General features: G+C 39.2%; 4 protein-coding genes, 1 long non-coding RNA gene and 1 pseudogene across 17 annotated transcripts; 4 read left to right on the top strand and 2 right to left on the bottom strand.

Moving 5' to 3' along the window:
- Nucleotides 1–43,959: 43,959 nt before the first annotated feature.
- Nucleotides 43,960–191,504, top strand: CDK13 (cyclin dependent kinase 13). 2 transcript variants are annotated; one of them, XM_001140018.6, is made up of 14 exons: nucleotides 43,960–46,014; nucleotides 81,856–82,515; nucleotides 91,679–91,849; nucleotides 93,502–93,641; nucleotides 96,007–96,177; nucleotides 140,182–140,371; nucleotides 142,170–142,226; nucleotides 157,242–157,343; nucleotides 157,439–157,516; nucleotides 172,394–172,510; nucleotides 173,111–173,242; nucleotides 182,514–182,719; nucleotides 187,333–187,605; nucleotides 188,501–191,504. In XM_001140018.6, exons 1-14 carry the CDS (start codon nucleotides 44,804–44,806, stop codon nucleotides 189,349–189,351), a joined length of 4,359 nt encoding a protein of 1,452 aa, XP_001140018.1. In that variant the 5' UTR covers nucleotides 43,960–44,803; the 3' UTR covers nucleotides 189,352–191,504. The 2 variants fall into 2 exon arrangements, with proteins under 2 accessions (XP_001140018.1, XP_001139939.1); XM_001139939.6 differs by having other exon boundaries at nucleotides 187,153–187,605.
- An 18,396-nt stretch (nucleotides 191,505–209,900) lies between these two features.
- LOC129135476 (HIG1 domain family member 1A, mitochondrial-like) lies at nucleotides 209,901–210,365 on the top strand. Its single transcript, XM_063814179.1, has one exon. It carries the CDS (start codon nucleotides 209,987–209,989, stop codon nucleotides 210,230–210,232), a length of 246 nt encoding a protein of 81 aa, XP_063670249.1. The 5' UTR covers nucleotides 209,901–209,986; the 3' UTR covers nucleotides 210,233–210,365.
- A 16,681-nt stretch (nucleotides 210,366–227,046) lies between these two features.
- MPLKIP (M-phase specific PLK1 interacting protein) lies at nucleotides 227,047–228,869 on the bottom strand. Its single transcript, XM_001138964.7, has 2 exons — nucleotides 228,531–228,869; nucleotides 227,047–227,563 (listed from the first exon to the last, which is right to left on the bottom strand). Exons 1-2 carry the CDS (start codon nucleotides 228,867–228,869, stop codon nucleotides 227,363–227,365), a joined length of 540 nt encoding a protein of 179 aa, XP_001138964.1. The 3' UTR covers nucleotides 227,047–227,362.
- Nucleotides 228,870–229,222: 353 nt separating this feature from the next.
- SUGCT (succinyl-CoA:glutarate-CoA transferase) lies at nucleotides 229,223–998,636 on the top strand. Of its 12 annotated transcripts, XR_010158439.1 has the most exons (18): nucleotides 229,231–229,422; nucleotides 263,790–263,842; nucleotides 269,748–269,799; nucleotides 270,753–270,826; nucleotides 277,290–277,375; nucleotides 278,337–278,387; nucleotides 283,740–283,860; nucleotides 326,494–326,585; nucleotides 363,267–363,410; nucleotides 405,480–405,575; nucleotides 537,752–537,823; nucleotides 547,577–547,674; nucleotides 584,765–584,867; nucleotides 817,200–817,277; nucleotides 837,883–837,946; nucleotides 970,241–970,414; nucleotides 994,883–994,951; nucleotides 998,563–998,636. XR_010158439.1 is itself a non-coding variant. In XM_016957324.4 (16 exons), exons 3-16 carry the CDS (start codon nucleotides 269,750–269,752, stop codon nucleotides 948,883–948,885), a joined length of 1,293 nt encoding a protein of 430 aa, XP_016812813.1. In that variant the 5' UTR covers nucleotides 229,236–229,422; nucleotides 263,790–263,842; nucleotides 269,748–269,749; the 3' UTR covers nucleotides 948,886–949,173. The 12 variants fall into 12 exon arrangements, 11 of the variants coding, with proteins under 11 accessions (XP_009451246.1, XP_003318435.1, XP_016812813.1 ...); XM_016957324.4 differs by lacking the exons at nucleotides 970,241–970,414; nucleotides 994,883–994,951; nucleotides 998,563–998,636 and adding an exon at nucleotides 948,722–949,173 and having other exon boundaries at nucleotides 229,236–229,422; XM_016957325.4 differs by lacking the exons at nucleotides 229,231–229,422; nucleotides 970,241–970,414; nucleotides 994,883–994,951; nucleotides 998,563–998,636 and adding exons at nucleotides 236,804–236,854; nucleotides 948,722–949,173.
- On the top strand, nucleotides 245,783–248,671 carry LOC104007207 (tRNA (guanine(6)-N2)-methyltransferase THUMP3-like; annotated as a pseudogene).
- LOC107975775 (uncharacterized) lies at nucleotides 339,665–385,950 on the bottom strand. The gene is made up of 3 exons (XR_001719212.3): nucleotides 385,831–385,950; nucleotides 383,063–383,119; nucleotides 339,665–340,735 (listed from the first exon to the last, which is right to left on the bottom strand). It is a non-coding gene; the product is annotated as an uncharacterized LOC107975775 (long non-coding RNA).
- Nucleotides 998,637–1,128,507: the final 129,871 nt, after the last annotated feature.

Below are 1,128,507 nucleotides of genomic sequence, written 5' to 3'. Positions count from 1 at the left end.
TCTCCCAAAGTCCTGGGATTACAGGCGTGAGCCACTGTGCCCGGCCCTAGAATTTCATCAAATTAATGTCAGATACCAAACCACAGATTCAGGAAGCTCAGAGAACACTTAGCAGGATAAATGCCAAAAAAATACTACAGCTGGCATATCATATTTGAATGGAAAAAAATCAAAGAGAAAACAAATCCTGAAAGAAGTTAGGAGGGGGAAGAAAACCTTAGATATAGAGGAGCAAAGATACAAATTACATCCAATTTATCTCAGAAACCATACAAATAAGAAGAGAATGGAATGAAATATTTAAGTTTTGAGAGAAAAAAACCCTAACGTAGAATTCTGTACCCTGCAAAATTATTCTTCAAAAGTGAAGAAGAAACAAAGACTTTCTCAGATAAATGAAAATTAAGGGAATCTGTTGCTCTTGCAAAAAATGTTTTTAAAATTTCTTTAGAGAGAAGGAAAACAGTATAAGTCAAAAACTCAGATCTACATAAAGGAAGAACGTCAAAGAAAGAATAAGTGAAGGTAAAATAAAACTTCAAATTTATATTTCTAATTGATCTAACAGATATATACACACACATAAACATATATACATTTATGTAACATATATAAGCAAATATAAACACATCATGCTTATGTATAAGTGAAATGAATGAAAGCTATTATACAAGTGATAGGAGGGAGGAATTAGAATTATTTTGTCATTATAAGGTACTTGTACTACCTGTGAAGCACTATAGTGTTATTTGAAAGTGGACTTGGATTAGTTATAAATGTATATTGCAAACTCTTTTTTTTTTTATTTTTCACTGCCTGTTTCGAGGAACGTATATTGCAAATTCTAAAGCAACCACTAAAAAGAAGTTAAAAAGGTAGCATAACTGATAAGCTAAGATTAAAAAATGAATTCTATAAAATGCTACCACTCCTGCCATGAAACTCAGGACAAGCATGGAAGACAAAAAGAACAAGGACAACAAATAAAAAACAGTAACAAATATGATATATATTAACCCAATGTCAATAATTACTTAAACATCAATGGTCTAAACACACCAATTAAAAGACAGATTGTCAGAGTGGATCAAAAAGTAAGGTAAAGGCCAGGCACAGTGGCTCACATCTATAATCCCAGCACTTTGGAAGGCTTAGGTGGGCGGATCACCTGAGACTAACCTGGACAACATGGCGAAGCCTTGTCTCTACTAAAAATACAAAAATTAGCTTGGTGTGGTGGTGCACTTATGTAATCCCAGGTACTCAGGAGGCTGAGGCAGGAGAATCGCTTGAACCTGGGAAGCAGAGTTTGCAGTGAGCTGAAATCATGCCACTGCACTATAGCCTGGGTGACAGAACGAGACTCTGTCTCATAAGAAAAGTAAAACAACAACAACAAAACAACCCAAAAATTAGGCATGGTGACACATGCCTGTAATCCCAGCTACTTGGGAGGCTGAGGTACGAGAATCACTTGAACCTGGGAGGCAGAGGTTGTAGTGGGCCAAGATTGTGCCACTGCAGTCTAGCCTGGGTGACAGAGAGATACTGTGTCTCTCAAAAATTTTATATATCTTTATATATATATAAAGATCCAACTGTTTGTTGTCTACAAAAATCCACTTTAGATATAAAGACATATAGATTAAAAGTAAATGGATGGAAATAATAAACAAAATTGACAAGCCAACTAAGAAAAAAAGAGATAAAACCCAAATAAAATCAAAAGCAAAAAAGGAGACATCACTACCAATACCACAGAAATACAAAGGATCATTATGGACTATTATGAACAACTATACACCAATACATTTGAAAACTTAGAGGGGGTGGATAAATTCCTGTACATGCAACCAGCCAAAATTGAACCAGGAAGAAATAGAAAGCCTGAATAGATCAATAGCAAGTAACGAGATTGAAGCAGTAATAAAAAGTCTCCCAACAAAGTAGGATTTGTTAGCTGTGGCCAGGGATCAGAAGAATAATTATTGTTAAAATGATTGCATTACTCAAAGCAATCTACAGATTCAATGCAATCCCTACCAATATACCAATAACATTTTTCACAAAAACAGAAAAAAAAACCCTTAACATTTGTTTGGAATAACAAAAGATACTGAATAGCCAAAGTAATCTTGAGCAACAAGAACAAAGCTGGAAGCCTCCCACTATCTCACTTCAAAACATACTACAAAGCTGTAGTAACTGAAACAGCATGATGCTGTCATAAAAACAGACACAGAGACCAATGGAACATAATAGAGAACCCAGAAAGTAATCCAGATATCTACAGTCAACTAAATTTTGACAAAGATGTCAAGAACACTCATTGGGGAAAGGACAGTCTCTTTAATAAATAGTTCTGGGAAAACTGGACATCCATATGTAGAAGAATGAAACTAGACCCCCACCTCTCACCCTATACAAAAATCAACTCAAAATGTATTAAAGACCTACATTAAAGGTTGGGTGTGGTGGCTCACGCCTGTAATCCTAGCACTTTGGTAGGCCAAGGAGGGCAGATCACTTGAGGTCAGGGGTTTGAAACCAGCCTGGCCAACATTGCAAAACCCTGTCTCTACTGAAAAATACAAAATTTAGCTGGGCGTGCTGGTGCATGCCTGTAATTCCAGCTTGAGAGGCTGAGGCACGAGAATTGCTTGAACCTGGGAGGTGGAGGCTGCAGTGAATCAAGATTGCGCCACTGCGCTCCAGCCTGGGTAATGGAGTGAGACTCTGTCACATAAACACAAAAATATTTAAATTAAAACCCAAAAGTATAAATAAGACTACTAGAAGAAAACATAGGGGAAAAATCTAGTTTCCAAGATGGTGGATTGGAGGCATTGTTAGCATGCCTCTCTCACTTGGAAAGACAGAATAGTGCATACAGGCCAGGTGCGGTGGCCCTCACCTGTAATCCCAGCATTTTCAGAGGCTGAAGTGGGCGGATCACCTGAGGTCACAGAGACCAGCCTGGACAATATGGTGAAACACTATCTCTACTAAAAATACAAAAATTAGCTGGGTGTGGTGGTGTGCACCTGTAGTCCCAGCTACTCGGGAGGCTGAGGCAGGAGAATCACTTGAACCTGGGAGGCAGAGGTTGCAGTGAGCCAAGATTGCGCCACTGCACTCCAGCCTGGGTGACAGAGCAAGACTCAGTCTCAAAAAACAAACAAACAAAAAAAAAAACAAAAACAGACAAAAAAAGAATAGGGCATACAGATTTACACTGTGAATTTTTTTCCAAGAAGCAACACAGAAACTTAACAAGGAAAACTGAAAGAAACCAATTACCCTGTGAAGGAAGCAGTGAGCAGCAGCCTACATCATTAGGCAGGCAGAAAACTGAATCTCCAAGAGTGAGAGAAGGAGAGACTGCCTCTGTGATATTCACTCCCACTGGGCAACCCGGCAATCCAGGCCCTGGGGCAAGGCCTTAACTCTACCCAGTGCTGGAGCTGATTTAGTGAGCTGTGGGGAGTATGTGAGAAGGAGAGGCATTAGGATGTGCTTTGTGTGCACTCCCAGACTCCAGTGGAGACGGTGGGAAGCCATTCCTGATCCTAGCTCATAGGGGACCTCATGGAAGTCAGCCAGCTATCTCAGGCAGCATTCACAGGTTGAGAGAAGCTCGCAAATGAGATTTGCAATATAATCTCTTTTTTTTTTTTTTTTTTTTTGTGATGGAGTCTCGCTCCGTCACCTAGGCTGGAGTGTAGTGGCACGATCTAGGCTCACTTGAAACCTCTGCCTCCTGGGTTTAAGTGATTTTCCTGCCTCAGCCTCCTGAGTAGCTGGGATTACAGGCATCTGCCACTATGCCCGCTAATTCTTGTATTTTTATTAGAGATGGGGTTTCACCATGTTGTCCAGGCTGGTCTCGAACTCCTGACCTCAGGTTATCCACCTGCCTCAGCCTCCCAAAGTGCTGGGATTGCGCGTGAGCCACTGCACCCAGCTGCGATATAATCTTGAGCAGGGATGAAACCCCTTGGCCAGAACTGAGGGACAAGTGGGAAGTTTGCCATAGCCATGGGTGCAGGAGCTGGGTGCCCCTGCTTCACCAGGGCAGACTGGGAGAGGCATGACCGGAAAGCCAAGGTTTCTGTTCCAGTGGGGAAGGCTTATGGCCTGGGGCAGTACTGAGTTCTGAGCACAGGCTGTCTTGAACCCAGCTAGCTGCTGCTACTAGAACACAGTGGGTGTGAGACTTGCCTTGCTAAGTGCATGGGAGCTGGGCAGGGCTTACTGCTGCCTGCAACCCCTCAGTCCCCATGTGGATTCTTCTGTGCAGCAGAGGTAGTTGCGCTACTCCCTGGAACATTAACCCAGTGGCCCCAGAACTGTACTCCGATTTCCACTGTGGCTGCTGCTTGCACCCACACATGGAGAGCTAGAGCACAGACTTGTCTGACCCAACCCCCATCTGGCTTTTCTCCTCCACCTGCCCTGGTAGCTTAACACAAAGGACAGGGACTTTTGGAAGCTCCATGGTCCCACGCATTGCCTAAGATACCAGAGTACCTCCCCGGGTAACATAAGGCAAGCACAAATCCCACCACTTGCACTCTTTCGCAAGTGCCACCTCCTGGCTGGAGGCCAACCAACACAGTCCATTTCAGCATCTGCAGACACAATAAGACAACAGCCAGGAAGGAGAAAACTTTTGTCCAACCTTAGGTATCACCACTGCCTTCATCATTCTTGCTAACCAGGAGGCCTTGCATCTGTCCACATGGCCAGCACATTACTACTACAGCTGGAATTTGAGAAAGCCAACACATTAAGGCTATTTATAACCAGGGAAATCTCACAGAGTCTACATCTCTCCCCTGCCACCCCCATCAGAGCTGATACTGGTACTTACTGCTGGGAGACTAGATGACAAGTCATATTACTAGATCCCTTGCAGACACTTCCCAGCACCAGCCTGGAGTGTGGCAGCCTCGTAGAGTGGAGGAGCACCAAAATTCACAGTAGTCCGACCCTCAGGGACTTCTACTCCTATGGAAAGGGGAAGTGCACTACGACAAGGGAACACCTCATGGGACAAAATAATTCAGACTGCAGGCCTTGAGTCACAGAACTTTCTGCTTGTGGGAAGGTGCAGTGCTGGGCACAGGTGCAGAGGCATAGGTGCAGTGCTGGGCTCAGTGAGGAAAGTCTGTAGCTCTACCCCAATAGTCAGGCAGCCCTAGTGTGCATGAAGAGTCTTGGAAAAGGACACTTCTTCTCCCTCTCAGCCATCACTGCACACGTAGCTGAGGTTTCTCCCATGGAACCTCGGCATGGGTATACCTGTAGATAGTCCTGGAACGCTTCAGGGTGACTGCATCCCCACAGGAGGAGTGCCCTCCAGGTTTAGCCTTGCATGAGGGATAGAGGCACAATCCACTTCTACATAGAACATCAGCATTTTTTTGCAGATGAACAGAGGGGCGTATCTAACCTAAATAGCTGGAACACTGAGCCAGGAGTGTGACTAGTAGGTAAACTGCTTCCCAGCTGGGGTGGTAGGGAAGCTGAGGTGGCTCCCTCCCTTCCCCCTGACCTCAGTGCGTTTTGCTGAGAGCTCCCCCAGTCACCTCTGTCAAGACTGGGACCTCTGCCCACCATTAGGTATTACATTTACCCACCTGCTTTAGCCACAGCTGGTTTTTACTCATGGACATCTCCTACAGGCCTAAAGCCTGAACTGCTTAACTCAATGAATAATACACTGGGGAAAGTAAATAAATAAAGTGCATACCACTGGGGAACAAGATAAGCCTCATGAGACCTCTGCCATTCCAGCCCTTCAGGAGACAGTGAACCTACTCACACACTGAACACATTGCTACTACAACTAGCATCTGAGAAAGGCATCACAAAAAGACTCTCTGTGACCAAGGAACTCATACAGCATCTTCTCCACTGAAAGCACATACAGCCAAATTAGGTTGCAATAAACTGTTAACATTAAAGTCACATTCTCAAGAGGGGAAAAAAAAGAAATAAGGCAAAAACACAGTTAAATCAAAAATAAATTGAAAAAATAATTATAAGAAATAGTCTGCCCAAATGAGAAGGACCCAGAAAAATAACTGTAGCAATATAAAAAACAGGGCTCCATAACACCACCAAAAGATCACACTAACTCTCTAGCAATGGATCCAAACCAAGATGAAATCTTTGAAATACCAGATAAAGAATTCAAAGGATTGATTATTAGGTTACTCAAGCAGATACAAGAGAAAGGTGAAAAACAAGATAAAGACATTTTAAAAACAATTCAGGATATGAAAGAAAAATTTTCTAAAGAGATAGACATTTTAAAGAAAAACTAATCTGAACTTCTGGAAATAAATGACACATCTAGGGAATTACAAAATGCAATGGAAATTTAACAATAGAGTAGACCAAGTAGAAGAAAGAATTTCAGAGCTTCAAGAAAAGGCTTTTGAATTAGCCCAATCGGACAAAATAATTTTTTAAGTTTTTTTAACTTTAAAAAATGAACGAAGTCTCAAAAAAAGTCAGATTATGTTAAAACATCCAAACCCAAGAATCACTGGTGTTCCTGAGGAGAAGAAAAAGCAGAGTTTGGAAAATATATTTGAAGGAATAATTGAGGAAAACTTCCCTGACCTTTAGACATCCAGATACAAAAAGCTCAAAGAACTCCTGGGAGAATCATTGCAAAAGGACATCATCAAGGCATATAGTATCAGGCTATCTAAAGTCAATGTGAAGGAAAGAATTGTAAGAGCAGTGAGACAAAAGCATCAGGTAACCTATAAAGGAAAACCTATCACACTAATGGTAGGCTTCTCAGCAGAAAATTTTTAAGCCACAAAGGACTGGGATCCTATCTTTAGTCTCTTTAAACAGAATAACCGTCAGGCAAGAATTATATATCCAGCAAAACTAAGTTACATAAATGAAGGAGAAGTAACATCTTTCTCAGATAAGCAAATGCTGAGGGGATTTGTTACTACAAGAAATGGTAAAAGGAGTTCTAAATTTTGAAACAAAAGGTCAATGCTCCCTGGAATAGAAACTTTTGGGCCAGGCATGGTGGCTCACACCTGTAATCCTAGCACTTTGGGAGGCCGAGGTGGGCAGATCATCTGAGGTCAGGAATTCAACACCAGTCAGGCTAACATGGTGAAACCCCATCTCTACTAAAAACACAAAAATTAGCCTGGCATGGTGGCACATATCTGTAATCTCAGCTACTTGGGAGGCTGAGGCATGAGATTTGCTTGAACCTGGGAGGCAGAGGTTGCAGTCAATTGAGATTCTCTCAGTGTACTCCAGCCTGGGCAATAGAGTAAGACTACATCTCAAAAAAAAAAAACTTTTGAAAGCATAAAATTCATAGGGCGTATAAAGCAATAACAAGGAAGAAACAAAGTAGGTAACACAATGAGAAGAACAATAGCTCACATCTCAATATTAACATTGAATGTAAATGGTCCATATGCTCCACTTAAAAGATACAGATTGGTAAAATGGATAAAAAGTCACAAACCAAATATCTGCTATCTTCAAGAGACTTAACATTTAAGTATTCTTTCAACTCAACATGAAGGGGTGGAAAAAGAGATACCATGCAAATGGAAACCAAAAGTGAGCAGGAGTAGCTATTCTTAAATAAGACAGACTTTAAACCTAAATATATATGCACCTAACTCTGGAGCTCCCAATTCATAAAACAATCACTACTAGAGGTAAGAAGAGATAGACAGCTACACAATAATAGTGGAGAACTTCAACACACCACTGTCAGCACTAGATAGATCATTGAGGAAGAAAGTCAACAGAGAGACACTGAACTTAAACTTCCCTCTAGAAAAAAATGGACCTAACAGACATTTACAGAACATTCTAGCCAAGAACTGCAGAATATACATTCTTCTTATCACCACATGAAACACTCTCAAAGACAGACCATATGGCCAAAAAACAAGTCTCAATAAATTATTAAAAATTGAAATCATATCAAGTAACTTCTCAGACCATAGCAGAATACAACTAGAAATCAATTCCAAAAGGAACACTCAAAACTATACAAATACATGGAAATTAACCTATCTGCTCCTGAATAATTTTTAGGTTAACAATGAAATCAAGATGAAAGATTTTGTTTGTTTGTTTGTTTGTTTGTTTGTGATAGGGTCTCACTCTGTCACTCAGGCTGGTGTGCAGTGGCGCAATCTTGGCTCACTTCAGCCCCAAACTTCTGGGCTTAGGTAATCCTCCCACCTCAGCCTCCTAAGTAGCCGGTACTACAGGCACACACCACCATGCTTGGCTAAGCTGTTAATTTTTTATAGAGACAAGGTCTCACTATCTGCCCAGGCTAGTCTCAAACTCTGGGGCTGAAGCGATCCTCCCACTTTGGCCTTCCAAAGTGCTGTGATTATAGGTGTGAACCACTATGCCCAGCCTCAAGATGAAAATTTGAAAATTCTTCAAAATTGTTAACAGCTGGGCATGGTGGCTCATGCCTGTAATCCCAGCACTTCAGGAGGCCAAGGTGGGCAGATCACTTGAGCCCAGGAGTTTGCGACCAGTCTGGCCAACATGGTAAAACCCTGTCTCTACTAAAAATACAGAAAATTAACCAGTCATGGTGGTGCATGCCTGTGGTCTCAGCTACTCGAGCAGCTGAGGCACGAGACTTACTTGAACCCAGGAGGTGGAGGTTGCAGCGAGCTGAGATTGTGCCACTGTACTCCAGCCAGGGTGACAAAGTGAGACTCTAAAAAAAAAAGTAATGATAACAATGACACAAGTGATCAAAATCTCTGGGATACAGTAAAACCAGTGCTAAAAGGAAAGTTTATAGTACAAAATGCCTACGTTAAAAAACGTAGGCTGGGTACAGTGGCTCACGCCTGTAATCCCAGCACTTTGGGAGGCCAAAGCGAGAGGATCATCTGAGGTCAGAAGTTTGAGACCATCCTGACCAACACAATGAAACCTCGACTCCACTAAAAACAAAAAATTCACCAGGCATGGTGGCACATGCCTGTAATCACAGCTACTCAGGAGGCTGAGGCAGGAGAATTGCTTGAACCCGGGAGGCCGAGGTTGCAGTGAGCTGAGATCACACCATTGCACTCCAGCCTGGGCAATAAGAGCGAAACTCCGTCTACAAAAAAGTAAATAAATAAATGTAAAAGATGGGCCAAGTATGGTGGCTTATGCTTGTGATCCCAGCACTTTGGGAGGCCAAGGCAGGTAAATCACTTGAGGTCAGCCTGGCCAACATGGCAAAACCCCATCTCTACTAAAAATATAAAAATTAGCTGGGCATAATGGTGCATGCCTGTAGTCCCATCTACCCAGGAGGCTGAGGCAAGAGAATTGCTTGAACCTGTGAGGCAGAGGCTGCAGTGATCCAAGGTCATGCCTCTGCACTGCAGCCTGGGTGACAGAGCAAGACTCTGTCTCAAAAACAAAAACAAAAAAACAAAGTAAAAGACCATAAACTTAAAACCTAACATGACACCTCAAGGAAATAGAAAAAGAATAACAAACTGATTAAGAAACAAACCATCCTAAGGAAAAATAAAACCAAGAACAAATCAATCCAAAACTAGCAGAAGAAAAAGAATAACAAAGATCAGAGCAGAACTAAATGAAATTGAAACCAAAAAATACAAAACATCAATGAAATGTAAAAGCTGGTTCTTTGAAAAGATAAACAAAATTGATAGTCCATTAGCTAGATTAACCAAGAAGAGAGAAGACTTAAATAAGCTCAATTAGAAATGAAAATGGAGACATTGCAACTGATATGCAAAACGACACACCCACATTGGAAGGCAGTTTCATTCACACTTTCCTTCCTTCCTTCCTTCCTTCCTTCCTTCCTTCCTTCCTTCCTTCCTTCCCTCCCTCCCTTTCCTCCTTTCCTCTTTCTTTCTTTCTTTTTCTTTCTTTCTCTCTCTCTCTCTCTCTTTCTTTCTCTTTCTTTTTGATGTAGTTTTGCTATTATTGCCTAGGCTGGAGTGCGATGGCACAATCTCAGCTCACTGCAACTTCTGCCTCCTGGGTTCCAGTGATTCTCCTACCTCAGCCACCCAAGTAGCTGGGATTACAGGCGGCCGCCACCATGCCCAGCTACTTTTTTGTATTTTTAGTAGAGATGGGGTTTCACCATATTGGCCAGGCTGGTCTCAAACTCCTTATCTCAGGTGATCCACCCGCCTTGGCCTCCCAAAGTGCTGGGATTACAGGCATGAGTCACCGTGTCTGGCCAGTTTCACAGTTTCTTGTGAAATGAAAGCCTGTAACACATAGCTATTACCATCCCTGCTTCTGAGACAGGTCATGAAGTCTAAGCAGGTGATAACCATAACTGCTGTCTTCTTTTTTTTTTGAGACAGAGCTTCGCTCATTTTTTTTTTTGAGACAGAGTCTCGCTCTGTCACCCAGGCTGGAGTGCAGTGGTGAGATCTCGGCTCACTGCAAGCTCTGCCTCCCGGGTTCACGCCATTCTCCTGCCTCAGCCTCCTGAGTAGCTGGGACTACAGGCGCCTGCCACTGCGCCTGGCTAATTTTTTTTTTGTATTTTTAGTAGAGACGGGATTTCACCGTGTTAGCCAGGATAGTCTCGATCTCCTGACCTCGTGATCCACCCGGCTCGGCCTCCCAAAGTGCTGGGATTACAGGCGTGAGCCACTGCGCCCGGCCAACTGCTGTCTTCTACAACTCATTTCATGTTCCCTTACCCTTTGATAGCACCTTAGCTAAATGGGGTTCTTTACCTGACAGGGTGACTCGGACCTTTATTCCTACAGGATTTGAGTCCTTAGTGACCTTTTTCTTGTGTGCTACTATGGTTTTTCATTGACTAAGACAATTGGCCAGGTGAGTGCTAAGAGGCAGCCCAGTGAATCCTCTGGGTTTCAGACACAGCTGTCTGTCTTCTCTGGGTCGCAGCAACTCAATTTTTCCCTGGTAATCAGGATTGATTACTCCAGTCAACACAGTAACCCCATTTTCTGCATTCCTCCCTTGGGCACTAGGACCTGTAAATACACAGAAGCCAATGTCACAGGGACAAAAAGCAAAAATTCTTCAAGGTTATGGTGCCATAGTGAGAGGGATCACTGCCATCTCCAACCTTGGTTCCTAGGCTTGTGCATTCGGGCTAGGAAAATGAGGACATCATGTGCTGGTCACTGGGTTATAAGCATACCTCAATTTGTAGGTCAGAAGCCCACCCTTACAGGGTATTTTCTCCCAGCTGACATTAGGATTTCAGCAGAGCATTCATTCTACTGTTCTATCAAACCAACTACTTTTGTGTAGTGAGGTCTGTGGTAAGATAGGTGAAGTTCACAGATGTTGGGTTCATTGTTCCGCTTCCTTTGCCATAAAATTCATGCCCTCGTCTTAGGCAGTGTTGCACGGGATATGAGGGTGGTGGATAAAGTATTCTGAGAGTCCAAAAACTGGTGGAGCTGGCAGAAGCACTGAGGATAGGGAAGATAAATCTACACTCAGTTTATGTGTCTACCCTAAACCTAACACTATTTGGCTCTCTGGTCTCCCCCAGGAAATGATGCCATGTCAAGGGCTTAGAATTGTCCTGTGCTATTGGAAGATTGGGCACTCAGCATTGGTGGTAGCCCTAATGAGGGAAAGCTCATGTTGTTGAGCCCATGCGCAGCTTTCATTCCTGTCTGTACATAGGTCCACAAACTCCATGAGTGGCTGGGGAAAGAAACTCACTGACATTCATAGGCCAAGGCATCTTGTCCATCTGATCATTAAGAGCCTCTTTGTTAGTAGATACCCTCTGGTGGGCATTTACATGGAACATGAACATTTTCACACTTTGTGCTCATTCCAAGAGCTTCACCCACATGCATCTGCCCCAGATCTCCTTCCCACTGGTTTTCCAAAATTAATCCTTCTAAGTCCCTGACCAACTGGGTCACTGTCCATGTACAGTTCTGTCCCTCAGGCTACCGCTTCTTCCACATGTAGTGGACAACTAGATGCAACATCTAGCACTCTGCCCATAGGGATTTCCCTTCACTGTTGTCTCTCTAAGCCACCCTTCAGTGGAGAGATGGTGTAGCAGCCACACACTTCCAGCTGGGGATGGCCTAAAGGCAGAGCCATCAACAGAACTGGCCTATGTGTTTCTTCTTCCTCTATTAAGTGGCTGTATGAAACTCCTCAAAAGGGACTGGTGTGAATTGAGAAAGAGGCAACAAAGCAGTAGGAGTGGTAGCATGGGAGTCTGTGCTGCCTGCTCATGCAGGGTGCTGTGTCTTCCAGACCTGCTTACCAAGCAGATCATAACATTTCCATTTTATAAGAAACCTGCTGTTAGCCGGGCACAGTGGCTCATACCTGTAATCTCAGCACTTTGGGAGGCTGAGCCAGGCGATCACTTGAGGCCAGGAGTTCGAGACCAGCCTGGCCAACAGGGTGGAACCCCATCTCTACTAAAAATGCAAAAATTAGCCAGGCGTGGTGGTGCACACCTGTAAACCCAGCTACTCAGGAGGCTGAGACATGAGAATCGCTTGAACCCAGGAGGTGGAGGTTGCAGTGAGCCAAGATTGCACCACTGCACTCCACCCTGAGCAACAGAGTGAGTAAGACTGTGTCTCAAAAAAGAAAAGAAAGAAAAAAAAAAAAAAAGAAAAAGTAAAAGAAACCTGCTGTGTGCAATTTTTAGGTTTTAGTGGAGCATATAATACCCAGTTCAGGATGGCCAGTCTGGGTCATAGGTGTCTGTCAGAGCCCAGTAATAATCTAGGAGGGTATTTTTTGGTTTTGGTTTTCAAATAGAGAATAATTAAAGTTCTTTCAGGAGCTGAGTCCCTCCAATAAGGGACAAAGCTAGCCCATGATGACTTCTTAGAGAGGACATTGGAGGAATAAATATCTCAATCTCACTTTCCCCCCTCTCTCTGGTCTCCTTCTGGGTTTGCCATGGACTGAACTCAAACAGAAACCAGAGAGAAAAAAGTTCACCAATGATTGTAGACCATCTGTCACCCTCCGAGGGCATAGAGTAGGGTGGAGAGTGGATCTGGAGGGGCAAATAGATGATGTCCTGCACAGCAGATGAATGTAATCAAGGAAGAACAGAGAACAAAGAAGAAATTGAAAGATGGGAAAATTAAGCTGGATAAGGGGGGTGGTGAGGATGTGGCAAGAAAGTGATGAGAAAGACACAGGATCCTACAGCTCTAGGTGGAAAGGAAGGTATCTAAGTGGGGATACTAGAGTAAACTGGAAAGACAGAAGGTGCCCATCGAGAATGGAATTGATGAAAATAGAAGTTATTGGTTATGGTAAGGTTTTGAGCAGCCCTGGCCAATACAACTTTCTATAATGATGGAAATATTCTTTATCTGTGCTATCAAATACAGTAGTTACTAGCTGCATGGAGCTACTGATCATTTGAAATGTGGCTAGCATGAGTGAGAAATGAAATTTTTAATTTTATGTAATTTTAGTTAATTTAAATTTAAAGTCCAGGTGCGGTGGCTCACACCTGTAATCCCAGCACTTTGGGAGACTGAGGCAGGGGGATCGCTTGAGGTCAGGAATTTGAGACTAGCCTGGGCAACATGGTGAAACCCTGTCTCTACCAAAAAAATATATAAAAATTAGCCAAGTGTGGTGGTCCCAGTTACTCAGGAGGCTGAGGTGGGAGGATTGCTTGAACCCAGGAGGTGGAGGTTGTAGTAAGCCAAGATCGTACCACTGCACTCCAGGCTGGGCAACATAGCAAGACTCTGTCTCAAAACAAACAAACAAACAAACAACAAATACATTTAAATAGCCACACATGGCTAGTGGCTACTGAATTGGAGAGCACAGGACTAGAGTATGAGCATGTCAGCTGCTTTATTGGGAGGTGTAATCCCAGGGAAGCAAAGAGTCATGGAAAAAAGGAAGAAAGAGAAACAAACCCAGTGCTGCCATGGGCATCAGGGAGGTCAGGCCAAAGCCAGGCACTCACCCCAGGGGAGTGTGAGTCAACTGTGGGTCAGCTGTGGTGTTAGGAGACCAGACGAGCTCCACCGAGCAAGAGGCCAAGGTCCAAGGGTAGGGCAGAGTGGGGCCAAGTGAGTCTGGATGGGGCACAAACTCAGTCAGGTATATTGTGAGTGATGTTGAGCAAGTCACTTAAGCCCTTCAACCTTTAGTTCCCTCTTCTGTAAAATGGGTAATATTAGTACCTACTTCATATACTGGCTCAGATTATTCATTTATGTTATCCAGTATTTTTACAAGAACTTTGTAAAAATAAGCGAGGCAGCTATCATTCTTGCCATTTCACAGCTGTGGAAACTGAACCAAAGAGAGATTAAATGAATATGACTTACAAATGGCAGAGCCAGAGCTTCATCTGACTCTTAGCCTTTTACTCCTTCCACCATACCACACTTCCCCTTGAGCTTTCATCAGTGGACTGAATTTCAGAACTTAAGAGACACATAGTGAGGCATAAAAGAGAGTTAAAAATTATACTTGGGGGCCGGGCACAGTGGTTCATGCCTATAATCCCAGCACTTTGGGAGGCCGAGGCAGGGGGATCACCTGAAGTTGGGAGTTTGAGACCAGCCTGGCCAACAAGGTAAAACCCCATCTCTACTAAAAATATAAAATTAGCCAGGCATGGTGGCGCATGCCTGTAATCCCAGCTACTCAGGAGGCTGAGGCAGGAGAATCGCTTGAACCTGGTAGGCGGAGGTTGCAGTGAGCCAAGATCACGCCATTGCACTCCACAGCCTGGACAACAAGAGTGAAACTCTGTCTCAAAAAAAAAAAAAATAAATAAATAAGAAAAAAAAATTATACTTGGGGCTGTACACAGTGGTTTACGGCCAAGGTGGGTGGATCCTTTGAGGTCAGAGGTTTGAGACCAGCCTGGGCAACATGGGGAAATCTTGTCTCTGAAAAAATACGAAAAATTAGCTGGGCATAGTGGCATGTGCCTGTAGTCCCAGCTACTTGGGAGGCTGAAGTGAGAAAATGGCTTGAGTCTGGGGGCAGAGGTTGCAGTGAGCTGAGATTGTACCACTGCCCTCCAGCCTGGGTAACAGAGATCTTGTCTCAAAAAAAATTATACTTGGCTGCAGCTATTATAAAGGATAAAATGTGTGTCCACCAACGTGCAATTCTAAAATTTCTTAATTTATTTTATAAAGTAAAATGTACTTTGATGATGGCATGTACCTGTAGTCTCAGCCACTTGGGAGGTTGAAGCAGGATGATCGCTTGAGCTCAAGAGTTCGAGGTTATGGTGTGCTACGATCACACCGGCCTGGGCGACAAAACAAGACTCCACTTCTAAAAATAAAAATAAAAGATTAGAGACAAAGCCTCACTCTGTTGCCCAGGCTGGGGTGTGGTGATGCAATCATACTTCACTGCAGCCTCAAATTCCTGGGCTCAAGCGATCCTCCAACCTCAGCCTTCTGGGTAGCTAGAACAGACATGTGCCACCACGCCTGGCTAATTTTTAAAAAATTTCTGTAGAGACAAGATCTCCTTATGTTGCCCAGGCTGGTCTCAAACTCCTGGGCTCAAGCGATCCTCCCACCTCAGCCTCCCAAAGTGCTGGGATTATAAAAAAAGTGACCAGCTTGTGTTTCTAAATTTAAAAAAAAGAAGTACTTTGAAAGCGGTTTACAAGTATATTTTTTGAAGTACCCAAAAACATCTTTGATTTGAATTCATTTATTTCTGTTGAATTGCAGTGACCGGCTAAAACATAAAACAGAAGACTTATTCTTCCAAAAAATGTTTAGGGGCCCCAATCTCATTTGTTAGGAAAGTGCAACAGGAGAGCTGCTATCGTTGAGATCACACTTGCTCTGACTTGTCAAGAGTTACTTCTTGTGTCTTCGTCCCGCCAAGTAACAGGCTCAGCTATCATAACCTCTAATCCCTTGGATCCAGCTGCCCTTCAGACTGTCAGAGCCTGAGCCACTTAGCTCCCATGCACAGCAAGCCTCTTTCAGATCTGAGTGTTCCAAGGAAATGACAATGGAATGAAGGGATTAAAAGCAAAGACCCTCCACACTCCTCTGAGTAGAACTCAGTAATTACAATGAGCTGCGAACTGTTAAATGTTTGCACTTTATGCAAATACAGAGAGATTTCAAAAGTCTTTTAAAAATAGGGTTATTACTTGCCAGCCTTCAACTCTCTGAGTAAGACGATATGGGAGTGACGTTAATGTGCTAGAGGTAGGCAGGGCTCTTGAAGAAGCCTCTGTTCCCAAAAGCACAGTGTAATGATGAGCCAGCTCATGACTGAAGACTTGTCCTGTGAACTTTATGAACTTCAGGCTGTGGAAACAAACTGGCACCTGCAAATGGAGTTGTTACACTGAGAAACCAATGCTGGAAGGGAAGAAAAGGTCACCCAAATGTTAGATTGAGTCAGGTGTCCTGGACGTCCGGAGCCTCCTCATCATGCAAGAGGACAAATGGGAGTGCTGTCTTTTTTTTTCTTTTTTAATTGGACCCACTGAATGGAAGGAGTGCTGCCTTTACAGTATGACTCCCTTCACCTTAACTCAGACCGTGGGGCAGGGCCAAAAGGTACAATGATCATCAATATTGTTTTCTTTCATGGGGAGTTAACTGGTGGTCTACTACTGATGTAAACACTTATATGAATTGTCTCTAAGGACATTTTTCTTTTAATTGTTTCTTTGTCAGGCAAGGACATGTTTTTGTTTTAGGGAAGAAGAATCTAAAATATAATATACCCTGTGATGATGGTATGCTATAGAAACACATTTCAAATAAACTTTGCAGGTTGGGCACAAGGGCTTATGCCTGTAATCCCAGCACTTTGGGAGGCTGAGGCAGGAGGATCACTTGAGCTCAGGATTCAAGACCAACCTGGGCAGAAGCAGTCTCTAAAAAACCAAAAAATTAGTCGGGTGTGTTGGTATACACCTGTGACCCCAGATACTGGGGAGGTTGAGTGGAAAGATTGCTCGAGCCTGAGAGGTCAAGGCTGCAGTGAACTGTGATTGCACCACTGCACTCCAGTCTGGGCAACAGAGAGAGACCCTGTCTCTAGATACATAAACCTTCCCCCCAAAGAGATAAAAACTGTGCTGTCAGAAAGGAAACAAGTCTGCTTTATGTTTTTATGTTTTTGTGCCCAGAGTAGTCCCCTCCATACACACAGTAGGACTCAACAAATCTTTGTCATCAATGTTGATAATGAAAAATCTTGATCTGGCCCAGTGTGGTTGTTCACACCTGTAATCCCAGCACTTTGGGAGGCCAGGGTGGGAGGTTGCTTGAGGCCAGGAGTTTGACACCAGCTTGGGCAATATAGCAAGATCCTGGACAATATAGTTAGACCTCTCTGTCTCTACCCCAAACAAAGTGGGGGCAGGGGGGGCTTGATTAAAAAAAGAAAAATTGTCCTGGGCTTTCTGAAGTAATGGCTAGGGAATGAAAACATACATGCTTTGACTTTACATTATCTCATGAGGCGTTAACCCAGCTGTCCTTTCCCAAACAGCTGTGAAAAAAATGTCTCAAAACAATTGTGTGTTCTTTAGACTGTTTTTCCCATTTCATTTCATCCCATCTCCATTCTCAAGCATTTACAAATACTGCTTAAGTTTCTATTCCTTGCTGGTTGTATGATGTTGAGAAAAGTGAATAATTTCCTTAAATTTTATTTCCACATCTGTGAAATAGGAATGATAATAATGATACCTACCTCACAGGGGTGTTTTGAAAAGTAAATGAGTTATTGCCTGTGAATGTTTTCAGCCGAATTCTCAGTGTACTGTAGCTATTCATAGGATTATCGGATTTTAAAAACATGCAAAAATGGCAGTTAAGCTTTACTGGTGATATTATAATTTTTTTTTAAGGAAAAGGGAAAGGAACAGAAAGTAGTCCATATTTTGAAAAATATTTTAAAAGAAGGTGAGTGACTTGGTACCCAAAACATTTTTCTCAGATTTAGGTCAGTCTCCTTTTTCTGGTCAGTTTGAATTTTCTTTCATTTGTGAAGGATTTCATTTAAATCAACGACCTTTATAAATCTAGATTTTTTTCAGAGATACAAAAACTTATCAGGAAAAAAAATTTCACAGCATTTCTGGTTTTATCTGTCTCAATTGATAGATTCTTATCATTTCTTTTATAATTTTCTTATAAAATAGGGCATACTGTTAAACTTTCATAAATCCTCTCATTCTCAATTAAAATTTTTCACAAAAAAAGCTCTTGCAATAAGTTTCTGCTGGTATGTACAGAGACGAACTTGGAAATCAAGTCTTTTTAAAAATCATGAGCATGAAGAAATAGTCTGTGAATGCCTACTACTTTACACAACATGCTGAGCAATGGGAAAATAATTCATGTTTTTGGGAAACTTATATTCAAGTTGTTCAAAAGAAAAGTTAGGAGAGTTGATTGTGAGTACAGTGTTCTATGAGAAAACAATCCTCTTTCCTTGGTAGAACTTTGTTCTTTTTTGTTTTGTTTTGTGTAATTCTGGTGTTAAGGTCTAGGACACCCCCTGTGGGAAGTGGGGAGGAGGGCAATTGAATTGTAAAGGGATCTAAGGGTAGGAAGAACTTGATTATTCATCAGGCTTGGGATTTGCCTATTTTATAAATGAGCTGAGAACTAAAGTCATTATTTAGAAACAAAAGAAGGCGCAGTGGCTCACGTTTGTAATCCCAGCACTTTGGGAGGCCAAGGCGAGAGGATAGCTTGAAACCAGGAGCTTGAGATCAACCTGGCCAATATGGCAAAACCCCATCTTTACAAAAAATACCAAAACTAGTCAGGCATGGTGGTGGCATGCTTGTAGTCCCAGCTACTCAGGAGGCTGAGGTGGGAGGATCCCTTGAGCCCAGGAGATAGAGGTTGCACTAAGCTGTGATCATACCACTGTACTCCAGCCTGGATGACAGTGAGACCCTGTCTCAAAAAAAAAAAAAAAAAAAAAAAAAGAAAAGAAAAGAAAAAAGAAATAAGGCCGGGCACGGTGGCTCACACCAGTAATCCCAGCACTTTGGGAGGCCGAGGAGGTTGGATCACCAGAGATCAGGAGTTCAAGACTAGCCTGACCAAAATGGTGAAACCCCATCTCTACTAAAAATACAAAAATCAGCCGGGCATGGTGGCACTTGTAATCCCAGCTACTCGGCAGCCTGAGGCAGGAGAATCGTTTGAACCCGGGAGGCAGAGGTTGCAGGGAGCCGAGATCGCGCCATTGCACTCCAAGCTGGGCAACAGAGCAAGACTCCATCTCAAAAAAAAAAAAAAAAAAAGAAACAGAGAAGAAACTTTCTCAGTAAGAAAATCCAACTTTTATGGTCATAAAGTTATAAATCCTCTAGTGACATTAGTGCCAGATGATAATAGGTGAAGAAGCCAAACTATGATGAGTTATCCAAGAAGGTGCTGTGGAAATACCCAAGGTGATATACAACTCAGCCTTGAAAGGGTGAACGGCGTCCCTTCCTGGAGAGAGGAGACCTAAGCTGAGTTTTCATGGATAAGTAGAAGTTGGCCATGGGAAAGAGGACTGGAAAAGGAAAGAACAACACACCCAGGAGCTCAGGTTCAAGGACAAGCAAGCACCACATTTGTGTTGATTAGAGAGTTGAGAAAAGAGGCCACAAAGTGATCTGAGATCAGATCCAGAAAGACTTAATGCAGCTGGGCATGGGATTCCATCCCTGGAATCCCAGCCCAGCACTCTGGGAGGCCAAGGCGAGAGGATTACTTGAGTTTAGGAGTTCAAGACCAAGGCTGGGTGTGGTGGCTCATGCCTGTAATCCCAGCACTTTGGGAGGCTGAGGCGGGTGGATCACCTGAGGTCAGGAGTTTGAGACCAGCCTGGTTAAGATGGTAAAACCCCGTCTCTACTAAAAATACAAAAAAAAAAAAAAAAAAAAAAGATTAGCTGGGCGTGGTGGCAGGTGCCTGAAATCACAGCTACTTGGGAAGCTGAGGCAGGAGAATCACTTGAACCCAGGAGGCAGAGGTTGCAGTGAGCCGAGATCATACCACTGCACTCCCGCCTGGGAAACAAGAGTGAAAAGTCCGTCTCAAAAATAATAATAATAATAATAATAAAAGAGCAGCAGGAGTTCCAAATCAGCCTGAGCAACATAGTGAGACTACATCTCTAGGAAAAACAAACGACAACCCTGTATTGAAGACAATGGGGATCCAGTAAAGGATTTATTAGGGGAAGGCCTTAAGCAGATTTGCCTTTGAGCAAGGTCCCTCAGGACTAGTGTGGAGAACAGATTGAGGAATATAATCTGGCTGTTTGTCTAGTTTTCATAAGTGTCATAAAGGGAAGAAAGTGACATATAATAAACCTATTTCTAAAGTTTAATCTAATTTTAATTTCTCAATATTGCTCTCAGAAACATCTTTAGTAGAGATCTATAGTAATTATACTACTTAACTATATCAATTCAACTTGCAAACATCATGTAACTATATACTGCTACTGTGGTGGTAGGTTTTTATAAAAACAAGAATTTCTAGATGATCTGGGTGTTGTTCCAGAGATGATTTTCCCCTTGTGCAATCTCTATGGGCTGATTCTTTTGGATTTATCATTTGAAATAATTAGTCATGCCATATGTCATGAACAATTGTATAATTAAAGAATCTATACTTCCTTTATGAAAAGCACAAATAGCTCCATGAAATATGGGTGGCACTTATGAGTTTTCTCATAGATGATTTCAAAATGACATGACCTGAATGGATTCTTAATTTTTTGGTTCCTCCATATTGTAAAACTTAACAGATTACCTTACTCAATTGTTTCATTTCCACAGTTTAAAGCATATTGAAGATTAAAGACTCTGTGGCTGGGTGCAGTGGCTCACACCTGTAAACCCAGCACTTTGGGAGGCCGAGGCAGGCTGATCACCTGAGGTTGGGGGTTTGAGACCAGCCTGACCAACATGGAGAAACCCCATCTCTACTAAAAATACAAAATTAGCCAAGTGTGGTGGCGCATGCCTGTAATCCCAGCTACTCAGGAGGCTGAGGCAGGAGAATCACTTCAACCCGGGAGGTAGAGGTTGCAGTGAGCTGAGATGGCGCCATTGCACTCCAGCCTGGGCAACAAGAGTGAAACTCTGTCTCAAAAAAAAAAAAAAAAAAAAAAAATTAAAGACTCTCATGACCTTCATAAAGATAAATTCTGAGGGACATAAAAGTGCATTTTGTCGGTTCTTCCAAATCTGCTAAGACCTATTTTCCTTCAGGGAGAGATAATGTCTTTTGAACTCTTCCAAATTTTTCCAGCTATTGGCCTCTTCTGTTATTGCTGGCAAAAAATGCAGTTATCCTTACTTTCAGAGTAAGTTCCTGGCATGCCTAATAATACCTACCTGTCTTTCAAACTTAAGGAATAAAAAATAACTTACAATGGAAAGCAACAGTCACCTGCCCCACCCCTTACGCCATTTTCCAGAAGCAACTACTTTGAATCATTTTGTTGCTATTTCTTAATTAATCAAGTTTAGACATCTTTTTACTTCCTGCTATGAGTTGAAAATTCAGCACACTTGCCGGGCACGATGGCTCACGCCTGTAATCCCAGCACTTTGGGAGGCGGAGGCGGGTGGATCACGAGGTCAGGAGATTGAGACCATCCTGGCTAACATGGTGAAACCCCGTCTCTACTAAAAATACAAAAAATTAGCCAGGCGTGGTGGCAGGCGCCTGTAGTCCCAGCTACTCAGGAGGCTGAGGCAGGAGAATGGCGTGAACCCTGGAGGCGGAGCTTGCAGTGAGCCGAGATGGCGCCACTGCACTCCAGCCAGGGCGACAGAGAAAGACTCCAGCTCAAAAAAAAAAAAAAAAAAAGAAAAGAAAGAAAATTCAGGACACTTATACCACACCTCAGCTCACTTACCTCTCTTCTCAATTCTGTTAGTCATAGCCAAGTCAGTATTTATTAGTACTTTCTCTACCACAGAGGTTGCAAACAGATGGTCTGCAGGCTAGACTTGACTGTAGGTGTATTTGGTTTGGATTGTAGTAATTTTTTTTAAAGCCAACATTGAAAAATTATTAGATTTATTTTTTTTAATCCAAATGTTGGCCCAGCGTGGTGGCTCACACCTATAATCCCAGCACTTTGGGAGGCTGAGGCAGGAGGATCACTTGAGCCCAAGAATTCAAGACCAGCCTAGGCAACATAGTGGGAACCCATCTCTACAAAAAAAAAAAAAAAAATAGGAAACATTAGCTGGAGGTGGTGGTGTGTGCCTGTGGGCCCAGCTACTCATAGGAGGCTGAAGCGGGGGGATTACTTGCGCCCAGGAGGTCCAGGCTGCAGTGAGCTGTGATTGCGCCACTGCACTCTAGCCTGGGCAATAGAGCGAGACCTTGTCTCAAAAAAAAAAAAAAAAAGAAAATGTTTAACTTTTCACAAAAAGTCAGTTGTAGCACATATGAGTTTCCTAGCATTGCTATAACAAAGTACCACAAGCTGGATAACTTAAAATAGTAGGAATATATTCTCTCACAGTTTTGGAGGATAGAAGTCCAGAATCAAAATGTTGGCAGAGCTGTGCTCCCTTAGAAAGATGTTTTCTTGCTGCTTCTTAGCTTTTGCAAGCAATCCGTGGCATTTGTTGGCTTGTAGTTGTTATTACTCAAATTTCTGTCTCTGTCTTCACTTGGCTTTCTCGTGTGTGTGTGTGTGTGTGTGTGTGTCCAAATCTCCCCTTCTTGTCAGGACATTAGCCTTTGAAGTTAGGGTACATCCTAATCCCGTATGACTTCATTTTAACGAATTACATGAGCAAAGACCTTATTTCCAAATGAGATAACCTTATGAGGTCCCAGGTGGACATGAAATCTGGGGGGGGATAACCAGTACATGAAAAATATAGCCCTTATCCCCAAAATTAATCCCATTAAAATTAATGATCAAGTGGCTGTACTCTCCAGATGTGGCAGGTGCCAGCTTGTATGCCAAAGTTCTCAACACACCCAAGAGGTAAACACACACACCCATGCTTGAGCCCTGTTTCTTATTTATATTACTTGCTTTGCTCGTATAAGCATTTCAATTTGTTTACCATGCTAATTGTTTACCGTTATAACATTAAATAATATACCAAAACTCCTATTTCTTTCTTTCTTTTTTCTTTTTTTTTTTTGAGATGGAGTTTCATTCTTGTCGCCCAGGCTGGAGTACAATGGCGTGATCTTGGCTCACTGCAACCTCCGCCTCCGGGGTTCAAGCAATTCTCCTGCCTCAGCCTCCTGAGTAGCTGGGATTACAAGCGTGCACCACCACGTCCAGCTAATTTTTGTATTTTTAGTAGAGACAGGGTTTCACCATGTTGGTCAGGCTGGTCTTGAACTCCAGACTTCAAGTGATCCACCCACCTTGGCCTCCTAAAGTGCTGGGATTACAGGCGTGAGCCATGACGCCTGGCCTCCTATTTCATGTTCTATAGACTTTTGTCAATATTTCATGACTCTCTTCCTGTTTTTGTAAGACCAGGACATTAGATTTTCCCACTTTTTCCTCTATCTCTTCTCACAAATTTTCTATTTCCTTTCCATCTCACAAATTTTGTTAGCAACACCTCTAATTATTGTTGTGGGTTGAATTGTGTCCCCTCAGAATTCATATGTTGATGTTCTAACTCCCACTACTTCAGAATGTGGCCTTATTAGGAAATAAGGTCCTTGTAGATGTGGTTAAAATGAGCCCCTAATGCAACATGAATGACATCCTTAAAAAGGGGGAGATTCGGAGACAATCGTACACAAGAGAGAAAGACATGTAAAGATGAAGGCAAAGACTGAAGCAGCAGGAGCCAAGGAATGCCAAAGATTGCATTGAACTTGAGAGAGAGGCATGAACAGATTCTCCCTCACAGTCTTCAGACAGAACCAACCCTGATGGCATCTTTGTCTCAGTCTTCTAGCCTCCAGAACTATGACACAAAAAATTTCTGTTGTTTAAGGCCCTTTTATGTTACTTTGTTTTAGCAGCCCTAGCAAACTGATAACATCTATGTGTGTTCAATGTTATAACATCTACATTGTGTTGTGAAATTTTTTTTTTTTTTTGAGAATGAGTCTCGCTCTGTCACTCAGGCTGGAGTGCAGTGTCATGATCTTGGCTCACTGCAACCTCTGCCTCCCGGGTTCAAGCCATTCTTCTTCCTCAGCCTCCTGAGTAGCTGGGACTACAGGTGTGTGCCACCACGCCCAGCTAATTTTTGTATTTTTAGTAGAGATGGGGTTTCACCATATTGGTCAGGCTGGTCTTGAACTCGTGGCCTCAGGTGATCCACCTGCCTCAGCCTCCCAAAGTTCTGGGATTACAGGTCTGAGCCACCGCTCCTGGACTGTGTTGTGAAAATTTACGGTAACTCTTGTGTGCTACCGTCCTCAAATGTCTGCTGATCCTGGGTTATCCATTCATATTTAAGACTGAGTCAGTAGAATTCTGCTTCCACTTACGGAGTGGTGTCAGTATGGAGCTTACTGTGCTGCCATAGAATACAGAAAACAAAATGTGTGAAATCAATGTTTTAAGCTCTTTCTTTTTTTTTTTTTTGAGACAGAATATTGCTCTGTCACCCAGGCTGGAGAGCAGTGGTGCGATCTCAGCTCGCTGCAACCTCTGCCTCCCAGGTTCAAGCGATTCTCATGTCTCAGCCTCCCAAGCAGCTGGGATTACAGGCACACATCACCGCACCTGGCTAATTTTTTTCTTTTTTTTTTTTTTTGTATTTTTAGTAGAGATGGAGTTTCACCATGTTGGCCAGGCTGGTCTCAAACTCTTGGCCTTAAGTGATCCACCTGCCTCAGCCTCCCAAAGTGTTAGGATTACAGGTGTGACCCACCACGCCTGGGTTTCTTTCTTTCTTTGTTTTTTTAGACAAGGTCTCACTCTGTCACCCAGGCTGGAGTGCGGTAGGGTGATCATAGCTCACTGCAACCTTGAACTCCTAGGCTCAGGGGATCCTCCTGCCTCAGCTTTCTGAGTAGTTGGGACTACAGGCACAGACCACCACACCCAGCTAATTTATTTTTATTTATTTATTTATTTATTTTATTTTGGTAGAGACAGAATCTCACTTTGTTGCCCAGGCTGGTGTCAAATTCCTGAACTTAAGCGATCCTCCTGCCTCCGCCTCCCAAAGTGCTGGGATTACAGGTGTGAGCCACCACCCCCAGCCCTAAACCATTTATTTTTAGCCACTGAAAGAAAGGAAATCAATAAGGTGTGTCTTTTGATTGTTGCGGCTTCCTTCCTAAAGGCAATTCCTGGCTATGGCACAGAGAAAAGAAGCACAAACATCACTGAGAGATCTCACTGAGTTAATGAAGTAGAGATAAAAACATAGTATATTTTACCTGCTCTAGACATTTAAAAAAAAAACAACTTGGGGAAGCTGAGGTGGCTGGAATTTGTGGGGCAGAGTTCCAAAGAGGGAGATATGCAGAGAAAGAGATCTAAAAGTTTGCATCACCTTCATTATTTGGCAGAATCTACTGTGTACTATGTGAGGTGAAATGACACAAGGCTGAGCGGAGAACAAAGTCTGGGAGCTCTAAGCTAAACAAGTCCTAGAGGTCACACAGGGCTAAGAGACGTTTGATCTCCCTGCCAGAGTGAAAAGAACTTCAGAAAGACCTGGGCTTTCAGGCCGGGCACAATGGCACGCCTGTAATCCTAGCACTTTAGGAGGCCCAGGCGGGCGGATCACCTGAGGTCAGGAGTTCGAAGACCAGCCTGGCCAGCATGGTGAAACCCCGTCTTTACTAAAAATACAAAAATTAGCCGGGCATGGTGGCACATGCCTGTAATCCCAGCTACTCAGGAGGCTGAGGCAGGAGAATCCCTTAAACCCAGGAGGTGGAGGTTGCAATGAGCCAAGATTGTGCAGTCTAGCCTGGGTGACAGAGTGAGACTCTGTCTCAAAAAAAAAAAAAAAAAAAAAAAAAAAAAAAAAAAACCTGGGCATTCAACACAGAACCAACAATTGTTATGTCTTAGTGGTAGAGCTAAATATGTCTTAGAATTAAAACTACTTTAGATTTGCCTTAACAAAGTTTGAAAGTAGGTCTTGAAATGATCAAGCTGATATCCAAGTAACTAAATTACCAGCCAAACAAATTCAACATTCATTAAAAGAAGACAACAAAATCCAAATACTCAACACTATAATATTCACAATGTTCAACATCTAGTGAAAATTTGCTAACAAGTTGAAAATATGACCCCTAATGAGGGGAAAAATTAGCCAATAGAAAAATACTCAGAAACGATAAACATAATATTAATAGAATTAACAAAGACTTTAAAATAGCTATTATAAGTATGTTTAACGTTTTAAAGGAAAACATAAAAATAATAATGAGACTGGGTGTGGTGGCTCACACCTGTAAACCCAGTGCTTTGGAAGGCTGAGGCAGGGGGATTGCTTGAGGCCAGGAATCCAAGAATAGCCTGGGTCAGACCCCGCTCTACAAAAAAAATTTAAAAATCAGCTAGGCATGGTGGCACATGCCTGTAGTCTTAGCTACTCAGTAGGCTAAGGCAGGAGGACCACTTGAGCCCAAGAGTTTGAACTGCAGTAAGCTATGATCATGCCACTGCACTCTAGCCTGGGTGCCAGAGTGAGGCCCTATCTCTAATAATAATAATAAAAATAATGAAATGAAAGATTTTTTAAAAGAATCAGATGGAACCTCTAGAGGTAAACAATACAATATGTGAAATGAAAACTTCACTGGTCAGCTTTTGTGTGTACATAAATTAATTTTTAAAAAAAGAAAGAAAGAAAATTTCACTGGATGAGCTTAATAACAGTTTAGATACTGCAAATGAAGAGATCAGTGAACTTGAAGACACAGCAGTAGAAATTGTCTACATTGAAAGAAATAGGCTGGGCGCGGTGGCTTACTCCTGCAATACCAGGACTTTGGGAGGCTGAGGCAGGTGGATCATCTGAGGTCGGGAGCTCGAGACCAGCCTGGCCATCATGGCAAAACCCCGTTTCTACTAAAAATACAAAAATTAGCTGGGCCTGGTGGCAAGCACCTGTAGTCCCAGCTACCCGGAAGGCTGAGGCAGGAAAATTTCTTGAACCTGGGAGGTGGAGGTTGCAGTGAGCCCAGGTTGCACCACTGCACTCCAGCCTGGGCGACAGAGTGAGACTCGTTTCAAAAGAGAGAAAAAAAAAAGGCTTTTATATTACCTGTATATTTATCAGTTCTGAAGTTTATTATTTCTTTGTATAAATCTAAGGTTTTCTGTGGTCATTTCCTTCAGCCTGAAAAATATTCTTTATATTTCTTGTAGTGCAGGTCTTCTGGAGACAAATTTGCTCAGCTTTTGTTTGTATGAAAAAGTTTTTATTTTGTCTTTAGCTTGGAAAGGTATTTTTATTAGATATAATAAAAACGAAAAGGGTTAAATATGGGAAATGGGATTTTTTTAGGGCACTGAAATTATTCTGTTTGATGCTATAATGGTGATACACGAATGTTCATGGCTGACGTGAACTGATAGCCCCAACCTAGAAAAAACTCAAATGTTCAATCACAGGTGAATAGATAGGCAAATTGCGGTACTGTATATGCACTGTATACTGTGAGGTACTGCTCAGCAATAAAGAGCAATGAACTGATATGAGCTATGACACGAGGAATCTGAAAAACATTATGCTGAGCAAAAGAAACTGGAACCACATACTCTGTGATTCAGTTTATAAGAAACTCTAGAATATGAAAACAGATCTACAGTTAGTTGCCTGGGCAGGGTGGTGGTGGTGGGCATTGATGGCAGAGAGGCTGGAGCCAACTTTTTATTTTTATTTTTGTAAATGAAATATTCTTTACTTTGATTGTGTGGTAATTATATGCTATATATATTTGCCAATATATTATGCATAAACTATGCATCTATAAAGTTGACTTTTTTAAAAAAGAAGACAACATCAAGACTGATTTGTGCACAAAAGATGAGATTCTCAATGACAAGTATCCCTTGAGAATACAGGTCAAGGACTGGCTTTTATGCTGGAAGCTTCCCACATATCAGAATGGAGAGATTTTCTCTGTTATTCCAACTCTTCCCTGGTATCGCTAGTTCTCTCTATGCAGTTCTTTTGAGAGGAATTCTCCTGCTCGTATAGACTAAGTATTTGTGTCCTTCTGAAATTTATATGTTGAAACCTAATCCCCAGTGTGGTTGTGTCTGGCTTTTGGGAGGTGATTAGGTCATGAGAGTTGACCCCTCATGAATGGGATTAATGTTCTTATAAAAGAGACCCCAGAGACCTCCTTTGCCTCTTTTGCCATGTGAAGACACAATGAGAAGACAATGTCTATGAATGAATGTAGGCCCTCACCAGACACTGCATCTGCTGGTGTCTTGATCTTGGACTTTCCAGGCTCCAGAATTGTAAGAAATACATTTCTGTGGTTTATAAGCCATCCAGTCTATGGCATTTTGTCATAGCAGCCTGAGTGATTGAGGCACCTGCCCTTTTCAACCTTCACCACCGCCCACCCTGGCTGCAAATTATTCTGTGCTTCAGGGTTCAGGTCAGAGTCAGTCTGTTCCCTGTCCACCTTTAAACCATTCTGTTTTGGTCTCACTTCTCCCTCTTTCTTTCTGTAATACTTTCAATATCCAAGTCCAGAACCTCTCTAAATTCCTGCAAATCCAAAGTTGTTAATTTGTTCTCAAGGTTTTTATTTATTGATGTGCATTCACTGACTTAATCCTAACTAAAAAGCAGTATATTAGTTATCAGTTATCTACTGCAGTGTAACAAATGCTTCAGACTTTCGGGGCTTAAAAGAACAACAAAAAGGGGACAAGGACCATTGGAGGCTATCTGAGAGGCTGGCAAATACAGTCAGTAAATACTTACTTGTGTGTCTATATTCATCTACTTCATTTTTATTCCACAGCAAGTCTTTCATCTGCTGCTTGTGAAGAAAATACCAATCACAGATACTATATATTATAAACATAACCAAGAAGTTTATAGTATTTTAAAATTACATTTGTAGGCTGGGCGTGGTGGCTCACACCTATAATCCCAGTACTTTGGGAGGCCAAGGCAGGCAGATCACCTGAGGTCAGGAGTTCGAGACCAGCCTGGCCAACATGGCAAAACCCCATCTCTACCAAAAATACAAAAATTAGCCAGGTGTGGTGGTGTGTGCCTGTAATCCCAGCTACTCAGGAGGCTGAGGCAGGAGAATTGCTTGAACCTGGGAGGCAGATGTTGCAGTGAGCCGAGATCGCGCCATTGCACTCCAGCCTGGGTGACAGAGTGAGAGTCTGTCTCAAAAAAATAAAATAAAATAAATAAGATAAAATTACATTTGTATATACTCTATTTTAAATTAACAGACTTTTAAAAGCAGTTTTAGTTTTAAAGAAAAATAAGTGGGAAGTGTTGCATTCCCATGTCCCCTCCCTACCCCACTCCCAGTTTCTCCTATAGCTATCTTGCATGAGTGTGCTGCATTTGGTACAATTGATGAGCCAATATTGATACACAGTTACTAACTAAAGCCCATAGTTTACATTAGGGTTCATTCTTTGTGTCTTACATTCTATGGGTGTTGGCAGTGGTATGGTAACAGGTGTTCATCTTCATAGTATCATATAGAACAGTTTTGTTTCCTTAAACATATCTCTTTCTCTACCCATCCATCCTTCCTTCCTTCCTCCCTGAACCTCTGCAATCTCTGATCTTTTTACTGCCTCCATGGTTTTGCCTTTTCCAGAATGTCATATCATTGGAATCACACAGTATGTAGACTTTTCATACTGGCTTCTTTTACTTAGCAATATGCACATGAGGTTCCTCCATCTTTTTTTTTTCTCCTGTGTTTTTAGTAGAGACAGGGTTTCACCATGTTAGCCAGGCTGATCTTGAACTCCTGACCTCAAGTGATCCACCTGCCTCATCCTCCCAAAGTGCTGAGATTATAGGCGTGAGCCACAGTGCCCTGCCCTCCATATCTTTTTGTGGCTTGATAACTCAATTCTTTTTATCACTGAATAATATTTCATTGCATGGATGTGCCACAGTTTGTTTATCACTTTTCTGAAGGACATCTTGGTTGCTTCCAAATGTCGGCACTTATGAATAAAGCTGCTATAAACATTTACATTCAAGGTTTTATGTGGATAAATAATTCTTTTTCATTCCTGGTTCTTCAGGTTTACACTGGGTATTTTCTTTTCTTATATGGTTCATTTCTTCCATACCTGAGGAAAACCCTTAATCTTGTTTTTACAAGCCTGAATTCTTATTAGATTCTCATCAAATATTGATTACAAGAAAGTTTCCTCAAAATTAATACAAACATTTAAACATTTGTTGAGTGATTCCCAAAGTCCCTTGAGTTTCTAGGCTCTTGGCCATTTCCACACAAAGATGAAATGGTGTGCTATAATTGAGATTGGAGCACTAAATAACTTTTCCATAATGCAACCCAAAGTATCTTAGCTTCTTTTCAGTTAATACTTTAAAGTCTATTTTGTAATTTCTCTATCTTTAACTGAACACTTCATTAAGTTAAATGTAGACATTTATCACTATATCTGAATTACTGAGTATTCCTTTTGATGACAGAATGAAAATTATGCTTCTTTAAGAGCATCTCCGGGCCGGGTGCGGTGGCTCACGCCTGTAATCCCAGCACTTTGGGAGGCCGAGGTGGGCGGATCACAAGGTCAGGAGATCGATACCATCCTGGCTAACACAGTGAAACCCCGTCTCTACTAAAAATACAAAAAATTAGCTGGGCGTGGTGGCGGGCACCTGCAGTCCCAGCTACTCGGGAGGCTGAGGCAGGAGAATGGTGTGAACCCAGGAGGCAGAGCTTGCAGTGAGCCGAGATTGTGCCACTGCACTCCAGCCTGGGCAACAGAGCAAGACTCCATCTCAAAAAAAAAAAAAGAAAAGAAAAAGCATCTCCAAAACCATTACACTGTGTTTTTTACTACTTTTTGAGCCATTCTAGAAGCCCTGCATATATACACATGGCACCAAAACAAACTGCTTCTGTGTGGGGACACATATTTTGCTTTAGTTCTAGACAGCTGTAACTAACAGCTGTACCTTCTTAGCTGCACTAAGTCCAACCCTTCCTTCCTATATGAGAGAATTCCCCACGGTCTTGGTAATGCCCTTGTTCCCACTCTGGAGGCATTAGAGGACATATCCTGAGGCTCCCCACCTCCAGCAGCCTGTGCACGGGCATGTGATCTAGGCTCAGCCAATGATCGTTTTTCCAGAACGTTGATTCTTGACCAAGTAACACAAAGACAAAGGAGAGATGACATTTAATTCACAGCAGTAGGGAGATTATCTCCAAGGGCACTGAGGATGAATCCTAAAAGTGTCCTACAATGAAGATGGCTGTGTCCTTCCCAGGCTATTGCTAAAGTCTTGTAGCTTCTTGGCTGTCTGGAACCACCTGGGTCTCTATCCATTTTTCAAGCCTAGTATTATAGATTCCTGTCAGTTTGTTAGCCCTTGATAATACCCTTCCAATAAATTCATTTTTCCCTTAAGATTGTTTAGAGTAGCCATTTACTTTCCATAAAAGTATTTCATGGAAATACTTTGATAATTAAAATCAATCCATTCATTAATTCTCCTAATATTCATTAAACACCTACTGTATATTATGGTAGAACTTAACAATATGATGGTGATTAAGTAGAATATGATGGTGACTAAGAATATGATGGTGAGTAATAGACACTATTTATACTGTCTTGGAACCCACAGTCTATTGGAAGATACAGACAAGGAAGGACATGGTTAAAATACAGGCATGATGGAGAAGGACGCTGTTCACCAGAAACACAAAGAAGGAGCATTTATTCCAGCCTTAATGATGATAGTGACGGGGGGTGTGTGTGTCAGATAAAGCTTCAAGTGATATCTAAATTAAGATTTGAAAATATATAAAAATGACACCTAGCTGTGAGGTAGGAGGTGGGAGTGAGAATTCCAAATAGAGGGGAAATGCCATGTGATGGCCCAGAGTTGAGAAATGCAGTACCTTTCAAAAATGAGAAAGAAGTTCTGTATTTCTGAAGTACAGAGTAAATATAGGCAGGTAGAGACTTGAATCTGGAGCGATAAGTGGGACTCAGATTATGCCAAGTATTGTGAGTCACATAAGGTTATTAGCACTTTTTCCTATAAGCAGTTAGAAGCAATTGAAGGCCTTCAAGCAGGAGCCTTAGTAGGCAGCTATCTGGTACCTGAGGGCCTGGGGAAATTGTGTAAGAAAAGATTTGAAATTCAGGAGTGGGAGCAAAAATCTCTGATCTGTCATGACTTCAAAGTCATTGATTTTTTTTTTTTTCTTAGACGGAGTCTCACTCTATTGCCCAGGCTGGAGTGCAGTGGCACCATCTCGGCTCACTGCAACCTCTGCCTCCTGCATTCAAGTGATTCTGCTGCCTCAGCCTCCCGAGTAGCTGGGATCACAGGTGCACACCACTATGCCCAGCTAATTTTTTTTGTATTTTTAGTAGAGATGGGGTTTCACCATGTTGGCCAGGCTGGTCTCGAACTCCTGACCTCAAGAGATCCACTTGCTTTGGCCTCCCAAAGTGCTGGGATTATAGGCATGAGCCACTGTGCCTGTCCTATTGATTTTTCTAAAAATTTTATCTTGTTTTTTACAGAGACGGGATCTCTCTATGTTGTCCAGGTTGCTCTCAAACTCCTGGGTTCAATGAATCCTCCCGTTGCAGCCTCCCAAAGTGCTGGGATTGCAGGTGTGAGCCACCACTCCCAGCCAAAATCATTGATTTTATTTTTTAAGAACAATGATAATGTGCTTTCCTTTATGTGTGAAAATGATAATACTGGGTTAAAAATTAGCAGACAGGTCAGGTACAGTGGTTCACGCCTGTAATCCCAGCACTTTGGGAGGTTCAGGCTGGCAGATCACCTGAGGTCAGGAGTTCGAGACTAACCTGGCCAACACAGGGAAACCATGTCTCTACTGAAAATACAAAAATTAGCTGGGCATGAAGGCGCATGCCTGTAATCCCAGCTACTTGGGAGGCTGAGGCAGGAGAATCGCTTAAAACCGGGAAGCAGAGGTTGCAGTGAGCCGAGATTGCACCACTGCACTCCAGCCTGGGCAACAGAACAGACTCTGTCTCTAAATAAATAAATAAATAAATAAATAGCAAGCCGGGCACAGTGGCTCACATCTGTAATCCCATCACTTTCGGAGGCTGAGGCGGGCAGATCACTTGAGGTCAGGAGTTCAAGATCAGCCTGGCCAATATGGTGAAACCCCGTCTCTACTAAAAATACAAAAATCAGCCAGACGTGATGGTGCAGGCCTGTAATCCCAGCTACTCAGGAGGCTGAGGCAGGAGAATCGCCTGAACCCGGGAAGCAGAGGTTGCAGTGAGCCAAAATCATGCCACCTGGGCACATGCCAGCCTGAGCAACAAGAGAGAGACTCTGTCTCAAAAAAAAAAATTAGCAGACAAGTTTATTGAGAATTTTTTCTATAATGGAAATGGATTTACTATGACTTACCAATGTTTCACAGAGGACTACCTATGAGAGTGGCCTTCAGATTTTTTGCTTGTATTTCCTAAAATAATCTTGGAAGCCTGTATTTTTGTACATTTTTAAGTTGACATTTAAGATTTTTTTATTATAAATTTAAATAGTTACAAATGATACAATTTTCTGTCATTGTATAAGTAAAACTAAATCACTTGCGTTTATGTATGGAAAAGATTCAAGCTCTAGCAATTTGATATCCACTATCATTCTTTTAGAAATAATGCATCATCTTTAGTAAGTAGAATTTTACATTGTTCCTCTTTTTATTTGACTTTTTATTTCCATTCTACTTCCCTTACATAATTATACCATAATATAATATGTTAATTACTTTTTGGCTTCCAACTCTTTTACTTATTACCCTATCATACATCCTGCTATAAAAATGTGTATTAAATTGAAACTTATGCATTAAAAAAATTTTTTTTCTTTTCCCTATTTTCTATGGCTGGAGAAAAAATTTTTTTTTTTTTTTTTTTTTTGAGACAGAGTCTCGCCTCACTGGCTGATTTTTTTTTGTATTTTTAGTAGAGACGGGGTTTCACTGTGTTAGCCAGAATGGTCTCGATCTCCTGACCTCGTGATCTGCCTGCTTCGGCCTCCCAAAGTGCTGGGATTACAGGCGTGAGCCACCGCACCCAGCAAGAAAAAATTTTTTATTCTAGATTAAGCCTTAATTTTAATTATCACTAATATTGATTAAAACAGCAAATAGGTGGGCGGATTGCCTGAGGTTGGGAGTTCGAGACCAGCCTAATCAACATGGAGAAACCCCGTCTCTACTAAAAATACAAAATTAGCCGAGCATGGTGGCACATGCCTGTAATCCCAGCTACTCGGGAGGCTGAGGCAGGAGAATCACTTGAACCCAGGAGGCGGATGTTGTGGTGAGCTGAGGTCGTGCCATTGCCCTCCAGCCTGGGCAATAAGAGTGAAACTCTGTCTCAAAAAAAAAAAAAAAAACCCAGCAAATATATTTTATAATTTGATAAATAATTTTTAAACATTAGTTAACGTGCCATGCACCATTAGCTCATATGTCCATAGAAGATTAATACTTACTGCAACAATGAGACAGATTGCCTTGATTAAAAAAGTCTTCCTCATATCAATGCTTTGAATTGTGGCTTGCTTTGTTTGTCTTTGTTCTTACACCTTTGGGCAATGCACCATTATGATTAGAGAATGAGTGAAAGTGGCATCAGCTGCAAGTGGCTCATGCCTGTAATCCCAGCACTTTGGGAGGCTTAGGTGGGTGGATTCTTGAGCCCAGGAGTTCAAGTCCAGGAGGAGTTTGAAACCAGCCTGGGCAACAAAACCCCTGTCTCTACTAAAAATGCAAAAATTAGCCAGGTAGCATGGCACATACCTGTAGTTTCAGCTTCTTGGGGCTGAGGCAGGAGATCACCTGAGCCTTGGGAGATTGAGGCTACAGTGATCCATGATCATGCCACTGCACTGCAGCCTGGGTGACAAAGCAAGACCCCTCTCTCAAAAGAACAAAAAAAAAAAAAAAAAAAAAGAAAGAAAATATGTCTTTTTTTGGTAAAGTGAGGGAAAGAGACCCAGCAAGACACCTTGAGGCCAGGCACGGTGGCTCATGCCTGTAATCCCAGCACTTTGGGAAGCTGAGGAGGGTGGATCACTTGAGGTCAGGAGTTCAAGAACAGCCTGACCAACATGGTGAAAGCCTGTCTCTACTAAAAATACAAAGATTAGCCAGGTGTGGTGGCGGGTGCCTGTAATCCCAGCTACTCGGAAGGCTGAAGCACGAGAATCGCTTGAACCCGGGAGGCGGAGGTTGCAATGAGCCGAGATTGTGCCATTGCACTCCAGCTGGGTGACAGAGTGAGACTCTGTCTCAAAACAAAACAAAACAAAACAAAAACACCTTGACCACCGGCAGATCAATTTTATGTATTTATTTAAAATTTTAATTTTATTTTAGATATGTGGTCTTCCTCTGTGACCCTGTCGGAGTGCAGTGGTGCGATCATGGCTTACTGCAGCCTTGAACTGCTGAGCTCAAGTAATCCTCCCACATCAGCCTCCTGGGTAGCTGGGACTACAGGCATGTGCCACTGTGCCATGTTACTTGTTTTATTTTTTGTACAGATAGGGTCTTGCTGGTCTGAAACTCCTGGCCTCAAGCAATTCTCTCACCTCTGCCTCTCAAAGTGTTGGGATTATAGCTGTGAGCCACTGTGCCTGGCCTAGATCAATTTTAGAAGTATACAAGTTGAGGATCTAAAAACTCACTTCCTTAAAACTTTCCCAACCTATTTATTCCTTAGAACATCTTTGAGTACCACTACTGAATTTGAAAATCATGGATCTAGATGGAAGGCAAAATAAACCAGGCTTCTTTTACAAGTAGCAGTAGGATCTTGGATAAGACATTTGATTTGTGTAAATCTCAGTTTACATCATAAAAAGTGAGTGTGGGGGGATTAAGCTAATTTTTAAGATTTTATTTTATTTTATTTTATTTTGAGATAGGGTCTCACTCTGTCACCCAGGCTGGTGTGCAGTGGCACAATCTCAGTCCACTGCAACCTCTGCCTCCTGGGCCTCAGGTGATCCTCCCACTTCAGCCTCCTGAGTAGCTGGGAATACAGGTGTGAGCCAACATGCCCAGGTAATTTTTTTTTTTTTTTTTTTTGTAGAGATAGGGGTTTTGCCATGTTGCCTAAGCTGGTCTCGAACTCCTGGGCTCAAGTGATTCACCCACCTTGGTCTCCCAAAGTGCTGGGATTGACCTCCCAAAGTGCTGAGATTAGAGGTGTGAGCCACTGTGCCTGACCTAAGATTTTTGATTTTTAAATCCCTTGAATTCCACTGGTAATTTTTAGCTATGCTCAGGACAATAAGAAGAAGGCCAGGAACAAAGAGAGGGAAAAGGAAAGATGAAAAGCATCTGTGTGGTTACTGAGGACACCACAAAGGAAAAGAGCTGTAGATCAAGACTTTGACCCTGTATTAGTCTGTTTTCATGCTGCTGATAAAGACATGCCTGAGACTGGGAAGAAAAAGAGGTTTAATTGGACTTACAGTTCCACATGGCTGGGGAGGCCTCAGAATCACGGCAGGAGGCAAAAGACACTTCTTACATGGCGGTGGCAAGAGCAAATGAAGAAGAGGAGAAACAGAAATCCGTAATATACCCATTAGATATTGTGAAACTTATTCACTATCAAGAGAATAGCATGGGAAAGACTGGACCCCATGATTCAATTATCTCCCCCTGGGGACCTCCCGTAACATGTGGGAATTCTGGGAGATAGAATTCAAGTTGAGATTTGAATGGGGACACAGCAAAACTGTATCAGACACTTTAAAAAAATAGTTTTATTTGTGTTTAGAATATGTTTTGAGGTTAAAATTTGTTTCACATTATTGTTTATGTGGCTATAGGCAACTCAGTCTCTTTGATCTTTACTTTTCTCATCTGTTAAATGATAATAATATCATCTATTTTGTACTTCAGGTGATGATTATGAGAGAGAAACTAAGGCTTCTTTCACTTAGCATAATGTCTTCAAGGTTCATCCATGTTGTAGCATGTATTAGAAATTCATTCCTTTTTATTGCTGAATAATATTCCATTGTATGGATATGCCACATTTTGCTTATCTGTTCATCAGTTGATAAAAGTTTGGGTTGTTTCCATTTTTTTACCTATCATGACATGTTGTGCGAACATATGTTTTCATACCTTTTGGGTGATATGCCTAGGAGTGAGATTGCTGGGTCATATGGTAATTATATGTTTAGCATTTAGAGGAACTGCCAAATTATCTTCCAAAGGGACTACATCCAGCCCGGCGTGGTGGCTCACAGCTGTAATCCCAGCACTTTGGGAGGCCAAGGTGGATGGATCACTTGAGGTCAAGAGTTTGAGACCAGCCTGGCCAACGTGGTGAAACCCCATCCTTACCAAAAATACAAAAATTAGCTGGGTTTGGTGGAACGCCTGTGATCCTAGCTACTCAGGAGGCTGAGGTGGGAGAATCGTTTGAACCTGGGAAGCAGAGGTTGCAGTGAGTCAAGATTGCCCCACTGCACTCTAGTCTGGGCAATAGAGCGAGACTCGGTCTCAAAATAAATAAATGAATAAAACAAAACAAAAAGCACAAAAGACATTTTGAGAGAAGATTTTCTCATAATATTTAATCAACAAAAGTTGATTATTAAGCAATAATAAATAAACATTTAAATTTTTAAAAAGTGGCTGCCCCATTTTTACACTTCCACCAGCAGTGTATGAAAGTTCCAATTTCTCCACATCCTCAACAAAACTTGTCTATTGATTATAGTCATACTTTTTTTAAATTTTGTTTTGTTTATTTATCTATATTTGAGACAGGGTCTCGCTCTGTCACCCAGGCTGGAGTACAGTGGCACGATCTTGGCTCACTGCAACCTCCGCCTCCCAGGTTCAAGCGATTCTCATACCTCAGCCTCTCAAGTAGCTGGGACTACAAGTGTGCACCACCACACCCAACTAATTTTTGTATTTTTCTAGAGCTGAGGTTTTACCATGTTGCCCAGGCTGGTTCTGGTGTTTGAAATGGTATCTCCTGTGGTTTTGATTCGAATTTCCCTAGTGGATAATGACACTGAGCATCTTTTCATGTGCTTTTTGGTCACTTGTATAGCTTCTTTGGAAAAATGTCTGTTTAGGTCCTTTAAACTTTTTTTTTTTTTTTTGAGACAGAGTCTCGCTCTGTCACCCAGGCTGGAGTGCAGTGGTGCCATCTCTGCTCACTGCAATCTCCGCCTCCCAAGTTCCAGTGATTCTTGTTCCTCAGCCTCCTGAGTAACTGGGATTACAGTTGTGTGCCACCACACCTGGCTAATTTTTGTATTAGTAGTAGAGACGGAGTTTCACCAGGCTGGTCTTGAACTTCTGACCTCAGTTGATCACCTGTCTCTGCCTCCCAAAGTGCTGGGATTACAGTCATGAGCCATTGCGCCCGGCCAAATTTTTTTTCTTTTTCTGATAACACTTAAGATCTATCCTCTTGGCAAATGTGAAGTACAGGATCAGTTTTTCTTTGTTGTTGTTTTTGAGACAGTGTCTCACTCTGTCACCCAGGCTGGAGTACAGTGGTGGGATCTTGGCTCACTGCAACCTCCACCTCCTGGATTCAAGTAATTCTCCTGCCTCAGTCTCCAGAGTAGCTGGGATTACAGGTGTGCGCCACCACACTTGGTTAAATTTTGTATTTTTAGTAGAGATGGGGTTTGGCCCAGTTTGGTCTCCAACTCCTGGGCTCAAGCAATCTGCCTGTCTGGAATTTTAATTTGGATGAAATCCAGTTTATCTATTTTTCCTTTTGTCACATGTGCTTTTGGCTCATTTCGATTTTTTTTTTAATATGGTATGAGGTTGGCGTCCAGCTTTTTTCTTTTGCATGTGGATATCCAGTTGTCCCTGTATCATTTGTTGAAGAAAAGTCTATTCTTCCCCATTGTATTGTCTTGGCACCTCGTTGAAAATCAACAGACCATAAATGTGAGTGAATCAATTCTTAAATGCTGATTTTTATCCTTTTTTTGTAATGTTCTGTAAACAAAATAAGACTCATATTGCCAGTTAAAAAGTTCTGGTAGAAATGGGCCGGGCGCGGTGGCTCACGCCTGTAATCCCAGCACTTCGGAAGGCCGAGGCGGGTGGATCACCTGAGGTCAGGAGTTTGAGACCAGCCTGGTCAACATGGTGAAACCCCGTCTCTACTAAAAATACCAAAACTGGTCAGGCGTGGTGGCAGGCGGCTGTAATCCCAGCTACTCGGGGGAGCTGAGGCAGGACAATCGCTTGAAGCTGGGAGGCGGAGGTTGCAGTGAGCCGAGATCATGCCATCGCACTCCAGCCTGGGGGACAAGAGCAAGACTTTGTCTCAAAAATAAAAAAAAAAAGTTCTGGTAGAAAAGATTTCCTGTGACCTATATCGTCATCAGCATTATATTTTAAGATGCTAATGATTCTACTTATGAGAAATTTTAACAAAACACAGATGAATTGTTCATGTTTGTTTCTCTCAAATTTGTTGATGTAATTAGTAACTTGAAATACTCTTGTTATCTAGTTGAACTTCCAAATATTCATGAATATTTATCTCCTAAGAGGACCTACACATTCTTGTAAAATTACAGAATAAAAAATATTTGGCCAGGTGCAGTGGCTGACGCCTGTAATCCCAGCACTTTGGGAGGCCGAGGCAGGTGGATCACTTGAGGTCAGGAATTCAAGACCAGCCTGACCAACAGGGTGAAACCCCGTCTCTAAAACAAAAATTAGCCAGGCGTGATGGCGCACATCTGTAATCCCAGCTACTTGGGTGGCTGAGGCAAAAGAATTGCTTGAACCTGGGAGGTGGAAGTTGCAGTGAGCTGAGATCACACCACTGTACTCCAGGTTGGGCAACAGAGACACCCCGTCTGAAAAAAAAAATGTAGTTTGGGTCCAGGACATGAATCTTAAGTTTTTGGAAAAACCAACTCCCCAAAAATCACGAAAATTATTTTAGGACAACATGAAAAATAAGTTTAATGCTAGTACCATCCCTGATCTATTGGTAATGGATGACTGCATCACTGTGTCTGAGGGATTCTGAGGCTACATTTAGGGTGAGCAGGAAGGAGTGCTGCCATTAATTAATGATACCTACCATGGAATGGAATGAGGACATGGGGTCACATGGTAATATTTAGCAACTTAATTTGGCTGTAATATAATTGAAAATAGCAGTGGCTTAAACAAATTATTCCTTTTTTAGTCTAGGGTTGGTTTGAAGGATCCATAATGCCCCCGAGGAGTCACGTCTTTCTATCTTCCTTTCACTTCACCATCCTTAGCCTGTGCTTATTCCTTTGTTGTCATGGGACAGCTGCTCAAACTCCAGTATTGCATTTGAGTTCCAGATGTAGAGAAAAGTAAGAAGTAAGAGTGAGGGGCAGAAGGTACAGGTCAGCGAAACTGACCTTCCTTTTTTTTTTGAGATGGAGTTTCGCTCTCGTTGCCCAGGGTGGAGTGCAATGGTGCACTCTGGGCTCACCGCAACCTCTGCAACCTCTGCCTCCCGGGTTCAAGCGATTCTCCTGCCTCAGCCTCCCGAGTAGCTGGGATTACAGGCATGCGCCACCACACTGGGCTAATTTTGCATTTTTAGTAGAGACAGGGTTTCTCCATGTTGGTCATGGCTGGTCTTGAACTCCCGACCTCAGGTGATCTGCCCGCCTCAACCTCCCAAAGTGCTGGAATTATAGGCGTGAGCCACCGGGCCCGGCCCTGACCTTCCATTTTTAAAGAATCATTTCCATAAGCTTCGCCCAACAACTTCCACTTCACTTCATTGGCAGGAGCCCATGATCACGTCTTATCTGCAAGGAATACTGGGAGATGTAGTTTTTAGCTAGGCACATTTACCCCCATCAAACCCAGGATACTGTTACTTAGGTAATCAAGGGAAAATCCATTTAGGAAGACAGCTAGAAGTTTACTCCACCATTACTGTTTTATAAATACGTATCCCTCAGCTTTACTGAACCAGCAAGAATTCCCACTCCCCAGCACATAGAAGCAATATTGCACTTCTGAAAAAAAAGTGCTAACACTGTGGGCCTCTGAACTGCATAAAAGATGAGTCTGGGGCCTGGTGCAGTGGCTCACGCCTGTCATCCCAGCACTTTGGGAGGCCGAGGCGGGCGGATCACCTGAGGTCAGGAGTTTGAGACCAGCCTGCTCAACATGACAAAACCCCGTTTCTACTAAAAATACAAAAAAATTAGCTCGGCATGGTGGCGGGCAACTGTAATCCCAGCTACACGGGAGGCTGAGGCAGGAGAATCGCTTGAACCTGGGGGGGCGGAGGTTGCAGTAAGCCAAGATTGCACCCCTGCACCCCAGCCTAGGCGACAGGAGCAAAACTCTGTCTCAAAAAAAACAAAAACAAAAACAAAACAAAACACGAACTCCCCACCCCCCCCCCACACAAGCAGTAATAAAAATATAGTCGTAAATGGGAATTTCAAATCTCTTTAATATTCAGGCAAGCAGACAGGTTTATAGAAACAGACGGCTTCTAATTCAAAGGTCCTTCCCATTTTTTGGAGTTTGAATCCTATTAGTTATTAGTGTTTCCAACCACGTGGGCAGGTATTGTGAGCTCAAAATGTTCATTCAACCTCCCCCACCAAAGGTAGAATCTTTGAGGAAACATGTGGGTGGTAGAACCACAGTAAAAATATTTTAGTACATGTTTTTTGTTTGCACCCTGGATTGGGAACTATCAATTTACTTTTTTTCCCTTCTTCTCCATTTAATACACTTACACATGGGAATTATCCATTTACTATGGATCAAGTTTTCTTTGAAAATATATGATAGAAGATGACATTCTCAAGTGGAACTGGTTGTACACGAGGGGAGCTGCAAGCTAAACCTCTTATTTGCTCTCTTTGTTCTGTTATTCCAGTCTATTTAACGTAGGATGATGGAACAAGTTGATCCTACATGTTTCTGAAAAAGCCACTTGCTAAACAGTCTTTGGTAGGAGGCTGGCTACAGGACCTTCACTCAACAATACTGTCAACGAGAAATTTGTTTTAGGAACCCTGCCCCCTATTTTTCTATTCAGTTTCCCAATGCCCATCCCATGGTGTTGCCCACCCAGGCCTGCCCTCCTGGGAAATGCTCTGACTTTAAGATTACCTATTCCTTTGCCTCCTCCTTTATACTTCAGCAAACCAACATCCTTTGTACTCGGTCAGTGAAGTCTGATCTTAGCTTAAATCAGGCCAGTCTGTGATACTGTGATGTCAAACTGATTAAAATAATTTACACTAAGGTATTAACGATGGATAGATACCAAGTGTTTAAGAACTAAACCAACTGATGATCTGAACAAATGAATTTTCAAAGGGGTTACTACATTTAGTCATTGAACAGACGGCTTAGCTTTTTCTTTTATTAGAGGCAGGGCCTCGCCCTGCTGATTGGCCAGGCTGGGGTGCTGTGGCACGGTCATGGCTCACTCCAGCCTCGAACTCTTGAGCTCCAGAGATCCTCCTGCCTCAGCCTCCGGAGTAGCTGGGACTACAGGCGTGTGCCACTGCACAGGGTTAGCTTGCGTTTCCAACCATTCTAAAAGCCAATAAGCCATTTACATTTTAGTCTAATTATCCCGAGTGCTCAGTCTGTAACTGAAGGGCAATTCTAAGGCAAGAAATGAGATGTGAGGTCACTATATGGCTATGTTTGGCAACCCCAAAGGTTTAGATATGAAGGTGAAAGTGGGTGAAGTACTAAGAGGGCAGTCCTCATTCGCACAAGATGTTTTGATTTCAAGGCTCCTGAGAATTTGGAATTTTCAGTAGCTCCTTTTAACATTCCACTTATTTCCTGTATTGATTTAAAGCTTTAAAAATTTTTATTTTAAAGTAAATAGTGTTACCGAAGCTTGAGCTGTGATTCCCAAGTGTGTTTTTTAGGATAAGAAGGGGCCTCGCGGAAGTTGCGGTGAGCCGAGATCGCACCATTGCACTCCAGCCTGGGCAACGAGAGCGAAACTCAGTCTCAAAAAAAAAAAAAAAAAAAAAAAAAAAAAAAAAAAAAAAAGATGGGGCCTCGAACTTTGGCGTACGTGAGACAAGTTAAACCAACGCCATCTCCACCCTGTTTTGCGGGGTGTTTCCTCTCCTTTCGCAGCTGTTCCACTCCCAGGGCTTGACTGAAGGTACACGGGGGGTAACTGCCTACTCCAGAAGGCCACCAACAGCATTATTTCCCTCGCAGTCTCCAGAAACACTTGTTCTCACTGTGACCTTTCGCTCAACAGGCAGGCAGTGCGGCGTCTGCAGAGAGCCGGAACCGGCACTGCGCGCTGGACGCAAGCAACAAGCACGACAGGCGCGCCACCACGAGCAGAGTCTCAAGCAACAGCAGTGGGCGGCGCACGAATCCTCTCCTTTCTTTAACCCTTCTTCACACGGAGTCCCACCCTCGCCGGAAGCCGAGCGGTTTCTACATCATGCCACTTCCGGTGCGGCCTGCCGGCCCCTGGCGGGAGCGAGCACGCCAGTGCGCGGCAACTTTGTTCCCGCCTCTCTTGCCCCGGCCACCTCTCATCTTCGGCTTTCTCTGAGCGTGAATTGCGGGCGCGCTCCCGGTCGTACGACAGGGCTGAGGGGAAAAGCCGAAAGAGCGAGGCGAGAAGGAGGGGTTGTGGAGGTTAGGGCCCAACCAGCAAGTCCCGTTGCTCTCCCTCCTCCTGACGAGGAGCGGAGAGGGAAGGGGAGGAGCGAGCCGGGGCCGGCCGCGCACACCAGGAGCCTCCTCGTGGAGGGGGGGAGCGGAGGAAAGGGGTAGCTCCGCCACCTCTGCTGGCGGCGGCGGCGGCGAAAGAAGAAGAAAGTCAGGGCCCGTACCTACCGCCACAGACTCAGAAACGCCCCCGCCCCCATCTCCCCGGAAATAGCCCCCCGCCCAGCCCCGCACAGTCGCTGCCCCAACCGAGAGCCGCAGCCCGGTCGCCCCCGCCTCGCCCCGCCCCGCTGCCCAGCCCCGCGGGCCGCAGAGTGCGCGAGGCCCTAGGCCGGGAGTTGTTGTCAGGCCCAGGCCACTTCCGAGGCGCCTGCGGTGTGTCGCCGCCACCACAGGAGGACGACGTCGACGCCGAGGAGGAGGCGGTGGAGGCGTGTTGTTGTCTCGCGCACTCCCCTCCCCTGAACTTGCACCCAACGTCAGGGCGCGATGGAGTGAAGCGGCGACGAAGGTGGTACTTCCGCGTTGCGCTGCCCGAGCCGAGAGCGCGGCCAAGGCCGCTCCCCCACCCCCGGGGGCACTTGGAGGACTCGGGACTCCCCCGCAGGTCAGCGCCCGGCGCATCTGGTGTTTTCGCTGCCGAGGATAGGACGACAAGCGCAATCGGGAGCTCCGCCGCCCGGATTCCTGCTTCCCTGAGGCCCGGAGGCTGCTGCGTACCCCACTGTGACCTGGAACCCAGGGACCCGAGTCCCGACCCGGATTATCGTGGCGCGTCTCCCGGCCGGCCCTGGTGCTCGGTGTCCGTCCGCCGCCGCTCCCGTTTCCGGCGGGGGAGATGGCCAGGATCTGACCCGGGAGGAGGCCGCACCCGCGCCGCGCTCTGCGGCGGGCTCTAGGCGATGCCGAGCAGCTCGGACACGGCGCTGGGGGGAGGCGGGGGCCTGAGCTGGGCGGAGAAGAAGTTGGAGGAACGCCGCAAGCGGAGGCGATTCCTGTCCCCTCAGCAGCCGCCGCTGCTGTTGCCGCTCCTGCAGCCGCAGCTCCTGCAACCGCCGCCGCCCCCGCCGCCTCTGCTCTTCCTGGCTGCTCCCGGCACGGCCGCCGCCGCAGCCGCCGCCGCCGCGGCCTCCTCCTCTTGCTTCAGCCCGGGCCCCCCTCTGGAGGTCAAGCGGCTGGCGAGAGGCAAGAGGCGCGCAGGAGGGCGGCAGAAGCGGCGTCGCGGACCCCGCGCCGGGCAGGAGGCGGAGAAGCGTCGGGTCTTCTCGCTGCCCCAGCCGCAGCAGGACGGCGGTGGCGGTGCTAGTAGCGGCGGGGGTGTGACCCCGCTGGTGGAATACGAGGATGTGAGCTCCCAGTCCGAGCAGGGGCTGCTGCTGGGGGGGGCCAGCGCGGCAACGGCGGCGACGGCTGCCGGGGGAACGGGGGGCAGCGGCGGGAGTCCGGCCTCCTCCTCCGGCACCCAGCGGCGCGGGGAGGGGTCGGAGCGCAGGCCCCGCCGGGACCGCCGCAGCAGCAGTGGCCGCAGCAAGGAGCGCCACCGCGAGCACCGGCGGCGGGATGGGCAGCGCGGTGGCAGCGAGGCCTCCAAGTCCCGCAGCCGCCACAGCCACAGCGGCGAGGAACGGGCCGAGGTCGCCAAGAGCGGCAGCAGCAGCAGCGGCGGCGGCCGCCGGAAAAGCGCTTCGGCCACATCCAGCAGCAGTAGCAGCCGCAAGGACCGGGACTCGAAGGCCCACCGCAGCCGGACTAAGTCGTCCAAGGAGCCGCCTTCGGCCTACAAGGAACCGCCCAAGGCCTACCGGGAGGACAAGACCGAGCCTAAGGCCTACAGGCGGCGGCGGTCCCTCAGCCCGCTGGGAGGCCGGGACGACAGCCCGGTGTCCCACAGGGCCTCTCAGAGCCTGAGGAGCCGCAAGTCCCCCAGCCCGGCAGGAGGTGGCAGCAGCCCCTATTCTCGGCGGCTGCCGCGCTCCCCGAGCCCCTACAGCCGCCGCCGCTCCCCCAGCTACAGCCGCCACAGCTCCTACGAGCGGGGCGGCGACGTGTCCCCTAGTCCCTACAGCAGCAGCAGCTGGCGCCGCTCTCGCAGTCCCTACAGCCCTGTGCTCAGGTGAGTCCCGCCGTTCTGCCCGTGTGTGCCTTGGCTGCGCTGGCCAGATCCCCAGGAGGAAGGGAAAGTGGTGCCCGGGTTCTCAGAACGACTCAGGTCCACCACCGAGACGAGACAACACCGCTTGAGCCTCCCAGGAAGGATAGGCGTTTTCGCGCGCGTGACACTTTTTTAGGGGGTCGAAGGGACAAAGCAAATGGGCGAACGGAACTTTTCTCCTAGCTGTGGCAGGGAAGATTTCTAAGGAAGAATTAAAAGTTTCAGACTTGTTGCATTAATGTGTTAACAGGTTTCTCTCAGTTGCTCTTTGCTTTTCTGGTACAATTTGGGTAAACCTAGAGGTGGTTTAAGTCTCAATTTTGAAAGTTCTGTGAAGAGGTTTCATTGTTGGGAATTTAGGAATGGACTGCAACTTAGGATCTAGTATTGTACAGGGGAATAAGAATCAGGTACTGATGTCAGAGTTAGATGTGGATTGCAGATGTTTCTTATGATTATTACAGAAATGGGAGAAGCAGCCTTTTTGTAAAGTTTATTCTTTTAGTATGTTAAAAAAGCTTAGGTGGAAGCCGATAGTCCTGAATACTGAAGATAAAAAAGGTATCTATTTAGTGATATTCTTGTGTGGGATAGTTTTTACCTGATCTTTCAAAGTCATAATTATAGAAGGTAGAAAAAATGACAAGACTGTGGTTTCTTTGTTGGTTTGTGATGACACACAGTTGCTAATAACATTATAAATCTGGGTGGTGTAACCTAGTGTAACCAAGTGAATGGCTGAGTACATTCTTACACTATTATAAGCCTGTAACTGCTTACTTTAAAAGCTAAGTAGACTTTTTCTTAGATATATGCCCGAAGGATAAAAACACAATATAACTAGACCTTTAAATATCAGGATCTTTGTCCAGAAATCTTTAAAAGGTGTAATTTAATTTAATGAAATTGGAGTAAAACTTTTCTGTAGCTTTCTTGCCTTTTTTTGTTATATAATATTCTTTTTAAAAAGTGTGCCTTAAAATATACTTATCTACTAAGCAAAGTGCATTAAAAACAACTTTCGAGTATTTTATGGGTTCTTATATTCCTTGAGATGTTTGGACATTCCAGACCTTATAGTGTAGAGTATTGCAAAATGACATTTGTATCAATTTTTCCTCCTGGGTTTCAGTAATGGCAAGTGGATGTACAGTACCTCTAAGTATGGGTTATGTGGAATCTCAACATAATACGAATATGCATCTGCAAAATTAGCAGACCTTTTTGAAGTATCACCATAATAAATGTAAAGGTGTGATGTTTATAGAGATCTGAGCGTGAGTTTGTCTTTAAGCCAAAAAGGTTGTATAAATTGCTTCACTCTTAAAGAGTGTTGAAGCATACTTAAAATGTTAGTTGATACCTTAGCGAAGAATTGAAAAACTCATTCATCAAAATTAGCCATTGTATCTTGTAAGACTTTGTATGTTACTTTTAACTATAATACTTTGCCAAAGGGTTTGCAGTTTTTGCAATTGAATTTGTTTTGCAAACTGGTTGGTTGAAGTTTCAGCACTTGAACAATTTAAAGTGCTTGATGCAATTTTAAGAATGGATTTTGTACTTATCAGGCTTTTTAGTTGCTGGATACTTCAGCGAGATCCTTTATAATAGTGGTATGTATTTTTTATATATATATGAAATATATAATCGTGGTATGTATGACTAGGACTATTCATATTTAGCAAGTATTTTTTGACCCTGTGTTGTATGCCATATACTGTTTTAGGTATTGGGATGTAGCAGGAAAGAAAAAGTTACTTGCCCTCATAGAGCTTGCATTCTGGAGGACCGTTCAACACATAATCTTTTCATGGTGTTTACATTGACCACCAGTATTTCTAAAGAGTTGAATTTGGAAGGAACTTTAGGGTATCTTGGCTAACATTCCTGACAGATGGCCATTTGGTATGTGCCTGAAATACATCTAGAGGTGGGAAGCACGTTGGTTTGAGGCAACCTGTTCCACTAGATTTGGGACTTGAGTGTTTTAGCAAGATCCTTGAAGACTCAGTTTCCTAAACTGTAACAGGGAAACACTTGTTTTTCTGGATTATTTCAAGGATTAAGTGAAAATTTATCTTTTTAAAGCATGCAGCCTTACAGAAATATTTAAGGTCGTTGAATTATTCAATATCCCAAATTGTTAGAATTCTTCATATTGTGACCAAAATCCACCTTCGAACCATTGCTCCAAGTTTAACCCTTTGGAATGGTACAGAGCACACGTGTATGCTAACCCTTTAAAATATAAAGACAGTTGTCATGATTTCTGAGTCTTCTAGACTAAAAAACTCATACGGTTTTCAGATTTTTCACATTATATCTAGTTTGTCAAATGTCCAGCTTAAAACATAGGGCCCAGAATTAATAGCTAAAATAGTTGATTGGGAAAATCTGAAGATTTTAAAATATAATAAGTGTATTGTTACTTTTTAGGAACGGTTAATTGAACTCACTTGTACAGATTAATGGAAAAGTTTTATTTATTTTCAGAATTTATTACTTGTGGTAAGTGGCCCATATGTTCTTTAATGAATGGACTGCTGTGAGTTCCATGAAGGCAACTGGGCTGTCTTGTCCACCATTGTATTTCTAGTGCTCAGCACTGTATCTGGCACAAGTACACTCTTAATAAATGTTGAATAGGTAAATGAAGGGATGCTGGAGTTTACTGAACATACAAAATATTAATGTGGGCTTGTATTACAAACTTCATTCAAAATATTTAATACAGACCATGTGTAATGCTGTAAGAAACAGTGTAATCTTTCCTCAGCCTATGCAGAACTTACATATTAATGAATTGTCAGTGTAGATATTTTCAAGGAAATGCATACACATTCAAAATAGTATTGAAATCGTGGTATGAAGATGAAAAACAATTTTAAATAAGCTGAAAATAGAGATAGGGTTTCACCATGTTGCCCAGGCTGGTGTCAAACTCCTGGGCTCAAATGATCCACCTGCTGCATCAGCCTCCCAAAGTTCAGGGATTACAGGTGTGAGCCACCACATCCAGCCTGAAGCTTTTTTTGATGTCAGATAAATAAATCCTTTTCATTTTAGTGACTTCCACTTCACAACTTGTTCTTTGTCTTCATTTGAATCTTCAGTCCTCGGCTCATGCATTTCTTTTCATCAGTTCCCTCTTACCTTTACTTTTTCCCCTGTATAATCTGTTTGCCATATTTTCTTTACTACTTGACTGTTGGGGTGTGGAAGGTCACGTAATCTTGCTGATTGGCCCTATAATAAATGTGAGGGTGTGCTGAAAAGAGGGGAGGGTACCGTTTGTAGTGTTTCACTGTGTGCCAGGCATTGATAAATATTTAACATATATTGACCACCAAAATCCATGTGATAGTTGGAAACATTCCCATTGATGGATTGGGAAACGGGAGCTCTAAAAGGTTTTAAGCGATTTGTTCCAAGGTCAGCTTGGATTCAAACCCTAGGCTGATTTGAAAGTACATGCTCTTAATATTAAAGAGCATGGATTTTGGTTACAATATGAAGGTGGATTTTGGTTACAATATGAAGAATTCTAACAGCAGTCTATTCATTAAAGAACATGGGCCACTTACCACTTAAAGCATATGCTTTATTGAACTTTAGTTGGCATTCAGGGGTGCTGGCCACCTCACATAATGACCTGTTTTGGTGAAAAATCAGCTTCTGCTTGGGTATTTATGTGTTGATTTCTGTTCCTTGGCCATTTTATCAGCATTTTGAAGATTTTAAAAGATGAATCTTCTAAAGATTCTTTCAGCTTATTTGCGTTTATTTGTAGTTTTTATGAACAATTGGGTTTAAATCTTGTGGATGTTTTTCCTACTTTGTCTTTACAAAGATTGGCTAAAAACATTTCTTGAAGACATTAATTACTCTTAGTTATTGGTGGTGGTTTTCCAGAATTATTTTGATCTGAAGTTACTGATGTCAGATTAAAATCCGTGCAAGAAATTATTATGTGTGTTTTGTTCTTTCTCTAAACCTATGGAAGTTCCATTCCACCAAGAAGCACAGAAGCATTCATTATGGAATAATAAGAACCTAAGAATCTGAAAAAGATGGGTGGACTCTAAATATAAATAAGAAAAATTATTGTTATATGTGGTACCTCTGTTATGGATTATTTAGTGTTTTGTCCTGAAAACTGTAGTTCAAAAGTATATGAAATGAAGATATTCCGTAATGAAAAAAAAACTCAAAAAATATGCCACTGATTTAATATATACTTAATAGAAATAAGTCATGAAAATCCCTAGGTGAATGGAATTCTTAAAATGCTTTTAAAAAGTGTCAAAAAATAGGATACTAGAACAAATGGAGAAACTCTCAGAAGGGAATGGAAGTTTAGGTTAACTGTCTTAAATTTCCAAAGCTGTAATCATTATTTTCATTCTCAAAGTGATGGCCTTGTGTTTTGCTCCTTCTCTGACCAAACTTCACCTGACATTTACATCTACTCAGTCCTTATCACATTTCTTTTCCGCTAACGCTAATATTTCTTTCCATTTCTATCACCATTTCAGGTTAATTAGCTAGACTTCCTGTTACTGTGAACATTCTTCTCGTTTCATCCATTCTTCTCTTCTCAGTTCATTCTTTATCAGGAGAGTTTTCTTAATACCTTTGTTTAGCTCATGTCACTCCCATTATATTAGAATTATTATTAGAATAAACCTAAACTTTTTTTTTTAGGGATAGTGTCTAGCTCAGTTGCCCACCCTGGAGTGCAGTGATGATGTGATCATGGCTCACAGCAGCTTCGAACTCCTGGGCCCAGAGGATCCTCCTGCTTCAGCCTCCCGAGTAGCTGGGATTACAGGTGCATGCCACCATGCCTGGCTAATTTTTGTATTTTTTGTAGTGATGGGTTTTACCATGTTGCTCTGACTTGTCTTGAACTCCTGGCCTCAGACAATCCTCCCGCCTGGGCCTCCCAAAGTGTTGGGATTACAGGCAAGAGCAACTGTGCATGGCCAAGTCTAAACTTCCTAATGTTTCATCAGTTAATGCCTTTTATGATCTGGCTCCATTCTATCACAGTTCTGTTTTCAAAGACATTTTTATTTCTATTTTTATACTTGCTGTTCTGTTAGCTTAAATGATAAGAGACACTCCAAACTCTCTTTTGCTCTTCATCTCCAGCTTTGCATTTAAAACTCAGCTCAAAAATCCCACTGTCGTGTGTGTGTGTGTGTGTGTGTGTGTGTGTGTGTTTTGGTAGAGATGGTGTCTTACTGTGTTGCTCAGGCTGGTCTCCTGGGGTTGAACAATCCTCCTGTCCTTGCCTCCCAAAGTGTTGGGATTACAGGCATGAGCCAGTGTGTCCAGCCTTAAATCCCACTATCTTGAGACCTTTTTCCATTCATCTAGATAAAAGTTAATTTTTTTTCCTGTGCCCCCACAGCACTTTATCTTTGTTGTAGAGTTTTAAAAAATTCTGTTTAATATCTGCTTAGTTGGCTGGCTACCTTTGTGTTTTCCCTACTAGATTGTAAGCTCCTAGAGGACAAATTACAGAGCTTATTTATTGGTGGTTTAATTTAAATACATTTTTTCTCTACAGATTAGTGCAAACCAGTCTGCACAGATGCGAGTTATATCTGTAAACTTGCTTGGTATTTTGGTTTACATACACTCTCATACTCTAGGATAGGGCAGGTAATTGTTTCGATTTATAAGGAGGGAATTTAAGAACCTCCTTCTAGCTTCTACTTTATTAGAATGAGTAGAGGATGCTGGGAGTCACTTTAGTGTGAATGGAATAAATTCAGACCTAGTGTTTATATTTGCCCTCTGTTGTGCTGATCAAGATAAATTCTTGGTGAGTTTGAATTAATCTTTAAAGAGAAAATTTTCTGAGCAGACATTATGTCAAACTTATTTCCCGACTCTGAAAAATTGTAGCTATTTTTGAAAAACCAGTTGGAAGTGAATGTTGCTTAATAGTCACATATAAGATAATTTTTTCCTTTATTTTGGACTTTTTTTGTGTGAATATCATTTTGTTGTTGTTATTTTGGTTTTGGTTGGCTTTGTTTTCTATAAATTTATAAGCTTTGAAGTGGGTGTTGGAAGCAAAAGTACCAAGCTAAAATCAGAAGCATTACTTGTTAGCAGTGATTTTGTTCCTTGAATTCCTGCACATTTAAATTGTGGAAGAACCTAGTGTTTTTTATGTATTTGGAAAGTAAAATTGATGTACATTAGAGGATAAATATAGGTAAAACTGGAATGTAAGTAAAATGGAAATGAGGTTAGTGAGAGGAACCGAAAATGGTAAATGATCTACACGCCTCCCTGCTTTTCTGTTTGCATTTTCAGTTGCATAGGGGCACTTTCACTGGGATATTTTATTGGCATTCCAAACTCAATTTACCTAACATTAAATTATTTCACCTTTCTTAGAGTCATTTTTTTTCTGTTACTGCTCTTTATTATTTTTCACCTGTTTGCAAGCATAATAGAGGCTAATGGTAGAAATTTTCCGTTAGTATAGAAAAGTATAAGAGATTAAAAGGCCCCTTAGGTCCAGCTACCTGATGAGATGATCACTCATGACATTTTGATAAATATTCTTCTAGACTTTTTTATGCATATATGCACAGGGACGTATGATTTTTCCATAAGCGGGAACATGTAACAATGCTGTCTTGTAGCCTGTACTCCATAGTACAGCATACCATTTTTATTAGTAGCTCCTAGTATTCTGTTGTATGGATATAGCATAAATTGTTTGGCTGAGTCCACTTTGATAAATTCTTAGTTTTGTTTTTTTTTTAGTTTTTGCTATGTGTGTATATCTAAAGCAAATTTTTTTGTGTGTATTTGTTCCATTATCTTCTTTAGATTGAATTTCCTGGGGATAAAATTGTTGAGGCAAAGGTGGTATATATATTTGTAATATTGATACACTTTCAAAATGTCTTTCAGAAGGCTTTTACAAATTTACATTTCCCAACAGTGTGGAATTACCCATTTCCTGAGTCTCACCAACACTTGGAGTTGTCACATATTCCATTATTGGTTTTTTTTGTTGTTTTGTATTTTTAGTAGAGATGGGGTTTTGCCATGTTGGCCAGGCTGATCTTGAACTCCTGACCTCAAATGATCTGCCCACCTTGGCCTTCCAAAGTGCTGGGATTATAGTTGTGAGCCCCTATTGGTGCCTGGCACCATTATTGTTTCATTCATTTGCATTTCTTTGATATTTAATAAGGTTTAATGTATTTTCATCTGTTTACTGGATATTTTAATTTCTTTCTTTTTTTTTTTTGCTCTTGTTGCCCAGGCTGGAATGGTGCGATCTCGGCTCACCGCAACCTCTGCCTCCCGGGTTCAAGCGATTCTCCTTCTTCAGCCTCCCGAGTAGCTGGGATTACAGGCATGCGCCACCATGCCCAGCTGATTTTGTATTTTGAGTAGAGACGAGGTTTTTCCATGTTGGTCAGGCTGGTCTCGAACTCCTGGCCTCAGGTGATCCACCCGCCTCGGCCTCCCAGAGTGCTGGGATTACAGGCGTGAGCCACCGTGCCTGGCCTTTTTCTTTCTTTCTTTTTTTTAATTGAGACTGGGTCTCACTCTGTCACCCAGGCTGGAGTGCAGTGGCACCATCTGCTCACTGCAACCTCCACCTCCCAGCTCAAGTGATCTCTCACCTCAGCCTCCCGAGTAGCTGGGATCGCAGATGCATGCCACCATGCCCAGTTAAATTTTTTATTTTTGGTAGAGACAGCGTTTCACCGTGTTGCCAAGGCTGGTCTCGAACTCTTGAGCTCAAGCAGTCTGCCTGCCTTGGCCTTTCAAAGTGCGGGGATTACAGGTGTGAACCACTGCACCTGGCCAGATGTTCTAATTTCTTGATTCTTTTTTTTTTTTTAAATTAACTTGCAAGACCCACTTGTGTGTTACAGCTACTTTTTTTTTTTTTTTTTTTTTTTTTTTTTTTTGCGGCATTAGCAAGTATTTTTCGTTAGCTTGTCTTTTATCTTTTAACCTTCTTTATGTAACGTTTTGTTTTAGGACTAGGTTTTTGATTTGTCTCTGTGTGTGTGTGCACATGTGTGTTTTAAGTGGTAGTAGTTTCTCCCAGGTACCTAGTGTCAAACTTTAGTAGTACTTTTATCCCTCCATAGTTGTAATGAACTTCTTGTTCTGTAAAGTTTTTTCTTTTTCTTTTTTCCAGTGGTCTTTTGGTCCACACATTTATCTTGGAATGCTTTGTTAGTTCTGCTTGCTTTTAGATTTCTCTTTGAGCCCCTCCTGTTCTCTGCATTCAGATTTAAAATACCGCTTTCATTTGATCATTTTTTTTTTCTATAAGATACTTACAGAATCAAATACTTTTTTTTTTGAGATGGAGTCTCGCTCTGTCACCCAGGCTGGAGTGCAGTGGCACGCAGTGGCATGATCTCGGCTCACTGCAAGCTCCGCTTCCCAGGTTCACACTATTCTCCTGCCTCAGCCTTGCGAGTAGCTGGGACTACAGGCGCCCGTCACCACGCCCGGCTAATTTTTTTTGTGCTTTCAGTAGAGACGGGGTTTCATCATTTTACCCAGGATGGTCTTAATCTCCTGACCTCGTGATCCGCCCGCCTTGGCCTCTCAAAGTGCTGGGATTACAGGCATGAGCCACCGCATCCGGCCATCAGATACTTTTAAAATTTATTTATTTATTTATTTAAGATGGAGTCTCACTGTTGTCGCCCAGGCTGTAGTACAGTGGCGTGATCTCGGCTCACTGTAACAACCTACGCCTCCCGGGTTCAAGCTGTTCTTCGGCTTTAGCCTCCTGAGTAGCTGGAATTACAGGCGCCTGCCACCATGCCTGGCTAATTTTTGTCCTTTTAGTAGAGATGGGGTCTTGCCATGTTGGCCAGGCTGGTCTCGAACTCCTGACCTCAGGTGATCTGCCCACCTTGGCCTGTCAAAGTGCTGGGATTACAGGCGTGAGCCACCGCACCCGGCCAATATATTTTTTATTGACAAATAATTGTATATATTTATGTGTGTGATGTTTTGGTGTTTACCTGTGGAGGGCTTCAATCAAGATAATTCAGAAATCAGTCACATCACATACCTATTTTGGTGGTGAAAACATTTTTAAAATAATTTTTTTTTAACACAGCTCGAAACAGCCATTGAAGAAAACATTTTAACTCTACTCTTTGGCTGGGCACAGTGGCTCACGCCTGTAATCCCAGCAGTTTGGGAGGCCAAGGTGGATGGATTACTTGAGGTCAGGAGTTCAAGACCAGCCTGGCCAACATGGCGAAACCCCGTCTCTACTAAAAATACAAAACATAGCCAAGCATGGTGGCATGCGCCTGTAGACCCCAACTACTCGGGAGACTGAGGCAGCAGAATAGCTCGAACTTGGGAGGCAGAGGTTGCAGTGAGCCGAGATCTCGCCACGACACTCCAGCCTGGGCACAAAGCAAGACTCCGTCTCAAACAAAAAAACTACTCTTTTGTCAGTATCAGAATATGCAGTGCATTATTGTAGTCACCATTCTGCCCAATAGATCACTAAAATTTATTCCTTCTGTCTATCTGAAACTTTGTGTCTTTTGATCAACATCTCCGTTTCCCTATACACTCCTCTCCCCTAGACCCTGGTAACCACCATTCTACTCCCTACTTCTATGAGTTTGAATTTTCTAGATTCCACATATAAGTGAGATCATGCAGTATTTATCTTCCTGTCACAAATGACATAATTTACTTCTTTTTTTTTTAAATTATACTTTAAGTTTTAGGGTACATGTGCACAACGTGCAGGTTAGTTACATATGTATACATGTGCCATGTTGGTGTGCTGCACCCATTAACTCATCATTTAACATTAGGTATATCTCCTAATGCTATCCCTCCCCTCTCCCCTCACCCCACTACAGGCCCCGGTGTGTGATGTTCCCCTTCCAGTGTCCATGTGTTCTCATTGTTCAATTCCCACCTATGAGTGAGAACATGCGGTGTTTGGTTTCTTGTCCTTGCAATAGTTTGCTGAGAATGATGGTCTCCAACTTCATCCATATCCCTACAAAGGACATGAACTCATCATTTTTTATGGCTGCATAGTATTCCATGGTATATATGTGCCACATTTTCTTAATCCAGTCTATCATTGTTGGACATTTGGGTTGTTTCCAAGTCTTTGCTATCGTGAATAGTGCCGCAATAAACATACGTGTGCATGTGTCTTTATAGCAGCATGATTTATAATCCTTTGGGTACATACCCAGTAATGGGATTGCTGGGTCAAATGGTATTTCTAATTCTAGATCCCTGAGGATTTGCCACACTGACTTCCACAGTGGTTGAACTAGTTTACAGTCCACCAACAGTGTAAAAGTGTTCCTATTTCTCCACATCCTCTCCAGCACCTGTTGTTTCCTGACTTTTTAATGATCACCATTCTAACTGGTGTGAGATGGTATCTCATTGTGGTTTTGATTTGCATTTCTCTGATGACCAGTGATGATGAGCGTCTTTTCATGTGTCTTTTGGCTGCATAAATGTTTTCTTTCGAGAAGTGTCTGTTCATATCCTTCGCCCACTTTTTGATGGGGTTGTTTTTTTCTTGTAAATTTGTTTAAGTTCATTGTAGATTCTGAATATTAGCCCTTTGTCACTTGAGTAGATTGCAGAAATTTTCTCCCATTTTGTAGGTTGCCTGTTCACTCTGATGGTAGTTTCTTTTGCTGTGTGGAAGCTGTTTAGTTTAATTAGATCCCGTTCGTCAATTTTGACTTTTGTTGCCATTGCTTTTGGTGTTTTAGACATGAAGTCCTTGCCCATGCCTATGTCCTGAATGGTATTGCCTAGGTTTTCTTCTAGGCTTTTAGGTCTAACATTTAAGTCTCTAATCCATCTTGAATTAATTTTTGTATAAGGTGTAAGGAAGGAATCCAGTTTCAGCTTTCTACATAATGCTAGCTAGTTTTCCCAGCACCATTTATTAAATAGGGAATCCTTTCCCCATTTCTTGTTTTTGTCAGGTTTGTCAAAGATCAGATGGTTGTAGATATGCGGCATTACTTCTGAGGGCTCTGTTCTGTTCCATTGGTCTATATCTCTGTTTTAGTACCAGTACCATGCTGTTTTCGTTACTGTAGCCTTGTAGTATAGTTCAAAGTCAGGTAGCGTGATGCCTCCAGCTTTGTCCTTTTGGCTTAGGATTGACTTGGCAGTGTGGGCTCTTTTTTGGTTCCATATGAACTTTAAAGTAGTTTTTTCCAATTCTGTGAAGAAAGTCATTGGTAGCTTGATGGGGATGGCATTGAATCTATGAATTACCTTGGGCAGTATGGCCATTTTCATGATATTGATTCTTCCTACCCATGAGCATGGAATGTTCTTCCATTTGTTTGTGTCCTCTTTTATTTCATTGAGCAGTAGTTTGTAGTTCTCCTTGAAGAGGTCCTTCACATCCCTTGTAAGTTGGATTCCTGGGTATTTTACTTTCTTTAAAGCAATTGTGAATGGGAGTTCACTCATGATTTGGCTCTCTGTTTGTCTGTTATTGGTGTATAAGAATGCTTGTGATTTTTGTACATTGATTTTGTATCCTGAGACTTTGCTGAAGTTGCCTATCAGCTTAAGGAGATTTGGGGCTGCGACGATGGGGTTTTCTAGATATACAATCATGTCATCTGCAAACAGGGACAATTTGACTTTCTCTTTTCCTAATTGAATACCCTTTATTTCCTTCTCCTGCCTGATTGCCCTGGCCAGAACTTCCAACACTATGTTGAATAGTAGTGGTGAGAGAGGGCATCCCTGTCTTGTGCCACTTTTCAAAGGGAATGCTTCCAGTTTTTGCCCATTCGGTATGATATTGGCTGTGGGTTTGTCATAGCTCTTATTATTTTGAGATACGTCCCATCAATACCTAATTTATTGTGAGATTTTAGCATGAAGCATTGTTGAATTTTGTCAAAGGCCTTTTCTGCATCTATTGTGATAATCATATGGTTTTTGTCATTGGTGCCGTTTATATGCTGGATTACGTTTATTGATTTGCGTATGTTGAACCAGCTTTGCATCCCAGGGATGAAGCACACTTGATCATGGTGGATAAGCTTTTTGATGTACTGCTGGATTTGGTTTGCCAGTATTTTATTGAGGATCTTTGTATCGATGTTCATCAGGGATATTGGTCTAAAATTCTATTTTTTGTTGTGTCTCTGCCTGGCTTTGGTATCAGGATGATGCTGGCCTCATAAAATGAGTTAGGGAGGATTCCCTCTTTTTCTATTGATTGGAATACTTTCAGAAGGAATGGTACCAGCTCCTCCTTGTACCTCTGGTAGAATTCAGCTGTGAATCCATGTGGTCCTGGACTTTTTTTGGTTGGTAAGCTATTAATTATTGCCTCAATTTCAGAGCCTGTTATTGGTCTATTCAGATATTCAACTTCTTCCTGGTTTAGTCTTGGGAGGGTGTATGTGTCCAGGAATTTATCCATTTCTTCTAGATTTTCTACTTTATTTGCGTAGAGGTGTTTATAGTATTTCCTGATGGTAGTTTGTATTTCTGTGGGATCAGTGGTGATATCCCCTTTATCATTTTTTATTGCATCTATTTGATTCTTCTCTCTTTTTTCTTTATTAGTCTTGCTAGCCGTCTGTCAATTTTGTTGATCTTTTAAAAAAACCAGCTCCTGGATTCATTGATTTTTTTTTTTTTGAAGGGATTTTTGTGTCTCTATTTCCTTCAGTTCTGCTCTGATCTTAGTTATTTCTTGCCTTCTGCTAGCTTTTGAATGTGTTTGCTCTTGCTTCTCTAGTTCAATTGTAATGTTAGGGTGTCAATTTTAGATCTTTCCTGCTTTCTCTTGTGGGCTTTAGTGCTTATAAATTTTCCTCTACACACTGCTTTGAATGTGTCCCAGAGATTCTGGTATGTTGTGTCTTTGTTCTCGTTGGTTTCAAAGAACATCTTTATTTCTGCTCTCATTTCGTTATGTATCCAGTGGTCATTCAGCAGCAGGTTGTTCAGTTTCCATGTAGTTGAGCGGTTTGGAGTGAGTTTCTTAATCCTGAGTTCTAGTTTGATTGCACTGTGGTCTGAGAGACAGTTTGTTATAATTTCTGTTCTTTTACATTTGCTGAGGAGAGCTTTACTTCCAAGTATGTGGTCAATTTTGGAATAGGTGTGGTGTGGTGCTGAAAAGAACGTATATTCTGTTGATTTGGGGTGGAGAGTTCTGTAGATGTCTATTAGGTTAGCTTGGTGCAGAGCTGAGTTCAATTCCTGGATATCCTTGTTAACTTTCTGTCTCGTTGATCTGTCTAATGTTGACAGTGGGGTGTTAAAGTCTCCCATTATTTTTGTGTGGGAGTCTCTCTTTGTAGGTCTCTTAAGGACTTGCTTTATAAATCTGGGTCCTCCTGTATTGGGTGCATATATATTTAGGATAGTTAGCTCTTCTTGTTGAATTGATCCCTTTACCATTATGTAATGGCCTTCTTTGTTTCTTTTGATCTTTGTTGGCTTAAAGTCTGTTTTATCCGAGACTAGGATTGCAACCACTGCCTTTTTTTGTTTTCCATTTGCTTGGTAGATCTTCCTCCATCCCTTTATTTTGAGCCTATGTGTGTCTCTGCACGTGAGATGGGTTTCCTGAATACAGCACGCTGATGGGTCTTGACTCTTTATCCAATTTGCCAGTCTGTGTCTTTTAATTGGAGCATTTAGCCCATTTACATTTAAGGTTAATATTGTTGTGTGTGAATTTGATCCTGTCATTATGATGTTAGCTGGTTATTTTGCTCATTAGTTGATGCAGTTTCTTCCTAGCCTCAATGGTCTTTACAATTTGGTATGTTTTTGCAGTGGCTCGTACCAGTTGTTCCTTTCCATGTTTAGTGCTTCCTTCAGGAGCTCTTGTAGGGCAGGCCTGGTGGTGACAAAATCTCTCAGCATTTGCTTGTCTGTTAAGGATTTTATTTCTCCTTCACTTATGAAGCTTAGTTTGGCTGGATATGAAATTCTGGGTTGAAAATTCTTTTCTTTAAGAATGTTGAATATTGGCCCCCACTCTCTTCTGGCTTGTAGAGTTTCTGCTGAGAGATCAGCTGTTAGTCTGATGGGCTTCCCTTTGTGGGTAACCCAACCTTTCTCTCTGGCTGCCCTTAACATTTTTTCCTTCATTTCAACTTTGGTGAATCTGACAATTACGTGTCTTGGAGTAGCTCTTCTCGAGGAGCATCTTTGTGGCATTCTCTGCATTTCCTGAATCTGAATGTTGGCCTGCCTTGCTAGATTAGGGAAGTTCTCCTGGATAATATCCTGCAGAGTGTTTTCCAACTTGGTTCCATTCTCCCTGTCACTTTCAGGTACACCAATTAGATGTAGATTTGGTCTTTTCACATGGTTCCATATTTCTTGGAGGCTTTGTTCGTTTCTTTTTATTCTTTTTTCTCTAAACTTCTCTTTTCGCTTCATTTCATCTTCCATCACTGATACCCTTTCTTCCAGTTGATCGAATCAGCTACTGAGGCTTGTGCATTCATCACGTAGTTCTTGTGCCTTGGTTTTCAGCTCCATCAGGTCCTTTAAGGACTTCTGTGCGTTGGTTATTCTAGTTACCCATTCATCTAATTTTTTTTCAAGGTTTTTAACTTCTTTGCCATGGGTTCGAATTTCCTCCTTTAGCTCGGAGTAGTTTGATTGTCTGAATGAAGCCTTCTTCTCTGAACTCGTCGAAGTCATTCTCTGTCCAGCTTTGTTCCGTTGCTGGTGAGGAGCTGCGTTCCTTTGGAGGAGGAGAGGCGCTCTGATTTTTAGATTTTTCAGTTTTTCCGCTCTGTTTTTCCCCATCTTTGTGGTTTTATCTACCTTTGGTCTTTGATGATGGTGATGTACAGACGGGGTTTTGGTATGGATGTCCTTTCTGCTTGTTAGCTTTCCTTCTAACAGTCAGGACCCTCAGCTGCAGGTCCGTTGGAGTTTGCTGGAGGTCCACTCCAGACCCTGTTTGCCTGGGTATCAGCAGCGGAGGCTGCAGACCAGCGGATATTGTTGAACAGCAAATGTTGCTGCCTGATTGTTCCTCTGTAAGTTTTGTCTCAGAGGAGTACCCGGCCGTGTGAGGTGTCAGTCTGCCCCTACTCGGGGGTGCCTCCCAGTTAGGCTACTCGGGGTTCAGGGACCCACTTGAGGAGGCAGGCTGTCTGTTCTCAGATCTCCAGCTGCGTGCTGGGAGAACCACAATTTACTTCTTTTTAAAGCTAAGCCGAGTGCAGTGGCACACGCCTGTAATCCCAGTACTTTGGGAGCCTGAGGTGGGCAGATCGCTTGAGCTCAGGAGTTTGAGACTAGCCCTGGCAACGTGGTGAAATCTCTTCTCTACAAATACAGAAAAATTAGCCCAGCATGGTGGCATGTACCTGTAGTTCCAGCTACTTGTGAGGCAGAACTGGGAGAATTGCATGAGCCCTGGAGGTAAAGGCTACAGTAAGCTGAGATCGCGCCACGCCACTGCACTCCAGCCTGGGCAACAGAGTGAGACCCTGTCTCAAAAACAAAATAAAACAAAAAACAAACCTGAACCACATTAAAAAAAAAAATCCGTTCATCTAACGATGGACACCTAGGTTGCTTCCATATCTGAGCTATTGTGAATAATGCTGCAATGAACATGGGAGTGGAGACATCTCCTAAGCATACTGATTTCAGTTCCTTTGGGTATATACCCAGAAGTGGGATCATGTGGTAATCTTGTTTTTACTTTTTTGAGGAACCTCCATACCATTATCCATGATGGCTATAGTAATTTACATTCATACCAGCAGTGCACAAGGGTCTCCTTTTCTGTATACCCTTGCCAACACTTGTTATCTTTCATTTTTTTGATGCTAGCCATTCTAACAGGTGGGAGGTGGTATCTCATAGTGGTTTTAGTTTGCATTTCCTTGGTGATTATTGATGATGATGAGCATTTTTTCATGTATCTGTTGGCCATTTGTATGTCCTTTTTAAAAAAAAAAATTGAGATGGGATCTTGCTATGTTGCCCAGGCTGGTCTCAAACTCCTGGGCTCAAGGAGTCTTCCCACCTCACCCACTTCAGCCTCCCAAGTAGCTGGGATTCAAGCACTAATCACCAAATCCAACTGTATTCCCTCTTTTGAGGAATGTCTATTTAGGTCCTTTGCCCATTTTTGAAATTGGGTTATTTATTTTCTTTCTGTTGATTTGAGTTGCTAATATATTTTGAATATTAATGCGTTATCAGATATGTGGTTTGTAGGTATTTTCTCCTTATCCACAGGTTGTCACTTTACTTCATTAATTGTTTCCTTTGCTTTGCAGAGGCTTTTTAATTTGATTCCATCCCTTTGTTTATTTTTGCTTTTGTTCCCTGTACTTTTGGGTTTATAACCACGAAACCTTTGCCCAAACTAATGTCATGGAGCTTTTCTTCTCCTTTCTGCTGTATAAGGTGTGAGATGAGAGTCTATTTTCATTATTCTCCATGTTGATATCCAGTTTTCCCACCCCTGTTTATTTTTAAGACACAGGGTCTTGCTGTGTTGCCAAGGCTGGTCTTGGAACTCCTAGGTTCAAGCAGTCCTCCCGCCTAGCCTCTGCAGTAGCTGGGTCTACAGACATACACCACTGTGCCTCACTCCCATCACCATTTATTGAAGAGGCTGTCCTTTTCTTGCTGTATGCTCTTGGCTACTTTGCCAAAAATCAGTTGACTATAAATGGGTTTATTTCTGGGTTCTCTATTGTGTTCCTTCAGTTAATGTCTCTGTTTGTATGCCAGTACCATACTCTTTTGATTAACATAGCTTTGGAATAAACTTTGAAGTCAGGTAGTGTGATACCTCCAGCCTTGTTCTTTTTTGCTCAGGATTGCTTTGGCCATTTGGGATCTTTTCAGGGTTTGAGTATTCCACTGAATCAGAGTCTTGAATGGGGCATTTAAGACCCCCAACACAGACTGAACCAAACTACTCTTACTTCTTACCGTATATCCTGATCACAATACAAACTGGACTGTTTACTATTTTCTTATATCTTAGTTTGTATCCTTCCTTCAGTTTGCCAGTCTGGCTTGCTCATTCTTTCAACCTTAGTTCAGGTGGGTTTTTTTGTTTGTTTGTTTGTTTTGAGATGGAGCCTCACTCTGTGGCTGGAGTGCAGTGATGTGATCTCAGCTAACTGCAACCTCTACCTCCCAGGTTCAAGCGATTCCCCTGTCTCAGCCTCCCAAGTAGTTGGGATTACAGGCACACACCACCACGCCTGGCTAGTTGTTTTTGTATTTTTAGTAGAGACAGGGTTTCACCATGTTGGCCAGCTGGTTTCGAACTCCTCACCTCAGGTGATCCACCTGCCTCAGCCTCCCAAAGTGCTGGGATTACAGTTATGAGCTACGGCACCTAGCCTAAGGTGTTATTTTTATCTATGAAGTCTTCATTAATCTCGTTCAGAAGTGATTTTTAAAAATACCTTTAGAACTGAGATCACTTTGTGAGTACTTATTACATCCAGTTTACCCAGTTGATAGGCATTTGAGTTGTTTCCAGTTTTTGGCTGTTATGAGCAAAGCTACTGAACATTTGAATACAGGTCTTTTGTTTTTGTTTCTCTTGAATAAGTTAGGAGAGGGTTTGCTGTGTTGTTGTATGGGAAGCGAATGCTTGACTTCTACAGTCCCATGGTGTTTTTCAAAATGTCTTTGCCATTTGCATTCCAGTCAGTAGAGTATGGGATTCCAGATGCCTCACCTCCTCAATAAGACTTATTTTTTTTTTGTCAGTCTTTGATTTTAGCCATTCTAGTGGATGTGTATTGGTATCTCATTGTGGTTTTATTTGCAATTCCCTAATGATAAGTAATGTTGAGTATACTTCCATATGTTTATTTGCCCTTCCTATTTTTTGCTAAGTGTCTCAAAATGTTCATTCTTCATGAATTGGGTTGTTGTCTTACTAAAGTTGTAAGAATTCTGTGTATATGCTAGATACAAATAAATGTTTTGCAAACGTTTTTTCCTCAGTCTGTGGCTCACTTTCCCTAACAGTAATTTCCAAGAGCAAACGTTTTAAATTTTAATGAAAAACCAGTTTAGCATTTGTCTGATTTATGCTTTTTTTTTTTTTTTCTTTGAGACAGCGTGTCTCGCTCTGTCGCCCAGGCATGTTCTCAGCTCACTGCAACCTCCGCCTCCTGGGTTCAAGCGATTCTCGTGTCTCAGCCTCCTGAGTAGCTGGGATTATAGGCGTGTGCCATCACGCCCAGCTAAATTTTGTATTTTTAGTAGAGACAGGGTTTCACCATGTTGGCCAGGCTGGTCTCAAACTCCTGACCTCAACCTGCTTCTGCCTCCCAAAGTGCTGGGATTACAGGCGTGAGCCACCCACTGTGTTCGGCCAGATTTACGCATTTTATGTCCAAAAAAATTTTTGCCTAACCCACAGTAACAGATATTTTCTCCTTAGGCTTATAATGTGCATGTTTCTCAGTCTACTTTTATGTATAATGTTAACATTATGATAGCATACTTAACATTTTCATCTTGTCTTTTGTACTGTTGTCATCTTTTTTTTTTTTTTTTTTTTTTTGAGACGGAGTCTTACTTCTTCGTCTAGACTGGAGTGCAATGGCATGATCTTGGCTCACTGCAACCTCCGCCTCCCAGGTTCAAGCAATTCTCTTGCCTCAGCCTCCCCAGTAGCTGGGATTACAGGCATGTGCCACCACGCCCAGCTAATTTTTGTATTTTTAGTAGAGCTGGGATTTCACCCTGTTGGCCAGGCTGGTCTTGAACTCCTGACCTCAAGTGATCCACCCACTTCAGCCTCCCAAAGTGCTGGGATTACAGGCATGAGCCACTGCGCCTGGCCTGTTGTCATCTGTTTTATGTCTGTTTGCATGGTGTATGTGTGTTAAATACAGACATAAAATTTAAAATGAGAAGAGGCACTTATATTTACTCAAATATTTACCTTTTCAAATGCTTTTCCTTTTTACAGATCCAACTTTCCATGTAGTATCATTTTCCTCTGGCTGGAGGAATGGCTTTGAACATTTTTTATTATGTAGGTCTGCTTTTTCTATGTCTGATAAAGTCTCCATTTTGAAAGATCGTTTTACTGGGTGTGGAATCCTAAACTGAAATTTTTTCCTTAATATTTTGACTTGTTGCATTTCTGGCTGATAAATTTCTGTAATATTTTGGTTTTGCTTCAACCATTGGATTTCAAGTCCTGTGACTTTTTAAATATTTGTGGTTCTTAAGCACCTAGTACAGCATTTGATAGTAGGTACCTAGCAAGTGAGATTAAATTGCCTGTCTTGTTTTATAATTTTATTTTCTAGGGCTGGGTGTGGTGGCTCATGCCTGTAATCCCAGCAGTTTGGGAGGCTAGGGCAGCAGATCAACTGAGGCCAGGAGTTCAAGACTAGCCTGGCCAACATGACAAAACCCCATCTCTACTAAGGGTACAAAAACTAGCTGGGTGTGGTGATGTGCACCTGTAATCCCAGCTACTCGGAAGGCTGAAGTAGGAGAATCGCTTGAACCCAGGAGGCGGAGGTTGCCATGAGCCAAGATCTTGCCACTACACTCCAGCCTGGGCAACAGAGTAAGACTCGATCTCAAAAAAACAAAACAAAAAACAAACAAAAAAAACACCTTGTATTTTCTAGCAAACTATTCCTTCAGCATAAATTGCTTTGGATTAAAAAAAAAAAGAGGTCCAGGCTGGGCGTGGTGGCTCACGCCTGTAATCGCAGCACTTTGGGAGGCCAAGGCAGGCAGATCACGAGGTCAGGAGTTCGAGACCAGGCTGGCCAATATGGTGAAACTCTGTCTTTACTAAAAATACAAAAATTAGCCGGACGTGGTGGCGGGCGCCTATAGTCCCAGCTACTTGGGAGGCTGAGGCAGAAGAATCACTTGAACCTGGGAGGTGGAACTTGCAATGAGCTGAGATTGCACCACTGCCTGGGCAACAGAGCAAGACTCCATCTCAAAAAAACAAAAAATGAAAAACAAACAAAAAAAACCAAAGAAAGGTCCAGCCCCACACGGTTAAAAAAATTCTGTTGATATTAATAAGGTCTGGTAATACACTTTGAACAAATTCTTGATGGCTACAGAGAGACTAATCAAAGTATGTGCTTTTGTGCATGTCAAGTACTGAGCTCCCTTCTACTCTTCTCACCTGCTTTTCATTTTCTGTCTTCAAAAATACATATCAAGGCATGGTTCAGGGAAACATGAAGACAAACACAGAATTTATGCTCAGTGGACTAGAACATGTTTGCTTGAGCAAATCTGCAAAAAGTCAGCCACGTGTCTTTTTGTTGTTGTTGTCGTTACTTTTAATATGGCATGAGGACCATAAAGGAAGTGTATTTTTAGAATAAACACAAAACATTTCAGTTTTATGTTATCTTTTCTAGTTTTAAAAATAAGATGTTTATTGAAATGTATTTCACATACTGTACAGTTACTGTTTTAAACTATAATTTATTAGTCTTTAGTCTCTTCATAGCTTTGTGTAACCACTAATTTGAGAATATTTCAGTCACTCCAGAGAGAAACTCCATGGCTATTTAGCAGTCACTCCCCATTCCCACATTCCACAGTTTTGGCAACCAACGGTTGGTGATTTCTTTCTGTCTTTATAGATTTTCCTATGCTGGATATTTCATTTCAGTGGAATCATATAATGTATGATCTTTTATGGCTGGATTCTTTCACTAAAGCATAATGTTTTCAAGGTTTATCTGTGTTGTAGTATATGGATCAATATTCCTTTTATTGGCCAAATATCCCGTTGTATGGTTATGCCACATTTTATCATTAGTCATGGACCTTTGGGTTAACTTTTTGGCTATTTTTTTAATGCTGCTATGAACATTTGTGTACAAGTTTTTGCATGAGCATTTGTTTTTCTCTTGAGCATATATCTAGGAGTAGAATTGCTGGGTCATATGATAATTCTATGTTTAAGATTTTAAAGAGCTGTCAAGCTGTTTTTTAAAGTAGCTGCATCATTTTTATATTCATATCAGCAACATATGAGGGTTCCAGTTTCTTCACATCCTCAACAAGAGTTGTCTTTTTGATTGTAGCCATCTTGGTATTTGCAGTGGGATCACATTTTGGTTTAGATTTGCATTTCTCTAATGACAAATAAAGTTGAGCATCTTTTCATGTGTTTTTGACCATTTGAGAAATGGCCAAAATCTTTTTTTGAGAAATGTCTACATGAATCTCTCGTCCACCCCCACTACCCCCTCTTTTTTTTGAGACAGGGTCTCACTCTGTTGCCCAGGCTAGAGTGCAGTGGCACAATTTTGGCTCACTGCAGCCTCCATCTCTGGGGCTCAAACAATTTCCCTATCTTAGCCTCCTGAGCAGCTGGGACCACAGGTACACGCCACCACACCTGGCTAATTTTTTCGTATTTTTGTATAGATGAGGTTTCGCCGTGCTGCCCAGTCTGGTCTCAAACTCAAGCTCAAGCAGTCCTCCCACCTTGGCCTCCCCAAATGCTGGGATTATGGGCATGAGACACCATGCCTGGCCTTCTTTGCCCATTTTTAAATTGGGCTGTCGTCTTATTATAGGATCTTAAGAGTTTTTTATACTGTCTATTCTAGATGTAAGTCCTTTATCAGATACATGATTTACAAATATTTTCTTTCATTCTATCACTTTGTTGATGGTGTCTGTTAAAGCACAGAAGTATTTTATTTTGATGGAGTCCAATTTATTATTTATTGCTTGTGTTTTTTGGTCTCAAATCTAAGAAGGCTTTGCCTAATCTATGTTCACAAAGATTTTCTGCATTTTCTTCTAAAAATTTTATAGTTATAGCTCCTACTTTGATCCATTTTCAGTTAGTTTTTTGTATGGTGAAAGGAAGAGGTCTAGCTTCATTCTTTTGTGTGTGGATATACAGTTGTCCCAGCACCATTTGTTGAAAAGAGTATTCCTTTTCCATTGAATTTTCTTAGCACCCTTGTTGAAAATCAACTGATCACAAATGTTAGGATTTATTTATGTACTCTGAATTATATGCCATTGATTTATGTATCCGTCCGTATGCCAGTACCACACAGTCTTGCTTACTCTGATTTTGCAGTAATTTTTGAAATCAGGAAGTGTGAATCTTCCAACTTAGGTCTTTTTTAAGATTGTTTTGACTGTTTGGGTTCTTGGCATTTTCAAATGAATTTTAGAATCAGCTTGCCAGTTAGTTCAAAAAAGCAGCTAGGATTTTGATAGGGAGTACATTGATTTTAAAAATTTTTTGTTTCATCACTACAGAACTGCAATACATTGACTTTTTAGATTAATTTGGGGAGTATTATCTTGTTAATTGTTTTTTTTTTTCTTTTTGAGACAGGGTTTCACTATGTTACTCAGGGTGGTCTTGAACTCCTAGGCTCAAGTGCTCCTCCTGCCTTGGCCTCCCAAGGTGTTGGGATCATAGGCATGAGCCAGCGCGCCTGGCCAGGGAGTATTACCTTTTAACAATTTAAGTCATCTAATACGTGAACACGGGATGTCTTTCCTTTTATTTAGATTTTCCTTAATATTTTTTAGTGTGTTTTGTAGTTTTCAGGGTATAAGCCTTGCACTTTTTAAATTAAATTTTTAGGTATTTCATCCTTTTAAAGGCTATTGCAATGGGATTGTTTTCTTTTTTTCTTTTTTGAGATGAAGTCTTGCTGTGTCGCCCAGGCTGGAGTGCAGTGGCACGGTCTTGGCTCACTGCAACTCTGCCTCCTGGGTTCAAGTGATTCTCCTCCCTCAGCCTCCTATGTAGCTGGGATTACAGGTGAGTGCCACCATGGCTGGCTAATTTTTGTATTTTTAGTAGAAACAGGGTTTTGCCATGTTGGCCAGGCTGGTCTCAAACTCCTGACCTCAGGTGATCCACCCACCTTGACCTCCCAAAGTACTGGGATTACAGGCGTGAGCCACAGTGCCCAGCTGGAATTCCTTTTATTTCTTATCCTTGACTAATTACAATGGCTAGAACCTCAAATACAATGTTGAACAGAGGGATGAGAAGGGACTTTCTTGTCTTGTTCCTCATTTAGTCTTTATTCGCAAAGTAATTAGCTGCAGATTCGTCATAAATGGCTAGTTTTATTTTTTAATAAAAATAATGACTTTGATTCCAAGTCATTGCAGAAGTCAGGAAAAAAAAAGACTTTGTTTCTCTCAAAGTCTTAAGTTCTGGTGTAAAAAAAATTCTGGGTTGGGCATGGTGGCTCACATCTGTTATCCCAGCACTTTGGGAGGCCGAGGCAGGAGGGTCACTTGAACCCAAGAGTTTGAGATTAGCCTGGGCAACATGGCAAAAACTTGTCTCTACAGAAAATACAAAAATTTGCCGGGCCTGGTGGTGTGCACTTGTCCCATCTACTTGAGGGGCTGAGGCAGGAGAATCGCTTTGAGCCTGGGAGGTTGAGGCTGCAGTGAGCCAAGATTGCACCACTGCACTCCAGCCTGGGCAACAGAGTGAGACCCTGTCTCAAAGCAAAACAAACAAAAAAAACCCCTCAAATACCTTGTTTGACCCCTATATGTGAGCATATATTAATATAAGTATTCATTACTATTCTAGGGGCCATGAAAAAAGGAAATCTCCTATTTTGTAGTATGTGTGTAATGATTGCCACATTGGTTTCTCATATACCATGCGTACAGAAACATTTGAACAGTGTTTTATAATGAATAATGTATGCATTAATGTTGAAATGATGAGAAAGAGCCAGCCATGTGATGATCTAAGCATCCCAGGAAAAGAAAATGATGCATGCTTAGGCACCAAGTCAAGAAGAAGCTTGACCTTCTGCAAAAGCAGAAAGGAGACCAGCATGGCTGGAGTCTGGTAAATAAAGAAGGGTATAATAAAGATGGAAGGCGGTTTAGGCCTTGTGAGTCACAACACAGAGTTTTATTTTTATTTTAAATGCAGTTGGAAGCCACTGCAGAGTTTTTAAGCAAGGACATGGCATAATCCAATTTATGTTTTTAAAAGACAAAGACATAAAATACAAGCCAACCTGTAACAAGTACTGTGTGATCAGCAAATAGGGAAGTGATAGAGATGAGACTTTAGCTTGACCCATGCAAAATAGATAAGAATTACAGGCTCACACCTGTACTCCCAGCACTTTGGGAGGCCGAGATGGGCGGATCACCTGAGGTCAGGAGTTTGAGACCAGCCTAACATGGTGAAACCCCGTCTCTACTAAAAATACAAAATTTAGCTGGGTGTAGTGGTGGGTGCCGTAATCCCAGCTACTTGGGAGGCTAAGGCAGGAGAATCACTTGAACCCGGGAGGCGGAGGTTGCAGTGAGCCGAGATCATGCCATTGCACTCCAGCCTGGGCAACAGAGCGAGATTCCGTTTCTCTCTCTCTCTCTCTCTCTCTCTGTCTCTCTCACACACACACACACACACACACACACACACAGAAACAAATGGAGGAGAAAGAGATAGTGTGGTAGCAATAAATAGTGCCTGGCTTTGAAGTGAAAGACTTGGGTTTGAATATTGACTCTGCCTCTTGTTAGTTCCCCCATCTGCTTTCTCTATACCTTGGTTGCACATGAGGAGCAAATCAAATGAAAAATGCTTATAAATGTGAACCTGTGAGGGTTAGTGTGGTATACAGTCATGTCCCCAGTTTTCCATGGGGCATATATTCTAATACTCCCAGCGGTTGCCTGAAACCACCAAAATAGTACTCCACTCTAAATATACTATGTTTTTTTTCTATACATACATACCTGTGATAAAGTTTAATTTATAAATTAGGCACAGTAAGAGATTAACAACAATAATAAAATAGAACAATTATAACAATACCCTGAAATAAAAGTTATGTGAATGTAGGGTCTCTCTCAACATATCTTATTATACTGTACCTTGCATAAGAGAAACCATGGAAAGTGAAATTGAGGATGAGGGGACTGCTGTACGGTATTTGTTTTATTCAGTGAATAAAACACTGAATTATGCTAGGGGCTGTGGAGTGATACAACAATGAATTAGACTCAGTTTCTGCTCCTCAAAGAGGGTGCAGTCTGATAGACAATGTGGTTGATATCTAAAATGTGAAGTTAAGAGTTATCATAAGAAGGGTGCAGATAAAATGCTATGGGAGTTCATAGAATGGAGACCGTGCTTCTTGTTTGGATTTGGCTTCTTTTTTCATAAGGCTTTATGAAGTCCTTTATGCTAGTCCTTGAGAGATGGATAAGCCTTGAATAGAAGATGGAGGGCAAGATGATATTCTTACTAGGCCAGTATGAGGGAATGTAAAGGCATGGAAGTATTGGGCAAATTTAGTACTTGATAAGCAAAGGTAGGTTAGGACCAGACAAATTATGCAGTACCTTGATACTAGGCTGCTGTGAATTCTTTTCAATAGGAATACTATCAGCAGTGTCTTTAATTGTGTAAATATTTATTGAGCATCTACCACTGCCAGGTTTATGATAGAAGTCAAGGCTTGAGGATAGAATATCTCAGTTTAGTTGGGGAAGATAGATTATCTGATTATTTTTATTCTGAGATATAAACAGAGTTGTGATGGGATCATAGGACAAGTACCAGCTCTAGCTGACTGGCGTAATAAGAGAGGGCTTTATAAAGGTGGTAAACACTATGCTGAGATACGAAGTATCCTTTTGTTTCCTACATAAAGGAGGTGAAGACAGGAATATGAGAGAAACATTCTAGGCCTGACACTTCCTATATTTTGTGATGGCTGGACAAGGACTTTATATGCAAGTCAAGCAGGGCCGAAGGCTTTGGGGTAACTGAAAGATTATTCAAGTGCAGAGTTAATTGGAAAGGGTAGAGACTCGAGGTGGGAACCTGGTAAGGAGACTTGCACTGGGCCCAGTGTGTGATGATGTAGTACCTAATGTGGAATAGTAGCTATGGGGATAAAGAGCATGGAAAAATGGAGAGATGCTTGAGATGTAGAATTGGTGGAGCTTGGAAACCAAATAGATCTGTGAGAAGAGATAAAAGAGATCATGTGGAATGTAGAATAATTTCCAGGTTTCTGCTGTTTTAGAGGGTGCCACTGCCTCAGAATAGGGTATATTTAAGGAGAAGGAGGGTGGATTTGAAGAGGAAGCTTAATAGTTTTAGCTGTATTGTGTTGAAGATACATGTCACAGAGTTGGAAGTAGAGAGGATGATTTGCGGGGGTGACGGGGGACGAATTGACAACATTTAGGTAATCATTTAAGCCACACATAGCATAAATTAAACTTGTGGGAGAATGAATATAGGAAGGAAGAAAAACCTCAAGGTGCGGAAACAGCCATAGAAGTAAGAAAATCATGAAGACGAAAGGTAGTAGAAATAGCTAGGAAGTGCTCCAAATAATTGGAGCAGAGAGAGACTTTTAAGGTTGTAGCCAACATTATCACAGACAGTGATGTTTTTTTCTTTTTCTTTTTTTGAAAGGTAGGTCATTGGTTGCTTCAGAGGTGACCAGTTGCAGAGAGGATGTATGTATAAGCCAGATTGTAGTGATTTGAGGATTGAAAGGACAAAAGAGATTTTGGCCGTAACTGGAAGGACAGATAAAGATAATATCAGTATGCCATCATTTTCTCTTTGTTTTGTTTTCTTGTCTGTTTTTAAAGATCTTAGAGATTTGAGTAATTTATTCCTTCAGGGGAATTAACAAATGAACAGCAAAGGTTAACATCACAATTAATAGAATAAGCCAGCTATTGTCATAGAGTAGCCTAGCATAGTGCATCTCAGACTTTAATGGATATCTTGTTAAAATGCAGATTGTGGTTCAGTAGGTCTGGGCTGGAGTCTGAGACACAGCATTTCTGACAAGCTCACAATTGGTGCTGATGCTGCCTGTCTATGGACTACACTGTAAGAAGTAAGGCTCTAGAGAGTATGAGATTGATGCATTATAGGGGAGTTAGCCTTAGATAGAAAGAGGAACACCTCCTTTCTTAATTGAGGTGGAGTGTACGGTGGATGAAGGCACAGGAAATACAGATTAAATTTGCAGGCAAGAGACATGCGTGGTAGTCTTTGTTTTTTTCTGTGAAACAATAAGTAAAGCTATGCTATGTGAAGACTAGGAATGGGATTGTGTGAGCTTGATGAAAGTTGTGAAAGTTTGGAATAGCTACTAAGAGGAGGAAAATGAGTGAATTTGGGACATGTAATAATCGCTGAACAGTGAGGATTAGTTTGGTTATGGTGTCTGTAGAAATGGAGCAGACACAGACTAGTAATAAAGTAAAAAAGACTAGTAATGTAGATTTTTTTTTTCTTTTTTTTCTTTTTTTTTTTTTTTTTGAGACAGAGTTTTCGCTCTTGTTGCCCAGGCTGGAGTGCAATGGCATGATCTCGGTTCACCGCAACCTCCGCCTCCCAGGTTCAAGCGATTCTCCTGCCTCAGCCTCCCAAGTGGCTGGGATTACAGGCATGCGCCACCGCACCTGTCTGATTTTGTATTTTTAGTAGAGACAGGGTTTCTCCATGTTGGTCAGGTTGGTCTCGAACTTCTGCCCTCAGGTGATCTGCCCATCTCGGCTTCCCAAAGTGCTAGGATTACAGGTCTGAGCCACTGCACGTGGCCAAGAGATTGCTTATTTTTTTAAGATGATATGGTACTCTAGGGAAGTGGTAATGAGGTCTAAAGTAGAACAGTGTCCTCGAGAATGGAAGAGGAGGATGTGGTAGGCCGAATAATACTCACCCAACACCACACCCCCTCCAGGTGCCATGCCCTAATCTTTGCAATCGCTGACTGTTACACCTTACATTTTAAGAGGAACTTTGTAGATATGATTAAATTAAGTATGTTGATGTGGCGGGGTTATTCTGGGTTATCTGGATGGGTCCTGTGTAATCACAAGAATTTTTATAAAAGAGAGGCTGTAGGGTCTAGTCAGAGAACTCACGTGATGACAGGAATAGGAGAGAGAAAATGTCATGATGAAAGTAGAGGCCCAGGTGATGTAAGGTTTTGAGCCAAGGAATGTAGACAGCCTGTGGAAGCTGGAAAAGGCAAGGGAACATTTTCCCAAGAGACTCCAGAAGGAACAAAGCTCTGGTGACATGTTGGTTTTAGTTCACTGAGACTGATTTTGGACTTCTGACATGCAGAACTGCAAGAAAATAAATTTGTGTTGTTCTAAACTGCTGACTTTGTGGAGTTTTCTGTTACAACAACGATCAGAAACATTCAGAGGGTATGTATATAAGGGAATAGTATAGAGTTAGAATCAGTAAAATGAGACAATTAAGAGGTTGTGGTGTGGGAACTGGGAAACTAGATTTCTAGCCTGGGTAAATGAGTGGAGAGTAGTGAAATTAAAAATAGAGAATGGTAAGGAGTAGATGTTACAGGAGGGTATATTTGCTTTGCATGTCATAATTTCAGGAACTGGTGAGAATAGTATTTTGAGTCTAGTAATATAGATTAGAGTGGAAGAAAATTTGAAACAAGGAGATGAATTTAAGAGGCTACCACAGTGCTGTTACATATAGTTAATAGAGCTGTTATAATAACGTTACATGACAAAATACACAGGATCATCACTTTATATAGTGCTTTTCAGTTTGGGAGTCATATTCATACCTTTTTGGGGGGGTTAATAAGTTTTTGAAATGGACACAGCTGCTATTAGCATGAGAAATAAGCAGAGTGGAAACATTGGCCTCAAAGATGTTGTGGATAGCAGCTACTGTATTGGGCATCATATGTATAGAACATTTCTGTCATCCAGAAAGTTCCATTGAGTGATGCTGCTCTGTGTTATTTTCAACAGTGGAGGACTGGATATTATCAGTATTACAGTAAAATTTTTAGGACACAGTATTTGCTAATTAGAAATAATCTTCAGAAGACCTAGACTCCTGGAGAAACTGTGAGATAATAGTCAAGTGAACAATATACAGTGCTCTCCAAGGAACACTAAATAGTCTAACAACGAGCACTAACCAGTTGGGTTTCAGGATACTGGGTTTTTATTCTGGTACTACTTTGTGTTGTGTGTATTTGGGAAAACCTGTTAGAAACATAGAAAGTTCTCTTCTTAAAGAGGTCCTGTAGCCTCTTAAAAACATCACAAGCAAGAAACAGGTAATATGTATTCATTAATTTCTACAACAGTGTAGGAATATTAGGAAAACATTTTTAGAAAGAAAAATCTTGGCTGGGTGCAGTGGCTTATGCCTGTAACCCTAGGCCAAAGTGGACAGATCATTTGAGTCCAGGAGTTTGAGATCAGCCTGGACAATATGGCGAAACCCCTATCCCTACAAAACATACAAAAATTAGTCGAGTGTGGTGGTGCGCGCCTGTAGTCCCCGCTACTTGTGGGGGGTGGAGGTGGGAGGATCACTTGACCCCAGAGGTCAAGGCTGTAGTGAGCCTTGTTTGCGCCACTGCACTCCAGCCTGTGTGAAAAAGTGAGAGACCCTGTCTTAAAAAAAAAAAATTATCTATTAAACAAGGAGGTTGGACCTGCTACCTACCTCCATTTCAATTCTTTTAGTAAAACATTATCATGCCATAATTCATTATATAGTTTTAAAGATGCACTTCTCTCTTATTCTCATAACGTTTTATGGCTGAAATGTTAATCATTAGTAAAAATGGCCTAAACTGAAATTTGTTTAGTTTTAGGTTCCCAAACCATGTTTGTTATAAACAGTAAATATATTTTTGGAATTTATTAGCAAATCACAATATCTGAGAGAATGGAAACTTACTAAGACACGAAATAAATAGTTTAAGGAAGGAACTTTTGTAGAGAAATAAAAGAGTTGGAGAGGAACGGAAGTTGTATGTAGAAGAATTCAGTTGATAAAGTGATCAAATACTATAAAAAGTCGCTTCCAAAATATCTTTTTTTTTTTTTTTTGAGACGGAGTCTCGCTCTGTCACCCAGGCTGGAGTGCAGCGGCACAATCTCGGCTCACTGCAAGCTCTGCCTCCCGGGTTCATGCCATTCTCCTGCCTCAGCCTCCTGAATAGCTGGGACCACAGGTGCCCGCCACTACGCCCGGCTAATTTTGTTTTTTTTTCACTATTTCTTTTTTCTTTTTTCTTCTTTTTTTCTTTTTTTTAATTATTATTATTATACTTTAAGTTTTAGGGTACATGTGCACAATGTGCAGGTTAGTTACATATGTATACATGTGCCATGCTGGTGTGCTGTACCCATTAACTCGTCATTTAGCATTAGGTATATCTCCTAATGCTATCCCTCCCCCCTCCCCCCACCCCACAACAGTCCCTAGAGTGTGATGTTCCCCTTCCTGTGTCCATGTGTTCTCATTGTTCAATTCCCACTTATGAGTGAGAACATGCAGTGTTTGGTTTTTTGTCCTTGTGATAGTTTACTGAGAATGATGATTTCCAGTTTTATCCATGTCCCTACAAAGGACATGAACTCATCATTTTTTATGGCTGCATAGCATTCCATGGTGTATATGTGCCACATTTTCTTAATCCAGTCTATCATTGTTGGACATTTGGGTTGGTTCCAAGTCTTTGCTATTGTGAATAGTGCCGCAATAAACATACATGTGCATGTGTCTTTATAGCAGCATGATTTATAGTCCTTTGGGTATATACCCAGTAATGGGATGGCTGGGTCAAATGGTATTTCTAATTCTAGATCCCTGAGGAATCGCCACACTGACTTCCACAATGGTTGAACTAGTTTACAGTCCCACCAACAGTGTAAAAGTGTTCCTATTTCTCCACATCCTCTCCAGCACCTGTTGTTTCCTGACTTTTCAATGATTGCCATTCTAACTGGTGTGAGATGGTATCTCATTGTGGTTTTGATTTGCATTTCTCTGATGGCCAGTGATGATGAGCATTTTTTCATGTGTCTTCTGGTTGCATAAATGTCTTCTTTTGAGAATTGTCTGTTCGTATCCTCTGCCCACTTTTTGATGGGGTTGTTTGTTTGTTTCTTGTAAATTTGTTTGAGTTCATTGTAGATTCTGGATATTAGCCCTTTGTCAGATGAGTAGGTTGCGAAAATTTTCTCCCATTTTGTAGGTTGCCTGTTCACTCTGATGGTTGTTTCTTTTGCTGTGCAGAAGCTCTTTAGTTTAATTAGATCCCATTTGTCAATTTTGGCTTTTGTTGCCATTGCTTTTGGTGTTTTATTAGACATGAAGTCCTCGCCCATGCCTATGTCCTGAATGGTAATGCCTAGGTTTTCTTCTAGGGTTTTTATGGTTTTAGGTATAACGTTTAAGTCTTTAATCCATCTTGAATTAATTTTTGTATAAGGTTTAAGGAAGGGATCCAGTTTCAGCTTTCTACATATGGCTAGCCAGTTTTCCCAGCACCATTTATTAAATAGGGAATCCTTTCCCCATTGCTTGTTTTTTCAGTAGAGATGGGGTTTCACCATGTTAGCCAGGATGGTCTTGATCTCCTGACCTCGTGATCCGCCCACCTCAGCCTCCCAAAGTGCTGGGATTACAGGCGTGTGCAACTGCGCCCGGCCCCAAAATATCTTTATATAGAACAAAAGTTTTCTGAGTCTTTATCTCTGTTATTCAGATTCTGTCTAAAAGAGATTAATAGTTCAGAAGAATGAATTGTGTTGGGATTTTACCTATTATCTTTGTATCTCTTTTCTTAGATAAGATTCACTGATTGTAAATTTCAATTAAATATAGTTTACGTGTCTGAATGAAATTGATGACCAGAATCTTGCCAGTGTAGGAAAAGTTGATTTAAGAAAAGAAGGTTTGCTTTCCAAACCTTCTATGCTGTTACCTTTGATGAGATGACAGTCTCTTTGCTTTCTTCTGCTGCTTACCTTTCTGCTACTCGTCAGTATCTGATCAGGGGATAGAAACATGACGTATATCAGACTTGTTTGGAGCTCCAACAAAATCTGAAGGGAGAGGAAATTAAAAATTTGGCTGAGTATTTCATGTTATGACACTTTTGGTTCCTATATTAAAGTTAACCAAGTTATTTCACAACCAGCTTACAATCACTTCATATTTAGCCAAACATTTCTTCTCATTTCTATGTATAATTATAAGCTTATTGATATTAAAGTGTGGGTTTTTATGAAATGCTTTCCTCAATACTGAACCTTAGTTGACCCTCAGCACATACTTGTTTTTGAAAGAGGGAGGTAGATGTTGAATTTGTGTTTGAGTTTATCCTAAACCTAATCATCATTTTGTTTTTGTCCTAGAATTAGAATGTTTCTAAACACCTCCCTCCACACTGTATTAATGTCAACTAAGAACGGAAAATTTCAGTGTCCAGGCACGGTGGCTCATGCCTGTAATCCCAGCACTTTGCGATGCCAAGGCAGGAGGATCCCTGGAGCCCAGGAGTTCAAGACCAGCTTGGGCAGCAGAGTGAGACCCTGTCTCTACAAAGTTAGCTGGGCATGGTGGCGCACACCTGTTGTCCCAGCTACTCAGGAAGCTGAGGTGGAGGATTGCTTTAGCCCAAGAAGTCGAGGCTGCAGTGAGCTGTGGGTAGTATCTCTGCACTCCAGCCTGGGTGACAGTGAGACCCTGTTTCAAAAAAAAAAAAAAAATTCTCTGCCTATTTATTATTTTTTTTGAATTAAAAAAAATTCACGAAATAAAAATTTAAAAAAATTTTGTGGGTGCATAGTAGATGTATATATTTATGGGTTACATGAGATATTTTGATACAGGCATGCATGCATATTAGTCACGTCAGGGTAAATGGGGCATCTTTTTATCCTTTGTGTTACAAGCATTTATCCTTTGTGTTACAGACAATCCAACTATCCTCTTATGGTTTTTTGTAAATGTACACTTAAATTATTTTTGACTGTTGGCCGGGTGTGGTGGTTCACACCTGTAATCCCAGCACTTTGGGAGGCCGAGGCAGGCAGATCACCTGAGGTCAGGAGTTCGAGACCAGCCTGGCTAACATGGTGAAACCCCGTCTCTACTAAAAATACAAATACTAGCCAGGCATGGTGCGGGCATGCCTGTAGTATCAGCTATCAGGAGGCTGAGGCAGGAGAATCGCTTGAACCCAGGAGGCAGGATAATCTCTTGAACCCGGGAGGCAAAGGCTGCAATGAGCCGAGATTGCACCACTGCACTCCAGCCAGGGCTGGAGCGAGACTCTGACTAAAAAAAAAAAAAAGAAAGAAAAAAAAATGTGACTATAGTCAGCCTATTGTGCTAGCAAATAGTAGGTCACCTTCATTCTTTGTATTTTTTGTGCCCATTAACCCTCCCCCGACCCTCCACCATGTCACTACCCCTCCAGCCTCTGGTAACCGTCCTTCTACTCTCTATCTCCATGAGTTGAATTGTTTTAATTTTTAGCTCCCACAAATAAGTGAGAACATGCAAAGTTTGCCTTTCTGTGCCTCACTTATTTTACGTAACATGATGACCTCTAGTTCCATCCATGCTGTTGCAAGTGACGGGATCTCATTTTCTTTTTATGGCTGAATAGTACTAGATTGTTTATATGTACCACATTTTCTTTATCCATTCATCTGTTGATGGACACTTAGGTTACTTCCAAATCTTGGCTAATGTGAATAGTGCTGCAATAAACATGGGAGTGCAGGTATCTCTTTAGTATTATTGATTTCCTTTCTTTGGGGTATGTACCTAGGAGTGGGATTGCCGAATTAAAAGATAGCTCTAGTTTTAGCTTTTTGAGGAACCTCCAAACTGTTCTTCACAGTGGTTATACTAATTTACATTCCCATCTACAGTGTACAAGGGTTCCCTTTTCTCCACATTCTCGCCAGCTAGCTCCTTGGCAGTGTGTTAATGTGTTAACCTGCCTACTTTAGAGTTAAAAAAAAATGCTGAGTTTCAGACCTGAGTTCTAGATAAAAATAGAATCCAACTCAGATCTTATAAGAGACTTTAATGCAGGGACTACAGAGGTGCCGTGGATTAAGGGAACCCATAAGGCATGTTTTTACTAGCAGCAGAGAAGCCCAAAGGGCCAGGAAAAACATAGTGTTTTTGGAGCCTCGTGAGAGCTGTGAAGAGGGTGCCTCACAGCAACCATGGCGGTGGAGGGATGCAGCTTCTTCCAGAAAATGTGGCCATGAGGAGGGAGGGAGCTAGGAAGAAATAATCCAGCCTTTCTCTGCCTCCTTCTGTCAGTGGCAGAACAGCCCTGGAACTCAGAAGGCGTATCTGTTGGGGTCAGCATCATTGGGCACAGAGTAGGGCAGAAAGGTATTGGGAGATAGGGCAGTTGTAGTAAGATAATAAGCAACACAACTACTAATGAGTTCAGGTGTTGACTTCAGGTAACGTAATATTTTACCCAATTTCTTATCTGTTAACTATGCATACTTTACTGGGTTGATGAGGGCATTAAATGAGATAATGTGAAAGTACTATCATAATGTCTTTGTCTTGTGAGTATATTTTAAAAGTCTTGGTAATGCATGGATTTGAAAACCTCAGCTTCCTTTCACTTGGTACTGTGTTAAATTTGTTTTGTGGGAACTTTGCTTGCCACTATACTTTTAAATATATATTTTCCAATAATTTTTGAGAAGTGAATGGCCTCATTATTATCAAGTAGTTACCAAGATTTAGTTTGTCATTGTTTTATAGAGCCAGAAGCCTGAAAACCTAAGTCCTAGTTCAGACTATACTACTATTTGTGGCATAGTTCTTTGTGGGAATTATTTTTACTTTGCCTCTCTGTGCTTTTCCTTTCTAAGAAATTGGAGTAATAATACTTAACTAGTAAATGTTTAATATTATGGTAAAATAATAGTTGTCAAGTACTTTGAAGACTTAAATGATATGTATATTAACTTTTTTACTCTCATTCATTTTGAAAAGTATCAGAGCCTCAGATTAAGAGTGATTGGATAGTTTTTACTTTGTTGCATTTTCTGTGTGAAATTATGTAGCTCATAAGCTATTATCTTGTATATGTGTGTTTACGTGAGTAAAGTGATTATGCTTATGTCTATTTTAGTTACTGTGTATGAATGTAATTTTTTAATTTTTTTGAGACGGAGTCTCGCTCTGAAGCCCTCCGCCTCCCAGGTTCAAGTAATTCTCCTGCCCTAGCCTCCTGAGTGGCTGGGACTACAGGCGTGTGCCACCATGCCGGGCTAATTTTTGTAGTTTTAGTAGAGATGGGGTTTCATTCACTATGTTGGCCAGGCTGGTCTCGAACTCCTGACCTCGTGATCCGCCCGCCTTCGCCTCCCAAAGTGCTGTGATTACAGGCGTGAGCCATCACGCCTGGCTGTAAATTTTCTTAAAACTATCTTTCTGAAACGAACTCTAAGAGACTCTACTTATTGCCCAGTAGTAAGTCTTGTCTTTTTCACTCTTGCCATAGACAGAGCACTGCTTACTTCTGAACTTATAGTTGAGGAAGGTACTTTTGAGATGTGGCAACTGTCTCCTGGTAAAAGATTTGTCAGACTTTACCCTGCTGCTACTACTACCATTGATGTAGCCTTATTGCCTACTTCTTTTTTCTGAGACAGCAGTGATGCCTTGTCACATTTTTCGTCCTAATTTTTACATTTGTAGACCAGAGCGAGATCAGGGCAATCCATTTTGAAGAAAACTATGATCACCAAATAATACTCTACTTTAAAGAAATTTTTATTTTTCAAAACTTCAAAAATGTAACTTTGAAATTAAGTAAATTTCTATTTTATTTCATAAACTTGAGTTAGCACTGTCTTTGTAAATTCCAAACTGAACCTTTCTCAATTACTGACTAAATCTTAATTATTTCTCACCAGACGGTCTGGAAAATCCCGAAGCAGAAGCCCGTATTCATCTAGGCATTCAAGATCTCGTAGCAGGCACAGATTGTCTAGATCCAGAAGTCGTCATTCTAGTATTTCTCCTAGCACACTAACTCTGAAGAGTAGCCTGGCAGCTGAATTGAACAAGAATAAAAAAGCACGAGCAGCAGAGGCAGCAAGAGCCGCAGAAGCAGCGAAAGCTGCAGAAGCAACTAAGGCTGCTGAGGCTGCTGCCAAGGCTGCAAAAGCTTCAAACACTTCTACACCTACCAAGGGGAACACGGAAACTAGTGCCAGTGCATCACAAACAAACCATGTGAAGGATGTGAAGAAAATTAAAATTGAACATGCACCTTCTCCCTCAAGTGGTGGAACTTTAAAAAATGACAAAGCAAAAACAAAGCCACCTCTTCAGGTAACGAAGGTGGAAAATAATTTGATTGTAGATAAAGCCACCAAGAAAGCAGTCATAGTTGGAAAGGAGAGTAAATCTGCTGCTACAAAGGAGGAATCAGTATCTCTTAAAGAGAAAACCAAACCACTTACACCAAGCATAGGAGCCAAGGAGAAGGAGCAACATGTAGCTTTAGTCACCTCTACATTACCACCGTTACCTTTGCCTCCCATGCTGCCTGAAGATAAAGAAGCTGATAGGTAAGTGCAAAAAGTATTTGTCAATAACTGTTCAAAGAAAAAATGTAAGTCTGAAGTGAGAAATGAGTTGACCTCCCCTAACCCCCTCGAAACAACTTTAGTGAAAAAGACTACAAGTAAGTGAATGAATTTTCTTGATTATATGCATCTTAAAATGAAGCACATTGCATACAAGATGGCAAAATTAAAGTTTATACTAAGACATTCAGGGAAAAATTGCCATTGTCTTGGGATACAATGAATATTTCAATATGATTTTGGGTATTACAAATGCCAGTATTCTCTTTGGTTTAGTTTTCCTTGATGATGTAATCAGAGACAGAATATTTTATGAATGAGTTGGCCCTAGTTAATATACATCTCACAAGCATTTGTCTCATTTATTTCTAAGTTTCTTCAGTGGCCTTGTAAATTTATCACTGTCAGTGATTTTGTTATCACTTTTTAGTTTAGTCTTTTCTTAACTCTTTTAATTAAAAAAATTTTTTTTTAGCCTGTCTTGCAGTTGGGATTAATCACATTATATTATAGAAAACTCATAATGTGGCCAGGCCTGGTGGCTGAAGCCTGTAATCCCAGCACTTTGGGAGGCCGAGGTGGGTGGATCACCTGAGGTGAGGAGTTCAAGACCAGCCTGGCCAACATGGTGAAACCCCGTCTCTACTAAAAATACAAAAAACTTAGCCGGGCGCAGTGGCAGGTGCCTGTAATCCCAGCTACTAGGGAGGCTGAGGCAGGAGAGTCACTTGAACCTGGGAGGTGGAGGTTGCAGTGAGCCGAGATCGCGCCACTGCACTCCAGCCTGGGTGACACAGTAAGACCGTGTCTCACAAAAAAAAAAAAAAAAAAGAGAGAAAATTCATAATGTGATTATGCTTTCCTTTAAGATGTTTAAAAATTTCTATTATGAACATTGAGGGTATGGCTGATTTTTTATTGAGAAACATATTCTTAAGAGGCAGTAAAAATACAGCTAAGAATGTTTCTTTTTTGTATCCTAGTGTAGAAAAATTAGACTTGTGTGGTTTATCTGCCTGTTACACCACCTAGCTGTTTTTATTTTTATGAAGAAATTAGAGCTTCCACCCCCTCCCACTCCCCATTAAAAAGCAACTATATGAGTAGTTTTCCTAGCTGATTTTTTTTTTTTTTTATAGATTTTGAAGTCAGATGGATAAAAATGCCATGTGGACAAGTGCTTACTTTGGCATTATGAAAATTTTATAATTTAACACAAACAAAAGTGAAATAATAATTCTTGAGTTTCATGCCCTTTGAGGTGCCTTTTTAAAAATAATCAAAATGTTATTGGAAGACCCCATCCAATTTAATCGGGTGTTATTTAATTATACTACTATAATTGTTGTATTTGCAGGTTTGACTGTTCTCAGGGAACGCTGAAGGTTCATAACAGTAGTGATTTGTAATTGTGAGGCTTGAGTGTGGAATTGAATTACTTCATTAGAGAGTAACTAGTTACTGAGAATCCATGTTTCATTGAGACTGGTGTTTCTCTACTTTATCCTTTTTTTTTTTTTTTTGAGACGGAGTCTTGCTCTTTTGCCGAGGCTGGAGTGCAGTGGCGCTCTCTCGGCTCACTGCAAGCTCTGCCTCCCGGGTTCATGCCGTTCTTCTGCCTCAGCCTCCCGAGTAGGTGGGACTACAGGCGCCCGCCACCAAGCCCGGCTAATTTTTTGTATTTTTAGTAGAGACGGGGGGTTTCACCATGTTAGCCAGGATGGTCTCGATCTCCTGACCTCACGATCCACCTGCCTTGGCCTCCCAAAGTGTTGGGATTACAGGCGTGAGCCACTGCGCCCGACCTACTTTATTCTTCATATATGCTTTAGGAGTAAATTTTTACTAGGTTATTTTCAAGAACTCTTACGTATACATGTGAGTGCTTAATGAGGATATTCCTTATGCATCTGTCTTTAATTAGTTGGTGGCACATTTAATTCTTGTTCATTACTTTTTTTTTTTTGATCCACCTTTTCTGTCTCCTCTGCTTTTTCCCCTTTTTGTTGTCTCTTCTTTCTTTGAATGTGTTTGTATGTTTAATGGATACGGAAGTTTCTAAAGATTCATGAGCACTTCTACTACATGTCTGTGTGGCCAAAGATTAACTCATCACCAATGGAACTTTCCTTATTTTGATGTCTATAATTTACCTAAATGTATGTACTAACTACATATGAGGAAGAGACTTGATATTGTTTTACTTTTTATAAAAGTTTTTAGGTGATTAAATAAAAATGTATTGTAAAAAGAAATGGTTAGAAGTGATTACTTTTGGAAATAAATGGGCGCTGAAGGGAATGGATGGCACAGGAGACTTATTTTATATTTACTATTTATAATACTGTTAGAAGTACAATAACATTTGTTAGTGGGCTGTAGTAGAAAGCTTAGTTTTTAGTGCCAGTTGTACCTCTTACTACTCTCATGACTTAATCTTTCTGTGCCTCAGTCCATAGTTCTATTCATGGGTGAAAATATTTACAGTTTAACCTCACAGATTAGTTGTAAAGATTAAATTAGTTGATGGACTGAATTTTGCAAGCTGTAAAGTGTTATGCATCTCAGTTATTGTAATTAGTCATAGTATAAATCAGCACTGCTGGAAATATTACAGATATTTAAAACTGCTTTAGATTATTGAAAAAAAGTAAAAATTACAAAATATGATTTACATTGTATAATATATAAACCATTATATGTGTAACATGTAGATCCGGTGTGTAACGAATAGACCTAGTGCTTCATTTGAAAAGGATTGGTTTTTGTAAAAGAGGAACTATTGGTTGGTTCCCCTTTTATAATGAAGGGGGACCACCCCCAGGCCATTTTTTTCATGTATCTGAAAGTAATGCTCTTGGTAATTTTGTTTACAAGTTTCTTTTTAGTAACCATTGTATACTTTTTGTTTTTTGCTGAACAGCTATTAGTTGAAAGTGGTTTATAAACTATTTCTCTTGAGGTAAAGAAACAATCTTTTCTGTTACAACATACTTTAGGAAACCCGAATATGGGAGGTATCTTTATTTACTTGTTACTCACTGTAAATGTAAAGATCACTTTAAAGAAGAGTGAGTAATGGTCTGCATAATCTCATTGCTGTATCTTAAGGAAAGCTTTTGATCTTTGCTTTCTTTGAGCATGCCTGTATCTGTATTCCTGGTTGACTTTCACTGTTGTATCCACAAATACATTAGCAAAAGTGTGTGTGTGTGTGTGTGTGTGTGTGTGTGTGTGTGTGTGTGTGTGTGTTTTGGATGGCCTCTTGATTTTGCAAACCTGTACTCCACTTGCTTTTGCTGTTTTATTGTATGTCCAAGTAAATTCTCCCCTTCCCTCATAAATTCTTTATTTTTAAAATATTCAAGCACTTAGAAAAATTGAAATAATAATACAATTAGCATCTGTGTAACTACTGGAACTACTGGATGGAATTTATCCATCTAGATTAACGAAGTGTTAACATTTTGTTTTATATGCTCCATCTCAGCAGGTGTGGTGGCTCACAGTTGTAATCCCAAAGTGTAATAAGCACTTTGGGAAGCCAAGGTGGGCAGATGGCTGAATCCAGGAGTTTGAGAGGAGCCTCGGCAACATGATGAAACCCCATCTCTTCAAAAAATACAAAAATTAGCCTGCTGTGGTGGTGCAGGCCTGTAGTCCCAGCTACTTGGGAGGCTGAGGTGGGAGCATCACCTGAGCCCAAGAGGTCGAGGATGCAGTGAGCTGTGATTGCACCACTGCACTCCTGCCTGGGTGACAGAGTGAGACCCTGTCTCAAAAAAAGGAAAAAATTATACACACACACACACACACACACACACACACACACACACACTCCATCTCTAGTTGTTTAAGAGAACTAATGAGAGTGTGTGTGTGTGTGTATACACTTCTCCCCGAGATGAAGTCTTGCCCTGTTGCCCAGGCTGGAATGCAGTGGCGCCGTCTAGGCTCACTGCAACCTCTGCCTCCTGGGTTCAAGCAGTTCCCCTGCCTCAGCTTCCGGAGTAGCTGGGATTACAGGCGCACACCAGCATGCCCAGCTAAATTTTGTATTTTTAGTTGAGATGGGGTTTCACCGTGTTGGCCAGGCTGGTCTCAAACCCCTGACCTTGTGATCCTCCTGCCTCGGCCTCCCAAAATGTTGGGATTACAGGCATGAGCCACCGCTCCCAGCTGTGTATACGTTTCTTTTTACTATACTGTAAATACTTAAGTCATCTCCCAAGAATAAGGTCAGTCTCCTGCTTGATCACAGTATCATTGTGATAAGGAAATCAACAGTAGTTAATCTAACAGAAATAAATAATAATATCATCCACTATATATAATCAATAATCAGTACTCCCCCCCACCCCCTGCCCCCAGCCCTATGACTTTTTGAAGAGTCTAGGCCAGTAATCTTACAGAATGTCTCACCTTTGGATTTATCTGATTATTTCTTCTTGGTATCATTTAACTTGTTCTTCTCTAACCCCTTTATTTCCCATAATCTGGAAATTACTTGTGCTTTGTTTATATAAAGAACACACATTTTTTTAGCCAGAATATTTAAGAGGTGATTTTATGTACTTTATGCTGTTGTTACAGGAGGACCAAAATATCAGATTGTTTTACTCTACTAGTAGTGATGTGATGAGCAACTTTAAGGTCTCTCCATATATGAGGGTGCATTTTCCTCTTTGCAATTAGAAGTGAGCTGTAGGGTAATATTTTTGGCAGTGATTGAATATTCTTTTTCCCAACAACCTATCACCTAATGGTTTAGCAACCATTAATGGTATTTGTCTAATTCAGTTACTGTAGAAGGGACTGCACATGGTGATTTTTTTTTCCATTGCTGCTGCACAAATTAAAAATGGTTATTTAATAATTCTGCCATTCCTTTTAACATTAGCTGGCCTTGTTTTGTAAATACGTGTTTCCCCATATCCCATTTAATCATTCTACTCTCATGGATTTTTATTTATTTTCTGCGTTACTAATAGTAATAGCCACTATTCTTTTTTACCCTCACATTGTCCGAAATTTGGCCAGTGGAAGCTCCTATAAGCTGACTCCTTTATTCTTCTGACATGACCTCGTTTGTTTTTTTGTGTTTCCTTGCTTTCTAGTTAAAGGTATATGTTAGGTTCACTTTGAATTTTGCTTCATTCTCAAAATTACAGTCTGTTTTCCCACAAAATCATGAGATAGATGGTAATCTGTGTGTTTTCACAGAATGTAGTTGTTTTATTATTTTTAAAATTAGAATCATACCATGGATAATGTTCCTTGACTTGCTTTTTCATTTAATGTGTTAGAGATCTTTCCATGTTGGTATAGATGGGCCCAATATTCTTATTACAGGAATGGATGTATCGTGTTCTTCTGTTGATTAATGGATACTTAGGTTTATAATTATTTGCTATTAAACTCTCCTTATATATTAATATTTTATGTATATTTAGGTAATTTTTATAGGATAGTTACATGTCAAAGTATACACATTAAAAATTTGATACAAACTGTCAGATTATGTCTTAGTAAGGCTGTGTAACAATTTATGCACCCAGATGTATGAAATTGCCTTAACAGTTTTGGATAGTGTCAATTTTGACAGTCTTTAAAATATGTAATTAATTTTGCATTTTTTGATAATAAGATATGGTATTTTCTTGAATGTTTATTGGTTGTTTATTATTTTTCTGGTGAATTGCTTGCTTGTATTCTGTGCTGGATTTTCCTTAAAGTTGTTTCCCTTTTTCGAATTGATGTTTAGTTGTTATGTTAGGGATGTTGAGCTTTGCTTCTCAGAGTCTGTTGCTTATTTTTGACATTTGTTTTGCTTTTGGTTATATGAATGTTTTCCATTTTTATCTAGTCAAATCTATCATTCTCTTTCCTTTAAAACTTCTAGGTTTATAAAATTTAAAAAGGTTAAGTCAGATCTGATAGAAGTTTGGTTTTGGTTATTGTGTAAAGAAGTGTTCTGATTCTTTACTCCCCCCAACCCAGTGTTGTTACCGGTACCATTTATTGTATAATTCATCTCACTAATTTCCATATATAAAAATTCTTACATATATCTGTTTCTCTACTTTCTTTTCTTTTAACATATTGTGTTTGTCAGTATCTTAACTGTTGTAGTGTCTTTAGATACATTCTATATTGGCTCCCAAACTCAAATTTCTATTTTAGGGGGAGACAGTAATATAAAAATGAAGGGGATGGAGTAAATTAGTGATGCATAAATGGCTCTGCTGTTGAGCCTCAACATCAGTGTTGCTCTACAAGAATTTAAGCTTGTCTTAGAACTTTTGCTTTTTTAAAAGAGGAAGCCTAGAACCTGAATATTATGTAAATCTTTGGATTTAAAATTACAATTCATAGTTCTTTATAAAACATTGGATAGACTGAGTAATATATATCCTTTGACTTCAACCAGCATTTGGCTTTTAGTTCTGGATCTCTGAATAGGTTGACAGGGCAAATGCCACTTAATTTTTCTTTTTGAGAAATTTCTTGGCAGTTCTTTTGCCGTTATTCTTAGACAAATTTTATAATCAGGTTGTCAAGTTGTATTTAAAAAAAAACAACTCTTCCTTGAATTTTTTTTGGAACTCTATTAAATCTAATACAGTCATAATTTGGAGACAGCTTTATAATATTAGTTTCCCATATTAAAACATGGTTTCTTTTCATTCGTTCAGATCTAATTTTATTTCTTCAGTCAAATGTTTTATTTTTTTCTGTTGCTCGTGTGTATTTCTTTTTAAGGCATTTTATTTTTGTTGCTGGGGTGTATAGAAGTGTTTTTAAAAAGCGCATTTTCTATTTTATTATTGCAAATATTCAATAAAAATGTTTTAAATTATGTAACATTGTTCTTGGAAAGTAATATTCGATAATATACTGACATTTAGTATAGATAGCCTTTAAGTTTTAAATTATAAGTGAAATTAAGACTTTAGTTTTTTCCTCTAAAAAATGTTGATTTGAATCTTCAAATAAGAACTCTTGACTAAAGCCTCATTACAAGTTAGAGACTATAGTTTCCTAAATAAGTTATTCTAAATAGGCCTATTTTCAGTTGGCATTCAGGTGATACCTTTTCTAGAAAGAAGCCTTTACTGTATTTCAGACCTGATTTAGCCACCCTTTAGCTACTACATTACTCTAAGAATCTGTTTGTGTAACACTTTATCCTACTTCCTACCTGTCTTCCAGACTGTAAGCTCTTTTTGAAAGAAACTGTAGCTTAATGTGTTTGTTGTTAAATTTCCAGTGCCTTACAAATACCTAGCACATGGAAGCTCACAATCAATATTTGCTGAATGGAGGGAGAGGCAAATTGAGAAGTGGGCTGTGTAATACATTACTTTAAAAATAAAACTGCAGGCCTGGCATGGTGGCTCACGCCTGTAATCCCAGCTCTCTGGGAGGCCGAGGCAGGTGGATCATCTGAGGTCGGGAGTACAAGACCAACCTGGCCAACATGGTGAAACCCCATCTCTACTAGAAATACAAAAAAATTAGCCGGGCATGGTGGCACGCACCTGTAGTCCCAGCTACTCAGGAGGCTGAGGCAGGAGAATCGCTTGAACTCGGGAGATGGAGGTTGCACTCCGTCTGGATCATGCCGCTGCACTCCAGCCTGGGCGACAAAGCAAGACTCTGTCTTAAAGAAACAAAACAAAACTACAAACCAATTTGTTTTAAAGCATGTTTTTTCTCTGTTAAAGAACCTTCCAGTGAGTAACACAGGACATAAATTTACTATGATAATTAAGTCGTTTTTATCAGATGGTATTATTAAGTTTTTATCAAGTGGTATTAAAGGATTCATTTGTTTTACAGTATTATTCAACACGAATAGGAGGATAATTACAATTAAATTATTTACATTGATAATAATATCTTCAGTAATTTCTGATCACAGCAGTGTAGTTGCAATAAATTTTTTCATTATGGGACTCAACTGCTGTGAAAGTATGTGAAGTCCAAATTTTATTATCATTATGAGATTCTCTTTCAATGTGTCACATTATATTAGATGACAGACTTTGTCATATCAGGGAAATTTAAAATAAATTGCCAAGTTAAGATATACTTTAAAACTCAGAGCTCTTTATGCATTCATAAAAAGTACAAAGCTAATGGAGTTTAAATTTCAGCTGTAATTCTAGAAAGCTGGAATCTTAAAAAAATTAGAAGAATAATTGTCCAATTTAGAAAAATTAATTAACCCTGAAAAGGGTCAAAGCTGAATTAGCTGTTGCTTGTGGTTATTTAAATGGGAAAGATAAATATTATCATGTGCTTTCTTTTATTTCTTACGGTAAAATATGTTTTGTGTCTCTACCAGAATCAAACTAAATGCTTTGCAGCTGAGCGTTGTGAGGCCAAGGCGGGCGGATCACTTGAGGTTGGGAGTTCAAGACCAGCCTGGCCAACATGGTGAAACCCCGTCTCTATTAAAAATACAAAAATTAGCCGGTTGTGGTGGCGGGCACCTGTAATCCCAGCTATTTGGGAGGCTTGAGACAAGATAATCGCTTGAACCCAGGAGGTGGAGGTTGCAGTGAGCCAGGATCTTGCCACTGCACTCCAGCTTGGGTGACAGTGAGACTCCATCTCAAAAAAAAGAAAAAAAAAAAGAAAAATGCTTTGCAAAACTGAGTTTTTATGCAAAGCATGTTTAGTTGATTTTCAATTTTAATGTAGTTTTATAGTTAATTCTGTATCGTTTTAAAAAATAAACTTTATTTTTATAACAGTCTTACGTTTATAGAAAAATTATGAAGATACTACAGGGACCCTGAATACCCCATACCCAGTTTCTTTACTGTTAATATCTTACATCAGTATGGTACATTCGTTAACAATTAATCAATATTGATACAAAGTTATCATTAAAGTTCCTACTTTATACAGATTTCCTTAGTTTTTACCTAATTCTATATCATTTTTACTCCAAATTTTGCATTATACAGTTGAGTATAGTGTATTACTTTAGCTGGAAAGAAACTTGGACAATAGTCTTATAATGTGAAATACTGTTGAATATTCATGACTATTGCTACTTAAATGTAAGACATAAGCATATTTTTATTAGTCAACAAAATTTTTGTTTTATTTGTCTGACTTCTTTCACTTTCAGCTTACGAGGAAATATTTCAGTAAAAGCAGTTAAAAAAGAAGTAGAAAAGAAACTCCGATGTCTTCTTGCTGATTTACCGCTGCCCCCTGAGCTACCAGGAGGAGATGATCTTTCAAAGAGTCCAGAGGAAAAGAAAACAGCAACACAGTTACATAGTAAAAGGAGGCCTAAGTATGTGCTTGCTTTCTACCTGCTCTTAAATTGACCAGCAGTGATTCTGGGTCATCAGAAGTTCATAAAACACTAAATTAAGGTTTAAAATAAAAAATGTACTTATTCTTTCAACTTAAATATATGAATTCTATTAGAGTTTTGAAAAAAATCATAATTGCTTGCATTCCTATTCACAATGACTAATAAAACCAAATTTAGTTTTCTCTCGTAATTTGTAATGTATTAATTTCCTGGGGTATTCTATATGTTAAAGATACTTTCTGTTATTAAGAGATTGAAATAACACAGAAACACTGAAATTGGGCAGAGTAGAAGTCAGCATTTAGTGAGCCCAAATAAAATTAGTAATGGGCAAGCTGCTGTTTCCTTTGCTTTTAGCTCCATTTTCTCCCATAAACAAATATATTCTTCACTTTGCAAGAGATGGAGTAGAAGTTTTGAAATTTGTATCCTAAATTAGCTTCAAGTAAGTGCCTAAAGAGACCTCTTTCCCTTAAAACCTGTTAATCAGTTAAAGGCGGGGAACACTGGTGCCTTTTTTTTTTTTAACTTCTTAACCAAGGGACAGTGAAGACTTTAAGTTAGATCTGATTTTAGAATTGCAGTTGAGGTAGTGCCTAGTGTGTGAATTTGAGGTCATTTTCTAAACTGGCCAGTCACAGTGGCTCATGCCTGTAATCCCAGCACTTTGGGAGGCCGAGGTGGGAGAATCACTTGAGTCCAGGAGTTTGATACCAGCCTGAGCAACACAGGGAGACCCCATCTCTACCAAAAAAAAAAAAAAAAAAAAAAAAAGCCGGGTGTGGTGGTGCATGCCTGTGGTTCCAGCTACTCAGGAGGCTAAGGCAGGAGGATCACCAGAGCCAAAGAGGTCAAGGCTGTAATGAGCTGTGATCGTGTGCCACTGTACTCCAGCCTGGGCGACAAGGCAAGACCCTGTTTCAAAAAAATAAATACTCTCTTCTTGAGCACTGTAGTTACTTGAATTTCTGTGATTTACTATAATATTAAAATACTACAAAATTATGTATCTTTTTGAAGAATGTAAGATTTTTGTCCTACCTGTCCATTTGTATCTGCTTAAACGTGGCTTCCTGAGAGTTGGTTATATTAATATCTTTTGTACTCTCTTAGACTGAAAAATCTTTTTTTTTTTTGATGTTTTTCAGATGATTTCATCCAGTCATAAGTCTAAATTTGTCAATAAGTTTTATAGTTAGATTTTTGTTCACATTCTTTATCAAACTCTTGTTTCTTAAAAGTAGATTATATATATTATTGTTAATGGATGCAAAATAAAACTTTCTGGAGATTGGTTAGAGAATTTTGACTCTACTAGTGTTGGTTTCATCTACTCACTGAAAAATTATATTTTATTTCTGAAAAGCCTTCAAGCTCTACTACTTTTTTTCTCAGTTTAAATACTTGTCTACAGAAGAAGAGTCAGTATGTAGAAATGATACCTCAGTTTTTACGATTACTTACAATACCAAATCAATGTTACTTGTTTGGGATAGATGATGATAAATACTGCAAGGGTAGGGAAAAATAAAGAATATACAATTGGGTGGCGAGTAGATATTGAGTTATTAGACAGTTTATTCAATTTGCTTGATTGTATATAAAAACTTTAGAACTATATTTGATAGAATATGTGGGCCTCGCTATGGTGAAATCAAAGAAAAAGATATTGACTGGGGAAAACGCTGCGTGGATAAATTTGATATCATCGGAATTATTGGAGAAGGTACTTACGGACAAGTTTACAAAGCCAGGGATAAAGACACTGGTAAGAATGCCAAGTTCTGGGGATCTTTGGGCCTACGGAATGTACTTAGTTTGTGTTTCTCTTCTGATGTTTGGCTTCAGAAATTTTCCAAAAAATTAAATTCAATTTTATTGTGCTTTTGTTTCATCTTGTTTTTAATTTTATTCTATATATGCATTTTGTAAGATATGAGTACATGTAAGTGGGTCTGTATATGTGTATATTTTTAAAAGTGTTCCTTTAGTATTTGTGATATACTGTATGGTAGGATTTAGTTTTTCTTTCCTCTTTTATGGTGAATAATTCTTATACTGTTATTAATCAGAGGGAAAGGTATCTTGACCTGAATTAATTTTAGTAGTAAATTTTTTTTGTCATAAGCCTTACACAACACTTTCATTTAGCCTTCAGTTTTTTTCCTGCAGTAACTATCCTTGGAGGCTAGTTTTAGCAGCTTAATCTTTCAGAACATAATCAGGAACTCAGAGAAAGTTTTAAAAGGCTTCACAGGAGAGCAAAAAGTAGCTGTGTCAGAAGCTATGTATTTTACTTAATAATGCATAGAGCTAGTATTTTATCTTTCTTTACTCATAACTGCTTATTGAAATAAACCGATAGGCCGGGCGTGATTGCTTATGCCTATAATCCTAGCACTTTGGGAGGCTGAGACAGGCAGATCACCTAAGGCCAGGAGTTCGAGACCAGCCTGGCCAACATGAAGAAACCCTGTCTCTACCAAAGACACAAAAGTTAGCCGGGCATAGTGGCACATGCCTGTAAACCCAGCTACTCGGGAGGCTGAGGCTTGAACCCAGGGAGTGGAGGTTGTAGTGAGCTGAGATCACACCACTGCACTCCAGCCTGAGCGACAGAGCGAGACTCCATCTCAGAAAATAATAAAATAAAAACACAAAAATTAGCCAGGTGTGGTGGTGGGCACCTATAATCCCAGCTACTTGGGAGGCTGAGGCAGGAGAATTGCTTGAACCTTGGAGGTGGAGGTTGCAGTGAGCCGAGATTGCACCACTGCACTCCAGTCTGGGCCACAGAACGAGACTCTGTCTCAAAGAAAGAAACCAATAGATTAAAATAGCACAGCTATTAGAGGCCATATAGTACATGGGAGATGACCTTACGGTTAGAAACTACTGAGGGCAATTACTGCATAGAGTAATAATTGGTGTTTATAATGATGTGTTATCAAAAAGATTAAATGACAACTTTTAAAACTGTTAAGTAAAACAAGGACTCATACACAATATAGAAGGCATTCCATAAAAATTAATAGAATAAGTTTAATGATTAAAAGAACATGCTTCCTTCTTTTAGAAAATTTGTAAGAACATTTTTTTCCTCCAAGGAAGTGGAATGAACAAACCTTTATTATAGTGAATTTTTTCTTATAATAGGCTTCGTGTATGTGTGTATATTTCATTTTCTATTTGGATCATTTCTGATACAAAGCTGACTCATACTTAAATTATGTGGCAATTTAGTGTAGTGGGGAAGAACATACATTTTTGAGACAAGTAACTGGATTTTGAATTCCAGTTTTACTACTAGGTAACTGGCCAGGTTTGGTCAGGTAATATGTCTGAGCGTATTTTTTTCACTGATAGAGTTTTTCTCCTCTGTTCAGAGAAATTTTTATGCATACATAAGCATATTGGCTATATTTGTCTTTCCCTCGTTTACTTAAAAAAAATAAAAATGACAGTGTGATATACCCAGTCTTCAGCATCTTTTTTTTTTTTTTTTTGAAATGGAGTCTTGCACTGTTGCCGGGGCTGGAGTGCAGAGTGCAGTGGCGTGTCATGATCTTGGCTCACTGCAACCTCCACCTCCCAGGTTCAAGTGATACTCCTGCCTCAACCACCCAAGTAGCTGAGGTTACAGGCGCCCAGCTAATTTTTTGTATTTTTAGTAGAGTTGGGGTTTCACTATGTTGGCCAGGCTGATCTCGAACTCCTGACCTCGTGATCTGCCCTCCTCAGCCTCCCAAAGTGCTGGGATTACAGGTGTGAACTACCACGCCTGGCCTAGCATCTTTCTGTTTTCTTTTTATTTTTTCCCAAGTGAATGTAAAAGCATCTTAGTTTTTTCACTAAATATATAAATGGGGAGCATAGTATATTTGGACTTACCTCATTCTTTCTAATGGTTGTATAGTATTCCCTGGTTTATGTAAATATTCCATAATTTGTTTAATGACAGACTTAATTTTTTGAACTATAAATATTATTTGGTATATTGGAAACTGAAACATACTTTGTGGTTCTATATTTGAGAAATAAGAACAGAATTGAATTAAAATACATTTAAAGTTAAGAAAAATGTCATCTGCTTTTGTTAACTGGTAACCTGATTTTATTAAATTCCTTAATAGGAGAAATGGTAGCCTTAAAAAAAGTACGTCTGGATAATGAAAAGGAAGGCTTTCCAATTACAGCAATTCGAGAAATTAAAATTCTCCGGCAGCTTACCCATCAGAGTATTATCAATATGAAGGAAATAGTGACTGATAAAGAAGATGCTTTGGATTTCAAGAAGGACAAAGGTATGTGCGCATATTTAAATAACGAATTTTTTGTATTCATGATTGATGTTGCTAACTTGGAAATTTTTTTTATAGATGTGACTATTTGAGTAATTACATACTATTGCTCTAATCGTGAAACTCTATTTTTAAGTTTGGTAGAGTTGAATAATGAATTGATTTACTTTAGTGGTTTTTGAGTAAACTTCATAAAGGGTATTTGCCAATATTACACATAAAGTATTCACTAGTAATATATATTTTATTGGGCATCAGTGTATAGTTTTTAGTATTCGTTTTTTAGTAGTTGAAAAACCAGTTCATAGTAGTAGTATTTTTACCCTACATTTTTATGTTACAAATGCCTTAACATACAAGGAAACTTTACAGTAGGCATATGTATTATTTCTGAAAGTGTGGAGGCAAAAATCATACTTGAAATTGCCTTTAATAATCTACAGTGGGGTGTGTATATATGTATAGTTATTATTTAGCAGAGAAGCTGACAAAAAATTAGCCTGCTTATTAAAGTAGTTATTATAGGGCATATGATGGGTGAAAGCAGTGCTCTACTGCTGGTGTGTTTTACATCTTCATAAGATTTTAGATTTAAATCTTCATAAACTCTTAAATCTTATATTTTAGATGTAAATATAGGATCTTTATTTAAATCTTACATTTAAATCTTTATGAGATTTTAGAACCAAGGTTTACTGACTGTATTCTGAGGTTTGCAAACAGCAAAACTTTTTCTCAAACTAAATCTAACATAAAGCAGACAGAGTGTCTCACATCTATAAGCCAAACACTTTGGGAGTCCAGGGTGTGAGGATCACTTGAGCCCAGGAGCTCAAGACCAGCCTAGGTAACATAACGAGAGCCCATCTCTACAAAAAAAAAAAAACAAAAAAAAAAAAAACCCAGAAAATTGGCCCTGCTTGGTGGTACATGCCTTTGGTTCCATTTACTCAGGAGGCTGAGGCAGGAGGATCTCTTGAGTGCAGGAGATAGAGGCTTCAGTGAGCTGTGATTGCACCCTGCACTCCAACCTGGGTGACAGAGCAAGACCTTATCTCTAAAAACGAAAAGAAAAAGATTAAAGTAGGTATGTTCTGATTGAACATGGTACTTAGGCTCCTGTCTTCCCCAGCTACACACACACACACACACACACACACTCTCTCTCTCTCTCTCTTACTCTGTTGAGGGACACAATTCAAAATGATTGATAAACTACATGGTAGTTATTTTGCATAAAGGAACTGTTTGAAAGTACAGTATGGAGTTCAGAATCATCATTTTAATTGATGTCACTTGTGTTACTTTTTGTCCCTAGTAAAGCTTTCATTTCTCAGCCTGACTTTTACCCTGGTTTGTCTTTTTAACTTTATTTTTCATTACTACTTATTGTGTGGTTGATGGGGTACTGGTGTGACTTAAATTAGAATGTCTGGGTCTAGAGACTTAGTGTATTAGTGGTGTGGCCTTATTAGCAAGTCTTTTAGCCCTTTTGAGTCTGTTATCCCTTCATCCATAAAAGGGAAACATTGTCTTTCATAGTTAGAATTAAGACTTTTAAACATGAAAGTTTGTGCAAATGCTGTTTGTTTTGCATTAACCTCAGGCTCTAGCCAAATCAGTGTATTTGATTTTCCTCCAGCATACCAGGGACGTCCTGCTTTTTTGATCTGTGAGATCACCTCCCTGCCTACTTCTCCAATCCCATCTATGCCATTTTGATTGCCCACCAAGCTTGACAGACACACACATACCCACACACTCATTCACACATGCACGCATGCACAATTTGAAAGGCTAATTTCTCACGCCTGAGGTCTCAGCCTGAATGTTGCTTTATTCATTAGTGAGGCCTTACTTGATCAGTCTTCCCACTTTCTCCTACGTATAGACAGACAATTTAATGTTTCCTAATAAGTGGGAATAATTAGAATGGTTTGTTACTTGTTTCTGTACAGATAGCTGGGAACCATACCTGTTTTCTTCACTGTTGTGCCTCTTACCTAGCTCAGTGGCTGGACCATAGAATGTGCTGAATGACTAATTGTTGAATGAATATATGAGCTCTATTTTTTTTAATAATCCTATTTATACTTTAATACTTAAACAGTACTATCTGTGAATATATTAATAGTCTTCCTGGTATTATAATTATGGTCATAATTTATTTTCTTTATCAGGTTATAAATTCCCAGAGCCTTTGTATTTTGCTTTGTTTTTAGTTTTGTTTCTCCTCAGTGCCTAGCGCTGCATTTCAGAAATCATAGATTTTCGTGTTATTTGCACCCTTCATCATCTTTCTTCCTACCATAATCCTGTTTGTAATTCTATGCATCATGATAAATAAGAATGTGTTTTACTATGTGAGAAGTTACATGTAGGTACCTGGAATTACTTAAATGCATTAGAGAATGTGAGAGGTTATAAAATTAAAACATAATTATTTCTTAAATGAATCTAATAATTTTGATGGGAACTATGATGAAGCAACATGATTTTCCGAAAAGGGAACTAGATTTGAAGTCTAATCCTGACCATGCTAGCTGTATGACATTACACTAATTGTGATTGCCATGCTGTGTGGTATTAAACTAAATTTGATTGTCTAGTTAGAGCATAAAGACAGTTCAATAACACTGGTTAAATGTTATGGGCTAATCTAAAATGAGTGTATTAGAACGTATAAACATTAAAAAGCAAAAGTTAGACAATGTAAATATGAAAATTAGAAACAATACAAAAATCAAGTAAAAATATTAACTTTTAAAAATATAAACATTTGCACTGTTATAACTAACTAAGCTATTAGTTGTGTAAGAGAAACATCATAAATGCCCGGCACAGTGGCTCACACCTGTAATCCCAGCACTTAGGGAAGGCCGAGGTAGGTGGATCACCCGACTGAGGTCAAGAGTTGTTTGAGACCAGCCTGGCCAACATGGTGAAACCCATCTCAACTAAAAATACAAAAATTAGCCAGGCATGGTGGCGCATGCCTATAGTCCCAGCTACTCAGGAGGCTGAAGCAGGAGAATTGTTTGAACCCGGGAGGTGGAGGTTGCAGTGAGCCGAGATTGCACCATTGCACTCCAGCCTAAGTGACAGAGCGAGACTCTTGTCTCAAAAAAAAAAAAAAGGAAAACATCATAAATATATTTTTTTAAAACTTAGCTTTACTTAAAAATGAGAAAAAGTTAATCATGAAGGTTATTAATTTCAATTAATTATTTAAAGTGAATTTTTTTTTTTTTGAGACCCAAGTCTTGCTCTGTTGCCCAGGCTGGAGTGCAGTGGCATGGTCTCAGCTCATTGCAATCTCTGCCTCTCAGATTCAAGCTATTCTCGTGCCTCAGCCTTCCAAGTAGCCAGGATTACAGGTGTGTGTCACTACACCCATCTAATTTTTAATTTTTATGTTTTTAGTAGAGACAGGGTTTCGCTACGTTGGCCAGGCTGGTCTGGAACTCCTGACCTCAAGTGATCTGCCTGCCTTGGCCGCCCAAAGTGCTTAGATTACAGGCGTGAGCCCCTATGCCCTTCCAAAAGTGAAATTTTATTTCGTCTTAAAAAAGGAATTATTCTTAAGAAACAGAGGGTTAAGTGGTATCACCAAGTCATGGGTATATTTTTGTGCAGAAACTTGCAGATGCTGAAGAAGATTTTTCTTGTTTTTTGTTTTGTTTTTTCTTTGAGACAGGGTCTCATTCTGTCACCCAAGCTAGCGTGTGGTGGCATGCAATCAGGGCTTACTGCAGCCTTGACCTCAGGCAGTCCTCCTGCCTCAGCCTCCCAAGTAGCTGGGACCACACATGCATGACAGCATGCCTGGCTAATTTTTTAAAAAGTGATTTGTAGAGATGAGGCTTGTCATGTTCCCCAAGGCCGGCCTCAAACTCCTGGCTCAATTGATCCTCCTGTCTTGGCTTCCGAAAGTGCTGGGACTGGCGTGAGTCATCACACTTGGCCTGAAGAAACTTTTTCTAAACTAATTGGGTGAATGGACAGGGGATAAACTGATTCTGAAATTTCCTCCTAACGCTTTCATCTGCATATAGTTTCATCTCTTTTAATCACTTTGAGGGGAACTTTGAACCTTTTTGTCTGATTTTTAATCTTTTATTGTTAGCAAGGTGGGGTTTTGGGATCAGAGAGAGCCTTTCCTGTTCCTCTAGGTACTCAGTTTCTTCATGTATGGAAGGAGAGTGGGATGCAGTTACTTACATTAGTTTCAGTATTTATGTTCATATTTGACTGTTCAGAAAGTCTTTGAACTGTTGGGTGTTTATACTGCAACAGATTATGGATGGAGATGCATTTGCTGAAAATAAAAGAATTATTTTGCAATATAAGCTTTTCTTTGTTACTTTCTTCCTTTCACTGAGGATTACAAAGTTATAGAAAAATGCTTTCTGAATGAGTAAAATAATATTTAATTAAATATTAAACATTTTAGTGCTGTTTATAATTCTCTGGGTAGGCTGAGTGTGGTGGCTAACACCTGTAATCCCAGCACTTTGGTTGGCTGAGGTGGGCGGATCACCAGAGGTCAGGAGTTCCAGACCAGCCTGGCCAAGAGGCCAGCTGGGTGTGGGGACACATGCCTGTAATCCCAGCTACTATGGAGGCTGAGGCAGGAGAATCTCTTGAACCCGGGAGGCAGAGGTTGCAGTGAGCCGAGATCGCGCCACTGCACTCCAGCCTGGGCGACAGAGTGAGATGAGACTGTGTCTCAAATTATCTTGCTAGAGAAGATTTTTATGCTGTATGAAGTAAAAACTCGAGTCATTGATCTTTATTCAAGATGTAAATATTTCAGTATTCAGATTAAAAAAATTCCTAAACTGAAATGTACCAGTTTCTGCTGATAAGACCTACACATTAACATTCTTCTTTTTCCTCTTCTGCCCTACCCTCAAAAAGGTACTAACTCTGCATAGTAACAGTACTACACAGAGGGGTAGAATCCTAAAACTATGAATCTGTGACCTTATACCTTAACTGTAAATTTCACATAAAATCTTCCTACTTAACAGTGTTTTGGTACTTAAACTTAACATGGTATCCTGGACACCCAAACATCAGTATTATAATTACTATCCCGTAATTAATTTAGCTATAATACTTGGAATATTAGTGTTTTTATAATGAGGGAATTTGAGCACTCTAGTGTGGAATTTTCCTAAAAATCAAGAAGACAGTATTCTATAGCAAATGCTTGTGGCAACATGTCACTCTTTGGTCTGGGGAAGAAGTCCTCACATGTCACTTCCTGTGTACTCTCTGATTCCCAAACAGTGTTAGGTGCTCCCGTATACTTGAATTGCATGTCATACGTAATTCTGTAATAGTACTTTCATATAACTTGTAGTTTTGCTTTGGTTTGTTTTTGTTTTGAGACGGAGTCTCGCTGTGTCACCCATGCTGGAGTGCAGTGGTATGATCTTGGCTCACTGCGACCTCTGCCTCCCGGGTTCAAGTGATTCTCCTGTCTCAGCCCCCTGAATAGCTGGGATTACAGACGTCCGCCACCACACCCAGCTAATTTTTTTCTATTTTTAGTAGAGACGGGGTTTCACCATGTTGGCCAGCCTGGTTTTGAACTCTTGACCTCAAGTGATCCACCCACCTCGGCCTCCCAAAGTGCAAGGATTACAGACATGAACCACCGCGCCCAGCCATAACTTGTATTTTCATATAACTTGTCATGTTTTCATATCTTATTCTTACTGTATTTCTGAGAGCAGGGACTCAATTTTATTCTTTGTGTTCATTGTGTGCAGCACACAGTTGATTATCATTAAATTTTGAGTAAGTGAATGAATGAAATGGAGAGGTAGGAATGTTCTATGGAATAGGTGGAATGTTAAAGGTGGGTGCAGTTTGGATAGGTATAGTGGAGGGCATTCTAATTATTAGTTGTCATGACTTGTTTTTACAAGACAATGAAAGATCGGCATATCTCCTAAAGAACACCTAGCTTCCAAATTATTTACCTTGTGTTTTTCTAGGTCTGAATTTATATTCCCGCAGTTTAGAACTGCTGATATCTCCTGAGGTTTGAGAAGAAAGCAACATTGATTTGTTCATTCTTTCTTTCCACAAATGTTTATTGTGCTAGGTTCTAGATAGATCTGGGCTGGCCAGTGCAGTAGCCACTAGCCACATGTAGCTATTTAAGTTAATTAGTATTACATAAAATCAAAAGTTTAGTTCTTTAACTGCACTATTCATGTTCCAAGTGCTCTGTAGCTACGTGTAGCTACTGGCTACATTTTGGACAGTGAAGTTACAGAACATTTTCATCATCTTAGCATTGAGTAATGTCCATCTAAATACTGGGGATATTAAACAAACAAACATCTGGTCCCTGACTCAACCTAGTTTCTGGAACCAGAAGAATCAGCAAACACTGCCAGAACTGAATCAGACTAATATATGAATGACAAACCTGTTTCTGCCTAGAGATTTTTCTTTATTGTTAGTTAATCTGTAATTGTTGGAATTTCAGTTGAAGGTGTTGAGTTTCAAAAGAAGTGAAAAAACTTAAACAGTAACTCACTGTGGAACCTACCCAATAAGTCAGGGAGCTTTGCTAAGGAGTCTGTTCTTAGCAACTGTAAACTATGTATCTTTTTTTCCCCTCCTAAAAAGAGAAATGAACTTGCAGGGTTTTTTTAATTGAAAATAACATGTTCCTGTAACAGTGCGGCTTCCAGCAGCATGTTAAGGCAGGGTTGAAAGTCACTCATAAGTTACTTTTTTTTTCTTTTATAGTGAGGGTTACTATATCGTGTTATTCATTATGTTATGTAAAAGATAAAACTTACAAAATAGTCTACGTTCTACATTGTATTTTTATCTGGAATTTTATGTGAAATTTACAATTAAGGTATAAGGTCAGGCATTCATAGTTTTAGGATTCTGCCCCTTTGTTGGCATAGTACTGTTACTGTGTAGAGTTAGTACCTTTTTGGGGGTGGGGCAGAAGAGGAGAAAGAAGAATGTTAATATGTAGGTTTTCTTTACTTGATGATAAAATAAATATTTGTCATATATTTGAAAAACAAAGTGTAAAAGAGAAAATAAGATGACCCAGATACTGTCACTATCATCATTTGTCTATATTTTCCTCTAGTGTCTCTTTTCTCACATCTGTATGATTATTGATTACCAAATGAAGGTTCTGCTTCTTTTATTGTCTTATTTAATAAAATGCTTTTGTAATGGCATAATGTCACTTGGGTGAAATGTAGCCTGAACTATATTTTATTCCTCCATTTTGCATATTTAAGTTCCTTTAGGCATTTCATTATAGTTCCTTCTATTGAAGTTTTATGCTTGGATATTCTAGCAGGTACCTGCCACTATTCATATGCCTTTAGTTAAAGCAGAGGCTTCATGTACTAAGAAAAGTCCTAATCAATTCTGAATTACTGGTTTGGTTAGGAATGAAGAATTGAGGATAAAAGTCTTACATAATGAGCAGCTGTTGCATCAATCCTAGCAGTCACTGGGTCATAGATACTAGACAAGATTTCCTTCCATTCTGAATGTCCTTAGGGGTAAACGGTTTTTTTTTTTTAACATTTGATTATTTCCTTAAATAGATCAACAGGAATTGAATTGATAGACCGAAGTTTTTAAATTCTGAAACTTCTTGACATATATTACCAAGTTGTTTTCCAGAAAAAAGGTGCCAATTTATACTCCCAAATCCAGGGTACACTCAGCAACCTAGAAGTAGAAGGGAACTGCCTCAACCTGATAAAGGACATCTTATGAAAAACAGGGATATCTGCTTCTACCACCTGTATTCGGCATTGTACTAGAGGTTCTTGCCAGGGCAATTAGTCAAGAAACTGAAATAAAAAGTGTCCAAATGGGAAAGGAAGAAGTAAAACTATCTTTAGTTTGTGTGTGTGTATATTTATGCATGAAAATGGAGAAAATCCTGTGGAATCCACCAAAACAGTGGACCCCAACCTTTTTGACACCAGGGACTGGTTTCATGCCATTTTTCCACAGACTGTGGGGGAGGTGGGGATGGTTTTGGGGTGATTCAAGCACGTTAGATTTATTGTGTACTTTATTTTTATTATCGTAATATATAATAAAATAATTAACAACTCACCATAATGTTGAATCACTGGGAGCCCTGAGCTTGTTTTCCTGCAACTAGATGGTCCCATCTCAGGGCAATGGGAGACAGTGACAGATCATCAGGCATCAGATTCTTGTAAGTAGTGCGCAACCTAGATCCCTCACATGCACAGTTCGTACTAGAGTTTGTGCTCCTATGAGAATCTGATGCTGCTGCTGATCTGACAGAAGGCGGAGCTCAGGCAGTAATGCGAGCAGTGGGGAGTGACTGTAAATACAGATGGAGGACCAGGCGTGGTGGCTCACACCTGTAATCCCAGCACCTTGGGAGGCCAAGGCAGGCAGATCACTTGAGGTCAGGAATTCCAGACCAGCCTGAACAACATGGGGAAACCCCGTCTCTACTAAAAATACAAAAATTAGCTGGGCATGGTGGCATGTACCTGTAATCCCAGCTACTCGGGATGCACAGGCAGATTTCACTTGAAACTGGGAGACAGAGGTTGTAGTGAACTGAAATCATGGGTCTGTACTCCAGCCTGGGTGACAGAGGGAGACTCCATCTCAAAACAAAACAAAAAACAGTTGGAACTTCACTCACCCGCCGCTCATCTGCTGTGCGGCCCGGTTCCTAACAGGCCACAGGCCAGTACTAGGATTGGGGACCCCTGCACTAAAAAACTGTTAGAACTAATAAGTAAGTTCAGCAAAGTGGCAGCATAAAAGATGCAGAAATTGATTGTTCTGTATACAGGTAATGAACAAAGTAGAATTAAGAAAACAATTTAAAAAGGCCTTAAAGAGAATAAAATATCTAGAAATAAATTGATAGAAGAAGTGCAAGACATGTATCTTGAATACTAGAAAACATAATTGAAAGAAATTGAAGACAATGGAAAGGCATTCCATGTTCATCGATTAGAAAATTCAGTATTATTAAGATGGCAGTACTTCTCAAAGTGATCTACATATTCAACACAATTCCTATCAAATCTCAGCTGACTTCAGAATCTGACAAGCTGATTCTGAGATTCATATGCAAATTCAAAGGAGCTAGAATAACCAAAAGAATCTTAAAACAGAAGAACAAAGTTGGAACCCTCACAATTCTCAATTTTAAATCTTCCTACAGGCTGGGCATGTTTGCTCATGCCCATAATCCCAACCCCTTGGAGGCCGAGGCGGGAGGATCAGTTGAGTCCAGGAGCTTGAGACCGTCCTGGGCCACATAGTGAGACCCTGTCTCTATTTTTATAAATTTACATAAATTAAAAAAAATCTTCCTACAAAGCTAGAGTGCTCAAGATTGTGTGGTACTGGCATTATGATAAACGTATAGATCAATAATAGAATTGAGAGTCTAGAAATTAATTCCACACATTTTATAAGCTCAACTGATTTTCGACAAGGTGGCAGGATGATTCAGAGGGAAAGAATAGCTTTTCAGCAACTGGTGCTGGGATAACTGGATATCCACACACAGAAGAATGAAGTTGGACCCCTTCATACCTCATACAATAATTAACTTAAAATGGATCAGTGACTTAAATGTAAGCACTAAAACCATAAACCTATTAGAAGAAAAGGTAGGAGTAAGTCTTTATGATCTTGGATTGGGCAGATGCTTATTAGATATGACACCAAAAGCAGGGGCAACAAAAGAAAAAAATAGATAAATTGAACTTCATCAAAATTACTTTTGTCCTTTAGTGGATGCTATCATCAACATGAGAAGAAACACTTAGAATGGGGACGATATTTGTATATTGTATATCTTATAAGGAACTTGTATCTTAAATGTATAAATAACTCTTAGAACTAAATAATGAAAAAAGACAACGTGATTAAAAAGTGGGCAAGGGATCTGAACATATATTTCTCCAAAGAAGATATGCAGATGGCCAATAAGCACATGAAAAGATGTTCAACAACTTAGTTATTAGGGAAGTGCAAATCAAAACCACAGTGAGTTACCACTTTATATCCATTAAGATGGCTATTATAAAAAACAAAACACCACCACCACCAACAAAAAAACCCCTAGGAAATAAGTGTTGTCCAGGATGTGGAGAAGTTGGAACCCTTACTCTTTGCTACGGAGAGAGTACAATGGTGCAGTTGCTTTGGAAAACAGTATGGCCTTTCCCCCAAAAATCAAAAATAGAATTCTAGAAATTCTACTACTGGATCTCCAAAAGAATTGTCATTAGGTGTGGTGGCTCATAGCTATAATCCCAGCACTTTGGGAGGAGGCCAAGGTGGGAGGATAACCTGAGGCCAGGAGTTCAAGACCAGCCTGGGCAACATAGCAAGACCACATCTCCTCAGAAAATTAAAAAATTAACCAGGTGAGGTGGCACATGCCTGTAGTCCCAGCTACTCAGGAGGCTAAGGTGGGGAGGATTGCTTGAGCTCAGGAGTTTGAAGCTGCAGTGAGCTATGATCACTCCATTGCACTTCAGCCTGGGTGACAGAGTGAGATGTTGTCAAATAAAACATTTAAAAGATAATAATAAAAAATCTGAAGGCCGGGTGCAGTGGCTCACGCCTGTAACCCCAGCACTTTGGGAGGCTGAGGTGGGCGGATCACCTGAGGTCAGTTCAAGACCAGCCTGGCCAACATGGTGCAACCCCGTCTCTACTAAAAATACAAAAATCAGCTGGGCGCAGTGGCGGGCGCCTGTAATCCCAGCTACTCGGGAGGCTGAGGCAGGATAATTACTTGAACCCGGGAGGCGGAGGTTGCAGTGAGCCAAGATTGCACCACTGCACTCCAGCCTCGGCGACCAAGTGAGACTCTGTGTCAAAAAAAAAAAAAAAAAAAAAAGGGAAACAGCATTTCCAAGAGATTTGTTAAGCTCATGTTCATAGCAGCGTTATTCACAGTAGCTGCAAGGTGGAAGCAACCCAAGTGTCCTTGGATGGAAGAATTGATAAGCAAAATGTGGTGTGTACCTACAATTAAGTACTGTTAAGCCTTGAAAATGAAGGAAATTTTTACACATGCTTACAACATGGATATATCTTGAGGACATGCCAAGTGAAATAAGCCAGTCACAAAGATAATATATGTGTGATTCTACTTACGTGAGGTACCTACAGTAGTCAAATTCATAGGGACAGAAAGTAGAATGATGGTTACTAGGGGCTTAAGGGAGAGAGGAATGGGGAGTTACTGTTTAATGAGTGTCAGTTTTGCAAGATTAAAAGAGTTGTGGAGAGGGGTGGTAGTCATGGTTGCACAACAGTATGAATATGCTAATGCCACTGAACTGTACATTTTAAAATGGTTAAGATTATGTTGTGTGTATTTCGCCACAATTTAAAGCAATTAAACGAGATGAAGTAATACATGCTGCTATTTGGATAAACCAAGAAAACGTGCTAAGTGAAAGAAAGCTAGTCACAACAGACTATGTATTATATGATTCCATTTATATGAAATATCTAGAATAGGCGCCAAATATTATCAGAATATAGATTGGTGATTGCCAGAGACATGGGGAGGGGATTGGAAATGGAGAATGACTGCTAATGCGTGTGAGGTTTCTTTCTAGGGTCATGAAAATGTTCTAAAATTCATTGTAGTGATGATGGTTGCAGAACTCCAAGTACACTCAAACCAATTGAACACTTTAAGTGGTTGAATGTATGATATGTGAATTATATCTCAATAAAGCTGTTATTTAAGGAAAAAAACGATAACTAGCTCCTATGAATTCTGTGTTTAATGAAAATACTGTCCAAATTGAGACGGATAGACAGGTGAGGGGTGTCTCTGTTATAAAAGATGAGACTGTAAAGGTGCTAGACGTTTGAATACTATGCCAAGAAACCAAAATATCAAAAAACTTCTACTTTTTTCAAAAAATAATACAGTGCTTATTGTACATTTCAACCAGCATTTATAGTAATTTTATCTTTGGGCATTTGATAGGCAAAAAATGCTGTCTTGTCTTTTTTTTTTTTTTTTTTTTTTTTTTCGAGACAAGCGTTTCACTCTATTGCCCAGGCTGGAGTGCAGTGGTGTGGTCTTGGCTCACTGCAATCTCCGACTCCCGGGTTCAAGCGATTTTTCTGCCTCAGCCTCCTGAGTAGCTGGGACTACAGGCACGTGCCACCACGCCCAGCTAATTTTTGTATTTTTAATGAAAACGGGGTTTCACCATGTTGGCCAGGCTGGTCTCGAACTCCTGACCTCGTGATCTGCCCGCCTCAGCCTCCCAAAGTGCTGGGATTACAGGTGTGAGCCACTGCCCCCAGCCTGTCTTGTCTTTTTAATACACATTTTTTAATTTCTGTGGAGCTTGAATAGTTTCTTATACTTAGAGGCCATGTGTATTTCTCTCTCTCTCTTTTTTTTTTTTTTTTTTTTTTGAGACGGCCTTGCCCTGTCACCCAGGCTGGAGTACAGCGGCGCAGTCATCTCAGCTCACTGCAGCCTTGACCTCCTGTGCTCAAGTGATCCACCTACCTCAGCCTCCCGAGGAGCTGGGATGACAGGCACATTCCAGCACACCTGGCTCATTTTTGTAATTTTTTGTAGAGATGTGGTTTCAACATGTTGCTGAGGCCAGTCTCGAACTCCTGGGCTCAAGTGATCCACCCGCCTTGGCCTCCCAAAATGCTGGGATTACAGGCGTGTGCCACTGTGTCCAGCCCATTTATATTTCTTTAACCATACATTTTCATGTTTAGGTCCTTTGCTCTTTTTTAACTAGGGTATTAGTGTTTTTCTTAATTGATTATAATTGTATGTTTTACATAGTAATAATGTTCATCTTTTGAGTAACATTAAAAGCTGTTCAGGCATCTGGTTTTCTGGCTCTCAGTGTTTTTCTTATGTTAGTGATCAATAAATTTTTTTGAGGGGTGAGTCGAATTGAGAAGAAAAATATGTATAAAATAGATTGTAGTCTGTTTCAGAATAATCAAATAATTAGTAGAAGATGATAGAGGAATGTGTTTTAGTTAAGATACACCAAATAATGTCTTAAAGGAAAAAAGCTCAAATCTTAATTTGGAATGACTTTCTTCTCTGGGTTTCAAGGAAATGTAGAGTTAGTACCACGTTTTGAAATTTAAAGAACATAGAACAGAATGTGTTAGATGCCCATCAGGAGATGACACATGGCAAAGGGACTGTTAGGAGTTTAATGGAAAGGGAAACTGTGGGCAAGTAGGGAAGGGAGTTGGATAGGAATGGAAAGTAGGGTGGGGAGGGGAGTACATTTCCCATGTCACTATTTCCTGAACAGTGCAGTAGAGCACTAGAAATATGTGCTCCTGGAACAGGTGGTATAAGGTAATAGTGATGGTAATATGTATAATGGGTTAAGAGCATGAATTAGAATCCTATACTCTGTTTTCTTCTTCTGCAAAATGGGGTAATAATGACTAACTCACAGGTTTGTTGTAATTATTTAGTGATATAGTGCATGTGAAGTACTTCACATAGAATATGGCACATAGTAAGCACACATCAGTAAAGTTTAGCTTGGTAGTAGATTGATTTTGAGGGCAGAATTAGATTATTAATACAATAATTATTAGGCAGGTAGGATGGAATTTTGGAAGAAATAAAAATTTTAGTTTTAGTCCTCTAGTGAAATTTTATTATGTGGAGATCAGACCTCAGGAATGGAGTTGATCCAGAAGTTAAAAAAAAAAATTTTTTTTCTGAAAGCTTAGAAGCAGTCTCTAATTGTGAAGAGTTTCAGTCACATCTGACTAGCTGTGAGTAATTGGTTAACCCACCAGAAAGAAAAAAACGAGTCATTGGTTGCGATCAAACCCAAACTGGCAGTGAAAGGAAGACTGACAAGTGAAACTCAGAGCAGATAATAAGGGAAATGCAAAGAGCAGATGCCTTGGTACAGGTTAGAAATGGAGGGTAGAAGAGGAAGTTAAGGAGCAGATACTGTTGAGATTGAGATAACTATAGCCAACAAGAACAGACAGAATTCTGCAGTTAAATTCTGCACTGGGAGGAACGCCAGCAGTGAAGGGTGGAAGGGGCAGAGTGCCATTTAGAGCACATTAAGCTAAAAGATACTTGTTATGTTGCTGTGCAGTTTTTGGTACCTCTTGGAGGAAGCTAATGATTAACTGTTGTTTCTTCATTGTGAAAAGTAGAGGACAATGAGGCTGGGGGATTGTTTTACTTTTGCCACACAGTAGTTATGTCAACGTGGGCAAATTATTTATTGTCTCTGAGCGTGACTGTTACGAGAAGATCATTATACTTTTTGGGTTGTTGTGAGACCTAAGTGAGACAATATGTGAAGTATTTTCACCATTCTTTATGATTACCATTAGAGTCTACGTATATGTACTAGATGTCACTGTTACTATGCCATGTGATAGGAGAGACTTTATATAGTAGTTGATCCATCATACAGTTATCATATAAAACTTCCAGGTTTCTTACTTGTTTTAGTTTGTGTTTAGAATTTTGTTGAAAGTCAGATGTTAAAGTTTGGGAGTACCAGGTGTTATATATTTATAGAAATATATCATCTGATGTTGAGAAATATGAACTGTGGCATAACTTTTAAACAAGGAGGCATAGTTCTTCTTTATACCTCATTAAAGATTTACTATAAAAGTACATAAGGTGGGGCAAAAAGAAGAAAATAATTTCTGGTAAATGTAAGAAAAAAGAAAAAATATCCAGCCTCACTATAATAAAAGAAATGCAATTTAAACGATACAAACTTTTTATCTCTCAAAAGTGGTAGTGTTTTAAAAAATTTTTCTCATTTGTTTTTTTAGAATTATAAAATTGTATTTGGTTTAGTTAAAACAATGGAAATATGGAAATAAAAAGCATAAATGGATAGAACGGGAATATGCATATGTAGCAGATAAGAATACCATGGCCAGTGATGAAGAGACACCAGTCACGTTTTTTCAGTTTCCACAAATTTTTTGTGCAAAACAAGCATGCGAGTCACGTTTTTTCAGTTTCCACAAATTTTTTGTGCAAAACAACCATGTGCATTATTCTATTCATGAATTTTTTCAAAATTGAGGCATTAATATGCAATATTCTGCAAAATAGATATCTTTATATGCCATGATATAGCCACTTAAAAAACAGAGATAGTATTCTGTAATTCTATAATTTGGATATATTTTGTATTTTATTAGGCTTGCCCATATAGATGAATATTTCGGTTATTGGTTTTTAGCGTCTTCCAACAGTGCTTTACCAAACATCGTTAAGTGTAAATCTATGTGTATTTGTTTGGGACTTTCATAGGATACATTCATAAAACTGGAATTGCTAGTTAGATGATATAATTCTTTTGTATATTAATAGTTATAGCTAAATTAACTTATAAGGAAGTTTATTCAATTTTTTTACATTCTAATAAAAATTTTGTGGGAATATGTAGTTTACTGAAGCACAGTATATTATTGATTTTATGGTTTTGCCCATCTGATAAGAGAGAGTAATACCTTTTTCCCTATTTGTGAAGTCAGACCTTTTTTTCCATAATTTTTACCATTTCTTCTGTGAATTTTCCTGTTCCTTTGACATTTTCTACTGATTTAGAGAGATACTAAAATACAGATATTAATGTTTTATGTGTTTCATATGTCAGATAATTTTCCCATTTATATTGCTTGCACTTTGTTTTTCTTTGTTATTTTAAATCTTTAAATATAGTCACATCTGTCTGTTTGGGGGCTTTTTTTTAATTTTGGAAGGGTGGTTTCTCTCATGCTTAGGAAGGCTGAATCCTTGGCAGAATAATAGGAATTTTTTTATATTAAAAAAAATTCTATTATAGTTTGAAAAAGTATTCAGATATCTTAATCTTTTATTTTTATCTTACAGTGTTCTGCCATCTTTAGCCTGTATGAAATTCCCACGTTCTTTTTTTTTTTTTTAATTCTCACATGTTCTGAGGATTCCTGTTTCACTGATGTTTTTGTATGTCCTGCCACCATATTATATTGCTTTAATTATCACCACCCTATAGCATATTTTAATTTCTGGTGGATAAAGATCGCCTTCTCTTTCCCCTTTAAAAAAAAGATTTTATTTTTGTGCATTTTAGATGGATACGAGGTCTGAAAACATACTGATGGAAATTTGGCTGGAATTACATTGATGTTAGTGTGGGAGGAAAAATGCTTTTTAAAAAATTGGTCAGGGTGTGGGATCATTGACAAGCATATTAATGTAATGCTGGAGAGTAAAAATTGTTAGAGAGTAATTAGGGATGTAGTATAGAACCTGGTGTGTGCTAAATACTAGATAAACATTTTATGTTACTATTTTAATAATCATTATTTCTTAAAATATAATGTGTTCTTTAACTCTGCAATTGTATTTTTGGAAACATAAGGGAAGTAGTCATACCCAAGAGAAAACAAGTCATTATATCAGAAAGACACCTGCATGCGTGTGTTTATTGCAGCACAATTCACAATTGCAAAGGTATGGAACCAACCTAAGTGCCCATCAGCTGAGGAGTGGATAAAGAAAATGTGGTTTGTATACACCATGGAATACTACTCAGCCATAAAAAAGAATGAGAGTGTCTTTTGCTGCAACTTGGATGGAACTGGAGGCCATTATTCTAAGTGAAGTAACTCAGGAATGGAAAACCAAATACTGTTATGTTCTCACTTATAAGTGGGAGCTAAGCTGTGGGTATGCAAATACATTCAAAGTGGTATAAAGGATGCTGGAGACTCAGAAAGGGGGAGAGTGGGAGGCAGGGTACAGTGTACACTACTCGGGTGACAGGGGCACTAAAATTTCATACTTCACCGCTATACAATTCATCCATGTAACCAAAAACCACTTGTACCCCTAAAGCTATTAAAATTGAAAAAAAGTTTTTAAAGTAATCAGGACTAGATACAGCTACAAGAATGTTCTTCATTGTATTGTTTATAATAACAAAACGTTAGCATCAACGTAAATATCTCAACAATAGAGAATTGTTGAACAGAACTATGGTATATTATTACTAGAGAATGCTATGTGGTTATATACATTGTGTAAAAGTTAAATTATAAGGAAGGTTATTCATACTGTTTACAAAGGACTAGGTAAAGTTTCATCCAAAGTTTTGTTAAAATTTATTCCAGGAACACAAGAAAACTTTTGAGGGTGGTGGATATATTTACTGTCTTAATAGTAGCCACAGTCTTAATGGGTACATACCTATGTGAAAACTGTTTAAGTCATTCCCTCTAAATATGTGCAGCTTATTATTGTCACTTAACACATCGAAGCTGTAAAAGAAAATTTTCTGTTAAAATGTAACAAACTTAAGCTAAAATTCAGTTTATTCCTTTAAGAAAGAACCAACAGGATGTATATTTACATATGTGTAGAGAGATTTATATTAAGGAATTAGGTCACACAATTGTAGGGGCTGGCAAGTCTGAAATTTGTAGGGGTGGCCAGCAGTCTTCAGTCTGAAGGTAATCTGGAATCAGAATTTTTTCCTTTTTGGTGGACCTCATTCTTTTCTTTCAAGGCCTCAACTGCTTGGATGAAGCCCACCCACATTGTGAGGGTTCATCTTTTCTCCCCAAAGTCTTCTGATTTAAACGTTAATCGTATGTAAGAAATACCTTCATAGCAACATGTAGGCTGGTTTTGACCAAGCAACTGGGCACTATAGCCTAGCCAAGTTGGCACATGAAATTAACCTTCAAACTGTAACAAGTTGATTTTGGCAGAATAACAAAATACCTAACTGAGAGACTTTTAAACCGTATGGGAATCTGTTAGCTTACATGAGAAGAGACCCAGAGATAAGGGCAGGGTTTAGGGTTGGTTGGTTTAGTGGCATAAAGATGTTATCAGAAACTCAGTGTATGCCATAATGCATGATGCTTCATTCTCATGCTCAAGAATTTCGATAATAGGAACTGAATGATTTTTGCACTTTCATGAAGTTTTTTTGTTATTTGTCTCTGGCTTTAAATGTGTTTTCTGAAAGTGAATTGGAATTTTACAATATGTTCTAGATTTAATATAAATGATAAACTTTCAACTTTATTTTATTTTTTTTGAGACCGGGTCTTGCTCTGTCACCTAGGCTGGAGTGCAGTGTCGCAATCTTGGCTCACTGCAACCTTCAGCTCCTGGGCTCAAGGGATTCTCCTGCTTCAGCTTCCCAAGTAGCTGGGACTACAGGTGCATGCCACCATGCCCAGCTACTTTTTGTATTTTCAGTAGAGATGGGGTTTCTCTGTGTTGCCCAAACTGGTCTCCAACTCCTAGGCTCAAACAATCCTCCCACCTCCTCCCGGCAAAGCTCTGGGATTACAGGTGTGAGCCACCGCACCTGGCCCAAATTGTTTTATCGCCTCATGTTACTTCTGCAGCAGCCACTTTACCAACCAGGATTCCTTTATTGCTACTTTCATACTCCTTTACTCTTCAGTTTTGAAGCTCTTCCTTTCCCTCCTGCTGTTCCCCCAATGTATTTCGTTGCCTAAGAAAGGCTAAACTGGCATGCTACTCCTAAAATGTTAACAGTGATTGCATTTGTCTTAGAATGTTATTGAGGTTACACATACTTTTTGCAACACTTCCAACTCTTATAACAGACACTACATTAAATGATGGCAGTTCAATGGAATATTCATAATTAAGCTAAATAAAAGTTGCTTAAACATAAATATGCCTTTAATGGTAATGTTATAGCTATAGGTGAAATACTTTGTAGGTAAAATTTTTAAAAAGCAAGGTAGCTTTTAAGGAAAAGATTGCTTTAAATATATTAAAAAGTAGGGGCGGGCATGGTGGCTCACGCCCGTAATCCCAGCACTTTGGGAGGCCAAGGTGGGTGGATCACGAGGTCAAGAGATAGAGACCATCCTGGCCAACATGGTGAAACACCATCTCTACCAAAAATACAAAAATTAGCAGGACGTGGTGGTGGGTGCCTGTAGTCCCAGCTACTTGGGAGGCTGCGGCAGGAGAATCACTTGAACGCAGGAGGCAGAGGTTGCAGTGAGCTGAGATTGCGCCACTGCACTCCAGCCTGGTGACAGAGTGAGATTCCATCTCAAAGCAAACAAACGTGTGTGTGTGTATATGTATGTATATATATATATATATATATACATATACACACACACACACACACACACACACATAAAGTTTTAAGTCTGAAATTCCCAAAGATCAGTTCATACGCTTTCTTAGAAATAGTAATTTTGACTGGGCGCGGTGGCTCACGCCTGTAATCCCAGCACTTTGGGAGGCTGAGGCGGGTGGATCACTTGAGGTCAGGAGTTTGAGACCAGCCTGACCAACATGGTGAAACCCCATCTCTACTAAAAATACAAAAATTAGCCAGCGTCGTGGTGCACGCCTGTAGTTCCAGCTACTTGGGAGGCTGAGGCAGGAGAATCGCTTGAATCCAAGAGGTGTAGGTTGCGGTGAGCTGAGATCCTGCCACCGCACTCCAGCCTGGGTGATAGAGACTGTCTCAAAAAAAAGGAAATAATAATTTTGTCTGTTTTAACTTGATAATTTTCTTACACATAAACCTCCAAAAAATTTTTGAAAATATCACCAAAAAAGTAGAACCAACATACTTTTTTTTGAAAACTAGTTAGAAACTTAACAAATCTAAAAAAGTAGTGTTTTATTTAATTAAAATATATGTGTATAATGCTTACTGTGGGCCAGACACTGCTTTAAGCTAATTACAAATATTCAGTTAATGATCATAACAAATCTATGAAGGATAGAGAAGGAAATGAGGTACAGGGGGTATAGGAAAAGTTAGAATTTTTGTCATGCACTAAATATGTGAAAAATAGCAACTAAAATTTTTCTTTTCAAGCAGATAGTTATTTCTGTTGGTTTGATTTTAACAGGGTGTAGAGAATCTCATTATTTATCAAGGTATATTTATGGGAAAATGTGTTTGGAACTCAGATTTTGAGGCAAGATGCACACCTGTTCCCACTCCCAGTTGTGGTGTCATTAAATGGATTTTTACTCTTTATATTCCTACCACCTTTCACATTGAGGGCGAGGGCGAGTATTTACTTAGGCAGCTCACTATCACTAGTGGCCTTAAGGCCTGAAATTTGGAATGGAAAAGAGCCAGGAGGTCTTAAGTTTTCAGCATTCGAAGGTTTGAGGACCAGAGTTTTCTCTGGGCCTCTTTTTGGTGTAAACACCTCTGGGTTTGAGATATATATTTGGTTTCATGTCAGCACAGTGACCAGATCTTTCTCTTTTGCCATTTCAGGAATTGATCTAGTTTTTCTTTTCATTGCTACTGCCCCCATCAGCCACAAACTTCTTGTAATGTGCGTGTATCAATTTTTAGGTTTCCTACCACTGATACTAACGAGAAATGGAATAGTATAGGTTCCTTCTCTTCCAATACTCATACTACACCTTCTACCTTCAGGCATAGTTTTTTCATATCTCTTCTACAGGTCATGGCTTTGGGGTGAATAGAAATGTTGAAATAAGATCCCTGAATACTTTTAAAAGAAATATTGTAACAAATATTTGTTGAGCACCAATTATATACCAAACATTGTTCTAGGTGTTTGGAATAGACAAGGTAGACCCTATGTTGTGTCATAATGGCTGAGGATTGGGGCTGGGGTGGGGTTAGGGGAATAGAGGAAGTATCTTTTTTTTTTTTTCTTTTTTTCTCTCTGTCCCAATTGAACCAGTGTCAAAGCAGAGTAGAGGAATGTCCTGATCTACCCCCCATCGATACTGTATGACTTGGGACTCTAATGTTAGGTTAATTTGCTTACTCCTGTTAAAACTAGAATTGTTTTCTAGCAATTACAGATTAAAGGTAGATCCATAGGAAGAAAGTTTTTTTTTCTTTTCGTCTTCTTTTTTTTTTTTTGCAGTTAGGCAGAAATGGTTTTGAGTTTCATATGAATGTCCTGAAAACTTTGCAAATAGTCTGATTCTTTTACTTGTTTTCTCAAGTAAAGATCAATGCAATTGTTGCAGCCCTTAGTTTTACAGTCAGAACTGTTAAATCTTGATTCTGAAATTCTCTTCCTTAGTTATTTCTGTTGTTGAATTTGAGAAAGCAGAGTTCTAGTACAACTTATACTTAACTTTTTTTTTTTTTTTTTTGGAGACAGAGTCTTACTCTGTTGACCAGGCTGCAGTGCAGTGACGCTATCTCGGCTCACCACAACCTCTGCCTCCCAGGTTCAAGAGATTCTCATGTCTCAGCTTCCTGAGTAACTGGGACTACAGGTGTATGCCACCATGCCCAGCTAATTTTTGTATTTCTGGTAGAGGAGATGAACTCCTGGCCTCAAGTGATTTGCCCACCTCGTCCTCCCAAAGTGTTGCGATTATAGGCATGAGCCACCGTGCCCTGCAAACTTCTGATTATATATTTTCATAAGGTATTCGTGGTTGAAATAGGTGATTTTCTGAGACTTTGATCGGGAAGTTTATACCTCTGATATTTTGTCTTCTGGTGTCACACCTGCCCTAGCCTTCAACCTTGGATCTCTTTTTTTTTTTTTGAGACTGAGTCTCGCTCTGTCATCCGGGCTGGAGTGCAGTGGCATGATCTCAGCTCACTGCAAGCTCCGCCTCCCGGGTTCACGCCATTCTCCTGCCTCAGCCTTCAGAGTGGCTGGGACTACAGGCGCCCGCCACCATGCCCGGCTAATTTTTTGTATTTTTAATAGAGACGGGGTTTCACCATGTTAGCCAGGATGGTCTTGATCTTACCTCGTGATCCGCCCGCCTCGGCCTCCCAAAGTGCTGAGATTACAGGCGTGAGCCACCACGCCCGGCCCTGGATTGATCTCTTAATACTAAAACTGCTGGAGAAGAATCATTACAGCCATCTAGGTTATTTTCTTCTCAGATTTATGGTCAACAAAGATAGGATTTCAGGGCTACCAAAGTATCCTTTTATTTGTCCTTAGTCAGCTCTGTCTTCCATTCTGCAAAGCAAGGATTCTTGTTCAACTTCTATTTCTTTTCTCTTAAATAGAAGATATTGCTTCATTTTCTGCAGGGAAAGTAACACCAGCCAAGAACTCACTCTCAGCTTTTAACTTTCCATGTATTTACCTCACTCTGTACCCGTTTTACTCATTTATCTCAGAGGAAGTAATATTTCTCTTTCCTACTTGAAGCAGATTCCCTCAAGTTCCTATGTACTTTGACGTGTGTGTGTTACCTTTTCTGTATTTTCAACTGCTTCCCTCTCCACTCACTCCTTACCTTCAGCGCTAACCCTACCCACATATTTCCTGTATTAAAACAAAAAAACCCTTCTCTAATTTGAGTCGGCTTTATGGATCATTACTCTGTACACTACTTCTTTTTGTTGTCAAACTTTGTGAAAGAGTAATCAGTAGATGCCAATTGTACTGCCTCGCTTTGTCATTCACCCATTGGTCTGAATTTTCTCGCCACTTTATAAAGATAAGGACAGTAGTAATTTCTTGCTAAAAGTAATAACAATTTCTCAGGTTTTCTTAGTTGACTTGGCCAGCGTTTATTATGTTGACTTGCTCTTAAAACTTCTACCTTTTCTGAAAGAGTTCTATTCAGGTTGGCTTTCTCTCTCTCTGGCTGTTGCTTCATAGTCTTTCTTAGTGGTGTCTACTTGGTGGTGGTCTTCTTCCAAGATATCTGTAGCTCTGTGGTTTTTTTTTTTTTTTTTTTTTTTTCCCCGAGACAGAGTCTCGCTCTTTTGTCCAGGCTGGAGTGCGGTGGCACGATCTCTGCTCACTGCAGCCTCCGCCTCCCAGGTTCGAGCGATTCCCCTGCCTCTAACTCCTGAGTAGCTGGGATTACAGGTGTGCGCCAGCACGCCTGGCTAATTTTTGTATTTTTAGTAAAGATGGGGTTTCACCATGTTAGCCAGGCTGGTCTCTAACTCCTGACCTCAAGTGATTCGCCCGCCTTGGCCTCCCAAAGTGCTGGGATTACAAGTGTGAGCCACTGCACCCAGCTGTAGCTCTGTGGTTTTTTAATCATCATATCTCTGTGCCATTACCTTATGAAAACATTCCCAGATCTTAGCTTCAGATAGCTACAGCTATTCACTAGGTATCTCAATGTTCATATTTCACAAAGGTATCTCAAACTCATGCTCCTGATCCCTATCAGCCTGCTTGCTCTTAGTCCTGCTTTAAATCTCAGCTTAAGTATCTCTTCCTGATAGCTGAATCAGGTTTTATCTTTTGGGATACCACTGCATTTTTAAGCCTATCAAAGCATTATAATACTACAGTTACTTTACTTACATATTTATCTGCAGTGGTATTAATAAATTTCCAGCCTCCTGATGTGAACAAGTCTTACTTGTCTTTGTACTTGTAATCAATAAACTTCTGTTGTTTGTTTTGTTGAATAGTCTCACAAAGAAAAAATTCCAAAATAATTGGTAGAGTTTATATAAAATTATAATTTAAAAATTATTTAAATTAGTATTTGTAAATGTAAACTTGTAGTTTTTTGATCCACTTTCACCATTGCTATTCCTTGTATCTACTTTCAACTTCTGCCAACTTACTAGTCTTAACAGGTAGGATCTATATTAATTCAGATAATTTCTAGAATTGGTAATTAAAAGTTGATTGGTCATTCACCGCCTTTTTCTTGAGATGGGATTTTCTTCCATTAGGAATAATCTTATTGAAGAATTTTAAAACACATTTTTATAAATAGTGCTACCTTGCTTTCCATAATGTTTTGGTCATGTGTGAAATTTTATTTTGGAATTAGTAATAAGTGAAAACTTTGGTTTCATCTAAACCAATGTGCCATTGAATTTATTGTTTTATTGGTATTGTTTTCCCCTTCTTGCCTTATATGAACACTTAGAGAAGAAAATTAAGAAAATCAAATGCTTTATTCTCTCTTAGTTTTAATACCAGTTCTGCTAACAGGTATTTTTCTATGTGAAGCAATTTTTTTTGTTGCCAAAGTAAGCCAAGGTTTAGATTCTAACTGTGTGAAGTAGTGGATAAGGACACTCAGGGTCAGTTCTTGGTTCTATCTGGCTGTCTTTCCTTGCACCCCTGACCCCTTTTGCTCTGATTCTTTCTAACCCATGGTTAGCAGTCTCAAAAGCACTAGTGGCATCTCTTTTAAGTATAAACATGTGGGGAGAGTATTTCAGTAGAATTGGTTATGGCCACTATATCTTTTCTAGAGAACAAAAGTACCTCACCGTTGAAATTAAAAGAGAAATAAATTCTGTGTAAGTATACCATTTAGGCTAGATGCAGTGGCACATGCCTGTAATCCCAGCACTTTGGGAGGCCAAGGCAGGAGGATCTCTTGAGCTCAGGAGTTTGAGACCTGCCTGGACAACATAGCTAGACCCTATCTCTAAAACAATAAAACACATTAGCTGAGCATGGTGGCACATGCCTGTAGTCCCAACTACTTGGGGGGCTGAGGTAGGAGGATCCCTTGCTTGAGCCCAGGAGGTCAAGGCTTTAGTGAGCTGCGATTGCAGCACTGCACTCCAGCCTGGACAACAGAATGAGACCCTGCCTCAGAAATAAATAAATAACAATCTACCATTTAAAAATAATCTGAATATGTTTTTCTTACTCTTTCCTTAAATAACCTCATAAATAACCATAAAATTTATTCACTTTGTCTACAAGGTACTTAAAGCAGTTTTTGTTCTAGTTTTTCCTTGAAATAGCCAAAACATGCTGTTGGAAAGGCAGATGGTAGATTAAGCAGATTTCATAGACCTTTGTGGTGATTGTCATTCATTTCCTTTCCAGCCTTCATTTTAAAATGAAAATACTAGGTGAAAATTGGGAAATAATCCGAATAATAAAATACTGTGGTGTACTTAGAGTTGTAGTCTGGAACTGTTTGCTTCAAGATATTTCATTAGCTTTTTTTGAACAACAAACAATTTCAAGTTATATATAGACTTAGCTGGTTTCTCTTCAAGCTATTAGCTGGTTAGGGAGATGATTCGCACCTTTCTGATAAATAATGCTAACCGTGTATGTAAATTTTAAATGTTCTAAAAACCCCATTTAAACTAAAAAGACAAGCGAAATTATTTTAATATTATCTTTTATTAGGCTGGGTGCAGTGGCTCATGCTTGTAATCCCAGCACTTTGGGAGCCCGAGGCGGGTGGATCGCTGGAGGTCAGGAGTTCGAGACCAGCCTGGCCACCATGGTGAAACCCCGTCTCAACTAAAAATACAGAACATTTGCTGGATGTGGTGGCGTGTGCCTGTAATGCCAATTACTCAGGAGGCTGAGGCAGGAGAGTCTCGAGCCCAGCAGGCGAAGGTTACAGTAAGCTGAGATTGTGCCACTGCACTCCAGCCTAGATGACAGAGTGAGACTCTGTCTCAAACAAACACACAAACAAACAAAAAAACTTTCATTAACCCCAGATATAAAAATTATTTAGCTACTTTAGATTTTTTGGTACTAAATCTTCACAATCCACTTTGTATTGTACACTCACAGCATATTTTATCTCAGCTGGGTCTAACCACATTTCAACTGTGCAATAGCCACGTGTTAAGACTAAAGCCTTCCGAATGGACAACTTAGTTCTAAACAGCTTGGTATTTGCCCTACTTTGGGAGAGATATGGTATTTGACATGTTTTGGGGCCACCCACCACTGGTTTACCTCACTTTCTATAACACCCTTGGGCTTTCTTTTTTTTCTTTTTTTTTTTTTTTTTGAGGATTCACCTTTTTTCTGTTCTCAGTCTGTGTAGCTGTGAAGCCTGCTCTGTTTCTACGGGTACGTGACTCAGATTGGGCAGTTGGAGCCTTACAGTTCTCTTACGAGGTTGAGACTTAACGCTGAGATTTCATATACAGAGTGAGGTCCTCTTACCTGTGCAGTGTGAGTGTGAGGGTAATCATCTTGAGACAGGATAGGTTCTGAGAATAGAGCAAGCACTGAGAAATGGAGAGAAGGAATGTAGACCCTTGCCATAGGATTTTGATAGTTCTGTTTTTTCCATAATTACAGTAGAAGCTCAGAAGATTGAGAAATTAACCTTGTTTTTTTTTTTTTTAAATTAGTGTACATTGGGTTTTCTGTCACTTGCAAGAGTGACATTCCAAGTAAATAAGTATGGATTAGGGAGGTTCAGTATGGTGTTAGAATGCCCCAGCAGCTGAAGGTCGTTCTCTTGTTGATCAGAGTGGGGGTTTTCACCAGGTAGAAGTCAGATCCTTTGTGATTCCCAGGATCTCAGATGCTTGAATTGACTTTTTTTTTTTTTTTTTTTTTTTTTTGAGATGGAGTCTCGCTCTGTCACCAGGCTGGAGTGCAGTGGCCTGATCTAGGCTCACTACAAGCTCCGCCTCCCAGGTTCACGCCATTCTCCTGCCTCAGCCTCCCGAGTAGCTGGGACGACAGGCACCTGCCACCATGCTCGGCTAATTTTTTGTATTTTTAGTAGAGACGAGGTTTCACCATGTTGGCCAGGATGGTCTTGATCTCTTGACCTCATGATCTGCCCGCCTTGGCCTCCCAAAGTGCTGGGATTATAGGTGTGAGCCACCACGCCCAGCCTGAGTTGACTTTTTACCAGGGTTTTTACAGACCTGTTGGTGGGCAGATACTTAACTATCTACTCAATGAAAGAGATCAGAAATGCAAATAACACAATTATTTATTCCCCTGATGGTGGTCTCACTGAGTCTTATTTGCTTTGCCTGTGAGTTTAGAACTTATTGTTTCCAACTTTTATTGAATTTTAAATCTCTTGTCTTTTAGGGACTTTTAACTATAAATTCCTTAATATTTTTCTTTTCAAAATAAAGTTCCTCTGTAAGAAGTATAAATGAGTTTACTATGACCACAGTAATGCAAATATATATAAATATATATAATAATGCAAATATACATAAAGAGAAAATTAATTTCCCATTTTCTCTTGCCACTTTTTGCCAAATCCAGTGTTAACAGCTTAGTATATATCATTGATACTATATTACAAAAAAAGGAAAACAGAAATGGAAAAATATATTAGATATATGGTTGACCCTTGAACATCATGGGTTTGAGCTGCATGGGTTCACTTATATGCAGATTTTTAAAATAAATATATTGGAAAATTTTTTTTTTTTTGGAGATTTGCAACAATTTGAGAAAACTCAGATGAACCATGTAGCCTAGAATTTTAAAAAATTAAGAAAAAGCCTGGGCGTGGTGGCTCACACCTGTAATCCCAGCACTTTGGGAGGCCGAGGCAAGTGGATCACTTGAGGTCAGGAGTTCAAGACCAGCCTGGCCAACATGGCGAAACCCCATCTCTACCAAAAAATACAAAAATCATTCGATCGTGGTGATGGACGCCTGTAGCCCCAGCTACTTGGGAGGCTGAGGCAGGAGAATCACTTGAACCGGGAGGCAAGAGTTGCAGTGAGCCGAGATCGTGCCACTGCACACCAGCCTAGGTGACAGCAAGACTGTGTGGAAAAAAAAAAAAATTTAGTCCGGGTGCAGTGGCTCACCCCCGTAATCCCAGCACTTTGGGAGGCTGAGGTGGGCGGATCACAAGGTCAAGAGATTGAGATCATCCTGGCCAACATGGTGAAACCCCGTCTGTACTAAAAATACAAAAATTAGCTGGGCGTGGTGGCGTGCGCCTGTCGTTTCAGTTACTCGGGAGGCTGAGAGAGAGAGAGAGAAAAGATTCCTTTTTTTTTTTTTTTTTTTTGAGACAGCGTCTCGCTCTGTTGCCCAGGCTGGAGTACAGTGCTGTGATCTTAGCTCACCACAACCTCTGCCTCCCGGGTTCAAGCGATTCTCCTGCCTCAGCCTCCCGCGTAGCTGGGACTACAGGCGTGCACCACCGTGCCCTGCTAATTTTTTGTAGTTTTAGTAGAGACGGAGTTTCACTATGCTGGCCAGGCTGGTCTCGAACTCCTGACGTTGTGATACGCCTGCCTTGGCCTCCCAAAGTACTGGGATTGCAGGCATGAGTCACTGCGCCTGGCCTAGATTAGATTCTTACTGTCTGAAGTAGTGGATAAGGACACTCAGGGTCAGTTCTTGATTCTATCTGGCTGTCTTTCATTGCATCCCCTACCCCTTTTGCTCTGATTCTTTCTAACCCATGTTTAGCGGTCTCAAAAGCACTAGTAGCATCTCTTTTAAGTGCTAACCATGTGGGGAGAGTATTTCAGTAGTAGTAGTTATAGCCACTATACACTATATCTTTTCTAGAGAACAAAAGTACCTCACCACTGAAATTAGAAGAGAAAATTATATATATATATGTGTGTGTGTATATATATGTGTATAGATGTGTGTGTGTGTGTGTATATATATATAGAGAGAGAGAGAGAGAGAGAAAGTCATTCAGGCAGTCTGGCATGCAAAGACAGAGAATCTGAGAGTGACACAAAAATAAACAGAATAGTTTTTCTGCTTTAAAAGTCCTGCGTTCATCCTTCCCCACCCCTGCAACTCTGGCAACCACTGATTTTTTTTTTTTTTTTTTTTTTTTTTTGAGATAAGAGTCTTGGTCTGACACCCAGGCTGGAGTGCAGTTGTGCCATTTCAGCTCACTGCAACCTCAGCCTCCTGAGCAGCTGGGATTACTGGTGCGCACCACCATGCCTGGCTAATTTGTATTTTTAGTACAGACAGGGTTTTGCTGTGTTGGCCAGGCTGGTATGCAACTTCTGACCTCAAGTGATCTGTCTGCCTTGGCCTCCCAAAGTGCTGGGATTACAGGTGTGAGTTACTGCATGCTGTCACTGATTTTTTTTTTTAAACTTTATCCATAGTTTTACCTTTTCAGAATGTCATGTAGTTGGAATCATACAATATGTAGACTATTCAGATTGGCTTCTTTTACTTAACAGTATGCACCTAAAGTTCCTCCTTGTCTTTCTGTGGCTTTATAACTCAGTTATTTTTTCACTCAAAATATTCCATTGTATGGGTGTACCACTGTTCGTTGAACCATTCACCCACTGAAGGATATTTTGGGTACTTCCAAGTCTTGACAGTTATGAATAAATATTTGTATGCAGGTTTTTGTGTTAAGTTTCAGCTCCTTTGGGTAAACACCAGGGATTGATGGATTATATATGGTAAGAGAATGTTTACCTTTTAAGAAACTGCCAAACTGTCTTCCATAGTGTCTGCATAAGCAATAAATGAAAAGTTTGTGTTGTTTCACATTTTTACCAGCATTAGGTGTTGTCAGTGTTTTGGATTTTTGCAATTCTAATAGATATGTAGTGGTATCTTATTGTTGTTTTAATTTGCCGTTCTCTGATGAAATATGATGTTAAGGCCGGGTGTGGTGGCTCATGCCTGTAATCCCAGCACTTTGGGAGGCCAAGGTGGGCGGATCACTTGAGGTCAGGAGTTCAAGACCAGCCCGGCCAACATGGTGAAACCCGGTCACTAATAAAAATACAAAAATGAACTTGACGTGGTGGCACGTGCCTGCAGACCCCGCTACTTGGGAGGCTGAGGCAGGAGATTTGCTTCAACCTAGGGGGCAGAGGCTGCAGTGAGCCGAGATCATGCCACTGCACTCCATCCTGGGCAACAGAGTGAGACTCTGTCTCGAAAAAAAGAAAAGAAATATGATATTAAGCATTTTTTCACTTGCTTATTTGCCATTGGTATATCATCTTTGGTGAGATGTCTGTTCAAATGTTTTGCCTTCTTTTTAATTGGGCTGTTTGTTTTCTTTTTTCTTTCTTTTATTTTGGAGACAGGATCTCGCTCTGTCATCCACGCTGGAGTGTGGTGGCACAATCATGGCTTACTGTAGCCTCAAACTCCCAGTCTCAAGTGATCCTCCCGCCTCAGCCTCCTGAGTAGCCGGGACTGCAGGCACTCACCACCAAGCTCGGCTAATTTATTATTACTATTATTATTATTATTATTATTATTATTATTTGGAGAAATGGGGTCTTGTTATGTTGCCCAGGGTAGTCTCCGACTCCTGCCTTCAAGCTATCCTCCTGCCTCAGCCTCCCAAAGTGGTAGGATTATAGACGTGAGCCACCATGCCTAGTGGATACCAATCTCCCAGTCTGACTTGTCTTTTCATTTTCTTAGCAGTGTCTTTTGAAGAGCAGAAGTTGTTCTTCGGTTGTTTTGTTTTGTTTCGTTTCGGGTCCTGCTCTGTCACCCAGGCCTGGAGTGCAGTGGTGTGACTTTGGTTCACTGCAGCCTCTTCCCCACAGGCTCAAGCCGTCTTCCCACCTCAGCCTCCTGAGTAGCTGGGACCAAAGGCGCATGCCACTGCACCTGGCTAATTTTTGTATGGTTTTAAAAATATTTTTTGGAGAGACAGGGTTTTGCCACGTTGCCCAGACTGGTTTCGAACTCCTGGGTTCAAGCAATCCGTATGCCTTGTTCTCCCAAAGTGCTGGGATTATAGGCATGAGCCACTGCACCCTGCCAAAGAGCAGAAGTTTTAAATTTTAACACTATCCAACGTATTAGTTTCTTCTTTTCACATATTGTGATTTTGGTATCTTATATAAAACATCATTGCCAAACTCAAGATCACCTAGATTTTCTTCTGTGTTCTAGAAATTTAGTTTTGCAGTTTACACTCAAGTCTATGATCCATTTTGAGTTAATTTTTGTGAAAGGTATAAGGTTTGTGTCTAAATTTCATTTTGTTCACTTGTTGGTGTCCCCTTGTTTAAGCAGCAGTTGCTGAAAAGACTGTCCTTTCTCCATTGAAGTGCTTTGACTCGATTATCAAAGATCAGTTGACTGTTTTTTTAATGGATGCATTTCTGAGCTTTTGTATTCTGTTTTATTAGTCTAATTATGTTTTTTTTCCCCACTGATACCATACTATATTAATTACTGTAGCTTTATGGTCAGTCTTAAAGTTGGATAGTGTCAGCCCTCTAACTTTGCTCTCATAAAATGTTTTCTTGCTACTCTGAATCTTTTACTATCTATATAAACGTTAGAATCAATTTGTTGATAATCCACACAATAACTTGCTGGGATTTTGATTGGGATTGCTTTAAATGCATACAGCAAGTTGGGAAAGAACTGACGTCTTGACAGTGTGGAGTCTGTCTATGTGCATGGAATTTCTCTTCATTCTTTTGATTTCTTTCATTAGAGTTTTATTGTTTTCCTCATATAGAGTACTTGGGATTATATGTGTGAGCCACCATGTTCGGCTAATTTCTATATTTTTAGTAGAGATGGGGTCTCACCATGTTGGCCCGGCTGGTCTCGAACTCTTGACCTCAGGTGATCTGCCCACCTCAGCTTCCCAAAGTGCTGGGATTACAGGCGTGAGCCACCATGCCTGGCCTGAACATTGTCCTTTGATTCTTTCTTAGAGTTTCCATTTCTCTGCTTTTGCATTTTGCCCATCTTTTTTCCATTAGAGCTCTAGGAATATTAATTAGAGCTTTAAAAAAATTAGTAGTCTGATAATGCCAATATTTCTGGTATATCTGAGTCTGACTCTGATGCTTGTTTCTTCAAACTGTGTTTTAGCATGCTTTAAACTTTTTCATTGGAAGTCAGACATAGTACATGGTGTAGAAGGAACTGAGGTAAATAGGCCTTTAGTGTAAGGTTTTGTGTTTATCTGGCTAGGGGTTAGGCTATGTTCACTGTTCACTGTACCTATAAGTATCAGAGGCCAAAATTTCCTCTAGTGTTCATGTTTTTGTCTTCCCTGTTGTCTTTTGGTTTCTCTGGAATTTCTTCTTAAATAAGGTCTGAGGTGTGCAGTTTGTTTAGTTGTATTCTCCACTTAGTATACAGGAGCCATATTTGTATAGTGGTAAGGTGTAGAGGGAGGGAAGTGTTCTATAGCCTAAAGATTTGTTCTCAGTCTTTTAGTGAACCTGTGCCCCTGGTCTGTAGTCTCTACAAGTACTTCTAAGTTTTAGTTTTTCCCTGCAGTGAGACAGGAGTGCTAGAGGATGCTGGTATTGGGTATTTCATTACCCTAAGTCTAAGGCTAGAATGCTCTGGAGTTGAATATTTCCCTTCTAGATTGGTAAGGCTCTGGTGGAACCCTGGTAGGTTAGTCTCTGATAATTAATTTCTCTTGAAGTCAGGCCTTGTTAAGGACAGAATGCTCTGGGCATATTTCATCATAACTACGTATTTTTTTCTGATCTTCGCTATGATAATCTGGCAGGGCTTCTGGTTGTTAAAAACTGACAAAATGTGGAGGCCTCTCAGACAGGGTCCTGCTGTAGTTTTTAATTAAAACTTGTTCACACTGAACCTCCAGCTTGGTTTAGGGTTTCCTACCTTGGTAATGGTTCCCAAGGAGCTTTCTGCAGTTGTAAGTTGTGGTTCTCTGTATCCTGAACCTGCCTGCCTCTCTCTAATTTTGGGGGCAGTGGTTTGCCCTGTGACTCCAATTTCTGAGATGGCTTTAAGAAGAGTTGTTGCTTTTCACCTTTGCTTTTCTTTTGTTTTGAGTATGGAATGGCAATTTTTAACTCCTTAAATTCCAGACCAGAAACCGGTCGTCTGCAGGGCTAATTTTTTTTCTATATTTTACTTTTCTTATTAAAGATTATAACATATCTCTAGCTGCATAATATACTACAATATGGATATACTAGATTTATTCAACCTTTGTTTATTGATGGACATTCAAGTTTTCTCAGCTTTTTTCCATTATAAATAGTACTGCTAAAAATATTCCTGTACATGTATATTTCCATACTAGTGCTGTTATTTCTTTACATTTACTCTTAAAAGTGGGATAGCTAAGTCAAAGGATATTTGTGTTTTTAATAATACATATTGTCTGATTACTTTGCCTAAACATAGCAGTGTATGAGTTTCCTTTCTTTGGCTATTACTGGATGTTGTCAGTCTGGTAGAAGAGAATGGTATCTCATCATTGCTTTGATTAGTACTTTCTTGAAAACTGGTGAGGTATGGAGCATCTTACATATGTTTATTAACATTATAATTTCCTCTCTGGATTCTTTATTTGTGGACATTGACATTTACTTTCAGTTGGGTTATTTGCTATTCCCCTTATTAATCTGTTAGGCACAATTGATAATATTTCTTAAAATTATACTTTTAGAAAAAGTTAGAAAATTGCAGCATAAGAGAAAGTAAAAATCACTTATCTGTTCACACAGATAAACTCCTAGAGTTTTGATACTAATATTTTTCTAAGGATATGTATATATATCAGCTTTCCTACCATAATGAAATTTTATGTGGCATGTTATAGTTCCACAACTACATTACATATGATTTTATTAATTTTTAAATACAATATCGGAAAAATATGAAGCAATATAAAAATGTTTTTAAAAATGCAGGTCATGACCTACTCAATTGATTGCATGACCCACAGTTTGAAAAACATTGCCTTAAACCAGGGTTTCCCAGCCCCCAGGCCATGGACAGGTACTGGTCTGTGGCTGGTCAGGAACTGGGCCGCACAGCAGGAGGTGAGTGGAAGGTGAGCGAGTCAAGCTTCATCTGTATTTGCAGTGGCTCCCCATAGCTCCCATAACTGCCTGAGCTCTTCCTGCTGTCAGATCAGTGACAGCATTAGATTCTCATAGGAGCACAAACTCTATTGTGAACTGCACATGCAAGGGATCTAGGTTGTACACTCCTTATGAGAATCTAATGTCTGATGATCTGTCACTGTCTCCCATCATCCCCAGATGGGACCATCTAGTTGCAGGAAAACCAGCTCAGGGCCCCCACTGATTGTACATTATGGTGAGTTGTATAACTATTTCATTATATGTTACAGTGTAATAACAATAGAAATAAAGTGTACAAGAAATGTAATGTACTTGAATCATCCCAAAACCATCCCTCCACCCACCCGTCCCCCCATCCCCCCATCCCCAGTCCATGGAAAAATTGTCTTCCATGAAACTGGTCCCTGGTGCCAAAAAGGTTGGGAATCACTGCTTTAAACTACATAAATATATAACCTTGGCTTCCACCCGTAATCCAGCACTTTGGGAGGCTAAGGCAGGAGGATAGCTTGAGCCCAGGAGTTTGAGACCAGCCTGGGTGATATAGTAAGACCTCGTCTCTATAAAAAATTACAGAAATTAGCAAAGTGTGGTGGCACACACCTTTAGTCCCAGCTAATGGGGTGGCTGAGGCAGGAGGAGGAGCACTTGAGCCTAGGAAGTGGTGGCAAGATTGTACCACTGCACTCCAGCCTGGGCAACAGAGTGAGACCCTGTCTCAAAATAAATAAATAAATAATATATATATACACACACACACACACACACACACACACAGAGATATAAAACCTTGATAAAAAGTAAAAACCAGTTTTAAAATATAGGAACATGAAATTTATCTCTTAATTCAATTTAATAATTTCAAAGCCTTCTAAAATTTTATTTACATTTTTAAGAGACTCATTATTACTAAAATATTCAAACATCTAAAAGTAGATGAGGTCAGGAGTTTGAGACCAGCCTGGCCAACATGGCGAAACCCTGTCTCTACCAAAAGTACAACAATTAGCCAGGTGTGGTGGCAGGTACCTGTAATCCCAGCTACTCTGGAGGCTGAGGCAGGAGAATTGCCTGAACCTGGGAGGCGGAGGCTGCAGTGAGTTGAGATCGTGCACTGTACTCCAGTCTGGGTGAGAGCGCGAGACTCCGTCTCAAAAAAAAATTAAATTAAATTAAATTAAAATAAAATATAAAAATAAAAGTAGAGGAAATAGTATAATGAACCCCAGTGTCCCCATCCTTCACTTTTATAGTTAACACATTTTGCTAAATTAATTTATCCCTGTCAACTTAAAAAAAAAAAAAAAAAAACTCCTGGATTATTTTTAAGTGAATCTCAGGCTCATTGTATTATAAAAGTTAATCTTTGATTATGGAGAGACAATAGATAATGAAATTGTAGTTACATTTAAAAAGAAAAGAGACCTTACAGTTAACAAAATCAGCCATAATTTTATGTCATCTAATGATCTACATTCACGTTTACCCAGTTGTCTCAAAAATGTTTTTTATAGCTGCTTTGTTTCAACCTGGATGCAAACAAGATGGCATGTTGTTCATATTAATTAATATTTTAAGTCTCATAATTTATAGTAGCTCTTCTTGCCTTTTAAACATTTTATTCCATTTATTTATTGGAGAGTAGACTGCATTTTCAATTTGGCCAAATGCTTCCTTTGGGTGTTAGTTAGCTTGTTCTTCTATCCCTCTTTTTTCCTCTAAATAGTAATTAAATACAGAAGTTTATTTAGATACAAATTCAATTCTTTGGCAGTTGTACTTAAAAGATTATGATAGAAGCTACTATATCTTGAAGTTTCTGTGGGCAGGAATTTGGGAGCATCTTGGCTTGGCAGTTTTGGTTTGGGGTCTCTCATAAGATTGCAGTGAGATGTTAGCTAGGGTTGTCGTTAGAAGGCTTGACTGGGGTTGGAGAATCCACTTCCAAGATGGCTCCCCTCACATGGCTAGCAAGTTGTTCTCTTGATGGGAGGTCTCACTGATTCTTTACATGGGCCTTCCACAAAGTTGCTTAAATATCCTGACAGCCTTGGTGGCTGGCTTCTCCCAGGTTGAATGATCTAAAAAAGTAAGGTAGACGCTGCATTGTCTTTATGACCTAGACTTGGAAGTCACATCATTCACTCTCCAATATTCTGTTGGTCACACAGACCGTCCTTGAATCACTGTGGCGTGGCATGGATGCTAGATAGTCAGGATCATTTAGGACCATTTTGGAGGCTTGCTACTGTAGATGATTTCAGTTTCAATTTCAGAGTACAGGATTTATACATCTTTGACCTTATCTTTCTTGTAAACTAAAAGCCCTGGTTCCTAAAATACTAACATAGCTTGCTTTGTTCTACCATATACATGTAATAATTTCAAAGTAACAATGCTGATATTAATTACTAAAAAGACTACTGAATGCAGTTTAAGATTTCTTAGTGATTCTTTTTGTCCTTAAAATATACCCCCCAGCTGTATATAGTCAGTATACTCTATTGTAGACAGTTTATGCAACCAATTTGATAAACATAAATCCACCTAAATGTGGATATGTTTCCAGTTTTTTAGGGATTGCTTTTTTTCCCTTTTTGATTTAATGATGTATTTTAATTATATAAAACATTTACTTGGTTTCAAACTCTAAACTATAAAACAGGTACATTCAGAATAGTGTCACTTCCATTCTTCTTTTTCTTGTTCTCTCCCTTACCCATGGGTAACTATTTTAAATGTTTGTTTCTTCCTCCAATGTTTCTTTTGTACATATTCACATTCCCTTTTTTTATATATAAAAAAAAGGTAGCAATGTTGTAAGTGCTCTGCTGTACCTTTTTCTTTTCATTTAACCATATATGCTGAAGTTTACTCCATGTTAGTAGACAAACATCATTTTAGTAGACAAAAATCACGCATTGCTTAGAGGCACTGCACTGTGTGGGTATACTATAGTTTATTCAGCTAGTTTCCTAATGATAGATATTTTCATTGTGTAAATAATGCTGCATTGAATAACCCTATGCATACATCATTTTGTATTTTGGCCAGTGAATTTTTGGTACAAGTTCCTAGAATTGGGATTGTTAAGTCAAAGGGAAATACTGAATGTGATTTAGCTAGATATTGCCAAATTTCTCTTCAGAGGGCTTTTTTTTGTGTATTTCTACTACCAATGTATGAAAGTGTTTCTTACAGCTTTGTCAGTAGACTCTGGAGTTCTACTTTTAGATTTTTGTCAATTTAGTATCTTGGTCAAGTTTTAGTTTGGGAAATTAATTAATTTATATTTATTTTGAGACAGAGTTTTGCTCTTGTTGCCCAGGCTGGAGTGCAATGGCATGATCTTGGCTTACCGCAGCCTCTGCCTCCTGGGTTCAAGCGATTCTCTTGTCTCAGCCTCCCAAGTAGTTGGGATTACAGTCATGCACCACCATGCCTGGCTAATTTTGTATTTTTAGCAGAAACGGGGTTTCTTCGTGTTAGTCTGGTCTCGAACTCCCGACCTCAGGTGATCCGCCCATCTCAGCGTCCCAAAGTGCTGGGATTATAGGCGTGAGCCACTGTGCCTGGCCACAAATTTTTGTTGTGAGCAAGATTAAGCTACTTTGCATTCACTTAGGGGCGCTTCGCTCTTTTTTCGGATGAGCTAATTGTCTCTCTTTCTCACTTTTTTGTAAGGTCGTTGATCTTTTTCCCCCCTAATTTAGAGTTTTTAACTTTGCATTCACTTAGGGGCACTTTGCTCTTTTTTCGGATGAGCTAATTGTCTCTTTTTCTCACTTTCTGTAAGGTCGTTGATCTTTTTTCCCCCTAATTTAGAGAGTTTTTATTTTAGTTATATATACAGATAGAGAGAGAGAGAGAGAGTCTTGCTTTGTTGCCCAGGCTGGAGTGCAGGAGTGCAGTGGCACGATTGTGACTCACTGCAACCTCCGCCTCCCGGCTTAAGTGATTCTCCTGCCTCAGCTTCCCAAGTAGCCAGGATTACAGGTGCCCACCACCATGCCCGGCTAATTTTTTTTTTTTTTTTTTGCGACAGAGTGTCTGTCGCCCAGGCGGGAGTGCAGTGGCAGGATCTCAGCTCACTGCAACCTCCACTTCCTGCATTCAAGTGATTCTCATGCCTCAGCCTCCTGAATAGCTGGGATTATAGGCATGAACCACCATGCCCGGCTAATTTTTGTATTTTTAGTAGAGAGAGAGTTTCACCATGTTGGACAGGCTGGTCTCGAACTCCTGACCTCAAGTGATCCACCTGCCTCAGCCTCCCAAAGTACTGGGATTACAGGCGTGAGCCACCGTGCCTGGACTGTAGTTGATACTAATAATCACTCTGCAGTATAAGTTGCAGCTATTTTTTTTCCAGGTTGCTATATTCTTTTAATTTTGCTTGTGGTATTTTTAGCCATGCAGAGGATTTTTATTTTTACATAGTCGTATTTGTCATATTTATTATTTCTTGGTATAAATTATTTCTTGATTCCTAGTTGGAACTTTTTTTCTACTCTTAGGTTATTAAGGAATTCTGTGTTTTTTTTAAAGTACTTTTATAGTTCTTTAAAAACATTTAGATAACTGATTAATTTGCTTTTTTTTTTTTTTTTTTTTTTTTTTTGAGATTGAGTTTTGCTCATGTTGTCCATCCAGGCTGGATTGCAATGGCACAATCTCGGCTCACTGCAACCTCTGTCTCCCAGATTCAAGCGATTCTCCTGCCTCTGCCTCCCCAGTAGCTGGGATTACAGGCACCCACCACCACACCTGGCTAATTTTTTGTAATTTTGTAGATTCATTTGCTTTTTATGCTGGTGTATAGTGTGAGAGACAGACAAGTTTTATCTTTTTCTGGCTATTCAGTTATCCCAATACCACCAATTAAAAAGTCCATCTTTTCCACACTGAATTGATATGCCATCTTTATCATATAGTAAAGGTCCATATGTATGTGGATATATTTCTGAATTTTCTGTTTTATTTCATGTTTATTTACCAGTATCACACTTTTTAACGATGGAAATGTATACTGGTTTAATATCTGATAGTGTGTACACATACCCCCTTTCTCTTTCAGGTGTTACTTTGCTATTCTTAATTATTTTTCTATGTGGATATACATTACAGAAAAACAATAAGTATTGTGAAAAATTGGGCTGTGTCTAATTTATAAACTAACATAGGGATAATTAACATCTTTATCATGTTTAGCGCTGCTATCCATTTGCTCATGTGTACTTTTCTGTCTTGTAAGAGTGTTTATAGTTTAAAGGATTTCTCACATTTCTTATGTGAGCTTTTTAAATTTAATTAATTGATTAGCTATTACTAATGGGGTCTTCCATTTTATATTTTAACTGGTGGTTGATGTTAGTGACTACTATATGTAATATTCTACTTTTTTAACCTGTTTAACTGTGTGTAATAATTTTTTTGTTGTCATTGAGTGTTTATGGCTCTCCGGAGGCCAAAAACTTGTTATCTGCATTTAAAGATAGTTTTAGCTTTCCTATGTCAATTCTTAAATCTCGAATTCAGTGCTGTTTAATGGAAATAGAATGTGAGCCATTGTATTTTAATTTAAAATCATCTGGTAACTTCATTTTAAAAAAAGAAAGGTTGAAATTAATAACGTATTTAACCCAGGTGCGGTGGCTCGTGCCTGTAATCCCAGCTCTTTGGGGGGCTGAGGTGGGTGGATCACCTGAGGTTAGGAGTTCGAGACCAGCCTGGCCAACATTGTGAAACCCCATCTCTACTAAAAATACAAAAATTAGCCAGGAGTGGTGGTGCACACCAGTAATCCCAGCTGCTTGGGAGGCTGAGGCATGAGAATCACTTGAACCCAGGAGGCGGAGGTTGCAGTGAGCCAAGATCGTGCCACTGCACTCCAGCCTGGGCAACAGAGTGAGACTCTGTCTCAAAAAAACCAACTCAACAAATAATACATTTAACCCAATGTATCTAATTATTTCAGTATGTAATCAAGACCACAAATTATTGAGATATTTTATATTCTTTTATTTTGTACTGTCTTCAAAATTCAGTGTGTTTTGCATTCATAGCATTTTTATTTTTAATTTTTTTCTATATACTTTCAATAATTCTCAAAGTCATACCAGAACTCGTAGCATTTTTTAACTAGCCACATTTCAAGAGCTCGTTAGCCACATGTGGCTAGTGGCTAGTAGCTACTGTATTGGACCATGCAACTCTTAATGCTGTCTTTTATCTTTCTGTGTTACATAATGCCACCAATATAATGTTAAATAACAGCAGAGATAGCGGTATGTGTATATTTGATAACTGACTTACTTTTTACTCAGCATGCTCAGTACATTTCCACATCAATAATTACATCTCTACAACATTTTTCAAAGTTATATGGAGTGGCATAACATATACCAGAAGAACTTTTTTGACATATTGTTTTGTTTTCTAAGTGTTTTATTATTACATTGCTTTAGTGATCATGCTTACAGCTAAATCTTTGTAGTCTTGCCACGTGAAAGAGTATGCAATTTAAAAGTGGTATACAGTTGCTTTGATTTGTGTATTTCGTTTAGTAATGAGATTAAATATTTTTCATGTGTTTTTTGGACATAGGCATTCTTTTGCATATTGACAGTTCATTTGATTTCTTATTTTCTGTTGTGGGATTGGTATTTTTTTGTATTGATTCTTTTGTTGTTGTTGTAGTTGTTTGAGATCTTGGTCTGTCTCCCAGGCTGGCGCGATCTCGGCTCACTGCAACCTCCGCCTCTCGGGTTCAAGTGATTCTCCTGCGTCAGCCTCCTGAGTAGCTGGGATTACAGGCTTGTACCACCAAGCCCAGCTAATTTTTTTGTATTTTTAGTAGAGACGGGGTTTCACCATGTTGGCCAGGCTGGTCTCGAACTCCTGAGCTGAAGTGATCCGCCCACCTCGGCCTCCCAAAGTGCTGGGATAACAGTCGTGAGCCACCACACCCAGCCGTTTTTGTATTGATTTGTAAGATCTCATTTTATATTAAGGATATTAATCTAGTATATGTTATAGATACTTCTCCAGTTTGTCCTTTTCTTTTCTTTCTTTTTTTTTCTTTTTTCTTTTTTTTTTTTTGACAGGGTTCACTCTATCACCCGGGCTGGAGTGCAGTGGCGCAATCGCAACTAACTGCAACCTTGACCTCCCAGGCTTAGGTGATCCTCCCACCTCAGCCTCCCGAGTAGCTGGGATTACAGGCATGTGCCCTACATCCAGCTGTTTTTTTTGTATTTTAGCAGAGACGGGGTTTTACCATGTTGTCCAGGCTAGTCTCAAAACTTCTGGCCTCAAGCGATCCACCCACCTCGGCCTCCGAAAGTGTTGGGATTACAGGTGTGAGCCACCGTGCTCCAGCCCTCCTTTTTTTTTTTTTTTGGAGACTGGGTCTGTCTCCTTCTGTCACCCAGGCTGGAATGCAGTGGCCCTGCAGCCACAGACTCCAAACTCTGGGGCTCAAGTAGTTCTCCTGCCTCAGCCCCCCAAGTAGCTAGAATTACAGGTGTGCACTACCACACCTGGCTAATTTTTAAATTTCTGTAGACAGGATCTCTCCATGTCGCCCCAGGCTAGTCTCAAACCCCTGGCCTCAAGCAGTCCTCTCACCCCGATCTCCCAAAGTGCTGGGATTACTGGCGTGAGCTACCATGCGCAGCCATCATTTGCCTTTTATCTCTCTTCCATATTGTTTCCTTAGGCAGTACTTCTACATTTTCATTTAATGAATTGAAATCTGTTGGCTTTTTACTGCATTTTTCTTTGATATAACTGTCCACCTCCTTGTGGGATTATACATTTGTCAAACACTATTTTATCTATTCTTTCTTCACTGACTTAAATTGGCTATTTTTATAATTATTAGATATATAACTGGGATTTGTTTTCTGGTGTGTAGTATTTTCACTGTTCTGTCAGTCCCTATGGTATGACACAGGTCAGATTAATTTCTAGTAGGGCAAGTGTTTATTTTCAGAAATGTTTTAGCTGGTACTCTGGTTTGTTTTCTTCAAGGATAATTTTAGAATTATTTTGTCAAGTTAAGTCTCCTCACTCCTGGTGACAAAAGAGAAAAACCATTGGTCCTTTTATTGAAATTGCTTTAAAATACAGAGTTTTATATGTGCGCGGTACCTCAAACCTGTAATCTGCCACTTTGGGAGCCAAGGTGGGAGGATCTCTTGAGTCGGGGAATTCAAGACTAACCTGGGTAACATAGAGAGACCCCATCTCTACCAGAAATAAAACAAACAGAAAAATTAGCCAGATGTGGTGGTGAGAGCCCATGACCCCAACTATACTTGGAAGGCTGAGGTAGGAAGATCACTTGAGCTAGGAGGTCAGGGATATAGTGAGTTGTGATGGTGCCACTGTACTCCAGTCTGGGTGACAGAGTGAGTGAGACCCTGTCTCAAAAAAAAAAAAAAAAGAAAAGAAAAATACAGAGTTTTACAATTTGGTGTTTATTAATGAATTTTGTATAATTTTTTTTTTTTTTTTTTTTTTTTTTTGAGATGGAATCTTGCTCTGTTGCACAGGCTGGAGTGCAGTGGCACCACCTCGGCTCACTGCAACCTCCACCTCCCTGGTTCAAGTGATTCTTCTGCCTCAGCCTCTGGAGCAGCTGGGATTACAGGTGCACGCCACCATGCCTGGCTTTTTGTATTTTTAGTAGAGATGGGGTTTCACTATGTTGGCCAGGCTGGTCTCTAACTCCTGACCTCAGGTGATCCGCCCACTTTGGCCTCTCAAAGTGCTGGGATTATAGGTGTGAGCCACCACGCCTGGCTCAGTTTTGTATAATTCTTGTTAAAGTTTAGTCCTGGTCATTAGTAGTAATTTTTTTCTATTGTGAAGTCATTTAAATTTTATTTTCTAGTGAATTGTTGCTTCATATATGAAGTCTTTTGCTTTTTTTTTTTTCTTCTTTGAGACAAAGTCTGGCTCTGTTGCCCAGGCTGGAGTACAGTGGCTTAATCTCAGCTTACTGCAACCTCTGCCTCCTGGGCTCAAGCAATCCTCCTACTTCAGTCCCCCGAGTAGCTGGGACTAAGATAACACACCACTACGCCAGGCTAATTTTTGTAGTTTTTGTAGAGACAGGGTTTCGACATGTTGCCCAGGCTGGTTTCATGTTCCTGACCTCAGATGATCCACCTGCCTCAGCCTCCCAAAGTGCTGGGATTATAGGCATGAGCCACAGCGCCCGGCTGTCTTTTGCTTTTTGAATATTGATTTTTCTTTTTTTGAGATGGAGTCTCGCTCTGTCACCCAGGCTAGAGTGCAGTAGCGTGATCTCGGCTCACTGCAAGCTCTGCCTCCCAGGTTCACGCCATTCTCCTGCCTCAGCCTCCCGAGTAGCTGGAACTACAGGCATCCACCACCATGCCCGGCTAATTTTTTGTATATTTAGTAGAGACGGGGTTTCACTGTGTCGCCAGGATGGTCTTGATCTCCTGACCTCATGATCCGCCCACCTTGGCCTCCCAAAGCCCTGGGATTACAGGCATGAGCCACTGGCAATTTTTGTTTTTAATCTCATACATAATATCTAGCCTTTCCTATTAAATATGACATTGGTTGTTGGTTTCAGGGAGGTACCATAATAAACTTTTAAGAAAGACTCCTTCTGTTGCAAGTTTACCAAGAGTTCTTTGCTCTGTTTTAAAAATTAGGAACTTACCTGAACCAAGTTCAGATGCCTTTTTTGTCTTCGTGTTAGTTTTTCTGCTTTTCACAAATGTAATGAATTATATTTCTCATTCAGTTTGTGTGTAAGTTTCCTTTAGGATTTCTAAATCTCTCACAAGTACGTTTGTATAGTTTGTGTGTGTGTGCTATGTGCTATTTTAGGTTTTGGTAGCAGGACTAAGCTGTTTTTTATAAAATAAAGTTGTAATTTCAAATTATATTGTTTTTCCTCAAATTCTTGCTTTTAGGTACTCTGGAGCTGTATAAACAATTAAATTACATGTTTATTGAGGCATTTAGAAGTCGCCTAACATCTTTCTTGGCCTGTACTCTTTTTTTTTTTTTTTTTAAATTAAAAGCAGTTCTTTTACCAACTTTTAATTTTTTGATAAACTATATTGATTTTATTCAGCTTCTAAGAGACAATTTGATGTCTAAAACATTAATCACACCTAGAAACTATACAATATGGAGAACAGCAGGGTGATTTTTTTTTTTTTTAAATCATAACTGTTTTTGCTGGGAGAAGAAAATAGATTAGATGTTTTCCTTGGGATTTATTTATTAATATTATTAAGTCCAGAGAGAAAGATGAATGTTATTAAAGTAACAAAGTAACACTTCTTTTCAAGGATTAATTCTTCCTCTACCAGCCTTTTATTGTTAAAAATTGTGAATTTATGGAAAGGTTGTAGGAATAAGTTTCTAATGTATTAATTATTCTCATTCTTAGGTGCATTTTATCTGGTGTTTGAATATATGGACCATGATCTGATGGGACTACTGGAATCAGGCTTGGTTCATTTTAATGAAAATCACATAAAGTCATTTATGAGACAGCTCATGGAGGGTCTGGATTATTGTCATAAGAAGAACTTTTTGCATAGAGATATTAAATGTTCCAATATCCTTCTAAATAATAGGTATGGGTATGAACTTTATATATATTTAAAATGAGTTTTACCATGGACATGTACATGGAGAGAATAGACTGGAAACCGTAGCGGCGGGGAATGTGGGGGGTGGTGAGCGTTGAAAGTTACCTATTAGGTACAGTGTCCAACATTTGGGTGATGGGTACCCCAGAAGCCTAACCCCTACTATTACACTTGTAATACCCATGTCACCAACAAACACATGTACCCCCGAATCTAAAATTTTTAAAATAAAAAAAAGATATGGTGTTACATGATGTTGCACCTTGATTATGTTAAAAAAGATTTAAAATTTAGTTTACTTTATACAAACTATGTAAAAATAATCAGGCCAGCCACAGTGGCTCACGCCTGTAATCCCAGCACCTTGAGAAGTAGAGACGGGCAGGTCACTTGAGACCAGGAGTTCATGACCAGCCTGGCCAACGTTGATGAAACCCTGTCTCTACCAAAAAAATACAAAAGTTAGCTTAGTGTGGTGGAGCATGCCTGTGATGCCAGCTACACAGGAGGCTGAGGCATGAGAATTGCTTGAATCCAGGAGGTGGAGGTTGCAGTGAGCTGAGATCATGCCACTGTACTCCAGCCTAGGTGATACAGCGAGACTCTGGCTCAAAAATAAAAATAAAACTAATCAACAATATTATAACTTGGGATACCTCAAAAGTTGTGTTACATAGCTGTTAGTGGCCGGGTGGGGCAGCTCAGCCTGTAATCCCAACACTTTGGGGGGATGAGGCAGACGGATCACTTGAGGCCAGGAGTTCAAGACCAGCCTGGCCAACATGGTGAAACCCTGTCTCTACTAAAAATACAAAAGTAAACCCGGTGTGGTGGCACACGCCTGTAATCCCAGCTGCTAGAAAGCCTGAGGAACGAGAATCGCTTGAATCCCAGAAGTGGAGTTGAGTGGAGTCAGTGAGCTGAGATAGTGAAGTGCCACTGCACTCCAGCCTGGGTGACAAAGCAAGCAAGACTCGGTCTCAAAAAAAAAAAAGAAAATCTAATAATAGTCTGTAATGCATATAAAATAATACTTAGTTGACTTTTCTGTTTGCTATTATGCCAAGTAATGTGAATGGATCATCTAATAAGCAATGTAACTTCAGCTTTAGGTTAAGAATAGATTTTAGAAAATTTTAAAAAAGCAGTCACAGTTGTAAAGTGAACTTCTTGGAAGTGTGTACACACACATACACATTCACATATTTAAAACTTATGTAAATAAGGTTAGATTTGTAACATCTTATATTTGAACCCTGGTAATTCTCTTGTAATTGGTACTGTTTGTTAATTTAAATAAGGCATGGCTGGTTCTCATTTTAATTAATAGACAGTGTTCTATGCACCTAGCCCCTCTAAAACTGGAGAATTAAACAAATTAAAAGTGATGTCACTTCATTCTTGAGCACTGTTACCTTGAACAAGAAATTTGTCTTACTGCTAAGTAATAAAAATGATCTCATTTTATTTTCATTGAAGTATGCTTTTCTAAATAGGAACTGAATAGTAATAAAATACTATTCTAATATTATAATACAGTAATTATAATAATCATATTACTATAATAATTTTAAGACTATCCAAGGATAGTTTACTTTCTTGTTTTGTGAATTTATCCAGTACTTGCCTTTGCCTGTATTACCTTGATGATATTGCAGTGTGAGCAGAGTTAAAGTTTACATAGGTTTTTTTTTTTAATCAGTTCTAGGCATAGAATATAAATGTGTATTGTCAATTCAGAGTAAATTAATACCTTTTGTTCATTTGGTCTTATTTCCACCAGAGGGCAGATAAAACTTGCAGACTTTGGACTTGCTCGATTGTATAGCTCAGAAGAAAGGTAAGCATACCTTCAAATGAATATTGTAGATACTAGAGTTTAGTATTAGAAGCTATACTAAGAATACCTTATTGATAGTTTTATTTTTTAAAAGAGAAGTTTACTTTTCATGGTTAGTACATAAAACATTGAAATTTTATACCATATTGGGTTGGTTATTGTAATTACAATATTTTATACATTATCTCAATTTAAAAATTGATCTTTAACAGGTAAAAATGATTTTTTTAAATGAACATCTTTAAGTGTAACTGAAGTGAACTTAAATTTCTAATGCGAATTCAGATATTAAATATTCTTAATGAAAACCTTTTAAATTGCATTTTTAAACTTATAAACTTTGGTTTCATTATTATTTTAGACAGGTTTTATTGTTATATCTACAGTTCTTTGTTTTTTTAACTCCCTAGAACCCTTTATTTAAAGCAACTGTTGGGAGGATGTTCACTGTATAAGACACAAAAATGTAGAACTTTTCTGGCTAAAGTTGGATTATATACCCAACTTGGCTTTCTTTGTGCCTGGTGGTAGTGAAATATGATTTGTCCTATTAAAACTAATATGGGATTTCAAAATAAAATATTTTTGTGCAATAGTAGGTTTTATGTAAATAAAATACGGAATTAATTTGGCTTAATAAATCTTTAGTCCATTTACCCCATTCCTTTCTTGTCTTTATTTTCATATATGTATATATATATCTGAAATAATATAGTTAAAGAATTTTTATTTTATGACAATTTTGTCATTTCTTTAATATCACCATAATTTAATATAATGAAACATCAGTTGATTGCAGTCTTAGGAATAGATGTTTACTTTCATTTAATCTTTGCTTTTTTTGGTTAAAGCAATAAACAAAAACTCTCGTTTGAATTTTTCAGAGTAAAAAGTCTATTTTGTTAAATCTTGCAGCACCTGTGACATAATTCTGGAAAGTATTTTCCTTATATAGTGTTCTAGAGTAGAGGTTTATAAGTGATATGTTTTGGATCTATTCAAGTTCCATGAAACCCCTCAGAAAGTGTGCAGTGGGCCAGGCACAGTGGCTCATGCTTGTACAAATCCCAGCACTTTGGGAGGCAGAGGCAGGCGGATCACTTGAGGGTCAGCACTTGGAGACCAGCCTGGCCAACATGGTGAAACCCCATCTCTACTAAAAATAGCTGGGCTTGGTGGTGCACGCCTATAATCCCAGCTACTTGGGAGGCTGAGGCACAAGAATCACTTAAACCTGGGAGGCGGAGGTTGCAGTGAGCCGAGATCACACCACTGTACTCCAGCAAGACTGTCTCCAAAAAAAAAAAAAAAGGAAGAGAGGAGGGAGGGAAGGAGGAAGGAAGGAAGGAAAGACAGACAGAGAGAGAGAAAGGAAAGAAAGTGTTCTGTGGATGGGGTTTTGTGATTGGACCTCCAGTCCTCTGTACCAACTTTCACCAGAGTTACTTGGTTTTTATTTGTTTTAACTACTACACTTAAAATTAACATTTTATTTTAGGAAAGGGTTGTATGAGTGTTTTTTTTTTTTTTTGAAGTTTAAAAGTGTTTTAAAGCTCAAAAGCTATATCCTTCATTTTGCATTTGAGCGAATTGAGACCCAGAAAGGGCTGAGTTAGTTTCCTTTTTTAATTTTGAAATATGTATACATTGTGAAATGGCTACATTGAGCTAATTACTATGCATTACCCCACATTTTTTTGTGTGTGTGCCAACACTTAAAAATCTACTCTCAACAATTTTCAAGAATACATTGTTACTAAGTGTAGCTGCCAAGTTGTACAATAAATCTCTTGAATTTACTTTTGTTTAACTGAACTTTTATATCCTTAGGCCAGCATCTTCCCCCCATACTCCCTATGCCCAGTATCTGGTAACTACCAGCTCTACTCTCTACCTCTATGAGTTGAGGTTTTTTAGATTTCACGTATAAGTGAAATGATGAGTTATTTGTCTTTATGTGCCTGCCTTATTCCACTTAACACAATGCGCTTCACGTTCATCCATGTTGTCATAAATGACAGGATTTCCTTGTTTTTTAAAGACTTGAATAGTATTTCATTGTGCGTATATGCCACATTTTCCTTTTTTTGTTTTGTTTTGTTTTTTTTGAGACAGAGTCTCACTCTGTCGCCCAGGCTGGAGTGCAGTGGTGCAATCTCAGCTCACTACAACCTCCACCTCCGGGGTCCAAGTGATTCTCCTGCCTCAGCCTACCGATAGCTGGGATTACAGGCCACATTTTCTTTATCCGTCCATCTCTTAGTGGACGCTTAACGTTGATTCCCCATCCTGGCTATTGTGAAGGATTGAGTGACTTTAAAGATCAAAAAATGTTGGCAGAGCCAAGGGTGTATAGTTAAGTTTTCAATTCCCAATTTTTTATTCTTTCTGTCATATATAATAGTGCCTCTTGGTAGAAGTTGAAAGGAAAAATTGGTCTGAATGTGTACTTAATCCAAAACTTAACTTGAAGTATATTTTTTTCTTCTGCTGTTTAAGAAGCATATGTATTTTATTTTATTTGAGACAGTCTCACTCTGTCGCCTAGGCTGGAGTGCAGTGGCGTGATCTCAGCTCACTGCAACCTCCACCTCCCGGGTTCTAGCGTTTCTCCAGCTTCAGCCTTCCGAGTAGCTGGGACTACAGATGCGCACCACCACGCCCAGCTAATTTTTGTATTTTTTAGTAGAGACAGGATTTCGCCATGTTGGCCAGGCTGGTCTCGAACTCGTGACCACAAGTGATCTGCCTGCCTTGGCCTCCCAAAGTGCTGGGATTATAGGCATGAGCCACCATGCCCAGCTGAGAAGCATATATATGACTAAATTAATGTGGCTATTATTTTGGGCAAGTTCTGGTTAATTAAGAATTCTATCTGCTAAGCTGGTTGAGATTTCACTGTAGTTAGATTTTGCTTAATATAAGTTTGTGTCTGTTGTTAATTATGTAAATCCTTTCCTATGGAATGGAAAACAGCTAATTAACATTTTAATCTAATAGATTCTTGTTATGCAGATATTTGTGCACATTTGGAATAGATATGTTTCAGAAAAGCTGATTATAAAGCCAAATTTTATATTATGAGGCTTAATTTTCCCATTGATTTTCATTTTAAAATATAATTTGGGTTCCATTGGAGTGCCGGGGTGTGGTATGTTCACTGGGCCATGGTCCCTGTTGCCCTGCTGGATTGATGTAGAAATTTTGAGTTTAGAGAACCAGAGTTTTAAAGTCCCATAACTTTGCATCTTCAGGTAATGTATACTGAATTTTTCTGCTCAGTTAAATGTATAAGAGGAAAATTCAGTCTGTCGTTTTGTTTTAAGAGCAAATATCCTATCATTATGGGGTTTATATACTCCTTTAAAACTTCTCTCTTTTTTTTTAAGAGAATAATTCTGATTTCTTCAGAATCTCCTGGAGAAGTAGTATTAATATAATGGAATACCTTTAAAATACATATGTTGCTCTAGTGAACCTTAATAACTGTGATTTTAAAATAAATCTACCTTTAACAGATTTATTGTATTGTCTCAAATTTTCTAGATATTTTTTGAGATAAATATATAACAAATGATTTTTCATTCATATTTCTGCTTCATTATAAACAGAGAGCCAGGTAGGGCCTTACTGTAATACTCATGCAAATATAAAGTCACTTTGAAGTGTTTTTATTTTCTAAGTAGTTAATATAGATCGAATAACTGAAGTGTTCCAAGAATTTTGTGTAAGGTTTTTTGTTTGTAAATAGAGCAGATTTCAGCTTACAACTGTAATAGCATCAACCACAGCTCTCATTAGATTTTGGATGTTCCTTTTTTGAATTTGAGGAAAGCTGGGTGGAGTTACAGCTAGTACTTGGGGGTCTGTGACCAATGTGGATCTGCTCTTCATGTGCCTATTGAAGAAAGAAAGAGAACCACTGGATTAAAATTAGAGGGGAAAATGATTTCTTAAATTTCAGTCATTTTCTCATTTTGAACATTGGTATTTATACTTTGTCCCATTCTGCATTGGGAATTTTAAAACTTGAGAATAGAGATTTTTGCCCCATTTCTTCATTAACTGTTCATCTTTTAGTATATGGTTTTTTAAGTATAGTTTTTCTGACAGCTACAATGTTTCCCTCTTCTTAATTTTTATTTTACCAAGTCATTGCTCCAGTGGTTTTCAAAAGGATGGAGTATCTTTCTCTCTTTATGTGACCGTCCTGTATGAAAAAAGTTTTCCATATTAATTGAAACTAGCCTCATTTTCTAGAGAAGAAACTATAATGTGACACTTTATTTGTTTGTTTATTTATATTTATGAGACGGAGTCTCACTCTGTCACTCAAGCTGCAGTGCAGTGGTGTGATCTCGGCTCACTGCAACCTCCGCCTCCTAGGTTTAAGCGATTCTCCTGCCTCAGCCTCCTGAGTAGATGGGATTACAGGCACCTGCCACCACACCCAGCTAATTTTTGTGTTTTTAGTAGAGACGGGGTTTCACCATGTTGGCCAGGCTGGCCTTGAACTCCTGACCTCAAGTGATCTACCCACCTCTGCCTCCCAAAGTGCTAGGATTACAGGTGTGAGCCACTGTGCCCAGCCCTGAAAAACATATCTTTAATAATATTACTGTGATCAAAATGAAAGTTTTTTAAACAGTAACCAGAAAGCATACTACATTTCCATATGATTATCCAGTAAGGAGAGAGAAGGGAAAAATGAAAAGGGCCTTAGAGCATTAGCTCACTAATACCACCCTCCCAAAACGCACACACCTTTTTGAAGGCAGTATCGCCATCTAGTGGCTTTTCAGAACATTGTTATTGAAAGCAAAACTAAATTTTCCTAAAGTTGAAGGTATTAATGAGAGAGGAAGATAGTATTACCATATTTTATTCTTTTGTGTTTTATGTTCCCTAAAACATTGACTGCATTCATGATAAGTGCTTGGTTGATGCTGATCTGGGAGAAGGTGATCTTCATCTGGAGGATCCTCCTGATGCAGATGAGTGCAGGGAGCTTTGGGGATTCTAGGTAATGAAAAGGATCTTCTGAGAATCACTAGACAAGATTGGAACCATGGTAATAAAAAAATTACTAATAACAGATGAATGACAATAAAATTATTAAACAAGCTTCGGGAAAGGAGATCTCATTTAGATCATTGACTTTTAACTGTAAGATCAAGATTAAATTGTTCTCCCTTCAACTCTAATGGAGTAGTCTTCATTTTTGAGCATATAAAGTGGAAAGAATTCCCCCCTCCTTCTGTTGGGGGTATATCATCCAAGACATTACTGCTGAATACTTACAAAACTGAATTCCAATCCTTGATCTTTCTTCTGGTCTCCAGACCTTTTGTTCATTGGAAATCTCTACCCGGGTGATTTGGGTACCCTAAATTAAACCTTGTTACAAAACCTATCTATTTCATTCTCCAGAAAAATGTCTACTCCTTTTCCTTTATTTCCTGTTTTAGTTAAAGGTTTCCAGTCACCTTCTCATATAGGCCATTTGTAAATAGAATTGTATTGGTTTTTCTGTCCTCTGGTCTTTCTCCCTTATGGTCTTCTCTTCTGCCATTCCAGCCCCCCTGATAATAGCAATGTTGAACTATTTGTAGTTCCCTAAACTTGCTGTGCTCTTGAATGCCTTTGTGAATCTACATAAGCTGTTTCTTTTGTATGTAATTATACTTCCCACCTGAGTTTGACAAATTTTTTTTTTTTCTTTCAGTGTGCAATTCAGGCCCTACCGCCTTTGAAATCTGTCCTGAATCCCACAGGCATCATTGGGCACATCTTCTTTTATGTGTTTAGAGTATATTATTCATTCTATGTATTATTTATAGTACATGATTATAATTTATATTACCACCATTTTTCTTTTTTTTTTTAAGAAAAAGAAGGGAAAAGGAAAGAACAAACTTAACTAACGTTTGTGTACATCACTTTATTTTACATAGTTTCCTTTCACAAGAATTATTTTAAAAGAAAGTTGTTTGAGATGGATGATGTAGGTATCATTCTTATGTACATTTTAAAGTTACAGAAGTTTAGAAAATTTAAGTGCATTTGCAAGATCACACAACCAATAAGTAGTAGAGCTCAGGATCTTTTGACAGAAAGATTATTTTCATTATATGGGAGTGCTTCTCTGATAAGACTCTGAATTCAGCCTTGATTACCTAGAAGTATCTTCCAGGTAGAGAACTCTAGGGGCCTCTCAAGTCTGCTTTAGAGGTACCATTAAGCTGATGGCAATTTTTAGAGTTCTTTTGTAGTAAAGGGTCTGCTGAATTTTGCTTTTTGTCTTTGCATCCTCCAAATATATTTTTGACAAATGAGTTATGCTGTAGGTTTAATATTCCAGCAGATTAGCAAGTTATGTGATATTTCTACTTTTGAATCTCCCTTTGTCATATTGGATTTAATTATATTTTAAGCAGTTTGAAAGCTCTTGAAATATCTAATGAGAAATCTATAAACAAAAAATATTTTGATAGCAACAAATATTTAAAATTACCTGTAATTTTTCCCATGAAAGTTATATTAAAGTCTGATGACTTTTTTTTTTTTTTTGAGACGGAGTTTCGCTCTTGTCTCCCAAGCTGGAGTGCAATGGCGCAGTCTCGGCTCAACCCAACCTCTCTCCTGAGTTCAAGCGATTCTCCTGCCTCAGTCTCCCAAGTAGTTGGGATTACAGGCACCTGCCACCACACCCAGCAAATTTTTGTATTTTTAGTAGAGATGGGATTTCACCGTGTTGTCCAGGCTGGTCTTGAACTCCTGACCTCAGGTGATCCACCCACCTTGGCCTTCCAAAGTGCTGAGATTACAGGGGTCAGCCACGGCACCTGGCCTGACTTTAAATTTTAATACTTGGTTAATCACTTAAGGTTTAAGGAAAAACAAAAGAATTGTTTGATTTTGTTTTCTAATATGTTACTTTCCTGGCAGACAAAGAAATAGTGTCTGCCTTCTTTTCAAAAATATTAATGAGATTTACAAATGAAAGTATTTAGCAGAAGGACTGGCCTTGGTGGCTCTTGCCTGTAATCCTAGCACTTTGGAAGGCCAAGATGTGAGGATTACTTGAGCCCAGAAGTTCAAGTCCAGCCTGGGCAACATAGTGAGATCTCTATTTTAAAAAAAGTAGAAATTGAAATGCACAATAGTTAACGTTAAGAGCATTATTTTTGGGTCTTTACAAAGTTTAGTTTCTTGCCATCCAATAACAACTTATTGAAGTTACTAAATTTCGTTTTCCAATTTAATGGCAGAAGGACTGTGTGTGTGTGTGTGTGTGTGTGTGTGTGTGTGTGTGTGTGTGTTTGTGTTTTCCTGGGTTATTGAGTTTATTGCTTGGAATTGATCTAATTATGTAAATAAAGTGGAGTGGTTCATTTCACTTTTAGATTTTTCTTTTTTGTGTGTACACATTTATTTGATAACATCTAAGAACTCGACTATATGTTTTTCAGTCCTGTTTCTTTTTCATTGTGAGTTAATTTGCTTTTTGTGCAAATACTGGGTATAGACACACCACAAGAATGTAATTTGTTTTTTAATCCATGAAAGAAAAAAGCATCGTATATGTAGTGTCACATCAGTTTGCTTCTTCTTTGTGTGATCTAAACAAGATCATCTCTACGATGTTGACAGTTGGTAGCCAAATCTAATAGCGCAAGTTTGAAATTCATTTTTGAGGATTCCGGATTTTTTTTTTTTTGGAGACAGAGTCTTTCTTGCTCTGTCAACCAGGCTGGGGTGCAGTGGTGTCATCTAGGTTCACTGCAACATCTGCCTCCTGGGTTCAAGCAATTCTCATGCCTCAGCCTTCTCAGCAGCTGGGATTACAGGCATGCACCGTGATACCTGGCTAATTTGTTTTGTATTTTTAGTAGAGGTGGGGTTTCACCATGTTGGCCAGGCTGGTTCCGAACTCCTGCGCTCAAGCAATCCTTAGGCCTCTGCCTCTCAAAGTGCTGGGATTACAGGCATGAGCCACCACGCCCGGATGGATTTTCTTTTATTTGTCTGTCTTTGGATAATGTATTTTCATATTACAACGTGCTTTAATTTTCCTGGGCTTTAAATTTCCTGGAGCCAAAACATAGTTTCAGTCTCTTTTACTTTTGTCTTTACATTTGTAAATGGTTAACGGGATTTAATATTAGCATCCTAATCATAACATGGATTTTTGTTTGATAGTATACTATATTACTGAATTGGGTGATACCTGAAATTGTCCTTATTCTCTTCTAACTCCACCTATGTTGGAACTTGCTTTTATGATTAAATACTTCTGTCTGCACACTTTCTCAATATTTGCTTTTTCATTAGAGAGGTAGAAAGTGAGGCATGGTACCTATTATGCAAAATTTTTGAGTAAATCATCAGGTGTTTTTCCTCGTCCTTAGTAACAGTCATTTTCATTTGTCTTTTGTCATTGTTACCTTTTAAAAGCTTTTTAAAAAATAGTTTATTAAAAATATTTAAAATACAATTAAAGTACCACTAACTTCTTTAAAGTTTTCTTGCCAGCTCTGTTCTCTCCCTGGCTTTATCCCCTTTGTCTGGAAAATGAACATTTGCTCACCCGCCTCAGGGAACTGAGGGTTTAGTGTGATTGGAACAAAAACCAAATGATAATGGATTTTATAGGCCTTGTGTAGGTATTCTCTAGATGGAAGCAATGTGTACTATAGCCATAACATATTCATGTTTCATTTCACGCTATCACTTTGGAAAGTGGTTTGGCCTTATATGTCTGGAAAGCAAGAACAATCACTTAAGAAAGCTGTTGCAGTAAATCTAAATAGGATGATTATAGCTAGAGCCAAGGAATGGGCACAGGTAGTGGAAAGACAGATTAATTATATCATAAGGATGTAGACTTGTTAGAACTTGATGGTTGAATGTGTTGTGAGATACATCCCTGCCTCCACCCCCTACTGTAAGGTTTCTGCTTAAGCAACTGGATGAATGATTTGTTGGTTAGGATAGTCTGAACTTTTGTAACAAAGAGAACCACAAAAGTTAGTCGCTTAAAGAATGAGAAGTTTATATATGTATTTCTCACTTAATAATCTTGAGTGGTGGCTGGGCGTGGTGGCTCACGCCTGTAATCCCAGCACTTTGGGAGGCCAAGGCAGATGGATCACCTGAGGTCAGGAGTTCAAGACCAGCCTGGCCAATATGGTGAAACCTCATCTCTACTAAAACTATAGAAATTAGCTGTGTGTGGTGGCAGACGCCTGTAATCCCAGTTACTTGGGAGGCTGAGGCAGGAGAATCGCTTGAACCCAGGAGGTGGAGGTTGCAGTGAGCCGAGATCACGCCACTGCACTCCAGCCTAGGTGACAAGAGCAAAACTGTCTCAAAAGAAAAAAAAATTTTTTTGAGCAGTTGTTGCTTACCCCTGTGCACAATTAAGATTATTTAACCATACCACCAAGTCAAATGGTGACTGCTTCAATACAGCTATTCAGAGAAGAAGATTGGAAGATCTGTCATCTTCTACACATGCCTTCCAATGCTGGTGCCAGAGGTGAGAAAAGAGGAGGGAGGAGAGTAATGAGCCAGGCCTAGAAATGACACTTATCGCACGTGCTTATGTTTCACTGGAGAGCACTTGGTCATGTGGCCACACCTAACTGCAGTGAGGATGGGAAATGTAGCAGAGCTGGACAGCTGCCATAGAAGGGAGGAATAACAGATTTTTAGAGGGCAACTATGAGTATCTGCCACGAATGGTGAGGCTGTTTGCTGAGACAGTAAAGAAGAACAGAGATGCAGTTTGTAGCAAAAGGTAATAATGTAGGTACTTATAGGACTTCTAAATTTGCTTGTGTAATAAGAATGGGCAAGTAAGACAGCTGATCTTAGTAAGATGACAGCATCAGTTGGGAAAAAATTGGTTTTGTTTCTCTATAGCACTGTGATGATAGAGGAATTTAAAAGTTATTTTTCTTGGAAGATACCAAAAGGAGGAAAACAGGAGTTCAAATAGAAAGGGGGAAAGAGCATGAGAGAAAAGATTGTGTTTATTGTTATGTAGTTATGTTATATGAAAGTATTAATAAGTTAGGCAATGCATATGTAGGGTGAGGAATTTAAAATAGCTGAGTGCTACAAAGCAAATAAAATAACGACTATAGTGTCAAAGTAGGGGTGGTAGTGGATAATTGGGTAATTTTCATTAGGGGAGTTAAGATAGGCCTCTTTTAGGAAGTAAATTGGAGCTAAGACAAGAGTGATGAGAAAGGGAAAACTTAATGAAGACCTGGGCCAAGAACATTCCAAGTACAAAGGAGAAGGAACTCAGTACGGCCTGGGAACAGACTTGGGAGGTTTAAGGTCAAAGGTTGCCCAGTGTAATAGGAGGTAAGATCCTTGCTGTACAGTCTTATCAACTGAAGTAAAGTTTAAATTTTATTTGATTGCAGTGGGAAATCACTGGGCAGTTTTAAGCAAGCAGTTGATACCTGGTTTTATGCTTAATAAAAAAACTGAAAAGAAGTTAAGGGTAGCTGGGCATGGTGGTGCATGCCTGTAATCCAAGCTACTCCAGAGGCAGGAGAATTGCTTGAATCCAGGAGGCAGAGGTTGCAGTGAGCCAAGATTGTGCCACTGAATTCCATTCAGGGCAACAGAGCGAGACTCTGTCTCAAAATAAATAAATAAAATAATAAAAACAAAAACAAAAACGGGCAGGGCGGGTGGGGGGGTGCAATTAGAGATGGAAGCCAGGAAACCAGTTAAGATATTGTTGTGGTCATACCAGTGAAAAGAATAATAGCTTGGACTAGGTATTTGGATTGGGGATCTATTTTGGATGTAGAATTGGCAGAAGTTGTTTGGAAATTTGAGGGAAAGATGAATCAAGAATGACACTTGGATTTTTGACATCAAAAGCTGGGTAGGTGTTAGAAAATAGATCCCAGATTTCTTTTGTAGGTTTGATAGATTTTTCTGCAATGGATTGTGAATGTCTTAAAGATGACATGGCATTTTGTGTATATGATGAATTTAGTTTACTGAAGACTCTCTTTGTCTCAAAACAGTATAAATTATAGTATAAAAGAAGTACATGGGAGGGTTGCCTTCAAGCAGGAAGAAAGAAGTACATGGGAGGGTTGCCTTCAAGCAGGAAGAAAGAAGTACAGACTTTATCATATGTTGTTGGAAAAATGAAACATTTTAGAGCTAGTTTAGGTATTTCATTTTATATGATTTTTTTTCACTTAGAATAGTCTTTAACAAAGGCAGCAACCCTGCTTTATAAATTTTAACTGAGATTATCTAGAACCCCCAAATACTTCAAGGATCTAGGATTTTGTTCTGTTTTTCTATATATATCTAGACCAATAGGAGGTTGAAAACGTGCCAGCCAAGGGGCACACTCCTTTATCACACTGCTTGGTTTGTTGTGGATACGGTGCAGCTTATCAGGCCTTAAGGTAGGGAAGGCCATAACCGTATCTCATCTTCCCTGCCCTCCATCTCTGGAATTCCTGGGATTGCTTTTTGTGTTTTGTTTTGTTTTGTTTTGTTTTTTGAGACAGAATCTCGCTCTGTCACCCCGGCTGGAGTGCAGTGGCGCAATGTCGGCTCACTGCAACCTCTGCCTCCAGGGTTTAAGCAATTCTCTGCCTCAGCCTCCCAATTAGCTGGGATTACAGATGCATGCCACCACGCCTGGCTAATTTTTGTATTTTCAGTAGAGATGGAGTTTTACCATCTTGGCCAGGCTGGTCTTGAATGCCTGACCTCGTGATCCACCCACCTCGGCCTCCCAAAGTGCTGGGATTACAGGCATGAGCCACTGCACCCAGCCTTCTTGGGATTGTTCAGAGGCAAAGTATTGGAATCTATAAATGAACAGATAGTCTTTGATCTCTACTCCGTTGACACTTCCTTGAATGTAAAAATAATTTTTAGAGTGTGGTACTTTTTGTTTTATAAAAAGTATGTATCAGTCTGAATGTTTGTTTGCTTCATAAATCAAAGCATTTCCATATTTTTGAAATTACATTAGTGTTTTAAAATTCAGCTTCCTAGATTAAATTTTACAGTTGAATGTTTTCTCTCAGTATTTTGCCTAGTTCTTATTTCTTGTCTAACAGAAACTAAGCATTTGGAAAGGCCATTAATTAGTACACGTTAAATATTTTTCTGTACAGTTAGAAATATATTTCATGTGGTTTTGTGTTTAATTTTTGAAAATTTACTATTTTCACATCTGAATTAATAAAACATTATAGCAATTAATAAAAAGTATATTCTAGTTTGCTAAGGTGACTGCTAAATATTGCATTAGATGATGCTACATATTGCTTAGAATTTGATATACAATATATAAAATAATCTTTTACTTATTCCTTTTTAGTCACCTGAATTTGTTTAGTTTCTCTACAATTCAACATACTTTTAATTTTTAAGATTTTTAAAAAAATACGAGACACTAAAAATATTTTTTAAAGTAAAATAAAAATTAACTATTTGTAGATAGATTTATATAAATTTAAACATTTCCTTGAGCCTAGTTATCCAGTTGCACTTTTATAACACCATTGTATAGGTTTGATATACTCATAGATCCTTGATGTGTTTGAGAAACTAGTTGTCATAATTTTTACAAATTTTGTTCTTCCACCCAAGTTAATCATGTGTCATCTAAAGTTAGAGGGCAATATACATTAAGGTGCCTGACCTGTGCCCAGCATTGTTCTGGGCTTTGTGTGTGGGGTTCATAATAAAGAATGTTACGAGGTTTTTTAACTTTCTGGGAAAATACAAAATAGGGAGTTAAGACAGGTAAGTATGATGTAAATTTAAGAATGTGAAGATAAATATATTATTAATAGAGATTAGACTTTATGAATATGCATCTTTTACTGTGTTGTAAAGGAAGTATAGCACTTGAATGAGAAAAATAGGGAAAGGATTTTATTAAAAGGGGATAAGGCAGCTGGGCACAGTGGCTCACGCCTATAATCCCAGCACTTTGGGAGGCTGAGGTGCGCAGATCACCTGAGGTCAGGAATTTGAGACCAGCCTGGCCAACATGGCGTAACCCCGTCTCTACTAAAAGTACAAAAATTAGCCAGGAGTGGTGGCGGGCACCTGTAATCCCAGCTACTCAGGAGGCTGAGGCAGGACAATCGCTTGAACCCGGGAGGCGGAGGTTGCAGTGAGCTGAGATTGCGCCACTACTCCAGCCTGGGCGACAAGAGTGAGACTCCATCTCAAAAAAAAAAAAAAAAAAAAAAAAGTGGGGGGGGGCTAAAGCATAAAGAGGTGAGTATAATTTTAAAGAATTACTAAGTTCAGTTTAACTAGAGTAGCTAAAATTTGGAAGACTTGCTCATTATGTGAAGATAAGTGATTCCAGTAAACAAGCAAAAATCACTGAGAAAAGTACATTAATAATGTTAGAAAAACCTAATCTTAATTTACTATTAAAAATATTCATCTTATTCTGTCCTCTTTTCAGAATTTTTACCAAAGTCAAATGTTTTTGCTAGCTTTGGAGCACTGTTAACTATAGTCCTATCTGTGGTAATGCTATAATGCCCAAATTGATAGTTTTATAATGCTAGTGCTTAAGTTATTTGGAGAAATTTGGCTGGATGGGGGCAGAGCAGGTCAGGCAGATCTTACACTGCCTGGAACTGCAAATCTATAGATGGCAAGAGGGAATTGCTTTCTAAATTGAATGCTCCATTTCCTTAACAAGACTGGTCCAGGACCAAGCCAAGCTTAGGTAAATGGGCTTGGAATACAGCCTTTCTGGGGAATTTGCTATGGCTTTTGAGTCCTTGTGATTTGGAAAACATCTGGATATAAAAAGATGTTTATAGCTGATCTGAATATATATGTGATCTCCCTGAAGTAAGTAACTACAGATCAGCCGAAGAACCTCCTCTGACTACTTAGGATTCTCTTCAAGCGTGTCAATCAGCTAGAACATGACCATTCTCTGAGCGTTGAACACTTTACATTGCCAGATAATTTGTGCTGTTTTCGTCAAACCTGACCCTAATATAACTTGACTAAATAATCTTGTCTGTGGCAAATAAAGAGGTAGCAGTATATTTATGTCCTCTTTTCGGAAGGTGATAAAGGAATTATTTGATAAAGTACGATATGTATTGCTACTTTGCAGAGTAGACCTCAAGTAGATACTTGAGTAGACACTCTGCATTTGTGTGCTTTTTTCAAATATTCACACACTACAGTGGGTATGTGAATCAGTGAAAAATTGCCAAAAATATGATCAATTGAAAACTTTTGTTAGGTGGTCTCTATTTGAACTATATCTTGTCATCCATTAGTAATTTAACAAGATTTGATCAGAACCAGTCAACGCTCTTTAAATCAGTTAATCCCATTAAAGGTTTTTATGGAAAGGAAAAACAGTACTCAACAATTGAGTTGATACTAAAGCTTTGCTTTGACCAAATTGCAGTTAATACCAGTAAACTACTTTTTTTTTTTGAGACGGAGTCTTGCTCTGTCACCCAGACTGGAGTGCAGTGACGCTATCTTGGCTCACTGCAAGTTCTGCCTCCCGGGTTCACATCATTCTCCTGCCTCAGCTTCCTGAGTAGCTGGGACTATAGGCACCCGTCACCACGCCTGGTTAATTTTTTTTTAGTAGAGATGGGGTTTCACCATGTTAGCCAGGATGGTCTCGATCTCCTGACCTCGTGATCTACCAGCCTCGGCTTCCCAGAGTGCTGGGATTACAGGCGTGAGCCACCGTGCCCAGCCTATCAGTCAACTACTTTTTGTTTTTATCTTCATATATTAAGGGAATTTTTAGTTAAACAGGTTGCCCTCACATACATTTTATGATCATATATTAGATACCTTTGGATGTCTGTATTTTTTAGTAGGCAGATGAAAGTGTTTTTAGTTAGGATTATAGGGATTGCTTTAGTAAAATAATATTTCCTCAGAGAATTTCTCTTACTCCAACAAAAACTAACTCTAAAGACTGTTTTCTGTGTTTTTTAGTCGGCCGTATACTAACAAGGTAATTACTTTATGGTACCGTCCACCTGAACTGCTACTGGGAGAAGAACGATACACACCAGCCATTGATGTTTGGAGCTGTGGGTAAGATAGCCTTATTTACTGGTTTATTTTACTTGAAACTTTTGGTAGTGAATTAAAATAGATCATTTGGTAATGACGGGTATTTTTTCCATTAGCTGTATCCTTGGCGAACTCTTCACTAAAAAACCTATATTTCAAGCAAATCAGGAACTTGCACAACTAGAATTAATAAGGTAAGCTGCTGATTATAATATTGGTGGGAATTGGGAGAGTGTCATACTCCACAGGAAATTTAAACTCCCCCAAGTTTGTCTTTTCAGGAAGAGAACAACATGGTTCTCTGGAGGGCTTATGACTGCTAAATGGAGGACAAACTGAAATGTAGGCACTTTGATACTTGTTCCAGTGAAATTAAGGATATCAAAGCCCCTGGGTGGGTACATGTGTATGTGTACATGCGTGCGTGCATGTGTGCGTTTTTTTTAAGTCAAAGGACTTGAGGCCCAAAAGATAAGACTGGCAAGGAAGAGTAAATGTAGGAGAGAATGAATGCTAGGTACATATTTTTTAATTATGAAAGAAATGAAAAATTCATGTTTTGGGGTATTGTTTAAAAATACTCTTGTAAATACACATATTTTTATGTGTATTTACGTGTCTATATATGTGTGTATACACACTAAAATACATGCATATACCCCCTAGCATAGGCCTTCATTATTTGGAGCCTATCATAGGACCTAGTTCATAAGCAATTACTCATACATTTTAGTCGCTTTTCTCCTTATCTTTTATTTTATTTTATTATTTTATTTTTTTAAGATAGAGTCTCACTCTGTCACCTAGCCTGGAGTGCAGTGGCATGATCTCCACTCACTGCAACTTCTGCCTCCTGGGTTCAAGCAATTCTCCTGCCTCAGCCTCCCGAGTAGCTCAGATTACGGGTGCCCACCACCACGCCCAGCTTATTTTTGTATTTGTAGCAGAGACGGGGTTTCACCATGTCGGCCAGGCTGATCTTGAACTTCCGACCTCAGGTGACTGCCCCCCGCCTCGTTCTCCCAAAGTGCTGTGATTACAGGCATGAGCCACCTCATCCAGCCCGTCTTATATTTTAAAATAATTTTAATTTTAAAAATGGGCTTTGGCCAGGCATGGTGTCTCACGCCCGTAATCCCAGCACTTTGGGAGGCCTAGGTGGGTGGATCACCTGAGGTTGGGAGTTCGAGACCAGCCTGACCAACATGGAGAAACCCTGTCTCTACTAAAAATACAAAATTAGCCCGGCGTGGTGGCCCACGCCTATAATCCCAACTACTTGGGAGGCTGAGGCAGGAGAATCGTTTGAACCCAGGAGGCGAAGGTTGCGGTGAGCCAAGATTGTGCCATGGCACTCCAGCCTGGGCAACAAGAGCGAAATTATGTCTCAAAAAAAAAAAAAAAGGTAGGGGGGCTTCAGTTTCATATGTAATAATGTAAACGTGCAACTTATAAAATTTCCATGAAAGTTTCAAAATATATATGAAGTTTTTTAGGAAAGATATTGATAGGGGGTACAGATTTACAGAATTTTACTTTACCGACTGAACAAAATGAACATAAAGCAACAAATAGTAACCAGAGAAGGACCTCAACATCATATCATAAACAGACAAATTGAATCAAACTAAAAATCTTACTATTGCCCTTTTTGGTGGTTAGGCAAGGTTTTTACTATAGGGTACAGCAGGGAAAGATGAGTGCCCTAGTTAGAGCCTGCTTCTTCTCTGGGGATAACTTGGCTATAGTCAGAAGTACCCGAAGCCAGAAACTAGTAGTGCTTCAACTCCAAAGCAGCCAGTTGCCTCACTTTTAATAAAATTATGAAAAAGAAGAAGGGAAGGGAAGGAGTTCACCTGAAACATAGACAACTTTTATGTTACTTTTTTTTTTTTTTCCTATTTTTTGAGACAGTATCTCACTTTGTTGCCTAGGCTGGAGTGCATTGGGGCAGTCATGGCTCACTGCAGCCTTGACCTCCTGGAGCCAAACAATCCTCCTGCCTCAGCCTTCCAAGTAGCTGGGACCACAGGCATGCACCACCATGCTGGGTGATATTTTTTTTTTTTTTTTTTTTTGAGACCGGCTTTCTCTATGTTGCCCAGGCTGGTCTCCAACTCTTGGACTCAAGCGATCATCCTGTCTCAGCCTCCCAAAATATGTCTTACCTTTTTAATTGTGTGATAGACAAGTAAAAAGGGTTAAGAAGAACTGATACTCTTGGAAAAAAGAAATACACCTTTCAGTGCTAATTGGGCATTTACAAAAGTTAGTTATATATTAATAGAGGAAGAAACTCCAAAACGTTGAAATACTATAGGCTAAATTCTCTAAAATAGAATAAAACTAGAAATTAATATAAACATGGAAACAACAAAGTCTCTTAACTATCTAAAAATTTACATATGCTAAAAAATCCTGGATTAAAGAGAAATCAAACTTTAAGACAGGGTTGTCCAGTCTTTTGGTTTCCCTGGACCACACTGGAAGAAGAATAGTTGTCTTAGACCACACATAAAATACAGTAACACTAATGATAGCTGATTGATAGGCTAAAAAAAAATTCCAAAAAAAAAAATCTCATAATATTTTAAGAAAGTATGAATTTGTGTTGGGCTGCATTCGAAGCCATCCTGGGTTGCATGCAGCCCATGGACTGTGAGTTGGACAAGCTTGCTTTAGAACATCTAGGTTTAAAAAGAGTGATAAGTATAAAAATCCATGGGCTAATAACCCTGTGCTTAGGAGAAAATCACAACCTTAAATATACTACTAAATAAGAAAAGGAAAGCAAATTAATTAAGCATTCTACAGACAAACTAGACAAAAGCAGCAAAATAAACCCAGGAAATAAAAATGAATTATAGTACATAAAATGTAAAATTTATGAAGAAACCTATGACCTGGTCTTGGGTTTATTCACACATATATGCAATATAAATTAGTCTACTAGTTTAACTTCGTATGAAAAGAGAGTATAAAGAAATTAAAAGACTGAGTGCGGTGGCTCATGCCTGTAATCCCCGCATTTGGAAGGCCGAGGCAGGATCACTCGAGCCCAGGAGTTTTAGAGCAATATAGTGAGAACTTGTCTCTACAAATTAAAACAAACAAACAAAAACAACAACAACAAATTAGCTAGTCATTGGAGTGTGAGCATGTGGTCCGTACTACTCGTGAAGCTGAGGTGAGAGGATTACTTGAGCCCAGGAAGTCGAGACTGCAGTGAGCTAATGACAGCACCACATTCCAGCCTGGTTGACAGAGTGAGACCATGTCTCCAAAATAAAAAAACCAGCCCCATTATTTTCTTTGATAAATTATTGCACATCTTTTAGAAACCAGTACTTGTAATGTTCTTTAAACTATTCCAGAACATAAGAATAATTCAGTACAAGCTTTCTTATTCAGTCTTCTCTTGAAGAGTCTTATTAGATTAATTGATGCTCTTCATTCCCTCTATAAAGAAAAACTGGCTTGATAACATGGCAAGCTGAATGCTTGTAGCTAGTAGGCTGTCACTTTCTAGTAAGACTATGTATTTATCCCACCAGTTGAAGAGTATGCTGAACAGGAGGTAGTTGTTAGTTTTCAATTTTTATGCTTTTTATTATTATTATTACATAGTTTAAGCGTAGATACAGTGCTTTACAAAAACTTTAAGACATTGCTGTCTAATTAGGGATGGACAAGTAATTGTGTAAGTTAGAAAAGTTATAAAAATCCAAGATGTGGTATTAGATTGCTTTGAAAGTGTTTTTAATTTCTAGATTTATTTAAAGAAATCAAAACTAAAAATCCTTGATGATGTGTTATGGGCGTGGTTTGTACAAGAGAGCTAATACAGAATTCCATTCAGTGAATCCTCTGTTCAAAGAGAAAGCCTTGGCCTTTGTCAGAAGATGGGAAAACAAATGTACATTTATAAACTTTCAGTTAAAATAAAATGTTTAAATTATATACCTGTGTATCTTTTTTTTTAAACGATTCCTTCTAACCCATTTTTTTTTTGTTAAACCCAACCAGCCAACTCTTGGTCCTGATTGTATTGGAAACTAGGGCTTCTATTAAAGATAGTTAACATCTATTTAGTTCATATACAATATCAGCATTATTCGAAGAGTTTCACTTGAATTATCTCAGTTAAGCTTCGTAACAACCCTATGTCTTCTCTTTATAGTTAAGAAAACTGAACCTTAGAGAGGTGAAGAATTTGTCCAGGGTCATAAAACTACCAAGTGGCAAAATTGAGATTTAAACACTGCTAGGTGTTACCTTAGGATCTAAACTTTTAACCATTACTCCAAACTACAGGCTGGGTGCAGTGGCTCACGCCTGTAATCGCAGCACTTTGGGAGTCCAAGACGGGTGGATCACTTGAGCCCAGGAGTTCAAGACCATACTAGGCAACATGGCAAAACCCCGTATATACTAAAAACAAAAATTAGCCGGGCATGGTAGCACACACCTGTAATGCCAGCTCCTTGGGAGGCTGAGGCATGAGAATTGCTTGAACCTGGGAGGCAGAGGTTGCAGTCAGCCAAGATCGCACCACTCCACTCCAGCCTGGGTGACAGAGTGAGAATTGGTCTCAAAAAATAAATAAATAAACTACATAGGAAGTAAAACTACCTGGAATCTTTTCTTTTACAAAATCAATATGACACACATATCGGTACTTGACAAAGACAACATGAAAAATTTTATAAGATATTAGGCCGGGAACGGTGGCTCATGCCTGTAATCCCAGCACTTTGGGAGGCCGAGGTGGGAGGGTCACTTGAGGCCAGGAGTCTGAAACCAAGCCTGGCCAACATGGTGAACGCCCCCATCCCCCATATCTACTAAAAATATAAAAATTAGGCCGGGCATGGTGGCTCATGCCTGTAATCCCAACACTTTGGGAGGCTGAGGCGGGTGGATCACTTGAGGTCAGGAGTTTGAGACCAGGCTGGCCAGCATGGCGAAATCCTATCTCTACTAAAAATACAAAAACTAACCGGGCGTGGTGGTAGGCGCCTGTAGTCCCAGCTCCTCAGGAGGCTGAAACACAATAATTGCTTGAACCCAGAAGGCGGAGGTTGCAGTGAGCCGAGATTGCTCTGCCGCGCTCCAGCCTGGGCAATTGAGACTGTCTCAAAAAAAAAAAAAAAAAAAAAAAGAAAAATTGTATAAGATATTAATCCAAGAATTCTAAGGGAGGTATTAGCAAATAGTATCCAGCTTTTTATCACAAAGTTAACTTGCAGAAAAATGATGGGAGCTAAGATGATATAGAGGGTCAAGAAATGTATCTCCCTTTAAGTGACATTTGAGCAGAGATCTGAATGAAGAAATGGCAAAGTATTAAAGACTCTGAGGCATGAGCATATTTGTTTTTTTTTTTTTTTTTAGGAATATGTTCTCAGTGAACCATATGGGGGGAAAGCTTGGTTTATCCATTTTATAGCATGCTGTACAGTTACTAAGAAGGAAATAGTTGGTCAGGCACAATGGCTCACGCCTGTAGTCCCAACACTTTGGGAGGCCAAGGTGGGCGGATCACTTGAGGTCGAGTTCAGGACCAGCCTTGCCAACATGGTGAATCCCTGTCTCTACTAAAAATACAAAAATTATCTGGGCGCAGTGGTGTGTGCCTGTAATCCCAGCTACTTGGGACGCTGAGGCAGGAGCATCCTGCCTCAGGTAGCTTGAACCTGGGAGGCAGAGGTTGCAGTGAGTCGAGATTGTGCCACTGCACTCCAACCTGGGTGACAGAGTGAGACTATGTCTCAGAAAAAAAAAAAAAAAAAAGTTGATTTGGAGATAAAGAAATGGAAAAGCAGCATGAATAGTTACAGAAGGCTATATTGAGATTGATCTCATTTAGGTAAAACAAAAGACTCAAATTGTTAATCTGAACATGGACTTTCAAGAAGACTAGGGAGGAGAAATTTTTATTTTCTAGTTTATATATTTCAGCATGTTTTTATTTTGTTAAGATACTTATAATTTTATAAAGAGATTCACCGGGCACAGTGGCTAACACCTGTAATCTCAGCACTTTGGAAGGCCAAGGCAGGTGGATCACTAGAGCCCAGGAGTTTGAGACCAGCCTGGGCAATGTGGCCAAACCCCGTCTCTACAAAAAATACAAAAATCAGGTGGGTGTGGTAGCACACACCTATAGCCTGAGCTATTGGGAGGCTGCGGTACAAGGATCACCTGAACCCAAGGGAGGTCGAGGCTACAGTGAACTGTGATTGCACCACCTCCCTTTAGTCTGGGCAGCAGAGTGAGACCTTGTCTCAAAAAAAACAAATAAAACAACAAAACATAAAAAGATGCTTCAATTTTGATTTCATAGCATTAATTTCTTTTCAGACATGAAGAAAATGAAAGGAAGTTTCTGATAAAGGAAACAAATCTGACTATAATGAGGCAACGGAGTATACCGAAAAGTGTGTGGCCTTTAGAATCTTACAGGGTTGGGTTCTAATGCCAGCTCAGCTACTTCCTGCGCTTATGGTTTAGGGTCCCATATGCTCTTAAGTTTTTTTCTTCAAAAGTAAAAGAGGACTGATAACATGCTTAGGGTTGTGAGAATTAAATGTAAATAAGTTTTCAGTACATATTTCTTCCCTCACCTTATTTACAGTAATGCTAGATTGTTTCTCTATAGGCTCAGGAATGATGAGACCTAGTGTCAGTATTGTACAGATACATGTAAAACTGATCAAGAGTGATAACACTAATTTGCTTTAAATGGCTTTACACCATAGTGAATGAGTTATTTTATTTATAATTTGCTTTGTTCCAGAAAGTATTTTAGGCAGATTACAAATATTTTATAATAGAAGTAGCATAGATTAAAAAGTGATGGAGGGAGGCCGGGCACAGTGGCTCATACCTGTAATCCCAGCACTTTGGGAGGCCGAGGCAGGTAGATCATCTGAGGTCAGCAGTTTGAGACCAGCCTGGCTAACATGGTGAAACCCCGTCTCTGCTAAAATACAAAACAAGCCGGGCACAGTGGCTCATGCCTGTAATCCTAGCACTTTGGGAGGCCGAGGCGGACAGGTCATGAGGTCATGAGGTCAGGAGATAGAGACTATCCTGGCTAACATGGTGAAACCCCGTCTCTACCAAAACTACAAAAAAAAAAAAAAAAAAAAGCTGGGCATGGCGGCGGGCACCTGTAGTCCCAGCTACTCAGGAGGCTGAGGCAGGAGAATAGCATGAACCCAGGAGGCAGAGCTTGCAGTCAGCCGAGATGGCGCCACTGCACTCCATCCTGGGCAAGAGAGCAACACTCCATCTCAAAAATAAATAAATAAAAAAAACAATTAGCTGAGTGTGGTGGCACACACCTGTAATCCCAGGTACTTGGGAGTCTGAGGCAGGAGAACTGCTTGAACCTGGGAGGTGGAGGTTGCAGTAAGCGGAGATTGTGCCACTGCACTCCAGCCTGGGCAACAGCAAGACTCCATCCCCCCCCCCCAAAAAAAAAAAAGTGATACAGGGCACAATGACTCACGCCTGTAATCTCAGTACTTTGGGAGGCTGAGGCCAGTGGTTTACTTGAAGTCAGGAGTTTGAGACCAGCCTGGCCACCATGGTGAAACCCCATCTCTACAAAAATACAGAGTTAGCGGGGCGTGGTAGCTAGCACCTGTAATCCCAGCTGCTGGGAAGGCTGAGGCAGGAGAATCGCTTGAACCCAGAAGGTGGAGGCTGCAGTGAGCCAAGATCGTGCCACTGCACTCCAGCCTGGGCAACAGAGCGAGGCTGTGTCTCAAAAAACAAAACAAAACAAAAAGTGATGGAGGAAGAGAATGGAAAACACACATTGGGACAAAATGGGATGAATGAAGGCAGAAAGCTCTGTGTGGCCATATATATATATATATATATTTAATTGTTTTTAAACATGAGGATCACATTACCCTAAGCCTTCTAGCAGTCAGCTGAAGAGCCTTTATATCACACAATGTACATTGCCTATGAGATAAAAAGGATTATAATCAGTGAAGAAATTGAAAGTAGATTAGAATTAAATGAATCCTTCTTTTATCTGACTATCTGCCACCTCATCCAGTACACACAAACCCTCAGGCCTAGGTGGTTTACACAGGTGAAATTTTTTAAACTTTAAAGGAATTAGATTTTGGTTGTACCAGAAGATAGGAAAAGAGGGAAACTTCCCATATTGAAAAAAATGAATCATGTATACCTTTATAAACTGATGGCATAAAATATTCTGTAGAGTTGTGCTTCTCAAACTTTTTGGTTTCGTAACTTCTTTATGCTCAAATTATGAAAGATCCCAGGAGTTTTTGTATCTACTGAGATTTACCATATTAGAAATTAAAGATATTTATGAATTGATTTTAACATAATAATGTTAACATGTTTTAAAGTCTATAACGTCTATAGTTTCTAAAATAAAAGTTGTTGGAATGGCAGATCTGTCTGGTTTAATAGACATGACACTTGGATCCTCATATCTGTGATGTGCTGTTTTCAATAGCCTTTTTGGATAATGGTGCATGTTCTTCTTAGAAACCACAAAAATTAGATGATTGGTAGTTTTTTACAGGTTGTAATGTGTAATCTGAAACCATATGAAGGAATATTTTATACTGTACTATATTGAAATCCATTGTTCTGTCTTACACTTTGAATGGATCTTTTATCTGTGATGATTTTGTGATATTATGCATTGGTCATTTGAAAAATGCTACTTCACTGAACAGATCTTCCAAATGTAATGTTTTATGTTATATAATTTGTACCACCACTGATCTCATCAGAAAAGCTTTTCAGTATTTTGAAACTGTTAAGCTCACGGTGGAGGATATAAGTTTTCTAATATTCTAATTTCTCTAGAAAGTTCTAATTTTATAATTGACAATAAATACTGTTGTTTTCCTTCAAGTGACAAGCTGACTTTGTTCCTATTTGAGAAAATGTCTGGAAAATACCCAAGTTTGGATGACTGTAGTTTGTTAGTTTTCTTTGCCGGTAAAAATAGTGGTCCATGAAAAAAGCAGCTGCCTCAGTTCGCAAGTCAAATCATTGCACATCTTCTCAAGATAACTATCATATTTTGTTGTACAGTAGAAGTGCTTATGAGTATTTCCCATTTCATCACAGAGAATATTAAAAAGATACATACTCAAATATCAGAATTAAATGCCATTAACAATTTGTACTGCTTCAACAAGTACATTCTTTTTTTGAGAGAGTCCTGTTCTGTCACCCAAGCTGGAGGGCAGTGGTATAATCTCAGCTCACTGCAACCTCCGCCTCCCGGGTTCAAGCAATTCTCATGTCTCAGCCTCCTGAGTAGCTGGGACTACAGGTGCGCACCACCACACCCGGCTAATTTTTGTATTTTCAGTAGAGACAGGGTTTTGCCATGTTGGCCAGGTTGGTCTCGAACTCATGACCTCAGGTGATCCGCCCACCTTGGCCTCCCAAGTGCTGGAGTTACAGGCGTGAGCCACTGCACCTCACTTAACAAGTACATTCTTAAGTGAAACTGGCTTTTCTCCCCACCCTGAAATTTGCATGATAATGAAGACTACATCCTGTTAATATAGTTTGTTGCCACTGAGTTGAATCATGTTAAGGTGCTGGTAGTTTTACCACTGGTTTTGTACCATTAGTGCAAATCAACACATGGAAAAAGGCAAATAATGGCTTAGTAATAGCTTTGACCTGCCAGACCTTGAAGTGTCTAGGGGACGCTCAGTGGTCCTTGGACCCCACTTGTGAAAACTGTTGCTGTATATCAGTGTTACATACGAATACTGATGTACAACATCCAACTTAACAAGTGGAAAATACAGCATTACATTGAAATAATAGTACTTTTATTAGGCTTGGATGGTATTCTTCCTTTGAATATAATGATGAATATGTATTAGGAAGTCTGTTGATAAAATTCACATTAAGTAGCCTGGGGAGAAAATGCAGATGATGATGGTTATAGAAGTTCTAAAATATCAAAACTGATAAAACTAAAGCACTCTTAGAATATAAAAGCCACAAAAATTAAAATCCATAGTAGAGAGGAATAAATGAATGCTTCCTTAACAGGAAATATGTGTGAATTTGTATGTATATATATGAGTATATTTCTGTTATGTGTTTTTCAAACCCAAAGGCATCATTCTTCCCAGGGCTAAACAATGAATGTGCTCCCATTAAAATCAGAAAATAAAGTTACCCAATATTGTGTACTGTCATTATCATTTTAACATTGTTTAGTAATTGCCACATAATGTAACATAACACAGTGATAAAGATACATTTGAAAAAAATATAGATGAATTCTAACATGGGTTATATGATTTATATACCTGGAATACCTCAAAGAACTGCTAAAACTGGTAGGAACCCTACGATCTCAGATGGCTACTTATTATTAAATTTTTGTTTGTGGCCAGGAATGATGACTCACACCTGTAATGCTAGCACTTTGGGAGGCTGAGATGGGAGGATTGCTGGAGTCCAGTAGGTCAAGGTTGCACTGAGCCTTGTTTGCACCCCTGCACTCCAGCCTGGGTGACAGTGAGACCTTGTCTCAAAAATAAATAAATAAATAAAATTTCAAACCTTTCCTGTAATAAAGCTTTTCTTTCTTTTTCTTTTTCTTTCTATCTTTTTTTTTTATTTGAGACAGAGCCTCGCTGTGTTGCCAGGCTGGAGTGCAGTGGCGCAATCTCGGCTCACTGCAACCTCTGCCTCCCAGGTTCAAGTGAGTCTCCTGCCTCAGCCTCCTGAGTAACTGGGACTAGAGGCGCGCGCCACCATGCCCAGCTAATTTTTGTATTTTTAGTAGAGACGGGGTTTCACCATGTTGGCCAGGATGGCCTTGATATCGCGACCTTGTGATCTGCCCACCTCAGCCTCCCAAAGTGCTGGGATTACAGGCGTGAGCAACCGTGCCTGGCCTTTCTTTTTTTCTTTTTTTTAAGATAAAGTCTTGCTGTCTGTCACCCAGGCTGGAGTGCAGTGGCCTGATCTCAGCTCACTGCAACCTCCACCTCCCAGGTTCAAGTGATTCTCTGCCTCAGCCTCCCAAGTAGCTGGGATTACAGGTGTGCGCCACCATGCCCAGCTAATTTTTGTGTTTTTAGTAGAGACAGAGTTTCCTCATCTTGCCGAGCCTAGTCTCAAACTCCTGCTCAAGCAATCCACCTGCCTCAGCCTTCCAAAGTGCTGTGATTAGAGGCATGAGCCATCATGTCTGGCCAAGCTTTTCTAATTAATTGCTTAGAAAATATAATGGGCATGGGCCAGGCGCGGTGGCTCACGCCCATAATCCCAGCACTTTGGGAGGCTGAGGTGGGCGGATCACTAGGTCAGGAGATCGAGACCATCCTGGCTAACACAGTGAAACCCTGTCTCTACTAAAAATACAAAAAAATTAGCCGGGCGTGGTGGCAGGTGCTTGTAGTCCCAGCTACGTGGGAGGCTGAGGCAGGAGAATGGCATGAACCTGGGAGGTGGAGCTTGCAGTGAGCCGAGATGGTGCCACTGCACTCCAGCCTGGGCGACAGAGCAAGATACCATCTCAAAAAAAAAAAAAAAGAAAGAAAGAAAGTAAATATAATGGGCTAAAAACATGTTTAAGGCTGGGCTCAGTGGCTTATGCCTGTAATCCCAATACTTTGATAGACTGAGGCAGGAGGATCACTTGAGGCTAGGAGTTTGAGGCCAGCTTGGGTCTCAAATTAGATGGATGTAGTGGCATATTCCTGTAGTCTCAGCTGGTAAGCTGAGGCAGGAGGATCATTTGAGACCAGGAGGTCGAGGCTTCAGGGAGCTATGATTGCATCACTGAACTCCAGCCTGGGGTAGCAGTGGAACCCTGTGTCTATTTAAAAAAAAAAAAAAAGCTATTTAAAAAACAAAAAGCCCATAAAGGAAATACACAAGATCTCACTGAAAATAAATAAATAAATAAATAATAAATAAATAAAGGAAAGAAGTAGAAACACTATTTCTAAGATAGAAATATTAAGCATTGTAAAGGCAGTAGTTGGTTCTAAATCTATAAATTTAGAGTGGCGGTTGAATCCTAGCAGGATTCTCTTTTGGAGTGTTATAGTATTGATTATAATTCATGTGTAATAAAATTTTGAGGAGAATAAGTAAAGAGGTGGATAGGAGATTTGTCCTATCAGACTTTCAAGGAATATTAAAAGCACAATATGGTATTGACACCAGAGTAGATTGATGGAATCACGATAGATTCCCAAAGTATACCTCAGGTAATTGGGGATTTAGCATATACCTTAGTGTATGATGCATCTCAGTAGTAAATGGTATTGGAGTAGTTGACTGGCCACCAGGCACAGATTTTGTAAATGCAGTTATCAGTTGCTGTCATGTCTACCTCTCTAGTTTCTAGGAACTTTCCTTGCATCGGTATGTGTATTCCATCGTGTATCCTGCTTTCAGTTAGATAAATTCAGTACTCAGATATCTTTCAACATCACATATGATAAAATAATTGAAATTTTTATTGAAATAAAATTTCAATAAAATAAAATTTTATTGAAATAAAATTTTAGGGTAATGAAACTGTTGTTTATTATAAGACTATTAATGGGCCAGATGCTAGCTCATTTAATTTTGTAGCTTCAAAATAAAATTAATCTTAAGTTTCCAAAAGAGGAGCAGATTTCTAAGCAATGTAATTTGACCGATGTCAGACAAGAGTCAAATCTAAAACTTGCTTTTAAATTCTGTCTTCATTATACATAGGCAAAGTACCTTAGAACTGTATTGTGGACTGGGTGCAGCGGCCCATGCTTGTAATCCCAACACTTCAGGAGACTGAGGTGGGAAGATCACTTGAAGCCAGGCGTTCAAGACCAGCCTGGGCAACATAGCAAAAACCTGTCTACAGACAAACCTACCGCAGTATTATCTAGACCCAGGTTATGCTTCCAGCTGAGCCTCCCTGAGCCCTGTATTCCCCCTACACTGATTTACATAGTGTTCCTCCCAAATGTCTATACTTTGCTACTTCCATGCCTTTGCCTGTGTTCTCTCTTCTGGTAACATAATTTATCTTATTCCATTTCCCACCTGTCTATGGTTTACTTATCCTTGGAATTACAACCGAAATTCTTCACTCTTTCCCTAACTTGAGTAAGTTTTCTTGTATTTCTGCATCTTGAAAGTATCTTTGCCTTCCTGGATTCCAGTATGCTTTATACTTCTATTATAGTGCACAACAGGCTGCCTGGGGTTGATTAATTGTGTTTACATGGTTTCTTGGAAAAGTATACAAAAACAAGAAATAGAAAAGAGACCTGTAAACAACTAAAATACAGAGCAGGATGAAACAAATGTCAAACCAGTAGCATGCAAGGAGTAATTCTGAGTAGCATTGGAGAATACAGAAGACTTTTATTAATTAGATTACTTTTGATCTGAATCTTGAGAAGTGAAAATAATTCAGCTATATAGAATTTAGGGAGAAGGAGCATTAGCATAGACATGAAGGAGTGGCCTGTGGGGAGAGATGCATTGGGAAATGAGACTAGGAAGGCAGATTGGGACCAGATCTAGAGAGCCCATGCTACAGGAGTTGGGCTTTGTTTTCAAGGGAGTAGGGTTGAGGAGGTTGTGAAAATTGGACTTTAAGACAAAAGAGAGTAGAACTATATAAAGAATAAGTTCTTAGTATCTTTAAAGCTTGGGTTTATAAAAATGCTAAATATATTGAGACAAAAAAGTACATTTCAGTGACATACGGCTTTAAAAACATAAAAGGTCTCCTATAAATATGTGTTTCTGAGGTATCATTCTAAAGCTCAGCTAAAAGAATGTCTGGCAACTTGAGCCATTACTTGTTCATATACATTTATACATGCATTTGTATTTACGTATGTTTGGAATATTTTTACTTTTAATCAGTGATTCATCAACGTTTTCTTTTTACATATGCAGACCAGCTGACAATTTTATATATAATAAACATTTATCCTTGAAATTTGGTATACTAAAAATAAGTAGATTTAAGCAAATTTTCATCTACCTATTACTAAATCAGTTAGTTTTTAAATGTTTACCAGCTGGAGTTGCCTATTTGTTTATAGCATTTCTTCTACAAATTACCATAACAAGGATTTACTAGTTAATGCTAAAATAATGAGGATTTTCAAGATACAGATAAACGAGAGTAAACCAGTTAAAATTTCTTTATGACTTAAGATCAGCAGCACTACTTAAATTGAAGAACTTTAATGTTTCAAGAGCGTTATGTTTAGGGTCCTTCCATTGATGGCAGTTAGCAGTAGTCTTTACACTACAGTTACCTTCCTGAGGTCATATAGAAATCCGTTTCTGCTATTATTGTAGACTGCCTTATATTCATGGGAAAGAGGAGTGACAGGTACCAAAAAACCAGAGAGGGACATATATTCAACTCTAGTTCCTTAATTTATGGGCATAAATTTTTTATGTTGGTTTTAAGGTGTAAGTCACATATTTTGAGTGTCATCATGTTTTAAGATTTCATTTTGCAAATATGAAAGTCCTCTAAGAATTGGAATGCTTGGATTGTTAAAAGTATCCACTGAAAATAAATTAATTTCTTAAATAATTAAATTCGGATGACTAAAATATTTAACGAGGGCCGGGCGTGGTGGCTCATGCCTGTAATTCCAGCACTTTGGGAGGCCTAGGCAGGTGGATCAGTTGAGAACAGGGGTTCAAGAGCAGCCTGGCCAACATGGGGAAATCCTGTCTCTACTAAAAATACAAAAACTAGCTGGGCCGTGGTGGCGCATGCCTATAATCCCAGCTACTCAGGAGGCTGAGGCAGGAGAATCACTTGAACCCAGGAGGCAGAGATTGCAGTGAGCTGAGACTGTGCCACTGTACTCCAGCCTGGGTGACAGGGTGAGACTCTGTCTCAAAAAAAAGAAAGAATAAAATAACAAAACTTTTTATAGACCAAGGCTTCAATTTTTGTGTATTTAAAAATGAGTTGATGTTTTGTATAACAGTTGTATGTATTCTTTATGTAGTTGATAGTGATGTACTTCCTTTTGTGTGTTGCTTAGCCGAATATGTGGGAGTCCATGTCCTGCAGTGTGGCCTGATGTAATCAAACTACCATATTTCAACACCATGAAACCAAAGAAGCAATATCGTCGAAAGTTAAGAGAAGAATTTGTTTTGTAAGAAGGGGATGTGTAAAACATCCTTATTGCATGAATGTTTTACTTTTAATTCTAGTGAATTATAAATGTTAGTCTATTCTCTAGTGATCTGAGGTAAACCTATAATTCTTCTAGGGCATTTAATTTTGAGTTCTGTTTGCTACATGCAGATTACCATTTTACCATTATTATGGAATCAGTGATTTGAGATTGTGTGTTTGGTTTGGTGCTTACATGAAAGAACTTTAATAAGATCATTTAAATGTTACTGGAACAGCTTTCAAGTTACTTGAGCTCAAGTTTTCATTTTGCTTTAGAAAAAACTATACTGTTCAGTTCTTAATTTGTATAATAACAGCAAATTGCCGATAAGTAACAATATATACTATTGTTTAGAAAGTGGTTACAAAAATTATGTAAAAATGAAATATTTATTCAAAGGAAAATTCGGATTTATTGAAGTAAAGTATTATGCACATATTAAAAAAGTATTTACAATTATTTTTAAATGATCTTAGTTTTAGTTTTAAAATTTAATTAAAAATAATTTAAGCTCCTAAAGAAACATAAGCTTGTGTCTAAAGAACACATCTGACTTTTGTAATCCTCTCATGCTAGTATTCCTGCAGCTGCGCTAGACTTATTTGATTACATGCTCGCCTTGGATCCTAGTAAGCGCTGCACTGCTGAACAGGCTCTTCAGTGCGAGTTCCTCCGAGATGTGGAACCCTCAAAAATGCCTCCACCAGAGTAAGTGACTTTTTATCCTATTATTATTATATATTATTATTATATTTATTATATTAAAACAGTTTTAATAACATTTATATATAATGATAAGATATTTCATGTCTGGTTATGAGAAAAGAAATATAATAAAGGAAAGATAAAACAGCAGTAATACACATAATTTGCACATCTGGGATATAGATGCTTGCTTAATGTTTACCCATAGGGCTAGCAAAAACAGCTGCCTTCTAGCTAATTTTAGGCTTGATTGACCTCAAGATTTAATAATATATTTCAACTCTAAGAAAATATTACTGCTGCCGGGCGCGGTGGCTCACGCCTATAATCCCAGCACTTTGGGAGGCCGAGGTGGGCGGATCATGAGGTCAGGAGTTTGAGACCAGTCTGGCCAACATGGCAAAACCCCGTCTCTACTAAAATTACAAAAATTAACCAGATGTGGTGGCAGGCGCCTGTAATCCCAGCTACTTGGGAGGCTGAGGCAGGAGAATCGCTTGAACCCGCGAGGTGGAGGTTGCAGTGAGCCAAGATCATGGCATTGCACTCCAGCCTGGGTGACAAGAGCAAGACTCCGTCTCAAAAAAATATATATATTACTGCTGTTGCTATTCTAATACTACTTCTACTAAATACTTAACACTACTACTGGTACTGCTATAGCTATAATTTTGAGTGCCATGCTAAGCATTTTTCATTTATTACATTAATCTTTATAACCTTATAAGGTAGGTATTAGTATTATTATCATCACCACTTCACAGAGGAGGAAGCAGGCTCAGAGAGGTTAAGAAACTTGCCCAAGAATACAAATCTAGTAAAGGGTACAGCCAGCTCTCAAATTCACATTAGTCCAATAAGTAAGAGAGGTTCTGAAAATACTTTATAGCATAGTATACAGTATAAATTTCTTACCATTGAATGAAAAGAATGTTAGTATCAGAAGCCTGTATAGAAGGAATTATTGTCTGATGGGGGAAATATATAGAGTTTGGGAGTCAAAATAGCTGGCTTCTCTTGAACCTGTAACTTCAAATGGCTCCTGTTATTTCTCTAGGATTGATTTGGGGAGTGGGGGGGAAGGAAAAACAGTTCATTTGCATTCCTTGACAGGATCTAGAAACCTTGTAGGTATTTTCTTAGTAATTTTTATTTTATTTTTGTCTTGAGACAAAGTCTCACTCTGTCTCCCAGGCTGGGGTGCAGTGGCACGATCTCAGCTCACTGCTACCTCTGCGTCTCAGGTTCAAGTGATTCTCCTGCTTCAGCCTCCCGAGTAGCTGGGATTACAGGCATGCACCACCACATCTGGCTAATTTTTGTATTTTTCGTAGAGATGGGATTTCGCCATGTTGGCCAGGCTGGTCTCGAACTCCTGACCTCAGGTGATCCACCCACCTTGGCCTCCTAAACTGCTAGGATTACAGATTTGAGCCACCACGCCCAGCCTTTTCTTAATAATTTTTAAAATGATAAGGAGCATCATTAAAAGCAAGCCTATTATCTATAATAATAAAATGTTTCCATGTAATAAAAATAGCATATTTTAAATGAACAGACATGGGCTCTGGAGTTCAAATCCTGGTTCTTCTACTTATCAGTTAGATAGTGCTTATTATATTTCTATGAGGCTGTCATATTCAGCTTCAGTAAGCTTTTATTGAGCTGTACGTGGTTGGCCTTTATGGGATGATTTGAGAGCCAAAAAGGATCTATTACCTGACATCATGAGGGACCTGAATTTTTCACTGTTGAATTATTGTTTCATGTTTGCTTTTTTCTTAGTGTGTATCAGTAATCTTAAAACTTGGGCTCAGTACCCCTTCAAATAACATTTTTTAAACTTCTGATTTGGAAAAATTTCAACTCTATAGAAAAATAGGAAGAATAGTACAAAGAGTATTCATGTATATCCTTTACCTAGATTCAACAGTTAATAATAGTTGGACACATTTGCTTTATCACTGTCTACTTTTTTCCTGAACTAGTTGGATATCATGTTGTGCAGGTGACACTTATAAATATGTAATCATATCTGTAAGAACTAGGACTTTATTCTACATGCATACCATATAAAGCATATGAAATTTAACATGAGAATATTTAATGGTCAATCCATATTCAGATTTCCCCAGTTGACCCAATAATTTCTTTTATAGGCTTTTTTTTTTTTAAGATAAAGAATTTTTCAAAGTTCAGCATTCTGTTTATTTGTTATGTCCTTTTCATTTAATCACTCTCTAGGGAAGAGATCTTTTGACATTCAACATTTTTTAAGATTCCAAGCTAGCTGTTTGGTAAAATATTTCACAATTTGGATTTGATTGCCTTCTTTTTATCAGAATTAGATTAAGAGTTTGGGGGGCAAGAATGTAATGTTGATGGTGATCCTGCTCTGTGATAATTATGTTCAAGAGAACATAATGTTACTTTGTACCATTATTATTGGTAATGGTAACTTTGACCAAGAGATGTAACCACTGTACTTAAAAATGTCAACATAGTAAATGCTGACATTTTTAAGTAGAGCAATTATATCACTCTTGTAAATATATCAAGTGGAAAGCAACTATCATAGCATTTTGATATCCACCACCAATAGTCATTTAGAAAATGTTGAGCAGTTGTACGTTGTTCCATTTTCATCTTGAACTTATGTTACTCCCGTAGGCTTTTATTCTAATGTAAAATATTTATGCTAGAAAGTATTTTATTGATTACTGTATCATATATTTTAAAAAACAAATACATGTATATAAATGGAAATTAAATTTCACATTTCCTGTGACTAAAAGCTCTTTTCTTGATTAAATTGTCATTGTAAATATCAGTAATGAATATTTCCTTATTTATTTATTGATTGATTGATGGAGTTTTACTCTTGTTGCCTCAGCCTCCCGAGTACCTGGGATTACAGGCATGCGCTACCACACCCGGCTAATTTTGTATTTTTAGTAGAGACAGGGTTTCTCCATGTTGGTCAGGCTGGTCTCGAACTCCGGACCTCAGGTGATCCGCCTGCCTTGGCCTCCCAAAGTGCTGGGATTACAGGCGTGAGCCACCGTGCCCAGCCCAAATATTTCCATTTTAAATAAAGAAAAAATTAGTAAATTTTGTTGGAAGTACAACCTAATGAAAGAGAGGGCTGAGACTTTTTTCCCAAGTAGTTTGCATATCTGTTGATTAATATTGCTTATTCTAGAGTGAGACATATTTCCATATGAATTCCAATTTTATTTTTTAGTTTTATAAGTATGCTTGTAAATTAGCATTTGAGAATGTAAGGAGTTTTGTCATAGTTATATCACTGAGTTCTTGGAACTCCTTCGACGTTATGTGTGAAAAGTCTTTCATCAAAAATGATTTTAGGCTGGGTGCAGTGGCTCACGCCTGTAATCCCAGCACTTTGGGAGGCCAAGGCGGATGGATCACAAGGCCAGGAGTTCAAGACCAGCCTGGCCAGGATGGTGAAATCCTGTCTCTACTAAAAATACAAAAATTAGCCGGGTGTGATGGCGGGTGCCTGTAATCCCGGCTACTCAGGAGGCTGAGGCAGAGAACTGCTTGAACCTGGGAGGCGGAGGTTGTAGTGAGCCAAGATGGCGCCACTGCACTCCAGTCTGGGCAACAGAGTGAGACTCCATCTCCAAAAAAAAAAAGATTTAAAGGACGGGCACAATGGCTCATGCCTGTAATCTCAGCACTGCAGGAGGATCACTTGATGCCAGCAGTTTGAGATCAACCTGGCCGACATGGCGAAACCCTAGCTCTACTAAAAATACAAAAATTAGCTGGGCATGGTGGCGTGTGCCTGTAATCCCAGCTACTCAGAAGACTGAGGCAGGATAGTCACTTGAGCCTGGGAGGTGGAGATTGCAGTGAGCCAAGATCTTGCCGCTGCACTCCAGCCTGGGTGACAGAGCAAGACTCTGCCTCAAAAAAAAAAAAAAAAAAAAAAAAAATTATTTTAGGCCGGGTGCAGTGGCTCATGCCTGTAATCCCAGCACTTTGAGAGGCCAAGGCAGGTGGATCCGTTGAGCCCATGAGTTTGAGACCAATCTGGGCAACATGGTAAAATCCTGTCTCTACTAAAAATACTAAAAAATTAGCCAGGCGTGGTGGCACATGCCTGTAATCCCAGCTACTCCAGAGGCTGAGGCACGAGAATTGCTTGAGCTTGGGAAACGGAGGCTGCAGTGAGCCGAGATTGCGCCACTGCGCTCCAGCTTGGGCAACAGAGTGAGACTCTGTCTCCAAAAAAAAAAAAAAAAAAAAAAGATTCTAATGACCCTCTAGGTGTTAAGATTCTTTTTCTCCTTCAGTTTTTTGGATAGTAAAGAATTGGAGGCTGGGCATGGTGACTCATACCTGTAATCCCAGCACTTTGGGAACCAATGCAGGAGGATTGCTTGAGGCCAGGAGTTTGAGACCTACCTGGGTAACATAAGGAGACCCTGTCTTTACAAAAAAAAAAAAAAAAAGATGAAGAATTAGGGATCACATGATCTAAAGAAGGATTTCTTATCTAGTAATTATTTGCCTTTTCAGTTGTCTTACCAATGCTTATGAAATGACATTTTCTAGTACTTGTTACTGTTTCTTTTCACAGCACATTTAATCCAGTATACCTAGAAAAGATTAGGAAATCAGCATGTAATATCAGTGCTACTTTGCCAGTCCATTTTTAAAATTGTTTCTTAATTATGTTTTTTAAGTATTTTGCCAAAACTTGGAACTATAGGTTTATCCCACTCAATGTATGGGAAATGCCTACCTTATATTCTAATCATAAACTGTGTCCTTATTGTAAAGCAAATCACCTAAGTCAGACTTAATTTTATCAGAACACACCTGACTGCATTTTTTCATTAAAAACAAACATGTTAAAAACACATTCAAGGAACATTCTGTAAGCTATCTGTAACAAATTATGCAATGAATCTTGTTAGATACATTACTAAAGCAATCAAGTAAAGATTATCAGATTGATCCAATATTTAAATAAAAACATTTTATAAACAATATAATATCTCTCACTATTTTGCAATATGATATAATGAGTAGTTAAAATTATGCATTACTTATGAGGTAAGGACTGTGAAGAAATACATGGCATTCCTTTAGAAAGTTGGAAGGTGTATCAAACTCTTTTGATCAATTTTTAGGAATAATCAAATGAGAGAATGGGGTATTTAAAAATCGGAAATAGGCTGGGCACGGTGGCAGTGGCTCATGCCTATAATTCCAGCACTTTGGGAGGCCGAGGCGGACCTATCACTTGAGGCTGGGAGTTCAAGACCAGCCTGGCCAACATGGTGAAACCCCGTCTCTAGTAAAAATACAAAAATTAGGCCGGGCGCAGTGGCTCACACCTGTAATCACAGCAGTTTGGGAGGCCGAGGTGGGCAGATCACAAGGTCAAGAGATTGATACCATCCTGGCCAACATGGTGAAACCCCATCTCTACTAAAAATACAAAATTAGCAGGGTATGGTGACACATGCCTGTAATCCCAACTACTTGAGAGGCTGAGGTACAAGAATTGCTTGAACCCAGGAGGCAGAGGTTGCAATGAGCTGAGATCACACCATTGCACTCCACCCTGGGTGACAAGAGTGAAACTCTGTCTCAAAAACAAACAAAAAAGTTAGAAATAACTCCATTAATTGTATTAGACGCCCTGTCAAACGTAAAGTATATATAGCTAGAAAGTGAATTAGACTAGCAGCCAGCCTGTAAGCTTTCTTTAACACCAAGTAAAAAGCATTAAGCCATTTATAAGACAAAATATCCATTGCCATTAGAATGAATATTTCACAATAATGATTTGATGGAAATAGTTGTAAACTATGAATTAAATGATCAGTGATGTCAAACATGAATTAATACATTGCCTACTTTGTAAGAGGCACTGCTGAAGAGCTTGCACATGTTAACATACAGTACTACCCCATGAGGTAGATAGTATTGTTAATCCCATTTTTAAAGACAAGGAAAATGAGGCACAGAGGTCCAGTTATTTGCCTAAGACACATCAAGTAAGTGACTGAGCTGGCATTTGAACCTTCAAGAAAGCAAATAAAAGTTTGGTTATCTGGAAGACATTCCTGATCCATCTGAAAGTATCAGCATCAGTAACCTGTACTATTTAAGCTATTTCTTGGGTAAAATTTATCTTTCCTAGAGATGAGTATTAAGATCATCCATAAAGAATCTCTTACTTTTAAGGGGGCCAGGTACGGTAGCTCATGCCTGTAATCTCAGCACTTTGGGAGGCCAAGACTGGCAGATCACCTGAGGTCAGGAGTTCAAGACCAGCCTGGTCAACATGGGGAAACCCCGTCTCTACTAAAAATACAAAAATTAGCCAGGCATGGTGGCGTGTGCCTGTAATTCCAGCTACTGGGGAGGCTGAGGCAGGAGAATTGCTTGAACCTGGGAGGCAGAGGTTGGAGTGAGCCGGGATAGCACCACTGCACTCCAGCCTGGGTGACAGAGCACGAGAGCAAGATTCCATCTCAAAAAAAAAAAAGCAAAGAAAATAATCTCTTACTTTTAAATTGTGGGAGGGAACAAAAGCCCTTTTTAATGGATTACTTTGCTTTGCTCTCATGGGGCTGTCCTTCAAGAGCAATGCATTCCCTGAGCTTCAGGATAGAAAGGTGGAATCACTCCAGTTACCCCACTCTGCAGTACTACAGTATATCTGAATTTAAGGTATCCCAACAGAGACTGAGACCCACATCATATCATACACACACTTAGAAAGGAAATTCTTTGGCGGGTTTATGATGCCTGAAAGCTTCCCAATATCGATATTTCAAATTGTCCCTTTGTTTGTTACTCCAGGAGGTTTTTACACGCTGAGGCAATGCATCATAGTAAGATGGCTGAGAGGTATGCCTTTGTTTTGTTTTTGGACCTCAGGTGCATAGACTTGGTTTAATCATAATCCTTGTGTCACTCATCATTGGTCCATGCATGGCTCTCTTTTATTTATTTTAGTTACTTTAGTTATTTTTAATAATGTTAATAAGCAGCCATGAACCTACCAAACAAAAGCTAGAATGCTGAAAATAACATACTTTAATCATATTACCCCTACCCCCACCAACCTATCCCCTTGCCTTCCTCCACCTGAGGTAACCATCATCCCTGTTTTCTTTTGTATATACTTTTTGTTGCCATCTATATGTACTCATAAAAGGTTATATTTTAAAATTTTAGTTGTTAATTTTATAAAAGCGCGTCATGCTGTTTGTAATATTTTGGGAATGACTTCTTAAACTAATATTGCTAAGATTCAACCATATTATTGCATCTGCCTTTATTTTATAACATGAGTAATTGTGAAAGAGGAGATGTAAAAGAACTTGCTTAAACAAGCAGGCCATCCTCAAAGCTCAGTCTTAGGAAAGCAGACATATGGATATGGAAATGCCTTTAAAAAAATTCCAGGTGTACCCTCTTGGAGAGTCTTCAGGTACCTCCTAGAGGTAAACAGATCCAGGTTGAGGATTATAGGTATATATTACCAGGTGGGGTTGCTTAAGGGAATTTGTAGATATTCTGGGCAAGTTTATTCACCTTTCTAAGCCTCAAGTTTCTCATCTTTAAAATAGATACAACAGTAACGTTCCATTAAATACTTAATTAGGGTAAGAAGAAAGCATTTATAAACCAAATATTTGTATCTTTAAGCAAAAGTTATTCTCTAGTGTTATCAGTTGTATGAAGTTACTTTAAGATAGAATTGACTAGGAATTGTGGGCAGTTTTGATAGTTGTTATTCGCAACTCTGTTGATAAATGATGAGCCACTCTATGCCAGGATTACCTATTTTGAAAACTCGTCTGTAGCATCAGTTTAATTCTAGAGCATTTGGATAGACAAGCAAGTTAGTAAAAAGTAAGCTTTTACTGTAAAGTTCTTCACAAATGTTATGTTCCAGCCTTACTCTTTTTTTTTTTTTTTTTTTTTTGAGATAGGGTCTGGCTCTGTCACCCAGGCCAGAGTGCAGTGGCATGATCTTGGCTCTCCGCAGCCTCTGCCTCCTGGGCTGAAGCCATCCTCCCACCTCAGCTTCCCGAGTAGCTGGGACTACAGACATGTGCCACCATGACTGGCTAATTTTTTTGTAGAGACAGGGTTTTTCACCATGTTGCCCATGCTGGTGAACTCCTGAGCTCAAGTGATCCACCCACCTTAGCCTCCCAAAGTGCCAGGATTACAGGCATGAGCCGCTGCGCCTGGCCCTTTACTACTTTTTTATCCCATATCTGGTTTCTGCAAATGGCATGTTTTTCTTTTTTGTGTGACAGGGCCTGGTTCTGTCGCCTAGGCTGGAGTGCAGTTACATGATCTCAGCTCACTGCAACCACCACCACCTGGGCTCAAGCTATTCTCCCACTTCAGCCTCCCAAGTAGCTGGGACTGCAGGTGCACAACACCATGTCCAACTAATTTTTGTATTTTTGGCAAAGACAGGGTTTTGCCATGTTGCCCAGGCTGGTCTTGAACTGGGCTCAAGCAATCCTCCCGTCTTGGCCTCCCTAAGCACTGGGATTATAGGCGTGAGCCACTGTGCCTGGCTGGAAATGGCATATTTTTCTGCCTTCTTTTTCATGTCTTATTCAGTGTATGATGTACTATCATAAGAACTGACTTTGAAGGGTTGCACCAACAGCAATAGTGGTGTTTTTTTTTTTTTTTTGAGACGGAGTCTCGCTGTGTCACCCAGGCTGGAGTGCAGTGGCGCAATCTCGGCTCACCACAACCTCCACCTCCCGGGTTCACGCCATTCTCCTGCCTCAGCCTCCTGAGTAGCTGGGATTACAGGTGCCCGCCACCACGCCTGGCTAATTTTTGTATTTTTAGTAGAGACGGGGTTTTGCCATGTTGGCCAGGCTGATCTCAAACTCCTGACCTCAGATGATCCACCTATGTCAGCCTCCCAAAGTGCTGGGATTACAGGCATGCCCAGCATAGTAGCCTATTTTTATGAATATATATTCTTCATTCATAATTTTGATAAATGATTATTTATTGATTATTCAAAAGCCAAAGAAAAATAGATTATCTGTAAAGGCAAAGCAAGCCCTGAAGGAAGTGGGACAATAAGGATGATTTTTATTGGAAGAGTTTTACAGAGCCATTCTATGAAGTCTTCAAGAACTATTTGGGGTGGGGGCATAACTTTGGTGCTATATAGTGACTGTAGCATTTTTTGTTAAGAGATGCCAGTTACAATTTAATTCCTTTTTTTTTTTTTCAGTCTCCCTTTATGGCAAGATTGTCATGAGTTATGGAGTAAAAAGCGAAGAAGACAGAAGCAGATGGGCATGACTGATGATGTTTCCACAATTAAAGCCCCCAGGAAGGACTTGTCTCTGGGCTTGGATGACAGCAGAACCAACACACCCCAGGGTGTGCTGCCATCTTCACAGCTGAAATCTCAGGGCAGCTCAAATGTGGCACCTGGTCAGTAATGCTTCCATGGGTTGGTTTTCTTCACATTGTTTTGCAGTTAATTCTGATCATATTGCTCTAATGTTAAAGCATCTTGTGGCTAACAATGAAAATTAACATTTATTCACTGAACTAGACATTTCTTTGTGCCAGTACAGAAGTTTCATTGCTATTGGCACCACAATTTTAAGTAATCTTAAGGTAACTTATAAAGAAGCATCAAATTACCTGACTGGCAAGTCCTCGGATTTCTGTATTTCCTTTTTACTCTTAGTGCAGGAGTCAGTAGGTCTTTTACTGACACTACTCTCAGTGAGGCTCAGCATTCAATGTCTATAGATGCTTAAGCAGTAGGAAGAAAGGTATAAGAAGACAGCCAAAAATCATAATGAGAGCTCTTTCATACCATTTATAGCGTCCTCATGTCACTCCTAATGTTATAATTTCTCTGGTTATATTAAAGAATCTTAAAGATTGGGGCCAGGCATGCTGGCTCACGCCTGTAATCCTAGCACTTTGGGAGACTGAGGCGGATGGATCACCTGAGATCAGGAGTTCGAGACCAGCCTGGCCAACATCGCGAAACCCCGTCTCTACTAAAAATACAAAAATTAGCTGGGCGTGGTGGCACACACCTGTAATCCCAGCTACTCGGATGCTGAGGAAGAAGAATCGCTTGAACCGGGGAGGTGGAGGTTGCAGTGAGCCGAGATTGCGCCACTGCACTCCAGCCTGTGCGACAGGAGGGAGACTCCATCTCAAAATATATGTGTGTGTGTGTGTGTGAGTGAATCCGATATTTGTGCCCAAAATAACTTAAAATATGAGAAGGGAAGGCCAGGCATGGTGGCTCACGTCTGTAATCCCAGCTCTTTGGGAGGCCACGATGGGCAGACCACTTGAGCCCATGAGTTCGAGACCAGCCCGGACAACTTCCTGAAACTCTGTCTCTACTAAAAATACAAAAAAAAAATTAGCTGGGCATGGTGGCACACACCTGTAATCCCAGCTACTCAGGAGGCTCAGGCACGATAATTGCTTGAACCCAGGAGGCAGATGTTGCAGTGAGCCAAGATTGCGCCACTGCACTCCAGCCTGGGTGACAGAGCGAGACTGTCTCAAAAAAAAAAAAGGATATCTTATATCTAGTTATTTTAGGGAAACTTAAATTTCTTCCTCTGACTCAGTCTGTCATAGAGTAAGCTTTTTGATGCAAAGTCTGCCTCTTCAATGTTGTCAAGAGTGTTAAAATCATTTAAGGACCTCCACTCCCTCCTTTTGCCTAAAGCATCCAGAAACACCCATCTTTAATTTAACACCATCTTTAGTTTAAGTTTTATGAAAACAGAGACTGATATAAAATAGAGAGAGTGTGTGTGTGTGTGTGTGTGTAGGTGGTGGCTTATTAAACATGAAAAAATAGACTAGCACTTCTTAAGAGATGAGTATATGTTGATTGATGAGTTAGTTGATTAAAACAGATGTGTGGATCAGACTGAACTTTTGGTGGTTGAAGATAAATATAGATTAACTGAGAAAGCTTTAGGAAGATAACCATTAATGCTTGCCGATGTAGTCTACAAGCTTCTACTTGACCTTGGTTCAACTGCATACTTAAAGTACTCATTCAATGAATACCAAAAGCAGTTGTTATTTGTTGTTTAAAAGTATTCTTTCTTGAAATAGTGAGTTCCCCTTATACATTAAAATATTTGTCCTGCTAACAAAAGGATGTGAAATGGCAATAACAGAAATTTTGGATGGTGATCGGTTTTCCCAGGCAACAGTTGTCATATTTGGCAAGACTCTCAGGTCTTTATTTCTGGTCCTCTTCATGGAACTGATGTCTTAAACTCTACCAAACATAGTAGTTTACTCATTTTAGCTGGTAAAAAATGATTTGCCCTTTCTGGGCTCATTTTGTTGTTAATTTGCTCTAACTTACTTTACAACCCTGTTTTAATGGTGGAGAGTTTTATTTTTTATTTTCCTTTTTTAACTTTAATTTTTTTTTTGAGACAGTCTCTGTCACCCAGGCTGGAGTACAGTGACACGATCTCAGCTCACTGCAATCTCCGCCTCCCAGGTTCAAGTGATTCTCCTGCCTCAGACTCCAGAGTAACTGGGATTACAGGCATGTGCCATCACGCTTAGCTAATTTTTGTATTTTTAATAGAGATGAGGTTTTGCCATGTTGGCCAGGCTGGTCTCGAACTCCTGACCTTGAGTTATCTATAAATAGCTGGGTGTGGTGGCTCATGCCCATAATCCCAGCACTCTGGGAGGCCGGGGCGGGCTGGTTGCTTATGTTTGGGATTTCGAGACCAGCCTAGGTAACATGGCAAAACCCCGTCTCTACAAAAAATACAAAAATTAGCCTGGCCTATATTCCCAGTTACTTGCGGGGCTGAAGCAGGAAAGATTGCTTGAGCCTAGGAGGTCGAGACTGCAGTGAGCTGAGATTGTGCCACTGGCACTGTGGCCTGGATGATAAAGTGAGACCCTGTCTTAAAAAATCAAAACAGAAAAGAGAAAAATCAGTATTATGATTAAGAAGTGAGAATTCCAGGCTGGGCATGGTGGCTCATGCCTGTAATCCCAGCACTTTGGGAGGCCAAGGTGGGTGGATCACCTGAGGTCAGGAGTTCGAGACCAGCCTGGCCAACATGGCAAAACCCTGTCTCTACTAAAAATAAAACAACTGGCCGGGCATGGTGGCTCACGCCTGTAATCCCAGCACTTTGGGAGGCTGAGGCGGGCGGATCATGAGGTCAGGAGATCGAGACCATCCTGGCTAACACGGTGAAATCCCATCTCTACTAAAAATACAAAAAATTAGCTGGGCGTGGTGGTGGCAGGCGCCTGTAGTCCCAGCTACTCGGGAGGCTGAGGCAGGAGAATGGCATGAACCCAGAAGGCGGAGCTTGCAGTGAGCCGAGATTGTGCCACTGCATTCCAGCCTGGGCCACAGGGCGAGACTCCGTCTCAAAAAAAATAAATAAATAAAACAATTAGCCAGGCATGGTGGCGCGCGCCTGTAATCCCAGCTCCTAGTGGGGGCTGGGGCAGGAAAATTGCTTGAACATGGGAGGCAGAGATTACATATCATGCCACTGCACTCCAGCCTGGGGAACAGAGCAAGACTCTGTCTCAAAAAAAAAAAAAGGAGAATTCTGGTTTTTTGAAAAAAGGATGAATCCTCTGAGTCATTTTCTTCTCCGTCATCAGTAAGTATGCTGAAATAAGAAAACGCCCCTTCAGCAAAAGAGGCACCTCAATTAAAGACCACATCCCTGAATTCACATGGAGAGACTACCTGTGGTAATAGGGAAATGAAAATAAGGAAAAATGACTTGATTTGTAGCAAACAAGCATGCTCACGGATCATAAGAAGAACTTGCAGAAGTATCTCAAAATATATAAAGAGAATATAAAAGCATTAAACACCAGTTTTTCATCATCTTAGAGTTCCTCTTCTATCAATCTGTCATCTGTGATTATGGGAATTGCTTATCATTGCAGTCTTATAGTTACCATATATGGTATTATATGCATTTGAGCCTTGTCGTTATATGTGATTCAGATAAGCTTGCGGGAGGGAGGACCTGTGTAAATTATCCCAAGTCTAAACTGAAAGTTGGAAAAACAACTGAATCCTTATTACTGGTGATGAGTTAATACTATCATATGCATATATTAATAATAAGCATATTTCTGTAGGCATTCCTAACTTACCCAAAGTTACAAAAAAAAAAAAAAGGTAATTTGAAGAAAAACACAGGCATTTTATCAGAATCTGAAAAATGTCATGATTTCAATATAGTGCAAAGATAACCTTAGATTTTGCATAATATAACCTTAGATTTTGCATAATAAACTTTATTTTAGAGAAAGTACGGTGTAGTTAAGAGCTCAGATTGTGGAATCAGAATATCAGATTCAGATCTCACCTCTGCCACTTACAGAATATTTGCCCTTGGGCAAGTTGCTTGGTCTCTTTCGGTGTCAGTTTCTTCTTCTCAGTAAAAGGAGGCTAATAATAGAGTCTGCCTTCTAAGGTTGTTGTAAGGAATAAAGGATATTAAATGCTTAGAAGGTATGTGACACTCCCTTAGCTGTCATCATTATCATTATTCATTTCCCATTCACAATGTGCTGTTTCCTGGTTAAATCCGTAACATGAGGTTTTAGTAGTGGTCTTGATTTTCCTTTTGAAGTATTTACCCCTAAAGATTTATTCAAAATTGACTGCAGTTCTTTTTATGTACAGGTACATTTTAAATGTACATGATATTTAACTAGACTTGAGGTTCTCTTTTTACAGTATTTCTTAAATACTCTCCCTCAAATATATATTTTCATATGGTAATACAGAGCCATTTTGGTGTGGGAGTGGGAGGAGCTGTGAATTATGACAGTTCTAATTAATATAATTTTGTCTTTAGTAAAAACAGGCCCTGGACAGCACTTAAACCACAGTGAATTGGCAATTCTACTAAACCTACTACAATCTAAAACAAGTGTTAATATGGCTGATTTTGTCCAAGTGTTGAACATTAAGGTAAACTCTGAGACTCAACAGCAGCTAAATAAAATAAACCTTCCTGCTGGAATTTTGGCAACAGGTGAAAAACAGACAGATCCATCAACACCACAACAGGAGTCTTCGAAACCGTTGGGAGGAATTCAGCCTTCTTCTCAGACCATCCAGCCTAAAGTGGAGACTGATGCTGCCCAGGCGGCTGTGCAGAGTGCATTTGCAGTTCTGTTGACTCAGTTAATAAAGGCTCAGCAGTCAAAGCAGAAAGATGTGCTACTAGAAGAGAGGGAAAATGGATCGGGACATGAAGTGTCATTACAACTCAGGCCACCTCCAGAACCTAGCACTCCGGTGTCGGGTAAGTGTGCAGATACCAGACCACTAACACAGCTGCATTACATTGTCTACTCAGTGTTGCTGACTATATATAATGTGTATAGTTCAGTGACATTGCCAAAAGATGTCCTGAAGAATCTCAGGTAACTGGCAATAGGTTGGTTTTTCAGTCTGTTTACTTCCAGGAATGGATTCTTTAACAAATTATCCATGTGAGATAGAACTCATTATGAATGATAAAGATATTTCTAAGGTAAACCTATGGTTAAGAAATAATATTTAACTCCAAATACGAAAGGATGCTTGACTAAGGCATAATTTATGTACACAGTAGCTTTTGTTCCTCAAGCAATGAAGTATACGTGAATTCTGCACCTAGCCGTAATTAGCTTTAAAAAGCCAATTACGGCTGGGTGCAGTGGCTCACACCTGTAATCCCAGCACTTTGAGAAGCTGAAATGGGAAGATTGCCTGAACCCAGGAATTCAGTACCTATCTGTGCAACATAGTGAGACCCTGTCTCTAAAACAATTTTTTTTAATTAACTGGGCATGGTAGCACATGCCTGTGATTCCAGCTACTTGGAAGGCTGAGGTGGGTGGATCACTTGAGCCCAGGAGGTCAAGGCTGCAGTGAGCTGTGATCACTCCACTGCACTCCAGTCTGGGTGACAGAGTGAGACCGTGTCACAAAAAAAAAAAAAAAAAAATTTTTTTTTTTTTTTAAAGAGAAGCCATATACAGTAAAATTTACCAGTTACCATAGTACTTGTAAACTTTTTGCTTTTTTCATTTAACATTTTGCCAGAGATGGAACTTCTAATCATCTTTAGAACTACCTACAGGAAACACTGAGTATTTTGAATATTTAGTTTTCCATGGTAACTTTTGACCTTGTTTTTGCTCTGTTTCACCTAGGACAAGATGACCTCATCCAGCATCAAGATATGAGGATCTTGGAGCTAACGCCAGAACCAGACCGGCCTCGAATTCTGCCTCCTGACCAACGACCTCCCGAGCCTCCTGAACCACCACCAGTCACTGAGGAAGATCTAGATTACCGGACAGAAAACCAGCATGTACCCACCACCAGTTCTTCATTAACTGACCCTCATGCCGGAGTGAAGGCAGCCCTGTTACAGCTGCTTGCTCAGCATCAGCCCCAGGATGACCCCAAAAGAGAAGGTGGGATTGATTATCAAGCAGGAGACACTTATGTGTCCACTTCAGACTACAAGGACAACTTTGGATCCTCTTCTTTCTCTTCTGCTCCTTACGTTAGCAATGATGGTCTAGGAAGCAGTTCTGCTCCACCACTAGAACGACGTAGTTTCATTGGAAATTCAGATATTCAGTCTTTGGATAACTACAGTACTGCTTCATCTCATTCTGGTGGTCCACCTCAGCCTTCTGCCTTTTCTGAGTCATTTCCCAGTTCAGTAGCTGGATATGGAGACATTTACCTCAATGCTGGTCCCATGTTGTTTAGTGGAGACAAGGACCATAGATTTGAATATAGCCATGGTCCTATTGCAGTCCTGGCAAACAGCAGTGACCCTTCCACGGGGCCAGAGAGTACTCATCCTTTGCCAGCAAAGATGCACAACTATAACTATGGTGGTAACTTACAGGAAAATCCGAGTGGCCCCAGCCTCATGCATGGACAGACCTGGACTTCTCCTGCCCAAGGACCTGGATATTCACAAGGATACAGGGGACATATTAGCACATCAACTGGCAGAGGCAGAGGCAGAGGGTTACCATACTGAGTATCTGTTTTTCCTCAGGCACATCATTTTTATCTGGAAAGACTTTTCTAGCTGCAATTTAAGGCAGCAATCCAAGAGACTTGAATAATAATAATTCAACAACAGCTTTATTTTTATGTGGAGAAGGGTCTTGCATACAATAGTTTAAAAAAGACAAAAAAAACCTTTGCTTAAATTCATGCTGTTCTAAAAACTAGATCTATCGATTGTACATCTTCACAAATTCTAGTTAACAATTTTATTTTGTATTCTTGCAGTTTTAAGTGGATGCTAATTTTAGGGACATAAGCCTTTTATGGCCCTCTTGCAGATCTTCTGAACTATGCACATTTGTGCTTTTTTTGTAAGTTTGGACCAACTTTTATGTAACAAACAGCCCCTCCCCACCTCCAGTTTTACAACAATCAGAAAGAGCACTGATTTATTTGGTATTTTTCTTTTTACAAAGCTACCTTTAGTCAAAGGTCACTGTCAGTCTTTGCACCTGCTTTCAGTGTTATTGTGAAAGGTGTACTTTGTGCTCATTTCAGAAAATAAAACACAACCTTTCTCTTGATGCAACAGTTTTATAAAAAAAAAATGGTCAACGTTATTTTTGTTTTGTTTTGCAGATTATCATAGCCTAGCAAAATGCATTTAAATGAAATAGTGGGTTTTATATGAAAACTATGGGTGGGGTGGGGAGGGAAAGTAAGTGCCTTAACAGGTAAGCTTAAGGTCTGAAAAAAATAGTTAACTTTTACCCCCATTTGTCTTTTAAAGGGAATCAATGCATTAAAAAGGCAAGAAACTCTGAAGTTTCAGGGGCTGCCTGTTCAGTTCCTGTTAGGTCCATTCCCTCTGCTTGTCACACTTTCTCCTTTTCTGCCTGTCTTTGGGCTGTGTTGCCTTTCACTACCACCTTCTCTTGATAGGGGAGTGAGAGCAAAGAAAGGGAGTAGAACTGCAATCAGTACATATTGTTTGAGAAGTTCTAAAAAGTTTTGTCATTTAAATGGTTGAAAGTAATAGCTCCAGGAGAATTTTAGAGTACCATTTTCTTTCAGGCTGCCATATTATCCCTGTTTCCATTTGCCATGAATAATTGGAGGGCCATGGTATAGAAGCAAGAGTTAATAACAGAACTTGCCTAAATGTGTTAAAGTTCATGGGGGAGGGGTGGCAAATACCGTATTTTAAGTTATGCAATTGCCCTTTTAAGAAAGTCAATTCTATTCACTTGTTAACTAGAAACATTGCCTAGATTGAATTTATTGAAGCAAAAAGAAAAGGCAATGAGAGAGAACTTTTATCTTCCTTCCTTTCACCTTCTGTAAAGTTGATTATGACTTCTGCCAGACTTAGAGCAACAACTTTAGTTCATTTTAACATTTTTTTTAATGAAGAGCATCAAAGAATGGAGTAGTCCTTATTTAAACTATAATGGTGTCAAGTCTCACTGTGTGCACACTCTCACACATACACACACAATTATAATAATTCTAGAAAGGAACCAAAGGTAAATAACCAGTGTTTCCATTATCACTAAATGGAAAAACTGACTGGAAGTTAGAGTTGTGCCAATTAATCATTTTGTTCATCAACTGTTCTGGTAACTTATTTTTTTTTATTGGAATCTTAAATTGGAACAACTGTTACAGAATGTATATTGCTCCAGTTCTAAAGCCAGTTAACCCTGTGCCCTCTAACTTATGAACCTTCATTTCAAAACAGTATGTGGGAAGCCCTGTAGTTTGATAAGAGTAAAATTATTTTAAAGAGGATAATTTACCATTTTACTACTATAAAATAAGTTGATATCAGTTGACCATTTTATTTTTTGATGGACTCTTTGTTGGGAGAAAGAAATGAATGGAAGAAAAAATAGTTTGCTTTTATTTGAATATTGATTACTAACAACTTATAAACTACATTGCAGGAAATGAAGAAATATTTTGAAATTAGCAAAATAGCAACAGTATTCAAGTATCTGAAATTTTAATATGGTGAGTCTTAGAGCTTTAGACTTTCCTATAAGTGACAGTATCTAAGTTATTCTTAATAGTCACACTTGATAATTCTGCTGACCATAAGCAGCTAACCTACAGTTGAAGATATTTATGTGACATGAATAGCCTGTGTTTTAAAAATTAAATATTTTATATAAAATTGAACTGTGTTTGGATAGTTTTTCTAATCAAACATTTCAGTTACATATTTATGTTGGGAGAGTGGCTGGGAAGACAGGGAAATTGTTGCTTTGAAATTGAAAATTTGAACTAGAACTTCTAATATTATCCTTACACAGCATTACTGTGAGACATGCTAGTCTTTTATATGTCACTTAGAAGAAAAAATGTTGCCAATTAAGCCACAATACAATGCTAAGACGTCATCAATTGTAAGCTGCATCCCAGATTCAGACATATTATATGAAAATATCTGTCTTATAATTGATGAAATATGATAGTAAAAATTTTTAATGCTTCCCTTCATAGCATTTAATATTTTAATTCAGTGAATTTGGATTAATAGAACAAAGTTGGGAAATCACTAGTTCTGTAGGTTATAACAGCAGTCATCGCTGAAAATTTGAGTGAAATCTAAAGAACACAAAATATTGCTTAAATTTTTTGGAAAAAAGCAGGTAAGTCAGACTGCAAGTTAAGAAGACAAAAATATAAAAGATTTGACCTGCCAAAAGAAGAAAGTATTTATCTTCTCCCACGTGAAATTCCCTTTTGTATTTACTGACACAGCAGGTTTTTCTGCATGCAACTCAGTATGTTTCCTACGTCTTCATTATTTGTTGGAGAGTTGCAAGTCATTTGTGAAACCTTAAAATGCCAATTTTAAGGAGTTGTCATTTGTGGCATGTGAAATAAGGTAATAATTCTAGCTGTGATTCAGAGCTTTATTCTGTCAGCAAATACATAGTCAGTGCCTACAACATGCCAGGTACTAATCTAGTCCTTGGGGTACATCAATAACCATCAACAGTGTTAAATCATACTTTCAGTGTGCTGACAGTGAGCAAGATTTTTTAAATGTCTGGAGAAGTTAGTGGTATTTGCTACCCTCAGCTGTATCTAAATTGCACTTAAGTGAATGTAGGGCATGAAAATTTGAGTATCTTTTTGAAATTTTAAATTGAAATTTGGATAGAGATGGTTATGGAGAGAAATCAAACAACTGGAATAGCTGTTTGATATCACTTAAAAGTGATAAAATTTTAAGTTGAATCTGGTCAGTTTGCAATGGCCTATTTGTAAGAAATATCAAGACTTCTTGAGAAAAATGAAAAGTGAATACATAAATGCTTAAAATCTGGTACTTCTGAGTTAAGGTTTTGCTCTTTGAGCTTAATCCAATTTGGGATGATTTTTCATCCTAGGGCTTTTTGTTTTCCTTTTTTATTTTAATTTTTTCTTTTTTTAGGGGAAGGGGACTTGCTTTCTTTTCCAAAAAGGTGAATCCTTCCTGTAGGACATAGGTAAAAAAAACAAAGCTGAAATACATGTTTTGAATATAGATAGCTAATTCCCTGGGATATAATATCCTTTCAATTTTTTTTTTTTGGCCCAGTCTGCCTTTTGATATTTTAAAAGTCTGAACGAGATGTCCCAGTAACCTAAAATTATCCAGTCGGTCTTCTTACTTTACAACTAAGAAAAATAAGGCTTAGAGGGATTGCCAGAAACTTTGGCAACTGGATTGCCTGTGCTTGTTCCTCTAAGCTATACCTAAATTCTGCAGTAAATACTTAACTTTTTAATAGGAAAATTGCTTCAAAATAACTTGACCAGTGATACGGTAAAATAATTAGACTATTGGACCAATGGTTTAACACAAGTGGCTTTAAAAAGTCTGCTTAAAAAACAATTTTTATTTAGAAAAAATAGAAAAATAAAAACATCTTCAAAATCTAGGAGCCTGAAGGGGCTGTTTGTTTCATATATGGATAATCTTTGAAAAGGCAAGTCCTGTATATATTTTTCATTTGTTGAAAGAAGATTGGTTATCAGTAGGCTTGCAAACATAATTTGCTTTTAAGTTCTTTCAAGGTTTTATGCAATAAAACCTATTGATTTGGAACTTTAAAAAAAAATACTTTCAGGGTTTTGTAATTTCAAGTGGTTTTTTAAGGGGAGCAATAGTTTGCCATTTACCAAAGGCTTCTCCAGATAATTTCTTAAATGTTTCTACTTAAAAATAAAAGCTATTAATAATAAGCTGTCATGGGATCCATTTGAAGACAGGGAAAATAGAAAATTTTTATTGTAAAGGGAAGAACTTATCCTTTTAATTTTATGGACTAACAGAGTCTGCAGGTCTTAACTCATTTCAGCCTGTCAAATGTGCAATTAAAAATGAATTTTCTAATTGTATTCAAATGAGGCTCTATAGTGAATACAGAATCACTCTTCTAAGTTTTTTCCCAGTTAATTTGTTTAAAAGTGTTGTACTCTCTTGCAAGAACGTTTAAAAGTCTTGTAACTGTTAACATCTAATGTATTAATATAAGCCATTTGTTTTTTACCATTTTTTTAAGGCTGTATTCAATAGTCTGTAAATAAATTGCCATAACACTCCCAGGCCATTTTTCAGCCTTGTTTGCTTTTTGCTTCTATCCAGAACAGACTTTTTGAAGTAATCTTATCTGATAAAGATGACCACTTGTAATCCACTGTGCCGTTTTTTTGACAAAGGTTAAGATGTGGAATCTTTTTTTTTCTTTTTATAATTAGTACATATTTGGAAATAGGAACACAGAGAAGAACACCCCCAGATAACAACATAATATTTTGCCTTTGATGGATGTATTTGAATGCATATCTTGGTTTTTTTTTCTTAAAACAATGGGATCATACTGCCCATAGCTTTGTAATTTGAATTTTTTCATTTAATAATATGTTGTGAACATCTCTTGGTATCAGTCAGTTAAATTCTATCCTCTTTCCCCCAGTCTGGAATGCAATGTCGACATCATGGCTCACTGCAGCCTTGAACTCCTAGGCTCGAGTGATCCTCCTGCCTCAGCCTTCCAAGTAGCTGGGAATACAAGTATGCACCACCATGCCTGGCTAATTTTTTAAATTTTTTGTAGAGATGGGAGTCTCCCTGTGTTGTCCGGGCTGGTCTTGAACTCCTGACCTCAAGCAATCCTCCTACCTTGGCTTCCCAAAATGCTGGGATTAAAGACATGAGCCACTGCGCCCAGCCCACCCTCTTTTTAATGGTTGTAAATTATTGCTTTATAGAGGAACCATACTTTCACAATTTCTCATTGCTGGACACAATATTTTGGACTTTTCTGTTACAAATAATGTGATGAAAATCCACAAAAATACATACATACACACAAACATAAATCAATTTCCTTGGAGTTGCTGGTATAAAGAATGCACTTTTAAAATGTTTGCTAGATCCAAATCGCTCTAGGGAAAAGTTTACCAGTTTCCCATTCCTGTTCCTTAACCTTTTCATTTAGCCATGTTGGGTACTTAAAAGTTAGAGATCTTTGTTAGTTAGACAGGTGATAAATCATCTTGTTTTAATTCATATTTCTTGGATTACTAGTGAAGTCCAACACTTCATATGTTAGCCAGGTCTTTTATTAACTATTCAGATGTTTGAAAACTTTAACAGTTGATCCTAATATTACGTATATATATAGTATAATGCATACATGTATACATATATAGTATGTATATGTTCATATTATATATTGTATATATGTATGTATATATTGTAAATATGTATATTATGTATGTATATTGTATATATTTGTTATATATATATTTGTTATGGGAAAATTTTAATATGTAGTTAAGTCTGTTAATCTTTTCCTTGTTTCTCTTTAGAAAAGCTTTTAGAAAAGCTTTCCTACTCCAAAGTTATTTAAATATTTACACATATTTTAGTATACATTTAATTCTAAACCATTCTATATTTTATAGATGTTTGTTTTGAGATATGGATCCAACTTTACACTTTTTTTTTAATCTTTATCTTCTGTTTACAAGTCCTACACTTGTATCATTATAAACTAGGCATCTGACATTATGTGTGTGTGTTTTAAAAATCATTTTATTTTCAATTCCTAGAAAATGTGTACCACATAAAATTTGTCAGGCAGAACTTTAATTTAATTCTCCCCTTTTCAGAGTTTTCTATTCCTGTTTATTTTTCCATGTGACTTTCAGAATCATTTAGATTATTTTCTCAAGTATTCTGTTAGGATTTTGGTTGGAAACATATTAAATGTTTTTTACTTAGGGGATCTTTCCATTGAGAGCTTAGTAGAATTGTTTTTTTACATGTACCCCATTAAGAGTTCGAACTGTTTTTTTTTTTTTTTTTTTTTGAGACAAGAGTTTTACTCTGCCGCCCAGGCTGGATTGTGGTGGCGTAATCTCAGCTCATTGCAGCCTCTGCCTCCCAGGTTCAAGATTCTCCTTTCTCAGCTTCCCAAGTGGCTGGGATACAGGCCCCTGCCACCACACATGACTAATTTTTGTATTTTTAGTAGAGACGGGGCTTCATCATGTTGGCCAGGCTGGTAAGGGTTCCAAAATTTTCTTCATGTTCTTTTTTTAAGTTTCCAAAAATATTTTTGTTGCTTTTAGATATGGACTCCTCGTATTATAATATTTTTAACTAGTCACCACTTATATTGTAAAGCTGATTCTTAATTGTTGTTGTTAAACTGGCCACATAATTTTATTATCATTTTTAATAGTTTTCAGTGAATAAGTATAATGGCATTCTTGTTTCTGATTTTACTGATGTCTGATTTTTAGTGTTTCACTCGTGTAATTTATAGGTTAAAAATAGAATATTATGTTTAAGAAGAATCTTTTTTCATGAAGCCTGCTTATTAGGATCAGCTGTTAAAGGTTTTTTTCAAATGACATTATATGCAATTGCTCTTTTGACCTTTTGATGACAGAATAGAATGTAATAACCATTAATTTAAAATGCTGTTATATTCTAATTCCTAGCCATGTATTTAGGACTTTGTATCTATGTTTTGTATCTGTGTTAATTTTGATTAACAGGTTATGACAGGTTGGCAGAATAAGCTGGAAAACTAATGTTTTATTTAGAATATAGATCCTGCTGGGTGCCGTGGCTCACGTCTCTAAACCCAACACTTGGGAGACTGAGGCGGGTGGATCGTTTGAGCTCAGGAGTTCAAGACCAGCCTGGGCAACATGGTGAAACCTCGTTACCACCAAAAATACAAAAAACTTAGCCGGGCATGGTGGCGCATGCCTATAATCCCAGCTACTCAGGAGACTCAAGCAAGAGAATTACTTGAACCTGGGAGGCAGAGGTTGCAGTGAGCCGAGATCATGCCACTGCACTCCAGCCTGGGTGACAGAGCAAGACTGTCTCAAAAATAATAATAGTTAAAAAAAGCGATGTTTTAGTTCTCTTAACTATTATAATTATTTCTAAAATGTTATCCAGCAAACATACTTGGGGTAGAATGTTAGACATTTATTTTAAGATGAGGAATAGACAAGGATGTCCATTATTAGTTACTGTTCAGGTTGTCAGCATTTTTGAGGGATGGAGGAAGGTAGAGAAGGGTTTGAAAAGGCATAATTTTATTTATTTATTTATTTGTTTGTTTGTTTGAGACAGGGTTTTGCTCTGTCACCCAGGCTGGAGTGCAGTGGTGTGATCATAGCTCACTGCAGCCTTGAAATCTTGGGCTCAAGTCATTCTACCACCTCAGCCTCCCAAACAGCCGGGACTTACAGGCACATGTCACTATGCCCGGCTAATTTTTAATTTTATTCTTAGAGACAGAGTCTTGCTATATTGCCCAGGCTGGTCTCAAACTCCTGGCTTCAAGCGATCCTCCCAAAGTGGGAGGCCAAAGTGGGAGGATTACGGGTGTGAGCAACTGTACCCAAACAGAAAAAATTATTAATGGCAGACTTAAGTGATTGTCTATGTAAAGCACACAAGATAAACTATTATTAGCATTGATAGATTTGCGTGAATTGCTAGTAACTTTTACAGTAGTCTCCCCTTATCTGTGGGTATGTGATCCAAGACTCACCACTTAGTGCCTGAAACTGCAGATAGTACCGAACCCTGCATAATACTGTTTTTACAATCTGATAACCGAGACAGCTACAAGTGACTAATGGGCAGGTAGCATCTACAGCAGGTAGAGCCAGGATGGTGTGAGATTTTATTGTGCTACTCAGAACTGCTCACAAATTAAAACTCATTAATTGTTTCTGGAATTTTCCATTTAATATTTTCAGACTGCAGTTGACCTCTGATAACTGGGGTAAGCAAAACTATGGATAAAGTGGAACTACTGTGTGTAGAAGAAGAGGCCATGAATAGCTAAGGTAATTTCAAAGAACAAGATTTTGGATTTGTTCTACCAGATATAAAGATTCCTGGGACAAATGATTATCTACAAGAAGAAATAGGAAGAGGCAAATTTTGAAAAAAAAAAAAAACACATTTTCATAGATCTGAATGGGAAAACTTTAAAATACTGAGAACAAATACACTTTGACTAGCAACTCCACTTCTGGACATATATATATTTAGCTTATTTCTGTCTGTATAATTTTATATATAATTATAAAGTGAAAAAAGGTAAATATCTTAAATATTCATTTGTAGGAGAACAGTTAAATAATATGGATAAAAGTATAGAATGACTCCATTGTATTAAATAAGTATCTCTATATAGTGCATAGAAAGAGTATTTGAAAACTGAAACTGATCGTGGGTTATAATAGAGCAGATTGTTTTAAAAAGAGACTTGTGAGCCAAGACTAAATCCTGGTTTTACTATTTATTAATCTGTATAGCTATAGCCAAGCTATTAAAACTCCCTTATTTCTCAGTTTTTTCGTTCATGAAGTGGGTACAGTACCTAAAGGTTTGTGTTGAGGATTAAGTAACTGAATAGTGCCTTGTACATACTTCAGGGCTCCCTGAATGTTTGCTGTTGTGACTGAGAGAAGAACTGGGTGGGAGTGAGGAAGGGGGAATTTTGCTGCTGCTTTGATGCTTATTTTTTATCTTGATTAAGAAAAATGTATTTGTAATAAAATAAATTTTTAAGTAGGAATTTATGGGTTCCAGTCAACAAAGCAACAATATTCACTCTTGAGGCTTTCCTTCCGGTTTTAAACTACTTTCTGTCTAGTTCCACCTTAAATATCTGATAGAAAAAGATTAATGAAGAACTGTCTAAAGTATACGTAATCCGTGGCTCATGCCTGTAATCCCAGCACTTTGGGAGGCTAAGGTGGGTGGATCATTTAAGGCCAGGAGTTCAACACTAGCCTGGCCAACATAGCAAAACCCCGTCTCTACTAAAAATACAAAAATTAGCTGTGCTTGGTGGTGCGCATCTATAGTCCTAGCTACTCGGGAGACTGAGGCACGAGAATCACTTGAACCCAGGAGGCGGAGGTTGCAGTGAGCCGAGGTCAGCCGAGATCACACCACTGCACTCCAGCCTGGGTGACAGAGTGAGACTCCATCTCAACAACAACAACAACAACAACAACAACAACAACAACAATATGTAATCCATTTATTCCTTGTCATTTAAACACTGGAACTTACTCTCTTCAGTTTCACGTGATTTATTTCTCTGCTCTCTATTGGAAGAGATTATAGAATAAGCAAATTCTATGCTTGCTAGGAGGAAATGGTATAAATAAAATATCCTAGCATAGGAACCATTCACTTTGAAAATTTAGATCTCCAGTAAGTGCTCAAATCGGCTCTCAGGCCACACTTGAACTCAAAATTTTCAGTCTTGAATAAGCATCAAAATCATATGTTAAGTTTATTTTCCATGTAATTTTTAAATTGTAATATGTTTACATTAAAGTTAAATTAAGTACACTTAATGGATTTTTAAATTATATTAACACCCACATAATGACCTAGGTCGAGATGGAGAAAATCTGTGTTACTCCAGATCATGTTCTTCTCAATCAGTACCCCTAGAAGAAATTACTATTCTAACACTCGGTTAGTTTTGCCTGTTCTTAAGCTTAATTTGTTCCAATAAATCTGCTAAGTTAGATGATACAGAAAAATACAGCTTAAAACTGACAGAAGAAATCCCAAAATCTTGTATCTATTAATGAGAATGAATCTGTAATTGAAAATCTTTCCACACACACAAAAAAACAAATATGACTGCAGCCTCAGAATGCTTTCCTGATGAATTCTTCCAAATACTTCAGGAAAAAAATATTTTTTTATACACCGTGAGATTAGAGATAGAAGGAACATGTTCCAACTGGTTTTCTGAGTTTAGTGCAACTCTAACACCAAAACCTGACATGGGACTTTACAAAAATGTTACAAGCCAATATTTCTCTTGAACATCCTTAAAAAAAAGGTTGGAAAATCCAGAGGTTTTTTTTTTTTTCTTTCTTTGTTTCTTTTTTTTTTTTTTTTTTTTGAGATGGAGTCTCACTCTTGTTGCCCAGGTTGGAGTGCAGTGGCACCATCTAGGCTCACTGCAACCTCCACTTCCTGGGGTTCAAGAGATTCTCCTGCCTCAGCATCCCGAGTAGTTGGGATTACAGGTGTGCATCACCACGCCCAGCTAATTTTTGTATTTTTAGTAGAGATGGGGTTTCCCCATGTTGGCCAGGCTGGTCTCAAGTTCCTAACCTCAAGTGATCCTCCCGCCTTGGCCTCCCAAAGTGCTGGGATTACAGGTGTGAGCCACCGCGCCCAGTGAAATTTTTTTTTTTTCTAAAGGATGATATATCAGGATCACATGGGATTTATTTCAGGAATGCAAGGTTGGGTAACATTCATAAATCAATGTAATTTACCACTTTCACTGAATAAGGGAGAAAAATCATGTGATAATCTCAAATTCAGAAACTGTAAAATTAAACACCCACTTATGATAAAAACTCTCAGCAGACTAGAAATGCAAGGAACATAGATGATCTGATAAAAGGTATCTATAAAAAACCTATAGTTAACATACCTGAAGAGGAAATACTGAACACTCTCTCCCTTAAGTCCAGAACAAGATAAGGATGTTTACTATCACTGTTTCTTGTCAATATTTTACTAAAGTTTGAGCCATTAGGTAAGGAGAATTAAAAAATATATAAAGATTGTAGGCTGAGCACAGTGGCTTACACCCGTAATCTCAGCACTTTGGGAGGCCGAGGTGTGATGATTGCTTGAGCCCAGGAATTCAATAGAGGCTGCAGTGAACTATCATTGCATCACCGCAGACTGGGTGACAGAGTGAGATCCTGTTTCTAAAAAAAAATAAGAAGAAGTAATTGGAAAGGAAGAAATAAAGCTGTGTTTATGTGTAGATGACATGATTGTATTCATAGAAAATCAAAAAGAACCTACAAACAATAAACTTATTTAGTAACAAAACTAAATAAAAGATCAACATACAAAAATTAATTGTATATATATAGATTAGACAAAGATTTGGAAAATGAAACTCAGTAAACACTGCTTACATTACTGTCAAAAACAAATACTAAGAAATACAACCTAAAAAGATGTACTTCACTAAAAACTACAAAATATTGCTGAGATGGTAAAGAAGACCTAAAAAAAAGATACATGTATCTATGTATATATCTTGCAATATTTTGTATTCTATTTATATATTTTATATTTATATTATATATGTGTGTACAGTGTTTATATATAGTGGTTTTATATAGTTTATATATAGTATAGAGTGTATATAGAGACTAAATATATATACACACATATATACAGACTGTATGTATACATATATATATAGAGAGAGAGACACACACACACACATAAAGAGAGAAAGTGCTTACATATATAAATACACACTGTCCCCTGGTATCTGTGGGAGATTGGTTCCAGGACCCTCTAGGATTCCAAAATCCACAGATGTCTAAGGCCCTTATATAAAATGATGTAGTATTTCCATATAACTTATGCTCATCCTCCTGTATTCTTTAAATCATGTCTAGATTACTTACAGCAGCTGATACAAACTGCTATGTAAATATGTTATACCATATTGTTTAGAGAATGACAAGGAAAAAAAGGCTGTACATATTCAGTATGGATGAAACCATCCATTTTTTTTTCCTGAATGTTTTTGAGCTGCAGTTGGTTGAATCCATGGATGCAATAGCTGACAGTATGTATACAGTCATGCGCCACATAATGACATTTCCACATTTCAGTCAATGATGGACCACATATATGACACTGTCCCATAAGATTATAATGGAGCATTGGGATAAAGTAAGTACTTGATGGCTCTGAGGAATCTGTGTGACTTGGGCATTGCGGATCCATACCCACCATTATGTGACATTAAAGGACCATATACAGCACAATTGAACATACCATGGTGTTGGGTCCAACATGTAAAGAAGTTGTCAGCAGAGGAAATGACTATTCAACTTAGTCCCAAGCCACCTCAACATCTTTATTTTCTAAGCTTTGTTGGAGTATATTATATGAGAATTAATTTGCAACATGTCGTCTGTTTTAACAGTGTACCTATGTAATACTTCTTTTTTTTTTCTTTTTGAGACGGAGTCTCCCTCTGTCGCCCAGGGTAGAGTGCAGTGGCGTGATCTCGGCTCACTGCAACCTCCATCTCCCGGGTTCAAGCAATTCTTGCACCTCAGCCTCCTGAGTAGCTTACAAGTGTGGGCCACCACGCCCAGCTAATTTTTGTATTTTTAGTAGAGACGAGGTTTCACCATGTTGGTCAGGCTGGTCTCGAACTCTTGTCCTCAAGTGATCCAGCCACCTTGGCCTCCCAAAGTGTTGGGATAACAGATGTGAGCTACCACGCTTGGCCTGTAATACTTTTATCCATGTTTAAAAAAGAAGGAATTTGGCCGGGCGCAGTGGCTCGCACCTGTAATTCCAGCACTTTGGGAGGCCAAAGTGGGAGGATCACGAGATCAGGAGTTCCAGACCAGCCTGGCCAACATGGTGAAACCCTGTCTCTACTAAAAATACAAAAATTAGCCGGACATGGTGGCGGGCACCTGTAATCCCAGCTACTCAGGAGGCTGAGGCAGGAGAATCACTTGAGCCCGGGAGGCAGAGGTTGCAATGAGCTGAGATTGAGCCACTGCACTCCAGCCTGGGCAACATAGCAAGACTCTGTCTGAAAAGAAAAAAAAAAAAAGGAATTGGCTCAAAGACAAACCATCTAATGTAATTAACCAAGGAAAAAGCTTTCAGGACTTTCAAATGTTAACTGTTTTTCCCTTTCCTGCCTGGGAAAATGCTATAAAGCTTCATTGAGTTAGGAATGACTTATACGTTTTGTTTTGATCACCCACGGGATGCTTTTCTGATATTTATATTGCCATAATTTTACTTGAATGCTTTGAATGACTACATCCAATTTTGCACCTATACCCTTTGGTGTTGCTTTTTAATCTTCCTGGAATCCATTTTCTAAAAAATAAAGACATTTTGAGATCTGAGAGCTACATCTCAATGTCTGTCTGTGGTTATAATTCTGGACAGGAGGTAGCTAAACTTAGTGTAGGGAAATGCAGTGACATTTATCGGAATTGTAGACCTCTACACTGAGACTTTCTTCTGTCATAGTGGCTAAAACAGGATCTACACATGGATAAAGTGGGACAATCATCTTTTCTTCATAAATACACAGCTTTAGGAATATGTCACCATTTTTTATAGGACATATTAGTCTTTTTTTTTTCCCCCTGGCATCAGAAAGATGTACTAATTGAAACATAACTTGGGAACATTGTGCCATCTTGAAACCTTGATTTAGTAAAAATATGGCAGTACTGATCAGGAAATGTATTCAGCTTGCTGAGAAAACCAAAAGGGCATTAGAGCCACAAAAGCAAAGAAAACTTCCCATGTTTGGATCATGTTCTATAGAAAAACTAAATTATAATTGTAGCCTTCTTCATTCATGAGCCAAATGCTGTAATACTTTGCCCTTTGACTGGTTTGGATTCTTAACATTACTAGTGGTATTTCCAGAAGTAAGGTGAGAGTTACTCTCCTTATAGCAACTGAGTGTACTAAGTTGAATGAAAGGATGAATAATATTCACTTGTTTGAACTGAGCCCCACTACTGATTCTTTAACAAATTGCTTGAATTTTTTTTTTTTTTTGGAGATGGAGTTTCACTTGTCACCCCCCACCCCCAGGCTGGAGTGCAATGGTGCGATCTCAGCTCACTGCAACCTCCGCCTCCAAGATTCAAGTGATTCTCCTCCTCAACCTCCTGAGTAGCTGAGATTACAGGCATGTGCCACCACGCCTGGCTAATTTTTTTATTATTAGTAGAGATGAGATTTCACCATTTCGTCCAGGCCGGTCTCGAACTCCTGACCTCAGGTGATCTACCTGCCTTGGCCTCCCAAAGTGCTGGGATTACAGGTGTGAGCCACCACTCCCGGCCTTGAATTCTTACATGTAAACAATTTGGTGGGAACGTTCCATCATAAATTCTAAGTTGTTTATATACCAAGGTAGCCTTAATTTGTATACATTTCAGTACAATGAGATTTTATTGCCTCTGGGATGCTGTTTGGTTTATATTTTGTTGAACGTTTTTCTCATAGAGAAACCTATGACTTCCGTACCTAGATCATTTGTTACATTAAAAAGCTGCTCTTTCAGCATTAGAGCTATAAAGGAATGTTATCTTGTGGGGAAAACAATCTAGTCTTTAGCTGTATGAGCTACCTTTATTAGGATGCTAGTTGTCTAGTGACATTGTTGCCTTCATAACATCATAAGGCAAAGCATTACTTTTTCTAGGTTTAGATACACAAATACTTAACATTGTATTACAACTGCCTGCAATATTCAGCATAGTAACATGTACAGGTTTATAGCCTAGCAGCAATAGGATATACCATATAGCCTAGGAATATAGTAGGCTCTACCATCTAAGTTTGTGTAAGTACATTTTATGATGTTCACACAACAACAAAATTGCCTAACAATGCATTTGTCAGACTGTATCCCCATCATTAAGAAACACATGACTGTCTATATAACCAGAAAACTAGATAAATAGGTAGGTAGATAAAGTTCATGGGTTGGAAGGCTTGATATTATTATTATTGTTACTTTTAAGACAGAGTTTCATTCCTGTCTCCCAGGCTGGAGTGCAATGGTGCAATCTCGGCTCACTGCAACCACCCCTTCCTGGGCTGAAGCAATTCTCGTGCCTCAGCCTCCCAAGTAGCTGGGATGACAGGTGCATGCCACCACGCTGGCTAATTTTTATATTTTTTGTAGAGAAAGGGTTTTGCCATGTTGCCCAGGCTGGTGTTGAACTCCTGGATTCAACTTTTCTGCCTGCCTTGGGCTCCCAAAGTGCTGGGATTACAGATGTGAGCCACTGCGCCTGGCCAAGGCTTGATATTATTAAGTCAATGCTACTCATATTGGTCTAATTTATAGATCAATGCAATTATAATCAGAATCCTAGCAGGTCTGTGTGTGTGTGTAAATTGACATGTTGAGACTAAAATGTATGTGAAAATGCAGAGGGACTAGTGTAGCCAAGCCAACCTTGAAGAACAAAGTTGAAGAACTTACTCTACCAGATTTCAGTGCTTAATGTAAAGCAACAACTATTAAGACAGTGTGATATTAGCATAAAGATAGACATAGACCAGGGCCAGGTGCGGTGGCTCATGCCTGTAATCCCTGCACTTTGGGAGGCCGAGGCAGTGGATCGTGGTCAGGAGTTTGAGACCAGCCTGGCCAACATGGTGAAACCCTGTCTCTACTGAAAATACAAAAATTAGCCAGGTGTGGGGGCATGAGCCTGTAGTCCCAGCTACCCAGGAGGCTGAGGCAGGAGAATTGCTTGAACCCAGGAGGCAGAGGTTGCAGTGAGCCTAGATATCACCACTGCACTCCAGCCTGGATGACAGAGTGAGACTCCATATATTTAAAAAAAAAAAAAAAAAAAGCAGGTCGGGCAAGGTTGCTCACGCATGTAATCCCAGCACTTTGGGAGGTCGAGATGGGTGGATCACCTGAGGTCACGAGTTCAAGACCAGCCTGGCCAACATGGCGAAACCCCGTCTCTATTAAAAGTACAAAAATTAGCTGGGCGTGGTGGTGGGCACCTGTAATCTCAGCTACTAGGGAGGCTGAGGCAGGAGAATCGCTTAAACCCGGGAGGCGGAGGTTGCAGTGAGCCAAGGTAGCGCCACTGTACTCCAGCCTGGTCGACAGAGCGAGACTCTGTCTCAAAAAAAAAAAAAAAAAAGAAAGAAAGAAAAAGAATAAAAAAATAGACATAGACCAATGGAACAAAATACAAGTCCATAGACCTCACAATCATTTTCAGCTTTATGCGATTCAATGGAGATGAAATAGTCTTTTCAATTCATTTTGCTGGAGCAATTGGGTTCCATGTGGGGAAAGAAAGGAAGCTTGGCTCATATATCACACCATATTCAAACATTAATTTGAGATAGATTCTAGACATACATACAAAAGGTTAATGTCAAAGCTTGTAGAAAAAATAGATTGTTATGATCTTGAACAAAATAGAAAATCACTAATAATACTTCATTAAACTTAGGAACAAGTCCATGTATTATTCTTATAGTTATTCTAAGTGGTATCTTCAAATCAAGCTAGGCTTCATAACATTTAAGTACTTCCACCATTATCCACCATTATCTTGAAATTTGTAGAATTATCTAAACTAACATTTTATTGTTATGCTCTCAGCTTTTTATCGAAGGGCACTATAGGAAACATTCACATGAAATTATTACTGGGCTGAGCATGGTGTCTCATGCCTGTAATCCCAGCAGTTTGGGAGGCTGAGGCGGGAGAATCACTTGAACCCAGGAGTTTAAGACCAGCCTGGGCAACACAATCAGACCCTGTCTCTACAAAAAATTAAAAAATTAGCTGAGGCAGTGGTGCATGATTGTAATCCCAGCTACTCAGGACGGAGGATTGCTTGAGCCCAGGAGGTGGAGGCTGTAGTGAGCTGTGATTGCACCACTATGCTCCAGCCTTGGTGACAGTGAGACCCTGTCTCTAGAAAAATTTTAAAAAAATTATTACTGCATTTGCTGTAGATGATTAACTAACACTTTAGTATTTACTGTGTACTAGGCAGTATTCTTAGCTCTTATAAATATTACATCACTTGGTCCTCATAACGCCTATGAAGTAGATAGTATTCCTATGTACATTTTACAGATGAGGACACTGGTGAAAAGACATTAAATTACCCAAGGTTAGTAGCCAGGGACTGCCACTTAGTATCAGGGATGGAATTTGAGCATAATCAGTGTATTAGTAAGCTAAGGCTGCCATTACAAATTTCCACAGGCTTTGTGGCTGAAACAACAGAAATTGACTTCTCACAGTTACGGAGGTAGAAGTCCCAGATAAAGGTCTGGCATGATTTGATTTCTGGTGAGCGCTCTCTTCCTGGTTTGCAGACAGCTGCCTTTTCATTTTGTCCTCACATGGCCTTTCCTCCGAGTCCATGAGGAGAAAGAAGAGTGAGCTCTCTGGTGTCTCTTTCTATCAGGGCACTGATCCCATTGGATCAGGGCCTCACCTTCATGGCCTCATTTAACCTTAATTTTTTTTTTTTTTTTTTACCCCAAATACAGTCACACTGGGCTTCAACATGAATTTTGAGAGAATACATATAGTAAGTCTATAACCATTCCATCACCCAAAAATTAATGTCCTTCTTGCATGCTGATATAAATGACCAGATCTCATGAGAACTCACTACCATGAGAACAGTACCAAGGGAAATGGTGCTAGAGCATTCATGAGAAATCCACCGCCACGATCCAGTCGCCTCCCACCAGACCCCACCTCCAACACTGGGGATTACATTTCACTGTGAGACTTTGGGGCTGGGGACACGTATCCACACTGTAACAGATGGAGAAATGAGAGTAGAGAAAATAACCAAAAACATTGGTGGAAACTACCACATGGTGAAAAACTCCAGGGAAATTCCAAGCTCAGGGCCAATAAATTCAGGAAGTCCTTTTTCATGCCAGTGTAACAGATGCAGCAAAAGACAACGTACAGAGACTCCACTTAAAATGGTGGTGGTAGGGAGAATTCTATAGTGGAGAAAAAAGTTTGTGAAAGCTATGAAGATAAATTTGTTGAATTTGTAGTTCAAATTTGTGTTATAATTGCAACTGTGTTAACTGTTAAAAGGACACAATTTGAATCACTCTTTTGCCTTTCTTCTATAACATTTCTGACCAGGCTGGGTGTGGTAACTCAGGCCTATAACTCCAGCACTTTGGGAGGCTGAGGTGAAAGGATCTCTTGAGGCCAAGGGTTGCAGGCTGCAGTGAGCTGTGGCTGCATCATTACACTCCAGCCTGGGCAAGAGAGCAAGACCCTGTCTCAAAAAAGAAAACAAAAATCTAAGGCCTGGCGTGGTGGCTCACGCCTGTAATCCCAACACTTTTTCTTTTCTTTTTTTTTTTTTTTTTGTCACCTGAGCTGGAGTGCAGTGGCAGAAACATGGCTCGCTGCGGCCTCAACCTCCTGCACTCAGGTGATCCTTCTGCTTCAGCCTCCCTTGTAGATGGGACCCTAGGTGTGTGGCACCAAGCCTGGCTAATTTTTTTACAGGGTTTCTCTTTGTTGCCCAGGCTGATCAAACTCCTGAGCTCATGTGATCCTACCCTCTTGGCCTCCCAAAGCACTGGGATGACAGGCGTGAGCCCCCATGCCTGGCCAATCCCAGCACTTTGGGAAGCCAAGGTGGGAGAATCACTTGAGCCACGGAGTTTGAGACCAGCCCTGGCAAAACAGCAAGACCCCCATCTCTACGAAAATAGCATTTAAAAATTAGCCAGCCATGGTGAAGCATGCCTGTAGTCCCAGATACTTGTGAGGCTGAGGTGGGAGGATCACTTGAGCCCAGGAAGTTGAGGCTGAAGTGAACCATAGTCACGCTACTGCACTTCAGCCTGGGCAACAGAGTGAGACTCTGCCCCCCGCCGCCTCAAATTTTTTTCTGATGAAATAGTGTGATGGGACAATAAGAGATTTTCCATTCCATGCTTCATTTTTGTAACCTATTCATCGATCTGACCTTCTATTTAGTGGTATTAGGCCTTGAAGCAATTTGAAACAACAGCCTTGGGTAGGAAGCAATGATTCATAATTCTGTAGTTCTGAGAGAAGCCTGATAATGTGTATCTCTTTTTCTCTATCTTATCTCCTATTATGTCTCCCATTTTCTTGGGGGAATAATCCAGCTTTTTAAAACGTCAAATCAGGCTGGCCGTGGTGGCTCACACCTGTAATCCCAGCACTTTGGGAGGCCAAGGTGGGCAGATCACCTGAGGTCAGGAGTTCAAGACCAACCTGGCCAACATGGTGAAACACCATTTCTCCTAAAAATATAAAAAATTAGCCAGGTGTGGCGGTGTGTGCCTGTAGTCCCAGCTACTCGGGAGGTTGAAGCAGGAGAATCACTTGAACCTGGGAGGCAGAGATTGCAGTGAGCCATGATTGCACCACTGCACTCCAGCCTGGGCAACAGAGTAAGACTCCATCTCAAAAAAGAGCAAATTTGCCTAACTATCAAGTTGAGAGATGCTAGGGATCATCCTCCTTAAATGAACCACTAAAAATTTTTAAAAAGTATAAAGGCAAATTGAGAAACGAATAGATCTAGATATCCCATTATCCATCCTACAGGGGTTCCAAAAGAAGAAAACACAGAGAATTTGGAGGAAGAAATAAAGAAATACTAGAAGAAAAATTCCCAGAGTTAAAGGAGACATGAGTCTTCTAATTTAAGAGGCCTATAGAATACCAAGCAAGATACATGACAAAGGTTTCAAACTTGGAATACATCAAAGTAAAATTTCAGAATTTTAGATTTTATTGGAACTTTAGATGTATTTATATTGAGAAAATAACAAAACAAGATTGTCTACAAAAGAAAGAATCAGACTGGCATCCACCTCCTCACCAATTAACATTACATGCAAAAAAGATTCTGCAATGTCTAAGAGAAAATAATTTTGGCTGGGTACAGTGGCTCACACCTGTAATCCCAGCACTTTGGGAGGCTGAGGTGGATGTATCACTTGAGGTCAGGAGTTCAAGTCCAGCCTGGCCAACATGATGAAACCCCGTCTCCACTAAAAATACAAAAATTAGCCAGGCGTGGTGTGGGCACCTGTAATCCCAGCTACTCGGGAGGCTGAGGCAGGAGAATCGCTTGAACCTGAGAGATGGAGGCTGCAGTGAGCTGAAATGGTGCCACTGCACTCCAGCCTGAGTGAGACTCTGTCTCTAGCAACAATAATAATAATTTTGACCTTAGATTACCATACTAAGTGTGTCAAGGAATACACTTTTCTCTAAGGAATAGCTTTTCTCTAAGCGTTCCCTTGGCCTTCTTGCTTTGACTGAAACCTGGCTCTTCCCTGAGGACACTGATTGCCCTGTCGCTTTCTCCAGTGATGACTGTTTTCTCTCCTGTGTACCACTGGGTTTGGAGTCTAGCTGGAGGTTCTTATTTCACAGATAGATAAATAAATAGGAGAGAGAAGCCGGTTGGCATGTAACAGGTTTTCTCGCTCTAGGGAGATTCTTCAAGCAATCACTATGTCGACAGACACAGATGTTTCCTTTTCTTCGTACAATGAAGATCAGGCTAAAGAGGCACCATTCACTCCCATTGGAATGGCAGGTTTTGTAGCAATTGTTGCATATGGACTATACAAATTGAAGAGCAGGGGAAATACTAAAATGTTCCATCATCTGATCCACATGCGTGTGGAAGCCCTAGGCTTTGTTGTAGGAGCAATGGCTGTTGTTGGTATGGACTCTTCCATGTATCGGGAATTCTAAGCAAAACCAGAGCCTTAGAAGAAGAGATGTTGTCTTGATCTTGTTGGAGGAGCTTGCTTTAGTTAGACATCTCATTATTGAAGTTACATATTAATGTTGAAAATTAACTATTTGAGTGGGTTAAGATGGTAACACGGCATTTTGAATATTGGCTTCCTTTCTTGCAGGCTTGATTTGCCTGGTGATTGAATTACTAGTGAATAGTTTACTAACTAGGTCATTAAAGGAAGTAGAGTTAACATAAAAGATACATGTCACCTAAATATACTTCATAGTGTTGAAATGTCCACCTCCTTAAACTGTTAAGATGAAATTAGTTCTAAAGAAGGTAGTAGGCCAACCCTGAAGTACTCCCAGTTTGCTGCAGAATCTCACGTTTTGAATGTTATATAAGAGTCCTATTTGCCCAGTTAGTTTAACTTTTTTCTGCCTGTCTTGTGGACTGGCTGGCTCTTTCAGAACTCTGTCCAAAAAGTGCATGGAATATAACTTGTAAAGCCTCCTACAACTGACAGTATCTATGTGTGTGTGTTTAAACCCAACCTCGAAAGCTTACAATAGAGCTGTATAGTAGTAGTATTAAAGAATCACACTTGTAAACACGAGAATAACTGATGGATTCTAGTTTAGTTCTTTTGTAATTGCAGAATTATATTTTTGCTGCTGTTAGAATAATTTTTAAATGTTATCTTGAAATAGAAATATGTATTTTGGTTGGGCACTGTGGCTCACACCTGAAATCCTAGCACTTTGGGAGGCCAAGGTGGGCGGATTACCTGAGCTCAGGAGTTTGAGACTGCCCTGGGCAACATGGTGAAACCCTGTCTCTACCAAAAATACAAAAAATTAGTCAGGAGGCATAGTGGCAGGCACCTGCAGTCCCAGCTACTCAGGAGGCTGAGGCATGAAAATCGCTTGAGCCCGAAAATTGGAGGTTGTGGTGAGCCGAGACTGTGCCACTGCACTCCACCCTGGGTGACAGAATGAGACTGTCTCCAAAAAAAAAAAAAAAAAAGGAAGGGAAGAGATATGTATTTTAAGAACTCATGCAAAAATAAATGAACACTATTAAAATGTGTGTGTTGCTTATTTTCTCCATAAAAACTGTAAACAATGGAATTGATTAATGACTTATGAGCAAACTAGTTTGGCCAGAAAGTATACAGAATTTGTTTGTTTGTTTGTTTTTTTAGTTTCAGTGTGTCTCCCAGGTTGGAGTGCAGTGGCACGATCTCGGCTCAATGCAACCTCCACCTCCCGGGTTCAAGTGTTTCTCCTACCTCAGCCTCCCCAGTAGCTGGGATCAGAGGTGCCCGGCACCATGCCCGGCTAATTTTTGTGTTTTTAGTAGAGATGGGGTTTTGCCATGTTGGCCTGGCTGGTCTCAAATTCCTGACCTCAGGTGATCCGCCTGCCTTGGCCTCCCAAAGTGCTGGGATTATAGGCGTGAGTCACCGTGCCCGGCACACAAACTTTTATATACTACAGAATGCTATTATACTTGTGAAATTCTCTTGTCTAACCTGAATTTACATTCCATGATGATAACATGGTATACGTATTGTTATGAAAGTGACCATGTCCATAAATAGATAGGAGAAATCCCATAACTCCTACTACATCAGTTCTACCTTTTGCAACCATTTCCGTTTCATTAACTTCTGTCCTGCTGCTATGGAAAAACTATCTGGACTCCTAGAAAATCTCTGCTTGCCAAACAAAGAACACACCAGCTCACCGCTCTCTCCTGCCTCATTTTTTCCCCCATATAAGGTCCATGAGGGTCACAGTTTTGTTTGTTTGTTTTGATTTTCTCTGCTGCTAGCATCAAGTACTGTGCCTGGCACACTATACAAGCTTAGTCTTTAATGAACAAATACAAATTAAATCTGTATATGGGCTGAGTGTGGTGGTTCATGCCCATAATTCCAGCCCTTTGGGAGGCCAAGGTGGGCCTATCACTTGAGGCTGCCAATTTTGAGACCAGCCTGGCCAACATGGTGAAATCCCATCTCAAAAAAAGAAAAAAAAAGGCCGGGAACGGTGGCTCACGCTTGTAATCCCAGCATTTTGGGAGGCTGAGGTGAGTGGATCACCTGAGGTCAGGGGTTCAAGACCAGCCTGGCCAACATGGTGAAACCCCGTCTCTACTAAAAATACAAAAAAAAAAAAAAAGCTGGCATGGTGGTGGGTGCCTGTAATCCCAGCTACTCGGGAGGCTGAGGCATGAGAATCCCTTGAACCCGGGAGGTGGAGGCTGCAATGAGCTGAGTTCGCACCACTGCATTCCAGTCTGGGTGACAGAGCAAGACTCCAGCTCAAAAAAAAAAAAAGAAAAAGAAAAAGAAAAAAAAGAAGTTCACTTTGCTGCCAAGATTGCGAGTTTTTGCTATTTCTTTCAATTAGGGGATGTTATACGTGTATGATTGCAACCAGTGACCACTGTATGTTTTCGTTTTTCTCCTTTCCTAAGGGAAGTTTCTTACTTTGTCTTTTCTTTTTTTCCAACTGTGGTTACCATGGTTTTGTTTTTTGTTTTTTTGTTTTGAGATAGAGTCTCGCTCTGTTGCCCAGGCTGGAGTACAGTGGCGCAATCTCAGCTCACTGCAACCTCTGCCTCCTGGGTTCAAGCAATTCTCCTGCCTCAGCCTCCTGAGTAGCTGGGACTACAGGAGCACGCCACCACACCTGGCTAATTTTTGTATTTTTAGTAGAGACGGGGTTTCACCATGTTGGCCAAACTGGTCTTGAACTCCTAACCTCGTGATCCTCCTGCCTCAGCTTCCCAAAAGTGCTGGGATTACAGGCGTGAGCCACTGTGCCCGGCCACCATGTTTTCTTTCTAACATTGCATGTTGACTGAGCTGGAGTCAGTTAAGTGTAATTTGGCAATCATTTGCCATGAGAAGTTGTATTATATCTAGACCTGAAAAGAAATACAAATCATCCATGGGTTTCTGACCCTCAATCGGAATGAATAATGAGACTTTCAGCTATCTCCCTGAGGAGGTGTGTTTTGTCATGTAGGTTAGACAGTTACATTAGCTGGCGTGTGACCATTTTTAAGAAAGTATATAGATGCTAAATGCAGTGTGGAGTCCTGGATTGGATCTTGGAACAGAAAAAGATAATTATTGGAAAAAGCAATGAAAGACAAATGAAGTCTGTAATTTGTTTAGTATTCTTAGTTTTAACACATGTTCTATGGTTGTGTAAGATGTTAGCATCAGGGAAAGTTGTGTGAAGGCTATATGGGAACTCTGTACTATCTTTGCAACTTTTCTATAAATTTAACAGTCAACATATAATATAAAAACAAAACAAAACTACAAGGCTGGGCCTGGTGGCTCATGCCTGTAATCCCAGCACACTGGGAGGCCAAGGCAGGAGGATGGCTTGAACCCAGGAGTTCGAGACCAGTCTGAGCAACATAGTGAGATACTGTCTCTACAAAAAATAATACAGCAAAAAAAATTAGCCAGGCATGGTGGTGCATGCCTATAGACCCAGCTACTCAGGAGGCTGAAATGGAAGGATCACTTGAGCCCAGGAGGTCAAGGCTGCAGTGAGCCATGATGGTGCCACTGCACTCCAGGCTGGGTGAGAGCAAGACCCTGTTTTCAAAATAAGAAGAAAAAAAGAAAACTACAAAAACAAAAACCAAAATAGTGTATTATAGCAAAAGGTTTGTGTATGGAAACTGGGCTGCCAGGACATAGAATGTCTTTTCTGGCCAGGCGTGGTGGCTCACGCCTGTAATCCCAGCACTTTGGGAGACCGAGGTAGGCGGATCATGAGGTCAAGAGATCGAGACCATCCTGGCCAACATGGTGAAACCCCGTCTCTACTAAAAATGCAAAAATTAGCTGGGCATGGTGACGTTCGCCTGTAGTCTCAGCTACAAGGGGGGCTGAGGCAGGAGAATCGCTTCAACCTGGGAGGCAGAGGTTGCAGTGAGCCAAGATCACGTCACTGCACTCCAGCCTGGTGACAGAGCAAGACTCCGTCTCAAAAAAGAAAAAAAAAAGAATGTCTTTTCTTACTGAGTATTCATTTTTTTTCTCAACAACATTCTATTTTCTACTGGGAAACTGTGCATTCCCTTATTCTCCGTCTTTGTGATTTAGAGGGACGCTAATTCCACCTCTGCCTCTACGGATAGCAAGTGACCTAGACTTGACCCACTGAGCAACATCACATCTTCTTGGTCACAGTTGCAGATTCAGGGATGGACATGTGATTTAATCAGAACAAATGAGGTGCAATTACAAGACTCTTGTGAAACTGTTAAGAAGCCTGCCAGGTTGAGGCTGCAGTGAGCTATGATAGTGCTACTGTACCCTAGCCTGAGCGACACACTAAGACCCTGCTTGAAAAAAAAAAAAAAAAAAAAGCCAGAATCTCTCCTTTCCACTGGGGGGTTGATAAGAAGAGTTGTGTTAATCTTATTGTCATCATGAGGTGAGAGGCTGCTGGAAAACGGGACCAAGACAGGAAAGAGCAGAACAAAAGAGCACAGCCAAGAACTGACAGCATTACTTAAACTCCTTTACCCAGCCAGGCCCTGTACTTTTAAAATAAAGTATGTTTGTTCCATGAGGCCATTTAAGTTGGGTTTTCTGAATCTTACAACTTGACAGAATCCAGACTAAGACAAAAATCGCTAACTATAGTGAGGTAATGCAAAACCGTGAATTAGTATGAAACCATCAAAAAATGTATTTGTTAGTGCATATGAAAATCTTTGGAGGCAGGGTGCAGTGGCTCATGCCTGTAATCCTAGCCCTTTGGGAGGCTGAGGCAGGCGGATCACTTTATGTCAGGAGTGTGAGACGTGCCTAGGCAACATGGGGAAACCCCCGTCTCTACTAAAAATACAAAAATTAGCTGGGCATGGTCGCACACACTTGTAATCCCAACTACTTGGGAGGCTGAGGCGGGAGGATCGTTTGATCCGAGAGGCAGACGTTGCAGTGAGCCAAGATCCCACCACTGCACTCCAGCATGGGCAACAGAGCAAGACTCCATCTCAAAAAAACAAACAACAACAACAACAAAAAAACAAACTTTGGAAAGACTAATCAGTTAACTGGATTGGGATTACAAGAGATTTTCACATTCTGCTCTACACATTTCTGAATTATTTGAATTTTTTAACAGGAGCATATATGATTCATATTACCAGAAATAGCAAACATCAAGCTGAACTGCAGCTAAGGAGTGTCTGTGATAAAGAGAAAACTGTTTGATTATTAAACAAAAGACAATTGAAGCCTCAGTTCTTTTAATTTGCCTTGTTCAATTAGTTACTTAACTTTATGAACTCAAGTCATACACTGAGACCCTAAAGTTGTTTTTGTTTTGAATTAATGCCATATAGCTGAAAGTGACAAACACTTTACTCATGGCAGTATACAGAAAATTTTCAGGGAAGATTAAAAGGCATGAAAACAGCAGGTTGCGGTGGCTCACGCCTGTAATCCCAGCACTTTGGGAGGCCAATGCGGGTGGATCATTTGAGGTCAAGAGTTCGAGACCAGCCTGGCCAACATAGAGAAACCCCGTCTCTACTAAAAGTACAAAAATAAGCCGGCTGTGGTGGCGGGTGCCTGTAATCCCAGCTACTCGGGAGGCTAAGACAGGAGAATCACTTGAACCCTGGAGGCAGAGGTTGCAGTGAGCCTAGATCGCACCACTGCACTCCAGCCTGGGTGACAAGAGTGAGACTCTGTCTCAAAAAAAAAAAAAAAAAAATAAGACATGAAAACTTGACTCTTGATAGACAATTCTAGCAATATACAAACTGTTTTTACTTTGTTTCCCTACAGTCTTGAATTTGTTGTCCAACTCATTTTCTGGTTATGAATTTAAAATTACAGCATAGTGCTAATGTCTGAGATGTAATCTGTTATTGGTTTAAATTCAGGATTCATAATATAATATGGAGTCTGCTCACATATTCCATGGGCTCATGTAGTGATGTTAATTATGTTTCAGAAAAAAAGCATCATGGTCATCCATTCTCAATAGACACTGTTGAATTACAAAACTAGTCCTAATATGTAGAATGTCAGTCAACAATGAGAATTCCTTTATATCTACACATTATGAGAATATTTAGGTAAGTTACTTAATAAATCCTGATCCCAACTTAAAAAGTGACTTTTGCTGAGGTGGATGGATCGACTGAGTTCAGGAGTTTGACACCAGGCTGGACAACATAGGGAAACCCTGTCTCTATGAAAAAAAAAAAAAAAAAAGCAAAAACCTAAAAACCACCACCAACTAAAACCTAGTCAGGCATGATGGTGCACGACTGTGGTCCCAGCTACTCTGGAGAGTGAGGTAGGAGGATTTCTTGGACTGGGGAGGTCAAGGCTATACTGATCTATGTGATTGTGCCACTGCACTCCAGCCTGGGTGACAGAGCAAGACCATCTCAAAAAATATATAGAATAATAACTTTTCCACCCCAGAAAGATACTGGTTCCACAAGTTTATTAAAAAAATAAAATAAAATGGCCGGGCGCGGTAGCTCATGCCTGTAATCTCAGCACTTTGGGAGGCCAAGGCGGGTGGATCATGAGGTCAGGAGATTGAGATCACCCTGGCCAACATGGTGAAACCCTGTCTGTACTAAAAATACAAAAAAAAAAAAAAAAAATTAGCTAGGCATGGTGGCCCGTGCCTGTAATCCCAGCTACTCCGGAGGCTGAGGCAGGAGAATCGCTGGAACCCCAAGAAGCAGAGGTTGCGGTGAGCCGAGATCACGCCATTGCATTCCAGACTGGACAACAAGAGTGAAACTCTGTCTCAAAATAAATAAATAAAATTAAAAAAATAAAAATAAAAAACAATGTGTGCACAATTCTGTTAATCATTTACAACAAAGGTCATAAACTGGTGACCTGGGGTTGGGATTCAGCTGATATGTGGTTTTGACGTACATTGTTTAAACAGTAACAAAAAATTAGTTTCAAATTGGGAGATTTTGAGTAAAAAAGCCCAAGTTTTGGGGAGTCTTTTGAAAAACTGAAAAATCTGGTGACACTACACTTTTACATTGGGTTTTAATTTTATTTTTGTGAGACAGAGTCTCACTGTCACCCAAGTAGGAGTACAGTGGCTTGATCATGGCTTACTGCAGCTTCAACCTCCCAGGCTCAAACAATCTTCCTGCCTCAGTCTCCCAAGTAGCTGGGACCAACGCGTGCACCACAACACCTGGCTAATTTTTGTATTTTTGGTAGAGATGAGGTCTCACTTTGTTGCCCAGGTTGGTCTTGAGCTTCTGGGCTCAAGCAATCTGCCCACCTTGACCTCCCAAAGTGCTGGAATTAACAGGTGTGAGCCACCACACTTGGTCTACAAGCTCTGACTTGTAAGTAGAAGCTAAATAATGGCAACACGTGGACATAGAGTGTGGAATAATAGACACTGGAGAGTAGGAAGGGTGGGAGGGTGCTGAAGAATAAGAAATTACTTAGTGGATACGATGTACATTATTCAGGTGATGCTTATGCTAAAAGCCTAGACTTCACCACTACGTAATATATCCATGTAATAAAATTGCTCTTGTGGCCCTTAAATTTATACAAAAAAAAAAAAAAAAATTAACAAAGTCATAGCCAAACCCAACTTCACACAGGTTTTTTCCTGCTGTCTTCTTTTATAGCTCTGTGTTTTACATTTAGGTCTATGATCCATTTGATGGTTTCTGTGAAAGGTGTTAGATGTGTCTTGATTCACTTTTTGCATATGGATGTCCAGTAGTTCCAGCAGTATTTGTTGAAAAGACTGTCCTTTCTCCATTGAATTGCCTTTGCTTCTTGATCAAAAATCAATTGATCTTTGACTAAGATCAATTTGTATTTGTGTGAGTCACACAAGTGTGTTTGTGTGGGTCTATTTCTGGTCTCTTTATTTTGTTCCATCAATCTAGTTGTCTATTCTTTTGCCAATACCACATTGTCTTGGTTACTGTAGCTTTATAATAAATATCAAAGTCTGGTAGTGTCGGTCCCCCAACTCTGTACTCAATCAATACTGTGTTGCCTATTCTGAGTCCTTTACCTTTACAATTAAACTTTAGAATCAATTTGTCTATACCCACAAAATAACTTGCTGGGATTTTGACTGGGACTGAGTTGAGTCTACAAATCCAGTTGAGAAGAACTGACATCTTGACAATATTGAATCTTCCTACCCATGTGCATGGAATACATTAAATTTCTTAAGATTTTCTTTCTTTCACCAGTTCTGTAGTTTTCCTTATATAAGTCTTATACATATTTTCTTAGATTTATCCTTAAGCATTTCTTATTTTTTGGTGCCAAGGTAAATGGGATTAGGTTAATTTCAAATTCCAATTGTTTATTACTGGTATGTAGGAAAGCAATTTATTTTTGTGTATTAGCCTTGTATCCTGCGACCTTGCTGTAATCACTTATTAGTTCCAGAAGTTTTTCCGTTTTCAATTCTCTGATTTTCTGCATAATCGTGTCATTTTTGAGGAACAGTTTTACTTCTTCCTTCCCAATTTCTATACTCTTTATTTCCTTGTCTTATAGCGCATCTCAGTACAATATTGATAGGAGTGGTGAGAGGACATCCTGACCTTTTCCCTGATCTTAGTGGGAAGAATCTAATTTCTTACCATTAAGTATGATGTTAGTTGTAGAATTTTGTAAATTAAAAAAAAAATCAAGTTGAGAAAGTTCCCTCCTGTTCCTAGCTTGCTGAGAGTTTTTGTCATGAATGGGTATTGAATTTTGTCAAGTGCTTTTTTGTGGCTAGGCATCATGGCTCACACCCATAACATCAGCACTTTGGGAAGCTGAAGTGGGAGGATCACTTGAGTCCAGGAGTTCAAGACAAACCTGGGTGACATGGCCAAGTCCCATCTCTATAAAAAATACTAAAATTGCCCAGGCGTGGTGATGTGCAACTATAGTCTCAGTTGCTCTGGAGGCTGAGGTGGGAGGATTGCCTTGAGCCCTGGAGGTGGAGATTGCAGTGAGCCAAAATCATGTCACTGCACTCCAGCCTGGGCAACAGAGTGAGACTTTGTCTCAAATTTTCTTTAAAAAAAGCTTTTTTTGGCCAGGTGCGGTGGCTCACGCCTGTAATCCCAGGGCTTTGGGAGGCTGAGGCGGGCGGATCACGACGTCAGGAGATCAAGACCATCCTGGCTAACACAGTGAAACCCCCTCTCTACTAAAAATACAAAAAAATTAGCCGGGTGTGGTGGCAGGCGCCTGCAGTCCCAGCTACTCGGGAGGCTGAGGCAGGAGAATGGCGTGAACCCGGGAGGTGGAGATTGCAGTGAGCCAAGACCGTGCCACTGCACTCCAGCCTGGGCGACAGAGCAAGACTCCATCTCAAAAAAAATAAAAATAAAAAAAAATAAAAAATAAAAATAAAAAAAAGCTTTTTCATCATCTATTCATACGATAATGAGATTTTTCTTTTTTCGTCTATTGATGTGATGGATTACTTTGATTTTTGGATGCTAAGCCTTAAATACCTAGAATAAATACCACTTGGTCATGGTATATAATTATTTTTATCTTACTTTATTTTTGAGACAGAGCCTTGCTCTGTCCCCAGGGTGGAGTGCAGTGGCGTGAACACTGCTCATTGCAGCCTTGACCTCCTGGGCTCAAGCTATCCTTCTGCCTCAGCCTCCCATGTGGTCCTATCCAGCTGGGACCACAGGCGTGGACCACCATGCCTAGTTAATTTTTCGATTTTTTTGGTAGAGACAAGGTCTCACCTTGTTGCCCAGGCTGGTCTCCATCTCCTGGGCTCAACTGATTCTCCTACCTTGGCTTCCCAAAGTGCTGGGATTATAGCTGTGAGCCACTGTACCTGGCCAATATAATTCTTTTTATTTATTGCTGGATTCTATTTGGTAACACTTTATTGAGAACTTTTGCATCTATGGTCATGAGATATTCGTACGTATTTTTCCTTTCTTGTAATGTTTTTGTCTGACTTTGGTATTAGGGTGATGCTGCCATCACAGTATGAGTTAGGAGGTCAGAGTAAATTTTTTATTATAAAATATTTCAAAGAAGAGAAAGTAAATATACGTGTATTCCATGGTGAGGTTTAATAAATTTTAACATTTTCCAAATTTGGTTGACTTGAAATACATATCCACTCACACATCCATGTCCATCTGAAGCTTGTATCTCCCTGAACCCACCCCAAAATAATTACTATATCTAAAGCATGTTACCTTCATTTGTATTTACACTATGACCTTATATTTACCATTTATAGAGAGTACAGCATATTGTTTTGCAGACTTTTAAATTTGACATAAAGAATATCACATAAGTTTTGCTTTGGCTTTTGTTTGTACACAATTTTAGATTTATTCATGTTGTATCAAATGGCTCTAATTTAATCAACTATCTTGTTATACTGTGCAAATATGCAACTTATTTATCCTTTCTCCTATGGTCATTTAGATTGTTGCCAATCTTTTAACTGTAAAACTTTTTTTCTTTTTTGAGACAGGATCTCCCTGTGTTGCCCAGGCTGGAGTGCAGTGGTGAGATCTTGGCTCACTGCAACCTTCACTTCCTGGGCTCAAGCAATTCTCCTGCCTCAGCCTCCCAAGTAGCTGGGATACAGGCACATGCCACCATGCCTAATTTTTGTATTTTTAGTAGAGACGGGGTTTCACCATGTTGGGCAGGCTGGTCTCGAACTCCTGACCTCATGATCTGCCCGCCTCGGCCTCCCAAAGTGCTGGGATTACAGGCGTGAGCCACCGCGCCCAGCCTCAATTATGGTTTTTAATGAATTTGAACAAATACAAATATCTGAGAAGAGTTAACCCTAATTAAATAAAGCCAATTTTCTTTTTTTTTTTTTTATTTTGAGACGGAGTCTCGCTCTGTCGCCCAGGCTGGAGTGCAGTGGCGCCATCTTAACTCACTGCAACCTCTGCCTCCCGGGTTCATGCCATTCTCCTGCCTCAGCCTCCCGACTAGCTGGGACTACAGGCGCCCGCCACCATGCCTGGCTATTTTTTTTTTTTTTTCTTTTTAGTAGAGACGGGGTTTCACTGTGTTAGCCAGGATGGGTTAAAGCCAATTTTCAAATGTATTGTCCTACACTACCTTTTGGAGACATTTACTTCTATATACCTACTTATATCTAAGTATATGTTCTGCTTTTAAGAGTACTATAGGCCAGGAACGGTGGCTTAGGCCTGTAATCTCAGCACTTTGGGAGGCCGAGGTGGGCAGATCACGAGGTCAGGAGTTCGAGACCAGCCTTGCCAATATGGTGAAACCCCATCTCTACCAAATATAAAAAATTAGCAGGGTGTGGTGGTGCGTGCCTGTTGTCCCAGTTACTCGGGAGGCTGAGGCAGAAGAATTGCTTGAACCCGGGAGGTGGAGGTTGCAGTGAGGCGAGATCATGCCACTGCACTGCAGCCTGGGCGACAGGGCAAGACTCTGTCTCAAAAAACAAACAAAACAAACAAAAAACAGTATTGTATATGAGCTGGGTGTAGTGTCACACACCTGTAATCCCAGCTACTTGGGAGGCTGAGGCAAGAGTTGGAGACCAGCCTGGGCAACATAGGAGGATCGGTCTCAAAAAAAAGAAAAGTATTGTATGGTATTTTATCAAACTAAGACATGTATTTAACATCTCTGAAATTAAGATGTATCTTATAATCAATGACATGTCACAGCTTAACTGGCAGTATTTTTACTAAGTGGCATATAAAATAATAGTGAATCTGAAAGCATCTTAAATTAGATGATAAATTATGGAAATTATGAGCAAAATAAAAGAGGTAATTCAGGCTGGGTGCACTGGCTCACCCATGTAAGCCCAGCACTTTGGGAGGCTGAGGTGGGTGGATCACCTGAGGTCAGCTGTTCAAAACCAGCCTGGCCAACATGGCGAAACTCCATCTCTACTAAAAATATAAAAATTAGCCAGGCATGGTGGCTTGCACCTGTAATCCCATCTACTCAGGAGGCTAAGGCAGGAGAACTGCTTGAACCCAGGAGGCGGAGGTTGCAGTGAGCCGAGATCACACCACTGCACTCCAGCCTGGGCAACACAGCAAGACTCTGTCACAAAAAAAAAAAAAGAGGTCATTAGGAAGTTCAGGGCTTATATAAGGTGTACTGATGACTACTATGTATTTTTTTTTTCCAGACTAGTCAAGTGCAGCAGTGAGAAGCGGGGGGAAGAATAGAACAAGGAGTTCGATCTGTAACTGACTGTGAACAATCAATTAAGATAACTCACTACCTTCCAACCAGGCGATTATGTGTCTTATTTACAGTAAAAACTACAACATATTTCTGTTAACTTAAACCTAAGTATATGGTAGGAATGAATGATACAGAGAAATGGTTGAGTGACAATAGCAGGAGACTTTGGCCTACGTAAAACAATTAATATGGAATTTATAGAACCTAATAATAAATGTATTGGCAAGGGTTAATGAAAATGTTTCTCTTAAGAATCTGAAAATGTTTCAGAAAATATAAATTCATGAACTTACTTCTAAAATGTTTTTAACTTGAAGATGTAATGTTAGTATGTCAGAAGTAAACATGAAACTTTTAACTTCCTCCTCCTTGATATCATGCAAACTATGCTACTGAGACAGGAATTGAGATATCTTCATCAGGCTCTTTATAATTATCAAGAATGGTGGAGGGCCGGGCGCGGCGGCTCACGCCTGTAATCCGAGCACTTTGGGAGGCTGAGGCTGGGCAGATCATGAGGTCAGGAGATTGAGACCATCCTGGCTAACACGGTGAAACCCTGTCTCTACTAAAAATACAAAAAATTAGCTGGGTGTGGTGGCACATGCCTGTAGTCCCAGCTACTCGGGAGGCTGAGGCAGGAGAATTGCTTGAACTTGGGAGGCAGAGGTTGTAGTGAGCTGAGATCGTGCCACTGCACTCCAGCATGGGTGACAGAACAAGACTTCGTCTCAAAAAAAAAAAAAAAAAAAAAAAGAATGGTGGAAATACAGAGTTTGCTTCACAGGAGATTCACCAAAACTAATCATGCTTTTTTAATAATCTTGAATATTTTAATTCTTAGGTAGATGAGGCAAAGAGCCTTACCATTTGCTTTTTGCCTAAAAATAAGGTATCTTTTCCTTCATGTTAAACTCATGCTCTTTGCTTTCCTTTCACACAATGTACCCACAGAGGAAATGATTTTTTGGATAGTCCAGAAACAAAAAGGCAAGGTCACTGACCACTTTCATCATTATTTCCCAACTTGATAATACATCTGAATTCTGAACATCTCCACACGGGCCAATATAACTTTTTTTTTTTTTTGAGATGGAGTATCACTCTGTCACCCAGGCTGGAGTGCAGTGGCACTATCTCGGCTCACTGCAACCTCTGCCTCCTGGGTTCAAGTGATTCTTCTGCCTCAGCCTCCCCAGTAGCTGGTATTACAGGCGCGCGCCACCATGCCCAGCTTATTTTTGTATTTTTAGTAGAGACGAGGCTTTACCATATTGGCCAGGCTGGTCTCAAACTCCGAACCTCAAGTGATCTGCCCACCTGGGCTCCCAAAGTGCTGGGATTACAGGTGTGAGCCATAGTGCCTGGCCTATAACTCATTTTTAACACCACACTTTACCCACAATGAAAATACATTAACTTCCATCATATTCTCTTAATTATGGCAGTCAGAAGTTGGCTAAGGGGCCAAGCGTGGTGGCTCACACCTGTAATTCCAGCACTTTGGGAGGCCGAGGCTGGAGGACCCCTTAAGCCTAAGAGTTAGAGACCAGCCTGGGTAATACAGGGAGGCCCCTAAAGGGAGACCCCCTAACTCTTTGAAAAAAAAAAAAAAAAAGTCTGTTAATGTTCAAAGGGAAGGGATGTAACTCCACATCTTGATAAGGGTAGTGGCAAGGTTCGAGAAGGGTATGAGACTTTAAATATTGTTGGGATCATTTCTGCAAAACACAACTTGCCATAGGTTTCTTTTGTAAAATGGGAGAACAGTGATTACCAAAAGGCAGCAGGGAAAAAGAACTGGCATGATCCCTTGATATGGATATGTTTTTATGTAGGTCAATTTTAATAAAGAATTTACATGGGCACTGGGATCTGAATTTGCATTCCCTTAAAGCTATTTATGCCTGCATATCCCTTAGAAAGTTTAATATTCCCAGGAGTATGTAGACCCTTGTTTGAAGACTCTACTATAGACTACACTTCCATCCTTTAAGCATATGCATTTTTAAGATGTATACTTAATTGTAAGTTTTTCTAAAAAGTTATTCAGCATTTTTATAGAGGTAAAATGTGTATCCTAGAACATTAAAAAACAATCCCTTTCATTTTAAAGAATAATCCATTCCTTTTACTCAGATAAATAAAAATAGAGTAACGGTAACAAACCAAATGACCAATGCCACAAGAATTTTGATAACTGAATACACTACTTACAGTGTATGCATCTTTCCTGAGGACAAAAATTTTTCTTAAAAAACTCAGGCCAGGTCTCTAGAAGTAGATGTTGGTAAGCATTAGCAAGAAATTTTACCTTTGTTTTATGTTACACTTATAGTGAAATAAAATGTATGTAGACCATTAGAAGAGTTACAGTTTGAATGTCTTCCAAATATGATATAAATACACTGGCACAAAATCCTAACTTCCGTTTTCGTCTTTACTAATAACCCAATGATCTAAGAGATGCTTCAGTAAATTATCTCCAAATGTCATTTCCTAAAGACAACATTTCTTACCTATAAAGTTCAATAAAGTATTTAAAAAAGTATTCCCTTTGCTTTAATTTCCATTATACATCATGACCTCAACATATCTGGAAAGACATAATGTTGGGAATAAGGACTTTTTCTTTAAAATACTGGGGAAAAATTACTAAGTTATCCCTTTTATATACAGGGTGTAGGTAGAACAATATAGTAGTTAGAATCAGAATTTCTACATCCATTTATCACTTAAGTACCTACTATCTTGCAGACACTATTCTAAAAACTAAGGAAATGGGGGGAAATGAGAAAGTAACAGCTACCACTTATTGAGTGCTTACTATGTGCCAGGCTCTGGCTTAAGAGTTTCATACTTAAATTCATTTAATCCTCCAACACAACACCTCTATGACACAGGTACTATTAATTTTCTCATCTTACATATGAGAAAATTGAGGCATAGAGAAGTGAACTCATCCAGCTAGTAACTTGTAGAAACAGCATTTCCAAAATCCTGGCTTTCATGGAGCTTTTATTAATCTAAAAGCCTTCCATTCTTATTTTCTAGTCTCTGTGAAATACTTAATGAACAAATTTCTGTGGGTATGGTTCAAATAGGAGGTGTGACCATTTTGTTTTTACACGTTTCTTTCTGGGAATGTTGAAACAAAAGTTTTACTAGCTGTATCTTCGTATTTTGTAACTTCAAAATGCCTAGAGTCTGTGTTACATGTTAAAACACCTGATTTTGGCCGGGCATGGTGGCTCACGCCTGTAAACTCAGCACTGTGGGAGGCTGAGATGGGTGGATCATTTGAGATCATGAGTTGGAGACCAGCCTGGTCAACATGGTGAAACTAAAAATACTAAAAATAAATGTTCTGGGCCGGGCACGGTGGCTCATGCCTGAAATCCCAGCACTTTGGGAAGCCAAGGTAGGGGATCACTTGAGACCAGGAGTTCAATCGAGACCAGCCTGGCCAACACGGTGAAACCCCATCTCTACTCAAAATACAAAAATGAGCCAGGCGCGCGCCTGTATTCCCAGCTACTCAGGAGGTTGAGGCGGGAGACTCGTATGAACCTGGGAGGCGGACGTTGCAGTGAGCCAAGATTGCGCCACTGCACTCCAGCGTGGGCAACAGAGTGAGACCCTATTTCAAAAACAAAACAAAACAAACAAACAAAAAAAACAAAACATGGTCTCTACTAAAAATACAAAAATTAGCCAGGCATGGTGACATGCGCCTGTAGTCCCAGCTACTCAGGAGCCGAAGGTTGCAGTGAGCCAAGATTGCACCACTGCACTCCAGCCTGGGCAACAGAGACTCCATCTCAAAAAACAAACAAAAAAAAAACCACTTGATTTTTAAAAAATAGTTGGGGTAACAATTCTTCCATATTTTTCTCTCCAGAACTATAGGTATATATCCATAGCATCCCTTAATTTGGAAAACCACTTCTCTACTCCAGGTAGGCCCAGTGGTGTTCAAGGTCACAGAATCCTGTCTCATTATGGTGATGTGTCCATGATTCAAGTTAATTAGGTCTCATTGTGGCCTTGGCCACAGTTAATTGGTTCAATAATACAGAAACATGATCTAAGTATGGCAAATTTGTCTTCTCTTGGTTTGATGGAGATGAGAGATGTTCTTTTTGCAATGGAAGTGATTTGAGGCTGCTGGTAGCTATCTTCTTTGGCCTCAAGAGAAACTAACTCCATAATGCTGAGAGGTATAGAGAAATTCAGATAGAACACTTTGATTTAGCTATGCATGGTCTATTCTTGCCTTTTCCAGTTAAATGAGTATAAAGTTATGCTTAAATGGGTTTCTGGGGCTTCAAGTTTTAATGCATTTTAACAGAAGCATTAGATAAAATGAGTATGAACAGAACTCTGTTATTCTCATCCTCATTATTTACGAACAAATAGAGCTGTCTACAGCTCAAAGGATGGTTTACCTATTTCATTTTCAAAAATAATTTGCAAAACATTTACCTATGAACTCTAAGTGACTACAAAGCATTACTGTAGTAAGTCTACTTCTTTATCATACCACAAAACCACAATAGCTAGAAGACAAAATGTTTTATTTTAAAACATTGAAAAAACATTAAAAGACAAATGTCCATTATGTAACCAGGAATGTTAAATATATGGAAACGGTAAATCTCTAAAATGTGGTAGGTACTTCCAGAGCTAAATGTTGCAAGTTATCCTACTTTTTTCTCTAATATCAACAATACCTGATACGACAAAAAATAACAAAAAGACCTTACTAATTATCCAATCAAAGTCATCATCTTTGGGTAAATTTATATCAACACAAATTAAAGTTTTGTCCAAGATGTTCCTGACACATGAAGCTTCCAGTTGAATTTCAGAAATGTTAACAAAAGTATCTTCCTTTTTTGCCTGTGAATGTTTGAGTATTGCTGTATTGTTGGCTTATATCCACTACAGATACTGGTTCTAGGCCAGCCCAAGGATCTTCAAGCATTGAAGGCTTGAAATAATTTTCCAACTCATTAGACATTCTTTTTTCTCTAACACGCCCTGATCCAAATGGTGTAGATGTCCTTGGAGAACCCTTTAGAAAAAAAATCAGTTAAAAAAACACTTAGTAAAGATAATTGGTACTTCTTCCTTTAGCTAAAGGTTAGCGGGAATCACATTGCTGCTTAAAAGTTGTGACTTGAACCTAAATATGTTCAATTACAAAGTCCATGCTTCCTTTAATCAAGTGTTCCTATTTTTTAAAAAAAGTACTTAAAAGCAATTTGTTATTCTCATTTATTTATAATTCCATGACCACTGTCATCTCAAATACTTTTGTGTCTACTGTAGTAACTTTGCAGTAATTAAATACAAGCAGTGATGAAATCAAGTAATTATATTCAATTTTCCCTCGAAATTTTCACTTTTTTCAGGAGAAAACAATACTATAGTTTTAAAGTTTCTAGAACCTTTCTAGCTCATGAACATTTTCTTTACTCCTTAGCTCCAGGCTCAAAAGGGGTAGGGGGTTGGTGTAGAATACAGCAAGTTGGAAAACCACGTAGTTGCAATTTGTAAACCACAGAAATCCCAGACATGCTAGAGATACTCTCTCTGTCTTTTGTATTTATTCTCACTAAAGGAATGGAAAACTTCCACTACCACCGATTTCCTTTTCAGGGAAGTTGGAGCAGAAGCCAGTGTAGCTCGAAAGAAAGATTAAAAAAAAAAAAGAAAAGAAAAAGAACGATTTCTTGAAACAAACTGGCAAGGCCTTTGGCAAACAGGAGGAAATGGAGAATTAGGAAAATCTGTGTACGGGTGGCAGTGTACTGGTTAAAAGCACGAGGGCTCGAAAACAGAACGTACGGCTCTGCCACTCTTTCGGATAATCTTCCGGAAGTCACTCAACTTCTCTAAGCCTCAGTTCGCTCATCTGCAAAATTGGGCTAACAATAGTACCTCAGAGAGGATTAGACAAAATAATCCACGTAAAGGGAATATTAGTACCGTGCCTGCCATACAGTAAGAGCTCGGCAAACGCTGGCTATTATTATTACCTGGGGGTGGGTCTGCTGCTGCCCTGGGGAGTAGCCGAATTGCTGCTGGGACCCCGCGGGGGACCTGGAGTAGGAGCCAGGGTAGCCGCCAGGGGACGGAGACCCGAACCGGCCCCCCGGGAAGCTGCCGCCGTGTCGCGGAGAGTGACTGCTCCCGTACGGCCTAGACCGGGGCCCGTACGGCGGCGTGTGGTGCGGACTGCCGTACCCGTCTCGAGGGGAGGGCGGCCGTGGTCCGCCCCCGCCCGGGGTTCCCCGGAAGCTGCTTCCGCTACCCCAACCTCCTCCACCCGGACCAGGGTAAGGAGGAGTTGGGGGCCGAAAATTCTGTCGCTGCATATCAGGAGCCAAAGCCGAAAACCTCGCAGCCGCGTTCTCCCACCGGAACTGTATCAACCGGCCCTCCGCAGAGAACTGCTAGTCCTTTACTAAAACAGTCCTCCGACCGCAGCCACCCTACGGCACATCAGTTCCGGCGTCACAAAGGTTCCGCCAGGGGCGGCGGGATTACCTAAATTACTGACTTGGCGAGAGACTCAGTGGATTTAAGTGAAAAGAGGAAGAAAAGGAGACAGGAAAGGACGGACACCCAAGCCCAGCAACAACCTTTCCAGTCTGAGTGCCCTTGGTCTGACCGACAGACGAGAAGCTGGCCCAGCAGGCGACTAGTGCTCAGCCCCGCCCGGCGGGGGCGGGGTCTGCGGCGTCCGTGGGCGCCCCCCAGTGGCGGCGGGTGGCGCCGCACGGAGTTCGCCGCTTGCACCGGGACCGATGCCATCTGAGACGCACGCGATGCTGGCGACGCTGGCGAGGGTGGCAGCTCTGCGCAGAACCTGCCTCTTCTCCGGCCGGGGCGGCGGGAGGGGGCTGTGGACTGGCCGCCCGCAGTCAGGTACCCTCCGAGATTCGGTCTGGGTGGCTAAAGGGACCCCTGCCCCAGCTTGCCTCCTCGGGCGCCCTGAGGAGAGCAATTAGGGTCTGAAGTCTCTGCTGACCCCTTAGCGGTGGCTTTGCTCGCCTCCCTGCAACCCCGTTCCGTGGGCCTGCGGCCGGCCTGCCCCGCTCTGGCCGCCCAGGGTCGCCTCTGCCGCGTGCCTTGTTGTGACTGAGGGCTCCGTGCGCCGTGGGGTCCCGCTCCTGCGCGTCCCGCGGCTCGCGTTTGGGGCCTCTTTACTCCTGTCCTTTCGTCCGCCAAGTTTAAGTAACTTCGAAAATGCACACCAAGCCACATTTCAGAAAGGACTTTAGCCCGCTGCTTTGAATAACTTGACACTTCATGTACAATAAAAGATGCCCTTGTACAGTTACCTGTTGCAGAATTTTATTTAGACGATGAAATTTAGCTTTACTACAGTGTTATGGAACTTTCTTTACTCCCTCTGAATTTGGGAATGGTAATCCACTATGAATCTTTTTTTTCCTTTTTTCTTTTTTTCTCTTTTTTTTTGAGACGGAGTCTCGCTGTCTCGCCCAGGCTGGACTGCAGTGGCGCGATCTCGGCTCACTGCAACCTCCTCCTCCCGTGTTCAGGAGATTTTCCTGCTTCAGCCTTCCGAGTAGCTGGGATTATAGGCATGCGCCACCACGCCCAACTAATTTTTGTATTTTTAGTAGAGACGGGGTTTCGCCATATTGGCCAGGCTGGTCTCGAATTCCTGACCTCAAGTTATCCTCCCGCCTCGGCCTCCCAAAGTGTTGAGATTACAGACGTAATCTCTGTGATTATGCGCGCGGCCCACTATGAATCTTGAAATTAGTTGCAGGATGCAGGATTTTTTTTTTTTTTTTTTTTTGAGACAGTGTCTCGCTCTGTCGCCCAGGCTGAAGTGCAGTGGCGCGATCTTGGTTCACCACAACCTCTGCCTCGCGGGTTCAAGCGATTCTCCTGCCTCAGCTTTCTAGAGTAGCCGAGATTACAGGCATGTGCCACATGCCCGGCTAATTTTTTTGTATTTTTAGTAAAGACGGGTTTCACCATGTTGGCCAGGCTGGTCTCAAATTCCTGGGCTCAAGTGATCCGCCTGCCTCTGCCTCCCGAAGTGCTGGGATTTCATGCGTGAGCCACCGCGCCTGGCGTAGGATACAGAATCTTAAAAGAGCTTTAGGACTCATTAAATCATAGCCTAACGGGTAGCCTGGACCTGTGATTTCCATTCACCCTCTTGTAGCTGCTACTCCTCGCTGTCTCTTTGACATGTTCTGTGACATCCCAAGCTGACGAGTGTGGTATCTTCTCAGCTTCTATCCTCCTTGATGAATGGAGACACACACAGACAGTTTTTTTGTTTGTTTATTCTGTGGAAATTCAATTCACTACATTTCGTTTCTTCCGTAGATACAAGTGATAGACTTAATCAAGGTAGCATGTTGCCATTAAGGCTTAGTGATACAATTAAGGTCGGAGGACTCCAGCCTATCCACTTTATTAAATACAGTAGTTCTGTCCTGGCCAAAAATTCACCTTTCTGGACATTGTCTTTAGTGTTTAACTTAATGCTTGGGAATTGCTCATTTGAATATTTATTGAATAAAATGACCTAGGTGGGACGATTGCTTGAGCCCAGGAGTTGAAGACCAGCCTGGGCAACATCGTGAAGCCCCATTTCTACCAAAAATACAAAAAAAATTAGCCGGGCTTGGTGGCGTGCGCCTGTAGTCCCAGTTGCTTGGGAGGCTGAGGTGGGATGGCTTGAGTCCTAGGAGGTTGAAGCTGCAGTGATCCGCTATTGTGCCACTGCACTCCAGCCTGGGTAACAGAGCGAGACCCTATCATGCCCCCCCACCCCACTGGAAAAAAAAAAAAGGTTCACATACATCACATAGGTAATTTTCACCTTTTAGATCATCAGCCAGTCTACTCAGGGGAGGGGGCAGAAAAGTGAGAGTGGTGGGGACCAAAATTAACTTTATTGTTATTATTATGGACATGGGGTGGTCTCACTCTGTCACCGAGGCTGGAGTGCGGTGGTGAGATCACAGATCACTGCATCCTCGACCTCCTGGGCTCAAGTGATCTTCCCACGTCAGTCTCCCAAGTAGCTGGGAGTACAGGCTCATGCTACCATGCCTGGCTAATTTTTTTATTTCTTTATTTTTTGTAGAGACAGGGTCTTGCTGTGTTTCCCAGAACTCTCCACCTCAAGCGTTCCTCTCTCCTGCCTTGGCCTCCCAAAACTCTGCAATTAAATGGTGTGGTGAGCCACCATGCCCAACCAACAAATTAATTTAATAGTAAACAGTTTAATTGATGGATGCCTAATGAGTATATAGATCTTTATTCCATCAACCCATTTATCTGTATAACTTCAATCTAACTAAAGTTCACTAAAATTTATTAAAATTCAAAAGCCATGCTCTTTTTAAGCTTCTAGTAGTACATTTTGTAGCAAGATAAAAGTGACCAATAAAAAAGTTTGAGTTGTGTTTTTCTGTCTTATAGCAGTATACTCTCTATCTATATTTTTTATTTATTTAAGTATTGAGACATGTCTTGCTCTTTCATCCAGGCTGGAGTGCAGTGGCGCAATCCCAGTTCACTGCAACCTCTGCCTCTCTGGGCTCAAGCAATCCTTCCACCTCAGCCTCCCAAGTAGCTGAAACCAGAGGTGTGTGCCACCATGCCTGGCTAATTTTTGTATTTTTTGAAGACATGGGGTTTTGCCATGTTGCCCACACTGGTCTTGAACTCCTCAGCTCACAGAATCCAGCCACCTGGGCCTCTCAAAGTGCTGGGATTACAGGCATGAGCCCCCTGTGCCCCAGCCAGTTATGATTTTTTTTTGGCATATATTCATGGGGGTACAAGTGCAGTTTTGCTACATTGATATATTGTATTGGGGTGAAGTCAGGGCCTTCAGTGCATCCATCACTGGCACAACACACATTGTACCTAGCAAGCAACCTCCTGTAGTCCATCCCCTTCCCTCTACATCCCCAACCCTCCAAGTCTCCATTGCCCATCACTCCACACTCTGCTTCCATATGTACGCATTATTTAGCACCTACTTATAAGGGAGAACAGGCAATATTTGTTTTTCTGTGCCTGAGTGATTTCACTTAAGATAATGGCCCCCAGTTCTATCCATGTTGCTGCAAAAGACATAATTTCATTCTTTTTTATGGCTGAATAGTATTCCATTTTGTATATATGCCATATTTTGTTTATTTAGTGCTCCATTGATGGGCACTTAGGTTGATTTCATATCTTTGCTTTTATGAATAGTGCCGTGATAAACATATGAGTGCAGGTGTCTTTTTGATATAATGATTTCTTTTCCTTTGGGTAGATGCACAGTAGTGGGATTGCTGTATCTTCCGGTAGTTCTATTTTTAGTTCTGTGAGAAATCTCCATACTGTTTTCCATAGAAGGTGCACTGATTTACATTCCCACCAACAGTGTATAAGAAGAGTTCCCTTTTCTCAGCTTCCTCACCAACATCCTGTGATTTTTTTGTCTTTTTAATAGCCATTCTGTTGTGTGTAAGATGATATCTCATTGTGGTTTTTAATTTGTATTTCTCTGATGATTGGTGATGTTGAACATTTTTTTAAAATTTTACTCATGGCAGTACACAGAAATTTTCAGGGAAGATTAAAAGGCATGAAAACATGACTCTTAATAGACAATTCTAGCAATATACAAACTATTTTTACTTTGTTTCCCTAGAGTCTTGAATTTTTTGTTCAACTCATTTTCTGGTTATGAATTTAAAATGATTACAGCATACTGCCAATGTTTGAGAAGAAATCTGTTATTGGATTAAGTTTAGGAATCAGGCTGGGCGTGGTGGCTTATGCCTGTAATCCTACCACTTTGGGAGGCTGAAGTGGGTGGATCACCTGAGGTCAGGAGTGAGCCGAGATTGCGCCATTGTACTCCAGCCTGGGCGACAACAGCAAAACTCTGGCTCAAAAATAAATAAATAAATAAATAAATAAATAAATAAATAAATCCAGGATTCATAATATTAATTAATTTATTTAATTTTGTGACAAAGTCTTGTTCTGTCACGCAGGCTGGAGTTCGATGGCAAGATCTCAGCTCACTGCAACCTCCACCTCCTGAGTTCAAGGATTGTTCTGCATCAGCCTCCACAGTAGCTGGGACTACAGGTGTGTGCCACCACGCCTGGCTAATTTTTGTATTTTTAGCAGAGACGGGGGTTTCACCATGTTGGCCAGGCTTGTCTCAAACTCCTGACCTCAGCTGATCCACTCACCTCAGCCTTCCAAAGTGCTGGGATTACAGGCGTGAGCCACTGTGCCTGGCTGATGGTGAACATTTTTGATATGCTTATTTGTCTTTTGAAAAATGCCTACTCATGTCCTTAGCCCATTTGTTAATGGGATTATTTGTTTTTTGTTGTTGAGTTGTTTGAGTTGCTTACAAATTCTGGATATTAGTCCCCTGTTGGATATGTAGTTTGCAGATATTTTCTTCCATTCCTCAGGTTATCCGTTCACTCTGTTGATCATTTCTTTTGCTATGCAGAAGCTTTTTAGTTTAATGAAGTTCCATTTGCCTATTTTTGTTTTTGTTGCCCGTGCTTTTGAGGTCTCAGTCATGAATTCTTTGCCTAGATCAATGTCTAGAAGAGTTTCCCCTAGGTTTTCTTCAGTATTTTTAGAGTTTCATCCTTACATTCAAGTCTTTAATCCATCTTGAATTTATTTTTTTCTTTCTTTCTTTTTTTTTTAAGATGGAGTTTCGCTTTTGTTGTCCAGGCTGGAGTGCAATGGCGCGATCTTGGCTCACTGCAGCCTCCGCCTCCTGGGTTCAAGCGATTCTCCTACCTTATCCTCCCAAGTAGCTGGGATTACAGGCATGCGCCACCATGCCCCGCGAATTTTTTGTGTGTTTAGTAGAGACAGGGTTTCTCCATGTTGGTCAGGCTGGCCTCAAACTCTCGACCTCAGTTGATCCGCCCGCCTAGGCCTCCCAAAGTGCTGGGATTATAGGTGTGAGCCACCGTGTCTGGCCAAATTGATTTTTTTATATGGTGAGATACAGGGATCCAGTTTCATTCTTCTGCATATGGCAATCCAATTTTCCCAGCACCTTTTACTGAAAAGGGTATCCTTTCCCCAGTAAATGTTGTCGACTTTGTCAAAAATCAGTTGGCTTTAAGCATGTGGGTTTATTTCTGGGTTATGTATGCTGTTCCATGGATCTATGTGTCTATTTATTTATTTATTGAGGTAGAGTCTTGCTCTGTTGCCCAGGCTGGAGTGCAGTTGTGCAATCTCAGTTCATTGCAACCTCCGCCCCCCGGGTTCAAGCAATTGTCCTGCCTCAGACTCCTGAGTAGCTGGGATTACAGGCGCACGCCACCACACCTGGCTAATTTTTGTATTTTTAGTAGAGACGGGGTTTCATCATGTTGGTAAAGCTGGTCTTGAACTCCTGACCTCATGATCTGCCTGTCTTGGCCTCCCAAAGTGCTGGGATTACAGGCATGAGCCACTGCACCTGGCCCTATGTGTCTGTTTTTATAGACACTATGAGTATTATGCTGTTTTGGCTACGATAGCCTTGTATATTTTGAAGTCAGAAAATGTGATAACACCAGCTTTGTTCTTTTTACTTGGGATATTTTTGGTTATTCGGGCTCATTTTTAGTTCCATATGAACTTTAGAATTGTTTTTTCTAATTCTGTGAAAAAATGATGTTGATAGAAATTGCATTGAACCTGCAGATTGCTTTGGGCATAATGGTCATTTTAACCACATTAATTCTTTCAGCCTATGTGCATGGGGTGTTTTTCCATTTGTTTGTTTCATCTATAGTTTCTTTCATCAGTGTTTTGTAGTTTTCCTTGTAGATTTCTTTCACCTTCTTGGTTAAATATATTCCTAGGTGTTTTATTTTTTTTGTAGCTATCATAAATGGGACTGCCTTCTTGGTTTTGTCCTCGGGTAGAACATTATTGGTGAACAGAAATCCTAGTGATTTCTTTTCCTTTTTTTTTTTGAGACAGTCTTGCTCTACTACCCATGCTGGAGTACAATGGTGCAATGTAGGCTCACTGCAAAGGCCTCCCAAAGTGCTGGGATTACAGGCATGAGCCACTGTGCCCATCTGATTTATAAATTTTTGACAGATTATGCATGAGAGTGTGCTTCTTGGGCCAGGCGCGGTGGCTCATGGTTGTACTCCCAGCACTTTGGGAGGCTGAGGCAGATGGATCACAAGGTTAGGAGTTCGAGACCAGCCTGGCCAACATAGTGAAACCCCGTCTCTAGTAAAAATACAAAAAAATAGTCAGGCGTGGTGGTGGGCGCCTGTAATCCCAGCTACTTGGGAGGCTGAGGCAGGAGAATTGCTTGAACCTGGGAGTGGGAGGCTGCAGTGAGCTGAGATTGTGCCATTGCACTCTAGCCTGGGCGACAGACAGTGCAAGACTCCATCTCAAGAAAAAAAAAAAGAAAGTGTGCTTCTTATCACATTTACAGGTAATATATGAAGATTGAGGGAGAGGGAATTCTTTTTTTTTTTTTTTTGAGACAGGGTCTGACTCCAGTAGCCCATGTTATAAATAAAGGTTTGGTGCCACAAAAGAAATAGCACTGGAATATAAAATTTTCTTTTTAATTCTCAGCAAGGCAATGTACTTCTATAGAAGAATGCGCCCTTACAGATGGAACAATGGTGAGCACACACCTGGACAAGGGAGGGGAAGGGGTTCTTATCCCTGATGCACGTGGCCCCGCTGCTGTGTCATTCCCCTATTGGCTAGGTTTAGACCACACAGGCTAAACTAATTCCAATTGGCTAATTTAAAGAGAGTGACGGGGTGAGTGGTTTGGCAGGAAAAATGGTTATGGCAGAGCAGGAAATCTGAATGAGTCAGGGTGGAGAATGAGCAGGTAATCGGAATGACTTAGGGTGGAATAGGTAACTGGAATTAGTCATAGTGGAGCAGGTAATCAGAATGAGTCAAGGTGAAGCAGGTAATCGGAATGAGTCAGGGTGGAGCAGGTAATTGGAATGAGTCAGGGTAGAGCAGATAATTGAAAAAGGTTGCTTTACCAGGAAGTTAAGTTTAAAACTAGAAAGCAAAGAATTGAACATACTGACAAACTGATTCTTTGAAGAGAAATTTAGAACTCATATCTAACATTCTGTCCTCTTGCATTTCCTTACAGCTCTTTTTCTTCAAACTTCTTTAACATGTCTTGGCTTAGTTGTTCTACAGATTTTCCAAAAGAAGAAGCTTCTTTACATAAGGCAGAGAATAGTTAAGGGAGGTTTCAGTAAGTGCTGTTTTTATGAGCCTCTGCACCAACCCATGGATGCATGGTGTGACACAGCACCCGACAAGAGTAAGTACACCCATTATGGCTGCGAGGGAAGTAAGAACTGAGGCTATTATTCTTTTCCACTTACTGAACCACTTTTCTAGCCATCCTGTAAAGGAGTCATTTACCCCTGAGTTGTTGGCTAACTCATCGGACACAGCACTCAGACCTTGCAATGCCTTTGTTATACTTCCATCAGGGACAGTGTTGTTTGGATGAAGGTACAACATTTGTGTTTTAATCATGATGCAAACTCCTCCTCTTTCTGCAAATATCATGTCTAAGGGTATCCTATTTTCCCAAGCCATCTGGCTAGTAGCCCCTAATTGCTCAGCTATTCCTTTAACAGCATCTCTAGTATAGTTAATAAATTGCTGTTGGTTGTAATAGATGTAGTTTATCCAATCTACATTTTTATTAATTGTCACCCACCAAAATATTGACTCAAATTCTGTAGCTATTTGATTTTGGGGTTTAAATTGATCTGGTATTCCCTGTGGGACTCCAATTGCATTTAAATAGATGTGAGAGTCGAAAGACCCATAAGAGGCTTCTCTTGCTTTACGACATCTGGTTTTTCCTTCCTCTGCTTGATGAAAGGCCAGAGTAAAAGGGATAGCCGATTGGACTAGAGCATAAATCCTGCTCTAATTATTTGGCAGAGTGTCCAGTAAAGGTCCTCCATAATCCCACCATACATCCGCTTAGGGATGAATAAGGGCAGACTGATGGGTCAGCTCTTGGAAGTGCCGCACTTCACTGCATCCTGTTAAGTCTCCAAGGAATGCCAAATTTTTCCCTTGGTCGTTGGAGACATGAGGTAAAATTGGTTTTGGAAGATGGAGGCTGGATGGCCCTTGGGGGCTGACCCGCAGCATGCTGGACTTTGGGATATAGCAGAGAGAGAGTGTGGCACAACTTGTTACTCTAGGCTGTAGAATCCTGGAAAAGAGCTACCATGCAGCCCATGCCTGGTTGACTGGATGACCACCCTAGTGGAAAGGGGACAGTCTGGGCCTCTGGCCTGCGGTGTGCACAAGCATAACAATTGCTTTTGTTTAACGTGCAGACGGAATATTTGATCCATTCCAACCAGGCATTTGCATCTTGGTATCTTGTCTTAATTGCCGAAGTTTGTTTTAAGTCTTTAACTTGTATGATAGCTATCTTGGTCTTGTCGTTAGATGGAGGAGTGGCAATTGTTCAGTTGTGAGAGGTTTTGGAAGAAGGCTTAGAGGAAGGTGCAGGCACTGGGGGATCAAAGAAACACATTTCAAAGAATCCAATAGGGTCTGTCCCTGAAACCTCAGCCCCCATACCATAAAACTAGCTTAAAGAAGGGAACTGGCTTAGAAAAGGGGAAGAAGTTTGAGGGTTCGAGATAATAACCTGTATTGGAATGCACTGGTTTAGCTGACCCCCAGTTGGGGGTTGGCTGTCCCTCTAGTAAAATGAATGTATGGTTTTAGGAAATTACAAAAACTGGTTGGGGCAGTCCATCCTTGCTCTTTAGTGGTCCACAGAATGTTGGGCAAACTATGGCATAAAAGCTCTACATTGGGGGGCAAGACTCCTGGTTGACACTGGGGTCTTTACCCAAATCTCCCTGGATTAAGTGGTCCCAATTCACTAATGTCTAGTCTCAGGAGAGTCAGGAGGGAGAGAGGTACTTTTCTGAAGTAGAGAGCTGTCTTTGACTTGGCAAGTCCCCACAGGGTATAACAAGGCAAGCATCAAATGCAATAGTTTGAAGAGAAATTGACTTGGTTATGTTAATAACTAGATGGTCAGCAATAGAGCGAGGAAAGAAGAAAAAGTAATAGAATAGATGAAAGAGAGTGAAATTTTTCTTTGCTTTAGTTTGGTAGGGTTTTCCCCTGGGACTATGGCCCATGACTCTGGAGGGGGCGGCGCTTTCTTGACTCAGGTGTGATGAGTCTATCCCCTTTCCCACTGTAAGAACAGCAGTCTAGGTGGTTAGCAGCACAAGGTAGGGTCCTTCCCAGGGTGGCTGGAGTTTTCCTTCTTTCCACCCTTTGATGAGACCATGATCTTCAGGCTGTTGCTGGTTTACCGGAAATTCTAGGGGTGGTACCTGTGCTAAAAGACTTTTAGTTTTGAGGGAAAGGAAAGTGGAAGATAAACCAAGTATACAATTTCTAAGAAATTGATCTTTTGTTTTAAATGTGGGGACATCAGCAGTGGACTTTATAGTCCTTGGTATCTTCTTACTGAGAAATTTCCTTTAGCACCTATTTTTATTAGTTTTTAGACCAAAGAAAGCCAAATACCATTTTATATTTGACAATGCTTCCTGTATGATTTTTATACCAGAAAAGCTAAATTTCACCTTTATATTAGTGTGCTATTAGTGATAAACTTAATTTTAATAAAACTTGTAGACACATTTATCCAATTTTTAATGTCTGACCATAAGGTAAGATTTTTATAGACTCTTTTTAACCTTGTATAATTTTTGTTAAAGAGCAGGTTAGTGCTTTAAGAAAAACCTGTTGTGCTTTTATTTTAATGTCCAGTTTACAGAAAAGCTGGATGATACCCCTTTAACTTTAGCCAATATGTTTACAAACAGAATTTTCTTTAAAATTAATGTTTCAAAACTTGCTTAAACCTTTAAAACAAAAAAATTTTTTAACCTTTTAATGTAGGTAAAAATCTACATTATTATGCCTCATTATAATCCTTTTACCAAAAGTATATTTACTTTCCTTACACACCTTGCACATAAACTGTTTCTTCAATAGTTTTACATTCAAGAGGCCTAATTACTTGTACATTATACAACATTTCTTGCATAAATTCCCTTTTATAACTTTTTTTTTTCACGACTTTCACAGACAATTCTTTGACATGCCTCAGCTTTCTCACTTGTTGCAACATCCCTTTCTTTAAACAACCAGTTAATTTATTTTAGGACAAGAATTTACTATATAACATTCATTTTTACATAAATTCTCCTCCCCACTTTTTTTTTTTTTTCTCAAAGATAATAACCATTCTTTTCCAAAGTGAACTTCCTTCATGTCTGTGGACTAGTCTAAGGCCACAAGATTAGAAGTTAGGATAATACATGTTACACTGTTAACTTTTAGCAAACTTTACTTTTGTTGAAAACCTTGTGAATTTGGGATTTCAATTATTCTTTGGTATTAATAACACCCTGTTCAGTCCATATTAACTTAGAATTGATATAGATGGCTCCTTCCTGATTCTGTAAGTTCTTCAAGGCTTGGCTGAGTGCAAACAGCTGGCACGTTTGAGCAGCCCAATTATTAGGCAATTTTCCTAACTCGATTCTGTTAGAGTTTCCTTATCCCTTACTGAATACCCATTGTGTCTTTTTCCCTCAATCACCTGGGAGGAATCATCTATCCTCCTGTCCTGAAGGGAGTTCCTCCTAGGTCTGGTCAGACCTTTGTACGGTAATTAAGATTTAGATCCCCTGTTAGGAAACCTGCTGGGTTAAGAGAATTTTCAGTGGTTAATGTTAAATCATCTTTTTCTAACAGAATAGCCTCATACTTTAAGGTTCTTGAGTCAGTAAATTACCTTTTGTGCTTTTTTTTTTTTTTTTTTGACTTAGTATAGTTCTGACCTGATGAGCTGTGCTCATAATGTTTCCTCTGAAAGTTATTTTTCTACTTTCTTCTGCTAGCAAAGCAGTTGCCGCTACAGATTGAATGCATTTGGGCCATCCGCAGGTTACTGGGTTAAGGATTTTTGATTAGGAAGGCTAATCAGTGGCCTCAGCTTGTCAGTGGCCTCAATGCTTTCGGGCTACGCCCTTGTTTACAGTGACAACTGCTGAGACCAGCTCAGTCATGGAGACCCTAACCCAGTGTCGCTAGAGGAAGTAAAGACACACATGCAGAAATATAGAGTGTGGAGTGGGAAATTAGGGGTCTCACAGCCTTCAGCGCTGAGAGCCTTGAACAGACATTTACCCACATATTTATTGACAGCAAGTCAGTCATAAGATTTACTAAAAGTATTCCTTACGGGAAACAAAGGGTTGGGCTGGAAATAAAGGTATGGGCTCTGGCTAGTTATCTGCAGCATGAACATGTCCTTAAGGTACAGATCGCTCATGCTATTGTTTGTGGTTTAAGAACGCCTTAAGCGGTTTTCCACCCTGGGTGGGCCAGGTGTTCCTTGCCCTCATTCCGGTAAACCTTCCAGTGTGGGCATCAAGGCCATCACGAGCATGTCACCGTGCTGCAGAGATTTTGTTTATGGCCAGTTTTGGGGCCAGTTTATGGCCAGATTTTGGGGCCTGTTCCCAACAGACAACAAGGTGGTATTGGAGTGTTATAGGGTCACAGGGAAGACCTTCAATTATAGGTTTTAAATTTACCTTGGCTTTTAAAGGAATAGGGTACACTGTTTTCTCTTTACTACTTCTATCTCTCTCCTTCTTTCTTCCTCTCTTTGACTTTCTGTCCTTTCTGTCTCTTTGATTCCCTCTTTGTCTCTCTGTCTCTTCCTTTTTCTCTCTGCCTCTCTTTCTCTCTCTCTCTTTCTTCTCTCTCTCTCTCTCCTCACTCTCTCTCTCTCTCCCTCTCTTTCCTCTCTGCTGGTCTTTCCCTGCCTCTGCCAGCCGCTTACGCTGCTGTTCCCTCTCCTTCCCCTTCTGCTAGGGGAGGGACCAGCAGGAGTGGACCTACTCTTTCTTCCCTAGAGAAGAAAGGAAAGGGGAGTTCTGAATATTTTTCTTACTACTGGAGGTTTGTGTGAGGTTCAACCCCCTCCCCATGGGGATTTCTTACCTCTTTTTGAGGTTCAACCCCCCCATCATAGGGATTTCTCACCTCTTTCTGAGGTTCAACCCCCGCCTTCAATGGGGATTTCTCACCTCTTTTTAACCTCCAAGACATCCCGACTAAGGAATACTTCACCACATCCCGTGGCTTTCTTTCCCTAGTCCCGACTAAGGAATGCTTTACTGTCCCTGCGGTTTCTCTCTCCTTGGTATGTCCTAACCAAGGAATACTTTACCACCCCGCAGCTTTTTCCTTAGTCCCGACCACCAAGGAAATACTTTACCCGCTCCTGCAGCTTCTCCTTCCTTGGTCTGTGCACAGAGTTGTCACCACAGTATGTGAGGATTCTTTAAGCTAGGTTGCTGGCCAGTTTCTCTCCGCATTGCTGAGAGCTCGAGTTATTCCTCCCACTGGGTGGGTCCTGATTTCTCACCCCTGAGGCCGCCACAAGGGGGCGGGGCAGACCTCCTCATGAGAGAGAACCAGAGACCACCCCCAGAGGGGAATGTAATCACAGGAGAGCCCCCAAATTGTTATAAAGTTTCTGTGCTGCAAAAGAAATAGCATTCGAATATAAAATTTTCTTTTTAATTCTCAGCAAGGCAATGTACTTCTTTAGAAGGGTATGCCCTTACAGTTGGAGCAATGATGAGCACACACTTGGACAAGGGAGGGGAAGGGGAGTTTATCTCTGATGCACGTGGCCCCTGCTGCTGTGTTGTTCCCCTATTGGCTAGGGTTAGACCGCACAGGCTAAACTAACTCTGATTGGCTAATTTAAAGAGACTGACAGGGCGATTGGTTTGGCAGGAAAAATGGTTGTGAGAGAGCAGGAAATCGGAATGAGTCAGGGTGGAGTAGGTAATCAGGTAATCGGGATGAGTCAGGGTGGAGCAGGTAATCAAAAAAGGTTGCTTTATGAGGAAGTTAAGTTTAAAAGTAGAAGGCAAAGAATTGAACATACTGACATATTGATTCTTTGAAAAGAAATTTAGAACTCCTATCTAACACAGGCAATTATGTTTCCTAAGAAATATGAATGGGCTGTCAGTTGTGGAAAGGTAAAACCTGGCCGGGCGCGGTGGCTCATGCTTGTAATCCCAGCACCTTGGGAGGCTGAGGTGGGCGGATCACCTGAGGTCGAGAGTTGGAGACCAGCCTGACCAACATGGAGAAACCTCGTCTCTACTAAAAATACAAAATTAGCCGGGTTTGCTGGCACATGCCTGTAATCCCAGCTACTCAGGCGGCTGAGGCAGGAGAATCACTTGAACCTGGGAGGCAGAGTTTGCAGTGAGCCGAGATGGCGCCATTGCACTCCAGCCTGGGCAACAAGAGCAAAACTTCATCTCAAAACAAACAAACAAAAAGAAACAAAAAAACCAGAATGAAGACCCAAACCCATGATGAGGTTTATGAGCTCCTATACCATCTTGAAGTTACAGAAAGAATGGGGGATTGGATTCTGATGAAAGAGGTTATGGGAACCGGGAGAGAAGAGGAACTCTGTTGGGGGAAATAAAGGATTGCTAGGGAGAATGAATGGATGAGGATGGAGATTAACTGGTAAATAGTTCTCTTTAGAATTTGAATGAGTCTTAGAGACAGGCTTTATCTTCTGAAAGGGCCTGTTCAGTTCTGATTACATTCTTGGTCTTCCAGGGAGGGGAGGAAAAAACAGTTGTTCTTCTTTGGTGGGTGACCCTGGAGTTTTGGCAGATAAAAATCTTAAACTTCTTTAGAAGAGATGGTAGGGGTGGGGAACCTTGGAGAGTCCTTAAGGTTTCTCCTTTAGTTCAGCATGTCAATGTGCCATATTTTGGGGTCTCAGTTTTTGAGTCCCAACACAGTCCATTCTTTGAAAAGTAAAATAAGCATGTAGCTTATTTTAGATTTAAAGATTTGGAGATACAACCTTAAATACTGGATTTTTATACATGTAGCTAGGGTCTTCCTGAAACCGCCTTTGCAAAATTATGACTGAGGTAGTGAAAGAGATCTAACTTAACTGACTCCATCTTGCTTCTAACCTCCAAGCTGTCCTTGTTCATTCCTGGGTGTAGGCTGAACTAACTTTAGGAGAAACTTAGTTTATAGTTCATAGTTTAAACAAAGACTGTAACAGCCCTTTCCCAAAGCATACCTCCTTCTTGTCTGGGGACTAGATTTCCTTTGTAGGACTAGCATTAGCCATAAGATTAGAAATTATGCTTTAGGGCTGGGCGCGGTGGCTCATGCCCGTAATCCCAGCACTTTGGGAGGCAAGTGGATCAATTGAGGTCAGGATATCGAGACCAGCCTGGCCAACATAATGAAACCCTGTCTCTATTAAAAATATAAAAATCGGCCAGGTGTGGTGGCTCACGCCTGTAATCTCAGCACTTTGGGAGGCCGAGGCAAGTGGATCACCTGAGGTCAGGAGTTCACGACCAGCCTGGCCATCATGGTGAAACCCCATCTCTACTAAAAATACAAAAAATTAGCCAGGCATGATGGCAGGCGCCTGTAATCCCAGCTGTTCAGGAGGCTGAGGCAGGAGAATTGCTTGAACTTGGGAGTCGGAGGTTGCAGTGAGCTGAGATCACGCCATCGCACTCCAGCCTGGGCAACAAGAGCAAAATTCCATCTCAAAACAAACAAAAAATTACAAAAATTAGCAGGGTGTGCTGGTGCATCCCTGTACTCCCAGCTATTCGGGAGGTTGAGGTGGGAGAATGGCTTGAACCCGAGAGGCGGAGGTTGCAGTGAGCCAAGATCACGCCACTGCACTCCAACCTGGGCAACAGAGTGAGACCCTGCCTCAAAAAAATAATTATGGTTTAGGAGTCATGCGGCTGGAGGCTACAAGATTCTGACCCTCCCAGAACTACTCCTAAGATCAGTGCTTGAGATATTTTGCAGACCCTGCACTTGATGGATCAGCTGGCCCCACCTAGATCAATAAACTGGCTCATCTGATCTTGTGGCCCCCGCCCAGGAACTGACTGATCAAGAAGACAGCTCTGACCCCCTGTGACTTCATTCTGAGCAATCAGCACTCCTGGCTCACTGGCTCCCCCAATCCTCACCAAGTTATCCTTAAAATCTGCTCGCTGGGCCGGGCACGGTGGCTCACACCTGAAATCCCAGCACTTTGGGAGGCTAAGGCAGGCGGATCACTTGAGGCCAGGAGTTTTAAGACCAGCCTGGCCAACATAGTGAAACCACATCTCTACTAAAAATACAAAAAACATTAGCTGGGCGAGGTGGTGGGCACCTGTAATCTCAGCTACTCGGGAGGCTGAGGCAGGAGAATCACTTGAACCCAGGTTGGGAACGTTGCATTGAGTCGAGATCAGCCATTGCACTCCAGCCTGGGGAACAAGAGCGAAACTACGCACAAAAAAACAAAACAAAGCAAAACAAACTCTGCTCCCTGAATTCTGGGGAGACTGATTTGAGTAATAATAAAACTCTGGTCTTCCGCTCAGCCAGCTCTGCGTGAATTACTTTTTCTGGATTGCAATTCCCCTGTCTTGATGAATCGGCTCTATCTAGACAGTGGGCAAGGTGAACCCCTTGGGCAGTTACATTCCTAGGCCTTAGCCAGGGAATTACCATGTATATGATGATGAATTCAGGAGAGAAGAGATGAAGAGAAAGGGAGAAAGTTTTATCTTGGCTGGGCACCGTGGTTTACGCCTGTAATCCGAGCACTTCGGGAGGCTGAGGCAGGCGGATTGCAAGATCAGGAGATTGAGACCATCCTGGCCAACATGGTGAAACCCTGTCTCTACAAAAATACACACAAAAAAATTAGCTAGGCGTGGTGGCGTGCACCTGTAGTACCAGCTACTTGGGAGGTTGAGGCAGGAGAATCACTTGAACCCGGGAGGCGGAGGTTGTAGTGAGCCGAGATCGCGTCACTGCATTCCAGCCAGGTGACAAAGTGAGACTCCGTCTCTAAAAACAAAACAAAACAAAATAAAACAACAAAGTTTTATCCTGGATTACCTAGAGTTAGAAAAGTTAAGAACTGGAGGTGGCTTCCAGTCGTGTGACCTGAGCACATGAGGCCAGTGGAATGCTGGAGCTGAAAGCATCTGTGTGGCAGCTGGACATGTCCTTTTCACTGGCTTCAGCTGCCTTTTTTAGATGAAGATTGTATTCACAGTGACTGTGAGCTCCTTAGGCACAGAAATTGAATTAGTGTTAAACACTATTGTATATGCCTGGCATTGGCATGAGGATAGTATAGATATTTCCAAGATCTCTCCTCATGGCCATCCTTGGATCCCAGAGCCTGGGACAGTGTTAGGGATCTTGGAAGCACTGCCAACATGTCTGACATTCAAGAAGCCACTAACAGCTCCTAGTTGTAAACCTGCATGAAAACCAGAGGTCTGCACAAGTGACAGAAAGTGACCTCAGAGATGAGTCTTAGCTTCCTCAAGTCACTGTGTAACTGCCCAGTGCATTCATTTTGCCCAGTGGCCCAGATACAGTTTAATTCATGCTTAGCCAGCTGTACAAGAGACTGGAGATTTATTACTCCAATCAGTCTCCCTTAAAATTTGGAGACTGAGGTTTTCTAAGGATAACTTGGCAGGTTGGGAGCCAGAGGGTAGGGAGTGCTGATTGGATGGGTCAGAGATGAAGTCACTGGGGGTCAAAGTGGGTTTTTCTAGCTTTCTTTTGTTTCTGGGTGGGATCACAGAACAGGTTGAGCCAGATTATTGGTCTGGGTGGCACCAGCTGGTGCATCAGAACGCAGGGTCTAGGAAATATCCTCAGCACCAGTGTTAGGTTTTACAATAGTGATGTTATCCCTAAGAGCAACTGGGAAGGTTCAGAATCTTGCAGCCTCTGGGTGCATGACTCCTAAACCATAATTTCTAATCTTGTGGATAATTTGTTAGTTTTACAAAGGCAGTCTGGTCCCCAGGCAAGTAAGAGATTTGTTTTGGGAAAGGACTTTTATTGGCTTTGTTTCAAAGTTCAACTTTAAGTTCCACCCAAAGATAGTTCAGCCTATGCCCAGGAATAAACAAGGGCAGCCTGGAGGTTAGAACCAAGATGGACTCGGTTAGGTCAGATCCCTTTCTCTGTTGTAACTTTCTCACTGTTTTAGTTTTCATCAAGGTGATTTCAACTATTGGAGCCAGCTTTGAGCAAACAGCTGTGGAAGAAGTGAGAGACAAACTGGGGTCACCATACAATCAGCAGAGACCATGGCAAGATATATTTTGTCATTTCAGTGAAAATTTGGCTTAGGTTTATTGTCCGAGATCGGTTGATAACTTATTTGTGGTTGTTCAGGAGTTTTAAGATTACTAGTTTAGAAAAACAAAGAAATTCTAAAGAATTTTGAAGACTTGGCTGGAAAACTCCCATGGTCAAACACTTTAATTTTATGGAAAATTAAGGTTTTTTTTTTTTTTTTTTTTGAGATGGAGTCTTGCTGTGTTGGCCAGGCTGGAGTGCAGTGGTGCGATCTTGGCTCACTGCACAACCTCCACCTTCCTGGTTCAAGTGATTCTCCTGCCTCAGCCTCCTGAGTAGCTGGGACTACAAGCGCCCACCACCATGCCTGGCTAATTTTTGTATTTGTGTTTTTAGTAGAGACGGGGTTTCACCATATTGGCCAGGCTGGTCTCGAACTCCTGACCTTGTGATCTGCCCATCTCGGCCTCCCAAACTGCTGGGATTACAGGCGTGAGCCACTGCGCCCAGCCAATTAATGTTGATTTTAAGTAACAAACAAACAAACAAACAAACAAAAACAAAGCTCAAAAAGATAATTCAGAATTCAAGTAAAAGGAAGGTTCATGATGGACAAGAAGTCCAAACAGATGAAAGAGATGTTAAAAAAAAGAGTTCATTCACTACAATGTTTTAGATTCACACATCTTAGATTATTGTGAAACTCCAGCCATCAAAGGAGATAGCAACATTAGTAGGTGATGATTTGGCATCTTGCAGAGATGAGACTGATGAAAGCAAAAAAGAAGAAACTGAGCCTCAAGTGTAAAGTTCAGAGTCATGTGCAACAGAGTAGGAGAGAAACACTGCTTTCCCTCAAATGAGACTGGAAGAGATTCTGGGGGTGATGTTTAAGGCTATTTTAAGTGGAAGGCCGACATGACCAATTTGATGTTGCGATTCTTTTGAATATCCATGATAATGAAATCACTGTGGGCATGGCATTGACTAAAGCGAGTCTCCACTGAAGACGTATCACACATTTTGGACCTATGACTCTTTTGTACCTATCAACATTTTGGACCTATGGGCACATTTTGGACCTATCAACTCTTACCCCTGGGATACTCAGCCTCTGTGGTCTGCTACCTTATGTTATAATAGTCGATCCAATGTGTGGAACAGGGGCAATACCAATAGAGGGGACTACTTAATGTTTTCACGTTATATTCTGGTGATAATAATCCTCTGGTTGTGAATAGAGCAGCAAACAACATCACATCTTTATTGACCAAGAGCCAAATTAAAGAAGGCTAACCATCCGGAAGCTTGCCCATAGATGCTGCTCAATGGGATAAATGCAATCTGCCATTAAGAACTGGCTCTGTGGATATTATTGTGGCAGATTTGCCATTTGGAAAAAGGATGGGATCCAAGAAGAGAAACTGGAACCTTCATCCAGCTTGCCTATGGGAGATGAGTTGTGTCTGTGTACACCTACAACAGGCCAAGCTGTACGATGTACTCAGGACGTGAAATGCTTTACCAAAGCATTATCTGGCATGTGATGTGTATGGTGAAAAGTGGATACAGTTCGGGTGAACATTGGGGGTCTTTGTGCTGCAGTTTATATTTTGAAATGTACACCTCAAGCTTTTGTTCATCCTTCAGAACAAGATGGAGAAACAGGAGCTCTGGTAATGCAAAGATTGAAGCTAACTAATAGTACTCGTACTTCCCAACACTGGAAATGTCAGCATGAAGAACTTGCTTTGAGAGCAAAATAGTATTTAAAAAAGTGCAGTGTGCACTCTTTAAACCTGTTCAGAGCTCTTCACTCTAGTTGGCAAAAGATGTGAATGTAATGTAATGTAATGGGATTGAAAAAGTCTTATGAGAAAGCAGAGCTTTTCCTTGGCACTGTTTTGTATTTTGGGCAATTAGTATTTTGCTTAAAATGCTTTTAAAGATGCCTAGTGAAAAGCCTAGTAAAACGCTCTGAGATTTGGGTGTAGAACGTTTTATTTTCAGGCTTAAAACTTTTTTTTTTAATATTATAGTTTTTTGTAGAGATAGGGGTCTCACCATGTTGCCCAGGCTGGTCTTGAACTCCTGGGCTCAAGCAATCCTCCCAAAGTTTTGGGATTACAGGTGTGAGCCACAACACCTGACCTATTTTCAGGCTTTACGGCCTGTTTTCTGTTGTGCCAAGCAGAAAGCTACTCCGGCCTAAAGGAAAGGCAGAGAACATAATTACATCTTAGGCCACATTTCATTGCCTGCGTATCTGTGCTATTCAGTTGCTCAAATTCTTTAACTCTAGAAGTGAAGTATTGCATTTTGTGAACAATGTTTGCCCCATAAGATGAAATCTCACAAGTCCTATAGGAAAGTTTACCATCTGCCTTAAAAATTAAAATGCACATCTGTTATTCAGATTAATATGCATCTGTTATTCAGAACTAAAATAGAGGACTAGGATTTATCAAAGGGATTGCAAAAATACTGTTAGTAGTAGCATAGAGCATTACTATTTGTAAACAGCAGAGGCAGGGCATTGTGGCTCACGCCTGTAATTCCATAACTTTGGGAGGCCGAGGTGGGTGATCACCTGAGGTCAGGAGTTGGAGACCAGCCTCGCCAACATGGGAAACCCCGTCTCTACTAAAAATAAAAAAATTCGCTGGGTGTAGTGGTGCATGCCTGTAATTCCAGCTACTTGGGAGGCTGAGACAGGAGAATCACTTGAACCTGGGAGGCGGAGGTTGCAGTGAGCCAAGATTGCGCCACTGCACTCCAGCCTGGGCAACAGGGCGAGACCCCGTCTCAAAAAAAAAAAAAAAAAATAGCAGACACATTGGTATTTGAGGTGTGGGACCCACAAAGCAAATTAAAAGAAATGTTTTCTTCCAGTGGAAAAAAAAAAAGGACAAATGAAGAACTGGGATGATGCATGTGAGCTTATGGTGGCTGTCCTCTGAGCTAAGGGAAAAGGACACTGCTCGTTTTTGTGAGCAACATAGGTATGGTTCCCACAAAAAGATCCTTGTAGCACTGTTGAAGGAGGCCCAACATTAGAAGACAAGATCCTGGATAAGGCAGTGCTTTTAGGAAATATGCTTCCAGTGGCTAGGGGCTATCTTCAAGTGACATTGTATACAGAAGACATCATCAGACAAAAAAACCATCAAGGAACATTTGAGCACCCAAGCCTCTTGGGGAGCCCCATAAATAATTGGTTATTATTGTTAATAATTGGTTATTAATGATGTGGTGGTGTGTGTTTAGAAGTTCTGCTTTAATGCAAGTAAGGGTAACAAGACAAGAAGATTTAAGTATAAATGTAAATGGGACCTTGTCTATTTCTGTGAGGCTGAGGATTTTTACTTAGGATACCTAAGATTTTTTTTTTTTTTTTTTTTTTGAGATAGAGTCTCCCTCTGTAGCCCAGGCTAGAGTGCAGCGGCACAATCCTGGCTCACTGCAACCTCCACCTCCTGGGTTCAAGCAATTCTCCTGCCTCAGCCTCTGAGTATCTGGGATCACAGGTGTGCGCCACCATGCCCGGCTAATTTTTGTGTTTTTAGTAGGGACGGGGTTTCACCATGTTGGCCAGGCTGGTCTCGAACTCCTGACCTGAAGTGATCCACCTGCCTCAGCCTACCAAAGTGTTGGGATTACAGGTGTGAGCCACTGTGTCTGGTCTAGGATACCTAAGATTTTTAGTGCTGACTGGCCATGGTGGCTCACACCTATAATCCCAGAACTTTGGAAGGCCAAGGCAGGCGGATCACGAGGTCAGGAGATCGAGAGCATCCTGGCTAACACAGTGAAACCCCGTCTCTACTAAAAATACAAAAAATTAGCCCGGCGTGGTGAAGGGCACCTGTAGTCGCAGGTACTCAGGTGGCTGAGGCAGGAGAATGGCGTGAACCCGGGAGGTGGAGCTTGCAGTGAACCGAGATCACGCTACTGCACTCCAGCCTGGGCGACAGAGTGAGACTCTGCCTCAAAAAAATAGAAGATTTTTAGTGCCTTGTCTTAAAAAACTATGCTTGGAAGCCCAATATATAAGAGCAAATGGGCTGTATTCAAAGGAGGAATTGGAGTCCCAGAGCCCTGCTCACTCTGTACTCCTATTTTAACTACCCTCCTACCCCTTCACCACCTCTGAGGTGGTGGCTCCTGGTGGCACCTCTGAGGAATTCCCAAGGCTCTGCAGAAAGGGTTTGAAAGCCACTATTTTAGGTTGATGTCAGGTATTAACCAGTGCTACAAATAGAAATCGTTGGTTAGTTTCACTATGTGTTATTAAGAAGTAAATATTGGCTGGGCATGGTGGTTTACTTGAGGTCAGGAGTTCGAGACCAGCCTGGCCAACGTGGTGAAACCCCCGTCTCTACTAAAAATACAGAAATTAGCCGGGCGTGTTGGCACACATCTGTAAACCCAGCTACTCAGAGGCTGAGGTACGAGAATTGCTTGAACTCGGGAGGCAGAGCTTGCAGTGAGCCGAGATGGCACCACTGTACTTCAGCCTGGGTGACAGAGCAAGACTGTCTCAAAAAAAAAAAAAAAAAAAGGGTAAATATTTTCATGTTTCTGCATGGTCAGGGCTTTCTGAGCATAGAAAAGTAGAACCTGGGTTAAAAGACAAGCCTTGGAAGTTAAAAGATGACTTAAGGGATATAAAACCCAGAGCGTTGGAGGCATTCCCAAGATTGTAAACCCAGTAACGCTTATCTTACCTTCTCCTGGAGACATTTATTTATGTTCCAAAGGGTAAGATCCCAGGGATCTTCCCCTTTTCTTCCCAAGGAGAATTTGCTTACCATAGGTAGATTGCTTTCTTTCACTTTCTCAGGCGAAGGTGGCAGCTGGGCAGTTATCCTGTACAAACTTACAGATTCAAAATTTTGGGATTCTTCTCCTGTGGTTCAACCCTTACCTATCAATGGGTTTTCATTGCATTGTCTATGGGGTATTAGGTATGGGAAAATGATGTATGTCTTGACTTAAGTAATAATAACTCTGATCTCTGCTCCAGAAACTTTGTGTTTACTTTCAGGTTACAAGAATGAATCAATATAGAGATTAAAAACTTAAATATTTTTAATGTAAAACACTTCTTAGGAGAATATACTTAATAATTTCTCTGTACAGAAATGATTGTATGTATACTTCAGGTTTAAGCTTTACCTTGGTATTCCTAAAACTTTTCAGATTATATCAGTTTTCCTTATAGAGGTGCTTATTGTTAGCTGTTTCATGTTAAAGGCTACTAATAGTGGAAAAGTAAGTGCTTCTGTAGGATGTGATTAGCTCACTCGTTGATAGGGTTAGACCTGCACTGAACACAGTAGATTGCTTAACTGTCACTTAAATAATGATCTCATTGATAAAGGGAGAATTAGAAGTGGCTTGTTTTCAAGGGTTTCTGAGAGTCAAATTCTACTGCTTCATTAAAATGTGGTATTTTGGGGCCACGCACAGTTGCTCACGCCTGTAATGCCAGCACTTTGGGAGGCCGAGGCAGGCAGATCACGAGGTCAAGAGTTCAAGACCAGCCTGGCCAACATGGTGGAATCCTGTCTTTATTAAAAATACAAAAATTAGCTAGGTATGGTTGTGCGTGTCTGTAATCCCAGCTACTCAGGAGGCTGAGGCAGGAGATTGAACCCGGGAGGTGGAGGTTGCAGTGAGCCGAGAGCGTACCACTGCACTCCAGCCTGGGTGACAGAGCAAGACTCTGTATCCAAAAAAAAAAAAAAGTGATATTTTCATTTCCAATTATGCAAGGTAGTCAAGCACAAGAGAAATGTTTTATACATATTTACTTCTTTGTAGACTAATATTCCTCACCCAAGTGTAACACAGGTATTAATGCATTAAGTTATGCTTATAAAAGTTTTTCACTGAAAATAATAAAATTGCTGACAGATTATTTCTATATGAAGAAATGTAGAGTATGAATATTGTTTTCCAGATACAAAGACTAAAAGTTTATTTAAAAATAAGTGAATATGGCTGAGTGTGGTGGCTCACGCCTGTAATCCCAGCACTTTGGGAGGCCGAGGCAGGCAGATCACCTGAGGTCAGAAGTTCGAGACCAGCCTGACCAATATAGTGAAACCCATCTCTACTAAAAATACAAAAATTAGCTGGGCGTGGTGGCATGTGCCTGTAGGCCGAACTACTCGGGAGGCTGAGACAGGAGAATTGCTTGAACCCGGGGGGCAGAGGTTGCAGTGAGCTGAGATTGTGCCACTGCACTCCAGCCTGGGTGACAGAGTGAGAGTCTGTCTCAAATAAATAAATAAGTAAAATAAATAAATAAAATAAGTAAATAAAATTTTTATGTCCCTAGCATTTACATATTTGTATTTTTTCAATTGTTAAAATGATGGATACATTTTGCAAAAAATGTGAAATATTTAGGAAAACAGAAAGCAAGGAAAAATAGAGATCTCTTTTTAAAATTGTATTTCTTGAGACAGGGTCTGGCTCTATTGCCTAGGATGAAGTGCAGTGGCATGATCACAGCTCATTGCAGCCTTGACCTCACTGGCTCAAGTGATCCTCCTACCTCAGCCTGCTGAGTTGCTGGGATTACAGGCATGTGCCACCAGGCTAGACTAATTTTTTTGTATTTTTTTTATAGAGACAGGGTTTCCTCATATTGCTGAGGCTGGTCTCCAATTCCTGTGCTCAAGTGATCCGCCTGCCTTGGCCTCCCAAAGTGCTGGGATTATAGGTGTGAGCCACCATGCCTGGCCAGATAATTTCTTTATGTCCGGTTTTTACACAGATGTGGCAGAGAGACAATTGGAGTAGTATTTTTAGGTTTTGTGGCTGGCATTGGCGAAAAGAGGTCTGGTTTCTGTGACCCTTCTTAGGGAAGAGGGATTCTAGTTTTTTTTTATTGTTGTCGTTGTTTGTTTGTTTTGAGACTGAGTCTCGCTCTGTTGCCAGGCTGGAGTGCAGTGATATGATATCGGCTCACTACAATCTCTGCCTCCTGGGTTCAAGTGATTCCCCTGCCTCAGCCTCCCGAGTAGCTGGGACTACAGGCACGCACCACCACACCTGGCTAATTTTTCTTATTTTAGTAGAGACGAGGATTCACCATGTTGGCCAGGATGGTCTCGATCTCCTGACCTTGTTATCTGCCCACCTCGGCCTCCCAAAGTGCTGGAATTACAGGTGTGAGCCACCGTGCCTGGCCGGATTCTAGTTTTTATAGCTATCCTCAGAGGAGCATGGGACTGAGAGATAGGAAGGCAGGAGGTCAGAGAAAAACTTTGGCTTCTGAGGCTGCTGTGATGCCTACATTTTTGGGTGTGGCTTCTGTGCCTCAACAATGGTAAACACCTACCTTTCTTCTGGGAGGGAGTCTGGAATTGTGCTACATGGTATGCAGAGAGTGCCTATGTAAATAGTCTTCAGTGAAAACCTAGGTTCTGAGTCTCTAATGGGTTTCCCTGGGCAGAAACTTTGTGTGTTTCTGTATCTATTTTTAGTTGTTGCTGGAGAAAGAAGCATGCTTGATATGGCCTTCCATGAGAGCAAAAGAACATAAGCAGCCTCTGCATGGCATGAATTTTTTCCATCTCTACCTGTGTCTTTTCCTCTTGTTGGTCCTGTCATATGTCATTTTGCTGTAGTAAACCTCAGCTCTGTATACAACCAGATGGTTAGGTCCTGTGGATCCTCCTAGCAAATCACTGAAAATATGGGTGGTCTTGGGAAACCCTGAAACAATTCCAAAGGCAGAAACCATAAAATAATTTTTTTCTTTTTTTTTGAGATGGAGACCCACTTTGTCGCCCAGGATGGAGTGCAGTGGTATGATCTCGGCTCACTGCAACCTCTTGCTCCCGGGTTCAAGCGATTCTTCTGCCTCAGCCTCCCAAGTAGCTGGGATTACAGGCATGCACCACCATGCCCGGCTAATTTTTGTGTTTTTAGTAGAGACGGGGTTTCACCATGTTGGTCAGGCTGGTCTCAAGCTCCTGACCTCAGGTGATCCACCCTCCTTGGCTTCCTAAAGTGCTGGGATTACAGGCGTGAGCCATCATGCCCAGATGAAATGATTTTTTTAAAACATGAAATCTTAAAACACCTTTGAAAAGTGAAGAACAGATAGGGAAAAATTACTTTTACTAAATATGACTGATAAAAGATTAATATTCTTAGTGTATGTATAATTCATATAAACTTATAAGAAAAAGATAAATGTGCATGTAGAAATATGGACCAACATCAAGAATAATTTATAAGAGAAGATATAAAAAGAGCAGATTTAAAAGATGTTCAATTTCAGAAGTCATTAAATAAGTTCAAATTAAAATAATAGTGACATGCAAATTTTTAACTGTTAGGTTGCAGCAAACAAACAAAAACTCCACAAACCCAGGAGATTATGTTTAGGGTTATGGAAGATGATAGAGAACATGATTTTCATAGCATACTGATATATACACACACACACATATATATAATATTATATATACCCTTTTTGGTGGACGGTTTGATAATATGTATTAAGAGTATTAAGGAATTCATAACATGAATATGGCTAGGCCACTTTAAAGCCTACCTCTGTCATTGGAAGCAAGTTCTTTGCTTCCCCTTCTCTATCTCCAAAAACTCTGAAAGCACTAAAGACTAATTTTTACCTTTACTACCTGAAGAGAAGTCTCTGGGAAGATTCCTTAGTCCAGCACATAGAAATTTCTAAACTTCTCTCCAGACATTTCTCTTGCTCTTCAGAGTTGCTCACTGGAAGCTGTTAAAAACAAAATCAAATCATAAAACAAATCTCTCACATATGTATCGCCCCCACGTTTCTTCCAAGCTGCCTCTTCCTTTCCCTTCTATTCCTCCGTGTTAAATATCTAAAATATTCCATGGAATGGGCTCTCTCTATATTTTTTTGTGTCAAGAGGCTCTTCGTATTCACACTCTAACACTGCAACACTCCACTGTCTTCATCCACCCCATGCATATTTTCTTTGCTGTGACAATTATAATTCTCCTTAAGTACCTATGAAGTTGTTTGATCAACCAACCTAGAATGGTCACTACTTTGCCAGTTTTCCCCTGGATGGGATGCATTTTTCTTATTTGCACTAAAGTCTTCCTTTTGGTCAGTCTTCTCCGTAGGAGAATCACGTCACCAATGTTGAGAAATTCCAGGGATCTTTTGGGTTTGTGAGCATTCTTATGTTGAATAGTAATTTGCAGTGATCATTTCCCCTCCAGTTTCTGGTTCAATCCCTTCTAATCCTCTGGACAACTAACTTCAGGATGGCCCGTTAAAGAAGCCTGAACACCTAAGTTTTTTCCTTTGACTTGTTGACTTTTGGTTGTGCATTCTATAACTGTAGATTGATTTATAAAATCTATAAATTGGTACCATTTTGTACCCTTCCACATACCAATTTGAGGTGATTTTCTTTTTTATTTTTTTGAGACAGCCTCTTGCTCTGTCACCAGGCTGGAGTGCAGTGGCGCGATCTTGGCTCATTGCAACCTCCGCCTCCCGGGTTCAAGCCATTCTCCTGCCTCAGCCTCCCAAGTAGCTGGGATTACAGGCGCCCACCACCATGCCCAGCTAATTTTTTGTATTTTTAGTAGAGACGGGGTTTCACCATGTTGGGCAGGATGGTCTCGATCTCCTGACCTCGTGATCCGCCCGCCTCGGCCTCCCAAAGCTCTGGGATTACAGGCGTGAGCTACTGCGCCCGGCCGTGAAGTGATTTTCAAATCCTAAATGATTTGAAAAGGAATTATTTGCATATTTTAAGTTGATATTTTAAAGTTGTCATCACTTATGTAAATTTTATACTGTAAACCAAGGTGAGAATAAGATCTGGGATATGTTAGGAATCTGTTTTCCTTTGCCTTGTAGGAGAAGGCTTATTGTGAAAGAAGGCTTACTTACACGTTGATCAATTGTAGGAAAGAATACCTATGGAAGTTGAAGATCTGGAAATTGATTTACTGAAATGATTCATGCATCCCTTAGGCAAGTATTTTCCTTTTTTGTTAGACAGGGTCTTCCTCTGTTGCCCAGGCTGGAGTGCAGTGATGCCATCGTAGCTCATTGCAGCCTTGACCTGCTGGGCTCAAGTGATCCTTCCACATCAGCCTCCTGAGTAGCTGGGACCACAGGCATGCACCATCATTCCCAGCTGACTTTTTTACTTTTTATTTTTATTTGGCAAAGATGGCATCTTGCTATGTTGTGCTGGTTGGTCTCAAACTCCAGGGCTCAAGTGATGCTCCCACCTTGGCCTTCCAAATGTTGGGATTACAGGTGTGAGTCACCTCGCCCAGCCCTTAGGGAATTCTTCACATATTCCAATTTGAAGATTGCCACTAAAAGGACAGTGAAACAGTCTACCCTGAAATAGACATCCTAGTTGTTGATGGTGGTAACTCATTCAGAACTCATGCTGCCTCTGATGCCTGGCATCTTTATTGGGCAGGACTGGCGGGGTTGTGCTGCAGTACAAATTAGCCCAATCTCAGTCGCTCAATACAATAAAAACATCTTACATGTGTAGCTACGCTATTTGAAATTTGTGGGCTCTAAGGAGAGTAGAGGCCTGGAGGATTTCATGGGGTGTTTTTAAAGGTCAGAGTTGGAAATGGCTTTTATTATTTTTGCCTGTGTTTCACTGGCAAGATCCAAGTCATTTGACTGCAACATAATTGCAAGAGAAGCTGGAAAATGTGGAAGAGCAGTGAGATTTGGGATTAGCACTGAGTTGTACTTTGGTTGTGACATGCTTTAACCATGATTCAAAAGTTCTTTTTCTGGCCTTTTTGTACTATACTTTCTGCAAATTTCTCAGCTTTTATTTAAAAAGTAGTGTTGGCTGGGCATAGTTGCTCACACCTGTAATCCTAGCACTTTGGGAGGTCGAGGTGGGCAGATCACAAGGTCAGGAAATCAAGACCATCCTGGCTAACACGGTGAAACCCCATCTCTACTACAAATACAAAAAATTAGCCAGGCGTGGTGGCGCGCACCTGTAGTCCCAGCTACTCGGGAGGCTGAGGCAGGAGAAACACTTGAACTGTGGAGGCGGAGGATGCAGTGAGCTGAGATCGTGCCACTGCACTCCAGCCGGGGTGATAGAGCGAGACTCTGTCTCAGAAAAAAAAAAAAAAAAGCAGGTTATTATATAATATCTAGCACAGATTAGATTTTTTTGAACAAAAATGGTGCATCTGTGTATGCAGCCACCCACTTGTCTATCTCTGAAAGGATTTATACCCAAAACACTACCAATTATTACCTTTAAATGATTAAAAAATGAGTGATTTCAATTTTGTCAATTTTCTTTAGCTCTATTTTCTTAATTTTTTGAATTGAATTTTTTTTTTTTTTTTTTTTTTAGACAGAGTCTAGCTCTGTCACCCAGACTGAAGGGCAGTGGCGTGATCTCAGCTCACTGCAGTCTCCACGTCCTGGGTTTGAGCAATTCTCCTGCCTCAGTCTCCCAGATAGCTGGGACTGCAGGCATGCACCACCACACCCAGTTAATTTTTGTATTTTATTAGAGATGGGGTTTCACTAGTTGGCCAGGATGGTCTCGAACTCCTGGCCTCAGGCGATCTGTCCACCTCGGCCCCCCGAAGTCCTGGGATTATAGGCGTGAGCCACCATGCCTGACCCTTGAATTTTTTTTTTTTTTTTTTTGAGACGGAGTCTCGTTCTGTCATGCAGGCTGGAGTGCAGTGGCGCAATATTGGCTTGCTCACTGCAACCTTCTCCTCCTGGGTTCAAGCGATTCTCCTGCCTCAGCCTCCCAAGTAGCAGGGACTACAGGCACCTTCCACCATGCCCAGCTAATTTTTTTGTATTTTTAGTAGAGATGAGGTTTCACCATATTAGCCAAGCTGGTCTCGAACTGCTGACCTTGTGATCCGCCTGCCTTGGCCTCCCAAAGTGCTGGGATTACAGGCATGAGCCACTGCGCCCGGCCTGAATTGTTTATGTAAAGAGAAAACATGGAAATTAATTGCAAAAGTTGAGGATTTTTTTTTTCTGTTTTTGTTGTGTCTCTTTATTTACTTTATTAATGTAACAGAGGCTTCAGAAAATTAATATTAATTAGTTGAATTGGAAGGTGAATTCCTATTTTATTTTTTATTATGCATAAACATTTGATGCTGAAAATTCATGTCCCCTCTGCCTCCAGAGATTTCAGAAAAAGAAATCTAGTTAAAAATTATCATCTCGATGTGATTCTTTTGTGAGTGATTGTGTTAAAGAGGAATAAAGTGGATGATGATGAGACAATAATTAATCCATCAATACATACTTATGAATTTCCATGATGAACAGAATTGAAGCCTCCTTGAGTCCATGAAGATCTTTTACTCTCCTTTTCCACGAACCTCATTTCTTATTTCCCATGAACCTAGAAATTGAAAACAATTATTGCCTGCTGACTCCCAAATTATTATTTCCCTGGAATGTCTTCCAGTGGATACTAATTTTCCAGGTACCCTCCACTCCTAAAATTTCCTATCAAACTAGGTTGTTAGGAACAGAGCTTCTTCCGTGACTTCAGACACATGCTGGAAAGGAAACATCATGCTAACTATTATAGATAAAGCTTCAGCAGATTAAGAGAGCATGCTTTGAAGAGAGGCCCATTTTCTGCCTCCTCATGCATAAGGTCTGGTGGTTAAATTCTCTGTAAATCATCAAATTAAAAAATTATTTTGGTGTATATCACAGGTTTCTGTTTCATATTGCTATTTGAGCAGTTTGTTTTGTGACTTGGCCTTTAAGAATTTTTTTTTAATCTCAATAGTTGGCTAGTATGGGTGGGAAGGGATGCCATGATTCCTGTCACACAGATGAACCACTTATGTGGGCATCTGTCAATTATCCCTGCTCTGGTGTTGCTCAAGTTTATTTGTGTCGTCTAAACCCCAGGGCCAAGTACCAGGGGAGTCCTACCAAGCAGCTTTGGCAAGCATAGAATTGATGGCAGCTTCATTATAATTATACTTCTTTGCATGGTTGACCAGCTGTATCATCATAATAGCTTTCCATACTAGAGGCCAAAAAGACAGAGAGATATACAAGCTGCTCAATATATTTCAACAAATTACATTACAATTTATGCCTTTTCCAACTGTTTCATGCCTTGTAATCATCCCCTACTCCCACCCAGCCCATCAGTTCTTTCAGAAATATGCAAAATTTGACTCTAGATATACTTTTTAAGTATAGCGCATTAAGAAGTGATTTTTTTCCTGTTCCTTAGAATAATCATATGTTTATCTTTTCTTGTTTTCAAACAAGAAGTTATTTGCTGTAATAGATCATGTGACTGTATAATACATATATGATAATGATGATAATCATAACAATTGCAGGCCAGGTGTGGTGGGTGGTTCATGCCTATAACCGCAGAACTTTGGGAGGCCGAGGCTGGTGGATCACTTAAGATCAGGAATTCAAGACCAGCCTAGCCAATATGGTGAAACCCCATCTCTACAAAAAAATATATAAAAATTTGCTGGATGTGGTGGCACACGCCTGTAATCCCAGCTACTCAGGAGGCTGAGGCAGGAGAATCACTTGAACCTGGGAGGTGGAGGTTGCAGGGAGCCGAGATTGTGCCTCTGCACTCCAGCCTGGGTGACAGAGCTAGACTCCATCTTTAAAAAAATAAAAATAACAATTGCAGCTTTTAGTGGCATTTACTTTATACTGGGGGTATACTAAACACTTTATATACAACATTTCATTTAAAACTTGCAAACTCTATGAGACGGGTGCTTCAGATGAGGAAAGGGAAGCTTTGAGAAGTGGAGTTACCTCATGCAATGTCACTGAGCTCTTATATAGTAGAGCAGGGAGTTGAATCCAGGCAGTCTGACTTTTAGTGATTTAAAACTCACTCATTGATTTTGACTTAAATATGCTCTAGAAGTCCTTTCTGAGTGTCTTATCAGATAATAAAATTCCATTACCTGATATTAAATGAATTCAATTTACAAGTTTTTGTTTCATTAAATGGCCAACTATTTACATGAAACGATATTCAACATCATTAGTCATGAGTGAGATGCAAATTAAAACCCCAACAAGAAACCTTTATACGCCCATTCAAACAGCTAACATTAAAAAATAAACAATTCCATGGCTGGGCATGGTGGCTCACACCTGTAATCCCAGCATTTTGGGAGGCTGAGGCAGGCAGATCACCTGAGGTCAGGAGTTTGAGAGCAGCCTAGCCTACATGATGAAACCCTGTCTCTACTAAAAATACAAAAATTAGTCAGGCATGGTGGTGGATGCCTGTAATTCCAGCTACTTGGGAGGCTGAGGCAGAAGAATTGCTTGAACCCAGGAGGTGGAGGTTGCAGTGAGCCGAGATTGCGCCACTGCACTCCAGCCTGGGTGACAGAGTGAGACTCCACCTCAAAAAAAATAAAAAGAACAATTCCTATCTTTGAAAGATATGGAACATATGGAACTCTTATACAGTGTGGTATAAGCATTTTAGAAATCTGTTTAGACAGTTTCTTAAAAAGCTATACATGCACTTACCATATAACTCAGCCATTCCGCTAAGTATTTACACAAGAGAAATGAAGACATGTTCTCACAAAGATTTGTACACAAATGTTCATAGCATCTTGATTCACTGTAGCCTAAAAACCAATTCAGTGTCCGTCAACAGCTGAATGTATAAACAAATGTGGTATATCCATACAGTAGAGTGTACTCATAAAAATGCAACAATGTGATGAAACTCAGAATCATTATGCTTAAAGAGAGAAGCCAGACACAAAAATACATACTGTTTTTCATTTATATAAAATTCTAGATAATGAAAATTAAATTATAGTGACAGAAAGCAGATCAGTGGATGTCTGAAGCTGGAAATTGAGGAAGAGGTAGTTTGCAAAGGGCAGGTGGAAAGTTTTAGGTGCTAGAAAGTTCTCTTTCTTGATTGTGGAGGTGATTTTGTTACGGGTGGGTCTTTGTTCTTAGAGCTCCCAAGATGGTGGCAGGCTGCTCCTAAGATGGGGTGGGCTGCTCCCAAGATGGCAGCAAGCCTTTTGTTCTCTGACCTGGGGTTCTTGACCTCACGGATTCCAAGGAATGGAACCTAGGGCCATGCAGTGAGTGTTATACCTCTATTATAAGCTGTGGGTCACGGAAGAGAACTGTGGAACCCAGTGACTAGTGTTCAGCTCGATTAGGATGAACCTGGGCACTTAGCAATGCAGGAACAATGGCGAGCCTTTAGCCCAGTCGAGAGCGGCAATGGGTGCCTCACTGGATCAGAAACACAGCGGACACCCTGCCGGATCCGGAGGGGTGGAAGTCAGCGGCGGGTCTGCGACAGCAGCAAACAGCAGTGGTGGACAGCAAGCGAAAGCTCAGCTCGAGCCATAACAAACACGGACCAGAAGAGTGTGCAGTTGCAAGATTTAATAGAGTGAAAACAGAGCTCCCATACAATGGGAGGGGACCCAAAGGGGGTTGCCCACTCCCGCTCAAATGCCTGGGGTTTATATCCCATTGTGCCTTACCCTGTGCTCTCAGGTGATATATGATTTGTCTATTTCTTTACCTCCTGCTTTTAGCCTAATTTGTATTTTAGTGAGCCCTCTTTACTACCTGATTGGTTGGATGTGAGTTGAGTTAAAAGCCCCGTGTTTAAAGGTGGGTGTGGTCACCTTCCCAGCTAGTCTTAGGAATTCTTAGTTGGACTAGGAAATCCAGCTAGTCCTGTCTCTCAATTTCACAGGTGTATACATCTGTCAAAATTTATTTAATTGTACAATTTATTATATTTATAGAAATAATATATAGTATATCATATAAATTATATATAATGTATTATATAGTTATTTGTATAACATAATTTATTTATATAATGTATATCCTGTGTGTGTGTGTATTTTTCTTAGAAACAGGGTCTTGCTCTGTTGCTTAGGCTAGAATGCAGTGGCATGATCATGGCTCACTGTATTTTTTTTGTTTTGTTTTTTGAGATGGAGTCTCACTCTGTCCCCCAGGCTGGAGTGCAGTGGCACGATCTTGGCTCACTGCAACCTCTGCTTCCTGGGTTGGAGCAATTCTCCTGCCTCAGCCTTCCGAGTAGCTGGGATTACAGGTGTGTGCCACCATGCCCGGCTAATTTTTGTATTTTTAATAGAGACGGGGTTTTGCCATGTTGGCCAGGCTGGTCTTGAACTCCTGACCTCAGGTGATCCACTCACCTTGGCCTCCCAGAGTGCTCGGATTACAGGCATGAGCCACCACACCTGGCCCATCATGGCTCTCTGTAACCTTGAACTCCTGGGCTCATGTTATTTCCCGATCTCAGCTTCTCAAGTAGGTAGGGCCACAAGCATGCCACCACACCTGGCTAAGAATATTATAATGTATTATATATAGTATTATTATATGTAAGTCATTCTTCAATAAAGTTAATTAGGTGCTGGATGCAGTGGCTCATACCTGTAGCCTCAGCTACTTAGCAGGCTCAGGTGAGAGGATTGCTTGAGCCCAGAAGGTCGAGATTACAGTGAACTATGTATGTTCCTGCCACTGCACCCTAGCCTGGGCAGCAAAGCCCAGACCTTGTCTCTCAAAACATAAATAAATGAATAAAGTTGATTATAAAACATCTAAAGTACAGCAGAAAAAACAAAATTTCTGCCATGAACATTTTTATACCTATGTCTTAGCATACTTATAGAATGTTCCTGTGAATTCAATTCTGCCAACAGGAAAACTTAATTAAAGGCTATTAAGATTTTAAAATATTATGGAAAGTGTCAATTGCTCTCCTAAAAGATTGTTATTGATTGATATTCCACAATGTATGAAAGTGTCCATTTCACCCCACTTTTGCAAGTATTGAATAGTTATCTTTTAAATGTTTTCCAATGTGGTGAGAAAAAAAATTTTATTGTGATAATATTCATCTTTTTTATTTTAGGTGGAATTGCTATGAACATCTTTTGCTATGATACTGGAGATTTTTATTTATTTGTGAGTTGGTTGTTCATGTTCTTTTCCCACTTTTCCATTAGGCTGTGTTTCTTTCTTACTGATATGTGAGAGTTCTTTATACTTAAAAACCTTTCTTCTTTATTTTTTAGCCTTTCGGGCTGTCATTTATCTTCTAATTGTGTTCATGGTATCTTTCACTGTACTGCGTTTAAATTTTTTTTTTTTTCGAGACAGAGTCTCACTCTGTCTCCCAGGCTGGAGTGTAGTGGTGCAATCTCGGCTCACTGCAGCCTCTGCCTCCCGGGTTCAAGCGATTCTCCTGCCTCAGCCCCCCTAGTAGCTGGGATTACAGGTATGCACCAACATGCCCAGCTGCTTTTTGTATTTTCAGTAGAGACAGGGTTTCGCCATGCTGGCCAGGCTGGTCTCTAACTCCTGACCTTAAGTGATCCGCCTGCCTCCTCCTCCCAAAGTGCTGGGATTACAGGTGTGAATCACCGCACCTGGACTTTGTTTCTTTTTAAAGACAACTTATTGATTTCATTAACACCCTGTTGATTCATTAACATTGAACTCATGATCTGCAGCACTATAACTCATGCCTGAATGAAGCTTATCTAACAATGTATTTTCTCCATAAGGCACATCATGGCCTTCTTATGCTTGGGAACACTAGACAGCACTATGCTTCTGGGCCATAAACAGTGAGATCACCAACAAAAAGCACAAAAATGTTAAAAACGTAACATTAAATATACTGCAAGAGGACACTTGTTTATAGTATGAGAGGTGAAAAAGTATCACCTTGTTCAACCTCAGCTGGGAACATGCACAATGACCTACTCAAATTTTCCTGCATCTGCATGTCTGGGAATGACCGTGAAAGCTCCGCATGTATTGATTTTGGGGTTACAAATAAATTTTAGTGAGTAGGCTGGGCGTGGTGGCTGGCTCATGCCCGTAATGCCAGCACTGTGGGAGGCTGAGGTGGATGGATCACCTGAGATGAGGCGTTTGAGATCAGCCTGGCCAACATGGCGAAACCCCGTCTCTACTAAAAGTACAAAAAATAGCGGGACATGGTGGCACATGCCTGTAATCTTAGCTACTTGGGAGGCTGAGGCAGGAGAATCACTTGAACCCGGGAGGTGGAGGTTGTAGTGAGCTGAGATCACTCCAGCCTGGGTGACAGAGCAAGACTCCATCTCAAAAGAAAAAAAAAAATGTAGTGAGTAGTCAAATTCCCAAATACAGAATCTGAGTATTAACTGTAATTCCTCTGTGGTGCTGCTGCCATGTGTACAATGAGTCAGTAAAAGCTTCAGAGTGGAAATATTTATCAAAACACTGCAGGGGGCTGTATAGCAGGAGATACACAGAATGATACTTCACTCTGTTGTTCACAAATGTAATATAGTTTATAATTTATTTTTTAATTTTTAAAATCAAAGTTTTAGGTATACTTGGTTTTAAAACTTCAGAAGTTCTGCAGTGTTAATTATGAAGAAGAGTAACCCCTTATGCCTTTCTGCCCCTTCCCTTTGCCCAGAGATAATAAATTTCAATTCTTTTTGCCTTTTTTTTTCTGCCAAGTTGCTAAATAACCTGATTATAATGTTATTGATTATTTTGTTTTTTTTTTTAAGGCACTATCAGTAGAGATAAAGACTAGCTTTCAGGCCAGGCACGGTGCCTCATGCCTGTAATCCCAGCACTTTGAGAGGTCGAGGTGGGTGGATCACCTGAGGTCAGGAGTTTGAGACCAGCCTGGCCAACATGGCGAAACCCCGTCTCTACTAAAAATACAAAAATTAACTGGGCCTGGTGGCAGGTGCCTGTAATCCCAGATACTTGGGAGGCTGAGGCAGGAGAATCCCTTGAACCTGGGAAGCGGAGATTGTAGTGAGCCAAGATCGCAAGCCTGGGAGACAGAGTGAGACTCCGTCTCCAAAAAAAAAAAAAAAAAAAAGACTAGCTTTCTTTCACTACCATTTGAACAAATATTCATGCCCTTTTCATCCTTCCAAATTATACATTTTGTTAGATCACTATTCAGTATTTAGGTTGTTATTATATTGTTTCATCAAACTAAAATCTGGCCTAAGAAAGCCTCCATACTCACATACTTGAGTTTTTACCTACAACCCACAACCTAATTTAGTAGGTAAGCAAACTGAAAACCTAACTTAGGGGTATGCTTCAATAACAGTTGCTGACTCTCAGCCAGTCCCAGCAGCTGGACCTCAAAGACTTACAGCCACCAGCTATTCAGATCGTGTTCTGATAAGGCACTAGCTGTTTCTATACCTTGCTTCTGCTCCCTGCACATCACTTTCCTTTTTCTATCCATAAGTTCTCTCCCACTGCGCCCACTATACAAGCAGCGCTGGCGGCCCTCTAAATCTGCTGTGACTTGGGGGAGGGTGGGGAGGGGTTGTCTGATTTCACAAATCATTTTTCCTTGCTAAATTAAACTGTTAAATTACGTTTGTTTAAAAAATTTTTTGAAATAGTACAATTATTATTCATACTCTGATTACACTGCTGCTCATGTATACCTTCTTATTTCTCTTTGTTAATATTTGTCCAGTTTCTTTAATTGCCTTCTCAATATCTATCCTCCATTTATCCCATACCGCAATGCAAGTGCAAACCTCTCAGCTATTGTGTTGGTATCTTCCTTGTTGTCATCCTGAGCTTTCACTTCACCCCTCTGCTTTGTTTTATTTTATTCTTTTTGTATTTTATTTTATTTTTGAGATGGAGTCTCCCTGTGTTGCCCAGGCTGGAGTGCAGTGGTGTAATCTCGGCTCACTGCAACCTCTGCCTCCTGGGTTCAAGAGATTATCCTGTCTCAGCCTCCTGAGTAGCTGGGACAACTGGTGCTCCTCGCCACACCCAGCTAAATGTTTGTATTTTTGTAGAGATGGGGTTTCACCATGTTGGCCAGGCTGGTTTCGAATTCCTGACCTTAAGTGATAGGTCCGCCTTGGCCTCACAAAATGCTGGGATTACAGGCATGGACCACCTTGCCTACCATTATCTGATTTTTAATAGTTTGTTTGAATCAGGCTCTAAGTGAGGCTCATATACTGCGGTTGGTTGACACTTTTCTTAAGTCTCATTTAATTTGAGGTCTTCTTCTACATCTTGCATTTTCCTTGCCTTTTTATTTTTTAAAGAAATAAACATTTCCATTTCCTGCAGTGTTTCAGGCATTCTGGATTTTTCTGCCTGCTTCCATATGGTGTCCTTGAACATAGTCCTCTGTCTCCTATAGCTCCTGTCACTTATTTGTAAGTTGGATCTAGAGTCTTCCTTATATTCAGGTGGGGAGGAATGATTTTCTTATAAAGTAATTTTCTAGATTTCTAGATTACCTTTTAAAGTAATTTTTCCGAGAAAGGATGCATGAGAGGTAGTTTTTGAAAACCTGTGTGACTAAAAATATATTTTTTTCTACCCTCACACTTGACTTGTGCTTTAATTGGGTTTAGAATTTTAGGGAGAAAGAATTTCTCCCCTCAGAATTTTAAGGGTTTTTTTTTTTGCTCCAGTTTTTTGTCTTTCAGCATTGTTGAGAAATTCAATGTCCTCTTGATAACCAATACTTTATATCTGACCTGCTTTTTTCTCCCTAGAAATGTTTAAGATCTTTTGTCAGAGAAGTCAGTATTCCAGATTTTCACAATGATGTCTTGGTGTGCTTGCTCTGTGTCTTTTTAAAATCCATTATACTGGGCCAGTAGAGGGACCTTCCAATCTGGAAATTTATGCCTTTCAGTTCTAGGCATTTTTTTCTGAATTATTTCTTTGGTAATATTCTCTTTTCTGTTTTTGCTGTTCACTAAAGAAGCTCATATTATTAGGTTTCCTGGACTGATGTTTTATTTTTCTTACCTTTTCTCCATTTTCCACTTTTATTTTATTTTTTTGTTCTGCTCTGTAGGTGATTTTCTTATCTCGATCTTTCTGCCTTTCTATAATATTTTTCCTTCTATCATATTTTTAAGTGTCAAGGGCCACAACAAGCAGGATTTTGTGAGCTGCAGAAAGAAGTTGGATTTCATTCTAAGTTTAGTAGGAAGCCATAGAGGATTTTGAGCAGGGAAGGATATTATGTTTTACATAAAAAAGGATCATTCTCACTGCTCTAACAGGTTATCTCTGCTGTAAGCCATTGTATTAATCTATTGCCATATAACAAACCACTCCAAAACTTAGTGCGTTAAAACAAGACTTTATTTTTTTCTCAAAGTTCCGTGGGTTGATTGGGCAATTCTTTCTTTCTTTCTTTCTTTTTTTTAAGACAGTTTTGCTTTTGTTGCCCAGGCTGGAGTGCAATGGCGCCATCTCAGATTACTGCAACATCTGCCTCCTGGGTTCAAGCGATTCTCCTGCCTCAGCCTCCCGAGTAGCTGGGATTACAGGCATGCGTCACCATACCTGGCTAATTTTGCATTTTTAGTGGAGACAGGGTTGGCCAGGCTGGTCCGGAACTCCTGACCTCAGGTGATCTGCCCGCCTCGGCCTCCCAAAGTGCTGGGATTACAGGCGTGAGCCACCATGCCTGGCCAGTTGGGCAGTTCTTTTGCTGGATTCACTTGGGTTTATTCATGTGTCTGCAAATAGCTAGTGGCTTGGCTCGGCCTGGGTGTTCCAAGATGGCTTCATCCAGATGCCTGGGCCTCAGCTGGGAATGCTGCAATGACAGTCTCAGCTGAACTTCTCTCCATGTGTTCTTTCATCTTGTGCTTCTTCACATGAAGATGGAAGTGGTCCAAAAAGTCAAGCCCCAGTGTGTAAGCACTTATCCTGCCTCTGCTGGCATCAACTTTCCTAATATCCTGTTGGCGAAAACAAGGCAGATGTCAAAGCCCAGTGCCAACGTGGGAGGAGAATGTATGAGGTTGTGGATATCTGGAGGTGTGATTTTTGGGGAAATAGCTGTAACAATTTACCACATTAAACATGGTTTTAGCTACTTTCCTTTTTCTGATGCTTTGCCTATCAGTTTACCTTCTGATTATAATTTGGTTTTCCATGTAAGTATGCTGTCAAGAAAATAATGCACCAATCACATGCACTTCAAATATTTGCTATTGCTGTGATTGTGATAGTAATTTTTTTTTTTTTTTTGAGACGATGTCTTGCTGTGTCGCTCAGGTGGAGTGCAGTGGCTCGATCTCGGCTCGCTACAGCTTCCGCCTCCCGGGTTCAAAGGATCCTCCTGCCTCAGCGAGTAGCTAGAATTACATGCACATCCCACAGTGCCTGGCTATTTTTTGTATTGTTAGTAGAGATGGGATTTACCATGTTGGCCAGGCTGGTCTCAAGTGCCTGACCTCAAGTGATCCACCCGCCTCCGCCTCCCAAAGTGGTGGGATTACAGGTGTGAGCCACCATACCTGGCCTGTGACAGCAATTTCTTACAAAATAATAAATTGGCTCATTTCAAGGACAGAATGCCTACTGTATGAGCTTCCAGTATTTTTTTTTTTTTTCGAGACAGAGCCTTGCTCTGTCGCCCAGGCTGGAGTGCAGCGGCATGATCTCAACTCACTGCAACCTCTGCCTCCTGGGTTCAAGTGATTCTCCTGCCTCAGCCTCCCGATAATTGAGATTACAGGCATGTGCCACCATGCCTGGCTAATTTTTGTATTTTTGGTACAGGTGGGGTTTCACCATGTTGGCCAGGCTGGTCTCGAATTCCTGATCTCAGGTGATCCGCCTGCCTCGGCCTCCGAAAGTGCTGGGATTCAGGAGTGAGCCACTGTGCCTGGCTGAGCTTCCAGTATTCTTTACTAGAGCCTTGTGGTCTGTGGACTCCCTTGCTAAGAATCACTGTAGTCCTTGTGATCTGTCTCAAGCTTATAATGGTGTATGTGAAAATGTAAGAAAATTAGTAATGAATTATCTTGAAATGTTTTCTCTGTTTTGCCAGATATGAACAATATAAAGCCATTGGAAGGGGTAAAAATTCTGGATCTAACAAGGTTTGTATTGGTTTATCTACATTTTGGTGATTGGGTTTTTCCCTTTCCTCAAAAACTTTTAATTTTTTGAATTATAAGAAGAGACTTATATGCTTATGTTGAAATTTTAGAGAAGAAAATAAGAAAAGAAAAATTGCTGTAATATCATTCTATGAGACAGTTAGTGTAGTATTTATGCCTTTTCCCAATGTATATTTATATATAATCTTAAAAAACAAAAATTGGAACCATATTGAAATTAGTTTTACCCATATTTTAAACACAATGTTATATTTTTAATATTTTCCTATGTTATTCAAAATTCAACAAAAAAGTGAAATAGTAATTAATATATCGATGTCACATAATTACTTAATCATCCTCTAATCTTTCACGATTATAAATTAGGCTTCCTTGTACACAAATGTTTCCCTCAGTTTTGATTTCTTCCTCAGGATAAAATTCTAGAAAAAGAATTATAGGGGCCAGGCGCGGTGGCTCACGCCTGTAATCCCAGCACTTTGGGAGGCTGAGGCGGGCGGATCATGAGGTCAGGAGATCGAGACCATCCTGGCTAACACGGTGAAACCCCGTCTCTACTAAAAATACAAAAAAATTAGCCAGGCGTGGTGGTGGGCACCTGTAGTCCCATCTACTCGGGAGGCTGAGGCAGGAGAATGGCATGAACCCAGGAGGTGGAGCTTGCAGTGAGCTGAGATAGTGCCACTGCACTCCAGCCTGGGTGACAGAGCGAGACTCCGTCTCCAAAAAAAAAAAAAAAGAAAAAGAATTATAGGATCAAAGGGGATATATATTTTTAAAGCCCTATTACATATGGCCAAATTACAGTTTTAACTGTTTTGATTCTTACTAGCATTATATGAGCGTGTCTGTGTTGACGGGTTGTTGGAAAATAATTAATATAAACATTTTCAAGATGGTAATTAATTTATTTATCATTTTTAACATTGTAGAGTCCTGGCGGGACCTTTTGCTACTATGAATTTAGGAGATCTTGGAGCAGAAGTTATAAAAGTGGAGAGACCAGGTAAAGCTATTACTCCCTTTAAAAAATAGAAACAAGCTAATAAATATTTTAAAATAATTCTCTAAATACCCATGTTTAGTGTACCTGTAAGTGGGATAAGGAGAGAATTAAAATGAAATGATTGTCTTTTTCTTCTCCATTTCTTGTTTTCCTGTGAACTAACACTAATGATATCTTTTTCACTCCTTACGTGTGCTAAGTGCTAAGGCTCAAACCAGTTTCTTCTTTGCACCTGAAGGCTTTTGTTAGAAGCTGAGGCTGGGCACAGTGGTTGACGCCTGTAATCCCAGCACTTTGGGAGGCCAAGGAGGGCAGATCACTTGAGGTCAGGACTTCGAGACCAGCCTGGCCAACATGGTGAAACCTCTTCTCTACTAAAAATACAAAAAAAAAGTAGGCAGGCATGGACCTGTAATTGCAGCTACTTGGGAGGCTGAGGCAGGAGAATCACTTGAACCCGGGAGGTGGAGGTTGCTGTGAGGCAAGGTCATGCCACTGCACTCCAGCCTAGGCAACAGAGCAAGACTCCGTTTCAAAAAAAAAAAAAAAAAATGAAAAAAAAGGGACTGAGATGCAGCGTATAACAACGATGATAATGACACCTACAGTGCCGGGGCAAAGTTCTCAATGCTTTGCCTGGGCTTATTTAATCTTTACAACAACCCTATGGGCTAATGCTATTATTCATAGTTTATAAAGGAGAAAATGGAGGCACAGAGAAGTAAAGCAACTTATTTAGGGGCACACAGGTAATTAGGAATATCCAGACCCTCAGCCATGATTCTGGCCTTCCTTAGCCCCAGCCTAGCTTTAGCATTGAGACTGAGATTACAGTGGGCCTGGCCACCCTCCCTCACCGTGGAATCAAGGGAAGGCCAGGAGAAAGGAGGATAAAAGTGAAGAAATAGGGTACAGAAGAAGGAGAGAAGGAAAAGGAATCACAGTCCCTCAAAAAACAACCTAAGGCTGGGCGTGGTGGCTTACGCCTGTAATCCCAGTACTTTGGGAGGCCGAGGCAGGTGGATCACCTGAATTCGGCAGTTCGAGACCAGCCTGGCCAACATGGTGAAACCCTGTCTCCACTAAAAATACAAAAATGAGCCAGGCATGGTGGCAGACACCTGTGGTTCCAGCTACTTGGGAGGCTGAGGCAGAAGAATCTCTTGAACTTGGGAGGTGGAGGTTTCAGTGAGCCGAGGTCGTGCCACTGCACTCCAGCCTGGGTGACAGAGTGAGACCCTGTCTCAAAAACAAACAAACAAACAAACAAAAAACCTCAAATACTCCAACCTAAGTCATTCTTTTCTATTCCTTTTTGTTTTTATTTTTTAGAGACAGCATTTCCCTCTGTCATCCAGGCTGGAGTACAGTGGTGTGATAATAGCTCACCATAGCCTCCAACTACTGGGCTCGAGCAGTTCTCCTGCCTCAGCCTCCTGAATAGCTGGGACTACAGGCATGTACCACCATGCCCAGCTATAATAATAAAAATTTTTTTGTGTGTGTAGAGACAGGGTCTTACTATGTTGCTTGGGCTGGTCTTGAACTCCTGTCTCAGCCTTTCAGAATGTTGGAATTACAGGTGTGAGCTACTACTCCTGGCCATTTTTTTCTATTCCCAATAAAAGAAACATTTCCCCATTTTATAATTTTAAAGGTTTTGAAGCGGGAAACACCTAAGCTTAGATCAGTTTTTTGCTTTTATGTTTTTCATCTGACATCTTTCCTGTTCTTTCTTCCTCCTTTGTTCACCAAATACATATATTCTGTGTACACATTTCTCACTTTTGTTTGGTATCATCTTAGCATTTTGGTGTTTAGTTCAAGCTGTTATTGATAAAGTTGCTTAGAAAAGCATCATTGTTGGCCAGGCATGGTGGTTCACGCCTGTAGTCCCAACATTTTGGGAGGACGAGGTGGGCAGATCGTTTGAGCCCAGGAGTTCAAGACCAGCCTGGCCAACATGGTGAAACCCCCTTCTCTACTAAAAGTACAAAAGTTAGTGGGACATGGTGGCAGATGCCTGTAATCTCAACTACTTGGGAGGCTGAGGCAGGAGAATCTCTTGAACCTGGGAGGCAGAGGTTGCAGTGAGTCGAGACCATGCCATTGCACCCCAGCCTGGGCAACAAGAGCCACACTCCATCTCAAAAAGGAACGTGTCGTTGTTTTGTGCCCTTTCTCTCCAATAAGCACTTAAAGGGCACAGTCCATGTTTTTTAATGTCTGCTATATCATCATATAAACAGCTTGTTTTATTTTATTTTTTTTTGAGACAGGTCTCACTCTGTCATCCAGGCTGGAGTGCCATCGTGTGATCATGGCTTACTGCGGCCTTGACCTCCCGGGCTCAAGCAATCCTCCTACCTTAGCTGGAACCATAGTTGTGCGCAACTGTGCCTGGCTAAGTTTTTTTTGTTTTGTTTGAGATGGAGTCTCACTCTGTGAGCCACTGCACCCGGCCTTATTAAATTTTTTTTTTTTTTTGGTTAAAACAGGGTCTTCCTATGTTGCCCAGGCTGGTCTTGAACTCCTGGGCTCAAATGATCCTTCGACCTCAGCCTTCCAAAGTGCTGACATTATAGGTGTGGGTAAGCCACCACACATGGCCTATGCAGCTTGTTTTAGAAGTTTTCAAAAATTAGCATTATTATTTATGTTTCAAGATCTGATCCTACGGGTCTTAAACAGAATCCCCAAATCAGTGAGACTGGTACAGTGCTGAATAGTGTGTATGTATCTCTAAGACTTACAAGAGAATGATTTATAATTACATCAACTTAGTAATTGACCATAAGTGATAGCCATATAAAGTAGAATATCTTTTTGTTTGTTTCCTTCTTTTTTAAAAAATTTTAAATTTTATTTTGTCTTTACAGAAAGTAGAATATTTGATCTGGAAGATTCAATTTCTTGTTAAGTAGATATTCTTAAGAGGCCAAAGCAGTTAGCAGAAGATTCTCTGATGAGCATGGGGAATATCATATATTAGTATATTATATTTTATTACTTTTTATTATCCCTGACAGTCTTAGGCAGTAGAAGTGCCTGGTAAGTCCTGCTCCCAGAGATGATGCTTTGTTTATTCAGCTAATGATGTTCATCGCTTTTAGTCATTGTTGGATACATGCGGAAGAATGTTTATTTTCTAGCTCAACATTTGTTTTTTTTCTTTAAAGCTTCTAATTTCCATATTGCTATCTGATTTCAACACTGCAGCACTACAACCATTGGTTTTCTTGCATTTTCCATTCCTAGATAGAAGATTCAATGTATTAATAATTTCTCTTGCTATTTCTGTTGGCCACCAGGGTAACATTTGTATTTCTATTAATTTTATAAATTGTTGTTCCCTATATAGTGAGGCCTATTTCCCCTTTGTACTTTTTAGTTTCCACCATGGAAACTAAACCACAACAGATCTTTCTTTGTCTAGGCCTTTATTATGTCTCATTGCCGTACACTTGGTATCGGGCTTTGTTCCTAGCAGGGATTTATTGTCCTTTTTTTTTTTTGAGACAGACTTTTCGCTCTTCTTGCCCAGGCTGGAGTGCAATGGCACGATCTCGGCTCACTGCAACCTCTACCTCCCAGGTTCAAATGATTCTCCTGCCTCAGCTTCCTGAGTAGTTGGGATTACAGGCATATGCCATCACGCCCGGCTAATTTTTTTATTTTTAGTAGAGACGGGGTTTCACCATGTTGACCAGGCTGGTCTCAAACTCCTGACCTCAGGTGATCCACACACCTCGGCCTCCCAAAGTGCTGGGATTACAGGGGCGAGCCACCACATCTGGCCTATTGTCCTTTTTTTGACCAGTTACTATGACTCCCTGTCTTCACCCTTCTGATTAATACATTTTAATATTCATATTATATATTTAATTGTTTTGGGTTTTTGAGATAGTTATTCAACACAGATATGAGAAAAAGGGATTTTCATTAAAAGCAACTTGGTGATATTTTCACATTTCAATAGAAAACTAGTTTCATTTTATATCCACTTCTACAGTTCCTCAATTACATAAAATTTGGTTGTTGTTTTCTTTCTTTCTTTCTCTCTTTTTCTTCCTTCCTTCCTTCCTTCCTTCCTTTCTTTCTTTCCTTCTTTCTTTCTCTCTCTCTCCTTCTTTTCCTTCCTTCCTTCTCTTTCTTTTCTCTTTTATTCCTTCCCCTCCCCTCCCCTTCCCTCCTCTCCCCTCCCCTCCCCTCCCTTCTCCCCTTTCCTCCTCTTCTCTTCTTTTTCTTTTCTTTTCACAGGATCTTGCTCTGTCCCCTAGGCTGGAGTGCAGTGGCGCACTCCTGGCTCAGTGCAGCATTGACCTCCTGAGCTCAAGTGATCCTCCCACCTCAGCGTCCTAAGTAGCTTGGAATACAGGCGTGTGCTACCACACCTGGCTAATTTTTTCATTGTTTGTAGAGACAGGGTTTCACCATGTTGCCTAGGCTGTTCTCAAACTCCTGGCCTCAAGTGATCCACCCACCTTGGCCTCCCAAAGTGTTGGGATTACCAGCATGAGCCACCGGGTCTGGCCTGGTTGTAGTTTTCTGATTTACTATTAGATGAGATTATTTTTATTTGTGTAACCAAAGAGCATATTACATTTATGTATACTCTTCTCTTTGTAGAGTTAGCCAGTCAGTGGGTGTATCTGTGTGCCTGCAGGGCCAGGCAGGGAACCTAAGTGAGGAAAGTGAGCAGGGAAGTGAGCAAGGATGCAGCTGAAATTTCAGCATTGTCTCCACTAGGGGACACGAGGCCAGGGCTGTTGGTCTTTTGTTCACTGCTGTGTCTGCTCTGCACAGAGCAGTGTCTGTGACATAGTTGGTGCTCATTAAATATTTGTTGAATGAATGAGTGTGTCAAAAGGTCATCTAGGAAAGGCAGTGTGAATTTTTAAAGATTTCCAGATTTTGAAATCATGGCAGCTAGTTAAAAACTTTAAGAATTGTGCAGGTCATGTATGTTTATTGCGGCACTTTTCACAATAGCAAAGACTTGGAACCAACCCAAATGTCCAACAATGATAGACTGGATTAAGAAAATGTGGCACATATACACCATGGAATACTATGCAGCCATAAAAAATGATGAGTTCATGTCCTTTGTAGGGACATGGATGAAGCTGGAAACCATCATTCTCAGCAAACTATCACAAGGACAAAAAACCAAACACTGCATGTTCTCACTCATAGGTGGGAATTGAACAATGAGAACACATGGACACAGGAAGGGGAATATCACACACCGGGGCCTGTCGTGGGGTGCGGGGAGTGGGGAGGGATAGCATTAGGAGATATACCTAATGTTAAATGATGAGTTAATGGGTGCAGCACACCAACATGGCATATGTATACATATGTAACAAACCTGCACGTTGTGCACATGTACCCTAAAACTTAAAGTATAATAATAAAAAAAAAGAATTGTGTGGGTCAAATAAAACATGTCTCCCAAGCTGCAGGTTTTTCCAGTTTATGTCCTTTAACCATACATTTCCTGTCATGTGCCATGGACACAGAGCCTTCTGAAACCCCAGTTAGATCAGGAAAGCCTGTAGGCCTCCAGTTTAGACTCCTGACATTATCTCCACCTGAGAAATGAGTGCAAATATCTAAAATAAACTACTGGCCTGGTGCAGTGGGATCACTTTGGGAGGCCTAGGCGGCTGGGTCACTTGAGGTCAGGATTGAGGTCAGGAGTTCGGGACTAGCCCGGCCAATATCGTGAAACCCTGTCTCTACTAAAAATAAAAAATTAGTCGGGCATGGTGGTGCACGCCTGTAATCTCAGTTACTATGGAGGCTGATGCAGGAGATGTCGTTGGTTTATCTCCAGTTAGAACTAATGCTTCTTGGCTGGGTGCAGTGGCTCATACCTGTAATCCCAGCACTTTGGGAGGCTGAGGCGGGTGGATCATTTGAAGTCAGGAGTTTGAGATGAGCCTGACCAATATGGTGAAACCCTGTCTCTACTAAAAATACAAAAATTAGTCGGGCATGTTGGCGGGTACCTGTAATCCCAGCTAGTTTTAGCAATTGATGGTACAATGAAATTATAGTTCTAGAAATTGGTAGTACTATTTTTATTTTTATTTTCAAGGTCACTTAGAAACTGCTTTAAATGGATGGGCGCGGTGGCTCACGCCTGTAATCCCAGCACTTTGGGAAGCTGAAGCGGGTGGATCACCTGAGGTCAGGAGTTCAAGACCAGCCTGGCCAACATGGTGAAATCCTGTCTCTACTAAAAATACAAAAATTAGCCAGGTATGGTGGTGCACACCTGTAATCCCAGCTACTCAGGTGGCTGAGGCAGGAGAATTACCCGAACCCAGGAGGTAGAGGTTGCAGTGAGCAGAGATCGTTCCTCTGCACTCCAGCCTGGGCAACAGAGCAAGACTCCATCTCCAAAAAAAAAAAAAAACAAACCCCAAAGATTAATAGCTCATGTTATTATTTTCAGGAGCTGGTGATGATACACGAACTTGGGGGCCACCTTTTGTTGGGACAGAAAGTACATATTATCTCAGTGTTAACCGAAATAAAAAAGTAAGAATATCATACCTTTTTTGCTTTTTGTGTGTAATTCTCTTGTAATAGCAAAACTGTTGATATCATTGTGGCTTGTTTTTTTCTTCCTTAAAAAAATTAAGATGTAACTAATATTTCAAATAAATTAAACTTCTATTCATTTACCATTCACTAAGTAGAAACAATGGAGCTTTTTACTACTCTTTCTTACCTACTAAGTAACTTAGAACATTTCATAAGAATTTATAATGGAAATAATTTTATGAAATAGAAAAATTATTTGATTCCTTACATTTGTTATTATTAGAGAATAATTGCCTAACACTCAGTATTATACTTTAAAAACATCTCCTATCATCCTTGTTAGCATATTAATATATCCTCATGGTAAATAGAATCAGTAAAGATGATTTAAATATTTCTTCATGCATAAAATAAATTTAAGAGGATGATCTATGATATGAATGGCTTTCTTGTCAGCAATAAGAAGAACTTTCATGGCTGGGCACGGTGGCTCATGCCTTTAATCCCAGCACTTTGGGAGGCTGAGGCAGGTGGATCACGAGGTCAGGAGATCGAGACCGTCCTGGCCAATATGGCGATACCCCGTCTCTACTAAAAATACAAACATTAGCTGGGCGTGGTGGCGTGTGCCTGTAATCCCAGCTACTTGGGAGGCTGAGGCATGTGAATCGCCTGAACCCGGGAGGCAGAGGTTGCAGTGAGCCGAGATCGCGCCACTGCACTCCAGCCTGGGTGACAGAGCAAGACTCCGTCTCAAAAAGTAAAAAAAGAAAAAAAGAAAAACTTTTATGATAGTATTTTAATATACATACTTTATTTTTTTTTTACTTTTTATTTTAGATTCAGGGGATACATATGCATGTTTGTTATGTGGGTATATTGCATAATGGTGGGGATTGGGCTTCTTGTGTTTTGGTCATCGAAATAATATATATATATGTTTTTTAATTTTTAGAGTATTGCTGTTAATATCAAGGATCCAAAAGGGGTGAAAATCATCAAAGAGGTACAGTATGATGTATAGAAAGCATCCTACCACCTAGGTTATAATTAGGGATTGGAATATCAGAGCAAAAGTGTTTTAAAACTCAATTTTATGGGTGATCTGTACATTTGCAACAAATACCTTTTAAGTATTTACTTTGATTTGTATACTTCTTTGTAAGTGTGATGTGCTTTAAATTTTTTGTATATTGTGTATCATTATGGTGCTAGCTACTATTGACTGAGCACCAATTCTGCAGCAAATCCTGGGCTTGGGCACTTTGCTCACATTATCTCCTCTAATCGTCAGATTTTACCTTGTAAATGAAGTATTGAAATCTCATTTACATAAAAGGGAATTGAGTTTCCTGGTGCCTAAGTGATGCTCCAAGATTCCCTAGCTAGTATGGGGAGAAGCTGACATTTGGATCTGGGTCACATCACTGGAAAGTCCAAGCTTTCTCTAACCCTTACTCAGATGACCAATGTATCCAGACCTGGTCTGAGCATCTTTCTTAGAGGAGCTGGAAGGCACAATGGTTAAATTAAGGGTGGATACCTTTGCATGGGATTTGAATCCTGCCTTCTGTGCTTACTGGCTATATGACCTCAGACAGGTTACATAACTTCTTTGTGTCTCAGTTTCTTCATTAGTAAACTGGAGGTAATAATAGTAGCTACTTTCTTTCTTTTTTTAGAAACAGTCTCGCTTTGTTGCCCAGGCTGGAGGGCAGTGGCATGATCTCAGCTCACTGCAACCTCCACCTCCTGGGTTCAAGTAATTCTCTTGCCTCAGCCTCTGGAGTAGCTGGGATTACAGGTGTGCACTAGCACACCTGGCTAATTTTTGTAATTTTAGTAGCAATGGGGTTTCACCATGTTGGCCAGGCTGGTTCGAACTCCTTACTTCAAGTGATCTGCCTACCTTGGCCTCCAAAGTGCTGGGATTTACAGGTGTGAGCCACCGTGCCCAGCCCAATAGTACCTACTCTCTAGGGTTGTTGTTAGAATTGAGTTAGTCTGTGTAAAATGTGTAGACGAGTGCTTGCCACATAGTCAGCACTCATGAGGTGTTAGCTGTTATTATTTCCTATGTTCCTGATGTTGGATTCATCATGTGGGATAAACCTTGTTTGCCATCCTTGTTAAGGTTTAAGTTGAATCTAATGGATGTACAGTATTCTTCTGTATTCGGGGGATTGGTTCTACTAGAACCTCCACATATACCAAAATCTGTGCATACTCAAGTCCTGCAGTCGGCCCTGTGGAACCTGCTTATACAAAAAATTGCCTGTCAGGGTACATGGGTTTTGCATCCAGTGAATACTGCATTTTCCATCCACGTTTGGTTGAAAAGAATCCACCTAGGGGTGGACTTGCACAGTTCAAACCCCTGTTGTTCAAGGGCCAACTGTACTTAGGGCTATTTGGTTAGAGAACCAAGTCTCAAACTTATTTATTTAGAGACAGAGTCTTGCCGTGTCACCCAGGCTGGAGTGCAGTGGCGCGATCTCGGCTCACTGCAACCTTTGCCTCCTGGTTTCAAGCAATTCTCCTGTCTCAGCCTGCGGAGTAGCTGAGTCCACAGGTATGTGCCACCATGCGCAGCTAATTTTTATATTTTTAGTAGAGATGGGGTTTCACCATATTGGTCAGTCTAGTCTCAAACTCCTAACCTCAGGTGATCCACCCGCCTCGGCCTCTCAAAGTGCTGGGATTACAGGCGTGAGCTACCGCGCCTGGCCTCAAACTTTATTTTTTACCAAAACATTAACTTAGCTTCAATTGCTCTGCTGCTGCTTTATGTTCTCTATCTCAGTTATTGGAAGATAATCTTTAATTATTAAGATCAGAATCAGGGACCATTCTTTTCAGTTCTGCTGGATCAATGCAGCCAATTTAGAATTTTCGTTAACTAGATATATTTTGAACCCAAAACTTGAAAATCATCCTGATCTTACCACTCTTTCTTCCCATATCTTTCCTGTAGCATAACTTCGGTTTGTTTCTGTTTTTCTTTTGAAACTTGGTTTGATTTTTCTAAATTGTTTTCCTGGCCTCAAGCAATCCGCATGCCTCAGCCACCCAAAATGCTGGGATTACAGGTGGGAACCACCATGGCCAGCCAATTGCTTTTAGATAGTTATTACAATTAATAAGTTATGTATCTTACTATCTAAAGGAAAAATTGTTTTTTCTCTAGTCTTTCATATTTCTGGTACAGATTTCTCTTCTGGCCTTAAGAGTAGCAAAAAATGCCAGGCATGGTGGCTCACGCCTGTAATCCCAGCACTTTGGGAGGCCGAGGTGGGCGGATCATGAGGTTAGGGGTTCGAGACCAGCCTGGCCAACATGGTGAAACCCTGTCTCTACTAGAAATGCAAAAATTAGCTGGGCGTGTTGGTGCGTGCCTGTAGTCCCAGCTACTTGGGAGGCTGAGGCAGGAGAATTGCTTGAACCCGACAGGCGGAGGTTGCAGTGAGCCGATATTGCACCATTGCACTCCAGCCTGGGTGACACAGTGAGATTCCATCTCAAAAAAAAAAAACAAAAAAGGATTAGCAAAAATAACCCCTCTCCATTTAGGCCTTGGTGGCTATGATTGCTAGTACAATGAGTCTAGTTTATAGAAACAGTTCCAAAGTATTACACAAGGCAATCAGCTGGATACATGAGAGCTTCAAAAAGTATGACTCTTTTGTCAGCTAGGCTAACCAAAAACAGGTTGTGTAAAAACTGAAACTCTGCCTAGAAAACCTATATGAAACTTAGTATTATTGTGGCAATATGATTTGATAACTTCTGATCATGTCTTATCCAATATTTCAGATAATTTTCTATGTTAATTAGTTGACAGTCACAATATCATTATTATGGGCATGTGTTATGGTCAGCAGAGCAATGCATGAGTTTTATTTTCCTATAACATTTTGTTATGAAAAATTAAAACATTCAGAAAAGTTGAAAGAATAATGAACTCTCATTTATCCTATGCCTAGATGAAACAAAAATATTAGAATTTTGCTATATAGCATGCAGTTTATTTTCTTTCTTTCTTTTTTTTTTTTTTTGAGGTGGAGTTTTGCTCTTGTCTCCCAGGCTAGGGTACAATGGTGCGATCTCGGCTCACTCCAACCTCTGCCTTCTGGGTTCAAGCAATTCTCCTGTCTCAGCCTCCCGAGTAGCTGGGACTTCAGGTGCCCACCACCATGCCTGGCTAATTTTTGTATTTTTTAGTAGAGACGGGGTTTCACTGTGTAGGTCAGGCTGGTCCTGAACTCCTGACCTCAGGTAATCTACCTGCCTCAGCCTCCCAAAGAGCTGGGATTGCAGGTATGAGCTACTGTGCCTGGCCAGCCTGCAGTTTATTTTCTTTAGAGCTTGTAGTAGTGTTTTTTTTTTTTTTTTTTTTTTTGAGACAGTCTCACTCTGTTGCCCAGGCTGGAGTGCAGTAGTGAGAATTTGGCTCACTGCAGCCTCCACCTTCTGGGCTCAAGCAATCCTCCTTCTTCAACCTCCTGTGTAGCTGGGACTACAGGCATGTGCCACCATGCCTGACTAATTTTTAAATTTTTTGTAGAGACGAAGCCTTGGTATGTTGCCCAGGCATGTCTTGAACTCCTGACCTCAAGTGATCTATCCCCCCAACTCAGCCTCACAAAGTGTTGGGATTACAGGTGTGAGCTATTTGGCCTGGCCAATTACTGTGTTTTTTTTTTTTTTTTTTTTTTTTTTGAGATGGAGTCTCACTCTGTTGCCCCAGGCTGGAGTGCAGCAGCACGATCTTGGCTCACTGCACCTCCACCTCCTGGGTTCAAGTGATTCTCCTGCCTCAGCCTCCTGAGTAGCTGAGACTACAGGCACGTGCCACCACGTCCAGCTAATTTTTGTAGTTTTTGTAGAGACAGGGTTTCGCCATATTGGCCAGGCTGGTCTCGAACTCCTGACCTTAAGTGATCTGCCTACCTAGGCCCCCCAAAGTGCTGGGATTTACAGGTATGAGCCACTGTGCCCGGCCAATTTATTTAAAAAAGATTTTTTTTTTTTTTTTTGAAGCAGGGTCTCACTCTGTCACCCAGGCTGGAGTGCAGTGGCGTGATCTCGGCTCACTGTGACCTCTGTCTCCCAGGTTCAAGTGATTCTTGTGTCTCAGCCTCCCGAGTAGCTGGGATTACAGGCATGTGCCACCACACCTGGCTCATTTTTTTGTAATTTTAGTAGAGACAGGGTTTTACCATGTTGGCCAGGCTGGTCTTGAACTCCTGACCTCAAATGATCTGCCCTCCTCGGCCTCCCAAAGTGCTGGGACTATAGGTGTGAGTCACTGCACCTGGCCCTTTAAAAACATTTTTAAAAGTATGTAGTCACAATTGAAATTTTGGGAAAAAAATTTCCCAATTTTTTGTAAAATTTCTGTAAAATTAAGGTTTACAATGCTGCATTGTCCTCTAATTCCCGTAACAGCGGTCTGGGCATCACAATCTGGATTTTGTTCCTGACAGTTCCTGGTTTACTGGGCTATAGTTTAGTAGCCTGAAGAAAAAAAACTCCAGTGGTTCTTAAATACATTTAAAACTCTTTGGGAAGAATGCATCTGAAAGGTGTGAAAACATTTCAGAATCCTGCTTAAGTGCGTTAAGTGCATGTTATAATGAGGAATATTACATAATAATAGGGATGCTGAGTAGTAGAGACATTGTGTTTAGGTCTGTTTTTGGAGACAAGGTCTAATAGTCTCCCAGGCTGGAGTGCAGTGGCGCCATCACGGCTCACTGCAGCCTCAATTTACCGGCTCAAGTGATCCTCCCACCTGAGCCTCCTGAGCAGCTGGGACCATAGGTATGCACCACCGTGTCTGGCTAATTTTTGTAGAGATGGGATTTTGCCATGTTGCCCAGGCTGGTCTTGAACTCCTGATCTTGAACTCCTGGGCTCAAGCAGTCCACCTGCCTTGGCCTCCCAAAGTGCTGAGATTAGAGGAGTGAACAACCACACCTGGCCTATTTAGTTTTCTTGTAAAGGTTTAAAAAATGTTTTTCATTGATTTAGTGTACTTACATTCTAATTTTTCTACCTAATCTTTTGAGAATCTATTTGGACAGACCATATAGTCTAGATATTTATTACATTTGAAGGATGCAGAATCCATTCTGCATGTACTTACGTGTACTTACAAAAACTTTAATAGCCATTATTTTACTGACAGTAATGCTTTAAATAGTTGACCAGAACTTCTATGTTTATCTAATTTGCTTCATCAGTCTGTGATTTTTCTGAGCTATTACAAAGGGAGAATCAATTGTGTAAAGTTAAAATTCTATCATGTGGGGATTTGTTGAGTGGAAGTCTGACTCATGTTCACCTCTTCCATCAGCTTGCAGCTGTTTGTGATGTGTTTGTGGAAAACTATGTCCCTGGCAAACTGTCTGCAATGGGCCTGGGATATGAAGATATAGACGAGATTGCTCCTCACATCATCTATTGTTCCATCACAGGTATTTCAACCCCACACCCTTGTCAGTTAAAAGGTTTTCCAGTTTCTGTGTTTTCTTATTGCTATAAGAAACCTTTTGCTGGCTTTTTTTTTTTTGGAAGTTATTCTGTTTTCCTTTTTCCAAGGCCGTTTAGGTTGCTGAACTTACTTTTTTCTTTTTTTTTTTTTTTTGAGACAGAGTCTCGCTCTGTTGCCAGGCTGGAGTGTAGTGGCGCGATCTCGGCTTACTGCAACCTCTGACTCCCTGGTTCAAGCGATTCTTCTGCCTTAGCCTCCTGAGTAGCTGGGATTACCAGGCACGCGCCACCACGCCCAACTAATTTTTGTATTTTTAGTAGAGACGGGGTTTCACCATGTTGGCCAGGATGGTCTCAATCTCCTGACCTCGTGATCTGCTCTCTTCAGTCTCCCAAAGTGCTGGGATTACAGGCGTGAGCCACCACGTCCGGCCTTGGCTGCTGAACATTATTAAGAAACATTAACCTAAATGAATATTTTCATAAATTTATTGGCTATTCGTATTTCTTCTTTGAATTGTCTGCCTATAGTTTTGCTAAGTTTTATGTTGATGTTTTGCAAATGTTTACAAAATACTGTTATTAACTCTTGCATAGGTGAATTTACAGTTGAAAACAATTTTTTTTTTTTTGAGACAGAGTCTCACTCTGTCGCCCAGCCTGGAGTTTAGTGGCATGATCTCGGCTCACTGCAACCTCTGCCCCTAAGTTCAAAGGATTCTCCTGCCTCAGCCTCCTGAGTGTCTGGGGTTACAGGTGCCTACCACCATGCCTGGCTGATTTTTATATTTTTAGTAGAGACAGTGTTTCACCATGTTGGCGAGGCTGGTCTCTAAATCCTGACCTCAGGTGATCCACCCACCTTGGTCTCCCAAAGTGCTGGGATTACAGGCATGAGCCATCACTCCTGGCCTACAGTTGAAATGTTAATTGGCTTTAAGATAATAACATAGGAACCCAAGGTATCCCTTCAATATATTCAGAAGCACTAAGCCAAAGGAAGGAAAAGAGTGGCATAAAGTCTTCCAATTGTTCAGCCCTTGCCAGTGAACCACTTATATATGCATGTATGTGTATGTTTAGGCTAAAGGGAAAAAGTCACGGTGTTACTTAGTTTTCTATATAAGTACTTAACTCTTAATTAGGGATGCAATAGAGAAAAGTGACTCATAACATAAAATGTTATATTAATAGTTTGCATCAGAAAAATTCATAATATTTTAAGTTTTTACTCAGTCATCCACCAAATATTTACTGCAAGCCTTTGATCTTCCAGGCAATAGACTCAGATTCTGGAATATAGGAGTGATAAAAATCCATCTGTGCTCTCTAGAGCATTTATATGCTAGGTTAGGGTGATAGATAGTAAATAAATAAGCACTTTTGTTTTTGTTTTTGGTAATTGAGTCTGGTAGTTGGCAAGGGGGTGGGGTGAGGATAAGTTATTTCATACTGGTAGGTGAGAGAATGCCCTACCCATATGGTGACATTTGAGTAGAGACCTGCATGGGGTGAAGGAGTGAACCACATAGCTACTGGCGAAGAGGGTTTTAGGCAGGACAACACCAAGTGCACTAGCCACCACACCCGGGTAATTTTTTTGTGTTTTTCATAGAGATGAGGTTTTGCCATGTTGGCCAGGCTGGTCTTGAACTCCTTGCCTTATGTGATTGTGTTATTCTATTCCCAGTTCCACCTGTAATGCAGAGCACATGATAGGGGTTCCACAGCCAACAGCAGTTTCTTTTTTGGAGGCAGTGTATCTCTCTGTTCCTCAGGTTGGAGTGCTTTGGTGCAATCTCAGCTCACTGCAACCTCCACCTCCTAGGTTCAGGTGAGTCTCCTGCCTCAGCCACCCGAGTAGATGGGATTACGGGCATGTACCACCTTGCCTGGCTAATTTTTGTATTTTTAGTAGAGATGGGGTTTCACCATGTTGGCCAGACTGGTCTTGAACTCCTGACCTCAAGTGATCCACCCACATCAGCCTCCCAAAGTGTTGGGATTACACGTGTGAGCCACTGTGCCCGGCCCTGATGATTAACTTCTGTACTGAATGACAGATTCTGTACTTGGTAGATGATTCTTGGCCACTAGATCTCACTTTTTAAAATGTGCTGTTTTATAGATCCATAATCATATTTTCATTTTTCTGTCTAAACAATATTTATATGTGTGACAGAGTGAGGGAGAGATTTTTTTCCATCAGAATCTTGTAATCTAATGGAAATGTTGAGGTTTAAAATCTTAATATAGGTAAATTATCTTCTGAATTATCATATTACCATAAAAACGCTGCATAGCCAACAAATGCAAAATGCTATATGACAATAAGCATTTATTTCTGTTTCCCATGTCTGTGGTTGGCTGGGATTCAGTTGATACAGACTGGTTAGGTTTGGCTCCAAGTTGTGCATTGGGGGACTGGTATGCTCTGCATGTCTGTTATCCTCCTTGGATCAGTGGCCACCAAATGCATCTCCCCTCTTAGGGAAAGGTGGAGTGCAAGAGAACAAGCCCATTTTCACCAGTGTGTTTAAAGCCTGTGCTCCCAATGTATCTGCTAACAAATGGAGTATTTGTCAAAGCAAGTCACATGGCCAAGTCCAATACCAATGGGTGGTGAAATACATTCTGTTTCAGAGGGAGGAACTACAAAGTCACATGGCATAGGGTGTGGGTTTCGAGCAGGATGACAATTGAGAATAATAATACATTTTAACACATCATCGAGTCAAAAAAAATGTTAGTCTACTTGGGAAGCCCACACTTCCTAATGATTCACATTTATAACTAACTGGTTAGGGTCAAAAGTTCTTCTGGGCCTTGACTTAATGATTGGAGAGTCTCTAAGTTTTCTTACAGTTCTCAAATTCTGTATTAAAATTTTAGTGTGGCGAAATGGCATTGGAGATAGATTATATAATTCAGTAGTTCTCAGACAAGGAAGAATGGTTCTATCATGTGCTTTTTAGTGATATTATGGAGGAATGAGAGGGTGATAGGCAGATATGTGTAGTCTGAAAACGTACCTCTCATTATTCTATAATCTCCTAATTCCCACCTCCTGACAGTTATTAGAATAACATCTATATACTCCGTTCTCCTTTATTTCCTGATAATGAAACAGATCCAGACCTAAGGTCACACAGCTATTTAATAGCAGATGGGTTTAAAACTCAGGCTTCTTGTCTTAGTAGTAAGTGCCTCTATGCTTTCCATACTTAGACATATCAATAAGTAATGACATAGATTTTGTAATTAGGTGACACTGAACAGTGCTACTTGAGAATAATATATTTTTGCCATTTTCTTTCGCTTGTTAATTTTATTTGCAATAGTGGAAGTCATGAACAAATTTATTAGTCAGGGAGTCTAAATTTCAACAGATTCTTCTGGAAGCCAAAGTCATTCATGAGTTGTGAGTTTGTGTGCATATAAAGCAAGGTTCATCTCTTTTTTTAAAATTTGATTTTCTTGGCTGGGCGTGGTGGCTCATGCCTGTAATCCCAGCACTTTGAGAGGCCGAGGCGGGCGGATCACCTGAGGTCAGGAGTTCGAGACCAGCCTGACCAACATGACAAAACCCCCGTCTCTACTAAAAATACAAAAATTAGCTGGGTATGGTGGTGGGTGACTGTAATCCCAGCACTTTGAGAGGCCAAGGCGGGCAGATCACCTGAGGTCAGGAGTTCAAGACCGGCCTAACCAACATGACGAAACCCCGTCTCGACTAAAAATACAAAAATTAGCTGGGTATGGTGGGTGACTATAATCCCAGCTACTTGGAAGGATGAGGCAGGAGAATTGCATGAACCTGGAGGCAGAGGTTGCAGTGAGCCGAAATCATGCCATTGCATTCCAGCCTGGGTGACAGTGAGACTCCACCTCAAAAAAAAAAAAAGTTTGATTTTCTTGGTAATCAGTGTGTCTGTGTGTGTGTGTGTTTTTTTTAATAAGACTGATTACATCAGTCTAAAGTTGCACATGTTGTGATTGAGATCCTAGACTTTCCTGATATTTCCCAATGGTATTGCTCTCTTGTCAGTGCTGTCCAAGCCCAAATAGTTTGTTCTCACTCACATGTTGGCCCTATTGCTGATGAGAGTAATCTTAGAAAGGCTGGGAGATTGACTTTAATGCACTCTGACAGTTGTGTGGTTGAAATTGCCTCAGTCTATGAAATCTGGTCTGCAGGACAAAAATGCTAGAGTGATCACAAGGGAGGAAGGACCTGATTATTTTTATTAGCATGGTCCTCTTATCATTTCAGAGGAAGCTGAGTATGCACATTAGGGGGCAGTGTTTAAACAGCTATTATTCACTAGGAATTATTTTTGTGAAAAGGGCAGTGTTTCCTGTGTACCACTGGGTAGGAAGATTCTCTGAAGGACATATTTATATTTGTGAAGTGACCACTCTATATTTCTCTATACTTTTAGAAGTACAATGGTATTTCCCCGAACAATTTAAGTTGTACCTTCTTTCCCTTGTATCTTCTGAACATGTTATTAATTATAAAAATTTAGCAGTAGGAATCCTCTCCACTACATTTTAAAATGTTATTTCTCCTGTTCTTGTTAATTTCATTACTCTTTCTTTCTGGAAGGATAAACATTTCATTATATTATTGACTAGACTGAGTTTGTAGTGGGAACACTGTACATGTCATTTAATGAAGTTTCTTTTTTTTTTTTTTTAAAGGAAGAGGGTTTGAAAAGTGCCTTTTTTATTTTTGTGAATTCCTCAGGGACATTTCCTTAATCTCTATTTATATAGCATTACATAGAGTTAAAATCGTACAAAATATATGTGTTTAAAATATGAAGACATATAAGGTAATGAATAGTACAAAATTCAAGAGAATGATTAACCCTGGGGAGTGGGGAGGTAGGATATGGGACAGGGAAGAGAGACCCACAGAATTTCAATTATATTCACAAAATAAACTGACTGGCTGGTACATGAGTATTTGTCATTCTGTATTTTATGATTTAAGTGAGAATAAAAGATTCAGAAATGCCCAAATAGCTCCCCTCCTTATTTCCTTCCTTTCTTCCCTTTCCTACCCCCAAACAACTATTTCTTGATCTTCTGTATATTCCTGGCTGTGTTGAGTGTTCAGGGCAAACAATGTAGACATTGTCCTTGCATTTTTAAGGAGCTGACAGCCTAGGTCAGAGACATTCTATAAACAAGTTAAAACATATAATAAATACAACATGTATTAGCAAACTATACTATTATGAAAGAATGAAATAGTACTGTGGTGGAGATTAACAGAGGAGGGGTTGCATGCTGTAAATGGGCTTGTCAGGGAAGGTTTTTTTTGGGGGGGGGGGTAACATTTAAGAGGCCTGAAGGATGACAAGGAGCCAGCCATGTAATGAGCAAGGGGAGAAGTGATTGAGGCAGAGAGAATACCATGTGCAAAGGCTCCGTGGTAGGAAAGATCTAGACGCCTTTAAGGATCTAAGAGAAAGCTGAAGTGTTTGGAACACTAAAAACTGAGAGCAGTATGCTTGAAAAGATACTGCAGAGGTGTGCAGGGGCCATGGCATGCTAGGATGGGTCTGAGCAGTGGAGGGGTAGGATCATAATCTTTAAAAGAAGTAGGATTTTTCAGTAGAATGCAGATTAAAAAAAAAGAGGTAGAATTCAATTCCTGGTTGACTGACTTCATTATAGGCATTGGAGATTGAAATGGGGCTCAGGTTTCACAGAGTAGCTATAAAGATAATTTTTTAAAGATTATTAAAGGCCCTCATAGTGTTTCAGAGTCAATAGCAGAGAATGGTGAGCCCAAATGGATGAGGCAAATTATTTAGCAACTGCATTCTACATTCATATCACAGCAACGGGAATACAAAACAAAACACTGCTGCAGTTGGATTCTTATGGCATGAGTTAGTCTGTGTGTGTGTGTTCTTATTTTCGGCATATTCACCACATAACTATAGCTTTAAAAAAAGATAGAATAATTAGAATAGGACCTGCAAATCCATACTGCAAATTCATAGATGTTTTGAAGGTGAGAAAAGACATTAAGACTAGAGAGAGGGAAAATAAGGAAGGAAGGAAGAGGGAATGAAGGAAAAAGGAAGGAGGGAATGAAGAAAGGAAGAAGAGAAGGAAGAATAAAATAAGAGAGGCAGAGTGGAGTAAAATGGGATAACAATCAGCAAGATTTTTTAAAAATTTCTAAAGACAGTAGTCTAGTTCATCTGGCGATGTTCACACTGCATTAAGTATCATTTTTAGACTGAATAAATAATCAATATGGAGATGATAGTTTAATAGATGATATTAAAGGGAACCCTCATAGTCAAAACAATTGAAAACTACTGGTCTAAATTATGAGTGTCTCTGTTGCACCCTCTTATATCAGGAAATATTTTTTCACCAGAGTTTCAGGATATTGTGGCCATCTGTCCAACTTTATAGACAGTGATCTTTAGTGAAAGTGTGGTTTGACATATTTACCATTTCATATTAAACTCATTATTTAAAGAAATAATGACACCATCTCTGCAGGGGAAGAGAAACTTAGCATATAAATGTAGGGTTTCAAAACACAGCCCTTGGAGCTAAGGACTGAGATTATATTTTGTCTGTAGACATGGACTGATTCCAGAAAATGACTTTATGCCTTTATTTTATTCCCCAACAGTATAACCTTTTATCTTTAAATATTTCTTTTTACCCATACACATATAACAGATGTGTTACATGAGTTGGACTTACTGGAGTACCAGCAGATGCTTTCTTCTCTCCCAGCCCACCTCTGCAAACCTGCACTGTCCACTTATTCTCTTTGCTCATAGATGAAATCCCAAGCAAGTCCTATAGATTTTTTTTTCTCCTCAGTTATTTCTTTTCTTTTCTTTTCTTTTGAAACAGGGTCTGGCTCTGTTGCCCAGTCCGTAGTGCAATGGTGCGATCTCGGCTCACTGCAACCTCTGCTTCCCAGGCTCAAATCATCCTCCTCCTCAGCCTCTCGAGAAGCTGGGACTACAGGTGCATGCCACCACGCCCGGATAGTTTTTGTATTTTTGGTAGAGATGGGGTTTCACCATGTTGCCCAGGCTGGTTTTGAACTCCTGGGCTGAAGTGATCTTCCTGCATCGGCCTCCCAAAGTGTTGGGATTATAGACGTGAGCCACCATGCCTGGCAGTTATTTCGTTTAAAGTATTAAAATGTTCAGTCCAGTCTAATATCAAAACCTCAGACTCTTGTCCAGTTTATGACGTCTCCTTTCCCCCAACTTCAGGCTACTTTCTTGGGAATGTGAAGAGGATGTGTGTGTGTTTGTATTACAGGTGCACATATGTTGCATGTGTGTGTGTTTGTATTATGTATGCACATGCATGCCTGTGTCTGCATGTCTATGTGTTTCGGAAGAGCCTAGTCAGTTTCTTCATTATCCATCTTTTCCTATTGTTAGCTGCTATTTGTGGTTTTTTTCAGAATCAGGCCCTCCCAGGGAAGGGAAGCAAGTTAAAGGGTGCAAAAAGGGTATGACTTGACTGGTGTAGTTGTAACCTGCAGTGGAGCCTTCTGTGTGCCTGAAGTTCTGTAGGTGGCTCTCTTTATGGGGAGTTTTGTAGTCTCCTCAGAGACCTCAGACTGTAGTTCTCCCACTTCAGTCCCTGTTTTTTGTGGTTGTCTATACACAGAGTCTGTCTGTTATGATCACCTTGTCCTATAGGCAGCCCTCATGGGTAGAATTCCTTTTCAGATAAACTCCTTCTGCTTTCCTCATGGTGAACTTGGCCCATGGGGAAAAATCCTCCCTCCTCCTTGGCCATTGGCAGGTGTACAGTTTATTCCGAACTCTTAGCTCTGTTGCTTTTAGCCGATGTAGCCATAACCCCTTGCCTTTGGTATTCTTTCAGATACATGCCACAGGTGCTTAGGTAATTCCAAATTCCCAGAATTCCCAAATTCCCTTAGCTTGTGTCAAGGTCTCTGATGCTTTTTTGGAAGTCTCTCTTGTGTGGCTTAAGTTAAGGGGAAAACAGCTTGCTCCTCTCTTATGACAGAATGAGATGCCTAGCATACAATAACAACTCTTTCCAAGGAAATTCAGCTGAAGGTTTTATTTAGCTTTTCACCTTTTCTCACATATCCTCAAATGGATGATAAGCTAATGGCAGCAAAACTGGTTTCATAATCTTTTAGTGTTATCTGTGCTAGTGTTCTGCCACTAGGACATTTTTTTGGGGGTTTGAAGCCTCAGATGAAACTGAGAGAAGGAGTCTCTTTGCAACATTCTTTAAAGCAAATTTTGCTGAAGAAATATGTTTTTCAGGTAGTAAGGATTAACATTAAGTCGAGTGAACATGAGATAGCTGTCTTCAAAGTTTCTAACTATGGAAATAGAATATTTATTTAAGCCGGGCACAGTGGCTCATGCCTGTAATCCCAGCACTTTGGGAGGCCGAAGTGGGTAGATCGCTTGAGGTCAGGAGTTTGAGACCTGCCTGGCTAACACGGTGAAACCCCGTCTCTATTAAAAATACAAAAATTAGCTGGGTGTGGTGGTGCACGCCTGTAATCCCAGCTACTCGGGAGACTGAGGCATGAGAATCGCTTGAACCTGGGAGGCGGAAGTTGCAGTGAGCTGAGATCGCACCGTTGCACTCCAGCCTGGGCATCAGAGTGAGACTCCATCTCAGAAAAAAAAAAAGAAAGAAAAAAAAGAATATCTATTTAATAAGATAAACATATTTTGGCTAATGTTGTAGATTTTCAACTATTTAAACCCAAGTGAAAAGGTTAACTTTTTCTGTATATATAATTTAAAAATATATTTTCCTGCTATAAAAAATCAATTGAAAGGTGATATTGAATTGTTACTGGGTATAAGAAACATTATGACAGTTTTCCTTGTGAATTTTTTTTTTTTTGAGACAAAGTCTCACTTAGTCACCTAGGCTGGAGTGCAGTGGCATGATCATAGCTCACTACAGCTTTGACTTCCCAGGCTCACGTGATCCTCCCGCTTTCAGCCTCCCGTGTAGCTGGGATCATAGGCATGCACCACCACACCTGGCTAATTTTTTGATTTTTTTGGTAGAGATGTGGTCTCACTATGTTGCCCAGACTGGTCTCAAACTCCTGGCCTCAAGTGATCCTCCTGCCTTGGTCCCCTGAAGTACTGAGATTACAGGCATGAGCCAGCCACTGTGCCCAGCCTACTTGGGAATTTTTTTTTTTTTTTTTTTTGATACGGAGTCTTGCTCTGTCACCCAGGCTGGAGTGCAGTGGCGCGATCTTGGCTCACTGCAGCCTCCACCTCCCGGGTTCACGCCATTCTCCTGCCTCAGCCTCCCGAGTAGCTGGGACTACAGGTGCCCGCCACCATGCCCGACTAATTTTTTGTATTTTTAGTAGAGACAGGGTTTCACTGTGTTAGCCAGGATGGTCTCGATCTCCTGACCTCGTGATCTGCCCGCCTCGGCCTCCCAAAGTGCTGGGATTACAGGCGTGAGCCACTGCATCTGGCCTGGGAATTCTTTATGAAACTGTGGGATTAAGAAAATCTTGGAGCCAGGCACATTAACTCATGCCTGTAATCCCAGCACTTGGGGAGGCCAAGACAAGAGGATTGCGTGAGGGTCAGTAGTTTGAGACCAGCCAGGGTGACATAGTGAGGCCTCGTCTCTAGAAAAAATTTGAAAAAAAAAAAAATTAGCCAGGCATGATGACACAAGCCTGTAGTTCCAGCTACTCGGGAGGTGGAAGTGGGAGGATCATTTGAGCCCAGGAGTTTGAGGCTGCAGTGAGCTCTGATTGCACCACTGCACTCCAACCTGGGTGACAGAGTGAGAACTTGTCTCTTAAAAATAAAAAGAGAAGGGCCTGGTGCAATGGCTCATGCCTGTAATCCCAGCACTTTGGGAGGCTGAGGCAGGTGGATCACCTGAGGTCAGGAGTTCGAGACCAGCCTGGCCAACATGGCGAAACCCCGTCTCTACTAAAAATACAAAAATTAACCAGGCGTGGTGGTGTGTGCCTGTACTCCTAGCTACTCGGGGAGGCTGAGGCAGGAGAATCGCTTGAACCCAGGAGGTGGAGGTTGCAGTGAGCCGAGATTGCACCACTGCACTCCAGCCTGGGCGACAGAGCAAGACTCTGTCTCAACAAAACAACAAAACAAAAATAAAAAGAGAAAAGGAAAAAGGAAAATGTATTGGATTGGAACATGGATAAAGTGATTTCCCATTCTGTTAAAAGTGACAAAATTGGCCGGGCGCGGTGGCTCACGCCTGTAATCCCAGCACGTTGGGAGGCCAAGGTGGGCAGATCATCTGAGGTCAGGAGTTTGAGACCAGCCTGGCCAACATGGTGAAACCCCATCTCTACTAAAAATACAAAATTAACCGGGCGTGGTGGTGCATGCCTGTAATGCCAACTCCTTGGGAGGCTGAGGCGGGAGAATCACTTGAACCCTGGAGGCGGAGATTGCAGTGAGCTGAGATCATGCCATTGCACTCCAGCCTGGGTGACAGAGCAAAACTTCATCTCAAAAAAAAAAAAAAAAAGAAAAGTGACAAACTTGTTCATCTTAGAAGAGCTCTGCTGGGTGTAATTAGGGATATGCAAGTACCCTCTCATGACACAGCTTTGTACATAAATGTATGTGGTCTACTTCAATTCCCAGATATTTTTATTTTTCTGATACTATTGATTTAAAAAAGAGAAACCCAAAACTTTAACAGGAGATTGAGCTGTTTTTCTACATATTCTAAAATTCCAGAAGCAAAGAGATCGCCTGGGCCTAGAAATACGGTATAAATTTAGTATAGATCATTACCCACTAGAATCAGTTGATTTCATCTTTTGTCTCTAATTTCTGATATATGGTTAGAATAGTTTCCAATTTAAAGAATCTCTTGGAGACTAGGGACCAGTAAAAGGAAAAAGATGACAATACTAGTTAATGTCACAGCAGTAGTTATTTCAAAACTTTCACAAATTGAATGTTTTATAGATCGTGCCAGATAAACATGCCAGGACTTAGCCACCATCCAAAAACCCTGTCATCAAAACTGAATTGTTTCCCCTTATGGTAATAGGCCTGGGAAATAAATCCATAAATTTAAAGAAGCAATGTTAGATAAGAAAAAAATTTTATACTTAAAAGGATAAAAACATACATGTCAGATAGTGTTTAGATAGCATTCATCTCGCTAATTATTTTTTCCATTCTTTGCATGTTTCTTCAAGCTAGCATTAGTGCAATACCACAACTTTCAGCCTTTTATTTGAACCTCAGTATATTTAATCACAAAGGTTAAAAGTATGTGGAGTAGGTAATAGTTTGAACCTGGAAAGATCAGGGATTTTGATGGAATACCAGATTGTGGAATCAGTGAAATCCAACTTGTAAAGAACATATTATGCACAAAGGTTTTTCAAGTGAAAAATATCAAAGTTTAAGAAATTTGGCAAACGTACAGTTAAGTTTATGTGAGGGATTAGTTCCAGGACCTTCTGTGGATGTTCGAATCTCTGATATGATAGGCATAGTGTTTGCATATAACTTATGCACATCCTCCTGTATTCTTTAAATCATCTGTAGATTACTTGTAATACCTAATATAAAGTAAATGCTGTGTAAATAGTTGTTATACCTATTGTTTAGGAAGTAATGACAAGAAAAGAAAATGTACATCTTCAGCACAGATGCAAGTTTTTTCCTAATATTTTCAATTTGTGGATTGGTTGAATCCATGGATGTGGAACCCATGGATACAAAAGGCAGATTGTATTTGATTATAAGAAAGACTAGTCTGGTCAGGCACAGTGGCTCATGGCTGTAATCCCAGCACTTTTGGAGGCTGAGTCAGGAGGATTGCTTGAGCCCAGGGGATAGAGACCAGCCTGGGCAACATAGTGAGACTCTGACTCTACAAAAAATAAAAAAATTAGCCAAGTGTGATGGTGCGCACCTGTGGTCCCATCTCCTTGGGAGGCTGACATAGAAGATTGCTTGAGCCTGAGAGGTTGAGACTGCAGTGAGCTATGTTGTGCCACTGCACTCCAGCTTTGGTGACAGAGCAAAGATCTGGCTCAAAAAAGAAAAAAGAAAGACTAGTCTAGCAAGCCACCAATTAGGAAATGGGCAAAGGACTTGAATACACACTGCTTCAAAGAAGACATACAAATGGCCAATAAACACATGAAAAATGCTCCACATCATTAGCCATTAGGGAGATGCACACCAAAACCACAATGAGATACCTACCATCTCGCCCCCATTAAGATGGATACTATCAAAAAACCGGGAAACAACAAGTATTGGTGAGGATACGGAGAAATTGGTACCCTTGTGCACTGTTGGTGGGAATGTAAAATGGTTCGGCCACTATGGAAAACAGTATGGACATTCCTCAAAAAAATTAAACACAGAAGCTGGGCGTGGTGGTTCACGCCTGTAATCCTAGCACTTTGGGAGGCCAAGGCGGGTGGGTCACTCGAGGCCAGAAGTTTGAAATCAGCCTGGACAACATGGTGAAGTCCTGTCTCTACCAAAAATACAAAAATTAGCCAGGCGTGGTGGCGGGCACCTGTAATCCCAGCTGCTCCGGAGGCTGAGGCAGGAAGATTGCTTGAAACCCAGAGGCAGAGACTGCAGTGAGCTGAGATTGTGCCAGAGCGAGACTCCATCTCAAAAAAAAAAAAAAATTATACACAGAATTAGCATATGATTCAGCGATTTTATTTCTAGGTATATACCAAAAGAATTGAAAGCAGGACCTTGAAGGATTATTTGTACATGCATTTTCATAGCAGCATTATTCACAGTAGCTAAAACATCAAAGCAACCCAAGTATCCATTGACAGGTGAATAAATAAGCAATAATGATGGAATATTATTCAGCCTTAAAAAGGCGGGGAATTCTGACACATGCTGCAAGGATGAACCTTGAAGACATTTTGTTAAGTGAAATAAGCTAGTCAGAAAAGGTCAAGTACTGTATGATTCTACTTATATGAGATTCCTAGAGCAGTAAAATTCATAGAGACAGGAAGTAAAATGGTAGTTGCTAGAGGTTGGGAGGAAGGAGAGACTCGGGAGTTAGTGTTTAATGGGTATAGGGTTTCAGTTTTCCAAGATGAAGAAGTTCTGGAGATGGATGGTGGTGATAGTTATACAACTATGTGAATATATTTAATGCCGGTGCACTGTACACTTAAAAATGGTTAAAACAGTAAATTTTTTGTTATGTATATTTTGCCACAATTTTAAAAAGTAGAGAAAAAAAGGAAAGAATAGTCTAAACTATAAGGTATTCCATGGAAGAAATTCAGATTACTATGTCACAAGTAGTAGAAAATGTTTTAATATGTCTTGGATCATGGTCTACAAATACAAATAAATATTTGACAACTAGGTATTGAATATGTAAAATATTCTCTTGTTCAAGAATAAATTGATTCTTTTTTTTTTCTCGCTCTGTTGCCCAGGCTGGAGTGCAGTGGTGCGATCTCGGCTCACTGCAACTTCCGCCTCCCGGGTTCAAGCAATTCTCCTGCCTCAGGCTCCTGAGTAGCTGGGACTACAGGCGCACACCGCCATGTCTGGCTAATTTTTTTGTATTTTAGTAGAGATGGGGTTTCACCGTGTTGCTCAGGCTGGCCTCGAACTCCTGAGCTCAGGCAATCTGCCCGCCTCAGACTCCCAAAGTGCTAGGATTACAGGCATGAGCCACTGCGCCCGACTGATTCTTAAATGTTTAAGTTAAAAGCCCTTTATTTTAAGGATTTTGTTTTTCTTTTCAATCTGCTGCAATTAGTACAGTATAGGACACATACTTGTCATTTGCTTAATAATAAATTTTGACCAATATTTCATGTTTTTATCCTCAAAATTCTATTCCATACACATCTTCAGATTCTTACTGCTATTCACCATATTTTGTTATTCCATTGTAAATTGTCATTCCTAAAATTGTCTAAGAAATACTCAGAGGAATGAGTGATGGGTGTTTCAGTCGGTGCTTTCTGGAGAGAAGACTTGTCTAATAGAATGAATAGTTATAATCAGGAGAGTTCTAGGAGAGTTGCTGATGTTACTTCAAAATAAGAATAAAGGGCCGGATGCGGTGGTGTGACTCACGCCTGTAATCCCAGCACTTTGGGAGGCCAAGGTGGGAGGATCACCTCAGGAGGTCAGGAATTAGAGATCAGCCTGGCCAAATCCCATCTCTACTAAAAATACAAAAAATTAGCCGAGCATGGTGGCACTTGCCTGTAGTCCCAGCTACTCAGAAGGCTAAGGCAGGAGAACTGCTTGAACGGGGAGGTGGAGGTTGCAGGAGCCCAGATCTCGTCATTGCACTCCAGCCTGGGCTGCAGAGCGAGACTACATCTCAAACAAAACAAAACAAACATGCCGGGCACAGTGGCGCATGCCTGTAATCCCAGCACTTTGGGAGGCCAAGGCGGCTGAATCACCTGAGGTCCGGAGTTCGAGACCAGCCTGACCAACATGGTGAAAACCTGTCTCTACTAAATACAAAAAATTATCCAGGTGTGGTGGTGCATGCCTGTAATCTTAGTTATGTGGGATGCTGAGGCAGGATAATTGCTTGAACCCAGGAGGCAGAGGTCGCAGTGAGCCGAGATCGTGCCACTGCACTCCAGCCTGGGTGACAGAGTGAGACTCTATCTCAAAACAAAGAATAAAGATTTTATAATTATTTTTAAAATTTCAATCCAAGAAATGAAATATTTTGGCCCAAGTTTTTCTAGGAAGGCACATTTCCCCTACATAGTTCATCTAGAAAGTTCCATCATGTTTCTTACAGCTCTCCAAGGAAAGCCAAATAGTAATGTGGGACAAATCTTCACCTTAGTTAGATGCATCCAGAATCTGGCATGTTCTCTTATCATCCTCATACCTTGAATTTTCTATTTTTCTTTCTTTTTTTAAAAAAGTTTAATTTTATTTATTTACTTTTTGAGACAGAGTCTTGCTCTGTCACCCAGGCTGGAGTGCAGTGGTGTGCTCTTAGCTCACTGCAACCTCTGCCTCCCGGGTTTAAGCGATTCTCCTGCGTCAGCCTCTCGAGTAGCTGGGATTACAGGCATGTGCCACCACGCCCAGCTATTTTTTTTGTATATTTAGTAGAGACAGAGTTTCACCATATTGGCCAGGCTGGTCTCAAAACTCCTGACCTTGTGATCTGCCCACTTTGGACTCCCAAAGTGCTGGGATTACAGATGTGAGCCACCACGCCTGGCCTACTTTTCTTTCTTTACCATACCTCGGTTTTTGCCTGCTATACACCCTCAGTTGTGTTTCAAACCCAACATATTGATATAATGATTCCATTAAGCTGTATGTGCATATATATATATATATACATGTGTATATATATACATATATATATATTTTGAGACAGTCTCTTGTTATATATAAAGTTTTGGTGCTGCAAAAGAAATAGCACTCAAATATAAAATTTTCTTTTTAATTCTCAGCAAGGCAAGTTATTTATATATAGAAGGGTGCGCCCTTACAGATGGAACGATGGTGAGCACACACCTGGATAAGGGAGGGGAAGGGGTTCTTATTCCTGACGCATGTGGCCCCTGCTGCTGTGTCGTTCCCCTATTTGCTAGGGTTAGACCACACAGGCTAAACTAATTCCGTTTGGCTAATTTAAAGAGAATGACAGGGTGAGTGCTTTGGCGGGAGACAGGGCAAAGCAGGTAGCAGATAATTGGAATGAGTTAGGGTGGAGCAGGTGATTGGAAGGTAGGGTGGAGCAGGTGATCAGAATGAGTCAGGGTGGTGTAGGTAATCCAAAAAGGTTGCTTTACGAGGAAGTTTAAAAGTAGAAGGCAAAGAATTGAACATACTGACATATTAATTCTTTGGAAAGAAATTTAGAACTCATATCTAACAGTCTGTCACCCAGGCTGGAGGGCAGTGGTGTGATCTTGGCTCACTGTAACCTCCACCTCCCGGGTTCAAGCGATTCTTGTGCCTGTCTCTCGAGTAGCTGGTATTACAGGCACCTGCCACCAGCCCAGCTAATTTTTGTATTTTTAGTAGAGATGGGGTTTCGCCATATTGCCCAGACTGATCTCAAACTCTTTTATTGGTTGGTTGATTGATTGATTGATTGAGACTGAGTCTTGCTCTGTTGCCCAGGCTGGAGGGCAATGGCACGATCTTGGCTCACTGTGACCTCCACCTCTGGGGTTCAAATGATTCTCCTGCCTCAGCCTCCCGAGTAGCTGGGATTACAGGTGCCCGCCATCATGCCTGGCTAATTTTTATATTTTTTAGTAGAGACAGAGTTTCCCTATGTTGACCAGGCTGATCTTGAACTCCTGGCCTCAAGTGATCTCCCTGCCTTGGCCTCCAAAGTACTGGGATTACAGGCATGAGCCACCTTGCTGGCCTTAGACTTGAATTCTTTATTACATACACGAGGCATAGAGATTATTGGATATAAGCTTTTTGATCCATCATTATTACCACCTTGAGACCTGTAGTATCTAAGACAACAAAAGCTAATGTGGAAGGCACAGAACACTGGACGTGTGGCCCAGACACGTCTCAGATGAAGATGGTGGAGAGAAAGCGGGACAAGGCCCAGGTGGAATCTGGGCTTGTGAGTGACATAAGTGGAGCTTAATATGTTTTCTTCTCATGCCCCACCTCTCACACCACCACATTCCCAGCATTTCTTTGGATTTTTTGCAGTTCCCAAATTTACTTATCTAGAGCAGGGGCCTGGAAGAATTATTTCCATTCTTGGGAATGTGGGCACAAGACTCACATTCTTGGCTTTTACATCATAGTGCATTTTCTATCCTAAGTATCCTAAGGGCCTAGATTTTTGAAGCTCAAAAGGGAACAAATAATGTACCTTTTTTCTCTACATCCTGTGGTGTTATCCCTGCCTTTAGGCCATGAATACCAAATACTCTAGATCTGGGGCCTGCAGACTTTTTCTGTAAAGTGCCAGAGAGTAATTCTGTTTTTTTTTTTTTGTTTTTGTTTGTTTTTTTTTAAGACAGGATCTCACTCTTTTGTCCAGGCTGGAGTGTAGTGGCATGATCGCGGCTCACTGCAGCCTTGATCCTCTGGGCTCAAGTGATCCTTCCACCTCGGTCTCCCAAGTTTGTCAATTCTAAAGAGCCTGGGCAACATAGTGAGACCCCATATCTAAAAAAAGAAAAAGAAATTAGCTGGGAATAGTGGCACATGCCTTTATTCTTATTTATTTGGGAAGCTGAGGCAAGAGGATTGCTTGTGCCAGGAGTTTGAGGCTGCAGTGAGCTATGATCAAGCCACTGTACTGCAGCCTGGGTGACAGAGCAAGACCCTGTCTCAAAAACCAAAAAAAAGATATATGCCCCAAATAGTATGGCCACATTATATATAAGAGAAAAAATGACAAAACTATAAGGAGGAACATGTAAATTGATGATTATAGTTCAATATTTTTTTTGTTTGTTTGTTTGAGATGGAGTCTTGCTCTGTCTGCCAGGCTGGAATGCAGTGGCGCGATCTCAGCTCACTGCAACCTCTGCCTCCTGGGTTAAAGCGATTCTCCTGCCTCAGCTTCCCGAGTAGCTGGGACTACAGGTTTGTGCCACCACATCCAGCTAATTTTTGTATTTTTAGTACAGACAGGGTTTCACCATGTTGGCCAGGATGGTCTAGATCTCTTGACCTCGTGATTCACCCGCCTTGGCCTCCCAAAATGCTGGGATTACAGGTGTGAGCCACTATACTCAGCCTATAGTTGAAGATTTTAATGCGTCTTTCTCAGTGATTGATAAGAAACAAAAATAGTAACTGCGAGGTGATGGTACATTAATTAACTTGATGATGGTAATTATTTCACAATGTATATGAGAACATCGTATCATATATCATAAATGTAAATAATTTTTGTCAATTATACTTCAACAAAGCCAGAAAAAATTTAAAACTAAATAAAATTTTTGAAGGTTTTCTTTCTATAGGTCAAGATTATTAATTATACTATACAAGTCTTTCATATTTTTAATGTTTTTTTATGTTGTCTTATCAATTATCTTATCAATTACTGAGAAAGACACGTTAAAATCTTTATTATTCAAATTTGACCAACTTTTCCACTTAATGTCCTTTTCTGTCGCAGGATCCAATCCAGCATGTGGTACTGCATTTAATGATTATACCTCCTTCAATTTCTCCAACATGTAACAGTTTCTCAGTCTTTCCTTGTTTTTTTGACCTTGACAGTTGTCAGAGACTTGTCAGATATTTTGTAGATGTCCTTCAAACTGGGTTTGTCTGATGTTTTCTTAGGAACTGAGTTGATGGCTTTTGGGAAGACTATTACGGAGGTGACGCACACTTCTCTTTGCATCATATCAGGGACTATCTGATGTCACCATGACATCACTGATGACGTTAACTTTGATCTCTTCGTTAGGATGGTATCTGCCAGGTTTCTCCACTATAAATTTACTACCCTTCCTTTTCCATGTGATATTCTTGGAACTCAAGTTCAGCCTCCTCTCTGCTGAAGGGGAATGAAGCTTCACCTCCTGAGGAGGTGTGGAGTATCTCTATTATTTGTGACTGTTCTGAAAGCAACATTTGTTCTTTCTTTCCCAGTTGTTTGTTTATTCAGGTATTTGTTTATGTCAGTATTGACTTATGTATATTTGTTTTATTCTTCAAGTTGTAGTCCAATATTATTGTTTTTTGTTTTGTTGCTAAAATTTCTCAGCTTTGGCGAAGGGTTGCTCTTTCAGGTTGACTTTTGTGTCTTTCTGACATGCCTCTATCCTTTCAAGATTTTCTTTTCTTCTCTCTCCTCCTTTTCTCCTTCCTCCTCCTTGCATCAGCCCTACAACTCAGTGCTTGTTTTGTTAAATTATCTCATGGAATCCTCAAGATAGCCTTGCAAGGTAGATAGATATTATTATCTCCATTTTTAGATTTTGAAACTGAAGTCACACAGTGCTTGGCATAGTCAGACCATGAACTCAGCGGTTTGAACCACACTATTATCAACTGCTAAGCTATGTACTCTCTCCTTTTTCTGACAAGTTCGCATTCAAAGAGAGGTTAGTTGAGGAGGTTCTTACTGATAGAGTTTAAAATTTTCTTATAACCGTTGCCCTGCCTTCCAGACTCTTCTGTCACTGAGAATTCAACAATGAGCAGAACAAAAAAATTACTGTCCTCAAGGAGTCCTTATTGTAGTTGGATAATGATAGCAATGACTGAATATTTATTAAATGTTAGTCACTGTTCATCACTTTATATGTATTACCTGACATAATGTTTATAATATATTACATAATATTTACAGCAGCCCCATGGGGTAGCTTCAATTATCATTTTAAAGTGAGAGAACTGAGGCACAAAGAGGTTATGTCACTTGTCCAGGATTACTCTGCCACTAAACTAAGGGTTGTGATTCGCACCTCTTTGTGTGTCAGAACTTAGGGACTGGGAGCAGAGAGTTGTAGTTGTGGTGATGTTCTTTATGAGTGGTATTGTGGGTCTAAATTGAGATTCAGTGAAAGTAGAAATTATGGGCTGGGCATGGTGGCTCATGCCTGTAATCCCAGCACTTTGGGAGGCTTGGTGGGGGGGTCATGAGGTCAGGAGTTCGAGACCAGCCTGGACAATATGGTGAAACCCCCATCTCTACTAAAAATACAAAAATTATCTGGGTGTGGTGGCACGCGCCTGTAGTCCCAGCTACTCAGGAGGCTGAGCCAGGAGAATCACTTGAACCCGGGAGGTGGAGGTTGCAGCGAGCCGAGACCACGCCACTGCACTCCAGCCTGGGCAACAGAGTGAGACTCTGTCTCAAAAAAAAAAGAAAGAAAGTGTGGATAAAGAGGAAAGAGTATGTGTATATGTATAGAGGAGAGAATGCGTATGTCTACATGAGATCAGTCACATAGGCATTCCCTCTATGGGGAATGAGAGAAATAACTGAGAAAGACTCCCAGAGTTTATAGCATGGCAGATACGTTAAGGTCTATCAAAATTAAAGATGTCTCCCTTTTTCTGGGCCACGTTATACTTTGAACACTTTTTTTTTTTTTTTTGAGACAAAGTCTCATTCTGTTGCTCAGGATGGAGTGCAGTGGAGCGATTATGACTCACTGCAGCCTTGAGCTCCTGGGCTCAAACGATCTTCCCACCTCGGCCTCCCAAGTAGCTGGGACTACAGGCAGGTGCCACCATGCTCAGATAATTTTTGTATTTTATTTTATTTTTTTGTAGAGACAGGATTTTGCCTTGTTGCCTAGGCTGGTCTTGAACTCCTAGGCTCAAGTGGCCCACCCTCCTTGGCCTCCCAAAGTACTGGGGTTAATAGGTGTGAACCACCCACTCTCCTCTTGAACATTTTAGTCACAATAATGCAGAACTTTGAGGATACTAGAAAACAATGGCTAGTGAGTTTCATATATCATTTACTTCTTATCAAATATAATTAATGTTAAGAGCTTAATATTAAGAGATTAGGCCGGGCATGGTGGCTCATGCCTGTAATCCCAGCACTTTGGGAGGCTGAGGCGGGTGGATAACGAGGTCAGGAGATTGAAACCATCCTGGCTAACATGGTGAAACCTCGTCTCTACTAAAAATACAAAAAATTAGCTGGGCGAGGTGGCGGGTGCCTGTAGTCCCAGCTACTTGGGAGGCTGAGGCAGGAGAATGGTGTGAACCCGGGAGGCGGAGCTTGCAGTGAGCCGAGATCGCGCCACTGCACTCCAGCCTGGGCGACACAGCAAGACTCCGTCTCAAAAAAAAAAAAAATTAAGAGATTAAGCCATTAAGCTAATTAATATTAAGAGATTAAGGTTTGGAACTTCTATGGCATGAATGGTTTGGGATTTCGAAATTGTTTCTCTATTGGTAAGTAGAGGTAGATGAATATATCCTGCAGCCCAGACCTTTTAGTAAATATCTGAGCTATTATTACCTTATATAGAACAGAAATTATTGATATGAAATGCAATTTACTTACAGCTCTCATCCACAGAGAAAGGCTTTTTTTTTTTTTAAAGTTGTTTTGGGAAATAAAAGGTGCTTTAAAAAGAATTTTCTTCATTTTGTCTTGGGGCAGATTCACAAATAGCTTACAAGAAAGCAAGATGGGGCTGGGCGTGGTGGCTCATGCCTGTAATCCCAGCACTTTGGGAGGCTGAGGCAGGCGGATCACCTGAGGTCAGGAGTTCAAGACCAGCCTGGCCAACATGGTGAAACCCTGTCTCTACAAAAATACAAAAATTAGCTGGCATAATGGCAGGTGCCTGTAATCCTAGCTACTTGGGAGGCTGAGGTGGGAGAATCCCTTGAACCCGGGAGGAGGAGGTTGTAGTGAGCCAAGATTGTGCCACTACATTCTGGCCTGGGCGAAGAGCAAGACTCCGTCTCAAAAAAAAAAAAAAAAAAAAAAGAAAGCATGATAGGACAAGGCTGCCTAAGCTTGCTTAAGAAGAGTGTTGGCCGGACGCAGTAGCTCACACATGTAATCTCAGCACTTTCGGAAGCCAAGGTGGGTGGATCACCTGAGGTCAGGAGTTCCAGATCAGCCTGGCCAACATGGTCAAACCCCACCTCTTCTAAAAATACAAAAATTAGCCAGGTGTGGTGGTGCATGCCTGTAATCCCAGCTACTCACTTTGGGGCCTGAGACAGGAGAATCGCTTGAACCTGGGAGGGGGAGGTTGCAGTGAGCTGAGAGTGCGCCACTGCACTCCAGCCTAGGTGACAGTGAGAAATTCCATCTCGAAAAAAAAAAAAAAAAAGAAAAGTGTTGTAATTTATTAATACCCTCTCCATATAAGAAAGAATAAAAATCATTACAGGCAGTCAGGATGTTCAGGGCAAGTGTAAGTATTTTCTTTGTGGTGTTCTTTTTACTCCGTTCATTTGGATGCTGGCATTTCCCCCACCTCAGTCTTAGATTGAATGGCAAATTGTTTATGGAGTCTGTATCTGAATTTAGCAAGAGTTTGCGGCACTGAGGTTTATAGTCTGTTGTCTTAACTGCCTGATACTGTGATTAAGCTACGGCCACAGATACCATTTGATGTTTACCCTTCTCCGTTGCCCACCAACCTGTCTTGAATTGATTCCAGAATTCTTCTTCTTCTTTTTTTTAAGACAGGGTCTCACTCTGTCACCCAGGCTGGAGTGTCATGGCGCCATCTAAGACTGGCTGCAACCTCTGCCTCTGGGACTCAAGTGATCCTCCCACCTCAGCTTCCCAAGTGGCTCGGACTACAGGCTCGTGCCACTATACCAGGCTAATTTTTGTATTTTTTTGTAGAGAAGGGGTTTTCCCATGTTGCCCAGGATGGTCTTGATCTCCAAACCTCAAGCAATCTGCCAGCTCTGGTCTCCCAAAGTGCTGGGATTACAGGAATGAGCCACCGCGCCTGGCCAACTTCCTGAATTATTGTTGTCTCCACACCTGCTTACAGTGCTGTTCCTCAGGTATCAAAGCATCCCAGCATGTTGTGCCTTTCTCCCCATCCTCCTCTACTTTCTCCTCTGTTGTGTACTGGTAACTCGGAATCTCTGAATGGCTGTAGAAACAGAAAAGTGGATGGGACTGATGGAAAACCCAAATTTGGGTTTCAGAAAGCTATCTGTTGTTTGACATGCAGTCTAGAATTAATGACTATACCAGGTTACCCTTGGAACATCTTGCATTTGTGGGCAGAAACATTTGGCTACTTGCCATGGGGTTATCCTGAAAAAAGATGAGCTTGAAAAACTGTCACTAGTGTCACTTGAATTGGTCATCCATGGTTGGGGAGTTCCATTCCAAGAGGATAATTTACACAATTTAAAATAAAGGGGGCCAGGTGTGGTGGCTCACACCTGTAATCCTAGCGCTTTGGGAGGCCAAAGCAGGTGGATCCCTTGAGGTCAGGAGTTTGAGATCATCCTGGCTAACATGGTGAAACCCTGTGTCTACTAAAAATACAAAAATTATCTGGGCATGGTGGTGTGCACCTGTAATCCCAGTTTTTGGGAGGCTGAGGCAGGAGAATCATTTGAACCTGGGAGGCGGAGGCTGCAGTGAGCTGACACTGTGCCACAGTGCTCCAGCCTGGGCGACAGAGCTAGACTTTGTCTCAAAAAAAAAAAAAAAAAAAAAAAAAAGTAAGTAGAATAAAGGGAGTGAAAGCAAGAGGTGCTCTTCAAAATTATTATTTGCTCATTGGAGAAATACACGCATGTACTACTTTGTAGTAGTAACATTTTCATTGTTTTTTTGTTTTTTTTTTTTTGTATTGTTTTGTAACATTTTCATTAAACAATAGAAGCCTGGCTCCCACTTCTCCAAATGAAGTGGGGGGAAAAGTGTTGTAACTGGATGTCATGATCAGTCATCTCAATTATAAAAGTTAGGTGACATTGTCTCTTTGGGACGTTGTTGAGCGGTGAAGCCAGCTGGGCTTCTTGGTCGGGTGAGGACTTGGAGAACTTTACGGTTTAGCTAAAGGATTGTAAATGCACCAATCAGCACTCTGTGTCTAGCTAAAGGTTTGTAAACACACCAATCAGCACTCTGTAAAAACGCACCAATCAGTGCTCTGTGTCTAGCTAATTGGGTGGGGACCTGAGTAACTTTTCTGTCTAGCTAGAGGATTGTAAACACACCAATCAGCGCTCTGTGTCTAAAGGTTTGTAAATGCACCAATCAGCACTCTGTAAAAACGCACCAATCAGCATTCTGTGTCTAGCCAAAGGTTTGTAAACACACCAATCAGCACTCTGTAAAAATGGACCAGTCAGCACTCTGTAAAATGGACCAATCAGCGCTCTGTAAAATGGACCTATCAGCAGCATGTGGGCGGGGCCAAATAAGGGAATAAAAGCTGGCCACCCGAGCCAGTGGCGGAAACCCGCTGGGGTCCCCTTCCAAGCTGTGAGAGCTACATTCTTTCGCTCCTTGCAATAAATCTTGCTGCTGCTCACTCTTTGGGTCCGCACTACCTTTATGAGCTGTAACACTCACCACGAAGGTCTGCAGCTTCACTCCTGAAGCCAGCCAGACCACGAACCCACCTGGAGGAACTAACAACTCTGGACGCGTCACCTTTATGAGCTATAACACTCATGGCCGAGGTCTGCAGCTTCACTCCTGAAGTCAGCGAGACCAGGATCCCACCAGAAGGAAGAAACTCCAGACATGTCCAAACATCAGAAGGAACAAACTCCAGACACACCATCTTTAAGAACTGTAACACTCACTGCGAGGGTCCGCAGCTTAATTCTTGAAGTCAGTGAGACCAAGAACCCACCAATTCCAGACACATTTAAATACAAATTAGTAAGTAGAATAAAGGGAGTGAAAGCAAGAGGTGCTCTTCAAAATTATTATTTGCTCTTTGGAGAAGAAATACACACATGTACTACTTAGTAGTAATAACATTTTTATTAAACAATAGAATCCTGGCTCTCACTTTTCCAAATGAAGGGGGGAGAAAGTGTTGTAATTGGATGTCATGATCAGTCATCTCAATTATAAAAGTTAGGTGACATTGTCTCTTTGGGACGTTGTGACCAGGCCATGTGAATGGAGATTGTTGAAGGATAGGCCTCTCTCCACCAGGTATGCCAATCACGGGGGTAGGGGTGGTGACTCTTCTGTTTGGATGTTTAAAATGTACATTAAACAGACAAAATAAAATACGAATTAAAAAAAACTAAAAAACTTCTTATCACCAAAGGGCAGAAAAAAACCTGTGTAAATAATACCTTAAATTAAAATTAAGAAATTAAAAGGCAACTTGTTAATAAAAAATCTTTTGATCCAACTTTTTTCCTTAGAATTCTAAATCTTATGTTCACTCCCTTATAACAAGTGTCAATTAATTAGAACCTGGTAAAAATAAGGAAGTTTACCCTAATTGCTGGCTGGTTTTTTTTAGTATAGGAGTATGTGAAGAAATAAAGCTTTTTTCCCAACTCGTTTGAAGGCAGTTTTTACTGTTTTGATTTGAGAATAGGAGACACATGATTTATCATTTAAGAATGTGCTTCTTAATCCTTTGCACCAATGATGCTTTTTGTGGAAATTCTCTACTAAACATGGTATGTGATGTTATCTTCCCTTTAAAGTGTTTTTCCCCACTTTGGCCAGTTTTGATGTTTATCATCTCTCTCTATAAGTGTTTTGATGAGATGTTGAGAGGCGTACTGGTATGGCTGTCTGCTGCCATGCTGACCCAGAAGTAGGAACTACTTTTGCTGCATTCCGTGATATTCTATCTGGCTGTAATGATATTCCCAGAGTGTTCCAGATATTTATATGCATCTGATACAAAGTTATTATGAATTAAAAACATAAACCTGGCTTTGCAACTTGACTATATCAGGAGGAAAGTTGTTATTGGTTCATGACTTTTTGATAAGTCTGTTACCAAGTATTTTTAAGCCATTAGGCCTTCAAGCCAAGTGATAGTCCCTGAGTAACAATGGAGGAAGCACCACTTAATCTAAGTTGCATGTGGAGGTGACAAAATCTGAGAGCTTTTAATGATTCATCCACCCCATTTAACTTAGGGCTACAAGGAAAAGTACTCTTTATGCAATAGTTTCTCATGTAAATGTGGGAAATTTTCTCTTCTTGGCACAATTCCACAAATACATAGATATATCCCTTTTCAAGAAAATAATGCCAGCCTCACCTTAAGTTTCTTATTTTAGGATTGCAAATTCTAAATTATTTATTTTTGGAGTAGCCACAGAAAAATTCTGAACCTGGGCTGACTCACCCAACACAAAATGTTTTGACATAATCTTCCTTGATTGGATTGTTGAAAGAGAATGTAAATTTATCTTACTATTAGCTTAGCTCAAACAATGAGGAAATTAAGTTAATTGATATGAAGCCACATTTTCTGTATTGAAGATGCATTCACAGGACAATTTTTGTTTTAGCTTTTTAGAGTCAGTGTCTTTATCATCAGTGGAGATACAAAATATATGAATATGGTTAGATCCCGTCTTATTTGTCATGCACTTAGCAAAAACAACCCGAAAAACAAAAGGCAGTTTTCATTTATATTCATTTGGAAAATACACTTTTAAATTATTATTATCAGAAATCTAATTATAGCCTGTAATCCCAGCACTTTGGGAGGCCGAGGCAGGCAGATCACCTGAGGTTAGGAGTTCAAGACCAGCCTGGCCAACATAGTGAAACCCAGTCTCTACTAAAAATACAAAAATTAGCCGGGCATGGTGGTGCATTCCTGTAATCGCAGCTACTTGGGAGGGTGAGGCACAAGACTCGCTTGAACCTGGGAGGAGGAGGCTGCAGTGAGCCGAGGTCATGCCACTGCACTCCAGCTTGGGTGACAGAGCGAGACCCTGTCTCAAAAAAAAAAAAAAAATCTAATTATAGAATAAATCATTTGTTTACATTATCTATTTTTTAATTTAGAAAGCTGTTATTGCTCTTTTTTTTTTTTTTTGGCAGAGTTTCACTCTGTCGCCCAGGCTGGAGTACAGTGGCATGAACTTGGCTCACTGCAACCTCCGCCTCCCGGGTTCAAGTGATACTTGTGCCTCAACCTCCCGAGTAGCTGGGATTACAGGCGTGTGCCACCACGCCTGGCTAATTTTTGTATTTTTAGTAGAGATGGGGTTTCACTATGTTGGCCAGGCTGGTCTTGAACTCCTGACCTCAGGTAATCTGCCCTCCTCAGCCTCCCAAAGTGCTGGGATTATAGGCCTGAACCACTGCATTTGACCCCATAATAATTTTTAATTAATAAATGTTAATTGAATGTTCATAGTTTCAGAAGGAACAGTTCTATAAAATTTATAATCTGATGGCAAAAGAAAGGGGCTTCACTGGGACCTCTGGAAGATTTTTGTTTCCTGAACTTGGTGGATGAGTGGATTAATATATGATTCACGCCTGAGATATTTAGAGACTAAGAGGATGTCTAGAGGGCTGTGGTTTGGGATGCCACTGCAGTTCTGCAAATATTTCCTGTGGATTGGGGTAAGAGAGAGAAGAACATTGTGTGCTGGTTTTAGAGCCTGCGCAAGCAGGCAGAAGGAAGCTGGTGGTGTGCTGATGGTGACTGGGGGTGAGGAGGGACTTAGAAGTGACCAGGTGGAAAACAGATAGATTCATCAGTGTAAAAAATTCTGGCGGTGAGATATCCCCAGTGATGGAGTGGAAGAGATCTTGGAAGAACCTATTACAATGCCCCGTGTTACAATAAGTAGGCTTTAAATCCCCGTCAATCACAGGGAGCAGCAATGCTGGGTCACCAGAGTAATACAATTAAATAAGACCTTCACTACTGCCCATACCTCTTCTCTGTGTTCTCCAGTCCCTCAACCTTATATCCAGCCGTGGAGGCATTAGAAGCTAGGTTTTGCAAAATGAGGTGCTACATGGATTTGCTTCTGTCACTATTGAACACTGATGGTTTTTCTTAAGTGCTTCTGATTTTTTTGGAAGTACTGTCTGCACATGGTAGCTACTCAGATATTTGTCAAATCAAAATTAGTGGAATAGACTGGGCGCGGTGTAATCCCAGCACTTTGAGAGGCTGAGATGGGCAGATAACCTGAGGTCAGGAGTTCAAGACCAGCCTGGCTAACATGGCGAAACTCTATCTTTACTAAAAATACAAAAATTAGCTGGGTGTGGTGTGTGTGCCTGTAGTCCCTGCTACTCGAGAGGCTGAGGCAGGAGAATTGCTTGAACTCAGGAGGTGGAGGCTCCTCCATGCCCAGCTAATTTTTGTATTTTTAGTAGAGATGGGGTTTCACTGTGTTGACCAGGATGGTCTCGATCTCTTGACCTTGTGATCCACCTGCCTAAGCCTCCCTAAGTGCTGTGATTACAGGCATAAGCTACCATGCCTGGCCAGCACTTTCTTAATTTTTGGCACAAGCACACATCTTAATTTTATTTTATTTTTCATTTATTTCCTTTATTCCTTCCTTCCTTCCTTCCTTCCTTCCTTCCTTCCTTCCTTCCTTCCATCCTTCCATCCACCCATCCTTCCGTTTCTTTCTTTCTTTTTGAGGTAGTCTTTCTCCGTTGCACAGGCTGGAGTGCAGTGGCATGATCTCGGCTCACTGCAACCTCTGCCTCCTGTGTTCAAGCGATTCTCCTGGCTTAGCCTCCCAAGTAGCTGGGGCTACAGGTGCCCACCACCATGCCTGGCTAATTTTTATATTTTTAATAGAGATGGGGTTTCACCATATTGGTCAGATGGGTCTCGAATTCCTGACCTCAGGTGATCCACCCGCCTTGGCCTCCCAAAGTGCTGGGATTACAGGTGTAAGCCACTGCACCCAGCCTGTTTTTATTTCTTGCCCCAGTTGTGGAATCAACCATTTATCCAAGAAGCCCTGATTCCATTGAGTGACGAAGGGTATTTAAAACCAAGATCTGAGAACTAGATGTGCTTATAACTGCAAACTTTTTAAACCACCCATTAGATAGTTATTCTATAAATGATCATTTTCACCAGGGCCATCACATGTTATACATGCCATTACATGCTCTTTCTCCTGATTTCATATTCTTTTCTGCTCTGGGATTTGGAGCCACTGTGTATGTTTGCCTATTTAGGAAGCATTGCTTGCCCTGAAGTCTGCACTTTTGAAAAGACTTTAATTGCTCTCACTTTGGGCAGTTCAAAGGTTACTGGATTTTATTTACTATCTTACTTACTTGAGTTACTTTTATTCTGTTCTTTCATTTATCTCTATTAAATAAAGATGTAGACTGTACTTAATTGTGTTTTCCTCTAGTTGATGAAACAAGGCTAAAAGGTGATTCTGGTTAATTTGTTACTCATTTGGGTTATCCATTTATCTGGATTTGATTTGAGATGTTGTTTAGTCTTGGTTTGTAAAGAGATCTGTACTGAACATTTCTGTGTTCTTTGCCTAAAATGTCCTTTCACAGGCTGACGTAGTGCTGCTATTTGGAGTGTGGGAATCCAGCTATAGGGAATTGGTTTTATGTGAGAGTCTGGCTGAGTTTTTATTTTCTTTTCTACTCAAAGATTATGTTTTATATTCCTGTCATTTGAAATTTGATTTTGCTCCTGACAATGAAAAATATTTAACAATGGTAATTCTCTTCATTCTTTAATGATTCTATGATCCATCTGCCAGAATGTGAGCTGCATTCATTTTGTAAAAAATGTTTGATCTTTGGGACATAGATCTAATTGCTGACATAGTTTCTTTAGATTCCATGAAAATATATTTAAATTCTTAATATGAAGACAAATTTTGTGATTTATTTTCATTTAGTCTGTGTGGTTTATAATAGTTTTTTTTAATCTCCTTATTTGAATAAGTCTTCTAGGATTTAGGATAATCTGTGCGTGTGTGTGTGTGTGTGTGTGCATGCATGTGTATAAGTGTGTGTATGTGATTGTGAGTTTAGTCAAGGTCACTTTTAGCAAGATGCATTGACATGGTCATCAGAGCCTTTGAAATTGTAGACTCCATTTGAATAATAGTTTTGAAGACTTTTTTTCCTTAAAAAACAGTGTATGTTGTAGGCAAGATAGTATCTTGATACCTAGCTCCTGTCAATCTTCTGAAAACATTTATTTTGATAGTTTATTTGAAAAACATCATAGGCATGCATGGAATACTGTAAAAGGCAAAAATATGCACCAGTCAGGTGAAAAGTGTTTATTAAATTCCCGCTATACTACTGTTTCCTGTGTCCCAGTGTTCCAGCTATTCAGATCAGACCGGACCTCTTTTCATCTGTATGGATGTTGATGTTCCAAGTAGGGAGGAATTGTGACTCTGCCTTTTGTGTTGGCCTGAATTTGGGGAGTGCTCCTCCTGTGGGGCCGCAATCATTCTGAATTGTTCCAGGAAAGCTGTCTATAGGGGCATCCACACTACATTCCCGTGGGAGAAGCCCCAGCTGTGTCTGCAGTGGGGTACCATGAGGGAACAAGACCTTTCGGTATCACAGAGGCTGCCTGCCTGTTGGGGTAGAAGGTGCTGTCTAGTTGATGAAAATGAAACGTATGCATATGAAACAATTGCCAGACAAAACATAGCTTTATATATTAGCATTCCCAAGTTGGATATAGTAAAACAAAGTGGGAATTCTGTAATAAAGACAGATACCAGTGTAAACATTTTTCTTTTTTTGTTCAGTATGCTTTTGCTGCATCACAGGATACTGCTTAACTTACCAATTTATTTACCTTTGGTGACTAGGGACATATGCTTCTTAGTATTACATTTCAGAAGTTTTAGGTGCTGTGTAATTAATCAGCCAGTTTTGCTGCCTTTCTGTGATAGAGATTGAGGGGTCCAACTTCAAAGGTTATTGATGTAGTAAACCATATTAATCAGATTTTTGGTCTTTGAATAATATATGATTTTTTTTTTTTTTTGAGATGGGGAGTCTCACTCTGTCGCCCAGGCTGTAGTACAGTGGCATGATCTTGGCTCACTGCAACCTCTGCCTGCCGGGTATAAGCGATTCTCCTGCCTCACCCTCCAAGTAGCTGGGATTACAGGCACATGCCACCACGCTCAGCTAGTTTTTGTATTTTTAGTAGACACGGGGTTTCACCATGTTGGCCAGGCTGGTCTTGAACTCCTGACCTCAATTAATCTGCCTGCCTCAGCCTCCCAAATTGCTGGGATTACAGGTGTGAACCACTGTGCCTGGCTAAGATCGATGAATTATTGATACTCATGGAAATATTTTGTAAAATATTACTCATAGTAATGAGTGTTTACAGTTCAGTAATTATAGAATCATAGAAAGTAGCTGTGTATCTTTGGATAAGGCACTTAGTCTTTCAGAACCTCAATTTTCTCAATAATAATTAAACTAGGACAATAAAATTTACTTTGTATAGTTCTTGTGAGACTTAAATGAGATGACACATATGAAGCACCAACACAGTCCCTAGAACACAGAAGTGCTCTGTACATGTTGACTATTATTATTATAACCCTAAATTGCTGCTATTAGTTGACCTTATGGAGTCTTTGGGTTATATGTTAATTTAGATTGGCTAGCAAGTATATTGGGAGGTCTCTTGCTGTATTGAAATTTACATAAATCTTATTGGAATCCTGCTGAGGTTGGTTTTGGAATCTTGCGTGTAGGAAAGTAACTATCTGTAGGTTGGAGATGCTGTATCTGTACCATAAGGGCAAAAGAGAAAAGGAAATAAAGCAAAATGAGGTACAACTGTGTGAATCTACCTTATTATACACATGGTGGCAGAAGGACAAACTACTAAATTGACAGTATGGTTGTGGCAAAACTTCTTTCCAAGTAATGGGAAGGTTTTTCACCAGGTCAGTAGAAAAAATGAAGTGAAATGCTGTAAGACTGTAAAACTTTGGACCATTTGCTGACCACATCTCATTTAGTTCTCACAAGGGTACTGTCTGCAAAACAAAAAAACACAAAGACCAAAAACACTAGAGAACTGGCTCTTGGTTTTGTTTCTGAATTAACTCTATAAAAGTAAAAAGTGGCTAAGAAGAATCTTCAGAATAGAAAACTAACTCTTTTTTTTTTTTTTCAGGTGTAGGGTATCCAAAGTGGAAAACTGAAATGAGCATTAGTTCTAGTTTTGTTATTGCTTGGCTTCATGACTTTGGCCAAATCACTTAACCTATCTGGTCTTCAGTATTTTTCATCTGTAAAGTAAGAATTTTTGCCCCAGACCCATTTAGCTCTAAAATTCCTTGGTGTACTTTTAGACATACAAAATGAAATTTGCATATCACTTAAAAATTTATTGGCCCAGAGTGGTGGCTCACACTTGCAGTGAGCTGAGGTCCTGCCATTGCACTCCAGCCTGGGCAACAAAAGCAAAACTTTTGTCTCAAACAAACAAACAAAAAATTTATTAAATAAAAAGTTAATTATTAATAATTAAATAAAAACTAAATAATTTTTTTAAACATCTTATTGTGGAAAAATTTAAAGTCACCTAAAGTAGAGATAATAGTTTAATAGATCTTTTTTTTTTTTTTTTTTTTTTTTTTGAGACAGAGTCTTGCTCTGTCTCCCAGGCTGGAGTGCAGTGGCGCTGTATCGGCTCACTGCAACCATCGCCTCCCAGGTTCAAGTGATTCTCCTGCCTCAGCCTCCCAAGTAGCTGAGACTACAGGCACCCGCCACTACGCCTGGCTAATTTTTTTGTATTTTCAGTAGGGATGGGATTTCACCATGTTGGCCAGGCTGGTCTGGAACTCCTGACCTCAAGTGATCCACCCCCGCTTGGCCTCCCAAAGTGCGGGGATTACAGATGTGAGCCACCACACCTGGCCAGTATAATAGACCTTGAGATCTTAAGATCCCAGCCCAATAATGATAATTCATGGCCAATCTTACTTTGGTGATGGGATCACAACTCACTGCAGCCTCCTTGACCCCTTGGGTTCAAGAAATCCCCTCACTTCAGCCTCCCCAGTAGCTAGGACTACATGTGTGTGCCACCACATCTGGCTAATTTTTAAATTTTTTTGTAGAGATGGGGTCCTGGGCTCAAGAGATCCTCTTGCCTTGGCTTCCCAATGTCAACTTTATTTTATCAAAAAATTTTTAATTGATATATAATAGTTGTATACGTCTCAATTATTTTAAAGCAAACCTCAGATTTCATCATTTCATTTCTAAATATTTCGGGATATATCTAGTAGGAAAGGACTCTTTTTTTAACACATGAACATCCAGGCCAGGTGCTGTGGCTCACGTCTGTAATCTCAGCACTTTCGGAGGCCAATGCCATTATCACACATAAGTAAAAATAATCATAATTCCTTTATTTATTTGTTATTTATTTATATATATATATATTTATTTATTTTTGAGATGGAGTTTCGCTCTTGTTGCCCAGGCTGGAGTGCAATGGCACCATCTCGGCTCACTGCAATCTCCGCCTCCTGGGTTCAAGCGATTCTCCTGCCTCAGCCTCCCAAATAGCTGGGATTACAGGCATGTGCTACCATGCCTGGCTAATTTTGTACTTTTAGTAGAGATGGGGTTTCACCATGTTGGTCAGTCTGTTTTGGAAGTCCTGACCTCAAGTGATCCATCCCGCCTCCGCCTCCCAAGGTGCTGGGATTACAGGTGTGAGCCACTGCACCTGGTCTTTCTTTCTTTCCTTTTTTGTCATTATTCCTTAATATCATTGAATATACAGTTGTTTTTCAGATTTTTCCCAATTCTCTCTCTCTTTTGTTTAGTTGGTAATTTGAATTGGGATCCGAATAAAGTAATCATAGTAATTGAGTTATATATTTCTTAAGACTTTAAATTTATAGTTCCTTCTCAGTCTTTTTTCTTGAAATTTGTTAAAAAAACCAGTTAATTTATTCTGTTGTGTTTTTTGATTTTGCTGAATTCCTGTGATGTTAATTTTTTTTTGTTCTTTATAAACTGATCTATAACTTGTTCAGGTTTGTGTGTGTGTGTGTGTGTGTGTGTTTGTTGTTTTTTTTTTTGGCCAAAAATACTTCATAGAAGGTGGTGTGCAGTTCCACTAAGAGGCATATAATGGCTGGACATTACTTTCTCTGTGATGTTGGCAGGCATTGATGATGATTTCCCAGATCTGTGAATTTATTAGGAATTACAAAATGTGCTATTCTAGTTCTATCATTCCTTCTTCATATATTAGTTGGGAAACTTTTGTAAGGGGACTCTTTCTCTCATCAGTTATTTGATTACCCTGAGGTATAGGCAGGAGAGATGCACATTCCCTTTATTTACCAATTGCCATAATAATGAATTTTCCCCTAGGCTTTACCAGTGATGGCTATTTTTTTTTGTAATATCATTATGAACCCACAATATTGAGCATATTTGATGTGCTTCAATTTATTGCAATTATTATCCTTCTTGATGCTCACATTCTCAGGCCAGTAAAGGCCTTTCCGGGTTGGCTTCTGCGTCTTTTTGACGTGACCAATAATTTTTGATAGCTTCCTTGATTTCTGGTAAAACAAGATATTCCAGGAACATTTTGTACCTTTCCTGCCCCATCCTGGAATCAGCCATTTCTTCAAGGACTGTTAGTTCCTCTTAGTGGGAAGTGGCATTTACATACTACTGTCTGATAGTAGGAATCTCAGTGATACTGGGTTAGTCTTTGATTCTAGGCCTTTTTAGTGGATGGATAAGAAAATAAATATTAAAAAAGAATATGCGCTGGGTGCGGTGGCTCATGCCTGTAATCCCAGCAGTTTGGGAGGCCAAGGCGGGTGGATCACCTGAAGTCAGGAATTCAAGACCAGCCTGGCCAACATGGTGAAACCCTGTCTCTACTAAAAATACAAACATTAACCGGGCATGGTGGCATGCGCCTGTAGTCCCAGCTACTCGGGAGACTGAGGCAGGAGGATGGCTTCAACCCAGGAGGTGGAGGTTGCAGTGAGCCGAGATTGCTTCACTGAACTCCAGTCTGGGCAATAGAGTGAGACCCCATCTCAAAAAAAAAAAAGTCCTGGTGCGGTGGCTTACACCTGTAATCTCAGCACTTTGGGAGGCTGAGGCAAGTGGATCACGAGGTCAGGAGATATCAAGACCATCCTGGCCAACATGGTGAAACCTCATCTCTACTAAAAATACAAAAATTAGCTGGGCTTGGTGGTGCGTGCCTGTAGTCCCAGCTACTCGGGAGGCTGAGGCAGGAGAATCACTTGAACCTGGGAGTTGGAAGCTGCCGTGAGCCGAGATCGTGCAACTGCACTCCAGCCTGGTCACAGATCAAGACTCTGTCTCAAAAAAAAAAAAAAAAAGAAAAAGCATCAGGAGTTTATACCTCCTATCATTTTAATTCAGAAACATCCTACACTAGAAAATGAGTAGAGAAATAAACAGAATCCAGATATGTATGTACATTTTGAAGAATTACATTACTTACTATGAAACATTTTATTGCATTTTATTCTCCTTTCAGGTAAACAGTCTATTGTTGGAGTTTCTGTAGTTGCTTAGAATATTAATCTTAACCTTCTAGCTAATAACAATGGTATTACTTTTAAATATACACTGTTTTTGAACTCATTACCAGGATAGGTCTTAGTCCTCTTTGAAACCTGCTTCTTTCTTGTCTCTAGTAACCTATCATTGACCAGGTCTGTATCTTAAAGAGTGCTAGGTTTGAGCTGTCCTTGAACTGACAAACAATGGAGATGAGGATCACAAGTGAAATGGCATGTATAGAGGCCCAGAGGAATTAAAGAGTTTGCATGTCTGAAGAACGGCTATTCTAAGTATGCATGTCACGGGGTGACCAGAGATAAGATATGGGGAGTGAGTGGGGGCTAGGTCACAAACAATTCAGTATGTCATGCTAAGGAACCGTTATTTTTATCCTACAGGCAATTTCCTAAGAATTTCAATAAGGAAATGTCTTGATTAGAATTACAAATTCGAAAGGCTTTTGTAGCCACATGAAGAATAAACTGAGACAGGGGAAGTGGTAAGCAGGCTATCGCAGGACATGAGAGGCTGGATGGATTTGGGAATTACTTGGCAGGTCAAATAATTAGGAATTAGTGATCTATTGGATATAGGCAGGAAGTAAAAGAATAGAGTCTAGGATGGCCCTTAGGTTTCCTTCAGTTTGAATTAGTGAATGTAGAAGGAGCAGTCTGGGTTGGTGGCATATGAATGTGGCTTAAGTGGGATAACTTCTTCTTAGGGGTTGTCAGCTTGCATTCCCTTGGACTTTCTGGTGGAGATGTCCATACATGCATAAATATATATAAACATCTTTTTATTTAAGGACCCAGACTTGGGTTCAAATCCAAGCTCTGTTACTTCCTATTTGTGTGACCTTGAGTAGGTTAGTTAACCTTTCCATGTCTCGGTTATAGTTGTAAAAAGGGGATAATTCATAGAGTTGTTGTATGAATTAAACAATCTAATTGACAAAAGTCTAACAGAGTGTCTAATACACAGTAACTTGATAAATGTTGTCATTGTTATTCTAGATACGGGAATTTCCAGTATCTTGTTTAGAAGGGATGAGATTCATTAGAGAGATGAGAATGAGAAGAGAGAGGACCAAATATGGACTGTTGGGGAATGCCAACAGTTGAACCTCAGAAACTCAGTTGCTGGGAGTCCTCTACCCTCAATAGGTTATTTCAGACATCACTGGAGGGAGCAGAGGTTTATCTCTGTCCTATAGCCGGTTGTAACAAGTGTTGTTTTTATTCCCAGACTTATATATTCACATTCACTCATTTATTAAACATGCTTTTGCTAAGTTACTGGTAGACGTAATTCTAGGTGCTAAAGATATTGCAGAGAACAGTCACCTTGGTCACAGGCCTCAGGGTACTAACATTCTAGAGGAGAGAGATATCCATCAAAAATATAAAAGTATCCACTAGTGATAAGTACTTTAGAGAGAATGAAAATATCATAAAATGCTAGAGAATTCCTAGGAGTCTATGTTAGATTGGGTGGTAGAGAAAGCTTCTCTGAGGAGGATGTAGTAGCAAGCCATGTGAAGATTGGAGAGAAATACATCCTAGGTTGTGCAAAGGCCCCACCTTGGGAATAAGCTGTGGAGAACACTAAAAACAACATCAGGGCCCAAGATAGGGCATTGGGAAAACAGACGAGCTGAGGCCAAAGAGTAGGTAGTAACCAAGCCATGTGGGGCCCTCTAAGCCAGGATAAAGAGTGGAGGTTTATTTTAAGTGACTTGGAAAGCCCTTAAAAAGCTTTAGGCAGGAAAGTAGTGCACTGATTTACCTTTTCAAAAGGTCACCGTATGGTTGAGCGTGGTGGCTTATGCCTGTAATCCTATTACTTTGGGAAGCTGAGGTGGGAGGATTGCTTGAGCCCAGGAGTTGAAGACTAGTCTGGACAACAAAGCAACACCACATCTCTACAAACAATTTTAAAAATTAGCTGGATGTGGTGGTGCATGCCTGTGGTCACAGTTACTTGGGAGGCTGAGGCAGATGGATTGCTTCAACCCAGGAGTTTGAGGCTTCAGTGAGCTAAGATCACACCACTACCCTCCAGCCTGGGTAATAGAGCAAGATCCTGTCTCAATCAATCAATCAGTCAATCACTGTGATCACAAGAGTAAAAAATGAGGTAGGGAGAGCAGAAACAGGTGGCTAATGGAATAGTCTAGATGAGAGATACTTTATTTTGTTCTCTTTTTTCCTTTTATTATCAAGTGAAAGCCTCATCCTGAGTCTCTTGGTTGCTTGGAAGCCTCAAAGCTGTCCTTGAACAGATCCCTGTCGGGAGAGTTGTTTTGATAATTGAGGTTCTCCAGGCCTAGAGCAGTGATGACCTACTGAAGGTCGTTAACCTGACTCTTAACCCAGGGCAACAGGGGTTAATGAGTGGGGTTCTAAGAGTATGAGCATGTATTCAATTACTTTCTTCTGAGGAGAGTTCATAGCTTCTTACCAGTTTGTCAAAGGGACCTGTGACCTCCAAAAGTATAACCATTAACAAGACAGTGTGTTGAGCACTGATGGGAGAGAGGGAAAACACAAAGTCAGACATAATTAAGAAGAAAAATGGGGTAGGCAGGCCAGATCATATGGCACTCAGGGAAAATATTAAGAGATAATAAATCTTTTCCCCTTAGCTTCCTCCCTGTACGTTTTTACCAACGTCTAGAAATTCACGTTTTGCTTTCAGTGTCCATAAATGCCACAAGATGGCGAGGTTGCTCCTTAAAATGAATGTGAATTACTAAGTGGAAGAGAGGGAGAAAGAGAAAGAAAATGTGTGTTGGGTATTCCTCTCTGATTTTCCATAACTTCCCTGATTTTTCTTAGCTCTTTACTTGAATATAAAGTAGAATCGACATGCATACATTTTTCCTCTTTAATTTAGATTTTAATCATAGTTGTTTTTGGAATTGTAAAGCTAAAAATAAAATTTAAAGGAACTATCTGGATCCCAGGCTTAACATTTTTTCTACCTCTTCATTAAATTATTAATGAATAATTTCATTCTGCACATCACCAACAGAGTAATCTTAGTAAAATACCATTTTGATGTTCATTCTCTGCTTTAAAATTTTATTTATTTATTCTCATAAAATTTGTTCATAGTACTGGTAGTCAGTATTTAAATAGTTACAAGTATAAGGTGAAAACGTGGAATAATTTTTGACTCCTAGTATGGAATATATATGTTTATTATTATTATTATTATTATTTTTGAGATGGAGTCTTGCCCTGTCGCCCAGGCTGGAGTGCAATGGCACGATCTCAGCTCACTGCAAGCTCTGCCTCCCGGGTTCAAGCAATTCTCCTGCCTCAGCCTCCCAAGTAGCTGGGATTACAGGCATGCGCCACCATGCCTGGCTAATTTTTTGTATCTTTAGTAGAGACAGGGTTACACCATGTTGGACAGGCTTGTCTTGAGCTCCTGACCTAGTGATCCACCCACCCCGGCCTCCCAAAGTGCTGGGATTACAGGCGAGAGCCACGTTTATTATTATTATTGTCAGCTTCTTCGCTATTATGAACAAGTGCAAGATTCCATGTACAAAATATCTTAATTTTTATGGTTTATTAAACAACATAATTTAAATGCTTAGATGTCTATTGTCATCATTTGACATACCTCAGGGTAGTTTTCTTTTTGTTATTCTCAACATTTTGTAGAAAAGGTAAGCTAATATATTATTTATACATTGATTAATGCATCTTTAGTAATTATGTATATTTAGCTCTTGATATAAAATTCATTTTGCTTGTGTTATCTAATCAAATTAAATCCTCATAAGAAATCTATGAGATAAATGTGAATATTGCCATTTTACAGATGAAGACATTGAGGCTTAGGAAGATTGAATGAATTGTCAAAGATTTAATAGTTGGCAGAACTATAATTTGAATCCAGATTTTTTTTAATCCTAAAACTCCCCTTTTTCCCTATACTTTACTGCTTCCAATGAGAGCAACTATTCCTTTTCTCTTTAATAGAAATACTTAGAAGTTGTAATTTAAAGTAATTAGGATATTTGTGTCTCTCCCTTGTCCTAAGCTGAACAAAAAGAGAATTTTTCCTGCAGGCCTTTATTTAGAAGAGTCCTTTTAGAGTTGCACTGATGGTGAGGGACCTGGGTTTGTCCTATTTGAGGGATTTGGGCTCCTGGCCAGAAGCACCTGATTTTCCGAACCTAGAGTTAACTGAAACTTAATTTCTTTTGTTGACTTCCTGCTGAGATAACAGGTGGTTCGCAGTGCACAGGCCTTCCTGCCGATGGTGGCAGCTTCTTTCTGTTCCTGGAGACTTGTTTTGTGCTGGGGACTACCAGTGGTTTGAAAACCATTGCTTTGAAGGCTGGAATCCCGGGCCAGGGTGCCCTCTACAGCAGCACACTGCCTGCCCTGGAACTCATTCTCTAAAACTTGGCGTTATTTCTGCACAGAGAATGTTGGCTTATAGTTTATTTCTCTTTATTTGCTTCATATCCCATTGTTGTTCTTCTAAAGACTGAGAAAGTAATAGTTAAGAATTTATACATTTTGTTATTGATATTGGGAGATAAAACTGTAATTTACCTGAATCAAGACGTTTGGGTTTTTCAGTATGGTTTTATGTGGCCGGGCGTGGTAGCTCATGCCCAATCTCAGCACTTTGGGAGACTGAGGCTGGTGGATCACTTGAGCTCAGAAGTTCAAAACCAGCCTGGGCAACATAGTGAAATCCCATCCCTACCCAAAATGCAAAAATTAGCTGGGTGTAGTGGTGTGTGCCTGTAGTCCCAGCTACTGGGGAGGCTGAGGGGGGAGAATTGCTGGAACACAGTCAGTCGAGGTTGTGGTGAGCCCCGACGGTGCCACTGCGCTTCGGTCTGGGTGACAGAGTGAGACCCAGTTTCAAAAAAAAGAAAAAAGAAAAAAAAAGAAAAAGATAATGGTTTTATTTTTTCTTCATGTAACAGTTCTAATTGAAAGATAGGCATAGTGGAAATAAAATTGACCATGAATAATTATTGAAGTTGACCGATGGGTTTATTATATATTCTATCTATTTTTATTTGAAATTTTCCAAGATAAAACATAAGCAGAGACATGTTTTAACACCTTTTTTTAATCATCAATAATTATAATCTTGAATTATTTTAATTCCTTCATATTAAGTGATAATTTTATCTGTGGAGTTTGTTTTACATACTCTTATTTGTGACAAAGATCATTTCTGGTGGCGAATGCATCTGGGTAGATTAATTGGTGATTATCACTCACTTTTATGGTTTTATTTATTTACTTTTTATAGATTGTTTTTGAAAAAAATTTTTGTTATTTTTATTTTTTGAGACAGACTCTCACTCTATTGCCCAGGCTGGAGTGCAGTGGCATGAACTTGGCTCACTGCAACCTCCACCTCCTGGGTTCAAGTGATTCTCCTGTCTTAGCCTCCCAAGTAGCTGGACTACGGGCATGCACCACCACGCCTGGCTAATTTTTGTAATTTTAGTAGAGACGGGGTTTCACCATGTTGGCCAGGCTGGTTTCAAACTCCTGACCTCAAGTGATGTGCCTGCATTGATCTCTCAAAGTGCTGGGATTATAGGCGTGAGCCACTGCATCCAGCCAAAAAATTACTTTTATATAAAATATTTTTGCACTAATTCATTCCTTCAATAAATGTTATTGAACACTGTTCTAGAGGCTGGGGATACAGCAGTGAACCAAACAGAAAAACATTCTGGAGTATACACTTTAGTAGGGAGGAGACAAAATAAATCTAACAAATAATGGTATTGTGTTTCTATTGTGATAAGTGCTGTGGCAACATATATAACGAGGGTGCTCTTTTACAAAAGGTTGAGGGAGAGTCTTCCAGGTGGCTGGAGAAACAAGGCTTGCAGGCAACCCTTTCATGGCCTTCCTAAAGCAGCATATGCAGGGAATATCAGCAAGTAGCTGATGTGTATGGAAAGCTCTTCATTGGGTCACTCTGCTTGATATGAAGGATTTGGAGACAAATTTATGTAGCTTCTGATACAACCTTTATTTATTTTTATTTTTGTTATTATTTTTTGAGGCAGAGTCTTTCTCTGTTGCCCAGGCTGCAGTGTGGTGGTGCAATCTCGGCTCACTGTAACCTCTGCCTCCCGGGTTCAAGCAGTTCTGCTGCCTCAGCCTCCCCAGTAGCTGGGATTACAGGCGCCTACCACCACACCCAGCTAATTTTTGTGTTTTTAGTAGAGATGGGGTTCCACTGTGTTGGCCAGGCTGGTCTTGAACTCTTGACCGCAGGTGATCCTCCCACCTCCCAAAGTCCTGGGATTATAGGCGTGAGCCACCACGCCTGGCCTGATACAACTTTTATGATGTAGCAGTAAGCATCAGGACTGAGGGGAGTAGAAGAAAATCTTTCCTGTGTTCTGTTGATTCTTGCTGATGGCAAAAAAAAAAAAAAGAAAAATTTGACACCTTCTCTACCTTCTCTTTGTAATCTTAAAAATCACTTAGTTGATGTTATTGTTTATTTATGTCCAAGTCTTAAAATCATTTAGGTTTTCTTTGTTTACTTGAGAAAATACATAAATAGAACTCAGGGAGATATTGTTTTGCTTAACTTTGTATATTAGCTTAACTTTGTATATTACTGTGTACAAAGCAAGGGTAGCAAATACCTGTTGGAGTCAGGGAAGTACTTGAAACCCGGCTGAGGCATATGGAAGTAGAGTGGTGGACCCTGTGGCAAATCAGAGGATTTATGCCCTATGTAGAGGGGAGAGGCAATACTCGACTCTAATTGATTATTGCATGTGAGAATGTGGGCCTGGTTTTGAATTATTTCCTTTTTTTTTGTTTTAAAGGGAGTCTCCCTGCATTGTCCAGGCTGGAGTGCAGTGGTGCAATCTCAGCTCAATGCAACCTCCACCTCCTGGTTCAAGTGATTCTTGTGCCTCAGCCTTCCCAGTGGCTGGGATTATAGGCATGCACCACCACACCTGGCTAATTTTTGTATTTTTAGTAGAGATGGGGTTTCACCATGTTGGCCAGGCTTGTCTTGAACTCGTGACCTCAAGTGATCCGCCCACCTCAGCCTCCCAAAGTGCTAGGATTACAGGCGTGAGCCACGGTACCCGGCCTGAGTTTTTTTTTAAGAATAGCCAGGGTAGGCCAGGCGCGGTGGCTCATGCCTGTAATACTAGCATTCTGGGAGGCTGAGGCAGGTGGATCACTTCACATCAGGAGTTTGAGACCAGCCTGGCCAACATGGCGAAACCTTGTCTTTACTGAAAATACAAAAATTAGCTGGGTGTGGTGGTGCACGCCTGTTATCCTAGCTACTCGGGAGGCTGAGGAAGAAGAATCACTTGAACCTGGGAGGTGGAGGTTGCAGTGAGCCGAGATCGAACCACTACACTCCACCCTGCTCGACGGGAACGAGACTCTATCTCAAAAAAAAATGAGTAGCCGGGGTCGAGCACTATAATGAATTCTTACTGCCTTCTTCAAGGAATAGTATAGATCTAATAGTCTCGAAATGCTGCAGGATTTCTGGATACAAATGTTTCTAACACACTATATTGTACAGTGGTTTTAGCACACCCTGTGTGGTGCTGAATATGTTTATTTTTGTTGTTTTAGGGTATGGTCAGACAGGTCCAATTTCTCAGCGAGCTGGTTATGATGCTGTTGCCTCGGCTGTTTCTGGTCTGATGCACATCACAGGGCCTGAGGTAGGTATCCTTCCTTAGAATATTCATAATTTCTTCCCTTACATATTCCAAAAGGATTTTACTCTGCACTAACCCATAGGATTAAATGAGTTGTTAGGTTGGGGCAAAAGTAATTGCTGTTTTTGCCATTGAAATTAATAATTTTAGAAAGAAACCAGGGAAAGTGAATGCTTATGAAAGTAAAACAGGAAGTGTTCATTACAAATGTATTGAGTCCAAACATCAATTTGGCCACATGGAAAAGAGCAATGTTTTTAGCAAGAAGCCATAGATCAGATGGTGAACACACTTTCCACATTTATTATGTTATTCAAGCTTAATATAGGCACCTTTGTGTGATTTAGGAATATTCCTTCTTTGAAATAAAACAGTTGACTAGACTAGACCACGGATGTCCATTTCTACTAGAGTGCCTTCATCTGCCATGTATACATAGCAGAGGGTCTCTTTTTCCTTTTGGAAAATTATAGGTAGTTATGTATTTGAAAATTTGTTGCTTAAAGCCTCCCTCAGGTTTAAATGTATCTAATTTGTTATGTGCCTTAGATTCTGACAGTGAAATAATTATTTGATTTTATAATAATTCCTCTCCATTGATAGTGGGTTGGGAAGTTCCTAACAAGTATTTAGATAGCCAAAATGTGGTTGGTTAGATTAAAAAAAAGACTCTCGGGGAAAGCAATATGAATGACGTTAAACAAAGTGAAAAAAAGTGTGAAAGCCTAGTAAATAAAAATGCTAAAACACACCCATTTCAAAACAAACTAGATTGATGGCCTTAAAAAACTTGTTTCAGTGGGTGTTCATTCTCCAAATCACTTCTTCTAGTTAATTCTTCAGGAAATATTGCTTGCTGTAGTGTTGGAATAAACTGAGACAGAGTAACCTTAAGTCTTTTGCAGTCTTCCTTTTATTTAATTTTTCTTATTAATTAATTATTTCCCTTTGCCTCTATTTTCTCATGATGAGATTTACTTTTTATTAATTTCAAAGCAACTGTTGGGGTTTTAATTTCTTGAAATATAAAGTTATTGTACTTTCATCTTCGTTTCATTTTCACAAGTCTTAGAAAAAAATGTGTGTGGCCTTTGCTTTTTTTTTTTTTTTTTTTTAAGACAGAGTCTTGCTCTGTCACCCAGGCTAGAGTGCAGTGGCGCGATCTCAGCTCACTGCAGCCTCTGCCTCCTAAGTTCAAAGGATTCTCCTGCCTCAGCCTCCCGAGTAGCTGGGATTACAGGTGCCAGCTACCATGACCAGCTGATTTTTGTATTTTTAGTAGAGACATGGTTTCACCGTCTTGACCAGGCTGGTCTTGAACTCCTTACTTTGTGATCCAATCCCAGTGCTAGGATTATAGGCATGAGCCACCACACCTAGCCTGTTTTGTTTTATTTGAGACAGGGTCTCCAGGCTGGGAGTGCAGCCTCCGTGGCACACTGCAGCCTCCTGGGCTCAATAGATTCTCCAACCTCAGCCTCCAACATAGCTTGGACTACAGGTGCGTGGCACCAAACCTGACTAATTTTTAAATTTTTTGTAGAGATGGTGTTCCATTATGTTGCCCAGGCTTGTCTTGAACTCCTGGACTCACGACATCTTGGCCTCCTAAAGTGATGGGATTACAGGCATGAGCTGCTGTACCCTGCTGGCCTTCCCTTAAAATATTCAAGAGCACCAGTTTTCTTTCCATCCATTGAGAGAATAGAGCATGGACATTTCTCTCATTGCTCAATTCCATAGGCTCTCATATGGCCAAGACATTCTTTATTGTGAATGGTTTTATTTAAGAGTGTTGAACTCAATTAGGAATATGTGAAAAGATCTGGGATTTAAAAATTTCTATATTCAAATGGTAAAATGAATTAAATGAAAAACTGTTGAGATGGGGGATTACTGTAGTTCCTTTAGTACATTGCACTGTGGTCTAACAGGGATAACCACACAGTATATGCTCAACCTTATAATTTCTCAGTCAATAACAGCTTTTATCTCTTGTGTTACCCTACTCAGGTGATTTTTGTTCTAGGTGAGCAAATAACATTTATTGAGTGCTTGGTATGTGCCAAACATTGCTTTATATACTTTCCATGTATTACATTAAGTAAGCTTAACTCTCACACTGTATTTCTTTCACATGGACACATCTTTCATTCCTTAATTAAGTTACACATCAACCTAGTAAGTAGTTACTGCATCTGTTTCCTACTGTACGGTGGGAATGGTGGTAGGCGCTGGAGATTAAGCAGGCAACAGGACAGGCACAGTCCTTATCTTCCTATAGCTGTTAAGTAGGGAAAACAAACATTAGCAGAAAATATTTATTACATGCAAATAAAAAGAACTGCGAAGAAGAGTACAGGGTGCTATGAACATATATAAATAACAGTGTGGCTCAGGCCATTATTATGCTTCTAAAGATCTCCATAAAGTGTGGTTTGACAGCTAAAGATAAAAGCTGATTGAAAAGAATCAGGCCAGCCTGGCACAGTGGCTCATGCTTGTAATCCCAGCACTTTGGGAGGCCAAGGCGGGCGGGTCACCTGAGTTCGGGAGTTCGAGACCAGCCTGATCAACATGGAGAAACCCCATCTGTACTAAAAATACAAAATTAGCCAGATGTGGTGTTGCATTCCTGTAATCCCAGCTACTCTGGAGACTGAGGCAGGAGAATCACTTGAACCTGGGAGGCAGAGATTGCAGTGAGCTGGGATCGCGCCATTGCACTCCAGCCTGGGTGACAAGAGCGAAACTCCATCTCCAAAAAAGAAAGAAAAGAATCAGAAGAATCAGGCCATGCTGGGAGTCCCCCTTAAGAGAGTTGTTTTCCCTTATCTTATCAGCAATATATTAACAATTCCCTAAGCCTCTCAGCAGAGATTGTACGGGAAAGCACTTCTGAAAGCCTTGGCTAATATTTTTAACCAGCCAGTGCACACACACTATTGCCAATTATATCCATTGCATATGAACTTTTCTGTAACTGCACAGCCATGTATCTGTGCTGTAGCATAACTCCATGTTGTCAGATGAGTGATTGGAACTCAGGCTTCTCTGACATCAGGAGGCTTCTCCACATCACCCTACGCGGTGGAGCCCAAGTTTATCAGGGTTGTCGGTCAGGGAAGGCATCTCTGAGGGCATATATTTAGGGTGGGATCCTGTTAAGCATTAGCTGATTAGCATTAGAGAGTAATGCATGGTATTGCATGTCATCTAGATGCTGGAGAGTCTGGTAGTTTTGAAGAGCCAAAAGAAGGGCAGTGTCACTGGATTATTGTGAACTAATAAGGAAGTGGGGCCAAATGTGGTTGGGGAGGTAAGCAACAGTGGCTGAATTTATTGCTTGTGGATTTATTACCTTACTTAATAGTTTGATGAGAAAATACATTATTATATGCAAATATATTTTTAGTGATAATCTCATATGTTTCTCTCTTGAAATCGAGTGATATTCCAAAGATATAGACTAGTGTTATAATGAAAAAACTCAAAGTGCAACTTTTTTTCCTATAATGTTATAATAATGTCATTTTTATTCAAAACTGGGCATATCTAAATGTATAGTATAGGAACTGGGCATGGTGGCTCACGCCTGTAATCCCAGCACGTTGGGAGGCTGAGGCGGGCGGATCACTTAAGGTCAGGAGTTCAAGACCAGCCTGGCCAACATGGTGAAACCCCGTCTCTACTAAAAATACAAAAATTAGCTGGGCATCGTGGCACATGCATGTAATCCCAGCCACCCGGAAGGCTGAAGCAAGAGAATTGGTTGAACCCGGGAGGTGGAGGTTACAGTGGCCCAAGATTGCACCACTGCCCTCCAGCCTGGGTGTGAAAGAGAGACTCTGCCTCAAAAAAAAAAAAAAAAGGAAAAAGTATACTGTAGGGAAAATTTTATGAAAGAAGTCTTTATGGCCTGGCGTTGTGGCTCATGCCTGTAATTCCAGCACTTTGGGAGGCCGAGGCAGGCAGATCATGAGGTCAAGAGATCGAGACCATCCCGGCCAACATGCTGAAACCCCGTCTCTACTAAAAATACAGAAATTAGCTGGGCGTGGTGGTGTGCATCTGTAGTCCCAGCTACTTGGGAGGCTGAGGCAGGAGAATCGCTTGAACCCAGGATGCAGAGGTTGCAGTGAGCTGAGATCACGCCCCTGTACTCCAGCCTGGCGACAGACCAAGACTCTGTCTCCAAAAAAAAAAAAAACAAAACCGTCTTTATCATGTGATTTTGGGTAAACTAATTACTGTTGACCTTTACTAAATCTAAAATCCAGCCTTTTACGTATGCTGTGGTGTTGTCAGATTAGATTATATTTGATTACGGACAAAGAGAGAATCTGTTTTGAATTCCTACACTATGCCAGACAGATGATAGACATTTTACATATGTATTTTGATCCTCACATTGGTACTTCCAGGTATGTTTTGACAAACTCTTTTTTTTTTCTTTTCTTTTTTTTTTTTTTTGAGATAGGGTCCTCACTCTTGTCACGCAGGCTGGAGTGCAGTGGCACAATCTCGGCTCACTGCAGCCTCCACCTCCTGGGTTCAAGTGATTCTCCTGCCTTAGCCTCCCCAGTAGCTGGGATTATAGGCATGTGCCACCATGCCTGGCTAATTTTTTTTTGTATTTTTAGTAGAGATGGGGTTTCACCATGTTGAGTGGTCTCGAACTCCTGACCTCAAGTGATTCGCCCACTTCGGCCTCCCAAAGTGCTGGGATTACAGGTGTGAGCCACCATGCCGAGCCTCGTATTGACACATTCTATAACTGAAGCTTAGAGGCTTACATAACTTGATATGTAAAGTACTAAAGCCCAACTTTGAACCCAGGTTTTCTTTACTTCTGTAGCCTGTACTCTTTCCACTCCCCGTGATACCTGCAGAATGATCCTGATGTCTGTTGTATTTGCACCTTGCTTCTGCATGCTGCTTGATATTTGTTACGATGTAGTAAATAGTCCATTTGAAAGAGTGGGAGAGCACTCAAAGAGTTTGGGGTTCTGGCTCTAATTCACTGCTGTCTGTTCACTGACTGCCTAAAATGGGCCTCAGTAAGATGTAAGCCTCATAGGAAAGACCATGGTCCTTGATTTGGTCACTACTTTATGCATAGAACAGGCCCTTAGTAAACAATTATGTTGAGTAAATGAGTAAATGAATATCTGGTACTGTGCTATGTGGCATATGTATATATATATATATATATATATATATATATATATATATATATATATATTTTTTTTTTTTTTTTTGAGACAAGGTCTCACTCTGTTGCCCAGGCTGGTGTAATCATGGCTCACAGCAGCCTCAACATCCCGGGGCTCAGGTGATCCTCCCCACTCAGCCTCCTGAGTAGCTGGGACCAAAGGCACATGCAACCATGCCTGCATCCATCTCTCTCTCTCTCTATCATCTGTTTATCTATCTATCATCTTTTTTTAATGCATACAGAATTTGAAGAGATTGGGAATGAAATCAAAGTATGAGAGATTCTGGAAAGTAAATGACTCAGACATATGTGATATGTGTTCTGAGTAATAATTCAACTGTAAATCTTGGCACAGTTAAACATCAAGAAGAATTATACTGAGCAATCAAATGAACAAAGACGTATTGACCATATGTGTAGTGTTGTATTAGGTACCATAATATGTTACTCTGTAAGGAATTATTTCCTTCCCTAGATTAGATGTATATGCATGGAAAAATGAGAAAATAAAAATAACAGAAAACTGAATAAAATTAGTGGTATGTTATGTTGCAGATAATACATCAGATTGGAAGATAAAGCATCTTTAATTTTCTTCTTGAGGATTAACAACATTGGAAAACTCATGAGTTGGATGATCCTAGAGGCTTGGGGCTTGGGAGTGTGTGTCTGTCTGTGTGTGTTTGTGTGTGTGTATGTCTATATATGTGATGTTGACAACGAAGGCAGTTCTTTGCAAGCAGCTGAGAGTGGCAGATGTATGAGGGCAAGTTGATATGGTGGCAGTTGTTAGATGTTTCTGTGAGAACTTCCATGGTAGGAATAGCCAAGAATTCAACTCTATGTCCTAGTTTCCAGTGCAATAAATGCTCCTCACAATTTAAAAAAACTTAATTAATAACATCTTCAGAATCTATTTATGGCTTACACTGAATCTGTTGGAGAGAAGTTTTTATTGTAACTTGATGATGTATAGGCAGAGTGCGGTGGCTCACGCCTATAATTCCAGCACTTTGGGAGGCTGAGGTGGGTGGATCACTTCAGGTTAGGAGTTCGAGACCAGCCTAGCCAACATGGTGAAGCCCTGTCTCTTCTAAAAATACAAAAGTTAGCTGGGTGTGGTGGCAGGTGCCTGTAATCCCAGGTACTTGGGAGGCTGAGGCAAGAGAATCACTTGAACCTGGGAGGCGGAGGTTGCTGTGAGCCCAGATTGCGCCACTGCACTCCAGCCTGGGTGACTGAGCGAGACTCTGTCTCAAAACAAAACAAAATTAAAAAATATATATAAAGTATAAATGTGGTTCAGGGTAGGACTTTAAGGAAGCGGTGGGACTTGAGATGCATGGTGCCTGGAAAGATAGATAGAATGTGGATGGATTAAGACATTCCTAGACATTCCCAGGGGAGATCACACAGTGGAAAACAAATGCAGAGAAGCAGGAAGGAATCAGGCGGTCTTAGGGAAAACAATAGGCCAGTCACAGAGGCGCTGAGAGTTAAGGTTTCAGAACATAAGGGGAAGGTTGCTTTAGGCCTTACTTTGGCAAGTCTTCAAGGTCAAGTAAAGAAGTTGGGAGGTTGTTTGCTCAAAGTGAAGTTCAGAAGATGTTTCAGAAGGGGAGTGATATGATGAAAGCTGTGCTTCGTAAGATTAGTTTGGCCCAAGTGTGCAGGATGGATTAAATCAAGTTTATAAGCATTGTTCCTTAGATATTTATCTCCTCCTTTAAAAACTAAGAAAACACAAAATTACACAAGGAGAAATTGCTCTTACATTGCTGTCAAAAGGCGCCGTATTATTCTTAGTTTTTATTTTATTTATTTTTCGAAGAGGTAATACATTCACATAATACTAAATCCATAAGATACATAAGTAGGTGGACCGTATAATTCATCATACAAACCAGGACACTTTTGAGAGAGAGAGAGAGCAGGAAGGTCCTCTGTATGATTACGTTGGGACATAAACTGGGTCTTTTTCCTTGAGTGTCTAACGGTCCACAATATAAATCTCCTTTCCTCTGTGCCCATCCCACCTTATTCTCTTCCTCAGATGAAATCCATCTTACCAGTTCTTTTTTGTATCTTTCCAGAGATATTCTATTCAAAACCAAGCAAAATAGTCTTCCTCTTTAAACTTTTTTTGTTGTTGTTGTTGAGACAGAGTCTTGCTCTGTTGCCCAGGCTGGAGTGCAGTGGCATGATCTCGGCTCACTGCAACCTTCGCCTCCCAGATTCAAGCAATTCTCCTGCCTCAGCCTCCTAAGTAGCTGGCATTACAGGCACCTGCCACCATGCCCGGCTAATTTTTTTTTGTATTTTTAGTAGAGATGGGGTTTCACCGTGTTGGCCAGGCTGGTTTCAAACTCCTGACCTCAAGTGATCCGCCTGCTTTGGCCTCTCAAAGTGCTAGGATTACAGGTGTGAGCCACCGCGCCTGGCCATGAACTTTTTTTTTATTTTAAATTTTTATAGGTACATAGTAGACATATATATATATTCTTTTTTTTGAGATGGAGTCTCGCTCTGTCACCCAGGCTGGAGTGCAGCGGCGTGATCTCGGCTCACTGCAAGCCCTGCCTCCCGGGTTCATGCCATTCTCCTGTCTCAGCCTCCCGAGTAGCTGGGACTACAGGGGCCCACCACCACGCCCGGCTAATTTTTTGTATTTTTAGTAGAGACAGGGTTTCACTGTGTTAGCCAGATGGTCTCGATCTCCTGACCTCATGATCCGCCTGCCTTGGCCTCCCAAAGTGCTGGGATTACAGGCGTGAGCCACTGTGCCCGGCATAGTAGATATATATTTATGGGGTATGTAAGATTTTTTGATAGAGGCATACAGTATATAATAATCACATCAGGATAAATGGGGTATCCATCACCTCAAGCATTTATCATTTCTTTGCATTACAAACATTACAAGTCTTGCTCTGTTGCCCAGGCTGGAGTGCAGTGGTGCGATTATGGCTCACTGCGATCTGGGCTGAATCGATCCTCCCATGTCAGCCTCCTGAATAGCTGGAACTACAAGCACATGCCATCATGCTCAGCTAATTTTTGTAGTTTTTGTAGAGATGGGGTCTCTCCATGATGCCCAGGCTGGGTTCGATTATTTTTTTTTTTTAAATATATACACCTGGATAGACACTACTCAGTTTAAGATACAGCATATTTCCATCACTCCAGAAAGTTTCTTTTTCTATTCCCAAGCAATACTACCTCCTCCAGAGATAACCACTATTTTTGACTTCTGATACTGTATGCTAGCTTAACTTCTTTAAGTAGAACCATATAGCATGTTCTTTTTTTTTTTCTTTGAGATGGAGTCTTGCTTTGTCATCCAGGATAGAGTGTAGTGGTGCAGCCTTGGCTCACTGCAACGTCCGTCTCCAGGGTTCAGGTGATTCTTGTGCCTCAGCCTCCTGAGTAGCTGGGATTACAGGTGCTTGCCATGACACCTGGCTGATTTTTGTATTTTTGGTAGAGACTGGGTTTCACCATGTTGACCAGGGTGATCTTGAACTCCTGGGCTCAAGTTAATCTGCTTGCCTTGGCCTCCCAAAGTGCTGGGATTATAGATGTGAGCCACCTCACCCGGCCTAGTGTGTTCTGATTTATGCCTGACTTTTTTGTTTAATTGAAGGCTTGCTTTTTTTTTTTTTTTTTGAGAAGGAGTCTCACTCTGTTGCCCAGACTGGAGTGCAGTGGCATGATCTCGGCTCACTGCAACCTCTGCCTCCAAGGTTCAAGTGATTCTCGTGCCTCAGCCTCCCAAGTAGCTGGGATTGCAGGCATGCACCATGCCTGGCTGTTTTTTTTGTATTTTTGGTAGAGACGAGGTTTTGCCATGTTGGCCAGGCTTGTCTTGAACTCCTGGTCTCCAGCAATCTGCCCACCTCAGCCTCCCAAAGTGCTGAGATTACAGACGTGAGCCACCATGCTTGGACTAATTGAAGGCTTGTAATGTTCATTCAATTTTGTGTGTATCAGTGATGTGTTTTTACTGTGTATATTGTATTACATTTTATGAATATACCACAAAGTATTCACATTGCTATTGATCAACATTTGAGTTGTTTTTAGTTTTTGCCTTTTGTGAATAAAACTGAACTCTCTTCTGAATGCCTTTTGTTTGACATGCATATTGATTTCTCTTGGTATATACCTACAAGTGAAAAACTAACGGGTCACAGGGTAGATGTATATTTAGCTTTAGTAAGCTGCTGGTTTTCTGGAATGTTGCCAGATTATACTGTAGTAGCAGTGTTTGAGAGTTTTAATTATCTGCACCAACTCTTGATAATGCAAGTCTTTTTTTGTGTGAGACAGAGTCTTGCTCTGTTGCCCGGGCTGGAGTGCGGTGGCATGATCTGAGCTCACTGCAACCTCCGCATCCTGGGTTCAAGCAATTCTCCTGCCTTAGCCTCCCGAGTAGCTGGGTTCACAGGCACCCACCACCATGACCGGCTAATTTTTTTGTATTTTTAGTAGGGACGGGGTTTCACCATGTTGGCCAGGCTGGTTTTGAACTCCTAACCTCAATTGATCCACCCGCCTGGACCTCCCGAAGTCCTGGGATTACAGGTGTGAGTCACTGTGCCCGGCCAGTCTTTTAAATTTTAGCCATTTTGGTGAGTATGTAGTAGCAGCTCATTGTGATTTGAATTTGCAATTCCCTGATGAGTTAAGATGTGTTTTCTATGCTTAGTAGTCATTAAGATATCTATGTGAACTATAGGTTCCGGCCTTTCCTTTGTTTTTATTGGAGTGTTAGTCTTTTCCTCAGTGATTTAAAGGATTTCTTTGTATATTCTAAATACAAGTATTTGTGAGATGTATACATTGCTGATATTTTCTCCCAGCCTGTGGTTTGCCATTTTATTATCATAATGCTATCTTTTGATAAGTAGTTTTAAGTTTTATTTAAGTCAAATTAGTTAATTTATTTTCTTTATGGTTAATGTGTTTTATGTCCTCTTTAAGAAATCTTTGCTTACCCTTAGTTTTGAAGTTATTCTTCTAGAAGGTTTATAGTTGTGATTCTTGTGTTTTTTTTTTTTTTTTTTGAGATGGAGTTTCACTCTTGTTGCCCAGGCTGGAGTGCAGTGGCGTGATCTCGGCTCACTGTAACCTCTGCCTCCTGGGTTCAAGCGATTCTTCTGCCTCAGCCTCCCAAGTAGCTGGGATTACAGGCATGCGCCACCATGCCTGGCTAATTTTGTATTTTTAGCAGAGACAGGGTTTCTCCATGTTGGTCAGGCTGGTCTCAAACTCCTGACCTCAGGTGATCTGCCCATCTGAGCCTCCCAAAGTGCCGGAATTACAGGCATGAGCCACCACGCCCGGCCTATAGTTTTGATTCTTACTTTTAGGGTTACCTAAACTGAATGTTTTGCATTGTATTTTATTTTAAATCATGTTTCCTGGAGATTATCCTATATCAATACACTTGCTTTTATTGTGTCTATACCTGTGGATGTACCATAGTTTATTTAACCTTCTCTTGCTGGGCATTTAGTCTCTTTCCATTATTTTACTAATACTGTAACACTACAGGGAACATCCTTGCACCTATGTAATTTTCTACATGTGCAATTATTATTGTTATTATTATTATTTTTTTGAGATGGAATCTTGCTCTGTTGCCCAGGCTGGAGTGCAGTGGTGAGATCTTGGCTTCAGGCGTGAGCCACCACATCTGGCCCCACATGTACAATTATATCTGTAGGAAAAATCCCTAGAAGGAGGCATGGTGTCAACAGATTAGTTCATTTGTATTTTTGATAGGTATTTGTATTTTACAAGAGTGAACCATTTTATGCTCCTGTCATCAATGTTTGAGAATAAAAACCTGTTTTAAGTTAGAAATATCTATGCAAATAAACAAGTAGAGATGTGGCTCTTTCCAGCACACACACACACACACACACACACACACACACACACACACACACTCTCCCTCTCTCTGTCTCTCTCTCTCTCACTCTCTCTTAAAAATTCAACTGTATTTGCTATGGGTTAAAATACATGTTCCCTGGGCTGGATATGGTGGCTTATGCCTGCAATCCTAGCACTTTGGGTGACCAAGTCAGGAGGATTGCTTGAGCCCAGGAGTTTGAGACCAGTCTGGCCAAAATAGGAAAGCCCTGTCTCTAGTAAAAATTTAAAAAATTTGCCAGGTGGTGTGGCATGAACCTGTAGTCCCAGCTACTCAGGCAGCTGAGGTGGGAGGATTACTTGAGCCCAGGAGATAGAGGCTGCAGTGAGCCATGATCTTGCCACTGCATTCCAGCCTGGACAACTGAGTGAGACCTTGTCTTAAAACAAAAAACACCAAAAAGCTATATATATATATATAATTATATTATATAGAATATGTTATATACAAATATTACATATAATATAATAAAGTATATAATATATATAATATAAGACTATATAATGTATTCCACAAGAAAGGTGTCATGTATTGCTACATCTTCAGTGCCTAGGAAAGAACTTCACGCTTAATAAATATTATAGAAATTATGGGTTCTTACACATATAAAATATATTTCTTATTTTATGACTTAGGATAACATATTTCCTTGATTTTAATCTTAACCATTATAAGTATTAGTTCACTAACAAAAGAGGTTAAATAGTCTAGGTTAAGTAATGAAGTTTTTCTTAATTCATGCACCTTTCTAACATGACACTGCTTAAATATATCTGACCTTTGATTACAGTCAGAGTTAGAGTCAGAGTTAATAGTGGAATAACTTAACTGCTAGTTTTATTTATACTTTATTTTAATTGACTTTTTGTGTGTGTGTGTGACAGAGTCTCACTTTGTCGCCTAGTCCGGAGTGCAGTGGAGCGATCTCGGCTCACCGCAACCTCTGCCTCCTGGGTTCACGAGATTCTCCTGCCTCAACCTTCTGAGTAGCTGGGACTACAGGCGTGCACCACCATGCGTGGATAATTTTTGTATTTTTAGTAGAGATGGGATTTCACTATGTTGGCTAGGCTGGTCTCGAACTCCTGACCTCAGGTGATCAGCCTGCCTCGGCCTCCCAAAGTGCCGGGATTATAGGTGTGAGCCACTGCGCCCGGCTTAATTGGCTTTTAAAGGTAATTATTCTTGGGCCCGACATGGTGGCTCATGCCTGTAATCCTGGCACTTTGGAAGGTTGAGGCAGGAGGATTGCTTGAGCTCAGGAGTTCCAGACCAGCCTGGGCAACATGGCGAAACCCCATGACTACAAAAAATACAAAAAAATTAGCGGGGCATGGAGGTGCCTGCCTGTAGTCCCAGCTACTCTGGAGGCTAAGGTGGGAGGATTGCTTGAGCCCAGGAGATGGAGGTTGCAGTGAACCGAGATAGTGCTACTGCCTTCCAGCCTGGGCAACAGAGCAAGATCTTGTCTTTTTTTTTAAAAGTAATTATTCTTATATATAATACATATTTATTATAAAACTGAAACAATGTCAAAAATAATGGGGAAGAAAGTCACAAATTATCCTCATCTCATCAGTCAGAAGTTCCTAGTGTTAATAGTTGGTAAGCATCAATGTTGACATCTGTTTATGCTTATACGTTGGCATATTCATAGCATATGACAAACATAAATTATTTTATAAGGATGAGATAATAACATTTTTGCTAATTTGAAGCAAATAAGTATACAATTTAATTGAATTTAACAGAGGAACAATTAATTGAAGTGAAATAGAGGGTATTGCTCCAGTTTGGCTACTGTTTATTCTTTACAAAAGTAATCATTACTAAAAGATCCTGTGGAGGTTGAGAGGAGATTATGAAAACCCTTAAGATGTTGGAGTCACTTCATGCTTCTTTTTTTTTTTTTTTTTTTTTTTTTTTGAGACGGGGTCTCACCCTTTTGCCCAGGCTGGAGTGCAGTGGTGTGATCTCAGCTCACTGCAACCTCTGCCTCTCGGGTTCAAGCGATTTTCCTGTCTCAGCCTCCCGAGTAGCTGGGATTACAGGCCCCTGCCACTGCGCCTAATTTTTGTTTTAGTGGAGACGGGGGTTTCACCATCTTGACCAGGCTGGTCTCGAACTCCTGACCTTGTGATCCATCCACCCCGGCCTCCCAAAGTGCTGGGATTACAGGTGTGAGCCACCATGTCCTGCCTCATTTCATGCTTCTTTAACTATTACCTACATGTTCCATCGTGTATTGATTTCATGTTCTGAACAATGATTAGCATTCGAACATTCGTTCCTTCCATCTTCCCTCTCTTCACTTCCCAATTGCTGCTAATTAACTACTTGTACTTAGTCAAAGTTTACTTCACCTTTATATGTAAATACTTCTACTTAGTAAGTGCTGTCAGGTACTTTTACTTACTTTGCATAACCTAACTCTAGTCAAGTTCCATAACATGTAAATTCTATACTGCAGCAATAATTCCCCCAATTTGCAGTTGACTGAGATAAGGCATAGAAGTGGGATGAGGTTGAAGAGAATGTACCATAGGAGGCCAAGCCTTGCGGGGCTGAGTGCTGTCCTTATAGGGTTCAGGGGTCAGCCCTCTTCCCAAGACCCCAGCCAATTCCCTATGCTAGGCATCCTCCACCCAGCCAAGGGTGCGTCCCACTCCCACATGAAGGTACGTGGCAAATCCTGGCAGCACCTTTGGTCTTGGTTCTGGGCCTGAGACTTTCTTCCTTAAGGGTATTTTTGTTGACTTTTCCCAGTGTTAATTTATTATTTCATTGTATTTTCCCCCCTTAGAGATTTTTGGTAGCATAATTTAGATTCAGTCAACTGGCCTTTCTTCCCCTCAGTATTGTCTTGGTGAGGAAGGAGCGGTGAGGTGCTGTCCACACAGGCAGCACTTCAATCTTTTGCTTGGCTTTATCCTTTCAAGTCCATAACCTAAGTTTGTTCTCCTTTCTTCGGTTGTTAATAGGACCAATTTGTATGACCTAGGAAAAATAAAAAAAAAAACAACAAAGAAATAAATAGAGATGTTTTTGAGAAAAAAATGTGTTGGTAGAATTCTGCCTTAATGTGTTTGTTCACCACCAGAAAATTGAAGAGATTTTCAATATTCTATCTTTATGAATGAAATGATGTACTTAACATTTTATTTGTTAAAATTATGGTTCTATAGATCATATAAAGATTTCAAGATAAAAAAATCTTAAGATTTTTTGAGACAGGGTCTCATTCTGTTGCCCAGATTGGAGTACAGTGGCACAGTCACTGCAGCGTCGACCTCCTGAGCTGAAGTGATCCTCCCACCTCAGCCCCCCAGGTAGCTGGGGTATAGGCATGCACCATCATGCCTGGCTAATTTTTTGTTAGCCAGGAGTTTCACCATGTTACCAAGGCTGGTCTCTAACTCCTGGGCTCAAGCGATCTGCCTGCCTCAGCCTTCCAAAGTGCTGGGATTACAGGCATGCGCCACTGTGCCTGGCCCAAAAAACTCTGTTTTTTATTGTGATAAATGTTTGGGGTACCTTTCAAACAATGTAAGATATTTTGTGAAACAGAACAAATTTTACTAAGAATTTCCACATACAACTATTTCAGAAATGATAGTCATCCTGAAAGTACTACATTTTAAGAATTAATATTAATAACTTATCATTCTTTTTATTTTCTAATGACTCTCAGGAATATGGTATATAATAGGAATTTGGTTTATTAAAACTTATTTTATTTTTTGAAATAGTGTCTTGCTGTGTCACCCAGGCTGGAGTGCAGTGGTGCAGTCATGGCTCACTGCAGCCTCAAACTCCTGGGCTCAAAGGATCCTCCCACCTCAGCCTCCTAACTAGCTGGGACTATACGCACATGCCACCAGGCCTGGCTAATGTTTTTCAGTTTTTATAGAGACAGGGACCTATTATGTTGCCCAGAGTGGTCTTGAAACCCTGGGCTCAAGTGATCCCCACCTCAGCCTCCTAAAGTGCTGGGATTACAGGTGCGAGCCACCATGCAAGGCTAAAACTTATTAAAGCTAATGAATATTATAACTGTGGAAATATAACTTTGGAAATAATGAGGCCATTTTGATTTTTTATCAGCAATTGTGTAATATAGTGCAAAGAACATGGGGTTTGGAGTTACATAGCATTTGAATGCAGGCTCTGCCATTTATTATCTATGCAAATTTAGATAAGCTGTTTAGACAAACTACTGTGAACCTCCCTTTTTTCATCTGTGAAATGGGGATAACATAACTATTTCTAGTGGTTGTTGTGAAGATGGTACCTATTAACATCCCTAAATAAGAGTATGTGGTCAATAAATGGAATATTTGATTTAGTGTACTACTAATTGGAGGTTCAGTCCTGAAAGGTGACATCCCTTTTAGGTTGTCCAACCACCCTCACAGTGTTTCCAGTTACTCTCCAGCTCCTTATCCTCCTTTAGTTTTCTTCATAGTAGTCATCTTCATGCGTGAAATTATATTTCATTCTTATTAGTTACTTTCTTTATCTACCTTTAAGATGTAAGCTTTATGAAGGCACGGACTGGCTGTACTGTACCCCCCAAATCTAGAACAATGCCTGGAACATAATCGGCGTTCACATATTGTTTGATCGAATGTGTAAATATATTTACATTTTTTTTTTTTGAGGCGGAGCCTCGCTCTGTTGCCCAGGCTGGAGTGCAGTGGCTCCACCTGTGCTCACTGCAACCTCCGCCTCCCGGTGGCTGGACAGAGCCACCACGCACGGCTAATTTTTCTATTTTCAGTAGACAGAGGGTTTCGCCATGTTGGCCAGGCTGGTCTTGAACTCCTGACCTCAGGTGATCTGCCTGCCTCAGCCTCCAAAAGTGCTGGGATTACAGGCATGAGCCACTGCACCCGGCCTACATGTTTTAAAATAACTAGATTCTTAGTTAGTTCAGGGAACCTGCAAATAAATATAGAGAAAATAAGCATGTTTTTCTACCTTTACACAACTTACTTGTTGGTTGACTGAATTGACTGCTCAGTTTAGTTTAGTTAGTTCAACTAGAACTGGATTTATAGACTTAATCCCAGTGACTGACATTAACACTACGGATGTTTGTTATTGAAGCTCATATGATATTTCATTTGTTATTTCATAAAAGTTATATCACTAGGTGGTTCTACTTTGTTTTTCTTATATTTGACCCCCTAAATGGAAGGAAAGCCGAAAGAAGAGTTGTCTGTGAAATTTATATTGGAAAGCAAAATCTTCAAATTCCTCTAAAACCTCTTTTCTAAAACAGAGTGCTAGTGAAAGATTTCACACACACGTACACACATACACAATGAATCCTGGTTTTTCAAGAAATGTCTTTTGGGGGAAAGGGACTCCCCTATTTGAGATAAGTTTCTTTTTTCATAGAAAGTATTTCATTGTGGAAGGATTATGTCTTATTCTGAAATATCTAATGCTTGCTAAAAATTTACTTATTTATTTACTTATTTATTTTTTTGCAACAGTCTTGTTCTGTCACCCAGGCTGGAGTGCAGTGGTGTGATCTCTGCTCTCCGCAACCTCTGCCGCCTGGGTTCAAGCAATTCTCATGTCTCAGCCTCCTGAGTAGCTGGGATTACAGGTACTCACCACCATGCCCAGCTAATTTTTGTATTTTTTAGTAGAGGTGGGGTTTCACCATGTTGGCTGGACTGGTCTTGAACTCCTGACCTAAAGTGATCTACCTGCCTTGGCCTCCCAAGGTGCTGGGATTACAGGTGTCAGCCACCGCACCCAGCCAACAATTTATTTATTTTGTAAAAGATCATGCAATCTTCTGTAGTTTAAAATGTCAGGTTTTACCTCTGTTATATTCCTCTATCATTCAAATGCCTTTTAAATAAAATGTACCTTTTTTTACAGAAAAAAATTTATTTTTCAATAATTTAGCACATTCATGGTAATGATCCTTTAGTTTTTATGTGATCCAAATAAAATATTTGCTTTAAAGTTTGAAAAACAATAGTAATGAAAGAATATGTTGGCCGGGCGCGGTGGCTCACACCTGTAATCCCAGCACTTTGGGAGGCCAAGGTGGGGTGGGGGGGGCATCATCTGAGGTCGGGAGTTCGAGACCAGCCTGGCCAACATGGAGAAACCCCCATCTCTACTAAAAACAGAAAATTAGCTATGCGTGGTGGCAGTCACCTGTAATCCCAGCTACTCAGGAGGCTGAGGCAGGAGAACCACTTGAACCCGGGAGGCAGAGGTTGCAGTGAGCTGAGATCTCACCATTGCACTCCAGCCTGGGCAACAAGAGTGAAACTTCATCTCAAAAAAAAAAAAAAAAAAGAATCCTGGAAAGGATATGTCTTCAGTTTGAACTTGTCCATAAATTGCAAGAGAAAAGAACACTGGTAGAAGGATTAGGCAAGAGACGGTTTATTTTTGCCTGACTTAATGAAAGTATTGAAAATAACAGGCTGAGGCTGGGCACAGTGGCTCACGCCTGTAATCCTAGCACCTTGGGAGGCCGGGGCCGGCTGTTCACCTGAGGTCAGGAGTTCAAGACCAGCCTGGCCAACATGAGGAAACCTCGGCTCTGCTAAAATACAAAAATTAGCCGGGCATGATGGTGGATGCCTGTAATCCCAGCTATTCAGGAGGCTGAGACGGTAGAATTGCTTGAACCCAGGAGAGAGTGGTTGCAGTGAGCCGAGATCACGCCACTGCACTCCAGCCTGGGCGGCTGAGTGAGACTCTGTATCAAAAAAGAAAAAAAGAAAAAAAGAAAATAACTGTCTGCATTGTTTGTTTATGATCTGTAGCTTTGCATATTTTCCTTTATTTGTAATCTCATTGCTCCTTGATATTTTATTTTCGCCATCACAGTCTAAGAAGGAGAGATTGGACCTTGGTCTTGATCTACTGCCATCTTGTACATAGATCTTTGAAATTCTCTATTCATTTGGTAAATATAATGGACAGAGTTAATACCAGGTACTATGAATGCTCACCTGATTTTTGGTCCTTATGAAGGTGTAGATAGTTGTTAACTCCTTGTGTGTGCGTGTTGGGGGATGGTCGGTGGAGCTTTTTATTCCACCATCTTGCTCCACCACTCTCCTGGACAGAGTTGGATCAGGGTTAAATTTATGGTCATCTCATGAAATCTAAATTTCTTTAAATTTTATGATCCCATTGGAATTTATTTAAGAAAAGTATAATCGCATAGTTGTTTGTGAGAGAAAAATAGAGAGGAAGAGATGATTTGCATGTCTCAAGAGTCAATGGGATTTATATTTAGAATTTCCTTTCCCCTGACATTTTTGGGTTGTGGATTAAGGTCCTTTCTGGGACCAGATACAGATGAAATTTCAGCCTGTTCCTTGTTTTCAGTTCCTTATGGCTAAGAAGATTGGTTTAGCCAATCTTAGTAGTTTTTGGCCTTCTTTATACCATGAAGATTCCATAGTAAGAGCCATAGCAATGAAGCCAACCCAGGTCAGCTACAGCTGATTTATAGGTATATTTTGGTTACCTATAAATAGTGCTGTTGCTGGTCGAAGCAGAATAAATAAATGAGATCAGAGACATTATTTGAGGAAAATGCTTAAAAATTTTCTCATCTAAATAATTTTACATTGGAGTTACATAGGGTGAGGAATGAGGATGCTGGTGTATTCCTTTTTTTGGGGAGAGAAAGATTCAAGCCCTTTGTTTGGACTGGGAATGAGGATTCTCAATGGTCAGTAGTCCTTGTTACGGAAACAGTTATTTGTTGGCATCTTTCTAAAGAGTCTTGCAAATGTAATCACATTTGGAATACATAATTTTTTATTTTTTTTTTTACTTTTTTGTCTGAGACAGAGTCTCACTCTGTCACCCAGGCTGAAGGGCAGTGGTGCCATCTCGGCTCATTGCAACCTCCACCTCCCGGGTTCACGTGATTCTCTTGCTCTGGCCTCCTGAGTAGCTGGGACTACAGGCGCCCACTACCACACCCAGCTAATTTTCGTATTTTTAACAGAGATGGGGTTTCACCATCTTGGCCGGGCTGGTCTCAAACTCCTGACCTCCAGTGATTCACCCACCTTGGCCTCCTAACGTGCTGGGATTATAGGAATGAGCCACTGCGCCCAGCCTATTTTTATTTTTATGTTTTAGATGGAGTCTCTCTCTGTCGTCCAGGCTGGAGTGCAGTGGTGCGATCTTGGTTCACTGCAACCTCCGCCTCATGGGTTTAAGCGATTCTCCTCCCTCAGCCTCCCGAGTAGCTGAATTACAGGCATGTGCCACCACGCTTGGCAAATTTTTGTATTTTATTTTTTAATTTTTTAAGATAGAATACATTATTTTCATTGAGCATTCTATGTAACAATTATTTCTTGATGTTGATTCCCTTGATATTGTCAATATCATTTTGAGCTGTGTTCATTTTTGTTTCACGTTACAGAGGAATAAGATCATCATAGTTTATCTATATATGGCACTGGTACGCTGGAATCTGTAATACTGAGTTGGTTTATAAGCACCAGAAATCCCAGAGAAACATCAACAAACTGAAAACATTTCAAAGAAATGTTAAAAAAAAAAAAGAGAAAGCTTCTTTTTAAAAAGTAAACCAGGAGGAAAGACTAAAGTAAATGTTAATATAAATGGTTTGTTTCAATGTTGTAGGTTAAAAAGAAAATTTAAGACTGGGTGTGGTGGCTTATGCCTGTAATCCCAGCACTTTGGGAGGCTGAGGCTGGCGGATCACCTGAGGCCAGGAGTTCAAGACCAGCCTGGCCAACATGCATAAACCCCGTCTCTACAAAAATACAAAAATTAGCCGGGCATGATGGTGGATGCTTGTAATCCTGCTACTCGGGAGGCTGAGGTGGGAGAATCACTTGAACCCGGGAGGTGGAGGTTGTAGTGATAAGTATCATGAACAATATAGCAGGAGTATAGATTGGGATAATGGTTTTAAATTACTTTCAATTGGAGGATGCTTGTTCCTGGCTTCTCCACTTTCTGCAAACACTGAACCAGGGTTGGTGTCCCAGGCTTCTTACTGTCTACCTTGACATCTAGTCATGGTTCTATAACCTATGCCAACATCCACTCCACTTCTAAAATCTATGCACATACTCTCTTTCCCACCATCATAGGTAACAAACATCCTGGCCTTTTCTCTCCTCTGCCATGTAATCTGAAAACCTTGACTCTTACAGTTTTCTTCTTAAGTTCATGTCCTGTCATTACTTTGAGCAGCCATTGAAGACCTATTTAACATCTTTATTGAACAGTCATAGGAATCAGAAAATCTGGGTTTGAATTTTCGTTCTGTCATTTGGTGTAACGTTAGACAGATTCTCTAACTTCAGTTTTTCCATCTGTAAAATAGGGAAAATATGTTTTTAATTTTTTTTCTTTTTGAGACGGAGTCTTACTCTGTTGCCCAGGCTGGAGTGCAATGACGTGATCTTGGCTCACTACAACCTCCACCTCCTGGGTTCAAGTGATAATCCTGCCTCAGCCTCCTGAGTAGCTGGGATTACAGGAGTGTGCAACCATTTCCAGCTAATTTTTGTGGTTTTAGTAGAGACAGAGTTTCACCATGTTGGTCAGGCTGGTCTCGAACTCCTGACCTAGTGATCCACCTGCCTTGGCCTCCCAAAGTGCTGGGATTATAGGCATGAGCCACCACACCCGGCCTGGAAAATATGTTTTTTCACTGGTAATTGTAAAGTTGTAAAGTGATGGCTGTTAGTGGCTATGTAAATTAATGTGGCCATTATGGAAAGCAGTATGGAGGTTCTTCAAAAAATTAAAAGTAGAACAACTATATGATCCAGCAACCCCACCAATGGGCATATACTCAAGCGAAATGAAATCAGTAATGTGGAAGAGATATGTGCACTCCTATGTTCATTGCAGCATCAACTTCAGTGTCCATGAATGAATGAATAAATGGATAAAGAAACATGGTATATATACGTAATGGAATACTATTCAGCCTTAGAAAAAACAAGGAATTCTTGTCACGTGTTACAACATAAGCGAACCTGAAGGACATTATTCTAAGTGAAATAAGCCAGGCACAGAAGATGAACACCACATGACCTCACTTATATATGGAATCCGAAAATGTCTAACTCATAGATGTAGAGAGTAGAATGGTGGTTACCAGAGGCCTGGGGAGGAGGGCAGGTTAGGGAGATGTTGGTCAAAGGATATAAAAATTTAGCTAGGAGGAATAAGTTCAAGAGATCTATTGTACAACATAGTTAATATACTTAATGTACAGTTGACCCTTGAATAACATGAATTTGAACTGTGCGGGCCCACTTACGTGTGGAGTTTTTTCAATCATATGCAGCTTGAGGGATACATATATACTGAGGTTCAATTTGCATATATTTGTGTTCTGCAGGGCCAACTGTGGCTACGCGACTGTATTGTGTTCCTGAAAATCTCTATGACAGTAGATTTTTAAAGCGTTATCGTAATAAAATATAAGTATATGAAGTAATGCATTTGTTAATTAGCTTGGTGGAGCCATTCTACAATGTGCATATGTTTCAAAATATGTTGTACACAGTACATATATACAATAAAAGAAGAAATACATGGTTGTAAAGTGATGGTGCAGCACCCCCGAGGTATATGTGAAACCATGCTGTAATTTGTTTAGATTATTTATTTAGATGCCAGTTGTATGGTTATCTTTACTTACCGACATTCATTTGCTCAACCCACTCATATATCCACATTTTGTATTTTGTGTTATTTGTGAAGATTCTATTTTTGGTTTTATTCTCTAATTGCATCTTTTGTATCACAAATTTCTTGACCTTATTAGATCTTTTAATATTTTAAACACTTTCACTCATTTATTTAGTCATTGAACTCCTGGCTTCACTTTCCCTGCTACTGTTCATAATTAAGAAGCAATAGGATAGTGGATCTGTTCACTATGTCAGTTCTGAGCTTGAAGTATCCTTCATCTGGAGATAGTAAAACTCTAGGGAAATTTTAAAATGATATGTGGGATATTTCATTTGTTATTGACATTAGTGCTTGGGGTATGGATTAAACATCCTTAATGTATGGGACAGGCCCCTGAATCTGAATTTTTCTTGCAAAATGCCAATAGTGCTTCCATTGAGAGCACTACTAGGTGTGCAGGACTTCTATCCATCCTTTATGACATGGTTCTTAACTCTATTAGATTTGTTTTGCCATTTTTTCCCTCTGTGCTTCTGTATGTTTTTACTTATGCTGCTAATATATATCTGTTTGTCTTCCTCTTTAGAATATTAGTGGCTGAATTGAGAGAGAATCTTTGGAACATTCCTTTTGTATATCTAGAATATAACATAGACCTCCCATAGAGTTGGTGCTTATTATTTGCTGTATATGAATTTGGAATCTTTAATTGTTCTAGGAAAGATTCAGCTTCAGTTTGATAATCAGAAGCTGCTACATGGTAGCCATAGCTATGGCACTTGATTCCTTCTAGAGTTCTTTAAGCTACACGCTTAAAAGGAGAGCCTTTCTTATTAGGTAAAACCTTGTACTCAGATAATGTGAACTGGGAATTTCTGGGTTGTGAATATTTGGAAAAAATATGGTACAAATGTTTGGAAAAAATATTCAGCTTTGAGGTAGGGATTAAAAAGCTTTTGTTTTGTTTTGTTTTGTTTTGAGATGGTGTCTCACTCTGTTGCCCAGATTGGAGTGCAATGGAGTGATCTCGGCTTACTGCAACCTCTGCCTTCTGGGTTCAAGGGATTCTCATGCCTCAGCCTCCCGAGTAGCTGGGACTACAGGTGTGTGCCACCATGCCTGGCTAATTTTTGTATTTTCAGTTGGCCAGGCTGGTCTTGAACTCCTGACCTCAGGTGATCCACCCACCTTGGCCTCCCAAAGTGCTGGGATTACAGGTGTGAGCCACCATGCCTGGCCTATTTTTACTTTCTGAATTTTATTAAAGCAAGGAACCCCACCCCCACTTTTTTTTTCTATCTCAGTTACTTTTCAGAGTGTTGTGTTCATTTGGGTCATAATGCTTTGAAAAAGTTGTTATAATTGGAGAAGAAAAATGGCCAAAATGATTTCAGGGATATAAAGTAGACTTTCTCCAGTGAAAGTCTATAGGGACTGGAATTTTTGCCTTGGATAAGGCAAATAAATGATTTGATGTCTGTTTTAATCTATTTTTATGGGTAAGATGTAGAGCAGTTATTGTTATTATTCATAGAACAATGAATAAGAGAATATTAGCTCATATCAGAGAAGAGGTTTTAGTTACCTAATGAAGAGCTCTTTGACACTAGGGCAATGAATCTTCCAAAAGATAAAGAAATAGGTCCGGGTCACGCAGTTTCTATTAGCATGATGGAGTAGAAAGATCTTGGGCCTTCAGACAGTCCTGGCTTGGAACCTTAGTCCCAGTTAACATCTCTCAGCCTCATTATTTTTTCATTTGTAAAAGTGAGAATACTAACATGTATCCCAACATATGTACTAAGATTCAATGAGATGATGTGTAGACAAACACGGAGGAAACAATGCTAGCTCCTTTCTCCATTGTAGTGCTTGCCTGGCGTGTAATAAACACTCAGTAACTCTTCTCGGTCCTCTGGAGATACTTAAAGAGAGGTATGAGCATCTCTCCTGGATGACTTAGAAATTTACCTACCTAAAGGCAGGGAGTTAGACCAAATGTCTCTTTAAAAGTTTTTTACAGAATGAGTTCAGAGGATGCCTATTAAATGCAAGATTGTTTATATGCAGATCTTCGTGGATATAAATGTTGTTTTGTTTCAGAAGTTGGAGCCATTGACTTTTACATTTGTTCTTTCTACCCTCTGATCCATCAGTGCAGAAAACTGTAGCACAGAAACTGTAACTAAGAAACTTTTTCTTGAAGAGCAGCATGGAAAGATGTGAAATAATTTTTGAAATTATTTCTTAGTCTATTCCTTAAAATATCACAATTCCCCAACCTTCCATTTCATTTTCTCCCAGTCTTACTCTATTTAAACTCATGAGGACAGACAGGCTAGATGATATTTTGGGAATCTCACTGTGGGAGCTTAGTAAAAATGATTGAGATGGTTTTCAGTCAGTAGACAAGAAAATAGTGTGATCGAAGTATTAAGGCATTTTTGGAAATTTGTGGTTTTGTGTATTTTTCAATGTAGGCTGCCAATGAATTGATTCTTTCAATTATTTTCTGAAAAAAGTTTTGGTTTACATTGTTCAGATGGTAAAAGCATCTATGGCCATACCTCCCTGAACGTGCCCATCCTGCCTGATCTCTGAGTGGTAAAAGCATGTTTCTCTGTAGGTACATTAGATTGTTTGCAGTTCACTTGAGTTGCAAAGAACAAGCCATACCGGCTGGGTGCGGTGGCTCATGCCTGTAGTCTCAGCACTTTGGGAGGCCGAGGTGGGCGAATCATGAGGTCAGGAGATCGAGACCATCCTGGCTAACATGGTGAAACCCCCGTCTCTACTGAAAATACAAAAATAAAAATAAAAAAATAAAAAAAAAATTAGCCAAGCGTGGTAGTGGGCCCTTGTAGTCCCAGCTACTTGGGAGGCTGAGGCAGAAGAATGGTGTGAACCCTGGAGGTGGACCTTGCAGTGAGCCAAGATCGTGCCACTGCACTCCAGCCTGGGCGACAGAGCAAGACTCTCTCTCAAAAAAAAAAAAAAAAAAAAAGAACAAGCCATACCACATTAGGGCCTATGATTTCTTGACTGCAGTTGTAGAAATGACAAATTAACTCACACATTTAAAATTTTTGCTCTTTAGTGATTGTCTGAAAAGGAAAGATGAGGAATATTGATGTATAATAAAACAATATATGGAGAAAAGATGGTAGCAAAAAGAACAGAAGCTTTTGGATCAGAGTTCCTGAGTTCTAGTTGTATCATTTACTCTCTGTGACTTTGACAAGTTAAAGAACAAATATTTCTTTGTTTTGAGACAGAGTCTTGCCCTGTCATCAGGCTGAAGTGTAGTGGTGCCATCTCAGCTCACTGCAAACTCTGCCTCCTGTTTTCAGGCGATTCTGCTGCCTCAGCCTCCCCAGTAGCTGAGATCACAGGTGCGTGCCACCATATCTGGCTAATTTTTGTATTTTTAGAAGAGATGGGTTTCACCATGTTGGCCAGGCTGGTCTTGAACTCCTGACTTTAAGTGATCTGCCCACCTTGGCCTCCCAAAATGTTGGGATTACAGGCATGAGCCACGGTGCCCAGCCTAAATATTTCTCTCATGAATTGTAAAATAGTGATAATATTGGCACTTATAAAATTATCTTTTAGTGTTAAATCTGACAACATGTGTTAAAGCATTTTGAAAAACATGATGTTGGAAGCATACATGTTACAGATGTGAAAGAGATCTGAATACAGCTTATTAGTTTATTAAGTGCAAAATATTTAATCCGAACCTGATCATGAAGCCCTGAGGAAGGCATTCGAATCCAGAAAAGTGGTATAGGCAGCAGTTTTTGGATAAATTGATTTGGGGTCTCATCTTGACTTTGCTACTTAACGTCTCACAGTATTTATTTAAATTGACTCTTCCTTAGCTTCTCTTCTGTAACAAGGATTGGTTGCTTGTAAGCCTTGTGTAGAGTAAGTTGGATGCTAAAATTTGACTATATGATATTATGATTTATAAGTTCATACTTTTCATGTTTGGAAGGGCAGAACATTTTAGTATAGTATTACAAAGACATTAATAATATTAGGTAATCAGGCACTTACAAGGGATCTGGAGAATGACACAAATCACTTTGTTACATTTTCCCTTGAGTTGCCTGGCTAATATGGTGAGTCCACCTGCGATGAAGATCAGAGAGAGTTTTTGCTTTCTTCTTTCCCCCTTCCTGTCAGTCTTTCTTTTTTCTTCCTTTCTTCTGGGGTCTCAATTCGTCATTTTTTTTTCTTCTGGTTTGTGGTTTGTTGAGGTTTAGCTGGAGGTGTATGGGTGAAAGCTTCAAGTCTTTCAGGGTGTAATGAAGAAAAATGATCTTCCTGTTCTAGTCTGCAATGTAAAGACCTTTCTCTTGTTGGGATTGTTCACCACTTATAGCCTAAATTTAGTGCTTTGTAGTGTTAAGACTCTTTTCTCTGTCTTATTAGGGCTCTGTTTGTCAGTAATTAGTAGACACTGATCTCTAAACAACTCGTGTACTTTCCTGCTTGTTTACCTTTACTGATAAGAGGATTGAACTACAGGATCCTTTCAAGTTCTAAAATGGTGTGATTTAGACTGGAGGACTCCATAGTGTTACTGAGGTACATAAGTAATAGACTTTGTTATGCCTGTTTATAGATGAGGCAGTGGAAGGAGTGGAGTTCAGTGTTTTGAGTTAGTAAATGGAATTTCCTTCAAGTAGGGGAATGTTAGTTTGTGGAAATTTGTATGTGAACGTCTGTAAGCATATTTTTAGTATCAATTAGTGGTTCAAGTAGAGTGTGTGTTTGGAACAGAAGGTTCAGATGCTGTATAGTTGCAGAGTCTGTGCCCATGAAGTGTGAATGCAGTGACTGTGAGGACTCGTGTTCTGTGTGCACGGAAACCCTCATTTGATCTGAATATTCCATTCTTTGTTCTCCATGCTTGCAATTCCACTGAAGACAGTTTTCCTGCTAGTTAGGGCTACAAGTCATGAGAATAGTGGTTTTAACAATGAAAATACTACCTTCATATTAAGAAACTTAATTTCCTGTTGATTGTTTCCCCAAATTTATTTCATTTTTTACTCTCCCCAACTGATCAATAATCAAAGTCTCTGAATTCAAGTTTCTAAGTATCTCTTGAATCCATGGCCTCCACTTGTCCTTGATTGAGATTCTCATCTCGTCTCTCTGCCCTGCACTATTGCGAAGTCATTCTGACAGGTGTCCCATCATCACACCAAGTAGTTTATAAAAACTCTCATTTGTGCAGCCTTTTACCTTCATAAAGTGCTTTTATACACCTTTTCTTACTTAATTCTCATATCAAATGCTGAAGTAGATTTTATCATTACCCATATTTGACAACTGAGAAAAAAACTAAGAAAGGCCAAGAACTTCTCCAAAGGTTGTGTGGTTAGTAAATGCTAGAAAAATTTATATTTCGGAAAGTGGTTTATTAAAAAATTTGTGTGCCCCAGGATACAAAAAAAATTTCTGTAGATTACATTAGTATAACGAATGACTCAGTATGAAATAAAGATACAACATAGGGACACATACATTTAAGAATGATTTTTTATTTTAGAAATGAAGCCAACTACTTAAAAAAAGTTTTAACACTTTTGTTGTTTTATGAAGTAATTAGGTTGAGTAATGTAACAAGAGAAAAATGCTTGGCGACTTTTCAAATTCATGCTTCTTTATTGAACATATGCCCAAATTGATTTACAGCTTCAATGCACTTTTTAACAAAACAAGATTTTAGAAACTTAGAAAAACACATGATTTTTTTTCACGCTGTCCCTCTCTCCCCCCTCCTTCTTTTCTTCCTTCCCTCATTTCTTTCTTTTTTCTTTCCCTATTTCATTTGGCAAGCTCTGAATGTAGTGGGAAGAGCATAGAGAAATGAATAAAAATGTTAAAAATTCTTAAATTGTGTATGTAAGTAATCTTTTAAAATATTTAATTTTGTGATTTAAGAGATCGGGATGTAAAGGAAACAAACAAAAAAAAACCTTTGGCTGGGTGCAGTGACTCAGGCCTGTAATGCCAGCACTTTGGGATGTTGAGACAGGCAGATCACTTTAAGCCATGAGATCGAGACCAGGCCAACATGATGAAACCCCGTCTCTACTAAAAGTACAAAAATTAGCAGAGCATGATGGCATGTGCCTGTAATCCCAGATACTTGGGAGAATGAGGCAGGAGAATCGCTTGAACCTAGGAGGCGGAGGCTACAGTGAGCTGAGATCATGCCCCTGCACTGCAGCCTGGGCAACAGAGCAAAACTCTGCCTCAAAAAAAAAAAAAAAAAACCACACACACACACACACAAACAAAAAACAAAAACCTTCACAGGTAGTGGTGTGGTTTTTCCCCTTCATCTCTAGATTGCATAATCAAAAAAATAAAGAAAAACCACTAAACCATTTCTGCCATTTCAAAATTATCAATTTTTAAAGAAGGAATTTCAGGTTTTACTTTTTAACTTTTTAATTTTGAAATAGTTTTTTTTCTTTTTCTTTTCTTTTCTTTCCTTTCCTTTTTTTTTTTTTTTTGAGATGGAGTTTTGCTCTTGTTGCCAGGGCTGGAGTGCAACGGATTCAAATGATTCTCCTACCTCAGCCTCCTGAGTAGCTGGGATTACAGGTGCTTGCCACCATGCCTGGCTAATTTTGTATTTTTAGTAGAGAGGGAGTCTCTCCATGTTGGTCAGGCTGGTCTCAAACTCCTGACCTCAGGTGATCTGCCCGCCTCGGCCTCCCAAAGTGCTGGGATTACAGGTGTGAGCCACTGTGCCTGGCCTGAAATAGTTTTATACCTATCAAAAAAGTTGCACAAGTAGTAGAGTGCCTATACTCTTCACCCCATTTCCTTTAATGTTAACATTTTCAAGTACAGCTATGATCAAAACTAAGAAATTATCATCGATAATTTCTTTTAATAATCATTGATACAATTCTTTTATCTAAACTGCACCTTATTCAGATTTGAGTGGTTTTTCCACTAATGGTCAGCTTTTACTTTTAGTGAATTTTTGAATACATGAATGAATGGGGGATGACAGAGTATAAGAAAATAACCCACTGGGGGCTGGGCATGATGGCTCATGCCTATAATCCCAGCACTTTGGGAGGCCAAGGCGGGCACATCACGAGGTCAGGAGTCTGAGATCAACTTGGCCGATATGGTGAAACCCCATCTCTACTAAAAATAAAAAAATTAGCCAGGCATGGTGACATGCATTTGTAGTCCCAAGCTACTCGGGAGGCTGAGGCAGAAGAATCACTTGAAGCCAGGAGGTGGAGGTTGCAGAGAGCTGAGATCATGCCACTGCACTGCAGCCTGGGAGACAGAGCAAGACTCCATCTAAAAAAAACAAAAACAAACAAACAAACAAAAACAAAAAAAAAGGAAGAAAAGAAAAGAAAATAACACTGGGAATGGTGAAAATAGAGAAATACATGAATACATATGGGAAGTGAATAATCAGAAGACTTTTAGTATTTTTATTTAATACTTTGTCCTCACACTATAATTGTATGTCTTAAGTGTTAACTAGAGACTCTTCCCTTTCTTGTCTTTATTGATGACAGTCGTATCTGTTACTTTTACAGCAAAATTATCATAAATCTCTCTGACAAAAGGGTTACATTAATTCATGAAAAGAGCTAAATACATTTAAAACCGTTTCTAAGTGACCATGAACAAAATAAAAATTGTACTATCAATTTCTAGAGCTATAATTTAATAAAATAAAATATTACTTGATGTTTAAAAGTCTGTATATGAGTTTAAGTCCACTTCTAATAAATTATGGTGAGATTCTCAGGCATGCTGCATAACAAGGTTTGTGAATTACCCATTTTTTTCAATGTATTTTTACTAAAGATTTTGAGTAATGAATCCCTTTACCCATGATAGAGACAATACCACCCCATTCATCCCAGAGTTAAGGAGAAGGGAGACATTGTTTTGTACTGCCATAGCAGCAGGGCTCTGTGGAGTTCCAGATGTGGAAGGGGGTTGTACCTTGTAGATACACAGCCCCTTCTCTGATTTTGTCTTCTTGCACCTGGGAATACTTAGGCACTTTACAGTCACAGTGTCGTTCTCTGTGGGAATTTCTACTCACTAAGTGGTAATTTATTTTTGCTTCCTTATTTCTCTGGCGTTCTGACAACTTTTCAATGATAGGAATATATTCATAAGACATTTTCACAGTATGAGCGTAGCCACCTCAGAATTGTACTAAGGAGTGAATGGTACCCCTTCTTTAGTTATTGTTACCCTTGACTGAAATAAAACTTCATTGAAATAAAACAATAGCCTTGAATGAAAGAAAACTTCTAGAATTTTTACTAAATACATGATTTTAAGCAGGTCTTTAAAGATTTTTTTAAAACTTTATTTTTCCTGCTTCATTTAATTATCAGAATTATGGAGTTTAAAAATACAACAGCTTTATGGATATAATTCATATACTGTACAACTCACCCATTTACAGCGTACAATTCAGTGGCTTTTAGTATACTTCACAGGTTTTGCAACCTTACAACAGTCAATTTTAGAACATTTTCATCACCCCATAAAGAAACCTCTTACCTATTTGTGGTCATTCCCTATTCCTGCCTCCTCCCAGCCCCTGGCTAATCTACCTTCTGTCTCTATGGATTTGCCTGTTGTGGACAGTTCACGTAAATGGAATTATATAATATGCAGCCTTTTGTGACTGCCTTCTCTCACTTAGCATAATATTTGTTAAAGTGCTTCCATGTATTAGTAGAATAGTTTGTTTCTTTTTTGTTGCCTAAAATATCCCACCATATTGTATTAGTAGAATAGTTTCTTTTTTGTTGCCTAAAATATCCTACCATATAGCTAGTCCCCACGTTATCTGTTATCATTTGATGGACATTTGGGTTATTTCTACTCTTAGGCTATTATGAATAATGCTGCTATAAAAATTTGTGTCTAAGCTTTTTGTGAGGACACATGCTTTCATTTTCTTGTTTTTAATTTTTTTTTTTTTTTTCCCCTAGTTGGAGTCTTGCTCTGTCCCCTAGGTTGGAGTGCAGTGGTGCAATCTTGGCCCACTGCAACTTCTGCCTCCCAGGTTCAAGCCTCAGACTCGAGTAGTTGGGATTACAGGCGTGCACCACCGTGCCCGGCTAATTTTTGTATTTTTAGGGGAGATGGAGTTTCACCATGTTGGCCAGACTAGTCTCAAACTCCTGACCTCGTGATCCGCCCGCCTCAGGCTCCCAAAGTGCTGGGATTACAGGCATGAGCCAATGCGCCCAGCCCATGCTTTCATTTTCTTGGGTATATACCTAGTAGTGAAATTGCTGGGTCATATGGTAACTCTATATTTAACTTTTTGAGGAACTGCCAGACTGTTTATCACAGTGACTACCACATTTCACAGTCCCACCAATAGTACATGAAGGCTCCATTTCTTCACATCCTTCTTGACACTTGTTATTTCTCTTTTTTTATGATAGTCATCCTTGTGAGTGTGAAGTAGTATTTCACTGTGGTTTTAATTTACATTTCTCTGACAACTAATGATGTTGAATATCTTTTCATGTGCCCATTGGTCATTTGTATCTAGTTCTTTGGAGAAATGTGTCTTTAAAACCTCTGCCCATTTAACTTCAATTTTTACTTTTTTAATTTTTTATTTTATTTATTTATTTATTTATTTTTTTGAGACAGAGTCTTGCTCTGTTACCCAGGCTAGAGTGCAGTGGTGGAATCTCAGCTTACTGCAACATCCACCTCCTGGGTTCAAGCAATCCTTTTGCCTCAGTGTCCCTAGTAGCTGGGACCACAGGTGTGCACCACTATGTCTGGCTAATTTTTGTATTTATCGTAGAGATGTGGACTTGCTTTTTTGCCTAGGCTTGTTTCAAACTCCTGAGCTCAAGGAGTCCTCCGGCTTCAGCCTCCCAAAGTGCTGGGATCACAGGTATGAGCCACTGCGCCTGACCTACCCATTTTTAAAAAATGGGATTATTTGTCTTTTTATTGTTGAGTTGTAGACTCACTGTGGTTTTCATTTGCATTTCTCTGATGGCTAGTGATATTAAGCATCTTTACATGTGTTTAATGACCATTTGTATATTTTCTTTGGAGAAATGTCTATTGAGATCTTTTGCCCATATTTAAATTAGGTCATTTTTCTTGTTATTTTTGCACTGTAAGTGTTCTTTAAAAATTCTGGGCTGGGTGTGATCACTCATGCCTTTAATCCCAGCACTTTGGGAGGCCCAGGCCAGTGGATCGCTTGAGCCCAGGAGTTCAAGACCAGCCTGGGCAACGTGGGGAGACCCTGTCTCTACAAAAATACAAAAATTAGCTGGGCATGGTGGTGTGCGCCTGTGGTCCCAGCTACACGGGAGGCTGAGATAAGAGAATTGCATGAACCCGGGAGGTGGAGGTTGCAGTGAGCCGAGATTACACCATTGGATTTCAGCCTGGGTGATGGAGCAAGACCCTTTCTCAAAAAAAAAAAAAAAAAAAAAAAAAAAAGAAATTCTGTACAAATTTCTTATCAAGTACATGATTTACTAAACTTTCTCTTATTCTTTGGGTTGTCCTTTCACTTTCTTGGTGGTGTCCTTTGAAACACATATTTTTAATTTCAATTATGTCCAATTTATTTTTTCTTTTGTTGCTAGTGCTTTTGATGTCATATCAAAGAAATTATTGCCAAATCCAATATCGTAAAGATTTACTCCTATATTTTCTTTTGTTATATAGTTGTAGCTCTTAAGTTTAGATTTTTGGTCCATTTAGAGTCAATTTTTGTATGTACTGCAAGGAGGGGATCCAACTTTATTATTTTCACCATTTTTTGTAAAGACTCTTCCAATTGAATTGTGTTGGCATATTTGTCAAAAAGTAATTGGATGTAAATGTGAGAATTTTTATTGTTTATATGTCTGCCTTCCACCAGTACCATGCTGCCTTTATTACAGTAGCTTTGTAGTAAGTTTTGAAATCGGAATTTGTGAGTCCTCTAACTTTGTCTTTTTCTAGATTGGTTATTCTTTGTTTATGGTATTTCCATATGAATTTTTAGGATCAGATTTTATTTCTTCAAAAAAGGTATCTAGGATTTTGGTAGGTAGAATTGCCTTGAATATGCAGAGGAGTGTGGGAAGCATTGCCATATTAACAATATTAAGTCTTCTGCTCCATGACTGTGAGATGTCTTTTGGTTTATTTTTGTCTTAATTTCTTTCAACAATATTTTATTATTTTAAGAGTATAAGTTTGTACTTCTTTTGTTAAATTTATTTCTAAGTATTTTATTCTTTTTTATCCTATTATAAATTGAATTACTTTCTTTATTTCATTTTTTGTTTGTTTATTGCTAGTGTGTAGAATACAACTGATGTTTGTATATTGGCTTTTATCTTGCAATCTTGCTTAACTCGATTACTAGTTCTAAGAGTTTTTTAGTGGATTCCTTAGGACTTTTGATATATAAGACTGGGTCATCTGCAAATTGAGATAGTTTTAGTTCTTTCTTTGCAATCTAAATTCATTTTATTTCTTTTTGCACCCTAACTGCACTGGCTAAAACCTCCAGTGTAATGTTGAATTGAAGTGGTTAGAGTGGACATCCTTGTCTCATTCTTTTAAAAAATAATTAGTTAAATTTTTTTTCTTTTGTAAAATATATAGGCGGGGGTCTCACTATGTTGTGCAGTCTGGGCTCCAACTCCTGAGCTTAAGTGACCCTCCCTTCAATCTCCCAAAGTGTGGGATTATAGGAATGAGCCTTCGTGCCTGGCCTCTTGTCTTGTTCTTCATTTTAGGGGAAAACATTCAGTTCTTTACTTTTAAGTGTGATCTGGGTTATGATTTTTAATAGATGCCCTTTATTAGGTTGAGAAGTTTCATTTTTTTAGCTTTTTAAAAATCGATACATAATAGGTGTACATGTTTTCAGGGTTCATGTGATCATTCCATACATTAATATAATCAGATCAGGGCTGTTGATATACCCATCATCACCTTAAATATTTACCATTTCTCTGTTCTAGGAACATTCAAATTATTCCCTGCTAACTATTTTGAAATGTACAGCCTTTTGATGTTAGCTATAGTCACCGTACTGATCTACTGAACAACAATTCTTATTTCTTCCATCTAAGTGTATGTTTGTACCCACTAATCAACCTCTCTTCATCTCTCCTCCCCCTACCCTTCCCAGCCTCTGGTAACCAGCAGTCTGCTCTCTATCTTCATGAGATCTACTTTGTTAGCTTCCACATCTGAGTCAGAATATGTGATATTTGTCTTTCTGTGCTTGGCTTCTTTCACTTAACATAATGTCGTCCAGTGACATCCATATTGTTGCAAATGACAGGAATTTATTCTTTGCCCAGCTAATTTTTTATGGCTGAATAATATTCCTCTCTCTCTGTCTCTGTCTCTGTCTCTCTCTCTCTCTCTCTATATATATGTTTCAAAAACAACTGCAATGTGACATATATATATATATATACACACACATACATGCAGGGTCTCAGTCTTTTGCCTAGATTGGCAAAAGTCTTTTGCCTAGATTGGCAGTGGCATGATCGTAGCTCATTCCAGCCTGGAACTCCTGCACTCAAGTGATCTTTGCACCTCAGACTCCCAAGTAGCTGGTACTAGGGGTGTGTGTCACCATGCCCAGCTAATTTTTGTATTTTTTGGTAGAGACAGGGTCTTACTCTGTCACCCAGGCTGTTCTTGAACTCGTGGCCTCAAGTGATCCTCCTGCTTGGCCTCCAAAGTGTTGGGATTTATAGGCATGAGCCACTGTGCGTGAACACATTTTCTTTATCCATTCATCCATTGATGGACACTTGGGTTTATTCCATATTTCCGCTGTTGTCAATAGTGCTGCAATAACCATGGGAGTGCACATATCTCTTCATGATTGATTTTCTTCTTTCTTGGATATCTACCCAGCTGCGGAATTGCTGGATCATATGGTAGTATTATTATTATTTTTTTTTTTGAGGTGGAGTCTTGCTCTGTTACCCATGCTGGAGTGCAGTGGCACGATCTCAGCTCACTGCAGCCTCCGCCTCCCGGGTTCAAGCAGTTCTCCTGCCTCAGTCTCCTGAGTAGCCGGGATTACATATATGTGCCACCACACCTGGCTAATTTTTGTATTTTCAGTAGAGATGGGGTTTCACCATGTTGGCCAGGCTGGTCTTGAACTCCTGACTTCAGGTGATCTACTCGCCTTGGCCTCCCAAAGTGCTGAGATTACAGGTGTGAGCCACCATGCCCAGCCTTTAGTGTAACTTTTATTGAAAAAAAATTCCACGTATAAGTGGATCCATGCAGTTCAGAACTTTGTTGTTAAAGGGTCAATGTAACTTTGAACTTGTCTTTCACTTTTAAGACATTAAATAATTTTAAATTCTAATGACAAATTTAATTTTAAGTGTATTGATTTAAGGCATTACATTACAACTTTTGACAATAATAATAGTAAACTGCCAGACATTTCCAAGTTTCATGGCAATATCGTCCTTGAAATTGTATTGAAAAGCAGGGAAAAATAAGTTTAGCTACTATACAGTCTCAGTTACTTGCTTTAAACATTATTTTGCAAAACAGTACTTTTGCAAAACAATTAACATGGTTTATGATGGGCTACAAAAAAAGGACAAATTAACTTCTGAAAATGATTCAACAGAAGCTAGACTTAATAAGGAGGTAGTTGAATCACTGCATCAACCAGATGAAATATGAAATGTGAGTTTTTTTAGGTATTCTGTGCGATTTAAGGCTTAGCAGAATTAAAGGTAGTGACAAGTAGAAACTATCTGATATATCAATGACTAATAACAATGTTGATAATTTTGATAGGTGATTTTTATTTTGTGTCAAGTACTGTTCTAACATCTTTACATATGGGCCAAGGATTGGATTGTCAAGTCAGACTGACATGAAGTGGAGATGTTAATCAATATTAAGCTTTCCTTATAATTTCAAGAATACAGGCAATCAAAAGGCTCAGAAAAAGCAGAGACATGTCCGGGACATTGAGAGAGGCCCCCGGATCCTTTCTTACTGCAATAGACAAAGCTCTGTGGCCCAAAGCAGTAGATGAGGTCCTTAATGAAATATATGAGTTATTAGCAGGGAGTGTTACAGGCTGTGAAACATCTCCATTTTATACCCAGATAGTTGCAAAGCTCATGCCCTGTGCCCAGTGCTCCATGTCCCATAAATCTTGAGATTCTCAGTTTGTCTATCGTAGTAATCCTAATTCAGGGGCAGTCTGCTAACAGCTTTTTATGGGTAAATAGTCTTTTTTTAAATTATTAAGCAAACACTGTTAGTATTTTTGCCAGCTATTGGCATGCTTACAAGGAGGTTTGACCAGATTTTTTACCTTCTTCTTTTTTTTTTTTTTTTTTTTTTTGTGAGAGAGCCTCTCACCCAATAGGAGAAAAACACTGCTTTAACTCTTTCTCCCCAACAAATTAACTCATTTAAATTCAATTAATTTTTTTAGCATAAACAAGATAAAATATATCAAGAAGGAATTTAAAACATTGAAACATCAGATCGGTTTCTAAAAAATCTTTTATTTTTAGTTTGGTTAGTAGGCATTGGGGAGAGAAATGCACTGAGAAGTATATAGTAAATATAAATATTTTCCTATTACCAACAGATATTCACAATAGCAATTTATTTTATTAACTTTCTTGTGTGTATGTGTCTGCACAGTTAATAGACAATTCTTTTTTCTATTTCACATTAGAAGATTTGAGAAATCATATGATTCTTTTAATGTTTAATTATTTCTTCTTTCTCAACCCAACCTTCAAATCAGAATGGAGATCCAGTTCGCCCAGGAGTAGCTATGACTGATCTTGCCACTGGCCTGTATGCATATGGAGCTATTATGGCTGGATTGATACAAAAATACAAAACTGGGAAAGGACTGTTCATTGATTGTAACCTACTGTCATCCCAGGTAACAATCCAACTAACATTTCAGATAATGTTATAAAAACTGTGTCTGGGTTATACCTTTTCAGATCAAATTCTATGGTCACATGTACAAAAACAATACAAAAACCAACACAACAACAATGAAAACTGTTTCATTTTGATGTACTTGTTTCTTTTCTTTTTTGAGATGGAATTTTGCTCTTGTTGCCCAGGCTGGAGTGCAATGGTGCGATCTTGGCTCACTGCAACCTCCACCTCCTGGGTTCAAGCGATTCTTCTGCCTCAGCCTCCTGAGTAGCTGGGGTTACAGGCATGTGCCACCACGCCCGGCTAATTTTGTATTTTTAGTAGAGATGGGGTTTCTCCATGTCGGTCAGGCTGGTCTCGAACTCCCGACCTCAGGTGATTTGCCCACCTCGGCCTCCCAAAGTGCTGGGATTACAGGCATGAGCCACCACGAATGACCCATGTACTTGTTTTCATATTAAAATACATGGACCATGAAGATTTTGTTGTAATGTAGACATCATTGTTGAACCCAAATTTTCCAGGCTGTTTTTACTAGAATGTGTCTGTTGCTTCTTGTAAGACAAGAGATATAGTTGCTTCACATGTACTCTGTAACTTACTTTGACTTGTTTCTTCACCTTTTATGTGCCATGAACCCCTTTGGTAGTCTGGTGAAGTCTGGACTTTTCCTTGCAATTGTGTTTTTGAACACATAAAATAAGGTACTTAGGATTACAAAGGAAGCTGGTTATACTGAAATATATTCAATGGAAAAATCAATTTTGCATTATTAAAAATATATAATTTTTACTAACACATTAAACCACAATATCTAATAGTGGGTGTAACACTATTACAATTTTGAAGTCATGTTGAGCATAAATGGTATTTCATGGTATCTGTAGTAATTGTAATATGATACAAAGATATGCATAATATTTATTCGTGATCAAGTCATAGGTACCACTAATATTCTTGTGGTTTGTCACCTACATTTATAATAGAATAAAATGCTAAATTTTAGAGGTTGATGAAAATAAAGATACACTTTTTTTTCCACTTGAGTTGATTAACTCCCAGAAATCTGTTTATAGACCCCAGATAAAGAATTCCTGGTTTCCGTAGTTATCAGTTATGTTGTGCTAAATACTAAACTGGGGGAATAAAAGGGTTAACTCACTGTCAAAATGACATTTTGCCTTCTTTTCACTGGATCAGACCCAGATGCTGTACCATATGTGGAAGTTGATTCTGAATAGATAATTTTTCCGTGATAGAAAAAGAAAATATCTGATTTGTGCAAGGAGACATTTTACTGTGGGAAAAACTAGTTTCTAGACATAGAGACCCCAGTTGGGAATTTCAGATTTAAAAGGCATACATGGGAAAATAGTAAACTTGGAACACTGCTTTGGATATTTTTTCCTCTTAGGCAAAATTAAGGAGGTATATAGAAATAAAAAACATCAATATGGTTGAAAATGAAATACTATGTATGGGTTTTTACATAACAGTAGCTTTGAGTCATGGTCAGAATTTTAATGTTTTTCTATAAAAAGGTAAAAGAACTCTGTTCAAATGAATGGTTTCACTCCTTAATAGAGAACTACAGATGTTAGTTATGGGAGGGTGCAGAAAGTCTTTTCTTCCTCTAATTTTAAGCTGTAAGGAACCTGAGGTAGGGTAAGCAACTGCATAAAAGTTGCACATCCAATAAGTTTGGAAGCCATGAAGGTTTCATGGGTGTGTAATCTGTGCAGTCATGGGTAGCCCTGGGCTTAGTTAAATGTTCTGCTGTCACTGTCTTGAATTTGTTAATAACATCCACAGGAGGCCCTATAGTTTTTATTTACACCAGTACTCACAAATTATGTAGCAGGTCGTGGAGTTGAGACTCTACTTAAGTCTCCTGATTTTTACCTAGGCTGCTTTACTCTAATGTATAAAGAGTATTGTATTATTTAGATGTATCATAGAGTTTAATTCACTTCTAGCATCTAACTAGTGGTTCACCATGTGAAGGTGTGTATTTCCCTGGGAGTAAGGGTGGGGAAGGTGGAATCACCATAGGGCTGCTTCAAAGTGAGGGCACAGTGACGGCAAACTCATGCATATACACACAGGTATATAGTCAATCATTTTTGGGGTGTGTGTGTGTGTGTGTGTGTCTGTGTCTGTGTCTATTTTTATTGTCCCTGTTTCTCCCTGAGACTAAATTCTATGACTGCTGGCACAATGTTTTTGCGTACCATGGTATCCTCAATTCCCAGCCCAGCCTTTGTCAAAGATTGGCTTTTCCAATCCTTTGAGATCAATGTGAGAACTACTGTTACCAGTGGGAATGTCTCGTAACCCTTAGGTTTGCCAAGGAAGATGAGAAAAGATAGTAAACCATTAGAATTATGATAAGTACTCGATAAACAGCTAATGATGAGATTATTTGCTTTTGGCAAAAAAAGTAGCAGTGATTTGGCCTGTTGTACTACAGTTAACTCAGATTGCTAAAATTAGTGTATTTCAGTCTCATTAACTATCTTTCTTTTTTTCTTTTTCTGTCGCCCAGGCTGGAGTGCAGTGATGGGATCTCAGCTCACTGCAACTTCCGACTCCTAGGTTGAGCAATTCTTGTGCCTCAGCCTCCCGAGTAACTGGGACTACAGGCGTGTGTCAAAACTCCTGGCTAATTTTTTTTTTTTTTTGTATTTTTTGGTAGAGACGGGGTTTCGCCATGTTGGCCAGGCTGGTCTTGAACTCCTGACCTTGAGTGATCCACCTGCCTCAGCCTCCCAAAGTGCTGGGATTATAGGCGTGAGCCACTGCACCCAGCCAGAGCCACTGTGCTGAGCAAGAGTTCTGTTTCTTTATTCATAAATTCTATTAGGTGGTGGTCTTTTAAGGCAAAGAATATGTCTCTTCATAGACTTGCTACAGCTGCCCCATTCAGAATAGCTTCTGGGCTGTGAGTAGTGGTTAGAGAACTTCAAAAGGCAATTTAACAGATAATTTGTTCTTCTTCTTCTTCTTCTTCTTATTATTATACTTTAAGCTTTAGGGTACATGTGCACAATGTGCAGGTTAGCCACACATGTATACATGTGCCACGCTGGTGTGTTGCACCCATTAACTCGTCATTTAGCACTAGGTATATCTCCCAATGCTATCCCTCCCCTCTCCCCTCACCCCACAACAGTCCCCAGAGTGTGGTGTTCCCCTTCCTGTGTCCATGTGTTCTCATTGTTCAATTCCCATCTATGAGTGAGAACATGCGGTGTTTGGTTTTTTATCCTTGCGATAGTTTACTGAGAATGGTGATTTCCAGTTTCATCCATGTCCCTACAAAGGACATGAACTCATCATTTTTTATGGCTGCATAGTATTCCATGGTGTATATGTGCCACATTTTCTTAATCTAGTCTATCATTGTTGGACATTTGGGTTGGTTCGGGCAAAGGATATGAACAGACACTTCTCAAAAGAAGACATTTATGCAGCCAAAAGACACATGAAAAAATGCTTATCATCACTGGCCATCAGAGAAATGCAAATCAAAACCACAGTGAGATACCGTCTCACACCAGTTAGAATGGCAATCATTAAAAAGTCAGGAAACAACAGGTGCTGGAGAGGATGTGGAGAAATAGGAACACTTTTACACTGTTGGTGGGACTGTAAACTAGTTCAACCATTGTGGAAGTCAGTGTGGCGATTCCTCAGGGATCTAGGACTAGAAATACCATTTGACCCAGCCATCCCATTACTGGGTATATACCCAAAGGACTATAAATCATGCTGCTATAAAGACACATGCACACATATGTTTATTGCGATACTATTCACAATAGCAGATAATTTATTCTACAGCTTACCTGAAGTGCAAGGCAATGCCTGGTAAGAACTTTTTCACTCTCTGGATTTGCTGCATCCTGAGCTCTGTTTTTCTGTTTCCCTCTGCTTTATTCCTTGTCTCTGTCCTCCCTTTCTTCTCATGTGCCCTTCTCTAGCCTGGACATCTCTTTTCTCCTCTTTTTCTCTCTCATCTTTCTTTACTTTCCTGTTTTCCTTTCTCCTCTATGCTCTTGACCTTCTTCCCTCTCCTTCCCTTTTATCCATCCTTCCTTATGTGGAACTAAGGTTTTAGCAGTTTTGGTTTCAGATCTTACACTTTTTTTTTTTTAAAGAGATATGGTCTCGTGCTTTTGTCCAGGTTGGAATGCAGTGGTGCAATGATAGCTCACTGAAACCTCGAACTCCTGGGCTCAAACAATCCTCCTTCCTCAGCCTCCCTAGTGGTTTGGACTACAGGCGTATGGCATTATGCCTGGCTAATTTTTGTATGTTTTTTTTTTTTTTTTTAGAGATGGGGGGGTCTGACTGTGTTGTCCAGGCTAGTCTTGAACTCTTGGCCTTAAGGGATCTTCCTGCCTTGGCCTGCCAACATGTTGGTATTACAGGTGTGAGCCACTGCATCCAGCCAGATCTTACCAGATCTTACATTCTTATACCGTATTATTCCAAAAAGTTTCAGAATCTTACAGTAGTTCCCATGAGAGATAAAGGAAGTTCCCTTTCCTAGAAGTCCCAGAAAACAAGAACATAATTTCACTGGTTTAAGGGACCATTTCTAAACTGATAAATGGGGCCTGAAAGATAGAATACACTGAGTGGCATAAGCAATTCCTGGTACTAGCGATGGGGTTAACTCCACCCAAACTGTGTGGCTGAGACTGGGGGACAAGTGATTCCTCCAAAGAATGGCATGGTTATTTTTTGGCCAGAAGAGAGGGAAATGGATGTTGGGGAAGCAATCTACAAATATTTACTATGCTAATGTAGAGGGTTGTTTTTAGGATCTAATGCAATGAAGGATATGAAAAATACTTTGTAAATCAGAAAGTATGATGATGACAAGCATTAATTTTATTAGGTTATTGAAAAAATACTTCAGTGTTAGTAATGTTAGATTAAAAAGTTGGCTAATAACTTAATTATTTTATCATAATTATAACTTTTCATAATAGGTAAACCTTGACTGACTGCAATTTGTCTTTCAATTTAAGATAACACTTATAAATTCTAGATCTAAAAACCAACCACAACATGATTAAAATCTGCTTTATGTAAATAAGCAGTGCTATTTGTAGGTACTTTTCAAAAAAGCGTAACAGGAAACTTCACCTTTTTTTAAATTAAAAAAAGTATTTTTTTAAATATAAATGTTCACCTGCATTAAGCAGGTAACATTTGAATTTAATTTCAGCTGCGTGAGAATGAATACAATTTCATGCAGTAGTAAAAAACTCATTTTCCTACTCATTTTGATTATATTACATAGAATGATGAATGATTATAACATTGAATGTTAGTTGCTAAAAATGAAATTGTTATATTCCTCTTAAAAGTGATCTAGTGTGAAAAAGACAATTTACACCTGATTGGAATACTAGCTAATTATTAACTCAGAAATGATTGCCTCAGCCACAACAAAACCATTTCAAGTAGTTCCTTGTAGAGACATGACAATTGCCAGGATGTGGTTTGTAGTGGGCACCACAGTTTTTATAGTTTTAAGGCTATAAACTTTTAACCCTTGTCAAAAATTCTTTTGATTTTTTTGTCTGAATATGATTTAAATTTGTCCAGTCAAGACAACTAACATCAGCATCTAAACAGTGTTCTTTAGATGATATTGGTAAATAACAAGGAAGCGGGTTTGGATGTGGTTCTGCTTATTCTGTTGCTCTATTCTGTTGTGGCCTACAGAAATATCTTCTGGAAGTTTTAATGTCCTTACTGTACTTAATTGGAACCAGGCTCCCTTAATTACTACTACAATGAGTTAGTTTTTTAAGCACCATAATTATTTGCACATATAGAATATATTGTCACTTTTGATGTGACCATCCTTTACTCACACATGTACATTGATCATATTACATGAACATATTCAAGTAGAAACAATTTTAATTCTTATCATTTTGACTGATAAACTTTTGAATCTCAAGCAAGTATAGTAATCTAAAATTCATTGTTTTGTGTCCTTAGATATACCTGTGTTTCTGCTTTTTTAAGCAACTTATATCATTTTTTTAAACAATTTTATTGAGGTATATATTACATATCATAAAAATGACAACTTAATGATTTTAGTAAGTTTAGTGGGTTATGTAACCATCAGTATTAATCAGGTTTTGATGAGTACCCGTATTGTTACTTCTGGTGCGGGTCTTGCCGATGAGGCTAGAATGGACGAGTTTTGAGTGGGGAGAGATCTGGGACTAGGCTGACTTAAAAGAAGGGGCCCATTATGACTTCCGTGGGCCCTGGGAACTTTTGCCTTTGTGGGTTCTTTCCTTCATAAAAATATTAAAAATTACATTCTATAACTGCATTGGTATAAAGATGAAGATAATTCATTATTCTGCATTTATTATTATTACACTCTTTTTTCTGATTTGAAATGAAATGAAAATTGAAAGATTTTTGTGTACCCCTAAAGTATTGTGGGTCTTAAGCATTGTGCCTACTGTGCATAATTGATAGATCAGCTCTAGAAGAATTACCTTGAGAAAAGCCTGTGAATGTACAAATCTGTGAGGAAAGCAGTTGCGTATCCGGGAAGGAAGTAGAGCTGAAAGCTGAGATTGTGTTGAAGCATGAGTATAGGACGAAAGAGTAGAGAGGCAGCACAGTCTATGACGAAGGAAATTAAGAGAACTCCTCAAAGGGAGTTTTGTTTTTTCTTTCTTTAAGGGAGAAGGGAAAGTAGAAGGTTATAGCAGAAAGTTGGGTATGATACTAGCTGTGGGCTTGTAATATGTAGCTTTTATTGTGTTGAGGTACATTCCTTCTATACCTAATTTATTGTAAGTTTTTATCATGAGAAGATGTTGAATATTGCTAAATGCTTTTTCTGTATTCACTGAGACAATCATATAATTTTTATCCTTCATTCTGTTAATGAATCCAAAGCAGTCTCAGGTGAAAAACACAAAGCTGGAGGCATTATACTTCTTGATTTCAAAATATAATACAAAGCTATTGTAATCAAAACAGCATGGCATTGGCATGAAGACAGACATGTAGACCAAAGGAGCAGCATAGAAAGCTCAGAAATAAATGCACACAGTTACAGGCAATTGCTTTTTTGTTTGTTTGTTTTTGATGTTTTTTTGGAGACAGGGTCTCAATCTGTCACCCAGGCTGTCCAGTTTAGCAGCATAATCTCACTCACTGCAACCTCTGCCTCCCAGGTTCAAATGACTCTCCTGCCTCAGCCTCCCAAGTAGCTGGGATTATAGGCACAAACCACCACACCCAGCTACTTTTTGTATTTTTAGTAGAGACAGGGTTTCACCATGCTGGCCAGGCTGTTCTCGAACTCCTGACCTCAAGAGTGCTGGGATTACAGGCATGAGCCACCGCACCCAGCCTGAATATCCAGTTTTACCAATACAATTTATTGGAGAGACTGTACTTTCCCTATTGTGTATTGTGGCACCTTTGTCAAAGATCAATTGACTGGCCAGGTGCAGTGGCTCATGCGTGTAATCCCAGCACTTTGGGAGGCTAAGGTGGGCGAATCATTTGAGGTCAGAAGTTTGAGACCAGCCTGGCCAATGTAGTGAAACTCCATCTCTACTAAAAATAAAAAAATTAGCCGGGCATGGTGGCATGCACCTGTAGTCTAAGCTACTTGGGAGGCTGAGGCACAAGAATCGCTTGAACCCGGGAGGTGGAGGTTGCAGTGAGCTGAGGTTGCGCCAGTGCACTCTAGCCTGGGTGACAGAGCTAGACGCTGTCTCAAAAATACTGAAAAAACAAAAACAAACAAACAAACAAAAAAACCAACTGGATATTCAGATGCAGAAGAATAAGGTTGGACCCTTATCTTACACTATATACAAAAATCAACTTAAAATGGATTAAAGGGGCCAGTGCAGTGGCCTGTAATCCCAGCATGCAGGAGTATCACTTCAGGCCAGGAGTTTGGGACCAGCCTGGCCAATATAATGAGACCCTGTCTATACAAAAAAATCAAAAATTACCTGGGCATGGTTGTGAGCACCTGTCACAACCATGTGAGGCTGAGGTAGGAGAATTGCTTGAGCCCAGAAATTAGAGGTTACATAGAATTATGAGCATGCCACTGAACTCCAGCCTGGGTGACAGAGCAAGACCCTATCTCTAAATGTAAATAAATAAATAATATGGATTAGAGACTGAAACATAAGATCTAAACTGTTAGACTATGAGAATAAAACATAGGGAAATACCTTCTTGACATTTTTTTTTTGGTGAAGATATTTGGATATGAGCCCAAAAAGCACAGGCAATGAAAGCAAAACTAGACAAACAAGATTGCATCAAACTAAACAGTTTCTGCACAGCAAAGGGAACAATCAACAGAGTGAAGAGACAACTTACAGAATGGGAGAAAATATTTGCAAAGCATATATCTGATAAGGGGTTATTATCCAAAATATATAAGGAACGCAAACAGTTCACCCCATTAAAAATTGGGCAAACGACCTGAATAGACATTTCTTTCTTTTTCTTTTTCTTTTTTTTTTTTTGAGACGGAGTCTCGCTCTGTCGCCCAGGCTGGTGTGCAGTGGTGCCATCTCAGCTCACTGCTACCTCTGCCTCCCAGGTTCAAGACATTCTTCTGCCTCAGCCTCCAAAGTAGCCAGGATTACAGCTGCGGGCCACCATGCCCAGCTAATTTTTGTATTTTTGGTAGTGACGGGGTTCCACCATGTTGACCAGGCTGGTCTTAAACTCCTGACCTCAGGTGATCTACCCACCTTGGCCTCCCAAAATGCTAGGATTACATGCATGAGCCACCGCGCCTGGCCAGACGTTTCTTAAAACAAGACATACAAGTGGCCAACAAGTATCTGAGAAAATGTCCAACACCATGAATCATCAGGGAAAATGCAAATTAAAACCACAACCTCAAACTTGTTACAATTGCTATTATCAGCAAGACAGATAATAACAAGTGTTGGTGAGGGTGTGGAGAAAAAGGAACCCTTACACACTATTAGTGGGAATGTAAATTAGTATAGCCGTTATGGAAAACAGTATGGGGGTTCCTCAAAAGAATTAAAAGTAGAACTACCATATGATCTAACAATCCCACTTCTGAGAATATATCAAAGGTGAGGAAATCAGTATGTTGAATAAATATATGCATTCTCATGTTCGCTGCAGCATTGGAATCAATCTAAATGTAAATAATCAGATGAATAGATAAAGAAATGTGTTATATATACACAATGTAATTTGGTTTTGCCTTAAAAATGAAGAAAATCCTGTCATTTGCAACAAGACATATGAACCTGCAGGACTAAGTGATATAAGTCAGGCACAGAAAGAAAAATATCACATGGTCTTGTATATATGTGGAATCTGAAAAAGTTGAACTCATAGAGGCAGAGACTAGAATGGTGGTTGCCAGGGGCTGGGGGTTGGAGGTGGGGGCAGGGGGAGATGATGGTCAAAGGGGGCAAAGTTTCAGTTAGATGGGATGAATAAGTTCTGGAGATCTATTGTACAGCAAGGTGACTAGAGTTAATGTGTACTTTAAATTTCGTAAGAGATTAGATCTTAAATGTTCTTATCATTAAAACACAAGTATATGAGGTGATGAAGGACAGGCATGGTGGCGTATGCCTGTAATCCTAGTGCTTTGGGAGGCTGAGGCAGATGGATCACTTGAGGTCAGGAGATCGAGACCAGCCTGGCCAACCTAGTGAAACCCCATCTCTACTAAAAATACAAAAATCAGCCAGGTGTGGTGGCGGGCACCTGTAATCCCAGCTACTCTGGAGGCTGAGGCAGGAGAATTGCTGGAACCCGGGAGACAGCAGTTGCAGTGAGCTGAGATTGCACCACTGCACTCCAGCCTGGATGACAGAGCAAGATTCCATTTCCAAAAAAAAAAAAAAAAAAATGAGGTGATGTGTATGTTAACTAGCTTGATTTAATAATCTCACAGTGTAGTGATAGATTAAAACATTATATGTACTATCAACATTTGTAATTTTATTTTCAATTAAATAAAAAATCATCAATTTAAAACATTGGGAAAAAAAAGGATCTGTTGTTAAGATGAATAATTAGGAAGTTAAAGACAAACCAAAAAAGGAAAAATCAGATTACTTCCAAAGAAGTAATGCTATTGGTTAGGTTAAATGCAAATTGACTTCAATACAAAATATGGTTTGTTGTCTTCTTGAGGAAAACTGAGCGAAATATAAGTGAATTGGGAACATGCTCTGGTTCTGTATAACTGAAGTCATTAGTTATATTCATGGGCATTGCATATTTTTATATGATATGAACTACAAATGAGGAAAATCAGGTATTCAACTTGTGATAATTGATAATTACTAGTGGGAGAATATCCCAAAGTAAAAAAGAATAAAATGGGGAGAAATATTTTATGGTGATGTAACTTAATTTTCTTATTAGATACTTCAAAACACTTTGGAGCTTTCAAATGTTCTGAAACAATAGAAAAATAATTAAGTTCAAGATATAAAAGAAATAGAAATGGAAAGATCTATTGATGTTAACATGTATTTCCTGAATTTAGATTTTGTCCTTGGAGAACCTAGTAGAATCATGAATTTAATGGACTATTCCTAAAGCTGTGTTTAATGATATCGGAATCATATATATTGTCTACTTTCAGAGTTAGAACAATTTGTTTTTGTTACTAAGTTAATTAATTTCACCTTTATCTTTGTACTTTCTCAGGTCAGGGAATTTTAAATTTTATTTATTTATTTATTTATTCTTGTTTTTTTCTTTTTTTGGGGGGGGGCAGGAATTTTATTTAGAATAAAATGTTGCCATCGTGTCCTTGTGTATTGGCTAATCAATCAGTGGTGACTATTTACCCGTCTTAATTTATGGACCATGTCTGTAAACTAGATCATGTCTCTTTGGTCCCAACTATTATGCCATCATTGTAGCTAAATGATAAAGAAACCACCTGCATCAAGCATTGTGGCGAGGTGTAATTCTAGGAAAATTACTTTAGTTCTTCACAGAATGGGTATGAGGTGTAACGGTGAGTACTTTTTTAATGTTTATAATTGGTTTGTAGCCTAGAGTCATTATATACCAGCAATGATAATCAGACCTTAGTTACCTGGAGAGCTTAGCAATCTAACATTATGGTTGATTTCATTTTCTAGATGAATAATAGTTAAAAGGTAGCTGCTTTAGTTTAAACCCTTGTCAGAGAAATTCTTCTAAAATGCTTTAATTTACTTTTCTATTGTGATCCATTCCATATGCTAAATATATTTTCACCTCCAAGGGTATTATTCTGATCTAATTCCTTTTACATATTGATATTCACTTAGGAAGTAAGAAATTAAGTTGCATCTGTACAAACAGAATCCAACCATCCATCCCTGCTCCTCATCTATTATATGACAGAGTATACAATGAATGATAGATAAGCCAGCAAGTTTCTTGCCTCATGGAACTTTTATTGTAGTTGGAGATATAGACAACAAACAAGTAATTAGTAATAAATGTACATTAGGAAACACAGGGTTTGCTAAAGATAACAGGGGCACTTGTGTTAGGCTGGGTAGGAAAGATTACTTTAAGGAGTTAAAATTGCAGGGATGAGAAGGAGCCTGCCACAGGACTAGCCAAGTCAAGATACTCTCGCCTCTCTCTTAGGAGAACCCCTTTTTTTAAGTTTCATTAGCCCACATGGATAATCCAGGATAATCTCCCATCTCAAGATCTTTAATGTTATCACATCTATGATGTTTCCCTTACCATGTAAGGTGGCATATTCATAGGTTCTGGAGATAAGGACATTGACATCTTTGGAGACTATTTTCAGCCTACCACAGGTGGTAATACGGAAGGAGAAAAGGGTAGACATAGTAGTGGTTAAACATTGTAGAACATGTCAAACTTTCTTCCGCTTCAGGCCTTTGCATTTATTGTTTGGTGTGACTGACTGAAAGCCTTCTCCTAGCAGTTGTGATTGGTACTAAATCTGGCCATTTCTTCATACTCATGTGAAGAATAAACATTGGGTTGTGGCATTTCAAATAATAACCCTATGTCCTATAGTTAGTAGGTCCATTCAAAGTAAGGAATCAGTAACAGGCTGTTTTTTGTTTGTTTGTTTGTTTGGCTGGGAAAGAGGGACTTTCTTGGCAGGACATTGGGCCAAGCCTGTAGAGCTGGAGTTGACTACTAGTGTTGTTTTGGTGGAATGGTAGTAGAAGCAACACAAGACTGCAGACAGCTTTAATCTTTCTGTCACTTGGACCCTGACTGGAGGGTGGTATTGAGAAGGTTGACATGGCTTCTGGAAAAGAGTGCCGTGATTATTATCCTTGCCTGCTGAGGTGCAACACCGGGAGGGTGCTATAAGTTTGCTGATCTTGGCATAGGTGCTGCATTACATAGGCTGTTTATATTCTCTAAAGTTGAATTATTGTGATCAGCATTGAGTGATAGAACTTAATGTGATGATCATATATTCATTTTTTTTTTTAATCTTACAACCTTGTTGGACTCAGTATTTATTTCTAAGAGTATTTTAGTGGATTCTGTAGGATTTTTCCTGTGTGAGATTACATCATCTGTAAAATAAGATAGTTTTACTTTTTTCCTCTCCAATATGAATGCATTGTATTTCTTTTTCTTGCCTAATTGCCCTAGACAGAAATCCAGTACAATGTTGAATGGAAGTGGCAAGAGCAGGCATCCTTTTCTTGTTCCTGATCTCAAGGCAAAACATTTCAGTCTTTCACCATTATGTATGATGTTAACTGTGTTTTTTTCCTTGATACTCTTTTTTTTTTTTTTTAAAGTCAAGGTCTCTGTCACGCAGGCTGGAATGCAGTGGCATGATCATGGCTCACTGCAGCCTTGAACTCCCAGTCTCAAGCAATCCCCCACCTCAGCCCCCTGAGTGGCTTGGACTACACGCATATGCCATCATGCTCAGCTAAATTTTTTTGAATTTTAATAGAGATGGGGTCTCAGTATGTTGCCCATGCTGGTCTCAAACTCCTGAGCTCAAGTGATCCTCCTGTCTTGGCCTCCCAAAGTGCTGGGATTACAAGCATGAGCCATAGTGCCTGGCTTTCCTTGATACTCTTTAACAGGTCAAGGAAGTACCCTCCGTTCCTAGTTTACTGACTGTTTTTATCATGAAAGAGTGTTGAATTTTGGCAAATGCTATTTCTCTGACTATTGACATGATGATTTGTTTTGTGTCACTTATCCCATTTATATGTTATTTGGTTATTGATTGATTAACAATTGACATTGATTTTTGTATATTGAACCAATTTTTCAACCCTTGGAAAAATTTCAGTTGGTCAAGTTGTATGATCTTTGTATATATTGCTGTACTCAGTATGCTAGTATGTTGCTGAGGATTCTTAGGTTTATATTCATAAGGGATATTGGTCTTTACGGTCTGTGGTTTTCTTATGATGTTTTTGGTGTCTGAGTAATATTTGCCTCATAGAAAGAGTTGAAAAGTATTCCCTCCTCTCCTTGCTTTTGGAAGAGTTTGTGAAGAATTAGTACTAATTTTTCTTTTATTGTTTGGTAGAATTCATCATTGAAGCTTAAAAAAAAAGAAAACAAAGCCTGGGTTGTTCCCCCACTAAACTTTAAACTCATTCTGCTGAATTTTGTGGTTGCCAGGCTGCTAGTATTTAGTTACTAATGAGGCTGTTGGTTCTCAAGCCTGGTAGAAGTGGATGTTAACACAGCAAGTTAAGACGTCACAAAGCTTGCCGGTCTCATTAAAATTCAGGGTTTTTTTTTCTTGGATAAAAACTCATCAGTTATTGCAAGGCTTTAGTTAATTTCCAGAGTTTTCAAAAATTTGATTTTGAGAATTTTTGCCAGTGTTCTTGTTGCTTTTATGGCAGAAGGCTTTATTTCATCTTTTTTGAGTGTGCTTATTACCGACACCTATAATTTAAAATTCCCTATTAGCCCCATTAAAAAAAAAGAGGAACAGATGAGATTAATTTTGATTATATATTTTATTCAACCAAATATATCCAAAATATTTTCCTTTCAAAATGTAAAATTTGTATAAAATTAATAATTATTTTACTTTTTTCTTATATGATGTCCTTCAAGTTTTATATGTAGTTGTACATTTACAGCACATCTTAATTTGGAATATTGCCATCAAAGTCTCAATAGCCACATGTGGGCAGTGGCTATTGTAATGGCTAGAATAGTCTTAGAACACAGAAGAATGGGCTGATGCTTTGAAATTTCAGTCTTTTCTTTCTTCCTTCCCCACTCATGTTGAAAGTGAAAAATAATGTTTAACCACTACTATGTCTCTTTCCTCCTTCCGTATTATCACCTGTGGTAGGCTGAAAATAGTCTCCAAAGATGTCAACGTCCTTATCCCCAGAACCTATGAATATGCCACCTTACATGGCAAAGGGAACATCAAGATGTGATTAAATTAAAGATCTCGAGATGGGAGATTATCCTGGATTATCCATGTGGGCCTAATGAAACTAAAAAAAAAGGGTTCTTGTAAGAGAGAGGCGAGAGTATCAGAATCATTACAATAGTCTCTCCTTACCTGTGGGGGATACATTTTAAGATCCCCAGTGGATGCTTGAAACCATGGTTAGTACCAAACCCTATAAATACTGTGTTTTTTTCCTAGGTATGCATGTTATAGGATTTGAACAATATGGTAAAATATTTGAATATGGCCTAATTTGAACAATGGTAAAATAGAGCAATTGTAACAATATATTGTAATATCTCTCAACCAATTAGGTATTGATGGGACGTATCTCAAAATAATAAGAGCTATCTATGACAAACCCACAGCCAATATCATACTGAATGGGCAAAAACTGGCACAAGACAGGGATGCCCTCTCTCACCACTCCTATTCAACATAGTGTTGGAAGTTCTGGCCAGGGCAATTAGGCAGGAGAAGGAAATAAAGGGTATTCAATTAAGAAAAGAGGAAGTCAAATTGTCCCTGTTTGCAGATGACATGATTGTATATCTAGAAAACCCCATTGTTTCAGCCCAAAATCTCCTTAAGCTGATAAGCTACTTCAGCAAAGTCTCAGGATACAAAATCAATGTACAAAAATCACAAGCATTCTTATACACCAATAACAGACAAACAGAGGGCCAAATCATGAGTGAACTCCCATTCACAATTGCTTCAAAGAGAATAAAATACCTAGGAATCCAACTTACAAGGGATGCGAAAGACCTTTTCAAGGAGAACTACAAACCACTGCTCAATGAAATAAAAGAGGATACAAACAAATGGAAGAACATTCCATGCTCATGGATAGGAAGAGTCAATATTGTGAAAATGGCCATACTGCCCAAGGTAATTTATAGATTCAATGCCATCCCCATCAAGCTACCAATGACTTTCTTCACAGAATTGGAAAAAACTACTTTAAAGTTCATATGGAACCAAAAAAGAGCCCGCATCGCCAAGTCAATCCTAAGCCAAAAGAACAAAGCTGGAGGCAGCATGCTACCTGACTTCAAACTATATTACAAGGCTACAGTAACCAAAACAGCATGGTACTGGTACCAAAACAGAGATATAGATCAATGGAACAGAACAGAGCCCTCAGAAATAATGCCGCACATCTACAACCATCTGATCTTTGACAAACCTGAGAAAAACAAGCTTTGGGAAAGGATTCCCTGTTTAATAAATGGTGCTGGGAAAACTGGCTAGCCATATGTAGAAAGCTGAAACTGGATCCCTTCCTTACACCTTATACAAAAATTAATTCAAGATGGATTAAAGACTTACATGTTAGACCTAAAACCATAAAAACCCTAGAAGAAAACCTAGGCAGTACTGTTCAGGACATAGGCATGGGCAAGGACTACATGTCTAAAACACCAAAAGCAATGGCAGCAAAAGCCAAAATTGACAAATGGGATCTAATTAAACTAAAGAGCTTCTGCACAGCAAAAGAAACTACCATCAGAGTGAACAGGCAACCTACAAAATGGGAGAAAATTTTCTCAACCTACTTATCTGACAAATGGCTAATATCCAGAATCTACAATGAACTCAAACAACTCTACAAGAAAAAAACAAACAACCCCATCAAAAAGTGGGTGAAGGATATGAACAGACACTTCTCAAAAGAAGACATTTATGCAGCCAGAAAACACATGAAAAAATGCTTGTCATTACTGGCCATCAGAGAAATGCAAATCAAAACCACAATGAGATACCATCTCACACCAGTTAGAATGGCAATCATTAAAAAGTCAGGAAACAACAGGTGCTGGAGAGGATGTGGAGAAATAGGAACACTTTTACACTGTTGGTGGGACTGTAAACTAGTTCAACCATTGTGGAAGTCAGTGTGGCGATTCCTCAGGGATCTCGAACTAGAAATACCATTTGACCCAGCCATCCCATTACTGGGTATATACCCAAAGGATTATAAATCATGCTGCTATAAAGACACATGCACACGTGTGTTTATTGCGGCACTATAGACACAAGCACACGTGTGTTTATTGACTTGGAACCAACCCAAATGTCCATCAATGATAGACTGGATTAAGAAAATGTGGCACATATACACCATGGAATACTATGCAGCCATAAAAAGGGATGAGTTCATGTCCTTTGTAGGGACATGGATGAAACTGGAAACCATCATTCTCAGCAAACTATCGCAAGGACAAAAAACCAGACACCACCTGTTCTCACTCATAAGTGGGAATTGAACAATGAGAACACATGGACACAGGAAGGGGAACATCACACTCCCGGGACTGTTGTGGGGTGGGGGGAGGGGGGAGGGATAGCATTAGGAGATATACTTAATGTTAAATGGTGAGTTAATAGGTGCAGCACACCACCATGGCACATGTATACATATGTAACAAACCTGCACATTGTGCACATGTACCCTAAAACTTAAAGTATAATAATAATAAAATAAAAAAAAGTAATAAAAGTTATGTGAATGTGGTCTGTCTCAGTATATCATTACAATATGTACTATACTCACCTATTTCTAGATTGCAGTTGAAAGTGGAAAGTGAAACCACAGATTAGAGGGGAGTCCTATAGTTTGCGATGTGATAATGGTAGCAAGAAGTTGAAGTGATTTGACGAACGAGGTCACACATCTAACAAATGCACTCAGCCTCTAGAAGCTTAAAGAGGCAAGGAAACAGATTCTCACTTGAGAGCCTCCAGAAGGAACCAGCTTTGTCGACACCTTGACATTAGCCCATGCGGAGTGATTTCAGACTTCTGACCTCCAGGATTATAAAATAATAAATTTGTCTTGTTAGAAGCCACTAAGTTTAGGGGCAATTTGTTACAGCAGTAACGGGAAACCAATTCACCACCTTAGCAGGTGGAGGTGGCTACAGACAGTTTTGGTTTTATATACCATATGTATATACATACATTCTGTACAAATGAAGGTCTATATCAGTTCTGATTCAAGCTTTACATTGCTGGTGGAGTTGTACTCATTTTTAATTTCAGCAATTTTATATTTTAGGTGGATTTTCATAGGGACAGGGGATTAACACATTGTTGAGAGACAATTGTAAGAAATTTCAGCCTTGCTCTAGAGTCTGTATTTTTTAAAGTTCCAGAAACAGTGTCTTCTTGGTGGGATAGTTATTTTCAGTTCAATCAGTTCTTCCTGAAACTGAACCACACTTACAGGATAGACGATAATTCAGATACATTTTGAGGTTTTCTTTAAAGGAAGCTGCAGACACTTAAAGCATGATTTGAAATCATGTAAGTCATTGAGTCCTTTATGAAATGATGATTTCCTTTCCACCAGACAGCTCTGTAATTCTTTTATATCTTTGATTCTATTGAACTCAAGCCATGTCACAATGGTAAAATGAGTACATTCTCCTTTTGCCTTCTGCTAAGTCTGTAGGCCCAGTTTGAGTTTGAAATTTGTACTTCATTAAGTAAAGACATACTTTTAAAATTCTGTGACTGTAGTTTCCGGTGCGGTATAGTCAGATATGTTTTGTCAGGTTTAATAATGCACTATCTTATCTTGTAAGCCCCTGAGGGAAAATCAGGTGCATCCATCTTTCAGTCTTTTAACTACAGAAGCTCTTGACTTGAGATATCAGGTCAATGAATCGAAATTTAGTTTATTCTGATACACATTCTACTTCTGTATTTTCTAACTATCCCCAAGCTGTTGCAGATTGGTATGTAACGTCATGAAAAAAACCATATTGGTCACTTCATCATATTATTTAATGAAACCGATTTAGAAGACAGGTTCAGAGCTGTATTTAGAGCATAAGTTTTCTGTCAATGGAGGCTGGAATTAATGATTTGCATTTTTGTTTGTTTAAAAGTGTTGAAAATGTTTTTTTTAATTGTATGTAGTCATATTTGGTAATGAGAATTTTTCTGTGTTTATACCATACTTAAGATTTTTATGGCAGCTTGTTAGGTCTTATTGTCACTATGAAAAAGTGAGTATTAACCATTTTGTTGTTGTTGCTACTGTTAAAAGTCTCAAGTTGAGTGTGCTTTGACACTCAGGAGGACTCAACTTGGTCTCTAAGCTGTACCTTGGTCCTTCACAACACCAGTGCTCAACGTTGGCTGCCCATTGGAATCACCTGTGCAGTTTTCAGAATTTCTGCTGTCTCTTTCCCATCCCCAGAGATTCTAATTTAACTGGTATAGGGCATGGTCTGTGTACTGAGGTTTTAAAAATCTCTCCGGATGATTCTGATGTGCAGCACAGTTTGAAAACTGCTGTCCCACAGAATAATTCATGAACTTATGATGTATAAAAGTACCAGTGAGCTTTTTGAAAAAATGATTCCTGGGCCTCACACGCAAGCATTGAGATCCACTCAGTCTGGGGCAGGATTCAGGAATCTGCATTTTGGAGCAGCACCCCAGATAACTCTGATGCAGTAGACCCAGGGGTTACAATTTAAAAAGAAAGTGTGTTTTAGGGTAAACCTGCAAGGTGTGTCTCTTATGTAGAGAGGCTTCTTGGATGGTTCCACTAATACTATCATTTGATACTCCTAAAATTAAATGGCATTGACGTTCCCCCAAATAATTTTTAATCAAAACTGAAGTTGTAATTGTAGCAACTTTCTTGGCTTGTCTGGGGGATAGTTCTGTACTTAATGTCTTTGCTCTACAGGCTACCTCAGGACAGGGGACTAAAAGAACATACAGTGATTTAGAAAGAGCTTTTTTTTTGTTGTTTTTTTGAGATGGAGTCTCGCTCTGTCACTCAGACTGGAGTGCAGTGGCACAATCTTGGTTCACTGCAACCTCCGCCTCCCAGATTCAAGCGATTCACCTGCCTCAGCCTCCCTAGTAGCTGGGATTACAGGCACGCACTATGGCGCCCCGCTATTTTTTGTATTTTTAGTAGAGACGGGGTTTCACCATGGTGGCCAGGCTGGTCTTGCCTACTCCTGACCTCAGGTGATCTGCCTGCCTTAGCCTCCCAAAGTGCTGGGATTACAGGCTTGAGCCACCGCGTCTGGCCTAGCCTAGACAGAACTTTAAGGCTTGATAACTGTGTGGATACAATGAACACAACTGAGGCAACGAAGATATGGACTAAGTGAATAATAGCAGCTTACCTGTGTAACTGGTAGTCTTTAGGAGTGTTTAGGAGCTCTTCATCTGAAGCCCTTGTCCTGAAAGGAAGCAGCAGCAGAGAGGGACATTCCAATGGCCATAGACATGAACCTCAAGTTAGATTCCGCTGGTCACATATTGGTTCCAGAGTTTACATGCCAGTCTTTTAAATCATATTCACTTCCCATAGATGCGTTATGATGATGATGATGATGATTTGAGACGGAGTTTCACTCTGTCACCCAGGCTGGAGTGCAGTGGCATTGTGATCTCGGCTCACTGCAACCTCCGCTTCCCAGGTTCAAGTGATTCTCCTGCCTCTGCCTCCCAAGTAGCTGGGATTACAGGTGCCCACCACCACGCCAGGCTAGTTTTTGTACTTTTAGTAGAGATGGGGTTTCACCATGTTGGTCAGGCTGGTCTCGGCCTCCTGACCTCAGGTGGTCCACACACCTCAGCCTCCCAAAGTGCTGGGATTACAGGCGTGAGCCACCGTGCCTGGCCCTGTTGATGCATTATTAATCTCGGCACTTTGAAAAATGAAAATTTAAAAGCTAGCTTAGCTGTCAGTTGGAAAATATGCTGCGCAAAATGCTTAGATTCTGAAGTAGTTCTGTGGTGAAGGGCATTGTTAAATTAACCAGAAACTGTGTTTTATTAGTGTACGTGCAAATCATTTACACAAATGATTGAAATGTGTAACAGATATACAGAAAATAGAGACAAAGTCTTATCTTTCAGTGTTTCTTCATTATGACTGTAAAAGTATGGAGCATAGTACTTTTTCATATCTTTAACAAAAGAAATTCATATTAAAAAAATGCCAAAATGATACAAATGTATAATTTAATAAGTAAATTTTTTTTTTGCATTTCCACTGCTTAGTGATAACTACTATGAAAAGTTTGGTAAGTGTTTTAGAAAAAAAATTACATTTAAAGAACTCACAGGCTGGGTGTGGTGGCTCACGCCTGTAATCACAACACTTTGGGAGGTCAAGGCAGGCAGATCACCTGAGGTCAGGAGTTCGAGACCAGCCTGACCAGCATGGTGAAACCCCAGCTCTACTAAAAATACAAAAATTAGCTGGGCATGGTGGCGCATGCCTGTAATCCTAGCTACTGGGGTAGCTGAGGCAGGCGAATCACTTGAACCTGGGAGATGGAGTTTGTAGTGACCTGAGATTGTGCCACTGCACTCCAGCCTGGGTGATAAAGGAAGACTCTGTCTCCAAAAATAAACAAACAAACAAATAAATAAAAGAAAAAAATCACTAATGAATGTTTCTTGAATTTCTTCCAGGGACATAAATAAATATTTTCTTTTAGTGGTATAATTGGCCATAATGTTGTGGCTTCGGATGAAAACTAAACTTTAGAATTTAGTTATGTCATAATGTAAACATTGTCTGTATGAGAATTTTGTAAAAATAATTGCCTATTTAGGTGCATAGATAAATTTTGCATTTTTTAACGCCTGCCCAGTTCTTCTCCTTACACCCCCTTATCTCTCCTCTACCATATGCTTAATTGCTGCACCCATTTCTTTTTGGAGGTTCTGTAGTGTAGGTGCTGCTGATGGCAGAACTAGTCGTGATTTACTTTGCCATGTGTAGGGCAGGTGCTTTCAGCCTTAATCACTGACTGTTTCTGAACTCTGCAAAACACACTAATTGAAAAGTCATGTTAGGCAGCACAAAAGTACCCTATATGATGATAATATATCCTTGTTGGGCGACTGAGATGCTGTTAATAGTTTGGATGCCTTAAGTTAGTAGTTTGGGTTGGTCTTGTCTGAATTTATATACTTAATTAAGAAATAGTGGAGAATTTAAATGTAAGGTAATTTTGTGCAAGTCATAGGAAAATAAAAGATAGGTTATTACTTATGCTAGTTTCCTTTTTTTATGTGAAAATTCTGAATTGCTTATTGAAAAGACTAAACTTAAATATTCGATTCCCTTGCGGAAGAGGATGAACACGTGCTTCACCTACTTTATCGCTGGATGGCACTGTGTGCTCTTGGGCTGCCCTACAAATGGGATCTCTTTGGTGGTCAAAATGTTGTGTACCCATGTTTCTGGAGAAGGCTTTTTGTGTTCTTTTCTAATGTTTGTAATAGCACGTGTTACTTGTTGTCAAGTACATACTACATTTTATATTGTAGTTATTAGTAGGAGAATATTTTAATTTCAATGCAATGCAAATTTTTTTCCCTTATAAGGCAAAATCTCAGAGAGAGGGGGAAGGGAGAGAGAAAGAGTGAGTGACTCGTGTGTGTGTGTGTGTGTGTGTGTGTGTGTAATTAATTTTAAGCTTATTGTTGAATTAACTTCTCTATCCATTTGGTAACCTTCCTGTATAGGCCTCTAGGGTAGTGGTTAGGAAAACCTTAGTCTCTCTCTCGTGTGTGTGTGAGTTTGTGTGTGTGTAATTGATTTCGAGCTTATTGTTGAACCCACTTCTTTCCATTTGGTAACCATCCTATATAGGCCTCTAGAGTAGTGGTTAGGAGCATGGACTCTGGAGCCAAACTACATTGATTTAAATCCTCAATATACTGCTAAGTAGCTATGACCCTCAAGCAAGTCATGAAATGCTCTATGCTTTAGTTTCCTCATTCACTAAATGGGAATAATAATAGTGTTTGCCTCAAAGGATTGCTGAGGATTAAAATGAATTAATTTTTGTTAAGTTCTTATGGCAGTGCCCATTACATAGTAAGCACCAAATAAGTGTTAGCTTTATGACTATATTATTATTACCACTACCTTAGTTTCTCCTTTTTCTTCTCTTTCCTTCAATCCCTCTTCTGTCCATTTTCACCTTATTACTACATTCCTTAGCCGTGCATGTCCTGCCCTAGGAGCCCATTGGTTGCAGCAAAGCCTGATTTTTACCTAAAGCGTTTACTTTTTGATAGTCTTGCAATTATGATGTCTTCCATTATGAAGTAAGAGTCTTACTTTGCTACTACTTTTTTTTTTTTAATTTCAATTAGGGTAATGTACATGTTAAAATACTTCAACCAAAATTAAATGAAACATGCTGATGGTGTATTTCTTATTGTAAACATCCATGTGAAGCTTATGGATTCTGGCTGATTCGTAGAGTAGGCAGAGAACTGAGATAACATGAATGTTCAGGAAAGACCTCTTTGGTAGTGAGCTGTGATGCAAACCTGATCATTTTGAGGAAAAGTACTCCAGTGCACATTGACCTCTTTCGCTAAAAGAGATCTTGAGGTAACTGACGTCCAGACCTTTACCATTAAATTGGTGAAAATCAGTACACTGAAACAAAGCTCAACATGAATTAGTACAGCCAGCACATATTACCCACTACAGATAAAACTGTTATTCTCTTTTTTTGGGTCTTGTTTTGTTTTGGGTTCTATCCACAAACTCCTCTTGACTCTAAACTACATCATTTCCTGAACTTTCTAATGTATTCTCAAGCATGTCCTATATACATGAAGGATGTCAAAACTCAGAGATGAAATTTTTTTCAAGATGATTCATAACAATGGTATTTGAATTTTGTCCCTGCCCAAAATTTATATTAAGAATCTAAGAAGACACATGATATTGTTTTCCTCCTTCTGTTTTTTAAACATAGCCTTTTTTTTTTTGCCTCATGTAACCTCAAAACATGTTGATGTCCTTCCTTTCCTTTCCCTTCCTTCCCTTACCATCCTCCCTCTCTTCCTTGCCTCCTTTGTGTTTCCTTAACCTTTTTTTCTTGAAGTTAGCTACAAGCCATGCATGGCTAAGTAATGTTGACCTTATAATTTGGGGACTAGGATAGAATTCCAAATACTTGTTATTTTTGAGTATCTTGATTTAAAAAAAAAAAAAAAGATCAGTCACCATGCTAAAGTAGGCCTGAGGCTGAAAGTGAGGTTAGTGAGGGGAAGAGGAAGGAAGACAGATTTTTTAAAGTGGTGCATTGGGATAGAGACTTCTCATAGTTGCTCATATTGCATAGTTTTAATGGTGGAAGTGATTACTGTTAGGACAGTGTCAAGAAATACAAAACCCATTGATGGGAACTGTTTTAGGAACTTCCATTGGTCTTTGTTCTTTCCTCAATTTTGTCATCTGTATTTGTTCTTAGGACCTTGGAAGTGGTTTTTGAACAATAATTTTCTTTTAGTGGGTAGGACTATGAAGTTCATGCCCCAGGGGAAGAGACTGATACGTGCAATCATTATTGTCGTGGGAAACACAGACCTATATATTAGAACAGGATACACTGCAGTCATTTGTGTAGGAATCCACTTAATGTGACTTGAAAGGGAATTTTCCTGACCACTATCATGTCTGGCTTCATGTTCAGACATTCTTACTGAAATACTCATTTAATCAGAGGTTTCTCTTGTGAAGGAATTTTTTTTTTTTGGGTCCAGGTTTTCAAGAGTTCCGTCAAATATCCGTATAAGGTTTTTAGACAAATGAAGAAAACCTGCTTTTGAGAAGCAATGATGGCTTTTTCACTAGAAATAAAAAGTTCCAGGTTTTATAGTTTGTTTCTTAAAAATATATGATTAAATAATTATCTTCTCTTTTAAAAAATTTGTTTTTTGCTGACTTCTTACTTTGTGACTTGAAATGTATGTTACAGTCTTCTTTTGTGCTTGAATAACAATGGTTTGAAAAGGAACAAAAAGGCATCTAAAGATGGTATTTCAATTTGTCCAACAGTGTTCAATTTAAGCCTTTTATTTTTTAAACTTTCAAACAAGCACAGTGACTTGATTTTTTCCCCCATGTTATCATCTAAGAGTGTGTTTTGAATGTGTGTTTTGACCGTAAACCAGGAGTTGCAAAGTCAAATGCTTAACTATGCCAGACGGGTAATTAAAATAAGTGAACTGAGTCAGACGAAAAACAATAGGAAATGGTGATGGATATGGACTAAAGAGCCCACATCCTGTCTGAGGAGAGAGTCACTACTCTCTCCAGCATGTGCTACCATGTGACATTGTGATCCCAGTGCAGTGGTGTGCTGGTAAATGTTTAACAACTGGCTCATTAAAACAAGAAAAACAACAACAACAAACTGTCACAGGTTGCATTTGCCAATTCTCATGGTGTAAACACTCCCACATAGCTAATTTCAAGCCTCTACTATGATTGTCACTGCACATGTTTAGAAGAGATACTAATAATTGGCTCAATGAGCAAGTACAAGCTAGCTGCAGCACACCACTAGCCCCAGTGTAGCCAGGTTTGCAATTTTTGAAGAAAACTGATTTTTTTATATAAAATATCTTGGGTTTTAAAATACTATGTAGGCCAAAAAAAAAAAAAAATTAATGAACTAAATCATGCTTATCAGTTGCCAATTTATAATCTCTGACAGTAAACTGATAATACTTCTTGGAAATCTTATTAGAAATCGATTTTGCTATTTTATAGTCAAACTGCAGATGTCTAATCAATGGTTTCACTGGTATTTTTTGGAATCAACAATTTTTTTATTTTTATTTTTTTACACATGAAAATGTATTGCTATCAACAGTGTTTTAATGTATGTTTAATATTGGTATAAGGTAAAAATTAGCAGTTCAGAAATTATTCTTTGATTAATTAGAACAGCCAGTATACTTGGAATGTCTAAAACTGACTAAACCTGGCTTGCCGTCTAGGGGGGTTGTTTTTCCTGGATGCATTATTTGTGTTAGTGAAAGATGGAAAATGTCAGTCTAATTTATTGAAATTATAAAATTGTTGTATAGCAAAACCCTAAGTAAGCTGTTTTGTGTGTATTCCCTTGGATGATATTTTTAAAATTATATTTTACAATTCTTCTTACTTTTGAGTATTTCTGAAGCACTTTTTACGATGTTACCCTGAAGTCATACAGACAAGGCTGTGAGGAGGTTAGTGCTATTTTGTAAACTTGACTCAAGATACAGGACTTTGCTGTCCAAGGGAGTGTAATGAGGGCTGAGCTGAGACTGGGTCTCAGGCCTGTTGAATCAGGGTCCAAATTCCTTTTCGCCAGACTGCTGAGGATGTAAAAAAAGATTAAAAAATTCTGCCCTCTTCAGAACTGTCTAGCCCTCCAATTGTGGTTAAAGGGTGAATGGAAGATATGGCTAAGATAACAATCATTGTTGGATGAATATAAGAATTGACACAACAAAGCAGAGTGCCTCCTTAAGGGTTTTATCATATTACAGTCTTCTCACATATAAAACATAGTTGTGGGTATGTTAGAATGCAGATCATATGCAAATGTGCTGAATTAGGGACATATGAGTATATGGATATATGATATAGTATGTCATCAAAGGCTGATTGTGTTAGTATACCTTTGAGGTCTCTTAGGGGTGATGTTGAAAAGCCCAAACATGTCTATAGCTTGCAGCTTAGATCTTAAAAGCCATCCAGTTTGTGCCATGTGGTCTGTTGATGAGGAGTTCTGACTGTAATGTAAGTTAGTGAATTTCTGAAATCAGTTTCCTTGATTTTATTCTCTGGTGAGATGCGTTAGTAAGAACAGAGGAATGATTATCCAGGTGTTTGTGTGTGCAGTGGGATATTCTCAGTGTTCCCGTTCCTGTGAAGTGATGGCCATAAAATGGCAGTAATATTTAACAAAAGCATTTTGTATGAGTTTGGGGAGGAGGCAAGGAGGTGTGAAAATAACACAGTTGTCATGCAAACTCATGTTTGAAGTAAGTCTTCTAGGCCTGTTTTCAATCAGACTGTGTCCCTCAACTCCTCATGTCACTGGGTATTATTATTATTATAATCTCAGCATATCGTCCCTCTAAGTCACTGGGTTTTATAGTGTTTAGTGTGTGTCTTTTACACTAGACCGTTTTTCCATGAGGACAGAAAATTCATCTCTTTTCACCATTCTGTCTCAGCACCTAGCACGGTGCCTGAATGAAGTAATAAGTATTTGCTGAATGAAAACAATGAAATGTGCATACCAGATTTTTAAAACTTTCAAATAAAACAGCATTAATATAGGAGAATATAAAGTGTGTTTTCTCTCACTTGCTATTCTTCAGATTGTTTTTTAAATCACTGAGTTTGTTTAATTAATACAGCAATCCTTGGCATTATGTACCTGTATTCTTTACATGAATTTTTGCTTGAAGCGTAAACACGTAACAAGTATTTTACCTGCTGGATCATTTGGTCACTGAAATCATGCATTTCTTGTCCTATTCCACACCTGGCTTTGCACCTTTCCCTGGAACTCCCATGAGATAGATCACTTTAAGAAGAGTCATCAGTAAAGAACTTCATCATGTACTGTGTAGTCTAGTGAGTCTCCCCTGTTATTTTGGGAACCATTCCACAGAAGCTCAAGAGAGCAGTGCAGTGTGACATGGCCAGAGAAGGACTGTGCCAGCTGTGCAGTGGATCATACAAGTAATCGTCAGATTCACCATTACATTCTGGGATTTTGGTTGATCAGAATGATCAGATGTAGGGAGAGTGTCTAAGTTCATTTATTTTGATTTCATGCTGGGGCTTGGTTCATGAGCTTGTGATATGTGGGGTAGCTCTGTTACTTAATAGTTCTAAGAAAATGCTTGAAATTCCACTAAGAGAGCTTCATTCCTTTAGTTGTAGAGAAAGCTTTTGAATCTTTATTAATTTTTTATTAAAGTCTGTGTAGCCCTGGAAAGGGTAACATCATGAATAACCTTTACTTGATTCCATTTTTGGTGATGTGGCTGTGCATTTCCACTGTTGTTCTATTTCTTTCCTCTTTCAGTGCCAAACTTCATATGTTATTAGTATTTGAGGTTTCTGCTTCCTACCCACTAATTATTTTCTTAATGCTTTGCATTAGACTGTACACTCCCATCCTGCTACTGATAATGCCTTTGATATACATTCAACACTCTTCCGTCTAACACTCTCCTCCTTTGGCCTTTAGACACCACACCACCTGTTATTCTTCCCACCTGTTTTTTTTGTCCCCTCCTTGGTTGACTCCAGTGGTCTGCCCTTGTCCTCTGCTTTCCCTCCAATTATCCAGTCTAGTCATCCACTTCAGTGGCTTTACCCTTGTGTTAGTTTTCTGTTGCTGCATAACAGATTATCAGAAATGCAATATGAAAGGTGCCTTCCAACAACACAAACTATGATTTTATAGTTTCTATATGTCTGTTGTCTGGTAATGACTTAGATGGAGTCTCTGCTCAGGTCTTAAAAGGCTGCCATTCAGGTATCTGCTGGACTGAATTTCTCAGCAGGACCTCAGAGGTCTTTTCCAAGCTCATTTAGATTGTTGGCAGAATACAGTTTCTAGAGCTCATGGAGGTTGTGGGTTTCAAGGCCAACAGGAGCATGACTCTCTGAGCTTCACCTTCCTTTAAAAGTTAGACCAGGCCCACTCAAGATAATCTCTTTTTTGATGAATTCATTATTAACTGATTACAGACCTAATTATGAGAGTGACATTGCATTGTACAGGATGTATATGCCAGAGGATGGGACTCTTAGTGGCCATCTTAGAATCCTGCCTACCCCAAGCCTCAGTGTAGATGACCACTAAGTATTCATGACTGTGTCTCATCATTATTCAGGGCTCCAGTGGCTGGATGGCAACCACTCATAGGCATCTCCACCTGGACATCCTATCGACACCTTTAAATAAATACCCCTTCCCCAAACAAACAATCCCACTCTATTCTAGCATATTTCTTCACCAAGAAAGCCATTTTTTTTCTTTTTCTTTTTTTTTTGAGATGGAGTCTTGCCCTGTCACCCAGGCTGGAGTGCAGTGGTGCAGTCTCGGCTCAGTGCAACCTCCGCCTCCTGAGTTCAAGTGATTCTCCTGTCTCAGCCTCCCGAGTAGCTGGGATTACAGGTGCCTGCCACCTCGCCTGGCTAATTTTTGTGTTTTTAGTAGAGACAGGGTTTCACCATGTTGACGAGGCTGGTCTTGGACTCCTGACCTCAGGTGATCCGCCCGCCTTGGCCTCCCAAAGTGCTAGGATTGCAGGCGTGAGCCACCTCGCCCGGCCAAGAAAGCTGTTTCTATAAAGTAAATTCGCATTTCTTGTAAGTTCTAGGCTAAAAACATTGGAACTCTCTTGGTAACTTCTTGTTTATTCCCTACAGTCTGTTCCCAGGACTTGTGATTCCATCCTTTAAATGTCTCTCAGATTTGCCATTTCTTCTCTTTTTTTTTTTGAGACGGAGTCTTGCTCTGTTGCCCAGGCTGGAGTACAGTGGCGCGATCTTGACTCACTGCAACCTTCGCCTCCCAGGTTCAAGGGATCCTCCTGCTTCAGCCGCCTGAGTAGATGGGATTACAGGCGTCAGCCACCGCGCCTGGCCCATTTCTTCTCTTTCACACTGTCCATACCTTACAAAGACCTGTGCAAGTTAGCTTATTGCCTTGTGAGAAAGGGGAACAGTCTAAAGAATGCCTACATGCATTATATTCCATACTTCCATCGTTTTGTGCCACCTCTCTCCCCGTTTTGGAGGGGATAATACATTATTGAATGGTGTTGGCTCATGCCTGTAATCCTAGCACTATGGGAGGCTGACGTGGGTGGATCACTTGAGGTCAGGAGTTTGAGACCAGCCTGGCCAACATGGCAAAACCCCGTCTCTACTAAAAATAAAAAAATTAGCCAGAAATTGGCTAATTGAACTCGGGAGGCAGAGGTTGCAGTAAGCTGAGATCGTGCCATTGCACTCTAGCTTGGGCAACAGAGTGAGACTCCATCTCAAAAAAAAAAAAAAAGAATGATGTTGAAGAAACAGTAACAAAAGAGCACCAGGACATAAAGGCAATGGTAATCAGAACTAGAGGAAAATGTGACAAATAGAGAATTGGAGAGGGTCCTAGAATAACCAGACAAAGGATGTGAAGCCCTTCCCAGAATGAATCACTCCTATGGAAGGAACAGCCCCTTGGGCTCCACGAAATAATGAAAGAAATCTGTAGAAGTTAGAAGGAAGTAGCCTTTATTCAACTTGTTTACTTTTGATATGCCTAGTGCTATCTCATGGAACCCATTGGTCACCCCATTTACAACAGACTCACCCCACTCCCTATTCCTAGGCCAATTCTTTTTTTTAAATTTAAATTTAAATTTTTTCATATTTAAATTTTTAATTTTTTTATTTCACTAGGTTTTGGGGGAACAGGTGTGTTTGGTTATTTGAATAAGTTCTTTAGTAGTGATTTCTGAGATTTTGGTGCACCCATCACCTGAGCAGTGTACACTGTACCAACATGTAATATTTTATCCCTCACCACCCCCCACCCTTTCCTGCAAGTCCCCAAAGTCCAGCATATCACTCTTATGTCTTTGCATCCTCATAGCTTAACTCCCACATATGAGTGAGAACATTGGATATTTGGTTTTCCATTCCTGAGTTACTTCACTTAGAATAATAATAATAATAATAATAATAATAATCCAGGTTGCTGTTAATGTCATTATTTCATTCCTTTTTATGGCTGAGTAGTACACCACATAAACAGAATTAAAAACAAAAACCACATGATTGTCTCAATAGACACAGAAAAAGCATTTGACAAAATCCAGCATCCCTTTATAATTATGATTAAAACCCCAAGCCAATTCTGACTTCAGGGAAGGTTTGCTATTTCTTTTCTCTACCCATCTGTGGGTCTTTAGCATCATCTTGCACTCAATTTTAGCCCCACAGGGTCTTGCTCCCTGAAGATTCCCTCATTGTTCCTTAAGCCACCTTTCCTCCTTTCTTCACCCTGAATACGGGGCCTCAGTCCCTGACATTGTTTCCTAACTCAGCCTCTATGTTTATCCATCTGGTATGTGGGGAAGGAACAAGTGGGCTTGGGCTTTGTCACTTCAGTGGGCAGATCCACTGAACAAGGCAAATTTCGCCTGACCTTCTCATTCTGTGGAGATGCTTTTCTACTATTGTAGCTTTCTGTGGGAATTGTACCTAACTTTCCTCCTTTTCTCTTGAGCATTTCTTCTTTAAATTCTTCAAATTAGAGGAAAGCAGTGTTATTCATTCATTTTTGAGTTTAACTAATAGTTACTGATTGCCTACAGTGTGTCTTGGGAGTGTTCCTGTTGTGGAGAGAGAGCAGGAAACAAATCAGACAAATCCTTTGCTTCCTGAAGCTTGCATTCTAGCAGACAGAGATCCAGAAGACAAAATGACCCATCTGAGTGAATGAGGGAAGAGTTGAATGAGAGATGACATTTCAAACCATAATCCCTCCTCTTCTACTTTTTTTCTCATTGTCTCCATCTTGCTTAGAACTCCACATCTTCGATTATTCTTTTCTCTTGTATATGTAGATGAACTCCAGTTATTTTTTTATTTTTATTTTTTTGTGACAGGGTCTTGCTCTGTGTTCTAGGCTGGAGTGCAGTGGCATGATCATAGTTCTCTGCAGCCTCAATATTCTGGGCTCAAACAATCCTCCCTTCTCAGTCTCCTAAGTAGCTAGTTCTACAGGTGCACACCACCACGCCCAGTTAATTTTTTTTTTTTATTCTTAGCTGAGAAGAGGTCTTATTGCCCAGCCTGATCTTGAACTCGTGAGTTCAAGCAGTCCTCCTGTCTTGGCCTCCCAAAGTGATGGGATTATAGGCATGAGCCACTGTGCCTGGCCAGTTATTTTATTTTATTTTTTTACATCCTCAAAAAGAAAACCTTTATTCTTTCTGCTCACCAGCTTAAGCTACGGTCTGGTATCTCTCCTCTCCTTTTTACACAAGCTCTGAGATACCCCTGTGGCTCTCACATTGTTTTCATTCATTCCTTTGCCCCCGTTAATCTGGATTTTGTCCTTGCTGCTTTGTTGACACTGCATTTTAAGAATCATCTGTGATCTCCTGGTCATTAAATTTAATAGCTTGTCTCAGTTTTTATTCTCAATACTTTTCCAGACATGTGACTGTGACCACAATATTTTCCTACTGGGAAGGCCCTTTCCTTTGTTTTTGCATGACTAAATTCTCTTTATCAAAAAATGTTAGCTCGAATGCCACTTTTTATCCCTTCTTGATTTTTAAAAAATGTCTCTTGTAGTATTGATCATTTTTATTCTGAATTATAAATAATAAATTAACCTTTCTGAGAGATGAAACTGTTTTATTGATTTTGGGATCTCCCACTACACTTAACAGATTGCCTTGCATATAATAATTACTTATTAAATATCTGTTAAATGCATGAAGAAAGTAATAAACACAAGTAAGTTTCATGTCATTTTTAGAACTTTTCAAAACTAGAATTGTAGAATAATGTAATATTTTATTCTACAAGCAGAAATATTTTGAATATCTGTTATCTAAAATGTAAAAAAGTATTTGAAGAAGACACTTGAAACTGAAGACTTGCTATCACAGGAATAAATAAGCACACCCTGTCATTAAATGTTGTTTTTCTACATTTCCACTTACTCATCACATTTTGTTTAGTTGTTCATAACCACTCTTTGAGTCATGTGATTGACTGGGTCAGTGGTTCATGGTAAGAAATATGTTTGATGTATTATTCTCAACATGCTTTTGAAATTCTGTCTCTCTTTGCTGTCTGGTCTTACCTCTGGCATTTGATATCCAGTTTCCTCATATGTCTGATTTTGATTCATATGTATTGGGAAAATTATTCTCAGTATAATGTGGATCTGTTTTTCTTTTGAGTTCATAAATAAAATAAACATCAGTATGATTTGACTGCTGTTAATGATAATTCAGAGGAATGTTCCTTTCATTAAGTTAAAAAATGACTATGAAGAGAATAATTCCATTATGTGTTTTTTCTTTGGTAAGTAAATAAAAGTAGAGATTTTAAAACTATGTAACAACTCTACTGGTTTTCAATGTTTACAGGTAAAATATTTATGGGTTGAAGTTTATTTCTAATTACATTGCAGTGAAGCCAAACCATATTTGCAGCAAAGCAGAAAACTTTGAATAAGTACTGCATTATGTATTATGTAATAATTAAGGTCAAATTTATATGTAGAGGTTCACCTAATTGGAAAGGATGCTCAATCACTATTTTTTCTTTACCAAGTAGTAAGTTCCAACTAAACTTTTCCAGGTTCAGGGCCACTCAGAAATTTTGAGAGAAGTCTGATTCTGTATCTAGTGTAGAATGCCAGAAACCAGGCTAGATGAGTTCAGACCCTGGCTTGTCCACTTACTAGGCATATAACCTTGGGCAGATTATCAGACTACTCAGTGCTTCAGTTTTCTCATCTCTAAAATGGGGTCATCATAGTACCTCTCCCATAAAATTATGATGAGGTAATTCATGTAAATGAGATAATTCATGTAAAATGCTTAGAACAGTGTGCAGTAAGTGTTAGCTTTGATCAGTCGTAAATACTAGAAACTGATAAACGTGGTGCAGATGGGTAGAATACTGATTCTCCTTTTAACATGGCATGGACAATATACCTTATGTACTCTGGAGTCTTTTTTCCTCCTCAACCCTAGTTATTCTGAAAAAATCTGTTCACCTTATGGTGTGAGGGAGAAAGTGAAGCAAGTTAAATTGCAAGGGGAGTTTGACATGTAAAGTAACAGTATTAGGTTAAAAAGAGAGATGCCAGAAACTCAAAATCTCTTCCTGAGGCGAGGTCAAATTTTTCTTCTTGAAAGTTGTGTTTTCTACGAATGCTAGCCCCTTCATTTCTCTTTTAGCATTTTGTCCCCATAAGATATTTTGTAGTTAGTAAATGAGTGAGGTTGAGCAGAAGGATGTGAGGATTTATTGATTTAGTTAACAGTGTGTTTTCTAAGTAAGTACAGGGGATAGTAGAGGACTTCTAGTCCATTCCATTGATGTAGGGGGACTTGCCTGGAATATAAAATGTGAAGCCAAGGATACTACCAAAGATACAAATGTGAAACTACTCACTACTCGGGTGAAAGGGGCAGGGAGCAGAAAGGCTGAACAGAGAGGAGTTAGTGGCTTAGGGATGGTGTAGAGAGTACAGTGACCTGGGTTTGGGTCAGGATTTTTCCATTCGTCAACTATGAGACCTAGTTGATGAATTAAGTATTAACATACTTAATCTCCTTGGTCTTTAGTTTTTTCTTATAAAATGGGAGTTGCAATGTGACTTTATTTGCTTTCATTCATTGCCTATTCATACGCCATAATGACCAGGTGATTTAATTATAGAAATCAATGCCTTCCTATGACACTTAGAATAATATCTCAGATCCTTACCCAGGCCTGCAAGGACCCATATGATATGGCCCTTTTACACTTTCCTGACCTCATCTTGTACTACTGTCTCTTTTACTTACTAGGTTCCAACTCCAATGGCTCTCTTTCTGTTCTTCACTGTATGTAAGCTTTTTTGCATATTAAAGTCTTCTAACTGGTTGATCTCACTGCCTAGAAAGATTTCTTCTAGGCCGGGCAGAGTGACTGATGCCTGTAATTCTAGCATTTGGGAGGCCCAGGCAGGTGGATCACTTGAGGTCAGGAGTTCGAGACCAGCCTCGCCAACCTGGTGAAACCCTGCCTCTACTAAAAATACAAAAATTAGCTGGGCATGGTGTTGTGTACCTGTAATCCCAGCTACTGGGGAGGCTGAGTCAGAAGAATTCCTTGAACTTGGTAGGCGGAGGTTGCAATGAGAGATTGTGCCACTGCACTCCAGCCTGGGCAACAGAGTTAGACTCTGTCTCAAACAAAAGGAAAATTTCTCCTAGATTTTCACAGGCCTTCTCCAGGTCTTAAGTTAAATATAACATCTTCAAAGAGGCCTCTACTAAGCCCATTAGTTTAAAAGAGCGCTCTCTGTGATTCTGTTGCATTTTCTTCATAGCATGAATCATTTCTTGATATTTTCCTGTATATGTCTGAATGTAGCTTACCCTAGAATGTAAGCTTCGTGAGAGTAGGACTATGTCTTTCTCCTTCCCTGCTGTATCCCCAGTATCTAGAGCAATTCCTGGCACATAGTAAGTGTGATATCAGTGTTTTTTTGTTTGTTTGTTTTTGAGACAGAGTCTCATTCTGTTGCCCAGGCTATAGTGCAATGGCTCTATCTCGGCTCACTGCAACCTCCTCCTCAAGCGATTTTCCTGCCTCAGCCTTCCGTGTAGCTGGGATTATAGGCACTCACCACCATGCCCAGCTAATTTTTGTATTTTTAGTACAGATGGGGTTTCATCATGTTGGTCAGGCTGGTCTTGAATTTCTGACCTCAAGTGATCCACCTGCCTTGGCCTCCAAAAGTGCTGGAATTACAGGCATGAGCCACTGCACCTGGCCTATATCAGCTTTTAAATAAAAGTATGGAATGAATAAGGTGCTGACTGACACTGAAATAAACATTTGCTCTTTACCCTAAAACTCCTATTCTCTTTATGCTTTCCTATAAGACTGGGAAAGGAAATAGGAAGATGAGCCCAGAGCATCTTATATTGTCACAAAGTAAGGGAGTGCTAAAAACAAAGCCCACACAGCGATGTGTGGTGTGTGAGAGAGAGGGACACAGGTACCAATGGAGAGAGGTCCTAATGGCCAAAACTGGAATAATTTGATCAACAACAAAAAAGTGGTATTGAATTATAACCAAAAAGGTATTTAAAAAAATACCTGACCATGCTGATTTAAATAAATGATTGAATAAATAAATAAATAAATAAAGGGAGACAAATGTGTGCTAAATTCTCAATAATTATGTAGATACTCCACCCTCCAGAAGCAGGACCATAACTTTCTACCCCTTCAGTATAGGCTTATGTAGTGACATTCTTCCAAAGAGTACTGTATGGAAAGGGGGAGGAAAAAAGAGTAATCTTACAGCAGAGAAAACTGATAAACACTACCTCAGCCAGGTGATCAAGATTGACTGTTGACACTGTGTATCTTTGATATGATATGTTGAAAATGGTGCTGTTCTTTTATGGTCTTTCTTTTAAAACCTCATAACTCCAGTCTAATTATGAGTAAAACATCACAAAAATCCCAGTCGAGGAAAATTCTACAAAATACCTGATCAGTTTCCTCAAAACTTTCAGTGCATAAAAAATAAGGAAAGTATGAGGAACTGTCACAGCGAAAAGGAGCCAGGATGACTAAATACGGAGACAGGATGACTAAATACAATGTGGTATCCTGGTTGGGATCTTGGAATAGAAAAAGGATATGAAGTGAAAAGTCAGGAAATCTGAGTATGTGGGTTTTAGTTAATAATGTGTCAATATTGGCTCTGTAATTGTTAAGAAGGCACTCCACTAATATAGGATGGTAATAACAGGGATACTGGATGTGGAGTAGATGGGAATTCTCTGTACTATCTTGGTTTTTCTATAAATTGAACAATGTTCTGAAATACAAAGTTTATTTCAGATAAAATTCAAATAAAATGTTATGAATATTTTTCCACATGATGCTATATTGTTTTGTTGTGTCATTTAAGTGCCTATTTGTCTTCTATTTTTATATACAGATGTCATAGCTTATTTAAAACCACCCATTCTTGGGCATTTAAATTGGTTCTAGTAGTTTGTACCTACATCTTTGATCATCCCTTTGGTGATAGAGGAAGGACTGTTTTTGCATGGAAACTTTATCTTCTCTTGTTTAATATTATTTCCGATTTATTCTCTTATCTCTGTTTCCCCTTAGGTTAGGACTTTAAATACTTTCTATAGGCTGCTGAGTCCTGCCTAATTGATTATATCACAGGCATCTCAAATTCAACACATTCAGAGGTGGGCTCTTATTTTGTTTTCGCTTCAATTACTTCTCTCTCTGATTTCCGTTTTTCTGTTAAGGCTGTCATAGTTTACCCAGATATTCAGCAGGACTGTGGGAGTTAAGTTTGGTTTCTCATCTCTGTCACTATTCTGTCTGCATCCTCTTCCCATACAACCTTTCACATGCTCTGTCTATTCTGTTCTTAAAATATATCTTAAACTCATGATTTTTCCATGTCTACTGCTACCAACCTTGTCTGAACTATCTATCATCAAATTATGCCTGGACCTTTACAATATCCCTAACAGTCCCCTTTCTCTCTTGCCTCTTCTTAGTTCATTCTTTGAATATAATTACAAATGTGGGGGATCCCTATGGGTTTTAAATAGAAGGATGACGATACAATTTGTGATTGTTCTGAAATGATCATTCTGCAAGATGTGCAAAGAATGGCTCCTTACCATTACTACAATGACTGGCATGCTGTGGCCTCTGTCTACCTTTCTCTTTCATTTCATTTCAGTCTCTTTCTCACCATGGTTTAGTTATATTTGTCTTCTTTCAGTTTTGTTCTTTCTCTATGCCAACCCCTTTCCTGCCTTTGAGCTTTCGCACATGTTACTCTTTGTTTTCCAGTTTTATCTTCCATCTTCTTTCCCCATGGCAGGTCCTATAATTCTTTGTTTAGTTATTTTCTTTACTATTCCAAAGAAGGCAAGACTATATCTTTTTTATTTCCTTATGTATACTTAGTACCTAGAGTAAAGCCTTACACATTAGCAACACTCAGTAGTTGCTGAATAATTAAACAAGTAGTAATTACCATTTTCATTCATTTGTTAAAAAATAGTGTTCAGGATCTGTGTTAAGTGCTATGGAAACACACAAAGGGTTTAAAATAAATAAGTCTTACCTTGAAATAGCTCCTAATTTAAAAGGAGGGATAGAAGAACATATAAATAATATTGTAGCATGGAGGAAGGCAATGTTGTTGGAGTAAAGTTCTGTTATTAACCACCTGTATGTCCTCACGTAAGTTTTTTTTTTTTTGAGTTGGTCTTGTTGCCCAGGCTGGAGTGCAATGGCGCAATCTCGGCTCACCGCAACCTCTGCTTCCCGGGTTCAAGCGATTCTCGTGCCTCAGCCTCCCGAGTAGCTGGGATTGCAGGCATGCTCCACCACGCCTGGCTAATTTTTTGTATATTTAGTAGAGATGGAGTTTCTCCATGTTGGTTATGCTGGTCTCGAACTCCTGACCTCAGGTGATCCACCTGCCTCAGCCTCCCAAAGTGTTGGGATTACAGGCGTGAGCCACCGTGCCAGGCCAAGTTATTTTTATTCTGTGTTCCTTTTTGTATCCATCTGGATATTAACGAGTTTGACTAGACTCTTGTAAGGCTATGCTTCTCAACTCTGGTGTGCCATTAATACTACGCTGGTGAAATTATTTTTTTCCAAGTTTCCATCCCTGAAAAACCTGATTCATTTGGTATGGGGTGGTTCTATGAATTCCACAGGTGACTGGGGGGATGCATGGGTAGGTTAAGGAAGTAGTGACCTAGCTCGTTCTAGCTTTGACATCTTACAATTCTAATTGTAGTACAAGGAAGACTGTGAAAGTGCAGTCGAAATCAGATAAATTAAGTGTTGTATTCATTCGGGGGCAGGAAATATAATTTCTTGCTTGCTGGCTGGGATTGGGGCTTAATGGAAAAGATGATGTTGAAATAGACTTTGAAGAATAGGTGGAAATGTGGGCAGGTGGGTGATTGCACGGTTGGTGTTCAGTTCACCTTAGCTGTAGGCCAGAAGACATGCAAGGGAAGGGGGGGAAAATGACCCGTTTTGATGCAGTGAACCATGGTTCTAGTCTTGTTTTTTTCATTTTACCTGTCACACTTGGTTGTCCTTTTGGAGATGAAAGATTGTATTATTGCAGCTTGATCCTCATTCGGTGGAAGTGGAGCATGTGGTGACAGACACCATGGGACTGCTTTGAGAGATAATTGGGCATATTCTTCCTCAAGCCTTTTGGGGCTTTGCTCTTTGAGATCCATTTTGACCACCCCATTGGTTTTCTGGTTAGAAACAAAGAATATCAGGACCCACTCTGTTATCTAAAATAATAGTTTGCTGTCAGAATGATTATTATTAAACCAAAGTTGGCTTTTTTGTTTAGATGAAACCATTAAAAAGGCAACATTCTGAGTAAATTATATAGCGTCCACTTGATGAAATAATAAGCCTAAGTTTAGGGAATGAAAGTAATGATCTAATGCAGTATTTAGAATGCATATACAGTATATAGTTATTAACCAAAAAGTCACATCCTTTTGCACATTCTTTTAATTTGTGCAAAATTTGTCATTAATTGCCCAGGAAACCTCTGATTTTTTTCATACATAATCACATCATAGCTATTGACTTTCTCTCCCTTCTCCTGCCTTAAAATACATCCCTGTAAATAGTAGATTACTTTCAGATTGGTAATACCCCCTTTAAACATTGAGTTGCTAAGTTTAGCCATGTTGCTCTCTTTCTTAAAAAATAGAATTCTTTTTTCCCCAACTTTGCCTTTGAGTTGTTACTGACAAATCACACTTTGGTTTTTTTGTTTGTTTGTTTTTTATTTTTGTTTTTTTTGAGACTCTGTTGCTGAGGCTGGAGTGCTGTGGCGTGATCACCGCTAACTGCAGCCTTGACCTCCCCAGGCTCAGGTGATCCCCCCATCTGTTTTTTTTTTTTGTTTTGTATTTTTAGTAGAGACAAGGTTTTGCTATGTTGCCCAGGTGGGTCTCGAACTCCTGGGCTCAAGCGATCCACCTGCCTCAGCCTCCCAAAGTGCTAGGATTACAGGCATGAGCCACTGCACCTGGCCCACACTTTGTTTTTTCATGGCAATTGGCTTAAAATTTTATTTAATCCTTCTGCCCAATGTGAGCCTGCTAATTCTGAAATGCTTTTTGTTTTCATTAACTACCACTGTATGGAGGAGGAAATGTATATAGTATTCTAATTGCAAACAGTTTGAGAGATGAATTCTGATTCTTCATTCAAACTCATTCTAAATGGGGCAGGGTCAGAAACACAGAAGTCAAAAATTGAAAAGAAAGAATAAGATAGTGGGTAAGGAATGAGGCAGCCAAGCTGATATCCAGCCAGGAATCCAGTTCTTCCCTATCCCTGGCAACTATCTTAGATCAATTTAGGATTTATAAGTTGGCCTGTGATCATCCAGCCACCTCACCACCTCATGTAGCCCTTGATGATGTTGGTCTATTGACTTTGAAATTAGAGAAGTAGAAATAACAAGCCTTTTGTGATTGACTACTTGCACAGAATAACCTTTACTAATTTGAATTCTTGGCCTTCAGTAGCAACAGAGCCCCTTAGAGAGTGACATTTGCCATGATTTATTTGAATGAAAAAATAAATAAAAAGAATAACAACATAGCTAGATCTGAAAAGAGACCTGAGAAGTCAGAAAATGTCTCCAATTTCAGGAAGGGGTGTCAAGGGAAATAACTCCTATTGCATCCCTTGTGTCTTTTTTTTTTTTTTTTTTTAAGACAGAGTTTCACTCTCATTGCCCAGGCTGGAGTGCAGTGGCACGATCTCAGCTCACTGCACCCTCTGCCTCCTGGGTTCAAGCGATTCTCCTGCCTCAGCCTCCCAAGTAGCTGGGATTACAGGCATGTGCCACCATGCCTGGCTAATTTTGTATTTGTAGTAGAGATGGAGTTTCTCCATGTTGGTCAGGCTGGTCTCGAACTCCCATCCTTAGGTGATCCACCTGCCTTGGCCTCCCAAAGTGCTGAGATTACAGGTGTGAGCCACTGCTCCCGGCCCCTCGTGTCGTTTTATCTGCCAGATTGTTAAGAGGAATAATAGAGCCCGAAGTGTATACCACATTTGCCTTGTAAGCACGTTGAAGATTACTTACTATTTTGCAAATTGTGTTTTGTGTTCATGCTGCCTGGGTGGTGTTGCAGGACTGCTTCTGCTTCATCCAGAGCACTTGAAATATTATCTGCTTACATATTTATATATTAGGGTTTCATGTATTATTTGGTTGAATACGAGGGTTCTGCTTTTTTAAGAAAAAATTGAAAACCTTTGGTTTAGCTGAAATGCCCAAGACTTTATAGAGAATGTATCAGAAGATCAAAGAAGGTAAATTACATACCCACAGTCATGGAACTATTTAGAGGTCAACAGAGATTAGAAACCATCCAGGTTTCAACCATCCATGTCTGGACTTCCTATCCAGGGCATTTTTGCTACAAAATGTTGATTTGATTTTCCATTTTGAAAGACACAGAAGTGATCTGTGAAATGGTGATTAGCACTAGGCGGCCCCAGGCAGCCCTGGAATGCTCCATGGTTCAAATGCCCAAGACCAGATGGAAGTCTAGAAGTGGATGACTCAAAGTTTATTAGTTTTGCCACCTGGGCTGTACAGCCAAACCAGCTGCCACAGGCAGTTCCAATTTTGACAGAGCGGTAAATGAACATAAAAGTGAGTTTAAGTCCCAAGAATAAAGTAAAGGAGAATGGCTGCAGCAGCAAGGTGATTCATCCAAGCTGAGTCCTGTTGATATTTCTTGTAGGAAGCACAGCTGCTGTGCTAGGTAGGGGGCAAGAAAAGGCCTGAAAAATCATGCCTTGAGTTGTTCCAGGAGCCAATCTCAATTTGGGGTATGTTTTAATGACAGGCTTGGTAGGTTTTCCAATGGCATCTGACGATCTAGAAAGGGAAAAGCAAGCCCGTGCTATATCATGATTATGTCATGTGGCCTGAACCACTTTTTATTCTTTTCTGGAATCCATGGAAAATCATTTGATCACCTCCTTTCCATAGTTCTGCGGTGGTGGAGCCATAAATATTCATTGGAACATAAGATCCTTGTGGCAGATCACCAGGAATCAATTCATTATCTTCATATTATCGTCATATTGAGTTGAACTATTGTAGATTTGTCAAGATCTGTCCATGAAATACTACAGTAGTCAGAAATTGACTCTAAGGTTTTGGATGACCCCTTTAATAGATCGGCAGTTCTCAAAAATTGAATTGAGTATGACAGTGAGCACATGGGGCTAGGAACAAATTGGGAGAAGTACAGTAATGTTTCTTTAAATGAGGATGATCCACTAATTAATTTTAAAAACTCAAATAATCTTGATCTTTTCTGTCAGAATGCTTTGGGCAGAAAGTAACAGAAAACCTGGCTAAACTGACTTAAATAAAATGGAGGTTTATTATTATTACTTTTCTGTGTCAACAGAAATTTAGAGGAATGTGGTTCCTGGCTTTGGTTCATCTACTCAGTGATGACACAGGCTCTCTTTGTGTTATCTTGGTGCAAAATAAAAGGAGATACATGCAGAGGGGAAAAAAATGCACGAGTTGCTGATGTATATTGCCATGGGTTTGAGGATAAAGGCCGGACCACGGTTCCATCTGCTTGGTCAACCTCTGCTTTCAGATAATCTTTTTAGGGGTTGAACGTTTATGTATTTATATTTCTCAATTGACTATTACTTAGTCTCATGCAATATTGTAATACCGTTCTTCATTTGTGTGATAAAAGTACAATGCCTGTATATTTTCTAACTTGATGGACAGGTTCTTTTCTTCTACAATGAGATGAAGTGAAATTACTTTCATAATATAACATTCTCTTTATGAGTATAGATAAACTAGCTGTTCTATTTTATTTATTTACTTTTTTTCCTGGTAGGTGGCGTGTTTGTCTCACATAGCTGCAAATTATCTTATTGGTCAAAAGGAAGCAAAACGTTGGGGTACAGCTCATGGCAGTATCGTTCCTTACCAGGTAAGACTACAGCAGTCTAGGGTTGGGCTGTTGTAATTTGCAGTTTTATATGATGTGTTTTTGGAAAATGATTTCTTTTTATACACAAATCCTTCAGCTGTTTTTTTTTTTGTAATGTATCTGTGTCTGGCTATAACAAGGTTCTGTTGTTCACTTTAAGTTCTGTTTTGCGTATTTCTTCATCAGAAAGAGATTAGTAACAAGACCCTTAAACAGATCAAAGGAACTCGCTGAAAGTAAGTGCCTGTTGGGCTCATATGATGGTTTTCTTTTTTTTTTTTCCACCTAAAAGAGGCACTGACTGTAGCCATTTTATAAAGCATGATTTGTTAACCATGTCAGTTATAAAACAAATGTTACCTACCCCATCTGACAATAATATTCTCACAGGGTTGAAGTAAAATGAAAATTTGCGTGTGATGGTTCTTCATTTTTGGAACAAAGCAGATGGCTCAGGAGCTGCTGTTCTTTATTAAGTGTCTAAACTTGTCCTTAGAAATTCTTGACTTTGGCTAGTGTAAATGAATATGTGAAGTAACTGTGATCTTTCAAAAATAAAATTTAAAACAAAACCTAGCTCTTCTTCCAATCTCTAACCTTTGCTTGGTCCAGTTGCACTGTATGTTGTTGTATTTATTAATGTATCTGCATATCTTCTGTACTCTATTGCAAACTCTTAAGAGTAGAGGTGACTTTTTCATCATTGTATATCTTCTCACAATCAATGGAAGCACATGTTAGGTACTGTGTTCGTGTCTGTGGAATGAATGAGTGAATTTTACTGGAGTCATTTCAATGTTAGTGCTCTTGGGAGAAAACAAAAAAGTCAGCATTTTTCATTTGCCAGGAAATTCATCAACCCTGCTAATCATCCTTTTAGCTTTAAGACATTATTTCCTTGGGCAAAACTAGTTTCTTTTCCATTTTTTAAAATCGGAATTTGAGGAAAGCACTGACACAATATGAACCTGGGATTCTTCCCTCTCTGTTTATATTCATGGCCCTTTACCTGAGGCATTACTGTGATTTCACTGTAGCACTGCTTTTTAACACATTGAGTTGATCTTTAGGTGTAATTACAGTTGTGGAGGTGTTTTCTCCAGTTCTTCCCCTTTGTCTGCACCATTCGTTTTATGACCACCATTAATGACATTTTGCTTCTCCACTTCCTAGCCCTTTGTGACTGACCCTATACTTCTAACCAGACCTGCTTCATTTCACAGAAGTCATTACATTGTTGAATTGGTTAGAGATCATCAGATTTAGTCTTTTTGTTTTTCAGATAAGAAATCTGATACCTAGATTGGGCAGATGAACTCCAACTGTGGTGCCCTGCCTCCTTGTTGAATATTCTTTCAGATTCTGCTACCTTTGATAAGAAAAGGTGATTTCAGTTCCCTTCATCAACTCTACCCCTATCAAGGGTCTCCATCAAACTTGCTCCTAGGTCAAGGGTCTGATCAACTAAATTTATACTCGTCATTGATAATGGAGGTCTTTCTCAAGGGTATTTTAACAGAGAACAATGTTGGAATCTATGGGAAATCATCTCAAATAATGGAAGTCTGGCTTTCAGTCTTTATTTATTTATTTATTTAGAGACAGAGTCTTGCTCTGTTGCCTATGTGGGTGTGCAGTGGCACGATCTCAGCTCCCTGCAACCTCCACCTCCCAGGTTCAAGTGATTCTTCTGCCTCCGCCTCCTGAGTAGCTGGGACTACTGGCATGTGCCACCACGCCTGGCTAATTTTTGTATTTTTAGTAGAGACAGGGTTTCACCATGTTGGCCAGACTGGCCTCGACCTCCTGACCTCAAGTGATCCACCTGCCTCGTCCTCCCAAAGTACTGGGATTACAGGCATGATCCACCATGCCTGGCCTGGCCTTCAGCCTTTTATGTACGTGAAGAAAGCATTCCTGAGTTGGAAGATTCTCTAGTGTAATTCCAAATCCCATCACATAGGTAGGTGTTCACTGCGTTCAAGCATAAAGTTTATAGTTTATTTTTTGCTCATTTAAAAAATAGAACGTCATTTTAAAAAGCTTTACATAGACCTCAGCTATTCCTTCTGGGCATGTGCACCTAGAATTCTGGCACCCTGGGTATACCCTCAATTATTTCACTATGTGGTGAAAAGAAATTCAGAATCTTGGCTTTTATTTTGGAAAGTAAAAGACATAGGATTTTTTTTCTCTTTCTCTCTGTGTGTGTATCTGTGTCTGTGTTTGTCTGTTCTTCAATGATAGAAATGTACTTTTCCTGTTGAATTGTGCCATTCACATAAAATGGATAGTATACTTATTTGATTTTAGTTGATTGCAGCTTTATTATCTGTAAGAAATAAGAAATCTACCAGGTTATTTCCTCAAGAGCCCAGAATTAATTTGTTTCCTCTTCCCAAGAACTAGTTCAGCACTGTGATTAAGGAATAAATGCAAATTTAGCTGAAATGAAACTAGCATACCAAGATGGGTCCTAGATATGCTTAGAGACCCCGGTCTGTTTTCAATTTTAAAAATAGATTGGGGGAATATTTTTGTGGGTGAATGCCAGGATAATTATAATTTAGTTTTCTGTAATAATTACAGAAAACTTTGCATCTAAGTTGAGTTGTCTGAGTTTTGGGCTGTCTATAATGGAAGACTCTGATGGTCACAGGAGTTACTTGAGGTGCCTAGCTCACTCTCCTCCATTCTTGTTGAACCCTATCTGAAAGATTGTATACCTCAAATGCATGGCATGTAAATTTCAGAAAAGTAGTGATTCTTGTTTTGTGTGTTATTTTATAAGCATGCAGTTCTTAACTTCTCAGATTGATTATCCTCTCATGCCCTTTTCTTCCCTATTTTTTGGCTGCCAGCTTTTTAAGATTAAGTAAGTTAGGCAAACGTAGACAGAGCTGACATAATTTTGCTACTTGTTGAACATGTTGGTGGATGCTTTTCTGAGAATTCAGATATTTATGTATTTATTTATTATTTATGAGACTGGTTCTCACTTTGTTGTCCAGGCTGGAGTGCAGTGGTGTGATCATAGCTTACTGCAGCCTCGACCTGCTGGGCTCAAGTGTTCCTAGTAGCTGGGATACCGAGTAGCGGAGACTACAGATACGAGCCACAGTGTCTGGCAGGTTTCAGATTTTTAAAAAAAAGTTTTAGATTTCACTGCTTCTTTTGTTCCCATTTCTAGTGGACCCTGCCACAGAGAAGCACTTAGCCTAAGGGATTAATAGTTACATAATATTTGTTTATTTATTTATTTTTTTTTTGAGATAGAGTCTCGCTCTGTCACCCAGGCTGGAGTGCAGTGGCGTGATCTTGGCTTACTGCAACCTCCTCCTCCCAGGTTCAAGCTATGCTCCTGCCTCAGCCTCCTGAGTAGCTGGGATTACAGGCATAAGCAAAAACGCCTGGCTAGTTTTTGTATTTTTAGTAGAGATGGGGTTTCTCCATGTTGGCCAGGATGGTCTTGAATGCCTGACCTCAAGTGATCTGGCTGCCTCGGCCTCCCAAAGTGCTGGGATTACAGGCGTGAGCCTGTAATATTTTTAATGCATAGATATGTTTCCCAGCCCTTAAACAATTATACTTAAAGACAGTAGGCTTTTAGAGATGGGAGAGGAGGGTGCAGAGAGAGCAGATAGCTGGTCTTCAAAAAGAATATATTTTATTATGTAACATAGTTGTCAGTGGGCCCTTTACATACATGGCCAACATGGTAATTCTTTTAATTTCATACCCTGCATCTATCTAAAACTCTTGCCCAAATTTCTTCAACCTTCTAGGAACCTTCATTTCCATGTCCTCCTTTGTTTGTGACCCACACTGACCTCTACTCTGTCCAATATCGTAGAAGATCCATTCACAAATACACTCACAAGGACAGGTGATACTGAATATAGTGGGAAAAAAATGGAGTTTTTATTTACTTATTTTAAAATTAGATTTTAGAGCATACAAGTGCAGGTTTGTTACATGCAAATATTATGTAGTGGTGAAGCCTGGGCTTTTAGTGCAGTCATCACCCAAATAGTGTATGTCATATCCAATAGGTACTTTCTCCTCCCTCACTCCCCTTCCACCTCCCATGTTTTTGAGTCTCCAGTGTCTATTATTCCACTCTGTATGTCCATGGGTACGTGTTATCTAGCTCCCACTTATAAGTGAGAACATGCAGCATTTGACTTGCTGTTTCTTTTTCTGTTCTTTTTTTTTTTTGAAGTGGAGTCTCACTCTGTCACCCAGGCTGGAGTGTAGTGGTGCGATCTCGGCTCACTGCAACCTCTGCCTCCTCGGTTCAAGTGATTCTCCCCCCTCGGCCTCCTGAGTAGCTGGGATTACAGGGAAACGCCATCACGCCTGGCTAATTTTTTGTACTTTTAGTAGAGACAGGGTTTTGCCATGCTGGCCGGGCTGGTCTCAGACTCCTGACCTCAAGTAATCTGCCCACCTCGGCCTCCCAAAGTGCTGGGATTATGGCCATGAGCCACCGTGCCCAGCCATTTTTGTTTTACTTTGTTTTATTTTGACAGAGTCTTGCTCTGTTGCCGAGGCTGGAGTGTAATGGTGCTGTCTCAGCTCACTGCAACCTCTGCCTACTGAGTTCAAGTGATTGTCCTGACTCAGCCTCCCGAGTAGCTGGGACTATAGGCCTGTGCCACCATGCCTGGATAATTTTTGTATTTTTAGTAGAGATGGGGTTTCACCATGTTGGCCGGGCTGGTCTCGAATGCCTGACCTCAGGTGATCCACCCACCTTGGCCTCCCAAAGTGCTGAGATTCCAGGTGAGAGCCACCGTGCCCAGCCTGACTTGATGTTTCTGAGTTATTTTACATTAAGATCATGGCCTCCAATTCCATCCATGTTGCTGCAAATGATATGATTTTACTCTTGTTTTATGTCTGAGTAGTATTCCATGGTATAGATATACCACATTTTCTTTATCCAGTCCATTGTTGACAGGCACTTAGGTTTATTCCATGATTTTGTTATTGTGAATAGTGCTGCAATAAACATATGAATGCAAGTATCTTTTTGAGATCTTGATTTTTTTTCCTTTGGGCAGGTATCCAGTAGTGGGATTGCTGGATTGAATGGTAGTTCTATTTTTTAGTTCTTTGAGAAATCTCTATACTGTTCTCCATAGAAGTTGTACTAATTTACATTCACACCAACAGGGTATAAGCATTCTCTTTTCTCCATGTCCTCACCATCTGTTCTTACATTTTAAGAGCAGTGTTTTTTTATAGAGGAAATGTACCCAGTCTTACAACAGGAGGCCTCACCTTTCTAACCATATCCTTTGATTGTTACCAGGGAGTTTCACTGTCCTGAATAGCATAAGAATCTCCCCATCTTCTGTCTCTCTCTCTCTCTCCCTTCTCCTTTCTGGCTTCAGAGGTCCCTTGTCTCTCTTCTCCTTTTCAAGAGCAATGAATTTCTCTAGTCTTCTATGAGTTTTTATGCTCTCTAGTGCAGGCACAGTCTTTGTGCCCACAGATCTTTGGGTAGCTACCACTATACTAAGTGCTTAATGATTTGGTTTTGATATACAGTGAATCCCTTCCCAAGGGGCAAGCTGATGTGAGGATCTAATAGAAGCCCACCAGACTGTGTTTCTGATGAGACCATCTGTCCCCCCAGCTCATTCCTTTGGCAGCAGGAATTGAGGGAGCTCACAGTTTATTGTGCTCCCGGCAAAACCACAACTCCTTCAGCTATAGTGTTGCCCTCATGACAGGGTAAATTGCCCAAGAGGCCAGTCTTGAGAATAAGACTGTAACCTTTCCTTAAAAAGACTATCAGAGCCAGTCATGGTGGCTCACGCCTGTAATCCCAGCACTACTGATGCGGGAGGATTGTTTGAACTCAGGAGTTTGAGACCAGCCTGGGCAACATAGTGAGACCTTTCTCTCAAATAAAAAAGAAGAAGAAACTAGGCATGATGGCACAAGCCTGTGGTCCCAGCTACTCTGGAGGCTGAGGTGGGAGGATTGCTTGAGCCTCCCACCTGACTTGGAAGGTTGAGGCTACAGTGAGCTGTGATTGCACCACTGTACTCTAGTCTGAGTGACAGAGCGAGACCCTGTCTCAAATAAAATAAATAAAATAAAATAAAATAAAATAAAATAAAATAAAACTACTACCAGAATGAGTCCCATCACTCCTTATACCCATTTGCCTCAATTACAACCAGAACTCCAAACCTTTTGGCCATCTGTTATCACCTGGACAATTTTCCCATATGGCTCTGTTAATCTCTCTTCTTTTGACCCAGTCATTTCTCCTGTCATCAGTCTTGGTGGCTGTAAAATCCACATAGAGGACCCTTGCAACAGTCCACCCTCTCCTTTCTTTAACCTCTCCTCTCTTGCAGTGATCCTTTTCTGTTCTCACTTGGCTCCCACTCCCATTCACTTGGTGTTTCTCAAAGTTTAAAGTGCATGTGAATCATTTGGATGTCTTGTTAAGATGCAGATTCTGTTTCAAGGTGATGTTGATGCTGTTAGTAGGAGCACTCAGTTTCCAGATCTAAAATGCATTGTTATCATTATTTTTTTAGAGACAGAGTCTCTCTCTGTTGTCCAGGCTGGAGTAGTGGTGTGGTCATAGCACATTGCAGCTTCAAACTCAAGCAAACCTCCCACCTCAGCCTCCCGAGTAATAGCTGGTACCACAGGCACACACCACCATGCCCAGCTATTTAAAAAGTTTTTTTTAGAGACAGGGTCTCATCATCTTGCCCAGGCTAGTCTTGAACTCCTGGACTCAAGCGATCTTCCCACCTTCACCTCCCAAAGTGCTAAGATTACAGCTGTGAGCCATTGCTCGCAGCCTTAGACTGTTATTATCAATGACTACAGCTTTGCCTTTATACTCAACTGGCAAAATCCCAGTGCGGATAGACTTAATAGTTCATCTATTCCTGGCCTGCAGTCAAGTGGTGGATATGGCCAGAAGAAAATATGCTACTTTGCTGATGATCTCCCTCCCAGTCCATGGCCATCTCTCTCAAGTGGCCCCTCAGGCTTACCCAGAAATCCTGCCACCTTTACCTAGGTAATTTATTTTCTCCCCCTCTGAGATGACTACCTCACATCTTCTCTTCTCTAAGATCTTTCCATCTCTCCTCATCCTTAAAGACTGTCTCTTATTCCACTTAAAATCAATGCAATCAAAAGAGAACTACCTTATCTTTTCTCTACTGTACCTCCCAAACTCTTGCATTTGAACCTATATATAGATCACTGCATTCCTTCCTGTCACAAGAGAGGAAGTGTCCCTTTCCATATTTTGCCTAAGGGCATTGCATCTGCATTTTATGTCCTCTATCACCTGTATTATACTTCATAGGATAAGCAGATGATCATATAAATAAATAAATAAATAAATATATATATATTTATTTATTTTTTGAGACAGAGTCTTGCTCTGTTGCCCAGGTTGGAGTGCAGTGGTGCAATCTCGGCTCACTTCAACCTCCACCTCCCAAGTTCAAGCAATTCTTGTGCCTCAGCCTCCCAAGTAGCTGGGATTACAGATGTACGTCACCACGCCAGGCTAATTTTTGTATTTTTAATAGAGATGGGGTTTCACCATGTTTGCCAGACTGGTCTTGAACTCCCAACCTCAGGTGATCCACCTGCCTCGGCCTCCCAAAGTGCTGGGATTACAGGCATGAGCCACCGTGCCCAGCCAGATCATAGTTTTGACCTTAAAAAGCCCACCAACCTTTCTTTGATTCCCAAGCAATGTCTTTTTCAAATCCTATCCTATTTCTATATGTGCTACTATACAGGACTCTTCCAAAAAATTTTGGGTGATTGCTGGATGGAAGCCCTCTACTGTCTATTCTATGATGTGGTCTGTGCTTTGCAGACCAATGGGAGACCCCAGGAGTTCAGGTGGTATGCAATAGCTAGGGGTAGTTGACTTTCTGAGTAGTTCATTAGTGAGAATTCTTTTTTTATGCTCTTTCATGAGCCTTTCAATGGGAATTTTCCTTTAAATGGCCTGATAATTCACATGGTAATTTCTTCTAAACTTTTCTTCTGAAGTAGCTTCTAACTCAAGAGGTTGAAGAAAACAATTATTTACATGATTAAATAAAATAACATCTTCCTTGTTCCAGTTTGGGCTTATTCAACCAAGGAGTAGAGCAGGAAGCTGTGCTATGTTATTTCTGGTGGGGACATTATACTGTATATTTAATTTGGCAGAAGCAGAGACTCAGACAGGCAGTAAATTCCAAGTTTGAAGATATGCAGTACTTTGCTATCATTCCTTAGAAAAATGTCAAAGTGCTGTTAAATCATGGCAGATTAGGTAACATTGGGAATCTTTTTCTTTTTTTTTCTTAAACACATGTTAAGGATTTTTTTTTAAAAAGTCAAAATATAAATGATATACATCTGTCTCTTCTTGTGTGACTTTCTATTTATTTATTTTACCATAGTCACACTAAGGCACTAAAATGTGAAGGTATAAACAGGCATATGATTCTATCACATGTTTAAAATAATTGTTGTATTAGTAATAACAGTAACAATAATCATGATGGTTACCAACGGACATGTACTATGTAGCTGGGAGATATAGGTATACATACATGTATGTATGTATTTATAAAATTTTTGCTTTTTCTTCTTTTAGTTTGATGAAAGCGAAGCCTAGAGACATTAAGCAGTTATGTTCTAGAATAAATAGGAACCATGGATTTAAGGTTTTAAAACTTGTTTCTGTTTGTGACCAGCCTGGCCAACCTGGGGAAACCCCGTCTCTACTAAAAAATACAAAAATTAGCTGGGCGTGGTGGTACGTGCCGGTAATCCCAGCTACTCGGGAGGCTGAGGCAGGAGAATCGCTTGAAACCAGGAGGTGGTGGTTGCAGTGAGCTGCGATTGCACCATTGCACTCCAGCCTGGGCGACAAGCAAAACTCCGTCTCAAAACAAAACAAAACAAACAACAACAACAAAACAAAAACAAATTTCTTTTCTGACTGTATCCAAACTAAGCTGGATGCATCATGGATGTACGTCTTTTTTTTTTTTTTTTTTTGGCAGATTCTAGAGTTCTTCTAATCTGTTTCCATTATCTCTTTAACAAATGTCAAGTTTATTATGATTCTAGTGGGTACCAAACCTAATAGCTGGCCTTGCTACAGAAGTATCTTTGAGTTATGAGCTGTAGGGCAAGTGTAGGTTTCCCCCTACCATGGTTTCAGTACATTGCTTTCAAATGACTCTTGACAAACCAATTAAAACATAATTTCTTGAGTCCCCTGTGGGGTAGGCAGTGTTTTAGTCCTGAAAGCCTCCAAATGAGGAAGAACTGGGCCCTTGATTTCAAGGGACTCAAAGGCAATATAGCAGGGAAAGTTGGGAGAACTTGAGCTTTGGGGTCAGACAGGCCTGGAGAATTAAAAGAGATCATTGTACTCAGTGTTTTGTGCAGCATCTGACTCTAGTAAGCCCTCAATAAAAGGTGGCTCCTGTTATTATTGGTGTGTTGAACTAATAATTATAGCTTTTGTGAATAATAGTTTCTATGAAAATATGAAATAGTCTCTATGAAAACTACCCATAGAAGCTTAGGGGCAGAGTGAATACATAAACAGAGCTGAATTTCTTTCTTAAACTTTATGGGATTTTTAGCTTAATTTCTTTTCATTTTTTAGAGAAGAAAAGAGGGCAACACGCTGTGGTAATTTTGTTTTAAAAAAACTCTTTGTAGAACTTTTTCGGAAATTGTAGCCTTCAGCTCATTGTCCAAATATAGCATTATTAAAATTAATAGAGTTTGAGGAGAATCATGTATGGCAGTATCACTCAGTTGTTACAGGGAGTAAGGCTTCTAGTTTATTGAATGGCTTAATTAATTGAGATTGGGTATAGATTCATACTTAACAAAAGGAACCATGACAAAAATGATTTTCAGGAGTAATCTCTGAGAAGCCCACAAGATGGGAACCTACCTTTATAAAAAATATATACTCACTTTTGTAAGAGCAAAAAATTGTGGAGATTTCTCTTTTGGTTTTAAAAAGTGAAGGAAATAGAATATTTTAAACACTTGTTTTTATACCCTTAAAATTGCAAAGAATGTCGATAATGCTTACCCATTAAAAAATATTTGGAGATGTATTGGGAACGAAAGAGTAGGTGATAGCAAAGACATTAGATTACATTTCAGAGGCTTCTACAAACTTTTGATTAATTAGCACTGACGAGTTAGAATATTCAAAAGTTGGTTTTCTGGTAAATTAAGGCATGGATTGTATGAACCCCCAGCCCCTTTAGTTCTAAAGTTTTTGGCCAGGTAGCTTTTGAATATTTGCCTTTGTGTATGCCTTGATTCTTACGGATTTGAGATTCTTGTTAAAGCAAGACAAAATCTTTTGTTTGAAGATCCTGGTTACTTTGGAACCAGTTGGCCAGGAGGTTGCCACAGTCTGAAGAATATAGGTCACTGGGCAGTCCAGGAGCAGGTAAAATTAAGGCAGATGTGCCAGCTGCTGGCATAATAGCTGCCACCCTCTGGGCTACTTCTTAGGAAAGATTTGGCTGTCTTTGATTTAAAACAAAATTTCTAAAGTTAACATAAATAAGGCAACATGATGTCCAAGTGTAACTATTGCACAAAGAATAAATGCACTTACAACTGTTCAAAGACTATTATGATTTTTTAAACTCAGAATTCCCTCTAATTGACATATAGTGTTTTAAATGTGTTTCGCTAAGAGGTAAAATAGAAGGTGGTGCAAGGAAAGTAAAAGTAGTAAATCCCTAGTTCCTTTAGGATTTTTTCAGCTTTTCTTGTATTCTTACTATATGTGCAGAACTAATGTGTTTTTATATTTTCTATGCCTAACATATTTGGCTAAAATTATCTAAAAGAATCAAAGGCCATTTTGAATATTCAGTCATTAGTTCTAGTAACATTATCTTAATCACTATAATAATTATCAGATGTAACATTTATCAATGATTACTGTGTTATTAAATATCTTACATATATTAAATCAATATTTACCACAGCCCTTAAAATAGTTATTGCTAATATCTCCACTTTCACATGTGGAAACTGAGGCATAGAGAGTTAGATAACTTGTGCAGGGTCACAAGTCCATGGTATCACTGGGATTCTAACTGAGGCAGGGGGACTTGAGCTCATTGTACTGTATAGGCAGATGATACAATGCTGCATGTTTAGTTTCATTTTCTATCTTTATCCTACTTTTGAGAAATAATTATGTGACCTTTTCCTATACATAATTTCCCCTTTAGGACTGCCAAGAGCAATTCAAGAGGTATAAACAATTCTGTTGTTTACTCATCACAGGGATCCTTAATTATGACTTAAAAGCAAATTTCCTTCAGAAATCAGGTTGTCCATCTTTTGAATAAATCCTTTGGTCGCATATGCTAAAATGGTATTAGGATCATAAGTAAGTGATGGTATAGTGAAGCAACTCTACCTATTAATAGTTCCATCTATTTAATGAGAACAGTCCTTGAGCAATATAGGAGTTGGGGATGGTTTTAGCTGTTGTGAGACTCATCGTTTCTGGTTTTCAAACTGTATTTCTGGAGGTTGGTAGTGTGGGGACAGAGCTGGGATGGGAAGGAATATTTGGGACATGAGGAGGAGTATTCCAGGGCCTAAGGAGGGGGATAGCCCGGGTAGAAACCAAGTAGACAGTTTTCTAAGTATTCCCACCCCATTTCAACCAGAACAATTCCACCTTCTGGTAGTTTTTTGAAACAGGGATTCCACTGCTTAAAACTCATTACTTGTCCTAGATCGATCATCTTGTACTGAAGGACTTTATTGAACAAGAAAGTGGGTTTTGTACATGTGTATGTGTGTGTGTATGTGTGTGTATGTGTGTGTATGTGTATGTGTTTTGGAGAAAAGAGACTGATTTCCTTCAGTGCTGGAAATCATTGTTGTCGTTCCTAGAACTGTGGACCTAAAACCAAAGAATGGGTTCAAATCTACCCAAGGTGGAGGCCTAGGTGGGAGGAGTTTGGGTGAGGCCTGGCATAGCTCCTCTTTGAAGGGACACACACATTACCTCACAGCTAAGAGTCTAGCCTGGTGGCTCTGTGTGGAGGTCAGGGCTCTTTAGCTCAAATAAATCACACAGGACTAGTTTATGGAAACAGTTGGATTTGCATGTAGTTACATGTCCTGTTTTGTTCCTAGGGGTTTCCAGTGCAAATCTTGTTGAAATTCTGAGTAGCTGTGCTTAGCACCAACACAGTACCCTGATAGATCTCAGTTCAGGTGCAGGCTGCCTGGGGGGAAAATAACTGAGTTCTGATATGGTACCAATTACTATTATAGTTTAATATTAGGCAAATAATATAACAATGGTAGAAAGCCTGTAAGATGTTAAGTACCGAAGTGAATCTGTACTGGAGACTTGAACAAATCATGTTCATGTATAAGTATGGCTGTGAAATAGGCTGTTTCCTTCTTAAGTTTGCTTCTGGCATTTAGGAAAAGGAGTACTGCTTCAGGGACCCTGCCCAGACAGGAAATGGTACGTGTGCATGCTGAGTGGTGCTAGTGAAATAGGAACATTATACAGAATTATATTAATAATTCATTTGGCCTATTTTTTACCTGGAAAGTATTTACTCTCAAGTGCCCCCTCCTCCTTCTCGCCTGAGGGTGAAAGCAGGTGCGAAATGCTCTGGGTCCTAGTGACACTGAGTAGTTTATGGAGTGGCAGCATTGGCATCACCTGGAAGTTAGAAGTAATAGATTCATTCTAATGAACCAGAATCTGCATTTTAACAAGATGTGTGCACAGGTGATTTGTTTTCCTTAGACCCTTGTTGTCATTCTAATATGAGTCCACTAGATGTCACTCTTGTAACCTGGTAATGGGACAGGATTTTTCAATGGGGATTTGCAAGAATCCCTGAACATGATCATATTATTATTAGATGATTTCCTCCCCATCCTTACAGCTACTGATATACACATTGATTATTTAAGGTAAAACTATCATTCTCTATGGTTCAAAGTCCTGGAGAGAGATTCCTGGGAATGATTTCCATTTTTTTGGATTGGCACTCCTGCCTACTCTCTTCCCTGTTGCATGGGTTAGTCTGTCATTATATAACCTCAGCAGAGAATACGCTGCAGATGCTGTGACAGGCTCACTGAGAGAACAGCATCCTGGGCTTCTGAGCACAGCAACACAGAATAAACATACAGATTTGATCTCCGTAGACATTATTGAGAACAGAAAGGAAGCAAGGCTGTATCCTGAAATTAGCATCAGCCTCTAAGATGTGATTGTTGGAGGAAGTGCTGACCTTTCTGAGTGTGTGAGGTGTCTCAAGGGAAGTTTTATAAAGAAGATTGAGTCTGCTTAGGAAATAATGTCCCAAATGTAATCTTGTAGGGAGTTAGTTTCAGCCATGAAGGTGAATATAGGGACATTTACAGGTAAAGTAATATCCTGAGGGAGAAGATATGCATTTAGAGATGTATGAGGTTCCTAGGAAAGGTCCTGTTAACAACTGGTTAGGTCTGCATATTAGGAAAGAAGGGTGAAGAGGGTAAGGACTATGCTTTAGAAGATTCGATTTTTTTTTTGCCGGATGCCTAGCTTGAGAAAAGTTAGTTCTTGAAAGAAATTACCTGCTGGCAAACACTCCTCCCTCTAAGTCCGGCATGGTTTTTCCTCTGTTTCAGTTAACAAGGGTAGCAAACAAGTCATAAAGTAGCAAGTGTTTGTGTGTGCTTGAGTGTGTTTTGTGAGTGTGTGTATTTCCTCTTCTGGATGGGGGGGCATTTACTTTATATCACTAAATGCGTGGCAAATACTTGGTTTGGGTAATTTCAGCCAAGAAAATGGTTTTATTGATGTAAAAACAATACAGTTTTAGCTTACATATAATTTTCTTTTGTTCAAATAATTAAGGTCACCATAGTAATTACTTCTAAGCTTTAGGGTCTTTTCTAACATCATTTATTCTGATGTGATTCCTTATGACCAGAAACAGAATTAATTTTGAAGCATTTTAGTGAAAATCAATTTTATTTTTCTAAATCATTATCTAAAATTTAGATAATTTTTTGACTTCCCTGCGCCACATTGAAAGAAGAAGAATTGTCTTGGGCCACACATAAAATACAGCAACACCAAAGACAGCTGATGAGCTAAACAAGAAAATCACAAAAAAATTCTCGTAATATTGTAAGAAAATTCATGAATTTATATTGGGCATTCAGAGCGTCCTGGGCCACATGCGGCTTGGGGGCTGCGGGTTGGACAAGCTTGATTTAAATCATGGAAAACAAGCCTAAAATGCCCATTCCTATTCTTAGGCACAGTCTAAACATCTACTTCTTCAGTGATAGTATTTTACACACCCATCCTCTTTACTGCTGAATTTTTTTTCCTTTTTCTTTTCACTTGTTGCTGCTGAGACTCAACTTGCTAGAGATAGCAGCACATTTAGGTGTAGTGTTTAAAAGCATGCATGAGCTTTGGAGTCAGACAGACCTTGGCACATTGCTTCATTTCACTGATCCTTAATTTCTTCATGTATAAAATAGGTATATTACTACCTGGTGACAAGTCACAGGACAGTGCATTTAAAATATGTGGCATAGGGTCTGGCACATAGCATATGTTCAGTAGCCGGTAGCTGTGACTGCCAGTACTACACAAGCTCAGAGACCGCAGGCCTGCTGCTGTTATCTTTATCTCCCAGCTGATAACCCAGTTCATCAACTGCCAGGAGTCCTTGTTCCTATAGGTTTTGTCCACCAGAGTGGAGCTCTGGGTCATGGAGAAGTCTTCCTTTTCCTCTGCCTGGCCAATGTGTTCATGACAATGGTGTGGGTCAGTGGGGAGCAGATTGGTAGTCTGGTAGAGGGGCAGGGAAACATGTGAATCCTAGAACAGTAACTGGGAGAGAAGTTCCACACTGAGATTCTCAATGAAAATTTCCCTCATGGTGATCAAGCTCAGTAGAATTGTTAGCACCGTTAGTGTTGTTAGTATAGCCATCTTACAGGCTGGGCCATTTAAACTGCAAATGGCATAGTCACTGATTTAAGCTTTATTTCTAAAGAGAAACAAACTCTTAGAAGCAAACTGCCAAATTCTTATTGAATGTTTGCCACATAAATTCCAGATTGTCTGTTCTTTATTATCTTTATTGGTTTGGAATGACCATTTTTGGTTCAGAGAGGACCTCTGGACTTTGAATAGCTATGACTGACACCTTGGGGTCACCAGAACATTACTTGGTTAGCAGCAGTCTTGGAAAACAACTTCAAGGAAGTCTGAAGAGATCTCTCATCCTGAAAACATCCTAGTAAGAATCTTTGCACTTCCATCATAAACAGCCCCATGGTTTCGCTTGATAATATGCTACTGATGAAGAATGATGGAGATTCTGATGTGACATCACCTGTATTAGTAGTGTGCTGTCTCAAATAGAAGAAGAATACAATATTAAAGAATTAAGAGCATTATGTATCTTAAAAATAAACTCATCTTTCTTGTTAGACTTTTGGAATCTGCATTGGATTTTTTTTTTGTTTTTTTTTACATAGTTAAATTTAAGATATATTTCTAGTCATTGTTTAAAATGCATCTCAAAAAACTTTAGAAGGGGTGTGGATTGTTCTTTTTTGCCTACCATGTCATTCCTGTTTCCATTGTAGGAATCAAATCAGTAAGTTCAGTCCTAGTTCAAAGAAGCTGGGAGGCAGGGAACAAAACTTATAATAGTGTTACTGTGTAGACTGCAAAAGAATCTGAGGTTTGTTCAGCAAACATAATGGTGCATTGAGGTGTTGCATTAATGTAGGGGGCCAGAAAATGAGCTCTGTGTGTAGCGAATCTGTTAAGTGGCAGTTTAGGGTTTAACCTAAAAACTGGGAGAAAGTTGATAAGTGCAGAGGAAGCATGAGACCCAATTTGGCACAGACCTTGCTAGGGTTATGGTGGCAGGCAGTGGAGGGAGTAGTGACAGGAGAAGAGGATTTAGTGGTGTATTGGATGAAGGTGGTGTGTTGGGCATGGCAAAATCATCCATCCATCTAGACAGCAAATTAACAGTTTTGTAGAAAAGTATAGTCCCCAAGTATTTATATGCATATTAGATATATAAATGCTAAAAGCATAAAAAAAGAATGGATAGAATGATTGGTGGCAAGTAAGTATCCTGATTCCATTTTCCTTTCATAATCTTGGTAGAAGGAGTAAATTAGTAGAAACTAATGGAAACTACTACTGCTGGGTTAGGAAATCTTTAGGAGCATCAGGGTTGGATGAAATGGTGGAATTATAACATTTTATATACAGAATGATGAAAACAGATTGAATATAATGAAAACAGTAAAGAAAATGTATAAAATAATGCTGGACAAATATATTCTCTGTGAATGAGGAAACACATGGTCAGTATGTAATAATAATAGTATATTTAGTGGCCGGGCGTGGTGGCTTACACCTATAATCCCAGCACTTTGGGAGGCTGAGGCAGGTGGATCACTTGAGGTCAGGAATTTGAGACCAGCCTGGCCAACATGGCGAAACCACATCTCTACTAAAAATATGAAAATTAGCCCAGTGTGGGGGCATGGACCTGTAACCCCAGTTACTTGGGAGGGTGAGGCAGGAGAATTGCTTGATCCCGGGAGGTAGAGGTTGTAGTGAGCCAAGATCACACCACTGCACTCCAGCCTGGGTGACAGGGCGAGACTCTGTCTCAAAAAAAAAAAAAAAAAAAAATATATATATATATATTTATAAAATACACACATATATATAATTTAGTGACAGCATCGACCAGTGGCTCTTTTTTTTTAAATTTAAGTTCTAGGGTACATGTGCACAATGTGCAGGTTTGTTACATATGTATACATGTGCCATGGTGGTGTGCTGCACCCATTAACTCGTCATTTACATTAGGTATATCTCCTAGTGCTATCCCTTCCCACTCCCCGCACCCCACGACAGGCCTCGGTGTGTGATAGTCCCCTTCCTGTGTCCAAGTGTTCTCATTGTTCAATTCCCACCTATGAGTGAGAACATGCAGTATCTGGTTTTTTGTCCTTGCGATAGTTTGCTGAGAATGATGGTTTCCAGCTTCATCCATGTCCCTACAAAGGACATGAACTCATCCTTTTTTATGGATGCATAGTATTCATGGTGTATATGTGCCACATTTTCTTAATCCAGTCTATCATTGATGGACCTTTGGGTTGGTTCCAAGTCTTTGCTATTGTGAATAGTGCCACCATGAACATCGTGTGCATGTGTCTTTATAGCAGCATGATTTGTATTCCTTTGGGTATATACCCAGGAATGGGATGGCTGGGTCAAATGGTATTTCTAGTTCTAGATCCTTGAGGAATTGCCACACTGTCTTCCACAATGGTTGAACTAGTTTACAATCCCACCAACAGTGTAAAAGTGCTCCTATTTCTCCACATCCTCTCCCAGCACCTGTTGTTTCCTGACATTTTAATGATCGCCATTCTAACTGGTGGGAGATGGTATCTCATTGTGGTTTTGATTTGCATTTCACTGATGGCCAGTGATGCTGAGCATTTTTTCATGTGTCTATTGGCTGCATAAATGTCTTCTTTTGAGAAGTGTCTGTTCATATCCTTCGCTCACTTTTTGAAGGGGTTGTTTGTTTTTTTCTTGTAAATTTGTTTAAGTTCTTTGTAGATTCTGGATATTAGCTCTTTGTCAGATGAGTAGATTGCAAAAATTTTCTCCCATTTTGTAGGTTGCCTGTTCACTCTGATGGTAGTTTCTTTTGCTGCGCGGAAGCTCTTTAGTTTAATTAGATCCCATTTGTCAATTTTGGCTTTTGTTGCCATTGCTTTTGGTGTTTTAGACATGTAGTCCTTGCCCATGCCTATGTCCTGAATGGTAATGCCTAGGTTTTCTTCTAGGGTTTTTATGGTTTTAGGTCTGACATTTAAGTCCTTAATCCATCTGGAATTAATTTTTGTATAAGGCGTAAGGAAGGGATCCAGTTTCAGCTTTCTGCATATGGCTAGCTGGTTTTCCCAGCACCATTTATTAAATAGGGAATCCTTTCCCCATTTCTTGTTTCTGTCAGGTTTGTCAAAGATCAGATGGTTGTAGATGTGTGGTATTGTTTCTGAGGGCTCTGTTCTGTTCCATTGGTCTATATCTCTGTTTTGGTACCAGTACCATGCTGTTTTGGTTACTGTAGCCTTGTAGTATAGTTTGAAGTCAGGTAGCATGATGCCTCTAGCTTTGTTCTTTTGGCTTAGGATTGTCTTGGCAATGCGGGCCCTTTTTTGGTTCCATATGAACTTTAAAGTAGTTTTTTCCAATTCTGTGAAGAAAGTCATTGGTAGCTTGATGGGGATGGCCTTGAATCTATAAATTACCTTGGGCAGTATGGCCATTTTCACGATATTGATTCTTCCTATCCATGAGCATGGAATGTTCTTCCATTTGTTTGTGTCCTCTTTTATTTCATTGAGCAGTGGTTTGTAGTTCTCCTTGAAGAGGTCCTTCACATCCCTTGTAAGTTGGATTCCTAGTTATTTTATTCTCTTTGAAGCAATTGTGAATGGGAGTTCACTCATGATTTGGCTCTCTGTTTGTCTGTTATTGGTGTATAAGAATGCTTGTAATTTTTGCACATTGATTTTGTATCCTGAGACTTTGCTGAAGTTTCTTATCAGCTTAAGGAGATTTTGGGCTGAGACAATGGGGTTTTCTAGATATACAATCATGTCATCTGCAAACAGGGACAATTTGACTTCCTCTTTTCCTAATTGAATATGCTTAATTTCTTTCTCCTGCCTGATTGCCCTGGCCAGAACTTCCAACACTATGTTGAATAGGAGTGGTGAGAGAGGGCATCCCTGTCTTGTGCCAGTTTTCAAAGGGAATGCTTCCAGTTTATGCCCATTCAGTATGATATTGGCTGTGGGTTTGTCATAAGTAGCTCTTATTATTTTGAGATACATCCCATCAATACCTAATTTATTGAGAGTTTTTAACATGAAGGGCTGTTGAATTTTGTCGAAGGCCTTTTTTGCATCTATTGAGATAGTCATGTGGTTTTTGTTTTTGGTTCTGTTTATATGCTGGATTACGTTTATTGATTTGCGTATGTTGAACCAGCCTTGCATCCCAGGGATGAAGCCCACTTGATCATGGTGGATAAGGTTTTTGATGTGCTGCTGGATTCGGTTTGCCAGTATTTTATTGAGGATTTTTGCATCGATGTTCCTCAGGGATATTGGTCTAAGATTCTCTTTTTTTGTTGTATCTCTGCCAGGCTTTGATATCAGGATGATGCTGGCCTCATAAAATGAGTTAGGGAGGACTCCTTCTTTTTCTGTTGTTTGGAATAGTTTCAGAAGGAATGGTACCAGCTCCTCCTTGTACCTCTGGTAGAACTCGGCTGTGAATCCATCTAGTCCTGGACATTTTTTGGTTGATAGGCTATTAATTATTGCCTCAATTTCAGAGCCTGTTATTGGTCTATTCAGGGATTCAACTTCTTCCTGGTTTAGTCTTGGGAGGGTGTATGTGTCCAGGAATTTATCCATTTCTTCTAGATTTTCTAGTTTATTTGTGTAGAGGTGTTTATAGTATTCTCTGATGGTAGTTTGTATTTCTGTGGGATCGGTCATGATATCCCCTTTATCGTTTTTTATTGCACGTATTTAATTCTTCTCTCTTTTCTTCTTTATTAGTCTTGCTAGCGGTCTGTCAATTTTGTTGATCTTTTCAAAAAACCAGCTCCTGGATTCATTGATTTTTTGAAGGGTTTTTTGTGTCTCTATCTCCTTCAGTTCTGCTCTGATCTTAGTTATTTCTTGCCTTCTGCTAGCTTTTGAATGTGTTTGCTCTTGCTCCTCTAGTTCTTTTAATTGTGATGTTAGGGTGTCAATTTTAGATCTTTCCTGCTTTGTCTTGTGGGCATTTAGTGCTATAAATTTCCCTCTACACACAGCTTTAAATGTGTCCCAGAGATTCTGGTATGTTGTGTCTTTGTTCTCATTGGTTTCAAAGAACATCTTTATTTCTGCCTTCATTTAATTATGTACCCAGTAGTCATTCAGGAGCAGGTTGTTCAGTTTCCATGTAGTTGAGCGATTTTGAGTGAGTTTCTTAATCCTGAGTTCTAGTTTGGTTGCACTGTGGTCTGAGAGACAGTTTGTTGTGATTTCTGTTCTTTTACATTTGCTGAGGAGTGCTTTACTTCTGACTATGTGGTCAATTTTGGAATAGTGCTATGTGGTGCTGAGAAGAATGTATATTCTGCTGATTTGGGATGGAGAGTTCTGTAGATGTCTATTACTTCTGCTTGGTGCAGAGCTGAGTTCAATTCCTGGATATGCTTGTGAACTTTCTGTCTCGTTGATCTGTCTAATGTTGACAGTGGGGTCTTAAAGTCTCCCATTATTATTGTGTGGGAGTCTAAGTCTCTTTTTAGGTCTGTAAGGACTTGTTTTATGAATCTGGGTTCTCCTGTATTGGATGCATATATATTTAGGATAGTTAGCTCTTCTTGTTGAATTGATCCCTTTACAATTATGTAATGGCTTTCTTTGTCTCTTTTGATCTTTGTTGGTTTAAAGTCTGTTTTATCAGAGACTAGGATTGCAACCCCTGCCTTTTTTTGTTTTCCATTTGCTTGGTAGATCATCCTCCATCCCTTTGTTTTGAGTCTATGTGTGTCTCTGCACGTGAGATGGGTCTCCTGAATACAGCACACTGATGGGTCTTGACTCTTTATCCAATTTGCCAGTCTGTGTCTTTTAATTGGAGTATTTAGCCCATTTACATTTAAGGTTACTATTGTTATATGTGAATTTGATCCTGTCATTATGATGTTAGCTGGTTATTTTGCTCATTAGTTGATGCAGTTTCTTCCTAGCCTCGGTAGTCTTTACAATCTGGCATGTTTTTGCAGTGGCTGGTACCGGTTGTTCCTTTCCATGTTTAGTGCTTCATTCAGGAGCTCTTGTAGGACAGGCCTGGTGGTGACAAAATCTCTCAGCATTTGCTTGTCTGTTAAGGATTTTATTTCTCCTTCACTTATGAAGCTTAGTTTGGCTGGATATGAAATTCTGGGTTGAAAATTCTTTTCTTTAAGAATGTTGAATATTGACCCCCACTCTCTTCTGGCTTGTAGAGTTTCTGCCAATAGATCTGCTGTTAGTCTGATGGGCTTCCCTTTGTGGGTAACCCAACCTTTCTCTCTGGCTGCCCTTAACATTTTTTCCTTCATTTCAAGTTTGGTGAATCTGACAATTATGTGTCTTGGAGTGCTTTTCTCGAGGAGTATCTTTGTGGCATTCTCTGTATTTCCTGAATTTGAATGTTAGCCTGCCTTGCTAGGTTGGGGAAATTCTCCTGGATAATATCCTGCAGAGTGTTTTCCAACTTGGTTCCATTCTCCCCGTCACTTTCAGGTACACCAATCAGACGTAGATTTGGTCTTTTCACATAGTCCCATATTTCTTGGAGGCTTTGTTCATCTCTTTGTATTCTTTTTTCTCTAAACTTCTCTTCTCACTTCATTTCATTCATTTGATCTTCAATCACTGATAGCCTTTCTTCCAGTGGATTGAATCGGCTGCTGAAGCTTGTGCATTCATCACCTAGTTCTTGTGCCATGGTTTTCAGCTCCATCAGGTCATTTAAGGTCTTCTCTACACTGGTTATTCTAGTTAGCCATTTGTCTTATCTTTTTTCAAGGTTTTTAGCTTCTTTGCGATGGGTTTGAACTTTCTGCTTTAGCTTGGAGAAGTTTGATCGTCTGAAGCCTTCTCCTCTCAACTCGTCAAAGTCATTCTCCATTCAGCTTTGTTCCATTGCTGGCAAGGAGCTGCATTCCTTTGTAGGGGAGGGGTGCTTGGAGTTTTAGAATTTTCGGTTTTTCTGCCCTGTTTTTTCCCCGTCTTTGTGGTTTGATCTACCTTTGGTCTTTGATGATGATGATGTACATATGGGTTTTTGGTGTGGATGTCCTTTCTGTTTGTTAGTTTTCCTTCTAACAGTCAGGATCCTCAGCTGCAGGTCTGTTGGAGTTTGCTAGAGGTCCACTCCAGACCCTGCTTGCCTGGGTATCAGCAGTGGAGGCTACAGAACAGCGAACATTGCTGAACAGCAAATGTTACTGCCTGATTGTTCCTCTGGAAGCTTTGTCTCAGAGGGGTACCCAGCCGTGTGAGGTGTCAGTCTGCCCCTACTGGGGGGTACTTCCCAGTTAGGCTACTCAGGGATCAGGGGCACACTTGAGGAGGCAGTCTTAGCGTTCTCAGTTCTCAAACTCCGTGTTGGGAGAACCACTGTTCTCTTCAAAGCTGTCAGACAGGGACATTTAAGTCTGCAGGGGTTTCTGCTGCCTTTTGTTTGGCTATGCCCTGCCCCCAGAGGTGGAGTCTACAGAGGCAGGCAGGCCTCCTTGAGCTGCGGTGGGCTCCACCTGGTTCGAGCTTCCTGGCCGCTTTGTTTACCTACTCAAGCCTCAGCAATGGTGGGCGCCCCTCTCCTAGCCTCGCTGCCATCTTGCAGTTTGATCTCAGACCGCTGTGCTAGCAATGAGCGAGGCTCCATGGGCGTGGGACCCTCTGAGCCAGGTGTGGGATATAATCTCCTGGTGTGCCGTTTGCTAAGACCATTGGAGAAGCGCAGTATTAGGGTGAGAGTGACCCGATTTTCCAGGTGCCATCTGTCACAGCTTGGCTTGGCTAGGAAAGGGTATTCCCTGACCCCTTGCGCTTCCTGGGTGAGGCGATGCTTCACCTTGCCTTGGCTCACGCTTGGTGGGCTGCACCCACTGTCCTGCACTCACTGTCCAACAAGTCCCAGTGAGATGAACCCGGTATCTCAGTTGGAAATGCAGAAATCACCCGTCTTCTGCATCACTTACGCTGGGAGCTGTAGACTGGAGCTGTTGCTCTTTGGCCATCTTGGAACCGCCCTTTTTTGCCCAGTGGCTCTTAAACTTTCTTGTTGCCTGTAATTCTTTTGAGGAACTGATGAAATCTATGAAAGCCTTTCTCAGAAAAGTACACATATTGATATACATGCATGATTTTTGCCTGGGATATCAGGAGCTTCTCAGACTTCCTAGAACTCATTCCTGGACCCTAGGTTAAGATTATCTGCCAGAGACCAACTCAATATGGTAAGGATAGTGAAATTACATTGGGAACACTGGAAAATTAGAACAAATAGTAGTAAGTAGTATGAGAGAAATCACACTATACAACTGAAAAAAGATTGTGCACAAGTATCTGCCACATAGGGCAAGAAGTGTTAGAATTACATAAGGAATGGTATTATACTGGACTTGGGCCTAGGACTGTGCAGGGATTGGTACAGGAAATAATCTGTGACTATTGTAATAATGCTCACAACTCAATTACACTTAACCTTCTAAAGGGAAATAAAGGCCAAAAATAAAAAAAAAACCCTATCACATTATTCCTCAATTTAAGAGAATGGAACTATGATCAAATCAACGTGTGCATTAAGTTAAAAAATGAAAGTAATATTTTTAAAAGTCTGTAACTTGTAAGAAATCTGGAAATGCTTTAAATACATTAATAGAAGGGCAGGGAAATACGTCATATCAAAGATTAGAAGCTCATATAAAGACTTTTGCATCCATTTCATAAAGTAAAAGAAGCAAAAGTAGGGGGAAAAAGTAGGCAAAAGATTGTTCAAGTGAGAACAGGGAAGACCTCAAAGTGTGACAGGTCAGGTGTAAATAAGGAGCCAGTCCGGCTATAAAGGAATTCAAGACACAGCACAAAAAGGACTGCAATTCAGAAATAAAAGCGTTTTTATACATGAAAGATAGAAGGTCGACTGGAGAATCAATGAGACTGCTTGATGATCAGGGTGCTCACGGGGAAAAAAGGAGATCTGGAAACTCAATGAGTTCTTCACTTTGGTCTTTGTTGAAATGTAGAACTTTCCACTGTCATCATGTCTTTTGAAGCAAAGAGGTGAGATATGTAGTATTAGATCAAATAGTGATAAGGGAACAGGATGTTCTGCCTGATTGGCCTGATGGATATAAGTAAATTGCTGAAACTTTATGACATCCATTATGAGGGTCTGAAGAAACTCAAGGGAATAAATGGATCTAAATGTGAAATAAGTTATTGCACTCACTCTTCAGTATTAGTGAATTCTTGTTTACATTCTAATGAAACCTACTGAGGAGACCCTACAATCTATTGACTGTTGAATCTCATTCATATTAGTAAACTCCAGAAATTGTGGGATCATTGACCATTTTGTATAATGAATGGAGAAAAGCATCCTGTTTTTTATAATATACTTGAGCTATTTGAAAGGGTAAACAAGCACCAGGAAAAAAGCAAGAAACAATTTGTTTAGACTTTCAAGGAGTCAAAAAGTTTCACAATGCTATTCCAAATTGTGTTACCATGGTATTAGGAGGGAAATTTCACCACAGGTAGGTATTAATAGAGAAAAAAAAAGTGTAGCATGTATGCGCCTGCTGTTGAGGGAGACGTGTAAACAGTGAGGTCCCTCTTGGGATTTCTGCTGGGCCTCTTTATTAAACATGTTTATAGATAATCTGAAAGGGCAGGCACACAATGAAGTTTCTAAAGGTACAGGATTTAAGCTCTTTTGGCCAGTAAAATTATAAATCAACTGGAATAAGCTTTTGAAAGATGGCATAAATGGACAAGAAAGTGGCAGGGAGGATCCAGTACTGTGAGAAGTGCTACCTATTTAGGGAAAAAGAAACTACACTAAACTTGTAAAATTGTGGGCTGTGAATTAGTTAGAAACCTGGTTTCATTTAGGGACCAGGAAAGGAGTTCAGAGGCATTAAAGTTGCATCCTTCTGAGTTGGCCAGCAGAATGCTGGAAGGTTCTGAAAACAAAAGTACAGTTGAAGCAAAACCATTGTGCCTGTGCATTCTTTTGGTTTTGATGGGCAAATATTAAAAAAAAAGAATGGGGTATGATAAGGACCTGGTTTCAGATCCTGACTCAGTCCTTAAAGGGATGTTCTGAGGACCAAATTAAATACATGTGAATGTGCCTGCACATGTGGTGCAGTGGTACATGTCAAGTCTTGAATACAGCATCTCAGAATGGCCATGATGAAGTCATCCTCCTAGTTGGAGGAAATGAATCAATCTCTCACCTGGCAGGGGAAGCCCCTGAGAAAGTCTATGGCAGATACTGATCCATCTTCTCCCCAACTCAGCTACAAGGAGTTCACCTCTAACAAAGGGAGACAACTTGATTTTTGAACTTCTCTAATTGTCATTAGTGACCTAGTAGAAAGCTAACTTTCTGTAATTCATAGAACAACAGAATACAGGGACGAAAGGGGACTTGAGAGATTACTCAGAAACCTCTTTCTTATGGATAAGTATGAGCAATATATAGGAAAAATCAAAGCTCAGAAAAGCAAATGAGAGACAAATTACCAGTTTGTGAACTCTGATCTTTCAATAGAGTAATCAACCATAATATTTCCTCCAGGCAAAGCTACACACCCCTGTTTAGTTCATATGATTAAATGTTGATTAATTTAGAGTAGGGGGCTCTGTGGAAAGTGCATAGAATACTTGGTATTTCATTTTTGAGTCTTTAAGGAAATATCTGTTATCAATATTGACATTTTCCATTTCCAGCATATTAGAAGTTAATTGAAGGCTCCAATATCCTAAAATTACTCTGTCAAATTTCTAAACATGTACTTTTTTTTTTTGAGGCAGAGTCTTGCTCTGTTGCCTAGGCTGGAGTGCAGTGGCGTGATCTTGACTCACTGCAACCTCTGTCTCCCAGGTTCAAGATATTATCCTGCCTCAGCCTCCCAAGTAGCTGGGATTACAGGCGCCTGCCCCCATGCCTGGCTAATTTTTGTATTTTTAGTAGAGATGGGGTTTCACCATGTTGGTCAAGCAGGTCTTGAACTCCTGACCTCAAGTGATCCGCTTGCCTTGGCCTCCCAAAGTGCTGGCATTACAGGCATGGGCCACTGCGTCTGGCTTGTCTCCAATATCTTAGAAGTTGGTCTTCCTCAGCTTGAAATAAATCTGGTCTTGAATATTTTTCTGTTTTTAGACACATGGCATATAAGAAGGTTTCTATGTGAAGTAATGACTGTTGGTGAACTTTGCATGACTTTAAAAAAAATAATCTGAAGGCTATGCTCTGGAGGAAGTTCCATAGTCATACTCTTATACACACCTCTCGATCAGCCTTCCACCGATAGCTTTATCTTAAAATGTCATCCTAATTTATCTGTTTATTCCTGGGGTTATTATTGTTATAGTTATTAGAAATTATTATTAACTCATTAACTCAAAACTATTATAATTACTTATATAATGTTAATGCCATGCTAATAATTTCTGATATGTATTTAAAAATAATTACCTGCATATCACCTCATAGCATGTGCTGGCCAAGTTTATAGAACAAATTAATCAGACTTGGAACTTGAATGCAGGTCTTTTTAAGGCCGAGGAAACAGAAATCCCATTGAAACTATATCTGGTGTTTCAGTTATGGACCGTTTTAGGAAAAAATAAGAAAAACGAACCCTAGATATCTCTATAGATGGCATTTCCTCAAAACTCCACCAAGAACAGAATCCCTTTGGCCGATCTCCAAACTTGAAAACAATTATTTTTTCTTTCTCACTCCTGTACCCCTTCTCTTCCTCTGAACATTTTTATTAGTTGAAACTCTTTATTTTTATTTTATTATTATTATTTTTTTGAGATGGAGTCTCGCTCTGTCGCCCAGGCTGGAGTGCAGTGGCGCAATCTCGGCTCATTGCAAGCTCCGCCTCCCGGGTTCACGCCATTCTCCTGCCTCAGCCTCCTGAGTAGCTGGGACTACAGGCACCCGCCACCACGCCTGGCTAATTTTTTGTATTTTTAGTAGAGACAGGGTTTCACTGTGTTAGCCAGGATGGTCTCGATCTCCTGACCTCGTGATCTGCCCGCCTCGGCCTCCCAAAGTGCTGGGATTACAGGCGTGAGTCACCATATTAGTTGAAACTCTTATCTGCTTTTCCTCACTGCCTTCCATGCAAACCTTAGACCTGTTCCCAGGAGGTTGCGTATTGGATATTCAACATACTTTTGTATCCGCTAGGTAACTGTGTTGGCTCCAGATGGTGAGGTACATGCTGGGTTCCATGGTGCCATTTTATTCTATTTCTTCCTTGCTGAAACTTGTGAAATTATGGATTTAAATTGGCAGCTTAGGATGTGTTTCCAACCACATGAGTTCATAGAACGATGCCTTAGTAATATTTTTGTTAGCATTATTTATTAGTATGTTTATTTTATCTTGGTATTTTTAAGACTCTTAACATCCAGACCCATCTTGACCTTGCATTGTGTAGCTTCATTATCAGCTTTTAGTACTGATCGTATCCTTGGGCTTATTTATTTCATTTTCGATATTGCAGGGGTGGGCAAACTAGGGCCCATGGATCTGTGCTGATTTTATGTGACCCATGAGCTAAGAATAGTTTTCTCACTTTTAAATGGCTGAAAAAAGTCAAATGAAGAATAAAAGTTTTTGACATGTGAAATTCAAATTTAAAAGTCCATAAATAAAGTTTTATTTAACCACAGCCATACTCACTTGATTATATATTGTCTAGCTGCTTTTGTGCTAAAATAACGGAGTTGAGCAGTTGCAACAGAGATTGTATGACCTGCAAAGCTGAACATATTTATCATGAACCATTTACAGAAAAAGTTTGCTGACCCATGCTTTAGAGTATCTTCAAAGACCCCAAAAACATCACTCTGTATCCCTTCTTGGGCTTTTTCCTCCTCAGAGGTTTTGCTTGAATTCTACTTTTATGATTTTGAAAAATTTCCCTTTCCTCTTTATGTAACACACACTAGCATTTGATTGATTGTATAGTTCTTCAGTAGTTTTATGTATATTAAATTTTGTGATTTTTAAAAAAAATGTAACATTTTTGAAAGCAGGAACCGTATAAAGTGTTTAGCAACTCAGCATTCAGCCAAGGATTAGGCACATAGTATTCGATTCTCCGTAGGTACTTGCTAAATTTAATGGAATTCCTTTATGTGGGGTCCCCCAGAGTTCATATAAGGAGCCACAATCAAGAACAGAATATTACCATATACAAATAATTAGCAGCTTTAATTGTGGTTTCTACAGAGAACTCTGGGAGCCCAGATGAGCATAAGAAGTAAAATTTGATCTAAATCTTGAAGGGAGAATAGAAGTTTGAGAGGAAAAAAGGGAAAAGGGAAAGAGTGCTTGAGCATTCCAGTCAGAGGGTTTGAGTGTATAAGGTATGGAGGGAAGAATGTATCCAGATGACCTCTCAGTCCCTTTCCTCCCCTACGGAGGGATAAACACTGTCCTAAATCTGGTGTTGTCAATGTCACAAATATTTTTATTCTTGTATTACATATATGTATACCTTTAAACAATACATGGTATCATTTTGTATGTTTTTAAACTTGACTTATATAGTACCATACTGAAACATCAGTCTGAAAAATGCTTTTATTTCTTTCAATTTTTTGAGTTTTTATGAATTTCATTTTTATGACTTTTATGTATGTTCATATGTATAGTTCTAATACATTCTTTGTTATGCTTCACATTATTCCATTCATTCAGTATGGCACCATTTGTTTGCCATTCACCTGTTGAATGATTTTTAGGTTGTTTCGCAATTTTTATTTTTGTAAGGTTGTGTTTTTTTAATTCATTTGTCTTAAATGATCTGAAATCTATATCTGAGAGTAGAATTGCTGCATCATAGGTATGTATATATTCAATTTTGCCTGATATTGATAGAAAGTAAATTATATCACTAGATTTTCTAATATTACATTGTCTTTCCATTCCAAGGATTACCTATTAGTTATAATGTATTGTTTTTACATGTTTGTAGATTCATTTTTTCCTATCATTTTATATAGGACTTTTACATCTATTTTGAAAAAGAAACTGGCTCAGATCTTTCTTTTCCTATATTGTTCTTATTTGTTTTTGTTTTTTTTTAAATTAATTTTTTGTACATGTAAAGTTCTTTAGTGGTTGTTTCTGAGAGTTTGGTGCACCAAAGACTTAAACTCTGGTTTTCATGTTAGTTTAGTTTTATAAAATGAGATGGAGAATAACCATCCCTTTTCTATTCTCTAGAAGATTGAAATTATCTGTATATTAAAAGCTTGGTAGAGATAATCTGTTAAACTGTATAGGCCTAGTGGGTTTTGAATGGATAGATTTTAAATTATACATCTATTTATTTTCAAGTTTAAAAATTATACAGGCTTTCCATTTCTAAGTCAATTTTATTGACTGTGTTTTTCTAGAAATTTGCCCACTTAATCTATGAATGTATTTAATCTATGTATTTAAATTTTTCATAGTTTTTTCTTTTTCATAAAGTTAAGTATTCTTCTATAACTAAAAAAAGTCTATTATATTCATTATTATTTTCTTTTCATTCCTAGCAGAGAGAAAATTACAACAGGATAGGGAATATAGGTACAGACTCTGTAGCCACATTATCTGGGTTTGAATCTAGCCTTCACAGTTTTCTGGTTGTGTGATCTTAAGAAAGTTATATAACTTTTCTGTGCCTTAGGTCCTCAATTGTTAAAACGACAATAAAATAACATCTACCTTATTGGCTGAACTTAGAATTTTATAAACATAAATATATGTTTGCAGACATACACACACACTGTTGTTACGAGCTATATGTGTCCCCCAAAATTCACATACTGTAGCCTGTATTTGGAGATGGGTTTCTAAGGAAGTAATTATGGTTAAATGACGTCATAAGGGTGGAGCCCTAATCTGATAGGATTAGTGTTCTTCCAAGAAGAGACACTAGAGAGTTCTCTCTTTCTCCTTGTACATTTACTGAGGAAAGGCCATTTAGGGACAGTGAGATGGCAGCCTGGAAAAATGCCCTCACCATTTGCCAATCAGCTGGAACGCGATTCTTGGACTTGAACCTTCAGAACTATGAGAAATAAATTTCTGTTTTCAAAAGCACCCAGTCTATGGTATTTTGTTACAGCAGCCCAAGTACACTAACACAGATTATGGTACTGAGAAGCAGAGTGTTGCTGTAACAAATACCTAAACATCTGGAAGTGGCTTTGGAACTGGTTGATGGGTAGAGGCTGGAAGAGTTTGAGGTGCATGACAGAGAAAGCCAAGATTGCCATGAAGCAATTGTTGGTGGAAGTATGGACATTAAAGGCACTTCTGCTGAAGGCTCAGAAAGAATGAGGAGAGCTGGAGATTATGCCTTCATTTTCTTAGAGAATACATAGATAATCTCAAACTGAATGTTGGTGGAATGTAAAATCCATTGTGGTGAGGCCTCACAAGGAAATGAGGAACAGGTTATTGGCAAGTGGAGAAAAGGCAACCCTTGTTATAAAGTGGCAGATAACTTGGCTGAGTTGTCTTCTAGTGTTTTTGTTTGTTTGTTTGTTTTTAAGACAGAACTTGCAAGACACGAAACTGGTTATTTAGCTCGAGAGATGTCAAAACAAAATGTTCAAAGTGTGGCCCATGTCCTCCTGAATGCTTATAGTAAAATGGGAGATAAGATAGATGAATTGAAGAAAAATTGTTAAGCACAAAGATTCTAGAGTTAGAGATTTGAAAAATTCTCATTCTGTCCCTAATCAAAAAATGAGAAAGCACGTTCAGAAGAGGCCAGTGTTATTGTGACTTATTTCCAACCTCTAGTTTATGTGCCATCTTTCCATTAATCAACATAGTTTAGTTATAGCTGTTGATCCCACTGTGAATCCATTTGCTAGCTTTATTAATCAACTTACACACCATATATATTGCACTGCAGGATATTGTGATAGACATATACAAACACCTCTTGAAAATCTGTTCAGATCATTTATGATATTTCGTTGTTCTAGTTACTCATGTTGTTACTTGCATTCCATAAATTAGTATGTAATTTACTAGAGTGAATGTAAAAATTATGTCTGCCTAGCATTCTTTTCTTGGGAGGTACTTTTCCCTCCTCCATTTTATAAGCATATCACTTGGTACATGTGTTTCAAGGGATGGGAATGACCCTACCCCTTGTAAGGTTTTGAGGGGAAGGCAAGGGTAAAAGAGAGAGCTGGTGGCTCAACAGCAACACAGGTTTATTGAACGAAGTCCTGCAGGGGGGTTGTGGGGAGACAGCAGCTAGCGCTGGAGCCCACCCCCACTTACAGACTGGGGTAATTATAGGTCCAGGCGGGAGAGGTCTGGGCTTGTTGCAAACTGGGGTGGGCGGTGTGGTTAGCTGCTGATAAAGGAGGAATTTCTTGCAGTCAGGTGGTTAGACCTGGCACTTGTCCGGCAGGATATTTCTCATGGCCGGAGCTCTAGTGGAATTTTCTGCTCTGACCAGGGTCTGTGAAATGGTAAGGGTTTACAAAATGGTGCAGCTTGGGCTAACACCTCTGACCGTCTATGCCAAGCAGGTCTTGTGAATGAGTCCTGTTAGAATCCAGTCCTTCCTAGGGTCAGATGATTGGTGTGGGCATAGGCATATGATCTCAGCTGATTTTCTGGATCCATCCATGACAGGAGCTGGAGTACCTTTGAACTCATCAAGTCTGTGAGCCAATACACTTGACTCACAACCTCTCCACTCCCCCACCTTTTTTGTTTGGGTTAGTTTGAGTTAGGCATCTTTATTTTAGGTCTCTGTCTGTCCTTTCATCCTTTCATATTTATTATGCCTCATCAATGTTATTTTTGCTCCTTTTCTTCTTCTTTATTCTGGAAGAAGTTTTTAGATTTGTCCTGCATATAACTTACCCCATTTTCTGTAATGCTGAATTTTGCTCTTTTACCCTTGAAATCCATAGTATTCTTGTCTATCTCTATTGTAATCTCTTTTGACTTCTCAGTTAGTGCTGTTGTTTCATAATCTCATGTTTGATTTCATATTTAAGGAAGACCATATTTCCCTGAGTTGTTTTGAGTGGATAAGCAGACACTTTTTATAATTTGCTTCTTTCCCTACATAGATGGTTTTGAAATTCTTGCTTTTTTTGCTGCACCTGGAGGACTCTGTTCTCTTTCTTTTATATTGTGGGATATTTCTATAGGTCTTTTCCACCCTCCTTCTGTATATCCTCACTGAATGAGTTCTCACGTATATTGGCTGATGTTTGCTGGCAAACAATGGTAAGTAATAATAGCTTTGCTTGTCTTTAATACTCATCACTATTTGGTTGCTGTTCAAAGTGCTTCTCTTAAATCTTAATGTGAAATACTCATTGATACAAATTTAGATTCAGAAAGCTTTACAGGAGTGTGCAGGCTCATCAGGGGAACTATGTCTCTTGATTTTTCCTTCCCTTTTGATACATTTGATTTGGCCATTGCTTCAGTGACTAACTTACTTTCCTTTTTGTCTTTTTTTGTAACAGAGTCTTGGCTCTGTTGCCCAGGCTGGAGTGCAGTGGCGCAATCTCAGCTCAACTTCAGTGACTAACTTTTTACACTTGACACTATAATAGTCCTTATTTCCTAGTACAAACTGGTCTTTTGTCTGGATAGTTGAGTCTAGTCTTTGTCATTCTGTTTCCTACTTGGTGTTGTCAGTGCACAAATTCTGGGGCCCTCTCTAAGATCCCTGCGTTCAACTACTTATTCTCAGTTACAAAATAGAGGTTTTGCCGCTTGCTCCTCACCTGGTATACCATCACTCATTCCTCTAAGAAGTTCTTCTTAACATGGTTTTTTTTGGAGGCAGGGTTTCACTCTGTTGCCCAGGCTGTAGTGCAGTGGCACGATCATGGCTCACAGCAGTCTCTATCTCTCGGGCTTAAGTGACCCTTTTACTTCAGCCTCCTGAGTAGCCAGGACTAAAGGCATACCACCACACCCAGGTGATTGGTTTTTATTAATATTTTTAGTAGAGATGAGGGTGCTCTACTAATGCTACATTGTTCAGTCTGGTCTTGAACTTTTGAGCTCAAACAATCCTCCTGCCTCGGCTTCCCAAAGTGCTGGGATTACAGGTGTGAGCCACTGCACCCAGCTTTTCCTATGTTTTTGTCAACATAGATTTTTTACCTGTATGAGTTATCAATGGACCTCTGGTGATTTCATTTATTTTGGTTCATTTAGAATATACCTAGCAGAAAATCTGTAGCATTTCTGCTATAATATCCTTTATTCTAATATTGTTCTTTTTAAAATAATTTCATATAATTGATATATGTCAATTTTAATAATATTAAAGATAATACTTTTTATGTCATCTTTGTACTTATTACAATTTGATTTTTAAAACTTTTCCTGTTTTGTAAGTGAATCATACTCATTACTATATCTTATTTATTTATTTATTTATTTATTTATTTATTTATTTATTTATTTTTAAGAGAGTCTCACTCTGTTGCCCAGGCAGGAGTGCGGTGGCACGATCTCAGTTCACTGCAGCCTCCGCCTCCCAGGTTCAAGCGATTTTTCTGCCTCAGCCTCCCAAGTAGCTGGAACTACAGGTGACCACCGCCACACCTGGCTAATTTTTTTTTTTTTCTTCTTTTTTTTTCTTAGTAGAGTCAGGGTTTCACCATGTTGGTCAGGCTGGTCTTGAACTCTTGACTTTAAGTGATCCACCCACCTTGGCCCCCCAAAATGTTGGGATTAGAGGCATGAGCCACCGTGCCTGGCCTATTATATTTAGATTTTTAAAAAAATTATACTTTAAGTTCTGGGGTACATATGCAGAATGTGTAGGTTTGTTACATAGGTATACAGGTGCCGTGGTGGTTTGCTGCACCCATCAACCCATCATCTACATTAGGTATTTCTCCTAATGCTTTCCCTCCCCCGCAACCCCCCTGACAGGCCCCAGTATGTGATGTTCCCCTCCCTGTGTCCATGTGTTTTCATTGTTCAACTCCCCCTTATGAGTGAGAACATGCGGTGTTTGTTTTTCTGTTCTTGTGTTAGTTTGCAGAGAATGATGGGTTCCAGTTTCATCCATGTCCCAGCAAAGGACATGAACTCATCCTTTTTTATGGCTGCAAAGTATTCCATGGTGTATATGTGCCATATTTTCTTTATCCTGTCTATCATTGATCGGCATTTGGGTTGGTTCTTAATGATTTTGAATGTTTTTTCTAATTTCTTAAATATTTATATATAGTGAGTTGTGTATATGTTCTTTATTGCTGTGTAAGCCTTCTTAAGAACTCTTTGTAGGTTGATAACATTATGCCCAACTCATATTTGTTTTGACTAGTCTTTCTCAGTTTGTGTTTTAATTTTATTTCTGTTTTCACTGTGTCTAATATTATGTTTAAGTATCAAAGTTAATAATTTTTCTTTCATGACCTCTTTTATTGTGTTTCTGCTTTAAAAGTATTTACCATCTTAAAATCTAAAAATGGATCTCTTCTGGATGAATTTTTATGATTTCACATTAAATTATTTTATATTTTTATTTTTTCTCTTTTTAATAAAACAAACTATCTTCCTAATTCCTTGAGTGGATTATTTATTTAGGAATTTAGCAAAATGTACTTATAATAGTGTGATTATATTGTTTTCACTACTCTTATAAGATTTTCAAGGCCTTTATAAGCATTATCCCATTAATTCACATAATACCTTTTTGGGTTAGGTAATAACTGTGATCAGAGTTCCACATAATGTTTTTAGAAAATCTCTAGAATGAGTAAAGCTTAATTTTGTCAGTAAAACATTTATAAGCACTCTTCAATGACTAGCTGACATCACATTTAGAGTTTGGTTAAAAACTGTTGTATTTAATGGCAACTTTGCCAACTTATCTATGGTTTTGTCTTCATTTTTTAATCTGTGGAAAATTTGCTACTCTTGTATGGCTTTCTCAAATGATATATGTGGATTATTGTTGAAGAAACAGAGAAGAGTTTAAATTTTAGATTAGTGCTTCTCAACCCTAGCTGCACATTAGAATTACCTGAGAAGCTTTTAATGTAAAGTTAATGTCCAAGTTTCACCTCCAGAAATTAATATTTAATTGTTCTTTGGTGTTGCTGGGCATTAAGAGTTTTGAAGAAGCTTCTATTATGCACCCATGGTAGAAAGCTATTATTTTGCATCAGTGGTTTTCAAAATGTGATCCCCAGATTTGCTGCATCACGTGAGAACTTGAGATGTAATGAAATGTAAATTATCAGACCACATCTCGATCTGTCTGCTTTTTTTCAAAAGAGTTTTTTGTTCTGAGATAATTGTGGATTCACATGTAATTGGAAGAAATAATAGAGATCCATTTTCACCAGTTTTGCATGCATTTGTGTGTTTGTGTGTGTATATTTACTTCTATACAATTTTTTTTTAGTATATGTGCTGCCAAGGTGAGCACTACAATCTATTTTTTTTAATGTTTTATTTTAGATTCAGTGGTACATGTGCAGGTTTGTTACATAGGTAAGTTGTGTGTCACTGGAGTTTGGAGTACAGAGTATTTCACCACCCAGGTACCCAATAGGTATTTTTTCAATCCTCTCCCTCCTCCTTCCCTCTACTCTCAAGTAGGCCCTGGTGTCTGTTGTTGCCTTTCTTGTATCCATATGTACTCAGTGTTTAGCTCCCACATGTAAGTAAGAACATGGCGGTGTTTGGTTTTCTCTTTCTGTGTTAGTTTGCTTCAGATAATGGTCTGCAGTTCCATAAATACATGATTCATTCTTTTTTATGGCTGTGAAATATTCCATGCTTTATCCAGTCTACCATTGATGGGCATTTAGGTTGATCCCATGTTTTTGTTATTGTGAGTAATGCGATGAACATACGCGTGCGTGTGTCTTTATGGTAGAATGACATATGTATTCCTTTGGGTGTACACCTAATAGTGTGATTGCTGGGTGGAATGGTATTTCTGTTTTGTGTTCTTTGAGAAATTGCCAAACTGCTTTCCACCCTATCTGAACTAATTTGCATTCTCATCAACAGTGTATAAGTGTTCCCTTTTCTCTACAACTTTGTCAACATCTGTTATTTTTTGACTTTTTAGTAATAGGCATTCTGACTGGTGTGAGATGGTAACTCATTGTGGTTTTGATTTACATTTCTCTAATGATTAGTGATGTTTAGCACTTTTTCATATGCTTGTTGGCCACACATGTGTCTTCTTTTGAAAAGTGTCTGTGTCCTTTGCCCACTTTTTAATGGGGTTGTTTTCAGATGTCTACTATCACTAAAGTCAAGATACAGGATACAACAACAATCTGTGTTTCACCAAGTTTTCGGGTGACTGGTACTGCTAAGGTTTGATAACTATTTAAAAAATAAGACTAGAAGAGCAGGAACAGACTTTTTTTCCCCAAAAGGATTAGTCTAAATATGCAAAGGGTACTCATAGACCAGCAGCATAGATCTCACCCAGGAGCTTCATATTACTGTAGAATCTTAGGTCCCATCTTGGACCTAATGAATCAGAGTTCACATTTTAACAGGATCCTCAGATAATGTGTGTACATATTGAAGTTGAAGGGTACCTGATTAAGGGGTTAAAATATGCAAACAAACAAAAACAACTAAATCAGTTTTCCGAAATTGGGTTTAAATATTTATTCTCACAGTAAATACCTTTCACGTTGAAGATAATTTGTCTTTTAATAAAGATAATTTTAGTGTTGAAGCAAAACTAATACCATTTTCTGTGCTTTACATCTCATTTTAGGGTCATTATGCTGTTATTTTTTGCTGATGGAGTTGGGTTCTTAAAAAAACCATATAGATATGCAAGTTGAGATTTTCTATCAATTAGTCTTAATATTATACCATCTTAAATACCGAAAATATGACAAGTATCATCAGTTTCATCAACATCAAACTTAAATGTGTCTGAATTTTTTCATCAACTTTTTTTTCCACTTGTCACTTACTTCTGATAAAATTGGATATACTGGGTTTGTTTCAGGCTCCTGTAGCAGTTCATCTGGTAACTATCATTATTTTCTGCTTTCATTTTTATGGCATTTGGTTTGAGAGTCTGAGAAAGAATTTTAAAGAAAAAGTGAAACATTGAGAAAAACAGACAAGAGACCGGGAAGTAGCCTTTTTAATAGACAGATGTATTAGTTTAGGCTATTTTCCAATTCTGTTTTGCCTCCCCCCGCAACAAGTAATAAATGAACACATTTATAATTATTTTTCTTCTCCCTCCCTTCTTTTCACACTGTGTAAGGTGGAAGGGAGTTTCTGGCTTAACCAGGGGAAGAGTATTGTTAAATAAGGCTTCAAAGACATGCAGAAGGCTAAATAAGAATTTGTGAGGTGGATTTATTGGTTGCGGGGCAGTAGAATACAGAATTCAGTGCTGATAGTTCAGATTGAGGTATTACATACAACAGTGTGGGCAGAGGGCAATGAAGGGATGGACGGAGAGGTGGGAAAAGCAGGGATCTGTCACCTCGCCATACAGCCAAAGGGACAAGAAGGAAATGTACTTCCTGGAGCCAGTAAGGGAACTGTGGAGGAGAGGCCACCTGGTTAAAGCTGTGGTCATGGAAGGACCTACCTGGCTGCTTCTTGAGATACAGTGCCCACATGAGAGGGAGCCACAAAGAAATTCTTCTATCTCTTTTTCTTCCCAGAGGTGAAATCTAATGAAAAGTTGGCTGGGTATTGCAGTTTGTGCGGTCACTGTCAAGAGCACTGAATAAAGTAGAGAAGGCTGAGGATAGATGGAGTTTAGGGGTATAAAATAAAATAACCAGGAGATCAGAGTGGAATGCAATTCCAGAGAGAATGAATATTATGTGCTAATGCACAGAAATGCCAAAGATTGGCAACTGTGGGAATAATGAGGAGTATAGGAAGCAGGAAATGTGAAAGCAAAGTAGTAGCAGGAGATGAGGCTGGATACATAACAATAATAATAGTTAATACTTTTGGTGCCAAGCACTTGGCTAAATAGTTTACATAATTTCAGTCTACACATTATTATGAGGTTGACCCTATCATGTAGCAATTATGACTCTTGTCCACAAATGCGTATGCAATTTTTTTTTCTTACATTGACTCAGATTTCATTCTGAGCCTTTACCTTGTATTGGGAAATCGTACCTCAGTCATTAGTTTGGCTCCTGCCTTCTCCATAGAGTTCCATAAAACTCCAGGAGATTTGCAGGATGACCAGATGAACAGGGAAGGACTCTAATCTCTAGGCCACCAGATTCTGCCAACCTCCTCTTCGTTACTGATAGTGGTCACTTGAAATTCCTGGATTCTTGAGCCATGGGAAGGACACTGGAGTGTTTTTGAAGGCTGTGAGCCCCAGTGGGTTAGGTGTCCACTCCCTTTGTATGTTTTGGTTTATCATTCCTAATATCATAAACTTGTCAGAATCTTTTTATAACTGACTTAGGAGGTTCATCATATCTCATTCATCTTTCAGACATTTATGTCAATCAAAACCTATGACAATTTCTTACTATTATGTTTTGTAACCTGTAGGTAACCTTTGTAACCTTTTGGGCAATATTAACCATATATGCTCCTTAGAGACTGTGAGATGTTCCCTTTTACAACCAACCCTTTTGAGCAGGAGTTGGCAGACTTTTTTGGTAAGCAGCCATATAGTCAAGAATTTAGGCTTTGCAGGCCAAGAGGCAAAACTGAGGATATTATGCAAATATTTATGCAATAAGAGAGGAAAACATCTCACGAAATTTTAAGTGATTAAATTAAAGAATATAAAATAATTTAGTATTATTTATAAGACAGATTTACTAATGAGAAGAATGGAATTCTTTTTTTGGGAGGATTATATTTCACTTCATTCAGGTGTAAAATTAGTGTTCCCTATCATTAGAATTGATTTCAAATGTTTATCTCTTAATGCTGATCTGTAATAAGAATTTACATATTTCATCTTTGAAAATGTCTTTTCACGCAGAAAGGTGCTGCCAAGTAGTTATATCAATCCACAGCATATGATTTAAATTGAGCATATTCATTGCCTGGAAGGCATTTCTAGAATTTATTAGACTTTTCTCTTGATATTTTCCTTTTACATGTCATTACATTGCAGATTAATCACTTCCAATTGAAAGTTAGGTGGAAATTCCTCAGTTGCTCCGTTAAATGGATTTTGAATTATGGAAATTTCCTTTGCACTTGCATCAAGGTCTGAAGAACACTGTTGTAGCTTGAGTTCAGAAAATATATCTGCTCCAGATTCATGTGGGAATGGAAATCTCACTTTTTGTTTTATCTTCTGACAGCGCAGGAAGTATATAAAACAGCTTGGCATAACTCGTGATTCAAACAACATTAGTTGTCATCGAAATGGCTTTACCGTCATAAAAGTTTTGCATGCAAATGCTGTTTTGCCTTGAAATTTTAGATTGAATTCATTAAACATATTGTCAAATCCACAGGAAAAGCCAATTTCCAAAGCTATTTAGTGCTCAATGATAGTGGTTGAGGATAGATTTTCTTACTCAGAAAAATTTCATTCATGATCCTGAGCTCAAACACCACACCTAAGTTTATCCCTATTACAGGCATGGAAGTGCTGTGTAGTGGAGTGAGTCAGAATATTAAACTTCTATTTCTGAGAAAACTTCTAGGACTAACTGGCTAAGCCTATCAGAGCAAAACATATTTTCTGAAAAGTACTTGCTGGTGAATAATACGATGAATAACCATAGGCTCTGAACACCTTCCTCTGTAAATTTGTCCAAGTCACCCTCTGCTCCATACATAACTTTTTGCCACTCTAAATTGTAACACATTTTAGCAGATTCCACTTAAGTCGTTTTCAATTAGTGCTTTCTTAGTTTCTTTGAAAATACTTGTTTGTAGTTGTTCTGTGCAGTCTATTCATAGAAACTAATTCTTCAGCCTCTTCAAAATCAGTACTGACTCCTTGAAAGAACAACTGAACAATATCCATCACATCTGTTAGCTTATCAAAAGCTGAGGAAAACCACACAAAATAATTTGCCTTATTTTCAAATTGACTATTGATATTGCTCCCAATGTCTTCAACTCTTTGAACAACTGTTTTTACTGAAAGATTAATATTTCTAAACAAATTTATTTTCTCTGGACACATTTCTTTAGCTGCTGTAATCAGACACAATTTAAAATAACTCATCACTGGTAAATGGTTTTCTTTGCTTGGCTCAAAAATGAACCACTCAGAAACTCACTTTGGTTGCAGTCTTATTTTTATTTTTTAATTTTTGTGATGAAATTCTGCTGTTTTAAGATAGTGTGTTTTAAATTTTATAATTTTTCTGACTATTGCTTTCCTATGAGTTGGGAATATTTTGATCAGTACCCAATTTGGCAGTTATTGTCTCCCTTTAGCACAGCTATAATGTCATTACATAATAACCAAAATGCTTTGTCACCTAATTTAATTAAAAAATTCATCTTCCAATGTATGCCAACATCTAGCATGATGAAGTCCATTTGTCTTCTCTTTTCTTCTTTTGACATGATTGGTATACATTGGGAAGATTAAAAAAATGTGACCCTACCACATGCGTGACACTGTCGATTTTGTTGAGTTATGATTGTGTCGCTGTGATTTGTGGTGCATCAAAAAGATGTGCAAAGCAATAAGCATGAGAATGCGACATGTGTTCTCGGTCACAACTACTCACTTCTGCTGATGTAGGGCAAAAGTAGCCATAGATGTAAACAGAGGAATGTGGCTGTGTTTCAATAAAACTTCAGTTATGAACACTGACATTTCAATTGCATGTAATTTTCATGTATCATGAGATATTTTTCTTTTGATTTTTAAAAATTTATCTTTTTTCTTTTTTTCCTTTTCTTTTTTGTCTTCTTTTTAAAATCTTTTTTTCTTTTTTTTAATCTTCTTTTGATTTTTTTAAACCATTTAAAAATGATTTTTTTAACCATTTAAACATGTAAAGAACACTCTTAGCTTGTGGGTCATCCAAAAATGGACAGCAGGCTGAATTTGGCCAGTATGGCATTGTTTGCTGACCCCTACTGTTGAGAATCATTGATCTATGATGAGTAGAATGTCAAAGACACCAAAAAATAGGTCCTGCTTTAAGACTTGGCACATAAGAATAGGAGACTTGGCTATTTTGTTTCCCATTAAATCCTTAGCATATAGATGCCCAATAAGTAGTTTTGAATAAGGCAATTATAGAAAACTTCTGGCACATAATAAACCTAAAAGATCTGTTCCATGAATGAAATGAATGAATGATATGCTGTCTATCCTACACAATATATGGGAGCTTAAAGATGATGGGTTAAAAATAAATTGTTTAATCTGAGAGAATTCAAAAATAGGGAGAGGTTATCCCTGAAAAGCATGAAGTGTTTAGTAGCTGGGAATCCTTATGGCCAGGTTATTAAGTAATAATAGCTGGAGAGCATATTATTTTGCGTAACTAAGATGTGAGAGGAGTATAGTAGACAAACACAACTCTCTATAGGCTATTTCTATTAGGCTCTTTATAACTAAATTGCTTTAAAAAGTTATTCAGAGGGCCGGGCGCAGTGGCTCACGCCTGTAATGCCAACACTTTGGGAGGCCGAGATGAGTGGATCACCTGAGGTAAGGAGTTCGAGCCTAGCCTGGCCAACATGGTGAAACCCTGTCTCTACTAAAAATACAAAAAATTAGCCAGGTGTGGTGGTGCACGCCTGTAATCCCAGCTACTCGGAAGGTTGAGGCAGGAGAATCGCTTGAACCCGTGAGGCAGAGGTTGTAGTGAGCCGAAATTGTGCCACTGCACTCCAGCCTGGGCAACAAGAGCAAAACTCCGTCTCAAAAACAACAACAACAACAACAACAACAACAACAACAACAACAACAACAACAACACTATTCATAGAAAATGACAGAATTTTCGACAAAGAAAGAACTTAAAACCAAAGAAGCTAGTAGCCAATTGCATTTTCCAGGAGGATGAGCTCCATGTTAGGATATTTTAACTATTTAATAGGCTAGACTATTTATACAACATCCCCCAAGTTATGTATACTTCCAGGCATGTGTTATATCTCTCAGGTATAGGTAACTGTGGGAAATATGATTGTTAGCCAAAGATACATTTTACACTATGTTTACAAACTCACTTAGATTGCATGCAAATAAAGAATTTGGCAAGTTTTTAGTCATCACTTTTGGCATGGGGCTGTTCCCTGGATATGCACTGTTTTATCAACTCAGAGGCATTTCTTATTCCAGCAGCATTAGCTTTATGTTCTATCATGTATGTATGTATGTACATGTATGTATGTATGTATATTTTTGAGACAGAGTTGTATGTATATTTTTGAGACAGAGTTTTGCTCTTGTTGCCTAGGCTGGAGTGCAATAGTGCTATCTCAGCTCACTGCAACCTCTGCCTCCTGGGTTCAAGCCATTCTCCTGTCTAAGCCTCCCGAGTAGCTGGGATTACAGACATGCGCCACCACACCTGGCTGGTTTTTATATTTTTAGTACAGACAGGGTTTCATCATGTTGGTCAGGCTGGTCTCGAACTCCTGACCTCAGGTAATCTGCCCATCTCGGCCTCCCAAAATGCTGGGATTACAGGCGTGAGCCACTGTGCCTGGCCTGTTCTGTCATTTAGTACAGTAAGATTGGACCTGACATGGCAATATCAGTACAAGTTTCATGGTAACTCTTGTTTACCCCCATGATATAAGAGTAGAGAAACACCCACCCAAAGGAAGGGTATAAAGAGAACGATTGTCAAACTGCCTTTCTCACGTCCTAACTGTGTTGTTGTAGGTAAGGTGTTTACCCTTCTGAACCTTCATTTCTTCCCCTGAGAAGTTGTAATATGATCTACTTTAGAGCTAGATTGTGGAGATTAAATGAGACAACATGTGTCAACTGCTTAGCACAGTGTTGGAGAGTGGAAATGGTAGCTATTATTTACATTAAAATGACAGATTTTATACTTTAATATTTTAAAATTTAAAATGACTAGATGACTGTTGTCTCTGCATAATACAAGCTCATTATGGACAATTTTATTGGTAACTACTTACAAATGTTAGAGAAATGACCTGCAGCCTTTTATTACCCACTGCATAGCCCATGAGTCTGCTATGCATGTGTGTGCAAGATTTTATTTTTGAGACAGAGTCTCACTCTGTCGCCCAGGCTGGAGTGCAGTGGCACGATCTCGGCTCACTGCAGCCTCCGCCTGCCAGGTTCAAGTGATTCTCCTGCCTCAGCCTCCCGAGTAGCTGGGATTACAGGCACTTGCCACCACACCCAGCTAATTTTTGTATTTTTAGTAGAGGCAGGGTTTCGCCATGTTGCCCAGGCTGGTCTAGAACTCCTGATTTCAAGTGACCCACCCGCCTTGGCCTCCCAAAGTGTTGGGATAACAGGCATGAGCCACTGCACCCAGCCTAAGATTTTTTTTTAAAGTACTGTTTTTCTTCTATTCTACCTTTGTTTGAAGAGGGTTAATGCAAATTTCATTGAGATTTGTGAAGAAGGAATACAATTCATTCATTGATTTATTAATTCATGATTTCAACAAATGCTGAGCACCAACAGTGTGCCAAGCGCTGGGTCTACAGTGAAGAACAAGCAATTGCCTCTGCCCCTAAGCAGTTCACTTGCACCTAGAGAGAAAGTGAAGGTGGTGGTGATGGATGCAGTAACAGAGTAAGTGCACTGTGATATGGCCATGCATGGAAGGCACTCCTAACCCCATTGTGGGAGACTAGAGATTTCTTAGAAGAGGTAAAATCTCTGTTGAAGGCAGGTGAGGCAGAGATGAAGGGATTGGACTAGCATGAGAGGGAGCAGTGAATGTAACTGGAGAGGTTTCTAAGGGCTTTGTAAACCATGTTATGAAATTCAAACACTATCCTAAGGGCAGGAGAGAGCCTCTGAAATGTTTTAGGTACTCAAAGACATTTGTGTTTAGAAATATTAATAAAATTTTGACAATAGTGTGGAACAAGCAAAGATTGTGGGCCAGGAGACCAGTTAAGGGGCTGTTACAGTACTCCAGGTGCAAGGAAATGGTGGCTATGGGGATGAAGAGATAGCAAACAGGTTCAAGATCTATTAAGGAGTTATAATTGATATTGCTTGATCAATAATTATTAGTGTGAATGTTGAAGGAGTAGATGATGATTCTCAAGTGTTTTACTTCAGCCACTGGGAGGATGTTATTAGGAAAGATGAGAGGAGGAGTAGGTTGTGTCTGGAGAAATGAGAGAGTAATGACTTTACCTGTAGACTGATTTTTCTAGTGCTATGGGTGCTTCAAATGGAGATCCTTCTGTATGAGTTCAGTTTCCCAGTCAGCAGTCTAATCTGCCCTTTAGGATACCAACAAAGCACAGGCAGCTCAGCCCTCAAAAAGAGAGAAAATTAGGTCAGGTGCGGTGGCTCACGCTGGTAATCCCAGCACTTTGGGAGGCTGAGGTGGGTGGATCATGAGGTCAGGAGATCAAGACCATCCTGGCTAACATGGTGAACTCCTGTCTCTACTAAAAATACAAAAAAGTAGCCAGGCGTGGTGACGGGCACCTGTAGTCCCAGCTACTCGGGAGGCTGAGGCAGGAGAATGGTGTGAATGCAGGAGGCGGAGCTTGCAGTGAACTGAGATTGTGCCACTGCACTCCAGCCTGGGCGACACAGCGAGACTCCATCTCAAAAAGAAAAAAAAAAAAAAAGAGAATTCAAACACTCTAGGAAGAAGTGATTTAAATTTCAACAAAATTTTCGTTTTGTTTTAATTTAAAAAGCAAGCAACATTTTATTTTGTGGCTTACTGTAGTGTTTTGGTATTTCGATTTTTGAATGATAAAGGCAGTGGTAACTGGAGATACAGACTTGGGAGTCACTGGCATAAAGATAACAATTGAAGTGATTGAGTGAGATCTCAGGGAGGGATCAAAGAGCAGTCATGGTTTTTTTTTTCTGAGGGCACATTGGAATCACATGGGGATCTTAAGAAATATCCTGATGCCTGAGACCCATCGCCAGAGATTCTGATTTAATTGCTTTAAGCTGGCCTGGGCCAAAGTTTGAGAAGCACTGGCTTAGAGTGAGAAGAAATTACAGGAAAGAATGTGAGGGGATCACAATATTTAAATGTCAATCCGGAGAGGACTGTAATACACGTAGGCCACCAAGGAGTTCAAGGAAAGAAAACTCTTTAGAACATCAGGTGTAGCTGCATCACATGTTCTTGATTCAGATGATTAAGAAGTTCAACCATGCCCGGCGCAGTGGCTATCGCCTGTAATCCCAGCACTTTGGGAGGCCGAGGTGGGCAGATGACCTGAGGTCAGGAGTTCGAGACCAGCCTGACCAACATGGCAAATCCCTGTCTCTACTAAAAATACAAAAATTAGCTGGGTGTGGTGGCGCATGCCTCTAGTCCTAGCTACTCAGGAGGCTGAGGTAGGAGAATCACTTGAACCTAGGAGGCAGAAGTTGCAGTGAGCCAAGATGGCGCCACTGCACTCCAGCCTGGGTAACAGAGCGAGAGTCCATCCCCGCTGCTCCCCCCTCAAAAAAAAAGGTAGTTCAGCCAACCAACCAATCAATGTAATCCTTCAGTGTCTCCAGCACCATCAACCTGCTGTGATTAAAGCTTCTGGTGTAAGTCTGCATGCAAGAGAAGGAAGCTTGGGTAAAGATATAGGTATACATAGTATTTTTCTCTTTGACAGTACTATATAGCTGTAAGTATTAATAATGATTATATCCAACGTAGAAGGAAAGTTGAAAGTGGAAGCATAAGTTTGGAAACAATATAATTTTAAAAATTGAGATATAATGATATAATTTATATATTATAAAATCAGTCCTTTGAAATGTACAACTCAGTGGTTTTTTTGTATATTCACAAGTTTGTACAGCTATCTCTATGATCTAATTTTGGAAAAAAATGTAGTCTTGATCTATATGGTGTGATTAGAATGTGGCTTTTAGCCATTCTATTTGTAAAGTGCAATTTTGTCTTATAGTATATGAAATAGATCTAATTTTAAAAATCAGAAGGAAAAATGCAAACAAAAAAGTCCCTCAATACCAAAACCCCAAATAACAACCCATTTTTAAAATGGCTGTTATTGGTCTATTCAGAGATTCAACTTCTTCCTGGTTTAGTCTTGGGAGGGTGTATGTGTCGAGGAATTTATCCATTTCTTCTAGATTTTCTAGTTTATTTGCATAGAGGTGTTTGTAGTATTCTCTGATGGTAGTTTGTATTTCTGTGGGATCGGTGTTGATATCCCCTTTATCATTTTTTATTGCATCTATTTGATTCTTCTCTCTTTTTTTCTTTATTAGTCTTGCTAGCGGTCTATCAATTTTGTTGATCCTTTCAAAGAACCAGCTCCTGGATTCATTAATTTTTTGAAGGGTTTTTTGTGTCTCTATTTCCTTCAGTTCTGCTCTGATTTTAGTTATTTCTTGCCTTCTGCTAGCTTTTGAATGTGTTTGCTCTTTGTTTTCTAGTTCTTTTAATTGTGATGTTAGGGTGTCAATTTTGGATCTTTCCTGCTTTCTCTTGTGGGCATTTAGTGCTATAAATTTCCCTCTACACACTGCTTTGAATGTGTCCCAAAGATTCTGGTATGTTGTGTCTTTGTTCTCGCTGGTTTCAAAGAACATCTTTATTTCTGCCTTCATTTTGTTATGTACCCAGCAGTCATTCAGGAGCAGGTTGTTCAGTTTCCATGTGGTTGAGCGATTTTGAGTGAGTTTCTTAATCCTGAGTTCTAGTTTGATTGCACTGTGGTCTGAGAGACAGTTTGTTATAATTTCTGTTCTTTTACATTTGCTGAGGAGAGCTTTACTTCCAAGTATGTGGTCAATTTTGGAATAGGTGTGGTGTGGTGCTGAAAAAAGTGTATATTCTGTTGATTTGGGGTGGAGAGTTCTGTAGATGTCTATTAGGTCCGCTTGGTGCAGAGCTGAGTTCAATTCCTGGGTATCCTTCTTAACTTTCTGTCTCGTTGATCTGTCTAATGTTGACAATGGGGTGTTAAAGTCTCCCGTTTTTATTGTGTGGGAGTCTAAGTCTCTGTGTAGGTCACTCAGGACTTGCTTTATGAATCTGGGTGCTCCTGTATTGGGTGCATATATATTTAGGATAGTTAGCTCTTCTTGTTGAATTGATCCCTTTACCATTATGTAATGGCCTTCTTTGTCTCTTTTGATCTTTGTTGGTTTAAAGTCTGTTTTATCCGAGACTAGGATTGCAATCCCTGCCTTTTTTTGTTTTCCATTTGCTTGGTAGATCTTCCTCCATCCTTTTATTTTGAGCCTATGTGTGTCTCTGCACGTGAGATGGGTTTTCTGAATACAACACACTGATGGGTCTTGACTCTTTATCCAATTTGCCAGTCTGTGTCTTTTAATTGGTGCATTTAGTCCATTTACATTTAAAGTTAATATTGTTATGTGTGAATTTGATCCTGTCATTATGATGTTAGCTGGTTATTTTGCTCATTAGTTGATGCAGTTTCTTCCTAGTCTCAATGGTCTTTACATTTTGGCATGATTTTGTAGTGGCTGGTACTGGTTGTTCCTTTCCATGTTTAGTGCTTCCTTCAGGAGCTCTTGTAGGGCAGGCCTGGTGGTGACAAAATCTCTCAGCATTTGCTTGTCTGTAAAGTATTTTATTTCTCCTTCTCTTACGAAGCTTAGTTTGGGTGGATATGAAATTCTGGGTTGAAAATTCTTTTCTTTAAGAATGTTGAATATTGGCTCCCACTCTCTTCTGGCTTGTAGAGTTTCTGCCAGTAGATCCGCTGTTAGTCTGATGGGCTTCCCTTTGTGGGTAACCCGACCTTTAAAATAGACCAATAACAGGCTCTGAAATTGTGGCAATAATCAATAGCTTACCAACCAAAAAGAGTCCAGGACCAGATGGATTCACAGCCGAATTCTACCAGAGGTACAAGGAGGAACTGGTACCATTCCTTCTGAAACTATTCCAATCAATAGAAAAAGAGGGAATCCTCCCTAATTCATTTTATGAGGCCAGCATCATCCTGATACCAAAGCCGGGCAGAGACACAACCAAAAAAGAGAATTTTAGACCAATATCCTTGATGAACATTGATTCAAAAATGCTCAATAAAATACTGGCAAACCGAATCCAGCAGCACATCAAAAAGCTTATCCACCATGATCAAGTGGGCTTCATCCCTGGGATGCAAGGCTGGTTCAGTATACGCAAATCAATAAATGTAATCCGGCATATAAACAGAACCAAAGACAAAAACCACATGATTATCTCAATAGATGCAGAAAAGGCCTTTGACAAAATTTAACAACTCTTCATGCTAAAAACTCTCAATAAATTAGGTATTGATGGGATGTATCTCAAAATAATAAGAGCTATCTATGACAAACCCACAGCCAATATCATACTGAATGGGCAAAAACTGGAAGCATTCCCTTTGAAAACTGGCACAAGACAGGGATGCCGTCTCTCACCACTCCTATTCAACATAGTGTTGGAAGTTCTGGCCAGGGCAATCAGGTAGGAGAAGGAAATAAAGGGTATTCAATTAGGAAAAGAGAAAGTCAAATTGTCCCTGTTTGCAGATGACATGATTGTATATCTAGAAAACCCCTTTGTCTCAGCCTACAATCTCCTTAAGCTGATAAGCAACTTCAGCAAAGTCTCAGGATACAAAATCAATGTACAAAAATCACAAGCATTCTTATACACCAATAACAGACAAACACAGAGCCAAATCATGAGTGAACTCCCATTCACAATTGCTTCAAAGAGAATAAAATACCTAGGAATCCAACTTACAAGGGATGTGAAGGACCTCTTCAAGGAGAACTACAAACCACTGCTCAATGAAATAAAAGAGGATACAAACAAATGGAAGAACATTCCATGCTCATGGGTAGGAAGAATCAATATCGTGAAAATGGCCATACTGCCCAAGGTAATTTATAGATTCAATGCCATCCCCATCAAGCTACCAATGACTTTCTTCACAGAATTGGAAAAAACTACTTTAAAGTTCATATGGAACCAAAAAAGAGCTCACATCGCCAAGTCAATCCTAAGCCAAAAGAACAAAACTGGAGGCATGACACTACCTGACTTCAAACTTTACTGCAAGGCTACAGTTACCAAAACAGCATGGTACTGGTACCAAAACAGAGATATAGATCAATGGAACAGAACAGAGCCCTCAGAAATAACGCCACATATCTACAACTATCCAATCTTTGACAAACCTGACAAAAACAAGAAATGGGGAAAGGATTCCCTATTTAATAAATGGTGCTGGGAAAACTGGCTAGCCATATGTAGAAAGCTGAAACTGGATCCCTTCCTTACGCCTTATACAAAAATTAATTCAAGATGGATTAAAGACTTAAACATTAGACCTAAAACCATAAAAACCCTAGAAGAAAACCTAGGCATTACCATTCAGGACATTGGCACGGGCAAGGACTACATGTCTAAAACACCAAAAGCAATGGCAACAAAAGCCAAAATTGACAAATGGGATCTAATTAAACTAAAGAGCTTCTGCACAGCAAAAGAAACTACCATCAGAGTGAACAGGCAACCTACAAAATGGGAGAAAATTTTCGCAACCTACTCATCTGACAAAGGGCTAATATCCAGAATCTACAATAAACTCAAACAAATTTACAAGAAAAAAACAAACAACCCCATCAAAAAGTGGGTGAAGGATATGAACAGACACTTCTCAAAAGAAGACATTTATGCAGCCAAAAGACACATGAAAAAATGCTCAGCATCACTGGCCATCAGAGAAATGCAAATCAAAACCACAGTGAGATACCATCTCTCACCAGTTAGAATGGCAGTCATTAAAAAGTCAGGAAACAACAGGTGCTGGAGAGGATGTGGAGAAATAGGAACACTTTTACACTGTTGGTGGGACTGTAAACTAGTTCAACCATTGTGGAAGTCAGTGTGGCGATTCCTCAGGGATCTAGAACTAGAAATACCATTTGACCCAGCCATCCCATTACTGGGTATATATCCGAAGGACTATAAATCATGCTGCTATAAAGACACATGCACATGTATGTTTATTGTGGCACTATTCACAGTAGCAAAGACTTGGAACCAACCCAAATGTCCAACAATGATAGACTGGATTAAGAAAATGTGACACATATACACCATGGAATACTATGCAGCCATTAAAAAGGATGAGTTCATGTCCTTTGTAGGGACATGGATGAAATTGGAAATCATCATTCTCAGTAAACTATCGCAAGGACAAAAAACCAAACATCGTATGTTCTCACTCATAGGTGGGAATTGAACAATGAGAACAGATGGACACAGGAAGGGGAACATCACACTCCGGGGACTGTTGTGGGGTGGGGGGAGTGGGGGAGGAATAGCATTAGGAGATATACCTAATGCTAAATGACGAGTTAATGGGTGCAGGACACCAGCATGGCACATGTATACATATGTAACTAACCTGCACATTGTGCACCTATACCCTAAAACTTAAAGTATAATAATAATAAAATAAATAAATAAATAAATTACCCAGAAAAAAAAATAAAATGACTGGCACTGAGATATTCGCTAAAAGTATATGAACTTACTAAACAACACCTGTGCCCCTCAAAAAACACTTAATTTTTTTTCTGAGAAAAGAAATGTTATTTTACTTCCGTAAAAGGAAAACCAGCACCACTTGCCAGAAATAGTAGGTAAGAGCAAAAAGAAATATAATAGAAATTAATGCAATATTTAACTAAGGCAAACACATCTGTCCTCATCTATCAAATCTCTCTTCTTATTTCCTCTTCTTTCCACCTCTGCTGCCCGACCGTGGTCTGTTATCTCTCCCTTAGAATATTGCAGACTCTCATTCTTGTCTCTCTGCTTCCACTTTTGCCTCCCAAGCGTCATGTCACCCAACAGATTCAAGGATGAAGACCCAGCCCTTAACCTGGCCTTCCTGGCCCTTGCCATCTGTCCTCACAGCCTCTCCATCTGTGCCTCCCACCATTCTCCTCCTCCTTCATGGCACTCCAGGCAAACCACCTGCTTTCATTTCCTAGATGAGTCACTCCTCTTCTAACCTCTAAGCCTTTGCTCCTGCCATGTTTCCATCTCCCTAGAGCACTTCCAGCACCCCTTCACTAGGAACAGCCTACTTATCCTCCAGATTTTGTCTCTATTGTCATCTGCGAAAGTCTTCCTTGACCTCTTACTTCCTGCTTTTCCCTCGTAAGTCAGATCTCACATTATAACATTTTAGTCTATACTTTCTTATTTTGTGATTATTTATTTATTTATTTTTGAGATGGAGTGTTGCACTGTTGCCTGGGCTGGAGTACAGTGGCTGATCTCGGCTCACTGCAACCTCTGCCTCCCAGGTTCACGTGATTCTCCTGCTTCAACGTCCTGAGTAGCTAGGATTACAGGTGCATACCACCACACCCAGCTAATTTTTTGTATTTTTAGTAGAGATGTGGTTTCACTGTGGTGGCCAGACTGGTCTCGAACTTTTGACCTTGTGATCCCTCCTCCTTGCCCTCCCAAAGTGCTGGGATTACAGGTGTGAGCCACCGCACCCGGACTATTGTTCATTATTAATATCTGAAAGTTCTTACTTACACAGAAGCTGATATGATCACTGCATAGACTTGGAATCTTTTGTCTGCAGTTGCCTCAAGCTCAGACTTCAAGTACAAAGCATGTTCATTGAACGTATACCTAGGTCTGAAACTAGTTTTGACTCTAATTTACCACTACTCTGAACTAGGCATGAAACCTCATGAAATGAAAGGAAGTCCATTTTCCTATAATGTACTGATTTTCAAATTTGGCTGATTTTCAGAGTCATATGGAGGCCTTTTGAACATGCAAGTTCCTGGGCTTTAGGCCCATTCAACTACAACTTTTGGCTGGGTGTGGTGGCTGACACCTGTAATTCCAGTACTTTGGGAGGCTGAGGAGGGCGAATCACCTGAGGTCAGGAGTTCGAGACCAGCCTGGCCAACATGGCAAAACTGCATCTCTACTAAAAATACAAAAATTAGCTAGGCATGGTGGTGGGTGCCTGTAATCCCAGCTACTTGGGAGGCTGAGGCAGAAGAATAGCTTGAACGCAGGAGGAGGAGGTTGCAGTGAGCTGAGATCACGCCATTGTACTCCAGCCTGGGTAACAGAGCGAGACTCTATCTAAAAAAAAAAAAATTATAACTTTTGAGTGGGGATTGAGTGTTTTTTAAATTAGTTTTCCAGGTGATTCACATGCAGTGAGATTAGCACTAGATGGCAGAGAGGCATTTGGGAACTAATACTTCAACACATTTAGCAAAATTCTTGTTGTAATTGTCTTCCCTCTGCTTTGGAAGTGGAGTGGAAGATGGCAATGAAGTAGACTATTATTAGAGATTTCTCTGGCTTTTGTGGGAAGAAGATGACTTCTAAATTGAGTTTTTCTTGAAGAAACTGACTCCTAGTTATGTCTACCATTTTTTTCTATCATTTTTTCCTTTTCACACATCAAATATTCTATTCTGCTTCTGACTTCCCACACCCATGATTGCAGGAGCTTGATGTATAACGCTTAAAACATATACATTTGTGTCTGGCCCCTTATGGAATATTATAATGGGCTGTTGCAAGAAGGAAGGAAGTTGAGTAAAACAATGATTCTGCTCCAGCTCTGGCCCCTAAGAAGGGGGAGGGTGCAGACATCAGTCCCAATTATACCATTTAAGAGGCATGTAAAGGTTGAATCCAATCTGGATTAGGATTAATATCAGAGATTCCAGTTGACATGGGTGGGAAATGGCAGTAGAATTACTGGATGGAAGCCACAGAGAATAAAGTGGGCCTGTGGATTAGGAGTCCAAGCAAAGTTTATTCAGTTGCAATAAATCCTAGGCTCCTGCTGATTGTGTGAGTGTTTTGATAGGTCATGGAAAGGAGGAAAGAAACTGCTAGCATCTAGCAGCATTTCAGGGCTCTGGCAAGATTAGTGAGGTTTATGGTCAGGCTCTAGTGCTCGTGGGGAATGGGAGTATGATACTGAAGAGATTTCCAGTTCGAGGACTCATGGTTCATGCAATACGTGATATTGCAGCTACTTTGTATTAGAGAAAAATGAGACACTCTGGGTATGTTGGATCCTTGGTTTAGGGCAGTATGTAAATATCCAAGTTTACCCAGTAGTGGGAATGTGTATTTTGATCTACTGCCAGGGTCAGTTCTCACTGGCAATCCATGACCGAAGCATAACTTTCTACTAAAGTTGTCTCATCACATCTGCGTCCCTTTCCTCTCAGCTTAATTAGTAAAGAACGCCTAGAAAAGATAGGCAAAAAAGAAGGAAGACAACAAAAATAAGTTTTGCAAAAGCCAGGGAAGGATCGGTTTTGAGGGAGAATGAGTCTTCAGGGGAGATCTGTAGGGCCCTGCACTGTAGCTGCTCCTCTCTACACATGTATTCTCTTAACTCTGCCGAACCTGGATGATCAGGAGTGATTTCCCTCAAAAGGTGTAATTGCTGATCCCCCCATATGAAGTTGGTTGCTTTGTATGTAATTGAGGCTATGGAAGGAAAAAACATACCTAGAGATCCTCACTTGCAGAGATTCTTTTCATGATGCTTAGGATGGATTTGGAGGGCAAAGGAGAGAGAGAGAGAAGAGAGAGAGAGATGGAGGAGAGAGAGAGAGAAGAGAGAGGGAGATGGGGGAGAGAGAGAGTGGGGGACAGAGAGAGAGATGGAGACAGAGAGACATTTAAATGTTAAATGTGGTATCTCTTGGTTTTAAGATTTGGGAGGATTTCCTTTTTCTTTTTTTTTGCTTTTCAGGGCTTTCTAAATATTTCTATAATTTTTATATATTACTTCTTAGTAAGAAAAAAGTATTTTTATAAAGTGCTGTAACTGCTATTTGCATTTGTGGGAAAATATAAGTGCTATGTGCTTTAAACTAATAACAATAGGCTTAGTGTTCATTTATTGAATACCTATGGTGTCTCAAGCCCTTCATCTTAGTTAACTCTCAGTACTGTTGTACAGGATATATAGTTGGAGGAACTAATGCTCAGAATATTACACGACCTGGCCAGACTCATGTAACTAATGGCCCAGAGCTAGATAGTCCCACTTCCAAAGACCATGAGTGTTTCTTTCATGCTAAATGTTTTTACTCATATGAACATTAAGAAAAAAATGCCAGAAGGGAAGAGTCCATTTTGACCAGTTCTCATCTGTTTCTTACCCAATTTTCCCTCACTTTCTCTCTTTTTTCTTAGTTACTTGAAAAGAGTTTTTTGCTGTATAAGTACCCAGATTGGTTGCTTTCAGTGACTACAAAAGTTAAATAGTGCACAGGATGAGCCAGAAACTTAAAAAAAGCTTTGCATTTGTGTTTTGTTTGTTTGTTTGATTTGTCATTTTTATTTCTCCTATAGCTGGTGAACCCATGGTAATTGGTGGTGTCAGGTGAGGGAAGAGTTGAAAAGATTGACTGTGTAATAGAAAATTGGCTACTAACTATCAGGAATGCAGCTGTGGAGTCCGGTTAAGGCAACACATGCTTTTTTGTGCACTTCAAGTTCCTAAAAGCATTTTTAAATAACAGAGAAAACAAATTCATTACATCGTGGTTTTTCTACTGCTGCTAACTGAGCAAGATTTGGGAGCTTTCAAAAATATTATACCTTGTTTAAAAATATTACAAAGAAATCTTAGCTTTGCACAAGAGATTCATTAAATTTAGCATTTTTAGAAGATATTTTCAGTCATTAAAGACTTTTGGTATTGTTTCCTTATTGTCTTAATTGTCACTGTTCAATTAGAATTAACATCAATATTGTTCAGATCTTCAAAAAGATTACAGAAAAACTTTCACTTCATTTCCTGATATAGGAAGAAGAGAATCTTCTGATTTTCTTCCATCTAATTTAAAAATCATGTTCACTGGAAATTCTTTCTAATCCTTTTAAGTAAACAAAAAGTATAATTATTGCTTTGGATGTATGTATATACATCTCGAACACACACACACACACACACACACATCTGTGTAAAAATAGTCTAGGTTGAGGAGGACAGTGTGTTTTTTAAAAAAAATCAGGATTATGAAACACATACTGCAAATGAGAGCCAGGGTTGTCTGTGTGTTTTTGACATGGTTTTACTGGTTTGAGGTTTTTTTTTCAGGTTTGTTTTTGGATTATATTTTTTTGACGCTCTTCCTGTATTCTTCCAAGTCCAGTAATGGAATAAGAGTTGAAGAGCTGAAAGAGTCACGTGGAGATGACCTCTGTGACTTCATCTGTCAGGTGTCTGTGTCTTTATTAGTCATCTGGAATTTTGAAGACTGATTGAGGCCATTACAAAATGTACTGCAGATCTTAGATCCTACATCTTTAATTAATTAATGTTAGCAAAGCACTTTGCAATCGATGAATGAAACTAATTGTAAAAATGTACTGAATGGTTTGCTCTCTTTTATTTTTCTATTTCCACACCAAATACCTTAATTTGATTTTTAAAAATTGTGCTGTGGATACTCCTAAACACTTTTTTCTTTTGAGCTGTTTATGTTATTTACATAAAGTTGGCAGAGAAATATCTTCTGTAGTTTTGCCTTTGATTTTACTGGGAAATAGATACTCCTGTAGGCTATAGATTTATTTTTCAACTGAAAAACACCATCCCAATGTTGTGTTAATTATTAATAGGATTAATCTTTTATGTCAGTGGAAAAATGTCTAAAATTATGCAGGCAAGTAAATCATACATTTATAGAAACTTTGAAAAGAGGAACATAAAGATCACAGAGAATGTTCTCTAACAGAATGGAATATTCCAGGATAATGCTTTCTAACAAGCAAAGGTAATTTTTATCTAAAACAAATATGACTGAGGAGCAGGTGCATTCTTGCTCAAATAACGGAAAAGATTCAATGCAAGTAAACACGCATTTTGTCCTCCAATAATTTATAATTCAAATCCATATTGATTTGTCATGAAAAGGAAATTGTAAGACAAATATATACAGACAGAGGATTATTAGGTTGCAAGAGCCAACTCTAAGAATTAAGATTTGTGCTGTATGTAAAAATTATATCATATGGCTTAATTGTGTATCATAGTAGTAATTATTACTAAACAATTTTGGGGAATTCATAGGTGAAAATTGTTGCTAGTGAAGTCAGAAGAAGTAACACTATCGTACTACAAATTCCTAGAATATGTGATTTAAAGTTCAAGTTAGAAAGTTAAATTTCTCTTCTCCTTTTACTTTGAAGAAGTTAAGTGATTCTAGAAATAATGCCTATTTAATTCTCTGGGTTTTCCACTTAGCTATAATAATTAATATATAGAATTCAGAATCTATAGATTCTAGAAAATTTAGAATCTATAGATTCTAGAAAATTTAGAATCTATAGATTCTAGAAAATTTAGAATCTATAGATTCTAGAAAATTTAGAATCTATAGATTCTAGAAAATTTAGAATCTATGATTAATATATAGAATTTAGATCAATGAAAAGTATCCTAAAACTTTATAAATTTTATTTTTGAACAGCATTTTAAGATTTAGAAAAATGAATTCCAAATTAATAGTGCCCTCATAATTTGAGGGTACTCATTTGACATGTGAGTATTTTCAATCTGAGAGTATATACTCCTGAAGAAGGAATATAGTTCAAAGAAGTCCTCAAAATCAAATTAGGACAATGCTAAGTGTCTGTGGACTTCATTCTGTTCCCAAATGCATATTTTTGATTGTCCTTGATATTACTGGAAGTCACATGCAAGTTTATTTTGGTAAGAAACAACAAGATAAACAGGTGACTTATGTATGATTGACTAATTATGTTTGTGCCAAATTTATTTTGGACTGTACTTTCAGGAGTTTTGACAAGATAACTGTTTTAATAAAAATGAGTCAATAACAGGAGTGATAGAAATCTGTAAGAATGTTTCAAATGCTTTATAGTAAAAAAGTGCAAGTTGAATTCATTATCATAAAGAGGTACATAATGCCTATATTAATTTTCTTTTGTCACCAATTTACTTTGGCGTCAATTACTAGAACCCCTATCATGTCTGGTTAAGTGGAAAAATATTCTGGTTAATTTTTGTTGTTGTTGTTTTGTTTGGCTGTGAAACAAGACTTGAAGTTTTCAGTGAATCTACTGAGTTACATGGCACCTTACTTAGAGATGCACAATACTAACTATATGAACCCATGAGGCAAAATATTAACAACATGTTGCAAGAACTTTGCTGGGCACATGCATATATAGGGTTGAAGAAGGAGGAATATTAATGTAGCCTTGAGCAATAGCTATTTCTGGAATGAAGATGAAAAAAATCCACAATTACAGTTTGAGTTAATATTTGTATGTTGCTTTTTGCACGTGCTTTCTGTTTTGATCTTCAAAATGACCCTGTGAGGTGGTAGGTGGTGTCATCCTCATTTTACAGACGAGGAAGCTAAGGTTCAGAAATATTAATTCCCTTAAGTCACAAGTAAATAAGTGGATTTAACCTGAGCGTTCAAGCTCCACTTTCCATGTTTTCCCTTTCCATCAAGTGGGGACACAGTCAAGATATTAATCCAAATAAAGGGTATCAGAACAAATTTTCTGGGAGGAATTGTTCTTGCAAGACAGAGGAAAGGTAAAATCTAGACATATATGGAACTAGGGTTGTCTCAAATTGAACGGTTCATGGACTGAATTCATCCTGAATATGAGTTAGGTATAACTAGCTCTGCATTTTCCAAAGGGTGTGAATTTGACTGCCTTAGGTCTAAAAAGGTTTTTCTTGATTTCTCAGTGTCTACCACTCTGCTTTTCTCAGCTGAGTCACTTATATCACCTTCTTGTATTCTGATGTTGTATGAACATGTAATCCTGGGCTGATTGAATCACACAAACAAGAACATGGTGAGACATATGTGGGCGTGAGTGCAGAGAGCAATTTTATCTGGCTTGAGCCTAGGTTTTCATGAAGGGGACTCTGGTGGAAAGTTGTTAGGGACCAGATTATGGATGCTATCTGGCCCTCTTTGTCCCCCAACTCCACTACCTCTTCCACGAACTCTATGTTAGTTGGGTGGGCCAACATACAAGTGAGTAGGAATAAAGATTGTCATGTGTGGGCTCAGTCTTCAGAAGGGAGGTCCTGAAACTTTGACCATAAATGATATAGGTCCAATTCTGTGGGAAACCATTAGTACAGACAGCGTCACAAAGCTACGTGTTCTGAGCTGGGAGAGGGAATCACGGTGCAGTTGCGGGTAAGTGAGGAAATGTCCTGAGTGTTGCTGTGAATACTGGCTGATAGTAGTACACTTTTGAGGGTCAGTGGGAGAATGGTGTTTTATCGGTAACACAATTTTAAGGGTGAGGCAAGTTTAGAAAGATGCAATCAAGTTTCTTTGTGTATGTAGAAGATTATTTTGTGAGACATCTAATTAAGGCAAGTCCCTTTGATTGGAAACTTTGAGTGGGAAGACTTGTCTGAGTCCAGTGGACCTTTGAGTCTTTGGATGATTTGGAGGAGAAATAAGGTTATAAAAAAATTATCATATCAAGATTTGAAATTAGGAGTTTCTCTCCTACTCCCCATCTCATGGCCTTGGCACATGCTTTATTTCCTTCATGGAATGTTCTTCCCCAACTGTCAGTGGAACTGATTCTTTCTTATCCTTTAGACTCTTTACCTATTAGCACAACTATCCCTCATTTGAGAGATTGTCCCAGACAACCCTATCTAAAAAGAAGTTCCTTCTACCTTTATTCTGTTCTTTAGTCCTGTACTAATTTTCACCACAGTATTTCTCAATTTATAATTGTTTTGTCTTAAATAAATTATAGACATATAAATAGACATATAAATTATGTTTACAGTAATGTACCCTCATAATACTGTGCCCCATAGTACCCTCAGGGAATGTGCATTTCATAGGGCAGGGAGTTTGAATTCAGAGTCTAGTACCATGCCAGAATGGATGCTCTGTGTTTGTGAATGAAAGGAGGAATGGTTAGAATATAGCTGAGAAGAAAAATACCATGGGTATTCATGAGAAAGTGTACCACAGATTCTCGTGTCAGATGGAGGATGTAGCATATGCTTTCTAATGTGTGTTATAACAGAAATTCATACGTAATAGCAACAGGGGACCTTATATGTATAGATATCTCATGAAAATTTCATAATGCTAAATTAGAACATTGATTAATTCTTTTAAAAAGTTATAGGATTAGTATATTTTGGATGTAAAAGTTTAAATGACAGAAAAAGCTATGAAGGGAAGGTAAAATATGTCCTTTTTCAATTCCTTTCACTAATCACTATTAATACATTCTTACATGTCTTTTTGCAAATTTTATGTATGTATATATGTATATAGCATTAATGTATTTATCTTTCTGTAGATAATTAGTTGCCTACTTATTATTTCAACCGTTGTGATCACAACATTAATATAGTTTTTCTATTTGCAATTTTTATCTAATGTATCTTTTTTTTTTCTTTTTTTTTTGAGCTGGAGTCTTGCTCTGTCACCCAGGCTGGAATGCAGTGGCACGTGATCTCCACTCACTGCAACCTCTGCCTTCCGGGTTTAAGCGATTCTCCTGCCTCAGCCTCCTGAGTAGCTGGGACTACAGGTGTGCACCACCATGCCCGGCTAATTTTTGTATTTTTAGTAGAGATGGGGTTTCACCATGTTGGCCAGACTGGTTTCAAACTCTTGACCTCAGGTGATCCACCTGCCTCGGCCTCGCAAAGTGCTGGGATTACAGGCGTGAGCTACTGTGCCTGGCCTATCTAATATATCTTGAATGTCTTCTCGTGTCAACATATAAAGATATAATCACTCTTTTTTTTTTTAACAGTTGCATACTACTCTATTGAAGTTTCCTTCTGTTATCATTTTCCTTCTGTATGAAAACTTCCATTCTTTTAGAATAGGTCTGCTGCTACAAATTCTTAGTTTTCATTCATCTGAAAATGTCATTATTATTTGCATTTCTGAAGGGTATTTTCACTGCATGTAGAACTCCAGTTTATATATTTTTTCCCCCAGCGTGTTAAAAATTTTGTGCCAATTTCTAATGGTCTTCATGGTTTTTGGTAGGAAATCCATAGTCATTTGAGCTATAGTTCCCATATAGGTGATTATCCTTTGGTGTTCACTCAAATTTTTCAATCTGTGTTTATGTCTTTTACCAAACTTGGAAAGGAAATTTTCAGCCATTCTTTCTTTCTTTCTTTCTTTTTTTTTTTTTTTGAGACCTAGTCTCACTCTATTGCCCAGGCTGGAGTGCAGTGGCATGATCTCTGCTCACTGCAACCTCCGCCTCCCGGGTTCAAGCGATTCTTGTGCCTCAGCCTCCTGGGTAGCTGGGATGACAGGCGTGAGCCACCACACCCAGCTAATTTTTGTATTTTTAGTAGAGATGGGGTTTCACCATGCTGGCCAGGCTGGTCTCGATCTTCTCACCTCAGGTGATCCACCTGCCTCGGCCTCCCAAAGTGCTGGAATTACAGACGTGAGCTACCACGCCCGGCCTTCAGCCATTATTCTTTAGAAAGTGATGTTCCCCACCCTGTGTGCAAGTATGCAGTTATTTTTAAAATGAGATTGGAGGACAAAAGAGTTACAAACGGAAATACATTTTGGTTGTCTTTTATATTTACCTATGTAGTTATCCTACAAGTATTCTTTATTTATGTGGATTTGAGTTACTATATAGTGTCCTTTCATTTCAGTTTTAGGGATTCTGTTTAGTGTTACTTGTAGCGCAGGTTTGCTTGCAATTAATTATTTTATAATTTTAATTTGTCCTTTATATATGAAGAATAGTTTTGTCAATGTAGAATTCTTGGTATATGTTTTTGTTTGTGTTTTCTGTTTCAGCACTTTAGATATAATATGCCATTCTACTGTCTTCTGGCCTCCATGGTTTCTAATCAGAAATCATTGGTTAACCTTATTGATGGTCTGTTGTACGTAATGAATTGCTTCTCTCCTGCTGCTTTCAGGATTCTCTCTTTGCCTTTGGCTTTTGATTGTTTGGTTTAGGTGTTTGTGTAGTATGGATCCACCTTGGAGTTAATTGAGCTTCTTTGATGTGTAGGATATTTTTTTTTCCAAAAAAGATGGTACATTTGGCTGTTACCTTAAATATTCTTTTAGGCCCCACTTCTCAATCCCCTGTCCTCCTCTTCTCCTCCTTCTCTCTTCTCCTCTTTTTTTTTGGGACTCCTGTTGTGCACCTGTTAGTATTCTTGATTACGTTCCACAGCTCTCTGAGGATCTGTCAGTTTTTCTTCATCCTTTTTTCTTTCTACTATTCAGACTGGATAGTCCCAGTTGACCTACCTTCAAAGTTACTGATTCTTCTGCCACTGCAAATCTGCTATTGAGTTCTGGTGATTTTAACATTTCTGTTATTGTACTTTTCAACTCCAGATACTCTGTTCAGTGAGGCACCTTTCTCATACTTTTTTTTCTTTTGAGATGGAGTCTTGCTCTGTCACCTAGGCTGGAGTGCAGTGGCACTGTCCCAGCTCACTGCAATCCCTGCCTCCCAGGTTCAAGAGATCCTCCCACCTCAGCCTCCTGAGTAGCTGGGACTACAGGCATGTGCCATCATGCCTGGCTAATTTTTCTATTTTTAGCAGAGATGAGGTTTTGCAACATTGGCCAGGCTGTTCTGGAACTCCTGACCTCAGGTGATCTGCCTGCCTTGGCCTCCCAAAGTGCTGGGATTACAGGCATCCATGCCTGGCCTTTCTCATACTTTCTTTAGTTCTTTAGGACATGCTTTTCTTTAATTCTCCGAACATATTTTACACAGCTGATTGAATGCTTTTGTATTGGGCTGAAAGGTGGCCCCTGAGATATGTCCATGTCCTTATCATTGGAGCCTGGCTTATATGAGAAAAGTGTGACTATTATCACATATGTTAAGATGTGATTAAGTTAAGGATCTTGAGGGGTGGAAGTTATCCTGGATTATCTTGGCGGGCCCTGAATGTAATTACATACATCCTTATCAGAGAGAGGCAGAAGATGTCTTGAGACACACAGGTAAGGAGAAGGCATTGTGCAGAAAGATTGGAGTAATGAAGCCTCAAAGCAAGGAATGCTGGCAGCTACCAGAAGGTAGAAAGAGCAAGGAACTGAATCTGTCCTATAGCTTTTAGAGGGATACACAGTGCTGCCCACACCTTGAGTTTAAACTTCTGGTCTCCAAAACTACCAGAGAATAAATTCCTATTGTTGTAAGCCACCTAGTTAGTCTGTGATAATTTGTTATGGCAACCTTACAAAACTAATGCAGTCTAGTCTAGTCTTTGTCTAGTAAGTCTAACATCTGGCACTCCTCAAGGACAATTTCTATTGACTACTTCTTATTTTTTTGAGGCCTATAAGTTTTTAATATTCTCGCATGCCTTGTATTTTTGTTGTTGCTGAATATTAAACATTTTAAATAAAATTAATGACAATTCTGGAAATTATATGCTGGCTCTTTTTTTAGGATTTGTTGTTGTTTTCCTGGTCAGTTTTCTGAACTAAATCCGTAAAGTTTATATTCTTTGTTGTATGTGACCACTGAGTGTCTTCTCAATTAGCTTAGTAGTCAGCTAATAATTTGACAGAGATTTCCTGTCTTCAAGTATTTGCTGAAGGGCTCTGTCTGTGCTGAGGCTTGCCTTCCATGCTCAGCCAGTCCATTGACTCTTCTGCCTTAGTCTTTACCTCTTTATTGCACAGAGCCTCAAGGTTAGTAAGAAGTGAAATTGTAGGCCCTTCTCAAGTTATTCCTGAGCTGTGCACAGCCCTGGGCATGCAAACGTTTCATGTGTTCATGGGTCTCATAGGTTAACAGGAATATGGTGGTAGCTTCTCAAAGCTCCTTATGAATGTTCATTCCTCAGATCTCCCTTGATAAGTTTTTTTGCTTAGTCTATTGTTTACCCCAACTATTATCCACTGTTTCAGGCAGCTGAGATGTTAGACAATTGGCAAATGCCCACAAAGAGATGGTTGTTAACAGTGGGAGAACCCTGAGGCAGGTCAAATAAAGGAAAGCCTTGAAAATGAGGTATTTTCCATAGGTCAAATAATGACAATTCTGTGCTAATGGGGATTCCAAGGAGTTCCAACCCAGTTCAGTGTCTTCTAGTGGCTGGTAGTCTGCTGGTTTTCACTGTGATTGCAACTTACTGTTTTTCAAGGCTAGTGCATAGCTGGGGATGCAGAGATGGGAATAGGGCAAGTTAAAATGCCATAAACTCAACTGTTTTTACCATGATTCAACTGTTTTTTAAACACATGCTCCCTGGATTGCTACAAGCCATTACTCAATTTCCATAGTTCTGAAAAAGTTGTTATTGACTATTTTTGCCAATCTTGTCATTGTTTTGTGGAGGAGAGGGTTTTCGGAGGTCTTTACCCTGCCATTCGTGCTGATGTCACTCCGGCATATGGCTTTTGAACTCTGTGCAGCTTGCCTCCTCCGAGTTGCTGTTTACTGTATTTATGGCTTATTCTGCTTCGAAGAAGACTTCTTTGACTTTTCTTTTGGGTTGCATCGCATCCCCTAGATTCTACTTCCATCCGAATTGGGGGATTTCACTGAGAATTATCAGAATTTTCTGGATTCAGTTTCTTCCGTCTCTATAATGTGTGTTGATAGTCATGAAAGGAACTGAAAGTTGATGTCGGAAATATTTACTCTCTTGTCTCTGAATGGCATTTTGTCAAAATTTGTGGTATAGTTTGCTTACTTTCTTAATTTGATTGCTGCCTGTATATTTTCCTTTCTGTATTTATTTTGTTAGGTTTTGGGGGTTAGAGCTTGCATAATTATGTATTTTCTGTTTACTGTCTTTTTTTGAAATCATACAGGATTATTCACTGTGAAATCAAATGAAAACTTTGATTTAAAAAATGAAATGCGTAGCTTTTTCTTTCTGGCTATAATTAGTAAGGCTAGTTTCTGTCTGTGACCATACCTAGTTTGTAATACTGAAATAATACCATCATTTGTCATATTATTAATATCTATTCTCAGTAGGTGGAGGGCAGTAGAATGTGTTGAGAAGAATAAGAGGGTCCATTTTGTTTTATCTCTTTAGATTCCTCAGTAGTGATTTGATTCTTTAAGACTCAAGTTGATTCTCATAGTAGTGTTATGGTATAGATAAGTATTCCCCTGAATATGGCTGGCTATATAATATATAAGTAATAGAAAAATTAGTAGTAGTAGTAATAGCAGTAGTGATAAGAGTAGTAGCAATAATAAATTTTTAATAATAAGAAAATTGTATTTTTAGCTCACTTTTACAGGAATATTATAAGACATTGGTATTTTTTAGATTTTCTTTGCCCATGTCTCACAGTACATTGTTCTTTTGTTCACATGGATAAAGTATTATTATGAAACTTTTATAATTTTATGTTCTTTAAAACTCCAATCTTAAAACTGTCTTCAGAGCATTACTGTTTTTGTTTTCGTAACAACAACAAAAAAACCCTAAATCTGTTGACTCGTGGTTCCGAAAAAACTATAAAATTCAGTAACTTCCTAATTGTAGTGAAAAGAGTTTTTCCTTGTCTCAGGAGACAACCTAGATTCAATCATGTTGTGGTAGTGTGGATGTAATGAAACTTACTACATTACTAAGGAATATGTTGGCAGTTCATATCATATCATTTCCTAACTCCTCGTTATCTCATTGTACCAGAATCCTAGGCCTTAAAAAAATCACAAACACACACCTACAAACCCCATGAAACCAAATAACTATATGCCATTTGGAAAAGTGTTAGTTTGGGATACATGAGCAAATGATTAGTATTTTTTTATGTTAATCATTTTCGGTTTATTTCATATATGTTTTTTCTGCTGGACAATTATTTCAGGTGGAGTTGATAAATTTCACTTCATTCAGTACACCATGCCAGTGCTGATGACACAGATCTGGAGTAAATGTGATTCCTACCATCAAGGGACGTGTGTGTGTCTGTGTGTGTGTGTGTGTGTAACTCTAGGAATTTCTTGAGTGTGGTATATGGATTTTTACTAAACAGCGCTGTTTTTATTTTTCAAAAAACACCTATAATATTTAAAAATATAGTCATTGCTCTTTAGTACATTCATTTTCATATGTCCCTGTGTAGCCTCTTTTAAGAGTTTTTATGGGCATGTGTCTTTTCTGATAGACTGAATAGGTTTTTCAAAATCTTGCATAATCTAGTGACTGTCACAATTATGTTGTCAGGAATAGAATTTTATTGCTTGTAGGTTTACTTTTCACACATTTATACATGTGACTAAAAAAGGGAAAAGCTATTTTAAATTTGAAGTGAGCTTAGCTCATATTAGGTAGTCCCTTGAGGGCACATGAGTCTCAGGATTTGGCACTTCCACTCCACTTTATTGGATAGGAAGAGGTAATGGGTCACTAGTCTTAGTCGATATCTCCTTTTTATGAAAGGAAATACTCTGCAAGGGCACAGAAAGGAGGACGTGAAAGAAGATTGAAGTATTTCGCTTTGTGGTCTAAGCTCTTACCTTTAACTCATAATTATAGTGCTAACTAGAATGTCTTATGTTTAGGAAGGAGTTGGAGATGAATAAAATGGAACAGCTTATTAAAGCAAATGTATTTGTGTTAAATAGCAAGGAACTGACCTAAAACAAAAGAGAAAACTTAATTTGTATTGCATACTTATAAATAAGTCTATTTGAGATAATATTCATTGAATATATACAATGAAATGACAATTTAGATGCTTTGAAAACTTTGTAAGCTCTTTGAAGTTGTGAGATGACATACTCATATCCATTATCTTTGGAAAGTATTTAGTGTGGAAACGTGATAATATTACATAGAGAACTAATAAAGATGTGTCTGCTTTGTAAGATTTCATATTTAACACAGATTACATTCATTAATTTATTTTTATTGAATGTACAAGAAGAAGCTTGGATAGACATTAATTAAATTGTCAGAAATAAATAGAAATTGTAAGTATGACACCCCCTGCAAAGTGGAGATTTATGGTGCTATAAAAGCATTACGTGGAGGGATTTGATGTAGTCATGGCCCTCTGGGAAAGTTCTCTGTGAAAGTGATGAAGAGTTGAGCTCTGAAGATAGACTAAGAGTTACTGAGCAAGGGGTATGGGGACTTGTGTTTCCTCTGTTTGAAATTATATACATATTTTATGCTACACACTACATCTATGTATTAGTAATGGCCTGAGAGATTTGCTCTAATTCATGTTCCTTTTCAGATGAAGAAACTAGAATCCATCGATTTTAAGTAACTTGCCTGATTCATAGCTAGCCTGTGATTAAAATTGAAGTAGCACTATGTCTTATGATTCATCCCATTTCTATTAGGACGGGTTCAAGACATAGGAACATCAGAACAAAAATGGACTTAACTCTTTATTCAGTTATTTATTTTTTCATCTTAAATTACAAAGTACTTACTATATAGAAAGGACTGTGCTACTTGATGTGAAAGATGAGGAGGTAAATGATATGTGGCATTTGCTTTCAGAGAACTTCCCATCTATTGGGAAATACAAAGCATAATCTGAATTTAGAGAGTAACATGATAGATGTCAATAGAAAAATATAGATAAAATGTAGGAATTCTGATAAGGAAGAGATTGTGTCCATTGGGACTAAGTTTGGGGTGGCTTCCCGGAGGAAATGATAATTGAGCTGGTCTTAAACGTGAAAATGAAAGGCATTTGGTATAGAATGGACTGCGTGATCAAAGCAAGAAGTTCGTCAGGGCATCAGCAGGTAGTTCTCTTAGATGGCACTAAAATGTGTGAAGTTGTAATGCATGTCTTAATTAAATAACTGTCTTTGTTTCTCCCTTCTGTAATATGCTTCCCCCTGCACAGATCTCCCCCTGCCCCACGAAATGCTTGAAAGGTAGCTTGACTCTTTGTTCGAGGCTCAGTCCTTTGGATGTTAATCCAACTGGGATGGTGTAACTAAATAATTAATTCCTTCTCAACCCCTCGGTCTCTCTGATTCCTTAATTATCCCGCAGCAGAGGGAGAGATAGTGGGAAATAGATTTGAAATATATATTGACACATGATTGTGGGTAAATACTATAGATAAGGGGTAGCCCTTAATTTTCTTATAAAAAGGAGAACAAACTACTGGCAGTTGTTGTTCAATGGTAAGTGCATTGGGTGGAGGATAAAGAAAGGTTGAATGTGAAGCTGCTCTGTGGGGTGCTGGGGATACAAAGTTAAATATGTGTACTTCAGGGAGTAAGTATGATGCTCAAAACATGACGAAAGCCTGGTGTGAGACAAATCATGCCCAGCGTGTAAGAAAGTGAAGCTATTAGTTCTCCTGTGAAGAGTTTTGAAAGGCTTCATGGATATGTGGGCTTTTAGTTGCTTTTAATATCTTTATGTTTTGTCTTCTTAGATCACAGGTTCCCTGTGGTTTGTTATCATCCAGTAGTTGACAAGGTGGTCTTACTGCTAGGTGCCAACACATACCCTGGCTCCCTTAGTCAGTAATTTTTTTTTTTTTGAGACAGTATCTTGCTCTGTTGCCTGGGCTGGAGTGCAGTAGCATGATCTTGGCTCACTGCAACCTCTGCCTTCAAGCAATTCTCCTGCCTTAGCCTCCCAAGCAGCTGGGATTACAGGTGCCTGCTACCACGCCTGGCTTTTTTTTTGTATTTTTGGTAGAGACGGGGTTTCAGCATGTTGGCCAGGCTGGTTTTGAATGCCTGACCTCAAGTGATCCACGTGCCTCGGCCTCCCAAAGTGCTAAGATTACAGGCATGAGCCACTGTGCCCGGCTCCCTCAGTCATTCATTCTACAAAGGCATATTGAGAGCCTACTATGCATCAGTCAGTGTGCTAGGTTCTGAGTCTTGTGGTAAACAAAGATAGGCTCTTTTCTTGTCCTCAAGGGCCTTTTCTTGTCCTCAAGGGTCTGGGAGGCAAGACACATTAAACAAGTAATTAAAATAAAATGTGATTAGTATTAATGATAGAGTAGTATGGAAGATAAAGGCAAGACGATTGTCAATGATCATAACATTCTAGGGAATTGAAAATAGTGTTATTCGTTCATATTTTAATTTAGCACTGCTAGAATCCATGATGGCCACTGGGAAAGATTCATATGAATTCTAAAATTAATAAAATCATACCATGTGAGGGGTGAAAGAAAAGGAGGATTCGTGGGTTAGGATCATGGGCTTTGGAGTTCATGGTTGGAGTCAGGGACAGTTCTGGCTGAAATTCTATCAGTATGTATTGGCTAGGTGATCTTGTACAAGCAACTTAATGTCACTGTTCTTGGCTTCTTCGGCTGTAAAATGGGGAAAATTACATTTCATATCAGGGTTGTAGTAAGATTTAAGTGAGATGAGTACTTTAAGTATAGTGCCTGGTATATAGTAAGTGTCCAATGAATGCTGTCTTCTAAAAAAGATATAATTGCTCGTAAGAGAATGGCATTTAGTGTCCTAGTCTTTCTGTAGGATTTTGACATGATCTTCACTGATCCCTGTACTCAGGCAAGAAATCTGAATTCCTTGTGCTGCTTCCCCCATATGCAAAAAGGACTATGTTTCTCCTTTTTTCTTTTTAGAAAAGAAGTATAAAGATTAATTACATCATACAATGGTCTTTTCATTTTTAGGGAAAGGTGGTACATAGATGTGTTTCATTCCTTTCCTCAAATCTGTTTTTGTACTAAAGTTGAGAATGCTTCAAGTCTCTATTTTTTAAATGCATATTGCTGTTTAGTTAGCTTTTAAGGTGACGTGTGGATGTTTCTTATAAAACCAATAATTTGTGTCACTTTATATAGCATTGCAAAAGTCCTTTCTTGCCAATTTTGTTGTGACATGTAACAATTGTCAGGGGGGATGGATGCATATCCAGATGCTTAAGCAGATTTTATTGATTATAAATAAAATAGCTTAAAAATAAAGCTTTAAAAATGTAATTACTGCTGCCATTTTTACACACAAAGAAGTAAGAGTAAAGAAATATGTGGTGTTGTCTTGGGGACAGAAGGATGGCCTGGTTTCGTCTTCACTGTACTAGGACACAGATGCAATCTGGAAAGCCATCTTAGAACTGTTACTGTAGAAGAGGCTGGTGCTTCCCCAGGAGTGCACAGAAGATAGGACAAGAGCTTTCCATGTTTTCAGAAAGCCCCTGACACTCAGCTGTTAATCTGAAATATCTAGAAAGCACATCTTCTCAATAAACCTTGTTGTGCAAGGAATGTCTCGAGCTGTAATTCTTTTAAATCAACTAAATCCAACACTGAGCCCTCATCCCACCATCTTGACGGGAATCTCAGTTATAATGGGGCTCCCTCACTCACAAAGTTGTGGGGCTGAGGTCCTGTGATGGTGCATAGAACAAAGTATTCAGGTGAGACCCTTGAGTTTTTAGTTCAAATTAGTTTGCTAATTTCCTAATTTGTTAGCTAATTAGTTTCTCTCAACAGAGGCATACTGGGGTTTTGGTGGGATAGTTCTTGTGGTGTGGGAATGTTCTATACGTTGCAGGATGTTTTTAGCATCCATGACTTTGATTCATTGTGACAACTGAGAAAAAGCCTTTTCTACCTTTCCAAAGCTCCTTAGTTGAGTCCCACAATACACATACTTTTATCCCCCCGGCAGATCCCTTGGACTGTGATGGGGTTGGGACTGTTGTCCCAGGGGTGTGAGAAAGTAGTGGGCCGAGGCGCTCTTAATGGAGCCTCGTGTGGCCACTTTGCTTTTATTTCCCATGCAGATCCAACCTCTTTCCTGGAGCTCTGCAAGAGGAAACTTTTGGGTGCATTTACTTGTAGGTGCCACAGACCAGCCCTTCCTCAAGCTTGGGGCAATCTTTTTCTTTCTCTTGCTGCTTGTGCCAGACCTGTCCCCACCATCATCCCTCACTCTCACACCAATGCAGTGGCTTCTTTTTGTGTCCATAGTACTAAGCTTTTGGAAAACAATAGCCAGTAAAGGAAATTCTCTTAGGCCACTTCTGTGGTAGCTGGGCTACCCTGTGGTGAGGAAGCATGCAAGACCTGGCTCTCTTCTCAGGAGGTAGGATGAGGTATCAAAAGGCAAAATAGGGAATGCAAATTACTAAATGTGATTTCAATCTTTTGGGTTATTCGATAGCAATAAAACTGTGAAGCTCATTAACATCTTAGTAACTTACCTTGCACCCAAACGTAGGTATTATTCATCTCCCTTCAAAAATGAGTGATCTTGCCCTTCCTGTATGGTCTGATTTCTTTACCATGGGGAACTAGAGCTCTGTAACTTGGGCAGATCCGATACATGGCCCACATGTAAGACTGACACAAAGGCAGGAAATCTATGGACAGGGTTCAGGGCTATACTTACTTTCTATTTGGGTTTTTGAACTGAACAACAGAACACAGGAAACTACCTGAGTCACTATTTTTCTGATTTCTCTTGTGGATGCTACTTTCTAGTTTAATAGGAAAGAAGTTAGATTGTTATATGGAATGGTTATCTCAGGGCATTCGGGTTTATTTTTCTTGCTGAACCCTTTGGAGTGATTAGTGCTAATCCTTGTTTTTCTGGTCCTGTTGTCCTGTGAAATAATCAGAATTGTGGTGTACAAATGAGTTCTTCTCTGTTAAAGGAGGATGATAATAATACCTACTATGTAGGTACTGTCGAAAGGGATTAATAATGTTTATAAAGTGCTTAGTACACTGCCTGGCCCTCAATGAGTGCTATGTAAGGGAATAATGTTAGTGGGTCCAGGCACTATGCTAAGTACTTTACATCTTGGTGCTTTCTCATTTCATCGTTCTCTAACTGTTCCTGAGATAGATACTATTATTCCCATTTCACAGATGAGGAAGAGAGTTTGTTACTTCGCTGAGGAAACACAGCCTGCAAGCGGATGAGTTGGAATCGAATGCAAGTTTGGAAGGAAGTATCCTCTCCCCAAATGTGGGGCAGAGAGATGCTTGGGCTGACCTAATTGTTAAAGCCTCAGTCAGTGTTATGCTGAATTTGTCGCTTACATGTCTGCACATTACTTTCAATTGAAAGTAGAAAAATGAAATAGAGATCTAATAAACATTACCACAATGTTAAGACTGAAAAAATGAATCTTTGTCTAAATCTGTTGAGTACAGAGCCTACACCTGGAACATATTTCTTTGATCCCCTTCATAAACTGCTAAAAAATATGCTGTAATTACAGGCATTTAATGAAGCAAGCTACTGGGCTCTTTTGTAATAGGTTGCATTTTCTTTTCCTTAGGATAATGAACAGGCTTATAATATAATGAGGAAATTTTGACTTCCTCACCTTAACTTAGTTTTAATACAAGTCATTGAAAGCAACAGAAATCAGAGCATTTTATTTATTTATTTATTTTTGGAGACAGTCTCGCTTTGTCGTCCAGGCTGGAGTGCAGTGGCGCGATCTTGGCTCACTGCAACCTCCACCACCCAGATTCAAGTGATTCTACTGCCTCAGCCTCCCAAGTAGCTGGGATTACAGGTGTGTGCCAATATGCATGGCTCATTTTTGCATTTTTAGTAGAGATGGGGTTTCACCATGTTGCTCAGTCTGGTCTTGAACTCCTGACTTAAAGTGATGTGCCTGCCGTGGCCTCCCAAAGTGCCAGGATTACAGGCATGAGCCACTGCGCCCGGGCAGAACATTTTAACATTTAAAATGTTAGCAGATGTTCCTGTGAACTTAATGTTTTATATTTTCACATCATCATGCTCTGAAGTAAAATAAAAGCACAGTCTCCTATTATTTTGGATTTGGATAATTCATAATAATTTAGATATAAGGGATCTTGTTTTTTCTCAGAAAGAGTCATCCATGGTTCATAATATTCATGTTTTACCACTTAAGAACTTAAAAAAATATGTTTGAGATATTCATTTATTGTGAGAAAACCTGCTGCTCTTCTAGCTTTTCATTGGCAAGTCATTGTCAAAATATGCTTGTTATTGTTTTAATATGTATCAAGACTATTTCTCTTTGTAAGAAAGAGTATTTGTTTGTAAGCACTAAAAAGACTAACTTAGATAAAATATAAGAATGTTTTACAAAGATTTCTTTGCCAAAGTAAGGCATTTCAAGAAAAGTTACTGAGGCCGGATGGGATGGCTTATGACTGTAATCCTAGCATTTTGGGAGGCCGAGGCAGGTGGATTGCTTAAGTTCAAGAGTTTGAGACCAGCCTGGGCAATCCGGAGAAACCCCATCTCTACAAGAATACAAAAATGAGCTGGGCATGGTGGCACACACGTGTTGTAGTCCCAGCTACTCGGGAGGCTGAGGTGGGAGAATCAATTGAGCCCAGGAGGCAGAGGTTGCAATGAGTCGTGACTACGCCACTGTACTCTAGCCTGGGCACGCCTGTCTCAAAACAAACAAACAAACAAACAAACAAAAAAACAAGCAAAAAGAAGAGTTACCGAACATATACCTTACTGTTTTGTGTTCTGACTTCAAAGTCAGCAACAAATAGTAATAACTACAATTCTAACTTATTGGGGTCTTACCCTGTGTCAGTTTATATCCTAAGCACTTTATCTCATTGTCAATGACAAAGCAATAAGTTAAATATTATTTCTATTTCACATATGAAGGGACTGAGGAATTAGAGAAGTTATATGATTTTCCCAATTAAGAGAGTCGATAAATAGTGGCAAAGTAATTTCAATCCAGTTCTTTGTGATTCTGCACTACTCCTAACTACTGCACTCTGATATGGATAATACAGAAATGCACAGGCTATGGCAGAGACACAACAAAAAAAGAGAATTTTAGACCAATATCTCTGATGAACATCAATGCAAAAATGCTAAATAAAATACTGGCAAACCAAATCCAGCAGCACATCAAAAAGCTTATCCACCATGATCAAGTGGGCTTCATCCCTGGGATGCAAGGCTGGTTCAACATATGCAAATCAATAAAAGTAATCCATCATATAAACAGAACCAAAGACAAAAACCACATGATTATCTCAATAGATGCAGAAAAGGCCTTCGACAAAATTCAACAGCCCTTCATGCTAAAAACTCTCAATAAAGTAGGTATTGATGGGACGTATCTCAAAATAATATGAGCTATTTTTGACAAACCCACAGCCAATATCATACTGAATGGGCATAAACTGGAAGCATTGCCTTTGAAAACTGGCACAAGACAGGGATGCCGTCTCTCACCACTCGTATTCAACATAGTGTTGGAAGTTCTGGCCAGGGCAATCAGGCAAGAGAAAGAAATAAACGGTATTCAATTAGGAAAAGAGGAAGTCAAATTGTCCCTGTTTGCAGATGACATGACTGTATATTTAGAAAACCCCATCGTCTCAGCCCAAAATCTCCTTAAGCTGATAAGCAACTTCAGCAAAGTCTCAGGATACAAAATCAATGTGCAAAAATCACAGGCATTCCTATACACTGATAACAGACAAACAGAGAGCCAAATCGTGAGTGAACTCCCATTCACAATTGCTTCAAAGAGAATAAAATACCTAGGAATCCAACTTACAAGGGATGCGAAGGACCTCTTCAAGGAGAACTACAAACCACTCCTCAACAAAATAAAATGACACAAACAAATGGAAGAACTTTCCATCCTCATGGATAGGAAGAATCAATATCATGAAAATGGCCATACTGCCCAAGGTAATTTACAGATTCAATGCCATCCCCATCAAGCTACCAATGACTTTCTTCACAGAATTGGGAAAAACTATTTTAAAGTTCATATGGAACCAAAAAAGAGCCCACATTGCCAAGATAATCCTAAGCCAAAAGAACAAAGCTGGAGGCATGATGCTACCTGACTTCAAACTTTACTACAAGGCTACAGTAACCAAAACAGCATGGTACTGGTACCAAGACAGAGATATAGACCAGTGGAACAGAACAGAGCCCTCAGAAATAATACCACACATCTACAACCATCTGATTTTTGACAAACCTGACAGAAACAAGAAATGGGGAAAGGATTCCCTATTTAATAAATGGTGCTGGGAAAACTGGCTAGCCATATGTAGAAAGCTGAAACTGGATCCCTTCCTTACACCTTATACAAAAATTAATTCAAGATGGATTAAAGACTTCAATGTTAGACCTAAAACCATAAAAACCCTAGAAGAAAACGTAGGCAATACCATTCAGGACATAGGCAAGGGCAAGGACTTCATGACTAAAACACCGAAAGCAATGGCAACAGAAGCCAAAATTGACAAATGGGATCTAATTAAGCTAAAGAGCTTCTGCACAGCAAAAGAAACTACCATCAGAGTGAACAGGCAACCTACAGAATGGGAGAAAATTTTTACAATCTACCCGTCTGACAAAGAGCTAATATCCAGAATCTACAAAGAACTTAAACAAATTTACAAGAAAAAAATCAAACAACCCCATCAAAAAGTGGGCAAAGGATATGAACAGACACTTCTCAAAAGAAGACATTTATGCAGCCAACAGACACATGAAAAAATGCTCTGCATCACTGGTCATCAGAGAAATGCAAATCAAAACCACAGTGAGATATCATCTCACACCAGTTCGAATAGTGATCATTAAAAAGTCAGGAAACAACAGGTGCTGGAGAGGATGTGGAGAAATAGGAACACTTTTACACTGTTGGTGGGACTGTAAACTAGTTCAACCACTATGGAAGACAGTGTGGTGATTCCTCAAGGATCTCAAACTAGAAATACCATTTGACCCAGCCATCCCATTACTGGTCATATACCCAAAGGATTATAAGTCATGCTGCTGTAAAGACACATGCACACGTGTGTTTGTTGCAGCACTATTCACAATAGCAAAGACTTGGAACCAACCCAAATGTCCATAAATGATAGACTGGATTAAGAAAATGTGGCACATACACACCATGGAATACTGTGCAGGCATAAAAAAGGATGAGTTCATTTCCTTTGTAGGGACATGGATGAAGCTAGAAACCATCATTCTGAGCAAACTATTGCAAGGACAGAAAACCAAAGACTGCATGTTCTCACTCATAGGTGGGAATTGAACAATGAGAATACTTGGACACAAGGTGGAGAACGTCACACACCGGGGCCTGTCGTGGAGTGGGGAGATGGGGGAGGGATAGCATTAGGAGATATACCTAATGTAAATGACAAGTTAATGGGTGCAGCACACCAACATGGCACGTGTATGCATATGTAACAAACCTGCATGTTGTGCACACGTACCCTAGAACTTAAAGTATAATAATAATAAAATAAATAAATAAAGAATAGTCATAATACAAATTAGATATAGAGATGAAAAAGAAATGCACAGGCTATCATGGAGATAGAGAGGTGGACAGGTAAGCAAGCCTAGGATTCATGAATCTTAAAGTATATGGGTTAGCTAAAGCTATAGAGGCGGGTAGAGGGTAATGGGTGGGGGGAAGAAATGAATTCCAGGTAGAGGGTTCGGAAAGCACATCTTATTATTGTTACTTGTTACTACGAATATCAAGTGAGGTTTGCATAATGCAGCAAAAGTGAGGTCCAAATTTTTGAGAATCTGTGTTAAAAAGCTTGGGCATTATCTTGTATGATAGAGAGATACTGACAGGTTTCACCCATATCAATGACATTGTAATATTTGTGTTTTAGGTAAATTACTCTTGAATGGGTGAGGAGATGGTTTTAGGAGAGACAAAACTGTAGGAAGGGAAGCCAGATTTAATCTTCCATGTGAAAGATGAGTAAGACTTTGGATTAAGTCAGTGGTAGCAAGGGATCTATTTGAGATGTAAGTTTGAAAAATAAATTTACAGGAGCTAGTGATGCTTAGCTTTGGGTGATGAAGCAGAGAGGAGTTAAACAAAAAGTGCCAGGCTTAAGCCTGTAAAACTGGGTGGATTGTAGAGTCACCAATTAAGACAGTGAAATGCAGGAAGAGGGTCAGGCAGAAGATATAGTGAGTTTGGTTTGGGGCACATTGTCTTTGGTATAGTCAAATGGTGATAGTCAACAGAAATTGACCATATGAGTCTGATCTTGTCGGCAGAGATTTGGGGTGGAAACAGTTGAGGAATTATTATCATCTGTGGTAGGTGCTATTATTATAGTGACTGAGTCATGGTGCATGGGGGAATAATGGGTTGTAGATGGATTACTGGGGTACCTAGGTTCATTGAAGAATGGGAAACCCACAGATGACACAGAACAGGAATAATCAGATGTATAATGAGAACCAATGGTATGTGGTATCAGAGAAACAGACAGAATTTCAGAAAAATGTTAAACATTGTGCAGTGCTGTGTAGAGGTCTTATGAGATAAGGGTTGAAAAATGTCCACTAAATTAGGGAATGGAGACAACTGGTGACTTTTGCAAGAAGCGATTTGATAGAATGATCTTGACAGAAGCCATGACACATTGGGTGTAGAAGTAAATGTTGGATTGGGACTTGAGGCAGCAAGTAGGGAATCCTCTTTCATGTATTGTGGATGATAAAGGGAGAAGATTAAGAGGTAGCTACAGATGGAGTTTTTTGGGGTGTTGAGATGGTAGAATTTAGCAGGTTTCTAGGTTGTGGGAGAGGAAGCTATTGAGAGGGAGGTGTTGAAGATAGAAGAGGGAGTATGACCAGTGCATAGGTCCCCAGTGAGTCCGAAGTCTGGAATAAAGAGATAAGTAGAGGATGGACCTTGCACGGGTCTACAGACCCATTTCTTTCCTGAAGGAAAGGAATGAAGATGGTTGTACTTTTAGAGCATGTGTGGGTCATATGTGTTAGACAGTCCAGTGATTACACAGCTGGTTTCAGCCATCTGGAGGAAGAAGGAAGCAGTGATAACTCTTGAAAATGAATGTGGTGAGACACAAAGAGAGTAGTAAGAGATTATACTGGTTTCTGAATTGCTAGAATTAAAAACAACAGCAACAAAAGCAACCAAAGAATTGTTCTAGGGATTGTGTCTTAGTCTGCAGTGACAAAAATGTGGAGGTTGTGCAGAAATAATCTATGAATTGTCGAAGACCTGAACTTTATTCTTTGACTTTGGTGACTTTGTCTATAGTTGCTGAGACACGGGTAGGATGAGAATATTTTCTTTATAGCAGTGGTTTTGAGACTTGACTGCTCACAGGTATTATTTGTCGAACTTAAAAAAAAATAATGATGCCAAAGTCACTCTCAGAAATTCTGCATCATCAATATTTTAAAAATCTCCCCAGGTGATTTGACTATGTAGCCATGATTAAGAACCACTGCTGCAGACCTGTGGTTAGCAAATGGGTTTTTTTAATAGAAGACCAGATAGTAAATATTTTAGGCTTCGTGGTCTATACAGTCCCTGTTGCAACTACTTAATTCACACTGCAAAAGGAACATAGATAATAGATAAATAAATATGCCCGTCTTCCAATAAAATTTTTCTTTGAAATTTTATTATGACTTAATTGACAAACATAAATTATATAGATTTATATTGTGCAACATGATGTTATGAAATATGTATACATTGTAGAATGGCCAAGTCAAGTTAATTAACCTATGCATTACCTCACATGCAGTGTTAACTATCGTCACCATGTTGTGCAATAAATCTCTTGATCTTATTCCTTCTAACTAAAATTTTGTATCTTTTGACCAACATCTCCCCAGTGCTTCCTCTGCTTCCTCCACCAGTCCCTGGTAACCACCATTCTATCCTGTGCTTCTATGAGTTTGACTTTTTCACATTTATATATAAGTGAGGTGATGCAGTAATTTCTATTTTATTTTTTATGCCTGGCTTATTTTACTTAACACACTGTCCTCCAGATTCATCCTTGCTATTGCACATAACAGGAGTTCCTTCTTTTTAAGGCTGAATAATATTCCATCATTTATACATACAACCCATTTTCTTTATGGACACTTAAGTTGATTCCATATCTTGGCTATTTTGAATAATGTAAGAAAGCTTTTATTTATGGACACAAATTTGAATTCCTTATAATTTTTAGATGTTGTGAAATATTATTATTGTTTTAATTTTATTCCCAACCATTAGAAAATGCAAAAACCATTTTTATCTCATAGGCCAGGTAGGCACAGGGTGCAGTTTGCTCTGGATCCTTGCTGCTACCCAGCGTGGTCCTGAACTCGCAGGATAGGCATGACCTGGGAGCTAATTAGAAATTCAATTTTGAGGCCAGGTGAGGTGGCTCACGCCTGCAATCCCAGCATTTTGGGAGGCTGAGGCAGGTGGATCGCCTGAGGTCAGGAGTTTGAGACTAGCCTGGTCAACATGGTGAAACCTTGTCTCTACTAAAAATACAAAAATTAGCTGGTTATGGTGGCTGGTGTCTGTAATTCCAGCTACTTGGGAGGCTGAGGCACGAGAATCACTTGAACCCAGGAGGCAGAAGTTGCAGTTAGCCGAGATCATGCCATTGCACTCCAGCTTGGGCTACAAGAGAGAAACTCTGTCTCAAAAAAAAAAAAGAAAAAAATTCAATTGTGAGCCTCACCTCTGCTGTACTGAGTCAGAATCTACATTTTAACAAGATCAAAGTGATTTGTATGCAGATTCAAGTTTGAGAACTACTTATCTGCTTTAAGCCATATTCCCCCATTCCCACTCAGCTCAGAAAATGTGGGAGCCTCATCATTTCTTCTGTTGTCTCAGGGACCTTTTAATGGAAGCATGAGAGCATTGAAGGAAAACTCTGGCAACAGGCTGTCATCCAGGTGTTCTGAGTTGCTTAACAATTTGGGTAGTCTTGCTTTTGGTTCTAGAAATCCAAGTGGGAAGTTATCATTCTCCTAAAAAAATGAAGAGTTTAATTTATATTCTAGCAACTATAGACTGTTATTTTTACAGAATGGGCATACCAAGGTTCTTACAGGGAGAACCAAACTTTCCTTTAAGAGACACCTTGAATTTATTCAACAGCCTCTATAAGGACTTTTTTGAGACTTCTGAGAACTAAAGCCAAGAGAATGTAAGAGATAGTTTTAGCTTTGCTCTCTTGATAGGATACCATAGAAGAATATTAAATATATAACAACTAGCATGGACACTCAGAGTGAGACTGTTAGTGAAAGAAGTGTCCCCCATTTTTTGCATTTTTGAGGTTCAAAAAGTGAATTATTTAGGAAATAAGATGACTTCTGTTAGATAAATTGGGAGAAAGTGGAATTTGAAATGCCTTAATACAACTCTGACATGGGGAAGTCAAATTTTTTTTGAACCTTAGTTTTATCATCTATAAAATGCAGATAATGTTTTTGTACCAATTTTTCCGAGAATTATTATGAATATTAAATGTATGATAATTTGCCCTGAAAAGTACTCATTGATGTTCAGAAGTAGAATAAGCCGTGCTTCTGTGTGTTTAAAAGAGCTTGACTAAGACTGTGCATTTGTAGGCTGACAAGACAACCTTTAGGACTGTCTAAAACAGTCCTCAGGTTGAACTAAAAGTACTTATCCTGTAAGAAAAAAACAATTTCCTTCTAGCTTCACTTATTACATTTTTGCCGATTTACTTCCCATTTGACTCTGGTAAGAGTAAGATTAATAATGGGACTGCAGCAAATGTTAATCCCCCAGGATGTGGAGAGAAACCACATGCATACAAATGTGTTTAACATTGATTTCCCACGTTATTTATTTTGGCTAATTTCCTTTAAATTCACATATATATGTGGATTCAGGCACCTGTTGAAGAGAGTATTAAGCATTTACTTATTTTGTTTATTCATCTTTTTTTTATTACCTCATTCTCCCTCTTTTGTAAAATACAAACCATCACTTCTTTCTTTAAGCAGTAACTGGACAAAGCAAGACAAAAAAGATCATGGGCTCTTAAACTTTTATGCTATCTTATATGACCATGAGGGAATGACCCCCTTCTGAATTCCTACATTCCATTTCAACAAGTTTGATTTTATAGAAAATGTAAAATATGAATACTATACTGGTCTTTAAAAATAATATATATTGGATAGACCTTACCACCAGAGGCATTAATGTCATGCCACTTTTAAGAGTTGAAAACTCTGATGATAGATTACTGAAATGGTAAAAAATGCATGCAGAGTGGTCTTTTCCAGCGATATCTCCCAGGACACTTCTGTGATGTGTACATTATGCTCCAGCCAAAGCAGACTGTATCTCAAAGGAGCATGCATTTTTCTGTGGTTGGAACTTTGCTTATAATATTCTCTATATTTAGAAAGCCCTCTAGCCACCTTTTACTGACAAAATTCCATCCATCCTTCAAAGCTCAGCTCTCAAGCCTCTTCATTCACATATCCTTCCTGATCCTGATCCTGCCAACTGGATGTGATATTTATCTCCTTTGAGCCCTCAAAGCACTTTGTATTTACCTCTCTTATGGCACTTAGCTTATTTTGCCTTATGTTTTAGTTATTTGTGACTTCGACTTCTGGACAGCAGGGAGTTTATTCTTGAAACTCTTGAAAGTTAATGCTCCTATTTCCTCACAAAGATCATTGTGGAGGAGAGTAAAGACAGACTGGTTAGAAAAGGGACATTATATCCAGTCTAAGTTGCTTTTGTCTTTTGGATAGTATTCATCAAAGGGGAATCTATTATATTTAATAAGGGGATTGTACCTATGTTTGAATACGTAATACAATATGTTAAGTAGGTGAATGAAAATGTATATAGAGACTGCAGAGAAATCCATGAGGTAATGAGGAGGAGAAAGAGCTTGCTGGTATTCTTGTGATCATGAAGATGAGGTGACTTGCAAGCTGTTTTGGACAGTGTAACTGATGCTATTGATGGTCCATTCTATATCCCTTCTGTCCACTCTGTGTTTTCCTTCTTTCCTTCTGAGATAGCCCTGCACTCACTGATGGCTGCCTACCTCAAATATCTGTCTGTCCTCAATCTCTGACTGAGGTCTTGCTTTCAAATCACAGGTTCTAGCTTACCTAACACAGGGAAGTTCAGAAACGCCAGAGATTTTATGTCTCCATGGACAACCCCCAACCAGTGAGGTGTGGGGGTCAGAGGGTTGAATATTCCACATTCTCTATTTCTTTTTTCTTTTCTTTTCTTTTTTTGAGACAGGGTCTGGCTCTGTCATCAAGCTGGAGTGCAGTGGCATGATCTCAGCACACTGCAACCTCCGCCTCCCGGGTTCAAGCAATTCTCCTGCCTCAGCCTCTTGAGTAGCTGGGATTACAGGCACATGCCACCATGACCAGCTAATTTTTGTATTTTTAGTAGAGATGGGGTTTTGCCTTGTTGGCCGGGCTGGTCTTGAACTCCTGACCTCAAGTGATCCACCTGCCTGGGCCTCCCAAAGTGCTGGGATTACAGGTGTGAGCCACCATGCCTGGCCCCACATTCTCTATTTCTTGATAAGACAATTCTGAGGTATATCATATGTCATTAATCAGAAAGCCCCAGTAGGATTGCATCTCGGTTGGCCAGAGCAGTAACCTGATCAGTAACACTTTACTGGCTTTTTTTTTTCTAATTTTCTTGTTATATCTCCCTAAATTATGCTTCCCGGGATAATGTATCAAATAGGGTCTTGTTTTGGATCATCTCATCCTAGTACATTCTAATCAAGTGTAGCTGAAGACTTGGCAAAGAATAAATTAGTCCTGTTATAAGGCCCAATCTTTTTATTAGTGATATCATAATCACAACAGCTATAGGTAAAATAACCACAGAGTAATGAGAGTGAGAAAGATATAATTTATTTAGCATGATTTTGGAGACAAGAATTTTTGGAGGGGTCTGGAGGGGATTTGTGCAGTGAACAAAGGATTGAATTATAAGAAGGATGACCTTGGGGCATAGATAAAAGTGATTGTATTGAGCCTTCATGCTTGCAAATTGAATGTGTACTACATACTTCTCATATCTCCTGTTGACTTTGTCCATAATCAGTATAAATAAAATCAACATGTTTTATAACTGCACTGCACACATCTGATATGTCTGATTGCTGTTTCACTGCCACTGCAATGTGGAAAGTGAATCTAGAAGGAGTATAATAGATGAATATACATTATCACCCTGCTGCATTAGTGAAGAGGTTTACAAAGGACTGATTTTGATGCATCAGTCAGGAAATTTTTTTAAAAAACAAAATTTAACGTGTGGCAGGATGGTATTTATACTAATTTCTTATTAGAAAATAATTATTTTACCATTTGAAGGTAGATTTTGATTTAACCCTAAAGGAAGAAAAGCCAAGGAAAAAAAAATGTCGGAAGGAAAGAAATTAAAAAATCTAAACCCTGAGAGGATTTAAGGTATTAAAAAATATATGAGGAAGAAATTAAGACTCTTAGGTGATAAGTGACAAGAAACCTGACCCAAATTGGTTTCAGCCAAAAAAGAGAATTTATTGTTTTATGTAACTAGGAGGTCCAGGCATAGAATACTCTCAGACCAGCTTGATTCATGGTTCAGTGTCACTAGGATCATTTTTAGACCCAGCTTCTAATAGGGTAGGGTGGTCACCAGGAGACTGAGAGTTTCCTCACCACAATAAAAGATACAACAGGAAAGAGAATTCGTACCAAAATTTAGGAATTGTTTCTCCTTGGGTCTTATTAGCCTGATTTGGTTCATGTGTCCGTCTCCAAACAAAGGACTGGATAATGAAATGAGCATATTAGCTTATTTTGCTTTTTGCTTTCCAATCTGTATGTCATTAATTTCTTTTTCTGGCTTCATTGCACTGGCTAGTACCCCTAGTACAATGCTGAACAGAAAGGGTAAGAGTACATCACTACTTTACTCCTGATATTAGAGAAAAATGGTTTAGTGTTTCACCATTATAATGGTAGTTGTAGGGTTTTTTAAAAAAATAGATTTTTATACAAAAATTAGCTGGGTGTGGTGGTGTGTGGCTGTAATCCCAGCTACTTGGGAGGCTGAGGCATGAGAATTGCTTGAACCCAGGAGGCAGAGGTTGCAGTGAGCCAAGATTGTGCCACTGCACTCCAGTCTGGTGACAGAGCAAGACTCCATTTCAAAAAATAATAATAACAAAAATAAAAATAAATAGATTTTATCTATCAGACTGAGAAAGTCTTCTATTTCCAGTTTGCTAAGTTTTTTTTCTTAATTCATAAATTGGGTTGAATTTTGTTAAATGCTTTTTCTTATCAATTGAGATGATAATATGGATTTTCTTCTTTCTTCCTGTTAGTATGGTGAATTTATTAGTCTATTTTCCATTGCTATAAAGGAATAAGTGAGGCTAGATATTATATAAAGAAAAGAGGTTTATTTGGATTATAGTTCTCCAAGCTGTACAAGAAGCATGGCAACAGCATCTGCTTCTGGTGAGGGAAGCTTACAGTCCTGGCTGAAGGCAAAGGAGGAGCAGGCAGGTCACATGGCGAGAACATAGAAGTGCATGTATCCTTTTAATATAATGATTTCTTTCCCTTGGGGTAGATACTCATTAATGGCTTTGCTGGATTGAGTGATAGTTCTATTTTTAGTTAAGAGGAGATATACTCTTCATGAAGCATATATCTTCATGAGAGCCAACTTCTGTCTCCATCTCGGCATCATTTATTAATGTGTCTCCTGTGACGAGGACTTCTGTGACAGGAGCAGTGCATAAACTGCTCCTCTAACTGGCATTTGGTGTGAATCTAACCACTTACCAGAGTATTTCTATTGACTTTTTGCTGATGTGTTGGATTTCTGTGCTTATGCATTTTGCTTACTTTGTACCTTACTTAAGTAATGAGAACCTACTTTCAGGGTCCTTCGATAGTCATAGCTCATCTCAAGCCAGTCGCCAGAAATAAAGAATATGAGCCTGTACCCTAAAGGAGTGATGGAGATGTAGGTGGGGAAAAGATTTTTGCACCCTTACTTGAATGGTTTTGAACAAGGCCAGATGGAACTTTCCAATCCGTATAATCATCAAGAAGGCATCCCAATACAACCCTTGGAAGTTGCTAAAATGCTTTTGTTTTATATCCTTTCATCTTCATGTTACTCTTTAGCTGTAATTTACTCCTTTTTTGTCAATCATGAATTGTTCTTAACTTTTGAGATTAAGGAAGGATAACTGGTTTGATTCTTTTTTTCTTGTGGAATAGCCTGTATCTCATAAAGCCTCAGATATATTTATAAAAATTACAGTGTCTGGCCTTAAGAAGGAATATTTACTGTCATTATAAGCTGACCAAAAATTTCCTTGGGCTCTTATTACACCAAACCTGAGAAATAATTGTATGACAATATAAGTTACAGCAGTACCTTGTGCAATTACCTTACTTTAAGAGGTCTGCTATACACTAGGTCCAATAGGGCTAGATCTTGAAATGATTCAGAGAAGGGCTCTGCCCTCTGTGTGCTCTACAACTCTGTTAAGTAGAAGTGTCAGGCTCTGTGGACTGGACAAGGAAACATGGAAGTGGAATAGCATGTTAAGAGGCTACTAATTTATTTACATAGGCAAGACACTGTTAGGGCCCAAGCAGAGAATACTCTGTTAAACTGTGAGCATTCAGGAAAGGTAGGTTAAGGACTCTGTATTCTCTGAGGTTTGCACTTCCAACTTTGCAGTCTGGGAACTGACCATTCATTTAATCTGAAGAGTGATTAAGCCCTAGGGAAAATGCACTCACAATGACCAAATTCTGGTTTTAGTTAGAAACTAGTTTAATAATCTAAAATAGGAAATACCTCTTCCTAGAAGGGAAGTTTACATAAGACCAGAAATAACAAGAGCTATAAATCAAGACAAGAAAACAACTTGGTGAATATTTAGTATTTGAACAAAGAAGGATCCCCAAGGAAAAGCCTTTTCCAATTTTTGGATAGTCTTGTTTAGATAGGGGTCCTCTCCTCTTGACCGTGATTCTGTTTCTTTCTTTCTGATACTTTTCAAAATGCTCCAGATTTCTCTCTTAATATTTTGGGTTTCAACAACTTTTTTTGTTTTTTTGCACCAAACATTCCAGATTGTTTCATTAAAACACATTTATTAAACACGCATAACAATAATAGCCAATATTTATTGAGCGTTTGTGTGCCAGGTACTATTCTAAATGTCTTTACCCCTTATATACACTTGGTAAAATAGGTATTTTTATCCCTTTTTTTTTCAAATGAATGAGACACATGGAAACTAGATATCTTACCAAAGGTAACACAATTAGGAAAGGCCGTTCTAGAACATGTGCTATTAAGCATTCTGTAATTCTGTCCCCGTCTTTCTTTTGAGTTGCTGGAGACATTAAAGATGATTTGATAGAATCTATTTTCATTGTCAAGATGAGTGAACAGGGAAAGTAATCCAAACTTAGTTTATGGCTGACATAAAAATCAAGCTGTCTTCTCTTACTGTGCTATCTGACATCCTATGGCCTGGAAAACAACTGCCTCAATTAAGAAAGTCAACTTATGTTATAAGAGGAAAAGATTTTCTTTTTCTTTTCATAAACTTCTATGGGGGAAAATTTATGATTAGTTAGAAAAATAAATCCCCTTAACAATATGCAATACAAAGTCAGTGAAATTTCCAGATACTGTTTATTGGTACCTGTTATTTTTTTTCTGTTCTTTCTTAAAAATCCACTTTTAAAAATACATCTAGGTTTTCTCTTTTTGGCTTAAATGTGTTGGAATGGGAATCCATGTATGTATTTTAATAAGAGCTATATTAAATGGTTCTGGAAATCAAATGTCTGTCTCTCTCTCAGCTTTTAGAAAGTCCGCTCTCATTGCTTCATCCTGATCGGGTAGGATTCGTCCTTTTTAGGGTGAGAGGAAGTTCAATCTCCAAAAAGCTTAAGTTTCTGGACTCTCCAGAGCAAGCACTGCCAACTTTCTGATTTATGTGTGGTTTTAGTGATGAGGACTACTGTCTTCCATGGATTTAGGTGAGAACACAAGAGACTTTTTACTGGAAACCTCGCGTTGCACTTCACTTAATTTCCAATAGGTTAGAGGCAGCCCACGGCATGATTATGTGCACGGGGGCATTGTCTGGTCTCAATATCTGTGTTACTTACTTCATTTTAAACTGTACCCTTATTCCTCATGTCCTATCTTTATTCTTATATTTATTTTTCCATTTTCCTTGTTTTGCCTTTGGGGAGTAGATGACTGTAAACTATATGTTAAACACATTTTTGCTGTCATTTTCCATGATTTTATTAGGTTTTGTACAAAAATGCAAGTGCTTTTGTTGCTTACGTGGCACAAAAATAAAGAAGTAGGTAAGCTTAGCAACATTACAATCTGTCAATAAATAGAGAGTTCCATGCAAGCTTTATTCACAGATACATAAGACTTGTCATGAAGAATGAAAGCTGAGTAGTATTTTATCCAAAACACATTTGATTAGGGTACAATTTCTTTATCTCACTGTATTAAAAACAGTGGTAACACTTGCAGGGACACTGAATTTGCTAGAGGGACTGTAAGCCTAAAGGGGCAGGGGAGGAACATTTGTAAAACGGGAATAATGGGAATAAGAACTATCTTTTTAACTGTCAGTATGTTGGGTAAAAAGAGAAAAGTTACAACAGACATAAAATGGGAGGGGCCATTTGAAAATTCAGGAGAATGTTCACATAACCCAAACCTGTCAATGTGACTTGAACACAGGACAGAGTAATTAAAACTTTGAGTTTCTGAGGCTGCCATATCTCTGCTTTCCATGTGATTAGATGATTCATAACTTCTGTCTACTCAATTTCTTCATAGTAGAATGGGACTAATTTGATGCAGTTTGATGGCAAGCATGTTTTCATGTTTTCTTTGTCTATATGGCAAACAGGTTGAGTTTACAGTGCAAATATGCCCTTTTAATCTCTTTGAGGATTAGTTTTGGAAGCAGCATCTGCTTCTGGGATTCTTTTTGACTGGCTTGCTGGCTGATGCAATGTAATCAATCTAGATGAAATTGTGCATTACATTCTTAGGCATTTGTATTCTTTAGTGGGTTTCCTTTTCCACGCTGTAGCCACATAGGAAAAGGAGATAAGGAAGGGATCAGGAAAAGGAACACACTGGCTACACTAAGGCACTGAATGCGAAGATGACTGGTACAGGTCACTTAGGAATGGAAGGAGATGGATGAGCACTGCGATGTGCAGGAAAAGGGCCTCTGCCAGGACCTCAGGAAACTCCACTTCTGGGTGACTTTGAGCAAGTTGCCCAGTTTTGCTGGGCTTCAGTTTCCTCATCAGAGAGAAAAAAAATTAGAGCCGATGAAGTTTCTTACAGTTGCTATTGCACAATTCCAAGCAAAAGATGGAAGATGATATTGGTTTTACTTGTTAGGCAAGGCTCCTGACATCTTGTAGGTGTTGGTACCGAGACAATGACATTCTCTAGTCTTTATTTGTCTTCCTTGGTCTGAGGAAGACATACTTTCAGAGAAGGATCCACTTGATTTTTTTTTTTTTTTGAGGTGGAGTCTCACTCTGTCACCCAGGCTGGAGTGCAGTGGTGCAATCTCGGCTCACTGCAACCTCTGCCTCCTGGGTTAAGCGATTCTCCTGCCTCAGCCTCCCTAGTAGCTGGGATTACAGGCATGTGCCACCACACCCAGGTGATTTTTGTATTTTTAGTAGAGACAGGGTTTTACCATGTTGGCCAGGCTGGTCTCGAACCCCTGACCTCAAGTGATCTGCCCGCCATGGTCTCCCAAAGTGCTGGGTTTACAGGCATGAGCCACCATGCCCAGACTCCACTTGAATTTGTTGCTATCTCTTTGCCCCTAGAGGAGATTTTGATCCATATTTTGATAGCATAACTTCTTATAGAGAAAAATGCTTCTCAGGTCAACAAAGGCTGTTCAGTATGATTCCATTCTCTGACAGGTTCTTAATGTTTACAGAGAGATGTGCCCTAGCAGTGCTGGGAATAGTGGTTTCTATTCCTAATTCTGGTATCTTTATAGAATTAGCTGGGCTTTAGGTTGAAACACAATACCAAAGCTCTCTGGTATGCTGAGCCAGGGAATGTTTTTCAATTTCTAGGCCTCTTCATTACCTGAAACCCAAACCTAAACCTTATGACTACTCTGTAAGCTGCATAGCAAATCAAAGAGATGAGAGCCTCACCTGGCAGATCCCCCTCAACAGCAGAAGTGTTTAAATAGCCAGGCCTTCTCCTGAGCTGTTTTGACAAGGCTAAGGTGTCAGTTTACTCATGGCTGGAAGAAGTAAGAGAGACCCAATCACATGTATACAGTGACCTTAGCCCTAGGAAATTCAGTGTTTTATGCTCTTTTAAAGTGATGTAGTATATGTATTATAGGATATGTTATATAAATATCGACCACAGTTTCTCCATTTGTATAATGGGGATAATGTCTTTTCTTTTTCTTTACTGCTAAGATAATGTTTCCTTCTTTAAAATTAGCATTTGAACATGTTTTAATTATTACAAAGCACATTTACTTTGCTTCTTATAATATCAGCTACTTAGTATAGAAAATATTTTACAAAATTAATGTTTTTAACAATGAGGAGCTGGGCGTGGTGGCTTATGCCTTTATCCCAGCACTTTGGGAGGCCAAGGCAGGTGGATCACTTGAGGCCAGCTGTTCAAGACCAGCCTGGCCAACATGGCAAAACCCTGTCTCTACTAAAAATACAAAAATTAGCCAGGCATGGTGGTAGGTGCCTGTAGTCCCAGCTACTCGGGAGGCTGAGGCAGGAGAATTGCTTGAACCTGGGAGGCAGAGGTTGCAGTGAGCGGAGATCGCGCCACTGTACTCTACCTTGGGTGACAGAGCAAGACTCTGTCTAAAAAAAAAAAAAAAAAAAAAAAGAAAAACCAATGAGGAAATGTTAGTTTCAATTTATGAAATCCTATAATGCAGATTTTCATGGTGATGCCATTGGCGTGACCACACAGCACGTTCTTCTTGTCTGCTGCCCAGATAGAGCCAATTTATCAACATGGGAAATGCAATAGAGTTTAATACTCATAGAGCTAGCTAAATGGGAGACAGGAGTTTTATCATTCCTTAAATCAGCCTCCCTGAAAATTTGGAGCATAGGGTTTTTCGAAGGTAGTTTGATAGGCAGGTGGCTAGGGAATGGGGGATGCTGATTGGTTGAGTGGGGGATAAAATCATAGGGAGCTGAAGCTGTCTTCTTGCTGAGTCAGTTCTTACAGATGAGATGATACAATGTACTAGTCTGGATGGCGCCAGCTGGTTCATCAGAATGCAGGGTCTGAGAAATACCTCCAATATGAATCTTAGGTTTGACAATGGTAATATTATATATAGGAGTAACTGGGGAGGTTAGGAATCTTGTGGCCTTTGGCTGTGTGACTTGTGAGCCATAATTTCTAATGTTGTGGCTGATTTGTTAGTTTCACAAAGGCAGTCTGGTCCCCAAGCAAGGATGGGTTCATTTTGGGGAGGGACTGTTATCATCTTTGTTTCAAAGTTAAACTATAAAGTAAATTCCTCTCAAGTTTGGCCTACACAGAGAAATGAACGAGGGCAACTTGGAGGTTAGAAGCAAGATGGAGACAGGTCAGATTTCTTTCACTTTCAGAGTTTTCTCACTGTCATAATTTTTTCAAAGGTCTTTTCATTAGGCAAGGAAATTGATTTATTTAGGTTAACTAGAGAGTTAACCTGATTAGGGTTTGTTCAATTGTGAGTTAATGTACACTATTCTCTTTATTCAAAAAGTTGTAATTTAATCATAAGAATGTATCTCAGGGATAAGTATTCCAAAAATCTGTCCTAGACTTTTGAGAAGTTTTTAAAAGAGTAAATAATATTGCAAAGTATACTGGTTTTTTAGGTGCTCATTCATATTCAATGACAGCTGAGAGAATTCTGAATTTTTACAATGATCATTTGGCATGGGACTAGAAACAAAGGATCCCTCAGCTATTTTTGCTAAGCTTTAAATTATACATATGGACAGAAAACTGGGAAATGTGATGATAGTCTAGGTTCTTGGTTGAAAACAAGTTTCGAAATAAAGTCTACCTTCCAAAAATAAAAACTTAAATACATTTTTTTTGTCAAAAAAGATAAAAAAAAAGAACAAAGAGCTTGAAGGCCTTCTTTGAAGACTACAACAAAGAAAACAAAATATGAATGAATATAAGAATTCAAATGCACAAACGTACACAAAAATGCTTGCAGTTCACCTTATTGTCATCAGATAAATTTTGCCGTTCACGTATCTTTGTTGATTCAAGGAAAATTTTACCCTGATTGGCTCTATGAATAGAAATATAATAAATGTAGCTGTGTGATATTCCAAAAGCTGGATGAAATGGCTTTTAGTATTTAAGCATAATTCCAGATATTTTGTTTTAATAAAACAATGAAAGTTAGCATTTGTCAGGATATTATCTGAAATTAATGTAAATATTTAATTATTTATATATCTTTAAAGTTGATGAAAATATAAAATATTATATTAAAACTGGCAAAAATTAAAAAAAAGAAGTACGTCATCATTTATGGTCCTCTTTAAGTCTTAAGAAGATAGAAATAGTAAGCTTCAGTACTAAGAAGAAGATCATGCCAAAAAAAAGAGTATTGTTCTGTTCAGTGTTAAGTATTGAAGAATGAACAGCATTGACAATAACTTTGTTTTTGATCTTCCCTCGTTCTATTTTGGCAATCCTCTGCAAAAGGATTTGGCAGATCTGAGCTTTTAGAAAGCTTTTCTTAGGAATGAATTAAGAGTCCCCCCCTCCCCCAATTTATGAATTGGCAACATAGACTAGAAGAAAATTTTCATTTATATTTCCTCTAAACAAGACTATCTTAGCTTAAAACAGGACATATTCTCTGAAATAAGAGCCATCCAATTCATTCCCTAGTGATGCTGGAAGAGTTTTCTATTACCATAAACTATCTTACCCCTGAGTTCCGACGTTTTCTTTAGTCCTGTTTTACCTATTTTCTTTGAAAGGATATTAATGGTTTATTGATTTCAATGCCACCAAGCTTCTCCAAGTCATTCAGATTAAATGTACTTTTCTGTAGTCTTTTGGTAGTCATTATGTAAAAAAATTTGGAAGGCAAATTGAAGATGATACTTTTTTATTTAAAAGACAGTATTGCTAGAGCATTTCTTAAACTTGAAAGCAACATTAATTACAGTTACCTCCTTTTGTTTAAATGACAGATGCTCTTGGTTAATGTATAATGCATATACTTGCATATTCTATTTATCATATATATTGGAGCTACTATTGAGAAAATATTCTTTAGTTACTTTTCTAGAGATACTCATCTATATTACTAGTAATTTAGGAAACCTAGTCCTTATCATTTGAACACTTTTGTTCCTGAAACCATGTTAAAAACTGACTTCTGCAAACCGAAGGATTGACTTGATTATTTTTATCCCATCCTAGTATGCCTCCCGCTTTCTACTTACTTAGATGGTGACCTCGTGGAACTCCTCATGAAGTCCTAATTTTCCAAGTCAATACCCAACTGTCTAAGAATATTTTTCAGCCATTTTCTTTTTCACAGTTTACCTGGGTTATAGTTTATTACCAAAGCAATTTTTCCCACAGTTGCATCATTGTGGAGGGAATCTCAGATTTATAGTATTTTTAAAAACTTTTTTTCTTTTCTAATTACAACTTCCATTGAACCCATACTATTAAAATAACATTTATGAGCTTTTTCTAATTACGAAATGGAAGCATTCTCATTGTTGGAAATTTGGAGAGCTCAGGAAAATACCAAAATGACAGGGAAACACAAAACAAACAGAAGCAAAATGAAGTCATTTGCCCAAAGATAAGTAGTGTGGGCCCTTCAAATAGTTATTCCATTCACCTTTAACCATTTATGTTAATAATACCTCAGTGATTTGAACTTATTTTATGAACAGATACACAAAGGCCTACATGGTTTTGGCCTTTATATTCTGTTCTCTCTCTCTCTGCTTTTTGTTTCTTTTGTTTGTTTTTTTGAGACAGCATCTTGCTGTGTCGCCTAGGCTGGAAGCTGTGGTGCAGTCATGGCTCACTTGCAGCTTCTACCTCCCAGGCTCAAGTGATCCTCCCACCCCAGCCTCCTGAGTAGCTGGAACTGTAGGCGCAAGCCACTGCACCTGGCCAAGTTTTGTATTTTTTGTTGAGCTGGGGTTTTACCATGATGCCCAGGCTGGTCTCAAACTTATGAACTCAAGCTATCTGCCCACCTTGGCCTCTCCAAAGTGCTGGGGTTACAGGTGTGAGCCATCATGCTGAGCTGTCTCTCTTTTTTATTTTTATTTTTTGAGACAGGGTCTTGCTCTGTTGCCCGGGCTGTATTGCAATGGTGCGATCATGGCTCACAGCAGCCTTGACTTCCTGGGCTCAAGTGATCCTCCCACCTCAGCCTCCAAGTAGGGACTACAGGTGTGCACCACCACACTTGGCTAAATTTTTTATTTTTTGTAGAGATGGGGTCTCACTCTGCTGTCCAGTCTGATCCTGAACTCCTGAGCTCAAGCAACCCTCTTGCCTTGGCCTTCCGAAGTGCTGGGATTACAGGTATGAGCCACCATACCTGGCCCCTGTTGTCTCTTACTACCTCAGTTCAATTCTATTGTCATTGTTTTGGCTTTATAGCAAATTTAGACATCTATTTTCATAAACCCTATGGTATTCTTCATTTTCAATTTTTTTTGCTCATTGTTTTCTGTGTATTATTTTGGATAATTTTTTTTTTTTGAGACAGAGTTTTGCTCTTGTTGCCCAGGCTGGAGTGCAGTGGCATAATCTCAGCTCACTGCAACTTTTGGAGAAAATTTTGAGGGAAAATGTCAAGTAAACAACAGTTTATCAGATTTTGATTGGCATTGATTTAAATATAAAAATTAAATTGATTAGAGTTGATCTGTTCATCATAGTTGAGTCTTCCCTTCCAGGAGCATAGCACTAGTCAACCCTCATAATAGCAAGTTTTGTAGATTTCTTCGTATACATTGTATACCTGTCTTGGTGTCTGTGTCTAGATATTTTACATCTTTTGGGTGCTGTAGTGGGTAGAATCTTTGCCCCTTGTGTAGCACGAGCGTATATAATCTAAGCATGGTAATTGCTTATATTAGATATGCAATTACCATGCTTATATTGTATTACTATGCTTGTATTATATATATGTCATAACTGGCCACATCACCAAAATCATTTGTTACTTCTGGGTAGTTCAAATTCACATGTCTTGAGCTGCTGTATTATATAACCTTCTTTAATTTTATTTAGTTTTTTCAATTATTACTTTAAATCCAGTTAATACTTTTTGTCTTGAATACTACAATATTTATTTGTTTATTTGATATTACTTTAGTTCTTTGTACAACTTTGACCATAAATGAAGGCAATAGGGAGACACTATTTGCTCCCTTCTACTTTTTTCTTCCTTCAGCTTCCAGATTTGTTGTATATTTGATGTTTTTATCTCAGTTACTACCTCAGCCACTGTTTTTAACTCATATATCTTTTCTTTCAATAATTATTATACCATTTTATATTATTTTATTTTAGCAGCTATTTTGGATATAATTCTGAGATCGAGTAGTGGCAATATTTATTCCCATTTCTTTCATAGCACTTTCATATTCATGAGTTTTTTTGTCTTACCTAACTTCTTTGTGGTAGGAATATGCCTCCAACCTTTTATTATTTCTCTAGGAGGCATAGGTGGCATATTTTGTAAGTCCTTACGTATCTGAAGATATCATTCTGTTGTGTTTACAAGTGAATGAAAATTTGTCTGGATATAGAATTCTTGGTAAGCATCTTTCCCCATTGAAAAGCTGTAATTTTATTCCATACACAATATTGTGAAGTGATCTAGGCCAATCTGACTTTTAAGTCTTTTTTAAGGACTATGTCTTTATCTACAAAAAAAATATTCATCAGGATTGTCTAGGTTTAATGAATTACACCTTATATAAGGTGAATCTTTTTGGTCAGCACAAAAAGGGTTAGATTTAGTTAGATTTTTATTCATCTTGGTAATTTTGTTACAGAAAAAGTCTGATTAAGCTAAAAAAATATAGAGTGGGAAAAATGGCTCTTCTCACTTTTCTCTAACACATTGTCATAAGCCAATGAATTGGCTGGGCGCGGTGGCTCATGCCTGTAATCCCAGCACTTTAGGAGGCTGAGGTGGGAGGATCATTTGAGGTCAGGAGTTCAAGACCAACCTGGCCAACATGGTGAATCCCCATCCCTACTAAAAATCCAAAAATTAGTTGAGCATGGTGGCACATACCTGTAATCCCAGCTACTTAGGAGGCTGAGGCAAGAGCATCACTTGAGCCTGGGCAGCGGAGGCTGCAGTGAGCCGAGATCATGCCACTATGCTCCAGCTTGGGCGATAGAGTGAGACTGTGTCTCAAAACAAACAAACAAAAAGCCAATGAATTATACATTTGAGGAAAGAACAAATTAAAAAGTCCTGCTGTTTGCTGCAGGATAGGTGGAACTGGAGGTCATTATGTTAAATGAAATAAGCCAAATAGAGAAAGACAAGTAGCGGATGTCCTCATTGACATGCGGAAGTTAAAAAATTGCATCTTAAGAAGATAGAAGTAGATTGGTGGTTGCCAGAGGCCAGGAAGGGTAGCAGGGAGAGGGGGGACAAACAATGATTTATTAATGGGTACAACTATACAGTTAGATAGAAGAAGTTAAGACCTGATTTCCAACAGATCCGTTGGTTGACTATAGTTAACAATAATCTATTGTACATTTCAAAATAGCTAGACAGGATTAATTTGAATGATCCTACCATACAGTAGATACATATTTAAGGTGGTGGATATCCCAATTGCCCTGATTTGATCTTTATACATTACATGAATGTATCAAATTTACATATGCAGCCCCCAAATATGTACATCTATTATGACTCAATAAAAAAAAGTAAATTATTCAAAAAAGGAAAAGAACATAATTTTTTGATGGTGGTGGACAAAAACGAGGCAGGGCATTTTTTCCTGCCTCCTTTAGGCCCACGCCATCCACTTTTCCCACCCCTGTTTAAGCGCTCAAATGTTCTTTCTTCGGCTGGGCATTCTTGATGGCAAATATGATGTAAATGACTTCTTGTTCAAAGGTGGAAGTCAGAGGCTGCCAGGGTGGTTTCCTATTCAATCATGCCTTGTGTAGTGTTCCCAATCCACAAAATCTTGTCCATTAGACCAGAGACTGCACTGCTTGTCCAAGTCCTCACAGTGGTCACTTCAGAAGCCACTCACTGTTCATGCACTTCTTTTCTCATAACTCTCACTCACAAATAGACTGCTTGTTTCTTATTGGTGCATCTCCTTAACTTGTTAGGAAGACAGACTTTAACTAGGAACTAACATTTCTTGGTAGCCAAAATGTGCTGTCCAATACAAATTCCTGTTATTGCTAGGAGGAATTATGGTTTGTAAAATTAGCTGATGCTTTTTCTCCTTTCTTCATCTTTTCAAGATAAGATAAACAACAACTACTACAAGCTATAGCTTTAAGGAAAGTTTCTTACGCAATATTTTGTTTTGTCGAATTTGTTTAGATTTCTTCTTTATTAAAATACATTATTTATATATTGAATCTCCATTTTATGTCTCCCATAATTCTTATCAGTTTTGGGGGCCATTTTGATATGTTCATCCCATTTTTCATCAATCTTGCCTGGATTGATTTTCTGCAATGTTGGTTCTGACCTTTACAAGTTTTATTGTAATTTTAGACTGTATTAAGGCATTCTTCTCTCCTTACTTTGTTTTAATGGTTCTGCTAATTTTCTTTTTGTTTGTTTTTTCTTAGCTCATCTTTACTTTCTCTGTTTGGAGGGTCCAGAGAGTTTTCTTTAATATATGAGAGGATAAATAAATGCTTTCTAAAATTTACCTGTTTTCTGCCATATTTATGTTAAAAGTATGCTCTTTACCTCTTACATTTTATATTTATTTCCTTTTGTAGGGCATAATATCTTCGTGGATATTATTGTATCTTCTTACCTTTTTCATTCTTAAATGAAAAAAGATTTATTCCGATCTTGTATTTGCCCAAAAATAACATGGATGGTTTGTTTCTGTATCTCCTCAATATTCTCTTGTACAGTAGTATTCTCCCTTCACATCTAACATTGAATGGCTGATTAGTGTAAATTTATATTAGTGACCAAGCAATTTGGAGAAGGTGGAGACATGGGACATCTAGGCTGGAAGATTTCCTTTCTGGTTGGTTTACTCTCTGTACATGGGGAAACTGCTGTTCCATGGGCCAGCTTTCCACAGCTAGTTTCTTTTGCTCCTGGCATCTCCTCAAGAATACTGCTTGGCTGTGTCTGGCCTCCTTCCTGGAGCTCCTGCCTGCTGTTTCAGGCAAGAACCCTACTTCAATGGGGAAAGTCAGATTCCTAAGTCACTTCATCCACCAAAATAACCTCCAGATGGATTAAAGATTTAAATGTTAAAAAAATCAAACTTTGCATGTACTTTAAGAAAATAGAGGAAAACATTTATATACTCTTTGGGCAGGAATGTACATTTTAAATGCAATACAAGGGAAAATTAAATTACTGATAGGTTTAACTATTTATTTCTCACAACATCTGTATGTGAGAAAGCTCACTCCACATACAGTATTATACAGTAAATAGAAATATTTATAATGTAATTTGATGGCCAAAGATTGAGTCTTTATGTATAATGAAGTTTTACAAATTAATAAGGGAAGCAGGAAAATCCTAATTGTAAAACAAGCAACATTGATATGATCCATAAAAAGAATGCACAAATGGCTAGTGACAACATAAAAAAAACTTTCGATCTCATTAGCAATCAAATAAATGTAAATAAAAGCAATGAATTACAGTTTTCTTTATTACATTGATAAATGGGAAGAAAAGATAATAATACTAGTTCAGGACTTGGGAAAGTGTCTTTCCACGACTGCATTCTTTTTTTTTATAGCTGCATACTATTTCATGGGTTGGATGTAACTTGATTAATTTCCCTATTGGTGGACAATATATTATTTCTCTGTTATTTGCTATTACTATAAATACTGCACTAAACATTATTTTATATGTGAATAACATATGGCTTTTAAATCTACAAAATAGATTATCAGGAATGAGATTGCTATCACTAAGGAAAGAAAGAACTACACTAGTCCCCACTTATCTGCAGTTTTGCTTTCTATGGTTTTACATACCCATAAGCAAATGTGGTCTGAATATACTAAATGGAAAATTCATTAGATTTAAATTGCATGTTTCTGTGAGTAGCAAATCTTGTGATATTCTCCTTTTTCCCACCCAGGATGTGAATTATTCCTTTGTCGAACATATCCATGCTGTATATGCTACCCAATTGCCATAGCCATCTAGGTTTTCAGGTCAAATAAACATAGTATATATAGGGCTCAGTGCTGTTTGCGGTTTCAGGCATTCGCTGGGGGTCTTGGAACATGTCCTAAGCAGATGAGGGGGGACTACTCTGACTGCTAGACTTATTTCCAAAAATAGCAGTCATTCACATTTTTAACAACAATGTATCAAAGTGCCCCTGCCCTACATCTAATTTTCTATAATAATGGGTATTATCACATTAAAAAAAAATTCGGCCATGTTGGCTGGGCGTGGTGGTTCATGCCTGTAATCCCAGCACTTTGGGAGGCCAGGGCGGGCAGACCACTTGAGATCAGGAGTTCGAGACCAGCCTTGTCAACATGGTGAAACCTCATCTCTACCAAAAAGTATAAAAATTGGCTGGGCGCGGTGGCTCATGCCTGTAATTCCAGCACTTTGGGAAGCTGAGGTGGGTGAATCACCTGAGGTCAAGAGTTGGACACCAGCCTGGCCAACATGGTGAAATCCTGTCTCTACTACAAATACAAAAAATTTAGCCAGGAGTGTTGGCAGGCGCCCATAATCCAAGCTACTCGGGAGGCTGAGGTAGGAGAATTGCTAGAACTCTGGGGGCGGATGTTGCACTGAGCCGAGGTCACGCCACTGCACTCCAACCTGGGTGACAGAGCCACACTCTGTCACACACACACACACACACACACACACAAATATATATATATATATAAAATTAGCGGGTCGTGGTGGCAGGCCCCTGTAATCCCAGCTACTCAGAGGCTGTGGCAGGAGAATCACTTGAGCCCGGGAGGCAGAGGTTGCAATGAGCCTCAATGGTGCCACTGCACTCCAGCGTGGAGACAGAATGAGACTCCATCTCAAAAAAAAAAAAAAAAATTTGGCCACATAATGTGTAAAAAAAATGCATAGCAATGCTATTTTAGTATTGTCTTCTCTGATTCAGATTGAGTTTGACTCTGTTTATGTTTATTGGACATTTGCATTTCCTGTTCTTTTTTGGTTGCTTATACTTTTTTTTTTACTAATATGTAGAAACTCTTTTTAAAATGTTAATATTTTTTTCCCAATCCTCTATTCATCTTTGACTCTGTTTTTATTTTTTATCTAATCAAATATTTCTGATTTTTCTTCTAGAATTTTTGGGTTTTCTACCTTTGGTTATAAAAACCTTGAGTAAAAAGTCTCCCCCAAAATTTATTCTCCTAAATTTTATTCTATTTTTACTTATTTTCACATTTGTGTCTTTACTCCACTCATATGAAACATGATGTGAAATAATGACTTAATTTACTTACAGATAGATAACTAGCTTTGACAGTGTTTTGAATAAATACTTTTTTCTTACTAAAATAGAATTCTACATGGAATATAGTAATTACATGTATATATTGGGACCTACTGCTGGACGCTATTGCAACCACTCAATTATTTGCTTATTTCTTATTTGTTTAAGATTCTGTTATAGTGAGTTTTAATAGATGGGAGTCTTCAACTTACTATTGTTTTTATATTTTTTAATCTTCTTAGCTAGTTATACTTCCATATGAACATTAACATCATTTTAATTGATTTCAAAATGGTTGTGATTCTAACTGGATTGCTTATAAGTATACTTTGAAGCATATACTTTTTGGAGGATTTTTGTTTATAATACTTTGGCATGAAGTCTTCTTTTCCAAGGACATTGTTTGCCTATGTACTTGTTCAAATCTTATTTTGTATTTAACCATAAAATTTTACAACAAAATAGAGGGTTTTTTTGTTGAACTATCGTGAATAGCAATTTTCTGTTTTAATTTCTTGTTTTTGTTCGATATAAAAATATTGGTTTTGCATATAGTGTATGTAATCACCTTGTACAGTTCCCTTATGAACTTTAGTAGCTTTATTACTATAATTATTAAGCCAATTATTTTATTTTCTTATCCTTATTTACTAGAATCTCAGAGCCCAAATTTGAATAATAGTGGTAATAAAGGGTCATTCTGATTTTAATGATGTTTTTCTTTATATTATAAATACTATATTTATTTTCTTCCAATCTGACTTGGAATTCTTATTAGAAAATATGCCTGCATTTTATCAAATTACTTTCAGTACCATTTATGAAATCATAGATATATAGAGATGTTTCTTTAAGGTTTCAATGTAATGAATTTGTCATTATGTTTATTGGTCATGTTTGGCTTTCTGAAATAAACTGTACCTGATGACAATGCATTACTCTTTAGAAATCTTGCAAATATTGATTTAATTTGATAGTATTTTATTGACATCATCTGCACATATATTTACCAGTGAAATTGGACTGTGATTTTCTGTTTTTGAGCTTTATTACATCTGGCTAGTTTAAAATTTAAAAAACAAATTAGAAGGCTTTCTATTTTTAACTATAGTCTGGGATAATTTAAATTTCACTGAAATTATGCATCTTTCAAAAGTTGGATAATTCAGCTGTAAGTCTGTCTGGAACTAGTGCCTTTAAAAAACAAGGCTTTAATTGCCTTGATAATCTACATTATTAGTGGTTTGTATATTCATTTGGTCTATTTTTATCAGTTTTGGTAATTTGTATTTTTCTAGAGAATTATCCACTAATGCTAGGCTTTCGAATATGTCATCATAGAGTTGCATATAATATTTTCATAAAATTTTCTAACTCTTTATCTGGTATATCTGTTTTTATTTTCTGCTCACCTTTCTTATTATTTCTCTTTTCTCCTTATCAGACTTGTGAGAATTTTTGCATTTTATTCACCCTGGCAGCGTGAATTTTTGAATTCTTAGATCATACATTTCAGCTTTTTTCTTTGTTTATTTCTACATTCTGTTTTCTTTTGGTTTATTTTGTATCTTAACCTTTAACATTTTAAAAATGTTTACTTGGTTCCATTCAGTTTTTCTTTTTTAGTAATGATTTTTCAGGGCATACATTTTTCTATAAGCAAGACTTTATCTATATCCTAATGTTTGGGGTATGAAGTAGTCTCTTTTTTATTGTCTTGTAAATCCTTAGTAATAGCAGTTTTCTTTTATTTTCAGACCTAAGGATTATTTAGGAAAATATTTAGCAATTCCCAAATAGTCAGCTTCATTTTTGTGAACATTTTATTGTGCTTTTAAAATTTATGGGTTTATCAGTAGATGTGATCCATATGATTTTCCATGTGTTGAATTTAAGCATATTTTTTGTTCAAGTGCATGATTTAATTAAAAAATGTTCTATGGGCCTGAATAAAATATTTGTTCTCATTTCATAATATGTATAATTATATTTATGTATCTATATAAAATCTTGTTTGACTGTATTATTCATGTTTTCTATTAATTATATTATTAAATTTTTTCATGTGCTTACATATTTTTAATGTACTAGCTGTATGGTATTTTGAAACATGGGTGTGAATCTCTTTGTCGATGATTGTTTTATTTGTTAATTTCTCATTACATTTTTATTAGTTTTTGCTTTATTTATTACACTTACATTTAATTTCTGTTATTTTGCTTTAACATTATTTAACTTTTATATTATATGTTATGCAGCATAGAAAAACAATACATGTGATAAATATTATATATTTCACACGAGTCAAAGCTTCATGTGATGTCAGCTGCCTTCAGACAGATGTGTATGGTTTTTTGAACACAGCCCTAAATTTTTACACCTCTTTTGATATTTAAACAGGATAAATTCTTTTTTTGTTAGGTTTTTGAATATTACAGCTCTGTGAAATAGTTTCTTTTTCTTAGCTTTAAAAGAGCTGCACTAATTGTTCAATAGACACTATGTCAGCAGTCATTGTGTTTCCGATTGTTTGATTGCAAGGAGTCCCTCAGTAAAAGGAGGTTTACTGTAAGGATTCAGATGGGAAATCTCAGGAATGATGTCTTTTCTAGGAATGGGTCTACCTGCCCTCTGCTTCTCCTTGGTTGGGTGATAAAATCTGCCCTTGCAGCTACTCAGTGGAATTTTTGCCCCTTCATTATTTTGGGTTGCATGGATTGTTGCCTTGCCATGTTCCTGATTCACCCTCACTGCACATTTTTATTACCAGCTTTACATTTAAATGGCTGAGTCTTTCCTTTTCCCAATACCAAGTATTTGGGAGAATAATGAGTTTGTACCAGCTCAAATTTTAGTCAGGCACAGGCTAACTGGCTGGCCTGCAGATGAGCAGACATTGATCAGTTCCCTCTGTCTTAGCCCCTACCAGCTGCAACAAGAGGGAGTCATGTGATAGAGGAGTAGGCCACTTGGGCTGCAGGGGTTCTCAGCAGGCCCATTACAAGCGGGGTGTGGCCTGGACAGGCAGTGACAGCTTCTCCCCTGTAATCCACTGGTTACCATGAGGGTCTTTAAATGAAGAGAATCATCTTTTCAGTTTCAAAACAGAGGAAATGACATTTTTCCTCTGCCCTGTCAGTGTTGGGCAGCTTAATTCTAGGATAGTGAAAATAAGTAAAAATGCCGTATTAAGCACCATAATTCATAAACTGTAACGTACTTGTAACCAGCATTTTAATATTCATCAAGGTCTTGAAATGATGCATTCTTCTTTTCTTTACTCTCTGCCTACAGTAGAGTGCTGTACATGTATTTGGAAATTGTGATGGCATTAAATATAGCTTTAAAGAAGAAATTCGCTATAAAGTATGTTAAATGAGTTTTTTGTCTTAATGAGATGCAGCAGAATCATAAAAATATGTGCTCATTTATGGGGCGGTGAATTCCTGTTGCATGGAACAAAAGGCAAAGTTCATGTTTACATATTGTAAATGGATCTTGTAAATGGATAGTTCTTCATGGGTTTCATTGATTGAATTTCCTTGGCTGATGACAGAGGTACCAAAAACTAGTGCAATGAGAGATCTGATACCAGGAATTCAATTTTTTTCTTGTTCTTAATTAACCACATCCACTTCTATATATTACTGGCCAACTCTAAGCCTAGACAAAATCCCCAATATACTCATGAATCACTTGATTCATTACTGAAAAGGGAAAAAATAATTTTGGCTTGAATTAGAAGGAAATGAAGGAGAGTTCTAATTATTACTCAGTAAAAAGCTACTTTCCTCATTTATTTATTTCTTTATTATTTCTGGCTACAAAGCTGTACAAAGTTCAGTCTGCAGTTTGGGTAGCTCCCTCTCCATATTTTCTTCTTCTTTGGTATCTGTGGGAGGAAATGATGAATCCGTTCAAGAGCGTGCTCATCTCTTTGTGAAGTTGTAGCTCAGGTCCACTGTTGAGGTCCACTGCTAAGAGGCATTGTTTGGAGGGAAGAGGGGATGAGATCCCAGAGATAGTGGGGGAAAACCTGGTTCTATTCATTGACTTGGAGTGTTATCTCTGACACATAGCCTAACCTGCTTCTTTGTTTTGTCTGCAGTATCACAAGAATGGTTAATAAAAAGAAAAAAACTTTATTATTCAGTGCTTCTGTCATGTGAAGCACTGTGCTAAGCAGCTTGCATGTATTGTCTCCTATACATTTTGCAGAAGTACTGTGAGGTACCATGGATGATATGTAGCTGGCAAGTTACAGAAACAGGAACCTGGGCTCCAAACCATGTGCTTTTTCTCCCTGTGACTGGTTATAGTTTCAGGAGGGAAAACAGAAAATCCGAATCAGCACTTACTGTGTGGTAAGTGTTGTAGCTGAGATACTGCAGGCTGCTGTGTGAGTACCTGGGTGAGAGAGAAGAGGAGAACCTTAGGAGTATCAGCAGCTGGGTGATTTTTGAAGTGTGAGAATGAGTTAATAAAGGAAGAAAGTGTCAAAGGCACGTTGGGGTATGTTGCTGTTACTAGCTGCAGTGAAAGTGTCTTGAGAGTGGCAGTGGGAAAGGAAGGTATGTGAAATAGTCAGATCATGTTATGCAAGTTGCTTTTAAGGAAGAGTATGTAGTTTTTTTTGTTTTTTGTTTTTGTTTTTTGAGACAGAATCTTACTCTGTTTCCCAGGCTAGAGCACATTGGTGTGATTTGGGCTCACTGCAATCTCCATCTCCTGGGTTCAAGTGATCCTCCTGCTTCAGCCTCCCGAGTAGCTGGGATTACAGGTGCCCGCCACCATGCCCAGATAATTTTTGTATTTTTAGTAAAGACAACGTTTCACCATGTTGGCCAGGCTGGCCTCAAACTCCTGACCTCAGGTGATCCACCTGCTTCGGCCTCCCACAGTGCTGGGATTACAGGCATGAGCCACCGTGCCTGGCCAGGAAGAGTGTGTGTTTTAAGGAAGACTAAGTGCTGTGGCAGATCGTCTTTCTGGCTCTTTGTGCTGCTGTGGTTTATGTCTCCATTTCCATGGACACATGATCCTACCTTATTTTCACTTGCCTGGACTACTGTATAAGCTGTACCCCAGGATACACACACAGACACACACACACACACGCACACACCCACACACTATATATATACTTTCTTGAAGCTGGAAGCAGAGCATTGATAAGGTCTCTTCTCTGTTCACCAAGTTTGTAGAGCCTTTCTATGGTTTATTGATTAAAGCCCACTTTCTTTATCATGGAAGCTATTAAGGTTCCACCCCGCTTTTCCAACTGTGTTTCCAATATTTCCCTCGACCTACCCTGTATTTTTATCCAATCCACTTGTTCCTGTTCCCATCCTGTGCCTTTATTTACATAGTTCTCTCATGGAATTTCTGGGGTTCTTTACCTTGCCACATATTTGGATCTGCAAAGTCCACCTTGTCAGGCCTAGTGAGAACTGTGACGGCTGCTTCTTAACCCACGAGTGAGACCGTTGGCACCCTTCAGAGGTCTTGAGCTACTGCTTTTTCAGTTCTGGGGACTTTCCTAGCCTCTACCTTCTACTTTCCACTTTTACTCATCTAGTTTTCCAAGTCTCCATGTTGTTGTCAAGTTCCTGGAGATCTGTTGCTGGGGTTTGCGTTGTTTTCTCCTCAATACCCCACCTCTTGCCTCATTAGCATTTGCACTGAGAGGACTCAGGACCAGTGGCTCCTGACTCCTGCGTCCTGGACAGGCTCCTGGATACTTTATCATAATCCAAGCTCAGCATCCCTTTTGACTTCCAATTTTCAAGGATGATTGGTCTGAATTCCATGAGCTTCTTGATTTATTTTGCCATTTATCCCTTCAACAAATGTTTATTAATTACCTACTTTGTGTCAGACTCTGGAGGCATAGTGGTGAGTCATACAGTGGGCATGGCCCCTACTTTTTGTTAAACATATCTACAGAAAGAGAGCAATTTACAACCATCTAAATAAATGTAAGACTGGTAGAGAGTGTATGATGCCATGACTGCTACCAGTGGGAGATGGGACCTAACTAAGTGGTAAAAAAATGCTTCCTTGAGAAGTCTCCAGCGCTGATACTTGTAATCACTCTTAGGACTGTGTACTCACTGATACTTGTCACCTAGTAAGACTGTGCACTAACTTTGAACTGTGGTTCATCCACAGCAGGTCCTTCTGAACAGTTCTCAGAGATCTCCGACCTTCTAGCTTTGGGCCATTTACCTTGCCCCAACTCTTTCCCTTAGGTGTTAAGACATTAGTGATGTTTTGGTGATCCGGTGTCTAACATTTTCCCTCTAATGTCTACCACTTAATGTCATTTGTCCTCAGATCAAGTCCAGGCCTACATGTTTCACGGGACTGTTTGTACCTTTTTTTTTTTTTTAATCTCCAAAATCTCGTGGAACACAATTAAGGTGGATTTAAAGGCTTCTAAATCAGTCTTAAATTTGTAATATAAGCTAACTGCAATGTAGTGGGGGTGGGGTGGAATTCTGTTGTGTGGTCCTGTGTTTATATGTTGGCAGTATTTTGTCAGTATTTAGAATAGGGTGTAATTAAATTTTTAATAAAGCAATTATTTATTGACTAGCATTTTTGAGTTGTTGGTATTGAGGCAATCACTGCTAAAAGTTACCATACATATTATTTCATTTAATCCTATGGAAAATCTCAACATGTCTTCCATGGAATCTTGTATAAAAATTTTCTTGGTCGTTTTACAATTTGGCCAATGCCTTCTCATCCAGCCTCATTTCCCACTATCTTTCATCCTTTTGTCTGGTATTGTATATGCCACATTTGCAAATGTCTTTTTTCTTTACTTAGAATGCATTCTTTTCTCTTCACATCAGAATCCTAAACTTGTAGTTTTTACTGTTTCCAGGACATTTCAGTCAATCTGTATACAATGTAACCTTTGGTGTTGTCCTTAAATAAAGTAGGCACTCAATGAATATTTGTTGAATTAAACATCAGGTGTCTTGGGTAGATTTGTTAATTTATCACATTTAAACTAAGCAGATGTTTTGTAATAGCCATGTAATTACTGTGATTTGAGATGATTTGCTACTCTTTATCCTTGCCATTTTAGAGAATTAACCAGTTGTCCAAAAAAAAAAAAAAAAACCAACTCCCTAAAACATATAATCACTAAGAATCTCTAGTACTTCATTCTTCATTTTGAGAAATGTTCCATGATTTAATAATACTTATATTATCTTTAAATAAAGCAAGTTTCAGAAAAACTAATTTAAGTGCTACTTGCTCATAGATGCTGAATGTTATGAATGAATGGATCTTATGAGATAGGTTCTACATAATTTTATTATCAGTTTCAAAATGAGATGCCTGAGGCACAGAGAGGTTAAATAGCTTGCCTGGGTGACAGAAACTATCAGTTGGCAGAACTGACAGCTTTACCTATGTGGCTTCAACTTCTGGCCTATATTCCCATCTCTGCTAACAGTTATCAGAGGTATAATTTTAAATGGAGTCTCATTTCTTATTTAATTTCATTATTACTTTTAGGAACCCACCCTTTTAGGAATAGCTGGACTTCCAAATACTGTGATTAGTGTCTGTGGAAAGATATTAATGTTACTGCTGATGCGTGTCATATTCACTAAGAAAGTACATGTCAAACTGTCTGAAATCATAGACTATTTTATAGGAAGAGATGTGACTAAATTTATTTGGCAATAAATTCCCAGAATATATTTATCAATTTAAGTAACCAAAAGCTATTATATAACTTTGCTTTACAGTACCTGTTCCTCAACATAATTTTTAAAAATCTTTTTCCAAATGGTCAGCCGTTGCTTTCCATTTCTTTTCACTTAAAAAAAATTTTTACTAAGAACACACTTGCCAGATTTCACTTAATTGCATTTTTATGGTCCAGTCATTAACCTACTGAAAAAAAAGTAGCTTAAATGGAAACATTGACATAAACCTCATTACACTGGCTCCAATGTGTTGCTATCATAAACTATCCATCTTCTATATGTGTATGTTTTCACAGGATACTATTGAAAAGGTAATGGAAAATTAATGTTGCAATGGAGAATTTGATTCTGTGTATAAATTTTTTAAACACACCAACACAGTGTATGTTTACAACATCAAGGGGTTTATTTGGAATTAAGGTTTATCATAAACTTTATGATATTTAAAACACATTACAACTGGCCATATATTATTTCAGGTCCCTGTTTTCAAGTTTTTCTAATTTTTTTGACAAAATATTTGTTATGTGTCTCTCTTTGGACTGGTAACAGACAACTGATAATCATTTTCAATAAGAAAAAAAAGTTTTAGGATCTTAAAGTGGTCAATCTATCATACTTTCCCCTGTAAATTATTTTTTGGCATTTACATTTTAAGGCATACTCTGCCGTGGTTGGATAGTTCCTCAAATGTTAAAAACAGTTGAGTCCAAGATAATCAGTTAAAATCATTTAAATAAGCACTATTGTTATTACTAGCCTCACTGTTTTCAGCACAGGGACTTATGTAGTTTTCATAAAGAAAGGGAGCAAGGTATAGAATGAAGAATTGAGATGGTGACAAAAGTATTGGAGTATGTCAGCGCCTGGAAGGCCATTTCTTTTTGCACATACTTGATATGTGTGTAGGTGTGTGGAGAGCAGTAGAAGAATTTCATGATTTATTTGAAATTCTATAAGCACTGCCTGAATAATCTAAGAATCCTAGGTATCTATTTGTGAAACATGAGAATAAATGAGTACTTTTCTTCTGGATCTTGAGGTTCTATCAGATTTTAGGTGATTTGGAGGTAGGGGTTTGTGAGCATTAATCTTTTTAAGCTGTGTAACTCTGGACAAGTCACTTTACTTCTATATGTTTCAGTTTCCATACCTATAATAATTCATAGCCGATGAAGTTGCCACGAGGCTCAAATCGATTATCAGGTAATAATGATTTAATAAATTTCACTACTATTATTATTTAAATAGTGAGTAGATTTATTTTAAATTGTTTTGGAGGCAAAATGGCAGAGCAGAGTTTGACAGACTTAGGTTCTCATCCTGGTTTCTTATTTAACAGTTGTTCAACTAAGCTACCATTCTTTCTGAGGATTGGTTTTTTTATGAGGAAAGTGTGATAATTATACATATTTTGTAGACTTATTGAAGAATAAGATTATGTATGTAAATTGCCAAGCATAGAGTCAGACCCTATGGTAGGTACTCAATGAATGGGAGCTATTGTAATTATTTACAAAAAACACAGTAATAGAGTGGGTACGTAAGGACCCCATGTCTTTATAAAATAGCATTACTTTACCCAACAACATAAAGAAAAAAGTCAGTGTTCTCAGAAACTCATGTAGTTGAACATTTCTCTCAGCCAAAAGAAATATATTACAGTGTAAGTGGTTGTAAATGCTATGTTCTATTTATACATGATGAAGGTGTTATGAACTGTGGAGCCACAGTTTAAATATCGTGTGTGTGTGAGGGCCTTCTTGTTTCTTACCTTATAAAATGTCCTCATTTTAAATGTCTCTAAGTGCATGTAAACATGGCCCCAAACACTCATAATAAAATAAGCAAGATCTTCTATTCCAGACCATTTTCTTTATTTTTTTACTGTTTTATTACAATCCTCCTATCAGGATCTCATGTTTGATCGTGAAATCACAGAATTTTATAGCTGGAAGGGACTTGTCTAACACCCTAAATTTATAGGTAAAAAAACTGCCACCTGACCAATTTAAGTGATTTGCTCGAGGCCATATAGTAAGTTAGTGTCGGAATCCTGATCTCTTGTCTTCAAGTCCATAACATTTTGGGAAGAGAAATGAAAACCTGTTTCAGACACAATTAAGCTTTTTTGTTTTTTTAAAACTTATGAGAGGCGGTGCTGGGGTCTACAAAGTGACTCTCAGCTTTCTGCTGAAAGGAAAGATTGGTGGGGAGCCTTAGTTGTGGGGATCCTTACCTGGTAACAGAGACTGCCCTTGTGGAATTACCTAGATGGAGCCATACGCCATTGATAATGGATATTGTGATCTCAGGTATGTTCACATAACAATTATCCAAGGATATCAGGTTAAACCAGAAAGGCAGCATCTGGTGGGGTTCCAAGTAGTGGGATAGCAGATTCAAAGTCAGACAAGCAATTGCACCTTAGTTCCAGGGAAGCCTTGTTAATGAATGCTTGGGAAAGTTGCTTATCTTTCAGCGCTTCTGTTTCCTCAACAGTAAATTTATAATAATACATATATCTTATGGTTGTGCTGATGATCATGCAAAGTAATTGATAAAATGAATTTATTATAATGTCTGGCACATATCTTAATCACTTAATAACTTAAAGCTACCACTATAATTCCAGGTGATTAGTCTCTTCACAGTAAGAGACTTGTTACAGGGAGATAAGCTCTATTCCTTGAGAAAGGACTGAGAGAAGTTACTCGGTATTCAGAGTCCAAGCTCAGTCACCCACAATTTAGGATAACATTTTAGTCCAAACAAGTCTTGGGGGTACTTACTGGAGAAACTGAGGCAGAAACCTCTCCCATGAAGGAGCCAACAAGGTAGATAATTGGTTTGATTATAGCACAGAGACTGTTATGATTTATGGTATATGCGTGTCAGCTGGATATATCTCAGACTTACCAGGCTCTAAGACAAATTTCAGTGACCCTATCCTGATTAGATTCAACATTCACCAGTGGGCTTTCATTCTGGAATCTTTTAGAAAGATGACTTATTCTCTATGTCCTCAAGTAATTAAAAACTACTTCCAGGAAGAGAAGCTACATAGAGGCTGATTTTAATTTAAAATAAAGCACCTCTTCAGATGAGCAGAAATATCTGTTTAAGAACTTGGTTACTTTGGATGGTATTGACTTTTACATCACTGAAGGTGTTTCCATAGATGGAAGACAGCCACACTGTGGGGATTCTGGAATTAGATTTCAGGCCCTTAAGGTTTTATAATACTACAGAATCTCTGGGTTTATGATAAGTGAAAGTTTATGGAAATAGTTGGGGACAAAGTATGAGTAGAAGGTACAGAAGTAGAAAAGAATATATATATTTTAAGAATGGCACATTTAATTTATTATTTTTTAATTTTTATTTTTTTTTAAGAGATAGGGTCTTGCTCTGTCACCCAAGTCATAGTGCAGTGTTGCAATCATAAGTCACTGTAACCTCAAACTGCTGGACTCTAGCAATCCTCCTGCCTCATCCTTCTGACTTGTTAACTTGTTAGAATTACAGGCATGCAGCTAATTTTTAAACATTTTTTGAGACAAAGTCTCCACCCTATTGCCCAGAATGGTCTTGAATTACTGGCCTCAAGTGATCCTCCTGCCTCAGCCTCCTAAAGCATTGAGATTACAGACATGAGCCATACAACCCAGCTAAGAATAGCACATTTTAAATTTTGATTGAGACATATATGTCCAGGAATTTTGAGCAGAGAGATTGGACAGGCTAATCAAGATTAAACTGTGGGGAGTTCCAAATGTCTAGTTAAGGGATTTGGGTTTATTTTATGAAAACAAGTGATAATAATTATGATCCTCTATGGATAATTCTCACAAAGTTCTATAAGATGGTCATTATTTATATATTATACAAGACATAACTAAAGTTCTGTGACTCGTCTAGGGTCACACTGCTAAGTCAGTGGCAGTACTGGGATTCAGACTCAGCTCTGTCCAACTTCAAAGTCAATGTCATTTCCCCCTTAACATAGTGTGGACATTGTATATTCTGTTTATTTTTCAGTGATTACTTTAAAAAACTTTAATTGTTAAATAGTTGTCTTTATGTTCCTTTGAAACATTATGAGCAATGTTTGAACTCCACTCATTCCTCAGTTTGCATATTGTTGTTTTTCAGTATTTAGTTCCACCTCGGTTTTTATTTTAACCTCATAATCAGTCATTGTGGTGGTTTGGGTCCTCTGAGAAGCAGAAGATGACAAGGCTGAATGTCCCATGCCGGGGGCTCACTGGGAGGAATTCCTATGGAGCAAGAATAGGCAGAGAGGCCTTCCGATTGTAATGCAGGATATGACATCTGGGAAGGGAGAGTCAAAGAAGGAAGATGGGGAGTGATATGGTTTGGATATTTTGTTTCATGCCCTAACATACTCTGGAGAATATTCCAGTGGTTCTTGAGAAGAATGCCTATTCTGATGCAGGGTAGGAGGCTCTCTATATGCCTGTGAGGTACATTTATTCCATAGTGTTCTTCAAGTCTTGTTTCCTCTTATCTGTCTGAATGTTCTATTCGAGATTGAAAATGGGTTATTGAAATCTAGTATTATTGTGGTGTTCTCTTTATCTTCCTTTTGCTCCATCAGTGCTTGTTTCATATATTTTCGTAATTGCTGTATCTTCCTGATAAATTGACCCTTTTGTTCTGTAATGTCCTTCTCTGTCTCTTGTGACAGTTTCTGACCTAACATCTATTTTGCCTGATGTAATTATGGCTACCTCTGCCCTCTTTTAGTTGACATTTGCATGAAATTCCTTTTTTCATCCATTCACTTCCAGCCTATGTGTGTCCTTAAATTTAAAATGAGTCTGTTGTAGATGGCATATAGTTGGATTTTTGAAATTTGGAATTCAGGCACTTTAATGTCTTTTGATTGGGGAGTTTAATCTATTGACATTTAAAGTAATTACCGATAGGGAAGGACTTACCTTGTCACTTTTAAATTGTTTTCTGTCTGGCTTGTAGCTTATCCCTGTTTTCCTGTCTTGTTGTATTCCTTTGTGTTTAATTTATTTTTGTAGTTTCTCTCTCTCTTTCTCTGTCTCTGCTGTGTGTGTGTGTGTGTGTGTGTGTGTGTGTGTGTGTCCTGTGGGCCTTATGTAAAACAGCAATACATTTTAAGCTGATAACAACTTTAATTGCATACTAAAACTATATTGTCTCCACCCATTTATGTTATTGATGTCACACATTACACCTATTTTATACTGTGTATCCATTAACCTATTTTATTGTCATGGTTGTTTTTTATGCTTACAACTTTTAACTTCTTTACCAGCATTAAAAGGTTTACATACCAATGTTATAGTATTACAGTATTCTTTGTTTGTCTGTATGTTTGTCAGTGAGCTTTAAACTTTCACACTGTTTCATATTGCTATCTAATGTCCTTTCCTTTTACCTTGGTGGACTCCATTTAAGGCAGATATTGAGAGGATACCTCTTGTAATGCAGTCTAGTAGTAAAGAATTCCCTCAGCTTTTATCTGGGACAGTTCTTATTTCTCCTCCTTTTTTTCTTTTTAAAATAAAAATTTTAATTGTGTATATTTAAGGTATGCAGCATGATGTTATGGGATACATATAGAGAATAAAATGGTTACTATAGTGAAGCAAGTTAACATATCCATCATCTCACATAATTACCGTTTTTTTTGTTATTGTGGCAAGAGCAGCTAAAATCTACACATTTAGCATGAATCTCATATACAGTACAATTTTATTACCTATAGTATTTATGTTGTACATTAGATCTCTTAACTTGTTAATCCTGTATATCTGCTATTTTGTATCCTCTGAACTGCATCTCTGTATTGTCTTCCCTTCTTCCCATGCATGGTGTATTAGTCAGGGTTCTCTAGAGGGACATAACTAATAGGATAGATGTATATATAAAGGGGAGTTTATTAATGAGTATTGACTCACACGATCACAAGGTGAAGTCCCACTATAGGCTGTCTGCAAGCTGAGGAGCAAGGAAGCCAGTTCAAGTCCCAAAACCTCAAAAGTAGGGAAGCTGACAGTGCAGCCAACCTTCAGTCTGTGGTCAAAGGTCCAAGAGTCCAAAAGCTGAAGAACTTGGAGTCCGATGTTTGTCGACAGGAAGCATCCATCACGGGAGAAAGATGGAGGCCAGGAGACTCAGCCAGTTTATTCCTTCCATATTCTTCTGCCTGCTTTTATCCTAGCCACGCTGGCAGCTGATTAGATGGTGCACACCCAGATTGAGGGTGGGTCTGCCTCTCCTAGCCCACTGACTCAAATGTTAATCTCCTTTGGCAATATCCTCACAGACACACCCAGGAAAAATATTTTGCATCATTCAATCTAATCAAGTTGACACTTAATATTAACCATCACACATAGTACCCTCTCTTTTGTTCTGTATCTCTGTATATAATTGGATTTTTAAAAATTTAGATTCCACATATTAAGTGAGATTATGCAATATTTTTCTTTCTGTGTCTGACTTATTTCACTTAGCATGATATCCTCCAGGCTCATCTAAGTTGTGGCATTTCGCAAGTTCTTGTTCTTTTTTAAAAGCTGAACAATATAATATTTTGTGTAGGTACTACCATTTCTTTATTTATCGATGAACATTAGATTATTTCCATATTTGGCTATTGTGACTAATGCTGCAATGAACATGGGAGTGTAGGTATCTTCACAAGATGGCGATTTCATTTCCTTTGGGTATATGCTCAGAAGAGGGATTACTGGGTCATATGCTAGTTCTATTTTTAATTTTTAAAGAAATGTCCATACTGCTTTTCATAACAGCTGTACCAATCTATATTTTCACCAATGGTATACAAGAGTTCTCCTTTCTCCACACTCTTACCAACATTTGTTATCTTTTGACATTTTGATTGTAGCTATCCCAATGGTTGTAAGGCAGTATCTCATAGTGGTTTCAATTTGCATTTTCCTGATGATTAATGTTTTTGAGCACATTTTAATGTACATGTTGGCTATTTTTACGTCTTCTTTAGAGAAATACCTGTTCAAGCTTTTTGCCTTCTAAAAATCAGGTTGTTTTCCATTATTGAGTTGCGTGAACTCTTTATCAATTTTAGATCTTAACCTCTTATCAGATATATGGTTTGCATAGATTGTTTTCCCAATCTGTAAGTTGCTGGTCTGTTTTGTTTATGGTTTTCTTTGCTATGCAGAATCTTTTAAGTTTGATGTAGTCTAATTTATTAATTTTTGCTTTTCCTTAGTTTTTGGTGTGATATCAAACAAATTACTGCCTATGTTCTCTTCTAGGAGTTTTAGAGTTTCTGATCTTATATTTAGGTCTTATACCTACATTTTTAGTTTATTTTTTTCAGGGATAAGATAATGGCCTGTGGGCCGGGCACTGTGGCTAACACCTGTAATCTCAGCACTTTGGGAGGCTGAGGCGGGCCTCAGCACTGGAGGTCAGAAGTTCGAGACCAGCCTGGCCAACATGGTGAAACCCTATCTCTATTAAAATAAATACAAAAATTAGCTGGGCGTGGTGGCACATGCCCGTAATCCCAGCTACACAGGAGGCTGAAGCACGAGAATCTCTTGAACCCAGGAGACGGAGGTTACAGTAAGCCAAGATCACAGCACTGCACTCCAGCCTGGGCAACAGAGTCTCCAAAAAAAAAAAAAAAGATAATGGCCTGTGGATACTGAATTTCCTGGCACCATTTATTGAAGAGACTATCCTTTCCCCATTTTGTCTTCTCTGTGCCCTTGGGAAAAATTAGTTGACAGCATATGTTTGGTATTATTCAGTATTTCTGGGTTGTCTATATTTTCCACTGGTCTGTGTGTCTGTTTTTAAGGCAGTATCTAGTGTTTTGACTACTATAGATTAGTAATATAATTTTAAATCAGGAAGTGTGATGCTTCCACCTTTGTTTTCTTTCTCAGAATTGTTTTGGCTATTTGGGGTCTTTTATGGTTCCATATGAATTTTAGTATTTTTTTTCTATTTCTGTGAAGAATGCCATTGGGATTTTGATAGGAATTTTATTGAAATCTGTATATTGCTTTGGGCAGCATGTACATTTTAAGAATATTAATTGTTCTGATCCATGAGCATAGGCTATATTTTCTTTTATTCTGTTTTCAGTTTCTTTAAGCAGTATTTTATAATTTTCAGTGTAGAGTTCTTTCACTGCCTTTGTTAAATTTATTCCTAAGTATTTTGTTGTTTTTCATGTTATTGTAAATGGTGTAAACTCTTTAAAGGTCAGTTTGTATTTTATTGGCATTCTCAGTGTTGGTTCTATTTAGATATTTTATTTTTTATGCTGTCATAAATGGGATTTTTAAAAATGTCTTTTTAATTTGTTATTTGTGTATAAAATGCTGATAGTTTTTGTTTGTTGATTTTATATCCTGCAACTTTACTGAATTTGTGTATTAGTTGTAATAGTTTCTTTTAGGTGGAATCATTGTTGGTTTTTTCCCCCATATAGGATTATGTTATCTGCAGATAGGGATATTTTTACTTCCTCTGTTGTGATGTGGATGTCTTTTATTTCTTTTTCTTGTCTGACTGTTTTTTCTAGTACTTTCAGTACTATGTTGAATAGAAGTGATGAGATTGGGCATCCTTGCTTTGTTTTGGATCTTAGTGTAAAACATTCAGTTTTTCCCAATTGATTATAATTTTACCTATGAGTTTTTCAAAAGTGAAGTGACTTTTATTATGTTGAGGAACTTTCCTTCTATAGATTTCCTCATTTTTGAAGGATATTTTTGCTGACATAGTATTCTTGGTTAGAATTTTTCTTTCAGCACTTTCAATACATTATCCTATTCCCTTCTGGTCAATGAGGTTCCTGCTGAACAAACCCACTGATAGTCTTATAGAGACTCCTTTGTACATAATGAGTCAATTTTATCTTGCTGCTTTCAAAATTCTCCTTGGCCAGGTGCGGTGGCTTACGCCTGTAATCCCAGCACTTTGGGAGGCCGAGGTGGGCCGATCACGAGGTCAGGAGTTTGAGACCAGGATGACCAACATGGTGAAATCCCATCTCTACTAAAAATACAAAAGTTAGCTGGGTATGGTGGTGGGAACCTGTAATCCCAGCTACTCGGGAGGCTGAGGCAGGAGAATTGCTTGAACCTGGGAGGTGGATGTTGCAGTGAACCAAGATTGTGCCGCTGCACTCCAGCCTGAGCAACAGAGTGAGACTCCCTCTCAAAAAAAAAAAAAAAAAAAATTCAAAATTCTCCTTTTGTCTTGGTCTTTGGACAATTTAATTTCAATGTATTGCAGTGTAGATTTCTTTGTGTTTATTTTAGTTAATGAGTTTTGGGCTTCTTGAATCTGGATGTCTATTTCCTTCCCTGATTTTGGGAAGTTTTTAGCCATTATTTCTTCAAATAAGTACTTTATCCTTTCTCTCTCTCTCTCTCCTTCTTCATTGTGAACTTATATAATGTGCCTATGGATCCGCTTGATGGTATTCTGTAAGTCCCTAGGCTTTATTCTCTTTTTTCATTCTTTTTTCTTTTTGCTTCCTTGATGCGATAATTTACAATGACCCATCTTTGAGTTTGCTGAATATTTCTTATGCTTGATCAAGTCTGCTATTGAATCTCTGTAGTCAATTTTCCAATTTAGGGATTGTTTTCTTCAGGTCCAAAATGTCTGGTTCTTCATTATGTGTTCTGTCTCCTTGTGGAGCTTCTCATTTTGTTTATGTATCGTTTTCCTGAGGCCATTGAACATCCTTGTGATGATTATTTTGAATTATTTGTCAGGTAATTGATATGCCTCTGCTTCTTTAGGTTTGTTTGTTATTTATTCTGGTCCTTTGATTGGGTCATGTTTTCTTTTTTTCTTTTTTTTTTTGTCTTATAACTTCTCGTTGATATCCACATGTTTCAAAAAGTATGTGACATATAATTGAGATTCACAAGATGTAAGATGCCATTAGGAATGAGGCAGTTGCTTAGTCCATATCTCTATTTCTATTTTGTAGTCTGGTCTCAGTTTTAGAGTTTATTAGTCTTTTGGTCTTACTTAGTTAAGCCGAATATGGCCATCTTATCTCCACCTTCCTGTTTCCTTTTGAATCTTCAAGCTGATGCAGTTGATTTGTGCCAAGTAAACCTACTGGCTGGCATGGGAGTGGTGCTCATGCTATTCTCTTCAACCAGGGAAGAGGAATGCTCAGTTGCATGATGTATAGAGCTGCTTCTTTAAGGTGTTTGGGGTGGAATAGAAATTAAACATATCTAATGTAATTGGGAAGAAGAATTATAGTATTTGGGGAGGCATGCAAAGATAAATTATTTTCAGCACATTCTGTTATTGTGCATAAAAATATTTACATATTCTCCACCTTTATTTATAGAACAGGAATCCCAGAGAAACTGAAATATAATAATTACTCACACAGATAAATGAACTCTAAAATCAAACAGAATTTCTTGGCTACCCTTGATCTTTTAACTAATATAACCTGTTATAATAACTTTGGGGCGGGCATATACATACCACATATGTTATTATAAGTGGTTTTAGAGATCTGGAAATAATTATTGCTTTCTTCACCTTGTGACCTACTAGGATGACTTACTAAATTTTTTTCGTGTTGTTTTGGAGGAATGTTCCCATTTGTTCTGCTGTTAACTTACTTTGGAAGGGATAACTTCCTAGTTGGTCTAAATTTTGTTGCAAACCTTACATAACACTCTCATGACCTTAATCATGGTAGATGTGCCCATGTGAGTCCAATTCTTTTGAGTAACTAATGACTGAAAGGTATGTACAGAATACTATTCAGATTGTATCTTGTTTTTTCTTGTATTTCATAGAGTTCAATGGTTGAGGTACATTTGGAGACCTTAATCTTCTAGCAGTTTATCATGGTTCCTTCTGTTGAATAAGGCTGGTCCCATTTTTTTTTCTCTTCTTATAGTCACACACAGAATGGTGTAATGATTTTTTCATTGGCAGATTCAGGCTGAACTTCATATCCAGATTCATGGGGACTTGAGAAGGAAGAACTTAAACCATGCTCATGTCTGTGATCTTTTACCTTCTAATTATTAGTTTCCGAAGAAAAGAATTAGTCATATAGTCTTTAAGTATTGTGGCTTATCATATAGTTCTTTCTAATCATATAGTAGTAATTTATCCTTCTGGTATCTATCTTAATCTCACATGCATTTTAGATGCCTTGAGTTAGGCTTCCAGATCTGATCATCCAGTACAAGAAGTGAGTCCTATAAAGAACAAGTCCAGACCCTGGAATATGGCAGTCTCCTCAAGGTCCTGCCAGGTGCTTGTTGCCTACTACCTTTTCCATCATTTTTTTCAGTTATAAATGTCTATACATATATCAGATAGAGCCTTCCCCTATGCTTTTTCTGATGCTGGGGTTGACTTGTTTTAATATTTGGTTACTCCATGAGAATTTCACCTGCTGCTGTGGGTCAGCAGGACCCTCCCATAAGGACTCATTTTCTGCTGAATGAGCCGAGTAGCCAGTCACACTTCCCATAGTTCGCCAAGCCGAAAGATGTTTTGAGAGTCTGTATACTTTAGATTCCAACCCTCTGTACAGGAACCCAAATTTGGATGGCAAATATATTTTATTATCAGTGTATATCCTATTACTTGGTAGTAGCTATGTGGAAAGGGTACAAAGGCTGACCCTCTATGCTTCAAGGCCAACTTTTGGCCATGGTAAGAAGAATGAGAAGTACCTAATAAGAAGGACTGAGGTCCTCATTGTTCCAACTATAGGACATACCTATAAATCCTGATAGAAGTATATTCAGCATGTCACTTTAACTAATATTCATCCTTAAACTTGGGTGATCATCTGTGAGGAAGGAAGTTTGGGGAATCTATTGTTAGCATGCTCGCCTTTTTCAGTTGGTCCTTATCTTTGATTCTCTGAAACTCTCCTCTATTTTATGCTTACAGTTTTGCCACCAAGGCTTATAATGTCTCATATTTCCTGAATTGCCTGGGTTGCTGTGACACATTGACATTGATTTAAAAAGTGTATTGGGTTCTAATATCCCAGATACTGTCTTAGACGCTTAACTAACTAGCATCTTGAACTAGCATTTAAGTTGCTCTTATCTGATATTCAGCCACCTACCCTCCCCAGAGCTCACTCTCCATGCTTGCTCTACCTTTGTTCAATGGCTTGGGCTTCTGCTTTTGCCTATATTCTCTGAGTTTCTCATTGAGTTAACTGTCTGGTTCCTGTCCCTCCACGCTTTGCCTTGCTATCACAATTCCTTATATGAGAATTTGGTGCTGAGTTTCTGAGCCTCATCCTCATATCTGGGATCCTGCAGCCTGTGACTCTCTATATATCTCTTGGGCCATTTAACTACTGTGAGTTTCAAGACTTTTGCTATCAAAATTTTTCATCTCCCATATGCCATACTTTATCTTGCTGACTGCTTTCTTTTCTTTTCTTTTCTTTTTTTTTTTTTTTGAGATGGAGTCTTGCTCTGTTACCCAGGCTGGAGTACAGTGGCACAATCTCAGCTCACTGGAACCTCTGCCTCCTAGGTTCAAGCAATTCTCCTGCCTCAGCTGCCTGAGTAGCCAGACTACAGGTGCACGCCACCACACCCAGCTAATTTTTGTATTTTTAGTAGAGACAGGGTTTCGTCATGTTGGCCAGGCTGGTCTCAAACTCCTGACCTCAGGTGATCCTGCCACCTCTGCCTCCCAAAGTGCTGGGATTACAGGCTTGAGCCACCATACCTGGCCATGACTGCTTCCTAGTACTGCACTTACTCAAATTTTCCATACTCTGGGATGAAACTCTGCTGTCACCTGGGCCTGTACTCTAATGCCACTTTAGGTCTAGTGGGCAGGCCTAATTTCAGGGCCTCCCCCAATCTCTGTCTCACTATGTATACTCTGTGTTTTGTCATTGATAAATCCAGAGATATGATGAACAGATATGCTTGGGAAACATTATTGGAAATACACTATATAAGCCAATTTAGAATATTTTTATTGTAACTATAGTTACTATTTTTTTCTAGCTTGATTCTTTGCTTGTAGGTAGTGAAATGTGGTGACAGCTTGACTAAAGCTCTGTTCTATAAATGCCTTTAGTCTGAGGTAAATGTAGGCTTTGTCAGAAATGACATTTTCATATATGGTACATAGATGGTACAGAACTGTGATTATTGTAACATGTTTGAGATACAACAAAGAGTACTTAAAAATATTTCATACGCTCAAGGAATTTTTACCTTGGGTTGTTCCTGAAAAATCAATATGGTCCCTTGTCTAGCATTTTTTGTGTAGTTTCTATAAAGTAGTAGCTGCTTTTGGTAGGCTATTCAAAATAATCTGGCTTAGCATTCTTTTGGAATTTTTACCTTGGGGTGTTCCTGAAAAATCAATATGGTCTCTTGTCTAGCATTTTTTTGCATAGTTTCTGTGAAGCAGTAGCTGCTTTTGGCAGGCTATTCAAAATAATCTGGCTTAGCATTCTTTATAATACAGTTAGTTCAGGTTTCTTAAAACCAGTTTTTGGCCTATATTCCTCAGGAAGAAAAACTCTGTGTCATTTTACCTTGTGCCCAAGATACATGATAACTGCCTTCTTGAATAACAGCAGGCTTTCTTCACACCAAGTTTTCTTTATAAGAAAAATAATATCCATTGACAACACGTAAAGAATAGAAAATATATGAGGCAGTTGCCCATTTCCCTCCTTGTCATTACCTCCACACCCAGTATCAGAAATGGAGTGATTGAAAATCCTACATATGTTGGATTGGAAGTAAAATTTAATTTATTTGAGGAACCTCAAGGATATATGTGAGCATTCCAATTTCCTATTATGGAATTAGCAAAACCTAGCCTGGATCTGGGGCAGGAAATCAGTATATAATGTTGCTTTCAAGGTTACTCTAGAATTACCTAATTCAAAGCAAGGGCTTATATTTAGCAATGAGCTTTCAACATGGTTTGTTCCATGTAAAAAATGTCCTGCCAATGCCAAATTGGTAGTAGGTGAAGTTGGAGACTCCAGGGCTCATCTACCATTTGTGGCATTGTTCCATCCATAGATGACACTGTTCTTAATTTGTAAGCAGAGCAGTCTGTGCCTCATTGCCATCTGGCTCAGCCCAGTTCCAGTGCCATAAGGTGAACTGAACTGTCAGTGGTAGGAAATAGTGCTCTATGTTTGTCATGATGTACTAGCACAGACCCAGAAGTCAATAACTGCTTGGCATTCCAGAAAACATTCTCATGGCAGTGAGTTAAACTTCATGGAATGTCTTTTTCCAGTGGGTGATGAAGTCATTTAGCAATGGTTACCTTTTGTGGAAGAAAATCTTGTTAAAAAGTAAGTAGCCCTGGGAAGCCTTGAAGTTTATGCTCTTGTTTTGAAGTAGACATACTACAAATTTTTTGTGTTTTATTTAAGCCAGGGAAAATACTAGATGCACTGATGAAGTAACTTAAGAAGATAACATAGGAACTTCCAGTTGTACATTTTTTTCTTTTCCCACTTGATTATATGATATATTGTGTTGACATGGACTTCTGAAACCCCTATGTTTTCATCTTTAGTCAGCTTTATAATTAGGATGTCATCAAATGAGGCTAACATGCCTGGAAGCCCAGAAAGCAAAGTCCCTGGGAAGGAGTAGAAACTTCCAGGAGCAGCAGAAATTCTCAATTGACCTTCTCAATTCCCCGCCTTCACATCTGCTCCACTGTCTGCACTTCTGTATCTTATATCTCAGGGGTGGTCACATCTTCTGTGTGGAGCTGCTCTAAATAGAGAAACTAAACACCGATCCTCCATTCCCTCTCCTTTTGTGTCTCCTAGTTTGATCATGAAGTTCTTTAGTTTTGTCGTGTCATCAAAGTCCTTGACCCATCATTATTTTCTCAGTCTTGTAAAAGATCTCCCTCTCCAGGAGAGGAGGTTTCTCACGATGAGCATATGATGAAAATGTGCATTTGTGTTTGGTTTCCCTATCAGTGAATTTTGTTGTGCCAGAACGTGCACAGCTTCTAGTGAGAAGAATGTCTTTCTTTGGGAGTAATACAATCTGGTCTCCTGTGAGGCAATGCTTGGTTTTGACCTTGTCCTTTAAAAATTCTAGACACTTGCCCTTGCTGCTGTCTCCCCACATCATTTCATTCAGAAGCAATTGTTTCTTGAATTTCTTACAGGAGACAGTCCTGACTGTTTACAGCCCAATTCGCTGCGTATGATTTGAGCTCTCCCTGTGATAAAGAATCTGGTAGTGGTGTGTGTGCACGGCATGTTATCACTTGGTTTGCTTTCTGTTAGAGTGAGGCAACCAACAGAATGAGGAGAAGAGAAGGAGGAGTGATTTGCAGGGCCAGTGAAGGCCTGGGAGTCAAGACCTAAGGGCTTAGAATTCACTGAGGAGTTCCTTTCTTGTGGGACCAAGAACAGTAGTAATTATATAATAATTATAATATACTATAATATACTACTGTATATCTAGAAAGTACATATATAGAAATTGTGTGTGTGTATATATATATGATATATATATGATATATATATATATCATATATATATATATGGAGAGAGAGAGAGAGAGAGAGTTGCTGCTGTCTCATAGCAGCAACTATTTTATGTACTTCACACTGTGGATCTCTAGGCATAACCCGAACCTGCCTCACTCCTTTAATCACTGATTGAAGCATTCTACATTCTAACCATCCATCGTCTCTTGTTCTTTCACCTTACTTATTCAGCTACTCCCATCGTGACTACTCCTAGACCTCATCAGGACTTCTGACCCACTGAGACACCTCCCCATGCCTAGCCATAATCTCCTATCTTTACCACTTTCTTTCTTATGCAGCTAGTCTGTGGCTCATTGCTCAGTAACATTCTGGCGGATTTTCCTACACATTTATCTTTTTGTCATATCCATCTGGCAACACCCTAAAGCTAGTGAATGTAAATATACTTTAGTCTATGTCTGGATAGCTGAGAGATGATAGAGAAAGTCACTCAGTTGGGCTCTCAACATGTCAGTATTCCAGTTGTGTTAACTGGTCCCGGTGCTACGCCACTGTCTTCAGTGATATGTCAGAACTTCTCTACTCTTTTTTAGTCTTTCATTCTCATATCTCCCCAATCTTCTCTCAGTTAATAAGAAGGTAGAAGCATCCAGTGGGAACTTCCTGGGTCCTCCTCGACATGGGAACTCCGTCTGCAGCCATGCTCATGCTGTGCTTTCAGTCCGTACTCATCCCTGCGCTTCACAGCCAGACTGCTCAAACAGATGTCTGTGTGTGCTCACTCCCTTTCCTTAACAGTTATGGAGTCCGTGATTCATGTCAAACTGCATTCTGTTCGCATGATGACACCAGACACCTCTTGCTGATGTAATGGAAGTCTACTTTGTAGGCATTCTTCAGTCCTCATCTTACGCTCTGAGTACTTCTGCCTGGATTTCAAATGGGAGAGGCCTTCAGACTCCTCACTTAACTCCCTTTTTTTCCTACTCTGCAGTGTGAACTTTCTTCCTAAATGATTTGGTCCATGTGATGACTTCAATTATAGATAATAAGCAAATGAGTCAAGTTTTTTGTCTGTGTTTTTTTTTTTTTTTTTTTTTTTTTTTTTAAGACTGGTTCCTGCTCTGTTGCCCAGGCTGGAGTGCAGTGGCCTGATCTCAGTTCACTGCAACCTCTGCCTCCCGGGTTGAAGCGATTCTTCTGCCTCAGCCTCCCAAGTAGCTGGGACTACAGGCATGCACCACTACGCCTGGCTAATTTTTGTATTTTTAGTAGAGATGGGGTTTCGCTAATGTTGGCCAGGCTGGTCTCAAACTCCTGGACTTAAGTGATCCACCTGCCTTGGCCTCCCAAAGTGCCAGGATTACAAGAATGAGCCATTGCACCCAGCCAAGTTTTTATCCACAGTTCAGACTTTCACCTGGTACCCAAGTCTTACTCATGTGAACTTGTCACTGGACTATCTCAAAAGCTCCTTAGAAACTTAAGCATCATCATGACACCTTTTTTTTCCCTTAGATTTCAACTCTCAACCATGATATTCATGATATTTACCAAGTCAGTAAATTTTACCATCTCAATCTATTTCTAGGGACTTTTCTAGGATCACTTTTCTAGGGACTCTTTCCTGGCTTCAGCGCTCCCAACCAAGACAACATTATGTCCACCTCTCCTAAGATCTCATTGTTTGGGGGGCTGAGGTTGGAGGATTGCTTGAAGCCAGGATTTTGAGACCAGCCTGTGCAACACAGTGAGACTCCATCTGAGTAGTCCCAGCGACTCAGGAGGCTATGTGAGGAGGATCTCTTAAACCTAGCAGTTTGAGACTGCAGTGAGCTAGGATTATGCCAGTTTACTCCAGCCTGGGTGACAGAGAGAGATGCTGTCTTTAAAAAAAAAAAGATCTCACTGGGTTTTGTACTTTTCTTTTCCAGTGCCTGTCACTGTTTGTAATTACTTATGTGAATGTTTGATTAGTGTCTGCTACTTTATTAGAATGTATGTCTCATTTGTCTTGTCATTTTCTACCCATTGTACCCAGAGCCTAGCACATAGTGAATTATATCAACAAATATTTGCCAAGTACATGAATCAATGTACTTTATGAACTTAGTCAAAATAATTTTAAAGGTAAGTACTGATCATTCCTATTTTAGAGATGTCAAAACTGAGGCTCTTAAATTATGTAAATTGTCTAATATCACACAGGTTAGTTATTAATAAATGTCTTGGGTGGGATTCATTTTGCTATTTTATCCTCCAGGCCTTACTGGGGTAAGGTTGGCTTTTTAAGGATCTTAGTTGGACCAGACATTTTCTTCAGAGTTTCAGTATGAAATTTAATAATTTTTTATTTGTGATATTAACATATGAAATAGGGCTTGATTTGAATACAAAACAAACTAAAAAAACCCCTCCAGTTTAAATGAACTTAGAATGTTGAAGCAAATTTTGAAAAAGATATTTTGTGTCATTAAAAACAATGCTATTTAAAAATGCTTGTGATAGGATGTTAAAAAAATGCAGTCCAGAAATTCATGTATAGTAAGATATTCATGTAACTGCCTGACCAGTTCTTCTTGCCTGTTGCAGAGATGGAGCCAATTTGCTGAAACAGCAGTGTTACAGTAGAGAAAGAGTTTAATAATCACAGGGCCAGCAAAGTGTGGGAAGTATGGGAGTATGGGAGTTTGGAAGTATGGGAGACATTTCTCAAGTCAGCCTCCCAAACAGCTTGGAGTTTAGTGATTTAAAGAGTAATTTGGCAGGCTGAGGGAGAGGGATTCGGTGCTGCTGATTGGTTGGGGATGAAATCTTAGCAGTGTCCAAATTATCTTAGTACTCTGAGTGAGTTTCTGGGTGGGGATCTCAGGACTGGTTGTATTACTTCCTTCATATGACTCATGGGTCTGGGTAGAGTTAAGTCATTCGCCAGAATGTCAAAGTCTGAAAAATATTTCAAAGACCAATCTTAGGAGGTTTTGACGATAGTGATGTTATCTATAGGAGCACTTAGGAAGTCACACATCTTTTGACTTCTGAAATAGTAAATCCTTATAGAAAGGTAAGCAAGGGAACCATGCTGGTTATCATTTCATTAAGCCATATCTTAGCAGAATTCAAGTCCCTTCTCTAATGCTAATCTTGTATTCTTTCATTACTCTTAAAAGGCAGTTTTGATCCCTGAGCAAGGAGGGCTCCTGGAAGGGACTGTAAAGTTAAAGAAGTCAGTTAGCTTGTGAAATTAGAAACAAGATGGAGTCAGTTAGGTTAGATTTCACTCACCAATAATTTTTCTGTCATATTTCTCTCAAAGGTAGTTTCTTTAATAATGTAAAAACACATACAAAGAAACTAGAAAGAAGAATGCTACTTAATAGTTGCTTCTTCTGGGTGATGATATCATGCAGTTTTTTTTTCCGTCTTATATTTTTCTGTACTTCCCCAATTTTCTACAGTGATAACATATTATGTTTTATTTATTTATTTTTGTCTTTACATAGGACCATTTAATGCCTTCTTTACTAGAAAAGTTGTTGATGGTAATCTAGCTCATATACTTTACCTGGGAGTTGGGACTTGCAAAATGGCTTAATTTGGTAGTTTCCAAACCTTGTTAAAAAGCTTAAAAAGTCCCAAATTCTTATAAAAAGCTCATTTTTAAAAATTATACTTTAAGTTCCAGGGTACATGTTTACAACGTGCAGGTTTGTTACATATGTATACATGTGCCATGTTGGTGTGCTGCACCCATTAACTTGTCATTTACATTAGGTATATCTCCTAATGCTATCCCTCCCCCTTCCCCCCACACCATGACAGGCCCCAGTGTGTGATGCTCTCCATCCAATGTCCAAGTGTTCTCATTGTTCAATTCCCACCTATGAGTGAGAACATGCAGTCTTTGGTTTTCTGTCCTTGTGATAGTTTGCTCAGAGTGATGGTTTCCAGCTTCATCCATGTCCCTACAAAGGACATGAACTCATCCTTTTTTATGGCTGCATAGTATTCCATGGTGTATATGGGCCACATTTTCTTAATCCAGTCTATCATTGATGGACATTTGGGTTGGTTCCAAGTCTTTGCTATTGTGAATAGTGCCGCAGTAAACATACGTGTGCATGTGTCTTTATAGCAGTATGATTTATAATCCTTTGGGTATATACCCAGTAATGAGATGGCTGGGTCAAATGGTATTTCTAGTTCGAGATCCCTGAGGAATCACCACCCTGTCTTCCACAATGGTTGAACTAGTTTACAGTCCCACCAACAGTGTAAAAGTGCTCCTATTTCTCCACATCCACTCCAGCACCTGTTGTTTCCTAACTTTTTAATGATCACCATTCTAACTGGTGTGAGATGGTATCTCATTGTGATTTTGATTTGCATTTCTCTGATGGCCAGTGATGATGAGCATTTTTTCATGTGTCTGTTGGCTGCATAAATATCTTCTTTTGAGAAGTGTCTGTTCATATCCTTTGCCCACTTTTTGATGGGGTGTTTGATTTTTTCTTGTAAATTTGTTTAAGTTCTTTGTAGATTCTGGATATTAGCCATTTGTGTGATGGGTAGATTGCAAAAATTTTCTCCCATTGTGTAGGTTGCCTGTTCACTCTGATGGTAGTTTCTTTTGCTGTGCAGAAGCTCTTTAGTTTAATTAGATCCCATTTGTCAATTTTGGTTTTTGTTGCCATTGCTTTTAATGTTTTAGTCATGAAATCCTTGCCCTTGCCTATGTCCTGAATGGTATTGCCTAGGTTTTCTTCTAGGGTTTTTATGGTTTTAGGTCTAACATTGAAGTCTTTAATCCATCTTGAATTAATTTTTGTATAAGGTGTAAGGAAGGGACCCAGTTTCAGCTTTCTACATATGGCTAGCCAGTTTTCCCAGCACCATTTATTAAATAGGGAATCCTTTCCCCATTTCTTGTTTTTGTCAGGTTTGTCAAAGATCAGATGGTTGTATATTTGTGGTATTATTTCTGAGGGCTCTGTTCTGTTCCATTGGTCTATATCTCTGTTTTGGTACCAGTACCATGCTGTTTTGGTTACTGTAGCCGTGTAGTGTAGTTTGAAGTCAGGTAGCATGATGCCTCCAGCTTTGTTCTTTTGGCTTAGGATTATCTTGGCAATGGGGGCTCTTTTTTGGTTCCATATGAACTTTAAAGTAGTTTTTTCCAATTCTGTGAAGAAAGTCATTGGTAGCTTGATGGGGATGGCATTGAATTTGTAAATTACCTTGGGCAGTATGGCCATTTTCATGATATCGATTCTTCCTATCCATGGGCATGGAATGTTCTTCCATTTGTTTGTGTTCTCTTTTATTTCGTTGAGCAGTGGTTTGTAGTTCTCCTTGAAGAGGTCCTTCACATCCCTTGTAAGTTGGATTCCTAGGCATTTTATTCTCTTTGAAGCAATTGTGAATGGGTGTTCACTCGTGATTTGGCTCTCTGTTTATCTGTTATTGGTGTATAAGAATGCTTGTAATTTTTGCACATTGATTTTGTATCCTGAGACTTTACTGAAGTTTCTTATCAGCTTAAGGAGATTTTGGGCTGAGACGATGGGGTTTTCTAAATATACAATCATGTCATCTGCAAACAGGGACAATTTGACTTCCTCTTTTCCTAATTGAATACCCTTTATTTCTTTCTCCTGCCTGATTGCCCTGGCCAGAACTTCCAACACTATGTTGAATAGGAGTGGTGAGAAAGGGCATCCTTGTCTTGTGCCAGTTTTCAAAGGGAATGCTTCCAGTTTTTACCCATTCAGTATGACATTGGCTATGGATTTGTCATCAATACCTCTTATTATTTGGAGATACATCCCATCAATACCTCGTTTATTGAGAGTTTTTAGCATGAAGCGCTGTTGAATTTTGTCGAAAGCCTTTTCTGCATCTATTGAGATAATCATGTGGTTTTTGTCTTTGCTTCTCTTTATGTGATGGATTATATTTATTGATTTGCATATGTTGAACCAGCCTTGCATCCCAGGGATGAAGCCAACTTGATCATGGTGGATAAGCTTTTTGAAGTGCTGCTTGATTTGGTGCAGAAGGCAAGAAATAACTAAGATCAGAGCAGAACTGAAGGAGATAGAGACACAAAAAACCCTTAAAAAAATCAATGAATTCAGGAGCTAGCTTTTTGAAAAGATCAACAAAATTGATAGACCGCTAGCAAGACTAATAAAGAAGAAAAGAGAGAAGAATCAAATAGACGCAATAAAAAATGATAAAGGGGATATCACCACTGATCCCACAGAAATACAAACTACCATCAGAGAATACTATAAACACCTGTATGCAAATAAACTAGAAAATCTAGTAGAAATGGATAAATTCCTGGACACATACACCCTCCCAAGACTAAACCAGGAAGAAGTTGAATCCCTGAATAGACCAATATCAGGCTCCGAAATTGAGGCAATAATTAATAGTCTACCAACCAAAAAAGTCTAGGATCAGGCGGATTCACAGCCAAATTCTACCACAGGTACAAAGAGGAACTGGTACCATTCCTTCTGAAAGTATTCCAAACAATTGAAAAAGAGGGAATCCTCCCTAACTCATTTTATGAGGCCAGCATCATCCTGATACCAAAGCTTGGCAGAGACACAACAAAAAAAGAGAATTTTAGGCCAATATCCATGATGAACATCTATGCAAAAATCCTCAATAACATATTATTTTTTAAAGTTCTTATTTAAAATGTTTATTAAATAAATACTGTAGCAGTAACAGGGAACAAATAATTATTAAAAAGAACTCCTAATCTTACCTGAATCTTTATAAAATCTATTTGATAATCTTTAGGCTGATTATATTCTGAGGCTCAGTTGCCATGAGTTCTTCACTTTTCAATGATCATTGACTAGTTACCTTTGCAGAAAATTATTATGTTTACTGGTTTGTTATAAAGGATATTAACAAGGGTACAGATGAAGAGATGTGTATTGTAAAGTATAGGGAGGGGTATGGAGCTTCCATTTCCTCCCAGGGCATGCCATCCTTCAGGAACCTCTGCATGTTCAGCTATCTAGAATCTTCTTAAAAATTTTTAAACTTTTATATTGATAAAAGATATATTTAAATATATGTTGGCGGCTGCAGGGAAAAATATGCATTTCTTTACTTATTAAAAGGAAATGAACAGCCCAGAAAATATAAACTTATTGGACATATCACTGATCCAAAATTTGGCAAGCCTTTCTTCACATTATATATTCCAACACAAATTGTTACTTCACATTTACTTATTCGCCCCCCATCTTACCCTTCTCCACAAAAAAGCAAGCAAACAACCTGTGTAACTTCACAGTTGTCAATGGTTCCTTGCAATACTTCAGCTCAAAATCCTTTGTACCTCACCCACAGCTTTGTTGCAGATTTTCTTTCTGTAGTTGAGAAACACTAATGCATTGTCTATGACACTAACTTTACTTTTGCCCTCATGGACAAGGGAGAATGTTTGAAAGAGTTTATGTGATATCTCCTTAATAGCATTCCTTACCAAATCAAGCAACAATGTAAATAGAATAAAACCTTTTTATAATGTATTTCTTGGGATCTATTTTAGTTACCATTGTGCTATCTGGAAGCAATCATTTGGTTGATTCATTAGCATTTACCAACTATTTATTAATTGCCTAACATTCTTCAGATATCATGTTAGGATGATGAAGACTGAAATTAAGACATGACCAATACAATCTCCCAGTTCCACTCTACCAGCACTGTATAAAATAACTTTATGTGATGATGGAAGTACTCTGTGTCTGTGCTGGCTAATACAGTAGCCACTAGCCACACGTGGCTATTGAATGCTTGACATTTAGCTAGTGTGACTATGGATCTGAATTGTTAATTGTTAATAACAGGTTTATTGGAATGTAATTCATGTACCATATAATTCACCCATTTATAGTGCACAATTCAGTGATTTTTAGTGTATTCAGAGTTGTGCAACCATCAGTCAATTTTGGAACATTTTCATTACCCTGACAAGAAACCCAGTATTCATTAACAATCACTCCCCATCTTCCCCCAGCTTCCACTGCTTTATGCAGCCACTAGTGTTTTTTTCTGTCTTGATGGATTTGCCTATTTTAGACATTTCTTATAAATAGAATCACAATATTTGGCCTTTAGTGACTGGCTAATTTCAGTTTATTTAAATTTAATGATCACATGTGGCTAGTGGCTAATGTAAGAAGCAAGTGAAGTGAAAGACCAAAGACAGATGCTTAAGGAATGCTGAAGGCTCAGGAGAAGAAAATCCTGCAGAAAGGGTATGTGTAAAACAGAGAGCTAGGAGATGAACTTGGACAGAGCCTGAAGATAAGAGACCTTCATGGAGGAGGGAATGGTTAACAGTACCAAATAATACAGAGGGTTCAAAAAGTATAGTTCAGTGTGATAGTAAGTATCCCGATGACAGAGGTCACTAGAATGTGGTCTTGGTGAGGAAGTGAGGGCAGGTGGTGCTCTTATGTCATTATAGAAGAAGGGAACAAAGGAACATTCAAGATACCTTGAAAGGGGTGTTGGGATTGATCAAAATTCTCTTCAGTTGTTGTTAATGTTATTTTTATGGAGAACTGAGCCTATATGTAGGCAGAAGACAAGGATTCAGTGGAAATGAAGAACTTACAGATGATTAAGCAAGTTCTGGAGGATGCAGGTGGAGGTGATCAGCCCAGGAGTAAGTCCAGTCAAGGAAAACAGTCTTTTTTCTCAAAGGGAGGAGGAAGTGAAGAAAAAGTAGGTGGAGATACAGCACAGTTTTTATGTAGAAAGGATGAAAATTCAAATAGCTAATTTACTTTGGGGAAGTAGGAATGAGGCCTTCTGAGGGTAAAATTTGGTTCCTCCAATTTCACTGTGATCATATGTGGAGAAAGAAGTGCTAAAACATTCTCCAATGGGCTAGGACTGTGGGTGGTTAGAGTGTCCATCGCTGTCCACAGGAACCTGTCACCAAAAAAGGACAGACATTTTTAGGTGCATAAAGCCACATGAGGTCCAGAGAGATACTGATGTGTCCATTTTTGCCACTAAAATTAAAGAGTGCCCAAAAGATTACATTTGAGTTATTGAAGGAAACAATGTAGCTCCATAAGGTCACTTTCCTTCCCTCTCCCAGTTCTCTCCCTCCCTCCTTCCCTTCCTTCCTTCCTTCCTTCCTTCCTTCCTTCCTTCCCTCCTTCTCCTTCCTTTGCTTCTCCCTTCTTTCTATGTATGCTTCTTACACTTTGTAGAAACATAATGCTTTTTGCCTTATAATGCTTTTTGCCCTACAGGGAAAAAATGAAAATAAAACAAAAAAATTCTTAATTGTTCCAAACCATAACGAATAGAGTATTTTATTTTGTACATTATAATGGATTTCCTTTATTTTTTTGAATCACTCTTTTTTGTTTTTTTGACAAATGTTGTAACAGTGGAAGAGTTAGGAAATGCTTAGAACCATCTAAATGAAACCAACTATCCAAATATAAAAGAAAAAGAGCCAGGCATGGTGGCTCATGCCTGTAATCCTGGCACTTTGGGAGGCTGAGGTAAGCGGATCTTGAGCCCAGGGGTTTAAGACCTGCCTGGGCAACATAGTGAGACCCCATTTCTACAAAAAGTACAAAATTAGCTGGGCATGGTGCCATGCACCTGTAGTCCCAGATACACAGGAGGCTGGGGCAGGAGGATTGCTTAAACCTGGGAGGTGGAGCAGTAAGCTGAGATCGTGCCATTGCACTCCATCCTGGGAGCCTGGGTGACAGAGACAGACCCTGTCACCAAATACATACACACACACACACATATATACATACATAGACATATATGTGTGTGTGTGTATATGTGTGTGTGTGTGTGTATATATATATATATGTATATATATAGAAAGAGAGAGAGAGAGAGATCTATTCTGTGATGATGGAAATATTCTGTCTGTGCTGGCTAATACAATAGCCACTAGCCACATGTGGCTATTGACTGTTTGACATTTAGTTAGTGTGTATATATATATTATATCTTTTGTGGAAGATATATATGTATACATATATGAAAAAGATACAAATTAATCGATATTGAATTAATAACATTGCTTTAGAACAAGCTTTCTATATAAATATTTTAGAAATTAAACTTTTGTGGTCTTGTCAACATATAAATAATATTTACCTGTGTATTTATTTCTTTTAGGCTTTTAAAACCAAGGATGGCTATATTGTAGTTGGAGCAGGAAATAACCAGCAGTTTGCCACCGTGTGCAAGGTAATCTATAATTATTGGGATTGGTCGATGATCTTGTACAAAGCCAGGGAAAGTTCAGTTTTGCCCAGGTCACAACCAACTTAGGCCCCCTGTGTTAGCAACTAAAAGTATAGGATATTCATGCGTATAAAGGATAAGGCAGAGTCCAAATTAGCATTCTGTGTTTTTTGTGGTATTTGGCTGTATTTTAAAGTGAAGAATCGTAGTAGCTTAAATTGTCCTAAAACTTGACCTGCCTACCATTCCAAACAAAATGGGGGAATCATTTTTAAAGGGACCTTTAACACTGGTATTTTTTTCTTTTTTTCACCTCCCTCCTTCCCTTCCTGCCTTCCTTTCTTCCTTTCGTTCTCTCCCTCCTTCTCTTTTACTATATCAGGTTAATTGGAACCATATATAGTTAAGCTACTCCCATATTTATTTTATTTACTACTGGAAATTTTAAAACTTTTTTTCAACTTAACCTTTATTTGATGAGTACCTTTCTAAAGAATTTATGTTTCAAGGTTTTAGGAATTAAGATTATATTAAATTGTTCCTTCTCAACAAGGCCTTAAAATAAAGACCTTGGAATCATTTAAAATAATTTATTCTTAGGGATATTCTAAACTTGTAGCATTTACTAAACTTCGCCATCTCGGATCACTGCAACCTCTGCCTCCTTGCTTCAAGCGATTCTCCTGCCTCAGCCTCCAGAGGAGCTGGGATGACAGGTGCGTGCCACCATGCCTGGCTATTTTTGTATTTTTAGTAGAGATGTGGTTTCACTATGCTGGCCAGGGTGGTCTCGAACTCCTGACCTCAAGCGATCTGCCCACCTCAGCCTCCCAAAGTTCTAGAATTACAGGCGTGAACCACTGCACCCGGCCTACTAGACTTTTTTTTTTCTTTACTTGATGTTTATATTAGTTATCAAGACTTTGGTGTTTTGTTTTAATTTTAGAACTTAGGTATCTGTTCATTTTTTCTGGTTTTAATCCAAGGAATAGAATTTCATTTTTATTTTTATTTTTCTTAAATATATCCAAAGGCCTTACCTGTTAAGGATTTTTTTCTTTTTTTTTTTTGAGGGACAATCAGCTTTTATACTAAATTTTACCATGAGCTTTCAGTGTTATTAAAGATGACTATGAGGGCCAGGCGCAGTGGCTCATGCCTGCAATCCCAGCACTTTGAGAGGCCGAGGTGGGCAGATTGCCTGAGCTCAGGAGTTCTCGACCAGCCTGAGCAACATGGTGAAACCCTGTCTCTACTAATAAATACAAACAATTAGCCAGGTGTGGCGGTCATGCGCCTGTAGTCCCAGCTACTCGGCTGAGGCAGGAGAATTGCTTGAACCCGGGAGGCGGAGGTTGCAGTGAGCCGAGATCGCACCACTGCACTCAAGCCTAGGCGACAGAGGGAGACTCTGTCTCAAAAAAAAAAGAGATGCCTATGAAATCCTGAATCTCATTTACTGTAGTTAACTTATTATGTACAGAAATTACTTATTACTGTGCCTCTTTTGTATGAGAAGGTAGGGAGCAGAGCTAAAAACCGCAGCAAAGGGATGGGAAGGACCAGGGAGAAGCTGACAAATGGAGATAGTTCTGATTGCAGGAAGGGCTGAAACATCTGAGGTGGGAAAGAGGGGAGCCTTTTAAATGGTGACTCTGAGTAAGTGTAGGGAAAATCGATTCAAACATTTGATCTGGGATCAAAGAATCTTTATTATGAACGGTCAATGTTAAAAATATGAAACATACGGAAGCTGTTGCCTGTGAAGTCATTTGCGTACTCTAACTGCAGAGATGTTTAAGCCAGTTCATTGCTATAAACGAGTACAGATTTTCTTCCTGGGCCATATGTTTTGGAGTTTTCTTTCTCCAGAAAGTCGTGGGGTTGGGGGTGGGAGGACCTGGCAGTGAAAATTACTGTTTGACATACTCTTTAGTTTTGAAAATAACTGTACTGAATTCTTTGTATTTTTGATTCATTACTGCTGATCAAGTTAACACTTTTGAACTTCCTCATAAATATCCATAAGAACAGTTTTCAACAAAGGTTCTTATTTCAAAGCAGAATATTTGCCAGAAGTTTTAGTATTGAAATATGACTTATTGTTATGGTGTGTTATAACACATTGCTTATAAAGGAGACTATCAGAGGGCCTTAGGAATGGCACACTTGACCTTGATTTTCCCATATGAGAGTTAGGAATGATAATCCCTGTTATGAGCCATTAATCCAATGTCTGTAAAACTCTTTGAGATTCTCAGAAGATTTATGTGTACGGGATTCTTGAGTTATTTACATTATTAGCTAAGCATCCTGCGTGAATGCTGCAATCTGATTGACTTTTTCAAATCTTTGTAATTATGCCCTCACATGTAAACTTGTCCTAAACACCTTCTTACCTAAGAAAAATCATCTGTTCCTCCATTCTGATGCAAGGTTTTCTTCCCTTCCCAGTTATGTGTAGTGTGTGGACTTCTTCTAAGCAATTTTTTTACTCATATTTATTTATTACTCAGAGCCTTGTTATTCAAACTGGGCTTATAGAAGATGGGGTTCCCAGTTCTTCACAGTGAGCCCCTCAAAACTGTTCTTTTGTCAAGTACACTCCATCAGGAAAGATGGGACAGCTTTAGTTCCTGGTGAGAAATGTGGCAGCACTGTCTGTGACAAATGAATGGAATTGACTTATGCCTAGTCTCTTTCCAAAATAGAATTGATATAGTGGTTGATTGATAATTCTTGGGGAGGAGCTATATTAGTGAGCTTTCACTGTAAGGAGTTGGAGTGGGAGCAAGAATATTGGGTTCAAGTCTGAGGTTCCAGAAAATCTTGTTGTGTATAAAGTGAACCTTGTTCATAACAAGTCCTACTTAATGTTCCTTACCATGATACAGCAAAGTATGAAAGTGAGCATATGTAAGCTATTTTAAGCTGATGGATGCCACCCAAATGGGTATTCCTATATGAAATATTGAATATTGACATCCTTTTGAAAGTAATGTAGACTGAAGGCTTCTTTTACTGGAGAGACTATACATTGGTTCTCAATGTAGTATGCATAGGAATGTCCTTTAGCCCCATTCCCGAACATTTTACTTTAGTATGTCTGGGGTGAGGTAGAGGAAACTTCAGTTTTAAGAAGGACTGTAGGTGATTTTGGAGCAAGTTTTTAGACCGCCTGCTCCAAAATATAATATATCCAAGGTATAATGTTTAAGGCCTACTGTAAGTCTTATTAGTAGGTAGGTGAACTCTGTCACGGTCCTTAATCTTTTCTAAGCATCTGTTTTCCTATGTATAAAATGAAGATTATAATACGTAATTATACTTGTATACAACTTAGGGGTTTGGAAAGTGTTAGAGAAGTGAAGCACTTAGAATAGGCCTTGCTCATATGCACTTAATAAATGACATCTATGAAAATTAGATATGAAGATTCTGGTTCTGAGGAGGAGAGAGTAAATACACTTTTCCCACTTACCCCGAGCACGGTGATCATACCTGGACAGAATTGCATGAATCCATGAAGCATGTATTAAAAGACTTTGAAAAGTAAATAGTAAGAGATTTAGGGGAGAACACCTGAATTTGAAGTACCTCTAACTGGCAGTCAACTTAACCAGCTTTTCCCTCTAGTTATTCCTTCACTTGAGTATAGTTGAACCTGAAACCTGGAAGTGAGCACCAGGCAGTGCAGCAGATATCCAGGAAATGCTCTTTATTCCCGGTGCAAAGAACATGAAAAAGTGAGCTGTAATGTCAGAGAGAGTGTGGAAATAGTTTGTTTTCCCCTCCTTTCCATTTTCTTATGCCCCAGACCCCAAGTAATCCTGTATTGGAAACAGCAGATGAGCAGGAGCCAACTCTGAGAAAGAACTTTCTTCATTGCTGAGCTGTGATCCCAAAGAAAGGAGTGAATCTCCTTTCCTTTTCCCCCTCCATTCTCCTGTTGCATGGCCTCTGCCCTGGAACCATGCTGGGGAGTGGGATAACTAAAGCAGGAGCCCCAGGCAACTGGAAAATGCTAGAGAGATTGCAGAGAGAAGATCTTGACAAAGCAATCCTTGATGTTGTTTATGAACTCTTGGGATCACCCCTTACTTGCATATGCACTAATTTGATCCTAATCAGCATACCAAAGATGAAAGGAACTGAATTAGTAAATAGACAACTGCCCAGGTTGTCATATGACCATTAGGTTTGGCACTTACTAGTCAGATTCAAATAACACTGCAAAGGCTTTGAAACCTTAATCAAAATGAGAATCAAAGCCCACAGAAGGTGGGTAAGAACTGGCAGCCTGGATGTAACCAGGTCAATTGTCTGCTAAACCAGCAAGAGTAAAAATTCTCCTTAGAATTTAAACAAGACCCAGTGGCTCATAATATAATGTTCAAAATGTCCAGGATACAATCCATTATTACTGAGCATATGAAGAACCAGAACTTGCATGAGAACAGGCCATCAATGCCAACGCGAAGATGACACAGATGTTGGAATTAACTTACAAAGATGTTTACATAGCTGTTATAACAACGCTCTAACAAGCATCACAAACACTGTTTAAATAAATGGGATATAGAAATATTTAGCAAAGAAATATAAGATATGAAGAAGAACCAAAAGGAAAATTAAAAACTTAAAAGTATAATAACCAAGAAAAAAATTACACCTCACTGGTTGAGCTCAATAGTGCAATGAAGATGACAAGGAACTTAATGATACATCAATAGAAATTATTCAATCTGAACAATAGAGAGAACAAAAGATAGCTCCTTCCTACTCAAAACAAGAAATAACAGATCCTCAGGAACCTATTCAACACTAACAAAAAGTCCAATATTTATGTCATTGTAGTCCCAGAATGAGGGGAGAAAGTGTACATGCTGAAAAAATATTTGAAGAAATAACAATTGTATATATACCAAATTTGGTAAAAGTTAAATGCCCGTAGATTTAATAATTTCAGCAAACCATAAATGGGATAAACTGAAAAAAATCTATGCGTGAATACATAATGTGTCCTTTAAGAACAGGTGTATGTCCTGAGAAATGTGTCAGTTGGTGGTGGTGTGTGAATATCATAGAGTGTACTTACACAAACCTAGATGGTATAGCCTGCTACACACATAGGCTATATGGGATAGCCTATTCCTCCTAGGCTATAAATCTGTACAGCATGTACATGTTACTGCACTCAATACTATAGGCAATTGTAACACAGTGGATACACAAAAATCATCCAGAAAAACACCCAGAGGGAAAAAAAATGTATTATCCATGGGGAAACAGTGATTTAATTAACTGCATATTTTTTTTTGTCAGAAATTAATGCTAGGGAAGAAGTGGCACAACATGTTTAAAAGGCTGAATGGAAAGAAATGCCAACCTAGATTTCAATATCCAGTAGAAATATCCTTAAGAAATGAAGGTTAAATAAAGATGTTCTGTATAAAGGAAAACTAAGGGAATTTGTAGCCAGCTGACTTCCTCTAAAATAATTTTTCCAGGAATTTTTCATTTACAGAAGGTAAATGTTGTCAGAAGGGAACTGGAAACATCAGAAATGAAGGAAAAGTAACATAAATAGTAAATATCTGGGTGAATATAATGGTCTATTCTTTTCCTAGTGAATTCTTTGAAATATTTGATGGGTGAAAGCAAACATTAAGATACTGTCTGATGGGATTTTCAGTGTATGTAGATCTAACATACAGATAAATACAACATAAAATGGGGAGAGTAAAGGGACTATATTGTAGTAAGTTTGCTATATTCCACTTGAAGTTAAAATTTTGATTCTAACTACAATGCGAAAAGTATATGCATTATGATCCCCTAAGCAGTCATTAAACATCTATCATTAAACATCTATGCAAAAATATAGCCAAAATCAAAATAGGTAAGTGTGATAGTAATGACTCTAAAGAATACCAGAAAGCAAAACAGGGATAAACAGAAAAAAGAATAAACTGATAGATCTAAGTCATTCAAAAATATCAACAACATTAAATGTGAATGGTCTAAATATATGAATTAACAGAAGTTGTCAGAAAAAAATGACCCAACTCTATGCTGTCCAATTCATATTTGAAATTCACTTCAAATATAATGATACTGTTAAGTTAAAGTAAGAAGATGGAAAAATATACAAATACAAACAAAAGAGGCAAACACTAATGAAAAGAAAACTGGAGTGGGGCTATATTAATTATGGACCAGTTTTTGTCATCTCAGAAAACTTGTTTGCAACAAATTCTTGTGCAAATACTTATTTAACATTTGTGCTGGCAGAGGGAAGATCAGATGATCTGAATTTGTTGAGAAATTGTGAAACCTCACATTTCACAAGAGATGTTGCCTTTTCCTTTATCTAAAAGCTAGATTCCAGTAGTTCTTATGCTACAAGTGATTCTCTGTTTCTGCACCTTCCTGCATATGCAAAGATCTTTTATTTCAGTACTGAGTTATCATATTTTCTATCATACTGGATGCCATTTTAAATGGCAATTAAACTTAACATGTGTTGTGTCAGTAATGCACATAAAGTGATGGCGGTGTATATGAACATTATGACTTACAGGCAATGACAACTCTTCATAATTTTCTCCTGACAAACAGCTCTTTCAAGAGGCCATATAGCTTTTAAGAAGCAACTATATTTATATTTTATTTATTTATTTATTTTTATTTATGAGATGGAGTCTTGCTCTATTGCCCAGGATGGAGTGTAGTGGCATGATCTCGGCTCACTGCAACCTCTGCCTCCTGGGTTCAAGTGATTCTTGTGCCTCAGCCTCCTGAGTAGCTGAGATTACAGGCACCCACCGTCATGCCTGACTAATTTTTGTATTTTTAGTAGAGATGGGGTTTCACCATGTTGGCCAGGTTGGTCTCCAACTCTTGACCTCAGGTGATCCACCCGCCTTGGCCTCCCAAAAGTGCTGGGATTATAGGCATGAGCCACTGCCCCTGGCTGCAACTAAAAAGTGATTTTAGACATAATTGAATAAGGTATATGCATAGAATAATGTCTGCAATATCATACACCTGAAATTGTTCACATTGTTTGTCTGTGAGCTTGTCAGTTGAAGAATGTGTTGTCAGCATTTGGGCTATACCAGTGAACAAAACATTTAAAATACTTTGACTTTGTGAAGCTTATATTTTAGCAGGGCAGACAGATATAGAGTAATAAACATAATAAATATGTTAGGTGATAAATATTATGGGAAAAAGTGGTCAAGGGAAGAGGGAATCAGGGGAGTCAGTGTTGAGTGGGGTGGGGTGGCCTGTGATGGGGGTAGGGTAATCAGGGTAGTTGCATTAAGAAGTTGAATTTGAGCCTACTCAACCAAGGAAAGGAGGAGCTAGCCAACTAGATGTCTGGTGGAAGATGTTCCAAGCAAAGGAATAGCTATTTTAAAACTACTGAGGCTGAAGTGGAATAGACATGTTTCTGGTCCAGCAAGAAGATGAAATGGCTGCAGCAATGAGCAAGGGAGGAGAGCATGGTAACAGGTGATGTTAGAGAGGTAATAGCGCCATATTGTGTAGAACCTTCCAAACTATCTTAAGGATTTTGGTTTTTGCTTTAAGGGGAACATTAGATGATAGGCATGTTAAAACACTTGCAGTTTTTATTATCATGGGTCTTCATTATTTTTTCTCTTCTCCTTTCGTTTGCTACTCAGTTTATGGTGTTTTGTTATTTTCTTTTTTTTTTTTTTTTTGCCAATGTCTCTTCATTTTTTTGCAGAGCCCTCCCTCCTTTCTTTTTTGTACCAATATATGCTTTTTAAATTTTTCTGGCCAGACTCTGTGGCTCATGCCTGTAATCCAGGCACTTTGGGAGGCCGAAGTGGGCGGATCATTTGAGGTCAGGAGTTCGAGACAAGCCTGACCAACATGGTAAAACCTCATCTCTACTAAAAATACAGAAAAATTAGCCGGGCATGATGGCGCGCATGCCTGTAATTGCAGCTACTCAGGAGGCTGAGGCAGGAGAATCCCTTGAACCCGGGAGGTGGAGGTTGCAGTGAGCTGAGATCGTGCCCCTGCACTCCAGCCTTCGCAACAGTGTGAGACTGTCTCAAAAAAAAAAAAAAAATCTTTTGGGGGAAACAGTACCTAGTTGGAATATTTCACATTTATTTAGTGCTTAATATGTCAAGCATTTTCATGTACATTGTTTTATTTTATCCCAGGCAGCACTCTTTTTTAATTTAAGCTCCAAAATAATAGTTATGATCACAGTCATTGAAGTTGTGTCTCGAAACATTTTGAATGTTAGCTGGCATAGCTGAAGATGGAAGGATCATTACTTTGGCCAACAATTTCACACCATCTTTGAAACAAAAAAGAGTTCCAGTAAGTCAAATACAGAGGACACATGGGCATTCCAGTTACCCTTAAGTGTGGTCACTGTGTAATTTTTTGTTGCTGATGGTGCTTTTTGGGTGAGGCCAGGTTTATAAATTTAACCTGTGACTTAGTGAAGACACTTGGTTTTTTCTTGGAATGACTTATTCACTCTTATGGAGGGAGGGTGTCTAACTGCTAGACAAGGCTTGAGGCCAATTCTTGGATCAGGTGTTGTGACAGGGAGGTTTCTAGAAAGGGTGCTGTATGTGGTGTTGGTTTTTAAAATCCGGGAGAATAATGCAGTCTTTATTATCCCTAAAGGAAATAAGTGAAACATGTGAAAGAAAAATTACACCACTGAGATGGTCTCTTTACTCAAGGGAATCTTCTTCACTTCTCTGTCCTTTGTAAGATGATTAATAGATAGATTTTATTTAAACTGTGGAAAATAAATGAAACCATTAAATATTTATATTGAAAGTAAATATATTAGTAAAGGCAATGAAGCTTTCTGTAGGCCGCATGGCCTGCCCCCAGGCTGTAAATACTCCTTGTGACTTTCCAATACAACTGCCAAGCACTGCCTCTACACAGTCTTTGTAAAACTTTTCCATTCCAAATCCACTTGGTACTTTCATTATGGTCTTGTTAACGTTGAATGTTGTCCAAAGGGACTTGCAAGATAGATTTCCCCCTTATTGAGGAGGAGCAAAAGAGGAAATCTATAAAAGCATTTCTAGTTGGTATTACTTCAGGGAGATATATTAATAAAAAATAGTGATACTTCTATAGGAAGAAGATCTTTTAATTTGCTATTGTTTAAATGGTGAGAATTTGGGTAAATGTATTTGCTTTTACTTTATTTTAGCAGCTTTTAGAACATTCTGCATAGGACAACCTGGGAAGATCACAGTATTTTATTTACATATGGTATAAATAAGTGAATATATCTACAAGGTACATGTTGACTGTATACAAGATACATGTAGATATGCACTTAGGATATTGGTTTTTAAAATTTGGTCCGTTTTACCCAGTTTAGCATCTCTCTCCCTATTTCCTCTAAACAAGATTTTTTTCTGTGGGGATCTGCTAACATGTTTCCTATATTCTCATATTTGGTATAAGACTTATGGGCATCTTTTGCTGGTCTCCTATATGTAAGAATATTTGCTTAAATGTAGTAAAAGCCTCTTATGAATGACAAACCCTTTCACCAGCATGTTCCATCCTAATCGTGTGCTTATTCCCTCCATATGTCCTTGTTGAGGGGCGTAAAGACCAGCAAGGAATGTTCTTGAGAAGGGAGAGATAGGACCTGAACACTAGCACCCACAGGCAGGTACAAGAACAACCTATTTCTTATACTGGAAAATTATTTTTTTCTTTTAGATCTTGGATTTGCCTGAGTTGATTGATAATTCCAAGTATAAAACTAACCACCTTCGGGTACACAATAGAAAAGAGCTTATTAAAATATTATCTGAACGGTAAGTTTGGATGTTGTATTCATCCATTTAAGAATTAATATGTGATAAGCATTTATCTGGTGTTTTATATGTTTTTTTTCTTGGCTTATTTGAGATCAATTTGTAATTCTCTTCCATTTTACAAAACTGGCTGGTGGAGAGATTTTAAAGCTGTGGGGTTTTTTTGTTTGTTTGTTTAGAAGCACTTGAACACATTTTATGTTTTTTTAAGTACTGAGTCATAACAATGATATAAATAAGAAAGTCACCATGACTTGAATTTGGTTGTTTCTCTGTGTCCTGTACCTGTTTGGGTTTAGTTTATCATAAATACAACAACAACAACCATAATTATTTCATACTTTCACTTTGTTAAATGCTTTAGATACATTGTCTCGTTTAATCCTCATAATCATCCTGTGAGGTAAGTTCTGTTATTTCCATTTTACATGTAAGGAAAGCAAGGTAAAGAGAGGTGAAATCAAGAGTTGGTTTGCATTTCTGAGCCACTCCTGTGAATCTTGATGTTATTTCTGGATCATTGCAGATGCCACATTGAGTTATGGGTCATAAAATATTAATGTTAATTAAGTAGAATATTTTATTTCCATTTTTTTCCATTAATGTCAGGTTATTTTTTTGTAATACCTGTACCAATTTTTCAAGTTTGTCTGAAGAAAATAATTATTCTTACTGTTTCATGTCAGTTTCACTTTTTGTTTGCCTTTACATGTCTTCTGAATCTGTACAAATGGGCTTTGTGGCTTTTGTGGATCTAAATGCCCACATGAACTTTTCTTTTATATTGAAAATTTGCTCTCATCATGCCAATAAATTAGGTAATTTTGTTTAAATACCATATTTAGCCTTTTGAAAAGGCTCATGTGTTTCTATGTAGTATACATCAAAGTTATAAGAACTAAAATTCTGCTGTTTTAATTTTTGTTGTCTTTGTATTTGGGGATGTCTGCAGGAATATCTGAATCAACATTCATCTATCTGTTTTTCCTGGATTTGAAATACTTTTGTAACTTTAAACACTTTTGTAATTTTAAACACTGCCTGTATCTTTTCCATGTGCCAAATGCTATTCATATCAATAGGGACTGTGTGTTGTGGGACTGATAGACACAGAATGGGGGATGGAGAACTGGGTGCCCTTTTCTGGTCCCTAGTTAAATATAACTCTGATTCTACCGCGAAGCCCCAGAGCCCTCAATGATTAACTTTTCTCCACATGAGAACTGCCCATTTATTTCTTCTTTTTGCCTCTATGCCTCTCAAGCATTTGTAATTCATATAATTAATTGATAAAGCTTTTTCCTTTCACACGATGGTTACCAAGTTTCAATAATAGCCACTTGTGAGAACCTTATCAGAAGCTCTTTGATAAACTGAATAAATCATGACCATACTGCGAGAAGAACAGATCCCAAGAAAAATATGATACCTAGATTGGTTTCCTGTGTTTTAAAACTTTTATTCCTTGCTAAATTCTGTTATAGAGTTCAACTGTGGGATGACTTTTAGTAGCATCTGTAACATACTCATTGCCATTTTCCCTCTTTGGGGTGAATTATATAATCTGCAACCTTCTTCTTTCTGTTCTTTTATACACAGAAGTAGAAGTTTCAGCATTTTGGTATCTATAAGTTTGTTATATTTTTATTCAGACTTAACAATAAGTAAGGAATCAACCTGCAAGGAAGAGACGGGGCAGGCGGGGGTAGTCCTAGGAGAGGAAATTTCATAAGGAGGTCACATCATGATTAGTACTGCTGTTAAAACACAGACCACAGATAGAGCCCTTGGCTGCTTGCAGGCTAGCTTTTGTGCTCTCTTCTGCTAGTGCGCTGACATTTTTTGGTACCTTCTTATGAGTTGCAGTTCTCCAAGTCTCTTCTAGCACGTCTCTCTTCATCCACGGTAGTTCAAATAGTGATGACCTGGGAAGATTAGAATTAGAATATTGATTCATTCCAGTTTATAAGCTTATCATTTATTTTTCTGAACAAATATCACTGGAATCATTAGTACTGCTTAGTGCTTGGCTTTGAGAAGTCTCTTAAAATTTCTCATTTTCATTATATGATTGTGTGTTTTTCCAGTATTCAAAAATATTAGTGGGGCTTCATAAGTTACATGATTAGACGTAGCCTCCAGCCTGGCATGCGGTGTCTTCCATAATCTGACATCACCTTTCCTGTCCACTCTTCTTCTTACATGTTTCCAAAGGACGGCCCTGCTATAGTCACCCTCCCAATTGGTTTAGTTTCCTCTCTGAAATGCTTCTCAGAATTACCACTATTCTGAAACTTAGTCATGCTTCAAGGCCAGTTCTAGAAGCCTCTGTTCCCAGTCAGATGTTGGCACCTTTAGGAAAGAACATTGTCCTTTTCATGCCTTGTCCGTTGCCATTGCCAAACAGAAGTACAATCAACGTTAGTTGTCATTATGAATGATACTGCTCTAGGGCCTTCTCAACATTCTCGTCTTGCTCAGCACATGCATTACACAGCCACCTCAGAACTTGCAGGCATTTTATTTCCTAACAAAAGTATTACATTAGCTTACAGCCACAAAAAAGGAGCCAGGGAGAAAGGAAGGAGTGGAACCAGCCTTTGGTGGCTGCCAAGTACATGCCAGATAAGTGTTATTATTCCCACTTGATATGAAAATTCTGACACTTAGGGAGGTGGTCTCCAGGTCAGGCACATAGTGAATAGTTAGAAATGGGATTCAAAAGGATACACCTTTTTCATCTCTCATATTGCCTCCCTGAAGTGGCACGTGAAATATGACTGTGTCCTTGTTTGTTTATGCGCTCAAGAAATATTTATTGAGCACTAACTGTGTAGTAGGCACTGTTGCAAGTTGGGGATAGAGAAGTGAATGAAACAGACAAAGTGTATCCATGAAAAATAATACAGGCCAGGACAAGGAAGAATGCCAGAAGTTAAGTGTGAAGCTGGGTTTTTCATTTAGTCTGGTCACAGAGGGCTTCTCTGTGAAAGTGACATTTGAGCAGAAGCTTGCAAGAAATGAGAGAAAATGTCTGAGGGAGGCTGGCAGGCATCTGGGAGATGAATTCCAGGCAGAGTTTATGGAGTAAGTCAGAGGACAGTGTGCTTGGATCTGAGGGAGCAAGAGAAGAGGGGTGTCAGGTTGGTTCAGAGAGAGTGGGAGCCCATGGCAGGCAGATCATGTCGTGAAATCATGAAAGCCTTTATGACAAAGTAGTTTCTTAAACTTGTGAAATAAAGGATATATTTTTTCTGGCCATAAAATGGATTTGCTTATTGCAACTTTTTTCTAACTTGAAGAGAGAGCGTCAAGGGAGGGAGTGCTCTACCTAGTAGAGAAGAGGTCAAAGCATTTCAGCAACGTGGAGTCAGGAAGACCCCGTTTCTCACCTAGGGAGACCAGAGGGCCAGGTTGAAGTGGTCTATGCTTCTCCTCCATTTATTCAGTCTCTCACATATTCAACAAGCATTTGTCGAACACCTACTATGTGCCATGAACTGTTCTGAGCACTAGGGATATAGCAGTAAAATACAGTCAAGAATTCCTGCCCTCCTGAATTTTCATTTGGTAACCATTGCAGACTTTCTAGAAGACATACTTCTTTTTGGTAGTGGTTGTTTTTGAACTATTACTTAACACATTTGTTTCGGTGAGCCTAAGAAGTTAGTTTTCCATATTTTTCATAATAACCACTTAAAAATTTTTTTTCTCTTGCAAAAGTATTACAGTTAAAGGCTGTGCCTGTTACTCATTTATTGTACTTTTCCAACATGTTGATATACATGCTCCAGTTTTAAAAATGTGGTTTGCCAGCCATTTCCATAGTAAAAACATATTTTTAGTAACAGTAGCCACTCACAAATAATCGACTTTACCATGTGAGTCTATCGTGTTTTTGCCTGTTGTCTTCTGTTAAACCTTACATCGCAAGCACTTTCCTTTAATACTTATGGACACTTTCCTTGCCTGATATTTTTATTTTAGAAAATCTTTAAAACATGAAAATGTGGAGGGATTCATGAGAGTAAATTTGCACAGCAGATAACTTTAAAAACAAACTCTAGGAATGATGAACTCACTGTGTTTATTTTAAAAGGGTTTCTCATCCTTTACACCCAATTCGAAGACAGTGAAAACAGAAGCATTTATGGATTTTTACAAAGTTGGCTCTTGTAAATATACATGTGAATTTCCTATTGTGTTTCAAAATCTTCCTTCCAAAGTATTTTCCTTGAGCAATTTTTGAGTACTCCCCTCCCTGTCCCTTGTAAGCCTTCATTTATATTTTTTAGAATCAGGTGATTCTCCTATGAAAAGTCCAGGATTTTTTGGAAGTACCTACCAGAGTTGTCAGTCACTTACCTCAGTTCTCTGTTATTCTTGCTAAGTACAGTTTGAAGCTACTCTCTGAGGGCGATCAGCCTCACTCAGGACGGCAGCTGCCTGTTTTGGTCATCAGCTGCGTTTTCCACAGCCAGCACACACGATTCCCCTCAAATGCTCTCAGGTGTTACTATTCCCCAACCAGGGCTGTGAGCAAGTCTTTTTTATTAATCTAAAGGTAGAAGACTTTCCCCTGGAGTTTGCCATTTTATCCACGGTGTTGCAGAAAGTATGTTTACCCAGCTGCTAACATTGAAAACTAGGTAAAACTCAATCATGTTAAAAATCCCTAGCTAAAACAGAAGAGGAGATATAATGGAGACTAATCCAGCGCCAGATAAAACAATCCCCTTCTTTGCAATGCTAAGGAGCAACAAACTCTTAAACCTGTGCTACTCACACACCAGATCAGCATTTTTGCAATAGTTAGGACCCCAAGAGAGATATTGCAAGTTGTGAATTGAAACTAGGAAGAGAGGGATAAAGATGATGTATTAGTGTTTGGGGAGAAATAATAGGAAAACATGAAATGAGGATGAAGGAGAAGAGAATTGATGGAGAAAATAGACATAAAATTTATTTTATTCCCTCTCTCTTCCTCTCTTCACCAACATTTATTGGCCATTGACTGTGTACCATTGTCCTGCAGATACAGAGCTGAAAGATGAAGCCTGGGCTTTTAAGGAGTTCATGGTCTAATTAGGAAAATAAACACAGAAAGCATTGATTTAAGTAGAGTGTGGGAATTACCTGGGTAATCATATGCACAGTGGATTGGGGAGCCCAGAGAAGGAGCAACTCCTTTAATCTGGGAAATCAGGGAAGGCTTCCTGGAGATGGTGCCATCTAAGATAAATCTTGAGGGGCAAACAGAATTAGGCAGGTAAAGAAAAAAGTTCAAAGAAGGAAATATTGATGTGAATGTACTTTTGTAGCATGAAAATAAAATCATGATAGCAGAAAAAAAGTACAGATGGTCCCCAACTTACAATTTTTTAAATTTACCATGTGGTAAAGTGGTACACATTCATTAGAAACTGTACTGTGAGCCTGGACAACATAGCAAGACCCTATGTTGCTACAAAAATTAAAATTAAAAATTTAACTGGCCCTGCTGGCATGTGCCTATAGTCCCAGCTACTTTGGGAAAGAAACCATCCTGTGAATTTGGATCTTTTTCCAGGGTAGCCATATACGCAGCAAAATACTCTGTTGCGATGTTGTGCGGCAGTAGTGAGCTGCAGCTCTCAATCAGTTTGGTAGGTTAGGTGTATTAAATGCATTGTTGACTTATGATATTTACAATTTAATGATAGTTTTATTGGGACATAATACCTTCATAAGTTAAGGATTATCTGTAGTTTGGAGAGATGCAGATGACAATTTTCAAGCTGCTTTTGGAAAAATGTTACATATGTAAAGCAAGTATATGTCAATGTAGTCCTAGTGAAGGCATTTGTAAAAAGTTGTTTACATTATGTCATCATAAATAAAACTAACAGCATTAGATAAGTTCGCCTTTTAAAATACTGTGGCAATTCCTTTAGTAAAATAAATAGTTTTGGTTTTGAATGATTTGGTTATTTCTTAAATTAAGTTTTTGATTTTTAATTGTCTATTTACTTATTTTCAGAGTTTACTGCATTGTGGAGTTAAATGTCCTATATCAGGGCCTTTTAACAGAGGTGCCAAACAAGTATTTGTTGAAATGAATCAAGCATTTAGGCTGGGTGCGGTGGCTGGCTGGGTACAGTGGTTCACGCCTGTAATCCTAGCGCTCTGGGAGGCTGAGGCAGGCAGATCACCTGAGGTCAGGAGTTCGAGACCAGCCTGGCCAACATGGTGAAACCCTGTCTCTTCTAAAAATACAAAAATTAGCTGGGTGTGGTGGCACACGCCTGTAATCCCAGCTACTCGAGAAGCCGAGGAAGGAGAATTGCTTGAACCCGGGAGGCGGAGGTTGCAGTGAGCCGAGATCATGCCACCACACTCCAGCCTAGGTGACAGAGCAAGACTCTATCTCAAAAAGAAAAAAAAAGTTTATTAGTTACATTCCTCTAAGTTGATCATTTTTAAAATTTGATATCAAATTATTTTGAATAGATTTATACAAAATACTGGAGAATTGGACCTGGAACATTTCTTGGCTCTTGATGGAGCAATTGTAACTTCAAAGGTCCCTATACTGAATGTCAATGTAAAAAACTGACATCTTGGCACTATTAAGCCAATATGACCATTTCACTGCCCTGGCTAGCTAGGTCTTTCTGGGGCTCTCTTCACCTTTCAAAAAAAATAAATAAATATATATTTTTTGAGACAAGGTCTCACTCCGTCACCCAGGCTAGCGTGCAGTAGTGTGATCATAGTTCACTTTAGCCTTGAATTCCTAGGCTCACGTAATCCTCCTGCTTCAGTCTCCCAAGTAGCTAAGACTACAGATGCAAGCCACCATGCCTGCTTAATTTAAAATATAATTTTTTTAAAAAAGATAGTTGGTGGGTGGGGGAGTGGGGTTTCCCTATGTTGCTTTGGCTGTTCTTGAACTCCTGGCCTCAGATAATCCTCCTGCTCCAACCTCCCGAAGTGCTGGGATTATAGCTCTGAGTCACTATGCCTGGCTTCTATAGCTTGAAGGATAAAGTTCAAACCATTTTACCTGAACACATGCACCTCCCACCTTGGCAGCCTTGCCTGGGTCACACAGAGCCCAGTGCTACTGCTTTTAATGTGGCCTAATCTTTCAGTCCTCCATGTTTCCCCATATGCTCATTACTTGACACTCAAATGATGGAGCTTTTTAATCTCACTACCTGCTATCAGTCCTTTAAAATAAGCACAAGTTTTAGGAGCTTTTCTGGCCTCGCTAGTCTGTTCCAAGGGGCCCCTCCTGTGCCGCTGCATCACAGCATCTACCCCACTCAACTGTCATCAGTCATTTACTTCTCTTCCTCCTTGACAAGACAGTGAATTTCTTATGGCAGAGAATATATCCTTTGGATTTTTATTTCTAGCGCCTATTTGGCACTCAGTAAATGTTCTCTCAGTCAGTGAACATGTGAAGCAATGATGGGCAAGGTATCCAAGTATGGCAGAACTGACCAAAGGGAAAAAGCAAGGATCCACGATGTCAGGTTCTACAAAACAGAAAAGAGCAGTGGTAGCTGGAAGTGAGGACTTTGAATGAACTAGAGAACCTGTATCGTGGTCATACAATATAAGAAGATCTGAATTTGAGATCCTAGTCTTTCAGTGATCAGCCTTGAGCTTCAGGTTCTCATATATCATACGTGTAAAAATACCTACATCACAAAGAGGATTAAAAACCAGAACAGACGGGCCGGGCACGGTGGCTTACGCCTGTAATCCCAGCACTTTGGGAGACTGAGGCAGGTGGATCACGAGGTCAGGAGATCGAGACCATGCTGGCTAACATGGTGAAACCCCACCTCTACTAAAATACAAAAAACTAGCTGGGCATGGTGGTGCACGCCTGTAGTCCCAGCAACTTGGGAGACTGAGGCAGGGGAATCGCTTGAACCTGGGAGGCAGAGGTTGCAGTGAGCCAAGATCGTGCCACTGCACTCCAGCCTAGCGACAGAGCAAGACTCTAAGAAAAAAAAAAAAAAAAAAAAAAAGCATGAAAACAGCCAGCACGGTTTGAGCGTGCAGCAGTACTCAGCCTATTTGAGGAAAATCTTTTTTAAAAAAGTTTTAATTTTTGGACTACCTAGTGTACGTCTATAAATTTATGGGTAGCATGAGATATTTTGATACAGGCATGCAATGTGTAATAATCACATCATTGTAATGGGGGTATCCATCAGCCCACACATTTATCCTTTGTGTCTCAACAATCTAGTTATACTCTTTTAGTTATTTAAAAATGTACAATGAAATTATATTTTACTGTAGCTACTCTGTTGTGCTAGCAAATACTAGGTCTTATTCACTCTTTCTATTTTTGAGACCTATCTGAGGAAGATCTTAATCCTGGAAAATCATAAACTTTACTTCCCCAATTGTTTGCTTTAGCAATTTCTATATTAGTTTTAAATTCATGAACCTCATTTCTAAGATTTTTTTTTCTGCCAAACTGTAATTCTTATAAGACTCAACTTTCACAATTTGTGTTTACAAAGTTATTTTTAACTGCCAATCAGACATCCTAACAAGGATGATGTAACTAGTATTATAGTAGTAATTTACTTCTACCAAAAGCAAAGCATGACATTTTCATTAGCCTGCATGGCCTTTTTGTAGGTGGATAAATAATTTGTTCAACTTTTTGAAAAAATAAAAATAGCTCATAGGACTTAGGAATACATTTTACTTTGTACTAATTTCCTAATTAAGACTATTAATAGTACTCATTTTCTTTTTTTTTTTTTTAACTAAAAGAGTACCTTAATAGCCCCTATTCTATTCTCTTTCAAGAGACACTTGTTCTGCGTTGTGGGTAATGAACTTGGAATTTGTGAACACTCCACTTGAGTTATTTCTTGCACTTGTGTCTGTACTTTCATAAAGAATGAAACACTTTTTGCATGTTCCTTAATTGCTACCCTGTGTTAATAGCCTCCACAAAAAGCTTCAGCCCATATCTTTAAGCACTTTAGTAAAATACACCCATGACTTCTCCTGTGCCATTTTTATGTGTACGTTTTTCACTGTTTTATTTGGTATCTCTAGCCTTCCTGAAAACTGTTGACTTTTCAGTTAAGTAATATCTGTAATTTCCTTATTTTTTATTTTCTCATGTTTAATTTCTAACATCTGTGTCACCTTCCTTGGCCTTTCCCCCTTTCCTAAATCCTCAATTTTATTCCTCCCTCCTTCCTTTTTTGGCCTACCCCATCTTTCTGCCCCTACTCTGCTTTTCACACTTTGAACTGTTTTAAAATTAAACAATAAATGGGTATTATGTAGTACAGTCTTAATTGGATTTCACTTATTTGCATGAAGGCTTTATTGAGCACAAGTTTTCTTAGAGAACAGGGAGGATTTTTATCAGTGGTTACCTATGTAATACAGTTTAGAAGGCATGGAAGGAAACTTTATTCCATGAAAGATAATTCTTCCTTACACATAGTTTGCTGATTTCAGAGGTTTTACAGTTAAAGATTTTGTGGGGGAGTGGGGGTGGGTTAAAAGTCTGTATACTCTTAAGTTTCAAACAGCGCAGGGAGGGTTAAAGCTTGAACTCTGATTCCTTAGTGTAAATACATTTTCCCAGATCTTTGCCTCAGTTTAGATTTTAATGTGGAGAAAACAGAGGAATCTTCCAAACACTGGCTGCCTAAGGTAAGTGAAGAGGGACAAAATGAGAAGCTGAGAGCAGTTAGGAGCCCCAGAGATGAAGATCCCCTTCCTGACACATTTGCCAAGGGCTGAGAGGTTATGGAAGTGTCTTTTAAATCCGATGAATTCCACCTTTCCCTCAACCTGGCAACCATCCACTCTCCCATATCTACATGTTTTTAATATACATAGAGAAACTTATTGTTTTCACCCTCTGAAACTTTTTGAGTTGGTTTAATATTCTTTTTTCCATATGATCACATTTTAAAATCTCTTCTGCCAACTTTTTTTTCTGACTTCTATTAATGTCTTATGAGGCTGCATTTCATAAGCTTTATATATATCCTCAACCTACATATTTAGTTTATTGTAACCTCCTCCCAACCCCTCGTAATTCTTTGAATCATATCATGGCATTCACTGTAGAGGGGCTAATTTGGATAAATGGATCTGATGTTTGGTGAGGGTCACATTTGTTTTCTTATGCATTCCTTGGCAGTGCTGCCATTATCAGCTAATAGATGGTCCCTTGTAAAATGTCTATATTTTATGTGGTACATTTTCTGAATGTTGGTTATTTGGAGATAGATTTAAGTGGCTGTGTTTTGTTACTATAAAATCAGCCTGGAGGGTAAAAGAAAGAAAGAAACACAGCTCTGGAAAGCATCCCTTTGGCTTAGAGAATGCAAAGGGAACCACTGCAACTCCAGGCAATCTCCTCGTGACCAAGGCTTTTTCCACCCTGTTAGGAGAATTCTTTGTGACTGAGAATCAAATGATGTCTAAAGACTTAAAAGTGAGTCAGGATGGAATGGAATGTCATCTCAGTTTTTTTTTTTTTTTCCAAGAGGGCTATAAACCATTCCACACTACCTTTTAGGAGGAAGAATTAGGTGGTGGTTGTGGGATATTTATATGTTTGTATACGGAGGGGATGATGGTGATGGGAGGGAGTCCAGTAAACTCTATTTCCCTGGATAAAACATTTAATACCCTCGTTTCTCCTTTGGAACTTAATGTGTATTTTTAGATTTATAGAATGTTAGAGTCCTAAACACTTGGGGAGCTGGATAGAAGTTTGGATATCATCAAATTTAACCCCTTCCTAAATGTGAGAACTTAGAATTAATAGTATCACGGGCCAAAGATCCCTTGAAACGTGGTGGAAGACTCCACAAGTCAATGCTAAAGGCCTTCTTTTTTGGGAGGGGGAAGGTACAGCTCTCCATACTTTTCTGGCTGACCTTATTTCGCTCTTGACTTTGGAAATGGATGGAGAATCTGGAGTTTGACTCAGTCAAATCTGGTTTGCTCCTCGGACTCCCTGACTCATCCCTGTCCTGCCCAATTTCCTGCTTGCCTTTGGGTCAGACTGAGTTCTGCTCTGTACTTTGCCCACTTGGGTTCTATTCTTATCTCCTCTTAGCTTTGGCTCTCCAGCATGGACTTTCCTTGAGTCTTTGATCTTGCATCAACTGATGTTTCTAGTAAGGGCCGACACCACCTCTCTCCCAGTGCTGACAGATGACATCCCTGCTGAGTCCTGATTTCCACCAGCTGTTTAGCGTTCTGGATCATTCCCTGTTGACCAGCTGCTTCTGGCCATCCTCACCTGGACAATCTGCAGTAGTTTTGGCATGTTGCTCACTGCTTCCATTGGCTGACGGTACCTACCTTAGTTCTAGTTTGTCATGTTTTTCCCAGTTCACACAGCTCGTTGATGAGGCTCAGATTGCTATCTTCTGATTATCAATGTCTTTTCCATAGCACTCACGGAATAATTGCTTATTCTCCTTTTCTCTAACTACACATTTTATGTTTACAATATTCCTGGCTAGGAAAAGAAACTAAGTGAACAGTGTCTCTCTCTCTCTCTCTCTCTCTCTCTGTCTTTCTCTCTCTGTCACACATACACAGAATCATATGTACACAACTTAAATCTCTAAATTTATAAATTTACATTTTCCTTTTTAAATGATTTTTCTTTCCTCTATTGTGAATTGTTTTTCTTTTCTCATTTGCTAACTTTGGAAAGAGAAAAAATCCAGACATTGGAATGTCTGAGTTTATTTAAGTCTCAGTACTCTGTTCAATTTAATGAACGGAAACAAAAAAGGAACATCAAAATGCTGGCCTGGATCTTTGTGGCTCCAGGATTGGCCCTTTTTGGTGGCCATTGATAGATAATGTATTTGAAAAATAGGAGTAATTGTTGGTTTCAACTTACTTTTTAAACACATCAAAATATACAAATATATTCTAAAACACAGAAATTTGGAATTATGAGAAAGTGAGAGAAATTGTGAAAAACAATTGTATATAATTTAACATTCTGTTATCTAAAATAAAGGATAAAATGGGTCTCTGAATGCACACTAACAAGCACAGGTTGTTTACTTAAATGGTTACATTTCTTAGACTAAAAAAAGTACTAAAATACTAAATATAAAATTAAAATAATAATATTTAAAATAAAAATTTTAAACTGTATATAAGTTATAGAGTTAAGCATCTGACCAAATATGAAATCAATGTACTTGCCTATATAATCCAAAATGTAATGAAGAAGAGATTCTATGCATGGTTAACAGCAGCAATGAAATACAACATATCTAGGGATAACAGTAACAAGATGTGTATGGGGCTTACATACAAAAAACCTATACAACTTTCTTGGCTAGGAAGACTAAATATTGTAGTGAAGATGTAAAATTTTCTCATATTAACTTTCACAAAATTCAAAACACCATTTCAAGAGGATTATCTTCAGAATTTAACAAATTCTAAAGTTTATCTTCAAGTATACATGAAATTGTTTTTTAAGTACTGGAGATAACAATCCCTGCTACATGGTAGAACAATTCTAATGTTAAAGCAACATAAATAAATTGAAAATATAAGGTGGGAAATATATTTCCAAGAATAACTGCAGATAATAGTAGTTATTTTACAGACTATTAAAATAGGTCAGTAAAAAATTATAACAACCTCAATGTATTAACTTGAAATACTTCACAAAAACTGAAAACGTAAGGTCAAATTCATGTATGAAAAGTATTGTCTTACTAGAAATTAAATATAACCAAATAAAATGGCTGAAACATGTTTTTCTCTTTTTAATCATTCACATGCTTATAAAAATGAATAATAATTAGTGTTGCGTAAGGCATAGTAAGACATACAGGTTCATTCCCTGCTGTGCAAAAAGCAATTGTTCAATAGGCATATAGAGCCTTAAAGTGTCATTCTTAGTGACTCGATAATTCTATTTTGAAATATTCATTCTTGGAGTCCTACGTAAATGTCTTTAGAGGAATCAAGATAAAGACAATGATAAGTACACAATTGCAGAGTTGTTCACAATCATGAAATAGTGCAAAGCACATACACATCTGGCATTAGAGAAACAAATAAAAGCTTACTTTGGAATATTCTGTATTCACTAAAAATTAAATTTGCCACAGATTTTTTTTTACTGCATGGGAAATGCTTATTACATCAGACTAATTTAAAGGCATAATTATAAACTATGCTAGCAACGGCATAAAGGAATAGCACCAAAGAAGGAAGTAAAGCTAATATTAACCGTGGTTGTCTCTCCATAGAATTATAGGTAATTGTTTCACATCTTTATATTTCCCACTGTTTTCCACGTTTTTAATGTGAACATCTCAGTAATCAATGAATTGATGAAGTTAACAAATAGCTTTGGAATATACATCCATTTTTAAGAGAGCAAACCACATAATGCCAATAATAATAATAATAATAATAAAAACCTCAGGGATCTGACATAGCTGATGAGCACTATCAGCAGTTTTATTTGTAGCCTTTTGTCGTTGAGAGCCCATAATGGCACAGAACATGGAGGTCAAAATATAGGTAAGAAATGCCTTCTGTTATTGATTTATGGAAATGCCTTCTGTTATTACTTCATGTTCTTGACTTTCACTTTGCGTGAATATCAATGTCACATGTATCTGAGTATTTTCTAGCTTTATGTTACTCAGGAGAAATGGCTAAATTCTTATAATAATGTGTTATACAATTGACTTCTTTTCAGTTGTAGTTTTCTTCCTTACAAATGCATTGAGAAAGTTGTATATTTTTCTTTCTTTGATTTTTCTATGGGAAGGAAAGTATAAACTCAGTAAGAGGGAAAAGAACCATGTTTCTTGTTTGTGTATTACAAAATGTTTCATTTTTCAGTGGGAGAGTGAATGTTCTGATGAAACACAGTCCACCAATGACTTCTGCCATAAGTAGCTGAATCCACTAACAATTTATGCATGCTTTTTGTGGTTGTTTACTGTATTGTTCAATAAATCTTACATACTTATTTTAACAGTAATCATATGAAGCATCTTAAAGCAACATGCACATGCAAAAGCTGTACATTTGAGAAATGTCAATCATTTTCTGATAGTTGGTTACGTCATTTTTACTAAATATATCACTTTATCCCAATAGCAATAGTAGTTGGATGTGATATTTGATTGAAATATTATTTTTCAGTGCATTAAAGTTAAAAGTTAAGATTGCATTTAGTATACTCTCTTAAGTAGCCTTTATTTTTCCCACTCCATCTTTCTAAGCCTAAGGTGTTTCTGAGTCTGAAAGGTTCCTTCTATTGGTTAGCAGCAGGGACTGAGTTTTTGATAGTACTTTTGACCCCCTCCCAAAAGTCCTCTGAAAGTTAGAAGAGTGTGGCTGTGATCCACAAATGCACTAGGAGGAGCAGAAAAAAAAAATGGTGGCATGATTTAACCAGGGACAAGTAATTGTTTTCTAATTTGCCAGCTCAGTTTGAGTTACATGTTTGAATGCAAATAACCCCCTTGGGGCATATCCAAAAAGAAATTAATTTAGGAACTCACTCAGAGATATTATTGCAAATGGTCTAGTTTTATAATTTGGTGCATGGAGTCCAAGGGTGGCCAATCAGGTAAGTAAGAGTCCTTGGGTGGCTGACAGGGTGGATAAAAACCTAACTTTTACTTGAGTTATAATGATTAAATATAAAATTTCTATCTCATATTTCTCCCCCATTCTTTTACCATTTCCCCTTCTCTCTCTCTCTCTCTCAGCTACTATTATGTTTGGTAGGCCACCTGGAGGAAAATCGTGCCCGCTTCTCCCCCTTTCCCTATGTCAAGCTATAGTTTAGCTGGTAACATAAAACAATCAAGGAATGTTTAATTAATGTCAGGGATACCCATGTTATGCTGAAAAATATAAATTATTTAGTTTACTTAATTACTAAATGACACAGTTAATAGAAGATTTGAGAAGATTCAGAAACAGCACAGAGTAGTATGTTAGGGTTTGCCTAGAAGCAAAACGAATCTGGGGTCTTGGGTACCATTAATTTTTTAGGGAGAGGATTCCAAGAAATGGTATTGAGTGTGGGGGGCAGAGGGGCAGGGAAGTGAGGCAGATAAACAGTTTGCCATTTTGGGTAGCTGGGGCTCAGTCATGTTGGGAACAGTCTAAAAACTGTGTGTACATACTTTGGAATCATGTAACCAGAGGGTGTGGATGTTAGGGCATTTATCCCCCAACTACTATCCTCCAGTGTTTGATGGTTTCCCCTGGAGGTGCCATCCAGCACACTCGCATAGTTTTGGGAAAAGCCACATGCAAAGAAGAGGTGCAGGCGTTTGGAAAGGAAAGCTGTCAGCAGCATGGAACTGTTTATACTTCCAGTAAACAATAGACAACCCAGACCAGCTCAGGTTGGTCAGGGGATGTGGGATGGGGCATCTGTAGCCTCTACAGCTCTGAGTGTCAGAAGACAAGAAAGGCTAAATGCAATCATGGTAGCATTGAAGCTTGAATCAAACTGCTCAGCTTTCAATACTTGCCCTGTCCTATTAAGACATTAGTTATGTGACTTCTGTGTTTCAGAATTTTTTCATCTATAAATTGGGGATAATGAGCTTATAATAGTAATTCCTACCTTTAAAATTGTCGAGAGAATTAAATGTGTGAATACAGTAGAGGGCCTGGCACATGGCAAGCACTTGATAAGTACTGCATATTGTAGGGGTCTGCCAGGGCAGCAGCATAGTGTGATGGTAGTTAACTTGTCTTGAGTAACAGAGTTCACTTAATGAAGTCTAAGTTTTCACTCTTTTTGGAAGCTATGTGCCACGTTGACTTGCATTGGGTGCCCATTACTAAATCACCTTTTAAACAAAACCTTAGCAGTTCCTAAACCTTATTTCTCCTGTGCCTTCATTGTAAAGTACATTTTTTATTCACTCTGTTTAAAATAAAATCATCTTTGTTTAAACCAACATGACTGCTGTCTCCGCTAGCTTCTTGTTTTTCACGAATCTGACCAACATGACATCATCCAAGTCCTTGTTTGGGTTCAGCAATAGACACCATCCTCACTACCTGAGGTTGAAACTGAAAGCTCTGGTTGTATTATTTGACTGCCTTCAAATTCACACGTTTGTGTCATTATGCAAATTGCATTTCTCCGTCTTGTTCACGAAGATATTTTGAATGACCTTGTTAGTACCTTCGGTGAAATCCAGGAATACTTTGTCCATAGTATATCCCTCATATACCTGTTTAAAACCAAGCAAAATAGAAAATGAGATTGGCTTGGCATTATTTGCTTTAAGGAAACCATATTGGTGACTAATTCTTACTATTTCCTTTTCTAAACTTCAAAAGAGTACTTTACAATCTTTCATTCAATGAGTATGTATTGAGCTTGAACTCTGTGAAGCATCATTTCGAATCCCAGGATTTTCCCAAGAATTAACATCAAATTTACAAAATCCAGTTTCCACATCTTCAAAATGAGGCAATATGAGGCATATTACAGGATTGTTACTATGATTCAGTAAGAAATATGTGAAAGCACCTAATAGTGTCAGAGCAGAGAGGTGCTCACTACTAAGTCAGTTTCCTTTCCCATGTTCAGAGAGAGTGAACCCAAATAATTGATCTATAAATAAGTCTATCAAATTATCTATCAATCCATCAATTGATTGTTTCATTCATCCGTCCATCCTAAAATTCATCCACCCTTTATTGCTCACCTCCTCTTTTACTGAGGTGGTATAGCAGGGGGGTGGGATGGGGTGGTAAGAGCATGGATTCTGGGGCTCGTAGTGTCTCAGTTCTAATCCTGGCTCTTGCTAACTCTGTCATGTTGGTAAATCATTTAAATGTCTCTATGCTTCAGGCCCCTCATATGTAAAATGGGGATGATAGTAGTACTTATGTTATAGGGATTAAATGTCTATGTTTATGTATATGTCTGTGTCTATGTCTATGTCTATGTCTATGTCTATGTAAAGTACTTAAAACAGTGCCTGACACATAGTATATGCTATAACAATATCAGCTGTCAAATGTCAGGCTCTGTGTCAAGGCTATGTGGAACAGGGAACAAGTGAGGCTGTTTCCTGCCCCACAGTGCTTACAGTTAGTGGAGCACCACATACTCTCTATTAAGCCATGAGACTGCTTTGATTATCTGCCATTTTTTTTAAAAAGATTTGGAAACCGTTGAGGAAAAAAAAAATGATGATGAGGGAAAAAATTTCTTTACAAATTGTTTTTGGAGTTCTCTTAATTTATATGCATAGTTAGATGTAATCATATGCACATAACAATTGTGAGTTCTTTTTTTGCATTTGCTTAACATTCTTTGTGTATATGGTATCAAGTATTTTGTGTACATTGGTTGTATTTTTTACTTCAATTGGCTCATATACTACCCTGTTGTATAAATATTTCATAGTATACTAAGGGATTTTGATTTTTTTTGGCATTTAGGGCATTTAAAATTTTTATTGTTATTAGAATTTTATTGTCATGAGAATATTATTATATTGAATATTACTGTACAAATGGAATGATTCAATCAAACTGAATGAAAAGATTTATAGTTCTCATTCTTTTTTTTTTTTTTTTTGAGACAGTCTCACTCTGTTGCCAAGGCTGGAGTGCAATGGCACAATCTTGCCTACTGCAACCTCTGCCTCTCAGGTTCAAGTGATTCTCCTGCCTCAGCCTCCTCAGTAGTCCCTGTACTTGGAGTCCTCCTGGGACAGGTGTGAGCCACTACGCCCAGCCAAATGTCGGCTTTTAATATCACAAACAACATTTAAACTAGTTTTTGCAAATGAGAGCACTCATCTTAGCTTTAATGTGTGTATTCTTCAATTAATATAGAGAAACAGTATTTGAGATACATGACTTCCACGTTTCTCATAATAATGCTATATGTATAGGAAAGATAACATCCTCAAGGCCAATTTTATTGGATTTTATTATCATATTATACATTCATATTTATAAAATATTTGAATTATTTGAGTGATAGTTCTGTAAATAGAGATATCATCTTTAGGAGTCATTTAAAGGAAATGAGTAATTTAAAGGAAACAAGACTAGTCTGGGTGGAGTTAGGGAGGGTGGACAGAGAGCAGCAAGACTGGGGAGTTGGAGTCTTATTTAGAGATTTCCAAAAGTGACTTCTTTCTGAATGTAGTAGTATTTCCTGGAAGAGCACTTCCTGTACTGTATACATGCAAAAGCGGGTTGGATTACCTCTTTTCAGGGTTCCTTGGGTGGAATGACATTGTCGGCAAAATTTATTCTACCTTTGGAATCTTTTGGAATAAAAAATAACATTTTCTATCCTATGCCTCTTTTCTGTATACCATTTTCATGTTGGTGTATTGTGTACAGTAAGAAAATAATGTTCCCATTCCTAAGACTGATTTATGCATGGAAGGCAGCAAATGAGAAAATGGGTAAATGTAAAATAGTAAATTTTTATGCTTCACTTGAAAATTTCTTTATTTTAATAAGTTTAAATTAAATTCAGCGGGGACATATTAAAAATAGGGTTTCAAAACAGAAAAATCAAAGAGAAGTTGTAGGCTTGTATATTCTGGCGTGTTGCTTTCCATTACCATATACTTGAATTTAGATTATGTTTGATATGTTGCTTAGAGTCTGAATGTGCAGTTGAAGTGACTTTAGCTTGATTATTAATCTTTCCAGTATGTCAATAGAGAGCAAATAGATTTTAGGGCAAGAAGTCTGACAACAGCATCCCCAACAAATTATTGTTTGGGCTTTTTTTCCCCCCACCTTTAGGAGAGAGGTTCTTGCTGTGTTGCCCAGGCTGGAGGGCAGAGGTGTAGTCATAGCTCACTGCAGCCTCAAACTCTTGGGCTCAAGGGATCCTCCTGCCTAAGCCTCCTGAGTCATTGGTACTACAGGCATTACAGGCATACGCCACCATGCCTGGCTAATTTTTTAAATTTTTTTTCCAGAGACAGGGTCTTGCTTTGTTGCCTAGCTTTGTCTTGAACTCCTGGCCTCAAGTGATCTTCCCTCCTCAGCCTCCCAAAACACTGGAATTATGGGCATGAGCCACCATGTCTGGCCTCCTAATTTCTATCTAGTACTTACTACCTGTGCCAGGCACAAAAATAAGACTTTAATTTACATCACATATATTTTATTTAAACTTCATGAAACTTGCGCGAGGTAGGAATCATCATTATGTGCTTTTATTGATGATGAAACTAAGGCTTAAAGACTTAAGATACTGTAAGGTCATGATGGAGACAAATCCTGGCTCGCCTATTTAAAGATGTGTTACTGGGTTTTTTAAAGGTGTATTTAACAAATAAATATTGTATATATTTAAGGGGTGCAGTGTTGTGATTTGATATACATATGCATTTTGAAGTAATCACCACAATCAAGCTAATATACACATTTTTCACTGCAGCAGGTTAGCACTGTTTTTGTGTGTGTAGTTAACTGAAGATCTAAGCTTTTGGCAAATTTCAAGTACAGAATAAAGTATCGTTAACTGCAGTCACGTTGTTTACTATATCTCCAGAACGTATTTGTCCTCATAACAGAAACTTTGTACCCCTTGAGCAACATATCCCTCTCCCATAATCAAATCTAATATTAATCTAATCCATGTTAATATACCATATAATGTCAAATCAAATCGATTCGATATATATATGGAATTCCACATATATATGAGGTCATATAGTATTTGTCTTTCTGTGTCTGACTTATTTAACTTTATATATTGTCCTCTGGGTTCATCTGTGTTTCAGCAAATGACAGAATTTCTTTATTGTTTATGACTGAATGATAGTCCACTGTGTGTGTGTATGTACCTATATATATACACACACATATATATGTTTGTGCACCTTATTTTCTTTATCCATTTATCCACTGATGGACAATTGCTTAGGTTGTTTTCATATCTTGGATTTTGTTAAGCATGCTGAAATGAACATGAGAGTGAAGATATCTCTTTGAGATACCGGTTCATATCTTTTGGGTATATAATCATGTACCACATAACAGTGTTTCAATCAATGACAGTCTGAATGTAGCATAGCGGTCCCCTAAGATTATAATAATGAATTTTTATTGTTCCTTTTCTTTGTTTAGATATGTTTAGACACAATATTCATACAATAACATGCTGTACAGGTTTGTAGCCTAGCAGCAATAGACTATAGCTTATAGCCTAGGTGTGTGGTAGGCTGTTCCATCTAGGTTTGTGTAAGTACACTCCATGTACGTGTTCTTATATGATGAATTACTTAGCAATGCATTTCTGTTATTAAGTGATGTATGACTGTATACCTAGAAGTGAGATGGCTGAGTTACAAAGTAGTGCTATTTCTAATTTTTGAGAGCTTCCCTGTTTGTCAAAATGGCTGTACCAATTTACATTCCCACCAACAGTGAGAAGAGTTCCCTTTTCTCTATGTCCCTGCCACACTTGTTATTTTTTTCTGATAGCAGTCATTATAACAGATTTGAGGTGATATCTCCCTGTGACTATGATTAATATTTCCCTGACATAGCGAAGTTGAGCACCTTTTTTTATATCTGTTGGTTGTTTGTACGTCTTCTTTTATGAAATGCCTATTTAAGTCCTTTGCTTGTTTTTACATTGGGTTATTTATTTATATTTGCTATGGAGATGTATTAGTTCCTTATATATTTTGGAAGATTATCCCTTAAATATATGGTTTGTAAATATTTTCTCTCATTCTGTACATCATCTCTTCACTCAATTGATTATTTTCTTTGCTGTACAGAGACTTTTTAGTTTGATATAATCTCATTTGTCTATTTTTGCTTTTGTTGCTAGTGCTTTTATGGCCATAATCTAAAAAATTGTTTCTCAGGCCAATATTAAGAAAGTTTCCCCCCATCTTTTTCTATTAGTTATATGGTTTTATGTCTTATGTTTTAGTCTTTAATCCATTGTGAGTTGATTTTTGTGTACGGTGTCAGATACAAGTCAAATTTCTTTCTTCTGCCTGTGGATATATAGTTTTCTCACCACCATTTTTTGAAGAGATTATCTCTTCCCTATTCTATGTTCATGGCATCCCTGTGATGATCACTTCACTATAGATGCATGGATTTATTTCTAGACTCTCTATTCTGTTCCATTGATTTATGTGTCTATTTTTATGCCATTACCACATTGTTTTGATTTTTTGTAGTTTTGTGATCTATTTTGAAATTGGGAAGTGAGATGCCTCCAGTTTTGCTTTTCCTGCTCAAGATTGCTTTGGCTATAGTCTTTCATAGTTCCATATAAATACTTGGATTTCTTTTTCTATTTCTGTAAAGAATGCCGTTGACATTTTGATAGGGTTTATATTAAATCTGTAGATTACTTTGGATAAAATACTCATTTTATTGATATTATTTCTTCTAATCCATGAACATAGGGTGTATTTCTGTATCTTCTTTAATATTCTACATTAATGTTGTATAATTTTTAGTGTACACGTCTTTTAATTTTCTGGTTGATTTTTTTCCCTATTGTTTAATTTTATTTTTTGTTACTACTGTTCATATAACTGAGTAACGTATTGAAGAATAAGCTTCAGACCACAAAAGTGCCTGGAGAGATAGTGATCTATAGATTGGTGGTGTGTTTAATTTATACACACATACATACACCCAGAGACACACACTCAAGAATGGCTAAATAAGAGTCAAAGAGTAAGAACAGAATATGCAATGAGCATATACTTCATGTAGACACATAGATATAATATGACCATTAAACATGGGGGCAGCATAATCAACATTTTTTAAAAAATCAAGTCTGGTGCAGTGGCCCATGCCTGTAATCCCAGCACTTTGGGAGGTTGAGGTGGGAGGATTGCTTGAAGCCAGGAGGATTGCTTGAAGCCAGGAAGGAGTTTGAGACCAGCCTAGGCAACATGACAAAACTCTGTCGTTACAAAAAATATAAAAATTAACTAGGCATGGTGGCGTGCACCTGTAGTCCCACCTGTTCGACAGGCTGAGCCGTGAGGATCACTTGATCCCAGGTGTTTCAGGCTGCGGTGAGCTATGATTGCACAATTGCACTGCAGCCTAGGTGACAGAGTGAGACCCTACCTCAAGAAAAGATATATATATTATATATATATAATATTTCCTATATGTGGTAGGATTAAGGTATTTATTATGAGATTATTATGTATATGATGTAGAATAAAGCAAATGAGAAATTGTGGGATATTCTAATTTTATCATTACCTATGTCCTTGAGAGCCAGAAGTATTCTAGAAGTTCTGCACATTAAAAACCACCATCAATAAAAACTTAAGGTAAATACAAAGCTGGTCTAATGTACTTAATATAAAAATCATCTACACATTTATAAGAAAATAATAACCCAATAGAAAATCATCAAAAAGATATAACCAGGGATTTTGTAAAATAAGATGTGTAAATAACTGTAAGCATTAGTAATCAGCGAGATACCCCCTTTTTCCCTATAACACTTGGAAAATAATCAAATCAATGATAAAAATTATAATACTGAGTTTTGGTGAGAGAAACTGCTTATATAATGCATTTGACACTTACTCTTCTCATTGAGACCTTAAGTTACCCTGTTAAAAAGTGCAACTCTTCACAAAGGGCTTTATTTTTCTGCTTAACTTTTTTCCATAGCAGTTCCACAGATAATACAGATTTTATTCATTTATCTCTCTTTTTGGCAATCTTGGAGATGAGGACTTTTGTCTATTTTGTTCACTGCTGTAACCCTACACAATGCCTTGTATTTACTAGGAATTCAATGAAACTTGTTCCGTGAATAAATATTAAAATGTTTTAAAATGATACATATTTAAAAGATTTCCCTTTCCAAGAATGGATTGTAGTGAAATAAGATCATGTATAGAGCTGTATCTGCAATGATGTTTATTGAAGAAGTACTCAGAAATTTTAGGAAAATAAAATGTAAATATCACAGGTTAGCTCAAGTAACTTATGATAGACCCTTATAGTGAATATTCTTCAGCCATAGTAGGTAACTATTTCTGGACCAGAACATATGACTGGTAAGTTTAAAATGGTTACAAAACATTATGATCATTTTTTAATTTTATAAATATACATTTGTTACAGAATCATGGTATGGAGAAAAGAATAAAAAGTAAACATCCACATTTATACAAAAATGCTAAAATTATGCATAAACCAAAATTATTTCTATGTGGTAAGGTTATAGTTGATTTTATTTCTTCTTTTCTCTCTGTCGATATTTAAATATTTTTTCTTTAATAATTTGGTATTACTTTACCAGTAGTTCTTCACAAAGAGGTCCTAATTAAAAAGACTTATTTTTTTAGTATAAGCAGCCTCTGGTGTGAGGTGTGACCAGACATCGGTAATGTGGGTAACTTTCCTATATTATGTTTCCATTGACACAGCTTAGGTTGTGTGGATGGTCATAGCAATTCTGGTCAGGCCAAACCATTGTAATATGTGATCCACATTTTATTCAGAATCTTTACAAAAAACAGTTTACGTCTGAACTGTGAATGATTAGTATGGACGAGAATTGTTAATGTGTTCATAATAACTGTGAATCTTAATACATTAACCTACATAACTGTTGTTTTTAAGAGCAAGTTATATGGAATGTGCTGAGCCATCTTGAGATTGAAAGCAGTGCCTAGATTCCTTGTTGGACTCTTACTCCATCTTTTGTGTGGCCTGCAAATTGACATGCAGACAATGGAGAGCTCATAAATGCTAGGGGGAGAAAAGATAACTTTAACCATAATTTATCAGTAATATGTAGAGATAATTCCTAAGAGGAAATAAGATCTGAGGAAATTACAGGAAATATTAAATCTGTGATTCTGTTTACGGTAGAAATGCCGACCAACAAATTCCAGCTGTTTCTCTGTGGGTTACAGAAGTGTCACAGGCCTGTTTATAGTTACTGAATTGTAGACTCGAGGCTGGATCTTACAGAGCCTTGTTGGTTTGATTTGGATTTACTCAGATTTGTCCAAAGGGACATTTCGTATAGGTAATGCATGTATGGAATGCACCCCTGTACCAAGTTTTTGTTCCTAAAAACTTCTTCTCTAGTGTCTTCCGCTTCCCTGCCAACAGTTTGCCTCCCCACAAATGTTAGTGTAGTTTTGTTTATTTAACACTTATATAGCACTTACTTGTACTGTGCACTGTTCTGAATACTTTCAAAGTGTTAATTCATTTAACTTATCATAATAAGCTTATGAGATAGGCACTATTTTTTAAACCAACACAAAAGCAAAAACCTTGAAGGACAAGAGTAATAATTTGTGGAATTAAAGTAGCTCCTATATGAAAAAGGTAATTAAAAGAGAAGCTATAGTCCAGGAGAAGAAATTTGTAATTTGTGTAACTGATAAAGGATTTATTTCTAGACTAGTACAAAATTCCTGTAAGTCCATAAGAAGACAGTTTCACTGAAAAAAAAAAAAGAAAAAAAAAAAGAAAAAAACAGGACAACCCTCAACATCTGATGACCCTTAGTCCCATGAAAAGATGCTTGATTTCTCCAACTGTGGGAACTATAAATAGCCATGAGATATACCATGCTCCCTCTATCGGACAATAGCAAAAGTTGGTGAGAATATTGAGCATGGTGGAAGTAGTGAATGGCATCAATTACTTTAAAGTGCAATTGGGCAAAATCTAATACAGCTGAAAATGTGTCTAGTTTCTGACTGAGAGGCTCTGCTTCTTTCTCTGTCTACCCTTAGGAAATCACTGATAAGTAAATGATATTTACTGTTACTTTGCAGTGTGCTAAGCAATTTACAACTACTATAATTTCCTTAGAACAAATGAGAAAATTGGAGCTCAGAGAAATTAAGCAACTTGCCCATGGTCACAAAAGTAGATTAAGATTAAATGTCAGACTTATCTTCTCAATGAATTTTATTTATTGATTTATTGATTATCTTCTATATAAGGCAGCAGTGTGCAGTAAGATGGGCTATGGGCCTGGAATGTACAGACTTGAATGTGAGTATCTTAGTCCTTCAATTTTTCATATTCCAAATAGGAAGCATTTGTCTTTTCTCACAGCATTCTTGAAAGAATCAGTTCATGAAATCGTTGCCAATATTATGAGACATTTTGGAACCATTGGGTTGATCGGTGGTTAGTTGGAAAGAAGTCAGGGATGGGTAGAGCCCAGGCAACACTCCCAGTGCTCCCAAGTGGCCTTGGGGGCAGACAGTAGCTCAATTGCCAGTGGCCTAAGGGTGGTCCTACATCTTAGAGTTTGTTTGCATTTTTGTTAATATCTAATGAGTCTACCCTACTGAATGAACCTAGAGAAATACCAATTCAAGATCTCCTCCAGCTAAGAGATTTGAGCCTTCAGATCCAGACATTGCCCTATCTACTTCTCTAAGCCTCAGTTTCCTAAATCATGAAAATCATAAAACTCATGTCATAGGAGGACTAGAAATAGTATTTCTTGTGGTGCCTGGTACATAAAAGGCTTCAGTTAATGTAGCACTAAGATACTGTATTTTAAAAACCTACTGCCTTTTTAAGCCCTCTGTGGGACTGGTCTTTAGCACCACATCACTTACAGAGCTTTGTGTGGTCTACTTTCATGAACTTCACCACCAGAAGTCAAGCAGTAGAAGGTGGTGATTAACATATGAGCATTGGACCCAAGATAGAATTTCTGCTTGGTGCATAATGTTTACGTGAATTTAAAAGGTAACTTAAATCTTCTAAACCTTGATTTGCTTATCTTTAAAGTGAACATAATGATGGTATTAATACTTACCCCACGGGATGTTGGAAGAATTAAGTGAAATAATGTGTACTAGTAGCTTAGCACAGAGCCTTGCATTTACTAAATGCTTAATAAATGGTTCATTTTTAAAAAGTTAATCTTAATTAGTTAAGATTTTTATGAAGATCCTATTGATAATTGGGCTTGTGACTCTAACCCAAATCTATTCAAAGCTCATGTGTATTGTAGCACACTTCCTGTGTTTGTTTGAAGACTTCCAGTAACCTGACTGCCTGTGAATTTCCTATTATTAGTAATATTTTTAATATACATCAGACAATGACTTTGAAGGAATGTAGAAAACAATGGAATTTTATTTTTTTTCAAATATTTGTGTCTGTCTATATATCTAGATAATATAGGTATATATATATCTATATACATTCTTTTTTTTTTTTTTTGGAGACATGGTTTTTTTTTTGGACCCAGGCTGGAATGTAGTGGCATGATCATGGCTCATTGTAGCCTCAGCCTCCCAAGCTCAAGTGATGCTCTCACCTCAGCCTCCCAAGTAGCTGGACCTACAGGCAGTCACCACCATGCCTAGCTAATTTTTCTATTTTTTGTAGAGAATGGATTTTGCCAGGCTAGCCTCAAACTCCTAAGCTCAAGGGATCCTCCTGCCTTGGCCTCCCAAAGTGCCAGAATTACAGGCATGAGCCACTGTGCCTGGTCTCATGTATACCTAATTTGTGGAGGGTTTTTGTCATGAAGGGATGTTGAGTTTTGTCAAATTTAGTCAAATGCTTTTTCTGCATCAAGTGAAATGATTATTCTGTTAGTGTGATGTATCAGGTTTATTGACATACATTAGGTTGAACCATCTTTGTATCCCTGGGATAATCGTTTTAATATGCTGTTGAACTCCATTTGCTAGTATTTCGTTGAGGACTTTTGCATCTATGGTCATCAGGGATATTGGCCTGTAATTTTCTTTTATTTTTGTGTTTTTGTCTGGTATTGGTATCAGAGTAATGCTGGCCTTGTAAAATGAGTTTGAAAGTATTCTTTCCTCTTCAGTTTTTGGAAGAGTTTGAGAATAATTGGTGTTTGTTCTTTAACCGTTTTGTAGAATTCAGCTGTGAAACCATCAGGTCCTAGGCTCTTCTTTGATGGCAGACTTTTTATTACTGATATTGTTTCATTATAATTCAATTATGGTAGGTTGAGTATATTTAGGAATGTATCTGTTTCTTCTAGGTTATCCAATATGCTGGCACATGATTGTTTGTAATAATCTCTCATGATCATTTGTATTTTGTGATGTCAGTTGTAATGTCTTTTTAAATGTTTTTGGATTTTATTTATTTGAGTCTTCTTCTTTAAAGAACTTGGACCCTTCAATGATTTGTTGAGTTTATCTTTTCAAAAGCCAATTCTTTGTTTTGTTGCTTTTTTATTTTTATTTTTTGTAGTTCCTATTCATTTATTTCTGCTCTGATTTTTAATATTTCCATTGATTTATAATTTTGGGGTTGGTCTGTTTTTGCTTTTTTAGTTCCATGAGGTGCATGATTAGATTGTTTATTGTTAATCTTTTTACTTTTTGATGTAGACACTTACTGCTATAAACTTCCCCTTAGTACTGCTTTTGCTGTGTTTCATAGGTTTTGGTATGTTGTGTATCCATTTATATTCACGTCAAGAAATTTTATAATTTTTCTTTCATTTTTCTTCCTTCCTTTTTTTTTTTTTTTTAATTGAAGTGAAGTCTTGCACTGTTGTCCAGGCTAGAATGCAGTGGTATAATCACAGCTTACTATAACCTCAAACTCCTGGGCTAAAGCGCTCCTCCTGCCCCAGCCTCTTTGTACTATAAGCAAATTCTACAAATTCTACCACACCTGGCTAACTTTTTTTTTCTGTAGAAATAGGGTCTCAGTATGTTTCCCAGGCTGCTCTTAACTCTTGTTAAGGAGCATGTGCAGGAGCATGTTGTTTTATTTCCATTTGTGAATTTTCTAAAGTTTCCGCTATTACTGATATCTATTTTTATACTATTTTGGTCAGAAAAGATAGTTCATATGATTTCAATCTTTTTTTTTTTTTTTTGACACAGAGTTTCGCTGTTGTTGCCCAGGCTGGAGTGCAATGGCACGATCTCGGCTCACTGCAATCTCCACCACCCAGGTTCAAGTGATTCTTCTACCACAGCCTTCCAGGTAGCCAGGATTACAGGCATGTGCCACCACACCCAGCTGTTTTTTTTTTTTTTTTTGTATTTTTAGTAGAGAAGGGATTTCACCGTGTTGGCCAGGCTGGTCTCGAACTCCTGACCACATGAGATCCACCTGCCTCAGCCTCCCAAAGTGCTGGGATTACAGACGTGAGCCACCATGCCTGGCTGAATCTTAAATTTTTTAAGACTTGTTTTGTAGGCTAATATATGATCTGTCCTGGAGAATATTTTACATGTAGTAGAGAAGAATGTGTTGGATGGAATGTTCTACATATATATATTTCCATTTGGCCTAGATCATTATTAAGTCTAATGTTTCCTTGTTGATTTTCTGTCTAGATGATATGTTTATTTTTTAAAATGTCATATTAAAGTCTTTTACTACTATTGTATTGCTGTTAATCTCTCCTTTTAGAACTATTCATATTTACTTTATGTATTTAGGTGTTCTGATTTGGGTACATATGTATTTACAATTGTTATGTCCTCTTGCTGAAGTGACTCCATTATTATTATATAAGGTCCTTCTCTATTGTCTTTACAATTTTTGCATTAAAGCCTATTTTTTCTGAGTCTAGGAACTCTTGCTTTCTTTTGGTTTTCAGTTGTGTGCAATATATTTTTCCATTCCTTCACTTTTAGTCTGTGGGTATCCTTAAAGATGAAGGGAGTCTCTTGTAGTCAGCATACCAGAAGAGAAAGAAAAGAAAACCAACTGGTTTTTCTTTCCTTTTACTTTTATTTATTTATTTATTTTTAATTCATTCAACTACTCTGCTCTTTTTTTTTTTTGGAAGAATTTAATCCAACAAATTCGATGTACTTACAGATAGGTATGGAGTTAATACTGCCATTTCAGTCATTGTTTTGTAGTTGTTTTGTAGATACTTTTACTTTTCTTTCTCTCTTGCTGTCTTCCTTTGTGGTTATTTGAATTTTTTTCTAGTAGTATGTTTTAATTTCTTGTTTTTTACTTTTTGTGTATTTTTTCTGTGTGAATACCATGAAGTTTACAAGAACTTATGATTTTTGTAATAGTTATAGCACGTAACAATAGTTATAGCACATTATTGTAGTTAATAACAATTTTTGATTGCAACAACAAAAAACTCTACATTTTCACTTCACTCCCTCTTCTCCACATGTTGAATTTTTGATGTCACAACATTCATCACATTACATTCCATATTCTTTAATGAATTATCATAGTTGTTATTGTTTTTAATAGTTTTATCTTTTAACCTTCATTCTAAAGATATAAGTAATTTACACATCATCATTACCATATGAGTATATTCTGAATTTGATTGTGTACTTACTTTTATCAGTGAGTTTTATACTTCAGATTTTTCATATTACTCACTCATGTCCTTTTCTTTCAGCTTGAAGAATGATCTTTAGCATTTCTGGTAAGGCAGGACGGATTTCCTTAGCTTTTATGTGTCTAGAAAACTCTTTATTTCTCCTTTATTTCTGAAGGATAACATGCTGGGTACAGTATTCCTGGTTGACGGTTATTTTCCTTCAATGTGTTAAATGTATCATCTCACTCTCTCCTGACCTGTAAATGTTTCTGTTGAGAAATCTTCTGCCAGGTGTATTGAAAGTTGCTTATATGTTAATTGCTTCTTTTCTCTTGTTGCTTTCAGTATTCTCTCTATGGTTTTGATATTTGACAGTTTGATTATAATATATATTTGGTTAGCCTGATTTTGATGAAATCTGTTTGGAGAACTTTGATTTTTCCATGAACAAATATTTATATCTTTCTCTAGGCTTGGGAGGTTTCCTGCTGTTATTTTTTTAAATGTGGTTGTACCCCTTTACCTTTCTCCACTCTCTTGAATGCCAACAACTGCTCTTTTAATGTGGTCTCATACCTCCATTAAGCATTCTTCATTTTTTTTTTTCTTTTTCTCCACTGCCCGTATATTTTCAAATAATCTGACTTTGAATTCACAGATGTTTCTTCTACTTGGTTAATTCTTTTTTTAATGTTCTCTATTGCAGTTTTTTTTTTTTGGGTGGGGTTCACTTCATTTTCAGCTCCAGGATTTGGGATTTTTAAAAATTATTTTAATTTCTCTGTTACATTTCTCTGATATTTGTTTCTCTGTATTTTCTTTAAGTTCACTGAGCTTCCTTAAAACTGCTATTTTGGGCCAGGTGTGGTGGCTCACACCTTTAATCCCAGCACTTTGGGAGGCCGAGGCAGGAGGATCACCTGAGGTCAAGAGATAGAGACCATCCTGGACAATATGGTGAAATCCCGTCTCTACTAAAAATACAAAAATTAGCTGGATGTGGTGGTGCATGCCTGTAGTCCCAGCTGCTCAGGAGGTTGAGGCAGGAGAATCATTTGAACCCAGGAGGTCGAGGTTGCAGTGGGCCAAGATCACACCACTGCATTCCAGCCTGGTGACAGAGCGAGACTCTGTCTCAAAAAACAAAACAAAAAACAAAAAACAAAAACAAACAACAGAACAAAACAAAACACACACACACACACACAAACTGCTATTTTGAATACTTTGTTATGCACTTCACTGATCTCTATCTCTTCAAGGTCAGTCCCCAGGACATTATTTTGTCCGTTTGGTGATGTCATGTTTCCCTGATTGTTCCTGATCCTTGTGGTTGTGTTTTGATCCTGTGAATTGAAGGAGATATTTGTTACAGTCCTCACCATCTGGTTATGCCTAGTAATGTTGCTCAACAGTAAACCTGTCCAGAAATCTTGAGCAGACCCTCTGTAGTGGTCCCAAAGCCCATGATCACTATAGCTATTGCAGCACTAGAAGGAGCTCTAAGCCCAGGACAACCATGGCCAGTGCCACCCAGGCTTGAGTTCCTTGACTTATACAGCTGGTACAGAAGCTGTCTGGAATCAATCTGAGGAAGACTCAATGAGAGCACCAGCTTTGTATGGAGGCTGTTCGTGGGTTCAAGCCTGGAAGACCTGTGGTCTGTGTTTCCTGCAGCATAATGTTGTTGGCTAGTTTCTCTTGTGTGGTACCTTCACTGGCCAGAATGCAGAGCAACCACCAAGGTTTGTATATTTGTTGCTATGAGCTCCAACCCTGTGCTTTGTTTCTAACTGAGCCTAGGTGGTCTAGCCCTGCTGGTACTCTCAAAATTTCTCATGAGATCTCGGAATGGTGGGGAACCTGAATATCTGCTTTGAGTTCCACTTTTCCCACTGCAGAAATTGTGAATGTAGGGCAATTCACAGTGTGTGGTACTGTTTTGGCTTGGGAGAGAAGTGACATGGCCAGAGAATTGTTCTTCTTACCATTTCATTACAGTTTTTCTCAGTTTTTTGGTGCAATAGGATGTCTCAGCCTCTCAAGTCCTTGAATATTCAGACTGGTACTTTTGCCTGATGTTAGTTACTAGTTGGATTTCTTTGTGGAGGAGTTCAGCTATACAATGCCTATTCCTTCATCTTGCTGCTGTCACTCTAAAAGAATGGATTTTTAAGGTCATTTGAATTCCTGAGATCTTATGACTCTGGAAAGTATAGGAAGTCCCTAAATTGAAACATGATGTTTTAAGCATTTTTATGTTAGTCAGTTTTTGAAATGTGAATTTTTTTTTCCCTAAGACATACTGCAAGATTTTCTGCAAGACATACAGAATTTAGGGACTGGTCTCAAAGAAAAATTAAGAGGAGATGCTGTGCTATTCCATTTTAATCTAAGGGTCTCAAATTGTCGTCCTTCTCTCAGTGTCTGGGTCTGATTAAACGTAGTCTTTACAAGGTTTTAGGAGACAATTATGTACCACATTAATTCAAACTAATGTCACTGAGAGACTCTTATTCTTTCCAAATCATCATATATTCACTCATTCAGCAAATATTGAGTGCCAATTATCTTCTAATTACTGTGTAAATGGCAGTCAAGTAACAGTCTGTTTTTAGTGTGAGAGAAGATAGTGGTACTGGGGAAGGAGACAGTCAAACAGACTTGAGATACACCTAACATTGGTGACTTTTTGGAAGGAGGAATATTGGAGGCAATATGTTTTTAACCAGATATTGCTATAGTCTGGGTGTGCAGAATCAAGGGCCAGGACTGTGATAGTTACAGTGTGAATGGAAGAGTAGTTGATTCTATAAGGCAATTGTATCTAAGTTGTAAGAAATGATGAAAAGGAAGGAGTTCCAGGTTTAGCCAAGGGTGTGAATTCTGGCAAGTGAGGAATCCTAGGTTTATGAAGGAAATGGAAATCATAAAATCTTCTGTGGTCATGATATCATGGGGATGCTAATGCATCTGAATGGAATTATCCTATGATACTTAGAAAAAGGGAACTAGGGAAAGAAAGGTCTGGGCTGGTAATATGGATTTGGGTGTCATCTGCATAGAGATGACAAGATGGCTTAGGTGAGTAAAAGAGAACAAAGAATATTGGGAGTGTCAGAAAAAAGCACAAATGTCCAAAGCAGTATTTAGAGAACCAAGGGAGGGCCGGGTGTGGTGGCTCATGCCTGTAATTCCAGCACTTTGGGAGGCCAAGGCAGGAGGATCACCTGAGGTCAGGAGTTTGAGACCAGTCTGGCAAACATGGTGAAACCTGTCTCTACTAAAAATACAAAAATTAGCCAGGCATGGTGGTGGGCACCTGTAATACCAGCTATCTGGGAGTCTGAGGCTGGAGAATTGCTTGAACCTGGGAGGTCGAGGTTGCAGTGAGCCGAGATTGCACCACTGAACTCCAGCCTGGATGATAGAGCAAAACTCTGTTTCCAAAAATAAATAAATAAATAAATAAATAAATAAATAAATAAATAAAAATCTAGGAAACCAAGGGAGAATGGTGTCACAAGACCTCCAGGTAGAATAGTTAACATCATCAAATACTACATAGTGATGTAGTATGACAACCATGAAAAGAATATTGGATTTGACAAATGATCACTGGAGACCTTTAGAGACTGGGTAAGAAAAGGCATTCATGACCAAACCAGATTTCAGAGGCTCGGGAGTGATGGTGGATTGAAAACAGATATATAAGAGTAATTAAAAGGGTTGGGAATGTCTAGAAAACAATTTTTTTTTCAAATGGGAACTTGTTTTTGTTATTGATAATAATATGGAAGATACTACTAATGAGCAGATTTTGGATGCATCAGAGGCAAAGCGTATGTTGCCTCCTGTCAAGTTTCTCATCTACATCAGCCATACAACTCTAGTCTCACTTACATCAGCCCATTGTCTGCATCAGTGCTGAGTAGGTCAGTCCCCTGCCTAAAGACCTCTCTGGGTTCCTTGTTGCAAGAAGAAATCCAATATTCTTAGCATAGCAGACAAGTTGCTTTGCATTCTGGTTCTAAACTCTCTGTCACATTTCATCTTCTGCCACTTGGGGCACGGGAGATTTCAGATTCTTTCCAAGTTAGATCTTTGTATATATTGCTCTCTCTACCTGGAAGAGCCTTTCTCTCATCTTTCATATGTCTAATTCTAACTTGTCTTTCAACACTTGGCTCAAATATCGCGTTGTTTTTGAACCCTTTCCTGCCTCCGTGGGTCCAGTGCAAGTCTCCCTCTTTGTTGCTTCAACCATAAGTTGTTTCTTCGTATCTTTGTTTCAGCATCCTGCATTGTAATTCATCTATTTTCATAGCTGTGTTCTCCATTAGCCTATATGAACTCTTAACACAGGGACGGTCTTTTTTATTGCAATCTCCATGGCAGATGCAAAACAAACTCTTGCTAAAAGCATCGGGAATGAATGTGTATCAATGTAATAATATATACTGAGGTATATACGATAGAAGTGAAGAAGCATATTATTAGTGCAAAAAATGAACAGTTTCACCTCTGCTCCTTCATTTTTTAGCTGTGACCATATATAATGAATAAAATATGTGAAGCTATGCATTCTGAATGTATTCTGCTACAGTCATTATGTGTTAGAATGTGGTTTTGGAGTTAAGCAGTCTCAGCTTTAAACATGACATCTGACTCTAAAAGCTGTATGAATTTGAGCAAGTTAATTTCTCTGAACCTGAGTTTCCTATTGGTCAAATGAGGATAGTACTGTATAGTGTGGTTGTGAAGATAAAATTGACAAAATATAGACTAAACAATTTAATAACCAGCATTTCGTTGTCACTAATGTCACAATTATTTCCAGCTCTCACCTTCATGACTGAGATCTCTTGTTAGTTTCTCTCTGGTCTTGTATTTGTCTCATTTGCAACTTTAATTCATTTTATAAAGAGAAGAATGTTTCATTTCTTAAGTGGAATGTTGATGTTAGGAAATTTAACATCAGCTGTGCTTCACCTATCTAAATGATACCATTTGATTCATAATACTCATTCCCAGTATTAAGTGAATTTACAAAAATCTAGAATGAAATATATGTGTTGATTTAGTAAGTTGCCAATTAAATTTGAATTGTTTGTGAGTCTCCAAATAATTTCCCAGTGAAGGCCCTAGCTTCACTTGCTAAGCTGGATCTGAGGACACTCTTTTTGTCTTATCTTCTGAAATCTATTGCCCTGAGTGATTTAGATCAGCTTTTAAAATTTTTTTTAGCAGAATTTTTGTGGTTAATAAAAACATGTGCTTACAGCTTTTTGCATAAAGGATTCCACATCCGATTTAGATCAAGAGATAGATTTTTAGAAAAAAAATGATGGATATGTCCTCTGAGAGCAGTGGAATGCAACGATGTTCTGTCTCTCTCTGATTGAGTTCATGGCATTTCAGAACCCTTCCACACCCACACCCACGCAAAGACGCAAACAGTGGTCACAACTGCAGCTCCTGCAGTCTCATTTCCAGAGTGCATCCATTGTTTTCCATAACATGAAATAAATCCCTTTCTTTTGCCCAGTGGTGAAAAGCTTATATAAATACTAAAACTTCAACTATTCCCCTGAGTTTTCTGTTGGCTAACCTGCAGCCATGGGTTGTTTGGATATTGACATGCGTTTTCTGTGTAGATCTTTCAGGCCACTTTGGAGAGTCCAGTGGTGATAAATTCTGTTGTCTTGAAAATTTATCAGGCTAACTGTTTTAACACTCCATTTATGAAAACTTAAGTAATTGACACCCTATTCGAAAAGGCTGCAGGTTCAAAGTATCTCTTTTATTCTTTCAGCATATATCATTCTGATGATATTTATCTATATATATTTTAGGAGGCCTTGGCCAGGAGATGACTGGAACAGTCATTGAAAAGAAAGTAAGAATGTAAAGAATTGATTAGAGCCCAAACATTTAACCTTGCATTGTTATTCTTATGAAAGATTTTTTAAAACTATATTTAGAAGTGAAGTATTTTATTGTATACCAAATAGGGGTAGTTAACATTAGTGGGCTGAAATTAAAATGTATAATAAAAAATCCTTATCCATCAAATTGGAGAGAAAATGGAAGGCATATACTTAAAAACAAAAATCAATACTTGGTGTATAGTGGGCAATCAGTAAATGAATGTGTGGATAGGATTGATTAGATTCCTAGTGAAATGTAATACTACCTTTATAAAAAATATTTATTATATCCTTAAGTAAAAACTTATATGATTGAACATCATTGTTCATATAGTAGCCTTATTTTGGAACATATATTTATTCCATTTTTTTCTTTTTATTTCTTGTTTTTCATTTCTTCTCTTATATAGCAATCAATGAAGTGTCCTTCAGTATTGAAATTATTCTTTTTTTTTGTTTGTTTGTTTTTTTGAGATGGAGTTTTGCTCTTGTTGTCCAGGCCTGGAGTGCGATGGTGCAACCTCACTCACTGCAACGTCTGTCTCCTGGGTTCAAGGGATTCTCTTGCCTCTGCCTCCTAAGTAGCTGGGATTACAGGCACCCGCCACCATGCCTGGCTAAATTTTTGTATTTTTAGTAGAGACAGGGTTTCACCATTTTGGTCAGGCTGGTCTCGAACTCCTGACCTCAGGTGATCCACCCACCTTGGCCTCCCAAAGTGCTGAGATTACAGGTGTGAGCCACCACGCCCAGCCGAAACTATTTCTATGCTTTTTTTCTTTTTTTGAATGGTGAAAGAAGTAAATTTAATACATTTTCCTCTGGAGTCTGCAGATTTGAAGCTAATTCTAGCTATGTACAGGAGAACTGAAGGGAAGTCCATGAATACTCTACTGTTGTTTCACTAGCCCTTTCATATTAGTAAAACATTTTAGTCTACTTTGGCTAATATTTTAAAAATGTCTCTTTGGTTACCTAGATTATTAATTAATTAATTAAAACAGGTTCGATATTTTAATAATAATTCTGAAATTCTTCATACCTTAGAAACTAATTGTGTTGTGGTGTCCCTATAGATCCAAGATTTTATTTCTGTGTTCACTGTTTTTACAGAGAATAAATATAAAACAATAAATCTCATAAATGTGTTAGCTTCCCTTCCTTAAGACCTATTAGAGAAAATAAAGAAAATCCATGTGATTTTCTGTCTATGCAGTCCAATTTTAAATTATAGTAGAAATAAAACAGACAAAGGATTTGGATGAATTTGAGTTTTGTTGGTTAAACTGAAATATCACTCTTTGCATGTCTTGAGTTGTGCTGGTTAGTAAATCACAGTGCAAAGGTTGTTTGTAGGCCAATGGTTGTGACCATTAATTTTTGTGTACTTTTCCCAAAGCTTTCTTAAAACAGCTATATTAGTATTTTTTTTGTTTTGAAGAATAATATATCAGTGCCTATCCTAACCCGATTTCCACTACCTGAGACCTAAAAGACATATTGCCCAATGACTTCACGCTCAAAGTACAATGATATTATTATTATTAAATTCATAAATTGCTCAGAGAGTTCATAGCAATAGAAATAGGAAGAATTACATCTCTAAATGATGGATTTTTAAACACTAGCACCTGGGTGGCTACTCTTATCCACTACAGGGCCACTCAAGTCATTTCATACAGACAATCTTCTCTCAAATGAGGTGTAAAGAAAGACTAGGAAACATAGTTTTATGACTATTGCTTGCTTTCAAAGAGGGCCACATGATAGAAGAGGCTGTGTTACATTCCTTCCTGTGTAAAAAATTTATCCTTGTTTGTCTTCTTAGGTTTGAAGAAGAACTGACCAGCAAGTGGTTACATCTTTTTGAAGGCAGTGGAGTCCCGTATGGCCCAATCAACAACATGAAGAATGTATTTGCAGAACCTCAGGTTTGTTTTTGAAGTTTAACAACGCCTCTGTTTTCTGTCCAGATTGACTTATATCAAGGTACCTTTGCCATTGATCGCAAGCTTAAGTCACATGATGTGAATTTTCACCATCATATTAAAATTGTTTGTGGGTCTGAGATAAAAAGAACCAGAACTTAGAAGTGCCTGTCCATAAGCATACTTATGTCTCTGTTAGATTTAATATACTGTATTTCTTCATCAGCCACTACATGAAGTTTCTGTGGCCAGGGTATTTAATTTTCCTGAAAAACAGAAATATACACAATTGAGATATTGGGGTTGGGTACTCAGAGACTATTCTTTGTAGGAAGAAATATGAGAACTTTCATACCTCTGATCATATGATTATCTTAAACCTCTGATCATATGATTATATATATAAACCTCTGATCATATGATTATACCTCTGATCATAAGATTATCTCTCTGATCATATGATTATCTTAAAATGTACAGAGCAAGTCATATTTAATTCTGCAGATGAGAGGACTTTGTTTGCTTTGATGAATATGTGTTATTTGTAAGGCATAAATTTTACACAGATAGATATTTGTGCTCTACATTGCTTATCAGGCTCCTTTTTGGGCTCCAGGAACAGGGTCACCTGAAAATATATTTACTTTATAACATTGTTCAAGTGATTATTTTTAGATTGTGTGAAAATAATGTTTTGATTTTATTACTTCAATCAATATAACTACAAGCAATTTACCATTTCTCAAATTCATCCATTGATCCCCAAAAGTAGAGGGACTCCATTTTAAAGCTTTCACTATGATTATTCAACTGTCTTGTCAGTTTCCAACATTCAAAACTATGGGGTATATTTTCTTGGGTTCTTTATATTTATATCGTGGCAGGTTTTTCTTAGAAATAAATTACTGAGCATAGAATACACCTTTTGAGGGAGGAGACCTTTGTTGGAAAACCTTTGGTGCCTTTTATCTTACATGGATATCTGCTTAAAAGAAAATTGAAATATTTTAAATTTAATGGTTACTACATTTACTGGAGAACAAAAGTGAATGAATTCAGGAATTCTGCTTGTGCTATTTTTTCGGCCAAGATTGTGAATATCTCAAGGCTTTGTTCATGTTAAAACATTGGTCAATAATGGTCAATAAGTATTTGAGATAAAGGGGCCCATTTGGTGTGTACTATGTGAATTCATCTGAAAGGGACCCCACACCATCAGTGGATTAATGCCTGGTGATTCTTTACAAGGAGGTAACATTGTGCATACTCTGAATATAGTAGACCAGGGGACTGTTTTTCTCACTTTATAACTTTGAGTGAGGCCAAGCCATCATTTGAAGCTGTCGTGTATTGAGGTGTATGTAGAACTTCATGTTTACCTCAGTTTGAGGGTACATTTTTCTGGAGATATTTCCTAAGAGTTTTTCCATCAGCATTTCTATTGCTCCATCTGTGTTTTATTAGAGATGAAGGCACCAAAGCAAAGAGTTATTTTTAAATAATTATATTATTTAAAAATATATTAAGTATATTCTAACACTACCTATTTTTTAGACTTTGATAAACAAAGATTTATAATCCCACCCACTATCTTAAAATAATTCACTTTATTGGCTAGCTCAAAGTGAATATAGGATAATTAGGATTTTTATAACTAATTTTCTCTTGTGGTTCAATGTAATTACTTTAATCTTTGCATCTCAATTCTTCTGGAACTACAAAAAATTTTGTTATTGGTCTATGGCATATTTTCAGTCATTAGCCAGTTTCCAAAATGGAGGAAATTTATATTACCTAAGTCAACGTACAAGCTTTTCATACTATTACAAATGTCTCTACAAACTGCCCTGTGTGTAAATTTGTGTAAAACAGATTATTTTTTGAAAACCCTCCAGATGACATCTAACTGTGATGACTTAGTTCATTCATTTATTCAACAAACTTATGATATATCCAGTGCTTGTGACTTAGCAGAAACTCAGTACACAACGTGTACCTGCTATTTAAGTCCATTTTGAATTTATTTATTAGAAAGGTAGGGGTTAATGAGTTGTTTAACACTGGAATGTGCAAGTTTTCCAAATAATCAAGTTGCTCCTCTGCAGTCCCCCCTCCCCTTTTTGAAATCCTCCCCACCAGAACTATCATCCTGTGTACTCCTGAGTGAGGCTGACAAGCTCTATCTTCAGGGCTGGTTGTAAAACCCTTGGTGATCTGAGGGAACTCAGTGTAACATAATGGTTAAGACCATGGAGTCAAAATTGGTGGACAGTTTATTATAAACTTCTAGACTTTAGTTTCCTTAAGTGTAAAATGGTGAAATAGCATCTGAGATACTGTTTATGAAGGGAACAGCACAAGGATTGCAGGATGGTAAACAGCCAATGCCTAGTAGTAGCTGTGGTTATGATGGTGCCCTTTAAGGTTATATTCTTGTTTAACTTCTTTTACTTACCTTTGTGTAGTGGATAGAGGAAAATCCAGTGTAGCTTTGGGGATGGGGATCATTAAGTTAAGCTTGCACTCTACTATCCTTTTATAAAAATGTATCTGCAAAATCTATGCCAAGAAGAGAAGTTCCCTTCCTCATTTCTGATGATTGAAAATCCTTTTATTTTTCATTTTCCGTAAAAGTTTTTTCTAAGTATGATTTCCGTTTAAGGTATCCTCCCTTGTTTTGCCTCTGATGAGCTGCAGAGTTTCTTGGCCCTGGGTGCATGGAAACGGCCACTTCTGTTCAGATGTGGGAACGCACCGCTGGCGCGTGTGGCCCACTCTCCATGTGCGCTGTGCCAGCACAGCTGCTAGTTCAACTGAAAATTGCTTTGGGTGAAGTACAAGGCCTGGAACATGGCGTAGGAATGGAGACTTTGATAAAGTGAAAAGGGGTATGTCTACCAACAACAACAAAAGCCAGGATTGGGAGACTCAGTAACGGCAGAAAAATTTGAGTGCCTACTTCTCAAGTAGACCATTTACAGCATTTCATTTGTGGTTTGAACTTGGAGACAACAAAAATTTACTTGATGGTAGAAACTATTTCTAGCCTAACAATTTCATCATAGTCTCATGGATTGAGATAACTTGATTTTTCGATTCAACCAAAACAACAGATGATATTTTTTTCATGGATAAATGAGAGATTGTCTACCTTTTATCCTCTGATTATATGTGACAGACCTTTGCACAGTTAAAGTGATCCTGCAGGCATCCACTGTTAAGTCAATCAAGAATACTGCAGGCTGGTTGGGAGGGGATTGGTCTGCATTTACTGAAAGTTCTGAGGAGTTTTTATTCAAAACCCTTAGAGTGGGAGTTTTATTGTCTTTCTCAATGACAAATTATCTGTGGAAAGCTCTGTGCATTATAGATGTATAATATAGATTATCTGCATATAGATTTTAATAGCCAGTCATTTTTCCAAGTGCTTTCTTAAAATATCTTATTTTAATCAAGCCAAGATTGTGCAGTACATTAAAGGAATTCTTAAAAAGTTTCAAAAACTTACTAGATGACCTCAGTATGGTCCTATTTAACATACCCTTGGGAACATGTGCATGAAATACATTGTGGTTTGAGGATTTCCAACCGAAACACACTTAAAATACAGCTTTTAATAGAAACTATTCAAATTCCTGCAAACATAGGTATATATCTCACCACTGAGAGGGATTAAAAGCATCATTGTCTACGTTGAGAATGAAAAGGGAATGTGCCATTCTACTTTCAGGCTTTGCTTAAGACTTTTTACTTGGTGATTCCAGCATATCACCATCTTTGATTAAACTGCTCAATTAAAAACTATGAGTGATTGAAGCCTCTGATTAGTGTTTTTCTTTGTCATGGATGCCATGACCTGAGGGTAGGGAAGAGAGGGCACAGGGTGTCACAAACCTGGTGTTATTTAATAGAGTCTTCGCATTTGTACCACACAAGTCGAATATATCAGGTGTAAGACATCACCCTGAAGCATCACTTCTGAGAACTATTGGGAGGAAAATATCAGAACTATTGAAATATCACAGCTGGCCCTGATTTTAACTAGTGCCAAACACCTGCAGGCTCTAAAAGGATACCAAAACAAAACCCCACCCCGTGGCAGCAAGCCATCCCTTAACAACCCTTTCTTAACTTTGCATCACCATCAAAATTAATTTAACATTTTCTCCAGAAACCTTATTCTTCCTGTCCCAGAAGGCCATTACAACCCCTTTAGCAAATCTTTTGTATGGGATGAATATGTCATAGAAACAGAGTGAAGTCTTGAAATATTTGATGGCTGAAAATTATCTGTTTTCATCTCATTATTTGTATAAGCTTTTGAAATTGGAGAGTTTATTAATCTCTAGACTAGCTCATATTATCTGAGTGATTTTGTTTTAGCACATTTTGGCAGAATATCTGAGCATCTTATTTTTTAAAAAAGGCCAATGTTCATATAGCAAACATCAGAAGCACCCCCAAAATACAGTTATTTTTCAAGACCTTTCTATCACACACACACACAGACACGCACACACACACATACACATACACACAAACACACCCACACTCACTTCTGATGCATTTTAAAGATCACCTTTCAAATGACATTAGTTAATATTTCTTGAAATGCAGTTTCATAGCCCTCAGAGGGTTATACAAGTCAAGCAAAATTATATTCTTGTTTCTAATACTGCTGGGAAATACATATATACAGTGGTCTTTGCAACTGGAAAACTGTTGGTAAAGATCTGATGTAAAATAGTAGGTCTGGAAATAATTCCTAGCAGGCAAGGAGATAAAAACATAAATTATATGTGTGTCTCTGAATATACATGACACATTCAACTGATGTACAAATTTAGATACATCATATTATTTGTGTATTTGTTTTATCATCCCTGGGTGTAATATTTTAAGTATTTGAAGAAATAATGTATTTTTGATGTAGGTGATTAAATAAAATAAAAATGGAGAGTTTAAACTCCCAGTTTTTTATTAATATATAAAGTATGAGGCAATAGTGTACAGTTTTATCTTGAGTTGAGAAAATTATCGTATTGCAAAAAACTTCCTGTGTTATTATTTAAGAGGAAATGTTAAAATGTCGAATAAGAATCAAGGACTTAGTATAATATTACTGGCATTTTATGTTCTTTTTCTTCTATATACCTACAAAATTTGGACACATTTTTTATGGACACAATGTCTTTAAGCTATAACACACAGGGGCAAAGGAGATCATAATCATTTCTTCATTCAGTCATCCCTTCCTTCATTCAATCATCCCTTCCTTCATTCAGTAAATCATCATTGACATCCACTATGTGTATGGTCTTGTGTTTGGTATTTGGCAAGGAATGGTACGATGGTAGAAAATGAATCAAGAGGACAAAGCTGTCAAAATTTCAAGGACTTTGCAGTTTAGGTTAAGGTAGAAAGTGTTCAGTGTCACAGAAGGGTTACACATAAATGCTCTGAGCATTTCTAATAGCAAGAAATAACAGGCATAAAACTTGGGGTTTTCTTGTTTAATGGTGTAACAAAAGTTTAAAATCTGACAAAAAAAATTTAAAATGTCTTAAGCATATTTGCCCCAGAACTCTTTATCCTTTCAAATGCCTGTTGTAATTAGTTTATTCTATTATTAATAAATTTCTTCTTAATGACTAAGAAGAAGATAATGGAGGGTTTCAGCTTTTACTATTTAGTAATTTTGAAATTATTTGTGACCTTGATACATAAAATATATTTTGATATCTTATAACATTATTCTTTCTCTGTTTCTCGCTCTTTCTCTAGCATGTGCTATAGTTTATTCATCAAGCTCCACATATGTACTCTATGTTTTCTGAACACTTCTATAATATTTCAGAGTGGAAATATATAGTACAATCATTGACTTTTACTAAACTTTGAACTTGCAAGCCAAAGACATAATTGTTTTAATGTGTAAAAAATTAAAATCAAGAAAACTGAATTATACTATTTGGGGGCATTTTGCAACCCAGAATAAAGAGTAATTAGTACCAGCTAATTTTTGAAAGCAGTTTAGCACAGTGCTTTACAATAAAAATCTAATGCAAGCCATATTTATAATTTAAATTGTGTAATGGGCAAATTTTAAAAATAAAATAGCAAAATTAATTCAATATTAAATTAATAGCAAAATGTATAATTTTAATTATATATTTTATTTAACTTAAAATATTCAAAATATAAATGCAATTAAAATTAAAGGAGAACATTAATGAAACATTTTAAATGTTGTGCTAAGTCTTTGAAATCCATTGTGCATTTTATGCTTATAGCACTTGTTGCAGACTAGTCTCATTTCATGTACTCAGTAGCCACATGTGGCTATTGGCTGCAATGTTGGCGGGATCAAGCTAGCCAATTATAAAAATATGTGGGAGTTTGTTCTTCACTTTATTCTCCAGCTTTGCTCACTTTTTAGTTATTTTAATTTTCATTTGTTAGCCTCCAACTAAATTTAACATATAATTTTGACTTAATATCATCATAGTATTTGCTTTGAAGGCATAAGAATTTCATATTTTAAAAGTCCTATATGGAGTACGTAATTAGCATGCATTCTACTACCCATTTCTTTTTGGCAACCTCCTAAATTTGTATTGGAAGGAAAAGCTTTTACTCAAACAAATGATTTCTATAGTAACAAAATGAAAACATGTAATAAGTTAGCAACTATCTTTTCTCATACAAATAATGTCAGATTTTAGGGCTTTCAGGCTTGGTTTTTTTGAGGGAGTTGAAAAGAAAAATCCGAGGTGTAGATACAGAAAACTATCAATATTAACCTTGATTGAGAGACATAAAAGGTTTGAATATATGTAGAGACGTAGTCATTCATGGCTGCAAACACTGAATATTGTTAAGGTGTCAATTATTCCCAGATTACTTATCGCTTTAATATAATTGCAATCAAAGTCCTGGTAGAATATTTTTCTGAAATTTTTTAGCAAGTGGTTTTTCAAGTCTACCATAAAAAACATGTGGACGAGAATAGCAAATATTTTGTATGTTTAAATATAAGTAATGAGAAGGAAGCAAGCATTATCATACATAATTAAATATATTCCAAAACCACAATAATGGGGCTAGCAAAAAATAAAGAGATAGATCAATGAAACATAAAGAAAAACTTTAAAACATGCATAGAGATTTGGTATGTGATAAAAATAGCATGACAAATAAGAGGAGAAAGGGAGACATTTTCTGTTTGAAATAAAGGAAATTAACTGTTACTTTTCTCTTAAGATTATATCTATGCTTTATGCCCAGATAATAGAAGTTTCAGAGTTTACTGTAGACTATTTTTAATTAAAAGAAAGTATTCATGAAAATCAGTTAGATTTTAAGAAAAGGAAAGGTTTTCTAAGCATCAATGCAATAGCAGATGTCAGAAAGAAAAGAAATCGATAAATTTGGTTAGTAAAAGTGAAAACCTGTAAAGTACATATCGGTATGATAAAAATACAAAGTTTAGTTACAGAGCAATATTAAGTTATTGCAATGAATATGACCGAATGCTGTTATAACCTAAATATCTTAAGAGCTCTTAGAAACAATAGAAAACACTAAAATTTCCAAGAGAATAATGGGCAGAAGACATAAGATGCCACTTTGTACAAACTCAGAAAATCCAAAGAATCAATAAACATAAAATGAAGGTCAGCTTTGCTAACCGTAAATGGAAAGATATGTTCGTCAAAGAGTACAAACTTTCAAATATAAAACTTTTCATTTATAAAGGTACTTATAACATGAGTAAGTTCTGGAGACTTAAAGTACAGTATAGTGACTATAGTTAAGGAAAATGTATTTTCTACTTCAAATTTGTTGGGAGAATAGATCTTCTTTTTTAAAAAACAAACAAACAAACAAACAAACAAGGTTTTGCTCTGTTTCCCAAGCTGTACTGCCTGGATAATTTTGTTTATTTTTTGTAGAAATGAGATCTCACTATGTTGCCCAGGCTGGTCTCAGCCTCTGGCCTCTGCCTATGCTCCTGCCTCAGCCTTCCAAAGTGCTGGGATTATGTACCTGGCCAAGAATAGATTTTTTTTTTTTCTTTGAGCAGTGCCTTGGTCTGTTGTCCTGGCTGGAGTGCATTGACACAATCTTGGCTCACTGCAACCTCTGCCTCTCAGGCTCAAGCAACTCTCATGCCTCAGCCTCCCCAGTAGCTAGGATTAGAAGGGCGTGCCACCACACCCGCTAATTTTTGTGTTTTTAGCAGAGACAAGGTTTCACCATGTTGGCCAGGCTGGTCTCGAACTCCTGGCCTCAAATGATCCGCACACCTTAGCCTCCCAGAGTGCTGGGGTAACAGGTGTGAGCCACCGTGCCCGGCCTGGATCCAGTTGTCTCGGTACCATTGTTGAAAAGACTTTTATTTTCTAGTGAATTTTCATGTCAATTAATCTTGCTCAAAATCAATTCACCATTAATATAAAGAGATTATTTATAAATTCTTGATTATTTAGGAATGTCTTATTTAGTATCCACTGTTATGTATTTCCCAAACTTTCTAATGTTAATTTCTGATATCACTCATTGTGTTTGAAAACATACTTTGTGTGATTTCAGCTCTTTTATATTCATTGAGTCTTGTTATGTCCTAGCATATAATCCATTTTGTAGAATATTTCATGTATTTTTGGAAGAATTTGTATTCTGTTGGAATATTTTGTAGATGTCTATTAGGTCCCTTTGTCTGTCTTACCAGTATGAAGGTATCTCTAATTCTAGTAACATTTTTGTTTTAATACCTATTTTCTGATATTAGTGTAGCCACTCTATTCTCTTTCATGGTGGTTGATTATATTATACATCCTTTTATTTTCAACCTGTTTGTAACTTTGATTCTAAAGTATGTCTCATGTAGATGGTAGATAGGTGGATCCTGTTTTTTTTCTTTAATTCAATCTGAAAATATCTACCTTTTGATTAGGTTATTCAAGCCATTCGTAATGTTTTGATTGATAGGTTGGATTTACATCTGCCATTTTGCTTTATGTTTTCTATGTGTCTTATGTCTTTTTTACCCCTCTGCTGCCACTTTATTGCCTTCTTTTGTACTAAGCAGGTATTTTCTAGCATACAATTTTAATTCCCTTAAGAATTTTTAAAGTAATATCTTTGAGTTTTCTTATTGTTTTATCTAAGCCTTGTAATATGCATCTCAATTTATCAAAATTGACTTCAGTTTTGTACTGATTTAATTACAACAAAACAATGTTTTCTGCTACACACTTCCTTTTTGTATGTGTGTGCATATATACATATGAAACACATCTATGTATATTAAAAACTCAACAATATACTCTTATAGTATTAGATTTATTTAATATTATGTCTTATATAATGTTAAATCTTTTATGGAAGCTGGTGAAAGAAATAAGAGCAAGTCTATATTGATAATATTTGTTATAGTAATCTTTTTGTTAACCCTATCTTATTCTTAGTTTCTTGCTATTGATTTGAGTTATTAAATGGTATCTTTTTTTTATTTCCATATAGCTTTTTGCTCTTACTCACAATGATTGTGTAATTATTGTCAAATATGTTACATTTATATATGTTAAAGGCCTAACAATACACTTATATACATATTGTTTATTGAAATTGCTTTTTAAATCAATCAAGAGAAGAAATATTCAACTGTATTGTTTTGTGAAATTGCATACATGATTACTTTTACTGGTGCTCTCTTTTTTATGTGTGCATGGATTCAGTGTGTTGATGATATTAGTTACTTTCACCCTAAAAGATTTTCTTTGGTGTTCATTTTAATGTAAGTCTATTAGCAATGTGAATTTTTTCCCATGTTTTTTTGATCTGAGATTGCCTTTAGTTTGCCATCTTTTTTGAAAAATATTTTGCTGGGTATGATTCTTGTTAGACAGTTTCTTCCTCTGAACACTTTGAATATGTCATTCCACTGCCTGATGACTTCCATTGTGTTTGATAATAAGTAATGTGTTAATCTTACTAGATTCCCTTGAGTGTAATGTATCATTTTTATTTTGCTCCTCTGTTCAAGGACGAAAGATTTCCTCTGTCTTTGAACATTTTTGGTATGATATGTCTGGATGTTTGTGGTTCTATTAACAGTTAATCTACTTTGGGTTCATTCAGCTTCTTGGATGTATTGATTATACAATTGATGTGTTTGAGTTCATTGAGGTTCTTGGATGTTTTTCATAAAATCTGAATAGTTTTCAGCCATTTTTTTCTTTGATTTTTAAAAATTCTTCTTTCTTCTAGTACTTCCATTATACTTATGTTCTTCTATTTTATTATGTTTCATATTTCTCTAAGGCTCTGTTTATTTTTCTCCAATCTTTTTTGTCTGTGTTCTGCAGATTGCTTATCTCTATTAATCTATCTTATAAGTTTGCTGATTCTTCCTACTGCCAGTTCAAATTTATGGTTGAACCCCTCAAGTAAATTTTTCATTTCAGTTATTGTACTTTTGGACTCCAGAATTTCTATTTGGTTCGTTTTAATAACTTGAATAATTTCTACCTCCTTATTGATATTATCTCCTTTAGGAGACAGTGTCAACATACCTTCCTTTACTTCTTTAGGCATGGTTTTCTTTTGTTCTTTGAGCATATTTATAACAGCTGATTTGAAGTTTTTTTTTCTCCTAAGTCTACCATCAGGATCTCTTCAAAGGAAGTTTCTGTTGCCAGCTTTCTTCTTTCTGTATGTTGGTCACACTTTACTGTGCTTTGTGTGTCTCATAATTTTTTGTTGTTAACTGAACACTTTAGATCTCCCCTCCCCGACCTTTAAGGTTGTTTTGTTTGTTGCTCACTAGTTCAAATGACGTTAACTTTGCCCAACCAGTTCTGCGAAATGTTCCTCCCCACCCACCTTTTTTCTACAGTGCATAGCTTTTGAGGTCCCAGCTCTGAGTCTTTCCAATTGTTTTTGTCTTCCACCTTGGGGTAGGAGATTTTAATCTTGACCTCTAGGGGTCACTCTTCATATGTTATAAGCTACTAATTGATCAAAGGTTGTTCTTAGCCAGTTATATTTTTTATCCTTTACCGTTGGATGTGTGTGCTTGACTTAGAGACTGCTATCACAGTTAAGGTAGTTTACTCACCCCCCTACCCCTGCTACCCATCCACATTCAGCCGGGGTCTGGTAATGTGAAGATTCCCTCTGCCATTGCTTCTGAGAGGACCCAGCCTTTAAATATGGACATAGTTGCCCAGACTTCCATGGATGAGTGTGATTTTGAAGCCTAGCTTTCTAGGCATTGCCCTTGGGTCAGAGCAGCTTACTGTTCACTCAGTGTTTGGTTAGAGTTTAAGTACCTCGTGCCAGTGAGGCTACTGCGTTTTGGGTGGGTCAGGATGCAACCTGATGAATACTTTCAGGTCTGGCCCCAAATTGTGCTTTGATTACCCCTTCTTGGTAAAGCCGAACATATGTGTACATCCTTTCTTGCATACAGAGTTGCCTGTGATCTCAGAAGGGCTCATCTTGATTGTCTCTTTTCTTGATTCTATTAAACTTGCTTGTCTGCTGTTTTGCTAGTATCATGAAGCTAACATCTTTCTCTTAATTGCTCCCCAGAAAAACCTGTATTGTTTTCAACAATGCCCTTAGACTTAGAGCTCTCCACTCTCTCTTCCATGTAAGGATAGCCTCCTCAGGCAGAGCTGGAGAACTCTTCATCCTTATGACCTACCTTTCTGCCAGGCCAAAACCTTGTTGCCACTGTACCAGACTTCTGGGGTAAGTTCCACTTTTCCTGAGTAACATTCCTGCTCTAAGAGTGAGAACTAGAAGTGGTGGTGGTGAGTGCCCTTAGTCTTTTTGGCTTGGTCCTTCTGCAGTGGATCATTTTACCTACAATTAAGCTGTAACAGGGGCAACAAGAACCCCCGGTGCCTTGGCCTGCCGTGCCTAAGGTAGAGCTTCCACCCTATGTGTGGGGATGGGATGGGGGAAGGCAGACCATGTCATTTTTGCTATGTCTGCCTAGAATGTAGCTTCTGCAGCACAGGCTATGAGAAGTGAAAAACACAGCAGCCTGCTCCTCATGGGGTAAAGCCATAGTCCTAGAGTAGAAGGTAGGTGGAGAGGAAGCCCTCCTTATCTTGGCTGCACCTGCCTGGAGTAGACTGCCTCGGTTAAAGCTTTTGTAATGCAGAGGTGTAGAGCTTGGTAGTGATGGTGGAGGTTAATGGAATAAGCCATGGCTCAAATGCCATGGACCCTCACCATTCTTACTAAGATTTAGTTGATTCTCTTGAATGAATGTTTTTTCATTTGCTATATGACCTACAGTAATTTCCAGAGAATTTCAATTTAAAAAAAAATTTTTCACCAGAAAAATTGCTGTTTTGCTAAGAAGAGGGTATATTTCAAAAGTCCTGTCCTGCACACTTTACCCTGCCTCTTTCCAAGATAACCCAAATGTATCTTTACCCTATCAGAATAAATGTGCTAAATTTATTTTACTCTGAGCTTGGTGCTTATTCTCTTTCCAGTTATTTCCTACACCCTCAAGAATGTCTGACTGTGCCCTGCTGTGGTGTTCAGCCTCCTTGCCCTGACCTTGCTAGCTGTGATCTCCCATCTCGCTTTTTTTTTTGAAAGAAAAGTGTGGACGTTTTACGGTAGTGTGTTTGGAGTAATCTCCCAAAGAACACATGGGCCAGAATCATCCTGGAGCTTTGTTAAAATTTATGTTTCTGGACTAACAAAGTCCGGTGATTTCTAGTATCTTTCATAGGGCTTAGGAATTGGCATAAGTAGATTGCCAGAAATTATTCTGGTATAAACTATGTGATTCATAAGCAACTTTATACAGTCATATTCTCAAGTTTTTCTCTCATGATCTCCCTGGTTATTTCCAGTTTTTAGGGATACCTTTTTTTTGGTCCTTTGGCCAAAATACTATGACTTTCATTACCCTAATCTACTGTGCACTTCCGCAGCCACACTGTCTTTGGGGCTATGTGGCAGGAGATCACAAAGGGAAAAAGACCAATGGTATTTGGCTGTACCCTTTGGAAACTGTCATTTCTTTAAACCTAGAAGAATGTTTCCTTTCTTAGGGTTTTGTCTTTTGTTCACTCCCATTCCCTCTTTTGTCACTGCGTTTGTTACCATTGTCAGCAGAGGATTGCCTGAAGTCCAGCGGGTAGGCAAATGAACAAAATAATTTTTTTTTAATTGAGGGTTTTTTTTACATTCTCTCTGAGTGTTTTGCATTCCCTTTCCTATAAGCCAGAACTAAAAGGCTTCTCCTGGGCTTTTTCTTTCCGTCTGCTTTTCAGGGCTCACTTCTTTGTTTGTTGTGTGTTGAGTTCAGACCAGGGGATACAGGAGTAAAAAAGTTAATCATGTTACCACTTGTTTGCTGGTATTTGAATTCTGTTCTTCTTCCTCAGTCCATCTGCTGCTATTTACTTTTGAATCCTCAAATAGCTGCTCCTTGTAGTCTGTCCAGGATTTAGAGCTGTGTTCAGTGGGAGAGATGGTGTAGAGTTATTGCTCCATCGTACCCGCAACCTGAATGTTCCAACTTTAAAGCAACATTTTCTTACTATTTTTGAAAAAAGTTTTTTGATCATTTGCTTGAAGAGAATCCTGACATAGTTGTTAAGTTGAAGTGCTCTAAAAGTTTAGGTATTTTGTAAGTACTTATTCATGGGAATTTGAATTTTCATAGTATATATAATTCAAGCTATGGAAATATGTTGTATAAAATAATAAATAACTAGAATTATAAAACATTAATTATTATATTGATTATAAGGTAAGCAAATGTTATAGTTTTGGAAAATGTATATAGATATATTTAATAATACTGTATTGCTTTTTAATTACATATATAATTCTGTTTTTTTATTAAAATAAAATGATTTTGTTGAAAAGACAGAGAAAATCTGATATAGAGGAATGAATGGTTAGCTTGTTCTTAAACTACTTTCCTTAAATATCATTTTTCTATATAAGGCATTTGATAGTTTTCTAGCACTTATTCCGTGTTCTCTGGTAAACACAGTGTTTTGGAGTGTGAGGGAAACCAGAATTTTCAGAAAGAGAGATAAAGTATCAGAGTCTGCATTGGTCGGGGTGAGGGAGGAAAAAGAAATCTTGTTTTTTGGTATCTGAGCAGTACTAAATAATCTGTCCCATACTTTACCTCAAATATAATATAATCCTGGAACGTCTTGTGGTTCTATTAAGTAAGGAAGTTTTCACAAAATGATAGGAACATGACAGAAGTACAAAGAGGCAACGTTAAGCGTTTTCAGCAGCCACTTTGGGACCATTTTTGTTACAAAATTATATTAATGGATTATACTTTTCGGAATAAAATAAGTATTCATGAGGTCGTACAAAAATAAGTAAATGGTTGAATAAATAAATAAATAAATGTGAAATGTAGAATTTCAATTAATAAACTTAGAAGGCAGAAGAGAAATAGAAGGTTACCCTTAGGTAAACACCACAGTAATAATTGTTGTGGGAAAAAGGACCATTGGTGGATGCCTCAGAGTCACCTGGGAAACTTTTCCAATATACAGATCCCAGAGGTCCAGGAAGAGAAAACACAGGTTTAGGATGGAGTTAGGGATATCTGAAGTTTTAAAAGATTCTGCAAGGATTTCATTCTAGAACTACAGAATATTTTAGATAGAGTGCTGTTGCTGTGTACATAGTTTTCACAGTTAGACATAGTATTTTTCCATCATCGTCATTACAGAGGAAAAAGTAATAACCTTACTGTGGAGGAATCTTATAGACATCAGCTTAACCAAGTCATCATACATCCCGAGAGCGAACTTCCATATCATGTACCCCTTGGTATCATGTATAATCTCAATTTCCTGCCCGAAATGCATGGCTTCAATCTAATTGTGGGAAAACATCTGGCCAACTTAAACTTAGGGACCATTGTCCCTAAGCTGACCAGTATTCTTCAGAAGCATCAAGGTTATGGAAGACAAAGCCTGAAGAACAGTTTCAGACTGGAGAAGGCTGAACGACATGACACTTGTATGCTGTGTGGGATCCTAGATTGCCTCCTAACCCAGAAAAGAGAACATTACTGGGTCACTTGACAAAATTCAAACAAAGTCTGCAGGTTAGTTAATAGCCCTGTATCCATTTTAATTTTTTGGTTTTGATAATTTTACCATGATTAGGTAAGATGTTAATAGTAGAAGTTGAGATGGGAGTATGTGAAAACTTCACTTTACAACTTTTTTGCAAGTCTGAATTTATTTTAAATAAAAAGCAAAAATAACACAAAACAAATTTCATTTCAAATATCTCACATTACATAAATGCAAAGACAAAGAGCCTTGAATTTTTAAAAAATGTTAAAGCGTATAATGGCAAAGGGGGAGCCCTATATATGCCATGGTTTTCATTTTTGTCTCATTTCACACTTATTGATTACAATAATCCTCCTTTTCTTGTTCCAAAAACATGAAAGAATGAGTAGTATAAAGCCTGAAATATTATTAATATTTCTTCATCATACTTGAGATTTTATTTTTGGTGCCTGAGGACCACTAAGACAGCTACACACTCAATCAAATGTTCAAATCAAATCTATTCTCCACACAATTGTAGTTGATCCCTTGTCAAGAATTTAAATGAAAGATAATTTAAATTCATTTTTCTTTACAAAACAGATTTTTGCTAATTTACAAAATGTAATTAAATGTTACCAGAATGCAGTTACTCCTGGAAGTACTTCTCTACAGATTCTCAGTTTTGCAAAATAGACATGTCTCATTTAACTTTTTTGAAAAATGGTGTATCACCAAAATTGGTTTCAGATGCTGTCCAATTCCTAGTGGTACACTGAAGTGTCAATACTTGTTCTAAGACCTTCTATATCATGAGGTGGAGGTTCTCAAATACATTGTGCCTCAGTGTCACCTGGGAAACTTTCCCAATATACAGATCCCAGAGCTCCAGCAAGAGGAAACACAAGTTTAAGATGGAGTTATGGATATCTGAATTTTTAAAAGATTCTGCAAGGATTCCATTCTAGAACCATAGAATACTTTAGATAGAGTGCTGTGGCTGTGTACATGTTTTACACAGTTAGACAGACCTGGCTTTTTCTTTGGGCTCTGTCGTTTACTCAGTGGGTGACTTTGGGCATTACTCAACTTCTATATGCCTCAGTTTTCTGTAAATATTTATTTATTTTAATGATTTATATTTCATTTATTTCATATACGAGTGAGATAGTACATGCATAAAGAACTTTAAAATGATGGAAATTTTTTTTTTTAAGATGGTAAGATGTTTGCTGGAAAATGTGGAAAATGTGGTGAAGAGGTAGGTACTTTAGGCAGAAGTAGTAACTGGCATAGAAATGGTAAGTGTGAAACTGCTGGGGAAATATGAGAAACTCAGGTTGTATGCATGGCCAGAGGATAGAGTGCAGATGAGAGATAGTGAGATGAGAATGGGGAATCTAAGAGTCAGTTTTGGAATGCCTGTATGCCATGTTGGGGAGTTTGATCTATATTCAAATTGTAGCACCATATACTATGATGCCAGTTACTGGAAGTGGAGCAGATAGACTCATACCAGCAGGAGAGGATTCTGCTGATCCTGAGTATCAATATCCTTCTGGGCAATGGAGCCCAGCATGATCCGGGATGTAGATACGCCTGTATACATCTACAGTTGACAAATGTAGGGGAGATCAGTCCCATGGTGGAGCTTTAGTTTAGAAGATAGCAGTCTTCAGGTCCAAGCCATATTTAACACAACCTACCAAAAATCATACATCGTGTGATTTTTTGGGATCTTGCCCACCATAACTGTTCAACCTTTGTCTTATACCCTGTTAGTCAGAACTCTGGGCCTCAGCTTCTGGTAAACTCAAATTCTGATAATAATCAAGCTATGGATGACCAATGAATGAGCCCTGTAAAAGCTATACTGTGCTTCAGGTTACCAGAAATCAGCTACTTCAGTATATGGATATGTGTGGGCATCTTGGGGAGCTATATTGAACTACAACTGGGCTAAGCTAACCTGCTCTGAGCTCTGTTTTTGGCATTTAGGATCATAAAACTTGTTTTAAAGAGGCGTTCTGTGATAAGATTCAGTTCCTATTTCCTGAGAGCTCCATTTCACTTATTCTCAAATTGTCACTAAAGTAGGGGGAAGCCAGGACCTACCTAACCTCAGGGATACTCTTGTACAGGAGCAAACACAGTAAGGCAAGATGCTCTTTTATACTCTACCATCCTCTTACACAGGCACTCAATGACATCATGGCTTTGAAAAAGTGACCTTCGTCCTGAAGATATTTATGAGCTATAATTAGGACTTATTTAAATTAGGGGATTCTCCTAGAGATAATGCTGACTGTGTGATCTTTAAGCTCAGGGAAGTATTTTTTTTTTTTTTTTTTGGAGACGGAGTCTTGGTCTGTCACCCGGGCTGGAGTGCGGTGGCGCGATCTTGGCTCACTGCAAACTCTGTCTCCTGGGTTTAGGCCATTCTCCTGCCTCAGCCTCCTGAGTAGCTGGGACTACAGTCACCTGCCACCATGCCCGGCTAATTTTTTTGTATTTTTAGTATAGACAGGATTTCACTGTGTTAGCCAGGATGGCCTCGATCTCCTGACCTCGTGATCCACCCGCCTCGGCCTCCCAAAGTGCTGGGATTACAGGCGTGAGTCACCGTGCCCAGCATCAGGGAAGTATTTTTATGCAAACTTTAGTACAAGTACAATTAAATATGGACTGTTTTTTTTTTTTCAGTGACTCAGAAACTTATGCATAGAAAAGAAGATGCCTTAAATTGACGTTGATGTTTCCTTTAGGCTGGGCTTCACAGTCCTGATGTAGAGTCACCACAGCTCAGTTTGTTTTCTGAGACCTGAAGATTCAGACTTCATTTATTATCAAATATTTCATGAGTGCCAGCTGTGCAAGGCATTATGCTAAGCACCAGGGGAAAAGAATCACAATTTAACTTACTATTTTACAGAAAAATATGAGATTTAGTAACAAACAAAAATGCCAAGCTAAGGCCAGGCGTGGGGGCTCATGCCTGTAATCCCAGCACTTTGAGAGGCCGAGGAGGCTGGATCATCTGAGGTCAGGAGTTCAAGACCAACCTGACCAACATGGTGAAACTCCATGTCTATTAAAAAGACAAAAAATTAGCTGTGCGTGGTGGCACATGCCTGTAGTCTTAGCTACTTTGGAGGCTGAGGCAGGAGAATAGCATGAACCCGGAAGGCGGAGGTTGCAGTGAGCCGAGATCGTGCCATTGCACTGTGGCCTGGGCAACAAGAGCAAAACTCCATCTCAAAAAAAAAAAAAAAAAAAAAAGACAAGCTATGTATTTGTGATGAGAGATTTGCTTCAAAGCCAGCAACACATGACGTCTCTTTACCACGGCATACTTTTCAGGTATTAAGGAACTCATGGAGAGCCAAATTAATAATCAGGATATTGATGATAAAGATGAGATTTAAAGACCATGGAAGTTATTTTTAAAAACATGTTTTTATTTTTAAATGTGAAATAATTTGATTCACAGAATATCCTGAAAGTGGTTAGAGAGGTCTCGTGGACTTCTCACTTGATTTCCCTCAATAATTACATCTTATATAATTATAGTATAACAGCAAAACAAGGAATCTGGCATAGTTACAATGTGTGTGTATATAGAGTTGTATGTCATTTTAATACATGTGTAGATTTTTGTAACCATGACCACAATCAAAACACGGAGCTGTTCCATCAGGGCAAAGATCTCCTTCATGCTACCCCTTGAGAGTCACACCCACACCCACCCTCATTCCTGATCCATGGCCATCATTAATTTGTCTTCCAGCTTTATAATTTTATCAATTCAAGGATGTTATATGAATGGAATGATACACTATGTGGCCTTTTTACAAAAACAGCTTTATTGGGATATTCACATACTGTAAAATTACCTTTTTATTAAAGTATATAATCCACGGATTTTAGCACATTCACAGAATTGTGTAATCATCACCACCATCTAATTTCAGGACATTTTCATAACTGCTAAAAGAAACACCATTGGCAGTCGCACCCTTCTTCCCTCCCCTTATCCCTGGTAACCTAATCTACTTTCTGTTTTTATGAATTTGCCTATTCTGAACATTTTATGTAAACAGAATTATTGAAAATGTGTACTTTTATGAGTGTCTTCTTTGACTTAGAACAATGTTTTCAGTGTTCTTCCATGTTGTAGCATGTATCAGTACTTCATTCCTTTATATGGCTGAATAATATTCTGTTGCGTGGGTATACCACATTTTACTCAGCCATTTATCTGTTATAGGCATTTGTATTGTATCCAAATTTGGGCTACTATGAATAGTATGTCTATGTAAATTCATGTAGTCTTTTGTATGAGCATATGGTTTTCCAATGTTCTGAGTATGTACCTAAGAGTGGAATTACTGGGGCATATGATAACTCTGTGTTGAACATTTTAAACAATGGCCAAAATATTTTCCAACGTGGCTGCGCCATTTTCCAAATCCACCAGCAGTGTGTGAGGCTTTGAATTTCTTCATAACTTTGCCAACACTTCTTTATTTTTTTCCATCCCTCTCTTCCTTCTTCCCTTTCTTCTTTCTTCTTTTCATTTCTTTTTAATATAGCCATACTGGTGTATATGAAGTTGTATCTCACTGTAGTTTTTATTTGCATTACACTAATGACAATGATGTTGAAAATCTTTTAAGGTATTATTGACGCTTTGTCTGCTTTGAAAAAAAGTCTATTCAAATCTTTTGTCCTTTTAAAAAGTTGATTATTTGTCTATTATTATTGAGTTATAAGAGTTCTTGAGAGCATCTGGAAAAATGTCTTGCAAATATTATCTTCCATTCTGTAAGTTTTCTTTTCATTTTCTTGATTGTATTCTTTGACACACAAAAGTTTTTAGTTTTGATGAAGCACTAATTACCCATTTTTAAAAACATTATTACTTGTGCTTTTGGTATCATATCCAAGAAACTATTGCCTAATCTGAGGACATGAAGATTTAGGAATATGTTTTATTCTAATAATTTAATGGTTTTACCATTTACAGTCAAGTCTCTAGTCCATTTTGAGTCTTTTTTTTGTATAGGGTATGAGGTAAGAGTCTAATTTCATTCTTTTGCACGTGAGTAACCAGTTGGCACAGCACCAGTTATTACAAAGACTGCTCTTTCCCCATTGAATTGTTCTGGCACCCTTGTTGAAAATCAGTTCACTATAAATGTGAGGGTTTATTTTGTTTCATTAATTTATATATCTATCCTTTTGCCCATACCACTCTGTCTTGATTACTGTAGCTCTGTTGTTAAGTTTTGAAATGAAGAAGTGTCTGTACCTCATTTTTGTTCTTCTTTTTCAAGATTGTTTTGTTTTTTTCTAGGCCCCTTCCATTTCCACATGAATTTTTGGAATACCTTGGCAATTTCTTGTAAGAATCCAGCTGGGATTTTGTTAGGAATTGCATTGAATATGCAATTTTCGTTCATACTGATGTCTCGTCAATATTAATTAAGTCTTCTGATCGATGAAGGTGATATGTTTTTCCATTTATTTATGTCTTCTTTAATTGCTTCCAAAAATGTTTTGCAATTTTTAGTAAGTCTTTCACTTCTTTAGTTAAATTTATACCTGAGTAATTTTTTCTTTTTGATACTATTGTAAATGAAATTTATTTCTTAATTTCATTTTTGAATTTTTTATTTTAATTGCTGTTACATAGAAATTAAATTAATTTTGTAGGTTAATCTTGTATCTTTCTATCATGCTAAACTCACTTATTAGTTCCAGTAGCATTTTTTTTTTCGATGTGAATTCCTTAGGATTTTTTAAATGCAAGCTCATGTTATCTTCCTGTCCAATCTGGATGACTTTCTTTTCTTGTCTTTTTTTTTTTTCTTTTCTTTTCTTTTTCTTTCTTGATCTCCCTGGATAGGACCTCCAGTAGAATGTTAAATAGCATTGGTGAGAGCAAATATCCTTGTCTTGTTTCTGATTTAAGAAACAAAGCGTTCAATCTTTCACCATTAAGAATAAAGTTTACTGTGTTCTTTTCATGGGTACCTTTTATCAGGGTTAGAAGGTTCCTCTGTATTTTGAGTTGTTGAGTGTTTTTATCATAAAAGGGTGTTGGTTTCCTTTAGCTGTCTGAACATATTTATAATGACTGTTTTGAAGATTTTATCTGTTAAGTGTGATATTTGGGCCTAGTATTGATGTTCTTATTGAAATTTAGCAGATTTTACCTCTCTAAGCATGTCTTTCTTTGCTGTATGCTCTGAGGATGATTTATAGAAGTGTTACATGTTGTTTTTAATAATGATTTTCACCACTTATGGTTGATTTGCTGTAGAGTAGTTGGTCCATGAAGGTCCTCATGCTGTCATTCTGGAAGTTGCCACCCCTTCTACCCATCCTGGTAGATCTTAAATCTATATTGCTGTATGAAAGAAGCCAGCCACAAAGGGATGCATATTATATAATTCCATTAATACACCATTATCTGAAAGGAAAAACTATGGAGTCAGAAAACAGAATAGTGGTTGCTGATGCTTGAGAATGGAGGTAGGCGGTGATTACAGCAGGGTAGCACAAGAGAATTTGGCGGGAGATTGAACTCTTCTGTATGGTACTGTGGTGGTGGACACAGAACTTTATGCACTTATCAAAATTCACTCAAGCCTACAGTATAAATAGTATATATATGAAGAAAAAATCAACCGGGATATCAAGAGAACCCAAGATGGAATCCAGAATGTGACAAATGAATGACCACACTGAAATGGGTAGGGAAGAAAGAGCTGATTGTAGTAGCCTTGAAACCAGTTATTTTGACCAGAGCTTGTAAGGCCAAGCACAATGATTACTACATCCAAACAATGTCTTCCAATTGGTAAATTTGTTTTTCAAATGGGTATGGGCTAACAGTTATGAGACTATTTTATCTGTATACTAGGTTTGAACACATAAGCAAATATATTTTAGATAATGAAAGCCAGATTACTTATGTTGTAGAAAGATGTCGTTAATAAGCCAAGTGGGAATAATAGAATGAACCAATGTCAACTCAGATGTTGTTTTTAAAATGCAAACAGATACTTAGATGCAGAAATAAATATAGATATGTTATGCATGCATTAATTAGTATTCATATATATGATGTTCTAGAAGCAGTTGTATCCCAGATGTCAGGAACTTATGTAGCTCCCAGATCTTGCTTTCCAAATATTCTTTTCCTATTTAAAAGTATCAGAGCTTCTTAGAGTAGTGGTTGATTCCAGGGTGGGTACAGGAAACCATCTAAAATATGTCTGAAAGTCTAGTGGTGCCAGAAAAGTCAAAAATATATAGGAGCTAACCAAAAAGAACTCCCAATGGCCAAAGTTAGATCAAATTTCACAAAAGATAATCCAAATGACAATAAATAGACCAGAATTATTTGAGTTACAACTCAAAAGAATAAAATAAATATTCATGATATAATAAATGCTTAAATAAATAAATTAGGGAATAAGGGAATATAATAAGTTTTCTTTATAAAAGTTTTCCAGTTAACAAATGCACCTTAACTCTGTGTGCTTGGTAACTTCTCCAGAAATAAGACACCAATATCATGTATTCCTAGATATAATTTGCACCGAAGGGCACACCACTTTTGCGATAGTATCTCCAAAAGTCCATAACCTCAATCTAATCGTGAGAAAACATTGGACAAACAAATTGAAGTGCATTCCATAAAATATCTGTTCACAAATGCCATCTCCATGAATGACAAGGAAAGACTGAGTAACTGTCCTAGAATGAACTAAATTCCAAGTGTGACCCTGAGTTAGATCCTGGTACAGGATAAGGACATTAGTAAAACAGGGTGGAATCTGAATAAAGTCTTTAGTTTAGTTAATAGCATTTTGCCAATATGAGTTTCTTAGTTTTGGCAATTGTACCATGGTTATGTGAGATGCTTGCATTAGGGGAAGCTAGCTAGAGTACATAGGAACCCTTTGTAGTATTTTTTCAACTCTTCTGTGTGTCTGCAATTATTTCTAAATAAATAATTTTAATAAATAAAATATTCAGTGAAACAACACTGCATAAGAGATGGCACAGAATGCTGTATGTTCAGTAGACACAGAAAATTCTTGGCGCCAAGAAGAGAAAGGATTGAGAAAATTTTGACATTATATGTCTGAATTAAATCTCTGAAATAAATTGCCAGGAGAATAGAAAGTATAATAAACATTTTAATGGGCCAATGTATAAAAGATAAGACAAGCTGTTGATATATTTTATTAGCTCACAATTACAAACAAAGAAATCTTATATTAAGTTAATAATTAATAAAAATTACTTTTCCTTCCAGTAGGAGAAACCTATATTGCAAAGACAGATTCAGTGTGAAACTCTAATGGAGAATTAGGATAATTCAGATAGATAATAAAATAGATAATTTAGAAAGGTGTCCAACAGACTCAAATTTGTTGAAGCACTCATTTCAACTGCTCATTTATTCCAGATACTGAGTAAATGATAGAGTTACCAATAGCAAGTGGTTCTGTTATATCATATTATGCTTTGGAATTTGGACTATTTTAAAAAGAAGGTGGATAGCTTCTAAATTCAAAGTTTGAAAGACTATGGAAATAGACAATGGGAAACTGGCTTTACTTATTACAGACAGAAAGAAAAATCCGACTTAAGAGTTGACAATCAATTCATATTTAGGACATACTAATACCAAGTTTCTTAGACAAACGGAATAAAAACAAAACACTAAAAGGACACATGGTATCCTTACAATACTAGAATTTTGATAGTTTTCAACAAATAGCATTGAATATTATTAGAAAAGCTAAAGATGGGACAGGTTAAATAAATTCTGGTGTCTATTAAACTTTGGAGGGGTTTTTGTGGTTTTCTAAGAGTTTTGGTCAGAAAATCTGGCTTTTAGTACTGTAATCTAGAGTAAGTCTGCCTGTGAAGCTTAGCTTCATGGTTTATGAAGTGGTGCAAATATCTATCTCCCAAGGTTATCTTAACATCAAGAGAAATAATGGATATGAAAGAACTCTGTTAATGTATTAGTCATTATATTTTAAGGGAAACTTCTACCTTCAGAGGAGCCCACAGAATGCTACAACACAGGTTGTAGCACTCTGTACAATTAGCACTCTTTCAAGGCATTTGCTACAATAGGAGGAAGAAAAGTACAATTTCTTGGCCTTGACAAACCACATTCGAGGTGAGAGATTTGCCACTCTGTATTCTCACTTCTGTTATACTTCTGGTTCATGGACACAAGTGACCCAGGTAAAATGACTTGAATAAGCATTTCAATTAAAAAAATAATAAATTGGCAGCACATCCATGTGCCTCTGTAGAGTGTCTGAAGGACGTGTTTATTGCTGCAATTTAGGTGGCAGAACAAAGAATGGAGATATTTAAAGGGGACACATTTTCTTGTATTTATCCTTCAGATTGTCAGGTATACTTTCTAATATTGTTTCTAAAATAATATTTCAACACAAAACTAGTAAATAATTTTATTGCAAGTGTGGTTAAAGGATTTAAAATACCTGTAATTCTCATACACTGGGGAATACAGGTGAAAACACTAGATTATAGGAAATATGATAAAAGGAAAACTAGATATTGTCAGTGATATGGTTTGGATCTGTGTCCCCACCTAAACCTCATGTTCAGTTTGAATCCCCGGTGGTGTAAATGGGGCCTGGTGGGAGGTGATTGGCTCATGGGGGCGGATTCACATTAATGGTTTAGTGCCATCCCCGTGTGATGCTGTTCTCATGATAGTGAGTGAGTTCTCACAAGATGTGTTTTTTGTTTTATTTTTTTAAATGTGTAGTACAGTGCTTTCCCTGCCTATCTTTCTTGCTCCTGCTCCAGTCATGTGAAGTGCTGGCTCTGCCTTCACCTTTCCACATGATTATAATTTTCCCTTTCTAATGGAAAATTGGGCTACACAATGGAGGCAGGGCATTCTCTTGGAAGTCTCTTAGTACTTCCGTGTTAAATAGTAGTAAGGATTCAGACACTTCAAGAAAGAAGGCATAGGTTACTGACCAGTGAAGTCTTGGCTGATGTTAGGAGAAACAGGGAATAGTGAAAGAAGGAAGTTATAAACAGTAGTGACAGCCTCATGAACGGTTGCATAAATAAAGACTGTAGCAGCTATGCCTATTTTATTCTTTTATATCTCTTCGTTTTTTTCTCATTTTATTTTTTTTAGAGATTAACTTTTCATGTAGTACTAGGTAAGAAAATTCAAATGAGACAGTATTTGAAATTGGGGAATAATGTAGTATAGGGATGAATACTATGATTGCTGGGATTTTGTGTCTACTCACTTTGAAGAGATAGTGTCTTCATTTGCGCTAATAATAGTTGCATCTTTGTTAAGTGGAAACATAGATTGGTGGTGCTGGTATTATATGAAAGAATATACTTAGATGTGAGTTCACCAAAGCTATACCAACTACTAAGTTGTTTCTCTGCTGGATATTTACCCTTCTATATTCTGTTTTGTGATGTTGGACCTGGGATTCTATAAACCACATTTCTGCTTTGCAACCTGACTTCATGTTTGAATTTTACAGAGAAGAGACATTAGAGGGAATTGGCAAGGTAGGAAGAGGATGAAAAGACTTCCCCTTTTCTGTTTTTCTGCTTTCTGTTCATGGACTTCATTTTGTCTATGGTTCCAATAGTCATCACCCTAGTAACACTTGTTCACCTTGGCAGCAGCAGTTCTTTCATGTACCAGCAACTAATTCAAACTTGTAGTTTCTCTAACACTTGCAAATTAGTTTCAAAATGTACTGTCTCAGAGAAACCAACTCTAACTGGGCAGCCCACCCTCCTTAGAGAGATCTGAGTTTTAGCTTCAAAAGCCCTTTCTCTAAGTTTCTAAGTTATTAATTCTAATGTTTTCCATTGTTTATCCCCAGCCATAGGGGTGATAACTACTTACACTAGTTGCTACCATTGTAATATCTTAGAGTTCTCTTTTCATCCTTACAGTTACCTGGTTAACAACTTAATTTTTTTACTAAATTATTCTATCATACTATCCCTGAAAAGAGAAACGATGTGTTTTCTGTCTCCTCACTTGACCCATCCTGATATTGAATGTGCAAGAAAAAAATGTTAATTTGGAGAAAAATTTTTGTAGGAAATATGTAATGTACAATAAAGGAAAACATCTCATAAATATTTTAGATTTTCCATCCAGGCAGTAACTAGACTGAGTTCTTCTTTTTCCTCTTAATTTTAACTGTTGAGTAGACCTGTTTGCAGTTGCTATACGAATAACCCACAAATTGCAGATATAATACAAAATGTTTGTCCCATGTGCATATTGACAAGTCATTTTCTGCCTCTTGTTGAGGGTTTCACACTGCTATTATAGGTGAGGCTCTTAAGAAATTTCAACTGACAAATATTTTGCTAACTTTCCAAAACTTTTAGAATTCAGTCTGTTACAAAAAATACATTTTATGCATAAAAGCTTTATAATATGTAATTAATGTTTGCCAAATTATTGAATGAAGCTGACAAAATATAGGAAGTGAATATCCCTTTTGATTCCTATATTATTAAGAGATAATTTTACGATAGTGTCAATGGAATTAAGAAAGACATGAAGAAAGTCCTTATAGCAAAGACTGAGATATTTAGGGAAAAGTGGTAAGTCCCTTTCAACCAATAATATTGGTGGATATTATTCTTTTTTATATGATATTATTGGATATTAGTGGATATTATTATTTCTTATATCAAAATCCCCCAAATGAATTTTATCTAACATGCAGGCATTTATGATATCTAAAGATTTATGAAGCCAGACTATCAGCAGATATAATGAAATTATGTATAATTCAAATAATTAGAAAGTCTTATGGCTTGACATTTAATATCTATCTTAAGAATTTTAATATGTAAATGTACCTGTTTTCTCCATGGAAAAGACTATGATGTCAAAGGCAAGAGGATATCTTAGTATTTTTATAACCTGATGAGTGTCTGATTATATTAGTTTTCTATGATTGCTAGAAAAAACTTCCACATAGTGGCTTAAACTAACACAAATTTATTCTAGTTCTGGATACCTGAAGTCTAAAATAGGTCTCACCGGGCTAAAATCATGATGTTGACAATGTTAAGGTCCCATTGAAGGTTCTAGGGGAGGATCTACTTCTTTGCCTTTTCCACCTTCTAAAAACTGCCCACATTCCTTGGCTTATGGCCTAGTTGAAAAAGAGCTCTGAGAATCCTAGTAAAGGAGAAAATCACTATCAAGATAAATCCCATGCATGCATGGATTGTTTGCTGGACTTTTTGTTCTGTTTACTAACCAGTCTATATATTTCTGGATTAATTTCTTGCTAGTTTTTAACTACTGTGGCTACATAGTACAGTAGTAGGCCAAATTTTCTCTCAATTTTTTTTCTTTTAAAACAAATGTTCTTGCTGATTTCATGGATCTATTATATATAGATTTTAGAATCACATGAGATGATTTCATCTAATTCATAGATTAATTTGGGGGCAAATTTATAGTTTCATAATATTGAATCTTTCTATAGTAGCATGGTATTTCTCTAGGATTTAAGCCTTCTTATGTCCATGGTAAGGTTGGCAGTTAAAAAAAATGTTTTGCACATTTACTTTACCCTTGTTCTTAGTTTATTAGTATTATTTGTTTTCCGAATGAGATCTTTAAGAGTTTCATTTTCTAATTTGTGATTGCTAGCTACTGATTTTATATGTTGATATTGTTTCCAACTGGCTTAGTAAACTCATATTTATTTTAATAATTTCCCAAATGTTTTGCTGGACATCAGATTGTTGGCAAAGAATGCCTGTTTTTTAAATATGCCATATTTCTGATGTCTTTTTGCTAGGACATCTTGTGTTTGCTAGGACCTACTTTTAGTCCTAAGTGATTTCTTATGATCTTCCAAATCATTAATTGAATCTTTATTCATATCCATCTTGCTAGTTTGCTCGTGTATTTATTTTTAAAAACATTTGACCACAATGCTTTTAATTTCCAGAAATGTTAATTATTTGTCTCCCTCCAATTCTTTCTGTTCTTCCTCCTCTTCTTCTTTGCTTTTTTTCTGAACATTGTTTTTAAGGGAATGCTGTATTTCTTCAGCTTTATTGATTATAATAATAAGAATTCTGTTAAAATTTCTTTCTGTTTCTTTCAGAAATTTTAAGGGATTAGTTCAGATTTCTATGGGATTAGTTCTATTTGTAGGATATTGTCACATTATTGGCTTCTGTAGTTTTTTAATAGTTACATTTGAAGGATTCAGTTGAGAAGCTTTGGTAGTTGGAGGGCTGTTTCATAAATGCAAAGAGGAATTCCTATTCTTTCAGCAATGATTTGTGGCTGTGTCCCAGGAAGGATGACCAAGGTGGTGGTGTGGTAGAGAGTGGAGGGGCATGTGTACTTCACCCCTACACTGTGAGCCTCTGGGGCAGAAGCCTTTTTCCTTCATTAATATGTTTATCTTTGGCTTCTGGAATAGCACTAGCTCAATATTTAATTCAAATGCTTCTATACAGGTTAAGCAAAGACCTTTGTTAAACTGTTAAACATTCATTATTTTGTCCTAACAGTTGTAAATTCAATATAACAGAATAATGAAATTAGAGGCACTGATCTATAATTAAATCCTGGAGAGTAAGCAAGCTTTAATTTATTCTCTGCTTTAATGCCTATTCTCACGTTGGCATTTTGCATCAATCACTGTTTGTCCAAAGATTTGGAGAGGGATGAAGAAGAGTTACTGGAATGAACATTCGTGACATGTTTTTAAGATAGTGAATATAGAACTGTGATTGGAGTGTAGGGTTCACATAAGGAAAGAGCCGGAGATAAAGTTGTAGCCAAGCTGTGAAGATGTTTATATTTATGTCTTAGGAGTTTGGACCCTGTCAGTAATGAAGTATTGATGGGTTTTGTGCAAGAAAACATTGTGAGGAAAGTGTCTGTATTTGACAGTGGTGTCATGAGAAGTATAAAGGAAAAGGATTAAGAGATTGTTCAGTAATCTAGGATGAGAGGGTGAGGGCCTGAGATAGTGTGAAGGAAGTTGGAATGGAAAGAAAGTGACATTTAGAAGAATCTGAACATAATAACTTTACGATCCGGTGATTTCTTGGATGAGAGAGAGAGAAAATATGAATACTTAACAAGCATAAGGGTTTTAAGCCTGGGTTACTGAAAAAGAAGTGATAGAGTTATAGAACTAAATAAAGGGATCAAAAAGAAGTGCTTGATACTGATTTTCTGGTTTAGCTGTCATTTAAATACTTAGACACAATCATGTTTTATATCTTGAACTCTTTTATGCTTTCTGTGCACTGACATCAAGAATATCCATTAATTACATAAGGGAGCAGAGGTGCAGAAGACGGTGTTTGCATTATGTGCTGGTCAGACTTGGGGACAATCTGGCTGCACTATCTGCCATCCATCTTGTCTCCAAGGCTATTAAGTGCATCTGCCTCGCTGGACTCAGTCCAGCTCCCAAGAATGGAACTAATTCAGAAGTTGACTCATGAATATACTAGACCTTTACCTGTCAGTCTTTCAGGAGAAGTTTTATGAAGATTTTTACTGTTAAATGTTGCTTTAAAGGTATGCAAAAATCCTCTTTTGAGGCCTCCTAGGGTTTTTGCCTCTGTTGCCATTGATAGATGTGCATTCAGGAAACTCACTCTTCTCATAATAGCATTGTTTTTTCTTTGTTAATTCTTTTCATTGTGCCCTGTCAAACGAATGAGTTGCATTGACTTGGTATATATAGGGTTGCCATAAGGATTAAGTAGGAGAATATAAGTAATATGCCATGAAGAATGCTTTGCTCAGTTAGCCCTCAATAGCTGTTAACTGTTTTCACCATCAGGATTCACAGTTTCAAGGACTTCTCTACTTGTTACTGATCGTGCTGTGACATTTAAGGCAATGTACTTCATACTTTAATATGCATTAAAATAATCTTTAGGGTTTATTAAAACACAGATTACTGGACCTCACTCCCAGAGTTTCTTATTCAGTTGGTCTTGGTTGGGGCTTGAGAATGTGTATCTCTAAACGTTCCCAGTGACGTTGATGCTGCTGTTTGGGATCAAACGTTGAGAACCAGTGGTTTGGGAGGGATTGGATGGGGGAGAATTTTTGTTTATAATGGAGTCAATCACTTTACAGTTAAGAATCCTCCTCTTCTGTCTGCACATTCTGAACCTAGTCTGCTGTGCTCTTTGTTTTTGGAAGCAGCAGAAACCAGTCAGCAGGTGACAAATTTCATTATTCTACTTTCTTTGAATTTTCCCAGAGAGTCCTAAGTATACCACTGTTAGTGCTGGCACTTTTCTGTTATTTTAAGGATTTGTTGGTTTTTCCAAGGTGGTTTTCCCTTGATGCCAGAAGATGTGAATAAAAACATTATGATGATGTTCGGGTCTATCTTGCTATTTGATATATGGTGGAATTTTTCACTTAATACTAATTTTTTAAGCCATACTTTTCTTTCTTACTTTTTTTTCAGTTCTCATTTAATTAGAGTTACAAATGGCATCGCTTATAAACATACTTATTGTAAGCACAGCAATGTGGCTTTCAGTATCTTTGTAATGAAAGTTTAAACTACTTGGAACTCTAGCTTACATTCCTTTAAGTCTTTATGATCTAAATATTCTTTTCCATGATGCCAAAAAGGTTCTGTGTGATCATCTAAAGTTTGAAATTCTTTTTCAAATCAAAGGCACTGCCAAACTCAGAAGCAACTGTGTGAAGAAAATGTGTGGAAACACCACTCATTACAGGTTGGTTTATAAAAAGAGTTGCAGATTGATAGGTCTTTGAAAAATGTTTGGTGACACAAAACTCTTTCAATCAGTTCCAAATCTGGCAACTCTCTTGTTGCATTAGATTCTTTTTCCTTCACTTTTCTTCTCTTTCTAACAGAGACAGACACATCCCTTTTCCTGTGTCCCATTTTAGATGACTGATGGAAAAGTAAACACCAAATATGAGCATGTGGGGATGGTTTATTTCTTTTTACATTGACTAGAAGGCAGTGTTGAAAGGGAGACACTGCTGTCATTTCACAATGTAGGAAATTTAGAAAAGGTGTTAGAGCTGTTTTAAATAATTTCTATTTTTGGATTATGCCATTCATGAGGGTATGTAGTCTTTCCTTTATAGAAGAAATTTGTTTAAAGTATATCTGAGATCTCTTGGTGACAAATAAACAGTGTGTTCAAAAGAAACCCTGTAATTTTTTCATTAGATGATTCATGCTTAAAAATGTCAAATGATCAGAAATGAAAGACCCAATGATCAGGTCATTAGAAACATATGGTTCCGGGAATTATTATGCATGCCAACTCTAAATATGGAATCTCAGTCCATTCTTTTGTCCTTACAAAGATAGCAGAGGCTTTTATGCCTAGTTTTTTTCTTTTTACATTTTAAACTCAGTGCCCTTGCATTTCCTTTACCTATGAGGTAGTACAGCATAGTGGATAGATATAAGTACAACAGGATGAGTTTGCCTGGGTTCAAATTCTGACTCTACTAATGCATGGAGTGATGTTGAGAAAGCAGCTTAGCCTTTCTGTGCCTTCATTTCCTAATTTGTAAAATGAAGATAATAAGTATACTTACCTTGAAAGACTACAGTGAAGATTGAATGAAATCATACCTGCAATGCCCTTAGAACAATTCTTGGTACATAATAGATGCTCAATCAGTGTTGGCTTTTATTATTTACTTTGACTAGACTACTTAGTTTGACTTATTGTTCCCCCTAGAGAGGAAAGATTACAACAACCTCCATGTAGATTGATGTTTAGGATGCCCTTTGGGAATAGATCTGACTTAAAATGGCTTAAATATTATACCTTTAGACTGTCATCTTTATGAACATTGAATATGTGATATTTTGGTCATAGGTTTAAAGAGATACACTTCTACTATTAGAAATCATTCTTTATTATAGTAATTTCTCCACACATTAAGAATGGAAAATTCTGTTTTAGACCAGTAGATTTAGGGAGAAAGACTCTATGATCTTTATTTCTGTCTTTCTCAGCAGCAATGGAAAGGTTGTACCAAAAAGGATAATTTGTTAATGATATCGAAACTCTTAAGAATGACCCAAGTAAAATATAATTTTATGAAAATCTTTTCTTCTGAACTGTATATTTGGATTTGATATGGATATTTCAAGATATACATTTTAGAAATACTAAGATAATGTGTCTAGATTCCTGGTAATGCCAAGTTCCTACTTGTTCCTTGATTCCCCCAACTCGTTAAATCAATAGCATTCATTGCTTCTTGCACAGGATCAACCCAGATGACAATAAACAATAGAGTCATCATTTGGCTTTGATCTTTCAAACATGTGTAGCAAGATGGCAGTCTTCAAGCAAGCACCTTTTGTTTGCAAAAGCCATGCTGTTTTGAGGTAGAAAAAAGGAGGAGATGTATATTATGGTATTCTTACAAATTAGAACTCGATATGGGGATCTTAGAGCAGAACAAAACAGAGAGGAACAATGGACAGAACACATGGGAAATTCCCACAACATAGGAAGGAGCAAATCTACCCTGTACTGGGGAAGATCACTGAAGGGGAAGAAGATCAAGAAATTTGGCAGAACACTGTTACTTCTCCATCCTGTCACCCTTAGGTGAGACCTTGAAACTGGGAGTGGACAAGTAAAAGTTTAATTGATTCTTCCAAATTCCAGAACCTGGGGGAGGTTGTAGACCCTCTTTATAGTGAAATGTCCAATATGACATTGGGGTGGCTAATGGGAGAGGCTAAGGTTACCTTGAAGGAGTCTTGCACACTGCAGAGTCAACAGTGGAGAGCTTCCTCTCCACCTCCTCTCCAGTGTTCACATTCTGTGAGGACCAGTGCACCAAGGAGCTGAGTAGTGGAGGATGCAGAATGCAGAGAACTCACCAACAGGTGCAGTGGCAATTCCGTGGTCATCAGGTGTGGGTACCGTTAATAAACCAGGGCAGACAAATCACTGTTACCAGGAGAGGATTGCTAGCAGACTGCGCAGATCACAGGACATTTCAGCAAAAGCCCCGAGAACCCAGAGGAGAGAGGAACTAGATGTTCCTTTTCATTCAGGAATACCCTCTTGGGAAGAAGGAGGAGTATGAAGAAAATGTTCCTTTTAATTGTAAAGTTAAAGGATTTTTTTTTTCCATGTATAAGAAGACCTGTATGGTAAACCATATCAATGATAAAAAGTAAAGTTATTAGGTTGGTGCAAAAGGAATTATGGTTTTTGCCATTGAAAGTAATGATAAAAACCGCAATTACTATGCACCAACCTAATAAATGAATTGTAGAAAATAAACTTTACACCCACCAGCTAAGCTATTCATTCTATGTTCAAAGGTACAAGGAAAGTTGACTTTTCTGAGGGCCAGAAATGTGGCAGTATAAACATAGCTTATTTAGCCCAGTGTGGACCATAAGCCCTAGAGTGTCCGTACCTGAAGATTTTTTACCTAATTGCTCACCTCTTTCCAATTTTTTTGCCTTTAAATTCTATCTTGCATTTTGCTGCTCATGTAGTCATCTGCCTGCAGTCTGCCTTTCTGTGTCACGCAATTCCCTAACTCAAGTACCTCAGTAATGCATTTCTTTATACCAGGAAGAACTGTAATTCACTCCTAAGATTTGTTCCTTGTTTTATTACTATTTTTTGTTCCTTTTGAACAATTCTAATTATAACTTATAGCAAGTTGAGTGTAGTTTGTTCTATAATTTTTAGCGACAGAAAATGACTGTTTAGAATCATTTTTTCCATGCCTTCACTGTTATTCTAAACATAATATATAGTTTAGACTATGACAATGTAATAGTTTTAATAAAAATTCAAACTGACCAACAGCAGGAAGTGTATAAAAGCCTTCAAATACTACTGCTAACCAATTGAGTTCAGTGACCACACTGAAACTTGAGAAGAGCATGCTTACAATTTAGCTTTGTGGTATATTGGAGTCTTGTGTGTCAGTATGCATGTTTCATGGGCTTTGTAAGCTGAAAGACCTTGATGCTAACTTAATACAAACAAGATAAAATATTCTTAGCAGAGTGTGCTGACCATATGTGAGATTCATTTGATGATGTTTTTCATTTTCTTTATAAAACACATCTCAGGACCACTAGCAGTTATTGTTCTGAAACTTAAATGACACAAATGAAGTCACATCATTGTGATCAGTGAATCCATCTCTAATGGTTTAAATTTTAGATTCAGCTAATCTAAACTAAATCCCTTCTATATCACAGACAACTAAGCCCAATGCTTTGTGTATAACATGCATTCATTTAAACATTGGTTTTTTTGTTTTTTCGTTCATGGGTTAGGCGTGTGCTAAGTGCACATGAGACGGAAGAGATAGAAGGCATAGTTTAGGGTCTCAGAGAACACACAGCGTGGTCAAGGAGTTGGAATAATAATCAAGTAAATATAAGGGTAAAATTTGTATAAGTTTATCTTGGAGCCTAGCGAATGGGCTGATCTTCTCATATGGTCATGGAAGATTTCCTTAAGTCTCAATGAATTAGTCCCTATTACCCAAGTAAATAGAGGAAGAATGCATCGGAAGCCAAGGGGATGAATGAAGCTGACACCTTTCGAGAACCTTGAGGAGTTTGATTTGAACAGAACATAAGATGCACATGGAGAAAGTGCCTAGATATAAAGGCTGAAAAGTAGGATTTAGGGGAGATCATGCACTATCTAAACCTCAGAAGAGCTCTGTAAAGTAACTAGTGTTATGCTTATTTTACCCATGAGGAAACAGCCTTGGGGCACTGAAACAACTGGCTCACAGCCACACAGTAAATGGCAGGGTGGGTCTTCTGACCCCAAATCCTGGGCTCCTCTCATTATCGCAGAGGAGTTATTGGATTTTTTTTGTCTCTTCATGGTCCTTTTTATTTCTATCTATAGTATCAGTCATTAATGGAAATAAAATTTTGAGTTGGAATTGCCTAATAGTAGAGAACAATGCTACTCCAAAATTTATTAGTAATAATAAATCATAGCTCTTACTCTTAAGATTATAAGAAGCAAGAAGTTCCTATCTATCTTCACAGCCATGTGTTTAAAGTTTGTATTGAGTATGAGACAAATATATTTTAAAATATGTATATATATATATTTTTATTTTTATTTTTTTTTTGAAATGGGATTCTCGCTCTGTCACCCAGGCTGGAGTGCAGTGGCACGATCTCGGCTCACTGTAAGCTCCGCTTCCCGGGTTCCCGCCATTCTCCTGGCTCAGCCTCCCGAGTAGCGGGGACTACAGGCGCCCGCCACTACGCCCGGCTAATTTTTTATATTTTTAGTAGAGATGGGATTTCACCTGTGTTAGCCAGGATGATCTCGATCTCCTGACCTCATGATCCGCCTGCCTCGGCCTCCCAAAGTGCTGGGATTACAGGCGTGAGCCACCGCGCCCGGCCATATATATTTTTATTCATTCAAAAAATATGTTTCTGCCACATGTATAGGCAAGCCTTTCATTTTGTCCTTCTGGGTAACCATTTGTTCAGAAGCCTGGGAAGTAAGGGAACTAGCCTAAGGGGTGAGGCCAACTGCAAGGTTGGTCTCATACAGATGTTCATCTGGGGTTGGTTAAAATTGTTTTGAAATTTCTTCTTCAGAAATAAGGATCCAATGCTCATGAATGATTTGATGTCTTAGAGTGACTCAAAGTATCAGAAACATTTTAAGTATTTAGTTTGGAACCATTAAAATGAAACAAATGAAAATTTAGCCATGCCTTATACTCCTTGAGTGACCATCAGGAAGAAAATAGTCATTCTTTTAAGTGAAAATTTATTAATGTGGGGTTAATTCCCCTAAGGAGAGGCCTAATGATAAGCATTAGGTAGGTATCTGTGTGTGTATAATTTTTCTGGAATGGAGAGAATCTGTAGGATTCTTAAGACCCAGTAAATTCTGAAGGATTAAGAATCACTTCAAATCTGACACCCTGAACTGAGCAAGTATGTCTGTGTGTGTGTGTGTGTGTGTGTGTGTGTGTATTTGCTGTGTTTGTGGATAGCCTTGGATTACTTTTAATCTGTAGTGTGAGGTTCTCTAGAGTTGATTCTAGGTAAGCAAGCAAAAATTTTTAGACATTTTAGGTTAACATTAGGCAAAGAAGGTTTTTCGTTTGTTTTGTTTTTTAATATTAAGAGGGGATGTTCATAAAGTAACATACTGATTCCATTATGTCATCCAAACAATAGTATCAACACTATGTTCCACAACAGTAAAGCTTTAGGACCTGTAAATTAATGTTTCATATGTGAATTATGAATACAATATTTTAATTATGTTGAAATTAAACCAATACCACATCATCAGTCTCTCAGCTCACATGAGTAAATAGAAATGTGATCTTTAATTTTTATTGAGTTGCTTAACAGTTTCTGCTTTGTAAAATCTGTGATAGGCTACTAAATCCCTTTATAAACCCTTCCTTTTACCCCCAAAATATTTTCAGATGGTGCAGAATATAACAAGTTGCTATAGTAACTGTGCAAGCTAAAGTAATATGCCCTGTAATAGCCATGAAATACAAGTAGCATTATTTTGAATTTTGTGTTAAAAACAGAAATGTATAAAGGTGATACAATAATAAATAAAATTTAATTATGTGTTGACCAATGAAACAAAAATCTGTGAGTCACATTTTCCTCACCTATAAAATTTTTGCACATTCTCAATTGTTTCATATGTATCTATTTTCTTAAAGGGTAGTTCTAAACTTTCTTTTACTTTGCTTAAATTATTGCTCTCAAAATATAAACAAGCTTAGTAATAGTGTATCTAATCAATCTAATTGATATTTTAGAATATCAATTAAGTGTTAATATTTATATTTTACTATAATTATGCAGAAATATATAAATCCAAAATCTTGTTTTATGTTTTTACAGTTTTGTAGACTTTTTTTGCATTTGGAGAATATTTTTGACATATTTTCCACAATTGCAAAGAAATTTTGAAATCTAGCCACTTCTAAAGAACTACTTCTAATTTTGAAGGCAAAGAAATTATCTTTAAGTCTACATTTAACCTATTTAAGAGAATTCTTATAACTTAGCATATAACCAAAATTTAGGCAAAACATAAATTCTGATCTGAAAAATAGTATTACCTACTTGATTTTCCATCACTTATATGTTCTATTAAATAACAACTTTCTAAAACATCTAGTGTTTTAATAACTTTTGTGAACATTTCAGTCACACCTAATAATGCATCATAATATAAATACAGCATGTTTTAAAAAGTTACTCAGCTTCTTTTACATTATTACTCCCTATTGGTTAAAATATTGCAAAATGGACAGTCTTTTTACAGATGTACACAAATAACTTACAGGTTTGGGAACAGTTTGCAATTCTTTAATTGCCATTTTCTCTGAAAACTATCACTGCTACATCCAAAAGACATATGTGACATTCGAAAGTATATACTTAAATTTTGTAGCTAAGTGTTGTGTGTGTTAATGGCATAAGCTTAGGATTGGGATAAATTTTTAGGAAAATAACTTTAAATTGGTACCATTTAAAAAAATCCCCAATACCTATTTGTGATGATCTTACTATGTTCTCTTAAGACTAATGAAACTAGAGAAACTCTCTTTGAGATGGTTTTTGTCTATTGCCTGTAACTTACCACAGATTCTGTTTTTGTGGTGTGCTATTAGTTGTCACTTCCAATATAATTTAATAATTCTAAGGACATTGATCTTATTGATAGTGTTCAGTAAGAATTTGCTTTTCATTATGCCAATGATTTCATATTGAATTAGGACATATTTGTAAGAATCAAATAATTAGTTCTTAATTTCTTTTTTTTTTTTTTTTTTGAGACGGAGTCTCACTCTGTCGCCTAGGCTTTAGTGCAGTGGCACGATCTTGGCTCACCGCAACCTCCACCTCCCAGGTTCAAGCGATTCTCTTCCTCAGCCTCACGAGTAGCTGGGACTACAGGCATGTGCTGCCATGCCCAGTAGCTGGGTTTACAGGCATGTGCCGCCGTGCCCAGCTGATTTTTGTATTTTTAGTAGAGACGGGGTTTCAGCATGTTGGCCAGACTGGTCTTGAACTCCTGACCTTAGGTGATCCACCCACCTTGGCCTCCCAAAGTGCTGAGATTACAGGTGTGAGCCACTGCGCCCGGCCTAAAATTTCTTTATCTTTCATTCTGATTTCCAGTAATTTCCGAATAACCTTTAGTCAAATTTGAAAAATTACTTATGCCATTATAATGGTAAACATGCTTTCAAGAAATAAAATGTTTTCAACTATAAGTTTTGCCTACTCTATTTGTCTTAACATATGTTTATAACTTATTGGTGACAGGTGATCACAAAGAGATTTTCCCCAAAACTGAAATGATTTCAAATATATTTATTTATAAGATTTTTTAATGTTTTTAGTGTTTGGTGAGTGACTCTTCTCTATAGATTACATTTTCATGGCAGAACAAATTTGCATTCAATTAAATATAATATCTTCATTATCATTTATCTAAATATAAAGATGCAATAAAACATAGTCTATCTTAAAATTTTTATAATTTGGAGATAAGTTTGTATATATAATATCACTTATTTTTAATTTTTTTTCCTCCAACTTTTAGATTCCATGGGTACATGTGCTGGTTTGTTACCCAGGTGTATTGTGTGATGCTGAGGTTTGGGTTACAAATGATTCCATCAGCCGGGTGCTGAGCATGATACTCAATAGTTAGTTGGTCAACCCTTGTTCCCCTTCCTCCCTACCCCTGGTAGTCCCCAGTTTCTATTGCTGCTGTCTTTATGTCCATGTATAGACATTGTTACCTCCCACTTATAAAGAGAACATGCAGTATTTGGTTTTCTGTTCCTTCATTAATTGACATAGAATATGGGAATGAAAATTAGTTCAGCCACTGTGGAAAGGAGTTGGGAGATTCCTGAAAGAACACAGAACTGCCATTCAGCCCAGCAATCCTATTAGTGAGTGTATATCCAAGAAGACACATGCACTTACATGTTCATTGCAGGGCTTTTCACAATAGCAAAGACACTGAATCAACCTACATGCCAATCAGGATTGGACTAAAAGTGTGGTACATATATACTATGGAATACTATGCAGCCATAAGAAAGAATGAAATCATGTTCTTTGAAGCAACATGGATACAACAGGAGGCCATATCCTGGTCAGGCTGGCCTCGAACTCCTGACCTCAGGTGATCCACCCACCTTGACCTCCCAAAGTGCTGGGATTACAGATATGAGCCACTGCATCTGGCCTTTTGACTTTTTATTAATAGCAGTTGACTAGTGTGAGATGTTATCTCATTGTGGTTTTGATTTGGCATTTCTCTGATGGTTAGTGATGTGGAGAATTTTTTTCTTATGTTTGTTGGCTGCTTATATGTCTTCTTTGGGGAAGTGTCTCTTCATACCTTTTGCCCATTTTTTGATGAGGTTATTTGTTTTTTGCTTGTTGTTATTAAAATTTCATATAGATTCTGGATATTAGACCTTTGTCGAATGCGTGGTTTGCAAATATTTTCTTCCATTGTGTAGGTTCTGTTTACACTGATGTTAGTTTTAGTTTGGTGTGCAGAAGCTTTTTAGTTTAATTAGACCCCACACATCAATTTCTGGTTTTGTAGGAATTGCTTTTTAGAGAGGAAGACATTTCATTTTTCTAGAGAAAGAAGGAAGATAACAAATGGAATAAGATCTTGAACTTGGTGTAAATGGGAAGGTATACATTCTGAATGTAAGAGAGAGGGATACCTTATGCTCTGAGACAGGCAGGGAGAAGGGGGCAGGGATTGCTGGTGTCTGAAGGTACGGGGACAGAAAATAGAATGAGTTCATGCTTTGTTTATTTTGCCAATTAAGTAGGAGGCAAGATCATTTGTGAATTGTAAGAAAAGATGGCAAGGTAATTTGCCCTAAGGGGTTTGAGAATGGAAAGTTTTGGAATGGCTGTTTACAATTGGATGTGAGATAGCCACATAGGGCCAGGCAAGTAGTTAGCTGTGTGGCGTTGAGTCCCAATAATTTAACAAGCATTTCCTGAATTCTTGCTACATGTCAAGTACTTGGCTAGGCTCTGGAAATACAGAGATGAAAGATCTGGTCCTGGTCCTTGGGAGTTTACAGACATGTCAATCACTAGTTACCCTGTGAGTGCTGCTATGGCAGCTGAGAAGGGGAAAGTCTTTCTCAGCTTGGGTGGGAGACAGAAATGGATACATTTTCCCTGAAGGAGAGCTTCTTAAGCTCTCGTATGTGCTACAGAATCATCTTGTTTTCAGGCAAGTTAACAGCAGAATATTCTTAAGGTCTAAGTTATGCACTGAATGGCATCTAACAGTACAGTAGGAAATTAAACAACAAAATCTAAAAATAATGAACACCGAAATATTAGGCAGAGTCTTTCAGTTGTTAGTGACAAAGATCCAAAGTAAATTAAAGAGGGAAAAAATAATTGAAATTGTTGATTCACACCATTGCAACAATCTGGAAATCGCTTTTGGTTTCAGAAATGGCTACATTTAGGGGTTTAAATAGTATCAACATGTCTCAATCTTTCTGTGACTTTGAGAAAGGAGCATCCTCTGTACTCCAGCAGTTTCATATTGTACACCTATGAGCCTGTGCATTCCCCTTTGAGAAGTAAAACTTGCTCTTTTGCTATAGCTGCGTGGCAGAACTGTGAGTTCCAGGTTCAGGAAAGCTGTGTTCCCTGTCCCATCTGCCCACCGAATCTGATGAGAACATTTTGCCTTACCATTATAGTTTTAAAAAATGCTATTTTTTATATATTTAAAAATTTTAGGGTAAAATTATCAAATCTACAATTGAAGCTTCATCTTTATTAACAAAATAGCCACTAATTACTTGAACATAATTCTGAATACATACCATGCTCAATTCTAGTGTTGATAGTTAATAATTTAAACAAAAGAATAAAAAAATGTACATTAGAATCTTAAATGCAGATGTAGGCAAAGTCACATGTGCTTGTTTGAGAAAATTTTTGTGTTGTATAACTTGGAATAGATAAAGCATTATAAAACCTTCAGTGCAGGGTCCTCCTTAACATTCAAATGTACTGGACTGTTAACAGAGATCGTAAAGATTTTTAATGAAATGTAATCCAAATAACTATTAAACGCTTTTCCTAGTTTTGTTTAATACTTTCAGGAAACTATCTGATCATGAAAATGTAATGTTCCTGAAGCGATTTTTTTAAGAAGTCCAAACATAGTCACATGAGGCTAATCTTAGACGATTTAACTACATTATGAGCAAGAGAATTGATGTTTCAGGAAGTTGAGAAAATAATGTATGTATGTTTTATATAATCATTGAGAATCATTTCAGTGTACCCTATTGCATATATCTGATTTCTGTGTTCTTTTTTTTGGTTAGAATAATGAACACGATAGCTATAAAACATTGTTTCCTTTGCTTAGTTTATTTCGACTCTGTTATATCCTCATTTGCATTCATCTGTAGGTGAGCAATTAACATTATTATTTGTGTTGCTTTTAATTCATAAATATTATACCATAAACTGTGCTTTAGGTAGTCCAGTTTTATTACTATGATTAATAACTATGATAATTATTTTTATCTTTACATCATTTAACATTTTGCCATATGAAATCATCGCTACAATAAAGGTAATGAACATATTCATCCCCTGAGCATTAATAATGTTTAATGCTTGGATTTTGAAACTATGTTAGAGAGCAGTTTGAAGGATGAAAACATCAAGATTGTCACTGAATAGGAAATAAATGTCCTGGTATGGAAGAAATGAAATAATATAAAAAGTTTAAAGTTTCTGCACAACCCAGGGTAAAAAATGAAGGCTTATGACTCAGTCTTTGCAGTAAAAATATCTCCTCCCCTCCTTCCTAAAATGGTCTCAATTAGATAAGGTTACCGTTGTGGTCACCACATTTTTTGTAAAAGCAGGGCATTCCGTCCTCTAAGTTTCTGGTCAGAGGTTGAAGCAATGTAAAACAAAATAAGCACCATTGTTACATAAGCACTGCATGTAGACAAGGTATATTTAGCTTTGTAGGTAGTTCAGAATAATAAAGATTAGAATATGAAGGCTGAGCGTCTGGGGAAATTTTTTTAAAGAAATGTTTCTGAACAAAAACCACAGCACAGATTAAGGATTGGTGCTTACAATACAAAGAATGATAAGCAACATGCATTAAAATTTTACTGAAGGCCGGGCGCAGGGGCTCACGCCTGTAATCCCAGCACTTTGAGAGGCCGAGGCGGGTGGATCATGAGGTCAGGAGATTAAGACCATCCTGGCTAATACAGTGAAACCCCGTCTCTACTAAAAATACAAAAAAAAATTAGCCGGGCATGGTGGCAGGCGCCTGTAGTCTCAGCTACTTGGGAGGCTGAGGCAGGAGGATGGCGTGAACCCGGGAGGCAGAGCTTGCAGTGAGCTGAGATCGTGCCACTACACTCCAGCCTGGGCGACAGAGCGAGACTCCATCTCAAAAAAAAAAAAAAAAAAAATTACTGAAGACATTTTCTTAGTAATCACTGTACTTGGAAGACCCCTGGGCTCTCTAAAGTGGTATGCAGATGAAGAGAGACTGACTAGGATGCCTTGGTTGTTCAGGGCAGAAGGAAGACACAGAGACAAAAGATTGCTGACCTATAAATGGCTCTAAATGGAAGTCCAAAACTTACTTTTCCCTGACTCGTCATTGAGATTGTACTTTTTATTCATAGTTTAACCTTCTTTACTCAAGATGATAAAAGAGCAATAGGAAAATCTGGGGAAAGGAAAAGATGGGTAGGAATAAAAAAATGTATCTATGAATGAGGTGAGGACACAGAATTCATGCTGTGTAGTCCAGCACATTCAGAAATGACCTCGAATTTGGTTCTGAGATTTCTAGCAGCAAGCAAAAAGAAGGCAAATCAGTTACAAGTGTCACGTGTTTCACAAGATCAAAAATAAACAGTTGTTCTAGAGAAGCAAAACTCTTCACTGGCACTAAAGGGAGACATTTCTTCTCTCAGTTGTTTTGTAGTTAAGGAGATGGTGGCTCCTCTTCTTTGGACTCCAATGTTAGGGAGAATCTTCTGATTCCTAGAATATTGAATAAAAGGTGGAAATCTCTTAATGATATTTTACAAAGTAAAAAATTTTGCCAACATCATTTTATCCCTAGAAAAATGCGTTTGACATTTGGAATTATGTTAAGAATATGTTATTGTTTCCAATACTAACTAAATACCAGTAGTAACCAAGGTGCTATCAAACTATGGATATCAGTGATATTTAACACGTTTCTGCTATTTTGCAGGTCTTGAAGTGCATTCACATTTATAATCACATCAAATTTTTATAGTATATCTGGGGAGTAGATAACATTATCCCTATATACTGGTTTTCCTACTGGTTTGAGGTCAAGAGACTTGCTTGAACTCACACAGAAATAAGTGGTATAGTTGGGACTAAAACATAGAACCAAATGTTTAAAATGTTTTTGTCACTACAGAAACTACAGTTCAATTTTGCAAGGAAAATCTTCCACTTACTCATTTATCATAAGTATAGGCATGTCTTTTCAATACTTATTTTATATATTAGCAGCATCCTTTTATTTATTGCTGTAATCTTGATAATATGGAATAGGGTGGAGAATAATGGGAATAATAAAATAACTATCATTCACCAAGTACTTAATCATTTCATTTATTTATTACAATAGCTCTGTAAGGTAAGGACCATTGTCCACATTTTGCAGATGAGAAACAAAATAGTAACAGCTGGTATATTGCAGAGCCAAAATTCTAAACAGGTCTGCCCAAGTCCAAAACCCTTATTTCTAGTTACCATGCCATGTGGCTGGACAGCTTTTATGATACACATCAAGGAAGTTGCCATGATGGTAGAGTTAATTAGGTGTAAGACCATTGTTACTCTGTCCTTACCAGGAAAGTTACAGAAAATATAGCTTCCTGCACTGGCTGCTAGGTAAATGCCTACTTACTCTCTGGGGTATATTAATGTTGGCAAACAGGGCAGTTTTCTTACACCAGGCTGTATACCTGTGTTGAAGAGCAGAGCTTTGGAAGTTGCCAAGGCAGAACTGCCAGGCTGACTTCCATTTGGTCCATAAAAGTGAATAATGAAGTGAGTGTCCCTGCACATGGGACCGAGGAGACTGATTGTGTATGTCGCAGTAGAACTTTAGAATTCTGTGCATTAACACCTTCTTCCTTCCCTCCTTTATGGTATTTGAGATATTAAATGGATGCTGCTATTTTCAGTTCAGCTGGCCAAGGGAAGTCATGGGTTTGGCAAGAAGAGAGCAGTAAGAGCAATATGTAACTGTTCTCATCCACTTATACTTCCATTCCTTCCATTATTTTTGTGTTTATGTTTTATTTGTTGTTTCAGGTGCCATGGTAGGTGTTACAGTGAGTGCAAAAATGAAGGAAAAATACCCTATACCTTAAAGGAATTTATAATTTGGCAGTGGGTGAAGAGGAAAGATAAGCATTTTAATTTAAAAATGCCCTCCAGGCTCTATAAGCTAAATGGCCAAGAAAAATAGACCCATGAAGATTAAATGCATTAGTAAGGAGAGAGATACAAATGAAAGCAATAATAAGATGTCACTAAAGTGACAATAAATAAAGTGGCAAGAGTTAGAAAACCAGAGAGAGCCAAGTAATGGCAGAAATGTAGAGATGTGGGGGCCAACATGGACTGCTGTTGATATTGCATAATGGCGCAGACATTCTAGAGAACGGTTTGTCATTACTTAGGCAATAAGATTACCTATTCCTGTGACCCTGCAATTCTTCTCTTTGACTATAGATTAAGAAAATCCTCAAACAGGTCTATAGTGGTCAGATATGAACATATTCATTTCTGGTGAGCAGTAGTTGATTGTCAAAAGTGTGGGCAGTAAGCATTATGCAATAATTAGAAATTCCTGTGGAAACTTGGAAGGATTGTAAAAACCAGCATGGTGCAATCAAGAAAGGAGCAAGAGCTCTATCACAGAATCCAGTTATATAAATGAGAATGAATGTATAAAACAGTACATATTTTTCAAAAGTTACATGAAATATATTAGAGTAGTTTCCTGTGGGAAGAAGAGTCTAGAGATTGGATTGGGATTACAAAGGAATGTAAATATAACGGAGGGACTATTCATGAACCAATAATTATAATGTTCCATTAAATAAGGAGTATGCTAAATTCACACCTGTAAACTAGAAAAAACAAAAAACCTGGAGATTCAAATAAGTCACAACTTGAAGAGTTTAGGATATATTTCATGGAGGGGGTGGCATTTGAGGTGTATCTTGAAGAATGGGTAAAATTTTAAACAGATACTGGGGAGGACAGGGAGCTGTCACAGGTAGGAGATAGTGGAATATATGAAGAAAGCCTTCCACCAGGGAGGAGGGTCAGGACCAGCAAGTGCTTGGCAATACAGTGGCAAGGGGCAAGGATTCATTTAAAAGAGAGGAGTTCACTTTGGTTGGAGCAGAGGGTATGTGTGAAGCAAAGTCAAGATAATGAACAGTTATTTAGCACTATGTGTCAGGCATTGGCCTGAATACTTTATGCATAGTATCTAATTCATCCTCACAAAGGCCATATGACATAGACAATGTAATCATAACCATCGTCATCATCATCATCATCATCATCCGCCTCACAGATGAGTAAACCATGTCTCAAAGAGGTAAATAACTTTTCAGCCACAGGTCCTGCAAATCCTAGGGTCATGAGGAACAGCCGGGTATAGCTCTACTCCCTTTGTCCAGGGATACCTCACACTTTTGAAAAACAGGGCTGTTCTCTGTATCCCTGTCAATGTAGATGCAGAGGGTCTTGGCGATGAAGTGGTTAAAGTAGTGAAAACTCAGCCTTACACTAGGTATGGATTTAATTATCCCATAGTACTGATTAGTTTGATAGCAAAAAAGGATATTTGAGAAGGAAGCTGCCCATATTATAAAGGCCTGCCTATATAATAAAGGCCTTTTTGCTCATGTGTGTCTCATTGAAATGATGGAGTGGCTGTGCCAACATCAAGCTAAATAAGGAGAAAACATTTATAAGCACCCTTTTAACTCTGTTAGAGCTATGTATTCTGAAATCCCTTCAAGTAACAAATGGGTAAGGACAAAAGGGGCAGAATGGGCCTTTCGACTGCAAAGACTGAGGCTCAAGCTTTAGGGAACCCTGTTTATGACACTGATTCGATATAGTTAAACTCCAAGCTTCTATGTAGTTAAACATGGGGGAAATGGCCATATCTATAAGGTAGGATTATGAGTCTCAAGCATTCTGAAAAGGAATGTCAGACATGTGTTTCTGGTCAATGTAGGAATAGAATTTGCTTCATCGGCTAGGTGAACATTTAGGCCAATTGCTATGGCTGTGTCTTAGAAAGTGACATTTGTGACAAGAGAAATAGCTAAGTATAGAAGCCCACCAGTGAACAACAAAAGCCAAAATGTCCATGTGAACTAATGTTTCAATACGTCTGTTTTTAATTTATGCCTTCCTTTTTCTGGCATCTCTACCCATTTCTCAAATTCTTCCCTTGCTATTTACACTTCAAAACATCTGGGATTGGGCTTCCAGCACCTGCTATAGGAAGCAGAGATCATCCTGCTGAAAATATGATTTTACATGTTAACATTTAAATTAATATTCTTTATTTAGTTCAAAAACAGTATGTTTTAAAATCTAGTTCTTCTAAAATATATGCAGCTCAAAAAATGATAACAACTACAAAATTTTCACAAATGAAATGTGCAAACCTGAAGATCTTGATAAAATAATTTAAAAAATGAAGGCTGCAACACACAGACTGAAAACAGGCTCTTCATAGTTTAGGATTGGAAGACTCTGCCGTACATCTGTTTAACATCTTGCAGTTTGAAGAACCCTGCCTTGCAAAACCTTCTGTACCAATGACACACAGGATAAAAGGTTATATTATGACTTTCAGATGGAAACCTGCAAAAGTTTATCTGGTGGACTGGACCATTAACTCATGCTACTTTTGATTCTAACTGTTAAAAGGATTTTTCATGTGCAAATTATAATGAACTTTTAGGTTTATGTCAGAAAACACCAGAAAGAATTCTTACTTGGAGAGAGTGAACATGCTGTGGAATGAATAGAATGTTTTAGTTGTGATGTTCAAATGGAACTAAAATTCCCCCAGTAGGGAATTTGTAGAGTGTGTTTTAATAATAAGTATATGTGCCTATATATTTAGTTGGGAACAAAAGCACCACATTTGAAATATGAAAGTATTCCAAACTTCCATCACTGCCAACATTTATTGAGAGTTTAGCTGAGAGAACAGAAGCCTGTTTTCAGGTATGGCTTCACAAAAATGCCCATATATTGATGTGACAAAAATCATACTTGGTAAGGAGGCACTCTAGTTTGGAGTAATGTAATATTAAAAAATAGAGATCCCTTTTGAGATCCGTTGACTACCAGAATTGTGTTGTCTTTGCTTACAACTTACTTGGCTTGGGTGAAGGTGGGAGGTTTTTTTTTTTTTTAGGGCAGTTTCTATACACACCCGGTGTCCTGTGTTAAGCTGTCATGTGGATGTGCATTTTCTTAATTTGTAGAAAGGAGATACTTCCTTTTTCCTCCATAACCCAGGAGGCTTCACTGCCAGGCTCTGGCCCCTGTGTCTCCAGCATTCAGCCCACAGATCCCATATATGCTGTGGAAAGCTCACTGTGCCGCAAGTGGGTGTGTGAGCAAAGGAGAGGTAGCATTTCCTTTAGAGACATCCACACCCTCTGACCCAGACGAAGGAAGAATCTTCTTTGCAGCGGGCTTGCTGCAAGGGACTTTCCATGTGCGTTTTATCATGCCGAAGCTGACGGTGGTGACAAGTTCCACATTAAATAGCTATCTGTCTTTTCTGAAATTTCACATTCTCTTCTTTTTGTAGGGAAAGTGTTGTAATACTCTATCGCTTGTGTAAACAGTCTCATTTAATTAGAGGCTGTCAATTTTCCCTTGTGTACCATGAAAGCTGCCTTGCCCCCACTCTGGGGCTGTTGTAGACTTTGGTTATGCAGTGATTACCTAAGCTTTGGGGAGCAGTGGGGTGTACATACTGACATTGGTAGTAGCCAGCAGTTTTCACTAGGGAAATCAGTTTAGTATACTGTTATTAATTTGGTTTAGAAAATAGCTGCAGAGTGCTCAGACAAATAAGACATAGCAGAACACATGGTGTTCGTTATTCAATAACTATCCTTCTGGAAAGGAAGCATGGTCTATTTCCCATTTGAGAAGGAGCTTACAAAAACTAGTAAATATGGAAAGAGGGCATGTACTATAATTTTATAGAATAGCTCTCCTCATGCACTTATACAGCCCTCTCCTCTCCCCCACACACTCCAATCACATTCCCACAACATGTCCACGTAGAATGTATTCCCAACTGGTATTAGCATAATCATTACCACATTATAAACAAGCTGGTGGAAAAATAGCCTGAAAGACTTAGATGGTTTGTTTTATAAATGAAGGTGGGGGTGGAAAGCCAGATATTTTTGGAACAAATTCCTCTGTCTTTAGAAATGATAGCTCAGCTCTCATAAACCTCAACTGATAGCATGGACTGAAGAGGTGGAGTTGAAGAAAGTCATGACATATTCGGTATTTCTCAGTGAAGGTCAATGAAAGGTCTCCTGTGGAGCCTCTCTGCTGGAAGAAGTCCTCATGATAGAAATGTTGAGCCTTCCTTTCTTCTTTCTTACTGGAGCACACATGGAATACTTTTTGTTTTACTGGTTTAATATAGTTCTGTTGGTCAAGGTCTCTGGCTGTTTCTCCTTTGTCTATTGCATTTTTTCTGGCGTTGACGAGATGAGAAATCCTGACTTAATGGCTAATTCCAAGTTTACTGCCAAGACCAATAAAATATGATGTAAAATCTGGCCTTACCTGAAAGCTTCCGGACATTAACGCTGTTAGATCCAGTTTTCATTGTAAAAAGAAACCAAGACAAAGAAAGGAGAATAATTTTATGAAAGTAAGAGTTGGTTTGTGTGTCCAGGTTCTAAGAGATCAGATAACAGGCTGAAAAGAGATTTGGTGTGCCATCCTTTTTTCTTCCTTTCTTTTTCTGTTTGATTTTTACAGTTATACAGAGAATAACAAAGTATTCTTGCCACAGAAGAATCATGGGTGTGTTCTTTTAAACATTTGACTTTGGAAATACCCAGAGAACTGTGTGATGGGGATGAAGATGGCATTAATGAATGTGATTCAGACAATGCACTCTCTGTGGGCTTATTGCATCTGTGGCCTACTGATTTGTTTGTAAGATTGCCTTAATTTGATCAGATAGGCTCAGTCATGTGTATCTATAAAATCAGAATCATACGTCATATGGATCACATGAAGTTCAACATCCAGGAAGTTAATCTTCAAGCCCAGCACTCAAATGTCTTTCACCTTTGACATGGGATTTCTATTTGGAATAAATTTAACAACACTCTTTCCTCCTGCCCTAGCTCAGACTTAGACACAGGACATCATTACATGTAGCAGACCAATGGGAAAAGAATTCACACGTATCACACTGGCATGGCTCTTTGGAATACTGGAACCTCACTTTAACTCCTGTACGCTGTCCTCAAATTACATCAAGTGCTGTGGTTATTTAATGTTTCATTATCAATAAATTATTTGATATGAAATAATTATACTCATAAATTGGCTTTTTTCCTTAAGAAAGGTAATTAGATTAAGACAGGCCTGTTTCAAAGTAATGTGCCCATTTTTTCATTATATGTTTGCAAAGTTAATAAAGTAATTGATATTGTAAAGAGTTTGCCAAAAGTCAGGGCATTACAATTAAAGCCTGAAGTCCAAAAGAGCTGGCTTAATGTATTATTTATTGAGCACTGATGGAATATTCAGTGTAAGACAACAAAATTAAGCCAATGTATTCACAGTTTGAATAAAAGCCTCTAAATATTTTTTCCTATTGACAATAGACTCTTAAACTCATAGAATAGAAAAGGACCCTGGAAGATTTATGATCTATCAAATTCACATTATAGATGAAGAATCAGAGTCTTAGGCGAGGGCAGTGACTTACCCCAGGGCATAGTAGCCCAGCTGAAGTTAGAACTCAGTCCTATTGATTTCCTGAGACTGACAATCTGCCCTTTTTCACGGATTCCACCCCAGGCCATCCACTCATCCTTTTTGCTCACTTTCTGCAGTATCTTTCTGGCTCGATATTTAGCCTCTGGCCTTGCCCAGCTCCACTCTGCATGCCATTATAAGATTAACCTTCTTCAAGCATAATTCTAATCATAATCTTTTATGTATTAGAGTTCTCCAGAGAAACAGAAGCAATAGGAGACTTAATGTAATAAGAGATATATCTTCTATTGCTTCTGTTTCTGTTTCTCTGGAGAACCCTGACAACTACAGAAGAGACTAGTCATATGTATATGACTTATGAGTAATTGAATCATGTGATCAGTCCCAAGATCTGCAGTTGACAAGCAGGAAAGCCAGGAAAGCTGGTGATGTGGTTCCACTTTGAGGATCAGAGAAGACCAATGTCCCAACTCAAACAGCGAGGCAAGCAAAGTTCCCTTGTAGCCTTTTTGTCCCCATTCGTGTCTTCGGTTGATTGGTTGAGAGCTACTGTACTTAGTTTGCTGATTCACAAGTTAATCTCTTCCAACAACAAACTCACAGGCACACTTGGAATAATGGTTGACCAAATGTCTGGGCACCCTGTGGCCCTGTCAAGTTTATGCATAAAATAACCATCATACCTTCCTTAAAAACTTATAATGGCTATGTCTTTTTTATTATTATTACTTTAAGTAGAGTGTTTTATTTATTTCAAAACTTTTTTATGGACTTAATCTTATTATATCTAATTTTGGATTCAGAGAGAAAAGGAGGGAATGCCAACATTGAGTTCCAGATTGTTCTGAGATACTAAGATTATCTTTCAGCTCTTATTTGAATTACAAAAAGTAAATGCATACTATAAAAATGCAGATAATAGAGATAAACAAAAGAAGGAAATAAATGTTTTCCTTAATTCAAGGATCAGAGGTTACTTCTCTTTATAGCTTTTTAAAATTTTGTGTATGTGTAGTTTTATAAAATATTAGAAATAATACTCTGATATATTATCATTTTTCATTCACATACATATACCTATGAAAGGATTATTTTTAATCATTTTGGTGTATTTGCTTTATGGATATTTTATAATTTATTTAACTAATCCAGTGTTGAATATCAAGATTGTTTGTAATTTATGCTGAGATACAGCTTCATACATAGAGCTTTGCACATGTCTGATTACTCTTTTAAAACAAATTCTTACAAGTGGGATTTTTATTTTCCTTATCATGTCAACTCTTAACTATTTTGTCTCCTTTTAGCCTTATAATCTTAGATATATTTTCTACAACTTTTTAACACAAGTATTTCATTTAGTGACCTCAGTTTTATACTGTTTCGCATTCTTTACTTTTTGTGTGTTTTAATTTTAATCCTCCAAATAAGCTATAAACTTCTTTCTTCTTTTCTTTCTTTCTTTTCTTTTTTTTTTGTGATTAGGTCTCATTTTATTGTCCAGGCTGGAGTGTAGTGGTACAATCATAGCTCACTGCAGCTTCGAACTCATGGGCTCAAATGCTCCTCCCCGCTAAACTGTCTGAATAGCTGGAACTACAGGCACACCCCATGGCACACTGCTAATTTTTTAAAATTTTTAATGGTTTTTGTAAGACGGGTCTTGCTTTGTTGCTTAAGTGCATCTTGACCTCCTGTCTTCAAGCAACCCTCCTGCCTCAGCCTTTTTAATTGCTGGGATTTCATGCATGAACTATGGCACCCAACTTTTTCTTTTTTTAGTAGACTATTTTTTAGAAAAGTTTTAGGTTCACAGAAAAATTGAGCAGCAGATACAGAATTTCTCATATATACCATGTGCCCACATATCCATAGTGTCCCCTGTCATCAGCATTCCCCCACCCCCAGAGTTGTACATTTGCAATAATCAGTGAACCTACATTGACCCATCCTTATCATCCCAAACTCCATTGTTTACATTAGAACTCACTCTTTGTGTTGTACATGCTATGGATTTAAAACAGTGTATAATGACATGTATCATATCCATCAGTGTATTATCATACAAAATAGTTTCATTCCCCTAAAAACCCGCTGGCTCTTCCTATTCATCCTTTCCTATCTTTGGACACCCAATCCATGTCTTCTTATCTATTTATTGAAGGGAAGTATCATATTTTATATTTTTGTATTGAGTTTTTAAGGAAACATGCAATAATTGACTTGAGTGTATTGCCTAATAACCACCTTGTTACCCGGAGGCCCTCACTGAGCTCTTTCCTTGGGCCCTCTATATTCAAGTGGGCATACTCTTTGCCCAACAGTTTCTCCTTGGATCTCCTTCTGATGGCCCTCTTGGAACACTTGTGAATGTATGGATTACAACCTTCTTGTTCTCCTATTTCCCACCCTATTCTTTGGTTAAATCCTTAGTGAGGGTTTTGGCCTTTGCATTGAAAAGCTGATTTCTGGTATAAGAGGCTTCATTATGTTTCTGCTCAATATAAAATTCTGTCTCTTTCAAGGGAGACTTTTATGTGTTATTAGGTCTGATAATACACTTTCTGTAGACTTAGCTAATGAATTATGAATAGAAAATATTAAAAATAAAACTCTTTTGTAATGACTAGGAATAAACAATAAATCCTGGAATAATGACTGAATTTAATTGAATGTCAAATTAGAGGTAGCCTTAAAGAAATGCAGGCATTTGGCTGAAATTGTCTAGGAGGAAACCAAAGATGGAAAAGACAGTGTACCTCTGCCTTAGGAATTTATTATCTAGTGTGAACATTGGACACACACAACTCTCTAGTATGTCAGTTTTCAGTGGTGATGCAGTCAGACATTAGCATAATGTGGTCGGAACATAAGGGCAAGAACAGTTATTATGATTGATTGGCCCAAGGAAAGATTCATTGAGAAAAAGACATTTGAGGAGGGCCTTGAATGATAAATATGATTTAGGTGTGTGAGTTGTGGAAAGCAGGTTATAAGTGTGGAAATAGCATGAGGAGGCAGTATAGACATTTGAATATACATAAATGTTTCTGAGTTGTTGAAGAGTCTTGTGTAGCAGAAGAAAAAGATGAGGGGAGTGGACAGTGGAAGATAAAACTAGCAGGGTAGCTCGGGGTCAGATTCTGAGGAATATACAGTGCTGTCCTAGAACAATTGAGAATTCATTTCATAGGCAGTGGAATGCAACTAGGAGAGGATTGTAAGGAGGAGATAGCATGTTTGGGTTTATTTCAGGATGATTACTTTGATCTTGTCACAAAAGATAGATTGCAAGGGCTAGACACTGGAAGCTGAGAGAAGGGTTGGGAGACTTTACAATCAGTGGTTTAGGATATCAACAATAATCAGTTGCTGTCTACGCTGGTGGCTCTACCACCTGATGAAGAGACTCTAAACAGTCATAAATTGTTATCTATGCTGGTGGCTCTACTACCTGATTAAGAAATTTAATCAAATTTAAAGCCTCTTTGGTCTTGTCTGTGACTCTGGTCCTCTTCCTTTTATGGGATATGAATGCCTTCTCCTCTGCTATTGGTTGTATCTCTTCGTATAGGGAAGGACTATTTGTATTGTGTTCAGTGTTGCTAGTGTTACTAAGTATTCCTGCTAGCTAACAATCCAGAATTGTTCTTCCCTGGAATACCTAGTCTTTCATGAAGTTGCGTTTGCTTTCTGACATCAATTCTGCTCTATCGTACCTTTTCTCTTCTTGTACAAGAAAGCAGGAGTAGAGGCAGATTCCATCAAGGACTGTTTATGCCTGCTTGGGTAGAGGAGAGCAACCACACATTGAAGCATTTGTTATACATACAATATCCTTTCAGGGCTCTTATCCTGAGACTTATAACCAAAAGCATTTATTTCAGAACCATGTAATCATATGCTATGGCAAAAACATTAACTAAATGTACTAAATAATTATTTGAACATTTAAATCAAATATGAATATACTTCCCTTTGTCCACCAGTTTCAATTCACTTAGCAGGTTCTTCCTAGCCAGAATAGCCATTGTTCTGTTCTTTTTCCATTTTACTCTCATTGTGTCTTCTGAGGTGTCGCAAGGGGCTCTAGATGTTTTTCAGAGTTCACATACACTTCATCTTTGTTCTTCAGGATCCATTTACTATAGTACTACAGCTCTCCTCTTCTGGCTACAAAATCTTACTGCAGCACTTTCCCTTATTCTTGCCTTCTGTTTTACCCATTTTACCTGTTTTCTTTTCTTTTCTCTTGTCTTGTCAGGCGCCTGTGGCAGCCTTCTCCCTGCCTTCCCTCAGGCAGCAGTGTGCCATGTCTCTGCAATGCCTTGTTGCTCGGAGGCCCTCACTGAGCTCTTTTCTCAGGCCCTCTGTATTCAAGTGGGATGCTCTTTGCCCAGCAGGTTCTCCTAGGACATCCTCCTCTTGGAACACTTGTGATTTTATGGATTACAAACTTCTTGTTCTCCTAGTTCCCACTCCACCCTTTGGTGATCCTTAGTGACGGTTTTGGCCTTTGCATTGAAAAGTTGATTTCTGGAATAAGAGGTTTAAGTACGTTTCTGCTGAATATAACGTTCTATTTATTTTCCTTAGGGATATTATGTGTCTTTTGAGGGAGAGAATTGACTTTCAGGCTGAATGCTACCAGGAATACTATCCTCTGTAAACATACTCAACCTATACTCACATATAACTTTAAAACATCTTTAAGCTGTCTTTCAAAGTTTGTAAACAGAGAAATGGCTTAGTTAAATCACAGGGAAGTATACAATCTAAAACAGACAGAAAGAGAAATAAATATATATGTTGTGCTCGGTCATAATAAACATTGACAGTTCAGGCTGAAGTGTATCCATCATTCACTCCACATACACCCATGGGCACCATAAGTGATCACTCCTATGGATGGAAGGCAGTAGAAGGCATACATCCTGTCCACAAGAAGAGACCGTTCAGTTGGAGAGACAAACATAAACATGATGACTGATTACAATGTGGTAGGATAAGTGTCACAATACAGCCATGTAAAAATAATCTTGAAGACACAGATAAGAGAGTGAATTATTCTGACCAGTACAGGAAGCTGGTCTGAGGCAAGGGTGCTGAGTCAGCCAGCCTGAGGAAGCCAGTCAGAGTGAAATCAAGGAGCTTTCACAGGTCAGCATTGTACTTGACTTGCAAGCTGTGAGAGGCTCCCTTCAGCTCAATAACAGAGCCTATCAGACTCATCAAACTTGAGCTACACCATCTTGGAATGCTTTATCAAACTTTAAGGATCCCGATTTTCTAGAAAACAAAAGCATCTATGAGGTGCTAGAGAATTGTCTTGAGAGTTCATAGGTCACCATTCCCCACGTCACAGCACACTTTCCCTTAACAGTGTGACAGGAAGGCGGCAACATCTGTTTCCATGTGACTACACTGTGATACATTGAAAGGGACAGGCGGTGGTTTAGTGCAGCCTGCGACTTGTGAGGAATTTCATATGGAGAGAATTCTACTCTGTGGTTCTGAAATTAGGAAAAAGAGGAAGTTGCTTTTATTACTGTGGCATGAGAGGCCCCTCTGCCCTCCATACCTCTTTTTCTAATTTGTAACCATTTCCTGACTGCTGTTCCTGTTGCATGCTTTTTTCATAAGTTACTCCATGGCTTACATCAGTTAATGGCTGGGGCTGCACTCTCTGAGCCTGGAGCGGAGTCCCTGCACCTGGGCTCACCCTACTAATAGATCACCCAGGGCCTGGTGATGGCCTGCGAGGACAGCTGGAATGGCTCAACTCCCCCACTCATCTGTCATGATTACCATGCGTTGGGGGTTTGCCTGGCTTGTTCCACTCATTTCCTTTGTCAGCATGACAAAGATCAAAGTGCAAGTAGGATACATAAATGATAACCTAGAACTTTGCCCAAACACATAGGCTGCAATCTGGGTGACATCTTCCATCACACTTTCCCCATAGGCATGGAAGGAAAAGGGCAAATTATGTTTTAAGTATAGCCTTTCTTGCCCAGCCCCTTCCAGCCCCCCATCCCCACCCCCACCACCCAGCTTTGTTTCCTGAAACCATCATAGCTGTATTAATCAATTGGTTCAGGGATTTGAGATTTCCTGACATAATCACAGGATTGGAGAAGTCCTGATTTCTGTTTATATGAAGCTGTGGCTGTGATTGCAGACCTTGTACCTGGCTGAGCTTGCATCTTTCGTTCCCTATTCAGAGTTTGAGATGCTTCTGGCCATTCTCCTAAAGAATGGGAGTAAATGATCTTTGCATGTCTGTTGAGCAGAAGATATTTACTTGCAGAATTAAAATAATACTGATAAAAAGTGTTCAAAGTGGTAACAATAGTTTGTGGAAATATTTGGGCAGGTCATAATTACTTTTGGACTTGTGTTCCCCATTCAAAAACAAAATACCTTGCAGTGTTTCTGAGTTTACTTTTGTCATGCTGTATACGTTCTCTCTTCAAAATGAAAACTGATGCATTAAAGAAAGAATGAGATGAATTTGAGGTATGGGTGCAAATTAGGGAACTACTAGGAATTAACTAAGGGTTATTCTTTCAGAAAATAACATTCAGATAATGCAAAGGGTCTTTAGTTAGGAAAATGTATATGATCTCTGGATTGATGTTGTCTTTAAGAGTTGTATCATACAGAATAGACATGGAAAATTGACCTCGAATGATGTAACCCTTGGTCAATGCCATTGCACTTGCATGTTTTCTCTATCGAGATAATTTTTTTTATTTTTTATAATAATATATGAGAATTTCTCCATGGATTTACAGAAATCACAGCTAATCCATGTGATTTCTTTCTAAATATAGATATTTATGTATTTATCTATATCGATATATGTCCACCCTCTACACGTAGACTGATAATCATTAACTGATAGTAAAAAGCTAAAAATGTAGACACTTTCCACACCATCTACCTCCTTTACTAAGCTGCCACATTATGTGTGTGTGTGTGAGTGTGTGTGTGCATGTGCACGAGCTGGGCTATGTTTCAAATGTTCTGTTTTCTTTCTCAGAAACTATTGATGTGTTTTGGAAATATTGAGGATGCCTCCAATGTGAGTATCCCCCATATCAGATAGTGGGGCAGCCCTGCCCTGGGAACTTAGACAACTCAGATCAGATCTTCCCAGTGGGCTAACCTGGCACCTAACTTCTTCGTGTTTCATGTTCCTCACCTGTAAAATGGTGATAACAATGACTATCTCAAACAATGACTGTTAGGAGGATTAAATTAAAAAGGCTAATGGGTGAAGAAAAGTTGCTTAGTGCATTGAACTCTGACTCTGGGGTTTGCAGATCTGGATTTGAATCCTGGCTTTTCTACTTAAAAGCTGTGTAACTTAGGCAATGCATTTAATTCTTTGTGCTCAGCAATAAATGTTGTAAGGCATGTAAGTGGCATAGTGCCCGACACATTGTGAGCACTCAATAAATACTTGATATTAATGTTAAATTGTAAATCTGCGCAGATGATAACTTTTTTTGATGAGCTGATAATAAGATAATGCCTAACTCTGATGGTGGATGGTTTCCCTAAATGTAACAACAGATCTGGAGAGTTTAGTGGCGTGTAGATTGTCATTTTGTTCATTCATAACCTGCCAACTTGTTAGGGAATGAATGTTTTTGTAGGTTTAAGCTAAAAGTGTGATTGCATGCATTTGTCTTAAAGACAACTGGAATCATTTAGCTTGTTCGTGTTTTAGAACACTTCTATGGTAAATGTGAGAGTTAAACAGCATAGTGTAGTTGTAGCTTCTCTGTACTATGTTTTATTGTGTGGATAATTTTCATGACCAATGTCTTGAGGGTAAGAATGACTTTGGTGTTTCAGCTAAAAAGCTGACTTTTACAGAAGAGGTGTGTTGTATTTATTGATATCTACAGTCTGCATAAAAATGTTCCCTTGACTTCCCTTAGACTTGTGTTTGTCATATTCTTAATTTATGTCATATATGTCAGTTTCTCATATATTTTCCTCCTATCAACAGTTGTACTTCTGAGCCTAACAGATTTTTCCTCTTCCAGCATCTCTCCTTTCTAATCCATTTTGCAAAACTTGACAATCATTTACCTGAAGCATGACTTCTGTTTATTTCACTCCTCTGCCTAATGGTTCCTCATCCTGACCTTAATGCCTGTCCATCATCATACATTCATGTCACCATTCTGCATATCCTGGCCCATGAAACTGCTATTCCTTCTGCATATCCTGGCCTATGAAACTGCTATTCCTTCATAAACTATACTTTAATATATTAATGGTCACTGCTCAACAGTTTTTTTCTGTAGTAAATATCTGGTGTTCTATATAGTATTTGACATATGATCTCAAAGTAGTACAGCCTGCCCTCATCCTCTTTTGACCAGTCATTTTCTGAGGCAGTGTGGGTATTTATGAGCCCCCAGAGCTGGACCAGTTCCCAAAGAAAATGGAAGATCAAGAACTCTGAGAACTTCCAGGAAATGGATGGGAGGATGGTCAGCTCTCGATGGTCCAGGATGCACTCTCTGATCAATGAAACCCTTCCTCTTTGTCTTTTTTTTTTTTTTTTTTCTCACTGATTAGGCCTCATGGAATTCTGAGCCTCAAGCTTGTTCTTCACAAAAGGCTGCTCTTTGGATGACTGTCCCTTCATCTAGTCTAAACTCCCTTTTCAGTCCTGGGTGTTATTCATTCCAGACCAGGAGTGTGTATGAGTGTGATGCTGGGCCGGTGGGTCCCAGGTGGCCTGATGTCTAGCGCTTGGTTGAGCTTTCACAGGCCCATGATCCTGGGTGTGATAGAACAGTATCTCTCCAACTTAAGCAGGCATCACAGTCTCCTGTGGGGCTGGTTTACACGTAGCCTGCTGGACCCCACTTCTGAGTGTCTGATTCAGTAGGTCTTGTGTGGAGCCTGACAGTGTGTATTTCTAATACTTTTTGGGGAACTCATGACAAATTCCAATATTCCAGTATTCTAACAATGTTGTAAGGAAGTACAATATTGCTGAGTGATATGATTATGAAAGTGCTCAATACCTTCATATCTCGGTGTGGCTGCTCATGTTTGAATGGTCTTGTAGGCTTTCCCCAAGTCTTTCCATTTACAACACCTAGATCAAATGCTACATCTTTAATGATGTTTTTGTGACTCCTTTAACCAGGGGATAAAACATTTGCTGTTACTCTTCTCTCTAACTTCTTAGCAATGTGTTTGCCCCTCTTATAATATTTATCACCATGTACCCTACATAAAGTATGCCTGTCTTTCTGCCAACACATACATAATCTCTTTGAAGGGGAGTGTATTGGTCTCATTCATCTTGCTTCTTCTAATGCTTGGTACAGTGCCTTAGATGCAATACATATTGTTTGCCCTGTGCCCAGATCCCTTGAGTCCACTTTTTGACCTCTGTTAAGTCTATCCTCCACCTTCAGCACGCTTTGTTCCTAACAACTTGAACTTGTAACTTTCTCCAGAGGACTGAACTTGAATTACTGGAGGCACTTCACTCAGACATATGGAAAGCTGGGATTGTCTAGAAGTTTATCTCCACAGCAGTGTTATGCTGCAGAGTGGTGCAGCAGTATGAAGGCCCTGCTTCTTGCCTTGAGGTGGACACACTACAGCTCTGCAGGATTAGGCTGAGGCAGGCCCTTCAAACCCTTGTTTGGATTCTTCCCCTTCTCAGTCCTGCTTTCCTTATTCCTTTGACTGATTTCTCCTGGGAGCACTTCACTAATGAATCACCTGCACACAAACTCTTGTCTCATGGCCTGCTTCAGGAGAACTAGCAGGTGTTGTGTGAATATTTGTAGAATGAATGAATGCTTGAAAAGGAGTGTAGCATAATAGGAGTGTGGACTCTGTAGCCAGACTGCCTGGGTTTAAATCCCAGTTCTACCACTTAGTGGCCATGTGACTTTGAACAAATTATCTAACCTTTTTGTGCTTCAGCTTTTTTATTCATATACTGAAGCTAAAATAGTACTTTATATGGGGTTGTTATGAGGATTAAATAAATTAATAATTTTAAAGCACGTGGAACAGTTTCTGGCACATAATAAGTGGTAATTAAGTGTTTGTAAGAATAAGTTTTAAAAATTGCGTTGAATGACATTAAAATACACATAAGTAAATGGAAAGACATCTTGTGATTATGGATTGGAAGGCTGTATTATTCAGATGATTCTACTACTCAAGGCGATCTCCAGATTTAATGCAACCTCTATCAAAATCCCACTAGTGTTTTTTACAGAAATGAAAAACCCATCTTGAAGTGACCTCAAATAACCAAAACAGTCTTGTAAAAGAACAAAGGTGGAAGACTCACACTTCCAAATTGCAAAATTTACTTCAAAGCTATAGGAATCAGAACAGTATGATCTGACAGACGGACAAGCATATATAGACTAATGTAATAGAATTGAGAGCCTGGAAATAAACCCACCACACATGTGGGGTAAGCTGAATTTTAAGCTAGGTGCCAAGACTATTCAATGAGGAAAGGAAACTCTTTTTCCCAAAAGTGCCAAGAAAACTGGATCTCCACATGCAAAAGCATGAAATTGTATCCTATCTTGAGATAAAGCTATAAAAGTCTCAGAAGAAAATACAGGGGGAAATCTTCACGACAGTGGATTTGGCAATGATTTCTTGGATATGACACCAAAAGCACAGGCAACAAAATAAAAAATAGACAAAATGGGCTTCATCAAAATTAAAAATGTTTGTACATCAAAAGACACTATCGAGGCCAGGCGTGGTGGCTCATGCCTGTAATCCCAGCACTTTGGTATGCCGAGGTGGGCGGATCACCTGAAATCAGGAGTTCGAGACCACCCTGGCCAACGTAGTGAAACCCCATTTCTACTAAAAATACAAAAATTAGCTGGGCATGGTGGCATGTGCCTGTAGTCCCAGCTACTCAGGAGTCTGAGGCAAAAGAATCACTTGCACCCAGGAGGCGGAGGTTGCAGTGAGCTGAGATTGTGCCACTGCATTCTAGTCTAGATGACAGAGTGAGACTCTGTCTAAAAAAAAAAAAAAAGAAAAAAGAAAAAAGACACTATCTTGCAAAAGGACAACCCACAGAATGGGAGAAAATATTTGTAAATTACACATCTGATAAGGGATTAAGAATCAGAATATTTAAAGAACCTTTATTGGTCAACAACAAACAAATAACCCAGTTAAAAAATGGTGAAAGGTCCTGGATAGACATTTTTCCAAAGAAGATAAACAGATGAAAACAGATCAATAAGCAGATGAAAAGTGCTCCACATTATTACTCATTAAGGAAATGCAAGTTAAAGCACAATGAAATACTACTTCACACTCATTGGGATGGCTATTCCATACAAAAAAACAAACCAGAAAATAAAAAGTTTTGATGTGGGTATGGAGAAATTGGAACTCTTGTGCAGTGTAGGAATGTAAAATGGTGCAGCCTCTGTGAAAAACAGCTTAGTAGTTTCTCCAGAAGTTAAACATAAAATTATTGTAAGATCTATTAATTCCACTCCTGGGAATTACTCCCAGAAGAATTGACAGCAGGGACTCAGATACTTGTATACCAGTGATCATAGCAACGTTAGTCACAATAGCCAAAAGGTGAAAACAACTGAAGTGTCTGTCAATGGATGATTGGATAAACAAAACATAGTATACAATGGAATATTAGTTATAAAAAAGGAATGGAATTCTGATATATTTTGCAGTGTATGGATGAACTTTGAAACATTATGCTAAGTAAAATAAGTAGGGACAAAGGACAGATATCATTAGGATTCCACATACGTGAGGTTCATAGAATGGGCAAATTCATGGAGATTAGAAATAAACTAGATGTTACCAGGCTTCGGTTGGTGGGGTGGGGAGCAGAGTGAGGAGTTATTGTTTCATGAGTAAAGAGTTTCTGTTAGGGATGAGTAGAAGTTCAGGACATAGCGGTGATAACTGCACAACGTTGAGAATGTACTTAGTGCAATTGAATTGTATACTTTAACATGTTAAAGTGGCAGATTTTATGTTATGTATACTTTACCACAGTTTTAAAAAACATTAATTCTAGTCTTGCATTTTGTTATTCTTGCTCTGCCTCTGGGACCTGGATATATGCATCACTAATGCTGCTTTTCTCTCTCATGAGGGAAATTCCTTTGAATTGTCTATAAGCATTTAAACAATATGCTTGGATAGCTGTGAATTTTTTAAACATCCAGTTAAGAACAGAGAAAAAAAATGCTGTATGTAAATATGAATAAACAAAGGCATAATTAGATTATTTCAAAATTCTTTAGGTTTACTCAGAATTTGCAATAATCCTGTGAGTGCAGTGAGTCCAGTTTAATTATTGATACCATAAAGCAGTCTGAACCTAGAGTTTTCTTCAGCTTTACTGCTATGATTTTATAAAAGCTCTCCACATGGGTCCACTTGGTTTGGGCTTATAGGCAAATTGGTCTCCAGCCAGATGCTCCATCTCCTTACATGTCACACCTCTCCACAGGGCTGAAATGTTCCCCTGAAGAGAAACTTTTTAAAAGCCCACAAACTCCAATTTAGCTTTGGCAATCACTGCGCTGTGGTGTTTGAGTGTTTTAGACTTAGCAATAAATAATGTTTTAAAACTTCCAATGTTGTATGTCTTATTTGTCGTGCTGTTTGTATCTATAGGCGACAGCCCTGGATATCACAGTATATGAAATGTGATAAAGTCACCCAGTGGTTACAATTGTCCTCCCTGTCCCATAGCCTCACATTTCCCTCATTTTTATCATAAATGGTGAAATGAAATGAAGAAGAAAGGGGGTGAGAATGTGTATTTGTTTATGAGATAGTGTCCCTCAAGGAATCAGTTGATAAGTTTAACTAATCTCTGTAACATTCACTCTGACACACTTTTTCATCTTTGTTTGCTATACTTATACATTACTATCTTAAAAACTTTGGTTTTCATCTGGGAAGCCCAGTACTGTGGATGTGTGGGATGGAGAACTGACCTATTTAAGTATATGTCATTTATATGAAATTTCATCAAAGAAAATGCAATAGCAACAAAAGGCCAAATTCCATTTAACAAGAACTTTTGAAACTTTCACCACTGTCACAGTTATTTCAAACAAAACCACTTTAAGTCTGTTCTGGAATAAGACAGTGCGTAAAGAGGTAATGCAATATGTTAAACTAATGCAAAAGCTTTGGTATCTGGATATGCAATGATATATTTTAACCTTTTCTATTTTGGATTCAGATCAGGTCTTCTGTTGTGGATCAATGGTTCTTAGGCAAAAGGGTAGTTTGCTATGAATTATCCTATTTAAAATATCTTGTTACTAGTGGTTCTGTTCTTGAAGAGTGTAAATATAACACATCTCCCCACTTCCTATGCGTGGAGTTAACTATGACAAGAAATGAGTGGCCCTAAGCATACAGCTAGGTTTATCACATGAGTGTTTAGTTAGTGCCCAATGGTTGAAAATCTGAGCATTTGGAAAGTGACACACACACATGTGCATGCATGCATGCACATATATATATACATGCGCACATCATGTACACATGCATACATGTTTTCCCTCTACTTTTTGGGTGGAGGGCCTTGTAGAAAATAAAATGTCCAATGGGCAGAGAGACAGAGGAAAGAATGCCCATGGGACAAAAGGCAGCACAGAGATGTAAAACTAGTTTCTCATTGTTACTTGCTTTTTCCACGCAAGACAGAATCATTCTTGCCTAGGGTTAACACTATCAGAGCATACTCCCTTATGGAAAACACAGAACTTCTGGAACATCTTTTAGGAATGATGTACCTTAAGGTGAAATCCAATACTCCAAGGATCTTAGAGTCCTGAGTAGAGATTATACTGATAGAGACAAATTGGTTATTTCCACCCAACCCTCCAAATTTCACTGTTTGGCTTTGTATTGAAAATGGAAAGTATGTCTTTATTTATTTACTTCCAGTGTAAAACTTGCATGGTAAAAGTTTGTTGATGTGCAGTGTATCCCCAGTGGGAAATTACTAGAACTAAGAAGACTAGGAATATTTGTTTTCAAATAGATTTTTAAATTGACCTTGATAGTTTTCAATGTTTCTTAATTAGTGTTTGCAAATCTGCTGATTTTATGAAAAATCTGTTTCTTGCTGTATTAGAGTATAGCATCACAACAAAATTAGCATTCCATATGTTGTTTTGTTAAACATCCTTGGTGACTTTCCTTAAAATCCTTTGGGAAATGTTTTGAAATTTGTTGAAACAAATATGCAACACTTGAAATTAAATGGTGATTATCACCACATTGTTCCTTCTTAAAAGCATTGCCTGTGTTTGGACTTAGTAGAAATGCTATCACTGAACACATATCTTTCAGAAATTCCTTACGAGTGGGTAAGGCCTAATACAAGCCTTTTTACACAGACTAGGAAAAGCAACTTGCTACAGAATTCTAGCAATGCCATGATGCTATGTGTAGTAGATAGACTTTACCAAAAGCTGGAGTGGCAAGACCCATGTATAACAGCCTTTATTGGATTTCTTCCTTCTCTAATTGGAATGAGCAAATTCAGCTTCCTTTTCCTAAAATCTCCTTCAGTTCTCATAAGTAGAAACAGAAGAATGTATTTCATCTGAAATTGGAGAACTGGGTTGCATCTCATGGTAGTACCACTCATTTTTAACCACTAATTGAAACTGAGAGTCATATCTGTGTCTTCATTTTAGATTTAAGATTTAGTCAACAGATATATTGAACATCTATTATGTGCCAGGCATTGTGCTTGGGGCTAAAGTTACCAGCAGGAATAAGACAAACACAGTGGATTCAATAACCCTACTTTGAGGACATCATAACTCGACAGGGGAGATAACTTGAAGCACAACAGACCTGTGGGGAGGGGTTCACGGATGATTCGCCAGAGGTGGAGATGCTTAAGCCGAGTCTTTTTTTTTTTTTTTTTGAGATGGAGTCTCGTTCTGTTGCCCAGGGTGGAGTGCAGTGGTGTGATCCCAGCTCACTGCAACCTCTGCTTCCCAGGTTCAAGCGATTCTCCTGCCTCAGCTTCCCAAGTAGCTGGGATTACAGGTGCACACCACCATGCCTGGTTAATTTTTGTATTTTTAGAAGAGACGGGGTTTCACCATGTTGGTCAGGCTGGTCTTGAACTCCTGACCTCGTGATCCACTGGCCTCAGCCTCCCAAAGTGCTGGAATTACAGGCATGAGCCACTGCGTCCAGCCTAAGCTGAGTCTTAAAAGGTGAATGCCAGGCCAGGCGCAGTGGCTCATGCCTGTAATCCCAGCACTTTGGGAGGCTGAAGCGGGTGGATCACAAGGTCAGGAGATCGAGACCATCCTGTCTAACATGGTGAAACCCCATCTCTACTAAAAATACAAAAAATTAGCCGGGTGTGGTGGTGGGTGCCTGTAGTCCCAGCTACTTGGGAGGCTGAGGCAGGAGAATGGCGTGAGCCTGGGAGGCGGAGCTTGCAGTGAGTCGAGATCGCGCGACTGCACTCCAGCCTGGGCGACAGAGTGAGATTCAGTCTCAAAAAAAAAAAAAAAAAAAGGTGAATACCACTTTATCTGGTAGAAAATGCAGGATGGGTCATTCCATGCTGAGTGACTGACGTGTAAAGACTGAGGCACTGAGGTGTAAAATGGTGTAGGATGCTGGTGTGATGGCAGTTTCTTCAGTGGGGTTCGAGACAGGCCATAAGGTGTAGATCTAATGTATTTGTAAAGGTATACAAGATGTTTTCTGCTGCGTGAGGAGATTGAACTTCAATTTGTAGGATTGAGAGACTGAAGAATTTTGATAAGGGACAGAAATTGATCAGTGTGGGAAAGGTGGAGAGACTGAAGACAAAGGTATTAATTATAATGGAAGCTGTTATAATAGCCTGGGAGATGATGGTAAGGGCCTGACCTAAATCGTAACAGTGGGATTTAGAAGGTTCTCCTGTTTAGGTCTGAGAGATAGGAAGAAGGACCAATTTCACGCTAAGGAAAGAAGGATCAGACAGAAGGAATGATGATGAACTCCAAGGTTTGTGCTATGCAAACTGGGGGCACGGCCACACCATCCATTATTAAGAGAAACAGTAGAGATTTTAAGAGGAAGAAAATGAGTTCGTTTTGGACATGTTTAATTTGAGGTTACAGTGAAACAGATCGGAAGTATGGATCTTGGCCTTGGCTCTGATAGTTGAAACATTTTATTTCTCTCTCTCAGTGGCTTAAGACTTCTACTTTCTGTGAGGGAGGGGTCCAAGGAAGGGAGCGGGGTTGAACTCCTTCCCCTCTTCCTTCGCCCAAGTAACAGTGGATCATCACGCACATGCACATGCACCTGAAGCGCTCTATGTCCCGTCCTCCTCCCATGCTTTCTTAGCAGCAGGGAGTGGTTGCCCAAAGACAGGAGCTTGTTGGAGACTCCCCTTTTATCTGTGACTTCCAGTTATTCTGTCATGTCGTTCCATCCTCAGACTTTAAAATTTGTAAAAATTTTAGCTATTTTCATCTTGCCTGCTTTTATGGTAGCTGCTTGTTCCTCCCATGTTCTACCAAAGGTGAAATAGTTCAGATACTGCCTGTTCTTAGAAGGGTTTGACAGTTCTTCGGTATTTGGTTTACGTGGTTGCCTTCTAGGAAATGCTAAAGAAAAGTCATTATTTGGGCTGTGTGTGGTGGCTCATGCCTGTAATCCCAGCACTTTGGGAGGCCAAGGCAGGAGGATTGCTTGAGCCCAGAAGTTTGAGACCAGCCTGGACAACATAGTGAGACCTTGTCTTTACAAAAAAAAAAGAGAGAGAAAATAACCAGGCACAGTGGTGTGCCCCTATATTCCCAATTACTTGGAAGGCCGAGGTGGGAGGATCACTTGAGCCCGGGAGATCAAGGCTGCAATGAGCCGTGATTGCACCGCTGCACTCCAGTCTGGGCAACAGAGCAATACTGTCTCTAATGATAATAATAATAATAATAATAGTATTAATAATAATAAAAGGTGGGGGAAAGCCTCTTATGGCTTTCTGCAATCTAAGTGAAAGCAATACTCCTTCTGTGAATGAATTTTTATAATTAAGCACTAGCAATTATTTTAGAATATGATCTGAACGGCCTACTTGTGTATAGCTGCTGGCAAGTAGAGTATATAAAAAGTAGTCCCCCAGAGATGCCGAGGAGACAAATACAGATATCAGTCCTTAAAAGTCCACAGCACAATGAGTGGGATATGTATATACAGAGAAAAAAATATCTAGAAGTAAACATACCAAAACGTTTCTTATCTTTGGGTTGTTGAGTTGTAGGTGATTTATTTGTTAAAAATATGCAACGTCTTGGCCGGGCGCCATGGCTCACGCCTGTAATCCCAGCACTTTGGGAGGCCGAGGCAGGCGGATCACGAGGTCAGGAGATCGAGACCATCTTGGCTAACACGGTGAAACCCCATCTCTACTAAAAAAAATACAAAAAATTAGCCGGGTGTGGTAGCAGGCGCCTGTAGTCCCAGTTACTCGGGAGGCTGAGGCAGGAGAATGGCGTGAATCCGGAAAGCGGAGTTTGCAGTGAGCCGAGATCGCGCCACTGCACTCCAGCCTGGGCGACCTGGGCGACAGAGCGAGACTCCGTCTCAAAAAAATAAATAAATAAAATAAAATAAATGCAACATCTCAAACGATAAGCCTATGTAACTTTTATAATTCAACCACCGTCATGTCATAATAAAGGAATAATTATATCTGTAGGGTAGAGGAAAGGAATGTACTTGAAATTGCTCTTTATAAGAGTTAATTTCAACTTATTCTGTTAACCTGTCATGAAACAGAATCTCAATTTCTTTTCCTACTGGAGATATGTCTGTCCTTTACATCACCATTTAATATCTTGACAATGAAGAAAATTGTATAACCTAGAAAGGGCTGAATATTACTGAGCCCTGGGACCTGGGTCAATGATACTTGTAATGTGACTCTCTTCCAGGAGGGGCTTGGCCTAACTTCTTGTGCCCACTGATAGAAGGAATCAGATCTCCCTAATGGCAACTTTCCCTTTCTGTTAGTGAACTGGGCACTCTAAGAGACGTATTTATTACTTCCGAGCAGGCTTTTGTATACTGAGAATGAAGACAATTTTTCTGTCTCCAAAATGCCCAATATGATCCTGGTCTAGGTAAAAAGCACTTGCTAACTATGTTCTCATGTAAGTAGCTCAAGATCCAATTTCCTGTACCCCAGGAAGAATGGTAATCCAGGACTGATAACCACATCCTTCAACTAGAGAAACTGGATTCTGAAGAAGTACTGTAGATACTAAAAATATGTTGTGGATGTGGGCAGTTGTTATTACCAGAATTGGCTTTAAGGAACGTTGAAAAATAGGCAGAATTCAGCATTATTTTATTCTCCTTTTAGTAGCATTCTCTCAATTTTTTACCATTACTCGTGCCTTCTTGAGAATCAAATGGAAAACTTACCCCCTAGGTCTCTTTTTGTCCAGACACTTAAGAAACCTCCTTTCTGTTGATAGTTATATTGGCCAGATTTGTTAGTCAACTAATTTATGGAATACACTGATGACTTGAAGTGGCTAAATTATTATACTGCTCAGGTATGTTCTGCAAAGTAAAGGGAATATGGCTTTGATTAACGGAATAAAGGTCTAATGGTAGATAAGTTTCTGCTGGGGCATAGGCTATCCCCATTATTTCTTATATTAATTCATCTTTTCTTTGATTCAACAAATCTTTATTGCACATCGTTTATATACTAGGTATTGTTTTCAGCATTGTGCTTTACTTTAGATGGAAACCCTATTCATTGGACCACCCTAGTCATTGAACACGATGATCATCATGACCCTGTTCTGCTCAAATCCTCCGATGTCTTTCCATCATGATCAGCATGAATTCCAGAGGTGGAATGATCCGGTCCCATTTACCTCTATTATCTTATTTTCTATCTCTATCCAACCTTCTCATTCTATCTACTTCAGCCTCACTGACCCCTTTGATGTTCTCTAGCACACTAAGCAAGCTAACACTTTGGCATTCTAATATTTCCTGTTATATCTATATGGAATATTCTTTTTACAGACATCCTTGGGGCTTACTGCCTAATTTTATGTAGGACTCTGCTCAAATGTCACCTCAACAGAGAGGTTTCTCTTGATCACTCTCTTTCCTTGCTTAATTTTCTTCGTAGTGATCAACACCTGGCATATCACACACACACACACGCACACACACACACACACACACGAATATAAGCTTCATAAACTCAGGTGTTCCTGGCCATAATATACACTCAGTGAATATGTGTGTTTGTTGAATGACTCTGCTTCCCATGGAGCGTCTACAGTGTAGTCTTCTTAATCTTGAGTTCTTATCTTCTCCCCAGCACATGACCAAGTAAACAGACAGAATATCATTATCACACCAAAAATAATAATTAAGGAGATTCAATCTTATGTTCCAAGTGCTTAACACAGATACGATTAATATTAGATCTACACATTCCTTTCCCAGGAAGGGCCCTGTTTTCAGGACATTTGGCCGTCGTGACTCTGGTATGGCTCTGCTGTTATTTTTACATGGTGTTAATGTGTTCCTGACATATTTCAGAGACCAGGCTTGTCATTTACTTTGAGGGGTCCCATGAATTTCTCTCTTACACTTTTCAAATGAAATTTCAGAATTGAATCAAATTTATTGTTTCAATCAAAATGGATTTGAATTACAGATGTCTGATCCCTTAAAAACAGAGCTAAAAAAAGAAAGCTTCCATCAACTTCAGTTCTTCTTTGCTTGTCTGCTACAAACCAGAACCAAGGACTTTCTATGAGACCTTAAAAATCTTTATTATGTTAAAAAACATCATGCATATTAAGCTAAATGCATTATATTTGCTTATATTTTAAGGTTTGTTTCATCGAGGAAGTGGTATAACCCATGAGCAGGTTGTGGATGCTTTCTCAAAATGTGATTATTGCTCATAAAAGCTGTTTTAATTGAAAATTTTATGCCATGGAAAGCCTATAGCAATCTTAGATGCACATACCTATATTTATATCTATAATTTATTTTTAAAGATTCCCTATACAACACTATTTTGAAATTACTAAAGGGATTTTCCTTCCTTTTTGTTATTCATCTGGGTAACTTAAAAAAATATTGCTGTTATGTTCAACTGTTGGCACTGTTGCAGGCAACTAAAAGCTTAAGAAAATTATTCCCTCGCCTGTCCCCCCAAAAGCCACATCTAAAAAGGTCACGAAAGGAAACACACAATTCAAATAATCTCCATGCTGTATCTGAGATTAACTTGAACGCAGATGTTTTAACTTACAGTTTGATCTGGCGTAATATATACATTTAACAAAATCCTGTTTTGTATTGCTTCTATAAACACTGACGTTTGATAAAAGTGTATTGATTTTTCTGCTATTTAAGAGCTTTTGAACCAGTGCTTAAAGCAGGTTTTCTTCAAGGCCTAAATTAACTCTTTCAGCCTTTGACTATGGTTTACATGTAGGGAGTTGTGTGTGCATTAAAAGTATGTGTTTGTTTATGCTGGAAATGCATTCGAATGGCAAACCATTTTGTGGTCTGCAATATTTTACTCAGTAAGGATAATCATTAGACTTTGTTCTTGATTTTTTTCTTAGGAGTTTAAATGATTCAACACTATTCATTACCGCTCATTTTGGAACCATGCTGTAATCATCATAGGCCTAGATATTATCTGAAAAGTTACTGAATAGGGGATTTCTTCTAGCACTCTGGGCATTTCAATGTGGACCTCATCCTTCCTCCTCTCTATCCTCTGGTCTTTTCTCCAGCCTTAATGTGAGGGCTCTCAAGAAAGTGGGAACATCCATCCAGTTTAAGTCTGTCTTGCTTTCAAAGTTGTTCTCACACTCTCTTCTTTGTTGGCCAACATTCTAACATGTCACAAGTTTCTTTTCTTACTTTGTGTGGGAGCACAGAGCCACACAATTGCAAGTAGGCTTCTCTAAGTAAACCGTGTCTTCAGACTAGGTAACTCCTGGGGAAAAATGTCCAAATTTAAAATAGCAAAAGAAATTTCAAATTGAGCAACACCACAACCTTTGAAGCTACAGAAGGTTGCTGTTATGTGGAATCTCTTATGATGGCATACAAAGAAAGACTGTAACTTATGTAAGACACTAGCTTACATGAGGGCTTATTAGACTTTGTCATTTTCAAAAGTCTTCAAATGAATGATTCCATTTGAGTCTCAATATAACTTGGGTATTTTATTAGATATTTCCATTTTGCAAATGATGACATCATATCTGAGAAAGGATAAGTGGTAGAGGCAAGAACCTAAATTCTGCATTTCTTTTCTTTTACCAGCCAGAAAGATCATGTCTCTCTGGACATAATGGAGAAGCAAAAAATTTGATTCAGTGGAAAGTTAGTCAAACGGCTATTTTGTGATGCTGTACCACATTTCTTAATTTTTAAATTCATCATTCAGGTACATAGTAAGCATAACCTATAACCCTGATAAGAATATTTCTTTATCAGTGATACACACACACACATGCACACACACACACCCCCCTCAAGAACAGGGTCAAAAACAGATGGAAAACTCCAAACTAGAAACCTATAAGGTTTTGTACAAAGGAGTGTTACCCTAAGATCTTTCTCAAACAAAACTTATAGAAAATGAAAACTGTTTGAGTGATTGCTATAAAAAACAGCTTTCAGAAGAATGTGCTCCTCAGCTCCCAGACATTGCCTCTTTCCTGGGACAGAGCTTCCAAATATAAATGGCACCATAGTCGTTGTTGGTGGTGACATGGCCTGTGGGGAGCATGGCCATGAAGCATGGCTTGTCCAGACATCTTGCTGGAAAATGACATTGTAATGATGCTATGGCTCTTGGGAAACCCAGGACATAGCTCAGGTGAAGTTAATATTTATTATTAGAAAGATGATGGAGATGCTTTACATATTTTTGAAGAGATTTTATTTAATTTACATTTTATAAAAGAAAAATAGCTTCCTTTAGCCAAAAGCAGTTAATAAGTTCCTTCGTGAGAATTAGGAGCAACATTGAAGCTAAGAGAGCAGCCTCCCTCTAAAGGACTTGGGTTTGAATCCTGGCTCTGCTATTTCCTAGCTGTGTGACCTTGGGGAAGTTCATTGTCCTTTTTGAGCTTTGGTTTTCTCATCTGCAAAGCATAAATAATAACACCTACCTTTAAGGATTGTTTCAAAGGTTGTAGATAATACATGCATTGGCCCAAGGTAACTTTTTAAAAATGAGGTACTCAATTCATGTGAGGAATGGGACTTTGGATCATTAAGAGCCTCATTGCACATATATGCTGCCAAGGACTTGTAAGTCAATTGCTTGAAATATGAATTAAGGGGGATGAGATATAGGGGTCAGGGATTTTAGATCTTAAGAAGATAAATCTAAATGTAGGACGTAGGTGATCCTAGGGAAACACTCAAGTCTCTCCTTTCCATCAAGTGGTTACCGAACCCTTGGCCAAGGCACTGCTCCCCTGATCAGTAATGTGTGAAATGTCATCCTTTCGCTCAGTATCTCTTCCCATGTGTCTTTGAGTTATATCTACTCATTTTACCCACCAAACTTACTTTTATTATCTTAATCTTTATAGAGCCAGCACATCTCCGCAGGAACTAGCTGAATCTGATTCTGCTTCTCACATCCCTGACAAAACTGTCAGCTTCATTTCCATCACAAAATCTTGGTAGCTCTTAAGGGTGTCAGAGCTCAATGTTTCCCATTCCAGGTTGAATTGGCACAGCTGGGGCAAAGAGGCACTTCCTTAAGACTTGTGAAGTGAGCAACTTGGACTGACAGATCATTGAGAACATACAAATGTGGGTTTACATTTCTACTGTAAAATAGGAATTGTCTCAATATGGAAGGATTATAAAAAAATAAACTTTGACTTAACTCATTGATAGTTGAGAGTTACAATATAAAAAGCAATTAGACTGTCTTTTCCCTTTGACCTGTGGTCTATTCTGATGATAATCATTGCATTAAAAACCTTTTAATCATGTTAAGCCTTCGATTCTGACCTAAATGATAAAGTTGATTTTTTTAACTTAACTGATTGGAAAAATTGTTAGGCAAAAATTTATGCGATTATTCTTTCACCAATCATGAAGTGTGGTATCCAAAGTTGATGATATGTAGCTTGCTACCATAAAAAGGAAGGCTGCATTAGCCACATTGTTATAAAATCTTGCTTTCAAAGAAAAGAAAATGAGGGTTTCAAGAGAAATTACTATGTTAGGGAAGTAGCTCAGTGGTGATTGCATTATATTTTCAAAATAAGAACTTTTTTAGTTACCTGAAGTTGCTACTCCGTTTTAAGACAGACTTATTTTAAACATTTTTGGTGGAGATATTATAAGCATTTTTCTCTTTGCTTGTTAGTGAGAACATACTAAAGATTAATTTTCCTGGAGGACACAGGGTTAACATATTTTATCATTTATTTATTGAACTAATATTTGCTGAGTGCCCATGCACTATCAGTTACTGTATAAAGGGAGTCTTAAAGAGAGAAGGCCCAGCCATGTTGAGAATGGGGAGAATGGAGTTCCCAGCAGGGAGAACAGCATGAGCTGTCCCTGAGGTGGGAAAGCACTTGGCAAGTTTTGCAGAACTGAAGAACAGCGTGGTTAGAGCTTAATGTGAGACAAGGAGAATGGAACAAGAAGAGACTGGAATGCAGTTAAATGTGGAGGGACTGTTAATGTGCATGGAGCAATTGCCCTTAAGTTAAACATCACCAGGCTGCTGCACATTTTCTGATATGTGATGTATTTATTTTGTGATGTTTCTGATGTCTTTTCCCCAGCTGCTTCCTTCATTGTTGTTAATTCCTTGACTTTGCAGCAATTGTAAAATCTAAGTCTAGTGGTGTTTCCTTTATTTCTTTCTAAAAGTCTTCTGTTGGGCTGGAGAATCAGATAACCAGCCTAATTAGGATTATGTCTAAACTAAGAGTAAAACAGTGATGAGTTTGCAACAGGTACACTCTCCTCTGGGCAAAAGCTTTAGGCTTTTTTTTTTTTTTTTTTTTTTTAGTTGGAGCTTTGCTCTGTTGCCCAGGCTGGAGTGCAGTGGCATGATCTTGGCTTACTGCAACCTCCGCCTCCTGGATTCAAGCGATTCTCCTGCCTCAGCCTCCCGAGTAGCTGAGATTACAGGCACCTGCCACAGTGCTATAAAAGCTGTAGGCTTTTATAAATGTACCACTTTCTTTCTGGGCCTCAGTTTCCTTATCTGTAAAAGCAGGTTACTGATCAAAATACCACATAAAGGCCGTTTCAGTTTGTAATTTGACTTACAATAAAAGATCTTTAAAACATATTGCATTGTATTATGCTTTGCATAGCTAAGCTTGCCCTTGCCACATTTTAATTATCTGCAAGCATTAACTGCTTTTTAAAATAACAGCATCCCCAAAGCATTAATATTGATGAAAATAAAGTAAAAAATTAAAGTTTTGAGAATTACTGTATAAATGAAATTAATATTTGATTATAGATCACTTATTCTGTTACTTTTTTTCTTTGACTATGAAATTTATTGTGAGAAAGTGTGAACTCAAGTGCAAATTAATTTTGAGTTCCATGTCTAATCATTTCTAAATTTGGTAAATGCATGTCATTATTTTCCTATTTCAAAATTTTAAATTCTATACTTTCTGTATACAGGAGGGTTATAATTGTTCATGCACACACAAATATCTCTTAAGGGAGAAGCTGTTGCTTCTGTTTTCATGTCAGCTACAGCATTTGACATAGTATTTTGAACAAAATAAATGCTCAAGAAAATGTTTTTTGCATGAACACATCAATGAAAAAAAATTCATTGGCTTGAATCTGACTTAAATATTTGCTAAATGGATCAAGCACCACCACCAAGCTACTTTTCTGTCTTCAGAAAAGCTTTTATCAGGCACCAGTTGCTTAAAACTAAAGTGTGAATCTGTGGTATTCTTAAATTCTTTGGGATTATGTAGGAATGTGTAAAATGATGTTCAAGTGTCTCAGGAGAAAAGGGTTAGTAAGCAACACTTACATAGAAATGAAATTGTTTGAGACAGTGGTCAACCTCAGCATAGTATTTGCAAAATAGCAATCAGGTGACTGCTCTCATTTGCTTTGGGGGTCAGAAGCTGTCCACTTACCTCCAAACCTCACTCCTCACTAATTGCAGGGATGGACGAGTGGAAGGCAGGGTGTTGGATGAGTGCTGACAGCTGTCCCGAATGTGGCATCTTGTTTCCTACCGGCCCAGGTCTGCTTAGCATTACACAGTGCTTAGCTTCGTTCAGGATGTGGTCAGTGTTTGCTGGGAGGCGTATGAGACACTGGCTTTCCAGGAGGAAAGCTCCTGGAAATTTACACCAGGCATGCAAATTTGAGTGTAGAAAATTGACTGTAAAAATTCAGGGGGGAAAAAGAAAATTTATTGGTGTGGCAGCAAGGAAAATATTTCTTTTGCCTCCCCAAAGAAAAAGAAATTCTGCAGGGCTTAGAGTTTGTATTTGAAAAGAGATAAATTCATTCCTAGAAATATTTTGGTATCACTGGCTCTCAGGTGGCTCGTGTTCCATTCATTGGTGGTCAGAGCTTTCTGGGATCTAAGGAAGGAGAGGTGAGGAGTTGGAGGGGAGGATCTTACATGTAAGGGGAGCACGTGCGGTGTGATATAACAATCCCTGAGCCCCCCAGCAAGTAGTGAAAATTATGTATTAGATTAATCTGTGTCTAACTTTAACCGGGATTATCTTCAGTTTAAAAAGCAAAGGTAGAAAGAAGCATCTGGGGTAAATCCTTCAAGCCTCTGGGATAAATTTATGATTTTAATCTCTTATTATCCTAATGTTTAAAGTATTAACTTTTTCTTAGGAATAAGCAGCTAAATTGATGGTACCTCGGGTCGCTGCTGGCTTTCAATTTCAGGGATGCTGTGATGAACGAAGAATGAGGGGTGTGTCCGATAAAAACTTGGGCCTATCTCCTTATTTCCAAATCAAATGGTGTCATTGGTAGCATCCACTGTGGCATCAAACTTCTGTGAAAGAAGAGAAGACAGGATATATACACGGAGGCATGTGATTCATCTTGATGTCATCTGTCCTCTGCGTTATTTGGAGAGTGGGCTGAGAAACCCCGGGACTGAAGACGTAGGGTAGAGTAACAAAAATGCACCCCCTACAATGTCTAAACACAAATGTTCACTTTTTGTTTCAGCTTGAGCTGTGACCTCTGAAAACTGCTTACTCAGCCTTTCTTAATACCAGAGCAACTTAAAAACGAATCCCATCTTCTACCAAAACTGCTTTAGGAAGCAGCTCCTCTGGGCCCCTGGCTTTGACAGGATTCATTCTGAAATGGTCCTGTATCATCCAACCAATACAGCAAATCTGTTACTTTTAGAACAGAAGAATCCGACAGGATTTTCCAGAGGCCAGCTGTGGATCTTTAGATTGTCGTCATGTTACTCAGAACAGAACAACTGTTTGAATCAAAGCCAAAGATGTCCTTGAATCATTTAGTATCAGGGCACTAATGAGCTCTGCAGACATTTCAAATTCCTTTTCCTTCCCATCCCACCCTCCCCATCCACCTTACCCAGGTGTGACTTAATCCAGTCTATTTTTCCCCTAAGTAATAAGCTGTAACACACATACACTCATGCACATACACACATCCATACATACATATAGACATAAGATTTATAGGTGTATAATCTGTTTCGTATGGTGAAGTGAGGTTTCAAAACAGTGATTTTTCAAAAGCAGCAGCAGATTATTCACTGGTCTCTTTTAATTAATAGATATGTAGAAGTAGAGCTTTGATTTTCATTGTGTCCTACGGTTTTTAGAAATGGCAGATGCCTTAATGATCTGCTAAGCCAACTCTGAGTTTTTGGAGATGAGAAAACTGAGGCTCAGAGTTTGAGGAGATTTGTCCAAGATCCCCCAGGTAGCATCTGGTAGAGCTGGACTTGAGCAGGTTGTTGACTTCCTGGCTCTCTTTCCTCTATAGCACATAATTTGAGAGCCTTATTCATGTTTCTTACTTTCTCCATTTTCTTCTGCTTAAAACTGCCTGTTGTAAATGGGCAAGTTTTATTCACCTATGATGTTTCTTTTTCTTGTTTTTCATGGCAAATTGATGAAATTGTGTTATTCTGAAGTCGTATGTTATATGAGCACACATAATGTCAGTCTGGTATGCTCACTGTTCCCTGCCCCCTACCCCACTACATCTGTGTGACAAATTCTGCTTATAACCAGGGCTCAAGTCTTCTGTGAGTCTCTGTGCAAAGCAAAACTTCCCCTGGATACTCACCTCCCCTCACTCTTGGCAGCTGCTCCTCTCTCTACTCCAGCAAGCCTTTGTATATGGAAGCATGAGCATTCCTACATTCTATTGTATTTATTTATTCATTCACTTATCTCTTTTTTATCCCCAGTTCTCCAATATAGCAAATGAAATTCCTTATAAAACAAACCCCTACATAACTTAAGACTGTTTTAACCTTTATTTCCAATTTCATTTCTGAAGATATATTATGTCATCCTGAAGGTGGGCCTGTTAGTTTTGTTGTTGTTGTTTGTTTTGTTGTTGTTGTTGTTTGAGCCAGGGTCTTGCTCTGTTGCCCAGGCTGGAGTGCAGTGGTGTGATCTTGGCTCACTGCAAACTGCGCCTCCCCAGTTCAAAAGATTCTCTTGCCTCAGCCTCTCGAGTAGCTGGGATTGCAAGCACACGCCACCACACCCTGCTAATTTCTGTATTTTTAGTAGAGACAGGGTTTCACCATGTTAGCCAGGCTGGTCTCGAACTTGTGACCTCAGGCGATCTGCCTGCCTTGACCTCCCAAAGTATTGGGATTACAGGCGTGAGCCACCATGCCCGGCTGGGCCTGTTAGTTTAATCTTCCAAAAGATTATGAATCAGCTTCCTACTTTTTAACTGATATTTATTGAGCATCAAGTACTATGTTACAAATAACCGTAGGACTTGCTTCTGTGGACATCATGCCACGAAATCTTCACAACAATCCTGGAGAGTTAGGTTGGCCTAACTGATGTATAGCTACAGAAACAGCAGAAAGAGGGCACATCTTTTCTAAAGTCTGCTGAGTGGCTAAATCTGAGATTCAAACTCAACCATTTGAACCAGTGTTTAAGATCTCCACCCCTCCATCGCACTGCCTCTGCATCCCTCCTTAACTCATTAAGCAGATTTTTTTCAGTATGCCTATACTTCAACAAGATAGAAGCAGGATGGTGGGCAGGAGGGTGGGGGGGTGGGGATGGGTGAAGTTTTGGAGTAAATTCTTCGGATTGTCTGCCTCAAACATATCCCTCCAAAAGTCATCACTACCAATATGAAAGTTTAAAGTGTTATACTTTTTAAAGAAGAGGACTTAGGCCCCTTCAGCTCTCTGTTATTGTTGCCTTATCTTCTGTTTATCACCTCTCTGATTTAATTTCTTACCGTTATTTAAAACAACAACAACAACAACAAAAAACTAACCACCGAAAGATAGTTCCTAATTATCCCAGGATAGTGACGTAGGGGATGGCATATTCAAATTACTACTTGATTCAAAATGTGGAAGAAGTTGATACCTAGTAGCTTCCTCCCACCAAATTTTTGTCAGAACTTCTATTTAACAGCAAACATACATTGCATCTACTTCCCCCCACCCCACATCTTTTAATCTCAGAAGTCCTATTGGTTCATTAAGTGGCATTATTTAAATGGGAAAAAAAAAAAGCTAAAAATGTCTTAGGTTTCCATCACTTGTACCTGAAGAGTTAAGAGTTATTTGAGGCCAGGTGTGGTGGCTCATGCCTGTAATCCCAGCACTTTGGGAGGCTGAGGCGGGTGAATCGCCTGAGGTCAGGAGTTCGAGACCAGCCTGGCCAACATAGTGAAACCCTGTCTCTACTAAAAATACAAAATTAGCCGGGTGTGGTGGCACATGCCTGTAATCCCAGCTACTCATTGCTTGAACCAGGAGGGGGAGGTTGCAGTGAGCCGAGATTGTGCCACTGCACTCCAGCCTGAGTGACAGAGTGAGACACTGTCTCAAAAAAAAAAAAAAAAAAAAAAGAGTTGTGTGTAACTGTGTAATGCTTCTCCCATGTTGTAAAAACTAGACAGTATCACTGAGTTGCGACAGTCAGTCCTTTATAATTCACCGTTGCTCATGTTTTGCATCTATCAGTTAGTACTGAAAAGTAAAAGGCAGGCCCTTTCATTTACATAAAATAAAAAACAAGACGCATGAAACTTTTTAGCTTTTTGAATAACTTAGCTCTAGTGGCAGAACAGGAATGTGTTTAAAAGAATTAAAAGTGATGAGAAGTGTTTATCTGTTGATAGAACAGCAGCAGCCTGAAGATTGACCCTGCCTGCAGCTTTGAGCTGTTTGATTACTATTTGTCTTCTCCCCTGCAGCTATCAAACAAGGGAAGCAGGTTTTGAAGGGGCAACAGTGAAAGAAGAAAGGGAAAAAGGTCTGCCCTCACCAGAGGAAAATGTTTCTTCCATATGGTTTGCTTAGAAGCTATTTTGTCTCACCAAAAGGATAAAAAGTCTCTCCCATGCGTTGAGAGCAGGGAACATGTGAGTCAGGGAAATCGGGGGCTCTTGGAGACCTAAGTGTTACTGCAGACTTATGCATGTGAAAGTTAGTACAAGGGCATAGGGCATGGCTGTTCAAAATTTAGCTACTGGTCATTGTTGTCCGTCTGGTAAACCCGACCAGAGGCAAGAGTTGCCGGGATTGTCTTTGATTTGTATAGGCAACAGCTTGGCTGAGTTTTGTTAGAGCCATTGTTTTCAAATATTTTTCTTATCATCTCAACTCTTTTATCAAATAAAATATCAATATGTGAAACAGAGAGTAGCAGAGTTGCTCTGGTTGCAGTAGGGGAGAAGGCCTGGTCCCTGCCTCCTATGCTTTCACCTTCCCTCTAATAGCAGATGCTCAAGCATCAGATTTCCCCCAGGAAATAACTCAGAAACCAAACAAGGAACGGTGATTGGTGAGATCCCTTATCATCCTATTGTCCTGGGGCCAAGGGGAGTGATGCTTACCCCAGTGGTTCTTAAAGTGTAGCTCAGACTGGAAGCATCAGGATTACCTGGAAACTTGTTAGACATACAAATTCAGAATCCAGATCTCTTAGGTGGAGCCCAGCAACTGTGTTTTAATAAGACCTGTGTGTCAAGACCACCAGGGTTTGAGAACCATTACTAGAGCAGTATTTCTGATTTTAAGCTTTCTCAGATTCATTGCGTAACTGGATCCTCAGAGAGGCAGGTACCACTTGCAAGGATGTTAATACAGGAAGCACCTGTAAGAGAAAATGAGACAGGAGCTGGAAAAGACTGAGAGCTGCTGAAACTCATGCATGTCTACTCTGAGTGGAGGAGAGAGGGAAGGAAGATTGGGTGGAAGCATCCCAAGACATTAATTCTAATATCTGGGTATCTTGTAATTGGTCTCCATTATTTGTCATTTCTCTTGCAAATCTCATATTTTCCTGGATTTTTTTTTGTGTGTGGCATGTTGGGGGCAGTTGAGTAAATTCAGTAAATGTTTTCTAGTCATGAATGATCTCTTGTAGAGACTCTGTATTTTGATATACTCCCCTGAATAGTGCTGTTTTTTAAAAATAGTCACTTAATTTTGCTGAACTCAAACTGTAAACTCTCTATCTCACACCTCAAATCTTGGGTTAGTTCTCATTAGCTTTAGCTGTCAGTGCTATATGCACATTACAGGGGTCAGCCACAGTTGGAACAAAGTTTATAGACTCTGCATTTTGGGCTCCCTCCTTTCTGGAATTTCCCCTTCGCTTTCCAGTACACTTTTTTTTTTTTAAACTGTAAGTGGTTTTCTTTTGGCATCATATTATCAAGGTACTCTAGTCTAAGGAGTTTCACAGCAGTTTGAGCCTTAAGCTGATTTCTTTTGCTTTTGATTGTTTAAAAACTATAAACATTTGTTTTATTGCTTGAGCAAAATATGCCTTTCTACTGGCTTATACATTCATAAAATCAAAGACTTTAATATTCATCCCACTGTTTAGACATTATCAACATATATTTCCTGATGAGTCAATTGATTTATTCATTAATTCTTCAAACCATTGCCCCCTTCTCTGTCTACACTGTAGACATAGATTTCTCCATTACTCTAACACATTGGTTCTCAAACCTTAGTTTACATCAAAATCATGTAGAGGGGCTGTAATAACACAGATTGCAGGGCCTCACCCCAGCGTTTCTGATGCCGTATGACCATTCTTTGAGAATGACTTGTCTAACCCTGGTGACAAATTATCATTTGCCAGAGACAGCCCCAGTTTTTGCACTGAAATTTCCATGTCCCTGAAAATCCCTTAGTCCTGGGAAAACCAGGAAGACTGGTCACTTTGTCTAACACACTTGGCAGTACATTGAAAACTCCTGAGTACTTTTCGAAAATACTGTTGCTTCCCACTCCTCACTCCTCTTGGCCCCACCTCCACCCCTTGCCTTCTATTTAACGGGTTTGGGGTGTGGTATGGGTATCTGGATGTTTAAAAGCTGTCTAGGTGATTACAATTAGAGGTTTGTCGACCACTGCTCTAATCACAAGCCTCACCCCTCATTGGAAGAGTTTGGTACTAGCTATTCCTTCACCTGGAACATTTTTCCTCTTCAGTGGTTCTCAGTCCTGATTATTAGCATCAGCTGGGGAACATTTAGAAAATACCAATGCTCAGGCCCCCACCTCCCAAACCCAGAAAAATGAGTCTCTGAGAATATAGCCAAGGCGTTGGTAGTCTTCAACTCAGGCGATTCTCTTAGGCACTCAAGAATGGGAAGTCTTGTGATCTTCTCATAGCTAACTCCAGTCATGCAATAAAAAAGACCTATCATTCCTATCCATGCCATTTAAATTCACCCCCACCTGCTTTCCCTGATGCTTGTCAGTTTCTGATATTTTCTTTTTCATTTAATTCTGTTTATTTTTTCCTTTCCCAAATAGAATGTGAACTCCATGAAAGCAAGAGCTTTGTCTTATTTATCACAGTATTACCAGTTCTCAGAAGTGTCTAGAACATGTAAGCACCCAATAAATGTTAATTCATGCCTGCAATGTATTGAGTACCGTGCTTGGCTCCAGGGACAGTACAGTAATGAACAACAACAATAATGACAACAACAGACAAAATAGTAATCCTTTCTGACCTCATAGAGCTTGCCGTCTAGTGGACTACTTCTTTTTTTTTTAAATAACTTTTTGTGATCTGCCATTAGAACCTCAGAAAAGTAAATGGTGAAATCAATCGAGGGGACACATTTCACCACTTGAAGACCGCCACTGGCACCTCACCTTTTCATGCAGTTACCAGCATCATGTTTCCATGGTTAAATGAACTTAGTGATCTATAGAAACTGAAGTAACATTTCAACCCTGCCTTATGACAACCTGAGCCATGGTTTCTGGGCTTTGTGAATTTCTTCTGTTTTCACTGGCAACTTGGGGCCGTTGAAAAGCTGGGAGACAATGCAGCTTTCACCCCCACACGTCAGGCCCACGATGGAATCCCCCTGGTGGTCCAAGCACAGAGCTGAGTCTTCCTGCTGTGGTTGGGTTGCAGGAAATACTCTGCAGTCTTTCACTTCAGCCAGACAGACACATGAAAGGACCCAGGAACACAGAGAAAACATGTAAACAAGTCACATCTATTTTTATGGAAACAGACATAAATGGTGTGGGGGTGTCGTAGCACGTGGGTGTCTAGATTCCAGAGGGCTTTAGTCAGGAGACAGTGTAATGCTCAAAGCAGAAATTTAAATGAAGGAGGAACTTTGTTGGACAGGTCAGGACTGGAGCGTTTCAGGCCACGTGAATGACATTGCAGAGTCTTGAGGACCTTAGCTGACATACCCAATGTGAGGCCAAAGCACATAATCCCTGTACTGTTCTTAAGGAGTCCCACCTGGAGCAGAGTAGGATGGTTTAGGGATTAGGTAGAGTCAGCATTTCTTCCTCTTGCCTTTCCTCCTGAAATAATTCACCTATCAGGTCAGGTTTATTCTAAGATTAAAGAGATAACTGTAAAGTAACTTATCCAGTGATATGAAACAATCTGCATTGCCAAATAGACACTGTGAGGAAAGAAACCTTAACTTTTGCCTAGATATCTAGTTTTATTATGTCTCTAATGATTAAGTCACTGGAAATGTTTCATCTAGAGCTTTGTTTTTGCAATGCAAAATTATAAAGAGAAATCCATTACGTGAGTGAAACATGAGCGTGAACAAGGTATATTTTTCAACATACAATACGCAGAATATGCACATAGTATATAATACTGTGTGTATATAATACATATATATCATACATACGTTTATCTATCTCTTGATCGATTAGTCTATCTCTTTCATATGAAATGATAGTTTGCTGAAAGGTAGAGACCATTCTATAATACTTAGAAAATATATTTAAAATATGTCCTATTAGCATTTAAACTATTTGTGTTATTCATGAAGGAAGTTTAAGAACAGTGCTAGAAGACTTGTAGCTTGCTTAGGTATAACATCTACCTAGCTGTATTGTCTTTTGAATTGCTTTCATTTTATCACACATATTTAACATCGCATCTCCCAAAACCCAGGCCATCCTGTGAAAAGTCAAACCATAACTTCAGAATATCCCAGGTGGTGTATTTGGCCTTGCCTCAGTAAGAAATTAGACCACCATGACTTCACAAAGCAGAGGCATTGTGGTGGGTAAAAAGAAAGGCACAGGACATTTCTTGATTAATATGTGCAGTCATGTGCCATGTATGATGTTTTGGTCAATGACAGACCACATGGACGGTGGTTCTATGAGATTACAACTAAGTTTTTACTGTACTTTTTTATGTTTAGATACACAAATACCATTTTGTTACAATCGCCTACAGTGTTCAGTACAGTGACATGTATAGGTTTGTAGCCTAAGAACAGGCTATACCATATGGCCTAGGTGTATAGTAGGCTATGTCATCTATTAATAGATTTGTGTAAGTGCAGTTTATGATGTTTGCAAAATGATGAAATGCCTAACAACACATTTTTCAGAAATAATTCCTGTTGTTAAGCAACACATGACTGTAATTGTAGGTTAGTGTGAAGATGCACTAGCGAGACATTATGACACTGTATTTTACTTCATTAAGCAGTAAAAATCCCTGTTGTGTGCTTCGCTGTTTATTTAATCATTAATTCGATACATATTTATTGAGCGTGTATTATGTACCAGGTACTGTGATAGGCACTGGGTATAATGGTTAAAATAAAATTTAAGAAAAACAGTTTACAATTAACTTATGGAGGTAGGAAATTAAAAACTCTATAATTGCAGGTATGGTTATACAAGAATGAAAATGGTGCTATGAGACACTGATGTGAGGAACATAATTTAGATGAGGAAATGTGGCAACTAAGTGACATTTAAGCCAGGAGGTAGTTAGCCAGCTAAGGAGTACTTTCCATTTCAGGGTTTCCAGAAAATCTGCAAACTTGACATACCTTGATTTACTTTCAAAACTAAAGGCAGAAGAGGTACAGTAACTTGTTGTTCTAGTTTTTATTGTTTTCTTGGGGAAAGATATGGAAATTAATTTTTCCCTAAAATACATTAATCATGAAGGAAGCCACATGGAGTAATTGTGGAGGGTTACTTTATTTTTCTTTCAAGATTGTGATTTTGTCATGCATATTTAACACCCTATCTTCCAAATGATGTGTGTATATTTTTCCCCTGATATCTATCAAAGACCATTTGCAGAGGAAATAAAAAATAGGAACACCCATAGGCTAGAATATTTAAATAATTTCTGCAAGATGTAGTACAAATAGTGCCTAATTTATGGAGGCTTTGCTCATTTTGCCATTTACAGCTGGGAAAGAAAAGTCCACCTGGAAAGTGACCAGAGAGAATCTCGAGGAGTCCAAGTCACTTCTTTATTTGTAAAAACTGGCCTAAGAAATTAAATAGAAGAGACTATTGGGCACAGAAATAAATGTCCCTGCTCCTGCATGACTAATCTGAGGAAATAAAACAGAGAAAGGAAACATAAAATAAAACAAGGAAGGAAATATATAATCTTTCTTCTTTCCACTTTGGTACTGAAAGTATTGAACAGGGACATGCACAATCTCACCCAGAACTTACTGTAAATTACAGTTCTGGACAAACAGACATTGCTCTCTATAACAATAATAAGGAAAAGTCACCGAGAGAGATTGCTTTCAGAAACAATAAAGAAATACAAAACCATTCCATTTTCTATAAGGTCATCACAGATTACAAGCTAAAATAGAGTCTGAATGTGGAGTCCATCCCCTTCAAAATGGTGTTACTTGCAGTACGGTGAAGTGCATACTTTGTTGGTATAATCTGTACGTGATTTCCTAACTGAGGGCATATTAACAAATTGTGTACTGGTTTTAGTGTCTCTCAACAATGAGATATTTGAATTCCATTTTTATTTCACAGGCAGAACTGAAATGAGTCAATATTTTGCCACTACACTATTATAATTGAGGCACAGGGTCTTGAGTTGAATATTTTTCATTAATAAAAGTCCCATAAACATAATTCATGATTTGGGTATTTGATAATCTTCTATTTGTAGACACTATTTTTGCCTGTACTGAAGGTAAGCTTGTGGCCCAAACTTGGAAATGGAGTTCCTTTCTTCGTATGCTGGAGCAGAAGTCCTCCTCATCCTCTGTTAATTGCAGCTGCAAACATCCTCATCATTAGGTTGCTGGTGCAGAGCAAGTGCTCTGGCGTCGATAACTTCAGCTTTCTCTAATGACTTTGCTTCAACTTCCTCATCTATACATTGAGGAAACTCTTCGTAGCTTCCTCATTGGGTGGGCCCTTAACTCCGTGGCCGTCACAGAGCACATAGTCAGTATATATTAGCTCTGTATCCAAAAAGTTTAGAAAAGTGGTTTAATAATGTCAATACAGGGCATTTTCTATAATAGTAATGCTGGTATTATTAGTATATCCTAAATATTGTCATTTATTTTCATAAGCAATTTTGGATCAGTTGTGTTTTATGTATAAGTAAACATTTCTTAAAAATTAAATCAGCGTAATAGCAAAAAACTGACTGTGAAAATACAGAACACAAAAACTAGCAGCTCAATAATTTGCCTTGCAACATAGTACCCTTAAATAACAACTAGCTGGTATTGGAAGCTTTTGAAATCAACAAATGAATTGAATGGGGTGGTACATCTGTAAAGGAAAATATACTTTAAAGTATTTAAACTCAAGTAAAGAGCAAAGGTGAGAAAACAGCCTTTGAAATCCTGTCATAAGGCAATATAAAAGTCAGAATCTTCATTGTTAATTTCAAGTGATTGAAGTTTTTTCTTGAGTATAGAGGGAGATAGATTTTTCAATTTTTTTTTTTCAATTTTAGAAACTCTTCTTTCCTGTATGGATTGATCTTTCCTTGGCTTTTCTAATGAATACTTGTAGTGTTACACCTTTATCCTAAAGTGATCATTGAAAATCACATATCCTTTCCGTTGGTAGTTTAAATATGTCTTCCCTGGAATTGTATGATGATATTTAGTGTCATTGAGTCAATTATTTTACCTTCACATCCAGACAATTACATTTAAAGTCAATTCTTAAACATTCAGAATTGAAAAGAAGGTTTCCACATTAAACCAATGGCTCTTTTGGCATCTACTACATGCCTTAATTTTTACCACATATGCATAAATTGGCAAAGTATCTTATGGGTTATAATAATCCTGATGGCTTGGAATTAATATATTGCCATCGTAGAGCAAGTCCTGAGCCCATCTACTCTGAATCTTTGGATAAAGACAAAACTCCATCCTGCCATGCACCTGGTCAGTTGTGCAATGCTGACCAATACACAGCTGCTAACAATAAGGGTATTGTGCTTATGTAACCCAGTTCAGGATCTGATGGTTAGTCTCTCGATACATGCTGAAACACGAGGGAATTTTTACTTGCCAGGATGCCTGCTTCATGGAAAATATTGTGTCTATGTTGAAGCATACACTTACATCTCTCTATATAAGTTGGTGGAGTTGAATTCTACCAGATTACCTTAGCTTTCCAAGTCAGTTTTGACAGGGGTAAGGCTCTCTCAGTCAAGAAAAGGTCATACAGTGTGGCATCGAATGTAATTTTAGGAATTGTTTTTTGAGCACTTGTTTTATCAAGTTAACAAAAGTCTGTATTATGTTTCTTCTCATTGATGTGGGTGGGTCCTTGTGTGTGTATTATTCGAGAGAGGCTTCCATTTGTTGAGTGATCTTCATGCAAACATCTTGGAGTGCTTTACAAAAGAATTTTAAAAATCAAACCAAACAGGATATGAAACTGTGCTGCCAAACAAGTAAGTCTTTAGGCATGATTTAAATTTAGTTAATGACATAAAGAGCTAAATCTGTGAAAGGAAGCAAGTTCCTTGGATCAGAAAAAAAGCAGAAAACAGATACTCATATTTTGTCTAAGTCTTCATTTGAGTAGCTCCAAAAATGTTCTTTTAGAAGTGAAGTTGGAAAATCCCAGGCTAAGTGAACTCCAAGGAGCAGTGTTTTAGGGGAAAAGACCAGATAATAGTTCCCATGTGCATAGTGATCTACAGATTGCAAAGTGTTTTCCCAGCCATTATCTCATTTGACCATCACAACACTCCATCAAAGTAATTAAGGACAGTGTTACCCCAGTTTACAGATGAATAAACTGATGACAGGAGAAATTAAGGAATTAAATGAGGTGATAGAGCTAGATGGTGATAGAGCTGGGATTGGCATATGGATATTGTTCCAAATCCCATGTTGTATATACAGTAACGTAAGGCTCCACTGTGGCGAACTATTTACACTGGATACTTTTCTCCTGCCATTATAGCTGCCTTGGGAGTGATAGTAATGACTTTGACTTCCCAGGGTATCTTAACATTCTGCTTCCTCTCAGGAGGATCTCCTGACATTCTTGTGTAAATGGAAAAGTAGAAATCCAGGATCTTCTAAGGCAAATGCATTGTAAATGATAATTTTATGCCTTAATCTTTTCAAAACATTTAAACTGGCTTTGATGATTCACTTTTAAACTCACCCTTTAATAGTTCTCAGAATCCTCCTTGAGAAGATGAAATTGGAATGATCCCATCAGCTCTGGCAGTTGTAGGTGGATTCTAATGGTAAGGGACAGTAGTGGGGAAAATGGGGAATTCTTAATGAGCTCCCTTTCTATTGCTGACTTGAACCAAATGTAGTTATCCTTGAACGTTTGAGGATTCTATAAGCATTGTGGTTTCAGACAGTGAGTCATAACCTTGTGCCAGAGGGGTGGGTGATATAGTATCTGGATTGATTCATGAGACATATAGTGGCTTTTTAAGGTATATTCTGAAATGAGTCTTCCAGCAGTCAGGTTTCGTTGTTGTCATCTTTGTTTTGCCTTCTTCTCTGAAAACACAATTATTTTCTCATTCAAGGTTTGGACTTTAAAGGCTTACTTTTTCCTTAAGACACCTTTAGCTTGAGACAAATCTAGGAAGAATATCGTTTTGTGATTCTGTAGATCTTTTGACAAAGTGGATCCTCCTGCTTCGGCCTCCCTGCCAATTACTTTATTTTTTGTAGAGGCGAGATCTTGATATGTTTCCCTGGCTGGTGTTGAACTCTTAGGCTCAACCCATCTTACCCCACTTGGCCTCCTAAAGTGTTGGGATTTCAGGCGTGAGCCACCACACATGCCTCTAAACTTTTTTGTTTTGTTTTTTGAGACAGGATCTCACTCTGGCACCCCGGCTAGAGTGTATTGGTGCGATTATATCTCACTGTGGTCCCGACCTCCCAGGTTCTGGTGATTCTCTTACCTCAGCCTCTCAAGTACCTGGGATTACAGGTGTGCACCACCACACCTGGCTGATTTTTGTATTTTTTGTAGAGATGAGGGTTTTGTCACGTTGCCCAGGCTGGTCTTGAACTCCTGGGCTCAAGCAATCCATCTGTCTTGGCCTCCAATGTGCTAGGGTTACAGGTGAGAGCCACTGTGCCTGGCCAACTTCTAAATTTCAATGACTTATTATTTTTTTTCTTTTACCTGCCAGACCTTGGTAATCATTTCTTCTTTTAAATTTTTTTAATATAATTGTCCAGGTGGTTCAAGATCCCCTAAAAGATGCTGTATCATTGCTTAAGGTAGAATGTCTTGCACAGAATAGGAGCTCAGTCAATGTCTGCTAATTATTAGTTTTTCCTGTTCTATATAGAATTATATAGTTTTAAGTGTTAGGCAATGTTTTTAACTTAGAACTTAAAATGGAAATCACTATGATGATTAAAATATTCTATATCCTCATTGCCCAATATGGCAGCCACTAGCCATTTTGCTTGAGCACTTGAAGTGTGGCTTCTGTGACTGAGGAACTGGATTTAAATTTTATTTAACTGTAATTAATTTAAATGTATAAAGCCACATGTAAGTAGTGGCTGCCAGACTGGATGATGCATGCTCTAAGAATGTGCAGAATGGCAATCTAAATGTGAACTGTGAGTTAGAGAAGTCCTCCTGGAGGAAGAGGAACTTGGGTCTTGCAGAAGGGAAGCAGAGAGAAGGGGTGAGGTGTTTTAAGTAAGGGATATAGTAAAAGCTCTGAGGTGATTGACAGTGTTAAATTTGGGATTAGTTTCAAGACTGGAAGTAGAGCAGAGTTTGAGCACTAGGGACAGTAGTAATAATAACAGCAGACACTTACCAATTTACAGGCCACATGCTAGTTTAATCTTCACAACAATACTATAACTCGAAGAATATAAGTAATTTGCTCAAAGGTACAAGTTGATATTGGACCTGAGATTGGAACTCATATCTGTCTAGCTCAAAAACCTAAGCTTTTAACCACAATACTGTGCTGCCTTATGATCTGCCATGTTTAGAAAGACTTACAAGTAGGAAATAGCCTAAATGTCTTTTAACTGGTAAATGAGTAAACAAATAATGGAATACATCCAATCAATGGAATACCACTTAGCAATTTGAAAAGTAACAGAACTACAGATATATGTAACAACATGGATGAATCACAAATGTATTATGCTAAGTGAAAGAAGCCAGAGGTGAAGAGCTATATACTGTATATTCCATTTGTATGACGTTCTAGAAAAGGCAAAATTATAGAGACAGAAAACAGGCTCAGGAGTTGCCAGGAGCTGGCAGTGAAAGGCAGGGATTAACTATAAAGAGACACAACAGATTTTTTGGGGGACATGATGAAAATAGTGTGTATCTTGATGGTAGTAGTGGTTACATGACTATACATTTGTCAAAACTCAGAGAACTGTGAACAAAAAGGGGTGAATTTTACTGTATATAAATTGCACATCAGTAAAGTTGAATGATAAACAAAGACAGACTTACAAGTAGATCCAAGTTTATTTTCTCAATATGTTAAGTTATTGTAACCAGGCTATTTTGAAAAATAAATAATTCTAAAATTCTTGTGTCTAAACATGTCTTCATATTTATGATAGATATATAAATATATACAACACATATAATAGAAAAATGATGTAGAAATTAAAAATTCATAAAAGTGATGTGTGTGTGTACCTAAAGCAGTTAAATTTGCATTTAACATGAGTTGACACATTAAATGTTTATTCAATTTAGTGTTTATTTGTCATTGCCAAGGCAAAGCAGTTGGAGGTGAAAGAGGAAGTGATGTTTTAATTAAACATGATTGGTAAGATGTCATATGACTTATCCCATTTTCCTTTTATTGTGTTTAAATGAAAATAGCTACCATATGAAATCATCAATCCTTTTAAAGCTTGCTTTAAAATTTTTCAATACATAATGGAATTTTCATTTTCACTCATATTTCACTTATATAAATCACTTGTATGAGACAACAGTAAAATGGATATCTTTTAAACAGATATATTTATATCCTCCTTTTATATTTCTTTTTTTTCTTTCTTTCTGTTTTTTTTTTTTTTCCAGACAGAGTCTCACTCTGCCGCCTAAACTGGAGTGCAGTGGTGCAATCTCAGCTCATGGCAACCTCCGCCTCCCAGGCTCAGGCGATTCTCCTGCCTCAGCCTTCTGAGTAGCTGGAATTACAGGCGTGTGCCACCATGCCCGGCTAATTTTTGTATTTTTAGAAGAGACAGGGTTTCACCAATTGGCCAGGCTGGTCTCAAACTCCTGACCTCAAGTGATCTGCCCGCCTCGGCCTCCCAAAGTGCTGAGATTACAGGTGTGAGTCACTGCGCCCAGCCCTCCTTTTGTATTTCTAAGAAAATTCTCTCGCTTTTTTTTTTTTAATTATACTTTAAGTTTTAGGGTACACGTGCACATTGTGCAGGTTAGTTACATATGTATACATGTGCCATGCTGGTGCGCTGCATGTGAAATAAACTTCCTGAAGGTCTTATATCACTCTGTGTTCACTAGTTTTGTTATGTATTCATAAAACTATAGATTAGTATAATTTTTAGGCAGAGAGGACCTCAAAGTATTAACTCTCCTGGTCCATTATCTACAGGAGGTAAGGGGTTATCTGTGTTTTATAATTGAAGAGGTGACATACAGAATTCTAACTTTCCCATGGTCACATTTCTAACGATTACAGTTTTAGGTTTCAAGAGTGATTAATCTTAATAAAGAACTATAAACAATATTAATTAATGATTATGATTTAAGCATTTCATTTGATTCTTTGCTTTAAGCATTTCTCTAGGTTTAAGGTTTAATATCTTCATATTTAATAATACTGCAATAATCCTGGTTAATCTTAAAATAGTGTCACTAGGGAACATGTAAATTACAGGATATGTTATTCTTTGAATGAATTTCATCTGCTATTGTGGAATTTGAGGTAATGAATCTGAAAACAGTTTGAAGGCTATAAAGCACTTAACAAATGTTATTTTTTTCTTCTTTGTTTTTATCTGTCATTTGCTTGCCATTTTCCTTAGAATCTGGAGTAATATGCATACATTTGCAGAGAAAACTCATATCTGATATTTTTGCTTGCTAGGAAATAATTCTGTTTTGTACAAATAAATATATAATTATACATCAACATGTAGCACATTTTCAAAGTATGATCTAATTAAAATAATCTAAATAAAATTTTTTTTTCTGAACTGATACAAAACCAGTAATTAGTGTCATAGCAGCTTGTCACTCTGTTTAGTAATCTTGTAGTATTGTTTAAATATGTACATATATGTGTGTGTGTATGTGTGCTTGTGTGTGTATCCTTAAGACTGTGAGCCAAGACAATATTTTCTTATGTACCTCCTTTTTCTTCTTATAATTCCACTTTAAAATATTATCTTTATCTATTTTCTGCTACTTTAACAATACATGAGACTGGGTAATTTATAAAGAACAGAAATTTATTCTCTCAGAGTCTGGAGGCTGAGAAGTCAAAGATTAAGGCACCAGCATCTCAGGGCCAGTTTCTCTGCTTCCAAGATGCTGCCTTGATCAGCCTTCCAAGATGCTCCCTGCCATTCTAGAGGGTAGGAATGCCAAGTCCTCACATGGTAAAGGACCAGAAGAGAGCAAACGGATTCCAGAAGCCCTTTTTATAGTGGCTTTAATCCATTAATGAAGGCAGAGCCCTCAATATGTAAACACATCCCATTAGGCCCCACCTCCCAATGTTGTTGCATTGGTGATTAAATTAAATTTCCAGCACATTAATTTTGGGGAACACATTCAGGCCATAACAGATATATAGGGAGAGCAAAAGTAGACATAAGTAAGGCCAGATAATTTACTCTTAATTGTGTTATAGTAATGTTAATATCTCCATAAATATATTTCTTAAGTTAGTGAAAACTTAAACCAAATAACAAAATGGTAAATTTGTTAATGTTACATGCATTTTAGATCCTCTAATGTATTTCAGGCATTTTGAATATATTCTTTTGATCTTTGCTCATTTCCAACTACAAGGAATGCCTCATTTCATTGTACTTCACTTAATTACAGTGTGCAGATATTGCTTTTTTAACACATTGAAGTTTTGTGGCAGCCTTGTGTTGAGCAAATCTACTGGTGCCAATGTTTGAACATATGCTCACTTTGTGTCTCTGTGTCACGTTTTGGTAATTCTCCCAATATTTCAAACTTTGTCATCATTAGTATATCTGTTATGGTGATTTGTGTTTAGTGATTTTTGATGTTACTGTAGTAATTGTTCTGAGGCACTATGAACTGCACTCCTAGAAGATGCTGAACTTAATAAATATGTGTTCTGACAGCTCTAGTGATCAGCTGTTCCCCATCTCTCTCCCTCTCATTGGGCCTTCCTATTTCCTGAAAGACAATAATATTAATATTTGGTTAATTAATAACCCTATATTGTCCTTGAAGTGTTCAAGTGAAAGGAATAGCCACACATTTTTCATTTTAAATCAAAAGCTAGAAATGATTGAGCTTAGTGAACAAAGCATGTAGAAAGCCAGTATGGGCCAAAACATAGGCCTTTTATGCCAAACAGCCAAATTGTGAATGTAAAGGAAGGAAGTAAAGGAAAGAAGCCATCTTCATAACATAAAAGTGCAAAATGAAGTAGCAGGTGCTGATGTAGAAGCTGCAGCAAGTTATCCAGAAGATCTAGCTAAGATAATTGATGAAGGTAGCTACACTAAACAACAGATTATTACGGTATTCAAAGTAGCCTTCTGTTGGAAGAAGATATCATCTGGACTGTCAAAGCTGGAGAGAAGTCAGTTCCTGGCTTCAAAGCTCAAAGGACAGGCTGACTCCTTTGTCAGGGGCTAATGTAGCTGGTTACTTTAAGGTGGAGCCAATGCTCCTTGACAATTCTGCAAATCTTAGGGCCCTTAGGAATTATGTCAAATCTACCTTGCCTGTGCTCCGTACATGGAACAACAAAGCCTGGATTACACTGCGTCTGTTTACAGCATGGTTTACTGAATATTTTAAGACCACTGTCGAGACCTAGTGCTCAGAAAAAAAAATTATTTTAAAATATTATTTCTCATTGACAATGTACCTCATTACCCAAGAGCACTGATGGAGATGTGTAGGGAAATTAATATTGCTTTCATGCCTACTGACACAGCATCCATTGTGCAGCCCCATGGATCAAGGAGCAATTTTTATACATTTCATAAGGCTGTGGCTGCCATAAATAGTGATTCCTCCGATGGATCTGGGCAAAAGAAATTAAAAACCTTCTGGAAAGGATTCACCATTCTATATGCCATTAAGAACATTCGTGATTCATAGGAGGAGGTTGAAATACCAATATTAATCAGGGTTTGGAATAATTTGATACCAGCATGCATGGATGACTTTGAGGGGCTCAAGACCTCAGTAGAGGAAGTAACTGCAGATGTGGTGGAAATAACAGAGGATTAAAATTAGAAGTGGAGCCTGAAGATGTCACTGAATTTCTGCAATCTTATGGTCAAACGTGAATGGATGAGAAGTTGCTTCTTATGGATGAGCAAAGAAAGCAATTTATTGAGATAGAATCTATTCCTGGTGAAGATCCTGTGAACATTACTGAATCGACAGCAAAGGATTTAAAATATTTCATAAATTTAGTTAATAGAGCAGTGGCAAAATTTGAGGGAATTGACACCAATTTTGAAAATTCTACTGTGGGTAAAATGCTATCAAATAGTATCGCATGTAACAGAGAAATCTTTTGTGAAAGGAAGAGTCAATCAATGCAGTAAACTTCATTGTTCTCTTATTTGAGGAAATTGCCACAGCCACTCCAATTTTCAGCAGCCACCACTTTGATCAGTCAGCAGCCATCAACATCAAGGCAAGACCCTCCACCAGTAAAAAGGTTATGATGTGCTGATGGAACAGATGATTGTTAGCATTTTTTAGCAATAAAATATTTTTAAATTAAGATGTATTTTTTAGACGTAATGCTATTGCACACTTAATAATGTTCAATATAGTGTAAACATAACTATTATATGCACTGGAAACCACAAAATTCATATGACTTATTTTATTTTGATATTCACTTTATTACAATACTTGCTTTATTGTGATATTTGCTTTTTTTGCAATGGTCTGAGCCAAACTTGTAATATCTCCAAGGTATGCCTATATTTCTTGGCACAAAATATAGAAAAACTTTGCAAAAAGACAGAATTTTTTTACTGTAGAAAGTGTCAAATTTACATTAGAAGACAAATGTTTGGTAATATTAAACAACAGGTTTAAATAGGAGTTGAAATGTTGGCTTAGATTCTCTCTAAGCTCACTTTCACCCTCAGGAATTGCTAATCATCATAATTATGGGCTGTCCAATTTAGCTATTGTTAACTGAGGGCCCATAGGATAGGGATGAGGTCCCATTGTCTCTCTTATTATTTTGTGGCAGAGATTCAAATAAAATAATGGTGACTGCTGCTCCTGGATTTGCAGACCATAAGATGAGGCATCCTTAGAGCACTGGTTGTTTGTCTGGAAGAGACATCCATCCTCTCCGGTTGACTGTCTGGGTCTGCACGCCCTGAGCAGAGGGATTGTGGGTAGAGAGCATGCAGGGAAGGGCTAGAGGAATGATGAAGGTGAATAAAGGAGGTTGGAAACTTCGTATACTATAAATTGCAAGATTGCTAATCTAGGGACATGCATATGGAATGGAGGACTGTGTGATATTTGGAGAATGTGTAGTAAACTTAGAAGTAAAGTAGTGCCAGGGGCTTTCTGATTTGTTTTTAGATTCCGTATTTGGGTTCTGCTGAGGAGGTGCTTACCCTGAGCCAGGCAACATTTTGAATATGGTTTTGACTGAGATATTTTGATGTGTACCAAAACAAAAAAAGAGGTAGTAGCAAGTCTATGTTTTGTTTTGTTTCCCCATGATCAAGGAGGTAAAGAGAGATCTTCATCCCATTGCTGTTTCCCATCTCTAGGTCTTGGGTATGGTCCCTAGAGGTCAGGGATATCAGTTGTACACATTTATCAGTGATAAATAGTGATTTTTACATTTTGACACTTTGCATCAAAAGGCTGTCTAAAGAACTAAGTGAAATATCCTGTTTAGAATTAAGGGCACGAGTAAGTGCCAGGTGATCAAACCAGACCAGGGTCTAGGAGAAAAACATAGCTTTGGGTCAGATTCTGAGCGGCTGGTAGGACACAAAGGGGAAGAAGTCAACGATTATGAAGGATATGGCCAGGTAAGAAGGTGGAGGCCAGTAAAACTTAAGAGTTCAGAGTCACAGAGGCTGACTTCGCCTTGGAATCCAGAGCAGGGGAGGAGCTGAACACCCAGCTCTGTCCTTGGCCTAGAGCCCGTGGGATTCTAGTGGGAACCCCTCTCCCTTTTCTATTGGTTTAACAATTTCTTTCCGTTGCCTCCCCAAACCCACACCATCCCACATGCCCAGCAACCAGTGCCAGAGAGGTAGGCATGGTCAAACCGTATTATCCTTGGTTGGTGATTTTAGGGGCAGTAGATGGATTTTGTTGGCAACTAGAAAATGGGCATTGGCAAAGGACAATGTACAATTGTTGCCTTCAAGAGTGGCCTGAGTGTTTCATGAATAAGAAAGTTTGAGAACACTCTAATAAAACAGTAATAAACAGTGTCAAAGAAGATTTTTGAGTTAAAATATATCAGTATGGGCCAGGCATGGTGGCTTATGCCTGTAATCCCAGCACTTTGGGAGGCTGAGGAGGGCAGATAATTTGAGGTCAGAAATTTGAGAATAGCCTGGCCAACATGGTGAAACTCATCTCTACTAAAAATACAAAAATTAGTCAGTGCAGTGGTACACTCCTGTAATCCCAGCTACTTGGGAGGCTGAGGCAGGAGAATCACTTGAGCCTGGGACGTGGAGGTTGCAGTGAGCTGAGATTGCGTCACTGCACTCCAGCCTGGGTGACAAACTGAGACTCTGTCTCACAAACAACAACAACAACAACAACAACAACAAAATCTCACTATGATTTTCCAGATAAAATATGATGTAATTCACAATAGCAAAGACTTGGAACCAACCCAAATGTCCAACAATGATAGACTGGATTAAGAAAATGTGGCACATATACACCATGGAATACTATGCAGCCATAAAAAATGATGAGTTCATGTCCTTTGTAGGGACATGGATGAAATTGGAAATCATCATTCTCAGTAAACTATCGCAAGAACAAAAAACCAAACACCGCATATTCTCACTCATAGGTGGGAATGGAACAATGAGATCACACAGACACAGGAAGGGGAACATCACACTCTGGGGACTGTGGTGGGGTGCGGGGAGGGGGAAGGGATAGCATTGGGAGATATACCTAATGCTAGATGACGAGTTAGTGGGTGCAGCGCACCAGCATGGCACATGTATACATATGTAACTAACCTGCACAATGTGCACATGTACCCTAAAACTTAAAGTACAAAAAAAAAAGATGTAAAATCCCAATATATTATCTGTTCTACCCAAGTCATCTCTACCATAATTATGAAATGTGATCACCCTTCCTTTTCATATCCAGTTATTATGACAGGAACCTCCACTTGCCAAGTTGCTAGGAATTTGCCCATTTCAACATGCTCTCAAATGATTTAATTAGCTCACTTGGGCAAGTTAATTAACCTCCCTATGCCTCAATTTTCTCCTCTATAAAATGGGGAGTCTGAGTCAAACTATGGCCCCAGATTTACCTGTGAATCTCTTACCATGAACTTCTTCCAGGATTATGCACAGTGAGAACAGCTGGGGACACCCCTCCTCTCTTCACAGGATTTTAGTCAGGTCCTGTGTGGCACCAACAAGACAATAAAGAAGTAGGACATCATTGGTGAATTTCCCAAATCCCACATTTATGCATGGTCAATGTAAAACAGAACACAGTGCAGCTGCTTTGGTTAAAGTAGGGAGAGAAACTCAAAGCCCCATCTGCTCGGCTTCCCTGCTCACCTTAACCCTTCAAGCCACTCTGCTACGTTTAGAATGAAGATGAGATCCTCAAAGCATCATTTCTATAATAGTTTAGGAGAAGTTTATGGGCAAAGTCTCCTTTTTTTCTGTCATGAATGAATCATTTTACTTTAGGGTAGCCATTGGCCCTGAATATGAAAAAAGAGGTTGCATAAGACATCAGAAAAAAAATAATTCTCTGTATATTTAATATTCTAAGTAAGAAACCAAAAAATTTAAAAATTACCCTGTGCTAGGTGCTTCAAAATATATTATGTTTATACTATCCGCCACAACTCTGTGAAAAACTATTGTCCTCCATATTATAGTTGATGAAAATGCCCCCCACTTCCTCGGCAAAAGTGAAATAGTTTGACCGAGGTCATAATGCTGTTAAGTGATGGATTTGTATGATGCTGAAGGCCACATTCTTTCCATTCCCTCCTTCCCATTTGTGGAGCCTTCAGGAAGTGTATTGTGCTTCTTTAATTTTTGTTGTAATATATCATGATTCACTATTGCCATGAGCAGAGAAGAGAGTCGAATAGAGTCAGTGAAAGTTGAAAAGCATTGCATACAAAGTTGGGAGCATTTAATTGACACGTTGTCATTGATAAAACTGACATCACCTTAGAGGCAGAGGACAAGTCCTCACATTGTTTCTGGGACAGGGGCATGGAAAAAGAGAAGCTTTCACTAACTCCCTTTATGTTGTGTATCTCAATGGCTACTAAATACACCTCTCTCCTTTCTTTTTTCTTTTCTTTTGCATGCCACACACACACACACAAAAAGTACGGTAAATTTTTAGGAACTAGTTACAGTTATAACTAGTTACACCACTCCCATCTTCAAAATCATTTAGCTGTCCCAACTCATTAAAGGTCAAATGTGGTAACCGGAATATGGAGATGATCTTTGCTAACAAAGGTTCAGACTCTTTACACTGTGAGCTGGATTGGATTTAGATTTTGTATCAGTGGTTGACAGCCTATGATCTTAAGTTTAGTAGCTTAAGCAATTTATATTCATCAAAGTTACTGGTACCTTTTCCCTCTGCAGCTGATGGAAAACATGTCCTATTTAATTGGAAGGAAAAGCATCTTAAAATAACACTGAATCTTGGACATGTTGAAGAACAAATAGTTTCATTTCCATGTAGTGCGAAATCCTCATTTTATTCGGGACATGGCTGACATGTTTATAAGCTAAGTTTCTTTTCAAACTAGAGAATCCCACAGATGTCTCATCTGGGAGGACTTATGAGCTGTGTGACTTACTTTATTGTTATTGTTAATAATAAAACAAACTGTTCAATTTAGAAACCATTTCTTATCCTTTTCATTGCTTTTTGCACATTTCCTTTATAGTTATAAAAGGATTCTTTGTATTTTAATAGTTTATTCATTCATTCCAATAAAAATAGCTAAAAAATAAAATTACAATAGGCACTGGGAGTACATCATGTCCTTGGAAACCATATTGGTACTACCGATATTAAAAGGACCAGACAGCCACAGATAAAATTCTACCACCGCTTTTCTGAATGTATAGAGGTCACTTTGGTAACATTGAATATTACTGCTGCAATGTAAATTTTCATTTAGGAAATGGGATCCTTTAAACATGCACAAATTATTTCAAGTTGAATACCTAGGAAGTCAAAGGAGAACTTAAGGTCCTATCAACTACCCAAGAAAATATGACTCTTCTCCTCCATGAATGGGCCACACACTATGTGGCAGGTTTGGCTTTATATATCTTTGGAAACTTGGACATGTGTTTCATTGAACACTGGGGGTCTGGTAGATGTGGATGGATGGAGATCTTCTTTCAGCTAATATATGAAGTGTTAAAGTTTACATTTGCCTCTTGTATTCGTTGCCTTCCTGTCACTTGTCTTCCCTATTACCTCCTTTTAAGGGCTCTTATACTGGTGCATTGAACAGATTAGTGACAGTCTTGGTAATTTTTGTACTATGCACATTTATTCCTGTATTAACACAATCTATTATTTAGAATCAAGTGATTTCTGTAACTAGTAGCAAGCAGATTAGAAGATCCATGAGATCAAGTATCATGTATCTTCCCCCTTAATCGCTGTATTACCAATGCAACCTAGTGGCTGCATCCAGTGGATGCGAAATGACTATTTGATAATTGAATGAAATCATGTTGTCTATTTCTGGGTAGAAATATTGAAGCACAGGGCTTCAAAGTTATACAGCAAGTAGGTAAGAAGATAGGAACTAGAACTTATATCTTTTTGTTATTCTAATGAATCTCTGTTTTCCATCGGATTCTGTTTCTCCAAAAGGAAATCCTTAACATATAAAAATCAGATTGTTAATAGGTAGGTTAATTTTTCCCAAATTATTTATCAAACAGGGAATTGTTCTAGCCTAACTTCCTTAGCAAAACATCTTGGAGATAGAAGTGTGCAATTGTTGTACAACTTCAGGTTCAGATAAGTTTTTTTTTTTTCCTAGAATCTTTCAGACTGGATATGGAAACATCTATGAGCAATATGCATTTGATTCAGTTAACAGTAAAATATAATTCAATTTATTGTAACAAGTGTGATCTACTTTACAAGCTTGAGGTACAAATAAGGTCATGTGGTAGTCATCAGTGCTGTTTACCAAATATTTCCAGCTTTCTGACTTTTGGCAATGTGGCAGGATTCACTTTCTGGCTTTCTTATAGAGGGGTGGCATGAAGACTAGATCTGGCCATGGTGCCACAAACAGAGGGTTGTATGTCATTTCCAGGCCAGAGCATTCTGTATCCTGCCTGAGACCTTGAAGAGCTCTCATTTTCCTTGGCATGGTGGACTGATAAATGCTTGATACAGTGGCTTCTTTGTCAGCCTGGGTTCCTCAATGATTGAAAGGAACAGAGTCCACTATTGACCCACAGTTGAAATATAGCGTGGAAGAGAAATGAACCTTTGTTGGTTTAAGCCACTGAGATTTGGAGTTGCTGTTCCTGTAACATAATTCAGCCTATCCTGACAAATATAGGTACTATTTTTTATTTTCCAGCTAATCTTTGAGCCCTTCAGATATCATCTGCCTCCTCTATTAGTTTCTCCAAAAAAAAAAAAAAATCCAGTGTATTATTTTACCCAAAAAGGTCAGGAAAAGACTGAAAAGTCATATTAGCATGCTTCTGCCTTTTCTCCATCTCTGTCACATAGTGTACCCATGGCTTCTCACAGACAAGTGGATTCTCATCTGCTGGAGTGATAATATCCTTGCAGGTCCAGATCTCTGCATAGGTAGTGCCACATGCCAAGATATCAGCTGTTTAAATTCACACCCTTAGCTGTTGCTTAAAGCGCAGCAGTGTGAAAGGGTAACTGAACCACAGCACTCAATACACTGGAACCATGCCTTTCTCTTGAGTTCTGGACCATGGTGGGCCCCTCTCTACCAGTAGACTATAGTTAGAGTGATGATTCAGCCAAGAGATTCTAATTATCTTCATTACCAAAAGGGACGAAATCAACGTCTTGAACCTTGTTCAGGGAGCTGGACACATACACAATTAATTCATGTATATCAGCATGCCAGGTCATTACTATACAGGCAGATGCTCTTTAGAAAGGCCAGTGGAGGGAGGATTCATAGAGGTGATAATTGTTTTGGGCATTCATGTATATGAATTTCTTTTTCCTAGCAGAGAACTAGAGAAAGGGTCACTGCAAGAAGAGGGACTGTTCACGTAGACATGAAATCCAGAGTGAGAATGAGCATGCAGGGGTCAAACATCTGTTTGATGGGACATCAACATCTGTTAACGGGACAAACATCTGTTTGGATGCATGGGATGTGAGCCATAACTGTAGGATATTATTTCAGAAAACCAGGTGGTCAAGAAGGTGACAGAAGATGGTAACTTTGACCAAGGAATGACAGCTACCATCCCAGACACAGGATCTGTGTAGATAGTGTGCAAATTTTCAAACCACACATGTGTGATACATGGCTCTTAGAATGGAGAGGGTTGACATTGGAGAGAGAGAGAATATTAGACCGTCAAAATACTGACAAGGGGATAATGATTCTTAATAAGAGCATCTCTCTCATCTCCAAGACCATCTTCTTTTCTGTCCACGATTCTAAACTTAATGGTGGCTGAAGAGTTGGAATTGTAAGGGGAACCTAAACGGGGCCTACCTTCCTCTCCACTTCCTTCTAAATGAAATACTGTCTCTTGTTGCTGCTGCCAACTTCCGATGCCACAGGAAGCAGGTCTGTTTTGTGGTCAGATGAGAGAGGGAGGTTGAAACCGACACTTTAAGGGAAGCCTCAGAAGCTGGTGCTCGAGATTTGCTTGCTACCCAATATTATCCTTGCCACAGGATACCATAGGGTTGGGAGAGGGTTTCTCAGAAGTTTGTGGGTAGCGTGTATATTCTCATTAATTAGGAAATTAAATTGTTCGCTGTAAATTGAAGGGTAAGGAATGTTTTTATTTAAAATTGAGGAAATGAAGTGTGGGAGGGTAGATGATAGCCATGCTTTTTACACCAAATTGCAGTGGTTTACTTGCTTTTGCTTTGAGGGTCATATTAACTTCAGCACCAAAGCTGGTCCCTTGGAATGCCTTTCAGTCCTCCTAAGAATGGATTCATTTTATAAGAGTTCCTGTATGAGCATGATTCTGGGTAATGTAAGTCACCTTATTGATTACAAGTTTTCATTCTCTTCCTCCAAACTGCCCGTCTGATTTTCTTTAATATTCTCTCTTACTCCTTGTAGAAACAAACTTAAAACCCAATTGCTTTTGATTTCTAAGCTAAGTTTCCCCAGGCTTACCAGCTTGTTGATAATACATAATAAACTGTAATATTGCTTTCTACCCACTGGTGTAACTCTGGGCCTCTAGCTATACCTTCAAGCAGTCCTTTCTTATTTTCCTCACTCTAGCTCCCCTTACTGGAGTCCAAATCCCAGGAAGTAAAGTAGGGGTAGTGCCTGAGTGGGAGTGCTATATGGATACTGGTCTCAGCGTTCAAAGAACCAGCACCATGTGCTCTGGAAGCCCTTCCAAAGTGCCCGTAGGGTGCCGGGATACCTGCGTTTCTCATTGTGAGGAGGCTGCACCAGGTCACATGTGAGGAGAATGCTTCTCTTCCTCTTTGCAGTTATATTTTGTCTGTTGGGCTCTGGAGAAACATTTCTTGTGCCCGTCAGCAGTTCTTCTTTCTATGGGACTGGTACTATGACCCATACCTGAAGTTGAAAGCAGTCTGTTCTGCCAGTCACAGCCTCTTCCTGGATGTGTCTGCAAAACCATTTCATTATTCTTTTTTCAGGAACCTTCCCCCAAACAAACAGAGCAAAAATTTCCAACAACAGAGTTCCTGTTCACTCATTTCTTATGTGTGTGTGAATCCCAATGTAGACTCAAGCTGGATTTCTGTGCATCTAAGAAAGTTACTTCATGCAAGTCTCCCATTAGCCCAACCAACAAAGTTGTGCTGGAAACACTTTCACCCAAATCCCAGGCATCATTGTGGCTAGATGAATGGGTTACCAGGGCTGACTGATAACACATGGTTTGCAGAATGTCATCTAAGGTATTCATTTTGTTAATGTTACAAGGTTTATTAGAGAACCTCTGTGCATCTGCTTAATCTCCAGGGCTTTCACATCAGTTTGGGGGATATAATTGTAACAAGTTCTGTTCATTTTTCTTTGATGAGAGACATGGAGACTTGGTACTTAACTTCCTAATTGATTTGAAAATTGAAGCCTCAAATACCTTTGGGAAGTAGAAATCATGAAAACCAGAGTAAACCACTTTTCTTTTTTTCTTGATCAAGGGGACATGTGAATTCAGAATTTCTGAAGAATCAAGATAGTTTTTTTTTTTAATAAGACTTGTGGATTGGATTCAAATGAATAAGCATTCATTTCATATAAAGGGAGTAGATATGTCTGTGGCATGAGGATGATGCTCAGAATTGTCTAGTTAGAGACAATTTTGTGTTGTTTTTAAGCTATCTTTACTTGGGGGAAGTTAAGTACTTTTTAAGGTACTTATGTTCAACACTATGTTCTAACAGTTTTTGGTCAAAACATGAAATGTACCACTGTCATTCTAATATAGCAACATAAATGGAATACTATAAATCTGAAGCCAGTTCTAGAAAGAAAGAGGAGAAAAGGATATTTTTTAAGTCCCATATTTATATGAAATTCAAAACTGCTTATGGTAGTAGGCAAACAAAATTTCTTTAGTTTATCTATGTGCAGGACCCTTTGAATGGCCAGATGTATTAGTAGCAAATAGTTCAGTATTTGCTATTTGGATGTCTTAGGAAATAGCTTCCAGGTGGGAATCTGTAGAGTTTGACATTGGGGTGTGCAATCTAAAAACTCCTTGTTATTCTAGTTTACCTTTTGTCTTGTATTGACCTGAAGCTCCTAGCTCATTTGATTGGCAAAGGGAGAGATCTGGGATCTGCAGACACCAGGTTCCCCTGTGGACTGTAACCATCAAGAACACATGTCCTTGCCACAAATCTTTGAGGTACTCATGTAATGGATTTCTGAGTGATAAAATAATACTGCTTAGAAACATTTTCTGAAGGTTTTGAGTCTGTTTTGGAAATACTTACATGAACCACAAAGTACCCTGGCTTTATGCTGTGGTTCATTACCATGAAATTCCATGATGTGGAGTATCACAGGAACCTTACGCTTTGTCTTCTAGTATTTGACAACAGCAGCTCTGCATGAGAAAGCCTAAGCCTCTAAGACAAGCTTGTCCAACATGCGGCCTGCAGACCGTTCACAGCCTAGATGGCTCTGAATGTGGCCCAACACAAATTTGTAAACTTTCTTAAAATGTGAGGACTTTTTTTTTTTTTTTCTCATCAGCTATCTTTAATGTTAGTGTATTTTATGTGTGGCCCAAGATACTTCTTCAAATGTAGCCCAGGGAAGCCAAAAGATTGGACACCCTTTTTCTAAGATCTAACCCTTCAAATAAGATCTAACCCTTCAAATTGCCAAATTCAAAGTGTATCTAAAAAAGGATTGCCCTTTGCCTGAGAGTTCGCATTTTAAAGCACTCAACATTTTCATTTAGAAATAGTTTCTTTGGACTTTTATAGACATACTCTTTCAAGTTTTTACCTTGGAGACCTCTTCATATAACAATACTTAGAATTTTAAACGTGGTTTCACTTTAAGTAATCTCAGCCCAACTCTGTTGAGTGAAATAGATTTGTTTCCTCTCTCAATTGTGTCTGCTGTAATGTAGGATCAGATTATAGGTCAACCCTCAAACCATGGTTATATACTTAAGCCATGGGAAAAACCAACCAACCAACCCCCAAACCTGAGTTACTGAGGCAGTAGGATGCTGTGCTTTGCCACGGTTACCACGGGACTGAATGAAGGGGGATGAACCCAGAAATGAAAACTTAAACTGTTTTAATGAAGGGATCTGTCGGGGGGAAGAAGAGGGCTCCCTGCTTCTAGTGAGCAAACACAGCAGCCCTGAGCCTTTACAGCCCTTCGTATTTATTGGGTAGAAAGAGCAGGGAGGAGGAGGTAACGACTGGTCAGCTGCTTGACTGATCACAGGTTCACATTATTGCTAACAGGCTTCAGATGTGTCTAATCACAAGAAACACTTGTGCCTGGGTCGTGACTGCCCTCAGTATTCCTTCTGGACCACAGACTCAGTTTGTCAGTTTGCCAACATCCTGCTTTCATGAGAACAGTTTGCTGTTTACTCATATAGCCTCCAGTGGTATACAGAGCTGATCATGACCCTCACTCTTCTGGCTTGCAACAGTAGGAAGTCATAGTGTCCTCATGAAAGCCTACTGGAACTGTTTCCTTCCCTTCTGGGATCTTCTGTTCTTTTTGTCATCCATTCTAATCATTTCTAGGTGTATGTACTATCTCTCCCTTCCATGGGATTAGCAATCCCATCCTAGACATTATTCATAGTAGTGGTAGGATTTTCCAACAGGATGACACTCTTAGGATATTCTCACTTTCTTCTAGAAATGGTAGAAATTTCCCAAACAGTCTTGAGTGGCTGCTTTTCAGAACTGCAGTAGTGATGGGATGTTGGAGCAAGGAGCTGGCATAGTAATTCTGAGCATAAATAGGACTGAGGGGAACAGAACTCTCATGTGAACTTCTAGGGAAGTTAAATTCTAGGATGAATTAAATATATTCTTCACTTACAGTTATCCTCTAGTTTGTGCTCATGTGTTTTTAAGAATATGTAACTGATATTTTTCAAAGAAATGCAACCTGAGAGTATAGAAAATATGTTGATTTAAATTTGATTTTCCAAAGTTCAGACTCTATATTTACACTTGAATAATTGGATGTTAGAGACTAAAAGGGTTTAGATACATAGGAATATGTATGACAAATGCATAATGATAACGAAAGTGCTTTCATTGGTATTCTTGTGTGCCCAAGGTTACCCATAAACCCAATAAAAAAGAAGTGATTTCCTCTACTTGATTTGAAGTAGTCTCTGAATTTCTAAAGACAAAGATTACATTTTATTGATCTCAGAGTTCCCAAAAGAGTCTAGTACAATGGATTAAATATAGTAGCTGTTCCATAAGTTTTTTTGTGTAATTAAGTTCCTGTATAATGAATAATACTTTTATGATTTGAAAGTAGGATAGTACTGATAAAATCTCAAATCCCTTGAGATTTTATTCTGGATTTAGATGGTTCTCAGCCTTGTGGTCTGCATAAATAGTAGTCCTTAGCATTGTTCAAGGCATGAGGCCCTGGGTTTAGGGTGTAAGTCAAGTGGACTAGAGATGAGAAAAATTCCCCTTCTTATTTGGTATGTCCTGCTTTTCAAAAATAGGTTAATGATCTTGCCATGCCCTATCATAATTAGTAAGCATGAAATTTAATTTGACATTTCATGTTTGATATGCATAAGCTTGCCCCACTATGTTCTATTTCTAGAATGATCTTCCCAACATGCAAATCTGCTCATGTCATTCCCCTGTTTAAAATTCCTCAGTGGCTTCTCGTGAGTTTAAGATATAGATAATATCCTTAGCGCTATTTACAGTGAGTTACACCAACCTTCATCTTTCATTATCCCCAGTCCCCACTTTGTTCTTTAGCCCATCCTGAGGTGGCCACCATTTTTCAGTAGCCATGTTCCCTCCTGCTTCTAGACCTTTGCATAGGAGTGGGGGAGGTTCCTCAATGTGGGGGTAAAATTCCGGGCAGGCTTCTCATTTCTGTGCTTGAGGCATATTTTGAAGGAAGAAAAAAAGTATTTCGTGACATCTTTCTGAGTGTTCGCCCGAGGCCCTTGCTATCTCCTCCCTCTTAACAAGTTTCATGATTAACAGAGCAGACAAGCAATCTCCCTGCAAGGCCTATGATGGTCCCTTGCTTTTCTCAGAAAAAGCGTGGGAACTTGTAGGTTTCCTTGAATGTTACATGAATCTGCTTGGTTTATTTTGTATTTTTAATTTTTTCTTTCTAGATCACTGGCCCTTCCTCTTACATAGATCAACAGAAGCATCTGTTTTTAGAATGTGAGAGGATGTCATGTTTTCGCTCCTCTTCTACAAGCTCATTAAGTATAAATAACGTATTTAGGTGAAGGACTTTATGCCATTGAGCCTTTTAATAGACTAGTGATCTTAACGTTACACTTCCGATGCCTAAGATATCTAAACCAAATCAGTAAGAGTAGAGAGTCATTTTCATTCAGTTTGGGGACAGGGGCCTATTGAAAACCCCCACCTTGATCGTCCCTTATTCACTTACAGAAAGAAAGAATTAGAATGTAGGCTATAGCCAGTTTAGGGTGCTTTCTGTCACTGTAAGGCCAAGTAGGAGTGAGTTAAAGCTTCCTTTTCCAAGAAATCATCACACTCCTGAGTGAAGAGCCTCACCTTTGCCCTCTCCCTATTTGCTCCCAAACGGGTTTGCCTGAGAGCTTGAGGTTCACTAACACCTCATTGTGAGTGGGAAGAACAGAACAGAATGCCAAGGAGCAGGCAAGGACAGGAGGTCAGCACGCTGACCCGGATTCAAAGGCTTGGGTTTGTTGAACAACTTCACCCAGTCCTGCCAGCCCGCTTTGATGGCCGGCGTTGCACGGTATTGGGGGCTGTGCGCCCTCTGCTGGGCAGAGCAGCACACGCGTCCGCCTCTCAGCGCCTGGCCTAATGAATTTCAAGCTTTTGCTAACACGGGGGCAGATTTTCCTCTCAGGAGTGATGCTCTACCAGCATAAGACGATGGCCATGGAAATACAGCCTTGAGTTATTTGGGGAAATTTTAAGTCAAAGAAACAAATGATAACTTACTTTATGTTCTACTCCAATCAACTTCAGAGCCACCAATTTCCTTTCATCGTGGAATGGGGCTTTACATTTGCTCTGATGACATTCAGTTCAGTGGCACAATACACCAAAGTGTACGTCTTTATGTTCACAGACACAAATGGACCCACACAAAGAATTACCTAGTAACTCACTCTTTCCACTCAAGATATTCCGTGTTTTTTTGGAGAATACAAGATTTGGCATATTTGTGTGGCTTTCCTTATGTTTAACATAGCTCTTTCTAAAATCAAAGCCTTAAAATCTATTTGGATTTGATTCATTCATTTATTTTTCAGTCACTGAACAGACATGAATGGGCACCGACTATGTACCTGCCATTGTGTAGGGCTGTAGAGAGCAGTCAGAAATGGAGAGAAAAGAGAATACCTACAATCTTGAGAAACTCCGTCCAGAGGAGAACTTAAAAAGCGCACTAATAAAGGAAGATATTAATTGCGAGGGAAACACAGAGATGGGAATAACAACACTATGAAGGGGTAGGAGTTAGGATCTGCTCTGCAGGCTGGTGAGAGGTAAGTATTAAAAGATATTTGTATGTTTGAAAGATACTTGTATGTTTGCCAGTAAGACAAGTTTGGGCATGGCAGATAGTAGATGGTAGAAGAAATGGTGTGTGTGTGTCTCACAGGGCCTTTTGAGAGGCTGGAGTCCAAGGAGTGGAGCCTGGTGAGAGGTGGGCTAGAGTGGTAGGTTACAATCAGTTTGTGTGGTGCCTTGTCTAGCATGCTGAGCAGATTGCATCGTATTCAGTCGGAGAAGGCAAGTCGTTGAACGACTGTCACTAGGAGAGTGTGAGGGCTGCTTTTCATTTTAGAAACATCTCTCAGGAAGGTAGTGGATGGATAGAGGGTAGAGGAATGTCAAAAATAGCAACAGGAAGCTGTCTACCTTCTGTTGGAGCAGAAAAGACAAAAGAAGAAGGACAAAGAGAGTGGGGCTCCTGGAGAAAGGATTAACGGGAAAGCTTTCTAAGAGGCAGAAAGTTGATTGAAGGTGGAGGATGACAAAGAAGGAAGCATTGAGGAAGACTGAAGGTGTGGATGACACTGATAACAGGATGAGCTGAGAAAGGTTTGGTGCTGCAGTCGTGAGTTTCACTTTGGGCATATGGAAACTGAAGCGACCACGTGTGAGGATACCCACTACACAGATGGAAACAGGGTCTTCAGCTCAGAGAGAGAAAATGCAAAAGGGCGAGATTTGGGATCCTAGAGCATCCAGGAAGTGTCTTTGTGTGGAATACAGGGGAATAGAGGCAAATGGAGCCTTTCCTTGTTTCCTGCTTCCCTTTTACTTAGGAGATTAAAGTGACAGTTTCATTAACTGCTTTTACCACATTAAACATTGTTGAGGATTTGGATTTGGGTAACATTTTGTCTTAATAAGAAACCTACTAAAAAGTAAGTTTTTCAAAAAATGTTTTACTCTTACATGATCAAGTCTTTATCACGGAACCTGTCAGCGTTAACATCTAGGATTTAATGTCAACCAACGTAAGCTTTTAAAAAGCCATATTAAATCAGAAATGACTTAAAAATAAACTCTAGATGAACTTGATCTATTTAAGTTAAAGGATTAAGTTATATACATGATGGAGCATCAGAGATTGTGTCCTTTTTGGGTGGGCCTTGGAAAGGGAAAATGCAGAAAGATCTAATTTGTTTTGCTTTCGAAGAAGAATCATCCTTTTTATGTATTCATATGCATAATTTGATCAGAAAAATGCTTGATATTCTAACCTTTTAATTAGGAGGGAGGAATGTAGAGATCATGTTGTAAAATTGTTTTCCAGGTGAGGAATCTGTGCAATAAATTTGAGAAACACTGAAGGCTTTATTGTATGCTTTTTCTGGATTTTTTTTTTTTTTTTTTTGAGACAGAGTGTCACTTTGTCAGCCAGGCTGGAGTGCAGTGATAGAATTATAGCTCACTACAGCCTCAACCTCTGGGCTCAAGTTATCCTCCCACCTCAGCCCCCCAAGTAGCTGGAACTACAGGAATGCACCACCACACTCAGCTAATTTTTAAATTTTTTGTAGAGACAGGGTCTCACTATATTGCCCAGGCTGGTCTCAAACTCCTGGGCTTAAGTGCTTCTCTCACCTAGGCCTCCCAAGTGCTGGGATTACAGGTGTGAGCCATCACACCTGGCTGAGTTTTATAATTTACCTTGTGACATTGAAGACTCTGAGAAGTTCTGCAGGAACCTAGCATTTCCCAGTCTTATTTGATGGCCAACCCAGTATTTCCCAGAGTTTGGATGATGTTACTTTAAAAGTTACCTTTATAATTAAGTAGAGCAATGTAAGTGTTCAAGCTTTTAACCACAGAGCTCAGTTCAATTAGTAAACATGTATTGAGCTCTTTTATCATAGTTACCATGTTAAGTCCCCAAATCATGAAGATTATTCATAAAACAATAATAATGACAATAATAATAGTAGCTAAGACTTGTTGAGTGCATACTAGGTGCCAGGAAATTTACTAAGCATGTTGCATACACCATCTCATTTAATCCTCACAACTCTGGGAGAAAAGTATCCATTTTAGAAATGAGAAATTCAGACCCAGAGAGGTGAAGTGCTTTTCCTAAGGCCATAGACCTAGTGAATTACAGAACTGGGTTTTAGACATGTTTCTACCTGATACTGCTGCTCACATTCTTAACTACCATAGCCCTGTCTATGGAGAATTTATGGCCTCAATAATGTCCATGAAAATTTCCAAGATGGGCTTCAGGTATTTTGACTTGAGGGTCTTCAACCTGTGAGTTCTATTATTAGTTTCTGATATTCTGCATTACCCTGAAAAGTCTTCCTAATTTAGAACCAAGGTAGCCCCCTTTCTCTCTGAATCTGAAGCTCTTTGTATGAAACAGCCTTTTGTTGGGATGTAGTATCTCGTTTCTTCCACATTACGTAATGTAACATACATGAAGTAGATCAGGATATAGCTAATTTACAACTTTCCTGCATCGTTCCTGAATGTTCCTTTTTCATTTTTTTAAGTGGGAAAAATGAACACTATATTTTAAATCTTCCTTATACACTCTAGGCAATACTTAAACATTTAACTCTTAGCAATTTGTGTTTTTAATGGAATAGGGTTTTCCTTTTGGGTCATTTTCATAGGGTAACTTTGGTTGTCCAAACATACTCTGAAATACGTTGGGGATTATGGTTTCAACACATGTAAGCCTAAGGCCAAAGTATGAGTAACACATGATATTTTGTTACATTTCATGAACAAACCACTGTTTTGTGGTATAATACAAAACATAGCTAAGTAGTTTAGATTACTATCAGGCATTACAAGGTTAGGTTTTCAATTTATGGGATTACTCAAAGCTCATTAGAAGTATATTCTCTAGCTCTAGGGAATGCAGCCTAGAAAATAGTGGTTTCCCTTGTGAAAACGGTGTGTTTTTAGTCCATTTATTATATTTTTCAGTTTATCTCAATTATGTCCTTTTGTACTTTAGTACAATAGTTGAATTCACAAATAAGCTTACAAAGTCTGTTTTACCAATGAGCCAAAAATGGTAAAAAGAAAAGAGGGAAAACACATTGTTGTTATTTATTAACTTAAACTGTCTTCAGAATGTCACGGACACTCTGTCAGTGACACTTTTCAGAGCAAACCAACTGTGATTGGTAGAAAAGCTCCGAGTTGTAGTTCTGTCTCTAGCATACACTACAATGCCAGTTTGTCTTTCTGATATTTTTTTGGTTTTCTCATTTAGAAAAATGGGCCTAGTATCCTGTATTCTGCTATGTGAATGTTCTTTCAAGGTATGCTAGGAAATAACATGAACTTTGCAATTACATATAAATGGGCTCCTATTCTCTTGCTGTATGTATCTGTGATCTCGAGCACATTTTTTAACCTCTTTGAGCCCTAGTATCCTTATCTGTGAAACAATGATAATGGTAGAGTGTACATGATCGGATTATTGTGAAGATTAACTTAGGTTCATGTAAGTACCAGAGACCAGGATGGATGCAGGGTAGCTTCTCACTGCATGGGAAGTTCTCTCCATTCTTCCTTAAAATAGAAATATGATTATCCCAGCACTTTGGGAGGCCGAGGCGGGCGGATCACGAGGTCAGGAGATCGAGACCATCCTGGCTAACACGGTGAAACCCCATCTCTACTAAAAATACAAAAAAATTAGCCGGGCGTGGTGGCGGGCACCTGACGTCCCAGCTACTTGGGAGGCTGAGGCAGGAGAATGGCGTGAACCTGGGAGGCGGAGCTTACAGTAAGCAGATTGCACCTGGGCAACAGAGCAAGACTCCATCTCAAAAAAAAAAAAAAAGAAAAAGAAATATGATTATCACTTTATTCTTTCACACACTGTTTCTTAACTTTTGTTTATATATTGGTGCTTCAAAATTGCACTGAAAACTCTTAAAAAAATAACAGCAAAACAACAAATGGATTGTGACTATATAGCTGATACCTGAAGAATTGGGCCGAATCCGATCCAGCACATGTTTACTGACCTTTTGCTTTGCATAATGCGTTGGAGTAACAGATGATCTCTTTCTGAGTTCTTGATAAGTCCACATTTCAAAACGCTAAGTGTTGATTTTTTTAAGCCAAATCAGAATGCATTATAGGCCATTACTTTCAAATTTTCCTTTATAATTGAGTAGAGCAATGTAAGTGTTCAGGCTATTAGCCACAAAGCTCAATTCAATTAGTTAACATTTATTGAGCTCTTGGTATTATAGGTACCATGTGAAGTTCCCAAATCACAAAGCTTATTCATAAAATAATAATAATAACAATTATTTCTTTTGGTTTAAAATGGAAACACTGACCATATTTTAAAAACTGAAGTATTGTCTCGTCTGCAGGACACCACTTCCTTCTGGAGTGGCTTGGGGCCTAAGGGAAAGGGCAGCAGCCATTGCTCTGGAAGGGAAATGTGAAGGAAAACCTTCATGTAGCATCCGCATGTGAGTCTTAAGTACACCCACATTAATGAAATATTTATACATGTAATTTTTGAATAATCATTTACATCTGGGTCTCTATCTGCAATCCCTTTAACTTAATTCTTGCAAACCTTTTCTCTTCTTGCTTTGACTACCAGGAAGCTTAAAACAGAATCTGTGGCCCAATTATATTAACTTTGTGGTATATTTTTTAGCTTGGGTGTTATTTTTCTTGGTCCTGATTTTTGTGGTGTGTCTTTTATTTTGTTGTCTATTAGTGAGTGATAAAATTTGTTGAGTAGGGAAGAGCATTAATATAATACATAAGTCAGAAAAAAATTCTAGGAAAACATTTTGCTAGAAGAGAGCTAGTTCTCAAATGATTCAGACATTCGACTTGTAACGCGTAATGGTTCAACTTACACCTCATCTGCTCCCCCTTGGAAACTGCATTTGTTTTGGCAAAGCCAAAATTGAGTGTTTAGAAATGGGGTGTGCTGAGAAGAAACCAGCAAATCCTAGTGATTCTGGACTGCCCTTGGAATCCCAGTGCTGGTTTGAACAATAATCCTGATTTTTAACAGCTTATTATGTGTGGCTCCACTTTGGGCCAAGGGAATTTAGTTGTGTTTAAGACTTTGAATTCCATCATGAACTTTGGTCTTGCCTCATGTCAGTTTAAGATTAATTATGGTAATTCTCAAAGCAACTGAATGTGTGTCAGAATTTCTATCTGGATCAGCACTTCTCCTCTGATCCAGAACCCACGTCTGGGGAGGCTGGGTAAGGAAGTGGAATTAGGGGAAAGGCATGCATTTTAGACATTTCCCCTGAGTGTGCTTGGTTCTGACTCCAGGCCTTGTCTGCCCACTGTTGACGGTACCTTCTTGTACATTTGCTGTACATTTCCTGGTTCACTCATACAGTTTTTTAGTCAGGGTGCATCAGATTTAGTAATATGTCTCCAGAATAACCATATGCTTTGAGGTATATTTCATTTTCCAACACTGAAAATGAAAGAGCTATTAGGCTATGAATCTGTAAACAGTCAGTCATTCCCTGTGTAAAGTAAAATGAATTATCATAATTTATTAGAAAATTCAATTTTCTTTGAAGTGCTAGTTGTATTTTCAGGCTGCATCATAATGGTTAGTAATGACTCATTTAAAATAATACCCTAGGAAGTTTTCCATTTTAGATTATTAATGGTGGGGCATGATTGAAAGAGGAACAAAACATACTGAATGACTGAATGTCCTTTCACAAACTTCAGGAAATAGGGTTACTGGATCTTCATGTGGAGTGTTGCTTTTATTTTAAATCAAATGTGATCTCTACACCATGTGCCCCATTTCTTCTCTTGGGGCAATAATTCTCTCACAAGATATACTGAGTTAGGTAGTAAAATTGCATAGTAGTGGTAGTAGTAACAATAGTACTCCCAATAATAGCTAACTCTTTTTGGGTATCTGCCAAGCTTTCTTCAAAGTACATTACGTATATTAGCTCACTTAAAACTCTTTGTCCTGTGAGTCAAACTTTCTTATTATCTCCATTTTATAATCCTATTAAGGCAGGCATTTTTATTATCCTCATTTTATAGGTAAAGAAACTGAGACATAGACAGGTTAAAGAAGTTACCCAGGGTCACACAGCCATTGAGTAGAACAGCTGATATGATCTGTGCAGCCTGTATGCAGAGCTGCTGCTGTAACCACTATCACAGAGCTGTCTTCTAGTCATTTTTATTGTTAATATTTTATAAATTTATGTCTCATTAAAGCACTGTTAAAAACTTTGATTCCCCCCCTTTTTTTTTACAACAGATCACTGATTAGTAACAACATTCTTAAATTACAATAATGATCCTCATAATGTGTTATGCTGTTTATGTCTATGTTCATGATGTCTCTTGTGGCTAGCATTTATGGATAGGCCATTTTTCAAAGTTCTTTATATCTGCGAGAACCTTTAGTCCTACTATTATTTAGGTAATATTAGATAACAGTCTCTTCTTCATACGTTGTTGTGAGAATTAAATATGTTCATCTATGCAAAGTGCTCTGGAATATGTGGCTCATAGTAAGTGCCCTGGAATGCTGATCATTATGATCCATATGTTACAGCTGGGGAGGCTGAGACTTTAGTGAGGTTGAATACTTGCTCGCAGGCCCTTACCCACTTAGAGACAGAGCAAAGCTTTGAACTCGGACACTTGCCCTCTAGAGCCCACACCCAGCCACCACACAAACAAGAAATATCAGGACCTTGTCTTTGTTTACTTTGGCAAGCCAAAGCTTTTGTTTAGCTTACAAGAAGCAGCATGGTATCAAGATTAAGAGGACAGAGTCTGGAGTCAGCCTTCCTAGATTGGAATAGCATCACCCTCCTTCCTTGATAGCTGTGCAACCTTGGGAAATTTACCTCAACTCTCTGTGCCTTTTCTCATCTGTATAATGGGAATAATTACAGCTTGTATCTCACAGGTTAGCTATGAAGATTAAATGAGAAAAACCTGCAAAACTTAGTACAGTATCTGGCATATGGTAACATTCAAATAATATTAGCTAACATGATTATTAGAATTGTATTTGCATTTCTTAAATATATTTTGAATTTTAAAGTCACCGCTTAAATCCTTGGAGCCACCAGATGCAGTGGCTCATGCCTGTAATCCCAGCACTTTGGGAGGCCGAGGCTGGTGGATCACTTGAGGTTAGGAGTTCGAGAACAGCCTGGCCAACATGGTGAAACCCCGTCTCTACTAAAAATACAAAAATTAGCTGGGCATGGTGGGGGATGCCCATAATCCCAGTTACTAGGGAGACTGAGGCAGGAGAATCGCTTGAACCCAGGAGGCGGAGGTTGCAGTGAGTCGACATCATGTCACTGCACTCCAGCCTGGGCAATGAAGCAAGACTCCATCTAAAAAAAAAATCCCTGGAGCCAAATTCAACGATACTCTTATATGACAGACTCCCCCTGAGAGTCTGTATGTGTGAAGCCTCTTACTTTGAAAGACTGTGGGGCTGTCATAGCAGGATTTTGGTGGGGGCAGTCACCATGAGGCTGCTTTCACAGCTGGAGTCGCTAAAAGGAGCACGAAGTGAAGATGCCCTAATGATCTGCATGGCCACATTTGTTTCGGGCACTCAGAAACTGTGTTTAGACAGTTTATTCTGTGATTATGTGTGGAGTTAGACTTCACTTAGCTCCATCATGACTTTGTTTTCCCCAACTGGGATAGATGGAGGAGACAGAGAGATAAAGAGCATAGGCAGTGGCTTCTTGACATTAGTTTTCCTCATCAGAATTCTTTTATTCTGGAAAGATGAGCTCAATGGTGTAGTCTTCTTGCAACAGCTGACACACACATTTGCTCTTCCTTCCCAGTCTTATCCTGCACCCAATTTTTTTTTTTTTGAGATGGAGTCTCATTCTGTCACCCAGGCTAGAGTGCAATGGCACAATCTCAGCTCACCGCAACCTCCGCCTCCCGGGTTCAAGCGATTCTCCTGCCCCAGCCTCCCAAGTAGCTGGGATTACAGGCGCCTGCCACCACGCCCAGCTAATTTTGTATTTTTAGTAGAAACGGGGTTTCTCCATGTTGGTCAGGCTGGTCTCCATGTTGGTCGGGTTGTTCCGCCCTCCTCGGCCTCCCGAAGTGCTGTGATTACAGGTGTGAGCCACCGCGCCTGGCCTGCACCCAATATTTCTAACTACATAGTAGTGCATGCTATGGGTTACAGTTTGAATTTTATTTTCAAGTTATTTCTGTCATGTTTCGAATGTCATATCTGTGCTAATTCGTATGTCTATGGTTTTTAGTCTCCACTCTCTGAAAGCCTACCATTTAATTCAGGCAATTACCCTGAGGTCGGGGTAAAAGATAAGCCAAAAATTATAAACAACCCCAAGGCTGGTTTTTTTTTTTTTAACTACACTATCCAATTGACTTTGAAGAATGTTTCTTCATTTTTCTTGCTTTCCCTAAATTTTGTTGAGTTCTGCATTCGAGAAGAGGACGCATTCTTGTGTGTCTATAGCCAACTTCCCCAGTCTGTTCTGTATAAAGCAAGTCAGACGATGTTAATACATGCTCTGCTAAAGACATGTACTGCTTTATGTTAGTTTGGGAACCACCAGCACATACAATGTAAGCAGGCTTCTTTTCTGCTGGACTTTGAGAATCCTTTGCTAATCCAATGTAGGTGTCTGTCTCCAGGAGGAGACAATCATATGCTGACATCTTTATTTCTTGCAGCATCTCACAAAGTCAGTGTCAGAGGACCATGCTTTGGGAAATGTTAGTTTATGCAGTAGTCATTGCTATAGATGGAAATAGGGAAAGGTGCACCAGCTTAATGGTAGTTGTGCTGTTTTTTTTTAAAGATTAATGAGGCCATACCACAGTTTATTAAAAACAAACACAAAATTGTTGAAATCAGAACTTAGGAAAGTATTTTTCTCCTGTATTGAAAATAAAGAGGAAAATGATAAAGGCCATACTACTCAATGGCTGTGTGACCCTGGGTAACTTCTTTAACCTGTGTCTCAGTTTCTTTACTTATAAAATAAGGATAATGTGGCTCACGCCTGTAATCCCAGTGCTTTGGGAGGCCAATGTGGATGGATCACCTGAGGTCAGGAGTTTGAGACCAGGCTAACATGGTGAAACCCCATCTCTACTAAAAATACAAAAAATAGCCGGGCATGGTAGCAGGTGCCTATAATCCCAGTTACTTGGGAGGCTGAGGTGAGAGAATTGCTTAAACTTGGGAGGCGGAGGTTGCAGTAAGCCAAGATCATGCCATTGCCCTCCAGCCTGGGCAACACAACCAAAACTCCATCTCAAAAGAAAAAAAAAAGAAAGAAAAAAAGAAAATGATAAAAATTTAAAAAGAATTTATTTACAAACACACTGCTAATTCTATATTGAATGCTGAATCCACCACAAATTTGATCTAATAACATACAGATTCCATCTATAGTCAGATTGATGAAAGATCACCCAGGGAACTACAAGCTCCTCAGTTTTCAAAGATTTTTTTTCTTTAAACAAATGTCGCAATACAATAAATATAGATTAACAAGCAATTTTTTTTTAACACAGATTTTAACAAAAATGTTTTCTGGACATTCCCACCTACCCAGAAAACCATTTTTCCAGAACCTCTCAATCCCAGTAAATAAAATTATTTATTGTGGTGTTATGTTAATTCATGCCCTTTAATTCTCAAGTGAGAAAAAAATTTATTTTTTGCTATCAAGATAGGAACCTAGAAGGATCCTGAGCAGAAAGTCAGAAGGCCTTGGTGACCTTGTTAAATACAGATCACCATGCCTCTTACAGAATGGGTACCCAACACATCGCTGTAGAATGGACTTTTTCTGCCTGAGCTCATCTGCTGTTCAGTGGAGAAGTTGGGCAGAATACATGATCTCCTAGGTTCTTTCAGTCATGGAAATGTGGGATCCATGGTATATTGTGGTTATTCAATTGTTTAGCGAAAACACAAGGATCATTTAGGAGCAAATAAAATTTTTGTCTTTCTATGTATAATCATAAGCCCAAGTATAAGCTTTAATTTTAGGAAATGGGGCTTCCCACCTTCTTCTGCTTCATCCTCCTGGTTGTGTGTGCCATGGATTCTTATGTGCCCCCTTCACTGCATGGAAAGTAACGCAAGTGATTAAGAAGAGTTTGCTCTCCATTTTGAAAGACACCTATACCATTTAATATGTTTAATAATATTAGGGTTTAATTAATGCATTTATCTCTTGGAAACATCACCTGTTTCTTTTCCCTCAGAGGTCTCTATATTTTTTATTTCAGGATCACTACCTAATGTGAAAAACAGCATAAATATATGACTGGAGAATGTGGTTAATAATTATTGAATGACTATTATGTGCCAGATACTGAACAATATATTTACATGTGTTTTCTTCTTTATTCTTTTAAGAAACCAGGAACTAGGTATGTTAAAGTAGTTTTTTTTTTTTTTCTTTTTGAGATGGAGTCTTACTCTGTGGCCCAGGCTGGAGTTTAGTGGTGCGATCTTGGCTCACTGCAACCTCCACCTCCTGGGCTCCAGCCATTCTCGTGCCTGAGCCTCCCAAGTAGCTGGGATTACAGTTGTGAACCACCACGCCCAACAAATTTTTGTGTTTTTAGTAGAGACGGGGTTTTGCCATGTTGGCCAGGCTGACCGCAAGTGATCTACCCGCCTCAGCCTCCCAAAGTGCTGGGATTACAGGCATGAGCCACCAAGCCCAACATTAAATTAGTTTTATACGTGAGAAAATCAAAGCGAAATAAAGCTAAAGTGGTTTGCCCAGGATCCATATGCTAGTAAATGATGCAATAGGAATGCAAACCTAGTTATCCTCAGAGACAAAGCAAACTATTTTGGGGAGTAAGTAGTCCACTTGAAGTGCATGGTGGATTGTGGGACCATGGAACGAGTGAAACAGGGAAAGACTCTGAAGGTGGCCATAAGGACTATTGTCCTTCACTCAGGGAGAAGTCCTGTTGGGGAACAGTCTTCAATAGAACTGGGGTTCAGTCCCCTTCCCACCTTGCCCTCCAAGGGGAATGAAGGCCTCAAGTAGCATTTTGGTCTGAATGGTGGGGTCCTGGAGACAACACATTTAACAGCATCTTCTATTTGATTGACGTTGGTTGTCCTGGAAAAGTCTATATTTTCCCATTTGCATGTAAAACCCAGATATCCAATAAATTTTTCCATTTCAAATTTGAAAAGGTGGTTTTTAGTGGATTAAAGGTCAGGCATAATTATGACTTTTTTCATACTATGCCACAAGGCAAATAAGTTTTGTCTTATTTTTTTAAACCTGCACTTTATTTATTAATCTTTTTCTTCTTGTTTAATATTTGAAAAAAAATCCAAAGACATTTGCCTCTATTTCCCACTATTTTGAAGAAATCAATCCTAAAGACTGGAATTATGTCTTTGAAAAATGGATGAACACTATTTTAATGTCTAGCTGAAAACCTTTGTCATAAGGGGGCTTAATGAATACTTTTAGATGATCAAGGTTAGATAAAAGCTTTGAGAGGTCATCCAGTCCTAGGCTTTGAATAAGATCGCCTCCAAAGTTTCTGTCAAGCTTGAAGCTTTATACTTTTATGCTATCTGAAGTGTACCGATGAAATGTCTCCTTTTGACATATTTTTGAAGAAGAACTTTGACTCACAGTACAAGAGCTCAGATGTCCAGTAAAATTCTGATTCAACTGGTTAGATTTATATGTGTATGTGTGTGTGTGTGTGTGTGTGTGTGTGTGCGTGTTTTCTTACTCGTTGACTTGCTCTTCCAGGAGAAAAGAAATTTAGCTACTTGAAAAAAAGGCTCTTAACTTTTATGAATGCCATTATAGAAATAACTTACTGAGATTAAAAAGTGAAATTCTAAAATCTGGGAAGACTTAAAATGTCTTAGAAATTCCATAACTTTCAGATTTTGTCTATAAATTGATTCTAAACACTGAAAACCAATAACTGCATACTTTTTTTTCCAATGGAGAGCTGTGACTGTAATTTTTTCTCAAAGCTTTCAGTGATATAACCCTTGTGCTACTCAAAAAAGCTAAAGAGATTTTTTCTTACATTGTACTGATTGTTCAACATCATGTCTTCCTTCAGTTTTTTCATATGTCATCGACTCTGAAATACTATTTTTCTTTTTGTTTTAATTGCCTTCTACATAATTGAGAGAAAAAAGTATTTTTACTTCACTATAATCCTGTTGCTTAGTCATTATGTATATCCATTTCATTCTTTCTCTAGAAGACATTCTTGGGGGCTTTTTGAATTTTGAGTGATTGTTTTCTAGACCTGTTACACAGCTAATGTTCTGAGAATTATTTTCAAAGAACTCTTAAGTTGGTTTTGACATTCTTTATTACTGCTATCTTTCTTTTTTGATCCTCTCAATTCTTATTTTGTTAGAGTACTACTTGATATCTCTACATGGATGTCTCATAAACATCTCAAATTTTTCTGCTAGTCTTGCTCTACCCACCATCTTCTGCATCTTTATTTATGGCAAGTCCATCTTTCCCGTTGCTCAGGACACAAATCTTGAAACTACAGTTGACTGTCTCACAGTCCACATCTCACTCAACAGGAATTGCTGTAGCTTTACTGCCAAAATAAGTCAGAACCTAACCAGACTTCTACTGAAGCCATGAGCAGCATCAAAGTGGTACCCATACTACTGTCCTAGAATTGCACATGACCAAGTAACTTTGTTATCATGACCAAACTGGAACTTTAAAGGAGATATTCAGGCTAGTAGCATGTCTTCATACATTCTGTGTTGAATATGAAATTTTCCCTCTTCGAAGATCCTTGATGGCATTTGCTAGCTATTTTCAAATAATTTAGGGACTGTCAGAAGTAATTTTTGGAGTTCACATGATTTATTATTTATTTGTATAGAAACTTAGTTCATAAGGCACTATACATGATTATCTCATTTGACTTTTATAATCTTTGTTGGTATCTATTTTATCACTGTTTTGCAAGTGAAGAAACTGAGGCTCAGATACTACATTATTTGAGCTAATCTTGTTAATGGTGATGTCTTCAGAATTTAAATCTGATTTTTCTGTTTCTAAATTTTATTTTCTTTCTGTCATTTCTGTCCTCTAGGAGACAGAATTAGGAAACAATTATAAGTCTGAACTTATAGATAGAGGATCCTGTTGAACAAAGATGGACACTCTCCTAATTAGAGCCATCCGATGTTAGAATGTGCTGAAAACCCACCGTCTTTGAGTCACATTCTAACATTCAACACTCCCTACCTCTACCTCCTCTCCCACTCTGGCCAGGAATACTATGGGAGTTCCCCTTTGGCTAGATGATGCCTTCCATATTTTCTTTCAGAGATGAGATTCTATTATTTACAAAGGCCCATGGGCATGTCTGCTTCTGTAAGAACCCATTACATCAGAAATATAACCAGGCCTCTTGCAATCCCATTTTAATAGAGCTATTTTTAATTAAATAATCGAAACATCTACATTACTAGTCATGAGTACTTCTGCCTTGTTTATTAATTCTTTAATATTTGTATTATTGTCTTCCATCCTATAGTAGGCCAGTATATTTAAAATGAAGGCTAAATAAATTTTCTGATAAATAATTGGAAAATATGTTGTTTATTTTACATTGCCAAATGGCATACATCTATTAATTTTGTTGTTTTTTTCCTTCATCTAGAGTACTCACAGTTTTTATATTAAAATCTAAATGAAGCAAATAATTTCTGCCAATTTTATGATTGAATTTTTTTGTTTGACAGTTTTTATATATTAATAATGCATGGCCTTTCCATCAGCTTTACAATTTTTGTTTGGGATTTTTTAATATGTGGGAGAATATATTTTCATTTTATAGCTTTTAAAATCTGATACAGGAATAAAATTCACTTTAGTTTTATGAATACACATAAAGTAATTCCTATCTTTTATCTCAAAGTTTTTTCAACCCAGTAAAGCCATTTAAAACTTTTTTCCCCTCAGATTCATTTGTGATGCCATTTGTTATATCAGCCCCATGTTAAAAGAGGGCTGATAGTTTCCATTAGTGGGCTTATCATACTTTATATAATGTTTCCTTGCCGTATTACTTTCAATTCAGCTTTCAAAGTTATCTACAAAGAGTTTTCACTTTGACTCTGACTTTTCACAGCAACAGGATAACTTAGTGGCTTTCCTCTATATTTTACCATTACAATGAGTGAAAATAGCTGATAGTTAGAAATTGTTTGATACTGCCAGGAAGAAAACATGTCCAGTGTCCAGTTTCCATACTCATACTTCCATTCTCAAGAATGTGGCAGTGAAGGAATATTCTCCTTTTAGAATTAAGCTGGTCTATATTCAAGCCATGGTGTGCATGATGTCAGGGATGTACCTTACCTGACAATTGTGATCCCCTTGTTGGGGGTATTTACACCTTGGAACCAGCAAATACTAAAGACCAGGACTCTCCTATCACCCCAAAGAGCCATTTGTTAAACATTTACCAGCACAGCACTTGTTCAAGCACATTGAATTTATGTTACTTTGCTCAAGATATTTAACCTCAAGATATTTAGCCTCATTTTCTATCTCTATAAAATAGCGGCAAGCTAGTACTCTACCTACATCACTCATTTTTCAATTTGGATCACTTTTTTTTTTTTTTTTGAGACAGAGTCTCGTTCTGTTGCCTAGGCTGGAGTGCAACAGCGATCTCTGCTCACTGCAACCTCTGCCTCCTGGGTTCAAGCGATTCTCCCTGCCTCAGCCTCCTGAGTAGCTGGGATTACAGGCACCTGCCACCGTGCCCAGCTAATGTTCATATTTTTAGTAGAGACGAGGTTTCGCCATGTTAGCCAGGCTGGTCTTGAGCTCCTGAACTCAGGTGATCCGTCCACCTGAGCCTCCCAAAGTGCTGGGATTACAGGGGTGAGCCACCACGCCCGGCCAATAACTCTTAACATAGTATGGTACTTAGCATTTGGTGAATGGCCATAATAATAATGAGACTGATAAAAATTATCATTTCAAACACAAAGAGATTGTTAAGTGTTAATTTATAGCACTGCTTTCCTCACTGTTAGCTAAATAGCAAGAGGAACAAGTTTGTAAAACACTAGGGGAAACTTTATCTATCTTGAGGTGGAAATAGTCTTGGTGAGTTTTAACTTACTTTGGTTTAATTCAGATCTATTTTTTGTATTTATCAGAAGGCAAACCACCATGATAAACAGAGAGAGGAGGATGTTTTGCATTTTGTTGCCTGTTTCCTTTTGTTTCTTCTCAGTGAGTAAAACAGTTCTAGAAATAAGCATCAATGATTTTTTAGCCTGTATTTTTATTCCTTCTATCATCACAGGCTTATTTACTTGTATACAGAATACAAATATTTGTATATACATATATGTATTATTAGTATTGTATTTATTATTGTAGCAGGTTGAGGAATAAATGGGAAGTCAGAAATTGAAGATACACAAGGAAGTCAGCAATTCTAGCCCAGCGAACACAGCAGCAAGAACACTGCTCCCCTGAACACTGGGGAGCTTTCTTATGTGTGTTATTTTGGTTTCTCCTGTCTTCTCCTTGTAATGATCAGTGATGGAAATCAGCCAGTGTGGATATTCTTAGAGCTGAGATGCTGAGCTGCTTTTTATTCCCTGGCTTGAGGCTTGAACGCACAAAGTCTCCAGGGAAGAGTGGGTTGGAGTAGCTACCTAAGGAGAAGGAATAGGTTAAATCTCTGGGGCCTTTGGCTATAAAGCAAAGGAATACAGAGTAGGCTGGTGTCGGCCTGCAGATCAGCCCTGAGGCTGATCAGAAGGGGCTCTGGTGAGGTTTTCTGACATATGGAGCAGTTGGAGAAATCCGGTGATAAAAGGAAGAAGAGGGTGTTTCAGTAGCTTGAGGAGAAGGTAACAGGCAAGAGAAAATCAAGGATGCAGGATGTGAAATCAAATGATGGAACTTTCTGGCTTAATGCAGACCATCTGGCTATCTTATCTTTAAACCAATGATTTCTCAGACATTTTTCATCTTATATGTACAATGACCACATGTCCCTGAGTTTTTACGATAGGCCAGATTTCAAATATTTCTGCCCATTGTTAGGCTCTTGGTCCTAAATTGAGATTGGAAAATATGATCATTATTCTTACATCCCCTCACCCAACTTCTGTTACCTTTGTCACAGGCATTTGAGGAAAGCCTGTGGAAGCCTCCAACTGGTTAACAGCATCGTTAGGCAGCTGTCCACAGCAGTAGGTCTCAAACCTGACCGTGTATCAGAATCATCTGGTGACATTAGTTAAAATACTGCTTTCTGTGGCACCTGCCTCATCCTCCTAGCCCCAGAAATTCGGATTCATTTGGATGTGAGAGATCTTCAGATTATTTGCATTTTTAGCAGGTGTCCCATGTGCTCATGAGACATGTGTCCCTTGGGGCAGGTTTTTGGAAATCAGTGTGCCAATCAATGCCTTTCACATCTTTATCTGATCATTCAAACTTCTTACAACAGGGCTTCTCATACTTGGGCTTTGACTTAACGGTGATCTTTGAACTTCTGAAACTTGATGATAAATTTGTGAGTATGGGTTCTTAAGCAGTTCCTGGGAGAGGACCTCAGCTTTCATCAAGCTCTCACTGGTGGTAATGCCCAAAACAGTTACAAACCCAAGGCTGCTCGGTCAGCAATATGAAGACCATCCAAAATGTGGAAGGTACTTTTTTCATTGATCAGACTTAACTGCCCTCATGTTTGTTGTGGTTGTTTTGTTTTGTTTTTTTTTTCATCTTCTGAAAACTAATTTCTGGCTAAAATTCACACACATATATGCACACTGCTATACCCACCCACTGGTGACTTATTCTTAAAATGATGACTTCTTTCAGACCAGTATTTTCAGTTTTATCAGCCAATAACATTTAATAGGATGTGTGTGTGTGTTTGTGTGTGTGTGTCTGTGTGTGTCTTTGAAGGGTGGCTGGCTGTCGGGGTGGGAAGATCTAATTAGGCCTCACTATTTTCTCAACCATCCTCTCTTCCCTCTCTCCCCGACTTTCCACATGCATCCCCCAAAACAGGTTCTGAGCCTGTGATCCCATGAAACCCCGTCTGGTTTAAACCTTGGGCTAATATTCTGCAGCTGTGTTGCCTCAGCTGTAGGGAGACTTTTTCCTTGACAAGCATTTGTGGTTTAGGGAGCCAAACAATTGATTGGAAACTTCAGGGCTATGAGTTCTAACTCTTGGTCTGCTCTGACACAGTGTGTGACCTTGGGCGATTCATTTGATCTCTGTCCAAACTCTCTGATGCTTGATAACAGGATTTTCTAGAAATCTCCCTGCCAGTAAAGACATATGGAACCACTCCTTGGTTCCACAAGGGAAGGCTACACTTCATTATCTCTCAGGCTTTTAACTCTCTTTCTCCATTTGCCCATCTCTCCATGCCAGGGACTCCATAGTTTTTTCTAAGTCTTAGAAACACGTTCCTACTTTTCTTTCCCAAAATACCTCAGCAATGCTACTCTATTTCAGTCATCCCCAGGATTTTAGACTTTGTCCGTAAATATTTATCCCATAATACTAAATTACCCAGACTGCTTTGGAACAGGGAATTGTGCAGAACTGGACTCTGCCCTTAATTTCACATGGCTACTGTAAATAGGAGAGCTGCATTTCTCTCTCATTTTTCTGCATTCTACAAGTACAATTTATTGTTTTATGAGCCTCCACAAATCATTTTATACTCCCTCTTCTTTTTAACATCTCCTTTTATAGAAAATTATTAAGTTAATAAATTTTATTAAAAGCAATACAATTCCAAGAATTTTTTTGTAGAAAATATGTACTATTTTAGCTTTTGGACTTCGTTAGAAGATTATTTACTCAGATAATAATCTTAAACTTGCCTTTTAAGTTTTAGGAATGATCACACACATGTGCACGCACATGCACTCATACACACACATAAACACACACACATTCCAGTGTGTAATCAATAATTTTTTGGGATGGCATACGAGAGAATTATGTTTTGTAAGCTTTTATAATGGCTGGTTCCTCATTTTAGAACAAGGCTGAAGAAGTAGAGTTGTAAATATTTCTTTCTTACTTTCTTCTGCTTTCTGCCTCAAGATTCTATGTCTCTCTGGGATACTGGGTTTTGATATTTTAATCACTTTATTTCTGTTAATGTTAATTAAGGGTTCTTGGGCCAAAATACCAAGAAGGGTCAGTATGTGGTTCATAGTAAATCAATCAAATGGACATGCGTTAAACAGGTCATGGGCTAATTTCTGTTGTGTGTCATATGTCAGACAGTCTCTGGCTTGGAGTGATTTACTGGTTACTCTTCCTGGAAGGAGAACGTTCCTTCCCTGGCACTTCCCTCCATCTCCTCCCAGTCCGCATGGGGCTGAGACAGAGCACCCACCTCAGGCCTCCTCCCCCAGTATCTTCCTCTTGCTCTAGGCTATCCTCTCCTCTCTCTCCACCAGGACCTTTTTTAGGTAATCGCCAAACTGGAAATGGTTTGATAACCTCATATCTATATGTTATTATTTCTGTGAAAAGGAAGACGTATATTAAAGTAACAGTAATAGTTAACACTTATTTTTAACTCTGTGCTAGTCCTTTTTACAGTACTTAACATGTAATTTTACATTTAATCATCACAATAGCCATGTGAAGATGTGTATGCTTATATACCTACTATATATTAATAGATGAAGAATGAAAAAGCATTAAGCCAATTTTCCTAGAATCACAGGATGAGTGAAGGCAATCTGATTTGAGACCTTGTGTGCTTAATTAACTAATGTGCTGATAAGCTGCCTTTTTGAAAAATAGCCAAATGCACCTCTATATGCGGTTTTAAACTGCGATGGTTAGACTCCTATCACGAGTAGAACTGCTCTTTGGATAAAAGGAAAGTCGGGAGTGAGGAAATCAAGTAGGTAGGGCCCCTGACTTCCCTCCTCTGTCTCTGTAAAACGTTTCTGTGCAAACACACACACACACACACACACACACACACACCACAAACACGCCAAGCTAAGCAGACCTTCTTTTATCTGTTTTCACAATGGACTTCCAAGTAATGTTTCATTTGAAGAGTTTCTCTGTAAAAAACTAACACACTTTGAAAATGACTGCCTGCTACAACCCACTTATCATAGTGCATTCTTATCTTCCCCCCCAATTGAAAATGCTAATGTAACTCAGATGTTAGCTGAGGTCATCCTTGTCTCTGAGGTCACTCTGTCCTTTGAGATTGAAATAAAATTGCCTCAATCCCCCATTTTATATCTCCTAAAAGGTTCCAATGCCATCCCCCAGATTTCTGCACATTCTTGGACCTATTCTCATGGGTAGTTCTTCCTGGCGAACTCTTGACCTGACTGCATCTTACCTCCTCCGGCTGCATTTTTCTCTGTGCTCCATGCTGACCTAGATGTGGAACTCAATCCTTTTTCCTTAACACGCAACCCCCTTCATCCCCACTTCACTCCCACAGAGAACTGTTCGTGAAGATTTTCAGGGCAATAGGTGAAGGTTTATATCCCAGCAAAACATTTAAACAGGGTATCAGGATCCATGTTCTTAAAAATTCTGAATCCACTCTGCCACTGGAAGGTTCTTCTTGACTGCATTCTTATGCCTTACCAAGTTGGGCCCCCCTCACTCCCTCACCTCCTCTTCCTCCTCTTCCTTCTCCTCCTCTTTCTCTTTCTCCTTGCCATCCATCAGTTCAAAATTCGTCTTCATTTCTTCAGTGAGGCTTTGATTGCTGCTTCCTTCTTACCCATGCCTCCTTGAGCCTCACCTCTTTTACCCCAGGCAACTCATTAGGGTATTTTTCTAAACAATGACAGTTTTCTCTCCAGGAGAAACTGTGGTGCAAACTATTAAAATAAATTTATTAAGATGAAATCCCCCAGCCCCTGCAACATTAACACAGTATAGCGGATTGGCGGGGTTTAAGCAGGCTGATTAGCAAGCCCCATCAGAAGCTAACTTAAACCCTCACTGTAGTAGAACAGTCAGGGTCCATGTGCAGGACAGGTGAATGATTGCTTTTTCCATGAACAATTTATTAGGAGTGATTTAAAAAAATTAAGCAATTGCTCAGCATCAAGCATGGTGCGAAGCACTTCACATTCTTTATTTAATTGAAATTCACACCCTGTGAAGTACATATTTGTATTTTCTTTTAACTAATGGTAAAAGTTAAGCAATTTACCCAAAAGTCACAGCATTAGAAAGTAGTACAGCCTTTGATAGGCCCTGCAAGGACCCTTCTTGTTCTTAACTACCATACCAGGGCATTCAACCACCTTGTGGCCAAAAGGACGTTCCTTTAAATGTTCCATTCTACCTTCCAGCACTCCTTGGTCTCCTCAGGAAGCTTCCCCCAGACTCTGTGTTATTTTCCTGCCTTTAAAGAGACTTTCTTTCTTTTTTCTTTCTTTGCTCTTTTTTTTTTTTTTTTGAGAAGGAGTCTCACTCTGTCACCCAGGCTGGAGTGCGGTGGCGTGATCTTGGCTCACTGCAACCTCCGCTTCCCAGGTTCAAGCGATTCTCCTGCTTCAGCCTCCTGAGCAGCTGTAACTACGGGCGTGCGCCACCACACCCGGATAATTTTTTTTTTTTGTATTTTTGGGAGAGGTGAGGTTTCACTGTGTTAGCCAGGATGGTCTTGATCTCTTGACCTCGTGATCCACCCGCCTCAGCCTCTCAAAGTGCTGGGATTATAGGCGTGAGCCACTGCGCCCGGCCCAGAGAGGCTTTCATAGAATTTTAGGAGTATAGCTATTTTCAACTTTCTCCTGGGAATGTGTGCTTTCTGCAGGATTCAGGAAAGAATGAAATGTGCTAAGTAAACATTTTTACAAACAATAATGAGAAAACTTATGGCGAATGGGTTCTTGGGGTCAGACAAACACAGGTCCAAATCCTAGTTCTGGGTCTTATTGTCTGTCCTATGCCAAGTTGCTTATCTTTACTGAGCTTCCATTTCTGTATAACATGCACAATCATACCTGCTTCTCTAGCTCAGTGCTTGGCACACAGAAAATGCTCAATAAATACTAGTTCCTTTCCCCGTGCATGTCTAGTTAAAGTTTTCATATCAGCATATTTACCGAGTATTTGTTCAAAACATCAAGTAGTTTCAACACTGCAAGTTGAAGGAAGGCAATATGATGAAAATGTTTTATTTTTCCAGTTTTCCTTATATTTTTATGTGCATTGCAAAGGTATTGCAAAGTGCCAACAAGGGGAGGCCTTTTATCCCACTCCTACTTTTGGTGAAGATTGAAAGGCATGTAGACAAAGAAGAGGATGTGGAGTCAAGACCCATTGTTACTGGTGGAAGGTGTCCAGATTCTTGGTGTTTTGAAGAAAGAATTAGACAAAATGCACAAACAAAGCAAGGAAAGAATGAAGCAACAAAAGCAGAGATGTATTGAAAATGAAAGTATGCCCCACAGTGTGGGAGTGGTCCTGAGCAGCCATTCAAGGGCTGTGGATACAGAATCTTCTTGGGTCCAAATACCTGCTAGAGCTTTCCTATTGGCCATTTGGTGTTCATCCCATGTAAATGAAGTGGTGGCCCACAATCAGTCTGATTGGTTGTGGAAAGCAACCAATCAGAGGCTGAAGTGAAGTTACAAAGGTCACATTCCTATGCAAACATCTGATTGGTTGTGGAAAGCAACCAATCAGAGGCTAAAATGAAGTTACAAAGTTGCACTTCTGTGCAAACAAAGACTTGGCCCACAATCAGTCTGATTGGTTGCAGACAGCAGGCTGAAGTGAAGTTTCAAAGTTACACTCCTATGCAAATATCTGATTGGTTGCAAAAAGCAACCAATCAGAGGTAGTTTCAGTTTCCCATCTGCCTTGCAGAAAAGGTGGGGGTTTGCAAAGGGAGTAGCTTCTGGTCCTTTTGTTACTTAGGCATGGAAAGTTACGGTTTTCCTTTCAATTTAGTTCTAGGAAGTCAGTGTGAAACAGCCTTAGGTTCCCTGCCTCCAGACACTATTCTCCTGCCTCACCATGACATGAAACTTCTCTGCCAGGGCTAAATGGCAGGAGGGCTCTCTAAATGTGTCTGGCAGGAATTGAGTACAGCATTGACATCCTCAAATTGAAACATGTGGCCTGCATTTATTTGAATATAACAGTTTATTGCCTTTTGGACTTCGGGTTTCATGTTATCAATGCTTACTATATTGAGTGGTTTTATATTTAAATGTCTTGTGCAGTAGGGTCCCCCCTTATCTGTAGTTTTGCTTTGTGTAATTTTGGTTACTGAAATCAACTCTAATTGGAAAATATGATATGCAATAAGATATTTTGAGAGAGAGAGACCATATCCACATATCTGTTATTACAGTGTATTGTTATAATTGTTCTATTTTAATAAACTAAACTTTCCACTGGGGTTTTGGGACATATCCCCCTTGGATAAAGGGGACTACTGTAAATGTTTTGTTGTTTAAATAGGCTTATTGAAATGCAAGGTGCTCATCATAGGTATGCTAGGTGGTTGGATCATTTAGCACCAGTCCAGTGATTTGTCAAATGTCTCCCTCAATAACCATACTCACAAAACATCTACACTGTTCTCGTTTAGAACCACTGGTTTTGTAGCTGTGATTCAGTAATCAGAGTATGCCATTTAAATTGGGGGTTCCTGTCAGGTGGGACATCTAGATCAGGCCCTCTGGCCAGATGAGAGCACACTCAGGAACGCCTGCCGTCTTGAATGGAAAGATCTCACCTGACATTGAATCCTGCTCTTTTCTTAACACCAACAACTGCAAGTTTAAATGAAGTGTGTGTACAAGATAAAATAATCTTCCTCCTTTCAGGTTTTTAATTATCTCTGAAAGTGGATAGCATTCAACGCTTTAGAATTTACTCAGTTTTTGGGTGTGTGTGTTTTGTTCTGTGTGTGTGTGTGTGTGTGTGTGTGTGTGTGTGTTTTAGATGGAGTCTCACTCTGCCACCCAGGCTGGAGTGCAGTGGCACAATCTCAGCTCACTGCAACCTGTGCCTCCCATGTTCAAGCGATTTTCCTGCCTCAGAGTCTCTAGTAGCTGGGACTACAGGTGTGCACCACCACACCCAGCTAATTTTTTGTATTTTTGGTAGAGATGGGGTTTCACCATGTTGGCCAGGCTGGTCTCAAACTCCTGACCTCAGGTGATAGGATTTACTCTGTTTCAGCATCCTCGTTTTACAGCACTGGTTCCCAAATCTCGCTGTCCATCATGCCTGCCAGACTCTTAGGTCCCTCCTCATAGGTTCTGACTGAGTTAACTTGGGATGGAATGCAGGAACCCTGGCCTTTCCAAAGCTCCTTCTTGAGTATTTCAGCGCAGTTCATGCCTATCTTTCAAACAGCTACGTAGAGCCGACGCTTACTAAGCATAATTTATGTGGTTTGAAACAATGAATGATAGAGAAAAACCTGTGTGCTGCTCTTCAAGGCATGTCAGATCTAAATAATTTAGCCAGTCATTTGACATGAAAGAATCTGTCACACAGAGTAAGTAATAAACCAGGAGTGAGGGTAGATGCTCTCCCTGAGAGTTGTCAGAGGGTCGGGGAGACTCTCAGATGAAGAGCTTTGAGGAAAGCCTTGAAAGTAGACTCTGAGTTTGCCTCACAGACAAGAGGCAGAGGGCTTTTAGGATATAGCAATGAAAATAATGTGTGTGGATCTCAAATAATCCTATGTGGCAGGAATAGGGGGCTGGATAACGGCAGGAGGAGGTGGTCAATTTTGAAGGCCATTATAGAGGGAGAATATGTTACTCGAGGTCATGTCATCTGTGAGTAACTGAGATGGGAATAAAGTTAATTTATTTGAGAAGGGGCCAGGGAAAGTTATTGTTCAGAATTAGTGATGAGAGTTAATGACTGCCTCCTCTGTCAGGTTTATGTATTAAGAAATACCAGTTTTTAAATCTATATGTTTTATCCATATGTAAATTACATGTAACTTTTTGCATATGGATAAATTTTATATTACATGTAAAATTACCCTGGAAGGATAATGTTCATGACTCTTGAAAAGATCTGTTAATCCACAAGAGGAGCTCATTTTGTGACCTGCAGAGTTGCAGTGAGAAGCTACAGGGTTTGAGAGGAGACATTCTAAATTTTTGAGGCCAATTTCATTGGAGAAATAAAAGCCTAGCACTTCAGGAGAGAACGGGTTTGGGGATTACCAGCCTGTATTGCCCTTGACTCCTGACTTCTTGCTTCATGATTTTAAATTTATACTAAGGCATGGAACACTCCTCACTTCCTCCTCAACCAGCCAGAGCGATCCTACGCTTTGCGCCTCCCATCACTTCCTCCAAACTGTTCTTTATGCTACAGGGAAACCTGTCTCCTGTGAGCTGCTTTCTCATTTCATCTACTATTTCTCCTTCAGTGATGTTCCTTAGCACAAACCCAAAGTCTTGTAATACCAGCTACGTATGAAGTCACAACACAGAGGGAAGCCCCTGCCCTGCTTCCCGTTGACCCTCTGGAAGTGGGGAACTGGGTCCTTTTCTTCTTCATCCATGGCTTGATTAGTTGACATTATAAAATACCTGCTATCTGCTCACAGTCGCCTGACCCAATGGAGAACAGAGATACTATTTCAGAAGAAAGAGCGACCAACAGAAAGGATAAGCAGAAACTAAAAAATAATAGGACCTCTTTTTGTAATATTGTTTTTGGTTAAAAAAAAGATTTTGCCTGTGCATAATGGAATATTGGAACTTAGATGCTATCCTATCTCAGTAAATGGAGAAGAGCACTCTTAGGACATGAGCATAATAAATGTTAAAAAAACAAAAACATGAAGTAACTTTTTCTGACTAACTGTATGCCAATAACTTTCTGAATCCTCATGACAGAAAGACAATATGATACATCTCCTGTCCCCCAAAAGGGCTCTCAGTCTAATAGAAGAGGTAAATTTATAGCAAATACTTTAAAAGTTGTATAATAAAGTATATTCAAGATTCTGAGCTAACACAGTGGGGATTTATAAACTGGTCTGTGTGTCTTTGTGTTTGTGTGTGTAGATGTATATGAGACCCACACACGGGGTCGGGGGGGTGGGTGGGAGACTCGTTAATTTTGTACAAAAATCTTATGATATGGGTGTCAGTATCTCTGTTTATAGATTAGAAAATTGAGACTCAGAGTGGCTGTGTGATTTGACCACATCATCTAGTACGTGGTTACTTGACATTCTTACCCAAATCTTTCTGATTGTAAAGTCCAAAGTTATTTTATTTCATCCTACTGCTTCCTGTCTCCCTAACCCTGTGTTCTAGAATGATAGGAAAGAACAAACATGAAAACAGGAGAGTATTTGTTTTCATGAGCACTCTATTGTGGCATAAATGTATTGCACAGCTTTACTTTCAGTGATTCTGTTTTTTTTTTCAGCATTATTTACGTGTAACAAGAAACCATTTAGCTTTCAGCATAGACTCCTGATTTGATTTATGCTTAATAACACCCTTTCTTCCTAAGCTTGGCTGTGTATGGATGGTTATGAGTTTTGGATATAAAATGCATCCTGAACAGGAGTGAAGATTACCATGTGACATTTGTTTTTCCTGCCGCCAGCTGTTTAGATTTAGTTTTACCATTCAACAAATTCAACATTTGATGGTTTTCACTCATCAAAGAACTAAATCAGCAGTTTCCCTACAAATTGGCAAAAGCTAGTCCTTTCATGATCTGAAATCCCGTGCCTGGATTGGGTCTGGATAACCATAGAGGGGAAGAAGTGATCCATGTTTAGACCTTACTTTTTGAAATCAATAAGGTAATGCCACAGACTTCTTAGATCGGATTCTGCCTGCAGATGTCCATGTCTCCTGAGACATAAGAGCAGTTCCATCTCAAAAGCCTGGGTAGGGTTTGACAGAGGTAGCTAGAAGACCACTGAGTTAAGATTCCCTTGATCATGGACAGGCTCCTGTCTTTTCTCATAGGACATAGCTAGAAGGCTAGAAGACCACTGAGTTGATATTCCCGTGGTCATGAACAGGCTCCTATCTTTTCTTCTAGGAAAATAGAGATTTACCTCATTGCTACATGGATTTGAACTTTTACTTTTGATAATCCAGGGTCATCCCCAACTTGATTTTTGAAGTTACTGAGTTTTTTCTTTGGACTCTGACCTTAATCCCTGCAGATGCTCCCAAGCCAGAGCCCTCTCTAACTCTTCTCCTGGAATGCTAGCGCCCCAGGAGCAGGATCTCATTTTCCACAGGATCTCCAGGGCCTGGAAATGGTGCTTCATACATACTGTGTCCACCATAAATATGAGTGGGATGCATTTGGCACAGGTGGACCCTCAGGATGACCCATTCTTGTTTGACATTGTCTCCCTCATGGGATGGAAGTCCTGATTCTTTCCTGCCCTGTGTCAGCATCATTCTGAAGCCTTGATAAGCTCAAGCCTTGAAAAGCTGCTGGCCTTTTGCTGGAAAGTAAGAATTACGGCCTTAGACAATGGGCCTGGCATGTGGTGTATAACTAGTAAATGCCAAACCTGCTTCTCTGAATCTTCTGCCTCTGAGTCTCCTTAGGTGGTCTGTGATTGCCATGGGTGGTGGTATTCGGGCATCTGTTCCTCTGTACTTTATTTACTCATTTTTATTTTTTAGTCCATTTTCATCATCTGTACTTTATTTTCCATTTCCTAGTCACTCAACATGAAGACATACTAGATAGACATGAAAAAGGAATATGGAGTTACCCGACCAGTTTCTTTCTTCTGACTTGCTTGCTGTTCTATGCCTGAGCAAGAAGAAAAAGAATGTTATGTATCTGTTTCCATACAGATAATGTAAAACCATATTCATTCATTCATTCGTTCAAAAAAGATTTGAATGTCAAGTATATGTCAGTCACACAAGTAGTTGAAAATATGATTTATTTTTCACTACATCTTCAAAATAGAGATTTAAAGTCTTCCATTTTGAATTTTTAAGCAAAAGAGACTAGTATACAAGTTCACTTGAAATTGAAGTGCATGAGTATTCTGAAGTGTCACTAGGGTTGCCTAAATTTAGTGACCTGTACATTTCATGAGTCTGGATACAGACTCTATTATAAAGAGGTTTTTCTTTAGCTAATTAAAAATAAAAGTCAAGCCATGTTGGTTCATCTTGAGCTTCTAGTGGTACCACATTCATTATACACATATTTATGGGAACACAATATGTGCAAGGCACTATCCCTAGGAGGATAGCTTCAAAAACTATGACAGAGAGAGAGAAGAGAATTGACTGATTTATAAGAGATTCATCACATAGCACAAGATAACTATATTATAAAATTGGCTAGAGGAGGAATTGTGTATATCTTACTCATTCTTTTTATCACCTAGTGAAGATGCTCAGTAACTTTGCTTCTGAGTTTCTGTACAGACACTTTTAAATAATATCGAAACCAAAAGTGTCTATATTTTTTTCTCTTTTAAGTCTATTGAATAATTAGTATTGAGGATCAAAAGAACATTTCTCCTTCATTTTTTAAGTAAAATAAACATTCACTGATATATCCTGCATGCCAAAACACATTTATTTGCAGAAAGATGGGCTTACACTGAAATGGGCTGACTTGACTCAGGATTTCAAGCATATTAAAGTTTGTTCACAATGAACTGACATGTAGACAAGTATTTATATGAAGTCTCTTGTCAGTCAGTGCATATGTCAAATCACCTACACTTTTAGCCAGGAAAGCGATACCTTTTAGCAGGTGCTTGGTACAAAATCAAGCAATCAGGACTTATCTTTGAAAATTATAACCAAAGAGCCAGTCCTCACCTGGCCAGAAAGTTGTTTATGCAATGAATCTCAAGCAAAACCCACCAATTCCAAAGATTTAAAGGCTCATAAAGGTACAGCTTAGGAGATCTGTGAAAGGTTAATGTCCTATGTGAGGAATACAATGTGTGTGATTTTCTACATATCTTCTGGTTTTGCATAAATATACATGCATATATATTTAAAAGTTAGCACTGAATCAAATATTTATCAGACCTTTGCATTACCTATAATACTTGCATCATAATATTATTTTTAGTTCTTTATTAGAGCAAATATATCATTTTATGCAATGATACGCTTGTTTTACCTTCTTCTGTCCATCATGATAAATATGAAATTTTATCTGTGAAAATATAGGGATCTTCATGCTAACTCGAGGAAATGAAAAGAATCACTCTTATTCTGATTCTTGCCTCTATAGTCAAAATGGCAGAGTGAGTACACGTGGAACACAAAGCAGGGAGTGCCTCTCCATCTACTTGGAACACAGAGAGTTGGAGGAAAAAAAACACTTAAAAAATAGAGTTTCACTTATAAAGCAGAATTTAAAATTAAAATTTCTGCTGTACAAAAACACAGTGAAAAAACACATGGCGAGCTGGCGCTGAAGTGCCTGGGGCACTGAGACGGGAAAGAGGGAGCTAATCTAACCCTTATCGTCCAAACCCCATGAGGCACTAAATGCAACCCACCGCGGTGCATCTTGAGGGCTACTGCTCTGTATGATGTCAAGGGCTGTGGTAGAAATGATGTGGCCCAGAGAGGAATCAGCTACCTGCTCATTCCAGTGGATTTTCCAGTGGTGCCTCCATGTGATCCCACAGGAACTGGAACTATGATTTCCTTCTGGCAAGATCCCGGACTTCTACTATAAGACCTGGTTCTGCACTGTAGACTGTGGTGTCAGGGCTGAGGCAATTGTGAAACTATCCACTACAGGTAGGCAAGTTTAGAAAGAGATAAAAACAATGAAGCAAAACAAAATTTCCTAGGCAAGAAGACCTTACAAGCCCAAGTTTTAAAACGCGAGGGAATTTAAGGCAGATAGCCAGTGCACCCAACAAATGGGAAGCATTAACACCTAAGGAAATAGAGATTATCATGCATTGCTCAAGTTATTTGAAAATTATTTTATAAATCTTTGAAAAGATAAAAAAGGAATGAGTATCCAAATTAAGTAGTAAAAAGAGATTGTCAAGAAAAATCAAATTTTTTGAAATTAATATGAATGAATACAGCCAATAACTCATTACAAATCTTCTAAATAAAATTTTCATACAGTTTAAATGTTTGAAAAAGACTCTAATAAGGAGAATAAATAATAGATCGAACACAGTTGAAGTGACAGTTAATGAAAATGGGACTGAGGCTGGGTGCGGTGGCTCACCCCTGCAATCCCAGCACTTTGGGAGGCCGAGGCAGGTGGATCACTTAAGGCCAAGAGTTCAAGATCAGCCTGGCCAACATGGTAAAACCCTGTCCCTACTAAAAATACAAAAATTAGCTGGGCATGGTGGCCAGTGCCTGTAGTCCCAGCTACTTGGGAGGCTAAGTCATGAGACTCACTTGAACCCAGGAGGCAAAGGTTGCAGTGAGCCAAGATCGCACCACTGCACTCCAGCCTGGGTGACAGAGCAAGACTCTGTCTCCAAAAAAGAAAAAAACAAAAAACAAAACAAGAAAAACCACATAGGGATTGAGTCAATTACATAAAATATTGCAGAAAGAAAGAGTTGGATATACTATGAAAGAGAAGAGCATCAGGGGATGAACTGAGACATGAAATACAGGAATTTCAGAAGAGTGAAGAAAAGACAATATACAACAGATGACAACAGCTAAGAATTTTCTAGAACTAAAGAAAGTCATGAGTTATCAGCCAGAAAAAACATTGAGTGCTAATCAAATTAAATTAACACAAAATAGCAATAAGAATCTCTATATAAACACATTGTATTGAAGCTCCAAATAAGGGAATATTTTGAAACATTTATTTCTTTTAGTCCTGTTGTTGCCAGAACAGAATCTGTCTGCATTATTGTCTCTTCTTCTGCCACTGAGATCTCCTATTAATCTGTTTTTATTGCCAGTATTTATTAAATGAAGGGGCAAGTTATCAAAATAGCCAAAAGCTGAATTTTGTTTTCTCCCAATCAATGTGTGAATGTTAATCACCATTGTGCAGATACTCAGGTATCACTGGATGATTCAAGACTGTTGATTCCTTCCTACCTTAACTTTGGATTTAAGTTACTGTGGACTTAATTGACCTAAATATTCCACAGCCATATTGTCTCCAGGATTCCCTGGAGTTGGCTTGTGAATTTTTGGCTCGATCTATTCTATGGGATACGTGGAGGACAGATATTCAGCTGATATATACCTATGTGATGTACTGGCCAGCATTCACCACGACTGGTTGGTATTCCAAATCTCTATTGCTGCATAACAAACTACCCCTACATTTTGGACACAAAATGATAATATTTATTTTGCTTATGAATCTGACATTTGGGGAGGGCTGGATGAGGCCAGCTTGTCTCTGTTTCACATGGCATTGGCTGAGGTGGCTGTAAAGCTGGGGGCTGGAATTAGCTAAAGGCTCCCTCACATGACTAGTGGTTGATGCTGGCTGTTGACTGGGTCTTCAGCTGAGGCTGTGGCCAGAACCCCCTTGACCTCTACATGTGGCTGCTTGGATTTCTCAGAGTATGGAGGCTGGCTTCCAGGGAGAGGTGGGGAGGGAGTCAGGTGGAAGCTGTATTGCCTCTGTCTGAGCCTGCAATTTACCCAGTGCTGCTTCTACCTCATTCTATTCATTAGGAATGTGTCACTAAGGTAGGCCCACGGTCAAGGGAAGGGAAACTCTTTGATGTAAAGGAGTGACAAAGAATTTTCAGACATTAAAAGCACTATAGTCCTTATAAAGGTGCCTAGAATAGGCAAATTCTTAAAGACAGTAAACTAGAGGCTGCCAGGAACTAGGGCAGGGTGCACGGGGAGCTTGTGTTTTATGGGTACAGAGTTTCTATTTGGGATGATGAAAAAGTTCTGGTAGTGAAGAGCGGTGATGGTTATATAACATTGTGAATGTATTTTGTACACTTAAAATGCTTAAAAGGATACATTTTATGTTATGTATAGTTTACCACAATTTAAAAAGCCATATTGTCTGCATCCATTCTAATTAATCATGCCTGACTATTTTGGTCTTAAAATTTTTTAAATGGTCCTTTTGGATACATGTATGTTCCCAAAATATTCAGAAAGATATCCCTAACCCCTCCTTTCCTGGCAAGGATTTCACAAAGGCAGAAGGAAATATTACTAGTGAAAGGAGTGGTGACTTTTGCTGTGTGCTCCTGGGGCTAAAAGATCTAGAAAAGTTTGGGAATAAGCTATTACCAATTTTATTTCATGAGTAACCCAAAAGGGGAGCTACTTTTAATATGCGGGGATGACTGATGAAGCTCATGTTTCCCTTTTATGTTTGATGAACTCATAATTTTGTTTCCCTCCAGGGAAAACTCACTAAAATATGTAAAAGGGAAATCATAATGGAGATTTTCAACTTCTCAATTCAGCTTCATCTTTCTGTTTGCTGGGAATGGGAAAAGCCAGATATCCTTATGGCTCACAGAGTGACACTGGGACTTGGTGAGAATGTGCTAAGACTGACCACCTAGTGAATAGAAGGTCCTTTGGTGTCTTGCCACACAAGGCAGCCTCCCCTGAAACATCGAAATCTAATATCTTGCATCAAGGAGAGGTATGGCTGAGGCATAGGAACCAGGATCTCTAAAGGAAGAAAGAAGTGTTTGATAGGAAACGGGGAGGACGCCTTGACCCCAGACACTAGGGTAGTTCCTTGAGTTAAAACATCTTTTTGATATTGGTTGTTAATTCTTTAACATCAGACCCTAGTCAGCAAACTACTAGAACACATGGCTCTCTAGACTGAGAAAATTGGCTATCCCTACTTCAGTGTGATGGTCCTCTGGTAGGAACACCACAGCTTAGTCTCTCCATGTTTTGCTTCTAACTGAGAACCTAGACAGATGCTGTCATGTATTTACCTCTCTTGTTTCTTAGTTTTATAAAAGTGATCATACTCACACATTAACTAATTGGTTATTATGCTAACAGCATGAAATATGCTTCTTTGAGATTATAATATGGTGATTGGAAGATTTTTTTAGTATGAAAGGTTTAGAAGGCATAACGTTTCTATACAATCAGCCAATGTGGAAGGAAAGCTTTGGGCTCAGTAACAGAGTGTTTCTTCTAATGACTTGTACAGAGTATTTGTAAGTACTTGATTGCATTATTATCTGTCCTGATACTGCTTGAAATTTTTAGAAGAGGCTATAGGGTATGTATTTGAGCATATGTGGTGCATTTTATCCGAACTACTTATGATTTCAGCTAATTTGCCACAAAAGAGCTCCCTCCTGTCAGTTCCTGTTTCTGTAGCTTACCTCTGTTGAACAGTAAGTTGCTTTTAGAGTGCAGGGTTACTAGCCACTGCCTTCAAATATCTGGCACTTGTTTTGGTGGCAGGTTTGTAATCACAGTGCCTTGGCTGTGAGGTGTGTTGTAAAACATAGGCAATTAATTACTACTAGTTAAGTGAATTTGAGTGGTTTATTTTTTTAAACATTGAGCAGATTCAAGCTTTTTGCTTTAATAATATTACTCTTATTTGCATTCTGAAATGCTTCCTTGATGAAAGAGAGTGGGTGAAGCTCTGGCTGGATCACTCTCATGAGAGTGTAGTCTGCAGGCAGAGGACATCTATCCTGTGCATATTAAAGAATTCTAGTTAATCTCAGCGCTTTACATGGCTTGTATTTGCTTTTGAAAAAGTCTGAAGACAGAAATGACTCAACACATGTTCCAAGGTGATAAAAGCTTGATTAGGGTGCTGCCAGAAACATTCTGACTTTTCTGCTTAGTGTGAGGAGAAGACCCAGTACCCAAGAATAATATGAATTTGTCCTTTCTGCCTTTGGGGATTTGCTCCATCCTTGTGTGCAAAGTGCTATAGGGGCCAGTAAGGGAGGAAAGGAGCAGGGTGTATATTAGGAAAATGATGTAGTAGGGATGCAATGCCTGTGATGTCAGATTGCCTTCTGGAGGTGTGATGGGGATAAACAGGTCATGACTGGGTGAAGGAGAGGGAGTAATAGGGTACGTCAGACATGATGTAGGTGGGACGTGTGCTGCAAGGCAAAGGCATTAGAAAGGCTTGAAATCCAAGGAAAGAAATTTAAGAACCCATCCAGTACCTCTAATCTAATTATTCTACCTGGCCCTGCTGAAATCAGAGAAACCAAAGAAAACTGATTGGAAAACACTTTATTTAAATAGAAATCTCACGCTATTGAGAATGAATTGAGTGAACAGTGGGATGACTTGAAGTTTAGAGGATGAAGTTGATTACTCAGCAGATAGTTTTCTGTGGCATCTTGTGCAGAATGCAGAATTTATATCATTTGGCCAGGTTCCCCTTTTGTCCTTTTGTATGCTATACTGTCTGTTTATAGCCCAAATTTTACTTATTAGTACTCCTTGTAGGTCTGTCTCCCGGGCTAGATCGTAAACTGTGATGGCAGGACCACATCTGCCTAATTTACCGCTACATTCCCAGTATAGCGCCCAGCAAAAAAATCAGTTCTAATTAAATATTGGCAAAAGAGGAAGTATAACACAGAAGAAATACCACAATATCTCACAGCAGATGAACTTGAGTTTAAATTCCAGTTATATTACCAGATAAGAATTGACTTATCAAATATCTAACTTGAGACGGTCACATCAATTACTATGATTTTCAATTTATTTGCTTGTAAAAGAAAGGTAATAATATATACTTTTTCAGATTTTTTTTTTTTTTTTTTTTTGAGAAGGAGTCATGCTCTTGTCACCCAGGCTGGAGTGCAGTGGCGCGATCTTGGCTCATTGCAACCTCCACTTCGTGGGTTCAAGCAATTCTCCTGCCTCACCCTCCTGAGTAGCTGGGATTACAGGATTACCATGCCGTCTAATTTTTTTTTTTTTTTTCAGTAGAGACGGGGTTTCGCCACATTGGCCAGTCTGTTCTCGAACTCCTGACCTCAGGTGATCCGCCCACCTCGGCCTCCCAAAGTGCTGGGATTACAGGCGTGAGCCACTGCGTCTGGCTTGCTTTTTCAGAATGTTGTAAGAATTAAACTCACTGTCTGTAAAGGATGTCATTCAGTTTCCGGTTCTTAGTCAATACTCAATAAATGCTTTTTATTATTTATGGTAATAATTTTAAAGTCATCTTTCTCTGTCTCTTGCTTGATTGGTTAGAGAAGACTAATGGAATTAGAAAGCTATGAAGATTCAGCATCATGGTGTTTGAATAGTATGCAAGAAAGTGTAAACTATCCTTAAGGCACTTGCTAGAACTCATTTCAGAAAGACATAAAACAATTCTTGCACCTTCTTAATGAATCCTTCCCTCAAACTTCTGGTGGCTGCCTTTTCCTCTTAAACCCAGCAAGTCAGAAAAATCAAACAATGAAACTAAAAAAGTTAAATCTAACCATGGGAAGTGAAATAAATATTTACACATGGCTTCCATAAGCATGATATATGTTTATACCTTTAGTATGTTTTGATTTGTGTATCTTACCACCTCAAGATATAAGCATTTAGCAGCTGGAAACCTTATCCTGGATATATTTTGTATTGTACTTTATTGTATCTAATAACTGTCAGAGTCCACCAATAAATATACTACACTTAGTGTAGATACATGCATGGCTAATTCAACAAGCATTCTTATCTAAAATTTTGTGTTTTTACTTGGCTGCCGTATTGGTAGACTTGAAGACTCAGCCACAGCTGTCCTGAGAGGCTATCTATAAAAGTGCAGGTGTTCAGCATTAGCAAATATTTCTTATTATATGGATTGACTTTTGGCAGCTAGTAACGATGTTTCCTGAGATTGAAAAATGATTTTCTACCTTAAACAGTGGTTTCACATTACTGGAATGCTGAAGTAAAAAACACATACACACGCACACACACACCCCCCACAAAATTCTTCTCATCAAGTAGTACCGAAACTGTTTTTGTTAGTTGTATACATTTCATGATTTGTATATTTTATAGTAGAATGCAAGCCTTTCTTTTTAACTGTTGTGGTTAGGTTTAGGTCCTTTGCCAAATGAAGCAGACTATGAAGAATTAGGAAGCGTAATGCATCCTGGGGTTGTGTTCCTGGTAAAGGGGACTTGGACCTGGCTGGAAGCCAAGGAAGGACCTGGGGCTGGAGATATTTTCAAGACTTTAAAACTATCAGGACATTTTGGTGTTCTACTATTGGAGACTTGTTTGCATCAACAGATATTAACAAATAGCCTTTTATCCCTGTTTACAAGAAGTTCAAATACCCTTCGTGATATCTCTCTTCCCCTTCTTAACCTTAAAGTCACAAGTGGGCAGAGTCTGAGGACCTTGTTTCAAATGATTTATGGGAAGCTGAGAAATCCCTCCCTCTGCAGTCCCTTCATTTCCTATATACACACCAAATAATAAAACCAAAGGATAAGACATTTGGCTTGGTATCTGTTAATTTCTACATTAAATCTAGAAATTATAGTTTTTCTGTATTCTATAAAGCCAAAGACTAAAAATTGAAAGTAAAGGGCAGAGACATTTTCCTTTTGGAACATTATCGAAAAAATATGAAGATCATTTGCAGTGGGTTAATGAAGCTTGCATTTAATGCCTGAGCTCTTCACTGCTTGCCTGAGAGTTTGCCAAACCAACAGAGAAATTAGTTTGGCTAAATAAATAAATGACAAGAGGGCGCTCTTGGGTGCGGTGGGGTTGGATAATTGAATCCAACTTAAGTATGGCTGGTTCTGTTACCCTAATAATTTTCCTTACTTTGGCAACACATTGCTGATGTTTTGAAATCTTTACAAGGCAGGTAAGCCTTGAGATCGAGGAAAACCAAACAAACCAATGTCAATTATTTGAGCTAAGCTCTACTTTGACACACTTGAGTTATGGCCCATGGCAGGAAAATTCAAAAATGTTCCATGTGTAAAGGTTTCCCCTTTATCATCTTACCTTCTCTGTCCTTCAGGTCTTCGCAGGAGAGTGTGTTTCAGGTTTTTGTTCAACTTATGAAAGGCTCAGTTTCAAAGGCTTGGGTTTTCACATCCATGTCAATATCACAGATTGAAATGTGACACGGGTACCTGGCTGCATACTTTCTTTAAACCTGAGCCAGTTATACCACAAAACGTTAGGGGAGGCACTCTTTCATCTCACACTTTAAAGTGAGGTTTGTTGATGTAACCCAATTTCCAGTCTGCAGAGGTCACTCTGTAATGTAGTGCGATGATGATAAACCCATCAATCCTGTCTGATGTTTGAATTTCCCTTCCCATGGTCTTTACCTCCACTTTGTTTTGTAAAGTAAGTTTGGTAATAGTGATATTCTGGCTTGTCAACGTGTGATGATCTGAATTCCCCTGACACTCACTGGCTTTTTAAAGCATGCACATGCTTTTGCAGAGATTATGCCGTGGATATAATTATGAAGGGGATAATAGAAATAAATGTTTTTATATACTTTCGATGATGTTCTTGGGAAGAATAAGTGATCAAATGCAGAGATACTAAACCTTGGTTCCTGGCCCTCCTGTGACCTCTGAAAGTAGTGAAAGTTCTTCTGTGTTCTGTAAAGTGTTTGGCAGTTGGTATGAAATGAGTTGGTGGTCTCAGCAGTCTCTGTATGATTGTGGGTGTGTGGGCATGAACTGAGGGTAAGGAGAAGGAAGGGAATGGACAAGAACCAGTATTAGCTGGAGGAAGGGCATGATATAACTCCTGTGACATGCTCAGTCCACAGAACCTTAAGTAGAAGGCTGCACTATATTTACTGGTCCCTGTCCTAGGTTAAGAGGCAGAATCAGGGATGAACAAGGGACTAAAGCCTGTTATTTGGAATACTGGAAGGTAAGAGTCAGTTGAGAACCAGGCCAGTGAAATACAGGTTGAAACATATTAAAGTGCCAGTATTTGGCCATTTATGATTTACAAAAACATGTGATTCAGTGTTTTCATTTCATTGGATTTCATGTGATTCAACCTGATTCTGCATGCAGTAGCCAAATTGGTTTTTTTCTGTTTGTTTAGAAACACCCCCCTCACCACCTCCTTGCTCATGGAAAGCCAGGGTTATAGTGAGGGCAATATGGTCGAATTAGCAGCTGCCCATTGTGACAAATGGTTGTTTTTGTTGACTGGTCCCTTCTGGCAAGAGGTGGCAAAAAAACAAAAACAAAACCAGAAAAAGACACCTTATTCAAATTATTGTGTTGGAGGTGATTGGAAGCTCCATTAGCTCATCACTTTTCCTCCAGTTAAACCATCTGGATTATAATTACTTGCCACTTTGCAAAGATCTGTATTACTGGCAGTGGCACAACTCTTTTTAGTGATATTTTTCAGTGTGAACTTCCTGGCTAGGTACAGCCTCCTCTAAGACCTATGGGCATCAGAAGATGAGGTATATTGCAAGATAAGAAGAAATTAGACTGGTATTAATAATATAAGTCCCTTTCAAGTGACTTAAAGCTCTCTGTGTTGATTTTAGGACCTTGTCAAGATGAGCCAAACCATGATGGATCCTAGTAGAGTACCTCCACCATTGATTCAGCTGTGCAATTTGGGCAGTCACATAACTTCTCTGCTTAACATTTTTCCAGTGCAGTAGAACCATTTCAGAGGTCTGGAAACTATAGTGTGAAGTGCCGGGTTCCTCTCAGTTGCTTTTGGATGGTGCTGGGGAGGAGAGGGGAGTCCTCTTAGTTGAGCCTGGACTTCCCACACCTCTTACGTTTTTGTCCCATTCAACAAGAACATCTCTGTCTTTTGTTTTGTATCTGAAGAAAGAGTTCAATGCTAAAAGGAAAACATTTGAAAACAAGTGGATCAAAAAAATCTCTAGGCCTTCTACTAGCTCATTTGAATTTTTCTTCTCTAAATATCAGAATGTACAATCTGACGATATATGCCAGTACAATGGAAGGAGGCTAATTTTCTTCCTTTCCAGGCATCCCTACTGAGGCCCGTAAAATGGAAACATCTGTCCTTCTGGAAATAGTAGGAAGGGAGGAAGCTTTCACCCTTCCTGCCAGCCCCCTCCCAAAGGAAAGGGGGGACTTATCTGATTGCCTAACTGGGGAGAGTAGCTGACTTTCTGTGGCTCAGCCCCCTGGGGCTTTCTTTCTGTCAGCCCAGTTTGCCTGCGGGCAGGACATGTTCTTCTTTCCCCTTGTGCTAATCTTACTGGGCAAGCTGTGCGTCTGCCTCTGGAAAACCTGTCGTTTGGGATGGGTGCGGGAAGGTAGGAAGTCTGATCGTGACCTCAGATACTAGCCACATTCTCTGGTCCAGGTTTACTAGTAATAAAGATGATAGATTGATCCCTAACTGACTCCTGCATCAGCTTCTCTGTAAGTTCTGAAACTGTAGGAGGGGGGAAAGATGGCAGAGGTTTCCTGGGAGAAACTCTGACAAATAAATCCTTATTCCTTGGCAGTTCATTATTGATTTCCCCCATATAGCGAACACCCTGTCTCCTGATCTTGATCTGTTTTAAAGTGCCTTCCATGTCCAGATTAAGATCCTGTCCCCTTGAATGTTCTCTCTCCTTACTGCCTCTCTGGTTCTGGGCTGTGCCCACAGCTACCCCTCAGTCACTGCTTTCTGGATTATGGAGCCACTCACTACTGATCATGCTTTTGCTTTTCCTCACATTGCCTCTGCATTTCAGCTTTGATTCACAACCCTGTGGGCCACCATGGGTGGATCTATGTTTCACAAGAAAGGTGTCAATTTTTTAAACTTCCTACAGCTGTGTTTGTTGATCCCAAGAAACCATGCAGGGTGTTCAGCCCAGGTTAATGAGCAGTCGGCTCACCCACAGGCACTCTCTGCTCAGGGATGCTAAGCCCTTTCATCTCTGGATTTCATCACTCTTAGAACTGTCAGACAGTTGCCAGCTATTAGGGAGCCATGCTATTAGGGAGTTTGGCAGCTCCTGGAATTCCGTGTGCAGGAGGAAGCTCCTGTCATTCCTCATCTCCTCATTTCCTTTGTGGGCAGACCCTGTGTGATGCTTGCCGTCACCGAAACTTGCCCTCCTCAGACTGGCTTATGGGGTTTACCCGAGTTGCTTTGCGAGCCCAGCCTCCTGTCCGCACCTGGGTCCACGGGCAAGGCAGATCTTGCACCTTCCCTCAACCGCACTGTGGCTGTGTTTCTGTGTCAGGTGTTCTCCAGTGCTTACAGCATGATACATTTCAACATGCTTCCCCTGCTGGTCCCTTCTTCCTGCCTGCTGCAGGCCTTTTAATCTCATGAGTCAACATCGCTCTGTAGAGCGGGTGCTGCTGTTCTGTACCCCCATCTGCTATCTCCTGCTCCTTTTCCTCTGTTAGTCAGCACCTACCTCGCGGGGAGAGACACTGAACTGCTGGTGGCTGTTACATGGGCTGCATCTTAACTCCACACCTTCCGTCCTTTTGGCTGCTCTGCCTAAAATGTCCTCATCGCTCTTAGGGAGTTGGACAAGGAGATCAGAGCCTCATTGTTCTAGAGAGCAAGTGAGAGGACAGTCCTAGAACACCAGAGCCTGGTGCTGTGGGCCGTGGCTCTTTTCTGTCTCCCAGGCTGGAATGTGGTGTGGGAGGGCCCACCATGTACAAAGGGCCGGGGACTAAGTGGACATGAAATAAATTTATCAGGGCTTGCCTCTCTTGTATACTCCTCAGTTCACACCACATGAGCAATATCTATTCAATTGCTTGCAAAGAAGGCCATCTATTCCAACATTTTTCCTACCCTACTTCCCTGAAGCACTGTGGATTCATCCTCCTCAGAAAGACATTACCTTTCTGCTAATACTCATTTAAATACACGCTCATGGTAGACCACAGACACCTGGTCCAGTATAGACTGGATTCAGATTGGAGGAGGCAGACCTTTGGTATAGAAGCCTGGCAAGGAATCTCTAGGTCATATCAGTCTCGATATCAAACACCTGGGATCCAGTGGGATCCGAGGGTAGATCTGGGTCTACTGCACAGTGAAGAGGAACAGGTGGGAGGTCAGCTTCTCTGCCAATCAAGCTGGGGTTCAGGCTCAGGCTCTATTCACAGTGGTAACTGTCTCACAAGGCAGTTCCAATTACAACTTCCACATTTTCATCCTGAGCTTAGACCCCATGTCTCAGTTCCAGACATGGATATCTAACTGCCTCTTTTCATCTCCATTGGGATACTGGATGCGCAGGTATTTCAGTTACCACATTTTCAAGACTGAACTCTAGTCTCCCTTTTCATCTTCACCACTACCAGATACCCCCAACAAGATTTTCTCAAGTCTGTCCTTATCTCAATGAATGACCCCACCAGCCAGCCATTTGCTCAAGCAAGAATCCTAGCAATGGCCCACATATAATATAACTTCTTCTTCCCCACATATAATATAACTCTATTATGGCTTTCCCAACATAAAGCTCAAATGCCTCCAATTCTCTGTGACCATACTAGTTCAAGGCCCTGTTATGCTTCACTTGGGACTCCTCATAGCCTCCTTATTAGTCTTTCCACTTCTACCCTTTTCTATCTATTATCTATTTTCTATCTGTTTTTCAGAAAGCAGCCACTTTTGTAAAAATAGCTGGGTTTTTTTCTATGTATTATCTATTTTCTATCTGTTTTTTCTTTGTTTAAAACCCATCAGTGCCTTCTCAGTGAAATTAAAACAAAATCAAAATGCACTTCTTCCTGTGTCCTACAAGACCAAGTGCTGCAGGGTCTGGTCTCTGTTTAGCTAACTCATATCTTTCCTCCCTTCTCTGCACCACTCACTGGCTTCATTTCTATCATTTTTACTGGGCTAGTGCTTTCCTGTTCAGGACCTTCACCCCGCAGAATTTATTTCTTCTCCTGGGCCAGTCTTTCCCAGTCTTTGCACAGCAGGTTACTTTCATCCTTGAAGTTTTTAATTTATTGTCACCTCCACAAACAGGCCTTCCCCAACTACCCAATCTAACCAGGTCACCTCTTCCTCTTGTTCTCTGTCTTTGTACCATATCATTTTTCTTTTTGGTGTTTATCTCAGTGGATCATTCTGTATTTGTTTAGTGCTTTAATTCACTAAACTCGAGGAGGCAGGTGCAATTTTGTTCAGCATCTAGTAAGTACAGGGCCTCCCACTCAATGAATATCTGTTGCATGAATGAATCAGGGTGAGCAGGATGCTGCTGCTGATTCAGAAATCAGACATACCTGCCAGCAGAATTAGTGTAGTGGGCAAATCCAGACCACTGTGCTCTGTACACACTGGCTAGAGTTCAGTGAAGCTGGGCTGGGTACACCTGAGTGTCACAGGCCTTCATCACATGCAGCTTGACAGGGCAAAGCAGGAACAGATAATATCAGGGCCCTCAGCACCTGTGGCCATTTTTTACTGGGGGCTGGAAAAGTAACTGAAAGTCTCTAACATTAAATCACTATTATATCAAGGCACTTGAAGGATATCAAAGAATATTGGGAAATATATCAAACTTACCTGTGTATTTGGTAGGGGAGAGACAAACACAAATATCTAAGGGGTCACTTTCAGACTACTATGACTTGTTTGTCATTGAAGTCATCATACTGCATTTCAGGAGAATGTACTCAATCAGAATATATTAGGTTGGTGCAAAAGTACTACTGATACTATCAGATACTCCATAGGAAATTGCTGGTCAAATTATCGGTGAAAAGCAGTTGACTTATTATTCTTATTGAATATATGAGCAAAAACCTTTCTAAAATGATGTTCTGAGACAAGCCCTATCATATATCCAGGTTTAATGTTAGGACAGTGAGACACATAGAAGTTAGGCCCCTCAGCCAGGCACAGTGGCTCACGCATGTACTCCCAGCAGTTTGGGAGGCCAAGGTGGGTGGATCACCTGAGGTCAGGAGTTTGAGACCAGCCTGGCTAACATGGTGAAACCCTGTCTCTATTTAAACTACAAAAATTAGCCAGGCATGGGGGTGGGCACCTGTAATCCCAGCTACTCGGCAGGCTGAGGCAGGAGAATCACTTGAGCCCAGGAAGTGGAGATTGCAGTGAGCAGAGATTGAGCCACTGCACTCCAGAAAAAAAAAAATGTTAGACCACTTGCCCAAGTTCACATAGCCACCAAGTAGGAGATCCTGACTGTAAACCCAGTCATTGGTGTATAATCTTCATTATTACATTATGAGTAAACCCACAGCTATCCTACATCCCGCACATTCCTTGAACATTGATTCAATCCCTTCAAAAAGCGCAGATGCATATTCACAACTATCAGAAGATGAGTATAAAAAATATACTTTACTGTTACTGCTTTAATGCAAAGTCTACAAAAGTCTAGAAAAGCGTTTTAACTGTAATAAAATATTTAAAGTATAGAACATTATGAAGATGAAACTAATAATCATCTCGTCCTACCAACAATGTCAATGATGATTAATATTTCAGTGTACTTTCCCTAAGATTTTTCTGTATATATATACACATACATAGATTATTAGCAGTCATTATATCTTTTTGCATATTTAAGCATCTATTTATATTTTAATAATTTTAGTTTTATCACATCACTGATATTTTTATGTATTAGTCTTCCACAAAGTTTTAGTAGATTTTAAATATTTGATTATATAGATGCATGCTATTTTGCCTGTTTCCTTATTGTCATATATTTAAATTGCTTCCAATTGTTTTCAGGTATATACCTTTTGAACACAGTACATAGTTGTGAGTTGAATTGTGTGTTCCCCAAAAGATACGTTGAAGTCCTAACCCCTGGCACCTGTGTCTGGTACCTGTGAATGTGAGCTCACTTGGAAATAGAGTGTTTGCAGATGTAATTGAGTTTACACAAGGTCATAGTTGATTAGGGTTGGCCCTAAATCCAATGACTGGTGTCCTTACAAGGAGAGCGTTTTTGTCCTTACAAGGAAACATAGCCACACACACTGTGTGGAAGATGGCCCTGTGAAGGTGAAGGCAGGAATCGAAGTGTTATTGCTACTTTATTTCATTTCAGCTACAAGTATGCCAAGGATGGCCTGCAACTACCAGGGGCTAGAAAGAGACCAGGTGGGATTTTTCTTCAGAGCCTTCAGAGGGAGCACGGGCCTCCCAGCACCTTGATTTTGGACTTCTAGAACTGTGGGAGGATACATTTTTGTGTTTTAAGCCGCCTAGTTTGAGGCAATTTGTTATAGCAGCTCTAGGAAACTAATATAATGAGAATATTTTGTTCTTTGAACAAATTTATGAAACTTTTTTCTTAAAAACTTAAGAGAGCTATTCTTATTTGTTATCATTACTAATATAATTGGTCTAAAACTTCTTTCACTAATTTATTGTTTTTTAAATGGTTACTTAGGTTTCCTTTTTTGAGCTTTTTCTTTGCTTATATTTTCTCTGGTGTTTTGAAATCTGTATGTTTTACTACCTTTCCATTTTTCAAAATATTTTTTTCCTATGTTTTTTAATTGTCAGAATTAAGATTCAAACAGCAGTATTTGAGATGCCTGTGCTTGAGATCAGAAGTCAAGCAAATTTAATTTTTGCCTTCTTTGCCACTTTTTACCTCTTACAATGTAATAATAGTATGTCACATTTACTGAGTAGGTACCATGCCCCCGTGATAGTCTTTACATGTCACACCTCTGCTTTACAGATGGGGTGGGGGAAGGATTGAGAGATTATGTAACTTGCCCTAAGTTACTAGATAACCTTTGCATAGCCACTGCTTCTGTGATCTCTAGCACTATGCTATCAGGCCTTCTAAGTAAACTCTGGGGTGGTAGACCTAATTATTTAGGATATTTTCTATATTAATTCTATCTTCTATTTTCAGATTTCTTTTGGACATTTTATTTTGTTATTAAAGATAGATTGATTGTTGGTTTAATTGGTTGAATAGCTGATTTCTAAATCTGTGTAGTACATAGAGACATAATGGTATTAATATGTATATGAGGCTCTTGCTCAAACTAAAGGTGTCTTCCTTCCCAAGACCAAGAGTAATTTTCAGTTATTCAAAAATTGTCCATATGGTAGAAATTTCAGAATGCCAAGAGACGGAGAGATCAAAGAGTCACTTACTATTTTCTTACTCTTAAATTTATTCATTATTAACCTGTAATATATTGGTTATTTATTGCTGCATAACAAATTATCCCAAAATGTAATGGCTTAAAGCAAACATTTATTATCTCCTAGTTTTTGTGTCAGGAACCTGAGCATGGCTTAGTTGGATGGCTCTGCCTAAGGCCTTTCAGAAGACTGCAGTTGACATGCTGGCCTAGGCTGCATTCCCATCTGAAGGTTCAAATGGGGGGAATTTGAAATCAGGGTTCATTTCCTCATAAGATGTCCGACTAAGGGCCTCAGTTCTGCACAGGCTCTTGGATGGAGGCCTCTCTCAGTTCCTTGCCACGTGGGTATCTCAGTTTTGCAGGTGACAACATGACAGCAGGAGTCCTCAGGGCAAGGAAGAGAAAGAGAGGGCTGAGACAGAAGCCAATCATCTTGTAAGTGACATTATGCTACCTCTACCACATTGTATTCATTAGAAGGGGATAACTAAATTCAATCTGTGCTCAAAGGGGGGGATTACACAGTAGTGTGTACCAGGACATGCAGACTATTGGAGACCATCTTAGAGGCCTGAAACATGTTGGTTTCAGCTTTCTGCTCTTGTAACTTCTAAGCAGGGTTGAATAATCTGAGATCATTTAGAGGAATCCAACACTAAAGGTTTGGTCCGCTCCCTGTGTATTTGTTTTGTAGGGTGTGTTTTACCTCCTCTTATAATCTGTTAGGCAGAAATAATTGGCAGTGATCCCATGGACATGTTTTAGCCAACTTTCAGCAATAAATCAGATACTCCTCCATTTTCATTTGGTATTTAGCGTTGCAAAGGATATTGCTAAGAATAATCAAAATTTGTTGCCTCATATTGCAGAATTTGATGACTTTTTCACTCAACTTTGTACTTTTTTATTTTAAGTTCTAGGGTACATCTGCAGGATGTGCAGGTTTGTTGCACAGGTAAATGTGTGCCATGGTGATTTGCTGCATCTATCAACCCATCACCTAGGTATTAAGACAGCATGCATTAGCTATTTTTCCTAATGTTGTCCCTCCTCCCACCCTAACCCTCAATAGGCAGCAGTGTGTGTTGTTCCCCTCCCTGTGTCCATGTGTTCTCATTGCTCAGCTTCCACTTATAAACAAGAACATATGTTGTTTGGTTTTCTCATCCTGCATTAGTTTGCTGAGGATAATGGCTTCCAGCTCCATTCATGTCCCTGCAAAGGACATGATCTCGTTCCTTTTTATGGCTGCATAGTATTCCATGGTGTATATGTACCACATTTTCTTTATCTACTCTATCATTGGTGGGCATTTGGGTTGATTTCATGTCTTTGCTATTGTGAATAGTGCTGCAATGAAAATATGTGTGCATGTATTCCCATTCCTACCAACAGTGTAAAAGCATTCCTATCTCTCTGCACTTCACCAGCATCTGTTGTTTCTTGGCTCCTTAATAATCACCATTCCAACTGGTGTGAAATTGTATTTCATTGTGGTTTTAATTTGCATTTCTCTAATGATCAGTGATGTTAATCTTTTTTTCATGTTTCTTGGCCACATGAATGTCTTCTTTTGAGAAGTGTCTGTTCATGTCCTTTGCCCACTTTTTAATGGTTTTTTTTCTTGTGAATTTGTTTAAATTCCTTGTAGATTCTGGATATTAGACCTTTGTCAGATGGATAGATTGCAAAAACTTTGTACTTTTTAAAGGTTATCGTCATGTGCCTAGGCATGCATTTTTTCACTGGTTTTCCTGTGAACCACTAAGCTGTGAACCATTGAAACTGCTTACACATGACTTTCTTCATCTCATAGAATTTTTAAAAATCTTTTATCTTTGATTGTTGCTACTTTCTTTAATTTCATTCTTTTCTTCAGAAACATCATTCAGCCTCAACTTGGTTTTATGGGTTTTATCATCTGTAGCTCTCATTTCCTTCTTCCTGCTTAGTTATTTTCTTTGTATTCTAAGGAAACTTCTGTGCTTACCACCACATTTTTGTTTGAGTTTATGCGTCATTGATTCTGCCCTTCCTTCAATGCATATTTTAATTCTAATAGTGGGGTTTTAATGCCATTGCAATTATTTTTTCATTTTGTCATCACTCATTTTATTTCATCTTTGTATCTTTTTACCTCCACCTGTTCTTTCCTTAAGATTATTTGATCCCATCCTAGATCCTTGACTTTTTGTCCTCATTGAAGAAGCCAGATGTTTTCATGAAATTTCTACTCAGTCCTGAAATAAATGAATGTTATGAAGTCTTTTATTCTTCCCTATTTTCTGGATGCTATTTCTTATTCCTTTTTGGGCAAATCATTTTCTCCATGTTGGTTTTCCTTTTACTTATCTTCAAACAAGTGTTCAGTTTCAGTATTTTTCAGTAAATAAGGAAGCTAAACTGTCCTTTATACCCTGAAGTTGAATTACTTTCTTAGTTTTGCATGTGGAGGGCAGATTCATTTATTCACCCATTTTCTAACAGGCATAAATTATAGTGCACCTCTATTCTATCAACAGAACAACTTACTCCTGCCCTGCCTTCTTATTTCTCTGGTTTGATGAACTGATTGAATACATGAAAAAATACATTTGTGATATGAAGGTTATGTCTATCTCCATCTTCAAAGCTGTACTATTCTACCTCTAGGATCTCCCCCCACCTTCATGTTTACTACTCAGTGGCTTTCTGGTTTTTGGTCTGTGCCTGAAAATAAAATGGTATAGAGACAGATGCATCTCAGCCTAGCTCCAATTATCTAATAGCTATTGCACATTTTCCTAAATTCAGACATAGTCTGTTGATATTAGCTTTAGGATTATTTTAGTATTTTTTCTGTCTTCATGGATATTTGAACAAGAAGTTGGGGGAACTGCACTGGTTGCTTCCACCAAACATTATTTTGAAAGAAAAATCTGTATTGCTATAATAATACTTTCCCTCTCCGATCTGTTTGCTACAGTGCTGCCTAAAGATCTTTGTAAAGGGCATAGATCATGTCCCCTCCATCTTAAAGCACCTTAATGTCCTTCTTATCCAAACTCCCTTCTTGTGGAATGTTTGATCTTCAGAACCTCATGTCTGTTTTATTCTGGAGATCTGCCACTTTCCTCACACTCTGTTCTAACTCTCCAGGCTTTGACCACTGGCTTTTCCCTTACCTATTATATCCTTTCCTCCCAGTTTGTCTTGAAAATGCCTGTTCACTTTTTAGGACTCGGCTTCAGCTTCATCTCTACCATGAAGAGGAGACTTAATGATTTCATCTTTGTATCTCTGTTGGGCACCATGCATAAGTTAGTCTCAGCACCTCTCTCTCCTTATTACTTTTACTTGACCATGGCTGGGCAAAGGAAGTTTCTAGTTTACCTCTGATTCCCCAGATCCTGGTCTAGCGCCTGGCATATATTAAATGCATTTTAAAATGGTGGACTATTCAAAGAACACTTGAATGTGTAACTACATTTCTTTTTTCTTCTGGTAAAATAAAAAAGGGTTGAATATGGGATTAGTTCTTTTCTTTAGTTCTTCTTATCTCTTAAGGATTTAATACCCAATTCTTGAGCTTATTATTTTTTTTCCAAAATAAAAACTTCTTGTCCTTTGAAAATTTATAACATGTTATGAATTTATTGTCCATTACTTCTACTCTGTGACAGTTGTATACATCAACCCTCCTGTCAGGAAAAATGGCTTAGTAAGCTAGCTGACTCTTGAATGGACATTCCCACGTGTATTTAAAAAGCTGAATTCAGTGACCCCATCTCCTTTTCCCTCCCTTTCAGTTTCTTCTCTCCTCTCTTCTAGAATTGTTCTGATTGCCTGGGAGCTGCCTGGTCAGCTGCAGGAGGTCCTAATCCTCACCCAGATAGGCTGTGAATCTCTGAGGGAACCACTTGGACCTTTGGGTGTCTTATTTTTAATCCCTGAAAAACATTTTGACTTGGTTCATTGTGTTGTTTCACATGAAATCCATCTATTAAGTAGCAGAAAAATAGTATTGTTTTTCTCTTCTTGAAAGCTAAATTTAGTTTCTGTGGAAATGATTTTGTTGCCGCTAACAGTATTGCGGACTCCTGTGTGACACAGTAGCAAGTACATATCAGCTGTTAAGAAACAAAGATCTTGCTTTCCTACTGGAGACATATGGTTAAAACCACAACAACAACAATTAAAAAAAAAAAAGGATACCAAAAGGATATTTTGCATACATAGAAAGAAGTCAAGAGAATTAGTTTTAAGTAATATATCACTTACTTTCCCATAAGGTATCAATATCTCACAAACACTGAATAGCATTGATCCAATTTTTTAAATTTTGATGTTAAATTAAGATGCTAGTTACTTTAGCAACAGGGAGATGGATAGAGTACATTAGAGAGTGAGAACTAGTCTTTTGCTGTTGTCACTTATGAGAATGAAAAGGATAAGAAGAGCTCAGGGAAAAAAAAAAGTTCATTTCTAATTGCAGTGCAACCCACAAGCTTGCACATCCTATAACGAGAAAGCTCCTTGTTAGCTGCCAAAATCTGCCATCCAATCTGTCTAGTAGTTGATTTCGTTATTACATTTTGATGTGCCCTTGACAAGCTTTAGCACACAAAAACTCAACACCTCCTCCTAAGCTCCTCCGGTACCAGAAAGATCATGAAGCGATGACAAAGGCCTGTGCTTGGCTTTTTATTATTCACATAGCTAGAATGTTTATAAACAGAACAGAGTGTAACGAGAGCAAATGCTCAACCACATCAAGTGGTTCCCGTGTCTTGCATGTCATTTAAATATCGATTTAATCTCGTCCTGCACTATATGCTTCACACACACAAAGACCCAAACCAAGTGCCTGAAAACTGTCCCTAGGGGCTTTCAAAATGTGGACAAACAACTCTCTTTTCTTTGGATAATTGTGATGCCTTGTTCCACCACTTTGGGTCTACAGCATCTGGTGTTTCTGAAATCATCTTTAGATGTCACTGTGATCTCTTTGGTCAGCACTGGTCCACTATCTGTCCCCTAACTCATCCTTACAGATTTACGTCTGCACACAGATTCAAGTGGGGGAAAATAGACAATACAATTAGAGGGAATTGAATTAAATTATTAATTTCATGAAATATATTATAAACCTTAGAACAACTTAGGTGAAAGGCAATTAAAACAACCAATGCCTTGATGCCTTAACAAATATAATTATAGTCTAGGTGACTATAATTATAGGCAATATCACTTTTGGAGGCTGAGGCGGGGCATCATTTGAGCTCTGAAGTTCAAGATCAGCCTGGACAGCATAGCGAGACCCCGTTTCTACAAAAAATCAAAAAATTAACTGAGTGCGGTGGCGTGTGCCTTTAGTCCCAGCTCCTCAGGAGGCTGAGGTGGGAGAATCACTTGAACCCAGGAGGTCAGGCCTGCAGTGAGCCATAATTGTGCCAATGTACTCTAGCTTGGATTATAGAGGGAGATCCTGTCTCAAAAAAAATTAAAAATTAAAAAAATTTATATAATTATATCCTCTCTCCCTCTCGCTCTTTTCCATTCACTAGTGTTAATGTGCTATAAATGTACTGGCTGGGTTTCACTGAAAAGGTTATAACCTGCTCCTTGGGAGTAAAATACTGCTTTCAGCATTATTCTTAGCTACACTAAACTTCATAGGAAAGCAGAGTTCTCTCCCCTACTCTGACAAAGTTTTACTTTGCAAACTTGTCCACTGGTAACCTTGAGTGTTATGGAGGCGTCAGTTACAAAGCTGATGACCCACTCTGAGCCAGGATATTCTTTAATGCCAGGGACAATGATTGTCCTGCTTACGGAGGGTCAAGATGATCACAATATGTGAGTACTTACTATTTTTGGCAAGGTCAGGGGAGGGGGAGGGGACAGTGGTGAAATCAAAAATGTTCAGTTTACCACAATCATAAAAATATATGCCAGGAGATACATTTCAAGAACTGTATTAAACCACAACAATAAACTTTTTTTTGGCCATATCCAATGGAGAATACTTTTAAATCCATGTATATGCTTAATTTCTTGTATTCTGTGCCATACTACTGATGTTTTAGGTTGTAGGCTATATTGAGCTTCCTGTCTCATTATATTTGCCAAAAACATATTGCCTTTGGAAAAATAAGTTGTTAAATAATAGAAGGAAGGAGCTGAGAGGGGCAAGAGAATTAACAATTATTGGCTACCTTCTATAGCCAGATAGTCATAATTGTTTGTTGTTTTACATATACTATACAATTTAATATAATAATCATAATATAGATCTCTTTAAGATAAGAATGATCCATATTTCCCAGATAAGGAAAAGATAAAGCAAGATTAAGTAACATTCCCAGAGTCACACAGCTAGTATTTTAAAATCTTGGTCAGTCTTAAGTCAAAATCATGCTTATTATCATAGCATCTTTTTTTTTTTAATAGACAAGATGTCTGAACACCGAGATTTGACCCTAACACACTAATACTCCCAGGAAAAATGTGTACCTCAAAGGGATATTCCAAAGTTTGCCTTACTTAAGCAACAACAGATTGAAACTATTTGTGGATATAGTACTAATAATTCTGGTAGAAATATGATGAGAAGCAAATAGATCCACTAGCTAGAGGTAGCCGGTTTGCATTTGAGATTAGCTGGCACCTGTAGGTTATTCTTTCTTGTTTTAAAAAGTGTAATTAAACCAACTGTCCTAAGAAAACTCTTCCTTCTGTCCCACATGTAACCAATTCCAGATGTGAAACTGATTCCCTACAATAATTGGTTAGTGTTTTACTTTCTTAAAGCCTACTCCTTGACCTTTCTTAAAACCTACTCCTCTCTCAAACTCATTTAGATGCTGGTTTCCAGACTGAAATCAAATTTGGACGCTAAAATGAGGAATGTCTGCAAACAGAATTCCAATTTAATTTGCACTGTTCTCGAAACATTAGAAGTTGAAGGGAAGGAAAGAATGATGATCTCCTGAGGGCCAGAGATCCAACCCCACTCTTTGGTGTGTTCCTGTGGTTTAGCCCCTCTTCCAGGCAAGACCCTCAACTGGGGCTTTCTTGGCTTGGAGTCATTTTGCTGCAGTTAACATTTAGTTCACACATCATTAGATGAAGCCCTGGTTACAGAGATACACTGCTCTTGTCATAGCAGAAGTATGCTGCATGCACCTGCAGTTTGAAGTTTTTGTTGAGGGAATAGACTGAAATGAATGAAAAGATTGAAACCGTTTACTTTTTTGTGACTCCACCTGCTGTGGTGTATTTTTGTTGGACAGAATAACTGGAGGTGTGTTTATAGCTTCAGGGAAAGGATACATTAGGGGTTACATGATTTTAAGGTGTTTTTTTTTCTTTAAAGCTATAAATCAAATTTCCATGAAAACAGTTATATGTATATAACTGCTATAGAATTTGTGGAGATATATATGTATCTATTATGCTTCTTTTCCCCTTGGTGAGTAAGAAAGGAATAATTTCCTTTGTTGTTGTCATCCCAGAAGTAATTTTTCCATGGTAGTGGTATGTCAGTACCATATCTGTGCTGTATTTGAGATTGACAATAATGTCAATCGATGCTAGCCTATCATATCTACAAACTTATAATTATTAGATTCTGTTTTAAGTGTCTTTCAGAACGCATATACTGTATCAAGTGCTCAGTCAGGCCCTGTAACATTTAATTAGTAATCTCATGAGGTAGATTTTTTTTTGAGACGGAGTCCTACTCTGTTGCCCGGGCTGGAGTGCAGTGGTGCAATCTCTGTCGCCCGGGCTGGGGTGCAATGGCGCAGTCTCGGCTCACTGCAACCTCTGCCTCCCGGGTTCAAGCGATTCTCCTGCCTCAGCCTCCCCAGTAGCTGGGATTACAGTCACCCGCCACTAGGCCCAGCTAATTTTTTGTATTTTTAGTGGAGACGGGGTTTCGCCATGTTGGCCACGCTGATCTTGATCTCCTGACCTCGTGATTCACCCACCTTGGCCTCCCAAAGTGCTGGAATTACAGGCCTGAGCCACTGCGCCCGGCCATGAAGTAGATTTTATAATCCCCATTTTCTAGATGAAGGACCTAACGTGAAAGAAGATAAATGTCTGGCTGAAGCTTTTGCAGCTCTTCAGTGATGGAGCTGGGATGATAACCTCAGTCAGACACCAAATCTAGTGATCCATGACACAACAGTACCAAGGAAAACTCTTAGAGGGAATTGAATTAAATTATTAATTTCATGAAATATAAACCTTAGAACAACTTAGGTGAAAGGGAATTAAAACAACCAAAGCCTCTAATGACAGTGAAACACATTATTCCTTTATTGTATCAAGTCTTCGATTAAGCCATTTTTGTCCATGAATTCTAGGCCTTCTGTCTGTTGGCATTTATGTTGTTAATCTCTGAATATTTACAAGTCAGCATGAATATATGATGTATAACCTCGTTATTGAGGAGTCTCAACTCTGAGATAGAGGCATGAAATGGCCTTGGTTTTTTCCAGTTATTGTTTCAACTCTGTTATGTTGAACCCCTTCCCCCTTTCCATCTCTTAATTTCCTAATTGAGATGACTCCATAAGTTTCTGGTTATTTTAATATGAGACCTAATATTATTATAATCCCAAACTCAGCTTAAAGTCCTATCTTTTTCCCATTTAAGGGGCAGATCTGTCCTGGCTCTGATTTCCCTTCTCCTCATCCTCATCAAGACCTAGATCCTTATCTGCGGGTCAGGGAACTAGCAAAGGCAGATACTCTCTTGTGTTACTCTGGTTACAGGCGGTAGGGGAAGTGTCCCTGGCTGTACTCCGATTTGATCTAGTTCTGTCTGATGCTATGGACACTTCATTTAAAGTGAATGTGTTTTGAGTGATGAATTGTCTTGAGATAGGCTTACAATTATTTGAGTCCCCTTTGTTGTGAGTACTTTCTCACAGAGAGGCTGTTTAGTTTTCCTTTGGCATTTCCAGCCATAAAATCCCACACCCCTCACAGGGTGGGGTAGCCTCATGCTTGGCCTGGTGGCTTCTTGTGTAACCCATGGCTTTTGCCTGGCTCTTCCTCTCCATGTGTCATCACATAAGCCAAGAAAGCTACAGAAAATTTCTTCTGTTCTTTGAGGGCCCGGGGAAACTGGAGTGGTGTGGAGTTTGACTCATTTCATTCCTAGGAACAGTACTCTATTTGTCCCTACAAGACCTGTTGGCATGGCTGCTCCAGTGAGGCTCTCATTTCTGGAAGTTTCTAGTCTGGGAGCAGTCACTAGTCTCTGCTTATGAATGCACTCACACTTCTGGGAATGGATTAGGCAGGCTTTCTCTGATGTTATAGGGATCTAATATGCAGGACAGATCAACTCCCAAAATTATGCTTAACCCAACAATGATACTTTATTATCCCATAGTTTCCCTGGGTCAGAAATTCTAAAGAAATGGCTGGGCAGTTCTATTTCAGGGTTTCTCATGAGGTCACAGTTAGATGTCATGTGGAGCTGTAGTCATCTGAAGGTTTTATTGGGGCTGGAGGATCTGCTTCCAAGGTAGCTCACTTCCATGGCTGGCATCCTGGGGCTCACTATGGGCAGAAAGTCTCAGCTCCTCTCCATGCGTGCCTATTAGTAGAGCTGCTTGAGCGTCCTCATGACATGATGCTGGCTTCCTCCCAGAATATGTGAGCCAAGAGACCAAGGCAAAAGCTGCATGTATTTTGTGACCTCAGCTCATAAGTCACAAACTGTCACTTCTGTCCTGTTCTAGTAGTCACATAGAGTAGCCCTAATTCAGTGTGAAAATGGACTACACAGATATATGAATACCAACAGGATTCTTGTGGGTCATGTTGCAGGCTGGTTACCACAGTGGGCCTTCAGGTTTCTGAAACTTAACTAAATGAAAAACAAAACAGCAGGAAAAAGAAGCCAATCCACCCTTCTTGCATGCAATCCCAATTTCTAACTAGTGACTCACTGAGAGCCCTCCAATTTACTTGACTTGGGGTGAGGGACACCATCACTTTCTCCTCCTTAGATATACTCTACTACTCTACTATACAATAGTGTACAGTATACTACACTACACTGTGAGTGGGAGCCAACAACTCATTTCTCTTCTCTTCTTGTTCCTCTCCTTATTAAACTAGAGAGGAAATGTGGAGTTATGGTTGGTGTGTGAGGCCACTACATCTAAGTAATTTTTTTTGAAGACGTCTCCAACTTCCATTATAAGACACATGATGGATGTAATATTGGTTACAGTGACAGCTGCTATAACAAATTAACACCAAAATTTGAATGGCATATTCACCTTCAGTTTATAGGTTTCTCACGTAAAGTTTTCTAACTGGGAGGATTGCTCTATATAGTCATTGAGGCTGAGAGAGGCTCTCCCATATTCAATATGAGGTAATGTCTCCTTGACATTGATATACAGCCAGTGAAATGGGGTAAGGCAGAGAGTATGGGAAGTTTGTTATTGTTGTTGTTTGAGATGGAGTCTTGCTCTGTCACCTAGGCTGGAGTGCAGTGGCATGATCTCAGCTCGCTGCAACCTCTGCCTCCCAGGTTGAAGCAATTCTCCTGCCTCAGCCTCCCAAGTAGCTGGAATTACAGGTGCCCACCACCATGTCGGGCTAATTTTTGTATTTTTAGTAGAGATGGGGTTTCACCATGTTGGTCAGGCTGGTCTCGAACTCCTGATCTCGTGATCCGCCCGCCTCGGCCTCCCAAAGTGCTGGGATTACAGGCTTGAGCCACCGTGCCCAGCCAGGAGGTTTTTATAGTAAGCTTGGCCTGAACTTGCACTCATCAGTTCTCAGACCTCTTTGGCTTTGATGATCTGTCTTCCTCTCTGCTACTACCTGTTGGAAATTCATTCAGGCGGGCATACCTTAGATGTAATCACTGCCAACATCACAACAGAGTTGTGCCACCTCAGAAAACTGTTTGATAAAAACAACCCAGTCTCTGACTTCCTCTGTTTACCTCACTTACTCTGATTCTGCCTTTCCAAGAACTCTCCCACTAATCTACAGCTGTACCTGTTTTCAGTTCCTCACCATTCTCCTTGTGCCCTCACCTCTCTGTCTACTGGCCTGGATTCCCGTCCCAGCATTATAACCTTCTTGCCACCCCTGTCCCTTCATTGTACATGACTGGGAACCCCCTGAGGCTGGTTAAAACCAACTGTCTACTTGCGCCACACCTGTATTTGTGCTCTTGAACATTGTCAGTGAAAAAACATGCGACTTTACTCACTGGACTCATTACAAATTTACAACCAAAAGTGTGAAATGGGTGCTCCACACTGCATAGATGGACTAGAGGACTCACTTTCTTATTGTCTAAGATGTTCATTTCACACCTTCTCCAGTCTCTTCTTAAATGTTTTTAGCTAATGACCTCAATCTATAATTCTTAGAGATAATTGATAAAATTAGTCAATAACTACTTTAACTTCTCATTGCTCATCATGTTACACTGAAAAGTGATTCCTGCCCCTAAAACCAACCGCTTCAGTTTTTTTCTTAGATCCTGTCTTTTGTACCTTCTGAAAGATTCAGTTACCATTATCCCCTTTCTGTCTTGCATCAACTTTTTCCTCTCTGCCAGATCATCCCCACTGGCAAACAAACATACTGTAATGTAATTTGTCTTAAAATGAAAAACAAATCCCCTTAATTTGGTCCTTCTTTCAAGTGCCACCCCATTTCTTGGCTTTTTTTTCACAGAAAAACTACTTGAAAACATTCTTCAAATTCACTAATTCACAAATTCACAAATTCACCCTAAATTTTCCCCTCTCATTTCTTTTTCAGTCTACTGAAATTGGAATTTGACTCCTACAACTCTACTAAAAGCTTTCAACAAGATCCCCATTGATCTATGTCTTGTCAGTGCCAATAGTTAAGCCCCTCCTATACTCAGCCTCTCAGCAGCCACCCTGGTTACATGTTTCTTCTGAAACACGGTCTTTTCTGGCTTTCTGCAACACAACATCCTCTTGGATTTCCTTCTTCTTGGTCTTCTTTGCTGGCTTCTTTTTCTCTACCATGTTTTACATGTTAGTGCTTCAGCCATACCCTCTCTCCTGATGACCTCATCCAGTTTGAGTTTTTTAAATCACTGATACACAGATATCTCTAAATTGTTCTCGCCAGCTCAGTCTGCAACTAAGGTCCAGACCTTTAAATCTAACTGCCAAACTGGTATCTCTACTAGAATTCGTAACTCTAAACTGACATGCAAAACAGAGCTGTTTGTTTTTGTCAAACATATCTCCCCCTTGCCCCAAAGAAAGCTTCTCTCTTTTCAGCAAATGGTGCCATCAAAGGCCTAGTTTCTTAAGCTAATATCCAAAGAATGTCCTTGAGGTTTGTGAGATTTTTTATTTTTGTCCATTGACAAGTCCTGTTGGTTCAACCTCCAAATTATAGTCCTAATTCAACTCTTTCTTACCTGCTCTGTTGCTGAAACCTAGCCTGCACTGTGTCACCAGTTTGGTCTACTTCAAGAGCCACCTCACTCGTCTCCTCACATCCTCTGTTCTCCTCCTATAGCCCATCCTCCCCACATAGAAGTCAGACTGCTATTTTAAAGATGAGATCATGTTATTTCTCTGCTTAGAATCATCCAATCGCTTTTATTATCATAGGCTTCAAGGTCTACCTGACCAGACCCTGCCTAGTCCTCTAACCCCAGGCCCCTCCTCTCTCCCTCCTTGTTCACTGTGCTTCTGCCACATTGGCCTTCCTTTTGGGACCTTGAACCTGCCAAGCTCATCCCCATCACAGAAACATCGCACATACTATTTTTTTGATTTGGAATGCTCTTTCTCCAGGGAGTTGTGTGGCATTCTCCTCCTCTTTCAGGTCTCATTTCATATACTGCCTCCTCAAGAAATCTTGCGTGACTATAGAAGCTAAAGAACTTCCACTTTGCATCATAGCGCTCTATTTAATTTTCTTTCTAGCCATACTGAGACCTGAAATGATCTCAACATGTTTTATATTTTCATGTTACCTTTTAAAAAAATTAATACTTATAATCATGCTCTAATACTTAAGCTCCTTGAAGACAAATCCTTTTTCGTTTGCTTCTTGTGATATGTCTAGTGCCAAGAACAGAGCTTCCCTCAGAGTGGGTGCTAATAAATATTTGCTGAATGAATGACTAACTCTCATAATTTCAGGCATTTCAATTATAACTGAGAATTCAGTGTGACAGTCATTAGTATAGCAGCAATCTTGTTTTCTATATGTGGAAAATGGGCAGGTTTAGTACTTTAAATGACATTATTAAAAATGTTAGCATACTGTCCAGCTAATGGCAGCACATTAGTAAACTATTTTATCTTCATACTGCAATGAAGAATTATTTCCCTCTTTCATGAAGGTAAATAAAGAATTGATTAGTCTTATGGACTTTGTTTAATTTTTAATTAAGGATAATTCTTTTTAAATAGCTATTTTAACTTTTTCTTGCTTATTAATGTAATACATGTATATTTCAAAAAAATCTGGAAAGTCTGGGAAAAAGTTATGTGAATGTATTATTCACTCTTAAAGCCATCCAGAGAAAAGTATTTCTGACATTTTGGTGTATTTCTTTCTCTCGTTGGTCTCCATCTCTGTCCCTGTCTCTGTCTCTTTGTCTTCTTTTCTCACTAAATTCACCAAATTACTTTGTGGTGTATGTGTGTGTCTCTCTCTCTGTGTGTGTGTGTGTGTGTATCATTACTTAAAGGTTTATTTCTCCCACCCCAAGTCTCTCTTGGAGATCCTCTGTGATGGGGTGGTCTCTTGTATGTTCCTAAATTAATCCATCCTGTAGGCATGACCAGTAACCTGTTTCTAGTACTCTGCCCACCTGCTGGTTGTCCCTTAGATCCTCTCAATTGTATTTAACTGAAAATAAGCGTGCTTCAATTCCACCCAGTCCCATGCATAGGAATTGTGTCTGGTAGAACCTTGTTCTTCGAAGGGTAATCCATGGCCCAGCAGTGTTGGCATCACCTAGAGGTTTATTAGAAATGCAAATTCTTGATTTCCACCTTTTATGGTTTAAATTATGTCCCACCAAAACTCACATATTGAAGTCCTATCCCTAATACCTCAGAATATGACCTTATTGGGAGATAAACTCTTTACAGGGGTAATCAAGTTAAAGTTAGGTCACTGGGGGGAGGGCCTAATCCATTTGACTATTGTCCTTATAAAAAGGGAAAATTTGGACACAGAGAATGCATAGAGGGGAGATGGCCATCTACAAGCCAAGCAGAGAGGCCTGGAACAGATTCTTCTCTTAACGTCCTCAGAAGGAACCGATCCTGCCAACACCATGATTTTGGATTTCTACCCTCTAAAGTTGTAAGACAATACATTTTTGTTTTTAAAGCCACTCCACTTGCAGTATTTTGTTATAGCAGTCCTGGCAAACCAACGTAACACTGCAAAGCTGTGAATTGGAATCTGTAGTTTAAGAAAATCTCCAGGTGATTTTTATGCATGTTAAGGTTTGGAAACATGGAGCTAGAGTGCTTTACAGAGCAAGTCAGGGAAATGTAACTCAAATAGTCATTAACAATAAACAGAATTTATTGCACTGGCTCAATCTGGATGCATGCTAGGGTCACCTGGGGAGCTTTTAAAAATCATAATGCCAGGAGCATAACCCAGACCACTTAAGAAAGAATCTCTGGAAATGGATCCTAGGTATCAGTAAGCTTCCCTGAAGAACGGAATGAGCAAACAGAGATGAGAACTACTGATTTACTGATGTATGTAACTGAAACAAAGTCCTCCACTGAATAACTGGGAACAAGCATCTTCACTTATTTAACATTAGATTATGCTAAATGTGCAATGATGCTTATAATCTTTTAAATTTAATTAAAATCTTTTTCTGGAGCCAGGCACGGTGGCTCACGCCTGTAATCCCAGCACTTTGGGAGGCTGAGGCGGGCGGATCACGAGGTCAGGAGATCGAGACCATCCTGGCTAACACGGTGAAACCCCGTCTCTATTAAAAATACAAAAAATTAGCTGGGCATGATGGGAAGTGCCTGTAGTCCCAGCTGCTCGGGAGGCTGAGGCAGGAGAATGGCATGAACCCGGGAGGCGTAGCTTGCAGTAAGCTGAGATTGCGCCACTGCACTCCAGCCTGGGAGACAGTGAGAGACTCTGTCTCAAAAAAAAAAAAAAAAAAATCTTTTTCTGTGTCATTTTTATGGCGATCTAATTTTTTTTATATGTCCACTATAATTATTTTACTAATACTGTATTATTGAACACCCTGGGGAGTATAGATACATAAGGCTGGGCCAAGAAAGTGAACTTTAACAAAGCAAATTTACAAGTACTGGCCAGGCTGGACGTGGTGGCTCAGGCCTGTAATCCCAGCATTTTGGGAGGCTGAGGCGGGCGGATCACCTGAGGTCAGGAGTTTGAGACCAGCCTGGCTAACATGGTGAAACCCCGTCGCTACTAAAAATACAAAAAGAATTAGCCAAGCATTGTGGCGTGCGCCTGCAATCCCAGCTACTCGGGAGGCTGAGGCAGGAGAATTGCTTGAACTCAGGAGGTGGAGGTTGCAGTGAGCCAAGATTCCAGCCTGGGCGACAAAAGTGAAACTCTATCTCAAAAAATAAATAAATAAATAAATAAATAAATAAATAAATAAATAAATAAAATACTGGCTCAAGAGAGAAGAGAAAAACCAGGAAAATCCAGCATGAGTGAAGCCAAGTGAAAACACCGTTTTAAGAAGAAGGCAGTTTTCAAGGGTGGTGAGAGCTAAAGAGAAGTGAAGTAAGAGAAAGGAATAAAAGTTTCCACTAGTTTGAGCATTCCAGAAGCCATTGTAGGGAAAGAATTACTCTCTATAGAATGGGGACCAAAACCATTTTGCAGCAGGTTGAGGAGTGGGGATTGGGGAACGGAGGCAGTGAGTGAAGACAAGTCTTTTAAGAGTCTAGGGAGGATAGGGAGAAGATAAGGTGGGAGCACAGGATGTGATAGCAAGTTCTCATTTATTTTGAAATTTATTGTATTTTATTTTTTAATAGGTGTGCCGGTAAGTATAAATGCTGAGGTTGATAATTCAGATAATGAGAAGAAATATATACTTATATATAATGGTATATACTTATATATGCAGGCTTATATACTGGTGGATATAAGCCTCTGTATAGGGTAGAGAGAATAGGATTTGATCCACAGTTTGAGGAAAAGAGCCTTGAATGGGAGAAATGCTTCTTGTGGCCGGAAGGAAAGAAGAAAGAAGGGAGGGCTGGGTGCGGTGGCTCATGCCTGTAATCCCAGCACTTTGGGAGGCTGAATCATGGGGTCAGGAGATCGAGACCATCCTGGCCAACATGATGAAACCCTGTCTCTACTAAAAATACAAAAATTAGCTGGGTGTGGTGGCACATGCCTGTAATCCCAGCTACTCGGGAGGCTGAGGCGGGAGTATCACTTTTACCTGGGAGGCGGAGGTTGCAGTGAGCCACGATCACACCTTGCACTCCAGCCTGGTGACAGAGCAAGACTCTGTCTCAAAAAAGAAAGAAAGAAAGAAAGGAAGGAATGAAAGAAAGAAAGAAAGTAGGGTTATAGGTTAGTTTTTTTTTTTTTTTTTTTTGGTGGGTGGACAGGATATTTAGGGATTTTCTGCTTCATGTTTTCCATTTTTCCCAGGGACTGGTAAACAAGAATGTTTTCAAAGAATGAAGAAGGAAGTAGTGGGCGGATAGTGGGAAGACCAATGATATGAACAAGCTACTGTGTGGATTGGAAAAAAAGAAAGCCAGCCAGGGAAACCAAGAGTGTATTCTGCTTAGTGCTGAAGATCCAGTGACTTCAGATATAATACATTTTTGTTCCATGTGTTTGTATGATTTCCCCCAACACTGCATAGGAAAGGACAAGTCTGATAATTAGATTGGTTCAAAGTCATAGGCTTACTTGACGGGTACAACATAAAGAAAGAAGTGGACACAACAGATTAATATCAAGAAAGATGTTAAAGTGATGGATCATGGACTCGCAACTTGAAAGATAAGAAAGTGCTCATGGGAGCACTTTGGGAGGCTGAGCATGAGGATTGCTTGAGCCCAGGAGTTTGAGACCAGCCTTGGCAACATAGTGAGACCTCGTCTCTACTAAAATTAGATGTGGTGTTGCACGCCTGTGATCCCAGCTACTTGGGAGGCTGAGGTAGGGGGATCATTTAAGCCTGGGAGGTCAAGGCTGTATGGTTGTGCCACTGCATTCCAGTCTAGATGACACAGCTAGATCCTATCTCAAAAAAAAAAATGCTCATTGGGACAACAAAATGAATGAAAGGACTGATGATTTTTAATGAGATAGAAAACATTTTATGTGTCTATTTAGTTGATTGTATGGTTTTTTTTTTAAACTCTGTTAATTTAATTAATTATATTTATTGATTTGCATATGTTAAGCCAATCTTGCATCCTAGGAATAAAGCCTACCTGATCATGGTGTATTAACTTTTTGATGTGCTGGATTTGGTTTGCCAATATTTTGCTGAGGATCTTTGTGTCTATGTTCATCGGGGTGTTGGCCTGTAGTTTTCTTTGTCTGTTGTGTCTTTGCCAGTGTTTGGTATCAAGATGATGCTGGCTTCATAGAATGAGTTCGGGAGGAGTCTCTCCTCAGTTTTCTGGAATAGTTTCAGTAGAATTGGTACTAGCTTTTCTTTGTATGTCTGGTAGAATTCGACTATGAATCTACATCTGGCCCAGGGCTTTTTTTTTTTTTTCGTAGGTTTTTAATTACGAATTCAGTTTCAGAACTCGATATTGGTCTGTTTAGGGTTTCAGTTTCTTCCTGGTTCAATCTTGGGAGACTGTGTATTTCCAGTAATTTATCCATTTCCTCTAGATTTTTTAGTTTGTTGCACAGAGATGTTCCTAATAGTCTCTGAGGATCTTTTGTATTTCTGCAGCATTAGTTGTAATGTCACCTTTGTTGTTTCTGATTGTGTTTATTTGGATGTTTTCTTTGTTAATCTAGCCAGTAGTCTACTGATCTTGTTTATCCTTTCAAAGAACCAATTTTTTTGTTTAGTCAACCCTTTGTATGGATTTGTGGGTCTCAATTTTTTTCAGAAAGCAACTGAGAAAAAATTATAAGGATATTATATTTGATACCAAGAAACCTGATATTCATAAAATTAGAACATTATATAATCATAATTAAAGCAATTATTTAATCACAGTTTCAGTGCTCATTGCTAATCTTCTTAAAACTGAGATTTCATACTTGAGTTAATTTGCATTTGTCAGAATATAAATGGTACATCTTTAATTAAATTCTTTTACAGTATGATATATTGGTGAATGGTATTGACTGAGTCCTTTCACATCTTAGAATGTTTTTGTGCTGTCTTCACATATGAAGTGCAGTTTGAGTTCAGAATTTTAAAATTATTTCTTTCCAACAACTCCGAGGTATTTAATGGTTTTCTGCCATTCATTGCTTCATTCATCTTTATTTTTATTTTATTCCTTTGTAGATAATCTTCTAATTTATATATGAATAGTTGTAGATTCATTATATGTAACTGAAGTATTTACCAAAATATTTTTGTCTTGGGGATCTTCTCATTGATTCATTCTCTAAAACAGAATTTTCTTTAAGAAAAGTCAACTTTGGAGACTTCTGCTCCCAGAAAAGCAGAATAAATGTTTGTACTTTTCTCTATTCCTTCTGTTAATTAAAAATGAAAACTCTAGATATTATATATGAAACAAACATAAGAAGACTCTAAAAAGTAAAGAGAAAAAAGACAGACTGGTTAGGCATCTCAAGACCCAAGAAGCAATAGGATGGTCAGTTCTTTTGGACTTATATATTCCAGAGTTAGAGCTAAAGAAGACGGCAATCTGGAAACCCTAATAGGCCATGGACAATGAAAGCTCCAAGGACAGCCAAAAGACAAGGAAAGGGGCAGCCTCACAAGACAAAAATCTTTTAGACAATAACTGCTGTACTCTAGCCAAACACCACTGAAAAACTGTGACCTCACCCCCAGTCACTCTAAAGCCAAGTTGGGAGCCTAGACTTCTACCCTTGTCAGGGTGTAATGAGACACTCCAACCCCCCTGACAGGGTGTTCAGAGAAGGCCAAATAAAGAACCAGGACTTTCATCTCTGCCAGGCTGAGACCACATAGGGAGGCTGGAATTTTACCTCTACTCAGTAGTAGCAAGGCCCCCTTCTGTGATGTGGGTGCCACATGAGGAATAGGACAAAGATTTTTTGCCCCTTCCATTCAGGGCAGTTTTAAATGGAGACCTACTGGGAAGCCAGATCTCCCACTCCTACCTAGTGATGAGTGGTTTCCTCCTCTCCAGAAGGTCTAACATAGGCCAAATGGGGAACCTAGACTTCTACTCTAACCTGGCAGTACAGGGGTGGCTGTATTGAAGCAGAGTTAGATGAAGCCAGCTAAAACAGAAGGTTTAAATAAGGTCCAGAGTCACATAACATAATACCCAAATTGTGTAAGCTTCAAAAAAAAAAAAAATTACTCATCCAACCAAGAACTAGGAATATCTCAAATTCAATGAAAACAGACACTCAATAGATGCCAACAGAGATGCTAGAATTATATGACAAATATTTTAAAGCAGCCATAATTAAAATACTTCAAGCAATTATAAATATGCTTGAAAGAAATGAAAATATAGAAAATCTCAGCAAAGAAATAGAAAGTCTCAGCAAAGAAATAGAAGATCTAAAAAAGAATTAAATGGACATTTTAGAACTGAAAAATACAATAACCAAAAAAAAAAAAACACCCCAAAACAAAAAAACCCTCAACTTAATGGTGGATTTAACAGCAGAATGAAGGGAACCAAGAAAAGAATCAGTAAACTTGAAGACAGAACAAAATAAATCACCCTTAATGGACGACAGATAGAAAATAGACTAGAAAAAAAGAAATAAGCAGAGCTTTGGGGACCTGTGGGATCTAACAGCCCTGTTACTGGAGACCAGGAAAGATAGAAGAAAAAGAGTAGGTGGAAAAAGTACTAGAAAAAATTTGATGAAAAGCTCACCAAATTTGTTAAGAGACATAGTTGTAGAGATTCAAGAAGTGGAGCACACCCTAAACAAAAACCTAAAGAAATTCATGCCAAAATACATCATAATACTGAAAACTAAAAACTAAAGACACAGAAAAAAATATTGAAAACAACTAAAGAAAAATAACACCTTTCCTACAGAGGAAATACAATTTGAATGCCAGTAGCTTTCTCATCAGACATCATGGAAGCTACGAGGAAACTGCACTCCAGCCTGGGCAACACAGGAGACTCCATCTCAAAAAAAAAAAAAAAAAAAAAAAAGAAGAAGAAGAACAGTTTCATATCAGTAATCTAAGCTCTTTCTTACTTCAAGAACCTAGAAAAAGCAGAGCAAAACAAAACAGAAAGAGAAGGAAGGTATTAATAAAGGTAAAAGCAGAAATCAGTGAAATTCAAAACAGAAAGCCAAGAAAGAAAATCAATGAAACAAAGGGCTGGTTTTATGAAAAGACCAATAAAATTGACAAACCTTTTCAAAGACTGACAAACTTAAAAAGGAGAAAGAACATACTAATGTCAGAAATAAAACAGGATATTACTACACACCTTGCAGACATCAAAAGGATAATAAAGATATACTATGAACAACTATACACACATAAATCTGACATTAAAAAAAATTTTTTTTAGAGACATTGTCTTGCCATGTTGCTCAAGCCGTCCTCAAACTCCTGGGCTTGACCAGTCCTTCTGCCTCAGCCTCTTGAGTGGCTGTGCCTGGCTTAAATTTGACAACTTAGATGGAATTGGCCTCCTTTCAAAAATGCAAAATACTACAATTCACTCGATATTAAACACATAATATAAATAGCCTTACAATTATTAATAAAATTGAGGTCAAAATTTTAAAACTCCCCCAAAAGAAACCTTCAAGCCCAGATGATTGCAAGGGAACATTTTACCAATGTTAAAAAAAAACAAAAAAACCCACCAATTTTACACAAACCTCTAGAAATTAAAAGAGGACAGAGCACTTCCAGTTCATTTTATGAACAGACAAGGCAGTACACAAAAGAAAGCTACAGACCATTATCCATCATGAATATAGAAGCAAAAATACTTAAAATATTAGCAAATGGAATTTGGCAATATATAAAAATAATTACATACCATAACTAAATTGGGTTTATTCCAGGGTGCAAGTTACAATGCTTGAAAACCAAATGTTGTCTATGTCTTGCTCAGATTTTGATAGGAATTGTGTGAAACTGTATATCAATTTGGAGAGAATTGGCACTTTTCATCTGTTGAGTCTTCCAATCTGTGGGACACCATGGATCCATCATATTAACAGGCTAAAGATGAACAACCATATAATCATGTCAGTCAATGAAGAAAAAGCATTTGACAAAAATGAAACACTCATTCATTATAAGACTCTCAGAAAAGTATAAACAAAGGAAAACTTTATCAACTTGAAAAAGAGCATCTACAAAGTTCTGGAAGTTCTAGCCACCACAACAAGGCAGTGAAAGGAAATAAAAGATATGTGAATTGGAAAGGTAGAAAATAAAATGGCCTTTGTTTACAAATGACATAATTTACTGAATACTTCTAGAACTAAAGATTGAGTTCAACAAGTTAGGGGGTGCATGTTAAACACATCAAAATCAATTGTATGTCTATATACTAGCAGTGTACATGTGGACACCAAAATTAAATATGCAGTACCATCTACATTCTCTCAAGGATAAAAATGAAATAGATGTAAACCTAACAAAACATATATAGCACTTGTATGTTACAAACTACAAGTGCTGGTGAATCAAATATACTTTTAAAGTGGAGATATACTGTATTCATAAATTAGAAGATAATATAGGAAAGATGTCATGTCTCCAAATTCGTATATAAGTTTCATGGAACTCCTGTCAAAATCCAAGCAAAATATAAACAAACTTATTCTAAATGTTTTATTTAGAGACAAAGGATCTAGTTCAGCTTAAACAATTTTGAAAACGAAGATTAGGAAAGTAGGAATTAGTCTACTTGGTTTCAAGACTTATTTTATAGCTACAGTAAACAAGATTGTATACAGAGAACAGATAGACACATAGATCAGTGAACAGAAGAGAGAACCCAGAAATAGATCCCCACAAATATACCCAATTGATTTTTGACAAAGGTGCAAAAGCAATTCAGTAGGGAGAGAGAACCTTTTTAACAAATGGTGCTGGAGAAATTGGACATCCATAGGCAATACAAAACACAAAACAAAAAACCTAACCTAAGTTTCACATCCTATACAAAAATTTACTCAAAATACATCACATATTTTAAGTAGAAATATCTTCAGGATCTGGGTTAAGCAAAGAGATCTTAAGAGTTGACATCAGACCACAGTCTGTAAAAGGAAAAATGGTGAATTGAATTTCATCAAAATTAAGAACTTTCCTCTGTGAGATACTTTATTAAGAGATGAAAAGACAAGTTACAGAATGTAATAAGAAGAAACAAACTATTGATACCTGCAGTGACTTGTATGGATCACCAGGGAATTATGCCCAGAGAAAAAGACAATCCCAGTAGGTTACATATGATAAGATTCCTTTTATATGTACATTCTTGAAATAACAAAATTATAGAAATGGAAACTAGATGAGTGGTTGCTAGGATTTAAGGAGAAGGTGGGGACAGAAAGGAAGTGGATGTGGGTGTCAAAGGGCAACATGAAGGATCCCTGTGGTTATGGGACTGTGGTGATGGAATATATCTTTACTCTATCAATGTCAACATCCTCACTGTGAGACTGAACAATAGTTTTACAAGATGTTACCATTGAAGGAAACTGCATAATGGTTATGTCGGAGCTCTGTATTATTTCTTACAACTGCATGTGAATCTATAATCATCTCAAAATAAAAATTTCAATAATTTTAATTTCATTTAGGTATAGTTTACATACAATAAAATGCCTCCTTTTTGTGTGTACAATTTGATGAGTTTTGATAAATGTATAAATGATAAATGTGGTGGTGTGTACCCACCACCACAATCCCCCAAGCAGGCTCCCTCATGCCCTTTTGTAGGCGATCTTCCCCCATCCCAGACCTTGGCAACCCGCAATATGCCACTCTAAATTAGTTTGTGTTTTCCAGAATTTCAGTATTTACTTTTAAACCACAATATTTAGATCTCTATCAATATCAGTAACATTTTCTTCAATAACTTATAACTAGTTTTGTTCCATTTGTCTTTGTTTCTTATTTGGAAAATTCTATTTTGTTTAGATTAAAATTTGGAATCTCCATCCTCCACGTCTTTCTTTCTCATGTTATTCACATTTCACATCTTCTTTCTCATGTTATTTTCATTTCTTTGTTTCTTTCTTCCATGTATCAGGAGAACTTCTCATCTTTGCCCCTTAATCACTGATTTGATCTTCTGTAGAGTGATGTGTCTGTTACTCTCACCAACATGGATTCTAATGCTGCTCTGTGCTAAGTATTTCTTATAAACCACCTGTGGGCTCTGCTCCTCTCTTTGCTGCTCTGACTCTAACTTCCCGTGGCCTTTCATCATTTAGTTTCTTCTTCTGTGGATGCTATTTCATCTCTTTGCCAAAACTCCCTCTGAACCACTGAGTCACTTCCTCTATTTAAATCTTGCCTCAAAGCCTTCTTTTCCTTTTTTATTTATTTATGAATGAAACTCTCTGTGAGGAGTTTTGTGGTTCTATTTAAGGGCGCTATGTAAAGCTGAAGAGTATTATATAACCATCCATAAAATGTCTCTGACTGAAGTACAACATACAAATGGAGGCTGTACAATTCATAAACTTCTTTTATAGTCACCTATCACTTAATAAATATGAGGGGACTAACTGCATTACATTTTTTTCATGAACAAAAACCAGTCTTTGAAACAAAATTGCCTATGCTTTGGAGCCGATTCTATCTTTCATGGTCTAAAATTTATGCATTGTGACTTTGTACTGTTGGAGATCAATAATTCTTCCCTCAATTATACAAAGGGTTTTTGCTACCTTAAAAGATATTCCAGATATCTGGAAACCTTTTCTACAACCCAAACGCATTTTCTGTCAAAGCCACTTAAAACAATAACAAACAGGCACTACAACAATAACAACAATGAAAACTAGCCACAGACTTTACACTTTTAAAAGCTCTGTTAAAATGAGGATTGATCCGATTAAAGATTAAGCATATTATGCAAGAAAAAAATGTAAAAGGCTTAAACTAGGAGTCCATTCTTTGGTTTTTTCAAAGAACAGGTTTGTTATTGTTAAAGTACCAAGTACTATTTCTTCTTGGAAAGTATAAATTTTATAAAAGGAGTGGCTACATAAAATGGAGACTTTTACTATAGGATGCACAGTCTGTGGAAAGTTTCATTACCTTGTAGTGCAAGCTCCCTATTGCAGTTTATTGCCAAATATGATGCTTCACTTCAGAGAAGTAGAGCTGGTTAGTGCCAATAATGGCAGAAGAATAAGTCCTTTAAGGATGGGCAGGGATTTCAGTTCAAAATGGCATCATATTCACATTTTATGAAATGTCCTTCCCTGGCTCTCTACTGAAATACTCATGAAGACATTTAAAAAGGCAAAACAGTTATGAAAACCAAAGACAGTTGTGAACCGTTTAACAGCTACAGAGGAATTCTTACCAACCACAGCAGGAAAGAACCTGGACGGGGACCAAAAACTGTGGCCCTGGCATGCGTGCCTCCACTTCCGAAAAAGAGCCTCATCTATGAAAAATAAAACAGTAAAATAAATAAAAATAAATTGGGAAATGTATAAAAATGACTCTAGTTCACAAATAGAAATGAAGAAATCCAGACAGTCTGTTTTTTTTTGTTTTTGTTTTTGTCTTTTTTTAGAGGAAAAGTTGGTATAGAAATAGTTTTCTGTTTAAGTACACAGCAATATTAGAATGTATATCAATGATAGTAAAGAACTGTAGAAAATCAAGTCAGTGATTTAGGAGACAAAGATGAGAAGTTCTGCCGTCCATGATGCAGAAGGTGGAGGTGAGTGCTGTATATTAGGAAAGTAGTTTTTGATTGAACCTAGTCTACTTAGAAGGTGGAGTAAGATCATTAAGAATATAAATTAGAATATGACTCTAGAGTTGAAACGAGAATCTCTCCTCCTGTTAGATAATTATATGTAATATTATATATGTATTTCTAAAATCTTTTTTTTTTTTTGAGACAGAGTTTCACTCTGTTGCCTGGGCTGGAGTGTAGTGGTGTGATCTTGGCTCACTGCAACCTCCGCCTCTTGGGTTCAAGCAATTCTCCTGCCTCAGCTCCCCAAGTAGCTGGGATTACAGGCACGTGCCACTATGCCCAGCTAATTTTTGTATTTTTAGTAGAGACGGGGTTTCCATGTTGGCCAGTCTGGTCTCAAACTCCTGACCTCAGGTGATCTGCCCGCCTCGGCCTCCTGAAGTGCTGGGGTTACAGGCGTGAGTCACCACGCCTGACCAATTTCTCAAATCTTCTAATGTGTAATAACATATGTATAAAATATATGTTGCCTATATGCATATGTATGTGTAGAAAATGTGGTGTGTTTTAGAAGGAGAATGAGTAGTTAACTGTGCAAGTTTAGTTATGCTAGGCTCAGAGAGAGACAAAAGCACAACACTGAGGCCTGGATTAATAGAAGCACATCGTGCTAAAAGAAACATCTAGTGAGGCCACTTAAGCTACAGCTGGGGGTCAGAAGTGATGTCTAAGATGAAGGAGGTATGGGAGTTGGGCAAAAAGAGTCAGGGAAATTGCTCCATGCAGAGGTGCTTTCGGCTGCAAATGCCTGGAGCTGGAAAAGCATCAGGAACTGGGAGACATCCAATATGGATCAAACACAGAATGAGCAGTAAGAGTTCGCAGACAGAGGTGTCAGAATGGAGAGGACTGCTGGGAGATGGGGCTGGAAAGCAAGGAAGGGGTAAGTGACACAATTCAGAAGTGTCATGTCAAGGAGTTTTGATGTAATTCTTTGAACAACAGTGGAGAAATATGAACAAGTATACACAAGAAAGATGTCTGTGGCCGCAGTCAGATTGGAGAGGAGTCAGGGAGACCAGTGAGGTGGCTGAGGCTAGTCACATCTGGAAAGCAGATAAAAATGAGTAATACCAAATATATAATTAACAGTAGCTGGTAATTGATTAGATTTGGATGGGGTTGGGGAGATGTGGGAGCCGGAAACAGGAGGCATTGAGACATAATGATATGAGCAAAAGCTCTGGACTCAACAGTGCTAGGCTTACTTTGTAAGCATCATCAGTCTTCTCATCTAGCAAAGGGACTGATTAAAAAACTTACTTCATGGAGTTATTGTTAAATTTAGATAAAATAGCATATAGAGTATGCTTGGAAACAGTATAGAATTGAAATATGGCTACTATTACTTTTCTAACAATTATTACTTTATCATCAGGGCTATAAGTGAAATATGTTTTCTGAGATCTTGCATCTTGATCTTTTGCCAATATATATTTTCAATTCATGGGCTAAATAGGATATACCAGATCCTGCATAATGTTTACTTGGGTGTTACTCATCGAAGCAGAGACACACCAAGGAGAAAAATCCCTTGCGGTTTTGTTTTTTTTTTTTTTTTTTTTTTTGAGATGGAGCCTCACTGTGTTGCCCGGGCTGGAGTGCAGTGGCAAAATCTTGGCTCACTGCAACCTCCGCCTCCCGGGTTCAAGTGATTCTCCTGCCTCAGCCTCCTGAGTAGCTGGGATTACAGGCATGCACCACCACACTGGGCTAATTTTTGTATTTTTAGTAGAGACGGGGTTTCACCATGTTGGCCAGAGTGGTCTCGAACTCCTGACGTCAGGTGATCCTCCCACCTTGGCCTCCCAAAGTGCTGGGATTACAGGCATGAGCCACCACGCCTGGCCTATTCCCTTGTGTTTTGAAGTTTACTATTTTGTTTCTTCACACAAAAATTGTTATAAAAACCAAACATACAAATGCAAAGCTTTCAGAATGACGTGTGTGTGTGCGTGTGTGTGTGTGTGTGTTGTATAAAGGGTCATACTCTAACATGCCATGCCGTGAAGTGCCCACAAAAGTCATTCACCTCCCATGTGAGTTTTCTAAATGTTCCAAAACGTATGTATGGAAAAATAAGCTGGCCCAACCAGTGTTTTCACATTTACCTCTAACTCTACAGCATTTATCATTGCGCAGCCTGCATCCCAACAGGCAACAGTTATAACAAATGTTTCACCACTGCATAATAAAGGTAATCCTGTTTCCAAACAGAAAGAGTTAGAACCTCACAGCCAGATGTCCTATCTCTTTCATTCGGCCAACTCTACATTTTAGGACCTGTTCTCTAAAGCACCCATTCTTGGTTCAAAAAATGAGGAGTTCTGTCAGCCGTAAGTGATAGAACATTTAGCTAACAGTGGTATAAAAACAGGTTTATTTTAATCACTCACCAAAGTGGTAGGAAATTGCCAACATTAATTTACTTACCCAACAGTGTCATAAGGGACCTGAGCTGTTTGCTTGTTTTCATTCCACAATCCTCTGCTGTCAGCTTTTCACCCTCATGCATGTCACATCCCTGCTGTAAGATAGCTACCTCAACCCCAGATATCATGTTCATAGCAGAAACTGGGAGGAAGGTGCTGTGTGATGAACTCTCTTTCTACCTGCTCCTTTTATAAGACAGCTTCCTCGGTAGACTCCTGTTTATGTCTCATTGGTCAGAACGAGTTCCATGCCCACTTCTGGCTACAAGGGAGGCTAATAAGAACGTTCATATCTTGCTTTTAAAAGATCTCTATAGCAGGAGTCAGTCAAAAGAGAATGGGGTTGGAAATGACGTTGGGTTAGTAGCTGTATCTATTGCTACATAATATACCCCCAAATGTAGTGACTTTAAACAAAATAAGTGTTTCTTATTTTTCACAGTTTCTGTGGGTCTGAAATTCAGAAGCAATCTTGGGTGATCTTGACTGTTACATGTTGGCCTGGGCTGCACTCATCTGAAGGTTTGGACTGGGGTTGCAGGTGCTGCTTCCAAAGTGGCCCAGGGACATGGCTGGCCAGCTCAACCTGGCTATTAGTGGTCAGCTTCAGTTTCTCCCCAGTAAACCTCTCCACAGGGCACAGCCGCTGGCTTCCTCAGAGCAAATGATTCAAGATATCAAAGCAGAAGCTGTAATACCTTTTATGACCTCTTCTCAGAGGTCAGACATCCTTACTTCTGCAGTATTTTATTGAAAACAGAGGTCATCCCTGTTCAATATAGGGGACATCAAAGGCATAGCTAGTAGGAAGCACGGATCATTGGTTGCCGTCGTGGAGACTGGCTACCATAGCAGCAAAGATCTAAGGTGCTGCTCCTATTTTATCTCCTCTCTCACTCGACATTGGTTTTTTGCACTCATAGTAACATTTTTACAGCTTTTCATGCTCCCTGTCCATGAGCAGGAATGAGTGAATATATGATGAAGGAAGAAGATCCTTGATCTAAAGCTATTTTTAGTTGTCAAAAAACAATTACCCATACTTCCCTTTTTCACCAGAAAAATCCCTCTGAACTACCCAGCCACCAAAAGAAAGAAAAGAGTACACAATGGGGTGTGAATGGCAATTCATACTTTCCCTTCCTGGGCAAATTTGTTGGAACCCAAAAATAAATAAATAAATAAGCCAGACATCACTGAGTGATTTTTAACAAAATCATAAGCAAAATTCCACTGTAATAACATAGAGTGAATGGTGTGAATTGTTTTTCCAGTAGTGAACTGTTCATATAGTATATCTAGATGAGACATAAAGGCAAGGAACTGTAACATTTTGAATACAGTTTTGTGCTTTAGGGCAGATATTTTTTCCTACATGAAGAAAATATAGGTAATTTGATTCAGTGAATCTCACACTGTAACCAATTTGGTTTGTTTGCCCTGGGCTTTTAGAACAGTCCTTTCACTACTATTGCAAAGTGTTATTAAAAGCAAACAACAAACAAAGAAACCCGTGGCAAATAAATAAATAAATAGAAAACTTAGCCACTTCAGCTCATAATTTTGAAGTTCCTTCTGGTTGACTTTGGTAGCCACCTATAGTTCAAGATAGTGGTGACCAAGAATTATTCAAATCAGAGACTAGACATAAGAGTACTTTGCAGAGCCCAGGCCACCCTTCTGAAGGGTTCAGGCCATTGGGCTTCCCATATTCTTATGCCTCATTCTCTTTTATGTGAAGGTACAAACGTCTCTGTAGTATGTCTACCCAGTTCACATATCTTGACTCTAAATTCACTGAGAAAGGAGCATTTCTAATATCCATTATGGTAAAGAACAAAGCCCCTAGTGTTTATCAATCTTGAAGATAGCTGAAACCTATCTTGTGAAAACTGTATCTGGAGTTGGCCTTTTGTTTAAGATTTTTTCCATGCTAGCCCACCATTCCTGGAGTGTGTATCCCTGATAAGAACAGATGACCAGCTCAAAGGTGTACATTAAAATGAACACTTGCAGATACATTACTGATCTATGCTGGAGTGTCTTAAAGAAGGCTACAATCTCATGACAACTTCTCTCTGACTAGGCAAGTTTGCATCCTACCAGAAACAACTCCCCTCATTTATGCCAGTCTCTTGAATGAAGTCAAGAGCCTCTATTCATAATAAATAGTATTCTAGACAACCTTTCCCACTTTGCTGCTGTTCTGCTGGCTGGATGCAGAGAATACCTTTTCTGGCATGGACAATAGAAGAGAGCTAGTTGATAAAATAGTGATATTCCATTAACATTGGAAAATTTATGATTAAAAAAGCCCACATGTAGAAGGTAGAGTTCTGAGTCCAAGGCTAAATTGCTCAGGAACTAAAATTTAGTTTGTCTTTGTTAAAATCCTCCTTCCTTTTCCAGATCTCATTTGCTATCCTGTGATTGATCCTCTTATTCACACCAGTATTCTCTCATGATGAGAATTTCATATCCAGTCTACACAATACCTTAACTGAAAGCTACTTACCATACTGCAGCATTTGTGTCATGATATAGAAAGATATGCTGTTTGATTTTTTTTAAGGCATTGTTGCTAATGCATGGCCCTCCATCCTAAATTAAATGGTTAGATGAAAGAAAATGTAATGTCATATTTTGGACCCTTCAGCTTTTTAAGGAACAAGTCCACAAAAGGTCATATCTCAATCTTCACAGAAGGTTTATTTTGCAGAGAAATGCAATCCTTTTTCTCAGGCAGAATAGGGAGGAAGGATTTACTATCAGAATCACCTAAATAAATAGAGCTTGTTTTTAACTTTTTGGTTTGGTAATAGATGGATTTCTTTTAAAAAATCGAAGTCAGCTGTTTAACACCTGCAAAAGATTCAGGATATATTATGTTCAATAAGTGCTAACTTTTTAAAAGAGGCAAAAATTCAGCAAATAGAAACAAAAAAATCTCAGTACAATAAATGTTAGCATCTGAGAATCTCTCTTTCGCTTATTCATGAGTGTTACTTAGAAGTCTGTCTGAGGCTCATTAGGCCATTTAAAATCACAGGTCTATCCATGTGTAGACCAAATGTTTAAGAAAGGATTACACACCCACAAGAGAAGTAAAAGAAAAATAAAAGGCCTGAAGACTGTGCCTTGAAAGTCCCAGGGTGCATTCTCTTGTGAAAAGGTAATTATACTCTACTCACCTCCCCACCCAAGGATGTAACTACTTGTTCCATGAAGTTTTACAGGAGGAAAAAAATCTCATATTTTACATTGGTACAATCCCAACCTGGAGGGAATTATGAAATTTATAACTGGGAATCACATAGCCCCTATTCTGCATTTTCTATGCTCCCTTTGATTACGGTGACCATAGTTACCATATGCAAATCAGGCATGTGTGGCCAATGTAGTCATGATCATTCTACCTGGGGTTGGCAATCTTCTAAAGTAGTAGTACAGTAGGTGAGGCTCTAGGGGCAGTCATGAGTAATGAGATGAAGCACCATGTCCACACTTAACATTAGGAAAATTCATGCACTTTAAACCTGAACAAAATTGTAAGTGCGAGCATGTTTCCGCTAGCAATGGACAACTGAAGACTTCCTCTGGAATATTAACTTCAAAACATCCTGATCCTCATTTATAATACACCTCAGATACTGGGAACCATGGGGTTTGTGATATCGTGAAATATATAGGACATTTAGTCTTTCTCTAAAGAAAACCCTAAAAGCCGGAATCTCCAGTGATTAGTGTGTCTTTTTTATGCTAATGAGACAGCATGACTCATTAGATAGTAGTGATTGGCAGCCCCTATACAGTTTAGAATGAGTTTGGTTACCAGAAAAACCAAAGCCTAATTAGAGGGTTGGAACTTTCAGCCCCACTTCCCCCAGCTTCAGGGAGGGCAGAGGTGCTGAAGGTTGAGCTAATCACCAGTGCCCAATGATTTAATCAATTATGTTAATGTAATGAAGCCTCCATAAAAACCCAAAACAAGGTTCAGATGAGTTTTCAGATAGCTTAATGGGTAGAGGTTCCAGGAGAGTGGCACGCTTTGTTATAGAACCCAACTGGGGCCCACTTTCTCCGTACAGTAAGACCAGATACCACACCGAGGTTTTGCGGGAGTAGAAAGGAAGGCATTTATTGGCAGAGCTCTAAGCAAGGCAAATCAGGGCAGCTGATGCTTCTTTCTCACCTGAACTCCTCAATGGCTTGCAGGTAAGGGTTTTTTAAGGCAGGCACAAATTTCAGGAAAGCAGAAGTTACAGGCAAACTCATAAATCAAAACATGGACCATATACATTGGTTTGACCTCAAAAGGCAGGACCTCTTGAAGTAGGGGACCCACAGGCCAGAGGTGGATTCAAAGCTTTTCTCATTTGTGGGTGGTTCAGGACATGAAGCTTTGTTTAAAATTGGGGATCAGCAGAAAATAATATTAGCTCTAGCTCATGGGCATGACTTCCTTCAGGCCCTCAGGAAGAAATTTGGAATAGAGAACAGTGGTCAGAGTTCAGTCCTCAGTTTTTTGAGTAGGCAGATTTCTTTGGTGGGGGTCTGGGTTTCTGAAAAACAAGTCAGGGGTGCATGTGAAGATATCTTGAGTTTCTATAGAGAACCAAACATTGTTTTGACTAACTTCCTTGGCTGTTGTTTTAGACTACTATTACCTTTTTGCTTATTAAGTTGCTTATTTACTTCTCAAGGCTGGCTAGGTGCCTGGAATTTCCCTTGAAGGAGCTCAGGATTTTCCTTTATTTCCATGCTTTGGGGTCCCCCACAGGCTCCTAAAAGAGGGGTCCCTGCTCCATCTCAGCCTGGAAAGGGCATGGAAGCTCTGTGTCCCTTCTCCCATTCCCCACCCTATACATGTCTTTCATCTGGCTGCTCATTTGTATCCTTTGTAGTATCCTTTGTAATAAACAGTAAATGTGAGCAGTATTTACTAGACTTCTCTGAGCTGCTCAAGCAAATTAATCAAACCCAAGAAGGGGGACCAGGAATCTTGATTTATAGCCAGTCAGTCAGAAGCACAGGTCACAACCTGGGGCTTGTGACTGGCATCTGAAGTGGGAGGCAGTATTGTGGGACTGAGCTTTAATCCGTGTGATCTGCTGCTGTCTCCAGGTAGATAATGTCAGCACTGAGTAGAATTACAGAGCACTCAGTTGATGTCCACTGGAGAACTCATTGCTTGGTGTATGGGGAGAAATCCCCACACATCTGGTGTCAGAAGTATTGTATTTACTGGTGTGTGAGAGTAAGAAAAACGCTTTGTTTTTTTTCTATGTCTATTAAGGTTTCATAGAAAACTGACTCCCTCCCATCCCCTCCCCACCCCCCAAAAAAACCCACTTTCTCTGGGAAGAAGGAGAAGAGTTAAGTTTTTGTTTGATTTACATAGCTTGAACAGAGTCATTATTCTTTTTCTGTTTTGTGAATGTGGACCTAAGTTATATTTATCTCATTCCATTCTACATTTTTGGTGTCTCCCAAAGGAAAAGATATGTTTGAAAATGAAAGGTCAGTATGTATTGTGAACATGGAAAAGGTTACTTCCATTTATGTTGCTGTTCTTTCACAGCTTTTGGAATTTGTGCCCTGTCAGTAGTGAAATAGGATTCCTTTGCATTTTTTTTAATTTGTCAATTTACTTTTCTCACTTTATATCAGTAAATTATCCTTTTAAAATTTACTTTAGATGACTTTTCTGCTTAAAAAAAAAGTAACCCTAGACTTTTTTCTGTAAATAGAAATTTTAATAAAGACAATTTCTCAGTTATTCTTTATTAATTAATTCCAAGAGGCTTTGATGTTCTAGTTAAGAAAGTGATCAGGGCGATTTTCCTGATTTGCTGGCTGTCAGGTTGAAGTGAAGGACAACATGTTTTGTTAAAGCCTGTGTAGCCCTGAAACTTCTGCAAATGTCGCTTCTCAGAGGTTGTGAGAGTAGGTTAGTTTTTCCACCTGTGCTCAAGACCACCCCCTTCCTTTCTTCAGGGCAGGCTTCTGAAGTCTGAGCTTGTGCTTTTTTATCTTGGGTGCTTATAAATATTTAAATTCCATCATAAACACATCCCACTGGCTTGGACACATTTGAGAAATGGCTCTAGTGGAAGAATGTGGAAGAAATTCGGTTGTTTGAAGTTCCCTTTCCCACTGTGGGAATCTTCAGACTTCTTGGCTGTGCTAAAAAATACTGATCAGCCTGTGATGGCAAGATGGATACTCCATTGCTTGACTCTCAGTTGACCCTTGTCAATTATGTTGAGAAGATGAGACAATCTCTGCAGTGAATTTTAAGTTCATGTGTTTATTGAGCATATTAAGTGTCAACATTCACTCTCAGACGTTGTCACTTAAGTAGGTAACTGCGTGAAATGGCTTGGGATTTGGCAGTCTATATTAGTTCTCTATTATTGCCATCACAAAGTTCCAGAAATGTCGTGGCTTTAAACAAAACAAATGTATTATCTAACAGTTTTGTAGGTCAGAAGTCTCACATAGGTCTCACCAGGCTAAAATCAAGGTGCTGGCAGATGTATTCCTTTCTGGAGGTTTTGGGGGAAAAGCCATTTCCTTGATCATGTGTGTTACTGGCAGAATTCAAATCCTTGTGGTTGTATGACTGAGGTCCCTGTTTTCTTTGCTGGTTGTCAATAGAATGCTGTCTCTGGCTTCTAAAGCCTGCTGCATTCCTTGGCCCATGGCCCCTTCCTTCATCTTCAAGGATCAGCAAGGGTGAGTTGAGCCCTTCTCTTATTGCATCTCACTTCCTGCAGCCAGGAAAGGATAATCCAGGATAATTTCTCCATATCAAGGTTTGTGACCTTAATTACATCCATACTTATTCATTTACATCACAAGTTTCAGGGATTAGGACATAGCATCTTTGGGGAGCCATTATTCTCTCTGCCATAGTCATGGTGTTGTTTAATGGACAGAGATGCAAAGAGGCATTCCATTTTACTTAGACTCCATTTCTGAGACTCTACCCTCTCTTTAAAAAGCCTTCCTTGTAATGTTTTAAAACATTTTTATCAAAGTAATTCATACATATGGTTTGAAGAAACAAGTAGTATGGATAGATTTATAATGAAAAACAGCATAACCTTGTGCCACCTCTCGTCTTCAGAGTCTTGTCTCTGGAAAACTCTGAAAGTTATTTATTCAGCTAATTATATCTAGGTTTCTAAATAATACGATTAATACTATTTCCTAATATTTTTTGAATTTTAGACATCTATTCTGTTCCATGGACAATGAGGATTTAGCTCTCTTGTTCCATTTTCTACACAACTCACAACCTGCTTCTCTCTCTCCCTTCCCAATATAATCTTATATCACTATTTTGGTTAAATAAGTAGCTAATATTTACATTACCGTGAGTATATAAATGTTTCTCATGGTTGAGACACATAGTGTTTTATGAGTTTTCGTGGTTGTTGTTGTTGTTGTTGAGACAGAATCCTGCTGTGTTGCCCAGGCTGGAGTGCAGTGGTGTGATCTTGGCTCACTGCAACCTCCGCCTCCTGGGTTCAAGCAATTCTCCTCTCTTAGCCTCCCAAGTAGCTAGGACTGCAGGCATGTGCCATTGTGCCTGGATAATTTTTGGGTGTGTTTATTTTTTTATTTTTTATTTTTTCAGTAGAGATGGGGTTTTACCATGTTGGCCAGGCTGGTCTCAAACTCCTGACCTTAAGTGGTCCACCTGCCTTGGCCTCCCACAGTGCTGGGATTACAGGTGTGAGCCACCACACCTGGCTCTTATGAGTATTTTCCTGAATTTAACAATTTTGACTTCATTCATACACTGCTTAATTTTCTGTGTTTGTTCTAGTAATTCAGACCTAAATTCTCTGCTGGAGTTGTAAAACTGTGTGATACAATATTTAAAAATCAAGAAATTTACAAATTATAATCTACCTAAAGATATTCCTCTTGGAGCCCTCTATCCTGTCACTCTGATGTGGATTAATTCTCTATAGACGTTGCTGTTCGACTGTTTTCCTGAATTGTCCTCTCACCATCAACTTGGGACGATTTTCTAGAACCCTGTTTTCCTATTGGAAAAAGATACATAGGATATAATTTTGTGGAGATTTTGCATGCATCTTTATCCCATCTTTATCTTTGATTGGTAATTGGCCAGATGCCAGTCCTATTCTACCTTCAGAGTTGCTGTTGCATGCCTCATCCCATTCTAATTCTTCATCTTTTGATTGTGGATTTTTTTCCCTTCTAGAAACTTTAAAAATAATCTTTTAAAATCTGGTGACTATTTCTCAGTAATATGTTTTAGTGTAGATCTTTTGTCCAACCTTGTGCTAGTTGGTTATTCTTTGACTCATTTACTCATAAGTTTTAGGCCACACGCATGGCGCATGCCTGTAATCTCAGCACTTTGTGCAACCAAGGTGGGAAGATCCCTTGAGGTCAGAAGTTTGAGACCAGCCTGGCCAACATAGCAAGACCCCATCTCTATTGAAAAAAATTCAAGCAATTTGGAAGTTTTCTTATATTAATTCTTTGAGAATTTCATACCACAGCTCAATCTGTTGTTACTTTCTAGATAGATCATCCTAGTTTTCTATCTCTTTTAGTTCTGTAATTCTATTTTATAGCTCATCTATCCAATTGTCTGCATTCACACTCTCGTTCTCTGAATGAAAGAGCATCCTGTTTTTATTTTTTTATGATTGTAATATTTTACCTGAGTAAATGTGGTACAGTTGGTTATACTTTTCTTCTGGTTCCTGGTTTCCTGTTCCATTGTTTCCCTTTTTTTGCTTCACTTTGTCATGTTTGAGGCAGTAAGATGTACAGGTTAGAAGCATGAGCTCTGGATAAAAACCGAAAGACTGTGAAACTGGCCATACTACTTAGTAGCTTGTGACCTTGAGCAAGTTACTTGGCCTTTATGTACTTTACTTTCCTTACTGAAAAAATGAGAATAGTAATGGTACTTCTAAAACTGGTATAAAGTGGTAATTAAGTTTATGTGTATATATGAAAAACATTAATCTATATATATAAAGAAGTTAATTTGCATAAAAATTAAAATGTGCTTAGAATGGTGCTTGACACACAGAAAGACAGCATTGACTATTGATATTTCAGAGTGTGGCATTGATAAGCTGACTGGGAGCTTTGTATGTGTGAGTAGGATTTGACGACTGACAGCTTCTTGAGTGGAAGCAGATAAGATGGTAAGCTGGCTTTTTCATTGAAGGACCCCAAATATCAGCATCTACACATCCATTCTCTTGGTCTGTTCAGTTCTCTAGAGGGAAACTCTACACATCTCTGCCTGTGGGGTTTAAACCTGATTGTCTTTGTTCTAGGAGCTCAGTCAGGGAAGGAGGATAGGGAATGTCAAATTTGGCATGTGAATTTTCAGTGAATTGTCTGGTTTTCTGCATGGAATATCACTTTTGTTCTCAGCTGTGGATGGTGTTACAAAATCTACAGCTTCTATGTTCAAAACCTCTAGAAGCTGGGGGAGGGGCAATCACCTATTTACAAACTTTAAGCCGATGCTCCTGTTTTCAGTGTTACCCTGCACACCCACCTTCCTCAGGTTACTCCAGTCCCAGGATTCACATGTTTGAACTGGCTTCTTTCTCACTGCCCTCACCCCCAACCCACAATTTCATTTTTTTCCCATCTTCTAAGTTGATTACTGCTTATCCACTGCATTTTCAGCCTGTAAAATGTTGTTACCATCTATCATCATCTGTTGTTTCTACTCCTCTTCTCTTTGCCCTTCTAGGTTTGTTCTTGAAAAAAAAATTCTCTACTGTCATTTTGGTGGAGAATTATGAGGGAAGAGTAATAAACACTGTGTTCAACCTACCACATCTAATTGTCGCTCTCCAAGCAAGGGCTAGCTTCATTGGCAGAAGGGGACAGGGAGGAAGCAGACATTTAAGCAGAAATTCTTGTTTTGAGTTTTGTCTCCTTTTCTCTGATACTGGTGGACTCTGTTGATGTAGTAGTTGTGATTTCTTGAGGAGACTTTCAATTTTACTCCAGCTCCCTCCCAGAGAGTGGCAGATTAATTATTTTTTAGCTGCGTCAGTAGTTGATGGTCTAGTCCCTTCTACCTTTTTCTAGTGGCCATTTGGTGGCCCCACAGCTCCCATATCCCCTCCAACCTCTGTGTTCCTTTATGAGGAGCTGAGGAACCGCTGAGTTCTTTCCACCCTCAAAATTTCGTAGAGAACTGGAATGGGTATACCTGCAATTTTTCTTCCCACAAACACCATACCGTTATAGCCCCTTCATGTCCTATTGGCATGAGCTGATCCAACAGATCTCAGTTCCTCAGTAATCTCTAGATGAGAAGCAAGCACTAGCCTCTATTTTTAATTTGTGCCACCTACACCCATACATACTTCAGAAGACTTATGGCAAGCTTCTTAGGAACTCCTTCACCAGGCTTCTCTGAAGGCTTCCAGGTTCTATGAGTGAGCAAGCTTGAAGCAGAGAGGCGGTGGCTATACTTGGAAATGGTGGAGATAATTTATTTTTGTCCATTTCTTTTGTGTGTATTTGGAATTACAGGGCCCCCCAATATTTTTAGCCACCAGTTTATTTACCATGGAAGCAGTTTGTTAATTTGGAACTCTTCATCCTTCAACAGTTTTTATTGAATATTCAAGATGCTAAGACTGAATTTGGAAACTCTTATAAAAATCTATAATCTCAATAGTATTCTTAATGCAATGGTCAGTAATTATTAGTCCTTTGATAAGCAGAGACCTCGGGACTCCCATGGCACAGTCAGTCTTGGCCCAACAGCTTCAACTTTCTTCCATGTGACAATGTTGCAGTTGAAGCCATTGGAGACCCAGTCTTTCTCTGTTACACAGATTCCTGGATCAGCACATTCAGAAAAGGGTGTCTCTGTTACCAGAGATTTAAAGTGAGATGTTTCATGATAGGAATTTTGCTTCTGAATTCACGTTTGCCCAAAGAAATTACAATCCAAGTCTTGTACCCAGTCACTGGAATAGTTGCCATGGCACTTCTATCTGTCTTGAAATTATATTTGTCGCTAAGATACCATGTAATAGTAAAAATTTAAAAACAACTCCCAAAGCCTCTAAGCAGTTGTATCTGAATTACAGATTTGTCATCAGACCACTAAAATATATATATAATATTTAAAAGAAGATAAGTTACAAAATTTCTAGCACATGTTGGTCACTGTTATATTAAAGACAATATGAAAAATAAAAAATTTCAAAGGAAATACACTCAAGTCTTAACACTAATAGTGTTTGGAATGAGATTGTGGTGTAAAAGTTAGGGCTAACTTTCCCCTTTTAAAAAATGTTTCTCTGCATGTCACACATTTCTTGTACTGAAATTATATTCTTTTTGAGTTAGAAAAAATAATTTACACAAGCACATGATATAAATTACTAAATTAAATTAAAAGTAGCATATTTGTAGGTAAAATTAAGTATTTAAATTCTCTGTTCATATTTTTAAAAAAATTTTGGAGAGAGTACAGATTCTAAATCTTTACCCCATCACACTACTGAGTTCTGAAAAGAAATGGATGTGTGTAAAGGCTAACTTAAAGGACTATGGAGTGGAGCAAATATGGTAGTTTTTACATTGACTATTGCTGGTTCAGTTTATCAAGGAAGGAAGGAAAAGGAGAGACTTATTTTTCTGAGGCAGACCCAACTTAAAGTTTCTTTAAAAGCTTCTTGTAGGTTAAGACATGTTCAGAAAGCTGCAAACCACAACGTGTTCCAATTCACATTGCCCTTCATTTTTGCCTGTGTGTTTACTAATTTTTAGCCTGTCAAGTAATAGGAAAGGTAGCCTTGGGTGGAGCAGACATCTCGTTGTTCTAGAGAAGGCTTAGGTGTCCAGTGGATAGCAAGCAATGAGCCCCCAAATTCTGGGGAAAATAAAAATATCACGAAGGCAATCTTTTTTACCTTTTTTATGTCTGAATTTTTTAAGAAAATCATAGATTTCCAAGCAAAGCAGAAAGACCATAGTTTGTTTAGAATGTCACTTTCAAGAGGATTATCGTGAGTAATTTTCCAATGAGAATATTTAGCAACTTTAATGGAACATAATCCTCTCAGATTTCAGACAGAGGCTTTCTACTCCTGCTGATCTTCCATAAGGACAAAATTCTTTCCTGACTTGTACTTCCTTCACACTGTATGAAGGGCATCATATAGTCAACACAGAAAATCTTCTAGTGGAATCCTGGTGCAAATGAGACGAAACCATGGCTAAAGGCCCATTTCTTGTAAACAGACCACGTCTGTTTGCTCCAACTCAAATTCTTGTAGCAGCCAAACTGGCTGGACAGTTTCACTTAATTGAGTGGCAGGGGATGGGGTGGATGGATTGAAGGGTGGGGGGACTGGGGAGAAGGATATTGAGTGAGTCATAAGGATTAGCTGTGCATATTATTTTACTCAGGGTACTCTCTTCCCTAATTCCTATGACTTACCCCTATGGATTTTCCACATTTAAGCAACAAGTAGCCACTGTAAATTACCACTTAATAGGATCAGTTCCCTATGTCAGAAACCTAAAGTACTTCCACAGAATGGGAAATTAATATTTGGCTTTTGCTTTCTGAGAATCCATGCATATGGTCACCATACTACAAAGAATTTCAAATTCATATTTACATAAATGGATTTGTTCTCTTTGCATTTGTAATAGTAACATAAAGGAGTCTTCATAGTTGAGCCCTTATTGTTGAGTCCAAAAAGGATGCTGAAAACATGTGGAGCTTGGGATATAGGCCAAGATGGTAAACATAATGGTTACAATTTGGTTGTCTGGGACTGTTGCCTTAAAGTTGTTGTATTCACAATATCATTATATATATGAATAAGAATATTTTTGTGACATGAGTAGACTTCTGCTCAAAAAACAATTTATAAAACGTTTTAGAACCTTAAGTAGACCTTCTAGCTACCTTTAGATGTACTCTATAAATCAAATATTATCTTTCGTAAGCACTTACTTCTTCCCCATGCCTAATTATGTTAATTATTGCCCAATACATTAATTATATTAATAGGTATATTATGCTTAATATGTTAATTATTTAAAAACTACTTTCTCGTAATTGTTGCTGTAAGTCATATTAATGGAATAGCAAGATATAGAGAGATCAATTCATCCCTATAATTTTTTTTTTTTGAGACAAGGTGAAACTCTGTCACTCAGGCTGGAGTGCAGTGGCTGGATCTCAGCTTACTGCAACCTCTGACCTCCTCGGCTCAGATGATCTTCCCACCTCAGCCTCCCGAGTAGCTGGGACTACAGGCGCGTGCCAAGGTGCCTGACTGCCTGATTAATTTTTGTATTTTTTTGTAGAAACGGGGTTTCACCATGTTGCCCAGTTTGATCTCGAATTCCTGGGCTCAAGCCATCCACACTCCTCAGCCTCCCAAAGTGCTGAGATTATAGGCAGGAGCCACCACACCTGGCCATCCATATAAACATTTGAGCTGAAATCTTAGGAGGACCTAAAGATTGTAACTAGAAGTCACTGACAGGCACCCTCAAGGTCTGGTTCTTCTCCAGAGGAAAAGGCAAGAGCCCATCTGGACCAAATATACTTGGGCCTTTTGCACTTGGCTGTCTGATATTTCCTCTGGAATAGAAAAGGAAGACTCAGGAAAAACTGATATTGGGTCTTCCTACTGTTGGAGAACTAAGGATCTCAAAGAATGAAGACGGATTCTATAGAAACAGGAAACAAATGGAGCTGCATGAAATCCTGGAGTGACCTGGCCCTCTACTTGAAGATGCAAGAAATGGTTTTTGGGCTCAAGGTCAATCAATATTTTCTCTTACGAACCTACAGTGCATATGAGACTGTGTAGACTCCTGAAAACTACTTGATTAATTTATGTGAGAAACTTTTTTTTTTTTTTTGCCTTTAGTACTGATATAAGACAGAACTTTTTCTCCTCACAGCTGGATCATACCCAGAAGCCATATTTCTTACTGATCATGAGCTATCATAGCTATTGGGGTTTAGAAAGAATTGAAATCAGCATGATCAATAATTCTTCCCAGAAGTCAGGCCCAGCTTTCTGGTGAGAGTGGAATCAGATATAAACTTTTGATATATGTTAGATATACGCTAGATATATCAAAAGTTTAATGGAGCCAAACCAAGACAGCCTGCTATATCCACTCAGTGATGGCAGCCAGAAATTATTAAAGTCTTGGCTTAAGAATCCTATCTTTATCTTCATACTAGAACCTTTCTTGACATCAGATTTATAGTATTCAAGTCAAATGGAAAGTCAAATGGATGTCTTTCTTTCTTAGAGTCTGCTTGGATGAACTCACCTAAAACTTGTCTTAGAATTCTTTTTTATCTAAAGTTTCAACAACCACCTTCTTCTTTTCTAGGGAGAGGAATGGCATGGAGTTTGGGGAAGGAGGAATATAAAGAGAAGAAAATGTGGGCAGATTTCAAGAGACACAAAAATTTGTTAAGTGCTCACCATGTAGCAAAAATATTTATAACCCTTTCTCATTGGATTCTTATTGAAATGATCTATTTCATAGATAAACAGAGGTTCATGGAGGTCTTGCCATAGGAGGTGATAAAGCCAGAATTTGAACTAGATGTCTCTAATACCAAAAATTATGCTGTTTCGCTGTATCACCTCTGCCTCACCTATCCTAGTCACTCGTTAATAATGTCTCAGTAAACCCTATTCTGTGTCTGCTATGTCTCAAGACTATGCTAGATGCTGAGCAGAGAAAGGGTTTGATACATTGCCTTAAGTGGTATAGTAGTGGTACTTAGGGGGAATCATGAACAACTGAGTGGTGCAGACAAGGTAACAATTCTGTTTTGCAGGGAACGCAGATACTCAGTTCTATAAAAACTACAGTGAAGGTGGGACATTTAAGTCTTCCCCTGAGAATAAGAGTATTACTTTGCCAGGTTAAGAGGACAATGGATTGGGGGATACAATAGGGAAATGAAGAAGCTATTTCAGGTTTAGGAAGTAAGAACAACAGAAGCAAAATTTGAAAGCTTGACAGTCCTGATTTTTTGGACTTCCGTGGTACAGCCAGTGAAGATGCAAAGGGTCTCGTACTGTGTATTAAGAGAATGGGAGCCTTCCTGGAGGTGAAACTGGATGAGAAAATTAGAGCTGTAAAATTTAATGATGGAGTAGAATATACTACTGCAGCACACACTTTGGCTAACTCAAGAACAGTTCATAGAGCCTGGCTTCCTGGGACACCGGGATAGTTGTACTGGAGAGAGGATTCCAGAAGCAAAATAGATACAGAAAGGGCTCAGTCACCAACTCTAAATTTCATTTAAAAACTCAGCAAGAACCTGCTAGGCCTATTTTCCTTCACCTAGAAGCCAGCTGAAATGGGTTCATGGTCCCATTCTACCAATGAGACACACAGTTGTGATGAGAGTGACACATTCTTGAGAATTGGTTGAGTAAGGGGAAGAAGAATAGCTTTGAGATATTCATGCTTTGTGCTAAGTGTCAGGAAAATGACCTGTTTAAGGGAAGTTTAGTTTGACTGAGCTAGTAGGGGTCATCTTTGAAATCATATTACTTCATCTCTACTATACGGGCTTTGGAGAGAGGAAAGGAGTTGTGAATGTCTCCTGGAGGGTCATCAGGAGCTACTTCTTAAACTAAGAATGTGCCTTATCTCCGCCCTAGTAGCCATTGTTTCCTGCAGTACAATAGACCAACTCTTCTCTTCACAGTCATTTCCCCCAGTACATTATTTTGTGAGTGATTATGAGCCTGGGCTTTAACTCGTGATAGAAGTTTTTCAAGTACTGGCTCTACCACTTATGAGCTGTGTGAACTTGGACAAGTTAATTGACCTAGCAAAGCCTCCCTTTCCTTATTTGTGGATGAGAATGATGGATGGTACTTAACTTACAGGGCCTGTGTGCAGATGAGATGAGACCTAGAATTAATAGCACACTTTCAGGTGCTATTCCAAATGCTTTACATGCATTCATGCATTGAATTTTTGAAACGGTAACCATATAAGGTAGTGCCATCATTATCCCCATTTAACAGATGAAGAAGCTGAGGGCCAGAGAGGTTAAGTAAGTTTCCTAAAGTCACATGACTAGTTTCAGAGCTGGGATTTGAACCCAGGCTTTTAGGCTTCAGAGATAACACTATTTGGCTACTGTGCTATATTGCCTCTGAAGGAGCATGAATCACCTGGACATATTTGCTAAAAGATATAATCATGAAATAAAGATCAGCCAGTCAAGAAAGCCTGACTTTTTATTTCAACCTGATGTTCAGTGTATTCCTCAGTATTAGAATTTTGGAAGCTCACCTTACCTCACTGGTGCATTAGCTGGTATTTATTTCTTCCCTAATCCAGTTACATGAACACAATTAAAATATTTGCTATTTCCATGACCTGGGAAAGTTCTACGGGAAGACACTTCTTTCAATCACTAATTTAAAACAATTTCATTTCAACCTCACAAAACACTGTCCTGCCCTCAGAAAAACGTCCTGCTGTGTTCTCACCATTCTTTTTGAAAACATTCCCACAGATCAAACAAATTAAAGATGTCAGGATCCATTGCACAGCCAATGTGTATCTAGATATTTCCTGTAGTGCGTTTTCACTGAAGTTCAAGTTTATTCTGGTTTTATCAGCTATTGTCCTTAAAAGGGATCTCTAGATGTTGTAAAACTTGAGATCTTGATTTTGACTGGCTTCTATTTTCGTTTTCCATTTTGAAAGTTTCTGTCAAAGGCCCCAAGTGTGAATGAGGAAGATTGCCTTTAGTCCTAAACCTACCAACTTGTTTCCGTTGTGCGAAAAGCTGACATGGAGAAAGTTCAGCAAGGATGTCAGGTCTGCCCTAACATAACTGTGATGGTTTGCAAAGCATGTGAGCAGGCTCCTGGCAAAACCCTGAGGAGAGGAACTTCTCCAGCTATAGCTCTGGGCTGCCATCCCTTTCTTGAACTTGGCACTTAATGAGCTGGCCCTTAGCTTCTTTGCATCTCAGAATCAGCTTGGAATAAGCTTTATTCTTGATGTCGAGCTTTTCAGTTTTGTCTCTAGTATTTCCTTTGCAGCAGAAATTTTTATTAACATTCATAAATAACGTTTTCCACATACTATCATTTATCTCTCTTCCACCTAACTTATCCCAGATTTTGTGGGGATTGTCTGAAAGTGATTCACGTTGTTAGTGAACAATTTCTACATTGTTCTTGCTGGTTGCTAAATAGAGCCTTGCCCCTGGTTAAGTCAATGAGAAAGATACAAATTTGTCCTCTTTTCAACAGTTTGTTTCCTGTTAAACAAACTGAAGAAGATATAAAACAATTCTTGCCATCAGTAGTCAGATCCCTCTTTTAAAAAGACATCATGGCTAGGAAATGGCTCTGAACTTTCTGAGATGAAATGACTACCTTTCTTCTAGAAGTACTGAAAGAATTTACACCAAGTGGCTAGAGATGTTTTGGGGGGATTGGATAGACCAGTATCACGTGGTGACCTGCTCAGCTGTAGTCACTTTGGCTTGAAGAGCAGACACATTTGTGCAGCTATCCCCTTTGTTTTATGATGTAAATCTTGTTTTTAGGATGAGTGCTTATGGGGCATTGTTGAGGGGTATTACAATTGCCATCTGCACCCAAATAGCCCAGATACTGAATTGCCTTAAGATGCCTTAGACTTTCACCATTTTAATCATTTATTTCATTAATGTTATCTACCTAAACCCTTATTTTATTTATTTATTTATTTATTTATTTATTTATTTTGAGACAGGGTCTCTGCTGCTCATGCTGGAGTGCAGTGGTGCGATCATGGCTCACTGCAGCTTTGACTCCCTGGGCTCAAGCGATCCTCCCACCTCAGACTCCTGCATAGCTGGGACCACAGGCACGTGCCACCATGCCTGGCTAATTTTTGTATTTTTTGTAGAGATGAGGTTTTGCCATGTTGCCCAGGCTGGTCTCGAACTCATGGGCTCAAGTGATCTGCCTGCCTTGGCCTCCCAAAGTGTTGGGATTACAGACATAAGTCTGCGCCCAGCCCAAACCCTTATTAAAATACAAACATGTTTATTGGAGAATTTAATATTCAATCCCTAGAAATATATTATAATTTTAATGTGAGTTCTTTTTCAGGATGTGATAATGTAATGGCAATGATCATAACTACAATAGCAAATATTACTGAGAGCTACAAAGGCTTTTTTTCAGACAGGAACAATTATTAGTATTCCATTAAGACAGAATTTTTTAGTCTTGGCACTACTGACATTTTGGGTTAAGAATAATCGTTATGGGGGCTGTCTTGTGCACTATAGGATGTTTATCAGTTTCCCTGTCCTCTACCCACTAGATGCCGGTAGGAACCCCTTCACTCTAGTTTGTGACAATCAGAATGTCTCCAGACTTATCAGATGTCCCTGGAGGAGGGAACTTCATGGAGTTAAGAACCATTATGTTAAGGAGATGATGAAACTGAGGTCTGGAGAGGTTGAGTAGCTTTTCTAAGGTCCTAAATGGCAGAGTTAGTTCTACAAGGCTTTTCTGATTAGAAAATGCTTGTCTACTTACTACTGTACACCACCAACCCATCCAACAATTCTTTTCCCGTTTCTGTCTAATAGCATATGTCTAGTGGACATTTGCCATGTATACTGTGTGTGCACACCTGTATGCACCCATGTCCAGCAACTGTTAATATTTCAAAGCACTCTTAAACTGATTTTACATTAATCCTCAGTCACCCATCAGTCACGAATTGTAGAAAAGGAAACTGATACCTGTGCCGTTATCCTAGCCATTTCTGAGCCAGGAGATGCCTTTTAATGGAGGTCTGACGTCAGAGGCTTGGCATAAAAGTCCAGATTAGGAGACCCCACTGCAAGCAAACTTTCATTTCCTAATGGAGCTGTGCAGCCTGCAACTACAGTCATCACTACCCAGGCCCCATCTTATGTTTGGGGTAAGTAGACTATGCCAGTCTCCAAGGGATAAATAAATAACATGAAAAAGCTCCAAAATGCTTCTCACCCCTGTGCTGTCATGAAATGGAAATGACACCCAAAGCCAAAACTAGCCAAATTTATATCTTTGTTTTCCTGCCCATCCTGTAGTCATTATCAAAACCTCCAAACTCCAAGTTTCAGCCTCTTCCATCCGAAGCAGTTGAGCCACTAAGAATGTTTGAGAATGTTAGTAGATTTTAACTCTGTGTCTCTTTCTCTCCTGACTGTTGACATCAACTCTTTCGTGCTCAGCGACATTTTCTTCATTACTTCATAAATACATGAATATTTATTACTATGAGGGGAAAGCATACTACAGTTTACAATGACTGCAGCTGGAAAAAATAATAATTAACACGAGAGATTTCCAGGACTCAGGAGAGTAAGCAGCCTAGGGAAGGCAAACTAGGGTCTGTGGAATATGAAAACAGCTGTCACCCAGAAACAACCAAAATGGTAAAGACCTGCCAAAGGACATTGTGTTGGCAGAAAATAACCAAGAGAAGTTTTAGATTATAGTGTGTAATTAGTGTGTAATTAACATTTGCATAAATATTCGCACTGCGGTACTTTGTGCATAGTATGGTAGTAGCGGATAGCAATTGCACACACACACACTCACACGTAACACACACACACAGCAAAAAGGCTCAAAAAAGTGTGTATTCATATACTTATTCAAAATCTTACTTGAAAGTCAACTCCCTGTTTAAATCTTCCCCATCTTGCCTACAAAAAGTACTTGGCATTTTATTCCGATATCTATGACTCTTTTCTGTTTATAAGTCTATTATTTCTTTAGACTCTAGACTCTTGACTTACCTGGTTTATTGCTTTCACAGTGCCCAGTGAAATGAAGGTATGTAGTAGATGCTCAATAATTGATGGCTGGGCCAGGTGCAGTGGCTCATGCCTGTAATCCCAGCACTTTGGGAGGCTGAAGTGGGTGGATCACTTGAGGTCAGGAGTTTGAGACCAGCCTGGCCAACGTGGTGAAACCCCATCTCTACTAAAAAAATAACAAAAATTAGCCAATTGTTGTGGCAGGAGCCTGTAATTCCAGCTACTCAGGAGGCTGAGGCAGGAGACTCACTTGAACCCGAGAGGCGGAGGTTGCAGTGAGCCAAGGTCATGCCACTGCACTCCAGCCTGGGTGACAGAATGAGACTCCATCTCAAAAAAGTTGATGGCTGAATGAATAAAGATGGTCAAGATGAGAATTGTGTGATTCAGTTTCATTTAACTACCTGGTAACATGCCCCAAGCAGGCAGTGTGTTAGCTACTGGAGAACAGGGACATCTGAAAGATTTGTGGCCTTTCCTTCACCGTGGTCTGAGATGATGGCTCATACTACACCTTATTGCTCAATCATTCAGCTAGTCAGACAGCCAACAAGCCTTTTCCCCCTCAGTGCTTGCAATGTGCCAGCCATGTGCAGGACCTTTGAGAATACCCAGCAGACATTCCAATTTGATGTGATACATGCTGTGCTTGATATGTGCTCAAGATTTTTCAAAAACAGAGAGGAAGACATTCTGACAGGTAGAGTCAGTCAAGGCTTTCCAGGTTAATGAGCTGAATCTTGAAGGATGAGTGGGATGCTCAGATGGGCACTGCAGGCAAAGTATAGCACAAGCAAGTCCTGGAAATGGAGGAGAGATGGTAAGATGGCAGCCTGCAAGTGGCTGGCATGGCCAGGTGACAGCAATGTGAAGGCCTTTGGAGAGGTAAAGGTAGTATCTATGTAACCTGCATAATGCAGGTGAATGTCTCAGGTGGCCTCAATCCAGGCTCTTAGAGGGGTTAGGGAGGGTGAGGCCAGAAGAGGTAGGCAGGGCCAGACTTAGTGGCCCAAAGTGTAACTCAAAAAGATGGAGGCTGCTAGGGACAGGGGGCTTGCCCTGACTTGCAGGACTCTTCAAGGGTGGAATGCAGAATCCTCACCCTGTGTAACTGGAGTGCAGGCTCAGGGCAGAGAGCAAGTTCAGGATGCTGTCTCCCTTAGGGTTAGACATCCTCTTGTGGTCAGCATCCAAGAGGAAGAAGCGACCACACCCTGTCATTTGCTGTGGAGACTACACTGATGCCTCAACTTACACATATCAGGCTATCAACACAGTCTATTGAAATAGCTTACTTTTTCTTTTGGTCATTTGCTTTGATTTCAAAGTCAGCCTTGTCTAATTGGTTGCTAAGATTGGGCTTCGTATCCAGTTAGGGTTGAAGCATTACATTTTACTATCCACATAATTCGTGAGTTAAAAATACTTCCAACAGTTTATGAGTCATACTTTTCAACTCATAGATGAGAAGTGAGGTGGGTGACTGTGGATGCCTGTGATTTTGGTATAGGCTCAAGGGCCAATGGGTTCTAAATGTGATTTCTGGTCTGCTGAAAAGGCCCTGACATTCCCAGATCATTCCAAGACTTTCGGGCTATGCCAGAAATTAGAGCCACATCCATTTAGATTCAAGTTTATTACCTACTGTGATGAGTAACATTTTAAGTTTCTATCAATCACACAGTCTTTTATGTGTTTGAAAGATCTGGGAGTAGGTTTTGATAGGTGGGAGTCAGGGTTGGGAACAAGAGGTTACAGGGTGGGGGAGGCACAGAATTCACCTGGTTTTCGATTTCATATGAGATTAATGCAGTTTGGTTCAATGTGCCAAATATTTATGGAGCACATACTGCATTCAAGATATGGCAACATGTCCTCAGGCTATCAAAGATGGGGCTCCTGTGCTGCTTGCCCTCAGTGAGGTTTCTAGCCTTTGGGGACACTGAGAAATATATCAATAACTGGGATGCAGCTCACAGTATGTTGAAACAAGCTGCTAAGGGGCACAGAGGTGGAGAGCGAGTAGGTTTGTGTGTGCAGATGGGACAAGGTGGGGACGTGAGAAGAAAGGGAGCTCAGGCCACATGGCAGTGGACACTGAGTGAGAATGCTGCCAGGTTATACAGACCCACCCTAGAGTTGGCTTGCTCATTTGTAAACTAAGGGTGATGAGTCTTCCCGTGTCCTGCAGAGGTATGTTGTAAAGGTTGAATTAATTGCATAATGCTAATGAATTTGAAATATATAAAGGGTGTTTAAATGCTGTTAAGGCCCCTCACAGTGGCTTACGCCTATAATCCCGCACTTTGGGAGGCTGAGGTGGGCGGATCGCTTGAGGCCAGGAGTTCAAGACCAGCCTGGTCAACACGGTGAAACCTCATCTCTACTAAAAATACAAAAATGAGCCGAGCCTGGTGGTGCACATCTGTAATCCCAGCTACTCAGGAGGCTGAGGCACGAGGATTGCTTGAACCCGGGAGGTGGAGGCTGCAGTGAGCCACTACACTCCAGCCTGGGTGACAGAGCGAGACTCCATCTCAAAAAAATAAAATAAAGTATAAAATAAGTTAAAAAATAAATAAATGCCATTAATTATTTCATTGTTGGCAGCATCAGAATCAGAACCCAGGCTATTTGGTTTAACCCTTAATCTCTGTGAGCCTTTCTGAAACTTTTTTCCCCTTTTTAGTAGAATTTGCTTTATTGGAGAAATCTTTTGGTTGCTGTAGGCAGCTGCATGTGTCTCTTGATTTATAGAGGAGGGTGGAACAAGGACAAGGAGGAAGAAGATGACATTGATAAGTGTGGGTGGAGAATTCTAAATTTCATGAGTCAAATACAATTTCTGGGACTCTTAAGATGCTTGGAACCTCTTTGAAAAACTGCCTTACACCCTGTGTTTTAAATTGTGCAGTGGAGCATACATTAACTGAGTGGGCCTGCCTTTACATCTCCAGTCCCATCTTAGGACTGGAGATCCCTCAAGCATTCAGAAGAACTTAGCTTCTTCCTAAGACATGGGTCTGTCCAGGCCTTGCTTGCATGAAATCTTACATTGTAAGATTTAAGTGATCATGAAATGAGAAATCTAAGCATTGAATTTATTCATGGACTCTGTAGTGGGAAACCTCCCCAATATACTCTTGTTTGAGTGACTTGGAAACCAGAAAGAAATAGGGCAACAACGCTGTTTATTTTGAAAAATATTTCATTTGCTCTGCTTTCAAATCAATTATTTGTATTTTTGTTGTGACTGAAAATTGACAAATGTCAGAGGAAATGCTGCATGACGTTTCCCTGTCCTGGAAAATGAAGAAACATATTTATTGACCATGTCGGTGGTTTTATATCTAAGTATCAGCTGCTGTTCAAACCTGTTCTTTTCCTAATTTCCAACAGCATGAGTTCAGGTGGCAAGGGATACTTTCTGAGCAGGTAGTATATTTTGTTAGAGGCCAGTAGGCGGTGTGTGGTGCAAAAAGCAGCCACTGATTCTTGTTTGACTTCTTAAATGTATCTATATTGTGGGAGTAAGAGGAGACTAGATGCGACCCACAGTCACTCACTGAGGAGAGAAGAGCCACCGCAGAACCAAAACCAAACCTCCCCTCTCTTGTAAGTAGCTTCCTGTAGCCAATCCATTCTGAAAATTACAAGCAAGGGTTGGAGTTGAGAGGGGATCTTCTTTCCTCTGCTCTTTGTTTTGCTTGGTAGTGGTCCTGCTGAAACCCTGGCTCCTTTTATCATTCTTTCCTTTTATAGTTTCTTCAGGAAAGCCCCAGGCCTCTGAGGCTGGCTTCCTCCCCCTCCAGAGATTTTAAATGTGAAGACAGGAAACGTTTGTTGGGCTTCGTCATTTTATGACACTGATGCCCACTCCCCCTCCCACACACTCTCATTTGATGCCTCCTAAAAAGTTCTGCCAACATTAAGCAACCATCTTTTAATGTGGCTTTGGCTGAACTTGTCCTCTAGGAAGTGTGTGTGGCAGGGCACTCCTATCTCAGCCCCGGCAGCCACTTCAGAGAGCTGAGCTCATCCGCCATTCCAGTGTTCAGAGGCCCTGTGGGTGTCAGCCTCGCTCCTACAGCACTGGGAGGCCTGAGGACCAAAGCTACCTCTTCAGGGCCATCTGGCTGCTTCCAGGACCAGCCCTCTCCTTTCAGAGGTAGCTGCTAGGTGTCCCAACAAACGATGATACGCTGGGTATATGCATAGTATTTTCCAGGCGATCCCCTGGGAAATGACAGAGTTTATGTGGGAACTAGAGAAATACATAGTAGTTAAAGGAATTGTTCATCCACAGCCATTCGGGCACTGATAGAAGGTGAATTTCCAATTCTCCTTTCTACCAAATTTTGTTTAATTAGCTAGTGTATTTTCACTGTTGAATCTCTAGAGCAGTTCTAAAATTGTAACATGCTCTGCCATCCCCATTTGCTAAACTTCACTGGAAAGCTCTGTGAAGTAGGTACGTGGGGGCTTCCTCCTACTTTCAGCTAAGGAAACTGAGTTGGGGAAGAAGTTCTTATGTGGCCTAGAGCCAGACAGTGAGTGAAGGAGAGATATGCTCTAAAAACTTAGCCTCAGATTAGGAGACCCTGGTTTGCTCCAAGGCCATGGTTCTGTCCCTTTGCTGTCACACATATGTCAAATGAAAGCTGTAGAAATGCATAAGAAACTCACAGATTACTGCGCAATCCACCTGGGTTACATCATCACAGGATTCAACTCTCACTTTGTCATTAGCCTTTTCTGTAAGCCCCGCCAAAGATTAGCTTCCTAAAATAACCCTCAAAGCCACCAAAAACCTGAACTCTGCCTGAGGCAGGGTGTTTGAAGGCAGCCAGACCTTCCTCAGATTATCTAAGTGGTGATAGAGAGATAGTTACCAATGATCAAACTTCTTCCAAATCTCACAATTTGTACTGGATGGGCAGGCCAGCTGCTAGAACAAGTTTAAAAGAAATTTAAAATCTAGTTTCTAACCTCTCACTGTGTCAAAGGATTTCTCCTAATGTGAAAGAAACTTGGCACTGTTCCAGGTGAGGGAAATAATAGAGTGAAAAATACACATTTTCATGTGACTTTTTCTGTAAAAAATACCAAAGTCAAGAAAACCAAGTTAAATCATTATTCATTACCTCTAACAGCCACAAATTACCTTCCTACTTCTTGGACTATGGGCATCCATCTGCCTTTTCCTCCTTCGTGTGCTCAGCAATGATGTTTTGAGCGTATGGTATTGGTATGTTAGATTTATGTGCATTTTAAAAGCATTGAGTCCACTTCACTTTAAGCTTCTCTGCTTTAGGGGTCGACCTACTGTAAAGCTACTTTCAGTTTCATAGTGATCCATCAATATGAGTCGGCTCCATGTTTTGGGGGTTGAGAGAACTATGTAACAAGGTGTTCTTTTAATGTTCTGCAAGTGTCAGTGCAGGATTTCCAGCTCAATGAAAGATCACTGAAATGCATTTCCTGGGCTAGTTTCTTATCCCATGGGCCCCTCACCTATAACCACAGCTAAACATGGAATTCTTTTATAGCCCAAAACTACGTAACTCTCAAATCAGCCCACAAAGCGTGCAAGAATATTTGGGTTCTGTTTTTATATGTGACAGAACTGTTATACCAGTCCTGCCTCACCTTTGTTTTTCCAAGGAAAAGCATCTAAATGCTATCTACATGGACTGTTATAACAGGAGAAATTTGCCTTCTGTGTCTGTTTGTGTTTCAGCCTATCTTTTTTTTTTTTTTTTTTTTTTGAGACGGAGTTTCACTCTTGTTGCCCAGGCTGGAGTGCCAGGGCGCGATCTCAGCTCACTGCAAACTCCGCCTCTCGGGTTCAAGTGATTCTCCTGCCTCAGCCTCCCGAGTAGCTGGGATCACAGGCGTGTGCCACCATGCCCGGCTAATTTTGTATTTTTAGTAAAGATGGGGTTTCTCCATGTTGGTCAGGCTGGTCTCGACAGCCTGTCCTCTTTATAGGTGGTGGTCGGGGTCCTTGCCAGGGTCCGACTGACCATGGTTCTTTTGAACAGATTTTTCCTGGAGATCTCAGCACAGGTGAAGCTCTGAATTGACCCACAGCATCCCCACAGAATGTGATTCTTGAGTCCTTTGTGAAGGTCACCTCCTCTGACCTCTCTATATATACATACTCAAACTTCTTTGGAGACTGGAAGATTGGTACTATCTTTTAGAGTAGTTTTGCTGAAAAGTGATAAACTCCTTTCACAGTGTGGGAAAAGAGATCCAGTAAAGCTTAATCACTTGCCCACATTCACAGTGAATAGTGATTTTTAAGAGCTAGCAATAAATCAAATATATTTCCTGATATTGATACTCAAGTTTCTATACTTATAATCCCAGATGGTCAAAGATGGGCATATATACAAGACCTTCTCAAACAGAAACATGGGCTATCTCTGCCTTCTTCATGCAGTGCTTCAAGTTTGGGGGCCAAGGATTAGAAAGTACAGACCACTGTGTTAATTGTTGTGAGTGGATACCAAATAATAGCAACATGTGGTCCCCATGTTCTATGAGCCTCCAGTCTATTCGAAGAGAAGGAGCTCTAAAGCCACTAAAGGTCTGACAAAAGCAATGTGTGCTCACGCCTAGCGTGGTCTAACTATAGGAGCAGCTGACCTGACCGGAGGAGACTTGTACGGTGGATCCTCCTTTCTGGAACACTGATGAGAATCAAGAAGAGAAAAGTAAAACTTGTCCTAACAACAAGGTGTCCAAAAGCTCCCTCTAGAGCCCTAGAGATTCTTATTGTGAATCTCTTAGTTTAGATGATGCCCATAATGTGGGAGTTTCCCATCACTCTGGAAACTTCCAGCCTTGGCTTTTAATTCAGAAAAATTGGCTTTGAGAATAGGAACTACTACTTGCTGGCTGTGTGATCTTGGGAAAGTCACTGACTTTTCTGAGTTCACTTCTCTTCATCTGTAAGTGGGGATATCTACCCACAAGGATTTTGTGAGGATTATCAGCAGTAATCTGTGGGAGTATGCAGATGACAACACCAGATGCTGTCACAAGGGGGCTCTTACAAGCACGCCATTACCTAACCAAGTGGACAATAAGACCCATATTAGAAGGGAGGTGGGGGTGAGTAGTCAGGGAGGTAGGGGTATTGGAAAGAGCAAGGAGTTCCAGCTAACAGGTGGACCACAGGGGTAGAGGTCACATAGCATAACATGGATTATCAGCTGTCAGGGTCAATGGCCAGACCTGACCCAGCATGAGGGTATCATTATGTTACAGCTTGGCACAGGGCAATCTGTCCAAGGATGAGTTTTCCCCAGCCAGCTTCCACGTAGCTGAGAGCCTGATGTTAGGGAAGGTTTTGTCGTTTTTGTATTGAATTATAATAAGAATAACAACGATGACAACAACTAACCCAAGTAACACTGTGTTCCAGATACTCTTCTAAGGGCTTTATGTTACATCATATTAACTTATTTACCCACAGAACAATTCATTGAAGAAGGTACTGCTATCCTCGTTTCACAGATGGTAAAGCTGAAACTCAGTGAGGAAACTTTCTCAAAGCCGTGTAGCTATGAAGTAGTGGAGTCATGGTTTTTGGCCAAGCTGTCTGTTCACACTTTCAACCACTATGTAAATGACATATTAAGACTTCTGACTCATTTGTCAGATATGCTGAAAAATCTTAATATTTGCCTTTTAATTTTATATTTTTGTACATTCAGAAATTTTCAATTTTTATAGTCGTCTATCAATTCTTTTTTAAAAAAGGATTCTTCCTTGCCCACACCAAGTTCAGCTATTTTTTACTTCATTCTATTTCTTTTATGCTTTTATTTAAAATTTATTTTGAGTTTTTATTTTTGAGATAATTATAGGTTTGCAGGAAGTTGCAAAAATCACATGGAGAAGTCCTGTGTACCCAATGGTAATGTCTTACATAATTATAGTGCAATATCAAAATCCAGAAATTGACATTGGTATAATGTATATGTATTATGTCATGCCATTTCATCCCAGGTAGATTTAGATAATGAACACCACAATCAAGAGGTAAAACTGTTCCATTACCACAAAGATCTTTATGCTTTGATTTTTATTCACAATTTTTTGGTTCATCTGGAATTTATTTTGGTGTTATTGAGAAGTAGTGATTCTATTTTCTAATTTCCAATTTTCTCAGCACCATTTGTTTTACAAATCTCCATTTTTGACACTGACTAGAAATTTCACCCTTTTATCCCAGCATAACACTATTACAAATCCTATATCTTTCAGACCCCAGAGCCATTGCTCCTTCTGATCCACTACATTTCATCCTAAAATTTGGGTCATGCCAGAAGTAATATTTAATTTTTATGCCATCAGAAGCTATAGAGCTTGAAGCAAGGTCTCGGACCACTTAACTGTGCTGCTGGTGCCAAATTATTGCCTTTTTCCTTGACATTTATCCCTGGATTTTACTGGGACAACAGGGAAAACAGCACCATCTTCTGCACCCTGGTGGCTCCTTTCCATGGTGGCATATCTCAGAAACTCAGAGGGGACTGGTATGGTACAAAGGGCATGAGTTCAGAGCCATAAAACCGGGTTCCCTCACTTTTCTTAATTTCCTTAATTTTTCTTTGGCCTTAGTGTCCATCATCTATAAAATGAGAAAAACTATATCTGCTTCAGAGGCTTGTGATTTTTATGAAGACTACATGAGATCATACCTTTAAATATATGGCCTAAGAAGGGCTCAGCATTGTCTAGTATTTATATGATCATTAATATTTCTAATAATACAGCATTTCCTTTATTCTATGGTACATATATTTTAATTTATATTTGAAGACATTTATATCAGTATGTGTCTTCAATCATGATAGTGATTCTTATCCTTCTGGAAAAGTCATTATGGAGTGGCTGGGCGCAGTGGCTCATGCCTGTAATCCCAATACTTTGGGAGGCCGAGGCAGGTGGATCACTTGAGGCCAGGAGTTCGAGACCAGCCTGGCCAACATGGCAAAACCCTGTCTCTACTAAAAATACAAAAATTAGCCGGGAGTGGTGGTGCACACCTGTAGTCCCATCTACTCGGGTGGCTAGGCAGGAGAATCGTTTGAACCCAGGAGGCAGAGGTTGCAGTGAGCCAAGATTGTGGCACTGCACTCCAACCTGAGCGACAGAGCGAGACTCTGTCTCAAAAAAAAGAAGAGAAAAGTCAGCATGATAAGAGTCTTCGAATTTGGGAAATGTGGTCATTGTGAGGTTAGAGCATGGACTTGATTATAATAAGTGGAAACATCCTCCTTCCTCTCTGGGTGATGTTTCTCATGGCAGTGGCTTCTTTGGTTGGCAGTAACATCCATTCAGCAACTTTCTAGAGGCTGCTCTGGTGTGGGGACAGCCAGCCTTGTTCCCAGCACCACTTCCAGCGAGCAGCTATCTCTAGAGACCTTGCTGAGTCTGGATCTAGAAGAAACCATAGCATTGCCAAAAAATTTTGAGATAGCTTTGTGTGCTGGCTTTGCATTTAGAAGGCTAGGTTATATAATCTGGCTGCCTCCTTTTTTCTTTTCTTCTGAGCATAGTTCCCAGACTCTCACTTTGCTCAGGATGAGCAGTCCTGCTCCTTAAAAGAGTCTTCACAAAGATTGTGGTCATGACACAGTTCGGCTAAGTAGAGAACTACCCACCCTCATTGTCCACCCTCACTCTTGGAACAAGAGCATCTCTGTGTTAGCATGTCCTAGCAGCTGCCTCGGATACCTGGATATCCTGTAATTGCCCAAGGTAGAACTGTTTGGACTGAACTCGAACAGTGACTCAGATTACATGAATTTACACCTAACACTAAAAGAAGAACCTGCCTTTAAATGAGGGGTATAGATTTGAATTTTCAGTGTAAGCTAAGAAAATGCTGCAAAATCTACTTTTTTTTTTTTTTTTTTTTTAAAAAGGCAGAACTGTTTGGGCAAAGAGAACATTTTCTTCGTCTCCTTTCTTTGCTTCATCCTCATTTGTTTCGGAAGGTGTTTTGAATGAATGTATATGCGTGTTTTTCTTCTAAGTTGTCATCATATAACACAAGAATGATGCTGTGATTATCATTTCCTAAAGAGGCACTCCTACAGGAAATTGGGCTGCAAGAGAGGAAAAGTGTGTGTTTCCCTGAAGGAAGTGCTCGTAGAAAGCTAAATCTGGGAAACAAATCATGGAGAATGTATAAATAGACTTCTGGCTCTTTGCATTTTAGTGGTGAGATAGTACCTTTGGTCCTATGGAACGCAAATGTTTTTTGGATATGATCCTTAAGGCATGTGAAAGATTCAGGTTTAATTTTAAAACCAGCACCTACAATCTTCCAATAACCCACTTTCCCTAAACCACTTGACCACAGGCACATATACCACAACCATCAACATCAGGAAACTTACAAATGGGAAAATTGAATTTCATTTAAAAAAGGAATCTCCATGGATTTAAGCCTTAAATATTGTTTCTAAGTAGATCTGGTGGATTTTTGTTTCTTACCAAAGAATTGACTTCTTTTGTTAAAACTTGGTTGTAATATAAATCATAATTGACATATCTTTTTCTGTGCATTTAGAAAATACAATAAAATTTTAGCAATGAATAGGAGCTTTGGGAGAAGAAATGAATTACAGATTTTTAGCTGTTAGCATAAATGATATACAATCTTTCTTTGTGGTATTATTTAATAATATTTATATACTTTGAATAAAATGAAATAGAGATAAGTCATTCCTCACCTTTCAGCTTCAGGAATAGAATGTGGTCTCAAGGATACTTGCCATGTCTCCACAGCACCATTTAAAGTGACAGGAAGCAGAGAGATATATTAGTACTATTGAAGTATTTCAGTACTAACATCAACATTGGGTACCAGGACTGAAACACTTCCTGGGTACTCTGTGCTTTAATGGTGTCCGTATAGTACCTTAGTCTGGATGTCTGAGACTTGATGCCCTTCATTCCAGGTTGTGATAAAGCAAAAAGGAAAGGAGAATTGCATTGAGTATGTAGAGTGTGTACATCCTGCAGGGCCTGTCAGAGCTCTTAGTGGATGAAGGAAGTAAAGGAATAGGTCAATAAACTTTTCTGGAAGCCGTTAGTGTTTGTTTCATTCTCACCTAGCCTACTGCTCTCTCCTTTTATCTGTGGTCCCTGCTTCTCTTGCCCTATCTACATTAGCTCAATCATGCCACCACCTGCTCAGAGCCCTTGGAGGCCTTCCGATCACATCATGTTCTTCCTGTGAATATGGGACCTGCAAGCACCTATGTGATCAGGGGCCTGGCTACATCCTGAACTCATCTCCTGCCACTGACTCCCTTGCTAAGCAAGCACCTGCCTCAGGTATTTACACTTGCTGTTGCTTCCGCCTGAGCACTCTAGATATCCTCATAGCTTTCCTTACTGCAGTCACTGCTTGCTCAAATATCACCTCTTCAATGCACTCCCCAACCCCCACCCCCAGTTATCATGCTCTATTCCCTTCCACTTCTTTCCTCTGGTCCATAGTATTTCTCACCTCTCTATATCAGATTACATGTATTCATCTGTTTATTGCCAGTCTCTGTCATCAAGATGGAAGTTCCTTGAGGGTAGAGGCTTTGCCTGTAGAGTTTACCATAGAGGTCCCAGTGCCTAGAACATAGAGGAGCAGTAAACATTTGTTCAATGAATTATTTTGTTAGTAAACATGAGTACTTGCCTCTCTTGGAACTTCCTGTCACAAAATTGTACAATAAGTATCTCTTATTCACTGTCAGGAATTATGATGACATAAATTTTAGAAGAGTCACTAGGGATCATGTGATCCACCAGTTTTCAACCTTTATTTTAGCAGTGCGAGAGCACACAATGTTGTTTGATGCCCTTTTGATAAGACTCCTATGGGTATTCCCACATGTGTTAACTCTTCCCCACCAAACAATAACTAGCCCCATCCATTATCACGCTAAGAAAAGTTTCGTAAGTAATTACACAACAATTAGTCATGTCTTAGCCTATTTCCCTAGAAGCGGACTTGAGAAGTGGATTCATGTGCACAGGATTTAATGAGGGAGCAGTCTTTAGGAAAATCCTGTAAGAGAGTGAGGAGAGCAAGATAGAAAAGGAGGAGGATCTACAAGGATATGCTCTTAGGCAAAGTCTAGCCTTGGCCTGGTCCCCAGGCTCACAGGGCTGTATTGCCCTGCAAGGAGTTCAGGCTTAAGAACCTTATGTCATTGCCAACCCAGGGTTGTGGGTAGGTGGCTTCCCAGATATCTCTCCTTGTTCTGCCAAGCATGGAGAAGTAACTGGAGAAGGACACAGGTGTAAACGTTTCCTCAGCTGTATTCCTCCAAGCAGCCAGAGTACAAGTGCGTTGGCTGGTCAGGAAGATCTGAATGGGTGGCACCAACAGCCTCTACTACAGATGGTTTCTCCGTAGTGGTTACTCACTATAGGTGATAACCGCAGTTCTCAAACTTCAGTTTCAGAATCACTTGGAGGGTGACTTCAACTACATACATATTGTGGGGCTTCACTGCCGGAATTTCTGACAGATCTGGGGTGAAGCTCAAAGATTAATTTCAATAAATTCCCAGGTGCTGCTGCTGCTAGTCAGGGGTTAGGAACCAACTTCAAGAACCACTGGTTATAGCATACTGAAGATTGCCTTGAAGACATTCTCAGACAAAAGAAACACAAATTTTACCCTAAACAGCATTGGAAGCAACATAGATCTTTATTGAAATTTTCTTGAGGAAAGGACAGGGCTGTACATAAACTAGGGACAGCACCCAGCTAACTTCCTAAAAAAGAATTCCTAGATATTGCTCCTCTTTTCAAAATTCCCACTCTTCACTGTACTGACTGCATCTATCTCTGGGTTATGAAACATTCTCTGCATGTTAACTATACGGCGGACCACCTCTTTCTCTCTCATTCCAGAAAATGCTGTAGAACGCAACACAGAGGAGATACATTTCTACAGACGCAACCTTGAAGTTGCTTTTACTTACTGAGAAACAAGCCATTTGTAAATTTTTATTCTACGAGTATTAGGAACAAATTATTTGTGATCCATCTCAGTTTATGGAAATAATATAGATACAACCCCAGCCTCTGTTTTATAGATGGTGAGTAAGGGGCACTGAGGGTGGTAAGGCTGTTAATGTTTTACCCCAGAGAACTTATCTTTGGAGTTTTTCATCCACTTCCTCCTCCTTCATTCTCACTCCTCTAGATCTTCATAAAAAGGGTAGTTTTAAAGATGTGTGTGTGTCTGTGTGTGTGCAAGCAGGTGAGAGAGAGATTTCTAAAATCATACCTAAAGAAAAACAAATGAGAAAAACTTTATAATCACATTAATAACTAGTCTAGGAAAACAAGAGATGCTACAACTAGATAATTTTATTTGAGTGGAGAGCCCAGCAAATAATTATCCACTTACTGAAAGATCAACCCCAGGGCTCATCAGAGGTTTTATTATTGGTTAATTTATTTTTTCCCATGGGATCTTAATTTAAGAAAATTACCTTGAGGAGTTTTTATTTGAAAAGATGCCATCTAAAATAAACTCAAGGTTTGCCTGTAGGTTCTCTGTGTTTAGAGTGTGAAATGCAGCCGTTAAGGTGTTACAGGATAAGTTGCTGCCAGTGGACTAGGGTAAAGGAAGGAATTGGGAGTACAGTGTCGTTGCCTGAGTTGGTTGATATACACTTAGGTCTGGAGCACTGTTTAGCAAGGTTAATGAAACTTCTAAATCAGAGATGAGCAATCTCAAATGCCTACCAGGGCTGGGCAGGGAACAGCAGTAAGTGAAGGCCAATGGGTGTGAGAAACTCAGGAGAAGTGACCACTGCGCTGCCCTAGAGAGGACAACTTTTCTTCAGAGAGCAACTCCAACCCAGCCCCTGGGGTTAAAAGAAAAGCTGGAGGCTGGGCGCGGTGGCCCATGCCTGTAATCCCAGCACTTTGGGACGCCGAGGTGGGTGGATCACAAGGTCAGGAATTCGAGACCCGCCTGGCCAATATGGTGAAACCCTGTCTGTACTGAAAATACAAAAATTAGCTGGGCATGGTGGCGCACACCTGTAGTCCCAGCTGCTTGGGAGGCTGAAGCAGGAGAATCACTTGAGGCAGAGGTTGCAGTGAGCCGAGATCCCACCACTGTACTCCAGCCTGTGTGACAGAGCAAGACTCTATCTAAAAAAAAAGAAAGAAAAAGAAAAGCTGGAAATCAGGATTTTGTTGTGAAATTTGATAATGGAGACGTTAGTTTGCAACTTCTGTATTAAAAACTGCCATACCCATTTCTCTTTCCTATCCAGTCCTCCCCATAGACCTCCATTCCTCCATCTTTTGAAACTTCAGCGCTGCTGCCCGCAGAGTTCGCTGCTCCCTATGGAACCTTATCACTAACTGTTGGAGTCACTCATTGAATTTATACTGTTTTGTGAATTCTGTTTATATTTGAAGTCATTGATAAAATGTTTCTGTGTATCCTCAACTAGATTTTAGGTTTGTAAACTCTGAGCACAGTATCCAGTCTCATGGGTCTTTGAGTTCCCTGGAGTGGCTCATGCCTTGACATGTACAGAACAGGAATGACTGGCCTGCGCTTAGGTAGCACTTAACAGTGTGGCAGAGGTGTTCACATCCTCACTCTCATTCAGTTCTTCCCATGGCTCTGGAAGTGAGGTCCACATCAAAGATGAGGAAACTGCGGCTCCGCAAGCCTAGCTGACTTAGAAGGCGGCCCAGCCATAACAGCTGGCACTTGAAACTGACTTTGACTTTGTTGCCCTCTATAGTATGTAGACTGCAGCTTCTTTGCTTGGTAAATAGGGGTTATGAATGATAGATCCATGTCTGAATATTCAAATTATTTGTATGGATTACTAAACATTCATCTTGTAACTTTGAGGAATGGTGTTTGTTAAAGGAGCAACGCCAACAGAGAAGTTGATAGGTGAGATCTGATAGAAAAATATAACCTACCTCCTCTTAACCACAAGTAATTTTATAAGAACAGATTCAGCTGTATTTTCTAGCCAAATAAAGCATATTGTGTTGTTGCATCAGGCAGAACTGGAAAGCAGCATATATCTCACATTATATGTTTCACATGAAAGTTGATTTTTCACCATAATTTGTTATAGGATGTTGTGCAAACCTCCTGGAACATAATGCAGTATGGAAGGAAAACTACTGATTGCCTCTGTAGAGAAAAAGAGTTTAGGATTATATAAAATTTGTCTTGAGTATGCAGCTTTTACTTGAAATGCTGGCCAAATGAAATGGAAATATATTTGTTTCTTTTAAAGTATTTCTTAGAACTACCAGTTAATTGCTATCTTTCCAGAAAGGGATGTCGAATCCAACATTTCAACATTCAGCCTCTGAATATACCTCAGAAGAGGATGGAGTCTCTTACCTGAGGCCACAGGAGGCCCTTGGCACATGCAGGCCTCACATCTCCATAGAGTTAAACTTAGGGAGCAGACTTCAGAGTGCACTGCCATTATTTTATTCTTTTGAAACCTTTAGATTTTACTGCCTCTGGACCTTGGGCCCATCCCAGAACTTTTTCAGTGACTTGATAGTAAAACGTCTTCCACATCCCTTTCAGTCACAAGACTTGTCTAAAATGTAATTCTTACATTAACATGGTGGAATAGCAAAATCTCTGAACTACTTTAGAATGAAAGCCTCTATTTTTTTCCATCAATGGCCCACTTCAATTCAGAGGTCTTTAATGAAGGGAGGAGGAGGGGGTGCGGTTGGCTTCTGTTCCGTTTCCTCACTTGTCACTTGTCCTGCACCCTTGGCCCCAATTACCTGTCAGGAAAGGGACACAGCAGAGTAGATGCAAGGACAGGAGAAGCCTCCCCTGACTGGCACTGTGTAGTCTGGTGTAGACCTTCTCTGGGGTGGAGACTGCTGCAGGCTGACCCTCTCCCAGAAAGGGCAGTTTTGTTCTTCTTCCACTCAGAAAGTCCTCCTGCAGGGCTCTGGGCTCAGACAGTGCCTCTCCTGTGCCTGGCCTCCGAGCATTTCCTTAGCCCCTTCTAAGTCCTGTAGGTATGATAACCCTCCCATCTTTTCTTGGTTATCTTCTGCAGGCCTCTTTGATTAAGCTTGAGGGCAGGAAGAAGCAGTTCCTTTGTACATCCATGGTCAGGGTGTTATCACAAGAAATGCCACTGTATTCCAATAATTTTATACCCATGAGGTAGATGTTGAATTAAGGGTTAAAAACCAGTTTTCACCACTGCCTTGCAAGTCCTACCAAGGCATTCTAGAATCACAGCCACCTGTTAATTTGTGTTTAACCTTTGGGCCTTAACCACAACAGAGGTGGATGTAATTCCATCTTCATATTCTGTAGCATGTGCAAATCCTTCTCTGCACTTACACATCTAGCTGTGGTCAATTTGAGTGTTTGTCTGGGAATTATCAGTTGTGTAGAAAATTGTTTGGATTATTCCTTCTGTTTCTCTCCAGTCCCTACCCTCTCCTGTCCCTCTCCCAATGCCCCCCATCACATCATGCATAAACTTTTCTCCATATTCTCTTAACCCTTTTGGAAAAGAGGCATTTTAACCACATTATGGGACATCATTTGGTATCTAACTTCCATTTCCCATGTAGAAAACCATCTGAAGTTATTAAATTAAGAAACATTTTAAACTTTATGTCAGTTTCCATGAGAACATTAATTAGCTAATATTAATCATTGAAAACAAAACAAGGCCGGGTGCAGTGGCTCATGCCTGTAATCCCAGCACTTTGGGAGGCCAAGGCAGGAGGATCACTTGAGGTTAGGAGCTTGAGACCAGCCTGCCCAACATGATGAAACCCTGTCTCTACTAAAAATACAAAAATTAGACAGGTGTGTTGGTGAGCGCCTGTAATCTCAGCTACTTGGGAGGCTGAGGCAGGAGAATTGCTTGAACTCAGGAGGCGGGTTGCATTTAGCAGAGATTGTGCCTCTGCATTCCAGCCTGGGGGACAGAGCCAGACTCTCTCAAAAAAAAACAAACAAAAAAAGAAAACAAATAAAAAAAATAGAAACAAAAGGAACATAACTACTCATCCCCCACCCAAATTCAAAAGATTCTCTGAGATTTGTCATATACTTATTTAAGTGTCCCTAAAAAGAGAGCTATGGTTCTGCTGTAGTTTCTGTTTAAATCTCCTAGTTTTGCCTGAAGCCATGAAGTTAACCTCAGAGCAGAGCCTCTCTCCAGCCCTTACTCCCCAAATGAAAACCATGTGCTTGTGTGGGTTTTATTTGTTTTTCTTTTTAAAGATCTTCTCCATTATTTAAGGAAATTATTACATAACTGCATAGGTCTTCAATAATAGAGTTCACACTGGCTTTTATCAATTAAGTCACAAATAGTTTTTCTCAGAAGCAAATTTAACTCTAGACATTTTTAAAGCTGATTGTAATACCCTGGAAAAGCTAGAAACTTCTTGCATGTTAGCCAAGTCAAACTGTACAAGAGAATACATGGAAATAATATGTGGATGAAACAATAATACTTGCACAGTTCCTAGCCATACTTTTCTCCTTCCGTGAAGGCAATTAATCAGTCTAAACTCCCACACTGGGTAGTGCCACTTCTGACCCTGTTTAAATGTAGAAATATGTAATTCATACTGAAGTTCTATCATGTTCCTAAAACTCAGCGGCAAATCACAGGTCAGTACACAGAGTGAATGTGGTTTCTCTGCCTTCCACTTGCCAGGAGTTAAGGTTGTATATGGAAAAAAAAATTGTAAGGGTGTGACTTGGATTATAAAAATCACACTTTTAATTCCACTGAAACATTAAAAAAAATAAACTCTCTCCTTTGTTCTTAAAATAGACCAAATTTGTACAGACAGGGCATTCTTGAACGATCTATTCATTTCAGTTACACAACAGGGAATGAGCAGTTATGGTCAGTGCAGCAAACACAGCAAAGGTATTGATGCGGGGTGGGATGGGAAGTTTTGCTGCTGTGCCCTCATCTATACAATTGCAGAAGAACATCTAGCCTGCCTCTGCTGTCTTCTTAAAGTCCCATCTCCTGTCCCCTGGCATCCAATCCCATCTCCCTCCCTTCAGGAACCCAGTGTCTTCCACTACAGGATGGAAGGAATGTCACCCAAAGCATGCTCCATCCATCAGTTGCCCTCATTTTCCATAAAACAAACAAACAAAAGAGCTCAATGTGTCTAAAACTGAGCTTACCTTTGCCCCTCCTCCTGTGTTTTCTATCTCAGTGGATGGGCACAAGCATCTACCAAACATAAAAGCTACAAAAGGAAGAATCATCCCAGACTTCTCCCTGTCTTTACCTGCATATTCAATCAGTTGCTGAGTCCGGATTCCACCTCCTCTTCCTATCTTCTGACTCCTTTTCTGTTTTCCCAGACTTGTCTTTTGACATCCTCCCTCACATCTCCTGCCATATGCTTGTTAAGCTGTTCCCAGTCCCTGTACCCCCAACTCTGTATCAGCCAAGTGATTCTTCACATACCACTTTCCTGTGGTTTTTCGCCCTCCCCTGTTTCCTCTTGGACCATAGTTTTCTTCTTTGTTCTCCTGTTGCACCCTCCTCTCCATCAGGAAAGTAAGGATTGGATTTTGTAGCGCTTGTTATTGACTTATCTTTCTTCCTCACTAGCTGGCGTTCTGAAGTCAGAGACATTTTCCTATTTCTCTCCTGTCTTTAGTGCTAAGCACAGACAAGCCGCTTATTAAGTGGTAGGTGAGTGTATTGCTGGATTTGGGCATTATAAGAGGAACTTGTGAACTCAATTGATGAGCTGGGTGGGGAACATGTTCCTGACTTTAACATATTGCTTGACCCTGGTGAGCTGCCAGTAAATTCCTGTGGAATTCTGTTGAATACTGAAGCAGGGAGGTTTTCCCGCCCTGCACAATCCTCCTTCCTCCCTGATTCCATCAGGTCAGAAGAGTGGTCATCAGCAGTGAAGAAATACTAGGTTTCAATTTGCTGGATCCTATTACATATAATGTGACTGAGCAGTAATAAGTCAGGGAGCCCAAATGGCTGATTGATGTTTAACCTGTACAACTGTCATCTCTGCAGAAGGTCCAAACAGTTACTTCAAAACTTTAACTCATTCCAAAGTCTACTTCTGTTTAACAAATTTAATTAATGAATCAATGGTTATCTATTAAATGCTTGTTGTGTTTAAAGGGATTAGTAATATTTAAATAGAATAAGCTTTAAATATGTGAGCACAAAAGAACTATTCAATAAATATCACTAGGGTAATTGGCTAATCATTTGTGAAAAGAGTAATTTTTGAGATTACTTTTATTAAATATTTCAATTTAATATATAATAATAGAAAACTAAGGTAAGCGTTTATCACAGAAAATCAGAGAAATCATGGACATGAAGCCAATGAAGAAAGCAGCTCACTATGTAAATACTAAAACTTCTCTGTATCTACTAAACACAACCACAGTATATAAACGCAGATAATATATTTTATAGATTTCAGATATGGATTGAATGATGCAACATTATAAGTATCAATGAGAAAGAAAAAATGCCACTAGTCTAACTGTGATATACCATAAATTGTAATATATAACTAGATTTTAAAGATGTTAAAATGTGAAAGAAAAATGTGCCTTTTGGGATCAACAAAGTATAGTAGAAAACTAGAAAAAAAAAAAACCAATATGATAGAAAAATGTCATCTGCTCACCTCTACTGGGAATGTAATTTTATACAATATTTTAGCAGTTATATACCAGAAAGTTTAAAATATGCACCCTTTTGACACAAAATTTATTTCTTGAATGTATGCTGAGGAAATAATCAAGAATACATAGAAAGATTAAGCTACATATTTGTTCACTGCGATAATATTGTTGCAGAACTTTCTCCTTAGTTCAGCTAAAAGCAGGCTCTTGTCACACGACCAGGAAAGATTAGGCTCGCGGACACATAGAAGGGTGAGGAAAATGGAATTTATTGGGCAAAGAGGAAAAAGGAAAATGAACCAAAGCAAGAGAGAGCCCTGCTAGCAGCTTTTCTGACTCACAGATTGAATCCCAGGTCACCACAGGAGCTGAAGACAGCAAGCTCCTCCCCTGCACAAGGCGTGAACTCCCCGTGGCCCCACCCATTTCCCCCAGGGCACATATCGGGCTCCAGTCCACTGTGGGCATGCCCAGACAAGCCCTGGGCAGGTTCCCTCATTTGCACAAAAGCTTCTGATGTAAACACTTGTGGGGAAGGTTGGAGATTCTCTGGGGACCCCTTTTTATCTGTGTAGGCATTTGGCTGTCTCAATATTTATAAAACTGAAATATTGGGAACAATTTAAACGCACAGAAATCAGTGATTAGTTGAATAAATTATAGCATATCTATGTCAGGGCACTGTCCTTGATATTTACAAATAATGCTGTAGATGAATAGTAATTGGCATGGGAAGATCTTCACTGCATCGTTTGGTTCCAGGATTTTTTCTAAGAAAATATCCATAGACATAGTTATAGATACATAGATATAAATACATAGAAAAAAAATATTTGGAACTAAATTTATATTAGAGGTAGTTACTGAAAATGGTACATAATGAGAAGTATATTCTCTTCTTTTTCTTTATTCATATATTTTAGTTTTTAAAAATTATCTATAATAGCACAATAATGAAAAGTTATTTTCTATTTTAAATGAAAGATATGTCTTTAATAAACTGATAAGATTGACACAGTAAAGGGAGAATACAAATGAAAATGCTTTTGGAATAAAAATAGAAACTGTGCTCTTGATTTTGGTCATTTGTATCAAATCATATTTCATGCAAAGCAATAAGCATTCTGATATAAAAACTAGCATCTCCCATTTTATTGCTGTGTTGATTAATAACAAATCAGTTTTCTATTTGTGTCTCATATGTGTATTAAGACTCTAACCTCTGCAACCAAATCCAACAAAATCTTGTGAAAAATTTCAGAAACAATGTTTGAGAAGAAACCCGGGACTTAAAAATGAACAAGTATGCAGTGTAAGCTGACCCTGAGTGTCACATTTTAACATCTGTTTTTCATGTTGTGATACTTATTTGAGATTTGGTATTATTAAGTAACGAGGAAAATATCTTACTGTTTCCATAGGTAACAGGGCAGTAACTTGAGGCTGATGGATTGGCATGCTTTGTCTATATAATGTAATTCAAATAAAGTCAGAACATTTTGGCTATGGCTTATGTGTCAAACATTTATACATTTTTTTTGTCTGATAAATGAACTGCTAGGCTTTCTGACTGGTTAATAATAGTCCAATAAAAAGGGAGAAAAATAGCTTTTGACCTTCCATTTAATATTACTACCAGCAGTTTGGAGGTTTAGGTGTATATGTAAACATTTAAAAATGATTTTGCATTGACTTTTTTTCAGAAAAAGCACTTTTAATATTTTAAATAATACTTATTGAAATGGATTCCACATACTTGTGTCTGAGCCAGTGTCCACACTATTGCCACAAACTCTGGGAACAAATTCTTATATATCAGATACTATACAAATATTTATTTATAATCTTTTCCCACAGACTATATGATATAAAAATTTAAAAGCCAGTATGAAAGTAGACCACTTAAAAAAGGTAACTGAATATGGTTCCCTAAGGAATTAAGGCCAATTTGGAAATTTCTTATGTAACATTCCTAAAATACAAATTTCATCATGTTATTCTATGTCTAAACTTTTTCATATCTCTTCATTGTCCTTAAGATAAAGCCCGATGCCCCGACATAGCTTATGTGTGATCTGGCACCTGCCATTCTCCCTGGGCTCATCTTTTCTATGAAACCCCTTTGATCCTTCAGGGCATTGACTGTGTCCTGCTTTCTGGTATATAGGCCTTTGCACATGCTGTTCTTTCTGAAACTGTCTGGCCATTCTTTTCCTTTCCCTGTTCCTCAGTCCTCTGTATCCTAATCTTTTTCACATTCTGTTCCAGGCTCTAATCATCTCTAACGTATTGTGATTATTCTTTAAATCTCCTGCTTTCCTAGCTGCTGGTGTATGCATCACATCAGCTTTCCACCCCTGACCATGGTCTCCCTCAGGGACTTTCAGTTGAGCTTGTTGTTCCCACATTGGATTCTTTGGCATTATACCTAGCTGGAGCCAGCCCCGGAGAGCCACATGCCAGGGGACCTTAAAACCTGTGGGACTTCTGCAAGCCACCAACTTAGGAAGAGCAAAACCGAAAACCAGGAAAAAGATTTTCAGAACTGAAAACCAGGCAAAAGCCCACAACAGAAAAATGGAAAGCAGAATGAGGTTGAGAAGTGGGTCCACACAGAGGGAGAACTGGGGTGAAGATGAGAATCTGATGGGCAAGATGAGGTGAGAAGCAATGAAGCTGCTGAAATAAAGGTGCATAAGGGAAGAGACAGGAGTGCGGAGAGCTTAGGTGAGACGTCACTTAGTAGGCAGAGCACACGCAATTCTGTTTTGTTTTGTTTTGTTTTGTTTTTGAGACAGAGTCTCACTCTGTCACCAGGCTGGCATGCAGTGGCACGATCTCGGTTCACTGCAACCTCCACTTCCTGGGTTCGAGCGATTCTCCTGCCTCAGCCTCCTGAGTAGCTGGGATTACAGGTGTCTGCCACTACGCCCGGCTAATTTTTGTATTTTTAGTAGAGATCATGTTGGCCAGGCTGGTCTCGATCTCCTAACCTCAAGTGATCCACCTGCCTCGGCCTCCCAAAGTGCTGGGATTACAGGCGTGAGCCAGCACACCAGGCTGGGAGCACATGCAATTCTGGTACAAGTCATAAACCTAGATTCTAGTCCCCCCACTGCCAGACCTTGGGTAAGTCACTTAACCTCATGTGATTTTAGAGTCACATGACCTTGGTTAAGTCACAAACTCCTTGGTCCTGAGTATTCTTATCTATTAACCAAGGAATTTGTGTTAGATCTGTATTTGTCAAAAGGCACGTAAATGTTAAGAGGTACAAGGGGACATGGAGGGGTTCACAAAGATATGGCATAAAAATGCCGCATCTTGGATTACTTTTATATAATGGAACAATTTTAAACATTTTAATCCAGAGAAGAATGGAGATGCTGTATATCAAATGCAAAATTTGAACAGTTTTAGAATGAAGCATGAGAATACAAAGACATTTTATTCATGGTGAGGCCTCTGTAGATTCTTCCCCAAAATGTATATGGAATCTCTGTTCACTCCTCTCTACTATTTGGGGCCCTTCAGTGGACATGTATGAGAAAGAATGACTACAGTATTAGTCAGACTCTTTCCAGCTGAAACAAGAAGTTTTTAAGAATAAGATTAGTGTAATGTGTTAAATATGAAGTTTACTAATAACAGTGTTCTGTCTCTTAGAAATAAGTAAAATAATAGCCTTTAGATGGCCAGATGCCACTCTGTGTCGTGTTTTTGCTCCTTGAATGTATATATTTTGTAATAAAATGCATCCCTTACGTATCATCTTTGAATGAGACTAAAAGATGCACGGTGTTTTGACAACATGAAGAAAGCTTTACAGCATGTTACATGAAAGATTTTAAAACACTGAGCTATATTTTTTCTTTGTATTTCTAGGTTCTACCTGGATTTGTAAGAGTCAGGTTATTTTTCCTGGTTTTATGAAACTTATCTTCCAAAAGCACATAAGGTTAATTTTTTGAAATACTCAAACATTGAGGAAACAGAGTCTGGTCATGGTAATTGGAACTTTTGATGTGCCCACTCCAGTGACCTGTTCATGCAAAAGCCTTAAGTAAGCAGGTTCTGGAGCCAGTCTGTAGCAGCTCTCTTCACTTTGAGAATGTGTTGATGGATTAAAGCAGAACCCAAACAGTCCACTATCTGCCTGTTGCTGTGTAAATGAGAACCCCCTTGATTTTTCTTTTTTTTTAAAGGAGGGGAGGGTGTAAATATCAATGCTGGGAGGTAACCAGATTAGCATGAAACAGAGCTGCCATTTTATACTATGCCTCATTCAAGTGACAGTCATTCAAGTTGCATTTTTTTTTCATCTCCTGAGAGTTATTATGAACTTTCTTTACTGAGTGTTATATTTAAGCCTTTTGAATAGTTTGCTGTCTGCAACAGTGGCGGCAGATAAGGAATGCTCTCAGAGGATCTCACTGTGAGACATAATGGTGAAATGCTGCAATGCATGGAATTTTATTTGGGACTGCAATTTAATAAATGATGGACTATCTCTAGGTCAAATCTAGTCCAGATCAGTCACTACCATCTGTCACCAAGCTACGGCCAACTGGCAGCTGGTTGGTGGCCATTATGAAATCCATTAGTAATTTCAGTTCATTTCTTAATTAATGGACATACTTATGCACAGAACATTCCATAATTGACCATTTTCTGAAGTGGCTTCATTCTGTTCCTGTTTTAGGATGGACATTCTTTGCCTCTGAGGAATATGTCTTCTAGTTTGCAGTTGCTACAGTGGAGATAAAGTTTCTTCTATCTCTGTTTATGCATATGTGTACAATCTGTGAAGGGATGGTAGCTTTGAAACTTCATTTTACATAGCTTGAAGTTGAAAATATGATTCCCAATGAGACTTTTAGAGTTGGACACATTTCAAGAATGTCCTTTCATAGGAGATTTTAGTATTGCATCCATATATTCTGGTCCCAGATGAAAGAAGTTCTTATAGAAACCTTCAACCAAAGGAAGAAAACCTATCCATTTAAATATGAGGAAAGCTGGCCTGTGTTTGGACCATTCTCCCAGTAATTTTTTTTTTTAACGTCTTTGAATGATTTCGTCCACCACAAATTGACAGGGTAGAGGACCTCCTCTTTTGGAGTTGCCAACAAGCACATTTTGCTACCAGTCAACTCTCCTAAATAATAAGTATGATGAATAACAACCAATTGGGGAAAATTTTTCAGCATAAAAAAAGGCTGACAGCTGTGAAAACAAAGCAAGCATGCAGCTCTTCAATTTAAAGAAATCCTTGCTCACGCTTATACTATAATGTAGGGGAGTCTCTTGGCAGAGTCATATTTTGCTCTATTTTTACATAATAAATACACATATAATCAAGTGAAAATAGACCTTGGTGCAGTGCTCAGCCATTCCCATGCTGTGACGATATAGTTCATTTAAATGCTCCTTGGGAATGTTGGCTCATTCAATGAGAAAACAGTCAGTTTTAGACCAAATATAGTCAATTCCAAAAAGCATTCAAGCCAGTTGCATGAAAATGGACTTTTTTGCTTCTCCACTGGCTGTTTTCAAATCACATTTGGCTCAGACAGAAAATGGAGTGAGCCTTCTAAAACCTCATGGTTTGTCCACTATAGCTTTATTTTATTGTTTTTTACTGATACATAATAGTTATACATATTTTGGGAAATACATTTTAATATAATGTTCAATACCTATCTGTTTCTTCTCTAAGCTGAATCACCATATTGCTACTTCTGTTGTCTTATCATATCTTTTCAAATTGCCCCTTTGTGGTGAAGTATTTCTGTTTTCTTGGTCAATAAAATGTCTGTGTGACACATTGAAGCGATATCCTTCAATCTGATAACATTATTTATAAACCCTATAAATCATAAACAACATCTGTACTCTCAAGTTATGTTTGCCATCTGAAATGAATCTACCAATAGTGCTGTGTAAGTAATTTGCTTCCGAGATCAGCTAGCTTGGAGTCCAAATACAGAAAGCAAACTGGCAGAGTTTTCATGAACATTTTTTACAGGACTATTGAAACCTCTGCTTAACTAAAATGACAAAGTGCTTCCAAAGCTTTGTGCTTTGTGAAACTGGAGGTCTTACTATTTCATAAGCACACGAGATGCATTTATGTGAGGCTGGACCTTAGGCACTCAGCTGGCTCTGTATACACAATCTCCAATTTTAGCAGGAGGTAAATGAACTAGAATCTTGGTCCCACCATTTCCTTGTGACCTTTGAAACTGACTTGACTTCTCCGATTTGAGTTTCCTCAGCGGTTGACACGGGTTTGAAAGCAGATGATGGCTGTGGGAGTGGCTGCTTCTGTGCCCACTCTGGTGGTGTTTAGCAGTGTTCTTCTCTTTCTCCGTATCTTTCCCCTTTCCAGCGGGTGTAGGGGCTGCGGCTTTTTCTTTCTTTTTTGCGTCTATTTCCAGAAATATACAAAATGCACGAATTCCTCAACCGATAATGCAGCAGATGACTGCTTAGCCTCTGGAATATTCTGTCTCCTTGAAGTCCCAGTTCTCTAAAGAAGAATGAGGTTTACTTTGACTTAACTGGAACAGCTTCTGCTACTAATTCCTTCTAATGGACTCCTACTTGTGATTCTGACTTTGAATTAAATCACGAAACCACAGGAAATCTCTAATTTGTTTTTAAGACTTTTTGGTGAAAAAAACAAAAGTATGACTTTCCAGGAAACACTAGAGTTACTTGTTTTCCATACTATATCCCATTAATTCAGACACATATTGAAGATATTCAGCCCTTAACCACTATACATCATAATTGTCTGCTTACTGTCTGCATCTTCATAATATGGGATCTTGTTCACCTCTATCACCAGTTCCTACCACCTAGCAGGCCCTTGGAAACTGCTGGTTGAATCAACAAATGGATCAATATTTGTGTATTTCCTGTCTATTTCTCAAAAGGATTCAAGGCAGTTTATAAGAAACACATGTGAAACAGAGCAATACAATTAAGATCAGAAAAAATGAGACCAGACATCATGTGAAGAAAATGAAAAGATATTTATGCTAAGGACCAAGGCCTGGTATGAGATCATTTGAGAACTGGACTTAACTCTAAATTAAGGCAAAAAAAATGAGCACATGATTGCCTATACTGTTCCCTTAATCGGAGAAAATAAAACATACAAGAGGAATTTCTTCACATGGGGGAACTATCAAGTAGGAGAATATTGCAAATGACCGTTGCCACATCTGACCCTATTTGTGTCTATGTGGCATTCTTGGTCATTTCTGTCTCTTATTAAGAAAGTCTGGGGCTTTGGGAGGCCAAGGCGGGCAGATGACAAGGTCAGGAGATTGAGACCATCCTGGCTAACATGGTGAAACCCCTTCTGTACTAAAAATACAAAAAATTAACCGGGCATGGCGGCGTGCGCCTGTAGTCCCAGCTGCTGGGGAGGCTGAGGCAGGAGAATGACGTGAACCTGGGAGGTGGAGCTTGCAGTGAGCCGAGATTGCATCACTGCACTCCAGCCTGGTGACAGAGTGAGACTCCATCTCAAAAAAAAAAGGTCTGGGGGTCTGGGGTTAAATGTAATGTCCTGGAACCTGAGATCTAAGCACAGCTAGTGGTTTACTGTTCTTTCTTCTGAAATCAGTACAGTGCAATTTGGATATGTATTATATGTAAGTTTTTATACATAATATATATTTTAAATATATGTATATATAAATATACACATATAAGTTACATATGTATATTTATGTCATGCATGAAAGCTAAATTTCTGTGGGAACCAACTCTATATCCTTTATTTTTTAAAAGGTCAAATTAGAAACAGATAAAACTTTAACAAACATTGCTATTTAAGGTTTGAGGAAACAAAAAGTAAATTCCTTTTAAACATCTATTCTGCTGCTGTAGAAGGGGACTTCGATGCATTTGCCAGTAGCCCATTTTTATAGCCATGTAAAAAGCTCTAGAAGTACTCAAAACAGTTGAGAGTTAGAAATGCTGGACAGGAGGAGTGCTTGCTGAGACAGGAGCTGTCGTGGGGCTCCTTTCAGATCCTGTTCCCCACTTCTCATTGAGGCCTGGCCTTGCTTTCTCTTCCCAGGACTTAACACATATGGTAGTGTTCTCAAGCGGTTATAGAATGTAGAATTTTGCTACTGAAGATGAGTTCAGGAAGCATCAGCATCACCTGTAGTCTCAGGAATGCAGAACTCCTAAGCCAATTCTCTAGAGGATTTTTATACATTGCTAGTGTGCCAAGCAGTAATATAGAGGACTCTTTATTTTGAATGAATAAATGAAAAATGCGAGACCTTCTTTCTTTAGAGTATACTTTTATGGTATGCATTATCTGAAACTATCTTCTTTGAATCCTAATATCCAAATGACACAATGCGTTTTCCGTGAACCCTTGCCCACTTTTAATCTTTTGAGTTTCTGCATGCTCATATTTCCTTTTAAAGTTTCTCCTTCTAGTTGAAACTCTACCTATTACGTAGGTGGCCAACATAACACATTGAGGGTCATAACAGACATTGAGCAGTAGGGACCTCTATTTTCTTTTTTTTTTTTTCTTTTCACTCTCTTTTAACTATTCAAATTCACTAGTACATTTGTCCCCTATGAGGAAGCTGATATGCTTCCTCCTGATGGTAATCTCTTGAAACCCTATAGTTAACTGTTTATACCTACCTTAAAATCCCGTTTCTCAGCAGAGTTAATACAAATCTGTAGTTCCCAGAAACACTGTGTTCTTGATGAAAATCCTAGACTCTTTTCATGGAGAAATCGGATTTTGCCTATTTATCTTGCCTCAAACCCTTTTATAGCCTTGATTTTTAAGGATTTTTTTTTTAGACAAGGGACCCACCAGAAAGAGTAAGTGAGTAAAGAACTTTATAGAGAGGGATGGCAAAGAGCTCCTAGCGAAGCATTAGAGAATCTTGCAATCAGGAAGGCAGTCATTAGAAGGTAATATAAAATGAGTGTCAAGAGTTTTGGCCCTGGCACCAGGGTGCCCCAAGTCGGGAAATGATCCATATAAAATCTCAACACGTAATAAATACTCACTTAATATTAGCAATTACAGTTAACTCTTGAACAATGCAGGGATTAGGTTCCTACGCGGGAACGGTGTCAGGACAACCACATTGTATTACTTGGAGTCCCCAAATACTGTATTACTAGCCTACCATTGACTGGAAGCCTTACCAATAACAAACAATCACTAACATATATTTTATATATTATATGTATTATATACTATATTCTTACTGTTAATATAAAGTAAGCTAGAGGAAAAAATGTTATTAAGAAAATCCTAAGGAAGATAAAATATATTTACTATTCATTAAGTAGAAGTGGATTATCATAAAGGTTTTCATTTTCAGCATCTTCACATTGAATAGGCTGAGGGGGGAGCAGAAAGAAGGGGTTGGTCTTGCTGTCTCAGGGGTGGCAGAGGCGGGAGAAAACCCATGCATAAGTGGATCCGTGCAGTTCAAACCTGTGTTGTCCAAGGGTCAGCTGTATTACCCAATATGTACTAACCTGCATACTTAAGACACTTAACAGTTTCTTAGGTGTTTATAAAGGCCAATATCTTATATTTCAGTGTAATCACACATGAAGAGATATTACATTCAGAGTAGGGTGAAAGGAAAGCTGAGGCGCCGCAACCGAATTGCCAGGTCTGTTTTGGGAGGGCACCGACAATGGGTTGGCTTACCGCCACCGTGAGGACACACACTGTACCTGACTGCACAGGTGCTGCTTGGAATAAGAATTTTCGTGGGAGGAACAAGTGTGATCATCAGGGAAGGGGTTAGTACCCGTAGCCAAAGGACTGTGCACTAAGACAACAAAGAATGATATATAAACAAAGCACAACACTTGCATGGCAGGAGAAAGATGAATGGGGTACTTAAGCAAAGCTCTCGAGACAGAGTAGTGTGTGATTGAAAAGGCTAAAATGACTATGTATATTGTGTTTGGAGAAACAGGTGAGGCCCCCATGGGCTGTCAAATAATGACTAATATATTAGTAGTCATGCTATCGTGTTATTATTAGTGACTCCTTTGCTCACTGTTAGCTAAGGCAGTTACTTTTTCTCTATACAAGGATTTCTTGACCTGTGAGATTTCCTTTTTTTGCCTTTCACGGTACACTTTTCAATGCTATGTACAAAGGTGTCATGATTTGTTTAGCAGGAAATCTATTATTATTGTCCCCTGGAAGTTATTCTTCAGCTTATCCAAGGTATACAAATTCACTTTTGCATTTCTAAGTCACAGTTGTTGATTCCCTAGTCTCAGTTGATATAAAGCTGTAGCATTTTGGAAACTGTTTGCCAAGCATCTTTCTTCATCTTCAGCAGTGGAATCTAGCCCATTGGACCATTCTCCTCTCTTGTAAGCAATTTTTATTTAGTCAAGTTCCAAGGCCCTGATAATTTTTTTATGATATACCTTCATTTATTGACAAATGGAAGACTATTCCACCTAAAACTTTGTTGTGTACTTCATGTCTGATATCTGTGCTGAGGCTCAGCAAGAAATAACTATATCTCACTATACAGCCATCCAGTTCAGATTAGAACTGAGTTTTTCAAACTTTGATCTTTGATAAACAATGTACCTGTCAATTTAATGTAACTTTTTGTCTAATTCTGAATGCATAGGTCATAAAGTTGAAATGTTTAGTAACTGTGTGCAGAAAGAGAATTTTGTAAACCTAGGAAAATGCTGTAGTTCTAGTGCCTATTAAGAAAGAAGTGTTAATTTCCTTTCAGTTTTTCCCTCTTAATATTGGGGATTAGTTTATTCATATAAAATTACATTATGCATTTTTTACTTATGTTGTTAAACAACTTTGTGAACATAATTTTACTATTTCCTCACAGTTCTAGCATATATCTATGTTATTATTTGTTATTCTAGTTTTAGACAGGTTCTTACCAATTAGATACTACAAGTATTCTGAGATGAGCATTTTTATGCATAAAGGTTTTTTTCTTTGTTAAAATTATCTCCTTAAAAAAGATGAAGAATATTAGGATTGTTTAGTCAAAGAGTATTTATAAAGTTCTTTGTATATATATTGACTAAACCCATTATATAAATTTACACCTTTACCTTCAAGGTAAAAATTATATGTCTCCTTTCACCCTTGAAAGTTATGTCCTTATTAAGGATATACATATTTAGGCCAGGTACAGTGGCTCATGCCTGTAATCCTAGCATTTTGGGAGGCTGAAGCGGGTGGATCAGCTGAGGTCAGGAGTTCGAGACCAGGCTGGCCAACATGGCGAAACACTGTCTCTACTAAAAATACAAAAATTAGCCGGGCATGGTGGTGGGTGCCTGTAATTCCAGCTACTTGGGAGGCTGAGGTAGGAGAATCACTTGAACTGGGAAGGCGGAGGTTGCAGTGAGTCGAGATTGTACCTTTCACTCCAGCCTGGGCAACAGAGGGAGACTCAGTCTCAAAAAAAGAAAAAATAAAAGAATATACATATTTATATGTTATAGGTAGATGGTATTTTATTGTTGTTTTAGAATAGCCATTCTTCCATTACATGTATTTATATAGGACTAAATTGGAACTGAATGAAAGGAGGACTTTCTTCAAATACCTATCTGTGGGAAATGAAGGCTTTATGACTTGTCTGAAAAAATATATTTTTTACCTTATGTAAGTGATATAGAAGACCTGGGAATATAGCTGTCTCACTGCAGTGCTCTTCTATAGGTCCAGTCTGTGGAGTGGCTACATAAGGGAGACATCTTGATGAAGAAGACTTTATATAACAAAACAATAACCATAACGGTAATTGCAATAACAATAATCTCAGCTAAATTTGTTTAATGCTGTGTGCCAGATGCTCCTCAGTGTTTTGTAAGTCATATAATCATCTCAATATCCTTGAAAGCAGGTTAAAATTCCTATTTACAGATAATTAAACCATTTTGACAAGTAGCTGGGCTAGAATTTTAATCAGTAAAGTCTGACTCTGGAGCCTACAGTCAGACGCTACACTATGATGCTATTACTTTCTCTTTTGATTGGATCCAAAGTGAAATTCATTAATATTTAATTCTAGTCTGTGATCCCTAATATTATTTACTCCAAGTCAAACCAAATTTATTAGTGCTTGCTGCGTGCCAAGTAGTAGATAAGTACTCCAACATTTTTGTTTGTTTGTTTTAGCCATCACATATTAACACTTGTATGTATCAGGTACTGTGCTAGAGGCTAGGGATATAAAGGTCAGTGAGCATGGCCCCTTTTCTCAGGGACTATATGTCCACAGATTATTGGAAACCAACATCATAAATTCTATGATGTGTGTAGCATTAGAAGAGGAAGCACAATAGATGTTCTGAGCTGACCAAATAAAGCTTCGCTAAAATAGTGCCATTTAAGTAGAGTCTTGCAGGACACATGTTTGCAAAGAAGATAACATTGGAGATGTGGTAGAGGTGGTGGTGAGTGGAAGCATATTAAAAATCAAGGAGATTTTTTGAAAGAGTGTGCTGTTCAGGAATCTACAAGTGTTTGATGTTGCATTTGGGTGAGATGAGATGAGAAAAGTAGTCCAGGGTGGGAATCTGAGGGCCTTTGGTCCATGCTAAATTTTGGACTTTATCTTGTAGACCAAAAGTTACAATTCAGATACCATCAGATGCTAGGCAAATGAAATCAGTGAGTGAATCATACTGGGTAACCAGCAGAGAGAGTGGTGGGTACTATGGAAAGCAGGAAAACACACACCACTGCTAAAGAGAAGAGCTGCCTCTCAGCTCATGTAGGTTGTATCCAAGGGTCTGGTTGCATCCATACCCTTTTATTTTTCATGGAAATTCATAAATCCGGGTTTGTATGTGAAATCTCCAAATTTTCAATCTTGGCAATTAAGATGGAAAATGATTATAAAACACTGTGCAAGCCAGGGAAAATATAAATGGTGCCCTTGGGCTGCTTGGCTCGGTCCTGCTAATACAGAGGGTCCAGGGAAGAACATGAAGCAGGGGAATGACGTGGTTGGATTTGAACACAGGAGAGTCCATTCAGATGGTATTTTGTTTTGTTTTGTTTTGTTTTTGAGACGGAGTCTTGCTGTGTTGCCCAGGCTGGAGTGCAATCGCATGATCTTGGCTCATTGCAAGCTCCGCCTCTCAGGTTCAAGTGATCCTCCTGCCTCAGCCTCCTGAGTACCTGAGATTACAGGCATGCACCACAGGCCCAGATAATTTTTGTATTTTTAGTAGAGATGGGGTTTCACCATGTTGACCAGACTGGTCTCAAACTCCTGACCTCAAGTGATCACCTGCCTCAGCTTCCCAAAGTGTTGGGGTTACAGGTGTGAGCCACCATGCCCAGTCTATTTTTATTTTTTAATGACAAATAATAATGATATATATTTCTCACATATGCTGTGATATTTTGGAATATGCATAAATTGTGTAATGGCTCAGTTGAGCTAATTAATATCTGCAATACCTCACATACTTATTTTTTTGTGGGTGAGAACACTTAAAATCTACTCTCCAGTGAGTTTCAAAATGCAATACGTTATTATTAACTATAATCACCACTTAGTACAATAGATCTCTTGAATTTATTCCTCCTAACTGAAATTTTGTGTCCTTTCACCAATATCTCTCCACCACCCTCTCCCTTGGGTCCTGGCAACCACCATTCTACTCTATATTTCTGTGAGTTCAACTTTTTTAGATCTCACATATAAGTGTAATCATGTGATACTTGTCTTTCTATGCCTGGCTTATTTTACTTAGGATAATGTCCTCCAGATTCATCCATGTTGTTGCAAATGACAGAATCACCTTCTCTTTTAAGGCTGAATAGTATTCAATTGTATACACACATACCAATGGACACCTAATATTGATTCCATATCTTGGTATTGTGAATAATGCTTCAATGAATGGACAAGTAATAGACTTGGTAAGGAATTTAACTTGACTGAAGGACAAAAGTGGCAAGTTGTTAGAAAGGGCAAAGTCAAGGAGACTTCCCAGGTGTGAGACATGGGAGACTGAGTGAATGGGAGTGCTAGTGGTTGGTAGGGAATTTGGGAGGAGCAGGTGTGAGGAAGGGTGAGAATGAGTTTTGGGTGGCCCTATTGACTTTGACAGTTTCTCAAGGGTGTTTAGGTGAAAGTATTTCAATTCATCTAATTATCTTAACGAGGCTACATGGTCGAACATAATAGTCCAGTTTTTAAAAGTGCAGAGACAGAAGTCCAGAGAAGTTAAAAGAATTTTACTCAATCCCTCTCATCTGATTAGTGGCAGAACCAAAATTGGTAGGTTTTCCCTCTACTAGTCCACAATTATTTTAGATAAGATCAGGATCCTTTGAAATACCTGTTCCTCATCTCCTTATTTAGGTTTTGGAATATTCTTATTTATAGGAAAAAACAGCATTATCAATTATGCCTTTATACTTGAACGAAAAACTTGAGAAAGTCAATTTCAGGAATCCTCAGAAAATAATTACATCTTAGAAATGAATTGAAAGAGTGAGGATAGCATGAATCTGCATTTACATGGTGCATACCCCCCCACCCCCCACCCACCCCCACCCACCCCACCCCACCCTAGGAATCACCAACCTGCGCCTGAGTTCAGGTCATTTGCCTAAACAAATCGTTAAAGTGGAAGAAATGTAAATCTGGTGTGAAAACAATATTTGGTTTTAAGTTTTTCCCAAGTTATTGAGAGTGGCAAAGCTAGTTCCAAAAGAGTGAAACATAGGATGAAAACAATAATATTTCTTTATGAAAATAGCTGCAATAGAATACCATCTAGTTGACTTCATCATGATTATGTGCTGCTCAAAATATTCCTTTCTCCATTATGTAGCAAGTCAGTCTCTTTTGGACCAGAAGATTGATTCCGGTCTTTGTTTTTTAAATGGAGGGGTTATTTGTTTAGATAGGGGTACATGAATTAAACAGAATTCTAGCTCCTGATAATCTATGTGGGTATATCTCGGGAGCTAGGATACAGTTTGTTTTAGGGCTGCTGTAACAAATTACTACAAACCGGACTGCTTAAGAGAACAGGTATTCTCTCACAGTTCTGGAGGCCAGAAATTCAAAATGAAGGTGTTGGCAGCATTGCACTCTCTATGAAGGCTTTAGGGGAGAATCTTTCCTTGCCTCTTCCAGCTTCTGAGGCTATAGGCATTCCTTGGCTTGTGGCAGCATCACTCCATTCTCTATCTGGCTGGTGACATTGCTGCTTCCCCTTCTGTGTATCTGTGACATCTTCCCTTGCCTCTCTTATGAGAACACTTGGTGATGGCATTTGGGGCTCACTCCCTTAATCCAGGGTAATTGCACCATTTTAAAATCCTTCGTTTAATCCCATCTGAAAAGACTCTTTTTCTAAATAAGGTAACATAATCCAGGAGTGGGACTTGAGATCTTTGGATGACCATTATTCAACCTGTTATAGGCAGTGTAAGGTTGGATTCAAGGACTAGGCAAAGTAAGGTGGGCATCGGACATAGGGTTCAACTTCAAGGAAAGTCTTTATTGTGAGCAAAAGCAAAATGTCCAAACCAGAGTGGCAGTGTCAAGTGTCAGGCCCAAAAGATAAAGCATGGATCTGAATAAGAAGACACACCACACAGCTGGAACTCAGAAGGCAGCACTCTCCCTGATACTTAAGCAGGGCAGAGGCAGGAACCACTTTTCTGGTTGGGTGTTGAGATGTGATAGTGTGATATCCATGTGAATATCCATGCTGAAACAGTGTGTCTGTAAGGCAGGCTGATGACACCTGATTGAAATTGTGAGCCAACACGTCTGTAATCCCAGCGCTTTGGGAGGCCAAGATGGGTGGATCACTTGAGGTCAGGAGTTCGAGACCCACCTGGCCAGCATGGTGCAACCCCAACTCTACTAAAAATACAAAATTAGCCAGGGATAGTGGCGCATGTCTGTAATCCCAGCTATTTGGGAGGCTGAGGCAGGAGAATCACTTGAACCCAGGAGGCAGAGGTGAGCTGAAATTGTGCTGCTGCACTCCAGCCTGGGCGACAGAGCAAGACTTCATCTCAAACAAACAAACAAACAAAAAAGAAATTGTGAGCCAAGTCAGCTGGGAACACAGATGTGTCTGAGAGAAGCTCGGGCTTGACTCCTGACTGGACTCATGTCACTCCATTTTAGTTTCTATGTATTTCCATCTCTACCCCTCTGCCCCACACTCCAACTAGTGTAAGCCAGAATTATATATACATGACTCAGCCCTTTCTCCCTGATAACATCTCTTGGCATATCCAAAGGGTCACTTGCCCACAAAGTTATCAGTGACCCTGCTCTACTTATCAGTATTATCTCCCTCAGGCCTGGTCACACAGGCTCCTTCCTAAAATAGTTCTCCTTATCTCCTGGCCTAGAGCAAACATGCATCTATCTGCCTGCAACAAGCAAAGTATTTCCCCATCCACACAAATTCCCAGGAAAAGCAAACCAAAATGTAAAATGAAAACACTGAGTTTATTGAATTTTAGGACCACCACCTTAGTGTTTTTAAGTCTTAGAAACGTGTTAATTATCATAATGGTTCTGGCCTTTTTGAGCCTGAGCAAATTTTTGGCATAATGAATCAGGCACAAGGAGGATGTCATGTGCAGTGTCCGTGTCTTTCTGTAGCCACAGTACTGTCACTTGATTGCTCCCTGTGTGGTTATGGTTCTCTAGAATGGTTGACATAAAGCAAACAAATGACATTGCTTCCTCATGGCGAGGACTAAGTAATCGGCACATTTATCAACCGCTGCTCGGCCTTGTGGCTGTTCAGATATTGTATGTGCCACGACATCGTTTCCTTTGTGGCTTCCTGATGCTGAAAACCTTTCCTGGTTAAACTTCTATCATACTATATCAAGAGTGATAATGAGTCTTAAACATATTTGGCATGTATGACTTTATTAAGAAAATTTGTTAAGGAAGCAGATGTTAATGTTTTGTTACATCCTTCATATTCTTGTGGACTTACTAAGGGAAAGCTTTGCTACATCAAATAAGGAGATGCCTTGTTGCAATTCGATCCCAAAGGAGATTTAATTTCAGTAGAGTTTACAACACATTACCCTCAAGGAGACAGAGAGAAAGGTCTCCATAAAAGATTACTTGCATCTTACTATACCTGATTTTCTCAGACAGCACTTGCACCAGCAGAAGAAATGACAAACTGCTAATGGCAATAATTTGGAATAGTCTGTGTCCCCAATGACTCTTTTTTCTTATGTCTGTGTTGCACTCAGATCAGCAATACTAGAATCTTATTATAGCGGAAAGTCGTACTGAACACTTTAGAGACAGACACAAGTGTGGCAGAAAGATCATAGGCTCTGCTGTCAGATAGACACCTTTTACCTTAACTTACATTATTACTCAAGTCATTTTACCTCCTCAGATCTGTGTCTTCATATATAAAATAGAGATAATAATGAAAAATCTGTTTCCCTGTGTCTTGGCACATACAAATTGCCACCTAGATATTAGGCAAGTGTCAAGTATGGTCCTCTCACACTCACTCTGTCCTTGCTTTACATTCATGCTGGTTGGACTGTCCACCCCTGACAAGTCACACAGAAAACTCTGCCAACTCAGAGAATCCATGTGCATTTTTTTTTTGTTATGCTGTATTTTTGTCCAATTGACTATTTTTCCTCCTTACACTTTTTTGTTACTTTGGTCCCTGCAAAAAAATAGAATGGTTGGCAGACATTTAAGTGATGCGTTCTTGATCAACAAATGAAGAGTAATAAGAAAAATGTTTGCCTCAATGGCTTCTGAAGAGGATGAAGCATCACTTCATTAATAAAGTAGATAACTTCTGCCTCTTAGACTGGACTCCCAAATTCTTGCCTAGAATCTTCAGTCTCTGGGGAAGAGAGGACTAAATCCAGTCAGAAATATAATATATATACAACCTCCTGACCTGTTCTTAGGACTAATCAAAACTCACAGGTTTCCCACTGGGCAACTAGAAAATTCCTAAGAATGAAGGAGTTATTTGGTTCTTGCTAAGTGAAGACAGCACACACAAAATTACCCTGCTGACCACCACTCGGAATGGTTCCTTTCACAGGGCTTTGTGGACTCCTGTGCTGGAGGGGAAAGAATGCTTTCTTAACTTGAAAGTTTGTAGTTTGGTTCTGGGATAACTTAATTAAAGGCCCCACTGCCAAGAAGGATAGAATTAAAGATGTAAGTCGGGACTTCGAATATCCTGACTTTAAAGTTCATAAATCACCTTTGTATTTCACTGGATTCTATTGTATTTCCTCTTTTATTTAATAGTTGTTATTTTTCGTATTTTCTGGACTACTTAGTCTTGGGAAAGGTTGGAACACCAAATCAAGACTTCAAATGTAGCTTAAAGAGGATACAGTGACATCTGGAGAACCTCTGTTTCTGACAATATGGGGGACTATATGACCAGAGAAATCCTGCCAGTAGAAAAATGATTAGAAAACATGCATGCAGAGAAGCAAGCACTAGAACCAGCATTTACTAATACTCTTTAGCTTAGAACCTGAACTTTATGGGCCATAAGAAATGAGGATATTACAAGAATCCTGAAGTCCACAGTAGGTGGGAGATAGAATAGAAATTTCAAAATAAAGGTCAGACATCCAAAAGTCAGCAATATCAGTGGGTGAACTAGGTAAAAAACAAAACAAAACAAAAAAGAAAGCAAACAAATTTTAAAACCTGTCATTGAAGACTGAAGAAAAAAACAGTAGATATTCTAACCTGTTTTGACCATGGTTCTTGAAAATCTCTCATTTTTCTGGGGCTAGGAGATGAGCTATCTACAAATCTACTGTCCTATATATAGGACAGTAATTAATTCTACTTGGCCCAAAAACCACCAAACAGAAAATTAAGTTTAATGTGGTTCTATTTCAGAGGTGCCCTTAAGCACTTAGAAAAACAGAATGCAAATCATCTCTGGATTAAGAACAACTGCACAGCAAATTAAATGGTAGATTAGATAGAGGAGAGAATTCATGATTGGATACATAGATCTGAATAAATTAATTACAACTCAACCCAGAGAGACACACACACACATAGGAAATACAAGAGAGGCAGAGACATACAGTGTGATCACATCTAATATATAGCTAAAATTTGCATTAATTTTATATATGTAATTTATCAATATATAATATATCAATATATAATATATTATAATATATCAATATATAATATATAATATATTATAATGTTTATATAATGTATTATATCTTATAATACATTATATATACATTTATGTGTATATATAAATGTATATATAACTGCAGTTCCAGGGGAAGCTAGAGAAAATAGGCAGAGGCAATATTTTACCATGCTTAGGAATTTTCCAAAACTTTTGAAGCCATAATTTTTCAGACTCAGGAAGTCCTAAAGACTACATGGATTCAGTAAAAATTAAATACATTAAATAAAAAGGTATTTAGGTTTAGACTGATGGTGGTTAAACTGTAGAAAACAGAAGACATAGAGATCTTTAAATCACCCAGAGGAAAAAAATACAGATTACCTACAAAGCAATGACAATTAGAATCATGGCTGACTTCTTGAAAACAATAGTGAAACTCAGAAGACAATGGAATAATATCATCAGTATACCAACAGAAGGTTAACTGTCAGCTTAGAAATGTACAACCAATACAAATCTTTTAGAAGAAAGAAAAAAAAATAAAGAAAAAAATATCTTTATTTGGAAGCAAAGTAACTTTGGGGAAAATAAAACCAACTTACTGTGAGAACTTACTACGAACAGATGAGTAAGGAAATTCTAAAGAACTATTCTACAGGAAGAGAGAATATAGCCACTAAAGGAAAGCCTAAGATAAAAAAATGGGGATCAAAAATTAGCATAAGCATACAGTAAGCTAAAAATCATTGATTTTGAAAAACGGTATTGATACTAATGATTTCCAGATTAAAAAAGTAGAAAACCAAAATGCTGAACCCAATTGCAGGTAACTGTGGTTCTCAAACTATGTATTGAGGCACTCATGACATCCTAGTGAATGCGCAGGGGCACTGCAGGATGTTTATATTTTCTAGGGAAACAGGGCAATGTATATTGGACACAGCACAGAGTGTCCTCAAGTTCACAGCTTCATTCCTTTGATTGAATCACACTACATTCCTTTGATAAACACATTTGATCAAACTCGGTTTTTGGATGGATGTTGCTATGAAAAAAATGCAAGTACCAAGAGAAAATCAATATAAAACAAGAAATATGGATGGAGATATCTGATTCAATTCCAAGATTTAAGAAGTTTTACTGTGCCTAACAGGTGTACATATACTGTTAGAAAGTAATAGTGGCTAAGAATCAAATAAAGATTTTTTTTCTTTTATTATAATTTATGTCTATTATTTTTTCAAATGACTACTCAGTTATTAGGATATGAATACATATTGTTTTTACTTAATTAATAAACAAAACAATACTACTTAATACACAAAACAGTATTCCTTTTTGCCTAAGGGCATTATGAAAAATTTACAGAGACAGAAAAAATATGGGGAACCAAGAAAGTTTGAAAACATCTGGCATATAAATTGGTAGGGGGATAACTGGATCCTGGCACATAATTGATACGGGGATAACTGGTATTGATTACATTTTTATTTTGGTAAGTTAAATATGCATGTTAAGACTTCTGGAGGAAAAAAAATTTCGTCTTGATATAAAAATTAGCCAGGGGTGGTGGCGGGCACCTGTAATCCCAGCTACTTGGGAGGCTGAGGCAGGAGAATTGCTATAACCCAGGAGGTGGAGGTTGCAGTGAGCCAAGATGGTGCCACTGCACTCTGGCCTGGGCAACAAGAGTAAAACTCCATCTCAAAAAAAAACAAAAAAAAAAAGGCCGGGCGCGGAGGCTCATGCCTATAATTGCGCAGATCACGAGGTCAGGAGATCAAGACCATCCTGGCCAACATGGTAAAACCCCGTTTCTACTAAAAATACAAAAAGCTGGGTGTGGTGGTGTGCACCTGTAATCCCAGCTACTCAGGAGGCTGAGGCAGGAGAATCGCTTGAACTAGGGAGGCAGAGGTTGCAGTGAGCCAAGATCACAGCACTGCACTCCAGCCTGGGTGAGAGAGTGAGACTCCATCTTAAAAAAAAAAAAAAAAGATTATCCTTTTGATAGAGTATATATCTTCAAACTAGTAAATGTGAGGAAACAATCTCAATCAATCTCAAACACAGCAAGATGGGAATTTTTTTATAGGGGGCCAAAAATAGGCACTAAGTAAGATTCTAAGATGAATTAAAACATGTCAATAATGTCAATTCATGTAAATGCAGTAAACTTTTCAGTTAAAAGGCAAAGATAGAATAAATCCTGCTATTTTCTATTTTCAAGAGATACACATAAAACTAAAAACTTAGAAAGGTTGCATATATATAGGTTAAAAATGATGTATGAAGAACATACAAACCAAAATGAAGCCAGTGTAGCTTTAGTAATGTTAGATGCTACCGACTTTAAAACAAAATGCATTACTGTTCAAGTCACCTCATGTCAATAAAAATTTGAATTCACCTGAAAGAGATAATTATTCTAAAATTGTACAAGTAACAAACAATTTTAAGACAATACATTTGATCACTTACTGCAGTTGTAAGTGATCAGATTAATGGAGAAAAATTATATGATCCTCCCAGTAGATGGATTAAAAGCCATTTGCTGTAAGTAAACATCTATAATAAAATTTCTCATCAAACTAGGAATAGATTCTATAACTTGATAAAGTATGCCATTATTCCTTGTCACAAACATACTCAGTGATGAGGCATTAAGTGCATTTCCTTTAAAATTAGGAACAAGATAAAAATGTTTTCTACTAAAACTCTATTCATCAATATATTTCTAGCTGAGAAAATAAAATTGAGTCCCCTCTCACATTATACCCACAGGAGACCATAATTTAAAAAAAGCTTTTTGTTTTGAGAGAATTATAGATTAACATGCAGTGATAAGAAATAATACAGAGAGATCCCATGTAGCCCTGTTCCCCAATGGTAACTTCTTGCAAAACTATACCACAATATCACATTGAGGGCATTGACATTGATATAGTCAAGATAGAGAAGAGTTCCATCACCACGAAAATCTCTCCTGCTGCCCTTTTATAGCCACATGCACCTCCCTTCCCTCCACTCCCATTTCTCCTCTAACTTCTGGAGACCCCCAATCTGTTCTCTGCTTCTAGAATGTTGTCATTTCAAGAATGCTATGTTCAATGAAATCATATACTATGTAATCTTTTGGATTGGTGTTTTTCACTCAGCACAATTCCCTTAAGATTGATGCAGGTTGTTGTGTGAATCAATAGTTTGTTCCTTTTCATTGCTAAGGAGTATTCCATAATATGGATGTACCATAGTTTTTCCTGTTTATTTTCTTATTTAAATATTTTTCCTGTTTATTTTCCTAAATTTTATAGTCACCATTTTCCGTTTAAATCTATGATCCGTTTTGAATTAATTTTTTACAATGTGAGCTTTATGTTGAGTTTCTTTTTTCCCCCCAGCTCCAGTACACATGTTTCAGTGCCATTTGTTGAAAAGGCTGTATTACTTCCTCTATTGCATTTGTACCTTTGTCAAAAATTATTTGGACATATTTGTGTGGATCTATTTCTGAGTTCTCTGTTGTTCTGTTGATTTATGTGTCTGTCTCTCTGCCAATATGATATTCTCCTAGTACCTGCTTGGTGTTTGGCAGTTATATAGTATATCTTAATATCAGATAGAGTAATTATCTCTTTATTATTTTTATGATTGTGTAAGCCATTCTGAGGCTGTTATCTTTCCATATAAATTTTAAAATGAACTTTTAAAAAAGTTTACAAAAAAGCTTTCCTGGGACTTTGGTAAGAATTGCATTAAACTTACACATTTTGGGAGAATTGGGATCTTTACTATGTTGAATCATCCAGTCCATGAACATAGTATGCTTCTCCACTTGTTTAGGTCTTGATTGATTTCTTTCATCAACATTTTGTAATTTCCAGCATACACGGTCTATACATTTTTTTGTTGTTTATATCTAAGTATTTCATTTTATTTTTAGTGACTATTAATGGTGTTGTTTTTAATTTTGGTTTGCACATGTTTATTGTTGGTATACAAAAATATGATTGATCTCTGTACATTGGTCTTGTATCCTAAGACCTTGCAGAAGTCATTTATTAGTCCTAAGAGTATTTTTGTATATTTTCTTGACAATGTGGACAATTGTGTTATCTGTATGATTTCTTCCTTTTTAAATTTTTCTTTTAATTTTTTATATTTGTTCCTTTTATTTTTATTTTATTTATTTTTCCAATCTGTGTGCCTTTTATGTTTTTCTTTTCTTGATTATTGCAGTGTCTAGAACTTCTAGTAATAAGTCAAATAAGAGTGGTGGGAGCAGACATCCTTGCCTCATTTTATTTTATTTTTATTTTATTTTTAATTTTTATTATTTTATTTTTTATTATTATTTTTTTCCTTGCCTCATTTTCAATCTTAGAGGAAAAGCATTCAGTATTTCACCATTAAGTATGATGTTATCTTTAGATTTTTTGTAGGTGCTCTTTAAAAAGTTGAGATTATTCCCTTCAATCCCTAACTTGTGACCTTTTATTATGAATAAATGCATCAAGGTTTAAACATTTTATAAGAAAATTTAGGATAATATCTTTAACACTTAAGAATAGGAAATAATTTTTAAAATATGTCATAAAAAGCGAAGAACAAAAGGAAAATTTCAGTAAGTTTGAAAATGCTGAAATTAAGAACTTTTGGTCATCAAAACATAATACAAAATAAATGAGAAATAAAGCCATAATTTCAATTCCAGTATTTTCATGTACCAATGAAGAATTCATATCCAGAATATGTAAAAAACTCATACATGATAGCATCCTGGCATGGTGGCTCACACCTGTAATCCCAGCACTTTGGGAGATGAGGCAGGCAGATCACTTGAGGCCAGGAGTTCAAGACTGTCAGATAACATGGAGAAACCCTGTCTCTACTAAAAATACAAATAATTAGCCGAATGTGGTGGCACAGGCCTGTAATCCCAGCTAGTCAGGAGGCTGAGGCACGAGAATTGCCTGAACCCAGGAGGGTTCAGTGAGCCGAGATCACGCCACTGCACTCCAGCCTGGGTGATAAAGTGAGACTCTGTCTCAAAAAAAAAAGAAAGAAAAATAAAAATATAATTAAGCCAGTAGAAAAGCTTCTTGAATAAGCATTTCATTTAAGAGGAAATGCAAATTATTATTAAGCAGGGAAAATATACTCAACCTGATTAGTAATTAAGGAAATGCAAGTTAAAGCTTTAATAAGATACCATTTCACAGTGATCAGATTGGCAAAACCTAAAAACTCTGATAATATTAAGTTTTGCTGAGATATAAAGCAACTGGTGGGAGTGATTGGTAAGTGATTAAGGAAAATTATTTGTCATTACCCAACAAGTGAAGATATATTTAACACTATGCCATAGCAAATCTAGCTCTAGGTTTGCTAGAAAATCCCCTAGCAAAATTGTTGCATGAAGAGATGGGTTAATGGCAGCATTGTTTGCCATGGTAAAATAACTGGAAGCTACCTAAAAGCAGAGTCAGTTAAATTATGGAGTATTTATACAATGGCATACTTCATATTAATGGCCATGATTAGCCTATGGCCTCATGCCTCAGAACGGGTGAATCTCAGAAACAATGTTATGAGAAAAAGCAAGTCAGAGAAGCATATGCTTGATTTCATTGAATTAAATGTTATAAATGGGTGAAATCCAGAACTAAATATTTGGAGTATATACACACTGATACAAGTAGAAAAAAAGAAAGGAAAAGATTAACAAAATTCAGGAGAATTATATTTGGGGATAGAAGAGGGAGGGACTGGGTACACCTGGGACTTTAAACATTTTGGTAGTTCTGTTTCTCGGGCTGGGTGTTTGGTGCATGGGTGTTCATTTTATTAGTCTACATTAAGCTATATATACGTGTGTGTGTATTATTTACACTATATGTATACACACTATATATATGCACACACATTATATATGTTTGTGTAAATTATGTGTGTGTGTATATTGCATGACCAAGTTTCATAGTTTTTTTAAATTAGAGAAAATAGGAAAAAGGCTATGTCAGGTGCATTCACAGCAGAATGAAATTTAGTAACAGTGAATTGTTTCAAAGAAGTAAGATAACAAAAAAAGTCAGCTTTTACATGTGATCTTCATTATCTAAGTCAGCTGTCCCCAATCTTTTTGGCACCAGGGCCAGTTTTGTAGAAGACAGTTTTTCCATGGACGGGGATGGGGGATGGTTTCAGGGTGATTCAAGGGTATTACATTTATCATTAGATTCTCATAAACAGCGTCCAACCGAGATCCCTCACATGTGCAGTTCACAATAGGCTTCCCGCTCCTATGAGAATCTAATGCTGCCGCTCATCTGACAGGAGGCGGAGCTCAAGCTGTAATGCTCCTTGCCCACTGCTCACCTCCTGCTGTTCAGGTCACTTCCTAACAGGCCAAGGACCGGTACTGGTTTGTGGACCCCGATACCATGGACCATGGTACCGGTTTGCGGACCCCTGATGTAAGTAAAGTTAGGAAATTTCATGTCAATTTGTTGTCAGGAATTTATGTTATTTTTGCATTTTTTGAGGGCACAGTTTTCAGAAATAGTTGAATTAACTTTTTAATATATTCACTGTAAGTTTTGCCTTCAGTTATGTAACCTTTCAAATATTATTCCAAGGTTGTTTTCCTATTATGCTAAAGGAATGACTAAATTGCTAAAATGGGAAATAAAATAAAGAATATTACTCCAGTGTTTTTTGCTTAGTAAGATATTGTGTGTTTTAGAAATGGTTTTCTGAGTATTCTTAATGAAGAAGAACTCTGTAATTGTTTTCTTCAAGTTTAGTAGATTAATTTCACATGTATAAATGTGCATGCCCATGTTTTTTGGCTTTCCTTTATCGATAATGACCATTGTCCATGCAGAGCTTCTCAGCATGGCCTCTGGAGTGTCTTAAAATATGTACAGTGTATATGGCAGATTCAAGATCAGCTGGAAGCTGCTTTAGAAAACTGAAGAAATTGCAAGGCAACACTAGAACTTGATATCTAAGTTCCTAAAAATGACTGTATTTTGGAAATTCAGTAAAACAGTTTTGTGTCTAGAGAACTCTAGGCATTCATTAAAAGCTTAAAATAAGAGCACTCTCCCCCAACTTCTATAAAATAAAGAAACCAAAAGGAAGTACCTGCAATTTACTCAGTTAATTCAATTTAATTTAAAAAAATTCAGTAAATGTTAATTGAGCATCTACCAGATAGTGCCAGATAACATTCATGGCACTGGGCATATAGCAGGGGACAAAACAGATAATATTATGTAACAATAACAGACCAGTGGTTTCTGCTTAATTGGAAAGTTTCCCTTAAAAGGCAGTAAGCTTCTTGAGGGCATGACCTTGAGTTTTCTGTGACCCAGTTTTTCCTCAGCACTTAACAATGCCTGGCACATTAATATGTATTTAATGCTTATTGTTAATTATTGTTCTTTACTGTTAGTACATTTAATATGTGTTCAATGAATGTACCCCAAAGCCACACATCTTGTACCTGATGAAGCCAGAGTTTGAACCCAGTCTATTGGTAACAGGAAAAACAGTTGCCGCTTCTTGTGAGCACACTCTGCACCAGGGCCTATGCTCAGGGCTTTATACTCATCATTGCACTTCGTCCCTTAGAAAGAGATATTATTATCCCTTTTTTACTAATAAAGATTCTTTTTTTAAATTTTCTATTTTTAAAATTTTTTGAATATATTTTTTTGAAACGGAGTCTTGCTCTGTCGCCCAGGCTGGAGTGCGGTAGCACAATCTTGACTCACTGCAACCTCCGTCTCCTGGGTTCAAGCGATTCTCCTGTCTCAGCCTCCCGAGTAGCTGAGATTACAGGCACACACCACCACACCTGGCTAAATTTTTTTTTTTTTTTTAGTAGATGCGGGGTTTCGCCATATCGGCCAGGCTGGTCTTGAACTCCTGAACTCAGGTGATCCACCTGCCTCGGCCTCCCAAAGTGCTGGGATTACAGATGTGGGCCACCACGCCTGGCCACTGATGAGGGTTTTAAGCCTTAGACTACTTAAATGCCTTGCCCAAGATCACCCTCTGGGTCCATCCCCTTCAAATACTTCCAATTTTCACAGCCTTTGTATCTGTGGTGCCAGAGTATCCTTGGCTACCTGCAATGGTGCAGCTCAGTGTATTAACTAATAGGACCACATGGTGTCATGTAATCTGTTTGGCTGATTTTCTTTCCCCACTAAAGTGACTAATTTTTTTTACAGAATTGACCACATCAGCTAGTTATTTTAATGGTAAATCAAATAAAGCTTTTCCATTTTTTTTTTGTCTCCAACTGCCAGAACCTGGCTAAATTAGACACACCTAAATTATAATCCAAGATCAGCCATTTAGTAATTGTGAAATCTTGGACAAATACTTAGCCCCTCTAGGTTTCTAACACCTTATCAGTAGAGGTGAAGATAATAATTCCTACCTAGTCTGGTTAATGAGAGGATTAAATGAATAAAGCTTTAGCTCCTAACCCAATGCCTGACCCTTAAGGAGTTTTGCTGAGCAGCACCTGCTGTTACTACATTTATCATTGTTATTTTTAACCTTAACATCTAATTTCAATATTATCTTTGTTCTCTGGTCTTTACTAACCTCCCTGACCTAAGTCATATTATCTTAATCTAACAAATCACCAACTTCTTTCAAGATAGGCAGAGTTACTTACTTGCTCCTCTTTGGATTTGCTCCTTTGTTATGGAACTTAAACTGTGTTATAACAATTTATATGACTGTGTTATGAAAAAGATCTCTTATTCTGTACCCTCTCTTCTAATTACATACATTTTAAATGCAGGTTCATTCATCTTTTCACTGCCAGCTTCTTCATTTTGCCTAGCATATAAGTGCTATCGTGTTTGTTGAATGAATAGGTCATATCATTATCCACAGTGAATAGATAGGTCAGTTCTCTTTTGTACGTTATTGCTAATGCCATTGATGGTATTACTTTGATTTTGATATGTGTAAGGACACTGTAGTGTTTACAAATATCATTTGTATATGTAATTTCATGTCTTTTCATTAGAATATTCCTCTCTCACTTTCCATAAATATTTTCACTGTCTATGGATTTTTATTTTTTGCATTTTTTGTCTTGCTAGTGCTATATTACAAATTTTTTTCTTCTGCCATTTCTGCCATAGGACTTTATAAAAAGACTTTCTTACTTTCACTTAAACTTTTATTTCCCACATTACTTTAAGGTATACATTTTACTCTTTCCCCCCATCATTAATACATTACCACTTGACTCTGTCATTAGGCTGTCAATCTGTAAAACGCTTGAGAAAGAAAGAGAGACCTTATTTTAAATAGGCCTGATACTTTGCTAAAGAGGTTGGCGCACTGACTACAATTCTATTCTTGTCAAGAATAGGCTTTTGAAATTTCAAGGAGAAGAAATGGAATTTAGAAGAGCTACTAAACCATGAAAGACCTAGGAAGGATAAAATAAGTAAAATGAAGGAGAAAACAGTAAAATCCAAAGACATTGCTAAATGGACAAAATTCACTACAAAATTCTGGAGAAATTTCCTGCCTTATATTGAAATAACTCAATATGCAACAAAGAATGCCCTGAATGGCCAGACCTAGCACCAAGGCATGAAACTCTCTTTAAGTCATGAATATCTTAAGGGAAATTATAGCAGTTAATTGTTAGTGGTCAGAAAACAAAACATTTTTTAATTGAATTTCTAGGTTAAGGTGGTAGAGGTTGGGGTGTTGGGGCCAGATGAGAAAAGAACAAGGAAACATTTAGTAACCATTCACCAAAAAATGTTATACAAATGGTGATAACAGGTAGTTCCTTCATTTCCAATGAAGTTTAGAGGGGACAAATTTAATCATGTGGCAAAGTTAAGTGTCAAACATGAAAGGGAGTTGAAGTGTCAAACGTGAAAGGGTAATGAAGCAGGAGAGATTTATGTTAGAATTCAGACAGACTTCCTGGGTTCTGAAATCCTCCAATATGTTACTAAGCAGAGCAGGATTCGCCCCACAAACAAGGCTGGAGAGTTTTCCAAGATTCCAAGTCATCAGGCAGGGTTTCCAGGGACAGCACTGCCACAGCCCCCATTGTTCTGTGGGATATTCTGACCTGATTCACAAAGAAAGCCTATGGAATTGTATGGACTTCACACTTTATATGAAAAGGTTGGCGGCAACCAAGCAGGGGAATACATCAGTTCCTTCTGAACATGGGGCTCACACCAGCCCATTTGCCTCATAATTGTATGCATGCTACAGCAAATGAGAAACTGCAACTTCCTCTGCTGAATGTAAGAAGAATTTATATTTTTGCTTAAAACGGAATGGTTTTCAATGCAAAGGCATTGATAAGGTTAAAGTTTCATACTGAAAATATCCTATATAGACAGCAATCGGCATAGGAGTGGAGAAAGTACACTCTTTAAACTGCTTCCGTGGAAAATTTCAATCAACTGCTAGCTTTTGCTTCACAAAACTTTGACGTATGTCCCTTGACCTTTACCAACTACCCTTTCACGTTTGACACTTAACGTTTGCTACATGATTAAAATTCAGCGTTAATTAATTTCAACACTATCAGTTAAGTTATATTTAGCTAAGAACACTCACTTTTGTCTTTCGTGAGTAGCACTGCAGTGTTATTACAAAGAGGTAGTCAGGAGGGCAACAGAGATACGAGGAGAGAAGAATGATTCAGTGTGCAGATAATTGTTTTGAGTGAAATTTAGCTCGGTATTTTTGTTCCTGTCCTCAGTAGAACTGAGATTTAGCACCTCCCGTTGGCATTTAGCCCCCACCCCCACATAGGAGGAAGCTGTGCGGGGCGGGTGCTGAGAACGAGCCACACCAGAATTAAATTATAGCACAGTTCTAACACTGGCGAGAATTTTATCTGGCCAGCTCTTGAGTACAAACCTGGTGATCCCAAAAGAAAGAATCTCTGTGTGGTGTGTTATCATCCTCAATGAGGGAGGTTGACATCGTTGTTTAAAGAGCATCACCCGAAAAGTGGTAACCATTCCCAAAGAAACCAGTGGCAGCCAGAATATTTAGCCATAGCAAAACTGTAGTTCTAAACTTAAAAGGTCACCCGTGAAGTTGTCTTATTGATGATTTATTTTATGATGTGACTCACTAGAAATGAATAAAACCCAAGAAATTTGAGCTCTCTCTCCGAGTTTAACAAAGTGAGAAAACATTTTATTACTTTCTTTATTCCATGCTCTTTTGCTCTGTGAATGGATTATGGTAAGAAGGTAGATATGCAAATCTTGCTTTTACCTGAAGCTCAAAATGCTGTAGAACCATTATAGCTGCCACTCTTTGGGATGCTGGCATGAAATCGTGGTCTGTAAGATTACTGTGCCACTGAAATACTTCTGTCATTTAGATGCATGTACAAGACAGGAAGAGAGGTTCTGTGCTTGGTAGATAGTGTAGGTGAAACACAATTTATATGTAAGATGCCCATAAATGTCTTACTAAGGTTCCAGTAATAGATGTTGGATTCTTTGGGACAGTATACCCAGGTAGTCTCCAATTGTTTTTTTTTAAATAAAAAAATGTGTTGCATTTTTATTTGCGTATCACAAAACATTTTGCCTCCAATAATTCAACACTTATGTATCAGAATTTGGTTCCATGCCCTCAGCCCATCCACCACCTTTAGTTGGAGGGCACTGCGGATTTTGTCTTTTTGCCTACCCCCAGGGAAAATTCCAGCCTTCGTTTGCCAGGGATTTAAGTTGCTTCATTTCAGTACTCAAGTGATTCAGCATCAAGTCACATTTCTCTTGTCAGGCACTGGTAGAATGTCCCTGCACTAGTAACTGGCCTTAGATTTTAAATCCAAGCCAAAGCTACCTTGTGTTCTTGGTGGGACACTAGATACCTATCTCGGTCCCATTGTTGTGGGATTAGGAGGATTAGAGAGAGACTTTGGGGTGTATGTAGGAGGGTATTTTTATTACTGAGTGTATTTAGATTTAGTAGATTTAATGTTTAAAGATTGGGTTTAGAATAAAGATAGTATTTGATTTTTATGTATATTTTATAAAAGGGGGTGGGTTAGTTTGAAGTAAGTTTATAGTGGCGTGAAAGTAGGGATCTAGAAGCAGGATAAAGATAGTTAATTAAATTGTAATAGGTTTATAATTTATGATTGTATATGATTGTTTTTAACTAATTTAGATGTTTATTATTTAGGTTTTGTTTTAAAGAGTTTTGTATTGGTTTATTTTATAATTTTTATTATGGTGTTTAGATAGTTGTAGTTTTAGTTAGGTTTGTTTAGTTTTTTTATGATTTTTGTTGTATTTTTAGAGAAAATAGAATATTTGAAGTTATTAGTTATAGAGAATAAGAATTTATAAAAATATACTTATTGTTGTCTTTGAAATAAATTAATTTAATATAGAAAAATTTATTTTATTTTGTTATTATTTTTTAAATTTCCTGCCTCACCATTGCATGAGAACCTAATCAGCCCTCTGGGATGAAGTCTCTGGCTTTTTTACTCCAGTATCCTGGAATCCTGTTTCTGAACTCTAGTCTTATGCTTAAGGTCTTGGCCACCATTGAAAATGTTCCTGGTTCAGCTTCCCTGTGCTTGCCTCTGACCTGAGTCTCCTCTGGATTTGCTGTCAGCTGCTTATTTGCTTGTCACAGCAGCCCTGAATCCTTCCACCTCCAGCAGTCACCGAGCCTTCTGGATACTCTGATTTATTCTTCAAACTGGACTGACTCCCCATACCTTCTGCTGAACAGATTTCCAGGAGCATGTGTACCACCCCAGTGTGCTGCCCTGTTCGAGGTCCTATTTCTTGACCTTGGCCGAGTCCTGCCATAAGGTTATGCAGGAAAAGGCTGAGCTTTAATATTAGGGGAGCATCCATAAATGAAAGAGAGGAAATCATCTGCTATATTTAGGAGCAAATAAAAATTTTAAGAGTGGGAAGGTCTTATTGAAATGTTTTCTAGTCCGTGAATCCTCTAGTCTTTTTTGGCTTCGTTTGGTGTATTATAGGATGAAACGTTATTTTTATGTCAAATATTTACTTTCAAATGAAAATTTTAAACACCTCTGTGTTTTGCCATGTCTTTCTTTGATGTTGACTGAATAGGTGGCTGTCCATGCCTTGCAATTGAAGATGGTTTTATTTTGTAAATTATTTTTCTCTCTGTTTTTGCCTTTTCAGGTATTACACAATGGCCTCATTATGGAGATGGAGCATCCAACTGTGGGGAAGATTTCCGTCCCAGGTCTGAAAAGTTTTGGTATTTTCTCTAACACCTTTCTTTATTAATTGTCCCATATGCTGTTTACTACAGGTAGCTTATGAGCTCCCAAACAACTTTCCAAGACATTATCCAAATTTATAACATTGGGTAAAAGGGGAATCCTAGGACTGCACTCACAAAAATGTATGCTGAGACTATGGCATTGTGTCTTAGCTCTAAGGAGTGTCGGATTGCCACGATGACAAAAAAATGCTTGCATTTCTTAATTCCATTTTGTGTAATCACGTGCTCACAAAAGTACATCATGTAATTATCAACAGGTTGATAGTAATAGGTATGGCCAATAACAAGAAATAGAGTGTCGTTCATATGAGAATTGGAAAGAAATCCAGGCAAGATGTAACTGGAGTCCGAGGAAGGCTACTGACTGCTCAGGCTCGGGCATTTTCTTTCAGAACCGTGGTTTAAGGTATGGATCTTGGCTTTACAGAACAAGAAACTAAATGTTTTCAGTACACCCAGAATAGATTGAATTTTTATAAGTTGATTCATACTAAACCAACTCACCAGAGACTGCTGCCTAAGCCGAAATGCCAGCTTCTTTACTTGCAGAGGTAGCTCTTATTTCAGCAGCCAGTAGCCTCATGCCTACTCTCAAATCATCCTCTTAAGTGGTGCATTTAAACTGCAGTAAGAGCTTGTGACCAATACATTTCCCTCCCACAGCCTCCATTTCTCTGATAATCACAATATTACCTTTATCAGATATGTTTTTTCTCCATTCCAGGCATCGCTGGAAAATCCACATTCCAGCAATGGAGTTCCAACTTATTTGTTCATTGTGTCCATATTTTCTAGACTAAACACAAACCAAGCACTTATTTTTTTTTCTTTTCTTCTGATGGAGGTCAGTGAAATTAGCTAGGATATAATTTTTGTTATTGTTTTTTCCTAAAACCATTTCCTGGCCATCTTACTTGGAATTTAGGTATCTGCCAAACTCCTCAGTCACCTCAGTCAGGTGGCATAGAGTATTTACTTCTACAGGTATCTGATCTCATTTATTGAAGGACTATTCTTGTTAATTTTATCCTAAATAGAATCTAAGATTTGGAATCAGCTTTATAATAATCTCCCATAACCTACCAGATAGTGACCACTCGCGCATGAAAAGAGTAAGAAGAGGGAAGTATGATGAATAAAGTTGAAGAGAAAATTCTAATGTTCAAGAACATAAGGAATATTATGCATGGATTAAGGAAGGTAACTAAGAGAGCAGGTATAAGCAAATGAAAAACTGAGATCACATGTTCTAGGGAAATGTTATTTGGTATAGAAAAGTGGTAGAAAAAAATGTTGACAAAAGCTAAGAAGTTCATTCGTTCATCCACTCATCTATATTACTGAGTATATACTATGTGCCAGGTACTGCTTTGGGTCCTAAAAATACAAAAATAAACCAGACAACTTCACCCCCGGCCACCTGGAACTGATACTTAATAGAAAGTTGAATGATATAACAACCAACAAATGTTTCTATAACTGTAAGTCATAAGTGCAAAGAAAGAAAGAAGAATGTGCTGTCATAGAGAATGATGGGGTCAGGTGGGGCCTTCTGTAGTTTAGGTGATCGAAGAAAGTCTCTCTGAGAGGCAGACTTATAACATGACACTGAAGGGCAAAACGAATAGAGGATGAGCATTTCCAGCAGAGGGAACAGCATGGGAGAAAACCCCGAGGTGATGAAGTGTGGGGTGTGTTCTAAGCCAGGATGAAAGGTGGGGAAGTGGGGCAGGAAATGAGACTGGAGAGGTAGGGAGAGCCTGGGGGCCCTGTTAAAGTTGTGTTTTCTCTCGTTTTAAGTAGGGGAATAAAATGACACAATTTACAGCTTAAAGCCGGCGGTCAGGTTAGGAAGTGATACAGGAGTTTAGGTGATAGTGTCTTAAATTAGGGTCATGGGAATAGAAATAAAAAGAAGGGGTGGTTAAAATAAAAAATGTAATCATAAGTCTTTGAGTATTAGATCTTTAGAAAACATCTGGTCTAGTAGTTTTTGATATTTATACAGTAAAACTGATTTTCCACATGAAGAATCCATAGCTAACACAGATGGAAGCAGAGTTAGGCTGATTGATAGGTTAGCACTCCTATTGTTTAGCTTTCCTCCTCTGCCCACCATGCTGTGGTCTTCGACACATCTCTCCTTGGAAGTCTGGGCCCTGAAGAACCAGTGATCACTTAACCCCACAAGTTTACAGATGAGGTCATACAGGGGTTGGTATCCCTAACACATTAGAGAAAGGGTAAGCATTTGAAAGTCAATATGATTGTCAGCATGATAATGAGGAAAAAAGTAAGTCAGTGGCCAACCAAGAATGAACTCATTGGAGGTAACACTCTTTCAGTCAGGCGTAATTTGCTGACTTTCACTGTAAGTGAACGAAAGCTAAATCTCAGGAGGAGGGAAGTATTATTTACAGATTACTAGAAGGGAAGAATATTTCTTTTGCCCACTTTAATTTATCAATGTATCAGGTAGCCATTGTCACAAGAATGCTGTGTAAGAAATAACCTCAAGCTCTTAATGGTTTTCAAACATAAGCATTTGTTTATCCCATGCATGTGGATTAGCTGGGATGTTTCATATAGTTTGGGCTCAGCTGGGTAGCTTTGCTTCTAGTTCCAGGTCTGGCCAGGTTTAGCTCCTGCCTGTGCTTGGAGTCATTTCTAATCCGTGTGTCTCTCCTACTCTTCTGACGGTCATGGCTGCAGAACACTGGGGCAAGCAGAAACCACAGTGCTATGTAAGATGTTGGTGTACAGCTGGCATACCCTTCTGCCTGCATCTTATTAGTCCAAGCAAATTTTATTTTTTAAATTAATTTATTTTGAGACAGAGTCTCACTCTGTCGCCCAGGCTGGAGTGCAGTGATGCAATCTCAGCTCATTGCAACCTCCACCTCCCAGGTTTAAGCAATTCCCCTGCCTCAGCCTCCTGAGTAGCTGGGATTACAGGGACGTACCACCACACCCAACTAATTTCTGTATATTTAGTAGAGACGGGATTTCACCATGTTGGCCAGGCTGGTCTCAAACTCCTGACCTCGGGTGATCCACCTGCCTCGGCCTCCCAAAGTGCTGGGATTACAGATGTCAGCCACTGTGCCCGGCCAAAAGCAAGTTTTAGGCTGTATCCAAATGGTGGGGAAATACATGTGACCCTTTCTGAGAGAAATTTCAAAGTTATATGGTGAGGAGCATGGGCACAGGGAGAAGTAAATAATTGGAGTAAAAAATTCACTTGACTACAACAGAGTTCTCAGATCCACAGCAATTTCTTTCTCCTTTTTTTGTTTTAATCTCCCTTTGGAAAATTCTATTTTTGTTTAGTGTTTATAGGGCTTAGTCATCTTTTTGGTATGTCTATCTTATTATCTTGTATTCTTTCTATAGAATTATCAATATGGGAATTCCCAGATTTGAGATGAAATGCATGAGTCTAGTTAATGTTTGGAATTAGAATCTTAGTGTGTTTTGAGTGCAGCACATCTGAATTCCTCATGAGAGGGGAATGACAATTCTGCTTACAGATGTCAGATAAAAAGAGGCTATTGTATCTCCTAATTCAGTATATCCCAATAAGAGGCCACATAAACAGGACAAGAGTTGTTAAATGCAAAGGGAATTTATCAGTAATATAATTTACAATTTGTCTGTGGATTCTACCTGTCCTTGATTTTATTTACCTATGATAGTTCTGCCTTTCTTTGTTGGGGATGTTCCCATTGGAGAACTCATAAATGCTATAGACATAACTCAGTTTCCTCAGAATGTCTCAATATGGTAAGTCTGCCAAAACAAGCAACACAAGCTACAGTTAAAGGTGACTTTTGCTACACTGTTTTCTGGTTAACTAGTGGAGACACATTTTGAATTGCTAGACATAGTTCTATAGATTTACACATACATATCCACATCTTCACGTTTACAGTAACAATCCTTATTAGGATTGTTATTAGCATTATTAGCATTACCATCTTATTACCATTCCAAATTATTCTACTTATTTATATTTCCTGCCTTATTTATGAACTTCTTGCAACCAGTAATGAATTTTCTGTATGTCACACTAATTTGCCTGAAGCACTTTCTTAGTCATTACCAGAAACTTGTCTCTTAAAAACAGCAGTAAATCATGTGATATTTATAGAGCCTTCTTTAGAGTTGTATAAATCCACATAGCATTCCTTCAGATGAGAGCTTATTGATTAATACATTAAAGGTACTGGTCAACCCATGTTTAATATACTTTGGACAAGGATAGGAAATTATTTACCTCTTAAAAATCCCTTTTGGCTACTTAAAGAAAATAATTATTTCAGCCATTTAGTACATTGTTTCAATCTTTGTAATCATTACCATTATTAAAATACAATAAGTAGTATCATCTAAACTATTTCCTTTATTATATCTATTGCAAATACTCCCTTTCATATGAGTCTCTATCATCTTCAAACTATAATAAAGAGTTAGGAAAGAAATGTAATTTGTGTTTACAGATGATCTGGTTAAAACATGCAAACTAGTTAAGCCCATGAATTATCTTTAAGTATGAGTTTTAGTTATGCTAATGCTATTGTTCTTTATTTAGTATATTATTCATTAAAGTACTCCCTCATCTGAACTTTAAAGCCTATTATACAGTTAAAAGTGAAGAGAGACAAAGAAAAATGAACTATCAATGGGCGTATAAGTGAGAACAGGTATTATGTGACTCTTTGCCAGACTCTAACATTCTGGTGTTCTAAGAGCCCTCAGTGAGGGAAGTGGTTGTTAGTTTGAGGTCATCATTAGCTTAATGATAGAAGTGTCAGCATGATAGCCACAATGTACTAATTTGCTCTTAATTAATATAACCTATATTGAGTGCTAAAACCTCAAACGTTCCCTCCCCTTCCCCCCACAACTAACCTAACTAAACTTACTGTGTCTGGTACACTATTTAAGCTCTGGGGAGAAAACTGGATAGGACCAGTCCCTCGTGGAGCTTATGCTTTGCCAGGGAAACAGGCATGAACAATGAACATGGAAAAGTAGGTTGAGTGTTTCCTTGGAGAATCAGGGGCTACAGCTCAAGGCTCTGGGTGCACATACCAGGGAGACCTCACTTAGTGTGTAGGCTGAGGAAAGGTTTCTCTGAGAAGTGAAATGTATGCTTCACTTTCAGTGTGTAACTAAGTACAAAAACAGTATCAATGTTGAATCTGTGAGTGGTTTTCCACCTACTGTGATGTGCTACTGTAAATATACCTCTTTAATTACTTCAGGTATCTTTGATGACCTATTTAAATTTGTGTACATCATTGTACATAGGATAAAATGTTTTCACGTTTTTATGATAAAATTTGAACAAATAGCTTTTTAATAGATGTAATGATCCTATGATTCATCAACAATGCCAATGATTCTTCAATGAAATTATATAATGTAAAAAAAATGCAATCAGATACATGAACAATGTGAGTGCCTGGCACCCTGGAGGAGCAGAGAAAGCACTCCAGTGGAGAAATAGGGAGGGGGCAGGCTCACAGTGACCCCGAAGAGGGATCCAGAGGCCAGAGGAATAAGTTCTAAAATAGAGCTAATAATCACATTAAATACAAATCAAAAAAAATTCAAAGATATCTATGCTGGGGTCCCTGAGATTCCTACTGTCTGAGGAGTGAAGGTAGGACTTGCGAGTGGAGCTTGGATAGAAACCACCGGTTTAGCAGATGTTCTCATGGATTGATTTTAGGGGTAACTTCTATTTCTGTTGAAGACTTTTGTAAAACTTACAGTGTCCTAAATTTTAAACTGTGAAATTGATAGAAAGTTGTATTTGTTAATTACAGAAATTTAAAAAGCACATTAAAGTTTATATCACAGCATTTCTGCGACAGGAGATGGGCCATTATGTAAATTTCACCTTATTTGTGACTTTAGTGGGAAGATCTTGCATAAGTTATCACATTCCAAAGGTTGGCCAATTTCCACCAAGCCATTCACTATTTGCATCTTCTTGCAATCACACCGGTCTTTGGCCTTTGAGCCAGAGTGGAGCATGCTGTCCTTGCATGTACTGTGGAGGTGCCAAGTTAGCATTGGTGCTGAGCGCCAAACTTCAAAGGATGTCATTGGAATAGAGTTTGATGTGTAGCTCTGCAGTTTCTCACCATAACCTTTTTCAGATACTTCCTGTGAATGTGCATTGCAGTCATTTGATTCTAGTTGCACTTCTGGGAAGTGTTTCAGTGGTGAGTGTGTCTGTGCTGTGAAGGGGAAGCAGTCTTCTATACATGCAAAAGGATTCGAAATTGAATTGCTTCTGCCTGCTGGTCCCCTGATCTGTGTTTTTCAGAAAGCAGCCCCAAGTTCTTCAATATATTTTCTCCATAGTATTTTAATACTCACATTTGGAACTTGCAGCAGTTTTTAACTAGTGAGTGTTGGATGCAGAGACAGTAGTCACCACCATGCATTAGTGTAGTTTGAATCAAATTATTAGAGTATTGATGTTTGGATTTTAAGGTGAATTTGTATAAAGTTGAATGTACTTCTCTATTTTATTATCAGACACATTATATTTCTGAATGTTTTGCAAGATGTTTTATAAGTAATGATCTAAAACACTTCTCTGGGTTTGAGACAGTATACCTTCATAAGCTCCTGGAGGGCAAAAATGTCATAATTTGAAGTCTAACCAGCACCCTGTATGCCAACTAGGAACTTAAGAACATTTTCTGGATGATGATTACAATGGAAAACTATTAGATAATCAAAAACTTGATTTATGATCCATTTATTCAGTATGCATTTTTTATTAATGGACTGGCTACCTGCAGAAGCTCTCTGATAACAATTTATTTTACTTATTTAGTTAGTTTTCAATTTGAAGCCCATACATTAAATGGAGTAACTGCCTTGTATTTTCCATGCATTACAACTCTGCCTTTTCTATGCTACACAAGACTTTGCCTTCCCCTGTTACTTTTAGCTTTTTTCTTCTCTTTAGGTAGAAAATTAGATCATGTTTCTGAAATCACATGTCCTCAAAGTGCAGTTAAATTTCTATAATGGATAACAGCAATGGGGAAAGCTGTCACAAATCTCACTGGGGAAAAAGAAAAATTAAGAGGAACCAAAGTTTCAGCATATATCTCTCCATAAAGTTTAAGTATGTTGGTGCTCATAAGGAATTCTGTGTAAAACCAATGTGAAAATGAAAGGTGAGATAAGTTATTTCTTCCAGGTAGAAAGGCCTTTCAGATGACAACAGGAAAAGTGTGTAAAGTTTTCATGTTGTGCGTAGTGCATAATCTATCTTCTAGAAAGAGCATACTCCTTTAGGGACCAGGTTAAGCTGCAAAAAGAGGAAAGAGATGAAAGGAAGTTTCTAGAGTCTGTCAACAAAATGAGAGAAAGCTGGCAAGAAAGTGAATTTTCAAATAGACTAGCTAGGGTACTTCCCAAAGTCCTCAATTATTTTTTTACCGTTATTAAATCCTTAACCCATGGCAGGGTACTGAGAGTGAAATCAATCAGTGTATTCTCAGGTGACTTGCCATTGAGTGCCTGGAGTCTTCTCTGGAAGTCCCTATAACAATAAGGTGGGATAGTAGACATTGGTACTGTTCTGTGAGAAATGAATAGCACAGTGATTTTCCTTCCTAGGAGAGCAGGGAGGAAACAAAGGAGGCGTGAATTGCATCCCCAGGAATGTCTTTCCATCAGGCACCAGAGAAGCATCAGGAGCCAAGTTACTGTCGCTGATACAACTCAGGGATCTCCATCAACTATGCTTATCTGTGGCATGAGGAAGAAATATTTTGTGAGACCTGGGCTTTCATGCTCTGGGAATTCTTATTTCTGTTAGTTGGGACTTGGAAAGCTGCCAAGAACTCAGTTGTTCTTTTGCAACATATCCTCATCAACGTAGACCCTAGTGGGTTTCCCGATAAGTGAATGTGTCTAACAGACAAGAAACTCTTATTGCAAATCAGCCCTAAGTTATCAATGAATTCCTGGGGTGCAGAGTAAGTTTTCACTACTAGGAAGTGATATTTATGCTCAAGAATTTTCCTGGGGGAATATTTAATTGGACTCATACATTCTTTGGGATTTTTTCCAGTATCTCTATGCAGAATGATCCTTGAGATTAGAGGTATGTTTTAAATAATCCGAGTGGACCATTGAATGTTAACCTGAATATAGAAATCAAAAGAAAAATAAAAAGCCACAGGAAGAGTAAAAGGCTAAATGATGGTATACCGTTTTTGCTATTGTGTCAGAAGATGTATCAGAAATTTTCATCAGTTCTTGATTGCGTTCTTGGTGTAGCTGCAGCCAACCTTCATTGAGTACACAAAAAAGTCTTTCTGGATCAACTTTAAGTACTGACTTTACGATAAGCATTTAGGGAATAAATTAATCAAATTTAATTAGACATGTAAACTGATTAGAGAAGTAAAAACAAATATCTTACAATAGCTAAATACAAAAGTTTTAAAATTATCTTCCAGTTTGGATTTCAGTGTCATGGCATTAACTTGGAGAATCAAGAAGTGACATTATCTTTGCCTCCAAGTGGCTTCAGCTAGGAGTGAGTTGCTTGGCTTTATTGTCGGGTTTATTCATGGTTGGACAGGGAGTCATTTTAATCCTTTCTCAAAGAGGAGTGGGTTTGCTTTCCTTCAGCATTACCAAGAAGGGACTTCTTGGTGCATGAAGAGATAAATTGGGCTGAATTTCATGGAATTTTTTTTTGTTAAATATCAGTCTTTAAGATATCAAGAAGTATTCTGATTAAGAAGACTTAGATAAAATATTTATCTTTACTAAGCCAGATGGAGCAAGCCATCTTTTTATTTAAAATGATTGTAGTTTAATTTTGACTAAGCATACAATGTTATGTTAATATTAAAAAGATGTTGGTGGAGATAAAGAAATGGTAGTAAAGGGGTTAAAGAAAAACCTCCAGATACCTTACTATAATCAATAGGAAATGTATCATATCCCATTTTTCATATCATCCCCAAACCTTCAGGATTTGGGGGCACTGAGCTAGGTATGTGGGCCTTACTGCTTCTCTCCTCAGCTGGAGCGAATCTTATTTGTCCTGTATGTATCAGCTTTAATGAAACCATATATTCATGTTGTCATATCTTTATCTGGGTATGGCATTAACAGTCAGCATGTCTCAGTGTTCCTCCTTTGAGTAAGATGTTCTAATACCACATAGGAAGGGGGGCCCGAGGGACCTTGAAATGCTTCCCTAATTTGCCCTTTATCTGAACATTGTGTAAGTCAGAATGGGCTGTGTGCCTCTTGGAGTGGGTTGCCAATTAGTCTAATCTGCTTACAACCCTTGTGTCTGAAATGTTCCTAAGAGCTCTAAATCCTGGGTTATTTCAAGAAGCCGTAAGCATTTCAAACAGTTAAGCAAAAACCAAATTTTAATTAAATTAAAAATGAAAAAAATTAATAACAGGACATTTTGGGCATTTGAGGCATGGATGTGGTCAAATAAAAGTACCAAGAAGATGCTGCAGCCACAAAAACTAGAGAAGCACTACCCTCCGTAGACTTAAAGAATATCTGCAACAGAGACTAATTTTGCTTTCTCTTTGTTGCTGGGCCTTCAAGTTCATGTGTGACCTTAAATAACTGACTTCAGCTTCTAGTGCCTTGTTTTCTTGTTCTAATGGGATTAGTCTTTTCATCCTTTTAATTTAATGGAAAAATGCAATTCACTGTGTTGCATTTAACTATATTTTGTGAATAGGTTTTAATGGCATAATTGCTGTGGAGCATTCAAATTTGAGGGGAGGGAATGTAAGTAAATAAACATCTGCTTAATACTTGTCTATATATGGTATATATATGAATACTTTATATACACCATTTGTTTCTTCTCTGGGACAATTCAGTAAACCATATTACTATGTCCATTTTACAGATAAGAAAATAGAGATTTGCTTAATGTTGCTATACCAACCAATGTTAGTGTTGCAATTCAAACCCAGCTCTGGATGTATCTTTAATCTATCCTCTTTTCTCTATTTACTATTATCTCCTAAAGTTGAGCCAAAAAGGGAAGTTGAACCAACTATTGAGTTTTTTTTTTTTACCTTACTTACATTAGTCTCTAATTTAAAGGCTGCTGGATATATTTTAAATGTTTTATTTGAAGATCAGTTGACATTTATTTAAATAATATTTACATTTTAAGAATTTAAAGTTAGATTCAGCCTATCTATTTTGGGATTACCTATCTTGGGATTACCTATTTTGGGATTACATGGGTTTTTTTTTTGTTGTTGTTGTTTTTGTTTTTTTAACAAAGTCTGTAATTGTGTTTCTATTAAAAAAAAAAGCAGCAGCAGCCATCAGAAAATGTATTGTTAGGCCATTTTAATATTCTCAAGAGTATATAAGTGTAAATGCACCAAAACATGTGGACTACATTTCCCGCTAGTTGTACTGTTTTCACACATTAACAGAAATGCTGTTTGGAAGGGGAATAAAGGAGATGTGTTTGGGATATATATGCAGATTTCAGTCATCAAAAGACCCAAGATATTAAGCTGCCTCCTGGAATCACCCAGAATTTTTGTCTTTCCAGTGATCTCTGTGGCCATGGTGCTGTGTGGGCAAATTTCCTCTTGCTGACCTGGGGCTGGTTTTATTTCAAAGTTACAGCCTGATTCCTTAGAGCAGTATTAATTAAACTGCAAACAATGTTGTGTTGGTATAATAAAGATGATTTTTCTTCCCCAAGCATGTGGTTGATACTATGGCCAGAAAAGTTTAAAAATAAATTAGTGACAAATACTGCGTGATTCCATATAAGGTACTTAGAGTAGTCAAGGTCATAGACACAGAAAGTAGAATAGTGGTTGTCAGGGGCTGGAGGGAGAGGGGTATGGCGAGTTAGTGTTTCCAGAATACAGAGTTTCACTTTGGGAAGATGACAAAGTTCTGGAGATGGATGGCATAATAGTTGCACAACAATGTGAATGTACTTAGTGCCACTAAAGTGTACGCTTAAAAATGGTCAAAATGGTAAATTTCATGCTACATACATTTTCAGCTACAATAAAAATATGATTCATAAAAATATTAATTAACTTCTATGATGTTTTCATGTGTACATGTAGGATGTATGTGTGGTATGCATACAAAATAGGCTAGAATGGAGAGCATGTAGGCTTAGTCACCGAGACCTGAGCTCAAAGCCTGGTTTTGCAATTTATGCTTGGAGATCATTGACAGCCTGTCTCACGTATTTCAGTGGCAGCTTTCTTATCTGTGACAGGAAGACCAAATACTCACTGCAACTTATAATAATTAAATAATAATAAATGTCCAGTGCTCAGCACATAGAAGGATTAAGTGGAAACACAGTATAGATAGTTAATAAACTCGTAGCTTCATCTACAGTAACAAGTAGTCTTGGGGAAAAATAAAACTAGCCACATCATTAATTTTTCAACCATTAAACCTTGAAACAATCACGCATGTTTCTCTAAGAAATAACATAAAACAAATCATCCTTTCATTTAACAAATGTTTATCTAGTGTTTACTCTGTGCCAAGTCCTGGCTGACAAGAAGCACTGTGTAATGGGGCATGTGACAGTGACCAGCCAAATAAGACACAGTGAGGACTGGGAGATCCTGAGGCTGCCACTGCCAGATGCGTGCGAGGCTAAACTGGCCCCTTTGTTTGTTTTCCAAGTAGGAGCTCTTGGATAAATATTTTGTGTATAAAGTCAATGGAGACCATGCAGTGTGAAAGCCTCCTCCAAAATCATTATTGTCAGACAGTTCATGCAGGTGAAAATAATGCAGAGGTCATAGATAACACTGTAACAGCTTAATTATGGGAAATTAGAGAGGGGCCCATGATAGAGCACAGCATTTCCTAAATGTTCCTTGCCTAGAGGACCCTAGTTTTCTGAAATAGTAATAGTTGTCCCACCACAAAATGACCCTTTTGTCAAACAACTTTGGGAAACCTGCATTAAGCAAAGGTCAGTGAATTTTCTTTACTTTGACATTTCTCAGAAGCATTGATAGTCTAAAATGTGTTTGCCTAAGAGGGAGATATCGAAGACCATCTTTCCTGAAGTTATTTGACAGCAGAGCCCTTTTTCCCCCGGAGCGCTTATTAACATCCTGTGGAAAAGTGATTTTTGGGTCACCCCACTAGGAACATGTGTCCCTTGGAGCCACATGAGACAAGTTGTAATGGTCATTTACTGGAGAAATTGGCTGGATTATGCTAACAAAGGGAGAGGAAACCAAATAAGAAAACTGACCGTCCTCCGAGGGTCAGGATTTTCTTTTGTTTTTTTAGCTCAAGGGTCCAATGTTCCCGGGGAGCGTCAAAGTGGGTTCTTTCTGCTATGATAGCTGAATACCCATGAACACTGGGCGGGAGAGGGTTGGCCAGGAGCACGCCCCGGGGAACCTGTGTGGTAAGAGACCTCCAGTGGGGGGCAGTGATTTCACTCCTAGTGGGCTCAGCCCCCACCAGAAGAGCTTCATTTGACAAGGAAAGGCATTAATAATGGAAATGGATTGAAGGTAACACTGACGTGCAGATCAGGAATAGCTCACACGGTGATGCTCTTGCACTAGAAGCAGAAACTATCCTGGGATCTAAAGAAATCACTTAAGAAGAAAACATTTCCTCTTCATTGAGCCTCAGTAAAGCTGCATGAGGAGAATTCTGCACAATTGTTCGTACTCTAGCTTAGAAAATGGAGTTGATTAAGTGGAAGGAAACTTTAAAAATGTGACAAAGATGATGAGGTGATTAAGGGGTAGGTTTTAAGTAGCAAGATGTGGGGAATTTAAGATGTATGACTAGTAGCGGTGACAGTGAGGTTTATGATAGCTGCCTATAAATACCCAATTAATTGCCTAATGTGGCAAATGAGAAGAAACAGGCTTTTACCACCAAAAGGGAAACTTGAAGTATATTAGGGAAACAGTATTTAACAGTAGGGGTGATTTGGCTGCCATGATACGGAGAAATCAGTTGTGTTATTTGGATAAAGACTCGGAAAGGTACTTTTCTTCCTGATAACATCCTGGTGTCAACAGATTATTTTTCTTTAAAAAGGATGCATACATTTTCATATTTCTTAGGAGCAGAGATTGAAAAATAGAGAAAACTATTTAATTTGCTATAATTCAGGTTGCCTGAAGCCTCCAAACATGTTTTCCCCCAAGCTGAATTATAGTAATATCTTTGACGGTAAGAAGCATAAAACAACTTTTTTTTTTTTTTTTTTTTGAGATGGAATCTCACTCTGTTGCCCAGGCTGGAGTGCAGTGCAGTGGCGTGATCTCAGCTCACTGCAACCTATCCCTCCCAGGTTCAAGTTATTCTCCTACCTCAGCCTCCTGAGTAGCTGGGATTACAGGTGCCCACCATCATGCCCAGCTAATTTTTGTATTTTTTTTTTAGTAGAGATGGGGTTTCACCATGTTGGCGAGGCTGGTCATGAACTCCTGACCTCAGGTGATCCTCCCACCTCTGCCTCCCAAAGTGCTGGGATTACAGGCATGAGACACCCCTCCCAGCCAGCATAAAAAATTTTATGCATTGTATTATACTGTATGTGGAGCTACACCTGATAGTGTAAGCCACAATAAGGCTAGTTGTAGGGCACACCTGATAACACTCGCTAACACTTAGTGAGCCTGAATATGAATTAGGTGCTTTATACAGGAGTATTTAATCAGCACATGGACTCTCGGGGTGTGGCATTAGAATCCTGATTTCACAGGTGAGCAAACTGAGCCTCAGATAAATTAAATAGCCCGAGGAAGGTCACATAACTAGAAAGTCACAGAGTCAGAATTTGCATTCACTTCTGAGTTACTCAGAAATCCATGCGCTTTTATTGCGATGCTCTACTGCCTCCTGAAGGCATTTTTTGATTATCACTTTTATAAACTTTAGGCTTAGTTTATATGAAGCACTCCTGAGAGTGAAATGGTTCGCTCATGTTTGAGAGTGGGTGGTCACCAGGGGTGTTACTCAGGCTTGACACAGATAATCCTGTGGCATGGCTTCAGCAAGCAGCTTGCCCAAGGTTGCACAGAGAATGAGATTGGCCAGGCTAGAAGGAAGGGCAGTTGGCTCCAGCTCACCGGGCATTCATATGGTATATGGAGGAGAACTGCCAGATCTCAGAAACAGCATCCAGATTTGATTATAACTTCTCTTTGTGGTCTTTGAAGCTTTGTGTTATTTCTTCCCTTCACTCGTGGAGTTAGGATCTATTTTCACATAAACAGAAACGATTCCTCCTTTCTGAGCACTTCATTGTTGGTGGCATTGTGGAATGTCCCAGGAAGGGGGGAATGGGGCCAATTAGAAAGGAGAAATTCTTCTTCGGCTTGCGTGTTTATATGAAAATGCCAAAGCCACCAGCTGTTGCAACAGCAGGCCTAGGGTAAAGCTCTTCCCCAACTGTCCTGCAGCATATATACAGCAGAGGGAGGTCTTTTCAATAGGCTCAATTAGAAAGTGGAAAACAGAAAGCACCCCCACCAAAAAAAAGTGTGGTCCTGTGTTCTTGAGTTGCACAGCAAACTTTGGAAATAAGCACTTAAGTATACTTTTTATTTCTGCAAGAAGTTCCCAAATATGAGCATGGAAATGACAACTCAAATTCCAACCATTCCCTGTTAAATGCCTTACCTCAGCTCACCACTGAGGAGTTTGTTCCTTGAGTAGAGAGAATGTAGATTGAAAAAAATTAATTTCACATTTCTATTTATGGGACATTTGAGACAAACAGCCCATCAGTGTTACTGTTACCTCATTCACCTTTTTTAGCCATCAGGACTGACTGCTTATGTCTTTTACATTCATGGGACACATTTCAAATATGAGGAATTCAGTTCCATAGCAGGACTTAAGCAGAGATGATATATATCATCTTATTTGGCTATCTTTATAAGGCTTTCTTCTTTTCTTCAAAAAAAATATAAATGGTATATTAGTACTGATGGAAAAAACAGACCTGACAGGAAGGTTAAAAAAAAAAAGTGACTTAAACAATTATTCTGGAATCAATTCAAGAGAGTAGGGTGGAGTAGAGTCTGAAACCAAACAATATAATCCTAAAGATTATATTTGTTAAATGAAGCTTAATTGGGGCTGTTTTACTGCATTGAACTAGCTAAGGAGTTTTCCCTGTCAACCTTCCTGATGGAGGTAGTTCCAATCCTATTTCATCCCTCTGCTACCTTGTGTACAAGGTGAGCTGTCAATTTCTTGGAGAGGAGTAAGATCACAGCTGGGACTCACACACAGTTCTTCCAAGCATGCCACAGGTTGGGGCTGCAGTGTTCTTTCTGTGGTGTGGAGGCTCCTCTTTCTCTAGTATTCCAATCCTAGAGGTTCTTTGTGCTTATGGTATCTCAAGTTATAATCAGAATGGTATAGTGGGGTTTCATAATCTCCTTTGCCAGCTTATAGCAGTAGAGTCCCTACATTCTCAGAATGTGTAAGTGACAGCTTATTTCATATTTGGCATTTTAGATTCAATGAGATTTAACAATAGTTTTTATTAGTTAATTTCTCTTCATTTGTAGTGAATTACAGATAATTTTCTTTCTGATCCTTTTTTCTAAATCTTTAGTTGTGAAATTTTCCAGTAAGACAAATACAAACAACTGTCATGTAAATACATTTGGTCTTAAATCAGATTAGAACTGTGGACTCTCCAAACCAGAGGTTCTCATTCCAGTTGAAATACCAAGATATTTTCTATGGAATTGGATTCTCTTCATTTCAAAAAAAGTAAACTAAATAAACAAAAAAAAAGGCTTGAAAATGCTTCTTGGTCTCTTTACATTCAAACTCCTTCCTGGAATCTGAAGAGCCTGATACAAATGCTTTCAGGGACATGCCATTAAAGAAAAAAAAAAAAAAAACCCTAAAAACTGTGTTTTTCTCCTGAAATAAAAAATAAAAAATAAAAAATAACGAACTATTATAAAGTCATCTATTTTAACGATTTGGGTATTCACGGAGCTGAAAGAAAAATGAGCTATTTAGAATAAGAGGTTTCTAAACCAATATAAATTGCCAATTATGTTCTTCTTTATCTTTTAAGTTTCCTTTGTCCTTATGTAAAGGGTTTAGGAGGTAATAATAAAGACCAAGGGAAGGCCCATACAGGGGGAAGAAACTGGAATTCATGAGTTAAAAAGAAGTAGAGGAGATACTCATATTTGAGCAGTTTCTGAAGTAGTCTAAATCTTTCACCCAGTCAACCAGGGCGCCTTCTCTCAGATGCAGGGAAACCCTCTGACCACAAGGCCCCTTCCTGTTCTTTTCTTGAATATCAAGCATCACCCTCTAAGTTTTCAGCCATGTATTTTCTTTGGACTACTCTTTTTTACCTTTATTAAATGCTTCACATATATGAAAGGAAATGTCAACATTCAACCTTTCGTGTGAGGTGGGAAAAGGCAAAAGTTTATTTCGGTGCTCTCCTATTTAAAGACAACAGAACTCTGTTGTAATATAATTTTTTATACTTGAATTCCAATATAATATAGTTGAAACCATGAAGCCCTCAAAAGTGTAGAAAAAGTGATACATATCATCTATATACAAATCCTGTTGTCAGTCCTGGTATAACTAAATTCAACCTTAAATCTTTAGTTATTTATCTATTTAGAGACAGGGTCTCACACTGTTGTCCCAGCTGGAGTGCAGTGGCGTGATCTCTGCTCGCTGGAACCTCTGCCTCCCGGGTTCAAGCAATTCTCCCACCTCAGCCTCCTGAGTAGCTGGGATTACAGACACATGCCACCACACCCAGCTAATTTTGTATTTTTAGTAGAGATGACGTTTCACCATGTTGACCAGGCTGGTCTCGAACTCCTGACCTCAGGTGATCCACCTGCCTCGGCCTCCCAAAGTGCTGGGAAAATCTTTATTTAATATATGGATATTCCTGTCATTTTTTCTTTGTTCCCGCAAATCTAAATTCCTGCAAATCCTGTCAATTTAGTATTTTTCCTAATAGAAATTGTAAACTTCAATATGTTACTAAGAATTAAGCTTTGAAGCAAATAATTTTTTCCTGCCATATTCTCTTAGGGTATGTATAGAGAACTGCTGGAGTATTTGAAAATTAACCAGTAGTCAGTTGTAGATTTTAGCAAATACACATATTTTTCATATAAGCAATCCAATCCTATCCTCCTGGCCTATATATGCAGTTTGAGGTGGATATGTGTTCACGTGACATATTTTGAAATTCCAAGTCAAATACTTTAAGTGTTATACAAATGTAAGTTACTGGTATTATTACTGTGTATGTGACATTTAATTTGCACTATGGGGAATTTAACAATATTGGATGAAAGCGATAGCCTGGATATAGTAGTAAAGGCATGAAAACTGGTGCCCACACTTAAGGAGGACTTATATTGATGATGATGATTACATAACAGCAATATCTCCACATCTAACCTAAGAAATGTTTAGATATGTACTGTCTGGATTATTTACTTATTACATGCTTTTGAAAATGTTCCAGTGACTTAAGACTTTTGAATCTATCTTTTGCAAAGGAAGAGAAAAGTCTACTTAAACCACAACACTAAAAGCAAGTTGGCTTACAGGAATTGACCCCCTGCATTAAAGAAAAACAAAAAACATAGGTGGCGTCTTCATAGAATTTTTCTCAAAAGGGTGTAATATTAATTCCTGTAATTTAAAAAAGCCATCTGTATAGAGTTTTGTACCCAAAATATATGCCCATAGAATGTGAATCACATGATATAAAAGAAAACTATATGGTATTCCTAATCCCTAACATTCCCAAACCTATCTGAATGGGGCATTTTTCAAAATGCTATTGGTCCAAAGGGTCTCTCATGGGACCCAGATCTGATATGAAACCACAGAGGAGAGTGACAGGGTTAGTTGCCTAATTAGGATGGAGCAGCCCATGGATGTGAGAACTTGGAACTGGGCAGGCCAACTGGTGTGGGTCAGAGTGGTGGCAGAGGATGGCCTACCTGTGGGCAATGGAAAGAATGCTGACCCATCAGGTGGGGCACAGTAACTGGTAAATATGGTGTCAGAAGATTTAGCAAGAAATGAAAAGGTGCCCTGATAGGCAGTGGACAAAACACACAGAGATCGTAGGTTCAAGAAACATCACAGAATCCTAGCAAATAGGTAAGACAGAGGCTTCAGGTAAATCCTTCTGGATAGCAGGGCCTCAGCCACAAGGCCAGTATTCAAAAGCAGAATTCAATTCCTGACATTTAAGAAAGAAAAAGCCAAGAACAAGATGGAATCATTGATTTTCCCATATCCTGGAAGGACACAGTTACCAGAATAGTTTTAAGGGTGGAACTGAGACCAAGGGAAGAAGGCAGACTTTTCAAAACTTGAACAAAAGGTAGGAATTCATTTCAGGACACATTTGAGCACCATGACTGTGTCTGAAGACATAGTGAGGACTGGCCATGGGTCATCTGAGCTTGGACCAAGAATGCCCCATACTCCCTCAGGGTCCCAGGCTCTGTAGAAATTGGGGAGGAGAATTAAAGGGCAGAAAACCAAGCAACATATTATCCAGATAAGGTTTTCAGCTCAGTCTTGGGCTTCTTCTCCTCCATTCAGCAGGTAAGATTCCATAGTCAGGGGCCTCAGGCTGCTTCACTACCTATTTCTTAGAACTCTGCACAGCTTTAGTGGAAGAGGCAGTGGCTGCTCAAGGAGGGTTCACAGCAGCAATCTGCAGGAAGCCTCGGCTGCTTCCTGTGTCCCTGGAAAAGTTCTTGGAAGTTTCCTAGAGTCCTCAATGGCACCATGGACTCTTGTTCTCCATAAAGGATATAAGAATGATGTTTCAACTCGCCTAGGCCACTTTGTGGGAGGCACCTTTTGACCAGGAGGCAAGGTCACCCAGGAATCTGTTCAGTGTGTTTAATGCCAACAACCCCTAAATGTTTTAAACAGCACCGAGACCCACTCTATCTTTCTATGACCATTTCTAGGTAGAATTATGTTCAACATGACCAATAGCAAACGTTGCTTCATAAAAGAATACTTGCTGTGAAGATCAGGCTGGATGCTTAAAAACTGAGCCCTATAGGCAGTTCATTTTCTTTCAAATAATGTTGTGTTTGCCATATTGCAATCCAAATGTCTTCGTATCATGGTTGATGCTTGGTGTCACATTTATAAAACACTTAATTTGTTTATGCCATTCCTTTTTCTTGTAAATACCTAATCAGACCTCCAAACATCAGTACCCTGTATTGGAAGGCAGGTGCACACAGAAGTTTGATGGGGAGGCACATGTGAGTGCCACGTTGTTCTTTAGGGAGAGTGCAGCCTGCAGGGCGAGGCAGCTTGAAATCGTGTCCTGTGCTGAGTGTGTCTATTAGGAGAAGTCTTGACTATAGTGGTTAATGTAGAGAGGGATATTCCTTGAGAGGGCAGAACTAGGGCTAATAATTAGATGTTAAAGGGAAAGGATTCAAGCTCAAGGCATAGACAAGCTTTCTTACATGGGAGCAGTAAAAAAAAAGCAAGGAGGAGAGTATTGACCTTCCTGGCAAGGAAGCGAACATAGCAGTAATAGTAGAGTTAAAAGAAGAGAGTGGATGAGTACTTAGCGGGAATTTTATATTTAAGTGTAGAGTAGGGAATTGACTTAAGTGGCTTTTAAGGTCAGTGACTGAGTTAGAAGCAAAATTCAAATTTCTCATTTCCTAATCTGGGATTTTTACCTGATTCCTTGAGGTGGTGGCTGAACAATGCCCTCTAAATATGTCATGTCTTAATCCCTGGAACTTGTGAATGCTATCATATATGACAAAAGGAACTTTGCAGATGCGATTAATTCAAGGATGTTAACTTAATTATCCAGGAGGGCCTCGTGTAATCACCATCATTTTATAAGAGGGACACAGGAGTAGTCAGAATCAGAGGAGAATATGATGTGATAATGAAGGCAGAGAGCAGAGTGATAAGCTTTGAAGATGGAGAAAGGGGCCACAAGCCAAGAAATGCAGGCCATCACTAGAAACTGAAAAAGGCAAGGAAATGGATTGTGCCCTAGATCTTCCAAAAGGACTGTAGTTCTGCCAGGGCTTTAGCTTTAGCCTAATGAAACCCATTTCAAACTTCTGACCTCCAGAGCTCTACAGAAACAAATGCACGTTGTTTTAAGCCACCAACTTTGTGACGATTTGTAACAATGGCCACAGGAAACGAATACACCTGCCTTTCTCTAAACTCTATCTTAAATTTTATTTGATCCCTAAAGGTAGCCAACGCCCCAAATGTACACACCAATGCAGGAAGCATAGCTGTCTGACTTCTTTCCCTCAACACTTAGTTGTTGATTCTTGGATTGAGCCTGTATATTAACTCACTCATTACTTATAACATTATTTCTCCTTTATTTAAATATGCATTTGATTTTTATGCATTTCTAATTAAATCGAATTTTCTTTGCATGACCTGCTAGCCCCTTCATGATTAAGCTTGATACTTTTCCATCTACTTCCTCCCTGAACCCCTGTCATGCTGAACTTGTCAAGTGTCTTGAAAACACCATGCTGTTTTGTCTCTGTTATTTTGCATGTATTGTTTCCTCTGTGGTGAGTGGCTTTTATATTATGTTTTGCCTAGATAACTTCTATTCTGCTGCATCAGGATTATCTTTAGCTATAACAGAGACCCCCAAATAGCACAGATTAAAGAGAGGTTAATCCTCTCTCCCATGATAGTCTGGAGGCGGGCAGTTCAGCGCTGGTATGACATCTCTGCCCTGGGATGTCTTCAGGAAATCAGGCTCCTTTTAGCTCATTGCTCCACCTTCCCTGGAAGGTGGTCCTTGTCTTTGTAGTACAAGATGGCATTTCGAGCTTGGGTCATCATATCTATGTTCCAGACAGAGGGTTAGAGGAAAGCACAAAGAGGAAAAAGGAACAAAGAGCCTACCCCAACTATTTCGGGAGAAGGTTCCTGGAAGCTGTCAAATTATACCTATACTCACATATATTAACAAGTACTTGGTCACCTGCACAGGGGCTGGGAAATGTAGTTTTTATCCTGGTGATGAAGAGTGGCATCTTCCCTACTGGAAAACAGATGCCCTATTTCTATGGAAGAAGAGAAGGGATATTAATGGACAACAAACCATATCTGTCACATCATCATTTAACTCAGTTTATATAATTCCTGCTCTAGGAAGACTTTTTCCTAATCCCCAATGCACTGGTGTCCCTTCTGTATGCTCCCCACGTCCTGTGAATACCTTCACTCACTGTGTCAAATGCCTTTATAACCTTGGAGACAAATTGCTCACTGGACTATGAGCAATTTGAGGCAGGAGCTCTGTGATCACTTTATGGCCTAGCACAGTAGCTATTAAAATGTATTTATAGTGAATGAATGAACTAATTAACCCTGAAAAATTTCCAGATGCCAATGTCTCTAAAATTTTGAAATATGAGCAGATAATTTAATTTCATGTATACTATATTTTATGCTTTTAAAAGTTTTCTAGAAATTCCCAGGAAGTTAAGATTGTATATCCAAAAGTATAACAAATGTAGCTGTGTGTGTATGTTTTGTTTCAAAAGTTATAATTCTACACATAGCAAAACATACTTAGATTTCCCCCCCAATACTCACCCACATCTTTCTCTATAAATACAGTTTAGAAAGGTGTAGTTTAATCTATTAAAATACAGCAGATTGTGTGTGGATCACAATCTGTATCGATGTAACCAAATTATATCAGTAACTGTAACACTATAGTTATCAAGTAGACTGATAGTCAAATTGAATTATAAAGTCTATCAAGTAACACAATATACAATTTATTTTCTAGCATTTTTTTTCTAATGTGCCCCTTTCCTGTAATGTATCTTAACAATGCCATGAGGTTGTCAGTGCTGGAAAGGTAAATACTGTGGTTCAGAGCAATCCAGGATCGTATAGCACTAAGTTCAAGTGACTAATTTTATCCTTGTAAGATTAATTCAAGATTCGATGGGGGAATAAAAGTGTAATTATTATTCATATTATTTTTCAATATGTAGGTCTTCCATTTTTCTTACGGATACTATTTTGATTGTTAACAGATATTTATCATCTACTGAAGAAGTGAAATAAATGAGACTTGAAAGGAAATATAATTTTAAAAGACATTCTGGCTCTTAAAAACATGTAATCTAATAGGAAAGAGAGATTATATTGGAAATTGTAATGTATTACAGTAGCTATTCACTGAGACTAACTGAATGAATGAATGAGCACATAAATTGGGGAAGTTATTTCTTCAGGGTATTCAATGGAATACTTTTGTGAATTACTCCTTTATATTTTCCCACTGTCCTCTACCTCAAGAATTGTTAGAAGATAGTTAATTAGCATAGTATTTTTCATCTTGCTCCTTAAAACTAGGGTGACCATATGTTCCATTTGCCTAGAACTGTCTTGGTGTATGCCTGTTGTCCAAGCATAATTATTAATAGTGCCCCCTCAAGCTCCCTGAAGGAGTAAGCCAGCTTGCAGCCTGCTCCTCCATCCTCAGCAGGATGAACTTTCCCTTCCTCCTCCCTTCTTCTTCACTTTCCACACCAAAAGTCTGTAGGAGTAGGGGAGAGAGTAACATTCTCATTGAAAGCTCAGTTTCTGGCTTTGGTTCCCATATTCCTGTTACCACCTGCTGAATATCAGCCCATACGTAAGTCTTGCAGATTGTTTCAAGTTCCTGTGGTTACAGATAAAAGCCTTTATTCTTTGGAGGAGAACGTGCTTCTGGTTAAAAAAAAATAAAAAGACAGAGTTCCATGTTTGAGCTCACAAGCAATTCTTTAAATAACTATGAGATTTTCCAGCATTCATCATGATAGACACTAGATCTCCAGAGCATATCCTTATGTGCCAATTCTTTTGAAATATCTATCTATCTATCTATCTATCTATCTATCTATCTATCTATCTATATCTATCTATCTGGTGTTATCTATCTGCTATCCATCTATCTATCTATCTATCTATCTATCTATCTATCTATCTATCTATCTATCATCTATCTCTATCATTTACTTTTGAGACAGGGTCTCACTCTGTTGCCCAGGCTGGAGTGCAGCAGTGCAATCATGGCTCACTGCAGCCGCAACCTCCCTGGGCTCAAGGGATCCTCCCACCTCAGCCCCCTTAGTATCTGGGACTACAGGTGTACACCACCACAACCAGCTGATTTTTTCAGTAGAGGCAGAGTTTCACCATGTAGCCCAGGCTGGTCTCGAACTCCTGGGCTCAAGCAGTCTGCCCGCCACGGCCTCCCACAGTGCTGAGATTACAGGTGTAAGCCACTGCACCAGCTTGAAATATTTTGTATTCCATGAAATTCTTTATAAAATTACTTTATAAAACAACTTCCTCACTTTCTTAACTAATGTAGATTGAATAAAATGAAAACTTTTGTTTTTATAATCATTATGAATATTAATTTTTTATAGTAAGTGATTCCTTATGGACTACAGGGGCACATGGAATCATTTGACCTTTTTATTAATAATTTTTGAATTAGTATCTTTCTTTTTTTGAGATGGAGTTTTGCTCTTGTCACCCAGGCTGGAGTGCAATGGTGTGATCTCGGCTCACTGCAACTTCCACCTCCTGGGTTCAAGCGATTCTCCTGCCTCAGCCTCCCAAGTAGCTGGGATTACAGGCACCTGCCACCATGCCCACGTAATTTTTGTATATTTAGTAGAGATGGGGTTTCACCATGTTGGCCAGGCTGGTCTCAAACTCCTTACCTTAGGTGACCAGCCCACCTTGGCCTCCCAAAATGCTGTGATTACAGGCATGAGCCACTGTGCCCGGCCGTATCTTTTTATATCATATTATTTTGAGTGTATTGCCTCTATTAGTCTGTCTTTCTCACATACGATTTGTTTCCTCTAATCTGCTCTAGGCTCAAAAACAACATCAGCATAGTGATGGGAATTGTGAATAAAATCAATGTACATTTGCTTCAAATGATGAGCAGCTCTCCGATGGGGAAAATCTATGTGATTTGATGACATCACTTTGCCTGCAGAGATACTTTTTTTGCTTGCTTTTTGTCTGAGTTCCAAGTAGTTGAGTTTGTAGAATAGTTGACCTCTAGATAAGTAAAGTGTTTTTGTCATTCCATTTGAAAATTAGTGTGGAAAATTAAGGTGTGCACCCCCATGGAGAAAGTTGAGGTCAAGCAATTCATTCCCGAAGCTGTGCAGTCATAAAGATTCACATGCCGAGCTCAGAACTAGTATTAACCAATCAAATTGCTCCCAGAGGGGTGCTCACTTCCTAGGTTAACTCTTAAAACACTCCACATAGCCATTTTAGGCTTCTAAATACTTGTTGGTGAATGGACAGAGAAACAGGAAATCAGAGTGAAAATGGATGCTATAAATCTATTTTCTACAGAAATGTGTTATGAGGGCAAATACACTACATCAAATTTTAGAATCTCACAATGCTTCCGAATTCAACCCAAAGCTTTCCTTTGTTACATTTTTTTCTTTCCCTAATTTAAGATTCACCAAGATTGTGTAAAGCTTATGATTATTTCCAAGTTTTGGAAATCAGCCTTCTTTCCCTTTTAGAAGAGACTGAATAGCCATCCCTCTGAAAGTCACAGGGAAGATAGGAAATTCTATGAAATAGATTTAATGTATCTCATGAAAGCCCAGAAGTTATTCTTGCCAAAAGAATGCCTTCAGAAGTAGCAGGCAAAATGAAAACTGAAATATTTGCTGTAATTTACATAAATGCTCTCTTTTATGTAATTACTGCAAATAAGTATAATGAGATAAATGTGTCTGTTGCTTTCTCTTTAGAATAGATGTTATTAATTAATCTTGAAAAGTTCCCAGTGTCCCATGAAATTGATCTATAATGTTCTCATTACTCATTGTGAAAATGGGAGATTGCTGATTGTGTTAATTTTTGCTACATTTTGATTTTTAGATGCTCAAGTAGAATCTGTAGGCCAAAAACACTGTCTTGCCGAAATGCAGTTATAATTTCCTAACAGAGTTATTTCTGTTGTTGATACTTGTCTACAGATTATAAAGCCTTGCAAAGACTTACAGATTTTGATTATATGTTGGCTTTTTCCATAAGTTTCATATTTTCAATTTACCCCAAATACTGTAACTGTGAAATATAACGACTAAGGCATTTTGGCAAATAAAAAAAAAAACCCACAAATTTGGTCTGAACATCAAGAAATAATGGGTCTTGAGTTTTCATGGACATGTGTACCGTCCCATTAGTAACATTTAGTTGGTAATAAAAAGATAAAAAAGTTAAATAAAATGATTCACATCTTTTTAATTGTGAAACAACAGTGACCAAAAAAACCTCTAAATGAGACTGCAATTCTTGTTATTGGAAAATATATATATTTCACAGTAGCAATCTATACTTATTTTTGGAACTGCTTACCATACTATGGAATTTCAACTGTGGTGTTATTGGGGTTTCTACACAGAAGAGATGCCAAATAACAAATGCAAAAGCTTTTATTTGAGAGTCATTCAGAGTTGCTTGAACATCTCTGAAGGTTTTGAAAGATAAATCTGCTTTATCATCTGTAAACATTAATGTGGCTTACATCAGAAGGAGGTGGCCTGAAGGGCCCATGCACACTAATGAGCTGTGCCCAAAATGAGTGTGATATCCTTTTTCCAATTACGTACCCTGACTTACAAGTAAATGTATTTTCCTTCTGCTCTCAACCACTAGCTTATACATACACAAGGTCTTTGGCAGGACATAGAGTCCCAGTTTCTCTACTGGAAAGGCAAATACCTACAAGCATTCTCAGTTAACAATGCTAAGAGGTATATCTGCAAACTAATAATTAATATGCATTGAGTGCTAACTCTGTCAGATAAGATGCCTAACATACACTGTTTTAGAAACATTCTTTCATCTTGGCAGGTTGATACTATTTTCTGTGTTTTACAGATTAGAAAATTAAGGTTCAGGTCAATTAAAGATGTGGAGCTTTGCTTCTCCATGGGAGAAAATTTGGCCTGGTTTTAGATGGACATACCTTATACCTTTTAGAGCACAAACCCAAGATACTAAAGAGATCTTGGAGATACTAAGAGATCCAGAGATACTGTCTCTGGATTTAAGTGTAAGGTGAGTGGATTATTTCTGCACCTTATCTCCTTCCGTGGAAGTATACATAAGTCAATATAGGTGCAATCTTTGAAATTCCTATTAAGCAGCAGCAACATAAAATCACGTCAGCTTAGGGTGTGAGAAGGAGGAGCTCCATATAGGTTTTGAACACAGATGAGGCTTTCAGAATGGTTCTGCCTCTGGAATTGTTACTTTTAGTTCTTTTCCTTTTTCCAAAGTTTGTGTTCTAAAGAATCTATTCTGTTAAGACATATTATCTTTCAATGTCAGATGACCTCCTGGCCACTCACCTGAGCCCTTCCCCATTGTGCCTGCCACTTTTATACACCTTGGCCAAGTTCCTGCTGAGCCATATTGCAGTTTGCAGTGAGGTGCCCAGCGGTTGTCCCCATCCTGCCGCTGTGAAAGTCAGCCAGGGAATCCACGTGTCTGAGAACTAAAACAAGTCAACTCCAAATCAACTCTTCTATTTCTAAACCCAGAATCTGCTGTTGATTCACACTGGGGCCTTTGAATTAGTTTTCTCTTTCCCACGCTGCCTCAGTTTCTCAACTATCAAAATAGGAAAAAGAACACAAAAGCACATGTGTTCAGAAGGGAGACTCCAGCCTTATTTAGACTGAAAGACTTTTTGAGTTTTGTGGGGTTTTGTTGGTGTCTTTTTTTGTTTGTATTTTAGGACATAAACCCAAACTGATTACATCACTATTTATATTCATTTTAATGGTTGTTTCTCTTTGATTGACATCAAATGGTCCTTTTGCATCATGAGAAAAACTCTACTTCTTGGATTTGAGTTTTCATATTCTTCTGGAAGTTCCATAGTTATTAATTAGTTGCTCTTACTTTTTCTGAACCTAGAGGCTATAAGTTTCATCAATGTTACTTTCTACGTATTATTTCAGTTTTAAATGTCAACACCTCTATCTCAAAGAGATATTTGAAGCTGAATCTCTTTGTGCTCTAGGCTCACAAATGCAGTCCTCTAAATCACTCTCTTGCACATTAAAGGTGTAAGCTAAAGCTGGCTGGTACCTAGCATTCTGGCTCTTTTCCCTCCCATGCCAGTGACAGACATTGCTCATCAATCCCAGGCTCTTTCCTACCAAGCTTAGAGTGCACTTGGCTTTGGAGAACCCTTCCTGGGACAGGGCTCTAACAGTCATTTGGAGTTAGCAAGTAGGATGAAATCCATTTGCCATCTATAGAACAATGCCCCATGTAGTAAATATCAAGCCAAAGGTTGGTTTTTCTCCTCAGGGAGCTGTTTGAAACATTAATGCAGTAGAGCGGTGAAGCATGAGAAGATGCTGACAATCTTAGAAGCTCTATTATGGTGTAACGGGGATCTCCTCTATGAAGTTTTGAACTCAAAATCCTACTACCAGGGGTAGAGATGAGAGAGAATTTTCTTCTCTTCTCTAGATAGCCTCTTATCTATCTTCATAGATAGTGGTTGTTCAGATTCATGTTAACCAAACACTAATGAAATGCATATTCTTCTTCCTAGACCCAGATATTAGTTTCTAGGTTTTGATCCTACTTGCTTTTTTTTCTACTTAACTTGAATGGAAAGCCACATGATGGAGGTATGCATCAGACTGGGCACTCTTACCTTTTCCATGGGCATCGGGATCAACTAGTGGAGAGGCCATGAGTTTCTATTGTAGTAGGGTAAAAAGACATCAGAGCCACATTCTGATGTGAATGGCCACATTCCTATTTATGTTTCCATGGTGGGTTTTTTAAAAAAATCAGTTCACTTTTTTGGGTCATCTTTTAATCTGAATGTTTTTAGTATTAAATTTCAGTGATACTTCATAATGATTTTGGAAGAAGAATGTCCAAATTGCTTGAAGTACTCACATGAACCAGGAGCTACACTAGGAGCCAGCCTCTTCTGGGAGTCCTGGCATTGCTGTGGGTCTGGGGAAAGCTGGGTCTGCTTGGGACTGGGCAGCGCCATGGTTGGACTACCCCAGAAGATCTTTAATCTTTCCTTTGGGGGCCCTTTTTTTCTTCTCAAGGCATTCTTGGTTACCAGAAACAGACATGTACTTAAGTTGCCTCCTGTGAAGGAGGATTGATTGAAAGTTTGTGCCTGGGAGAAGCCAAACGACCAGCTGCAGCAAGGGCAGGGGCTGCACTGTACCACCCTCACATCCTTGTTTGAATCACAGTTCCTCTGCCTGACTCTTCCCTTTCTTTCCCAGCTGGCTTCCTCTGTGTATTCATAGTCACTCCCCTCCTCAGCATATGCTTAGCCTAGCCCACAGTGGCCACCCCAGCAACGCCTCCCACCACCTTTCCACTCTAGTGGCCCCTGCTGTCTAGCTCAGCGACTTAGTTTGCCAGTTCTCAATTCCACAGAGAGGACTGGGACACAGCATCTCTGATCATAGTGTCACATAGACTGAAATCCAGTCGTTAACCACTTTTGAGTCAAGACCCTATTGTTTTACTCATCTGTGGCCAGAGGTTGTAGAATTGTACTTTACAAATCATAGCGGCCTTCTACAGACTCTTTAGTATACCTGTGCTTTTAGCACCCTTGGGGTGTGAGAATATAATGATGATGCCTAGATTAGAATCGTGACAATCTACTTGATTTACCTGGGGAATATCATAACAGTGCGGTAGCCATTTCCAAAGCTAGCTTCAGAGAGCTCACAATAGGATTAAAGTTATGTTTAGAAATTAAATATGATATTTAGCTCATTTAAAATTTACATTTGTCTACCCATTTATTTTTTTCCTGGCAGAAGTAAAATTATTTCAGAAGCACTCATTTTTTCTGTAATTGTTGTCATTGGGTTATTTCATAATTTAATGATCTAAGAATGCTCCACGTCACCCAGTGGTGAGGTGAGGCTACAAAGAAAGGAACCCTGGCATCCTGCCCTGCACTCATAAGTGATCAGAAAATAATCAAAGTGGATCACAGGCCTGGAGGCCAAGGAAGCTCATTTGATATGAGTGATCTGCTTGGCGTAAAACTTACACCTTTCTTACCCTGACTGTCCCACTTAATGTTACTTGGGATTAGACCTGAGACCCTTGGAGTATAATTTTTTTGTAGAAACATATTTCTGTGGTAGGTGAGATGAAGCTGAGAGTCTTTTGGGTAAGGAGATTTTCCACCCCATTATTTTCTGTATGGCTTTTACCAAGTACAAATCAAACCAATATTAGAGTACATTTCTCCAGCCCTTTTGGCTCCCTTTCAGCCACCTCAGAAATGTTAGCATGGACATTGACCAAAACACCCCAGCCTTTTGTAGAGGATGCAGGTAGTGTTCTGAGCAGAGACCCTGGGGAAACAGATCAGGCAGAATGGCTCAGGAGTCTGGGGTCTGATATTCTACACTGGGTGGTGCTGGTTCTGTCTCCGTTGATGTCTTTGCCCTAGAAAAATTCACCCAACTTCTTTTCAGGTCTCAGTTTCCTCATCTGCAAAATGGGAATCAACTCCCCTCAATGACCTCTAAGGACCATTAAGGAGCTGCTTATTAATGATGCTAAGAATGCTTGGGACTTATAAATATTTCCTAAGCAGAGCTGATATCTTTCCTCTTGCTATAAGATTGGAGGAGGTATGCAGCATCTCTCTGTTCATCTGTAATTTAGTCAGCTTGTGTACATACTGCATTGCATTAAACGCTGAACTCTGATCCTAGTGTTTAAACATATTAAATACAAAATATGAGTAGTATAAATTGTATGAAACACTTTTGTCTCCTACTTGGAGGCTTAACAAGATTTTGATGCGGGGTCAGCACAAACATTATACAGACACTGCTAAGAGTAAGTGGAAGTCTTGTAGACAGTGGTTGGAAAATAGTCTTATGGCAAAAGTAGTCGAAGCCCATCACTGGGGGATTTATAAGTAGGCCAAGGGAAATTGAGGGTGGGCGAGGATTTGAGGTATTTGTTTATTTTATTTGACCATTAACTTTTGTGATACTATTTCTCTAAAGAGCAGAAGAGAGCTTCACAGATAACAGACTTCAAGTTTTAAACTCTTCATTCCCACAATAGCTTTGCTGGGGTTTGCTGCCATAATTAATCAAAAGGAATGTCACCTATGTCTCCCTTTAGAAAAATAAAGCTTCAGGACAAGGCAGTTTTCTATTAGTGGCTTGGGGATAGAGGACACCACCACATGTCTTTTATTTCTGAGATCTGGCTTCTGGGTGTTCATTAATAAACACACAAAGGGTTTTACCTGATGGCTCTGTAAGGTACAGTGCTGTCAGCAAACTGTGTGGAAGCCATTGACGATCATCATACTCTCCTGTTGTTTAATTGAAACTCTAATGGTTTTATTTACCTAAGCATTCTTTAAATTATGGAGTTTTCTTTCTTCCTCTTTCTAGAAGTGGTCATCTGTTGCCCTCCTTTGCTTTTGTCTTCGGCTGGTGATTTGTAGCCTCTGTATCCCTACAAGTGTAGTTCTCTAAAGCCAGTCTGGATGGGAATCAGGTGCTGGGTGAAGGTTTGTGTCCTAAAAGAAATGTGGAGCTCTTTAACTATTTCCTTTTTATAATCGTGCTGTTTTCTGTTTTTGCCCTGACTTGTGTTTTTAAATTTTACTATAATACCCTGAGGTCTTTAATATTTTCCTCTGGGGCAAAGTCCAAGAGGAAAATAAACTCTCTAAAGAGTGATAGAAATTGTTGACAAGGGAAGTTTGCAAATGACCATGTTTTATTTCAGTTTTCAAAAACTGTAAGCAGACCTACAGAAATCCCAGCAGTTACCCATATCTGCTGATCCCTCTGTCCTCTGAGAAGAAGGAAGAGATTTATGGAATCACAGGGGCTAGGGCCACATAACCCAGTTTGAGCTTAGAAGGCACTAGCTCCTTAATGCCAAGTAAATTTTGGAAATGATTCTCCTTTGCTGACAGTACCCTCATTACTGATTGTGTAGAGTAATTTATCAGGCATTTCTTAAAATAAACCGTTCATTTATACTAATAGGACTTGGCAGGAAGAAAAAATTGGCAGGACTTGGAGTTCCTAGTGTGGGTTTTTTTTTTTCTTTTTCTTTCTTCTTCTTCTTCTTTTTTTTTTTTTAATTTTGTTGCCTTTAAAAAATTTAAAAACACCAGCATTGAAAAGTTTTAAATATTTTGAGGAAACAGTTTTCAGAGGCCAGCTTGAAGTTCATTAAGGCATAAAGAATGGCATTATAAATCTGCAAAATGGAAGAAAGGAAATATTTCCAATGACAAAGTTTACCAAAAGAAAAATTAAGTACAATGCATCTGATTTTATCTTTCTTCATTCTTCAGGTATTGGGTTCCTCATGTGGATAACTTTACCTATTTTTGATGTCACATGGGCTTTTGAAGAATGCTCATTTTCCTTTTTCTTCTCCATGTACAGTTACAATCTCCTTCTCCTTGGAGTCTGTATCAGCTCGCTGCTTCTCCTTAGTTATGCACGTAATGTATCAGTGTTGTTTATATATACCCAAGATAGTTATTCTCAAGGCTTTCTTATTATCTCTGTATTCTTAGCCTTGGGCCTCTGACAATAAATTTCCATCTTACATTCCCTTGGAATTAAAAGGACATCACCAGGATTGATAAACTTTTCTCCTGAATAAAATGATAGCGATGGAAATCATAATAAAAGATAAGTAACAATCGAATCTGCAGTCTCAGGAAAACTGCATTAGTCCTCTGCCAGCACTGGGAATGCGGCTGGCCTGAGAGCCAAACTCAGTCAAAATGCTGCAGTGCAGGGAAGATACACACACACATACACACACACACACACTTGTAACCACACACCCTTGTATATTAGATATATTTTTATAATAATGAAGCTATATAAGTTACAGCATGTGTTGAGATTCAGACTTGCTAGTAGGTTGTGTAGTTCAGACCAAAACAGAAAGAATAAATGTTTTCTGAGAATGAATAGAGTTTTTAAAAAGTTCAGGGGTCTACTGATGGTTGAGTCACACTCAAAAGGGGTAACATGGGCTAAGTGAAACTTACAGGAAAAAATTGGCAAGTGTTTTCTTATCACTGAATTAGCAGACTCTACCAGCTTCTCAGGCAACTTCTTTAACTGACTTTTTAACATCAAATGGTTATCCCTGTTTTCATCTTCTTTCCTATCGGGACCTTAGAGCTTGTTATTCATCTAAAACTCAACTGTTAGATTGTTTTGTAATATTCAAGCTTTTGCATAATTGATAGTATGAGGTGTAAGCCTCCCCCTACTAAAAAAAAAGTCTAGAAGGAAATATATCAAAATGTTAAAGACAATGTTATTATATTAATAATAATTCTTCCTGGGTGATAAGATTTTGGGTAATTTTTATCTTCTTTATCTTTCTTCAGTATTTTTAAATAATTTACTCTAATATTTAGAAAAATCTTTACAGAACAATGGGAAAAAGGCATAAACCTTATTTTTTTAGAAGTACAGTGTTAATCAATAGAATATTTTTTTCTAGAGAGTTAAAATTGTGTCCATTATTTCTTTCTCCATGTGCATTGAGAATTAATGCTCTACACAGTCATATTATATTCTGTTTATCCTTTTTATTACATATCTATAATTTTTAAATATCCCTGACCAATTCATCAGTAACTTTTAATTTTCTAGTTTTCTTATACTTTTCTTGCCAACATAAGTAGTTTTCCTTTGTTTTCTTTCTTTTCATTTTTCAGGCTGTCTATTAATACAAGCATATGCCAGTTTATTTCTATTATTATCTGTGGTCTATGATATAAGGAAGTTAGGTAGTAAACACTTGGGCTTTGTAAGTTTCTTCTGCTCCTAACCAAAGATTTCTAGCAAAATCATTAGCAGAAGTGTTCTTCTAGCCACCACATTTAGGTCATTGTCTTTAATTTCAAACCAAAAGATTGTCTAGAAAAGTTTGAGGGCAGTGTGTATTTGGATTGGCACATGCATCCTTTGAGCCTAAATATAAGAAGAGAATCCAGAGAAATATCGTCATTCCTGTCAAGGAAAAAAGTGGTATGAGGGGGCCTCATTCCTTACCCCTTTTCAGATTGAATTCATCTCATGAAATTGCCATGTTCTTGTTTAGCAAAAACAACAGAAGCATAGAGGAACACGGTTATTTCAATAATAAAGATTCTTTTTATCACAGTATCTTGGGATGTCCAATAGATTCTAGTCTTTTCACTATGGTCCTTTAACCCTTCTAACCACTGGTTGCCTTTTGCTGAGTTACTATGATTTTCTGCAAAGGGGACTCAGTTAACAGGAATCAGTGAGAGAAAAACTTCCATGTGACTCTGCCTCTGTGGGTGCTGTGGTTATGATGTGGTGGGAAGATATTGGAGTCCAGTTGATTCTGTGCTGAGGAAGGCTGACTTTGAGCATAAGCTTCTTCCTGGCGTCAGTCACTAGTGAGACACCCAGCCAGAAATGCAATGAAATCTGTGTCTTTTGTGACAAACTCTGGGTAGTCACAACATCCAAAAGCTTGCCCTGTGGAGACCAACTGATGCCAGCCAGAGGACATCAGACTACCTTTTCCTCTTGCTAGGAATTATTTTAGTCCTGGAGCTAAGAGGGTGGCCACCTCTTTTTCAGGGAATCCCATACAGAATGAGATAGAACTTTCAGGCCCCACAGGCAAATTAGCTTTGACAGGTTCAGAAAGATTTTCTTAATTAGTTTGCCTATGTGTGTAGCATTCTTATTTCCCCTTTGTTCTCGTTTAATATTTAGTAAAAGAAACTCTTCTGAAAATTTCAACCAATTTCAGTGAAAACTAATAAGTAAAACTAATTTTGTTCCTATTTATTTTAGAGCACTAACAGGAGTGGTGGTAAGAGGCCCATAGGAGAAGGCATAAGAATCAGAGGGGAGAAGGAGAAAAGGTAGGCAAAGCCCAGGTGGAGAGCCTGGGGGTTGGTTCAGACACCCCTTTGCAGCCACTGATTTGCTGTCCAATGCTAAATTCTGAAGATCCCTACGTTTTATTAAAGGAAATAGTCCCATTGATGAATTACTGAGAAAATGTACCAATGTAGGTGTGCTTACAACTTCATGCAGGTTTATTTAGGCTGGGATCCTAGATTTGCTCTCACCTCTAAACTTTAGACATTTCTCAGTTATTTGACCTGAATTACTATGATTTACTCTTCCAGTAGGTTGCAGGCCCTGATGAAATTGGTTTATACCCTTTAAACTCACTCATAAAACTAATTTCCACCAAAAAGCCAGTTGAATTCTGAGCTCCTAAAGGGCAATGGTGTCTCTATCGTTTTAGATTCTTCAGTGCTAAGCATGAGTGTATGACTCAATCAATGACTTGTTGAATTAGTGTCTATTAAATTTTTTTGTGGGAAAAGCCTTTTACAGCTTCTGGATCTTTCTCTCCCTGAGTATGATACCTTCTTCTTAGTCTAATAAGAACCTAATGTGGCACATTGATACTCACAAGATGGTTTGAGCATGGCTTCCGGGCAAAGAGAAGCAGGTAGTTTGGAGCCATTTTGTGTGTGTTGGGGGTGACGGGGGTAGTGAGTTTCATAGCTTTATCAAAAATTAGTTCTGCTCCACTCATCAGCATGCTTTTACCATCATCTGAAACTTAAGCTCCTATGATGGTGTCTCTCTTGGACAGGGCTAAAAGCATTCTTTTCATTCTCATTTTCAGTGTTTCAAGTGGGCCACTCAGAACTGCTTAGGTCATCCTCTTCTCATAGCGACTTATAACACTTTTATGTCATTAAAATTCTACATTACTGGGGATTACATTCTGAGGACAAGATTCACTTGCTTCTGGGAGGAACTCTTGTAGACTAATCCCTTATTAATACATGTGAATTCTTGACCTCTTGGGCCAGAGAATGTCCCCTTTGATCCCTTTCCAGTTCATCTTTTCTGTAGCAGGGACTGGGGAAGAAATAACTTTAAAACAATAATGAGTACAATGCTAAAATTACTCTAACATGCCTTGAGAATGTTAAACAATGTTATTTGACGTGATTATAGTAAATGCAGGTATACCTGGACTGTGGAGAACTGAAAAGAAAAAATACTGAAAAAAGAGTTAGAATCTGGCTTTCGTCCTTATATGTTTTGTTACCTGTAGCAAGTCACTTAATCATGCTGAGCCTCCATGTCTTCACTTTGAAATAAGTAACTTTACCTACTGTCTAAAATTAATAATATTAACATATACATCTATAGGAGCCCATAAATGCAAGGTAATATTGCATGTGATTGATGGACAGCAAAAATATTTCTGAAGAAACCCCTTAACAGGGGACATTTACCTTCTAAGCAGCCTCAATAATTAGTTTTACCTGGTCAAAACTGTCACAGTCTCTGCCACCATCATTTCCCCCTACACCCCTCCAACATTTATACATTTCACATTTTTAACATAAATTTTATCAACGGAAAACAGCCTCTCAAAGTGAACTAAAATATATACAAAATTGATATCAACCATTTCTTCTATTAGGGAGAATAAGCTGCTGGATTGTCCACTCCTGGAGAAGATGGCTGTTCTCAGATTAACTTGATCTGCCTACCTGTATTTTTACTAATTCTTTAGGGATAAGAACCAGGACTAAATTAGCTCAGTGAAATGAATTTTGACAATGTGGCAGTCTTCAATCTTCAGTAACCCAATCCTTACAGTATCTTCAAAGATAAGTATGTCTCATAAATCCTATTAAAGAAAGCTTAGTCCCAGTTGGAGAATATACATTTGATACTGAGATTTCTTTGGACCAAATTAGTAACCAGGAACTTAAGGTAAATCCAGGAAAAGCCTCCAAGGCTTCGTCACAATCACTGGGAAATATGAATACATCTATAAGCACTTTTTTTCTTTTTCTGGGGGCAGCAAGACACAGTGGCTCACAGCTGGCATTCTTGCCCCTCACTTTTTCTTTTATTTGCAGCACACAGTTCCATTTTCAATGTAGCATATAAAGAAAAAAAGTTAAGGTATTAAAAATGCCTGTAACGTCTTCTAAATTGGTGGGTTTCAGAGTGAAGAATTGTAATTGTATTACAGTTAGGCAAAATCATTAATTAGGCTTCTGTTTGTAATTTGGTTTAAAGAAAAATAATTTTAGGGCCAGGTATGGTAGCTCATGCCAGTAATCCCAGCACTTTGGAAGGCCAAAGTGGGAGGATCACTTGAGCCCAGCAGTTCAAGACCGGCCTGGGCAACATAGTGAGACCTTGTCACCAAAAAAAAAAAAAAAAATTAAAAAAATTTAATTAGCTAATGGTGGTAATGCATGTCTGCAGTCCTAGCTACTCAGGAAATTGAGGCAAGAGTATTGCTTGAACCCAGGGATCTGAGGCTGCAGTGAGCTATGATTGCCCTACTGCCCTTTAGCCTGGGCAACCGAAGGAGACCCTATCTCCAAATAGGAAGAAAAAAGAAAGGAAAAATCTTAGCTTGCATAATGCCTTGAATTTTCCTATGGAAGGTCAGTAAGTGAAATATTGATTAAGGCTTGTGAAATTTGAGCATATGATTTCAGACATGTGTGTTGACAATAATACACTGATACCACAGTTCAAGAAGAAAATGATTCAGGAGGTAATAGAAGAATAAAGATGGCCACTATTAACTAATTTGCTAATGATTATTTTCTATAAGATATGTGTTATAGGATGTTCTTAGTTTCATATATTCAATGTAACACTTTTGATTAGCAGGAATTACTTATTATGTCAGCTGTGAGGTTGGCCTTACCATAGTTATTTGGCTTAAACTGGCAATCACGTCTGATTTCAATTATGTTAATGTAAGGTAAAGATATTCATAGACTAGAAATTAAGAGTATACTAGCAGAAACAATTCCAAATATTCTTGCTAATTATATTGTTGCATATTATTCAAATAAGTAAAGAGCCATATTAAGCAATTATCTGTGGAAATAACCAAAAGAAAAATATAATTAATTTCTATAATAAATGAAAAATAAGCTGAGATAAGTATACAGGAGTGGTATTCAAAATACCTTAACAATAATTAATCATACCCCCTCACTAAAAATAATAGAATGCTGGCCAAGGCATTGGAATGGTGTCACTGAGGCTGCATCCTGAACTGGATGTTAGCCTTAATGTTTTGGATCATTAAGAATTTCAGTGGGATCCCAGGTTGGGCACAGGTGATGCAGGACAGCAGTTATTTACTAATTAATATGAAATAGATCAGTATTCTAGTAACCAGTATGAATGTACCAGTGCACACAAGCTTAATGTCAGCCCTGGTGAAAACCTAATAATTCATTAGTAACTGTTTGATTCATTTTTTATTAAACTTCACAAATGCAGTCTGTCTTGACTCTCAGTCCTCTGCTGTCAGAACTGAATTGTAAGTCCTGGGCAGATATGAAAGAAGAGAATACTCATTACAATATTGTATGCAAATCCTAAGGAGGTATCTGAGAGTTTCATTTCTAATAAGGAAGACCAGTTTGTAGCACACTAACCCTTCCAGCAAGAACAGTAAGAAAAACTGGATAAGTTTTCAAAAATCTGTTCAAAATCACCAGGGAACTACCAAGAGAGTTAGGGCTTCAGGGCCAGTATCCCAAAGAGAAAGGAAACACACTGGAGTAAGCTCTGTATACTCTTTCCCTTTCCCCACTTAGGGCATTACCATTTCTTGGTGCATGGCATAATGACCTACCAGAAATGGTGACTTAAAGCTTGCACCAGTTTTGCTGGGTCTGGGTTTAGGGACACTAAAGCAGTCAGCACATATGGGGCCAAGATCTCAGAGAAAAGTAGATATTGGAGATAAATGTAAGACTGAAAGACAAAGAGAAGAAGGCAAACCAGCTAGCAATCTTGGGATCTAAGGATCAACATGACAATAAGATTCTGGGATTTCTTTTTGCTTCACATATCTCAAGCTAGGTATTGGAGAAACTGGTAACCAAGAAATTTTGACCAAAAAAAAAAAAAAAAAAAGCCTCAAGAAATGCCTGCTCTCTCTAGCCAAAGAACCAGGAAAGGGGCAGGCTAGCATGATAGAAAATGTTTAGACAGTAACCTCCCTACTTCAGCGAAACACCACAGGAAAAAACGGCAGCCCCACTTCCACCTCTGTCAGCAAAGGCAAAGTGAGAAGCCTAGACTTACATTTCTACCTGGCAGTAATGATGCCCATCCCCGCATCAAAAGTGGAGACCCATGGGGAGAAGGTACTTCCTCCCCTGCCCGGTGGTAACAGGCATGCCTCCCCTTCTTTGCTGGCGAGGTGTTAGAGACCACTGGGGAAAGCCTGGACTGTTATCTTCCAGCAGTAACAAGCCACTCACTCTACCACCTGCTGTATCCATGAAAGCCACATGGGTAGGAGCAGGAAGGTCCCTGATACCACCAGAGACCGAAGGGGACCCTGAAGTTCCACCCCTGCCCAGTAGTATTGAGGAGTCATTCCCCCTGCAGCAGGGTATCGTGGAGACCAAATGGGGGCCTGGGCTTCCACCTCCAGCTTGCCATAATGAGGCAGGACCCCTTCCCCGGCCAGCATGCAGTCAAAGGAGGCTTCCTAAGACAGAAGATTGAAATGAGATCCAGAGTTTCATAACACTCAAAATGTCCAGGAATACAATTGTAAATCAGTCTTCATATCAAGAAAATCTCAGCTTGAATGGGAGAAGAAAAATCAATGGATGCCAACGATGAGACTGCACAGACGTTGGAATTACCTGGCAAAAGTTTTAAGGCAGCCATCATATAAAAGCTTCAAAGGCAGTTACAAACACATATAAAACAAAGGTGAAAGTAGGAAGTTTTAACAAGAAAATAGAACATCTCTGCAAAGAAACAGAAGATATAAAGAAGGACCAAATGGAAATGATAGAACATGTTGAGGCTATAAAGTTACTGTTCTCTTCAGATGGATCTCTGTGTGGGTTGGGGTCTGCATTCAAAGTCCAGACATTTCTCAAGTCTGTCTCAGCCTTTGCTTTCCACATGACCCTGTCATGGCTCCTACTCATGGTAGTTCAGGCAGGCCTGCTACAGCCTCCCCTGGGCAATGAGGGAACATGAATCTACTGCATCCTCCTGGCCAGAGATTTCAGTCCAGGGCTAGGCACATAACCAAGTACAGAACCTGAGAAAATTCTTGGATTCTATCTGTAATTATTGGGAAAACTATCTCTTTTTCAGTTTGTCACTTAATTGTTTGAATAATTATTAGAATTATTAGAGCACAGGCTCCTGGCTGCCATATTTGTCACTACTCAGTTGGAGCCTGCTTCAAGTGAGCCAGGAGACAGGGATTAAGACATGATCAGTATTAGGATCCTGGTGACAGGGTTTCATCACTGGGATCCATCTAGGCTTTCTTGAATTAAGCTTTTGTTTTTAAAATATTATTTTATTTTATTGTAAGAAAACTTACCATGAGATTTACTCTCTCAAATTTTTGAGTGTACAATACAGTGTTGTTAACTATAGAACAATATTGTACAGCACATCTCTAGAAAGTTTTCATCTTGCATAATTGAAACTTTATGCCCATTGATTAGCAATTTCCCATTCCCCTCCCTCTTAAGTCCTGGTAACCACCATTCTACTCTCTGATTTTGTGAATTTGACTATTTTAGATACCTCAAGTAAGTGAAATCAGGCAGTCTTTATCCTGTGACTGGTTTATTTCACTTAGTATAATGTCTTAAAGGTTCATCCATATGGCATGGATTTTCACATCCATCAAAATAGCAGGTGGTAGGATGATCTTCTTTTTTAAGGTCAATAATATTCCATTGTATATATATACATTTTATTAATCCATTCATCTATTGATGGACATTTAGTTTGTTTCTTAGTTACTATGCATAGTGCTGCAGTGAACATTGGGGTGCTAATGTCTTTTGAGATCTTGATTTCAGTTCTTTTGGATAAATACACAGGAGTGGGATAGCTGGATTTTGAATTGGGCTCTTGAGAGAGAAAAAGCCTTATGAAAGAGTCCCAAGAAATAGAGTCCTAAAGAGTAAAAGCCTACTTTATATTATTCTTCGGATTAAAATGTAGACTTTTATTGTGTACCTTTTGTTTATAAAGCACTGCATTAGGTTTTGTACTCATCAGTTCATCTACTCCTCCTAAAACCCAATGTGGTGAGTGTGATTTCCACAGTTAACAAATGTGTGGAGGAGGAGTCTCAGAAGGGTTAGAAAATGTGTCCAAGTCACCTTGAGTAGTAATGCCCCAGGAAAAATTCAAGGCCAGAAGTGGCTGCTCCCAAAAGCTGCCTTCAAAATAAGATTTATCTGTAAATATTTGAGGAAGATAAGAATGTGTTACAAATAATAACTTCTATATCAATGAATTTTCACTGCTATAGTAAAACTTCGACATGGTTTGGCTGTGTCACCACCCAAATCTCATTTTGAATTAATCGTAGTTCCCATAATCCCCATGTGTCATGGGAGGGACCAAGTGGGAGGTAATTGAATCATAGGGGCAGTTACCCCCAGCTGCTGTTCTCATGCTAGTGAGTGAGTTCTCACCAGATCTGAATGTTTTATAAGGGGCTTTCCCCCATTTTGCTTGGCACTTCTCCTTGCTGCTGCCATGTGAAGAAGGACATGTTTGCCTCCCCTTCCACCATGATTATAAGTTTCCTGAGGCCTCCCAAGCCCTGTGGAACTGTGACTCAATTAAACTTTTTTCCTTATTAAATTATCCAGTCTTGAATATTTCTTCATAGCAGTGTGAGAATGGACTAATATAGCTTTGAGTGTATTCTAAGTACTTAGTGAGCCATGATACAGAGGAGAGTTTTCTTAAAATGTCTTTTCTCTGAAGGCCTAACTCAGATCAAAGAAATAATTCCAACAGATAATAGAATAAATAACAGTATGGACTACAGAAATTATTTGCAGACAAATAACATTAATTTAAATGCAATCTTGAAATAATTCAAAAATATTAAGTCATCACATTTACTTATATGCACATGATAATTTAAATTCTGATAACCTTGAGAAAATAAACATTTGAGATATTATCAATGATTTTTTAGAAACTCTAACTTATCAAGTGATGAATAAATATTTGAGTGTTATCTGTTTTAGTAATGTACTCTGTCTGTAGACACTGACTGGTGTGCATTTTCATCTGTAAGCAATGAACTAAATTACTTTTTTGATGCAGTCCTTTTATTTTCTAGTCAAAGAATATTGCAAATGATTGAAAGGATTTATAAAATGAGGTGGCTGAGATTTGTTCTTATTTGCTTGCAGCTGAAAGCATAATACACTTAATACTTCCAGGATATGGAGGAGCTAACAGATGTCAAAAGAGCAGAGAGAGCTATTTTGCAAAGATTGTTCAAAAAGCAAACAAAAATCCTTTCTTTTACAAAATTCATAAACTTTCTCTATCAGACATTAATTATCTTTGACAGAAAAAGCATTTGCTGTTTATATAGAATGTATCTTTTCCCTTTTCAATTAAAAAAATTAAAGTTGTTATGATAAAGGTAAGACCACTGGATTAAAATTAGTGTAACACAAATTTGTCTTCATCAGATTTCAAAAGAACCATTACTGTAAGCTCTATCTTTGTAGCACTTTACTGTCAATGCAATAGAGACAAATAATTTTGCTTAAAGATAGCAACAAAATAATTTAAAATCAAAGAATGTTTTCAGTAGCCATTTTGCCTAAACAGTTTTCTAACTGATTTGCATTTCCAGGAACTGCCATTTAACGCTAGATATTTTATTCAGCAAATTCAGAGGCTGTGGATGTATTCTAGTGATCAGAGGTCTGTAGGCCTACCTAGGTAGGTCAACTTGGTATGCTTGAAAGAATAACCATAATGTTGCACATTAGAATTTTAGGAGAAAGATGATAGTTTGAGGAACAAATTGCTTAATGCTGTTTCCATAGGTCCCATGTAAACAAATAGTCGAATGCTGGCAAGTTTTTACAATCAAGGCCAATGTTTAATAAAGACAGGAAGGAATAAAAAATGGAAATATTATTTCTGGATTTACATTTTGTCTTATTTCAGTCCAAATTCCTAATGCTGAAATAATCCAAAAATGTACTGAAGCTGTCACCTGGGCTGCCACCATGCTCTTATAAACATGTTACTTAAGTGAATTGGTTTGTTTGTGACACAAGCTCCCTTTGGAATTAATCAGGAATACTACAAATACAGTAACTATTTGGCCTTACACATCTTATTTCCCTCTTTTGTTGGTCTAGCCCCTCTTTCTTCTGGGGTAACTCCTCCCACACACATGGAGATCATGAGCAAAGATTTTAATCCTGTCCTCTGGCCACACATGATTTGTCAAGGGTTGGCCTAAGTTGAGTAAATATGAAGCATTGCCACAGAAAATTTGCAGTTATAATGGAAGAAACAATTTTTTATGCTCTGATGGGCAAAGCTGCATTGATTTAATAAAAACAAAGTCACATTAAATCTATATATCTGTCTTAAGACATTTCTGGACTTTAGAAATATGAACATGCGCCTGTGTCGTAAAACAGGAAGGAAGAGTGTATATTTTTAAAGTATTACTCTAAAGCAGGGTACAGCAATTAATTAAGGAGTTTTATGGGAGCAGTGTCATCTGTGCACATCCCAATCTTGTTCACATACTCAGAGTTCCATTATCAAGAGGATACTAAGGTAGATTACATTGTTCACAGGGTTATTGTCAAAAGCCCTACATTTTCTGGTCTTGTGTTAAAAACCATTCCTTTGATGAGAAGGATATTTCAAGGGATCTCCAATTTGTCTTACTCCCTTGTTCTGATTCCGTATTGACCAGCAACCTATTAATTGCCATGAAGAAAATATGCTGATGAAATATGCTGGACTTGTAGCTATCTGGTCCATGTGACAATGGTTTCTGATGCAAACAAAGTCTCTTCTTGAAATAATGCTTCCATGTAGTTGACTGTAGGTGGAGAATGGGCCAATCATGGGAACATGAATAGCAGTGCTTCATGTGACAGCAGTATACATTAAGGAGTGGTAATTTGGTACCCATATTAGTTTTAAAGACAGTTTGATTTTGAGTATGTCAGCTTTCATGGGACTGAGAACTAATAAGAATCAGGTACTGGGCCTTTGGAGCACAAGGTTAGATCTAGTTGGAGTTCCCTTAGACAAGTTGTTCCCAAATTTTTCCATGTATCAGAATTGCTTAGGAAGGCTTTTAAAAGTACAAATTCCTGTGCTGGAGATTCTATTCAGTAGATCAGGCACAGTCCAGCTATTTGTATTATTTAAGAACACTCCATAGATAGTTCTAATGCATATCCATATTTAGGACGCATTGTCTTAGACTATCTCCATACAACATTCATATATGCCTTGTTTTAGCTGATTTTTAAAGCCATAATTAGATTTCATGAGTTACTGGATTTGCCTGCATTATACTTATAAATTTGATTCTAGATGGAATTTCTGGTTGATTTTCTAAGGCACACATCTCTGGGTTTGCAGAAGAGGTGGAATGGAGGGGTGGCAACAAAAATTGGAATTTGCATCTTTGATGTGGTAAATAGGCAGCCAAGCTCACTACTCCTGTCCCTAGAGACTGTACTTCAGAAATGATGAGTGATTACTCTTAATTTTAATGACATTCTTTCTCTAGTTAGTCATTTCATTGGTCAGCTTCTGATACTTTTTACTTTGTTTTCATAGTTAAAGGATATTATACAAGACTATTTGCATTGACTAGTAACATCTATGCTTGTGGCTGCATTCTTGCTGTTGAGAAGTCAGCGTTCTAACTATTGTTACTTCATAGGTAATCTTTTCTCTTTCTCCTTCAACTTTTAAATTTAAATTTTTGTCTTGGACTTTATTTTTTGCTGTTATTGTTTACTTGTTAGTTTTGTTTTTGCAGTTTTACTAAAAATGTAAGATGTATCTAGGTATGGATTTATTTATATTTTTATTATCTTGTTTATAATTTGTTTGACTTTTTGAATCTGAGAAGTCATGTCTGTCAACAGTTCTGGAAGATTCTTCAAATGTTGATAGTCTCTTTTCTCCTTCTAGAACTCCAGTTAGCTGTATGTTAACCCTGATTACTTTATCTTTCATGTCTTTTAACTTTCAGATTTTTAAAGTCTGATTATTATCTTCAGTTCTGTTTGGCAGTTCACTTAATGTCTCTTCAGCTGTATCTAATCTGCTGTTTGCAATTTGCTAAATGTCTCTTCATCTGTATCTATACTGTTTAACCTTTCCATTGAGTTTTTAAATTAATGATTTACTTATTTCTAAAAGTTATGTTTTCACATATTATTCTTATAGAGTGATTTTTTTCTTATAACTTTGATTCTTCCTTTTTAAAACGTTTATATGTTGGATTTGATAATCTAATAGCTGAACTATTTAAGGATCTGATTCTTTCATTTATTTGTTTTGCTTTCTCTAGTTCATGGTAATTTATTTCCAGGTATGTTTAATATGTTTTGTTCCTTGGAACTTTACCTGTCAGAATTCTTTGAGGTCCAGCTCAAGAGCATATTCCTTTGTGTTTGTTTCTGATAGACACCTATGATACTTCAAACTAACAACTTTTTAAGCTACATTTCACCTTATAGTGTTTGTTACTCTCAAAGTGGTGTGAATTCAGGCTATAAATCTGTATGAGGTCTGACTTATGGTTAAATTCTCAAGGAAATTATTTTATCACCCTCCATGCTGTGTCAGGGTTCTTGCCATTGTTCCATGAGATGTATTTTATTTATAGATCACCATTTCACTGAGGTTATAACATTTTGGGAAGCCCAGCTTTATGGAGGGATCACAAATATGACTCCTCATCTTGTACAACCCTTAAGCTAGGTTTTCTGTTCTTCCTGTGGTCATTTATACCACAGCTATAAGTCAGAAAGTATTGACAGATGCTCCTGGGGAAGCTGCTAACTTCGGAACTCATTTAATATTTTACCATTTGCTGTGTGTACTGGATCCTCCCCACTCTCCTCCTGCCTTCTGGAAAGATTTTTTATTTATTTTTTATCAATGTAGCCATACATTTAAAATATTTTAAATCTGTATCCTAACATTTTTTTAATGTCCTGGGTTGAGAAGATATTTTCAGGATAGTTAATCCACCATATTTCCATAAATAGAAGTTTTGTGTTCTTTTTAAAACTTAAGAAAAACAACTTCATTCTTCAATTTTTATTTCATGCCACAGACATTTTGAGCAATCAGATAATACAAGAATTTATGGGAATTTTAATAAACATCTTTTTCAATATGCTAATATATTTCTGGTGAGTAAATATACACCTGGAATAGCGCTTCCCAAAGTAAATGTTCCATAGAACACTAATTGTAGTTACATGATAAAATAAGCTTGGGAAACACTGGGTTAAGCAAACTTACAGATTTCCTTCTTGAAGAAATTGCATGATGTATAATACACCAGTGGGCTCAAGCATCTTTGAGAGTAGGATAACTTATACCCCTGTCTTCCCAGAGGTGCACTGAAAGAAAGCTGGCTTAGACATAAAAATGACTTCCCCAAAGCCATAGAGGTAGTTAGCAGAGAGCCAAGACGAGAACCCAGTTCTCCTCACACTCCCTTTCTCTTTATTACCACAATGAAACATTTTGTAAATAGCTACTTGTAAAACTATTTCCAGTAGGACCCCATCCTCAAATTGAAATGTGTTTAAAGCCCATCTTCTTTCACCAAATAAATGAAAGTTGGCTTCTCTCCTAAAAACAGCTAAATAGGAATGTTCCAGAAGTTCTTCAAAATAAAATCTTCAAGAAAAAGAACTTCTAGAAGTTCTTCAAGAAAAATAAAATCTTAAGTAGAAAAGCAGGCGTTCCATATCTTGAACTGAAGTCAAAAATTGATGCTTTTGTGGGGCTTCAATCCGCATCGACACAGAGATATAATAATCCTGTCTGATTGTTAAGAGGGCTTGTATTCTCTTGAAAATCATAGTTTCTAGTTGGCAAGGAGCAAACTCCCAAGAACAAGTTGTGACAGAAAACTTTAAAAAAAAACTACTTTTGGATTTCAACCAGCAGAATGTGCATAGTTTCTGACTGTTAGTGTATTCTTCCCCCTATTACGGAAAATGGACTATGGGAACTTGGGAAGGTGAAGTGCAATGTTATTTACATTTTTGTGCCAAAACATTATGAAGTGAAATGGTCAAACATGCTGAGAGAATGCAGCATATGAAAATTAATAGGAACATTTTGAATATGTGATCTTTTACTTGAAATAATATAAATGAAAAGGGTTCTGTGGAGGTATTTCTTGACCTCTTTTAAATGTTTCTTTTTCTTTCTTTCTTTTTAAACACTCTCAATTGTTTATAATAACCCATTTGGATCCTAGACCTCAAAGTTCTTTCCTTTCAGAATTTCCTTTTCTCTGTTTGTCTGTGTACAACAAATACCTTTCAGGAAAAAAAAAAAAAAAACACACAGTGTGTTGAGCCCACTAAGTAGTCAGTAAAAGATGTCTAATAGCATCTAGAAGTAGGAAACGAGATGAGTATTGGGTTGGGGATCTGAGTGTTGGTGTCCCATTTAGTCATCAATCCATGAAAACAAGTGATTATATGCAAAGGTATTCAAAAGGGATGAGAACACTGATATGGTAAGGAGAGAACTTCCTACTGAAAGCTAGAGAGTGGCCTGGACATTTCTGAGAAGATGCTTGGGAGGATGGCAACTTGGTAGACTTCATACTAACAAGAAGCATATTAGAGAATTAACGATGATGAGGAAAAGGAGAAGGAAGAGAAGAAGGAGGAATATTGAGCTTTTATTCTCTGTTAGGTACCAGGTTAAGCACTGGCCATATATGATTGTATTATCACATCGGGACCTCGAAAGCTAGGAGGCAGCTTCCATCATCATTCCTGTTTTATAAGTGAGGCTTAGAGAGCTAAAGTAACTTGTTTGAGATTTTATATCATACACAGCAGACCAGAGATTTGAACCCAACTTTTTCTGATACCACACCCTGGTCTTCATCACTAAGCCATATTGCCTTCTATATGAGGTGTGGCTACAGGTTGCATCTTCTTATGTCTTAGATATTGTGGAGAAAATATTTGACTTTATGCTGTTAATCTAGACCAATGAAAGTTTGGAGCCAACTGATAGCTCCAGAAATTTGGCCCTGAGGCAGTGCCCAAAAGAGTGGATGACAGTTAGTGAAGGTCAGCCCGAGATGAGACAAGGCAGGTCCCTGAGGAGAAGCCAGGCACAATCTGAAAGCTGAATGTCCAAAGAGCAAGGCAGGGTAAGGCCAGGGTTGACTGGGATATGAACAAAGTATAAAGTGGGTCAGGGCAATTCTGACAAAGGATTTTCTAGTGCTCATGACCAAGTTTCCTCAGTCTACAGCATGCATTGCATACTGAGGGGCTCAGTAAGTCTTGGGATAAATTTTTATTTGTTCAATAGGATAGAGAAAAGATGAGATGATGCAGAGTTTCTTTCCAGGAATATTAAACTGACCTTCAATATCAGTATTAAAGTACCCAGCATTTCATAGTTATAGCAATAGCTCCAAGTTGAAATACCTGCCTTATTTTCTCACAAAAACTGCATATTGGGATGTCCTCATAAAACTTTTTTTTTTATTTGGAAAATATGATCACTCTATAAGTCATTTCAATTTCTTAACTCAAGACCTCTGAAACTACACTGTTTTTCTATATTCTGAAGTCCGTTCCTTCTCTTGTATTCACTGTCTGGATTATCGGTCACATCAGTCCCCGTAGTTGGAAATGACAGTCATCCTAGGCTGCTTCTGCTCTTATTCCCCACATCCATCTGGTCAACAGAACTCTCAGTTCCATGTCATATATCTCTTAGATTTATCCCTTCCTCTCCATTCCTACATTTTCTATCCCATGTACCTTACAGGCCAATGGGCTTTCTCATGTCCAACCTTTGGACCAGCCACTGATTCTCAGCCCACTTTATTGTTATCAAACTTACAGGGTCACCTGATGAAAAGCATGGACCCCCCCCAAATAAATGGTGGGCTGCTTTGCTTAGAAGAGCTGATGCAAGTTGTAGGTACTTTTAGGATTTAGGACTTCACAGTATTAGGTACATACTCTGTATGCCCTTTGCTTATAGGTCAGAATTCAAATTCTATAGACTGGAATACAAGGACATCTTTCCCAGGACCCCATTCACCTTCCCTGCTTGTCTTGCCCTATGGCCAACTCATGCTGTATTGATTAGCCACTCAGATATATTGGCAGCTTTATACAGTTTCATGACCTATGTTATTTCCTGTGCTTCAAACGTGCATACCCTTATATAATGCCCACCAGGAGATCTCCAATCCCTCCTTTAGAATTCAAGATTCAGCAACTCTGATTGAATCCTCAGCCACACACAGATTCTCCAACCTTCCTTACTCTTCTGCATATGTGCATTTCCTAGCATTTATCAAACTGTATTATAGTAATAATTTGATATTATGTCTTTTCCCTTCCCAGTGATCTTCTTGACTGTAGGCTCATATTTATCTTTTATCCTCAGCCCCTTGCAAAAACTTGGTTCAATAAATGTACTTGTTGAATAAATGACTGTGCTAAGATAGATTAATTATGACAAAAGAATAACTCTGGCTCTTTTGATACAAATTCTGTTGGTTCTATGGTGCACTCCTTTTTGTGAGATCCTTTGAGAACTGTATAGAATACTTTTTAAAAGGGAAAATATGTGTTTTGAATTGCTGAGGTAGAACATCAATATATTGAGAAATTTTTATAAGAATTTTTTTGTTGACAGCAGTGAAAGAAAAAGTCAGAAGCTTTAGTGAAAATAAGTGAATTTTAACTCATGTTAGCAAATAATACATCCTGGTGCTAGTGAGTAATATTTCAAAACACATTGGTGTCTTGGGTTTAAATAAATCTTGTTTTCTTTATTGCCATAAGGTTCAAATACCACCACTTATTTTGTCTGTTTCCTTTATGCTTTGCGCATGCTACTTAACTTTCTGAGCATTATAATCCCTACTGTAAGTGCTGGAAGTGATATTTACCTCTCAGAACTATCATAAGGATCCAAGGAGGCAAAATACCTAAGTTACTAAAATAATAGCTGACTTAGCACTTAACAGTACATTTTTTTCTTTCTTTTTTATATTTTTAAAAATCATTTTTGTTAGATGGACTGTACCCCAAAGTGTTAGGTTCACAAATGCATTATAACTTGTCATTTCTCATTACAAGCTAAACTACCCCAGCGCCATTGCAAATCCCTGCGGATTCTTGCTTTAGGAAGATTGCTGTAGACTTAACGGGTGAATCACTTTGCTCCGCTGGATGGTAGCCCACAGCCCCCTTGAGCAAAGGAACTCTTATGAGACAGGATGGACTCTGGGCCCAAACACATTTCCAGTCAGATCAAGAATGCCCCAAAAGGGCACCAGAGCTACCTCTTCCATGAAGAGATCCTGGAGCTGATGCCTCCTTTTTGTGCACCAAGAGGCTCTTCAGTTCCCTAGAATTGGTGCTCTTATTTACCCAAACACTCAAACCAGACCTTTCTTTCCTTTTCTTTTTCTTTTTTAACTAACATCAAGGTTATTGGAAAATTTTGATAGCTTTTATGTAGCATATTTTGCTTGGGAATAGCATACTCCTTTTGAAAGCTTCTAAAGAAAGCATATAAAAATATCCTGTGCATTTTGTGTGAAAGATTGACAAAAGTATGTTTTCCTAAAGAAAGTTACCCAAACAACCAGAAGAAAAGTGAGGCAGAGTAAAAGGATAGACAAGGGTTGGTTGATGGTTGACATGTGAAACGCTTTACCATTCATAAAATATTTAGGTTATTTGAGCTAAGGAGGAAATTGCTAAGGATTAGGTTTATAGCACTTGACCATGTCTCAGAAGTGCTACTCTGTAAAACTTGTCAAAGAGGAAAAAAGAAAAAGAAAAGAAAGCAATCCCATTAGGCAACCTGGACTTTGCATCCTGTCGTTTATTAAATTTGTCAGTTGAGGCAGTTAGGATTATGGCAGTAGATTTATTAATTTTTCAGAAAACCTGGCATGGAAAAGCCTTATCCTTGGCACTAGCCTGGAAAATGCAGAGAAGAAAGTTTGTGAAACAAGCAGAATGCTGAATACCTACAGTGAAAAAGTCATTAGTATAGCAAACCTGTCCCAGATGAAGCCAGGTAACAAATTTTGGAAGGGCTAGATTCCTGAAAAACTGCAAGATTTTATTCAGAATCTTTTTGTAGAAAGGAAAATCCTTTCTTAGCACAAGTGCTACAGTGGCTCCACTCACTGTGGGCCTGGAAAATGACACTGTGCTCCAAGCAGACATTTGTTTTCATTTCTGACATTCAAAAGTCATTGTCATCAATGTCTAAAGATTTATTCTTGCTTACCCAGCCAAAAAGCAGGACTTACTCTTTTCCCTTTACATAACGTTGGGGGCTGCAGCACTCTGAGGTCATCTTGCTGATGCTCCATGCCTTGGATGATGGGTGTGGCCTTGTTTGAGAGTGGCTGTGGTCTGAGGCAGGAGTGGGGGCAGGGTGGGGGTGTCGTATTCATGACTTTTTTTTTTTTTTTTTTTGAGACAAAGTTTCAGTCTTGTCACCCAGGCTGGAGTGCAATGGCGCAATCTCAGCTCACTGCAACCTCCGCCTCCTGGGTTCAAGTGATTCTCCTGCCTCAGCCTCTCGAGTAGCTGGGATTACAGGCACCCGCCATCACGCCTGGCTAATTTTTTTTGTATTTTTAGTAGAGACGGGGTTTTACCGTGTTGGCCAGGCTGGTCTCAAACTCCTGACCTCAGGTGATCCACCTGCCTCAGCCTTCCAAAGTGCTGGGATTACAGGCGTGAGCCACCGCGCCTGGCCCTCATGGCCTTTTAAGGTCTTTGTTATTCATTCTGGATACCACAGAAAGAAGATTCCCGTTATTTTCTGCTACCACTTACTGTAGACTCAAGTTGCTTTATTTCTTTGTTTTCTACCCAGGAAGGTGTACAGGGCATACAGAGGGTTCTATATTGTGTACAGAAGTTGAAGCTATAGTGTTCTTGATTTAATAATAATAATCATAAAGTGTCTACTATACTTCAGGCATTATTTTAAACACTTTACACATATTAATTAACTTAATCACACAATTTGTATCCTAGCCCTATGAGGTAGTTGCTATTATTGCCACCATTTCAGAGATATGGAAACTTGAGACAGACACAGTTAAGTGCCTTGGCTGAGGTTACAGAGCCAGGAAGTGCCACTGCCAGGGTTTGTGTTCCCAGGCACATCCTGACACTGATCTCAAGCAGTCATGCCATGGTGGCAGACAATGTGTTTAATGTGAACCAGATCAACTTGTTCACACAGCAGTAGTTCCATTGTGAGTACTAATAGGTAGAAAGAAGAAGATTCCTGCCAGCAAGTGGCTTGATAGTGAAAGTGTGTGAACACTCTCCAGAATAGAGTGAAAGGGATGAAGACCTTCGTTACTTCTACTTCAGCATACACATGAGCCATCCGGGGTATTTAACTTTTCCCCCACCTGCAGAAATGTCTGATTCAGCAAGTCTTAGTGGGATTTGGAAGCTACATTTATGTAAGCAATCCCAAACAATTCAGAACATCTTGTGGGGGGGGAGGTCTGAGATGTATTTTGTTAGAGATTTGTGCCTTATTCTCATAGGCTTGGGTTATTTCAAAAAGGATAGAGAGAAAATGTTATCCTAACATCTTGCCAACCAGGATTTTGTGGATGTATCTTGGTAAGAAACTTTACAGTATTCAAAGTATTTCATCTTGAGGGGTAGATTTCACGTGGACAATGAAGAAGGGGTTGGGAGAAGCTGGCAATAGTGAGCCAGTCTAGAATCTTAACCATAAAAATGAAGACTGAGTTTTTTCACAGGAGGATGCCCCTTCTTCTGGGAGGTACAGCAGACGGCAGTGTGTATTTTCTAGAAATAAGTTCAGAATTGAAATCTTGTGGGACATTTCAAATTGGGCTGAACTTTGAACTCATGTTTATATACCTTGGACATAGGAATGGGGGGAAAATAACAATCCTAAAGATGTTTATGTAATATATGGTTTATCACATGTGCTCAGGCCCTCTGGGTCAGGATGTATACATCTAAAAATGCCCTCATAAGTGCATTGGATGAGGATCTGACCCCATAGACCAGCTTATATAGCTCTTGTGAACAAGAAAAAAAATCTGCATCTAGTCTTACATTCTCTTCTAGCAAATGTTAAGCGTGGCCACTGAGAAACCCAGTCATTAAAAATGAAAATAGAACAAAAACTATTTCCTATGATGTGAATTTAAAGAACAGACTCTTTTTTTTCCTGAATGGAAACAGTGACTTGAAATGGAGTAAAATTAAGCTAAATAAGAGGAAACAGTGAAATTTTGTAGACTATGGAATAGTCTCACTGGGAACATTATGGAAGCCTCATCACTTAGTCATTAGAAACTAGACCAGACAAATGACTTGAAGATATGCTGCAAGAAACAATGTCATAGGGAAGGGATGAATGAATTTTTTTTCTCTATCCCCCTGTGGAAATTTCCCCAGTGGTGTCAGCACTCAGACACACACACACACGCACACACCACACACACACACACACAGTCACCTTCAAGTTGTCTTCTTGCTGACTTTGCAATGTGATCATCACCAAAATGGCATTTAAAACCCCCCAAAGCCTCTTTCTATTTCTGGGTCTACATTTACTGTGTATTCTGATCCCCTGTCTTGTTCATTATGGATAAGATTTTCTGTTAAGATTATAAAAGCCTTACGGTTTCCACTTCGTCGTCTTTAAAGCCTTGTAAACACCTTCCCCAGCAAAGCCTAGTGATTGCAAGTAGTGAGCGGTAGAACTGAAACCCAATGGAGATGGAAGAGGACAACCCAATTCTGTTCAAATGGTGGTTTACAGAAGCTGTTCACTTCAGCAGGCTCATTTAACTTACGCAACCTAAAAACCACTGAGCCTTCCTTCCATCCCTTGAGTCACACGTGCTTTCTATAGATAGCTGGTAGAAATCACAATATTGAAAAGTCAATTACTTGCATATTTGGAGCTAAAAGTGGGGATTTGAAGTATGACCATCCCCAGTGTTTCTTATTCTATAGAGTGTAGCCTGCACCAGAAAATATATAAATGACCAGATTTTATTCACTGTTTGTTCCATTTTCTATCACTAGCTACAATAAGAGATTCAAATGAAATTTAAAGATTACTGTGGCTATCCATTTAAACACACTATTTTTGATTCCCAGATTATAGGAAATTAGCAATCGGTTGCATGTTTCTTAAAAAAAGCTGTTTACCTATTACAAGTAGTTGATGATAATGGAAAATAATAACACCAATTTTTATCAACTATAATTTTATTTGGAAGACAAGGCTTTTCTATTATACTTCATTCCTTTTCTTGTTGCTCATGGGCAAGATAAAACTAAATTTTCCCTCTTGTCTTATGCAATGTAATAAAAAATAAAATACTAGTAATAGTAATAATGAAAAGTAGCAACCTTTTATAGATCTGTGACATATCCTCACAGATATGTCAGGCCTTGCACCAAGTCCTTCATGGATATTGTTCCATTTTATGCTCACAACAGCTCTCTAAGTAAAATATTCTTATCTTACCGATGGGCAGCTTGATCTTAAGAGAGGTTCAACTGTGCCTAAAATCATGTGAGCATGTGGCAGAGCCAGATTCAAGCCCATTTTTTTCTGACTCCAAAGCCTGTGCCTTTAATTACCTGCCATGTGCCTCAAATTCCTTAAGTCTTAAGGGAATTATTGTATTTCCTATGCCCTCTCTTCCCTCATATTGCATCTTCTTATTCCATCCTCATGAAGGAAACAAGAGTTCACCACCCAAAATAATATTTTTGAACAATTAAAAATAATAGACACAACTACTATTAATTTTACCAGTGATTAAAATGATCACAAAAGTAATATGATCATGCAACTAGACACAAATTCTTTGAGTAACCTAAAGAAATCAAAATTTAAATTTAAATTTCTTTAGGGTTCTTAAAATCAGATAATTGAAAACCATTTCCAGCACATTTGTGCTGTTGCATTTGTCTTTTCAAATGCTAGTTTTATTGAAGACTGTAAAATATATTGTTACAATCTACAGTGGGAAGGACAGTGTGTTGATTACATTACTTTTGGAAGAGGAGGAAACGATTTATATTACTTTTCTACCTGGTCATCTAGAAAGATCAACTTCAAAACCCAAGAAAATTCACTTTCCACATGAAAAGCAGTCTATGGTAGTATGTTGACTAAATGGAGCATGGGGTTTTGAGATGATAGTATTTTATTATTCTTTGTCGCAAAGGGGCTAATCATAATCATCTGGGAATTGATTATTGCCTTACAAAGAAAAGTGTGTGTAAACTTCTTCTTGCCTTCCAAAAGCTTACAAGTTTTGGCAACTTTGTACATCTTGTGCATAAATATAACATTGGGCATAAAACTAAGAGAAGAAATGCTTACAAAAGATTTAAATCAATGCTTACTTGAGCAATACAGCATTGATCTAGTTCTTTTATTTTTCCCTCTTCAGGTATAATAGAATGCAAGTTTCATGAGGGCAGATACTTGGGACTTGTTAATTAACTGCAGTCTCTCTAACATTTAGAAAAGTACCTGACACATAATAGATGCTTAATAAATATCTCTTAGATAATATGAGCTTTAAGAGGAGGAATCATGGGGATGCCACACCTCATCCTGCATCTGTTTATATCTATGAGTTGAAGTAGTGAGGTCATCTACCTTTGTCTTTGTAAGAATATCACTGTCTGGGCCATTACCCTTCTCAGAAAAAAAAAAAAAATTCTTTCAATGCAATCAGCATTTGTGGATGATTCAAAGATGGAATATCTTAAGTGAAAGCATCTGTTGGAAAACATGATAAGGTACTCAGAGACAAAGTCCTTGTCATTTATATGTTCTGAATGATGCCTAGCTTCCCATAGGTAAACACTGAGACCTAAATTGCCATAATAAAAGATCAGTGCCATTGCCATTAAAATGCACTGTGTTTCTACTATCTTGAGTGCAGAAAAAGAAAAAATGTTGGCATCATAGGGCTGATTCTGCACCCATGTGGAATAATTTAATTCTGTTAATAATGCTAGAAATGTTAAGAAAACATTTGGGGGAGGGAAAGGCAGAATATGGGGACGTGCAAAACCAGCCTTGTTTCATCTGAACTCCAGGATCCATGCGTTTTCCCTTGTTTACTGTACTTATTCTGGATCTGTTTTCACTTTTATTTGTGGTCAGCTTCGATATGTCTACACGAAAGCACACTTCAGAAGTAAAATGACTCTGTCTTTTTACAGTATGACTTCAGACAGTTGGACAGTTTTAGGATGCACTGGTTCCTGGATCAATTTTCCCATGCCTGCTTAAGGCATGCTAGTTAATATACTGCAAAGAGAAAAGGCATTGTCTCTAAAGGCACATGAATCCAACCATTGAGCTGGGTTCTGGGTGTACGCCATGCCCTTTGAGCCTCATGCATAGCACCCCAGCCAAATTCTGCCCACCCTCAGAAGTTGAGCCTTATGCATACCACCCCAGCCAAATTCTGCCCCCCAGAAGTTCTCATGCAATTTTCATTGACTATAGTAGGACTCATCTGGGTGTGTCCAAGGGCAGAATCTGGCTGGCTACATGTAACATAATGTTTGGGTTGGGGCATGAGGCCAAAAAAGCATTGTTTACTATTTATATGGGTCTTCACCAATTTCTGGACTCTAAAAGAGATGAACTCACTGCTTCTGAATAATTCATTCATCGAAGCAGACATGAAAAATTTTGTTCCTTGAGTTTAGTTAGAAAGCAAAGCATTTGCTGTTTCACTGTCTGGAAGCCAAAATATGTTTGGGGCTCTCCACTTCAACCCAAGCTGACATTCCCAAGCTGACAGCATCTTAAAGCAAGATGACTTGCTTTCTTGCAAAGAGGCAAGCAATTGTGGCCATGAGGGTATGACAAAGACATTGAGATTGCCTTGAACCTCCCTCAAGGTTTCCTACAAATTTCACGTTCCTGTAAAACATTTGGGGCTAAACTATGGTAGTAGCATAGAATAGGGTGTTGCTCTGACTTGGACTAAAATCATTTGTTTGTGTGTATGTGGAATGCCATCTATGGCACGTTAGAGACAAATGCCAGGAATATGAAGCAGTGAGGAGGAAAGGCTCCTTGAAATAGTGCATGCATCTTAGAAAGCCACCTGGGGAATCTGCTGAGAAGGGATGGCTAGATATACTTCCAAATCCTCAAATATCAAGCATCCAAGTGAAACCCATTAAGTCTGATGAGTTACTCTGTTTGTAAAAGAAAACTAAAAGCTTATAGAAATTTCAAATTTACAAGTACCTAGGGCTAGATATTCTGTAATAAGTTCCTGCTTTTAAAAAGGGGCGATGTCTAAACTCTGTAATGTTGGTGGAGTTTTGTTCTCAAAGGTTGCCAGGTGGTCCTGAATAGCCCATTTCAGGGTTTTATCAAACCCTGACGTGGGCAAGACTTACAGATGTTCAACCCTAAATCCACCCTGCTTTAAATCTCTTTTATCTTGTTCATATTTATATGAATGTTTAGAGTGAAATCCTCATTAGGAATTTTTTGAACATTGAGATTCAAGTCAGCCTTAGTGTTCCCTTCTCAACCATTATCATTGTAATCTTCCCGGTCAACCTGATTTTCCTCTCTTTGCTTTTTTACTTTTTTCCCTACATTTTATAACATTAGAGGAATTATGGTGGTTCTGAATGATCTTGTTGTCTTATATCCATCCTTGGTTTTCCTCTCTTCCCCCTTTTATTTGTTTTGTTAGGAAAAACATCATCATGAATATTGATTCTGAAATCAGGTTCTAATTTCCACATATTTGTATTCAGAGTGACTCTACCATTCAACCAGATTTCTTTAACTGGTCCTTCACAATATATTCAATGTAATAGAATATATTAAAATCAATAATATTGGTACAAATGCTGGGATCGGAACCTTGGAATGAACAAATGGGGTCAGCTGAGGTAGAGGCTGGGGGTTTCAACCAGGCTCTACCCAGCTGCCCTGAGGATGAGGGAATCTGTATCTCAGAGGATGCAGCGTGGTCTCCATGCAGCTCCATGTGCACAGCACTTGGCAGTCTCTGGCTTCACCTCTTTATATATAAGTTTCCAGACCTATAAAATTAAAATAAGGAGGATATTCACTACCCACCTTCTAAAGTTGTAAGATTGAGTGAGTTCATGCATGTAAAGCACTTAACACAATGTTCATCACTCAAAAGATGCTAATTGGTAATAGCAGTAGTATTAGTAGTGGTAGTAGTAGCAGTAGCAGTTGCAGTAGATTTATTTCTTTACAGTCTCAGAAGTTAGAATCATTGAGAAGTTATAGTCCAATGTTATTTACATTTTTCAGAGAACATTTATGTTATTTTTTTATTTTTATTTTGAGTTCTGGGGTGCATGTGCAGGATGTGCAGGTTTGTTACATAGGTAAACAGGTGCCATGGTGGTTTGTTGCACCTGTCAAACCATCATGCTTAATGTTCTAGAACAAGAAATTTTGACGTGAGGTCTCACAGGATAAAACTGCAATAAACTAAGACAAGTGAGAAGGGGGATGGGTAGAGAAGAGGTTTCCACAGCCCGTAGAGTCTGGAGGCAATTACTCAGTTTCTCCACAGAAACAGGTGAAAGTGTCCAAGGCCTAGGCTGTACAAATAAAGCAGTCCAAAAGCTGAGATTTAGGAAAGGATGATGGCCCTTGACAAAGCGTCTACAGGAAGAAGCTGGACAAACAGAGGCTCAGAACCATGATGAGGCTAACTTGGGGATAGTCTGAGTTATGATGGAAGGGCTATCTGACTACACTGGACATGTCCCATGGTGTATTAGTTAGGGTTCTCTAGAGGCACAGAACTAAGAGGATAGATGTATATATAAAGGGGAGTTTATAAGGTGTACTGACTCACACGATCACAAGGTGAGGTCCCACAATAGGCCATCTGCAAACTGAGGGGCAAGGAAGCCAGTCCGAGTCCCAAAGCTGAAGAACTTGGGAGTCCAATGTTTGAGAGCAAGAAGCATCCAGCACAGGAGAAAGATGCAGGCCAGAAGACTAAACCAGTCTAGCCTTTTTATGTTCTTTTGCCTGCTTTTATTCTGGCCTCACTTGTGTGTCTACCCAGATTGAGGGTGGGTGGGGTGGGTCTGCCTTTCCCAATCTACTGACTCAAATATTAATCTCCTTTGGCAACACCCACATAGACACACCCAGGAACAATACTTTGCATCATTAAATCCAATCAAGTTGACACTCAATATTAACTATCACACATGGCTACTCCACCCTTACCCTGTTTGTCAATAAGGAAAGCACAAGAGCAGGTGAGGGCAGCCAAGAGACTTGGCAGTGGATTTCAGGCCTGAGAAAGCTGCTTAATTTCAAGGTTAACCTGAAGGACTCTGCCCTTGAGACTGGCCCCTGGCCTCACCTGAAGACAGAGGCCATCAGACATCCCAGCAGCAGAAGCCTGGACAGTCTGAATAAATGGGAATAGCCTTCTGGAAAATGAAGAATGCTTGGATTTGCAAGAACTGTATTCAGCCAAGGCTGGATTATCTGCAAAGAGGTATCCATATGCTTGGGCACTGTCTGCTCCATCACAGCCCAACTGGTCCACTTCCAGCCATGCTCCCTGGGGACATTGCCTCCATTCCCCAAGACTTACTCTTCTGCAGTTTCACAAAGCCCAGTTGGTTTAAATTCTTTGTCCTTCCATTGTCCAAACCTAATAAGGAAGTCAGTCAGCTGTGGGTTGGGATAAGGAACTGGTTGGTGGTAAGGAAGAACATTCCTCCAAGGGCCTTTTGATCTTTAAGAGGCAATAAGTTGCCCCATTCCCTGCTTTTATACAAAAATATCTCTTGTGTGTGTCATTCAGACAGATTGTTTTCCTTCCCATGAATGTAATTGTTGTCTCTTGGAGATTTTATGAGAAACAGAATTCAGGCCATTCCAGAGTTAGGCAGAAGAGGAAAGCATATGACTTTATCTTGCTCACTTCCCAGACTTGTCCTTTTACTTGTTGATATTTGTCTCCAGGAGTCATATATTTCAATGACAAGGCAAAATGCCCCCAGACAATTCATGCCTGTTCCTGACTCTGTATCTAACCAATTGTGGACCTTGGTCAAACATTTTATACTGTTGGGCCTCGGTTTTCTCATCTGGAAACTTGGGAAGTTGGACTGGACAAGATAAATTTGGCAGGTAGTGGGTTATTGCTATCAAAAACATGGATTTTGCAAATTAACATACCTGATTTTCAACCCTAGTTCTGTTACTTGCAAAGATGACTCAAATGCAGCAGAGCCTCAGTTTTCTCTCATAAACAAGGTTGTTATGAAGATTACATAAAATAATGCTTGTGAAGTGCTTAATACTACCTGAATATTGTAAGTGCTAAGTCAGCTTTAGCTCATATTTGGTGTTTCCATCTATGATTTTTCCTTCTGAAGTAAACTTTACAATATCTGTTATTCTTTACCATATATGCCAATGATATTTTCTATTAGTGTGGGCAAATCAAAATGGGCAATGGTAACACTATATTATATTCTATATATACAAGTGTGTGTGCGTGCTCTCTCTTTCACACACATGTACACACACCCAAAAAAGTAACTTATTTTTCTACCATCAGCAGAATCTAGAATTAACTTAAAGAGGTTACTTTAACCTAGTATGGTTAAAGAAGTACCATACTGGTTTTGGTTCCTCAAGCTCTTTCACAAATCCTTCCTTTTGAGTCAACAGCTCGTGAAGATAGTAGGTCAATGTTTTTTTCAACTTGTATTTTAGATTCAGGGGGTATATGTGCAGGTTGGTTATCTGGGTATGTTGTGTGATGCTGAGGTTTGGGATATGAATGATCCCATCACCCAGGTACTGAGCGTAGTACTCAACAGTTAGTTTTTTAGCCCTTGTCAACCTCCCTACCCTCTCTAGTAGCCCCCAGTTTCTATTGTTGCCATATGTTCCTGAGTACCCAATGTTTGGCTCCCACTTATTTATATGTGAGAACATATGGTATTTGGTTTTTCTGTCCTGACATTAATTTGCCTAGCATAATAGCCTCCAGCTGCATCCATGTTGCTGCGAAGTACATGATTTCATTCTTTTTTATGTCTATGTAGTATTCCATGGTATATATATACCACATTTTCTTGATCTAATCCATCTTTCATAGGCACCTAGGTTGATTCCATGACTTTGCTATTGTGAATAGTTCTGTGATGAACATATGAGCACATCTGTCTTTTTGGTAGAATGATTTCTTTTCTTTTTTTTTTTCTTTGAGACAGGGTCTGGTTTGGTCACCCAGGCTGGAGTGCAATGGCACAATCATGGCTCACTGTAGCCTCAACCTCCCAGGCCCAAGCAATCCTCCCACCTCAGCCCCCCAAGTAGATTTATTTTCTTTTGGATACATACCTAGTAATGGGATTGCTAGGTCAAATGGAAGCTCTGGTTTTAGGTCTTTGAGAAATCTCCAAACTGCTTTCCACAGTGGCTGAACTAATTTACATTCCCACCAACAATGTATAAATGTTCCTTCTTCTCTGCAGCCTCACCAGCATCTGTTGTTTTTTGACTCTAATAATAGCCATTCTGACTGGTGTGAGATAGTATCTTATTGTGGTTTTGATTTGCCTTTCACTGATGATTAGTGATGTGGAGCATTTTTTCATATGTTTGTTGGCCACTTGTATGTCTTCAACAGATGTGTCTGTTGCTGTCTTTTGCCCATTTTTTAATGGGGTTATTTGTATTTTACTTGCTCAAATGTTTATGTTCCTTATAGATTCTAGGTATTAGACCTTTGTTGGATGTGTAGTATGTGAATATTTTCTCCCATTCCATAGGTCATCTGTTTATTCTGTTGATATTTCTTTTGCTGTGCAGAAGCTCTTATTTTAATTAGGTCCCACTTTTCAATTTTTGTTTGTGTTGCAATTGCTTTTGAGGACTTAATTATAAATTATTTCCCAAATGCCATGTCTAGAACGGCATTTCCTGTTTTCTTGTAGGATTGTTATAGTATGAGGTCTTACATTTAAATCTTTAATCCATCTTGAGTTAATTTTTGTATATCGTGAAAGGTAGGGTTCCAGTTTCATTCTTCTGTATATGGCTAGACAACTATCCCAGTTCCAGGTATTGAATAGGGAATCCTTTCCCCATTGCTTATTTTAGTTAACTTTGAGGAAGATCAGATGGCTATAGGTATGCAACTTTATTTCTGCATTCTGTATTCTGTTCCATTGTTCTATATTTTTGTTTTTGTACCAATACCATGCTGTTTTTGTTAGTTACTGTAGCCTTATAATATAGTTTGAAGTCACGTAATGTGATGCCTCCAGCTTTGTTCTTTTTGCTTGGCTTACTTTGGCTATTTGGGCTCTTTTTTGGTTCCATATGAACTTTAGAATAGTTTTTTCTTCTCTTCTGTGAAAAATGATGTTGATAGTTTGATAGGAATGGCATTGAATATGTAGATTGCTTTGGGCTCTATGGTCATTTAAATGATACTGATTCTTAGAATCCATGAGTATGGAATATTTTTTCATTTGTTTGTTTAATGTATGATTTCTTTTAGCACTGTTTTATAGTTCTCCTTGTAGAGCTCTTTCTTGTCCTTGGTTAGATGTAGTCTTGGGTATTTTGTTTGTGTGTGGTGGTTTTTGTAAATGGGATTATTTTCTTGATTTGGCTCTCAGCTTGAACATTATTGGTGGATAGAAATGCTGCTGATTTTTGTACATGGATTTTGTGTCCTGAAACTTTAGTGAACTTGTTTATCAGTTTCAGGAGCCTGTGATGGAGTTTTTTGGGTTTTCTAGGTGTAGAATCATACCGTCCTTAAAGAGAGATAGTTTGACTACTTTTCTTATTTGGATATATTTTATTTCTTTGTCTTGCCTGATTGCTCTGGCTAGCATTTCCAGTACTGTATTGAATAGGAGTGGTGAGAGTAGACATCCTGGTCTTGTTCCAGTTCTCAAGGGGAATGCTTCCGGTTTTTGCTTGTTCAGTATGAGGTTGGCTGTAGGTTTGTCATAGATGGCTATGACTATTTTGAGGTATGTTCATTCAGTGCCAAGTTTCTTGAGGGTTTTTGTCATGAAGGGATGTTGGATTTTTTTGAAAGCTTTTTCCATGTCTATGGAGATCATATGGTTTTTGGTTTTGATTTTATGTTTATGTGGTGAAGCACATTTATTGATTTGTGTATGTTGAGTCAACCTTGCATCCTAGCAATGAAGCCTACTTGATCATGGCAAATTAACTTTTTTTGTGTCGTGTTGGATCTGGTTTGCTAATATTTTGTTGATGATTGGCCTGTGGTTTCATTTTTTGTTGTGTCTTTGCCAGGTTTTGGTATCAGGGTGATGTTAGATTCATAGAATGGGACCACAGTCATTGATTTTTTGGGGATAGTTTCAGTAGAATTGGTACCATCTCTTCCTTGTACATCAGGTAGAATTCAGCTGTGAATTCATCTGGTCTGGGGCTTTTTCTGATTGGTAGTTTTTAAAATTATTGCTTCAATTTCAGAACTTGATATTGGTCTGTTTGGGGTTTCAACTTCTTCCTGATTCGATTTTGGGAGGTTATGTGTTTCCAGAAATTTATTCATTTTTTCTAGTTTTTTTCTAGTTTGCACGCATACAGGTGTGCCTATTAGTCTCTGAGGATCTTTTGTATTTCTATGAGATCAGTTGTAATGTCACCTTTGTCATTTCTGATTGTACATATTTGGATCTTCTCTCTTTTTTTTGTTAATCTAGCTAGCAGTCTATTGATCTTGTTTATCCTTTCGAAGAACCAACTTTGGATTTTACTAATTCTTTGTTTGGATTTTGGGGTCTCAATTTTGTTTGGTTCTGCCTTGATTTTAGTTATTTATCTGCTAGATTAGGGGTTAGTTTGTTCTTGTTTCTCTACTTCCTCTAGGTGTGAGATTAGATTGTTAATTTGAGATCTTTCTAACCTTTTGAGGTAGGTTTTTAGTGCTATAAACTTTCCTCTTATCACCGTTTTTGCTATGTCCCAGAGATTTTGGTAGGTTGTGACTCTATTTTCATTTATTTCAAATAATTTTTTGATTTCTGCCTTAATTTCATTATTTAATCAGAAGTCATTCAGGGGCAAGTTCTTTCATTTGCCCTTGGCTTTGAGAGGTCTTCTTCGTACTGATTTCTAATTTTGTTCCACTGTAGTCCCGGAGTGTGGTTGGTTTGATTTTGATTTTTTAAAAAAATTATTGAGACTTGCTTTATGGACAAGCATGTGGTCAATCTTAGGTAAGTTCCATGTATAGATGAGAAGAATGTATCATCTGTGGTAATGAATGGCATATTTTGTAGATGTCTTTTGGGTCCATTTGGTCAACTGTGAAATTTAAGTCCAGAATTTCTTTGTTAGTTTTCTGCCTTGATTATTTGTCTAATGCTGTCAGTGAGATGTTGAAGTTCCCCACTATAATTGTGTGGCTGTGTACGTCTTTTCATATGTCTAAAAGTACTTGTTTTATGAATCTGGGTGGTCCAATGTTGGATGTATATATATTTAGGATAGTTAAATCTTCTTACAGAATTGAACTCTTTATCATTATGTAATGCCTGTCTTTGTCCTTTTTTACTGTTGTTGGTTTAAAGTATATTGTGGCTGATATAAAGATGGGAAGCAACTTGTGCTCTCTTTTTGCCTTCTTTTGTGTGGTGGATCTTCCTCCAAGTCTTTACTTTGAGCCTATGGGTGTGTAAGATAGCCTTATGTGTAAGATAGGTCTCTTGATGACAATAGATGGATGGGTATTATTTATCCAACTTGCCACTCTTTGCCTTTTAAGTGAAGCATTTAGACCATTTACATTCTAGGTTAATATTGATAGATGAGGTTTTGATCCTATCGAGAAGTTGTTAGTTGGTTGCTTTGTAGTTTCTATTGTGAGGCTGCTTGATAGGGTCTGTGGGCTATGTACTTAAGTGTGTTTTTGTGGTAGCAGTTTTCATTATTTCATTTCTATGTTTAGAACTCTCTTAAGGAACTGTTGTAAGGCTTGTCTAGTGGTAATGAATTCCTTTAGCATTTGCTTGCCCGGAAAAGATTTTCCCTTCACTTATGAAGCTTAGTTTGGTGGGATATGAAATTCTTGGTTGGAACTCTTTTTCCTTAGGAATGCTGAAAATAGGCCCCCAATCTGTCCTGGATTATAAGGTTTATGCTGAGAAGTCCACTGTTAGCCCGATGGGGCTCCCTTTGTAAGTGAGCTGCTTTTAAGATTTTTTTCTTTAGTGTCGACCTCGGATAGCCTAGTGACTGTATGCCTTGATGACAGTCATTTTGTGTAGTATCTGGCAGGTGTTCTCTGGATTTCTTGTATCTGGATGTGTACCTCTCTAGCAAGATAAGGGAAATTTTCTTGAATGATTTCCTCAAAAATTTTTTTTCCAGGTTATTTACTCTTTCTCCTTCTGTCTCAGGAATGCCAATCATTTGTAAGTTTGGTCACTTTACATAATATTTCTTGACAACTTTATTCATTTTTTAAAATTATTTTTTTCTTTATTTTTGTCTGACTTGGTTAGTTTGAAAGACCAGTCTTCAGGCTCTGAAATTCTTTCCTCTGCTTGGTCCAGTCTATTGATAAATCTGTCAATTATATTTTGAAATTCCTTAAGTGAGGTTTTAAATTCCAGAAGCTCTGTTTGATTTTTTTTTTAAAGATGTTTACCTCTTCCTTCATTTCCTTGATTGCTTTAGAAGTTTCTTTGTGTTGATGTTCAACCTTGTCTTGGAGGTTGAGCTTCCTTGCAATCCATGCTTTCAAATCTGTCATTTCTGAGTTTCCATTTTTGTTAGGAGCCATTGCTGGAGAGCTAGTGTGATCCTTTGATGCTGTCACCACATTCAAATTCCTCATGGTGCCAGAATTCTTGCAGTGGTTCCTTCTCATCTGGAGATGCTAGCACTTCTAATTTTTATAATTATTTTAGTGTGGGTAGGATTTTTCTTTTTCTTTCTTGCCTATAATATTATTTTTTTCTTTACCATTCCCTCCCTTCCTAGGTGATGTGACTGTAGAGAATGCTGGGTAGGGTCTTTTGGCTTTGTTTCTATAGCCCCATGCACTTCTGATGGCAGGTTTTATATTGGGCTCTGCAGTTTGACCTACAAGCTTGTAGATGGCGCTTATAGGTAAGAGTCAGCTGCAGCCAACATGGTTGGATATATACTTGATCCTTGCTTACTAGGAGAAGCCCTCTGTTTCCTCAGGCAATGGGCTAAGCTGTGGAGTGCACAGTGGTCTGAGCTCCCTCCTCAGCCCTGTGGGGTTGGGGGCCAAGATGGGCAGGGCTAGACCAGGCAGGTCCTCCTCCAGGGGCCCCGATGGCAGGCATGAGCACCAGTGCTGAGGGTGGGTACAGTGAGCAGCCACTGAGCACCCAGAGGTGTGCCTAGGCGTGGTGCTGGGAAACCTCCTTGGCCTAAGTTCTCTACGTGGGACTGAGGGGTGGCTTAAACTCCTAGGAGAATAGGTACTCCAGATGCCTGGAGGTCTGCCTGGTTATGGGCTAGAGAGGGCCCCTTGCACCCAGGATCTCTGCACAAGAAGGCTGGGGAAGTTTAGGCCACTGTTCCAGTTGGGTGGGTGATGTGAATGCCTGGAGATGTGCCTGAGTGTGGAGCAGAGAAGGTCTCCCTACACCAAGTTCTCTGCTCGGGAGGGGCAGGATGACTAAGGCAAGCATCCTGGAGATTTGCCTGGGCATGGAGCAGAAAGGGCCTCTCTGCATCTGGATCTCTGCATAGGAAGGGTGGGGTAGTTCAGGCTGCTGAACTAAATGAGTGGGTGTTCTAAATGCCTGGAGATTTGCCTGCATGTGAAGCAGAGAGGGCCTCCCTGTACCAGGATCTCTGCACAGGAAGGATGGGGCATGTCAGGCTGCTGATACAGGTGAGTGGGTGCTCTGAATGCCTGGATGTCTGCCTGTGAATGGAGCGGCAAGAGCTCTGCTGTACCACAGTCTATGCCCAGGAAGGGTGGTGCGGCTCAGGCTGTGAAACCACACAAGTGGGTGCTCCAAATGCCTGGATTTCTGCCTGAGGGTGAAATGGAGAGTGCCCTGCTATACCACAATCTCAGAGGAGCAAGCTGGGGCACCCAGCAATGGTAGATGCAGACCAGTTTCACGTTGCCAAGCTGGCAAGTCTCACTGCCCAAGAGAAACTACAGCTGTAGCAGCTCTCCTTCTGCCTGAGGCTTGCAATGCGGGGAGCACAATTCTAGCACCTACTGCTGAGGTGCCTTCTACAGTTCGGGCTGTGGAGGCCCCTACCCCACTCCAAAGCAAGTCTTGCTCTAGCCTCTGGTCCAAGACTAAAATACCAACACAGTCATGCTGCCAGGTCACCAAAGAATTCTTGACTTTATGTGGTCCTGCATTAAAAATGGCACCCTGCTCTTGGTCCTAGGCTAGCCTGGGGAAAATGTATTGAGGTTTTTGTGGTGTCTTTCTCTTACAACATCTTCAATCCTTTCCCCAAGTTAGCACTAGGGCTTGGGAGAAACAAAGTGTTCCCCCTTGGCCTGGGTTGCTTGGATCTCCATTGGAAAGGTGAGCTTCAGAGGGAGGCTTTCTGCCTCTCTCATGTACTGGGGTTTTACTCATTTTTATCAGCCAGACACCATCACAGGGGCTGTTTGCTGGCATTTTTCTCCCTGGATTCTGGTTTGTTCTTCAAGATTCCAGTAGATTCCTATTTTCCTTCTTGAATGAAAGTTCACAGAGTTGATCTTTATGCATTGTCTTGCTATCTCCAAGTGGCTGAGGCAAACTAAAAGCCTCTCATCTGCCATCTGGGATGGGGTGGGGTAGTTGGTCAATTTTAAGGCTAAAGAGGTTACTAAGGTTATTCTTTAGCAAGCCCATTGTATGCAAAGTAAAGGCCTCTGTACATATGGAATGAACAGAATCTTAATAGGTGAAGTTATCACAACTCTGCAATATTAGCTATGGCCATTAACTCCAGAACCAGGGCTTGGTTTGGTAGGAGTATACAAGTGAGAAGTCAAATAAGAGTTGCATGAAGATATTGTAAAGAAAGAGTATAAGAAGGTGATGAGAATAGAGTTAAGTTAAAAGTGTTTGTCTGTAGTGTCTTTGGGGAGAAGTTTGGAGATTACAAACCAACACTTCTATTGTCCAATATCACATTTCCCATTCTTAGTTGAGTTGGTTTTGATATAATTTGAAGGCTGGAGCTTCTTCATTTTTGTGTATGGCACAGGCAATTCTGACTTTTTACTTATTTATCCACTCAAAAAATAGTAGTAAGTACCTATAGTTGGCCAGCATTGTGTTAGATTTTAAAACTGGTCCTCTACCCATGGGGAACTTACATTTTTGGAGGAGACAGATGAGAAAGTCAACCCTCTCAGTACAATAGGTGGTTCTTTGAAAGAGGTATTCAGTAGATACTATGAGAACACAGAGCAGGAACACCCAAGTCACTGGGGAGTCGGGGGAAAAAACCCTGAATAAGCAGTGATAGAGGCCGGGAGTAGTGAAGACATACTGGAGAGAAGTTAAATCATGGATTAAGTAAGAATAGTGACTGGACTTAGAATCAGGTTACTCACTGGGGGATTTAGGATAACAATTATATCAACTATTGATGGAAGGAATACAAGACAAAGAGCTATTTTATGCAAAATAATGATAATTTTTGTCTTAACCATGTGGAATTTGAGGATCTTGTGGTACATCCAAAAGAAGATAAGGTATCCAGCAAACAACTGTCATTAGGATTCAAATGGAGGTTGGAGCCATGAACATATATATAGTTCTTCAGACAGAGTATATAGACTGAACAAAAGTAGGCAATGGGATGCCTGAGGAAGAACCATTTTTAAGGGTTGAAATGAGTAAATAGAGATGGCAGGAAGGAAGAGAAGAAATAGCTTCATTAGTAGAAGGAACATCTGGAAGAGTTGTATTACATAAGCCGAGAGAGAGAACTTCTAGAAGGAGGTAGTGATCTGCAGAGTCAAATATTACACATGTAATATAATGGTTGCTAGGTGGGCTTTTTGCTAGCTAAGAAATGTTCATTCAGGTTCTCTTGACAAAGAAATCAAGAAATCAATTTGCTTAATTATAACTATACACTCAGAAAATGAAGTAGACAGAAACTCTACTCATGCAACCAGGTTCTGAGAGAATAGGAACCAAGGAATGCCAGGCCTCATAAAGAATGGACTGCAGTTCAGAAACTAGGAGCTCAGGATATAACGCAACTCTTGCAATCAGGATATTTTGTTACCTCCTCAATAGGAGGTGCACCCTGGTCTGTCTACAGGCAGTCTGCCATCAACCTAATTCTTTGTTACTCTATGGAGGTCTACACACCTTGGATGCACTTCCATATTACCATCTCTAGATCAGCTCTTTCAAGAGAGAATCTGATTGGCCTAGTTTATCCCCATGTTTCTAATTAGAGAGGGACCTCATAGTCCATAGATTGGTAGCTATTGAATCACTTGTGTTGCCTCACCCCCCTGGGGCCCAGTCAGCTGTAGCCAGGGAAACAAAGTAATATGGTACCCAGAACATGACTACTTCTTCATAAAGAACTGGTAAGGCCTGCTTTCCTCAAAAAGGGGCAGTGGCTGTGGAAGATGCTTCCTGTTTTAAAGCCTGTATCATGGACATTAATAATGTAGAAGTATATGTGTACCTGTGAGAGTATCTTCAACACTGGAGATAAACACTGGAATTGGGATCTTAATGGATTGAAGAGTCAATGGGAAGTGAGCCAGTGGAGGCAGGGAATACAGATGAATCTTTGCAGGAAGGAAGGTAAGAGATACAGTACCATAGCAAATAGGAAATTTGTTTCCAAGGTAACATTACCTTTTTTTAAAAATATACTTTAAGTTCTAGGGTACATGTGCACAACATGCAGGTTTGTTACATATGCATACATGTGCCATGTTGGTGTGCCGCACCTATTAACTCATCATTTACATTAGGTATATCTCCTAATGCTATCCCTCCCCCCTCCCCCCACCCCACAACAGGCCCCAGTGTGTGATGTTCCCCATCCTGTGTCCAAGTGTTCTCACTGTTCAATTCCCACCTATGAGCGAGAACATGTGGTGTTTGGTTTTCTGTCCTTGCAATAGTTTGCTGAGAATGATGGTTTCCAGCTTCGTCCATGTCCCTACAAAGGACATGAAATCCTTTTTTATGGCTGCATAGTATTCCATGGTGTATATGTGCCACATTTTCTTAATCCAGTCTATCGTTGATGGACATTTGGGTTGGTTCCATTGGTCTTTGCTATTGTGAATAGTGCCGCAATAAACATATATGTGCATGTGTCTTTATAGCAGCATGATTTATAATCCTTTGGGTATATACCCAGTAATGGTTTGGCTGGGTCAAATGGTATTTCTAGTTCTAGATCCTTGAGAAATCACCACACTGTCTTCCACAATGGTTGAACCAGTTTACAGTCCCACCAACAGTGTAAAAGTGTTCCTATTTCTCCACATCCTCTCCAGCACCTGTTGTTTCCTGATTTTTTAATGATCGCCATTCTAACTGGTGTGAGATGGTATCTCATTGTGGTTTTGATTTGCATTTCTCTGATGGCCAGTGATGCTGAGCATTTTTTCATGTGTCTTTTGGCTGCATAAATGTCTTCTTTTGAGAAGTGTCTGTTCATATCCTTCACCCACTTTTTGATGGGGTTGTTTGATTTTTTTCTTGTAAATTTGTTTAAGTTCTTTGTAGATTCTGGATATTAGCCCTTTGTCAGATGGGTAGATTGTAAAAATTTTCTCCCATTCTGTAGGTTGCCTGTTCACTCTGATGGTAGTTTCTTTTGCTGTGCAGAAGCTCTTTAGTTTAATTAGATCCCATTTGTCCATTTTGGCTTTTGTTGCCATTGCTTTTGGTGTTTTAGACATGAAGTCCTTGCCCATGCCTATGTCCTGAATGGTATTGCCTAGGTTTTCTTCTAGGGTTTTTATGGTTTTAGGTCTAACATGTAAGTCTTTAATCCATCTTGAATTAATTTTTGTATAAGGTGTAAGGAAGGGATCCAGTTTCAGCTTTCTACATATGGCTAGCCAGTTTTCCCAGCACCATTTATTAAATAGGGAATCCTTCCCCCATTTCTTGTTTTTGTCAGGTTTGTCAAAGAACAGATGGTTGTAGATGTGTGGTATTATTTCTGAGGGCTCTGTTCTGTTCTGTTCCATTGGCCTATATCTCTGTTTTGGTACCAGTACCATGCTGTTTTGGTTACTGTAGCCTTGTAGTATAGTTTGAAGTCAGGTAGCGTGATGCCTCCAGCTTTGTTCTTTTGGCTTAGGATCGTCTTGACAATGTGGGCTCTTTTTTGGTTCCATATGAACTTTAAAGTAGTTTTTTCCAATTCTGTGAAGAAAGTCATTGGTAGCTTGATGGGGATGGCACTGAATCTATAAATTACCTTGGGCAGTATGGCCATTTTCACGATATTGATTCTTTCTATCCATGAACATGGAATGTTCTTCCATTTGTTTGTGTCCTCTTTTATTTCGTTGAGCAGTGGTTTGTAGTTCTCCTTGAAGAGGTCCTTCACATCCCTTGTAAGTTGGATTCCTAGGTACTTTATTCTCTTTGAAGCAATAGTGAATGGGAGTTCACTCATGATTTGGCTCTCTGTTTGTCTGTTATTGGTGTATAGGAATGCTTGTGATTTTTGCAGATTGATTTTGTATCCTGAGACTTTGCTGAAGTTGCTTATCAGCTTAAGGAGATTTTGGGCTGAGACGATGGGGTTTTCTAAATATACAATCGTGTCATCTGCAAACAGGGACAATTTGACTTCCTCTTTTCCTAACTGAATACCCTTTATTTCTTTCTCCTGCCTGACACCCTGGCCAGAACTTCCAACACTATGTTGAATAGGAGTGGTGAGAAAGGGCATCCCTGTCTTGTGCCAGTTTTCAAAGGGAATGCTTCCCATTTTTGCCCATTCAGTATGACATTGGCTCTGGGTTTGTCATAAATAGCTCTTATTATTTTGAGATACATCCCATCAATACCTAGTTTATTGAGAGTTTTTAGCATGAAGGGCTGTTGATTTTTGTCAAAGGCCTTTTCTGCATCTATTGAGATAATCATGTGGTTTTTGTCTTTGGTTCTGTTTATATGCTGGATTATGTTTATTGATTTGCATTTGTTGAGCCAACCTTGCATCCCAGGGATGAAGCCCACTTGATCATGGTTGATAAGCTTTTTGATGTGCTGCTAGATTCAGTTTGCCAGTATTTTATTGAGGATTTTTGCATCAGTGTTCATCAGGGATGTTTGTCTAAAATTATCTTTTTTTTGTTGTGTCTCTGCCAGGCTTTGGTATCAGGATGATGCTGGCCTCATAAAATGAGTAGGGAGGATTCCCTCTTTTTCTATTGATTGGAATAGTTTCAGAAGGAATGGTACCAGCTCCTCCTCGTACCTCTGGTAGAATTAATTCAGCTGTGAATCTGTCTGGTCCTGGACTTTTTTTGGTTGGTAGGCTATTAATTATTGCCTCAATTTTACAGCCTGTTATTTGTCTATTCAGGGATTCAACTTCTTCCTGGTTTAGTCTTGGGAGGGTGTATGTGTCCAGGAAGTTATCCATTTCTTCTAGATTTTCTAGTTTATTTGCGTAGAGGTGTTTATAATATTCTTTGATGGTAGTTTGTATTTCTGTGGGATCGGTGGTGATATCCCCTGTATCATTTTTTATTGCATCTGTTTGATTCTTCTCTCTTTTCTTCTTTACTAGTCTTGCTAGCGGTCTGTCAATTTTGTTGATCTTTTCAAAAAACCAGCTCCTGGATTCATTGATTTTTTTGAAGGGTTTTTTGTGTCTCTATCTCCTTCAGTTCTGCTCTGATTTTAGTTACTTCTTGCCTTCTGCTAGCTTTTGAATGTGTTTGCTCTTGCTTCTCTAGTTCTTTTGATGTGATGTTAGGGTGTCAATTTTAGATCTTTCCTGCTTTGTCTTGTGGGCATTTAGTGCTATAAATTTCCTCTACACGCTGCTTTAAATGTGTCCCAGAGATTCTGGTATGTTGTGTCTGTGTTCTCATTGGTTTCAAAGAACATCTTTATTTCTGCCTTCATTTCATTATGTACCCAGTAGTCATTCAGGAGCAGATTGTTCAGTTTCCATGTAGTTGAGCGGTTTTGAGTGAGTTTCTTCATCCTGAGTTCCAGTTTGATTGCACTGTGGTCTGAGAGACAGTTTATTATAATTTCTGTTCTTTTACATTTGCTGAGGAGTACTTTACTTCCGACTATGTGGTCAATTTTGTAATAAGTGCGATGTGGTGCTGAGAAGAATGTATATTCTGTTGATTTTGGGTGGAGAGTTCTATAGATGTCTGTTAGGTCCGCTTGGTGCAGAGCTGAGTTCAATTCCTGGATATCCTTGTTAACTTTCTGTCTCGTTGATCTGTCTAATATTGACAGTGGGGTGTTAAAGTCTCCCATTATTATTGTGTGGGAGTCTAAGTCTCTTTGTAGGTCTCTAAGGACTTGCTTTATGAATCTGGGTGCTCCTGTATTGGGTGCATATATATTTAGTATAGTTAGCTCTTCTTGTTGAGTTGATCCCTTTACCATTATGTAATGGCCTTCTTTGTCTCTTTTGATCTTTTGTTGGTTTAAAGTCTGGGTAACATTGTCTTTTAAGATAGAAGATACTTCACCCTAGTTATATTGTAATAGGAAAGAGAAATTGCATATGTAGGGGAGAAAATGATTGATAGACTGAGGTCCCTGAGGAGCTGCAAGGGAACCTTGTAGAGCACTGTTTTTTACCTTACTCACACGTACACTCATCAGTGGACTCTCCTATCTGAGGTAACGTCATATTGTTGAACGTGGAGAAATCCTGAAAGAGATATGGGGAAGGAATAAATTGAAAATGAGAGTGTTAAGGAAATGGGGAAATACTATGGGAGTTGGCAGCTAGAAACACAAGTTAGGAAAGGAAAGAGTGGGAAATTCAGAGAAAGTGAAGAATCAGTAAGCAAGAGTTTGACTAAATATTCCGAAGGGACAGGTTATAAGTCCTCCTGGGTGTTCTGATGACTCCAAGGGCTGCTTACTTATTTTGCTGCAAGGAAAAAGCCACAAGCATGCCTTGATTGTGATGTCTCTCATAACTCACTACCATAGCAGGCAAACCCTCAGGTATTCTAGAGCTTTTTGTTTTGCATCAGTAAATATTTGCTGCCATTGTATCATCTTAGTAATGATTTACCATACATCCTATTTGAATTTCATGGAGCAACCCCCTTAAATAACTTTTAATACCAGAGATAATCCCAGTGGCTAAGTCAATTAGATCTTAAAAATAGAACCTTTGTTAAAAGGTCACTCCGATTTCTCTTCTGGTGTTGGGTTCTGACACTGATAAATTGTCCCCAGACTCCTCTCTTAACATCTTAGGTTAAGACTGTCTCTACTACATACATACACCAGAAGCACTGAGATTTTTTTTTTCATTTAAAAATAGATCCAAAGGCAAACATATTTAAAGTGGATTTCCTACTATGGCGATTTCAAAACCTAACACTGGAGAATGAAGGTGGTAACTGTCGTTTCACATGTGTACTCAGCAAATGCAATTTCTACTACCATAGTTTTCCTTTTCCTCCACCTAACTCTACTACACTGCTTATTATAAACAGTAGTTGGAAGGGGTAGATTTTATAAGCATTTGGGACGTGCATTTTCATCCTTGAGTAGAAAATGGACCTCTTAAAAATTTTCATTTACTTTTCTTTCCTTTCTTCTTCCTTCTCCTTCTTTTTTGAGAAGGAAAAATGAAAAAAAGTATTTGAAAAGAAATGAAGAGGTGGCATGTATACTTAAATTTTTATTTCCCTTAAGTTTCAAATCTGAGATTCAAATAGCGACGGACTTAAGAGAAGGGCCTGGCATCACTCCTAGTCCCACAAAATTGTCCTACTGCCTCTTGACAGAGTTAAGGCCATTTGTCTCCTGGTTTTAATCTTATTGCTAAATAATAGCTAACGTTTAATGATTACCTAGTAGGTTCCAAGTATCAGGGATAAAAAATGAATAAGCACTGGTTCTGTTCCTAAAAGAACTCACACTGTAGTGGTGATGACTGGGGAGTGGCTAGATTAATGCAACAATTTAGGGAAAGTGGAAATCAGAAGGAGAGAAAATGACAGTGAGCAGTGGATGAAAAATTTCTCCCTTTCTCTCATTCAGGTTCATGACAAGTAGCTAGCTAAATCCTCAAATTAATTCACTCTATGACTTCAGAGGGCAAACCATATTCCTTGCTCAAAAAAAAAAAAAAAACTCATTAAGGAAAGAAATTTGTCTATAGCAGTAAAGCTGATGGATGTTCTTAAAATCCAAAGAATCTTTCCTGTCAGGCCCGCTTGCCATTTCAAAGCTGGAAAAGGATTATATAAAGGTAAACGGGTATGTGTGTGTGTTGGGGAGGCAAGAACAGAGGGAGTAGGGGAAAAACATCAGGTAGAGAGACAGAGCACTTGTGCAGATAAAGGAGTTTTCTTAATTGTTGTCTTAAAATGATGGCTATGGTTGAGGTAGGAAATAAGCAACACAGAGAACATACATGATATAATATGGTATGCATTCGTTGGGGTACATGATGCAAGCTGCTACAACAACCGCTAAATATCAAGTAATAATTTCTTGCTTCTTCCTGTATCTTTGTTTCGTGCTGCTATAACAGAACACCAAAGAATGAGTAATATATAATAAACAGAGTTTTATTGGTTTGTAGCCTAGTGGCTGGGAAGTCCCAGATCAAGGTGCCAGTATCTTATGTGGGACATCTTGTTCTGTCATCCCATAGTGGAAAGCAGAAGGGCCAACAAAAGTGAGAGCAAGAAAAAGAGAGAGCAGAAGTGAGTGAGCCTACTCCTGATAACTGGCATTAGTCCACTTATGAGGGCAGAGCCCTCTTAAGGCCCCACCTCCCAATACCATCACAATGGCAATTAAATATCAACATGAGTTTTAGAGGGGACAAACCTTCAAACCATTGCAGCCTGTCACAGACCAAGATAGTCATGGAAAAAAGGGCACTGCTTCATGTAGTCTTTCAGGAACCCAAGCTCTTCCTGTCTTGCAATGCTGCCATCTTCACTATGTGGTCCCAGGGTTAGTGTAAAGGGGGAAGAGAGATGTTAAAGGTTGTGCAGGAGGTGGGAGGATTCTGGCAGACCTGGAAGTAGTATACACAACCTTCACTTGCATTTCTTTGGATAGAATTCAGACTCATAGCCCAAAATTAATTACAAAAGAAACTGGGAAATGTAGTCTTTCTGTATGCCCAGAGGGAAAATAAATTGTTTTTTTGATGAACATATGGCATTGTCTCTGACACATGGTAGTACTTTCATCAAGCTAAAATTGACAGTGATAAGAGTCCTACATAACAAACAAGTGAGGTCTTGCCCTTGTTGGAACACTAGCTGCCTTGTTTTTAGCATTACTTAGGAGAGTTTGAATATTTGTGTCTCTCTGTGGCTTAAATGAAGAACCTTTTTAGGGTTTCAAATTTTCTGTGGAAGCTTCATTTGAAGTACATGGCATAGGTTCGATACTTCTTTCTGTTTTTTAATGTATTCCATGAAATAAAGAAAAAGAAAAACCTGACTTCTTCAAAGTCCTAACCCCTCCACATGAGTAAGGGAAAAAATGGAGGGAGAATCCGATGTGTGCTCACTTTGAAGAAGATGCTTTCTCCCAGCTCTGACTGTCAGAGTGGACTCAGCTCATTAAGTAGGCTAGGCAGGTGACCCATTCTCCTCAGCCATCCGACGGTCCAAACAGGCAACCTTCCCAGTTAGAGGAGCCCTCTTTTTGGATTAAGGTTACATAGATGCTTACATTCCCAGCTAGAACTTCTAAAAAAGCCCCCATGGCATAGAAACTCGTATTTCAATGTTAGTATTGCTGTAGGAATACCTACATGCCCGTATTTATAAAGGAAAACTGAATCACCAAAAAGTTCCAACATTTTATATATAATATGCATGTTACATATATAGTAAAGCTATTTTATTTTTCCTTAAAAATGTATTTTATTAAGCGCCTACAGACAATATATTAAGAAGGAGACTTAAGCTCAAAATGTAAAACCCACAATAAACAACTCAAGTACTGCATTTTTAAATCCTCATATTGCACGGCTAGTTGTCTCTAAGTTTTAAATGGTAGTTGCTAAAGCATACCATCAAGGATGACTTTTAGCAAAAATAACAGCTGGCTTTGAAATTAATTTGAAAATGAATATAATCTGTAACAGGTACATATACATGAGGTGAAGTAATTCCTGGCATCCTTCAACTGATACGCTATCTTCAAGTTTAGGGCAAAGCATTTAGTATTCAGGAAAATTACACATAAGATTATATTTTATGATTTTTTTTTCCCTGGGAGCATATGAACAAGCATTGCAAACATGCTACACACCTGTAAGACCAAGCATTATGGTAGGTAACTAGGGAATATCCACAACACTAGAAAGAAATCTGCACAATGAATCAGGCAGAGAACAGCTGGTGAAGAAATCAGATGGAGAATGGGAGTAATCTGTGGAAGGTATTTGAGTTTGCTATAAACATTTTGCAAGCATTGGGTGAAGAAGCTAAGCCTCTGGGCCTCACAACCAAAGCCCAGGCTTGCCGCAGGCTACAGAAACAGTTTTCAGAAAGTACCCAGCTCCGGACAAAGAGTGACCATTTAAACAGTATGTGGAGAATGTTGTTAATTCTGACTCCAGGGTTGTTTTTGAGTCACCCACAGGGCATCAGTCTTTGTAAGTATTGGCCCCAGGTTTCTAGAGAGTTTGACCTCTTGGGTGCCCTGTATTTCCACTGTTAAAACAAGTGCATTGCTAGAGAAAGAAAGGGTATTTCTTTCAAGTATTAAGTAAGTGCTGAGCAGGAAAGAGCTTTTTGCCTATCCCTTGAGGCACAAAATAAGAGCACTGTGGTGAGTAACTGAGAACTTGGCCAAGAAAATAAATCTGTTTAAGGTTTGGAAAACTGGGTGCAAGTTTGCTTTCTTTCACCTCCAAATCCACTAGATTTTTCTATCTTCATTTTCTTTTGGTGCTTTGTGCTTCAATTTTTTTGTGGTATGCATAGTTAAAATCCTGACGAATGAAAAGGAATCCTCTGTCATACAAACAAAGGAAGAAGCTCAGTGTACTTAGGCCACAGCATAAAGGAGGGGCAGGGAGGGAAAGAGAAGCATAGGAAAGAAAAACACAAAAACACAAATACTGGAGCAAACTCAGACCGCTGGGTCAAATGAAAACCCATAGTGCAAATGGCAAAGGATCAAAGGTGATAGGGTGTGTTGCTGGGGAAGGTGCTGCCCCTGCTCTGATACATTCCACAGTGGAGAGAGTCCACTGGAATCAGGCACCTGCTGCTTTAAGAGCAGAGTCTCAGAGAAGGGGAGAGAAGCCTTCTATGGAGTAGGGAGAAGAGAGGGAGCAAAGAGGCTGCTGGGGTCAGAAGCAAGGGACAAACAGAGCTGCTGCATTTTAGAGGCTGAAGTGTCATTTCCCTGCTCACCAGCTCCAATCTGCTTCTGATTTGGGGCTCCCTGTCTGTTCTCAAGTCAACTGAAATGTGAAAAGCTCTTAATTCCAGCGAAAGGTTAGACAAAGGAAGCTTGGCTCTGTTACTAACCACGAGGCTCATTTCTCCTCCGGGGCGTGTCCAGGCCTGGAGCTTCGGGCCTGATCCTCTCCTTGTCTTTGTGGCCAGGATACTTGATCTGCAACTCGTTTGCCCATTCTCAGGGGAGTCTTTACCATCCAGCTCTCCTTTGGTCTTAAGCAAGGCTGGCAAAGGGAAAAAGCCACAAGAACTTAAACTTCACAAAAGCAACAATAACAAAACTCCCCCACACCATGGAAACCATCCAGCCACAGAGAGGCCAGCGTGTCTCTTGGTGGGGTTGCTTTGATACTGCCAGCACAGAAGTTGCCCGTCTGTCACAGATGGGTATCAGAGTCTTGAAAACCAATCCTGTCCTCTAGCCTAAGCTCTGCAATGACAGTGGTCAAGCTGCTACTTCAAAATCCATGCCTGGATTCTTATGTGGAATGTGCCCTCTGTCTACCTGCATTTCTTTAGAGCTTAAATCCAAACATTGCCTGTTCGGTGAAGGCTCTGAAATAAAAATAAAAGAGGTGATTGGAACATGAGAGGATAGAACAGTAACAGTAACCAGCAAGTATAGCTCCTATGTTCAGTTTTACTTTGCTTGCAGAAGTGAATATGCTCATCAGTTCATGAGTCAAGTGGGGCTGCCCCAGGATCAGAACCTCTATCCCCAACCCATGGGAGGGCTCCTATCAGGGAAGGGGAGCAAGCATGTTCCAGTTGGGGGCTATAGGGCACATGGTCTTTCTTGTCCTGAGGGGCTGTGAAGCTAGCATTTAATATTGTCACAACATTGAATGATCCTCTCCTTTCTCTCCAATAGCTTTGCAGTTAAGGAATGAAAAAGAGCAGGGGATGGAGAAAAGGCATCTGGAGAGCTGGCATATTGGGGCTTCCAAAGCACCTTCACGTTGCTCTCTCTGCAAAGATTTTGTTTCCTCCTCCTATTACTGTTATATTCTAAACTGTGTCTGACTTGCTACAGTAAAAAAAAAAAAAAAAAACTCAAGAACACAATGTTGAATTAAAAAAAGATACAAAAGAATACAAAAATTTACCCTTTACATCAATTTGAAAAACATACAAAATTGTACTGTGCATTGTTATGGAGATACCTTTATGCAGTAAGAGCTAGAAAATGCATGGGAAAGACTGACCTCAATGTCATCATAATGGTAAAGACCACCTCCAGCGGCGCCACAGTTCCTGACCTTCACTGAGAACTTCCCACACACCAGGCACTGTTCTTATTGCTCACTAAAGCCTCCTGGAGAAGGAAGAAGAAGCGGTTTGGACCGCATGACTTTAGCGGTTTGGGGGCATGACTTTAGTTGTCTTTGAAATGAATATAGTGAGATGGGAGACCAGCAGGACTTATATTCCGAGCACCGATCATGACCCTACTAATCAAAGCAGGATGCAGCAAAGACACCAGCCGAAACCAGCGGATAGCAACAAAAGTGACCCTCTTGCCGTCACTGCTAATAAGCATAAAGACAGTCCCACCAGTGCCATGACAGTTTACAAATGCCATGGCAACAACCCAGAAGTTTCCTTATATGGTTCCAGGAACTCCCCCACCCCTTTTCTAGAAAATTCTGAATAACCTGCTCCTTAAATAGCATATAATGAAGACTGTGTATAAATATAGCTAGCCAGCAATCCATAAGGACTGCTGCTGCTGCTGCTGCTGCTCTGGGCAGCTCTGCCTATGAAAGAGCCCTGCTCTGGGGAGCAGCCACTTTGCCATACACTGTTGCTCTAATAAACTTGCCTTCTTTCATTGCCAGCTCATTCTTCAGTTCTTTCCTGAGCAAAGTCAAGAACCCTCCTGGGCTGAGCCCCAATTTTGGGATTTGCCTGCCATCAGTTGCAAAGTGGCAAAATGTTCACAAGTTAGAAATCTGGGGAGTGTCAGTTATTTTATTTTCAGTATTCAGGATGTTTTGAAATATTTCATAATTATTTTAATAAAAAGAAAAACAAAAGCAGTAACAAAAAAAAGGACACAAAGAATTTTTGTAAGAAAGGGCCTCTTCTGTCATGTCACTTTCCATGCATGGAGTGGCATCTCCTTCCTCAGACCTCTAAAATGCTGTGCAGTGTCATGGTGGGTTCTCCTCCCTCTCCTCCATTCCTACTCCACAGATGACCATGTCCGGCCCTGTGCTTTCACCCATATCACTCTGTGGAGGCCTCCCCAGTGTCTCTCTCTAGGCCTGCACCCTTCCCTAGCTCCAGGGCCTGCATCACATTTCCACACAGACACCAAAAGCATATAGAAAACTCAATTCATGTAGCATGTGGCAAACTCAATCCAAAATAGAATGCTGACTTTCCTTCAAAAGCCATTTCTCCCCCAGTATTCTCCCATTGCAGTAACTAGCATCATCTTTAGAGTAAAAAGGACAACAATTTGATTCTTTCTCTGCTTCCTTCTTTCTCCCACATTCCACCACCACGTCATGAGCACATCCAATTGGCTCTACTTCACCACACACACATTGAGTCAGAATACATCTGTGTCCCCAACTGCCACCACCCCAGGCCCAGAGCCTCATCTCAGGTCTGCTCTGCTGACCACAGTCACCTCCCAGTGCTTGCCTGCCTTCACCCTTGGGCCACCAATTTCTTCTCCATGTGGCTTTTCACAATGTAAACTCCTTCACTCAAGACCTTCCAAGGGCGTGAGTACCTAGAAGTTAGGAGAAAGTCCTTCCAGCGGTTTGCGGAGCACATATCAACAGACCATTGGTCCTGCCCTCCCCTGTCCATGCCCCGTGCCCATACTTTTTGCTCCCTGCACTAGTCATGAAGACCCCTGAGGACCTCCTTGCAATGTCTCAATCAGGCCCTAGCAGACCCTGACAGCCTGGCCTTTACTCTGATTATTCCCTCTTCTTGGATGCCTCTTTCTGGATATTTCTGTGGCTCACTCCCACTCCTCACTGAGGTCTCTGCTCAAATCTCATCTATTCAGAGAAACTTCCCTGACCACTCCATCTAACAGAACAGGCCTGCCTTGATTATTTCTTCTTGGCTGGATTCATGTTTCTAAGGTGGCGCCAGGCCTATAGTAGGCACTCAACACACATTTGTCAAAACAGTGAATGATAATTATTAACCAGCTCATTGCAGCCATTCACACATATGTTGATTCATTGCTACCAACAAAAGTCCTCAGAGGACAGCACAGAAGACAGTAACTCGGAGAGTGTGCCCAGCCCCTCCATGGGGTTGATTCTGAGACTAGAATTCAAATCCACTTATTTTTACTCTAATCTTTCACCTGTACCACCTTGCATCTCTCAAAGGAGGAAAGTAAGACAAAGCAACATTCAACTGTCTGGTAAATGCTGCTGAAGATTGTAATAATCACATTTACACAATTTGATCTTCACAAACACCCTGAGAAGTAATGTCGTCTCAATTTTGGAGATGAGAAAGCTGAACCTTCTAAGAGGTTAAGTATTTAGCTTAAGATCATCATTTTTAATAAGAAACAGAATGTACCCCAGGCCTGCCTCATGCCACGGCCTGTGCTTTCTTAATGACATTCATCCTGCCTAAAAGTTGCATTTTAGATTCCTGTAAAAAGCCTGTGTCCTATCAACAGTGTAGGCTCACCCAGTGTTTGCTGTCTGGTGATGATTCCAACTCTGTCTTCTTCCCTCTCCTGCCCCCCTCCCTCTACTGCTGGGACTGTTCCCCAGCACTTTCACCTTCTCCTCATTGCTTACGCCTGCTGTGGCCTCAGAGGAGCAATAGCCTTCATGGGCCACCCAGAAGTTGGATATAAGAAAACAGGTTAGGTTGGAGAGAGTGAGAGGGAGAACAGCCAGTGCTGGAAGACAGGCAGTGCCCAACTTTCAAATGGGTTTGTTTGCTAGAATTTCTTTGGAGGGCTGTCATACGAAACTTCAAACACATTTCCCCATAGAAACAATATTATCAATGATGGATAGGGTCTTGCAGTCATCCTTGAAGCCCTACATAATGTAGATGTTTAACCAAGATGCTACTAAATACTCCCAGAATTATTGAATCTCATTAGCAAGTCAGCATCAGTCACATGGATTCTGTGGGAAAATATAACCTTGAGTTCCGACTGTGGACACTAAGAACACTTCTGTTTACATGTTACACCTCTAGATCCTATCTCTGTGTGATACTCTTCTTACTATTCACCCCCACCCCAGCCTGAATTCAGCAGGGCTGGCTATAGGCCTGTAGGGTGATGAAGGCTACCAGGCATATTAAGGAGGAAGAGAGTACAGGCTCACACACTGGCAGGACAGCCTAGAGGGGGCTCCAAGGACTCCCAGAGGAGGAGTCTTCTGGCAGGACAATAGCCTATGTTTAGAACACTTATATAGTAGTAACTCCAGTTTCAGGGCAACAGCACATGTTAGGGGGTCTTGGGTGTTGTGGTACAGTAACTTAAGTGTGCAGGGGAATGAAAGAAAGTGAGCAGTACGGAGCCTGTCTCCATTCACAAGGGGCCGTGCATGCAAATGTGTGGCTGTCCCTGTGTGCATCCGGGTATCTCTGGAGAGCACTCATGAGATAGGTGGTGACACAGAGTCCTGAAAAGTAACCCAGAGCAGGCATCCAACAGTTCTGGTTCTTGCTCCGCTTCCTTATTTGGGGGATTCTAGGCAACATGAAACCTCTCAGGGCCTTATTTTCCTTTAATGTTAAGTGGGAAAAATAATTATCCTCCATCCCACAGGGTCATTGTGAGTATCATCTAATATCATATGGTTGTGAAAACACTGTGTCCCATTTAATGTTGTGGTAGTATTAATATTATACCAAGAATTATGTAATAGGACACATGTTTTCCCAAACTTTATATTTTTTAGTGTTCTGCACCAAACAGTTAAGAGAAGGATAGCTATAATGGTTCATACATCCACTCTGGGTTTTTTGTTTGGTTGGTTTTTTGTTTTCCGGGTTTTTTTTTTTTTTTTTTTTTCCGGATGTGAGCACTTCTAGCCACAAAGAATTAGCTAGAGAGGAAAATTTCAGGCCAGATATACCTATTGCTTCAGGCCTTCTTTGTTTCTTCCACTCCCACTTTTTTTTTTTTTTTTTTTTTGAGACAGAGTCTCACTCTGTCACCCAGGCTGGAGTGCAGTGGCCCAATCTTGGCTCACTGCAAGCTCCACCTCCCAGGTTCATGCCATTCTCTTGCCTCAGCCTCCCAAGTAGCTGGGACTACAGGCACCCGCTACCATGCCCGGCTAATTTTTTGTGTTTTTAGTAGAGACGGGGTGTCACCATGTTAACCAGGATGGTCTCGATTTCCTGACCTTGTGACCAGCCTGCCTCAGCCTCCCAAAGTGCTGGGATTACAGGCGTGAGCCACTGTGCCGGGCCTCTTCCACTCCTACTTCTATTCTGCATGCTGCCATCCCCTCGGTCCAAAGACCTCTGCTCGGGCCATCATCCCTTGACAGGTCTGCATATTTTACCTCTAGATTTTTTTTTTTTCAGCAGTCCATTTTTTCTTGGTTGTCCCACTGGAAAGGAATCTGATCAGTACTGTTTTTAAACATTAAAATAGATCCCATTGTAGTTGAAGATTACTGGAAGAAAAAAAGAATCCAAACTCCACATGTAGGAACGTTGATCTGAGATGGGTTGTTTTCCAAGACCCATCTTAACAAGAAACATTAACAACCCAAGGAAGTTTCCCTGCTTGGAAAGTTTTTTTCCTTTTTTCTACCTGCTGAATTATTTCTCCCATTTGTGATGTAAAGTTCCTTACGTGGAAAGTAAACATTGACTTAACTGACTCCTGTTAAATGACTCTTTTCTGTAGGAGAAGCCAGCCTATTTAGTGCCTTGCTATTTCAACATGTGTTCATACACTTATTAGTTAATTTGCCAGATTCCCTGTTTTAAAGTCCCAGGCTGCATTGTATCTTTTGAAAATTGAAGTCATGTACACAAACCACTTTCAAGTTAGGAGAGACATTAAAAATAATTAGGTCCTGCAATATTTCTCTAGAACCGTTCCTTTCAGGATCTTGGCACGTGCTACATCATTAATGCATAGCCACCTGCTTTGGGATCAGGTGCTGCAAATTTTCCTCTATTTGTTTCTAGACTGAATGTGTCAGTGAGAGACTTGGTTCTAAAACATCCCAGCTGGACAGTGGTGAAGGCAGCATTTAGAACAGAGAGTTCTCCTCTCCCACAGCAAGTTCAAAGAGTTTTGTACAAGAAGTGCATTTGGTGACGGACTGTGGTAAATACCAAACTCATTAGGATTCAATTAAGTAGGACCCTACCCTTTATTATTGTTTGAAAATCAATAGAACCATTAGAAATTGTTTTCAGCATTGTTTTAACGTGAAATGCTAGAGTTGCCCACTGTGGGGTGCCAATACTTCAAGTGCATCATCCCTTCTCCAGGGTTGGTGAGTTCTCTTCTGTGCTGTAAAAACCTCCCTAGTCATCTTAAACAAAAAAATCTCAGTTCTGTTTTTTTAACTTTCTGGGAAAGGTGAAGCATATTGCAGGAGATTCAATAAAAGCTTGGTGACTAGGTATGTCTTTGTGGGCAAAATGGAGAAGCATGGACTGGACAGCTAAATAGTTGAACTGACTTGTGAATGGTTGGGTCCAAACTGTGATGATTCTTAGGCTGGGGAGTGGGTGGGGAGTAGAGTTTCCCAAAGACATACGCTTGGACCCCACTATTAACATTTTTAATAGTTACATGGAGAAAGATGTTGGAGGCCACGCTTTTGCATCTGATATAAAATCAGGGTTAATGATTTTTCCACCAGAAGTATTCAAAAGTAGACTGGTTATAAATAGGACACACAACGTTTCAATTAGATGGAGCAATGGGCCACATTAACCAGATTGCAGGGTTTTATTTAACTAAAAACTAATTGCAAATAAATTTATTGGTGGGGTTACTAAAAGTCACCTTGTGATTTTAGTCTGTAAAAGTAGATGCATAATATCTAGACTAAGGAAAAAGATAAACCTCCTATATTCTGCGCACCTGGAACATGGCACTTAATTTTGGCACAAGTTATTTGACTAGAGATATAGATAAATTGGAACCCAGACTGGAATTCAGCAGTAAGCAGCCAGAATGATGAAAGACTTACAGCTATAGAACAGTTTCAAATAAAAGAAATGTTTCTTTTAACCTGCAAAAGAATGAAGGAAATAAAAATTATTTGCCATGGCTATTTAGACATCAGTAACAAGAAAGATTCAAGCCTGTAACAAGTGTTTTGACAGGATAGTATTCGGGGTCTTCTCCACCCTGCTCTTCTAGGAGGCTATGGATATGAATCCATTGATGTGTCATTTGTAAAATGGTGTCCTTTTTAAATTAAAAAAAAAAATTGGGACTTTTTAGTGTTTTCATTAATTATATAGATTGGAGCTGTCCAATGCTTTATTGAGATGATAGAAATGTCTTTCTTTACTGTCCAATATGATAGCCGCTAGCCACATGTGGCTGTCAAGCCTTGGAAATGTGCTAGTCCAATTGAGGAACTGAATTTTAGTTTTATTTAAGTTTAATTCAAACACCCACATGAGGCTGGTGGCTCTGGACCAGGACAATGCAGTTCAAGACACTGCCTTCCTCTTCCATTTCACCTTGCTGACAGCTTGGAATTTGGTCTTTTGTCTCTTTGAGATTCACCTGAAAACATAAAAGCATAAGAACAACAGAATTAAAATCTAATTTCCAAAGAACTAGATGTGGACTGTTTTTTGTTTGTTTTAGATTCCTTCCAGGTATATCCTAAATTTTATGCCCAAATTCTTCAAATTTCTTCTTACCTATGATGGCTCCTACAAGCACTTTCCCCTATTTCTTACATGTTGAAATATTGACTACAGAAATTAAGTTCTGCTAGTGCTCTCCTTCTGGCAATACCTACATTCCATTCTATGCCAATCTCCAGAAACTGTTTTCTGTAAAGGATCTACATAAAACCTGATTTGTATGACACAGTAGGCAATCTCCCAAGGCTTACAAACAATTTGGAAGAACGTATTTGATGGCTTTATTGTATATTCTTACTTTGTTTCAAAGCTTTTAAAAACATAAACATATTTATGGATTTGAAGTAAAGTTTAGTTTTAGTTTAATGTTAAGCTTCATGAACCCATTATTAAGTCCTCTGGTTCAGGTAAATCACTTAACTTTTCTATCCCCCAATTACCAGATCCATCCAATTGGTTAGGAAAATATTTAGTACTTTCCATTTTGGAGGAAATCATTAGTATCTTCCATTTTCTTTTTTTTCTTTTTTTTTTTTTTTGGTGAGACAGGGTCTCACTCTGTCACCCAGGCTGGAATGCAGTGGAGTGATCATGGCTCACTGCAGCCTTGATTTCCCAAGCTCAAGCAATCCTCCCATCTCAGCAGCTGGAGTAGCTGGGACTACAGGTTTATGTCACTATGCCTACTAATTTTTTAATTTTTTTTTTTTTTAGTAGAGATGAAGTCTCACTGTGTTGTCCAGTCTGGTCTGAAACTCCTGAGCTCAAACAATCCTCTCAACTCAGCCTCCTAAAACTCTGGGATTACAGATGTGAGCCCTGTGCTCAGGCATATTTTTCATTTTCTTGAAATGGGATGTTAGATACAAAATGAAAAGCATTAATCAGATGTAAGGTTTTGCTTTTGTTTTTGTTGTCTTTTCATAGCTTTTAAAACCTTTTTATTTTAAGATATTTGTAGATTTACATGGAGTTGTAAGAAATTATCTGTTCACTCGATTTGCTTCAGTGGTAACACCTTGCGTAACTATAATACAATATCAGACAGGAAACTGTCACTGATACAGTTGACTGACCATATGCAGATTTTACCAGTTTTATGCGACTCATTGTTTGGTGAGCGTGTGTGTTTAGTACTATGGAATTTTATCATACATGTAGATTCTTGTGAATATACCCGTGATCAATGTATAGAACAATTCCATCACAAGGATCCCTCATTCTGCCCTTTTAGAGGGACCACCACTTCCCTCTCTCCCTCCTTCTATAATTGCTGTCAACCACTAATTGTTCTTCATCTCTATAATTTTCTTATTTCAAGAATGTTGTATAAATTGATTTATACTGTACGTAACTTCTTTATTTTGGCTTTTTTCACTTAGCATAATTTCCTTGAGATTCATCCAAGTTGTTGCTTGGATGAATAGTTCATTCCTTTCATTGCTGGATAGTATTCTTTGGTATAGAATACAACACCTTTGTTTAACTGTTCACCTACTGAAAGATATTTGTTTCCAGATTTTGCATTACATATGAACATTCATGAGCAGATTTCTGAGTAAATTCAAGTTTTTATTTCTCGGGGATACATGTTTAGGCGTACAGTTGCTATATCGTATAGTCAATGCCTGTATATTTTTGAAAGGAATTGTCGTACTCTTTTCCAGAGTGACTAGAAAAATTTTATATCCCCAACAGCAATGTATGAGTGATCCAATTTCTCTGCATCATCATCAGCATATGGTGCTATCAATATTCCTTATTTTAGTCATTCTGTAGATGTGTTTAAACAGCTAATTGTGATTTTTATTATAATTCCTGAATGGCTAATATTGAACGTCTTTATATATGCTTTTAGCCACCTCCATATTATCTCAGTGAAATGTCTGTTCATGTTTTTTGCTCATTTTCTAACTGGCTTTTAAAAATTTTTACTCGAGTTTTGAGAAATATATAAATTCTAGGTACTAGTTCTTTGTTAGCTATGTGGTCTGCAAATATTTTCTTCAAATTTGTAGCTTGTCTCTTCATCTTCTTAACATGATCTTTCACAGAACAAATAGTTTCCATTCTGATGAGGTCCAGTTTATCAATTTTCATTTTAGATTTTGCTTTTGGTATCAAGTCTAAGAATTCTTCACCTAGTCTTAGATAAAGATTTTTCTCCTATGTTTTTATTCTAAGCATTTTACACTTTTAATTCTGTGACCATTTTGAGTTATTTTATTATTATTATTATTTTTGAGACAGAGTTTTGCTCTTTCACCCAGGCTGGAGTGCAATGGCACAATCTCGGCTTACTGCAACCTCTGCCTCCTGGTTGAGTGATTGAACCCAGGTGGCCTCCTGGGTTCAAGCGAATCTCATGCCTCCTCCTCCCAAGTAGCTGAAATTACAGGCACCCACCACCATGCCTGGCTAATTTTTGTATTTTTAGTAGAGGTGGGGTTTCACCATGTTGGCCAGGCTGGTCCCGACCTCCTGACCTCAGGAGATCCACCTGCCTTGGCCTCCCAAAGTGCTGGGATTACAAGCATGAGCCACCAGGCCTGGCCTATTTTGAGTTAATTTTTTATGGGATATGAAAATTAGGATGAGGTCTGTTGCCTATGGATGGTCAGTCGCTCTAGCACCATTTGCTGAAAAAACTATCTTTCCTCTATTTAATTGCCTTTGCACCTCTGCTAAACATCAACTGGATATGTTTTGTGAGTCTATTTCTGGACTCTCTATTTCTGTTTCATTGAGTGAGATTTCTATCGCTCCACTGGTACTACATGGTCTTGATGATTGTAACTGTATAATAATAGTTAAAATAGAATAGAGTGAATCTTCCTACTTTATCCCTTTTTTCAAAATTGTTTTAGCTATTACAAATCCTATGTCTTTTCAGATAAAATTTAGAATAGGCTTATCTGTGTTTACAGGAGAAAACAACAGTTCCTTCAGGGATTTTGATAGGAATTACATCCAACATGTGTATCAATTTGAGGAGAATTGACATCTTTAATATGTTGTATTTTCAAATTTATGAACACAGTATGTCTCTCCATTTACTTAGGTCTTCTATGATTTCTTTTATCAGCATTTTGTAATGTTCAGCATACTTAAAAGCTTTGTTAATTTTATACCTATTTCATTTTATTTGGAGTAATTGGAAGGAGTGTTGTGTTTTTAATTTCAGTTTCCACATTTTCCTTATTACCACATAGAAATGTGATTGCTTTTTGCGTCTTTATCTTGTATCCTAAGGCCTTCATTACATCTAGTGTTTTGTTTGTTTGTTTGCTTTATAGATTACTGAAGATTTCCTACATAGACAACCATGCCATCTGCAAATAAGGACAATTTTATTTCTTCCTTTCCAAACTATATGCCCTTTATTTCTTTTTATTGCCTTATTACTGGGCTAGAATTTACAGTACTTTGTTGAATAAGAGCGGTGAAAGGGGACATCCTTGCCTTGTTTCTAATCTTAAAGTATATAGTCTTTTATCATTAAGTATGAAGGTAGCTATTGGGTTTTGTAAATGCTTTTTAGTTTTTTATGAAGTTGAAGAAGTGCCCTCTATTCTTCCTTTGGTGAGAGTTTTTTTTTTTTTTCACATGTAGGTGTTGTATTACATCTAATACCTTTTCTGCATCAATTGATATGATCACATGATTTTTCTCCTTTAGCCTGTTCATATGGTGAATTGCATTGATTGATTTTCAAATATTAAACCAACTTGGCATTACTGGAATAAATTCTACTTGTTCATGGTGAATACTTCTTTTTTATACATTACTGGATTTTATTTGCCATATTGAGATTTTTAGACATAAGATTATGAGATATGTTAACCCCTAGTTTTCTTTTGATGTACTGTCTGTCTAGTTTTGAGACCATATTTTTATTTTTTAGAGACAGGATCTTGCTCTGTTGCTCAGGCTGGAGTGCATTGGCACACTCATAGCTCACTGCAGCTTCAAACTCCTGGGTTCAACTAATCTTCCCACCTTAGCCTCCCAAGTAGCTGACACTGTAAGCATGTACCACCATGCCCAGCTAATTTTTATTGGTTTTGAGACCATAAAATGAGTTGGGAAATATTCCTCCCTCTTCTATATTCTGGAAGTGATTGTGTAAATTCTTTTTTAAATGTTTGGTATAATTCTACAGTGAAACCATAGAAACCTAGAAATTTCTTTTTTAGAAAATTTTAAATTATGAATTCAATATCATTAATGATTATAGAACTGTTCAACTTACCTATTTTAATATTTTTTGAGTTTTGGTAGTCAGTGGTTACTGAGTAAAAGGTCATTTTCTGAGTTAAATTTTTATGAGTAAACTTTTAATGACTGCAGGATCTGGAGTGATGTCCCTTGTTTCATTCTTGATATTTGTAATTTATGTTTTCTCTATTTTTATTTTGTCAGACTTAGCAGGAGTTTATCAATATTATTAACTTTTCATTAAGAACAAGCTTTTGTTTCATTGATTCTATTCTCCTATTTTCAATTTATTGATGTTTGATCATACATTTATCAATACCTTCCTTTTACTTGCTTGGGTTTATTTTTTACTTTTTTTCCCCCTAGTTTCTTGAGGTAGAAACTTAGATGATTGATTTGAGACGTTTTGTCTCCTCTGATGTAAGCATTTAGTGCTATAAATTTTCCTCACAGTACTGCTTTAACTGTGTCCTACAAATTTTGGCATGTTATATTTTCATTTTCATTTAGTTGATTGAATGTTTTTTCTTTTCTTTTTTTTTTTTTTGAGTCTTCCTCGACCTACGCATCATTTAGAAGTATGTTGTTTAATTTCCAAGTGTTTGGAGGTTATCCTTTTGTCTTGCAGTTATTGATTTCTTGTCTGAGAACATATTCTATGATTTTGTGGTGGTCATCCTGCAGGACTGACCTCCACTCAAAACTTCATTTGGATGTTGAGACTTAGGATTACAAGCACATACCAAGAGGGTATGAAAGGATTATTATTCACATAATGAGACTTTCTGAGGAGTGCAGGATGACTCCCATGGAGTTCACAAAGTGGCTCAAATTTAGATAACGAGCCTACTCACAGAGATTCTGATTTAGTATGTGTAAGGCCAGGCTCAGCAATATGCATTTTTGAGTTGGCAAGCTAGAAAACTGAGGTGGAAAACCTCAGTTTCACACTTTGATAAATACCTAAGGCACTGAGTCATCTGATTTTTCTTTGATAAGCTGGCTCTCACCCATAAAGGAAGCAGAAAATGAGAAAACCTCTTTTTTTTTTTTTTGAAAACAGATTTGGGATGCTCTCCTCTTCTGGGTTTTGCCCAAGAGGCTTCCAGCATTTCCTGTAGCACACTCGGTGGGCATTACTGCACATTCACTGGCACACCACTGGTCTGGGGAGTCAAACTTACTGTAGAATAGTCACTTGGATGTTTATTGAATGTTCTGTTTCATTGGAAACAAAATTGTGGTTATCTTTAAAACACAGACATGTATTTGGGTGTTTTTTTTTTATGTTACAACAACTATTTTTAGAGACTGCCAACTACCTAATCCTTTTATAGTATATGAAAATAGTCACTTTCCTCACATAAACTATTTTATAATTTCAAGGTACAAAAACTTTTAAACCAGTGTAATCCAAGGAGGACTCTTAAATTTATAACTCATTATTGTTATAATACTTAGACTTTTTTTTTTCTTTTATGAGATTCAAAATGTCATGTGGGAACCTTCTCATTAGAGTACTTCCTTTTTACTTATTTATTTTTCCTAATAAACAAAATAAAATTTTGCTGACACAGACAACAAAATGTATTAACACAAATGACAAATTATTCTTTTATTCATTCATCAACAACTTTTTTACAGACAATAATTTACAAATCATTATCTGAGACTACGTCTTCCTGTTTTACAGACCTTTAGACTTAGAGACCTAAGAGTATTTATATTTCAAATTTGGTTCTCATTAATTTTGAATATGTGATCGTCTATTATAGATGACGACAACTAAATTGATGTTTATCTTTGTGCTATCTTGTTAAAGACATTCCTAAACAAATTGTTGGTTTAATTATGATTACACAGGGAATGTTTCAGTTACTCTTAAAAATAAGCATGCTCAAACACAGAACAAGTACCTGTTGTAGACAAAGAATTGATTTACTAGTTATAATCCACTTGTGTATTTTACTAGAGTAAGTTTTCTTACGGGTTTGTAAGACACCTCTGACATAGTTTCATTTATTTATAAGAAATGATACATTTCATATTTTTCATTACCTATGCTGGATTGTGAATCAGGCAAAATTAATGAAGTTTCAATGTCTTCCCACTCAGCATGGGCTGAGGATATCCTAAACATTTCATAGACAATGGCCATCTCTACCCTTAGTGTGAGAAGAGAGCCAATTTTGTTTGTTGGAAACTGTGCAGAGGGCCCTTTGGGGAGAGAGAATATTACTCGTGTATTTAATTAGTACATAAAAAATAAATGACCGTACTCAGATCCACAATGAAACTGTGAAAATAAAAACATTTCAGATTTTCAGTACTAATTAGCCCTTTTCACCTTGTGTGTTAAATACTTTTAAATAATTCAAAAGATACTGGGAAAGAATAACCACAGAATTAATATTAGGAGCATTGGAGGGCATTTTGTAAGCATCAGTCTAAATAGTTAATAAGGAGAATATGCAGAAGGGGAAGAAACAATAAATAGGAAAATGTTTGTGTACCACAACAGACACATATCATTATTATTATTATTATATGAAATTTGCAACACCCACTACCAAAGAGAAACATGGGAAACAAAATAAGGTTATTGTACAATTGTACAAATTACAGTCTCATAGAAATAAGAAATAAGACTTATGTTTTCCAAGTAGGAAAACAAATAATCATTTAAAAAAATAACAAAAAATATGTTCTTCCAAGAAGAAATAATAAACATTTTTTAAAAGTCTGACAGTGTTTTCCTGACTCATTTTACATGGTTCATGGAGTCTTACCTATTACTGTCATACTAAAAGCTTAACATCTAAACAAATTAAATTAAGGTAAATTCGGTATCATACCAACACCCAGATGATAAAACCTTTAAGTGAAAAGTTAAATTACCTTTTGCATTCTTGTTTATTTCTGAAAATGTAGAGACTCTTTCTCTTCATTTATTTGTTCATTTAACAAATATTTATTGAGCATGTTAATTTACTAGACTCTGGACACACAATGCAAAGAAAACAGATAAGATTCCTGCCCTCACAGAACTTAAAATTGTTCTTGAACACCTGTTTTTATCCAACTTATAAAGTGGATCTTTATACTCAAAGATTTCACACAGCTGTTAGAATGTTTCATTTTTGGAATATTGCAGGGCCTCTTTCTTGTGGGTAACATACATGCAAGTTGCACAATTCTGTAAAGTCAGGTGCAGTGAGAACAGACACATTGCATTTAACATTTTCTTGTCTACATGAGACTATTTTGGTTCATGTTCAGTGAAAATGCCTCACCTTGCTTTTAGATCTGTTTGACAGAATTTGTTTTTTGAGGTTGTGAGCACTTTGAGTTTCCTTGTTTTAGAAACAGGACTGAATTCAAAGCTTGGTTAAACTCAATCAGTCCCTCATTCACTCCCTCTTGAGGAAATACAAAGATCTCTACCATTATAACATGTACATTCTAGCAGAGAAAGACAGATAAAGAATGGTAGATGTACATGAAAAGGACTCTGGAAGAAAGGAGGTAAACTGGCCTAAGGGGCGATGGAAAGTAGCAGTCAGGGTGGCAGGATGAAAAAAAGTAGAAGTGAAGCTGGGCGTGGTGGCTCACGCCTGTAATCTCAGCTCTTTGGGAGGCCGAGGCGGGCAGATCACGAGGTCAGGAGATAGAGACCATCCCGGCCAACATGGTGAAACCCCGTTTCTACTAAAAATACCAAAATTAGCTGGGCATCGTGGCGCATGCCTGTAATCCCAGCTACTCGGGAGGGTGAGGCAGGAGAATCGCTTGAACCAGGCAGTCAGAGGTTGCAATGAGCTGAGATCACGCCACTGCACTCCAGCCTGGCAACAGAGAGAGACTCTGTCTCAAAAAAAAAAAAAAAAAAAGTTGAAGTGAGTCAGTGTAGGCCTCACTGAGCAGAAATGTGAAGGACGTGAGGGAATGATGTGAGTAGATTTTAGGAGGAAGAATGTTCCCAGCAGAGAAGAATGGCTGGAGCAAAGGTCCCAAGGAGGAACATGCTTGGTGAACAGCAAGGAGGCCAGTGTGGCTGGGGCAGACTGAGCCAGAGGGAGCACTGCAAGAGAGGAAGGCACAGGGTGGCTTGGTGGGAAGAGGAGTGGATTATGTAGAACCCCATCGCCTATTGTGAAGAGCAAGGGAAAGCCTCACAGTGTTTTGAGCAGAGGAATGACATGACTGGACTTGTTTTTAAAGGGTGACTCCAGCTGCTTTGTTGAGAATACACTGAAGGAAAGCCTGCAGGCAGGGAGAGCTGGTAGTGATATTTCCCTTGACCTCTTTGCAAGACTTGTGAAGGGGTGGCTCATTTACTCGGCCCGCAGCTCTAAACCCATCATGGGAAGGGGAGTACTCAGGTGAGTGGGTGCAGGAACCAGGGCAAATCAACACTGGAACCAGCCAGTTGCTCCTCTCTGGTGGGAGCAGGCTTTGTACAGGAACTACGGCAGCATCCAAGCATGTTACAATGCTTTTTTAGCTCTGCTGTCTGGGAAGGGGTGTCTGCAACTCCCGGAGCCCCAGAAGGCATGTGTTACAATCAGTGCTCTTTTAGCATTTTCCATCTGCAGATGGCTAAGTATAAACCAGCTCAGTGGAGGGTCAGGGTGACAGCCTTTTACACCCTGCCCTCTTGGTATCCAAGTTTTTGTCCAGTGTCCAGGAAGAATCAGGTCACCCAAATGAATTGAAGGCTGGTGTATGCAGAGGATTTTATTTAGAGGTGGAAGTGGCTCTCAGTGGGAAGGGGAGCTGGAAGGGGGACAGAGTGGGAAGATAATTTTCTCCTGAATGACCGAACTCTTCTTGGAAGTCCCGCCATCAAGTCACCCCTCTGAAGTCAACCTGCTTTTCTCTGACATCTGGCTGCTGCTTCTCTTCTCATCTCTGCTGCTCCACTCTGCTCTCCTGCCAGTGGAGCTTGGGGTTTTTATGGGTATAGGGTTGGGGGCAGGGTGGGCCAGGGTGGTTTTGGAAAAGGCAACATTTCGGGTTGGAAAACAGGGATGTTAAAGTTCTCATTTTGGACCGCAGGTCCAGGCTTGAGGTTGGGGCCCTCGCCAGGGACCGCCCTCTTCTACCCAGTACTTCCCTGCCTCCTGTCTGTATCAATAGGAAGCTCTCACAGAAATCCAGCAAGAGATGATGGTAGCTAGCATTAGGCTGGTTGTAAAAAGTGATTGGATTTTGTATGTGTTTAGAAGCTAGAATCAATAGAATTTGCTGATGGATTGGATATGACATGTAAGAGAAAGAGAAGAGTCAAGATGACTTCACTTAGGAATGTAGTGCAAAATGTACCAATCTGTAAGCCTTGACCTCCCTTTAGTTCTATATTTCACATATTTCTAGTGGCCTTGTTTTCTATTCTAGGAATCTAGTGGGTTTTGGTTTTTGGTGGTTTTTTTATTATTTTTTATTTTTGTCTAACATTTTCAGCATTTACTGATGGAATACTCATATGGTAGATGCTGTGGAGGATACACAATGGACAAAACATTAATTTTGTTGTCAGCAAAGATCACAAGAGATAATGCAATTAGAAAGTGAGGTACAACACTGAGGAGAAGCAGATCAAATGTTATAGAGAGTCAAAGAAGGGAGATGTTTCTTTGGACTATGGGAAAAGGGGAAGGTCCAACATTAAGTTAGCCTAAACAGAGCTTTGAGAATATTGTAGACTTGAGGATTGCCAAGCTGAGATGCATTCCATTTTGGCACATATACCCACACAGCCTCAGGTCCAGCGGAGAGTAAGTGCAGTTTTGGTGGAAGAAACAGCAGGGGAAAAGGATTGAACAAGTTGTCCTCATATCGCACAGTGCTTTGAACCAAGGGGATGACAGAAAAGATCAGAAGTGTGGGTGTGTGTGAAAGACATTTTCAGAGATAGGACTGTGGGGCTAGCAAGGTATAAGTAAGGCCAGGGATTAGACTGCCGTTATTGAGAGGATGGTCATGCCAAAATTCAAATAGGGGCATAGAGAGAAAGGACTTTCTCCTAAAACATTTCCATCTGGACTGCAAAGGCAAGGTGAAAGGGAAAAACTAAGATCAATTGTTCGACAAATAATTAACATATTCCCTTTTTCTTAGCAGCAGGTTTGGGGGGCCTAATTTTCTTGATTCTCTCTTTGCTTGGAATATAACCGTCATTTGTGTGATCTTAAAGACTCTGGGGAAAGAATAGAAGATGGTTGATATAAGACTAATTCTTTTACTATAGTGACTAAAACGTTCAGAAAAAAATTATTAAGTTCCAAAAGACTAGTATCATCAAGTTTACAGAAAAACTTTTCAAAGCTCATTTGAGGTAAGAGCCACAGATAACCACCTACTATAGCTCTGTTTAGTTGCTCCTTTTAAAATTGAATCGAAACGTGATCTGGCTTCTCTGACTGGAAACTTCCGGTTTTTTCCTTAATGGAGCACAGAGGCAGAGGAGGTGAGGAGAAGGTCACTACTTTGAAGGACTATGGAGCTTAAAATATTCTGGCTATAGACTTCAGCTGAACCAATTTTGTTTTCCATGGTGAAATCTAACCAAACAAAGTCTTGGGAACGCGCCCAAAGAGCTTGTATTGAATATTTGAATTCTAGAAGGCAAAGAAGAGGAAGAATTGATTATTTTGGCAAAGAGCACGTTGTCAGCAAGGTGTTTCTTCACCCTTTTGAGTATTCATGAGTGTCTAAAATAATGACACGCAAACACTAGTGTTGGAAAAAAAAAACAGTCAGGAGAGAGCTTCTTCCAGTCCCACATTTTTCAGAGACCTCAGCGGAAGGTTTGGGTAGCACACTTTGAGGGGAGACAGCATGTTTACTAATGAATATGAATAGTATTTCCTTATGGGCCATATATTTTTCCAGTAGGAAATGGATAATCTACTATGACATTTCAGTGGGTTGGAACAAGATAGATAAATCAAATACAAGTTGCCCTGTTTCTTTTTCAAATGAAAGATAAATGCCTTAATGGATTAGCAATCATGAAATATATAAGTATTTATAATACAGTACTGCTTTATAACACCATCTGCTAAAGAATGGTATTTATCCAGCCACTGATATGAGAGCAGATTTTCTTCCACATTATGCAGGGAGGAAGTACATCCCAGTGTTAATGAGCACGCACTTTGTATTTAACCAGCCTAAGTTCTAATGAAATTCTTCAGTTGACAAGCTGTGTAATTTTGATACAGTTACTTAACCCCACTTTCTTCATTGAGAAAATGGTGTCATAATGATCCTACCTTTTAAATTCATTTAGTGCATCAAAGAAGGTAATATATAGAAAGCATTATGCCAAGTGCTTAACACGTGTAAGTACTCAATAAATAATAGCTAGTATCATCATTCCACTGGCCAAAATTGGCTACACACAAAATGAGCCATTTCAAAGTATTTGGAATGTCTGGAGTGAATGCTTTTTAAAGGAGTACTGAGGAACTAGATTAATGAGTTTCTCCTCTAGTCCAGGCAAGTGGGTCTCTACACTGAAACTGAGGCATGTGTCAATCTTAATAGGCTAGTTTGTGGTGGGATAACAAACAATTCCCAAATAACAGTGTCTTAAAACAACACAAATGTATTTCTTACTCACACTACCTGTCCATCATGGGTTGACAGGTACCCAGGCTGGTGGAACAGTCACCATTCTCACACACTGCCAAAGAGACAGGGAGACCGACAGGGTCTTAAATCAACAATTGAGGGTTCTGTCCTGGAGATGACATATACATTTCTTTTCTTTCTTTCTTTCTTTCTTTTTTTTTTTTTTGAGATGGAGTCTCACTTTATCACCCATGCTGGAGTGCAGTGGTGCGATGTCAGCTCACTGCAACCTCCACCTTCCGGGTTCAAGCGATTCTCCTGCTTTAGCCTCCTGAGTAGCTGGCATTATAGGCGTGCATCACCACACCTGGCTAATTTTTGTATTTTTAGTAGAGACGGTGTTTCACCATGTTGGCCAGGCTGGTTTCAAACTCCTGACCTCATGATCTGCCCACCTTAGCCTCCCAAAGTGCTGGGATTACAGGCATGAGCCACCACATCCGGCCCACATTTCTTTCATTCACAATTCATTGGGCTCACACAGTTTTACCCAACCCCGAAGGGACAAGGGTGTGTAATACTGTCATATTCCTGGAAACTAGTGTAAAGGAAAGTAAAAAAAAATCTCAGGACCCCCAAACTCCTTTGCAAAAGGGAAAGTTAAGCCTGGAGGCTGAGTCGTGCAATGCCCTTTTCCAAATGAAGCTGTTACTGGCATTATACATTAGCCAGATCCCCACAAGGTAAAAGGCCTTGGGCATCTATGAAAGACTGCTCCCACAGATCAATCATGGGCAAATCTTTTGCTGGCCTCCCAGAAACAAGGGCGTGCCAATTATAACTTTAGGCCTGCAATGTAAGTCTAGCTCCTAAATCTAAAGTCTGTTGGATTCCACACTGATGGTGTAGATTACAAGCTTATCTTTCCAGGTGCAGAACAAAGATAAGAGGAGACCAATTATTTCCACCTACCCAGAGAAACTTGCATAATTTACACTTCCTTTACTTCTTTTTCTCTTCAAACATTCACCTTATTACATGTAAAATGTAGATTTACCTGGCACTAACTAAAGTCTCACAGGAATGTAACCATTCACTCTACCTTGTACCTGGCCCTCTTCCTACATGCTTTCTCTCCCCCTTAAGGAAATGTATATATACTGGACAGCCTGAAAACTCTTGGGAAAAATAGCCACAGCTGTGTCTATGGCTCGTGTTTTTCCTGGATGTACCCTAAAGCTAGCTTAATAAACCTCCATGATTGAGACTTTTTCCTCAGTGCCTCATTTCCGTTGTCAGCAGAAACTGGAAATTTGGTGGATAACACTGATGACTATCAAAGGGTCATTGATGTGGTTAAAAATAGACAACCTATAGATACTGGCACTTGAGGCCCTCCTTATTAAGTTAAAAAACAATGAGCCAAAATTGATTCAAGCAGTAGTGATATATGGTGTTTCTGAACTCTGAGTGAGACTGGAGACATATCTATGTTGGTGGTACATACCACAGGATGCCTTGAGTTTCTGGGACGCCTGGTCCCGTAAGCAGTGCCATGGATTGAGTTCTTCTGTTAAAAATATCCAAAGCCACATTTATTCTCTATGGCCTTATCTCACCATTCCATGCTAGTTAAATAGCTTTCTCTGTTTTTATATCACATCTAATGGGTTTAATGTGTTCTAAGTGTATGGCTCCATTTGGTGCATTGGATGCTATGGCTGAGAGGTGCCATATAAAAATATTGTTATTGTTATGATGATGAGTTCAAGCACTGGAAGGGAAATTGTGCAATAACTTAGTACTGGAGCTATCATTATTTTCAGCAAAATGAAGTTTGGCTTCTTACTACACTACTAAGCCTTGAAGATTAAATGGTATCTACAGCATGTATCTTAGCAATGAGCCAAAGAAGTCCAAAGAAAAAATGTTTGTTATAACAAACATTTCATATATTATAAAACAGATGTTCACTTTTAAGTATTCTTGATACTTTAAGAAGTTGATGATACCCATGTCAGAAATTAAGAAAAAAATCAAATGAAAAAAATCCACACATTTAGGGTATTTTCCATTTATTAAATTTTATTAATTCTTATTTCCATTGTGATCAGACTGGCCAGCTATGTTAATTACTTTAACCCTTAGTGCTGATCAATTGCCAGTGACCTGTGAAGTTGAGCAATAGTTTGTTTCATTGCTGTAGAAATGCATCATTAGGATGGAAGGTGCATGGAGTTCTGGAAAAAGGGACTGTTTAGGTCCCTTCCCTCATGATGATGTGATATTATGTTCCCATTACTTGAATATTCATTATGGTTTCCCCCATGTTTTTGGCTACCTCTGTTTCCTGCAAGTGTTTACATTATTAAGTTGGTTTGGTTTATAGAAATGTAGCTTGAACCTGTATATAGCTAGAGTAGCTTGGGGTGTTTGCATAGATTGGTTAGATTTCCTTTTCACCCTAGAAGAATCATGGGAGGTTTCTAAAAGGAGGTGAGACAAAACCACCGGGACCGTGTTATGGAGGGATCTCAAAACACAGACGGAAAACACCACAGAGCTAGCTTGAGGGATTCTCAGGGGGCGCCAGGCACTAGGCCCTCCTTGTGCTTAGACTCAGGTAACTTTCGACAGAGGAGATAGTGTAAGGCTTCATTCCTTTCAGGGTGGGTGGAGGGAGGTATTGCAGAGCATCCCCTGACTCGGAGGCATGAGAAATTGGCATGTATTGACAGTGCCGTGAGTCCGGGACTTCCTACAAGGGTTTAGGTGGCATTTGACAAATTCATTTGAAAACAGGAGGTAATAACAAGTATTTATTGCACAAGGAATCTAGTGGACTCTGATCTAGAAAGATGGAGAGGACATACTGGTCAGAAGATGGGGCCTCAAGTGGCTCTCTGTGCATTCTACTTCTGGACCCCTGAGTTCAGTTTCAAGCTGAGATCATTCTCTCCTTCCTTTGCTCTCTTTCTTTCACCAGAAAGCAGTGTGGTCCAGTGGCAAAGAGCTGGGATTCTGCCACAGGACTGTCTGAGTGTGAATCATAGCCCTGCTCCTCACCAGCTCTGTGACCCTGAGCAAGTGGCTTCCCTTCTGTCTCTCAGTCTCCCCCATTTGTAAAGTGGGGATGATAATAGGGCCATCTGGGGTTATCATAAGGACTGAGCAAAATAAATGAGTGAAGCACATATAATAGTGTCTGTAGTAAGTGCATGTTAAATGAGTGAAAGAAGTCCTGTGTTTTCATTGTTCCTTCCACTTAACTAGTTAAAAGGTAAAAGGGTATAAAATGAATTTCTGGTACACGTCCTGATGCTGTTAGAGACACTAAGTATGTACTTATAAAGAGTGTGGCTTGGGTAATCATCCAACCTCCCGTGCCTCTTTTTTATTCTCTGTAGGAAGGGGAAACATACCTATCTCAAAGGGTTGTAATGAAGAATAAGCAAAATAAATATTTGAAAAGTGCTTTTTATGTAACACGTAGTTAAGAAATGGTTGATTCCTTCCTCCCTTTTCCCTTCACTTTAAAAAACCTTGTCCCTGACAATTAAAGATTTCTACAAGTTAAAACTTTTATCTTTAGCCTGCTCTCACAAATCTAAAATGCAGCTAACTTGCTAATGTTCTGGGAAGTCTAGGTCTGAAATTAGCAGGTGATCAAAGCTCAATGAGAGGTATCTAAGTTGCTAAGGTCATCACTGTAGCAGAGAAGAAAGGATAACATACATTGAGTATTTACTGTGTGCCTGGTACTGTTCTCAGGGATTCATAAGAAGCAAGGTTTTTAATTATCACAGCTTTATATGACACTTTATACCAGTGTCATGCCCATTTTACATGTAAAGATACTGAGGTACAGGTTCAGTAAGTAAATTACCCAAGGAGATGGAGTCAGTAAATGGCAGAGCCAGGATGTGAACCTAGACACTCCAGCTCTAGAACCCACAGTCTTAACCGCCTTGTTGTATCACTTCTCAAAAACAACAGCTATGAAGTCAACAGATCTATATTTGCATCTGTCATGTGCCCTTGTACACATTTCTTAACCTCTCTGAGCTCCATGTTCCTCCTTTGTGATTTAGGCATTAAATGCATTTGTAAATGTAAAAAAAAAATGTTTAATGTTGTTGTGAGGATCAAATTAGATAACAAACACATAGCATCTCATGTTGGGTGAGGTATGCAGTAAGCGTTCATTAAATAGTAGTTTTAGATGTTATAATATATAATTTAGAAACTGTGACAGGATCCTTCCACACCTACCTCTGCATTTTGTCTACTGCCAGCTCTGTAATTCTGGCTTCCATGAAGTTGATCAGTTCAGCCTCCCAGGTATGGGCATATGAAGCAGTTGAAGCAAAAAGCCTTTGTCATTATCCTACACCGCTCTAGAACCATCCCTTAGAGGACCACAGGCAGTTCACACACAGCCCTTGCTTAGAGACGGGCATAACCTGTAAGCATGGCTTAAAGTAAAAGTAAAAGTACCTTAATTTATACCCATGAAGTCCATAGATATTTGTCTGTTGAAGGACAAGAATATGGACTTTCTTTTAAAGAAATGCACTTATCTCCAAAATTATGAGCTTTAGAGATAATTATTTATTTATTTTATTTGCCCCCTGTGGACATAAAATGTTTTTGATGCAATAGATTTTGGTAGAGACCTTAGATAGTAGAGAAAAGGCGCATAAACAACTTATTTTTAAAACCTCAGCATCAGAGATGTTGGAATAAATACAATTGCTGTGGAAATATGTCATTTTAGAATGAGGATATTTAGATGGTAAATGACTTCTGATTTTACACATGCTGGCCAAAACTCTTCCTTTAATTTCAGACTTGCATAGCTAAAGACCCACTGACATCTCTCTTTGGATATCTCATAGGCATCTCAAACTTGGCGTGTCCAAAAAAATAATCCTTGGCTTGTGCCAAACTTGTCCATGCAATCCATTCAATCTTCCCTACCTGGTAAATGAACCCAGAAACTCAGGATTCTTCTTTGATCCTTTTCTTTTTCTCCTGAACTACCTTGGCCCATGTATTAATCAGTGTGTCCTCTCATTCTATCACTAGGATACCTCTCAAAAACACATCCACTTTTCTTAAAACTCTAATGTACCATTCCAGTCAAGGCTGCCATCATCTCTTCTGATCTACGCACAACAACCTCCAAACTCATTACATTCTCTGCCTAGCACAAAAGTATTCCTTATTGTAAGTCCTGCCACTGCTTTTCTTAAAGCTCCAGTAGCTTCCCACTGAACCTAGAATAAGATCCACTGTCACTACTATAGTCTATACCCTGTGCATACTATCCCCTGCCACTTCCTGCAACTTTATCTAGTACCTCTCTTCTGTTAAATTACATGCTAGCCACACTGGATCATTTTTTTTTTTTCAATTCCTTGAACATCAATCTTGTTCATGCTGCCTGGAATCTTCTTTCCCCCACTGTTCGTATTGATAGCTCAGCTTCCGACTTAGCTTAAGGATCATCTAATCAGCTTGGCCTCCTCTGCACGTCCCATTTAGAAATGCCCTTTCTCCCACTTCAGCCCCTCCCCACTGTGATTGCAATATTATTCCATTTTCAACTTGGTTTTTAATAATTTTATAATTTTTAGCAAATTTTAGCAATTTATTTGCTTTTGTTTGTTCATTGTCTGCCTCCCACATCAGAAAGTAAATTCCAGAGCATTGGGTTTAGTAAGTGCTTATTTTGAGGGGAGGACCAACAGCTTTTATCAGCCTTTCAAAGGGTTTCAAGAGCTAAGAAATGTTACTAATTGATGAGTTTGATGATGACAATAAAATTGTGTTTTGTTTATTCCCACAACCACTCAGCACAACACTTCAAAAAAAAAAAAAGAAAGAAAGTAAATTCCAGAAGAGTAGGGTCCAGGTCTGTGTTTTGTTTGCTAATATATATGTAGATCATACAGCCCAGATCTTGGCACTGGGATAGATACTCCAAAATTATATGTAGAATAAATTATTGTATACATACATTAATTAATATGATATGTATTACTATGTGTAATAATATCACAGTATTTATTAAACTTTCTTTTATTGTTAGCAATTATTTGTTCAACAAATTTGTATTGATTGACAGAGCATGAGCCATGGAGTCTAATGGATAGAAGCTCTTTTTGTTTTTGAGACAGAGTCTCACTCTGTCTCCCAGGCTGGAGTGCAGTGGTGCAATCTTGGCTCACTGCAACCTCCGCCTCCCGGGCTCAAGAAATTCTCCTGCCTCAGCCTCCCGAGTAGCTGGAACTACCAGTGCACTCCGCCACACCCCGCTAATTTTTTGTATTTTAGTAGAGACAGGATTTTACCATGTCGCCCAGGCTGGTCTCGAACTCCTGAGCTCAGGCAATCCGCCTCCCTTGGCTTCCTAAAGTGCTGGGATTACAGGCATGAGCCACCACACCCAGCCTGATATAAGCTCTTGTACTGGTTCTATCACTTAGTTGGATAACCTTAGACAAATTAATTAACCCTTTAAAGAGCCTCAGTTTTCTGATCTGTAAAATGAGAGCTATAATAATTTCTACCTTATATAAATTGAAAAGTCCAATGAAATAATGAAACAAAAAGCCATAGTCCACAGTCATAGCGAATATCTAAGAAAGAATGCTTGCCATTGATATTTTCATTTTATAGCGACCATGAAAAGCATTGAAGGCCCATTAGCAAACACAATTGACATTATTCCTGCCCCCATAGGGGATACAGGCATCTAAATAGACAATTTAATGCTAAGAGCTGTTGAAGAGAATGCACAAGGTTATATGTGCTACTCAAATGAATGTTCTTAGCATCAAGGTCAAATGAATTTTCTTTGCAGATATTCCATCAATTACTTAAAATCTTGCCATATTTTGGATTTGCTACCTATTTGGATCTTGATTTTTCCATGCACATTTTTTTCATGGAGTATCTAATTATTATTTTTTCTTGTATGATGTAACTTATTATTATATTTTTCCAACTTTTCAGTTACAGCAGTTACACAATTAAGGCTTTTTGTCTTCTTAGACTTTCCTTTTGAAGGCCTCTGTCCTCCTTCTCCATCTCTGCTTTTATTGGCTCTCCAGGTCTGAGCTGTCATCCTGGGACCTTCTTTCCCTATGCTCCTTAGCAGGTCCTTATTGTGTATCAAAAAAAAATTTTTTTTTTCTTTCTTTCTTTCTTTCTTTCTTTCTTTCTTTCTTTCTTTCTTTCTTTCTTTCTCTTTCTCTCTTTCTTTCTTTCTTTCTTTCTTGTCCATTGGCTTCTATATTTTACTGCAGTCATACTCAAGAAACTTATTTCAGTACACTTACTTAGTCTTTGAGAGTTTGCAAATAACTTCATATTTGATTAATCATTTAACTGGCCATACCATTCTAGGTTTAACAGTATGTCCCTTGAGAAAGTTGAAAGGTGGACATGGATGCTCCTGTATTCTTAGCTACTTGGGAGGCTGAGGTAGGACGATGAGGCCAGGAGTTTGAGACCAGCCTGGGCAACATAGCCAGTCCCCATCTCTAGATTTTTTTAAAAATTAGCCTGCTGTGGTGGTACACTCCTGAAGTCCTACCTACTTTTGAAGCTAAAGTGGGAAGATCCCGTGAGCCCAGGAGCTCGAGGCCGCAGTAAGCTATGATAGTGCCTTTGCACTCCAGCCTGGCAGACAGCACGAGACCCTGTGTCTTAAAAAAAACAAAAAGTTGAAAACAAGCTCTACTTGTAGTTTTTAGTAGACACTAGTGAGGAGTTTGGTGCAGTCTAATTTTATTCTTTAAAAAAAAAAAACTAGTTTCCACCCTCCTTTCCTAGTGCTTAGGTCTTGAATTGCTCACCCCTCCTCCATTTCCAGGAAGTTTCTCAGATATTTTTAATGCTGATATTCTGAAATTTTATGTGATGTCAAGATGTAAATCTTTTTTTCATCTATACTGTTGGATTCTCAGTTGACTCTTTTAATCTGAAAAAATGCTCTCTTCTCTAGTCCTCATATTCTTTGTTGAAAAATTTCTCCTCAAAAAAAAAAAAAAAAGAAAAGAAAAGAAAAGAAAAATTTATCCTCTTCTACTCTTTTTGCCTCTTTTTTCCTGGGGTTCTTGTCTGCTTTATGAGAACTCTTAGCTTCTTTCTCACATTTTTTAGACAAGCTATATTTTTGTCCCTAAATCCTTGGGAGCATCTTTTACTTTATTTTCTAAATTCCTAATTTTAACAATAATATTGGAAAATGTAAGTGCTAAATCTTGTTTAAATTGCATTTTTTTTTTGCATAGCATTCTGTTCTTGTTCTGTTTTGAGTTATCTTCATTGTTTCCACTTTTAACATCTTTTATTTGGTTCTCATATTTCTAGTCATCCCTGGTTGATCAATCTTTTATAGAAAAAAGATCTGGATGCCTGGCATTGATTTTTCTTTGTTGTTGAGGATGTTTTCCACTTTTACTGGATCTACTCTGAATGAGAATGCTTGGAAGTGTGGGTCAAGGTAGTTTCACTGACAGTCTTTACGACATGGATTCAGAGCCATAGACAGGCTATGGGCCCCTCAAATGTTGGAGTATCGAGGGCTTTGCACTGGGGCACAAAAATCCATATTAAAAATTTTTAACTTTCCCTTTATAGCTTTCTTGAGCTTCTTTTTAAAGAAATGGTTGATGCTAGCTAAATGCTAGCTGCTTGTACTCTACTTTTACAAAGCTTGTTTAAATGTTATTGCAGATCCAAACTGGACCCTTGTTCTATATTCAGACATTCAATCCTTCTTCTTAGTCCTATTTCTAGTCCCTGTTCTGTGTCTCTCATAATCACTGACTTTAAGATCAAAGGCTCTTGGGAGGCAAAACAGACCAACTGGCATCCGCTTGCTCTTATTCTCCTTCTACAATATTTTAGGCTTCAGCTTTCTCTATCTCTTTTATCCATCAACATGATCTCATCCATGTGGCCTGTAAATTTGTTGGAAATATCCCATTCATTAGTGATGATCCCTTCCATTCTTTTCATTCATATGAAGTTTTTTTGTTTAATTTTTATACTTTTATTTCAGTGGGGTTTCAGGAGAGTGTGAAGGCAATATATATACTCAAAGCCAAAAGTTAAATTATAACTTGAAATTACTGTACAATTTCCCTATAATTTATTTAACCAGTGCCCAACTTTTGGATAAATCTTTCTAATATTTTTCAGCATGATAACTATTTGACCTTTTTATCTGGAAGAGAGAGGTTGAAGATAGGTGTGCAGGACAGTACATGAAATAATGAGAAGCTGAACACCTAGTCCTAACAGAGGTAACCCTTGGAAGCAATGAGCAGACAGAAAATTTAAGTTAAACCAAAGTTGGGATCCCATGCAAAGAATTTTTATGGGCTGTAGGTTAGAATGCCATGTAGGAAGTCAAGAGCTCTTAACAGTATTGAGCAGATTTAAAAATCTATATGGATCTTTGCCTATGAAAATTGTGAACATTCCTAATTATGTCCATAGGAAAAAATTTTTAAAGTGGGATTTCTCCATCCAAGTATGCGAACACTTAAAAGTCTCGATATTTAGTTGACAAATTTTTCCTCCAGAAGGATTGCACCAATTTACACTCCTATCAGCCACCAACCTCTTAAAATCAAACAAAAATTCCCACATTATTTGCTAATTTTATAAGCAAAATTTTATCTTGTTATTTTTACATACATTTCTTAGATTACTAATATTGATTGATATCTATATAATACTACTCAGTGCCCAAACCACCCTTCAATAGGTATTGCTGACTTCGTTTTAGAAATGTGTAGACTGAGGCTCTGAGACCTTAAGAGTTCTGAAGTTCACACAGCTTGTACGTATTTAAAAACAGATGAGAACATAGATGTTAGTTTGCCAAAAAATTTAAGAACATGTGACTTACCTTGCTCATAATTTTTTAGATGAAAGATCAGATTAGTCATTTTCTTTGGACCTTAGATATAAATAATTCTGTCATTTTCTACTTTTTGAAACAAATGTGTTTTTTGAGCCCTTTGTTTTCTTCATGCAAACCTTATTCAGAGAGGGATGTCCCTGCTATTATTATTATTGCACAGGGTTGCAAGAACAGATTTCAAATGGCTCATGGGAATTTAGCTTTCTCTGAGATCTTGACGTCACTTTATTTGTCCCGTTGCAGTCTATGTCTTCATCCTAGCAAGTGTGAAAAAGTTGCCAGGTAATACCATTTTACCAACCTAAATTCTTGAAGATATTTTATGCAAAAGGTTAAATACTCTTCATTCTAAACTGGTAGCATAGTCTTCAGTGTAGATCTGGAAGCTACCAGAAAAGTATGGCATACAGTGGGAGGAACACAAGTTGAACTGCCCTTTAGTTTGGCTCGACCTGAAGAATTCCCTCATTCGATCACTGTGTGGAGGTTAAAAGTCCAGGCGCTTAGTACTGATATGCACAATATGGATGAATCTCAAAAATATTATGTTAAGTGAAAGAAGCCAGACACAAAAAGTCACAAATTATATATGATGCTATTTATAAGGAGTAGCCAGAATAGATAAATCCATAGGGACAGAAAGTAGATTAATGGTTGCCTGGATTTGGGAGGAATGAGGAGAAGCTGCTTGATCACTTTAAAATGGTTAATTTTATGTTATGTTAAGTTTTACCTCAATAAATTATTATTATTTTTTAATCCAAGTTGTTGAACCCAACAGACATGAAATTGGAATCTAACTCTATCATTTTCTAGCTGTGTGAATTTGGGCAAGTTATTTTAATTTCCTAACCTTAATCCTAACTTTAACATTTAAACCTCCATTTCCTTCAATGTCCTAATCTGGAAATAAAGATGACTGACAGTCTACCCAACCGACAGGACCGTTGTGAGAACTGTATGCAATGTTGTATTAATACATAAAGCCTTTGGTGCAGTGGTTGACGCATCACAAGTTCTTAAGAAATGGTAGCTGGGCCAGCCTGACCAACATGGAGAAACCCGTCTCTACTAAAAATACAAAATTAGCCGGGCATGGTGGTGCATGCCTGTAATCCCAGTTACTGGGGAGGCTGAGGCAGGAGAATTCCTTGAATCTGGGAGGCAGAGGTTGTGGTGAGCCAAGATCATGCCATTGCACTCCAGCCTGGGCAACAAGAGCAAAATTCCATCTCAAAAAAAAAAAAAGAAAAGAAATGGTAGCTGGACTATGATAGCTATTACTACTACTGTCTTGCTTCAGGTAATTCAAGTGGAGTAAAGTCACATGACATTGACTTCAGGAGGCATATATTGCCTCAAGCAGTTCTTCTTTTGATAGACGGGCTTTAGATTAAAACTGTTTTTAATTAATATCAAAATGGAACAGAGTTGGAGAGAGCAATGAGTAAGGGTCAGATGCCTAAACCATCACATTATTGGCATTCTTGGGAGAGCTGTGGACCCTGCCTCCCAGTGTCTGCTATAGTTGATTTCTCTCTTACTGAAAAGGGACAAACCCTTGAAAAGGTAGTCATGCACTGGGGCATTTAAAAGAAAATGTGAGAAGAAAACGATGAATGTCACTAAGCTTCAGAGAAGGAAAAACTTTAGGCATCAGTTGAAAGTTGTCCCTCTGTCGTGGATTAGATGTGTTACACAAAGGTGCAGCTTGACGGTGTTAGGAGACCCAAGTCCTCCATCTCTGTCAACAGTGGCAAGTGCAAAAGTACTTTTATTAATGGAATTCTCCAAAGAGCTCAAAGCTCGTTTGCTGCTTTACTGATGGGCATTCTTTTACCCACTCATGCTTTGGTTTTATTTGTTCTTCCTATGGGCTCCTCAAATCAAGAGAAAGCCAGAAAAAAAAATTGAGATAGGAATATCCTGTTTTATCAAGTCTTCTTGTGACTACTATATCATTTGTTCTCCTGAAGCCTAATCAAATGAGACATAAAGGACAGCCAACATAAATACCACTTACTGAATGTGATAACAAAGGTAAAATTTGTTGAAACAACATGTTCCCCAGTGTCCAGCCTCTCCGTGGAAGAGTGAGAAGTCAGAAGTGGCCGCTGATGTTATGGAAAGTTCATGGCCTTTAATGTGAGACAGTTCCAGTGGACACAGATTTTCATCCAGGCCCTATGATTAGCTATGTGGCCTTGAGCAAAACTTTAGGTTTTAGGGGTTTTCATGTCCTCATGGGAAGAATGGGGATAGTAAAATCTATTTCCAACAGTTCTTAAAAGCATTGCTCAACTCTGTTTAGAGGAACTTTGTGCCCGGCACCCCTTTTCCCCTTACACTATAAGCTTCAAGAGAGATGTTGTGGCAGCTTTTGTAATCATAGTAACCAACAAGTTTTGTGCATTAGCATGGGTTAGGGAATGCTTACTTAGTGCTTTCTGTCTATGATCTCAATTAAATCCTTACCTGAAGTCTGTATAGTAAACATTATCACACCCAGTTTATGTTGTGAAGTTCAGCAATTCATCCAAGATGGCTCTGCTAGAGAGCATAAGAGCGGAGAGCAAAGCCTAAGTCTCTCTGACAGTGAAGCCTGCACACATAACTTCTTCTACCACCAAAAGCCTTGAACCAGGGTCTAGCTGAGGTTTCGGTGATCTGCAGTCAGTTGAACTAAACCTTGGAACTACACAGTAGACATTGAGTAGTCAGCTGCTGGGTTGCTTTCACCTGGGATCAAATTTCCAGCTTCAGAGAGACACTACGTTTCTGTGGTCACTGTTCTTTCCTACCTAGAGTTCACTCAGTTGAGTGCCCTACCTCTGAGTCTTCATGACGGGAACACCAGCTTCCAAACAGGCCCGGCACAAGTTAGCTTCATCCATGCAGCCCCACTGCATGGCGATGAGCGAGTCAGATGAGCACTGCACATTTGGATGAATGTGAGTCAAGAAAAGCCACATGTGAAAACACGTTTATTTCCAAAACGTTGATGCATCTGGAAGGGTGTAACTGGCAATCATTGATATTTTTGGCATTCATGGAAAACACCCCAGGCTGCTTAGGTAATTAATTTCGTAGGGTTAGTCATTAACAGGCTTCCTGCTTTCCTTCTCCTTTGGCAGGCCCAGCTGTGAGATACAGTAAGTTCAAGATGTCAGAGGCCAGGCCGCCTCCCCTGCTCGGGCAGCACACAACGCACATCCTGAAGGAGGTCCTGAGATACGATGACAGGGCCATCGGGGAGCTGCTCAGTGCTGGAGTGGTGGACCAACATGAAACTCACTGACAAAGGAAAAGGGCTCTTCCTCATAACCTCGATCCGAATACACTGGCAAAGGCAACGCTTTGCTTGGACCCTTCTCCCCAGTTCTGATACCACTAAAAAGAAGATTTAGAGTAACTCCAGATTTCTTACATGGCATCTCCAGAATGGCTCTGGTATTAATGAATCTAGTGCCTTTTAAATGTATCCCATGTTTTGTTCCCTACCATCTTTTTTTTCAGATGATGATTTCATTATGGATTTGTGGGATTTTTAAAAATAAAGATTTAATTTTTTTCCTGGAAAAATGCACTCCTTATTCTAATTACATTAATGTCCTAAACGTTTGCCCCTTACCCCCCATGCCCTCACCGGACCCCCTGCCCCGTCCATACAGGCCTGAAAAAGAGCAGATCTCTTGATACTTTCTACTTGTACATAAAATCTGCATTTAAATTTGTGTTAGGGAGTCAAAGCAATAAGCAGAATGACAGTCTCTGTGATTGATTTTATACAGAATAACTTAATTCTGAGCTCTTGAACCCTTTGTTAGTCTCTAATTTAAACCATAGACTTTGCGGATGTCCATTATAAAACTGAGCTCCATTCTCCTCTGTGGGGGTAAATATTTGCTTTATGTTGTATTTCTCTGGTGATTTTATGCTATGTGGCAGAAAGTCAATTTTCCCAGTGCATTTAGAGATGTAGGTATCTGTCTGCACAGGTAGGTGAGAAGTGGTTTTACACTTGGTACCTTATTTTGAGCCAAGTGAAAATGCAACAGGGTTTTTAAATGAATTAAACAGGTTCTTAAATGACTATCCAGGTGTTAAATAATTTATACATCACGACAGATAAAAGAATGACAGGAAGACATTGCTTTGTAATCTGAGCATCCACTGTTGAAGACTAGATCATGCCTTAGCATTGAGTATTTCAATGGATATAAAGTATAAAAAACACCTGTGTCCAGTAGGTGAGAAATGATTAGGACATATGTTCCAGGATAAATTGTTGCTCAAGACTGCTAAGCCCAGGTATAGTCCGGGGAATCAGATGACCTCAACTCCTGGCTGTTAGGCACTTCTATTTTAATGTCATTACACACCAATTGGTAATTGAAAGCTGAATTACAGATGTTCATCTTTCAAACTGTGATTTAAAACTCATTTTCTTTTCATATTCTTCTTTATTAGAATGATTTGAGTCATTAATCTATGCTGTAAGGCCTAAGATGTTTCTAGAATGAAGAATTCCAAACAAATAGGAACTTGTCTTCTCACAAGGTCTTGTGACACTTTTCCAAAGAATGTTTACTAATTTTTGAAACAGTTATTGTCTTCTCTGCTTTGCTTTTTGTGGACATCTTATTCTGAAGAACTCTTGCTGTTATTCTACTAGTTAGAATCACATCATACAAGGGTAATTGGATGCCTTCTGCAGTACTTTTCCCCCATTGGTTAATTCACGATGCATACTCAGAGACATTTACTTTAGGCCAGGTAGTGAAATATTTCTTTATGCTTGTACATTTAATATGAAAAATGGTAAAAGATTAGATGGCAGAGAATTGGCAAAACCACATATCTTGAAAGATAGGCCCAATCATTTCTTCTGCTGATCTGGGTAGATATCTTGAAATGTAAATTTACTCACTTACTGAGCAGACCCTAAATATCTGGCTAAACATATGTAGGATGATATTGATCATGCAAAGAGGACAGAAAATTCCTCTAAAATTTTCAAAATTCCCCTAAAATTTTCAAATCCATGTACAGCTCAGTCTTCAGACATGACACAGTCAATATTAAAACAAAAAGACTGTCTCTAGTGAAATCATATATGTAAGTATCTAGGACTCCACCTACACAAGTCAAAATGATCCAGGATTTTGAACCTACTGGTCACCCAACAGAAAGCATTTACTGTGCTCTACTGATTTAGTGGAAGAAATAATTTGGAATATATTTCAAGTTCAGATGAATAATTAGTCCCGAAAGAAACATCATGCTTGCTAAAATTTCTAACAATATGCCCCAGATCAAGTTATGCTTATAAACAAATGTGCTGTTTTAATTATCAGGGCCTATTATCTTACACATTCCTGAAACAGAGCACACTACTAATATACCATATGCTCAAGTTCAGTTTGTGTCAAGGCCTGCCTTCTGGCAGGTTTGTGTCTAAGGTTGGCTTAGAAAATTTTCTGAAACTCAGTGGGGTAATCATTACAGAATTGGAAGTGTGTCCGTAAGCAAATGGGCTTCTTTTTCTTGTTTTTTTTTTTTTTTTTAATTCTGAAACTTTTTACTGCCATGATTTTCTGACTAATCAAGCATGATATTTTCCAGAAAGCAGTCTGATATGCTGAATGCTTCTCTAGCAGAAGAGAAATGAATATTGATCAACTTTGTGTGACTACCCAATTACTTGGTGTGAGCGTATGTTTGATCCGTCTCCTAGGGGTTAGAAGTATAATCATGATTTAAGGAAACAAAGAGGGGGCCAGGCACGGTGGCTCATGCCTGTAATCCCAGCACTTTGGGAGGCTGAGGCACCTGGATCGCTTGAAGTCAGCAATTTGAGACCAGCCTGGCCAACATGGTGAAACCCCGTCTCTACTAAAAATACAAAAATTAGCCAGGCGTGGTGGGTGCCTGCCTTCCCAGCTACTTGGGCGGCTGAGGCAGGAGAATCACTTGAACCTCCTGCAAAGGTTGCAGTGAGCTGAGATAGCACCACTGCACTCTAGCCTGGGTGACAGAGCGAGACTCCATCTCAAAACAAAGAGGATTTTATACAGGCTAGTTCATACCAGGACATTAGGCTGGATAGCACCACAAGGCAGGGCTTTGGCATGAAGACTTCACAACTCCTGCCCTTGGGAAGCTTGTACCTTCTCATATCTCACCTGAGTTTGCTATTTCACCACTGACTCTTTTGTGCCATGGGTTTGTCATGTTGTATTTTAAAGGCTTTATAGATATGAAACTTTCAGGTCTCACGTGGCTCAATGCTTCATTCATGCGTAGGATTCATACTCCAGATAATGGACCTAAAGAGTCTGAGAGTGAAGGCCAGGTCCAGGCTAGACAGACTATGCAGATCTTCAGCCCCTTCTCATAACTGCTCACCATTGACTCTCAATTGGCAAACGAGATGAGTGGGAAAAATGCACACCGTTGCCCTCCATACCCTAACCCTGGGCTATTCATTTTCAAACCCATTGCCCAAGATTATGATAGTCTCCTTGCATTTGCTTCTGTTCATAGGAGACTCCCTGATGTAGTGAGCCCTTCTAATTGATGGAATTCTTGAGGTACAACGGACCTGAAAAAAGACAGTTGCTTATCTTGATTACAGTATGAGTGATCTTTAGGAGGTAGGGTGTCAATCTCACTCCTCTTCCTTCTTGATCTAGTGGTACTAGTACTGGTGCATGTGTTTGATAAGGAAGATGAAGAGATGCAGAAAAAAGATGCATATTTCCATTTCAAACAGCAGTTAGGGAAAATTAAAAACCCATCACAGAGGCTCTTATATTGCAGGCTAAAAGTTTTCTCAGGCATGAAGTACAAGTGCGTTTCTTCTTACTATCCCAGTATAGCAAAACTAGGGTTAAATGTTTCATGAATTACTGCTTTCATGAGATGCTTAGTTTCTCCATATGGACACACCATGCCATTTTCTGAGCATGAATGGCCCTGAAAGTTTCTTTCAACATCTCAGTTGCCTGGGCTCTGTTGTCCAGACTGGAGTGCAGTGGTGCGATCTCAGCTCACTGCAACCTTTGCCTCCCAGGTTCAAGTGATTCTTATGCCTCAACCTCCCAAGTAGCTGGGACTACAGGTGTGCACCACCACTGCCCAGCTAATTTTGTATTTTAAGACAGGGTTTCACCATGTTGGCCAGGCTGGTCTCGAACTCCTGACCTCAATTGATCCGCCCACCTCAGCCTCCCAAAGTGCTAGGATTACAGACATGAGCCACCATGCCCGGAATGGCCCTGAACTTTTAAACAAGGTGGGCAGTATGCAGGACAGGCTTATGTGGTGGGATTAGTGGAGCAGAAGCAACTCCACTAGACATCTTTACCCCAACACCCACTCAAAAATATGTCTTCTGGTGTCACTTTAGGAGGTTAAAGTATTATAGGCAAATGAATGCAAATACTTGCACTAATACATTTATTCCACACACTAGGGAAAACAAGTACAAAAAAGGAGAGATTTGGAGGAATGGGAACTGGAATAGGCAAATTTGATTAGGGGGAAAGGGAAAGAGAGAGCACACCCAGGAGCTGCAGATCCAAGGACACATTTCCTTGGAAGACTCCGGAAGCCACAGGCAGAATGAACCCAGCCTGACATGTTGGTGCCGAGAGGGAGGGGCAGGCACTAGAAAGAGCTCCAACACTAGCCAGATATCAGAATTTACTCACCTCGATTTTTCATGTGAAGCAGCTCCTTTTTCTCATTTATTAAGACCTTAGGGTTAAAAGTGCAGCACAGGAAACTCTCTCCTTTGCAACATGAACAATTGCTGCCTCCCCGCTCTTCCATTTTCACCTCTTTCTCTCTTTGTCCTGATTACTCCCGTTCTTAGCTGTCTTTTTTTCTCATCCTTTGAACCTCTTCCCCTCTCTCTCCTTCTCTGGGGTAAAAATCTTTTTCCTCCTGTCCTTTTATCTTCCAACCCCTCCTCCTCCTCTTTCTTCTCTCCTTTCTTCATGTCCTCATCCTTTCTCTCTCTCTCCACACACAGACACGCACACAGAGTTATAGATCCATGTTATACAACTGTGGATACCAAAACCTGTGTCCGACCTTCAGAAAAATAGGACTTTCTCAGTCTTTAGGAAGATAACTGGTGGTAATTCTATGACTTCACCCCCACAAGCAGTCTTGAATTAATCTCTGGGTGGGGTGGCTCTTTAATAACTAGCTGCCACTTCTTGTCCCTTGAGACACAGGGAAAGAAATGAAAGGGTACTCCAAATGCTACTCTGGGCTGTGGCAGAGTTCTCAGGCTCTCTGGCTGTATGTCACATGCACCCAGTTCTAAGGGGGAAAATCTAAAGTAAATAAAATAGAATGCAGAGCAGAGTCTAGACTCTTCGTTCCAGGCCCAGACACTTTGTTCCGGCCCCAGATGCTGGAGCCGAACAGCTTGGGTCTTGCTGTTGTGGTTACAGAGGAAGTTCCATTAGGGCAGGAGCAGGGAGAGCATGACAGTGTGATCGGGGACTGTTCTGCTCCAGCGTCAGGCTGGGTCTTGGACTTTGCTTCTTACTCTTTCTTAGCAAAGGAAAATTTACTTGGCCTTCAGGTGGCGGTGAATAGTTTGTCCCTGGCCATTTTAATCCAATGGCCTCCAGAAGGATGGTGCCCTCACCTCTACCTTGTTAAATAGGGTGATTCCATTCTCATGTTCCCTTTGCTTTCTTCTCCCAGCAGGCTGAAAACACTTTGCCACATCCCTCCCCATGCCTCCTCCCTTTCTCTTTCTTTGCAGATTAACCACATGACAGTCCTTTCAACTCCAGTTAGTTTCTTTGGCTCCTGACCACATAGATTGGGGGAACAGTGTTTTCCTGCTTTGCGTCCTGTCACTCACACCCCTTCCTCTCCCCTAGAACTTTGCACGAGTAACTCACCATTAAACAGGAGACTCAGCTTCAGAAGATGCAACTGGGATACTGAAAGAAAAGAAATTAATGTCAAACTGTCACAGGAAAATACCTTTCTTTCCACCCCTCTTACCTCTTTGTGAACCCACTAGAATTTGGATCTCCATAGCATCTCTTGGTATGAGATGTGGCAACATGCATAACACACATTCACCCTGACGGTCCTGGATTTATGTTTTTAGATTTTACAAAAAACTTCCAGCTGTTCCTGATGGAAGCTTTGACATGTACTCCTGATGAACATTATTGTGTTCTTTCCTTGGAGAGGGTCAGGAAAATTATAGCTTCCATTTTGGGAGGACAGTTAAAGAATCACTATCTCTAGAGGTAGAAAAATGAACTCTCTTTTCCTATCTAGGATTGCCTCTTTATATAGCCAAACGTGCTTGCAATGGCATTGACACAGGCCACAGGGAAGGACAGAAATGCAGCAACTCCACAAGTGCAATGGGAGAAGTCTGAGACTACAGCAGACTGAAGCCCCCATTCTCAGAAACACGACAGAGCCGAAGTAGCCAGTGACTTGGGCTCCCACCTCCAAGCCCACGTTTCCCATATGCTGAGTCCCAAACGTTTTGTCTCATTCTCTAGCTTTACTTTCTGGAGTCTGGGAAAACTCCAGTGAAAGGATGTAAGCCCAGCATGCAGGCCAGAGGTGGTGCTCAAGACTTGCTAAGTGAATCGTTAGCTGAACTCACTGACAAACCACGGAGAAATGACAACGATCCAAACTCGATGTTTTATGCAACTACTCTCATACAACCTGGGTGACATGAGGTGAAATGAGTAGCTTGGTGGGTCTCTGTGTGGGCGCTTTTCTGGGGGAAGGTTTATTAGCTCGGCAAAAAAAGCTCTCAGATCTAGAATAGGCCCAGATGGGGGGAGAAAGAGGACTCTGACAGTTGTTAGAGTTGTTACCTTTAATTTCCTGAACAAAGTGGAAGTAGATTTACAAGACGCATCCATGTAAAATAAGAACTCTTTATATGTATAAAATAAGATTAATATATAAAATAAGATTAATATATATAAGAACTCTCCCCATATATATATTTATGTCTCTATACCACATGCCCCCATATATATGTCTCTATCTCTCTGCATATATATAATATATGATATATATATAATAAGCTTATAAGAACATCTCATAAGCTCATAAAACATTTTCAAATATTGGAGCATATATATATGTGTATATATATGCTCTGCATATATATGGGGAGAGAGCAAGAGAGAGAGAGAGCATCTCTTATAAGCTTATAAATGATAGCTTACCAAAAATTCTGAAAAACGTTAGAACATGAGTGAAACCTATTTCCAATTAAATTTCAGATTCTTGGACAAATAAAAAGAAGTATGAGAGATGTCTAGAATTATATATATAACTCCAGTAGGAGTTTTAAAAATTGTATTAGTAGGAAAACATGCATTTATATGAAAACCTACTCTATAAGCAAATTAAACAAAAAAAGTAGTCCCACAAAATGAGAAGATACAGCAGTGAACTGAATAGATAACTTCTTTTAGTTTTGGTTTGTTGGAACATTTTCAAATATTGGAGCAGAAGCAAGAAAGAAGTACATCTTCATGTTTGTCTATTAAGCCATGAATGAAGCTCTTTCTAATCGTCACAATTAGAAGTGTTCGCTGCATGTTGTTTGCTGTCTTAGTCCCCTGTGCTTATCTGACCAAAACAGCTGTCACACATTGAGCTATCATTACCTGGTTACTGGTGGTTCTCTTCTATTAAACTATAATATAATTGTGGGTATCGTAGTCACTATTGTATCTCCAGTTGTTATCATAGCGCCTACTCTATAGGAGATACATAACAAATATCTGCTGAATAGACATCCTCTCACCCACCAGATTACAAGTTCTATGAGACAGAAACTGGTCATATTTGTTTTACTACTCATAGTGTCTGTAATAGCCTTCAAGGATAGTCACCATCTATTCCTCCCTCCCTATATGCACGTGCCTCCTTCTTGCAAGAGATGCATTTTATTTCTCCTCCCCTTGACACTGAGCTAGTCTTTTTTTCTTTATTTCTTCTAAAAAACAAAACAAAAATACGGGATACATGTGCAGAACATGCAGGTTTGTTACATAGGTATACATGTGCCATGTTGGTTTGCTGCACCTAGTGACCTGTCCTCTTAAGTTACCTCCCCTCACCCCTCACCCCACAACAGGCCCTGGTGTGTATTGTTCCCTTCTCTGTGTCCATGTGTTCTTATTGTTCAACTCCCACTTATGAGTGAGAACATGCGGTGTTTGGTTTTCTGTTCCTGTGTTTGTTGAGGATGATGGCTTCCAGCTTCATCCACGTCCCTGCAAATGACATGATCTCATTCATTTTTATGGCTGCATAGTATTCCATGACACCAAGATAGCCTTGTGACTTGCTTTGTTTTTGTTTAAGAGGTGAGCGCTTGCTCTGTCATCCAGGCTGGAGTGCAGTGGCACAATAATAGCACATTGCAGTCTCAAACTCCTGGGCTCAAGCGATCTCCCATCTCAGCTTCCTGAGTAGTTGGGACTACAGGCATGCACCACCATGCACAGCTAATTTTTAAATTTTTTATAGAGGTGGGGGTCTCACTATGTTGGCCAGGCCAGTCTCAAAATTCCTGGCCTCAAATGATTCTCTCACCTCAGCCTCCCAAAGTGCTCGGATTACAGGTGTGAGCCACTGAGCCTGGCTATGGGCTATGACTTGCTTTTTAAAAAATCTTTTTACTTTAAATAATTTTAGATTTACAAAAAATGCCAAAAATAGTACATAGAATTCCCATGTACATTCACCCAGTTTCTACTAATGTTAACATTTTATATAACCAACGTAACATTATGTAAACTGGAAAATTAGCATTGATATAATCCTATTAGCTAATCTATAAACATTATTCAAATTTTACTGGTTGTCTCACTTGGGTAGGCAGAATTCTAAGATGGTCCCCAAGATTCCCAGCCACACACACTGTCTCTCAGTTATCCAATCAAACACTAAGTAAGTGCTGCTATGGAAGGAATTTGTAGATGTAATGAAGGTCCAAAATCAGTTGATCTTAGTATAGAGAGACTCTCTAGGTGGGACTGAACTAATCACATGAGTCCTTTAAACCTGGGTCTAGAGGTCAAACTCATTAGGCTTCAGATTTGAAGCACAAAGGGGATTTGACATGTGGAAGTAGTCACATGGCAAGGAATGCAGGTGGCCTCTAGGAGGTGAGAGAAGACCCAAGTGACAGCCAGCAACAAAACAGGGACCTCAGTCCTACAACCACAAGGAGCTGAATTCTGCCAACAACCTGAATCAGTTTGGAAGTGGATCCATTTCCAGAACTTCAGACAAGAACTCAGCCAAGCCAGCTTGATTTCAGTCTTGTGATACCCTGAGTAGAGATATACCATGCTTGAATTCTGACTTAAGGAGCTGAAAGCTTATAAATGGCTGTTGTTTTAAGCCTCTAAGCTAGGAGTAATTTGCTATGCAGTGACAGAAAATGAATATACCCACGAATGTCATTTTTTTTTTCTCATCCAGGATCAATTCCAGGATTCCACATCACATTTAGTTGTCATTTTTTCTTAGTCTCCTCCAATCTGGGTCAGTCTCCAATCTTTCTTTGTTTAATTACCTTCAGTGTATTGTGCAGTTATTTTGTAGAATGTCCATTAATTTGGTTTTGTGTGAAATGCTTCATTATTAGATCAGGATTATGCATTTTTGGCAAGAAATTTCAGAGGTGATTTTGGATCTTTGCAGTATATCGTAACAGGATGTACATGATGTTGATATTGTATTACTGGTCGTTTTAACTTTGATCCTTTAGTTAAGGCGGCATCTTACAAGTTCCCCTTAAAAGTCCTGGGTTTGTTTTTGTTTGTTCGTTTCTGTAATCAGTAAGTATATTTTGGGGAAATATTCTGAGACTGTACTAGTTCACTTCAGCAACTGTAACAAATTACCACACTCATGATCATGTAAAACAATAGAACTTAATTCTCTCAAAATTCTAGAGGCCAGAAGTCTTTGGATTTCATTCTGATCAATGTCATTGAACTGAAAGAAAAGTGTTACATGGCTGTGCTCTCTGTGGAGGCTTTAGAAATGAATTCCCTTCCTCACATAGTCCAGCATCTCAAGCTGCATTCCTTTCATTCCTTGGCCAATGGTCATTTCTTCACCTTCACAGACAGTGGTATAACATCTTCTCTCTCTCACTCTGCTTTCTTCCTCCTCCTTTACATGATCTTCTGTGTGCCATCAAATCTCCTTCTGCCTGTCTCTTGTAAGCAAACTTGTGGCTCTATTCAGGGCCCACCCACACAGTCCAAAATAACTCCTCCATCTCAAGATCTTTCATTTAATCACATCCATAAAGTCTTTCCCATGTAAGATAACATTTACAGGTTTCAGGGATTAGATAGAATGCATTATCTTTTGAGGAGGCATTTTCTAGGATACCATAGAAAATATGCAAATATTCTGTTTTTCATTGTAGTTTTGCCCACGAATTTTAGCATCTGTCTGTGATTCTTGCCTTAAACAATTATTTGGTATTCTACTTCTATTTTTCCTGTTTTTAGATTTATTAACTGTAATTCTATTGTAAGAGTTGCCCGTTCTCCATTTGTTTACTTATTCAATTATTTATTTATATCAATATGGACTAGTTGATATTTATTTTATTTTGTGGGTTATCGTTTATTGTACTCATTTTTTTTTGCTTAAATTGTCACAGATCTGGCCATTGAGAGCCTCTTCAGCATGAACTGAATGTCCTTTCAACACGCTCCTACCTTTTTAAGAACACTTTCTTACTTTCTGTCAATACAAGATGTTCAGGATCATGTTGTATTTTTCCTACAATAGCCCTGGAATTAATCATTTCTCCAAAAAGCCCTTGTTCCTTTTACTAGAAAATGGTATTTAGAAACCAAGATCTGAATACTAGACGTGCTAATTGTTACTGGAATATCATTATGACTAGGTCCCCTTTGCAGACGAGGGAGGAAATACATGCATACACACACACCCAGCCACACATTTATATTTGTTTCTATATGTATCCTTGCACATATTTTTAAAACCACGTGCCATTTCTAAGCTAAGTCTTTAAAAGGTATGACATCTTCCTTTTATGCTCTTGGAAATCAACTAGCATGCTACATGTCTGAACATCATCCTCTGAAGAAGCCCAAGCTAGCTATGTGGAGAGAGAGGGGGGCCATTTGGAGGAGCACCAGTATACCAGACATGTGAGTGAAGCTTTCTTGGATATCCAGCTTATCTTAGCAACCAAGGGAATACAACTGAATGAGTGACCCCAGCCAGTGCCACATGGAGCAGAAGAACCTGCCCATCTGAACCTTGACCAAATTTCTGACCCACATACGTTGACATTGTTTTCATCCACTAAATTTCAGATAGTTTGTTATACAGCAATACATAATGAATTGTAAACTCAGAGGAGTTTAACTTCCTGAGTGGTTTCTGCAGTAGGTCACCTTTATAGTCCCCCCGCCCCCACCCCGCCAGTGAGCCTCACCCTCTGGTATTCACGTCTTTCAGTGATCTCCACTCTTTGTCAAACCTTGTCTGGAGGAGGCATTATGAAAGGGCAGTGTTGTTTGCTGTATGTTAACCTCTTCGGGGGAGCTCAGGATATAAATTACAGCAGTAGTGGTAGAGTAGGCGGTAAAGGATATGGAACACAAATATTAATGAGAAACTTTTGCAAGGACCTCCCAGAATAACCTCCACGTTCTAGACCAGTGGTTCTCTGGGAGGAGGGTGGCAATTTTTTCCCTCATGGGAAATTTGGTAATGTCTGGAGACATTTTTGGTTCTCATAACTGGGGGCAGCAAGGAGGGGAGTGTGGGGGGAGAAGGATTGCTACTGGCATCCAGGGAGTAGAAGCTGGGGATAGTGGGTACTGATAAACATCCAGCAATGCACAGCACAGCCCCACAGCAAAAACTCAGCCTAAAACGTCAGTAACGCTGCTGCAGAGAAACACTATTCTAGAGGAAGCTAATCCTTCAGGTGGGAGAGCGGGTGCCTGACCGTCCCATCTATTCATCTTTTTTTTACATTATTTAAGTTTAAGGCAGGATACAGGTGGGCTCATTGTGGTATAATTGATCCACAGATAAAACTTACCATAGTGGTTTTTTGATGAAAAATTCTTGTTCTGACTTCTTGTGAAATTCTTATTTTGGCTTCTTGCAATGAATATGTTTCTAACGTGGAGGAAGCAAAACATTCTATCTAAAGAAGATTCCTCATTAATTGTTCTTCGAATTTGCAGTTACATTAGGGACACAAGTCAAATTACAGAGAAGATCTTAGTTCTTAATATAATTAGAGAACTATAAGTTGTCCAAGCGACACTGACCAGGCCGCATCCCCCTCTGGGCCACAGTTTACTCTGATGAGTCAGGGGCTCTGAGGACATAATTTCTAAGATCCATATTTTGAGTTCTGCCATTCTTATTTCTTTCATACTGTGGATACACAGAGAATGGAATAAGTGTAGAGAAAATAGATGGACAGTTTTGAACAGTGAAGTTTAAAGGAGAAAGAAACTTTAAATGAGGAATTAACTGTACCCCTTTTGGGTATCTGCTAACCCAACTGTAGGGAAGTAGAGTGTTTACAAAGTTAAGAATCAAGTGAGAGAATTCATACCTTCCTTGGCACACCTTCCTAACTCTTTGATGTACACACTCTTCAGATGTCTGCTCTGGAGAAGAACTGAGGTGGATTAAGGCTAAAGTGTTGAGCATGAGAGGTGTCTGAGGTCAGGGCTTGCTGACTGGGTCACAGCTGTGCAGCCTCAGCGGAACCCGGCTGATCCCTTGATCAGAACATAACAGTAACGTACCCTACCCCACTGAAAACCTGCAGATCTAGAAGTCATAGGGTCTTCTCTACAATATGGAGCTTTCAAGAGGTACTTAAGGACATGAAAAAGAGGATAAATACATGTGCAAAATATTAATCAACATTTGCAATTCTGTCCAATTGTTCTAACAAGGTTAAAATGAGGACCAAAAAACTTACCAATGAGCTTCCCATTGGAAAAAAATTACTTTGCCAAAGGAAATGGTATTTTAAAGAATTGAATGGAAAAAAATATTTAAAGGTCATATGATAGAATTTGAGCCTACAGGATGACTTTTTCTTGGCCCTAATTGTTGACTCTATAGACCTCAGCAAGTTACACCTAGAAGATACGCAATGGGAAGGGCATCTGGCAACCAGACTTCTGCACTGGTTTGTTGATTTTATTGCATTATCAGAATGTGGCCAGGCTCCCGGGCCCACCCATTCCATGTCCACATTCTTTTCCATGTCCACAGCCACCATTTTAACCTACGCCCTTCTTGCTTCCTCCTTCTCACACTTCAGTCACTCCTGCCCTTTCTTCCAAATCCAATTTTAAAAGTCAGTGGTCTAGTAAACCTTTAAAAAATTAATTCCAGTTTATTCTGGTTATAACTGATTACTCCTTTACTCAGCTTAATACTTATGCCTGACTTTATATTGCCATCAAGAGCATTGTTGAAGATTTTGTGTTTGTTAAGCTTTGGATATACAGAGAGGATTAGGACAGGTACTCAACATCAAGGAACTTAAAACCAAGGTTGGGAGGTAAGACACATAAAGTTGATGCATAATAACTCATCCTATTACCTAAGAAATGCCAGTGTTGTTGGAGTTCAGAGATGGGAATGACTCTGTAACCTGCTGTGCTTAGGAAAATAATTTTGTAGGAAATGAGCCTTCATCTTCAAAGGAAAACAAGACTCATATCAGTAGAGGCATGAAGAGTGTTACATGCAGAGGTGAGCAGGCCGTGTAGGCAGGAACACCACTGGCATATTTGGAAATAGAAATCTTAAGTAAACAAATTTAGTTAAAGGAGCCATGTGGGTAGTGAAAGAGGGCCATTATATGGCAATAGATTGGAAGACTGGGAAGAAGCAGATTTCAGATGATAGCTGGGGACCTTGAAAGTCAAGAGCGTAATTTTTCTGTAGACACTATGATGATGTTGTAGGTTTTCCACCAAGGAAATGACTCATCCAAAGCTATACCTTGTGAAGATGGCCCTGACAGTTGTGTATAGAGTGGACCAAAACTGAGCCAAAAGAACCGTCATAATCTGCCTTTGAGACAGTAGGGGCCTAGATGAGAGATAGTAGTCTTGTATGTTCCTTTATACATTTTGTTCTATATATCTCTGTTGTATTAAGTTAACTAGATTATAAATATCTTGTAAGCCAGAGACATTTTCTTTTCAGTTTTATATCATGATTCTTCTTGCCGATACAGTGCGCTGGATTAAGTGACTGTTAGTGAGTAACTGTTGCTGTTATTATCACCCTGTAAATTTTTATCAGTCTTAGCTGCTCCAAATTAGTTATAGACATGTAGCACTGATATGAGCACGTAAGAATTTGTGATATACAATATATTCTCTGTATAACATATTCTCTAGGGCCAAGAGTGCAGAGCCACTTTGATAGATCAATGCTGTTCAACTGGGAATCCTAAGAGTTGTATTGGAAGATGGTGCAGGAGCCTGAGAAGCCACCACCACACTTAGTGCTCTAGAAACGTACCTCCTCATCAGGCTTCAAGATCTATCCTTTTCTGGAAGAATATATATTTATACAAGGTCACAGTAGTGGTTATGATTAATACATGGGAGAAATTGAAGCTAAGTCTGAAAAACTCAGGCCATCTGTCTGCCTGCTCCATGGAAAGTATCAGTCCCTGTTACAGATTTAGGCAGATCCCATATGCCACTCTGCCAAACGGCACTGCACTTAATTATGGGATTCTCCCTGGTCAAGTTAGTCATGGCCAATTAAAATGGCGGTAGCAATTTCCTTGCACTCTGAGTTCTAGATGGTCTTTTCTACTATTAACCCTTTACTGCGCACATGTTTTCTTCTGAGATAGATTGGAAATTTCTTAAGGGTAGAATTTGTGTCTCACACATCTTTTGTATTCTGCTTAGCACCTGGCACAGCATAGGAAATAAGTTAGTGTTCAGGAAATAGTTGTTGAATTGGACTGTTGAGAAAACTCACTTTCTCAGAAATCTTTCTTTCAGAAATTTATTTTTCCATGGGGAGGATGTGCTTCTGGTTTTAGTCAAAAAAGCTTGAGGACATGTTAGTGTAGTTCCACATTGTCTAAAGTTCAAAAGGTGGCAGAACAAAAGAGTGTAAATGAAACAGCACCCAGTTGTTCAGTCCTACCCATGGCATTGATGAGGCCATATCTTCCATTCCAGGCTAATTCCTATAACTAATCATTTTTCCTTCTCCTCCCCAACACAGTTGGAACCCCTGAATCCTTCTTAAGTACCACTTTAGACAGCCACTAGAAATCAACCTGAAGTGACACAACAAATGTGTTTTGTCATTTCAAGACCTTTGAGGCAATAACCAGTTGCAAGTTTTTCTAAACTTCCTGTAAGTCTACAAGTGCATTCCTAATGTAGACAATAATGCTAATAAAAGCTAACCTTTACAGAATCTATAAGTAATCTTCCCCTCCATCCATCTCTCCTGCAAAGATGAGTCTGTGCCAGGCTTGGCAGTCCTAGTCTCCCTGCAGTGATTATTTTAGAATGAGCATGGGACCTAATTCTGGTCCAATGGATGAGGGAAGCCTCCTGGAAAGCTTCTGGGAAAGTTTGCCTCACCTTTTCTTACTGAACATGAACAAGAAATAATGCCACAGTTGGTCATAATGTTGTCCATGGGCCACCATTATGTGACCAAGACAGAGAGAAGCTTTGGAATGAAATCAATACCAAGGATAGCATAGAAGAGGGGAAAAGAACCTGGGTTTTGGACAACCCATTGAATTGTCAATCATTTTGTGCTGAAGGCTGCTTTTCTGGATTCCAACTTATATGAAACATACATTTACTTATTGTTTTGGCCACTTTGAGTTGCTTTTTGTTTGTTTGTTTCCTTTTTTAATTGCAACCATAATACCTCTGGGCAGGGGAATATTCCAACTTTGTTGACATTATCTCACTACTCATAATAACTCCGTAAGATTGACACTGTCTTCATCTCTATCTCTCAGGTGGGCAAATTGAAAATTAGATTGCTTAAGTAACTTTCCTAAGGTCATAGAACCATGCATGCCAGAGCTTTCATGTGCACATAGGAAGTCAGACTCCAGAACGCCCACTCTTAAAACATTACTCTTAAACCCACACTCTTACAGCTGTCTGTCAATTTATTCCCTGGAAAGAACAGAAGGACCACACTAGAAGAAATACAGGCTGGGCATATTGAAGTTTCTAGAAAGTTATTTAAATACTTTAAAGGAAAGGGGATCCCATGTGTATACCAAGTTGAAAATATAACTTAGGTGCAAATGCCACCCATGGCTTAGAAGTCTGTGTATGAGTAGTGTTTCATTTGGCTTCTTTCCTTCTAGCAGGCTGGAAAGGAAGGAAAGCTTCACCACCATAAATCAGAGGCTCTCCAAATTCTTCCTAGGTTGTCTCAGGCCCATGGGAGGTGGGGTCGGTGTGTGGGGCTGGTGGAGGCCTTTGGGGTGGTTTGGCAGATAACCATGCTGAATGGATTGTATTTGTGCATCCATCCCAGGGCTGCTGCTTAGAGCCACAGGTTCCTGCTGTGAACAGACACTGGTTGTGCAGCCACTGCTCCTGGAGGGGCCTGTGCAGCCTGGAGCCATTCCAGGACTCCACAGCATCCACGATCTAATTTCCCCTGAGATCTTTTTTTTTTTCTGACAGTACCCTTTCTTAGAATTCATAAAAGCCTTTCTCTTTAATATACACACACATTTTTCTTTTTCACTTAGAGCCTAGACAAAGTTCAAAATCATTTAAAGTTAATATCTACTCAACTTTGTTTTCAAGGAATCTCTTCTTTTTGTTTTGAAGGACTCTCTTCCTTCCTTCAACCTCTTGAAGCTTCCTTCAGCCAAAGCATGTGCCCAAATGAACAATTTCTTTTGAAACATAGCTTGTAATCAACACATTAAATAGTCTTTAGATAAAATGTAATAAACAATTTAGCAAGTGCTAAGAATACCTTTCATGTTATACCCAAATGCGTGTCTGTATGTGTTTACCAGAAATGGCATGTGATTTCAAGGTTCATTATTGGATATTTTCCCCCAAAATCATTAGTCATGGGTTCTATACATTTTGATAGCATTTTTTAGACTTCACCAGTGTAAACGTAATTTTGACATATTCTTTAGTTTTTTGATAATGTACTGCAGGGAATTAGTATGCACTCAATGAGTGGGGAGTATGTGTGTGAATGGAGTTTTTCTCAACACACAAACATTTTCTTTTTATAAAAATTTCAAACACAGCTCTCATCTGAAAACCACTTAGTCCCAACTTTCAAAACCAAAATGATGGGAACTTCTCTAGCTAATTTACATCCCTGTGAGAGATTCTTAGATTTGTTTTTAATCTTAACCTGTATACACCAAGAGCTGACAATGAATATAGGGACTAGATTTTGAGATTCTCAGTTCTAGAAATAAAAGCCTGGCTGAGTTATTAGATACTTGAGGGTTTACTCCATATGCTGCTGAATCTTCTTTGGTTTTATATTTCTAGAATATGCTCATCACATTAAATTGCTTCTGCACATGTGCACGTCACATATTCTGAAACGACATGGTGACAAAACCAGACATGAAGAAAACACCAAAGATCTAAACAAAGCTCTAGAGTTCTACTGTTCTGTCAGATAAATGGCTATTCTACTCTTCTCTTATCCGCTTCAGATACTTCCCACTTCTAGGTGCCCCAAATGTTTCCTTCACTTTCCCAGTGATAGAAAGTATCACATTTCTCTTTCCCTTCTTGGGGGTACTCCATTATATCTTCTTTTGTTGTTTCTTCTTTTTTTTAAAACCAGGGCAGGGTAGGAGTTAGGATTGAATTTTAATTTCCAGCAGTCCTTTCTACTACCTCTTATTTTTCCATTTTCATAGAATTCTGCTCTTGTTTTATGAACATTATCTTGTTTCAGTATCTCTGAGAATGCTAATTGAAAGATTTTCTTTTTTAAAAAATATTATCTTCTGTTTCCTAGTTATTTCTGTTTTCTCTGGTGTCACTTTTCCTGTGTTTATCTCTATTGAGCTGCAGACCTTCCCCAATTATATAGCGATTCTTCATAGTCCATTCACATCTAAGAATAAGGCAATATTGGCCTGTTTGGCATTCCTCTTTGGACAGGGCTGATTGTCTGGTAGGCTTCACTTTAGGGTGAAAACAGGAGGAGTTGACTATTGGGCTGAAAAGCCCTAGATGCTACATTTTGGAGTGCTTTGCTCTTGGGCACCAGTACCCACATTAGCTGCTCTAGTTTTCCTTAGACAGGTTTTGCCTTGTTTAAAGGAAAATGAAGCCTGTTATTTTTCACTTGGAAGGCAAATACTTTACCAGATATCATTCTGTGTGCAGATGTCTGGATGGGTGAATGTGGTAAAGTTCTCGGCTTTATGCTGAGCTCTCCAGGGCAGATCAACACCCTCCACCAGAAAAACCCCTGCCACCCTCCACCACACATGCACATACTTGAGAATGAAGCTTTCTCAAATTTCTTTTCTTTTTTTTTTTTTTGAGATGGAGCCTCACTCTATCGCCAGGCTGGAGTGCAGTGGCGCAATCTTGGCTCACTGCCAGAAAAACCCCTGCCACCCTCCACCACACATGCACATACTTGAGAATGAAGCTTTCTCAAACTTTTTTTTTTTTTTTTTTTTTTTTTTTGAGATGCAGCCTTGTTCTATAGCCAGGCTGGAATGCAGTGGCTCAATATTGGCTCACTGCAAGGTCTGCCTCCCTGGTTCAAATGATTCTCCTGCCTCAGCCTCCCGAGTAGCTGGGACTACAGGCACCCGCCACCATGCCCGGCTAATTTTTGTGTTTTTAATAGAGACAGGGTTTCACCATGTTGGCCAGGATGGTCTCGAGCTCTTGACCTTGTGATCTGCCTGCTTCGGCCTCCCAAAGTGCTGGGATTACAGGCATGAACCACCGCGCCCAGCCCCTCAATCTTACTTTCTAAGTTACCACTCATCTAACCACTTTACATATTTAAGGAATTTCACAATTTTGTCTACCGATGACTTCCTTCATGTCCTGTCATTTTTAAAAATACCTTTTAATTTATTCACTATGATTTAAAACCTATTTACTAGGCAAAATTTTAAAACATATATAAAGTTAGAGATAATAGTATAATTAACCTCCATGTATTCATTATCCAGCTTCAACAATTATCAATGTTTTGTGAACAGTTTATTCATCTCTTACTTTGTTTTCTAGACGTATTCAGAAGCAAATCCAGGCATCATGTCATATGTGTCATGAATATCTCAGTATACATCTCTAACTCAGAAATACATGCATGCATGAGCTTCTCATACCTAACAAAATCAACAGTCCCTTAACATTCTGTCATACACAAAGATTGTTAACATTGGTTCTGTTGTCCCCAAAGTGAGATTTGATAGTTTGAAATGAGGCCCAATCATGGTTCAAGAAATGTCTTCAATGGTTACATTTCTCCAGTTTCTTTTATTCTATAATAATTCTTCATTTTGCATATTTTTTCCATATTACATTTACCTGTTTTGTTGTGGTAACAAATGACCCCCAAATTCAACAGCTATAACATAAAGGATTAAATTTTTAAATTTCTGGACCACAGTGCACACTGTCTGCAGTTGGGCAATGCTTTGGCCTCTCTCCATGTGTCTTGTTTTTCTGGGACCCAGGCTATTTGTGGCAGGACGTTCTTGTGGCAGACATAAAAGGGCAAGAAAGCTGGTGATGGCATAGCTGACATGGCTTTGCTTGGACATGGCATAGTCTCTGCTGCTTACCTGCCATTGGTCAAAGCAAGTCATGAGGCCCAGTCAACACCAATGGGACAGGAACATACTCTGTTCCTTGAAAGAATGGCCAGCCAAGGAGCAATAGGCCTCAATGTATAATCTTCTCACAGGAAAAGGGAGTGAATAATTGGCCAGTAATCCAGCTCACTGCACATTCTTTTGATCGTTTGGAGAAACTAGGATATTTGTTCTGTAGACTGTCCTACATTCTGAATTTGGCTGATTGCTCCCTCATGGTATTGTTTGATTTATTCTTTTATGACCCATAGCTCCTGGAAACTGATGTGATTAGATTTCCTGGAAACCAGAGGAAAGATTTTTGGGTTTATTTAGTTATTTATTTATTCAGGCAAGAGTACTTCATAAGTCATGCTCTATACTCCCTGCTGCAAATGCTCTGAAGGCACAACATAGCTGATTAACCCACTTTTACTAAAATAGGTGTGATCATTGGGCTCTGTTGATGTCAGCCTGATCCTTGTATTGTGAAGCTCCCCATCAATCTTTCATCTTGTGATTTCAGCACACATTCATGGTTCCTGCCTAAATCCATGGCTTCATTAGGGACTGCAAAATGATGATTTTTGTTTGTAATTCTACTATCTATATTTATTTAATGGGTAAAAGTAATAAAAAGTTATGATCAAAATGCCATGTTGAATCATAGCTACTATATTTATTTTATATTTTGAGAACTGAGTAAAATTTCATTGGAAAAAAAAACTTTTTATTTAAAACAGTTTAAAAAATCACTGGGCCAGAGAATCTCTTGGTTGCCTTCCAACTCTAATGGTTTATGATTCAGTGACCTATGCTGAACCAATGTTTCATGACAGGAAAAAGGAGTACAGCTGATAGGCAGAAGTTCTGCTGTAAGTGTGCAAAGGTAGCCAGTTAGATTTTCCATCTGGCCTAGAAGAGATTGGATATTGATGGAACCAGGGAGGATCCTCTGGGCAACAGCTTATTGTGAGGTAGAGAGAGAATGACCCTCAAGCATTTGGTTCTTGAAAGCTATGCAGAATGATTATGAGGCCAAGTTGTACAAGCATATGTGTCTCACACCAATGTAGAATATAAAACTGGGATTAGAAAACATAACAGAACATAACTTCTACCTTATCCCTTCACCATCTCATCCTCCACTATGAGATTTTCAGTTTCTTGTAAAGTAGCTTGCCACTGTCCTCATGTTTTCATGGGTAACATGTTCTCCCATGTTCTCAGAAACCTAGAGGCACCCATCATTAACTACTTCTCATGACCCATCAGCCAAAGCCTTGGCTAGTTTGAAACCATAACCTGTCACTGCTATATAGAACACAACTCTTCTATGTTTCCTACATTCCCCGGTGTGCTAAAGCTGCTCCCATTCCCTTTAAAGTGGGAAGAATTCCTCCTCTTCATATTTGTGTTCCATTCATTACATGAATAGAAAAGCAATTCTTCTGGGGACTCAATGATGTACAGAGATTTTAGTGAAACCTCTCTGTCAAGTTGAGCCCCCTGCCTTCTCCCTTAAGACTCAGGTACATGTTTATGGAACTTGGGAGGATGGGTCATCTGAGCAACAGCCACTTTATTACATATCAAATGCTCCTTTTATTGTTTTGGCTGGGAGATGGGGGTGGCCCCATATCCTGATATAAAAGAGGACATTGTTAAGCCCTTTCTTAACATGATAGTTGCATGCCAAGTAAAGCAGCAGGCTGGGAAATAACCCCAATCTCTTTTCCAGATCTCAGGCACAGTGGCATCCTTCACCATGTGGAAGTTGACACTGGCTTCTACCACACAGTGTGGTTCTGGAGAGAGTCAAGATGAAGTCCTGTTGATAGAAGAACTGTGTTTATTCTGAAGCCCTCGCTCCCACCCCAGGGAAAGCCGAAGGAGGAGCTTGACAAGCTAAAGGGTAAGCCCTGGAAAAAGGCATAATCTAAAGTAACATTAAGGACTAGGGTAGTAAAAATGCACATGTGAAAACCATCACGAAGACGGTCATTTGGTTTGCTAAGGAAATCAACATTGGCTCTAATATTGGTCTAAATCCCTGAGAAAGGTCCCTTTTCTCACACCTTTGTTTGCTTCTAGTTTCCTTTTAGACAAAGTATTGGAAGTTATGAAATGTCCTTGTTATAGATGAGAGCAACTGACCAGCTCTGCCACACACAGGAATGCCTCCCATTGCTCTCCAGGCATCAGAAGATGATCCACTGGGTTGCAAATTATGGAGGAAAAATCCATTAATTTATGAAGGTTTTGAAATATCCAACACTAAAGTTGAAGTTCTTGAAGTCTGGCCAGTATAAACAATTTTACATAAAGCTCTGTTTACTTCTATTCAGAAGCAGTCAAAATGACCCAGTTGTTCTGTGGAGCATGGAGCTCTGGTGTCTATCATCCACTGGTTGGATTTCTTTATGGTCAGGTTATAAAGAGGATCATCTTAGCTACTTCCTGCTATAAAATTTTATCCTCTTTTCTCCTATGGAAGGCAATACTCAATGGTCCCTGTAGAATGTATCTTATTGGTAGCACACATCAAGGCTGTGTGTGTCTGTGCGTGTGTTCTCAAGATCCCCACTGTCATTAACAGAAGAGGACTATAGATATGCTTCCTGTTAGAACACACAATAAAGCTCTTTGATTAAGGCTCACACTAATTGCATGTGAAGTCTGCTACCCATTGAATTCAGGTTAAAGGTAAAACTAATAAAGATGTTACAGGTGAACATTGGCCTTCCTGAAATTGCATAAATGTAATTGATGAGAAAAAACAATGAAACAAAGTAATGAATATGTTATTAATTTCCTGGTTCAAGTTTGAAGTCAAGAAGAGATAAAAAGTTCATCAGAATTGGTGTTTTATCAGGTAAAACTGGATTCATATTTTTTTTATTCTAGGAGCAACAATTCATCCTTGGTAATTTCTCAGAATTATTCCATATTGTTTGGAAGCTCAAAAACTTGAGCCCATCTCCATCTGTTCCTTCGTTTAGCTTTGAAAACCTTTCTATGCTTCTAGTATATGTGGATCAGCCTGCTTTCTCCTCCTTCTTCCTAGGACTCTTTTGCTGCCTTAGTCCTTGGCTCTGACAACCCTTTGGTTTAGTTGTCCTGCCTAACTGAAAGCATGAGATTAAACCAAGGCAATGAGAACTTGGTGTTCCCAACTTAAGTTTGTGTGGTCAGTTCATCAGAACTCACCATGCTTTCTTCTTAACAGTACAGGCTTCTTAATTAGGTATCTGTCCAGCTCATGAACTGCAAGAGGTGAAGACCTTTCCCTTGCATATTTGGAATAAAAAACAGCTTGCCTCTGGTGATTTGGGACCTTGGCCCCAGTAACTCAGCTGTTCTTTATTCCTACAGTCTACCTTCATGTGCGACTTTGAGAATCTCAAGGGTTAGAGAATGGAGAACAACAATTAAATTGGGACTCTTCGAGTTTCTTTTATTTGATCCTTAGTTTGCATTACATAGAAATTAACAGCATGGGCCTGGGAGTTTAACACCCTAAGGTCAGATCTTTACTCTGACCCATATTCTGTATGAACTTAGAAAAGTTTCTGATCCTCTCTGTGTCAGTTTTACCTGTAGGCATAATATAGCTATTTATCTCACAGAATTGTCAGGATGACTGAGTGACACAATACATGCAAAATGCTTACTACAGAATAAGGCCTTGTTAAATGTTGGCTGCTATAATTGTTGTAAATAGTGTTAAATTGGCCTTCTAGAAGTTAAGGGTGGGACTTTCCAGGATGTACTTTACCTGTTTTAATGTATGAATTTTGTAATGTAAACATGCTTAACTTCCCATGTGTTTTACTATAAGTATAAGCAGTGGATTGATTTATCCCTATCTCAGTCCCAAAACATCAGTCAATCCTGGTCTACCTACTTCAGGGCATATCCCACTGAACTGGCTCCCCACTGTGGGAGCAGGATATGCAACCACAGACAGAGTCTCCAGTAAATTCAGTTTCCATAAGCTTAAATCACAGAAACACTCTGGAGGCAATGCCAAGTTTCTTCCAGAAAGAGAAATACTATGATCATAGCTCACAAAATCAGGCTGAACTTTCACATTCTCTCTTGTATCACTAGTGAAAAAAAAATCTACTGTCAAGGAATCTCCACCCTAGGCAAGATTTATGTTCCACTTTCCTGACATTTGGTGCTTTTCCTGGGATCAGACTCATTCCAATATATTTATGCTTGAAGAGTCCACTGGAAAACTTTCCAAGCCAGCAATAGGAAACTGCTACCTGGCTGATTCTCTCCTCAGCTGCTGGCATAGTGGAGAAAAGACTTCAGGAACCTTCAGCAGACTGTCTCCCTGTCCAGATTTGTATCAGCATTAATACTTTGCTCATGATTGAAAAGCATGTTCAGGCTTCCAGACTCAAATATGTTTCCTTTGCTCATAACCCTCTGGTGAGGGAACAAATGGTTTTGGATCCCTAGAGAGATGGGATGTCCCTTTATGACTGAGTTTCCCTGAACTCAGTGGGGTGCTGTGGGCTCTCTGGATGCCATTATGATGAGGCTGGAGATGCTCCTTGCTTGGCTAAATCCTCACATGTTAATATTTGGCCCGCCTGTTCTGCAGTGATTGATATTAAGGGATGAGAGTTTTTCCTGAATTTTTTCCCGCATTTTTCAAGCAGAGGTCACAATGACCTGCTGAGAAGGCAAGAATGGCTATAGCAATTTAGAAGAAACATGACAATCACCTCTTGCTTGGTAGAAACAGGCAAGGGAGTGATAGCCCCAAAGGAGGAGAGAGACTGGTTATTCTAAAGAGTGCGATGGAGTCACAAAGTATGAGTGAGCAGGAGAGTAGTTGGGGATGAGAGATGTGGAGTAGGACTTATCGTTACTTTACAGTTTGTGGTTTGTTAATCTGAACTCTTCTTCTCTGCCCCAAAGGGAATCTTTCATCTGTCATAGTGGTTAAGAGCAGAGCCTTGGTGTCAGATGTACTTGGGTAAGAGCTCTGCCACTTAGAAGTATGCCTTGGTCAGCTTGCCTGGCCTCTCTAAACCTTGGTTTCCTCATTATTAAAGATAATAATTCCTGTTATATACATTAATGAAAAATAAACATCAGATCACCTATAATGGTACCTGCCAAATAATTCAATGACACTAAAGAGTGGCTAGTGATAGTAGTGGTAGTTGGAATAGTGGCCGAGGTTATGGTATTGGTGTTGAGGATGGTGGTAATGGCAGTAGAAGCAGAAAAGGCTGTAATACTTGCAGGCTCCAGCGTTTTCACCGTATGATTCAACGGTCCTCCAAGGGCGCCACAGCAGATGTACTGGCTTGGAGAGAAACCAGAGTTTGTTGGCCTCACCGCTCTACTGCCTCCTCAAAAGTATACTTTTTCCACCACTTCTTCCTTCTTTTAATGGAGCCAGATTTACAAATGGAAAAAATAAAACGGGCCCATATTTCTGACACCTGCCTCACCTGTGATCCTGAGACTTGGCAGCAAAGATTTCCCAAGGGCCATGGCAGAAACTAGTCTATAAGTCTTCCTCTTTGGGGACCCTTGTTCCCTTTCCTGGATCCCCAGCCAGACAGCCCAGGTGGTTTTTCATGCCATCAGACTCACGTTAAATTCAACCTCAGTTCTTAAAGGAAAAGGTACCATTTCCTTTCACCAGTCCCTGGAGCCCACCTCCATCCTATGATTGGCCTTCTCCCAGAATGACTCATCAACCCAGAGTTTGTCCTTTTGATGACCCCTGACGTCTTCCTGAGATGGGGTGAGACCTGCTGGGAGGAAAGGCAATCATTATTTCATCCCAAGCTGAGGCCACATAAAACACTTCCCTTCTCTAATGAATGGGCTCCAAAGGGCAATCTGACTTGTCTTGGTGTGACCCTCCTAGGCCAAGGGTGGGGATGAGAATTTAAGCTAATGTTGGTGTTGGAAACATTTAGATATCAATTTCTCAACTTTTTCTCATTATAACAGATAGTTAATGCTGTTGTGGATGGACCTTTCTTTACCTTTCCCCCGACTTTTAAGAGACTTTACAGAAGCAGAATAGGAAACCACTCTATTAACAGTGTGTGGCCTGGAAAGTGTCAGTGTTTCATATAATGTGGAGGCCTAGTATATATAAACATGAGCCTCAAGGAATATGGAGAGTCATGCTTTGAAATGAGGCAAAATAGTGCAATGGCTAAAACAATGCATGATAGAGTAGAACAGATTGGGTTTGAATTAAGAATGTGGACATGCCACTTTATTTTCTAGGCTTCATTTTCCTCATGGGTATACTGGGGCTATTGATGGTACCCTATCTCGTAGGTACTATGTTAGATAAGACTTATAAAATGCACAGCATGGTGCCTGATGTACCATGGTAGGATGTGGCAGGGGCCACTAGCGGGGAATAAGCACCATCACTTGGAGCTCCAAGAAGACAACACTAAGCTACTGTGGGGATGAACACTTAGATTCAGGGTATTCATGAGTTGACATTCAGATTGGGACTTGAAGGAGAGTGTGGCTTCCACAGTGGCTAAGTAAGTATTACAGGTAGAGAATGAAAACAGAGCTGTGAAAGGTAAATTCATCAAGCAATGAATTGTGTGTGGATAGCAAGATGCATGTGTGTGGGTAGAATAGTGAATGAAGAAATAAGCTGGGCCAAAATATTGGATGGCTTGACTAATACACTAAGAAGTTCTTCCAGAATGCGATGCCTCCATAGTGGTCATTCTCCTAGGCCTGCTAACTAGCCAACTCCCAGAATTATTAACCCCAACAGGCAAGATAATTTGGAGATACCCATGTTGGTATGCAGTAAGCATCCCAGCATATGCTTTAGGATTGTTTCTACCCCTGTAATTCAGACCTACTGACAGGTCTGAACTATTGGAAGGACAGGCCCAGAAAAGTCTGTTTATATGAGAAATCAGGGTACTGCCAGGGAAAATAACCACTTCAGGAACTTGACTCTTGGTCAAAGATGTAGCTTGAGAGAGTAGGAACAATTATAAATCCACGGGATCTCCTACTTCCGTCTCCCTTGGACCTATACCTGAGTCCAATATTAGATAAAGGTCCTGTACACCAGAAATGGCAGGGAGTCCTAAGCCCATGAAATAGAACCTTTGAGGACCTCAAGGTGGAAAAGAGGACCAGTATAACCAGTGGCTGGAAGAGTGGCAAGTAGTGAAGTTGAAGATTGAAGCAGAGGCCAGATGATAAAGAACATTCTAAGTCCTGAAGGATAGTCTGAAATTATTAATATTTCTAAATAAAATGGAAAGTTACCAAGGGGAATTTAAGCAGCTGAGTGATATGACATACTTATGAGTCAGAAAGACCATACATATTTGGAGACTGTGTTGGGTAGGAAAAGGTCTGGAAGCTGGAAACCAGTTAGGAAACTACTGTAGTAGTAAGAGCAAGAGGTTGTGATGACCTTCATTGCTACAAGGGTAGTGGAAGGAGTCATGGAGACAAGTATAGATTCAAAATGTCTTTTTAACATAGAATCACAGAGCTCAATAATGGATTAGAAAAGTAGTGAAGACAGAGAGGTTGGAGTTAAGAAAGTCTCCTAAGTTTCTGGATTCAGCAACCAGGCCAACAGTGGTAGTATTGACTGAGACAGAATACACAGGGGTGAGAAGGTGCTTTGGCTGGAAGACACAAGAGTTCTGATTTTGAGAAGTTCAAATAGGTCCTTAGGTAGGCATATGTTTATCTAAGACCTTTCAATGCCCTGGGAGTTGTCTGGACTAGAGAGACAAAGGTGGGAGGGCTGAGCTTCCTGAAAGAGAGGAAAAAGACAGGGCTCTGGAACTAACCTCCAAGCAACTCCAAAATTTTGTGTTTGGGAGGAGAAGGCAGAGCCAGTAAAGACACTGAAAAGAAGTGCCCAATAAATTTGGATGAAAAGCAGGGGAATGTGGTACCGGAAAGTGGGGGTTGGAGAGTGCTTTCAAATAAGGGAGGGCTCAGCAGGGTCAGGTGCCACTAAAGGGCTCACTATGGCAGGTGTGGCACTAAGCATTCTACATGCAGCATCTTATTTTATCTCTGAAGTGGCAGAGCTGGGGTTGAAAACAAGGTACATCTGACTCCAAAGCCAATGCATTTTATACTACCCTATGCTCCATAGGCATCCATGCCCTCATTTTGCAGATAAAATATTGAATGTCAGAGAATAAAGTGGTTACACAGACCGAGAGGAACTCATGTTCGACTGAAACCTGGGGCATCTCACTCCTAAATCTATGTCACTTCTCCTACAGCAGGCTTCCTCTCCTACTCTGCTTCCAACATGGACTTGGAAAACTCTGGGAATATATGCAAATGGTTCTCCATGAAGTAGAAAGAAAGGTACTTTTTCTACCACAAAAGGTAGAGATAGGGAGGCCGAGGCAGAAGAATCACTTGAACCCGGGAAGCGAAAGTTGCAGTGAGCCGAGATCATGCCACTGCACTCCAGTGTGGCGACAGAGCGAGACTCCATCCAAAAAAAAAAAAAAAAAAAAAAGAAAGAAGAAAGGTAGAGGTAGAGATATACCCAAGATCAGGTTTTCCAGCAGTGTTTTTGAAAAATTAAAATAAGCTTGATTTGCATAGGAAGCAAAAATTAATGACATTCTAAGCCTTGTGCTTTAAGGCACATTCATAGGTTTTAAAAAAAATAACCATGTCACATAATAAGGCAAGGTGCACTTTGGGTGTGGTATACTGGAACACCCAAGCAGGGACTACAGGCATGGGTTGGGTGCACCTGCACTTGGGAGGATTTATGGCAGACCACAGATAGGTACTGCTCACTGCATCAGTCAGGGCCAAAGGATTACAGGTGGAAGGGAGGTGTCAAGTAGGAAGTCTGAGAAGAGCCCAGGTCACCTACTCCCAAGTATGCATTGGAAGGGGACTCAGATGCACCTGGGTGTGGCAGTGTCCACTTCTGTTTCTGGAACCAGAGCCATGGCTTCTGCTCAGCTAGGCTGGCTCTGCTGCTCTCCTCCCTTAGCTGTCAGTTAGGCTGAGACAAAAAGCCTGTGGCCTGATACTGCTGCATGGATTGTGTTTTCTTTGACTGATTTTCTTTTGGCACAAAAGTGGCAAGAAAATGAAAATGCACTGGAGCTTGACTGTGATGAATGGGGCAGGAGGGTGGTAGGAAGAAGGCTGGTCCAGGAGTTAAGCTGTGCCTTGAAGTACATCGATGGGCTGGGCAGGCAGTGGTGGATCACAGCTGGTAAAAGCGTGGACCCTGGTGGGTAGGCCAGCCAGCTGGCTGTCATGGCTCTCAAGGGACATCTGGAAAGTACGGGGGATCAGTCTGTGGCTTTTAGCTGGACTTGATGATCTTGAAACACATGGTCTGAAGTGTTCCCTGGGAGGACTGCTAGTGGCAATCCTTGACGGTTATGTGTTCTGTGGATCCACCTTGCTGGGAGGAGAGAGTGTCTCAGAGTACTGTTAACTTTGGCATGGGCTTTGAGACAGGATCTTGGAAAGGTTATGCCTTATCCCAAGCACCGAAATGCCATCAAAAGTAGTTCCCAGGGGCCTTTTTAAGGGCCTGATCATGAGCCTTAGCTGTCTTCAGAATCAGAAACAGAACACATGCTCAGACCCCCATAATTCACTACCTTGAGGGCTTGAGAGTAGATTCTTATGCCCCAGGCTGAGATCTCTTTCTGTGGAATCCCATGTGGACACATAACAAATTATCTCATCACCAATCTCTTGCCTAAGAAACTCCCTTCAAAATTCCTTTGACTTATTAATATAGGTCAAGTAGTTTATTACCTACTGACAACAGTTCTCACGGTTCTATTCCACTGGACCTTTTACAAGCAAAATCCCAGGAAAAGACTATCCCTGTTATCACTTTCCTGAGTTCAAAGTCTAAGTTCAAAGACTAAGTCTCATGCACTATATAAAATAGTCCCACAACTCAGATTGTACCCTTTTACCCCCTTGTTTTCAACATGATACCTGACAACCATGTTATTTGGGTATTTGTGTTTATTTCTGCCTTTGTCCTGTAGAATGCAAACTCCATGAGGTCAGTCATATTGCATCGTTCACTTAGCAGTGACAGCATATCTGACATATAGTAGTTGTTCAATGAGCACTGATTCAATCATTGAATGAATAAAAGTTCTGTGTGGGTTGCCATATGGGGCATAATGAGGAGACAGGTGAGCAACTGAGAGGTAAGCCTAAGAGTGTGTAAGCTGCTGAGTTTTTGAATTTATATTATTATATAAATATTTAATTATATATTTATATTTATATTATATAATTAAATATTTATATTATATATTTATATTATATTATATATTTATATTATATAATATAAATATTTATATTAATACATAAATATTAATATATTTATAATAGTATAAATATATTAATATTTGGGCTTTCACCCTTGTGGACCCAGGCTCTAGGTATGCCCCCATGTCCAGGCCACTTCCCTGTCCCATGCTCTTGGCTCACCCCCATGGACCCAGGCTTCTGCCCCATCTGAGGACTCAGTCATCAGGCTCAGCCCAGTGGACCCTAGTACCAGGCCAGCCCCTTTGGGCTCAAGCTCTAGGCCTGCTCACCTGCTGACTCAGGCATCAGGCCATCCTGCCTGAAGACTCCAACAGCAAGCCTGCCCACAAGCCCCACCAGTTAGCCTACCCAGAACCTCTGCATGGGCTGACTGGTAAAAGGCTTTCCCTGGTGAAGATGGTCTGTAAAGACTGGAGGAGGCACTTACTTCTTCAGATGCATAGCCACAAGAAACATCAATAATCAGAAAAACATAACACCAACAAAGGAACAAAATGAAGTACCAGTAATCTAAAGAAATGGATATCTATGAACCTCTTGACAAAGGATTCAAACTAATTGTCTTAAAGAAGTTCAGTGAGATACAAGTGAATACTGATGGAAAACTAAACAAAACTAAGAAAACAATACAGAACATAATTAGAAATTCAACAAAGAGAGACAACCCATAAAAAAGAACAAAAAATTTCTAGAATTTAAGAGCATAACGTTTAGACTGAAAAATTTCATATAGAGCTCAACAACAGACTAAATCAAGCAAAAGGGAGCATTAGCAAGCTCAAAGACAGGTCATTTGGGATTTCCCAAGTACAGGAAAAAAAAAGAAAGGAGTCAAGAAAGTCTATGGAACTTACGACACACAATCAAGGGAACCCAATATAAGCATTATGGGAGTTCTAATGGAGCAGAGAAAGAGAATGGAACAGAAAGCATATTTTAAAAGTTAATAACAGAAAACCTCTCACACCTGGAATGGGAAATAAATATCCAGATCTACTAAGTCCAAAGAACCCCAAATAGGTTAAACGTAAGGAGATCTTCACTGAGACACATTATAATTAAATTCCCAAAAGTCAGAGTCAAAGAGAAAATTATCAAAGCAGCACAAGAGAAGCAACTTATCACATAAAAGGGAATCCTCTTCAGACTATCTACATATTTCTCAGCAGAAACCTTGCAAGCCAGGAGAAAGTGAGATGATATATAAAGTACTGAAAGAAAAAAAGAACAAAAACTGCCAATCAGGAATATTATACCCAGCAAAGCCATTCTTCAAAAATTAAGGGGAGACAAAGACTTTCCCAGACAAACAAAAGCTGAGGGAGTTCATTACCACTAGACCTACTTTACAAGAAATACTAAAGAGAGTTCGAGTTGAAAAAAATTATGCTAACAAGCTGAAAACATATGAAAATATAAAATTAGTCCAAGTGAGGTGGCTCTCACCTATAATCCCAGCACTTTGGGAGGCCGAGGCAGGCAGATCATGAGGTCAGAAGATTGAGACCATCCTGGCTAACAAGGTGAAAGGCTGTCTCTACTAAAAATACAAAAATCAGCTGGGTGTGGTGGTGCACACCTGTAATCCCAGCTACTCGGGAGGCTGAGGCAGGAGAATCACTTGAACCCAGGAGGCAGAGATTGTGGTGAGCCGAGATCATGCCACTGCACTCCAGCCTGGTGACAGAGCAAGACTCTGTCTCAAAAAAAAAAAAAAAAAAAGAATATATAAAATTCACCATAAGGATAAAAATATAGTCAGACTCAGAATAACACTGTAGAAGTGGTGAATAAGTCACTTTTAACCCCAGTATAAAGTTAAAAGATAAATGTATTAATAATAACTATAGCTACAATAATTTGTTAATGGATACACAATACATAAAAGGTGTAAATTTTGACATCAATAGCAAAGTGTGGAGGGAGGAGAAGTTAAAGTGTAGAGTTTTTATATGTGGTCATAATTAAGTTATTATCAGCTTAAAATGGGCTTTTATAGCTATAAGATGTTTAATGTAAGCCTCATGATAACCACAAAATAAAACAAAGACCTATAGTACATACACAAAAGATAAAGAGACAGAAATCAAATCATACTACTATAAACATTTATCAAATCACAAAAGAAGACAGCAAGAGGGAAAAATGAATAAAGGAACTATAATACTACCAGAAAACAATAAACAAAATGTCAACATTAAGTTCTTACCTTCAGTAATTACTTCTTTTTTAATTAAAATTAAAGTTTTTTTAGAGAGAGGGTCTCGCTTTGTCACCCAGGCTGTAGTGCAATGCTGTGATCATAGCTCACTGCAGCCTCAAACTCCTGGGTTCAAGCAATCCTCCCTCCTCAGCCTCTCAAGTAGCTAAGACAGCAGGTGTGCACCACCACACTTGACTAATTAAAGAAATTTTCTTTTGTGGAACTAGGGTCTTGGTGTGTTGCCCAGGTTGCTCTCAAACTCCTGGCCTCAAATGATCCTCTCATCGTGACCTCACAAAGTGCTGGGATTACAGTCATGAGCCACTGTTCCCAGACCTGGTAATTACTTTTAAATGTAACTTGACAGAATGGCTGAATAGATTTTGAAAAACAAGATCTAACTATATGCTGTCTACAAGAAACTCATTTTAGCTTTATGGAGGCACACAGGTGGAAAGAGAAGGAATAGAAAAAGATATTTTGTGCAAATAGTAACCAAAAGGGAGCAGGAGTGGTTATATTTATATATATTTATATCTGACAAAATAGACTTCAAGTCAAAACTGTCCCAAGAGACAAAGAAGGTCGCTATATAATGATAAAAAGGTCAATTCATCAAGAAGACATAATAATTATAAATATATATGCACCCAACATCAGGGCCCCTAAATATATAAAGCTAATAGTAACAGAAAAAGAAATAGACATTTATACAATAACAGTAGGGGACTTCAATACCCCACTCTCAACAGTGAATAGATTATCTGGAGAGAAAACCAGTAAGGAAACAGTGGATTTGAACAGTACTGTTCAAATGTTATAGATCAAATGGATCAAACAGATATAAAAAGAATATTCCATCCATCAGGAGCAGAATACATATTCTTTTCAAATGCACATGGAACATTCTTCTGGATAAATCAAAGGATAAGGTAGGCCATGAAACAAGTCTTAACAAATTCAAGAAGACTAAAACCATTCCAAGTATCTTTTCTGACCACGATTGTATCAAACTATTAATAGGAAACAATATCATGAGGAACATTGGTAAATTAACCAATATATGGATATTAAAGAGCATGCTAATGAACAACCAATGGGTCAAAGAATAATCAATAAATAAAGAATTTTTAAAAAAAATTCACAGAATCAGTAAAAAAACCTGTTTTGAAATTCATATGGAACCACAAAAGAGCCTGAATAGCCAAGGCAATCCTAGGCAAAAAGAACAAACCTGGCCACATTAATTTACTTGACTTCAAACTATACTACAAGAGGCTGGGCATGGTAGCTTACACCTGTAATCCCAGCACTTTGGGAGGCCAAGGTGGGCAGATCACCTGAGGTCAGGAGTGTGAAGCCAACCTGGCAAACATGGCAAAACCCCATCTCTGCTAAAAATACAAAAATTAGCTGCAGATGGTGGCAGGCACCTGTAATTGCAGCTACTTGGGAGAATGAGACATGAGACTCACTTACACCTGGGAGGCAGAGTGAGCCGAGATCATGTCACTGCACTCCAGCCTGGGCAACAGAGTGAGACTCTGTCTTAAGAAAAAAAAAAAAAAAAAAAAAAAGCTATACTACAAGGTTAAGTTTACAGTAACCAAAACAGCATGGTACTGATACAAAAACAGGCACATAAGACCAGTGGAACAGAATAGAGTCCAGAAATAATCCTGCACATGTACAGCCATCCAATCTTCAGCAAAGCTGACAAAAATAAGCATTGGGAGAAAGGGATCCCTATTCAAAAAAAATGGTGCTGTCATAACTGGCTAGCCATATGCAGAAGATTGAAAATGGACCCCAAAATTCAACTCAAGATGAACTGAAGAAGTAAATGCAAAACTTAAAACTACAAAAATCCTGAAAGAAAACCTAGGAAATACCATTCTGGACATAGGACCTGGCAAACATTTAATGATGAAGATGCCAAAAGCAATTGCAACAAAAACAAAAATTGACAAATGGGATCTAGTTAAACTGAAGAACTTCTGCACAGAAAAAGAAATTATCAACAGAGTAAACAGACAACCTACAGAATGGGAGAAAATATATGCAAACTATGAACCCAACAAAGGTCTTATATCCAGAATCTATAAGGATCTGAAATCAACAAGCAAAAAACAACCTCATTAAAAAGTGGACAAAGGACATGAACAGACACTTTTCAAAAGAAGATATATGTGTGACCAACAAGCATCTGAAAAAATACTCAGCATCACTATTCATTAGAGAAATGCAAATCAAAACTACATTGAGATACCATCTCACACCAGTCAGAATGGCTATTATTAAAAAAGTCAGAAAATAACAGATGCTGGTGAGGTTTCAGAGAAGAGGGAACACTTATACACTGCTGGTGGGAATATAAATTAGTTCGGCCATGTAGAAAGCAATGTGGCAACTCCTCAAGGAACTTAAAATAGAACTACTATTTGACCCAGCAATCCCATTATTGAGTATATAACCAAAAGAAGATAAATCGTTCTACCATAAATACACATAAATGTGTATGTTCATTGCAGCACTATTCACAATAGAAAAGACATTAAATCAACCTAGATGCCCATCAGTAGTAGAGTGGATAAAGAAAATGTACATATTCATCATGGAATACTATGTAGCCATAAAAAAGAATGAAATTATGCATGACCTTTGCAGCAACATAGATGGAGCTGGAGGCCATTATCCTAAGCAAACTAACACAGGAACAGAAAATCAAATACCACATGTGCTCACTTATAAGTAGGAGCTCAACAATAAGAGCACATGGACACCAAGAAGAGAAAATAGACATTGGGGCCTACTTGAGGGTGGAGGGTGGCAGGAGGGAGAGGATCAGAAAAAAATACCTATTGGGTACTATGTTTATTACTGAGTGACAAAATAATCCGTACACCAAACCCCAATGACATGCAATTTAACTATATATTAATAACAAACCTGCACATGTACCCTGAACCTAAACAAAAAATTAAAAAAAGAATCACAAACTATGATCAAGTGGGATTTATCCGTGGGATGCAAGGATAGTTCAACATATGCAAATAGGTAAATGTGATACACCATATTAACAGAATGAAATAAAAAATTATTGATTATCTGAATAGACACAGAAAAAAATTTGAAAAAATTTCAACATCTTTTTATAATAAAAACCCTCAACACATTAGACATAAAAGAAAATAGAAATACAAAAAGCAATCTGAAAATGTGTACAAAACCACAAAGTCCTCAAATAGTAAAAACAATCTTGAACAAAAAGGACAAAACTGGAGGCATCACACAATCTGATTTCAAGATACAGTACAAAGCTATTGTAATCAACACAGTATGGTACTGTGGGCCTCAACATAATAAAAACCACATATGATAATCTAACAGCTAATATCATTTTTAATGGCCGAAAGCTGAAAAATTTTCCCCTAGGATTGGAATTGAGATATAGCTGTCTACTCTTGTCTCTTGTATTTAATATAGTACTAGAAGCCCTAGCCAGAGCAATTAGATTTTTTAAAAATTACAGGGATCCAAATTTGGAAGAAAGAAGTAAAATTGTCTGTTTGCAAGTGACATGATTTATATACAGAAAAATTCTAAAGATTCCACCAAAAAATCTGATTCAAACTAATAAACAAATTTAGTAAAGTTTCAGGGTACATTTGATATGCAAAAATAAGTTGTATTTCTGTACACTAACAATTACCTATTTGAAAAAAAATAAGAAAACAATCCCATTTATGATAGCATTAAAAATTTAAAAAACCTTAAGAATAAATTTAACCAAGGAAGTGAAACATCTATACACTGAAAGTACAAAACATTGATGAAAGAAATTGATGCAAAGATATCCAATGTTTATGCACTGAAAGAATTAATATTGGTAAAATAGTCATACTACCTGATATGGTTTGGCTGTGTCCCCACCCAAATCTCATCTTGAATTGCAGTTCCCACAATCCCCACGTGTTGTGGGAGGGAACCAATGGGAGATAATTGACTCATGGGGGCGGTTACCCCCCACGCTGCTGTTCTCATGATAGTGAGTGAGTTCTCATGAGATCTGATGGTTTTATAAAGGGCTTTTCCCCTTTTGCTCGGCACTTCTCCTTGTTGCCACTATGTGAAGAAGGTTGTATTTGCTTCCCCTTCCACCATGATTGTAAGTTTCCTGAGGCCTCCCCAGCCCCATGGAACTGTGAGTTAATTAAATCTCTTTCCTTTATAAATTACCCAGTCTCAGGTATGTCTTTATTAGCAGCGTGAGAATGGACTAATACACTACCTAAAGCAATCTATAGATTTAATGCAATCCCAATGAAAATTCCAATGTCATTTTCCACAGAAATAGAAAAAACAATCCTAAAATCTATATGAAACCGCAAAAGTCCTCAAATAGTCAAAGCAATCTCGAACAAAAAGAACAAAGCTGGAGGTATCACATAACCTGATTTCAAGATACACTACAAAGCTACTGTAATCAAAACAGTACAGCACTGTGTAAAAACAGACATATAAACCAGTGGAACAGACTAGAGAGCCCAGAATAAATCCACACCTTTATGGTCATTTGATTTTTGGCAAAGGTGCCAAGAACACACAATGGGGAAAAGATAGTCTCTTCAATAAATGGTTTTGGAAAAACTGGATATCCACATGTAGAAGAATGAAACTGAACCCTTATCCCACACCACATACAAAAATCAACTCAAAATGAATTAAAGATTTAAATGTAAGTGCTGGAACTGTGAAACTACTGAATAAAATATAGGGGAAAAGCTTCTTGACATTGGGCAAAGACTTTTTTGGATATGACCCCAAAAGCACAGGAAACAAAAATAGAATTAAACTACTGATATTTCATTAAGAAATCATGTTGCACACTTTAAATATATACAATTTTTATTTGTCAATTATACCTCAATAAAGCTGGACACACACACACACACACACACACACACACACACACACACACACATACATTTGGTATATTTGGGGTTTACCTTCCAGCACGTGAGGAAGCCACAGAAGGGCTTTAACCATTCAGGGATAGGATCCAAGTTATGTTGTAGAGTGACACTCTGGTGGCTGGGAAGAGTGAGTTGTGTTACACTCAGAAGCAGAGAGATCCCATTGTGTGGCCATTGCAGTGGGCCCCCAAGAGCCTTCAGTGGGGGCTGGTGGCTCCAGCTGAGCTTGAAGGACTTCCAAAGACAGCAAATGAGAGGTGAAGCCAGCTAGGCTTCTGGGTTGAGTGGGGACTTGGAGAACCTTTGTGTCTAGCTAAAGGATTGTAAACGCACCAATCAGCACTCTGTGTCCAGCTAAAGGTTTGTAAACGCACCAATCAGCTCTCTGTCAAAACGGACCAATCAGCACTCTGTAAAACAGACCAATCAGCTCTCTGTAAAATGGACCAATCAGCTCTCTGTAAAATGGACCAATCAGCGGGATGTGGGTGGGGCCAGATAAGAGAATAAAAGCAGGCCACCTGCGCCAACAGTGGCAACCTGCTCAGGTTCCCTTCCAGTGTGAAAGGTGTGTTCTTTCGCTCTTCACGATAAATCTTGCTGCTGCTTATTGTTTGGGTCCACGCTGTCTTTATGAGCTGTTAACACTCACCCAGAAGGTCTGCAGCTTCACTCGTGAAGCCAGCAAGACCACCAGCTCACCAGGAGTGACAAACTTAAGTCTGGAGGAGTGAACAACTCTGGACGTGCCACTTTTATGAACTATAACACTCACTGGAAAGATTTGCAGCTTTCACTCCTGAGGTCAGAGATACCACAAACCCACCAGAAGGAACAAACAACTCCAGACATGCTGCTTTTCTGCGTTTAAGAGCAGTAAGACTCACCGCGAAGGTCTGCGGCTTCACTCCTGAAGTCAGCGAGAGCACGAACCCACCAGAAGGAAGAAACTCCGGACACATCATCTTTAAGAACTGTAACACTCGGCAGGGCATGGGGGCTCACGCCTGTAATCCCAGCACTCCGGGAGGCCAAGGGGGGTGGATCACGAGGTCAGGAGACCGAGACCATTCTCGCTAACACAGTGAAACCCCAGCTCTACTAAAAATACAAAAAATTATTTTGGGTGAGGTGGTGGGCGTTTGTAGTCCTAGCTACTGGGGAGGCTGAGGTAGGAGAATGGCGTGAACCCTGGAGGCGGACCTTGCAGTGAGCCGCGATCGCGCCGCGAGATTCCGTCTAAAAAAAAAAACTAACACTCACCACGAGGGTACGCGGCTTCATTCGGTCAGCAAGACCGAGAGCCTACCAATTCTGGACACAAAATGGGGTGGAGGTGGCAGAGAACAATACTCGGTGAGGCTTTTGGGGGCTATTAGGTGATTCATGTGATCAAAGTGAACAGTTCCTAGATCAGGGACAGTCAAAACTTCCTAGGTAAATGAAGAAGCTATTCCTCAAACAATGTTACGTGGAACTGCCACATTTAAGTGAAAGGGCAGTGGCTCTCCTTGGGGCTGGGGAGGGGGGTCTACAGCCCCGTCCGGCTCTTAGGCATTGTTATTCCTTCTTCCCCAACTGTGGCCTCCAAGCCACTCTTGTAGAACCCCCAGAGCTCTGAGGGTCCCAGTGGGAGAACCTCTGATAGGGAAGGAGTGAGAGAGTGCCCTGCTGTGCTCTTCCTCTCGCTTTGCTCCCTTAACTTGTGCTGTGCACAGCTCTTGACCTTTCTGAGAACAGACTGGCATCTCTGGCCGCCCGCCCTCCTTCCCTCCCTCCCCACCAACCCTGACTGGCAGAGGTTCTCTGTGTATCTGACTCAGTGAGCAACCTTCCTTAAGGCAAGGCCCATTATTTACCCCTCCGCCTCCCATTTTGGCACCTCGGTGGCTATAAATACGCCCTGTGAATGCAATTACGTGATGGAACACAGGCTGCGCCAAAGCCTCTTTGCTCCAGGCTATGGTGTCAGCTATTTACCTCTGTGAAGCATATAAAAAGACACGCGACTCAAGAGGCAACGCACACGCTGAGACAGAAAGCAAGAGCACAACGAAAAATACAACAAACAAAACTCATAAGACGGCATTATGAGTATTCCCAGGAGAACAAAAAGGCTCCAAGAAGGTAACTCCCGTCTCTTGAGCATACAATATGGTTTTTATAAACTTCCAGGACTCTTTCCTACTTTTTTTTTTTTTTGCTGTTTTTACCATATCACCCCCACAATACAGTTTTTTCTTAAGGAAATTAAACACAAAACACCTACTGTATATTTAATTTAAAGAGGAAAAAAAACTTCAAACCTTTCAATGTTGAAATATCATTAAGCAGGGTGACGCAAAGCTGGAGAGGCCAGGAAATTGAGTCTTTAACCTGCCACTCCTTCCCGAGCGTATGGCCATGTATGTCATTACACAGCACTCTGCTCCAGAGTATAAATTAAGCTTCATTATAAAGATAAAGAAGGCAGCCCAGGCCTGGAGTTTCGCAGGATCTGGCTGCGGTGGGCTGGGGGGGAGTGGGTGGGCCCTGGCCCTCTCTCTTCTAGAGGTCACAGTAGCAGCACAAGGACCCCCACCTCCTTCATCCTCGGGGGCTGCTGCGAGGCCTTCTCAGCGAAGCATTGGCCAGGCTCTGGGAAGAGCCCATGATGGACCGGCTGTGCTTTCCAGATTTGGAAACTTGGCTCATACTTTTCCTTAAGCAGCCTCCAGCTTCTCTGCGTATTTCAAATCGTCTTGTCATTCAATGCCCAGAGCAAACGCCGTGGTCTTGCTGAAGCCACATTTCTAACCGCCCAGCTATTTCTTTCCCTCTGGCTCCTCCTGCATAACCAAGATTTTGAATTGTGAAGTTGATTGCCTGACTTCCCGGCAATGTTCCTTCATGTTGGACAGGTGACTAAGCCTCTTTATGCCTTTGTTTCCTTGTCTACAGGATGAACTAGTTGTGCGGATTAAGTGAGATTGTGCCCATAAAACACATAGTCATTCAACAACTCTTACTTAAACTATCTTGGGAGCATAGCAGATGTGAAAGAAAACTATCTTTAGTCCCCTTTGAGTTCCAAAGTTCATTCCACAGATCTGGCTGGCCCAAACAATAGTACTTGTTTGTCAAAGGCGTCGTCTGTGCCCAAGCCTGGGCTGGGGAGTGTCAATAGCTAGTGAGAGAGGGGCTGAGGAACTCTGAAGGTCCTTGCCAGTGAAGAGCACGTCATACTTCCAGGATGCTGTCTGTGCTCTGCAAAAACCACGAGGCAGCCTAGAAGCTGCATTTCCGCAAGGAAGCTAAAGGAACTTAGGACAGAGTAAGGACTGCTGGGCTGCAGTGAAAGGGAAAACCTTGGAAGAAGAATGGCACATCATTTATTTTTCATTTACAAAGTGATTAACCTATGCGTTATTTTTCCCCAAAGGATTTTAGGTGGTTTTCAAAAGCACGTGCAATTCAAAATATAAGATAAATGAGGGAAAATATATATAATTGTCAGTCCAGGGATTATATTTGACACTTAGAGCTTAAAAGAAAGAAATGTTTGGATGGATGTGTGTGTGTGTGTATATTGTAGGGGGTGGGGAGTGAGGTAGTGTTTCCCAACTGTTAGCTGATTGTTTTAGGTTTTCATCTTGTGATTCATACTATATTTGGCTTTGAGAAGCTTAAGTCCATTGTAGAGAAGATATTTCAGTTGACTTACAGCTCTTACACGGACTCTCAGCAGAACTTGGTTACAAAGGATTGGGAAAGTGGCCCAGGGATCTTGGTGACCAATATCTGGGGACATAACTAATGAGGAAGTGACCCAGGCTAGCAGCGAAGAAAACAATGACTCTCTTGGCTGGTCCTAAATCTCCTGTTTTCTCACGAAGATCCTTTGATCACTTCCTTGGCCAGGCAAATGTGTCCTTACTGTTTGTTTCAACTTATGGGGAATTTCCCGGGAGCCTGGCCCTATCTATCTCACGAGAATAACCTTTAATCTTACGAGTCTTCACAACACACACTATATAGCAACCATCACCTTAGGATACTAGACAGTGCAGTTGGTGTGCATCCAATAAGAAGGTCATCCCCAAGGCGTTCTGCAAGCTCAGGCCTCACGGAATGATGTTACCAAACTGCCTTGATTTCTGGCAATTTCCAACAGAGGATCACAGAGCAGGTCCACGTTAACCTTGTGGCTTTCTTGGCACATAGATCCCAAAGCAAAGGATGCCAGGCAATAAATCAGAAATAGAATTGAGAAGTAAGCACAAAGGATGAAGGGAAGTGCAGAATACATTTGGTTTCTCATGGGGGATAAATTGAATTACGGTCTTAAAAAGTTTTAAAATAGTACAGAAATGCTAAACATGAAAAGAGGTGTTGGATATTTTTTAAGATTCCAGGAACTCAGAATCAGAGTCATGACATAAGAGGGATTCACTGGTCATTTTGTACAGTAGTGCCAGAAATAAGGGGCCTTGCGGTGCACATCCAGCCAAATCCAGGCAAGTGGGAATGGAGAGGCAAAGAGAGCTTGGGTTAAAACACAGTATCGTTTTCATGCCCCACTGGAAGTTACTGACATCCTCACATGGGCTCAGAATTCGAGCACGTGAGCTCACCTTCAACTTTAACAGCCTACATTCACCCAAGTGGTTCTGCAAAGAAATAAGAAACTGTGTTTTCCTTCCAAGTAACAGAGACCATGAGATGAGTGTTCAGGCTGGTTTCCCTGCAAATCCAGGCATCACAGAAAAACTTGTGACTACACAAACAAAAAAACAAGCTTACATTATGTGGCCAGAATATGTTTATGTTTAATATATTTTTCAATTAAAAAAATCAAAACCAGCGGGGTGTGGTGGCTCACACCTGTAATCCCAGCACTTTAGGAGGCCGAGGCAGGTGGATCACGAGGTCAGGAGATTGAGACCATCCTGGCTAATATGGTGAAACCCCATCTCTACTAAAAATACAAAAAATTAACTGGGCTTGGTGGCATGCACCTGTAATCCCAGCTACTTGGGAGGCTGAGGCAGGAGAATCACTTGGCCCTAGGAGGCAGAGGTTGCAGTGAGCTGAGATCCCACCACTGCACTCCAGCCTGGGTGACAGAGTGAGACTCCATCTCAAAAAAAAAAAAAAAAAAAGAAAAAAAAATCAAAACCACAAAGAATTAATGAGAGCAGCCTATCTATAAAGCCATCTCCTTGTACTTCTTTTGGAATCATTTAATAATGTTAAAATCTTAATGTAAATGAAATCATATTTTCAACATGATTTTCAGGATTTGTATGTCTCTCTCTGTCTCTGTAAGTCTAAGCCAGGACCTTGACTGAAGAAAAGTATTCCTGCATCCAGTTCTGCTCTGGCCTTGTCTTTCTGAAAAGGCAGAGAAACAAAGGCTCCAAGAGATACCCTGTAGCTGAAAAAACCAAAATTGTTAAAACTAGAAAACACCATAGGCAATGAATTTAATCCTCTCCTGTTACAGAGGAGGGTCCAAGCTTTGAAAGATAAATTATTTCCCGAAGTTCAGATCTCCTGACTCCAAATCAAATTACTTTCTTTCATTTCTTTTCTTTTCTTTCTTTTTTTTTTTTTTTTTTTTTTTTTGAGACGGAGTCTTGCTCTGTCCCCAGGCTGAAATGCAGTGGTGCGATCTCGGCTCACTGCAACCTCCGCCTCCCGGGTTCAAGTGATTCTTCTGCCTCAGCCTCCCAAGTAGCTGGGACTATAGGCGCGTGTCACCACGTGCAGGTAATCAAGTTACTATCTAGCCAAACTATCCACCTCTGAAGGGCTGTGCAGCTGGACGGAGGTGAGAGGGAGCTCTAAATGGGCTCCAGGCAGAACAGGTATCACTTGAGGGACAGCTCTCAGTGCAGGGAGCCCCACTTACATCAGCGCCTAGACAGAGAATTATGGAAAGTAAATGGGGACAGAGTTCAGAAAGGGGGAGAAGAGGGCCAGGGGAGAAGAAGAGAAGGGCAGTGGCTCAGTAAGACCATAGCCTTTGCTAGGACACCAGTCTGTTGAGCCAGAAGTCCAATATGAGAACTTCCTTGGCCGTCGTTGGAAGCCCCCACACAGGTCTACTGGTGCCAAGTCACTTCTGGCTCTGAAAGGCCTGCCTTTTGGTTATATTCTCCCAGTACCTCAGAATGAACAACAACAACAAAAGCTTCATTTTACTTAGATAAACCCCCCTCTAGCAATCCCTGCAGAAAGACGAGTTCTTTCATCACACGCAAGGTAAGGGGTGGCACCCTGGGCTTTCAATGGGACCTGTTTGCAGCAGGAAACTGTCATTCTCTCCAGCCTTCATTTCCAAATGTTACCTTACATCCTCCTACCAAAAAGAAAGATTGCTATTGTTCAAAGGCCCTGAGAGGCTTGAAGGGTGCCTCTGTATCCCCAGTAGGGCTGAGATTGACAACTGACTTTGTGTCTTCTGCTTAGTAGCCATGAACCCAACAGCACTTGATATATTTGGGAATTGAGGACCACAAGAAAGATGAACCTCTCGGAAGGCAGTACTGGATGGCCGCTGCCCAAGCTTGGCGCAGCTTACATCACGCATACCATCCTTCCTAGCCGGCCAACCACCCTCAGCCTCTCTGGCAGGGTTCTCGCCAGCAATCATTACGACTTTATTATAGCCCCTTTCAGCAACTCATGAGTTTTTACAGCCAAATTACAAGTCTGTTTACAGTTAAGTAGCAGCGAGTACTTTTAAAGCAAGTACTGTAGATGTTTTTACGACTGAGTTTGCACCATCAGAAACATACCGAGTATATGGCAGGGCCCAGAACGCCAGGGAGGCTGTTTAGGATTCATCTAAATAGGGCAAATAAAGGGGCTTTGTGTTTGCCTCATGGAGGCAGGTCTCCACCAGGCCAAGGCTTGGATTTTACACCATGAGGTCTTTGTATATATACCAATGTGGGGTTCATCTGATAGTTTAAGGGACGTAATTTGCTTCATTAACTGTATTAAATATTAGAATAATTAGGTTATAGTTTTAAAAATTATTGTCACATAATAGAATAGTCAAATTCATAGTGACAGAAAGTAGAATGGCCGTTTCCAGGGGTTGCAGGGTGGAAGGAATGAGGAATGGGGAGTTGGTGTTTAACAGGGACAGAGTTTCATTGTGAGAATATGAAAATCTTCTGGAGATGGATGGTGATGATGTTTGCACAGCAATGTGAATGTACTTGATGCCACTTAAAATGGTTAAGATGATACATGTTAAGTATATTTTATTGCAATAAAAAATATTTAGAAGCTGAAGACATATATTATTGCCTTCAGGTAGAGGATGGAGATTTAGGTTTAGGGAAGTAAGTATACACACATATATGTATATGTATATATGTGTGTGTGTATGTGTGTAAAACAATCCCTTTTTCGAAACACATAGTTAACTTCCTATTCTTTCACTTTCTACTTTGATAACACCAATATCCAGATTTAGTACAAGATGTCTAAAACATTCTAGTTTTATCATATGAGCCAAGTTTGCCTGAAAACAAGTGGCAGATGGTATTTTTAGTGTGGTAAATAGTTTCATTACTTTCAAGTAAAATCTCTATAACATGGTTAACTCATGGAGTGAGATGTTCAATTCTGAAGAAACCTCTAATAGGATAACAATTTTAGAGCATTTTCGTGATGGAATCACTCACAGTTGTTTGAGAACTTTGATACATATCTCCAACAAATAAATAAACTATTCGTATTGAGTAAATCTTTTTACTTGAATCATTTGGTTCATAAAAATGACTTACCCGCCATTTCCAAGCAGCAAGAAACCCTTGGTTGTGAGAAGACGATTCTGAACAATATGTGTATCTTAAGAGTGATTTTCTCATTGACTTAAAACATTCTCTCTTTTGATTACAACCTGAAGAATTTATGTTTTCTCACAAAAAAAGCAGAAGAACAAGTAAATATTAATGAAAAGAGATGATAAAAGGAAATAGAGCAAACATAACTAATATTGATTATGATATTTGTAGGTTTTTTGTTTTAAAACAACAGAAATGTATTTCCTCCCAGTTCAAGTTTTTTATCACTACACTGCACTGTGTCTCATTCATATAACGCCATTTATTTTCTACATTTCCCTCTGAATGGCAAATTTCACAATGGCCAAATATCTGTCTCTCTCATTCACTACTGTGTACTCAGGGTCTAGAACATTTCCTGGCATCTAATAGGTGCCTTGAAAAAAAATTGTTGTGGTAGAATACACATGACAAAAAATTTACCATTTTAATTTTTTTTTTCTTTTTTTTTTTTCTTTAGAGGCAGGATCTCACTTTGTTACTCAGGCTGGAGGAGTGCAGTGGTGCGATCATAGTTCATTGCAGCCTCAAATTCCTGGGCTCAAGTGATCTTCCTGTCTCAGCCTCCCAAGTAGTTGGGACCCCAGGCACATGCCACCACACTGGCTAATTTTAAAATTTTTTGTAGAGATGGGGCCTCACTATGTTGCCCACGCTGGTCTCAAACTCTTGGCCTCAAGTGATCTTTGCACTTCCGCCTTGGCCTCCCAAAGTGCTGGGATTACAGGCATTAGCCACTGCGCCCTGCCATCATTTTAACCATTTTTAAGTGTATAATTCAGCGGCATTAACTGCATTCATACTGTTGTGCAACCATCATCACCATCCATTTCCAGAGCTGTTTTTTTTTTTTTTTTTGCATCAATATTCTCAACAGTAAAGACCGTGGTGGAGAACATTTTTGATAAACTCAAGGATTTGATCCAAGGAGTTTATGAACCAATGCTATCCCTCAACAGAATTGAACATGCACAACTCAGGTGATCCTGTACTCTGAAACTTTCTTTCCACAGAACTATTCAAGGAGAAAAGCTTCATCCAAATCAGAGAGAACTGGGGAAACATTGGCCAAAGGACTAATAGTGAGTCTTGAATATATTTAATTATAGATTCCAAACTAAAATAAATGTAGGAACAACGGTAGAAAAATAATGTGTAATTTTTTATTGTCCTGACAAGTATGTGGGCCCTCAATATCTGTGGGTTCCACATCTTCAGATTAAAACAACTACAGATAGAAAATATTTTTTAAATGCAACAATAAAAAAATACAAATAAAAGAACAATAGAGTATAATGACTGTTTACACAGCATTTACACTGTGTTAGGTACTATAAGTAGTCTAGAGGTGACTTAAAATATGCAAGAGGATGTGCGTAGGTTATATGCAAATACTAAGCCGTTTTATATGAAGGACTCGAACATCGTTGGAATTTGATATGGGAGGTGTTGTCCTGGAACCGATATCCCATGGATACCATGACTATATAATAATACAACTTTAAAAACTGGGAGAAAGGAGAGAGGAGAAGTAGAATAAGCACATTGATTGCTGCATAGGAAATAGATGGGAATTATAATTTTTAAGAACGCTCTATAACTTAGAGTTGACAAACCAAATAACAAATCTTCCCAGAGAGGGAGCATTCCTTCAAGCATTGCTGGCCTCCCAGAGACTCAAGGAGGTGCTGTTGTCAAGAGTCATGAGCTTAGCTGGTGCTTCTTTGTCTCCATAATAGGATGGGGCTTCAGTTCAGGGTAGGAAGATGGAAGTAGGTTATACTTGTTAGGAGAAATATTTGTTCTGATAGTGTGTTTGTGTGTGTGTGTGTGTGTGTGTGTGTGAGAGAGAGAGAGAAGATTGAGTGGGGACTTGGGTTTCTGCCTCAGAATCATGAACTTCGCTGACTTCTAAACTCTTTCTTAGCTCAGAAATGCAGTATCAATGTCCTGACTGAGCTCACCCACTACTGTGTTATGTGTCATATTCCCAGACAGAAATCAACATCCCTGAAACATAATTCTATAAGGGGTGGTGTGTAATCTAGTTTTTACCTTCCTGGGCTTTGAATTCCTGATTCTAATTGCGAGACAAGGCCCATAAATAACAGGTATAATAATACTCGTTTAATATAGCCAACACTTACTGAGTTATCATTCTGTCAGGCGCTAGCCTTGTAAAGCAGTGCCTAAATGTAGTTAACATTTAACTGTTACTGGTTTTATATGCATTGCCTCATCTAACGCTCACAAAAGACCCTATGAAGTAGGTGTTATTACTCTTCCCATTTCACAGCTGAAAAAACTGAAACTGAGATTAAGTATATTGCCTAATATCACATGGTTAGCAAGTTACAGAAAGGCCTTGAATCCAGATTTGTTTAACATCACAGCCCGTTCGCTTAACCACTCTGTTAATTCTGGAGGGATCTTTAACTCAGAATTGCATAAAGATGAGGCAAGGCCGTTGACAATGGCTGAGACACACTGCATTATACAGCTGTAATCTAAGATAAGTTTGACATCATCCTCACCAAAATTGAGATATTGTAACAAGAAAAGTTTGTTAATTTATTTATCTTATGAGGGGAGTCAATACTCACCTTTTAATTCTAAACATTAGTAAATAAGGATCCAGTTTCATTACTTACAATGTTTAAAAGTAATTATCTAGTTTTTTTTTTGTAAGATGTATATGCAGATTGGTAAGAAAAATACTCACATCCAACCTCAACCTAACAGAAAAATTGGAAAGGCATCACCAGGACAGCCATTTAAAAGTATGGACCGGCCGGGTGCGGTGGCTCGCAACCTGTAACCCTGGCGCTTTGGGAGGCTGAGGCAGGCGGATCACGAGGTCAGGAGATCGAGACCATTCTGGCTAACATGGTGAAACCCCATCTCTACTAAAAAAAAATACAAAAAATTAGCTGGGCGTGGTGGCGGGTGCCTGTAGTCCCAGCTACTCAGGAAGCTGAGGCAGGAGAATGGTGTGAACCTGGGAGGCGGAGCTTGCAGTGAGCTGAGATCACGCCACTGCATTCCAACCTGGGGCACAGAGTGAGACTCTGTCTCAAAAAAAAAAAAAAAAAGGACCACAAGTAGATGAAGTTTACTAGAAATCAAAGACATACAAATTAAAACTTAATAATATACCACTTTATTCTATCAAATGGAAATATTTTTAAAATTAATAACACAATGTTAAAAAGTATGAGGAAAGAAAGGCAACATTAGAAATAATTCAAAGAGCAATTTGGCCAAATATATCATAAGCTTTAAAATTTGCATAGGCTTTGATACAGCACTTCTTTTCCTTAACCTAGGAATTTGTAATACCATATAATAGAAAAAATATAAAAATAGTTAACAGCAGAATATATAGCTACCAGATTTTTCATAGTAATATTGAATCAGGGAATTGGTTAAATAAACTTTGGAAGATTCTTACAATTTAATACCATGTGGCTATTAAATACATTGGAATATCTGTAGCTGTAGAAAAGCATGATGACTTAGTAAAGAAAATACAACAACTTACAAAGTAATATGGATTTTATTGAGTTCTACATGTGTACATGCGCTTTTCTGTATGTATATTTAAATTTTTTTAAATGACCATGGATGGTATGGTTTTATTTTTGAAAAGTATGCATAGATACATCATATGCAGAAGAAAATCTTCAGAATGGAATACTCTAAAATACCCCCAAGACTATCTCTGGGTGGTCATTTAAGGTTTTTTCCCCACTTTATTGTGATGTGCTTTTTCTACAATGCATGTATACTGCAAGCACAATCATAAAATTTTATTAAGTAAAAGAGAGTGGAGACCCAATCTGTTGTGGCAGAAATACAGTCTCAGCCATTTCCAAAATCAACAGTTCCTTCTCGGGTCACCTGGACCAGAGCTCTGCCAAGGACAGGCCAAGGTCTGGAAAACAGTAGATCACTTGGTGATCCTGGAAGAACCTGGGAGCCACGCTGCTGGACACTCGATGTTTGGTTTCTGAGTGCGACTGGTCCAAACAGTGCGTGCCTCCACCTGTCTCTTTGACTTACTGCTCTGAAGCATGGCTACATGTCACCCTGGGGTTCGCTAGGCTCCTGCTCATGGGCTGTGGGCCAATGTTTAGTTCCTGAAGGTGTTGTATTTTCTGACAGTCAAAATTGGTTGCTAGATGCAGTGAAACATGAATACAACTGAGGTGTGGGCTGCAGACCTTCCTTTGATGTCACAGGGAGGAGAGAACTACGGGGGAGGCTATTCTTAGACATTGGAGTTCTCCTTCACTAACGACGGCCTTTGCTTGGCTTTTCATTCTGTGTAACTTCATCTGGAATTCTGTTTTCTCATTATTACCTGTTTCCAGATATTTCATGAGAGATTTCAACTACTCCACTTGTCTGATTATTCTGGCCCCTTCCAGACAGACCGGCTCCAAGGTTATGAGGTAGTTTGGACTCATCTCGTGGCTTTATCAGGAAGGTTTGCAGAAGAGTGAATTCATCTATACGAAATTCCTTACTGAGTGGCGGCTTTTAGAGCCAACATGTCTGAGTCTAAAAACAGCAACTTGGTTAGACAGGGCCTCACCCAAGGGCATCTTCCAGGAAAGTGCTCACATTACCTGCTGACTTCTTGAGTTGGGGTTCAACAGGCTAATTCACTTTTCATTTTCCTTGTTGGAAGCTGGTGGCAACAGGGAGAACATCCAGAGTTGGAAGACTGCAATCCAATCCAGCTGCTCTTGCCTTGACCTAGAGGTAGGATTTGGTTTCTTTCCTTTTTTTTTCCTTCTTGGTTTTCAACATGGAAAGTGCTTTCCTAAGACCTACCAGCACACAAAGAAGGATTCTCTGAAGGATCCATGGAATAGAGGAAGAGTTGGAGACAGGAAGCAATGGCAGGCTTAACCAGAAATGCACATCAAGCTGGAGACGGAAGACTAAGACCAGGGATGACAGATGTTAGGTCAAAATAGAAGAAAGATGGCAAAATGACCAGTCTGAGAAGATTAACTTTTAATGGAGGGTAGCAAGAATTATAAACTTAGGTTGGTACTTGCTATCTACAGGAAATAGTTAACTTATCATGTGCTGGGTCAAGAGATATTGCAAGGCCTGCCTGCAAAAATATGGAACATTTTTATAATGACATAAGCTTGAAAGTTGATCCATGCTTACAAAGTGTGCTGCAGTGCAAACAGAGAGGGGACATAATGGCAGTTAGAAGGGAAGTAATGAGAAGTAAGAATGCCTGCCTATGTGTCTAGTACTGATCAAGGATTCCAGTGACCGCTCTGACAGTGTTATTTTGGTGACTTTGGAAGATCCGGTCAGCCTTTGCTCTATTTGGTTCCTCTGCACTTGCATCCATTGATAAGTGCTAATAATAATGGTAACCCCATGTTCCCCTTTATGGAAAGCAGGAAGCACACTTACTATACCTCTCTATGACCAGCACCCAGCATAGCCCATGGCACACAACAAATCCAAAATATATACACTAATTTGGCATGTATTTAATGATTGCCTTTTACATATAGAAATGATGGTAGGCCCCAGGAAAAGTCAAAATGGCTTTACAAAGAAATTTTTGATTGGTTTGTTAGTAGTAAAGACCATCCTGGCAATGGATTGTGTTTTCAGGAAAGAAATAGAACTCAGAGAAGGAGGAGGTTCTGATAATAGGTACTAAAAATAAATCTGGGCTTTATTAATTTAAACCTTTGTACCCCCTTCCATCTTCATTTCCCTTCCCTTCGCCATGTAGCTGACAGGCATAACTTTCCATTCTTTCTGAATGCTTATCCCAAAGTAGCCATGAGTGACTTTCTTGATACTGCTTCGGGGGTGGGATAAGTTCAGAAGAACTAAGAAGATAAACAACAAACAAAGCAAAACATTACAAAATAAGCAAAGAAACAGTACAACCCACCAAAAATTGTATCAAAGTCTAGATTATTAAGACATTGTACTTGCTGTTTTGAAAATACTCTTCTGAACTTTGAGTACAGTTCAAAGTCAATGACATTATTTTAAAATCTTCTATGTGAGAGCTGCTACAAGAACAGTTGTATAGTGATTAAAATTAAAAAAAAATTTTTAGCTGGGTGTGGTGGCACACACCTGTAGTCCCAGTTACTGGGGAGGCTGAAGTAGGAGGGTCAACTGAGCCCGGGAGGTCAAGGCTACAGTGAGCCGTGATTGCGCCACTGCACTCCAGCCTGGGTGACAGAGTGAGACCCTGTCTCAAAAAAAAAAAAAAAAAAAAAAAAAAGTCTCTCAACTTTGGCACTTTGGGGCCAGATAATTCTTTGTTGTGGGGGCTGTCCTGTGTGCATTGTAGGATGTTTAGCAGCATTACTGGCCTATATACACTAGATGCCAGTAATTTCCTCCCAATTGGTGACAACCAAAAATGTCTCCAAACATTGCCAAATGTCATGCAAATCATGCTTAGTTAAGAACCATCGGTATAAAGGAACCATGAAAAGCAGTTTTCTTGGTCTTGTTTCTTACATCCCTGAGTTCACATGCTGAAGGAATTGTAGTAACTATGAACTCATGCAGGAGGGAGGGCATGGTGTGTGTGTGGATGTACGTGTGTGTGTGCACAGGTGTCAGCTAATCATATATGAAGATTGGTGGAAATGTTGAAAATTTAAATTTAAGGTCTATTGGTATTTCGTCCTAAGCACTCTTCCCCAAGGTCTGGCGTTTCAAGAAACTATTGGCTTTTATATGACAAATTTACTGCCCTGAAATTTATTGAGGAATAAAGGATGCTTCACTTCAACTTACTGTGACAGCTTGCCTTTTTTTCTTGAAGAACTAGGCCTTACACATTATCCTACAAAAGTTTTAATTCAATGTTTACAATACCTATCTTTCTATTAATTTAGATTGGCCACATTTATGATACATTAGGCCTGTATTTTATGTGTTATTTTTAAATTCTTGCCCATTTTATGGTACTGGGGTCAAAATTTTACTAATTCAGATGATTTTAGAGGTTTATGGTTGTTGTATCTTGCTTGTATGACATTTTGTTAGTTATATCTGTGATTTATCTGTTGCTGAGTCCTTGGTCAGGAACACAACTCCCAATTATCCAACCAATTATAACATTGTTCCATGGGAAAACTTTAGCAGCTGAAACTGTTGACTCAGTATAATAAAAAAGAGCAGCTTAATATCAGATAAACTAAAATAAAATTTTGTTTTGGTCGACAGTTGCCAACATTTACAAGGCAAGTCCTGAGAAACTCCATCTATCATTAACTTATACTGTGTAATTTCCTGTCCTAGATGGGCCTGTGCTGATAGCATTTTTGTAGTCAAGATGTGTCCATCTTTGTAAGAAATGTTCTTAGTTTCCAAATTAAAAACAATTGCTTCATTACTACATGACACAGTAGTCTGTGTTCTGAAAGACTACATGTTCAGGCAATTAAACGTTTCCAAAAAAAAAAAAAAGCCGACTTCACCATAATGCAACGTGGAGTTCACTATTTAGTTTTCACAATAGAATGCTACTTTTCTGTCAGTCAACTTGTACTCCATCAATATTTAATGATGCTGTTTAGATACTTGATGCACTTGTCTGAGAATATACCCCTGATCTGACTGCTCCAGTCCTGCCATCTCCTGCTATCCTTCACCATCCTTCCTGACTATGGAATTGCTGGATCCAATTTTTTTTTTTTTTTTTTTTTTTTGAGATGTAATCTCCCTCAGTCGCTGGGCTGGAGTGCAGTGGCGCGATCTTGGCTCACTGCAACCTCTGCCTCCCGGGTTCAAGTGATTCTCCTGCCTCAGCCTCCCGAGTACCTGGGACTACAGGCGCGTGCCACCACGCCCAGCTAATTTTTTGTACTTTTAGTAGAGATGGGGTTTCACCATGTTAGCCAGGATGGATCCAACCTTTGATGGACACACCATAAGCAGTGGGGCTCAGGACATGCAGAAACGCCATCACATGCCACTATGCCACATGCACATTGATTTTATAACACATCCTGGTTTTAGAAATGTTAAAATGGAAAAAAATTGTACATCTTAAAACTAAGAACATCACATGGTCCCCCAAATTTCCATTAGTCCACCCAAAGTAAATATACAATCTAAATAAAACAGTACCCTTGCTATGAAAATTCAATTTCAAGATAAGTTTTCTTGTCCCATATTCCAACTGCATTTTTGCTTTTAGAAAGAAATTCCAGACCATGTACTACCAGAATGTCTTAATGAGATTTTGCCAAAATAATGCTGCCTACCAAATAATCTCAAAGCTTGGTAGCTGACAACACAAGCATTTGTTCTCCCCATTCACTATTTTGCATGCTGACTTGCAGTTCAGCTGGTCTAGAATGGACTCATCTAGTTGTCTTTGCTTCAGGCTGTGGGCTCGCTGGATTCAGATCTGCTATATGTGTTTTTATTCTGGGGCCCAGGCTAAAGGGGCAGCTCTATCTGCAGTATGCTCCTCTCATGGTGATTACCAAAGCACAAGAGCCAAACTGAAATGCACAAGCTCATGGAAGACCTCTTCATGTCATGGCCACTAACATTCCATTCACTATAGAAAATCATATGGCCAGGTCTGGCATCAGTGGAGTCAGGAAAACAAATTTCACCCACACAAGAAAGGGAAATAAATAAATATTTGCAGAACAATAATCCTATCACAAAAATATGGCATTTGACAATGAGACTAAAGATGCTGTTAAGTCAAGATTTTTTTTTTCAGTTTTTTTTTTTTAGCTTACTCTTGAGTTAGCTCAGACAACACCACTTCTACGTATCTAATTTTTGTCTGGGGATTTTCCCCTTCCCCTCTTTCAGTCCCTAATGTCTGGACAGGGTTCCAGGCTTGTCCTAAGAGTGACACACATCACTCAAAGTCCAATTACATTTCCTTTGTCACAGTGCTCAATGCATTTTAGGACAAGGCTGATGAGACCTTCTTTTCAGCCCTCTACAAAGCCAGGTCTTCTCCTGGGCTTTTCAGTTTTGTCACCCAATTAATGGCTATGCTTGATACCTCAGATTTAAAAACTTTACCACGGATAAGATCTTTACACAGAAATCATTGTCAGGAGTAGAGTATAGTAGAGTATAGTAAATATTAGATCTTAAAATATGAAAATGCTAGGCTGAGGAAGTAGAGTGGAAGGCACTGAGAACCCCTATTCACAGCTTAGAAGTTGGCGTTTTATGTTGTTTGGTAGTGTAGCCATATCTTACACTGCTGTATCTCAGACCTCAAACCATAGGCCTATAGAGGCTGCAGCATTATGGAATTTGGAGGAGAAATTCAGGATATTGAAACACATGCCTGCCTTTTGTGGCCTTTTAGAAGGCACAATAAAGGTCCCACCAGAATTAGACAAACTGATGTTGAACCTTCTATATCTGAAATCAGAGAGGAAGGAAAATACAATTTGGCTAAGAGATGCCTTTCTGCATGAACCCTGTAAAATAAGGAAGATGAGAATTGGGTGACCTGGAATTTTGCAGGTTTGGAAAAGTTTATTCTTACCGTAATCATAAATTAGTGCAAACCTAATCAGGAAGATAGGGATCGTATCAGAAAATACCATTAGAATGTGGGGCTAACTTCTTTTCCGATCACTGCTGAGCATATCTTGTTCCCTACGTGACAAAGAGGATAATGACCCACATTCTTAAGGTGCGGCTGGTTGGTGCCTGAGTGCCAGATGAGTTTTCTTACCTCAACTATTGTTTCAAATTGCTCTGGGCAGTACAAAGTCTAAGGTCACTAAGGGAAAGACTTCGGGGATGGACAGAGCACCGGTCTTATCACTGAGAAACAGAAATTCTCAGGCTGGAATCCAATTTCAAGGATCATGACTCAACAAGATATCTGGAGACTGGCTTATGGAGTTCAGTATTTGAAACTAGGTAAGACCTCAAATGTTCCTAAAGGAGGAGCCAGACAATTCATAGGAGGAATTGTCTATGAATGTTTAGTCTCTAAGAAAACCCTGAGGTCTAAGAAATGTTGTCAACAACAACAGTAATAACAACAACAAAAACAGGCTAATAATGGGGACAGTTTTGGCAATGCCATGTTAAGATATGGTCACAGAAAACAAAAGACCAAGAGGATTCTACCAAAAGCAGAAAAGGTAGCCATAAAGGCAGAGGACAGGAGCCATTCTCTCAGAGGGAAGAGCAGGAAGAACTTGACAAGCTGGGCAAGGAACTCATTCTCCTGCTGGGACAGGCAGCCCTTCCCATTCCTGTCCAGCTGTGTGTGCATTCATTAATTCAGCAAATACTACTGTACCTACTATGTTCCAGACAATGTAGAAATACATAAGTAAATAAAATAGAATTTGATACATGCATTGAATCAATGATTACTAATGTTTCCCATCGCACCCTGTTTTTTTGGTTCTCTCTCCACCATTGTATATTGGGCATGTTGGGTACCTTGTGAGAACTGCACATCACCCATTAATCTTAAACTTGAAGTGGGGTGAAACCATCAAGTGAGATTTTACTTTTTCTTTCTGGAGACTGAGTGAGTATATTATATATGTCATATATGGATGTGGGACACTCACTCTCTCTCTCTCTCTCTCTACATACACACACACACACACACACACACACACACACACACAGATATACATATTAGCACTAGAATTGTATATGAATGTTAGGCAGCCAAGAGGTTAACCGCAGTGGGTGGTTGCTATTTGTTTCTCCATCACCTGTTTCTTCTTCTTTCAGTACCAGACCTAATATTTTGTATGGGATCTACTTCTTCTTAGTCCACACAGTCTAGGTATGGGTCCACTTACAGCTCTAGAAATGAAGTGCATGATGTAGTCCTGAGTCATTCTGATTGCAGTGGTTGATTGAAGGATGGGTATGAATGGAGCAAGTCCAGTTAAAGTGAATCCCAGGATGTGGACCATGTTAGGAAAGACTCTCACTAGTTACTACTAGATTTTAACCTGGCGTTAGGTAGCTCATGAGCTTCTGACATCTTGTGAGGATGAAGGAGGAGTCTTTTTGAGAATGAAGCCAATACAGATGAAAAGAGATAAACTGAATCCTGATAACATCATGTGGGTCATAGCATCCTATCATAACTGAATCTAGGTCTACACTTGAATACTTCTCTTTCTGAATCAGTAAGCTGACATTTTAATTACATTCTACTATCTGGTGTTTGATTTTTCAATTACTTAAAAAACAACTTTATGTATGTGCATGTGTTTGTATGTATGTATACAGAAAAGACAAAGACATGCTACTGGCACTTTTTGAGTGTCAGACTGTGTAGGCTTTAACATTTATTATTCATTTGTTTCTTTATACACACAGATATTATACTTTAAAAATGTCCATACATGAAGCTATTGACAAAGCCATATGGAGTCTGGAGTAGTTACAGAATTAGAAACACATGATTGATTGACCATAACTAAGAGTGCAGAATGTCGGAATCTATTGGTTCAAGTAAATAAGGAGTCATAAAAAACACTGTAGATAAAAGAGGGCCCCAGGGACTGAATATGTTAAGTAATCTTCTTGTCTGACAAAGTAGCCTGGGAATGTCCAACACAGCAATAAGCTATTATTCAACAGACCCAGTGAGGGACATCAAGAATTCCTCAATCATACAATGTAGATTTCTTTTCCTCTGGGTTGAGAAGCATTAGCTCCCCATGGGGGAAGACTTTGGACAAAAATTCATGACTGTCAACTCTAGTAAACTTTTTTTGTATCTTTGACTCTTCTAATCATTATAAAATGACCTTACAATGTTTTCTATAATTGAAAAATACTATGTAATTCCCTTTAGAAGAAGGAGCAGTTCTTGGTTTTATTACCCATCTTACCCACAGTTTCTACCATACATAAGTTAGGGTAGTAGGTTACTCTTATAAAAATATTTCCTCAAATTTAGAGGCTCAAAGAACAAGAAGTTAATTTTTCTCTGGAAGTTCAAGATGAGAGGTCAAGGTCTCTGGGATGTACGCAGCCACCCAGATTCCTCTCCTTTTGTGACCACATCATCCTTTAGGGCCTTGCCATCATCTGCATGGTAGAGACTGAGTTACAGACATACCCAGGCTCTAGGCTGCAGGAGGATAGAAGAAGCCAGTTGTCTCAGTTCAAGTTGCTATAACAACAACAACAAAAACAAACTTGGTGGCTTATAAACAACAAACATGTTTCTCACAGTATTGGAGACTGAGACATCCAAGAACAAGGCACTGGCAGATTTGGCCTTTGGCGAGGGCCCTCTTCATGGTTTGCAGATGGCCACCTTCTTGCTGGGTCCTCAGATGGTAGAGAGAAGAACCTCTGGCATCCCTTTCTCCTCTCACAAGGGCACTAATCTTATAATGAGGGCTCTGCTCTCATGACCTCATCTAATCCTAATTATCTCTCAAAGGCTCCATCTCTTAATACCGTCACATTGGGGGTTAGGACTTCACCATATATATTTTGGCTGGATACAATCATTCAGTTCATAATACCCGTCCACATCCTGAAGGCCTAGATATAGGAGGGCAGGCACTTTCCATTGGAGAAAACCCAGTTAGAGGATCACTACATGGAGAGGTGGGAAATGTTTCCTAGCCATGAGCCTAGAGGCAGGAGAATAAAATTGGGTGGAAAATAAGTCTCTTCATCTCCTCATACCCCCCTGAAAAGGGTCTTTGGTAAAAAGGGGAAAATAGGCCAGTTGAGGTGGTTCACACCTGTAATCCCAGCACTTTGGGAGGCCAAGGCGGGCGGATCACGAGGTCAAGAGTTTGAGACCAGCCTGACCAACATGGTGAAACCCCGTCTCTACTAAAAATACAAACGTTAGCCGGGCATGGTGGCGTGTGCTTGTAATCCCAGCTACTCAGGAGGCTGAGGTAGGAGAATCACTTGAACCCGGGAGGCAGAGGTTGCAGTGAGCCAAGATTGTGCCACTGCACTCCAGTCTGGGCGACAGAGCGAGACTCTGTCTCAAAAAAAAAAAAAAAAAAAAAAAGGTGGGGGGGATATAGAAAAATCTGTTAGTCTATTACAGCCCCAAAGCTATGATGATAAGAGGAAAGTCAAGTTAGCATGGGAATAATCTACTTGTTTTAGAGACATTACCTTCTATCAGACCTTATAACCATTCTCCAGGTTGAAATACAATGGAACCCGCTGAGTGAGACCAGAATTCTGGAAGATGATTGAAATAAAAGGATAGAACAAGGAGGGAGGGGAGAGAGAATGTACTCCTTGGTGCCCATCCTAGCTTTAGAAATCTTTGTTTATGCCTGAAATTCCATTCTTAGTGGTTCATTTCTTTGGTATTCAAATACTCAAACAGCCAGAGTCCCTTAGAGTCTAAATTCCACAAGACAGGGTAATACTTTTAATCTCTTATATCACTGTTTTATACAAATATGCTTATGTCATTGTCAGAAGGATCTGGTATCTGTGGGACTCTGAATAGATGAAAAAGTTCCCTCACAAGTGGTGATGAGAGAAAAGTTACCTGACACACTCTGGCTTATTTCACAGGCATGGAGCGCCATCCACTTAGCTGCTGGGGTTTTCCCGAGTTTTATCTTTCCTCTCTACTCTCTACTCAGTGTTCTTTCTGGATGAGCTCACTGAATCACATGCCTTTAACCACCTGCTAGCCACAGATAACTCACACATTTATTTCTGTAGCCCTGACCTCTCCTCAGGCTTCCACTCATTTGCTCAGGGACTACCAGATATCTCTACCTGCATGTCCCACGGACACTTCAAACTCACTCTGTCTAACACTCTACTCATCTTTCCCTAAAAGTAAGCTTCCTCCTGGATTGTCTGTTATTTGTTGGTGCCAGCATCCACCCAATTATCTCAACCAGGCACTGGGAAGTTACCTTTGAATCAACCATCTTCACCATTTTCTGTTTAATCACTCAGAAAGTCCTATTCATTTTACCTCCTAAATGACCCCAAACGGGGGGTTCTTAATATATTGTTTATCATCCTGTATACAGAAGTGTTATAACGACTGATTGACAGGTTTCCTCATCCTAGCTTTGCTCCTTCCTCATTGCCCCCACTCCAATACATTTCAGATTGTTGCTAATAAAATACACAGAACTCCAACCCAAGGTTTCTTAATTTATCTTTTATGATCCTATATACAGAAGTATTATAATAACTGATTGACAGGTCTCCTTGTTCTAGTTTGCTCCTTCCCCACTGCCCCCACCCCCCTACATTTTTAGATTGTTGCTAGAAGGACCTACCTGACCATCTAACTTACTTGTGTAATACCTTTCCACAACTCCCAATTACCTGACAAAGTCCTACATGTTCAGAACACAGCCAGGCCTTTCACAGCCTGACTCCTCCTGATTCTTCACATGCATCTCCCAGAGCTCCTTTAACAGCCCTTCTGCACCTTCCCTTCTAGCATCAGCTCCAATTGCCTGAACACATCTTGCTGATCCAGTGTGTGGCCCATGCTTCTTTCTTCCTCCATAGTTTTTATCATGGTGTTGCCTCCTTTTCTTTTATAACTCAGCCTGGGAGCACCTTCTCGGAGGTATCTTTCTTGACTACCTTCTTCCACCTCCTCTACTTGGTTAAAGGCCCCTCTGTGTGCTTCCATAGTCCCCTATATATTCCAGAATTATTTCTCCACTTATGACCTTGTGTTGAAGTCATTTATATTTCTAGCTCACTGGTTAGATTGTCATTTTCTCATGGAAGGAACCATATCTCGGTCTCTTCTTTCCTAAGTGCCTAGATATGGCATATATGATGCCCATGATAAATATTTCTCCCGTTGAATTGGCTTCTTCTGTGAGGAAAGTATGCCCTGTGCAGGACAAATGACAATTATGAGTGAGATTAACAAGAATATCACCAGAAGCCCTGGAAAGTTCAATATCTGCTATCACCTGACCTGTACCTGCTGATATTGCCAAAAAGAAAGGGCTGAAGGAGAGGGTGGGACTTCTCCAGGAATGACTGAAAAATGCACCCCCAACTCAGCCCATTTGGAAGCGAGGTGGTCCAGCTACTTCCTGTTGGCATGTGGTCATGTCAGAGCCTCAGACATGAATTGGGCTTCAGTTTTATTGTTGTTTGTCAGTTGGTTGGTTTTATTTCTTCTTTCTCTTTCATTATTCTTGGTCTAAACAGGAAAATCATCCTCCCAAATTGTTTATTGGCAGATCTTCTATTTGTCAATGTATCTCTAGATCCCCAGATGAAAGAGAAAGGATGGACTACCTTTAGATATTATCAGAGAGCAAAGGAGACACAGCATAAGAGAATGTAGCCAAGAGATAAATAAAAATAAAATGAAAGATAAGCAAGTTTAAGGTTTAAATACTTAATACCTTGTTTTCTGAAAGCCTCAGAAGGAAAAGAACAAAATGCCAAGCGTGTTCATTTGGATGGTAATTAAATTGCAGTCCCATTGCTGTGATTAGTATTCCTGTGCTATGCTCACTTTAAGGAAGTGGACAGGTTGGTGTTGGCCCTGAGGGTAATTGTTTCTGGGTCAGGTACTGTTAGCTCCACACTCTATGCCTGTATCTCCCATCACAGGTTGGATGTTATTGGCACCTTCCTGCATTTGCCAGTGCTCTAGGGATACAGATGGAAATGTGTTAGTATAAATCAAAAATATTCGTATTGTAAGAATCACTTTAATAGGTGCTTGTAAGGTGAAAATTCTGGTTTTAAATTAAATTTTATTTTATTTATTTATTTATTTTTTTTACAAAATAATATATTATTTGGAAGCGAGGTGAATAAATCTGTATGTGGACTATAGGGGCCTTTTAAAAACAAAGAAGCACAGGTCCCTGAACCTTGTGTTTTCAAAATCCAAAGTTGCTGCACTCTGCCAGGGTGGAAAGGTCCTAGTGAGAGAGAATAGCAAGGGTTCTGAAATAAAACCTCCATGGAGGTAGAGAGAGGCTGGGGACCATGTGCACCTTCATACTGAAGCAGGTCATCAGGGTGCTCAGATCTCACCTAGGTGAAGCAGGTGGCACTGGGAGACCAGGCTTAGTGTAGGCTGGAATACTCTTCACCTCAAAGAACTCCTGGAGCTAGGTCAGGACTCTAAACTTTCTCCAGTGGCAAAGAGCCCAGTAAGCAAGAACAGCACAATCAGATGCCTCGGCTTTTCCCAGCTGTCATCTGCTGCAGAGGCCTTTGTCTGCTTCCAAAACTACCAACCCCCGGGGGTGGTGGCTGTAACCTCCCGCTTTTTGTGGGCCTCAGCTCGAAAGTGAGGTTGCCCACTGCACTTTGAGAGGTTTGTGTGGGTGTGTGCATGTATGAGCATGCAAGGAAAGGCTCTAGACTGGAGCTGAGGACAATCTCACAATAGGGAGGTGGCAGTTCCAGCCATTTATTTAGAAAATTAAAATTAAATATTGCCATCTTTTTCACTCTACCCTGGAGAAGTTGCATATATCCATAACATGAATATAAATCGTAGTGAAGTCAGTTAAGTTGCAGATTCAAAAGAGACACCAGTGTTCCTATATTAACTCAGATGTGTTAGAAAGGAAAAAAATGTATCTTCCCGTATTTGTCACCCCCTGGATTGTTTCCATGGTTATCCAATGCTATGAGGAGAGACACTTGGTTTTTACTCCAGGGTTTAGAGGGGTGAGGAGTTCCTTAATGATTAAGCTTAGCATCCTTCCAAATTGGACTATGTCTTCTAGTGACCCCTTTTGGGCTTAGTAAAGTATTTGTCACCTATCCCAGAGTTTCTGTAAAATTGATCAGGAAAGAGGTGATGTTGTTTCACCTGGCCTCCCTGGTGGTAGGAGCACCAGCACTCCAAGTCCTAATTTCAGGAAACTCTTTGGCTCTTTGCCTGTGCTTTTTAAGACCTGGGTGCTTCTGAAGAGAACACCTTCCTTCTTCATTAGGTGGCTCTTGCAGTCTGCCTCAGATTCACGCCTCAGGAGTCAAAGAGCCTGACTCACGGGGCAGGGTTCTTAGTCCTTGCCAAGGAGACAGAGACAGCAGCCTTGGGCAAAACTGACATCACATGCATACTTTAAAAGGAAGCCAAAAACACAAGGTTTCTTTACTGAGAGTGTAGAAATCAACAATGACTGTAGCTTCTCTTGAAATAATCCACTGGTATATTTCACTTCATCCAAAATAGAGCAAGATTCAAGGAGAGGCCACATGACCTTTGGGTTAGTAAATTGAAAGGTGCTCTTGACAGTTGCCTCGAGTTGGAGTTAGTAACTTTCTCATAATGGTGAGTGGAGTTTTACCTTGCAATAAGTGCCACACATAGCTGACTTGCCTTCAGACATATTTCTTTACAGGCCTCTATCTTTCCCCTCTATGCCCCGGTGGTATTTCCTGCCCTTTGGCTGTTTTACACAGGCATGGGCAATACCAAGTAATTACTAATAGGAGATTTGCCCTCTGAGCTGTCTTGAAAGTGCCCAGCTCTTAGCTACTGGACAGACCCTTTGGTACAAGGCCATTTTGTATGTGCTTCTGGGAAGATTAGAAAGCTGAGATGGGTGGAGAGGTAGACATCAAGGCCAGCGCTTTCAAGATTCAGTTGGAGCCTCTATAAAATAGAAATTGAGGGAGACTCCTTAGCCTATAAATGTGAAGAAAGAGGAGAAAGAGATGAGCAGTGTTTTGTCCTGGGTGTGCACCCTGTGAAGCTTTTGTATAGGAACTTAGGCCCCTTGGTTCCCTACCTGGTTTTAAAAGCATTGCAGTTACTTGGCAAGTTACCATCAGAGAACATCATAGAATTGTCTGCTATTTATGTTGAAGATATTACATGCAGGAGACATTTATTCTGAAAAAATGCCTTTTGAGAATCAGAAAAAAGGGCATTTAGCAGTTTTGACAAGAATTCTAGCTCACATAGTGATTTTTGGCTTGGTCATTGATAATCATTAACCATGGTTTTGCACCATTTACCCATTCAGAGCACAAAGCTCTTAGGTAGAGAGTCAATAATCAACGTTGAAATTGAAACATGTTCTGTTACCTTAATTCAAGGAGACAGAAAATAATTTTCAGAATTTCTGGCTTGAGAATAAATTCACAGGCCCCTAAATCTTCTCTCCTCTAAGGAAAAAGCACTGACTGGTCAAGGTTCTTCTTGGGGACCACCAGATTCCCCAGGCCTGCAATTTTCTCTAGTCCATCAATATTGCCTACATCTTTGGCAAAAATATGGTATTTGGTGTTTCAGATCCCATTCTAAGTTATCTTCTCTGCTTTTCTAAATGAGTGCTTCTCACTCTTCTAGTCTTTATTTCTTTAGTGTCAGTTGAGTCATCCTGGAGGCCGTGGATCTTGATCTCCATGAACTGTGAATAGAAACATTTCCCTGCTGATGATAAACTTCCTCATTTGATACTGTGGTCTGAATGTTTGTGTCCCCCACAAATTCATATATTAACAGGCAGGAATTTTGCAAGGTGATTTGATCATGAGGGCAGAGTTCTCTCATGAATGGGATTAGTGCCCTTATAAAAGAGATCTGAGGGAGCTTATTTGCCCCTTCTACCAGTTGAGGTCACATAGAAAGCAGTATCTATAAGGAACTGGCCCTCACCAGCCACTAAATCTGGTGGTGCCTTGAATTTGGACTTTCCAGCCTCCAGAACTGTGAGCAATAAATTTCTATTGTTTATATGTTATCCAGTGTTAAATATTTTGTTAAAGCACCCCAAACTGACTAAGACATTTTATCTTCAGCCAAGGTGGCCTGGATCTTTCAATTACGTGTGTGTGTGTGTGTGTGTGTGTGTGTGTGTGTGTAGTGGCATGATCTCAGTTTACTGCAACCTCTGCCTCCCCAGCTCAAGTGATCCTCCCACCTCAGCTTCCAAATAGCTGGGACCACAGGCATGCACCAGCATGCACCACTATGCCCAGATAATTTTTGTATTTTTAGTAGAGATGGGGCATTGCCAGGTTGCCCCACCCAGCTGGTCTCAAACTCCTGAGCTCAAGCGATCTGCCTGTCTTGGCCTCTGAAGGTGCTGGGATTACAGGCATGAGCCACTATGCCCAGCCTCAATTTTCTATATTAGACCCTACAGGAAGATGCTCCAGGACTGGCTTGGATGATTAGCCCATCAGTCATCAGCATGGATCCAAGGACCTCAGCTCTCTCCTTCAACTAGGTATCCATTACAAGACACTCTTAAACATGGAGGACTATCTCTGGGGCTCAGATTTACAGTGTGCATAACGTACAGGCCATGAAACTAATAATTTAATGCTCAGATGGAGTGAACAAAGGAAGAAAACATAGGCAGTGCTTGTTATTAATTCTGTATCATCAGTACTTTAGTAAAGTCAAGGTGAACTTTCTTCATTCACAGATTGTAAGATGCTTTCATGTCATTATGTGTAACTATAGCACATTTATTTTTATGCTATATAATCTATCACAAATATCATGATGTATTCATTCTCTAGTCATATGGATATTGTGTTGCTATGAAGATTCTTGTACATGACTCCCAGTGTACCACACGTAAGTTTCTCCAAGTCTGGTGTATACACCTAAAGCTTTTTGCAGTCTCTGTTTTTAGAAGGAAGAGAGCTATAGCAGGCCACAGCTTGCAGAGCATAATTAATGATATCTCTGGGTTATAATAGTAAGCCCCTGACTAACCCTTGGAATAAAATTTACTTTTCTTAAGCAAATCCTGACTTTCTATTTTTATGAGAATTTTCTATACTTTCTGACAGTAGTCAAAAGCTAAAATTCACACTGAAAATGGTTTCTTATCTTATGGGATGAACCCACATGATATTCCCCCATGTAAAGACTGGTTTCTGCATGACTCTTTCAATTTGAATTGTTTCAGGGAAAGGAATGGTCTTGTCTGACTTGCTTTTTAATATGCCTAATAGAATACAATCACAATGAATTCATCCTCCTCAGTTGTCCACATGTATATTATCTTCCCAGAGATAACTATTGTGACGAACCTTGGCATTCTTTCAGCTTTTTGAGATATTAGCTCTATTTAATTTTAAGTGATATTTTTCCCTATTCTCCAGAGCCGCTCAGATAAAGCTCAATAGGTGTTCTCTTCATCACAGAACAACTCTTTTGGGCTTGGTGGTTTACATGAGTCTGGAGAAACCCCAGTTGAGAGCAGGGAGGAGAAAGTAGCTGAACCGGATACCAAGATAAGAAAACTGGACCAGCTTCCAATCCCATCCAAAATGATGTATTCACAATACAACTCTGTGCTTGATGCACAGAATTTATGGAACCTCAGCAGAGTCACGAATCATACTCAAGCCAAAAGCATTGGTTAAGGGGTCATTTAAAATTTCTTGCCAGTCATGATGGCTCATGCCTGCAATTCCAACACTTTGGGAGGCTGAGATGGGGGTACTGCTTGAGTCCAGGAGTTTGAGACCAGCCTGGGCAACATGGCGAAACTCCATCTCTACAAAAAATCCAAGAATTATCTGGGCATGGTGGCACATGCCTGTAATCCTAGCTACTTAGGAGGCCAAGGTGGGAGGATTGCTTGAGCCAGGAGTTTGAGGTTGCAGTGAACTATGATCCCATGATCACGCCACTACACTCCAGCCTGGGTGACAGAGCAAGTTCCTGTTTAAAAAAAAAAAAATCCCACTCCACTGCTCATTCTGCTAATTAAGAACTTACTACTGATGCTGAGTAAATACTACCTAATACAGCTTGATTCTTCCCAAACAGGACCATCCACGTTACTCAATATTTCAATAGTAGTAATCAAGCCTTATTCTTCTTAGCTTATAATGGAAATCATAGAAACTAACTCTTGAGAATTGGGTAAGATTGTCTTTGTATTGGACTCTTTGTTTGGTGTTATTCAGTGAAACATCCACAGAATTTCTTCCTTAATGGAGAAATGTTACTAGATTCATAGATACTAGATCAGAGGATTTCCTAAAATTGCTGCTGGAAACCAGAAGATTGTTAAAGAGCAAAGATAAAAGCTTAGAATAAAGTAATAAGATAGTTTCTAGATTCAAGTAGTTTGCTTTGTGTAATGGACCAAATGTTTGTATCACCCCAAAATTTATATGTTGAAGCCCTAATCTCCAATGTACCGGTATTTGGAGATGGGGTCATGAAGGTCAGTCCCTCATGGTGAGATTAGTGTGTTTATAATTAATAAGAGACACCAGAAAACTTTCAAGTTTTGTCTCTACCATGTGAACAAACAGTGAGAAGACAGCCAGCCTCAGCCAGGAAGGGAACCCTGACCAGGAACTGAATCAGCTGGCATCTTGATCTTGGATTTCCCAGCCTCCAGAACTGTGAGAAATAAATGTCTATTCTTTAAGCCACCCAGTGTATGGTAATTTGTTATGGCAGCCCAACCAGACAAATACACTTTGGTTTGTTTTTCAGTCTTTCCATCAAGGCCAAATATTAGTTTGAGGTAAATTCCAAGTTGTGAAGACTGATTCATTTAATAGAGCTGCCAGGGCTCTTGTAAACCTGAATGTTCCTGCTATCTCTGACAGTATAACTGTTTAGACATTGCCTTTAAGGGGATCATGTTCAAAATCTCAATATGGGAAACATATTTTGTGACTGGAAAATAGTGTCTCAAAGACTATAAAAAGTATTATTTAAAAACTTGTATATGTGGCATGGCAAATTAACCAATCTCACATAGTCTAAGATATGCAAAGGAAAATGTAGCTACTTAGCATTCCCTAAGGTATCTGATCTCGTTTGTGAGTGCTACCCACTCAATCATGGGAAAATAAAGATAAAATAAATTGATTTAAATTATTATTTTGAGATGTCTTAATCTTTTGGTGAAAGCATAGTTATGTGGATTTCCTTTCTCTTGTCTTGCCTTGCTCTTGTGTGGTACATGAATATAGGTATCACTGAGTGGTGGGAAAAGGGGAGTCAGAACTATACAATATCCTCTGCATGCTTGCTGAGGTCTTTCCTGTGGAGGACATGATTCTTGTATTGATGCTTGCTATGATAACCAACCAACCAGAACCAGGCTTGTTCTTGTCTTAGCATTAAACACTTTGCATACCAGGAAATACTTCAGACCTGGGAAAACTTAGTTGGTCACCGAAATTGACTGTTGAGGGGCATATAGTCATATCTAACCTTTTGGGACAACATAAAAGACCACTGAATTAAGTCCTGGCTATTTGCTTCTAGTCATGATGTCCCTGCATATGTGAGCCTCTTGGTTCTGAGCTCAGGCATCTTTCAGTCCACTGACCCTTTTGGAGCCTCCATGTAACACCACTAAAATGGGATATAGAAATGTCTGTGTTTCCTGCATATCATTCAAAATTTGTGAGAAGTTAGAATCATTGCCTGAGCTCGTATGTTTGTAGTTAATTTATTTAGTCTTTTTATGTCTTTAGATACCTTTATTTGTCTTTACTCATACATGAGAGTTTAGGTATAAAATTCTAGTTTAATGATTATTTTTCCTTGGCATTTAAAAAGATATAATTTCATTTTCTTCTGGAATCTATTGTTGCTAATGAATCTCTGGTGGTAGTCAAATTGTTCCTTGGAAAGTAATCTCTCTTTTCGTTATATTATTTATTTTTTCCTAAAATTTCCCAAAGATATGCCTAGCTGTTGGTTTAATTAAATTAATTATTTTTATTTTTTTCCCACCCATTTCTCCTTAATTTTATTTAATTTCCTCAGTACTCAGAGTACATTTTCCCTGTAAAAACCTATGGATTTCTTCAATTATGAAAAATATTCAAATGTTTCTTTTTCAACATCCACTCCATTTCTTTTACAAGAACTTCTATTAGACATATGTTGGAACTTCTCAATCTATTTAGCTTATCTCTTCACTAGTTTCAGTTTTTAAAACATCTTTTCCTTTTTTTGTTTTATTTTTGGCAAATTCCTGAATACTATCTTTCACTTAATTAACTTTCACTTTTATACCATCATATCTGGAGGTGATTTTTCTATTGTTTCTTTTTATTTCGATAAATGTATTTTTCCATTTATAATATTTTTAAATGATTATTCTATATTTGCAATTGCTTTGTTCTTTCAGTTTTTGTTTCACATTTTTAATGTAAAGTATCCCAGCATTTGTTTCTTTGAGGACAGTAAAACTCTAATTTTTTTTTTTTTTTGAGACGGAGTCTTGCTCCGTCTCCCAGGCTGGAGTGCAGTGGCGTGATCTCGGCTCACTACAACCTCTGCCTCCCAGGTTCAAGCAATTCTCCTGCCTCAGCCTCCTGAATAGCTGGGACTACAGGCACGCACCACCATGACCAGCTAATTTTTGTATTTTCAGTAGAGACTGGGATTTCACCATGTTGGCCAGGATGGTCTTGATCTCTCGACCTTGTGCTCCGCCCACCTTGGCCTCCCAAAGTGCTGGGATTACAGGCATGAGCCACCCTGCCCGGCAAAACTCTACTTTTTCCTTTTTCTTTTTCTTTCTTTCTTCCTTTCTAAAATTATACTTTAAGTTCTAGGGTACATGTGCACAATGTGCAAGTTTGTTACATAGGTATACATGTGCCATGTTGGTTTTCTGCACCCATCAACTTGTCATTTACGTTAGGTATTTCTCTTAATGCTATCCTTCCCCCAGCCCGCCACCCCCTGACAGGCCCCGGTGTGTGATGTTCCCCACCCTGTTCTCATTGTTCAATTCCCACCTATGAGTGAGAACATGCGGTGTTTGGTTTTCTGTCCTTGTGATAGTTTGCTGAGAATGATGGTTTCCAGCTTCATCCATGTCTCTGCAAGGGACATGAACTCATTCTTTTTTATGGCTCCATAGTATTCCATGGTGTATATGTGCCACATTTTCTTAATCCAGTCTATCATTGATAGGCACTTGGATTGGTTCCAAGTCTTTGCTGTTGTGAATAGTGCCGCAATAAACACACGTGTGCATGTGTCTTTATAGAAGCATGATTTATAACCCTTTGGGTATATACCCAGTAATGGGATCGCTGGGTCAAATGGTATTTCTAGTTCTAGATCCTTGAGGAATCGCCTCACTGTCTTCCACAATGGTAGAACTAATTTACACTCCCACCAACAGTGTAAAAGTGTCACTATTTCTCCACACCCTTTCCAGCATCTGTTTCCTGACTTTTTAATGATTGCCATTCTAACTGGTGTGAGATGGTATCTCACTGTAGTTCTGATTTGCATTTCTCTCATGACCAGTGATGATGAGCATTTTTTCATGTGTCTCTTGGCTGCATAAATGTCTTCTTTTGAGAACTGTCTGTTCATATCCTTCGCCCACTTTTTGATGAAGTTGTTTGTTTTTTCTTGTAAATTTGTTTAAGTTCTTTGTAGATTCTGGATATTAGCCCTTTGTCAGATGGGTAGATTGCAAAAATTTTCTCCCATTCTGTAGGTTGCCTATTCACTTTGATGGTAGTTTCTTTTGCTGTGCAGAAGCTCTTTAGTTTAATTAGATCCCATTTGTCAATTTTGGCTTTTGTTGCCATTGCTTTTGGTGTTTTAGTCATGAAGTCCTTGCCCATGCTTATGTCCTGAATGGTATTGCCTAGGTTTTCTTCTAGTGTTTTTATGGTTTTAGGTCTAACATTTAAGTCTTTAATCCATCTTGAGTTAATTTTTGCATAAGGTGTAAAGAAGGGTACCAGTTTCAGCTTTCTACATATGGCTAGCCAGTTTTCCCAGCACCATTTATTAAATAGGGAATCCTTTCCCCATTGCTTGTTTTTGTCAGGTTTGTCAAAGAACAGACAGTTGTAGATGAGTGGTGTTATTTCTGAGGCCTCTGTTCTGTTCCATTGGTCTGTATATCTGTTTTGATACCAGTACCATGCTGTTTTGGTTACTGTAGCCTTATGGTATTGTTTGAAGTCAAGTAGCATGATGCCTCCAGCTTCGTTCTTTTTGCTTAGGATTGTCTTGGCTATGCAGGCTCTTTTTTGGTTCTATATGAACTTTAAAGTAGTTTTTTCCAATTCTGTGAAGAAAGTCATTGGTAGCTTGATGGGGATGGCATTGAATCTATAAATTACCTTGGGCAGTATGGCCATTTCCATGATATTGATTCTTCCTATCCATGGCATGGAGTGTTCTTCCATTTGTTTGTGTCCTCTTTTATTTCGTTGAGCAGTGGTTTGTAGTTCTCCTTGAAGAGGTCCTTCACATCCCTTGTAAGTTGGATTCCTAGATATTTTATTCTCTTTGAAGCAATTGTGAATGGGAGCTCACTCATGATTTGGCTCTCTGTTTGTCTGTTATTGGTGTATAGGAATGCCTGTGATTTTTGCACATTGATTTTGTATCCTGAGACTTTGCTGAAGTTGCTTATCAGCTTAAGGAGATTTTGGGCTGAGATGATGGAGTTTTCTAAATATACAATCATGTCACTTGCAAACAGGGACGATTTGACTTCCTCTTTTCCTAAATGAATGCACTTTATTTCTTTCTCTTGCCTGATTACCCAGGCCAGAACTTCCAACACCATGTTGAATAGGAGTGGTGAGAGAGGGCATCCCTGTCTTGTGCCAATTTTCAAAGGGAATGCTTCCAGTTTTGGGCCATTCAGTATGATACTGGCTCTGGGTTTGTCATAAATAGCTCTTATTATTTTGAGATACATTCCATCAATACCTACTTTATTGAGAGTTTTTAGCATGAAGGGCAGTTGAATTTTGTCAAAGGCCTTTTCTGCATCTATTGAGATAATCATGTGGTTATTATCATTGGTTCTGTTTATATGATGGATTACATTTATTGATTTACATATGTTGAACCAGCCTTGCATCCCAGGGATAAAAGTGACTTGATTGTGGTGGATAAGCTTTTTGATGTGCTGCTGGATTCAGTTTGCCAGTATTTTATTGAGGATTTTCACATCAATGTTCATCAGAGATATTGGTCTAAAATTCTCTTTTTTTGTTGTATCTCTGCCCGGCTTTGGTATCAGGATGATGCTGGCCTCATAAAATGAGTTAGGAAAGATTCCCTCTTTTTCTATTGATTGGAATAGTTTCAGAAGGAATGGTACCATCTCCTTTTTGTAGTTTTGCTAGAATTCGGCTGTAAATCTGTCTGGTCCTGGACTTTTTTTGGTTGATAGGCTATTAATTATTGCCTCAATTTCACAGCCTGTTATTGGTCTATTCAGAGATTCAGCTTCTTCCTGGTTTAGTCTTGGGAGGGTGTACATGTCCAGGAATTTATCCATTTCTTCTAGATTTTCTAGTTTATTTGCATAGAGGTGTTTATAGTATTCTCTGATGGTGGTTTGTATTTCTGTGGGATCAGTGGTGATATCTGCTTTATCATTTTTTATTGCATCTATTTGATTCTTCTCTCTTTTATTCCTTATTAGTCTTGCTAGCAGTCTATCAATTTTGTTGATCTTTTCAAAAAACCAGCTCCTGGATTCACTGATTTTTTGAAGGGTTTTTTTGTGTCTCTATCTCCTTCAGTTCTGTTCTGATCTTAGTTGTTTCTTGCCTTCTGCTAGCTTTTGAATGTGTTTGCTCTTGCTTCTCTAGTTCTTTTCATTGTAATGTTAGGATGTCAATTTTAGATCTTTCCTGCTTTCTCTTGTGGACATTTAGTGCTATAAATTTCCCTCTACACACTGCTTTAAATGTGTCTCAGAGATTCTGGTACATTGTGTCTTTGTTCTCACTGGTTTCAAAGAACATCTTTATTTCTGCCTTCATTTCGTTATTTACCCAGTAGTCATTCAGGAGCAGGTTGTTCAGTTTCCATGTAGTTGTGTTGTTTTGAGTGAGTTTCTTAATCCTGAGTTCTAATTTGATTGCTCTGTGGCCTGAGAGACAGTTTGTTGTGATTTCTTTTCTTTTACATTTGCTGAGGAGTGCTTTACTTCCAACTATGTGGTCAATTTTGGAATAAGTGCAGTGTGGTGCTGAGACGAATGTATGTTCTGTTGATTTTGGGTGGAGAGTTCTGTAGTTGTCTATTAGGTCCGCTTGGTGCAGAGCTGAGTTCAAGTCCTGGATATCTTTGTTAACCTTCTGTCTCATTGATCTGTCTAATACTGACAGTGGAGTGTTAAAGTCTCCCATTATTATTGTGTGGGAGTCTAAGTCTCTTTGTAGGTCTGTAAGGACTTGCTTTATGAATCTGGGTGCTCCTATATTGGGTGCGTATATATTTAGGACAGTTAGCTCTTCTTGTTGCATTGATCCCTTTACCATTATGTAATGGCCTTCTTTGTCTCTTTTGATCTTTGTTGGTTTCAAGTCTGCTTTATCAGAGACTAGGATTGCAACCTCTGCTTTTTTTTTTTTTTTTTTTTTTTTTTTTTTGCTTTCCATTTGTTTGGTAGATCTTCCTCCCTCCCTTTATTTTGAGCCTATGTGTGTCTCTGCACATGAGATGGGTCTCCTGAATACAGCACACTGATGGGTTTTGACTCTTTATCAAATTTGCCAGTCTGTGTCTTTTAATTGGGGCATTTAGCACATTTACATTTAAAGTTAATATTGTTATGTGTGAATTTGATCCTGTCATTATGATGTTCGCTGGTTATTTTGCCCGTTAATTGATGCAGTTTCTTCCTAGCATCGATGGTCTTTACAATTTGGCATGTTTTTACAGTGGCTGGTACCAGTTTTTCCTTTCCATGTTTAGTGCTTCCTTCAGGAGCTCTTGTAAGGCGGGCCTGGTGGTGACAACAATCTCTCAGCGTTTGCTTGTCTGTAAAGGATTTTATTTCTCCTTCACTTAGGAAGCCTAGTTTCGCTGGATATGAAATTCTGGGTTGAAAATTCTTTTCTTTAAGATATTGAATATTGGTCCCCACCCTCTTCTGGCTTGTAGGGTTTCTGCCGAGAGATCTGCTGTTAGTCTGATGGGCTTCCCTTTGTGGGTAACTCGACCTTTCTCTCTGGCTGCCCTTAACATTTTTTCCTTCATTTCAACCTTGGTGAATCTGACAGTTATGTGTCTTGGGGTTGCTCTTCTCAAGGAATATCTTTGTGGCATTCTCTGTATTTCCTGAATTTGAATGTTGGCCTGCCTTGCTAGGTTGGGGAAGTTCTCCTGGATAATATCCTGAAGAGTGTTTTCCAACTTGGTTCCATTCTTCCCATCACTTTCAGGTATACCAATTAAATGTAGATTTGGTCTTTTCACATAATCCCATATTTCTTGGAGGCTTTGTTCATTTCTTTTTACTCTTCTTTGTCTAAACTTGCCTTCTTGCTTTATTTCATTAATTAGATCTTCAATCACTGATATCCTTTCTTCCACTTGATCAAATCAGCTACTGAAGCTCGTGCATGCATCACAAAGTTCTCATGCCATGGTTTTCAGCTCCATCAGGTCATTTAAGGTCTTCTCTACACTGTTTATTGTAGTTAGCCATTCGTCTAACCTTTTTTCAAGGTTTTTAGCTTCCTTGCGATGGGTTAGAACATGCTCCTTTAGCTCGGAGAAGTTTGTTATTACCGACCTTCCGAAGCCTACTTCTCTCAACTCATCAAAGTCATTCTTCATCCAGCTTTGTTCCATTGCTGGCCAGGAGCTGCGATCCTTTGGAGGAGAAGAGGCACTTTGGTTTTTAGAATTTTCTGCTTTTCTGCTCTGGTTTCTCCCCATCTTTGTGGTTTTGTCTACCTTTGGTCTTTGTTGTTGGTGACCTACAGATGGGGTTTTGGATTGGATGTCCTTTTTGTTGATGTTGATGCTATTCCTTTCCGTTTGTTAGTTTTTCTTCTAACAGTCAGGTCCCTCAGCTGCAGATCTGTTGGAGTTTGCTGGAGGTCCACTGCAGACCCTGTTTTCCTGGGTATCACCAGCAGAGGCTGCAGAACAGCAAATATTGCTGCCTGATCCTTCTGCTGGAAGCTTCATCCCAGAGGGGCACCTACCTGTATGAGGTGTCTTTCGGCCCCTACTGGGAGGTGTCTCCCAGTTAGGCTACATGGGAGTCAGGGACCCACTTGAGGAGGCAGTGTGTCCTTTCTTAGCGCTCAAATGCCATGCTTGGAGAATCACTGCTCTCTTCGGGGCTGTCAGACAGCGATGTTTAAGTCTGCAGAAGTTTCTGCTGCTTTTTATTCAGCTATGCCCTGCTCACAGAGGTGGAATCTATAGAGGCAGTAGGCCTTGCTGAACTGTGGGGGGCTCCACCCATTTTGAGCTTTCTGGCCTCTTTGTTTACCTACTCAAGCCTCAGCAATGGTGGACGCCCCTCCCTCTACCAGGCTGCAGCCTTGCAGGTCGATCTCAGACTGCTGCGCTAGCAGTGAGCAAGGCTCCATGGGTGTAGGACCCGCCAAGCCAGACATGAGAGAGAATCTCCTGATCTGTCGGTTGCTAAGGTTGTGGGAAAAATGCAGTATTTGGGCAGAAGTGTCCCGTTTTTCCAGGTACAGTCTGTCACAGCATCTCTTGGAAAGGGAAATCCCCTGACCCCTTGTGCTTCCCGAAGCTCTGCTTTGGCTCACCCTCCATGGGCTGCACCCACTGTCCAACCAGTCCCAGTGAGATGAACCAGGTACCTCAGTTGGAAATGCAGAAATCACCCGTCTTCTGCGTTGATCATGCTGGGAGCTGCAGAACAGAGCTGTTCCATTTGGCCATCTTGGAATGGACCCAAAACTCTAATTTTAAAGTCTTTCTCTCACTGATAAGTGAATAGAAGATAATATAGAAAACATGGCAGATTTCATCTGGACTAAATTTATGCTCAAATTGTCTATTTGTTGATTCTGCTCACTAGCTTCAGGTATTTTCATGTGTTTTATAATTTTGGCAGTCTGTCTAATTTTTTAAAATTGATATTTTATTAATATACCATAAAAATCACCCTTTGATAGTATACAATTCATGGTTTTTAGTGTGTTTACAAAGTTGTGCAACCATCACTTCCATTGAATTCGAGAACATTTTCATCATCCCCCAAAGAAACTCCATATCATTAGTTGTTACTTTGTCACTCCAATTCCTTCCTGACCTCAGCCCTGGCAACCACTATTCTAATTTTTATGTTTATGGCTTTGCCTATTCTGGCTATTTCATATAAATAGAATTATACAATACATGGCCTTTGTGTCTGGCTTCTTTAACTTAGCATAATGCTTTCAAGGTTCATTAATATTAAAGCATGTATACATACTTTATTTATTTTATGGCCAAATAATATTCCATTGAATGGATATACCACCTTCTGTTAATCACTTGACAAAAAATGTTGTTGGTCCCAATAATTAACTATTATGAATAATACTGCTATTTGCAGTCATGTAACAAGTTTTTGCATGAACATTGTTTTCAATTACCTTGGGATATAGCTAAGAGTTGAATTACTAGGCTATATGGTAACTCTATATTTAACTTTGTGAGTAATAATGAAGCTATTTTCCAAACAGGCTGTACCATTTTATAATCTCACCAGCAGTTTATATGGTTTCCAACTTTTCTAGATCTTTACCAACATTTGTTATTGTCTTCTTTGAGAGAGCCTTCCTAGTAGACTAGTCAAGTAATATTTTCTGTGGTTTTGATGTTCATTTCACTGATGATTCAAAAATGTATTATACCGTTTTCATGTGCTTATTAATTATTTGATGGAAAATTTTCTATTCAAATCCTTTGCCCATTTTAAGTTGAGTTATTTGCCTTTTATTTTTGAATTGTAAGATTTATTTATATATTCTGGATTTTCTTCAAAGAATTGTGATGTACTTGGCATTAATTATTTAAATGTTCAGTATAATTCACCACTGAAGCCATTTGGGCTTGGGTTTTTCCTTGTGGGATGTTTTTTATTATTATTATTATTATTACTAATTTAATCTCCTTACCTTTTATAGGTCTTTTCAGATTTTTCATTTCTCCTTCACTCAGTTTTGGTAGTTTGTGTCTTTCTAGAAATTTGTTTATTCAGATAGGTAATCAAAAATGTTGGTATATAATTGTTCACAGTAGTCCCTTAAAATTCTTATTTTAATTTTTTGTTGTTATTAATAATGTTCCCTCTTTCACTCATGATTTTAGTAATTTGAGTCTTCTCTCTTTTATTCTTGGTCAGGTCTGGCTAAAGGCTTATTAAATTTGTTGATATTTTCAAAGAATCAACTTTTGGTTTTGTTGGCTTTCTTGTTTATTAATATTTTCTATTCTCTATTTCATGTATTTAGGTTCTAATCTGTATTATTTTCTTACTCCTTGTTTTGTGTTTAGTTAGCTTTTTTTTCTAGTTTCTTATAACAGAAAGGTAGGTTATTGATGTGAGATTGTCTTCTTTTTCTATATAAGCTTTCAGAACCATAAATCTCTCTCTTAATTACTTCTTTAGCTACATATTATATATTATGATATGTTGCATTTTAAAATTTTCATTCATCTCAAGCTGTTTTTAAATTTTTCTTATGATTTCTTTTTTGATCCATTGGTTGGTTAAGGATGTGTTGCTTTATTTCCACATATATAAAAATTTCACAAATTTCCTTCTATTATTGATTTCTAATTTCATTTCTTTGTATGTCATGTCAATTCTTTGTATGATTTGAATTCTTTTAAATTTTTAAGACTTCTTTTATGCCCTACCATGTTCTTTCCTGGAGAATTTCTGTATGCACACAAGAATAATATGTATTCTGCTGTTGTTTGGTGGACCAAATAGATGTCTGTTAGGTGTAGTTTATAGTGCTATTCAAGTCAACTATTTCTTTGCTATTTTTCAGTTTAGTTGTTCTTCCCCCACCCCCCCACCACCAAGAGATGAGGTCTTGCTCAATCTCGGCTCACTGCAACCTCTGCCTCCCAGGTTCAAGCGATTCTCCTCCCTCAGACTTCCAAGTAGCTGGGATTACAGGCGCCTGCCACTATGCCCAGCAATTTTTTTTGTATTTTTAGTAGAGACAGAGTTTCACCTTATTGGCTAGGCTGGTATCAACCTCCTGACCTCAGGTGATCCACCTGCCTTGGCCTCGCAAAGGCATGAGCCACTGCACCTGGCTTCAGTTTAGTTGTTCTAGTCATTATTGGAAGTGTTGTATTAAAGTCTCCAGCCATTATTGTTGAATTGTTTATTTTTCCCTTCAATTCTGTCACTTTTTGTTTCATTCTGGGGCTCTGATGTTAGCTGCATATGTGTTTATAATTGTTATATATTCTTGATAAATTGGCCCTTGTATCATAAAATTTTGCTATTTGTTTCTAGCAACAATTTTTTTGTCTGAACGTCTATTTTGTCTGATATTAGTATGTCCGTTCTAGCTCTCTTTTGGTTACCGCGTGGATAGTATATATTTTTTCCATCCTTTTACTTTTAGCCTATTTTTGTCTTGAATCTAAATTGTGTTTTATACACTAACGGTCCCCAACCTTTTTAGCACCAAGGACCAGTCCTGTGGAAGACAATTTTTCCACAGGCAGGAGCCAGAGGGGATGATTTTGGGATGAAACTATTCCACCTCAGATCATCAGGCATTAGTTAGATTCTCATAAGGAGCACACAACCTAGATCCCTCGCATGTGCAGTTCACAATTGGGTTTGTGCTCCTGTGAAGATCTATTGCTGCTGTTGATCTGACAGGAGGTGGAGTGCATGTGGTAATGCTCAGTCACTCACTGCTCACCTCCTGCTGTGCAGCCAGGTTCCTAATAGGCCACGGACTGCTACCAGCCTGCAGCCCGGGGATGGGGACTCCTGTTGTAGACAACATATTTTTGGATTTTTTTCTTTAAATCTTTGCTGTTTGATTGGCATGATTACTTTATTTACATTTATTGTAGTTGCTAGGATACAAGAAATTTACCATTTTGCCTTTTCTTTTTTATATCATGTATCTTTTGGGTTCACCTATTCCTTCGTTACTGCCTTCTTTTGTGTTAAATATTTTCTAGTATATCATTTTAATTCCCTTATTTTTTTTATTGTTTTTTTGAATTGTTGTCTCAGTGGTTGCCCTGAAGATTACAAATAACATAGTAATTTATAACAACCTAATTTGGATTATTACCAACTTAATTAATTAACTAATTACTTTTTTAAAGATACATTTTCTATTTCAATAGTTTTTGAAGTACAAGTGGTTTTTGGTTACATGAATGAATTGTTTAATGACGAAGTCTGAGATTTTAGTGCACCCATCACTCAAGTAGTGTACATTGTACCCAATATCTATTACTGTATTAGATATTAGATGTAATTAGATATTAATACTAATACTGTATCAGTCCATTGTCACACTGCTGATAATACCCCTTCCCACTCTTCCCACCAAGTCTCCAAAGTCCACTACACCACTCTGAATGTATATAGTATTTGGTTTTTTATTCCTGAATTACTTCACTTAGAATAATGACCTCTAATTCCATCCAAGTTCCTGCAAAAGACATTATTTCATTCTTTTTTATGGCTGAGTAGTATTCCATGATGTCTATATACCATATTTTCTTCATCCACTGATAGGATGATGGGCACTTACGTTGGATCCACATCTTTGCAATTGTGAATTGTGCTGCAATAAACATATTCATGCAGGTGTCTTTTTAATATAATGACTTCTTTTCCTTTGGATACATACTATATTAGTCCATTTCCATGCTGCTGATAAAGACCCGAGACAGGGCAATTTACAAAAGAAAGATGTTTAATTGGACTTCAGTTCCACGTGGGTGGGGAAGCCTCACAATTATGGAGGAAGGAAAGGAGGAGCAAGTCCCGTCTTACTTGGATGGCAGCAGGCAAAGACAGAATGAGGAAGATGCAAAAGTGGAAACCCCTCATAAAACCATCAGATCTCTTGAGACTTATTCACTACCACGAAAACAGTATGGGAGAAACCACCCCCATTATTCAATGATCTCTTTCCAGGTTTCTTCCACAACACGTGGGAATTATGGGTGTACAATTCAAGATGGGATTTGGGTGGGGACACAGCCAAACCATATCACATACCTAGTAGTGGTATCACAGGATTAAATGGTAAATCCTACTTTTAGTTCTTTGAGAACTCTTTATACTGTTTTCCATAAAGGGTGTACTGATTTATATTCCCACCAGCAGTTTTCCCTTTTCACCACACCCATGCCAACATCTGTTGTTTTTTGATTTTTTAATAATGGCCATTCTGGCTGAGGTAAGGTGGTATGTCATTGTGGTTTTAATTTGCATGTCCCTGATGATTAGTGATATTGAGCACATTTTCATATGTTTGTTGGCCATTTGTATATCTTCTGTTGAGAAGTGTCTATTCATGTCATTTTCCCACTTTTTGATGGGATTGCATTTTTCTTGCTGATTTGAGTTCCTTGCAGATTCTGGATATTAGTCCTTTTTTGGATACACAGTTTGCAAATATTTTCTCCCATTCTGTTAGTTGTCTTTTTACTCTGATGATTATCTCTTTTGCTGTGGAGAAGCTTTTTAGTTTAATTAGGTTTTATGTATTTTTTTTTCTTGTTGCATTTGCTTTTGAGTTCTTAGTTATAAATTCATTGACTAGTCAATGTCCAGAATAGTTTTCCCTAGGTTTTCTCCAAGAGTTTTTATGGTTTCAGGTCTTAGATTTAAGACTTTAATCCAACTTGAGTTGATTTTTGTATGTGGTGAGAGATAGGGATCCAGTTTCATTCTTCTACATGTGGCTACCCAGTTTTCCCAGCACCATTTATTGAATAGGATGTCCTTTCCCCAGTTTATGTTTTTGTATGCTTTGTTGAAGATTAGTTGGTTGTAAATATTTGGCTTTACTTCTGAGCTCTCTATTCTGTTCCATTAGTCTATATATCTACTTTTATAACAGGACTATGCTGCTTTGGTTACCATAGCCTTTTGTAGTATAATTTGAAGTTCAGTAATGTGACACCTCCAGATTTGTTCTTTTTTGCTTAGGGTTGCTTTGGCTATTTGGGCTCTTTTTTTGGTTCCATATGAATTTTAGAATTGTTTTTTCTAATCCTGTGAAAAATGATATTGCTATTTTGATAGGAATTGTATGGAATCTGTAAATTGCTTTGGTCAGTATGGTTATTTTCATGATATTGATTCTTCCATACCGTGAGCATGGGATGTATTTCCATTTGATTTTATCATCTATGATTTCTCTCAGCAGTGTTTGGTAGTTCTCCTTGTAGAGATCTTTCACCTTCTTGGTTAAGTATATTTTAAGATATTTTAAATTTTTGCAGCTATTGTAAAGAAGGATTGAGTTCTTGATTTCATTCTCAGATTGGTCATTTTTGGTGTATAGCCATGCTACTGGTTTGTATACGTTGATTTTGTAACCTGAGACTTTATTGAATTCATTTATCAAATCTAGGGTCTTTTGGAGGAATCTTTAGAGTTTTCTAGACAATCTTTAGAGTTTTCTAGACAGTTGGATATCCCCTTTCCCAATTTGGATGCCTTTTATTTCTTTCCCTTGCCTGATTGCTCTAACTAGCATTTCCAGTTCTATGTTGAATAGAAATGGTGAAAGTGGGTATCCTTTTCTTGTTCCAGTTCTTAGGGGAAATGCCTTTGACTTTTCCCTATTTAGTATGTTGTTGGCTGTGGGTTAGTCATATATTGCTTTTAATATTTTTGGGTATATTCTTTCTATGCTTATTTTGTTGAGGGTTTTTATCTTAAAGGGATGCTGGATCTTATTGAATGCTTTTTCTGCATTTATTGAGACGATCATATGGTTTTTGCTTTTAATTTTATGTGGTGAATTAAATTAAAGGTCACATTTGTGACCTTTCAGACTTTTTGAATTAGGCATTTCATGCTGTAAACATTCCTTTTAACACACTTTGCTGTATCCCAGAGGTTTTGATAACTTATGTTGCTATTTTTCATTTTGAAGAATTTTAAATTACCATCTTGATTTCATTGTCAACCCCAAAATCACTCAGGGGCAAATTATTTAATTTCTATGTATTTGTATAGTCTTGAGGGTCCTTTTTGGAGTTGATTTCTAGTTTTATTCCACTGTGGTCTGAGAAGATAGGATTTTGACTTAAAAAAATTTATTGAGACTTGTTTTGTGGCCTCTCATATAATCTATCTTGAAAATGTTTAATGTTCTGATTAGAAGAATGTATATTCTGCAGTTCTTGGGTAGAATGTTCTGCAAATATATGTTAGGTCTATTTGTGCTAGAGTGCAATTTAGTCGAGCGTTTCTCTTTGTTGACTTTCTGCCTTGAGGATCGGTCTGTGCTGTCAGTGGAGTGTTGAAGTTCCTCATTATAATTGTGCTGCTGCCTATCACTTTGCTTAGGTCTAGTAATAATTGTTTTATAAATCTGGGAGCTCCAGAGTTAGGTGGGTATATATTTAGGAATGTAATATCTTGTTGTTAAATTGATCCTCTTATTGTTATATAATGACCTTTTTCTTATTTTTACTGTTGTTGCCTTAAAATCTGTTTTATCTGATATTATAATAGCTACTACTGTTCATTTTTTGTTTCCATTTTCATGTAACATATTTTCCACCCGTTTACCTTGAATCTATAAGAGTCTTTATGTGTTAGTGAGTCTCTTGAAGACAGAAGATATTTCGTTTGTGAGTTTTTATCCATTCTGCCAATCTGTATTTTTTAAGTGCAGCATTTAGACCACATTTAACATTAATATTGAGATATAAAGTACTATTTCAGTCATCATGTTGATTGTTACCTAGATACTTTAATTTCTTCACTATGTTATTGTTTCATAGGCCTGTGAGTTTTATGCTTTCAAGAGGTTCTATTCTAGTGCATATCGACCTTTTGTTTCAAGATTTAGAATTCCTTTTAGCCGTTCTTATAGGGCTTGTTTGGTAATGACAAATTCCCCCAGCATTTGCTTGTCTGAAAGATACTTTACTTTTGCATAATTTATGAAACCTAGTTTTACTGGATACAAAATTATTGGCTGATAGTTATTCCATTTGAGGATGCTAAAGATAGGACCCCAGTCCCCTCTGGCTTGTATGGTTTTTGCTGATAATTCTGCTGCTAGTCTGGTAGGTTTTCCTTTGTAGGTTACATGATACTTTTGTTTCAATACTCATAATTCTTTCCTTTACATTGAGTTTAGATAATTTGATGACTATATAGCTTGGTGATATTCTTTTTGCAATGAATCTCTTAGGAGTTCTTTGAGCTTCTTGTATTTTGATGTCTAAATCTCCAGCAATGCCCAGGAGGTTTTCCTCAATTATTCCCTCAAATAAGTTTTCCACACTTTTTCTTTTTTCTTCTCTCTCAGGAACACTAATCATTCTTTGGTTTGGATAATTTACATAATGCCATATTTCTTGGAGACATTGTTTCTTTTAAATTCTCTGTCTTTTTTTTTTTGTCTGATTGGGTTAATTTGAAAGCCTTGTCTTCAAGCTCTGAAATTCTTTCTTTTACTTGATCTAGTCTATTGTTAAAACTTTCCAGTGCATTCTGTAATTCCCTAAATGTGTCTTTTATTTCCAGAAGTTCTGATTACTTTTTAAAAAATATCTGTCTCTTTAGAAAATTTTCCATTCATATCCTGAATTTTTTTTACATTTCTTTATGTTGGTTTTCACCTTTCTCTTGTATCTCCTTGAGTAACTTAATAATCAACCTTTTGAATTTTTTATCTGATATCTCAAAGATGTCATCTTGGTCTGTATGCATTGTTAGAGAGCTAGTGTGATCTTTTAGGGGTGTTACAGAACCCTGTTTTGTCATATTGCCAGAATTATTTTTCTGGTTCCTTCTAATTTGGGTTGATGATTTCTTCTAATTATTTTTAATTTATTTTTTGATTGTTTATTTTTAAATTTCCTTCCCCCCCTTGAAGATGTGACTTTATTATTATTATTATTATTATTATTATTATTTATTATTATACTTTAAGTTTTAGGTTACATGTGCACAATGTGCAGGTTAGTTACATATGTATACATGTGCCATGCTGGTGTGCCCGCACCCATTAACTCATCATTTAGCATTAGGTATATCTCCTAATGCTATCCCTCCCCACTCCCCCCACCCCACAACAGTCCCCAGAGTGTGATGTTCCCCTTCCTGTGTCCATGTGTTCTCATTGTTCAATTCCCATCTATGAGTGAGAACATGCGGTGTTTGGTTTTTTGTCCTTGTGATAGTTTACTGAGAATGATGATTTCCAATTTCATCCATGTCCCTACAAAGGACATGAACTCATCATTTTTTATGGCTGCATAGTATTCCATGGTGTATATATGCCACATTTTCTTAATCTAGTCTATCATTGTTGGACATTTGGGTTGGTTCCAAGTCTTTGCTATTGTGAATAGTGCCGCAATAAACATACGTATGCACGTATCTTTATAGCAGCGTGATTTATAGTCCTTTGGGTATATACCCAGTAATGGGATGGCTGGGTCAAATGGTATTTCTAGTTCTAGATCCCTGAGGAATCACCACACTGACTTCCACAATGGTTGAACTAGTTTACAGTCCCACCAACAGTGTAAAAGTGTTCCTATTTCTCCACATCCTCTCCAGCACCTGTTGTTTCCTGACTTTTTAATGATTGCCATTCTAACTGGTGTGAGATGGTATCTCATTGTGGTTTTGATTTGCATTTCTCTGATGGCCAGTGATGCTGAGCATTTTTTCATGTGTCTTTTGGCTGCATAAATGTCTTCTTTTGAGAAGTGTCTGTTCATATCCTTCACCCACTTTTTGATGGGGTTGTTTGTTTTTTTCTTGTAAATTTGTTTGAATTCATTGTAGATTCTGGATATTAGCCCTTTGTCAGATGAGTAGGTTGTGAAAATTTTCTCCCATTTTATAGGTTGCCTGTTCACTCTGATGGTAGTTTCTTTTGCTGTGCAGAAGCTCTTTAGTTTAATTAGATCCCATTTGTCAATTTTGGCTTTTGTTGCCATTGCTTTTGGTGTTTTAGACATGAAGTCCTCGCCCATGCCTATGTCCTGAATGGTAATGCCTAGGTTTTCTTCTAGGGTTTTTATGGTTTTAGGTCTAACATTTAAGTCTTTAATCCATCTTGAATTAATTTTTGTATAAGGTGTAAGGAAGGGATCCAGTTTCAGCTTTCTACATATGGCTAGCCAGTTTTCCCAGCACCATTTATTAAATAGAGAATCCTTTCCCCATTGCTTGTTTTTCTCAGGTTTGTCAAAGATCAGATAGTTGTAGATATGCGGTGTTATTTCTGAGGGCTCTGTTCTGTTCCATTGATCTATATCTCTGTTTTGGTACCAGTACCATGCTGTTTTGGTTACTGTAGCCTTTTAGTATAGTTTGAAGTCGGGTAGCGTGATGCCTCCAGCTTTGTTCTTTTGGCTTAGGATTGACTTGGCAATGTGGGCTTTAATGACTTTCTTCACAGAATTGGAAAAAAACTACTTTAAAGTTCATATAGAACCAAAAAAGAAGATGTGACTTTAATGATTACAGTTTATTGAAACTTAATTCAGCTCTTGGTGCTTTCAAGGGTGAAGACTCTGTATGAGTTCCTTTGTAGAGGATGATGCCTAAAAACTGCTTAGTGTGTGAGCAAGTTCACTATCTTCTGTGGGGTTGGAATGGTAGAGGTCTCTTGAGGCTTATGTCATTCCTTAGTGGTGTACATTTATTTGTTTATTAATTTTTCCTCAGTATTTTGTTTACTGGGTTGCATAGTTCAGACTTCAGGCAGTATAGAGGGGGTATCTATGGGTAAAAACCAGCTGTGGCTAAAACAGGTGGGTAAATGCAATACCCAGTGGTGGGCAGGGGTCCAAGTTTTGACAGAGGCAGCTGGGAGAGTGCTCAGTGAAACACACTGAGGTCTTTTTAGGGGGAAAGGAAGAAGCCACCTCAACTCCACTGCCAAGCCAGCAGGAAAGTGGACTACCTCCCAGTCACATTCCTGATCCAGTGTTCTAGCTATTCAGATTAAACAGGCATCTGTTTTTGTCTGCAGGAATGCTGAATGCTGATGTTTCATGTACAGAGGGATTGTAACTCTACCCCTCATGCAAGCCTGAACCTGGAGGGCACTGCTGTGGAGATGCAGTCACCCTGAAGTGTTCTAGAAAGGCTGTCTACAGATGCACCCACGCCAAGCTCCTGCAGGAGAAGCCCCACTATGTCTGCAATGGTGGGTGAGAGGAAGAAGAAGTCCTTTTCACCAAACCTTTCACAAGCACCAGGGCTGCTTGACTGTTGGGGTAGAGCTGTAGGCTTTCCCCCACTGAGCCCAGCACTGCACCTGTGGCTCTGCTGAATGAAAATTTTCACAAGCAAAAGTTCTGAGACTCAAGGTCTGCCATATGGATTATTTGTTCCCATGGGGTGCTCCCTTGATGTGATGGACTTCCCCTTGCCCCAGGAGTAGGAGTCCCTCCCTGAGGGCCAAACTACTGTGAATGCTGCTGCTCCTCTGAGTCTAGCCACCCAGTGGGGCTGCCACACTACACTCCAGGCTGGTGATGAGCAATATCTGCAAGGGTTACAGTAATGTGACCTGTCCTCTAGTCTCCCAGGAGCAGGTACCAGCACCAACTCTGACGGGGGTGTCAGAGGAGTGATATAGAATCTGTGAGATACCTTGGTTAGAAATAGCTGTAGAGTGTTGGCTTTTTCAAATGCCAGCTGTAGTAGTGATTCATTAATAGACTCAGAACCTTCTGGTTAGCCAGGATGATGCACGCAATGGTGATATCTGAGGTCACATACAAGTTTTTTTTTTTTTCATGGCACTCTGTTCTTCTGCCTACAGATGCTGTAACAGACTGTGTTGATTGGCCTCCAGCTAGGAGGGAGTGATGGGATTTATGCTTGCTTTATACTACCCAGGGAAAGTACTCTGGTGTATCAGGCAATGGGCAGGACCACAGACCGCTCAAAAATTTCTGTCCTTTGTATTAAGTGACCATAGTGGGTGGAGGGGTAAGGTCAGGTCGGGGCTGAGTCAGGCAAGTCCACACTCTGGCTCTGCACATGGGGATACAAGCTGTGGTTCCAGTGGGGATTGGAGGGCCGTTCTCTGGCCACTGGGGTAATGTTCCAAGAAGGAGTGCAACTGCCTCTGCTGCACAGAAGAGTCAGCAAAGGGAGTGGGGAATAGCAAGCAGCAGTAGGCTAATCCAGCTCCTATGTGCTTATCTACTAGAGGTCTTTATTTGTTCATGTGGATTTAAGTTACTCTTTTATTTCATTCTAAAGGGCTTTTTTAAAGTATGTCTTTTAGGGCAGGTTTGCTAGTGACACATTCTCTTGGTTTTGGTTTATCTAGGAATGTCTTTATTTATTTTCAAATTTTATTTTGAAGAACAATTTTGCTGGATATAAAATTTTTGGTTGGCAATTATTTTCTTTCAGTACTTCTATTGTGTCATTCCACTGATTTCTGGTATCCATTTTTTTAAAATGAGAAATCAGCAATTAATACTATTGATTATCTTTTGTATGTGATGATCTTTGTATTTCATGACTTGCTTCTGTCTTGCTGCTTTTAGGCTTCTCTCTTTGGTTTATCCTTTGACAGCTTGATTGTAATGTCTTGATCTGAATGTCATTGAGTTTATCCTACTTAGAATTAGTTGAACTTTTTGGATGTGTAGATTAATATTTTTCTTCAAGTTTGGAAATTTTTCATGCATTGTATCTTCTAATATTTTTCTGCCTTTTTCTCTTCTCTACCTCTGAGACTTATGTTATACATATGTTGGTATGCTTGATGGTGTCCCACAGGTCTCTGAGACTCTGTTTTTCTTTCTGTTTTTCAGACTAGATTATCTCAATTAATTTATCTTCAAGTTCTCGAATTCTCACCTCTGCCAGCTCAAATCTGCTGTTGTGCCATTCTAGTAAATTTTCCATTTCAGTTGTACTTTTCAACTCCATAATTTCTACTTGGCTCTTTTAAAAAATAATTTCTATTTCTATTGACATTCTCCAATTGATGAGGCATTATTTCCTTTATTTCTTTAGAAATAGTTTTCTTTACTTGTTTGTACATATTTAAATTATCTGATTTAAAGTCTTTTTATAGTAAGTCCAGTGTCTGGGCTTTCTCATGCACAAGTTCTATTGACTGCTTTTGTTTTGCGTGTGGGCCATACTTTCTCTCTTTTTTGTTTGTTTGTTTGTTTTTGCATGTCTAAGAATTTTTCTGTTGAAAACTAGACATTTAAAATAATACAGTATAGCAATTCTGGAAATCTAATTTGACTTCCTCCCTAGAATTTGTAATGGTGCCATGTTTTATTATTGTTGCTGATATTGTTTGTTTAGTGACTTTCCTGAACTAATTAAATGAAGTCTATATTCTTTGTCATGTTTACACACTGAAGTCTGTTCAGTTAGCTTGGCAGTCCACTAATCACTGGAAAGACATTTCCTTAAATGCTTGTTTCCCTGCCATTGCCAAGAGTCTCTTCATATGTGCTAAGGGATATCTTCAATGCTCAAGCAGGCAGTTCACAACTTTTCCTTAACCTTCACTTATTGTTTGTGCAGAACCCCAAGTTCATTCATCAGTCTCTTAGTGAGATTATAAGAATAGCAGCAAGAATGACTTTTATCTTATCCAGCATGCAGCAGAACAGACTCTTCTCCTTTAGCCGATGAAGCCTCTATTGACAATTTGATTATGGAGAAGAAGTAACTAATGCTTTTATACTCTGTGTTTGGCAAAAGAAGTCATGCCCTTTAGATTATTTGTTTTACAAAGAAACCCGTTGGATATCTCGGAGTTTCTCTTCATGTCCTGTGATATTGCACAAGTAACTAAATGTCAAACAGAATATAGTTTCTACAGTTTAGTTCTTTATTTGTTATAGCCATGCCATTCCTTCTCTGCATGAAAATACAAGCATGGCTATTTGTTTAAAGAAACTGCAACCCATGATCATGTTCCAAGGCAGTTGCAAGATAGATCACTAAAGCAACTTTCAATAAGTAACTTTCTGCATCATTCCATGATTCATGCCACTTAGACTGAAATGTAACCCACAAACAGATTTAGTGTCAACTCTGGCAGTAACTTGCTCCCTGAAAAACCTTATGATGATGATGATGATGATGATGATGATGATGATGATGATGCTTAAGTTCTGGAATACAAGTGCAGAATGTGCAGATTTGTTACGTAGGTATACACATGCCATGGTGGTTTGCTGCATCCATTAACCCATCATCTATACTAGGTATTTCTCCTAATGCTATCCCTCCCCTTTCCCCCACCCCCTGACAGGCCCCAGTGTGTGATATTCCCCTGTCTTTGCCCATATGTTCTCATTGTTCAACTCCCACTTATTAGTGAGAACATGCCATGTTTGGTTTTCAGTTCCTGTGTTAGTTTGCTGAGAATGATGATTTCCAGCTTCATTCTTGTCACTGAAAAGGACATGAACTCATTCTTTTTTATGGCTGCATAGTATTCCATGGTGTATATGTGCCACATTTTCTTAATCCAGTCTGTCACTGATGGACATTTCAGTTGGTTCCAAGTCTTTGCTATTGTGAATATTGCTGCAATAAACATACGTATGCATGTGTCTTTGCAACAGCATGATTTATAATCCTTTGGGTATATACCCAGTAATGGGATGGCAGGGTCAAATGGTATTTCTAGTTCTAAATCCCCGAGGAAACGCCACACTGTCTTCCACCATGGTTGAAGTAGTTTACAGTCCCACCAACAGTGTAAAAGCATTTCTAGTTCTCCACATCCTCTCCAGCATCTGTTGTTTCCTGACTTTTTAGTGATCGCCATTCTAACTGGTGTGATATGGTATCTCATTGTGGTTTTGATTTGCATTTCTCTGATGGCCAGTGATGATGAGCAGTTTTTCATGTGTCTGTTGGCTGCATAAATGTCTTCTTTTGAGAAGTGTCTATTCATATCCTTTGCCCACTTGTTGATGGGGTTCTTTATTTTTTTCTTGTAAATTTGTTTGAGCTCTTTGTAGATTCTGGATATTAGCCCTTTGTCAGATGAGTAGATTGCAAAAATTTTCTCCCATTCTGTAGGTTGCCTGTTCACTCTGATGGTAGTTTCTTTTGTTGTGCAGAAGCTCTTTAGTTTAACTAGATCCCATTTGTCAATTTTGGCTTTTGTTGCCATTGCTTTTGGTGTTTTAGTCGTGAAGTCCTTGCCCATGCTTATGTCCTAAATGGTATTGCCCAGGTTTTCTTCTAGGGTGTTTATGTTTTAGGTCTAACATTTAAGTCTTTAATCCATCTTGAATTAATTTTTGTATAAGGTGTAAGGAAGGTATCCAGTTTCAGCTTTCTACATATGGCTAGCCAGTTTTCCCAAAACCATTTATTAAATAGGGAATCCTTTCCCCATTGCTTGTTTTTGTCAGGTTTGTCAAAGATCAGCTGGTTGTAGATGTGTGGTATTATTTCTGAGGGCTCTGTTCTGTTCCACTGGTCTATATCTCTGTTTTGATACCAGTACCATGCTGTTTTGGTTACTGTAGCCTTATGGTATAGTATCGAAGTCAGGTAGCATGATGCCTCCAGCTTTGTTCTTTTGGCTTAGGATTGACTTGGCAATGCAGGCTCTTTTTTGGTTCCATATGAACTTTAAAGTAGTTTTTTCCAATTCTGTAAAGAAAGTAATTGGTAGCTTGATGGGGATGTCATTGAATCTATAAATTACCTTGGGCAGTATGGCCATTTTCACAATATTGATTCTTCCTATCCATGAGCATGGGATGTTCTTCCATTTGTTTGTATCTTCTTCTATTTCATTGAGCAGTGGTTTATAGTTCTCCTTGAAGAGGTCCTTCACATCCCTTGTAAGTTGGATTCCTAGATATTTTATTCTCTTTGAAGCAATCGTGAATGGGAGTTCACTCATGATTTGGCTCTCTGTTTGTCTGTTATTGGTGTGTAAGAATGCTTGTGATTTTTGCAGATTGATTTTGTATCCTGAGACTTTGCTGAAGTTGCTTATCAGCTTAAGGAGATTTTGGGCTGAGACGATGGGGTTTTCTCGGTATACAACCACGTCATCTGCAAACAGGGACAATTTGACTTCCTCTTTTCCTAATTGAATACCCTTTATTTCCTTCTCCTGCCTAATTGCCCTGGCCAGAACTTCCAACACTCTGTTGAATAGGAGTGGTGAGAGAGGGCATCCCTGTCTTGTGCCAGTTTTCAAAGGGAATGCTTCCAGTTTTTGCCCATTCAGTATGACATTGGCTCTGGGTTTGTCATAAATAGCTCTTATTATTTTGAGATACGTCCCATCAATACCTGGTTTATTGAGAGTTTTTAACATGAAGGGCTGTTGAATTTCGTCAAAGGCCTTTTCTGTATCTCTTGAGATAATCTTGTGGTTTTTGTCTTTGGTTCTGTTTATATGCTGGATTACGTTTATTGATTTGCGTATGTTGAACCAGCCTTGCATCCCAGGGATGAAGCCCACTTGATCATGGTGGCTAAGCTTTTTGATGTGTTGCTGGATTCAGTTTGCCAGTATTTTATTGAGGATTTTTGCATCAATGTTCATCAGGGATATTGGACTACAATTCTCTTTTTTTTTGTTGTGTCTCTGCCAGGCTTTGGTATCAGGATGATGCTGGCCTCATAAAATGAGTAGGGAGGATTCCCTCTTTTCCTACTGATTGGAATAGTTTCAGAAGGAATGGTACCAGCTCCTCCTTGTACCTCTGGTAGAATTCAGCTGTGAATCCGTCTGGTCCTGGACTTTTTTTGGGTGGTAGGCTATTAATTATTGCCTCAATTTCAGAGCCTGTTATTGGTCTATTCAGAGATTCAACTTCTTCCTGGTTTAGTCTTGGGAGGGTGTATGTGTCGAGGAATTTATCCATTTCTTCTAGATTTTCTAGTGTATTTGCGTAGAAGTGTTTATAGTATTCTCTGATGGTAGTTTGTATTTCTGTAGGATCGGTGGTGATATCCTATCATTTTTTATTGTGTCTATTTGATTCTTCTCTCTTTTCTTCTTTATTAGTCTTGCTAGCGTTCTATTAATTTTGTTGATCTTTTCAAAAAACCAGCTCCCAGATTCATTGATTTTTTGAAGGGTTTGTGTCTGTCTCCTTCAGTTCTGCTCTGATCTTAGTTATTTCTTGCCTTCTGCTAGCTTTTGAATGTGTTTGCTCTTGCTTCTCTAGTTCTTTTCATTGTGATGTTAGGATGTCAATTTTAGATCTTTCCTGCTTTCTCTTGTGGGCATTTAGTGCTATAAATTTCCCTCTACACACTGCTTTAAATGTGTCTCAGAGATTCTGGTATGTTGTGTCTTTGTTCTCGTTGGTTTCAAAGAACATCTTTATTCTGCCTTCGTTTTGTTATGTACCCAGTAGTCATTCAGGAGCAGGTTATTCAGTTTCCATGTAGTTGAGTGGTTTTGAGTGAGTTTCTTAATCCTGAGTTCTAGTTTGATTGCACTGTGGTCTGAGAGACAGTTTGTTATAATTTCTGTTCTTTTACATTTGCTGAGGAGTGTTTTACTTCCAACTATGTGGTCAATTTTGTAATAAGTGCGATGTGATGCTGAGAAGAATGTATATTCTGTTGATTTTGGGTGGAGAGTTCTGTAGATTTCTTTTAGGTCCACTTGGTGCAGAGCTGAGTTCAATTCCTGGATATCCTTGTTAATTTTCTGTCTCGTTGATCTGTCTAATGTTGACAGTGGGGTGTTAAAGTCTCCCATTATTATTGTGTGGGAGTCTAAGTCTCTTTGTAGGTCTGTAAGGACTTGCTTTATGAATCTGGGTGCTCCTGTATTGGGTGCATATATATTTAGTATAGTTAGCTCTTCTTGTTGCATTCATCCCTTTACTATTATGTAATGGCCTTCTTTGTCTCTTTTGATCTTTGTTGGTTTAAAGTCTGTTTTATCCGAGAATAGGAATGCAACCCCTGCCATTTTTTATTTTCCCTTTGCTTGGTAGATCTTCCTCCCTCCCTTTATTTTGAGCCTATGTGTGTTTCTGCACATGAGATGGGTTTCCTGAATACAGCACACTGATAGATCTTGACACTTTATCCAATTTGCCAGTCGGTGTCTTTTAATTGGAGCATTTAGCCCATTTGCATTTAAAATTAATATTATTATATCTGAATTTGATACTGTCGTTATGATGTTAGCTGGTTATTTTGCTCATTAGTTGATTCAGTTTCTTCCTAGCATCGATGGTCTTTACAATTTGGCATGTTTTTGCAGTGGCTGGTACCAGTTGTTCCTTTTCATGTTTAGTGCTTCCTTCAGGAGCTCTTGTAGGGCAAGCCTGGTGGTGACAAAATCTCTCAGTGTTTGCTTGTCCGTAAAGGATTTTATTTCTCCTTCACTTATGAAGCTTAGTTTAGCTGGATATGAAATTCTGGATTGAAAATTATTTTCTTTAAGAGATTGAATATTGGCCCCCACTCTCTTCTGGCTTGTAGAGTTTCTGCTGACAGATCCACTGTTAGTCTGATGGGCTTCCCTTTGTGGGTAACCCAACCTTTCTCTCTGGCTGCCCTTAACATTTTCTCCTTCATTTCAACTTTGGTGAATCTGACAATTATGTGTCTTGGAGTTGCTCTTCTCGAGGAGTATCTTTGTGGCCTTCTCTGTATTTCCTGAATTTGAATGTTGGCCTGCCTTGCTAGATTGGGGAAGTTCTCTGGATAATATCCTGAAGAGTGTTTTCCAACTTGGTTCCATTCTCCCCATCCCTTTCAGTTACACCAATCAGACGTAGATTTGGTCTTTTCACATAGTTCTATATTTCTTGGAGGCTTTGTTCATTTCTTTTTATTCTTTTTTCTCTAAACTTCTCTTCTCGCTTCATTTCATTCATTTGATCTTCAATCACTGATACCCTTTCTTCCAGTTGATCGAATCGGCTACTGAAGCTTGTGCATCCATTATGTAGTTCTCGTGCCATGGTTTTCAGCTCCATCAGGTCATTTAAGGACTTCTCTACATTGGTTATTCTAGTTAGCCATTTGTCTCATCTTTTTTCAAGGTTTTTAACTTCTTTGCAATTGGTTTGCACTTCCTCCTTTAGCTTGGAGACGTTTGATTGTCTGAAGCCTTCTTCTCTCAACTCATCAAAGTCATTCTCTGTCCAGCTTTGTTCCATTGCTGGTGAGGAACTGCATTCCTTTGGAGGAGGAGAGGTCTTCTGACTTTTAGAATTTTCAGTTTTTCTGCTCTGTTTTTTCCCCATCTTTGTGGTTTTGTCTACCTTTGGTCTTTGATGATGGTGACATACAGATGGGGTTTTGGTGTGGATGTCCTTTCTGTTTGTTAGTTTTCCCTCTAACAGTCAGGACCCTCAGCTGCAGGTCTGTTGGAGTTTGCTGGAGGTCCACTCCAGACCCTGTTTGCCTGGGTATCAGCAGTGGAGGCTGCAGAACAGCAAATATTGCTGAACAGCAAATGTTGCTGCCTGATCATTCCTCTGGAAGTTTTGTCTCAGAGGGGTACCCAGCCATGTGAGGTATCAGTCTGCCCCTACTTGGGGGTGCCTCCCAGTTAGGCTACTCGGGGGTCAGGGACCCACTTGAGGAGGCAGTCTGTCTGTTCTCAGATCTCAAACTCCATGCTGGGAGAACCACTACTGTCTTCAAAGCTGTCAGACAGGGACATTTAAGTCTGCAGAGGTTTCTGCTGCCTTTTGTTCAGCTATGCCCTGCACCTAGAGGTGGAGTCTACAGAGGCAGGCAGGCCTCCTTGAGCTGCAGTGGGCTCCACCCAGTTCGAGCTTCCTGGCCACTTTGTTTACCTACTCAAGCCTCAGCAATGGCGGGTGCCCCTCCCCCAGCCTTGCTGCTGCCTTGCAGTTTGATCTCAGACTGCTGTGCTAGCAATGAGCGAGGCTCCGTGGGCATGGGACCCTCTGAGCCAGGCGTGGGATATAATCTCCTGGTGTGCCGTTTGCAAAGACCATTGGAAAAGCACCATATTAGGGTGGGAGTGACCCAATTTTCCAGGTGCCATCTGTCACAGCTTTGCTTGGCTAGGAAAGGGAATTTCCTGACCCCTTGCACTTCCCGGGTGAGGCGATGCCTTGCCTTGCTTCAGCTCATGCTCAGTGTGCTGCACCCACTGTCCTGAACCCAGTGTCTGACAAGCCCCAGTGAGATGAACTGTGTACCTCAGTTGGAAATGCAGAAATCACCCATCTTCTGCGTCGCTCACACTGGGAGCTGTGGACTGGAGCTGTTACTATTTGGCCATCTTGGAACTGCCCCTGATGATAGTTTCTTTTGCTGTGCAGAAGCTCTTTCGTTTAATTAGATCCCATTTGTCAATTTTGGCTTTTGTTGCCATTGGTTTTGGTGTTTGAGTCATGAAGTCTTTACCCATGCCTATGTCCTGAGTGATATTCCCTAGGTTTTCTTCTAGGGTTTTTATGGTTTTAGGTCTTATGTTTAAACATTTAATCCATCTTGAATTAATTTTTGTATAAGGTGTAAGGAAGGGGTCCATTTTCAGTTGTCTACATATGGCCAGCAAGTTTTACCAACACCATTTATTAAATAGGGAATCCTCTCCCCATTGCTTGTTTTTGTCAGGTTTGTCAAAGAACAGATGACTGTAGATGTGTGACATTATTTCTGAGGTCTCTGTTCTGTTCAATTGGTCCATATATCTGTTTTGGTACCAGTACCAAGCTGTTTTGGTTACTGTAGCCTTGTAGTATAGTTTGAAGTCAGGTAGCATGATGCCTCCAGCTTTGTTCTTTCTGCTTAGGATTGTCTTGAATATATGGGCTCTTTTGTGGTTCTGTATAAAATTTAAAGTAGTTTTTCCTAATTCTGTGAAGAAAATCAATAGTAGCTTGATGGGAAAAGCATTGCATCTATAAATTACTTTAAGCAGTATGGCCATTTTCACAATATTGATTCTTCCTATCCATGAGCATGGAATGTTTTTCCATTTGTTTGTGTCTGATTTCCTTGAGCAGTAGTTTGTAGTTCTCCTTGAAGAGGTCCTTCACATCCCTTGTAAGTTGTATTCCTAGGTATTTTACTCTCTTTGTAGCAATTGTGAATGGGAATTCACTCATGATTTGGCTCTCTGTTTTTCTGTTGTTGGTGTATAGGAATGCTTGTGATTTATGCATGTTGATTTTGTATCATGAGACTTTGCTGAAGTTGCTTATCAGCTTAAGGAGATTTTGGGCTGAGATGATGGGGTTTTCTAAATATACAATCATGTCATCTGCAAACAGAGATAATTTGACTTTCTCTCTTCCTATTTGAATCCCCTTTATTTCTTTCTCTTGCCTGATTTCCCTGGCCAGAATTTCAAATACTATGTTGAATAGGAGTGAGAGAGGGCATCCTTGTCTTACGGTGGTTTTCAAAGGGAATGCTTCCAGTTTTTCCCATTCAGTATGATACTGGCTGTGGGTTTGTCATAAATAGCTCTTATTATTTTGAGATACATTCCATCAATACCTAGTTTATTGAGAGTTTTTAGCATGAAGGGTGTTGAATTTTATCAAAGGCTTTTTCTGCATCTATTGAGATAATTATGTGATTGTTGTCATTGATTCTGTTTATGTGATGGATTATGTTTATTGATTTGTGTATGTTGACCAGCCTTGTATCACAGGGATGAAGCCAAGTTGATCATGGTGGACAAGCTTTTTAATGTGCTGCTAGATTCGGTTTGTCAATATTTTATTGAGAATTTTTGCATCGATGTTCATCGGGGATATTGGCCTGAAATTTTCTTTTTTTGTTGTGTCTCTGACAGGTTTTGGTATCAGGATCATGCTGGCCTCATAAAAAGAGTTAGGGAGGAGTTCCTCTTTTTCTATTGTTTGGAATAGTTCTAGAAGGAATGGTACCAGCTCCTCCTTGTACCTCTGGTAGAATTCAGCTAGGAATTTGTCTGGTCTTTGGTTTTTTTTTGGTTGCTAGGCTATTAATTAGTGCCTCAATTTCAGAACTTGTTATTGGTTTATTCAGGGATTTGACTTCTTCCTGGTTTAGTCTTGGAAGGGTTTATGTGTCTAGGAATTTATCCATTTCTTCTAGATTTTCTAGTTTATTCAGGTAGAGGTGTTTATAGTATTCCCTGATGGTAGTTTGTGTTTCTGTGGGATCAGAGGTCATATTCCCTTTATCATTTTCATTGTTTCTATTTGATTCTTTCTTGTCCTCTTTATTCGTCTGGCTAGTGGTCTATTTTGTTTATCTTTTCAAAAAACGAGCTCCTGAATTCATTTATTTCTTTTGAAGGGTGTTTCATGTCTCTATTTCCTTCAGTTCTGCTCTGATCTTAGTTATTTGTTGTCTTGTTCTAGGTTTGGAATTTGTTTGCTCTTGCTTCTCTAGTTCTTTTAATTGTGATGTTAGGGGGGCAATTTTAGATCTTTCCTGGTTTCTCCTGTGGGCATTTAGTGCTATAAATTTCCCTCTCAACACTGCTTTTGCTGTGTCCCAGAAATTCTGGTACATTGTGTCTTTGTTCTCATTGGTTTCAAAGAACTTATTTATTTCTGCCTTAATTTCATTATGTACCCAGTAGTCATTCAGGAGCAGGTTGATCAGTTTCTATGTAGTTGTGTGGTTTCGAGTGAGTTTCTTAATCCTGAGTGCTAATTTGATTGCACTGTGGTCTGAGAGACAGTTTGTTATGATTTCTGTTCTTTTGCATTTGTTAAGGAGTGTTTTACTTCCAATTATGTGGTTAATTTTAGAATAAGTTCTATGTGGTGCTGAGAAGAATGTATATTCTGTTGATTTTGGGTGGAGAGTTCTGTAGATGTCTATTAGGTCCACTTGGTCCAGAGCTGAGTTCAAGTCCTGAATATCCTTGTTAATTTTCTGTTTCATTGATCAGTCTAATATTGACAGTGGGGTGTAAAATTTCCCACTATTATTGTGTGGGAGTCAAAGTCTCTTTGTAGGTCTCTAAGATCTTGCTTTATGAATCTGGGTGCTTCTGTACTGGGTGCATATATATATTTAGGATAGTTAGCTCTTCTTGTTGCATTGATCCCTTTACTATTATGTAATGGCCTTCTTTGTCTTTTTTGATCTTTGTTGATTTAAAGTCGGTTTTATCAGAGACTAGGATTGCAACCCCTGCTTTTTTTTTTTTTTTTTTTTGGCTTTCCATTTGCTTGGTAAATCTTCCTCCATCCCTTTATTTTGAGCCTATGTGTGTCTTTGAGAGAGCATGTGAAATGGCTCTCCTGAATACAGCACACTGATGGGTCTTGACTCATTATTCAATTTGCTAGTCTATGTCTTTTAATTGGGGTATTTAGCTGATTTACATTTAAGGTTAATATTGTTATGTGTGAATTTGATCCTATCATTATGTCATTATCCTGTCAATAACCAGCTAGCTGGTTATTTTGCCTGTTAGTTGATGCAGTTTCTTCATAGTTTCAGTGGACTTTACATTTTTGTATGTTGTTGCAGTGGCTGGTACTGGTTTTTCCTTTCCATATTTAGTGCTTCCTTCAGGAGCTCTTGTAAGGCAGGCCTGGTGGTGACAAAATCCCTCAGCATTAACTTGTCTGTAAAGGATTTTATTTCTCCTTCACTTATGAAGCTTAGTTTGGCTGGATATGAAGTTCTGGGTTGAAAATTCTTTTCTTTAACAATGTTGCATTTTGGCCCCCACTCTTCTGGCTTGTAGAGTTTCTGCAGAGAAATTGTCTGTTAGTGTGATGGGCCTCCCTTTGTGGGTAACTCAATCTTTCTCTCTGGCTGCCTTTAAGATTTTTTTCTTCATTTCAACCTTGGTGAATCTGACAATTATGTGTCTTGGGGTTGCTCTTCTTAAAGAGTATCTTTGTGGTGTTCTCTGTATTTCCTGAATTTGAATGTTGGCCTGTCTTGCTATGTTGGGGAGGTTCTCCTGGATAATATCCTGAAGCATGTTTTCCAGCTTAGTTTCATTCTCCCCGTCACTTTCAGGTACACCAATTAAGCATAGGTTTTGTCTCCTCACATAGTCCTGTATTTTTTGGAGGCTTTGTTCATTCCTGTTCATTCTTTTTTCTCTAATCTTGTCTTCACGCTTTATTTCATTAAGGAGATTTTCAACCTCGATATCCTTTCTTCTGCTTGATCGATTTGGCTATTGATACTTGTGTATGCTTCACGAAGTTCTCGTGCTGTGTTTTTCACCTCCATCAGGTCATTTATGTTCTTCTCTAAACTGGTTATTCTAGTTAGCAGTTCCTGTAACCTTTTATCAAGGTTCTTAGCTTCCTTGCATTGGGTTAAAACTTGCTCCTTTAAGTTGGAGGAGTTTGTTATTACCCACCTTCTGAAGCCTATGTCTGTAAATCATCAAACTCATTCTCTGTCCAGTTTCGTTCCCTTGCTGGCAAGGAGTTGTGATCCTTTGGAGGAGAGGAGGCATTCTGGTTTTTGGAATTTTCAGCCTTTTTGCACTGGTTTTTCCTCATCTTCATGGATTTGTCTACCTTTGATCTTTGATGTTGGTGACCTTTGGATGGAGTTTTTGAGTGGTCATCCTTTTTGTTGATGTTGATGCTATTGCTTCCTGTTTGTTAGTTTTCCTTCTAACAGTCAGGCCCCTCTGCTGCAGGTCTGCTGGAAGTTTGCTGGAGGTCCACTCCAGACCCTGTTTGCCTGGGTATCACCAGCAGAGGCTGCAGAACAGCAATGATTGCTGCCTGCTCCTTCCTCTGGAAGCTTCATCCCAGAGGGGCACCCACCAGATGCCAGCCAGAGCTCTCCTGTATGAGATATCTCTTGACCCCTGCTGGGAGGTGTCTCCCAGTCAGGAGGCACAGGGGTCAGGGATCCACTTGAGGAGGCAGTCTGTCCCTTATCAGAGCTTGAGCATTGTGCTGGGAGGTCTGCTGCTATCTTCAGAGCCAGCAGGCCAGAACATTTAAGTCTGCTGAAGCTGTGCCCACGGCTGCACCTTCCCCCAAGTGCTCTGTCCCAGGGAGATGGGAGTTTTATCTATAAACCCCTGACTGCGGCTGCTGCCTTTCTTTCAGAGATGCCCTGCCTAGAGGGGAGGAATCTAGAGAGGCAGTTTGGCTACAGCAGCTTTGCCAAGCTGTGGTGGGCTCTGCCCAGTTTGAACTTCCAGCCAGCTTTGTTTACACTGTGAGGGGAAAACCACCTACTCAAGCCTCAGTAATGGTGGATGACCCTCCCCCCACCAAGCTGGAGCATCCCAAGTCGACTTCAGACTGCTGTGCTGGCAGCAGGAATTTCAAGCCAGTGGATCTTAGCTTGCTGGGCTCTATGGGTGGGATCTCCTGAGCAAGACCACTCAGCTCCCTGGCTTCAGCCCCCTTTCCAGGGCAGTGAGCAGCTCTGTCTTGCTGGTGTTCCAGGTGCCACTGGGGTAGGAAAAAAAAACTCCTACAGCTAGCTTGGTGTCTGCCCAAAAGGTCACCCAGCTTTGTGCTTGAAACCCAGGGCACTGGTGGTGTAGGCACCCGAGGGAATCTCCTGGTGTGTGGGTTGCAAAGACAGTGGGAAAAGCATAGTATCTGGGCCAGAGTGCACCATTTCTCAAGGCACAGTCCCTCATGGCTTCCCTTGGCTAGGGGAGGGAGTTCCCTGACCCCTTGTGCTCTCTGGGTGAGGCAACACTCCACCCTGCTTCTGCTCACCCTCTATGGGCTGCACCCACTGTCTAACCAGTCCCATTGAGATGTGCCAGGTACCTCAGTTGGAAATGCAGAAGTCACCCACCTTCTACATTGGTCTCGCTGGGAGCTGCAGACTGGAGCTATTCCCATTTGGCCATCTTGCCTGGAAATCCCTCAGAAAACTTTGATGCCACATTGCCCAATTGCTTGTGATGATCAATAGATTTTGGGCCCTTTGTGAAGTGAATAAACAACTACCCACAAAAGGTCATAGCATCTCATTTGCACACTCTCCTTCAAAAGCTGTTTCTCATAGTGAAACAATGAGAGTTGTTTCTCTGCAATTTCTTTGGAAGTTGTGACTTCCAATATGTAGATTTGTGCTCATGCCAATGTTTTGTGTCCCCACAGGTTTATTCTTAAATCAGTCATGGTACATAAATGACATCAGTATTTTTGAGAAGAGTCCCATTAGTGCCATTAGAAGTATTCTCCATTTTGCTTCCAGGTCCAAACAATATGTTTGAAACCAGACAAAATCCTGGACAATACATAAGCATTTCAGATACCAAAATACTTTCAAATGCCCCATAGATCTAAAAGATGTTGTAGATTCAGAGGCCATGCACTTTAGTAGCACTAGAAAGTTATTTTTCAAAAGAAACATTATAAGTATATATTACATCATCTTGGAGACATTTGGGTAACTTTTTCAATTTGTTGTTTTTCCAAAGTTTCTCATGGTTATCTCACAGAAAATGAGAAATATTTCATATAAATTTCTTCCATTTTCATACAGTCTTCAGCATTACATCTCATTTATGTTTCTTTTAATGTATCTTACCATACCAGCACATTTCTTCTCTCCCAAAAAGTTAATGCATTAGTCCACAAACATGTATATGTGTATTAATGCATGTTTGACAGCAGTCACACACTTATATCACTGGTCCTGTGACAATTTAATTGAGCAGGAAAGTCTGAAAAGCATTTACTTACCACAAGGATTTTTGAAGTTGCATGTTCTTAAAAGATTGGAAGACTCTCTTAAGAAGGGAACAAAATACTATGCACATACACATACACATGATATTAGAAAACAACACTATCACAGTTTACTGTAACTGATGTGACTCCTCCTCCACCCTCAGCACCCCCACACTCCTGATAAAAGTTACTTTAAATCACATAGTGGATTCAAAATATTTAAAAATACTTCAAACTGGATTAATGTTTACCAAATGCAATTTAACTGTCCTTTAAAGGCTGGGCTGCTCATCCATATGTAAGCCCTTTCTAAGGGAAGGCTCTGGAGACACATGGGATCACACACAGTGCCACACCTGCCTTCCTAGGAAGGAGAGAGAGTGTGACCAAAGACTCCCTCATTAAGTTAGCAAGGGAGTGAGGGAGTGTGACCAAAGACTCCAGATGACAGAACTCTATTCTGTTTCTTATTCTTCTCTTTCGTGATCAATCACCTCCTTCCTCAGCCTTGGGTTTTGCTAGGATGGACTTCATCTCACACCTGTTGTGGCTGAAGTGGGAGAGGGGGACTCAGAAAATCCCAGCTCTTCATTTGCTTCAAAAGCAATTAAAGCCTAAGATAGAAGTGTGTATGGAATTGGTTCCTTCTCGTGGGTTCTTGGTCTCGCTGACCTCAAGAATGAAGCTGAGAACCCTCGTGGTGAGTGTCACAGTTCTTAAAGATGGCGTGTCTGGAGTTTGTTCCTTCAGATGTTCAGATGTGTCCAGAGTTTCTTCCTTCCAGTGGGTTTGTGGTCTCGCTGACTTCAGGAGCGAAGCTGCAGACCTTCGCAGTGAGTGTTACACCTCTTAAAGGTGGCGCATCCGGAGTTGTTTGTTCCTCCCGGTGGGTTCATGGTCTCCCTGGCCTCAGGAGTGAAGCTGCAGAACTTCACAGTGAATGTTACAGCTCATAAAGGTAGTGCAGACCCAAAGAGTGAGCAGCAGCAAGATTTATTGCAAAGAGCAAATGAACAAAGCTTCCACAACGTGGAAGGGGATCCAAGTGGGTGGCCCAGCGGGCTCAGGTGGCCTGCTTTTATTCCCTTATTTGGCCCCACCTACATCCTGCTGATTGGTCCATTTTACAGAGAGCTGATTGGTTCATTTTACAGAGTGCTGATTGGTCCATTTTTACAGAGTGCTGATTAGTGCATTTACAAACCCTTAGCTAGACACAGAGCACTGATTGGTGCATTTTTACAGAGTGCTGATTGGTGCATTTGCAAACCTTTAGCTAGACACAGAGCGCTGGTTGGTGCATTTACAATCCTTTAGCTAGACAGAAAAGTTCTCCAAGTTCCCTACCCAATTAGCTAGACACAGAGCACTGATTGGTGCATTTGCAATCCTTTAGCTAGACAGAAAAGTTCTCCAAGTCCCCACCTGACCCAGAAACCCAGCTGGCTTCACCTCTCAGAAAGAAGGTAGTGTGCTTGCTGTCCTGTTTGCCTCAAGTGGACAGTTGGTATCTCTAGATCCTTCAGATTGCATAATATTCAGTTCAATAGACTGTGCTCACCAAGAACCCTCAACCCCCACTATACGAATTCCTTCAAAGGTAAATCACACACACACACACACACACACACACACACACACACATCAGAAAAATGGAGAGTTTTGCTCAAGACAGCATACTTGCATTACTAGTGAGAAGTTCTAGGTTAAAAAATCCATTCATGTCATGAAAAGAGTGTGCAATACAATGGGAAAAGGGTGGGTGAGTTGGCTCTTCCTGGGCTGATCACACAATGGCTCCGCGTTGACTTTTGATAAGGAACTCAGCTGAGTTCAATGTTCTTGTTAGATAGAAGTGTTATGGATCAGCTCCTGGAAACTTTTCTACCCTAATCTGCCCAGCTTGTTTATTTTCAAACCTGTGTACCACTTTTTTAGGCAGGTTTCCAGGAAGATCATCTGGAGATGAGTTTATTTCCAGCTTCCTCCCCTTATAATAATGTCAAAGAAGAAACTGACCAAACCAAAGGGATTGTATTTTAAGCATCAACTACACCTTTTTCTGGGAATTGCATATAAACAAAGAAACATTATTATGTTGCCCCAGCCCTGTACTTTCACATGTTGTCTCTTCCAAGTTATATCATTTCAAAATTTACCTAATTATTATTTGAATTATTCCCACATGTATGTATTATGCTTATTCTTTTCAAGAATATTGGTTTTTTTTTTGTACCCAGAAGTGAGAGATACTTTTGGTGAATGTAAAGGTATCGTGGACTCCCCAAGTGGAGACTATCATCAGGCTCTTTGGCCCACTGAACAAGAACATGTCCTATCCCAATTCAGCTTCCTAATGAGATGGAGATAGATTTCTTCATTGATTTTTACTAGTCCCAATTTTTAGTCTTCCCAATGCAGCAAATGCATTGTCTACTTGGGTATTAAACTCCAATTGATACTTTTTAAACATCTATTTATTCTCTGCTTTTAGGAATGAAATAATTACATCTGTAACCTGAATAGCAGGATATGCTCTTATGCCTTACCTGGAGCCAATTTGTATTGGGGAAGAATGTTTTTGTGTTTCTCTTAAGAAAGCTCTGTTAAATTAAATGGAATACTCTTTCCAAATGTATTTGCACACAAAATTTAATAATGGCAAATGGCATTCTATGGCATAAATATGGGGGAATATTGCTTACATATATCGATATCCTAGTATGATTCATTCTGCTTATATACAGTCATCAATGTGTATTCATTCTCTTCATTGTTTCTGGCAGAAGATGTGCCTCTAGATCTAGAAGTAGTTGCAAATCATCAAGATAGAAGTTAAAAGTAAGAGAGGTCAAACTGCCATGTTTCATGCTGTTCAGTATTTTGATCCTTTGAAAAGATGTCAGATGCAGGTTTAGACTGCATTTATGTGAGGCTGACTTACTCACTCATCTTAATTAAGACCATCATCAGAAGGGATATCCTGGACTTGTGGAAAGCAATTGTTTTTCCTTCACATTAACCCTTGAACTGATGTCCCCCAGCCCGGTGAATGTTAAATTGAACATTGGTATTTAGGAGTATCAGAAAGACTTTCACATTCTACATAGTATTTCTTGATGTAATGAAGATATCAAAATGTCCTATTAATCCTTGCTCAAGAAGGACTTCTCTGTTCATTTTGTATCAATGAATCATTCATAAATTAAGACAGATTTGTCTTGCTGTGCTTGAATAAACTTGGATCTTGCCTATGTAGCTCTTGATTGGAAAGGTCTTCCTGGGTAGACAGAAAGCTCCACTTATATCAAAGAGAGAGTATATAAAGGGAAACAGAAAGGAACTTGCTGAAATTTAAACTTAATTTTGAACATCTTATTTGCATGCGTCATAAAATCAGAAATACACTCCATCTTTGTGGGGATGTTAGATTGAATGTATTGATCAGCAAGAGACAAGTCTCTGAGACCCAGATTCTGGAGAGGGGTTCAGGAAAGCACAGTCCAGGCAAGTGCCTCAAATGTCATAGGCACTTGGATCCCTCTGGGTGGGTCTCAGTAACATCACTTTGCAAAGCTCACATAGTGAAAAGTAGCCAATGGTGTGCACCACTGAGTGAAACGATGCTTTGCCACGTGTTCCAACCTTAGTCATGTGACTTCATGGGAATGATCCCAGCTAAATGGGCCCCAAGTAAATATTCTGTTTGCAGAAGGTGAATACTTAATTCTTTATTGATATGCTGGGAGTAAATTTCTACTAGAAGAGTTGTCTGCACTCACACTCAGAGCCTAACTCTGTGGGGTGTTGGTAGGAGAGTAACAGCTGCTCACCTGTTAAATTGGTTTTGGCAGATCCCTATGCTGTGGTTGAGATATCCGGTTCAGGACAACATATCAGCCTTCAACTACCTCATCACAACACTGGCCTTCCTTGTTCCCACTGAAAAGGCAATATTAAGCTGTCTATTGTCCAGCCTTCACAAAAGAGTTGTCTAAAGGTTAAGCACTCTGTTAATGCTTCTACCCAAGCTAGACCGATAAAAGCTTCATATTTGGGTTTACAAATTGCCTAAACTGGATTGCATTTTAAGGTTGTGCCCTTGGTTTCTAAGGAGGAGACTCTAGCCTTGCTTGTAGGACTCCAGTTAAGTTCAGTGTGTATAACATCACTCAGCATTTCCCATGTGAGGCCCCACCAGCCTGATTTGCTTGAGAAATTAGTACAAGAAAAATACATTCGCTTCCCCTGAGGAACTAGCATGTTTCTTCTCATCTAATAATAAGAACTATGCAACTGACCATATCTCCCCTCTTTTGCTTTGACTGCCAGGGGGCTAAGAGCCAAATTTAACTATGTTTGCAACAATGTAAGCCTATATGGGCCTGTGTATTTGCATCCTTGTATCACCTGCCTCTTCTTTCTTTCTTTTTTCCTTTATTCATTAATTCATTTGTTTTAGTCTTACCTTCGTCAATTACTCTGAAAAAAAATAGGCAGAGTTATATATTAATAATAACTTAAAAAGTAGAAAATATTTGGTGATTTTCAAAATAAAGATGGTTTCACTTTAGAATGATTGTTGGCCTATTTCTAATGTCAACATTATGAATTCATATTAATCGAGTTGTATATGATGTTTCTTTTAAAGTACTATATATTCATACTAAAACAAATGAAACAAAATAAAACATACTTTTGTCTTTGGGTTGATTTAAGTTTCAGAGATTTGGCAATTCTACCTCTGAAAGACAAAACAGACTATTTGGAAAACAAAACAAAAACTGATGTAGAACATACCATCTATGCATCTACTATCAGAGAATGACCTCTTTGTTTTAAAATGGACAATGGAAAATGAAAGTTATTTACATTAGCTGCACTTTGTTAATTTGCTGATATCATGAATGAAAGAAGACTGTTGGTTGAAAATCTAAAAAAAATGGTAAGAATTCAGTCATTGTAATGGCCTAGTTTCAAATACCACAAGGCAGGTTTCGGGGTGTTTCCCCCGCATTGTCACTCTCTTCTGCCTCACCACTCTTTTACACAGAAACCCTTTTTAAAAAAATAAGTATCTCTATTTGCATAGGACTGCATAGGCCATCACAATCATTCAATAAAAAGTGGGCACTATTAGTAAGACAAAGGTTGAACATGTTTGAGTTTTGAAGAACCTAAAGCTAGTTTCAAAACCAACAGGACCCTGTGGATTTCACAGAAATTTTACAGGTGGTAAAACTAAATGGAACAACAGATTGAGAGCCAGGGTTCTGGGAGAAGGTAAGCAGGACACAGGGATAGTGAAAGGAGACCAGAGGAGAGGGCTCCTGAGAAGGATTCTGCATTGATGGAAAAATAGAAAACAAAGCTGTTGCATATCATCCTCTGGACATTCATGAGTGATCATATAATAGCAATGTTTTCTTTCTGGTAATTGACTGTCCTCTTTTGCCCTTAAGAAGTTAAAGACTCTCTTAAGGAGACTCTCTTATTCATATGCTGGGAATAAATTCCTATGACAAAAGTTGTCTGCGTTCACGCTCAGAGCCTAACTCTGTGAGGCGGTGGGAGGTGAGTAACAGCTGCCCACCTGTTAAATTGGTTTTGGCAGATCCCTGTCCTGTGGTTGAGATATCTGGTTCAGGACAACACATCTGCCTTCAACTACCTCATCACACCACTGGTCTTCCGTGTCCCTACTGAAAAGGTAATATCAAGCCGTCTGTTGTCCAGCCTTCACAAAATAGTTGTCTAAAGGTTAAGCACTCCGTTAATGCTTCTATTCAAGCTAGACCGATAGAAGCTTCATACTTGGGTTTACAAATTGCCTAAAGTGACTTAAACATAAAGGAATAGACTGCCACATTGGAAAATGACTCATGGTTTGGTTGAAAGAGCTGAAAGAAACAGAGAAAAGGAAATATTTGAAACTGTTCTAGAGGTTGTTTCAATGAACCCAGAGATGTGTATCTTAGCTCTTTGTTCACTATCCAGAAAGCTGTGCTTGTGGTTGCATCAGACTTCATTTTTCTTTTCTTACATCTTTTGAAAAATTTGATGCTTACCATCATGGAACCCTGGGCATTTCCAAGCTCATCCTTCTCTGAGTTCAAGTCTGTAAAGCACAACTTAGGTGTTTCTCAGGTTCTTTGTTTTGTTACCCAAATGGGTGAGAAAAGACTCACCCTGTGCTCTCTCTCCCATCACCACAGAGTCTCATGCTATCCAGTAGCCTCCTCTTCTGCACCTGCCAGAGTGCAATCTCACCAGTATGGAAGAGGTGCTGCCAGGCTCCCAGAGGCAGGGATGTTATCCTTGTCATAGCTGGAAAAGAGCAAGTTGAGATTGGAATCATGAAGTGTTATTACAAGTCACTAAGTTCATGTGTAAGTAATGAGAAAATCACAGAATCTCCGTTTAATAAGACAAGTACGAAATCCCTCAGAATAGAGTGCGTTTCATAGGAAACTGATAACCAGATCCTCCCACACCCAAGCAATTAAAATAAAATAACCTCCTTCCTGCTTCCCAATCTCACACACCCTCACCCTCAATCAAACTGAAGTTGAAAAAGTACTTGTATAAATTCTGGCTACATAGCATTGAATGTCCTCTCCCAAATTATGGGAACTTCTGGAAATAAAATGCAGTGAATTCTTTTTTTTTTTTTTTTGAGAAGTCTTGCTCTGTCGCCCAGGCTGGAGTGCAGTGGTGCGATCTCAGCTCACTGCAAGCTCTGCCTCCCGGGTTCATGCCATTCTCCTGCCTCAGCCTCCCGAGTAGCTGGGAATAGAGGTGCCCGCCACCACGCCCAGCTAAATTTTTTTTGTATTTTTAGTAGAGGCGGGGTTTCACCGCATTAGCCAGGATGGTTTCGATCTCCAACGCAGTGAATTCTTATACAGAAATACATACAATAACCACAAGAACCCACTCCTACTATTTCTTCCCTAATAGAGGGTCTAAGACTGGACTCAATGGATATAGAAAAGCTAAACGTAATACTTATTTCTAACCTGTGGATCATAATTTTAATAACAGATGCTATTTAATACATTTCTATGTACCCATCCATTTTTCTTTTCTTCTTTCATGAACCTAAGAAATTTTCCAAATGAAAAACATACTCATTGTATGAACAACGGACCTGATGAGATTTGGAACCAATTCCTCTTCTTGTCCACAGCTTTAAGTCTTATTTGCATATTTCTGTAAAACTAGAAAAGAATAAAATAGGATGAGGCAATCTAGATATATTTGAAATGTTTATAAAACAAACCCTTTTACAACAAATAATTTACAACACCCATGGACCAGGTCACACACCGAACCCCTTCTTCATTTGCCCATAACGTGAAACCGAACAGTGGAACCATGTCTGCCGAGTCCGCTGTGAGGAGGGCTGCTTCCAGCACAGCCTCATTTTGTTGTCAGGGCTTAACACTAACTGGCATGGACACAGCAAACCATGACCAGTTGAGGATGCTGCCTCCCTATATATAATTCAGTGGACAGGTCCAGCACTGGAGAGCTGAGAAACTAACGCAGTGCAATGACTGTACATTATTAGTGCCCAAACTGTGATCAGCCACCTCCAAGGTGAGGTTCAGCTCCTGAAGCCTCTAGAAGAGACATCGAAAAACAAAACAAAGTTCTCCGTGGCCTACAGGAAAATAAGTGCTGCTGATCTCAAGACCAAAAGGCATGGCTGGGTAAAGGTAGAGAAAGGATACGGGGCTTAATGTTCACCAAGACAAGAGGAGTAACCAAGGCTGGGGCACAGAAGCGATCTCTGAAGCAAACCCTCCAGTAAGTAACAAGGCCCATCTGTGGAGGGCTGTGGCTGAGCTGCTACAGGACATGGGCCAACTCTTCCTCCACATGGCACCCAGACCCCACAGACCTGAGGGTGGAAGTCCCCTCCTCACAAGCACCTGTGGTGTGAGCATCCAGAAGGCCTGCCTGTAGCCAAGTGGATCCTGAGCAGCTCCCAGAGACCACAGTCCCACCCAGAAGCCCCTGAGGCTGTCCTCTTATTCCAGCTCCTGCTCCAGCCGGCCCCACGAGGCCAACTCAGGGCACTGTGGGTGTCAGGAAGAGAAAGAACCTGTAATGGCAAAGATGTTTGTTCTGATCCTCACTTAAGAGATAGTTCTTTAAACTCCACTGCTTCCGATTATTCCAGAGCCTTTCTTGGGAAAAGTCATCATGTTAGAAATGGCTTATCAGTCCTCATGTTACATGGTCTGTCTTGACCTTTCAAACCCTTTCTGGAAACACTGTGTTATACTCTGCTTATGATAAGGGTTCACACTGATGAAATAAAGATTATTTCAAATTTACGTGTGGTCTATATTTTGGACGCCTATTCCAACTGATGCATTTTATGTATTTATGTATTTATTTATTTAGAGACAGAATGTTGCTCTATTGCCCAGCCTGGAGTGCAGTGGCACAATCACAGCTCACTGCAGCCTCAACCTCCCAGACTCAAGGGATCCTCTTGCCTTTGCCTCGTGAGTAGCTAGGACCATACCATGCCTGGCTATTTTTTTTTTTTTAATTTTTGTACTGACGGGGGTCCCACTGTGTTGTCCAGGCTGGTCTTGAACTCCTGGCCTCAAGCCATTCTTCCACCCCAGCTTCCCAAAGTGCTGGAATTACAGGCATGAGCCGCTGCACCCAGCTTTCAACTGTTGTATTTTAAATAGAACTTAGAAACTTGATTTCCAGTTTCAGGCCCACATCCTATTGGGTCAGTTTTTATGTCTGGTCACGGCTTTTGTTTGTTTTCTACATCTGCTTTGGTTCATCTGAGTTGACATTTGTTTCTGTCTTGAATGTTTTTTGAATAAATTACAGAAAAGGTTTAAAGTATCTCTTAGTATGCTTAGTTCCACAGGATAATCTGATAAAGCATATTATCCTGTTATGGTGTTAGTTTTTCCTGTTGGCTTTTGTCCCAGTGATGCTAACATTTCCAAGGTGGCAGGAGGGGGAGACTGCCCTGTGTCCAACAGAAACAAAAATGTCTAAAGCAACATTCTTTGCAGGTAAAAATCACCTAATTTATTTCTTTCTGGGCAGCAAAATATTGATGGCAATACAATGAAAGTCCATCGCGAGGAGGCTTTTTAATTGGGAACTTTTCAGAATCAAGAAGGTTTGTTGAGTGTGTTTGTACTCAGGCTCTATGGTTTTGTTTTTCTTTTTTTTTCTGAGACGGAGTCTCGCTCTGTGGCCCAGGCTGGAATGCAATGACGCAATGTCAACTAACTGCAATCTCTGCCTCCTGGGTTCAAGTGATTCTCCTGCCTCAGCCTCCCGAGTAGGTGGGATTACAGGCATTCGCCACCATGCCCAGCTAATTTTTGTGTTTTTAGTAGAGACAAGGTTTCGCCATGTTAGCCAGGCTGGTCTTGAACTTCTGATCTCAAGTGATCCGTCTGTCTTGCCCTCCCAAAATGCTGGGACTACAGGCATGAGCCACTGCACCTGGCCAGACTCTATGGTTTTAACTATGTATTTTTTTCATTCAGGTATAGATTTTCTTTTGGGTGCCAAGTATAGGACTAGATGTTGATAATGTAAATATAAATAAGATGTGGCTCCTGACCTCATGTGTTCACGATCAAATAGGAAAGTTCTGAGAAATACAAAAGCAAAGGGTGGTGAGTGTTTGATGAACTTGAATATGATATAACTGAGACTCCAAAGAAGGAATTCAACTTGGGGAGACTGTTATGAAACCCTTCTTGGAGGATCTGAATCTTGACATGAGCATTTGCCCGGCTGGGTGGGAGTGGGGACATTCCATAGAGGAGATGCAAGAAATCAAAAGAAATGAGTCTTGGGAGAAGGACAAGGGAGATAAGGAGAAAGTTTAGTGAGGCCAGCAGGTGGACCTTATGTGCTGGGACACCTTGTAGGTATTTGGGAGACACTGAAGGATTTTAAGCAAAGAAGTGACACTCTGACTTATGTTTTTAAAAAATCAGGTGGCAGGGTTAAAGGAGTGTGTGTTGGGTCATTCTTGTGTTGCTATAAAGGAATACCTGAGCCTGGGTAATTTATTTTTTTAAAAAAGAGGTTTAATTGGCTCACGGCTCTGCAGGCTGTGTAAGCATAGCACCAGCATCTGCTTGGCTTCCGGGGATGCCTCAGGGAGTTTTCACTCATGGCAGAAGGTGAAGTGGAAGCAGGCATGTCACATGGCAAGAGCGGGAGCAAGAGAGAGCGAAGGGAGGTGCCACACACTTTTACACAACCAGGTCTCATGTGAACCCACTCAGCATGAAGAGGATGGTGCTAAGCCATTCATCTGCCCCCATGATCCCATCACCTCCCACCAGGCACCACCTCCAACACTGGGAATTGCATTTCCACATGAGATTTGGAGGGGACTTCCAAACTATATCAGGATGTGAAGTGGAGATAGAGAGACCAGTTCAAAGAATATTCTAATATCCAGGCAAATGATGATGAGAACCTAGATTCAAGCCAGAGCAGTGAAATGCACTGGAAGGGATAAGCACAAGAGATTTAAAAGGGGTTTATGCAGAGGTTAGTCAGTGATTGAGGGCTGAGTCTCAGGCTTCCTGGGTGACTTGTGGCACTGGATAACTCACAGACACTGAGTGAGAGTGTTTATTCATTAAAACACCAGGCATAATTGGCACCTCAGATTCTAAATGTTAGATTCTGAGACTGATCTTCAGTTGTTCTAAGAGGATCGTGTCTAAGATGGGTATTTCCATTATTTCTTTTCTTTCAGGTTCTGTGGGTTGTCGTCAGTACCACAGGCAGAGCTGTGTCCCATCAGGAACCTCACTTTTATTTGCAGCTCCCTCTGTATTTGCAGAGCAGTTCTTTACAGTTTGTTTCAAGTACAAGGCTTTTGTCATATGCTCTTTTTTTTTTTAGCAGGTCTTTGTCAATTAATATAATTTTTTACATAAATAATTCATGTTTACACTGAGAAATAAGAGACCTCATAGATAAGAAAATAAATAAAACTCATTTATTAGTCCACCACCTAGAGGAAGCTCTGGTTAACATTTTTCTTTTTTGGTATGGAAGCATGCAGAAATTATATATATATATACACCTGTGAAATGTTTATGTGTTTATATAAAAGTGGTTCATCTATATATGTTTCTTTTTTACCTGGTTTTTCACTCAAAAATATGTTGTTATTTTATTTCCATGTCAATAAATATACATCCCGAAGCCATTCTAAATGTCTGCACTCTACCTTGTGTATCTATGTACCACAATTAACTTAACCAATTTCTCCTTAGAAGACAGTTAATGTCCTTGTTTTTACGAAATAATCATCATAGCTGTCAGGTCTGGGATTCGATTTTACACTCCTTGCCAGCTAAAAAGTAAATCTGCTACCATTTCATGGATGCTGGTAGAAGACATAAGATGTTGGGTCAGAGACAAAGGGCTTTATTACTACAGTACTGCAGGTAGCATGAATATCAGCATGTACGTTGGTTCCCCTTACTTCCAAACCCCACAGACCTGATTCAGTGGGCCCAGAGGGACACTTTGCACACAGTGGGTTTGCATTGCAACAGGAATACTGAGCTTAGGGAATCTACTTCTGCTTTGTAAATGGTAAGTAAGCCTGCTCTTTGTCTCAGTAGGAGACATTACCTCATCCTCCAAGGTTGCTTGCTATAAGCACCAGCCTGGGAAATGGCCTTGGTAAAGAGTGGTAAAGGATGCTACATTCTTGCCATATCCAGCAAGGTGTGTTGTAACACAAGAGATTTATCTAGGGCTACCTCCCAACAATAAGCATCCTTGCCTACATATCCTTGGGATAATTTCAAAGGAGTGAAATTACTGGACCAAAGGGTTTGCACTGCTGTAGACTTTCTGTAAGACTTTCTAATTGTAATGTAATTACCAAATTACCATCTAGAAACTTGCTCCTGCAGGTTTGCTTTCTCACGTATAACTATAGCTTTTCACTTACCCAGGAATGGCCTCTCTCATCTGAGCACTCAGATCCATGTTGGCATTCTCTGCTTTTCCGGAGATATGTCTCATTTGTATTAACAGGGAGGGTATTTTAGCAGAGCCATTTCCTGATTGGTGTCAAGCTGAAAATAGATTGCTTGCCCCCAGGTTGGTGGAAACAGGAATGCTTAGAAACAACATTGCCTCTCCTCCTCTGCAGCAGGTCAAGTCTCTTCCTACCCATGAGGCCTAAGTCCCTGTTTTCTTATTTGATCTAACACTCTGGACAGGTGGTATGTTCTGTGTGTGCTGATAGGTGAATTTTAATGACATTTTCAAGGCATTCTGAAAAAGCAAAGCAATTCTTTGAATTGCTTTTGTCAAATAACAAAATTATTTGACATAAGTCTCATTGAAAACAGATGTGGAAATATGCAATTCTTAATTTTTTACTACCCTTCCCTGGGGGCTTTTGGCTTATGCCAGTCTGAATTTTGATGTTGAAAGTTTCAGTGTCTCTCTTTTCCAGGTGTATTGTCTTTAATATATAGGAAAATCTAGGGGAAGGGACCCTAAGCAGTAGCTAATACTGTTAAAAGCACGTCTGAACTATCAGAGAGCTAATTAAGTAGGAAAGGTTTGTCCTTGGACTAAAGCCTCCCACGGGATAGGACGCTGGTGCATGCGTCCTGGCAGTGGCTAGAGCCAGTGGGTTTGGGCATGGGAAACTCTGTTTTCATCATAGAACTTTCCTATAATTTTGGCATATTCATTTCTTTTTAATTTATTCTTCAGTTAAATGAAACTACAAATATCTGACCTTTACTTCAATCACAAAATCATTTCTAATAGCCCTTGTATTTTATTTATATATGTGACACCAAAGCCTATAACCCAAGACAGTATTTTGTTTTCCTTCTAGAGCTCCTCTCTCTTTCATCCCCCAGTAGTGGCTGTCCATGATCTTACCCATGCTTTTCCTGGGATTTGAGGCAGATAAATTGAAATCAATTATGTATTGGCTAATAGTGATTGTTCATAGTTAGCTGCTAATGGATTACCTATGGTATTTGCTTGAAGTCAATGAGTCCAGTATTTTCAGAGAAAGAATTCTGGCTACTGCGTTCTCAAGATGGTTTATTTTTGTCCCTACACCAGGGATGATGGAAGGAAAAGTCCATAGTGCCTAAAGAGCCACCTTCAAAGAAAAGTGACTCTATTTTTCTTTCTGATCTTGTGGTGTTGTTCACATAGGGTGCCCTTTGAGTGACATCTGCCCTGCTACCAAAGCAGGAAGAATCAGCCATTATTATAGACTGAATGTTTATGTTCCCCCAAATTCAAATGTTGAAGTCATAACCCTCCAATGTGACTATACTTGGAAATTGAACCTATGAGGAGGTGATAAAGGTTAAATAAGGTGAAAAGTGTGGGAGTGTAATCTGATAGGGCTGATGCCCTTATAGAAAGAGAAAAAGATGCCAGAGCTTGCTGTCTCCATCATATGAAGACACAAAAAGAAGGTGACCATCCACAAGTTAAGACAAGAGCCCTCGGCAGAAACCATCCCTGCCAAATCTTGACCTAGGACTTCCAGCATCAAGAACTGTGATAAAATACATTTCTGTTGTTTAAGCCACACAGTCTATTATATTTTGTTATGGCAGCCTGAGATGACCAATACAGACACATGAACACTCCAGAAACAGCCACCTAGGACTGGGCAGGTGGAAGTCCAATCACCTTTGAGATGACATGTTACATGTGCCCAAGAGTAGCATTTCACCCTCACTGATTGGTACCAAATGAATTCTCTGAAATCTCTTCTTGGGAAAGCACAAATGCTAAGAGAATTAAGGAAAGTACATTATGTGTACAAAGTTTTCATTCTTATCTATAATGAACATTTTTTTAATTTCTCTGTAAAATGTAGACATATCCCAACTATCCAGATATTCATCCAACTTTATAGGAGGTACTTGCGAAAATCTGCTTCAAGATCTGTATTAAAGCTCTCTGAGAGTAAAATAAATCTTAATTACCAGAATATTCATGCACCTGGCACAGTAGGTGGTCAATAAACTCTTGTTATAGGCTAAGTGAGTGAACAAATGTTAATGAAAGAATGAATCAGTAACAAATAGAATCTGAGGTGACTCTAGTGTCTGATCAATTTTATAAATATTCCACATATCTTCTGTCTTTCCAAAAACCTTCATTACCCCTGGTTTTGTATACATTTCCCTTCAAGAAACCTAAAGAAGCCTAACCAAGATTTCTTCATCGTGTTCTACACTATAAAGGAGGAAGGGTTTGGAAGCGGAAATCTCAAGGATCATCCTCCTCACATGTACAGAGTGTTCCTTCAGATCTCTATATGTGGATGACTTCCTTGGGTCCCATATCACAGCTGAAATGTTCAAATCATTTAAGTCCGTTTCATGATGTTCAAGAGGTATGCAAGATTCTATTCATTCTAAGTATAAGAAGCCACCTCTCTGTTTGCAAATATCAGAATACCCAACTCACAGGAGCTTAAACCAATAGTTGTATTTTCTTTTCTGCATATGATACAAATACTAGAGGTAGGCTGTCCCTCTGATCCTTTGATTCAATGATTCTTCAGTTCTGTGGCCTTTAAAAATGTTTTCCAGATGGTGGCTTCTTTTCCAGGCATAACATCTGCTTCCTAGTCAGTGAGAAATGGGAAGAGTATGCCTTTGCCTTTTTATTTTGAAACCCATCTTGCAGCCCACACGGTTCTACCTATATTTTCTTGGCCAGAGTTACAGTGCATTGCCATCCTTAGATGCAAGGGAGAGAGGAAGGCAAGGAAGAACTGGGTTTAGAATGTGTGTTGAATGAACACTCATATGCAAGTATCTTCTACACTTTCTTAAGTAAGAAGAGGACGTTTTTGAGAATGCCAAACAAGACTTGGAAGTAAGAGTAGCTTCTGAGAGTTCAGCAAAAAGTGTTATGGCCAATTCTTTCATAGCCCTGCCTTAACTAAGCTCCATGACCACGTCTGTGTCATCTAGTTCCAATCTAAATGGCCAAACCAGGATCAGATATCCCTCCCACCCTTTGTGGATCAGTTATGGCTAGGGTCCTGCAAGCTGAGGGTCAGGGTTGGATGGTTCAAACATTGGTTGTAGGGGCATTCGATTTACTAATAGCAATTTTCACAGAAGAGGAGTCGTTGTGAACAAGGGAGCTGTGAGGTGGGTCTATTTACTCTTGGAGGAGGTGAGTGCGTTGCAGGCAGATTTTTCCAATATCACCTCCTGCTGCCCTCAATTGCTTCTAAATATGGTTTTAGAGACCTTGGAGAACAGAGCTCTTGTCTGAGCATCCAAATACATGGGAGGTATCCCAGTTCTTAGCTATGACTTTGGGCAAACTATTCATTAAATATCCATTGCCTCATCTGTGCAGTAAGAATAAAAATATCCATGGATTAAGTGAGAAATTGAAATAAGTATATTCAGACATGACTGAAGCCTTAGATAAATAGAAGATGTTGCTATGATTTGTATCTTATAACAGTGCCAAACTATGACTACCTTTCCTAGCCATTGATAGGTTTCACATCTCTGAATGTGATCTCATGCACATGGGCCACCAATATTTACAAGAAGAATTATTTTTCCTACAACCCCTCCTTCAATTTTTCCAGGCTTTTTGTCACCTCTCACTCAGCATGTTCTCTTCCAATGAGTAGTTGAGAGTGGAGGATGGAATATGTCTTCTGGAATCAGGAGCTGTGTCTCATGATCCCATTTGCAGTGCATGTGACTGGAGAAGGCAAAACCTGAAATCCCCTTTTCTCACCAGAGGTCACACAGACCCCAAAGGTTTAAAGCAACAGTCAAATGAGCTGCACACTACCTCTCTAACAGCTGTTCAATGAGATAGTTACTTGACCACACTACTTTCAATGAGGTAATGGTCCCACATGCACCCTCTTTCCTTGGTAGAAGGTGCATAAAATATAAATAAATGATCAAGTTACAGAATGAACTCTGAATGACCAATTCTGGTTCAAGTAAAGGCCTTCCCCTACCCTGCAGTTCCCTGATGATAAATCTTTCAGCAACAGGCTGATCCCTTTCAGAAAATAGGCTGACTAGCAATGTTTTCACCTTCTGTACTTGTCAGGATGGAGTGAGTGTGAGATGGAGACCTGAACACACACACAACCACAGACAAATGGCTGTGAATGGGTTTCCTCATTCAGGGCCATTTGGCCGATCCTCTGGCGGCTGCTGGGAGGGAGAGAAAAGGGAACAGGTTGCAATGTCAATAATAATAGCAAATGCAATAGACCATCTGTAAAAGGGAGCTGTTGATCTGACTTCCAGAGCATGCTGGCGACAAGGTTGAAGGGACAGGACAGAGCTCCTACTACTAAAATGAATGGCAATGTCATTTTCCATTTCTTCATTCTCTTAGTTTTCCCTTGGGGGTAGATTATTTAAAGTCTGTCATGAGTCTTTGCGAATTTGCAAAGCAACTTGTATGTGCTATCTCATTTTACCCAGACCTATTTGTATGCTGTAGGAAAAAGAATATGAAGGAATTAGGGCTTCGGTATTTCTCAAGGTATTCTTTGGTGACAAGTTGCATGGGGCTTCTAGGGGAGGGGGTATGAACAAGCTTACAAGGTGGCTGCTCCAACCAGAAATGGAAACCACTCCCTCTCACAAGGAAGTTATTGTTGATAAACACCTTTCAGAGGTAGTCAGAGGATATAGAAATCAGATCAGGTTATTTTCCTTTGTCTTGTTTCTCTGGTTCCCCTGGTGTTTGCTTTTTCCTCTAAATTAGTTAGAGCCAAACTGCATTAAAGTGACTAGTAAATCCCTACCTGGGCAGATCTTATCTGAATGCCACCACTTCCTGCTATTTCTCCTGCCAGGAGATTCTAGTCTTGGGTCTGGCTGATGTATTTCTGTGATCCAAAGCCTGCCTCTGTAGCCTGATGAACCTGCCACTTGACCCTTAAACCTTGGCCATCTTGGGGCTGTGATTCAATTTTTTCCTGTTCGCCATTGGCTCTCTTGTCTGTAACCCCCTTGAGTTATTGATAGGGTCTTGGATAGCCCCTGCAGTGTCTTTGTGTGAATTTCCAAAAGCTCTCAGCTCTTGGCAGTCTAACCAGAAAAGCATCCCCCTGTGGATTGAGGTGGCTGGCACCTGGCCAGCCCTTGGAATACAGGCTGGTCCTCAGCCCTCACTTGCACCCCTCTGCTCAGCACACAGACACATGCTGTGGGCTGGAGAATGGCAACACCTCTGTCGTTTGTCTTTGCCTCTGGCCAAAGTGTCAAAGGGAAGTCAGCTCTGATGGCAAGTCAGGCAGGGGTTGCTCTCCAGGCTTCTTTGACTGCTGTGTCAGGCGACCACAATGTCCTGGCAAGGACAGCTTAACTCTTGCCAATGGGACTTTCACTTATTTATTCAAACACTGACTGAACACCTACCAAGTGCCAGGCATGTGTAAGATGCTGGGGATATTGAGGGCACACCAAGACAGATGTGGTCCCCATGCTCATGGGCCTCAAAGTCGAAATGTGGGACAGTCAAAAACGTGTGAGCGGGCATAGTAATTTCATAATGTATGAGGGCTGAGGAAGTTATGACCAGACTGCTGAGAAAGAAAATAATAGAAAAGTAAGGGATGGATTTCGAATGGAGCAATTGTGGCGAGACCAAAAGGATAAGGATAAGCCAAAGCCAAGAGCATGAGTGGTCCATCTGAGAAACAAAAGCAGCATGTGTCAAGGCCACGAGGCAGAAAAAGACTGACATGTTCCAGGAACCAAAGAGGCACTGGAGTGGAGGCGATGAAGCCCGAGAAGGGAGGCACGAGTAAGGTCTTTGAAATGTGTATGACACAGGTTATGCAGGACTCACTAAGGCTTTCCAACTGCATTCTTCATGCAATGGAAGTCATTTGAAAGGCTTTAAGCAGGATAATGACATGATTGGGATTAGATTTACAAAGATCACTTTGGCTGACAGCTCTAGTTGCTGTAATTTGCTTTATCTGCCTTGCTCAGCCTCATAATGTACCTTCCTGATTGGGAGTTGGTGCAAGGTTGATGTACCCCCATATTCACAGTCCCTGGCCCCCCATGCCTTTTCCATTATGCCTTATGCTTGTGCCTCCACAAAATACTGAGCCCCAAATCTGTGAGGAGAACTTCCTTGACTTAGTTTCCCCCTTAGCATTTCCCACTTTCCAAGCTTCAAGACATCCACAAGCAAACATCCTTGGGACACTTTCCTACTCACATGAAAGAAGCAGGGTTCCTGTTACTCTACTCTTTCCCAAGACTCAAATGTGGGCCCAAACTACCTGTGAAGCTGACATAGTGTACGTGTTAATCTAAAGACCAGAAATGCTGTTGCAAAATGTTTTACCTTTATGTAGGTACTAAAGACGCATTTGCATTTTTCTCCAAGTGCTCTGGCTCTTACCAGACCACAGAAGGCCAGCAGCATGGTGGTCTGATGAGTGGATTGGAGTGTGACTCATCAGCGGGTCTTCCTGGAGACACTGCGGCTCAGCAGCCCCTGCGGAGGCCTGACTGCGTCTGGTGAAACTTCATTTTGACACAGGTGTTGGTGACATGGTCAAGTCATGTAGAAATGAGAAAGTCAGTTGCTCTTTTCTTTTGTGGCCTGTCTACACAGCTTCATGAGGAGAAGGGTGGGGAAATTTCTGTCCCACTACTCAGAGACATTTTAAGAAGAAGAATAAATCCAAGCACCTGGAACCTGAAATCAAGTCACTTTTTTTCTTATCCATTGGTATAAGGGAAATTTTGGAGATAAAAATATACCCGAAAAGAGGATACCTAGCTTTCTTTTTGGAAGTCTTTGCGGGGAAAAGGGACTGTTAAAAGTGTAGCGTAGTTGGTTAAGTGAAAAATCCTCAGGTAAGGCTTCCAAATTCAAATCTCAATCCTACCACTTCCTAGGTGAGTGGGTTCATCTGCTCAGGCTGTCATAATGAAATACCTTGGACTAGGTGACATAAACAACAACAGTTTATTTTCTCACAGTTCTGGAGGCTAGAAAGTCCAAGATCAAGGTACTGGCCAATTTTGTTCCCCAGTGAGGGCTCTCTTCTGGCTTGCAGACGGCTTGCCAAATTGCTGTGTCCTTACATGGAAGAGAGAGACAGCAAGAGAGAGCAAGAGAGAGAGAGACAGAGACAGAGAAGAAGCTCTCTGGTGTTTCATCCTCACTAATCCCATCATGAGAGCCCCACACTTATTATCTCATCTACCCCTAATTAACTCTCAAAGACCCTGTCTCCTAATACCTTCAAATTACAAGTTAAGACTTTGGTACATAAATATTGCATCCCTTTTGCCCCCCCAAATTCATGCCCTTATTGCATACAAAATGTATTAATTCCTCCCCAATAGCCGCAAAAGTCTTAACTGATTTGAAATATTATCTCTAAAGTCCAAAGTCTCACCTCAGTATTATGTAAATCAGATATGGATGAGACTCAATATACAGTTCATCCCGAGGAAAAACTTCTCTTCACTTGTGAAACTATGAAACCAAACAAGTTGTGTGTTTCCAAAATACAATGGTGGGACAGGCATAGGATAGACATTCGTATTGTAAAAGAGAAATATTAGAAGGAAAAAAGAGGTGAGTAGTCCTAAGCAAGTGTAAAACCTAGGAAGGCAAATACCATTAAATTTTTTTTTTAGATGGAGTCTCACTGTCACCCAGCCTGGAGTGCAGTGGTGCGATCTCAGCTCACTACAACTTCTGCCTCCTGAGCTCAGGTGATCTTCTCGCCTCAGCCTCCCAAGTAGCTGGGACCACAGGCACACACCACCAAGCCAGGCTAAGTTTTTGTATCTTTGGTAGAGACAGAATCTTGCCATGTTGCTCAGGCTGGTCTCAAACTCTTGAGCTCAAGTGATCCACCTGCCTTGGCCTCTCGAAGTGCTGGGATTACAGGTGTGAGTCACTGAGCCTGGCCCCATTAGACCTTAAGGCTCAAGAATAATCCTCTTTGGTTTGCTCTTCCACCTTCCAGGCCCAGTGGGATGGCAGCATCTCATTTCTTTGGCTCTCTGTGGTAGCTCTGCCCACACATGGTTCTGCAGAGTTGTGGTCCAGCCATCTGAAACTTACGTGGAGGCAGCCTTGCACCCCTGGCCTGTGCACTCTGGACCAGTGATAGGATTGGCAGCCCTGATGAAGTCTGAATTGTGGCTCTGGGGTCCTTTTTTCCTTTTCTTGAAAGATAGCACATGTTTGCAACCAGATAGTTTCATGATTCCATCAGGTAAAACCCAAGAAGTCTGACAGACTTGCTGCATTTTGTTGTGTCTTTTCTGTCCCCTTTAGTTCACACTGGCAGTGTCTTTGCTGGTATAATCTCATCTCTATTCCTGGCTTCTGTTAAGATGGCTGATTAAATGGAGAAACTGAATGCATGATCTCTTATTAAATGGTTGATCATCCATACTCTTAGTGTTCTTTTCAGAACATTTCTTTTTGCAATATGGAGGGGCTGAGAAATGTTCAAATCTTTAAATTCTGGTTCTTTCTTGCTTAACAAATTCCTTCTTCAATTTATCTCTTTCTTCACATTTTACTATAAACAGTCATGAGGAACCAAGACACTCCTTCAATACTTGGATTGGAAATCTCCTCAGCTAAATATCCAATTTCATGGCTCACAAGTTCCACCTTCTACAAAACATTAGAACATGAACACAAGCCAACAAGGTTCTTTGCCATTTTATGACAAATATTGCCTTTCCTCCAGCTTCCAATAGCATGTTCTTCATTTCCATCTAAGACTTCACCAGAATCTGTGTTAATGTCCATATTTCTAGCATACGTCTCAAAACTCTTTCAGACTGTATTCATTACCCAGCTCCAAAATTACTCCACATGTTTAGGTATTTGTTACAGAAGCACCACACTTGTGTTTGACCAAATGTCTGGGCATCTTATGGCCCAGTCAAGTTGACACATAAAATTAACCATTATACCATGATGTCATATCCAAGATTCTCATCTTCTTTATTAGTTTCTTCATCTGTAAAGCAGGGATAATAATAAAATCAACCTCACAGAATTGCTTTGAAGATTCACCTTTTCAACGTATGTAAAGCACTTAGCAGGGCCTGGCTCACAGTGAGAACTCAATACATAATAGCCATTATTATTGCCACTAGGTTGTACACATCACCAAAAAACAAGTCCACAGTGAACATTAGAATGTTCATAAATGAGTTCAGTTCACCACTGATTATTCATAATGCTGTAATGCCAGGTGTCTTAGTCTTGAACATATTATCCTAGGACAATGTGACCTGGCATTGTATCTGTTGAAACTAAAAACCCTTACTGGACTTTTCGGGTGAGGGTTAGCATTACTCACTACTTTGTGTAAAGTACTAGGTGAGTGTGTTCATCTGCTCAGGCTGTCATAATGAAATACCCTGGACTAGGTGACATAAACAACAGCAGTTTATTTTCTCACAGTTCTGGAGGCTAGGAAGTCCAAGAAGTGAGTAATACTAACTGCATTAGAACCACCTTCTAACTTGTTAAAAATATAGATTCTTAGGTTCTATAGGTTCTAGATAAAACTTACTATAGCAGTATCTCTTTTTGATTTTTTTTTTTTATTTTTTAGATAGAATCTGTGTCACCCAGGCTAGAGTGCAGTGGCATGATCTCGGCTCACTGCAGCCTTGACCTCCCAGACATTGATCCTCTCATCTCAGCCTCCTGAGTAGCTGGGACTACAGGCATGTGCCACCATGCCCAGCTAATTTTTTGTATTTTTAGTAGAGACAATATTTTTCCATGTTGCCCAGGCTGGTCTCAAACTCCAAGGCTCAAGTAACCTGCCCACCTCAGCCTCCCAACGTTCTGGGATTACAGGCATGAGCTGCCATGTCTGGCCTAGTAGCACCTGATGACCAAGAAGCCCAGAGCTCTGCACTTTTAGCAAGAACCCTAGGACATTCTTAGGTACATTATATGTCAAGAACTACTGTCTTAGTGGAAATTGGGACAGCTTGCTGATTCATTATTTTCATCCCTTTGCTTTAGTAATGCACAAGTCAACTGTGTTTTAACGTTATTGCCCCATTTGAGTTTTTGTTAGTGTTTTATCCCTCTTGTGTTCCTCAAGTTGTAGATCATGTTCCTTCAGGATGGGGTTCAGGGCAGTTTTCTACGATGGTTGGTCTTGTGGTCCGAGGCCTTCTCACCCCATGCTTGTTTACTGCTACTGAACACATCATTCCCTTGCTACCCTCAACCGTAACAGACAGTCCTGCCGGCTCCCTCCTGATTTATCCTGTATTGTATTACTTTCTTTCCCTCCCCTTCTTGGTGATTTAAGAAGCTGTTTTTATTGTTCCCAGAGCCAACACATCTGTCATATATTTTCCTCCAACTTAAAAACATTGGAAAATCACTGGCTGCTTAGCACAAAGTCCTGCCGGCACTGGATGATTGTTCCTTTTGTAACTGGTGTTCACTTAGTGAGACTGGACATTCTAGGCTTCTGTTCTCCCACTCCTTTGCTGCCATTTAGCCCAGGCCCTTTAAACTCAGAGGAGACAGAGCAGCCTCTCAGTCTAGGTTTGTGTATATAATTGCTTCATTTTTGTGAATTAAAGTAAACAGTGCGGCTTATCCACAGTTTCCCATTTTTAAAGATCTATGCTCTGTCTATGAACATAGAAAATTAAGCCATGGTTTTAATTGAGAAAGCGATATAGCACAAAGTATGTTAGCAATGGAGAAACAAGGATTAGAGGAAATGATTGGTTTGCCTCTATTTGAATTATATTTATAGTGAGTGTCTTGCTAGTCAGAAGTCACAGAAATCAATTTTGTCTATCCTAAACAAAAAAAGAATTGGTTGGGGGATAGATGGAGAGCTCCCAGAAACATCAGGGTTGAATCGCCTGTAGGAACCAAGGGGGCCTCTGTAGCTGGATCCTCTGGCAGAATGCAGGTAGGCGAGGGGTAGGGCCACGTCACTTCCAGGTTCAGAGCCCCAGTGGAAGCTCAGATTGAATAGGTTCCACCAGGTAACCACTCTCTCACTGACAGAACTCTCCCCTTTCAGCCTCCGTAATGAAAGGTGGGCCTTCTTCCTTTACATCAGGGTTCCTCCCAAATACGAAGATTTGGTTGTTTTATAGCCCCAGATGACAAAAGTCCACTCCAAACATGATTCACATTCCCTGTATTTCCACTGCAATAATAATAATATCTATCAATTATTGAAGACTCATACTTTCCCAGGCATTGTGCTAGGTGTTCCTAACTTAGAACTTTTAATCCTAACTGCAACCCTCTAAAAAAGATAACAGTGGATATTTTTTATAGGCAAAAAAAAATGAGCCTCAAAGAGGTTAAGTGACTTTCCTATAGCCACACAGGTGATGAAGCCAGACTGATCTGCCCCCTGGAACTGATAGCTTGTCTACCCTATTATGCTGCCAGTTTATGGAGTATCTTCCCCTCAATGTTTTCCTATATTCTAATAAGTCGGGCAGATAGGACTTGTTTCTTAGCTATTACATCCACATCTGAGTAATGAAAGATATTAACAACAGTTCCTTTAAGACTCCTTCCATCTGTGATGTTCTAGGTTGCTATAACTATATTCCGACGGCTACCATTTTACAATGGCATTGAGTGTGTAATTACAGAACAGATTTGGACAATGTCGGTGGAAACATTATCACTATCAAGTGTGATGCTGTTTTTTGTTTGTTTGTTTGTTTGTTTTTTGGTATCGTGCAGCCTTCCTCCCCTGTAAGATTGTACTTCTCCCACTAAGTTAGGTCCCTGAAATCTCTTAGGAAACGAAATGCAGGCCTGTATCCCTCCAGAAGTGGCTGCCAAACATACAATTTCTGCTGTCTGTTTGGTGATATGCTGATCAACCTTTGTTCTTCTAAATGAATACATCTCAGCAGAGACTCAAGGGAACATTTTCAAAGAACAAAGTGTATGTGTTCACCATTTTTACGTGGACAGGCTGTCTATTCAAGTAATAACCCTTGATGTTCTCTTGGGTGTATGTTTTAACTGGAAGCTAAAACCTACTTGGATGCTTTTGCAGAACCCTAACCCTGGCTTCAGTCTGGAACTTGATACAATTGCAAGTTGAAATTGCAAATTGTATCAGGGCTTTAAAAAGCATGAGTTCTGGGCTTGTTCCTTTCTAGTGAGGAGCAGTTTGTGATTCATTTATTCAATGGCATTGTAAATGGACATTTATGGAGCACCTGGTTGGGGCTTGGGATTGTATCAGCGTTGAGCTTTCATTACAAAAAAGACAAGTCCTCAGCGCAGTGCAGGAGATAGACATCAAAACAAATAATGAAAATGCTGGTGATGGAAATGACACGACTCGAGTGCCTGGAAAATGCACTAAATGATCAGGAAGAAGGGAACCACTAGGTGTTGGGGAGTAAATGTGGGGGGAAAAAATCTCAGAAGAAGTTAAATTTGAGTGCAGTGTTGATGACAGCAGTTTTACCTGGAAGATAAGGAGAAGTGTGTTTGAAGGCTGAAGGGTAAAAGCCTGCAAGTTTTGGGACATATGAAGTTCAGGACAATTGTGAATTACACAGAAAGGGAATTTTAAAAGGGCCAAAAATAGACCACCATAGTATGAATAGTGCTGTACATCATCCAAAAGTATTTGGATTATGTTAACAGGGAACTGTTGAAGGTTTTCACTAGAAAGTGATACAATCAGATCTGTATCTTAGAAAGATCACTCTGTGGACAGAAGGATTAGGGCAAATAGGGAAAAGCAGCCCTTCTGGATAGTAAAATTAGGGTTTTGGTAAAAATTCATGCAAGAGTGGGAAGACCCATGGTTTTTCAGTCTCTTTAAACAAAAAATGAAAGCCATGAGGCTTAGATATGAAAATGTGTGGAAATTTCGTTAGGAATAATTATAGTGTTCATTTTCTTTTACTAGTCTGAAATGTTTTTAAAAACACAGTAGGCCAGTACTATATACTTTGACTTTTTGAGGCATAAATTTTACACAACATGAGCCGAATTTTGTCCTCTAGCCCATAAAATGATTACCAACAGAATCCTCAGTTATGGTGAGTTAATAAGTTATTAAGAATACTATTTCTTATTTGAAAGTTTTCACACTGTTCCTCTTGCCAGTGAAAATGCTTATTTAATGTTCAATGATTTATTTAAGAACCCCTTTCAAACATGTATCATGTGTCATTGAGCTAAATCAGAATATGTGAATGTGGACTTCTTTAAGACATATCAAAATGAATAAGAGTTTTAGTGAGCTGTTCTATTTCTTGTACAAGCCAGTGAAATAACAATGAGCAAGTCTTCAGTGCTGAGATGGGGAAATACGAAAACCATCCCAGCTTACTCCACTCATCACCATGGTTTCATCATCTATTACACAGTAAAACAAACAGAGCCACTGACTATAACCCTTAATGAGCATATGTGACTCCGATAATATTTATCGGGTTTATTTGTTTGAGGCCAACTGAAATGAAAAGAAAACAGTGCGGGATTGGGTCATTACTCTCTTCTGACGTGTGCTGTAATTCTAAGGAAAACATTAGTAGCCTATTTTTAGCAAGTACCTTCATCCACTGAAGAGATAATGGCCCAAGGAGTAATCGCTGAGATGGAAAGCAGAAATTCCCAGAATTAAACTGTCTTGCTCATCTGTTCTATGGTCATAGGAAATCTATCAGCACTGTCATTTCTCATCAACAACGAGGAATGTTTTAAATCAGACCATTATGCAATTCTCCCTAACTGGACTGCCTTTCACCTTCATCTCTGCTAAGTCAGGATCCTCCAGCCAAAAGAAATAAAAAAACCTCACCTCCTCCAGAAAGTCTCCCCACATCATCCTGTTTATCCACAAATGTTATCACTTACACCTTATATTATTTGCACTTACATAATCTGTATATTCTATGTTTTTCCTTTATTCAAAAAAATCTATTGAAAAACTCATACAAAAATGATAAGGCAAGACATTGCTCTAGTTCCCATAATGATGGTGTCTGGGGGAGGTAGAGCTGGATGAAGAAGCTACAGTTTCTTCCCTAGAGGAGTACATAACCCAGTAGGACGGATAAGGACAACAACAGGGTGAAAACGTGGTCCTCAATATTGTTTTGCCTCAGGGTCTGAGGGGGATGCCACTCCCTGCCACCAGTCCCAGGGACTCATCAGAGATGGACAAAGGTATGTGGACATGATGAGGGGACTGCAATCCTGGCTGGTGGGGTGGAGGAGAGGAGGATGTAGAAAGTGGTTTGAGAATGATCAGGAGACACCAGTAGTTTAAAGCAGGGTTTTTGGAATGAAGATATGGATTACAATGTGGTACCTTCCACTATCTGTGTGACTCTTGGTAATTTACGTAATTTTTTAGAACTTAATAAGGTTTGTGTTACATATACTCCCACCCTTTCTTCTGGTGGAGAATCATTGTGTTAAATTGTAAAATGTCTCCAATGAAAAATACTATATATGCTGGAGGTTCAGAAGAAAAGGAATTCTATGACTTTGGAGGAAGGGATCAGAGACAGCTTTGTGAAAAACATCTGGGTCTTAAGGTTAGTTATAATTTGAGGAAGCAATGATGAAGGAGGCAGAAACCATCCAACCATGAGCCAAATGATAAATGGAGTAAACAGAGAGTATTTGCATATTCCTTTCTTGATATTTCAACAGAATTCCAGGCATTTGTTGATATTCCCACCAGAAACTGTAAGCTTCTTAGAGCAGGAACCATTATTTGTCATTCTATTTATTATCCATCTGCACAGAGAGGCCAATGAAAATAAATACCTTGTTGATGATCTGGGTCTATGTGAAATCATTCTTAAAATGTGTGGTTGATCGATACACTGTGAAACTTGTTCTTTCTCTCTGTGTGTGTCTCTCTCTCTCAAAGGGAAAGGGAGGCTTGGAGAATGGAGGAGTGGATCCAGGGAGTGGAATGAAGCCTTCTCATTTCTAGAAGGTTTCACATGTGTGAGATCCCATCAATTCTCCTCCAAAGAGCATGGCATATGTAATAGGCTCTCCAAAGTCAAGTAGTTAGGGTTTATTCATCTTTTGTAATTCTTCAGTAATTGGTAAAATCTTTAATTTTAATTTTAATTTAATATTAAAATTTTGCAACATGTTTTCAGCTAAGCAAAGAGGCAACTAGATGAAGATGTTTAATTTAAATGTGTTTAGAAGTGTTAAAGGCCAAGAGGACCCACAGGAATTGGTGGGTGGAGATAAGACCTTAGGGTACAGGCAGCTCCAGGGAAAGGAAGTTGGGCTCCTTGACTTATCCCTCCTCTCCAGGAGCAGATTCTCCTTCTAATGCTACCAGGTTCTGGGGTCCATTTTTTTTTAAGGTAGGTGTACTTCTCTTTGAAGGAATCTTTTATAGATTGGCATAAACTACTGAGATCATGCCACAAGGAGGTGTTCAAAAAAACTGACTTTATAGAGTGCTCTACAGCTGTATAGGTCCTAAAATGTGGATACTGGTACTGGGGATAATAATACTGCTATAGAAAAAAAGTGTGTGTTTAAAAAAATATGCTTTAAATATGTGCTCTACATGTAATTTTTTATTATCGTAGAGAAAAAATCAAAAGATTGAGAAAAGCATTAAAGATAAACTAAAGAACTCCCATAAACTTATTATTTTAGCACCCTTATGTACTTGATATTATAGATAGACAGATTCTTGGGAAAAAAAGACATAAGAAAATGCTGAAATTCCTGTTTCGTGACTTGATTTTTTCCAGTTAATATATGGCTTTGCCAATAAATAAATATATTTCTAGCACATTCTTAATTTTTGTAGTTTTTTTGGTTTGTTTGTTTTCTCCTCAGTATATAGGCAGGTTTGATTCCAGACACAACAATAAAGCAAATATCACAATAAAGCAAGTCACGTGCATTTTTTGTTTTTTTCAGTGCAAATAAAAATGATATTTACACTATACTGTAGTATATTAATTGTACAATAGCATTATGTATAAAAAACAATGTACAGACCCTAATTGAACATACTTTGTTGCTAAAAAAAATACTCAAGATCATTTGAGCCTTCAGCACATTGTAACCTGTTTGCAGGATCTAAATATGACGACAATGAATTTTGCTGCATCTATTGACTTTTCCTGTCACAAAAGATTTCTCTGTAACATGTGATACTATTTCATAGCATTTTACTCACAGTAGGACTGCTTTCAAAATTGGAGTCAGTCCTCTCAAATTCTACCACTGCTTTATCAACTTAGTTTATGTACTATTCTAAATCATTTTTGTCATTTCAATTTATGTAATATTCTAAATTTGTCTTTGTCATTTCAACAATGTTCACAGCATCTTGACCAGCAGTAGATTCCATCTCAAGAAACCATTTTCTTTGCTCATCCATAAGAAACAACTCCTTGGCTGGCATGGTGGCTCACACCTGTAATCCCAGAACTTTGGGAGGCCAGTGTGAGCTGATCACCTGAGGTCAGGAGTTCGAGACCAGCCTGGCCAACATGGTGAAACCCCCATCTCTACTAAAAAAAAAAAAAAAAAAAAAAAAAATCAGCTGGCCCTGGTGGTGTGGGCCTGTAATCCCAGCTACTCCAGAGGCTGAGGCAGAAGAATCGCTGGAACCTGGGAGGCAGAGGTTGCAATGAGCCAGGATTATGCCACTGCACTCCAGCCTGGGTGACAGAGTAAGACTGTCTTAAAAACAAAACAAAACAAAAAACAAAGAAGCAACTCCTCATTCGCTCAAGTTTTATTATGAGATTGCAGAAATTTAGTCACTTCTTCAGGCTATATTTCCAATTCTAGTTATCTTGCTATTTCTACCACATCCGTGGTTACTTTCTCTGCTGAAGTCTTGAACCCCTCAAAGTCATTCATGAGGGTTGGAATCAACTTCTTCCTAACTCCTGTTAATGTTGGTATTTTGACTTTATCCCATGAATTACAAATGTTCTTAATGGCATCAAGAATGGTGAATACTTTCCAGAAGGTTTTTAATGTACTTTGCCCAAATCCATCAGTGGAACCAAGCCCTATGGCAGCTGCAGTCTTACAAAATCATCTTCTTAAATAACAAGACTTGGAAGTTGAAATGGCTTCTTGATTCATGACCTGTAGAATGCATATTGTGTTAGCAGGCACAAAAACGACATTAATCTCCTCACACATCTCCATCAGAGCTCTTGGTTGAGCAGGTGCATTGTTATGAGCAGTAACATTTTATTAGTTTGGTGCAAAAGTATTTGCAGAACTGCAATAACCTAATAAAAGGAATCTTTTTCTTTTTTCCTGAGTAATCAGTCTCAACAGCGGTCTTAAAATATTCAGTAAACTATGCTGTAAACAAATGTGCTGTCATCCAGGCTTTGTTATTGCATTTATAGAGTACAGGCAGAGTATCTTTAGCATAAATTTTAAGGACTCTAGTATTTTCAGAAGGGTAAATTAGCATTGGCTTCAACTTAAAGTCACCAGCTGCATTAGCTAGTAACAAGAGTCAACTTGTCATTTGAAGCTTTAAAGCTAGGCATTAACTTCTCCCTAGCTATAAAAGTCCTAGATGGCATCTTCTTCCAATAGAAGGATGTTTAATCCACATAGCAAATTTGTTTAGTGTAGCTACCTTCATCAATTTTCTTAGCTAGATCTTCTAGATAACTTGTTGTGGCTACTCCATCAGCCCTTGCTGCTTCACCTTTCACTTTTATGTTGAGAGAGCTTCTTTTCTCAAACTTCATTATCCAACTTGTGCTAGCTTCAAATTTTTCTTCTACAGCTTCCTCATTTCTCAGCTTTCACAGAAGTGAAGAGAGTTAGGGCCTTGCTTTGGATTAGGCTTAAATTAAGGGAATGTTGTGGCTGGCTTGATCTTCTATCCAGGCCACTCATACTTTCTCCATATCAGCAATAAGTCATTTTGCTTTCTCATTCCTTTCCTTTTGCATTCACAACTTGACTAACTACTTGGCGCAAGAGGCCTAGCTTTTGGCCTATTTCAGCTTTTGACGTGTCTTCCTCACTAAGCTTAATCATTTCCAGCGTTTGATTTAAAGAAAGAGATGTGCAACTCTTCCTTTCACTTGAACACTTAGATGCCATTGCAGGGTTATTAATTAGCCTAATTTCAATATTGTGGTGTCTCAAAGGAATAGGGAGGCCTGAGGAGATGGAGAAAGATGGGGAATGCTGGTTGGTGGAGGAGTCAGAGCAATTCCAACATTTATTAATCGGATTTGCCATCTTCACTGTTCCTTGCACCTCAGAACAATTACAATAGTAACATCAAAGATCACTGATCACAGATCACCATAAAAGATATAATAATAATTTGAAAAATTGGAAATATTTTGAGAATTACCAAAATGTGACACAGAGACACGAAGTGAGTGCAGGCTGTTGGAAAAATGACACCGATAGACTTGTTGGATACAGAGTTGCCACAAGCCTTCAATTTGTAAAAAATGCAGTATCTGTGAAATGCAATAAAATGAAGCACAAGAAAGTGAAGTATGCCTCTACGTTCTCACTTCATCTATTGTATCTTGATTGATTTAGGGTGAGGCAGGCCGGAGGGAATTTACTTCCTCCCGTTTGACCATGTGTCTGGTGAGAAGACGCACCTGCAGCTCCAGGAATGCCCCCATATTGGTTTAAGTGTTTCAGTATTTTCACCTTCAGCCCCTGTGATTGGGAAAGAATGGGCATGAAACAACTTGGGCCAATAAATGATATACTTCCAGGATGAGCATGTATCAGAAGAGCCTTTCCCTCTTCTGCATGGTGTTTGAAGATGGAAGCTGAGTTTTCTCAGCTATTTTGTGGCAAGAACAGTGGTGAGGGGAACATCTGAACTGCCAGAGAATGTGTTTCCAGAAAGAGGTCCCAATCCAGACCCCAAGAGAGGGAATTCTTTCTTGCTGCAAGAAAGAATTCAGGATCAGTCCACAGAGTAAAGTGAAAGCAAGTTTATTAAGCAAGTAAAGGAATAAAGAATGGCTACTCCATAGGCAGAGCAGCCCCGAGGGCTACTGGTTGGCTATGTTATGATTATTTCTTGATTATATGCTAAACAAGGGATGGCTTATTCATGGGTTTTCCAGAAAAGGGGTGGGCAATTTCCAGAACTGAGGGTTCTTCCGCTTTTTAGACCATATAGGTTAACTTCCAGATATTGCCATGGCATTTATAAACTGTCATGACACTGGCGGGAGTGTCTTTTAGCATGTTAATGTGTTATAATTAGCATATAATGAGCAGTCAGGACAACCAGAGGTCACTTTCATGGCCATCTTGATTTTGGTGGGTTTTGGCTTCTTTACCACACCTGTTTTATCAGCAAGGTCTTTACGACCTGTATATTGTGCTGACTTCTTGTCCCATTTTGTGACTAAGAATGCCTTAACCTCTTGAAAACACAGCCCAGTGTAGGTCTCGGCCTTATTTTACCCAGTCCCTATTCAAGATGGAGTTGCTCTGGTTCAAATACCTCTGACAAAAGTATCCCTCTTGTGGGTCTGTAGGATCTGTGAAAACTGCTTCCCCATATTCTGCAAAGGGTTTTTCTGGGAAAAATGGGCCATAGGAGGTTTGTATGAAGTAGTTCTGGTTATAATAGGAAGAGATTTGGCTTTGGAGTGAGCCAAGCCTAGCTTCAAATTCCAGGCACAGCCACACCTAGCAGTAATTCTACCCTAGGTGAGTTATTCTCTCTTTGGACCTCAGTTTCAGTACCTGTAATGTGGGTACAAGAAAACATATCTATGAGCTGTTGTGAGAATTTAAGGCATATATTCAAGAGCAAGAGTGTTGTGAGGCTTGAGCATTGTGAGAGAGGACTGTGGACACAGACACAGTTATGTGGGGAGGGGACAGGTAAGAGAATGAAGGAGGAATTAGGGCACAGACCTCCTCGTATGCAGGCTCGAGGGAAATCGGTTCCCTGGTATAGGTTTCTCAACCTTGGATATGTGCATAAATCACCTGGAGATCTTACTAAAATGCAGATTCTGATTCAGGAGTTCTTGCATGAGGTCTGAGTTTCTGTTTCTAACTAGCCCCTGCCTCTTGGTCATATGGATCTTCTGGTTTGTGGACCTCTTGGTTTAAAATGCTCTAGATCACAAATGAGGGCAGACCTCATCACCCTTATTTTTATTCCTGAGAAGTCTTTCTACTACCCACTAAATGGCAAGCTTTTCCAAGGCAATCCTAGATGTGTTCAGTGTTCTGTGCACTGTGTTTGCTCACTCTAGGGAGGAAGAGAGCTCAATTATGGGAGGTAAAGGAGATGCCCTGATGCTGTCTGCTTACCCTGCAGAGCTGAATGCGAGAGGCTTACAAATGGACCTGAGCTCAAAAGTCAGGAAGTGTTGGTAGAATCCTGGCCAAAGCCTGGGTGGAGAGCTTCTCAGAGGGAAGATGGAAAATGAAAGACTTTCTGTGTCACTGGTTCCCTTCATTGTTGGGTGTTCACATCTCACTGCACAGGAAGCAGCTTCATCTGCAGTTTCCTTCATTAGTCTAGGGAGAGCAAATTACTCCTTGATAGGAGGTAGGTAAGAAGGTGACTTGTTTCCCATTGGCAAGCATTTTACCCATGGCCAGAATCCAATCCCAGGGTTGTGCATCTTTGAGATGTAATTGAAGAGCAATAGATTTGAAGTTGGAAGAACTGGATGCCGCTCAGAGCTGGAAAATGACCTGTTCAGTTACTTGGACAAGTTATCCAACCTTCCTGAGACTCAACTTTTTAACCTGTAAAGTGGTGATTATCAAGTAGCACAAGTTTTCTAGTAATCCTATTATCAGGAACAAGTGAAAAAATATATGCAAGAACTTTGAAAAACAAGCAAATAAAACACTATTCAACTGTAAAGGATTGTAGGGACAAGAGTTGTAAGGCAGCTTAGTTACCCAATTGCCTGACTGTGAAATTATATCTGAGACACTAGAACCCAATAAGGTTGGCCTTAAGTATATCTGAGGAAGGGGCAATGCAGAGAGAAAAGTGACAACTACTCAGGAAATCTGTCATGCCCTCTGTGCATTATGATGTCTCACATGGTGTGGTCACCTGTGTCCCCAAGGATGCAATGCAGATCAGGACATGACAACCAGAGCATGACCCCATGGCCCCTTGAAGGTGTGCAGTGGCCATTCAGTTTGAAGGCAAAGAGATCTCCCTAATCTAATAAAGCACATCCGAGCAAAAGGATGGAGTTCAGTTTCTTCCGTATCATTAAAACTAGATTGAGAATACCCACAAAATCTAATGTATGGATGGAAAAGAACAAAGAAGATATTTATATCCCACTTCTCTCAAAGAGTCACCCCCCCATTTGGAAGCCTGTCAGCATCCTAATATTGTTGTTTTCTAACTCCTTGAGCTGAATAAAAAAGTCCCATGCCCCAAGTGTAAAGAGATTGGAGCACATGCTGTGCGTCGGTTTCTTGACATTTTAAAGAAACAGGAAAAGCTCAGAAACCACCTGGCATCCAAACCAGGAAATGCAGGGCCTGGCCAGAGAAGGTACAGAAGGACAAATTCTCCTTGTGGGTTAGTCCATGTGGTCTGCTAGAGTTTGGATGTTTGTTCCTTCCAAATCTCATGTTGAGAAGTGCGATTCCCAGTGTTGGAGGTGGGGCCTGGTAGGAGGTGACTGGGAGGTGATTATGGGAGTGATCTCTTATGAATGGCTTACCACCATCCCTTTGGTGACAAGTGAGTTCTTCCTCTGAGTTCACGCCAGATCTGGTTGTTTAAAAGAGCACGCACCTCCTGCCCTCTCCCTTTTGCTGTTGCTCTCACATGTAATATACAGGTTTCTTCCACCATGATAGTAAGCTCCTTGAGGCCCTCACCAGAAGCAGATGCTGGCACCATGCTTTCTGTACAGCCTGCGGAACTGTGAGCCAATTAAACCTCTTGTCTTTATAAATTACCCAGTCTTAGGTATTCCTTTATAGTGACACAAATGTTCTAACATGCAGTCTAAAAATCACGTTCCCTTAAACTTCACATACTATACAATTCTGACAGATAATGCAATGAAGGATGCTGAAAAGGAAGGGAACACCAGTTAATCCCTAGGGCCTGGGAATAGAGATGATAAGGAAGTCAAAGAGTCAACCGTTTGCCCAGAGAATGACTCTTTCATTTAGCCAGTGGATTCTGTCTAAATGTTATCTTCTTGGTGTCTCTTTCTCCAACACTCATTAAGCAAATTAGCACCCACTTCCTAGACACATACACACATTTTATCCCCGTTACTCCTCCCCTTCTCAGCACTTGGTATCCTATATAGCTGTTATTATTATTATTATTATTATTATTATTATTATAGTTTACTCTCTTTCATCACCATAACGAAAGTTCCATGACATTGATTGCTTTGTTTACTATTATATCCTCTGCACTTAGCATGGCCCGAAAATGATAGGTGCTCAAGAAATATTTCAGAATGAATAATGCCCTGGATTGTGTCCAATTTAGTCCTTGAATACTTCCCTCACTTAATAGTTTTAGGTTCTTCAGCTTTTTTTTTCTCATTCTTCTTAATTACTTCAATATTTTTTTCTCAGTCTATTTTCCTATCATCATCATCATCATCACTATAATCATCACGTAAAATGGCTAGCATTTCTATATGTGGAGAACTTAAAACCTTACAGCCCTTCATGGCAATAGCTCCCTGGCAATCCACCTACAGGCACAGAAAGGGCTGGCAGTTGCACCTCAAGCTGAACAGTCTCCAATCTCCTTCAGGCAGAATGCTTCATTTGTGAAATTCATTTCTCAGGGTATATTTCTCTCCAGGTCATTTATGAAAAGGGACTAAGTTTGTTGGATAAAAGCAAAGTCATAAAATCACTTTTCTGGTGATATCATACATGAGGGGCAAATGGCATGCTGGTGTTCTAGCCCCCTGAATTGCAAAGTGACGTCTAACTGGCAGGAAACATGTTTCTCCAGTGTGAGCAATTTTGTCACAGATGGAGAAATATCTTTGGAAAAAAATATCTGACATATAATCAGTGCTCAACATTTTTGGAATGAATGCATGGACCAAATCTCCCTGGCTGCTCTGTTTCTCCCTCCTATGTTGGTGGCTTGAATTTTGGGGATTTGTGGTAGAGTTAACTACATGTCCATACTTTTTTTCTCTGAAGCCCAGCTGTCACTGTGTAGCCTCTGTCTTCCTGTACATGAAACATTCCCTGTGCATCTGGAGGCTCAGAGAAGGGACCCCGCCAGTCTGTACGTGAAATTTGCAGCCTCAGCTTCTGCACCTGTGGGCTGAGCGATCTGGAATATATTTCCATTTCCCGGTCACAGTTGGAGCAGTGAGATTTGACCTTTAGAAGGCAATGGTTTGTTGAGAGCCTGTTCTTAGTTCTTTTTAAATCATGTACACACTGCAAGAGCTGGACACCTCTGCCTACTGAAGGCTGAAGGAATGTTCCTTGAAGCCAAGTCTAGACAGAATTCCAAAGCAGGGGAATTGGTGGGGACCAGGGAAATTGCCACACCTTCCATGCCAACTTTCTGTCCTGCAATTTTACCATTTTTGTGTTTCTGGATGTTAGCCAAAATGAGATGCCTTTTGTGCCAAGAATGACCATAACAAGCAGGTTGAGGTTTCCACTGCAGGTTAATTTAAATGTTCCACCTTCCTTCAGCTCCCAATTTAAAGTGCATTATGTTTCCCAAGGCAACCCCAAGATTTTCCAGGCCTCTGGTTTACTGAGGGGAGAAGCAAGGAAAAGCCAAACTATTCTCTGTCATTTCTCAATTTATAGCCACCTGTAATCAATCATCAGACGAATGGGGATTTACAAAAACAATTGAATTAGGAAAGTACTAATCCCAACTGTCAATGGGATGAGTAAAACCCCAAACTGAAGCGAAGGAGACAGGCATGATCTTTCTGGCTCACTTTCTGCTGATGCCCGATGCGGCTCCACAACCTGAGGCTGAGCCTGCCCCAAGCCACACAGCTGGCACCCCATGAAAACCTGGCACCCCAAGCCCTCATGTGGTTTGTGACCTTTCGTTTTAAACTGCCTGCTCCACCCATTTCAAACTCCATGTCCTGAAGAAAACATTCTCTCAGCATCTGATGGTTTCTTATTCAGAATCTACTCTCTGTCTCCCTCATCCTACACATCCATTAGCCACGAAGTCCCACTGATTTTACTTCCTGTCCCATTCATATGCACACCCACTGCCACTGCACTGATGCAGGTCCTGCCATCCCTCACCTTGCTGGGACCATCTGCCCGCCCTCAACATGTTCTCTACAGCAGCCCCGCTGTCAGCTCCATTCTCCACATGGCAACCAGCACCACAGGTCAGTCATAAGAATCTGACCTTGCTCTTTCCTGCCTAACGTTCTAAGCTTTGATCACCAGACTGCTCATGGTTCACTTACCGCCACCCTGTACACACACACACCTGCTGGATCATGACTTTGCCCTTCCTTTGGCCACTCCCCAGGCATTCCCAGGCTTCACTTGGATAATATTCACTTCTCAAGATGTGGATAAGGTTGCATCTCTTAGAAACCTTCTCAAACGCATCACCCTGGTTCAAACATATCTTCTTACTCTGCTCATAATTTCCTATGTAATTTTGAAATTATTTGATGACATCTCCTTCCTAAGCTCTCAGATCCTAGACAGTGGGATTGCCCCTACCTGACCCCATACTTGGAACACAATAGGTATTCAAGAAATCTGTGTTGAATGGGAGTGATAAGCCTCACTTCTCCCTAAAATCAGTTTTCATGGTATTGATCTCTTGACTTGCATCATTTCCTGTCTTGACAATGGTGTAGACTGTTTCCTCTAAGGGTGCTTGCCCTGGTGTATTCATAAGCAACCTGCTCAATGCTCACCAGCTACTCCTCGGAAATCTCTCAGTGGTCCTGGAGTCCATCCCTGGGATCTCTCAGTGGCCTCTCTGTAGTTTTAAGAAGAATTTTCAATGAGGACTTAATTCCGGAATGATTTTGAAAGTAGGTGTGGGCAGTGGCTCACAACTGTAATCCCAGCACTTTGAGAGGCTGAGGTGGGCAGAACACCTGAGGCCAGGAGGTTGAGACCAACCGGGTCAACATGGTGAAACCCCCGTTTGTACTAAAAATACAAAAATAAATTAGCCTGGCATGGTGGCACATGCCTGTGGTCCCAGCTACTCAGGAGGCTGAGGCTGGAGGATCACTTGAACCTGGGAGGTGGAGGTTGCAGTGAGCTGAGATTGTACCACTGCACTCCAGCTTGGGCGACAGAGTAAGACTCTGAAAAAAAAAAGGAGCTAGGTGTGTTGAACTGAGTACATAATCACTACTACATTAAAAAACTGCTCCAGAATAAAGCCAGAGGAACAAGGATGACATGAAAAATGTTGCAGTCCTATGGCACTTTGTAGCTACAAAGGTTTGTCTTATTTGGGAAAATTTAGTAGCTCTTGTGCCCAGCTGTCATAAATTAGTATCTTTTCTGAGTGCTGGCTTATTGTTACATCAACTAGGGAGCTTTTAGCTGATGCCCAGGTACAATCTCAAAGGTTCTGATTTAATCAGCCTAGGTAAAGCCTAGAGTATTGGTGTCTTCTAGAAAGCCCCCAAGGGATATTTTGAGCATCCAGAATTAGGAAAGGTTGCTCTACAATGAGCTTCTCCTCATTGGTGGTGACACCCCTGACTCTGTCTTCCCAGCCAAAGCAAGTTCCTTTTCACTGCGCCCCTAATGACTGTGGACTTTACAAAAGCTTAGGTGATCTCTCTTGAGCATAGCTTCCAGTGATTCTTCAACTTGGAATTTCACTATGCGGAAAATGTGTTGAAAAGAGAAAAAGAAAACACTGCAAAGGGATCACATTTATGATTCTGTAACAGGTAATTTAAGCAGTGGTACACATACACGTGTAAATATATACCCAATGCAAATATAACATGTCATACACCTGTCTCTGTGGAATGCAGTGTGGCACAACAGAGACTGCTGTACTGTGAGCTGCCGAAGTGACACACTTTGAACTTTATGTCTTACTTAGGAAAGCCTGGAGATCGATCTTCATAAATTTAGGTGAGAGGACGTCTGTAGATTGAGGGCCCTGCCTGAAGGACAGGCTCTTCCATTATGCACAGCTTTTTTTTTTCTCATTTTAAAGTATTCTTCTTGTCTTCCTGAAGCAAGACCAACCATCACTGCGGAGATGAAAAGACCTGACAAACATCAGCCTTGGGACTAAAACTTAAAAAAAAATTAGTCTTTCAATTCTTTCATGCCTGGTACATCGATGGACAAATTCACAATTTCTATGCTTGAATTTCTGTTGATCCTTAAATAACATCCACCTTGAGAAAGAGGCCAACAGAGAGTAAGCCAGGGTGTTAGAGACGTACTTCCTATTCATTAGGAGACTGTAGATTATATGACTTCGTGTTTGCAAAGCAAGTAAAATAGTGCCTCGCATGTACTTATAACACTATACAAGTGTTAAACAAAAACAGGATAAATGTAGTAGAATGCTGCTACTTTTGCTTCCTTATATCATTTCTTCTGGGTAACAGCCCACTCCCCAATCAATGAGATTCCAGTGGGGCCAGAAATTCTAAAGTCCCCTACCCCAAACTTTCCTGGAGAGAGCAAGGCCTCCAGTAGCAGGATCATGGTGGGACTTTTACCTTTCCAGAACGTCTGCTTCCTTCATCCTTCCTCCATTAAAAAATCTACAACCGCTTTGACATAAAGATGTCAAATTATATTTGACAACTGCTTTGGCATAAAGATAAATAAAAATACAAGCTGAATTTATTATTATATATTTTTTACTATATCAGTTTTTTCTTTTGACTTTAAAGGAAACTGAAAACATTTTCATGGGTCCCTAAAAGTACCATGGGCCCCAAGCACAGTGCTTCGTGGGTAAGTTGGCCCCATCCAACAGTCCCATTGAATAGGCCTTGACTTTGCCAGCTCTTTTCCTTTCCAGAACAAGATGGGAGTGTTTTATTTTGTTTTGTTTTGTTTTTGAGATTTGGGAGAAGGCAGATTTCATGAGCAATTGTAATTCAAATTCAAAGCACTCAACAAGTTCTTATTAAGCATCATTATGTTTGTGTGTGTGCATGCATTACTCATTATACTTACACACATACACACACACGCATGGACATACACATGCATGAACACATGTGCAAACAGGCATGCACATGCACACACACACGCACGGACACACACACACGCACACACACATTCTTAAATTGGTCTTGGATGGTAGGAGTTTGCAATCTGGTTGATACGTCCATAATTTATCCATATCCCAAATGTTTTCCTACAAAGAGCCAGACATTAAATGAATTCTAGTCCAAGGCTATGTAATTACAGTTCTTCAATTGTAAGCAACTAAGTTAGACTCTGCCTAACTTAGTTGTTTTTTTTTTTTGTAAGGAATTTGGTGGAAAGATACTGGAGAACTCTCAAAATGAAGAAAAAGCATCATTATCATTTTTCTTAAAGATGCTATATTGTGTTTTGTAAGCCAGAGTGAGAAATTTGGATTTAATTACAATGTGAAAGGAAGCCATTGGATGGATTTAAAGGAGGGTAGTGGTGTGATCTGATTTATATTTGCAAATAATGTTTCCAGCTGCTGTATGGAGAATAGCTTGTAGATGTGTTGGAAGAAATCAGGATGATAAGTGAGGAGATATTTCATGGACCGGAGAAAAGATGGGGCCCTTGCTAGTGGGAAAATGTGCATATGGAGAGGCATAGACAGAGGCACAACATATTTTTAAGGTTAAGGAAGTCATCAAGGGATAACTCTTAGGTTTTTGGCTCCTTGGCTTTGCATTTGACCAACTAGGTATATAGTCATGCTACTTACTAAGAAAAAATTAAAAAACTGGAAAAGAAACATGTTTAAGGGTGGCATCAAAATTCTTGCTGTGGCAGTTTGAGTTATCAGCCATATATCCATGTGGAGATGACAGACAAGTCGGGAGTGGTCTCTGAATTTGGAGTTTCAGGGAGGGATCAGGGCTGGGGATATCTACTTTCAATGTTTATATAAAAATGATGTTTAACATGATGAGTCTGAAAACATTACTCAAAGATGCTGATAGAGGAGAAGAGCATTGGCTGAAGCTCTGAGGTGGCACTTCAACATTTAAGGTCAATTAGAGGAGGGTAGATGAGTGGGGAGTGTGGTGTCACAGAAACTCAGAGAAGAAGGAGTGTCACACAAAGATGTATAACATCCTGCTGAGATATAAAGTGAAGAGAGAGGACACTATGGATTTGGTGGCATAAGCGTTCTTGGTGACTAGAGATATAGGGGGAATAGAAGTCTTGTTGGAATGAATTGTGGGAAGAATAAGAAAGAGTCTACTAAGAAAAATGGGGACTGAGAATGGGATGTTGACTGAAGGGAATGTCTGAATTCAGGCTGCTAGAATAAGCTACCATAGATGGTGGCTTATAAACAGTAGAAACTGATTTATCATAGTTTTGGAGTCTGAAAGTCCAACATCAGGATGCTGGCATGGTCCAGTTCTGGTGAGGGCCCTGCAGACTGTGGGTTTCTTTTGTATCTTCACCTGCTGTTACTAGGGTGAGAGAGATCTCTGGGGTCTTTTTCTTTATAAGGGCGCTAATCTGATGCATAAGGGCTCCACCCTCATGACAATTACTTCCTAACAACTCCATCTTCTAATACCATCACATTGGTGGTGAGGATTTAAATGTATACATTTTCGGAGGACACAAACATTTAGGACCTAACAGGGATGTAGCCTCCAGGCAAGAATCATTTAAAGTTGCATGTTTGTCTGCTGACAGCAGGAATACAGTATACAGAAAGAATTTGATGATTTAGCCAAGGCAGGAGCCAAGTCTTTGAAAAGACAAGAGTGCATGAGAGCTGGGTGCAAAATTGGAACAGTCACCTTCTCATTAGACTGCGAACTTTTTTTGTTTGTTTATTTTGAGAGTCTTGCTTTGTTGCCCAGGCTGGAGTGCGGTGGTATAATCTTGGCTCACTATAACCTCTGCCTCTTGGATGCAAGCGATTCTCCTGCCTCATCCTCCTGAGTAGCTGGGACTACAGGCACACACCATTATGCTTGGCTAATTTTTGTATTATTAGTACAGATGGGGTTTTGCCACATTGTTCAGGCTGGTCTCAAACTCCCAACCTCAAGTGATCTGCCTGCCTTCGCCTCCCAAAGTGCTGGGATTACAGGCATGAACCACTGTGCCCGGTGGAGAATGCGAACTTTATCCCTTATCAAGAGATAGAGGACAGAGAACAAGCAGGTCAGTAAATATGGTGGAGAAGAGGTGAAAAAGCTCCTGGCTGATTGCTTACTTTCTCAGCAATGAGGAATAGCCATCAGCCGAGGGTGAGAGTTGCAAGGATGTAGAAGATAGGACAGAAGGGTGAGAAATCATTGCTTGGGAGAGCCTAAACGTGAAGAGGAAAGGGAAACCCAAGGAGGGCTGCCTGGCATGATTGAGTGTCCATTTTAGATTTAACAATATGAAATTTAGAAGACCAGTCAGCATAGTTGGGTTTTTGTCCAGCAATGTTTAGCTGCACTGGGGCAAAAGTCTTGGCCGCTATTATGAATGATAATACTAGCTGGCATGTATTTAATGCTTATTAGGTGTCAGACACTTTCTGAAGCACTTTAGAAGTCTTATTTGTTTCTTACAACTGCTTTATGATGTATGTGCTATTATTATAGGTGAGGAAAATGAAATAGGGACAGCTTGAAAGGGCTGGGGCCTGTTGCAGATCCTGGCAATTAGACTCAAAAGACCACATAATTCACGCCTTATGGGCTGTTACTAGGACAGATGAGTCAATGGTATATAAAGCATCTAGCACAGTGCCCTGCCCATAGGAGGCATTCAATGAAAATGCCTCCTATGGGCATTCATAAATACTGCTATTTATGAATAGCAACAATTAGGAAATGATATCATCTACCACATAGAGTTTTTATGAAGTTTAAGAAAGATGAAATCCGTGAAATTCTGAGCTTAGCACCTGGAACTTAATAAATGTCGGTGCGTTTCTTTTCTGTACGTCTCCCACCAACCTACATAATATTCTGACATCTAAGTCCTTAGTCATTTATGATTGCTGAGAACTGTGTTGCCATGGGAGACCACTAGGTGGCGCCACCAAAGAGCAAGCCTGTTCCATTTACCTTCAGATTTAACTCAGATACAGGTGGGCGAGCAGAAGCTGGACCTTGACAACCAAAAGAAGAATTGTCATAAATAAATAAACAGATGGATAGAGAGAGGGATAGGGTTGCATTTAAAGCATATATTTGGGTAAGCAAATAAAACAAAGAGCATGTATATCCAAAGAGACTCTGTTAATTAGATAGGCAGGCGACAAGGGCCAATGCAAATTTCCTGTGCTTGCAAGCTAAATAAAACAGAAATCTTGCCTACTTTCTCAAAACCAAGCTATACTCCCAAACTGTTAAATCCATGCATCAGACAAAATTTCTAACGGTGGCATGGGCATATGTCTCTCTATTTCCTTTTCCTGCCTCCAGCACAGGTAATGGAGACTTCAGCCCAGCCCACCCTATAATTTGATAGCTATCTCTCTCTAGCTGCCAACCCCATCCAAGATCAACAAATGAAAACACCTAGTGTTCCAAGCAATGCTGCCTCATCCGGAGACAATCCCAGGTATCCTTCTTTGTGCAACACTTACATTCCAGGAGGTTCTCTCTGAATGACAAAGGTCAGAAACAGAAAAGCATGCTTTTCTTATCTCTCTTTTCCTAGGAGCAGTGATATAATGCGATTGAAATCTCTTGCCTGTTTATTGTATCATCATCCACAGCTGTATGGCTCTACGATATTCTGGAAAAGGTATAGATACGATTAAAATAAAAATCCATCCCACCACATTATCATGGCCTTGGGGTACATTTTCCAAGATCCACCCTCCCCATCCCTGGGCATCTTTCTATTGCTTCCTGGATCGCCCCACTAAGGACATATGTATCTGCTTGTAGCCAGTGCAACTGAGCTCCCCAAACACAGATTCCCATGAAAACTGAACAAAAGAGGAGGGAGAGGCAGAGCATGTTAAATGTCTCATTAGGCCTTCTGTCTGATTCTCATTAGATTCGCTGACTGCTTCTCATTAGGCCCATTGCCTCAACTTCTTTCAGGCCCTGAATATGTAGGCCAGTGCTTATTGTCATGGTTGGTCGAGAAGATCCATTTCATTTATTCATAAATTGAATGTGGCTTCTGAAAAGTCCCAGGCAATTTCTTTTGGCAAAGTGAAGGCAGGCGTATTGTTGTTATTTGCTATTTTTTGAGCAATCCTAAGCAGAGTGGGCAGAAGAAATAATTTAAAAGACCCAGCACAAAAACTTCAAACACTGCTGCAGAACTGGAGCACTGGGAGACACATTGTTGCAGCCAAGAGGCCAGCATCATATGCAGACATCTGCAATGGGACATCATGGGCACAATCACTAATACCACCAGGTTCAGAGAGGAACTGCTATGGCTCTAACAAGATGCCCACTGGGCAGGCTATGGAAGACAAGAGCTATCAGGGACATCAGTAAGTTGCAACTCCTGTCCTCCCTGCCATTTGAAAACATGTACCCAGTGTTTTGAATTAAGAACCAAATAATCACATAGAAAAGTTACTGTACAGTAAAATATTCTACAAATTATGGGTATAATACATTACCCTTGTGGAAAAAAAAATAACTGGCATCTCAATATTCTTCTCATTGAAACAAGTAACTGATCCCTTCCCCTGGGAAGAAAGCTCCCACGATATGGCAGGAAGTTAATGGAACTTAGAGACAATATGTTTATTGTGACATCGGTGGACTTGGCCCTAAAGAATCACACAAAATACATATCTGCAATGGAAAAAGTAAACATTGATGAGCATTTGCCCAAAAAATGGCAAGCAACTGCGTACTTCCTATGCTGTCTCTTTGCCATTGTTTGCTGTCTTTGCTTGAGTTTCTCTCCTGGGTGCATGTGATGTGCGCCTAACATGACTTTCAGAGTCATCTGGTGCCTAGAATCAGAGAGATGATTTTCATAAGGAATTATTTTTTTAATTTTCCCGGACAGTAAAGTTTGAGTGAGGAGATTTAGTACCCTTTAGAAAGCCAGTGTTTCCCCCTCAGCTGAAGGTATGCTCTGTGTTTGATACAGACCTATCGAAGCAAGTCAGGCTGCCCAAGAAACACTTTTCTGAAATTGAATGTTAATATTAGATTGGAAACTTTCTCCCTGCCCCATCCCCCCACCCATGAGCGATAAAAGAGGTGTCTCCATATAAAGTCTTCTCCATCAGGAAGAAATGCGGGTATTCCCCAAGGAAGGAGAAGGGCCATGACTCACTGAGGAGGTCCAGGGTGTGGTTTCTTTCAGACAAGCTCCAGCTGTTCCATAAGCTGGAAAGACATGGCAACTTCTCCTTTGTGGGTTTTGTTCAAGTTTGCAATGTCCCATTTTGAGGTAGCACTGGAATCCTCTTTTTACCCTGTGCTGTGGGAAGAATTTCCATGTGGGTACATGACTGTTATCAATGAGGTTACCTATGTTTAGGTTTGTTGCCTTTGTATCAGGCTATGTGGTCAGCCTTATAAGGACCTATGTGAAGATCAGGGCATAGAACTTGCTGTTAGGAAAGGGCATGGTCATTCCAAAGATGCTTCTATGCTGATTTCCCTCACCCCCAATACTGACTTCTAAGCCAGTTTCCCCATACTTGGTGACTAGCCCTCAACCTTGTGTAAGTACTCCCATTTTGGGGAACTTGACCTCCGAGCATTCCAGGAAATGTGTATCCCAGACTGCAACGTTCATTCACAACATTCCCAAACAAAACTTGTTTTTCTCCCAGTTGGCTTGCAGAATATACTGTTTTGTGAAGCCCTCCTAAGATGTATTGATAAATATCTGAAAGAGACATGCTTATTGATGTCTGTGAGACATGACTGTGGAGATGACATAAAAATTTTGGCTCCAAAGCTTTTCAGTAAAAAGCCCAGTTCAGAGACAGGCTGTAACAATGGGCTGAAAATGATCTTGGCCTTTCAAGCGCTTTATCCTATCCAAAGTTTCAGCAAGAGAACCTGATCTCCTAGAAAGTATTTCTTTTATTGCCAACCATAGGGAATCACTGACAAAACTAATTAAAGAATTTGAACCTCATTTCCTCTTTCATTAGCTGACCCTCAACCAGGGGCTGGACTCCAAACAAAGGCGCTCTGAGCCAACAAGATATAGAATGTGAGCCTCTCACCAGAGTAAAGATGGCTGCATGCTCTCATTCTCCTCTTTGAAAGAGCTACTTGAGTGCAAAATACCTTGCCCTTTTTTTTATAATGGAAAAAGCTTTGGGTTGCCATCAGAAATAATGAAGTTTGAAGTTCCCGAAAGTTATTCATTTATTGGACTTGACTTTCCACCCTTCCCCTGAATTCCAGGAGCCAGGTCAAGACAGTGAGTTCTCATAGAAAATTAAGTACTTTTGCAAAGGTGCTTAAAGAAATATGCTTGTTTCAGGTTTCAGGCTCTCAAGGGGATGGTGGTCATTGATTTCCAGGCTTAAGACAACGATAAAGACTTCCAGATATGAATGAGCTTATATGGAATTCAGCCAGTCTACCTGAAAGGCCTGTTGTAAAATACTTGGCTCTGTCTTGGATACTCACCCTTCTCCTTCTTGACTTTTTTTCTTCCGCATTTTAAGATTGCATAATTTGGCAGTCATTGCAATGATTACATAGAATGGCATTTATTGATTGAATACCTTGGCAGATTGAAGAATAACTATCTGAAGATTGTGAAATGATTTCTGTAAGTTACATGATTATCCACTGAAGTGATGGGCTCTATCACAACATATATCTTTGTTAGTTGGTTATGAAGCTGACATAAATTTAAAGAAGAGGGGCCTCAGAGAGGTTTCTGGAAAAAATTTTCATTTTATTAATATGGAAAAATCTTAAGCTTAGAGATTCAGTTTTTTTTTAAATTGAGTGGAAACAAATCCTATTTTATTTTAAAAATATATTTTATTTCCATTTTAACTTTGATGACAATAAAACACAGATTTTGATAGAAGAGTCATCATTCAAAAACAAAGGATGGGTCTCCTTTCTCAAGTGGCACTCTGACTACTTAATATTACACTACTGATTGGTCTGCATGATCCTGTTTGATCAAGTGAGATGGCCCTCACTGAACAGGCTTTTCCAAAAGCATTTTACAACAAGTCGAGGCCTCCTTAATCCAGAGTAAAGCTAGGGATATACAAGAGTGGCAAAATGTAAACAAGGGGAGACCCAAGAATATACTCAGCACGGGAGCTCATGACTTCCTCTCTGACTCTGGCCAAGAGTATTGTTCCTGCTGTGTGCACGCCTTAGAATATCACCCAGGGAACCGGATGCAATGCTTTGGCACTTCATCTAATTTCTCTGCTCTGGAGACCTAGTCACCAATGCCAGATAGATTCCCTTGCAAGTGATCAAATACTTACTTGACTTTGAACTTTTGGTGAAAGATTTAATGTGGGATAATCAATGAGTGAAACTACACTATGCAATCCCACAAATATGCAAAAAACAAGAAAAAGAAAGGGGAAATTAACATTCTTGGATTATTTGACCATGAAAGCATGGAATTTGCTTTAAGTAAAAGCTTCTATGACAATGGAATCTTGAAGGAATTACAACTGAAATCCAACAACAACAACAAAAAAGAACTAAATGGTCTTATGTATTTTTTTTAAATCGTTGTGTTCAATTGTGCTATGTAGAATCCACAGTTTTCTCTTCCCTTAACAAAATCTTGGGTGTATTCCATAACTTCCTGGTCACATTTGGTAATTAAAACTTAGTGTGGCTTAATTTAAACCCTTAATTGCATATCCAATTTAAAGCTAGAGCTGTGACTCTGGCTGCTTAGAAAGAGGGTGGGGGGCAAAATCTGGCTGTGGAGCAATGCTATCCTCCCCCTCCCGTAGACCCAGCTTTTCTGGGGAGCCTGAAGGAGGGCTGGGGGATGCACAGAAATCCTTTCTTAAATGGCCACTTGCCTGTGGGAGGGAGGCGCCCCTGGGCACTGTTCTGATTCTTCCTGGTTCCATTTTCCTCTAGGAGTTTCCATGCAAGTGCTGTATGTGTTTTTAAGCTTTCTTCCACCCCACGCTCCCGAACGCAGCCTTGTCTGCCATCAGCCCTGGGAGGGCATCTCAGGTCTCCACTCGGTGGACCCTGGAGGAACCTCCTGGCTCCAGCACCTCCTCTCACATCCGGGTTTCTTCTAGTGGGGCCAATGAAAGGTCACAGTCTGATTTCATGTCCTCTCAGCACAGAAGAAAACTAGGTGGGTTGGGGATCACCCTCTCTTTCCCCGGGAATTGCTACCACAGTCCCTCCAAGTCAACACTTATGCCTTGGGAAATTCCTAGACTGAAAGCAGGCCACAGCTTGCGTGTTCCTCTCTGCCTGTATCGCACCTCAAGGCTCCACATCTTCCATGGAGACATCTTGAGTCTGCCAGCTCTGGAAGCTTGGGAGGCCTCTCGGTGGGGAATGAGATGCCAGTTTCCCTGTATTGCAAGTCCCCCCAGTCACTATAAATGACGCTGCTGGAGGGCAAATGCGCCCTTCCCTGGGTCTGTCTCATGCACACCTCTCCTGCCCTCTTCTCTTGACTGGGGAGGACCTGGCAGGATGCAGTGGTGCTTGTTGGCAGTGTGTCCCTCCTGCTGCCTCGTGGTCACCCGAAGGGATGGTATCTGGTCCCACCCGAAGGGATGGTGTCTGGTCCCAATGCATGGTGGCTTCTTGATGGGTCTTGCGAGAATATGATGGTATCTCTGTTTCCAGTAGTATTAAATGTCCTGTGGTATGAGCAAAAAAGGGACATGGCTTAAAAGTGACTTATTTTGGGGAAAATGCAGTTCTAAAGAATGCAATTTAGCCGGTTATGGTGGATCATGCCTTAATCCCAGAGCTTTGGAAAGCTGAGGTGAGAGAATGGCTTGAGCCCAGGAGTTTAAGGTTATAGTGAGCCATGACAGTGCCACTGCACTTCTGCCTGGGTGACAATGTCTCTCTCTAAAAAAAAAAAAAAAAAAAAAGCCACTTATATGTTAAATGATGGGCAATGGAATGAAAGATTCGATTTCACAGTCTATGAATCTATGTTAATTATTAATTCTCAAAATGATTTTTATACCCAGGGCTCAATGAATAAAATGTTTCTTCATAAAAATTAGAGGAAGGAGACTGAACTGAGTTTAGGTTCCCAAATCATAGGCCTAGTGCCACGGGACAGGTAAAGCCATGAATCTTCTTGTGAATTTGGTTGCTAACTTAGAGCACTGGGTAACTGGGTCCATCTATGTATCCATCCACCATCCTTCCTTCCTTCCATCCACCACCCATCCTTCCTTCCATCCACCATCCATCCTTCCTTCCATCCACCATCCATCCTTCCTTCCATCCACCATCCATCCTTCCTTCCATCCACCATCCACCCTTCCTTCCATCCACCATCCATCCTTCCTTCCATCCACCATCCATCCGTCCTTCCATCCACTATCCATCCTTCCTTCCATCCACCCACCCATTCATCCATCTCAGTGTTCTGATTCTTGTCCCTTAAAAGCTATAGTACAATGTTTTCATTATGTGGTCTGACTTTTAACAAGTACCCCAGATGTGTTAAGTTTGAGAAACTCTGGGCTATACTGAAGACTGCAGAAAAGTACCTTCTCATCAATGAAATCAGTGATCACTCTCTTCGATGATTATTTCCCCAGGCATGACTGGCCTCACAAAGAAACTTCCCTTGAGATATGTGCTGTATTCACATGCAAACTTTGATGTGTGCATCTCAACCAAGTGAGCCTACATGTGTTTGTGCTGGATGTGTACTATTTTGTAAAGTGAATTCAGAGAGATGGAGAGTTCAGATCAAGAGGAAGCTTGCTTCCTGCCCTCTAACCTCACACCACCCAGCAGAACTTTTTCACCATCTGAAATTTTTGTTTGTTCATTTATTGCTCATTATCCACCTTCCCAAACCTGAATGTAAACTGTGATATTAAGTACATTGATTGCTTGTTCACAGTGGAGCCCCAGCACCTGGCTTAGATACCAACACGTAGGAACCACTGCTACTGTTACTGTTAATGACTCAATGAGCCACGTAGATAGACACGAGTAAAACACAAGCTTTGCCCAAATAATTGCAGACATTGAGGTGAAGTAGGGATCATAGTGGAGTAAAAAAATGGATAGGATTAGTTTGGGAAACATTTCTAGGAGTGAAATCTGAGAAGCCTTCTGAAAGGCATAGAGAATGGAAGGTAGGAACTTGTTCCTTCTCTGTAGACCAGTTCAGGCAGAGGCCTTGAAGCGGAAATTGAGAAACTGGTTCTGAAAAACAAGAAGCACAGTCTGGCTGGAACAGAGGGAACTTGGAGAGGAGAAGTCACAAATGAGAGTGGCCATAGGGTGGTGCTGGGTGAAGGAGAGTTTGAAGGCAATGGTCAGAAGTTTATATTTGGTCCAGATGGTAATAGCAAGCCACCGGAGGGCCATGTTTACACATTTTCAAAATCCAATTAGGATACCACATGTTTTTGTGCTCTAATCACCCATTTTGGACCCATTAAATAAATTAGTTGAAAGAGAAAAACAAAGAAAAAAAATAAAACGATGTGTCATTTGATAGCATTAGGAAATCATGGGATAAATGTATTAAATTGGAATGTTTGACCTGGAACGAAATTAATCCAAATATGGTCTTGATGACTGAGTCTCAAACTGAGCCAGGCCCACAGCTGATGTTTGAAAATATGAATGGTTAAAAAACAAACAAACAAACAAACAAAAAGAAATGATGGTGGTTTGGGTGAGGAAAATAGGCATATCTTTCCCTTTGAAGGGTTTGGACATTCACTTACTGAGGGCAGAAGCCTGGACCTGCTGATTTCTCATGCTCGATTCCAAGCTCTAGATTATGACAGTTCTATAAGAACACTGGTTGACACGCATGAGGAGGAAGCAGCTGTTTCAGTGGAATTCCCTCTGGAGAGGAAGGAAGTCCAGCCATCCAGATGGGATCAGGCAGAGGGAGGCGGATAGAAGAACAAGCAGGCACTCGGAAGAGGGGAGCTGTACAAACCTGGGGTTTCGTGTGTACCTACTGTACATCCTTTCTTTAGCCTCAGCCACAAATTAGAACATGCAGAAAAGATAGTAGAAGACAAAAGGGAAGTGAGAAGGTGGACACAGATGCTGCTTTATTGGGAGAAAGTAATAATCTTTGTCTCTTCTGCTAGTATGATTTATTTCTTAGAGCCCCCACTATTCAAAGTGTGGTACCCCAACTGGGGTATCCCCCAACCTCTAGGGGAGCTTGTTAGAAATGTAGAAACTCAGACCATACCCCAGACTTACTAAATAAGAATCTGATTTAACAATATTTCCCAAGTGTTTCATAAGTAACTAAAGTTTGAGAAGCACTGTGTTAGAGTTTGGAGCAAACTAAATAAAATAAAACTCAAGGTGAGAAAAAGTTATAGAATTATAATCCCACAGGACAGAAAACAGTGTAAATCATCCCACCTCCCTCCCAATGGAACTGGATAGGTTATAGAAATTACTACAGACCTACCTACATATATTCAAGCATAGAAACTCTTGATTCACAGGTATACATTTTTGTATACAGATAGATGCCACTGGGAATGCACTGGTGGGAAAATTCCTGCTGCTCCAACCCCAAATCAGCTTGTTTTTTTCTTTACACTGTGGCTTTGGAGCTACTGTCTTTTCCCTCAATCACGCCCAGTTCCCTTCATCGGTGGTGTTTTATGTTCTTTCTCTGTTTCACTTCATATTCCACACTTGCATCTTTCTTGAGTGCAGCCCCAGCTAAACCAATAACTGGGGAAGCCAAATGGAGACAGTTTGAACTGGAATCATTTGCCATTCAGCTGGAAAAATAATGATTCCCCAGTTTCTCAAGTGTGGAAATTTCCCGGAACCAGCCTTTTCCCAGGGCCTGTAGACCCTCCCTCATTAGTTCCGGTGAACTCTCCCTCCCCCTGTGTCTTTGCTTATACCCCTCAATAGTCTCCAGGCTTGATTAGCTCACGCTCGCCTGTGCTTCTTTTCCATCACAGCTCAAGCTCACTGCCTTTCTTTGCAGCATTTAACCTCTGTGAAGAGCCGTGAACTATAATGGCTAAACGCAGTGGTTCAGTGTCTGGTGGGTCTGAGTTTCAACCCAGCCTGCTCTGTGATCCTGGTCAAGCTACTCAGTCTCTAGGAACTGAAGTTTCTTAACCTGTAAAATAGGAACAATAATAGCAGCTGCATGGAAACTTGTCATGATCAAAGAGACTATGTTACCTAAAGCAGTCAGCACCATACTTGCACATAGCAAGTGCTCAAAAAATGATCAGTGGTAGCTATCTGAGGCCTCCATGGTAAATTCATTAGGTAATCTTGGCTTATAAAAAACATTAGTGGATCCAAGTGCCTCATTTATATTGTGATTACTTCAATTCTCTCTAGACAGTGCTGCCCTAAGATTCATGGACATTTTAGGTGAAGAGACTGCCACCCACACATTTAATTACACTAATGTTTTATCCAGAGAAACTAAAAAAAAAAAATTAAAATGAAGCAGAAGAATGCAAAAATCAGAAAATTATGGTGATAATGCTATGAGTGTATTTTTTGAATCTCAGAATCTATGATGAAAATTCTAAATGAAAAGCAAAATATTTTGACCTTGTTTAAATATTTCCACATTCAGAACTCTAGTAAATTTCTGTGTAAGTGAATTACATGGTTGCCAGCACAGCACCATCTGCAAGTCACCTTTAATCATCCAAGTGAGGAAACTCTGATTTAAATATATATATATGTATTTCATTAATTATATATGCATATACAATTTTTAAAATAAGAAGTCCACTTATGTGTTTGCAGAAAGTTTTGTCCCACACACTCTGCTGTGCTGCTTCAGAACAATGATAAATACAAATGGCATTTCACTTCAAACTGCGGAAATAATACATGATTTCTGTTCCTTTGGCTGACCAGTCATTTATCACAGGTCATTTACATAGATCTGGATGGCTTGGTAAACTAATCACTGAGCTCTTTCATGTGGTACCGCGTTCTTCTTAGTACATCATGTAAAATTAGTTTGATGATTTCAGTTCCTTCTCTTGGGATCCATAACCCCATTCACAGATGAACAAAAAACAATTTGGCTGAACTCACCAGCCCAGGTCCAAAGAAGGGGACAGTTGTGTCTTGATGTTGGAGTCATTGACAGCCAGTGAGTCAGTTCTGACTCCTGAGGAGGAGCATTGGCTGAGGACATAGACGAAAATATAGTAACAAAAAAAGTGGTGTCCATGGGTTCGTTTGAATGTGCATAAGTGCGCAGGTGTCTGTGTGCGTGCATCTAAGTGTGTATTATCTATGCCTGTATATGCATTTTGTGGGTGTGCGCATGTGGCTGTAGTGAATGGGCTGATTTAGGAGGGCAAATATTGAGACACATTCCAAGAGGTTACATCATAAAGTTTTGATCAGGACACATTTTAGTTGCTTTTCTTTCTTTCTTTTTTTTTTTTTTAAAGAAAAGAAACATTGACTTTTGATTTTTTTCACTAATATATTTCTCTCCCTAATCTCTCATGACAATATTTCAGGTCCCACATGCAGATAACTGGAGTAGATATTATATGAAATTAGTTCGATGATGTCAATTTTTAATTTGGGGAACCATAACCCAATTCAAAGATAAACCAAAACAATTGGACTGAACCCACAAACCTGGGTTCACACACAGGGACAATTTTGACTTAATTTGGTGACAGTGAGTCTATTATGGCTTCTGAGAAGGAGGCTTTGGCTGGAGAAACAGATAATAAGATTCTTAAAATAGTGTGTCACACAAAGTACCAATGCTCATTTTCTTCTTTTGATATTGCACTATAGTTACAGAAGATGAAACCACTGAGGTGGAGTGGGTGAGGGTATGTGAGACCTCTGCACTATCTTTGCAACTTCATGTGAATCTATTTCAAAATGTTTTACATGAGAATGTTGTATATATGCGTGTATGTGTGGCTGTGTGTGTCTGTGGTGAATGGACTGATTCAGTATGACAATCATTCCCATGAAACTTTCAGTGACTACTTCATAAAAGTTTGATCATGACAGGTATTAGTTACTTAAAAAAAGAAACCTCAAAGTTAGATATTTTTATTAATTTATTCACCACCTCCTCCTTCTCCAATTTCACACTGGATTTAAAAAGTGAGAAGGGACCTATTATAATCAAATAGCACAATTTTCTTACTGGAAAGAACATGAGAAATATTGAGCAAGATCTAAGAAGGGTAAAAGACTTGCAGTCCCTCGTGTTGAGTCCCAGCTGAGGACTTGGGGATGTGAGGGTCAGCCTGGAGCTGCCGATCACCAATGCTCTTTCTCAGAAGAGGTGTCAAATTCAACAATGAGCCAAGTCGTCAGTCTCAATTACTAAGGGGATGGTTTTTAAACAAGGAAAAGAAAACTTGGGAGCACAATGAAGCAACATAAGATCCCTAAGAAAAAATTTACTCCACTTCCCAAATTTCTCCCTTTTTGTTTGTTGTTATTAGATTTATTTTACCAATAGATTGAGGAATATGGCAAACATAATTCATGAGGGGCCTGACATAGCATTTACAGTATCTAGATGAATAGGCTGGGGAAATTGAGAATGATCAAATAAAAGCATGCAGCATATGGATGACACATGGCTGGCATACCCTGGAAAACCATTCATGTTCCAATAAATTACCTGAGAATTATGATCTTTTTAAAACATAAAGATAAGTATGATTGCAGGCAGAACTTTTGAATTAGAGATGAGATATAATTATAGGCAGGAGATAATTGGTGTGAATCACTGACAAAGAGGTAACTTTCCCTCTCCATGGTCCAGTGGTCATAGGAAGAGTCAGAACTGAAAAGAGGAATGGTGGAGCAGAAGCAGAGATTGAAGAAGAGGCTTCATTTTAGGAAATAGATGGAGTAATTCACAGTAGAGTGAATGGGGACACTTGGTATTTACTTTTCATTGGTTAGGTGATGGTGGTGATGATGATGATGATATATATATGTGTTATTTGTACACATGTTAACTTTAAGCAATTAATTGGGTGAAATAAATTAGAACAGGCTGTTGCTTTAAGTGGTCATGAGCAGAGGTTTTCAAATTTGGCGGATCATTACCTGCCGTCATATTTTTAAAATGTAGGATTCCCAGGCCCTACTCCAGACTCTGTACACCAGAATCTTTGAAAATAGAGCCCTAAATTCTAATCTTTGAAAGTATAGCCCTACATTCTGTATTTTTAAGGGCTTCCCAGATGATTCTTCATATTACCTTGGCTTGTAGAATGAGGTAGAAATGAATCAATGTTTCAGTTTTCTACCCTTCAAATGATAACGGGCATCAGGCTATTTGTAGTCAACTGCATTGAGGTAATGAAACTTTCTATAGGAGGTTCTGGTAGAGCCCTTCAGACAATAAGCAGACCCGGTGTGGACTCTTCCTACAGTGTGGGCAAGAACATCTGAGTGATTTTATTTCTAGATTTGTCTGTTTTAACTCAATAGACCATTAACATATATCCCCCAAATATTTTTCTTACTTCCTTCCTTTAATGCCAAGCGTTCACCACACAAAATGCCTGAATTGGGTGTTGCATGTATGTGTGTGTGGAAGTAGGAGTGAGGGGTGTGCTGGGAAGGACAAGTTCAGGAAAGACCCTATCTGCATGGTTACTGCATTCAGCGAGAACAGTGAACCACAAATGATTTTGAAGGACTGATGTTTCAGGGAGGCCCAGCAGCCTAGAAGGACTTGTATCTTTTCATAGGACAAAATGTTCCCATGTTCTAACCATCAGAAAGGTGTACCTTGGGAAAGGTGGTTTGCTATCCAAAGGCTTTGTAAGGGGGCATTTTTCACATTAAAGTCACTTACAATTTAATTTTTGCTCTTTAGCTTTCTTAGCTCTTCACGGGAATACACTTTGGAAATGTATTATTTATTTTTATTTTTACATTTGGTAAGTGCATTCAAGGTGGATGTTTACTGGCTAATCTTAGAGACACATGCATGAATAAAACAATGCATGCATAAATAAAATAGAAATGTATTATTTTGTATTGAAAAATGGAGCAGCCCGTAAGATAGCAGATTACATCCAGGAGGGACTTGCCAAGCCAGAACCCATAGATTCCTGTTTCCCTGACTCTCTTGATTTTAATTCATACTTTTTTCTCTTATTTTTCTTTAAACTCAAATTTGCTACCCCGCCCTCCACTAATTACAACAACGTGGTGGAAAATCTAAGCAACATATATTAGTAAAAAGAAAGAAAACATGAAGAAGAAAATAATGATCTTTTGCAATCCCAGCACCCAGCAATAACTGTGGTTAACATCATCCAGGTATTTTAATATGTATACTTACACGTATAAGCCAGATGTCAACTGGGTCTCTCTGCTCCTCATTGTCTAGATAAGATGCCTTGGTCCCTCATTTCATTGTTCTCCTCCAGATTTTGGCAACTTCCCAGGATCTCCCATTCTAATGCTCACCTGTGACTCTGGCTTCCTGCGTCTTGTGAATTCTGTTCTCCACTCCTCAGCCTACAGCTGTTCCTTAATTTCGCTTTGGCCATAGACCCAAAAGTGGAAATCAGGTTCTTTCCTTGATTCAATAGTAACTACAAATCAACCATACAAGGAGTTTTTGGATTCACAGCTAACTTAACTCAACATTTCAGGATGTGAAGATCATTACGCTTGAATGTTTGACATCCTTTTCCTTAGAATCCTTTGGTCTTTGAGCCACGTTACTCAGCCATGAGCTTGCTCTGCTCTTACCATTCTCTTTTTGCTTTCTTCCTGTCATAAGCAGAAAGCATGTTCTTCAACCTTTTTTTTTCTTGCAAAGCAATACAGACGTCTAAAGACCTTGTCTACAAACTTCAGGAATTCCCTTTCTATATACAAAGTCTCCCCTAAAACTTTGACATTCTCATTATCAAAGGGGCCTGGGTTATTGGAAAAGCCCATTCACGTCTCCATATGAGCATGAAGTTTCTACTGAGCCATAAAGATGCGATACATGGGAAAGACAAAGGGGGTTGAAAACAAGGCCACGTGGCAGACCCTTCTAGTGAGATATTTAAAAATCAGTTTCACACTTGTCAGTCCCCTTCTTCACATCAAGGATATCAAAGAAACAAGACTGGAGATTAGGAAAGGTTTTAGAAAGATTTCACTGGAGGCCGGGTGCGGTGGCTCACGCCTGTAATCCCAGCACTTTGGGAGGCTGAGGCAGGCAGATCACGAGGTCAGGAGATCGAGACCATCCTGGCTAACACAATGAAACCCCGTCTCTACTGAGAATACAAAAAACTTAGCCGGGCGTGGTGGCGGGTGCCTATAGTTCCAGCTACCTGGGAGGCTGAGGCAGGAGAATGGCGTGAACCCCGGAGACAGAGCTTGCAGTGAGCCGAGATGGCACCACTGTGCTCCAGCCTGGGTAACAGAGTGAGAGTCCGTCTCAAAAAAAAAAAAAAAAAAGAAAGATTTCACTGGAGAGAACAGTGAGAGGCCTGTAAGAATCCCCATCCTAACCAGAAAGAGATGGGAGTAGGATGCTTTCCATTTCACATCAAGTCAGAAGAGAGAAGCCTGAGGGCCACCCAGAATTGCATTAATTTGATGGAATTGTGTTGTCAGCTGGGGAGTTGCAGGAGACTGATGCATGACTTCTGCTTGGGAAAACTTAAAAGCCACAATGGGCTAGATGGGCCAGTGTACTCTGCCTGCCCTCAGGTCAAAGGAAGGCAGCCCTAAGGAACAGCTGTAGCCCCTGGTCAAGGATGGCTGACCAGATCATCTTTGGTCCAGCTCAAGAGGACTTTCTGGAGGGGCCTGGGGACAGACAGACACAGTCTCTGCCTATGGACCGCTGCAAGGGGGATGGTTAATTGGAGAGAATGCATGACCAAGTCACAGGAAATGCAATCAAATGAGTCCAGTGCAGGGGAGGAGGCTCCAGAAAGGCCACCAAAGGGGCTACCAGAGAAGGTGAGCTTTAATCTCCAGCCAGCCTGAGATCATGGTGCCTCTCACTGCAGACTGGTCAAGTGGCTTTCCTGCTTCTCACTTCTCTCTTTCCTCACTGGAAACCAGACTTAGCAAAATGGAGGGAAAGGTGAGGAAGCATGGCAGGGAATGAGAAACGGATAGCCACCAGCTCTTTTGAACTTCACCTGCAGAAGATTCAAGTCAGATAAAGAGATTTATCCTAAAACCAAGTCCTTTATTTTGACAATTACACAGCACTGGATATTTTACTGAGTTGCGACTGTGTTTGTCTTTCAGAGATTGATAGTATTTAATTGCCTAAGAATGATTTAAAAAAAACAAAACAAAGCATGGGACTCCGTAAGTTTCAATCAAGGTGTCTATTCTCTCCCTACCTAAAAGTGTCTGAAGAAACTATGGAGGATAGAAATGCAGATGCTGACTAATTGATTGCTCTGTACTGCATTAACTATTCTGCAATATTATTTTTCAATTGTTGACAATTGCAAATAATTGTTAACAATGATTAATAATTCTTTATCCAATATAATTGAACTTGGGTTACTTTTTATTTTCCCCTATAAACAACATTTATATGATTACTAATATATTCTTTTTTTTTTTTTTTTTTTTGAGACAGAGTCTCACTCTGTTGTCCAGGCTAGAGTTCGGTGGCGCAATCTTGGCTCACTGCAACCTCTGCCTCCCGGGTTCAAGCGATTCTCCTGCCTCAGCCTCCCGAGTAGCTGGGATTACAGGCGCCTGCCACCATGCCCAGCTAATTTTTGTATTTTTAGTAGAGGCGAGGTTTCACCATGTTAGCCAGGCTGGTCTTGAACTCCTGACCTCAGGTGATCCACCTGCCTCGGCCTCCCAAAGTGCTGGGATTACAGCCAACATACCCAGCCACTAATACATTGTTAAGTATTTCTTTAGGACAACTGTGAAGTTGTTGGATCCAGGTGTATATTAATAATTAAAATGTTAGCTATGAATTGCCAGATGCACACCGATCTGCATGTCATCCACATAAGTACTTGTCATAAATATGTTAAGACCTTCAGTTCTCCTTCCTTTAAGTGACTTGGCTCTCCTGACCCTGATCCTTGTGGATTGATTTATAATGTAACTCTTAAAGGACAACATTATTTGCCAGTTCTTGAGGTGGTGATCACATTCATAAACACACATGCATTTTGGAAATCCAACCTGTTCATATATTAGCAGCTGCCGTCATGTTGTTTTTATGGTCTTTATTATTACAAGATTGGTCTGAAAATTCACCATTATTTGTATACTTTGGATAAATTACCATACTTGGGTTGGGAAAACAAATTTATTGAATCAAATTTTCCAACTCTATGTTCTTCTGAGAAAGATGCAGTTGCTTTCTGACCTCAGAACCCCAGCTAAGGCTGTAATTCGGGTTGACTCGGCAAATACAGCTTCTGCCTGACGGGGGTGTTATCTGTAAAATCTCTGGTCTTGGAAGGTGGAAGAAACAGAACTTCAAGAATTTTCTTGGGCTTTCATGACAGGAAAAACAAATTTTTAAAAAAGTCTTAAGAAATATTTCAAAACAGGATTTTAATAAGCAGTAATCCCCTCTGTCTATATTTGGATATGAGGTACCTCCCCATGAAATGTAATTCCTAGCTGGCTGTCACTTGTCATTTTTCCTGTGTTCAATATTCACCAACATAAAGGTCCTATTTTGCCAACTCCCAGCACTTAATTTTCCTTCTCACTCATTTTATCATTTTTCCTAAAGTGAAAATAACACTCAATTGTCAAGGGGATTGAATGCATTATAAATAACAAATGCTATCTTACTTTCTGGAACTTATCTCATGCTATGTTATGGTTTTACCAGGCCCCACAAAATATCAAATATATGAGCCTTAAAGGGGAAAAGTCTCCATACTAGTATATGAAAAAATTCCTAAATTCCAGAAGGGTGAATGAACAGATGGATACTTTTGGGACATGTGTGTGTGTCATTTTTGTTTTACATTTCCTTGGCTCTGCAAGAGAACGCATTTTCTACAAAGTATGGTAGCTAAAGTGAGGGATCATATTAAACTAAACCTGGAAACAAGAAATGAGAAGTAAATAGTTTAGCAAAAATGCAGTTCCATATGTTAATTTTGAAAAGTTTCATTATTAAAACCACAGATTTAAAATAACAGGGCCACAGTCTAAGGCACAAAAGATAAATAGTGATGACTGATGTAATAGAGAATATTTTTCTTACTTGAAGGTATAGATGCCATTCTAACTCATTCATATATGTATTTTCAGATTTTCTTATTTAAGGAAATTCAATGTTTTAATAAACTGCCATAAAAGTAACTATATATTGGTGCTCTCCCACACCCTGGGTAGTGATGTCTTCTATAGGAAGTAAAGAACTGAGCAGTTCTAGCAACGTGGAGGGCTGGACTATTGTAGACCCATCTCTTCTCACAAATATACAAATTCTGGATAAGTCATAAGACCGTAACAGTTTATAAAACATATCTCAGGGGAAAAATGAATCAAAGGAATCCCCAGTTGCCAGAAATGAAGAATGAACCCCTGGACAGAGCAGAGCGAATGTAGCAGCAGCCTGATATGGTTGTGGGATAATTCACATTTAGATAGATGTCCTGCAATTTAGGGGCCAAAGTATGAATGCTCACAGATGGACAGGAGATGTGGCCTGTGGCCTCCGTGAGGCACAGTGCTTGAACTGAGGCTGGCATTGAATTACCCACTCTGTGAAGAGACCCTCACAGAAAAGCTGCCTTGACCAACATGGCAAAGTACAACAAGCTTGCACTACCCCAAACGTAGGGAAGAGTAGAAAAAGGCACAAATAATCTCTTGAGAAACTGAAACTCTGGCCTGCCACAGGCAGAGGAGTGACAAGCAAAGTTATGGACTAGCTAGCACAGAATCTCAACTCAGAAATCCACATGGAATCTGGTCTCAGATGAAATCCTTGGTACTTTGAAAAAACAAAACCACTAGGAATTCAGAGCTAAAAAGACTCACAGAGAAAACAGACATTTTCCTTATTATTTTTTCCTTATATATGTTTTTTAAAGTGCCCTGTTGTTATACTTTATCCAACTGTTTTGTATGTTTGTAGTAGGAGGTGAATCTGTAATAGTTCAGTTCACATGATGCTAGAATCAGATAATGACTTACTTTCTATGCAAGAAATCATCATTCAGAAAAACTTTCAGTCTGAAAAATGTCAAGATGAGCTAGCAAGAAAAAACATGGGAAATAACAAGTAATTATTCATCATAATGGAGAGCCAACGATGGGAATATTAATGCCCCCCACCCCCAAGAACTAGAGGTCATGGAATAATCTGAAAGAAACTATAAAATAAGAATATCTAAAATTATTAGATATTAAAAGAACAGAGAACATGATGAAAGGCATGACACTGTGTGTAAAGAACAATCTAATTAACCAAAAAGTAGCCCCCAAAATACATAGAGTGTCTTTCCACAGAAAAAGTAATTTAAAACTTAAAGGATAAACTCAATGATGCATTAAACATAGCAGGAGAGAGACTCAATAAACACAGATATAAAATCTGGGAAATAACCTAGAATGCAGCATGGAGTGATACATAAATTGAAATATGAAAGAGAAGTAAAGAAATATGAAAAATAGTCTTAGGCAGCCTAAAATATATCAAATTAAAATTCCAGAAAGAAAATAATAGAGTGAAAAGAAAGAGCCAATATTCAAAAAGATAATGGCAGAGAATTTTTTGGAATTGATTAAAGTAATCAGTTCTGAGATGTAGAAAGCTCAATGAATCCTAGGGAGAATGGATTAAACAAAATACTCACCTAGATACCTTGAATGTGAACAATGGACTGCCAAAGACAGGCAGAAGGTCTTAAGAGCAGCTAGAACAAAAAGGGGTATTCTAAATAAAAAATAAAATAATAATCTTGTCATCACCAAAATAGAGACCTGAAGACAATAGAACATTATCTTCAAAGTACTTACTAACTTTATATTGAAAACAACTGTCAGTCTAGGATTCTGTGGTAGCTAAACTTCTACTCAGGAGAGAAAGCAAAAGAAAAACATTTTCAGATAAACAATGAATGGGAGTTTCTTCTTTAAAGATGCTTATTGAAGAAACATCTTAAGAGTGTAATTAAATTAGATGAGAATTAACCCTGGAATGAGGAATAGAATGCAAAAATTGATGGTGAGTAGAGGATTATTAAAATGTTGGATACATTTCTTCAAAAGCATTGACTTAAAAATATTAAAACCAAGTATTTGAGAAGAGAATTAAAATCCAGGTGGAACTAGAATGCTAGAAAAGAGCACAATGGAAGATAAGAAACACTCCATAGAACTAATATATTTTGAATTCTTTAAAATGTTTAGGGCAAGAGTATAAATATTGATTTACTGTGCTAAATATGCATTACAATTTTAAGATAAGCATGTAAAAATAGGAATAGAATATACTTTCCCAATAGGTGAAGGAAAGAAAGTACAAAAAAAATAAGAGCAGGATAAAGAGAAGACACAAATTAGTTAATATCAGTATTTGTCATAAATATAAATATAAACTTATCAATTAATATAGCTTCTCAGATTGAATATTATTTTAACAATCCAAACATCTGTCACGGCAGTTTTTCATGCTGATCACTAAATTTTCCTTATCTTCATCCTGGACTCATGATTTGGATGTCACTTGCCTACCCCAGGAGTGAAGTGTGACGTACAACTTGTTATATGATGTGAGCTGAAGTGGTGTGTGCCAGTTTGGGATGGAAATGCTAACAGTTCACAGCATGTCAGGTTTTCTCTTTCTGCTACAACCACTAGCAACGGTGCAAACAATGACTTCTTGGGACCCCAGGGTAAGGATGAAGTGGAACAGAACCCCCCATGGAGCTTTGAGGGACCTGCAGTTCTTTGTTTTGCTCAATTGTTGATATGTTGGAGCCGTTTATTACCACAGCAGAGCATAGCCTAACCTTACTGATGTGTACAAGAGAAATATGTAAACATAAAGAAATATACTTTGAAAGTAAGGAATGAGAAAAGAGATACAGGAAAGCATTCATCAAAAGAAAAAACATACATTAATATTAATGTTAGACAAAATAACCTTCAGGACAATACAAATTAATAAAAATATAGAAAAAAAGAAAAAATAAAAATATATTCTTACATAAGAATAAAAGGAACAATTTGTCAGCAAGATAACAATCCTGAATCTTTGTACATCCAACATCTGAGCCCTAAAATAGATGCAGTGAAAATAGAATTGTAAGGAGCAATGGACAAATTGACAATAATAAAACAGTTCCTACAATCCCATTTCTTTTTCCAGGCAGTGATGAATGGCTGCCCATGTCACCCACTGCTGGGCAATGGTGTGTAAGGAGCAATCCCCAGCAGGGATTCTGGGAAGGGATTTTTTTTTTCTGATCAAAATAAGATGTCCTTCACGCCTGTACTTCTCTTTTTGTCTTTGAAAAGATTTTCATTAGGAAGTGATTGTTGAAAAAGCAATAGCCATTTCCTTCATTATTCTTATTATATGGCATTTTATAAAAGCCCATTTTTATGTCAGTGTGAATTGCAGCCCAAAGCATCCTAACAAATACAAAGGTGAACTTCCCGTATTAGGCATCAGTAATCATGATCAAACTCTGGTAATGAAAATGGCATAATAGTGCAGAAATGGATAAATAGAACAATGCAAGACAACATGCATGTATGTGAACTTGATAGATGCCCTTAGTGGCATTGCAAGGAAGAGAAGACGAAATACACTATTCAATGATTCTGTGGAAACTTCCATTCAGAAAAACATAAAGTTAGAATCCTACCTTACACTATACAGAAAATTACGTTCCAAAGGATTAAAGGCATAAATGTGGAGGGCAAAACCTAAAAATACTTAGAATTGTATCTTGGAGAATATCTGTATAAGCTTGGATGGAGAAGGATTCACTAACCGAGACACACAAACCACAGACTGTGAAAACAAAGAATGATTAATCTAACTACATTAAAATTAAAATCCTTTGTATAACAAAAGGCAATGCAAACTTAGTGAAAAAGCAAGTCACAGACTAGGAGAAGAAACTTGTTACACTCTTAGCCAACAAAGAATCCATATCTAGAACTTATAAAGCGCTTTCTCATAAAAGCATACCCAATTTTTTAAAAAATGGCAAAGGATATAAATAAGTGCATAGCAGAAGAGAAAACCCTAATGGCCAATAAACATATGAAAAGACACGTAATCTCATTAGTGACAGGGAAATGAAGATTAAATCAGCAATGAAATGTCTCTTCACACCCAACAATTTGGCAAAAAAAAAAAAAAAAAAAAAGGATGCCTCGTTATAACAAGTAAGAGAGAGGAAGTGTAGTTGAGGAACTCTCAAATATTGATTGTGGGAGTGTAAATGGGTACAGCCCCCTGAGTGCATATTGTCAAACTGCTCCCAACTGAGGCTATTCAGACCCTACAGCCTGGGTACATATTCTTGAGAAATATATGCACGAGAACCATATACTCTAATCGTCACTGCACATTGTTCGTTAAGAAATAGCAAACAATCAGAAAGAAGCCTAAGACATGGGGGTGTATAAGTTGTCCTATATGCATAGGAGCTTACTAAATAGCAGTTAAAATGAATATCCTAAATCTACATGTATCAACATACATACTCTGTAAGTGTTGAAGGGATAAAGAGCAAGTTACAAATGCATTATATAATTTTGGTAAATTGAAAAGAAAGACATAATGCTATCTAGTTACTTATGCATCAAAGTATAAAACCATTGATAGGAAAGTTATAAAACCCTCAAGATTTTGGTTAATTCTGTGATAAAAAGGAAGGGAGTATATGGGGACATTTCCAATATATGTGCAATAATTTCTTTCTTAAACAGATGTCAAAGAAATATGGCAATATGCCAACATTTATTAAATCTAGGGTTGGATATATCTGGATGTCTGTATATTATTTTCAGTATGTTTGAAATATAATTATTTTCCATGTTTGAAAGAGAATCAATGTATGATTTTTTTTTTTGAGATGTAGTTTCGCTCTGTCACCCAGGCTGAAGTGCAGTGGCGTGATCTCAGCTCACTGCAACCACCGCTTTCTGGGTTCAAGCGATTCTCCTGCCTCAGCCTCCCGAGTAGCTGGAACTACAGGCACCCACCACCACTACTAAAAATAGTAGAGATAGGGTTTCACCATATTGGCCAGGCTGGTCTCGAACTCCTGACCTTGTGATCAGCCTGCCTCGGCATCCCAAACTGCTGGGATTACAGATGTGAGCCACCGCGCCCAGCCACTGTAAGAATATTTTAAAATAAAATAAGAATGAGTTGTGTTAAATAAAATAATTGAAAAGTTAAATAAAATGAGTTATGAATAAAGGTGAAAAAATGTTAAATTCTGTAGTTGGAAGGAAGACATCCATTTCTTTTTAGAATGGAAAGAAGGGAAAAGAAGGTGTATTAGGTTTTTAACCTGAGTTCAGCTATGCACCCATAGCTTTCTGGAAAGCCCCTTGCCAAGTTATTAAAGACCCGTGAAGCTGATCTCAGGAACTCTGCACATGTTAACATTTGTAAGTCCCGGAGCAGTCGAAATGGGTCGAGGGGTGGACTCCAGGAGAGGCCTTGGAGGCCAGCACACTTTTTACAAGATTCACATCGAGATTTCTCTGAGTTGAACAGTCTCACGGGGTGTGCAAACGCAGGTCTATGTGTGCTCTGGAGCTGCACCTGCTGCCACCATCACCTTGGTCTTACGTTGCCTCCTGGCCAGGGCCAGCTTCATGGGCCTGCGACCTGAGTAGGTCTTCCTGACTAATAACCCTGCATTTTCATTTTGCACTGGGCCTCCCATGTTATGTAGCCAGTCCTACTCCCGGCAACCACCGAGTGGTGATGGTCTCTGCTAAAGGGGGTATGTGTTCTTATCTTTACCTGGTCAGCGCTGTCCCCAGCACTTGAATTGAACCATCCATTCATACAACTTGCTTGACTCCTGCAGGCATCTAGTTTGTTGCCTGTATTTTACAGTTTGGACCTGGCTGTACTAAGGAGTTCCTGCAGAAAAATGCTGTCCTGCCATCACGCTCTGTGAAATTTTGGGAGTCCAGGGCAGAAGGCTGCATTCATCTTGACACTGATGCCTTGATACTAATTCTATTTATATTCAGTGAAACTAATGCAACAACTTAAAGTAAAAGGACAATGAAACTGAAGTTATGGTATCTCAGAAATGATTATTTAGGTAAACACAATCTGATTGTCTTTAGATAGTATTAACATGCCCATCTACGTGAGAAGTCTTGTACAGTCTTTATCCAAATCAAAGGCGCCAGCTTAATTCAGACTTTCATAGAAGCTGGTTGTCTCATCCTTAACTTTTATACTTAGGCTGTGTGCGGTGGCTCATGCCTATAATCCCAGAGCTTTGGGAGGCCGAGGCAGGTAGATCATGAGGTCAGGCATTCGAGACCAGCCTAGCCAACATAGTGAAATCCCGTCTCTACTAAAAATACAAAAATTAACCAAGAGAGGTGGCGCATGCCTGTAATCCCAGCTACTCAGGAGGCTGAGGCAGGAGAATTGCTTGAACCTGGGTGGCAGAGGCTGCAGTGAGCCAAGATCATGCCATTGCACTCCAGCCTGGGCGACAGAGCAAGACTCCATCTAAAAAAAAAGTTTTATACTTAAAAAAAAAGTTTACACAAAAACAAAAACAGATCTTTCTAGATGTTTCTAGATGTCAGAGAGAAATGGTTAATGCCTACATTCTCTTTTAGAAGCAGAAGCAATCTGGAAAAAGAAGTCCAGAGTTTTAGCCTACGGCCTTAATGGCTGGTCCTCTAAAACCTCCCATCCTCACCCTGCATCCACGCCTTCCAAGACGTCTTGGGAAATTTCAGGGCAAGAGTCCCAAGGAAGGGATTGCTCTCGGTACCATTAGTGAAGGGCATCAGCCTTGAAAAAAGGACCTTGGCCAGGGCAGGGCTGAGGATGGGTCAAGGGATGTGGTTGCTCTTCTCCTTGGTGACGTTGTGGTGACCATGAGCAGAAAAATGGTAAATCCCTCAATGACACTGACTAGGTTTGAAGCTTACATTGTATTGGTAGGAGGGGGAATTTCCCTTTCAAAAGACTCCTCAATTCCTGGATATGCATAATGTTCTGCGGTGTAAGAAGCATGCCAGGAATGGAAGGGACAAATATGCAGGAAGTTTGTCCATCCACTTTATATGTACTACAGTTTGTGGTTATGAGAGCATCGGAGGTATTCAGGGCAATGACATTCTCATTCATGGCATTCCACTTGGCTCCTGGGGAATATAAACCAGTTGTCTCATGTAAAAAAGTCTCACACTCCCATTAGGAAAACATTAGGAGAAAATAGACATAACAGGGACATATTTAATTTTTTAATGATCGTCTAAAGACCACAAAGAGTCTGTGATATGAAAGACTTTAAATTCCTCTTTGATCTACGTTAGCTGAGTAATCACCACATTATCACAACATGCGGGGGCTCCAAGCATCCGAAACAGTACAGATGTCATCCCAGCAGATGCCATACCTTCTGCCTCTGTGAAAGCTGATGAACCCATCCAAACTGGCTTTCCTCATCTGTAAAATGGGTAGATATTGGGATTTTCTTCATAGATTTTAAGGATTAATGATCATGCAGGAAACAGGCTTAGCACAGAGTCCAGCACTTAGGAAGTCCTTGGTGGGTGCTAAGGATGATTCCTAACTCAGGCAGGCAGGTATTGAGGCAGTGCCTCCAGCGTCTGGTCCCTACATCCTATCCACAAAATCAGTGCAGAGGGAACATGCATTACAGCAGCAGACCTAGAAGCCAAGAGAAAGAAGGAATGTTTTAGTTCTTCTGAAGTTGAGACCCTGGATATCTTGAGAAAACTAGCATGGAATAAGAGCGGTCAAAGAAAGGCTTTAAGAAATAAAGTCGCTAGAATTTATTGTTTCTGTCTAACACTAAATAATCCCTGAGAGGACTAACAGCATCACTGGCCATCCCAAGTGATCAATTTGGAAAGCAACATACAGTCATGAGTTGCTTAACAACTGGGGATCCATTCTGAGAAATGCATAGTTAGGCAAAATCATTGCTGTGGGAGCATCACGGAGTGCACTTACACAAACCTAGGAGGCAGAGCCCACTACACACCTAGGCTTTATGGTATAACCTATCACTCCAAGGCTACAAACTTGTACAGCATGTTACTGTGCTGAGTACTGTAGGCAATTGTTACATAATGATAAGCATTTTTGTATATAAACATAGAAGTGATACAGTAAAAATAAGGTATTGTAATCTTATGGGACCACCTTTCTATGTACAGTCCATTGTTGACTAAATTGTTGTCATGCAGTTCTTGGCAGAACCTAAATGATTCAGCTCTCTGGCTCTGGGGACAGACAACGCCAGTATGCTCTGGCTGGGTACTATAGTGCATGCTATTTCACCTCTGTAAGCCTGAGTCTTCACATCTGTAAAACTGGGATATCAATTGTGCCTCCCTCATGGGCTTGTTGAAGTGTTAAGTGTTCAGCTCTCGGCAGTGTTAATTTGAATTCTCCCCAGAGAAGAGCTTTAGGGAACAAGATGGCACCAAAATCATATTTTTGGCATGTCTTTCAGACAACAGATAAAAGGATGATCAGTTCTGAATGCTCAAAGACTGGCTTAGTCAGCCTCTCCTCATGCCCTCCTCCCCTGATGTCCTCAGTGATGTGGGAGCCCTCGTGAGGACTCCCCAGCAAGCCAGCCTACATGCAGTGCGATGACCTGAAAACTCAGTCATCTGCAGACTCCATGACGTGAGCATGAGTCACTGAACTCTCTAAATGTTACACTCTACAAGGTGAGTGCTGCTTGTTTATAAAGACAATGGGGCCTCGGCTATATCCGATCATGTCTCCTTGAAAATTCTTAGTCACATATTAGTCAGAACACCCCCAAGTCAGAAGGGAGAGCCTACCCCCAGATTCTGCATGTAACTTCTGGAACCTCCTGAGTCAGCAGTGTTGTCACACCCCCTCCACCTCTGTGGCTGGGCTCAGGCACATGACTGGATGGATGGATGTCCATGAAACAGCCTCCTACACCCTGTAAAGCCCCTTGTCTCCCAGGCCCACTGCTAGCAGCTGAAACTCCCTTGCCTTCCTTCTAGGAAAAACCCATGCCAGAGACTTAATTTTTTCCAAGTAGACTTTACTTTCGGCAGTTTTAGGTTTTCAGAAAAATTGCTCAGAAGAAAAGGTACAGAGAGTTCCCATATACCTTCCCCGTCCTCTCCCCAGTTTTCCCTGTTGTTAACATATATTATTTTGGTACATTTGTTATAATTGATGAACCAATATTATTACACTATTATTAACCAGAGCCCATAGTTTACATTAAGGCTCACTCTTTGTGCTGTATATTCTATGAGTTTTGGCAAATACATAATGTCATGTATCCATCATTGCAGTATCATAAGTAATAGTTTAACTGCCCTAAAAATCTCATGGCTTCACCTGTTCATCCCTCATCTCTCGCCTCCCCAACTCCTGCAGAACACTGATCCTTTTATTATCTCTATAGCTTTTGTCCTTTCCACAATGTTATAGAGTTGGACTCACACAGAATGCAGCCTGTTCAGAATAGCATCTTTTACTTTACAGTATGCATTAAGGCTTCTCCATGTCTTTTCATGGCCTGATAACTTACTTGTTTTATTGTTGATTAATACACCATTGTATACATATGCCACAGTTTTGCTGTTTGCCTATTGAAAACATCTTGGCTACCACTTTTTGTCGATTATGAATAAAACTGCCATGTGCAGGTTTTTATGTGAACATAAGTCTTCCAGAGGCTGTTTTTTTTTTTCATTATTAAGATCTTCAGTGATTCACCATCTTCTGCTTTTTTGGTTTTTCTGAGAGTAGGCAAAATGGAGTTTCATTTGGAAGCCTTACTTTCTGAAAAATGGTGGGTGAAATGGAAAGTCTGGCTTTCATCCTTTAGGAGTTCATTTAACCCTTCTGATTTTTGACTCATCCATTAAGGCAGTGATAACATACAGTCTGGAAAATACATATAAAAAGGATGGTTATAAAATAATAAGCAAATAAACATTCATTTTACATGTTTCCTTGCACTCTTTACTTCCTCCTCTCATCCCTCCCTTTACATTTTCCTGCTGAGAAATTTTAAGATTAGATTTCCAAATTATCTGCTGCTTGAATTTTTCACACATTTTAATTTCGTATCTAAGGATTTCCCACACCACCCCAATTTCCATCCTGGATTAATCATACATTATAAATTCTGAATGTATGCTGACATTTCTGTTTGGTCTTTACAGTTATGATAAAAAGTTAATTCCAAGGTGAGTCTTCATTGGCTAGAAGTGAGATCGTTGCCTCTGAGTTATGGGAGTAGCCCAGGGTGGTGAGTGGGGAGAAAGGGAGGAAACAGGTCAGACCACCCCCAAGGGGGGAGGATACAGAGGGGAGTGCTGTAATGATTACTCATAGTTGGAGGACGTATTAGTGCATCACAGATAATGTAGTAGGAACCAAGTGCCACAGGATTGATTATTTGTTTATTTTGAGATAAGAGTCTCACTCTGCTACCCAGGTTGGTGTGCAGTGACACGATCTCAGCACACAGCAACTTCCGTCTCCCGGGCTCAAGTGATCTTCCCACTTCAGCTTCCCAAGTAGCTGGGACCACAAATGCATGCCACCATGCTGGCCTAATTTTTTAATTTTGTATAGAGATGGGGCCTCACTATGTTACCCAGGCTGGCCCATAGGATTATTTAAATCAAGAATTCTCTGTCTTCTATGCTAACAGCTTATGCCAAGTCTCGGCAGGGCAGTTCACTGAAACCTGAAATGATGGCCTGAAATGTCACAGGTTGGTGAGGATGCTAGCAATATGGTCTGGGCTCTCTGATTTATGAATTTTGGAAGCTGTGTCTGCATAGTACTGCTAAAAAGGACTGAGAAAGAAAATTATCTGTTTTCTACCCAGTTGCTTTGCCAAGTAAGAACAAAATCATTTGGAATGGAATTGTCTCAACTGATTGATCCACAGTGGTAAAAATAGTCTTTTCCAGACAGGTCAAGGTTACAACATGATTGTCTGTGGCCATCTGTGACTTCCACTTCAAGCCCGTCATTGGCTCCCTGTGCTTTCTGGACAAGGGCATCACGATCTGACCGTTGCCTACCTCCTGTTGGCTTTTCCTTGTTTCAAAGGCTATATTTCAGATATTCTGAACTTTCAAAATTTCCAGAAGGCCAACATTCTTCTTCCAAATTCTTTAGATCATACGTACCATTTCTCCTAGAATGACCCACCCACTCATCTCCATTACCTTCCTCTCTTACTCTTCTCTGAGCACCCTCCCTAACCCCTAATGGGCTGCATGCCTGGCATATTGTGTGCCCCATTGCATCATTTACTTCCCTTGTTGTGGCACTCTTCTGTCCACCTTGTACTTACCTGATCATGCATCCTCCTCTCTCTACTAGAATGCAAGCTCATGAGTATAGGAACCAGCTTCACTCCATCATGCTCATGGAGTGGAGCCCTGTGCCCAATATCTAGTAGGGTCTCAATGAATGAATGAATGAATGAATGAACCTAAAATTAGACTGAAGATGCTTGAAGCACATGCTAAAAGCTGGGGGATTATATGAACAAGACAGGAAATTCATATTATTGCCTTTCACACCACAGCTGTAAGGGCTGTAGAACTAAACCTACAAGCAAATACACACAACAAAAGAATTATCTTCCCCAGATAGGCCAAGTGCACATCTCCAGACTTGGGGTACACACTGCTGGTTACCTACCTAGTACCCATGTGCATCTTTTTCCTTGCTAATAGAATCCCAGTTTTGTTCAAGGAGACAATGTCCTACATTTTAAAAATAAAAGCTACATTTCTCATGTTTTTTTTTTTTTTCTTTTTCAATGGAGTTCACCATCTCAGACAATTCTCACCAGTGAGAAGCAGAAGATTGCTGGCGATTCAGAGAAAGTTTCATTTTCCTGATACGAAGGTATCCTTTCCTTCCTGTTGCCTGTCTTCCTCTTTTTTTTGCCTGGAATGTAAAGGAAAGGCAAGAGTAGACTCACTGTAAGTACACAACTACATTCTAAGAAAGTCAGACCAGAAAGACGGAAAGAGCCTTGAACCTTAAAAATATGGTGGAGCCTACCTTCAGATGTGTCATCAGAGAAAAATAAACTGGCTAAGCCACAGGAGACTAATTTGTGTTCTATGCAGAATGCCACCTCTGAATGACACAGAGCTTTATCTCTAGGCTCCTGAAGTGTGTGCATTTCAGTGGGGTAAAAACAAAAAACCCCAGTTTTTGTTTGTTTATTTGTTTGTTTTGAGACGGAGTCTCACTCTGTCGCTAGGCTGAAGTGCAGTGGTGAGACCTTGGCTCACGGCAACCTCTGCCTCCCGGGTTCAAGCGATTCTCCTGCCTCAGCCTCCCGAGTAGCTGGGACTATAGGCACATGCCATCATGCCCAGCTAATTTTTGTATTTTCAGTAGACACAGGGTTTCACCATGTTGGCCAGGATGGTCTCGATCTCCTGACCTTGTGATCCACCCACCTTGGCCTTCCAAAGTCCTGGGATTACAGGCATGAGCCACTGCGTGGGGCCAAAAAACACCCCAATTTAAGCCCCTGTTTTGTATGGCCTAATGTGTAGAGGACAAAGGAAACTAGCCAGGCCCAAACATTTGGTCATTCAACAATCAAATTGTAGGTGGTTCAGGAACCATTAGCTCTCTCAGTGAGGGGACATCTGAATACTCAATCTTCAGAAGTTGCAGTAAGTCAGATCAACAACTGCAAACTTCTTTTCCCTTCATCTCTCCTGTCTTGCTTTCCTTTCTGGACTCACTTCCACTACCTGCTCTCTTACCACCCTAGTTCTCTTTTTTGTCCTTTGTATGATGCAGTATGGCCATTTAAATTTCCCTGATTATCTGTTGGCTTTTGCAGAGGTAGCTGTCAAAAACTACATCTGAGACGATTGCATACAGTAGGAACTCTGGGACCCAAACATGTTAACTCATCCCCAGCTGAGACCAACTCTTAGAATGGTGTCTTGAAATTTCCAAGTCTTTATGGTTTACAAACTTCTGTTATGGCTCTAGGAGGTCAAATAACTTATCTTAGAGGTTTTACAGTCTGGAGGGAGGGGATGGGAGGTATGCATGCAAATGTGCACATGCAGGAATTTCCAGGAAACTTATTTAAAATGCTTCTTTCTCTTTCCCACTCCTAGAAATTGTGATTCAGTTAGCAGAGCCCAGGAACTTGAATTAACAAGCACCCAAATGTTTTGACTCAGGTGGTTCCTGAGTCAGACTTGAAGAACTATTGACCTATGATGGGTCTGATGTGGTCCCATGTGCTGAGCTGGCCCTGTGTGCTGAGCTGGTCCCCATCTGACAGCAAGGTCTTGAAGAAAATGAAACTGGAATTGGGTCTTGGGGGGCCAAGTAGGTGAGGGATATGGAAAAGATAATTGACACAAGGGAGGGGAAATAATGCTAAAAAAGAAGGATGAGATTGTCAAAATGCAAAGTTTCTGTCTCCACAGAGGTATGAACCTATCAATGTTGTCCGTGTACATTATGGTGACAGGGTACTAGTATCAAACTGTTTTGCTTAGGATAACCATGGCATCCTGAGTATAATAGGTCATGAAACCAATACAATGCAATAGATGTGAGCAACTTAATTATACTTGTCATTGTGTTGAGAGCATTTAAATTATGATATGCTGGCATGGTCCAACCTGGATCATTTGAATTCAGCAGTACGTGCGTATGTGTGTGTGTTCATGAGTGTGTGCAAGGGAGAAGGGGGCACAGTACATCTTGATTCATGTAATATCTGTGTGGTCAAGAGAATTCTCATTTTCCATGAAAGTAAAACAGATTGAGAACTAACAGTTCATTACCTCTGGGCCAGACTTTTTCTCCTTGGGTCAAACAATCAAGTGTTTAGAGCCGAGTCTGAGCCTTAAGAAAACAAGGCTGACCATGGAGCATTTGGACCCATGAACACAATCTTGCTGGGGCTGGAGGGGTCAGAGCTGCTCACATCTAGCCCCACAGAAGCGAGCTGATAAGACTAATTGGGACTTCCTGTGCACCAGGCTGAGGGTAATTGGGTGCCTAGACATGTTGACCTTTTCATTTATTCACCATTTAACATGAGCTCTTAGCTACTGTGTTTGGAGCTTAAACTGGTACATTTAAAGCAGCAGCCACATTCTTCTTCTGCGTGTCCATTCATCCTTCTTAGCTTCTTTTCTTTCTTCCTTCCTTCAGTCTGCCCTTCTTTCTGGTCTTTTGAGGAAGATGGAGCGGCCTCTGAGTGGAGGTATTTGCCAACAGAAGGCAAACCTTACTTCTTGTCTAGGCCTCTTTCTAGGGGTGATGGGGGTATCACTTAATAAGGCCCCCAGCCTCAGAAATGGAGTTGAGAATTTGAATAGCGTGGTTCTGCTCCAGCTGCCCCTTCCAGACCGTCTCAGCACGGGCTGGCTGGACTCCCTATTTCTCTGCCCCACAGGCTGGCCAATGGTCTGAGAAGCACTTGGGCACTGGGGCACTGATCTGGCCTTTGTCCCCAGCGGTGTTCTTCTTTGCCACCAGCTGCCTGCTAACTCAGTCTATTCCTGTAGTCAGTAGAGGGGCAAAGTACCCAGTGCACACAGGCCAAGGCCCATGGCATTGCCTGGGCCTCTTATAGCTACAGTATTCATATTGCTGAGAAAAGAAGGTTCTTGAAACTTTTTCTTGGCTATTGAGTGCAACCAGGTGGTCTCCAGGAATCCAAGTAAGATGAATAGTGGGTGCACATTTGCTCTTTTGTGCTGTAACACAACCACTTACAATAGGGCCCTCTTACTCCTACAGCAGGGTGACTTCACCTCTCATCCAGGAACCCCTGGGCCCTTCCATCCTGAAATAACATGCAAAATATCACTTGGGAGTGCATTTACACACATGGTGCAAAGAGGGGCTGCGTTGTTTCCATCATGCTCTCAAAGGGTTGCTCGGCCTCCCAAATGTAAGACCCATCCCTCTATACTCTCACCTTTACCCTCTGGCCTGAGGTGTTCACATTTTGTTAAGCCTAGGACAGGTTGTTTACAAGATACACAGTTAAATATCTTTTTTGAAATTTTAATGTCTTAGGAAAAATAAATACTGCATCAAAACTGCAATTTTGTGGATTTTAAAGTTTGAAGCTAAACTATCTTAAAATGGTTGATTTAAGTAAAAACATCAAATAATGCAGGTGGTGTGCTGATATATCAAATATCAGGAGGAGGGCAGCTTGTTGACCTGTGGGAGCTCACTCCGGCCACGCAGCTTCCTCGTGTCTCCACACAGCCTGCTCTGCCGACACCTCACCTCACAGGACCCCCCAGCCTTGCATTTTCTCCCATCTGCTTCACATGATGCAGCTCAAAGGACCAGGATCAGGCTCCCTTGTCTTTGAAGCTTCTCTGACTCCTCAGGGGGAGCAGCCCCATGCCTTTGGAACCCCCTGTGGTTTTGTCTCACATCCTGTTCAACAGACAGATGAGCGTCTTTGTTCAAGTGACAGTTTCCTCTGAGGCTGCAAGATCCTTCAGGGAGGACTCAGGTCCCCTCACTGTGGGAAGTCTTGCTTACTTGACTGGTGCCCGGCTTATTATAGAGGCTCAAAAAAATTTGTGGAATGCATGAGCGAATCAATGGGTGCAATAATGAGTGGATGAGCGAGTGCATGGGCGAATGACTGAATGAGTGAATGGACAAACAGCTCCTGTGTCTGGCCTCACCAGGAAAGTATTTCAATTAAGGCACCTTTCGAGAAAATTTTCATAGCTGTCAGACTTTTTGTAACAATTTATGTTAGAAATGTTTCTACATCAGAAAAGCATATTAAAGAGCATGATATTACAAGACAAACAGACCTGGGTTCTAAATCTGGTCTGACACCAACTGGTTGGTGAGTTTTATGACTACTTTCATTCTGTATGAGCTCTTGGCAGCATTTATGTCATGTCTTGACACTGTTCGTTCCTTAAGATTCTCCTCTCTTCTGATTTCTGTATTTCCTCCACTCCCTTGACTGTCTCAGCCCCTCTCCCTCTTTTCTCTGTTCATCCCTTGATTCCTGTCATAACCCAGGACTCTACTGGGTTGGTGCAAAAGTAATTGCCATTACTTTTATTGGCAAAAACAGCAATTAGTTTTGCACCAGCCTAATAGCTGCCACTGCTGCTTTTCTTACCAAATCCCCGCCCAGGACAAACTTCCTCAGGCTCAAACACACCTCAGCTGCCACCAATCTGTTCAGTACTCTCATATCTCTCTCCAAACTCCCTTCTAATCCCAGACGTTTATTCCCAGCTAATCTTCTGCTACATGTACCTTAAGCTTGGCATTTTAAGAACAGAACTCCTTACCTTCCCTCTTGACCAAAGCCAGTCTGCTGCAATCAGGCACAAACTTGGAGTCTAATTCACAGACTCTAACTCAGATGGTAAGTTAGCTGCTTGAGTCCAAACTGTGGTTTACTTTTTTAGTAACCTGGGACAAGTAACTTCGACTCTCATTATCTCAATCATAATTACCTCACTTATAAAATGGATAGACAAATCCTGTAACACTGAAACTCACCTGTGCATGTGTGGATGAAATATGATTATGTGTGTGAAATTTGTAGCGCAAAGAAAGCCCTTCCTTTGGGATTGCCTTTTTTACCTTGCCAACTAAGGGCATTTGTCTCCATTATTTTTTATTTTTTCTGCCCCTCTGAAGCCAAATCATTTCCCCCCACATAGACACTCTCTCCTTTGAAGTATGGATTACGTATGTCTGTGGGTCTCACTTGCATGCCTGTCTTTCCCTCTAAATTGTGAACTCCTGTGTCCTTACTGAATCTGAATCCTCACACCAGGCATTTAACACACATTAGGTGAGTTGTGTTAAGCTGAATGATACTTTAAAAAAAAAAGATATATTACATAATTCTCAAGAAGATTCTAGAAAGAAGACAGTAAAGTCCATGTGCTCAGCCTTTTTTTTTTAATTTCAGAACACTGAGTTTCAAATTATTGAATTTACTGACAGAACAGTGAAAATTTCTTAACTAACCTGGAAAAGTTCACTAATTGAAAGGGTCATTTCAGTTGCAATTCCAGAGGCCTTCTGGAATCAGCTTTAGTGTCCTTGGCAAATGTCTAGATAGACCCTCCTTCCAACATGCAGACCGTGGAAATGCCTCAGTTATCAGTTCACCGCCATGTGTGCACTTTTTTTTTTTTTTGGAAAGGTAGGTTTGAGTATCCCTCCAGCTTTTCTTGAGAAAAGCTGAAAATATGGAAACTTCTTAAGTAATTGATTTAGCTTCCCTGAAGCTCCTAGTTCTTGGCAGGTCCGATGTTGGAAACTGCAATAAGATTCCTTTTTCTGTTGTGTTTTCGACATTTGGTTCTTAATCCATATAAAAGTGCAGTTGCTATGAGGGAATGTTTTTGGGTCACTCAGAACACAGGAAAGGAAAAAAATTATCTAATAATACATACACACCCTGCAAGCGGAGGAAGAGTGCTTCTGATCTTTCTTATATTTTTTCTTTCCAAGAAAGTCTTGAAATGGAGGAGGACAAAGGAAGGATTGTGAGAGAGCTTGGAGAAGTGGGCAGCCCAGGGCACCTGCCTGCCCGGAGCTGGGACAGGTGGAAAGTGAGGCGTCCGTCTGACCTCCTTTTTGCCCTCCTCTGTTGGGCCTGGTGTAAGTAGAAGGTTGCTACAGGGCTGTGTGGGGCACTTGCTGGAGGCTTCTGACCTAGGCACTTGCAGCTGATGCCTGCTGTGTATTGACTTTTCTCTGATTCTTCCTTCTGCTATTCTGCAGGCAGCAAACAGAGGCCTTGAGAAAACCCTCGAAAATGGCACCTTGGCTGAAAGCCCAAGGGAGGCTCCCATCTCTGTCCATTCAGGGAATGTTCCGCAGGCCTGTTTTTACGTGGGACGTGGCTGCTGCTCTGAACAGACAAGTAGTCATATTTCACTCACTCTTAATATACCCAGTACCCCCAGTACCCCTCTGCCAACTCTTCTGTGACCGGTGCCAGTTTCAGACAGGAAAGGAAGGTGAGTTGCCTCCTCATCAACAGTGGAGGATCACCCTGCTGTGGGACAGCTTTAGAAACCCAGTTTGAACTCCCCATAAGCTGGCTCTATTCACAGAAGGAGAACACATTAATCAATGAAGGCCAAATCTCTGCCTCCCATACCATGCCTCATAGTTTCCATAAAAGAGAGCACATTGGGCTCCATCTCTCTTCACTTCAGTTTCATCATCAGCAAGCTGAAGATAGTGATATTGACCTCGAAATGGGGCTGTCAGGATTAACTGACATGGGGCATGCAACGTGGGGAAAGGGGAGCGGGGCAAAGAGAAAGTGCTCCGGAAATAGTAATTATTGTTTTATTTCTCTTATATATGCTTTATTATTTTATTTTAATTACCTTTGTCATTTCACTAACTTCTCTGTGGGCAGCTCTTTCTCTAGCAGAAACCCCTTCTCTTTATTTGTTTTCCATTTTTTGAGACAGGGTCTCGCTCTGTTCCCAGGCTGGAGGGCACTGGTGCAATCACAGCTCACCACAGCCTCAAACTCCCAGGCTCAAGGATCCTCCCACCTCAGCCCCTTGAGTAGCTGGGATCACTGGCACATGCCACCATGCTAATTTTAAAAAGTTTATTTTGTAGAGACAGGGTCTCACTATGTTGCCCAGGCTAGTCCAGAGGCCCTTTCGTAATTCAAAGTCCCTATAACTCTCTGTTCTGTCAATGTGAAGGCATCAAACACTCTAACATATGTTTGCCATTGAAAGCCAATCTCTCAGCATTCCCTGTGTGAGGGACCCCAGACACCACACCAGGGAGCTGACCCTTGTGAGACCAGTATCAAGGTGGAAAAAAAGAGTCCAGTGTGGGCTGTGTGTGTGTGTGTGTGTAAGAGTGTGTATATGTGTGCATGCATATCTAGAATGTGTTTGGGGTTGGAGTGGAATGAATCAGGGGCTTGGATTCTTGGAAGGGCTTAAAGATTTCTTGGAAGGAGAGACCACAGGGGTGATGACCAGGGAATACTTGAGAAGGCAAGAGCTCCAGGGAGTGGGAAGAGCGATGGAGAGGGGTAATGAAGAGGAAGAGGCCTTTCCCCATCCCCAGGCCCCACTGTTGCCTAAGGCTATTTTAGCAAGCCTGCTGAGCCTTGGGACAAGCCTTGGGGTGAGCAACGAGGCCCTGAGAAAATCTCTGCAGCCTCTGGCTGCAGCACCACGTGGCTTCCTTCGTTCCCAAGGCTTGTCTTCTTGCCTTCTTGCTCATGTTTCCTCAGCTTTGGCATGACGACTGGTCCCAGGCTCCCATGGACCTCCTGCCATTATCTTCCAATGTGCTAACAATATTGTTTCTTCTCATATTTCTTGTTGATTGTGTGTTTCTGCAAGAGAGAAGAAAAGGTTTCCATAACCACTCACATATCCAGCCACAGTGCCTTGGATTGAAAGAGGTATTTCCTACGGAATTTGGTGTATTTGTTCTGCCAGGTTCTGACCTTCTGCCACTAAACTGAAAACTGGAAAGGGAGCTCCCTCTCCTGAATGGTCACAACCCCCGCGGGGCTCCCAT

The sequence above is a fragment of the Pan troglodytes genome, chromosome 6 (assembly GCF_028858775.2).
Source record: "Pan troglodytes isolate AG18354 chromosome 6, NHGRI_mPanTro3-v2.0_pri, whole genome shotgun sequence".
Classification (NCBI taxonomy): Eukaryota; Metazoa; Chordata; class Mammalia; order Primates; family Hominidae; genus Pan; species Pan troglodytes.
The sequence above is the reverse complement of the archived record's forward strand: the minus strand, read 5'-3'. Positions and strand labels throughout refer to the sequence as shown.

What these genes read in the sequence shown, in the direction of transcription:
- CDK13 (XM_001139939.6), top strand. Translation starts at nt 44,804, where the DNA reads ATGCCGAGCAGCTCGGACACGGCGCTGGGGGGAGGCGGGGGCCTGAGC. An exon ending in CCCTACAGCCCTGTGCTCAG is followed by an intron (nt 46,015 to 81,855) that starts GTGAGTCCCGCC and finishes ATTTCTCACCAG; the next exon opens with ACGGTCTGGAAAATCCCGAA. An exon ending in AATATCCTTCTAAATAATAG is followed by an intron (nt 140,372 to 142,169) that starts GTATGGGTATGA and finishes TATTTCCACCAG; the next exon opens with AGGGCAGATAAAACTTGCAG.
- LOC129135476 (XM_063814179.1), top strand. Translation starts at nt 209,987, where the DNA reads ATGTCGACAGACACAGATGTTTCCTTTTCTTCGTACAATGAAGATCAG.
- MPLKIP (XM_001138964.7), bottom strand. Translation starts at nt 228,869, where the DNA reads ATGCAGCGACAGAATTTTCGGCCCCCAACTCCTCCTTACCCTGGTCCG. An exon ending in AGCAGCAGACCCACCCCCAG is followed by an intron (nt 227,564 to 228,530) that starts GTAATAATAATA and finishes TTTTTTCTAAAG; the next exon opens with GGTTCTCCAAGGACATCTAC.
- SUGCT (XM_009452969.5), top strand. Translation starts at nt 229,302, where the DNA reads ATGCCATCTGAGACGCACGCGATGCTGGCGACGCTGGCGAGGGTGGCA. An exon ending in TGCACATCACAGGGCCTGAG is followed by an intron (nt 326,586 to 363,266) that starts GTAGGTATCCTT and finishes CCTTCAAATCAG; the next exon opens with AATGGAGATCCAGTTCGCCC. An exon ending in ACAAAACAATAACCATAACG is followed by an intron (nt 817,278 to 837,882) that starts GTAATTGCAATA and finishes TTGCCTTTTCAG; the next exon opens with GTATTACACAATGGCCTCAT.